The 1,077,107-nt window shown below is 44.1% G+C and overlaps 15 protein-coding genes and 2 long non-coding RNA genes across 50 annotated transcripts; 7 read left to right on the top strand and 10 right to left on the bottom strand.

Annotated features, from left to right (window-relative positions):
• The first annotated feature begins 7,554 nt into the window (after window positions 1-7,554).
• Window positions 7,555-14,980, top strand: LOC117221048 (uncharacterized). Of its 3 annotated transcripts, none has more exons than XM_033471630.2 (14): window positions 7,555-7,620; window positions 7,964-8,091; window positions 8,206-8,360; window positions 8,439-8,544; window positions 8,614-8,796; window positions 8,880-9,042; window positions 9,117-9,871; window positions 9,930-10,288; window positions 10,884-11,017; window positions 12,835-12,980; window positions 13,064-13,291; window positions 13,359-13,684; window positions 13,755-14,072; window positions 14,166-14,980. In XM_033471630.2, the coding sequence occupies exons 2-14, from the start codon at window positions 8,016-8,018 to the stop codon at window positions 14,253-14,255; spliced, it is 3,039 nt and encodes a 1,012-aa protein (XP_033327521.2). In that variant the 5' UTR covers window positions 7,555-7,620; window positions 7,964-8,015; the 3' UTR covers window positions 14,256-14,980. The 3 variants fall into 3 exon arrangements, with proteins under 3 accessions (XP_033327521.2, XP_033327520.2, XP_033327519.2); XM_033471629.2 differs by having other exon boundaries at window positions 7,559-7,812; XM_033471628.2 differs by having other exon boundaries at window positions 7,559-7,819.
• An 80-nt stretch (window positions 14,981-15,060) lies between these two features.
• LOC117221051 (coiled-coil-helix-coiled-coil-helix domain-containing protein 7) lies at window positions 15,061-15,827 on the top strand. The gene is made up of 3 exons (XM_033471637.2): window positions 15,061-15,351; window positions 15,445-15,543; window positions 15,616-15,827. The coding sequence occupies exons 1-3, from the start codon at window positions 15,253-15,255 to the stop codon at window positions 15,724-15,726; spliced, it is 309 nt and encodes a 102-aa protein (XP_033327528.2). The 5' UTR covers window positions 15,061-15,252; the 3' UTR covers window positions 15,727-15,827.
• Window positions 15,817-20,854, bottom strand: LOC117221050 (ethanolaminephosphotransferase 1). Its single transcript, XM_033471636.2, has 8 exons — window positions 20,410-20,854; window positions 19,907-19,975; window positions 19,642-19,834; window positions 19,304-19,566; window positions 19,074-19,231; window positions 18,830-19,010; window positions 18,345-18,521; window positions 15,817-18,259 (listed from the first exon to the last, which is right to left on the bottom strand). The coding sequence occupies exons 1-8, from the start codon at window positions 20,479-20,481 to the stop codon at window positions 18,197-18,199; spliced, it is 1,176 nt and encodes a 391-aa protein (XP_033327527.1). The 5' UTR covers window positions 20,482-20,854; the 3' UTR covers window positions 15,817-18,196.
• Window positions 20,855-21,559: 705 nt separating this feature from the next.
• COX7C (Cytochrome c oxidase subunit 7C) lies at window positions 21,560-22,324 on the bottom strand. Its single transcript, XM_076521501.1, has 3 exons — window positions 22,108-22,324; window positions 21,773-21,891; window positions 21,560-21,666 (listed from the first exon to the last, which is right to left on the bottom strand). Exons 1-2 carry the CDS (start codon window positions 22,186-22,188, stop codon window positions 21,778-21,780), a joined length of 195 nt encoding a protein of 64 aa, XP_076377616.1. The 5' UTR covers window positions 22,189-22,324; the 3' UTR covers window positions 21,560-21,666; window positions 21,773-21,777.
• A 541-nt stretch (window positions 22,325-22,865) lies between these two features.
• LOC117221049 (neprilysin-1) lies at window positions 22,866-39,856 on the bottom strand. Of its 4 annotated transcripts, none has more exons than XM_076521498.1 (15): window positions 39,717-39,856; window positions 39,453-39,624; window positions 35,053-36,666; window positions 33,609-33,837; window positions 30,058-30,096; window positions 27,324-27,569; window positions 26,741-26,949; window positions 26,376-26,555; window positions 25,428-25,639; window positions 25,121-25,337; window positions 24,864-25,046; window positions 24,645-24,807; window positions 24,034-24,350; window positions 23,680-23,948; window positions 22,866-23,292 (listed from the first exon to the last, which is right to left on the bottom strand). In XM_076521498.1, the coding sequence occupies exons 3-15, from the start codon at window positions 35,158-35,160 to the stop codon at window positions 23,289-23,291; spliced, it is 2,376 nt and encodes a 791-aa protein (XP_076377613.1). In that variant the 5' UTR covers window positions 35,161-36,666; window positions 39,453-39,624; window positions 39,717-39,856; the 3' UTR covers window positions 22,866-23,288. The 4 variants fall into 4 exon arrangements, with proteins under 4 accessions (XP_076377613.1, XP_076377614.1, XP_076377615.1 ...); XM_076521499.1 differs by having other exon boundaries at window positions 39,453-39,546; window positions 39,717-39,852; XM_076521500.1 differs by having other exon boundaries at window positions 35,053-36,217; window positions 36,499-36,666; window positions 39,453-39,835.
• A 953-nt stretch (window positions 39,857-40,809) lies between these two features.
• Ack (activated Cdc42 kinase) lies at window positions 40,810-50,915 on the top strand. 2 transcript variants are annotated; one of them, XM_033471483.2, is made up of 4 exons: window positions 40,810-41,830; window positions 42,468-43,010; window positions 43,083-46,283; window positions 47,322-50,915. In XM_033471483.2, exons 2-4 carry the CDS (start codon window positions 42,487-42,489, stop codon window positions 47,419-47,421), a joined length of 3,825 nt encoding a protein of 1,274 aa, XP_033327374.1. In that variant the 5' UTR covers window positions 40,810-41,830; window positions 42,468-42,486; the 3' UTR covers window positions 47,422-50,915. The 2 variants fall into 2 exon arrangements, with proteins under 2 accessions (XP_033327374.1, XP_033327373.1); XM_033471482.2 differs by having other exon boundaries at window positions 40,812-41,814.
• Window positions 50,916-55,100: 4,185 nt separating this feature from the next.
• LOC117221026 (uncharacterized) lies at window positions 55,101-67,963 on the top strand. Its single transcript, XM_033471587.2, has 6 exons — window positions 55,101-55,369; window positions 56,709-57,113; window positions 62,596-62,765; window positions 66,458-66,542; window positions 67,488-67,537; window positions 67,643-67,963. The coding sequence occupies exons 2-6, from the start codon at window positions 56,854-56,856 to the stop codon at window positions 67,783-67,785; spliced, it is 708 nt and encodes a 235-aa protein (XP_033327478.2). The 5' UTR covers window positions 55,101-55,369; window positions 56,709-56,853; the 3' UTR covers window positions 67,786-67,963.
• LOC117221027 (uncharacterized) lies at window positions 67,896-70,253 on the bottom strand. The gene is made up of 5 exons (XM_033471588.2): window positions 69,334-70,253; window positions 68,986-69,241; window positions 68,377-68,534; window positions 68,233-68,303; window positions 67,896-68,148 (listed from the first exon to the last, which is right to left on the bottom strand). The coding sequence occupies exons 1-5, from the start codon at window positions 69,442-69,444 to the stop codon at window positions 68,010-68,012; spliced, it is 735 nt and encodes a 244-aa protein (XP_033327479.2). The 5' UTR covers window positions 69,445-70,253; the 3' UTR covers window positions 67,896-68,009.
• Window positions 70,153-72,080, top strand: LOC117221011 (uncharacterized). The gene is made up of 3 exons (XM_033471566.2): window positions 70,153-70,264; window positions 70,704-70,868; window positions 71,506-72,080. The coding sequence occupies exons 1-3, from the start codon at window positions 70,153-70,155 to the stop codon at window positions 71,817-71,819; spliced, it is 591 nt and encodes a 196-aa protein (XP_033327457.2). The 3' UTR covers window positions 71,820-72,080.
• Window positions 72,081-72,639: 559 nt separating this feature from the next.
• TP53INP (Tumor protein p53 inducible nuclear protein) lies at window positions 72,640-104,995 on the bottom strand. 7 transcript variants are annotated; one of them, XM_076521370.1, is made up of 4 exons: window positions 104,839-104,995; window positions 78,510-78,700; window positions 76,626-77,068; window positions 72,640-75,850 (listed from the first exon to the last, which is right to left on the bottom strand). In XM_076521370.1, the coding sequence occupies exons 2-4, from the start codon at window positions 78,670-78,672 to the stop codon at window positions 75,695-75,697; spliced, it is 762 nt and encodes a 253-aa protein (XP_076377485.1). In that variant the 5' UTR covers window positions 78,673-78,700; window positions 104,839-104,995; the 3' UTR covers window positions 72,640-75,694. The 7 variants fall into 7 exon arrangements, with proteins under 7 accessions (XP_076377485.1, XP_076377492.1, XP_076377487.1 ...); XM_076521377.1 differs by having other exon boundaries at window positions 76,626-77,020; window positions 104,839-104,994; XM_076521372.1 differs by lacking the exon at window positions 104,839-104,995 and adding an exon at window positions 104,323-104,814.
• Window positions 104,996-108,170: 3,175 nt separating this feature from the next.
• Window positions 108,171-111,006, bottom strand: LOC117221054 (uncharacterized protein F13E9.13, mitochondrial). 6 transcript variants are annotated; one of them, XM_076521368.1, is made up of 8 exons: window positions 110,496-111,003; window positions 110,361-110,419; window positions 110,181-110,278; window positions 109,915-109,997; window positions 109,681-109,821; window positions 109,397-109,596; window positions 109,188-109,315; window positions 108,171-108,428 (listed from the first exon to the last, which is right to left on the bottom strand). In XM_076521368.1, exons 2-8 carry the CDS (start codon window positions 110,417-110,419, stop codon window positions 108,244-108,246), a joined length of 894 nt encoding a protein of 297 aa, XP_076377483.1. In that variant the 5' UTR covers window positions 110,496-111,003; the 3' UTR covers window positions 108,171-108,243. The 6 variants fall into 6 exon arrangements, with proteins under 6 accessions (XP_076377483.1, XP_076377482.1, XP_033327561.2 ...); XM_076521367.1 differs by having other exon boundaries at window positions 110,361-110,638; window positions 110,761-111,002; XM_033471670.2 differs by having other exon boundaries at window positions 110,361-111,002.
• A 3,265-nt stretch (window positions 111,007-114,271) lies between these two features.
• Window positions 114,272-654,720, top strand: dnc (phosphodiesterase dunce). 16 transcript variants are annotated; one of them, XM_076521357.1, is made up of 15 exons: window positions 114,272-114,361; window positions 137,847-138,057; window positions 138,941-139,058; window positions 561,121-561,309; window positions 562,886-562,918; window positions 564,296-564,316; window positions 597,258-597,359; window positions 598,160-598,224; window positions 600,824-600,936; window positions 638,895-638,988; window positions 642,857-643,086; window positions 647,193-647,456; window positions 647,713-647,812; window positions 648,626-649,281; window positions 650,220-654,720. In XM_076521357.1, exons 1-15 carry the CDS (start codon window positions 114,287-114,289, stop codon window positions 650,352-650,354), a joined length of 2,406 nt encoding a protein of 801 aa, XP_076377472.1. In that variant the 5' UTR covers window positions 114,272-114,286; the 3' UTR covers window positions 650,355-654,720. The 16 variants fall into 16 exon arrangements, with proteins under 16 accessions (XP_076377472.1, XP_076377474.1, XP_076377471.1 ...); XM_076521356.1 differs by lacking the exons at window positions 114,272-114,361; window positions 137,847-138,057; window positions 138,941-139,058 and adding exons at window positions 232,426-232,652; window positions 268,311-268,538; XM_076521363.1 differs by lacking the exons at window positions 114,272-114,361; window positions 137,847-138,057; window positions 138,941-139,058 and adding exons at window positions 249,563-250,020; window positions 268,311-268,538.
• LOC143259408 (uncharacterized) lies at window positions 196,513-283,855 on the bottom strand. Of its 2 annotated transcripts, none has more exons than XM_076521379.1 (4): window positions 283,632-283,855; window positions 237,671-237,796; window positions 236,807-236,924; window positions 196,513-196,647 (listed from the first exon to the last, which is right to left on the bottom strand). In XM_076521379.1, the coding sequence occupies exons 1-4, from the start codon at window positions 283,720-283,722 to the stop codon at window positions 196,563-196,565; spliced, it is 420 nt and encodes a 139-aa protein (XP_076377494.1). In that variant the 5' UTR covers window positions 283,723-283,855; the 3' UTR covers window positions 196,513-196,562. The 2 variants fall into 2 exon arrangements, with proteins under 2 accessions (XP_076377494.1, XP_076377493.1); XM_076521378.1 differs by lacking the exon at window positions 196,513-196,647 and adding an exon at window positions 203,711-204,005.
• On the bottom strand, window positions 270,607-279,633 carry LOC117221052 (uncharacterized). The gene is made up of 6 exons (XM_033471641.2): window positions 278,468-279,633; window positions 276,790-278,114; window positions 276,180-276,251; window positions 272,633-276,081; window positions 271,393-271,523; window positions 270,607-271,244 (listed from the first exon to the last, which is right to left on the bottom strand). The coding sequence occupies exons 1-4, from the start codon at window positions 279,390-279,392 to the stop codon at window positions 272,713-272,715; spliced, it is 5,691 nt and encodes a 1,896-aa protein (XP_033327532.2). The 5' UTR covers window positions 279,393-279,633; the 3' UTR covers window positions 270,607-271,244; window positions 271,393-271,523; window positions 272,633-272,712.
• LOC117221058 (uncharacterized) lies at window positions 283,874-284,942 on the top strand. Its single transcript, XR_004490409.2, has 3 exons — window positions 283,874-284,023; window positions 284,296-284,437; window positions 284,559-284,942. It is a non-coding gene; the product is annotated as an uncharacterized LOC117221058 (long non-coding RNA).
• On the bottom strand, window positions 342,515-350,175 carry LOC117221057 (uncharacterized). Its single transcript, XR_013033247.1, has 6 exons — window positions 349,765-350,175; window positions 346,762-348,546; window positions 346,373-346,596; window positions 346,005-346,105; window positions 344,410-344,595; window positions 342,515-343,657 (listed from the first exon to the last, which is right to left on the bottom strand). It is a non-coding gene; the product is annotated as an uncharacterized LOC117221057 (long non-coding RNA).
• A 4,774-nt stretch (window positions 654,721-659,494) lies between the features above and the next one.
• LOC117221014 (uncharacterized) lies at window positions 659,495-1,063,713 on the bottom strand. Its single transcript, XM_033471570.2, has 14 exons — window positions 1,063,283-1,063,713; window positions 991,700-991,768; window positions 942,935-943,012; window positions 911,709-911,787; window positions 864,107-864,184; window positions 779,193-779,331; window positions 711,682-711,749; window positions 711,332-711,592; window positions 709,564-709,782; window positions 703,937-704,177; window positions 676,495-676,640; window positions 672,890-673,162; window positions 664,725-664,928; window positions 659,495-663,894 (listed from the first exon to the last, which is right to left on the bottom strand). Exons 5-14 carry the CDS (start codon window positions 864,174-864,176, stop codon window positions 663,785-663,787), a joined length of 1,731 nt encoding a protein of 576 aa, XP_033327461.1. The 5' UTR covers window positions 864,177-864,184; window positions 911,709-911,787; window positions 942,935-943,012; window positions 991,700-991,768; window positions 1,063,283-1,063,713; the 3' UTR covers window positions 659,495-663,784.
• Between the last annotated feature and the right edge of the window lie 13,394 nt (window positions 1,063,714-1,077,107).

Below are 1,077,107 nucleotides of genomic sequence, written 5' to 3'. Positions count from 1 at the left end.
CACAGTGTTAAAACTGGTCCAAAATGGTAGAATACTCGATCAAACCACTAGATTTGAGGTTCACCAAGTACTTTGAGCAAGTGCCGCCGTTTTTGTTGACAAGATTGCAACTTGCGTAGTCCAGCACTGGGCCCTACACTGGTCAGGCCCGCAGGCACTGTCCCACGATGGGTAAAACTGAGTTTTCGATCTTGTTCCATGGCCACGTGCAACCATGACGCTGAGAGGGCTCTACAGTTTTGAATGGCGCAGCGTTGCCGGATCTAGGCACAGTCTGCGCTAGTATTTTCCAAAAAGTCGTAGCTCCATGTGTAATTATAAGTAGAGGGGCGGGGGGGGGGCGAGTATGAGAGAAAGAGAGAGAAAGAGAGACACTGTCTCCTGGAATCATCGCGAACACATATCTCAATGAAACATCATCGGATCCGGCTTCGAAGAGGTTCAGAATAGTATCGAGGGTGCGTGGGACCCACTTTGGGTGTCGGCAGGGGACAGTTCGTTTCAAATGGTCTACACTTCAAGATAGTTGAGTCTTATTTTTCTACCTCTTCTTTTGTCCATTGTTGGGAAGTCGAGTGTGGAGAATTCCGGGTGGGTCCCGCGGGCCCTCGTGACACCATTCTGGGCCTGCGACAAGCCGCACCGTTTCGGGCCACCTCTGCCGAGTCCGCGGAGTCTTCTGAGAGGTCTCCGATCCGTTTGAACCGAATTGAGGATCATAGATGGCGCGGCAGAGGGGCCCGGCAGGGTTGCCAAACGCACGGATCCGTCGATCGAGGCTCGCGCCTGGTCGTTTGCATCCTTCATCGAGCAGGGGCATAATTAGGTCGTAGGTTTTAACCCTGAAGCTTTCATTGTCCTACATATCATAGAGATATCGGGGGTGTCACTTTTTGTTTTTCGCGGTTGGCCTACGAACGGGATCCTTCGGACTCGGGTTGTCGTAGACGAAAGCGGAGAACGAGGAGACGACGACGACGACGACTGTGACGACGATGACGCGACGACGATGACACTGGAGGGCCTCTAGTATTTCATAGAGAATAGAAGCCGCGTTTCGGATTGCTGGCGAGGAACACGCTTTCATAGGATATAGTCGCAGCTTCGACCTAGCCCCCGAATGTGAAACTAGGAAACACTGTGCCCGCGCGCACCGTGTGAGAACGTTCTGTCCTTTCCCGGCGTTGTCGCCAAAAAACAAAAATATATACATATATATTCATCTCGGATTCTATTCCAACGTTGCCCGCGTTCAGTGACTCCAAGTCAGCGGTTCTCAACTCGAGCCGACCGGCGGCCCCGCGTTCAGCTTCCAGGAAGATTGAACGATCGTTATCCCCCCCTCCCCACGGAGTCTCCATAATTTTTAGCCCACCGAGGACCCATTTCAGGCCCCGCCGGCGACGAGTTGAGAACCCCTGCGCCAATACGACGACGCCGCGAAGGGAGCAAGCTCATCGAAATCATTCAGTTTCTCAACATATCCATCTTCTGACCTCGTATTTTCATAAATCAAGATATACGTACGCAAAAAAAGAGAAAAGAAAAGAAGAAAACGAAAAAACGTACACACAAGCATGCGCGTTTCTCATCCAATAAGGTTCGCCGAGAGATTATTTTCCTAGTCGGACTGATCTATGGTATTACAGGGATCTAGGACTGTCCCCATTGTTCGGATCCATTGTTCGTAACCTTTGTAACTTCTGTGAAACAAACAAACAAACAAACAAACAGGTTTTTCGGTTGCTCCTCGATTTTCTACGCGGCTGTACTACACTTTTGTACGATTTTTTACTGCGCGAACGGCCGACGGTGGTCGGTCGACCACCTCTTTTTGCACAAGAATTAGTTCCCCCACCCGGCAGGCGGCCGGCCGCGGGACACGTTCACAATTGTAAATTCGGGGCCCCGCGTCCCCGGCCGCCGCGAACATTTTGCTTCTCGACCGGGGTGTTCGCGGTCCGTTCTCGAATTGATCAACGATTCCGTGACGTTCTCCGCGTCGTCATCATCATATTTCTACTACCGGTAACAACAACAACAAAAAAAAAAAGTATATCGACTCGTAGGGTCGTTCTATAATAGACGGTGTACATAATAAACAGTGCTTAGATCGTCGGATTCCTATACATAGTATATATCGTCGTCGTTGCGACGAGACGCGAGAGTGTAAGACGAAGCTTACGATTTACGTAGAGAGAGGAGCCTGTGAAACTCTCTGTTTGCGGGAACGTTGAGCGAGTGTGGGTAGTCGCAAATCACTTGTTGTATCATACACTAGCGCCGGGAACGGTGGTCGCGCGTCGCCAGCAATTCCCTAGACGGATCAAATTGATTTCCCATTATTTTCTCGTTTCTAACTCGATTTCCCTGTTTCTGTTCTTTTTTCTTCTAATTCCTCGTTCGTTAACTTTAAAGAAATTCGTTACCAAAAATGTCGGCGTTCGACATTCGAAAAGTCGCGGGACTCGTGATCTCAATTGATTTCGAAATTCGAAGCGTCGCCAGTGTTGCCAAACGGCGCGCGAACGGCGTCCCCGGCGATGTAGTCGCGAGCCGCGCGAATTTTGAATGAGTGTGTCGTTCCGGGGCGTGACATTACGAGGTGGGGCGGGGTGGGGCGCGTGCGTGGGCGTGAACGTTGAGCCGAGTCGGCGGTGGTGGGGGGTAGGGGGCGGGAGGGAGACGATACGAAGAAGCCAGGCGATCAAATCGCCCAGAGAATTGAAAATTCTAAGTCTATAAAATATATTTATAGAGCCGAGTGTGTGCGTATGGTGTGTGTGTGTGTGTGTATGTATGCATGCGATAATGTGCGAACGTCGGAGCGGGGTTGCATTACGAGCGGAAGTTACTAAAATGGGAAGGGGGATGAGGGCGGGGGAAGATGGTGGCGAACGGAGGCGGTAGAATATATAAATACGATAGCGTCGAGCGGGATGGTATAGATGTTGATTTGGAAACGCGAGGGGGGAGGGGAACGGGACGCGAAAATGAGAGAGAAAAAAAATGAAAGGAAAACCGGAAGGGTGAAAACCGGAAAGGAGGAGGGGGTCGGTGTGGACAGCGACGGGGCGACGGACGACCGTATGTTCTATCAGTATTCTATCGAAGAAAGGGGGAGGACGTTAGAGCGGAAGCGTTTGATTCGAAGCAAGAGGGATGACGAAACACACACACACACGTGAAAATCGTGTCGGCGATCGGACGATTCCGATCGGACCCCATCGATCGAAGCTGCTGAACTGTCCCCATGGACGAATGTAAACCGCGCGTAACACGGCTAAAAAAAGAGATATGCGAGAAAGAGAAAAAGATACTATAAATATTATATATATATATACATATGACACAAAAAAAGCATATATATATATATACAAATTATACATATAAAAATGAAGGAAGAAAGAAGCAACTATCGTTGACCGCTATATCAAGCAAGTAGATATATTATATTGAAGAAAAAAAAAGGTATATATATACATATATACATATGTATATGTATATATATAGTAGCGTGTCGGTATAATTATTAATGATTTGTGAACGCGTGTCGCGGCGCGTCGACGCTAGGGGGATATCCATTGACCGCTTATGCGAACCAGGATAAATTAACTAGAGGAGAAAATCATCGACCGAGAGAAGAGGGGGGAGAATGCGATTGCGTGGAAAAAAAAGAGGGGGGTGGACGGGGCGGGCGATGCGAGAAGTATATGCGTCGCGACGCGTCCGAAGAAACGAAACTCCACGGACGTGTTCCCGACGAGGTGGTGACCAGTGTCAATTGTAAATGCGTTCGAATTTGCCGCCGTCGCCTAGGGACTTTCCCGTACGGCGTGGCAGCCTGTCGCTAGCCTGTTCAGTACGACTGCACTTTGCTTGTTAAGATGAAAACCACTCCCGACAATCGACAGAACTCGAACGACTCTTCCATTCGTCTTTCGCGTGGCGGCGCTAGTTACTTTGTAATGATAATAACGATAACGATAACGATAACGATAACGATTTACCGATTAGTTGGCAAGCTCGTGGGAATGATCGGTGGCGATCGGCAAAATCGGACGCAGCCCTAAGAAAGTGTAAGAGCGCAGAATTACAAGTAGTCCTTAACACCAAAGAGCAGTAGGGAAGGGAGGGGAAGAGAGGGGGAGCAAAAAAAGAGAGAGGGAGAGAGAAGCAGAGTGGCGGAAGTAACGAGCTGGAATTTCCTGCAATAGAACAGATTTAGATCAATTAAACGGAGACTCCCAGTAGGTAGACTTAAATATTCGTAATTATTCGCTGTCTCGCGTGTCCTATTCGTTTCCGATTGGTTTTCTTCTTTCGTCGAATTTCGACGCCCACGGGAATACATATTCGGTTCGGTTCCGGTCGAGCACGCACGGGCGACGAGGCATCTTCGCTTTCAAGGACTGACTTTTTTATGTCGTTCTAAAGAATAATTATAATAGGGATAACGGTAACGATAATAATATTATAAATACTACGTAACGGTAATATAAAACGATAGGAATGATAAACGATGCGCGTTCGAATTGCTAAGAATAATAATACTAATAATAACATTAATAATAATAATAATAATACTAATAATAATAATTACGTACGATTTAAGGCATACGTCCACCCGTCGTGCTCACGCCGCCGTCGTTTCTTTTACCCCCACCCCTGCGGAAGGGCTCGACCGTACGTCCGACGACGGTCGTCGATCACCGACGACGATCGACCGTCTTTCGCCCGGTTGCAACGATGCAGATCCGACGATTCGCCTCGTCCGCGCGTCGCGGTGAAACGGGTAAACGCCGCGAGCCAGTCGATCGCCCGTCTCGTTCGCCGAGAACAGGGTTGCCAACCTTCGGTTTTCCATGATCGAGCGCTACCAACGGCGCCGGGGGAAGCTCGATAGGGAGTTCCCCGGGCTGCCGATATAATAAACTAACGAACAATCGGCGCGAACGAACCGGCGAATCGACGAGGATCGATCGACCGGGGATTCGTCGTGCTGAAAATCCAGGGTTTCCTTTATTTCCATTATTTGCCGGTTCACGGGCTGCCAATGCTCGAGAGTCCGAACCAACGGAGCGCACCGGACGCGCTTCGCGGACTGGAGTCTAGGGGGGTACGATTCCCATGGGGTTTTTCTTTCCTAGGGACACGCGGTGTTCTTTCGTTGTTTCGGTCGGGGTTTCGGAACGGCGAGCCGTTCAATTCTCGCTCGGGACCGCGAGCGCAGGGTCCGAGAACGACGAGATCCGGTCGACGTTAGGCCCACGCTGATCCAATCGCGGCCGGTCGCCGATTATAAATCAATAGTAGGATATAGTAGAGCGTAACGATTTCAGAAAGGTAGTACTACCGTTGTTCCGTTGATTGTTTTCATAGATTTTATTGTGCCGTGACCGCATCGCGTGCCCTCTTGCTGAAACGTTCGGTTCACCCAGCTGCGAATGCCGATGCAAACGACTGCGGTCGGTTCTCCCTAATTGACGCTTATATCGGACAGAAAAATGGACAATTCGGGAGCAGGAGGGATACGATTGTTCGAGCCTCGCGGCTCGTTTATATAGCTAACGATTGTCGAGGACTGTGTCGTCCCAGATTGTCCATTTTCGTGGACAAGCCGAGCGTCGATTCAGGAGAATTTACTGCATACTTTTGCCGACTAAATTGTTTCCCTTTAGCGAGCTTGTCGAAGAGGCGTTCGCGTGATCCGATCTCTCGCCGTTCTCACCGTCCGTCGACGGATTACGTGAGAACGCGCGCCGACTTAGGACAAATTCCCCCTAAAATTCGACGCGTCCAACGATCATTCTTCCCGTAACCGGGGGGAACTCCTCGCCGCGGTGTGGAGAGCCAGTCAATTAAAAGAACGATCGCGAGATGAGCTTCTAGAAGCGTGCAAAAGATCCTTTCGTCCGGTTGATTTATCAAATTGATCAGTATTAGACAGCAATCCTGATTGAACGCGCACGCGCGCGCGCGCACGTGTTTCGTTTCGCAGAGCATCGCCGTCGATCGGGCCGATGCCGCACGGCGATCGAACGATCCGTAATTCCGTCGATTAATCAGGCCCCGGAACAATCCCGAACCAACGAGATCGCCCGCGCAAGCGGAGGCCGTTCGGTCGCGCGAGCGGTTTCCCTGCTCTTCGATCGATCGGCCGATGCACCGGGTGGGATCGGCGCAGCGTGCAAAATTCCGCGGCAAATTAGCGAGATTCTTGATCGCGAGCTCCCACGGGACGCGGCCACGCCTAGCCAGGACTATTTTTCTAAGTTGCAAAGTATAATAAATTAACTAAGATGTTGCATTATCGTTACATAGAGTATATTATAATGTATATTGATATTTTAACTAGCTGAAGTAAGTATGAGACAATGTTACAAGCGTAGTAGTGACGGGGTGGGTGGGTGGGGGGAATGAGTAAAATTGTAGATAACAAAGTTTTGCGATCGTGAACGGTCGACTGTGCCCGTGCCGATTCGCATCTCGCGGTCGACGCACGTGACGCGCCGCGACGCGCAACGCCACGCCGTTAGCCGGATGCTGATTAACAAAAAGTAACAAAAAAAAAATGATAAGAGAGAGGGAGAGAGAGAGAGGGAGAACGCTCGGTGAAAGAATTAGTGTCGGGTGGAGGGGGACGCGAAACAATTCTTCGCGAGTCGACTGACACCGAAAACCAGTTCCAGTCTCGATCGATTCGCGATCCAGGATCGCCGGACAGGGACGTGGATCCACGATGGAAAACATTGAATCCGTGACGCGATCGCGCCGAGACTGGAACCGCACGAACGGGCGTAAACGAGTGACGGATATGCGTGGACGAGTGTGTGTGCGAACGAAAGAATACAATCGCCGGCGTGATCCAATGCCGGGGAAACAGAGAGAATTAAAATATGAATCGTTCTGTCAGTCACCTCACCTATATTATACAATGTAATAGTACTATGCTGCCATATGATATAAATACATGTCTACGGTAAGGAGTATATTACTAAAACATTATGAATAAATATGTTATAAGTATGCCGTCTCGTAGTCATCACCCCTCCCCTCTCAAACGTCCCCCTTCTTCGAGCCTTCGTTTCATTTTGAACCAGCAGCAACGCGATGGAAGGTAAGATTAACCCTTGGATGACGGGCGCCGGGTCCGTTTTGACCCGGAGTCACAAAGATTCCATCTGAACGCTAACTTCGTGACGATTATTCGTGATCATCGGCTGTTAATATTGAGTCGAATAAAAGAATCGATTGCGGTCTCGATGAAACGGTTTTAAAAATATACAGATAAATATTAAGACCGTAAAGATTCGAACGGACCTAGCCATGGCTGCCATAACTACTTACAAAATGTCCGTCGGACGTAGGATCAATCCCAGTTCAAAAGCTGGCTAAAATGTGTTGCACTTCGGCGTCGCCGCTGGTTCCGCGATACATATTCGAATTGCGCGCGGTTTTTCCTAGTTCGCGAATTTCCCGTCGGATCGCTGTTCAAGGTTTTTCCTAGTTGCGAATTTTCCCGTCGAAGGATTTCCCGAAAATGGCGGCACGTTGGCCGAGGAACCAGTAGAAAAGCATTCGAAGTTAGAGAAACACGAACGGCGATATGATTCTCTGGTGAAGTGGTCCATAACCTTAAACTTTTCCTCGAAATTGTGAATGATATTTTTTAAGGGAACTGAACACGGGTGTAGTATTATATTTTTGTACGCTTTGTAACCGTTTTCGAGCGAATTTCTTAGTAGACGGTCCGTTGCTTAGTACTTAACGTTGAAACTCGTCGAGCAAATTAATCGGCGATATACAAAGGTTATGAGTGAGTTTCATCAATTATTTACGCGAGAATGTATTTTTTATTTACATCTATTTCCGCGTCTTGTATCGCTCGCCACGGCTCCGTCGGATCGCGTCGCTCTTCTTAAGAACAACGTCGAAATTATCTTATCGTTTTTCGTTTCAGACGTACCCACTGTGTGTAGCAGCAACGTACACAACTTATCTTGTGTTCTATTATGAAGCGGCGTCAAAGAAGACCTGTTTTGGAACTGAATCAATCGCAGGCTGGCTCGCACGGCGATCATGTACAAAGTAATTCATTGTAACGATTGTTTTGGCTTGAATAAATAAAATAGTTGTGCGTAAACAATTTTCGAATCGTGTTATCATAAAAAAGAAACAAAACGAACATGTCTGCACATTTAGATAAACGAAAACAGGCTCCACTCGATTACCATGGGCCGAATGTACCCGGAAATCCACTGGCAAATTTACTTTGCCATTACAACTCTGACAGCGATACTGAGGATACCAAGAAGGACGTTTGCAAGTTAGATGACCAGGTCAATAACTTCCTTAAAGTAAGTACATCTATCTACAAGTTTGTTTAATATTTATCGTGTACATATAAAATAATATTATAAATGTTCGATTCTCAGGAAATACAGCTAATCGCACCCAAACAGCCGATAGCAAATGAGTTTGGTAACGCTGTCATAAACTCTAATGCCCAGTTGCCACACCATATCAGCCAGCAAGCGTCGAGTAAGCTTCAACTATCGAACTGTTTCTCTAATTTGGAAGTTCACAGCTCTAAGTTTGCTGTTGTTTCAGTGTGGAGAGAGTGCATAGACGAATCTTCTGGCTACCCATACTACTGGCACATAGAGACCAACGAGGTAACATGGGAAATGCCAGAGGAATTGCGGTACATGAAGAACAACATTAAAGCAAGCCCAGCCATGAAACCTCATTCCATGCAAGACTCTCATTGGGTCGATTTCTCCGCCGTCGCATGTAACTATATGTCGAACCCCGCTGTCCCCCGCGTCCAAATAAACATAAACTTGTCAACCAACCGAGAACAATCTTTCTGTTAGACCAATCGCACGAAAACATACCGGAAGGTATGATACCAAGAGAAGTGGTGGCTCGAAATCGTAATAGGTACATTCACAACGAGACCGCCAAGAAACAGGAGCCGCCGGCCGATCAGGACGTCGCGAACACGTCTGACACGATGGACAACGAGTCCGACGACGGGTATATAGCCGAAATCAGCCGCTAACATTTCTACGAACGTTACTTTCATATTAATCGAGAAACTGTTGTTACAGAAAAATCGAGATGATAACGTCTTACGGATCCGAAGAGAGTGACTCGGACACCGCGGACGAAGGCCAATCGAAGGACGAGCCTGTAACAGGGTCTACGGCTGAACCGCTCAACCCAAATTTGACGGCAACATCGAAAGCCGAAGCATTCATCTCGACCGCGACTGTGAAACACCCCCAATTGCTGAAGGCGTCGCAGGCGTTGGACCAGGACTCTCGAGACTCCTCGGATAATCCGAAGTCAGATGGTTCGGATGCAAAGTCTGTTGAAGAGAAGGACGCGAAATACTTGAAGAACCAAGTGAAAGAGCCCGAGGAATGCGTCGAGAGGCTTAGCGACGGCCGACCTGCTAAGGACCTTAAGGCTGGGGTGACGGATGGTGTTAACAAAAGCAACCCTGGCGCCGATTTCGACTTCCGCGTGTCCCTGGTACCCGGTTACGACGAGGATTCCGACCCTGAGGAGGAGCCCGAGGTCAGGCAGGAGAGGAAGGCTCTGTTCCCAATCCCCCAAACAGAAGAATCGACGGACAGCGCCACCTCGAGGTCGCATCGGATACCAGAGAGCAACGACACCGACGGCAACGGCGACAGGAGAAACGTTCAGGAGCCAGACAACGAAGTCTCCGAGAAAGGGGACAGCGGCGAGGAGTCGGTTTTAAAGCCGGAGGACGACGGACAGAAAGCGAACAAGTTTTTGGACAACCTGCACGGCAGGAGCAAGTTCTTCCAAAGGAAGAAGCGGATCGCGTTCGATGGTAAGGATGCTCGTGTTAATCTGTCGCCAAGGTGGATTCAGAGGAGTGGTTCTTTCAGTCCCATCCACGAAGAAGAAGCCGGCGGACAAGGACGAGGCGAAACCGGAGCCCGAGATACAACAGGAGGAGACAAGCACGTCCGACAGTGCAGAAAGGACCGATGAAACCCGAAGCGAGCATCAGGAGGATGCGGTTAATGTAACGCCTGAAGATAAGACAGAGGATGCTGTGGATCCCGCGGCGGAGTCTGGTAAAGTCGAAGAAGAGACCGTAGCGCCGATCGAGACAACTGCCGACGCAAAGGAGGACGAGGGAGAAGTGGCGCTGCTGTCGCAGATCATTCTTGAGAAACTGAAGTTTCTGTCCGAGGGGAAGCCCACTGTGTCCCCGGTACAGATGATGTCTATCCAGCTTCAGGTGAGCTTGATTTAACCCTTTCTATAAAATGAAAATAAGCCCAGGAATTGGAGTGAAAGTAGCTTTGAATGCAAAGAGTTATTACGGCAGGGGAAACCCTGCTTTTGATTTCAAGAGGGTAAACCTCCACATTGGGTCCCAAAGGAACAACCAAATATACAGGGTGTCTCAAAAATGTCTCGTAATCCCGGAATGGAGGGTTCCTGAGATCATTTGAAGCAACTTTTTCCTTAGCGAAAATGCAAACCGCGGCTTCGTTTACGAGTTATCAACGAAAATCAGTGACCGGTGAGGGGCGAGATCTGCTGGCGCGAGACGGCCGAGCCAATGAGCGGAGCTGGGCTTCGCGCTCGACCGCCTCGCGTCAGCAGAGCTCGCTTCTTATTGGTTGGCGTTTTTCATTAATAACTCGTAAACGAAGCCGCGGTTTGCATTTTCGCTAAGGAAAAAGTTACTTCAAATAACCTAAGGAATCCACCGTTTCCGGATTGCGAGACATTTTTGGGACACCCTGTAGAACCCCATTCCCCATAAAATAGGGGACCCCCCTTATTTTAGCTCCACCGATCACAGAAATTGTTGTCTTCTGTTGCAGACATTGTTTGTGGCGTGGGAAGGAGGTTACTTAGAAAAGAGTTACTTGCGTAGGTGGTTGACTGAGACCAGTCACGAACTGGAACGCTTGGAACAAGACGCGGCACCACCGGGATGGCTTTGTCAGTGGGATAGGTATAGTATACGATCTAAAATTTGTGTATTATCTCGTACAAATAAACATGACTCGTTCCATACAAAACATCGTGGTATGTTATACACATCACTGCTCTATGAGTCTTCAGTCACCGCTACAGAGACGTGTTCATACATTCTATGTATAATAACGCCTTTTAGTTCTTGATTCGTTTGTCGAGTTCTCGTTGAGGATCAATCAAATCGCGCCGATCGTTTCGTACTTTGATATACAAACGTGTTACGAACGTGTTTCATTTTCTACTTTGATTGCTTTTCGTTTCTTTTTTTCCCTTTTCATGCCAAGTCGAAGAATTGTCATTTTCTCGGGCTCTTTGAAAACTATCCAATGAATCGGACGAATCGTGTACCGCCACCGAGGGTTTAATCAACATGATTTTTATCAATTTCAGAGTAATTGTTGTAAAGCTCGATCTAAAAAAAAAAACAGAAAAAAGATTTAGTAGATTCACGGTAATGCAAATTTGATTCATTTAGAGAGAACGAAAAAAATTCTATACGGAAAGAGAGAGAGAGACCGCGGTAAAATTCGTTTTTTCAAATGATTCGATTACTGGAGCAACACGTAGATAGAAATGTGTTCAGAACGGGCGCCCTTCAAGAGCATACGTGTACACCGTCGTACGCGCCGTGTGCGTTAGAGCTGTGCGCCAAAGAATTTCGTAGAAGATTCAAGAATGATCGATCGACGGGAATATGGCGCAAAGTGTAGAGACAATTCCATTTGGCATTGAGTCAACGAGAAAAAAGAAACAAGCCTGTCGACTTAAGCCTATCAGCGAAGCCAGAAAGTCGGTTCGGTAAACCGTGCTAAGAAACAGGTACTGTAAAGTAAGAATCGGAAGACCGCATCAGGATTCAAAATGGAGGAATATGTAGCAAGACGCCGCAGAATGATCGAAAACTCGGAGCCAGAGGCTGGCGACTAATCGTTACGAGAGTCCCAATGAAATTGACACACACGGTGCCTGTACGGAGTTACCGAAGGAAACTCGAGATCTCGAGAGAAGCTGGTTGCCGAGAAAGGACAGAAGGGAATATCGGTTGCAGACAGGGGGCGGCGGATGTAAGCTGAAAGTAACGATCCGCTTTTGGAGATCCACGACACACGTTACACGTACTCGTTTTTCTTTCTGTAACTGTCTCACGAACCCACCAGGCTCGGCTATCTCATTCTGTAAACGTGTTTCCGTATACCTTTACTTTTTACTGTCACCCAGAGCGTTTCGTTTAATCAAAGCATTTCGGCAAACAATTCCTTCTCCGTCTCGTCTAATAACGAAGTGCCGTGATACAGTTGTTCTCCCAGTGTTCCCGGTCCACGGAGACAGAGAGACAAAGAGAGAAAGACAGAAGGGAAGAAGAAAAAACAAGTAGAATGGAAAGCGGAAAAGCCAAATTGCAAAACAGACAAAGATCATCCCGACTCGCACGATCCCTCAAATACTCATATATTATAATTCGCTTAATTTCGCCTAGCGTAACGCTGACGTTCGCCGACGTATACTTTCGGTGCTCGTGTTGCGGAAGAGAGCGCCTCGCTATGTAACCGCTAAGTAACACTTAATCCTTTATGTAATATAAAGGGGGTCTCGCTGAGTAAATGCCACGCCGAGTCCGCAGGTAGGAGTATTAACTGATATTTGTTTCCTAGCAAGTAAGTCGCTTTAGAACTCGCTGGGACGTCCCTCTCACGGACCAACGTCCCTCGAAAGTTTGTCTGTCAATGTAACACATGCAAGTAAATTCATCCTGCGCCTCGGCTGTTCTACATTCCCCGGTGGGCTTTTTTCCAGGTCGCATAAACGATATTATTACCAGAACACTGCCACCGGAGTGACCCAATGGATCTATCCGGACACTGGTATCGCCGGTGGCGCGGAGGAAATGGAGATTTGCTCGACGCCTCCACCGATGGAACAGGACGAGATGATTGCCACAGGTGCGGATCCGTTGCCTTTTATACTTAGAACGAGACATCTGACCCGGTACTTGATCGTTGATCGCGTAACTTTCCGTGTGCAGCAGCGGAAGAGGAAGGACTGAAGCCAAAACCAAAGAAGCAACCGGAAGACAACGACGCGGCCGACGACGCAGGGCCAAGGAATTCTGACGTGGAAGCTCCGCCGCCGCCGCAGATCTCCAACCCGAGCCCGCCTCCGCCGCCGAGAATATATGGGAACGACATGAAAAAGGACAAAAGGAAACGGGACAAGGGCAGCGACACCTTGGACAGTAAAAAGCAACGAAAAGGTGAATGTTCTATCGCCTGGATTGCGACGCTGCGGCTGAGACTGAAGCGATCTGATCTTTTTCACAGAGGGTGCAACGATCGCGGATGTGAACCACCTGGAGACCGCAGTGATACCTTCGCATTCGGCAACCGCGCTCTCGCCACAAGCCACCGCCCTTACGAATATAGCGAGCGTGACCAACGTAGAGCCCCTGCCACCTGGCGTCGACTTGACGGAAGCGCCTTACGAATTGCCAGCCTTGAAGAGGATCATATACGGTGCTGTACAGACTCAGGGTAGTGCGTTGTACGATGCTGCTGCCAGGGACCCAACGGTTCCCATCTTGGGTCACCCGGCAGCCATAGTGCAGGAGCACTACCTTCAGTATCCAGCTTACCAGCACTTGCATTCTGTGAGTTGTCGCGCGACGAGGTCCGCCTTCGTGGATTTTATTTGATCAGTGTCGTATTCTGTTCGGACAGCCTGCAGCCTTAGTACTTCCCCACAAGCACGGCGTGCAGCCGACGATCCAGATCATACCGGACTACACGCCGATCTACACGAACCACAAGGTGATCGAGAAACCACCCATCAAGACGGCCAAAGAATCCCTGGTGTCCGCGCTGGACTCGTTCTACAGCGACATCGCCCGTATCGAGAGCAGCCGACCGGAGAAAGCGCCCCAGAGACAAGACACCGTGACGACAGAGTCGTCTTTGCCAGTCGAGGAAGCTAAGGTGGACATGGACCTGGAGGCTCTGCACTCTGAAGCTACCATGAAGGAGAAGAAGAAAAAGAAGGTAAATACATTCGGATCGGCTGAGCGGTCAAGTCAGATAATAAGATTTAACTAATAATAATTTATATTTTAATAATAATTCCATATTTTTCAGGCGAGGATCGGGATTAGCAAGAAACATAAGGAGGTCTCCAGCATGGTAGCCAAGTGGCAGAAGGTGCAACAGAACTTTGAGAACACTTAGGGTACACTTAGGCGACAGTGAACGAACTGGTTTCAAGGCTTGCTCAAGATCTCCTCGAGCGACTGTATCCAATGAGTCGTCGGATACGAGAACCACGAGATTCTTAAGGTCGTTTAAGAATTGTATTTTCTAGGTGTAACGTTGTTAAGTTGATAGCGCACTGTACCACCGCCTGTATAGTGTTCCCGTACCTGCAGTTAACGTTGTTATGACTTCTCACGAATCGGTTTGCTGTTTGAGATCGGCTGAATAGGAACAATGGAAGAGAGGGACTTCGGCATTGTTCGCGCTCACGAGACGCTGATCACTGGCATTTACTTATTGTCGCGTACACTTTCCGCGCGGTTCGAAAGTTTATTTAGAACGATACGCAACTGTTCCCGTTTCAATCATGATATCGCGTTTGTCGTTGTAAATACCGCGGCTTTGGTTTTCTGATCGTGGGACCGCTACTTAAACGTTAGATGAATCAACCGGTAGGATCGTCACGGTTGTTATAAACTGAGATTCATTTAATAATCCATTAATAATGTTATCCGAACTGCGAGAACGAGAGATGGTCGTGCTTAAATGCTTCCAGAGCTAGAATATTTTTTAAACTAACCGTAGGAAGGTCAGTATCATTGAGGGAATTCGTTTGTAAGATTGTACGCTTTACAGAATTGTTTTCTTTTTGTAATTATATGTAAATACATGATCAACGAAATACATATATATTATATATATATACAGCATTGTGTCTTTACAATCGCCCTGCGAACCAGCCGGAACCGGCACCACGTGGTGCTTTGCCGAAACGCAAACTTGGTTCTCTATAGTGTGTTCTTTATAATATCACGTGTATCGTACGCAAGAAAGAACGTTAATTGGGATCTGTTGGGACAGACATAATTGAAAACAGGCCGCGAATATCGCGTTCAACGCTGTTGAACTGTGTTGCATCTAACGTTATCGTGTTTTAAGTTACTCGCCCAGTGAAGTTCGACTAAACACAGTGATGACTAAAATAAGTCCCGAAGGGACCCAACAGAAAGAACATGACTCGGCGGCAAGGATCCCCAAAAGGGACCAAGAAATAGACAATCCTTGTCTGCAGGTGATTTAATGACTTTTTTTAAGAGAGTTTCAGTCACCTAACCTCAAAAACATTCATGCGTATTCATTTTGTTTTTGTTCGTTTCTGTTACAGGAACATTTATTGTCTTTGAAGTGCCTCGACGATAACGAATACGTGCAGAAGAGGTGCGAGCCTTACTTCGAGAACTACAAAATATGCAAGATGTTTTGGGTAACTATGTCTAACCGTATTTGATTGGTTTCGGTGAAGAAAAACAGGTAGAAAAAAATATCGGCATTTCAGAGAAATGTTAAGAAGGATCGGAGATTGAAGGGTATCAAACCGGAACTCCCTTTGCCGGAGGATCGAAGAAAAGTGAAAGCAGAGTACATAAAGACATTTGTGCCAGAATAGTGTTAGGTTCTTAATAATTGATTAGAGAAAGATTGTTTAACGAACGACCGTATATTTAAGTAATAGGTAGACAGCGAGAATAAAAGGCGATTTACATAAAATCTTTTTAATATCTTTGGCAGAAACAAACATTTGGGGAATAGTGTGATTACATTTACCATCTATAAAAGTTACAAACAAATGTCGATGCATAAGTTGCGCTGGAAACTAAATTCAACGTCTAAACAGATATAGTTGCGTTTTTTTTTTGCGTCGGATTACATGGATCTCGATCGATGCCGATCACACGGATAACTCTCGATCGGAAACAACGCTATTATTGCTCGCTGTTGCTCAATATTATGTTTATACACAAGATACAATTTGCAAATATGCAAAAATTTGTCCCGTTCTAGCCAGAGATTTGCTAACGTTTCGAACAAACGGATTTTCTTATTTAAAGAACGAACAACGCATCTTAAAGAGTTTCGTAATTACAGCTACTCCATACACTTAACATAAAACGGACTAGAGCAACGTGTATCGAATGTACGAAGAAAAAAAACGGAGGCTCGTCGATTTAGCGTTCGAACTTTGTAACATCGTAATGCAGAACCAGTGAAATGAAAGAGAAAAAGAAAACTGAACAACGAAAGATCGATGCATGGTCAGAATCGTTTCATTTATTCTACATTGACTTTGCGTTACTGCAGACGCGAACTTCAATTTCGGATGTACAGTTTTGATCGTGGGCTTCCAACGTGGGCTTCCACTACCTTAAAAAAAAGTCTTCGTTCACGATAGATAAGCAAACGTACGAAATGTTCTCTTTAGCCCAAAAATAGTCCACGGGTGTTAAAAAAGAAAAAAGAAAAAAAAATAATAACTTAAACAATAATTACCAGCTAACGTATCGTACATTATCTACTATTGTCATGAAGGACATGCTTTCCAACGCAAAGAATAATTTCAAGAGCGTACGATCACTTTGAAGAATTGACAGTGACGCCGACCGAATAATGGCCGAGCAACGTTCTTCGTTACTGAAAAAAAAAAAAAAACAGAAGAGGAACAACGTTGCGCCGCATTCGTTCCGTCGGAAACATTTTTCCTCCCACGTTGAGAAGCTCTAACAGCAAATGCGCGGTTGTAATTTTGAGTATACAGTATCACGCGTTCCATTCGTTTCCAAGAAAATATATATGTGTATATGTATATATGTATATTATATACAGAATAGTCTTTTCGCTGCAGGGGGGGAACGACGATGGAACGGAACGTTCCCCTCGTTCCCGCTCGAATTGACGATTCCAGGTTACTTTAGCCTAACTGTATGGAATTCGTGGATTCAGCGTTGACAGCGCTATGTCCTCGTTAAATGCAACATAACATACACATGCATCCTTACACGAAAATAAATAATGTCTCTTTACACGCGCCTCGTTGCGGCTGCTAGTGAAACACGATACTCCTCCCATCGATCTGCAATTAAAGTCCATTATCCTAGGCTAACCCGGCGGTTATGCGATCAACTGTCACTTGCACCTTGCACCGCTGGATCTACAGTTTCGCTCACAATCAGTGGACAAAGCGGAATCTGGTTCCGCTTTGAAAAACGAGTATTTCAGGATGTACCCTGCGTCTACATTGTGTAACGCCATCCGTACAGTCCCAAGCTGGGACTTCGAACATGGCAAGAGACAGCATAGGCTGACTTCTCGAGTCCAAAAGAGTGTCATGGATTCGGACAGTAGATCCTTCGCATTTCGAGACAGCTCGCCCCAAAGTTGGCCTCATCCTTCTAGAGTAGTTCTCTCTTATCGTCTCGAATATTATCGAACGATGGCAGTCCTGCGATTAGGACTGGCTACCTCATCACGTGTCCACATAAACGCGGTGCAGTTGACAGCGTGCACCACCGTGCCAAGCTAGCCTAGTCGATTAGCTACACAGACAATACACGTTAAAAACGAAAAAACCTCCCCTCGGAACACTTAAAGTCAGAGTTTACGAACTGAACACAAAAAGACAATACAGAAGTCGATAGAGTGCTATACACCTCTCTTGCCCCACCTCGCCCCCTCCCCCTCTTGGCTATCGATTCCACTAAAATGCGCTAACCGTAAATACCGGGACCAGTGTACATCGACCGGTTACGAAAGAAGCGTGATTTCTGCGGCTATGTTTATCACAGCGACACGAGGATTCAAACAATTTGTTGCCTCTGCGAAGGAATAAATAAGATCACGTAACAGGTACTTCTTTTATGGATATGTGATCAGCAATGATTGGATGCGCGAGTGATGTTTCTTTTTTCTAACACTGCCCGGGAATCCTCGTTCCCTTGTCCGAGGTGCCACCCGAGCTGCGAACGGGATCTTCCTCGTTTCCGGCTCGCTTCTTGCCCCTGTCTGCTCTGTACTCACTGATTCGTAGGTGGCTCCGACTCCCTTTTGTTTCTTCGTTTTTAACATGTATCGTCGGCAAGTAGTCAATCGACGCGACTCTTGATGCGGAACGTGTGGATACGGAAGTGACGACACATCTGACGCACCTGGAAGAACACCGGAACGGATCACGAATTATTTCACGGCGAACGGTTTTTCGTTGTTCGAACGAAAAAAGATGCGACCGCTCACCACGCATGTGCCGTAATGAATGTGCGCCAACAGCGCGACCACGGCGACGATATAAGTGAATACCAAGTCGGTACTCGGCAAGACGAAGGTGACGGCTACCGCCACCCCCATGGGCACTAGTATCCACGAGAATATTTCGCATCTGGCGTTGCTCATTTGCGACACGATCAATCGACACTGTAAACGCATCATTAATAGTCATTATTAGTACTTTATAATTTATTATTCTTTATTATAATTAAACTGCGAATTTTTATGCAGATTCTCATTTGCATGCAATTACAATGACATTTTGCAAACACCGGAATGCAAGAGAAGTTTGCTTCATCGATTATGAAATTATTCGTTGTAACAAAAAAAGATGAGAATGTTATTGGATCTTATTAATTTATACGTTTTCTTGCATTTTTAAATCCCTGCGCAAGCCATAAATGCATAAAGATCCGCAGTCTGTTTATAATTATTAATATAAGGAGGAATCTTACGCATATATTGGAGAAAATGGTTCCAACGGTCAAAAACACGATCCTCGGGTCTTTCTCTACTATGTTACTCGGGGAGTGCACTACCCAAACTGTCGAGATCGCGAAGAGAGCACTTAGAGGTATCAGAGGTCTTATAGCGTCTAGGAATGTTCTCATTTTGCCAGTCTTGTCCCTGTAGGATCTGGAAGCGAATCGGCGGTTTTCGTAAAAGTTAAATCGACGATGTTACAACGAATCCACTCACTTGTATATGTTCCAAAGCACCACGGGTAAGCTGGTCACGATCGCGGTGACGTACAGTACAATTTCGAACATCACGCCCACGGAAATGTTGCCGGGCAGCATGAATTTCCAGGTTTCGTGTCCCCCTATGCTTGATATAATAAACACTGTGGTAGTGCCCTGGAAATTGAGAGAATTTGTTAGTTGTATCAGCTGTTGGACTGGAACAACAGCAGTGTTATCGATACTTGCCACCATGGATAAGTCATATCCCCATGGGAGAAACAGCACACCGGTGTTGTACTTTTCCCAATGAGTCAAATAAAAGTTAACAAATACGCTCCACAGTATGAAATACATCCTCATCGGGGATACACTGTGATCCGTACGGCCGAACACGGAGAACATACATACAGTAATCCACATTGTTGTCCAACTGTCCAGTCCATGGTCGAATAATTCTCCCAAGGGACCGGACGTTTGCGTTTTCCTCGCTTGTTTTCCATCTATACCATCTGTAACAGAACCAGGTATGAAACTGTAAATGTTAAAGAAAACGATTACTACGGTCTATCGACTTTATTACTCACCAAGGGTATAAGCCATGAAGACATTAAATGCGCCCAGTGCAAAGACCCATCTTGGTATAGGCGGGTACTGTGGTTTATCGTCGCTGGACGCGTACAGATAATAGTCGTAACTCGCGAACATAGTGAAATTGAAGACAGTGAAGAGGAATCCAGAGAAAGTTAACACATTCGGAGCAACCCATTTCGGACAATACTGAAACAATATTTCAACGTGTTAAATCATTAAGCATTCCAGCGGCTGTTAAGACTTTTAGAAGAAACATACCTGCACTACTTTGTTCCAAAACGGGTGCATAATATACACACTGAGAGGGCTCGTGTCCACAGAGCAGTACTGTAAACAAATCAATGAATATTAATCTGATTTCCTTAAAATCCTAACTCATTGTTCACCAAGCATGCTCGGTCATCAACCCAGAATAGAGGAGCGATGAATGTAAATTGCTCAAAACAATGCATGACATAATGCTGTTCCCCCTTCCCTTCGCCATATGTTTTCCCAGAATAACGTGCATCAACTTAGCATGCACATGAAAGCATTCATTGTAATCCATTTGAACGAGTTGTCTATCGAAGCCTCTAGGAACGATTCAAGCTTGAAAGATAAGTGGAAAAGGTTGACTGAAAATAGGTCCGCGCCGCGAAGCAGCGCGAGGTAGTCAAGGTAACAAAACAATCGCTGACTAAATCCCCATGGAATGCGCGCATCAGTCGGCGGCCACCTAAGCGGGGACTCCCATGGGGAGTAGGCGAAGCCGGGCGCGTTACCTTGTAGCTCTCGAAGCCGGCGAGATGTTGATCGGTCAGGTATTGGACCTCGAGGCCCAGCTTCCGGTACATGTTGTGGCCGGCGTGGGTGTTACGGTGCGCTGCGGGAGACGTTGGTCTTCGGTCGGTTCTCGGAGCTAAGGCGTGTTCGTTCGGCTCATCGGGGACCCTCCCGGGAAAAGACGCCGCGGGTTCCGGCTCTCCGCATCAAAGGCACTGGGGGGTTGCGGTCCGAGCACGTGCTCCTTGGTCGAGTGGCCTGATGTTCAGCGTCGATTCATGGTGACATCGAGCTGCGTGGACGACGATTACCGCGACACGACTGTACCGTACACGGAGTCTTTAGCCTGAAGGCCGATTCTCACGTGCCGACGGGAGAACGAATGAGAGTTAAAACGGCGCGGCGCGGCGAGCGTCGGCCGATCGATTCAACGGCTGGCCCCGGCCTTCGCGAGTCGAAGGGGAAAGAGAGGAAGAGAGAGAGAGAGAGAGAGAGGACTCTGCATAGAACTACGCATTGATAGCGCATCGCTCTTGGCAATTGGCTCGATAATGCGTGCCAAATTATAGTTTCCAGTAGTACGACCGGAACCGTGGGCGTTAATTAATGCCGGCAGGATAGCTCGCCGTCGGTTTTCAAAACCGATCGTTACAACACGAAGGTCGTTTTAGGCTGTTCCTTCGAAGGACGACACCTCGAACTGTCTCATTGTCGCTGCAGCCGTCTGTGGCGCTCTCCTATTCGAGCCGTACACAACTATGTACAATGTTCTGCGGCAATTCGACGATGCTCGGTGCCAGTTAGGCGGGCTAGCCGACGGGTAGAGTACCCGATAGCATCGCGCGCCGTTTATGTAACAGATGCGTAGCTAAGATCGCCGGCAAAAAGGTCATCATCATTTATAATTACCGACGATACGCTCGGACTTCGTTAAACAGGGGACTCGGAATGCGTTCGCGGGAGAGGTGGGGGGAAATTTATTTACGTGAATCGCAACTTTGGATTTTGCTGATGTAGGAGCTGCGGCGATTGCGATCACGAAATAGGAACGTTATCGAACGTGTCCGAACCGCGGGATCAAATGGTACATACGTCGACGAAGGTGATTACGAGAATTCTCGTGTCCGTCGCAGAAATTGTACGCAGGCGTAAACTTTTATTGAGTCATTTATTTATCCCCTTATTACAAATAGATCGTGCGCACCGGGTGCCGCACGGTACAAGTAGACAGGAACTTACTATAGCGAATACTGCACCTGAAACAAGGGCGATCAGGATAAATAAACGTTCGAACACTGATGGCTGGATTAAATAATCGACGACGAGGCATCGCCGTGAAATAAGTGTTCACGGGGAGCTTACATAATTTATTTCAACATCTGGTAACGAAGGATTAAGTACGGCGTCGAGAATCCGCTGCCGAAGAACAGCATGAACGTTCCAGTGAGCACGAATCTGTTCCGAACGTTGAAGGGTAGATTCTGCAAAAATTCAGTTCACGTGGATTTCTAACCTCTCGACGGCCTCGGTTGCGTGTTTCGCGGGGAACGATGCCAGGACGTTCAGTCATGATTATCGAGTTATTCGTACGGATTTCATTGTTCTGCTCGTCCAAGCGGAAGCACGAACTTGCGATAACGCGTAATTGTTGTATAACAACAATTACGCAATTGTCGATATTATTATTTTTTACTTACGGAGCTGGGGTAGCCCTCGCCTCCGTGGTACATTCGCCTCGCACTGGTTGTGAAGGCCCTCCTCAGCTGCTGCGAAATCATTGTCGACGGATAACTTTTGTCAACTCCACGTTGTCTGTCGACTAAACGGATTTTAGGCGCTTTAGAACAATGGCGAGGGGGTCGTCTGCTGCGCGCACGCCCTGGTTTCTCACGAATTCGGTCGTGACGGTCGGTAACTCTGTTTCGAGAGCTTTCAAAACATACGAAACGTCCTCGAAGCACATGCTAGCGTCATCTGTCGTTGGTATTCTAGTACGAAAGAAGATATTCTCCCTAGTTTCTAGTTTATTTTGTTGTCTAGTTCGTTTTACCGACGCGTTTTCGTTCTTTTGTTGGTACGCCGATTATCCAGCTATGGCGGTTCTTTTCCCGTTGGGATACTACTCTCGTAAAGACCGTAATAGGCTATTTTTATTTTAACGAATGGCATGGATTCGATGCAGAAAATCTTCACGAACATTTTGAGACCAAAAGCACTCGTTTTTGGCCGCTGGTTCTCGAGATATTCAAGCCTTTCTGTTCCCATAGCGACTAGATTAGAGCAGTTCAGTGATTTATTTATTTATTTGGGTTATTATTTGGGGCTACAGAGCCCTATTGTACAATATAAATAGGTCAGAAAATAACAATTAGAGGATTTCTTTTAGGATTGCTTAGGATTTTGCTTGGGATTGCAGGGCCTGTCTTTGTCGCCGCGAAAAATCGAAGACGGCATCTTTATATTAAACTTTTTATTCGTTAAATAAACGTTTAATTGATGAAGCAAACATTTCTGAAACACGTTTTCTAAATCTATTATTTTCGATTTTGTACCGAACCGTGAAACAACTCCTATATACATACATACGTTGCTCTCGTCCATAGGATCTTTAGGCTGACACTGTAATATTAAAACACGCATTCGAAATGTACACTCACACTAATACAACAACCCCCTTTCGGGTCCGAAATTTCTGATCGGAAACGAGACTTCCACCACGGTGTACCACGACGATGTAAACTTTTGTTTCCTGTGGTCCCAGCGTGGCTGACAAATACGTCTGCTGATGATGATGATTCCACCTGGAGTCTCCTGATTTAACGAGCCACAGTAAGAAAATTGTTGCGCCTTACGTTTCTTCCTTCAGAGGCTCCAGCGTTTACCTGTCATAATAATTCATAATACAACAGTTGATTTTATAGCCGATCAGTTCTATAAGCGAGAGAAAAATAAATAAAATTATTGAATTGATTACATTCGTTTATATAATAGCTGATAAATTTTATGAGTGAGAGAGAAATATAAATAAAATTATTCAATCGACTACGTTAGTTTATTTAATAGCTGATAAAGTTTATAAGTGAGAGAGAAACATAAATAAAATTATTCAATCGATTACATTCATTTACGTAATAGCTGATCAATTTTATAAGTGAGACTAAAATAAATAAAATTATTCAATTGATTACACTAGTTTATTTAATAGCTGATAAATTTTATAAGCGAGACTAAGATAAATAAAATTGTTCAATCGATTAAAAAACACCTACCAAACACTGCACTTGTGCGTTGGGTTCATAGGAGAGCCCGGAGGACAGTTGTAGGCCCTGGCAAAGTCTTCGCTGTTGGAAAGAGGCCCCAGGACCCTTATAGGGCCCGGAGAGTGAACGCTGCTCCGGATTTTTGTCAGAGCATCCTCCGGCCTCATGGAGCCGCACCAAATTTGGGCATAATTTAGGAAGAATAGTTGGTCGTGCGTGAGATTGATACCAGGGAGCAGAGGTTCCTCCCCATGTATCGACACCCACTTCTTGTACGCCTTCAAAAAAGAATTTTAGCATTAGCAATTTTTAACATTCGATCTTTTTTTTTTTTAGTAATCGTTTCTCAGATTTTGCGATTACCCTGAACGATTGCTTGAGGCCCCCGTTGTCCGCGATGTTCTCGCCTTGCGTCATCCTGCCGTTGATGTTCAAACCTATGTCCTGCAGTTTGTAGTTGGAGTACTGTTTCACGATGCACTCGGCCCGCCTCCGAAAGGCCCCGATGGTCGCATTGTTCCACCATTGCATTATGTTCCCGTCTTTGTCGAACTGGCGCCCTTTGTCGTCGAAACCGTGGGTGATCTCGTGGCCGATCACCACGCCGATGCCACCGTAGTTCAGCGACTTGGGAAAGTGTTGGGAGTAGAAGAGGGGCTGGAGTATCCCTGCCGGGAAAACTATGGGAAAGACGCTCGATTAAACGTGTAACCAGGTACAGTAAATTTCTCCCTAATTCGCGCTCAGATTGCGCACGAACAATGGACAATTTGGGAGCAGGAGATACGATTCTTCGATCCTCGGGGCTCGGTTTTTTTAGTCACCGATTATCAAGGTTATTGGGAAGGCTAAAACAATCGGGTCTCCTTTCCCCAAATTGTCCATTCTTGCGCGCAATCCGAGCGCGAATTAGGGAGAAATTACTACACTCAGCGGCGACACGAGAATACCGTTGTCTTTGGTAAAGCGCGTACCGATGTCATTTTTGTTAGGATTATAGAACGCGTTGACGATGGTGGGGCTGGTGGACCACTTGTTCTTGTCGACAGGCTTCCTCAGCTCCCGCAGATTATGATAAGCCGCGTACTTCAGCACCGCCAGGACGTTCTCCAGGAAATGGTGCTCGGAGATGTTCAGCTGATGGAGCAAGAACGGTGTCAGACAGTACCTCATCCGCCGCCGCAGATACCCACCATTAAATACTCTTCGGAAAGTTCGACAGGGTTCTTCAGAAACTCGGGATACCCAATCCTCTCGATCATGGAGTCGGCTTTGTTCTTGGCCACGGCCCTGGTTTCATCGTCCATCCAGTGATTCTCTGCCAGCAGCTCGTTGAACGCCTCGCGTATGGTATGGATCATCTCCAGCGCAGTTTCCTAAGTGGGAAATCATGTACCGATGAGAGAACTGCGAAGCCCGAAGGTCAAAGATGCAGGTGGCCAGCAGTCACCTTGCTCTCGTGATCGAAGTTGTCGCGTATGAACAGCGCGCCCACGGCCATACCCAGCTTCTTGTTGGTCCACTCGACGCACTGGGCCCACCTGTTCCTCTCGCTCAGTATGCCCAACAGGATCCTCTTGAACTCGACGCTCTTCTGCTGATAGTCGTCTATCATGTGGGGGATTATCGACATCACCAGTCGCCAGAGTATGTAATTGTGCAGCGTCCTGCAATGTAGCATCGATTCGTCTGACTCCGTGCCGCCGTTTTTTTTTTTAAACTCCCGCTTCGAACGGGTGCCCCACCACACGTTTTACCTGCGATTTGTCTTCGCGACGATGCGACCCAGGTGCCCGAAATAGTTCATACCGTACGCAACGATCGGCTCCTGCTCGGTCACAGGAGCGTTCAGCAACTCCTGCAGGTAGACCTGCCATTTCAGCTGCGGTATTTCTAGCTGCAACTCGCGCAACGTCACTTTCCGGTAGATCGAGGACGTGTCGTGTCTGTCTGCCTCTGGCAGAGACACCTGGAATTCAGAGGCAACATATTTGGTATCCAAGTTATGCTGTGGCCGAAGGGTAGGTCTGGTTATATAGTATAGGGTCTTGGGAGTCTCGGTAGCAATAGCTCGCTCTGCTAGCCAGAGACAGTAATTGGAAAGATTTCAGCTTGTGAGGACCATCAGTAGACTGCCAGATGGCAGTCTAAAAGGGCTGACGATAACCCTGTCGACACCAGGTGGTGTGCTCAACTGTTACCATAGAGAGTGTCTCGAAACCCTAAGGATAAGTAGCAGCTTAGAGTAGTAGCAACTCCAGAAAAGCTATGCGAAGCATCCTAGAATGTGGATCAAGTGTGTGGAGTCTCCTAATGGGGTCTATTCTGCCATGGTCACCGGTAGAATAACTGCATAACCCTGCTAAAGTTTAAACCCATGGGGTCTGCAGTCTCCTGATGAGATCTACAGTAAATTCTCTCAAATTGTCCCACCCTTCTACCTCGCAACAGACACCAGCAGGGCCTGGACTAGCCTAGCGAGATCAGAAAACAGTGACCTGGTGTTGAGACTCCAAATTTTGAGGATTAGTGTCGGGACTTCAGTTTGACGTTAGATGGTCCACCCGGTTCTCAGCATAGAGATTGGGGTCTTGAGACATCCAAACAAGCCTTTAGGTTCTTACAGCCTGTCGTAACATACCCTAGCCTAGACCCTAGCATACCCTAATCCCATCGAAACTGGGAGGCAACGACACGGTGCTTACATTGGCCAACTGTTGCTCCAAGAAGATAACTCTCTCGAACTCAATGGGCGCGACTTTGGGGTCCGCTCCTAGCAGCACGGCAACGCTGGTCATGTACCGGTGGTACGCCTTCAACGCAGCCTCGCTGCTCTTGTTCAGATAATAGTCCCTGCTGGGCAGCGCGAGCTGCATCTGGTCCAGCTGCGAACACACCAGACAGACGGACAGTTAGGAGACGTCCTCGGCGACCCAGGCCCGTCAAGAAACTGATCCGATGTCTATCGAAGAAGCCAGTTTAGCCTTGTTTACTACCCATCGTCCCCTCTCACATCGCGACTCTCATACTGTGCAGACGTCGACCAAGGGGCCTTACTTTGCCGGCGCACCTGGATGATGTTGGCAGAGGAGTTCATGTCGTCCGGGCCGACCCATTGCTCCAACAGCACACCCTCGTTGTACTCGGCCCGCAATCGACCCAACAGGACCTCGATCGGGTACGGCGGCGGTTTCCAGGACGGGCCGTCCACCGCCGGCCATCCGCCGAGCAGTCTCAGGATCCTCTTCAATGGGGCGTCGCCGATCTCCCTGATCCGAGCTGTTGAGGACATCCGAACGCTCAGTTTACACTAAGATCTTCCAGATGACGTTGAAAGTATCGAATCGATCGCTTTACTCCCGGGCGAATTTAATGCGAAAGCGAGTGCAGTCGTTTCTTCCAAATTGTCCCTCGGTTTGGGGACGAAAATGGACAATTCGGGAGAGGCGATGCGATTATTCGAGGCTCGCGGCTCGCTTTTATAGTCGCCGATTATCGACAACTTTGTAAATGAGCCGCTCGAATAATCGTGTCGCCTCTTCCCAAGTTGTCCGATTTTGTTTGCGAGCCGAGGGACAATTGGGGAGAATTTATAGCGAGAGGTGGAAGTTCAATCGGAGCACGCGTCCGAGAAAAATTTTCGTTGTACCCACGGATGTCCATGCACGATTTGTAGAACCTCTTCGCCTTCAGGGTGGCGTCGTTGTCGTTGTCGTTCGGCGGCTCTTCGAGCACCCGCTTCAGACTCACTTGCAGCTGGTCCGCCAGCACTTCGAACGTGCTGATCGAGCTCATATCTTCCGGTATCACGTGCTGCTGGTTCCACGCGCCGCATGCGTACTGGAAGAAGTTCACGCAAGGCGCTGCGGTCCGGTCCATCGCTGACAACAGACTCGCCGCTGAAATCCGTACGTTAAATCCAAAACTGATTCTCCTCGCGGCGTTCCAGAACTCCAGTCAGGAGGTGCATCGGCCGATTTCGAGTAACCTTTTCCTTTGCGAAAATGTTCCACGTCGCTTCGTTTACGAGTTATTAACGAAAAACGCGGACCAATTAGGGGACGAGGACTGTCGTCGCCCCGCCCCAGCGACGCCAGGCTCGTCAGCCGTACTCGGAGTCCGATTGGTCGGTGTTTTTCGTTAATAACTCAGCAACGGAGCTGCGGAGAACATTTTCGCTAAGGAAAAGGTTGTTTCAAATCGTCCGAGGAATCTTTCTGTGATATAAACGTCATTTTCAAAATACTTTTGTAGGTCTGTTAGCCTATTTGTTGTTCCTTGTGCGACAGGAATTTATTTTATCCAATTGTCGACAATTAGGCGGCGATTTGTGTTCTCCGTAAGAGTTATGGGACACCCTGTATACTCTTCAAGTTTCATCGAGTTTCTCGAATAAAATCTCACTGTTTTCTTTGCCAAATATTCTTAAAACATTCTGCGTAAAACAGTAATGGATTTCTTTCGCTTGAAATGTCGAATTCGAAATTATACATCGAGCCGCGGTTTTCACGTTTCCAAGTTGCACTTTCGCCGCATCTAATTGCGCCCGGTAATCCCGTGGAGGCTTAATATCTAGATAGCATAATCGAGTGAGGACGGGGGCTCGCTCTGATCTCGGGATTAATTACGTATAACAGGATTCCCGCGCAACACCCGGGCTTTCACATTTTAATGCCTTCGATCAATATTAACCCATTTTTGTCATCGTAATCGGTTGCGAGAGGAAAAAAGAAAAAAGTGAAAAACTTTCACGGTGAAACGTAGCCGCCGCGTACTCTCGCGAATGATTTCTCCACAAATAGGAACAATGATCTCGGATTACACGGAAGAGCGTTAACGAGAGTTATTTCTTCGATCGAGAAACTTCGATGCGCCGCGTCGCAACTCGGCGTTCTTTCTCGATCGACGGAATTTTAATCGAACTTTTTACGCGAACAGAATAGTTCTGCGTTGTTGAAATGTAAATTGCGAAATTCCTGGCGCGGCGCCTTTCGAATTTCCGCATTCTTTCGCGGGAATATTTGCCCGAGTACTCGCCGGCGCGTTGTTCTCCGCGGCTGAAAATCTCAACAAGGGTTCCCGCGGAAAAATCCGCACCTTTTTTTTCGGCGTTCCGCCGGCGAACGTGTTTTCATTTTCATGCTCCGACGTGCAAACCCGTGAAAGCTGGCCGGCTTTTGCACGCGCGACCCGCGATTTTCTCTACAATTTTCAAATTCAGGTCGAGCACACCGTTCTCTTCCGCCTTTTTCGCGTAGAACACGAGCTTAATTAAAATGCTCTTTAGACCCGGCTGCTTTCGCGTTTTATAATCACAATAATTAATCATACGGATTTCCTTAATTCATTAATCCCTCGCAAACGAACAATGTTCGTTTTATGTAACAATAAATAATTGATTCCAATGACATTTTATGTTCTCTTTGACACTCGCTAAATATTGTTGTTCAATACTCCTGACTATTCAATGGAATTTTAACTAACATATCTAAAAGCACCTTACAAAATACGTTGGAAACAATTGATAAATAAAACTGTGGGGTCCATTTGGACCCCGAGTATAAATATTCTCACTCGTCTGTCTAGTTTCTAAAAATTCATTGATATCTTAATTAACGTGTCCAGAAGCTTGCAAAATCTGTGTAAAAAAAGTTGACAAATTAAATCATAAACGACGATCATATTTTTATAAAAAACTACGTTACTACCTCGCGAATAAATAGATCGAACTTTTCGATAGGTGATATCCAAGAATATTTTCCTTTTGCGCGAACGTACGAAATATCGCCTCTGCGATCCACCAAAAATTCCGTCCGTATCGCTGAAAATTTCCTCGAACCGCGAAATCAAAATTTGGCTGTCGACGAATGTCACGGGGGCAGAACCGGGAAATCTGTGTCATCGACTTTCTATGGTGGCAGAGATACACGGTGTGTATCACCGGAGCGAACGTCCGAGTCGGTCGAGGACGAGCGCGTAATCAGATCGTCGAAAACTGATTGGTGGTCTTCGGGAATTGCGTTCGAAGCCTCCGCGCCGTTGCAAATCGCATTATACGATCCCCGCGGAATTGCTTGCCGCCCGGCCGCAGCAGATTCGATTCCCGATTGCGCCGTTTCGGCGTTTCACTGACCGTTGATGACCGTTTACGCGCCGAGCGTGGAGGGAAGTCGTCGAACGTGGGAACGCCGTTTTACATTTCGTCCGCCTTTTTTACCCGGTCAAAATCGCACTTCTCGAATTTCTACCGTGATCATCTTCGGATAATTCAGATCGCGTTTCAAGCAACAATTTTTCGGAAACGTCACTCGCGCGAACGAAACGCGCGACGCTCGCCGCGTTCAACAAAGGAACGCGTTGTTCGAGCGATGTCCTGGCGATTTTTACCTGTTCTGACGCACTCCTCCGTCATGCAGACGTCCGGACCTGTAAGAAGAACGAAGTCTCTATCCAGTAGCAGCATTAAAGTCACCGGAGAGAGAGAGAGAGAGAGAGAGAGAAAAAAATAGGAGGGAAGGCAAACGAAGGCAGAACGCGGCGTCTCTATCGAACGCTGCAGAATTCGCGCGAAACCGTCGAACGCAATTTTTTTGCGGCGCGCGTTCACGGTCGCGTGTCTGCTGCTTAACATAAAGAGGGCCATTGTTGCGCGCCGCGTCTTCGCGGTTTGTACCAGATCGTCGTGCAACACTTGCCGTGACGTTCCGTCGGCGATACAATGCCGGTTTTTGTCCCCGTAATTGGCTCGCTAACGAACTCATCGATTCTTTGTCCGAACGAACAGCAATTTCCCTTCGAACAAACCGCTGAGCGCGAACGCGCGCGCGTTTCTTAACGCTCGAACGACCGGCGTCCGTGACAAAAGTCTGCTCGACTATGCTTATTAATCTTTTTATACGTCGTTTAATCATCGGCTGCGAAAATTCGAACGAGTTTTCAGGAAGCCGGCACTCGAATTTTTCCAGCCTGGGTCCAAACGGACCCGAGCTGCGCCCTCCGAGTGTCGATCATTCGATGCTAATTTTCTCTCGAAAATGGTTCACTGATCTTTTAACGATAGGTAATTAAATTGAATAAATTATAATTATGATAGTAACATTGTAACAATAATATTATGATATTATAATAATATTAATAATATTATAACATTATAATTGTATTACTAATATTATAATAATATTAATAATATTATAACATTATAATTGTATTACTAATATTATAACATTATAATTGCATTACTAATATTATAATAATATTAATAATATTATAACATTATAATTGCATTACTAATATTATAATAATATTAATAATATTATAACATTATAATTGTATTACTATTATCATAATATTATAATTGTATTAATAATATTGTAATATTACAGTATAGTGGTATTATTATAATTATTCATTTAATTATATTTTATTCGATTACAGTATCGCAGATTACTTTCTAAAGAGGGAATTAATTTTTGAAGGATGTATTATAATAACACGTTATCGACTTGGTAAAGGGAGAATATTGTTGAAGCATTTTTGACTACGCTTGCCTAATCGATCGCTCGACGGACAATATAAACATATTACGATCTCATTTCGCCGAGCGCTTATGGATGCCGGTGATTCGATTAATTCTGCCGGTGGCTATGAGGTAACACGGCGAAGCGGCCTTTTCGAGTGGAACTTGATAGCCTCGACTCAATTCGATTCGATTCGGCTGATCGATGTTCGTTTCTGACACGAACACGCCGCTGAACCGTCGACAATTTTCGTGTTTCACTTTGCACGGGTTTCGACAGCCGGCAGAACGTTTTACAGCGAAATATCGCCGCGAAGTTTCGTGCCAAAACTGCCCGGAACAATTAATATTAATCAATAAGCCGAAAGAGAACCAGCAATTTTATGAAAATCGGTCGCACGCCGACAAGTCTGCTCTTTTATTTACATCATCTGGAATCGTCTTTCGTGTACGTAAATTTTGCATGAAAAAATTAATTCTTTCAAAAAATCATATTCACTTTTTTGCAAATTAGATGAACCCTCTCGCGGATCTTATTTATCTTTTTCGCAAATGAAATTCGCTCGATCAAAATTGACCATCTTTTGCATAATCTTTAAATTTTATACGAATTTTATTACAGACCATTATACAAAGAAACGAACTTTGTTTGCAAAAAATGTGAACGAAATCTGCAAGAGGGTTCATTTTATTTGTTGAAAAGTGAAGACGATCTACGAAAGAATATTGAGCAGAGAAGCTGTATTGCGGTATCAGAAAATTTCAGCCTCGTTTGAAAAATTGTGATGCTAGAAACCATAAAAAACGCTATGTAACCGATCAACAGCTTCGCCAGAAGCCAGGGTTGTCATTCAGTCATCATCAACGTGTCAGAGAGAAGAACTAGATGCAACCGAACTATACTAGCAGACCCCTGCACCGTCGCGCCGTTAAGGCCCGTGATCTAATAGAAATTGTCACGCGTCATTAGGCTAGACGTGAATTAATTTTCGTCAGCGTGACGACACGTGGGTGAATAACTAGCAATCCTAACCACTTTTGTACCGCTCGCTATGCGTCCAATTGTGTTCCGTATTTACCTACCGTTCCGAGATTCTACTCGCTTATTAGCACCGCGACCAATATACCCGGTGGTCCATCAGTAAATGGATGGATGTCCCAAAATTATTGTGCAAGCGAGAAACGAGGGGTTCCCGAGGTCGTTTGAAGTAACTTTCTCCTCAGCGAAAATGCAATCCGCGGCTTCGTTTACGAGTTATTAACGAAAAACAGTGACCAATGAGAGGCGAGCTCGGCTGGCGCGAGGCGGCGCAGACAACGAGCGCAGGACGCCCAGTTCCGTTGATTGGCTCGGCCGCCTCGCGCCAGCCGATCTCTGCTCTCATTGGTCATTGTTTTTCGTTAATAATTCGTAAACGAAGCCGCGTATTGCATTTTCGCCAAGGAAAAAGTTACTTCAAATGACCCCAGGAACCCCTCGTTTCTCGCCTGTACAATAATCTTGGTACACTCTGTATAGATTTTTACTCCAAAGAGATAGGCTCTGAGCTTCTATTTTCGGACGCGTTCCACGCTTATTTATTTCGAGCTGTCATCGTTATTCATATCCAGGCTATTCCCTCGGCGAAAACAAAAAGAAAAATGACTCTCTGCCGGAGCTCTTTTCTGTCCTGAAAAACGTGATTTTTCCACGATGATCCATTGGCTGTTCCCGCCTATTCCTGTCTAGTAATAAATCGTATGGAATGAAACAGAGGCGAGGTCACGATAACTTCATTTTATTTCGCGACTATACTTTCTTATTTTAGATAACCCAGCCGCTGATTTATTTCGAAATATTTTATTCATGAGGCCATCATAATGTTACTTCACCATTTCATCTTCTCCTTATTTTAGCTCATATTAGTTCTACCATCCGCTGTTCATTTATAAAACCATCATAAATGAAATCGAAGATCCTCCGTCTATCAAAAGATCGGTCATACTGACTTCGTTACTGTTTTATTTGCGAAACTATCATAAATAAAGTCAAATATCTTTCGCCTATCGGAAGCTACATTCTACTTCGCCTGATCTCCAATTTCGAGATCCATGTCTCGACTTCCGTTTCACCCGGTAGACCGGTCCTCGTCAACTTCAATAGGCAGACTTCGCAGCGGCGATCTCCGCCATCTAATTCCATCCCATTCTACTTGGCCGCGGACACCTAAACCCGCCCACGCGTCGTCTAATCCAGCGGCTGTTATCCACCGACACCTCTCTCTCTCTCTCTCTCTCTCTCTCTCTCTCTCTCTCTCTCTCTCTCTCTCTCTCTCTCTCTCTCTCTCTAACCGGCGTCCGAAGACGCGCGAGGCAATCGTCCGCCGCTCAATTAAACCGGATCGCCGGTAACCGGCCACCGTTTAGGGTTAATTCAACTTACGGGCCTCCTGAGCGCACTCGTGGCTCGTGTACAGCGCCGCCCGCAGCAGCACAATGAAGATGGAAGTGGTTAAGAGCGTGATGGTCAGCACGAGCAGCAATTGCCGCCTGTTCACCGGCTCTCTCCATCGCCGCGTGATCGACGCGGCCCTCGCTATCGGCCTTCGGTCGTTACCAGAATGATGGAGGTCCGTCACCGTGGTGGTGTTGCCATGGGGCACGTAGGTCACCTGCAATCAGGCGGCCGTCGTTTTTCGAGCCGGGCGGTTCGGCGACCTCGTGGAACATGGATGGATACGGTGCGAATCTTTCAGGAGGATCGGGAATTGTACGGAAGATAGATTAGGGGTGTCACTGTGGTCTGAGAACTAGATGGATTGGATGTTCGGACTTAAATCGATACGATTGAATCTGCATCTGGCATTTACACTTGTACTTAATGCTTTGCTTAATGTTGTGCTTAATGTTGTGCTTAATGCTGTACTTAATGTTGTACTTAATATTGTATTTAATCTTGTACTTTAATCATGTATTCAACCTTGTACTTAATGATGAACTTGATCTTATACTTAATGGTGAACAAAATGTTGTACCTAATCGAGCACTTAATTTTGCACTTAATCTCTTGAACCTATCTTCTTACTTAATCCTTAATCAATTCTTATACTTAATCTTCTATACCTATTCTTATACTTGATCTCGAACCTATTATTGTGCTTGATCTTGTATTTAATCTTGTACTTAATCATGTACTTAATCTTGTACTTAATGTTGTACTTAATGATGTACTTGTACTAATCTTGTACTTAATGTTGTACTTAATCTTGTACTTAATGGTGAACCTAATATTGTACCTAATTATGCACTTAATTTTGTACCTATTCTTTTACTTAATCCTTAATCTATTCTATACTTAATCTTCTATCTATTTCTACACTTCATCTCGAACCTATTCTTGTACTTAATCTCGTACTTAATATATCAAAAGTACCACCTGGTATTAGGTCCAGACGGATGTCAATATCTTGGGATAGATGTCCAATCCTACATTTTATCTGTCAAAGGTACTGCCTGCATTTTGTTCCACATAGATAATAATGTTTTACCGTGGATGTCCCATTTTGCATCTAATCTATCAAAAGTACCACCCGAATGTTGTTTGCAAACAGACATCAGTGTCTTCTCATAGAACTTTCATCTCACACTTGACCTACCAAAATCGCTCCAAATAATTGGAAATGATTGAAAATTATAGTTCCAATAATCAATAAAAAAAAAAAGAATCAGAGATCAGAGACATTCGCTCTCGCGTCGAATCTACCAAAAGCACCAACACGTCTACAATCTATCGAAGCCGTCAGCATCCGCCAGGACCAAGAACCCCGGCACACGACACCCTGGCCCAGCTGATCCTCGGCTGCCTACAAGAAAAGGGTTTTCCCTACCTGAATGGCATTAGCGGCAGGTGTCTCGAAGCTTGGTCCAGGTAGGGCACCGGTCTGCTCGTTGATGACGGTGGCCCTGATGTATCCGTTGTTGCCCTCCTGCTTCATCCTCACGGCCCCAGGGTCTTCTACCTGAACTGGAGCGACGGCGAAACGTCCGATTCTCAACCCGGGAGCTGTGTCAACGACCGTTGTAACGTTGACATCGCGGCTGCTCGCGATCAAGACGGTCCTGATGCACACGGATCAATGGGGAACGGCGGTCTCTCACACGCGAACGAGTAGTCGACTGACGGTCATCGGTCACTACTTGTCCTCTGTCATCGATGACAGCTCGCCCGATTTTTCGGTCGCTCGGCACGAGATGGATCCGGCTGATTTTCCGAACAGATTCGGTCCTCTCTTCGGGCTCTCGGAACGGGTACGTCACGCGTTGCTCTGGGTGTATGGGCCAAGGCGGAGTGCCGCGGAAGATCTGGTTCTCAGCTCCGAAAGGATCTGTGACCGCGGTGCTACTGACGAGTGCCACGGACACCTCGCAGACTCGCGCCACCTCCGGTGTTCCTTCCCCCTCCACTTCCGCCTTCCTCACCCTCGGGCAACCCTCGATTTTGTTTACTACTCACGAGGAACGGGAGGGGGCTGACAGGTGGTGCATTGTCTCTACGTTGCACCGCACCGTTGCACCGATCACACGCGATTCGACGCGCACGCCGCACCATCAACCACTTTGCTCCTCGTTCCCCGGGGAGGCCAGCAATTTATCTCACGCAGCATTCGAATTTTATTTGATCCATTTTTTAAACGAGAGCTCCGACTGTACGTCTTAATCTCGCGGTAAACAAATTGCGGGCCGCTTGTCAGTCGTTATCGCTAATAGATCGTTATTGCTAGTGGATTGTTATAGTTGCTCGATCGTTACAGTTTACTACATTGTTGTTGTTAATAGATCGTTTATTGTTAGCGGATTATTATTGTCGACAGATCACGAACTGTTAACGGATTGTTATTCTTAATGGATTGTTATGCTTAAGAGATTGTTGAACAGATAAAACTGTGAACAAAATTCACGTCTCAAATCACAAAATGTTAATGGATTGTCGTTGTTAATAGATTGTTATTTTTAATAAATTGTTATCCTTAATAGATTGTTGAACAAATAAAACTGTGAACAAAATTCACGTCTCAAATCGCAAACTGTTAACGGGTTGTTATTCTTAATAGATTATTATCCTTAATAGATTGTTATTCTTAATAGACTGTTATTATATTTATATATTGTTAATAGCAATGTATTAATACATTGTTATTATTAATAGATTGTTATTCTTGATAGATCCTCATCCTTAACACGACCTTATTGTTAATAATATTGTATTATAAATGAATAAATAAACGTATTAATAAATTAAGCGACTGCCCGAAGGGTTGACAGAGTCACCTTACCTGGGGTGGCACGGTTTGTTTACGAAAAGGATACCTGCACCACCGTCGTCGTCTATTTGCACCAGAAATTCACCCTCCTCGACGTACCAACCCCCTTCCCTCGCCCTGGTCATTTTTCTCGATTCTCTATTCGGGAATGCGCCGCTTTCCTGACCAAACAACGGTACACTGTGAACAATGTATCGAATTATTTAATTGCATATTGGCGACATACATTTTTATCTACCGATTTTGCAAACTCGTCGCAGAAAATAGTTCGTTCTGACTTTTAATTTGCCGCGATTACGGAGGAGCGGGGGAAGGGTCCCTATTTGCTACGAAGAGTTTCAGAGAGTCGATGGGAAGTTGAAAATATTTTCTATCAGTCCCCGGTATCGATCGGTGTATCTCGGATTTTCTATTAATACCTCTATTTTACATCAATTCTCGTAATACAACGTGGTTATTTTAAGGGTTGCATTGCGCCACAGATTGCGAGCAATAATAAAATTGTCGCGGTTCGATCTGTACAGAAATTGCGAATATATTTCGGAATATACATTCAGTTTCGCTACGAAAGACCGTTTACATAACGAAAAAATCGATTTCGGATAATTCGCGTACTAATCGATTCGAACGTATTCACGAAATGCGGTCGTAAATTTCGTAATACTGATTCGAGTAATCGTTTCGAGCAGATTTTGGTAGATCTGTGATTTAACGTGAACGGAGCTGAATCGATGGAAAATGAATTGTTTCGAACGAGAACAGATTTTATTAGTCGCGACGCATCCGACTAATTATATTCACGTTTCTTTAGCACCGTTCTACCTGGCTAAGGGGGTCGTTCGACTGTTAAATCCTTTCAACCCTCCGCTGACCATCCCTCGCCCCTCCAGCCGCCATATTTTCTGCCACGACAGTGGATCTCAGGGGATCGTAAACGCTTCTTGCGTACAATTTTCCGGCGAACAATCGTTCAAACCCCCGTGCAAAAATCGCAACCCCCAGAAACTAACCCCGACATAAAAATCCGTTGCACTCGATTGTCTAATAAAATCACGCGTGTCAACCTTTAACGCGTTGAACAAACACTACAACAATTCCGGGACGATCGTAACAGATGCAACAAGCGGCGTTCCGCGTGCAGCGTTACGATTGGATATTTACAATGCACTTTGCAGAAGCAAGCGGAACGAGGGTGCAGCAAACAATGCGCGAGGGAAGTGCTACGTGATACAATATAGTGCGACAAGTGTAACGAGTTGATACTGCTCGGAATAAATTGAGATAAAATAATCGAGGGTTGAACATTTTTTGTGGAAAAGTTCACAACCCTCGATTATTTTATTTTAACTTGTTCTCAGCAGTTTGATATACAAATATTTATTATGTAATTATATAAATATTTATTATATAACTATATACTTATTTAGTATATTATATAATTATACAAATATACAATAAATGTGTAATATATAAAAATATATATGAAGATATATACGGAAGGGTTGCGAATCTCCAATTTTGTCATTGAATCACTGTCGAGTGTATCGTTCCGGTCAGTCGAAATATATTTGTAAATTCCTCCGCGTTGAAATGTACGTGGAAAAGGGAGAGAAAGGGTGACAATAGGGCGACGCGGACAAAGCCAACCCCCTCGAGCGGCCGTCAATTGTTTACGCGGCGTCATAGATGCAACAAGCGGCGTCAACGTTTCCGGTGACACGCCTCACGTTCAAACAAACGCTCCACTTGAACCTCCCTCGATTAACAGAGCAAACAATTAACACAAAGCGGGCAAGTTTATTAAAAACCGGGCGGAACGGTCAAACATTGTAATCGCAATTCAGTTTCATTATTTATAATATCGGGAGATCGGCAACAACGAAATAAACAATATTGCACAACCCTTGTTAACTCTTGGTATTTTATTGTTGTTTCGAATCAATTATTCGCTCTCCAACGGGAGCAACTTTAATTCGTAATGAACGCATTGATATACAGAATACAATTTTCTGTCGATATTATCTCATTTTTTTATTTCGAGTCTATGAAAATTACAATTTTAAATAACAAATTTATTTTTCAACAAATCCGTCAGGGCACGGAAGAGAATATACGTTGCGATTTTACCATTATTTCGAGTCAACAATTTCGCAAAAAATCACGATTTTACTTTCCATCGAAGAATCAATTTTTTAACAAATATTTCGAAATGGAAAAAGGAACTTGCTGATTGATTTGCAGTGGTCGGAGTGTCGTGCGAATCTATGAGCGGCGCGTAGCATGCTGTGTTTTAGCAAAAGCGGGGTCTCGCCGGTGGAAAATTGGACAGGGGCGTCGCGCGTTTTCGGGATTTTCTATGAAAATCGCATGATCCGGGATGAATTGTTTATTGTGCCCCGTTGACGTGGAAAATCCGGAAAATCGCGAGCGACGGTCAATGCCGGACCGAGGGTATTTCAGCGCGGCTGCGCCCCTTAGCGCGACCACGGAACGACAGCCCACTTTTCTTTCTCTTTCGCGTGCTTCCTTTTTTCGTCGGGCAGGTAACACGATTTTTGAACCTTTCCCGTGTCGCAGGCCCTGGACAATGTCTGTCACGTATCCTTTCTGCGACGGGATTGCCAATCTCTAGCGGTGACTGCACGTTACAAAGGGTTCTCGCCGAAGGGGTGCCAGAATAAAAATAAAAATACAAATAAAGATAAAAGTCCCAACGAAATTTTATTTCGAAAATTAACCGAGCCACTTGCGATGCACGAAGAAATACTTGAGAGCGAAAATTTGAACAGCATCGAATTTCGAGCACGGAAATGATGATAGCGTTACAACATAGAAGATCATTTTCAAATCGATGAATTTACGATGTTCAACGGCGGTGGTTCAACGTCGGATTTTCCAAGAATTTATTCGAGCCTACATTCTCAGTTTTGCGATCGGTGTTTTAAATATTTTCTGTTATGTCTTACCATCAGGACTGTCTCTGTTCCCCATCCCATCTATCCCCATTCTCTGTTGCTGTTGCTGCTGCGGCTGTGACTGCGTTTCACGAGGCTGTTGCTGCTACAAAGTCGATATCAAGCATGCGCCGTCATTGTGGATTCGCGTCATTATCGTAATCTTGAGAAGTCACGCATAGGGCTCGATAACATAATAATAGTGATAATAATAATAATGATAACGACAACGCGACAATAGAAAAGGAAACAACGATAATACAATGCGGCGGCTACCTCCAGACTCGCCAGCAGATGGATTCTCCTTTCCCGCAAGTGACCGATCCGCCTCGGTTCGTATATATACAAACTTCGTCCGTCCTTCCGACATACCAACGTCTAAGGCAAGGGCCCGCTAAAATAGCCTTACCGATGTGTCCTCTAGCGGGTCCCGGACGAAACGCTCCCCCTCCCCCCTTCCACCAGAAACCTACGTCATTTCGGTCACCGCCAAATACAAATTTATTTTCATTTACACACACACACACACACACATACCACACGTTGACATAACCTTGACATATACATTTTTCATTTTACATATACATATATATATGTCACATATGTTTACATATATATATATTATATGTCTAATCAGGAATCGATAAGTTTCTTTAAAAGTAAACGAAAAATGCATTGGAACGTGCGACCCTGATACAATTGCAACAATCGAATTCGCAACACTTTTCTGCATTATTGAACAGAGTGACGCAACGATGTCTCGATGGAACGCGCGCTGAATACATTACAGGCCACAAAAGACGGTTGTACACGCCGGGCATTAAAATGCGAGAGAGGAAGGCTGCGCCGCGGAATATGGGTGACACACAATAATCATAATTATCAAGTTCATAATTATGGCCGTCGCCATTCGGATACCATGCGACCGGGCTCGCGGTCAAACGTAGAATTATTGTTCTCTTGTGCGGCCAACATGCCATACCGGAACCCGACGGAAAACGTGCGGTCAAAACGCAAGGGGAATCGTTGATAAATTTCGCGTTAAAATCCTTCATCCATTTCCTCGCTTATTATAGCATAGCCACGGAGAAAAGTGGTCCTCTATTTACGCGCATCGACGATCTGCAATCACTTAAATAATCAGCAATAAAAATTAACGTTAAACTTGGAGGATTTTCCTTATATCGTGCATCCAGTTGCTAAGACGTCTTAAATATATTATATCATATTATATAAAAATTAAACGAACTTCAAAGAATAAAGAATAAATTTAAATTAAAATATTTTGGACAGTAGACTTTTCTTTTGTAGCAACCATTTACAGAGCTATTAAAATAAGAAAACGTTTATTCTAATTTATCGCACTATAATTCATTGGCTGAAGTTTCGTTCAACGAAACGGCCATTTTTAACGAGGTTCCGCGAAAACGCAGCATCTCCGATTCAAATATTCCCGCGCGCAGCAACGGTCGCCCCGATCTATAGAGCCGCAGCATCTGGAATGTCACGGCCGGCTGCGGAAATCGTCGCAGGAACAGCTTGCGGCCGTTTTTTGTCGCATCGGAGGGCGGCCGAAATAGCCAGCGCGAAACGGCGATTCGAAATCAATAAGAATCGCGGAAAGAAAGGCCGCGACAAAAGAGAAATTCGGGCTCGTAGGTTTCGCATCGATTTCTGCAACGATGCAAGATGGCGCCATCTCGGCCAGGGCCGTTCAGTTCAGCTGCATCCGTGCATGGTCCGTGGCAGTAGCAAAATAGTGTTCCACCGTGCGGCTGGGCTTTTTTGTTTGCACTCGAGGCGCAGTGTGCTGGCGTACGGACAGATTTCGTAAATAGGCGAAAAAAAAGGGGGGCGGGCCACGGTTTTAGGGGGCCGTCGCACGATGCGAGAACGAACGCCGTCGCGGACGCTGTCGTTGGGCTGACGGTGATTTGTTCGGTGAGAGCGGCTCTATATACGTGCGTAGATTCGGTGGCAGCGGACGGTACGTTTTAGGTTAAAGCTGCACAACAATGCGCTGCGTGAGAAACTCGTACGGTGAAAGTCTCTCCGACGGCGCGGGGCTGCTGCTTGGACAAGAAGGTTCCCGTGATTTCGTCGGATTTCGGCTGCCGGCCCTTCTCTGAGGCCCTAAGAACGCAGCCCCGGGGTCGCCTTTTTCCCCCGCAGCGTTCCCTTGTGTTGGTGCGCGTCCCGTGTCCGTGAACGTTCGCGAGCCCGAAAGAAAACTGCGAGAGCAAAAATGTGCGGGCTCGGACGGCGACGATCCCGCTGAGATTTCGCCGCGATTGGGTCCCGCCGACGCATCCCGAGGACCGACGGACTCTTCGCGCCGACAGAATGGAGGCTTAATTGCTTCTTCCGCTGAAAGGTGACCAGGAGCCACGGTATTCCGCCTCCCTATCCGACCTGCCACCCCTTCGGCCGCCCCCCCCCGATCTCTCTGCTGATGCGTCGCCGCTCCTCGATTGGCTCGCTAATTAATCTGTTACGTTTGTTTCGACACCAGCCGATTTCACGTCGCCGCGATCTTTCTTCCCCTGCTCTCCCGTCGATCGTACAGTCTCTTCCTGGTTTTCTTGATCATTGTACACCGCTGGTAGACGCATCGGCGGTGCACCCGATGCACAGCCAGAAGTGTCTGTTGACCGGCTTGTGTTTTTGCAAAGCGATGCACGGTGTCCGGCTTCCCTTCTCAACATTCCATTTCCTGTTCGAGGGGGGTGGGGGGGCGGGCTTGCTCGATGGTAAACACTGTGCCCGCGGTGTCCTTTGTGCTTGCAAAGTGATCTTGTAACGGCAACTATTGTACTAATTGTATCTTACTTTGTATCCGCATGTATATCTGTCTGAAATATATATATACATATATATATATATATATATTATTTTCCAACCAACTTTCTCTGGCCTTAATAAAACAGTTTCATTGAAAATGAACAAGCATTACTTTCTTGGACCTTCATTAGTTTGTTTAGTTTGCAATTGGCAATGTGTCGGGTTAATTGATTTTATTAATTGTAGAACATTCGAATAACTGAACATGGCAGAGGATGAGGGTACAGAATGGCTGCAGGAACTGTTGCACGATGTCCAGCTGTCGCAGTTTTTCACAAGGATACGGGATGAGATGCAGGTCACCCGACTGCACCATTTCGATTATGTGCAACCGGAGGACCTTGAGAAGATAGGGCTTGGGAAGCCAGGTATCAGGAGGCTGCTGGACGCTGTTAAGAAAAAGAGGAACACGCAATGGAAGAAGAACCTGATCACCAAGATCAGGCCTGGCAGCAGTGCCAAAACTACCAAGAGGTCTTCCCAGCCGGTTGAAGGCTCTTCGGGTTTGACCTGTCTCATACAAGACAAAGATGTGACACTGTCTACCAAACTAGGCGACGGCAGCTTCGGCGTTGTCAGAAGAGGGGAATGGACCTCCCCTACAGGTAGAGTGCTGCCAGTGGCTGTAAAGGTCCTTAAGGCAGATGCTCTAACGCAACCCAGTGTAATAGAGGACTTTGTGTCCGAAGTCCAATCCATGCACACCTTGGATCATCACAATCTGATCAGGTATGTATCACGGCGAAAGTAATACGGTATTTCTTGGGACAGTTGGTTAATTGTTTCGGTGTTTATTTGCAGACTATACGGCGTAGTATTGTCGCAGCCAATGATGATGGTAACAGAGCTGGCACCTCTAGGGGCACTGTTGGACTATCTGCGGAAACAGTGCGGCAGAATTTCGGTGTTAACGTTATGCAACTATGCGCTGCAGGTTGCCACAGGGATGGCATACCTAGAGGCGAAGCGGTTCTTGCATCGCGACCTGGCGTGCAGGAACGTGTTGTTGAGTTCCGCTGACAAGGTGAAAATCGGCGACTTCGGCCTAATGAGGGCCCTGCCCCAACAAGAGGACTGTTACGTGATGACGGAGCACAAGAAAGTCCCGTTCCCATGGTGCGCGCCGGAATCATTGAAGGCCCGTCAGTTCAGCCACGCGTCCGACGTTTGGATGTTCGGTGTGACGTTGTGGGAGATGTTGACGTTCGGCGAGGAGCCGTGGGTTGGGTTGAATGGTTCGGAGATCTTAAGAAAGATTGACAAGGACGGGGAACGTCTGCACGAGCCGGAAGCAACGCCGCCAGTCATGTACCAATTAATGTTGCGTTGCTGGGCCCGAGACCCGGCGGAAAGGCCCATGTTCGCGACGCTGAAAACGTCGCTGACGGGGATGGTGCCCTCCGTGATGAAGGCGGTGAACAGCTTCGACGAGGCCAACAGGATGACCATCGAGCAAGGAGATCAAATAGTGATTCTGGATGGCCGGCCTGAGAACTACTGGTGGAAGGGCCAAAACCAGCGCACCTATCAAATCGGGCTCTTCCCTCGCTGCCTGGTGGACCCCATGAGACGCAGGCAGCCAGAGGACATAAGCAAGCCCTTAGAGAACTCCTTTATCCACACCGGTCACGGTGCGCCCTTCGGGAAAAGCTGGGGAAGTCCAATCTACATAGACGACGTCTATCTGCGCAACCCCATGGAACCCCCTGACGTGGTGGGCGTCGCCACTGCAGCGGACAGTCACTTGAAGAAGAAGTTCTTCAGCGGCACGCCCAGGTCGCGCAAACAGTTCAACTACACGAAGTTCCAAAACGACATTCGAGCCAGCCCAGTGAAATCGTCGAACTCCTTAGGCACAGCCGGTAGCCAGGAAGGTAGTCTCATCGACCTCTCCCCAGAGGAGATGATAAACACCAGCGTCGCGCAATCAGACACTGCCTGTCGGCGGGTAGTCAACATCCTGGACGAACCTATCGACGACATGGAGCGACAGCAGACCAACTGGCAGGAGGACGACCCTAGGACCTACGCGAACTTCCCCGGGAACGTGGACCCCGCTTATTCGGACCCCTTCGACACGTCCTCTGTGTTCATGAAGCTGCCCCACTCGAGGTACTACAGCCAAGTGCCGCCGGATATGAGCAGCCGTTACTTCAAGACCCAGACCTACGGCAACGTGCAGAACCAGGACGCCTGTGGCAGCCAAGAAAGCGCGAACTACTTCACGTCGGAGGCGGGCTCGGACGTCAACCACTATTCCATAAACCTGAACAAAGAGAACAGAAACGATAACATCAATTTGAACGTGAACGTCGATGCGGACGAGGGCAGCGTGTATTCACAGAATCACTACAGCGAGATCGACAAACCCAGCCCGCCAATGGCAAGCTGGTCAACCTGGCCCGAAGATCTACAGAGCGAGGCGCAACAGACCTACGTGAACGTCGCCACCCGCACCCAACAGGGCACCGATGCACCTCCACCGCCGCCTGTCGGACCAAACGAAAGTTCCCCGAAGCCGAAATCCAACCATGACCTCGCGCAGAGTATGAACGAGCTGTCCATCAACACTCGCACCGTTTCCCCAAAGAAACTGGACCCAGCCTTTCTCGCGGAGCTGGAGAAGCATCTGGGAGAGAAAGAGGCGAGTAAAAACATGAACGCCAGCCAAGAGGTTGCGGGGCCGTCCGAGCCGTACTCCTCGGTGAACAAGCTGCAGGAGAACGCGATCCCGACTCTGAGGCCGCCGCCTCAGTCGACGAAGCCGAAGTCGCCGCAGATCGACCACAGGACTAGCAATCTACCGACCAAGGTGCAGAACTCCTGGCAATCGAAGACGACGAACATCCAGCAGCCGCGCGCGCAGCCCGAGCAACGGATGTTGGAGACTACGACTGACCAGATGGTCGGCCAGATCTGGCAGCAGGTGCAGGTGTCCCAGCAGAACGCGTACCCCGTTGAAACGAACGTGAACCGGGTGCTCTCGAACCCGCCAGCTAACCTGAACCTGCTGCAGATAGCGCCCAGCAACCTGGGAAGCCAGTGCAACGTTCCCAAACCGAACATCAACCACGCACAAGCCTCGCCGGCCGCGGGCCAGGCCAGCCACTTGCCCAGTCTTCCTGTGTCGACCTCCAGCCACGGGATCACGCAGATCCAGAACGACCTCCAACCGGTGCAGCCGAGCGGCGTGGTCCCGAAGCCGGCCAGCGCGGTGTTGTCGGAGCAGGTGTACGCGGAGCTGAAGCAGACGGTGCCGAATCTGGACCAACTGTCCCAGAACGAGTTCAACACGCTGTACAACAAGACCGTCCAACAGAATATCCTCAGGAACTACTTCGCAGCGAGCACGTCGTCCGCCCCCGACGCCAGCAATCTAAGTCATAGTCATTATTCGGAGGCAGCTGCTGGCAGTTCGCAACAGCAAACCCCCAGAGCCACCCTGGCGAGGAGCTTCTCGGCCCAGCAGCAACAGCAGCAGCAGCAGCACCCCTGCGACTTCAGTCCGCATCTGAAGCAGCCGCCGGTTTACAATCCGCCCCCGCCGGCCTGGAGCCCCATGAAATCTGTCCAGAACGGGCTGCAGAGTCAGTGTCCCGTAATCAAGTCCAATTTGCCCGGCAATCTGGCGAATAGTCCCAATTTGCTGCAGCTCGCGCACACCAGCGCGCCTCAGGAGATTCCCATGGTGCCGCAACAAGCCCCCACGGTGCGCGCCGCGATCCCGCAGATGAAAGAGACCGTTGTTAATACTCAATTAGCCCCATCCACCTCCGCGTACCCCTCCGGCATCAGCCCCCCACTAACCGGCCCGTCCCAGCAGCTAGTGATGTCTCTGAACGACGAATTCCGCGCCAGCAAAGTGATGAAGGTGCAGAGGGAGACCTGCGACGCCTCCCAGCAGGAGATACTCACGGCGTTGCAGGCCACCGGCTGGGACACCAACCAGGCCGCCAAGCAGATCCTCAAGGACAGGCAGGCCAAGGTGGAGTCCTTGGTTAGGTCAGTTCGCCGTGTTTCTTATTGCCTAACTGAGAATCTTGCGGCTAAATTTCTCGGCCCCTGATCTATTCGAACGAGGGGCACGAGGCAACACTGTGTAAAATTAATCAAAATAATTGTTCTGCATTGTCAAAATATTTGCCCGTTACGTGGCAACGCTGTAAAGCTCGAACTGATCAGCGAAGTTTCATGGAATTATGCAGCAGTCGTAGAATGTAGAATCTGCGCCGATTGTGGCAACACTGTAAATTTGAAATTCCCCAAAAATTCAGTTCTGTAGAAGTCCGCTGGACGGCGATATGGTAAATTTGTTGTACAGCTTGCGGCCGTGTAAGATCAGTTAACCGGAAACCGGAAGTTCTGTGGAATTTGAACAGGGGGAGAATGCACAGTAATTTCTCCGTAATTTTCCTTTAGTTTGTAAAAAAAGTGAACGATTTGGGAAGAGGAGATACGATTATTCTGGCTTCGCGTCTCGTTTTTATAGTTGTTGACAATCGGCGACTATAAAAAACGTGCCGCAAGGCTAAATAATCGCATCTCCTCTTCTCAAATTGTCCATTTTTTTTGCGCAATCTGAGCGCGAATTAGAGAGAAATTACTGTAATGGGTTTGCTATCATACAGTAAATTCTCCCCAATTGTCCCTCAGCTTGTGAACAAAACTGGACAATTTGGGAAGAGGAGACACGATTATTCGAGTCTTGCGTCTCGTTTTTATAGTTGTTGACAATCGGCGACTATAAAAAACGTGCCGCAAGGCTAAATAATCGCATCACCTCTTCTCAAATTGTCCATTTTTTTGCGCAATCTGAGCGCGAATTAGAGAGAATGTAATGGGTTTGCCGTAATAGAGTAAGTTCTCTCCAATTGTCCCTCAGCTTATAAACGAAACTGGACAATTTCGGAAGAGGAGACATAATTATTCGAGCCTCCTTTTCCCAAACTGTCCATTTCACTTTGTTTAGAGATTAATCGAACCGACTGATCAAGGTTTCGATTGTCACCGTGATAGTGAAACTTGATGTTGCTATTACAGATTGGGACTGGCGGGCAGACAGGAGTGCGAGGGTGCTCTGAAGAGGACCGAATACGACGTGGACCTGGCAGCGTCCCTGTTGCTGGACCAGGTTAGATGAGACCGATTGTGAAGCGGGGACGTCGCTGTTACTGGACACACTGTAAAATAACTGTAGCGTCGACACGTATAGAACTCTATATTTATAAGCGGCAGCTATACACGCGCGCGCAAACGAGGCTACGGTTACGAAGCAAGGACGTTGTATCTTTATTTTCTTCTTTCGACGACGATGTACATAGAACGTTAACGGCACGAACACCGGCCCGTCACGATTCTCGCGAAGCTTCGCAAAAATCGGGGGCACCCGGTTGCGTTCCCTTCTGGCTCTCTACAAATCGGCGAGCTTCACCGAGAATCGGGACGGCACGGTCGGCCAAGAATTGTCGCGAGTCGAGATAGTCGACCGTCGAAGCAAAAATTCGATTTCAGAAGCGCCTGTAAAATAAAATAGCGAAAAAAAAGTTGCATTCCAGAGAACGACCGCCAGCTTTTCCGTAGCGAATCGTCGCGTGTACGAGCGTGCGCGATGCGTCGCTTTCTAGCCGGCGTGCGATGTGTTTTTCGAGCGGGGTAGGGGGGTGGGTGTCGAAAATTTCCAGAGAGATTGTTCGTATTATTTTTTTAACGCGTCGTATTATACTCTGTCGTTGCGTGTGTTGTCCGAGCGAGAAAAAAAGAAAACAAACGAATTGACAGTTTCTTCTGCCGTTTTATCATGTTCCAGGCCGCGGTGAACAAAACTTTTCATTCATTTCCGGTGTACAGAGACGGCTGACACGTCTTGTGGCGCGAGTACCGTAACAGTATTCCATTTAAATTGTAAGCGAGCCTCGGCGGCGGATCCGGGGCCCCGCGCGGCCCGTTCTCTGACGTTTTACATATTCGAATGCCTCTTCGAAAATTTGACGAACATCGATGATCCGCCGTCGACGGACGAGAAATAGGATCGACGATCGGAGAGCGTCTTCCTGGGATCGTAACGAAAGGCAAACGCTGTGAAATTCGTTCGCGCAAATGAAACTTTAGGAATGTGCTATCGCCCAACGACCGGAACCTGTCGATAATTACGCGGCCGTAATTAGGGCCTGCGTGACCGGAAACGAAACGGGTCACAACGACGATTCGCTCCTCCGTGTGATCCCACTTCGCTCTGGCCACGCGGTTTCGATTCTCGTGAAAGTAAAAGTCTGATCGACGACCGACGTCCGAACTCTGCCGGTCGAAAGATTCTACGAACACACACATACATATATGTATACACATGTGACACACACACACACACCTATACACACACACGTCATTCATTTTCGATAATTAGAGATAATATGTTTTTTAGCTGTTTTGGTTCGTACGTTCCTCAGGGTGGAAATTTGTCCAGTTTCTGTTCTTCTGTGAAAATGTTTTCGCGTTGTCAGACGTGCTCCGTTCGAATGTGTACGCGAGAACGAGACGGTTCGTTGATTCGACGCTAGAATTACGAGAAGGGTGGAAGAAAATGTTTCCGTGGGAATTTATTTTCTAGATTATTTATTACGCATCGTACAACGCCAAGTCAATTGAAATCTGTAGCGAACCCGTTCTCAAAGCGAATTATGGTAGATTCGAATTCGGGTGGCTCAAACTGCTCGGTACAGTAAAGTCTCTCTAATCGACGCTCGGATTGCGCACGAAAATTGACAATTTTGGGAAGAGGGGACACGATTGTTCGAGCCTCGCGGCTCGTTTTTATATTTACCGATTGTCAACAGCTGCGAATTGTCTTCAAATTGTCCATTTTTGAGCACACTCCGAGGCGTCAATTAGAGAGATTTTATTGTATTTCCAGCGTCGAATCGCGATACAATAGGGCTTCGAAGTATAGTAAAGTCTCCCTAATTGACGCTCAGATTGTGCACGAAAATGGACAATTTGGGAAAAGGAGATACTATTTATTATTCGAGCCTTGCGACTCTTTTATAGTTACCGATTGTCAACAACTGCAGGGTGTCCCAAAATTATTGCGCAAGCGAGAAATGAGGGATTCCCGAGGTCATTCGAAGCAACTTTTTCCTCGGCGAAAATGCAATCCGTCGCTTCGTTTACGAGTTATTAACGAAAAACAGTGACCAATGAGAGGCGAGCTCGCTTAGCGCTAAGCGGCCGCGCCAATCAGCGGAACTGGGATTCGCGGTCTGGACCGCCTCGCACCAGCCGAGCCCGCCTCTCATTGGTCACTGTTTTTCGTTAATAACTCGTAAACGAAGCGGCGGATTGCATTTTCGCTGAGGAAAAAGTTGCCTCAAACGATCTCAGGAATCTCCCATTTCTTGCTCGTACAATTTCGAGTCACTCTGTATAGAACGAGCCGCAGGGCTCGAATAATCGTATATCTCCTCTTCCGAAATTGTCCATTTTTGCGCGGAATCCTGGACGTTTTCAGGTAGAATTAGCTGTATCAACGAAACGGCGCAAACTCGATACTGTTGTGGGAAGGGAAAACTTGTGCCGCGCGGAAAGTGAACGTGTAAAATGACGGATTATTCAATTTGTAACTGTGATATGCGTTACTAAAGGCTCTAGGCGGTACTGTCAGAGGTAGATAGGGGGGAGTTGTCCTTTTTTTAGGGAGTAGGCCGACGAGTAGAATGTATTCGCGTGATGGGAGTGTACATAGCCGATTTAGCGAGTGAGTTTAAGATGTAAGCTAGACTGTGTGCGAGTGCTGATTGTCTTTCGCCTAATTCCGGGGCTGTACAGGACTCGCGACGTCCACGGGGCGACGAAAACCGACGTTGGCTTCTTTGTTCAAAACGACAACCGTGCGCCGAGTCCCCGCAAACGATGCGTCTTCGCAAACCGATTACGGGAGAGCCGAACGACACGAAGTCCGAAACAAAAAACGTTCTTCTCGACGGCATCGGATCGTGCCCGAATAGACTGTAAAAAGTTGTCCCCCTCCCCCCCGGCTGTGCATCGTTTCGTCTTCCTGTAATCGATTCCCGACGATCGCGCCCGGCGCCGCGCCGTCGCAAAACGCCGGTAACAAGAAACGTCGCGGTTAATCAGAATTGCTATTTTTTATCGGATCGTTCGAGAGACTATTTTTTTAAAACGATCGTTTTCGCGACGGATGGAAACGGAGGAGGCGAAGCCGAGGTCGCGGCGTTTCTTGTTGCAATCGCGGAACGGCCAGATCGATTTCGACGGGGAACAATGGACCCGTTTCAGCGCGCACAAAACGGTCGCATCTCGACCGTTGTCTGTGTCGCACGACCGAGATTAAACGGACGGGAGTTCTGTTCCGGTGGGATTGTAGTCTGTGTCACAAACAAACAAACAAACAAAAGGAAAAAAAACGTAACCGATCGAACAAACGTGTTCCCCCTTCGGCAACCCCGTTAACTTTAGTCCTAATTTATTTGTCGGAAGTCAGACTATTTCCCGAACCCTCTTACTCTTAGGTTCCCGTGACTGCGTTATTCGGGACAAAGCGGAGCATGTGTATATCTTGGTCTCCGTGACGGACCGAGGAAATGTTCGATGTTCACAAATAAAACATACGTAAGGAGATTACCGGGACTCTTTCATTTGTACCTGCGATTCGAGACTTGGTCACTATATTTATATAGTTGTATATACATATAAATATAGTCGTATATTTAAGTCCAGTTCTTCTTCTTTTTCATTTCTTAAAAATCAAGCAACGAAATTCATTAATTTCTTTTTAATGACTACTGAACGTCGGTGTTTGAGAAGACCAATTAACAACTAATTAACGTACAGCACCGATTAAGTTATCGAATACCATTGAATATTTATTACAAATTTATATATATATATATATTTTTTTTTTTGCAATATTTGCAAAAGTGGATACGATCGTAATGAAATTTCGCCCAATTCGGAAACCGGTGGAAAGAGATGTTTTTTTTTTAGATCTTGTCCGTCTGAACAAAAATAAAACGATTAACTAACTAACGATTCGAAAACGTACCTGGTGTACATATTTCCATCAGCAATAGATTAAATTAACGCACTATCTAGATCGTTTGCAAAAGTCTACGATTAAGAACATTACGTCGCAGTTGAAATCTTCTGAATAAATCGGCACCAATTATTTCAATCGTATTAATTATTCCGTTCGAAATTATCATGTAGAATAAAGATTGTTCCGATAGATAGTTCGAAGAAACAACAGTACGCTGTACGATAATAATGTTCTATTTCATTTGAAACGAATAAAATTGAGAACAAAATTATACTACATTGTTTCAATATTTCTTCATCTGTAAAGAATATATATATATTTTTTAAATTGAGAACACTTACGAGACGGGACTTTTTACCGCTTTTGAACGTATCTCTTGCTCCATAGCGGCGAAACGAGGAAAAAGGCACGCTTTTTCCCAGGCTTATGGTATCCATAAATCGTCGCCCAGCGCCGCGGAATTGTTCGCTAACGTACGGCCACGGTTCTGAAAATGCCCGGCCAAAAAACCACGGTGACGACATTCCAATAGCTCGTTAGTTCTATGAACGGTCCAAACGTTTATGCCCGCGGGATGATTGCGCAATAGAAACTTTCATTGGCCTTTTGAAGAAACGCTCGTCAACCTGATTCCGCTTAATTATATCGGCCGAACGTGATACCGCGTCGCTCCGCGGTTTACGTCGGCCGAGTAATACACCTCGGGCGAGATCAATTAGAATTTGATTGCGTCGTGAAAGAAATGAAACGGCGATCGCCGCCGTATAATTGCATCAATTATTTCATAAAAAACCGATGGACCGAGTGTCGTAAGTCTCGCGGAAAACAACAGCAAAGCGAACACAGTAATTTCTCCCTAATTCGCGCTCAGACTGCGCACAAAGATGGACAATTTCGGGAAGAGGAGATACGATTATTCGAGCCTTGCGGCTCGTTTTCATAGTTGTTAACAATCGGTAACTATAAAAACGAGCCGTCTGCTAGTTTCGTCGAAGTTTCAAATTTTCGAAAAAATTGTCGATATTCAAACAGCTATAACTTTGTGCAAAAAAATCGTGCGACCATGGAACTCGGCTCATTTTTAAGTCCAAAGTGTCTACTTTCAGATGCTATTAACCAGTTCCTTTTAAAAAAATTGATTGATGATATGACCGATGGGAATCCTCGTTCTGGATTTTATAGAAAATTTCGAATTTTCGAAAAATTGATGATATTCGAACAGCTATAACTTTGTGCAAAAAAATCGTACAATGATGGAACTTGGCTCATTTTAAAGCCCGAAGTGTCTACTTTCGGATGCTGTCAGTCGATTTCTTTAACAAAATTTATTTGCGACACGATGGATGGGAATCTTCGTTCTACAATTTAGTAGTTTTGTCGATGTTTCAAAATTTTCGAAAAAATTGTTGACATTCGAACAGCTATAACTTTGTGAAAAAAAATCGTATAGCAATGGAACTAGGCTCATTTTAAAGCCCGAAGTGTCTACTTTCGAAGGCCGTCAGTCGATTTCTTTGACAAAATTTATTCGCGACATAGTAGACGGGAAACCTCGTTCCAGACTTAACACGAAATTTCTAATACCTTCGAAACATCGACGATATTCAAAACACTGTAACTTCGTGAATAAAAATCGTGGAACAACGATACTAAGCTCATTTTAAAGCCTGAAATCTCTACTTTTACCGAGTATAATTCATTCTCGCCGAAAAAATTGCTCGAAGACACAGCACGCCGTAAGCTGCAACAATTTATATCAGACAAGGTAAAAACGAGTCATTTATGGAATCTTGGAATTAGAAACGGCATACAGTAATGATAGAAAATTGATCATTTTTCTGCAAAATTTGAGCGTCAATTAAGGAGAATTTACTGTAATGCGAACGCTGCAATTTACGCTGCTCGTGTTGAACGCGATACGATTGATCGGCTGTTCGAACGATTTTTACTCGGCACCGATTAGTCGGATAAAAATGTTTCCGAGCACAAAGAATCGACAGAGGTTTCCATCTTCGTCGCGACGTTCCGTCGTCATCGAGTCTCTTGTGCCATCATTATCGGGCCGTTCCGTTAAGATAAACGTAATCGCGGACACGCGTAACCGACAGCTGCGAAAATACTCAAGTCGCACGATTTTGCGTTTCGTTCGCTTCACGATGAATATTCATGACGCACAGCTATCCGGCTAGTCGAAAATCGAACCGGCTAGAAAGTCGGAATCCTTGTGCACTTTCTTCCGACTCGGTACACAATGCATTCAAGCGAGCACAGTTCTTTGTCCCTCTTGCTTTCTAGCCGAATGCGTGCAATACGCCGGCTGGCATCGTGCTCCTGTTCCGCCGCGGAAATCAAATAGTCGCGTAAGCTCCTTCGCGACTAGCCTACCCCAGTTGCATTTAGATACGCTTTCCAATGCTTCGGCCGCCGTTTATAACATTTGCACATCGATTATAAAACTCGGGCACTCGAGTGAAACTTCGGGCACTTGAATGGAACTTCGGGTGCTTGAACGAAACTTCGGGCACTATTGCCAATTTTCGGGTATCATTGTCATCTTTCGGGTACCATCGTCATTTTTTCGGGTACCGGCATCATTTTTCTAGGTACCATTTCCATTGTTCGGGTGCCATTACAATTTTTCGGGCACCGTCGACATTTTTTCGGGTACCATCGTCATTTTTCGGGTACCATCGTCATTTTTTCGGGTACCGTCGCTATTTTTCCAGGCACCATTGCCATCGTTCGGATGCCATTGCCATTTTCGGATACCGTCGACATTTTTCGGGTACTATTGTCAATTTTCGGGTACCATCGCCAATTTTCGGGTACCATTGCCGTCTTTCTGGCATCGTTGCTATCTACTCTTGCTGCCGTTCTCACGCCATTGCTATCTTTCGGGTACTACCGCAATAATTCTCACGCCATTGCTATCTTTCGGGTACTACCGCAATAATTCTCACATTATTGCTATCTTTCGAGTATCACTATTCTGACTGAAATTTAATAAATTTTAATAAAAACGTCACAATTAATTTTTAATAGAAATTCTATTTAATCGACTTTAAACGGGGGTAATATTATCAACCTGAAAAACAGACATTGAAAATTAATATTACAATATAACCACTTTATCCAAATATAATATTAAACCTTCGGTATAATTGAATTTTATAATAAAAATTTATTTAACCGATACCATTACCCTCATTTAAAATCAATTAAATCAAGTTTCTATTAAAATCGATCCTAATCAATGCCCATTAAAATTTAAATCTCGCAATAAAACCAGCTTATTATTACCAGTTTACTTGATCACAATATAATTTCGTAATAAAAATTTACATCATCGATAACACCACCCTCATTTAAAATCAATGAAATGATACTTCTATTAATGTCAATCATAATCACGTATGTATTACGATTTAAATCTCGTGTAAATAAACCCAGTTTAAATCAATATTTCACTGTACAAATTCCAGACCGCCTTTCATAAATCGCATAAATACAATCGAACGATCATGATCGCCGATGATCGGGCACAAGATCGTGATCTGTGACAGCCAGCAGTGCCGATTAGGTACACGATGTTCCCGGTACCGTTGCTCGTTATCCAACAATGGTCATCGATACGTGCGGCTGACGTAGAAACGATTGCAAGTGCAACGGTGCAACGGCATGATGCACCAGCCCCCAAGGAGAAGGTGGGGCCGACGGTGGCGCAGGCGTGAAAGTCTTCGGTTTCACTTGTCTTCGAGGAGATCGGCGTGCACACCTGCGACCGGTAGTAGGAGAGGAGAACAGTGAACCGCGCGGGTACCTGCTTAGACCGATCCAGAAGCGAAATTGTGGTCGCGCCGCGCGCTATGCGCCTCTTCGAGCCAACCGGAAACTCGCCTGATCGCTGCGCGCACGAACCGACCGTGTCGGGATTTACGAATCTCGGATTTTCGCGCGCTTCGGGAACAGTGGTTTCGCACGCAGTGTTGTAGCTGTCCGACGAGAAATGTCGTGGAATGTTGCTAGACACTGATCGCAGGTACTGGACTTTTGCAGCGATTTATTTCTATTCTTTTTTTGTATCGTTCGCTTTGCTGTTTCGTAACTTTTTCGACTAACCTTGAACTTGAACTTAAAATACGAGACAAATTATTTGTACAATTTCGAGATAAAAATTATAATAATTAGACTATATATATATATAGTTCAATAATATCTAGACTGCGGAGTTTTATGCAAAATAAAAGTTGCCTGCTTTCGTTCTTCAATTATTTTATTCAGTTGAATATAATGCAACGGCATTTTAAAATTGTTTAAATGTTCTGTGTTCGATGAACTCATTTTCGACATAATTGACCACGTTTATTAGATACTTTTAATGTTTTGCAGATCAATTTTTGGCACTTCAACTACTGCTGAGACGTTTGAACATTGTTTTTGAAAATTTCCAATACGTTTGGGAATTATTTAAGAAATTATAAAACGAGATCTAGCATAAATTTATTTGCAAAGTGCTTAGAGCCTTCTCGATCCGAACGTCATTGCACAGAAAGGTCCTAAAATGTCACAAATCTACTTAACGCAAGATTTACAGGGTAAATCAGCTGCCTTCTATCGAGCAACAAGCAACGCATATATCCAATAGATTATTCAAAAGTGTACTCATTAATCCAGTGATAGAAAGTTGCAAAGCGAGTTCTAGATAAATAAATGATTTGCCTAGCTACGTGTCTTTGGTGGCCGGACGTTGTTCCACAGCTATATTATTTATTGATTGATTTATGAATGCTTCAAACCAGGTGGTTTATTTAGCAAACACAAGGTCGTTGCATGCACATATGTTCGATATTACTTACTGTTGTTTTCTAATATTTTTGGGCAACATTGTTCGAAAAAAGTTTTAAATATATATATATTATATTTTATATATAATTATATATATTAATTAATATTAATATTATTCGTATATATATATATATATATATATATATATATGTATATATATCATTGTTGTAATTGATTACTATTTATTGATATATTAACGTTATTCATATGTCAATATTTATTAACATATTAATATTATTCATACAATATATCACTATTTATTAATATGTTAATATTATTCGTGTCATATGTCAATATTTATCAATATATTAATATTATTCATATAATAAATTCATATATCACTATTTAGCAATGCTATATAAACCAGATGGTTTATGTAACAAATACAGGATCGTTGCATGCACACATGTTCGATATTACACACTGTCGATTTCCATATTTTTAGGCAACATCGTGTGAAAAAAAAATGACAAATTATTCCTCAAAATATCCTAAACTTTTGTCAGCTGATCTGAGAAACGTTTCATTGCAAGGGGAGCTTCCTGGGCCATTAAAGAGGCGGATCGACGATCGGGGAACAATCGCGATCGCTGTCGACGGTTCTGATAAGCTCGATCGAACCGATTCGTACAGTCGAACAAAAGGGTGGAACCGGAAGGCGGCTGGTCCCGTCCCGCCATGAGAATGCCGGCAGAGTCCTCGATATATTGGGACTCGGTGGGTTCCCAGCGGTCGACATCCGGCGGCAGCTCCGGGGACGCTTGCAGCTCCGGAAGCGCGAGCAGGCACTACGTGGACCCGTGGGACCTGGAGAACTATGCGTACCTGCGCCGGCACAGCGTGGCCGGCCCAACGCAACAGGCGCCGCCGCCGCCGCGACGCCACCGACGGCCCGCCTATCATCTTTCGCACGAGGCTCGTGCTCAGTCTGAATATTGGTGAGTGAACACTCCAATTATCATCCAATTTGTTCACGATCAAAGCCGCTGTTATATTGCCGCGAGTCACGCGAGTCTCTTGGAACACTTTTTGCGAAGCGTGGAACGTGTCACGTCATGCCTCGGTTAGGCTCGCGACCTGTTGGATTTTATGGCCGGGCACGATACTGTTACGTTCGCTGCTGTTTGGCTTCGATGGCGTTGAATTTGGGTTGGTAGCTGTCTGTTTTTATGTAAATTGTAAGAGTTTGGTATCTGTTAAATCGCTGTTAAATTGCGCGACGTTGGAATTAGGTACCTGTTCGCTTTGAGGTCGTTGGGATTGGTTGGGTGCCTTAGGCTTGATACTGTTAGAATTGGTTGAGTAGCTTAGTATTTATACTGATAGAAATTATTAGGACTGATTAGGTACCCTAGGCTTGATACTGTTAGAAATGATTAGGTAGCTCAAGATTTATACTGCTAGAACTTATTTGGTACCTTAGGCTTGGTGGTGTTAGTACTGATTAGGTACTTTAGGCTTGATACTGTTAGAAATGATTAGGTAGCTCAAGGTTTCTACTGCTAGAACTTATTAGGTATCTTAAGCTTTGTACTGTTGGTACTAATTAGGTATCTCAGACTTAATACTGTCAGAAATGATTAGGTAGTTCAAGGTTTATACTATTAGAACTGATTGAATATCTTAGGCCTGATACTGTTAGTGCTGATTAGGTACTTTCGACTTGATACTGTTAGAAATGATTAGGTAGCTCAAGGTTTACACTGTTAGAACTATTAGATACCTTAAGCTTGGTATTGTTAGTACCGATTAGGTATCTCAGGCTTGATACTGTTAAAACTTATTAGGTACCTTAAGCTTGGTGGTGTTAGTACTGTTTAGGTACTTTAGGCTTGATACTGTCAGAAATGATTAGGCACATTAGACTTGATACTGTCAGAAATAATTACCTACATTAGACTTGATACTATTAGAACTGATTAAGTATTTTATGCTTGATACTGTTAGTACTTATTAGGTACCTTAGACTTGATACTGTTACAACCAATTAGGTAAATTAGACTTGATACTGTTATGACTGAGTAGGTACTTTAGACTTGAGATACTGTTAGATTTCATTAGATACCTTTAGATAACACTACCTTTTTAGATAACACTAGTTTATTCAACAATGACTAAAAGATTTGAGCAAAAATTGGTTCTAATGATAACAAAAACTTAAGAAACGATTACTAAAAGTAGTATTCAAAACTTCTTCGTTATAAGCTCAGTTGGAAAAATCAAGAAAACATAACTTTCCAAACTTCTTATCGTTTCAACCAATTGCAACTTCTACAAACATTCTATTATTTATCATCTAGCAAACTATTTATTACCTATTATTTATTACCTAGTTTAACGTCTCAAAGAGATCGACGTCATTTGATACACAATCCAGTCCGATCTCGCATAGTTAGCGCCTGTTCCGTTATCTCGAACACCGCAACCATCATTCTCGCGTTTCTCGATGATCTCTTCGCTCTCTTTCGGCCACGTTTCCACACGTTAACACGATTACATTTTCCGTCCCACATTCGCGTTCGTGTAGCCTAGTAGACCGAGCATTTCTCTATTCCCAAGTCGGACCCACAGTCGCCGACGGCGCGACGCTTAGCTTATTTTCCGCTCGGCGTTTCTGCAATCGGCTCTCGGGCATCTCCATTTATCAACGTTTGCGTTCGATTTCTGCGGAGCGTGACGGAAGGCCGCGCGTGGCATTCGACGCGTTTTCTTCCCTCGACGGGATCGAAAATCGCCTCTGTGTAACACGCGTGCCACACGGCTCGGGGGACCTCGCCTTTCACCGGTTCGATCCGAGCCATCGATTTAAGTCGTCGTCGTTAGGGGGTTCACTGCACCGTGCTGGATCGCTGATGGATGCCCATTACGATCGAAGGGAAGTGTCTCTTTCCGGCAATTAAATTCCCGTCCAATTGCACGTCCCGTTTGGCCAGCTTCGTTACGAAACACCCCGCCGCCGGAACGTCCTCTATAAAACTCGAGGCATCTCGAAAATTTTCGATCGGACGTTCAGTTCGATCCTCGGTTATTCGCGCGACTCCCTGATTCGCGCTCAGATCGCGCACAAAAATGGACAATTTGGGAAGAGAAGATACGATTATTCCGCCCTTGCGGCTCGTTTTCATAGTTGTTGACGATTGGTAACTAAAACGAGGAGTCTACTAATTTCGGCGAAGTTTCGAATTTTCGAAAAAATTGCTGATATTCGAACAGCTATAACTTCGAGCAAAAAAATTATACGATAATGGAACTTGGCTCATTTTAAAGCCCGAAGTGTCTACTTTCAGAAGCCATTGATCAGTTTCTTTTAAAAAAATTGATTGATGATATGACCGATGGGAATCCTCGTTCTAGATTTTACGTAAAATTTCGAATTTTCGAAAAATTGATGATATTCGAACAGCTGTAACTTTGTGAGAAAAAATCGCACAACAATAGAACTTGGCTCATTTTAAAGCCCGAAGTGTCTACTTTCAGAAGCCATTGATCAGTTTCTTTTAAAAAAATTGATTGATGATATGACCGATGGGAATCCTCGTACTAGATTTTACAGAAAATTTCGAATTTTCGAAAAATTGATGATATTCGAACAACTATAACTTTGTGAAAAAAAATCGCACAACAATAGAACTTGGCTCATTTTAAAGCCCGAAGTGTCTACTTTCAGAAGCTGTTAACTAGTTTCTTTTAAAAAAATTGATTTATGATATGACCGATGGGAATCATCGTTCTAGATTTTACATAAAATTTCGAATTTTCGAAAAATTGATGATATTCGAACAGCTGTAACATCGTGAAAAAAAATCGTATCATAATGGAACTTAGCTCATTTTGAAGCCTGAAGTGTCTACTTCTTCTCTGTATATTTTATTTTCGCCGAAAAAATTGTTCGAAGTCACAGCACGCGGAAAGCTGTAACTGTTTATATCAGACAAAGTAGGAACGAGTCATTTATGGAATCTTGGAATTAGAAACGGCTTAAACTCTCCCTAATTGACGCTCAGATTGTACACAGAAATGGACAATTTAGGAAGAGGAGATACCGATTATTCGAGCCTTGCGTCACGTTTTTATAGTTGTTGACAATTGGAAGTAGGAATAAATAACATTTATGGATAAATGGCAGCGTCGGTGTACGTCAATTATTTTTATCAAAGTAATGATTACTTTATCTAAAAACAACGCCGAAATGAACAGTTTCTTACTAATTACCAAAATACAAATGCCTTTCGAATCAGCGTCCTCAGCTGCCATTGCGAGTATTTCATAAGACTCGACGTTTTCGTAAACTTTCGAATACGATAAGTTAATAAATAAATTGAAACTGCAATCGCTGTTACTTGTACGCCATAAAGTATCAGTATTAAACGTACAAAAAAATTACGAGATTCATTTCTAGAAGTTCGCACACCGTAAATCGTTAGATTTTATCGCTTTCGTAAAATACCGCAGTATTTGGGGCGTCCGCAGTAATACCGACACTCGCCCTAGGCAATCAGAGCGAAGAACGTCTGCAATTAACCGCGATCGATCGGAATTGTAAAGAAGAACTTGTAATAATGTTTCTCTCGGCGGATGCTCGTTTCGCGGGGCTCTGAGAAATGGTCCCAAGGAACGACGATGCAGATCAGCGATCGCTATGCCACGCTTGTCAGCGCATCGCTCAAGAACAGCCTGCCCTACTTCGGGGCCCACGGATACGATCTTCCGCGGGCGTACTGCGAGCCGTGAAAAAAATATTATTGGGTTAAACAGACTGTGAACAACGGCCCGGCCAGGAAAAATTCCGCCGCGGCCGTAAACAATGCGCGCGAGTTTCTTTGTGCAACCGCGACGAGATCGATTATCAGCTGTTTTCGCGGTTTACAGCCGACCCGAAATTTCGAAACGCAGCTGGGATTCGAGATCGGCGCCGTTCAATTCGCCTTCGTTTCGATACGAAATTCGTCGTCGTTTCGTTCACCGATCGTTACTTGCCCCCCGCCTCCCCTCCGCGGTCTCGTGCCGATCGTTTTCCGTGCCACGGCGTCCGCCAAGTTCGTCGTCCGGTTCACCCCAGTGTCCCCTTTTTTTCCGACGGCGAATCCTTCCGTTTCCCGCGCAATTTCACCGGCCCGGATCGCGAGCGATTTAGTCGTTCAATTATTCATGGAAATCGCCATAACGTTGCCCGAGCTGCGTTTTGCAATTCCGGAGAATACGACGTCCCTGCGACGTCATCGAGTGTTACGCGTTTCAATTAATCTCGTAAGTAATTGTTGCCGCGAGCGTGTTAATATTCATTTGAGGATTTGAGGCTTGAATAATTACAATTAAGACGCCGCAATTAGACCGCTTTCAAAATTCGTGCAACCCGACGCGGGAAGTTCTGCAACCTGCGTTTCGCAAAATTTGTTCCTGTTTGCGTTACTATGCTGCACATCGAGTCCACGTGGAAATTGAAAATTTGTAGAGCATCGGAATATTTCGTGGAATATTTCACTATTTATCCGTATATTTATATGATTTATTGGTATTAATATATTTATGTTGTATACACGATATATTATTATTTATTAATATATTTACGTCGTATATACAATATATTATTATTTAATAATATATTTATATTATTGTTGTCATGGATTACTATTTATTAATATATTAATATTATTCATATATAATATATCAATATTTATTAACATATTAATATTACTCATGTAATATGTCAATATTTATTAATATATTAATATTATTCATATATAATATATCACTGTTTATTAATCTATTAATATTATTCATATAATATATCAATATTTATTAACATATTAATATTACTCATGTAATATGTCAATATTTATTAATATATTAATATTATTCATATATAATATATCGCTGTTTATTAATTTACTAATATTATTCATATAATATGTCAATATTTATTGATATATTAATATTATTCATATAATATATCACTGTTTATTAATCTATTAATATTATTCATATAATATGTCAATATTTATTAATATATTAATATTATTCATATATATCAATATTTATTAATATGTTAATATTATTCATACAATACATCACTATTTATTAATATATTAACATTACTCTTATAATATATCAATATTTATTAATATATCAACATCATTCATACAATACATCACTATTTATTAAAATATGAATATTATTCTCGTAACATTACACTACGTACATGTAATGTAACGCCAGCACCATAACACAATATAACACGACATAACGCGGAACAATGAAAATAATATGATATAAATATTATAGCTTTTGGAAACTCTCTCAAGTAATTAGTGTTGGGCGAAACGGGGAGTCCAAGGGCAACCATACTGTTTTCCACGTTAAATAACAATTTCACGTTGAACAAGCGATGGGAAAGAACTGGAATAAGGGGGAACATTGTAGGTATTCATCCTCGGTGAGAGAACCGGGCTACGACGCACCAGCTTTCGTGGAAGAATTGTATTGTGGACCACCTAGGCCAGCGAACAATAGTTGCTACTATCAGCAGCCGATCTACGAGGACGAGGTGCCGGATTACGTCGCACCGTTTCCGGTCTACGCGCCTCTCTCTGGTAAGATTAACTGCTTTCCTCTTCGTTAGACGTCCTATCGAGGCTTCTACAAGGTGGCCCGAAAAGTACAGCGAATCCTTGAAAAGGGCCGATTCCTCGTTTCATTCGAAGCAGTTTTTCCCTCGGCGGAAACGTTCCAGGTGGCATCGTTAACGAGTTATTAACGAGAAACGTACGAGTGGGCGGCGCGACAGCGAGCTCGATAGAGCATTGGCCGCGAGGGCGGGGCGTCGGCTGTACTCGCTGTCCGATTGGCGCGCGTTTATTCGATCGTAACTCGTTAACGAAGCCGCGGAGAAGAATTCCGCAAAGGGAAAAGTTGCTTCAAACGGTCTCGGGGATCGCTCGTTTCAAGGACTTACATTTTTGGAAGGTTGTTTATAAACCTGATGTCGTCCGCGGGAAACTCTGACCGCTTGTAGACGTTTCCGAAAATCGGTAATCGCCAGAAAACAGTCGGAAAAGTGCGGATAACAATGCTGCAATCCGTTTTGCATAAGTGCCGCGGGAACAATGGAATTTGAATTTCTAATTATAGACGAATGTTCGCGCACGGGTATAATTATTTCGATCGGATACGTGATCAGAAGACCGTGATATGGATTCTCTATTACGCTTTCACCTGGTCAATATTCAGTTCACTGGATTTTCCTCGCGAGCGACGACTTCTGCAAGAACTTCCTTTATAGGGGATCTTCGCGTAACTTCGGTACACTCGGTGGAAAAAGTTCGCGCGCGCCCTTCGAAATTGAACGGCTTTTTATTTTTTGGACGTCGAAGCGGCGAGTTCGCTAGAAAAATGAGTAAACATAAATTGCTATAATAAATTGTTCGCGAAGATTGCGATTGATCGCGATAAGGAAAAGATATAAAAATGATTCTACCGGCAACGAGCGTACGTCGAGCATTATTCGCTAATTTCCCGAGGCGATCGTGGATCCGGGAAGAGAAATTAGCCGACGCCTCGGGGCTAGAAATTTTTGAGAAGATCGTGCGACCACACCGACGCTCCGCCAGGTCGGACAGGTGACAAAACACGTCGCATCGGATAGGATGATCTGATGTAACGCCGGTCTCTCCTTAATCCGAGACGTCGACGACCCGCACGGAACCGGTTTGCTAGGCCGTTCGTGACCAAAAGCCACAATGTGCCAGTCGAGCGCGTTTTCTCCTCAATGGCTCGACCGCGTTAATTGATATTCTTGCACGCGGCGACACGATCACGCGCGCACGCCTCCCCCGCGTGTGCCTTGCATGGGAAAACCCTACGAGAACGTTATGCAATCCCGATGCAGTTGCATCGCCGGTACCTGCACGCGCCGGTCGGATTTAATTGGTCTGGTCACTTCCGTCCGAACCGGGACGGAAGCGACGCTCAGAAGTCTCGGGCACCGTTTCCAAGTGCAACAGAAAATCCTTCCGAATAGACGCTCCCTAATTGTGCACAATAGTGGGCCGCGAGGCTGAGGGACAATTGGAGAGAATTTACTGTATCTGGTACCAGTCCTAAGACACTCGCTTCTAAGTTTCTGGTACCAAGACTGAGGTACTCGTCTCACTTTTAGACACATTTTCAATTTTAGATATTTTTCTGTTTCGGGTACTTTCGCGGTTTTAGGTACATCTTTCTGTTTCAGGTATCATTTCCAAGTTTAAGGTACTGGTACTAAGGTATTTGTTTCACTTTTGGACACTCTCTCAATTTTAGGTATTTTTCTGGCCCAGGTACTTTCTCAGTTTTAGGTACATCTTTCTGTTTCAGGTATCATTTCTGAGTTTAAAGTATTAAGGTACTAATACTAAGGTACTATTTTAACTCTTGGATACTTATTCGATTTTAGGCTCTTTTCTGTCTCGTATACCTTCTCAGTTTTGGGTGCTTTTTGCTGTTTCGGGTACCATTTCTAAGTTTAAAGTACGAAGGTACTTGTTTCTTTCAAATTTCTTTACAATTTTAGGTGCTTTTTTCAGTTTCCGTTATTTTCTCAGTATCTGATACTTTCCCCTGTTTCGAGCACAATGTTTAAGTTGAAGGTACCGCTACAAACTTTTGGGTACGCTACTTCACGTTCCAGGTACCATTACAAACTTCCCGATGCATTTTCGAAGTTTTAGGTACCACCACGAACTTTCTGCTACAATTTCGAAGTTTTAGGTACCAGTACGAACTTTCTGGTACATTCTCGCAGTTTTAGCCATCACTGCAAACTTTCTGGTGACAGTTATATGTATCAGGTACCGCCACGACGTCTCAGGCACTTTTCCCAACTTATGGGTGCCGCGGCAATTTTTCGGTTACGCTTTCTAAGTCTCAGGTACCAGTTCACACTTCAAGGCACCTTTTCCAAATGTTAGGTACCACTGAGAACTTTCGGGTACCGCTGGACATCTGCCTCACGTGATTTTAAATTTCAGGTACTTTTCTCAACTTCCGAGCACCCTTTCCGGATCACGTGAGAGTTTATCGAATGATTCGGATTAGCTAATCCGTTCTTTGTTCCGCGAGCGTTTCTCGAAACGGACAAGCGTCTCGAAAAGGCAGGCCAGCTAATGCTTCTTGGGCAACGCGACGGTCGCAAAAAACGCAGAAAATAATCGCGCGGTGACAGGTAGGAACGAATCGATTTCGCGGGAAATCGTCGTCGCGACGTTTCGCCGTTTGTCACGCGGCAACGCCAGGGCCGGCCGCGATAGAAATCGCGGCCTAGAAAGTCGAATGTCCCGCGCGTTTTCGCGCCCGATGTCGCGCAGATGTTACGCGCGCGATTTGATGCTCGACGCGCGTGTTCATTACTTCGAACGGCTTTCGAGTCGTCCCCGCTTTCTCCTGGACGCGTCAAATCACGCATAGACGGCCGAATAGTCGCAGAACACTTTCCTCTTTTAATTCCATCGATAGGCAGCCGCCTCGTAATTTCCATTGCAAATGGCTGGACATAATTTACGCGTCTCTCGTTTGCCCGGCCAGTTTTATTTTCTAGTCCGTCGTTATCGCGTCTGCCTTGTTACCAGCCTCTTATCCAATCGAGAATTCTGTGCTATCGTTAATAATTCTAATATTTTTTTTTTAACAAAAATTTTAGTTTCAACGATTCCAATAATTTTGGTAATCAAAAATGTATTGCTCTGCCGAGCAATTTTTTTTTAAAGATCTGGCCTGTTTCTGCACTGCGCAGATACAGTTTCCTCGTCCTCGTTCCGAATCGTGAACGAGGACCGTTCAAGGTTGACGCCGCGAGAGACCGAAGGCGTCTGTGGGCGTCCAATCCATCGGGCGATTAGAGCCAAGCTTGTTAGACGCGGCGCAGTCTGCTGCGTTTCTATAATATTAATCAGGGGATTACTCAAGCGAGAACTACACGATGAGATCCCGATTAACTGAGGATAAACAACGGAGAAAGTAAATTAGGTGTCTGGCCATTGGCTGTCCGATACTACTTTCTCGATAATTAGCCTCTGGTCAATCATGAATTCATGAAGACATTAATATCTTTTTAATATCCCGAAGACACGTTCACTACATTTTTTCGCATCGTGAACGATTGTCGGAAGCAATTCAAAACGCAGAAGCTTGTCTTTCCTTTAAATTGCAAGAAAATTGACATTATTTTTAATAATATTCGCGGTATGAAATTTAATCATATTTATGGTGTGAAATTTAACAATATTTATGGTGAATTTTGGCTCTCCAGAGATAAGGCATGGTGGCGAGTTTATGGAGGACCACAGACGCTTCAGGCACAGGTGTAAATCCACGGCGATGAGGGACCTCCACAGGTAAGGTATAAGCATTATTGAAATTAGGATAGAATTTCGATTATAGAATTTGTATTTTGGTCATTGAAACTATAGAAGAGATTCCCAGCTACACGTTGATAGTAATTTTTTACGTATTCGAGTTCGAATTAATTAGTTATTAACGATTTTCTGTTTTATGTTCCAATAGTCAATATTCCAGCAAATGATTCGTGCCGCGCTTCCCATAAGAACCAATGCTAAATCCGGCACGAATTTACTGCTGCTACTAAACGGCCGAATAGCGCCACTTTTATGCAGCGGCAAAAGGCTCAAACTGTTCGCCAAAATTACCGACTACAGGGTTCACGATTCCGACACCGATGGCGCCACATTAAAAGTTTCTACGTAAACCTGGTGGCGCCACCGGTGGCAGAACCGTGAACCCTGTAGTCGGTAATTTTGGCGAACAGTTTGAGCGTTTTGCCGCTGCACAAAAGTGGCGCTATTCGGTAGTTTAGTAGCAGCAGTAAATTCGTGCCGGATTTAGCATCGGTTCTTATGGGAAGAGCGGCACGAATCATTTGCTCGAATATCGAACATTGGAACATAAAACAGAAAATCGTTAATAACTAATTAATTCGAACTCGAATACGTAAAAAATTACTATCAACGTGTAGCTGGGAATCTCTTCTATAGTTTGGCACTGGATAAATTGTCGCTGTACGGTCCCTGTACAAAATAGCGCTGTTTTTAAATGTTCAGATATAAACTTATGTAGAAAAAATCGTTACTATTAATAATTATGGCAATCTACGATACAGATCAGATACATAAAATCATTAGGCACATCTTGAAACCAAATTATCTATTCTCTATATGCTGTAAACAATATTTTATTCGTATATACTACTCCTGTAATATATTCTGTCTAAAATTAAATAAGATTAATGAATAATTAATAACGATCCAATGTTATGCGTCTAGATCCGATCTCGTCGATCTCCAGGTACCCCCTGCAACCCCCATACAAACAGGTAAGCTCAGCTACCATAAATTTAAATTCGAATACAAATTTTTAGGTGAAACAATTGCTGTCATAAATGTGCCATTAATTGTCGGTTATCATTAATTGTTTGCAGACGCCGCGCGTCGTTCGGAAGCAGATTACCATTCGATGGTGCAAATAGTACCACCCCCGCACCTCGACTTGAACACGTACGGACACCTGAAGATAGATTACACGAACAGTTGGAACTCGCTGAATCGCAAGATCAGTAAATGATTCCGTGACTGTTCCGCGGTGAAAATGCTCGATTACCCAATGTAACATACTCTACTTAAGAAAGTCGAAATCGAACCAAAAAATGTTGCTAGTTTCATCGAGGTATGAACAAGAGTGAATTACTTATATTTGTACAAAACTGAATTACTTATTAATTATACATTTTATATGGACCAAACACACGTTTGTCGACACAGCCTGTCTTTGTTTCGTTTCGTTTCCGATTAAACCAAGCTGACCGCATCCTCGTCGTTCTCGCGATACAATCTTCTCCTTTTAGTTCCAACATTTTCGAAGTGTACTTCTTTTACATCAACGATTCTCGGGGCCTTGCTGATCTTCTCTATAGACAATTCTGGCCACCTTGGGACACACACGCATTGATTAGTATTCCAATTGGTCAGCAAAAAAAGGAACTACTTTTTTAAGATCAGAAAAGTATGCTACCTGAAGCCGTTCACATTCTCCTTCTCATTATTTCCCGATTTCCTTTGGCGTTTCTGTTTCTTGTTTTCATCCTACAATTAAATAGGAACCATTAGTGATTAATGACACAGCGATTATTACGAAGAATTATGAATGTTTTAATACCGATGCAGCCTCCAGTTTGGCATTCTGCAACAGCACATGGTATCTGAGTAGCTCGTCAGAGTGTGCCTGCTTTAGAATAGCAATTTCTTCCTTGTGCTTCGCAGCCTGAGCTACCAACTCTGCTTTCAAGGCTGTGATTTCGTTCTCTAAATTGCACACTAAAAATTTAATAAAATCGTTATTTAATTATCGGATCTATTTAATTACTTTGTCATCATTTTATAGTTATTTCAATCTGTTTAATTATCACGTTATCATTTTATAATTAATTTAATCTGTTTAACTGTTATATTTCATAATTAATTCAATTTATTTGCTTATTACGTTATCATTTCATAATTAACTTAATCTATTTAATTGTTATATTATCGTTTCATAATTAATTTAATTTATTTGATTATTATGGTATCATTTTATAATTAATTTAATCCGTTTAATTGTTATATTATCATTTCATAATTCATTTAATTCATTTAATTATATTGTGTTACCATTTTATAGTGAATTTAATCTATTCAACAATAGCTCATTATTTTATAAAACATGCGTCAACGTAAAATAAAAATGCAGACAATATCGATTCTCTGGACAAATTAGGTGATCGGTTACCTTGACCGTCGTCGCCATTACGGTCTATGACAACCAGTCGCAAATGGTCGCATTGCTCTCGGAGTTCCTGGATCGTTCCCTGCATATTCTGCTTTTCCGTATTAAACTCATCCATCATCGATTTATATCGCTTCTCGAGAAGCGCATAGCTTTGCGACAATTTCTCGAAATTCTCCTTCATTTTGTTCAAAGACTGTCTCTCCATCATTAAACTCTCTCCCTGGACATCGCTGTACGCCTTCAGCGATACGTATGCCTGTAAATTGTCATCGAATTGCAACAATTCTCTGGTCAAAGTGATCGGAAGCATGCAAACAATGTTTATAAAACGTTAGTTCTTAGCCAGACATCTCGTATTCTTGAAAATTCGTCGATAATCGATTCGAGCTCGGAACTCAGGCAGCCTTTGTCCTCCATCTTGGAATCCTGTGATATTGGACACGAACCCCATGGGTCCATGGTTCTGTTCTAAAATTATGGTGAGTAACAAAAGTTGAGGAAATTGTGTAATTTTATGCCGTGAATGTTTAAAATACTTTTAAGAGCTCAGAAATGCTTCCTGCAATTTTAATATAACAACGAAGTACCATGTTATTAATAAATAAATAAACTGTGGTTGTGTTTCAAACTTATTGAAAATATCGTAAGTTTAAAAAATTGAATAACTAAAGCTGCGAATGTTCAAAAAATATTTTGAGAGGCTCAGAAATGGTTCCTGCAATTTTTAAACAACAAGGTATCATTTTATTAATAAATAAATAAACTATGGTTCGATGGTTGTGTTCCAAACTTATTGAAAATATCGTAAGTTTAAAAAATTGAATAATTAAAGCTGCGAATGTTCAAAAAATATTTTCAAGGGCAATTTTTAAATAACAAATTCTATAAATAAATAAACTGCGATTCCATGGTCCTGTTCTAAACTTACTGAAAATATCGTAAGTTGAAAAAATTGAATAATAATAATAACAAACCATTTTATTAAGGGCGCGAAAATAATAGTGAGAGAAATATGGTAAAATCGAAGGAATCGCTTTTGTAGGAGCGCCGAGAAGTTGACTGTCGAACGAAACGCAACGATTTCTAAAACATTTTGTTTTGCATCTGCTGACCGCGCGTTGTTCACGCCGAAAATGACAGACAGCTCGGTCAAATTGAAAATACACGATGCAGTCTAAATCCACGAGCACCGCTACCAACGGGGACAGTGTCGACGAGTTGATGGAAGAGTCTGTCTTCGAGCAGATATGCGACACGATATTCGTTCTGATCCCCGAAGGTGCGTACGTCGACCTTAAAAATAGCATTTCTTTTTTTGAGCGCGCGGTACTATCATTCTTTTCGTAAATCGTATTTACGTCCCCGCCGAACGAATATCTCTCCTCTGAAAAAAACAGAAAGGTCGGGGGAGTCGCGTGTTCCGTAATATTCGGCACCAATAGAAAATTCAACGATCGTCCCATAATAACAAAATATATAATATATAATTATAATATATATTATATAATAATATTATATAATATTATTATATTATTATTATATTATATATTATTATTATTATTATTTTATTATTATAATATATAATTATAATAATATTATATAATATTATTATATTATTATTATATATATTATTATATTATATATTATTATTATTATTATTATATTATTATTATATATTATTATAATATATAATTATAAACGTTGGAATGTTGCGTCAGTGCCCCGACTGAAGCAGCTGTTTCTAAGCTGGAGCCAACTAGCCGTCGAAGATCGGGCGCAATTGAACGCTAAAGTTGCGAACTGGTGTTGTCCGAGCAGAAGACAACTTTACAAACCCTTGCAGGAAGCTTTAATTCGATGGGAGGCCGTCCAAGACACCCAAGGTTACCATTATCCTACGATATAATTATTTCCGTAGGTAATATTTTTTACGGGCCCAAAACAGTGTAACACAAGTCTCGAAATATTTTCATACAAGTTGCAATATTTCTTTGCGAGCCCTGCAATTTTTTGTAGACCCATAGAAATCTTCGGCCCAAAATTGTGACACAGAATAATTTCCTGTAATTCCTAATATTTTTTATGGGCCCAATAACGTATCTCGATGTCCTAGAAATTATCTCCTGGATCTCAATATTATTATACAGTCTCAGAATAAATTTAATGCAAGGTACAATTTTTTACGGGCCTCGTAGCGTTTCTAGAAGCCGCGGAAAATTTTACACTGGTCCCAAAATATTATCGATGAATCCAAAAGTCAGTTGCACGTCTCTGGAAGTCACATAAAATTTTGTCTAGCTTGAAAACCGTTCGGTAGGTCCCAAAATTGTGCCGTAAGTCCCGAAAATCTAGTTACAAGTCCCAAAATTAAGTCGTAAGTCCCCAAATTAAGTCACAGCTACCAAAATTTAGTAACAAGCCCCAAAATTCGATTACAAGACCCGAAGTTCAATTATAGGCCCAAAAATCGAGCGATAAGTCCCAAAATTGAGTCGTAAGTCCCGTATAATGTGGTCGCAGGCGCCCCTGGTTGCGAGCCAGGCATGGTCTCGTTCTCGTGCGACCCGCAACTGGAGGAGGAGCTGGCCAGCGTGATCTACAGCCTGGAACTGTTGTTCTCGAAGGGCCGCAGGCCCTGGGAAATCGACACTGACTACGAGGTCACCCGATCCACCAGCGTGATGAGGGAGGTGTCCTTGAACCTGAACTGCGAGAACAACCTGCGATCGGTCCTCACGCCGAAGGACAAACTACCGCACTCCGTCCACAGCTGCGGATACATCGCGGACTTCAAGAAATCCGACGACGACCTGAGCGGATACCTGACCAATTAGGCCATTCGAAACATGGCAGAACGTCTCGCTAATCTGTGCCCATTCTCTCTGACAAGTGTTACAATGATTCTCGCTTCTAATTTTCGCGCGACGATATTAACGATACGTACCAATTGTAAGTACGATTCGGCAATTGTTCGGAAAGTCCGGGTTGTCTTTTCTGCCTTGAAACTGTTCGGCCGACTTATCGAATCGTTCGTTCGTAGTTACCGATTGTCGACGATTATAAAAGAAACGAGCCGCATGGTTCGATTGATCGTATCTCCTCTTCCGGAATTGTCCATTTTTGTGCGCGATCTGAGCGCGAATTAGGGAGAAATTACTGTATTCGTTTCGTTGCAAAAATGCGTTGCACTGTTGCAGCGGGCAAGGAGAAATAGAGAGAGAGAGAGAGAGAGAGAGAGAGAGAGAGAGAAATAGAGAGAGAAACAGAAAGAGAGGGAGAGAGAAATAGAGAGAGAGAGAGAGAAAGAGAGAGAGGGAAAAAGAGAAATAGAGGTAAAGAAAAAGAGAGATAAAAATAAAGGAAAGGAAAAAGAAAAATAAACAAAAAGAGAAATAAAAATAAAAGAAAAGAAAAAGAAAAATAAAGAAAAAGAGAAATAAAAATAAAGAGGGAGAGAAAGAGAAAGAGAGAGAGAGAGAGAGAGAGAGAGAGAAATAGAAATTGAGAGAAAGAGAAATAGAAAGAAATAGAGAAAGAGAGAGAGAGAGAGAGAGAGAGAGAGAAATAGAAATAGAAAGAAATAGAGAAAGAGAGAGAGAGAGAGAGAGAGAGAGAGATCACGAGTATATGGCCATTAAACGACAGCACGCAGGGTTAGTGACATAAAATATTTTATTAATCATCAGTTATAATGGGCCAAGGTGTACGAGCATACATTCAACTTATACAATCCATCGTTTACATCAAACTGAGAGAGGGATTTTAGGGAGATTGGTAGGAATTGGGACGAAGAAAGGAGAAGACATAACCAAAGAAGGGTGGTGGAGGTCGCGACGCAGATTTATCGGCCAGGACGCAGATTTAGGCCCCTGGCAGCCCTAAGTGTCTCCGTAACGAGAGAGAGATAGAGAGTGAGAGAGAGAGAGAGAGAGGAGGGGGAGTGGCATTATTTCAGATAGGTACATGTACAATACACATTTGCTCCATCACATTTCATCCTTCACTTTCAGCTAGTCTTTTGTGCAGCCCGACTTAGATTTCCGGCTCGATGTCCTCGTGGAAACGGGATCGGGGGCCCGGTCGCGGTCCACGGAGATTTTTGACGCCATGGAACAGCCTTTCTTTCCATGGCCGGGGGAGGCGACTGAACACACTGGGACACCCAGGACCTCGGTCGCCGTCGGTTAAAACAGTTCGGACTACTGAACCAGGTCTGTCGAAGGTTTATGTCAAGGCTAAGGCTGGGCGACGAGGGTCCTGGGGTGTCTTAGAGGAGGTCCTGGACCGCGACGAGTCCAGCTTCGGGCAAAAAAATTCTCCTCGAGACGAGGATCGTCCAAGTAATCGACGAATTCAGTTTGAATCACAGGAGTTTCGCTAGGCCCGGCCTGGGCCCGACTATTGCTACTAGCCTTGGACGATGTACGGTTTTGCGGGGCGGGTGCAGGGGTCCTCGGAGGTGGAAGAGAGACACCCCCGGGTGGCACGCCCGGGGTGCCTTGGATTCGTTGGATCGGTTGAAGTTGGGGGCCTGGCTCCGGGGTCCGGGTAGCTAGAGGCGGTCACGGGGATTCACTTAATAACGTCTGCAGTTGTTCTGCGCTTTCTAGGTTCCCGAAGAGACCTAGGACCCGGCGCGACAGCGGCCCGGTCCTAGGGCTAGAGAGCTACCGAAGCTAGAGTGGCCTATCCCCAAGATCTTTCATGCTCGGGGCAACTTAGTTCGTTGAAGACCTAGTTCTAGATTATCCTATACTAAGGAGGAGAACTCGGTTCTGACATAAGCTAGACTTGGACTTGTGCTTCATCCCCTGAACTGACCCGCTCGCGAAGCAGCCGTCACACCCCGGAGCATCTTAGGACTGTTTCCGAACCTCCTAAGCCTCTTTTATTTTCATTGGTTTCTTCACAGAAGAAATTTCAGTCAGCCAGATTAAAACCGTGATTTTTCTAGCAAAAAGGTACAGTTTAATTTAAAATTACCGGTCGAGGAACTTCCGGTCCGTAGGGGACCCCAGCACCCGGCCGTGAAGGGGACATACAGTAATCGCGTATCGAGCTCGCCTTATTCTCCTCGTCGAGTGTGTGTCCGTGTACGTGTGGCCGGCTTGCACAGTTCGCTGCCTCGGAAACGCTTTGAAACGCTTTGAAACACCGACGCGCTAGAACGCGCGTCTCAACTATAATAGAAACCGATTCTCTCGCTGGAATCTTTGTTTACGGTCTCCCCGGTCCATCCTAAGGGAGGCGCTCTGGCCACGTGGGAATGATTCGTCCGGCGTCGGATCGAAGAGAGACAACACCGTCTTTCTCTCCTCCGTCTGTTGAATATCTCGCGTCGTCGCTCTGTCTCTTGTGTATGTGTGTGCGGACACTAATTCGTGTGCTCGACGGTCGCATAGCGTAATAAAAACTCCGCGGGGCGTCCCGGCCCCGCCCGGAGCTGCCGGCGCGCGCTTAGTACCGCCTACGCGAGCCGGCACCGCCCCTGGGCGGCGTGGCCCGCCAACGGGGCCGGCCGGGAGCCGCGCGTGAACAGACAACAGTTGCGTTTGAATGACCGCCGGTCGGTGATTGGCAGATTGCGGGCGTCGCGCGGTTTCGTAACGAGACTCCCCGTTCGCCGTGATGGGGAGAGGTTGATCCTCGAACCGTGAAACCGCGCACTGTGGTTGGAGGATCAACAACGATCGGGTGAAGTACGCGCGCGCTCGCGCGAGACGTCCGGAGCGGAGCGAGAGCCTCGAAAAGCCGTGGTCCCGAAGTGAATTAATTCTTTTCTAGCCTGCGATTGTTCCGGAAGGTGTGCGAAAAATCGTGTTCTCTGCGGAGCGGACACGCCCCCGGTGGCCGCCGGACAGCCAGTCGGAGCGCGGGGGCGTGGCCGGCTCGGCTGGCGGCCGGAGCGAGGGCGTCGGCCACGCCTGGACACCTGTCCGCTACGGTGAGAGGGCGGGGCGTGGGGGCGGGGCTGGGCTAAGAAGTCTTAAATAGAACTAAATGTTACCGAGTATGAGTAAGAAACACAGTTTGCCCATACTAAATAGAGGCTAAAAATATATACACGCGATCGAAGAGTACCATAGACGAGTCCCAGGAGCCTGACTACCGCGCACCATAATGTTCGAGCCTCGTCGCTCGTGGAGGATCTTGGGTCTACGGTCGGTGGCCGTGGTCTAGCGAACTGTAGACGGTTCCTCGGGAGTCGGCGACGCTAAAGCGGCCCGACCGAGCCCCTGTAAATTGGGTCTGAAAAGTGCCCCGCGTCGGGGACCGTAGAATTTATTGCAACTAAAGACACGTAGGACCCTTTTTTAATAGATCTAGGTCGACTCGAGAGCCTCTGTTTTGCAATTTCTTTGTTTCCCAGCGGGAAATGTCGCCGAAGATTCGACGCGAGTCTCCGGGGCTCGCTAGGCCACGCCCACCGGGCGGCCAGACCACGCCTCCACGCGTCTATGAACATGATACATATCGTCGCACGGCGAGCAAGAACGCGTCAGGGGTTAAACAGATTAGTTCCGCGTTCTTCGCTCTTCTTTCTTTCTTTCTTATTTTTTTGTCCTTTTTACTTTGCTTTCGTGCGTGTCCTGTCTCATGTGTGTCTGTGTGTTATCATCTTGTTTTTTTCCTTTTTGTTTTGTGTTGTTTTTTTCTCTCTGCTTTAGGAAGAAGGTACTTGAGTACACCTTGGCCTGAGATCGAATGACTAGCATTTCCGGTTGTTGTTTGCGCCACTATTCTGGATGCGCATGCGGTCCTGGCGACGGAGCCGCTTGCACTTCATGCTGAACACTTCGCGGAGCTTGTTGCTCCTGTCGAGTTGATCTCTCTTCAGCGCTTGCGTAGTCCTCCTTTCGAGAACCTGGAAGAACGCGAACAATTGTTATTTGTCCTCCTTTCGGGGATTCGATAATTAGGGACTGCTAGGTGAATACTATAGGGTCGCTACAGGGCGAACACTATTTCGATGTTGTAGGGCGACCGGACAAAGTAAACATGCAACGATCAACATTTTAATTTCGGTAATCTTCATCTCTTTTTTTTACGATTGCATCACTAAGGGACAGCTGAGATTTTTCCGACTAAAACGAGCCAAAACACGACACTGGAACATCGTCCGAGTTCGAACAGAGTAATATCGAATATTAGTCTCAAGAACGTACTCTCTTCGCGATTATCGAATCGTCGATGCTTTCTTCAAATCGACGTACATATTTCGTATCCTTATGACGTAATCACTGAGATCCAGATCTATCGAACGACACAGAATTAACCACACCGAAGAGCATTTCCAAATTATACTCGTTCGATCGTGAACGATCAGAGCAAAATACTGAAAACGATCCAAGTTCTTTCGGTCACCCGGTATGTACCAACGAGTTACTACGACAAACGCGGTCCGATTCAGGCCGTGTTTGGGCTCATTTCGATCGAAAGAATCTCAGCTATCCGTTGCCGTTGCCGGTTACGAAGATACGATGAACATTACTGAAAATAAAATTTCTCTTCTCTGCGTGTTCACGGTTTTCTCGGTCGCCGCAGTCTATCGATGCACGTCTGTCTATTCTTGTCCAGCGTGATAAGGGCTGGCCGTGTAAATGCGACCGTGCAGCACCGTACAGAGGAGAGAAAAGTACCTTCTGCGACGATCGAAGCAGGAGTACGCTCTTCTCAACGCGAACACGTTGGCGTCTTTCGACCTGAATGGCGGATCTAAGGACTGCTTGGTTGTCCTGGGTTCTTGTCGGGCTACGTTGCGGCGAGGTTGCCGACGTACCGGCGTACATGCGGGGAGGTAAGTCGTCGTAATCGACGTCGTCGGTGTCGACGTCCTCGTCTTCCGTCGTGTCCGGGGTGGGCGGCGGAGTGTCGGGAGCGACTGGAGAAGATGTAGCTCGGTAGACGGACATGCTGGGGTGCTCGATCAGCAGGTCCTCCAGCGGTGATGTTTCTACGGTCACGGGTCCCGCCCGTGTGAAACATGCGGGTGGCATTACATACCACGACTCCTCCAGTGCCGTCGCGCCCTCAACTGCGGGTTCAAACATATCAGATTGCACATCCGATTTGGAACATCCTTCTGTCATTGGAAGTACACAAAAACGTTAATAATGCGGCCAACGGGACCGGCCTAGCCGCGCGGGCCGGTCGATCGCTTCGCGCAGATACATAAAACAGATCATACCGAATACAGTAATGTCTCTCTAATTGACACGCCCAGATTCACCACAAAAATGGACAATTTGGGAAGAGGAGATACGATTATTCGAGCCTTGCGGTTTATTTTTATAGTTATAAATTGTCTACAATTATAAAAATGAGCCGCAAGGCTCCTCGAATAATCGTATCTCCTCTTCCCAAATTAGACATTTTAGTGGACAATCTGAGCGTCAGTAAGGGAGACATTACTGTATAATATAATATAATATAATATAATATAATATAATATAATATAATATAATATAATATAATATAATATAATATAATATAATATAGTATAATATAATATAATATAATATAATATAATATAATATAATATAATATAATATAATATAATATAATGTAATATAATGTAATATAATATAATATAATATAATATAATATAATATAATATAATGTAATATAATGTAATATAATATAATCGGAAGCCAATCGGTGGAAGTCCGCAAACCTTGAAATTGAGGCAAAAGATTTGGCAAATCAGCTGCGTTACTTGGCAAAACAACAGTGTCATCGATAATGCAAAGCACAATTATTATCATAATTAAATAAAAGGAAATTGATATTAGTATTTAACGATTTTATTTCATTCTTTTTATTTTGTTTAGTCGTTCTAAACCTTTCTGAAAGGATGATCAAGACAACTCATTTTCGAAAAATAGCGGACTTTCACCGGCTGCTTTCAAACGTGCCAATTGATCAAATTGATTTTCAAGAAAGGAAATTGTTTTCGCAACGAAAAATTCTGGAGAAATTCCATGCGTTGTGCTCGATTCGGCAGAAAATGCCTCTCGATTCGAAAAAAAATTTGTAAAACGATGCTTAATCAGGCTCGGTGGATTTTCGAGAGGACGGGGGTACAGTAATTTCTCCCAGAAATTCTCGCAGATCGGAATTGAAACCGGCAGATCTGAGAACACTAAGTCGCGATTTTTCGGGCCTCGCGGCTCGTTTTGATGACATAACCTTTTATTTCTAATATTCTTGCCACAATTCGCAGGAAATTCGGAGGCCACATGCCACGATTCGAAAGCAATTCGCAGGCCACAAGATCATTTTGTGCCGCCATTCGTCGAACCTTATCATCGACGCAGCAATAAATCACATAGACGTAGGACAGCGAAATTCACAGCAACCCGAGATTCGGCATTTCCGGGAGAAAATACATATAAAGTACGTCGAAACACGTGTCTCGTTTCACATGGTCGACTGGGTTCGGACATCGGGGACGGCGCAAGGGGGAAACATTTTCGACGTTCCTCAAAGCCCTCCCCCCCCTCGTTCGCAAAGGTCAGACGTACCTGCACGGTCAATGAGGATCCAGTCATCGCCCTCGACCTCCACCTGGCTGAACCTCGCCATTACTGGAAGGGACTCCGGGGTTTCGTTATTGGACCCTTCTCGTGCATCTTGCGCGCCGGAGATATTGCCTCCGAGTAAGTAGCTTGCCAAGCTGCTCAGCATCCTGACGATCCTTCTTGCTCTTCAGTGCCTGCAACGACACAACGCACCCCCATCGGTCAAATAAAATGTTCCGCCGTGAAACGTAATATTCAATGGCTCGAGTCGTCAAAGGAACCGGGCGCGCGCGTTTGCCCGCGACTCTGCCCGTTTCTGGGCTCCGACCTATTCAAACGCAAATGCCCGGCCGCTGAAAGGGGATCCATCAGCCGCGAATTAATCCGGAGGATCGAGTGCACGCGTGCGATTCGAAATTATACTTTGACGAATAAATATTTCCGAGTGTTCGTCGACGTTCGGACGGGTCGGTTCGCCTCTATTTCGACCCGAAATAGAAATAACGTCTAGTATAGATTTTTCTGAACTTATTTTTGTTAGTAATTTTGTAATAATTTGATCAGTAATTCTCGATACAAATTTTTGGTGAACATTTGTTAACTTAATTTCTTAACTATTCAGTTTCTGATTATTAATCGATATTTTTCAATGTTTTATAAGGGTTTATAGAAGTCCAAGCACGCGTGGAAAGAGCACCTTAAATGATATAATGAACAAAATTGATGAACAAAGTTAGAAACGATCCTAAAATTCTAGTTTTCTATGATCGATATTCAAACATTAATGTGGAAGTTGACATACAATAAATATAAATTTTCTTTTCTCATACGAGAATTCGTTAATGGCAATAATTTAGACGTTAATTTTTTCTCTTCCATACAGGAACGTATGAAATTCTTTTAAATATATTTTTCTTGTATTTATGCATTTTCTTTATCTATGTATTTACGTATTTTTTACATAAATGTATTCCTTTAAATTAATTTTCTTTCCTCGACGTAAGAATTTATTAACGATATATTAATATATTATATTATATAATATATTAACGATAATATTAATTTTCTTCTTTTCACATACGAATTCCTGAACGACAATATTAATGTTCTACTTAATGATAACAACAAAAAAAGAAGTAGCCGCGAAAGAGATCGCAATGCAACGTATCAAAGGTATTCGAATTATTAAAAGGGTTACGGCCAGCGGTGTTATCCTCCAGGGGTGGTTCCAGCTGGCACGTGTTAAACGGGGGTGGAGAAAAATTCGGTATCGTTTTCAGAGTGGCGGCGTTATCGCGGTGGATCGTCGCGCGAGTAGCAGCGCGATTATCGACGTCCGCGCGGAAAAGTGCATTCGAGCACGCGTCGCAATAAGAACGTGCGATCGGGTCCATGGTCACCATGTTATAGTTATTTCAAGTCCGTTACACATCGGGAAACGGCGCACCACGGGGGAATCCGCGTCGAATCCTGCGAGAAACGACGACGCAGAAAACCGTGGAGGATCGGTGACGATCGTCTCGCAGGCATTTCGCGATTGTTGCGCAATGGAGGCGACGCGAGTCGGTCTACGCGAACGGCGCACCTGCTCGCGCGTGACTCTGCGACTCTATTGTTGCGAATTTTGCCGTGCCTCGTTAACTTCGTCCGCTATGCATCGTTTCTTTCGAAGAGATCGACGAATTTCCGATTCGATTCGGTCTCGGATTACAGCGAAGTCTCCCCAATTGACGCTCAGATTGCAGCGAAGTCTCCACAATTGACGCTCAGATTGCAGCGAAGTCTCCCCAAATGTGTGTGTGTGTGTGTGTGTGTGTGTGTGTGTGTGTGTGTGTGTGACGCTCAGATTGTACAAAAAAAAATAGACAATTTGAGGAGATAATACGATTATTGATAGTACGATTATTAACAACATAATAATTAATAATACGATTATTAATAATAGAATAATTAGTAATACGATCATTAATAATATAGTAATTAATAATACGATTATTCGAGTCTCGCGGCTCGTTTTTATAGTTACCGATCGTCGGCGACTGTAAAAACGTAATCATATATAAAATATAATCGTATCTCCTCTTCCCAAATTGTCCATTTTTGTATTACGATCCAAGCGTCAATTAGGGAGAACTTACTGCATTTCTAAAATTATCCGCTCTTATCGCACTCTTTCTCGTATCATAGCACTGTGTCGATCGATCGCTCTCATTACTCGCAACCGCGATCAGACTGCACACGGCGATCCTCCGTGACCACATCATTCGCCGAAATACACCGTGCAATACTACGCAATCGTCTAATCGGATAATCGTACGTGCAAATCAGATCCGATTTTAATGTTCAAAGATTAGATAAATTTGCTGAAGAAGAACAACTGAAATCATGCATATTAAGTACGAGAATTAAGTCTGCCTAAGTCCGATATATTAGGTTTGACTAGGTTTGAGAAAGGTTTGAATAAGTTTGATTAGGTTTGCTCAAGTGTACATCAAATGTACATAAGTTTTTAGACACGTTTCATTCAATTCAGGCTGGTTTGACTAGATTTACGTAAGTCTGAGTTATGGGAAATACAGTCAGGATTGGTTTTATTATGATTGAATAAGGTTTGACAAGGTTTATGCTGGTTTAAAGAAGTCTTGCTACGTTCGGTGAAGTTTGACGAAGTTTTAAAGAATATAAAACAGTTTGAACAAGTCTGATATACGTCAAGTTTAATCTGAATTGGTTTATGAAAGGCTTGGATGAGGTTCCACAAAGTTTCACGTGGTTTAATCGTGTATAGGAAAATTCGACGGAGTATGACGGGCTTTCGTAGGCTCTAAGATAGTCTATATTTAGTCTATGTAGATTGAAGTAAATCTGAGATGTGTCAAGTTAAGCCTGCCTTGGTCTGTGTGGGTTTAAATAAGATTGGACAATGTTTATCGTGGTTGAGTCACGTCTAGCTAAATTTGACGAAGTATGACGTAGTTTGATAGGCTTTAAAACTGTCTCGATTTAGTCTGTGTAGATGGAAGTAAATCTGAGAGACGTCAAGTTAACTCTGCCATGATCTATGCACGTTTAAATAAGATTGGACAATGTTTGTCGTGGTTGAATCACGTCTAGCTAAATTTTACGAAGTTTGGTATACTCTAAAGCTGTCTGTAATTAATCTTTATTAGATTTAAGCGAATCTGAGATGCGTCAAGCTAAGTATACCTTGGTCTACGTACGTTTGAATAAGGTTGGACAATGTTTGTCGCGGTTGAACCACGTCTAACTAAATTTGAGGAAGTATGACGAAGTTTGGTATACTTTTAAAACTATCTGTAATTATTCTATATAGATTTAAGTGAATCTAAGATGCGTCAAGCTAAGTATACCTTGGTCTACGTACGTTTGAATAAGGTTGGACAATGTTTGTCGTGGTTGAGTCACGTCTATCAAACGAGGAACAGAGTTCAACGAGGAACAAAGTTCGACAAAATCAAAAATCGTTCGCCCTTAGTTTCTCCGCTCTTCTTCCGCCCGCCTAGCCAGGTTGTTCGACGACGTTTGAAGGAAACGAAGCCACAGGACTACGAAAGAAATTTGCGTCACACGGAAAACTAACGATTTCACGTCTGCTTTGTTGGCTCGCGAACCGTGGAACGAAACTCCGCCGAGCCGTATCGCGGCCGAACCATCTGCTCCGCTGATTTCGCTCGGCCGATTGATAACGGGCGGCGTTATCGCGACGAGAAACGCGTGACGCAATCGGCCCGATTGGATCTCCGACCTTTCGCCGAACGGCGCTCGAATTGGAAGGGAAGAAAGGGACGAGCGAGGAGAAAACAAACGGCGGGCCGGCCGGCCGGCCGAGGCCCGTTGATTAGCGCGTGCACACGGATATAGAAAATTTAATTGAATTCCCGGAATGCCCGGTCACGGACGCACGCGAATACAATTTCGATTACGCGAACGATTTATTCCGGCGCGCACACGCGCGCACATGTCCGCGCACCGTCGCGACCGGCCTGGCTCGGGAGTCGGAAGTCAGCGCGCAGCCCGTTTATCAATGTTATTCTTCTCCATTAGAATTCCATTCCCGGCCCGTGTTCGGTTATAATTACGCGCTGATAAAAGGAGTCACTCGACGCGACTATTTTAATCGAATTTCGAGCGCCCGGCTCGAACCCCGCACCCCTCCGAAAATCGTTCCTGCCCTCTGCGTTCCCGAATTGTCGTACTTTTCAATTCATTCATCTCTTTGCTGTGTTTTAATTGATGAATTAAATTACATTTAATTTTATTATTTATTATTTTTACACATTAATTTTTGCTGTGCTATAATTCTGCAGAATTTCAGACCTCCACCCTTCGAGGGTAAGTTCCAAGGGGAACTTCAACATTTATTTTCTCCGTTATTAATTAAGATATTTCGATGAAGTAAAAGCGTAAATAAAGCTGCGAACTAAAGCTTCGTACAGGATAATTTTTTCAGAATTTTAAATCAGTCATTAAGTGTTCAATTATTTATTTAAAAATTATTTATTTCCGAGGGGTGGTTTCTGCGAAGAACCCTTCGAGCGACCACCGCGAAAAAAATCAGGGACGATGCTCCGTCGTCTATCTGTCACGCGTAAGAGTTTCAAGATAATCGAACCGTTGCGCCATTGTTATTTAATTCCTTTTTATTAGAGATCTCCGGTCTCCGTTATTTTGTCGATACGTTATAAATCTCGATAGTTTTACACAGAGGCCATTGCTGAGCGCGCGAAACGAATGAAAAATGCTCGCGCATCCTGGCAGGCCATCTAGGGTAGTCCGATGAATTTTTGCGGGTTCCTGGCGAGCAGCGAAACACGTCATTAGTCGATTATCTTCCAGAAAGGGTAAACTCCGCGGAGGCTCGTCGCAGTTAAGACAAAATGACGCAATGGAAATGTTTTCAACGATCTTGGAATCCATGAAATTGCATCGAATATCCCTGCGTTCGTGTGCGCGCACTTTTTTTTCATCGTATAATCGTTCGTACCTAATGCTCGACCAGCAAAATTGCATCATCGTTGGAACATTATCGTCGTCCAAGTAAAAGTTCTGCGTCGAAGACACCGGAGTTGAGCAAAGTGTATTCTTCTTTTATTCTTTTATATTTTTTCCTATTATTTTTTAATATTATATTTAATAAAATAATAATTAAATTATATATATATATATATATATATATATATATACATATTTAAATTAAATATTCATATCAAATATATATATTTAATAATTTATATTAAATATGCATATTAAATTATTTATATGAAATACATTTATTCAATTAAATTATAAAATTACAATATATTACAATATAATTAAATATTAATAAAATACAGTGAAATTTAATTATTGGGGCACTATTATCCGAATAATTTTACAATCTCCATTCGAATAAATACATGGAGCAATTGTTTAATGAATTTAACTGAACAATGAATAATTGTTATTAACATATGACCGAAGTCATTCGAGTAATTATTTTCGACAAATATTTGCTGGAAATAATTCGAGGAATGCCCAACTTTGACGGATACTAATGAATTGGAAGAAACGAAGGAACGAAGAAAAGTTGCACGGTGCAAGGGTGCACGCAGTCCCGTCGACCGGGTTGAATTGGGTCAATTTCGATCGCGATCTTCGTGGCAGGGTACAGCCAGCGATGCTAACTACGCGGCGGCGGCTCGCGTTTTTAACGCGGTTATAAATATCCGGCAACCGTGCAGCTCCTACACTTTTCTTTTCGACCGTTTCGCGCCGCGATCAATCGCGCTGTCGCGAGCGTGTTTCCTCTCCGTTTAATTATGCCAAGTATCCCTGAACGTAATCACGCAAATGGACAACCGTTCGGTTTTTACAGTTCGCCGCGGCATACGCGGATCCTTGAAACGCAACCGCGAACGATGTTTTATACAGCTTCGTCATTGCCGCGACGCCTACCGTTGTACATTGTTATTTTTTTATTGCCGAACCGGACGAACGAATGTCCGCGATACTTGGCAGATCGTTTTCTAGATGTTTGAACTGTGCACGGGAATTTTTCTGGATCGGTGCGAACGAAATCGTGAATTTTGCGGATGCTTTCGTCTGTGATATATTTTAAACTGTTCGATCGTAAAGACTGTGAACATTGTTATTTTCGAATAGCAGACCAGCTGATGGATTTTTATAAAATTTTGTGGACTTGTTTAGGAATGTTTAAGATACATTCTGGAATTTTTTCGAGACGTTGTTGTAAAAATTGCGAGAGTTGCAGGAGTCTACATTTGTGCTTTATTTTTGAAATTGACTTTTCCATCGCCAACTGTAAACATTGTTATTTTTGAATAGCAGACCAGCTGATGGATTTTTATAAAATTTTGTGGACTTGTTTAGGAATGTTTAAGATACATTCAGGATTTTTTTCGAGACGTTGTTGCAAAAATTGCGAAAGTTGCAGAGGTCTACATTAGTGCTTTATTTTTTATATTAACTGTTCCATCGCCAACAGTGAACATTGTTATTTTTTAACAGCAAACCAGCTGATGGATTTTTATAAAATTTTCTGGACCCATCTACACATATTTCAGCCACGTTTACGAATTTTTTTGAATCGTTAGAACGAACACCGTGAAAGAATTGCGGATGCTTTGGTCTGTGCCACATTATCCACACGAATCTCGTGCGAATATTGTAATTTTCCGCAAGTAAGCTGGACGATGGACTTTCATGTGACATCGTACGCTTCACTGCACATGTATAATCAATGTTTGTGAATGTTATCGAGTCGTCATTATAAAAATTTCAGACGTTGCGAACTTTTGCAGAAGAAGTCCCATCGGAACTTACACGTTGCCGGAGAATCGAGTCGAGCTTATAGCCGGCAGCTTTCACCTGTACACCGCCGGAAATATTTATTGCACTACGCAAATCCGTTTATTCTTAGTAACCGCAATTTCACCAGCTGTTCGATTGTTGACACTATCGATAGCCCACCGCGTTAGCGCGAGAAACTACGCGTCATTACTATAAATAACAATTCCGAACGCGCTGCCCCGGTGCAATTACCAAGTTCCAGTGATTCTACCGATCCTCGTCGCGCCCGACGTAATTTCCCTATCGATCATTCCGCAACGGAATTAATTAAAACGGAACGCGCCGCGTAGAAATGTCAACAAACAAGTAGTCGATCCGTCGCACAGTCGATTCGTCGTTCATACGAGCGTCCCGGACAAAAATCGTATCCTCTAAGCTAATCGAGTTTCGACCAAAATGCCTTAATAATTTGTCAAAGAAAACAGAAAGATGCATCGATTCGTATAAAAAGGTTATACGATTTTATTAAATAAAATTCTTGTAATCTTTATTTTTTATCGAATAAAAACTTTTTTACGCAGATTTTCATGAACACAATTTATTGGACTTTTCCAATTTTCCTACGCTTTATATCGGAGTTTCTTGCGAATTTTGATAAATCTATCATGAAGTACGATCTTCTGGCTTTCATTTGCGATGTAAAAAGTTGAAAAATCTCCAACGGAAAGCAGTGAAAAATAACGTTCAAGAAACCCCGTGCCAAGAAATTACTGAATTTTCAATATTCGAACTGTAGTTAACATTCACGGATACGTAATTCCGTTATAAAAAATCGTAGGGCAGTCGAACTAGGCCCATTTTGAAGGCTGTAATCTCTACTTTTACCAACCGTAACTTGCTTTTTGTTAAAAAAATTTTCTAGGACGTGGCAAACGCGAAATGTCGATCTAGAAAATGACCCGCAAAATCGACGATGTTTGAAGATTCACAGCTTCACAATTTCGTGAAAAAAAATCGTACGACGATCAAACTCTACTCATTTCCAAGGCTGCAGTCTCTACTTTCACTAGCCGTAATTTATGTTTTGTTAAAAAAAATTTTCTAGGACGTGGTAAACGCGGAACGCCGACCTAGAAAACAAACCGTAAAATCGACGATGTTCGAAGTAATACTCGCGCGATCACAATTTCATGAAAAAAAATCGTACGACGATGAAACTCCGCTCATTTTGAAGGATGAAGCCTCTACTTTCACCGACCATAATTTATTTCCCATTAAAAAATTTTTCCTGAAAATTCGTAGCGATCGTTTCGCGTATATGAGTTCGAGAGCGATTATGGCTGCATATTTTGTCAAATAACTCGGAAGACCGCAATATTTCCGCAAAAAAGTTTTTATAACATTAAAATATACTGTCCGACGAATATGTCGAATTAAGAATTCCAGGATATTTCGAGCCGTTTTTTCTTAACCCGAGAAAGATAACCTACGTCGCAGAGGCGCCTGCGAAGACTGTTGATTTTTGTTAATTTTTCATAGAGGTCTAGCGATTTAAGTTTAAAATTACTTAAAATACAATGAAATATAATATAAATGCATTTTATTTTTACAATAATGCCAAACCTTTAAAATGACTAGATTAACTTAAATAAATATCCATTGTTAGTATAAAATTGACGCCTTAGAAAAGCATGCGCCTCTGAAGCGTATGGTTATCTTTTACGTACGTTGTCGTATGGTTATCTTTCTAGGGTTAAACCTTATCTAAACCGTAGATTTAGAAGAAATCGTCGAACTGAATTCTTTCGATTCTATGGAATTATAATATTGGATACAAGTATTATAAAATTTCTCCAGATTAATAACAATCGTATACAACGGCTGTCCATCATTTTCCAGAATAGATTGCTTCGTAAAGTGGCCTTTTGTTCCTAAGACAATGTAAACAAGCCGAGTCGCGACCTAACGTGCTATTCGATCCTCCCAATATACGCTCGGAGAACTCGCTCGAACTTAAACTCCTGCTCGACCTTTCGAACATTTGATTGCCAGACACGATCGTTTAAACATTTTAACGCATTATACGCATAGTTTCGAACGGACATGAAGCAGCGATTTTTGTCTAATTTGCCCCACCGCCGCCGCACTGTGTACATCGGATGGAATGGAATATCGCGATCGCGCCACCGGAACGTATATCTGTCTCCATTGTTGGCTAGATAATGTATTGTTAATTATTGTGTTCGAACGCGTATTGTTCTGTACCGCGTCTCCCCCCTCCTCCTCCCCTCGGGGTCGTTCGAATACAAATGAATCGCCGTTATCGCCGTTTCTTTTCACGCGGATATCAGGCTTAGCGGACACGGCGCGACACGCGAACCGCAGCCAGCGTGCGCGTTGCTTCCTCGGGAATCGTAATCGAATTAATCGCACCGGCTCTCAGCGCCGTACGGGCCTTATCGTTGCGTCAGAAAACCCGCTGATTTCATCGCTGAAACCGCGGCCCGCCTTTCCGATATTACGATCACCACCGTTCCGGCGAGCAATCCTGTACCAACCCGGGCCCGTGGCGTCACCCTTTTTACGCGAATGTCGAAAGAGCGCGCGCGCGCGGCGGAATAATCCGCCGCAACCTGTGCCCGCGTTCTGCGTGTTCCCTCCAAGTCCTCGCCGATATTACGGTCAAGAACGACGGTTCAGAATTTCCTAAAAACTTGCCCGAAGGCTGCTACGATCTCGTCCATAATGCAACGAACGAGCCGTGCGAGGCGAAAGTGATGCAAGTCAATTTCTTGCCAGCACGACTCGATGTCGTTCGATCGTATTTTATTTAATAACTCTTATCTCATACGGTGTTTTTCTTTGTTCACCTCGACGTCCGGCGAATCGCGTCGCGTTTCATCGAACCTTCGATTCATCGTTCGTGGTCCAGGAATTGTTCGGATCGATGAAGAGTGTCACGTTTTTAGGGCGAATTCTCCCTAATTCTCGGATTGTGCAGAAAAATGGGCCATTTGGGAACCTCGCGGCTCGTTTTTACGGTGAACGATTATTGGCAGTTATAAAAATGAGGCGCGAGGCTCTCGAACAAACCCTCCCAAATTGTCTATTTTCGTTCGCAAGCTGAAGGAAAATTAGGGGGAACCTACTATACTTCTAAGTTTCGCGGTGTTTCAGTTTTTTGTACGAGATTGCCGCGTATTATTCGACGTTCGACAAATGGAAACATCGCGGCGCACAAAAATCGTGAGATATTCGATTCGACGGCGCCTATTTATTATGAAAAATTATGAAAGCATTTTCGATGAAAGTTTTGCAGAAGCCGGAAGACAATATCGCGCGGAATACGGAACAGAGAAAAGAATTCAGAAATTTCGTTGTGCTAAAAGAAATTCGAACACTTTGATATACTAAAAAAAAAATGCATAAATTCCATTGTGCTGGAAAACTTGAGAGATTTCGTCGCGCTCGAAAAATTCCGAAATTTCGTGGCACTTGAGAGATCGAGAAATCTCTGTGCTTCGAGTGACAGAGAGGCTCGCGACGATGATTCTGCGGCCGATTTGTTCGAACCTGTGCAATGCGGAACGGTGATGGTGGGGCTCGCAGCAATCGGAATCGCATTCGAATCTAAATTTGCGTCTACGTCTGGTCTGCGTCAGACGCCGGACAGCGGCATAGGAAATTGTTTTACAATCGTGCAGGAACCGCAAATTGATGCGGGCCTGACACGACGTAAGGTTGGCCAGACGCGTCAGAAGTTAAGTAGGCGGACGTGAACGGCCGCGAATATGAAGCAGAGAGCGAGAGAGCGAGCGAGAGAGCGAGCGAGAGAGAGAGAGAGACCGTGTGCACCACGTGCATCTATCAGTCCCGCGATATCTGGTATACCCGCGCGCAACATATTAACTTCGTTACATGTTTCCGCGCGACGCAGTAGCGGTCGCGTTAATAACTTAACCGCCGCTCTGTTAGCGCGCAGACCCGATGCCAGCATGTCGCAGTCCCTAGGGACCAGAGAAAAATTGCGAAGTGGATAATGGCACCTGGCAAAAAAATACGCGCGGTCTCTGGAAAGCACGGTCGCAGATGAAAATCTTCAATTATGCAAACTTCAATGACGCGATCGAAAATCGAAATCTTTCGTGCAATCATTCATTTCTTCGCGAATCTCGATGGATCCGTCGTAAAGTACGATCTTCCAGCTACAATTTGAGGTGTCAGGGGTCTAAAAAGTCCCACGGGAAAGTGAGGAAAAATTCATTCGAAGCTACGCCATATCTTATTATCCCATATGAAATGTTTTCTGCTACTGTGGACGGGATTTTTTCAATTCTCGACGCGATATTGAAATTTTTTGCGAATCTCGATGAATCTGCTGTAAAGTACGATCTTTCACCTTCAATTTGAGATGTCAGAACTTAAAAAATTTCCAAAGTAAAGCATCGGAAAATAAATTTAAAGCAACTCCGTGCCAAGAAATTTCTAAATTTTCAATATTCGATATTCGAACGGATACATAATTCCGTTATAAAAAATCGCAGGGCAATCGAACTGGACCCATTTTGAAGGCCGAAGTCTCTACTTTCACAAACCGTAACTTACTTTTTGTTAAAAAATTTTTCTAGGACGTGGCAAACGCGAAACGTCGATCCAGAAAATAACCCGCAAAATCGTCGATGTTTGAGGAGTAGGCAATGTTCACACCGTCACAATTTCGTGAAGAAAAATCGTACGACGACGAGGCTCAGCTCATTTTGAAGGTCGAAGCTTCTACTTTCAGAAGCCGTGAGTGATTTTCCATGAAAAAATTTGTCTGCGACATGCGGGGTCAAGTTCCAACGCGATCCCGTAATTTGCCAAATAAATGAGAAATTGTTGTGCGAGCGAAGCCAACGAAGAGAATCAATAGCGTTGTTTTTCAGTCGACATTATTCCGGGCAAAGAGGCGAAGTCTGACAAGAAGGAGCCTTCGAAGTGTAACAATGGCTCCCAATCGTTTCCCTTTACAAATCGAAGCACGCCACGCAATCGCTCCTTGAATCAACGACTCGCTGACTCATGACTCATTGCATTTTGCGCGGCAGCCGAGTCTGCGACTCACGACGCGACCGTTACCGTAATTGCGACGAAGAAAAGCCTGTGGGGAGAGAAAAGAGAAAACAGACAGACAGAGAGAAAGAGAGAGAGAGAGAGAGAGAGAGAGAGAGAGAGAGTGACAGAGAAAAAAGAAAGAAAGAAAGCAAGAGAGAAAGAAAGAAGGGAAGCATGAAACGGTGGGCAAAGCATTAGCGACGGTCGATTCGACGATCGATTTCCCAGAAGATCGTTCGCACCGCGTTCTATTGTTATTACTCCGCGGCTAGCATTAATCGATACACGCTCCTTCACGCCGCCGTCTCACGGTGATCCGTGATTTATTCGCGCGATCTATCGCGCCAATTAACGCCCGTGTCCCCGGCCGCCGCGATAATTTGTGCGCCGGGTCCGATCGCAACGACAGCCCCGCGCCGCGGCGCAATAAAAAGAAAACCTCGGCAGAATCAACGAACAGACTGATTAGTTCATTGTCCCGATATCTGGCCGATGACTTATCGCGGAACGGTGATTAGCTCGAGAAGAGCGGATCGTACAATTTTTTAAACCCGCACGCGCCTCTCGAAGTCCGAAAAATCTTCGCTTCCCACGATTTGTCAAATTTGAAAGCTTCTGCGGAGTTCGACGAATTTTTTCCCGGAATGGAACCTGCGCAGAACTAAAGATCGAAGTCTCAGCTTTGCAACGAGTCCAAAAATATCGATCTACGATTTTTTCTCGCCGTTTTGTCGCACTTTGAGTGACAAGTGTGCCGGCCACTGTGGAGTTATCTTAAATGCACTGTAGGATTTTCGTGCCACCGAACGTGCTCCTCGTTTATGTTCTATAAAATCCGTAAGGAAAATCGTGGGGCAAGTTTTGAGGTGTCGTTCGAAAGGGGAGATTTCAATCTTCAAATCTATGTTAGATAGAGCCAAGAAAAAAATTTTGTAATGATTTGAGAGACTTGTGAAGTTCTGACATTTTTTAGGAAATATGTACCTTTAATTATGAAGCCGATCTATCGCGGAAACAAATTTTCAAGGAAAATGAGCTACGCACAGCGAAAGTACGAGCTTCTAGCTTCGAAATGAGTGAAATCTTGTCGTCGTACGATTTTTTTTCACGAAATTACAGAGGTTCGAAGATCGTCGATTTTTTGGACACGTCGAAGTTTTGAGGAATATTGTGCAATCGAACTTGCTCGTCGATTCTGATTCGTAAAACGGTTTCAAAAAATCGTAGAGCAACTTTTTAGGTGTCGTTCGAAAGAGGAAGCTTCGATCTTCGAATCAGTGGTAGATATATTCGCGGAAAAAATTCTGTGCCGCAGATTTGTTACGCGGACTGACGGACTTAAATAATGCCGAAATAAATGCTGAATTAAACAGTGAATTAAATACTGAATTGAATAGCGAATTAAATAACGAACTGAATACTAAAATAATACTGAATTAAGTAATGAATTAACTGATGAATGAGCCGTCGTGCGAGCCGCAACGGAGTTTTCATAGACGAATCGATTGGTGCCAGTGCAGTGCGCAATGGATGGGTGATCGATAATTACTGTGCAATGGAATGTCGAGAAAGAATAACGGCGATCGATAATTCTACGATGTTGATAATTAACGTGCTGTTGCCGAGGGAGTTAAATACACAGTTCGAACGATGCTGGTGTTACGAAACAATGTATGCCAAGTTGCGATGACTTTATCCCAATTTTAATACAAAATTTGCCCCGATCAGACAATATTCACAGATCTATTTTTAAACAACGTGCTGGACAGATCCTTTCGAAATTCTACGGTTAATTTAGTAGAACATACGTTAGCAATTAGATAGCAATTAGATCAAAATGTTCTACATGCGATTTTAATTTTACTTATTTTACTTACTCATTTCTGTCATAAATGCAGAAAATCCGTAGAAATGATTAATAATCGACAAAAATGACGATAATAATAATTAAAAATAATAATAATAATTCAGTGTGACGACCTGCGTGTTTTCTCAAGACAAAACGAGGGAACGAAAGAAACGGCTAAAACACACGGTGCCTGAAAATCTTCGAACGTACGCGTTTATTTTTCGATCGAAAAATCGAGCCGTCCCGAGGATAAAGTTTCAGCTAGAAATGATTTTTGTCAATAAATCGTTATCTCGAGAATCGGTTTTCTTTCGCCGGGAAGATAGCATTCGAAATGTCTCCGATACGGACTGTTTATTGTCGCACGGAGATACGGCTTTCCTTTCGAATCGGTATTACATACACACCGCAGAAGAAAAGATCGGGCCGCGTTGTTAGTTAATCTTCGCCGAGTGTATTCAGATGCGTGACTAGCGAGCCTCTGTTATCTCGAAAATGGCGTTCAGCAGCGCCGAGAGATATCCGTTCGGCACTTTTCACTGATACGCAACACAGTAAATTCAGTTTCCTTCGGTCTCCTTCACGGCTTGTGAACAAAAAATAGACAATTTGATAAGACGAGATTATCGTATCGTAATGATAATAACCATTCGAGCTCATAATCATTCGTGGCTCGTTTTCATAGTCATAGATTTGTCAACAATTGTAAAATACGAGGCGCAAGGCTGGAACAATTGTATCCCCTCTTCTCAAATTGTCTGCTTTTGTTTACAAGCTGAAGGAGAATTAGGCAGAATTTACTCTATTTTTCGTCGCGGAGACAAAGTCCGACTGGCATCACGCCTCATTCACGCCTCTAGAAGACAAGATCGGGCGAGGGCCGGTCTTCGAACGGGAATTGAGATCCTCTGCATACTAAAGAGAACAGCTACGCCGTCATTTTCTACGACCTAAATTTTTTTACAAGGCGTGGGCTCTGCTAGGCGCCTCGTCGAACCTGGCTGGGACCGCGCGGCAAGTGTCGCGCGTTAGAGAAGCTCGATAATCGAATCACAAGGACAAATTCGAACGAAATTATTCTTTCGTTAATAACGTGACCAGAATCGCAGACGATACATTTGTTCGTTCACGATTGAAACATTCGACAAATGAACATCCCGAAATTTTTTAAATCAGCTTGCAGAGCAGAGAAATTTTAATTCGTTTATTCGTTCGTTCGTCTGTGATTGAAAAATTTGACAATCGAACGTCTCGTAATTTTTAAGATCAGTTTCCAGAGCAGAGAAATTTCAGTCAATTTATTTATCAGTGTTCCTCGCTTGTTCCTCTGTAGATGCAAAATTTGACAATCGAACGTCTTGTAATTTTTAAGATCAGTTTCCAGAGCAGAGAAATTTCAGTCAATTTATTTATCAATGTTTCTCGCTTGTTTCTCTGTAGATGCAAAATTTGACAATCGAACGTCTTGTAATTTTTAAGATCAGTTTCCAGAGCAGAGAAATTTCAGTCAATTTATTTATCAATGTTTCTCGCTTGTTCGTCTGTAGTTGAAAAATTTGACAATCGAATTTCTCGTAACTTTTAAGATCAGTTTCCAGAGCAGAGAAATTTCAGTCAATTTATTTATCAATGTTTCTCGCTTGTTCGTCTGTAGTTGCAAAATTTGACAATCGAGCATCTCGAAATTAAAAACATCAGTTCACAAAGCAGACAACTTTTACTTAATTAATTTGTAGCTTGTAGCTTGTTCATCCGTCGTTCGAAAATCTCGAACGTTCCGCAAGAATAAAAATCATACTTCACTGGGACATTTTCATGAATTTCTTTAATAACAATCTTTAATTACACATTGGGTACATCGAGGACGATCGACTCGTACAACGACGATTCGAGTAATCGATAAACACGAAGACGTCGAAGGTCCAAAAGTCACAGTAATGTGTGCACGTACAACGGAGTGATATTCAACGAAACGTCGCGTGTTCTTACAGCGGAAATAAAAATAAGATCGATCGCGAAGAAGCGACGAAGCAAAACAGCGACTATCGGGCAATTAGAAAAGCATGTGTGCGGCTCGCACGAAACGAAAATAAAACGGCGCGTATGTATTTAATGCCGGTGTACCCTTGAAGATCTGAAATTAAATTACCGATCGAGTCCCGGCGCAGATATCCCGCCGCAGGAGAACAAAGAAGTCCGGTGAACTTCGGTCTGGGAGACTGCGAGTTCCACGGCGCTCCTAATCATCGATTCACATCTAACGGTATCCGTACAAACGAATGATAGCTCGGCAGTCGGGCCGGCGAGCTAACTCGACAGGAGGATCGCTGGCGGCGGACATTCTCTTTCCGCCGCATAGAGAGCCTCTTTATACGGAATACAAAGAAGAAGGGACTCCCATAACCTTTTCCATCGGGCATCGACGAGCCGAGAGAGAGAGAGAGAGAGAGAGAGAGAGAGAGAGAGAGAGAGAGAGAGAGAGAGAGAGAGAGAGAGAGAGAGAGAGAGAGAGAGAGAGAGAGAGAGAGAGAGAAAGACGGACGCGTACATCGAGGAGTCATCGCGGCGCAGCGTTTTCGCATACTACGTTCTATCTGGACGTAATGCAACGTTCGAGTTGCGAAAAATTTCTTGCATACGAACTGCTCTTTGAGCGCGAACTGTCCGAAATCATTTGCCCCGTGGCTGTAAACTTTCGCGGCCATTCGAATCGTATTCGATTCACGCTTCTGGTTTATCATTGGCATGGACGCTATTTTTTGACCAGCGAACTGGAAGGTGAATCTTCGCGACACTTTGCGGAATTGTTAATAAATGTTTCAGCTATGTCGTTGAATTTTTGTGGACAGATGCCGTCGAAATCGTAGAAGTTACAGACACTTTTGTCCGCGCTTCGTTTTTTGGGGCAAACGTAAGCTGCTGTGTCGGCATGGACGGAAATTGGTATTTTTCGTTGCTGAACTAAATGATGAATTTTTGCGACACTTTGTGGACTTAACTGCACGTATTCAAGCTACGCTCGTGAATTTTTGTGGCTCGATATTGTCAAAATTGTGAAAGTTACAGACACCTGATTTATACTTGATTCTAGTATTCACTGTCACACCGTCAACTGTACACATTGTTATTTTTCATTGGTAGACTAGACGACGGATTTATACGAAACTTTCTGAGCATATTCGCGTACATTTAAGCTGCATCTATGAATTTTTTTGCACAGATACCGTCAAAATTATCGAAGTTACAGATACTCTTGTCTGTGCACCATTTTTGTTAAACGTAACGCCGCATCGGCATGGACGAATATTATTATTTTTCGTTAATAAACTAGACCACGAATTTTTATGAAACTTTGCAAACTTGTTTACACATATTCAAGCTACACTCGTGAATTTTTCCGGATCGTTGCTATAAAAATTGCGGGACTTACGGACAGATGTCTAGATCCACGATGTTCGTCGTCAACACCAGCAGATATGAACATTATCATTTTTCATTAGCAACCCGCACGATGAATCGTCCCAAAACTTCGCGAGCATCTGAGCAACGATCTAAGCTAGATCCACAAATTTTTCCGACCCGTTGCCACGAAAATTGCGAAACCGGCGGACGCTTTTATCCACGGCCGATTCGCGCGCCGATCTAACGTCACTTTGTCTCCTACGCCGCGGAACGTTGCATCGCAAAAAGTCGTATCAATTTCGATGCATAAAGGCCAGAGCTACATATACCGTCGCCCAGCTAGAACACTACGCGAGTCACCACGGTTTCCGCGAATTCCGCGGCACATGCAGCCGCGCTGAATCAATGAACACAATTGTCTGCCGCGGCGTTGGTCGCGCGCGTGCCAAAAGAAACATTCCCGTTTTTATCTCGGTTGAATTATGTAACGTCGCAGACGATAGTTTACATAACAGCCGACGAGCACGTTGGCATCCGACTCCGTCGGCGGAGAGTCGGTCGGTCGGGTCGGGCCAGTGGACGTCAAAGCGACGTACGCCTCGTCGACGAGCGCTGTGAAATCGGCGGCCGACCGATTGACAACGGGGTCAATGTGTCCGTGGGACGGCTAGCGAGCAAGAAAACGACGCGCACGTCGCGACGGGCACCGGAACGGTGGAATCGCGCCTGGAAAACCAGTTTGCCGGCCGGAGGACGGGACCCTGATGAAATTTCTGTACAGGTTCGCGCGGGTTTCTAATAATACGGCCGTTGATCGATGAAGGCCAAAATAGAAGACCCGCGGGCCGGTACGCGCCGGCAACTTTCGAACGCGCCGATTGATTCCCTCTGGATTACGCTAATTCGCTTCGGGCAGTCGAAACCGCTTCGAACAGTCGTCGACGAACACACGCGGACGACTTTGCGAACGACAGAACTTTTTCGATGTCCCGTCGGAACGAGAGGGAATTTTTCGGGACCCTAGAAAAACACGGACGATGCGCGTGCAATTTGGTGGAACGACGGAAAAAAAGGAACTTTTCGACCGGCTGTACGCTCGCATGAAATTCAAAATAACTCGATTAAAATTGCATCGAACGAGGTGACATTTTTTTGGCATGTTAGGAGAACCAGTTCAACCTGTATGAAGTTTATACAATTTTATAAAACGAAACGGTAAAGAAAAAGGGAGAGTCCCGTTCTGCAATTTTTTTATCTGGCTGTCCGGTCACGTGAAATTTGAAGAGAATGACTTTATCGAAATTGAATCAAACGGGATCACATTTTTTGGAATGCTAGAAAGGATAGTCTAGTATAGAATGTGTTTGAAATTGTTTTCAAACTTTGCTGTAGCGTAGAACGATAAAAAAAAATAAAAAGTCACGTTTTTATAATCTTTTTATCTAGGTATGCTAGTACGAAATTCAAAGGGAATAATTTTTTAAAAATTGCATCGAACGAGACGAATTTTTTTGGGATATCAGAACGACTAATTTACCAGACAACACGTATAAAATTGTTTGCAAACATTGCAACCGAGTGGAGTAATAAGAACAAATAAAAAGTCACGTTTCTAAATTTCTTGATCTGGCTGTAAAAAGGTTAAAAAGCCGTGATTTCTCCATTGTTATACCTAATAAACTCGTCCTTCTATCGTGTCAAAAAATATTAAAATCCATGGTGCAATTTCAGAAGAGTTATTCCGCTTTAAACAAGATCCTCCGCGACTCCGTCGAAAGATCCGCTGTCATAACTGCATCGCTTTTAATCAGTTTCTGCCAAGCACTATTACTCTTGATCTGTTAAGACGACGCATGCAAGGTCTAAGCCAGTCGTAGCATAACCCGACAACGCCTAACTTTGCTAAGAGTAGCAAAGGCCTAGCCTGTCTACCTCGGAGATACCTGAACGACGGTGCACCGACGTTCTGTAAATCATGGCGACGAGACAGTTCGTAGAGCGAATCGTGTCTTGTGAACCTAAGCCTCGTCAATGACAGATAAATGTTTAACGAAGACGCGGCGGATAGCGAGATGCCACAGCTTCAGGGATTGCGTCAGCCGAGCGGAGACCCTAACCTTGCGCCGCGAGCCATGGCAACGCGGTGTAATTTCTCTCGCATTGTCCCTCAACTTGGAAACGAAAATAGATAAGTCGTTTCGTGGGCTACTCGTTCTTATAGTTACTGCTAAAAGGTAACTATAAAAGCGAGGCTCGAATAATCGTATCTCCTCTTCTCAAATTTGTCCATTTTTGTGTACAATCTGCGGGACAATTGGAGAGAAATTACTGTTCCTGGCCTAACTCGGCGAGCCCGAACTGTCCCGAAATCGCAATCTAGAGCCGTCTCGAGCCAGCTAGACGAATTAATATCCAACGAAAACGGCGCAGAAGTATCGCATCGACGAAATAATAGCCTCCGAGACACGCATCAATCAGCCAGCAGCCATAACATCGCGTCCCTAAACGCGACAAAGCCCGATCTGCCCAACCTAACGCGGCGTCTAGTCTAACCTGGAGCAGTCCGACCGTCGCTGTTTAACCCACCAGCGTCAGACAATTCGTCGGCGAACTTCCTCGTGCTGTATATCATACTTCGCGCACTGCGATCCTCATCTGTCACGGCCCTACAGCCGGCGACACATTAATACATACATACTGAAAGCACGACGCAATCGTAGATCGAGGATACCGCGACTCCTGAGACGCGTCAACTGTTTTGCTAGCGCGGGCAACAAAAACAAACCCTCCGCGAGGTTCTCGAGTATTGGAAAAGCTCGATGACTCATCGGATCTGTAATAGTCCGAGGACTATACTTAATCGAAGTCCACCATGACTCAACAAGCATTTGGAAATGCAACGGCCACTGACCTCGGCGGCTCGAAACTATTGGACGTCTAGCCGCGCACGATAGCTCGTTCGAATTCGTTGAGGCAACGAGTCTTTGGAAATCGTCGTCCAGTGAACCCAAATCGTTGGGAAAATATTGGATATCTATCTTTGTAGTTTGAACTGCGGTAAATTCTATCTCCAGCTGTAAGTTAGTATGGAGACAGAAATGGACAATTCGGGGAGAGTAGATACGATTATTCGAGGCTCGTGGCTTTATGGTTGCTGGTTGTTAATGACTATAAGAACGAGTCGCGAGGGTCGAATTATTGTATCTTCTCTTCTCAAATTGTTCACTTTTGTGTACGAGCTGAAGGACAATTGCGGAGAATTTACTGTACTCTCTGTGGCTAATTTAAGACCAAGCCTTGACTTGACTTAACAAGCCTTTGGAAATTAACTGCGTGATGATGCTAAAATGTGATCTAATTATTGGACATCCAAGATTGTACTTTCAGCCATGTGTTATACCTAATATAAGTCCAATATGACTTAACAATCCTCTGGAACTCAATTGTCTACTTCCAAAACGTCATCCAAGTAATGGGCATTTAACTATTGCACATCCAAGATTGTACTTTCAGCCATGTGTTATACCTAATATAAGTCCAATATGACTTAACAATCCTCTGGAACTCAATTGTCTACTTCCAAAACGTCATCCAACTATTGGACATCTAAAATTGTACTTTCAGCCACGTACTATAGCTAATACGAAACCAATATGACTTAACAGTCTTCTGGATCTCAATTATCTACTTCAAAACGTCGTCCAACCATTGAGTATCCAACTATTGGACATCCAGATTGTACTTTCAGTCACATACTATACCTAATATAATTCCAATATGACTTAACAACCCTTTGGAACTGAATTGTCTACTTCCAAAACGTCATCCACCCATTGGACATCCAAGATTGTACACTTTCAGTCACATACTATACCTAATACAAATAAAATATGACTTAACAATCCCTTGGAACTCGATTGTCAACTTCCAAATCGTCATCCAACTATCGAACATCCAACTACTGGACACCTCCAAGATCGTATTTTTAGCCACAACCACAAATCCAAGACCATAACGATGCCAGAAACCTTCGGAAATCAGCTGTCCACTGATCCCAGCGTCTCCCAACAATCCTACATCTAGCCGCGCACTATACCTAACCCATACCCGACGATTCGTCGCAGAAACCGTGGATGACTCATCGAACCTCTCGCGATCCATCCGCGATTCACTTGATCTAGATCTAGTGATCCAGCTCCACTGATACAGAACGATCGCGTGTACGCGATGTCAGAATAAACAGTGTTCCCGAAGCGGAACAAAGAGGATGCCTACGCAAGGGGTACGCTAAGTTAGTGGAAGAGAGAGAGAGAGAGAGAGAGAGAGAGAGAGAGAGAGAGAGAGAGAGAGAGAGAAAGAGAGGACGTCTCCGTTCTCTTCTGTCCCACAGTCTGGTCTTCGTCAGCCACCGCTCAAGTAAACACGCAGAGAGAGAGTCGACGGATCGAGGGAGACCGCTGGAGAGATCACGGAGAAAGAAACGAACGTGCCACACTAAATTATGAACACTTGGTGAATAAAATGATTACGTTGATATTATTTAAGTACACGCTGCACGAAAGTACATATTATAGCACAGAAAAATGTCGGACACAAATTGGCTAACTTTGATCGACGATAACTCCGCGATAAGTCATCGTAGGGCGATGACGCTTTTTCGAAATTGAAGCTCGAAACCTCTACTTTAAAACCATGTTTCTGGATTTCAAGCTCGATGCACCCACGCCACTGTACCCATTTAAATGCGAGGCTACCGCTACTGCTCGTCGTATCGAAAATATATTTTTACATAATCGAATATAGATTGATATGAAACTTCTTTTTTCCGCAAATCGATACATAATTATAAAGTTCATTATAAATTCCCAAGTAAATTTATACTATAAATTTATAAATAAATTTTCATTATAAATTTATAAATAGATTTTCATTATAAGTATATAAATAAATTTTCATCAGAAGCCTATAAATAAATTTTCACTATAAGAATTCATAAATAAACTTCCACTATAAAAAATGTACAAATGAATTAATATTTGCCCGTGACTACGCGATTACGTGTGACGTACGAGATTCCCGGTCGTCGTCGAACGCCACCGAATTCGAGGCCGAAGGAGGATCCCCAAGAAAATGTCCGATCCCCCCTCGACTGAAAGGCCACCCCAGCGTACGCGCTGGCCGTCGGGAAAGCGGCGGGTAAGACCGGGTGTAACGGGCTTATATCGGGCCGAGAATAGCAGCGTTGGCTCGCGTACCCGTTCGCGAATCGGCGACATTGCACAATTGACGTTTTCGGCGAGGAAACGTCCGTGCGGCAGCGTCGTCGCGTTCGCATAAGCCTGCACAGGCAAAGAAGCGGTGCCCACTGGTTTCCCTGAACTAGTCTCTAGGAACGCGCGCGACACAGCCGACGGCGTTCGCCGTGTGCGTCTATGCGCGTGTGTACCCGGATCGGTGACAACCACACTGCCATTGCCCTTGCACTTCTAACAATCCGCGCGTCGATCAAGCGGTTACCAAGCGCTCACTGCATTGTTTCGATCGAATTCCCCACTACTATACATCATCTCCCCTTTCTCTCTCTCGCTCTCTCTCTCTCTCTCTCTCGCTCGCTCGCTCACTCTCTCCTTCGGCATCCTTCGCGCACACACAAACCCTCTCTCCACATTTTCTTCGCACTTCGATCCTGACCGCGATGCAAGGCCGCCACAACACTATCTCCCCAAATATCACTTTCACGAACGACTACGCTCCTGCTCCGTCGATAAACCGCACGACCCGAGTCGCTATGGGGCAATTGTCAGAGCGCCAGATATTTGAAGAGGGTTCTCAGAGGACGGAGGTCCAGAGGACCGTAGATTAAGGGTGGCGGCCAGACGCCCGAAGATTTCGTGCGTGACTCGGGTCCGGACCCCGAGAATTTCGGCTACCCGAGAGCCAGGTAGGGCCGACTCGGGGACCCTGAAATATATTACCACCCGTTTCGGGGTACCCCGGCATCATCAATTTTCGGGACCCGACCCAGCCCCGAGGAAAACTCCCGGCCCAACCCAAAATGTCGGACACCCGGCCATTTTCTACCCGAAACATCAGATTTCAGCGTCGCGAGCGTTTTCCAAGATATTAACGAGAACGCTGTACACGTCGACGACGTTTAACTGATTAGCTGTTGCGACTACTATGGAAAGCTAGTGCCTGAAATGTGTCGCAAAAGCGGCGAGACGAGTATATTACTTAAAGCGCTAATATTCTAGTTAATGTTAGGGGTACGGAACCCGTTGAAACGACGGGTCACTGATTTTTATTAAGTTAGAATTGAGTTGTTTATACAAATAATTTGTATAAATTTATATAGATTTTTTTAGAAATCAGAATAAACGTCTTGTTGTTGCTTCTACAAATTAATATCCAGTATCAAACTAAAAATTAATTATAATTCAAATATATATTACAAATATGTACAGTTTTCTGTAAGAATTATTTATATCTTTTCTATTGTTTGTTTTACTTCGTCTCGGCCTCCAAATGTTCGGAACGTCGATGAATATGGTTTTCTTTGGTTTCCGCTGAAATTGCAATTTGAACAGCAAATTTGTAGGATGGCGAGTCGCAAGGCGAGTCGTATCGTCGTTTCTTCGCGACGAGTATAATCGTCGAGAACGGTAAACTGGTTCGTACAGATGACAGCGACGCTAGGCATCTTCGCTGTGGCAGTATCGGCCGTCGGCTGTCAACTGAAATCCAGCAGCCGATGACGTAGCAACGGCACCGGCCTCGGAATCTACGCGGTGCCGCTTTTTACCGAGCAGCAACCGTTCTTGGGAAATTTCATTGGACTCAACCGGATGCAGATTTCACTTTTAGTTCAGATTATTATTCCACTGGATTCGATTCGACTCTACGTTCTTTGACAATTTCTGAACATCTTTTGTGACCTCTAATTATTTTATAATTTTCGTTTACTACAAATATATTGGTACAACTGATAGATCAATTTTTATGATCAATTTCGTCCGCGTTTTGTCGATCACACCGGGTGCAGTTGGTTCCGACAAATTCTTCTAAAATTCTTCTAAAATGTGTGAGAGTCCCGAACAAGTTTCACAAGAATTTTTACTTCAATCGTAAGAGAACTATCTACTTTTTAAGATGTGAAACTTTCATTTTTTTTATGACTGGACTACAAATTTTTTGCGTTTATGATGGAAATAAATTTGGTGAAAAACCAAACTAAAAAAATATTAGAAGAATTTAAGGATATCGTTATATTATTTACAATTGTGAATACGATTGCTAAAAGAGACGAGATATTTGCATCGAATTTGTATTTCTTGTAATTTAACTAACACAATTTTGATTTTAATGAAAAACAGTCTGTTTATGATGAGTATACTCGTCGCTCGCAGCTAAGTTCTTAAATACTAAGAAATTCCAATTCTCTATAGACAATAAAATCTCGAAATAATTCATTGTATAATATTTCGAATAAATTCTTCGACTAAAATTTAATTCGTGTAATATTTCGAATAAATTCTTCGACCAAAATTTAATTCGACAAATATTTCGAACAAATTCGCCGAATAAAAATTTCGAATAGATTTTTCTCGACCCCTGGCCGTAATATATCGAACCCCCGGCTTTTCCCGACAAACCCACCCGTTACATTCGCACCGCGTTAAGGGCTAGATGAAGTGGGGGGGCCCCACACCGACACACACACGGCCGTAACGGCCGCGTAGGTGTACGCAGCAATCACAGAGTAGTATACGAAGTTTCTCACTAATATCTTGGAAACGAAAAGATCCCCTAGAAAATATTTCATGTCACGATCCATCCTCTCCCCCTCCTCCTTCGCCCCCTTGTGTTCTCCCGCATCGTTTCTCCTTCCGGATAATACATCTTTCCTCCTTCTTCGTCGACAAACAACAAAGCAGCAGCACACACAAGCACACAATCGATAACCCCGAAAAGGACGGGGGTGTCGGAGACCCTCCGGGAAAAAAACTGGTTTTTCTTCTTCCCCTCTGAATCGCAAAAGTTCTGATAGGACTTTTCCCTTTGTGTCCCCCCTCCCCCGTCTCCCGGTCAGGTCACCCATCCTAGCGGAGCAGCGTCGTTTCACTCGGACGATCGGACCGGGACGTGTCCACCGCCTGCCGCTCGGTACACCGGGCGAATAGAATAGTCGAAACTTGATGTAATGCTACAACCCGAGCGGTCCGCGACAGCGACCTTGATCTCGAATTCGCGCACACCCCCTCTATCTCTCTCAAGGAACGACAAGCGCGAGAAAGAGCGAGAGAGAGAAATATATACAGAGAAATGTATAGAGAGAAATATATAGAGAGGAATAAAGAGAGAAATATAGAGAGAGAAATAAGGAGAGAAATATAGAGAGAAAAAGAGAGAAATATATAGAGGGGAAAAGAGAGAAATATATAGAGTGGGAAAGGAGAGAAATATATAGAGGGAAAAAGAGAGAAATATATAGAGGAAAAAAGAGAGGAATATATAGAGAGAAATAGAGAGAGAAATAGGAAGGAAGAAAGATAAATAGGAAGAAAGAGAGGAATATAGAGAGGGAAAGAGAGAGAAAGAGAGGGAGTAGTTTTCCTTCGGCTAGGTAGAAAAAAGGTACCCCATCCGCTCTTGTACACTCACACATCGGGACAGACGCATTCGGGCCGCAGTCTCCGCTGCTCCTCGAAGATATCCCGTCGGTCGTTTTCTTCGCACCTCTCCTTTTGTTATTTCTCTATCTTTCTCTCTCACTCGCTCTCGCTCACACAGACCATCCTCTCTGCTGGCTGACTAACAGGTAGACGAGACGCCAGTCGAAGGGAACACAACCCGACATACAGGGGGCAGAGAGAAAACAGAGAGATGCTCTGGGATGACAGCGTCGCGTTATCGGCATCGACGACGACGAGGACGTTGACGAGGACGACGACGAACCCCCTGTACGGGGACAGCGCGCGCGTAAGGAGGTCGATCCGCGGAACACGACACCACAGCACACACCACACGGCGCACACACACACACCGCCGCACGACGGCGACGAGGACGATGACGACGACGACGACGACAACAGAGTTTCGCGTTCGCAGTAGGAGGATTATGTGTGTGTGTGTGTGTTTGTGTATGTGTCTGTATGAGAATGGAAGAGAGCCACTCGCCTGAACCGTGTTGCGTTTGAGGAGCCGTGGTAGCAACTGCCCGCAGTAATAGTCGTCAGCTGACTGGCTGGCTGGGCAGTCAAGCCGTTGCCGTGGGGCGGAGAGCGGGCGGGTTGGGGCGCGTTGGTGGGGAGGGCTTTTAAAGCGATACCAGGGCCGTACCAACGGCCGGCGGCGCGCCCCTCATCGATCACACCTAGGTCTATCTCGCGGATCCATCGCGTGTGTCCCCGGGCAAACCGATCGCCGATAAAAACAATCGTTGCCCGAGGATTGTTTTCGGCCGCGACGCGTCGCCCGTCCCGCTCGCGTTTCACTTTCCGCCCGCCCGCGTTCGCCGCGTTGCCGCGACGCGCGGGTCGTTTGACGGTCGGCTATTTTCGGAGATGAGGGAACGATTTTACGTGAAAACGATTCCGCGGCGGGGGTCGCCGGAGAGTACGAGGGGGGAGGAGGGAGCGAGGAACCGACGAAATCGCTGGAAACGCGGCCGGCGGAAAATCGATGCGCGACTGACTTCGAGCCGTCTCGCCGGCCGCCGCTCTAAAATATGTAGTCGATAATCCGGCGGTGTTGTTTGCGCTGTTAAATGATGTGGACACAGTTGCCGGTCGCCGGCTGCCACAGGGATCGTCCGCCGGTGTCTCCGTCGACCGGCGAGGAGACAGGAGGAGGAGGAGGGGGGCCGCGAGCTGTCAGGACTCGCGGCGCGGGGCGACAACTTTTCTCGATTTGTATTTTTACCGTCCGGCTTGACCTTCGGCAGCCTGCCGCGCGAGGATCGGAATAGTTCCGCCAACGTCATCCGGCGTAACTCCAACGTTTCGCAAGTTGCCGGAGCGGTCGTATTTTTATCGGGCCGGTTAGGCGCGTGGCCCCGCGGCCGGTTGGTGCGCCGTTGATCGGCGAGCGCGGCGGGGGAACGCTCAGCTGCACTCAGCTGGCCGGACAGCTGCTGGCCCGCTGTTAAACGCCGGGACACACTTGGAAAACTTCCTTTCCACCAGCGGCGACCATTAAATTTCCGTTACTCCGTGGAAAAGCTGCGGCGCGCGATCCGCCGACGAAACCGAACGATGGGCCCCCCCCTGCTTTTTCTGATCGAAGCATGCCGGGGCTAATTATCACCGCCATTACGCTGCCTCCGCAGCCTCGTTTAGCCAGCAGCGACACCCAGCAGCCGCCAACATGGCATCGTATCTAGCAGCGCCTCTCGAAATAAGAAACGGGGATAGAGTCACTGAACCTGGGGGTTGGTTAGGTCCGAAGGATCTCGGACGACGGTCCTGGATAGAGGGTACACGGTCACCCGGCTCGTCTAGATTCCGGTCTGGTCCGTTGGTAACGTCGCCTAGGTGGTTCCGTGCAGTAACTACATTGTAGTTCGATCGACGGTGTTGATGTTGTTGTTTATGAATGGGAGGGGTTCCGCGGGTAGAACGGTTAGCAGTCGATAAAATTGGGCCACCGTCGTTCTACCGTGGCATAGTGACAGCCGGGTCGGAAGGACGCCTGCGCGAGTCAGCCCTGTCAATACTGTTTGGGGGATCCCTCCGCGTGCCTCCGTCGGATTGATACGAGTCAATGCACGACGGTAGCCAAGCGTGCACGGGAACTTTTTGTTTCCAGCGCGACCCAGTATCGTCGTACTCCACTTTCCAAATTGATTTCCTGCGCCCGGCCCCGACTGTTCGGGAAAATAAGTCAACGGACCGGCCGGAACCATCGCCGTCTCGCCGTCCCGCTCTCCGACGGCCTCCCGACGGTTCTCCCTGGAAATCGTTAACGAGCCGCGCGGAATTACGAAACGATCGCCGAGACGGACGGGAAACGCCGGGGATAATGGGCTTTTAATGGGCCGACACCGCCATGTTTGCGGAGACGATTGTCGCGGCGACGGGCTCACGCGGGCCCGCGCATGCGAACACCGAAATACCGGATCGTAAAACCGCGCGCGGCCGAATTTCCGCTCGCATAAATTACTCGACATACTCGGGTTTCCTCGTTGCGCGCGCGTGCCGCTCCCGTTCGAGCTAATAATTACGTTCGCTCGCGTGCACCGCCGCGTGTCGCGTCGCGGAAGCACATACTGCGCCGGTATTTGTCATTAATAAATACGAGGACGAATTTCGCCCGCTGGCAGGCTCGGCCGCGTCACGAGGAACGCGGCCGCGTTTGGCACGTAACGACGGAAACGCGGGAATCGTTTCTGCCAAGTCGCGGTTTCTGCAATCGGGGCTCGCGTAACGACGACGCACGGCCGCGGCTCCGAGTTCCTCGAAACGCGGCGAAAACTCGTTTCCCGCGGCGAGGGAGGTAGGGGGGAGGGACATGCTTTCAGAGAGGTTTTCTGGCGACGGTGTATCGATCGTCGATTGTAGTACGTAATTTCGAAGCAACGACTGCGATATCCACGAGAAGAATTGTCTGAATTTTTTGTTTGCTCTCTGCGCGTGATTCTTCTTCGTTTCCCGAGGTTTTTCCGTCGTATCGACGTTCCTTAACGCTAGGTTCACGGAACCCGTGAAAACGACGGGTCACTGATTCTTGAATTTACGATTATTCAGACTGTAAAGAGATACGTTTCTGAATTATTTATCCGACAGACGAGTCGGTTAGAATCATTACGGCGTCACGTTTTCTTCGTTGTAAGAAATAAGTTGCGATTGTTCATTATTAATACGTGTATCGTTTACCGACCAAATTTATTGTCGAGATAATTTACGGTCGAGTTAATTTATAGCAGCTTTAGAATTCGTTTCACTCGTCTCTTTAACATTTTTCAGCACGCACAGATCGCGTTTTAACGTACATCTCGACAATTTTTTGGAGATGCGACGCACGCCGCTATTTTTATAAACTGTGTAAAAAAAAACAGCTGCTTTTTCAATGCTCCGTAAAACTAGCGTTAACGAGCGCTTATTTTTAAGAGCTGAAATAACCATCGATCAGTCGTTCAATTCGTAATTCCAGGTCCATGGAATTGCCGCTTTTCAATTGGACGTTGCAACGTGAAAATAGCTGCGAGCTTTTGCGATCGTAAAAAAGAAATTTCCGCAAAACGTTCTGGTAATCTTCGAAGATCTCGTGGCTCATGGTGCGCGGCGTTAGGGCAAATTCGGCTGCCCCCCGCCGCGAGCCGAGCGAGACAGGTACCACGGAACCGGTTGCGCGCGTTTCCGCTTCGCTGTATAATTAATATTTTCCGTCGATAATACGCCGGAATCGTCCGCTATCGGTAATCGTCGTAACAACGAAGACGCCCGATTCAGAACGCGCGCGCGGGAGAAGTGAATGACTTGTGTGTATTAAAAATAACGCAGCGAGAGATATACTGTAGAAAAATGTTGTATAGTATTTTTATGGGCGGAACTTTATCAGCCGAGATCCTCCTCCGTTTACTTTTCACAATGCATTCATCTTCCTCATGAAGTCGCGGACCCTTTGCTCCACCACTGGGTTGCTCCACAGCCCTTCGGCCTTGAAATGCGAGCCCACGATGACCGCGTCCGAGGACAGGTACTCGTCCACGTTGTCTATTGTCACACCGGAGCCGATCAGCACGGGGCCTTTGGCAGCACGCTTGATCTCTGAATATAAAATAGTATGTACAGTAAACTCTCCCTAATTGACGCTTGGATGCAAAAGTGGACAATTTGAGATGATATGAAATGTGTATTAAAATAAATAAATATTATATTAAAATAAATATTTTATATATCGCTCTCTATATATAACGATTATGTATTATGTGTATAATTGTTATTATATTATTATTATAGTAATTATTGTTATGTTATCTATATATAAATGAGCCGCGAGACTCGATAATCGTATCTCTTCTTCCCGAATTGTCCATTTTTGTACACAACCGTGCGTCAATTAGGGTGAACTTACTACACAGTAAACTCTCCCTAACTGTCGTCGCTCGGCTTGGAAACAAAAGTGGACAATTTGGGAAAAGGATATAAAATTACGTAAAAATTGTTATTATATTATATTATTGCTATATTGTCTATGTAAAAATGAGCCGCGAGACACGAACAATCGTATCTCCTCTCCCAGAATTGCACACAAAAATGGACAATTTGAGAAGATATAAAATCATATAAAAATTGCTATTATATTAGCGTTATATAATAACGATTATACATTGTATGTATAATTGTTTTATTACACACATATTAGTATTATTATTATATTATCTATATAGAAATGAGCCACGAGACTCTATAACAATCGTATCTGCTCCTCTCAAATTGTCCATTTTCGTGCACGATCAGAGAGAATTTGCGCGCGTCAATTAGAGAGAATTTACGCGTTAAGCGGACGAAATAGCGGAAACGTACCCGCGAGCTCCGCGGTGCTGGCCGGTTCGCCAGTGGCAGTTCCTGTCAGTACAATTCCATCGGCCAAGAAAAACTCAGCCGCCTTCACCGTCTCCGATAAGCTCACGTCCGAGGTGACCGCATGTGAACTACTCGCGAAGATAGCAGAACGATGTTAATGCACTTAAACGTCGAATTAGTATTCCCGTTCTCGAGATACGGCCAGTCACCTATGCTTTTTTTTCACGTCGGCGAAGACGAGAACGTCGTCGGCGTCGATCTGGCTCCTGTATCGCAGCAACGAGCCGGCGCAGGCGTCCGTGAAGCCCTCGTCGGCGACGTGCGAGAAGACGTAACCCTCCGCCCTGACGAACTGGAAGTCGGCAGCCTTCGCAACCGCGATCGCTTCCTTGTTGCACCCTGCCAAAATCTGCGTGCATTAAATTGATTTCGAGCGACTCCTAAATCGCGAGAATGCTCGCGCCACCGTGGACGCGTCCGCAAAGCGTTTCACCTGTACACCGCACGGCAGATTATCGGGCAACGCTTTTCTTATCTCCGTGCAGATTCTGGTCATCATGGCCGTGGTCTCGGGCAGCACGTCGCCGGCCTTCACGTACGGAACGTCGTTCATGTTCTCCACCAGGACGCCGTCCTCGAAACGAAGGGAAAACGGTTAGGCGTACAGGTTAGGTTTCGCGGCCCCGCGCCAGGTTAGAATCCGCCGTGTTTCGCCCGTCGAACTTACAACTTTGCAGTCCCTGTAAATCGCGGCATCGCCGACCGCGTCCCTCAGGATCTTCTCCGTGTCCCATTTGTACAGCGGCGTCCCTGCAATTCATCGTATCGAAACGGGTGAGCCGGGCGGAACGGGTTTTCAGGTGGAAAAATTCGGCGGTCCGTCGACCACCGATCAACTTCCATTGGAATAACATGGACGGTCTGTTTCTCGGATAACGGCGGCCCGATTAAAAACGTGCAAAATAAGCTGTTTTCGATGCGAACGCTATTTACAACTGATAGTTCCTCCTGCATCAGGAACAAACGATAAGCCGCGCGGCGGCATTTCACGAACGATGTCGGACGCGCCGGTTAACGAGCCTCCTCGCAATCTGACGGAATAAATTGTACGTATCCGTGAATTCGTGCGGTCTTAATCTCTAGCCGAGCTACGAAGCAACGAAATTACAGTACCGGGTAGAGCACCGACGTGCACCATTCCGATCACGGAACACCGTCTGCCAGCGAAACATCTGCGAAAACGTAACATCGCCGCGATCAAAATCGCACGTCCGCTGTTTTATTTCACGGTCACGTTTAATCACTTGCCAGGCACACGTCGTTCCGAGATAAATGCCGCAACTGTGGCCGGAAATCTCAGCTGTGACCATGTCCGTTTCGCGGAATTTCGACTCGGCAATCAGCTGATTCGGCTCGCGGACGATTGTTTTATTTCTGTCCGATAAAGGCGGCTGAAAAACAACCATCGTCGAACGATTGTCGTACGTCGGCTGATTCGTCGTTCACGAATGAAACAAATCTGCATGGAAATATGCCCGGTTATGTCGTTCGAACAACATCTAAACGCGTTTACCAGCAGAAATAGATTAGGTTAGGTTCGTCGCAGGTCCAGCAGACGAATTCAAATCGCGTAACTCGGTTTGTGTAACTTCCTCTGGACTCCGATAAGCGTTGAGCTTCATAGTAATCGAGGTCCGAGTTTAATTACAGAAGCGGATTACGGCAATCGCGAATGTTTAACGAATGAACATGGTCGTGGTAAGTCGTGCGCGACGCAAACAACAATTTCCGACGATGGTATTTTCAGAACTGAGCGTACCATCAGCTGGTAAAGCCACCAACAAAATGGCGCTGACCAAGAAGCCACTATGCCCTCCATCTGTGGCATACTAAACGATTTGAAATCCAAGTGATTCTGACTATGGATCTGAATTTTAAAATGCCGCCGGTTGAACGGCGTAGAATAAATTGAATTAATTGGTATTACAGCGATAATATCGGTGAGAACATTAATGACTCATGAATCGTAATGATTTCATGTCTGAACTTACAGCTAGAGGCGACACTTGCCGGGCAAGCAGAATGGCGCTAATATTTGAAAGCTGATACGGACCACAAATTTTCTCCTCCCATTTTGTCGATTAACGAATGTTTATAGTCGTGGAGATTATATTCGGATTAACTAATCGAGCTAGTATTTTACGATAACTAATAAGTGTGTTTAATAAAATAATAAAATTCTTGTACCATTGTTACTGGATTTAAACTTAATTTTTAAATTGTCTTTTGTTTATTCAAATGATTCAACTTACATAGTCAGCGTAAATGTGTTCAATTTTGTAACACTCCCTGTGTAGTATTTTAATTGTTTTTACACACACACGCACACACACACACAAACAAATATTGGTATTAAAATATTAACATTCGTGTCGTTTACTTGCCAAAATGAAATTTTGGCTCTTGAATGGTTCTTAAATAATTGTTAATTTATTATTCAACGCAGATTCAAATTGTCAATTCCAGTAGGCCATTTCAATTTTGCTCCTCCAATAATTTCTATAACACCTCGATCATTTTTCCAATTAACTATCGCCGCTAAAATATTCAAGTTCTCGTAGTTTCGTTTCATCGAATTAAAAACATCGGCTGGCATTTAAACAACGCTGTATTTATCGTCGAAACAATTCCAATCTTTGTTTGCAGTCAATTCAATTTCGGCCCGCGTGACGTTTCCCGCAGCACTTCAATTCCAAAAATTCCGACCCGTCCCCTCCGTTCGTCAGCAATTAAGTTCCGGTGCCCGTAAACCGTTTCTGAAGTTTCTCCAGCCCGCCGGCATTGTCCCAACATTTCATTTCAATTTCGTCCCAGCTGGTCCACTCGAAAAGGATTGTGTACCTTGTGCCCGTAGACACTCATTTTGACATGCGTTCCGCGTCGCCTATGTGTTCCCAAGCGGCACGCGCGCGTTTCTTCCGTCAGTGTCGCTCAGTCCCTCAGAGGAGGATGTACCGTGGTGTGTTCCGGAAGAGACTCTCTCTTGACACCTCGTTCTCCACTCGGTCCAATAAACCATCCCGGTGCAACGTAAGTCCCGTAGATCACCTGACAGCCCACCGCCACGATCACGCATCCCTTTCCGCAGTCGTGCGTCGTTAAGGCGGAATCCTTCATCGATCAGCGTGTCCCTCGATCGTCGAGGATCCCCTTTCCGAACCAGTAAAACGAACGCGACGTGTCCCAGTCGTACGGTTGTGCGGTGCTCGTGGAACCAGTGTCGATCAACAAGTAGCTCGTCGGGTATATAGGCCGGTAGCACCGGTTGCTAAATACTGCACGGCTCAGCACCATCGAGCCGGGCCTACGATAGTGCAACGGGCGCTAATTACTTGGTTCAGTGATTGATGGGGATTGGCTAAGTGACAGTCGCAGAGGGCCATTGTGTAATCGCTCGTTGCGGGCTGTTGAGTCTGTGAAGTGACTGAAAGTAAGGGATCCTCGTTTTTGACTGGGTTCCAAGTGATGAGCAAAGTGGACCAGTGTTTAGAGGACTTGATGAGCCTATCTGAGCAGTGTGTCATCTCCAAAAAATAGGGGATTCTAGATTTTGACTGGGTTCCAAGTCAGTACCAAAGTGGATCAATGTCTAGAGGACTTGCTGGGTCCTTCTGAGCAGCGTGCCATATCCAAAAATAGGGGATTCTGGATTTTGACTGGGTTTCAAGTCAGTACCGAAGTGGACTAGTGTCTAGAGGACTTGCTGGGCCTAGCTGAGCAGTGTGCCATATCAAAAAATAGGGGATTCTAGATTTTGACTGGGTTCCAAGTCACTACCAAAGTGGACTAGTGTCTAGAGGACTTGCTGGGTCTTTCTGAACAGTGTGCCATCACCAAAAAATAGGGGATTTTAGATTTTGACTGGGTTCCAAGTCAGTACCAAAGTGAACTAGTGTCTAGAGGACTTGCTAGGCCTAACTAAGCAACATGTCACCTTAAAAAACAGAGGATTCTACATTTTGATTGAGTTCCAAATGAGTACAAGTGAGGACAAGTGTTCAGAGGACTTGCTAGGTCTAGCTAAGCAGTTTGTCACCTCAAAAAATAAAGGATTCTAGATTTTGACTGAGTTCCAAGTGATTACCAAAGTGGACTAGAGTTTAGAGGACTTGTTAGGCCTAGTTGATCAACGTAGTCTACAGATATTGGCTGAACAATGGTGTCAAGGTGGATCAGTGTTTAGTGGACTCGTTGGGTTCAACTGCTCAGCGTACGCCCGCTAAAAAATAGAGGACTCTTGTCGACTGGGTTCCAAGTGGGCGACAAAGTGGATTAGTGTACTTTTTTGGTCCAGCTAATCAACGTTCCACCTTCAAAAACAGATGATCCTAGTTGTCGACTGGACACCAAGTGGGCGTTAAGGTGGCCTAGCGTTTGGAGACCTTGTTAGGTCCAGTTAATCAACGTTCCACCTCGAAAAATAGAGGATCCTAGTTATCGACTGGTCTGCAAGCGGGTCACGAAGCGGACTAGTGTTGAAATGGCTCGTAGGTCGAACCAATCATCGTTCTACCTCAAAAATTAGAGGATGCTGATTGTTGACACAGAATGGGCTTCACTGGCTGCTCAGCGTTCCACTGCGAAAACTAGTCGTAACCCCGCTCCATTGACCAGACCAGCAAAGGCAGCCAGTATTTAGAGGATCGTCCCCCATCGATTGATCAACCGCACCCCATCGCGGGGGCATCCCCTAAGTAAGCCGGAGGTTTGATGAATCGGTTGTCGGGATTTTCTATGGTCCCAAGCGGGGGTCTAGGCGTTGCAGCTGTCGAATGAGCTGATCGTCTTCGAAGAGGGAGCCGAAGCCGTGGGTTTCCCGAAGCCTGGTTGGCGCAGCTAGCTCTGATGAAGACAAAGGACCCTCATAGGAGCATGTAGCCTTAATGGCGGGAAAAGCTGAACGGACGGAAGCAATGCAACCTGGGGAATCTCGCGACAGTGACTCAGGCGGGGCGGTCGGCACGTGGACGCCATAGCTCCCGGACACAGGGGAGCTTTGTTGCTGGGGGCCCAGCGTTTATACCCTGGCTCTGACGTCGATGCACATTTGTACGCGTATATTCGCCTGGGCATGGGACTTCTTCGTCGGTAGCGCCGCGTTCCCGATGCAGCACGTGAGTCTCACGGTTCCTTTGATGTCCGCGCAACCCTTTGCTTAATTTCCGACCGGAGACATTCGTTTTCTAGCACCGAGATCCCCTTTGAGGGGACCCTCCACGGTCCTCTTTAACGTGTCAGCAGCAGCTGACGATTATAATTCATGAAAGTCGCACTTGTCTCCGTCGCAAATGCAGAAAAATCAGCTGGATTAAGTTTCTATTATGCTTTCCCGGTAATTTTTCCTTGGAAAAGCAACCTTAAGCGGCTTGTTAGGCGACTTCCTTTACGGTACGCACAGACTCCGGTTCCGTCGTTCTTATTTCACTGACGAACAGCTTCCGGTGCTTCCGTTCGTCTCCAAGGATCTCCACCCCCGCTTCCGGGACTCTCGCGATGGGGGTGGTGATTACACGTTTCTTGTAAAAGTCTCTGCTGTATCTCGCTAACGTCTCCTCGTCGAACCATTCGTTGAAGAATTTTTTCAGCCCCTTTTTTCATGGAATGCTTCTTTGATCCTCTCGCAGTTCGGTATAACTTTGAAGTCGCATAGCGATCCATCATGGTCTCTGATCGTGCTCCATTTTTATCCGCAATCTAACAAAAGTATCCTGTTCTATTATGGATCAGAACGTTCGACTTTTAGTTCAGTCGTTCGAGGAAATTTTATAAAAAAGAATTGTTGTAAATATTATAGTTGAACATATATTTACAATAAATTCTGTACTATTTAATTGAACTTCGATTTACAATAAATTCTGTGCTATTCAGTTGAAATTTTATTTTGCAATAAATTTCGTACTGTTTAGCTGAAATTTATTTGGATTCAATTTTGTGCGGTTTAATGTAAATTTTATTTACAATAAATCCTGTGACGTTTCATTGAACTCCGATTTACAATAAATTCTGTGCTGTTCGGTTGAAATTTTATTTACAATAAATTTTATACTCTTTAGTGAAAATTTTATTTAGAATAAATTTTGTGCCGTTTCGTTGAGATTTTATTCGCAATAAATGTTACGGTGTTTAATTAAAGTCGTATCTACAATAAATTCTAATTAAAATCGAACTTTCGCGTGAAGATTATTTCGGGTTGCATTCTAGACTTAAAATGACAGGCTTTCTTGCGAGATGCCATGGCTCGAACGAAGCTGCCCGGACCGCTCACCCCCGCTGCAGATTGTTTCGCGCGTCAGAGTGGAAGTCTCGCGATAGAAGCATCGCGAGATGCATAAGCGGGGAAGGCCGGTTGGCCGACTGGCGTTCGAATAAAAGAAAAAAAATACTAAATCGATCGATCGCAGAGTGTGCGGGGGCGGGCCGCGAGCCTCGAGGAAAAAGGGGAGCGTACGTTCCGGCTCCGGTTTCCTTCGACTGTCTCCGCTTTTTCACGATGCTCTAGACCATCAATAGCGTCGTCTACAATTTCTCTAAACATTTTTTCTTCGGTCACTTCTTGGGGACACCGCGATTTTTCTATACTTCCCAAGGGGCTGCAGCTTGACCATGTAACAATAATTCTTTCAATTTGTAACGAAAAGATGAACGATTCTTTTCTTAAACTAGAATGTTATTTGCAGCTGTTGAGATAGCTTCGATATCTCGATTAGTTTTTTAATCACGAATTATCAAAGTCAATGTGTCGATTTCAAGAGATTTAATTGTTTGGTAAATTCCATCTGCTGCTATTTACACAAACGATCGAATTTTTTTAAATAATTCTATGCTACGTTTTAGACAATATCTTCTAGCTTAAGACTAAACAAAAATTGTTGTCGTTTACTACCTTCCATTTTTTATCAGCCATTGCAACGATCCATTAATGCATTAATGAAACGCCATGTATAAATCAGCGAATAACTTTAACCTTTTACAATATTTTGTCGTAATAAAAATTCAGATTAAAATTCAAACCTATGTTAACATTATCGTAAAAATCCAACATTTTTCGAAGGTTATTCATCCTCGGAAAAAATTGTCCACAATCATTTTTAGATAGATGATCCAGCTCGTTGATGTGTACCATTTAATTCAACGAATCGAACAAATGAGTGAGAGAGAGAGAGAGAGAGAGAGAGAGAGAGAGACGACTTCGACGGCGCGGGTCAAGCTAGACCCAGCCGTCCGGGGATTACGGAGAAAGAAAGGGGAGAAGTTTCGGGGACAGAATAACGACATTACACCGTCCGGCGATGAAGCGTTCGCAATCGATGCGGCTGGCCTAGGTGAACTTTAAACGAGCTGCATAAATTTTCCACGGCGCCGAATATTGCGCTTTTCGACGCGCAATTATCCTCGTGGAAATACGCAGGCCGGACGCATTTAGCCTAATCGGCGTCGTTATCGGCCGGCCGAACGATTCCGCCGCGGAAAATGCGGGAAGCACCGGCGCAAATTGCTTTCGACAGCGGCACCGCGCGAACAACACTATAATTTCGAACGAATTATCTTTATACGTTTAAACCCGGTATTTATATTTTTACGGGTACTGTGCTGGGAACGGAACGGAAAAGTGGCCTTCAAAGTGAACGAATGTGTCGGAGGGAAATGTCTCCGACGCGTGTTTGCCGCGGCATTTTCGGTCTGAACGGTCGTTATCCGTTTTCCCTCGAACCCTTTGAAAATTCCTGACCACTTTCCGGTGCTATCTTCGAGCGCGCATCGAGCTGGTCGTTTGTCCCGTATCCTTTCGACCTTAATAATGGATCGCTCAGGCTCGGTTTTGTTCTTGCAACTGCAGCGCAACGCTCATCAGTTACGTGCTCGCCGTGATGCGGGAGTTATCGGAATTTATTATTCCGCCGCGCGGATTTTATTTCAAATTTAACTGGTACCGTTCGATTGTAATCCGTCTAATTTCATCAGCAATTTTATCCTCGAACGACGCATTCCCCGGATATCGATTTCAAACGGCAGCTTTGACAATTTTACCATTTTCATTTTTGCCATTCTCATTTTGAACAATTTTATCATCTTCTTAAAATCGTACCATCTTAGACAACTTTATCTTGAAATGGTACCTTTTCATATCTCCGCTGAAAATTGTTTTCCTTTTAATTTGGTAAAAATATATGTTAATAAGATAATATAATAATGATATAATATTATAATATAATATATAACATTAATAATAAGATAAGATGTATTAAACAACTTTAACTTGAAATGGCACCTTTTCATATCTCCGCTGAAAATTGTTTTCCTTTTAATTTGGTAGAAATATATGTTAATAATAAGATAATATAATAATGATATAATATTATAATATATTATAATATATAATATTAATAATAAGATAAGATATATATTAATAATATATTAATGATATAATGTTATAATATAATAATAATATAGTATAATATTATATATGTAATATTAATAATAAGATAAGATATACATATTTGGTAGATAAATGAAAAATGTCCGCAAAAATAGTACTAACTAAAATAGTACTACTTCGACAAAAATGGTCAAAAAAACGGAGAATCTTTCACGGGCATTGTTTACGATTTAAATGAGACTAGAATATGTAGATCGCGTTTCTAAACGCAACGATGGATTATAATTACGAACGCCGGGGTAAACAAGGTTATACAGGACCCGTGGTCGATAGCGTCAGTTTAAGGCAGTGCCGTTTGAGACAGTTTCAGCCGGAAGTTTCTGCGGCAAGCGGCACCATAATGTCCAGCACGTGTAACAGAGCTGATACGTTCCACGAACGGGAACAGGTATCGATGCTTTATTACGCGCCGGCATAATTATTTTCATTTGACGTTAGCCATTAGCTGGCAATTGAATTACACCGCCGCAGTGTCTCGTGCAAACTTGTCGGGAGCTAATGGTTCGCCTCCGGCCGCCGTTTTTCTACGGAATTTTTGCGACTACTCGTTCGAACGTTCAGGATCGATCGGTTCGCTGTGCACTTTATTTCGTTACCGTTAGGTCCCTCTTCGAAGTTCCGTAACTTCGTTAAGAAAGATCGCGGGCCAGCGAGCCCGGGCTCGTTTTAAAGTGCGGGAGATGTGCTTTCCAGGTACGTCGGCGGTCTTGCGATCGCATCGCTGTGCGGTTAACGGTCGCAATTTTAGCGATAGTGGCCATTTTTAGGCCATTTTCCAAATTGGTAGCTCTCTGGGGAAGTGAAACAATTTTTTTGGTGGTTCAGACTACAGCGATTTTAAAGCGCGAAGTTTTCTCTTTCGAACGAGACCAAAACGATCGCCGTGCGATTTTTGTTTACAAAACGGCAGTGCTTCGAATAAATGGCGAGCTGTCAACACTGATAATCGATTGGGTTTCGAAGCTCCCACGAGATTTGCCGACATTCAAGTCTCTGTAACTTCGTGAAAAAAAATCGTAGGGAAGTGAGGCTTAGCTCATTTTAAAGAGCAGAAAATGCATTTTTTACCCACCGAGGTTGTTTTACGATAGGATTATCGCGTCATTAATTGTCGCGATTTTAGCGACAATGTCCATTTTTTGGCCATTTCTCAACTTTGCGGACCCATGGTGAGTTCAGAAAATTTTTTTGACGAGTGAAACCACCCAATTGTTATAAAACGGAGTTTCCTCTTTCCAACGAGCCGTAAAACAAGGTTCTACGATTTTTTTATCGCGATTCTACGGCTGTTTGAATCAGAAATGCGCGGCCGGCGAAATTCTGAAAATTCTTTTCTTTTGTTTGTCTACGTTTTTTCGTCGTTATTTTGTTCATCGAAAAATTGCAGTAAAATCTGACACGCATCAAAACAAAAACAATCTCCTTTTCCAAAGCCCGCGAGCAAACTGTGATAATATTTTTTTTATTGATCACCGGGTCGCCGATAATTAAAACAACGTGTCGAGCTCCCGATGCTCGCCGGAGAAAATGGTGGCTGCAGGAAAAACGAAAATTGCTCGCGCCCTAATTGGAACGCGTACAAATGAACGATTAAAAGCATCGGCTGGTATTTTGTTCAAGTTTGTCCGGCGAGCACGGCGTTTAACAGGAACGTGATCGAAGTAGATGTTGCGTTCGGAGATTCTACAATCGAAAGTCCGTGGGCGCCCAGTTTATCGCAAACTTCGATCGATCCCGCGGAAATTAGGTTTGATAGAATGCTGCCAATTTGTTATTACATGATTTCTCTCGGGTCTTCTCAACTATTTCGTTCCGCTGAAAAGTTTCGCCCGCGGATGATGTACGATCCCCGACGGTGTCCTATTAACTGCCCTGGGCGCAGTCGATTTTACCAGTAATAACAAATTTTCTTTACTTAAAAATAATCCAACTAAAAGAGTGGAAAAATTTGTTTACTTAAAAATAAATAAAATAATAGAATACAAAAATTTGTTCACTGAAACATAAACGAAATGGAAATGCTGCTGTGTGAACTTATCAAAATGATTAGAAAAAGAGATAGATATACAGGGTGTCCCAATATTATGGTATTTCTGGGAAATGTGGGATTCCTAAGGTCATTTAAAGTAACTTTGTCCTTTACAAAAATTTTCTCCGAGGCATCGTTCACGAGTTATTAACGAAAAACACTGACCAATGAGAGGCGAGCTCGACTGGCGCGACGCGACCAAGCCAACGAGCGGTCGACGCCCAGTTCCGTTGATTGGCTCGGCCACCTCGCGCCAATCAAGCTCGCCTCTCATTGGTCAGTGTTTTTCGTTAATAACTCGTAAACGAAGCCGCGGATTGCATTTTCGCTAAGGAAAAAGTAACTTCAAATTACCTCAGGAATCCCTCATTTCCTACTCGTACAATAATTTTAGGACATCCTGTTTATGTATACAGGGCTTGTCTATTGGAATCAGCTGAGACACTTTTTATTTTGCGTGCAAAATCCGCAGTCCATCGATCGATAGTTCGCCGCGGAAACCCGAAATTCCGAAACCGCTTGTCAGCAGCATTACTCCGTTCTCAACCGGCTGAACGAAACTCAGACATTCGATTGTAGGTCCCGATGAACAGTGGTGGTTGTAATTAAGAGTGCCTTCTCCGGTTCGTGTACAGCGGAGACCATAAAGCGACGCCCTTCCATGCTTTATACGCGACATAAAGTTAATGTTGCACTCAACTTACGTCGTAAAGCGGCACGTTTCTATCGACAAGTTCGTTAAATTTAGACGGGTTCGTTTTTCACCAAAAATATATTCATGAAAGCAACGGGATACGTCTTAATGTTGCGCCATTTAATTGACACTGGACGTGGGGACGTTTTAACGAAGACGTAACCGAGCTTGCCTCGGTTCGTTTATCATTTTACTTATCAATTTTTCCAAAACAATTTTTAAGGTACTAGATCATTCTAACAAATCTTATAAACATTAAATATTATAAATATTAATGTTATTAAATCTCTATAGATATTAACATTATTAAATCTCTGTAAATATTAACGAGTCTTATATAAATTAAAAGTACACATATTACAGTGACGTATATAACAAACTGTTCACGTTGCAATATCGTTTTATCTAGCGCGAAAAAGTTAATAAAACCGAAGAAGATAAAAATGATAAAAATGTAAAATAAAAATAAAGAAATGAAATAAGAATAAAGTCGCATTGTGTATAGTGCCATATCGTTTTATTTGGTACAAAAGAATTGTTGAAGATAAAGAAAATAAAAATTAGAAAATTATAAGAAAAGATAATAAAAAATAGTGAAAAAGATAAAGAAATAAAACAGCAAATTAACGAATTGTAAAAGAATGAAATTAACATTTTCATGGCTACGATGCAAATCTTATCGGTAAGTGTAGCAGAATAAATAATAAATTTCGAGTAAATAAAGATCGTTCTTGTAAAGATGTATTTAGTTGAGAGGAAGCAAGGGCGTAGCAATTCATCAGCGATCGTAAAATAAGCGGAAACTGAATCGTAACGTGAAAGCGAATTTATGCCAGTTTTAAATTCCGAGCCGGGACGAGAGAATTTTCAATTGTCGTAAGTTCGGGCTCGCTCAATTTGTTCGCGGAATAAATCAGATAAGAAAAAGGGGAGACAAGAGGCTTCAGCCGGCGCTGCGTTCCATTTCCGTGATATATATTTGACGACACGTACAAATGCCCGTCTTCTTCATTTCGCGCGCGAGAGTTCCGCGGCCTTCCATCTCCAGCCGCATTTTCCACGGCAATCAAACCGAGGCTGAACCAGTTTCCCCGCGATTTTTGCGCTCCTGTCGGCTGGCTAATAGACAGTCAATGAAATAGGTTCGTTTCCCTTCGGTTACTTCGCGTCGATGCTGCAACCATTTTCCGCGCGAGTGCCAATAACACGCGACGTTATCGCTATTACAATTCGCCGTTTCGATGACATATTTATGCGAAAATCGATGGAAATTCATGACACACCCGAATTGCGGGATGAATTCTTTTTTTCTTTCTCTCGTGATTGAAACCAGCGTTGGCCACCGATCGATTACAATTTCGTATTTCATTAAATTATTCGTGAGAACCGTTAAACGTATTAATCGCCGAGAAGTCGACGTTCGAATTAATTGACCGATGAAATTAATCGTCGTTCGAAACGGATCGCCGATAGTTGTTGACTTTTTAATGGAATTGGATGGGCATTTCGATGCAATCCTGTTAAGAATTTTTGCCATTAATCGCGACCAACGATCGAAAGAAATTGAATCGTTAATTGCGACTACCGATTAACAGCAGTAATTCAACCCTTAGTAGTCGGTTAATTTTTTGCCCAACTTTGATCGAGTCTGGCATGGATTTGAAGAGCGAAGCTTGCTCTTTCCAACGAAACGAAAAAATACGGCCCGCGATTTTTTTTCGCTGTTTTATGGACCATAAAGGACGAGCAAGTATGGTTCCACGAAATTTCACACGAGTTCATGGTATGGAAAAAATCGGTGACATTCAAACTACTGGCGTTCTTCGAAAAAAAATCGCACGACGATGAACTTTAACTCATTTTAAAGCTCGAAGTATCTACTTTCATCGTCAGTAGCAGTTTTTCCTCAACATATTTTCTCGCGATGTACCCATTTGAAAACAGGAGGTACATTTTTCCTGAAAAATGACGAGAATACAGAGGTTCCCTAAATCATTAAAAAATTTTTTCCGTGACTGCGTCTCACACAGATTTGAAGATTGAATCTTACCCTTTCCAACGACCCCTCAAAAGTTGCTCTACGATTTTTTTTAGCTGTCTTACGGACCGGAAACGACGAACAAGTTTGATCGCGCGAAATCTCCTTCGACCTCGCGATGTCTAAATAATCGACGATGTTCAAGCAACTATAACTTTGCGAAAAAAAATCATACGACGATAAATCTCGACTCAATTTAAAGCCGGAAGCTTCTACTTTCGCTCGCCGTAGCTCATTTTCCGCTGAGATTTCTTTTTGCGCTGTGCCGAGCCGGTAACTGAAGACAGATTATTTCCAAAAAGGTGCTAAAACATCGCAGGCGTCAAAGCTCGTAAAAAAATTATTGTTTATTAGAAATTAATGTTAGGAACGTTGCTAAACTTCGAGCCATCGATCTTGAAGTACCGCGGAAATTGGAGCAAACTGTCCAAGCGAAGTCATTAAAATGTGCTCGATCCCGAGGGTCAGAGGGCGCATCGCGACAAGAACGATTGATCCAGTAAAAAGTCAGCTGTTTCGAACGAGTCGGAGCCGGCGCTGACGAGCAGCCCGACGATAGCGCAACAGTCTGCTGTCACGGGGCTCTACCGAAAGGACGTGCTAGAATCCTAATATCCGGCCAGGCGCGATCACGTTCCCCCGGGCCGTCGACGAAGACAAATTGAACCGTACGGCTGACAGAATTCCGTATCAGCGGCGCTGACATCGGCGCCGCTCCACCGTAGAAATAGAATTGGCTCCTGTTCAAAACCCGATAAATATCATTCGCGTGCTGTGGGATCGCCGGTCACCGTGATTCCGCGGTCACCGCAAACCGGAAACCAAATTGACACTCAAGCTCAGCCGTAAATCAAGTTTTTCAATCGATAACAAACGATCCGTTTACGCGCTTCTTCAATCTTCCGGTCACTTTTGTGTCACCGTTGCGATCTTCTAAAATAAAATCCATTGGAACCTCGGCTGTCCATACGAATCTACCCAAGAACTTCATAATGAATTTAAATCGTCACTTGGACTCAATTTTTCAACGATTAGATCAAATAAATTGCTGTCGTACTTGAAAGAATAAACATATCTTCAAAGATGTATCATGAAAAATTGACGAACGAAGCTGAAAATGTTCGCAAGTATCTTCAATTAAACAGCCTGATTCCTCAGGCGATTTGAAGCAACTTTTTCCTTTGCGAAAATATTCTCCGATGCTTCGTTCGCGAGTTATTAACGAAAAACTGACGCCCCGCCTACTCGACGCGTCAGCTGCTGCGAGGGCGTGGTGCCAGGAGTGATCGCTCGCCGATTGGCCCGCGTTTCCTCGTTAATAACTCGTCAACCGAGCCTCGTAGAAAATTTTCGTAAAGGAAAAAGTTTCTTAAAATCGTTCGAGGAATCAAGCGAGCCACCTTTCCAGTTCGTAACAGGATTTCCCGCGATTAACTCTGTCTAACTGTGTACATTAATTCAGCCAGATTAAATCTCGTCACATTCTACATCGAATATTTCAAAAATTCTTGAAACGTGCTCGAATCGTAGAAGGTTATGACACACGAGGGTTTCGCATAATCGGGGTTTACGCGGCACATGGAACGAACGAGGGCGCTTTCGTTAGATCTCCTATTCACCGTCGAGCGGCGCACGACGGCGTTATAGAACTCGATCGACTGTGCCCTTTATGCCGGAATCAGATCCATCGGATCATTGTGCCGGCGAAGACACAGACTCGGATTAATTGCGATTCAGCCGCGTCTAAGGAGAGATTTAATTAGGTGTCACTGTTGATGAAACGCGAGGTGTATCACCGGGGAACAATCGGGGATCGGGAGCTTCATAACCGTAGCGTTGCCTTTGCCGCGACCGTTTCCAGGGAATCGCGTTAAACGATCCCATCGAAACACCGAATCGAATTTCCCCCGTGATCGTCGCCGATAATTTGTGATTCTAATAATTCGCCCGATTGGTCCGGCGCTCGATTAACGTTCCAGTTATCGTCGAGTTATTAATAATCGAATTAGGAAAGAGCGTGTCATGCTCCTCGGGTGCAAGCGCGCTGAAAAGCTTCGCGCTTGTCGGTCTGCGGTTCCGCGGATCGAAAGGTTCGCACGCGTTGTGTTACCATTGTGCCGGGGAAATGTATATTCTCGTTGGGGCGGGAAAAAGGAGCAAAACCGGGCGGCCGCAGCGCCGGAATAAAACAGAACGCGGCAACCCGACAGAGAAATAGGCGAGAGCGATATCGTCGACACGTGTTTCACGTGAAAAGCTTTTCCGAATTGTCTTCGTGCCGTTCGGCTGGAATTTGTTGTTGTTGTTGTTGTGTTTTCTCTCTCGTTTTGTTACGTTAAAAATGCAAACACGCCGACGGTTTTAATATCCGACGATTTTTCTTTTCTTTTTTCTCTCTTGTTTTTTTGGAGCTCGATTAATGAAAGCTCGTCGAACAGTGATGAATCGTTGGTAAATTCGACGGCTGAGATTTCGTCGGAATTGCGCGAGCAACGGGGCTTTTGTAGGTCCGTCGGGGACCCGTCGAAATGCAATTAATAGAAATCCGTCGATACGAACGGGGCCGAAGTTCGTCAACTTTCCACGGGCTCGTCACGGGCCAGCTGTTCGTCGCGAGCACCGAAAGTTCGCTGGCCACCGTTCAACGTCACGTCGGGCGCCGGAATTTCAACGGAAACTGCTGGCGCGAACTTCTGACAAAATGAATTAGCAAAATTATCGTTGATTCGATCGCAGCACGGGCGCGTTTCCACGCGCGCATCAACGTTTAAGCCGTGTTCCCGCGTATACGGGATTTACGCGGCCGATGTTTATTATGTGTTTTAGCTGCGCAGCTCATCTCGTTTCGTAATTAATTTACAGCTGAAATCAGCGGGCCGAAACTCGCTCGGCATCCGGCCCGTCCGGATGTCGCGCGACGTCCTGGACGTTTACACGCGACTCCCGCGCAAGCCGGGAAGTTAATAAACAACAGCGTCGCAACCGCCTCGAACGAAGAACGCGCGAAATTCTCGAGAGCACTCGGAACAATCCGGAATATTCGTCCGTCGCTCGTCGATCGTCCGGAAACACGAGCGCAGATACTCGATTTATTAATGTTAATAAATATATATCGGGGAACGTTGTTTAACGCGTTCCGCCGAAATAGAGTTAAACGATTTCCAACGAAAATATTTGCGTGTTTACGGATCGTCGGGAAAAAATATTTGGCTTTCCGGCGGGTCGGAGGGAAACGTTCGGGCCGACGCGCCTCCATGGAAGTTTTCCAAATGAAAAATACCACTTTGACGTCCGGCCGGAATAAAAACATGTCGCTGCGCTATCAAAAGGAAATTCACGGTCACCGGTTGGCAAATGAAAGTCGGCCAATAACTACGGACGCAGCCATCGACTTCTGTCCGCAATATCTGCGAATTAGCGTGCGACATTTTTCAATTTCGGACGAGATTATATTGTAGAATGAGTTTATAGGAAATTCAGGTCGCTGCAGATAGTGGATGTCGAAAACCGATATTAAAACTGTTATAACTTCGCGGGAACGAGTCGTACGACGATGAGCCTGAACTCGTTTCGAAGCCTTAAGTCTCTACTTTCAACGCGCATAGGTTGTTTCTTGGGAAAAAATTGTTTGCACCGGAAAACTGACGGGAAAGTGAAGATTGTGATTTTTTATAATTGTGCAAGTTCAAACGTGTGCACGAAGTTTGAAAAATTTTTCTTCGGTATGAAACGAACGCAGAACTCAAGATCGAAGTCTCAGCTTTGCAACGAGTCTAAAAAAATTGGTCTACGATTTTTTCTTGCCATTTTGTCGCACTCGGAGTGAAAAGTCTGTCGGCGACTAATGGAGTTATGTTAAATACACTGTAGGATTTTATGCGACCGAACTCGCTCCTCGTTTATGTTCTGTAAAATCGGTAGAAAAAATCGTGGAGCAAGTTTTGAGATGTCGTTCGAAAGAGGAGACTTCAATCTTCAAATTCGTGTTAGCTAGAGTCAAGACAAAAATTTTTTGATGATTTGCGAGACTTGTGAAGTTTGAACATCTTTTAAGAAAAATGTGTCTTTGGTTTCCGAACCAGTAGATCACAAAAAAAATCGTAGGTTAAAACGAGTAAGAAGTACCAAAAGTAGAGACTACAAGCTATAAAATAAGCTAAAGCTGATCGTTGTACGATTTTTGTTCATGAAGTTACACTAGCTCGAATATTATCGATTTTTCCGATATCATGAAGTCATGTGTGATTTTGATCGATTGAACCTGTTCACTGTTTCAGCTCCATAAAACAACTGGAAAAAATCGTAGAGCAAGTTTTGAGGTGTTGTTGGAAAGAGGAGGCTTCAGTCTTCAATTCTATGATAGACATTCTCACGAAAAATATTTTTCATTGATCTCGCAATCGTGCGGATGTTCAACACTTTGCAGGAAAAATGTGTCTTCAGTTTTCGACTCGGCGCGGCATGGAAATAAATTTTCAAGGAAATTATGCTACAGGTGTCAAAAGTAGAGGCTTCAAGCTTTAAAATGAGTCGAGGTTCATTGCGCTACGATTTTTTGTCACCGAGTTACGAGTGTTCGAATATCGACGATTTCTCGAAAATTGGGAACATAATATAGCGCTATTTAATACAGAATAAATACTGAATAAATTAATAAAAAATATAGACACTATGAGTAACAAATAGACCGTGAACTTCTACGCGAAGCAAAAATTGTGTTCGTCAATTGAAAGATGCAGAAACTACATACGACATTTCTTTCTTTCCCGAGTCATTCGTATGACTAACACAATATTATACTGAAATTCAACAAACGTTCTCTCTACTTTACATTCGAACTATTCATTTCTGCCATAAATGCACGGAATCCGCAGTGTCCACTAATAAGCGACCGTGCCATTATCCGAACACTCGGGTCGCTTGGCCCGGCTGACCGAGAGGTTCCTCCCTTCCGAACGACTGATTAATCTGAAAAGAAGCACTCGACGTGCCGGAATCAATTAACGCTCTTATCAGCCGTCGCGTTCATTATCGTTCGACGGAGCCCGAGTCGTTTGATCATTGCCGGCTCCGCCATACTTTCCCCGTTCAGTTAATTCAGTCGCGGCGCAGAGGATCCCCTAAATCCCGAGATAACGAAACCGCTGAGTTCCCGGGGGAAAATTTCTCGCTATCCGTTCCCCGTTCCGGCGATAACGTATTCCCAGATTACAGAATTGCTTTATTGATCCTCCACCGTGCAGGTGTTTGCGTCCCGTACACCGACCGACACAGGATTCCGTCGAACACACAGAATCGATCTACGAGATTGCGATGTCCAGGCGCGATCCGCCGGTCCATCGTTCGCGAAGAGAGCTCTCGCCTTTCGTCGCCGTATCTCCGTTCGTCTCGTCGGTTAGCATCTAACAAAAGCCGAGAAATTCGATTTAATTATCACGGACGCGATTTCCACGGCGATCACACGAGCTTCCAATTAAAATATCTCACGGCTGTTGGGCAGGCCGCCCTTCCCGGCCCAGGTCTCCGATTAAATTCGTTTTCCGGCAATTACGCGGTTCGACGGGATCTCCGGCCATTCATCAGCGATAACGTTCCAGCGAGATCGGCCCTTAGCACGCCGTGAAATAAGTGGCACCCGGTGTATGGCCCGGTTATCTGCTTTTAGAATCGTTCTTGGCCGCCCTATCGAGCTATTCATTTCTTTATTGGCTCGCCGATATCGGCCTATTTTTTTTTCTTTTTTTTTCGTGTACACTGCTCGGCCGCCGGCTTCCGGCACGCACGTTCCGCTGATAACGGAGAGTGCGCGCCCGTCGACCGTAATCGCGAGATTAAGGCTGCATTATTCATTTCAGCAGAAAGTGCGGACAGAGAGGTGTTCCAGTCTTTGCGCGCGGCCGATGTGAACGTCTTTGCCTTCCAGCTCGATGGAAATCGTTTGAACTTTGGATCGCTATTTTCTGCCGAGACGCTCACGCCGACAAGCACGCTGGAACGCGTGAAAAAACATCTTAGGACAGAGGCTGCGTAAGAGGCCTCCAGTTCGCGCGCGGCGTCTTCGCGCGAATTTAATTCTCGCGGCACTCCGGCCCGTGAACCGTGATGCGCTCGGGGCGTCGAATAATACACCAGAGGGAACACGATTTTTAAGCTGATAATTTCAAATTTCTGTAGGCGTGGTCTACAGGAGTGGGCGGAGCTAATGGCGAAAAGGCGGGGCCGAGAGAAGAAGGCGTGGCCTAAGCATAATAATAGGCGGAGCCTGGTAGAGAAGCGCGAGGCTAGAGTAAAGCTTTCTCTTTCTAACGATGTTATAAAATTTGCTCTATTTCGTATTGTTGCTGTTTTATAGATATAAAACGACGAGCAAGTTCAACGTAACAAAATCGCACATGAACTCCCGATGTCCGAAAAATCGACAATATTCGAGCTGCTATCATTTTGAGAGATAAAATCGTACAACGATCAGTCTTAACTCATTCCACAGCCTGAAGCCTCTACTTTTGTTATTCTTAGCTGATTTTTATCTACGATTTTTTTGTACGATGCACTGGTTCGGAAACTAAAGACACGTTCTTCCTAAAAAATGTTCGTATTTCACAAGTCTCCAAAAACCTTAACAAATTTTTCTCTCGACTCTGTCCGATACAGATTTGTACGCTGAAGTCTCCCCTTTCGATTGATATCTAAAAAATTGCTCTACGATTTTTTCTAGCTGTCCTACGGACCAGAAACGACGCGCAGGTACGATTTCTCAAAATCCGACATGACATCTGTGAAATGAGTGACATTAAAATTGTCGTAATTTCGTGAAAAAAAATCATGGAGTAATAAACTTTAGCTTATTTTAAAGCCTGAAGTCTGCACTTTCTCGATCAGAGATTCATTTTCCTTGAAAATTATTGTTCACGATGTGCCGAGTCGAAAACTAGAGACATGTTCGATGGAATGATGGAGTCGTAAAGAGAAGGCGGGTCCTAGCGGCGAAGGGCGGGGCTACGTTGCAGAAGGGGCGGGGCTTGCAGATGTGACTGTGCGAACTGAGACGGGTAATTTGATTTCTGGTCACCGAACTACCTCGTTAGAGTACCTTTTGATATCTATGTTTGTCGAGATCGTGTCTATTTGGTCGAAATAATTTTAGAACACCCTGTGCACTTAGGATCACGATTCTAAGAGCTCCGACCGGCGACAGACAGCTCCGAGCGTGGAATAAATTATCCGGAAACATGGGGGAAGGGTGTAGCCTGATCCCCCTGTTAATTTCGTCCCCGCGGTACGGCCTCGGGTGTTCTTGCGGGGACGCGGGAGTGCGGGTCGCGAGACGATTTCCTCCGTCTGATTAAACCGGTCCATCTAATCTCCACCTAATAAAGTAGACTATGAAGGCCGAATTTCGGCTGTATACGAGAACCGGCACTCAATTTCGTTATGGTCGTCACCGGCGCAGGCGGGCATCGCACGCTCCCTTACACAGAGTTCTCGCGGGCTCAGCGATTCGCCTTCGTCCTCCCCAGGGACTCCGTCACATTTACTATCTCTCCGTAACAGTCTTTGTAGCTCTATCACGGACCGGACCAATCATCGTGTGAGCTTTCGTGTCTGAAATAGCGATGCCGCGATCAGTGGTCTCGTTGGTATCCCGGTGACAGAATCACGGCTACTTCGTTTCTCGTTTCCGAGAAGCAGATAAAAAAAATTGTCGAGTTCTTAGCTCTGTCTGTGGAGCTTCCTCGTTCCAAGACCCGCCTCTTTGTTTAAATCACGCCCCTTTTTAGCCCATTCCTTTCTTAGAGACTTCTTTTTGATACTCTACTTACCGGAAGCTAATTAAGAGGTTTTTCGATCACTGTGCTGTACGTAAAAGATGTTCGGTAATTTTTTGTTTAATTATTACATGACGGACGATTTTCACAACTGTGCTATTGACGATGTTTATGATAATCCTGAGTTTTATTCAGCAATTTTTTAAAATATATTTTTGACGATATTTTTTGCACATTTTTTGTTAAATCGTTCCGTTCTTTAAGTCTTGGGAAAGCATTCTTTGGGAACGCCTCTTTTTCAAACCTTTTCGATTCTTTGAGCCTTCTCTCGTTGTGCTTTTCCTATTCTTTGAACCGTTCTCGTTTTTGGACCGCCCTCTTCTTCGAACCGCCCACTTTTTGGACCGCCTACTTCTTTAGACCGCCTACTTCTTCGGACCGCCCGCTTCTTTAGCTCCGCCTCCTTCTTAGCATCACCTCTTGCCTAATCGCGTTCCAAAAATATTAAAAAACATCCAACCTATTTCCTACTAGATTTGGAGTCAGGACAAAGCCGTCAGAACAGCAACAGTGGTCTAAATATCTGATCAACTGGGTGCTTTAGTTTGTCGATACTGCGTTCGCAAAGGCTGCCCGATGGCCACGACGCGACACACGGACGGTCCTTTGTGGCGATTAGTTGAATAAATATGAAGCGTGGACGTCGGACAACACCGTAATTAGGATTCTCGGCGGGGAAGACATCGGGAGCCCCGTAGCGGAGAAGAAAATACGAACGGTTGGGACAACCTCGATCGATATGCAATTAACGGTCGAGGCGTGTAGGACAATAGAGCCGGCCCCGCGACCAGGGATAAATATTTGTCACTACAAACAAACGCGCGTAACCCGGTTGATACTTTTATTCGGCTATCCGGAGGCGGAGCCTTGGATTATCAGTCGACACGCTTCTGTTTCTTCCGTGTGTACGATTATAATCCTTTCTTTTCTTTTTAAAACAAATTGTCGATATAAATTGGCCAACTTCGACCGACGATAACTCCGCGAAAAGTCATCGTAAGATAATGACTTTTTGTGTAAATTAAAGCATGAAACCTCTACTTTAAGATAACGTTTCTAGATCTTAAGTTTGATGCACACTCGCCACTGTAACCCTTTCAATATGAGACCATGTTTGTCGCATTGAAAACTGCCAAGTTTGACGAAATGCACGGACCTTGCAAAATTTTTTCCGGAGATGCCGTATGCAGCCGAACGAAGCTAGAACCATCCCTTTTAATTTGAAAAAAACGAATCGTGGCTGCGATTTTTTTTCGCGAAGTTACAGAACCTTGATGGACCCCTTGTCAAACGCGGTAATTTTCAAGACGACAAACGTGACCTCACATTTAAATGGATACGGTGGCGAGGTTGCATCGAGCTTAAAATCCAGAAACATCGTCTTAAAGTAGAGGTTTCAAGCTTTAATTTGAAAGAAGAGTCATCATCCTACGATGATTTCTCGCTGAGTTATCGTCGGTCAAAGATGGCCAGCTTTCCTCCAAAATTTTGCAACACCGGAATCTTCTCGAGCATCATATTTACGATTTTTCATTTCTGCTCCGTCAACGTCCAGCCACGTGCCGACGAAATTTGCCGATGCCGGCGGTACCGTCCCGGAATGCAAAGTAATTCCCAGGGGAATCGATTCACCGTTCGAAACTGCAGCGAAAACGTGGAATACATTTTTCCCGTACGAGACCTCCCTTCGGTGGGAATCGGCTTTAAATATGAGATTCACCACGAACACACATTCCAGCATGGCACCGTCAATCAATGCAACCGCCACTTTCAAAGGCGTTTTCTGCTCGATGACGAAGGTACTTACCGGAAAAATTCGCTCTACATTTTCGATTCCGTTTTCCACGAGTTGCCATAGCTCATGATTAAATTTTATTCGGAAAACTGCAGATTCCAAGGAAAATAAATACTATCTTCGAGACCTAAGCAACGACAATTTTATCCAGAATATACTGAATTGTTTAAAACGCATCAAAAATGTGCAACAAATTATAAAGCAAAACACTTGCTACTTAGCTGGATTAATAATTAACAAGACTACGAACGTTATTCCCTGACAAAATAGTATCGGAAGCAGCGCTCTCAATTTTATCCTTCGATTTCACGGCAAGATGCGGCACAGTAAAAAATGTGGTTTTATGTAGCGAGCTGGTTCGATACACATTGAATCTGTATACCAAAAGAAGCGCGCAACAATTGCTTTTTACTCTTCGCTCTTTACTGAGTAGCACACGGAAGTTAGAAGGAAAGTAGCTCAACTATTGCTGCGGTTCCGTGCGCGGGTGATATTCGAAAACGAGTCGCGGCGAGAGCTCAAATCCATTTTCCAAATTGTCAATTTTTGTTTGCAAGTTGAAGGAAAATTAGGGAGAATTTATTCTACATAGATTTTATATTATTCGTGCGGTTGTTACTGTAACAATTCATAGGATGCGATTGTTTATTGTGCAAGACTCTGGCGAATCGTTTTTCCCAGTAAAGAAATCTCGCCGAAGCATTTCTTGCTCGCGTCGCGACGCTACTTTTTGTACCCGGCGACGAACTCGGCTGATCGAGCTTGATACCTGTCCCAGGTGAACGACCGTCAATAATATATAGAGAACGGCCGCAAACACGGCCATAAAGGGCCACCGAGGAAGCAAAAAATGTCTATAAAAATGTCTCTAAAACGTTGCTAGTTAATAGAATAATCGCATCTTGTAAATTGCTAGAATAATTCCAAGATTCCATAAATTATTCGTTTCTATTTTGTCCGATATAAATTGTTACAGCTTCCTGCGTGCAGTGTCTTGGAACAATTTTTTCGACGGAAATGAATTATACGTGACAAAAGTAGAGATTTCAGGCTTTAAAATGAGCTCAGTTTCGTTGTTCTGTGATTTTTATTCGCGAAGTTACAGTATTTCGAATATCGTCGATGTTTCGAAGGTTAGAAATTACATGTAAAATCTAGGATTCCTATCGATCATATCATAAGTCAATTTTTTAAAAGAATCCGGTCAACGGCTTCTGAAAGTAGACACTTTGGGCTTTAAAATGAGCTGAGTTCCATCGTCGTACGATTTTTTTGCACGAAGTTACAGCCGTTCGAATATCATCAATTCTTCGGAAATTCGAAATTTTGTATAAAATCTAGAACGAGATTTCTCATCTACCGTGTCGCAAATAAATTTTCTTAAAGAAATCGACGGACCGCCTCCGAAAGTAGATACTTGGAGCTTTAAAATGAGCTAAGTTCCATCGTCGTATGATTTTTTTGCACGAAGTTATAGCCGTTCGAATATCATCAATTTTTCGGAAATTCGAAATTTTGTATAAAATCTAGAACGAGGTTTCTCATCCACCGTGTCGCAAATAAATTTTCTTAAAGAAATCGACGGACGGCTTCCGAAAGAAGACACTTCGGGCTTTAAAATGAGTCGAATTTCATCTATGTACGATTTTTTTGCACAAAGTTATAGCCGTTCGAATATCACCAATTTTTTCGAAAACTTGAAACTTCGACGAAAGCAGTAGACGGCTCGTTTTTATAGTCACCGATCGTCCACACAACTATAAAAACGAGCCGCGAGGCTCGAATAATCGTGCCTCCTCTTCCCAAATTGTCCCTTTTCGTGCGCAATCTGCGCGCGAATTAGGGAGGAATGGCTGTAACTGGTTAATTGGAAGAGATTTCGCAGAATCGATGTAGCAAGCCGAGCAGCGGGAGGAAGTTCAAGCTCTCCGCGATATTGCGCTACTATTTCAAGTTGGAACCACGCGCGGATGTTCCAGCACGTCGTCCACTATTTCGAGACTCTTTACGAGACTGCCGTGACCCGTTTTTTTTTTCTAAAAACGGAGGAACCGGCCGCGCGTGGGACAGCGTCCGGCCGGATTCAAGGCAGCCGTGCGTGCGCCTCGCTGCAATGCACACGTTGCTCCGGAAGAGACGAAAAGGACACATTCGAGTGTCCGTGAAAGCTGCGAGCCCGGCGTAAGCGCACCTGTTGACTGAACACCCGGAATCAATACGTCTCCGCGTGGGCGGAAAAAGCAGGAAACCCTTCGAATCGGATGCGGGACGCTGTTCCTTGGACCCCGGCCGGACAGCGAGGTTCCTTCATTTTTGACGGAACTGTCGCTCTGTCGCGATTCGATTCTCTCCGGCTCGACAGATTCGATCACGATTGGAACAGATAATCGCTCGGCGCACGAATTGAAACGTTCGGAAACAATTTGATCGACACCCTGGAACCCTTTCTCGACGCGTGTCCCTCGACGGAATATTTTCGTAACGCCCCCGATTAATATTTCAAATCGTGCGAATGTCTGAACGGTCTTTTTATCACATTTATTTATTTTTTTATTTATTTATTATTATTTACTATTTATTTATTTTTTATTTTCTTTATTTATTGCAACGTTATAATTTATAACGTATCGTTTATTATTTATTTCATTTTATTACTTATTAGTATTTATTGTGCGAATGTCTGAACGGTCTTCTTATCACATTTATTTATTTATTTATTTATTTATTATTATTTATTATTTATTTATTTTTTACTTCTTTATTTATTGCAACGTTATAATTTATAACGTATCGTTTATTATTTATTTCATTTTATTACTTATTAGTATTTATTGTGCGAATGTCTGAACGGTCTTTTTATCACATTTATTTATTTTTTTATTTATTTATTATTATTTATTATTTATTTATTTTTTACTTCTTTATTTATTGCAACGTTATAATTTATAACGTGTCATTTATTATTTATTTCATTTTACTACTTATTAGTATTTATTGTTCCGTTGTAATTATCGTTTGCTGTTGCTGGGCATTCATAAATGTAAAAATTCGATACTTCACAACGAGTGGGATTCGTTGAAGAGTATTGGACGCGCGCGCGCGGCGGAATCAGGATGCAGTAGAAACGGTCATTCAGGATCGGACATTTTATTCTAATTATCTTCCCGGCAACAACAACGTGGAAAGCTGCATTAAAATGCTGCCGAGTAATTAGGACAATATGGGATATCTCGAAGATATTTCCATTCGCATTTCTCAACGTATTGCAATGATTATTATTGCGTGGTCAATGCGTTTGCGACAAAAGCGAGCAGACGAAATATAAAAATATCAAGACAAAAGATTTACAATTTAACAATATATTTGCGATACTTTTAATCGATTAAAATTGATGAAATAACCAATTTATTTGTATTTAATTTCTTTTTTATATATTTTGCAGTCTATATTTACCATTATTTACCATCTTATTATTATTTACCATTATTTACCATCTTATTATTATTTACCATTATTTACCATCTTATTATTATTTACCATTATTTACCATCTTATTATTATTTACCATTATTTACCAACTTATTATTATTTACCATTATTTACCATCTTATTATTATTTATCATTATTTACCATCTTATTATTATTTACCATTGCAGGATATTTCTAAATATAAAAATCTTGACATTGTGCAGCGAGTGGGTTCCGTTAACAAAAAAAAGAAGAAATTGACTGCAACATAGAATTAACATGACGTAACATCCGTGTACAGTGAAAACGGCCAGCCACGAACAGACATTCTTATTCTTCCTTTAGTTTCAACGGCGTTGGGAGAAGATTCATTTAAATGCTGTCAGCTAATTAAGACAGAATGGAACAATTCAAAGACATTATTATTTCTATTTTCGAATGCACTGCAATGTTTATTGTTATCTATCATCAGAACAAAATGAACAAAACACAAAAATCTGTCGTTGTACAGCGAGTCGATTTTTTTTTTTAAAGAAAATTCGCTGCAGCTGGTCAGACACGTCAATCGACCGCTCCCCCTTTGGTCGCAGCGTGCGAAAAGCCCATTTAAACTGCTGCCAAGCAATTAAGACGACACAAAGTGTCTCCAAGAAATTTTAATTCATATTTTCCAACGTACTGCTACGTTTATTATTATTCATCTGTATTTCCATTTATTATTTGTCGCCGGACATATTATTCACCGTTGCTCTTATCGTTAATATTAACTGCTGGACGTATTATTTATTGTTGCAATTGTATCGTTAACATTTATCGCTGGACATTCGTAATTGTCAAAATCTGGCATTGTACAACGAGCGAATCTCGCGTGGAAGAAAGTTGGTCGCAGCTCGGAATTCACTTGGAAAGGTGAAATCAGCGCACAGTAGAAACGGTCAGCCACGGTCCGACATTCCAATCCAATTCTCCCTTTGGCCGTAGCAGTGTATGTAGAAGGTCCGCTCGAAACTCAGCCGGCCAAATTAGCAGCACGATTAAAAAACGAAAAGATCAGGGGTCGTGTCGGTAGAATAGGTCGACGATGATCAGCCGAGCGCTCGCGCCTTCGAGTGCCGTTGCCTGGACAATGGATCACCCCGAAAAAAACATTCGTGCTGCGGTTTAAACGGCCCGCCAGGGGCAATTGGCTTTGACGAATGAAAAAGCAACGAGAGAACTCAGAGGGCAAAGAGAAACATGGAAATCTATACAACGCCTGTAGCGTTTACCTTTTCAAAGAGGAACAGAGAGGGGGGAATGGAGAGAGGGAGAGAGCAAAAGAGAGAGGGAGTGAGCAAGAGAAAGAGAGACCAAGGAGAGAGAGAGAGAGCAAGGCGAGAGAGAGAGCAAAAGAGAGAGTAAAAGCAAGGCGACAGAGAGAGAGAGAGAGAGAGAGAGAGAGAGAGAGCAAGGCGACAGAGAGAGAGAGAGCAAGGCGAGAGAGAGAGAGAGCAAGGCGACAGACAGAGAGCAAAGCGAGAGAAGGAGAGAGAGGGAGAGAGCAAGGCGACAGAGAGAGAGAGAAAGAGGGAGAGAGAGCAAGGAGAGAGAGACAGCAAGGCAAGAGAGAGGGAGAGAAGGAGAGGGAGAGAGCAAGAAGAGAGAGAGAGGGGGCGAGAGAGCAAAAGGGGGAGAGATAGAGCAAGAAAAGAAAGAGATAGAGCAAGGAGAGAGTGAGACGGAGAGAGAGAGAGAGAAAGAGAGAGAGAGAGAGAGAGAGAGAGAGAGAGAAGGCTGCCAGGTGAGGTTATTAATGTCGCGGTGAATCTAGTTATCGAACGAAGGAAGAAAATTGCCGGGGAAATTCCCGTGAAGCAGCCGCGTTTGCCATCCTTAAAGCGGTACTTTGCTTGACTTCTTTTTCTTTTAGCGACTCGCCGGCCGAGAGGCCTTGGCCGTAGCCGAGCTTCTGACCTTTTTTTTCGCGCGCGAATGATTTTCTCAAACCAGCGAAGAATCGCGTCCACGACGATACGGAACGAGGTGGCTCCCAAGGGCTTCTATTGACGATAGAGGCCTCGCCGCCGCACGTAGCGACCTTTCGCTATCACGTGTTACGCAAATCGAACCCTGCTTTTCGCGACATTGTTTTCCAACCCATTTCCCGTGACGTCGCGCCGCCGCCGCCACCTCCGGCCCTATTAGGGAAGTTATTAAAGTCGATGGAAACGCTAAGCAACGTGCAAGGGGTTAAGAAAACATAATAAAAAAAAGTGGACCTTTCGTCGTCCCTTTGATGACCGCTTAACGATGATTAACGTTCTGTTTGCAGTCTGTGGAAATCGAAGTGAGGGTGACCAACGAGGTGCCCGTCCCGGCTGCAGACGACACCGTCTCCAAAGATGCAGGGTCGACTTGGACGACGACGACGGCGACGTCGGCCCCCAGCAGTCGAACGACACCCACGATCCCGGCGAGCCCGTATCCCCAGTACTTATCGCCGCATGTTTTTCAAGGGCGGCACTCCCTCTGCTCTGCGAACGGTAAACTTCAATTTTCCTTTGCGCACACAGCCCCCGTTCTACTATTCGGCGTTGATATCATTGGTCGTGCCCCGGGAAGATTGCATACGGGGGCACTACAATTGCAGTTATATCGGAACGGGTCGCCGCGAAACGATTCGGAATTTCGTTGGGAATTACCCGGACAGAATTTCGAAAGCGTTCCCGTAAATCGTGGCTTTCGCGCGATCGTTATAATTTGGCTGATTAAACGTTGAACGATGCCGTAGCCGGCCCGTAAACCGCGACGACGGATTCTTTAAACGCCGTACGGATCGTCCGGCACGAAATTACTCGACGATAATTTATAGCCGGCCCCGGCTGGCCGCCGTTGAAATTATTCTGTCGGATATAAATGAGCACGCCGGGGGCCCGGGTATTCCAGGCAATTCGATCTATCGAAAGGAAGACAATCTCGTTATCCCTAATTGCGACCGGCAAGCTTCGTTAATTCTTTTCCCGGGGGTCGTTCTCGAAACGGGTAGACTCATTCGAAAAAGTGCAAGCACGATGGCTGAATTGAATTACTAAACAGCGCCGGCCGGCAGCAATTCTACCGGGCGAATTTCAAATTTATTGAGAACCCTCGGAATCGCGAAATATTTGACTGGAAATCGTGTACGGACCGGCGGAGCGTGGATGCGAATGAATAAAACAGGCAGCGAAACTGGGCTGCCACGTGTAACTATCCTATGGGATTCCCCTACTCGAAATTCGCCGTCATTATGGTCCCCGGTTGGCAATCTGTTCAAATTGATTCCTGTTCCCCTGCAACCTTGCCGCGGGCTTAGCATTATCCAATCTCTGGAGATAGCGTGGGGTCTTGCAGACAGCCAGAGAACTCTTACGCGTATCGTTGTTACAGATAACACGTTACGCAGAAGGCGGCCAATGACACTCTCCATCGGGCCACGTCTGAGTCTTCCTAACAAGAGCACGTCCGCCCCGACTACTTGCGTTGATAAGGAATGGTCAGCCCACGGGTAAGTGGCGGTGCTTCCTTTTTTTTATTCCGGCGAAATTGATTTTCTGTCCGAAACAGAGCCATTTTCATTCACTGGGATCGTAAAGCACTGTAATAAACGTACGAGTACGTACTTACCAGCCAGCAATTTTTCCTTAAGGGGTATGGTATTGAGAAGCGTCAAGAATATACCGTAGTGATTTATAAAGATTCAAGAATGTTTGTTCTTTATTTAAAAACAATGAAAACGTTCATAATTTAACGCTAGTGATATCTATTTTGCCTTCACTGGGCAATATAGCGACCTGCAGTGCAGATGACGTTCACTTGACAATGTAGATAACTACATTTAGCTCTACAATGGATAAGATAGAACCCTGCATTCGAGTCGACAAGATAGGCGCCTGCATTTTTCGTGCGACCACCGTCGACAAAGTGAATTACTGCATTTAGTCAGAGAAACGGGTAAGGGAGGACACTGTATTTCAGTGTTTCTGTGTCGGTAAGGTAGAAACCTTGAATCCGAGCACATCTGAGTTCATCGATAGAGGACTATAAACGAGTAATCCTGCGGTCCGACCCGGCAGTTCGGTAGTTTAGGGATCGGTACGACAGATACCTGCATTTTACTTGTTTCCACCATCGATAGAGTAGAATGCGACAATCCACAGTCGGCACAGTGGATTTCTATCGCAGGTCATGAAGGGAACTGTACGTAATTCGGAGAATTTTGACGTGCTGCGGCGAGTGGACGCGAGAGGGCGTCAGTACGGCGGCGTCGCGGCGCCGCCACCCCTCGTGGTTCGCCCGTTTCGCAGGTTTTGTTGTGACCGCGACGGCTTTGTCGACAGTCGCGCGTGATTGCGGCCGAGCAGTGCGGATTTAAGATTGCTGCCGTTTCCCTACCTCGGGAACTATCGCGTGTGCCGCACCTTCGATCGTCCCTCGGTTCCCAAGCATTAGGGGAGCAATTGTTCGCCAGCCCCAGCACGTTTCAGCCCACGGACTTCGTGGGATAAGAAACGGCCGGATATATATTTTTTACACCAACTTCGCAACTAATCCAGTGTTTTTCACGCTGAAACTTCTGTTTCGGGGGGTGCGACGGGGGGTGGAGACCCGCGCGTCCAAATTTTCGGCCGACACGTGACCGTGACGCTACGCGAACAATCCAGCTTTCCAACAAGTTTTCCAAGAATCTCTCGGCGTCCACGAAGGATGTGCCCTCGTCCAGGATGGACCGAAGAGCAACTCGTCGTCCTTGATCCCGAGTTTGCCCGTTGGTCGCGGCGTTGTGGAAGAGTTTAGGGTGAACTTTCTCCAGCCGGTTATGAGGATATTATTCGCAACGGGACATCGGTGAACGATCTTCGAGGAACTCGACGGAGGACCGTGTACACAGTGCGAGCGAACGTCGCCTGGGGATTCGCTGCGCTATTTGCCATCATCGAGCGCCGCTGGAAATGCGAGCGGAAAAGTGTGTGTGCCAGGTGTGAAGACGGTGAGACCGCTTAGTGTGGGATGGACGTCGGTTCAATGGGCATGACGGATGGAGACAGAGGCAAAGAGCACTTAGGTAAAACCACTTTCGGCTTTCGTTTGGGGAAGTTTCGGTGTTCCCACTTCAAAGTAACTGGGCACGAACATATTCATCGGTGGAACAGTTTCTTAAATTTCGAGGGGATTATAACGTGGCTACACGAGTTTTAAACGTCGTCAAACTACCATCGTCGAGCTACCTGTTGAGAAAGTTTGACGCCGGGAAAGCCGCACCAGAGCGCCGGCTGGTTTTAAATATTATATGGCAAGAAGATTAACGCTCGTTGCTTCATCGCCGGATCATGGGCTCCTCGTTGCGGTCATGACTGATCAGATCAGCTGATCGCAAGGGGTGGGGGAAACTTGTTGCGAGGGAACGCCGAAATTTCCCTTTCTCCGGCCGCGTTGAGTAATCTCGGGGCACTCGACGGATTTGTCGATGCCTCGAAGATCTGCAGTGGACGTGGAGAGAACTAGACGGCACGCTACCAAAGCGCGTCATGTTATGAAATCTGCATTTGTCGGGCTTTCGACGGCCTGGCTAACAGCCCGCAGCTCGAGGCCTTAGGCAAAACGGCTTAGATCGTTTTAAAACTCTCCCTTTCCTGAACGAGCTTCGCACAGTGCTACCTTGCCCCCAAAAAATTAGCCAATATGCTATTTTCGAAGTACACGCGTTCACACCGTCTCATAATTCCGTTAGAAAAAATCGTAGGTCATTCGGAGTAGTTCCATTTTGAAGGCAGAAGTCTCTGCTTTCATATGCCGTAACTGATTTGTCGCTAAAAAATTTGTCTACGATATGCCGGATGCAAAACTCTGACCAACAACACGTTTTGAAAAAATTGACGATGTTTGATGTGATCAATTTTCAAACCTCCACAATTTGGTTAGAGAAAATCGTACGATGATCAAGTGGTACTAGTTTTAAAGGCTGGAATTTCTGTTTTTAAACACCGTAATCGATTTTTTGGTAACAAATTTTTCTATGATATGGCGAATGGAAACGTCGCCCTGAAACACTGTCTGCAAAATTGATGATGTTGAGGGGTGGTCAAGCTTCCACAATTTGGTTAAAAAAAATCGTACGACGATCAGACTAGATTCACTTTGAAGGCAGAAGCTTCTACTTTCACATGCCGCAACCGATTTGTCCCTAAAAAATTTGTCTATGATGTGCCGGATGCGAAACTCCATCCTACAACACTTTATACAAAATTGATGCATTCAACTTTCAAACCTCCACAATTTGGTTATAAAAATTGTACGACTATCAGACTAGACTCATTTTAAAGGTAGAAGCCTCTACTTTCATACGCCATGACTGATTTGTCGCTAAAAAATTTTTCTATGATCTGGCAGGTGGGAAACGTCGCCTCAAAAATCATTCTGAAAAATTGACGATGTCTGATGAGATGTCTGATCAGATTCTCGCAATTTGATTAAAACAAAATCGTAGTATCTTGTTTCCCATTTCGAATTTTGCATTCCTGAAACCATATTTGAATTCAGCAACTTGAAAGACCAAGATTTCCGTGAACATCGTATGAAGTTATGACGCGTCGTTTCTGGATCAGGCGCGGTTTTAAAGTTGCCTCAAAAGATTAAAAGTTGTCTTCGATCAACCAGCTAACATTGTTCCCAGCGGCCTTTTCGGTATACGAGCGCTTGATTTTCCGCTGGTATTCCTGCAAATTGAATTTACCCGCTTTCATAGCTCACGATTCAAAAACCGATTGGTCAGAGTCTTTTGAGGACGCAGCGCTGTGAATATTCATCGCGTTACATATTCATTTAAAACTGATCCGCTCGGATTTCAGGCTTTGAAAATGCTCCTGCTCCCGGAAAATGCTTGGATGTGGTCCCGAAGTGAGACCGATTTCTCTGGGATTTTGTACAAAGTGAGCCGGGTTTACTGTTCGCAGATCTCGAATGTGCAATGGCTCCAGGAAGACTGTCCACTGAGTGTCCGATTTTCGAGAAATTGAATATTGATATTCAAACTATCGTTGAAAATATGTTACAACGAAACACCTCAACTCGTTTGAAAGATTGAAGTTTCTGCTTTCTAATGGTACCTCAACAATTGTTTTACGATTTTATTTCGCTGTTTTATGGAACGAAAACGAGGAACATATTCGATGATACAAAATCTCTCCTGACGTCATGTTATCCAAAAAATCGATATCTAAACTGATGTCATGTCGTGAAAAAAAATCACATAATCATAAGCGTTCGCTTATCTTATAGCTTGAAGCTTCTACTTTTGTTATCCGTAGCAGTTTTCCCTGCAACATCTTTTCTCGCGATATACCGATTCGAAAACTGGAGGTACATTTTTCCTGAAAAGCTACAAAAATCCTCATATACCGAAAATGTCCAAAAATCGACGATATTCAAAGTATTGTAATTTCGTGAAAAAAAATCGCAGACAGATGACCTCTATCTCATTTCAAAGACCAAAGTCTCTTCTTTCGAACGAGATCTCAATCAAAACTCTTCGATCTTTGGAAACTATTTTATTAATAAAATAGTACGAATAAGTTCGACCTATGCTAAATGCCTCATGGCTTTACGACGTACAAAAGCTCGAAGATGTTCAAGCTACTACAATTTCGTGAAAAAAAATCGTGCAATCATAAACTTCAACTCATTTCGAAGCCGGAAGTCTTTACTTTCGCTTCCCGTAGCTAATTTTCGTCTGCGATTTTTCTTTACGTCATACCGAGTCAAAAACTGCAGACACTGTTTTCCTAATAAACGCTAAAAAATACCCAAGTCTTGAAAGTCATTTGAATATTCGTCTGTTATTAAAAAAAGATCACGTTACCATTAACTGGTAATTAGTCGTGGTCCCGAAGGACGGCGGACGCGTCCGTGATTTCTGTTCTCGAATCGTTGACGCGAACAAAATCGTGTTGGGGGGTTCTCGTGTCGCAACAAAGAAAAAGTCGACGATCGAGGTCGACGGTCGGGCAATTAACTGATCAAAGCGCGGAAATTAATGCTGCTGACAGTGTGGACGTTGCATTCGAGGGTTCCGATATTAGGTTGCGTTCTGCTCTTAAAATTTATCGTTAGCATCCAGCGACGGCGCACAAAGCCTGTCGTGTTCCACCAACACAAGTGTCTCGTTCGAACAGCTTTCGGTCGACGAGCCTGTTCTCCGGCACACCTGCACTCTCGAAAAATACAATTTCTTTCCTATCGAGCCGCGCCGCGTCCCGGTGACTAATACTTCGACGCGACTGTCCAAGGAAAATTATTGCGAGCCATTTCTCTTCAATATTCGATGCCTCTTTTTTCCAAAGCGAAAATAATTGCTTTCACGTGCGCCAGAACAAACATTCTAGTTGAAAATATTCAGACCGCCGGTGGCTTTCCACAATAACCAATAGCGACGAACAATTACGTTCGAATAAGAGTTCTAACTTCAATGGAAACATTCATTTCCACCTTTGCCCCGAGGCTGAGGGACTGCAATTTACGTTGCCGGCAATTCGTTGTAAACCGTCGTCGAATTGGCAGGTTCGGCGGAACGTTTGTAATTCGATAGCGAATTAATTCGTCGCTGTTGGGTTGGTAACATTGTTAATAACGTCATTTTACAGCAATGATTTTCTGCGATAGAAATATATTCGAGAATGAAAAGTAATTTTTCCTCCGCGCCTTCACAAATAAAGACAATTTAATTTCTCCGTGAGAAAAGCTGTTTCGAGCAATGGTTCGACATTGTTTATTTCTTCACTAGCTTCAATATGAAAAATATATACATAATAGTGCTAGAATTAAAACTATATCTTAACTTTTTTATTTTTAATCTTTTGCCACGATTCGGAGGCAATTCGAAGTCAATTCGAAAGCAATTGGAAGAAAATTCGAAGGCAATTCGAAGGCAATTCAAAGGCAATTCGAAGTCAATTTGAAGGCAATTCGAAGTTCATTCGAAGGCAATTCAAAGGAAATTCAAAGGCAATTCAAAGGCAATTGGAAAACAATTCAAAGCAATTCAAAGGCAATTCGAAGGGAATTCAAAGGAAATTCAAAGGAAATTCAAAGGAAATTCAAAGGAAATTCAAAGGCAATTCGAAGTCAATTCGAAAGCAATTTGAAGGCAATTCGAAGTCCATTCGAAGGCAATTCGAAGGAAATTCAAAGGCAATTCAAAGGGAATTCAAAGGCAATTGGAAGACAATTCAAAGGCAATTCAAAGGCAATTCGAAGGGAATTCAAAGGAAATTCAAAGGAAATTCAAAGGCAATTCGAAGTCAATTCGAAGTCAATTCGAAGTCAATTCGAAAGCAATTCGAAGTCAATTCGAAGGCAATTCGAAGGTAATTCGAAGTCAATTCGAAGGAAATTCAAAGGCAATTTAAAGGCAATTCGAAGGCAATTCCAAGGAAATTCAATGACAATTCGAAGTCAATTCGAAAGCAATTCGAAGGCAATTCGAAGTCAATTCGAAGGCAATTCGAAATCAATTCGAAGTCAATACGAAGGCAATTCGAATGCCACAGTCGATCCTTAGCATCGGCGTAGCAATAAATAACACAGGCGTAGGACCAGCACAGGTAAATTCAGAGCATCTCAAAATTAGGCATTTCCGGGAGAAATTATTGTATTTTGAAATAATTTCGGTTACGAAAACGGCTACAGCGATCGGCGGTCGGAATAATTGGACGGCGAAATGCGCAACGTAGCCGTGTCAAACGGAGTTTCTCGGCGAAGCCTATTACGATTTCGAGGAGCGATCTGGTTTCCGCATGAAAAAGGAAAGTTGCCGAGTCGTGCTAGTTTAATAGAGTTCACCGGGCGGCCGGCATTGTTTAACGCCGGTCACATTCTGTTTCCCGGTAATGGATCGCGCAGACGCCCCGCCTCCGGAATGAAAAACTCGGCGAACAGTTCGGCAAAGGCCGCGGCGCATCTCGATTGGTCGCGGAATCGAGGGGATTAGGGCGACGATCGCGGGACACGCCCATCGCGAGGACCAACGAGTCGACACGAAAAAATGATTTCCGCCGCGGAATTCGAGTCCGCCGTCCGATGACTCGCTCGAAACTAATTTTATGCAATTAATGATCGCGCATAACCGACGTATACACCTAACCCAGATCTGTCACAGGGTTGTTGTAGCGAGACCCGGGGAGGCTAGGTCGGGTTTTCAGGGGCTGCACGTGAAACGCTCAGGTGCGGTTGGTGCACGGGAAATACCGTTTACAGCGGCGCAGCCGCGGGATCGTTGCAACGTGCAAATCAGGCCTAAAGATAGCTCGGTTGATTCTTGTTCACGCGACCGGTGCACGTTTCGCTCTAAAAAAGGGCTCTGCGTTATCTTGCTCTTGTTATCGCGTGTCCGCTGTTTAACGAACACTCCCCTTTACGGCGATGATAAACTCGCGCCCGGTTAAATGTATTCGGAACGTCTGATCGCGACGATTTGTCGTGCAACACCGGCGAATTTTATTCCATCCATTTGCGAATTACTCGAAATGTTTCGGTCAATTACGATGCCTCGACGAAGAACGAAAATTAAATTGGTTTGTGAAGGTGGTTTGGAATTGTTTGAAAGTGTTTGAAAATGTTCGAACGACTCTGTCCTCCATTTTTTAACGGCATCGATGTTCCTAAGTAAAGAAGGATTAAAATTAAATTGCTCTATGTGCAGATGGTTTGGAATTGTTTGAAAGTGTTTGAAAATGTTCGAACGGCTCTGTCTTCCATTTTCTAACAGCATCGATGTTCCCAAGTAAAGAAGGATCAAAATTAAATTGCTTTATGTAGATGGTGTGGAATTGTTTGAAAGTGTTTGAAAATGTCCGAGTGACTTCGTCCTCCATTTTTTAACAGCATCGATGTTCCCAAGTAAAGACTCGATGTCTTGGCAAAGAATAAAAATTTTATTTCCTCGTGGCGATCGTTTGAACTCGTTTGATAATGTTTGTCTAATTTGTTCTTCCCTCTTCTGGCAGCATCGTCTTAAGTAAAGACTTCATACTTTGGCAAATAATAAAGTGCTGTATGTAATAAATTTGCCAAGGCTTGATGGCTTAATGAATAACAATAATTAAATTTCTCTATAGGAGCCGTTTGGAATGGTTTGAATATGTTTGAATAGTTCGTTTCTCCGTCGTCAGTTAATTATAGACGTTCCTAAGCGATAACTCGATGCCTTCAGAAATAATAAACATTAAATCCCATCGCGGGAGTCGTTTGGAATTGTTTGAACATGTTTGAATAGTTTGTTTCTCCATGATTAATTAATTGTCGACGTTCCAAAGCAATAGCTTGATGCTTTCAGAGATAATAAAAATTCAATCCCATCACAGAAATCGTTTGGAATGGTTTGAACGTGTTTGAATAGCTCGCATCTCCATCATTAGCCAATTTTCGACGCTTTTAAGCAATAATTCGATGCTTTCAGAAATAATAAAAATCAAATCCCGTCACTGGAATCATTTGGAATGGTTTGAACATGTTTGAATATTTCGCACCTTCATCATTAGCCAATTTTCGACGTTTCTAAACAATAATTCGATGCTTTCAGAAATAATAAAAATGAAATCCCATCACAGGAATCGTTTGAAATGGTTTGAACATGTTTGAATGCTTTCTCCTTCCACGTTCCTCCCCATCGATGTTTCCAAGTAAATCGAACCATCGAAAAAACCTGGCAGGCCGCTTCTAAAACAGTTATCCGCTGAAATCTTGATCCGCTGTTTCTCCAGATTGCCGCCCAGTGCAGGCCGCGTGTGTCTATCGATTCCGGGACAGCGTCCCGGGAAACTTTTCTTTCTTGTGCGGGGATTTTTAAAATAGATTATGCATCCGGGTCCTGGGATGGTCCCGTTAAAGTCACGTTTGATTCATGGGAGCTGACGTTGACGCATGAAGCCACGAGGATGCTGAGCAGACGCTTCTTTTTTTCTACTGCGAACGTACACCATAAAATTATACAATATCAGATTCGCAGAAATCTTTTCCGCAGCGATTCTTCCCAATTTCCGCGCGGCGTAAAATGCGGGAAAGAATTTCCTCGAGGATCCGCCAGTCACGTTCAAACAGTTCTCGAACGTGCAGCCTATTAATTTTTATGTACCCGGAGGATTCTCGAAGTTCGTCGTCTGTCCGTTATCGTCGCGACTCCCTCGCCAAAGGGAGGACCGAAAGGAGGAGTTTCGTTACCGTGGAAATTTTCAATTAGGCGGCTGTAAATTTCGCGAACGGCGTTTCTCGCGGAGCGTAAAGTTTAAAAAGTGTTTCTCTCTCTCTCTCTCTCTCTCTCCGGTATCAGCAGTGTCCGTTCGCGCGACCCCGGGGTCTCGTTTGTTATTCCACTTTCAAAACTGGACCGCGGACATCTATGCAAATTCGTGCCGTAACAGGTTCATTTTTAACAAACGTGAATCGCACGGCGGCCGGACTCGCGTCTGCAACGACCGAGAAACGACGGTGCAGCCGTTCCGTTGCGATGCAGGCGGACACCCGAAAGCGATCCGAAATATTTTCCGATCGCAGTCGAGGCAAGGACGCGATTACGAAACGCGAATATTACACGGACGAGAAAAGATAATCGATGCGCGACAGAGATTACATTTTCGAGAAGGCTCGCTCGAGCGCTGCGAGACGTTTATTATTAACAAAACACGGTCCGGAGTGTTCGTGCGAGTACTTTTTCCGCGCAGCCGGCATAATTTAAGGCTGTCGCGTATCGCATTACTAAAATGGATGTAACGTATAAAATATCAGGCAGCTAAATTAAATTACAAGTTTATATAAATAAGCTTATAATTATAAGCTAATAATATATAATTATTCGCGTGGTTCAAAATGAATTTCATTTAGATCCACTTAAACGAATCAATTTTATTCTGATTCAATTTTAATTGATTTTAATCACGTTACTAAAATGGATGTAACTTATAAAATATCAGGCAGCTAAATTAAATTATAAGTTTATATATAAATAAATATATAATCTTATAATTATAAGCTAATAATATATAATTATTCGCTTGGTTCAAAATGAATTTCATTTAAATCCACTGAAACGAATCAATTTTACTCTGATTAAATTTTCATTGATTTTAATTAATTTACAATATTTTCTTTAAAATGAAAGAAAATCTGATCGTATAATTCATTCGCTTGCAATTTAAAATGCAATCGTAATTAATGTATTGAGCTCGTTTAAACGCATTTAAACGCAATTAACGCATTTGAATGCGATTTAAAATAAAATTGCCTTCCACGAGCAGTCGAGAAAATGACCATTTTTTGCCATCCATTTCCCGACCATTTCACGAGCGGTCAAGAAAACGACGTTCCTCGGTCGTCCGGACGGCAATGCGTCAATTGTAGTGATTATAAAAATCCCGAGTAAAGTATAAATAAACGTGCAGCACGGAAGCGACCGTTGATCGTTCGCACGCCACGCCGAAACATCCATGGCCCGAATATCGAGCAAAACCGTAAAGTAAGTAGTCAACGTGAAATCGCGTGCCGGCCGATCGTTCGTCGCGGGTATATCGCGGTTCTGGATACGCGAGAACTCGAAAACGCGTGGAATTGCCCTGCGGTGGTGTACGACCAAGGACGTTTCCGGCTCGCGGACGTCGATTTTATGCGATCCGCCTTGCCGAAGTGACGGCCGATCGGCAGCTGCGCGTCCAGGAATCGCGGCCTCGACCCGCGAATGAAAACAATTATGTTCGCGAACGTCGGGAATTAATTTCACCATTCGCAAGTCTTCCGATAAACAATACGCAATGTTGGTGAAATAATTAATAATTCCTGGAACAATGTATTTATCGTAAATTATTCGAATAATTCGCGTACTCGCGCCGCGAAATATCCGCGGCGGTATTTTTACATACATAAAAAGGAGAATCGAAAAACTGTTATTTCTGTTTTTTTTTCAACACTTATTGCGTCTGATCACGTACCGTCCGTTTCTACTTCGCGCCTCGATAATTCTGTAATCGATTTATTAAATAGAGATGTTATACAAACGAATCCCGCTCGCCGTGCGTTTAATATCGATATTATTGTTCCGCTGTCTGATCACGCGCCGGCCGGTTCTACTTTGCGTAACTCAATATTTCGTGTTTTCGTAACGAAACCGGGGAAATAATAAAAATTACGCCGCTGTAATTTTATATTGGGCGAATATATTATTCCCGACGGGGTAAGAATATCGTGTGACTTTGTCGTACGGTAACAATGGAATTGACCGCGCGGCCTGACCACATGCCGTCACGTTCTACTTCGTATCTCCTGCGTTCTCTTATTCATCGGTTTATTATGTCATGAATTTTCCATTCGTCTGTAGGAAACACGGACCGCGTGCTCGATATTAATAACACGACTCGCTGTGTCCGGTCGCACACTGTCCGTTTCTACTGCGCCCGAAATTCCAGTTCCGACATATATTCAAAAATTCCTCAAATCGTTGACAAATTTTTTACCTCGATTATTTTGACATAGATACGAAGCGTGAAGTCTCCTCTTTCCAACGACTGCTTCAAACTTGCTTTATGATTTTTTTTCATTGCTTTATGGAACGAAAATGTGGAACGAGTTCGCTCCCAAAAACTCCCTCTTCGCGTCAGAATATCCAAAAACTCGATGATATTTAAACTGTTGTCGATTTGTGAAAAAAAATCGTAGATCAACGATCTTTGACTCATTTTAAAGAATAAAGTCTCTAGTTTCACCCTTCTTAGTTTATTTTCATTTCAGATCTTTTTCATCACGTCATTCCGATTCAATTTTTCCAGATACTTTTTCTCTTAAAAATGATGCAACTTCAAAAATCTGTCAAATCGTTGACAAATTTTTTACCTCGTTGAATCTAACACAGATTCGAAGCGTGAAGTCTCCTCTTTCCAACGACTACACGAAACTTGCTTTGTGATTTTTTTTCGTTGCTTTATGGAACGAAAACGTGGAACGCGTTCGATCCCAAAAATTCCCTCTTCGCGTCAGAATATCCAAAAAATCGATGATATTTAAACTGTTGCCGATTCGCTAAAGAAAATTGTAGATCGATGATCTTTAACTCATTTTAAAGGCCGAAGCTTCTTGTTTCATCGCCCTTAGTTTATTTTCAAATGAGATTTTTTTATCGAGTCATTCCGATTCAAAATCTAAAGATACTTTTTCCCTTAAAAATGATGCAACTTCAAAAATCTGTCAAATCGTTGACAAATTTTTTACCTCGTTCAATCTAACGCAGATTCGAAGCGTGAAGTCTCCTCTTTCCAACGACTACTCGAAACTTGCTTTGTGATTTTTTTTCGTTGCTTTATGGAACGAAAACGTGGAACGCGTTCGATCCCAAAAATTCCCTCTTCGCGTCAGAATATCCAAAAACTCGATGATATTTAAACTGTTGCCGATTCGCTAAAGAAAATCGTAGATCGATGATCTTTAACTCATTTTAAAGGCCGAAGCTTCTTGTTTCATCGCCCTTAGTTTATTTTCAAATGAGATTTTTTTATCGAGTCATTCCGATTCAAAATCTAAAGATACTTTTTCCCTTAAAAATGATGCAACTTCAAAAATCTCTCAAATCGTGGACAAATTTTTTACCTCGTTCAATCTAACGCAGATTCGAAGCACGAAGTCTCCTCTTTCCAACGACTACTCGAAACTTGCTTTGCGATTTTTTCTCGTTGCTTTATGGAACGAAAATGTGGAACGAGTTCGCTCCCAAAAATTCCCTCTTCGCGTCAGAATATCGAAAAACTCGATGATATTTTAACTATTGTCGATTCGTGAAAAAAAATCGTAGATCAATGATTTTTGACTCATTCTAAAGACCGAAGCTTCTAATTTTACATTCCATAGATTATTTTCACTTGATATTTTTTTATCGAGTCATTACGATTGAAAATCTCAAGATACTTTTTCCCTTAAACTTTAAACTACTTCTCCCTTAAATGTGATGCAACTTCAAAAACCTCTCAAATCATTGAATCATTTTCTATCTCGACAAATCTAATGCAGATTCGAACTATGAAAAACAGACACAATATCGAAAACAGACCATTTCGTATTGTCTTCGTGGAATTCCTACGCCAGGCGTAGAACTAGCACGGGGAAATCCACAGCAGCACGAAATTTGGCATTTCCGAGAGAAATGACTGAGAACGAGAGATTTCCTCGCGATGAAAATTCGAGAGGACGAGCCACGGCGCGGAGATAATTAAATGGCCACGCACCGAGCTTTCCTACCGATGATAGTTTTTGCAAACGAGCAAACAGCTCGCTGGGCGCGACTCGTTGCAGCAGGCGAGAGTCAAAACGCTCGGGGTCGAACAATGGGCGATAATGGGGACCGTGTAATGGGATTTTCCGAATGCTCGGATCATTAGCGAGTTCAATTAAAATCTGACAGCACGGTTGGCACCGGATTATCCAGCAGCAAATAAAAGATCAATGCCGTACAGATCGCGAACACCGCCGCGGCCGGACGGCGAAACGGTCATCCCAATTATCGATTTCTCCCGTTGTAAAAGTGATCCGGTCCCGATTTTATTGCGCCGGTTTTACTGACCTGCATTTAATCGGGAATGAGCTCCGACGTGATACGGCCGGATTAAGACATTGCTCGGGGGTCCGTTACACGCGAATGAGATTAGGTTCGACCTCGATATCGGGTCGCTGCCATTTCCAGCCGGAGACACTTTCGGCAATTCCCGGAATTTCGACGCAGCTGGTCCGATCACCGGTCCTCCCATTTCACTTAATTCTCCTCAAATGTTACGAACTGCTGAAATCATTTTTTAAACGATCAGAATGAAAGTTTAGTTTGTCCGATCAACGATCGTCCGAATTCAATCGATTCTGATCGAATCGCGCAAGCTAATAAAATGATTGGTTAATGATCGCGATTAAATTTCAGTTTGTCCGATCACCGATCGTCCGAATTCAATCGATTCCGTTCGAATTACACGTACTAATAAAATGATTGGTTAATGATCGCGATTAAATTTCAGTTTGTTCGATCACCGGTCGTCTCGTTTCACTCACTTGAATTCGGACGATCGGTGATCAGACAAATTAAAATTTAATTACGATCATTGTCCAATCATTTTAGTAGCTCGTGCAATTCGAACGGAATCGATTGAATTCGGACGATCGGTAATCGAACAAACTGAAATTTAATCGCGATCATTAACCAATCATTTTATTAGTACGTGTAATTCTCGTGTCAGGAATTCTCTCGAAACGCTACCGAGCCGCTAAAATCATTTGTAAACGATCGCAGTACAATTTTATTTCGTCCGATCGCTGGTCGCCCGAATTCACTGAATTCGCGTCACTGAAATATAATTCGTTGATATAATTTCGCCCCTGTCTGACCGCACACTGTCCTTTTCCACTCTTCGCGGTACAGTTGTCCGTTCCATCGACGACGATTCAAACGTCGACAGTAAATTGAAAAAAAATTCCAAATACAATCCGCAGCATGTCCGACCACGCGCAGTCCGTTTCCACTTATCCGACAGCATTTCTTTGAATCGACGGCAGAAGCCGTGGTGTTTATTTCGCGCGCGAGATTGAAGGAAATTGCACGGCGATCTTCGTTCGGCGACCAGATCGAATTCTGTCCGATTAGACACCGTCTGTTTCTACTTGATCCAATTCGTTCGCGTCGTTCCACGTGTTTCCCTTATTACACGATCTAATTACAGAGGCGTGTCGATGGAAACGCGGCCCAAAGTTTCGCGATATTTTCCAGCGGAAAATTGCATCGTGTCCGACCATACGTCTCGCCTGTCACCGTTTCCATCCGATTAAATTTCGCATTTGCTTGCTTTCGCAATCACAGTACCCGGCGAAATTTAATGAGCGTGCCCGTTTGCCCCCGCGAAGACCAGCCAAAGGTCGCTCCATCGAAATTCCATGAATTTTCTATTTTCGAAAATCTCGATGACCTCGGCCGGCCGAGGGTCGCCGGACGTCGAGAGCGGCCGGAGCATCAGCGCGCGATCATATCGACGCCGGGTACTGGAATAATTTCCAGGGACTATTTCAAGCAATCAAGGGACTCCGATCGATCGCATTAATTGGTTTCCATCGCGTGTTCCCAACAACCTACTTTTTCCCACGTTTTAATCCTTCGGAGTGTCGCACCGGAAATGAGATTCAGATCGAGTCCGAGCCCCCCGTGACAAGGCAACGTTCCAGTATTTGATCCGCGATTATGCGTCTCGCAGCACGGAACGTGCCTTTGTCTCGTTCAGGACTTTCTCGGCGGATGCCACCCTATGATGTCGCGTTGCGCAGTCTTTGCCGAGCTATACGTCGTTCCCGAAGGACGCTCGCTGTGTTCGTTACGCGAGGAATAGGTCGTCATTCCGACGAATCGTCGGCGTTCGAAGTGCGCCGATATCGCGTGAAAGGGTCGCGCGATCGTGAAATTTAACTCGTTTTAAAGCTTGAAGCTTATGTTTTCGCTTTTCGTATATCATTTCTTTCCAGGATTTTGTTTTCTTCGGCGGCTAGGTGGGAAATCGAAGGTGCGTATTTCCTTAAATGCGATACGAATTCGAAAATCGCTGAAATCGTCGGAAAATTTTTTTTCTTGAGAAATTTGACACAGATACGAAGCGTGAAGTCTCCTCTTTTCAACGACTATTAGAAACTTGTTCTATGATTTTTTCTCGTTGCTTTATGGAACGAAAACGTGGAACGAGTTCGATCCTAAAAATTCTCCCTTCGCGCCTGAATATCCAAAAACTCGATGATATTTAAACTGTTGTCGGTTCGTTAAAAAAAATCGTGGATCGATGATCTTTGACTCATTTTAAAGACCGAAGCTTCTAGTTTCACTCTCCTTAGTTTATTTTCATTTGAGATTTTTTTATGACGTCACTTTGATTCTAAATTTAAAGATACTTTTTCCCTTAAAAATGACACAATTTCAAAAACCTCTCAAATCGTTGACAAATTTTTTACCTCGATCTATTTGACATAGATACGAAGCGTGAAGTCTCCTCTTTACAACGACTACTAGAAACTTGTTCTATGATTTTTTCTCGTTGCTTTATGGAACGAAAACGTGGAACGAGTTCGATCCTAAAAATTCTCCCTTCGCGCCAGAATATCCAAAAACTCGATGATATTTAAACTGTTGTCGGTTCGTTAAAAAAAATTGTGGATCGATGATCTTTGACTCATTTTAAAGATCGAAGCTTCTAGTTTCACTCCCCTTAGTTTATTTTCATTTGAGATTTTTTTATGACGTCACTTTGATTCTAAATTTAAAGATACTTTTTCCCTTAAAAATGACACAATTTCAAAAACCTCTCAAATCGTTGACAAATTTTTCACTTCGATTTATTTGACATAGATTCGAAGCACGAAGTCTCCTCTTTCCAACGACTACTCGAAACTTGCTTTGCGAATTTTTCTCGTTGTTTTATGGAACAAAAACGTGGAACAAGTTCGATCCCAAAAATTCCCCCTTCGCGTCAGAATATCCAAAAACTCGATGGTATTTAAACTCCTGTCGATTCGCTAAAAAAAATCATAGATAAATGATCCTTGACTCATTTTAAAGATCGAAGCTTCTAGTTTCATTCTTCTTAGTTTATTTTCACTTGAGATTTTTTTATCGAGTCATTCCGATTCAAAATTTAAAGATACTTTTTCCCATAGAAATGATACAAATTCAAAAATCTCTCAAATCGTCGAAAAATTTTCTACCTCGACGAATCTAACGTAGATTTGAAGTACGAAACCTCTGCTTTCCAACGGCGTATCAAAAGTCGCTCAACGATTTTTTGCAGCCGTTTCACGGACCAGAAACAACGCATATATTTATCGCGTCAAAATCCCTCATAATCTCGCGACGTCCAAAAACTCATCAATATTCCAACTCCCGTAAGTCCGTGGAAAAAAATCGTGCAACGATGAACCTTAATTCATTTCAAAGCATAAAGCCTCTACTTTCCTCGCCGGTAGCTTATTTTCCTCTGAAAAAATTTTTTCATGGCTCAGCCGAGTCGTAAACCGAAGACACTTTTTCCCTTGAAAATATTAGAGAATTCGTTTAGCCCACGGAAAGCGTCTGCATCCGCCGTATATTTTTATCCGTTCCAGTTCCAGACTCGACACCTATTATCAATATCCCGAAGACTGCCCCGTCTCCGGCCGCTAATTCGGCCCCTAGGAAAAATCATCGACGTCCCAGTTACTGGACCCCGTGTTTGCCGATCCTCCCCTAATTTGCGCCCACGCTAATTCCACTCGGCCCGGTGCTGGGGGTTGCGTAAGCGATAAATAGACGGTCATGAGCCTAACAAGGTGACTTTCAAGAAGAAAGTGTATTACGTACTCGCTCAGTCTCGGTGATAAAAGGAAATTGTGGATGAAAGTTAATAATCCTCGATTTATTCAATTTTTACTACTTGTTTAAAGAGCACACGAGGCTCTGTCTCAATTTCTTAAAAAGAAAGATAATTTTTATTCCGATTAAATGAAAAGATAATTTTTACTTCGTTTAAATAAAAAGACTGATCAATTTTTTATTGTTATCACTTGTCATATAGTTACCGAGCAATTAAAACCGATTTGAAAATTTAATGCGTGGCGCGCTCGAAGATTTAACTTGTCCTGAAATCGTATTAAAAAACCAGGGAAATAGTTATTATACAGAGCGTCCCATAATTGTACTAACACCTGGAAATGGACGATACCTGACAATGTTTCTAAATAACTTAGAATTAATAATTTTTCTAAAAATCTCGCCGGAGTCGATAAATATTTAATGCGACAAAATGACGAAAATATATCGTTCGCACGGTAGAAAAATTCGTGGCGCAAAACCCTCGCGGATCTCGCGCTTCGAATTCTCCATCCTTGTCGCGCGGATCGAAGAGAGTACGGCGTCCATAAAAAAGCCGGGTCTCGAGTGATGGTCGAGGTGCGTGGGCGGCTGTGCATGTGGAGCCGCGTATTGTGCTGTCTCCGCGTGCGAGGGACGTTAAGCGGGCGGCGGGTTCTGCGAGGGAAGGCTCTCATATAGAGCCGCGTCGCTCGGGGAGCCTTTTAAGCTTCGTACACACGCGCTGTTTGCTGGACGGGTCGGCGGAGGGCGAGCGGGGCCGGGGCCCTGTAGAGCGATTGATGATTGCCTCGGGGAAGACGGTTCCGTGGCCCGCAGGAACGGACGCCAGATATTTGCGCGCGCGTTAGTTTCCGGCCGGTTTAACGACTTTCGCCCAGTTCTCCTTTTCGATGCCGGAACCAGCCCACGCGGCCGTCGCCTGGAAGATCCACTCACGCCGGGAAAATTAAGTGGAAACTGGCAAAACGTTTTCAACGCTCGTTCGTTTATTCGAACTGTTCGCCAGTTATCATTCTGGCCACTTTAATTTCGCCATGAAATGGGTTCTGCTTTGGCTGGAGTGCCCTCAAAGCTGGAGACAGTAGATTGGGACTGCCTGTTGTCAGACCGGTCGAGGAGTTCAAGTAGAGCGTGCACTTTTACGTGCGGCATGCCCGGACGGAGTAGAATGGGATTGTATTAGTAGATTTAACCAGCCTTCGGTCAGGCGAGTTCAGAGACAGTAAGTAGATTTAGCGCGACTGTGATCAGACGTAACAGGGAAGTGTGGTTATCTTGTTACTGCAGATTAAACTGGCATTAAGTTAGAGAAGTTTCGAGTAGAATTAGCCAGCCAGTGTCGGACGGGTTAACAGAAAATAAGTAGATCGAGTGTGTTCGTGATCAGACTCAAAAGGGAAGTATGGTTGTCTTGCAATAGTAGATCAAATCGGTATTCATCTAGACAATTTCTAAGTAGAATTAGCTAGCCTGGATCAGACTTATTGCAAGGAGAAATAGCCTCTGTGAGGTCAGACAATTTCTAAGTGAAAGTAGCCAGCCAGTATCAGTCAAAGATTGCAAGGATAAATAACCAGTGGTAAGACTATTTTGAAGTAGAATTAGCTAGCCTGGGTCAGACATATTGCAAGGAGAAATAGCCAGAGTGAAACCAGACAATTTCTAAGTGAAAGTAGCCAGCCAGTATCAGTCAAGTTGCAAAGATAAATAACTGGTGGTAAGACAACTTTGAAGTAGAATCAGCCAGCCTGGGTCAGACAAATCGCCAGGAGAACGAGTCAGTGTATAGTTAGACACGTTGAAAACCTTATAGAAATTCAGTTTGGCTGGTGAAAGTGGATAATTAATCTCCGAAAAATTCCTGGGAAGAACCTTCAAGCGATTCATCACGGATCGCCGTTGATCCACTGATTCCAACGCTTGGATAATTAAACCGCGCCGATTGATATTAATAATTGCACGCACCCTAAATAACTCATAAGGTGCGTGACGGCGCGAATCGACGGAGGGTGGCCGACGTAAGATTAATTCGTGGGTTCGTTACGAACGTAAAGAGGGACTTGTGATTCCAGGGTTCGGCTGCGTTTATTGTTAATTTAATCAACTTCAATCTAATTTAATTCAATTTAATGATTATTAAATTGAATAAACTTCAATTTAATGATTATTAAATTGAATAAACTTCAATTTAATGATTATTAAATTGAATAAACTTCAATTTAATGATTATTAAAATGAATAAACTTCAATTTAATGATTATTAAATTGAATAAACTTCAATTTAATGATTATTAAATTGAATAAACTTCAATATAATGATTATTAAATTGAATAAACTTCAATTTAATGATTATTAAATTGAATAAACCAAGGTAACTTCTTATATTTAACGTTGCAAACGCAAATAAAGTAACTGTGTGATTCAACGAGCAATTAGAGAAGAATGACAAAGCCGCGCGACGATCGCGAAGTTGTTCGTCAACAACAATCACGCTGCCGACGGGATATTACGCAACATCGAATCATTGTTAATTAAGACTTCGTAACACGAAGGAAGGAGAAAGATCCCGGTAATAATCGCATCACTGACCAAGAGTAATTCGTCGACGTAATTCGTTTACAGGAACGTTTCTGTACACCTCTCTAGCGCGGATATCTCTAATTAACATCTAGCCGGCAGTGTTGCTAATTGCGTCGAGCCACGTTGTTATTTTTTACGGGGCCGTTTGCGAGATAACGAATTTCGATATTTAATTAACGAAGTATGAAAATATTGTTTCAGCTCTTATATATCGAATTTCCAAGATTAAATATTCCGCGCGCGGAACATGAAACGGCTTGTTTCCGTTTATTAAAAAATTTCATTCTCTAATTCAGGATTGGATTATTCTGGATGTTTCCATCTTCTGTTGTTGCTTCAAAATTATACGTTTCCATTGTTCTTTTCGGACCGAAATAATCACGACAGAGGAATCTATGGATCCTTTCCTGGCTACGTAACGAGCCCCCCACCGCCACCGGACGGACCCTGCTATATTTGACATTTTCACCACTATCGCTTGATGACAATCTATTGGAAGGAAATGGCCTGCTAGGGAGGCTATTTCGCTAACTACGCCAGATAATATTATCAGCCTACCATCTGAGACGTCCCGGTTGTCGTCCCAGTTCGCCGTCAGCGTGTCACGAAATTAATGAATTTCGATTACCGTCGACGGCCGTTCACGTCGCCGATTTTCTTTCTCTTCCGTGCAGGAAAACCGGCCGCAATAACGTCCGGCGAATTGGTTTCTTGTCGGTGTTAAAGTGGAACGTCGAGTGGGTCCCCTTTAAACTTTCGCATATTGACCGGCAGCGACCGGCGAAAGAAGCGAATCGGCCGGCGCCTATCGACGATCGACACCGAGACCTGGCTTTGACGTCCGGGGAAAAGCGAAATCAAAGAATTCCCGACCCACTTCCCGATCACAGAGCCGACACTTCGTTCGCGAGCGAACCTTCAATCTGGATCACCATTGAAAAGTTTCCCACGCCGCCGGTTTCAAACTTCCCGGTTTATTTCAATGTCGAGCGCACTCGACGCGCCAGGCCCGCTTTTTACTCGCTCGCGATACCCGTCGATCGGCGCGTACCTAACCTCTACGCGAGACACGAAAATTCGTATGCCCGTGCACGCACGACACAGCTGAATAATTCAATAACGATCGGCCTGTTCCACGTGCTTTCGTAAAAGCCATCGAAATTGCCCGGCACGCTTTCCGTTTAAATATTCAAGACTGCAAAAAACAAATTCAATCCGTTTGATTCGCTTCTATTTCGATCTCTTGCGACTTTTTCAGTTTCGCGCGTTTGGTTTTTAGTCGCGTTATTGAAAAAATATATGTATAGTACGCTGCGAAGTGGTTAGTGAAATGGGAAAAGTGTGACTGTACTGGCTCGACGAATGGAATGGCACGGTTTTTGTCGGACAAGTAGATTAGGACGATATGGGTTAGACTAGTAGTGTAAAGCAGTGCGCATCAGGAAAGTAGATTTGGACATTCTCTATCGGACGAGTAGAATAGCACTGGAGAGATCAGACTAGCAGAATAGAACTGTTCAGATCAGACAAGTAGATAGACACTGTTCGGATCAGACAAGTAGATAGACACTGTTCAGATCAGACAAGTAGATAGATACTGTTCAGATTAGACAAGTAGATAGACACTGTTCAGATCAGACAAGTAGATAGATACTGTTCAGATTAGACAAGTAGATAGATACTGTTCAGATCAGACAAGTAGATAGACACTATTCAGATCAGACAAGTAGATAGACACTGTTCAGATCAAATAAGTAGATAGACACTGTTCAGATTAGACAAGTAGATGGAGACTGTTCAGATCAGACAAGTAGATAAATACTGTTCAGATCGGACAAGTAGATAGACACTGTTCAGATCAGACAAGTAGATAGACATTGTTCAGATCAGACAAGTAGATAGACACTGTTATGATCAGACAAGTAGATAAATACTGTTCAGATCGGACAAGTAGATAGACATTGCTCAGATCAGACAAGTAGATAAATACTGTTAAGATCAGACAAATAGATGGAGAGTGATCAGATCAGACAAATAGATGGAGACTGTTTAGATCAGACAAGTAGATGGATTCTGTTCAAATCAGACAAGTGGAATTGAACTGTCACAATAAGACAAATAAAATTGACCCGTCGATATCAGACATGTGTAATTGAACTGTCAAAATCGGACTACAAGTCCCTACAATTTTAGCCGCAGCTAATTAAATTATTAAGTACGCTTAATAATTTATGTGATATGAACGTTCAAGATCAGACTGCAAGGGATCGAATTAACCAAGAAATAGTTCGAAACCGGACACATCTTGCAGCGTATAAACGGACAATGGTTTATAATCCTCAAAGGGCAACTGGAAGCAGCTTTGCATAACGTTGAATCTCCGATGCGTTCAGGTTGACTCACATCGCATTAATTCCATCGACGACTGCGATAGAACTATCCTAGTGGAAGCACGTAACGACTCGCATCGCGTACACATGTGTGCGTTGGGTAACGGGTTTGCGGTGGTGTATTAATATAACGGTGGCGACGTGCCGTTCATTCAGAAATCATTCTTGTAATCAGCGGCGCACCGATGAAATATATTCGGACCATTAACAGGATACAAATAGCTCAATTTGATAGTGCTTGATGCCACGGGCGTTCATGATCGGGCAAACAAATGGGTCTGATTGATTCTTGGGATTGATCGGTGTGCCCCGTTAACGGTGAACAACGTCACAAATCAGTGACGAACAGTCGAGCTGTCAGATCGCCGGAATGTTTTCACTTCGACTGAAATGTTCAAGCAAGTACCAGCGCGCGATCACAGGCGATTAGAATGTAAATCCTGCGTCTGGCCGAAGACAGCAGGAAATTAATTCCAGTGATATTAACCTGTACATGGCCAGACATAGGCGAAAGAGAATCATCCGAGGCTGAACAAAGACGCGAGCATATTAGTTTCCAGTAGCTTCGACCCGTACGTGGTCAGACATACGTCAGATATAATTAAACAGAGAACCGACAGGCTGAGTGCATTGATAATATTGTCTTCTATTAATATTATTTCGTATTTATTTATTATACCGATAGACGTAATTTTTAATGATAGCAGAACATATAAATAAATATGTCAGCTATTTTTATACACGAGGATATCATTGCATCGGGACAAAAAACCAGCGAATACGATGACAATATTGTCTTATATTGTTGTCAATCCGTGTTTACCAATCACATCGATAATTTTCGTGACGATAAAACAGAAATAAATATATATCATGTTCGGGACGACGCCGGAATGTTTTTGCGGCTCTACGAGGGTGCTCCGGAACGCAATGAATCTTCGACGAGGGGTGTGCACCCCTATCTGAAAGCATTTCTGAGCGATCTCCCGACAAGGACAAGACAGTGTGCTCTTCATTTTTTTTCCGAAATTGAAAAACACGTTTACTGCAGCGCGTTTGATTTCCCAAGGGAGGAGTCGCTTGAGGGACCTCGCGTTCCACCATGGGGCGACTATCCTTCCCTATTTTTCGGTTCTGCCGAGGCAAATGTCCTGTGAAAGCGCCGGAAGTTGGACCGGGGACGATCTCGCGTCCCGAGATTCCTCCGTAAGCACGAATAACTACCCCCATAGTAATAAGACCCTCACGGCTAGTTCATCCCGTGGAAATTCTGATCCCTCTGAGTTCGCTATATTTTTAAACACCCCCGATTTTCAGGCTTCTCGTCCGTCGGATTCTCGGAAAACGTTACGTCCTACACGTAATTTTTCCCATCGGGGAAGATGGTATCGTTTTTATCTGCACGTTTTTTTTTTTTTCGTCGGAACACCCTCGTCCTACTGAAAATTTCACAGTCCTCGTATCCGCCCACACGGTGATATTTTAACAACGAGCTTTCGCAGGAACGACGCCACGTCATAAAGGAAATAGTACACCGCGCGCGGTTTATTTGATACTTCCGTATTGCTTGAACGAGACGTCTGACTACAAACATCGTCGATCTACCGGCAGAGAAATTCTTGCGATCCGGTCGCTAAATAATTCACGTCGATTTTTACCGCTAACTTCGCATGCGGTTCTCATGGATCGTCTGATCGCGTACGGAGCGGATCTACTTATACCGTAAGAGGCTTCTTTTAAATAAATTTAACGAGGCAAGCCAGCGAAGACGAACGAATTATAATTCGACCTTTTTAAATCGGGAAATCTCGTCTGACCACATGCACGATTCATCTACTTCTAAATAAATTTATAGTATTAAACAGTGCATTATAAATTTCTAAAGCAATTTAAAACATTAAATAGCGTGTTTATAGATTTCTATATAAATTAAAAATATTAAATAGCGCGTTATAAATTTCCAAATAAATTTGAAGTATTAAATAATATGATCATGCACTTTACAAATGAATTTAAATTATTAAATACTGCATCATAAATTTCTAAATAAATTTGAAGCATTGAATATTATAACCATACATTCACAAATGAATTTAAACTATTAAATACTGTATAATAAATTCATAAACAAATTTGAAGCATCAAATAGTGTATTCTAAACTCAAAAATAAATTTAAAGTATCGAATAGTATAATCATACATTCACGAATGAATTCAAACTATTAAATACTGTATAATAAATTCATAAACAAATTTGAAGCATCAAATAGTGTATTCTAAAATAAAAAATAAATTTGAAGTATCGAATAGTGTATCACACGTACATATATAAATCCAAATGATTAAACAGTGCATTATACATTGACAAATAAATTCAAAGTATTAAATAGCGTATCATAAATTTATAAATACATTTAAAGCATTAGGAAGTGACAGTTTACGGTGGCACGATTTATTCCAGTCGAAACCGGAAGCTCATTAGCCGGCGTTGCACAGGGCTCAACAGTCTTCGGCTTTGTAACATCCTCTGGCAAATTCAGTTGCGTCAGGATGCAGTTGCACGATGCGGTTCGGTGCTTTGACTTATTGCGGCGTCAAGTTTACACTGATCTCGACGTGATTTGCTGGTAGAGTCGCGTTCGAGTCGGTCGCTAACTCGATTCCACTCTGGTCCTTCGTTACCCAGCGCGTGCCAATTCCTGCGTCACGTTCGCGAAAAAACAATTGCGCAAACACCGACCCGGAGAATAATCGTGGCAACTATGCGAAATTAATTAGCTCTCGCTCGCGCGCCGCTCCATTTCATTTACACCGAATACCTCGTCTCCGCCCCGCGAACGTCGCCCGCGTTTTTTCATCGCGTTCGCTCCCCGAAAAATAATGCCTCCGTGACAGAGAGTACCGCGAGCAATTAATATTTTCCCGTTCGAAATACTTTCCATCGGCGCCCGACTTGAATTCCATCGCGTTCGATTTCAAGCGAATACTTGGAACGCGCCCGAACCGTGACTGAATTTCCGATTCGAACCGGCGCATCGGCGATTTTTAATGCTATTCACCGATATCAAAGAATTCACGTTTTTTTCGAATGTAATTAAACCTTCCATCGGATCATTTTCGCTCGTCTTCCTATTTTCCCGGGGAATTACCGTCTCGAGATTGTCGCGTCTACAGGGTGTTCTATTTAAAACCGTTCCATTCGAAGCCGAATTTTTGTTCACCGATTTGAAAATTATGTTTCAACGTAACCCTAATTCTATTAGAAACCGCGAGAATATTAAAAAATCGATTGACGTCGTAGAACGTAACTTTACGATTTTTATCAAGCCGAGCGAGATGCTTTAATCGTTTAAAAAATTAATGTAACGGAAGTTCGAAGGTTAACTATATACAAATATGGCGCGACCTAGTGAAACGGGTCACCCGGTGCAATTCAATTTCGCTAAAAGCGTGACGTGTCCTCGTGTCCATGTATCATCAGCGATTTCGTCGCGAATGTATCACCGCGCGCTAATGGCGCGAAGCAGCGAGCGGAGACGCGGGAACGAAAACATTTATACGCGGTTTCCGGAGTGAACGACGGGGAAAACATCGGCTGGCCGGCTAATTAGAGGCACCGTCGGTAATACGTGTCGCCGAGAAACACGTAACGGGAGACGAAGGATCGCGGGACACCCACGATGGCCATCGGGAAGTTCACGGGGCACACGGTTGAATTTCCTTGGGAAAATTGCTTGTCTGGCTGTTGCGACCCGGTAAAAACTCGGAGGAAATTAACCGGACCAACTTCGCCAGCCGCCGCGGGACCTCCTCGACCAAAGGCACGGAGATCTTACAGTGCTCGGTGGGAAACTTTCCACTCGCTGGCGGAATCCTAATTCATTAGCCTGGGAGTGAGGAAACGACGATTTATCCATTTAGGTCAATCATACTGTGGTGGACGCCGTGTCGCGAAAAAGTTCCGGGGACGTCGGGATTTTTCGAGTAATTTAGACCGATATGGAGAACTCGCCGGAAGAAATCTGCTCGAGATCTCTAATTTATTGTGCGATTTTATACTGATCGGACCAGTGGCAATGGACGTCGCGGATTGGATAAGTTCAGGGGGACGTTATGAATTTTGTCGAGTAGTAGAGGAGATCCTGGATCGGACAAGTGAAATATGTCGTACTGGATTAGACAAGTAGAAAATGACGTACATGATCGGACAAATGAAACATGTTATACTGGGTCAGACAAGTACAATGTGACGTATTGGATCAGACAAGTAACATATGTCATACTGGATCAGACATGATCGCCGAAGTGAAATATGTTATACTGGGTCAGACAAGTACAATGTGACGTATTGGATCAGAGAAGTGACATATGTCATACTGGATCAGACAAGTGACATATGCCGTACTGTATCAGACATGATCGCCCAAGTGAAATATGTTATACTGGATCAGACGAGTACAATGTGACGTATTGGATCAGACAAGTGACATATGTCATACTGGATCAAACAAGTGACATATGCCGTACTGGATCAGACAAGTAGAACATGGCGTACATGATCGGACAAGTGAAACATCTTATACTGGGTCAGACAAGTACAATGTAACGTATTGGATCAGACAAGTGACATATGTCATACTGGATCAGACATGATCGCCGAGGTGAAATATGTTATACTGGGTCAGACAAGTACAATGTGACGTATTGGATCAGACAAGTGACATATGTCATACTGGATCAGATAAGTGACATATGCCGTACTGGATCAGACATGATCGCCCAAGTGAAATATGTTATACTGGATCAGACGAGTACAATGTAACGTATTGGGTCAGACAAGTGACATATGTCATACTGGATCAAACAAGTGACATATGCCGTACTGGATCAGACAAGTAGAACATGGCGTACATGATCGGACAAGTGAAACATCTTATACTGGGTCAGACAAGTACAATGTAACGTATTGGATCAGACAAGTGACATATGTCGTATTGGATCAGGCAAGTGACATATGTCGTATTGGATCAGACAAGTGAAATATGTAATACCGGATCAGACAAGTGGAAAAGGATTGTAAAAATCGAGCAAGTGAAAAAGGACTGCACAAACCAGACAAATGGAATAATGGATGAAAATCGTGCAAGTAGAATGGGAGCTTTCGGAGCCAGTAGAACATGGCTGTCGCAGGTCAGACAATCTATCGCCTACAATTTCCACAGCATTGATGGTGCGAAACGAGCCGCAGCTTTTCGAAATTGCCTCGCTAGCGTGGAACGAAACGAAACGAAACGAAACGAAACGGAATGAAACGAAAGTGCGTCCCGCAACGAAATCATTGAAATGGCTCTGGCACGATCGAGTGCTCGTCACGGTGACGAATCGAATGTTCCCGCCGTCTAATTTCTCACATCGGAAATCAAGCCGATGTACTCGACCGAGAAACCCCCGGCTGCGGTGTTCTCCAATCGATTCGCGAACAGTCGATGCGGAAGTCACTTCGGAATTGTTAATTAACGCGCCGCTGGAGCCGCGACCTGTGCAGTAGCAGCCGTACAGCGGTGTAGAGACAATGGTCCGTTACGAGGGGCGAACGGAGGCGGACGCGGAAGATACGAGGGGGGGAGGGTGACGACAGGGGATGAAGGTCGATGGATGAGAGAAAAACTCGACGCCCTCGTTTAACCTCCGCGCCCCGGGGAAAAGAAGGTCGCCCGATATTTAGAAACTCGAATATGCAAAGTGATTGCCGGAGATCCCGGAGCCGGCCTGTTGTCGTTCACCATTCGAGAACGTCTCGAGCATTCTCCCTTCGTTCCCAGAGGAACCCAGTCGCCGGACAGGCTTTCCAATTGAATTTATCGTGATCGTCTGATCACCGACGGTCTCGATCTACCGGCTCGTTTCAACGAGAACGTCTATCTTATTCTACCGAGCTTCAGAAAAATCTTGCCGGATTTCCTGCACCTTTCATACATCCCGGAAACTGTTCACGCGACCGCGTGATTATGCTACGCTGGACCCAATATGCGCTAGTAAATTAATTCGTCTTAGAGCACCTCGGAGAATTGCGTTGGAAGATTGAGGGCTTCTCGACTGACTATAAGAACACCTATTTCACTTGAAATATATATCACAGTTCTCCCGGCACTTCGGATTCGCTTGTCCGATCACACACGATCCCGTTCTACTTCTGCTAATCGAAAATCTTCCTTGGCTGATCATGGCTGCATCAATTCCACTGATATTGTCCGTTAATCGAAACTAGCAACAACGTCCAAAGTCGATTAAAAGCTTGTTATATATTCTCGCTAATTTAACAAATGGATAACTCGAATGAAAATTTAAGTATTTCCATTTCATTCGACAAAATTCTAGGAATTCTGTGGAACTTAATAATCACTGCGGATTTTAAACGTTTATGGAAAAGAAGATTGTTTTAATTTTAGCTTATTAAAAATATTACAGAGACATGTAAAGTTACGCTCGGTTCATTTGTCTCGCAATCGATACAGAACGATCCTACTCCACTGTTATTTATAGAAAATCGTAGTTCGCCCGACCATAGCCGGACCAATACCACTGAAATCGATGAATTTCCGAAACCGACAAGGATATCTGAATTTTAATAGACTTGTTCCAGCGTCCCATATTCATGGAGCTATAATAGGCTCGCGCGGCTTCGCAGATCGCCGAAACGCGACGGCCCACGAATTTTCATCCCTGTTATACGCGTCGCTTAATTAAGTTACGCGCGGCGGCGTAATGACCCCGTGTAATCATGAATCGCGGCGGAGGGTCTACAAGGCCCGTCGTCCGATGTGCTCACGTGTGTAACGGAGCCATGTTCGCCACGAAGCGAATCATGGAATAGTACCGCGAACGTTCGAGAAAGGGTGGAGCGGGGTTACACGAGGCTAGTTTAGGTAATTAAGTTAGACATCTTCCGGGGAAGTGGTTGCCGAACACGTGCGCCTCGGCGACGCAATGGCTGGCCGGCGAGGAACGTTCTATGGTCCCCCATGCACAGTTATCGGAACGGCGTCGCCGCGAAAGGGGAGCGAAATATTTGTCGGCGGGCCGTGGGCTTGATTGAATTCGTGGAAGAGTTTCGATCAATTGGCCCTAATCGATCCGCCGCCGCCGAAAACTCGATTGCTCCGTCTCATTACCTACGAAAATGAGATCGGCCGATGGCGGGAAAAGTTGAGGGACCACAGTGGGAATTGCCATGGATAGCCATCCTCTGCCGATGGAATCTCGATCGCCTCTGAAATTGTTTTCATCCATCTCGTCCAATCGCCTCGCGTTGTTCCGCGACGAATCGGCCCGTTTCTTTCCGCTTGATCGACAAGAATTAATTCCATAAGAATGTCGCGTTCGCTCCAGCAGTCTGAGAACACGAATTTTCGTTCCAACGACTGCCGACGTGGCGTCTTCGTTCTTCGACGGTTTCCATTTTATCGCGGAAAATCGAAGAAATCTGGACATTTTGCAACTCGTTGTTCAACGAGCGCGCCATTTTGTTGGCGCCGTGTTCAGACGTCAGTTTTGCGTTACCTGCGACAGCAGCACTCGCATAGATTGAGAATCTCTTGAATTGTTTTGTTTTCCGCGAGGTGTTTTCGACGGAACCCACGTTTGGCGTGAGATGTCATTTTTCATCGAGGTCATATTTACCGGCGAAGAAAAAGATTGAAGAACTGTTTCAATGTCGCTGACAAAATTACTAGACCATGCTGGAAGATCTCTTAATCGGCTGGAAAAGGCCGTGGATCGATATCGATTCGGTTGCTCGAGTCAAAAATTCCCGAACGTTGCATCGAAATCGGCGCGTGATCGCTGGGGGATTCCAAAGACTCGGCACGAAAGGCTGAGTCACGGACGACTCGGCCGCCAGTGACGAATGGAATCACTTGGTATTTCTCCCGTCTGATTACGTAATACAGTTACGTGATACACCGAGGCGGAGCGGGAACGTAGTCGTCTTCGGTTCGCATTAGCCACGATGAGAATAACAGACTTCTAACCATGAATGATCGTTACGCGTTCTGTGCCGTTCGAGTTCGTCCGCTTTAAAGCGGCACTCGATACAGCTTATTCTATTCAAAGAAACGTTGTTTACCGTTCCGCGCACCTAGAGGACCTAACATTATGCAACCGACACGGACTCCACGCGCTATATTTCGCCCATTGCTCGCCGTCTGGAAGCTTCGCGCACTTGTGTACCGTCTCACGCAATCCCGGCCGCTTTGTACGCTTCTCCGGTGTCAGAATGACTCGATCCGATTAATATTTAACCACCTGGAGATCCTGGTCTAATACGTAATCACCCTAATCCGTATCCTATTGCGTTGTCGCAGCTCGAATGCACACGGCGATCATTCAGACCTGTAATCCGAGTATTCCACCGGGTTAGGGTAACTGTAATTTCTCTCTAAACGTTGCTAGAATCGTCTTAATAAATTTGATTCGCGTAGATATATCGTCAAAGGATGATATTTCCGGGATTCAATGTTAAACAGCACCAGCAAGAAAATAAATTATAGATAGGAAAGATTGATAGAGTGAGATGGATAATTTGTCTGGTTTGTGGTTCATGTATACTACTTGTTTGACTATTAAATGATTTTATTCCTTGTTCGACTACTGAACGATTTTATTACTTGTCTGACTATTGAAGGATTTTAGTATTTGTCTGAATATTTAACGATTTTACTACTTTTCTGACTACTGGACGATTTTACTACTTGTCTGACTATTGAATGATTTTACTACTTGTCTGACACGTGATCGACTTTACCACTTGTCTGACTCGTGAACGATTTTATTACTTGTCTGACTACCGAATCATTTTACTACTTGTCTGACCAGTGAACAATTTTATCACTTTTATGACTCGTGGTCGATTTTACCACTTGGCTGACTCGTAAACGATTTTATTACTTGTCTGGCCAACGGCTGATTTTATTACTAGTCTGAACGAAAACTGAGGCAACTGTTCACCCGACCAGTAATTGACTGATTTCACTCGTCCGTTCATTTACAACCAAATTTGCTCATAACGATTTAAGTGAAATAGTAAACCTTTAACGAGACTACGTATAATCTTCTACCAATCGCCGCCTGCAAAATATTAGCATAGCTAACATGAAATTTGAATGGAGCAAATCCGACACAATTTTCCAGATTTCTCCGAACACAGCCGAACCTTTGTGAATGTTTGGCGAACCGTTTAACCCATTGATCCAACGCTGTAACTACAACCCGTAGCATCGAGCTCGACGTTTTACGAGCAGATATTCCGTGCCACGTACACCCACCATAGATTTCAGCTCATCTTATCGCAGTCCAGGGCATTCTGGATTATCCGTAATGTAACACACAGTCGTATGGACCATCCTGTAGCGCTGCCTGTAACGCGCGCAACCGAACATAAATTGCTGGCGGCATGGAAACGCTACAATAAGATACAGAAGCACGTGAAGGCAAGCAAACCCGCAACCGAGTGGTCGGAAGAGATTCGAAAATAACGACAACGCTCTCTTGTTCCTTATTATTCTTCACGGTACGTCTGCAGATGTTCGAGAGTTCATCGCGACGAATATACATTTCTAAATGTCTTCATAATATTTCGGGAAAAATACCGTAAATTCGACGGTATTCCCATCGGTTGAAATGTTTTCCGGGAAAACTCGCGAAGAATTTATCGATTCCGGATGCAAAACCGCTTCGCGGAATGCCGGGCCCTGTGCTCTTCATAGCGCGCCTCGGGAACGCGTTTCAAAAGTAATCGTTTCAATGGGGTGTCTGACGAAATGAAGACCGCCGCGGCGCCACGCAACAGCCTCAGATTTCGTTAAGAGAAAAATTTCATTCCGTGTCTCCCATCTGCTACGTTCCCGGCAGGAAACGCGCGCGAAGGTGGCTCGATGAAAACAGGAGCCTCTTCCTCTAAATCTTCTTTCACCGGGAGCCCCGGGAGTCAAAGCAGCCAACGGAACGTGCTGCGCACTCGGTCGTCTCCTTTTCTCCCTCATAATCGTAATACGTAATTAAGAAACTTGCGGTTCAAGTCCTGATTGCTCGGCCAGGGTGATTAAAGCGGGAACGAAGACGCGTCTCTTTCGCGCACGTTTTTCTCCCAGCGATCTCAGTCCGATGAAAACAGCCTGGTCGCCCGGGATAAAGTTGTTTAGGCTGAAAAATTGATAGCGTCCGCGAGCGTTCTGTAGCCATTGTCCGGAAGAGGAATAGTCGGGGTCGACACCTGCCACGGAGATCGATAGTCCTCCAACTTCTCCGCTCGTCCGCCGGTCTTCGGATTGCGGATACGTAGAAAGTTGAACGAACTCCTCCGTCGTTTCTTTCTCGTCCTTGTGCCGGGCCTTGCCTGTTCCGTGTCCCGAGGCGTAGAAAAAAAAAAGAAAAAAACGGGGAAGAAGCTCGTCTGCGTGACGGCTCGTGCGAACCTTGCCCCCGGAGCCTCGTTGATGAACGGCTGCCGTGCGAAACGGCATTCGCCGAAACGAGGGTAAAGTAGCCCGGAATTTGGTAAGGTAATTTGTCAGCCGAACGCCCGGCGAAAGGCGAAAGGGATTATTATAAATTGCCGGTAATCGTGGACGATGTGTTCTCAGAGAGAAAGAAATAACAGACTGGAGTTCTCGCGGAGTCGTTCAAACGCGGCGAGAAAAACCAGAGGTTGATCTTATAGTCGGAAAAGTGATTTACGTTGACTGTGTAGTCAGACAAGTAGTATGAGGCGACCATGGATGGACGTGTCGTCCAGTTGAACTCGTCAGATAAGTAAATCGTATCAGGTGTGGGTCAGACAAGTAGTATAGACCAAACACAGGTCAGACAGTGGCACGCACCAACCATTGTTCAGACAGTAGTACAGGCCATCCAGCAGTCAGACAAGTAGTGTCATACAACACTGGTGAGACAAGTAGTGTTATACAACACTGGTGAGACAAGTAGTGTCATACAACACTGGTCAGACAAGTAGTGTCATACAATACTGGTCAGACAAGTAGTGTCATACAACACTGGTCAGACAACTAGTGTCATACAACACTGGTCAGACAAGTAGTGTCATACAACACCGGTCAGACAAGTAGTGTCATACAACACTGGTCAAACAAGTAGTGTCATACAACACTGGTCAGACAAGTAGTGTCATACAACACTGGTCAGACAAGTAGTGTCATACAACACTGGTCAGACAAGTAGTGTCATACAACACTGGTCAGACAAGCAGTATTAGTCAGCCAGTGGTCAGACGAGTGATATAAATATGCCAGTGGTCAGACAAGTAGCACATTTCAACCAACGGTCGGACACGTGGCAAAGGTCAACCTTAGAATAGAAGAAGCTTGATGAGATGAATCCCGAAGTAGACCGAGCCACCAAGAATGTCATCAGCTGTTCATCGGCCTGCCTAATCACGGAAATAATTCGCCATTTGTTTCCGCAGTCCTCGGAGCCTGAGGAACGTGATTAATTTGAATACCGGATGGAAACAGGTCATCGTTGTTTTCATTTCCCATCAGCGAGGCGGAAAGCAAGAGGAAAAATGGTGTCAGCGTAAGACGGTTAGAATGCTGATTAGAGAAGCGGCCGAGAATGAAATCGTCGGTCCTTCAAACGTCGCGACGTGTCCAACGTCGTTCTCATGCTTCATCCTGTCCCGTCCTCCTTTCAGACGGAAAGAAAAGTACGGTGGATCCTGAATTTCTAAAGAGCAACTGCGGACGCTGACTGATAGGTAGAAGTGGGATCAATATCTGGCAGCCAGAGGCGAGTTGGTGAAATCGTTCCCCTTAGGCCTGAGCTCAATCGTCCGCCGCGTTCGTCATCGGGTCATGCATTTAAACTGCGGATTTCGTGGGTCGTTCGGAGACAATGTTGCAATTCGATGGGAATCATATAGCCGCGTGGGTAGTAGGTTCTTGGAGTCGCAGCGCAAAATTTTATTGCGATGAAATTTGATGAGACTTGAAATTTGATCGCTGCGCATGTTTACGGATTTGATACTCGCGTTCTCCGAAATGTTGCAATTTTTGTTCGTCACGTGTCTCTTTCTGAGTTCATCATTCGGGTACAAAATATCGTAGGACGATCAGACTGGACTCATTTTGAAGGCTGAAGCCTCTACTTTTGTCTGCTGTCATTGGTTTTTAGTTAAAAAATTGTTCCGTGCTTTGGCGAATGGAAATCGTCGTCCTAGAAAAATCTCTGCAATATTCATGTTCGAACAATAGTTGATATTCGCATACTCGCAGTTTGGTTAAAAAAAATCGTAGGACGATCAAACTTTACTTATTTCGAAGATTGAAGCTTCTACTTTCACATGCCGTATCTCATTCTTTGTTAAAAAATTGTTCCGTGCTTTGGCGAATGGAAATCGTCGCCCTAGAAAAATCTCTGCAATATTCATGTTCGAATAATAGTCGAAATTCATATTCTCATACTTTAGTTCAAAAAAATCGTAAGACGATCAAATTTTACTTATTTCGAAGATTGAAGCTTCTATTTTCACATGCCGTATCTCATTCTTTCTTAAAAAATTGTTCCGTGCTTTGGCGAATGGAAATCGTCGCCCTAGAAAAATCTCTGCAATATTCATGTTCGAACAATACTTGACATTCACATATTCACAATTTCGTTAAAAAAAATCGTAATACGACCAAACTTTACTCATTTTGAAGATTGAAGCTTCTACTTTCAGATGCCGTAACATATCTTCTGTTAAAAAATTTTTTATATGATCGCGACTGTGTGCAAATCGGGCGATGTTAAGGTCGACAATTCGGCAACGAAAGTCTGCGACTCGACGGCGACACGATTCGAAGGAGCTCGAAGAAAGAAATTTCCAATGCAAAGAGGAACTCGCGTGCGTCTCGTGTTTGCATTTCCACAATACGGAAGTTCTGAAACGGCTTACTCGTCCAAGACTTCGCGGAACGACGCTCGTTATCGCCTCGCATCGACTATCGAGTATTTGCGACCCTCCGGTAGTCGTCGACGTGGCGCGTTTCTCCTGGAAAAGATAACGCCGCTGCAAAATGATAGAACGCGGCCGACTGTATATCAACTACAATTAATATTTAAACAGCTAATTGATAGCTATCAAATGGATGTTGCGCGAACTTGCTATCTTATCAGGAAAGTTGTCGCCATTAAACTCTGCCCCACTGTAATTCCAATTATCTCTCGCGCCGCAGCGTTCTGTCGTAGTCAGCCATGAATAATCTCGGTTTCATCGAGGATTTCTGTGGTTCGAGGCTCTCGCAGTGCTGCAAATTATCCCGATGTATCCGTTTAAACTCAGCGGCAAGCAGATTCGTCGTTTCCCCGCGGAGAGTTTGCTCATTCAACGCTGCTTCACTTTTACTCTTAAGTATCTAAACCATGTGGGAGACACGAGCCCCCCTCCTTAATGAACAAACCTTGTAATTATGCGCGTCACGGATGACGCGAGAATTATTCATTGCGGACCTCCACTTCGCAAACTTAATCGGCATAAGTAAATCTGTACTCGAAAAGCGGATTCGAAGCTTGAGTTTGACTAGGAAACGGATTGTCTGACCACAGGTTGAACTAGACCACTTGCCTGACCAGCTAGTGTTTCGTACTACTGCTGTCTGAACAGTGACTTTACCATACTACTGTCTGAACCGTGACTGTCTCGTTTCACTGTCTGGTCCTTGCTGCCTCATTTCACTGTCTGCAAGTGACTGTATCGATTCACTGTCTGACAAATGGCTGTCTCGTTTCACTGTCTGAGAAATGGTTGTCCCATTTCACTGTCTGACAAATGGCTGTCTCGTTTCACTGTCTGACCAAGAACGTATTCCAACTACTTATTTTATCATCATTTCGTTTCTGACATTTTCAAAGCCTGGAACGAAGAAGGTGAGCTAAGTAATCCTTTCTTTTCTCTTTCGCGTGATCCATTCCGTCGACAAAGTATTCAGCGCGAAACACCCAATTACGTTCCTTGCCCGGCCTGGTCCGTCGGTGAGCAAGGGTTCTGCGCCCATTAAATTTTCCGGCAATTTTTCGGCGAGATTAAATCTGCAGCCATCCGACGCTACAGCAACCCTTTGCTGAAATTATTTTTCGAGTAATGAATCACCGCCCGATGAAACGCCGCAATAAAGGCCCACCTAAAGCCCCGACAGCGGCCTCCACACGGCGCCCTCATAAAATCCTCAGGTTTACGAGCTAGAGGCTCTTCCCTCCAATGTTTATTCCGTTGCCCCGGGACCCTTTTTTTCAGCCACGGTTTCCTCAACGTCCTGCGGCCGTCTCTTCCACGAGAGCAATTTTCCCGGGAAAAAACACAGTCCCCTTTCTCGCCATCTGGCATACTCTGACGTCGCGTTCGCAGTTCCTGCCGGAACGAAGATCCGCAATTATCGAGTCGGTTGTTTCGGTGTAAATGATTTCGACTTGTCGGCTTTTATATCTCTCGGCCGAATGGCGAATTGCGATGCGAAAAATTTCACGTAACCGAACTAAAATCGCCGGACGAACCAGTTCGATACTGTCGATTCAACGGACGGACCGCTCTATCCGAGCCAACGAACAAAGGTTTTTGTTCACTTCACTATCCACCGATCCTTCGTACACGGCACGACTAACCTCGTTTTGAAACAACGCCCCGAGTATTCGGACTGGATCCTCTCGCGCCGTTCTATTTACCCATTCTCGGTTCGCCAGGTATGAATGCAATTAGCGGAACGTTTGTCTTTGCTGAAAAATTTTTCCTGTGTTTATTTTCCAATACACAATCGGCGTCGCGCGTCTTCGACAAAAGTAAACTAGTCCTCACGGTGCCGTAAAGTGCAAACGATTGGAGAAACGTGAGTCTGTAGCGACATTGTTGATCTTGCGACTGCCGTAACTCCGAGGGAAAGAATGGTACGATATCCTAACTTGGGTTATTTTGAAAGCTGAAGTCTCTACTTTCGGATCCCAGTATGTGCTCCTTCATAGATTCTTTCTTGTTTTACAAGGGAGCGAGAAATTGATGCTGTAGCTTTTTGACATTTTGCAAATTTAAATGACTCTACGCAGTTCGACAATTTTTTCTCGCATGTATATTAACATGGATATTGTAGAGAGAAGTCTCCCCTTTAAAATGCAGCCTCAAAAGATGACCTGCGATTTTCTTCGCTGTTTTATTGGACTCTAAAAAGAAACTGTGCGACCAGCATGTGGTACGTCTTGCATATTCCAGTGACACTTCCCATTGAAAGCGTGATAAAACAGCAACTAAAAATCGTGCAACAAATTTTTTAGTCTCGTTCTAAAGAGAACACTTCGATCTACAAATCCTCGTTAATTTTTTTCTCGAGAAAAATTTATTACTTACTCCATAGCCGTTTGAATTTGAAAAATCGAAGGAAACGACTGTTTTTATATTCACGACCATATTCTGGATAAAAAAATTCTGGGAAAAAAATAAATAAAGGGTTTGAAAGTAGAGACTTTACCCTCTAAAATAGGCATAGGCGGAACATTTTAAGTTTTTCTTATGAGGAGCGACAGGAGTTCAAAAATCGGTTCAAAAATCTATCGTTCTATTTTCTCAGCGATCTAAGGCTCAATCAATGTTCGCCGACAATTCGTCGCAGATGCCAATCGTTCAGCAACGAAAATAAACTGCGACGACTGAGCTGCTTCTCGAACGGAGAATGACGCATTCAATTTTGAACAAATTCCTGCTTGTTCGCGGCATCGGCAAATGGAACGCCGGAGAGCGATCTCTTTCCATCTCGGAATTGCAAAACTGTATTTCCATCGCTGGTGACTCGGCGGGAGACTGTTCTACTTCAGTCCACGGGTTTATAATGTCTGCGATTGTAATTGGGCTACCCGGGTTGGTTTCCAGCCGAGCGTTCCCGGTTTAACTGAAATGAATAATTCGCGGCGCAAGAATATCCGAAATTAGCGCGCTCGAAAATTGCCACCGACTTTGGTATTCGGCCTGTATCCACGTAGGGACTAAAGTTATCCATTGTTCAAGTTCGCAGAAGTTTCGAACACGTCGTTTGTGTGGCAGATTCGACGCGTATGAATTACCTTGTTTTTTTCATTACATAAGTTCTTATTAAAATGTTCTACAATCATTTTTTTACCGCAATGTGTTGCGATACAATTAATGAGCACCTTTTGTTCGAACAATTTTTGGAGTGAACATTTTTTGCAAAAATTTTACTTCACAGACAAGTTATTTTTGTTTCGAGCTCCTATATAATCCGATTTATTCACGCGTTAAACTGGGAGAAAAATTGTTCGAACACAAGTTACCCAGTGATTGATCAAATTGAAATAAAAGATTGACAAGGAACTTTTCATTCAATAAGAGAATTAATAAGAAACTTCTTAAAAGAATTGTTAAGAAACTTTCTAATTAACAGAAAAATTCGCTAGAAAATAAAATCAAACTTTGTGCTGTTTATTATCGATTCATCTTCGTATGCTCTTCAAAAATGCATTTAGTGGTGCCACCTCGAAAATGTGGTAGTTTAAGGGTTAACAATTTCGTCCCAAAATTCCCGTATAGGGCCGAGCACGGGATCGCTCGGAACCGTGCTTCAGTTCAAATATTCACGAGAGCTGCTGACGCGTTCGCCCAATATTGACCTATTCCACTTAAAACCTCGGCGCAAATTGCTCTCATTCATTTGCGGGCAGAGCCGCGAATATAAATCAAATTTGGCACCCTGGAAAGAATTTACTGGCCAATAGCGGCTGGCATTCTTCGCGGTGCATGATCAATCGGCGCATAAATATACCGGGGCACGTTCCATGGACCAGCTTGCCGTCGAGCTGAGCCATTAAAAATTCACAGGGCGCAACCAGGCGAAAGAAAAACTGCTGGAGGTTGTCTGGCGTTTTTCCTGAAGCGCATCTCACGGAGGTCGTTGCAGCGCGTACCCCTGCGCCTCTCCCACGCGTCCTCAAGGGTCTGGGAGCTCGAGAAATTACCCTTTTAACAGAGCGCGTCTCGAGGCACTAAGTAATCTCGACCCTTGCCAGAGAAACCCGGCTCGAAACTCGGAAAGTTCCCGCGGCATACCTACCCTGGCGCATTATAATAATGCACTCGCCCCGATTAACGTTCTCCGGCTGACAAATAATCGGCGTCGATGCAGATTCGATCGTGAATTTCCGTTCAATCGCGGCACCCTTCTCGTAATCCGACCACTTGTTGTCGGCCGAAATTGCTTGGCGCAGACCGAGTCCAGAGATACCGAATCCAATTGCCTCGGTCGCCTGTTTGCACGACTGCCTGTGTACCTTTGTTTGAGGAAGCGTGCCATTTGACAGGCACTTCGACCGAGTGCGGCCGCGACGTGCCTGGCAAATTGAATCAGCACTAACTGGGTCTTCGGTCGCTTGGGGTAACCTTAAACTTTAAGGGAAACCCAGCCAGATGTACCCCGAGTCCCGTCTTCAACTGCCGGGACACTTATTCCACTTGCCTGACCACCGAATGTCTGTTACTACTTCCTCCGCGACACACGGCTTCGTGAAACTGTTCCCGACTTCCTGGTAGCTTTGTCTGACCAGCTGCGGCCCGTTACTACTTGTCTAGCCATGAGTTACACAGGTCACTTGTCTGATCGTGACCGATACATGCTACTGGTCTGACAATGGCAGAGTTTCACTACTTGCCTGACTTGTAATCGGTGAACATATTACTGGTTTAATTATGGTATAATACTATTACTTGTCTGATTATGATAAGGTCTTACTACTTGACCGTCATTTCTTCGTATACTACTGTCCATTTTTTCTTATACTACTTGTCTGTCCATTTTCTCTTATGCTAATTGTCTGCTCTTTTTTTTCTAATATTACTTGTCTGTCCATTTTTCTCGTACTACTTGTCCGTCCATTTTTTCTTCTACTACTTGTCTGTCCACTTTTTCTTCTACTACTTGTCTGTCCATTTTTCTTCTACTACTTGTCTGTCCACTTTTTCTTCTACTACTTGTCTGTCCACTTTTTCTTCTACTACTTGTCTGTCCATTTTGTCTTCTACTACTTGTCTGTCCATTTTTTCTTCTACCACTTGTCCGCCCAATTTCTCGTCATACTACTTGCCTGACCAGTTACACCTTCTATTACTTGTCTCACAATTTTCTCCTCGTACTACTCGTCCGACCCGTGACTGGTCCATACTACTTACATCAACGTTATCATTCCTTTCCGCGCGAAACCGAGTTTCGCAGCGCGTACTTAATGTTCGCCGTATAAAATTCAAGGACTGCGCACTTAAATCTTGAATACAGGTAACTCCATGCTGTATACGGTCCAATACGACAATTCTCTGACGGATAAAGTCGCACAAGCTCCGTTTCTCACGATACGACGCGCCCATAACACTTCGCCTAAAATTGTCCTCTCATTCCTCACCGCGCGCGCAGTGCTTCAGGCTTTTAAATTTTATACAGCGTATCCACCTGCATTCTCCACGGTCCCCGCCTCGCCGTATTCTTTATCATCCCCACCCTTTCTCAACGTATACGAGCAGCGACAACAATCGTTGTCGTAAACCGCGACGTTCAAGACACATCGAAGCGGCGTTCCGCGACGCATAAACTCGCGCGGCAAATGCAGATTTCGTAGGGTCTCCCCAGTTTTACTGCGGACAGGACAATGCGCGCTGATCCCGATGGTTCATGGGTCGATCTATTCTGCGATTTCAGATGTGACACGCCGACGTCGAGGAGAAGAGTGACGCGACGATCCACGATCACGGCGGCCGACGCGATCGCAGGCCCGGAATAAGAAATATCCTCAAGAAATCACGGGAACATTCTGCAACCCGGGAAATAATTCCGAAAGTTTTCTAGCACCTCGATACGCTGGTATTCCTACACTTATACACAGATTTACTACTAACTAGACCAAGAGATATATCTATATACACATTTGAAGCCGCTATTTTTCTCGGACTCTATATTACCACTTCTCCCGTTTACAAATTTTTCACGAACGTATACTCCAGTACCTCGTCCGGTGGACCAAAACTCTTCGCTTTTATACGACGGCCGGGCTCGCTGGATCCTTTTTTACCCAGCCTGTTCGAGCGCGTAGACACGCTCCGGCTTAGCGGCGGAATTTATCGCAGCTTTGTTGCAGAACGAAGAAATAAAGGGCCGGCGTTCACCGCAGAATTATTATCGAGGATCTACCGTGGTGTATCTATCTCGCCGCGCGTGTATCTGTTTTAATTCATCGGCTCGCACGGAACGGGAACGAAACGCCGCACACGGATGAAACGATGCGAGCAACTCGTGGCTACGATCGGCCAGCACGTTCGTCCACGAATCTGAAAGACCTGAAAGTCAGAGAGCCGCCGATGGTGGAATATATTTTTCTGTCACGAAATTAATCCTAGCGGGAACAGAGCTCGCATGGGAATTCGATGTCAATACAAGGGAAAATATTTAAATGTGTAACGCGACGAAATTGGCGGGCATAGAAAATCGGGCAAGCCGGAATTCGATTCGGAGCTAACCGCTGAGATATCCGAGCAAAAGCACTTGATCGAAGTTAGGGGATTTTCGCCGTGGTTGGAGGGGCTACTGATCCTTTGTCAGCATGATCGACGCACCGTTCCAAGGATTTTCTGACGGAGCAGGGACGAAAATACCGACCGTTCTCGGCCGTTGAGGAGGAATTCGGCGCGGCGAGAAACTCAATTCCCGCGGACGTGGGCGCGCGCGCGCGCGCGTATGTGTGGGAGAGGATTCTGATCCGCGGAATCGTTCCTGCGGCCAGTGACGTATCTTGGTGTTCGAGGGGCGTGTGGCACCGATCGCGAACGAGAACAAAAATATGATGAAGTGCGACGACAGAAAACGCGAAATGTTCTCGAGGCGGGCGTGCAGCGAGAGCGGGCCGCATCCCGGCATTCCCGGGATCGGAGGCGGTCCTGGGGGCGGCGGTGGTCATCTCTGGGGAAAAAGGAACCAGGGACGTACCTCGGCGCCTGTCGTGGGCCACACGAAACCGACCGCTATCATACTTAGGACCAGGCGCAGCTGGCCTGTTGCGCCGATGCACTGCAGAAGGTAAGGGACTCCTTAAAATTGCACAACTTTCAGAATTTTTTCTGCCTCGACTGTAGATTCTGTCTGACTGTTTTTTACAGGAAATTATTCTGCAGACTCTCCCGAGTAAAATGATATATTTTTTTGTTACGTTGCGATCTTACAAGTGTGCTTAAATAATTCTTAATGTCAACAGGACAGTTTTATGCTGTTCGAGGTTTCATGCATAAATTTGGAAGATCAATTTATTTATTCGTTTATATCTAATCTGTATAATTATTTATATGAAATATATATTTATATGTTCATTGCATATTTATATGTTCATTAGATATTTATATAATCATTATATATTTATATATTCGTTAGATATTTATATAATCATTATATATTTATATGTTCATTGCAAATTTACATATTCTTTATACGAATGAATCTTTATTTATATGTTCATTGCATATTTATACGTTCATTAGATATTTATATAATCATTATATATTTATATATTCATTGCATATTTACATATTCTTTATACTTTTTGTACGTTTATTACCTGAAACTTTTGACAGATTATATCTGTTATATAAGCCGGTATTTCATTTCGCTGCAGCTATAAATAAATTGCAGTTTATTTCGAGACTGCGCGAGTCACAAAACAGCAGCTCCTCGAAAAGGGAGCACGCACAAAGCGCCCGGGTCGTCGTTATTCGAGAAGACGGCGGAAAAATTAACTTTCACGGCGCGAGCCGTAATAATTGCACCGTGTTTATTAATGAAGATGAGACGTCGGACTGCTTACGGCGAGCTCGAATAAATGCTGTCTGAAACGGGCGTCCATTCTTCATGGTTACTAAGAAAAAACCGGGTCTCGTGCTCTCGGCCAGACCTTGGCTAAATTGTTCGTTTGAAGTTTGTTCGCGGAAACATTGAAGCCTCATCCAATAAAATACCTCATAACGTTTCATAAACTGACACAATTTTCGTCAATATCCGCGGCGGACAGTCTAGCGAAAATCCTTCGCTAGAATTCGTTTTTCCTGACGCGTCCCCAGTGTCCGCCGCGTTAATTAATTTCCCAGACCCGATGAATCGGCTTTCGCTGACAGGAGATTAATTACTGTCACTCTTAACGGTGTTGTTTTTTCTTTCGACCACCGCAAGAATAAATATGAAGATAAAATATGACCCATTCGATAAAATATGATCCATTAGATCTTCGGTGACTATTTGGTGAGCAAAATGGAGGTTTGCCAGAGTATTTTTAATTTTTCTCATTGACTGTACTTTATTGTTTATGTAGATAACGTGTTCGGTCAGAAACTGAATTATGATTCACCTGTAAACGAGATACGCTACTTGTCCGACCAGTGACCGGACTATATCTCTTGTCTGACCTGTGACTGATTTATTCTACTTGTCCTGATAGCGATTTATTCATGCTAGATGTCTGAGAAGCGACATTCTCATACTACTCGTCTGACAGGTAGCACGCTTATACTACTCATCTGACAAGTGGCACGCTCATGCTACTGGTCTGACAAGTGGGCCGCTTATACTACTCGCCTGACAAGTGGTACGCTCATACTACTCGTCTGGCAAGTGGCATGCTCATACTACTGGTCTGACAAGTGGCACGCTTATACTACTCGTCTGACAAGTGGCACGTTCATACTACTCGTCTGACAAGTGACATGCTCATACCACTAGTTAGATCAATCGCTTACATGCCCTACTCGTCTAACCAGTGGTCGCCCCATTCTACTTGCCAGCCCAGAATCAGTTTTGTTCTACTTAAACGGGTCGCAGCTGATCGTATATTCGACAGAGACAACTTTTCATTGACAATTCTAATTGCGAAGCTTTAGATTGTCGGAACATTGACGCTTGAGGAATCGATGGATTAGAAACGTTGCCTTCGAACGGTGCAGGATGAAATCCCACAATTCACCTGCTTCCCACAGGAGCAATGGAAACGAATAACGAGGTCGTACGACGCGATTAAGCTCGGTATTGTGCGAAATTCGTTGGATTGAATTTTCTCCGCGGGCACAGATTTTTCTTTCTGGATCAATCCACGTCCTACACGTGGTGTTCACGGCACCCATTCAGCAGCCTCGCCGAACGCTAATAATTTTCCAATTAATTATACGAAACGTATTTCCGCTGATACGGTTTCGCGGTTAGGTTTCAAATAGCCGCCTCGAAACGTAATATTTGATTTTGAACGAACCCAATCGCTGTTGAGGGCAATCAGGATTAGAGCAATCCGGGTTTCGGGCGAATGTTTAAACAAAGTATTAACGTGCTCGAAGGCGGCGTTGCGCCGCCACACGGGCGGCCGCTGCAGGAATATGGCCGCGTGAATAATCGCGCGCGGGAAATTTGATGGCGCCGGCTCCTTTTCACGCTAAACTGATCCCCATAATCCATGGGGGGCGTGGCCGCGTTGCTCGTAAAATCGGAATAACGAGCGCGACCGGATCGCCGGGAAATTACGAAGTATGACAGACGCGGGCACGCGAGCCTGAATTTCCAGTCATCGATCGCGCCCGCCCCGTTCGCCGGGATCGCTCGATCATAAATATTCGCGCGACGTGTCGCGCGGCTGATATGTTGTCCGTTTTAATTAGCTCGGCCTACCGAGCCGCGAGTTCCTGAAGTTTATACGTTAAATGAACGTCCGGCATCGATTGCCACTATTTAATAGCTAATTAAAAATTGCCACGACGGCGTGCACACGCTCATTGGAAACCAGACCTGTTGCTCGATTAACAATATTCGGGGACATGTTGCACGATAAAATCGGTACATATCGATCTCCCTTGTCTGATCGGTGTTTGACCTGTACTACTAGTCCGACATTAATGGAGCTATTCTACTTTTTTGACTGTACTAATTCCTGGCTGTGCTACTTGGCTGACCAGTGACAAGGCTTTACTACTTTTTTGAAAGTAAATATTATATACTATTTGTCTAATTATAGAGAATATATATTACTTGTCTGACAATAGAGGATAAATACTACTTGTCTGACAATGCAGAGCCTGTACCACTTGTCCGATCAACAGCTAGCCTATACTACTTGTCTGACAGCGACGATCTTATGCCACTTGTCTGACCAGCGGCAGAACTATACTCCTTATAATTTTCTGACTCAGCGTACTTGCACTACTTAACCGTAAAGCGACTGACCTATTCCACTTATGGCTCCAGTAATGGAACCACCAGGAATAAATATAAAAAATCGTGTCTTCACGGCTTGAGAATTTAATGAAGATGGATAAGAAACTGGGCCGGCACGGCAGAGTGCAGGCCGCATGTTTGCAGTTAGTGCAACAATATCCGAGCGCGAAAGTGTCATATTAAGTTACGAAGTTCCGTTCGGCGATTGCATTAAAAGTTCCGGCATAGTGAATCCCCATAAGAGTGTGACAAACTTTTAATCATCTGCTGCATTCCGTCGCGGTGCAATAGATTGGCAGAATTCTTTGGACGACGAAAGAGAAAAACGATGTTGTTAGAACACTCCGAACCACGTTTACCGAACGTAATCATTTCTATAAATGATTGTATTTGGCTTGGGTTAAGCATCATCGGCAAGACGATTTCCAATCGGAATATGGGACTCAATTACTCTGGTTGTTGTTTCATCGGACAAGATGGCCCGCAATCGATAACGATATCGAATCGCATTTCTTCCAGTGGGCTAAGTATCGACGGTTCGTCAGCGATTCCTTCGGGAGCTCTTCGCTACTTCATCATCGTAGATCGTGAAACGAAAATACATTACATCCGCGAGAAATTTTGATTATTCTCCGTTGCTTTTCCAGGAGAAATTATTTTTGCCATTCCGACGAAACGTCAAGAGAATGTTTGCCGGCGACGGAATTCAATCCTCGAGCGAATTAGAAGACAAAGACTGGGAAAATAAGAAACCACGGTTTGAAACGCGGCCCATTATTCGATAAAAAGATGAACGTTGATCTACGGCGCTTTGGAAATCAACTTTTCTCTTAATCTAGTTCCGCTCGCGAGTCATTCTCCGTGGCCACGTCCAATGAGCAATGTATTTTCAGTGAATATTCGTTAATCAAATTGTTTAATCTTCGCCGTCGGACGGCGTGCAAAATGTTATTACATAAAAGCATTTACTATTGAATGGAGGCTTATTGCTGTCTCGTCCCTCGTGGATATTATTCATCATAAACGGTTCCCCCGATAGTTTCCGTAATGAACGCCGGTATCGATCGCTATCGAACACGATATTTCGGCTCGAACAACAGGTGATATCGATTGGCGTTGCGGAGTCGACGCGAACTCCCCTATGGCGGGAACGTGGAATTAAATTTTTTAAGCTTTTTCGGCAATATTCGTTGGCCCCGTTACATCGTTGCAACATCGTAACGCGAACAAGTTTTTGCGTTAAAATCGCTAATGTAGGTCAGCCGTATAATCATCGACGTCGACCGGACAATACGCTCCCGTTGCAGCTGTATTCGCTGCGGCTTAATTGGAGCTTCATTTATGATTGAATACGGCGCACATTTGCATTGATAGTGAGTCAAATGTCAGTGTATTGCGACCGACATTTCGCCGACGTAGTGACTCGGCCGCGTAGTGCTAATTAAGATTTATTTACTACGATTTTATTCCGTTGGATGTCCGACCACTGAGTGGCTCGTACTACTTGCTCGATCGCGATGCATAGTTACTACCTGTTCGATAATGACGGGTGCATACTACTTGTCTGATAATTACTGCCTTGTTCTACTCGTCTGGCAAATATCTGACTTGCACTACTTGCCAGATCATGACTAACTTGCACTACTTGTCCGATCCTAATTGATTTGTACTACTTGCCGGACTATGGGTAACTCTCACTACTTGTCTGATATGTGATCGACTTGCATCACTTGTCGGACCATAAGTACCTTGCACTACTTGTCCGATCCTAATTGATTTGTACTACTTGCCGGACTATGGGTAACTCTCACTACTTGTCTGATCGTGATCGACTTGCATCACTTGTCGGACCACAACTATCTTGCACTACTTGCCCGATCCTGATTGACCTACCTGTCGGACAAAATAAGACCGAATAAATTTTAGATTGTTTTTGCAGTGAATTTGCATCGCACGCGATTGTTGTTCCATTTAATTCGAAGCCGAGTGTACTTCTGACGTTAACATTACGTGAACACGCAGTTGTCGATGGCTGTGAAATAAGATCCCCGCAATAATTACCGCTGCAAATTGCGAAGTATAATTATTTTGAAATAACGATTGCGGATCCGGTGGTTCGCGTGGTTCCAGGAAAGCGGCATTGTAATTACAATAATTAATTAACCGGGAAAAGCCGGAAAGGCCACAAGTTCGCACACGCTGATCGGACATATTTCCCGGAATATCGGGAAAGGTGATATCAATTCCGCGGAACGCGGTTCGTTTCTTTAAAAGGTCGCGACCACTATTCTTCATTGCTATTCATCTCGCCTCGCCGGTCGAACAGTTGCAGTTCGTGGTTTCATTACGAGCCACGCCAAAAGGACGTACACTTTTCATTACGCGGAAGACTATAATGGAACGAAAACATCGTTCGGCCGCGTTATGCAGTTCGGATTCCCGGCGGTGCTTGCCGGAACATTTTTCGAACACCCCGACGAATTCCAGCCGCGGCGAACGCTCGAGAAAAGCGGGGCGAAGTCTTTACGGCGGTGAAATCAAATTTAAAGCCGCCACTTGATCAAATTCTGCGTGTTTTATGGCATCCCGTGCCCGCGTCGAGCGCTCGCGGAACGTCGGAAAGGAAGTGGCTCGAGCTGTTTACGTCGCTCGGGCCGACAAGAAAAAAAGAGCCAATCTTCCGATCCGCGGCTAGAAAGAAACCAAAGGACAAACAACGTAAGCGGATTTACATGGAAGCAATATTGTCGCGTTTAACGGAGCGCTCGAGAGACTCGTGATCTCGGCCAGTTATCGCGGATTACAATGACGCCGGCACTGCTAAGGCAGCCAGCGAGCCCTCGACTCGCAATACTGCGCAACAATCATTCGAGGAATCGAGTCGCACCCAAGGGGCGCCCGAAAGTGACGCAAGTTCCGCTGCGTATGCGACTTCGAAATTGAAAAAGTGAGCAGATAGTTAACCGAACATTTCGGCGACAACGTGGCACAATTTTGTTCATTTTTATTTGTTTATTTTATCGCGATTCCGCGAACATCCACCGTAAAATATCCGAAGTCCAATTACATAGAGCGTCGTTGCTTCTTTAATCTAGTTTCCGAGAATCTGTAATACTCATTTTTCAAATTCTCGCTCCGGATTCGGGAGCGAGCGTTTCAAAAACACTTGGAAAACGAGAGCTTTTTATTTCTCATTGTTCCGAGTAAAGAGCGAAATCAGAAAGAAGCATTTCAGTCGCACGGTAAACCGGTCCCTTTGACATTTACAAAACGTTCGAATCGTTTAGTGCAGCCGTGAAACGACGTTATCGCGTTTTGAAAGGCGTTCGAATGCCGGCAATAGCACGAGCCGCACCTCAAAAATCGCGGCTCGTAGCGTATGGTTGCACAGTGTCGCGTCGTTCGCGGAAGTTTCGTTTGGTCGCTGTTCAAACCGAATGCGGGAGAACGGCAGTCAGCTGGTTAAATACTTAGAAGCCGAAGCGTGCTTTGCGGCGATACCGAAAGCAGGTTTAGGGCGGGGATTGTTTGCAGCCAGCCAGCGCGACGTCGTTTTTCTCCGCGCTCAAAAGCTCGGCGAAGTCGAGCATTTAAATGTGAAATTGTAAGGTCGCGGCTACTTGACCCGTTAAAGGCGAACTCGATTCTGCCCCGCGTTTTCGGGACGCCGGGTAGACGAAGCGCCATGAAACCAAAAATATCGCGCAGCGGAACGATCCGGGAAACTGGATCGTTCCGGAGAAAAAGCGGCGACGTCACGGGTAAATATTACATCGGGAATATCGTGGCCGGTCCCGCGTTCGCCTCTTCCGGATGAACCGGCTCGCGTCGTATCGCGTGAAACGATAAGCGCGTATATTTTCCGGTATATTAATTCGATTATCGGCGGCCCCTAAATTATCGAATTTAGTATTCTAGCCGGTGGCCGAAACAGAATTCTAATCGAATTACGGTCGCGCGGAATTATCGCCGAAAATACGGTGTCGCGGGAAACTCGCCGGGAGACCGGTAAAATTTTATAATTCCCCGTGAAATGAGCTGAATTAACGAGCGAACGGGGAGCTGAATGTCGGCGGAAATTTAAATTTAACCTGCGCGCTACGGCGCGCGCTCCATTTTTTTTTTTATTTTTACCCACGAGGCCCGAGAAGTTTCCTGACTCCCCTGTGAACAAAAAACCCTGTCAACTGGTTCGTTACAACCGTATTTTTTAACGAGGCCTGTAAACGCGTCCCAAAGGTCAGCAAAGTTACAAAAGACTTCCTGTCGAGACGGCGAGTGGAGTTAGCCGGCCGTTAGCCGGACAAGTGGAACAGACTGGGCTCTCTAGTTGAACGAGTAGAATAGGTTGATTGTTAATCGGGCAAGTGGAATAGTCTGATCATCGTCGACGCGAAAAGTATGGCGATATCGTATGAATGTGTACTATCAATCACTAGCACGGCAAGTAGAATAGGTTGGCCAGCAATCAGACGAGTAGATTACGCTAACCACGTATCAGAAATTCGAATAAACTGATCGTGAGCTAGGCAGGAGAATAGATGGATCATTGAAGAGTAGAATGTAAATTGATTAGTATATAGTAAATTGATCATTGGATTAGTAAATTGAACACCAGGCAAACGAATATAGTGACCATTGATCCAACAGTGGAACGAACCATAAAGTAAACAGTAGCTCAAATGGAGCACTCATGTATCAGGGGAACAGGTTGTTCAGTGATCAGTCAAGTAGAATAGACGGGCCATTGACTAGACAGTGGAATGAATTCGCCATAAAGCAGACAGTAAAATAGATGGAGCACAAATGAAACAGTAAATTAAGTTCCTGCAGTCATAATAGTAGAACAGGTGGACCACTGACCAGACAGCAGTACATATCACCCATTATTCAGACAGTAGTATTGGTCGCCCACTAATTGGACAGTAGTATAGATCACCCACTGATGAGACAGTGGACCAAATGGACCACAAATGAGACAGTAAAATATTTGTTCCATCGTCGAGACAGTAAAATAGGCTAGCCTTTGACCAGACAAACGGAATACGCGTTTCACGAGCCGGAGAACTATATAGAATCGTTGGTCGGCGAAGTGAATTATGTTTTCCCTTTAGGGAAACGAGTGTGTGGACTCATAAAATCGGAATCAAGAACGGAACACACACAGGCTGCGCGCACGCAAGGCGAACGTGGCGTCGCCGTCCAATGAATATGCACGATCCTCGAGAGCGATACACACGACGGATTATCGAGGATTTTGTAAAGAGAATCGCGAACGATTTTCAAGCAGCTGCACGCTCGGGGAGAAAAAAAATGCAAAGGAGCCGCGGTCTCGACCGAGGCGATATTCGCATTAAGAATTCACGCAAGGAGCAAAAGGAAATTTGATGCGTCCGCATATTCCTGAGTAATGCAGCGGGCAGGCTTATCGTCGAGCTTGATCTCGTGGCGTAATTAAAATTGTTGGCAGGCTCGAGATCACGCGAAACGGAATCAAGCGTGCTTCTCCGCATCGTGACAGTCGAATAATTCGCGGAATTAATTAAAATGAGAGGACAACAAACAACAACACCGTGAATAATAATTTTACATTTCAGCAATTTCATGACAGGCTTCTTTGATATCGCGTGGTCGCGTTAATAACGAATAAAAACGGACGAACGCGATACCCCGCACCGTGACCCAAATGTTCGATCAACTATTTCGTAGACGTATTGAAATTTTAACGACGGTTATGAAATAGAATCTTTTAGCATTCGGGCAATCGTTGAATTAAGCTGTCAATGAAACAAGCGCGCCGGCGAATCCGAGCGTGCCGGAATTCGCCGATCGTGGTCACCGATTCGCCGTGGAACCAATTGATTTCAGTTTTAAACGCCAGTCAATTCCCGTAGCTGCGTTTAATGCGCTATTGGCCGGACGGGTGCAATTAACGCGACGCTATCGATGCCACGCATCGAGCACGGGGCCACGTTCACCGAGATCGACGCGTGGAGGGTCCTGTTTTAATTGTGGTTAAACTGATTCACCGTATTCCAGCGAGAAGCCGGACTAAATTAATCAGTAATTTCAACCGCCTCGTAAGATATTCCCGGGAAACCTGAATTTATTTCGTTACCGCGTTATTCGTTATTCAAAGTACAGCAGCAAGCTGGATCCGCGCGTTGTTATAATTAACCGAGTTTCGTCGGGCAACTGCGGACTTAAAATCCTGCTCGATTCTCGTACACGTGCAAAATCCCAGGGAACATAATTGGACGAAAGCCGGGGGGTTGGGTGGGGGGGGGGGGGGGGTCACGTTCTCGATTTCTGATCCGAGTCTTATCCGCGAAACGCGATCCACCGTTACGTCAAATATCATTGGGCATCGGTGCGTCGGCGTACGTCGAATAAAATCAAACGTAGCATTGAATTTCCGCTCAAGGACGGCAGCGAAACAGCAATTTCGATTACACCGTCGCACGGGGCGGACTTAATTTTCCAAATTGCGCATGAAATTGAGACGCGCGGGCTCAGCATTGCTATCTCATCCCTTCGCGATGATAATAACCAGCCACGTATCCCGCGGAGACTCTATCCGGCCGGGGCCGATTAATTCGAGCTTCTCCTAGCAAATTGTTTGATACCATCTGGTTTGGAGACGATCCTTATTTAAAACTCACGTGCTGGACTGTAACGTTATCTCCTTTAATGTTAGTATAAAATAAAGTACAATTATCATTGATAATTACAACGTCTAACTTGCCATAGATATGCACTACTACTTGTCTGAGTTATGATGGATATGTATTACTACTTGTCTGACTTGCGATGGATATGCATTACTACTTGACTGACTTATGATGGATATGTATTACTACTTGTCTGACTTTCAATGGAAATGTACCACTACTTGTCTGACTTGCGATAGATATGCATTACTACTTGTCTGATTTGCAATGGATTTGCATTACTACTTGTCTGACTTTCAATGGATATGTACCACTATATGTCTGACTTGCGATGGATATGTACTACTACTTGTCTGAGTTATGATGGATATGTATTACTACTAGCCTGACTTATGATGGATATCTATTACTACTTGTCTGACTTGTAATGAACAGGTTCTACTTGTATGGCTGCTAGTGGACACACTACTATTTGTCTGACTTGTGACGAGCCTGGTTCACTTACTCGACTTATATTTGACATATACTGCTGTCTGACTACTATCTAACTTGTGGTTGCCATGTAATACTTTTCGTCTCATTCATAAAGTGTTCTGCTTGTCCGACTGAAAACGGGTATGCACAATTACTCGTCTGACTTACACTGTACCTCTTTCACTTGTCTGAGCTAGAATGTACCACTTTCACTTGTCTCGCTCGTGTCATATATGGTAAACCTTTTCTACTTGTCCGACTTATGATCTACCTCTCTCACTTGTCCGACCTGCAACGTACCTCTCTCACTTGTCTGACTAGTAATGTACCTCTTTCCCTTGCCTGACTACTCATAATGCACCAGCATTTCTCTGGCCCTCGTCCGCCACCTGATTGTACCGTCTCCCCGTCCGACTTATGACTGACTCGATCCACTGGCGCGACTAAAAGCGTCCGTACTTCAGCCTGACGTTCGGCCATTCCGCTTCGCGACCCACATGCACCTGCATCGTCTGCAGGCGGCCATAGCGGGCACTTTGTTCGGATCCCCATCGCAATAAAATTGCAACTGCGTGTCTGATAATAACGCTGCCATCAGAGCGACCGTCGCAACGTATCATTACTAGCGCTTTTTAGTTCGTACTTCGTCGAAGAAGCACGAAACCACTTTAGCGTTTATTAACCCCCGGCTGGAACGCCGGCGGAATTATTGACCGGGCGCGAATGCGATGCTCGTACTGGCACGGACAATACTTTCCCGGGCACGTGGAAATCCAGCTTTTTTCGCCGGCACGTACGCGGCGAAAGTGGAAGTGGCGCTAGTCGATATCTGGTCAGAAACGTCTATTGCTTTACATTCCCGGCGCGATGCCGCCTCAGCCGTCGGACGTGTTCGAAATGCTCAAGCGACTACCAGGCGGGTTTCGATCAAATTGAAAACGTTGGATAATTGTCGGGCCACGGCGATCGAAACCGGTTAGGCCTGCTATCGATTTTAATCTTGGCAAGGTCGGCGGCATGGATCCGATTCTAATCATAGCCGCGCGTACGGTCCGAGTCGAATCACGGCCACGGTTTTAGCGCGCCTCGATTCGCGTCTTGAAGTCGCGCCAGAATCTCGCATCGCGCCGCGCAATCTTTTCCGGCGGATTAAACGATCGTGCGGAGATTATTTTTTGAGAAATTGCGGCAACGGACGCGGCGCGGCAAGATATATCGTTAACGTTTTTTCCGACGTCGTCTGGCCGCGCGAAGCGTAATGTTCGCTCGCGGGGCTTTATTTTGAACGCAGGTCGCTCGCAGGGAATTTCCAGCGAAGAATCCCTGACGGCGGAACCGTTCACGGGCTACACAATAAATCTGGTGAAAAATTTGTTGCCGTTAAAACTAACGAGATCACGAAGAAAAACGCGGAGTTTACAACCGGCGGACGTTAACAGGCCCAGTTTATAACGCAATAAAAGCGGCGGTCAGTGTCGTTGTCGCGGAACATAATTCTCTCATCGCCGACGCGGGACATAATCAGTCGATGATACACAGCGGCCGTTCGTACGTGTCGAGAGCCGCGCCGAATCTAAAAATATAAATATCAAACCGGACGGCACTCGTTTCCCGCTTATGCACCCGTCGTTATTGTTCGACAATTTCACGGAAAAAAAATCGATGCGTCACCGGATGTTATTGCATCGTCGAATATTCCGCGCGCGTGTCCCGGAAAATATGTATTCGCGGAGAGCGCGATAAATTTTTTTTTCCTGGTCGTGTACACGCATCGCCGTTCGAAGTGCTCCGCACGAGCTCGTAAACAGACGCCGGAAAAAGTTTTAACGTGCGCGAGATATTGTGCATACGGCCTACTTCGAATTGTTGTTACAGAGAATGCAGAATGATTCATGCGCGCTTCGATGCGCACCATTTAAATCGACAGACTTATGACAGGCTTCCATCGATTTCGCGATTAATCGTTCACTTGTAGTCCTTGAATTATGAACGACCTGGTCTATTTGTCTGAATTGTGGTAAACGGGGTTTTCTTGGCTGACTTATGACAGGTTTGTTCCCTTGTCTGATTTATGACAGACTTGTTTTTCTGTCTGACTTAGGGTAGACTTGGTCCCTTGTCTGACTTATGACAGACTTGTTCTCTCGTCTGACTTATGACAGATTTCTTCTCTTGCCTGATTTATAGCAGACTTGTTCTCCTGTCTGAATTAAGACAGACTTGTTCCCTTGTCTGACTTATGCCAGACTTGTTCTCTTTTTTGACTTATGACATTTCTTCTCTTGCCTGATTTATAGCGGACTTGTTCTTCTGTCTGATTTAAGACAGACTTGTTCCCTTGCCTGACTTATGACAGACATGTTCTCCTGCCTGACTTATGATGAATTTTTTCCCTGTCTGACTTATTATCGACTTTTTCCTGTCTGATTTATCATCGAATCTTTTCCTGCCTGTCTTATAAACGAAGCATCCTACTTCGCCCACTGTATAACTTCTACATAATTGACTTTACCGTCCAGTCGCGCCGTTATAATTAATTTCAAATCTAATCCACCGTTCCAAGCCACGGTTAATCCGTGTCAGAGCCTAGTTTCACATAAACATTTGCATAAATCTCAAACAGATCTGGCTAAATTAAATCGTCCCACGGTTTACCTTGCACCTGCTTCAGATCTTGGAAACAACGAATCACGATTTCGGGTAAATTCAGCGGGAACTAATTCGCCGAGCCTCGCACACGTTTCATCCAGTCAGTACACGTTCCGTGACTGAACCTCCACGCAATAATCTGCATGTCCCAAGTCGCGTGGCGAAATTAGCGTAAGCTTTGTGTGCTCCGATGACCGCGCGCGATCGTTGGGCCTGTTCGCCGGCACGGTTGGACGGTCGCGTTCGATTCGCCTGTTCGCCGCGAACGGCCACAATTTTCCAGCGTTTGGTTGAACAATCTTGATTCGACGGACTTCGGTTTCCGTTAGCGGCGAAGTGTCAACCCCGCGTACGAATAACGAAGAGGAAACGCGTCGCGCGCAGACGCGCGACGACCAGCATGGCACGCCTGATCTCAGCGGTCGTTGTAATAACGGACGGGCTGATTGAATGACACGGAATGAGCGCCGATTAAACATTTACTCCGGGGAGACTGGTCAGAGCCGGACCGGTAAACCCCTATCAGCGAGCCTCAGTGTTTGCCGATGATCCACGATAGCACCGGACGAGAGATCCATTTAGTATATTAATCCGGGGCATCTGCGTCCTCGGCAGGTCCGAACGCGATCTGTGTTATCGGTGAAGAAGATACCGCCGGTTCGGCAACATGGTCCTCGAGAACGCTGCCACCACCGGTCCTCAACAGGTGCCATAAGGATTTGATTAATTGCGGTGCCAGAATGCCTTTTTTCAGCAGTAGATAAATGACGAGCGAGGATACTGATCCCTGGCTCGTAGCGCCTTACATCAGTCTTCCATTATAGACTCGAGCTCATTGTACTACTTCATCTTGTATCCCGAAAATCCGAAGTCTTTTCCGTTCGAGAACGCCGAGAATTTATCATCGCCCTTCCCGGAGTAATGTAACGACAATGTAAGAACCGTGTCAGACCCGTTTATTCGATAAAGTATGGAGAGTCTACTTCGTTCGGCTGATCCGCGACCGACCCATTCTCCTGACCTGACACGTGATTCACCTGTTCTGCCGTTGTAGACCACTTGTGCAACTTGTCCCACGCTCGAAAGGATTATTCCACTTGATTGACGCTCGGAGGGCTTTCTCCACTTGTCCGTTACGTGATCCGATCTTCTGGTACGAGATTAATCAAGGATAGGTTTACCTCGTCTGACGCGTAGACGACTCGTTCTACTTGTCTGTAACGTGGAAGACTTATTCTCCTTGAATAATTGTTTGATCTACTTGTCTGACTTACTATAAACTTGCACCACGCGCCCGTCGAATGGTTGACCCGCACTCCTTGGCTGACTTATGAGCTACCTCGTCTACCTGTGGGCCTTATCGTGGACCTCTTCCACGTGTATGACTTATGCCGAACCTTTTTCACTTGGGTGACTCGTGAACTACCTGGCCTACTTGTCTCTGCCTTATCACGGACCTTCTCCGCGTGTCTGACTTATGACGAACCGTCCTCACTTGACCGACTTACGAACTGCTCGATCTACTTGTCTGACGTATCACGGACCGTGTTCACTTGACCGAGTTTCGATCGACTTGCACTCGTACTTCTACTCATTCGCTAAGTAATAAGTGTCACTTCAGAGAGTCTACTTGGTTCGTGCTGTCGTTCCTTTGGCAGGTGGGCCACCCTGTTTGCAAGCTATCTAAAAATTGGCCATTATCTGCGCTCGTAGTTCCGGCCCCGCCCATCCCGCCGGCCGGCGTTTCACGAGTCCGTTTAATACTCCCGTTTATGACCGCGCACCCGTCGAATAATTTAGTGGCAGTTACACTCCTCGCTCGTTCCACTTTCGTTGCTGCCGGTGGTCGCGGCGTGGAAATGAATAAAAAAAGAAAAAGAAAAAAAAGGGAACGAGAAAGAAAATAAACGGTGGCCCTCTGCGACCGCTCGAAGCTCCGGCGACTTCAACGTCGCGTCGGATTTTATTGGCGGCAACGCGGAGCCCGTTGTGCTCGCACTGGCACCGACAACTTCGTTAACGTTACGGTTCTTAATGAGCTACGGATGCGGACCGCCACTTTAATGTAACCGGAATGTGCCCGCGGTCCGCGCAATTATTAAGGGAACAATAATCCCGTTCTGAAATTGAGCGCGGTATTATGCGCCAGCGGCTTTAACGTAGCGGCTGGCCAGAACTGAAAGAACGATTAATTAGCAGACACTGGAACGTTCGAACAACTCCTTCGAGAATCGTCTTTCTCGACGTCGTCACGGAAACGGTTTGCAGAAATTCTTCACGGTTGCGTGCCTGCACGGAACGACCTGCAAATATCACCGCGGAAGGACTCTGGGAAGCGGAACGAGACTGTGTTTTCTCCGGTCTGTAGCGTCCAGTCGACCTTTTTTTTCCGACCGAAAGTTTCCCGTCAGTTAACACCGACGAAGGTCGTGCTCGACGAACCGGCGACCACACTTTTATTGCCCAGGTTGCCGTAAATTTACGCGACTGGAGGGACCAGTGTGGGTGAGCCTGGGGAAGGAAAATGTCCGAAGTCGGAGCACATAAAGTTTCGATACGTATTTCTTTACAAGACAGTCGCTACGGTGGCTACGTTAGTTACAAATGTAGTAGAATAGATCCGTTGTTAATCGGGCAGGTGGCATCGGGTCTGCCAATGGTCGGACAAGGGGAATAGGCCTGTGAACAGACATACAAAGAGATTGGTCGTTTATTGGTCAGACAAGTAGAGTACGTTGGCTACTGGTCAGACGAGGAGAATAAGTACATTATCGGTCAGACAAGGAGAATACGTCTGGCAGTCAGACAAGGAGAACGAGTGTCTTGTTGGTCAGATTAAGTTCCCTGTCAGTCAGACAAGTAGAACGGAAAGCTCACTAGTCAGACAAGTAAAATTGGTAATCACTAGTCAGACGAGTAGAATGGGTAGACCACTAGTTAGACAAGTAGAACGGTCAAACAAGGAGAATAAGTTCCCTAACAGTCAGACAAGTAGAACGGAAGCTCACTAGTCAGAAAAGTAAAATTGGTAATTACTAGTCAGACAAGTAGAATGGGTAGACCACTAGTTAGACGAGTAGAACGGTCAGATAAGGAGAATAAGTTCCCTACCAGTCAGACAAGTAGAACGGAAAGCTTACTAGTCAGACAAGTAAAATTGGTAATCACTAGACAAACGAGTAGAATGAGTAGACCATTAGTTAGGCAAGTAGAATGAGTGGTTACTAGCCAGACAAGAAAAATATGCCTGCCATTAGTCTGACAAGTAGAATAAGCACCTTATTAGTCAGTCAAGCAAACTACCTTCGTCAGTACTCATTCCAGGAGAATATTCCAATCGGTCAGACGAGTAGAATAAGTCGGTCACTGTCCAGACAAGTAGAACAGGTGTGCCACATGTCAGAGAAATGCAAAAAACTCGTTTTAAAAACGCAGTTGAGGTCATTCACTTTTCGGCCAAGTGGAGTACGCGAATGGCACATCCGGAAAGGGGAATAGGTCAGCCATTGGTCGGGCCAGTATAACGTATATAGCCAGACGAGTGAATAACGCTAATTTGAGCGCGGACTATGTTTCAGTCGCGTTCCAACTACGTCTGCCGGGAGTCTTTGAGGCAAGAAAAAGTTGCGATCTGGGTGAAGTGACGACTAAACAGTCCTGCTATATAGCCGCCGCTTCCTGCGCGTTCCCGGGAAAGAAAGTTTCGCGAATAGAGACCGGATATCCGTGAAAACTCGCGTCGGACTTGTCGAATAGGTTGGCCGGCCTGTCTGCAATGCAGTTACGGCTTAGTATCGACCTGTTTTACGGCAGTCATCAACCTGCCGGCAGGTGAGCGTGTACACACAGGTGTATCGTGAACGCTTGCTTAAGAATTGATCGGCAGGCCTCGCGGGCCTGCGTGGGTAAAAATTCACGGCGCCACCCGTGCGAAGGCGGTGCTCGATGGTAACTATGCACCTTTCTGCGCCATTAAGCTTGCAAATCGCATCTAGAGTCGCGGTCCCGCTCGTTTCGACGGCCGCGGGAATTCTTTGACCGCATGAATCTTTGATCGCTTTCAAATGAGTTTCGGATTCGCCGATGATAGTTTCACTGCTGAACTATCAACGTCAACGCGGCGCGCGCGCGTGGGCGACGATAAAAATGATTTGCGGCACTGACAAGTTGATTGGGAACTCGATTCGAAACGGGGCTGAGATGAACGTGTTTTGTTTCTTCTCGCAAATACTTCGTTGATTTCGCAGTTATACAACAGGTAGTTCGAATGTATATTTTACAATATGAGCGTGAAGCGCTTGATTGATATAAATATTTTCCTCGTCGTTCGCGAAATTAAACAGTTCATTATTATTTCCATGAAATTACGCCGACCAGGTGAAACTGGACAATCGCGGTTGCATTTCAAATATGCATTATTTGATACACGTACGTTGTTAAAAGCAACCGGATGTTAAATTGTACCGTTTTCTGTTGGTTTATTATCGATCATAAATATTAATCGTAAGAAATAGAATCTCAAATAGTTAATAGAAAATTCGGCACACGGATTACTACCTCAAAAAATTGTTACCAGCACATCTTAAGGAAATAAATATTTCAATTGATTATTTTTCTTCATCACGACGTAAACAATTATTCTCATTGCGAGAAAGAAGTGTTTTGTAAGAAGAATATTATGAAATGATAATTTCGAATTGAGTTAATTTTTATAGCAATTTCATAATTAATTTCACTGGTCTTCTCAACATAACCTTGACATTTTCGGACATAAGTCAACATTCTCGCACGTGCCGCTACGATTCTAATGCGCTCAATTATTAGTTGTTACGGTCTGGATCAAACAGCCGGCATGAATTTTCCATGCGACGCAATGTGCAGTTTCCAACAATTCTCACTCGCGATATTGTCGCTTCCGGTTTAATTACGCTCGCGTGCCGTGCTAAGTTCGAACGCGACTATTTCGCGAAGCGGAGACTAATTACGATGAAATAAGCGGCCTGGTCTTACAACAGGCTTTTATTTAGACGCCGAACGAGTCTTGTAATCGTTACCGAAACGTTTTTACGACCCGGTTCGCCGCATAACTGGAATTTTCTATTCGATACTGATTGCTCGCCATTTGAAAATGTGAAAGCTTAACGATGAAATCGATCTCTCGTTGTTACCCGATCGCGCGAATTCTCGTTAATTGATTCGACGCGCAGACCCCGCGATTTAATTCGAGCTGCACCGGCGCGATTCTTACCGCGTTGTACGACGGACGGTAATCACAACCCCGATCTCAAGGGAAACGAATTAAAAATAATTCAACTGTATAGTTAAACGGGCGGAAAACTTTGTTGTTAGCATTCCCGGCGAAACAAAGAGACCGCGTTGCATAATACCTAGCACCATTAAAAGAATGAAAATACCTTTCTACGACAACGACTTTATTATACACGGTGAAACCGCCGACTCGAGGTGAATTTTGTTACCGGATTACAGTGGCGGGCGGAAGATCAAGGCGAATAGAAACAAAGGAAGCAATCGAAAAAAATGTAAAAACGTGAAAATGTAGATTTTTTATATATTTTTACGCGTGGCACGTAAAGCTCGTCATTATTCATGTAAGACATTGAAATGATTTTTCGGTACTTTTTCATGGAGATTTTTGAATTTCTGATATGGCAAATGATAGCTTGAAGATCGTACTTTATGACAGATTCATTTAAGATTACAGAAAAATTTGATATCACGGCGAATTAATAAAAGTCAGGTGATAGTTCCCGAAAACAGGATCTATGGATATGGAGGTGCTTCGAAACAATTTTTCGATGCTTCTCCATGGAAATTTTTCAACAGTTAAGATCGCAAATGAAAGCTTAAAGATCGTACTTTATAATAGATTTATGTAGAATTGTAGGAGAATTCGATATAATGATGAAAGATAGTAAAAGTCAGACGACAGTTTCTAGAAACCAGATCTGTGGATATGGAGATGCTTCGAAATAATCTTTCGGTGCTTTCCCATGGAGATTTTTAAACTCCTGATATGGCAGATGATAGCTAAAAGATTGTACTTTATGATAGATTCATTTAAGATTACTGCAAAATTTGATATCACAGCGAATTAATAAAAGTCAGGTGATAGTTTCCGAAAACAAGATCTATGGATATGGAGATGTTTCGAAATAATTTTTCAACGCTTTCCCATGGAAATTTTTCAACTTCTGATACGGCAAATGAAAGCTGGAAGATCGTACTTTATGATAGAAGTATTTAGGTTTCTACGGAATTTCGATATACTATCGGAAATTTCGAGAAACCAGTCGATAGTACCAGAGTACAAGAACATAGTCTGGATCTTATACTCACTGAATTTGATATTTACTGAATTTCATGATCCGGAAACATTCCTTCATAAAATGTCCAGTCTTATCAACGTTCACCGCAGCAGAATTTTAGGATAAATGTCTGCGCGCTTGCTCGCGGCGCGCGCGGATCGGAAAGCATTTCGTAGGAAATGTTCGCAATAAATTCGTATTAAACGTCGGCGAATATTTGCGCGTAAATGAAACGTACAAACGGCGAACAAATCCTCGAATCGTATATAAATAATGGCCCGGTCAATTCTGCAACGATCCATCCCGCTTAAACGTTCACGGATCCCCCTTTTTCCTTTCGCCCCGACACCTCGAGCATCTCTCATAACCCTACGTGATCCTTGATTCCAAGCGTTCCACCCTCGCGCCGCTGGTCTTCGTGTATGTGTGTTAATATCAAAAGCCCCATGGTCTGCGAAATTCCACCAAAAACTTCGCCCTCGCTGCTCGTCGCGAAATTACGATTTGGAAAATCTCGCGAGAGCTGTGGCCAAATGGAGTTTCCCAACAATTCCGGCACCGTCTAAGTGAAAGATTATGTTCCCCGCCTGCTGAATGTCCTAGCAGGACAGGTCTGATCCCGGCCAACATTTTGCCGACTCCTGTTTGATACCCGGGGGAACGTGTTCGATCAGCAGCGGTACATTTTACAAAATGAAACGCCGGGCAGCTGGAGACCACCAGCTCGTTAGTTACATTCCAATTAATCTGTTACTACGGAGACCTTCTGTCGAAAGTAAATTAATTTTTCGATGTTCTCTCGAGTCTCGAGAACATTTCGCGGGACGCTGATTAATTTTATTAACGCTAATTCGGAGTTGAACAGAATTTGGAAATGACAGATGCGATTTAACGAGATCGTCCGTTTCCTAATTTCAATATTTCTTAATGGCTATCTCGATCTATCTTCGTTCTATTTTAAGAAAATGGAAAGTGGATTAATGTGTCAACGAGCCTTATCTTTAAATTGCGCGTAATTCGTCGTGGAAACGTACTTGTGCTGACCTCCGACAGCGAATCGGCGAACACGTTGATTTTCTCGCTGAAAGCACAGCTCGATCAATTACATAGACTCCTTCTTTTCCGCAGTCGGTAAGAGAAGGTAACGAAGTAATCTTCCTGTCCAGTGACAGATCAAAGCGTCGTTCTACCTTATCGCGGGCTAACAATACAGAAATCTGCGTTAACTATTGCAGGTCAAAATGAACGCATTTGAAATAATTCCTCGCTATTTCTGTTTCAGGTAAGTCAGATGAATATTTCCAGTCTGCGTAAACGTTTGGCACGCTGCTATTGGTAAGTTTGCATGCCGATTGATCGTTTCGAAGCGTCACTCGTGCTCTCAGGATTAATTAATCTGTGTAACAGTATTTGTTAAGTTATTTGGACTATTTCAGAACGTGATAATGTCGGATGGATTTATGACTAATTGGCCACTTAAGCAGCCGCTTAATTTTTTCGAGGGAAAATATTGGCGTAGAGTGTCGGTCCCTCGGCGGAAGCTAATTTTTTTAATACCCTCCAATTAAAGGACTTATCTGTCCGCTGTAACCTTAGGTCTGCGACATCGCTTTGCTCCGTTCTGCCGGCGAAATCACTGGAAATAGTTTCCCCGTTAATCCCGGCTTATCTTCCAGCTGAAAGAATCCTACGCAAAAGGAGAAAAAGGGACACCTTCGGGATCGGATATTGCGCGAAGGATAATACCGCTTCGGCCATCAATTTTTCTCATTTTTTCTCTTTTCTGGAAGCCCTTCAGCGGGATTTGCCGGGCGACGTCTGTGCCGCAATCATTGCGTGTCACGTTTCCCGACAAAAATTCCTGGCAAACGATGTGTGTTCTTTCGATGAAACGAACAAAATGATCGAACGTGAATGACAAATTGAATTTTTTTCCATCCCGTTGGATCGTCGGTGGTGCAATTAACGCGGACGAGATAATCAGCGGCAGCGATTAATTTATAATTCGCAGGAGAGCGTCGTCGAAGCCAGATTGCTTGGTATTAGCAGCTTACAGCGGAGGAACGCCGAGGCGAAAAGTTTAACGAATTCTCTCGTAATCACACCCGCGCGTCTTCCCGGTTCTGGTAATTGGATAAAATTCATTCTATTGTGCCGTTACGAGCAGGCGCCGCCTCTCAAGTGTTCCGCATTGTAGTCGTTGCTGGAACTGTGAGTGTTGCAATTTCCGTGCGCAAAATTTGCAAAGTAAGTTCTACTCCGTGCGAACGATTCAATCGAGCATCCTTCGGTATCAGACTCGGAGGAAACTGTGACTACAACTTAGTCAACGAAGTGGAAGCCGTTCTGCTGCTACGAATCGTTCTGCGATCGCTACGTTATCTATTTCTCGTTTCTTTTTCGTCTGGATCACGAAAGTGAGTAATCGTTTGTAATCCAGTATGTAAATTCCATAACAACGCGATTCGATAGTAACAAAGAATTAGTTACGGTGTGCGAATGTAAAGGTGTCAAGCTTCAAAATAAGCGAAGTTGGGTTGTTCTTCGATTTTTTTTAAAATAAATTGAGAGACCGCGAATATTGGACTGGTGTTTGAACATCATCAATTTTGCAGAGAGTTTTCTGGGTCAACGTTTCCCATGCGCCATATCACAGACAAATTTTTTAACAAGGAATATGTCATAGCATTTGAAAGTAGAGACTTTATTCTTCGAAATGAGTCTAATATGATTGTCCTACGATTTTTTCCAACGGATTTATGACCTTGTGAATATTAACTATTGTTTGGACATCGGAAAAGTGAACATTTTTCTAGGTTGCGATTTTCCATTCGCCATATCACAGAAAAATTTTTTAACAAGAAATAAGTTATGGTGTATAAAAGTGAAGGCTTTATTCTTCAAAATAAGTCTAATCTGATTGTCCTACGATTTTTTCTAACGGAATTATAACCTTATGAATATTAACTACAGTTTGAACACTGGAAAAAGTTGAAATATTTCTAGCCCGTGACTTTTCATTCGCCATATCAACGAAATAATTTTTTAACAAAAGATAAGTTACGGGATTTAAAAGTAGAGACTTTATTCTTCAAAATGAGTCTAACCTGAATGTCCTACGATTTTTTCCAACGGAATTATAACCTTGTGAATATTAACTACTGTTTGGTCATCGGAAAAGGTCGAAATTTTTCTAGCCCGTGACTTTTCATTCGCCATATCATCGAAAAAATTTTTAACAAAAGATGAGTTACGGTATTTGAAAGTAGAGACATTATTCTTAAAAATGAGTCAAACCCGAATGTCCTACGGCTATTTATTCGATAACGTCGAATAAAATTGTATTCGTTGAACAGAATAAAAATTTCCCAGCTCCGATCAAAGGAAACGGAAATGAAATAAAAATGTATTTCCTCTTTCGTCTTCACTGTTTCGCATTTCGTTTACTTATCTCTTTCATAAATGCAGAAACAATTGACAATGCAGTAACAACAATTAACAGTTGATAAAAATGACGAACGGCGAGCCTGATAACAAGATGCATGCTTGTCAAATAATGATTCGGCTCGAGCCTGAAATCACCTGCGTACGTAGATCGAGGTACTAATTGATCATCGGCACAGGCAAGTCGAAACGGATGGGACGATTCGAGTCTCACGGAATAAATGAGGCGGTCCTCGCTTCCGGTCGACGACGATGTACACCTGGGCGCTGAAAATCCCCGGCACTCCATCATTCAAAGCCAGCGTATCGCGGCGAGCGAATCTACAAATACCGAAACGCGGCCAGCCGAGCCGTTTTTCTATGGCGTGCGTTATCGGCCGAATTTACACGTTCGGGGTCACGCTCGGTGAGCACACTCGGAAATCGATAGTTTCCCCGGTCGCAATCGTCGCGAGTTCCACCTGCGAGCCAACTCGACGCATCCCTCCCGTTGAGTTTAAAGAACTTCCCTAATTGCTTGTCCGCTTCGCGTCTTCATTGTCTCCGTCGAGCTAGTGCAGGTGCACCGAAGGCTGTCCCTATCGATTTCTGGGTACTCTAATGACACGCATAATGATCTAGGAGAAGCTACATTAGGTCTTTTAAGTTAGAGTAGCCAAAAGCTCCTGGGAATCGTAAAGCTTGACTGAAGCGTTTTAAACATTTGATGAACGGTTCTAAAGATTTTTTAAAAGGTCTTAAAATATTCTAGAGGGTTCTAAAATTTTTCTAGAGGACCTTGAGACATTATAAAGGGTCCTAATAATTTTCTAGAGGGTCCTGAGACACATGGGAAGGTTCCTAAAGGTCCTACAGTTCCAAGAAAAAATGTTTAAAAACTCAAAAGCCTTGAAAACTTTTAAAGCTTCCAAAGTTACTGAAAATAATTTCTTAAAGTACCTAAAATTTCTGAAAATAATCCAGAAGATTCTAGAGCCCTTGGAAAAATTCTTAAAGGTCCTTAAGCTCTGGAAAAAAATTCTGAGGGGTCCTAGAGCACCTGGAGAATATTTGTCGAAGGCGTTGAAGTTTCTAGGAAAAATCCCTGAAACTCCGAAAGCATTCAGAATCTCCTGCAATTGCCAAAAATATACGAAGCCCCGACTAAAGGTGCCGTCTCGAAATGTTCCTCCATCTGGAAGAGGTCGTAAGGTCACGTCTGTCAGGGGAAGACAGATACACGCGATGCCAGACAGAAGACCTATCGATAAGTAATAGGTAGCATGCTTGGTACGCTTCGGATACCCTAAGCGGTCAGAATGATGAGAATAATCGAAATGCTAGCTAGCCTAAGTAGCTCGGAGGATCAGCATACTGTGACTAACTAAGACAGATAAGCTCGCATTCGCGGGGATCCACGGATAATTCCAAAGACGGAACGATCCATCGATCGAGAGAAGCATAATCGCGACCTACGAAAATTCGAAACCAATTCGAGGAAGTTGCGCGGAATGATATTGAAGATCGCGTTCGATCCGAGCCACGCGACAACAAATCACGGCGGATGATTGAATCGATTACGCCGGGAATAGATGCAGCAAGGAGACGTTGACGTAACAAGACATGCGAGAGAAAGCGCGGATCGGCGGACGTGATTCCGGCGGGATTCGTTCGCGAATCGAACGGATTTCTTTCGGAAACTTATTCCATCTAGCTCACGCAGGTTCGACGATCTGACGTTTATTTTTGTTTGTTTAAGTTTGACGAAGTTTCTTTAAAATTCTATAGGCAACTGTGTGTCGATGAACATTTTTTTTGGTCACCGAATCAGTCTACTATTCATCCTGTCAAATATTCAGAAATAGTTCGTTGAAGTTGGCTAAGGTTTGCTGATGTTGGCTGAAGTATCATTGAGTGGGTACAAAATTGATGAAGTTTGTTTAAAATTCCATAGACAACTGTGTGTCGACGAACATTTTTTTGTCACTGAATCAGACTACCAAATCATCTTGTCAAACATCCAGAAACAGTTTGCTGAAATTGGCTAAGGTTTGCTGATGTTGGCTGAAGTATCATTGAGTGTGTACAAGATTGATGAAGTGTGTTTAAAATACTACAGACAACTGTGTGTTCATCAGCATTTTTGCGAATGATTCAGACTACTATTACCCTGTCAAACATCCAGAAACAGTTTGCTGAAGTTGGCTAAGGTTTCTGCTAGTCTGCTGACGTTGGCTGATGATCGTTCCAGTTTATTGAACTTTGTTCTACTTTCTCCAGAACTGTACAGACGATAATAAAACCGTACAGTCACAATTTGCTGACGTTGGACGACGTCTGTTCCAGTTTGATGAAGTTTGTTCAAAATTATACAGAGCACTGCGCATCGACCAATCATTTTGTGAGCGATTCAGGTTTCCTTAAATCTTCACCAAGCATCCAAAAACAGTTTTCCGAGTTCGTTCAAGTTCGACGAAGTTCGTTTAAAATTTTACAAGCAACTGTACGTTGACCAAAGTTTTCGTGGCCGAATCAGGTCAGCATAAATCCAATCAGATATTCACAAACACAGTTTACAGAAGTTTACCGAAGCTGGCCGAGGTTTGTTCAAGCTTGCCGAAGTTTGAAGAGGTTTGCTCGAGCATGTTTGAAACGGTTCGGTCAAAATATCCGGCTAGTGACATTTACACGAGCCAGACTCGTCGATCCAGCATGATCGGAGTAATCCACGCGGTCCAGGCGATCCATCCGTAGACCATCGGAGCCGGCGTTATCGCCTTGCAACCGCAACTGCTGCCTTCGGAACGACTCGAAGGCGCGCCGCAAAAGCTGAATCGATCTGGATCCGCGGAATAGAATTCTCACGGATATTGCCGCGGATATAGTCTACCGCGGTGGAGCGTTGCAAAGTTAGCGAAGACGTAGCCCGGCCAGAAGGAGGATTATTGATTGGCTGCCTGTTGCTTTTAACCCTGCCAACTGCCGCGATTCTAAACTCCCGCTCGTCTCGGCTCCCCGTCGCCCCCTGTTCCTCGACCTGTCGCTATCCGCTGGCTAGCCCGTCATTTCTCCGCCGTTCGAATGTTCTTGCTTCGTTTTCAAGCCGCCGATGACCCCTTCTCCCGCGTCGCCCTATCTCGCCGATGTGCAAACAGCCTTCGGAAAGTTCGGCCTGCCGTCTCTACAGGGTTCGTTCGAGTCTCATGGGCAAGCTGTTTGCATTTAGGACATCCGCTCCCGGAAACTACGTGCTCCGATTATTTGGACAGCTGTTTCGCGTTTCCACCGGTCTTCGATAAATTCAGCCCCACGGCTTTGCCGAAATTCTGCACAGTCAGGAGGGTCGAACTCGAAAACGGAGCGTTTAATGGGATTTCCACCGGTTTCGTCGCGTTCGACGAGGTTTCCGATGGTTTGTCCGAGTTTGACGAGGTTTGATAGAGTTTATTCGGTATTGTTGAGACCTAGTTGAGTTTCCCTCACATTTTCACGAACTAAACAGTGTTCCGAGTACGATCAAATATCAGGGAACAGTTTGTGGATGCTGGCTGAGAATTGTTTTAGTTTGTTCAAGTTTGATGTAGGTTTGTTTAACATTGTACAGGCAACTGCACGTCGACGAAAATTCTTGTTTGGTTTATTCAGATCCTTTTAGATTCTATCAAACATCCGGAAACATTTTGTTGAAGTTGGCTAAGGTTTCTTCTAGTTTGCTGTAGTTGACTCAAGTTTACTCTGATTTAATAAAATTTGCTAAATAAAATTTTACTGAAAACACAAACTGCTGCGCTTCCTGTATCCATTGGAAAAATTAAAAAATGTTTATTACAGTTTGTACTAATTTATTTAAGTGGCCTAAGGTTTCTCCAAGTTTACTGCAGTTGACTCAAGTTTTTGCTCTAATTTCATAAAATTTGCTAAACATTTACTAAAAACACAAACTGCTACTCTTCCTCTATCCACTGAAAAAATTGAAAATAAATCAGTCACAGTTTTTCCTGGTTTGTTAAAGTTGTCTAAGGTTTCTCCGAGTTTGCTCCAATTGACTTAAATTTACTTTAATTCGCCTAAATTCGCTGAACGTTCACCGAAAGTATGACCTCCCATTCCTCATGCCAAGTCGAAAAATCGAATTCTCCTGAACCATTTATAGCAACATTTGCGTCCACGAACATCCAGGTTACGTTTGAAAATTTAAGGACGTCTGGGTCGCCGAGACTGTCTCACGGAAGCATCAGTGGGGTACACGAACATAGTTGGACGTGTCTCCTCGGGCGTGCGACTCGTCTCCTGTAGCTCTCGTTCAGTCGAAAAGCTCGGGTTAATAAGCTCTACGCTCTTGTCGCCGAGACGATAAACACTGCTAAGTGATGGGCTCGTTCCACGTGAAGACAGGTCGGTTACACCGTGAAACAGACGAGACTGCGACGTCGCGGTGGCCGATACGATTCACCGTTTCAATTTCTAAGGTGCTTCCTCGGCAAAATGATTCGCCGCTAATTAAATACTCCCTCCCCCTCGTGGATTCGGGTATGAATACATTCGAAAGAGAGAGAGAGAGAGAGAGAGAGAGAGAGTGATAGAGATAACGTTGCGACACCATAAATCGCGCGGTTTCGAACGCTGTATACGAAAGAAGATACCGCGGGGCGTAATTGAATTTTTATCGACAAACCAGTCATCACTTCGGCGGTTACGATCAACGCGACGTAAAGCAGAAAAAGGAAAGCCGCGTCACGATATTGAAAGAGCCGGGCGAGCGCGCGTATTAACGCGTCGTCTATCGCGACAGATGAGATTCCACGGAAATAGAAGCCATTACTTTACTCGGCGCCGCGACGCTCCTCTTTGTACATAATATTTCGCTTTTTTTTTCCTCTTCGCCGCAATCTCTTGCCCGGTATTCCCCAATTGGATTCCTCCGTTTCACCGTGGGATGCACTTTCAATTCATTTCAGTTCACTTTACTTCGCCGCGGTTCAACCGGTCCCTCGGATACCCGAATAGATTTCCTTAGGTTGTATTCTAAGTACTCGAGATTGCCTCGGGCCGTTCCGCTTCAGACAGAAATCCACGAAGAAGAAGAAAAAAAACATTCAGAATTTAATGCCCTCCGAGATCTTGATGCTGATTCGCGGCCGCCAAGGTCACCGGAGCTTCGGCAAAAGTTCCGAAAGAAGCTGAACCGAGCTCCCGCGATTGCTACAGCTGCTGCAAGCACTTCAGTTCGCGGAAGTTCCGTCTAGCGTGGAAAACTTTTAAAGGCTCTGAACCTTCTGATGTATGTGTTACCGAAAGCTGTGTTAAAGGTGTTACAGCTCCTGGTTAAATTTATGAAGCTACTAAATCTCTTTAAAAAAAATTCATGGAGGATCTAGAGCTGCTGGAAAAGTTTCTATAGTTCCTAAAACTACTTGGAAAAATTCCTGAAGGTCCTGAAGCTTCTGGAAAAATTTACGGATGTGTTAAAAGTCTTGAAAATTTACCGGTCAGCCTAAAGATCTTGGAAAAATTTTCTAAAGGTTCTAAGGCATCTTGAAAAATTCCAAGAGGTTCGGTGGTCCTTGAAAAAGTTTCCAAAGCTGCTGGAAAATTTTTCAGATGTCTTAAAATTCTTAAAAAATTTCTAAAGGACCTAAAGATCCTGGAAAAGTTTCCTAAAGGTCCTAAAGCACCTCGGAAAATTCCAAGAGGTCCTGCGGTCCTTGAAAAAGTTCCTAAAGCTCCTGGAAAAATTCTCAGATACCTCAAAACTCTTCAAAAATATTAAACATCCTCTAAAGAATTTGTTAAAGATCCTCAAGCTGCAGGAAAACTTCCTAGCAGTTCCAAAAGTGCTTGTAAATATTCCTAAACGACTGAAATCTCCTAGAAAAATGTCCCAAAATCGTAAAAGCTCCTTCGAATTCCTAACAGTTGAAACGCTCGAAGTTCCCCAAACTTCCTCTGAACCATCAAGACATCAAACACCTAACCAAAGTCACCAAAACGTTCCCCGGCATCGCGAAATTTAAGAAAAACATCTCCACCAACCCTTGGAAGCTCTTGATCCTGCTCCAGGCCCCCTTATCACCCCGATCCCAGAACATTCGCAGTGTCTGGGCCACTTCGACAGCCGCTCTAGAAATTCCGCGACGCTCTCACGGCGTTTAACCGAAGAAATCCCATCCAGCCGCAGTAACGCATACGTAGAACTCCGTGTTCGGGACAAAGGAGCCACCCTCGGGTGAGGTCCGGGTAACCTACAATAGCGTTTCATCCTTTATCGCGGCTGCTGACCGATACCCAGCATCGCTTGGCAGCCCTAACAGCCCTCTTCTGCGGACCTTGGCTAAGGCGGTATTATCGCGCGATAAGAGGAGACGACGGGGGCAAGTTTCGGCTACGGGGTGGCAGCTAGGGGCTGATATTACAAGCCGCCAGGGTGAGATCAACCCCCTTGGGGCCACGGGTCGCGTTTCACACAGGGAAACGTTAGTCGTAGCGCAAGGCTATATCCCGCCGATCTTGAACACCGTTCAACCCCTTCCGACGATGGTTCAAAGGACGAGGGTTGTACAGTTGCCGGGGAAAAATTGTCGAAACGATTTCGTTCAATTTATTCGATGTAATGCCACTGCCGCTCCTATAATCCTATTATACCGGAGATAAAGCTATATTAATTCAGCAGAGACCCCAAAGTTTTGGGAAAAGTTTGCGTAGGTCTTAAATATCCTGGAAAAAGTTTCTAAAATTCAAAAGCTCCTGAAATAAATCTCGAAACTCTTGGGAAATATTCTTAAAGACGCTAAAGCTCCTGGGAAAATGTTTCTGAAGGTACGTAAGCTTCCGAAAATATTTTTTGAGGCTCTGAAGCTTTCAGAAAAATTAGGAAAGCTGTATTAATATTCTATAAGTACCAAAGCTCCTAGAAAAAATTCCTTGAGGTCCCAAAGCTCCTGGAAAAAATTCCCGAAGCTCATGGAAAAATATTTCTGTACATCCGAAAGCTTCTGAAAGCTCCTAAAAAAATTCTGAAAAATATACTAATTAATTCTTGAAGCTCTTGAAGCTCCTGAAAAAAGTACCTAAAGCCACGTCAACGCCTAGCAGATGCAACAAACACCCGAGAAAATTTCTGAACCTCCAAAGTGGTCCAGAAAAAACTGTCGAAACGAATTCATTAAATTTATTCGATGAAATGCTTCCGCTACCACTGTAATTCCATTTCGGCGGAGTTCCACGGAATTCCTCTGTAGATTGAAGTGCTCGTAATTTCTTTTGCTCTTCAGGAACCGCTCTCTGGATTCATGGTCTAGCGTCCCCGATAACGTTTGACCTATCACGAAGACACCTCCGAGCATAATCAAAGGCCTTATCGGGTCTCTGGCGAAACCGGGCTCGGTTTCCCGAAATCCTCATGAATCATGCACCACCCTCCCCCTAACTAGATAAAACCGGTCCCAGAACCAACTAGCCTGCCTGTTCGACGCTCCAGCACTTTTCGTTTGCATCCCTGTGACGCTCGGTTATTTTACAGGGGTGTTGGCTCTCTTCTTTAAGCAACTTCCCGATCGAAACTCTTGCCCGAGGGGTTGATTTTCCATTGAAACGAACCGGCGAGCTGTCTACGATTTTTCGCACATTAGCATTATGGATTGAAAACTTTCAAATTCTAACAATACAATCTATTCTTCGGTCTTGTTATCTTTTAATTGGTTAACTGTTTTCGACGAGTATAATTCTTTCGAAAATATGACAACATCTTTCGTTTTAGAAGTTACCGTCATTGTACTATGTACGTTTCATTTTCATCATATTTTTTTTAGAGGCAACACTTTTATTAAATGTATAATTTCATAAAGAGTATCAGAGTATACAGGGTATTTCGCTTGAAAGGGATCATCCAAGTATGTCCTCCAATAATGATAAATACAAAAAATATCGTACATTGTGAAATTGATTGGTATTAAGTGACGAATATAATGCAAAATGTAGAGTTTCCTCGAGGTTATTTTTTCGCAATTCCGGGAAGTCAATACAAAACAAACAGATAAATCTGGCCTCCGAATTGTCTTCGAATCGTGGCAAAAAATTAGAAATAAAAAGGTTATTATTTAACCCGTGTTTGCGACCGAGATTAATTCAAAATACAACAATTTCTCCCGGAAATGCCAAATTTCGGGTCGCCGTGAATTTCCCCGTGATTTTCCCTGAATTTCCCTGCGCCTATGTTATTTACTGCTACGTCGATGCTGAGGAAGAAATTACTGTGCAGTGCTTGCACACTTTCCACAGAAATTGCTACAGCCAACCGGTTGATCTCGCCTTAAGTTTAACTTTCTTTAAGAAACTAAGCTTACCTTTCAATATCGCGATGACGCAACAATGTTGTTGTTTATGGGTCGAACGTGTCGGAAAGGTGGCAGCGTCCCGCTGTTTAAGTATCGGCATTAAAACACGGCACCGGGCTGGCCAGCATTCGTACCATTAGCTCGGCCGAAGAAACGTCGCAGCGTGGGGGCGAAGTTAAATTAACTTTAAGCGAGCTCCACGTTCCGCAAACTCCTGTCTCTAACTAATGGTCTTTGTCGCGCAGTTGTCTTCGCTCGCGTAAACTATTAAATTAGTTGAAATCCCGTGTCGGCTTCAGTTCCCGGCTCTTTTCCATACAATTTACAACGACGCCGACAGGCGCCACTTCTCGCCGCAGGTTTTCCGATACCGGAACCGTTCGGACGTACTTCGCGCGAGGAAAAGTCGAACGATCAATTCGCAGCTCGACTTTACCGTGTACGAATTCTAGCTACAATTGATTGAATTTCATTCTGACGTGGAAATGGCCTCGGCTTGGTTCCTGGGCTCCTAGAGCTTCGGGACCAAAGCTGCGCCCAACTCTCATATTTAGTTACTAAAGCTTCGGGAAACGTGCTTGAAGTTGCTAAAGCTTGGCTGCCAGCCTTTGAATTTTCTATAGCTACGTAAAAGCATTTCAAATTGGTAAAGGTTCTATAGCTGATAGAAAAATGGCTGAGGGTTCTAAAGTTGTTGAACAAATTCTGGAACATCCTGAAGCTTCTAGAAACATTTCTAAAGCTGTATTAACTCACTGCAGGTCCTAAAGCTCGTGAGAAAAATTCCTGCAGGTCCTAAAGCTCTTCTGAAAAATTCCTGCAAGTTCTAAAGCTCTACTGAAAAATTCCTGCAGGTCCTAAAGCTGTACTGAAAAATTCCTACAGGTCCTAAAGCTCTTGAGAAAAATTCATGCAGGTCCTAAAGCTCTACTGAAAAATTCCAGCAGGTCCTAAAGCTCTTGAGAAATATACCTGCAAGTCCTAAAGCTCTACAGAAAAATTTCTGCAGGTTCTAAAGCTCTTCTGAAAAATTCCTGCAAGTCCTAAAGCTCTTCTGAAAAATTCCTGCAGGTCCGAAAGCTCCCCAGAAAAATTCCTAACGATCCCAATGATTCTGGAAAAATATTTCCAAGGGTTCTAAAGCTCCCCACAAATTTCTACCACTATAATAATTCCGAGCAGGTCCCGAAGCCTCTGGAAAAAATGTCCAAAGGTTCTAACGTGCCTCAAAAAATTTGTAAGTATCCTAAAGCTCCTGGAAAAAATTCCTAAAGGTCCTAAATCGTCTGGAAAAATGCCAAGGGTCCTCAAGTTGAGAGGAAACGATGTTCCTACAGCTGAACAAAGCGCTCATAGTTGCCGAAGCTTCGAGAAAAGTGCTCGAAGGTCCTGAAGCTACTTTTCCGACCCGCACACGCTTGGAATCGCTGTGACAAACGTAAGGAGCAGCGTGAAATGGCGTCACAAAACGGTCTCTGCCGGTGATTGTGGCCGTGATTGGCGAGCCAAGGGCTCGATAAAGGTGTTCAATCCGTGGGAATAGTCGCGGACGCGCTCTGTCATTACTAGAATGGCGCATAATCGTTAGCAAATCGTACAGTCGAGTCGTCGGGGCTGCCAGCCGTGAAAGAGCAGCCCGCGGAGATAGTCGTGGGGTCGATATACGAAGGAACGCTTGCGCGGTTTGCCTTTCGTCCTCTGTTCCGCACTAATATCGTCAGTTATCGCTCGTTAACGGAAAACTGTCCCAGGAACGCGCTGAATCGACGGCGACCGACATGTTTTACGGGGCTTCTTGCGCCGCGGAATGTTTATTGCAGGGTCGGCGACCGACTATAGTCGACTCACTATGGGACACGGGGCACACGAAACGGGTAAAAATTTCCATTTCGCAGTCATTCCGTTGAACATTTCGGTTACCGTGTGATACGGTCTTAAAAGTTTATTGCGTCATTATTTATTTCGTTATTACTTATTTCGTGCAAAATTATATAGAATTATTTATTATATTTATATAATTTTTATGCAACTATTTATTATACTTACACAATTTGTGTATTTTATATTTACCTTTTTATATATTTAGTATATTTTAGTATATTTTAGTATACTATGTAAGTATATATTAAGTATATTATTTTTATATTTTTATATTTTATATAAACCTTTTTCTACTCTACACTTCTTTTATCTATCAACTGTTAGAAAATTTCACAGCAGTATAATGATTTTTATTTCAACTCGACATCGTACAGGAAAATGACAATTCCTGCAAAATTTGCTCCGAGTTGCTATAAAAAATATCGATCATCTCAGAAAAAAAGCGCAGATTTTTATAGTTCGCAGAAGATTTCTTTGCGTCGATTTTCGATCAGTTTTTCGAGACTACTACGCTATAGTGCCATGAGATTTTGATACTGATTCGAATATCGCGGCTTTCGTCGCGCTTCATCAAACGAACGCGACTTTTCAGTGAAATTCCGCTAATCACCACGAGAATATTTCCTTGCCGAAGCTGGGCACAGGTGCGCCGGTTTCGCCGTGACCGTCTATTTGGCGTTATCTCGAGACGAGAGTTTCGCAAATTTGCACAGCGGCTCGAGGGGACCGGCAACCATGGAAGAGAGATTGTTTGGATGGGTAATCTATCACGTTTTCCGATTAACTTTCCCCGGCCCAGCCCCGCCCCCGCGCACGTTCCTTGACCATTTTTATACGTCGCGGCAGGGATATTGTATTTTCCATTCGATATTTCTTTCATGGTTCTATCATTGATACAAATTGATTGCCCGTGGGAACGGTCGTTCATATTTTAGAGTCAGCTTGCGATTTTTTCGCCATTAAACTACGGAACCCCTTTAACGCCGACCTGTCGCCCATCTTTCTGCACCTGTATCGGCAGCGACCATAAATTTTTACACGGCGGGGGGAGAAATGAAAAATGAGTCTGCTGGAAACGGTTCGACCAGTCCGCGACAAAAGCTATCGCGTGGGCTCCGTTATTTAAACAATCAATCGAACGAACGGTTCTTTAAATAACCAACCGAATGGACAGTTATTTAAATGATCATTTCGATGAACTGTTCTTTAAATAATCAATTGGATGAACAGTTCTTTAAATAACTGTTCAAATGGACTGTTATTTAAGTGATCATTTAATTGCTCATTTTAATGAACAGTTCTTTAAATAATCAATTGGATGAACAGTTTTTAAAATAATTAATTGAATGAATAGTTCTTTAAGTAACCATTCAAATGGACAGTTATTTAAATAATAATTTAATTTATCATTTGAATGAACGTATATTTAAATAATCATTTAATTGATCATTTGAACGAACGTGTATTTAAATAATCATTTAATTGATCATTTGAATGTACGTATATTTAAATAACCATTTAATTGATCATTTGAATGTACGTATATTTAAATAACCATTTAATTGATCATTTAAATGAACATTTAGTTGAATAAACACTTAAATGAACACGTACTTCAATGACCATTGAAATGAACCTCTATTTAAATGATGATTGAAATGAACCTGTATGCAAATGAAAATCGCAACGAACATTTATTGAATCGATGCGAAACTGCGTTCTCCGGTCCGGAGACGAATTCGAAAACGTGTCCCAATTCGCCTAAACTTATCTATCGGTATATTTTATCACCACCACCATTGCACGCACTTCCGCGGGAAAAGTGGGTCGCACAGCCTTTCCCGTGCTCTCGACCGCGTCGAGGGTGCATCTTACGCGTTCGGTTTCGAGGCTCTCCGTCCGGAGAAGCGATCGCGATATCGACTCGAAACAGGGGCTCGTTGTCGAAACATCGTTCCCACTTCTCTCTCTCTCTCTCTTTCTCTCTCGGGAAAAACTGGCGCACGAAATTGCACGAAGAACCCCTTAAATCCGTGGAGAACAAAACGGCGGAAGTATCGCGACGGTCACACGAACGCTTTTGTATCGCGAATCAAATTTGTTGGCGGCGACAGCGCGACCCCGTTTACCTAGAAATGCAATTACGATTCCAAAAAAATAATACGCAACGGAAATGAAAACATTAACCCGCGAACGCGAAATTTGCATCGGCGAAAGCAGCTCGCGGCCGAGATCCCGTGCGAAATGGGACGGCCAATGGAAAAAAGCCGCGCGACTGCTTTACGAAATAAACAAAGATTTCCGTTCCGCCATCGTCGCGACAAACGAATTACGCGGACACCGTCGTCGTCTGAATTCTATTTAAACAATACCGCGCCGGCGACCGGCGTGTTATTGAAATTTAAACGGCGGCATTGCAGAGCGCGCTGATAATGCCGCGCTGTTATTCCGACGTGAAATAGGAAGCGCCTGTTTCCACGGCACACGGATAATCCGGTGGAACGTTAACGTTCGGGGCAATTTGTAATGACTGGATATTAGCAAAAACTTCAATGCACTTGTCAATGATTGTTTCGCTTAATGCCGCGCGGTTCACGTCAGCCCGCTGTGTTACAAGTTTCCAGTTCGTTTGGTAATAATGCCGAACAATTTTCTCACACTCGAGAGCGTCGCGCACTCTGCAATTGAATACGCATTGTTGTCGCGTTCGCCGCGGATTATCGCGACGCGAGCTTCTAATTATAATATCAAAATAATGCCGGCAGAGCCCCGGATAAATATCGGCGGAACAAAAGCGCCGCGGCGGTCGCGGGGCTTTCGAGTCGGCGGAAACGCCGCCGGGAAACGCCGGACACTCGGGCAACGTGTTACCGTCTAGAGTTTCGGGCTATGGATAACTGAAATTATAACTTGTTCGGTAATCTGAGATCTCGGGTGGCCCGTTCAAAACAGATTTACCGCGAACGTCGGGCCGCGAACAGCGGTCGCACCGGTTGCTGTTCGAAGACGGGGATAATTACACGGCTACCGTTTCCACCTGGGGATCCGTGTCTGGAATTAAAATGCTGCGACAGGACTAGGCCAATTGAAAATAGAGTGGTTCCGGTGGACACTGTTCCAAGGTGCATGGGACTGAAACGAATTCGTTTGTGGTGCTCGGAATTGGCACTGCGTGGTTCGATGCACGAATTTCAAACCGACGTGGTACAGCAGGCGAAAACAACGTACGAGGTCCAATATAGAAGATCTAATATAGGAGATACAACGTACGAAATCCAGCATGTGAAGTCCAACATACGAGAACCAACATGTGAAATTCAATATACAAAGTCTAACATACGAAATTCAACATACAAAATCCAACATACAACATTCAACATACGAAATGCAACATACAAGATCAAATATACGAAATCCAACATACGAAATCCAACATACGAGATTCAACATACGAAATTCAACATACAAGATCCAACATACGAAATCCAACATACGAGATTCAACATAAGAAATTCAACATACAAGATCCAACATACGGAATCCAACATATGAAATCCAACATACGAGATTCAACATACGAAATCCAACATACAAAATCTAAGATATTAAATTAAACATACAAGATACAACATACGAAATCCAACATACAAAATCCAACATACGAAATCCAACATACAAGATCAAATGTACGAAATTCAACATACAAGATCCAACATACGAAATCCAACATACAAAATTAAACATACAAGATTCAACATACAAGATCCAACGTACGAAATCCAATATACGAGATTCAAACATACGAAATTCAATATACAAAATCCAATATACAAGATCAAATATACGAAATTCAACATACAAAATTAAACATACAAGATTCAACATACAAGATCCAACGTACGAAATCCAATATACGAGATTCAAACATACGAAATTCAATATACAAAATCCAATATACAAGATCAAATATACGAAATTCAACATACAAAATCCAATATACAAGATCAAATATACGAAATCCAACATACAAGATCCAATGTACGAAATCCAACATATATATATACAAACTGCAACATACTAAATCAAACATACTAGATACAACCCATGAAATCCAGCCTATAGAAATCTCGTAAATAAAAAACAATAAACGAAATTCACAAAACGAAAAGCAATATATAGAAACCAACAAACGAAATTTATCAAACAGAAACCAACAAATGCGAACCAACGAACGAAATCCATCGAACGAAATCCAACAATTGAAAATAAATACCAGTAAACCAACAAACGTAAAGCACCTGACAAAACCCATCAAACCAAAGCCAACAAATGAAAACCAACAAACGAAAGCGTACAAATGAAATTCGACAAACAAAGAACAAAGCATTAAATCCTCTGTTCGAAGTGGGAAGCAGTCTCCGCCGCACACACGCGCGTAAGTGCAGACTATTATGCGCAGGGCAAGCGAAATGTGCTTTTCCAGTGGCGGCTTCAAAGGGTCCGGGGTGGCACGGTCGCAGGAAGGAGCCAGTTGCCTTAATTAAAAACAGTCGCCGGTCCGTTTCTTCCGTTCCTTTCATGGCTCATCAATTCTTGTAGACGCCGTGGCGCGTAAGGATTTCTCGCGTGGAACGGCGCCGCATAAAAATGCACCGAGGGCTGCGACGACGACGACGTCGACGTCGACGTCGACGTCTCAAAGCAGCCAAGAAAATTAATACGAAAGTAAAGGGATTTCGTTTGAAGCCGGCTGCCTGGCGATATTCTCGCATTCTGTCGCCACGCGGCTCTAGGACAAAGACGGCACAAAGACGCGAATCTGTAGAGAGCGTCAACATTCTTTCTAGAAAATTCTGGAAAATTGCGTTCGACGTTTGCGAGGACACTTTCGGAATTTTCAATGGGAAAAATGGCTTCAATATGTTCGAGATTGAATTTAATGTTTTACGCTTGTGCACTGGCAAGCGATTAATTGGAATATTTTTGGACATTTCGATTTTTCATTGGCCATAGAGTCCTTTTTAATTAAATCAGCTGTTGTCAGATAATGCTCGGAATAAATTATTAACTGGCTATTTTAGCCAACTATTTTTAACTAGTTTTTGAAATTCACTTTAATCAGAATACAGTGTGTACCAAAAATGTAAATCCAATATCGAAGCAACCTGAATGTTATCGGGATTTTTAATAACAATATTGAGTTCCATAGAGTTCAGCTAATATTGCTTAACAAATTTTAATATCTACTTTTAGTTACATTAATTAAATATTCGACGCGTGACAAGTTAATCAAATGATTTGAAATATTCTGAGAATTTTCCGAAATGATATTCGACGCTTAACACATTAATTAAAAAAAATTTGACTACTGTGAAGATTTATTCAGTTGATGTTGCACTTAACATGTTGCTTAAATAACTTTAATTATTGTCAGAGTTTTTGGAATTTATATTCGGTGCTTAAATGGTTGAAGAGGGAAAGGTTCCCAGCAATTACTGTGGAATTTTCGCGAGTCTAAAAATATTTCGAGAACGCTGCCTTCAAATAGATAAAAGGGCCGGCCGGCCGGCCGGCCGGTCGGGGAAGGGTTCCCGAAGGGTGGTGGCGTCCAGCGTGGTTTATCCGTGCACCAGTCCAGACATAAAGGACGCTTCGTTTCCGCCTGCGATTCATCGATACGGCTGCGCCAAGCCGGCCGATAATAAAGAGTAAATAAGGGCAAAAATAGATGACTGCCGGCTGGGCCCTATTAAGGGGAGCGGCGTGCTCGAAGGGCGGGATTGAACGCTACGAACCTGCTTATTTATTCCTTTCCTTTCTCTTCTCTCCTTTTTTGTTGCGCGAGAGCGTGAACGGTTGAACGACTTCACGGGCAAAATCGTTACGACGACGCCGGGGGTTGGGGGTGGCTTTTCGATGGGGTTTTTAGCGGTCAGAAAAACCTCGCTGGAAGCTTATTTTTCGTCTCGTTAGAGAACAATGGAAATTTGTGTCCCTCGAAACTAGCACTCGCTGCGTCACGTCGAACATTTTGCTCGCGTTCGCTTTTTACAACAGCGAAAACTCAACAATGACGTACTCATTTTTTGTTCGATCGAGGACACTACAGCGCTGGACGAAAGTAATTGTTCCTCATAATATTTCGCAAATTATTTGTAAGTTAAAATATATATATATATATACACAAATATGACATGTGAATATTGTATAATTAAATATAATATATAATTAAATATAAATTAAATGACTATATTTATTATCAAATATATAATGAAATATAAATTAAATATTTATATTTATTATCAAATATATAATGAAATATAAATTAAATATTTATACTTATTATCAAATATATAATGAAATATAAATTAAATATTTATATTTATTATCAAATGTATAATAAAATATATATTAAATATTTACATTTATTATCAAATATAAATATTACATGTAAATTAAATATCTATACTTAATATTAAATATAAATATTAACCGTAACTTAGAATATTTTACAAACGGTTTTTTGCACATAAAAATCACGAAACGTGTCAAGCGTCTTATTCGGTTTGTCCAACACTGTACAATCACAAATTCACACCGCAGTTGCGAACTCAATTCTCGCGTCGCTGCTAATCGCGATAATTTTTCGCGGCGTTATCGTCGGCTTGGGTTTTCTTGAATAATAGTGATCGACAGATCGACAGAGGTCCGAGGTATATGAACCGTTAAATTTAGGTGATCTGCAAAACTACCCCCAGCCCTTCAGCGGCCACCGAAAGGGATCATCGGCCTTCGTTCGTTCATGCTGCAATAAACATTAGCCGGCACACGATAATAGCCTGGGAGGCAACCGGCGAATTCGAACGCAAAAATTGCGGGACGAGGGCGAAATAAATGCGGCGTCGCACCGCGGAATAAATATCGACGAAAGCGCGGACAAACCGTAAAATCGAATCCGGTAAATATCGAATAAATGGCGGCGTCGCGCGGAGATCGATTTTGCCTGTTCAACTAATTTTGTTCCTATTCAACTAATTTTTTCCCGCATTCAATAAATTCCTAAAGCTCCCTAAATTTTTATTATATTTATTATATCTTTATAAAATCGATAAAGAATTATCAGAATTTGTATGAAGTTTTTATGAATTCTTATAAAATCTATAAAAGGTGACAAAAATTTGTACAGAATTTTTACAAATTTTCAAAGAATCTATAAAAAAGTTAGAAGAACTTTTAGTAGTAGTACTAGAATTTTTATGAATTTTTATAAAACCTATAAAAAATTATAAGAATTCGTTCTAAGAACTTTTTCGCGCATCGTTCTGGATTGCTCGCTTCGAAAAAAATGACGACAATTCGAGTGTTGGGACCCGTGGGGAACGCTTCGACCAGCTTTTCCGCAAAATCGGCCGTCGTGCACCGTGTCGCGCGCGCGCGCGCGCCGGAATAAACAGAGATCATGGAAATCCCGAGCGGAATTGAATCGCGCAGTCCGCCGACTGCGAAACGTAATCGGTTCGTTATTCTTAGAACGCTGCGTGGTCTATCTACAATTGATTGAACATCGGGACCCGGTCTAGCAAAGGAGACCACTATTTATAAACTACGTACAGGAAGCCGAAGGCTTAAGTGTCCTACATCGCTCATCCATCATGAATATCCTACCAAGAAACCGCGCGCAACGTCGACGTTTATTCGGGGCAGTACATACATTTTTCTTGAGAAGTCGCGGAACTTCGGGAAATCGCGGAACTTTCCGCAAGTGGAGTAGTTCAGTCGCTACACAGGCCTATTTTTTATTCTCGCAATATTACAGCACACGGAGGGTGAGACCGCCCCCAACAGAGCCCTCGGAACATTTTTTTTTCCCCGGTGAAATATTTAAAAATCCGCGCCGCGGACAAAAACGTACGAACGATGTTCGAAGATAAATCCTCGGATTACCTGGCGTCCCTCGTTATCGCAAAATGTATTTTTACACTTTCGACGACTCCATCGTTATTCGCTTGCGCGAATTCGTTAAAATTTCCGGCGACGTTTATCCGGGGCGATGCTTTTTTCGTGTCCAGAAAAATCAGAGAGTTATAAAACTTTGCGCGCAGGTACAGTTAATTCGTTCCACGTGGTAACATACTTTGTTTTCTTGCAATTCTATAGTCATCGGGGGCGGAACCACCCCTCTCCCCCCCGACAAATAGCTCGGAACAGCCGTGCTCGTGAAATGCAATATTCGAAAAATCCGCGGCAACAACGAAACCGCAAGAGCGATGATTTAAAATAAATCCTCGGATTACCTAGCACCCTTTGTTAACGAACAATGCATTTTTATCCGTTCGACAATTTCAATATCATTGATAATGATTTTTTGAAAGTCGCGCGTTCGCGATGTTCGCTCGAAATCCGATATTTTCGTGGGAAAACAAGCACGATCTGAAAATACAATTTCGCGCGCGAACGGAGGAACGCGTGGTCCGCGGAAACGTATTTTTTCTTTGCGAAATAATAATAGGCGAGCACCTCTGAAAAATAACGCGCGAGACTTACTCTCGCCATCGGAAATTCCGAAATCCTCTGTACAAAAATATATTCCCAGCACCGCCGGCACCCTTTGTCGCCGCGCGACGCGCGCCGACCGCTCCACAAAGGCGCAGATTATTTGTCAAATTTTTTTCCAGCTCCGCCGGAAAACACAATTAACGTTCGAGAGCATTGTTCCGCCGGATGAGAACGGAACAACCCGATGGTCCGGCCTGTCGTGCGTACTTCGCGATTGTTGGAAGTTAGACGCTGCAAAAGCGTGTTAATAGCTTCGATGTCCAGCGAACACGCGCGCACCGGATCGCGTTGCGATGGAATTCGGGCTCGCGGTTTTCGGCATAAAGGGATCGCGAATGTCGGCCGCGTTTCTGCGGTTTTAACGACGATTTGTTTGCTCGGGCGTTACACGCTTGTTTGATTCATTCTGGCCGTATTTAATTAATGCGCTCCGATACCGGCCGCCGCTGTTTGCTTTTCCCGCGGCGAAGGAGCGGAAACGTTGCAGCCTGTCGAGAATCGCGGAACGTCGATTTTTCAAATTTTATGTCGAACAAAATTTTGTTTCTCCTTTGAAATCTCAAGATCCGCGATGCTTGTTATTGCGGATAATACTGCGAGCCGATATAATGTCGCAGAGAGAAAATCATGTTTCAATCGAAACTAAAATTAATTATTTTTATTGTTTCATATAGGATATCGAATTCAAAGTTTATTAAATTATATATTGTATTATTATACGAGGATATAACGTTGCAGAGAGAATATCTTCCAATCGAAGCTAAAATGAATTATTTTTATCGTTTCATATAGAATATCGAATTCAAAGTTTATTAAATTATATATTGTATTATTATACGAGGATATAACGTTGCAGAGAGAATATCTTCCAATCGGAGCTACAATTAATTATTTTTATCGTTTCATATAGAACATCGAATTCAAAGTTTATCAAATTATATATTGTATCATTATACGAGGCTGTGATTTATTAAATGGGACCAAGCCGAAGTATAAAACTGTTTTATATAATTTTTCATTGCATCTGGTTTCTTTTAACATTTCTAATAATTTTTAATATTTTGCAATAATTTCTAATGGTTTCGAATACTTTGTAATGATTTTTAATACTTTGCAATAGTTTTTGGAACTTTTCAATAATTTCGCACAGGTTAAAATGTTTATAAATAATGACACAGCATTCATACGGTGTAAATAACAATAATATTAATTTCCCGAAACGTTTAAAATTATTGCCACTGCGTTAAAATACCGTAAATAAATAATCACAATTCGGATCCATTCGATAGTAAAAATAATATCTCTAATGTTCTGTAAATAATTTCTATTTGTTTTAAACGATCTCTCCTAAGGTAAAACACTATAAATAAATTAATAGCTACACTTTGGACACGGGGACATTAATTTTCGTCAGCTCAATCGGGCAAGTACCCCACTGCGCGTCCTTTCTCCTTCTCATTTAATAAATATTTTATGCGCCGAATGCGCGCGCGTCGCATTCAAGCTTTATATTCCCCGCCGGATAAAGTCGTTTTTGTCATTTCAACGGGGAAACAACATAGTCACGGTGACCGTATTTATTTCTTTCTGCCGGCGATCCCGTATTCACGGCGGCGTTCGCCATGTAAACGGAACAATGAAAACAATCGCCGACAGAAAATTCTGCTCGACGCTCGAACACCGTCGTCAATCAACTCTCCGCCACTCCCTCCTTCCAACTCCGTGCTCCAAAATCATTTTATTGTTTATTCGTCGCGGATGGAAAAATTCGATCGACCGAACAAGCGTCGTCGCCCGTCGCGTTGCGTATAGTCGCGGGCCAGGCCATCGAAAGGGAAGGTAGCAGACAGCTTTTTAATTGCTATTTACCGAGCTTTCACGGCGTCCCTCTTGCTCCTCCTTCTCCCCGGGCTCAAAGTGTGTCCCGAAGCACGTCCTCCACCGGAAAACGATGATTTTCATGGGGCATTTGTGTACTTGTTTACCTCCGCGCTCGTCCTTTTGTCCCGTCAATTTCCTTTGTGATCATTAGGAACGAAACAATGACACTTGGACCTTTGCACAGTGCGAACTTACGCCGCCGTTCGCAAACAACGTGGCTCCTGTTCGATGGTAAATTGGAATTCTTTGATGGAACACGGACCGGCGAACGCATTTGCTGATTGATATTACTCGGGGCTCGGGGAAACCGATTTTTCAGTGTACGAAGAATTTTTTGACGCGTGTGTACGTACACGGAGACACGAGTAGATGAGGGTTCATTCGGTGGAACATTTGCGGATATAATATTCATTAGGTTGGAGGTTCTTCGTTCAATATTCAAAAGTGACGAATATAATATCCATTGGATTCAAAATTCGGGAATACAATATTCATAGGGTTCAGAAATCCTAAAAACAATATTCATGGGTTCAAAGGTCTTTAGTTTACTATCCAGAAGTCCCAAGTATAATATTCATTGGGTTCAGAAGTCCAGGATATATAATATTCATGGGTTCAAAGGTCCTTAGTTCAATATTCAGAAGTCACAAATATAATATTCATTGGATTCAAAATTCGGGAATACAATATTCATCGGGTTCAGAAATCCTAAAAACAGTATTTATGGGTTCAAAGGTCTTTAGTTTAATATCCAGAAATCCCAAGTATAATATTCATTAGGTTCAGAACTCCAGGATATATAATATTCATGGGTTCAAAGGTCCTTAGTTCAATATTCAAAGTCACAAATATAATATTCATTGGGTTCAAAATTCGGGAATATAATATTCATCGGGTTCAGAAATCTTAAAAACAATATTCATGGGTTCAAAGGTCTTTACTTTAATATCCAGAAGTCCCAAGTATAATATTCATTAGGTTCAGAAGTCCAGGATATATAATATTCATGGGTTCAAAGGTCCTTAGTTCAATATTCAGAAGTGACAAATATAATACTCAATGGGTTCAAAATTCAGGAATATAATATTCATCAGGTTCAAAAATCCTAAATACAATATTCATAGGTTCAGAGGTCATTATTTCAATATTCAAAAGTCCCAAATATAATATTCATTAGGCTCAAAATTTAGAAATATAATATTCATCGGGGGTTTAAAAGTCCAGAATATAACATTCATAGGTTCAAAGCTTCATATTTCAATATTCAGAAATCCAAAATATATACTATATTCATCGAATCCAAAATTCGCAAATATAATATTCATTTCATTACAAATTTCAGAATCGCCTATTGACTGACTCGAAATATCGAAAATAGAGTATGCAGGAGTCAAAGAGTGCCGGATCGATATTCATTGTGTCCAAAAATCCCAAGTTCAATATTTCAAGAATTGTGCGATCTCGCGATCGCTTTAGCGATAGATCGTGTTGGATAAAGAACAGTGTGGCGTCCCGTGCCACTCAATCCGCGGCATCGCTTGCCTGAATCGTCAGCGTTGCTTTCCTATCGGATCAGTGAAAATAAGCGAGCGACTTGCGTGCGGCCGACTGTCCGGCTCGCGTGTCCCATAAAGGTCGATTCACATCTACGTGCCAGGATCGGGCTTCGCTGCAAGGCTGACCAAGGCCGAATCATAGGTTGGCATAACCCTGACATAATTTTGGCATAATTTTGGCATAACTTTGACATAATCCTGACATAACTTTGGCATAACTTTGGTATAACTCTGATATAACCATGACATAACCTTTTTTTTCTTACGCTCTATCATTAATTTCAAGGCGTAAGCATAATTTACTAAATATGACTATACAAGTATAATAAGTAAATATATTTAACTTTTATTTTATATAATTAAACGGCGCATGTTATTGTATTGTATTGTATACGGAAGGTGTTTAAACTACAAAAATAAAAATTTTATATAGGATGACGGTTTTATTGGTTTTCTAAAATATATAAGTTAATATTAATATGAAAAGTATATTTATATTTTTCATAAAAAGTCATTATAATCTTACGAAAATTATATTGCGTTTGGTCTTATTTTAATCAGAAAAAGCAATTGCATTGGCAAATCCGAAATAAATAAAGTTGAATTCCGAATCTCGGTCTAAGGCACTTAGATCTCGAGGTCATCGGTCTGGCATCATGTTCGCACGTCTAATGTGAATACTCTCAATCGAGCACGCTGCTAGCACGACTCGAGTCCAGCACGTAGATGTGTATCGACCCTAAGCCGGCGTCATGTGACGATCGTGTCGCCTTAAGTAGAACTGACAGACTTAATGGGCCGGCTCCCAACTATTACCCACTTGTGTGACGCAGGGAACGATAACACGACTATCTACCCGCAAAGATTGGTATCATTTGCGAGGCACCGGCGTATTTCCTCTTAACTCGCGCGAGAAGTGCCCCGAAGGACGCTGTTTTCCTTATGTAACCTCCATCAGCGTTTCTCTTTTTTCTGTCTCGTCGAATCCATCAGCCGATCACATTCCAGCCGCGACACAGAAAATACCCAACGATCTCCCGGAAACGTCGAGCGAATTCTACAATTGTCTAAATACGATTCTCGCATTTGCCGTTTCTAATTCCAAGATTCTATAAATGACTCGTTTCTACTTTGTCCGATATCAATTGTTACAGTTTCCCGCGTGCTGTGTCTTCGAAAAATTTTTTTGACGAAGACGAATTATACGCTGAAAAAGTAGAGATTTCAGGCTTTAAAATGAGATTAGTTTCGTTGTTCTACGATTTTTGTTCACGAAGTTATAGCCGTTCGAATATCATCAATTTTTCGGAAATTCGAAATTTTGTATAAAATCTAGGACGAGGTTTCCCATCCACCGTGTCGCAAATAAATTTTCTTAAAGAAATCGACGAACGTCTTCCGAAAGTGGAAACTTCGGGCTTTAAAATGAGCTAAGATTCATCGTTGTATGATTTTTTTGCACGAAGTTATAACCGTTCGAATATCATCAATTTTTCGGAAATTCGAAATTTTGTATACAATCTAGAACGAGGTTTCCCATCTACCGTGTGACAAATAAATTTTCTTGAAGAAATCGACGGACGTCCTCCGAAAGTAGAAACTTCGGGCTTTAAAATGAGCCCAGTCCCATCGTTGTATGATTTTTTTGCACGAAGTTATAGCCGTTTGAATATCAACAAGTTTTTCGAAAATTTGAAACTTAGACGGAAGTAGTAGACGATTGCCCACACAACTATGAAAACGAGACGCAAGGCTCGCATAATCGTATCTCCTCTTCCGAAATTGTCAATTTTTGTGCGCAATCTGAGCGCGAATTAGGGAGAAGTTACTGTATCGTGTTCCTGAATCGTCCATGTACGACCACAAGATTTCTTTTACCACGAGTCGGCTAACCTTGAACCGCAGTTATTAAACACGCCGATCATTTCTATTAGACTCTGGATCATGAAATTTGAAACTCGGACATTGCATGAGGATACTATATCCGCGGCTGTAAATCTGAGACCTTGGACCTGTCATCGTAAACTCCAGTTGATCTACTACTGTCTGGCATGTTGATCGTAACCTTTGGTCTTTGGATTTCGAGCGACGGGCTGATCATTTCGGTTTCAGGTTATGAGTTGCGAATTTGTCTTTTTGGAGTCTAAATTTTCGGAGTCTAATTTCTTCGGGGGGTTTCGAGGATAAGAACCTTGGACGCTGTGCTTTGGAGCGGAGAATTTTGGATTTGGGAAGATTTAGAGTCTCGGATCTGTGGATTCGAGACTTTCGAGTCCTTGAATTTTTGGACCTTTGAATCCTCGACTTTTGAATCCATGGATTTGGCACCTCCAAATCTTTGAATTTTGGGTCCTCTGGAATTTTGGACCTTTGAATTTTGGGACCTCTGGAATTTTGGACCTTTTGAACTTTGAATCTTTGGCACTTCGAATCTTTAGAACTTTGAATCTTTGGAACTTTGGATCTTAGGAACTTTGAACCTTTGAAACTTTGGAATTTTTGAAAAATTGACACCACTGTGTGTCGTTCGCAGAGAACAACGATCCTTGGACACTGTTTTCATTGGCCGTCACGAACGGAGCCGGTGCAGTCGGCGCTGAAAATTTAAGGGTTGAAACGGGGTCGTACGGTTTTATTCTTCCGAGCAACAACGCAGCCGAATCCCGTGATTTACGGTGCGTGCTATTGCACAGGAATCGATTCACGGTGAAAGAGAGCAATTTATGGAAAATGCATAGGCGCATAGGCGTTGCGTTCCGAAAATGCACGTGATTGTTCTCGGCGAACGATCGATGGAAGGAGAACGCCCGAAATTTACGAGCTGAATAGAGCCTTTTCCGAACGACAGTCTAGATCAATTCTGCTTTTATGCGGAGCTTAATAACGGCGGAGGTATCGGGCAATCTTCTTTCTTCTCGCCGACCATAATCCCTGATATCTCTCTAACAGTTTCAAGAAGCTATTTTAACCAGAGTTAAATTTTTCCGAATTAATATTTATCGAGGAGAATTATCCGAATGAATTCCTTTTAGTCGAATATTTTATTCGAATAATCCTTTAGTCGAATATTTTATTCGAATAATCCTTTAGTCGAATATTTTATTCGAATAATCCTTTAGTCGAATATTTTATTTGAATAATTCTTTAATCGAATGATTCTTTATTCGAGTAATTCGTTATTCGAATGATTCTTTATTCGAATAATTTTTCATTCAAATAATTCTGTATTCGAATAATTCTTCATTCGAATAGTTTTGTATTCGAATAACTCGAATAGTTTTGTATTCGAATAATTCGAATAGTTTTGTATTTGAATAATTCGAATAATTCTTTATTCGAACAATTTTAATTCGAATAATTCGAAAAAGGAATATGGGAGAAATAAATCGATGAACTATGAGAAAACAATTTTCACACGAACTCAATGTAATGAATTCTATGAAGAGTGAAACGAACTTTCTGGGAAACCTAATATTTAATTTGTTTGAAAATTTATCAGGTTGTTCGGTCAGAGATCAATTTTCCCGAATAAAGACAGCGGGAATACTATTCAACTTGAAAATCGCGTCAAATTGACACGCGGAATGGACGAGGATCGAAGAAAATAATTCTCGGCTGTAACTCTGAAGTATTCGCGGTGGAATCTCGCGTCGAGTTTAATCGTTTTCTAACTATTATTTGGCGTGCACGCGCAGCGTAGATTTCATGAAATTAATTACACCGCGTTAATTGAATTTAGCCAATGGAATTAATTAACCGGGGCCGGTGTGAATTTTCGTGGCAATCTGATACGGTCCTGAAATTGCGTCGACCTGTGTAACACTCTCTCTGCAACTGTGGTTAAAAAATTCATACCTTTTAACACAAACACGACGGCTATCGGTTCGTTTCAATTTCCCAATTATGACCGGTCTGACAATTTGTTTAATGGAATATTTCACGGGATCACGCTTCTATCCGTCGTCCCTCTGCGCGCAGGCATTCGGTTCCCTGTCTCAGAAATTCTCGCTCGCGATTCTTATCATTTGTCACATCCGATTCCGCGTTCCCACAACCAATTCCCGGTGTCCTGTTCTCTCGTCATTTTCTTCACCATTTTTTACTACCTGTCTTGTTACCCGCCGCCATTACACCGCACGTCCATGTTTTTTTACTTAACACTCGCCAGAGTTCAGTTATTCGGAATGAAATGTTATTCGAGAAATGTTTCGAATAAATTCTTCGAACTGAATTTTATTCGAGTAGTATTATGAATAAAATTGTATTCAGAAAATATTTGGAATACAATTTCATTCGAGTAATATTACGAATAAAATGTTGCTCGTATAATATTTCAAGCAAATGCTTCGAATAATATTTTATTCAAACAATATATCATCGAATAGGATTGTATTCGAGAAATATTTCGAATCAATTCGTCGCGAGACATTCTCTGTAATCTTCCTTTGTTCTGGAACGTTTTAAGTTTAATTTAAGAAAGCTTCATCTCTCCGTCTCATTTCTCTAAAAAGGTTCTGCGATTTTTACACGAACTTGGCAATTTTTCGCGACGGTGGCAACGGCGCAAGGCGACGTTTAACCACAGACCAGTTTCTTCCCTTTTCTTCCCGCGTAACGCAGTTTATCGCCACCATCCTGATATTTCCGGCTGCTGTCTGCTCGTACTTCGTGCGCCTTCCTCCGCAGACGTGTGCAGCACCGATCGTTCCAGCCGCGGAATATAGTCCCCGATGCGCGTCATTTAATCGAAAGAATCGTTCGAGAAACGGGAATAGTGTCAGCGTGACGCTGCGGCGGGTCTCTTCCCTGCATTCTGCATCGAACGACTTTATCGTGAATTTCGCGATGCTCCTCGTGAAAACACTTGTCGGAAACTCGTGGCCGGTGCCTCGAAGTGCATACTACTTAAGATACAAGTTTCAGGACCCAGGTCTCAAAGTGCGCTATGTAAAGGTGCGGTCCAGAGTATTGGATCTAAAGTGGAAGGCACGAGGTGCTGGGTCCGAAGTGGGTGGTCCAAAGTAATTGGTACAAAGTACGAGGTCGAGAGTACAAGGTCGAAAGTAACAGGTCCAAAGTACAAGGTCGAAAGTACCGGGTCGACGGAACAGGGTTTGAGGTACAGGAGCTAAAGTACCAGGTCAGAAGTACGAGGTGAAAAGTATGAGATGAAAGTACGAGGACAAAGGTGCCAGGTCAAAAGTATAGGGATCTAAGTGTGCAAAAGTATAGCGATTCAAAGTACAGTGTCCTATGTACAAGGTTTAATGTGCAACTTAAAAATGTGAAATCCAAAATACAGGCTTGAAAATATAAGGTACAGAGTGGAAACTTAAAAATATAAGGTTCAAAGTACAGACTCAAAAATATAACGTTCAAAGTTCACGCGTGAAAATATAAGATTCAAAGTACAAGCTCAAAAATGTAAGGTTCAAAGTTCATGCCTAAAAATATAAGGTTCAAAGTACAGACTCAAAAATATAACGTTCAAAGTTCACGCGTGAAAATATAAGATTCAAAGTACAAGCTCAAAAATGTAAGGTTCAAAGTTCATGCCTAAAAATATAAGGTTCAAAGTACAAACTTATAAATATAAGGTTCAAAGTACAGGATTTAAAAATATAGAGTTCAGAGTACAGACTTAAAAATATAAAGTTCAAAGTACAGACTTTAAATCTTATATTTTTAAGTCTGTACTTTGAACTTTATATTTTTAAGTCTGTACACTGAACTTTGTATTTTTAAAGTCTGTACTTTGAACCTTATATTTTTAGGCATGAACTTTGAATCTTATATTTTCAAGCGTAAACTTTGAACGTTATATTTTTAAGTCTGTACTTTAAACCTTATATTTTTAAGTACAGACTTCAAAATATAAGGTTCAAAGTTCACGCTTAAAAATGTAAGATTCAAAGCATTGCCTTAAAGCGTAAGGTTCAAAGTACAGACTTCAAAAATATAAAGTTCAGAGTACAGACTTAAAAAAATAAAGTTCAAAGTACAGACTTTAAAAATATAAGGTTCAAGCTACAGACCTAAAAATACAAGGTTCGCAGTACAATCTCAAAAAGATAAGGTCCGAAATATTGCATTCAAATTTCTAAATCGTCCACAATCAAAAACTTCAAAACATTTCTGGTCCCCGAAAAAGTCCCTCAACCAGCAACAACCAAATATCAAATATTTTCGTTCCATTATCGCAAAGAGACGGGTGTTCGCCCGTCCTTACAAATAAAATAAAACAAAAACAAAAAGGAAAATACCTAGAATTACATTTCTCCTTTGAACCGTGAAAAGATCGAAAAAACGTCGATCTGCAACGCGACCCAAAAATTTATTCCGTTCATTCCGAAGCAATCCGTCCGATCGAAACGAAACGGCACCGTCGCGGACGATAAAATCCGTGGTCGAAAAAATTCGCCTACGTTCCTGAATTTTCCGCGAAGCGACACGGGAAGCGACCTCTCGGCTACAAAGCAGCCTTTCGAGCGTGATTTAATTAATAGTGATCTCGGAATGACCGAGGATCCAATGAAATGTAGTTCGGCGTCGTCGCAGAGGTGCCACTGGGTCAGGGAAACCCTCCGGTTTTCCGGATGCTACGTTACTGTGCCACAGCGACGCCGGAGAGAGAATCGTTCCGTCAGTCGGGTCTCGGCCGCCGTCAACGTCAATACGACGGCGCACGAGTTCATCGTCTCGGCTCGGGTGCACCGAGCCACCTCGCGGTATCTCACCATTTTTTTTTGCTAAACTGTTATCACTGTCTTCTCTGTCCCCCTCTATCACCGAGCCCACCGTTTCCCGTTCCCCTCGCGACACACCTGTCTCGCTGCGGGAGCATCGCCATCGCCAGTGACCGTTTCGTTCGACAAAATATTCGGTGACGGTGCTGACTATTCCGGAAAGGATATCTATATATATATACATATCAGGTTGTCTGAGAAAGTGTCAGGAAGCTTCTGCTGTCGTCGGGTGCAGGTGTTCCGTCTCCGAGCACTGTGGAAGCTGCCGGAGTGGCTCTGCCGTCACTCGGCGAGAGAACCTGTCGTTGTCAGTCAGGGTCAGTTTTGATTTTCTCCACTGTGCACACCGTCGCAGCCAGCCACTGCACGTTCCCGCGACGTATATTTGTTTAGCGGAGTGTCGATTCGGTTGATGTCCACGGTTGGGCGAAGCCCGGCGAATCCGTTCGACACGCGCGAGCCAATTGGATTTGTTTTGATGCGCCAACCTCTGGGAGACGTGACCCCGGAAGACGAGTGTCTTGGCACCAGGAACGTGAACATCCGGGCACCCTTTTTCGGCAAGCACGTGGCGCCGGTGGACTTCCCTTCGAAAACCATGCTCTAATGGTTTCACGGATGCCCTCGGCGTCGACGTGCCACGACCGAGGCGAGGCTTTTCGAAATTCGCTGGCGAAATAACGCGATATCTCTCTTCGATTCTGTCGAACAGATTCGGTCGGATTGAATCGTGTGTTGTCGGCTACTGCCGGAGTTGGGCATTATTCGAACGAATGTTTGTCTAAGACGATTAACCGAATTAGGGCTTGAGTATTTTATTCGAATAACGATTATTCGGTATTCGATTATTCTATATATTGAATATTATTCGAATTATTCTTCAGACGAATGATTTTTTTATTTGAATGATTCTCTTCTATTCGAATTATTCGTTATTCGAATAATCTTTCGAATGAATTCTTGTTCGAATGAATTCTTGTTCGAATGAATTCTTGTTCGAATGAATTCCTATTCGAATAACTCTTATTCGAACGAGACATTGTTGAAATAAAATCTGAATCAAATGAATTCTTAATCCAAGAAAATTCGGATAAATATGCAGATAATTTATCCAGATAAATATTGATTCGATTGAACATTTCGTAGACAGAGCGTCGAATAAAATTCGATTCGTCAGCCATTGTCTCTTACTTTGCCCGGCTCCGGCTGCCAGTCGCCGATGCTCGTTTTAGAAAATCGTCCGGATAATGCGGCAGAGAATGGAGAATAAACCATTCCGTGTTTGTCCCGTGTAATTTATATCCTCTGTTTACGATTAATTATCGGTGACCTAATTATCTCGCGTTTCCGCGCGTCTGCCGGAGTCGCCGATGGTGAAAAATTCGGCCGCGAACGACTGCCGGGAGAAATCAGAAACAAGCAGCCGGGGCTCGCTGGCCGATTTTAACGAGAGAATTAGCGCTAACGAGAGAGTTAGCCGGCTGCTCCGTTCGCAGGTTGCTAGATTGAGACAAACAAGACCGCTCGAGTTTCTTACGTGCCTCCTTGAACTTGCCCGCACAAAGCTGCCGCACTCGGCCGCCCCTTCTTCGCTCGGGATCCCCTAAACTTCGTCAAACCGAGGCAAACCCGATATTTACCTAGTCAATTAATCTCGAGCTGTTAACCAAATTTCTGCTACGAGCGAACCGATGAAAAATCTCTGTCAAACTCGTTCAAACTCCTTCCACTCATCGGCATCGAAGTTTCCGTTTACATCGTTTCTGTCCGCTAATTAATCTCTACGAAGTGTGCAAGCACCGATTTTCGATTTCCAGTCGATCGTTTAGAGACTTGGTTCAAACTTGGTTCAAACAACTTCAAACTGCCTGTCTCGTTGCTATATTTTTACAATTATAAATTCATCTTAGAACAACAGCATCTGGTCTCGAACTAGTTCGGACAACTGCCAACAGATTTACACAAACGGGAACGTACACATACAAACGTGAACGTACCTATACAAACGCGAACGTATCTGTACAAAGGCAAATGTACCGATACAAATGCAAACTCACCGATACGAACACTGTCAAACGCTGTGAAACAGTCTCAAACAGTCTCAGTCACTGTCAAACAATCTCAAACACTGTCAAACACTGTCGAACACCGGCGAAAACTCTCGATCGCAGATTTCTCAAATCCCCTCGACTCCTTTTCATGCGATAACGTTCTATCCTTGCTTGCACGGATTTTTTCACCTGTCCCAGTGAAGATCGTGGCGGTAGTGTCCAGTGTAAAATTTCCAGTGAACAGAATCGGTATGTGTGAGATTGCGTGTCCTGGTGAATCGTGAATCAGGGAAGTGACTAGGGCCCGAGGCGAGCCGCTTGATACATCCAGTGAGCAGAAAACCACCCCCGGCGAGTCGAACAGGTCGCCTGTCCTCGCGACATGCTACCTGTTGTCTAGTATAGCCCCGGCTAGAAACTTTTTCATGCAAATCTCGCTTGTCTATCTGCTGCGCGTATATGTGTGTATGTGTGTGTGTGTGTCACGAGCCGACGCTGCTCCCTTCCATTTCGTAGGCTTCTGTTGTGATCTTGGCAGTGATTCCACGGGTGGGGCTGACATCGGTATCGGGGGAGGGGAGAGGGGTTGGCTGCTTGGACGAGGCCGACTGTTACTATACTCAGACAGAGGTACTTGTTGATAATGTTGTAGAAGCAACCGTTCATTCGGATAAAAATTCGTTGAAGTAAATTCTAACGTTGCCTTTGTCTTTAGAAATTAGTTTACAAGTTTTTCAATCGACGGTGGCTTCTGATAATTTTCTGTCGAAATTGTACCATTTCATGCTGCCGGCGAATGATTCAATAAACGAAAAATAAAATCGCCAATAATAAAGAGTCTAGCTGGATAAATTGATTAGATGATAAAATCGAACGTTAAATTAACGACGATTATTCCATCGCAAATTCTGCGAGAGCGGATTCGCGTCCGACGAGACTCTTCGCGCGATTTTTAATCATAAACCGACGGGATGATCGAATTGCGCATTCGATTAACGACGATTATTCGTCAAAAAAGCTGCGAGAGCAGATTCGACGCGGCGCGGCCGGGGCCCTTCGCGGAATTTTCAATGAAATTCCTGACACGTTAATTGATATCCCGTTAAGTAGCCCGTCCATTAACGATCCCCACTCGGAATCGGAGAAACTTAATTTCGACGATTTATTAATACCGCGAATATCCCCATTTAATAATTAATCGAGACAGGACCGTATGAAAGCATCAGCGAACGGACACGTTGACAAAGTGGATGCTGCACGCGTTCGGCCGCAGGTTAGGGGTTTACGGAAAGATTAAAAGCCCGGTGGGGTAACATGTTGCAGGAATTCCGACGGAACGAGCGACGTTTCGCGGCGTTCGAATTTGCAAAATTTTTAATCGAAAGAATATTTCGTGGACACGCGGTCCCCGGGTATTATTTTCTGTCCGGACGTTAATGGAAAACTGTCGTGGAGCCAATTACGCGAGTCCGACGGTGTCTGTCAACGCGTTTTGAACAGTGCCACGCGTTCAGGAAGGGAGCAGCGAATGCCAAGCAGCGTCTTTCGACAGCGTTCTGCCAACGCCAGACACGAGACACAGAAACGCTGTGTCGTCGAATATAAATAAACAAGAGACGCGTCGGAGAAATTGGGTTGACTGTTCAAATTGTCGGTTGTGTCCGTCCTACGAACCAATAATTGTCCGAGAAACTTGACAGGGAGAGAGAGAGAGAGAGAGAGAGAGAGAGAGAGAGAGAGGGAGAGAGAGAGAGAGACGATTTAACTAGAGACCACCAAAGTAGCTACCGCAATTTAGGAGATCATTGTTTCGACGTTCCCAATATGTCAAAGTTCCGCCGAACCAACCGAAGCACCTTCTCGCAGTCGGCTCTTTGATTTATTCAACAATTTATCTTACCGCGGAAGATATTACTCGGCTGACCGCGGACCAGACTCATCTCCTCGCCCTTTGCAAAAATTGCTTTACTCGAATGCCGCATCGGGAACACCGATACGGTTTTCGAACAGCTTAAGACGATCCGCAAGAAAACTGAGAAACGCTTATTCCCTGTCTGTGTTCGCGAACTGTCGTCGTCTACTCACGCGAACTCATTCTTCGAGAAATTCGCTATGCGCGAGCAGAAGATTACTCGGATCGAGGATATCCCAGAAAGCAGCTTAAACTCTGTCCGACTATTAACGAGGCTGATCCACTTGGTTTCTATAAAAATAAATATCGGAGGAATTTATCTTTTGCCTGACTAAGGACGGAGCTTATCTCCTGGCCTTTGGACAAACTATTTTACATGTTGTAACTATGAAAAATTTCGAAAGTATTTGGTTGGATAAATCTTGAACGATGTTTGATCATTACCGAGGCTGATCTATTTCATTTTTATTAAAATAAATAGTGGAAGAATTTATATCTTGTCTGACTACAAGCTGGGATAATCTCCTGACTGTTAGAAAAATCATTTTACCGAGTATTGCACGGAATACAGGGGTGAAAATTGTGTAGGGTGAAGCTTAACCCGTGTCTGATCGTTAACCGGACTAATCTACTTACCCTTGTACGGAAAGAAAAATTGTAAGAATTTGCATCTTGTCTAACTGCAGTTAGGTCTTAAATTCTGGCCCGTGGAAAAATAATTTCGCAAAATATTGCACGGAGTGTAATTTCTAAGATCTTTGGTAGAACGATGTTTAAATTGTGTCTCTAACTATCAACGGGGCTTTCGACAGAAATAAAATTTTTATCTTGTCTGACGACAGGCAAAGCTTATCTCCAGACGTTACATACAATTTTACGAAACGTCGCACGGATTCGAGTTGTGAACATTTTTCTGTAAGGGCCTCTGCTAGAGGAAGCTCAAACTCGGTCTGACTGCAAGCAGCCCTTATCCCCTTGCTCTTTGTAAAAATTGCTTTTCGAAAATATCCTTCGTGATCTGTGCGAGGTACACTTACCAGAAATTTTCGTCGACCATCTTCGGTGAAACGAGTCCAGGTTGAACGCATTCCTCGTCTGATCGCGGATCATCCTATTCTTCTTGACTCTTCCACGCTTCGTTTTCCTTGAACGTCGGATAGTTCCTGTTGAACATGAAAACTGTTAAAATATAGTAATCCTTAGAGTGCCGAACCATGTTGTTGACTACGTTCGAGAAAACTTTTTATGTTAATATTTTTGTATAATAAATAAAACTTTTATTTCTTACTCTCTTCCTTTATCAATTTTGTAATTGTCATCTTTTACAAAGTTTTTATTAATAGTATGTGTTTGTTAATAGTATTAATAGCTTAATAATAGGACAATTGTTAATTCGTTGTATGAATTAATGTATTTAATTCGAGTTCAATTTATTGTATTTTATTCTATCTGATTTTATTCGAGTTTAATTTATTGTATTTTATTCTATTTGATTCGTTTTTATTCGAGTTTAATTCCTCGTATTTGATTCCATTCTATTCGATTTTATTCGAGTCTAATTTCCTGTATTTTATTCAATCCCTTTTAATATCATTCGAGTTTATGCAATGCATTGTATTTCATTCTAGTCGATTTTATTCCCTTGTATTATTTTCATTATCAACTTCTCTCAATATTTCTCGCTCGGTTAAATTTTCGATCGGCGCAAAAAGAGTCGACAAAACAAAAAAAAAAAGAAGAAAATGTTCCATCGCTTCGAACGATTCGAGAAATGCTCGCACGTGACCCAAACCTCGAATGTCCAGCGAACCAACGTAGGAAGTGATCTCGAGAGTTGCGGAAGTGCCGCACGCCCGGTCTCCCTCGACTCCGGCGTCAAAAAGGACCGCCTTATCGCGTCTAATCTGTTGCGAAAGTGCTTTAATTCGAGATACGTGTTCGTCCAATCTCGAGGTCATTCGTTCGTACTGCAACGATTGTTGTCGCTCCCCCGTCCCCCTCCCTTTGTTCAGCCGTTTCGCTCGTTCCCGCGGCGGCGTTACGCTCTCTCCACGATGGAGCAGGCTAGGGTGGAAGAAACTGATAAAAGGGTGATACCTATTCAGCGTTGCTTAATTAAGGCTCGGTCGCTGCTCGGCTCGGCTCGCGTACCGCGTCGAAAGAGGCACTCGCAATTAAGCCTGCAATGCGCAATGTTTTCTTGTCGAGCGAGGGAAGTGCTGATGATAAATTCAACCGGAAACGCGGGCTTCGTCGGACCCCTGTTACCGGCTCTCTCCGGCCCCCCCTTTCGTTTTTATTTTCTCGATGGAACAACCATGACCCGGCTGCTCGCGAAATCCTGCAGGAATCTCTGCCGCCAGGTTCCTTCTATTTTTCTTTCCGATCTTTGTGCCCGCCGTTTCTCCCACAGCGCGATACTATTCTCTCGCTTTCGACGTTGCGTAACGCATTGCCGCTATTTTCGTAATTCCATTTGTCGGACCGGCGATCCCGCTGCTGAATCCTATTTTTCGTTTGTTTGTTTAGATACTTCTCATTTCGTCGTTGTTGTTGTCGTCGTCGTTGTCGTTTCGAAGTCGAACAAAACGGAAGCGGAATCGAAGGGATATTATATTAATGGCCGATTGAATAACCGGGGCGCAATTAAATTTTAATGATACAGACCGTGGCACAAAGTGTAACGCATGATTAAACGATGGTAAAAAACGAACGGGATTCAACGACGGTGTCGTCAACTTTCGCAGTATTTGATATTCGATATGGAAACCCGCGTTCCCGATAATATGATATATTGTCTTTCGTAGAAGCTGCGCCCCGTGTCGGCGAGCGCGAAAAAAGATCGGCGTGTTATGCGAAATAAAACTCCGTGCTGTGCGCTCCGCTGCGAATTAAATTGTTCTTGTAACACGAGCGGCAATCGGCGGTCCCGTCTGCGTGCCGCCGCGGCTCGTTTCTAAATTAAGGTAACGATTACCGGATTTTCTAGGGGCATATTATAACTTGATTCGCGGGTGCAGGCATGCGACGCGAACCGACGTTTCGAAAATCGTTGAATGGTTGCCACGTAACAATGCCATGATCAACGCACGTGATAAACGGTCGCCGCGGTAGTATCGTTTCTATTCAACACAATGGATGCCACCAGGAAATAATATAACGTGAAATAATATGACGTGAAATAGAAACGTGAAATAAAAATGTAAAACAAATCGAGGGCGAAAAATGGTGAATTAGCACGTGGTGAAATTAGCCGAATTCACTCGTGAAAAAGATATCAAAATATTTGTAATTATATCTCTGGATTTACTGCACCGAGTAGATTGAAATTCCGTAGAGATTTTTGGCACGCTTTTTAGTGTAGTTTGTGTAAAAATTATGTCGATGAAAGTGTATTTTTTGGCAATTTTTCAACGACAGATTCAAAACTGATTCAAGATGAAACGAGTAGATCGAATTTAACGAGAATGTTTTAAGAATTTATATCGTTTTGGACTTATTAAGAAAAAGTAAAAAAATACATAAATATACTTCGAGCACCTGTATGTGTTAACAAGTGCAGACGATTTTTATTTTGCACAAAAGTTCGCGATCTACATTATAGAATTTAATACAAACTCTTGCATTACTTTGGGACTTATTAAGAAATTCAGAAAAATAAATAAATAAATAAATATATATATATATATATCGATTTCTCGTCGTGTTAAACGGAGACAAATGTTTATTTTGCGACTTGTATATTTTTCATACTTAAACGTCATACGGACGCTGCATATTTATCGTGCATAAACTACCGCGGTCTATTTATCACGATTTAAGCGTCGTTTCGTCCGCGCGGTGCTCTGACCGCGATCAAAAATGTTTTTTCCGGGATTCGCAACTAATTTCGCCGTAAACCGTTCATGGCGGGATAGAGTGGATCGAGCGACCTTTCCACGAGACACCATAAAGCCGCGTCCTACATTCCAGAATGCCGTTGGCCGTTCTCACGAATTAACCGTCGTTAGCGCAACACCCGCAGCGTTCAGCTCGTATTGTCTGACCATTACCGGCGGATTCCCCTCGCTCGAATCAAGTTTCCCGGATCCCGTTGCCGGAGCCGTAGACCTCCGTTACGTAATAACAAAAATAAACAGCTGCCTGGGGTTCATTGAAAGCTTCCTTTGACGGCCGATTCAGGAGCCGTCGATAATTTTATTTTCCACCGTGCTATTAACCGTACGCCGCGATTAATTGACACACGCTCGGGGGGCAAACGGTGGATAAACCGGCGCGAGAGACAAGCAGAGAGAGAGAGAGAGAGAACGCGGGGGCGTCGGTCAGTAACTGACAATCGATGATTACGCCTCCCGGTGATCATCGATTGCGCGCACGCCCCTCCCGTAATTGATGGCAGAGCCTGCCTCCGATAATGAAGTCGCATGCCGGAAACACCCGCGTGAAAAACGTGCCGGTAATTCCGAACGAAATCTCCCATTGTCTTCGTAACGCTCCGCGAAAGCTCGGCCGGAGAAATATCGTCCGCCCCGGGACCCCTTTTCTTCGCTCCGCGCCGCAATCGGACGTGACTCGGGATGTTTTTTTACACCATGACCATCCAACTTTTTGTCGCTCCAATGTTGCGTGCTGTTCTATTCATGTCTCGGCGATGCTCGCGAATTTTTGTCGCCACCGGGCGAAAATCGTCTGGTCGCTGGCACTCGTTTTCTACTTATCTCCGTGTGGGCAACATTTTTCACCATCCTTCTGCGCCAGTGAACGCTATCGCTTTTGCATTTTGCCTGTACAGATTTCGTTTCGAGGAGAGCATATCGAATTAAATGATTGTCTGACCACCGGCGGTCTGATTCTACTCGGATGCAGGAGAATTTTTTACACCTTTTCTGTCTAGTTCGCAACTATTTTTCTATTTCCAAACTTCTCTCTTCGTCTCGGGGACAAAATATTTCATATAAAAAGTTGTCCGATCACAGACGATCCTTTTCTACTTAATTACGTACAGGAGAATTTTTAGTCATTTTTTCATGCTAGTGATCACGATCCTTGTTCTATTCCCTGTCTTCTTGTTTGTATGGAGGTCAATATACAGTAATGTCTCCCTAACTGACGCTCAGATTGTCCACAATTATGGACAATTCGGGAAGAGGAGATACGATTACTCGAGCCTTGCGGTTTGTTTTCATAGTTACGAATTGTCAACAACTATAAAAACGAGCCGCAAGACTCGAACAATCGTATCTCCTCTTCCGAAATTGTCCAACTTTGTGCACAATCTCAGCGTCAATTAGAAAGACATTACTGTACTTCGTATAAAAATGTGTCTGAACATTGTCAGTCCCATTTCACTTATCGTAGAATTCTTAACAAAATTTCTTGTTAGGCGATCACGATGAATTTTCGTCTTCGAATGAAATGTTTCAAGATTGCCTTCTTTTTCGTTCAGAAGTAAAATCATTTCCTATAAACGTTTGTCCGCCCACTGGCAGTCTCTTTCTACTTACTCGTGAATCTCACAATGTTGGACAATGTTTTCGTGTTAGCCACCAGAATGATTTTTCCATTCCGGTTCTCGCACATTTGTTTCGACGTAAAAATGTTTGCCGCGACAATTGTCTGACCACGGGCAATCCGTTTCCACTTAGTCCTCTGTAGGAAAACTTCCGACGATTCTACTCGGCAGGTGAGCAACGATTATATTTCCATCTCTATTCCCCCGTTCACGGGAAGCCTTTTATGTTTTGGTAATTTGATAAATTCCGTCTCTAATGAAGCGAAAGGAAATTCTGAATGGGAACGAAGCCCGAGGAATCGCGCGGTTTCCGGCCGAGGGATTTTCCATCGACGCACACGCGCGTCTCGTTCACTCGGCCATAAATGTGATTTATCGCGGTGACTACGATGAATTTCCTCTATTTTTTTTCACCGGCACCCCGTCTCTGCCGCCAATATTTCCTTCTCGCCGTTTTGTCCCGAAAGAGAACACGGGGAATTATATTTTTAGCCCGCGAGAACCTGCAGCCACGGCGAAAATTCATCGTGCACCGTAAAATACAGCATTTAACCTAGAACTGAAGCTCGCGCCACCTTCGGAAAAATTCATTCTACATCGGAGAAATTTCCGCGAAATGTTCCGGTGCGTCCGGCTGCGTAAAGGCTGTTTACCCTTACGCTAATAATTAACGTTATTCACCCTCATTATAAATCCCGACAGCGTCGTCTAAAACATTGACGCAATATTAGCGAAATTTTAATGGAATCGTCTCGAGTGTCTGGCTACATAAAGCCTGTTTCCCCTTACGCTAATAATTAACGATATTCCCTCATTATAAATCCCGACGTCATCCGCTGAAAGATTGACGCAATATTAGTGAAATTTTAATGAAATCGTCTTGAGTGTCTGGCTGCATAAAGGCTGTTTCCCCTTACGCTAATAATTAACGATACGCCCTCATTATAAATCCCGACAGCATCGTCCTAAAACATTATCGGGATATCGGCGATATTTTCGTAGAAGCTCCTTCGGTGTCTGACTACGTAAAGAACGTTTCCCCTTGCGAGAATAATCGACGACTGCAGACTGCAGATTTTAAGCATTTATCGCGCGAACGTGTAGGCGCGAAACAGTCGACAGATTCGAAGTATTTCAGAACAGTCTTAAATTAGTCTTCAGCTCACTGAATTTATTCAAGAGAGACTGGATTGTCTGCGCGACTTCTGCTTCTGCCGAAGAAATATTTTTATATCGCCGAGAGATCCGCAGTCCATCGATGACATTTCCTCGTTGTAATTTCCACCGTAAAATCACCGACGATGAGAATCATCATTACGAAATTATTATTTCCACTTTCGGCCGTCCGGTTTCGCGCGGAGTGGTGCTCTTTGTCGCTCGAAAATACCATGACGGTCGAACGAAATAAATGAAATGAACGAAATAAACGGAATAAATGAAATAAACGGAATAAACGGAATAAACCGAATAACCGAAATAAATTGAACTCGAGAATCGCGCGAATTCACGAGGACAGTTTAATTCGAGGCTGATTAGGTTCATCAATTATGCGCGGACCGGTCGTTGACCGTGGCGGTTGACGGGATCGAAGGGTCAGGGAGAGCGATCCGGATCGCCGTGGTTCCTTCTAAAAAAAGAGATCCTTTAAAAGAGAAATTAATCGGCAGCCGGGTCCGGCCTGGCAGATTATTGGCTGCGAGACGGGACGAAGAAAGTGTCGCCTAATGACGTAACCTAATTGCCTGTTTATTCGATACGACGCCGGAAGCCTTTAATCGGATTCCGAAGAAAATGGAATGTCCTCCGCCAGGGAAAGTAGTTTTCCGTTCGATCGTAAAGGGAATCAGTTTCACCCGTTCGCCCCTCGCACCGACGCCGATGCGTCCCGGAAAATCTGATACGTCGTAAACTTTGTTTTCCAGCTGCCTTTACGAGCAATAGGCTCCTCGACGCGGAAAATGAAGCCGGTTAATATAGACGCCTCGAGTTTCCCCGCCACTTAATAATTCGACTATCTTTCTAATTTATGGCCGGTTAACGAGAAGACATTTTTTATCCTTTAAATACCAACCAGACACGCTTGTCGAACATCGCAGCATTTTATTCGGATGAAAGATGAAGCCTAAACGAATGAAATTGTATTCAACAGTGTCCAATGAATGTTATTTTATATTGTAATCGAATACTTGATCTAGATATAAATTTATCCGATCAAAGTTTTCTTCGAATAAGAATTTATTCGTCTAGGAATTCGTTTGGTAAATAATTGAGTATAATAATGAAAGTATTGAGTCCGATGTTGAGTATATATAATTGAGTATAATAATGGAGTATAATCAAATAATAATTGATTGAAATAATTGAAAGCGATTTAAATATAAAGTACGAAGAATAAAAACGATAGGATTTATACTATTAAATACATCGTAACCGTTCATAAAAACCGATAAAAATCTCGTCAAAGGGACGATAAAAAATTCTCTAAATTGCGACGTGTCACAATTTCGAATAATTATATTCGCGAAATTAATTCGACGTTCCCCGCGTGAAATACGGAATCGTGGTCGACGCACGTGCGGCAACGAGCGTGTTAAAAACCGAGATTGGAAAATTAACAGAAACAGGGTCGCTCGAAAAATACGAGGCATCGATTTTTCGCGCGCTTTCCTCCGGCCGCGTTCGATTGAATCATATCATATCGTTTATCTAGAATTGCCGCCTACTCGATCGCGTTCGCGAGTCGCGCAGCCAGCCCCGCTTGTTCCACGACGGTCCCTTTTACGTTTGATCTTTTGTGGATCCAATTTCCTAGTTCGAGGTCGCGTCGCCCTTCCTCGCCCCCCCACTCCGGTCGGCGCAAAATTGAAGAACTTGAACAAGGAACGCCGGCGGGGCAGAAAGGCGGCGAGGAGTTTCGCGGGCCAATCCCGATCCAGAAGGATCGCCGGCCGCACTTTCCAGGCAATTTGCCGTTTAATGGTTAATAAAAACCCGGCCGGATTGCCGGGGAAATTAAAAATTCCAGCATCGTCACTGCTTGATTGCGTCCGGTCTCTCTCAGTAACCGGCTGATTTTATTTTTTTCGCCCGCAAGTTATTATTAATCGACGCGGTTCTTGCCGCTTTACCGGCGACAAACTCGGGCCCGGAGAGTCTAACTAGGGTAACCCCCGGCCTGGAACGAGCGCTTATGCCACAGGTTTGCTGAAACGATCGTCGACGAATCGTCGTGCAATTTTTATCCTCGTTAACAATCGTTGTACCGTATTTAATCGCGGTATATTTTTCGTGCTTATTCCGCGACCGACGAACGAGCAGAAAATCCTAACAAATGTATTAATTACATTCCAGCGATTGGAATTGTACGAACAAATTTTACGAACCACCGAAAAATTGTAACAAACGAACGGTAATATTCCGGTAAATATCGTGTTGAAACATTGAAGAACGAAGAACAGGTTTTAACGAACGAAAACGATGATATTCCAAATAGTGTTCAAAAGATCGTACAAACAAATTCGCGAACGGAATTTCGAATAAAATATATAAATATAGAGCGGCATTGCTTGCTTCGAACGCGCAGGCGTTTGGCGAAGCTGTCAATTAAGCAAATGAGATGCGAATTAATATTACCGGGAGGTACGAAAATAGCATCGGTCTTGTTCCCGGCTTTCGCATCATTGTTATCAAGAAATATTTATCCTCGGAACAATGGCCGGCCGCGTAGCATCATTCGTTTCCATTCAATATCTCGATGAATCCGGAATCAGTGGGGCATTCTGAAATCAAAGCCGGCGCGCAACGCGTTCGCGTTTAATTAAACGACGCCGGGAAATCGGGAGAGTAGGACGAATCGCATTGCGGTCTCGCGCTGCGAAGACCATGATCGCCGAAAAGAACAGGGCGACGGGACACGCGTGCGCGATAAAAATCACCTACTCGCAGGGCTCTCGCGATCACGAGAAGATGACAGCCCCTCTAATATCGATTTCTGCTCACCTAATATCGAATACTCGAACGGAACTACTCGATTTCCTGGCCGAACGGGCCGCGAATATTACACGCGAATCGACGAGACCTTGATATTACCAACGCGAGAATTATCGGGGCGTGGTGAATACCGTAACACTGTCATATCCTCCATCCATCACGTTCCGAAAAAGAAATTGAATCCCGCTGCCGGCAGTAATGAAACAGGAAACTCGATCATTTTCCGAGCTGATCATGCACACGTTTCTCAATGCACAGGCTCGTCTACAGTTACAAACGGTACGAACATTTCGGCGACCGGGAAATTAAGCTTTCAGGCCGGTTCGGCAAATATTTTTCATCCCGCCCGTGAAATTACGACACGCCCCGGTTGAAGTTTATAAATATTAACGATTCAGTTACATTCTCGGACGTACGGCGATAGCGGACGTGTATTTAAAACGAGAATTATAGAAAATCATTCGGCCGATGCGATCGTTTAAAATACATTGTAGAAACATGAAAAATTGTTCGCAAAAATTATTCTTGGAAAAATTGCTCGTTAAGGAAGCGTCCTTAAGTGTCTAACGATTTTATACAGATTGGCAAAGAGCTCTGAAAAATTATTTCACAACGATCCCGTAGAGACAGTAAGCAACGAACGCTGTTGAAAATAGTGAAACAGTTATAGGATTTATTCTGCGTGAAAAAGATGCTGCGACTATAAAAATCGCTGCAGTCTCCAACTGTTTATTCAGAAGCATTCTCAAGTGTTTAATCATTTTTTAGAAAGCGTCAAAGAGCATCAAACATTTATTGCTGTCGCAATGTCGCGAACAGCACTTCTCACTGTCACGATTTAGGTAGACAAGATTAAAAAGATTTCCAAGAGAATTTTTAACCCGTTAAGGACCATCCTATTCGGCACGCATTTACACGTAATCACCCGGTCCAAACAGCTCGCTTCAGCCTCGTTTCTCTCTCTCTCTATCTCTCTCTCTCTCTCTCTGTCATTTCACCATCGCTATTCTCCTCGAGCCGTGTTGTTACCGAACAAGTCCTTCCAGAGAACAGTCGCGAGAGCATCGTTAGCTGCGAACGAGATCACAGTGCGGTCATAGAGCCCATTCACCATCGACAATCAGTTTTCTGTGTCCTCTGTGCGCCACGGTCGCGGCGTGTTATCCGATGGAGGAGGGGATTATTCCGAAAAAACGGCGCGCCTCGCTACGCAACCGTTGTTCCCGCGAGTTTGCGCGTGTTTGCGCGCGTTTCGTGCAGAAACGCTGAAGGACACCGAGCGTCGCACCGCGAGAACCCGGAGAGAGACTCTCCTCGGAGCCGAGGGAACTGAACATGTGGTCTGTGCTCGAGTTCCCGCGCGAAACTGACCGGCCTGGAACGTCTTCGAACAGTGTCGAACGCCTTCAAACAGTGCGGAACTGCTTCGAGTCGAGTGTACTTCCGAAATCGTGGCTCGCCGAGGTTCCAAGCTCCCGGCATGCGCGACCACCGGCGCTGTTGGCGTTGAGGAGGCACCTATGACTCTGTGCAAGCCTCTCTGACGAATCCTGATCTTGCTTGAACAAGGAAGGCCGCGACGGTGTGTCTCGGATCAAGGATCCAGGGCGATCCGTGTTTCCGTTCGTGTCTCCGTCGACGTGCTCGGTGGTTCGAGGTGTGCGATTTTTCTACGGTAACGCTGTTACCAATGCAGGAACTATCAGTGAATAGGACTTCGTCGTTTGTTCAGCTCGAACGTCGTGAAACCCTCGGAAACCGCTGACAGAAGGTTTGCCATTTCGTCACAGCCGTCGAGCTCTTCACAAATTTCAAAACTACCAGTGATCGGCGAAGATTTCGTCATTGGATCAGCTCGGACGTCATCGAACCCACCGACAGGAGTTTTCGAAAGCCATTGAAAACCCTGGAGAACCATTGAAATTTTATACGCGAATATCAAAGGGCCTACGACATCACCGCACAATACAAACTCAGCCGCACCTCCGAGGGATACTTAGGAAGTTGGCGACCTATAGCTGCAACACGGAGGCGTGGGGTAGCGGCCCCGCGGAGCATCGGAGGATCTTAAAGAAGCATTAATGGCAGCTCGGGAGTTTCCCGAGAAGTCGTTAAACCGTTCTTACGGGAGCAAAAAGTGTCTCTCGGCAGAAATGATTGTCTATCGACCCTAATCTACAAGTAAGAGGACGACGGAGAGTCTGGAGGGGCATAAAACCTTGCGTAAAAATTCGCATACAGTCTCTCCGGGCGCCGCTGGACCTCGTCGGAGGGCGGTGGCTGGAGTCCAGCAGCCCGAGATTCCTGATCTCCGAGCGCGCATCGGACGTACAGGGCCGCGAGGATATCGGAAACGATTTGCCAGCCAATTTTCCACAGGGCATAAAACCGCGGTGAACTTCGGCGAAGTTCAATTCGAGGAGAATTCAGTTAGACCGTGGCGGAAAGAAAAACGAGCAGGAGTAGCGGCGACCCCGAAGTTCCGTGAACTGAGCTCGATAAGTCTCGGGAGCAAGCGAAGCCCCCGAGCAGCCCAGTGCAACAGACTCCAGAGGGGCTGGACAGTTCTTAGCACGCCGATGCCGCCTTCTTAACAAGAACTGGGACACGGCGGAGGTCTTACGAGACACTTACGGGTCTCAGGGGATCAGGAAAGGGGACGCAGAGCAACCTGAACTGCGTCCAAATGAAGGCAAGGTCGATGCCGAGAGACCCACGCTATTGATCAACGTGGAAAGGCCAAGATCCTTGTTTAACGAGGCGGTGGACGCGAAGAGTACACGGCTGGACTAGCCTCGAGTGTCCTAAAGAGGATTCATCGTCGTCCGGAGGGATTTCGAGAGGGCACGAGGTAGTTGGGCGACTTGAAGGATCAGGAAAGAGGGAGGGAATGCGTGTTACTGATCACCCAGTGGAGGAACAGATTCTGTTTACGAAGGTCTTAGTGACTCCCGAAGGATCAGATGAAGGAAAGAGGCTGCTAAGTTAGAAGACGCTTAGAGGATCAGGAAACAGGGCACCGAACAACCTGGACCGGGTGGAAGAAAGGACCCGCCAGGTTACGGGACGCTTCGGAAGACCAGGAAGAGGACATCCAGAGAACTGGATCCAGTTAAAGGAAAGAACCTGCCAGTTTACGAGACGCTTTAGAAGTCCAGGAAGAAGACACCGGACAACCTGGACCGAAGGAGGAGTCCCCAGGAAGTGTCCAATGCCAGTGACCACCAGTACAAGCAGATCACCCAGGTCTAGCCTGCCCCTAGGGTGTTTCAAAGAGGATTGGCCTGGTCTAGCAAGGGCGCAGGGCGATGTAGCCCTAGGTGTCCGCCAGTGAGAGGTTCAGGACCGACCGGAAGTGATCTATAGAAGCGAAAAAGGGTAACCTGGTGCAGCCGGCCCTGGATGTTTTGACGCTAAGTGGCGCTAGGGTGCCGAGGTGGGGGGCGCGTGGTCTTGCTGCCTGCCGTGCGCCGGTGGCGGCGGGGGTGGGGGTGGTGCAGCTGTCTCGGGGGCCACCCCCGAGGCCAAGAAGGGCTCCACCGGCCACAAGTACCAGCAACAACAGCAGCCTAGTCAACAGCAGCAACAGCAGCCGCAGGAGAAGCAACAGGAGAAGGCGCAGCAACAGCAGGAGAAGCAGAAGCAGCAGCAGCAACAGCAACAACAGCAGCAGAAAAAAGTGTCGGTGGTGCAGGCGAGCGTGCTGGCGCCTTTGGGCAACCTCGACGAGGACCTCGACGACCTGGACGACGAAAAGTGTGTCGAGCTGATCAGGACGGAGGATGAGGAATTCGGGAAAGAGGGGGGCACCCAGCACCGTCTAAGCCCCAGGCTGCACGATATCGAGGAGGAGGACGATGAGGAGGGCCGCAACACTAAGGAGAGGTCAGTGGACTGTTATCAGGTTCTATCGAACGTTAACCCTGTTTCCTTCGATTTTCGCCGGCGCACACTGTTCCCGAAAACGTGGTCGAATCATTTCTCGTCTTCATTTCATTGCGAAAAATGTCCGAAAGTCGCGACACTCGTTTTCAAAGCTTCGCCATTCCCGCAATTTTCGAGCTTTCTTTGTCAAATTTTTATCAGACACGCAGACAAATGTTCGGAACGAATATGCTAAATTTCAAATCAATCGGTCGAGTGGATCCTGAAACACGCCATCATCGATTCTGCTATGACCGTTCATTTCTTCGAGGTTTTAGTCGAACCGCCGCGCAACGGTCCCAAATCCCGGAAACGTGGCCAAAACACAAACGCGACTAGAATTTAATTAAAAATTTATTATCCATGATGTTTATGGCTGTTGATCACGAATCCGGACGTGAAATTGCTAGACATCAAATTACGAATCCAATCGGTGAACAAGGACCTGCAAAACTGATTCGATATCCGCAAATATTTGAATCAGAATCAGAAAATTCTTTCTTAGATGTTTTGGCCGCGTTTCCAGGTTTCGGGACCGCTGTTTGCGGCGTTCTGGCTGTTCTCAGCTGCTAGGGTCACGCGGTTGCTATAAAGCTCGCTCGATCGGTATACCATCCCCGAAGTTGCCCGAGGTGAATGACACTCTACACGGCTGGGTTAATAGGAAAACTTCTGTCGATCGCTCGGAACGAGTCCGCCAGGCCCCTCTCAAAAGATCGAGACGTCTGTCGCTGCCAAGTGGACCAGCCTCCCCTATGGGGTCACCACAGGTCTCCAGCAACTTCCTATCCCTACAACTCCTTGCTCAGAGTCTCCTCAGGTTCCCTATGTCCAGCAATTAATTCATCAGGGCTAGCAATCTCATTCTCACAGCTGATCTCCTACTTTCGACTTGTAGCTGGACTTGTAGCTGACATCTCCCACTTTTACGACTATCACTGATTCTTCGGCTAGGCCATTTATTCGGTGACGGGTCATTTATTATTCTCCGCAGACAGAAACGTTCCGCGCCATCTTATTTCTCAGCTGCTGTCCTGTCAGACACAGACGTTCAATATCCCCCGACAGCGTCGTCGAAAAATCTTCAACTTCGCGGAAGCCAGCTTCCGGGGAGCATCAATAAGCGGGCGCAAGTTCAAAGAAGTTCAGAATTACCGGGTTCCAGGATGTCTGACTTGACGGGCGACGTTCCTCGCTGCTTGTTTTCGGCTGCACCCGCTCGTGTACCGTATCTAGCCTCTCCTCTTCCCTTGATCCCCATAGTTGCCCTAGCGCACGTTGTTCCTCTGCCTTTGCACTTTGAGGGCAATAAAGAGGGCTGCGTGCAGGCATGCCTTGGGAATGGATGAGAAAATGGAGCGTGTCGAATTACGGCAGGATGAAAGCCATGTCGCGGGGAGGGGAGGGGAGCGAATGATAGATGGATAGTGCCTTCTGCTCGGCCCTTAAATTAGATCAGATCGCACATAAATGTCGGGAAACTGGGGAAACATCCGGGGGCGTGAACTTTGTCCTTGTCCGCGGCCGATGAAACTGTACGGTCTCTTCGTGGAACTTCTGTGCGCGAGAACGATTTATTTCAATGAATTGTTCTTGATCACTATAGTCACTTGATCCCCAAAATATCGTTGCTAAGTTTGTATTAATTTAGCCAGTTAATTGTAGGAAGTTAGCGAAGATCGCGCTATCGATTTGTCGCCTCTGATGTCGGCGAATAGTTTTTGTTAAAAAATTGCTCGAGCTTCGACCATTGCCGCGCTCACGACGAGTAAAACAAACTCCGGTTTATTGCTTTAAAACTGAAATGTCGCAGCACGCGGGATAAGCGTCCCGTATATTTTTTGACGTGACAGCATTTGTTGCCGCTGCTGCAATAAACAAACGTCGGGAACGGGGCGTTGAAAAAAAAATTGTTTCGCTCTACCAGAAGCATGCGGAAACGCATGCGGAATGTTCCCGGCTCGTAGATTCGTCGGTTTCTTCAGGAAAAAATCCTAGAGGTCAGTATAGAGGCACCGCGTACCTTTGGCGATGCGAAATTCCATGCAAAAATCGTTGCCTATCGATACAGCTGTAAAAAAAATATTTCGGCGCTACGAAAGGTGCGCAGAAACAGGCATGAAATTTTGAAGTAGGTGGCGCGGCGCGTTTCCTCAAAATAAAATCCCAAAGACGGGCTCTCAGTGGCTTGCAACCAGACAAGGAGAAATTTCATTAAGGTTAGGGGACGCAATAGCGAAGAGAGAGATTTCTCTTAGGCCCCTTTGAGGTCTCTATGACAGCGAGCTTCCTGCGCTCGATGAATTATTTAGTGTACAGAGGCCTCGAATCCTGGCCGGTGAATTTATATTCGGGGGATGAAAGGGATTTCCGAATTCGCAGGGCGTTCCCATCGGCCGGCCGGGCAGAAATTGTTTCTTTCCGGCTGAAATTCTTTCCGAGGGATGAATTATGTAATGCGCGAACGACGGCACAAACGGGGGAAAGATAAACAACCGGGGAATTAAAAAGAAGTTCCGAGGAAACGAGGCCGGTCCGAGTAACGTTTCTCGGCCGAAAAACATTTCGAGTAAATTCCTCGAGCGAAGCTTTAATCGAATAAATTCGTCGAACAAAATTTGATCCCGTGATTCGAATAAAATATGTCGAACCGCGCGGCGTGGGTCGTTCGATCGTCGAACATGCGAGACGCGTGCTCGGCGCGTGACACGGGACAGACGCGAAAAAAGTCGCGCTTCTAACAAGCCGCTTCGTTAAACGGCGCCGCGAGCAGGTGAGGTTTGCCCGGCGAGCATAATCCTCATTCTTCAGCAGGATTATACGAATCGGGATACTTCAGCAGCAAAGGCTAGAAAATAATCCTAGAATTAATTTCGTAATCTGGAACCCGCCGTTGACGTAATCCGTCCCGATGTCAACACGCAGAGTCCTGATGTAGTCGTAAGCCAGCTTAGGCCTAGTATACTCTCAGCCTAATTTCGATCGAACCCAAACCGAGTCGAATTCCCGCCAATTACGGCATCATCGATAATCGATGGGATTAGTTCTTACCTGCTCGCATCCAGGCGACGATTTTTTTTAACGACACCTCGATCGCAGATTCATCGACCAAAAAATTACCGGGCTCTGCTCGATTGTCGGCTTTATTATGATAATAATTCCAAGCAAAATCGGTTCGCGATTTTTTTCGACAAAAATTCGCGAACATCGGCGTATTTTTCGAGTTCCAAACCGAGCCATGCGATTACTTTTGCAATGTGTTTATAGTCTTAAATTTTTTTAAAGATATTTCTACCGTATATTTTTTAGTTAAAAAATTCCTAGGCTCTCGTCGAGTATCGAATAAATTACGGTGAATTTTTCAACCGGATTCGTTGAACAGTCTTCTAGAGAAAAAGTCGCGAATATCAGTATATTCTGCGCGCCCAAAACCGCGTCGTCCGGTTATATTGTTCGCGTATCGATCAGTATCGCTTCCCTATCTGCGATTATGGCATCAGCCTCGCGGCCATCATCGATTTGGTCGTAACGTTGATCCGTTATCGGTTCTGCGTTAATGGCTATCGGTATCGGATATCCAATATATTATATTGGATTATTGGAAGATCTCGAATGCGGAAGAGTAATTAAAGGACAATTGGAATTTTTCTAGTTTAGGACGACGGGTGCATTTGACAGGAATTTTGGGAATTCTCCGTGTGGGTGTAGCTCGATAAAAAATTTCGAAGTAACATGAATTTTGGATCATGTCGGAATTTATGATCGGTTCGCATTTAACAATTATAAATATTAGGTTCATAAAGCAATCGTATAAAGAATACCTTTAAATTGTTTAAACATTCGTACGAGATTTTTGCATAAGTCGAAACTAAACTGAAAATAAGATAAGCAATAGAAACATTTAGATGCAAATTTAGGCTCTCTGACATTCTAATCACTGTACTTAATTAGCCACAATTAAGGACAATATTTTTCTAAATACTGTGTTTTAATATATTTTAACTAGTTAATATTCGATTGAGGCAATGGTCCCTAACTAACTTAAAATTACTAAGACTTAAAATTCTAGGACTTGAAATTAATATATTAATTAATAAATTAATGTATAAAATTAAAATTACTAGGACTTAAAATTCTAAAAGATTGTTCACTTTCGGAATGGCCGACGCTCAAATGATCGAAAACTGGGACATCCACCCTTACTTCGGCTGGAATGATTTCCAAGTTAGGCCAACGAGAGGACGACTTCTTCCACCAGACAGTGGGGAAATTGCGCGAACGGTGGAACGGGGGTGGATAAGGATCGATGGTGCTTGTTGGGGGACGAGATCAGCTGTGTAGCCATCTAGTGAAAGAGCCGAGAACTGTTATCCGTGGCCGGATCAAAATAGGATTCTCCTATCGGCCGACGAAAGAAAGAAAGAAAGAAAAAGGACGAGAATCGAAATTCCTTCTCGCGTTGCTCATTCAGCCTCTCGAGCAATAATTCTCGGCTCTTTAATCGGTGTATGCTCCGGAAGTTAGAGGCAATTTAGATTAAGGCAACGTTCGAGTTTACATTAATTCGCGTAGGTGTGGGCTAAGTTTATATCGGGTTACAACTTTGCTTAGGGTGTCGGTTCGATTTAAATCATGTTACCCATCCCCTCCCCCCGGACTAGAATAGCTTTAAATTAAGTTTCGCCTGTTGTCCGTAGAGTTTGGTGTGGGCCACGCTAACACTTTAAGTCCCGGCTTCGAATTTGGTTCGCGTCGAATCGTGATATATCGCGCTCAAATATTTAGGCGGAATTATTTTTGCCCAGATGGTAGTTAATGGCTTCTATTCTTTGTCTAGAATTACTTGTTCCGTTGTGTTTAGGTCGCTCATCTGCGTCTATTATCTACTGGGATCCAATTTAATCAGTGTCTACTTACATCCAATTTAAACGATGCTTAGATTCATCCAATTTAAGCAGTGTCCATTTACATCCAATTTAAACGAGACCCAGATTCGTCTAATTCGAGCGGTGTTTATTTACATCCAATTTAAACAGTGTACAGTTAGATCTCATTTAAACAGTGCCTAGTTAGATCCAATTTGAACAGTGCCTAGTTAGATACAATTTAAACAGTATACACTAGGATCCAATTTAAACAGCGTCTAGTTAGATACAATTCAAACATTATCTATGGAAATTCAATTTAAACATTGTCTGCTTAGATACAATGTAAACTATATTTGCCGAGATCCAATTTAGGCAGTGTCTGGTTAAATTCAATTTAAACAGCGTCTACTTACATCCAATTTAAACGATGCCTAGATTCATCCAATTTAAGCGGTGTCGACTTACATCCAATTTGAACGATCCCTAGATTCATCCAATTTAAGCAGTGTCTATTTACATCCAATTTAAACAGTGTCTAGTTAGACCCCATTTAAATAGTGTCCAGTCAGATATAATTGAAACAGTTCAAGAAGTATCTATTTAGATACAATTTATACGGTGTCTAGTTCGTTCGAAATTAAACAGTGTCTAATTAGATCTGGCTTGACCGTCGTTTAATTACCTCTGGCTTAACCAGTGGCTAATTAATTCTGTCTTAAACCGCGTCTAGTTAGATTTGATCTAAACTAAGTGCCTACCCCGATCTGATAGAATCAGCGTCTCTTTCGATCCAGTTCGAACCGTTTTAGATCGAATTGCCATACTGTCTAGACAACTATGTCGTAATTTCGTCCGACTAAATTCTCTAACTAAATTTGAAGCAGTTCTTTCGCAGCATATAAAATAACGATACCCCGAAGCAAAGGTCTACGAATCTCCTCGCGCGTGATCAGATTGTGTAAAAAGCTGGCGCGGGGGTGGAACAGGAGAGGGGACGGGGAGGGGCGTATAACGAGATGCCTCGAGGCTGGTTCTTTGCGTATTAATGGACCGGTGTCACGGGTGATCGCGGTTGATCACGCAAATTTTCCATCGTGTATCGGCAGACGTAGACCCCGTCGCTGTATAAATTACTGTCGCGGCGTTTCGAGGGGCTGTGCCACCGGCTGATCGCTTCGTCGATAAACCGTGGGCGTCGTAAACAAGCAGATTCGAGACGCCCTCGCAAAGAGCGTGTCCCCTCTTCAGACGAAAACACGAGGTTCTTCTCGAGCCGAACAAATTTGCCAGGCAACGATAATTCTCTCGGCGGGCTACGACTTAAATCTTGGTTTGCCCGGAGCCCGGGGATAATGCTTTTCCCCTGTCCCAGATGGAGAAGACGCATTACCGTGGCTCATAAAATTTTTTCACTTCCCGTCCGGGTTCGCCGCGACCGTAACTTTTCTTTAAACAGACCGAAGTAGACCGCGAAGTTGCGTCGGGGTCGAGGGTCGCGGCTCCGATCGAATCAACCCCGCGCCCCTTTGAATTTCTCAACTTTCGAATTCCATTTGGCCCCGGTGGCCTGGCGAGTCCCAGAGAAGACCTTTCAAAGAATTAGAATATCAATTCCTTCTCCTTGAACAAAGAATTTTCTCGCCTTATTTCGCGCGGCGGACAGAAAGCGAGGTTTTTTTGGGGGAAAATTTCAACCATCCGTCGTGGCGAATTTAACGAGAAACCCGTAAAAATGAAGAATTCTCGTCGAACATTCAACAGTACGTCCAACACATTTTTATAACAACGACGTGTCGTCACAATAGTGGTTAAAAAACAATAGAAACCGATCGCGTCACGGTTTTCACGTGAAGGATAAACTAGTTTCATTTTTTATAACTGGGACTTTTAACTTAAAAATCGGGAGAAATTCTCAATAATACAGATCGACCAGCTGAACGTGTCGCATTTTTATCGAAATTTATGCACGCTTATGAAAGCCATAAACGCGCCCAGAGTGCAAACGTTGTTACATGACCGAATAGTTCAACAGTATATTTAATTTAATTAGAAATTAATTCGATTCGAATGTTCGCACGTTTCACTAAGGTCTGTTAAAAAATATCTTCAAAAGCATTGACAAATAATATTATAAACGACCGGAAGCATTCTCGGTTACACGTTTGTTGAAGAAATCCGTGCGAGGATTGGCCGGCTGTAACGTTTTGCCGGATCTCGTTGTGCATACAATTTTTCGTATGGACCGTTCGCCGGGCCCCGCGTTTGCACAGGGTAATTGCACCGGCCGTGTCGGACAGCCGCGAAAAAGTTTCGCGGGAAGGAGCAGAAAATTCGAGAGTTCCGCAAACTCCGGAGTCGGCGGTGCCATTGATTCGCGATAACTTGTCGGCGATACGCGCCGCTCCGAGATCGTTTTTCGTCGTCGTTCGTTCTGAAATATCTCGCGCCGGCAGCCTCCTATTATGCTCCGCAGAATGGCGACACGTTCGCGGTATCGTCGACGGAAGAATAGAGAACCCGGGGAAAAGTTATGTCCGCACCGGTGCCGATAACAATCGACGCCGATTACTTCTTACACGACTGTTTGCAGTCTTCGAATTTTTTTAACGACAATGTAACCGCGTATTTGTTTATCAAAAAATTCCTACGCGCTCTTTGAATAACCGACAAATTATGCTGGACGTTTCGAGTAGAACCACTTTATACTTTTCTAAACAAAAGATATCAAAGGTCAGCTTATTTTTAGCGTTCCGATTTTGTAAATGTAAAATAGCTTTTCTGAATATTATATTATATTACATTATTATATATAATAATATATATATATAATATATTATATTTAATTATTAATTATTATACATTATAATATAATAATAAAAATAATATAATAATTATACTATAATAATAATAAAATGTTGCGATTCATGCAATGGTTACATTTTTAACAGCTTTCTTTTTAAATACGAACAACCTGGATAATGTTAAAATGATTTTGAAACGTGATACGACAATTTTCAGTGACGTCACAGAGTCACCCCTCTCGACCGCGAATGTTAAAATAAATAAAAATATTAATTCGTGGTATCTTTTCGTAGCGGATTGCAGCTACCATAGTCTAGACCTCCCCGAAGCCAATTCTAAAGCCGGCTCAGAGATCGACACAAACATGGCCGAACGTAAACGCCGCATGTCCCAAAGTAAACCCCGCAGGATGTCCACACTTAACCGGCCTCGTCAACAGCAAACATCGTTGAAGACGAAATTGTAGCAATATTGATTCCCGTGGAAGAGCCATCGTGGAACATCCGAGCGCGTTGTTTGATGCCGGCCGGTAATTTCCATAGAAATTCGCGGATCGCGACTCGACGAATCCCTGGAAAACGGCGGGCCGATGATGATTTACCCTCCGTCGAGGGATCATTTTATAATAATAATAACAGCTTTATTTGTCGACGAGATATAAAGCCTTTGTTACAGTGATCTGATGCAAAAAATTTAAACGGCGCGAAATTTGAGAGTACCGCTGCAAAATGAACACTCTCTATAAAAACTTGAAACTATAAAAAACAACTTAAAATAAGAAAAAAAAATGAAAAATATTCTGGCAATATAATTCGACGTTAATATATTGTTCCCGGTGAGAGACAGCTATTTATTTCATGTAATTTCTGTAAATCGAGTAATTAGGGACGTGCGTTCGGAAGTACAACGGGGTCAAAACGACACGGTAACCGCGGGTCAAAGGTTATAGAAACGCTGACGCAGAGTTCGATGTGTTACGGCGCGATCGGACGCGGTGGAACGAAGGTGGCCCGCCGCGGCATTCAAAATGTTCTCTCTGTCGCCACTCAACGGTAATTAAACGCGGCATTTTATTGTGTCGAAAAATTTTGCGGCCCGATTGCCGGCGACAAAACACCGGTTCAGAGGAGGGAAAAGCGTCGAACAATGTCTTGCCACGCGTGCATTGTCCCTGCCGCGGTTGTGCACTCGTGTCTCCCCCGGCGAATGCACGGAAGCACATTGTCGAATATTTTCTGCTCGCGGAGCAAACGCCATTCCATTCCGCCACGGGAGAACTTTAGAAATATTTTACCGGCGATGGGCGCTGCTTGTTTTTACGAACGACACGGTGGTTGGATTGTTTCGTTAGGTTGCCTGTATTTTCGGAAGTCCTTTCTTTTTCACAGCGAATTTAAACGCTGTCCATTTGCGTCCGTATTATACAGTGAACAGTTGGGTCCAGAGTTGGGCATTATTCGCATTGTTTCGACTAAATATTGGTCCAAGATAATTGTCCGATTGAATTCCTTTCAGTCGAATATTTTATTCGAATAATACTCTACTCGAATAACTTCTTATTCGGATAAATCGAAAAATTCTTTATTTGAATACTTTTTATTCGAATAATTCCAAAAGTTCTTTATTCGAATAATTTTTGATTCGAAGAATTCGGGGAATTCTTATTCGAATAACCTTTTATTCGAATAATTCGAAAAATTCTTTATTCGAATAATTCAAAAACCCTTTGTTCGAATAACTTTTTATTCGAAGAATTCGAAGAATTCGGGGAATTCTTTATTCGAATAACTTTTTGTTCGAATATAATTCGCGAAGAATTCTTTATTCGAATAATTCGAAAAACTTTTATTCGAATAATTCGAAGAATTCTCTATTCGAAAAATTCTTGATTCGAGTAACTTTTTAAATAATTTCTTGTAAGTTCTCCGTTCAAATAATTCGAGAAATTCTTTGCTCGAATAACTCGAGAAAGTGATATGAAATGAATGAACACAAACTGTGACAAGTCTGCTATAAGTTATCCAAATCCCCAATTAAGCCAGACTTAAGACGCTCGTCCATCTCTCGGGTCAAATAGAAAGCATCCAAGATCTTTGATTAGGCATTCTTTCTGATAACGTCTGCGAGTCGCTTGGATAAAGACCACGTGGGTCTCGGTGACAAACGAATCCGCTCGGCTCGAATTCCCTCGGCACAGCCGAGCCTTTAACCGGCATTCCTATAAATAATGAGGATTATTATTAGACAGGCTGTCCACCGCTTTCCTTTCGCGCTATAAATGCGGCGCGGCCGTCTAATTTTGAAACGGAACGCAACTATAATTACAGGTCGTTCGCGACAAAGCGCGGATACGTCAAGTTCGCGCGAAATTCGGGGACGACAGATGAATGAGCCGCGAACTGACCATTTCCTTCGCCGTTACGGCAGATTTGTGCCCACCTGGCCGTTGAATGCCAGCTCGTTTGTCTACCGTGTCGTCCACGGATTCTTGCAAAATTCCATATCGGATTCTTCGTTGACAGTTTTATTGGGCTGACGGCCGACTCGCAGGAATAAACCGGCGACGAGTGCCAATTGCACTCCTCCGATTGTGATTACGGTTGCTGCTGATGTTTCGGCGGTGATACGCCCGGAAGTGCTACACCTGGCAGCGAATGCTCACTCGAAGTCGTTGATTTTGTTCTGCGTCCAGCGTTGGTGTTCTTTCGAACGAAATTTGAATCGAGTAAATTCGTCGAATGAAGTTCTATTCGAACGATAATTCGAATAAACTCGAATCAAATTTTATTCGAATTTCAATAACTTGGTGAAAAAAAATCGTACGCTAATGAATTTGGACTGATTTTAGAGCTTGAAACTTCTACTTTGACAGCCTATAATCGTTTCCTTCGAAAAAATTTCCTTTCGTCGAATACAGTTTTGTAACACATCGAATCAATTCTACGAATAGAATTTTATTCAAATTTCTGCAACCTGGTGAAAAAAAATCGTACGGTAACGAACCTGGGCTCATTTTAAAGCTCGAGGCTTCTACTTTAACGCCCCCTCATCGTTTCTTCGAAAGGATTCTCTTTTCTCAGAGAAACAATTACAAAATTGGAAATTGTCCATTTCGATGTACTTCGCATTTGAATGCCCCTAGGTAGATCGAAAAATGAATTTCGTCAATGAGAGTGGTACAGATTCGAAGAGGAAAGTCTGCGCTTCTCAACGAGCCCCGAAACGACAACATACGATCGTCTCCGGCCGTTTTATTCAGCGTTGAACGAACGCTGCGACTGCACTGGCCAACGTTCGCGCGTTCCGCAATATTTTCGCGTCGGCGTCAGCGGCGTTGATCCTCGCAACATTGTGCAATCGATTTAATAAACCGTGACATGTTTTGACACAACCATCGCCGCAACGATTCTCCTCGTTCTCATCTAACGTTACCCAAGGACGCCGACACAGGAATGGGTCGCGCGCGGTTATTTTCGACGATCAAATACACCGAGAGCCGCCCACGATTTCCGCGGTTCCCTGTAGTAAAGCAGCCTCGTTGCAACCGGCACCGCTGGTCCGCAGACGCATCGAGCTTTCGCGGCGCGGACACCGTCGTTGTCGCCGACTTGTTTCACGTCGCAGTGTTGCAACCTGTTGATGATGTCGGTTCGGCCGCGGATCCGTGGCAGGAACAACGCCAGGAAAGATCGATCGCGGCGATAAGGAAACGCTCTCGCGGCGCCGCGGCTGCCTGCCTCCAGATGCTAATCTACTGGCAAATGTTGACGCCTTCGGCCGCGGCGATCGATGACATGCTCGAGCAGATTTTCCGTCGACCGTTCGAACTTCCAGCTGACCGGCCATTACGGCGGCCCGCGCGAATGGAATAGAATCGCGGCGGCGTAAGCCGCGTTTCCGTGAATGTCCACTTGCCTCTTGAAATCTCAGTGCGAGATTGTGTAAAATTGTTACATCCATGATAATTTTCCTGTTATCGAAGTTTTCGATTTAAAAGATTGTCAAAAGTGTGACCCGTTGTATGCATAAAATGCACTTCGTCATAGGAAATGGAAATATTAGAGGTCAGATAAATTGTTCCAGATTTACGGTTGAAATGGCATTTTTTTAAAATTCATATGCACTAAAATGCACTTTGTCATAGAGAAGGGAAATGCTGTAAGTCAGATAAATTATTTTAGATTTACGGTTAAAGTGGCATTCTTTAAAATTCATATGCAGAAAAGTGCACTCTGTCATGGAAAATGGGAATATTATAAGTCAGATAAATTGTTTCAGATTCACAGTTAAAATGGCATTTCTTGAAATTCATATGCACTAAAATGCACTTTGTCAAATAAAAGGGAAATGCTGTAACTCAGATAAATTATTTTAGATTTATGGTCAAAGTGGCATCCTTTAAAATTCATATGCAGAAAAATGCACTCTGTCATAGAAAATGGAAATATTATAAGTCAGATAAATTGTTTCAGATTCACAGTTAAAATGGCATTTTTAAAAATTTCATATGCACTAAAATGCACTTTGTCATATAAAATGGAAATGCTGTAAGTCAAATAAATGATTTCAGATTTAAAATGGCATTTTTCAAATTATCGTCATAGGTTCGGAAAAAGAAGTTGAAAAAACCTCATCGTCCAATTCTTTAATCATGCCAACCATTTGCAATTTTGGTAAACAATTTGTCAGCCATAGTCTAGTGAACTGACAGCTCTCCCAGAAAAATTTAGATCGTCAATCCTAATCACGAAAAAGTTATTCCGCTTTGAAAGGTGTACGAGCACTTTCTACCGTGAGACGGTTTTATGTCCGCCGTTCTCGGATCGTGGTTCACCGGTGTCGTGGATCAGTAACATCGATCGCGAAGCTCGAAAACCGGCGTCGCGGGCAGAAGTTGTTCAGCCGGAGGCTCAAGACGCATTATGGGCCATCGGTTAGCCTCTGAGCCCCGAGAGTCTCGCGACGACAGCATTTAGCGAGCGCGATCGTTAGGCGAAGACGGGACCCCCATGTCGCCTGCAACACCCCGGATGATAATGGCGTTGAAAAGCATCGTTCGGACGACGATAGAACAGCCTCCGACAATGTAGGGGAGCGTCTACGCGTCAGCACAGGCATTATGCTCCTCTGTTGACGCGAACGACTGGGCTCTCTCTCCCTCTCTCTCTCTCTCTCTCTTGCCATTCAGGCCTCGCCGCCTCGAGGCGCGGCAGGTTTAGAAATTAACGATCCGCATTACTCAGTCGTCTCTGAACGCCGAAATTTCGAAGGTTTCGCCGCGGTGGCGGCGGTGGGTTCGGCCGTTTCCTTGTGTCTGGCACCGGGACAAAGGATTATCATCGATTCTGTGTTAACAGAAGCTCATTGGTGCCGCGGGGCTTTCGCTGTCTCGTTCGTTCTTGTTCCCGGTTGTTCTTTGTAAGAAATAGACCGCGGATCATTATGCGAAACAACGAGTTTCTAACCGAATTGTGAAAAAAGAAACCCGAAACGAGATATAAATGTGTTTATTTTTTCATTATTTTAGTGAGCCGAAGAGAAGATATTGCGATGTTAACGTTAACGCGTTGCACTCGAGAGCCTGTTTTAACTGCAAAATACTATAATTTAATTGTTACAATATAAAATCGTTTCGCTGACTTACTGTATTTTCATTTTATGTGAGAAAGCGCATTTTATGCATATGTAATTAAGTCCTGCGGCTCGTACGATAGTTGCAGCTTTGATAATTTTTCGAGTCTGAACTTTGATAATGTGAAAATGATTTTGAAACGTGATACAATATATAATTTTAGTGGCGTCTCAGTATCGCCACTCTAAATCTAGCAAGCAGTAATAGCAACTGGGATGCATTGTTTCATAAAAGCGAGAAGATCGAATTTATTTAGATTTTGTAAAGCTTTTGTTGCAGTGAATATTCCAATCCGGTCTTGGACTTAATTCTGGATTAGAACAAGGACCTTAGACTTAATTCTGGATTAAAGTAAGGACTTTAAACTTAATTCTGGATTAAAATAACGACCTTAGATGTAATTCTGGATTAAGATAAGGTCTTTAGACTTAATTCTGGATTAAAACAAGGACCTTAGACTTAATCCTGGATTAAAGTAAGGACTTTAAACTTAATTCTGGATTAAAACAAGGACCTTAGACTTAATTCTGGATTAAAGTAAGGACTTTAAACTTAATTCTGGATTAAAATAACGAACTTAGATGTAATTCTGGATTAAGATAAGGTCTTTAGACTTAATTCTGGATTAAAACAAGGACCTTAGACTTAGTTCTGGATTAAAATAAGGACCTTAGATATAATTCTGGATTAAAATAAGGTCCTTAGATATAATTCTGGATTAAAATAAGGTCCTTAGACTTAATTCTGCATTAAAACAAGAACCTCAGAATTAATTCTGGATCAAAACAGGGACCTCAGAATTAATTCTGGACTAAAACAAGAACTCTGGACTTTTAGAGTTAGTACAAGGTCCTAATACCTACTCCAGAACAGACGCATGGTCTCAATTCTGAACTCTGAACAAATCCAATCGCTAATTGCCAAGTACAAGCTCGAACAATACACACATATAATTGAACAAAGAGCATCAAAATCCTTCTTAACCTGTAAGCAACGAAAGCGTCGCTTACGCGGCTGTGATTCCAATCCGGTCGCACGTGGTGCAAAAATTTTCATGAAAATGCGAAACACCGAGTTCCTCCATTTTGGCCGGGATAAACGGGTCTCCGGGCCGGCGTGCATTGTTCACGGAGCTGCGGTATCGATGAGAAGTGTTCCGCGTCGACGATAACCGGAACCGCCGAATCATTCCAGGACGGTGGCCGAGCTATTTTTCCCCGATCACCGAAGGGAACGACGGCTGCCGGTGATGCCGTTGTAAAAAGCCACGTTTATCTGACGGCGCCGGCTGAGTTTTCGTTTTCAAAGCGAATACCACCGACGCGACCGCGCCCCGCGTCCGCGTATCCGTCTCGAAAGCACCACCACCACGTCATTTCCATTCGCCATTCAATTAGAGGCCCCGCCCGTGTACCGCGGGGGGAAACAACAACGGCACCGGGGATTAGTATTTCGCGAAACGAAATTTGGAAATGTTCGGTCGGACGCGAAGTTCGTTACGCTTTTATGTTCTGTCACGAGACACTGGTTTCCATTTACGAACAATTTTTCACGCGGCCCGAGCTCTAGCGGATTTTGTTCCATTGAAATAGAGGAACGGTATCGTTCCGCGCGCGCGCGTGTGTGTGTGTGTGTGCAGATTCAAATATATTATATTGATAATAATCAGGTGGCAATACGTAATTCTGAGTTGACAGTAGGTCATGATACGGCATTTTGAGTTGGTACGGGGTCCTAATTATCAGTTACTACACGAGGTTCTGGTATTTAACACGTTGAGCGCGGCTCAACCAGGTGTTGATACTTGGTTATGAGTTTATACTAGGTTCTGATACGCCATTGTGAGTCGGTACAGGGTCCTAATATATTATTAAGAGTTAGCACAAGGCCCTAATACTTCATCGCGATTTAATAGTAGGCCTCAATGTTACACTAAATTCTCAAAAGATTCCGATAGGTCACGGAGAATTAGTACGAAGTGCTGAGACTATGAGGTAAAACTAGGTCCAAATGTCCGAACAAGCACTCTAGAGTTACTGATAGGTAATCAAAAATTAGTCCCAGGTACTAGTACTTAATCCTGGGTTTGAACGAGGACCTAATACTTAACTCTGGGTTTCTGCAAAGTCCTACTACCTAATTTACTTTATTTTCGATTAGAACAGGACCCTAGACTTAATTCTGGATTCAAATAAGGTCCTTACTTAATTCTGGATTAAAACAAGGACCTTAGACTTAATTCTGGATTCAAATAAGGACCTTAGTTTTAGTCTGGATTAAAATAAGGTCTTCAGACTTAATTCTGGATTAAGGCAATGTCCTTGGACATAATTCTGGATTAAAACAAGGACCTTAGACTTAATTCTGGATCAAAAGAAGGACCTTGTACTTAATTCTGAATTAAAATAAGGACCTTAGATGTAATTCTGGATTAAAATAAGGTCTTCAGACTTACTTCTGGACTAAAACAATGTCTTTAGACGTAATTTTGGATTAAAACAAGGACCTGAGAATTAATTCTGGATCAAAACAAGGACCTCAGAATTAATACCGGACTAAAACAAGAACCCTAGACTTACTTAGACTTAGCACAAGGTCCTAATACCTTCTCCAGAACAGACGCACAGTCCCAATTCTGAACTCCGAACAAATCCAAGCTCCTAGCATTTAACCCAGCCAGCATCCAACAGTCCAGAATGCTCGTTAATTGCCAAGTACAAGCTCGAACAACGTGGGGCAGCGTTCGAACGAGTTTCTAATACAGGGCCTTAATTACTCGAACGCAGTCTCCATTCCTAATGAACTGACCTGTCGCGCCGCGCTTCAACCGAAACGTCTCGGTAAGTTCCGGAGACTCCCTCTGCCCCGCGTAACTTCGCCACAGGACACCGGTGTGTAAGTGGCTAAAGTTGCCCCGGCTAACAAGACCGCTCTTCCACCATTCAAGAAGCATAGGTTACGAAGATCTGGTTGATCTCCAAGTCAATCGTGGCCGCTTGGCCGGCCGCCAGCAGTTTTCAGCCACTCATTAGGTCCCCGCGTTCTCCATTGTACACAGAGCCGTTTCCCGGCCGAGAGGGAACAGGATGTAACGAAAATATTTATCCTCGACGATTCCCGTCGCGCGTGTTTACCCAGAACGTTGCTGGTGCTCGCCGAACGAACACGTCGTCCCGCGCGTCTCGTTATTTGCTTCTTCTTCTTCCAACTCGCGCGCGAGCACCGCGTCGCCGCCGTCGGCGTTCGCGACCAGAGTGACGGTGTCCAGTCGCCATGAATATTTATGATACCTGTGAACGAATCCCACCGGACGGTTCCCGGTTCCCCGTTGGACGTCGAGGGCAAGTGGAAATTGTCGTCAATGGTGTCGGCCTCGCCGAATTACTCGGCGCTTTTCATTAACGCTCGTAACCGGCCGCGAAAGATACACCGTTGCGGGGTCCCGCTTCGATCCCATGAATATTTCATGACGCGCCGGGTCTCATCCGGCGAATCCTCCAGGACAATCCTTTAATCAACGAGTATCTCTCGGCCCTACTCTCGACGGCCGCCACCGCGTCGCGTTCATTAGGACAACGCCGGATTGTTTGCCCGCGGATTACTTTCCACCGATGCTTTTGTGTTCCGTTCGAGTCCAAACACCTGACACGCTCACGGGGATTAACGCGCTATCTTGCCACCTGGACGGCACCGGTGGATCAGTGATTTAGCTGTACAGAGGATCCTGTAAACAGTTCTCGGCGGTTCAGCCGCCGTTCCGGTTAGCGTCGAAGACGATTCCGAGATTTACGCGAATTTTTCACAGAAACCGTTCGAGGCTGGTAGATTCAAATTGAAAACCTATTTGGTTGCAGTATTTTTAAAAGACTAGATTGCGGATTCTTACAGATTTTTATAAATTATTTTTCTTTACTGTAGATATATATTTTATATATTTTTATATTTTATTTTATAGCAGAATTCGGTAGCTGCAATTTCGATTAGCGCAAACATTGAAAGACTTTCGAATCGTCAATGTGTTATTTTTAATCTATTAAGTTGATCAACGCTGGGCCTATAAAACCAGTCGAAATCACAGTAATGTCTCTCTAATTGACGCTCAGATTGTCCACAAAAATAGACAATTGGGGAAGAGGAGATACGATTGTTCCATGTCCTGCGATTCGTTTTTATAGTTACGAATTGTCAACAACCATAAAAACGAGTTGCAAGGCTCGAATAATCGTATCTCCGCTTTGTAAATTGTCTATTTTTGCGCGCAGTCTGAGCGTCAGTTAGGGAAACATTGCTGTACTGGCTTCCGATTATTTTCTTTCACAATTCCTGACACCGCGAAATTGTTTTTGTTAGAAATTTGTGTACGAACTTCGGAAACAAGTCTAATCTCGTCGTTGTTATAAAACGGTACGCCGTTGGTCACGTTTAGGGCTCGACGGTTCTAGTGTTGAAGGAAGAAAGCAGTTGCCACTTGGTTTCTATTCCGTGCAGTCGACGCAGCCAATTTTTGACGACGATTCAAAAAGTGCAATTGACGAAACCAGACGAAAGCAAATACCATTGAAAACCATCTCGGCCAATCGATCCGGAAATTCCGTGATCTTGTAAAGGCCGACCGGCCCTCCGGGGATCAGCTATTATCTCCAATCCCTCGGACGGTAATCTTGGATCATGCATAATATCCATCGCCAGCGTCTTAATCATCGGGAATCCTCGTCAAATACGTCCGCCACGTACCCAGCCCTAATCGGCCTCTAATTAAGCCTCCCCGCGCGATTAGGCAATCGCGGACCTGGCCGGATTCAGAATGTCGTAGGTGCCGCAAAGGGAGCGTTGTCGGACTCGAGTGGGAACGGCGCCGCGGAAAACAGTGGAAACAGGTGTTCCGGTGATAGGGTAGCTAAAAAAGGTTAGCAGTGAAATACGGCGGTGGGGTGCTGTGACTTTTCCAGGCCCTGCCAAAAGAAATCGCCGACCCCGAGCGGCGGCGGCGGCAGCAGAACGGGTTGGCGGTCGCGCAGAAGCATCACAACAGCAGGTGCACCGGCACACCAGCACCACGTGATCGCCAGTGCTGCTGCGACTGCACAGGCCAAGATGCAGGCCGAGCAGGGGAGCATCGGCGAGCTGCGGGGCTACCATAACCTCAGGTCGCGGAGACACACGCTGGCCAACGTTCGGTGAGTACGGCATCTGCATTTTCTATGATGTACCAAACGTTCTGAGAAATTTTCTTTCCGGGTATGACTCATATGCAATTGAAGCTGGATGTCTCGGCTTTCCAACGAGCACAGAGAAAATGATCTACGATTTTTTGTCAACGTTTTGTAGCGGTGCGAATGAAAAGCATGCCGTCGGGATTCGAAGGACTCGAATAATCGACATGATTCTCATTTAGAGGAGCGTAAATCGGTGAGAAAAAATCGTAGAGCTAGTTTTTTGGACTCGTTGGAAAGATAAAACATTAATCTTTGAGATAGTGTATCGTTTATTCAGGAGAAAAATTTTTTGTAGTCGGTAGAGCTCTTCGAATTTGCTTCCCGAATTTGAGAACAAATAGGCTCGGGTACAAAATTGTTGATATTCGAGTAATTGTAACTTTGTGGAAGAGGATCGTACGATTGTCAAGATTAGCTCATTTTAAAGAGCGAAGCTTCTTCTTTCAGCATCCTAAGGTTGTTTTGTAGTTGGAATACTTTTTTAAGAAAGATTAGGCGAGTAATTTAAAGTAGTGATCTTTCGAAGGTTTAGGAAGTCACGGACCTCTACGAAGTTCAACAAATTTTTCTTTCGGATAAATATTATACCATTCTAAAGATTAAGGTTTCAGCTTTGCAACGAGTACAAAAATATTGATCTGCGATTTTTTTTCACCGATTTACGCTGCTTTGACTAACAAACGTGCTTTTTTCATCCCTTATTCAAACTATTTGAATCCTCCCAGTATACTTTTCATTCAAAGTGCTATAAAACGATGAAAAAAAATCGTAGATCATTGTTTTTGTACTCGTTGGAAAGCTGAAACTTTTGTCTTCAAAAGAGTATAATCTTTAATATCGGAAAAATTGTTTACACCTTGACACGGGTACATGAACTTCCAAAATTTAAGAAAATGACTACTTCCACTTTTCCGACAACTTTCCAATAAAGAAAGTATTCTAAATAAAAAATAGCTATATCCTGCTCAAAGTAGAAGCTCCGAGCTTCGAAACAAGCTAAATTAGATTGCGATCCGATTTTGCTTCACGAAATTACAGCCTGTCAAAGATCAACAATTTTGCGTGGGTCTTCGCAGAGCTTCCGTTAATAAAATACGTAGCAACGCATAATTAAATTAATACTATCTATATAGAAACTTAACTAAAACTCTTAAACGGAACTCCCCCCTCGTCATGTTTATAATCCCTAAACGTAACGATAGTTCGACAAGAAACCAGATTAACGGCTGCACAAGTTTTTCTATGAAGACACCGAAGTTTGAAACTCCGTTGCTCATTTTTTTTCTTCACCAGCCCTTCCGAGATCGCCACAGTTAATTAGCAGCACTAAGTATATATTAAGTAGCCCGTAAGCAACAGCCCGGATTCTGCTGAACAGTTGCGAAATGATTGATTGCGGTGGCTTACGTCGTGGGGTACTTGTTGCTCGCAGTATTGATCAGTCAAATGTCCAATGAGACTGCACAACCATCTTGGAGGACGTTTATTCACCGTTTCTCATACATACCATTCAGGCGAACTTCATACTGCTATTATTCTTCCGGTACGTTTATGGTTCTCCGCGAAGAATTCGAGACAAAATGATCCACAAGTATCGAACAATTTTTCAATCGTTCAGAAACAAGACACCACCGTTCGCCTTTATAAATATTTCGAATTGATCGAAAGTCTGTCATTTCCAGCTCTTTTTTAGGCAACTGGAGTTTCGAGTGAAAATTGAAATATTTTTCAGTAATACGAAAACAAGACGCTGTTCGTTTCTTAATATTTTTTCGAGCGATCAAAAAAGGCGGTCCTTAAGGCTGGTTCTTAAAAAAGATTCTCGATCTTCCCCGAACCTTAAAAAACGACTTCAGTCAACTGGACCAGCATTGAAAACTGAAATACTTTTCGATAATCTAAAAATCAGAGAATATTCATTTTCTAATAACTTTCGGCGCGACGAAAGTTCTCTTATTTCTGGTCGGGGCGCGTTAACATCGCTCGAGAATCGAACCACTGTCCATACGTTCAGAAATAAGACACTCTGTTCGTTTTTTAATATTTTTCTTTTTGTGACAATCAAACGTCTCTTGTTCCGTGGCGCGTAAATACGGATGGAAATAGACGGAGGATTAAACCGCCGCGGCGATTCGTGGCTCGTTGGAGCCGAGTCGAAAATAGCAGGCGAAGTTGATCGTGAATCATGCGTATCCTCGCTGTCCAGCTCCTCGTCGATCCGTCTCCGATTATTTCAGGCCGTCCGTCCGTCCGTCCGGATCTCTCTCGTTTCGATTTGGCGACAAATTGTGACCGCGGCGGTGCCAACCGAGCATCGCGGCCGTGATCTACGCGCTAGGCGAGATCTTCCGAGTCGCGGAGAGACGACGGCCGAGGAAACGCGCTCGAATCGAGCGTCGTTCCCGCGTTCGTTTCGGCCGCGGAGTCCGATCGGCCCGATCGATCGACGCGGCTGAAACGCGGATGGAAATCCAGCGGAGCACGAGTGACCGAATTCTCTATTTTTTTTCTTTTTTTTTGTTGTTGTTGCACGACACGATTTTTCACTGCATGCGCATGCATTACACAGAGGGGACGGTGTAAGTTCGTTACAGAGTCGCGCGATTCGATTGCAGCGGCGGAAAATGTAGACGATTGCACGGCCGACGATTTTCGGCTGAGCCAAAGCTGAAATTTAATTTTATACCGATGCCTGATCCTATTACGCATTACGCCGCATGAAAGGGCCCCGAGCCATTCTAGCGTACAATGGCTCGGCCGCTATTGATTTTACGCGGCCACCATTCAGACTGCCACGTTATTGGAAATTACATACCATTTCCTTTGTCGCGTCTATCTTCGATTCTATCTTCCAGTGTCCACTCGGCCGGAAGCCTTTGCTGCACGCTCGCGATACACTCGGGCCGCGGCTTTTCCAGGTTTCCTTTCGTTTCGTTATCCGGACACCTGCTGACCAGAACGCGGCGTTAGTGCCAGCCTGCGGCGCCCGGGTCTGGCGTGACCCGAGAAATTGACGAACAGAGGAGATTTTAACGAATTGTTTAGGGATCGCTAAGAAGCTTTTATCGCAATTTGAGTTCGAATTAAAAGATTTATTGCAATTTAATAGGTCCATTTGAAAGCTATTATCATTAAAAATTCTAATTAAAGTCTGTCGGAATTGCAAGTCTCGCAGGATTGTTGATATTCAAGGCGTTGCAACTTTGTGGGAAAAAATCGTACGACGATGTACCTGGGATCGTTTTAAAGGGTGAAGCTTCCTCTCTCAAGATACCGAAAGGGTTTCTCAATACAAAATTTCGTTCGTATGGGAAACGTGCGAAATGCAGAAATTGTCATTTTTTAAGGTTTTAAATGTTCACGGATTTGTGTGGATTAGAAAAATTTTTTTTGAAGACTATCAGTTATGTGATTTTGAAGGCTGAAGCTTTGGCTTTGCAACGAGTTCAACAAAATTGATCTACGATTTTCTGTTACCGACTTATGCGACTTCGAATGGGGAACGTGAAATATGTCACCCGTTGCTTGAGTTATCCTCGCTTCGGTGGCACACTTCTCGCTCGAAGCGCTGCGAAACTGCGAAAAAAAATCGTAGATCGATCCTTTTGGACTCGATGGAAAGCAGAAACTTCCGTCTTCAAAACGACATAAATTGCATACGCGAAAAAAATTTATCGAAGTTGCTGCCTTCTTCTAAATCTATGAAACTTTAAAAAATCTACCAAAAATATCTACCCGCTGTTCCGGCTTGTTTTCAATAAAAAATTACTCTAAATAAAAAATAACGTATGCACACCGAGAGCGGAAGATTCGAGCTTTAAAAAAAGCACACGTACGTTGCCGTCCGACTTTTTTCCTGGAAGTTGCAGCCCGGCGAACATCAACAATTTCTGGCGGCTCGTAAATCGCGATTTCGAAAGTTCCGGGGTTTATTGAATCCTCTTACGGGGGTTTAGCGTCTGATGAATTATTATCGAGGGATTCACCATGCGGCAGAGGAGTTAATAAAACCCGCTAAATGCCGAGATTTCACGTAAAACTTGTCTAAAGCTCACGATGGCGAGGCGCTCGATAAGAGTCCTGTTCCATTCGCCATTGTCTTCCTGTCCATTCCTTGGGAAACCAAAAATGTGGATCAATCGGGATCACCGCAGGCGCAGCGCATCTTCTTCATCCCAGCTACACCGAAGGTGTTGCAGACACAGTGTACAGCGTCCTCCGTTTTGCACCCGTTCTCAGGTTTCCGTTGAGGCATCTCTTCGGCAACTTCCTGCAGACGCTTCTCCTCCGTCGACCTGCGCTTCGGCGATTTCTCAACTCTGATCTTCGCCATAACGGAATCGTTGGATCTTCTTTGTTTGCTGGAAGATTTCTTCAGGGTCGACCTGGAAGTGGCGACCTCCTGGTCCCGCGTGGTCTGGATTTGCTTGGGCTCCTTGACGGTGGACCCGTCAGCCGATCTTTGGAACCTCTTGATCTTGCACTGCTGGCAGAAAGACTCGTGTTGGACACCTTGATCGACACTGGTCGCAGCCTTGCTCAACAAAGGCAGGGCCTGCAGCAGTCTCATCACGGAGGACGTCGGAGCCTCCACGGGCTTCTGATCCTGAAGAGTGTCCTTACCACACAGGCAACAGTTGCACCGTGCCTCGGCGTCCTCGGACTTCTTGCCGTAGTTGATGCTCCTCAGCTCCTTCTCCGGGTCCGCCTTCGAGTAGGCTCCCGTGGTCTTCAGGGTCTGCAGGATCCTGAGAAAGCTGGACTTCTCGGTCTGAGAGGTTGCGGCCACCATCATACCCGATGGCTCCTGGGACGTCTTCTTCCGAGTCTGCCGCTCCACGGTCTCCTGCTCGATGACCCTGCTGCCGACCTTGGACTGCGGTTGTCTGAGCAGCGAAGGGGACTGCGTCTGCATTCCCACGTCGGCTACCGTCTGCGTCACCGCCTGGATCGTCAACGTGTTCACCTCTATCTGTCTGATCTCCGTCTGCGTGACCTCTGTCTGCGTGATCTCCGTCTGCGTCACCTCCGTCCTCGGTTGACCTCCCTCGGGTTTGCGGACACCCTTTTCCTTTACCGACGGTATCGACCTCTTAGAGTCTTTCGACGGAGTCTTCGACCTGCACCTGCAAACTCCAGAGTCCTCCTTCTGAACTGACGGCGTTGACCTCTTGGATCCTCCAGACGGAGTCTTCGACCTGCACCTGCAAACTCCAGAGGCCTCCTTCTGGACAGACGGCGAAGACGTCTTGGAGTCTTTCGACGGAGTCTTGGACCCGCCAGACGGAGTCTTCGACCTGCATCTGCAAACTCCAGAGTCCTCTTTCTGGACCGATGGCGAAGACCTCTTGGAGTCCTTCGATGGAGTCTTGGACCCGCCAGACGGAGTCTTCGACCTGCACCTGCAAACTCCAGAGTCCTCTTTCTGGACCGATGGTGAAGACTTCTTTGACGCTTTGGATGGATCTTCTGATGCGTTGGAGACACCGGAGTCATCTTTCTCAGCTGGAGCAGCTCCCGAATTGCATTGACACTCTTCAGGCTCTTCCTCTTCGATAGGGCCACCTCCGGTCGAGCAGGTACACTCGCCAGGTTCCTCTTCATCGACTGGGGTCTCGTCTTCTGCCAGACACTGGCAGACCGATTCTTCTTCCGTGACTGGAAGAGGTGGGAAGAGGTACTCTATCACCGGATACTCCATGGCTAAGATGCCATTGCAGATGCACTCTTCCTCTATACTGATCTCGATCTCCTCGGGTTCTTCAAGGATGTCAGGGACTTCGACGGGAGCTATTTCAATTTCTACCTCGACGGCCACCTTCGCGTCTTCTAGTAGCTCCACCTCCAGTTCTATCTTCTCCATCTCTGGCACTTCAGCTTCGATTTCCTCTTCCGCTTCCTCCACTGATATGTCGACGATTTTCTCCTCTTCAGGAGGCTCCTCTTCTGGAATCACGTCCACCCTGATCTCTTCCACTTCTGGGATTATTTTCTCCGGCTTGACCTCGACCACCTCTTCCGCTGGAAGTTCCTCCATTTCGACCTCTTCTGGTACTATCACCATCTCTCCTGGTATTACTTCCACTGGAAGCATGTCCATTTCTATTTCCTTTGGTTCCACTTCCTCTGCCACTGGAACTGCCACTATCTCCTCGGGTTCCTCTTCCAATGTAACTTCTTCCTTTTCAGGCTCCGGCGCCTTTTCCACTGATATTATATCCACCTCAATCGCGTCCTCGAATTCCTCAAGTTGCTCCACGTGAACTTCTTCAATCTCCTCTCCTTCTGACATCAGCTCGTCGAAGTCTGTTTCCTCGTCATCTTCTTCTCCGAATTCTGGCTCCTTTTTAAGCGGCACTTCTTCAGCTTTTGCCACTTGCTCCTCCACAATTGGCTCTGGTTTCTTATCTTCAGGTTCTCTTTTTTCTATCTTGACAATCTCTGGTACCTCTTCGGGTTCCTTCGATTCTAGTGGTCTCTCTTCTTCTGGCTTCTCTTCGGGTACTCTTTCTCTCTCCACCGTTGGCTCTGGTGCTTCTAGTACCTCTTTTGGTGGTCTGACTGTTTCATCTTTTGTGACCTCTTCTTTTGGAGGCCTTTCTGCTTCATCTTTCGTGACTTCTTCTTTTGGAGGCCTCTCTGCTTCATCTTTTGTGACTTCTTCTTTTGGAGGCTTTTCTGCTTCATCTTTCGTGACTTCTTCTTTTGGAGGCCTCTCTGCTTCATCTTCTGTGACTTCTTTTGGAGGTCTTTCTACTTCATCTTTTGGTGGCCTTTCTGCTTCATCTTTTAGAGGCCTTTCTGCTTCATCTTTTAGAAGCCTTTCTACTTCATCTTTTGGAGGCCTTTCTGCTTCATCTTTTGGAGGCCTTTCTGCTTCATCTTTTGGAGGCCTTTCTGCTTCATCTTTTGGAGGTCTCACCGCTTCATCTTTCGGAGGCCTTACCGCTTCATCTTTTGGAGGTCTTTCTGCTTCATGTTTTATGACTTCTTCTTTTGGAGGTCTTTCTGCTTCATGTTTTATGACTTCTTCTTTTGGGGGTCTTTCTGCTTCATCTTTTATGACTTCTTCTTTTGGGGGTCTTTCTGCTTCATCTTTCATGACTTCTTCTACTGGTGGTCTATCAATTTCATCAGGTTCTCTCACTGGTACCGGTTCAGCCCTTTCTATTTTTGCTTCTTCCACTGGTCTTGCTTCTTTCATCGGCTCGGGAACTTCAACACGCACCACTTCTACTTTCACTTCTTCATGTACTTTTTCTACGACCTCTTCAGGTGCTCTCGCTTCGACTACAGGCTCTTCAGGTTCTGTCTTAAATGCCCTCTCTTCTCTTTCCACAGGCACAAAATCTGATACTGATTCTGGCTCCCTTTTTATCTTCTCTTCAACTTGTTCGTACTTCATCTCAAGTTTTTCAACAAGCGGTGCTTCTCTCTCGTACTCCAATTCTGCAGGTTCTTTGTCTTTAGGCATTCGGTATGCCACTTCGAGTTTCATCGTTCTCTGCGGAATGAAATTTTCAAGTTAATTCGGTGACTTTAAGTAGAAAACTTCCGGCGTTTCTACGGCTTTGTTGAATAATAAGAAACGTAATTAATTACGCCAGTGTAGGCTGCCAGTTCTTCGGCCACGATCTCGGCCACTCCGTCCACGGCAATGCAGCTTGGACAATCCTAAACGAGAAAACAATTAAAAGCCCTTGCTTAACTGTACGAAGAACTTTTAATAGGCTTCTATTTACTCGGCCGAGCTTTTAGTATGCGACATCGCAGAGTTTCAAATGAAAAATTGTTGGCATTCAAGTCGATGAAACTTTGTGAGAAACAGTGGTATGGCAATGTGCCTTGGCTCGTTTTAAAGCGCGAAGCTTCCGCTTTCGAACGACGATAGTTATTTTTCAATTGGAACACTTTTTTCATTAGTTGATAGCGAGGAAAGCAACAATACCGATTTTTCGGAGTTGCGCAAATTTAGATTTCTGCACGGAGTTTAAAAAATTTTTTTGATCACGGAAACCAGCATGGTCTTGAAGATCAAAGATTCAGCTTTCCAACGAGCCCAAAAAAATTGATCTACGATTTTTTTTCACCGATTTATAGCACTTCGAACGAAGTCCTGGCTATGTCCGAAAGAAACAAAATATTCTAAACAAGTAACAACTTTCGCGAGTGAAAATCCAAATCTTTACGCTTTATCGAAGAAGATACGCACAGCGATCTTTGATCGAATGGCATACACGTGTCCCTGCCACGAGGACAGTTGTTCCAGAGGTACCAAGACATCTCCATCCGTCTTCGAAGGAGCAAGTTGAAACTCCTGGTCCTCTTCAGGCATCATGGCATACTCTTCCAGATCCTCCTCCAACGCGTATTCATAAACAATATCACTCTCAGACCCTTCCATATCATAAACAATCTCCTCAGACTCCTGATCATCGAAGACAGTTTCCTTTTCAAGCACCTCTTCGTCATAAACAATCTCCCTCTGAACCGTCTCATCAGCATCCTCCGCCAAAGTCACGGTTTCCTTCACCGTGACTTCCTCAAAACGCTCCTCAACTTTCCTAGTCATCTTAACCCCCGCCTCTCCGTCAGAAGTCATCCTCTCGGCGATCTCAAGGAGTCCGTACATCTCCAGCAACTCCCTAGCAGTGACACGATTCTCTTCGAGAGCGATCCTCTCCTCTTCGAGAAGCCCAGTCTCTGTCAATCCTACGTCATTGCAGTCGAATTCCGGGCCACAGAACCTGCCAGGATCGTCGAGTTCGGACAGAGACGCTATCTGATCCAGGTACCCTCGGATCTCCATCACAGTGGTCTCTGCTAGGTCTCCGGGTCGAATGACAGCGCCACTTGCGAGGACGTCTTTCAGGGGGATATCTTTCATAGGAGCGTCACTTGGAGAAACGTCTCTGATAGAAGCGTCTCTTAGGGAAGCGTCTCTGATAGAAGCGTCTCTTAGAGAAGCGTCCCTTAGGGAAGCGTCTCTGATAGAAGCGTCTCTTAGAGAAGCATCTCCTAGAAGAGCGCCAATCATAGAAGGGTCCACCATGTCAGCATCGACATAGTAATCGTCTCTTCCAGTCACGCCGTCCGTCACATCCACGACAGCACTAATCTGCGAGTCCCTAACATCAGCAAAGTCGTCATCCCGGCCAATCAGAGCCTCGATCTTCCCGATGCTCATGTACTTCTCCAGCTCCCCTCGGCAGGTGTTCAGCCTGGCCCGCAGCTTCTCCACCTCGTCCTCCAACTCGCCTATTCTGCCAGCCATCTGTTGACTCTCCGTAGCCTTTTCTTGAAGAGCAGCGGCCGCGTCCTCCTCCGTCTTGCACCAGAGCTCGTCCGCCTTCTGGAGGGTCCTCATGTAAGCCTCCTCGCGACGCTCCAGATCCGCGATCTGCCTCTTCATGCAGAGCTCCGCCTGGGCCAGCTCCTGGAGCTTCTCGAGGCACTCGATGTCCGTCGAGCGGATCGACGCGCTGCTGGGCACCTTGTCCAGCCACTTCTTCTTGCACTCTATCGCTCCGCATTCACCTGGAGCAACGCTTGCTACTTAAACTTCCGAAGTTTTTTCGGCGACGTGTCAGCTCAAGGCGATCTAGATCATGCGGTTCTTACTGCCGGGTGAAAGGCGTGTCCCTGTGGAATTATTTTACCAAGGTATCGCGATCGATGTAGGACCGAACTCCATCAGGGGGTCAAAGTAGACCGGTCGAACACCAGTATCGGTGATCTTATCAGCCTCTTTGACTCCCTGATGAAGCTGGAATGCTCGCGAAACGTTTGGAAAGTAAGTCCACCGAGGCTCGTGCCCTAAAGCCTCGGCAGCAAGAACTGCATGACGCCGTGCCGTGAAAGCCTCGAATCTCTGATCTCAATCACCTCACCAGCTTCGCAGGCGCCGTCGTCCACCGCCTTGGTCTCCCTCAGCTTCTGGACCTCGTTGGTCAGCTGCTCGATCCTCTGCTGCTGCTCCTCCTGGACTCTCTTAGCTTCCCGCAGCCTCTCCTCTCTGTCCTCCAAGCTCGCCATCTTCTCAGCCCACAAAGTCCTAGCCTCGTCCATTCTCTTCTCCGCTTGCTTCCTCTCCGCTTCAGCTTCTCTGACCCTGCAGTCGAAGTGGCGACTAGGGGTGCTGGGACAGTAGACTTCTCCGGATGCCGGACCCTGGAACTGCTTCTCCAGCACCTGCTGGAGACAGGGCGCGTTCGAGCCTTGCGCCATCCGCCAGATGTTCCAGACCATCACAGCCGGCATCGAGCATTCCAAGATGTTCAGACGCTGGTGAAGGTCGCCCTTCTGCCTCTCCAGCTCCTCGTTCTTCAGCACTCTCTTGCCTATCATGTCGCGGAACTGTCTGCTGCACTGTCTCTGCCATTTGCTCGGCTTCGCTCTTTGGCCCGGGTCCTTCTTGTCGCCTAGGTCGTCCAGCGAGCTCCGTTTCTCGGCCAGAGACACCTCCTGGGACTTACTGATCACCTCGTCGCTTCTAGACGATTCCTCGAAGGTCTCGTGGCTCTTCCTGCCATCTTGGGGTACTGGCTCCGCGACCGATCCTCTCGCGCTTCCCGATCGTGGGGACCCTGACTTTACTGATCCGGATATTTGGGACCCTGTCTTGATTGTCCCGGACACTTGGGCGCCTTCGGCGACCGACTTCACGGATGGTTGAACAGTTCCCGATGCTAAAGACGGCGACTGTGATCCGGTCTTCGGCCCCTCCGCGATCCCGACGACCTCCGAAGGCGAACCCGGTGCCTCGTCTGCCTCCTCCACGTCCAGAAACTCGTCCTGGTCGTCGTCGTCTGCCATGACGATGCCTCGGCGACGATAGGTTGTCCCTCATGTGGCGGTGTCTGGCTCGTTTACGATGATACTCCGTATCGGAGCGCATTCAGCTCCGGCCGGCAATTTTTCTTGTCCCGAACCAATCGGTTGGTTTGATTAATGCCGTGGAAACACGATGGTATCCCCGTCTAACCCATGAATTTAGGCGTTCGAGTTGAAAGTGGCGTCGCCGGCAGCGTCGAGATACGAGCCGCGTATCGATCGATTGCTTTCCGTACAGTCGCGAATCGGCTGAAAATATTTGTCGCCGGCGACTATGAAATACGCGCACTTCGGCGCAGCCAGTGGTGGGCTGGAGACCCGGTTGTTCTGGCCAAAGTCGTTTTTTTAATTAAAAAAATTTTTCTAAGCTTTCAAATCTTTTGCTGTCTTGGAAAATAATTGGACGAGGAAATTATTATAAATAGTATTGGGAGAATGAAGATATCGTAAATTGTACTGCATGTTTTAATTTTATATTTGCAAATTAAATGTAATAATTACACTATATATATAGCATAGAGTATATATATTATAGTATTATAGTATATTATAGTGCATTATAGTACATTATGGTATTATAGTATATTATAGTACATTATATAGTATTACAGTATAGTATTATAGTATATTATAGTGTACATATATTATATATATATTCATGTATTAGTATACATATTATTTTAATTGCGAACTTCATTGCATAATTATATTTCTACTCATATTATTATTGTGTTATATATACTATACTATGCTATGTATTATACCATATATAACATATTATACTGCATACATATACTATATTATGCTATATACCATACTATACACTTATATTATGTTATGACATATTGTGTCTTATATTATGTTAGTCTATGTTATTATATTACACTTATATTATGTTATATGCTACATTATGTCGCACGACGCATTGACGCTACCGATCAATTACATCCTATCGAGTGCTGCCAATATGTACGGCCTCTTCAAATTTGGCCGCGCGAGACCGCCCACGAGGCCACTGTGCACCGAAAGCACCAAGTATAAATGCAGCGAGGAAAGTTTCGCGGCGAGTTGCAATTAACCAGGAATTCTGAATTTAATGGAGTTACGGTATAGCTAGCTAACAATATTGCCAGCAATATGCCCTGATATAATCTCGCAGCAGAATTCGACGCTGCAAACAACCACTTTCTCTTCATTCGATAAGACGCTGCTGCTTCGGCCCGGCGGCGCAGTTAACGTAGTTACGGCGCGAGGAGAAAAGGGAATTCTTCGATCGCGACGGTAACGAGAGAAGCTCGCCGAAAAAATCGCCTCGGTGTTCCCTAAGCGGATACGCCTGTCTGGAAGTTTACTGAAATCGAGCTTGTACATTTTTATCGGGGGAAAATGGTGTCTCGGAGCTTCTTACGGAACTACGTTTCCTAGACTGCCGCGAGTTCGCGGAAACTGTTCACGGGATTTTCTTGGAACTTTGCAGGAACGTTATGCGCGATACGTACGCCTTGATGTGGGCGACGATTCGCTTCGATATCTTGAACGTTCGAATCTTTGGAAATACTTTTACGAGCACGAACAGCGTGCAAGAGAAAATAAGGGCGATTAAAACAAGGGGTTAGTTAAAAAATCGTAAGTCCGCCATTTTGTAATATTTTTAATTCAGAATATTTTCGAGTACGTACAAATGTTCACTTTGTATCTTAAAAAATTACACAATTTTTTAATTCAGTACTTTAGCCGGAGAAAAATCCCCAAAATGGCGCTAATCGAACAAAGCATCCGCACGGAAGGTGTTAATATAACAAATATCTCCGCCATTTTTCATCATTTTCGCTTCGAAAAATTGTTAAAGTATAGCCAAATGTTGGCTTCATATTGTGTAAAAATGAAAAAATTTTTAGTTCCGTACTTTGGTCAGAAAAAATTCCCAAAATGAAGCTGCCCCGAATAATAAGTAAATCCGTCATTTTTCAAGATTTCATTTCTGAAGAAATCCCGGCGATGTTAATCGCCGAGCGAACGACCGTTGAAAATATGAAAATTCCTCGTCTTGCATATCCGCTGGGAAAAAGTTCTCAAACTGTAACTGTCTGCGGCGGCCTCCAGATGGTGCTCTTCAGGTTCTTCCTGAAGAACCCATAGAAATATCGCCGGGGACGGCGTTTAATTATCGCTTGCGTGCAATTTGTAGGAGCAGGGAAAGAAATTGCACTTGGTCCGCGCAATTGCGGTCAAGTTCCCCGGGAACGTTTTCATTTAGTGCGCCGCGAAGAGGGTTCTCTCCGTGGCCGCTGGAAATGGCACGTGAAGCCTCGCGGGAGTTCTCGCGTTGCTATCGTGTATCACGCAGGTACTTACAAGTGGAGGAAATCGGCTCGTTCTGGCTCCGAGCTCGTCGGATGACTTACTGCGATAATGGACGCTGCGTGAAGTCACAGAAGACTAGTAGCGTTATCGACCGAGTCGGAAGTGTCTCTTCGCTGAAAATGTTTGCCGTTGTCTCTCCGACTTTGCAATTGCAATCTAACACTTTGACGCGGCGCAGTTTTCAAAAAAATTTAACAACAAAATCGCAATTGTATCGTTAACAAAATTTATTCGGTTTACATTAACAATGAAGTGTATCATAATTGCAGTAAAAACGTATTTCATAATTGCACTGTCAAAAGAGTAATCCTCAATTGCGCTATTAAAAAATTAATTCATAATTTCACTATTAAAAAATTACTTCATAATTGCACTGTTAAAGAGAGTGTATCACAATTATACTGTGAATACTTTGACCGAGTCACTCGTCTGCGGCCGACAGAATTATTTAAAAATTCATTTCTGCGCCGCGATCCATTATAACTTCTCAGTTACATTAAAATTCGCAAGAGATAAGAATGTGAAAAGAGTATAACGTCGCTTCGCAAATTCCAATTTACTCGATTAAAATACTTTAATTTCGTGAAACTTTCCAGGTTTCTCGCGCGGCCGTCAAATTGTTGTTAAGTGGTTAAATTAAACCGGCTACACGAGCTCTGTGTCCTGAAAATGGAGCAGAATTATCCGGGCCCTTTGGATTAAGCCGAAAGCACGGTTTTGGAAAAAGCCCCGAAAATTCCGGTGATATTATAGAAAATTCTAGACCCGGACTTTTATCGGTTAGGTAGCAGAGAAACAAAAGGTAGCCGCACAAGCTCCAACATGAATTTTGCCGAGCAGACGGGGAACGTTAAAGGATAAGCCGGGCATAAGCCTGTTTAATGCTGGCCTGCCTGAAAAGGGGGTTGACCTCACCTATCCTCCACTTTCTCCGCCGCCCTTCTTTCTGCACCGGTCGCAAAAATCAATAGTATCGGTGTACCGAGTTTATCCCGCGTTTGACCCGAGCCGGGAGCCGAAAGTTCACGCGCCGACGGAACGTGCAAGTTGCCGGAAGCTGGCTGTTAAGGCGGCCGTACACGTTGCGGTCTACCTGCACGGATACACCTGTGCCAGCTGTACAGGTGTACAGCTGCACGGGGCGAGAGCTCGCGCACGAATCGATTGCGCACTACATCAACCCCCGCGAAGCGGTAGCTAGGTCAATTTTGACTCAGAGCATTCGAATCGTTCACCGAATTCGCAATTTTCGAGAATCAAATCAAATAAGTTGCTGTTACATTGGGAACAACAGCAAGAAATATCTGCAAAAGTATGATACAGCTTCGATACAGCTTCTACTTTTAAAAAATTACATTACATTCGTTTCTATGAAACGTGCAATTAATAGCCTACAATAAGATTTGCTGTGTTTATGAGAAAAATTAGTATAGGAAAGACATTTGAAGTACTCACGAACACTGTTATATACCTATCGACTCGTTCAAATTATTAATAAGATAAATTATAATATAAATTATAATATAAGATAATTATAATATAATATAATTATAATTAAATAATATAATATATAATAAAAAATAATAAATAATATAATAAATAATATAATAAATAATATAATAAATAATATAATAAATAATATAATAAATAATTATAATTATAATATAATATAAGATAAATCTTGCAATTAATGTAGACAGTTCTTATTTTGCATAAAAATCTGCAGTCTAGTAATTCATCCTTAAATTCTGACTAACGAGGCGCTTTGAAATGCTATACAATATTGTCTAAAGAAAGGTTACGTCGGAGGTTAAACAAGAGAAATAGCATAAAGTTACTGAGAGAAAGTTACGTTACCCTTTACTTCTGAATTCTGGAGGTTGTTATACAGTTGAACATTCTTGACACAGGAAAGCACTTTAGAACACATTTGAATTAGTCCAGACATTAAATATTTATGAAACTACGTGTTACACGTTCGAGGAAACTGCGCCGATTGAAACAATTATGTGCATACTTGGCTCTCGATTCTTCGATACATATCGATACACGTACATTCGCGCTCTATCGGCCGATTTCGAAAGCGCATGGAGAACTATTCCGCGCGCATTTTCCGGCACCTGTTGCGTTTGACGTTTGTGTCCTGTCAGCTGTGCTCAGTTTTATTAAAATTTGTGAGAAGTGTAGTGTTTGTCAAGCAAGGATATCGGAATATTGTTAAGACATTGGCTCATCTTCCTGTCGCGAATGTAAGTGTTGCTGTTCATGTTGTTACAAATGTATTCTCCGTTTACATCGTTCTAACCTCTATTGTTGCACATGCCGGTACAATGCTCGATGTATACACGTGTGTATATTGTAGAAAAGGTGTGAAAGTATTACTATTACCACGAGATATGTGGTATCTAATTGTTCAGTGCGGTTTATATATTTATGAAATGATATAGCTTTAGGAAATCATATCATATGGAAACAATATAATGATAGTACATTATTGTTGTTGTTAAACATGATTTTACAGGAAACTCCAAAGAAATTCATTGTGACAATGATCGTTACAATATCAGCGTACAGGTACAATATCAGTATGAGGAAATTGGGTTATGCAAGCTCGATGTAACTTCTGGTGCATCGGTTATTACAATAGATAAAAATATCATTTGGTAAGCATTGTTTAGGTGAGGCTGTTAATTATTCTATGATTTAGGATTATTTCTAGAGAAACTGATTTAATTTAGAATGATATTTAATGCTGCTTTATTAAGTTGATTATTTTAATTATAGATGTTAAAAAGGATTTAAGTCTTGAGGAACAATGATGATAGGAACTAGGACGATGAAGACTATGTTCTGTGTCAGTTTCTGGATCAAAGAAAGTCGCTTCAAACAGATCATATGAACATTTTCATTGGTCATAACGATAAGATTGATTTGTGAGACAAACTGTTGAAGCATGGCGTTCTTTAGCTTCACACATTCAGGTTGCGTATAATCTGCGATTTTCAATCAATAGAAATTCTATTTCTATTTATCATATTCCACCTATTTTAAGTTATAAAAATTCATCATAGTAACTCTATATTCGTTTAATTAGGTTAAGTAATCGCTTGAATAAAATTCTGAAAGTTGTAAGTTTTCTACATGTAAAATACAATAATTATAAAAGTGGTCTAAGAATTTTCAATACACCGGATACTACGAATTAATTTATAATTAGAATTATTAGCACGTGTGTAAAGCAAATATCTAGAATAGAATATTGAGAATATTTACTTTTTGGATATTCTCAAATCTTGCCAGTCATATTTTCAACAAGATTAGGTCCGATTGTCTCTTTAGCTCTGGTTCAGGTAAAGTTTCTCTGTTAAAACATCATTTCACTAATAGGAAAATTCTGTCGCTAACATTGGGTTTGGAAAAATTTCAGATTCTGCTGGAACGTTGCTCAATACTAGGTCTGGTCAAATTTGGTTGATTCTGTTTCAAGCAAAGTATTTTTTAAAGATCACAATGTTCAACGAACAGAAAGATTTTGTCAGTGATATTTTTCAACAAAATATCATTCAGAAGATATCGTTCCACTGAAGAGGAAACCATTCCGGTGAAAATTCAGCAAGCGTTAACTTTCGGTCAGCCGAAATGCTCGATTCATTTGGAGTTTATTTATCAGAATCGGCGCTAGATCCGGCACATCCACGGCCGTCTAAGACCGTATGAGTTTCGTGGAGCGAAAATGGTGGACGACGTGAAATCGATTTGCAATTTGTCAGACAACGTAGAAATCTCGTCCTCGATTGGTTTCGGAGATCTTGTAGCAAGGTTGGAGGTAGAGGCGGTCGGTGAACATCATCGATCCCGGACGAGGGTGCAGTGGGTGCTAAGTTCCGCAGGAAGACGAACGAGGTCCTCCGCATCTCGGCCGGATACAGGGACGAAGGGAAAACCGTTAGCACGAGCGTTCGGTGCATCGTTAAAAATTGTGCGCCGAGCTGCAGAGGCTGGGAAACTCGTTAAGAAGTTTCCGAAAGTCCGACACCTTCCGCGTCGCAGTGTAATATGACTCGGATGGACTCATTTGAATAATTGAATCTAGGGCCTGCCGCGCCACAACCGCCGGATGCAAACGAATTTTCTTTTTCCAAACGACTCGGCGCACACCAGAGTACTTGCTTGATTTTACTGAAAAAAAGTGATATTTCTCCCTTAACGTACCCATAAAATGTCTCTATTAACTTGTTCATAGTATTTTAACTTAAAAAAAAAATCAATTATGAACAGATAGAAATTATTAATAGAAAATTCAATATATTATTTTTATTATTCGATGGATTAAAAACCTGTCGATTTATTTAGTTACGGTATTTCAAGGTAGCGCCAATAATTTTATATAACTATTATAAAACACATCAAAGGAACTGAGAACAGTCAAGGACAATTTGATGATTATGAAAAACTATGTGGAACTATTGGAAAGTATTAAAAATTATTGCGAAGTATTAAAAGCTATCGCGAAGTATTAAAGTACTAAAAGTCTTTAAAAATTATTGCAGACTATTAGAAATGATTGATAATGCTGTTACTTCCGCGATACGAGTCTCGTTCTCTCGCCACGCCTTGTTCCACTTTCCTAAAAGAATTTTCTACGCTTCGCCAACTTTCTGTGCTCCTTGCGATGCTAAACAACTGTTGGAAACATTCGTTCTGTCGAAACTTTTTTTTTTAATAAATCATAGCTCGCGTTGCACGAGCATTAGCAAGTTTGAAAATCGTTTTTAATCACAGGCATGGTTGAATCAACGCTGCACAACGAACACCGAACTGTTTTTTAAGCTTCGTTTCATCGGGGAGAATATCCTTCTAGCGAAACTTGCGGAGTTCGATGGCGAAAGTATTTCTCGAGTTCGTCTCGTGTACCGCGATCCAGCGTACTGGATCAGCGATTCCAAGAATTTTTTGAAACGTAACTCGCGAAGGGATTGTTACAAGAAATTTCAGGAGTACTTATTAGCCTTTATTTCAACAAGAAAAAATTATTTTTCACGAATATTTGAAGTGTAAAATGGCGAAAAAAATGTTTGATTTTAGGCCGCATATACGAAACGGTGTAATTACGTCAGCGACTTCAAGAATTGCTTAACAATGCAATCAGTGAACGGATCATTACAAAAAAAACTCAAGAGTACTTACCAACCTTTGTATAAACAAGAAAAAATTGTTCTTCACGAATATCTGAAGTGGAAGACGGATGAACAAATTCTTGAGTCATAATGCTTGCATGTAAAACGGTATAATTATATCATCGACTTGAAGAATTTTTAAAAAATGCAACGAGCGAACGAGTCGTTACAAGAAAATTACAAGAGTACTCGTCGAACATCGTGTAAACGGGAAAAGATATTTGTGCACCGAAACCTGCGAAGTCGGACGGTGGAAAAAAAATTGTGGAACGTCCAGCATACGGGACAATGGAGAAGAAACGCATAGCAGGACGGTCGGAGCTCCGATCATTCTTAATTGCTCGGGAACTTTGATATCTCGTTAATTGGCCCTATTCAGGCTCGAAAGACAAGCGAAGTTTCCGATTCGTAATTGAATAAGTTGCCCCGCCTTCGCGAGCCAAGTTACGGGAATAATTCCATTTCGGTGTTCTGTTTCGTTCTTCGAGGCGATCCTCGTATCTTCGTTAAATTCTCGTTTGCCTAACGGCCTCGGGCGTGCAGTCTGAAGTCTCAATAGGGAAACGGGGCTCTCGCGTTCAGACCGACCTGGTTAATTGACTCAGCCCGCGCGGACTGTTTTTCATTTCAATTTCAGACGCGGACTATTTTCGCCTCGCCCCGGGAGCTGCAAAATATGATCTCGCGTGCGCCGCGGCCGCGCCGGTCCCGGCGATTCTCGGTGTCGTTCAATGTTTCGTTAACAATTCAAGGAATCGGTGATACCCGAGTCACGATCCGCTCTCCGTTGCCGTTCCGTTTTCGTCTCTCTCTCTCGTAAAATTTTGAACGCGTCGCCTCCCTGCGCCGGTTAACATTTTGCGGAAAACGATCGAGTTTACCCGGGCGACCCTCGAACACCGTCCAATTTATTGATACTTCACCGGGGACCAGCCGAACGACTGTCGCGCACAATTTTTCTCGAGCCTACGGAACGGAAAGCAGGTTGTTATTCCATGGTAATTGGAGAGGAACGACGACTATTCGGCCTAGAATAATTGCTGTTGAAAATTGCTTGCGTTCCGGCGGACGGGGACGCACGAACTCCGGGATTATTAGCAAAATGTCGGGAAAAGGTCGCTCCTAATAGTCCCCGGGGAATCGAATTTCGGTTGCAACTGGAACGAAATTAATTGATTCTTAGCGGTCGCGGCTCCGCAATCTAAACGCGCTCTTATTAATCCTGTAATTTGCAACATGAACGACCCCGCCAGCGTTTTCTCCGCTTCCAATTCGAGCATGCAAGTAATTGTAGTAACGGTCATAAATTTAAGGCGATCAATTTCAATTTCGTATCCTGTGACTGCTGCTTGTTTATTTAATCTATCTTCGTTTTGAATAGCAAAGGATTATTTTGAAGCTGTCCGATGTCCTCGGGCGATTAATCACGTTTTCTGGCACGATCAACTGGTTTCTAGGTATTTCCGACGGTATATCGAATTTTCTTGGAAACCTAAATATATCTATCGTGAAGTACGAACTTCTAGCTCTCGTTTGCGATATCAGAAGTTTAAAAGAGCTCCATGGGAAAGCATCGAGAAATTATTTCAAGGCAACCCCATGGCAATAAATCGTGCTTTTGGATACTTTCGACTGATTTTTCTCAATTACCGTCACAAAATTGGCTTTTTCTACAAATCTAAATGAATCTATCATAAAGTACGAACTTTCAGCTTTCATTTGCGATATGAAAAGTTTAAATGACCCCACGAGAAAGCATGGAGAAATTATTTCGAAACAATCCCGTGCCCCTAGATTGTGCTTTTGTGTCAACGCGCGACTGATTCATCTCAATTTCCGCCATAAAATTGTCTTTTTCTACGAACCGAAATAAATCTAGCATAAAGTACGAACTTCTAGCTCTCATTTGATATATCAGAAGTTTAAAAGTCTCCACGGGAAAGCATCGCGAAGTTATTCCAAAGCAACCGCACAGCAATAAATCGTGCTTTTTGGATACTTCCGACAGATTTTTCTCAATTTCCAGCATAGAATTAAATTTTTCGAGAAACTTCGATGAATCTGTCATAAAGTACGAACTTCCTAGCTTTCATTTGCGGTCTCGAAAGTTAAAAAATCCCCACAGACCGGCGTCGAGACGAAATTGCTTCGTGGCAGCGGCACGCCCACCATATCGGCTCTCAACGAAATTACAAAACGCGAGCATAAAATACACCGTGTGTACATTACGCAGGCTGTGCGCTCTAACAGAATTGATCGATCGAAATCGCGGCTGCACGAAATTCCCCGATGCTCCGCCAAATTTCCAAAGAGAACATCGACGGGCCGAAATATCAAGCTAAATTGTTTGATCGTCGGTTGCCATTGTTGTCGCGCGCCGGACGCCAAAGTTCGAAAACGGAATCGCGTTCTGCCGGGGAAAAAGTTACTCGATTCTCGGTCGAAGAACGAGAAAGAGAGAGAAAGAGAGGCGAGCCGTCGCCGAGAGCATGGAGCGGCATAGTTGTCGAGCCGGCCGGAACGACGCTGAATAAAACATACCCGAGCCGGCATAAAGAAATTTCACGCCCGATTCGCGGGGGTCGGACTTTCGATCTCTTTCGAAAATTGATTCGGCGCGCTGCGACGCGCCGCGGCGACGCGTGGTGCATCGACGTCAATGAACCGCTCGAAACCTCCGCTGCACCATTGCATATTTCACTCGGGCACACGTCACGAGGCAGCGCGGTGACGTCACCGGTAACCTACATACTTTAAGAGAAGAAACGGTTCCGATGCGGCCGCGGCCCGCATAATGGCTGTCGAGGTTTCTTTCACAGGGCAGATACAGGGGCCAAGGCGTTCCCGTGGCTGCCGATGCATTTCACGTTCCCGGTCCGCGTACGACGCATTCGTTCTCGGCCACGGGAACTGCACCCGGCCACCGCATCTCCGGCTTCAAATGCCTCGACCGGGTCCCTCCCTTTGATTCTCTCCTTCGACGTTATGCGCCGCGAAAACCGTACATCTCTATTCGTAACTCAGACCTAACATAGACCGACATCCTAAATCTTGTTTCCAGCTCCTCGAGAAGCGGCAAGCGTCAGACAAATTGACGACCTAACGCGGCCCCCTAACTCGGGCTAAGGTTTCAAAGTTTAGTTCCGAATTGATGAATAGGCGAAAATCCCTGGGGAACAAGTTGGATGGGCACTCTGAATAGGTTCTTTGCGCCATGAATAATTTTCTTGGACCCTGACTGGACTGTGACTAGGTCCTCTGGTCTTTGGATAGCTCCTTCAGACCCTGGTTAAGCACTTTGGACTCTCACCAGGTCCTTTGGTCTCTGGCTAGGTCCTTTAGACTCTGATTAAGCACTTTGGACTCTCACCAGGTCCTCTGAATTTTTACTAGGCCCTTCGGACCCTTGTTAAGCACTTTGGACCCTCTACAGGTCCTTTGGACTCTGATTAAGCACTTTCGACCCTGATTAAGCACTTTCTACTCTCGCCGGGTCCTTTGGATTTTGACTAGGTCCTCCGGTCTCTGGCTAGATCCTTCAGACCCTGCTTAAGCACTTTGGACCCTCAGCATGACCTTTGGACTCTGGCTAGATCCTTTGGACCCTGGTTAAGCACTTTGATCTCCGACTAGTTGCTTTCGACTCTGATTGTATACTTTGGACTCTCACTAGGTCCTCTAAGTTCTGATTAGGACTTTTGGACTCTGGCTAGGTTCTTTGGACTCTGATTGAGTTCTTTGGTGTCTCTTTAGATCCTTCGAACCCTGATTGCTTTCCATGGGCTCCGCTAAGACAATCTGGTTCCTAGCAACGTTTTCTGGGCTCTGTTTAGATCCTTCGAATCATCGCTTCGTACTTTCCGACCTATTTTCGTTTCCTAGATCCGAAGCGTGAATCATCGAAGCGTAGCATCCCGATGCACGTTCCAGAGACGAAATTGCACTGCTCATCATTGCCTATTCAGGACGACCTTTCCATATAAGATTTAATCGTTGATCCTAGGTGCAAACGGTGAATTCGATCACGTTCTAGATACGACCTCGGGCACCGTGGACTATAGATCGACGCCGGTTCAGAGCTCGGAATCAAATATTTCACGCGGACCTAAAGGGAGGATTGCCATTTCCGGCGTCGCTCAAAGCGTTTCGATTCAATGGGCATTCGGACGGCAATCAGGCCGCGGAGGAAGTCGGGAAGACCGACACAGCCGGCCGATTGGTCATATATTACTTTGTCACGGGCACTCATGTGTGTACCTGTTCCGCGGATTGCGGTGCCCGGGAATTGCGGCGAATTATCCGGTGTCCGTACGGCAACTAGCACACCGGTGCTCCCCGAATATTCAATATTCCATGATCGTAATGGAGCCGGGCTTGTTCGATCGGACATTCCATTCGCGAGGCATCGCGATGGATGCGACTCGCTCTCCTTCTGACAGCCTCTCTCCGGAACGCGTTCTCGCGGCTCGCCGCTTCTGAACGATAACCGTATCAACACGTTGATTAAAAATTCATTAGCACTTGTTGAACTCCGAATCGCGGCCAAAACTTCGTTCCCCCCGCGCCCCGCTGCCCGCCGCGAACTTCCTGTCGGAGATTCAAGCGACCAATCACGCGGCCGAACTTTCTTCTGCACGCGGAACTTCTTACCCGGCCGGGATGACGCAACGCGGATCTCGAAGTTCACGTCTCGACGTCGCGAAACGAGTAAATTCTCCGTCATTGACGCTCAGATTGTCCACAAAAATGGATAATTTGGGGAGAGGAGGCACGATTATTCGAGCCTTGCGACTCGTTTTTATAGTTACAGATTGTCAACGACTGTAAAAACGAGACGCGAGGCTCGAATAATCGTGTCTCCTGTTCCCTAATTGTCCATTTTTGTGCGCAATATGTGCGCGAATCAGGGAGAAATTACTTTAAAATCTCAGCGTCAATTAGGGAGAATTTATTGTATTCGTACTGCCAAACAGTGGGCAGAATTGATCAAAAATCCGCTTTATATATTATAATTAATATATACAGAATATTAACAATATAGTACACAAGTTGTTGAACTTATTACTCGAGTGATTAGAATCGTAATTATCTCGTGTTTGGTATGATTTTACCTTTCGAATGACGGACTACCGCCACGACTGTGCTTTTAATTCCTTAGCAAATTTTTCTTAGCTTTGTTCGGTCAATATTTCAAAACACATTTCAGTCCTGGTATCATGAATCGTTTGATCCAGTATGGAAAAAAGTAATTCTATTTTAAAAGATGATCGAAAAGAATTCTTGCCAGTGTGTTGTACCCTCGTTCTCACAAAAATGGAAAATATAACGATCCAGGCAAACCCTTGTTCGCCGTGTTACAATAGAATTTCGTCGTTTTTCAACATCAATTTCGTTCTAGTTAACAATATCCGCGACACTTCCGGCGAATCCGAAGCAAGTTTAATCGAGTAGTCACGTCGCCGGTCGCAACTTCGGGACAAGTGGTTAGCCGGCGTCTACGCAGAGTTGCACGCGGGATCGCACAATGCGCCTTGCGATTGATGCGACGCGACACAGGGGCCGGTATCTTGTTTCTCGCGGAAACGTTGGTGGCAAGGAAAACGCAGCGCGACTCTCGGAATCAATGGCTCATAAATAATCTGGGCACGTCTCGGTCCGCGACGCGGCAGCGCTTGCAATGCACACGAGTACTATTTAGTTTGACTGCCGTATCAAATATTACTGGCTCTCTCTCTCTCTCTTTCTCTCTCTCTGCCTCTCTCTTTCTTCTCTCTTTCTCTCGCTCGCTCGCCTTCTCGCATCGTGGAAGTGTAGCACTAGGAAAAGTTATGGGTATTAAGCCCGACGGAACGCGAATTTTAGCGACGTGCTGGGATTCGATCCCATTTGGAATGCAAGCCCGAGCGCGAACACGTCGTGTCTCGGTGCGTTCATGTGCATTCATACAAGCGTTTATGCTAATAGGCGCACCACGCGAGCAAGAAACGGCGCATGTCCGATTGTGATATCGATAGCCAGCCGAGCGTGAACCGCTGCGGCTGTGTTCATTTACCTGGCACACCGTCCGCACCTGCATCCAGAATTCAGGGATTCGATGCTTGGATGAGTTCAGACCCGGCTAATTTAAATCCGAACTACGCTTTGAGGATTCATGGAGACCGACATGGCCGCAAAGCGAGCTATAGGTTCAAAGCTCCTAATTAGAAGACCGTAGTTGATAGGTTCAGACATCCTTATTTGATGTACAGAGGTCCAAAGATCCTAATTAGGAGTCCAAAGGTACTAATTAGGATTCCAAAGGTCCTATTTAGGAGTCCAGAAGTCCTAATTGGGAGTCCAAAGATGCAAAGGTCCAAATTAGAAGTCCAAAAGACCTTATTATGAGCCCAAATGTCCAAATTAGGAGTCCAAAGAACTTTATTATGAGTCCAAAGGTCCAAATTAGGAGTCCAAAGGACCTTATTATGAGTCCAAAGGTTCAAATTAGGAGTCCAAAGGTCCAAATTAGGAGTCCAAAGGATTTTATTATGAGTCCAAAGTTCCAAATTAGGAGTCCAATGGTCAAAATTAGGAGTCCACAGGTCCCAATTAGGAGACCAGAGTTCCAAAGGTCCTAATTAGGAGTCAATGATCCAAAAGGTTCACAGTTGCTAATTAGGAGACCAAGGTACAAAGGTCCTGATTGGAAGTGTGATGGTCTTAATCAGGGTCCAAAGGGTCCAAAGATCCTAATTTGGAACTTGTAATGTAATAATGTGTACCAGTAATCATTAATGAGTTCCAAAAGAACCCAGCCCGATCGGAAAGACCCCAATTCGCCACGGTTTTAGACCGGCAATCCTATCCATAGCATTTAATTTAAATATGACCTAGACGAGGACGATATCTAGAGCAGACTCGATTAGACAAAATGGTCCATGTTTCCCAGACACATTCATCTCGAAGTAAATTTAACCGAGACATAAAGCACTTTACGATTGGCCATTCTCTAAATCAAAGACGGATATAACTCAGCCTCATTCATACCTGGCCCACATATTAAGTCGCATCTATCTTGAGGAATGGCGAAGTATTTCTGACCCGGGACTGGTGGCACAACCGGAAGAGAGGTCATTCTACATGCGAAAATAAGCCGGGAGAGAAGAATAACAGTTTTTCATTTCGGATTGGAAAACGTTGGGAAATGCGTGAAGTTCGTGCCGGCTCGTAGCATGACGAGAAGTAAAATTGGTATGTCATTTTCTGGCGCGCCGCTTGCTTCCTATTCGGTGGTATTATTTTTTTAACCTAATTGTTCTCGAAAACGGAGCCTTAAATGGAAAAATATTATTCTACGTTACTGGTACGTACTGCGTTCTGGTACCAGAGATACGCGTTCATCAGAACGTCATAATTCCGTTAAAAAAATTTTTTGGACAGTCAGACCAGACTCGTTTTGAAGGCTGAAGCCTCTACTTTGACATGTTATAATTTCTTTTCCGTTAAAAAAATGTCTAGAATGTGGTAAACACGGAACGTCGTCCTAGAAAATTTGGAACCTGCGCGTTGGCGGTGCTCAAAGAGTAGGCAATATTCAGACTCTCACAGTTTGGTTAAAAAAAATCGTACGGCGATCAAACTGGACTCATTTTGAAGGCTGAAGCATCTATTTTCTTAAACTATTAAATATATTCCTTGAAAAAATTTTTCTAATCATTTGGCGTATGAAAACGTCGTCCTAGAAGACTCTAGGCAAAATTGATGTTCAGACAGTAGTCGATATTCAGACTCTCACAGTTTGGTTAAAAAAAATCGTACGGCGATCAAACTGGACTCATTTTGAAGGCTGATGCATCTATTTTCACGAGATGTTAAGTATTTCCCCTAACAAAATTGTCCCAATCATTTGGCGAATGATAACGTCATCCTAGAAGACTCTAGGCAAAATTGACGACGTTCAAACAGTAGTCAATATTCAGATAATCACAATTTGCTTAAAAAAAATCGTGTGACCATCAAACTGGACTCATTTTGAAGGTTGAAGTTTCTACTTTCAAGGGTCATTAGTCGTTTTTCTCAAAAAAATTTCTCTGTCATATGGTAGACGAGAAGCCACGGCTTATAAAAATCTTCGAACAGTAGTCAGTATTCACACTGTTTTAATTTTGTTGAAAGAGACCATAGAACAATGAAACTTTACTGACTTTTCGATGAAAAAATTTTTCTGAGGAACACTTACTTTTTATTCCTCTTAACCTTTTGCCCGCTACTGTACTTCCGCATTGCCTCGTATAAACGGACTCGCACGGGTGCGAGAGATAAGGGTTGAACCGGTTCATTCGTGTTTTCAATTAACCGGCGGGGCTTTTATTAGCTGATCGAATCGATATGCTCGCAGCAAATTCAAGGGTGGATTCGTCGTTGTTTTCCTTTCATTTTGCCGGCGAATCAAAGAGGCCGTCCTCGAATCAGGTATCGCCGGATCATTGGTTCGCTCATTCTACTTGGAATTTCTTTCGGTAATTGGATCGTCCGGGTGAACGCTAGGGGGTTGCTGTGTTTCTGCTTTATTTCGTGGCAGATTAAAGAGGAGAATTCGGTTCGTTCTGAGTCCAATGCGCGCGTTGTTTTACCCGCATCGTGTGCGCGAGCCATTTAGTGGAAACTGAAACGTTCGGACGTTCGCGCTGAAGCATTAGCGAAATTCAAGAATTTCTTGTTCGGCAACCGGCGTATGGATTGTTACGAAAATTTGCAGCGGTGTTCCTCAGACTTTATTTAAACAGGAAAAAATATCTTTTTGCCGAAAATGTCGCAATAAAATTGTTTAAAAAATTGATCGAATCTGCGTCCTATACGTAGCACACTGTAGCAACATCAGCGACTTTGGGAATTTTTAAAAACGCAACCAGTGAAGGAATCGTAATAAAAAAAATACATAAATGTTCTCCAATCTTTGTTTAAACAGAAAAAAATATTTTGCCGCCAAAAATTTCCCGACTCACGTAGCAGTAAAAATGATTAACTGTCGTACGTCACGGCGGCGGTGAATCAAATCGAAATAATCGAGGGCCCAACAAAACTAATACTTAATCTTTTTAATGGAAAAGGAGATGGGCTTCGAGACAGTTCGTTTCTCGTTACAGCGACTCTACCCCGATTTCACCCTGGCTTCCCTTCGACGAGATGAATTTTTTATTGTTTCGAGGGGGCCGCGGAAGAGCATGACGGCGTTTTATTACACCGAGTGTCCAATTACATTTAGGATTACGGAGTCCTTAAGGACACCGAGCGGGGGCCGCGAAGGAAGTATTAAACGAGATAGATATTTTATGCAATGAAACGCGAGGCGACGTGATAAGCGGGAACGTAAACATCATCCGAAGCGACTTTATTCAGCGCCGTAAACGAGGGAACGTGATTCGCTCTCTCGTCCCGTCGACCCCGTATAAATGGAAACGTGTCCGGGTCGTTAAAAATTTACCACCCCCGCAGGGAGCAATTAAACCGGCGGATTCGATCATCTTTTTATGCAAATCATTCCGCGGAAAATCTTGGAAATTTATTATCCGTGAAGAACTACTTACACGATTCTGCAGATCTTTTCTCGACATAGGGAGACGCCCGTGGCTACGCTCGCGCTTATATAGAGGCACGGTTACGATTCCATAAATTTCTTTCGAATCATAAATGGAAATACAACCTCGAGAAATTTTTCCGAATTTTTGTTAACATCGGTGATCATGTTTTAATAATTTTTTACCGATGAAGTTATTGATGATTTAGCGGAATTACGCGATAGAATTTTTCGATGCTTTCTCTTGGAGATTTTTAAACTTTTGATGTCGCAAATGAAAGCTCGAAGATCGTACTTTATGATAGATTCGTTGAAAATAGCAGGAAAATTCGATTGTAAGACGTGAATTGAGAAAAACCAGTCACATGTACATATAAGCACGATTTATGGGTATGGGGTCGCTTCGAAATAATTTCTCGATGCTTTCCTATAGAGCTTTTTAAACTTTTCATGTCGCAAATGAAAGCTCGAAGATCGTACTTTATGATAGATTCGTTAAAAATAGCAGGAAAATTCGATTGTAAGACGTGAATTGAGAAAAACCAGTCACATGTACATATAAGCACGATTTATGGGTATGGGGTCGCTTCGAAATAATTTCTCGATGCTTTCCCATAGAGCTTTCCAAACTTTTCATATCGCAAATGAAAGCTCGAAGATCGTACTTTATGACACATTCATTGAAAATAGCAGAAAAATTCGATTTCAATATGAAAATTGAAGAAAGCCCGACTATAGTACCGAAAAACCTAATCTCAACTATGGTGTAGATTCGAATTAATTTTTCGCTGCTTTCCCGTGGGAATTTTTGATCTTTCGAGGTCTCAAATTAAAGCTGGAAGATCGTACTTTACTATAGATTCGTTCACCATCGCAAAAGTTCGATATTGCATCGAAAGCGAAGCGAAGTCAATCAAGAGCGCGGGGAAACATGAATAAATATCAGTTAGACAGTGCGCGTAGAACAGAAACGAAGATTCGTCGTCTTCGATTTTGTGGCCGCTGTTGAACATTGCGAAACTGTACAGATCGCACAAGATAGATAAGTCCGCGCAATTTGTCTTCGTATCCCGCGGTAGCTGCAAGGCTGAGGCATTGCGATCAAATATCAAAATTTATTCGAAGGGAACTGATCTGGCCCGAATCACTCCGGCTTCCCCGCGCCGGTTGCAATATCGAAGTTCGAGGAATCGAATCCCGCAGGAAATCTCGGTTTTCGTCTTGCCTGTGTTCCCCCGGATAGCCGGCATCGGAATGAACAGCGCGGCTCGGTGTTTTATGAAATTTTTCGGCGAGCTGCAACGGAACCGGCGGCCCCGTGTCCCGCATAACTATGATTTACCCGTAAACTTCGCGGCGGCGCGCGTGGCCTTTCGGGAAATCTGGAGCCCCGAAGTCGCCCGTTGCCGGCACTATACCGAAGTACGGGGCATAATAACTCGGTTATCATTTTACAGTAAAACATCGCCGCGACGGTTTCCCACGAATTCGCTCGCGAGAAAACTCAGATTCGAATTTCCGCTCCGCCGTGGCGGATTTCTGCCGGGAGATTTATTTTGTATTTCGTGGGGATCCAGGATCCTCGCGCCGGCTCGTCCGCGAAACTAGATTGCAGCCTGGCAGTTCTATCGACATGTTCGAGGATATAGTTAAGTCTAAATATATCTCGGAGTCTGTCGGACCGAAGACACGGAGACTGCACTCGGTACGTGAGAACTTACACGTTCGAGGAGATAATCGATCAGATTGTAACACTTTCCAGAGGGTGCAGGGTTCACGGTAAAGAGACTGATAAGGAACTCGTGACGCGAGCAGAAAAGTCAATTCCCTGATCCGCCGATGATTCCTCGGCTAAACTCTCTTTCCACGTGTATCCCCCTCCTCTCCACCGGAAGCATTAGGACACTTGCAGAGAATTAAATACACTGGAAAAACCGATAGGAAATTTTTTGTAATCTCGGAAATGTATTTCAGAGTTAATTATACGATACCGTGGCGAGCAGAGTTGGACGTATTTTACTCGCGTAACGAATGACATTTCATTCGAAGAATTTATTCGAAATATTATTCGAACGAAATTTTATTCGAAATATTATTCGAACGAAATTTCATTCGAGAAATGAATTGATAATGTTGTTCAAAATCTCCGACAAGCTGACGTCCAAGTGCGGAGAACTGAAATTGTATTAATCCGTTTAGGAGAGCACTTTTCTCAACCATAATTCAGTTCCCTATGATATAAAAATTCAACGTTTCACGCGCATCTGCCTGGCGAACTCGATTACAGACGATGCAATTAACACTGGAACTATACCGGCGAAAAATAAAAAATTTTTTCGATGCTCGATCCGGCGGTGTTGCTTCGTGAACAAAAAATGGCCGAACAATGGTACCTGGGTTTAATTTAAAGGGCGTGTATTCCGGTTTCAATATTCTGAAATTGCTTCTTTTTTCATTTGCAATACGTTTTCGGTGGAAATTTCGCTGGAATGTGGAAATAGTGATCTCTTTAAGTTTTGGAAATGTGAGGACCTCTATGGCATTTAAACAATTTTTTTTCGAAATAACCGTCGTACAGTCTTGAAGATTGAAATTTCAGCTTTCGAACGAGACCAAAAGAATTGTTCTACGATTTTTTCCCATCGTTTTACAGCACTTTGAATGAGAAGCGTGCATTTTTTCGCCCACAACTTGAGTTATCGTCATTCCGGCGGTACACCTTTTTATTCGAGGCTCTCTAAAACGGTGAGAAAAAATCGTAGATCAATGTTCTTCACCTCGTTGGAAAGCTAAAACTTGCGGCTTCAAATTCGCATGAATTTTATTAGAAATAAAAAATTGTCAAGGTTTTCGCGGACGTTTGAATTTTGTAAACATCAAAAAGTGGCAATAGTCACTTTTCCTAACATTTCAAAACGAAACAATACTTTAAATAAAATATACCTCAGGATTCTGAAAGCGGAGGCTTTCGCCTTTGAAACGAGCTAAACTGGACCGCCGTCCGATTTTCCTTCGCCAAATTACAATATCTCAAAAACCGACAACTTTCTATCCAACGAGGCGTATCGACGAATCGTATCGCCGAAATCCCTAATGAACCGAAGAGTTCGAAAAGCCAATTGGTGCGCCGGTTGCCGCAAAAAGCAATCTGAAATCGGGCGAACCGCGCGTCCTGAAAGCAAGTTATAAATCGTCGAATCCGTGCCGAGCGCGGGCTCGATCACCGCAAGCTGGAAACCGCGTCTCGCCCCTGGTAGCCGATTATCCGGGAACCGGTGCGCAAAGCAGGAAGAACACTTCCCTCGGCAGGTCTCGATGCATATCGAGGGTCGGCGAAGGGCTCGCTCGCAGCGCCCCACTTGTTGGACACGAGGAGACGGCGTCGGGAGAGGGCACCGGCCACCTGATGCTACGCCACTGCGGCATCGATCCCCCAAACTACCCCACCGCCCGTCGCCATGGCGACCAGCTACCCTCACCCGACACGTCCAAGGAACCACGACCCTCGTTTCCACCCTCTTCATCTCTTGAACCGGCGGAGGTGAGTGACGTCAGGTGATAAACATTAACCGCGGCGTGAACGCCGCTCGTACGTGCACGTTGCAGCCCCCGTGCAACCCCCGTGCAACCACCATACAAGCGGACGCCGTCAGAATTTTTGACCAACCGCCAAACTCGAGTCCTGCAAAAGGGCCAAGATTTCCCCCGTTCCGGACCGCCGGCTCAATCTGCCGCGGGCCGGCCGCCCCCTGTAATTTAGGGGTGGCTTCCAGTATTTCGTTCGAAAACGACGGGGCGGTAGTCGGCGCCACTGGGTCGAATTTTATTGCGGGCTCGATTCCCGAAGGATTGGGTGTTGATTTCTCTTCCCCCCCTGCCGGTGTTTCGTAAACGTATCACGCTTACGGGGGTGGTTTTCTCGGGATCCGAGGGGCGGAGGCTCATTTGAGGTACGTAGAGCGATTCCTCGGCGGAAATTTAGTCGAAATCATGGTATCGAGTTTTCTCGTAGGACGCACCGTTTCCCAGATAATTCGGTTCGAAGCGAGCCGATGCCGGAGACGTTGAGAACCACTGGTCCGCCATGTTGGCGTCACCGTGATTGACTTCAAAGTCGTTTTTCTCGGTAACGAAGCGTCCTAGGCGAAAACTTCTTTCTATAGTTCCCATCGATTCTTAGTCGAGGAATCGGATTCTGCGATGGAATTCTTCGAATGTTCACTGCAAATGCCAGAAAATTTATAAACAATGAGAAACGCACGCTGAACTGAGAAACTTGCCGTGATATTTTTTTTTATCGAGGACGTTAAAACTTTCACGTCGTTACGTTTAAGAGACTGACGGCCCTTTGGTAAAAAAGTTACCTTCTACGACCGTGTGATTACTCTTTTTGAAGCCGGCCCGGTTTGAACGGCGTCGAAGGAGAGAGAGTTTAGCGACGACGGCCGCTTTCTCGTCAATGTTTGAAAATGTTGAATGGAATTATTTAAACGGATGAAACACACTTAGAGAGATTTTCTGGATGCATTAAACGGGGATATTTACATGACAGGGCGTCTGACGAGGGAACTGTTCGCCGCGGAAGCCCGGAATTTACTTCGGCCCGTATTTAAAAGTATAATTCACCGCGGGGTTCCGTGCGCGAGAGTGTTGTAGAACAAGCAAAAAATTCCATAAAGCGCGACTCGCATATAGCTATACGGGGAATTTATATCCCGTTCGAGAATTTACTCGCCCAATTTGTTGTTCGTATTTTCGATCCGGAGCCGCACGAAAATTCGAAGCTTCGCGCGGCCCTTCACGGAGCGCAAGAAACAGCTGTTTTATAGTAGTTTAATACAAATAACGATAAGACATTTATTCTGATTTTTAACAAGCGTTATAGTAACATTTTCCGTAGGTAATAAATCGAACAAACAACTCATAAATGTATCTTTACGATATGAATAATCGTAAATTTAAAAAAATTGGTAAAATAAATCTAGCGTTAATAAAGCTGCCCCGAAAGAAAATCAAATCCACCGTCGAACGTCCCCTTACAATATTCCCAGGGACCGATAAAGGGCTGTCCCTTAACGCGTCCACAAATCATCCCCTCAAGAATATATTCCTCGGCCCCGCGAATCGAAACTGGGTCACCGTCGGCCACGTTATTGTTTACGACTTATAAATACGTCCGAATTTTTATCACGCTGTCCTATAAACTCGGAATAAACGTAGCATCGTATTTCCCGATGTTAGACGTTAACCAGTGCATTTGTTTTCGACGGGGCTGCACCATCGCGTCGCGTTCAGCGGGCCAATACCTTCGCATCCGAACTGTCTGTGATTACTTCGGATAGCCCCATAAAGGAAGATCATCTATTTTTATTGTCTCCGGCGCTGTAAAGCTCGAGGATATATACGATGGCTGTTTTACATTTGTAAATTCTCCGTTTATCGTCCATTTTATTAGCATCGTGTAACCGGCCATTATCTTACCCGTCGACAGTGCGAACGTTGTCACGCGAGGAGAGAAGTTCGATGAATTTTTATGCTTCGTTTTAACCATGGACTACTTTCAATCAGGTCGTGTCGAGACTGTAGCGACGGATCTTCGCGCAAGAAACATTCTATCCATCAATTGCAAAGTATAAAAGCCAAGTACAATTCGATTGCTTCAATTAAATCGTTACAATGAGTCGAAATTCGTACACCAATATTCTCGATTACTTCGAATATTTTCACCGTTTTCAATTCTACGCGCTCGCGTTTGCTATAATAAACGCATAATCTCCGCGGTCCACCAACGGCTCTTCCAATCGTAATCGCTCCGCTATCCCCACTCCCGCGAGATCCGCCTCCAAGTGGGCGGGACTTACGGCGAATGGGCGGGGCTCGCGGCGCGTGGGCGGCGCCTATCGCGGCGGAGTGGGGAGAAAATCGGAATTCTGCGGGCACAGAAAGGTCTCGGAGCTTGTTAAAAATGTCTAGATCGATGTGCCGGGGGTCCGAAGCCACGGAATTGGACGGCGGGGTGGGGCAAGGGGGTGAAATAAATATGTTAGACGCGGTGTTTCGGTGGAAAATATCTCTGCCGCGGAAACGCTCGAAGGTGTCGCGCGTTTATAATGCCGCGAAATCATGACACGCGGGGTTGAAATGAAATTACACATTCAGGGGGCGGCGGTGCGTTATTAATAGCGCGGGCACGGATCCGGCGTGTCCGCGATAGAGCCCGCTTAGAATTCGCAATTTCCTAGAGGCGGTCGCAGCCGCCGATAAAACTAATAATGTCCGCGCGTCGCGTTGCCCGCTATCTTCGCGCGATCGATCCCGCTCGGTTTTGCTCTCTCTCTCTCTCTCTCTCTCTCTCTCTCTCTCTCTCTCTCTCTCTCTCACACGGCTTTGCCCGGAATTCCATAACTAACCTTTCGAAAAATTCAGCCGGCCGCCCACCGCGCCGCCTTGGCCCGGCCCACAATGCGGAACGGAAATACCAGATCCTAATTGAAACGAAAACAAAACAACGGGACAGCCGGCTTTTGTGCATTCCGAATGAAAAGCGCGTTTATTTCCGGTTGCAACGGAGCCCACGCGGCGGCGTACAAAGATATGAACAAATTATTAACGAGATCCAGCGGCGATTATTTTAAGGCGATTATATTTCGTACGCAGTTACAGGACTATCTGCAGGCGCATATTTCAACTTTTTAATCTCGATCTCGTGGGCCTGCGGAATTTATCCGCGCAAGAAAGTGTCAACAAATTATTTTCGACTTGTGCCCTGTGGCGGCGGTTTCCCGGAATTTCTAAGAGAACGTCGTGATTTTCGTAGAAAGTTGAATGATTCTATCGTAAAGTACGATCTTCGAGCTTTCATTTGCGATGTCAAAGATTTGGAAAGCTCTATGGGAAAGCATCGAGAAATGATTGCAGTACCAACAAATTATTTCCAACTTGTTCCATGTCCTTTGGCAGTGAATCATATTTTCTGGGACCATCGACTAAGTTTCTTGGAATTTCTAAGAGAACATCGCGATTTTCGTAGAAAGTTGAATGATTCTATAGTAAAGTACGATCTTTGAGCTTTCATTTGCGATGTCAAAGATTTGGAAAGCTCTATGGGAAAGCATCGAGAAATGATTGCAGTACCAACAAATGATTTTCAACTTGTTCCATGTCCTTTGGCAGTGAATCATGTTTTCTGGAACCATCGACTGGTTTCCCAGAATTTCTAAGAGAACATCGAGATTTTCCTCGAAATTTGAATAATTCTATCGTAAAGTATGATCTTCAAGCTTCCATTTGCGATGTCAAAGATTTGGAAAGCTCTTTGCGAAAGCATCGAGAAAAGGTGAAAATAATCCTTAAATTAATCTTGTTATCTCTGACATCAAAGTCTAGTAAAAAAATCCTGTTAACGCATAACATAATTGTTCATCGAGTAATAATAAAAATAAACAGTGAAATAAATAAATGAATAATAAAATAAATACTTGTACAAATACAATATGTAATTGAATCCGTAGAATTTGTTAGACGTTCGTAAGAAGAACGTATCTCCGCAAATTCGCACGGTTACCTCGACGGTTTTTGCTCCGCCACGTGAAGTCTTGAGGTTCAGCAGAATTTCCCGAGGGTCGACGACCCAAAAAAGCTACCGGCTTCCCTCTCCATCACGGCTGTCGGTACAATTTCGATTTCCATTTCACCCATGAAATTTCGCAGGCGGCGTGTAATTCGCAATTTCCCGCAGAGTTTCCTGGAATTTAATAAAGCTTGGCCCGGAATTTTTCCAGCCTGCTTTCCAACGCCGCGGAGGGCCTTTAATCTCGCGAAAGAAAACGCGATGAAAGGCCGCGCTCGCATAATTACTTAACGGTCTAGGGTCTAACGAAGATCGTGATGCCCGATCGGTTCGGATTTTCCTCCAGGGAGTTCTCTTGAAAGTCTCCTGAACTCTATGCCGCAGTTTTCTCATAAGTTGTTAATATTATTCATTGCAATTGAAATGAATATGTCGGCTAAAACGTGTACTACGTTTTGCACTTAGCATTGAACTAATATCGAGGCAGTATCGTACTCCAAAAAATTCCCGAAACTCTCCATAAATTGTCAATATTATTTATTGCAATTGAAATGAATATGTCGTCTAAAACGTGTACTACATTTTGCACTTAGTATTGAACTAATATCGAGGCAGTACCGTGCTCCAAAAAATCCCCGAAACTCTCCATAAATTGTCAATATTATTTATTGCAATTGAAATGAATATGCCGACTAAAACGTGTACTATGTTTTGCACTTAGCATTGAACTAATATCGAGGCAGCACCGTGCTCCAAAAAATCCCCGAAACTCTCCATAAATTGTCAATATTATTTATTGCAATTGAAATGAATACGTCGGCTAAAACGTGTACTACGTTTTGCACTTAGTAATGAACTAATTTCGAGGCAGTATCGTGCTCCAAAAAATCCCCGAAACTCTCCATAAATTGTCAATATTATTTATTGCAATTGAAATGAATATGCCAACTAAAACGTGTACTACGTTTTGCACTTTGTACCGGACTATCATCGAGGCAGCACCGTGCTCCGAAAGATTCCCGAACTCTCCGCGAATTGTCGCTTTGATTAATTGCAATCGAAGCGGTGACGCGAGTCCGCCGTTGGTCGCGGATTCGCCGGGTTCCGAAGAAAAGATAGCGAATGCGTTCCAGCGAGAAGAATTCAATCCTCGGAAGCTGAATAGGCTTCTGCATGGAAAAAAATCGAAGCGGCTTTAATGAAACGTGACATCAATGCAGGCTACGAAGTTTGTTATCGCGCAACGCTGAACAAAGGAACTCTGTGACCACGGGCACGATCGTTGATGGAAAACTATCGGGTTTCAGGCTTGCGGTAATGTATTACATAGTTGAAGTTCCACGGTAGTTCGTTTCCGAACATTGTTGTCTCCCGTGATGCGAGGGAGCAATTTAAAGCGTTGTTTTGTTTGGATACCCGGCTGCGACGTGACATCTTCACGGAACTGCACATCGCCGCGACTTACCATCGTGCTGCGCGAACGAAAATTATTCGCTACGATTTCACCAGCAAACCTGGTTTTCGCAAACCTGTAGCCAAGGTTACGTCTCGATTAGGATAATCGGCGCAGATTTAATTGGACTTAGGCGAATCGATAAGCAGCCGATCGAGGGTTGTTGATTTTTGAAAGATCGTGGTTGCTCGGAAAAAAATCGCACGACGGTCTGTGTTAGCTCGTTTTAAAGCGCAGAGTTTCTGCTTTCGACTGCCTATACTCCTTTTCTGTTCTAAGTATCATTTTTTATGAAAATAGACGATAAAGCGGAAACATTGATATTTTGAGGTTCCGCAAATTCGTGGACCTCTACGAAGTTTAACAAAATTTTTTTGTCGTCTATAATATATATCTTATTCGAGATCGAAGTATCAGCTTTCGAACGAGCATAAATAGATTGATCTACGATTTTTTTTCATTGTTTTACAGCGCTTTCAATGGAAGGTGTACCGCTGGCGTGAGGTTATAGGCGAAAAATTGCACACTTCTCGTTCAAAGTAGCATAAGTCGGGAACAAAAAATCGTAGATCAATTTTTTTGGACTCGTTGGAAAGCGAAGAGTCGAGTCTTTAAGAAAAAATAGGTTTTAACGCGTTAAAAAATTTTTCAAGTTCCTCGTGGAGATGTGAATTTACAAAACTTGCAAAAAGTCATTATTTTCGATTTTCCTACGGTTTTCGAATGAAACGGTATTCCGATCGAGAAATACTTGCAGAATCCTGAAAGAGGAAGCTTCGCGCTTTAAAACGAGCCAAAGTTCATTGTCCTACGATCTCTCTGCACGAAATTACAACAGCTCGAATACGTCATAAAAGGGAACAGCAAATCTAGTTTACAATCCGTGGAGACCAAGAACTAATTTCCACGATGTCCCGTGTCACTTTAATTAGTTTCGAGCGCGATACGAATCCGAGGAGATTCTTAATAATTCATTCTCGAGCAGCGGAGGTATTGCGGAACACATTGGAGCAAACATCGCGCTAGGATATCTCGTATCTCTTCATATCGTCCGGGAGGCAGTAAACGAAACTAGACGCAGGCAATAGAAAAACTGCAGTCCCCGTCACACATTTCTTCATCGCACGCGTTGCTCTGCTTTCGTGCACTGAAAAATCCAACCCCTGATTCTCTTCAACAACCTGTACACTGACTAAATTTTCATTCAAATAAATTTTTATTCGACAGCGTCGAGTAAAATTTCAGTCGTCAGCTATCGCTAATTTCAGCCAACAATTCTCACCAAAAATTGAAATAACTCGAACAGTAATTGAAGTTCTCGAGCTGAAATTTCTACTGCAGTTCCTGCACACGATGTCGAGTAGAATTAATTACGGCTTCGCCAAACCGATGAATTTTTCACAAGAAAAGCATTTGTTCAACGTCGAAGGCATTATCTAAAAGTAAAAAATAAGTAAAAAAAAAATACAGCGTAAAAAAATCGAGACGCGTGTTTTCGATATGTTCCGTGGAAAATTACTGGCAGTCGATTCTCGCCTGAATGCCGTCCTTTAAACTCCGCGTCCCCTATCGTGTGCAGCCTCGCGTTCAACATCGCCCGCCACTTTTCCTGTACACATTCATTTAATATCTCCGGACAGCTGATCTCATTATCCCGCCGCGCAAGCCATTGTCTTCCCACGAATTTTTCCCGACTCGTCCTTATTTAGGCCGAGCCCTTATTCCCCGCTGGTCCCCCATTGTTTCTCCATTTACCCTAACGGAGCCGCTTCGTCCTCCCTTTGTCGCTAATCCGTGGTCCCTTAATCCTGTCCCTTTGATCCTCGCCAGCCTCCGTCTTGCTCCTTCTCCGCTTTGTTCCTTCCTTTCGCCGCCCTTCGCTTCCTCCGGCTTTCTCCGACGTTTTTTTTGTCGCCCATCGACGTCCTTCTCTCTCTCTCTCTCTTTCTCTCTCTCTCTCTCTTTTTCTCTCTCTCTCTCTCTCTTTCTGTCTGTCTCTCTCTCTCTCTCTCTTTCTGTCTCTTTCTGTCTCTCTCTCTCTTTCTCTCTCTCTCTCTCTCTCTCTATCTATCTATCTATCTATCTCTCGTGTCTCTGGTCTCTCTGGTCTCTCCTTGCTCTCTTTGATCGCCTGCGCGCGTTCACAAACACGCACGCAAACAGCGTCGAACACCCTTCGGTACACGCTGAGAACGGTGCAGCTGCGAGTCGCAAGCCGCGATGAAATGGTCGGCTGTGCGCGGAGAAAATAGTGTTCCAGGGTTCATCAGCCGCGGCTGATTGAGCTTGCTTGTTGGACACTCTTTTGAATCTCACGCGAACGACGGAGTCCTGTGTGCGTCGCTTGCCTCCCGTTCCCGTTAATTAAGCTGTCTCGGACGATAATGCGATACTTTGAGGAAGCCCGGACCTCCGAGCGGGCACGGTCAATCGCGGCGGACTGGCCGGGTCGTGGGAAAAAGCTGCCGGGTCATGACAGCGATAAATAACTGCTCAATTCGTCGGAACACCTAGACCTAGGTGCTAGCAAGTTGCTTTGCAATATTAAGCTGAAGGAAGCTAGGTATCTATTAGCTACCTGATCAGTTCGTTGGAAGATCCTAGATGTACGCGATGTCTAACGTTGTCGAATCTTAGGCTGACCAGAGCTTAGCTGCGTATTGAATTCGTCGGAACACTTAGACCTAGGTGCTAACAAGTTGCTTTGCAATATTAAGCTGAAGGGAGCTAGGCATCTGTTAGCTACCTGATCAGTTCGTTGGGAGATCCTAGATGTACGCGATGTCCAACGTTGTCGAATCTTAGGCTGACCAGAGCTTAGCTGCGTATTGAATTCGTCGGAACACCTAGATCTAGGTGCTAGCAAGTTGCTTTGCAATATTAAGCTGAAGGGAGCTAGGTATCTATTAGCTACCTGATCAGTTCGTTGGGAGATCCTAGATGTACGCGATGTCCAACGTTGTCGAATCTTAGGCTGACCAGAGCTTAGCTGTCTGTTGAATTCGTCGGAACACCTAGACCTAGGTGCTAGCAAGTTGCTTTGCAATATTAAGCTGAAGGGAGCTAGGCATCTGTTAGCTACCTGATCAGTTCGTTGGGAGATCCTAGATGTACGCGATGTCCAACGTTGTCGAATCTTAGGCTGACCAGAGCTTAGCTGCCTGTTGAATTCATCGGAAGAGCCACTAGATCTGGAGATGCTAACAAAATTGCTGGTTAATTTTAGGATGAGCAAAGCCAGGCACGTGTTTGATGAACGATCGTTCGTCAGCACCTAAGTTTAGGACCTTCCGCTGAAGCGCACAAGTAGCTAATAGACACCGAGCTTCGATCAGCCTAAAATTAGACAACAATGTCTTGTTCTCTGGGTATGGGACCTTATAGCACGCTAAACAGATAGCCAACAGGTAGCTAAACATTGATCAGCTTAACTTTGTGCACGATAGTTCGTTAGCACACGTAAGTTCATTACTTTCCATCGAGCTAGATAAGTGGCTAACAGTTGCCGAGCTTTGATCAGCTCTAAGCTAGACAACAAAGGGTTTCTTCCTAGGTTCTAATTGATTGAATAGGCAGCTAACAGATGCCTGGCTTTGATCAGCCTAAAATTAACACGTTAAGCTTCCTAAAACTTCATGCTGATTTAGTACTAAGTCCTAATCTTACACTAAATTCTCAAAAGATTCTGGTAGGTCACGAACAATTAGCACGAGGTGCTGAGACTTACTTATAAGATAATACTAGGTCCAAGGGTCCAAACGAGCTCTCTGGAGTTACTGATAGGTCATAAAAAATTAGTCCAAGGTCCTAGTACTTAATTCTGGGTTTGGACGAAGACCTCATACTTAACTCTGGGTTAGTGCAAAGTTCTAATACCTAATTTACTTCATTTTTGATTAGAACAGGACCTTAGACTTAATTCTGGATTAAAACGAGGGCCTTAGACTTAATTCTGGATTAAAACGAGAACCTTAGATTTAACTGTAGATTAGAACGAGGATCTTAGACTTAATTCTGGATTAAAACAAGGTCCTAAGACTTAATTCCAGATTAAAGTAAGGACCTTAGACTTAATTCTGGATTAAAACGAGGACCTTAGACTTAATTCTGGATTAAAGCAAGGACCGTAGACTTAATTCTGGATTAAAACAAGGACCGTAGACTTAATTCTGGATTAAAACGAGGACCATAGACTTAATTCTGGTTGGTATCTGGATCAATAAAGCAAGGATCTTAGACTTGGTTCTGGGTGAAAACAATCTATACTTAATTCGAGATTAAAACGAGAAACATAACGGGAGCAGTAATTGCGCAAGATCGGCTTTCAGAGTCAACAAACGGCGTGGCTGGCTGCGAAGCGTCTCGTCGAAGGAGCGGGACAATGCGAACGTTCCCAGCTATCGGTATCAATGTGGAAATTAATATCTGCGGTGGAAACGCTTGCACCGTTTGACGTCCGTCCCGTTCCGCGCCGGTACAGTTTCGCAATAACGTCCCGTCAACGGCGCGCGTTCACGGCGAGACGGTTCCGTGCTCGCGATTATTTCACCGGCGCACTATCCTCGCGGAATTTATTGTCGCCGGTCGTACATCGTCTAACTTCACGCTCGTCTCTGTTCAATAAATTCTGCGGTTTCATGCCGCCGGTCCCCCCACCCCGACGTCAGTCCGAGAGTATTCCCGTCGAATCGACGACAAAGAGTCAAAGTAATGGAAGGGGATCGAAGAATCCCGTAGAAACTGGGTCGTCGATTGAGCCGTGGATATTCTGAATACTCGAGCTTCATTCGGTGTACCTCCTTTAATTAATCAATGTCCGCCACCCTATCCCCCCTCCCCTTTTTCATTTGATTTCATTTCATGAATCCTTAACGTGGAGATATGTACCATCGCGTTTATAGATGCGCACTTAGTCGAAGTTATTTCTCAGGTTTATTTAAGCTTTGGAACTTTTTCTTGCAAGGTTTGAAGAAGTTTGTGCATACCCAAGGAGACTGAAAATGTGTGCAGATAGATACGAACGCACCGAGTTATTTATTTAAGCTTCGGGACCTCTTTTTGCAAGGTTTGAAGAAGTTTGTGCATACCTAAATTGACTGCAAATGCGTGCAAACAGACGTAAACATACGAAATATGATAAAATTTCTCCCGCGTTTGAAGAAGTTTGTACGCGACTAGAAGTGTCCAAAATGCTTGCACCTCGATATGAACCTACTCGATAAAACAACAGCGATCGCAGGTGCCTGGTATCGTCATGGGAACCGAAGCAATCTACCTAAAAATTTCGCCCTTGTTCGAAGAAGTTTGTGCACACCTAAAAATGCACCGTACGCTCGCGCCTCGACGTGAACGTGCGGAAAAGGCACAGCACGGTGCGCAAGTGCCTCGTGCAGCCTCGCGAAGTAGCCGCGCCGGCCGCGAGCTAAAAATTGCCGGCGCGTTTGTGCAAACATAAAGAGGGAGGATAACGAATCACGTCAATCAGACTGATGAGGGCCGCGGATTACATTCAGTCTGGCGACAATAAAAAAAAAAAAACGGTGCCGCGGGAAGAACGGCCTTTGTCGAGGTGTCCATTCAGATATTTTTAAACCGCGAGCGCGGCCGGCGGATTAAAAAGAACGACTCCGATATCTTCGCGGCTCGTAAATGGCTCGGACAGCGCGCGATCCGCGTCGCCGAACAAAAGGGATAAAGAGGCGCGGGGCCCCGGCCGAAGTAAGAGGAATTTATGTTTGCGCGTCGCGCCTGTTTGCCCGTGTTTGAACTAGTTTGACGACATTGTTCCGGACACACCGGGTATACAAGGTGTCAGCCGGCTCGCCGGACTCCTATATAGGTGGCGGCGGCCACGCTGACAACGTGAAAGACGGGGGCCGGGGGACGGAAAGTACTCCAAGTAAACCGTTACCCCTTGTCTTGCTTAACACGTGCACACAGTATGATGTCGGCGCTGTGATAGCTCATGCGATAAATTGATACCGGCTGCAGGCGTTACGTTAACGCTCCCGTGGCCACGCTTCGTCCTCGGTCCACGGTGTCATTTGATTCCTTTCGACATTTTTTCGCTTTGACCCGATCGATTCCCTATCCTCTTCCTTCCGCCCTCTATTGGCTCATCGAGTTTTCTTGCCCTCGCCCCTCCCCGCCCGCGTCCCCCCCGGGGCCTTTTGACACACCGTTCTTTCCAGTACACGGCAATTTTTATGGCCTGCTGGACAACCGATGCACCTAACCCTGTCACGGTGGCTCGCCGACTCCGTTTATTTACTAATATTCCCAGTTTGCTGTCGGCCTTGCACGTTGCAAATCGCTGGGAATTAAGGGCGGTCGACGAACCTGACCAACAGGGGTGGTTAATAATATTTTGCTATTGTCTGAGACTGGTACGGTGTGCTGACGAGGTGGCTAACAGCTTTGGGAAGTATTAGATTAGACAGCTATTTAGTGCCTTCTGGGTCTAGTACTTTCTAGGGAACTTAGCAGGAACTTAGCCTCTCTCTAAGCTTTGATTAGATCAACTTTGGTCGAAACTTTAAATAGTTAACAGAAGCCCAGCTTTGGGAAGTATAAGATTAGGCAGCAATTTATTGCTTTCTCGGTCTAGCACCTTCTAGTGATCTAAGCAGGTGGCTAAACTTTGATTAACTCAACTTTGGTCTACACTTTGCTAGCATCTAGGTTAATGTCCTTCCAGTGTACTAAATAAGTAGTTAACAGAAGCTCAGCTTTGGGAAGCATAAGATTATACAGCAATTTATTACTTTCTCGGTCTAGCATTTTCTAGTGAATTAAGCAGGGAGCTAAGCTTTGATTAGCTGAACTTTGGTCCACACTTTGCTAGCACCTGAGTCCAGGTCCTTTCAGTGAACTAAATGAGTAGTTAACAGAAGCTCAGCTTTGGAAAGCATAAGATTAGACAGCAATTTATTGCCTTCTGGGTCTAGCACCTTCTAGTGAACTAAGCAGGTAGCTAAGCTTTCATCAGCTCAATTTTGGACTATACTTTGTTAACACCTGGGTCTAGGTCCTTCCAGTGAACTGACAGAAGCTCAGCTTTGGGAAGCATAAGGCTAGACAGGAGTTTATTAGCATCCAAGTTTAAACCACTAAAAATATTCAAAGATTTATTTTACAGTTACTTATTAGATCAATTCTAAATACTTCTCGCAAAATATGAATGTTCGATTATGTTTGACAAAGTTTCACAGTGTATATCATGAAAATAAGAACATGTTTCCTGGAGAAGTTCTTTCTACTTTGTTAAAGTAGTAGCATTGTAAAATTATTCAGATACGATCAGGAGAATTGATCGAATGTTCGATGATGTTGGACAAAGTTTGAGAGTGAATTATGAAAATGAGAAGATGTTTTCTGGAGAAGTTCTAGCTACTTTGTTAAAGTACCAGCATTGTAAAATTATTCAGATACGATCAGGAGAATTGATCGAATGTTTGATCGTGTTCGACAAAGTTTGAGAGTGAATTATGAAAATGAGAAGATGTTTTCTGGAGAAGTTCTCGCAACAACATTAAAGTATCAGTATTCTAAAATTATTCAGACGCGAGCCGAAGAATCGATTGAACGTTCGACGATGTTTAACGAAGTTTGAACCCGCGGAGAATATTATTTCTCCTCTCTCTCCGACTTTCACTGGCCAGTTAACGAATGTTATTTAAATCGACCGCGCGTCATTTCCACGGATCTGGAACTACCGCGCGGAAGCAACGAAAAATCTAATTTTCAACATAATCTTCCGCCCCGTGGAAGTTGAAACGGTTCGAAACTCCCGAGTATAATTTAAAACATAAATTTCCGCGGCATCGTGCCGGCGCGGCGCCGTGAAAAAATGAAGTCCGAGTCCGGTTAGACGTCAAATCGCGGCGTAACTCGAATGAAATTGTCTCCGGAGGCTTTTCAATTCGCGAAGCTAACTCGCAGATTTCGAGAAATAATTTTCATGGAATAACGAGCCTGATTCGACGGTGAAAACGGCTGCGAAGAAAATACCGGAATAACGGACAGCTATTATTCAAATCGTCGGTTCGTCCGCGGAGTTCGCAACGCCGGGGCGAGGGGGGGAATTAATTCACTGTACGCCAGACGGCAACAAATAATCGAGGGAATCGTTGGATATCTAATGATCGCTCAGCGAACCGGTTACATTAATAACACGAATTACTACGGCGGTTCGTGTTGTTGAGGTCTTAAACGTGATTAATTAATTAGCTCGGCGCTCTGTTAACGCGCGACGATTATTATCAAGAGACGCGTCTTCGCGAAGAACGCGACTACGCGTTCGGCGATGTCGAAATTATCGCGAGCTCGATTTCGCTGATATTTCGGCGACTCGCCGATCCGTCGGACGAACGTTCTAATGATTCGCGAGGCGAGTTTCATGCGGCTCGGTTTCGCATCGTCATTAGAGACAGAAATGTCGATACCGTGTCGGCGAATTAGACAGGGCTTGCACGTAAACTTCCCTAACCGTAACCCGGCATAAAATATGCAAATGCATCGATCGCCGTTTTCCGCAGCCGGCGTCCCCTCGCGCCGCGGGAACAACATACCAAGAATATAGAGAAGAAATTTCGCGCTCTCCGTACGGTCGCAACTGTTGCTGTATCGACGCCGCGAGCTCGATCGATCCGGCTGTTAACGATTAAATTGTAACGGTAAATCAATTAAGCAAAAGCTCGGTTCATTTTCACGGAGGGTGCAGACGTTGCGGAAACACGAAACATTTTCCGGTCTATTTGCACGGAAAACGTGGTTTCGAGCGCCGAGGATAGCTCGCAGCAGAGGATAGTATTACAGTTCCCGTGGTTATGTTGTCTGACCACATAATAGTCCGTACCACTCGGTGCGCTCGGCCGCGTTACTCCAAATATAACACGGTCTTTATGAATTTTTTTAGCCTGCGAAGAAACGCGATATCAACGCGCCGCTTTCCGCGTACTATTGTTCCGCTCTCCGGACAAGGGAAAATATTTTGTTCATCGCAGATTTTCGAACGGCGTGCCTGATAACGCACCGGAACGATTCCCTTGCTTCCCTTGTCGCAGTCGAATTAATCGGCGCGTACAGGAATGTTTTAAATACAGATAGAAAAAAGATATAAACGCGCGGTCGCGCTTGCGAAACGTTAACGTATCCTCGGACCGTTGAGAAATATTTTCTTTAGCAGAAGAAAAATACCAACGTGGCATGTACGATCGCACGAATGTTTCGATTCACCCCTCGTCTCTCGATCCAGCCAAATCGAACGTGGTCTTCGTCAATTTTTTCAACCCCGATAGAAATGATCTATCAAGGCGGGGTATTTCGCATGATATTCAGCGACATTTCCGCGAACAGAAACCATTTTGTCCGCGCGAAGGTCGTTCCCGCTGACCGTAATTAAAAAAGAAAAACGTCGCTCCATTGTTTGTCCTCGCGTAAACCGACGACGTTTCGTAATTGAATACTTTTTCATTATGGCTGCCGAGAGTCCCGGTGTCGTAACGAATTCGTGGCCCTCCGCAAACAGTGTGTTTCTGAAACTTCCGCAAACACGTTGCATTATTAACTCGAAATGGAACGTCTGGCCGCCGCCGCCGCCGCCGTCGCCCCCGCCCCTTCACCCTCGTTGGAGGAGAAAGACATTACCGTGCGCGAGTCGTAAACTGCAGTTCTTTCCGTGATATTAGTAAAGGAGGTGGTCGCCGGAGAACTTTCCCGGAGAAAACAACAACGATGCCTTTTGAAGTAATTAACACGGCAACGAGGTCTGAGGAAGAAGATTACTCGGCTTTTATGTAGGTTGCTTTACAAGCGGCGCCGTGCACCGGGGTTTCCGCGGCGGCGGCGGCGGCGGCGCGGTCTCAATGTCTTTTAAGGCGTGCTCGTGGACCGGCAGCAGGTGCACGAGGCCGGATGCAATTGCTTTTGCTCGTCATTTTAAAGCCGGAATAACCGTTTCGCGGAGGGAACGCTATTTCAACCGTGTACACTTCGTGCCCATTGTAATTCATGCCGCCAATTCCGCTGCGCCGGTGAACCACAAGTGACCAATAATTCCGTTCTCTCTGTTCCAGGTGAGTCTGAATTCATTCGACGGTCGGTGGCCATGGTGCGCCGGTGCCTGTAAGTCCATTGTTCAGTTCCTTAACGATTTATTCAACGCTTACGATCGAGTACAACTCGGTACATTATTGCGTTCGAATGTTCGTACGAACGTTGGTACGTATCACGTTCGAGCGAACGCGTTGAAATTAATTTTGCGATTATATTATTATCGTAGACAATTATTTATTCTCTAAATTATCCACCTTGCCACGCACGAGGCTATAGCGTGGTAAAAACGTCTGGTTCGTTTCCTGGATGCAGTATTGATTTTTCTTCGTGTCTGTAAAACCTACGGTTGGTAAACCAGTAGTCTTTATGATCGTCCGCAGCGATAGTAGGAAACTGCATTATCGATTGCAGTTTTTGATGTTACCAACTGCTGGTTCGAGATTTCTTTTCCTACCGTGGATAAGTGCGGAACGTATCTTAGTATGGTACCGCAGACGAGGCGGAGAAATACGACAGTTGTACGAGGCTTCTCACCGGACGGTTCCAGGAATCGACGTTACTGACAATCGATTGAAACAGTTTCTGCAACAGTTCTTTTTCTAGTTCTTAGTGCATCCTTCAGTGCCTCTTCTGGTTCTTAGTCCCTCGCAGAGTTACTGGTGTAGCGCCAGGCCCAACGATTAGAGTAATAACTTTTGGAAAATGATTGCTCAGTGAAGGACAGGCAGCAAAATTATCAATTTTTCTATATATATACAGGGTGTTCCACAATTATTTTAACAGCCGAAAATGAGAGGTAGCTGAGGTCATTTGAAGTAACTTTTTCCTTTGCAAAAATGCAATCTGCGGCTTTGTTTACGAGTTATTAAGGGAAAACACTGACCAATGAGAGCCCCAGTCACTGCCTTTAATACTCCCTTAACTCCAGTCACAGTCTTTAATCCTCCCTAAGCCCTAGTCACAGCCTTTAATCCTCGCTTAGTCCCGCCCACAAGTTTTAGTCCTCCCTTAGCCCCGCCCACAGCCACGCCCCTCAATAAAAAAAGAAAATATTAGGTTGTTGCAAATGTAATTTCGCTTTTTTTTGTGAGCTCTCTATTTGGAAACCCGAAAAATTACTTTCGCAACAACCCGATCAAAATAACATTCTAACTTCTACGACCTCCCTAATTTATCGCCACGTCCCTTAATCGCTAGATTAGGGCATTCGTTTCGCCAAGGCCGCACTAGGCGAAACTAAATCCAGACGTCACGACGTCCGGCGATAACGAAAGTCTTCTCCCACTGGGGAGGGGGAGGGGTGGGGGTGGGGTGGCTGCTTAAAAATTCGCAGACGACGTGGGCGCGGCCGTGCCTCATCCGGGAAACGGCCTCGCGAAGAAGAAGTAAATCCTGCTCCCCGGTGAATTCCGTGGACTTTATGACGGTCACTTTATATTCAAGGCGGCGCGTTCCCCAGAAAGTACGTTTTATTCAAATCGCCGCGGCCTCTCCTCCGTCTGGGCACCTTCTCCAGTCGTCGCCATTATCCGAATGAGCTGCGAAACCGCGGCCTCCGGGGTGTCCGTACAAATTTCCAGATTCCTCTATAACCGTCCCGGGCTATTTACATTTTCTACGATAAGTGGGAGCCTCTTTCTCGTCGCAGTTAACGTGAATTAAACAGTATGAATTAATATGAACTTTATTGATTTCCTTGCGAATCTCAAGTGGTACTCCAAGTAGTGCATTTCATATCATACAATAGTATAAAATGTGGATAAAATAGGACAAGAAAATAAAATAAAATACATAAAATAAAACAAGAAAATAAAATAAAATAAAATACATAAAATACATAAAACAAAACAAGAAAATAAAATAAAATACATAAAATAAAATAAAATAGAATATATAGGACAAGAAATTAAACTCAAATCAAATAGAATAGAATAGAACAAATTAAGCTTACATAAAATAAAATAGAATAAAATACGACAAATTAAACTCAAGTAAAATGCAATAATTTTGATTGCTTTTCAAACTTTAATTTATGATTACATTTTTTATAATCAATATTATATACGATATTTGCAATTACATTTCTCATAATTTTTATTATTATAAATATTATTTATACTTACAGTTTAGGACAGAATTACATCTTTATTTATAAATTTTCTTAAGGAACAAATTTTAGAATATACTCCATAGTAATGATTTCGTACGTCACAGTACGAATCATTGTAAAATAGAACATAAAATCAAGCATAATTATGCGACTCGAATCGAAAAATCTTTCGCGCCGCTTTCGGATGTTTCTTCGACGACGAGGCAAACTAATGGCGCGTATCAGGAAGCTCGGATGCCGCGCCAGGTGCCGTTTAACAACGACGGCGTCCGATGCGAGCCGGCGACCGGCAAAATTGGCCCGAAACGCGCGCCGATTGGCAATCAATGGGCCTGTCAATTCGGGCGCTAATCTCATCCGCGCAACGTTCATTCGTCACGGCGAGCCCGCGCCGCTAATTTTCCGGCGGGCGGACTCGTTATTGGGAACGGTTTTGTTAGTCCGTGGAAAACGTCATCTCGGACGTTTTCCTGTCGATCAATCTAATGCAACGTGATCGCACCGGGCCGAGCAGCGCCGCGCCGCGATGACGGAAACGACCGTCCCATTATCGCGTGCCGGCATCGATGTTCCAATCGCGATACGGTGTGACGAGCTTCTCGTTTTCGTCCGCGGCCGCCAAGGTGAGGCGGATCCTGCTCGCCTCGGTGACTCTTTTCACGGCCACCGTTCTTTTTTTCCCTCCCTTTTGTCAGGCCGACTGCGATTCATCGAACCGAGAGGGGCTCCTCTGCACGGTGCTCGATTTTTTACAGAAAAATCGGACAGAAAGTCGGCAACGATTGACGTTCTTATCGGCAAATTATGCAATCGATTGGACAATCGTTGACGAACACGTGTCGACACCTTTTGAGGGGGGACGAGACTTTTCGAAAATCGTGCCCCGAACGTGTCGGATTTATTGTTTTTTTTTTTTAGAGTGACTAGTAGTAGTATCGAGTTTTAAGATTTCGTTCGAACAAGAATTATTTCGCAGAGAAATTCATTCTTTCTCGAATTATTCGGATAAAGAGAATCGTTTCAATTGCTCGAATAAGAGAGTCGTTCGAGAGATTCAAGGAACGCGTTTCGTAGCGGCAATTACGTTGAAATAGACAGCGAACAAAACGTGTTGCAGAATTATTTTCAGTTCGCAAAGTCGTCCCTTTCCGACTGCGTCCGATTTGAGTGATTACAGTGCGCCCCGGCCACGGAACGCTGCGACCATTTTTACCCCAGTTCCTCGCGTTTTCCAAATTCGAGCGCGAATTCCGGGCGCACGGCGACAGCTGCCGGGACGGCCGGGCGGGCAGACGATTCTGCATGAAAAAACACGTGGAAAATGTGCCCCGCAGTTCCGGCGTGCGAGCCCCGGTTCTCGGGATAATCGACTTCGAAAGTTAGACGAGCGAGAGCAGCGCGCTCACCTAATCTCCCAAGTCGATTTTCTCGGAAACTAAGCGCCCTATAGCAGAGCTTCGTTATACATTTTCGACTGAGTTTTTCATGTAGATTCGTTCGCCGGCGCCAGGAAAGACGCTGGGATAAGCGTCGGCGGATTTGCAGCGAGTTTTATCGCCCTCCTTTTTAAGCCGTTTTTTAGCGACGATAATCGAGGCGAACTGTGATTAGCGACAAGAAGATCAAGCATATTTTTCTCCGCGTCGCTTTCAATGAAATCTTGTAGAGAGTGAACGTTTTTAAGTGTTACTCTCGAATTTCGCGCCGTTTACATTTTTTTCATCGGGTTTTTTTTCCATCGATTCGACGTTCGACAAGTAAAAACGTTGCGGTGAACAAAAATCGAATTCGACCGAGCAACGCCTGTTTATCGTCAAAAATTATGCAAAGTTTGGCGAAGTTCGAAGAAGACGAAAGAATGTTTAAAGAATTTGAAGAGAGCGAGCAAAGTTACAAAGGATAAAGTTAGCGAAGAATATCATCGCAGCGTTCGTTCCGAGGGAAACGCCGCGCTGGAGAAAAACGAACGAGAGAAAAATTATCGCAGATGTTAGTCGTCGGTAATTCACTCGCGGCAAATCAAAATACTTCTCACGTTCGGGTCTCCGGAGGTGCGGCAGGGGGCCGGGCCTCGAAAACGCGGCCATAAATCAATCGAGGCGTCGATATTGGCGTCGTGAACTCGGTCGGATTCCCGGTGGAAATCAGAGAGCGAAATGGCCGAGGAACTTGCCCCGTGCTTCCGGCGGCTCCGCCGCGTTTCCTTTCATGTTTCCGCCGGTTCCCGACGCGTTTAGCGCCGCTCGAGACCCAGCACAGGACTCATTACGCGTTTCTACTTGCCCGAAAAATGTCCATCCGCGCCGGGGGACGTTTCGCGCGAAGCGGAACCAAGCGATCCGACTGCCAGCGAACGTCGATTTTCGTGGAATTCCGGCGCGCGGAGAAATTCGTGTCACTTGAGAAAGATCTAATTATGTTCGTTTGCTTGGGAGAAATCGATCGAGTGTACTAATTATTGTTGCTCGGGAAGAATGAAAATAATCAGTGACATTAAGTTTTGTTACTCGAGAAATGACAGAATAATATTGGCGTTAGAAAACGTAGCTTGAATTAGTGACATTATTTGTTACAATTATTATCATATTATTGCTATTATTATTATTATTATTATTATTATTATTATTATTATTATTTTTCTATTATTTCGTTATTATCCTGTTAGGTAAATAATTTTGTTGTTAGCAACAGCGATGAAATTGGAGCAGTTAGAAAATGAAGTTGAAATTGATTAGACGTTTCATTGCACGTCAATTTGATTAGGCACATAAATAGCAGCGTTAACAATTTCTTTGATAACAAAATATTAAATCGAAGGAGTTGAAAAATATGATTGTAATTGGTTACACGGTTTTTTTTACTGTAAATTGCTATAAATTCTAGTAAAAGGTACATTTTTCACTCGCAATTCCAACACCAACAGATTATGCCCCAATTCTGAAAAAATTCGCGAATTCTCCGGCCGACCTGTCGCAACGCTACGAATTTTGTCAGAATTTTCTGCTCGCGGAATCAATGTTTTAAAAAATCCGCCGTCGGGGACATTTCTCGCGAACCATTGCACCGCCGCGGCGCCCGGGGAACAATGCGGACGGCGAAATTGTGAGTTGTCTAACTGTGAATCCGACCGAGCAAAGAAACTCCGGCTATCACGATTCGATCGAATAATACATGAGAGTATAGCAATCGCGTACAAATCGGTCGTATTATGTTTAAACGAAGAGAGGAATTGCCGTGATTTCGAAAGTGGTTGCCGACAGAGAACGCGAGTTTTCCCTCGCCGTTTTATTTCGCGGTCAACAACAAGCGAAAGGCGAGTCCAATCTTCGTAAACAAACAAATCGAATGTAACATTTACAGCAATTATTATCGCAAAACGCAGCGCTGCGACAAACAAGAATATTTATTGCGCTACGTTTTCTTCGTAAAGTACGAAGAAACGTCAAAGTCAGCGTTTCGTTGCAAGCGCAAAACGCTGGTTCGCGGACTTTGACATTAAAAATGCAGTAATTTACCATCGAGGGAGTAACAAAACTATTCGGCACGTTCGTTTGTCCGAAATCACGCATTACGGAACGGATTCTCCGTGTCAAGCGGCTCCCTCCTCGTGTGTTTATGTCCTTTTTATCGGATTCTCCTGCGCGCCGTTGCTCGGCGCTTTTAAGAGAGGCGCGATAAAATGTTTAACGCTATGTTGAACACTTGTGTTAATTGATTCAAGTGACTCCGGGCCGTCCATTGAATTCTGTTTCAATTGGAAGCCCCGTCGCTTTGACAATGCGCCGCCGTCAAAGGGAATATCGATTAAAACTTCGCTTCTCGACTTCGTCCGCGCGAATTGCATTTCTCCCGGACACGTTGCTCCATTCTTTGCTTCGCGAAACGTCGAAGAGCTCGCAGCTGCGCCGCACGCTTATGCATATTTATGCGTCGCGAAAAAACTGCGGGACGCGGCAGACTTTGCCAGACGAGCGTCGTAGAAATCAGCGGACGATAGTAAAACGTATCCGCGAAGCGGCGATACTCGTTGCGACCCGACAATACCTATTTTCTAACGCAGAGTCGCGACAATTTTCTGCCGAGATCGTTGTTCGTTTAAAAGCACGATTTTGTACAGTTTTTGCAGCGCCGCGTGTTTGTTTATTAATTTAATATTGCAATGTTTCTTTCGACAAAACAGAGAGTATTATATGCTATCAAAAATTGGCAGCATTTTTGCTACTGTTCCGCTGCATTAATGCAATTAGCCTGCTCATTTAAGAATAGAAATTTTATCTATATATATTATCTTATTTTTATGTAGTATATATTAATATATGTTATAAATTATTATAAATATATTATATATATATTATATTATTATAATTATGAATGTATTATATATTTATAATGATCTACGGAGATTTAATAAATTTTTATTGAAATGAATTCACTAAATTTATATAAAAATTAACTATATAAAATTATATATAGATATAGTGCAATTTTGTTATGTTATATATTTTATTATATATATTTGAAAATTATTATTTCTTATTATATCTTATTTTTATGTATTATGTATTAATATATATTTTAAATATATTATATATATTATATTATATTATTATAATTATAAATGTATTATATATTTGTAATAATCTACGGAGATTTAATAAATTTTTATTAGAATGAATTCACTGAATTTATGCAAAAATTAACTATATAAAATTATATATAGATATAGTGCAATTCTATTATGTTATATATTTTATTATATATATATTTGAAAATATTAGAAACATTTATTAAAAAGATACTATTTCCATTTCTATATGTCGCCATAAATATTTCCATTTTCATTTCAATTATGTCAGTCGATATTCTATTACCGGCTCCGATATTTTGCTTGCCCGGAATCCGCTCGGAAAAACTTCGAAACGACCGAAGATGAATTTCGAAGACGTCTCTCCTGCCACGTGGAAATTTCTCCGATGGAACTGCATACGGTCGTCGATCCACTCAGCACGCATTCCCGGGCAACTTTGCATAAAACCAATCGCGGAACAGAAAGGGGAAAAGAAGCGGAAAAATTGTGAAGCTACGCGTGCCCGTATCCATGCGTTCCGTGAACTGTATAAATGAGTTCGGATATTAAAATGGCAATCGATAACGGCATAAACAAAGGAAAATGGAAATCGGCGAACGAGCCAGAAAAATATTCGACCCTTGGAAAATATTTATCGCTGACGCGAAAGACGGAGCTTGTCCGCCGCGCTTTTACGTAGCCGATCATAAAATTGCAGCGAGCGGCTGCAATTTTGCCGTGCGATCTTCGTTGTTATTTCATTCGGTAACGATTCGCACGATTTAAAATATTCAAGGGATCAACTTTTCGACGGTGCTCGGTATCTGATAGGGATTTTCGGATTTCCGTTGATCTTTTTTTATTTTTTAAACAAAACACGGGCGGTTCGTGAACTCAAAATAAAAAATTTATTAGAAAGAGCAAACGGTATTGAAGCGTACATAGGTCAAACATTGCATCGTTTTGTTGTAAATGTGAAACTGTGCCAAAAATGCTGCTGAAAATAAATTTGAAATTTTCACAAATTATTCGTCGGCGCAAAACAAAAACATGCGTTTAAAATTGAAATTAAATTTACAAATATAAAGTAGAAATCACAGCAGAGAAAAAGATACGGTTCGATTTAAAGTCGAGTTTGAACGACAAATCGGCAGATAAAAATGCAGTTGCATTGTGCGCAACTTAATCCATCGGTGCGCAAAGTTTCAGAATTTCTGGATTTTGGGCTTCCCGAAGCTCCTTCGCAAGAAAGGACAATGGATCGGGGTTGTGCTTGTCGGATGAGAAGCTCGAATTCCCGTCGGCGAATAAAAAGTTTAATCCGGGAATCTGTCAACGTCAGCGATCGTGCATAGTATTCACCCGCCTCGCCGTGTTCACAGTTGCATAAACAAGCTCTCCCGCGATTATTTTGGCCCGTTCGGACGTCATGCTCCGCGAAATAATGTGCAGTATCGCGGTGATCATTCATATCTCCGATGGCCGTTGCCTTCGGAGCTCGGTTCCTGGTGGACATCTGCCAACTCGCATCACCAAGATAGCTGATATGTAATTACGCAGCAAGCTTGATCCCCGATAATCGGCCGAAACAATGAAAATACCACTGCACGAATTCAAACAATTTAATATCGTCCAAAATAAATATTTGAAACGCAGTTTCTGGAATTTTATCCCAAACAGTATAAGAATCGTCAAAGCAGGAAATTCTTTTTTGAAAAAGGGAATGCGAATTTTATAGTATATATTTTTTCGTATTACTTTTTCAGATTATTCGAATAAAGATTTTTTCCGAATTATTCGAATTATTCGAGTACAAAATTATTCGAGTACAATATTATTCGAGTAAAGAATTATTCGAATTATTCAAGTACAAAATTATTCGAATTATTCGAGTAAAGAATAATTCGAATTATTCGAATACAAAGTTATTCGAGTAAAGGATTATTCGAATTATTCGAGTACAAAATTATTCGAGTAAAGAATTATTCGAATTATTCGAGTACAAAATTATTCGAGTAGAGAATGATTCGAACAAAGAATTATTTAAATGATTAACGAATTACTATTAAAGAATTAAAAAATGTTTAAGTTAGAAAATTAAATTTGTTCTACATTTAATTAATGGGCTTCTTTAACTGTTTATTATGAACAGATAAATAGTAATAAGTCAGACCTTTGTCTCCATTTTCGGACGAAACAATATTTCAGTGCATTTCGTGGTGCATCGACTGGGTTACGTGGATTAGCGCAATTTATTTCGATTACTGCACACGACGCGCCGAATCGCCGCGGATATCCGCAGAAAATGCGAGCAACGGATTTACGACGCGACCGGGAATAAATTTCTGTTTTAACTCATCGAACTGTCTCCGCGCTGCGCCGGCCTCCTCTAACCGAGCCGGTTATGCATTTCGATTATGCGGCCCGCGATCGCAATCCCATCGGGCCGTTCAAACTCAACAATAAAGTCCGAGCTGAGTGAAAATGTGAATAGCAATTTTTCTGGAAGAGATAGAAAATTATTTACCGGTCCTCCAATATTCCGCGCTATTGTTTAAACAATCCTCTATCTTGTCTCCGAAGAAATATGCGGGTAGAAAAATGTACGTATAAATAATTCACGAGGGAAACCCGGTTTCGAAATTAATTTACGATGCGGTTGAATGGTATTTCAATAAAAATATGAATAGCAATGTTTCTGGCGAACGAACAGCCGCGAAAAAATTATTTTCTCTCCGCCGAACATTCTGTGTTATTATTTAAACAATCCTCCGGCCTGTTTTTATAGGAATACGCGGCTGGAAAAAATTTACATATAAATGATTGGCGAGGGAAATGTCGTTTCGAGAAATTATTTTCCGCCTCCTAAATCATCTGTATCGATGTTCGAACAATCCTGCGTTATATTTTTAAAGAGATACGCGGACAGAAAAATTTCCGGATGAAAAATCAATAGACGAATATAATTCTGATCGTGCGGAAGACTGTGAACAAATTATTTACCGATCGAGACGCCCAGAGTCGACGAATCTCGAGAAAACAATCGTTCCGGTTTGGTGCGACTTCTCGGGGAACACTGGAACGTCAGTTTGCCTCGCGATTTCGTCGAATTATGCTTCCGGCGGGCCGGACGGAGACACGTTCCATTTGCCGAGGACATTAGCGGCTTAGAAAGAGGGCAGAGCGAACCGAGATGCAGGAGTATCGATAGCTAACCTAGCCGAGTACGATGTCAGTCGGGACGAAAGTCAGCGAGACGACCACTTGCACATCGGAGTCTGACGGTGTGTCCTCCTAACGTGTTTACATTGAACGGTTCCCAGGAAATTATAAATAGTATTTATTTATTTATTTATTCTCGACATTCGAACGAGTCGAACCCATTTAGTTGCAACGCCAACAACGAAAGTGATAACTGGACCGTGGATTTTATGCGTTTATGCTAAAAGTGTGTAGCTGAAATATAAAATTAACGCAAGAAGGGTTTAATGATATGGTTACGCTATTTTCAGTTTATTTAAATGATCAAAGGAAACGGTTTCTTTTTATTTCATTTCTGTTGCTCGCAATCGTCTTGGACAGTTTTTATTTTGCATAAAGATCCGCAGTCTAGTGATAACTGTCGAACAGATGGCTGAGAGCAAGATAACAAACGGTGACAAATAGAACGATAAAAAAATGGCTACGGTAGAGAGAAACAGAATACAGAAATGCAATGGCTAAAGTTGCAAAATCTTTGCTATTATTTGAATTCGATGGATTCGATGATAGCAATCAGTACCGAAAACGGGACCATTCGCGGCCCACCAGCGCCATCTAGCAATTTTTCCAAATTTTCCGTAGCCTGTTGGTGAGACAAGCAGTTTTTACGCGCACCATTTCCGTACTATCTCTCCATCGCTCACGAGGGCATTTCGTAGGGAATATTTTCGGCCCGTAAACACGAAAATGCCGGGCGTAAAAAAGAACAAAACAACGAGACGGCGAAGTGGGTTAAGATCCCCCTAACCTCAGCGTTTCGAGTCGCCGATATAGCGAACCGGTCTTGCTGAATCATTTCTCTCGAACAGAGTGTTTACCTCTGCCTGATTCACGTGGGAAATGATCGCGTTGCGCTTTCTCGAACGCAGACGGAGATTACGAGACGTCCAGCGAGGGCCATATCCGTCCCACCAAAGGGAAATCGACCGGCGTCGATTCTGCGGCGTTGTTACGTTCGGAATGCGATAGGGCAGGTCCAAGATCGGAGGCAGAAGAGTCGGCGAATACATCGAGTAGAAAATCTTCGTTGATCAAGTCCGAGTCCATGCCGTTGCTGAGGAAGTCATACTCCAACGAAGAGGACATCGACTCGGGACAGGTGGTGCAGACGTCCGAGTCGTCCTTGGCTCGTCAGAGGAAGATCAAGGTGATCGTGGCGAAGATGGCGCCACTGTTGTCCCCGTGGTCCAACCTGAGCTTCGCTACCTCGGTCGCTTCGAAGACTAACGTGAACGACGAGGCCAGAAAAGTGGAGTCCAAGATGACGATTCTCGAGGTGATTCAGAGACTAAAAACATTAGATAACAGGCGTTTTTCGCGACTGTTTCTTTGCAGCGTCTTTTTTTGCGATGATCATGATGAAACAGCTGGGGTCAACTGGTACCCAATGACCTATAATACCCTGATCTTCACTTGACATCGATTTTAGGACACAGAAAGTAGGCCATATTTGCGAATTTTTTGCAGCGAAACTAGGCGACCCAGATCCAAAATTCTTATTGCATTCTATTCAGGCGTGATCCAATAATGGACATGAATTTTTGCGTCGCGCTGGGGCTAACGGTGCTTACGCTGCACAGCGTTGACTGCGACACAGTTTTGGGATCTTCCAGCAAAGCTGGAAAGACCTCTAAGTCCCTACAGGTTTCTATAGGGTACTTAAAGGTTCTTAGGGCTCCTGAATCTTTGATACTTGTTAAAAAATTGCCAGCCAGTGTCTTTGCGTCGAAAACACTCCCATCCACCAATACCTTTACCCCAGGACCCAGCGCCAGAGTCAAGAACGTGTTCCGCAGACCCGTTCCCAAAGACGTCAAACTGCGACGAGTCCTTGCGAACAGGATCAACCTCGGAGCAGGCGAGTCAGAGGTCACCCAGCCTTGGCACAGGAGCCTCGCAGAATCTGGAGTCGCAGGCGGAGTTGGTAAACATCGCGCAGAATACGCACTCGTCCATCAAATCCTTCTATTTCCCACCGACGACGCTGAAGAAGGAGGGCACGCCTAGTCAGTGGCGGGCGAAGAAAGACGTGGACGCTCTCCTGAGGATCGACGGGGAGCTAGCTCCCCTGCAGCACAAGCTGAACGAGATCACTGGCAAGTTCCGGGCCATGAATCTCACCGATCCGACCCTGCTAAGTCCGGGGCACTACCCGTCGTGCGCCGCAGCGTCATCGACCATGTCCGGCTACTATCTCCATCGAACGGAGCCCTTTACCCGCGACTTCAGCCACCAGCACATGGCTGGGCCATGTCTCCATGTGGTCAGCAACCCCTCCTGGGAAGACAGAGCCGCCAACAGCCCCGGCAGTCGACCGGCGAAGCCACTCGTAAACGGAAACACCAGCACGGGACACGATTCGCTTGCAGCGGGGAGTTCCACTAGCAGAGACGCTGTTGGGCCACAGAACAGCTCCGTGGCATCCCGACAGGAGTCCAGTAGCAATTGGGTAGCTGGAGAAAGGGACAGCTTCGTCAGCATGAAGAACTCCTGGTTCGAGCTCGACGACGCCATCCAGAAGGACCCCTCGGGGTCCATGATCCCCGTAGTCAGCAGCTCGTGCTACAAGTGCCAGAGGTCCAGAGCGGATGATCCGCGGCTAGGATACAACACCGACTCTGAGCCCAGCGGAACTCCGTCCATAGAAGACCCTAGACAGACCTATGGCAGGTACAACGTACATCGGGTCACCGAGGCTGGACCAAGTGGATTTGGCCAGGCTGCAGGGTCTAGCAGGCGCACCGAAGACATCTGCGAGCCCTCCGTCAGCACAGCCCCGGACGTTCACCTGATCAGAGTGAACACCACCGTGGAGAAGCACTATGGCCACATCGTCGACAACGGGCAGGATAATAAGCAGCACGCGAACAGTCCAGTTGGAGTCGAAGAGGAGTCCCGTGCACTGCAGCAGAACGTGTCCTCGATGATGCTGATAGGGTCCTCGGGCAGCAACCAGACCCGCTACGTCAACTACACTCGCGTGAACAGTCAGACGTCCCTGATCATCACTAAGAGGGACCAAGGCGTTGGGACATCGGGGCCGGATGAGACCCAGCTGGTCGGCAGGAGTCAGGACTCCAGAGGCGACTCGAAGAAGTTCAGGGACTTGGACATCCAGTGCTCCGGGTTCAACCTGAGCTACCACCAGAAGTCGATAGTGTTCCGGCGGTCGATCGAGAGCCTGCTGAAGCCGTCGCCTTCGCAAGGCAGCAGCTCGAGCTCGGACCAGGCGAGACAGAGGTCCCAGAGCAGCGAGAAGGTGCTGGTAGTCCCGGTGGTGTTCGTCGACGGGATGCCGGAGCCCCCTGGTGTTCCGCTCTTCAAATTCGCCAAGTCCGGTTGCTCGATGGCTAAACCCAGCCAGAAAGTGGTCATCCTGAAGAAAGGTCGCCCTCTGCAGCACAGTAGCCTGCACTCGGACACCAGCGCCGAGTCTCTGAACATGGAGAATCATCTCCAGAGGAAACTGCTGGCCAGGCAACGCTGGAACAGCGGCCTGTCGCTGTCCGTCAGTCGCAACTCTTCGTTGTCCTGCGGCAAACACCAGTCGCAGCTGTCCAACTCCGCTTCGAAGCAGTCGGAGAAGTGTCGCAGGACGCGCGGAGACAAGAGTCCGGGCAGCATGATGTCCGGTAGCACTCCCGGCAGCAGGGCCTACTGTTGCTCCGCCAAGAGGGCCGGGAAGAGGGTGATGCTGGGACTGAGGAGCTCTCCGGAGGACTTTCTCCGCGACACTTGAGTCTTTAGGTTATTGAGAGCTGTTTCCAGGACTAACTCTCGGGGATCTTACGGCTGCAGCTGGGTCCTTGCCGAGAGGAGGCAGAGCTGCCTCCTTGCGACAGGGCTGCCTCCTTGAGCTGGGGCTAGCTGCTTGTGGTAGAGCTGCCTCGTTAGGCTAGCTGCCGCACTATGGACATGGTGTCCCTGCGGCCGACTCCTCCGGCTATTGTAAATAAAGATGTGACTTTTCTACAGTTGTATTTGAACCAGAATGGCTAGTGGTACGAATAAACGATGTATCAGTATAGTTGGTGTCTTCCGGATGTCATTCTAAAGTGGCCGGCTGAGCGATGATGCCGCGCAAGATTAGACTACTGCAGACGTTGCACTGGATACTCTGAGACGTGGTAAACGTTTAGAGAAGCAAACGGTGATCTTGGCGTATGTTATAATGGTCACACTCTTACATAACCTCCAAGAAGTGGTAGCCGCTGAGTACAGGTTTCTTTCGTCTTACTGTTGACTTGGTCTCGATTAGATCTCGAGTAGATCTCGATTAGTGCTAAATTTGTTTCAGATTAGTTCTAGATTAGGTCTAGGTCAGCTTTGACTAATAATCCCAATACGTGCACCTGCCTTGGTCCGAACCACTGCACCTGCTGTCGGGTTCTCTGCAGTCATTTTATACCCGCTCACGTCTCCCCTAAACCGGTTAGCTTCTCTTCGGTAGCAGCGACTTTTCGCGCGGACTAGGTGTTGGTCAAACAGCCGGTGAAAACAAATCCGCGGCTCGGTTTACACAGTTGCATCTGCTTGGCCAGCAAATACGTAGGCCGCTGCTAAAACGAATCTGGTTATATCAGCGGTGCCAGTGACGCAGACGTCGAGAGGTGATAAGTGGCAACGGTGTAATCAGCCGGCCGGATCACAGCCAGTGAACCCGCAAACCGGTTCCAGATCGCAAGAACCTCGGTTCGAATGCTGCTCGGTCGTACCTTTTCCAAAAAGATAGTAGCAATGCAATTTTCGAAGTATGCAGGATTTAGTACTGGGGTATTTCGTTACAAAAAATCGTAGGACAATCAGGTTTGGCTTATTTCGAAGGCTGAAGCCTCTACTTTTATATGTCGTAACTGATTTGTGGGTAAGAAAATTTTCTATGATGTGGCAGAGGGGAAACTTCGACCTAGAAGACCTAGGAAAGTGACGATGTTTTAAGAGGAGCCAATATTCAGACTTGCACAATTTCGTTAAAAAAAATCGTATGACAATCAATGTGTAGTCATTTTAAAGGCTGAAACCTCTGATTTCAAACGCCGTAACTGATTTTGGGTTAAAAAATTTTGATGCGATATGGTGACTGAAAACGTCGTCCTAGAAAACTGTCTGGAAAATTGATGATGTCGAAGGATGGTCTATATTCAGACACCCACAGATTCGTTAAAAAAAATCATATGGCGTTCAGAGTGCACTCATTTTAAAGGCTGAAGCCTGGACTTTCTAACGCCATAACTGATCTTTGGATAAAAAATTTTTCTACGATGTGATCGACGGGAAACTCCGTCTTAGAGGACCTGTTACAAAATTGACAACGTCTGAAAAGTAGTCAATATTCCGACCTTCACAATTTAGTTAAAAAAAATCAGAGGACGATCAAGGTATACTCATTTTAAAGACTGAAACCTAGACTTTCTAACGCCGTGACTGATTTTTGGATAAAAAATTTTCCTACAATGTGATCGACAAGAAACTCCGTCTTAGAGGACCTGTTACAAAATTGATGATGTCTGAAAAGTAGTCAATATTCCGACCTTCATAATTTAGTTAAAAAAAATCGCAGGGCGATCAAAATTAACTCATTTTAAAGGTCCAAGCCTCTACTTTCGGATGTCGATACAAATTTTCATGAAAAAAATTTTAGCTCTTCGGTGCGAATAGGTCCACGAATCTCGCCTGGTGTCCAATCGTAAACCGGGGATCGGCCAACTGTTGCGTGACCTTTGCAGCCTCTTCTCCGCCGCGTTCCAGCTGAGACGTCGGCCAAATGGACAGGATCAAGCTGTTCGATCGTTGTGACCCGCAATGAATCGCTAACTTCCTCGATGGTCCCGCGGCTCTTCCAGCTGCTGCGTTTAGCGAAGTTTAAATGGCGGTTTAGGATCAGCCGACGAGTTTGCGAGCAACGGCTTCAGACTTAGGCTATCGAATAACTAGGCAACGGTTTTATCAGCAGCGCTGTCCTCGGAGAAAATAGGTAAAGATAATGCGGTCCCAGCCGACAACCGTTCTTCCGATTGGCCACTCGCTCCTTTAATGGAAGGCTTCGACCTTATTAAGATCCCAGGCTACCGTTCGAGAGAGCCGAGGGTAGACGAGGGCGCAATTAATGAAAATACGGCCGCGCTCGCGAACAGCCTGATAAATCGTCCGCATCTCCGGCGAGCGCGTTACCCTGGAAAAATTGATCAAAGCGCGTCTCTCCGCTTTTGAATAATCACTCTGATGGAAATTGGTATTATCTTCATAAAGAGACCTGGAAAGCTCTCAAGACCCCCGCAATTCGGTCATTTAACTTCTCAAATGAGTTGCGATCAATGGAAATTCTGCAGAGCCGTTTGAAGAGGTTGGACTACGTTGCACAGGTCGACTTCGAGTGCTTTCTAGAATTAGAAACAGAGTCCAGAGGCCCTCCGATGGTTTCTCGGTGTTGGCTTAAAAGCACCGAGCACTAAAGTTCGCTTTAATTGACAACGGAGACTGCATTTACGCCTCAATATTCGTCTGATGCTCGACGCTGGTGCGGACCGCTGGCCGCATTCCAAACCAACTGCCATCGACATTTGTCGACGATATTTACCGCCATTGTCTGGTCAGTAGCGAGAACTTACAGAAACGTGCACTCGAAGGATTCATTGACCCAATATGAGCACTACATCGCCGTCGTGTCAAGGTTATGGTTTATTCGGCGAGCCTGCGATCCGATTTCAGTGGAATTAGACGCTCCGCAATTTTGTCAATTTTCGAGTCTACTTTGTATGATTTTTATCAGCTGTTGGGACATATGTTCTGAATGAATATGCTAAATGGCAGATCAAGATTGACATAACCTAAGTGAACCTAACATAACTTGATATAACTCAACGTAACTCAACATGAATCAACCTAAAACAATCTAAGACAACCTAAGACAACTTAATCTAATATAACCTAATCTAATTTAGTCTAACCTAATCTACCATAACCCAACGCAACCTAACCTAAATTTGAGCTCGATTTGCAAGGTGCAGGTGAAAAATGTGGAACTCCGGCGCGGTGATCGTGGCATATAATTTTTGGAGAGCCTGTACACGTGGGTGGCGGTCCGAATCCAGTGGTAATTGCACGAGGATCCAGTCCCTCGAAATAGAAAGCTGTAGCAACTTATTCGAAGCGCCGGTTTACCCAGATCACCGAGAAATATTTACTGTAAGTGGCTCGGCCGGCCATTAAGGCCGGGCTAATCCAATCTAATTTCTCGTCGGGCATCCCTTCGTCGCCGTTCCCGTCTCCCAACGAGGCACAATCCGGCTATAATAGCGTGCACCACGGCGAATTCCTCGCCGATCCTATAATCGGCGGACGTCGATGCAGAGCATCCGTGACAACGGGAACAAATAACGTCGCGGCGCAGCCGCCGCGACGCGCGGAGCTTCTCAGATGAGTTCCGGTCCGCGCGGCCGCACGAATTTTTCCTTCGACTGGATGGTTGCGTAAATGGTCCTCCTATTTGCTAAAGAGGGATTGCTAAAGAACCCGGGAGCTTGTTGATACCGTCGCCGCGATTATGCAACCGGCTATTGTTCACGGATAGGACGCGTGGGCGAAGAAGACGGGGCACGAGGAAATTATACGGGCCTCTCCGGGCTGAACATTATTCGAAAAACCGGTGGGATGTCTTCGAAGGAACAACAATAGTGTCCTGGAGCTGATCGGAACATAGTTAACAAATTAGCGAACATGTATTTCGCTGAGAAGCGTTTTATTATGCGGACGAAATTTCTGCGACAATAGACTCGACGGTATACTGTAAACATTTTTCTACTCTGTCGTGCTAACATTTTTCGATTCCGTATATTTTTTTCTGTTCAAGTAAGGTTTGAACAATGTGCCAGTATTTTTTTTATTAGGATTCTCCCACTGGTTTGCCCGGGAGAAATTTTTGAAGTTGATAACGTCTGCGCGATTCGAGGCTCGCCTGCCAAAATTTTTGTCCAACGTAATTCCGCAATTCTCGCGAAGCAAATATTTTTTTCTGTCTAAATGAAGGATGAGGAATACGCATGAATTTTTTAATAATGATCCTTCGAGTGGTTGCTGCTCGAAAAATGTTCAAAGTTGCTCGCGTACAAATTATCGAGTGATACATAGTACGAATTCGTTGACCGTGTAATCTTGCAACTTTTTATGAAACCATATTTTTTCCCGTCCGAACGAAGCTCGAAGAACATGCCCGTAATTTTTCACAACGTTTCAGCAACTTGTTGCCTCGAAGGGGGACATTGAAGTCGCTGATACATGGCCGTGGTTTTCCCTCGAAGTAATTTACCCGGGGCTCTAGAATTTCAATTGTAAACACGCTAAGGGAAACAATTTTCGTGGGCATTAAATCGGCGTGTAATTGGACGGGAAATTTGTTTGCCCGCCGGAGGAATAATACGCCATAGGGCAGGCGAACGCGGTACAGGATAGAAATGTTCCGGATATTAATTTTGCAGGGGAATTCTGCTGAACGTGAAAATTCTCGACGTCGTTCGCGGGATTCCGAAATTGGGCGGACGGGCACGACCGAAGAAACGCCTCGGCGACGGCGTGTATCAAACACGAAACGTCCTCATTATCTCACACACGTTAAAACTTCGAAACGGGAGAACCGAGGACTCGGCGCTTTTGTAACAATTTCGAGGAAGCTTTTAACGAGACGCGGCAATCGTAGTGCCGCCAACCGGCCCCCGCTGGAAATTCGAAGCACGGTCTATCGAGTGAATCATTAAAATCCTTTGTTGGGAACTTCAGAAACAGAGATCCTTTCCGCGAGGTCTTGCCGAGCCGCATAAAGGGCGACAGCTCGTGGTTGTTCGCGATGCAATTTCCTCCTACGTTCTTTTGTATCTGCCTCGCCCGCCAAACAGTCTGAAGAGGATGGCTTCCGCAAATATCCTGGAATTTTTTAATGAAAAGTATCTTCGTTGCGACACTTGCAGATTACGCTGTCGATTGGTAAGGTACGGGGCACGATTCGTACGTGAATGAAGGCAGAATGCTGACTCTTGCAATGACTGACTTGAGTCGCGGGGCATAATTAACTCATGATTTAATAGCGACTGATTTTGCAGCTGCCTTAAGTTGCAAAGCGTCATTAAATCAGAATTTGACTCAGACACAATCATGCCTGATACACTAATTCAAGTATACTTAATTCACTGTTTCATTCTATGGTCAATTCGAGTCACAAGTCATAAATTAACTCATGACTTGACTCAGACTTAAATATACCTAATTTACTGTCTTATTCTATGTCTAATTCGAGTCACAAGGCATAATTAACTCATGATTTGACTCAGGCTTAAATATGCCTGATTCAGGAACTTAAATGCATCTAATCCACTGTAGTACTATATGCCTAATTTGAGTCATAAGTCATAAATTAACTTATGACTTGACTCAGACTTAAATATGTCTGATTCACTAACATAAATATACCTAATTTACTGTCTTATTCTATTCCCAATTCGAGTCACAAGTCATAAATTAACTCATTACTTGACTCAGACTTAAATATGCCTGATTCAGGAACTTAAATGTACCTAATCCACTGTCGTACTCTATGCCTAATTTGAGTCACAAGGCATTATTGACTCATGACTTGACTCAGACTTAAACACACCTAATTCACTGACTTAAATATACCTAGTTCACTGTCTTTCTCCATGCCTAACTTGAGTCACAAGGCATAATTGACTAATTACTTGACTCAGCACTTACCATACTTTTTCCACTGACTTATTTCATGACCGATCCGCGTCGAAACACCCACAACACAGTCATAAATTAAGCCAGCATAGACTCACCTGACGGCTGGATACATTGAGAACACTGTCGCCGGTCGAAACGTTGAAAGCAGATTTGACTAATCGTAGCCAAACTGATTTCGCATGCTCGAGATTAATACGATTTTCTGGTGATTCGTGGACCAATCTATTTAGCATGTTCCGCTTATTAATAGAGCTCAGAAATTGTTTGATCGGCGCCGTTGCCAACTGCAAGATATTCGGAGATATTAGATGAACCAACACGTGACTCGTTTGTCACAAGACTGTTCCGTGGGAGACTGAAATGCGACCTGCGAGTCGGATTTCGCAGAAATAACCGCGGATTCCATTGCGTTTCGAGTTCCTTGACGTTCCATTAACATTTCGAAATTTCGAAGTCATTGGACAGTGGCGTGATTTCGCGTGGAATAGATCTTTTCTCAAATATAGAGTGTTCAATTGACAACTTCGAATCGAAATATATTTCGAAAACAACGCATTTTCCGGAAAAATGTTAAACGCAAAAATCGCTCGATTTCAAGAGAGAGATACAACCGTTTCATATCATTTTTCGAACGTTATTCGGACGGTTACATTGGTTTCGTTAAATGCATACCGATATTTTCAATTCACAGATTTTTATTCAACGATCTTCTTTTTTCGAACGAACAGCCCGCGCACAGTTCCGCGCAGAACAAAAACTGCGGCACGGTAAAATTGAAAGCCGTGCAATATTTATCCGACGTTTCTGTCCCCGTCGCATTAATTCACCGTGACTTGATAAAAAATATCGCACGGTCTGCCGCATATTAAAAGCCGCGACATTTTCGTTGTAATCGTTTTATCCGCGCCGCGGAGTTTCCGATATGCATCCGGCGCGGTATTGGAACGCAATTCGGGGGATGTGTCCACCCTTGGGCGTCGAAAACCGGCGAAACGGGGAGTCGCTTTCCTTTCGAAAATTCCCCGCTGCTGCCGCGGCGGTATTCTATTTTCTGTCGGGGTTTAACGAACCAGATACTCGGAAATAAAAAGAGTGCCCCCGTCGATACATCCCTCGCGCAAATATAAATATAACTTACACGCTCGCGTGTAGCCAGAGGGACGGGGCGCGCGCGTTCGTGTGTGACGCTTTGCAAATATGTAGCGACTCGTGCCGGCGAGTTATCGCGTTGAAGTGTTGCCAGTCGTGAAATGTCGCGGTCTTCTTGTTTATTGGTTTCGCGGTGCACCTCGCGTGGTCCAAGAACCGCTCAAAAGCGGCGAGAACTCGCGTTTCATACGTGTCCTGAAAATTAAAAAAAATATACCGATAGTTGACTGAACACTGGGGTCGCAGTATGGTATAATTTTCTTTCATTTTCATTCGTTATTAACACGGCTGCAGGATGTCAAAGATGTGTACCTTAAATGAACATATAAAATTGGAATATAAAATCGTCATTTTTTAAATTGATTTAATTGCTGATGTAAATTAGTTTACCAGACATGTGTTTGAATTCTGCAAAATTTCATTTTGATACTATCAACAAAATTTTTATTCACTCATTTGCATTCATTTCTTTTTATTTATGAAATTATCTGCTATCAGGTGCTATTGCAGTAATTAAAGGGATTGTACATTTAACGTTTTATTAAACGTTCCGTTAACAAGATAATATATAATTTAACTGGTTGCTTGATTCGTTGCAATAATTTCTGTTAATTCGTTCTCAATCCGTTGTTAATTAATTCTCATTATTTGTAAATTAGTTGTTGATTTTAAATTGGTTTTCAGGCATCTATATTTAATTGTTGCATTCTATGATTACAGTTTTCTTCATAAATGTCGATTTATTATTTATTTCATGTCAATAAGACCACACATAATACGTCTCATCGTAAAAAATTAGGAAACCGAGCATAAATTTTTAATTTCGATCGAAATATGTTCTTCATCAATTTGGGCGCTTTCTGCCCCATAATGCGACGTTGGAAGATTGCGGAAATAATAATCTCCCGTGATCGGATGATTGCCCCGGATCTTCCAGCACCTGAATCGAAATCGTTCGCGTCGAAAAATCTATTTCCGAGGGGATGATGCGCAATCTCAGCGTTGCCAGGTCCGAAAAATTGCAACCCTTCGCACGCGCGACTGAGCGCCGGTCCCCGTTACCGTCCCCGCATCGATGAACTGATCGCGGAAATGATCTTGTAAATTTTCTGAAGTGTTGTAACACGGTTCCCGGTCTTTAAACAGATTGACCGTAGTCGAAATAAATGGCAGGCTATAAGTCAACAGAGCCGAATGGTTTTGGAACGATACCAAATCGTTTTCACGAAGACGTCTACCTTGAGAAGTTCTAAGAACTTTTTTCCACGGTCTCGCGATTAAGTTTCCGACGAAATTTTTTTTTTCCTGTTCAATTCAAGCACGAGGAACACGTTCGAATTTTTTTTGGAAACGCAGCTCCGATTGTTGCATTTCGAGCAATTTTTAAAGTTGGACTTAAGGTCTGACGCTTAAGGAGTCCGAGGCTACATTAGAAAAATGTTTTATCCAATTCTACAATTTCTGGTTGAACATTTTTTCTTGTTTAAACAAAGGTTCATGAACGTGCTTGTATTATTTCATAAAAATCCCACGGGCAGTAACATATTAAAAAATTCCTAAAGCTGCTAATGCTGAGCCCCCCCCCCCTAGTGCAAGGTACTGAAACAAACAAATTTTTTTCCTATATAATTTTGAAATTTCTAGACAATATATATTTTTTCTAACTAAATAAAGATCGAGGAACAGAAATATATTTTTTTCACAAAAATCCCTCCAGTAGTTACGTTTATAAAAATTCCTAAAGTTGCTAATACTAAGGCAATGCAAAGTCTTGCCACAACAAATTCTTTTCCCACCTAATTTTGCAATTTCTAGGCAAAAATTATTCTTCCCTGTTTAAATAAAGATTGAGGAAGCACGCATGCATATTTTTGCAAAAATCCGTTGCATATTCGCGTCTAAAAAAATTCTCGAAGTAACACACACGTTCCTGTTATAATGAAGAAGCAAGCATTCGCAAAAACAGTAGAAATAAAAGAACGATTTGCTTGAAATATTTCTAACGATCTCGCAGGTTCGAACGGCTGACGAATGGCAACGTAATCGGCCAGCTCGCAATTAAAATCGCGTAGAATAATTCCGCCGTGTTCGAGGGTGCTCCGAATCGAAGCTATCCGCTGTAATTTCCATGGCGGTGGAAATCCGTCCTCTCCGGTTGTAACGCACTGGTTCGGCTAATTAAATCGAAATATGTAAACCGGCGCGCAGGGCAGGCTAATCGATGGAAAGATAATTGCCAGGGAAATCGGCAACACCGCCGGGATCGCGTTTCGTTGTAACGCCGCGATGTGTAATCGGTCGCGATTGTAACGTGTAATTCTGCGCGGCCCCGCAGTTTTGCCGGATATATCCGCGAACCGCGGACGAAGTTACGGGCCGATCTTTTTCTCTCGCCGGATTATAATTTCAAATCGTAATCAACGGTTCGACGCTCATTTACATTCGAAATACCGCGACAGTCTCTTCCGGCGAATCGCGAAATTCCCGGCAATTATTCGACGATCGCCGAACGATCGATCAACGAGAAATCGTTCGTTCTAAGCGGTAGCAACTTGTTACTATTTTTATTGTATGAACGTTAATTAATAAAATTAAAATTTCTGCGATTTAAAGTTATATATCAATGCTCGCGATTTCTGCGAATATGAATATCTTTGTTGATATTGATTTGGAATGTCCGAAGAATGATTTTAATGGATAAATGCGCGCGCGTGAACGAAATGTACAGTGACTTAACTTAAAACTAACATAAGACTAGCCTGAAACTAACTGGAAATTAACCAAAAAATGGAGCATTTCTTAACCAAAATTTCTCAACGCCAAAAAATATAATTAAATATGATTACTTAAAAGTGTTGCAAAGTGCTGTTCTCATTGACAAACTATAACCGTGTTAAACAATTCGATGTAATTAATTGATCCGTTTAATCTCGAATTTTAAATCCTATTTTTGTTCCAGGCTCTCATTGCCCCACATCGAGACCACTTTACCCCGCATACGTGGCAATGAGAGAGTTAATTACTTCGTTCGTTTTAAAACTGCTTTCAAGTTATTTTCAGATAGGATGCTTTTTGAAATTAATATAGAGAAGGTATTCGACTGCGATTTGAATTTGTTCCGCTATTCTTTTACCGAAGAAAACGCTTTACATCTTTCGCCGAACTTCTCCGAGCTAACTTTGCTAACTTTGCTAACACCCCCTCCCCCCTTATAATTCCGGCAATGATAAGGCGTCGAGGCTGGCCAGAAAGTATCCTATCGCGTCGAGCCACGGAACGATTAATCGGCGATTCGAATCGGTTGGCTGTGCGCGCCGCTTTTCCCCCATTGAATTCGATCGAGCACCGCCCGAGTGCATTCCGAAAGCGGCGAAGCTGCTCCGCCGAAATAAAGCAGCCCGGCGAGCATCGCGGGCGCTAACAACACGAATTTCTGAGAGCCTCGAAGCCGCGTTAAATAATTCCGACGGTTCGTTAAAAGCGACCGAAATTGCGTTTGCAAACATTCCCGCGCGCGCGTCGCGGCCAGTCAGAAGCGTTTAATTAACGCTGCGAGTTACAACAGCGCAGACAGCGGGGTATGAATTACGTCTCGCGGCCGTAACTAACGCGTTATGCAATTAAATGTTGCACCGTCCGGCCCCGGGGAAGCGCGAGACTTTCCCAGATATCTCGCGCGCGGCTGCCGCGAATTCCGAAAATAATTATTCTCACGCCGCGATAATAATTACGCGGTTCGCCGTGCCGGATCATCGTCGGCCGAGGATGCGTCTCTCGAACGCAGGCGGCGGACCCTCGAATTCCGGTCCAGGAACCGATTCTGTCGCGGAGAAACTCGCAGAACGCGATGATTTAACGCGTGAAAACCTGGCCGAGAATTTCTGACGCTCGTTTCCCATGCTCCGATATTTTCTCAGTTTTTTTTCGAATTGTTTAAACGAAATTTTCCGATCAGCTGCAGAGACGGATTTTCTGAACAAATACGCCGAGCTCCGAATCGATCGAGCCCGTAAACCCTGAAATACTGCATCATTTGTTTAATTGATAAAAGTTTCAATATTTATTTATTTGATAAAAATCTTAGTATTTATTCATTTGATAAAAATTTTGATATTTATTCGTTTGATAAAAGTTTTAGTATTTATTTGTTTGATAAAAATCGTAGTGTTTATTCGTTTGATACAAATTTTAGTATTTATTCATTCGATAACAATTTTAGTGTCTATTGTTATCAAGCCTAATAGATATATGGAATACAGTTTTAGTATAATAAGTAAACGTAAACTTGTATTATACAATATCTAACATACGATGCAATATACATATATGCAACTTTGTATGTATAATGTAAAAGTTATGCGAGGAAAATGATTTTCTATGGCAACGTCTCTTCGTATACAATAACTAGTCTGCGGACCCTCGTATATCAAAGCATATCAAAAATTATGATGTCCATCAAAATACCAATAAAACTCTGTGGAAAGTAGAAAAATGTTTTATAGGCATCGAGTAAAAAATTCCGAAAGTCTCGTTGCGGACGACTCGCGTTGCTGCCGGTGGTTTAATTCTTGCAGAAAATTTATCGTAGCCTCATTCTTCATCGTGTCAGCAGTCCTTGAAGCAATTTGATTTTTATAGCGACGCACGTACACACGGAGCCGCGATACGGACCGTGTGACCTGCAAGCGATCACTGGCATGATTATTGGCGAACCCCATTCATCGCTGTTGATCTCGACGCATAAACGGGTTTATGGCGCTGCCGGTGCACTGGTAATCACGTGGCGACTGTAACCGAGTGCGGATGAGTTATTCAGAATCATGTGCGGCCCATTGGCGGCCGTGGATGATACCGTTGCAGCATGCGTGACCCTCGAACGCCGCTGGTGATATCACGGAGCTGGAATTGCAGACGGGATAGTAAACCGTCGATGGCTACATGATTCGAGCCCATGGTTCTAGCTTGGAAATTGTCTCAGCTAATTTTGAGCTACGTCCGACCACGTGGCAGGTTTGTCAGTGGGTCAGTGATCGCGAGCTGGAGTTTGGTTAGGTCTGAATTTGGTCATCGGTCGGTCACTGACCGCGAGTTAGGTCTTGCTTTAATTAACGTGCCGCTGTGGGTCAGGTGACTGGTATCAAATTTTTTATTTTATAATTATTGGGATTATAAAGATGTTTGCACTGAGTTTTACGTCTGAAGTTGGTCATCGGTCGGTCACTGACCGCTAGTTAGGTCTTGCTTTAATTAATGCACTGCTGTGGGTCAGGTGACCAGTTTCACATTTATCATTTTATAATTATTGAGAACATAAAGATATTTGTATTGCAAATTGATGAACATATTTCTTTATACAGACACACAAATTGTGAGATATTTAAATAAATTCAATCCCTTATAGATCTCGGTACGTTTAGCGTTACAGTTAAGTCATCTGTGGATCAGTGACCGTAAATTAGGTTTCAATTGGTCACTTGCCATGTCTTAGATCGTAGTTAAATTGAACTTGAGTCATGAATGGGTCACTGACCGTGGGTCAAGTCATGATTACTTTGATATTTGATCATCAACAGGTCACTGACCGTGGGTTAAGTCGTGACTAAGTTAAATTTAGTCACCAGTGGATCACTGACCACGCGTTAGGTCTGTTTTAAGTACGATTCAGCTACGGTCACGAGTGAAACCATTAAGTGAAAATGTTTCGATTCTGCCACTCGCAGAACCTAGAGTATGGCAGATACTTAAACAACGTCACTTGCTAATTGCATCTAGCTGAAGCGAACGAAGGCGCGAATATTGAACTTGTTGCCACAGATGCAAATATTGTCAGCGGAGAATTTATGTCACCGAGCCTGTCGAGGACTTGAGTTACAGCTCAATAGGATTAAACGTCTGCGACGTATTAATTGCATTACGCACACGCGGCAGACGGTGTCAATCCAATACTGCTCTCCACTGTCTCACAACAACGGAAACTAATTTATTGTTGCAGCTCCGAAAGTCCGGGACATTTTTTAAAAATTGTCATCCATCCTTTTCAAACAGGGCTAAAATTAGAATTAAGGGTGAAGAAATTACAAAGAATTTTTCCAATAGAAATTTAAATCGATTGATCTTAAATCGGTGAATTTTTATTATCAATTTCAATCATAATAGATTCTTAGCAGAAATGTTATAACAGATTTTTAATAGAAGCTTAGATAGAAGTTCTGATAGATTTTTAATAGAAATTTGATTGCACCGTAACGAATTCGCATTATAAATTTGCGTTATAATAGACTTTTAATCGAGGGTGAAATTTTAGTAGGTTTTCAATAGAAGTTGAAATAAAAATTTGAAATTATAATGGTGTATAATACTTTTGACGCTTTATGCATACGAACGGGCTGCTGCATTGTGTCGTGGCCTGAGGGATCGACGCCGGGGTTGCATTTAAATTTAAAAAATGTGGCAAAGCTTCAGCGCGCCGTGGTTTGCGATGGCGTCTGGTGGCACGCGTCCTTCATATTTGGTTACCGGGGTTTCGGGAACCTGTTCCCGGTAGATAGTACAGTAATTTATGCATTAGATAGCCCGAGAAATTTTCGGTCTTTTATCCGGCGGCGGAGAGTGCCGCGGCAGTTACACGAAAGCAGATGGGCAAACTTAGCCCGGCCCGGTCTGAATGTGAATGCATTATCGTTAAAATGAATTTTAATTGCGTCGCCACAGGCTAGAACCGTCGCGGTTCCGATTGCCATTAAGTAGAATTACGCGGCAGACGTTTTTCCTCTTGATTCACGTACTCCGCTGCGAATCGGTGCCGGAATTAATCCACTTCTCTTCGGGATTCAGCACGCGGCTACTTTCTTGCCGGCATTTTCTTCCTGCCATCATTTTTCCGGCGACCATTTTGCAGATCCTTTCTCGAAACTCCCGAAGAATATTTCCGCAACTCTGTGCCGCAGACTTCAACGGCAGCGTTTCAATTACCCGAACAAGAACAACGATTTTCCATTATAGTCGGTCGGACGTGCAGCACAGAAGAGATCAGATAGAAATTTCCACGATCAATCTTCGTCAACGTAACAGCTTAATCGTTTCCCACGATATCAGGAATTGTAATTCGCCAGTTAAATCGCCTGGGCGAATTCTGATTCGAGTTTTCGAGGAAGGAAATTGAGGAGCTTCCTGCGAGGGTGCTTCGCCGAGACCCGTTTTTAAGGCCGGATGGTCCTTGCTCCGTAATCACCGGAACTTTCATGCTAGCGTTCTGCAAAAATTCGTAGGTGTAGCTCGACTGCGAGCAGATCAGCTCGTATAGTTTCATAATTTTATCATTGCCAGTTCTTTCGCAAAAATTTTCAAAGTGGAGCCGGATCTGTGTGTGAAAGAATATATCGAAGCTCGTATTCCTCGGTGCATTGCTGCGAAACTTTGCAAGGTATCGACCTATAAAAATTCGTGAGCATAGCTCGGCTACGTGTAAATGAGTTTGTAAATTTTTATAATTTTAACTTATTCGGTTCGACCGAAAAAAATTCCGAGGTAGAGCCAGGTCCGTGTCGCGCAATTTCTACAGAATATTTCGAAGCTGGTATTCCTCGGTGCATAACTATGAAAGTTTGAGAAATATCGACCTACAAAAATTCGCGAGCATAGCTTAATCGCGTGTAAATGCGACTGCGAAGTTTCATAATTTTATCTCATTCAGTTTGTTTGGAAAAAATTCCAAAGTTCAGCCGCGCCGAATATCGGCGAAAGATAAGCCGCATTCCATTTGCGTGAAACATTTGCCGCGAAGTTTTCCCAATGACGCCATATTGCGGCGTTGATGGACAAGAGAATGGCCGAAGGAAATCTCTCTCGTAATGAGGGAAAAAATCGCGGGAATATCCGGATACGCTCGGTTCCGATTCGTGGGTAGCGTTCGTTTCTTTCCGCGGAAGAAGAGCACCCGGGGCGAGGGCGGAAGTTTCGTCAGCGGGCTGAAAAAGTATCGGCCGGGAATTGAAATCTACTTACCCGACGGGCTTTTTCCTGCTGGTACTCCCGCGAGGCGCGCGGACTCTAACTGAATGGGGCTGGAGATTGTCGCATTGTGTCTCCGGACGCCATTGTTATCTCCTTTAATATAAATTTCCTTGCCACGTCGTCGTCGCCGTCGCGAACCAATTCACGACCGTGTTCCTTTCGTCGGCGAACGTTTTACTGAAAGATCGATTGATCATGGCGTTCGCTGTAACGAGCATAATTTAATTATGTCCGTCGCACCGAGCCTGCGAATAATCAGTATTCATAAGCCGGGTCCGAAGACAATGCACCGGGTAGTGTATATAAAACGAGCGGCCCCGGCTCTGGTTTAACCATTGTATAATTTTTTCCTGATGCTACAATGTCTGCTTAATAGAGTGACGTTGGTTTCGTTTCAATTGAACCACAAAAAGTACTCCAAATATTTTTTTGAAATTAGCGAAACGCGAGGTGAGGTGTGTGATTCACCGAATTTTGTTAATTATTTTCAGGTTCAGAGAATTGATTTTCTGTTCCTGTATATTTTTTTCCTGATGATACAAAACCTTCTGAATCGAATGACGTTAGTTTCATTTAAATCCGACCACCGGTAGTACTCCAAATATTTTTTCGTATAACGGAGTAAGTGGTATTTCTTTACATATTTTCGTCCTACGAGAAATACAAGAAACGTTCGAAACGTTTCAAACGAGACACCTTGTAGAGACTCCTAATATCTGCTGTTGCACAGTTTGTTTATACGTATTTAAATGTCTTAGCGTCGCCTCGCTCGATTTGTATGGAAAGATATGCAAACCAGTAGCGATAAAAACACACGGTTTCTTCGCTGTCTTTCGAAATAGCTGCACTGGTCATGTTTATGAGACCTTTTGTCTTCGAATTTTAAGTGTCGTTCAGTGTGCTACACGGTAGACATAATATTCGAAAACACACCGCGGCATTGCGTTTTAGGAGAAAATTTCGAAAATTCGCTGACCACGTCGAAATCTCAGTACTTGAGATCGATACTCGAACGACGTCCGTAATTAAAAATTGACCTTTACGTTGCAATGGAACGTTTTATGTCGCATATTTCTCTGTGTATTATTTCTTCCAGCATCGTTTCCTAACTGCGTACGCGACCTACTGTTACTTCGTCGCCAATGATATACTTCTGTTGACGTAACGGCAGTGTAGCCGACGATAAATGTGTGATGCCAATTATTGGATCGCAAGGAATGCCTTGAGGCATTACACTCACGTGTCTTTCATTACGCATTGATGTCGTCCCCGTTGAATGAAGACGAACGCCGTGAACCATAAACGATAGTCCACACGTCGAAGACGTTGCAAGCACAATAAATTCTCCCTAATTGACGCTCAGATTCTGCACAGAAATGGACAATTTCGGGAGAAGAGATACGATTATTTCGACTCGTTTTTATACTTGTTGACAATCGGTAACTATAAAAACGAGACCCAAGGCTCGACTAATCGTATCTCGTCTCCTCAAATTGTTCATTTTTGTGCGCAATCTGAGCGTCAATTGGGGAGAATTTATCGTATCCCGATATCTTAATTTCTCGCTGAAAATTGCCCATAATTACCAGAGTTCCAACGATGTCGATGCCAAAAAATTCGTGAACACCGCTTAAGCATGCGTGAACATAGTTCCCATAGTTTCGAAATTTTCTTTCGCTTGGGTTACCTAGAAAAAAAAAGTTCCAAAGTGTGAGGCGCACTTTGTGTCGTGTCACTCCAGCAGAATATTTTTCAAGCGACATGTATGGGTGAATAATTAGCAGAGTTCCGACGTTACCGGTCTACAAAAATTCATGAATACGGCCGAGGCTATAAATAAACCCGCGTCGTTTCGTAACGCTGTGTTTTCTAAATTGTTAGAAAACAATTTGCAGGTAGATCCAGACGAAAATGCGAAAACACCCACGCGAACCGATCGGAAACCAAAGTGTACCTTTGCGAATTCATCTCGACCAAATGGAACCGGCTAACGAATTGCCCTTTCGCACAGCGTTTGCCACTTCTCTTCGGAGCGAGGAAAAAATTATTGCAGCCATTTAGCTCCCGAAACAACGACGGCACGTTGAGAATCCTTAAAATCGTGTGCCGGTGACAGCCCGGTCGATCATTGCCGTCACTGTCGTAGCTCGGCATTCCCCGAGTTTCAACGATGCGAGCCTACAAAAATTCATGAACCTGTCTCGATCATCTATAAATAGTATCGTAGACTTGCATGAGATTGTCACGCTTAGCTGGGCCGGCAAAAAATTCCCAAGCATAAACGGGCCAAGCGGCGAAGCTACTCCCGACGCCTCGAGTGTATCTTTACGAATTAATGTTTACCAAATGAAACGAAGCAACGAGTTATCCTCTTCCACGACGTTCAACGTTGCCCTTTAGAGTCAGAAAAAAATTATTGCAGTCATGCAGCAACAGAAGAAACAACGATGACAAGTGACATTGTAAAATCGTGCACCGAGCAGGCCAGTCGATGGCTGCGGCGGCAGCAGGCGGGCACCCCTCGTGGCCAAGGGTTGAAGGGACCCGCGTTCGCTGCTAGTTCGTCAGAGGTACTCGCATTAGGCCTCGTGCGTTTCCGTGGCCGATCGGAGCGGTTCGTGGCCGCGACCCGTGCGAGCCCGCAGCGCCGCAGCGCGGGTAGTTGCCGTGGCTGGCTCGGCGGGCTGGTGGTCCTCGTTGGTCTCGTCGATCGTGTCCGCGGTGCTGGCTGGTCCTCGCCGGTGGCCGACGCGACGAATCGCGCGAAAACGCACGCGCCCCGAAGGACGTGTGCTCGCGACGGGCTCGTTTCATTCATCCTGTGGCGGCCGTTGGCGCTTCGCGTCGGTCACGGCGTTCTGCCGTGAAATCGGCTGCCCGTTCATTCGTCGATCTCCCTTCCCCCCTCTCTCCCTCTCTCTTTCCCGCTCTCTCTCTCTCTCTCTCTCTCTCTCTCTCTCTCTCTCTCTCTTTATCAACTCTCGCAGAGCAGCGGGGTCTGCTCGCGAGCAGAGTCTAGCTAGTCAGTCGTGTACAGTGCCGGCTGATGCACGCGTCGCACGATTCCTCTCCGCTCGGCTTTCTCCGCGCGCCGATCCGCGAAACAGGGGAGTCGAAAATCATCCCGGAAGTGATGCCCGCCAGCCGGAAGTGAGACCATGCACCGTTGCACGGGTCCCGCTCGATACCCGCGGCCGCCAGCCACCTTCGTTTTCCCTTCGATGCTTTCTTTCGCTTCCCTCCGACCCGCTCCGATTCGCGTGTGAGCTGTCTCCCGCCTCATCTTTCTCTCATACTTTCTCTCTCTCTCTCTCTCTCTTACTCTCTTTCTATCTCTATTTTTCTCTCTATATTTCTCTCTCACGTTCTCCGTCTATCTCGCGAGCCTGTGACTGTGTCAGTGTGAACTGTGTGCCGCACCACTCGCAGAGCCCGTCTGCCCTTTCCCGAAGCCCGCCAGTGCGTTCGCCAGGCCCGATGCTCCCGTCCCCGTCTAATTAGCTGCGACGGAACGAGCCACACCGGTTCACGTGAGTGCGAAAATTACAGCTCTTGCTCCGATAACGACGCCGACCGCGCCAGACACTTCTCGCTTTCGGCCGAGACCGTTCCGCCGTTCGGCGGATCATTAAAAAACGCCGACGCTGCCGCGCGGTTTACCGACGGCACGACGACTTCCACGGACAGATAACGAGCAGTTCGAAGCACTCGCTGCCGCCTCGCGACGTCCCGGCACTCCGTGCCGACACACTTTCTCATTCTGGTTAAGGGCATTCGTGGTCGCGACGCGATCCCGCCGCGACTTCGCGAGCCGTCTTTTCGTTTCCGCGGCGGAACACCGCCGCGGGTTCTCGCCGCGGGATTGCTGAACGGTTTCGGAGGCGTTTCGATGATCAACAGGAATTTCTGCGCCGCGATTAGGTCGGAGACGAGGCGGTGGTTCGCGCGGAGCTCGCGGGAATGCGAGGATAAATATGGTCGTCCCGATGTCTCCGGGGATTCTGCATCGATTTTGGTCGAATTTCATGTGCCCTCTCTCTCTCTCTCTCTCTCTTTCGCTCGCTCGCTCGTTCGTTCGTTGTGCGTTTAGTGTGTTTGTAGCTGTTGCTGACACGTTCGATACTCGTTCTGCCGAATTTATAATAGATTTGCGGAGCACTGTTTTATTGTTGCTGCTCGGCGCTCGAACTACAGAGCCCGAGACGTGGCTAATTTGTGCATTGTTTTGAAACGATGACGGGATTTATTCGAACTTCGCGCTATTTCGAGGGTAATGCAAGCCTAAGTGAAGATGTTTGTGCATTGGTTTCATTTAGAAACGTTTTTGTAACGTCAGGAATTGCGGAAGATGAAATCGGAGACCAGTCGTTTTGGCTGCTTTGGTAGTTCTAGCGCCGAAACAGCTGTTTTATATTGATTTATGAGAGCAACAACGGGACGTTTATTCGGATTTTGAGCGAGTGTTATTGCAACGTTTGCCGCGAGTGATAAAAGTAAGCAACGAAAGTACAACTTTTGAAACGGTGTAACTTTTTTGAATTTGGTCTGAGTGACTTGAATTTTCTTTTTTTTGGAAATGTTCGAGAGACAGTTCCACGACTAAAATACTGGTTCTTTCTTTTTTTAATTTTCCTATTACCCGGAATAAGAGACGTGTAAAGGAACAAGTCCGTTCTGCACTTTTACATCCGTGCCGGTAATGAAAATTTCAAGAATGCATTTGGCGCATCCCGGTAACGTATGCACGCGCTGAAAATTTCATCGAAATCGGTTCGATGTTGTTACGAGCAGTTAAAATTTCAATTTCGCGAAAATAGCATTTCCCCGCGAGTTTCGACGGGAACCAAGTATGTATGTACATGTAATTTGTACGTGGCTAAGAGCTGGCTGTAGCTTCGACTATACGCGTCAACCGATTTCAATGAAACCTTCGACACGCGTGAAATATATTTTTATATAGTTTCTCAACACGATATGAAACATAAAAATTTTCGTTGCAAGCTCGAACGAAACAGCGAGGAAACGAGGGACATTTGAATTTGTTTAAATTGCAAGCAGCGGTAGTGCTATCAAAATTAAAGGAAAAATATTCTTCCAAAAGACATTGAGAATAAATGACACGTAAATGTATCTTCGCGATCTGAATAATTGTAAATGCAAAAATTGGTCACCCGTCATTGGGACGGATTGATAACATCGCGATACGTCGACGCAGTAAGAGTCAAACAATTTCTTTCACTGAATAATTAATCGAAGATAACGGGAAACGTATTTGCACAACGGTCTCCTCGCATTATTCGCGTGGAACGAAACGATGGGACGGACGAACTGCTTCGTAGCACTCACCGTGCAGCGTGCAATATAAAATCTTCGATATAAAATCGGTTTCTTCGATATAAGATCACCAATTTCTCGTTCGAACACGTTCGAACGTTTCCACACGATTGTTTCCCTTCGAAAACAATATTTCTAAGCAAACAGATCTCGAGACAGTGACACGTCAATTGAGCCGTTTATTTTGAAAGTGGCATAAGTCACTTTGTTTTTAAGTCGATATACTAAAGGGTTTGCGTTTTAACAACGTTTAAAAATATGGATGCTAACTTTCGAGAAGATTTACTTGTATTTGTTATCTCAGGATACTGATATTTTTCTCGGTATAAATAATTTCGTATAAACATTAAAAAATCACCGCTTTTCATTACGGTAAAGTGACTTATGCCACTTTCAAAATAAACGGCTCAATTACCGATACAGTGCGCTCTGCAAAATATTTGTAGTATTCGGTAAAATAAAAAAAAAACTGGCCGGTCGCGTTACGGTCGTTCTAATATTATCAAACAAACGTTTGACAAATGCGAGAAGTGTCTGGCGCGTCGACTAGTCCATAAGTAATCGTACATTTCTGCTGGCTTTGTTATGTATGCAAAAGAGACCTGGTCGAAAAGAGAAAAAAATAGACATCGAAGATTATCAGTGCTACGTGACACGTGGAACGATTAACTCACAGCCATAATTCGCGGACTGCGTCCGGCGAGGCACGAACAATGCTCTACGACGCAGCCTGACTATTTTTTACGAACGCGAGCGAATCGAATAATGGAATGCGTGTGCCGTCGCGACGAGATCGCCGTCTTTCTCGCTTCGTTTCGTCGATGTATCGATCACCTCTTTGTCGCCCTCTCTCTCTCTCTCTCTCTCTCTCTCTCGATTTCTCTCTCTCTCTCCCGATTTCTCTCTTTCTCTCTCTTTCTATTTTTCTCTTTCTCTCGATTTCTCTCTCTCTCCCGATTTCTCTCTCTCGATTTTTCTCTCTCTTTCGATTTTTCTCTCTCTTTCAATTCCTCTGTCTTTCTCTTCCGATTTCTCTCTCTCTCTCTCTCTCCCGATTTCTCGCTCTCTCGATTTCTCTCTCTCTCTCCCGATTTCTCTCTCTCCCGATTTCTCGCTCTCTCGATTTCTCTCTCTCTCTCTCCCGATTTCTCTTTCTCTCCCAATATCTCTCTCCCTCTCTCCCGATTTCTCTCTCTCTCTATCTCTCTCTTTCTTTCTTTCTCTTTCTCCATCTATCTCTCGATTTCTCTTTCTCTCTCTCTCTCTCTCTCTCTCTCTCACACACACACAGCAGCCTGCTGGTCAGAATAATCCGCGGCAGCAAAGCCTGTCGGCCAGAAAATGGAAGTAATTAATTATTAACCCCGTTCCTGCGGTTATTATTGCACTAGCCGGCGAAGTATTTCTGTTGCGGTCTCGCGAAAACTTTTCGCCGGTTTGCTCGCGCAGTTCCATGGCTTATCGCGGAAGTCTCGTCGTCGAGCGTTATCCGGGGCTTCCGGTTCCACAGGTTGATTTACGAGGACGACCGTTGGGACCGTAAAGAAACACCATGGTAGCTTGGATATATAACGTATAATATTTTCATGGTTATTTCTTTCATGAATTCTTTCCCGCGTTTCGTCCGCCCCGGGTTTCGAGCAATCTGTCCCGGACAGATTAACAACAAGTAATTTATTCACCGGTATGGACCTTTATGCTAATGACAGGTTGCGCGTACAGGAGCCAATTAACGAGCGATTGGACGATCGTCGGATCGTAAATGTCTATGCATTTATAATAATAGGAATAACGAGCTTCTTCGTCGGCACATCGTGCCCAGATGTGACCGAGCGAAAAAGGAGATTTAAATACAATTTTAAATACAGTACGAAATGATTTTTGGAATTTTTATGGTGAAAATGCTGCATGGATTTAGGGGACTGAGTCTAGGCTGCGTCTGATCGTTGAAAGTACCGATCTACTGCCTGATTAATTTAGCACTAAATTTAATGAGCACGTACCAAGTTGCTAAGAACTTGTCTGATCACTGAAGGTATTAATCTACTGACTGTTTAAATTATCAATAAATCCAAGGAGCACCTATCAAGTTGCTAAAATATAATATGAAAAAATATAACATAATAACAAATATGATAAAAAATGCACAACTACACTATACTATACTAATACAAAAATTTCTATAGTTCCCATAGCAAAAGCATTGAATAAATGTCCATAGTTATTTCACTGAGCCTATTAGCCTCGACCAAAGTCCGTCTGATCACCGAACGTATGAATCCACTGTGGAATTAAATCGGCAAAAATGTCAAGAACGTGGCGAAGCTGCGAGTTAAAAATTTCAGGACCTTTTTGTAGCAAGAATATCGAAACTCGTCCAGTTGAACGGTAAAAAATTTCTAAACGAACCTGCCGAACCGCGAGACAAAGATTCCGCGAATTTATTCGTACTCCGACGGATCCGCCGAGCGGAATTTCGACGCCGGTAATTTCGGAGAGTGATATCCCACGGCCACGCCGCGCGTATCAACGAACATTCCTGTGGCCGGCTCTCTATTTTCGTTACGCGGTCTCGTTTCGTTTTATTTGCTGAAAATTTTAGCAACACCGTACCGGCCGCGACGGTTTCAATGAACTCTCCCGCGCGTCGTCGCGCCGCGGCAAAAATAGACAATTCTTGGTCGGTGGGAAGCGAGACGAGTCTCGGCGGCCTCGGTGGTGTGTCGGGTCTTACAACGGGACACCATGCACTCGTCCTTGAACGTTTACGTTTTCCGCATTGCATACTCGGCCGCGCGCGCGTGCTCGCACGAAACACGCACACGCGGCCGAGAGCACAGCGAAACGGTCCCCGGTTCTCCGGATATCACGTCAGAGGATTAGAATCGTAACTGCATAAATGACAGGCTTAATGTGTAATTCGTACGTGCCGAAATGTTAAAAAGACCGCGTGAAAGAAATGATGAAATTAGCGCGATTTATCTGAACAGTGAATTCGGTCGGTAAACAATACACGTGTTAGTGAATGATAACAGTCCTTGTTTCGCATAATGAGCAAGATATGACTTATTTTACTGTGATACCGATCTACTTAACGATTATAACGCGTTAGTTATTGTAACTAATTTGTAATAATTTATAATAAGCGACGAGTTGTAATTGTTTCTCATTTTTCCTATTACTTTCTGATCGATTATTATAGATTAGTTGTAATAACCGACAAGTTATAATTGTTATTAATCGAACTACTTCCCGCCCAACCATTACGAATTATTTTATATTTATATACCAACGAGTTATAATCGTTAATCATGAATGAAGTTACTGTTCGCTCAACTCTGATCCCACGAATCGCCCGCGAGGCTTGCATAACTTCGTCGGGATAGATAGAGAATCAAACTAAATTAGGAGAACGCGAGTCCGTGACTCTCGTTAGTCGACGATTTGTTATGTAAGCTCCTTGCGTTCCGGCCTCCAGACCTGGATAAATTTTATTTGAGATGGAAGGAACATTTAACTGCTCGGAGAAATTCATTTTGGGACAGTTGCGTTCGACTATAATAAATTCCCCCTAATTGTGCACAGAAATGGACAATTTGGAAGTTATAGTTATTGTTAGTTATGTAGTATTATATATTATATGATTATAGTTATATTATATTGTATATTATATTATTGTAGTTATATTATATTGTTATAGTCATATTATATTATATATTATATTGTTATAGGTATATTATATTATATATTATATTATTCTAGTCATATTATATTATATATTATATTATTATAGTTATATTATATTATATATTATATTATTATGCTTATATTATATTATATATTACATTATTATGGTTATATTATATTATATATTACATTATTATAGTTATATTATATTATATATTATATTATTATAGTTATATTATAATTATATTATATTATATATTATATTATTATGGTTATATTATATTATATATTACATTATTATGGTTATATTATATTTATATATTACATTATTATAATTATAGTTATATTATTATAGTTAGTCATAATAGTGGACAGTCAGTAACTATAGAAACGAATCGTATCTCCAGTTCCAGAATCGTCCATTTTTGTGCGCAATCTGAGCGCGAATTGGGGAGAAATTAGTCCGCATCGGACCCATCAGAGCTCTAATTAAATCCAGATACACCTCCGGCAAAATTGCAGTCCGACCCATCCCAAGTCCATCGCAGGTCGTGCCGAGCCCAAGTCAATAAAATCGGGAGGCTCTTGCTCAGCACTTACTCCGATTCCCAGGGAGCCGTGATTCCGAAGTTCCATAGCCGTTCTCGCGGAATCAGAAAATCAATTTCAATTACGGAGAGTGCGCCGGCCGTCGTAGAATCGAGCAATTCTTAACTATCGCCAAACATCGTTAAAAGACTATTACCGGCCGGCATTAGACCGATAAATGGAATCGCGCGCGTCAGTCGATCCCGGCCGGGGCTGTTTCCGCGGCGGGATGATGGATCGCGGGACGCCGGGATCGATGCGGACCGTGATCCGATCGATCATTAACCATCCTGCCGGCCTTCGGCACCCGGAAAGTATTCCCGAACGGCCGCCGGTCGGACAACCGGCCGTGATTTAAGGCGCCGGTCATCATTCCCCGCGACTTGGCCGACTTGGCGAACTGTTAAAAATGTTTTCTCTCCTCGTTCGCCGGTTGTTTGCCGGCCCGAGACGGCCGCATCGAAGCTGTCCGTCAACAGCGGACAGCGGCCCGAGCCGGCCCGCGAACACGACCGACGTCCTCCCTTCCCCGAGACAAATCTTAACGTCCGTCGAGACAGATCGCTCGACGGCCATCCTTTTACCGTCGCGTTCCCGGCCGATGTTCCACGGGTAATCGCCCGACAACGGCCTTGTCTTCCCATCTTTCATCCGTGCACGCCGTGCGAGATATTCCGAGCGAGCCGTGCAAAAATCTCGTGCTCGTTCTTCATTTTCCTTGGAAGAATTTCGAGCAACTTGAGGCGCGACATCTCGCGTCCTATTTGTCGTCCGATCGACTACGAATTTCGCGTGTTTGTTCGATATTTTGTCGCTGTAACTGATGCCAATGGCAAGGAAATAGAATCGTCGGTGCACATTTTAGGACGAATGATGCAAAAGAATGTGACTAAAGTGACGCATTCGTCTTCAAAGAGTTACGCCGTTTTAGGAATTGTTTGGGGCTTTGTTCTGAAGAGTTTGGCAAGTATAGAGGCGTATGTTTCGAACGAATGCGGCAAATTTCGAGTCAATCGGTCGAGTAGATCCTGAATTGAAAATTAATCTGCATCATTAATTATGCTATGACCACGTTTCAGTGGTTTTACGGTAATGTCTCCCTTATTGACGCTCAGGTTATGTATACAAATGGACAATTTGGGAAGAGGAGATACGATTATTCGAACCTTGCGACTCGTTTTCATAGTTGTTGATAATCGATAACCGTAAAAAACGAGCAACAAGGCTCGAACAATCGCATCTTCTGTTCCAAAATTGTCCATTTTTTGGACAATCTGAGCGTCAATTAGAGAGACATTACTGTACTCCGTTCGCAACCGATGCAATTTTCGTGTGACCTGCGTGTAAAAAATTATTTTTTAAAGCGTCGTTGTACAATGTTTTGTAATGTTTGTGTAAAAAATTCCTGAAGTCAGCTTATTGTAGCGCACTCTGAGGTAAAATATTCCCTTAACGTGGTTTCAGTTCATCCGCGGTAACTAACGTAAATTTCGTTTTATCGCCGCGTAAAAATTTACGCTGACTGTCAAAACGTCAATAAAACAGTGCGCGAAGCGTCGTTGTTCAATGTTCTGTAATGTTTGAGTAAAAAATTCCCGAAGTCAGCTTATTGTACCGCGCTCGGAAGTAAAATATCCCCTCAACATGGTTTCAGTTCATCCGCGGTAACTAACGTAAATTTTGTTTTATCGCCGTGTATAAATTTACGGTGACTGTCAAAACATCGCTAAAACTGTGGGCGAAGCGTGGACGACCAATGTTTTACAGCGTTCGAGTAAAAAATTCCGTAAGTCGGCTCAATTTACCGCACTGCGAAGTAGAATATCCCGAAAACCTAGTCTTACCTGACCCGCGATAACTGGTACAACTTTCGTCTTACCTCCGCGTAAAAAATTATGCTGTCTGCCAGAGCATCGATAAAGCCGTGAGCGAAGCGTCGGCGTTCTATGTTTCATAATCCCCGTGCAAAAAAATGCCCAAAGTCGGTCCAATTTACCGCGCCGCGAAGCGGAACATCCTCCTAACTTCGCGCTCGCGAGAAGTTCTGAATCGCAACGAAGCCGATGTTTTCCAACGTCACGCACGCAACTCAGGCTCCCTGATTTTGACAGTGCTGTAGCCTTAGTTGTGCGGGCCTTCGGTTGCATCGCCCGGGGATTTCCATGTCAAAGGAAGTCGCTCTGTGAACTTTCCATCAGACAACTTTTCACCCATTGTTGGCGTTTGTGGCCTCCATGCGCCCGTCTAACGCCGGGTCGTGTTGCCGCCGCAGGGTTTCAGTTCCTTAAAGGAGTCCCGGTATTTCGACGAGGAAACGTTTCCGCGAACGTCGCTGCCGCGATGAATCGGCCTTGAAAAATTTTCCGTTCCACAAATGCCCGTTAATTCGTCGACGAGTCTCTGCAACTAGTGTTCAATGAATTACGCGTTTCACGATGTTTGCCGTTTGTCTATGTCCGATGGCGTACGCCTATGTGTGTTCGCGTTTGTGAACGTTTGTTGGCGTTTGTACGTGTCTGTTGGCGTTTGTTGGCGATTGTCGACGTTTGGTGGTCCCTTCGTCGACGTTTGTTGGCCTTTGTCTACGTGTGTTGATGTTTGTCCACGTTTGTGGCATTTGTCTACGTCTGTTGGCGATTGACGACGTTTGTTGGTCTCTTTGTCGACGTTTGTTGGTCTCTTCGTCAACGTTTGTAGGCCTTTGTCCACGTATGTTGGTGTTTGTCCACGCGTGTTGGCATTTGTCTACGTCTGTTGGTGTTTGTCAACGATTGTTGGTCTCTTTGTCGACGTTTTATGGTCCCTTCGTCGACGTTTGTTGGCCTTTGTCTATGTCTGTTGGTGTTTGTCCACGTTTGTTGGCATTTGTCTACGTCTGTTGGTGTTTGTCGACGTTTGCTGGCGTTTATTGGTCCTTCGTCGACGTTTGTTTGTCTCTTCGTCGACGTTTGTTGGCCTTTATCTATGTCTGTTGATGTTTGTCCACGTTTGCTGGCGTTTGTCTATGTCTGTTGCTGTCTGTCGACGTTTGTTACTGTTTGACCATGTCTGTGGCGTCCGTTGACATTTATTGGCGTTCATCCACGTCCGTCAAGCATTCGCCGACATTCGTCGGCGTTCCCGCGCGTTTGTCTGTCCAGGTAATCGGGTTACGCTGTTATCCGCGGTTGGACGCGCAGTCGAACGTGCATCGGTCGCAACTTTGTGGCGTTGCGTATTATGTTTTCAATCGATGCGACTGCCCCGCCGGCCCTGAACTATGGACTTTAAGTTCGTGGCGGCTCTGTATCGGCCAGCAGACATTTCCGCCCGACAAAGTAGATACTTTTACGTGTGCCAAGCGCCGCGAGCGACCGAGCACGCCGCTCCACACCAAATCCGTGCAACCGGCCGTTGTTTCGCTAGCTGTGAACTCCGTAGCGCCTCTTTGACGCGCGAATCTGACCCCCGCTGTGTCGCGAATGTTTCTCCCTGCCTATGAACGGGCATTTATTGGCGCGCGTATCGACGTGTCCCCGACGGCCGGACAGTTCTATTAGCCGGCGGGAAAAAAAACACGCGCCATTCACAGAGTCGCCGGCTTTTGAGATCATCACGCTTTTCAGTTCATCCTCTCTTCGTCTGTTCGTCGCGAATGTATATTCCGCCGGCCATTTCGTCGGCGCTTTTACGCGGCTTCTCGGTCATCCTTGCTCGCACTCGTCCTTGCTAGCTCCTCTCGAAAACCCGCGCTCCGCTCTTTGCTTCAACAGACATTCCTCTTCCGCGATGGAGAACTGAATAAACGTTTGCTATCGCTGCTGATAACACGTCGTCGTCGTCCTCCTTCTTCGTCTTCTTTTTTTCCATTTTTTTTCAATTTATCGGCTAAGAGGTAGGTCGACGTTGCTGGTTCATGGTTTTAGGTCTTGCCAAGGTTCTAGGTAGATCTAGGCCAGGACCTAGCCCAATCCAGCCCGGAGTACTGGCAGGTGTCAGCCAGGCCTTTGACTAAGCTCCAATTAAGTGGTCGACGAACGTGGCTGCCGATTTCCACACGTTTAGCTCAGAATCCTCTCTCTCTCTCTGTCGACCTATAGTACTATGTGCCTTCGTCGTTTGTGGGAAATATCAATGGAAAATGCATTACAGATTTTTCCAGATACATTCACTAATTTAGATAATAATAATTCTACACAATGATGTGGAAGAAATAAATCGATTAACTATAAAAACACTTTACAGTAATGTCTCTCTAATTGACGCTCAGATTGTCCACAAAAATGGACAATTCGGGAAGAGGAGATACGATTATTCGAGCCTTTTGACTCGTTTTTATAGGTATTGGCAATCGGTAACTATAAAAACGAGCCAAAAGGCTTGAACAATCGCATCTCCTTTTCCCAAATTGTCCATTTTTGTGGACAATCTGAGCGTCAGTTAGGGAGACATTATTGTATATTCTATTACTTTCATTCTCTCGGATCAATTATTTTCCGTACGAATTTCTATACGATTAAATTCTTATTCGAACGAAATCCAATTCGAATACAATTTTATTCTAAGAGCCTAGATATAGATAAACTATAAAGACACTTTATATTCTATTATTTTCATTCGGATCAATTATTTTCCGTACGAATTCCTGTACGATTAAATTATTCGAACGAAATCCACATCGAATACAATTTCATTCTATATCTAGATATAACAATTATATCTTATATCTATCCACATAAATTATTTATATATACAGATTACAACAAACAGATACAATTCGTATCTAGACAAATTTGTATTCGATCGAACATTTCCTGGATAATGTCGAATGAAACTTTATTCGAACAAATCTCCATATTCGATCGAACATTTATTCCCGAATTAAATCGTATTCGTTATCCTTTGTGCTTTATCCGGCGTCCGGCAATAGTTCCGGCCGCCTCCGACGTAAGAAGGAGTCGCAGTTTATTATTTAAAAACTGTCGAACCAGCCCGAAGGACAAGGTAACGAGGCAGCTGGGAGCCGGGGCGCCGAGGACGCGCTGGAAGTCCAACGTCACGTAGCGGATCCGCGTTCACCTGTTTGTACGTGTGCCGCGCGATCTATCAAAGCTTTATTAACAATTCAGCGTAACAGTTGCACAGCCCTCTCCGCTAGTCAGCCTTGGATCTTCAGCCAGTCTTCGGCTATAACGTGTTTCTCGTCGGCGCGCGCCCGGCCGTCTTAATTATTCACTCGCCTCCTTACGGAAGACCCGTAAAAGTAGCCGACGGGCCCCTCTCACTCTCCTAAACGATGGGTTAAATCGAGTTAGGTGGTTCGGCGCGCCCAACTCATCGTTTCTCTTCCCGTCGCGTGTCGCTCGATTCGGAGGAACGAAAAAAAGGGCGTCCTTCGAGGGCTCGAAGCCTTAAAGCTGGCGTATCGCGTGTCCGTTTGATCGATAAGCGAGAAGCGGCGGGGGGGAGGGGGACGCTGCAACGTTCGCCCCAGCACAATAGGCCGACACATCACGGTTCGACACGGCGCAGGACATGCCCGGCACACACGATCCTCTACAGACGCGATGGCTATGGATTCGCCGGCGCCTATATTCCCGGATATTTGTTCTTCCGTGTCGGGCAAGATTGCCTCGTGGCTGTTCGTATCGTCGCGGACAATTCCGAGCGTGGACAGGCGAACCCCGGCGACGTAGCTGTAACGCGAAGCCAGTTCGGTTGTCCGGCGTGGAATTCCAAACCGCAACTTTGCTAACAGTACTATCGAAGTTCGGCGAAAATCGCGCCCCAACTTCGGATGGACCTCTGGTCCGGACGTCCGGACGATTGGTTCAGACCTGGCCGATTCTTTTTCAGGTCCAGGTAGACCTACAGTAATGTCTCTCTAATTGACGCTCGGATTGTCCATAGAAGTAGACAATTTGGGGAGAGGAGATATGATTATTCGAGCCTTGCGACTCGTTTTTATAGTTACCGATTTTTAACAATTATATAAACGAGCCGCAAGGCTCGAATAATCGTATCTCCTCTTCCCATATTGTTTATTTTTGGGCACAAACTGAGCGTCAGTTAGGGAGACACTACTGTAGTTGGTCTTTTTTAGACTCAGGTAGACGTAGATGGATTCTGGGCTAAGACGGTTGCAGTAGAATTTATTTTACGATAATATGGTAATATAATGATACGAAAATATGACAATATAATAGTATAGTAATATGATCAGATGATAGTATGATCGGTTTGTAAAATGATAATATGGTAATACGATAATATAATAATATGAAAATGTGACAATACGATTGTATAATAATATTATAATATGATAATATGACAATATGACAATATGAAAATATAATAGTATAGTAATATGATAATATGACAGTATGATAGTTTTATAATACGATAAAATGGTAATGTGATAATATAATAATATGAAAATGTGACGATATGATTGTACGATAATATAATATGATAATCTGCCAATATAATAATATGAGACTGTGACAATATAGTAGTATGATAGTATTATAATATGACAATCTATTACTATGATAATATGTTAGTTTGATCAAATTATAATGTGATACGATAGCTTGATCGTATTATAATATGATAATATGATAACACAATAGTTTGATTGTATTATAATATGATAATAAGCTAGTTTGATCGTATTATAATATGATAATATGCTAGTTCGATCGCATTATAATATAATAATATAGTAGTATGATAATATGATAGTATCATAATACAATATAATAATATGATAATACGACGATATGATACCGTCTTGACTCTAGCGAACCTAACTAGACTCTCCAAGACCTAATTACACCCAATTAGTCCCGACTAGACTCTTCTAGAGCCAGCTAGACGTACCTTGGATAGGTCCGTCGCTCAAAATTCCAGCGGAGCAATTCCGAATCGAGTCACGCGTATGTAGTAAGCCGAAGCACGAACGTTGACGCCTCAATTCTCGTTACCAGGAGCATGTAACTCGTCGAAGTTGGCGGAACGTCGTTATTACCGGCACCGTGGCTGCGCCCCGAGACACAGCCGTGGTATTTGGTTGATCCAAGTAGGATGCCGCTCTGTCCGGAGTTCTTGGAGGGTGTAATTGTTTCGAAAGTTCCGGCCGGCGGATAAGAAGCGCAGCGCGACTTCCCCAGTCGAGCAACGATAGTTCGAGGATCCAGTTTGCATGTCAAAATCATCGTTGAGCGGCACTCGGCGACCAGCTTCGTGTGGTTTTGCGGGACGACGTTACTTGGATATCGGGTCCTCCGACCTCGGGACACAACCGAGGCTATCTTCTATCCGGACGCGGAGTCTTTGTGTCCGCGGTTCTTTGAAGTTCCGGCCATTACCACGGTTATGCCGCCGCTATGTCGAGGGCTTAGCGTTCATTATGAACATCGGCGAACAATTTCGCAACTGCTGCGCCCCGTTGTTGAGGCAGTTTTCGGTTTCGGAATGGTCGAATCGTTATGAACTGTATCGAGCTCCCCGCGCGCTCTGTTGCGCACAGCCTCCGTTCGCATCTCGGCGAAACGGGCACAAGAAATCGTACCGCTGCTTTTTCGATGTCGTTGCGAAGAGGAAGGTTCGAGCTTTAAATTCGGGGGTCGTTCGATCGCGAGGCAAATTTTCCAACGATTTTGCAGAGGGTTTAACGTGTAACATTATTCTCGCATAGACGCGTCTTCGGTTTTCCACTTGTTGTATCGCGTGCGATCGTTTTCGGACGAGATGGACAATGCAGAGCAAAAGTAGATGCTTCGATCTTTGAAACGATGCTGGACTTGGTCGAGGACAAAATTTCTGCTACGATTTTACACGTGGTTCAACGTGGGTAAATTGTGGCGCAACGTGTTTCGCCGCGCATAAATGCGTCTTCGGTATTGCACGCGATATATCGTGTACAAAAATTCTAGAACAAATCGGACAACGCGTTGCGAAAGCGGAGGCTTCGCTCTTCAAAATGAGATTAGTTTTATCGCGGTTGAATTCTTTTTTCCCCCGCGAGATTGCGAAGGGTCGACTAGCGGGAATTTTTGAAAAATCCGGAACTCGATGGGATTCCGGGTTGAAGTATGAGCGCATGTGCGCCGACCGTGGATTATCTGATCCTTTTTCGCAGGCCGGACATAAATGAGTAAATGCATACGTGATCGCAACGCGATACTGCAACAGGCTATAAATTCGCCGCGAACCGGTTTTAAGCCGCTGCCCGGCTTGGTCCTGATTACTTCGGGCTACTGTTTCCCTCCACAAATCCGTATTATATATTTGGCATCGCGATTCGATAGTTTTCACACGTATGCGGCCGTATAAATAATCCTGGTTCGTCCCGCGAACGGAAAAGGTATCTCGTTTTACCATCGAAATCCTTGATTAAGCGCACCGATTAATTATCCGCTAATCTCTCTCTCTCTCTCTCTCTCTCTCTCTCTCTCTCGAATACCTAATGTTTGATGCACTGAAATAAGATTGTCACTGAATAACGTATGTCCCATCGAATTGACAACTTTATGGGTCGTGCGAAATTTTCAAACGAACCACCGTAGTCGAATTATTTCGGCAAATTATTCCCATCCCAAGGATAATATACTGTCGACGCATCGTTCGATAGCTTATGAAGAAAAAGGCTTCTTCGGGTTTCCATCCATTTTTCCTATTTAGTCAGAGACAAAAATTCCGAAAAAATCTGACGGATCGCAGTCACCGTGATACAGATCGCAGAATTTTTTCGGATTTTTTCGTTAGGAATCGCGATCGCGATAAATCGAGAACGTGGAATGATTTCATATAAAAATTTCGAAGTCGAGTCGTTTATACTTTTAGAATGATTATATCTTTTCGTAACTGTTACTCGAGAATTTTATCAGGATTTTAATCGAATCGCAACGTAGCAAGAAAAATGATTCAGTGTGGAAGGTGCTACAGTTGAGTTCAGATTAGTATAATTTATTGTTATTTCTGATATCAAGTAATGATATCAGGTGATTCCTCAAGTAATTTGAAGTAACTTTTTCCTTAGCGAAAATGCAATCCGCGGCTTCGTTTGCGAGTTATTAACGAAAAACAGTGACCAATGAGAGGCGAGATGGCCGAGCCAATCAGCAGAACTGGGCTTCGTTCGCTCGCCCGTGTGCCCCGCCTTGCGCCAGCAGAGCTCGTCTCTCATTGGTCAGCGTTTTTTGCTAATAACTCGTAAACGAAGCCGCGGATTGAATTTTCGCTGAGGAAAAAGTTACTTCAAATGACCTGAGGAACCCCTCATTTCTCGCTCGTACAATAATTTCGGGAAACCCTGTATTACATATTAATGAACATCGATGAACTGATTCTGTTTCGAGGGTGCTTTCAGGAGAAACATTTTTGATATCCTATTTACCTGTAATGAATTGGTAATCGACCATTGTGTACCAAAGGGTTTTTACCCGTAAATAACGCATTACGCTACATCGTGGTTCTGCGAACAATGAACGCGGCTATTACAACGGGCATAGACGTCGGGAATCCGGCGTTGCCGAGTCGAACACACGCTGCAGAATGAATAATGCTCGGGCGATAACAATAACCAGTCCCTCGTAAACATTCGCCCAGCGGAATATGTTAAATTAGTTTCGCACGATAGCCGTGGTATAATTCCACGGCTTTCAATTGGCCCGAATTTTGATTGAACCGTTGCATAATGGATTGTTGAGAGCCGGCAGACGTTTTGTTCGCGGTTCCATTAATTGTCAATCAATTTGCTGCACTTTGTGGTGCAGCCTTTACGAGATACCGGCCCGGCTAATTTTCATACTTGCGCCAGGAACCTATCGGCTGTCATGGCTCGCTGACTTATCAGCTGTTCGTCGATATATCCAGACTGGTTTCTCCAGTTTCACGATGGAAACGCTCCGTGTTACGTCGTTACAATATACGAGCCGGTTCATCTGAATATTTGATGGAAATTTTAACGTTGATGCATCGATTTGTCATTCGTGAATGAAGTATTATTCGAGTAAAGAATTCTTCGAATTATCCGAATAACAAATTAATCCAATAAAGAATTCTTCGAATTATTCGAATAAAAAATTAATGCAATGAAGAATTTTTCGAATGAAAGATCGTTCGAATTAAGAATTATTCGAAAAATTCTTTATTCGAATTATTCGAGTGAAAAAATATTGGAATAAAAAATCATTCGAATAAAGAATTATTCGAATAAATAGATAGAATAATTTACGATGCATAATGAATAATTCGAATGAAATTTTCGACTAACAGGATACAGAAAATAGCAGAATAATTAATTATTTGAAATTGTTATTTCAAGCGGATAGATATTATTTTCATTTTCAAGTAACAGCATTGGAGGTAACAGTCTGGAATAAATAATTTCAAGTAGTCGTATTTTCGTTTCGAAGAAAGTTGGGCCAGTGCCGAGGAGGACCACCCGGTATATTCTTCTCGAGCCGGCGCGACCGTTTTATTTGATCCGAGGAATTTTCCCCATTGGGGACGCCGCTTTATGCTGTCATTGTGTCTCTGGCACGTGAGCAACGCACCTTGAATTCCAATGAAAGGAAAAGAGCAAGATCGGACTCGATAATCGATTGTCGTGTCGCCCGCGTCAGGGGACGGTCGTTAACACCTGTCCCTTGGATACTTTTGTGCATAAACATTCCTGCCAGACGACCCGTCACTGGATTCTTCGTATTTTTATCCCGCAGCCTCCGATATCTTCTAGTTTCCTCCACGCGATCTTTTTACCAGCAGTTTTTGTTGATTTATTAATATCTCTTTAACGAACCGAAGACAGTGCGAATATTGGCTACTGAAACTTGTATGACTTCTATGTGGCGGTTTTCCATCTACCATGTTATAGAGAAATTGTTTTCACAAAAATGTTTGATGGCGCTGGAAAGTAGAAACTTCAGCCTTAAAAATGAGTCCAGCTTGATAGTCGTACGATTTTTTTCAATCAAATTATGAGAGTGCGAATATTGGCTATTTGTGAACCATCGTCTAATTTTGCAGGTTTTCTAGGACGATGTTTTCATTCGTCATATCGTAGAAAAATTTTTTAACTAAAAATCAGTTACAGCATCTGAAAGTAGAAACTTCGGCCTTAAAAATGAGTCCAGTTTGATAGTCGTACGATTTTTTTCAATCAAATTATGAGAGTACGAATATTGGCTATTTGTAGAACATCGTCTATTTTTGTAGGTTTTCTAGGGCGAAGTTTTCATTCGTCATATCGTAGGAAAATTTTTTAACTAAAAATCAGTTACGGCATCTGAAAGTAGAAACTTCGGCCTTAAAAATGAGTCCAGTTTGATAGTCGTACGATTTTTTTCAATCAAATTATGAGAGTGCGAATATTGGCTATTCGTAGAACATCGTCTATTTTTGCAGGTTTTCTAGGACGATGTTTTCATTCGTCATATCGTAGGAAAATTTTTTAACTAAAAATCAGTTACGGCTTCTGAAAGTAGAAACTTCAACCATAAAAATGGGTCTAGTCAGTTTATCCTACGATTTTTTCGAACGAAATCATGAGGACATTATTTTGCCCCAAATTGAGACTTTCATAAATATGTATAGACGATCTTCGTCAATTTGTTTTTAAACAATGCATCGAACCAATCTCCCTGAAATTTTTCGATTATTTTACTAGGCTGTTTATGTAACTGCAGAAATATTTCTATGAGAATATCTGTAATTCGTTCGTTCATAAGAAAATAATTGTCTAAGTTGAAACACGTATGATGAGAACAAGTAATGATTATCTGCAACTATAATTGTCGGTTACTAACGACTGAGATGATAAGTATCAGCTGACAAAAATGATAGTGTATCCAACATGTTACACGTTTATCAAACGACAATTACGATCCGAGCCTGAAACGACCCACGATTAAACATCATTTAGAAAACTTTACGTTTATCGAAGCTTATCGAGTGACGCGAAAGGAATCTGGTTGATATTCAAGATGTTTTCAATCGTTGCTTTTTACCAGAATGTAAATGCTCATTTGCAAACAGCATGGTATTTTGTAATAACACGACGATTATCGCGTAGGATACGTGTTGCAATTAGCTGCAGTCACTACAATCGATCAATCGGGTAATTATTGACGATAATTGTATAGGATCGACGCGTTTGCGTCGCGCAATTTGCGATGTGTTCTTGGCGATCGTACCATAATCAATGCAGATCGGTCGAAAAAAAGAGGTGGCTTGTAACATCTCGAACGCATCGCGTGCAACGGACACAAATTATCCGGGATTACTCTACATTAGTTTTGTAATTGGACCCGACGCAAAAACGGGAAAAAAGACAGAAGCGCTGTTAGAAAAGCGGTCGCCAATCTGGCTGCTCGAAGGTCATGTGATCGGATAAGAAATATTTTTTGCCGGTTGTTGATTACGCCCGATTGCCTCCTCTCTGCGAGAGGACTCTGCGAAATCAGTGCCGGCCGGAGAAAAGGAGACGGTTCGGTGTACGGGTGAAATCAACCGGCTTATCTGCGCTGACTTTCCCGGCGGATCGAATGATCCTAAGTAATTGGAAGTCCCGGGCAATGAGATTAAAAGGTCTTCGATTCGAAAGCATTTTGATTGCCCGGGCAAAGGTCGCCCAACAGCGGGACCGAATAACTTCGGCACTTTTGGAGCTGTTCCAGCCATTATACTGACGAGTACAGTATGCTCCATGCCGATGGTTATCTTTCCTGGCAACGGGTCGAGGACTTTTGTTGCCCGCCAGCAAGGTATTCTGCGGACAGAAAATTAAGGGCCTCGAAAATTAAAAGATTCCTGCCTTCGGAATATTTGTGGGACGTTCGATGATAATGGCACTTGATGATTTCCGGCGAGCATTTCTTTTGGAAGAAGTGTGATCGAACATGCTACTAGTTGTTCGAACTACTTCAATCAATGTCAAACCAATTACATTCAAGTATAGTCAACTACAGTTAAACTGAAACCAACTGCAAGCAATTACGGTCAATTGCGACTATAATCGAGTACAAGTAACTATATTGAAGCATTGTGAAACTAAAATCAACTGCAATCAAGTAAAAGTAACTACATGCAGCTACAATCAACTTAAAACCAAGTACAACTAATTGCAACCAATTACATTCAGGCATAATGAAACTAAAATCAACTGCAACCTGTTACAACCAAATAAAACTAACTACATTCAATTACAATCAGATTGTAACGAAGTGCAACCAATTACAACCAACTGCAACTCACTACATTTAACTGTAATAAAATTAGAACCAACTGCAATTGACTACGTCCAACTACAACAACAAATTACAACCCACTACAACCAAGTAACACTAACTACATGCAACTACAATCGAGCTAAAACCAAGTGCAACAAATTACAACCAACTACAACCAACTGCAACTAACTACATTCAACTATAATGAAATTAGAACTGCAATTGACTTCGTCCAACTACAACCAACTACAATCGACTATAATCAAGCAACAACCAATTACAACCAACTACAACAAAGTAAAACCAACTACATGCAACTACAATCAAGCTAAAACCAAGTGCAACCAGTTACAACTAACTGCAACCAACCACAACTAAAATCAAACTAGAACCAACTGCACCCGACTCTACGTTCAACTATAACCAACTATATTCGACTATAATCAAACAAAACCAATTAAATGTAGCTATAAGTATCCGAGTACTAGCAACGGATTATCAATAATTAAATTCATCAACGATCAACTACAATACAATCAATCTGCCATCAAGGACCAACCAAATCGTATTTGTACTCGTTTGTTTCGTCTCCTGGCAAGCAATCTCGCCAGCCACATATTATAACAAAATGTGTAATTCAACGTCCACGAAGAATCGAAAAGTCGCCAAAAATCCAAGAAAAACACGCGCACCCTGTAAAACGTTCGTTCATGAAGAAAAGAGTCTCCTCAGGCTCTCGAAACTTGGAAAAGCCAGAGGACCCGCAAGTTTCGTTGGAGACTCGCGGCGTGAAAAAAAAGCGCAGGCGGACTCCATTGTGGTTGCCATCCTCTCGGGTCTAGTCCTGGCCGATTCGTTGTCTCCGTAAGGGGATCCTCGAGGATTCGGGTCAGGAGTGTAGTCGACAGTGGTTGAGAAATGGAGGAAGTCATTCCGACTGATCGAACAGAGCGTGATCGGCCGTTGAAAAACCGATGCAATCGATAGATGGTCGGCTGGGACCGACGTTGGCAGCCGCGGACTGGCAGCCACGTCGGATGCCGGGAGATTTCGGTCTCGAAACGGGATTCCCCAATAATTAGGATGCTGGGGATTCCAATTCTGTCGCGGGGATGATCGCGATTCATGCGCGACGGTGAACACGTTCCGATGCGCCCGCTGCACCCTCTGCACCGTGCGCCGGCGCATCCCCTCGGCCGCCAGGTATTTTTCAGGGGGCTCAGGAATTCCTGTGACCCTCGTGCACCACCTCCAACTATGCGATCCGCGATCTCGAGGCTATCACTCCAATACGCGATTTTTTTAACAGCGTTCCGATTGCCGTCTAGGCTAATCGAATTTTTTCGTGCTATAATTTCATTTCAATTATCTATTTACTTATTTATTGGGCGGACTCTAAAACTCTATTCTAGAATATAAATAGATAGTAAAATAAAAGAATTGAGCACATAAAACTAGAATAACGAACGTCTGATTTGAGTATTCGTCCACAATAAAATGTTAACTTAGGTTAGGTTGCCTTGATGATTTTGAGAGCCGATTGCTAATTGTTTACGAAAGGGTCTAGTCGAATGAGCATCGTAAAAGTGCCCCGCAAGTCGAATTAATCTCCGTATACTAATCGACAGGTTCTCCGAAGAGAACTTTCTCTCCCAAATGGCAGCTTGGTATTTCTACCATTGGGGTGGTTTCCACCTATTTCTCCTATTCTATTCAACAAAAAATTATGAAAAAAATCGTGAGACCTCTGTCTCCTTAGGCACACGTTCGAGAATTTTTTCCGATTTTTCTATGTGCAACATCGATTTTTAAAAAATCAATTATATTGCCGATTTTATATCGAGATCGCGAAGAATCGGCCACTTTTCTAATCTCTTGTTACCCGAAAATTTCGTTTACCCGATCATCAGAAACTTCGAGCCGAACCCGAGGAAAATACCCGAGCTAACCCGAAACCGAAATGTCGAGTACACCCGCCCACCCTTGGTCGACGAGGCAGATGGCCCGGTGACCGTGCAGCGGTCGGCTGTGGGTCCGTCAGCTTTAAATTCGGGGATCCAGGTCGCCGGAATTCACGGGCGGAACGCGGCTCCACTGTCGCCAGTAATTATCAAGCGCGTCGTATTATACGAAACCGGCACTGTCCGCGTTTGTTCCACGGGAAACGGACGGAAGACGTCGCAGAGAGAGAGAGAGAGAGAGAGAGAGAGAGCTGCGTCTTCCTCAAACGTTCGTCGAAGTGCGATTTTCGAAACAGAGTCGCAGACAAATAATTTGTATTATATTACAGCGACAGGAAATAATAGAAGAGACACCGGGAGCGACTTGTTTCCAAGCATAATCCAAATTCCGTTGAAAATGTTCCCTTATTTAATGAAAGAAGACTGCGTAATCCACCTCTTTGCAACTGAGAAACAAAAGTCGCTTCTGAAGTCTCGTAAAGACGATTAAGTATTTGCATTTTTATTAAAGCCGCGGCTAATTCTGTTGCACTTTCTTAACCTAAATATAATCTATATAATATATCTATTTATAATATATCTAAATCGTGTATAATATTTTTATAATATATAATAATATGTGTATAATAATATTATATTATAATATATAATTTATAATATTTTTATAATATCTTTTTTTCTACTTCTTTTTCCTTTCCTGTCTATTAACCCTTTGCAGTCGAAGCTATTTGAATTCGAAATCCAAAACATGATTTCTGATCTACAGTATTTCTATTTTATATAATTTATTGCGATTCATGCGTATGAAATTGAGCCTATTGGCAAGTACAATGCAATTTTAATAGTTTTTTTTTAAATATAAAAGAGTGTGATGCTCTTAGATTGATTTTGAAAAATAGTATACCAATTTTTAGTGGCGCCTCAGAGTCGCCATTTGAGCGCAAAGGGTTAATTAACGATTAATTAATTAATGATCGGTAAAGGTTTCGACATAAACCTATAAAAAAATCTCATTGAAACGATTGAAACTTTCTAAATTATAATTCCATCGATTGAATCATACGTCGTTTCGCTCGGCGGTCGAGCAATATCCGTGAACACGTGCCGCAAATGAATTTCATTAATTATCCGTCCATTAAGTTTTTACAAACGAGGGATCCCAGTGGTGACACGTCGTACCGTCGTCGTTGTCGGGGAACAAGTCTCGCGGCTCCTGTACACGTATCTGATATTCCGTCGTTTAATTAATGCTGGTTACCACGGAAATGAGAATGTCATAATACCTTCGTGATTCGATACAAGCACACGCGAAAGCTCATTCCGCGGGGCCGCCGGGAATCGTTGCATCCCGGCTTAATAAATACCACGAGGTCTCGGCGAGCTGGCCGAGCCAACGCCGCAGAACTCGTCCGGAAAAATCATTCCGATTCGAGCGTGTTGCCGTGTTGCTCTATCCTCGAATCCGTCGTCCTCCTGACGTTTCTTATTTCCACGGAACGAGATACCGTGTTCAACACGATCTCGATGACATTTTATTCGAGAAATATTTCGATGTAATTCTTCGAATTGTATTCGAGAGATGATTCGAGTCGATTCTTTGAATCGAATTTTACTCGAGAAATGTTACGAATTAATTCATCGAAGTAAATTTGATTCCAGTAATATTTTAAAGTAATTAATGATATCTTCGTGATAAATCTTCGAATTGTATTCGAGAGATAATTCGAGTCGATTCTTTGAATAAAACATTTTACTCGAGAAATATTTCGAATAAACACATCGCATTAAATCTTTCGAGTGAATTGTTTGAATCAAATTTTACTCGACGAATATTTCGAATAAATTCATCGAATTCAATTTTATTCGAATAATATTTCGAATCAATTCTTCGAATTCAATTGTATTCGAATAATATTTCGAATCAATTCTTCGAATTCAATTTTATTCGAATAATATTTCGAATCAATTCATCGAATTCAATTGTATTCGAATAATATTTCGAATCAATTCTTCGAATTCAATTGTATTCGAATAATATTTCGAATCAATTCTTCGAATTCAATTGTATTCGAATAATATTTCGAATCAATTCTTCGAATTCAATTGTATTCGAATAATATTTCGAATCTATTCTTCGAATTCAATTTTATTCGAATAATATTTCGAATCAATTCTTCGAATTCAATTGTATTCGAATAATATTTCAAATCAATTCTTCGAATAACATTCGAGAAATATTGCGAATAAATCCGTCTAATAGAATTTGTCTCGTGAAATATTTCGAATAAATGCATCGAATTGCATGCTTCCAATAAAATTTGTCAAATATTTGAAATAAGTACATCGAATTGCATCCTCCTATCAAAATCTGTCTCTCATAACATTTCGAATAAATCCTTCCAATAAAATCTGACTCCATAAATATTTCCGGTAACATTGTACATCGAAATGTCGCTCGGATAACGTCGAATCTTCGCCGCGCCGTAATTGACTCCTCTATTCATCGGAAAGCGAGCAGACCCATAAAAAATTCCCGACGAACCGCCCGGAAGATTCTCAGCGCGCGAGATGAATTGCGAGCTCGGCTTGCGCTCCGGTTTCGTGTAAGAGTTTCCTGATCTCGCGAGAAAGGGAATTCCTGATAACGCGTCGCGTCGGCGGTTAATTAACGAAACCGTACAGCTGCCGGTGGTTCTTCCAATTACCCGGGGAGAGAGAGCCCGTCTATCCACGGATCATTGAGACCGCGTTATCGCCGATCAATGGCTGCTTGATCCGGGACGGTGCCCGGGAGCTAAGGACGTAATCAGCGCAGTTTGTCCGGCGTCGTAATTTCGTTAGACTGCACGCGAGATCATCGTCGGCGGCGATAAAGCTCTCGAGGCTCGTGAGAGAGAAAGATCCGGCGATCTTTTTCGCTGCGAGCAGGGTTTCCCCGCTTCTCCGGCAGCCGTTCTCCGGTTTCCTCGGCGAATTTTCTTCGTTAACGTGCCAGTAATTACACGGCAAACACGCCGCCGAACGGCTTCGCCGCCGCTTTCATTAGTCCGAGAATCCTGTAACTTTCGGCGACGCTTTGACCGAGCTAAACGATTCCTGATCTCGCTTGTTAGAGGCCGCCGCGCGTCCGGCTCCCACGATTACAGGGAGAATGATTTGGGAAACGTATGATAATTAGAGAATTTCGCGCGTCGGGCAACGCCGCGCTGCTGGGAATTGGACGCGTGACGCGGACAGGATTAATTAGAGCGGCGAGCGGGAATCGAACTCGCTCGGGATTCAACATGAGTTTTTACTAATAATCGTAGTAACGATAATTTAGAAAAAGATAGAAGGAAGCTTTGTTACGGGAGGCGTAATTGAGAGACGGAGATTTTACATAGCAATCGAGTGCAAAGTGAAAAAAAAAGAAAAAGAAAATCTAAATAGATCGAATATATTATTTCACGTAAAAGCATTAACATTATTTTAACACGAAAATTTAAATATATCGAATACGTTATTTATTTCGTTATTATTTAACGATTGGAACGTCGAGAATTCGTCGAAAATCAGAAAGATCAGCATGTACGAATCGCGCTTCGTACGTGTAAACAGTCTCTAATTATAAATTCACGTGCCGACACGTGCGACACGGCGCATCAATCGAACTTTTCATATTTTTTTTTCTTCTTTCCCCCGGCGAATAAAAAGAATGTGTTTACGCGGTACCAGTCAGGAGAGCGTGAAAACAAGGGGGGTCGTTCGATCGAGAGCAGTTTCGATCGGCGTCGACTACGCCGTTGGTAACGCAGCTGCGAAGTTGGCTATAATTAATAATAAACGCCGCGAGAGAGTCTCCCTTGCGTCGGCGAAAGGGTCAAAGAAAAGGCTTCTGCCTGCGCGGCTTATTATTAGAGATGCGGATTTTTTATGCGTTCACGGCAGAAAAGAGAAAATGAAACGGCGAAATATAAAGTAGCGAAAGGATCGAAGAAGAAAAAAATGAAGAGAATACGTTGACACTTGTTAAAATTATTAGGAAAGAAAGAAAAAAAAATGGAAATAAATCCCACGTGTCTGCCACGTCTTGAAATCGACGCGAACGATTTTCATTTCGCACGAAGATCCGCTGTTTACCCATTATGCACCGCGCTGCACCGCGGCGCGACGCGGTGCAACTGCCCTTATTATGTTGTTATTAATAAACGACCGGTTGTCGCCGATCGGCGCGCGTGAAAGGGGCATCGGGAATCGATAATTAATTCGCCGAGCGAGTGCAGGCATCCGCGACCTGTTCCACCAGAGAACGTGTGCGCGTTGAACGCGGCGGGATCGATAATGTCTGCCGTGCGATTTCGGCATTGAATGAGACGTTTAATTTTAGTTTTACTACGGAGGCTCGGAATACTTAATTAGTGGGGGCGCCGGTTTATCGAAGACGGGCTATTCTCGACCGATCCGTGGGAAAGCGTGGGCGGCGACGCCAGATTTAACAGCGGTGCCATTCGAATTTGTCTCGACAGTCGAAATTCATCTCGCCGGAAATCACTGGACCATCGCTCGAATTCGTCGTCGAATCTTAACTATCGATTTTCAACCGTCGTTCTAACCGTATTTTTAATCGTCTTCGGGTGACCGATCGTGTTCCTTGCCTGTAATAAAATATTTATATTTAATTCGTTTAAATTCGTTGAGAAATTCAATATAAATACGTTTAATAATAATTATTATAAATAAAAATTATAGTAATTAATATAGGTGCATATGACAATGTATTAAATATTTCAACCACCTTCAGATCGTTACCTAGGCCAAGTAAATATTTATTTAATTGTATATTGATTTAGAAATTAATAATATAAACGCATGCGATAATAATTAATATAAATTCACGGCATAATAACAATTGATATTGAACATATGCGATAATGTGTTAACTATTGTTACCTGGACCAAGTAAATATATATTTAATTCGTATATATTGATTTAGACAGTAATAATATAGACACATGCGATAATAATTGATATAAACGCACGCGATAATAATTAATATGAAGACGCGCGATAATAATTAATATGAACGTATAAGATAACGTATTAATTATTTCAACCCTCTTCGAGCGATTAACGTTGTCCCTTACCTGGACCAATGAAATATTTATTTAATCCATGTATGTTGATTTAGAAACATGATTTACGATCTTATCGATTCGCGTCTCCCTAATTGTTATTGCACGATTCTTACAACAACTATTATTACTTGACTGCGATTTTATGCGTTTACGACAGAAATGATCAGATTATCGAAGACATCGGAAGTATCGGAAAATTGAAATACATCGAACAAATTTCCGAAGATTGCTATCTCCTCTTCGATTTATTCGAATCATTAAAGAAGGAAACAACTTTTATCTTCCACGAAGTTCCACCATGTAATTATCGTACCGCGGAGTGTTACATGCGAGATAAAAATTGTCCGAGTCGATCGTAAGAGACGTAAATAAGCCGGCTAAAAATCTCTTTCCTCGTTCAACAATTTTAACAAATCGCGCGCACAGAGTACAAAAATATTCTCGAATTCTTCCAATGGAAGAATTCTTCTTGCAATTTTATTCTCGATCCGGTCAAGGTTATACAGTAATGTCTCCCTAATTGTCCACAGATCAGATTGTCCACAGATTGTCGCTCAGATTGCCCACAAAAATGGACAGTTTGGGAAGTGGAGATACGATTATTCCAGGCTTGCGATTCGTTTTTAAAGCTACGAATTGACAACAACTATAAAAACAAGCTACAAGACTCGAATAATCGCATCTCATCTTCCCAAATTGTCCATTTTCGTGCACAATCTGAGCGTCAATTAGGGAGACATCACTGTATCGCGGAAACGTACGAAATCCCACGGTCTATGGTAAAACCAAAAAATAACGTTCCTCGGATCTATAGCAGACGATCGAATCGCGTCGTCGATCGCGCGGCCGATAGAAATGCAGAATGTTTGTTTATCGCGGGCGGTATTGGAAGTGCAGGTATCCGCGAGGTTCGTGATCAGTCCACTTATGTAAACGTTGCATGCCTTACGGCCGGGATTGACGTTTCGCTGTGCACAAAAAAAAAGAAGCGGCGGGAGGAAGGGGGCGTGGCCGGGTCGATACGAGAAAGCCGAAGAATCTTTCATTAGGGAGCCTCTGACATCCGTGGATCCAGAGACGATCCCGGGGCTCTCGGCGTTAACGAGCGCCCGGGTCCTCGGTGTTTAATAATTGTCATCCGCCTTAATGAGCTGTGTCGTTGCCGCTAATCGCTATGAATTTCAATGATTTCGGACCGGGAATGCCGCTATAGTCCGGATCCAGCTAGGCGAACATTCTCTCGCGGACAATAGGGACGATGTAAATTAAACGACCGGAGATAGATAGATAACGAGAGAGAGTGAGAGAGAGAAATGAGAGAGAGAATGGACATCGTCTTGTTAGGTCAAAAATCGAATTAAACACGAAATCATGGCTCCGAAATATTTGTGAAATGGAGCAGCTCCACCTGTCACGCAGCACTGATACCGAGAGGAAAGAAAGAGTCACGAGGAATTCTGTTAAACGCATTGTCTTACATAGAACCTCCGCTTTCAGCTACCCCAACTCCAGCTAACTAGTGCATAATTGGCTCAGGACTGGTCCAACCTTTTCCCAAATAAGCACAGACGTTGTTCCCTCTATCTTGAGCTAGGAACCATCACCTATCTGGCAAAATAAACCCAACCTGGAACTGGTTCAAACTTTATTGAATCCGTAATTAGTCTAGCCTTGAGCTTGACTATCAATAATTCCTACAGTAGAAGATAAAATCTCTACTTTTAGCTACTTATACTTAGCAAGCCTAATTCTAGCTAACCTAAATTGTGAATACCTGGCTCAAGACTACTTTAATCTCTTCCAAAACAAATTGTAGAATTGTTGATTCTATCTTGAGCTAGGAACTACTGCCTATTTGTCAAAATAAACCTAACCTGGACCTGGTTCAGACTTTATTGAATCCATAATTAGTCTAGTCTTAAGCTTGACTATCAATAATTCCTACAGTAGAAGGTAAAATATCTACTTTTAGCTATTTATACCTAGCAATCCTAATTCTAGCTAACCTAAATTGTGAATACCTGGCTCAAGACTACTTTAATCTCTTCCAAAACAAATTGCAGTATTGTTGATTCTATCTTGAGCTAGGAACCACTGCCTATTTGTCAAAATAAATCCAACCTAGACCTGATCCAGACCTTATTGAATCCATAATTAGTCGAGTCTTAAGCTCGACTATCAATAATTCCTACAATAGAAGACAAAATCTTTACTTTTAGCTACTCATACCTAGCAATCCTAATTCTAGCTAACCTAAATTGTAAATACCTAGCTCAAGTCTACTCCAATCTCTCCCCAAACAAATTGCAATTTTGTTAGCCCTATCTCGAGCTAGGATCCCCATCTACCCAGCCAAAATCCAATCACTGAACCTCCGGAACCTTTAGGCTACCCTAAGGCTGTAGCCTTATTTATAATACCGACTAAAGCACGGTCTTAAGGCGACACCTGCGTGAAGGAAGTACTAGACAATCGCGATGCGTCGAAGCTTTATTATCCATAAAGATCCGCAGTCTAGATTAGCCTAGGCGGCGTCTTAAGACGATGATCGAGACGGTGCTATAAATAAGACTCGGCCGTGAACGGGAACCTAAAAGAGTGCCCTAATAAATCATCACCCGAGTCACTGATAAATTGGTACGAGTTGCTTATGGAGGCTGCTTTGGGAGACCTCTAGGCAAAGGTTTAACAGAATTGTTCGGCACGGCAGGTCCAGGGTTCTGAATTCGTTCGCTTTGAACTGTAGCCTCCGGAGCAACGCGGCGAATGCTAGGCGAAACTGTGGCCATTCGGACGGAGAATGCCAGTTTCGTAGTCCCGGTGGTGTCGCTCGTGGCCGAGGAGCTCGAGGCCCGATGTCGGGCTCCTAGTTCGGCGAATGCCGAGGGAGTCAGTCAGTGATGAGAGACGGAGGAGTCTGCGCGGGCGACGAGATGCCGTTCTGGTGACCTGAAGCGCGACAGCCTCGAGGATGAGCAGCCTTCAGGTGCCGGAGCTTCGGCTTCCGGCCGGTGATGGCGGTGGAAACGGCGGAAGCGGGAGAGGCACCGTGCCATTGTTGCTGGTCCCGCAAAGCAACGTGCCCAGGCGCCGGCACTCTTGGATCTGCGGGTGAGTGAGAACCACTGATCGGGTGAAACGTTGACGATCCTCGCCGCGGCTGTTCGCCGGCGAGGAATCGCGGGAAGCAGGAAGTGCATTTCGGGGAATTTATTGTCGCGCTAAAAGTCGACGATGCGGCGTCAGCCTCTCGCTCCAGCCACTTTAGAGGATCGCGGGTCTTTTTTTTAACGCGTTGTGCGCCGCGTCGATGAATGGGTGCACATGGGTGACGCTAATTTTTGATCAATTTTGAAAATTCGTTTTTATATATATTGTTCGAAATATCTTAATATATTCGATCGAACTGAATTTGGCTAGGATGTTTCCGGTGCGAAAGAGTTGCAATGTTATTCATCGTGATCAATTTTTAATTTCTAGTTTCGGTTCAATCAATTAAATTGCTCTGACTTTGAGTGAATTTTAGTGGCTGTATTATCCGCGCTGATTGAACGTGTTAAACGATCTGCCTGGGATTCAGGTTTTTTTTTACTGTGTAATCGAAAGTCGGGCTTTGCTCTGGCGATTTTTATTTCGAGGCGGTTTTTGCATCTGTTTTTCGACGAATTTGAAATGGAGTCGAGTCAAGTTTTCGTTTGTGAGAGATGATCGAGGTTTGGGCAAACGTAGAATTTTTTCGAGAAGTGGTTTTGAGAGTTCGAAGTACATTTTACTGCGGTTTTTCAATGAAGGCGAACTTTGACAGAGAAAATAAGACCTTTTGCGCCAATAATTGCTATGCGCCGAATACTGTGTTAGTAAATAATATTTGAGAATAGATGACAGTGACGGTGTACTTTGATCTTTTATCAAAGCAATGATTGCTTTATCTAAAAATAACGCTGGAATGAATAGTTTATTGTTAATCACCAATATATAAATGCCTTTCGAATCACAGCGTTCGTAACGTAACGTTTTCATAAGCTTCCGAACATCAAAAGTCAATGAGTGAATTAAAAAGCTGCGACTGCTGTCACTTGTATGCCAAAAATTATCAGTATTAAACATAGAAAAAATTATAAGATTAATTTCTAGAAGATTGCACACTATAAAATGTTAGATTTTATTAGTATTACTTAAAATATGGTACGGTTCGCAGTAGTTGACAAATGTCGACGATTAATTTGCACAAAGTGGAAGGACTGTTCTCTGTAGTTCGATTATCGGTTAATTATTTCCGTGACTAATGTCGCGTTAACTACCCCGAGCGGTTTTCTGGTGGCTGACGGAGCGAGCGGATGAAAGGAAATTGGATTTGACAGGGACAGAATTTTTGTCGGTGTTCGAGCTGTCGACGTAATCGGTGGATTGGGACCGGGGGTAAATTTGTATTGAAGTTTAGGGTCGCGTTCGTGACGGAGCTTGCTTTGTAGAACTGAAACTCCTGGCTGGAAACGGATTGCCACGGTTCAGGTATAAACCGGGTTATTATTCCCCTTTCATGTGCGCGATAGCAACAAAACAACGATTTCTAATCGTTATTTCAATATATCTAATAAATTAATATTTTATAAATTCATAATATCAATCTTATAATCAATAAATTAATAATATTAATTTTATAATCAATAAATTAATAATATCAATTTTATAATCAATCAATTAATAATATCAATTTTATAATCAATAAATTAATATCATTAATTTATTTCAATTTTCTCCCGTGTAAATTAGAAAGATTCGAAAAACCTAAAGGAAAAATTTATCCGATGAGAAACCTCTGCGGAGGAGAAAACTCTCCCCGTTCAGAAACGATTAAAAACGGCTAATTTAATTCAGAGAATGCCGCAAATAAGTCTGCAGGGTGTGCGGGAAACATTGCGCGCAAAAATTGCGGCTTCGCCTAACGGCTGCGAATAATTTTCGATTTTTAATCGCATCGTTGTTTCACGGTTTAAAATATTTATATATTCGCCGGCGGAAAAGGGAACGGCAGAAGGTCGAAGATGGAGGAAAGAAAGGCGATTAAATGCAACTGTTCCGTGGTGAACTTCCGGCGATTTGTACGACCCTCGCGTTTTGTCGAATGCGACCCGCCGTTCCAATTTCGAAATTTAATTAAACCTTCGAAAGATCTATCAGCCCGCGACACCGAGCGTTCTTCAGAGAATAATTCACGGAATAAATTCCGCGGTTGACTGTGCCGCGCACTCGACGTTTACCATCGGGATTCCAGAAGAAACATTGTTCCCGTTCCATTCGGTCATGCAATTCTTCCCGTCATATTTTTCGATCTTCCAATAATATTTAGAAAGTCACCGTGCAGGTAGAAACGACTCCTTTTACCGTCTCGAATGCAAAACGTATTATATACGCGCGAGAGGTAAAGATTAATGAATTTTAATTCGACGTTATCGAATGAATATTCAACCGAATAAAAAGAGAGATTTATCCGTAGATTTTATTTCCAAGAGATTGTATTCGAATAAACATATTCTTATAAAATTATATGAAAGCAAAAGCAGCCTACAATTATTCACATTATTATTCGAATAATTCTTTATTGAATAAATTCATCGAATAATTTATTCGAATAATTCATTATTGAGTAAATGAATCGAATAATTCATTGTTGAATAAATTCATCGAATAATTTATTCGAATAATTCGTTATTGAGTAAATAGATAGAATAATTCATTATTGAATAAAAAGATAGTATAAATTATTCGAATAATTCATTATTGAGTAAATAGATCGAATAATTTATTCGAATAACTCATTATTGAGTAACTAGATTGAATAATTTATTCGAATAACTCATTATTGAGTAAACACATCGAATAATTTATTCGAATAATTCATTATTGAATAAACAGATAGTATAATTTATTCGATTGATTTATTATTGAGTAAAAAAACAGAATAATTTATTCGAATAATATAAAATCGTTGTTAGACTAGAATATTCGACTAAAAAGATAATTCGAATAATTTCGATAACTATTCACTCCAAATAATTTCTATTTTTTATTCGAATAATGGCCAACCCTGAACGAGAATTGAAACAGTTACGTTCCTCCGTTTTCGTTTGAGGGCGTTTGAAGTCGTTCGAGGATGTTTGAAGATGTTTGGATCGCGTGAATTTCCACGGAATATCCAGTTCCAGATTTAATTATGTTCGACGTACTGTCGGCGATTGGAACACCGTTCGTTCGCCGTGAATCAGTGACACGGATTATTGATCGGCGAACCCGATCTAATAAGAGTAATTTTCGTCAGAGAAATCGGCCGTGCGCCGTACAATTAACGAGGGCAAAAGTATCGCGAAGTTTCCCCGTTACAGCGCGAAACGGGTCCCGTAACGCTTTAACGATCCCGGCGAAACTTTATTTTCGTGCGCCGTGCGCGCGGCAGCATCTGCGAAACTTGATAAGGCTTTTTGCCGCGTCGTATAAACTTCTTGCACCGTTTCTTTTTTTTTTCTCGCGGCCGTGTCACACGCGCTGTTTCCCCGATAGAATGCCGGAGGAATCTTCGCCGACGCGTCGATTAAGGGATCCCGAAACGCAAGGATCGTGGAATTCAATAAAAAAATAGAGAATCATTCGGCATTTCGCGAGAAATGTTTCTCCGACGTCTGAAATAGCAACTGCTTTAACAATATTTTTTAGACGCGACGAGTAACGGCGTTTTAATACGAAAAAATTCGTACATGTTTCACGCTCCTCAATTAGTCAGGAAATAATTTTTTATTGCCCGGAATTTGCTGAATCTGATAGCAAACAATTCCTTGGAATGCAGGTTTCGTGCATACGAAGCGATACGACGATACTAACTTTAAGAATTTTTTTAGGACAGAAGGACTTACGGCGTTATTATAACAAAATTCAAGCACGTTGTCCAGTCCTCGATTAGTCAAGAAATAATTTTCTGTTCTCAATATTTGCGAAATTGGTCAGCGAAAAAATGTTCCTAACGCCATGTTTCGTATACGAGACGATTCAACGACAGCATGAACTTCGGGAATGTTTTTTACGCGCAACGAATGATTGCATCATCCTGAAAAAACTTCGAACATGTTTCTCGCTATTCAGTTAGCCGGGAAACAATTTTTTGCCGCTGAACGCTGTGACATTAGATGGCAAAAACCGTGCGCGACTACGTGTCTCATGTATGATACAATGGAATGATACTATGAACTTTGAGGATATTTTTAGAAGCAGCGGTTAATGAGAACATATTCTAAACAGATTCGTACATGTTATCCAATCCTCAATTAGTCAGATAAATAAAAAAAATACATTCGTCGCTGAAACTCGCGGAATCGCATAGCGAAATACCTACAATCGGTGTCTCGCGTACGAAGCGATTAAATGACGCTACGAAATTTCACAATTTTTTGTCGACACAACGAGTTATGGTATTGTCGTGAAAAAATTCAAACGTATTATCCAGTTCTCGATTAGCGCGGAAACCATTTGTTCCCGTCAGAATTCGCGATATTAGATAGCGACAGAAATGATCGAAGCGTAAGCGTCACGCACGACGACACGATGAAACGATAAAACGATACCGCGAACTCTGTCAATTTGTTTTAAGCTCGACGACCGAGAGGATTGTTGTACACAAAATACAGACGCGTTCTTCGACGCCGGTTCGAACGAGAAAAAAATATTTCTTCGCCGAGGCTCGTCGAGCTACAGCCGGGAAAAATTGTTGAACGACGCGTACTGCGCCGCGAATCATTCCGCAATACTTATTCCTCTCATGGAGCACAGATCCAAACGAAGTTAATTAGGTTTCGTATCGGGCGATCTGAGCGGCCATTCGAGTCACAAACGACTCGTTCTTCACAATGAGCCGGCACACGGCCGCGTTCGTCGGGAGATTAAAATCGAGCGTGCTCGATTATTCAAACGCGTTTCCGTCGCGACGATCGTGATTCGCAAGTTTATTGCTCGCGACGTGGCTGCGTCATCGCGTCCGCGAGCAAACAACGCTAGTCTGGCCCCGATTTTCCGAAGGTATTCGCCGATATTTCGCGAAACGCAGAAACGGAGTGCCCGGTGAACAGAAAAAAAGATCGTCTCGCTATTAATTCTCGGCTCGCGCCGTCTGGCCCGCCGTAAATCCGCACGGGAGACAGAAGAAGGACCGCGTGGATACGAGACACGTGACCGGAATACATTAGTGGCGTCACGGATAGAGAGTCGTGACACCTTAGATCGCTCAAACCGAACGCTTGTAAAAACCTGTCTGCGACAGCCGGGTATTAACATACCGGTCACGTGACCGACGTCGCTTCCTATTGTCTGGCATTCTGACCGAACGACGACGCGACGCTCGGGAATAGATCCGTCGCGGCATGGGGTAAGTGTATCAATTATCGCGTGTCAATTTCTGTACACTGATCGAATTACCGCGCATCGATTTTTGTACACCGATCGAATGATTTCATGCAGATAATTATTTGAAGTAGTATCTCATGCGTATCAATTTCTATTCATCATTTTAAATTCTGTTTTTACGGTTAACTATGTATCTATGGAAGAAAATAGAGGCTTCTAGGAAATATATATATATATAATTCTCTTAATTAGTGAATGTGCAATTAAGGAAACATTTATTTCACTTACGTATTTTAGATTCGCATGGCATTGCGATTTAAAATAGTGGAAAGATTGTAAACGTATTTTAAAGCGACAGTGCGTTATTTTTAAGCCATTAAAATTGTTAGGAATTATATATAATCTCCTTAATTAGCGAATGCACAACAAAGAACATATTTATTTTATTTACGTATTTCAGGTTCGTATAAAATTGCAATTTAAAATACTCAAAAGATTGTAAAAGAATTTTCAAACGACAGTGCGTTACATATTTTTAATCCATTAAAATTATTAGGGAAAAGAAGAGTTTGCCATTTAGTTTCTATTTGCAGCAACTATTTCAAAGAAAGCATATGCAACACACAGTTGAGAGAAATAATATCTTGTAAATATTTGTATTTCCTAGTTGAAGTATTTTTGAGTTTGATCCTCGTCTCTCTATCGGATCAACTTCAGAAATTCTTTGATCCTCGTGTGTACATTGAGTTTCGTGGGCGAGGTAACCGTCAGCAATTTTTCTCTGTTTTCTCTATGGCCCGGGGCTGCGCATTATAATAAAGTAGTAGTTTCTAATTACGTGAACCGTTGCTCGAAGCTCGCGAAACGTGCTGACGTAGTTCCTATACAAAGAAAGTACGGGAAAGAACAAAATCGATCGTCTGTTGTTGACAGTGGGAGTACGGAGGCGGCAAACTTTGTTGAATTGCCGCATAAAAGACCATTGTGTCACTTGCGTGTTTGTTTTGAATCGTTGCTGCGCCTGGCGGCGCCAATTCCCAAATTGTTAGCCAGAATGCAGTCTTCGATGTGTGTAATGTGCGAAGGGTAGTTAACATTCAGGCTTTTATAATTTCGTTGGAAAAAATCGTACCGCGATCATATTCGACTCATTTTGAAGGCTGAAGCCTCTACTTTCGCACGCTGTAATGTATTTTTTGTTGAAGCATTTTTTTGTAATCATGGAGGGTAGTGAACGTGGCACTAGAAAACTGTGTACGAAACTGACAATGCTTTAAGGGTAGTTAATATTCAGATCCTCACAATTTGGTTACAAAAAATCGTATGGCAATCAAAATATACTCGTTTTAAAGGCTGAAGCTTTTACTTTAAAATGCCCTAACTGGTTTCTAGATAGAAAATTTCTCTGCGATATGGCGAATGAAATCGTCGTCCTAGAAAAATTGTTTGCAAAATTGATGATATTGAAGGGTGGATTGTAGTCAGACTTCTACCATGTGGTTAAAAAAAATCGTATCGCAATCAAGGTATACTGGTTTTAAAGGCAGAAGCTTCTACTTTAAAATGCCCAAACTGATTTCTAGATAAAAAATTTCTCTGCGAAATGGCGAATGAAAACGTCGTCCTAGAAAACTGTGTGCAAAATTGATGATGTTGAAGGGTGCTTTATATTCAGGCTACTACAATTTGGTTTAAAAAAATCGTATGGCAATCAAAATGTACTCATTTCAAAGGCTGAAGTCTCTACTTTAAAATCTCCTAACTGGTTTCCCGATAAAAAATTCCTCTACGAAATAGCGGATGGAAACATCGTCCTAGAAAACTATTTGCAAAGTTGATGTTCTTGGAGAGTGCTTTATATTCAAGCTTCCACATTTTGGTCTAAAAAAAAAATCGTATGGCGACCATATTCGACTGATTCTGATGGCCGAAGATTCTACTTCGTGTTTCTGCGACGAGATTGATCATTTTTGTGTCCGGCCGGAGAAGCTCCCCGAGCCGATCAAAAAGATCTCTTTATTGTTCGCCAATAATGAGGTCTCGTTAATAACTGCTTTTGTTTCCGTCGCGGCAATCCCTGGCCAGATTTCGACGTGACTGCGCTGAGTGCAGGGGATTTGCAGATAATTCCATTAACATCGGCGAATCGAACGCGCGGCGAGGTCGAAATTAATTGCCTTGCTCGTGCGGGGGCAATAAGGACTTAATGCGGCCGGCTTTGGTGTCAGGTGCAGCTCGGAAAAATAATTGATCAATTCCCTGACCAGCTTATTTCACGCGATCCAGCGAAGATTGACATCGGACCGTGTCGCGTTCGATCGACATCGAATCGTTAATTCTTGATCGTTGAGCGACAGGTAGCAAACAGTAATATTATTTGGCGACCTGAATTTATTCCTTACCTGACCTTAGTCTACTCCTTCTTCTCTTACACGGTTATCACATTTTATTAGATTTTTCGAAGACAGTTAGATTCTAATTAATTTCAAGTGGGGGGAAATTTAATTTTAGTAGCTTTTTGATAACGAATTTAATTACAGCTTTCTTCTTATTTTCCTACAAAACTCTACGCAGGGTTATTACGTTTTATTAGATTTTTCGCAGAAATTTAGATTCTAATTAATTTTAAATTTAGGTAAATTTAATTTTAGCAGCTTTTTGATAATAAATTTAACTACAGCTTTCTTCTTATTTTTCTACAAAACTCTACGGACGGTTATTACATTTTATTAGATTTTTCGCAGAAATTTAGATCATAATTAATTTATACAGGGGAAGAATTAATTTCAGTACATCTTTGATAGGAAATTTAATTACGACGAACTTTTATTACAATAATTTATCACAATATAATTATTAATTACAATATTTATTACAATAAGTTTTATTACAAATTTCAGTTCGTTACAAATACATTTGCACACGCTACGGCGGATTAAATGGCGAACCTTAGAAGCAATTACAGCGATCGATGAATTATATTCTGACTTAATTTCTTCGGTGCTCATACGCAGACATGAGAACTTAATCGAGCGCAGCGTCGAGCACTCGGCCGGGTTCGCTGTTTGTGTTCGGTACACAAGACGCCCATGTGTTCTAATGTAATTTAAACTGTTGATTAATTTGTCTTAGGAAGTGGGGCGAGCTGTTACAACGATGGGCCGCGTTCCGCGCGAATTCCGGCTGCGATAGCGGCCATAACGAATTTATTTAAAGTGGACGGACTAGCCAAATTGATTTTCCTCGGGATACCGTTCCGTGTAATGGCAGGTAATCGCGACTACTCCGGCGAAAATTTGTATTACATTCGCAGCTGTTCGTTCGCTGCGCGATTCGTCCGATACCGAACTCGCGCGCGCGACAAGTACGCGTGCATGAACCGATCCTGAAACTTTATGCTTCGTCAGAAATTCGTAATCTTGTCGCAAATGTGAGAAATGGCATTTCGAAGTCTAGCGATAGTACAGAAATCGTCTGCGTTCTGCATTAAATGGTTCATAGTTAATTGTACTGAAATTCTTAATTTTATTTCATTGTAAATATTACGGTTAATTCTTGATAATATTATTCTGTATTTGTTTGAATTTAAAATTATATTAATACTTTCTGTTGATGAGAACATACAATGATTTCTTATATTTTCGATATAAAATTGTATCTTTTTATTTGACATTTTCCTTGTACGCACAATATAATTAAGAGACAACAATTATTCGCAATAGTTTTACACATCTCCATTCGGACGATTTGTTCGAATGAAGAACAAAGAAATTATTCAGACAAAGAGATGGAATAATTTGTTAAGAATTATTGTTATTCCAATGAAACATTCGAGAGAAAAGAAATTATTCGGATAATTATTTTCGACGAGTATTTATTCTGATCATTATTTTCGAATAATTATTATCAAATAATAATTATTATTACATCGAATAATCATTCTAATAATTATTATTACATCGAATAATCATTCTAATAATTATTTTCGACTAATTATTATCGACAAATACTTGTTCGAATAATTATTTTCTGTAAATACTTATTCGAATAATTATATATATATCTCCGATAAATACTTATCCTAATAATGATTTTCTATAAGCACTCATTCGAATAATTGCTCTCGAATAACAATCTTCCACGGATGCTTAACCGAGCAATTCTCTTCGACAAACACTCGTTCGAATAACGCCTAACCCGTGTGTGTAAGCAAGGTCAGGGCTAGATCTAGCTCACCATGCCCCAGCGTCAGGCGAACGTAACGCCATTATTTATCCATTAAAAGCTGCCACCTCTGTTCCCATCGAGTAAGTGATCCTAAACTTTAGAGGGTCGCTATAAATCATGATCGTCCTCGACGTCTGATCCGAGCGTGGCAGAGTTGGGTCAGCGGCGAGTGGAATTCCTGCAGGTGTTCCATTACCGCGAATCAATGATCGACGATGATCGACAGGAGCTATACAGAGATCGCGGCAGAGATCGGCGGGGAGAACTCGTCGGGCCGGGCCGGGCCGGGCCGCGAGCGTCGCGTGGAAATTGAATTTCCAGGGACCCTCGAGCGAAGGAACTCGTTTCTTTTTGGCGGCTACAAAGGAACCCACTCGAGGAGGCGGCTTTCGAGTGGCGGCCGGCTCGTTTCTGGCTCCGTGTTTCGTTTTTGTCTCTATGAAGCGGCACGCGTGCTTTAACGACGCCACTTCGCCGTGGAACGTTTAGTTCGGATGCTGCTCGATCCGGTTCATCGATCGCGTTGTTATTGCGATTGACAGTCCTGACGAGCTCCTGATTGCATATTTTAGCGGCCACAGTGCTGGAAACATCCGCTCCGTTGGAATATCAAACGCGTTCGCGGCCCCCGTCGTCGTTGCTGCTCCGAAATTAATTGACGCTAAGTCCCGACTGCGTTTCGCCCGTCTGCCGAATAATTAGTCGAATTTTGGCAACGACGGCGGCGGGAAGGAGTTCACCGACGCGCGAGTTCACGTTGAACGTCGACGGGTTCGTCGAGTTTCGCGAGAATTTTATGCATTTAGGAGAAATAAAAACTGTGTGGATCGATTGTGAAACAAGCAGAAACATTTGAACGGTTTGCAAATGTTATTGCACCGTTGTCAACTCATTGAAATTGTTGGAAAAAGAACTGAGCGAGGTTGTAGTTTATGCATTTTTTAAAGTGGATTTAAAAATTAACGTTTAAATTGAATTCTCGATAGTATCGATGGTAATAATACTTTATTTATTCATGTATACGGGTAAAAGAATCCTTTGTTACAGAAGAAGAAACGAAAAGAAAGAGATTCTGGTCGATTTAGTCGGTTTTGTGAGACGTAAAAGTAGTTGGGAACGAAAATAGAAGGAGAAGAATACGAAAGAGAATTTAATAGAAAACGATGATCACTTTTATGCTAATATCTGTCCAGCTATGTCTTTTATATCTATGATAAAACTTGTTCATCGCAATTGTAGAAAACAAAGGAAGAATAAAGAGAAATGTATTCTGTCTGGCAATAACTTTGGCGAATCGAAAACAATCGAACAAAAATCAACTTAGGGAGTTATATCATTTCCCGATACAAAAAAGCCAATAGATATGAAATGTAGTTTCTATTTTAATACGCGAGAAGAATGTATCGCAATTTCCCTTCTTATTCGACTGTGTTTTCATCCAATTATATTCGGATGACGGACAGCAGCTCGTTACCGTTACCCTGCCTCCCTTGGTCCAGCGAACTTCATCATCGTCTCTCATGACGTGCGAATGAAATTTCCATTTTCATGGCTTCTGGCTGGTCCAATCAAACTCCGGACCCCGATTTCGGAACACAACGGGCAGCTGAACAAATAACTGATCATAAATATCTCGGCGAAGGTGCGTCCTTGATTCGGCGACGCTTCGAGGGGCACAGTAATTGCTCCCAGAAATGTTCGGAGGTCGGAATTGAAATCGGCAATTCCGAGAATACTAAGTCGCGATTCTTCGAACCTCGCGGTTTATTTTTACAGAAACACGGAGCAGTCGGTGAAAAATAATTGTACAATAATCTGTACCGTCTAGATCAATTTGAAAAAGCTTCTACTATAATCTACCTAAATCGTTTCCAATGAAAAATATTTTGTCATTAGCGAAAGCAAATTTTTCTCCTTCGGTTTTTCCTCCTTGGAAACTCTGCATTCGAACGTCTCTCCAGGGTCTAAAAAATTTTTTACACGATTACGATTACCACAATCTTCAAGATTAGAGTCTTCTCTTTCGAACGACGTCAAAATTTTCGATCTACGATTTTTTCTCTCTTGTTTATCGTGGTCTGAAGCCATCAAGGTCGACGCTGCGGGAAATGAATTTTATCAAATTTTCGATTTTAATTCTAATTCCTGTTCGCTTACTTTTTTGTTTCTAATTTTTTGCCAAGGTTACAGCCTTCCAAGGCAATTCACCAATCCAAAGCAATTCGGAGGCCACGTGACACGATTCGAAGGAAATTCGGAGGCTATGTGCCACGATTCTAAGGAAATTCGGAGGATACGTGCCACGATTCGAAGGCAATTCGCATTGCCATAACCTTGACATAACGTTGACATAATCTTGACACAACCTTGTCATTATCTATAGCAATAAATTACATAGACGCAGGACTAGCACAGGGAAATTCACAGCAACCCGAAAAATTTGGCATTTCTGGGAGAAATTACTGTCAATGAAAAATCATTTCCAGCGAACCGAATCGTCGACGAAAAAAATCGATAAAATTACAATAGGCTCAGAAATGATAGAACACAACGTACAGGTACCGTCATCGTCATTGTTCGGATCATTCAGCAGGTGTAGAACAGTTTCTCAGTCTCCCAGCGGCTGCTTCAAGATCTAAGATCTGCCGAGGCTCCTCTCCGCGAACATGTCATCCTCTGAAATGCGTTTCGAGTGCTATCTACGGGGACAATCGAAGATGTCCAACATAGTGTCACCGGTGGGTCGCAAAATGGAAGTCGAGAGAGCCTTGAACCTTTCTCGAGCGATGGAAAACGGGGGGGAAACACTTGTCCCCAATCCCTCCTCTTAAACGGAGTCACAGAAAGCTCGTTCCTTTAGGATCTGTTTCGACTTGTTTATCTCCTATACCGCATTCGGAACACGAGACGAACACAGATGAACCATCGTGTATTAGCTCGTACGCTGGACAAGGTATTTTGTCTCTGACCCGGGCTGATGGAGACAGAGAACGCTGATGATGATACTACTTTGTCTGGTCGTCCAGGGTCGCTCGCGACAAATGCTTCTCTTTGCCAATTTTTTTGACCGAACGGTAGTTAATGCATCGATCGGACATTTTCTAGCTTTATTCGTTAGCCTTTGAAGAGTACGTATGAATTTTTTTGTTAATCGATTACAGTTTTTTACGAAGTTACAGCGATTTCACTTGGGCGTCTTGTAAAATTTCGTCGAAAAACGGGGGTCGCCTGCAACATTTTTTTTTTAACAAAAGTTATAAACATAGCAAATTGAAACTTTCTTTACTTCTTCGATGACATTTAAAGAATGCACAGGAATTTTTCCATCGCAGAAGAATTAATTAACTGAAAGTTGTAGTGGCTCTGATAACAACAAGACGCGCGAGATGAAATTATCGAAAATCTGTGCGATACTTAGGAATTTTTTTAAACAAACCTGATGGACGTATTAGATTATAGCTTTTCGACGTTATTTCTCAATCTTCCTGGTACATGTGGGAATTTTTTCAGCCGGAAGAAACGATTCTGTCCGAAGTTACAGTCACTTTTTGAAGGATCGTATTTCCACTGATTTTCGCTGAAATAATGGAAATGCAGCAGCTTTCGCGAGGTATCTAATAAACGAATATTAATAAACGGACTGTGTAGATTTCCATTCGAAGGGCGATATTCTCGCAGCTGTTCCAGCGCTCTTTCTGGAGCGTCAGAGGAGTGCCCGGATTGAAAGCGTTCTTAAGGCGCGATGATGAAATCGGGCAATATCGATTTCAGTGGCCTAGGCCCGTACTTTCAGCCGTACTTTTCCCTTCTATTTATCCTGCGCCTCAGAAATCACAGCCGCTTTTCGGTGCGGCGTCGTTCAACGAAAGATCCTGGCTCCTCCGCCATTGAGAAGCTTCCGACAGAAAAATAATATATCAGCTTTCAAGCAGAAATAGCGGCGGGATCTTGAATCCTCGACAGGAAGACTCTTCCTTCCGTCTTCCGCCAAAAACGTTCTCGAAATTGAAAAATAAATTCGGATTGTCCTGGCGAAAATTTTTCTTTCCCAAGAAACGTTGAGAAGTGTTTGCTAGAAAACAATGCGAATTTTATATTTATTTTTATATATTTTTATATATTCTTATACATTTTCATTTTAATATGTTCTTATATATATTCATATTATTTTTATATATTAATAAATATAATATTGTAAATGTAATGCAATAGAATAGAATATAATAATATAGTATAAAAATATAAATATAATATTAATAAATATATAATAATATAATTAATAATAATATATTAAAATTTTCTTTCTTAAATTCTTATATGATATATTCATATTATTTTTATATATTAATAAGTATAATATTGTAAATGTAATGCAATATAATAGAATAATATAGTGTAAAAATATAAATATAATATTAACAAATATATAATAATATAATTAATAACAATATATTAAAATGACCCAAATGGCATACTAAAATAAAGAAGAAACAAAATTTTACAATTTTTGCACTTACATTGTTTTTGTTGAAACGTTCCTCGGATATCTAATGCTTTCACCCTCGCACTTCCATTGTTGTAATCGATCCAATTTAATCTGACGACATTTCTCTCTGTTCCAGGTGAGTCCAGGTTTCGTTATACGCGTCACAGCACCGGTATGTGAGTAAAACCCCCGCAATTCACACTTTTCGGTTTTAATATCTCAGCGCTTTTAAGCCGAATGAATTTACAAAGGGCGTAAAGCCCTCCTTTCTACGGACGAGAAAGAATTGCACCACTTCCCGTGTTCATTCGGCCACGTGTCTGACACCCTGTGCGCGCGTACGTGTGCATAAATGATTCGAATTTTCTGGACTTTTATTCGCGGTGGTTATTCGCAGCCGATTGACGACGGTTGACGAATTTTAATTAACTTCCAATCGCCCGAGGGCGCGCGAGTCTCAATTGTTTTTTACGTTAATTAGTTCCCCTGTTTCGGCGGACGGCGGAACGATCCACGGGGTGAGCTGAAAAATATTGTAATAATTGTTGCGAATGTTCGTGAACTTGGTCTGTATAAAATGGACACCCGGTGTGCACAGTTCTTTCTTATATCGTCGAAAAATTACAGTGATTATTCTGATTATCTGTGAACGTGGTTTGTATAAAATAGACACCAGGTATACGCAATTCTCCTTTAAATAATCGGGAAATTATAATAATTATCGAGGCTGTTATCATGGTGAGTATAAAATGGACACACCTTGTTGATATAAAAATTAAAATAATTCCGATTATCTACCAACGTAGTTCGTATAAAATTATCACCGGTTATACACAATTCTCCTTGAAATAATCGAGAAATTATAATAATTATAATGACTGTCATTGTAGTCTCTGTAAAATGGACACACCTAGTTGATATAAAAATTAAAATAATTCTGATTATCTACCAACGTAATCCCAATAAAATTTACACCAGGTATACAGAATTCTCCTTTAAACAACCGAGAATTTATAATAATTATAATGACTGCCATTATATTGTATATAAAATAAACACCTTGTTGATCCAAAAATTAAAAGAATTACTCCGATCATCTACCAACGTAGTCCATATAAAATTGACACCTGCTACACAGAATTCTCCTTTAAACAACCGAGAAAGTATAATAATATTATTAGTGACGATCATCGGGGTCTTTACAAAGTGGACACCCGTTACAAACAATCCTCCCTTAAACGATCGAAAAATTACGATGTGTTCCAGTGACTACCGGTCTATCCTTGCGCGTACAAAATGGACACCCGGTACGCAGGATTCCCCCTTAGACGATGGGTGTCGCGTTCCAGAGGTCAAGAACACCGACTCTCGATTTATTAACTCCTTATTTATAGTCGTTCGCCGCTCGATTTATCCGCCTCCTTCGCCTCGTCCTTATCCATTCCGTTCCCGTTTTTCGTTACAACGCGACGAAGTCACCCCCGTCGCCCCGTCACCCACGAATGCCGTCCCTCACCCTTCGAATTAAATTCGCGAACGTCGATCGAAGCTAGGACCGCCCAGGATATAACGCGAATTCCTGCTAAATTAAAATATTCGGCTGCAATATATCCGTCGCAACGGCGTTGTATTTTCGTCGGGAACGATTCCGGACAACAAAGTACTTATCACGCGTTTCGCATTATTTAAAAAACGGCACCGTTCTGCACACACCGTTCCGGAATGATTTTATCGGGCGATATTTTACAAAAGGCTCACGGGACGCGATAGTTTTCGGCCACGCGGAGAAGGGAAAACGCTCCGCAAGGAATGTCCCGGAGGGATTGAACTGATAAAAATGTGTACAATATTTTTCTGGGATGTAGCTTGTTGCATCGTTTTTCTCTGCTGGAATTATTTTATACACAGCGTCCTGAGGGGTATGAACGGACGGAAAAGTTTACGTGTAATATTTTGCATGCAAGTGGATTCTATTATTTCTGCCGAAATATTTTGTACACAATGTCCCGTAAAAATGTGTGCAATATTCTTTTAAGGGGGTGGGTTTGTACTATTTTTCCCATTGAAATATTTTATATACAACGTCCTGAAGGGGTTGATCGAATATTTTTGTGCAATATTTTCCTTGGAAGTGGATTCTATTATTTTTAGTAAAACATTTCCTATACAGCATTCGGGAGGGAATCACCAAATAAAAATATGCGCCATGTTTTTCTTCGGATGCAGTTCGCATCAATCTCTTGAAATACGTTATAAACGAGCGGATCGAACAAATAAATAACGGTACGATATTTTCTCTTCGAAGATGATATAAAAGATAATTGGACAGAGAGAATAAAGGTTATTATAAAAGATATAATTATTATATTAATTATAATTAACACTAGATTTATGGAACCCGTCAAAATCAGGGGTGAGTAATTGTTTAATTTACGATTATTCATATTTTATGACTTATTTATTCGATTTATATGTTGTTTGCGGCAAATGTTACAGTAACACTTGTTAAAAATCGGAATAAATGTTATATTGTTACTTTTATAAAATAATATAGAACAGCTGTTTTTTGTGCTCCATAATTCTAATGTTAAATATTATACTAATATAGTTACTATATTATTATATTAATATAATTATTACTATTAACTAATATAAAACAGCTGTTTTATATGCTCCATAATTCTAGTGTTAAATATTATACTAATATAATTACTATATTATTATATTAATATAATTATTACTATTAACTAATATGAAACAGCTTTTTTGTGCTCCATAATTCTAATGTTAAATATTATACTAATATAGTTACTATATTATTATATTAATATAATTATTACTATTAACTAATATAAAACAGCTGTTTTATATGCTCCATAATTCTAGTGTTAAATATTATACTAATATAATTATTATATTATTATATTAATATAATTATTATATTATTATATTAATATAATTATTACTATTATTATAAATATATATAATAATAATAATAATTTTGAAAACGGCAAAAATTCTTTCTCCACGCAACGTCGCCAGCGCCGCAACGTCCCCCAATTCAATCTTCAAAAATATCCCATATCCGACTATTATTTATCCAGCCTCCCGTTTCCCGGACGAGTCGATAAAGATGTACGCTACTTCCGAACGATGTAGCATCGAGGAGCCAGCAGTCCGGCAGCCAGCCGAGTGTCCTGAAAAATTGATGAAAGCGGGTTCGGTCGTAGAACGCCGGGACGTGTATTCGTTCGGTCGCGCGTCGAGGGGCCGCGTGCACGGAACGTAGCCACCTTGTAGACGAAAACCGAATGCAAGGCTACCGGGGAGGAGAGGTCCGTGGTCCTGAGGGATCGATACGGACCGTTGGCTGCCACCGCTGCACAGGGTTGCACGTACGCCGATAGACGACAGCGCGCAGTTTCGTCGGGTCGGCACCGAAATCCGCGGAATCCTCGGGCACGCTACCGACGCCGATGCATCAGCGCGTACGAGGAATCTTGGCCGAGCGGAACACGCGTCATGGGAACGACGCCCGTCCGCAGTGTTAAACGCATCGCACACCTGACATCTCGGCTCACTAATTAGGCGGCGCGACGTTGCTCCGCGCGCGGTCCAGAGTCCGCTGAAATATTACTCGGGACTAGCAGACCGCGGATTTCATGCATTTCTGACGGAAATGAAATGGTGATATGCTTTGGCCAGAGGACAGTTTATCCGTGGAAGATTTTATTCGAATAAATGCTCGGTCGAATGACTGAGTCGGATAAATGCTCGGTCGAATGACTGAGTCGAATGACTGAATCGAATGACTGAATCGAATAAATGCTCAGTCGAATGACTGAGTCGAATAAATGCTCAGTCGAATGACTGAGTCGAATAAATGCTCAGTCGAATGACTGAGTCGAATAAATGCTCAGTCGAATGACTGAGTCGAATGACTGAATCGAATGACTGAATCGAATAAATGCTCAGTCGAATGACTGAGTCGAATAAGCTCAGTCGAATGACTTAGTCGAATAAATGCTCAGTTCAATGACTGAGTCGAATAAGCTCAGTCGAATAAATGCTCAGTTCAATGACTTAGTCGAATAATCTCAGTCGACGTACGAGAATTTATTTCTGCAGGAATTAAAAATGACCGATTTGAATGAAGATTATAAAATATAGCCTTTTTTGCTATAGTTTATCGATCGATTTTTTCCACGATGATTTTTACGATTGATTTTGTTCGAATTGGCGAAAGGACGATCGCGTAGAGAATTACGTAAAATGAACAATCAATGATACAATAAATAATTTATAATAATAATATTATATAATAAAGTAATAAATAATGCATTCGAATAAATAGGTAGAATAATTCTCTGCGAATAAATACATAGAATTATAAACTACGAATAATGAATAATTTGAATAAAATATTCGACCGAAGACAATTCATTCCAATAATTCTCTTGGAGCAACGATTATTCGAAATTAATTGCCGCCGTGTTTTGCAAGTAACATTCAGATGTTCGTAATCAAATTCGAGGTCAATTTCGAGGTCAAAGGTCACGCAGATTGTCTTCGAAAGTCCGTCCAGAAGCGAGTACTTCGCAAAAATTTTTCTCGCGAGTAAAAAACGACCGCGTTTTCTTACCCACGGTCCAAAAACGCTGTCATCGTAACGCATGAGAAATGATGCTGCGGAGAATTTGCTGGTTCGCGAGATTTTCAAATAAATGTCTTCATTAAACCGGAGGGGGGAGGGGGCTGAAATGTGCCGGGATTTTTCATTTCGAGAGAGAGAGAGAGAGAGAGAGAGAGAGAAACGGAGAGGAGAAATAAATGAAAAATCGTTCGCCATCGTTCCTGAAGAACTCTCGCTTGGCGGTTCATTTGATTTTGGCTCGATTCCACGATCTCCGGGGCTCTTTATTCTCCGTTTCGCCCGGCTGGAACATTTCTCTCCTTACGAGAATCGCATTATGCCCGCGGATAACTCGAGATACTTTCCTCCACGGTTCTTGTTCGCGCATAATGACGCTGCGAACCACATGTTCCGCGGGACAGACAGCCGTTCCGCGGGTCGGCGGGCATGCCCGACGTTGTTAGATTAAAACGGAGACGTCGCTGTCTCGCGGAAGTTCGGCCCTTTGAGGGCTCGACGTCTCGTGGCGTGCTCAGGGTATCGTGAAACTCTGTGTAATCGTATTGCAGGAGCCTTTCAGCGCGCGTTCGTTGCATCCCGGATCTTAACGCGACTGCCTCTCCACTTCAATGGTGACTGCTGCGCTTGCTATTTCTGCGTCGTTTCTGTGTGACCCTCAAAGGCGTTTAGCTTCGTGAGATCTGCCGTCTGTTCGTTAATAATATCTCGGGTAACAAACGCTAAAAAATATTGTCATTTAAGTTGGTGACAAAAAGTCCAAGTCGATGGATAATTTTTGTTTCGTTTAGGTTTAACTTCTTCGGTGAATAACTATTACGATTTTAACGATATTTTTTTATAAAAATTCACCGATATGGCTGAAATATGCGTAAATAGGTCTACGAAGTTTTGTAAGGATGCGTGACTTTGTTTATTTAAAAAAAATTGCCGAAAGACGTTCTGAAGAGAATGTAGGAGAACAATAAATGTAACAGTAGAAATGCTTCGATGAATAACTATTACAATTTTCGCGATAGCGTTCTATAAAAATTCACTGACATGGTTCAAATATGCGTAGATAAGTTCACGAAGTTTCGTAAGGATGCGCGACTTCCTCATATAAAAAAAAATTGTCGAAGAGCGCTCTGAAGAGAATGCAGGAGAACAACAACTGTAACAGTAGAAATGCTTCGGTGTGTGTGTGAATAACTATTACAATTTTCGCGATAGCGTTCTATAAAAATTCACTGACATGGCTCAAATATGCGTAGATAAGTCCACGAAGTTTCATAAAGATGCGTGACTTTGTTTATTTAAAAAAAAATGGCTAAAATGGAGCTTTAAGATGCATCGAGAAATCGGTCGAAATATGTGATAGTATTTATTGAAAATATTACTTAGGTCTCTATGTTAGCGGGATTAGTTTCCACGGAGAAATTGCCATTAAGGGAAGGGCTAATTGTTTTCCGGAGGTAATTGGACAGGTTAATTTATATAGTTTATTGGCGATCGGTCTGGCTAGTTCGAAGGCAGCGCGGCCGTCGCTTCGAAGTGCAATTTCTCCGTTTCGGCGTGCAATTTCTCAAGAATGAAAGGGATTAGGTTAAGCAGACGTGGGGGAGGCAATTTTCGAGATGAATGGCTGCCAGTATAATTAGTATTGTTCTCTCTCTCTCTCTCCCTTTAAGTTCGCGAATTTAAATTATCTTGGGCAACGATATTATTATTACGATTATAATTATTATCGTTATTATTACTCTGGTCATTATTGTTATTATTACTATGATTATTATTATTATTATTTATTGATTAACGAATGATAGCCCTTGGTATAAGAAGATTCTTAAGACTGAATGTGAGAGACCTCACTATGATGGAAAATAGATGACAGGGTTATTTCCGAAACGTCCAAATGAGATAGAAAAATGAAAGAAATCTTTAAAATTATTAATACTCGTGAAGATACGATTTAATTACTCTTATGGCGTGTTAGGTGCTCTATGAAATTCTTCCAAGACGATCGGGCAGTTTCCAAGAGCTACCGATGCTACATTATAATTAAATACATAATAAATTATAATACATTGTAAATTCTAATATATTATAAATTATAATATATTATAAATTATAACACATTACAATTAAATACATTATAAATTACAACACGTTATACGTAAATACATTACATATTACAAAACGCATTATACCTAAATACATAATAAATTATAATACTTAATCACGTTATAAATGAATCGCGTGCCCCGATGTGCTAATAATTCGCTGTCGGAAGTTGCACCCGAGATTACCGTGCTCGGCTGGCCGAAAAAATTTATGCTATCGTTATTAAAACTTTGCGGTATTATTTGCGTGCCTTTTAGCGGCATTCATGAATTTTCATAGATTTTTATCGCTGCAACCGTAGCGTAGTTGCTCACCGTGGAACGAGACGAGTACAAACAAGTTTTTCACCGACTGTATATCACCGGTGGCATTTACTTCCGAATTTCAAGATGGTGGCGTAAATAGAGAACGAGACAGACAGAGAGAGAGAGAGAGAGAGAGAGAGAGAGAGAGAGAGAGAGAGATAGGAAGAAAGAGGTGTAATTGGTTGCTAGATTAAGTCCAGCTGAAATTGAATTGGTCGCGAGTACGAAGAAGTTCGGACGTTCTTGCGAACGTTTTTTCGCCGATGCGAATTACCTGGAGAACGTCGTCGAGACCGCAGCACCGTAGCAAGACGGTCCCCGGAGTGTCGCGCAACATGTAATTTCACGGCGTGTGTACAGTAGAGAGCACCGGGGCCCTCTCTTTGTGTGTGCATTGGCATAATTTCCCGGCAATCTACACGCTTCTGGCGATAATCTTGGCGCCTGCGTCGTGAGCCAGCGTGCTCCTGTAAACGAGGATCGCGGCCCGATGCACCCACGTCGATACATCGCAGGCCATTGTTACCGGGAGCGTAAACAGTCGACGCATTCGCAGAGTCGCAGTTTTCATTCAGAGCCGCGGTAACGTTACAGTCGGATTACTCTCGAGCGAATTATAATTACAAAGAAATCCAATTACATCGTACAATTCGTCCTTCGGACCATTGCATCGAATTACAACGAGTACGATTACATAATATTGAGCCCCTAAATGACATTAATCACGAATTACGGCGTTACCGGAATGAAAGCTACGATGTAATTGAATTAAAATTACAATGTAATTCAATGAAAGATATGAACTACGATGACGGAGTTAAATTACAACGAGTACAATTACAAAATACTGAGTATCTAAGTAACATCGATTACGAATTACGATGTAACCGAATGAAAACTACGATGTAATTGAGTCGATGGTATGAATTGCGATGTAATTGAATGAGAATTGCAATGTAATTCGATCCAAGAAGTTCTGAACCACGAAATCTTTCACGCGAAATCTTTCTTCAAAATTTCGAGACTGTTCGAGGGAGATCGCGTGCAGCGAGCTCAATTTTGATTTCCGAGGCGTCGAAAAATTTAGGAGCACTGTCGAAACACGCAAGAATATGTAGAAAATGTTTCCCCGTCGATAGCTTCGATAGTTGCGTCGGAAGAAAATCTATAAACCGGCAAACAACGTCACGCGACAAACCAGTACATGACCGGTTTGAATAGAATGATAAAAACGTGTCGCTATTATTTCGAAGAGGCGCTTTAGCAAATAATTTTTTCCCCGTTTGTCGGCGGCGATCGCGTAAACAAACGCCGAAGAAACATTCCGAGAGTCCAGCGGACCGGTAACACAACAGGATGAAAACAACGGATGCGTTCAGCTTCGCCGATTGTTTACACAAATGCGGTGTCTTCTGGCGTATTAATTAGTCACCGTCCGCCGGGTAACAAAGTAACGAGCAGGTCGAGCGGATAGACGTCTCTCTGTGTCTCTCTGTGTTTATTTTGTCTCTTCCTTTCTGCTTCGAACGACGACGACGACGCGATGCATTATGGGACAAGAGATACCGGAAAGCGGTAAAAAGTCCCGTTTCGCCGATTTTCATAACTGAAATTTTCGCGAAGTCATGTGTACGCGACAACGACCGGCCAACGTCGTAATCTTAGCATGCTGATAGTTTTACCATCATTCACTTTTCGTGAGCTTTTAAGTGGTTTCGCGCCTGTATATTTGATATGCGTATTTTTGTTTAGTAGACGTCGTTTAAAAAATCGTAGCATGGTCAAATTTTCGATAAAAATTGGCCAACTTTGACCGACGATAACTTCGCGAAAAATCATCGCAGAATGATGAAATTTCCTTTAAATTCAAGCTTGAAATCTGTACTTTCACACGGTGTCTCTGGATTTTAGGTTCGATGCATCCACATTGCTGTAACTATTTAAATGTGACAAGCCATATTTTCTCATATTTAAAATTGCCAAGTTTGACAAGGGTTACTTTAAAGTGCCGTAACTTCGCGAAAAAAAATCGCAGCCGCGTTTCTCTTTTTTCGAGTTAAAGCAGAAGAATGGAACTCCATCCGGCTGCGAACGGCATCCCCGTAAAAAATTTTACGAAGTCCCTGCATTTCGTGAAACTTTGTTATCTTCAATATGACAGACATGGTTTCGCAATTAAATGCTCAAAATGGCGACGGTGCGGTTAATTCAAGATCGAGAAAAACTAGCTTCAAGTAGAGGTTTCGAGCTTTAATTTAAAAGAAGAGTCATTAGCCTACGATGATTTTTCGCGGAATTATCGTCGGTCAAAGTTGGCCAATTTCTGTAGAAAAGTTCTCAGCGCTATAATATTCTCGAGCAGCGTACATAAATAAATTCGACACGTGGAATCGATCGAGCATATTCCGACGTCGCGTTGAACAGTCGGCGAAAACCGGAGACGTCTCTGGTGGAATTCGTGATCAGTCCTCGTAAGACGATCCGGTTCTTAACGCATCGCGGACAGGCCGGGCATCGAACACGTGCGATCGTTTCCCTCGCCGTTATCGGGAAAGGTCGTGTTACGTCGGACAGAAGCGCCGTCCGGTATCCATTATCGCTGATTTGCATCGCGAATGGCGAGCTGCGTCGAAAGGAGACGACGGCGACGCGCGTTATTGTTACGTGATCGTCCCGTAGCCATACATTATCTGCGTCGCGAGCTTTCGTGCGCCGTCCGCTTCGAAACGTACGGGAAACAATGGGTCTCGTCCGCTCTCTTCGAGATCCGAATATTTTTCTGGAGTACCGAAGGTCCGAATCAAAAATTGCCCATTGGGCGATCGTTACGTGGGTCTTCGACAGTGCCGAGGTATTTTTTAAATACAGGAAATAGCAGTGGTATAGTTGCCATACAGTTTTTTCTAACTCGTTAATTGGATATGCTGATTTATGATCATTCAAGTTAGGATACACTTTGTGAATTTTTTTAGAAGAAACTATGACGGATAAGTTAATGGGAGTTTTTGCATGTTATTAAGGAGGTTTTAGAGAATAGCAGTGTATATTTTTATTGCTTGCATTTTCACCAGAAATGGCAGAGAAAAATCTTACGGGAAGTGCAGGCGTCGAAGTTATGTCCACTTCGTGAATTTTTTTAGAAGAATCTGTTGCAAATAACCCAACGAGGATTTTTGTATGTTGTTTACGATGCTTTTTAATATATAAATATATTTTTTGATTGTTCGATTTGCGATCCTAAATAACAAATAAAAATTCTCGTGACAGTTACAACCATCGAAATTACAATACGTCCACTTCGCGAATTTTTTTAGAAGAATTTGTTATAAATAATCCAATGAGTATTTTTGTATGTTATTCAAGGTACCTTCAACTGTGACAGAATATTTTTCGTATGCCCAATTCTTCGTTACAAACAGCAAAGAAAAATAGCGTAAGACGGCGAGAGCCGTTCCTTTCCAATGGGCACGAGAAGGAAGTTCAATCTATTTCGCCACTTTGCCCTAGAGGACGTTGTTTGGTTTTATCGTACGTCTTGCTGCTGATTCAGCGTCGAGGTTAATATTTCCGGTTCCACTAGGAGCTCCTTCCGCAACGCGAAATTGAAGGGAAACAGTCGGAACGTTTGAAAAAGCAGAAATTGATTAACCCGTTCGCAATTTCCCAGCCGGGAACTTCGAACGCGGAGGCAGCAGCTCCAGCGTGAAAGAAATGAAACAGTTTTAACAATGTTTGCGCAGAGACGTGGTTAATTAACAAGTTAAAATCCCAGGAGGACGTGGAAATGTTTCGTAAAATCGAGAATTTGAAAATTAAAGGAATTGGAGAACGAGAGAGAGAGAGTGGGGGAGAAAGAAAGAGAGAGTGGGGGAGAAAGAAAGAGAGAGTGAAATCGAAAGAGAGTGAGAGGGGAAGAAATCAAGAGAGAGAGAGAAAGAGAGAGAGAGAGGAATAAATCGAGGGGAGAGAAATCAAGAGAGAGAAAGAGAGCAAGAGAGAGCAACAGAGAGAGGGAGAGAGCGAGCAAAAGAGAGCAACAGAGCGCAACAGAGAGCGAGAGAGAGAGAGAAAGAGAGCAAGAAAGAGCAACAGAGAGAGAGACAGAGAGAGCAAGAGAAAGCAACAGAGAGCGAGAGAGAGCAAGAGAGTGCAACAGAGAGAGAGAGAGAGAAATCAATACGGAGAGAGAGAGAGAGAGAGAGAGAGAGAAATCAAGAGAAAGAGAGAGAGAGAAATCAAGAGAAAGAGAGCAAGAGAGAGAAATCATGAGAGAGAGAGAGAGAGAAAAATCAAGAGAGAGTGGCTGTGATATCCGAATTTTTCAATAATTTCTGCGACCGGCGGCTAATTTCGTAGTTTCGTCTGCTAATAAACGGCCGTCGCGAATTCGGAAATGGCAGTGCTGCAAGAAATAGGAAACGCTACTGCCCCAGGTATTAGTTATCGCGCTGTTTCCAGTCTATCTGGCTGTTAAAGGGAGATTCGATTTGCCGAAGGAAATTACCTCCGTCTGTTTTCAGCCGGAAACAACCCAACCCTTCGCGCGAAAAATAATGATCGCATTCGCCATTGTGCCACTGGACGTCGGACGTCCAAGGAATTAAGCTCGAGAGCTCGTTTCCACGAGCACGTGATCCGCTGTAACGAGAACGACTGATTCGTGTCGACGAACCATTCGATTCAAATCCCAGTTACTCAGACTAATTGGAATGAATCGTTTATTTACTATCCCGTCGCGTCACCATAACGAATCGCGTCGCTCACCGGAACTGTAACTTATTTTTAAACAATTTCCTCGATCGAGCCTTCTTAGTCGACAAATTCGCCGCGGTCCGAAATTACGAAAATTGAGCGAATTCTAGAAATAATTATAATATAATATTATAAAAATAATTAGTGTCAAGTGTAGTCGTTTTTTTTGTACCATTTAGAATATCGCGTGTATTTATTGTACATTCATTTGTTCGTATATTTACGTCAATATCGCGCAACTTAACGTTTGAATTTCGGTTCGAGTAGATACACTCTGCTTGAATTTTATGACATTTTTGAGGCTGTCGGTGCGTCGAAGTGTTAAATAACGTGGTTTTATCAATCATCGAAGCTCGATGTAATTGCGGCGAGTCTCGTTTTCCTGCTCGCGACGAACAATGAGCGTCATTGTTAACGAACGCGTCGATCGTTCACCGATCAAAATTCGTTGTCAGCATAATATCATTCGCAATAACGTTATCGTTCATCCCGCTGGTCGTTTTAACATATCGCGCGCCCACGGATTACATTTTCCAACAACATAAGTCAACGTTTTCGAAAACGTCACTTACGCCGTTATGATTTTAACCAGTTCAATTAACGAGAGCCCGGCGTTCGAATATTCATGCGGCGTGTCCCCGTCGCTATATTAATCTGTTCGAATTAATAGGAATTATTACGTATTCCGTTATTTTTCGAACATGATTTCGTCGACCCGCTGAATTAATTACTTGTTGAAATCGTTGGGCTCGCTGCCGTTACGTGGACGCGATTAAATTTATTGGAAAATGATTTAGGCGGCGGCCAATAATTCTCTGATAAACCGTGATGGATGTATCAGAAAATTCGTTCGGCGCTGCGTTTGGGTGCCAGCACCAGAGACAGTTGTCCAAGGGGTGTAGTTATTCGGCGGCAGGGGGAGGAGGGGACAGGACAGGTTTCGGGGGCGGTCGATATCACCGGTCGTCAAAGCGCCACACCGCGCAGTGCTACACAATCAAACTTTCGCCAGTTAGAATTGCATTTTGATTTCCAATCAATAGTCATAGCCTGTTCGGCGGCGCAGTGATTGTATACCTTTTTAAAAAGCCGCTGGGACGACGAGAGGGATTCCCTAGTGACGCCATTGTAAACATGAAGTCTGTCGATCGTACATTGTGTAAACGTGCATTTATTTAAATCGACAAATATCGCGAGCCATTATTTCGACAGAAATAGCGGTTCAACTTCTTCGGTGAATAACTGCTGCAATTTTAGCAACAGCGGTCTATAAAAATTCACTGACGCGGTTCAAATATGTATAAATAAGTTCACGGAGTTTCATAAGGATATATTGTTATGTTGGTGTAAATAAAAATTGCGAAGACATTAAGGGAATGACGAATCAAATGGGTTAACTTCTTCGGTGCATAACTATTGCAATTTCAACAATAGTCGTCTATAAAAAATCACTGAGTCAGCTGAAATATGCATAAATATGTTCACAGAGTTTCATAAGGGTATGTTGTTTTGTTGGCATAAATAAAAATTGTCATAGCAGGCCCTACGAAGACATTAACGACGAATCAAATGGGTTAACTTCTTCGGTGCATAACTATTGCAATTTCAACAATAGCCGTCTATAAAAAATGTGTTTATTAACGAAGAAATTGCCAAAATCCGGGAACATAGTAAGCGTCAAGTATTTATTCAATTAATGAAAACGCGGAGTTGGTAGATTAACTTCACAACAGCTGACAAGCATAAATCGATGCCGGTCACCGTGCCGCCTCGAAATCGTGTTTCCGGAAGTGTAGCGAGAACTTGAGTGCTCCGATATTGCTGCAGGAACTCGACAATCTTAAGTTTCGAAACTTCCAGCGAGCTCGGAAACTATCTTGAAAATTTTGAATGCCGGAGACTTGGCGGAAACGGGTAACTGCAGGTAGATGGTACATATGTACGTTATTAGGATATACCTTCGACGAACTTCGGATTTCAAGTTCTCAAATATTCGCGGATCGGCCCGGAGGAAGAAAAAAATCCGGTCTGCCGAAAGCGACGGGAACTTTATGATTGTGAAACTTTTCCGGGTAGCGCGCGATTCGCAAGAATTCCCGAAAACTTTCAGCTTTTATCAGTCGTCGTAGTTCGGAGAGGGAGCTATCTGTCGAATTTTTTCCTGAAAAACTGGAGGTCCGAATAAAACATTGTTTAATGGGCGTTCGTTACGTGGGCCTTGGACCGTGCCGCTATATATTTTTTATTTCGAAAATGGCGGCGGTGTAGTTGCCACAAAGTTTTTTCTATCTCGCTAATTGGGTTCGCTGGTGCCTGGTCATCGATGTTAGGGTACACTTCGTGAATTTTTTTCGAAGAAACTGTCATAGATAATTTAATAGGAGTTTTTGCATGTTATTAAGCAAGGTTTACGGAATGACAATATATTTTTCTGTCACTGAATTTTTCGTTACAGACGACAGGAAAAAATTATGTAATGGTTACATTTGTGGAGTACATTAGAAGCCGTGTCGACTTCGTGAATTTTTTTAGAAGAAACCGTGACAGATAACTTAATGAGAGTTTTTGCATGTTGTTAAGAAGGACATGCACTATGACAGCGTATTTTTAGCGGAGAGTAAATTTATCCTCGTGTCTGTCGGTGATTAAGTGGCTCCAGCTTGATAGCCGCGGACGTTCGCGAAACTATTTCCATTTTTGACGTGCCGACTAATTTTACCCGCGATGCAATTGGGTCGCGCCTTCGTTCGCGGTTGCTTTATTCAGGAACAGACGGCTAGTAACCTTCGGCGTTATCGCCGGCCAGGAAATACTAGGCCGGGTCTAGGCCTAGGTCAAGTCACGCCCATTAAGCTCCGCGCACCGGCACGTCACACCCGCGAGCTTCCGAGCTTTCGCCGAGACCGAAGGAGAACTTGACCTATAAAAGCTCGACGATGAACCTTGATGGCCGCGGAGCACGCGATCCCGTGATTTCAGGTGAGAGTCGACGAAGGCGCGGGTGATTTGTACAGCAACGCCCCTGAGCACTCGATTATCTTCGCGCTGGGACGGAAATCCGTGTTGTTTGTCTGCGAAACAAAGATTGTCCAGTATTTTTTAACCGAAATAGCGTCCTTCCTTCGTGAGATCGTCGCTGGAGGACACTTCGTCCTCTTTAAATCACAGTGAACACGCCCACAACCATTATTCGAGATCTGTATCCCTCGTGGGCGGGGCTAAGAACCAGCGGGCGGTGATTTCGGAGAGTAAGATAATTCTATTTGAATTCTTTGCTGAGAAATTTATCGAAATTGCCATTCGGTGGGACATTCTCTGCTTGGGAGCACAGTAGATACGCCTACGTTCGATAATTGTGGGCGTACCTTGTCGAACGTGGGCGTGTACCATTGGTAATAGGAGTGTCATGTCGGAGGTGGACGATTGTCGAGCTCTGAGACAGGTTTTCTTCTAAGATAAATGTCTTTCTAAATTTTCTTTCAGTCGATCACACACTAGACACACCTATTCCGCCCTTCGTAAATTACTTAGCCCCTCCTCTCGAAAATAGTGGGCGCGGATCTTACAGATCAGAGCTGGAATAAAATTTTAGTACTACGTTTGCGTGAAATGAAATCACTTCTCCTGTCATTAATAAAAGTGGGCGTGGCGTACATTGAATTGGGCGTGGCGTACATTGAAATGGGCGTGGCGTGCCTAGAAGGAGGCACTTTCGATCAATTTCTTGCAACTTGAATGTTCAGAAAATTATCATTATTGTTGGACTTGTTCTTCCTTCAGTTCTCTCGTTGAGTTTTCATAGTGAGCTGTCTTTCGCGTCGATCAAACGTTAACGTTTACGAACAATGCACGCGAGAGGACTCCTTTCTCGGAAATCAAACGGGAACACAGTCGGCGACAATGTATTGTTTCTTCACAGTCGAAGAATAAGCTTGCCCCGGACAGTTTTTTATAGGCAACTTTTTATAAGCGCCGGATCCGCCGAAAGAATAATGAAAACGATAACGTCAAAGCAGCTTACACGTCTCACAGCCGGACCCAGGTACACAATGACTGCACGCGCACGGCACAATGATGCCCGGAACAATGGTGCCGCGAGACAAAGGGCGGTTGCTTAAAGGAAAGCGTTAAAAATAACCAAGAAGCAAACAGCGACGCGAAAGAACCCGTGCTCGCTAATTATTTCCCTTTGGCATAACTATCCGGCCGCCCTAATTGCATCGGTTCGAACTCGGTTCACGTTTGCCGCCCGCTAACGAGAAAACCCAGAACTTTTAACACCGTATGTTAATAAAGCCCGGCCGACATTTGCCGCGCGGAGAATTTTCCGTTAAAAGACACGACGTCGACGTTTCTGCCGTGGAAGCGGTGGTAGTACCGGAAATGATTTAATTACCGGCGATTTAATTGCCGTTCCCGGCCCCGGGAAAATAAAAGCTGAAAGGCTGCCGGCTGATTGGAAAATTTCTGCTCCCCTGTCGAGTGCCCGGGAAACAGTTTTTACGTTCTATGAATAATTAATTTCAAGCAAGACTGAATCGAGGAAGTTTCAGTTAAGGCGGACGTCCTTTATAAAATCGTCGACGCAATTACAAAAATCTCGAGGCGGAGTCGTGGCCGCGGGAAATACGTTAACGGCACGCCTGCTCGCTTCTGGCTTCTCGTTTCTGCTTACAAATTGGTCTACGATACAGGTGGCCCGAAAATATCGCGAGTAACTGAAGGAGGCGATTCCTGAAGCCATTTGGAATCACTTTTTCCTCAGCGAAAATGTTCTTCGAGGCGTCGTGAACGAGTTATCAACGAAAAACGCGAACCAATCGGCTAGCGAGCGCGGCTGGCGCCCCGCCCTCGCGCCACAGCTGCTCCGGACTCGTTGTTTGATTGGTCAGTGTTTTTCGTTAATAACTCGTTCGCGGAGCCTCGGAGAGCATTTTCGCTGAGGAAAAAGTTATTTGAAATTACCTAAGGAATCTTCTGCTGTATGAATTATGAAAAAATGTCAAACGCGGAACATTTTTCATTATTGTAGAAATTATGCCAGTTTTCCCTTCGCTCAGGATCTTTTATTGCAATGTCCTTTGAAATAAAGCGCTGTTAATATCTCGGGCAAAGAGATACGGTTCGAGGGTCCTCATGAATTAGTATTTAAATTGTAGACCCTTTGAACACGTGTCACACAGTCGGCCATTAAAACGCGAATTCCTGACGGTGTGTTACACAGGGCGCTCGGATCATCGTTCTCTTTTCGGGGGGTGAATTTACTGGCGGCATGCCCAACAGCTTTCAAACACCTCTCATCGTTGCCAGAGGACACTGTTGATATTTTTCCACCCCCGATGCTGTGGGGAATGTTGGCCAATGAGCTGGCAGGCCGCTGGTTTGGCCGACAGACCTCTATCCCCGCGGCGATACAAATTCAAGTGATCATACGATTAAGGGCAGACACGTTTCCAAGGCCGTAGGGAAAAAATCGAAGGCATCGCGCCGCATCGGAACAGACTCTCGGAGGCTCGGAGAAGGTCGAAGGGTTGGCCACTGAGAAACCAGAAGCCCCGGGCCTCGGCGATTTAGGGGCGCAGGGATGCAGCGATGTTGGAGTGCTCGTCGGCGAGGAGCGACGGGAAACGTCAAAAGTAATGGGAATGGCGGAAAAAAAAGGTGAACGATCCACTCGTTGCGAGAATGCCCACTTTGCCGGATACTCGGATCGCTCGCGACCCGGAAATAAAAGGAACACGCGGGCCGATTAAAAAACCTCGTCAAGATAAATTCGGTCGAGCTGTCGACGACGCACAATGGGACGAAACCACCTGCCACTGGGTAACGAGTACTCTGAACACGTTCCGGACTGTTCAGGAAGGGAATATTATTTCTCTGAACACGTTCCGGGCCGATCAGGTCGAGTATTTATTTTTCTGAACACATTGCAAAGTCTCTGAACCTGGTACCTAATTTTCTCAACGACCTGTTCCAACATGTACCTATTTTTGTGAATACATTTCGGACTGTTCGAATAAGGTATGTGCTTTTGTGAACACATTCGAGACTGTTTAGACTGGGTACCTATCTTTTCAGACACATTTCAGACTGTTCAGACTAGGTATCTATTTATGTAAATATATTCGCCACATTTCAGACTGTTCAGACTAGATACCTATTTTTGTGAATATATTCCAGACTGTTCAGACTAGGTACCTATTTATCTGAACGTATTCCAGACTATTCAGACTAGGAACCTATTTTTCCAGACACATTTCAGACTGTTCAGACTAGCTTCCTATTTCTCTGGAATCATTTCAAACTGTTCAGACTAGATACCTATTTTTGTGAATATATTCCAGACTGTTCAGACTAAGTACCTATTTATCTGAATATATTTCAGACTATTCAGACTAGGTACCTACTTTTCCAGACACATTTCAGACTGTTCAGACCAGGTACCCATTTTTGTGAATATATTCTACCCTGTTCATACCAGGTATCTATCTTTCTCAAAACATTTCAATCCGATTGATCGAGATTCCCAAATACCTGAACACATTTGGTCCCCATCAAAGTTGCTACCAGCCAATCTGAACACATTCCAGGCAGACACAGCACGTCGCCGAATGTTTTGGCCGCATTTCAGGCCAATACGTTGGATGCCCGAGAAATTTACCGTATCCAAGAGTTAGGGTTTACGTCCGGGAATGTTGTGTCCTAGAGAGTTGGCACCGGTTCCGCCGTAGGTATATCGGTCTCAGAAAAATTGAAAGTCCCGCGTACGACGATACTTCGAGTGCCGGCTAAAACTGGCGTCGAAGGGTTCCGGTTTGTTCTATCTTAGTTCAGGCTGACATTGAGATGTTTGGAGCGATTCCAGGTTGACGAAAGATACTCCCTGTGGGCGACGGCCGACACTCTAATGTACGAAGATGCTTCGCTTTAATGGAAGTCAGCTTTCTGTTCGAAATAACCCAAATAGACCGCTAGACAAGAAAATAACTGAGCCGGATAGTTCGTCGTCGTCTTTAGACGCGGCGATAATACATTTTCATCGCTGTGGAACAACCAATTGATTTGTAGTCGCCAGGGTGTCTTCGAGATCGCTTCCAGCCACAGAATGTCGTCTCTCTTTCTGTGCAATTCGATCTCGTTACGGTTGCTCGTAGAGAAACGCGCGGCTCTCGTCGGGTAGGCATGATCCGCATAATGGTCGAAGAGACCAAGTGGCTTTTAGCGTCGAGCGATTCGTTGAACCCCGATCTATCGTCGATCCATGGAAATTTCTGCGGAACAGAGAACCTCCACGGTAACCCAGTTCACTTCTTCAGCGCGATTGCATACTCCTGTATCGCTGACAAGCGCCTAGTTCTCCCGGTGTAGCGCCACTCGTGACTAAAAGCAGATTGGAACTCCGCAGAGATCACAGAAACCAGCTCTTCCCGTCGATACGGACCATTTACCGGCATCCATTTTCATGCCGATGCTCTGACGTTAATCAAAACTTTACTGGCGAACGGTATCACAGTCTGTTTTAATTACTAGCATTCACAGAAGGTTAATTTCCGACATTCTCATCGACAATTTATCTTGAATTAAGTACATCTGGCGTGTCAAGCACACGCCCACAAGCCGGTGTCTCCGCCCATGAACGGAGAAACACGCCCAAGGTTAATAGAACACGCCCCAACTCAACAGGACACGCCTCAATTCAATAGGACATGCCCACGTTCAACAGGACACGCCCATGTTCAACAAAACACGCCCATATTAAATAGGTACCTTGTCTCAACAGCTTGGAACATTTTCAGCGCCACAAGTACCGTCTCTGAGCAGCTCGGACCGTGTTTAGAAAATTCTATATCAGTTCCAGACACTCTAAAATATTTTCACAAAATATTTACTCTATCCTATCAACCTGGAACGCATTTATAAAAATCGATACCTCGTCCGAGCAGCTTGAAATGTATTCAGAAAAATATCCACCAGATTCGGACACCTCGGAACGTGTTCAGAAAAATAATTCCTCTCTCCGATCAGCACTGGAACGTGTCCAGAAATTTCGGCTTGCCATATCTGATCCCGCTAAAGCGCATACAAAAAGAAAATCGACAGATCGGCGAATATACCGATATTACACCGCCGTTTCTCGATGCCTCGTCGTGTTCTCATGAATTCATGATCCGGCTGTTATCGTTCCGGATTAGTCTGAGACGTCGATGCGGAAAGTTCCGAGTCCCGGGGATAACAATGAATACCGAACTATTCGGTAATATCCATCGAGCGTGGCGGCGCCGTGAGCATATCGGGCCGCGATAGTTCGACCGGGGGCGCCTCAGGAACATCTAAACACCCCGGCGCCCGGAGCCTCGGCTGTTAATATTCACACGTAATTAACCGAACGCCCCGGAGCCCGAAGCCTCGGAGTTACGGGAGCTCTCTCTCTAAACTCACGGCAATTACGACGTTCCCGTCGAACTCGTAGGATGGCCCGCCACAGCCGCCGACGTCCTTATTGCACGATCCTTCTGTTTGCTCGCCGCGTTAGCGACGCCCCGCTCGTTCGCAGAGGCGTGCTCGACGAGCAAACGGGCGGACGCGTATCCTCGCGCGCGCACAAACGTCGTGCTGGATCTGCGTTTTAACGTTCGCGAGCGATTGGCAACGCGCTTAGGCTTCGCCGCGGTTTGCGCTGCCACTTCGCGCGGCCTCGCCTCGCCGAGAAACATCCCACGGATTCGAGCTTTGCTCCTTTGTCGGCCTCGCGCGGCAGCTCCTCTTGCGAATTATAAAGCCCTCTGCCAGGGAAACGTTTATTTATAAGCCGATCAATCCGCCCTTCGAGGGATTATTAAAGCCTCAAGAAAAAGAAGAGTCCTTAGCGAATATTAGCCTCGCTTCGACTGTTCCGAATGAATAAATGAAGCGGAAGACGGCTAAAAAAAGGGAGAAATAAATCGCGCAGAACGTATTGGAAAATACGGTTTTAGACCGGAGGAAAATTTTCGTGCGTTTATCGGAGTAAATGGTTTTTTCGTTCGATCTTGTCGCGGACGTGTTGCTCGTTCGCCGAGGTAACGCAGTGCTGCGTGTGGTTTTGCTGGCCGTTCGCCGCGTTTTTATCGCCGCAGCAGTAGTATAATCCTGTGCCGTGTCAGACAGTTCGCCGTGGATCTACCGATGGCGCCACGATATCGCTGGTTACCGGCTTCCACCAGTTGATAACAGAGCTGCCTTGCCCGCGAGCCCTGATTTCCTTACCATGCCGTCGTTCACAGTTTTCACAGTCGAATCCCGAATTTTCTTTTCAGTCAATAAGCAGATTACCGCGGCATTAAAAACGCTCCGCGGAACGTCCGGCTATAAATTAAACGGTCTCATTAAACGTCGAATTGACGGCGGCCGAGTTTAAAAACTGAGTTAACGGCTTCTGATCCCATAACCGCGGCTGTAAATTTCAATTTATTTTTAATTATGGGGGATATTAAACGGCGGGAACGCGGGACGGCGATAAATGACGACGGGGATTTTCGCGGGACCTGGTAAATCAATGTATGAATCCGTCGTTCGTTCTCTTGATACATCGCGGGAACGGCGCTCGTCCGAGGAAACGCGTTGCCGGGAGTCCGAGGATAAAAATTCCATTCCCTTGTAATCCCGAAAGCAGGTCAATGCTCGATGAATATATGAATGCATCGTGCAATTCCATCGCAAAATTACAAAATAACGAGCGCGGATTTCGTGACAAGGCTGTGGCCCACATACCGCACCTCGCGGGTCCAACATCCATCCGGTGACTTGGTATACCGTTTTCTAAACGGTGCCGTGGCTTCATACTAATTCGTGTATCTAGTTGCTTGAAATGTTTGGCGAATTAATTCGTACACGCACAAGAATTCGTATCTTCGAATTCTCCGAACAATCAACTTCGAGAATTTTTTTTTAACTTGACGAGTGGAGGAATCGTTATGAACAAATTCAGACGCGTTCTTCGACCTTTATTCAGACAGGAAAAAAATATTTTTTATCGAAACTTGCAGCATTTGGCAGTCGACAAATTTTTTCGAACACGTATGAATTCCTCCTGCATGGAGTTTTGATGAATGCTATGAACTTCAGGCATTTTTTGTTAATTCAACAAATGGAAAGATCGTCGCGAAAAAATTCATACGTATTCTCTGAACCTTGTTTAGAGAGGAAAAAATTATTATTTAGCAAAACTAGCGGTATTCGATAGCAGACAAAATTTTTGAATATACGTTTCATACGTAAAACGGTGAAATGACACTGTGAACTCTGGAAATTTTTAGAATCGTAACAGATGAAAGTATTGTTGTAACAAAAATTCAGACGTGTTCTTCGAGCTTTATTTAAACAGAAAAAAAATAGTTTCTTCCAAAAATTCGTGTACATCGACCGACAAAAAAAATGTTCGACGTTGCATGTCCAAGACAAAAGACTCCCGGAGGGAACGCGAATAAAAATTTCGCTTGTTTCTAAAACTGAGAAGAAGACATAGTGTGATCGCGAAAGTTCCGGCGTACAGAGAATGGCTTCGCGAGTTTGCAGGAGGCGGAGAAAAAGAATCGAAGAAACTTTGCTGTTACATCGTTCTTAAATTCGGCTGAACGACAAAGTTTCCCGGCGCGACGGCTATAATTCAGCTTTTAAGAAGTAAGGATTACTCCCGCTGGCAGTGAAGAATAAGTGCAAGAGAAAGAAGTGGTATGCCGGGGAAGGTTAGCGCGAATTCGGCCATGGAGCTACGATTAATTAAACGAACCATTAAGCACCGGTAACTGTCCGTTCGGTGGCTGCAAGAAAATAAACACGGACCGCGAGGAAAAAAGTACAGATCTGGTCTGTCGTCCAGATTGATCACGTCGTTTCTGTTCCCCTAAGTACACAAGCTTCAAGTGGCCGATGACAAATTTTCGTTACTTACGTCGGAATCTTAAATCGACGGAAATTAATTTCATTCGTATTAAGAGATAAAGGAGAAAACTCGTCTGCGCTGAGAACCGCTGGCAGCGCCTCGTATCTCACGCGACTATTTTATTTTCTCGGTCGAAAACAAAATGCGCGATGTTGCTAACTGCGATAATATCTTCTGGAGGAACGTCTGCTCTATCTTACGACGCAGTTCGACTTCATCCGAGACCTCCGGCTTCCAAAATAAATTAGAAAATGTCCGACTGAATTCTTGTCCCGCAGGTGTCGCACCAAAATATTTCTTGAATATATTTGTCTGCACTTAAAATTATTGCAAAGTATATCATCTCGCTCGGAGAAGTACGCAGAATATTTTGCATCGAAGTTCATTCCGCTGTCTTCCACGGTTCAAGCACGAGAAATTCCCGAAGTTGACATTTCGATCGCCCCATGAAAATTCAATTTCTCGGAAATCCTCGTGCCGCAGGTATCACTTGCAAATAATTTTCAAATATATTTCTAGGTACGTGAAACTATTAAAAAATATATCATTTCACTCGGGAGAGTCCGCAGAATATTTTGCATCGAAGTTTATACCGCTATCTTGCACGGTTCGAGCACGAGAAATCCCCGAAGTTCACATTTCGATCGCCTCATGAAAATTCAATTTCTCGGAAATCCTCCTGCCGCAGGTATCACTTGTAAACAATTTTTAAATATATTTCGAGACACGCAAGATCATTAAAAAATATATCGTTTGACCCGGGAGAGTCCGCAGAATATTTCGCGTTAAGAATCACGGTCCCACGTATCACGGTTTCGCCAGAAAAAATTGCCAAAGTTGGCAATAGGATCTTGCCGTAGAACTTCAATATCTCGGGAATCGTGACTGATAGGTGGAAACGTTCGATCGAAATTTATGCGGGCTGCGTCTTAGGCGTCGTAGGAGACGGATCGTGCGGCGAACATAGTAATAATCGTGCGGGCCACAGGATTTTCTGGCGGCGAGTGATTTATGGTTTCCCTTGGCGGATGGAGGGCGAAGTTTCTAGTAGTTGCGCAGCCGATGCGGCCAGGTGCGCGACGCGTTTTCGCGCCGGAATATCCGGATTTGGCGAACAGCCTGCGCCCGAATTATAACTGCTTATGATTCATGTCGGGTGTTGGATCACGCGTCAGCCGCGCGGCCGTTGCCAACATATCGTACGGGCGTGAGAAAAATCGGTCGGAACGGAACGGAACGGGCCGGGCCGGGCCGGGCTGGGGACGGGCCGCGTCGAAGTTGGCCACCGCGTGCCGCGGGACCGCGGTTCCCGAAATACGGTCATTATAATTGGCCCCCGTGACTCCCACGATTTATATTCGCGGCGCGAAAATTTCTTGTTTACGATAAATAATCGGCGACCTTCCGGCGGCGACTCGTCGCGATCAAGGCGGTCTAAACATAACCTCTGTCGCACGGGATCCACGTCCTCACTCCTCCGTACTTTATGTGCCGCTCGTGAAAACAGTTCTTTGCACCTTCGAGCATCGTCGGCGTTCATCGGACCGTCTAGTCTCAACAATGAATACTATTTCTCGCATAGTTGGCGACCAACTGTTTATTGACGAAAATAGGGACAATGGTCGTTGAACTTTGCTCGGGTCGAACTGTTCTCCGATGAGATGACCGTTTAATCTCTTCGTTTACGATCGTTCAGACTGTAAAGATTCGTTGATGAATTATTTATATATTTTAACGCTCGTGAAAAATCAGAATTAATGTCTTATCGTTACCTTTATGAATTAGTATGGAACGGTTGCTTTTAGTGCGTCGTAAATCTAGTCTTAGGCCAGGCCGAATCCAATCCTGACTCAACATAACTTAGACCCGACCTAACGTAGACTTGGCAAGACCCAGACCTATCGCAAGCCGCAGCAAATATAACTGAAACATCAGCTGATCCAGAACTCAATTTAAACCGCTATCTAATGTCAACCAAAACTAATTCTGACTTAAATGAGACGTAAAGTAGTCTCAAACCAGACTTGAAACCCAGAACTAACCCAGACTTAAATTCGAGAACTGATTTAGACTTAAAATCCAGAAATAACCCAGACTTAAATTCGAGAGCTAACCTAGACTTAAAATCCTGAACTAACCTAGAATTAAAATCTAGAACTAACCCAGATTTAAATTCGAGAACTAACCTAGACTTAAAATCCAGAACTAACCCAGACTTAAATTCGAGATCAAACCTGGACTTAAAATCTAGAACTAACCCAGACTTAAATTCGAGAGCTAAGCTAGACTTAAAATCCAGAACTAACCCAGACTTAAATTCTAGATCTAACCTAGACTTAAAATTTAGAATTAACCCAGACTCTCTCTCTTAAATTCTAGAACAAATCTAGACCTAAAATCTAGAATTAACCCAAACTTAAATTTGAGAACCAATCTAGCCTTAAATCTGAGAACTAACTTCGAGTTAAAACTCCGAGAGCCCTAGCTCATTGTCCGTCGTCGAAGATCTCCGTGACAAGATAGCCGAGTTTTGACAACCATGACACATTTTTTCCTCGGAACCTAAACACTCCTTTGCCAGGGTTGGTGGACCTCGACCCGGTTCGCGCGCGCGCAAGCACGACGCACGCAGAGCGGTTGAATCACGAGTGTTGGCACCGGGCACCCGTTATGTTAATCAGCGTTCGCCATAATTTTGTAAACATTGCCGCCGCCCGGTTGGTCAGCAACACGTGTCGCCGATGAAATGAACGATCCAACGCGGATCCCATCGATCCGCGTTGCGACTCCGCGGTTTCATGGAACGCGGCTCTCCGTTAATCGTTCCGGGGATTATGAAACGGGACGCGAATGACTCCGCGACGATAGATCACGCGCATTCCCGATGACTCCAAGGGGTCGACGCGTGACAGCCCCTTGCGCAGCTGCCAAACGAAACATCGCCGCTCCGTTTCTTGGACCGCGGCTCCGGATCGCAGATTTTAATGCGGGCCGGCGCGACACGGCGCGACTCCGGTCTCCGGAATTCCGCGCCGGCTCCCGGAATTTCGGGCGCGATCCGATCCGCGTGGCGGTCATTTTTCTCGCGACAGTGATCGCGGACACGTGTGGGAGAAAAATTCATTGCCGTGACGTCGGGCCGACCTGTAAAATGTGACTCGGCGCGCGCCGCGCGACGTGCCAAACGGACTATATAAAAAATTCCCTCGACGCGACAACCAGCGTCGCAGTGGCGCTCAATTTTCGACGGGGGAGACAAATTGGGAGCGCGACGGGGCGAGAGAAAAATCGCGGACGATGGGCGTGGAAAAATATTAGCGGGAACGGGGAGAAAAAGAAAAATTGGAATTCGTTGGGAAAAAGAGAAATTGCGTAGCTAGAAGTTATCTAAAAAAATTGCTTCCACAAGCGGAAGGGTTTGTGCCCGTCATGGAAACAAAACTCGACACCTAAAGTGGGCGTAAAGTAGGCTTGGTTTAATTTTTAATTTGAATCGTCGCGCGAAAAAATTAAATCAGAAGGAATAGAGAAACAGAGAAAGTACAATGCAAATAGTTTAAACAAAATTGCTTGCTAGAGTTCAGCGTGGAAACCACGCCCACTATGGTGACGAGATGGCCGGGCTCCTCCCACCGAGCCACGCCCCATCTCCCGCGCCAGTCAGGAGAGCGTCCGCCCCTCCTTCGCGGCCCAGGTTGGGCGGGGATACGACTCGGGGCGTGGCCTCCTCCTACATTACGCTCTCAGCGTCTCTGTATCGCTTTCTGACTCTTCGTATTCTTTCTATACCCAAGGACAGATCTAAACGCGTACGGTTCCCAGTTATTTTTGACTGTTCAGTCGTAGACAAATTATCGCGAATTCCACAGAAAATGTGGTCTTGGAAAGTGGTCGAAATTGCGAAATATGTTGCAATTCACATTCCACTTTGCGGTTTCTTTAGTCCCGGCAAAATTTACCTACACTTTGTACGGAATCCGGCAATATTTCAGAGAAAACGATACACAAAAGTCACGTTGGCCTCGCGACAGGGAAAATCCGTGGAAAACCGTGGAAAGTCGATTTCCCGGGAAAGCCGCGGACGGGCCCATTAACAAATGGGCGGCACGGAACAAACGGCGCGTACGTGGGAAAAGCGACGCGCCCGTTCAAAATAATTCGACTCGCACTATAAATACAATGCGGCGTTCAGTGCCGCGCGGCGCGTCGCGAAGTTCAGAAGCTTATCTGACGCGTGTTCGGCGCTACCGATCGGTTGATGCCTCTCTCTGATAACGCGACCACGGCCCGCCGGAACTCTCCCACGGCCTGTTGTGCACCGCCCTGTTTCCGGCCCGAAACGGAACCGAGCGCGATTCGCGCGAATTCGTCGCCGAGTGCGAAGTGAATGCAGCTTTTTCCATTTCCCAACGGTAGAATCGAATTTTCCGCCGGTGACGCATGGTGTCCGCTCACTGCGGCGCGTAAAGTGACCGCCATGGTGCACGAAGTGTCCGCTACGGTGCATGAAACTCTCGAGTGTCACCTGTGAATCCGGAACCCGCGATTCGTCGCGGTTTAAAAAAATTCCACGGTTAATTCTCCTCGCGAAAATATCGGCTCTCGATGTTCAGCGTCGTTAAAAAATTCCGCGGTTAATCGAATTTGCAACAATATTAACTATAGATATTCCCGGAAAGGGATCGACTTAGAATTTACGCAGTGCAACAAATTCTGTGGTCGATTGATCGTGCAAAAATATTCCAAAAATACTGAATCATCGATAATAATCGACTGAAAATATTCCGAAAAAGTGAGAGTTTCGGTGGACCCTGAAATCGCCCTAATCGACCGACTGGTCCTATGGGATTTTAGCGGAAGTATCGACAGTTTCGAGTGCTGGTCGAGCCGCGAATATTTGCCGCCTGTTGCGGGTACGATTTTTCATCGCCGCGAAAGCGAATGGCGGACGTTAATTAGGGACAGCGAACCCTAAGTCCGTCCGATGAATCACGATGCACGCCGGCCACGTGGTGGCAGAGGGTAAAGTTCGCCGTTCACGGCCAGTTTAATCACGGTCTGGAAGATTTGTTGGGGACACGTGTCGCGACATGGAGAGGCTCAGCGTCGCGGAAACATTGCGCAGGAAAGATAAGAGAAGACGCAGGGGTTGGACGGTGGTGGTCGGCCATGAAGTGCGGTGAGTATAAATCACCCGTGTCCCGCTCTTATCAGAAAAGGGGTAGCACGCCCGAAGAGGCTGCGTTCCGCGAACAATGATGGAGCGGTCGCATAAATTTCGCAGATTAATCTGCGACTGCGAAACGTCTTTGTTGCGACTGTTCACCCTCGTGGTAATGACCTCGTTCTCGGAGCGATAAAATGCTCTCGCGGTTCTACGGTCTCTTTGTGATTTCTCTAGGGCTCGATTCTGTTTTTTCTTTTTTTTTAAAGAACTAGATTTTACATGTTTGCGGATAGGAAACGGTGTTTCGTCGCGATCGGACACGGAAATGAAAGAAAAATGTATTTCCTGTTTTATTAATGTTTTCGTTGTAAAATATCGATGTGTAAACACGTTGGAAAAGTTTCGCAATGTTGCCGCATCGGTTCGTTGAAATTATTAAAAGACGAAATACATTTTTCCTTAATTTCTGTTTTTTCGATTCGGTTGGACAATATTTATCTTGCATAAAGCACCACAGTTTAATAATTGATTAAAAACGTATTTTTTCTTTGAAAAATGCCATAGTCTAGACACATGGGAAAAATTTCGCAACGTTGCCACATCCTCCTCGGTTCGTTGAAATTATTAAAAGACGAAGTAGATTTTTTTATCATTTTTCTTCAATCTTACGATTCAGTTGGACAATATTTATTTCGCAAATATATATTTTCTTTACAAAACACCGAAGTGTAGAGAAATTAGAAAATGCTGAAAATATTGCAACCTCCTCTTCGATTTACTAAAATCATTAAAAGTGTGAACACATTTTTAATTAATTTTTCTATTTTATAATTGAGTTGGAGGATTTGAATTTTGCACGAAGAACCAGAGATTGCTAAATAGATACCGGAAGGTAACTTGGTTCGTCGTAGAGGAGGAAGTCTCGCATGGTTAGTCGAGATTGCTGGCTAATGTTCGTGAAACGTCGGTAAAGCGAGAGCAGCTGGTAAATTTTTGAGTTGGACAGCGCTGCCACCTTCGGCAGCTTTTCGAAAGCTCGTCGCGCATCCTTGATCCCGCGCCGCAGAGATTTGATCAATAGCCTCGGTTACGATCCACCATATCTTCTCACGTGCAGCTTGCAAGTGGCGATAAAATGTCGATTGACCTACTTCGAATGGGCCGGATGGGATTTTTTTTTATGTCGGGGCAATATCGCCGTTTCCTTGAACTTCGTTCGATTCTGGTGCGAAGCTTTATATTTTGCACGATTCGACAGAGCTTTTTATAGTTCGCATTGTATATGATTGCACGTGTACCGTATACTTTATAATTAGTATTATAAACAGAATTTTAAATATATAAAATCTATTTGATCGATATATAATACTTGGATATTTTATATAATTACAAATATATTTTATAATTGATGACAGAACTGATATTTGTGCTTTCTTTTAGCACAATTTTATAATTAGTGTTATAAACAGAATTTTAGATGTATAAAATCTATTTGATTTATATATAATACTTGGATATATTTTATAATTATAAATATATTTTATAATTGATGACAAAATTGATATTTGTGCTGTCTTTTAGCACAATTTTATAATTAGTATTATAAACAAAAATTTAGATGTATAAAATCTATTTGATTTATATAAAATACTTGGATATTTGTGCCTTCCTTTAGCAAGTCTGACTAAATACTGTCTTATTCTACTTGATGATTATTTTTCTATCACATAAAACTAACTACATACATGTTTATTAATATACGCAATAAATTACTAGTTCTCTTTAGAAATAAAAGTATCCTCAAGTAGAATAAGCCAGCATACGATCAGACACGTCACAAAACTGAGATATCAAGATATTCCATAAAAAATTAAAAAATACATTACAAAATATATTATCCAAATAAAAAATTCACGAATTCTACACACACAAAATATTGTTCGCCAACATAAAAAATTAGTTAAACATCGTTCGCGCTATATTTGCTCGTACGTTTAATCGAACGAACTTCTTCGACGGATCTACAAGGCTTGATCGGTACGGCTCGATCACCGACGATTATTTATATGCCGGTTATAAATATTTGTATCTATAAAAATCCCCGAGTGCATTCTACTGCACCGGGACGCGTTTTAAAATTACTCGCGTAGAGCCTTCTTTGGACGGCGAACGACGGCGTGCACGCGCTGCAATTTTATAGGCCCTTTGATGACAGAGCGCCGCCGTTATTTATTCGAGGAAACGAGGAGAAGCATCGCGCCGCGATAGATCGAGCCTGCCTCTCGCGTTACGAATTTCGGTCGGCCAATATTTGCTTACCAACGAGAAACACCAACCAGCAAGCCAAACACTCCGCGACGTGTTCGATAGTCGCGGCGCTCGTTCGCGCCGAGTTTTAAATTCTTGATCGATAACCAGAAGGGCGACGGAAGTCGCGCGATTTCGATCGAGTCTGCGTTCGTTGTTGTTCGATGGTCTCTATCGTTGATATTGCGGTAACGAAGAGTCGAGAGGAAGCCGATAGTCGAGATAAAATGCTGATAGCCGAGTGAAGCGTGCAAGCAACAACCTCGAGATTGCTATTAAAAATACCTTCACTTAAAAAATAATATATATATTATTATATTATATTATATTATATTATATTATATTATATTATATTATATTATATTATATTATATTATATTATATTATATTATATTATATTATATTATATTATATTATATTGTATTGTATTGTATTATATTATATTATATTATATTATATTATATTATATTATATTATATTATATTATATTATATTATATTATATTATATTATATTATATTATATTATATTATATTATATTATATTATATTATATTATATTATATTATATTATATTATGTTATATTATATTATATTATATTATTATATAACTCTTAATATATATAATATATTAATATAATATAATATAATACAATATAATATAGTATAATATAAATAATCAATAACATCGTTCAAAATCTACTCTATTTAAAAAATTAGTCGCATCGTTTAAAATATAATCCATTAAAAAAAATTCATTATAATAATCCATTTTAAAAAAAGACGAACAACACGGTTCAAACTCTATCCATAGAAAAATATATTAACAACGTCGTCGAAAGTCCAGTACATTTAAAAAATTATCAGCAACGTTCGAAATCTAATCACCGGTCGATTCAATTACTCTCCATTCGATTACGATGTTACGGAAACTCTCGGCCGAGTGTTATCGCGCAGTATATCGGAGCCTGTTCGATGGTTCGCCTCGATGGTAGAAATGTTTAAAAACCAAACGAAGGGTGCGGACTCTCGTCGGACGATTTTGTTGTAACACGAGACTGTTCCTGTTCAGCAGTTCGAGGAATTTCACGTAGCAGAGGGTCTTACCTTTAAATGTGAAACGTTGCACACCGTGAATTAGGTCAGTAGATTCAGACAGGCAAAGGCCAGACATGAGGAATTGCTAATTGCCTTTCGGGTTCGCCGCGACACGTGGTTGTTTCCATTCCCACGGCCATCTTGAATGCGATCTATCGTGACTCGAAAAGATCATGCGGCATCGAAGACGCCATTAATCGATTCAGTGGAGCGTGCACGTGCTCGGTCGGACGCGCGTGCGGATTTACACAGAAAATAAATTAACTCGGAATGTCTTCGAGAGTCGTGGCGAAAAGTTATTTTGTAAAGGGTCGACGGAATGGCGCGGAGATTTCGTATGTTTCATTCGCACGGTTTACGAGGTTCGGTTTAATTCATTCATCCCGCGAACGTTGCTCGCAATTAACTCCGTTTAGGTGAATTTATCTCCTCCGCGGGGACGGCACGGTCCGAAAAATTTATTACGCCGGAATTTAACTGCCGTGTAAAGAAAGAGATGGACCAATTCCCCCGCTGCATTACGACTTTAAGTATCGTTTTTTATAAGTAATATCTCACGGCGCCGCCTGAGAGAAAAATTATGGCTCGGCCCAGTTTTACCAGCCCTCGGGATTTATGGATTAGCATTAGACCACGCGGAGCTGTCTGTACGTTGCCCACAATTTCGGGCATTTCGGACAACACCCGACGCTGATCAACGAGCCCGAAATTTCATCGGAGTTCGTCATTTCGACGGCGTTGAATGAATTCCCAATTTCGGGAATCCGCCAGCGCCATCTACGGGGCGCTCTCACGCGGAGATCGACAGTGTACCATGGGAGAGCGCGCGAGCACCCGAAAACGGTAGAAAATATTTGCGTGTTGAAATCATATATTTATGAACAATTACTTTTTCTCGCAGCGAGGCTTTCTGCTCTGTTCGACAAAATTGTAGCGTAGAAAAATCTTCGATAAAATTTGGCCGACTTCGACCGACGATAACTCCGTGAAAAATCGTCGCAACACGATGACTCTTTTTTTAAATTAAAGCTTGACATCTCTGCTTTAAGATGCCGTCGCTGGATTTCAAGTTTGATTTACCATCGCGACTGTAACCATTTAAACGTGAAGCCATGTGTGTCTTACTTAAAAATGCCAAGTTTGACAAGGGTTATTTTAAAGTGCTGTAACTTCGCGAAAAAAAATCGCAGCTAGGTTTCTTTTTTCTTAATTTAAAGAGGAAGAATAGAACTTTATTCGAATGTAACCGGCATCCCCGTAAAAAATTTTACGAGGTCCGTGAAATTCCTCAAACTTGACTATTTTCGATGTAACAATAATTTTCAACACGGCCTCACATTTAAAGGGTTACAGTGGCGAGGGTACATCAAAATTAAAATCCAGGAACGGTATCTCAAAGTAGCGGTTTCGAGCTTTAATTTAAAAGAAAATTCATCATCCTACGATAATTTATCGCGGAGATATCGTCGGTAAAAGTTGGCCAAGTTTTATCAAAACTTTGTCCATGGTATAATCCTTTTGAGCACTATACTCTGTGATCTGTTTAATATAGAATATATTACAAAAGCCACGTTTTAACAATGTCTTTAAATGAAAATGTAATTAAAGAATGAAAGCAATTTAGCAGCAATCTTATCAGAAACAATTACTGCGGCGTTCCTGCCTGGCAGCGGCGAGAGCAAAATTTCCCACGAAAACCGTCGCCTTTTCCGACCCACTTGCGTCCTTAATTACGTATTGGCTGCTTAATTGATTTATCGATCAGCCGACACCGTTAATCGGATTACGCTGCCGATGGCTTAAGTATCGTGCCATAATCCGTGGAAGAATTAATGACAGGTTAACTTTTTCCTTTATCGAGAAAAGCCTGTCTGAATTTTGCATTAACTCTTACGCGGGCAACCAGAGCTTTTACGGTCGCCTAGCAACCAGGATACACGGCTCCCAATCTACGTTATCTCTAAATTCTTACCGTACGACGATTTCTTTGATTTTACAAGTTTTTCCGAATTTTCCTCTCCGATAGTGAGAATAATGCTGATTTAAACAATTCAAAAATATTTCTGAAATGCAATTTACTCATTTGATTCTTCAAAGTCGATGTCTCCATGTGCACGTAATATTTTTTACAATGGTCCACGCAAGTACTCGAATTACCTTTCAACAATATTTGTACCGGAGAGGTCAAAGGGCACTTGCAAAGATTTTAATAAGTCAATAACCACCTAGAGTGAAATTTTAATGTTAATTTTTCCCGAAGTTCAATCAGGCTTTTTGTCGACTAATTGTTCGACTTCTCCTATAAAGATGGTAAAAATAATTGTTAGTAAAATAAAATTATATTTTATTGAAAATAAAGATACAACGTTTCTGCTGCGAGCGAGAACGCCGAATTGGAATTACACGTATTTCGCATCAGAGCTCTCACGGTATGTTCGTCGATGCATGATCAGCAGGCGGAACAGTAAGCGGTGCGAAACAGGGTAAAATAATTATTGGATTGTGCGAAGGGCGCCTTAATTCTCGCGACACGTCTAGCAGCTTAAAACAACATTACGTGTCCCGGAGCGGGCCACTCGGGGTCTCCGTGTCTGTCTCCGTCTATTTGCTCTACTTAATGATTCCCGTCATGCGACGGTCTTCCTTTGAAATTTCCTCGCAGCAGGATCGAGAGCCCGGCGTGTTGTCCTCGGGCGATCTCCGAGTAGCGGTTCGCGATTATACAGGCGAACGAAGAAATTCCGCAAGTTTGGCCCTCGAGGCTGCGAGACTTTAGATCGCGCACGGAAAATATTTTCAACCTGGAGATGCACCGTATTCAGCTTCGCGCGACGATATTATGGAACATCATCAATTACGGTGGGAAACTGGATTAAAATCACATTGGACGATGTTTGAAAAATGTTGTCGGCGTGGCGAATGAGATCGGAGAGTGTTCGAGGTAAATGATTTTTTCGAGGATGTAACTTGCGAATTTTCCTTGAGTAGATAATTAAACGGTTGACCGGTTCATTCATTGACAAGTTCACTGAGGTCTAATAAAGTTCACTGAGGTTTAATGAAGTTCAATGAGGTCTGCTGAAGTTCACTGAGGACTGCTAAAGTTCACTGAGATCTAATGAAGTTCACCGAGGTCTGCTGAAGTTCACTGAGGCCTAATGAAGTTCACTGAGGTCGGCTGAAGCTCGTTGAGGTCTACTAAAGTTCACTGAGGCCTAATGAAGTTCACTGAGGTCTAATGAAGTTCACCGAGGTCTAATGAAGTTCACCGAGGTCTAATGAAGTTCACCGAGGTCTGCTGAAGTTCACTGAGGTCTACTGAAGTTCACCGAGGCCTAATGAAGTTCACTGAGGTCTGCTGAAGCTCGCTGAGGTCTACTAAAGTTCACTGAGGCCTAATGAAGTTCACTGAGGTCTACTGAAGTTCATTTAGGTACACTGAAGTTCACTGAGGTCTACTGTAGTTCACTCAAGTCTGCAAAAGTTCACTGAGGTCTACTGAAGTGCACTGAGGTTTACTGAAGTTCACTGAGGTCTGCTGAAGTTGACTCAGATCTAATACAATTTATTGAGGTTTACTAAAGCTCATTAAGGTCAACTGAAGTTAATGAGCTTTAGTAAACCTCAATAAATTGTATTAGATCTGAGTCAACTTCAGTTCATCAAGATCTGCTAATGTTCATTGAAATCTAGTGAGGCCCACTAGAGTTCAATGTAAAACAGTGAACTTCAATGAAATTCGATGTTCTCCAACAACGTTCACTGAGGTCTGCTAACGTCAACTGAGGCCCATTGAAATCCACTGAGGTATATTAAGGTCAATTCGGGTATATTCAAATCAGTCGTGGTCCATTGAAGTCCACCGAAGTCTAGTGAAAGCTAATGAAGCTCAACGAGGGCCAATAAAGTCCAGTGAAGTTTACTTTGGTCTTGTTGAAGCCCATTGACATCAATTCGAGGTCCATTGAGTTCCACCGATGTGTAACGAACTACAATGAAGACGATAAAGTTCAGTCTGGTTCAGTGAAGCTCCATGAGGTTCAATATTCCCCAATAAAGTTTAAATTGATCCATTGAGGTCCATTAAGTTCTCTTAAAGTCCAGTGATGTTCATTAAGTTCAATTGAAGTACAATGATGTTCAGCGAGGTCAAACAAATATTTTCAACTGGAAGTAGCACAGTTTTCAGTTTCACGTGACGCAACAACGTGAATTACTACCGGAAAAAGGATTAAAATCGCATTAGAGGATGTTTGAAAATTTCCTATCAACACGGCGAACACGATCGAAGGGAATACGTCGGTATTTTTTATTAAAATTCAATTGTACGAACCGGAGAGCTGGTTAGCATTCGGACGTTTGTATTGCCGTGCTGCGCTGTCAATTAAACATGTTATTCCATTTGTTGATCTTCCGCTTGCAGTGGGTTTTTGATACCGCGTTTCTGCGTCGCCGGGCGTTATCGTATTTCGCGTTGAGCTTTTAGCTGGCAAACGGTTCCATTAACCGGCCATGTTCCAGCTCCACGTAACGGATACAACGCTCTGCCGCGATCACTCCAGTCTACCCGCTTTATTTTTTCGGCAAATGCTGATCGCTGGAAAATCGAATGCGAAATCTTTGTTTCTTTGCGTCCGGAAATGAAGGAAAGCCGGCGTTCGTTTCGTGCATTTACGTTCAGTCGCAAGGCGGTAAAAAGTCGCCAGATGAAGCATATCGTAATTAAAACTCGGTTATGCAGCTAGCTGCTCGTTCCAGCAAAGGGATAAACTTTTAATGTCGTTAAAAGCCGGTTGCTTTATTTCCTTTGGCTGTCATCGTCGGGTCTCCGCTTCCGGCAACTTGAATTTCTCGCTAAATACATTAAATCCATGCCCGAGCTTGACGCGCAGCAACTCTGACAGCCTTTTTCGAAAGCAGAATGCCAAAGGCCCTCGTCAATCCACCGTAAAGCATCGCGACTTCCACGTAATTCCGATCATTTTATTATGCTTCGACGTTTTCCCGTTTTCGAGGCGCTGCGAAATTTTCCTCGCCGGTTCGATCTGGTCTATCGAGGTCCATTGGGATCAATTTATATTCATGCAGGTATATTCGGAACCAACAAAAGTCTATTGGAGACCCATACGGCCTGTTGGAATACAATAATGTCGAACGAGGTCCAGTAAGATGAAATGAAGACCAATAAGGACTAGCGAAGTCCAATAAGGACGAATAATATCTGCAAAACTTTTAGTGAGGTCAACTGAGGTTCACTGGACTCTAGTGAAATTCATTGAGGTTTACTGAAGTTCACTGAGGTCTACTAAACTTCATTACGATCTACTGAAGTTTACCGAGGTCTACAAAAATTCATTGAAGTCTACTGAAGTTCACTGAGGTCAACGAAAGTTCAGTGAGGTTTACTGAAGTTCATTGAGGTCTACTAAAGTTTACCGAGGTCTACTAAAGTTCACTGAGGTCTAATAAAATTCTTTGAGGTCTACTGAAGTTCATGGGGATCTACTGAAATTCACTAAGATCTCTACTGAAGATCATTGAGGGCTACTGAAGTTCACTGAGGTTTACTACAATTCACTGAGTTTTACTGAAGTTCATTAAGGTCTACTGAAGTTCACCGAGGTCTAACAAAATTCTTTGAGGTCTACTGAAGTTCATGGGCGTCTACTGAATCAGAAGACCAATGAGGTTCAATCAGGTCCCTTGGAAATCATTAAGGTCCATTAAGCTCTATTGAGGTCCAATCAAGTCCAGTGAAGTTCGACGAAAAAGAATGATGTTCAGTGTGATCCAACGAAGTTCAATTAGGTCGACTGAGGTTCATCAAGGTCAACCAAAGTAGAATCTAGTTCCATATAGTTCACTGTGCTTTAAGAAAGATTAATGACATCTTCTGAAGTCCATCGAGGTCAAGTGAGGTCCATTGAATTTCAATAAGGTTCAATAAAGTTCCTTATGGTCCTCTGTAGTCAAATGCAATTCAATGAAGACGAACGGAGTCCAGTGATGCCCGATAGGGTCCAGTGAGGTCCAAAAAAGTCAAACAAGGTCCGTAGAACCGAGACAACCCGAGACAACCTTGAGACAAAGCGTCGGTCCCGCGAAAAAAGAGAAACGAGGACGTACGTTTACCAACGCGGATAGAACCATATGCCAACTTGACACAGATTCTATGAAACCCAATACTCTACTCCGTTTGTTCTTTCCAAGCAGGCCATTTCGATTGATCCCTAAGCAAACGCAATCATGGTTCCGCGCTGACCCTCCCCGCGGCCCCCATCACCGGAGCATCGTGTTGGTCAATAGCTCAGTTCCAAGTGCAGAAACTGAAGTAGCCGACGATTCGGTTCAGCTTCCTGGCAAGAATTCGCCGGATTCCCGGGAGCGCCGGGACGTGACAGTATTCTTTAATGATCAATCCAATTGCTCTCGGTGTCCGCAACGATACGACGCCGCCGGCTGACCGGCGTTCCGGTTCTGGGAACGGACAAAGCCGTGAGTCGTCTTCGTCCGACCGGCCTATTTGGCTGGCCGAAATTCGGGACAGCTACAAATTAACTTTTTCTACGAAACATGGTAACGCATAATAATTATTATTGTTCACAATTGTATATAATATACATATTAATATTTAATATTATAGTAAAGTGAAAATTAAATTTGATTCTCCTAATACTCATTTTTCATGAGCTCAATGTGGTATATTATATATTATGTTAATAATCTGCATTTGTATCTATGTACAATATATTGTATATATGTATATTATATTTGTTCTTAATAATAATAATAATAATAATAAAATTATAATAATATTATAATAATATTATAATATTATATATTGTGACTCACATATAAAATATACGTAGATACAGATATGAATTATTAACATAATATTCAACGGACCCAACTAACCCGATTAAAAATCACAATGTGGGAAATAAAATTTAATTTCTGACTAAGTCAAGATAAAAGAAACCCATTAAAGAGAATAAAAGTCGAGGCATTGTTCCTCGTACGTACAAGTAAGCATCGCAGGCAAGAAACTGTTTCGGCCTCTGTAAAGTTTTCTAATTGGTTTTTGGCCAGCTGGATCGGCCGGTTGGACCGTCGTGCACCGTAGCTTGACAGTTTCTCGGCGAGGAAGTCTCTGTGACGGGCGTGCTCAGTTCCGTCCCCGGCAAGGCCGTCCCTTTCCGCTTAATATAGTACAGGTGCTTGCCCCCTTGGCATCGCAAGGGAAGATAGCCGGCCTCTGAAAGGACTCACTCAGCCTTGAACACAGCTCATCCGTTACATTTATCCCGAAAGGCCGCCGAAGACGCCGACTGACTTGTCAGAGGAACGTTTACGACCGACTTTCACGACTCGGCCGTCGTAGACGGCGCGCAACGATCAGCCCGGTGTCGCAATTTTCAGTGGCAGACGTGACCCGTTGCCTGCAACTCGCTGGATCCCGCTGGCCGATTCGTATTCGAGCGAACCGCGGCCCCTATTGTTGCCTCTGCGAGCGCAGAGAGGCGCGCGGGAACTTGAGAATTTCGTTTCCGCCGAGCGAATCGCTGTTTGCGCGCGTTCGAACGTGTTCGGAAATGTTCGGACCCGTATGGACGCGCTTAAAATTGCACGACCAGTCGCAACGGACCGTGCCAGAACGCCGGCTGGCATTGTAAACCAAAAAAAAAAACGTGTATTGATTTCGTTGTAACTCTAGCCTTTCGCCTTTCGCGTTTCCATATCGTTCCCGCCGATTGAAATCCCGCGTGGAAATATTTGCCGCGAATCGTTCGACGCTAATTTCGCTCGAAACTCAATGCTCGTTCAATCGCCCACGATTACAGCCGTTCCGAGCACAAGCGGCGTCGGACAATTTTATTTCGCTCGGTTGATTCAAACCGAAACTATTTCCCGTGCCAAACTCGATCGTGACGGGCGACGATCGCCGCATGATTCAAATATTTCAGAACTGTATAAATTTCTTCGAATGCGCCGAAATCCACGCTCTAGTCGCGACAGGTGCAACGAGATGATTCGAGAATGAACGACATTTGAACGGAATTTGAAAATCCCGTAAATTTTGTTCGCGACAGCGTCGATCGTGTCCCGAAATTTTCGCTCGATCTCGTTTCGTCGATTCGCAACGGTCAGGCTGAGTGCAACGGTCGATCCGACAGCGGCACGTTTATTTATTGGAACGGGTCGTTTATTGGGCCGGTCGGAGAGGCGCGCGATATAAATCGACTGCAACTTGGGCCCTTTCGTCCGCGCGCGTTTCGCGCAAACATGGACAATTTAAGAGCTCGACGAACGCTCTAAGAACTCTCTCGAACGAGCTACGACGTCGTCGAGGCTGGAAGTCACGCTGTCCGACCGCGACTATATTTAACGCGTGCACTCTCCGGAACCGACGCGGCGCGGCGCGCCGCCGCGGTTATGTCACGAATTCACGCGTGCTCCAGCGGGGCCACGTGACCGTGGCATGGTTGAAGCGGCGAGGTTCGGGCGATGGCTGGGATCCAAAATCGTGTCTCTCTAGAGGCGCGTAAATCGATTCGAGACCCGAGAGCAAATATTTGCGGAGCTCGCAATATTTCCTTGATGGTTTGTTTCTGCCGCGGTTGCGAAACGGTTATCGTTGCACGCACCATTTTCATAAAAGCCGGCGGATAGTGATCTCTCGGCTTCTTCTTCGCCTTTCCTTCTCTCTGCACGTCTCTCTCTCTCTCTATCTATCTGCATCTGTTATTTAAACGGGCAGCCGACGGGATGACGTTTCCTTTCAATTGTATCTTCCATCCTCAATATTCCAGTAGCCATTTCTCGCGAGATTCGATGTTTACCCTTGTTCGCGCATATTCCAGCGAGAGCACCGTCTGTCTCCCCGGGTTTGCTCGGCGGAGATTCTAACCGCTGCTCGGCTAACGTGCAGTTGCAGTTCGGCAACGGCGAGCAAACAGACGGATCTTAAACTTAGTTGTACGCGCGAGCGAGACGCGAGCCGAGACCCGAAGGTTGCGCGTGATTCGAACGTTTTATGCGGATTGAGCTGTTCGAGGGATGTTTGTTCGCGGTGAACTTCGCTTGCAAATTAGGAGCCGTTGGTTTCGTTCGTTGGTGTATTTAGGGAGCCAATTATGTCGGCGGTACGTGACTCTGTTTATTTTCTTTCGTTCGGTGGAGGGAATAGTGTGTTGGTCGGCAATTTGGAACCATTGTCGCGAGCCTTTGATTCGGGAATTTTTCTTGGAGAGGATAGGTCCAGGTATCATTGTGAAACGTTGCGGTGTTGTTAGCACGCCCTCGAACTACGTTCATGAATTTTTATAAGGCGCTATTGTAAAAATTGCGGCAGTTATACGACAAGGGGACGATCGTGCTTGAAAAATTGCCTCCGGCGTCGGGATGCTTGAGTTAATGGAATTATTAAGGTGAAGTGCGGTCTGCGAGGTGCAGCGAGGTCCAGGAATGATTGGAAGAGGTCGGATAAGGTCTAGTGAGGTCCAAGAAGGTCGAGTTAGGTCTTGGGAGGGTTGTACTTTTGGGTTAGATCCAATGAGATCCAACAGGGTTCAATGAGATCTAAAAGGATTTAAATTAGAACCAATGAAGATTCTCCTAGAACCAATGAAAGTCCTCAGTCCAATGAGGTCCTAAAATCGTTAGTAAAGTTTGGTAAATTCCAGTGAGGTCCGATAAAGTCCTGCGAGGTCCAATAAAGTCCAACGAAGTCGAATAAACTCCCTTGAAATTCAACGAAGTCTCCTGAAGTCCAACGAGATCCAACCAAGTGCAACGAGGTCTAATGAAGTTCAATGAAAACCTATGAGGTCCAGTGAGGTCCACTTAAAACCAATGAAATCCAGTAAAGTTTAAAAATCGCCAGTGAGATCCAATAAAGACCAATGAGGTCCAATGAAGTCCAACGAAGTCCCCTGAATCCAATGAAGTCCCTTGAAGTCCAACGAGATCCAATAAGGCCCACCGAGGTCCAGTTAAAGCCATTGAGGTCCAGTGAGGTCTAGTGAAAACAAATTAAGTCCACTGGCGTCCAGTGAGGACCAACGAAGTCCTACAAAGTTCAATGAAGTCCATTGAGGTCCGGTGAGGTCCAAGTAAGTTCGACGAGGTCCAGCAAAGTCCAGGGAGGTCCAGCAAACTCCAGAGAGGTCCACTGACTTCCAATAAGGTCCTAAAACGTTCATCCAAGTACAATAACGTCAAACGAGTTCCTACAACTTCCGACAACGTCCAGCGAGATCCAACGAGGTCCGCTGAGGTCTAATAACTTCCATAAAATCCCAGACCTTTCGGTTTCTGCGGTTCCTCAAAAAAATCATCGAGAGCCGGACGGTCTCGAGGCACCGGAAACGGCTTTCCGGCGAGTCAGCACGGCCGGACCGCCCACGACAGGGTCGCGTCCGAGCACACCGGGCGTCGCCGGTCCATTGTCAAGCACGCCCTCCGCTCCCGAAGTCAGCGAAACTCGGCAGTTGCCGCGTGCTCGTAAACGTATTCCGCCTCCGGGGGTGCATCCCCTCGGCGGCAAAGGGAGGAAAAAGGAAGACGGAGCGTCGGGCCGAGGAGAGTCCGCGTACCCGGTGCGGCCAGGTTGGACACAGCGTGTGCTACTCGGCTCGGGACGGCTCTAGCGCGCTGAAGCCGACCGGAGCGGGAACGAGACAGAGAGAGCATGCTCGCGACGCAACGGTCTGGGTTCGCAGGAGGGCAGCTCGACGCCGCTCTCAGTCCGACAGTACGCGCGACCTCGAGCGGATCGCGATCGTTTGCCCGTGACGCGTAGATCGCCGATCGCGTCCCGCTGCCTCGATCGCCGGGCGCGCGAGGATGCCACAGCCCTGGTGTCCTCTTCACTGGTGCGCAGGCAAAAACTCCTGACGTAGACGCGAGTCCGTGCACCGTAGTCCGTCTCTGCTGCCGGGACCCGCTGGATTCTGGATTCCGGAGGTGAGACTGGCGCTGTTTTACGTGCAGGAGCCGTTCGGAGCTGTTACTTGCATCGTCGCGGCGTCCGCGCCCTCATCCACCGCGCTAATCATGAAGCATTGCGAGTGGACTTTGTTCTGTGCCAGTGACTGACTCGGTTTCGTGCTGCGTTGTGATCTCGCTGCGTTGTTCTCGCCGCCAACAGCTAGTTTACTGGCTTATGGACTTTTTGCCCTGGCCGTGTTCAGGTCGAAACGACGCCGATGCGGGCTTGTTCGTCGAGCATTGGGATCGACGACTTGTTTTTCAAGGATTACGAATGACAGCTTCTGGCTTGTAAGATTCAATCGCCTGGGTTTCGCGGTCTTCGTAGGTTGTTGTTTCGAGGACGATGTTGTTTTCTCGGCGATGCTCTGTTCAAAATGACGTTAGTGCACACCTTGTTCTCCGAGGATGACGAATGATAGTTCCTTTTTCTTCGCAGAAGATGTCAATCTTCTAGTGCCTTGTTTTCGTGGTGCTGGAGAAGCTAGTTTGCTGTTTCAAGGACTCTTCATCCTGGCAATGCTCCCTTCGAAATGATTTAGTGTAGAGCCTGTTCTACATGGACTAGAACTGACTTCAATTCCGAGGATAAAAACGGCAATTACTGCATTAAAAAGTTCAAGCTTCCGCTCTTAATAGTCTATGAGAAGCTAGTTTGCTGTTTCAAGGATGCTTCGTCTTGGAAATGATGTCACTGTAGGTCTTCTTCTTCTTCAAGGATTAAAAATGGCAGTTTCCTCTTTAAAGCATTCAATCTTGTATGTTTTCGTGGTCCAGAAGGAGCTACTCTGCTATTTTAAGGACCCTTTGCACTTCATCCTAACGATGCCGCCTTTCGAATAATATTATTATAGACCTCGCTCTTCAAGCATTCAAAACGACAAACCACTTCTTCTTCGAAGGATTCAATTCCCTAGTTTTATATTTCGATGATCATGCATGAGTTATCGTACCGTTTCGAAGACATCTTGGCAATGTTCCATTCGCAATAACGTTAGCCTAGAACCTTATTCTTCAAGGATTAAGAATGACAGCTCGAGGGATTCAAATTTCCAGTACCACGTCCACCCTTGGTCTTGGTGGAGCTAGTTTCTCGTCTTAAAGCAGTCTTTAACCCAACCGTGTTATATTAAAAACGAATTTAGCATACTTAGACTTTCTTCATCAGGGATTAAGAGTGGCAGCCTTCTCTTCAAAGCATTCAATCTGTTAGCACTGCATTTTCATGTTCTACCCAGAGCTTCTGTGAGGACTCTTTATCTTGGCAACGTTCCATTCAAAACGATGTTAATGTAGACGCTGTGTTCTGCGAGGATTAAGATTATCAGCTAATTCTTCCTCGAAGGAGTCAACTTTCTATTTTTATGCTTCGCTGCTCCGACAGAGAAAGCATTAAAGACTCTTCGCCCTAACGACGTTGCGTTCAAAGTGAAATCGGTGTAGTTAGACCTCGTCGATCAAGGATTAAGAATGACAGGCTCTTCTTCAAAGTAGTCAATCCTTGGATTACGAGTCAGGACCTTCGGTCCTGGATTTTCGGTAGTCCAGTTTACGTGGTAGTTCAGTTGGGGATCGTTGATCCGATTGAGAGAGAAGACTGGACGACTCGGACGTCCAGATAACCGAGGTGTCAAGACGATCAACTCGTCCAGCTGATCCCGCCGATCAAGCATTCAGAACGCAACCACCCTTCTCAAACCTGGTCAGGTTACATCTTCGCCGGTTGCAAGACGATCCTCCGCCTTCCTGCGACCCAGGAATGGCTAAATCCGCTACATGGTCAATTGTTGATTTTGGCCGGCAGCGCAGCTAAGTCGCGGACAGTTCGCAACAAATTTGGCCGATTAGCCAAAAGCACTTTCCATCTTCCTTGGAGCCAGAAGCCGCGCCGGCTGCAACGGTCGAACCTGGTCCGACTACATTGCGGCGAAAACTGTAAGCATTGTGATAACCGCGGGCACGAGAGTCGCCAGGCGAATCGGCCAAGTGCGCCACTCGAATTCGAAGCGGCGCGATTCCGAGGAAAATAATGGGACAAGTGGCTTGCGAAACGAATCGATAACGATTCGACACGGTAATGCCGATGGGATATCGCAGATAAGAGGACTTCGAGGCGTCTGAGACCTTAATCGGGCCTCTCGATCGCCAGAATTATCGATAGCCAAGGTTTCCGTCGAACGCGCGCCGCTGTATCCCGCCCAAAAGGAAAGCCGGCCGAGTATGATTTTCCTTCTCTCCTTTGAAAGCGGAACAGGACGAAACGCGCGGGATAAAACATTTACTTAAAATGTTTATAAATACCGGATGCTGGTTCGCGTCGTTCGACGCAAAGTTTCCCTCGCAATTTCGAGCATTCTTTTCTCCGCAGAATATTCCATTATCGCCGAGTGAACAAGTTTTATATTTAGCGCGATATCTGTTCGATCGAGTTTCGGCCTGCTTTCGAGGTCGAGCACGGTTCGGCGAACCACGAACTGAACGTTGTGCCCGGTAAAACGAAGTCTTCGAACCCGACGGAGCCGCTGAACTCCAAGATCACGAATCGATCATCCTCGATTATGCGACGCTGCCGCGACCATGCTCGGAGACAATGATCCTAAGTGATCCTAAGTGATCGGCGCAACAATTTCGGCTTCGGTGTCTTCGCGAAGCTTGCCGAATCGTCGGTCGACGAGCTCGAGCGCTGGCCAGAACGATTGCAAGAGACAGGTCGAGAGTTTCGTAAACCGTGAGACAACGATTCCGGTTTGGTTCCGCGACGATGCAAGTGAACGGCGGACGGAAGGGCTCCTCGCTGATCCCAGTTTCGACCCTGTGAACGATCCTTTCTCTTGGAGTACCGACGATCACCGTATCTTCCTCGTGGGAAGAGTAACAGCTCCTGCGGAGCCCCGTATAACGCGATAAAGCCGTCCGTCCGGGTCGATTGTCGTAAACGTTGACGGTGAATCGATTCGACGCCGTGGGGACAACGCGAGCCTTATTTTGCTAGGGTACGTGTTCAACGATTATGAGGAATCATCAGCTCCGTGGGCATTAGGCTACTTCCCCGGTATCGACCGCCGGTGTCGCAAAGGCCACTATAGCGCACCGACTGCGGGAAATATTTTTGGATTCGAAGGGACGCTGGGCCTGCGACCTAAACAATCGCTAAAATAATTCTCCTTCGATCCGGGATCTTTAATATTGAACGATCTTTCGTGGAAACTTTTAATAATAAAGAGTATGCGACTATACTTAGGCATAAATATTTCATTATCTTTAAAGAGCATGCGACGATCTGGTTATATAAAACAGTGGATATTCTATTATTTTTAAAACAGTCGATACTTCGTTATTTGTTCAATGAAGTCGATCTTTAATTATGTTCGAACAGCTCGCTCGGATTCGAAGGGACGCTGGACCTGAGACCTAAACAATCGCTAAAATAATTCTCCTTCGATCCGGGATCTTTAATATTGAAGGATCTTTCGAGGAAACTTTTAATAATAAAGAGTATGCGACTATACTTAGGCATAAATATTTCATTATCTTTAAAGAGCGTGCGACGATCTGGTTATATGAAACAGTGGATATTCTATTATTTTTAAAGCAGTCGATACTTCGTTATTTGTTCAATGAAGTCGATCTTTAATTATGTTCGAACAGCTCGCTCGGATTCGAAGGGACGCTGGACCTGCGACCTAAACAATCGCTAAAATAATTCTCCTTCGATCCGGGATCTTTAATATTGAACGATCTTTCGTGGAAACTTTTAATAATAAAGAGTATGCGACTATACTTAGGCATAAATATTTCATTATCTTTAAAGAGCGTGCGACGATCTGGTTATATAAAACAGTGGATATTCTATTATTTTTAAAGCAGTCGATACTTCGTTATTTGTTCAATGAAGTCGATCTTTAATTATGTTCGAACAGCTCGCTCGGATTCGAAGGGACGCTGGACCTGCGACCTAAACAATCGCTAAAATAATTCTCCTTCGATTCGGGATCTTTAATATTGAACGATCTTTCGTGGAAACTTTTAATAATAAAGAGTATGCGACTATACTTAGGCATAAATATTTCATTATCTTTAAAGAGCGTGCGACGATCTGGTTATATAAAACAGTGGATATTCTATTATTTTTAAAGCAGTCGATACTTCGTTATTTGTTCAATGAAGTCGATCTTCAATTATGTTTGAACAGCTCGCGACGATCCGTTGATTTCAAACGGTGAATATAAAATTAAAGTAATGAAACATTGACGTCTTTCGAATGAATCGAACGCTGAATTCTTCGAAGATAATTTTATATTTACTGTTTTAAAGCAATGGATCGTCGCGAGCTGTTTAAACGTAATTGAAGATCGACTTCGTTGAGAAATAATGAAATATCGACTTCTTTAAAAATAATAGGATTTCTGCTGTTTTAAGTAACCAGATCGTCGTATGATCTTTAAAGGATAATGAAATGTTCACTAGTTTGTGTGAACGTAAAAAGATCCTAGAAATAATTGAACACTTTTAGACACTGTTCAAAATAATTAAACGTTGACTTCTCTCAAATTAATCGAATGCCGACTTCCTTAAAAATAAACAAGTCGGTGTTCAATTATTTTCGAGGAAGCCAATATTTGGTTATTTTTGCAGAGTATACGACGATGTACCGATTTCGAACAGTAAATATTCAGCTTATTTTTAATGAAGTCAGTATTTAGTAATTCTGATCGATATTTAATTATCTTTAAAGGAGTCGATATTTCGTCATTTTTAAACGGCACGCGACGCTCTATTTGTTCGCAAAAAGAATATCAACGTCATTTCGAAAAGTTTAACTTAAACTAAATATTTGTATTAAATCCCCCTTCATTAAATCCGTCTTCGAATCGCAGACTTTCGTCTGGCCGATTCAGACGTTTGATCCGCGTCCAATAATCCGCGCAGCTTCTCTCGGGCGAATCCTTCGATCCCTTAAATCAGCTTCGATAGAATCGCCCTCGAGCCGTACGTTCCCCGACGAAATAGATGCCGCCGACTTCGTTTCGAAATTTCGGTCGGTTCCGCTTCGAGCTGATTGCATCATCGTCGATTCCAATCGCGACGAACCGCCGTCGAAGTTCGTAATCTCCGCGCGGACAAAATGTCACGATTTCGCCGTGCGGGGGCAGTCTGCGCGCGACAGTTCGTCGGATAATTTAAAAGTGACGGGCCGCCTCGGGCGCGTTCGCAATTCCCAAACGTTTTTCCGCCGCGGAATAGACACCGCGGCGCAAATAGTGCGCGCGCGAAGACGCGCGGGCTCCATTGTTGCCGGCCTCCCGGCAGGGATCCCCGTTCCTTTCTGTCCCCTACCAATGCTTTCTCGCACAAAGAGGTGTCGATGATGACACGGCCGGGATAAAACAGCTGTTTTCCAGGAACGCGACAATTGTGCAAACATGATAAACGACGCGCGCGCCCGGATACGCGTTTTTTGTCGCGTGTTAGCGACTACGGGGGACCTTGGACGCTTGTCGAGATACGTACGTGCCGGCCGCGTTCTAATCATTTTCAGAGTCTAGTGGTCGTGTCCGTGAAGCCAGGCTTTGCCGGACCTGTTGTCGTTGGATTAGGAATTACGGTGGCTGTGGCGAAAGATCGAGACGCGTGGAAAGAAAGCGGTGAAATGCACTGTGTTGCTAAAGGACGGACGCGACGATTGACAGGTTGATTGACGCGGCGATTCGACAAGTGTTTAAGCTTGCATGCAGTGCTGTAGTTACGAAAATTTTGTTGAAATAACTACGTTCATTCGTTGGCAAATAATGGCCAAAGTTGAGGTTCGAATTAATTCTTGCAATATCTGGCTGTAATTTGATATTATTTACTAATTTATTTTTAAGCAATGTACAGGTCCGATGTTATTGACACTTCAGGGCTGTTTTAGTGTAACATTGATATAATTATGGAAATTTTTTGGTTTAAATATTTACGTTCATTCGATGGCAAATAATGGCCAAAGTTGAGGTTCGAATTAATTCTTGCAATACCTGGCTGTAATCAGACAATATTTATCGATTTATTTTTAAATAATGTACGTATCCGATGCTCTTGACACTTTAGGGTTATTTCAGTATAACATTGATATAATTACGTAAATTTTTTCGTTTAAATATCTACGTTCATTCGATAGCAAATAATAGCCAAAGTTGAGGTTCGAATTAATTCTTGCAATATCTGGCTGTAATTTGATATTATTTACTAATTTATTTTTAAGCAATGTACTGGTCCGATGTTATTGACACTTCAGGGTCATTTCAGTATAACATTGATATAATTACGGAAATTTTTTGGTTTAAATATCTACGTTCATTTGTTAGCAAATAAATAAAATAATAGCTAAAGTCGAGGTTCGAATGAAGTGTTGCAATACCTGAAATTTTGCTCTAATTAGACAATTATTTTTAAACAACCAACTGGACCGATCTTTCTGAAACTTCAGGGTTATTTTAATAGAACATCGACGTACCCGCAGAAATGTTTTAATAGAAATACCATTGTCTTTGATTGGAAAATAATGTCGTAAGTTTGGACTTGTACTGTATTGATTATATGAACGCAGAGAATTTATCAAACTTCTGTTTTTAATAACACTTATAAATAACAACGAACGTGAAACATGCATCTGCTTTCAAGTCTAAACGACCTAAAGGTATGAACAACGTTTGTGCAATTTAGCGTATGGTGAAATTAAAATATATCGTCTGAAATTTATGATCGTTACTCGGCCCGTGCAAAGTGTGTTAAAATCATTTTCAGACATTAATGCCCATCAGAGGAGTTAGAGAGACTCGTTGTAGTTGTTGATACATTGTGAAATACATATTAATAGCATGCTGATGGACCAGATATTTACGATAAACGTCCACTCAGCGGCAGTCATACCTGCGAATATTGGCCACGATTTGATATGAAATTCTAGGTAATACGCTAAATCACGGCTGGACGATTACTGCTCCGTACCTGCGATAAATTCGTCCTACAGCCAACCCAGATCTAACGAGGACATGATAGAGATCGAAATTAGACCTGACCTAGACCCGATACAAATCGAATCCTGTATCTAGACCTAACCTTGACCCGATCGAAATCTAATCTAATCTGGATCTAACGCAGATCTAATTCCAAAACCAACTGATTATCCGTGTTGGAATGTTTTTTTCTGATTTCGTCGAAATTTTTCTGACAATTCGATATATTTGACACGCGGACTGCTCGGGTCCATTGTGACCCAGAGTATAAATATTGATTACCGAGCTCTAGTTTCAGAGCAATTATTTTAAATTTTCGCTCGTTTCGTTAGGGTTAAATTAAATAATCTGACAGTATAAAAAAAAATAACATTGAAAATTCATTCACGAATAAAATTATAAATAATTCTACGCACAGCGTTTAATTTAGGTTGATGTGAATATTTAGGCTGGTCGAATGTCTATCAAACACGTAATAGAAAATTATTAAGGCGCAAGGCTGCAGAAAGTAATGTTTATCGGCATATTCTTCGGTTGATTTTTAATAAATACTTCACTTTATCATATCTTTTATCAGTAAGTAATTTATTATTATATAGACTTTCGAGTGTTATGATTAACGTTAAATCCGTCCAGCTTTCAACGAGACCGATGTATATTGTTTTATAAAAATGGCAAGATTATTTATTTTTAGAAATTTCTCCCAGAATCATTTCTGATAACATCAGCAACCGTAAAAGAACAAACCAGAAACCAGACTATTTTGACTATTTTCGCAGATCTACTGTTAAAAACGTTGCACATTATGATCTAAAAACTGAATTAGATCTTCGTACTTCGATGAAAAAGGAAAATGGCAACAAAATTAATTGTTTTCTTATGCGTTCCTCTTTGTATCAAACAAGTTCCGTTCGCTTTACGACGCTCATAGTTCGCAAGAAGTATCTTCAGGTGTAAGAGTTAAATGACAGCCTGTGAATATACAGGGTGTTCCGAAAATGTCTCGCAATCCGGAAATGGGAGGTTCCTGAAGTCATTTGAAGCAACTTTTTCCTTTGCGAAAATTATCTCCGAGCCTTCGTTTACGAGTTATTAACGAAAAACACTGACCAATAAGAGGCGCGCGGCGGCTCAGCCAACGAGTGCGCGGAGCCCAGTTCCGCTCATTGGCTCGGCCGTCACGCGCCAAATGATCTCGCCTCTGATTGGTCACTATTTTTCGTTAATAACTCGTAAACGAAGCCGCGGTTTGCATTTTCGCTAAGGAAAAAGTTGCTTCAAATAACCTCAGGAATCCCTTTACTTTCGGATTGCGAGACATTTTTGGGACACCCTGTATATTTTTCATGATTCTTCCGAGGTCAAGGAAGGGTGGCACAATCGCAGCAGACAATTGAACCGCTTAGGCTGTCCATTCGGTCGAATTAACTTGGATCTCGGTCAAAACAATCGGGCGTTTTCTTGCAAGTCTGTTTGCCGGCCGCCCACTCGGATCGTTAAGTGCATCGGGCGGCCAAGGCCCACTTCCTGTTCTGAATTCTCGGACCGAAAGGGACGACGGGTTTCCGGCCGCTGCTCGCTGAAAGAATCGACCTAGAAAGGCTGTTGGGAAAGTGCGAAAACAGGAGGCGGCACCGCGGAGACCCCGTTCACGTAATTCTCCGCAGAGCCCCCGCCGACTGCCTCAATAGAACCGTTCTCCGAGGCAATCCCTTAAACTTGAGTCGACCTGTTAACGAGCTCCACGAGTGACATCCACAAATCTGCCGACGCGGCGGACAACTTCGTTACGAAAGCCGCTTTTCTTTCGACGTTACGCGAACTGCTAATTTCATAAGCCTCGGCTCGGCGGAGCCCAGCACTTGAAATCCGCCTAAAGGAAATCGTCCGCGCCGCTTTCCAGTCGATTGGATAATTCTATAAGTTGTTCCGTTGTCGATGATGTCGATTATTTCCAATTTCCCATCTTCAGAAATTTTTAAACAATTTAATGATTCTGGAGACGTCCGAATTTTGGCTTTTAAGGAAAAAAGGGGTCTCCAGTTTCCGGCTCGGTGTATCGTGGACAAATATCCTAAATAAAAATCAGCCGGTGCATTCGAAAGCAGAGATTTCGAGCTTTAAAATGGCGTAGGAGCTACCTTGCTACGATTATTTTTCGCGAAGTTACAACAGTGCGAATATTATCGAGTTTTTGGTCAGCACGAAGTCGAGTAGGATTTCGCGAGATCGAACTTGTTCCTCGTGTTTGTTCCATTAAAGAGCTACGGCAAATCGTAGAGCAATTCTTGAGGACTCGTTCGAAAGGAGAGGTTTCGAGCTTTAAAACGGTCTAAGACAGATCGCTGTACGATCGTATTTCACAGAATTACAGCAACGCGAAAATCGTCCACTTTTCGTAAATCACAAAGTGGAATTTGGCGCGATCGAACTAGTTCCTAGTTTTCATTTCGCGAAACATCTGAAAAAGATCGTAAAGCAATTTCCGACAACTCGTTCGAAAGAGGAGATTTCGAGCTTCGGAACGGGTTGCGATTTATCGGCGCACGATTTTTTCCCCGCGGTATTGCCGCGGCCTGAATATCGGCTGTCGAAAATCGGAAATTTATCATGCAGAGGTTTTCCGCGGGAGCCACTTCGAAACCCGGATAATCCTGAACGGAAGAATTCGTGGTCCGGGGCATCTGGCCGGCGCGAAAGTCGTTCTATTTTCGTCGCCGGTGCGCTCCCCGTGTTTTCCGACAGGCCCGTTCATCATCGTGACAAAAGTTCCGGCGTGAAATCGGTCAGCGGCCGCGCGAGGCGTCGTCGCGGTTCCGTTCCAGAAACCGACCCTCGTTTACCTCGCCTACGACGATGTTCGACCAGTGATGATGACAGTCAGCTGGTCGTGTCGCATGGGAACGATGTGACGGGGGAAGTGTGGCGGCTATTGCGGCGACAATGTGAAGAGCAACAGCTGTTCGGCCGGGAAAAAAGGAGCCGCGGACGGCGACGGTTCGACGTCGGAAGAAAACGGTAACGCGCTTGGCTCGCGGCTACTGCCATTCTCGGGCTTTGCTGCTCTGTCGCAGGGACACAATTTCGGGTAATTTTCGGGGAAACTGGTGTGAGGCGACAGAACTGAATGCCAAGAGGTAGTGACCTTTGTACGTATTGTCTCGAGGGCTTTGCTAGCGCATCGGGATGACTTCTCATTTGTGTTTCATCGTGATTTACATCTGTGCGAATGCGAGTTAACAGTAGTTGTTCGATTATTATACTTTCTATGATTATTTCTCGCTGGTACGATGCAATTTAATAAGTATATTCATACAATTATGTAATTATTCCTATGATTTTATAATTATTCGCGTATAGTTATATAATTTCGATAATTTTACAATTTTTCCTATAACTATGCAATTATTTCTATAATTATACAATTATTCCTGTAATTATACAATTATTTCCTATAATTATACAATTATTACCTATAGTTATTCAATTATTCCTATAGTTATTCAATTATTCCTATAGTTATTCAATTATTCCTATAATTATACAATTATTTCCTATAATTATTCAATTATTACCTATAGTTATTCAATTATTCCTATAATTATACAATTATTTCCTATAATTATACAATTATTTCCTATAATTATACAATTATTACCTATAATTATACAATTATTACCTATAATTATACAATTATGCCTATAATTGCACAATTATTCTTATAATTATACAATTATTTCCTATAATTGTTCAATTATTCTTATAATTATTCAATTATTCCTATAATTATATAATTGCTCATACTATAATAGGAATAATTATACAATTATTCTTATAATTATTCCAATATTCCTATAACCATATAATTATTGATACAATTATAATTACAATACATAATAGTAATATAAATATTGTATATATTATATAAATATTATACGTACATAACATCACATTATATTGCAATTTCTACGCAAATACAAAATTGTAACACACACAGAAAACATGAAAATAGTGCACAACTATATCCGTGCGAAGGGAAACGTAACGAGGAAGCGGTTAGAATCCGACGAATTAATATCAGTCCTCGCGAATACGGCGGAGACAACAGCACATTGTTTCTTGTTTACGAAAATACCTCTACATTGCCGTTACGTGTCGAACGATCGAAATAGACGCATGCCGTAGCGTAAGCAGCCGCGAATGCACTCGCAACGGATTTTCCCGTTCTGTCCAGAAAACCGCGCCGTACATTTGATCTAGCCAGAGATCGATGCGCGTTCAGTCATCTCGATGCACACGCGGCTCGCAATCTAATCATTCGCGGAATTGGCTGGATCCGGCCGTAATTGGGACCGAAGCTGCATTGTATCCCGAAAGCTGATTTAACTTGGCTGCCGGCGAAACTCGCGGAAACGTTCAACTAATTTCGTCGCGCGAAACAACCTTAGCGTGACCTACGGCTGAGCGGTTTCTGGTCATTGGCTCGGGGCAGAGCGTTTCACGGCGAGGTCCCGGGGAACCGTTGGATGCGGCGGAATCGCTAGGTCGTGCCAAGTTCCGAGAGAGAGAGAGAGACGGAATCTCAAATTGTTTCCGTGGCCATTGTTAAAGGCCGCGAAAGCGTCGAAAGCCTCGTAATAAAAGGCTCGACCGAGAGCGATCGGCAAATCCGAGGAGATCGCTCGAGCACGAAACGTTATAATCGAGGTAATTACGTAACGCTGGGTGATTAGTATCCACGCGGCTCACGACGGATGATATTCTTTCGTCGATTTCGTTGCGATCGCGCGACTGTCCCCGGCGCGGCGCGCGATCAGCCGAGCGGACGCTGACCCAGTTTCGGTTTCGCCGGCGAGCAGACCGCGGAGGAATAAGATAAAAGGGCGTCCAGCGGCCTCTATAGCCACGTCGACCGACCGGCGCCGGTCGTGCATATTTTAATTTGCTTTCTTAAGGGCGTATTCCAGCGCAAATTGCGTCTCTGTTGAACTTTCCCGGGGATCCTCTTGCGAAGAAATTGTGTAACACCTTTCGAACCGTCCATGAAACTCGATCTGCGGAACGAAGAATTGTTTATTCCCGAGCGGAGGCTGTTCCGTATCGCTGGTTTCAGCCGGTCCCAGTTAAATCAGGATGATCCTGTTTTAATTGGAGAGCTTCGAACTTAATCAAGCGGGTCTTATTTTAGGAAGACAGGTTATATTTTGAGCAGCGCGGATGTAATGTAGCCAGACAGGTCTCAAATTAATCAGGCACGTTCGATTGTAATATCTGAAGGTCCTAATTTTGTGAGGATGGCCATCAGTTTGACGAGAAAGGTCCTAAGTTTTTTTTAGGAAGGTTCGAGATTATACTGAAAGGTCCACAATTATTTGGGAACGTCCTAAATTACTTTGGAAGGTCCTAAATTATTCCAGAAGATCCTAAATAATTCTGGAAGGTCCTAATTTATTCCTGAAGGACCTAAATTATTCCTGAAAATCTTAAATCATTTCTGCAAGTCCCAAATTATGCCTGAAGGTCCTAAATAATTCCAGAAGATCCTAAATAATTCTGGGAGGTCCTAAATTATTCCTGAAGGACCTAAATTATTCCTGTAGGTCCTAAGTTATACCTGAAGGTCCTGAATTATTCTGAAAGATCAAAAATTATTCCTGAAGGACCTAAAATATTCGAGAAGATCCTAAATTATTTCTGAAAGTCCTGAATTATTCTGAAAGGTCCTAAATGATACCTAAAGGTTCTGAATTACTCTGAAAGGTCCTAAATTATACCTAAAGATCTTGAATTCTTCCAAAAGATCCTAAATAATTCTGGAAGGTCCTAAATTATTCCAGAAGGTACTAAATTATTCCAGAGGGTCCTAACTTAATCCGCAAGGTCCTCAATTATTCCAGAAGGTCCTAAAATATTCCAGAGGGTCCAAACTTAATCCGCAAGGTCCTCAATTATTCCAGAAGGTCCTAAATTATTCCTGAAGCTATCCATTCATGAGAAAAGAAGCGGGAAGCCAATGACCTAACTCAGATCTCACTCAGATCTAACGCACACGTCTGCATTTATTTTTCATATCGCGTCGGAGTCTAATAAACGCTGCCATGATCCATCTATAAAATTCGAGCTGTGTAAATAACGATTGTTTACTCCCGAACGGAAACTGTTCTGTATCAACGATTCTGGCTAGCAGCGCTGTAATTTCCAGCAGGTACACTCGACGTTTACAGCGGTATCCGAAGTGTGCTTAATCTCTACAAATTTGCCGAAGACAGCGATGCATAATAACGACGCGTGCGGTCGCGAGGAGATGCGGGAACTATTTCTCAATTTGCGGGGCTATCTTCGTTTTATGATCGCGTTTAGTATCGTCTCGAGTGCCCCGGTTCCATATCCTCATTATAGTTGAAAACCGTGTTAAGTGCGCTCGAGTGGAATTTTCTGGGATCGAACTTGTTCCTAATTTCTTATCCATAAAACAGCTTTAGGGTATCGTAGAGTGGGTTTTGAGGGGTCGTTGGAAAGGGGAGATTTTAATCTTTAAATTCATGGCAATTCGATTCGTGTTACTGATTGCTTAATGATTCTGCAGAGGTTTGAATTTTTAGCGTCCTTAGCATTTTTAGGGAAAAATGTGTCTTTGGTTTTCGAGTCGGTGTATGGTCAACGAATTTTTTCGAGGAAGATAAGCTACAGACCGTGAAAGTAGAGGATTTTAGCTTTAAAACGAGTTGAGAGTTACGGTCGAACGATTTTTTTTACGGAATTACAATAGTGCGAATGTGATCGATTTTACGAACGTGAGAATTTCTAGCATTTTACACGACAAATGTATGGTCACTTTCTGACTCGGTATATATCATGAAAGAATTTTTTAGAGGAAATCGAGCTACGACCGTTGAAGGTAGAAGAATCCAGCTATGAAATGAGGTAACGATCGTGTTCGTGCGATTTTTTTCCAAGAAATTACGAATGCTTGAACATCATCGAGTTTTTGTATATTCTGGTAAGTGGTATTTTCTGCGATCGTACTTGTTCCACGTTTCTGTTTCATCAGACAGTTTTAGAAAAATCGTGGAACTGTTTCCGACACGTCAGTTGAAAGGTGCGACTTCGAGCTACAAATCCATGTTATACTTAGCACAGCGAAAAATTTCTGTACGGTCCGAGGCACTTCAGAATTTTAAACATTTTTTTCAGAAAGAAATCGCGGAGAGAAAGGACACGGTCGGGACAATTAATCGCAATTTCCGGTGGGTGTATTGTCGTTTTATGGTCACGTTTAGTGTCGTTCCGCGTGCCCCGTTCCACATGCTAATTACAGTCAAAGCCCCGCGCTCCACGTGCACGTACGAGCGCCGCTCGACGAATATTTCATCGCGAATCCGCGACGCGAATAAACGCGCGTTTCCACCGGCGTGCGCCGGAGCGAGCATGTTTGCTTGAAAAATAAGTGCTTATTTTCGGTCGGTCAGTTTGTTGTTCCGCGTCACGGTCGTGCGGCGACGAGCCTACGCGAAAATCTGCCCGGCGCGGACCGAAGATGCCGCGAGCCCGAGTCCAATTACCATTAACGTTAAAATGGAAAAATTAGCATTGATTGGAATGTTTATGGAATATCGATGAGCAGGCGGGCGTAGCCGCATCCGAGCCGGGATGCGTTCCAATCGGGAATACGATTGAATACGCAATTAACGCAGCGCCGTGGCACCGATTGAAATTTGAAATCAATTCTCCGAACCGCTAAAAATAGGCGTCGCGAGAAAAAAAGGAAAGCCGAAACTCCGCCCCACGCTGACGTGTAATGGGGCTGCACTTTAGGTTATTTCAATGCTGGCACAGTTTCTATTCGAAATGCGGTGAAACTGCGGTGAAAAATTGCAGATACAAATTGCAAGGTATTCTTGTAAACTGGAGACATCGATCCTTTAATACAGGTTGAAGACAAGAGGGAGGACAAATCGTGCGACAGAATATCGTAGATCTAACTCGGACGTTAATTTCCATGGTTCTGAAATTGTTCTAAACAGATCCAAAATTAATCAGCCAGGTCCTATATTGATATCAGGCAAATCCTAATATGAAACAGGTCCTATTTTAATATCAGACAGGATTTATTTTAATCAGACAGGTCCTATATTAATGTCAGACAAATTCTAGTATGAAACAGGCTCTATTTTAATATCAGGTGGACTCTATTTTAATCAGACAGGTCCTAATATGAGACAGATCCTATTTTCATATCAGTCAAGTCCTATTTTAATATCAGACAGGCTCTATTTTAATCAGACACATCGTATTTTAACATCAGACAGATCCTATATTAATATCAGACAAATCCTAATATGAGATAGGTCCTATTTTTATATCAGACAGGTCCTATACTAATATCAGATAGATCCTAATATTAGACAGGTTCTATTTTAATATCTGACAGGTCCTATTTTAATATCAGGCAGGCTCTATTTTAATCAGACAGATCCTATATTAATATCAGACAGATCCTATATTAATATCAGACAAATCCTAATATGAGATAGGTCCTGTTTTTATATCAGACAGGTCCTATACTAATATCAGATAGATCCTAATATTAGACAGGTTCTATTTTAATATCTGACAGGTCCTATTTTAATATCAGGCAGGCTCTATTTTAATCAGACAGATCCTATATTAATATCAGACAAATCTTAATATCAGACAGGTCCTATCTTAATATCAGACAGATCCTATTTTTATATCAGACAGGCTCTATTTAAATCAGACAGGTCCTATATTAATATCAGACAGATCCTAATATGAGACAGGTCCTATTTTAATATCAGGCAGGTTCTATTTCAATCAGGATGAACGCAATTTAATCACAACGATCCTAACGCAACGGGGCAAGCCCTGTTTCAACCTGACAGGACCTAATTTAATCAAACTCTTTTTAATGCAACCAGACAGGTTACGAGTTAATGAGAAAGTAGCTAAGTGAATCATAAAGGCCGTAACTTCCAGGAGATCCTAACTCGGTCCATGATCGAACTTCGAAAGCTTTGCGAAAGTTGAAAAATGTGGAAGAAGACGTTGCAGGTCGTGGATTCGAAGATGGCGGCCGATTTCCTCGGATATCGACACAGGGGCTTTGCGCGGTATTAAACGGAAACGGACGATCTCGCAATATTTCCGCGGCGCTCGGTAGCACACGAGCCGAAAATTGCATTCTCGAATCCCTCAAGGCAACCGGAGTAATTACTTCCCTCGGTGACAGAGCGGAATATACTTGACAGCGGTCTGGCGCACTCCCGTATTTTCGAAACAATTCGAGCACCGCCAGTTGGCAAATGAGCGTTCGATCATTGGCTGGCGGACGTGGGATTGCGTAGCCAGGATCAGGCCGAGTATCGGTTCGCACCGATGAACCCGACACCCTCGGCTATCGAATAATCATGCGGCACCAGAGACCTGGAAACTAAGTACGCCTCGAGAAGTTAATTATGGCACCGGCGGTAATAAGGTAACGCTAGTTACGAAGACCCATTAATGCTTACCACCGAGCAGCCATCAGCTCGTATCAACCTCCGCGAAATCCTGATGTCGGGCGTGCGGCGTTCTCGGGCAATTTGGCAAGCCCTGGGTGAAATCCGCGATGTGGCAATATTGTTTTCAACAAAATCGCGAATTTATCGCTGCGAAACGGGCACGCGCGAGCGCATCTAAAGACGCGGAAATTCGATACGCTGCACGGAAACGGTAACATTTTGATTGACGACGAATCCACGAAAAATCATCGTAGGATGATGACCTTTTTTTTAAATTGAAGCTTGAAATTTCTACTTTAAAACAGTCTACTTCCATCTTAAGTTTGGTGGAGCCATGCCGCTGTAACCATTTAAATGCGAGGCCATGTTTGTTATACTGAAAATTGCCGAGTTTGACAAGGGTTACTTTAAAGTGCTGTAACTTCGCGAAAAAAAATCGCAGCTTAGTTTCTCTTTTTTTAAATTGAAGGGGAAAGATCGAAGTTCTTTCGAATGTAAACGGTATCTCCGAAAAAAATTTTACGAAGTCTATGCGTTTCGTCAAACTTGGCTATTTTCAATATGACAAACATGGTCTTGTATTTGAAAGATTCTAGTGAGACGGGTGCATTAAACTTAAAATCTAGATAAATCGTCTTAAAATAGAGGTTTCAAACTTTCATTTAAAAAAGAATACGTCATCCTATGATCATTTTTGGCGGCGTTATCGTCGGTCAAAGTTCGCCAATTTTTATCCATAATTTTTCTATACTATCATCTTTCTCAGTAGTATATTTACAGTTTATTGAACAATTTATTTTTAAACAACGGTCCGGTGCGATGTCTTCGAAACTTTTCAGTCATGTTACTAGGTCATTGATATACCTACAGAAATTTTTCTACGGAAATATCTGCACTCGTTCATTGAAAAACGAAGTCCTACATCGAGGACTGCATAACGCAGCAACTTGGAATTTCGCTCGAAACATGTTAAAATTTTGAGAAATGCTGGTATTTTGCTGCGGTTCGCAGCATATTCGCGTATTATAAGTTCGCGAAATCATCGGGTTTCATACATTTCAAACGTTTCGTTTATTTCTTGCGCGGAAGTTGAGACGTCTGAAATATAGTATCACGAAGAAGTAATAAAGAAGAATCGGAAACTAGCTGCATACTTTCAAGTGCTCCCCCGGTTCTTTCCGCTGCTCGCTTCTTCCCGCCGTACAATGCCGTGACGCAAACGCACAGCAAACATCCAAGTGTGAAATATTTACCCACGCGAGTGCGGAAGCGTCGCTTGCCCCGAAGACACATAAAGAGATATCCGGCGATCCTTCGAAGAAGCTACCGCGAAACCCGCTCGCGAGAGGGTTCCGAGAAAATTAACATTTCTTTCACTGCGGAGGCGAGCAGGCCGAACAAGTTGTACGCATTATGTATTCGTGAGAATCGACAGGAGTGTTCGAAGAATTTCCAGAAGCTCTTCCGGGAGTTTCGATGGTATTTAGGGCGAGGGTAATTGAAGCGCATAGAAGTGAAAAATGGTCTCAAAGGGAGGAGAGTCCGCCATGCGGCAATCGCAGCGACGCGAAGATGGAACGGATTAAAACTAAATATAATGCGCCCGTCCTGCCAGAATGGAATCGCATTTGCCTCGATGTTCATCCGACTAGGATGAAAATATTCGCCCCTCTTTCAGATCGAGAGCGCGACCCTCTAATTAGCAGGGTCGGCCATTATTCGAATTGTTTGGAATAAATATTTACCGAGGATAATTACCCGAATGATCGATAAAGAATTATTCGAATAAATTCTTTGATCTGTTTATTCAATAAAGAAGAGTAGAAATAAATAGAAATAAATATTTCAAAAAATCGTGACGATCTAAGTGATCTTCACAATGCTGTAATTTCGTGAGAAAATATCGTACGGCGATCAGTTTCAGCTGTTTTTAAAGCTCGAAGTCTCTACTTTAATAATATCTAGATCATTCTGCTGTAAGATTTTTTTACACGATGTACCGCGTCGAAAACTAAAGGTACATTTTGCCCTGAAAATGGTAAAAATTCGTAAGTCTCTCAAATCGTTGAAAAATTTTTTTGGTGCCTCGATCTAACATGATTTTAAAGACTGAAGTCTCCCATTTCCAATGAACCCTCAAAAATTGCTCTATGATTTTTTTTAGCCGTTTTATGAAACGGAAACCAGGAGCCAGTTCGATCACACAAAACCCCTCGCAACTTCACGATATCGAAAAACTTGACGATATTCAAAATATGATAACTTCGAGAAAAAAAATCGTAGAAGCATGACTCTTAACTCATTTTAAAGCTGGAAGTCTCTACTTTCGAATGGTCTTGCTTATTTTCCTCTAACATTTTTTTTCCATGATAAAACTATTCAAAAACTAACCGTATATTTTTCCTTAAAATTGCTAGAAATTCTCCTGTCTGTAAAAACACATAATCTTCACTCGGTCATAACTTCGCGAGAAAAATTCGTACAACCATAAACTTCAACTCATTTTGAAGCCCGAAGTCTTTTCTTCGACACTGTATAATTCATTTTCTACCAAAAGAATTTCGCCATGCCACACCGTGTCGGAAAAGTCCGCAAGTTTCGAGTTCGAAAATCGCGATCCCTTTTGACTGAAAAGAAATTACGTCACGATCATCCATTATGCTACTATAGCACTTAGGTTACATTCTGCTACTATAGCGCGCCGTGCGATGCAATCTTCGTCATCGAGTAAAAGGGAAATTCAGCTACGAAGTCGGCGCAATGCAACATCCCTGATCAAATACGCTATATTCCCTTTGAAAAATGCATTCGCTTCCAGAGCTAGGTTTCAACTATTCATCCAACCTAGAAGCATCGGAGCCCGTGCGACGCATGTTCCATTATAAAAGCGGATTTTAAAGGCACACATTCCGTGATCCTTCTGACCACAAGACGCTTTCCCGCTGCGCCCATGTGGAAATACTTCGCGTGCGAGTTTTATCTATCTGTGCATCTGTGCAAGCATAAATGGACACTGGCTCGTAGTTAGGTGTTCGCAGATGCAATCGGGTGTTTCGAGTCGACGTTAGTTCTCAATCTGAGCTACCTAAAAGCTTCTATCGACTCTGAATCCTCTTATGTTCTCTGATACTGATCGTTAGACTGCGCGTTTTTCGCATTTATCAAAACAGGAAACACGTTCAAAGAGCTTAAAAATAATATCGCGTTCCTTTCAATTTACTAAAATCGTTAAAATGATGTAATAAACATTTCTGTGACTTCTGTGTCCTGCAACAAATGCAGACAATTTTTATTTTGCGTAAAAATCCTCGGTCTACTGATCACGATATTGCGGCTCGTTTTTATACTTACCGAGTGTTAACAGCTGTAAAAACGAGCCTCGATTAGGCAAAAGAAACTGTATTAAAATTACCAGTAGGAGAAATACATTTTTATTTCGTTTCTGTTTCCATCGATACGACTATTTCCGTGAAACAAATTTCTGCAGTTGCATCGATGACGTAATGCAATGACTAAAAGAATTTCAAAGAGATTTGATTATATTTAGGAAAATTATATTTATTATTTAGGAAGATAATAGCTCGAGATTGTCGAATTTGAGCGACGCAGTCTTGACTCAGTCCTTCTTCCTTCTCGCCTTGGATCTTTCATTCGCGACGAAATTTCGTCACGCTGGTCTTCGTTTTAATTTCGAACGAGTCAACGAGGAACGTCGATCCGCCGGCGGCGACGTAACACGGAAAAAAGCGTGTCAGCGACCCATTCAGACACGCTAATTGCCCGTTCTATTGATCCCCGGTTTGAACAAACCCGTGCTGCTTGGTGCCCGTTCGATTCCACGGAAGGGCAACGCGAACGCCCCCAGTTTCTAATTGGAAGAGCCAATTCAACCACGGCAAACTTCCTCGTCGGTTGACCAATGCTGTTTGATTCGTGTTCGACTCTGCACAGAATAATGTATCGGGCAAACTATTTGATCTGCGTGTTTCCCTGTCCTTTCTGTATAGGCGAGGATTCGCTGTTTCGACGAGAAACTACAGTAATTTCTCCTGGAAACGCCGAACTTCGGGTTGCTTTGAATTTCCCTGCAGTGGGCCTACGCCTATGCGATTTGTTGCTACGTCGATAATGAGGGTCGACGGGAGACGAGATAAAAGGGTCTTGTGGCCACCGAATTGCCTTCGAATCGTGGCATGTGGTCTTCGAATTGCCTTCGAATTGCTTTCGAATCGTGTCACGTGATCTCCGAATTGCCTTCGAATCGCATCAGGTGCCCCCAGAATTGCCTTCGAATCGCATCACGTGGCCTCAGAATTGCCTTCGAATCATATCACGTGGCTTCTGAATTGCCTTCGAATAGTGGCAAAAAATTAGAAACAAGAAAGTTAACCAACAAGGACTGGAATTAAAATTGAAAATTTGTCAAAATTCATTTTCCGTAGCGTCGACCTTCGTCGCTTCGGACCGCGACAAAGAAGAAAGACAAAATCGTAGATCGAAAACTTTGACGTCATTCGAAAGAGGAAACTCTGATCTTGAAGATTGTGATAATCGGAATCGTGGGAAAAATTTTTCAGACTCTGGAGAGACGTTCGAACGCAGAGTTTCCGAGGAGGAGAAACCGAAGGAGGAAAATTCACTTTCGCTAATGAAACAATATTTTTCATTGGAAATGATTGAAATGAGATTATTTAGTATACATTATTGTACAATTATTTTTTTCGTCGACTGCCCGGAGTTACTATTTCACTCGCTGGGGTCTAAGTTATGGCTAAGTTGTACTGGAAGAATCAAAACGTCTCGCAATGAAAATAAATGGTCGGAGCACGTGTGCCAGTAAACGAAAAAAGTTGCAGCTAAACGAGCAGCGAGCATGATGAAGTTCTCATTAACCTTGTAAAGTCTCCGGGATTCTCCGAGCCTCGTTAAAGTTAAACAACGAGGTCGAGAAGCAAACGCGATTTCAGAGTTGCCAGAAGATCCCGAAAAAAAATGGTAGAAACATGGTGCACGTTGCGTCTTCGTTGCAGGAAATTGGCGAATTTTTACGAAAATCGAACTGTAATCTCATCGATGTCCTAATGTTGATGTGTTTAACCTTTTTTGAAAACAGTAAAAAGCTTGTCGCGAATAATAAAAATAGCTGAAACTGTATTTTGGATATTAGAATTAGTTAAAACAGTGAGAAGAGTATTTCAATTAGTAAAAATAGTTGGAACAGTATTTTATATATTAAGAATAGTAAAAATTGTATTTCAAATACCAATAATAAATACTTGAAACAGTATTTGTAATATTAAAAATATTTGAAACAGTGTTTTAAAGATTAACAAAAATTCAAACGGTATTTTAAGCATTAAAAATACTTGAACCCGCGTATATTAAATATGAAAAATACCTGAAACAATATTACAATTATTACAAATAGTGAAAGCATTATCTTAAATATTTAAAATATTTGAAACACTGTTTTAAAGATAAAAAAAAATTGAAACAGTATTTTAAGTATTAAAAATACTTGATCCCGTGTATTAAATATTAAAAATACCTGAAACAATATTACAATTATTAAAAATAGTGAAAGCGTTATTTTAAATATTAAATATATTTGAAACAATGTTTTAAACATTAAACTAACATTGAAACAGTATTTTAAATACGAACAATTGTCCAGAAAAATTAATAAAAAACACCCTCCGACTGCATATTTTATCGAACGTCTATCGATTTCATCGTCGACCGATGCTTTACATTTCCACAGCGAACTCCACGATGAATGTAACCAAACGATCGGTTGAAAATCGAACAAATCTCCGATTTCGCAATCCGCGGAGTGCCGCGGATTGACCCGCGTGCGGAGGAAACGAGCCTGATTTATTGATCGTCCCCCGACGCACGATGTCCAACCTCGATTTCCGTGTTCCGGTGAACCGGTGAGCACCCTTTTTCCTCCCCCTACGGTAATCGGCGATTTCGCATCGAGGGCAAATTAATCGGGCGACACTCGCGCCGTTGTGAATACTTTATCCGTCGAATAAATGTTTTGCCGATTTTTCAAGCCGTTATCGGCCGGACAGACGCGATCGTCGCGCGAAATAAGCGTCCGTCGATCAGAATTGTCATATTTCACTGGCGGTCGGTGGACGATGGCCGCGCGCGGATAACGGCGCGTCGTTCCCGTATCGAGAGCTATCGGCGTAGTTAATTAAATATTAAACGATGATTCGGATCGGCGGACCGCCTAGACCCGACCGAATATCTGACCTATAAACGGGCCCGCCTGAAACGGTCGCGTCACCAAATTGGCCGTGTCCGCGGCCAGCGACTGTCGCTCCCGTGTTTGAGCCACGTTATCAATTAATTTTATTGCGACACCGTCGATTCTGCATAAACAATTTATGTAGCTGAAATTACAGTCGTGCCGCGCGTATCCGTGCCGGATGATTAACGGCGCCGCGAAACGGCGCTGCTTCTGGCGAACGTTTCCATTTTCGGTGCCGCGGTTGTTCAATGTGATTGATGATTGTATTAATTGTGCGCAATTAATTGAACGTATCCCACGGTTATCAAATATTTATATAGGTATATTGTCAATGTCGTCCATCAACGTCTACTAAATGTCAGCCGGATCCGGCGCGTTTACGATAACATTATTGTTATTACGAGCGACGATAATCCGCTGAAAAATCTGCTTCTCCACGAGTGAAACGAATTCTGTTTAAACCACGGTGAGAATTATTCGCGAGCGGAGATTATTTGTATCGTTCGAATGGTCCGTCGACGACTGCTGGAGGCCAACCTGACGTAGTATGTTCATAAGAATATTATAATAATTATTATATTATTATTTTATTATTTTATTATATTATAATTTGATTATGCTATTATATTATCATATTATTATTTTATTATACTATAATATTATAATTTTATTATGCTATTATATTATTATATTATTATTTTATTATACTATAATATTATTATATTATTATATTATTATTTTATTATACTATAATATTCATATATTATTATATTATTGTATTATCATCTTATTACAATTACTATTATTTTACACGATAATATATCCCCGTGAAAAATGTGGTTGTCTTTAAATGAGATAAATATTGCTTAAAGCATGCCGAAAATTAATTGTAAATGGGAAATTGACGGGCGGTGACGATGTCGAGGGAATTCCTTAGAATTCAAGATCCCCGGACGGAATTCTATTTACATTATGCCGTGGTTTATGCGGCATTCAATTAAGCCTGAGATATTTGAACAAGGAATTCTCCCTCCCTCTCGAGGTGTCTCGGTTAGGGGAGCGTCGAATTTACAGCGCGTAATGCCTTCGGATTTATCTATATTACACTGTTATCCCCATAATTTCGTCGTTCGGGTGAATTAGATGCCGATTGGAATTGCTTTATGCTCATTTTATGCTGCTGTAGAACCAGCTGGAGATAAATAATTTTCGATCGCGACATCGGAAATACGATGAGAAATCAATTTTGACTGCACCAAAAACCGATCGAGAAATAAATGATTTTTAATGACAATAAAAACGCAACGAGTTATTTTTAAATATACGAGGAAGTGCACGTTTGTTAAGAATTGTTAAGAGGGGCACGACTGTTCTCGAGGAAGAAAATTTTTTTGTTCGGAGCAGCTGAAAGTACCGAAGACGCAGAAGAAAGTCGAGTTTCAATTATGTAAAGCTGTATAGCCGAGGCGTAAGTTTCCTTTTAGAGCGGTATATATATATACACTTTGTGGACAGCAGACGTCTAGTATTACATTCGCGTAAGTTGCGGGATGTAATTATAATTTTATATGGTGGAGCGAACGAAATTCAAAACTAGGGGCCTCGCGGGAAAGTTTACACTTAGCGGAGAGGATAAAATACGGTGGGTAATTGGCTCTCGGAAAAGATGGTACGGTGAACTCGGAACTGGAGGAAACTATACCTGAAACAAATCGAAAACTGATTCTATGGAATTATTTCATGACTGTAGTAGAACAATGAATCAGATTCGTTGTGGAGACTTATGTTCGTGAAATTCATCTATCGAGATAGGCGTTGGAAAAATGAATATTTTCTACTGGAAAGTTTTATGAAATGTTTGTGAAATCTGTATCTAAGAATAGCATAATTTCTATAATTTTGTCCTTTATATTTATATAAATTTTTACTGAGTAGTTTTAGTAGTTTAGGTTCATTGTTAAAGATTTTCAAGTGGACCCTTTTCTTTGGTTATAATTATTTGATTGTAGATTGTAGGAAGGAAATGATGATGAAATTGTGTGGAAGAGTTTAAAACTTTAGGATGAGATGGAATCAAAATGAAAATATAATGGGGTTTGAAGGAATGGAGGTCGAAATAAATTGTGAAATTGAAGGATATTTGAAGCAGGAGAGCTGAAAGTTTTGCGGTGTTTGAAGAAGTGGAAATCGAAGTTTAATGATGTTTGAAGTAGTAGAAATCGAAGTTTGACTATGTTTGAAGTAGTGGAGATCGAAGTTTGACGATGTTTGAAGGAGTGGAGATCGAAGTTTGACGATGTTTGAAGTAGTGGAGATGGAAGTTTGACAATGTTTGAAGGAGTGGAAGGTTTGAAAAAGTTTCTTAGATGGAGAAAAAAATCTTGGAAGAATTTTGAGAGGAAAAATGAATGAAATGTGAAGAGGTTGAATGAAAGTTAAAAAAAGATGAAAGAAAACTGGTACTAGCTGCACTACTGAATGAAAGGCGTTGCTGAGAGTGAACATGATACACGTGGACGACCTCTGGGAAGGGAGATAGAAATTTTTCAGGAGACATTTCCCATGTGTGGGAAGATGACACCATCGGAAAGAGGAGGACACGGAATTAGCTTGCCTAATGAGACGAGTGGTTCGACACAGAATAGATATAGCATCCTCCTTTCAAAGAGTCCATTATGAGGTGCACACAGGCGTCCCTACAATCGGTTAATCTTGTCAAGTGTGTTTTTGTGTGGAGTAGTTCGCCTTTGAGGTGCGGTTTAGCATTTCAGCTACCATATTCTCTGTTGGGCCCCGGAACAATTATCCAAAGTACGTTTCTACGGATTTGATAACTCTCTCACTATCTTTCTTTAATCTCAATCACGGATCTAAATCCTTGTCAGATTAATTTGCCAAAAATCACAGAGGCAAATAATTCTGTAATTATGTTTTTTATATCACAAAAATAAATAATTCTGTAATTACCTTTTTCAAAAATCTGGGATTGAATTGATTAATAATAATACAATTTTTTTAAACCGATGTTCTGCCTCTGTCTCTAAATCTCTAAATATCACTGCAACATCCAAGAAAATGTTTCCATCGCTTCGACAAATTGTTCTCCGCTGTTCTAACGTTGTTTAATACGCGTACAAATGGAACCATGTTTTTGAAATCACAGAGACGGATGCTCGCAGCTTATTTCGCGTTCACGGCCCTGTTGTAACTCGTTACGCTTTTCGCATCAGGTTTACCCACGCATTATTAATTTCATACATAATCAAATATTATTATGCGAACGTTTCTCGTTTCACGCATCTTTTATCAATGCTCTCCGATTATTCTTCCGGAATCACAGCCGGCAAACACCGCCTCTGATCACATTTCCCCCGCGATCACAGGGCCGCCGGATAATTCTCCGATAATGTTTTTCGAATCACAGGAGCTCGGAGAACATCTGATATTCGCTTTGATTAATGTTTACCAGGGGAACACGTAGGCAAGAACAAGCTTGATGCTCGGAGGGCTCGAGTTCCTCGGCTCCGCGCAGTTTATTAGCAAAATCTGCTGTCTTGAGGGATGACGCAACCGACGCAAGAGGGCGGCTGAATTCATTAACGATGTCAACGGAGTGTGCTCGTTAAACAGTAAATGAATTCCCGTTTAAGTTCCCCGTTAATTATCCACTCGGAGTGCTATATTCCGGGGCGAACTCGGCGAAAGTCCAAGTCTGGCCCGAGTGATACGGCTGATGGGGCGGATTAAAGTTGTCGCTAACTCGATGAACGCTGGCTCCCGGGACAACTTGTCTCGGCCAGCGATTTTTTAAACGGAACGGAGGAGCCCCGCTCGCTCGCGGATGCAATAAGGCCGAGACGTTCCCGACGATCAATCCTCGCCGTTTTCAAATTGCCGGTCGTCCCTTTGCTGCTGCCCCTGGAAAAATGCCGCGGATCCGACGCAATAATACGAAACTTCCTGGAAATATTTTCAACGCATAAAATAATGCCGCTTGTCCGCGAATTAATGGAGAATTAAGCGGAGCTCGTTACGATACAAATAACAATAAAAAAGCAATAATTTGAATTACAGCTAATGTATGGAATAAATTTGCATCGCGATAAGTTTTTAATAAAAACGTTAATTAGAGCGAATTTTCATAAAAATGCAAAGCGTACGAGATTTCTAAGAAAAATTTTCATCGCTGTGAATTTTAATAGAAATTTCGATTGCGATAGATATCTCATACGAAATTCTAGAAAGGTAAACAAATTCTTTTCATTGTGAAAATAAATTATACCGCAATAGCTTTGTTCACGGTGATATTTATATTATTGAATAATGCAAAATCCTCGAAGATTCACTGCATTTATCATCGAAGAGAATATTTTACATTTTTTTAATTCCATCCGTTTCACTTCTAATACATTTTAATTGGAATTTAATACATTATTTTATTCTATTTTATTTGACGTTAATACTTTTTAGTGGAAAGTTCTCGCTTCCGGTTACGGATGACGAACATCAATTTCTTTCCGGATAGTTCCGATCCTCCCGGTCCCCGGACTCTCGTCGTGGCTCGCCTAACTTTTTGAGGCGCACGAAAAAGTTGGCGTCTGTTTCGTCGCGGCGGCTGCATCCGGCGGGACCCGAATTTTCGACCGCGACAAAAATTGTCCGACCCAGTTCGAGGACACGGCAAACCCTTCGACACGATGTTGCAAAGTAATCGCTGCGGGAGTTCAGATTGTCATTGAGACGGGTGCGCATAATTTACATTCTTATTACCGGGACAGTGGTCCCAGGGGCGGGACGTCGGCGAGCATCGTCGTCCAAGCGGCTCTTAAATAAATTACGCTGTTCACTGTTTCAGCGAAATCTCCGCGATCTGTTCCAGGATGGTCATTTTCCTTTTTCGCGAGATTGTTCTCTTTATAGATTCGGAGCCAGGATCTTTTTTCTTGCTTTTACGCTGCGGAGTGTTTACACGGCGCCATTGCTTTATTATGCATGAGCCGAGCATTGCAATATCATGCGTAATGAAAATTTGCATCGTCTCTTATATCGAGCAGAAATTATTTCGAAATGTATTTCCGCTTTCGATGATGCTTATACGGTGATCGCAATGCTGCAGTATTTTCGAGTTTTTCATTTGTCTTCGGTGTTCTGTTTTTTCCTCCCATTTTGCAGTAAATGCATAAAATTTGCAGTCTGTTTATAAGTAGATTTCTGAACGTTTATGAACGTTGAATGTTTGTTTACATTACGTATATTTCACTTTAATGAACATTTTCTTTTGTATTTATGGATTTGAATGAGTTAGTCTCATGTTGAATGAGTTAGTCTGATATCGAATGAGTTAGTCTCATGTTGAATGAGTTAGTCTGATTTCGAATGAGTTAGTCTCATGTTGAATGAATTAGTCTGATATCGAATGAGTTAGTCTCACGTTGAATGCGTTAGTCTGATATTGAATTAGTTAATCTCACGTTGAATGAGTTAGTCTGATATCGAATGAGTTAGTCTCACGTTGAATGAGTTAGTCTGATATCGAATGAGTTAGTCTGATATCGAATGAGTTAGTTTCACGTTGAATGAGTTAGTCTGATATTGAATTAGTTAATCTCACGTTGAATGAGTTAGTCTGATATCGAATGAGTTAGTCTCACGTTGAATGAGTTAGTCCCACATTGAATGAGTTAGTCTCACGTTGAATGAGTTATTCTGATATCGAACGAATTAGTCTCATGCTGAATGGAACGGTCCTTAATCGCCTCGTATTCCTCGGAATTCGATCCAATTAAGAACGTATCATGCACAGAAAACTGTACCGAATTTATTGATATCGAAAGAAGCATTCGCATTCGCTTGGAAATATAATAAAATTCTACATAAATCCGAATATCGTTTTCCACGTATTCGACCATCTCGCAAAGCAACAATTTTGTGTCCCAAATATTGCAGAAGATTTTCCGAATAGACTTTCGGCCATTTCTCGGATCGAAAGCGCGATGTTTTGACGTTGACCGTGGCGACGCCGTTCAAACAGGAAACTTGTTAACTCGGAGGGCCAGGCTCGAGATGAGATTTCCTAGAAGATTCGAGACATCTTCGCCTTCGTGGGAACTTCGATTTTCTTCGGCAATCCCGGCAGCTACGGTCCCTTTATTCAATCTCTCGAGAAAAATTCTTGCAAACAATGGAGCGAAATTACAATTGTTATTCATGAATCATTGGGATTTACTAGAACAAAATCGTATAATAAATAATAACAATACCGCGTTAAAAATACCATGTGTAATTAAAAAGCCTAAAAATCAGCTTCAAGGTAATGTTAAATTGCTGTTAATTTTCTCTCGGTTAGTTTACATCTGTTATAAATTAGTTATTAATTGTATTAAATGTGCCACGTTGAAAATACAATATATAATTAAAAAGCCTAAAAATCAGCTTCGAGGTAGTTGTTATATTGTCATTAAATTGCTGTTAATTTTCTCACAGTTAATTTACATCAGTTATAAATTAGTTATTAATTGTATTAAATGTACCGCGTTAAAAACATCACATATAATTAAAAGAGCCTTATAACCAGCTTCTAATTATTTGCCAATTTGTCGAGAATTTATTCTTTGTTAGTTTACATTAGTTACAAAATTATCGTTAATTCTATCGTACACATATTAAATAGCTGTCTTCTATACTCTCATTTCTATTTATAAATTTCATTAAAAAATAAATTCGCTTATCTATTCCATGTCAACAAGGCCACACGTATAAGGTACTATAATAAAAAATCAAACAGCTGCGCACAAGTGTTCGATTTCGATCGGACAATATTTCGAGCTGCTTTCGGGAACCTCCTATCTCGGAGTAGGTAGAGGGGAGGGGGTACCTTTGTCGGCTTCCTCGGTATGGTAAAGGACGGCGGCGCGACAAACATCGACGTCGGAGGGCCAACTTCCTCCCGGTGCCGAGGCAGTATGAATTTCAAATTGCAACCCCGAGGCCGCATCATTCGTCCAGTCCTTCGAGCTTTCTGGCCTCATTTCCCGTCCTCCACGGTTGCTGACGCTGCGCCAACCGCGGCCGCGTTCCTCTATGCCGGCTCTGATCCGGCGGCGTTTCCGCTCCCGTATTCGTTACCCTCCCCGCGGATCATCCCGCTGTACCCAGGCTTCGCCCGAACCCGCCGGCTGCTAATTGTTTCGCAAACTAATTTTCACGGAAACATCCAGCCACTCCAGCTGGTGATCCCGCCGAATATCCTGGACCGAGTTCGAGCTCTTGCGTGGCATCTTGAAATCGGCGTACGTTGGCCCGATTGCCGTGGTTCTGTCCCGAATACCGTCGCTTTCGTTTCGACGATAATAATTTGACGGAGGAATTTTAAACAACAAGATTTTGATGTAACGTTTGGCGTTACAGTCGACGACGAAGTTGAAACGTCGCTGATGTTCGGCCGACGGATGGTCGATCTTTGAACAGCTGCAACTCCGTTGAAAGACAGCGTGAAATTATGAGGCTTCTTTTGAATTGAAGCTTGAAACCTCTACTTTATAATAACCTTTCTGGATTTTAAGTTCGATGCATCCTTATTGTTGGAACTCTTTAAATGTGCGACCATGATGAAAATGCTTGTTAAATCGAGAAGTGCCAAGTTTGGCAAAATGCACGGACCTTGTAAAATTTTTTTCTGATATGCCGTTTACAGAAAAATGAAGCCCGATCTTTCCTCTTTAATTTGAGATAAAATAAACTTCGCTGCGATTTTTTTCTCGCAAAGTTGCAGCGCTTTAAAGCGACCCTTGTAAATTCGATTTCTTTCATTAATACTGATTATTATAGCAAAGTGGAAAATTAACCATTCATAATGGTTGTTTCTAACAGCAATCATTTACGTTAATGGCATTAATTCTTGAGCTGTGTCTTGTAAAATTTCTCTCGTAGCACTTGTAATGTCAGTTGGGGCCAGAAGTGGGATCTTAACTCTCTGCTGTCACTCTTCCTATGCGATGCACGTATGTCATACAATTTTGAAACAAGTGTCGCCCAAAAACTAGCAGTATTAGAGACCAAAAAATTTGAGAATTTACTTTGAACATTCTAGATCATCGCTTCACTTATTAGAACTCGACACCTCACTTCCAAGTACACTGAATTAATTGTTAATTTCACTTTTTCGAAAAAAGGAAGCGGAGCATTTTGCTCCAACGTGACAGCGGAGTTCAATGTTAATATTAAATCTAGCTTAACCCCAGCTTAACCCTAGCTTAAACCTAGCTTAGGTTACCTGAGACCCTGATTAGACCCAGCTTAGTCCCAAAAAGTCCACGTCTTGCATTCCAGCACGCCGGACACTTTCAGCACCCTCCAACTGCATCACAGGTCACTATTCCCCCTTGATTACCCGGCCACGCCCACCGTTTTACCAGTCGACGGTGCACTTACGTATGCCCACGCCCACCTCGTACAATTGGCGGAGCCGGCTGACGTCAACAATGGGTGTCGCCGACGGCCTGATACTCGGCCCCCGACGTTAAGAATCGCGGTTCACGGCGCCGTAAAAAATCGCCGAGCACGAGTTAAATGAAACGTAACAAATTGGCATTCTTAAGAGGATGACTCTGCTCCGATGTATTCGGCGTCCGTCCGAGTAGGCGATCGGCGAACGGAATCGCGGCGCGCGAATTTATTCTTCGTCGAATCGCGACAAAGCGGGCGCTAATGGGAATCCTGCCGGTCCCGGGAAGTTCGCGGGACACGTAGCCAAAGGAAGTAGAAGTTCCGCCGGGTCGACGGCATCTGTATTCGAACGAGGCTCCCGGGAATTCGTGGGACTGGCGACTGCGACGAAAGAAAAGTTTTCCTTAAGTTGTCACGCCGCGCTCGTTCCGTCGCGTCCCTCCGTTCTTCTCCTTTTTCTTCGTAGTCCGGAGTTGTTTGAAAATGATCGAGTTAGAGGCCGTGGGAGGCCGGCTCAGCTCCCCGATCCCACTGAAATCCGCTCGCTCGTGAAACATCGGCGAATGAAATCCGCGAGAGGAAATAACGCGTTATCTCTCGCCGCGGAATATTGCGCTCGCGTTTGCAGCGAGAGCCAGCGCGGAGGGCCCGCAATTTTTAATTATTCCATTAAACAGGGGAAAATACAGTCGGACCCGCGGAGTGATTTTTACGCGCATCTCGTCCCGGGAGGAACGCGCGGAACGAGGATGCAGTGACCCCGCCAGCCTCGCAATATCAATTTCCTTTCGAGCGGATTTTTCGCCGAAGCCCGGCAACCGCCTCTCGCTTTCCGTACTCCTCCACCTCCGGACGGAATTCGCGACATAAATCTGACGGGATTACGCCGGATGAAAAGGATACGGGAAATAAGAAAATAGAAATCGACGGGACCCTTGTATTCCGAACAGGCTACTTCTTCCCGTTCTTCTTGACGTTCTCTCCTCTCCGCGAATTTCTCCGCGGCATTTGCCGACCCTTAGGAACTCCGAGAAATCGCCGGGGAATTATCTCGTGAGATGGTAGAAACGTATTGTCTTTTGTTCGTGCCTTCGTTGAAAGGTCGTTTAATTGGATTGGTTTATTTAACGGAAACTATCTCGGCGAAAGTTCAAGTCGATGCTAGCCCGTCAGAGGTGTAGTTTCAGAGTGGATTTCTACCGTCAGCTCCGGCGGAAAATTATGAGAAAATTCTGGAACGTTCTCTCGGACGGTGCACAGCGCTCCGAATTTTTTCGAAATTTTTCCGCGCGAAATCAATTTTTTACGAAATCCAGAAGTTCGAAAATGGTAACGTGGTCATTGGATAACTTCGGTATTTCTGAACTTCAGGATTTTCGAAAACATTGATCTCGCGATCGGAAATTTTGAAAAAATTCAGGGAGAAGTGTCCCATCGTACAGAATGTTCTTGAATTTTTTCCGAATTTTTCCTCGAGAAATCAATGTTTTACGAAATCCAGAAGTTCGAAAGTGGAAACGTGGTCACTCGATAGCTTCGGTGAAAAGTCGGTATTTCTGAACTTCAGGATTTTCGAGAACATTGATCTCGCGATCGGAAATTTTGAAAAAATTCAGGGTGAAGTGTCCCATCGTGCGGAACGTTCGTGAATTTTTTCATAATTTTTCGCGACACGGAGCCGAAGAAACAGAGAGCATCATCCTGATCGAATAACACGAACAAAAATCGATTTGCGCTTCGCGTTGACGTTGACAAAACGTAATTCCATTGTTACCGTACGGGCGAGAGAATATATCGTTGACGGAATTTTATTTTCCCTGCATCGACGTAGGAGGAACTTGTCAAACTCGAGGATACGATGAGGGGTTGTCCCTGGGGAATTTCGGTCCCTGAACCTACGCGATGGTTTCCGAGGATTTTAGGGAGACTGTCAGCGGGAATCCCTCGGTAACTCTAACAAACGACCGCGATGGTGAACCGAGCTTAAATCCTGCAACTGCTGTCCCGAAGCTTTGCGACAGTTCCTCCGTGAAACGCGCTTATTCATGGCCAGAAAAATTCTCTTTGCACGAAGATACGACCGTTCTGAAATATCGTAAGAAAGCATTCGACGTCCGTGCTTCGGAAAAGGGGCAAAACATTTTTCTTTGCCATTCGCGGAAAACCGAAGAACACCGATAACAATGATAACGAAAAATCAATTAATAATTAAGCTGAACGTACCAATTAGGAAACAGCGTGCAATTTTGGCTCTTCTTAAAACAGCAGCACAAACAATACGAAAAAAAATGTATAGACATTAACATAATCCAACTGTTTTATACTACTTACTATATTTTTTATACTACGATTTTATAATACTGTTGGTTAAATTGATATTTCTAGGTAATCTAATGAACTTGAAAATGTTTAATTCATATGAAGAAAATATAATGTGAGTTATCTAGTGAAGTACGATATACAAAAAAATAAATTAATAATCGGTGTTCCATAATAGCTCGACATGCTCGTATTTTATTATCTCGCTGGTATTATTTTTTAATTCGTATTAGATAAATATTTAAAAGTTCCTTGCGTTATCTGGAAACATCAGTCCGTCGATCAGTAGTATAAATATTCCACCATAACGCTTTTAATAAAATCTATTGCAATTTAATGTCCTCTTTGAAGCATTCCGCAGTAGGTGCTCGTATCTTATTCGACGAGTTTCGTACTTTTGCCGGGTTCCAGGATTTTATCGGAGCTTTCCTGGGAGAAGAAAAATCGACGGTATCGACGGTTGACACAAATATCGTTAGAGGCGGCCGAAACTCGAGAGGATTCACCTTTTCAGTGTCTCTTCGCTCGAATTTCCGCGCCCCGGCATCGAAACGAAACTGCGAAAGTATCGTGGAAACCGGATATATCGATACGAAGGACCCGGTATTGTCTACTCGAATTTCTAGTGGAAACGAGATCAGGGCAATTCCCGTGGACGACGATCAGTCGGGGGCATCGGAGCCGGTGATTTTCATAATTAACGTATTGTTCGCGGATATCGCGTCGCGCGGCCATCAAAAGCCTTCCGCCACGGTGGCTCCGGTGAATCGATTAGACGCGGAAGCATTTTAACACCTTCCGGCGTGGCGATGGGATTATCTGCTCTTGGTTCCCTTCCCTGGAATTTTGATACGCGAGGAAGGTCCCGGAAGGCGCCGAACACCAAACATTATTGCGGAAGGGTGCCTTTGTGATGGAATTTTCTGGGCGCGTAATTTCTGTCGCCTTGAATTTCATTGTCCTGGAAATTGAAGGAGGTTTGAAGCGGTGGAAATGATAGTTTTGGAATGTTTGAAGTAGTGGAAATGAAAGTTTGAGAATGTTTGAAATAGTGGAGATCGAAGTTTGACGATGTTTGAAGTAGTGGAGATCGAAGTTTGATGATGTTTGAAGGAGTGTAGATGGAAGTTTTATGATATTTGAAGTGGGAGAGATAGAAATTTACGTTTGAAGGAGTGGGGATGATGGTTTTAAAGTTTGATGATGACTAAGGAAGTGCTAACTCTTTAAACTACAATATTTGGAATAATAAAAATTAAGGAGATCGATGATGTTTGAGAATGTGTTCATTTAAGGACATGGTTTGACAATGTTTGTTTGGAGAAGTGGAAATGGTTGACAAAGTCTGTTTAAAATAGCAAAGTAAATGGTTTGGCAATATCTATTTGAAATAGTAAAGTAAATGGTTTGACAATGTCTGTTTAAAATAGCAAAGTGAATAGTTTGACATTGTCTGTTTGAAATAGTAAAGTAAATGGTTTGACAATGTCTGTTTAAAATAGCAAAGTGAATGGTTTGACAATGTCTGTTTGAAATAGCACAGTAAATGGTTTGACAATGTCTGTTTGAAATAGTAAAGTAAATGGTTTGACAATGTCTGTTTGAAATAGAAAAGTGAATGGTTTAACAATGTCTGTTTGAAACAATGAATTGAACGGTTTGATCATGTCTGCCTAAAATAATATAAAGAACGTATTCACAGTGCTTCAAGTATTGGTACCTAAAGTTCGATGATGTTCAAAGGTAATATAAATTCAAAAGTATCAGACTTTAAAGTTCGACGATGTTTGAGTAGGTATTAATTTCAAAAAAAGTAATTTCAAAACACAGAAATCACCGTTCCTTTGCATTTCGCTACCCGATTTCAAACTGCCCTCGGACAGAACCATAATTCGCTCGCGTGCTGCAAATTTCATAAAGGCCCTTATTAACTTAATGGCGGATGAACGGACCACTCCAGTTCTACAATGTCGCCACCGCAAATAAACGGACGAGTATTTCCTCGAGCGGCATCAGGTTATTAACTTAATGGGATATGTTCTTCATGCACTCGCGATCGCGTATAGCGCGCGTATGAAATCTGAATGTTTTAAATTGGAATAAAATTGTATCTGGTGACGAGAGAAGCATGCGAGACTCTGTATACATGCACACATACTTATACATATACAGTAATGTCTCCCTAACTGTCGCTCAGCTTGGAAACAAAAATGGACAATTTGGGAAGAGGAGGTACGATTGTTCGAGCCTTGCGGCTCGTTTTTATAATTATCGACAATTCGTAACTATAAAAACAAACCGCAAGGCTTGAATAATCTCCTCTTCCATAAATTGTCCATTTTCGTGGACAATCTGAGCGTCAATTAGAGAGACATTACTGTAGTTCGAAGACGAGCCGGTCCGAATCGAGGGCTCGAGTGATGTTTTAAGATAAGCTGCTATCTTCGGGATAAGTTTCGTGGCGGCCTTTTCAGATGACTGTGAACTATCGAGCGCCGATGATTAAGCCGTGCGTGCAAACAAATTTCCGAAGGTTTGATCGATGTATGCAGCCGGCTGCAGTCACGGAGTTACATATTATCACGACGATTCCAGTTCGCGGAGCGGGGCTACTGGTTGACCTAGAACTTTGGTAATACGGCCGAGCCAGCTGCTGTCCTGGGCCTACGAAGCCGCTAAATCATCCGACAGAGTCGAACGGCAGTCTCGCGTGGAAATGGAATTGTTATGATAAAGAACCTCGGATGACGACAGAACCGAGGGGAAATTGAAATTCCTTTGGCTCGTCTGCGACGGTTCCTCTAAATTCCTCTTAAATTCCAGCGTCTCTTGTTACCGCTGTAACCTTCGAAAATATTTTTCCTATTGCTCCAAAAAAATGTTACTGCACTGTTCGAACGTTACTTAATAAACGTGCAAAGTTTGGAATCATAATATTCGGTGTGCATGTTTTAAAAAATTCTGAAAAATTCAATTCAACCACGGGGAAGCTTTCCGCAGAATTTAAATTGCTCCTCTCGCTTCCATCTCTGCAACATTGAACAACAATGTGACCTTGACACCAAAAAATTTTAATTCGCTCTTCGTACGTTGGTTGAAACGTGTAAAAAATTTTGAATCGCGGCGTTCCGTATTTTTCTTTTAAAAAATTCCGAAAGTCGAGCAGGGGTTTCCTCGCGAACGTTTCGGCGTATCTCAAATTTCGGCGCCTCTTCTCGCTGACACCGCTGTACCTTCGAACAAAAATTGTACTGTCGCTGCAAAAAATTTTAACGCGCTCTTTGAACGTTGCTCGAAACGTGTACGTAATGTTAAACCGCGATATTCGGTAGGTTTCGTTTAAAAAATTCCCAAAAATTGACTGCGAATTTGCTACTGATGATCTCGCGATGAAGATACCTCGAAGGGTAACAGACGAATTTAGTTAACCCTTGACCTATCGCCTAACCTCGATCTCATTCCGCGAAGGTTCCACCAATATTCAAGCGACATCCCTTCCCCATTGTTGCATACGTGCCGCACGGTGGCTCGGCTCACCTGCGAGGTATGTCGATCAGAATCCCGGTCCTCCAGCAGCTCTGATTTCTGTGCGTGTCGAAGGAGGCACCCCGAGCAATTTTCGTAAAAGCTCGCCCTTCTCGAGAGCGAATCGATAAGGTAAACTGCGAGCGAGCGTGGATTTGAATGCAATGGAGCATGCAATCTCGAGACTCTATCGCGTTTTCACGGTTTCCAATACGCGAACGTCGCCGCGCCGGATCTGATAAGTGGCCACCGCGAACTTTATTCGGAAAGTTGGATTGTTATTATCGCGAAAACAACTTCTGCTAATGGCCCCGTGATTTGCCCCGTCCGAGCCGCGTGGCAACGGCGGTACGCCCGACAAACTTCTCACTTTGCCACATTTTCCTGCGAAGTACAATGTTGCGGGCGGAACTGTCCTAATAATAATAATTACACGGTAGTCGAACAATGTCGCGATGATTCCTGCCTTACGCGAAAAATTCGCATTAGTTTTCATTGACGAAAATGATTTAGTAGAAAAATTAAGTCGATGATAAAATCGAGTCGATAGTAAAAATTGTTTTATAGTAATAAAATTGAATCAATTTAAAAATTGCTTCTCGGTACAAAATTGACTGAATAATAAAAATTAACTCAATATTATTTCTGCAATAATATTGAAATAATAATGATATATTAACGCAATAAAATACAATTTACTGAATAATAAAACTGACTCAATAATAGAATTGTCTTGATTAAATAATTAACTCGACAATAAAATTGAATCAATAACAAAATTGACTCAGCAATAGAATTGACAGAATGTAAAAATTGTCTCAGTAATAAAATTGACTGAATTTAAAAATTGCCTCAATAACAAAATTGACTGAATAATAAAAATTAACTCGATATTATTGCAGGCACAATATTGAAATAATAAGAATATATTAACTCGATATTACAATGGACTGAATAATAAAGAATCAATATGTAAGACTCAATAATAAAATTGTCTTGATGAAATAATTAACTCGACAATAAAATTGAATCTATAACAAAATTAACTCATTTAGAAAATAGTCTCAATTTAAAAATTAACTTAATAAAAAATTGAGAATAATAAAATTGACTGAAATAATAACAAATTGAATAATAGAATTGACTGAATAATAAATAGACTGAATAATAAAATAGACTGAAAAATGACTCAATAATAAGATTAAGTCAGCAATAAAAATAGACTCAATTTAAACATTATCTAAGTAAAAAATTGAATAATAAAACTAATCGAAATAATAAAATTGACTGAATGATAAAATCGACTGAAAATTGACTCAATAATAAAATTAAGTCAGTAATAAAATAGACTCAGTTTAAAAATTATCTCAGTAGAAAAATGAATAATAAAATTAATTGAAACAATAAAATTGACTGAATAATAAAACAGACCGAATAAAAAAAACAGACCTAATAGTAAAATAGACTCAACACCGAGACCGACATAATCGCAACATAATCGGACACCGAAATTCGTTGGTCGTTAATTGCGTTTGTAGGCGGAGTGAAATCACGCGACACATGCGAGAAGCGGTTCGACCGGGAGCGGGCCGCCCGTTTCAGTGCCCGCAAGACGGCGATAAATCTCCGCTCGCAGTTAAATGCCGGACGATGGACGTCTTCTTGCTCCTTAAGCGTTAAATCGGTAGAGGTCGAGCCCATTTACTCGCGAGCGAAAGAATTTCCGCCGATTTCTGGCACGATCCCCTGGCACCGGCAAGATTTATCGCTTCTTTGAACTGGTTCCCCCGCTATTAATATGATGTTCGTTAGCAATCGTTCCCTTCATTTCAATTTCAATGGTCCGCGACGCCGGACGTTTCTGCAAACACGGCGCGGGGTCGGCAATTAGGGTGCACAAACATCTTCGCGCGTAACTCCGTTCCAAGTGACTGACATTGCAACATCCCGAGGACACTAAGCATGCGGTTAGGCCAAGGTCGTGAACCGGTGACGGCAAATATCATACGGAATAGGTCGTGTTGTTTTGACATCTTAGGATTACTGCCTCCGCGTTAGGCTTGTTTGGTTTCCGCGCAAGAAAAATTAGTGAGAGAAATTCTCACCCTCAAGAGGTATGGTGGTTGAAGTAGGTTTCTCGAGGTTGAATCAACTATAGTTTGAGATCGTTTTTATTGATTTCGCAGAGGTTTTACACGAACCTGAAGTTTTATGTCCAACATTCAATTCGCCACCTGTCCGACTCCCTTGACGTAATTAATGACGTTATGCTGGATATGCGTACGTGATCTTGTTACGACGGAATGAGTCGTGGAAATCAATTTTTAACAACATTTTTAAATGTAATATACTGATCAACAAATTTATAGCATAGGGAAATTTTGGATAAAAATTGGCCATCTTTGACCGACGATAACTCCGCGAAAAATCATTGTACGAAGATGAATATTTTTTTCAATTAAAGCTTGAAACCTCTACTTTAAAGTACTGTATCTAATTTTTAAGTATGATGCAACCTTGTCACTGAAACTCTTTAAATGTGCGATCATGTTGAGAATACTTGTCACATCGAAAATTGTCAAATTTGCCAAAAAGGCACGGACTTTGTGAAATTTTTTTCGAAGATGCCGTTTACAGCGAAATGAAGTTCGATCTTTCCTCTTTAATTTAAGGCAAAATGAACTAGGTTGCGATTTTTCTTCGCGAAGTTGCAGCACTTTAAAGTAACCCTTGTCAATCTTGTCAATTTTCAATGTGACAAACACGTGCTTACACAGTTATTAGTAACAAGGGTGCGTTAAACTTAAAACCAAAAAATTCTTCCAAAAGTAGAAGCTTCAGGCTTTAATTTAAAATAAATTTCATCTTCCTGCCACAACTTTTCGCGAAGTTATCGTCGGTCGAAGTTGGCCAATTTTTATCCGAAACATTTTTCAGCGGTGAATAAATTCGGCGTAGAATTCAGTATATTATGGAGTTGGCATTTATTAACGATCCAAGACACGGTGATTAATTGATCTGCCTGGGTGCGTGTTCCATATCCATTCTTATTGGTACGAAACATCCGTGCCACGCGAAATTATAAATGTCCCTTCAAGGCAGCCGCTGGTAATCGAGGTTTCGCGGTGAACAAACCGCTGCCGAGCCCCGAGACTCGCCAGAGGCCTCCAGAATCGCGAGAAAACTGCAATTTTTATCAAACCCGGTAACCCCGGAGTTTTCGAATTTGCGGGATTGAATTTTAGACTGCAGCCTGTCGGGCACGACCGCGCTGAATTTCTCGGACTACTGATCGACCATGTATCGTCCCAGTTTCATTCGATTCGCAGACCTTCTCCAAAGGACTCATTGTCAGCGGAATTGAATAGTCGACAAACGAAATTCGGAGTTGCTGTTCGAATTTCGAGTGTTCGAAAATTCCTAGAAAATTTATATAAATTCTATATATTCTACATATAAAACCTCATAGAATTTTTATTGTTCTTTATTATTCAATTAATATATATGGATCTATTGATATTACATCGGCGGATCGATGACGCTTCGATCAAAATTACATGCATTTCAATTACAATTACAATTGAAAATTATTATCTTGGTGGACTAAAAATTCCACGATAAATTCCTAAATCGTTTTTAAATTCTAAAACTCGTACTTTCATAGTCGAATTTGCCACATTTTCGAGCAATTTTAATTCTTAATTCGTATCCGAATTGTCCTGTAAATATCGACTCTTAAAAATTACGTTCCAGTCATCCAAAAAACTCAACAAACGTCCAAGTCGTGCTGAATTTGAAAAAATCGAATCGTACGTTTCACAATCGTGAAATTTGCAAGGTTTTCCCAGAGCAGACTCGCAGCCACGCCGTGCATAAATTAACCGGTCCGAGTTTCCGGTGATAAAGCGATGCAATTAAGCAGTCGCGAATTCCGTCGCCTAAGTATAGCGCGCGGATGAACGGCGCCTTGATAAAAGCAAAAGAGCAGATTGTCCGGCGTCGAATTAGATCGGCTGATTCGTCGGGATCCGAGCGGGACTCGAAGTCGGCGGGCGACAATGGTCCCTTTTGAAGAGGAACGTCGACAATAGAGGCGTCGACGTCTGCCGGTAGGAATGCCCGGTGGGCTTTGAGCTGCTCCGCGTCGTCTAATTATAGCGCGGACCATGGAAATGTATTCGTTATTATGAGGCACGGACGCATTCGGTCTAGATTCGTCTCTGAGCCGCGGCGGGAGACCGACACCCTGGGCCTGCTCTTCTAAATCTGGGTTTCGGACGCTTTCGAGACCAAACACGACCTCGTTCCGACAATTTATCGCGCAGATTAATTACCGCAAATTGCCCCGAAACGCGGTCTTTTTCGAACGTCTCGACGATGTCTCGAATATGAACCGTTCGATTGCGTTTAAACTCGGCGCACAGCTGCATTGGACGTTCGCTTTTCGCCCGAATGAGAAATGAAATCGTTGCTTGCGAGATTCTCGAAGATTTTCGCGGATTCAAAAATGAACAGAATAGAGAGTTGTGATCGTAGGATGATGAAATTTTTTTTTAATTGAAGCTTGAAATTTCTGCTTTCGGATACTGTTTCTCGATTTTAAGTTCCACGTACCATCACCACTGTAGCCATTTAAATGCGAAGCCACGTTTTTCACATCGAAAATTGCCGTGTTTGACAAGGGTTACTTTAAGGTATTATAACTTCGCGAGAAAAAATCGCAGCCTCGTTTCTTTTTTTTCAATTAAAGAAGAAAGATCGATCTTCATCTCACTACAAACGGCATCTGCGGAGAAAATTTTACAAAGTCTGTGCACTTCGTCAAACTTGATACTTATCAATATGACAACATTTTTCAATATGACAACATGGCTACACATTTAAAGTGTTACAGTAGCGAAGTTACGTCAGACTTAATATCCAGAAAAACCATTCGAAAGTAGAAGTTCCAAGCTTTAATTTAAAAAAATATTCGTCTACGTACAATGATTTCTCGCGGAGTTATCGTCGGTCAAAGTCGGCCAATATTTGTCCAACATTTCACGCTGATTTTTCACAAAGTTATCGTCCGTCAACGTTGGCCAATTTTTATCAAAAATCTGTCCATGCTGTACTTTTCTCGAGCAGTGTAACCTAGATTTATAAAAAAAATTCCGCGTGCAATTCTGGCAGCGGGATGCAGAAAGACCGCGCGCAGCTCGCACGGTTTTTCTCGGTTCTGCTGGACGATTACGAGCAGGCAAGAGCTGTCGGAGATAATTCACTGTGCGCGCTGCAACAAATCTAATTACAATGTAAGCGAGCGGGCCAGCCGGGCTTACGGCGGCCCGAGTGAAGTGTCAAAAGTATTTCGGAGCCGACGGTGCCGTAAATCACCGCCGGATGACCCCCGTAAATCGCTCCCGCCGCGCCGCGCGATTTATTTGCTCGCGTCGCATCTTTGTTTACACTCCGCTGGAGATGTTTTCCTTGCGAACGATGCCGGGAACAACATGGCCCCATAAGCCGTTGGACACCGCGGACTAAACTTAACTCGGCACTCTAATCGAGCCGGCCATTGTGCAACATTCTCGACGAACCCGGACAAATAAACAGTCGGCGACAAATATATGTATCTCCAAGTTGGACTGTATGACTTGAATTTATTTTTACACGATAAAGGGAGTAGACTGCTGGGCAGTGACTAAAATGCATTTTTAAATTTTGCTAATAAATTTAATTTATTGCTAAGAATAATAATGTAATAAAATAAATTTAATATTGTGCTGATAAATATCTGCTACATAAATCTATTGATATTATATTGGCGAATGGTCTGCCGGATAAAATCAATTACTCATTTTTACATGAATTTTAAAAATAATTACACGTACAACAAACTCTAAAAATTATTTTATTTGGTCAATTAAAAATTGCATAATTAATTCCCAAATTGTTCTGAAATTTTTGTTCTAAAATGCTCTCTTTAATTTTGCAATTACTGGAAATGACGAAAAGGGATGGAAAAAACTCCCATCGGATTTTATGGGGTGCATGATATTAAGCATTAGGATATATTGTCATAAAGTAGAGACTTCAATCTACAATTTAAAAAAAGAAGCATAATTTTACGATAGCTGTTAACGGAATTACAGCCGATCAAAGATCGATAATTTCTCGATCACAAATTAGGAATACTTCGATTTTCTTGTTGAGTGAACAAATTTGTTGTAAAATTTTGCAACTGAATTCGATTCTAAATTATTCGCAATGTTACTTTTGAAATAGATTTCTAACCACGCCGCGTTTCGCCAATTTCTTCCTTTATTTCCTTCGCTTTGTCTCGTTCTTTTATCGTTTACCGTATATTTAGCAGGAAGTACCGTTTCTACGATTCCAATTTTTTAATAAAACCTCCGAAGCTCTCTCTCTCTCTCTCTCTCTCTCTCTCTCTCTCCAAGGTGTACGTCAAGGGATTCAGGTTCCGTCGAGATTCAACGCTCGAGCGTCGAGATGAAATTATAAAAACAACGAACACGAGATCCTTGCCGCTCTAGAATTAATTCGCCGTGGCTACTGTACAATCAACCTGCGCGCGAAGTTTCGTTGCTGGCGACGCTCCAATTTCATTAAACCGTGAAAAATTGCTGGCCGTCGAATTCGAACCGGATAACCGATCGGTTTCGCATCAGTCCTCGATCCAATCGTCGTTAGTATCGAACCTCGCGGATATTCTCGCGGACCGGTTAACGCGATTACCGGAATCCTACGACGACGACAATCTAATTTTCTACGGAACGATCCGAACTGCTTACCCGCAACCGTCTAATAGTCCCGGCAATTGATTCGCCGTTCAAAATTGAAACAAATCTAGCCCGCGATCCTATTACGTTAACGAGGATGCCCCGATCGTTTGCCTAATCTTCTTACTGGCCGCGACCACCGGTGCCCGGGTCACCGGCGACCCAGATATTCATCGTCGCCCTTCGACACGCACCGCCGAAGAAAGTTACAGCATAGACAAATTTTTGGTAAGAATCGGTCAACTTCGACGGACGATAACTCCGCGAAAAATCATTGCACGCGGATGAGTATTTTTTTAAATTAAAGCTTGGAACTTCTACTTTTGAATGGTCTTTCTCGATATTAAGTTCGACGCAACCTTGCTACTGTGGTCCTTTAAATGTGAGGCCGTGTTGAATATTGTTGTTCTATTGAGAAGCGCCGAGTTCGACGAAATGCACGGGCTATGTAAAATTTTTCCCGGAGATGCCGTTTACGCTGATTCTTCCTCTTTAATTCAAAAAAAAAGAAACAGAGCTGCGATTTTTTCTCACAAGGTTACGGCGCCTCAAATTAACCCTTGTCGGACTCGGCAATTTAAGCATATGGAAGACACGAGTTCCGCGTGTCTCTGAATTCGGGTCAGAGTTGACTCTGGCACCGGTTCAGTTTACGATAGACTAGACCTTGTAGTCGCAGACATAGTGGCGATTGGGAAGGATGCTTGACTTCGTTGCGCTTGCTGGGAATTAGAATTGTCGTAAGAATCTGGGCTAGGATTAGGATTCAAAACCCGTCTTGGTGTACCCTAAGTCCAGGCCAGCCTTTGCAGAGCTAGCTAAATCGATCCTTTTAAGTCCGACGCGAGTCGTTAGGGTCGTACGTGACCCACGACTTAACCAACTCGACGGATCTCGAATTCAGTCTATCTTGTCCTAGCTGAGTCGCTCTCGTCGAGCTCCCGGTCGATGAACGGTGATCGAAGGTACTCCAAAAGACGTTCACGCGATACCCTAAGCTCACGATCCGAACCTAGCGTTAACTCTTTCAGCCAGGCCGCGCGCGGTCGAGCCAGATAGCATAACAGATTCAGCGGGAGAAGAAGAGAGCAGCGGGGGATCGGTTCCTCGTTTGGATGACTCGTGCAGTCCGGGCGGAATCAGGATCCGATTGCCCTCGTTGGTGGCGAGATCTGAAGAAAAAGGGCCAGCAGTGAGCCCCACCGAAACCCTCCGGACCCCACGTTTCCCGTCGAGGGAGGTGCCTCGAGGAATTCGCGGCAGGCTCATCGCGGAAGATGGACGATGACGAGACAGACGAGAAAAGAGAGTCGATAACGTTGGTGAGCAAGATGTCTCGCCAGCAGTCGAGATCCAGGACTCTGGTCGCCTCTTCCAGGCTCTCCAGGTTGGAGACTTGCAAGAGGTCCACCGAGTCCGACACCATGGAGTGCGCCTCGGAGAGCGAGGTGGAGAACATCCCGAAGGACGACGAGACCCCTGAGCCTTTGGTCACCGACGAGAAGGGCAACAGGATATCAGGGCACGACCGCCACTCGCTGGACGTTCCCGAGGAGGCAGAGTCGCTGCTGATGAACCGTCAGGTGACCAGGACCAATTTAAGCGTCAGGGAAGAGGTGTCCAGGTTCTCCGACACCCGCATCGGCCTATTCAACCGGAGTCCCCAATCGTCCTCCAGCCAGGAGGACTACGAGCCCGAAGTCAAGAGCCTGATCAAGCTTCAGAAACCGAACCAGCAACATCTACTGACTGCTACCACCGGCGGACAGATGTCAGCCAGGTCCATGGAGAGCCTGAGGTCCTCCAGAAACTTCGTCAGCGCTGACGACCGCTACGGCGACGACTCAAAGTCCCTGGAGTTCCTGTCGACGAGCTCCGAGTCTCATATGACCACCTCGAAGAGCCAGTACAGGAGCTTCCTATCGTCCACGAAGGACGCCAGGAAGATAATCACTGTCGAGTCGAAGAGCAGTGACAACCTCCACAGAGAGGAGAGCCTAAACGCTGAAGTCCGAAGAGGATTGTTCGCCAACACTGGCCTCGAAAGAAAGATACCCCAGCATCTGAGCCTGCCACCTCCGTCCAACGTGTTCTCACTGACCAGTCCAGGTGGCAGCGACAGAAAGATCACCATACTCAGCCCGCACTCGCCGGTACAGACCTCGGAATTCCAGTTCTCCATGCAAACCATCAAGAACAAGCGCAAGAGGGCGATCGTTCTGCCGAGGTTGGTGTTGCCCAGAAGCGATTCCGAGGTGTTCTTAGAGTGAGTAGTTAACTGATAAGGCTTATGGGATATTTGGTGTTGGACTCCTTTGGGTGGATAATTGCTACCGAGAGAGTCGGTTGAACGATGCTCGTGCTGTTCTGAGACTGCCGGGGTAAGCACATGGCCAGCTTGTGCGAAGGTATGGAATTTCGTCGCGTAATCGGTCGACGGAAATTTGGGTCGTCTGATGAGTTAATGAGTATTCTACTTGTCCTATCAGCCGCGATCAATTACGAGAGATTCTACTTGTCTGAACAGCCATAGAATATTCTTCGCTTGTCTGACCAGTCAGGAGATGTTCTACTTGTCTGACTAGTTGCTTAATGTTCTACTTGTCTGAACAGTCATTATGTATTCTACTTGTCTGATCAGTTGCTAAATATTCTACTCGTCTGAACAGTTACTTATCTGATCAGTCAATAAAAATTCTACTTGTCTGACCAGTCACTAAATGTTCTACTTGCCTGATTATTCGCTAAATATTCTACTTGTCTGACCAGTCACTAAATGTTCTACTTGTCTGACCAGCCAAAGAATATTCCACTTGTCTAACCAGGCAAAGAATGTTCTACTTTTCTGACCAGCCAAATAATATTCTACTTGCCCAACGATCTATAAAATATTCTATTCGTTCGACCGGTCGACCATAGTGCCTTTTTTTACGAAAAAAAACCTCCATCCGTTATTCGCCGTGCTACAGAAGCGAAATAATTGACTGCGTCTACCGCGGGCAGAAAATTTTCACTTTCGGGTGTGTCGAACTGGGAAATTGGAAATCACCTATGCATTGGAACAGCATTTGAAACGTTGTTATCACGGTGAAATCGAGACGCTAAATTGAACTCGTCCCGCGCACATCCCCCGCTGATTTTATTGCTCGATTTCAGCCCGGCAAACAGCGCGCGCCGTGTGTTCTGGTTTTAATAAAATATATTGACGAGAGACCCGGCCTTCTTTGTATGTTTTGTGTCGTCGGAATCCGCGGGCGTACGCTAGCACAAATGAACACACGAGCCAGCATAAAATTGTTCTCTCGAATTACGGGCAAAAAATCTCGACCGTGATTGTGCAATCCTTTGTGCTGGGCTGTTAAGGGAAATCACTTTGTATTGTTTTTGCGAAGATCCGCGGAAGACCCTTGATCCCCGTAGTAATCGCAGTCGCACAATGGAAATTTCGACTCGACTACCCGCGGCCAGCTAATTGAAACTTTCTTTGATGCTCGCTCAGGTATTCCGGCGTTCGCAGCCTGCTTTTTAAATAATTCATGGACCCCGAGCTTTGCATTATTAACGTGTTCCGTCTGTAAGGACGCCGCGAAGCCCGGGGAGCGAAATATCTCGTCTCGTCGATCAATCTTGCGCACTCCAGTTGGAAATTTATGGACCCGGAACTCTTCGCACGCTGCATATTTTCTTCAACGGTGCATTGTGCTCCGTTGTATCGGCGATTATTACACCTGTCGCGTCTCCATTAAGCACGATATCACGCGTCACGTTTGTCCCAACGTGGATCTTTCCACTCGCCTGACTTGGTGCAGATTGTTCCACTTGTCTGAGCAGAAACAGATAAACTCCACTTAGACCGGATGCGTGACAGTTCCATTTCTCTTGTCGGCCGTCATACTGGCTCTGTCTGGCCAGCGACGGGGTCATTCCACTTGTCCGAACAGTTTTACAGCGTTTCTACTTTTCTCGTAAAGACGATGCTACTTGTCTTTTGCTCCACAGAAGCAACGAACGTTTGGACAGTTTCGTGACAACACTCGTGGCTCGACTAATCGCACTTTCTGTCGAAAGATTCGACTATTTTTACTTCGCCGACAGCGGTCGAATTATCACGCTTGTCAGACAATGCTCGGCTAATTGTACTCGTCTGACAATAGTCGATTAATTCTACTCGCCTGACAATGGTCGACTAATTCTACTCTCCTGAAAGTTCTCGGTTAATTCTACTTGTATGACAATGGTCGTCTAATTCTACTTGTCCGACAACGGTCGGCTTTTACTACTTGTCCGACAACGAACGTTCAAATCTACTTGTCTGGCAATGGTCGACTGATTCTACTTCTTGCGCCAGATGCCTGGAAATTTATTTTTCAACTAAAAATTCAGGATAAATTCTTCTGTCTGGTCGAACACCGACTCGTTCCACTTGTCAGACAATTCGTGGGCACAGTCTACTTGTGTGGTCATTATCGATGCTTACTACTTGCAGCAAAAGAAAGGCTATTTTCACCGACTCATTCCACTTGTCAGACAATTCCTAGACACAATCTACTCGTTTGATAATTATCGATACTTACTACTTGTGCAGCAAAAGGAAAGACTATTTTCACCGACTCATTCCACTTGTCAGACAATTCCCAGACACAATCTACTCGTCTGATAATTATCGATACTTACTACTTGCAGCAAAAGGAAAGGCTATTTTCACCGACTCATTCCACTTGATAGACAATTCCTAGACACAATCTACTCGCCTGATAATTATCGATACTTACTACTTGCAGCAAAAACTCACTTATTCGGTCGCAGACGTTGGTTCGAGGCTTGCTAGCTATGTCTGATCGAGACAATGGCCGCGCTACTAGACTAAACGCCATTCGAATACGAAACTCGGCAACCTCGTTCGTTCGATCAGTGGTAGCACGGCTGCGTCTGTCCGGTCATACGCGAGACTATCCACTCGGTTAACCAGCAACCGGTTATTCTACGTCACGGTACGGCAACCACGTAATCCGATGCCCGGCGGCGAGCTACAATTAAATTGATTATGATTTGCCGGCGCGCGGTTGATGAAAATTTTAATTACTCGATCCAGTGGGGTGAACGTAATTATCGGCGCATTCGCAGCTCGAATAATGTTGGCTGATAGCATTGCACGAAGAATTCGGAAAAGTGATTAACTCCGAGCATCGTCGTGGCACGGTACGCCTGGATACGGTTTTAATTAATTTTGCTAATGCGTTACGCATTTCGCGATGAAACTGCTCTGCCGAAATTCGACACGTCAGCGTCAGGCTTTTGTTAACCCGTTCACTGTCGATCACGGGGTACCCTGTGATAGACACTCATCGGGGCGCGTCTCTTCAGGGTTCGTTGCAAACAAAAACGAAAAAGGAATTTATTTAGTATTTTCTAGCTATTATTATTTTTAATTCGAGAGAGAGAGAGAGAGAGAGAGAGAGAGATATTCATATATTATCATATTATATTATTTTTTATTTAATATTTTACTTACTATTACTTTTTACTTGATACTATTTTTGACTTATTATCTTTTGCTTGCTATTATCTTTTATGTGTCATTAATTATTTAAAAAACTGCTTCTATTTTTTACTTATTATTATCTTTTGCTTACTATTATCTTTCACCTGTTAATTATTTTAAAAAATTGTTTCTATTTTTGACTTATTATTATCTTTCGCTTACTATTATCTTTCACGTGTTATTAATTATTTAAAAAATTGCTTCTATTTTTGACTTATTACTACTTTATGCTCACTATTATCTTTCACGTATTAATAATTATTTAAAAAGAAGGAAATATCGTCCCGAACCGATTTCCTCGAAACAAAAGATGGGCGTGGCAGCCGATCCGTTGAATTACTTCGTCGAACCTCGAACGTACGAATTTATGCGATTTCATTGAATCGCGCGGCCCGAAAAGCCACGTATTCGTAGCTGTCGATAAAACGTTATTTGCACCGACGTTGTACTGTGGCAACCCACGGTTATAAACTCGTATGATAAGGGAAGGTGCGCTCCTGGGAATGCGTTTCGTTTGGCGCCGCTGGGTCAAACGTTTCCGGAGATAGGTGGTCCGGACGCCGAGGCCGGAAACCCGGAAGCGGCACGACCAACCTGTGACCCGCAAGCTCGCGTAACCAGCAATAGTAACGGTGATACAGCGAGTAGTAAAATGCCGGTGACTCATTCACCTGGTCGTGCGGTCGGACGAGGTCAATAGGTGGGAGCGGGAGGGCCGAGGGAAATACGGATAACGTAGCAGTAAAAGTTCCAGTCGCATTCAGCCGGCGGTTTCTCAGCAATCCAACGTCCTATCGGAACGAGACCAAGTGCGTTCCAAAGGGGGCGCTTTCGTGCCGGCAATGGCCTAATTAACCATTCAATTGCTTCACGTATTGCGAAAAATACGGACCAGCGAAATGAACATTGTTTTCTACGAGACAAATGAAAGTTCCGGTACTCTGTGACATGGGTCTCATGTTATTAGCGCTAATTAATCGAAACAACGTCGTATCAAAATGCAACGAAATGCATTTTGAAGAGGACATTTCCCGGATTCCAACGACTCGTGTGATAAGTTGAATTAGTCACGGGATCGCAAAAATACCGACGAACGAAATAAATGTAGTTCTCCGTAACATGGTCTCGTATTATTAATATTGATTAATTGAGAAAACGTCGTATCAAAATGCAGCGGAGTGCATTTTAAAGAGGACATTTCACAGATTCCGCTAACCTACGTGACAATTTGAATTACTCACGGGATCGCAAAAATACCGACAAACAGAATAAGTTAGTTAATAAGTAGTTCTCCGTAACATGGTCTCGTATTATTAATATTGATTAATCGAGACAACGTCGTATCAAAATGCAGCGGAGTGCATTTTAAAGAGGACATTTCGCAGATTCCGCTAACCTACGTGACAATTTAAATTACTCACGGGATCGTAAAAATACCGACAAACGAAATAAATGTAGTTCTCCGTAACATGGTCTCATATTATTAATATTGATTAATCGAGACAACGTCGTATCAAAATGCAGCGGAGTGCATTTTAAAGAGGACATTTCACGGATTTTAACCATCTACGGGACCATTTTAATTACTCGCAGAATCGCAAAAACACGGGCAAATGAAATAAACATTATTTTCCAGGACACGGTCTCGCGTTGCTAGTGCTAATGAATTGCAACAATATCCTACCGAAATGCAACAACGTGCATTCCAAAGAGGACATATCTCGTATTCCAACGACCTATATAACAACCCAACGACCCGAAGCGTCGCTAAAATACCGGGAACTGAAACAGACGTAATTTTCCGCGGCACCGTTCCAGAATATCAATGTTAAATAATTATGAAAATCGAGTTGCAATTTTTGTGCATAACGAGCACGTAGCGCGGAACAAGGACGTCATTAAAATTTAATACGTTCTTCGTTTCGTGCTCTTAATGCAAAAATACCTACCACACCCCGCCCCCTAATACCGAGGGCGTCGTGCAAATGATTATACGGAGCTTTTAATTCCCGTTAATCCCGGTGCTTCTGGTCGCCTTGATTCGCACTTTTTTAATACAATTTTCGGCCCCCTCTCCCACCCCCGAGTGGTTTCCGAGGGGCAATTACGCGACCGAACGGGGCGAGTGTTCCGTAATAGCGTCGCGATTTGCTCGGGTGTCGCTAATTTTCAACAACACGAATCGCGTGGCCGGTGCCAGCGTTCCCATGGCCGCGACGGTTTTCCCTCGCGATCGATTCGCAATGCACCACGGTCCTGTCGATAACGAGCTATCGTCGCGATGCTTTGTAAACTCGCCCGCACAATTATTGCGCGCGCGCGCTTCGATTATTAATTAACGCGTCCGATTCGCCGGCGAACAGAACCCGCTGGAAACTGTTTCGATGGATCGCGAAGGTAGCCGTGAATAGATCCCGCCGCAAGGATCGCTTTCATGAAAAATATTCCACGACTTTTGCTTTTGAAAAGCGTATTTCAACGAACAGAGCTGCCTTTAGAACATATTTAACAGTCCCTTCTTTTTTTTTAAATATATTTTGTATTAATATCGTTCTTTGAAACTGATCCGACGTGGGCAGCTCGAAATCCAATTATCTTCCTTCGGTTTATCGATCCAGATTTTTGTGTTAGTGTGCTGCGTCGCGTTAGAAATTACCCTGTCTTATAGGGAACGTTTCAAGCTATAGTTCGAGCCGTCGGAAGACTACATTTGATTTCGTGAATGAAAAGTGCAATATCAATTTGCGCGAAGCGCGTCGTGCCGGCAACGTTCATTAGCACGTGCGAATGGTTGAAATGATCGCGGCGTGAATGAAACGCATCGTGAATGAGAAACCCGTTCGAATAGATCGGAAATGTCCCGATTGGGTCGACAGTTTCGAGCGGCTCGAGGTCATCGCACACGATTGGGTCGATTTTTATGGAACAGAATTAATAAATCGAATCTCGTCTTAAGCCTTGATTTATTTGAATTCTAGACTATTTATTTGAGGTCTAGTCGAAATTTGATCCGAACTTGAACTTAACTTAAATTAAATCTCAATTTAAAGCAGACTTATTTGTAGCAGACTTGTTTGAACCAAACTTATTTGAACTGGAATTATAATCCAGATTTATTAGAACCAGACTTATTTGAACCAAACTCATTTGAACATGAATTATAACCCGGATTTGAACTCAGTTTAGATATAATCTAGATTTGATCCAGATTTATTAGAACCAGACTTATTTGAACCAGATTTATTTGAACCAAACTTATTTGAACCCAGACTTATTTGAACTAGAATTATAATCCAGATTTATATTAGAACCAGACTTATTGGAACCAGATTTATTTGAACCAAACTTATTTGAACCCAGACTTATTTGAACTAGAATTATAATCCAGATTTATATTAGAACCAGACTTATTTGAACCAAACTTATTCGAACATGAATTATAATCCGGATTTGAACCCAGTTTAGATATAATCTAGATTTGATCCAGATTTATTAGAACCAGACTTATTTGAACCAGATTTACTTGAACCAAACTTATTTCAACCCAGATTTATATGAACCCAAACTTATTTGAACTAGAATCATAATCCAGGCTCGAACCCAATCTAAATCTAATCCAGATTTAATCCAGATTTAATCATGGTCCCAATTTAATCCAAACACGGATCCATCGCAGATTTAATCTCGTCCTAAACCAAGTCTTGCGTCTAATTCAGATTTAGCCGAGATTTAAGCCTAATCTTGATTTAATCCAGACTTAAACCTAACCCAGCTATTTCGCACAGAATTAAAATAAAGAACTCGACGCTTATCAACGACACGTGTTACACAGTGATAAATCAAGCTACACAATTATAATCTTTTCAATTTACGAAGTTTTTCTTCTCCTTCTTCTTCTTCTTTGAATCTTATCCCGCGTTCTTTATAGTTGTCGACCGTAGCGGCACGCGAGCGATTACGCCGTTTTTGGCATTCGTTCAGGAATAAATTGCGTGTTACACGAGGCGTTCGAACGCGACCGCGGAACCGCGACGAACGAATATCGGCGAGCCGTCGCGTATTTTCGAACAAGCGGCTCGTTTGCATAAACGATTCGCGCTCGGATTGCCACCGTCTGCGGAGCCAACGCGCGAAATCAACGCACGCGATTCCCCGTTGCCGCGAATTTTCCGGTCCTCTGATCTCGGGATCTCTCTGACCTTTGATCGCGGGTAAGTTTCCACGGATTCGGAAAATAAACCGCGCGATCGAGCTCCGCGGACGGAAAATAGATCAAAGGATCTTCTTCGTAATTATTTTTTTTTTCACTCTCGGCGACGCGGCCACGGGAACACTTAACGAGTGATAACTAATTCCTGAATGTCAAAGTTAATGTTCCATTTTCTCGGAGACGGTTTATTATTACCGGCATTGCGCGCGTTTTGCAGCCGCTATCGATCTCAACCGCGACGAACGTTCGTTTAGTTTAACATTGTGCGCGCCGCAAAATTTTTAAACTGGGGCGCGCGTAATGTATGCGGCCGCGCATGCACGGGGTGGGCCCGTGCTTTCAATGTGGGCAATGTTTTCAAACACTTTCGCACTTGTTTTATATTTTTAGCACCGCGGTGACGCAAACAACGCGTCGGGGATAGAAATTTGCAAAATGAAGGTTATTGAATATTTTTTGAATAGATAACAGACTTCGAAACGCGCGTTCGATAATTTCTGAATTTAAAATAGCTTTCTTTGAAATTGACAACTGTTTTTAGGAAATATCGTTCTTCGAAATCGATGGTTCTCTTTAAGGCTCAACGTGCTCAAATTGAAGCTTGAAATGTCTGCTTTAAAACGGAGTAATTTTTATGTTAAGACAAATTCGTGATCGCGTTGAAAAATCGAGAATACTGTATCGGTTATTCGGGGAAAGGTGACCTGATTTTGTGCCGACAATTTAGATCGATTTTATATTATATTCCCGTGTGATTTTTACAACTCGGGATGGCTCAAATTGAAGCTTGAAATGTCTATTTTAAGGTAGAATAATGATCGACTTCAGAAAAATTCGTTATCATATCCATAAATCGAAAAAGCTGTATCGGTAACACAGGAAGGTGACCTGATTTCGAGCTCTAACTTCCGATCAATTTTACATTGCATCCTCGAGAGATATTTCCAATTTTGAATAGCTCAGATTGAAGCTTGAAATATCTATTTTAATACAGAATAATCGTCGACTTGAGACAAATTCGTAATCATATCGATAAATCGAAAAAGCTGTATCGGTGACACTGAGAAAAATGACTCGATTTCAATCTCTTGCTTCCGATCAATTTTATATTGCATCCTCGAGCGATTTTTCCAGCTTTAGATGGCTCAAATTGAAGCTTGAAATGTCTATTTTAAGATAGAATAATGATCGACTTAAAAGAAATTCGTAATAATACCGAGAAATTGAAAAACCTCTACCGATAACCGTGAAAAATAACCTGGTTTTGAGCTGTCGCTTCCGATCAATTTTACAATGTGTTACCGTAAGAATTTTTGAACGTTTCATAGCTCAAATTACAGCTTGAAATTTCAGCTTTAAAACGAAGTAACATTATCCTATCAACGGCCCTCGAGAACTGCCGATTCGTGCGAATTTGTGCACGTTTCACCCGCAGCGAGCCGCAAACATTTGACCGCGCGACAGATTGCGATGGAATTAAGCGTGTAGCGGCGGGTGTCTTAGACCGGCCGGGTTCGTTTGTTTCGGTGGCCAAGTTCTCGAATGGTAGTAATTTGTCCGGCAAACAGGTCTCTAACCTATGTACACAACGCTTCGAAACACAGCCGGTACCGTTCCGGAGATAATTCGATTAGACGGCGCTGTTTGCCGAGTATGTTCGGCAACGTTGCGGTTAGCCGCTCGATCATCGACTGGAGGTATCGGTTTACGACGAGCTAAGTGGATCCTGATCTCGATCTCGAGCCAGCCGTCGGCACTTCTCAGCCCGTGAAACTTCGAGATCCATCCAAAAACAGCCAACAATGGCAGCGGAGGCTCCGGTAATCCCTTAATTAGCGCTGCACGCTGATCCCTCGAAGCTATTCGGCGCACAATGATCGAACAAACGCTATGATTCATCCGACATTCCCTATGCTAATTAACGAACCCCCTGGCCAATTTAATCAGCCACCGAAAAAGTCGGAACAAGCGGACACAATGTTCATCGAACTTTTAATTGACGCGCGCGGAACGTTCTCGCGATACCATCGGGTTAAAAAAAATTCAACGCGCGCTCCGCGAAACGAGCCGCAGGCGGTGAAAGTAGAAGCTCCAAGCTTCACAGTGAACCAAGGTTTATCATTTTGCGAATTTTTTTGACGAAGTTGCAACGGTTTGAACATCGTCGAGTTTTCGGGTACAACGAACTCGTGAGCGATTTTTCGGGATCGAACGTGTCCCTCGTTTTTCTTCCATGAAACGGGTAAAAAAGATCGCGAAGGGATTTTTAAAGACTCGTTCGAAAGAGGAAGCTTCGAGCTTTCGACCGAGCTACGATCGATCGCCGTACGATCATTCTTCCATCGAATTACAACGATCCGAAGATCGTCCACTTTCCGTGAATCGCGAAGCGATGTGGAATTTTGCGCGATCGAACCGGGTGCTCGTTTTCGTTCCGTAAAACGGCTAGAGAAAATCGCAGCGCAATTCTCGATAGTTCATTACAAAGAGGAGACTTCGATCTACAAATCCGTGTTAGATTGGATCCATGGAAATAAATTCGCCGCGGAAACGAACGAGTCCTCCGTCCAGTTTAATCGCCGCCGAGCAAATAAAACGACACGGAAACACAGTGCCCGAATATTTTTAATTGACGCGCCGCGGAACGTTTGTGCGTTAACTTTCTCGTTAAAAAAAAAAATGTTCAACATACGGTCCGTGGGAAGCGCGACGAGAATCGGGAAAAATTTCCCACGGTAACGAACGACCCCACTGGGAAGTAATTAATTATCAAAAGTGGGCTGCTAGAAGTTTTTAATTGGGAGAATGGATTTTCGCAGCGAACGTGCGTTCAACGTGTTCTCCGCGTTTACGGCGAGAAGATGATTAGTTAATTGCTTAATTAGGGCTCGACGCGTGCTCGGAACCGAGACAGTGGCGCCAACGGTGCGTTGCGCCCGCACTAAGATATTGATGAGCCAGCTTCGCTCGGCCGACGGTTAATAAACCTGCGCCGGGGAAATTGCTTTACCGCCTAGGAATATTGCCGGGCCCGGTGAAATATGCTGCACGCGGCGGGGCAGGCAGGACCGCGTTCCCGCGAAATCAATAATTACACCGACGCTGCTCGGTCCTTTCCATTCCGAAGCTGTCAGTTCGAACACGGAATTCTGATTCGAACGCGCGCGTACGCTTCGGTTCGCTTCAATGTAAACCGAAACGTTCGAATCCACTTCTGTCAGTTGCAAACCAATTGCAAACCAGTTGCAACCCGGTATTACCGGCTTTAAACCGCTCAATTCTACCCGCCACAGACAGCCTCGGTCAACTTCGCTTCGGTCGAAGTCTCTCGGTTTGATAGATTCTGTAGCACTCGGCTTTGGTTCGCTTTAATTACCTTCATTATTGCGGCATTCTATTGATGTGGTGTTTTTTCAAAGTATTTCTATCGATTTTGCCGATTAGTGGCAGGTATGTAAAACAGCTAGGCGATTTGTTTAAACTGTGAGATCTTTAAGGAAATTTTATTTTTAGATTGGAAGACGAATTTAGATTGTAAGCTGTCACGTGGAATTTGTTATAGAATTTAATGTAGGAGGGATTTGTTAACTTTAAATTGATATGTAGTATGTGAAAGTTTATTTTATTTTACGTGCACGTAATTTTATAATACTAATAATGTATTATGTAATAATTACGTATTGTATGCTAGTATATTATTATAATAATATAACTAATATATTATTTAATAATTATGTATTAAATACTAATATATTGTTATAATAATATAACTAACATATTACATTTATTATGTAATAATATATTATATTTTTGTAGTACATGGTGCACAGTTCTAAGTAGACCTAAAGCATACTTTTTGTTAATGAGAAGAAATTGTAATAGAAAAGTTTAACACTGACGGAGAATTTGAAACCGTATTAAAAAATTAATATCTTAATTTTTAGACGAGAAAATAATTCATTTTCAAAGAATTACTTCGAATCGACTATAGAGTCTATTCTTACATAAATTTCTTAACGTTCCAGGGCTAATATCAAATCGAAAAACTATGCAAATTAACATGGACAACTTAAAATTCGAAGAAGATTATTATTTTTTATGTTATTAAGCTTCGTATACACGTAAAATAAGAATAAACTTCAAAATCGTACAAGTGGCGCCATCCACGGAGAAACGCTCAAGTTTGTAGCCAGTCGAATGGTTTCACCGTTTCGCGGAGAGATGGCGCGACTAGGAGCATTTTTGAATCGATTGTAGAATTTAATCCCGTAGGAATTTTCGAACTTTAGAGGGCTCGAATTGAAGCTAAGGAAACACGCTTCATCATGGAATCAATCGCAATTTAAGGAAAATTTAGAAAACGTGCTGTAATACGAACGAAGTATACAGAATACTCGATTCTTGCTAAGAAGCTTGAATCTATGAAATATTTCTGAACGAATTCTGAAATATTATTATATATTCTGAAATATTATTATATATTCCGAAATATTTCTAACGATGAACGCGTCACTGGAATGGTAATTGGGTTTCCAAAGCCACATTTTTGAGTAATAAATTAATACATCGTGCTTCGAGTTTGCTTCTATACCTCGTTCGTGATAATACATTGAGTAGTTCTCTAAATTGCCTGGTTCCTCGCAGGGCGGCGCCACCTATCGTTTACTGCAAAATATGTACTTCAGAGATTTGTGCAATCAGAAAATAAATTGTTGATTGCCAATTGACAGAATTGTTGTATTTCTCGTTGTTCCATCGAGTGATTCGAGTATTTCTTTTAAATTTCGAGCACTCGTGGACAATTGAAAACGCTTTCTATTATTACAATTATAAAAATGATAAAAACTGTTTTATGGGAATTGATGGAATAAATGACATTATTGAAGCTACTACTGTAACAAAAATTGTACGGATTTAATTAAATTGGATCTTGTCGGTTTTTTAAGGCAAATTTATTTAAATCATATATATCACATATTATATATTATATTATATATATTATATATTGTATTATATATATTATATATTACATTATATATATTATATTTATATATTATATACATATATATTATATATTATTTAAATCAAATTTATTTTTCTTAGCGTTTTTGATGTGAAGAGCCGCCTCCGAAGATTTCTCGAGTATTTTTATCCAGTTTTAGCGCCGATTAAACTAACTATAAAAAATCCCATGTAATTAACATATTATTCGAGAGCATTTGGAGCGCGACCGCTATCGATCCTGTTGCTCCAACTTTGCGGAACGCAGTAGCAATCCAATTCTTGCAGGTTTCCACAGAATCCGGTTGATTGAACCCCAGTCTAAATAATTCATGAACCCCGTTCTCCGCGCGACCGTTTCTCGCCGCGTTTTAATCAGATCCGTACGGCGGCCCGGTTAATTTGTCAGCAGGAATTCCAGTCCCGATATTTATTGGATCGCGATTAAAGATGGCTCGGTATCGTTGTCGGCGGAGGTGTGGTTTATAGCAACCCGGCTCGTTCACGCCACGCTCGAGGAAAGTTTCAGGGACATCCCGGACGGTTTCGCGGCTGCGGCTAAGAAGTTTCTCGAGGTTAAAAGCTTCGCTCGAGTGTCTCAGCTCGTCTGTGACGTTGATCCGGGACAGAGCTTGAGGAACAGACTCGATCGAACCGTCCGATGCGATAATAAATGACGCATTAGACGACCGAAGACGATTGCCAGCTGGACAATTATTTTTCCGCTCGTCCGAGAAAAATGTCTGATCGCCGACGATCGTCCGCGACAATTGCATCGTTCCGCAATTCAACGAGCTTTCGAATGAGCTCCGGTCGATACTCGTGCGAACTTTTCTGGCGAAATTGTATTTATAATAATGCGAGTATAAATAAATGCGAGAATTTCTAGTTATTTTGGGGAAAAATCTATGCTTGGTTTCTGACCTGATATGTCATGAGGAAAATTTGTTAGGGGAAAATGAGTAAGGGTGTTCGAAAGTAGAAGTTTCCAGCTTTAAAATGAGTTAAGATTCATGTTCCTACGATTTTTTTTCTCTAAATTACGATATTTTGAATATCGTCAAGTTTTTGGATCTCGTGAAGTCGCGAGGGATTTTGTGTGATCGAACTCGCTCCTAGTTTCCGTCTCATAAAACGGCTAGAAAAAATCGTAGAGCAATTTTTGAGGGTTCGGTGGAAAGAGGAGATTTCACTCTGTAAATTCGTTGTATAATCGGTGACGGGAAAAATTTATTCGCTATTCGAGGAACTCGCGAATCTCTGGCATTTTCGAGGGAAAATATGTCCTCGGTTTCCAACCTGACACGTCATGAGAACAAAATCACAGCGAAAAATAAATTATAGTCCGTGAAAGCAGAGGCTCCAAGCTTTAAAACGAGTGGAAACGCGTCGTTATACGATTCTTCTTCTCGAAATTACAGCACTGCGAAGCATCATCTATTTTCCAGGCGTCGCGACCTCTTGAGAGCTTTCGCGGGATCGAACTTGCCCCTCGTTTCCGTTCCACAAAACGGCTAGAAAAAATCGCAGAACAATTTCCAAGCAGTCGCTGGAAAGAGGAGACTTCGATCTTCGAGCACGTCTAAGAACTGGCCGCGAAAAAAATTCTACGATTCGAGGGGCTCGCGATTCTCAACGAAAGTTCTCACCATTCTCAACGAAAAACCTTGCTACAGTTTCCGACCGAGTACACGACCGGAAGAAAACCTGCCGCAAAATCAGCTACGGAGAGCGAAAGTAGAATCTCCGCGCTTTAAAACAAGCTAAAATTGATTGCTCTGCGACGCGTTCCAACGGCGTGGCGAATAGAACGAGTATGAGTCGTACGAATGAACGAAATTTTCGGTCGCGAACGAACGCGCGACCGATCCCGTCGCGGCGACGTAATGCGCAATTTTCTGAGCACGTAAAAAGTGCTTAACCGGCGGCTTAGTTTAAGATCGGAATAAATAACGAGGCAGGAAATATATCCGAGATGTAAGAAACGGAAAGTGCGCCGGGGTGGGAGGGGGAGGGGCATTTTAATAAGGAAAATCGATACAGCGTCTACATTGTGCCGGAGCGGACTGTCCCGGTATTTCCACTTTAAGGGAACAGCCCCGTGCATGGAGACCGTTATTATGGCCAATTAAAATAATTGCCGGCCGTACGAAATAATTACCATACTCGATCCAGGCCTAGCGAGATGCAAACGTGGAACACGGCCGGGAGACGTTTAGGGTACACGTGAATCGTATAAAGGCGGTTAATTTCATTTTTTATTTCTCTCTCTCTCTCCCTCTCTTTTTTTCTCTCTCTCTCCCTCTCTTTTCTCACTCTCTCTCTCTCTCTCCCTCTCTTTTTTTTCTCTCTCTCTCCCCCTCTTTTCTCTCTCCCTCTCCCTCTCTTTTTTTCTCTCTCTCTCCCTCTCTTTTCTCACTCTCTCTCTCTCCCTCTCTTTTTTTTCTCTCTCTCTCCCCCTCTTTTCTCTCTCTCTCTCTCTCTTCCTCTCTTTTTCTCTCTCTCTCCTCCCTCTCTTTTCTTCTCTTTCTCTCTCTCCCTCTCTTCTCTCTCTTTCTCTCTCTCTCTCTCCCCCGATCATAGCGAAATTGACTCGATAAAAAATTCTCTCTGTTTGATCAATTCGAGCGGCTCCGATGAACTTGAAACCGCGAAGGCTGCCGCGTGCATCAGCCGGCGGAAACGACGAGGAGAGGAAAAAAAAGAACCGCCGCAGAGAATGGGATCGCGTTCGCATCGCTACATTGTTCTACCAGAATTGTTAACCTTTAGCTTTTTCCGCGGCACACACCCGGCCCGTTTCTTCCGTGATGGTAATAGTGGCGTGCGTAGGGTCAATATTGCATGGAAATCGTTGACGTAAGCCGCTGCCACACCGCCCGCTACCTTCCCTGTCCTACGGTGTTTATAACCATGACTGTGTGTTCGTTACGCGGGTCATGGTTCCGTTCCTATCGCGATCAGCAAATCTGCGGATCTCGCCGCGCGCCTGTGAACGACGATCTCTAAGAAATCTCGGTGTTTGTAATTTTAGTATTTCGTAATAACTGTGTTGGTTATTCGCGATAATTGCTGCCGGTGATTGGTTGATGCAGATTTTATTTGGAGGACGAGCTGTGAGAGGTTTTATTTATTGTAAGCGATGTAAAGAATCGATAATAAAAATTTGATTGGAAGGGCAATTTGTAAGAAATTATACTGTCGATAATTTATGAGATAATTTACTGTCTAAATTATTGCTGTGGAAATTGTTTTGTATCGATAATTTGGACGGGCAACTTTTAAGAAATTTTACTGTTAATAATTGTGTTCTAATGATTACTAATACTAATTTTATTGGAAGGATGATTTATATGAAATTTTACTGTCGATAATTGTCTCCAAATTATTGCTGTGAAAATTGTTTGCCATGTCGATAATTCGTCGTGGCAACTTTTAAGAAAGTTGAAGAACTATGTGAATTTTTATTGTTGATAATTATCTCGAAATCGTCACTATAAACATGGTTTTGTAACGATAATTTATCGCGGCAATTTTTAAGCAATTTTACTATTGCTAATTGTCGCCCAATAATTGCTAACAAAAATTTTATTGGTGATTTATAATAAAATTATATTATTCACAATTGTTCTTAGTAATTACTGATATCAATTTTATTGTAATCATAATTGTGACAATTTATAATGAGAATTTGTGCAACATTTTCTAGTCACAGTTATTCTAAATTGAAACTAATAAAAATTATGTTGCAATGATATATTGTACGAGATTTTCCTGTTGATAATTATTCTGAACAATTGCTACCAAAAATTGTATTATAATGACGATTTCAAAGAAATTTTGCTCTTAATAAGTATCCCCAAATTTTATTAGTATGATAATTTGTAAGAAAGTTGACTCTTAATAATTATTCCCAAATTTTATTAGTATGACGATTTGTAAGAAATTTTACTGTTAATAATTATTCATAAATTTTATTACTATGATGATTTGTAAAAAATTTGACTCTTTATTATTATATAATAAAAAAAATAATTATAATTTGACTCTTATTATTCACAGATTTGATTAGTATAATTTCTAAAAAAAATATAACTATAATTTGACTCTCATTATTCACAAATTTGATTAGTATAATTTCTAAGCAATTTTACTCTTAATAATTGTTCCCAACAAATATCTAATACAAATTAAACAATATCCAGAAAATTTCACTCTCAGCAACAAAAAATTCTGCAACAACGTCGAGCAACAAAGATTTTTTTATTCCGGAACGATTGAAATTTATAACCAGCACGGCAACAATCGCCGGCGAAAAAGTTTTCTGAAATTTGAATACCCTGTATCGATCGATCCCCTTTCACCTAACCGAACATATTCGCGCACCTAGCCGAGACCTCCGGCCCCTTCCCCAGTTGATATTTCACGCTTGTTGCCTCGTTTCTCGTTGACAAATGACGAGCCTCGCGGATCGCGAGACCCCGCGAAATTTTACGGGCACGCGAGAGCTCGACGCGCGCGGGCGAGGAATAAAAAACGCAGCCCCGGTCGAAAAACTGCAGGCACACACACACACAGGTTGTTTGTTTCGCCGCTTTTTTTCGCGCGAGTTCGCGGGGCCGCTGGAAATTCGATACGATGGAAAAAATCGCGTTTTGCACCTGCTCTTGCGAGAACACCGGCGACTTTTTATTTTTTCCGCCGCGAGAACCGGGGATGCCTCGGATGATGCGAGCGGAACGCCGCGGGACGCTCGTTGTTCGTTCGACGCGGGTCAACAATTTTGTTCGCTCGTTTTTGTTTTCTTTTTTCTTTTTTTCATCGTGCGCTTTTTCTTTCGTTTTCTCTCTCCGCGCAGGTGAAAGGTCACGGAATCCCATTCGCGACCGGGAAGGGTCACGGCACTGCCGTTGCACCCTCCCCAACTTTCCATTGATTTTGAGCACCGTGGGTGTGTCGCCGAGCACGTGCTCCCCGGGAGTAGATGCGAATACGTGTGTTGGTGCGCGAATAATGAGGTATTGGTCCATCCGTTCCCGATTACTTTTCATCCGGATCGTCCTCGAAAAATGATCAGGAAAAATCTGTTCGTCGCAGGATATTTTGAATCTTGAATCGGTCTTATATTTTATATTTTCAATATCATAGTTTTGATATATTTTCAATATCATAGTTTTGATATATTTTCAATATCATAGTTTTAATATATTTTCGATATCATATTTTTAATATATTTTCAATATCATAGTTTTGATATATTTTCAATATCATATTTTTAATATATTTTCAATATCATAGTTTTAATATATTTTCAATATCATATTTTTAATATATTTTCAATATCATATTTTTAACATATTTTCAATATCATATTTTTAATATATTTTCATTTGTTTCAAATATCAATTTCTTTCGTGCAATTAGGCTCGTAACGTTCTCGAAGTTAGGCACACTAATGATGCGAATCAATCTAAATACAAATCATGCGTCCTCGATTATTTTCAATCTCGACCGTCCCAGAAAAACCATTCGGAAAAAATGTACTCGTTGAACATATTTTAAATCGCCCAATCGAATTTCCAAATTGCCATTGAATTTTTCTTACGAAATCAGGTTATTTTAATTAAACATTTTAATTAATTATGAACTGTATTCTGAACTGTAATTGTGCATTGAAAAATATTTTATATCAAGAAATCAAGTTTCCAGTAAACGTATGCTTTTTTTACATTTGTGAAATTATAATATAATTCCAAAAATTATATATAAATTATACATAAAAAAAATTATACATAATTTCATTTTAATTAACCTGGAGAAATTCTTACAGAAAGAAGATTTTCAAAGACTATCCTCAGTCGTTCGATCAAATTCGGAAATTGTTCTCGAGATTTTCTCGGGAAATCCGGTTTCCGAAGTTTTCTAAATTAGGCGCCTCGGGTAACGTGATCGCGCAGAATCAGCGAACAATAACGTGTATAGCGCGTAAAAGCTGCGTAATGACGGAGCAGGCGTAGGCACCCCTAACAGGATTTTATGAAACGTTACGGTCCCTGAAAATTGCTAATACAATGGGGACAAATAAGGGGAAATTGAATCGCCCCCCCCCCCCACCCTTTTGGCAATTCCGTTGTTCGCTCTGCGGTGCCGAAACTTCTGGAGCCGCGTATCTAACTCCATTTCGCGTTAAATACTGGTAACTTGCTCGCTCGGCGAGTTCGGCAACTCGAATTAGTCGGGAATATTAGTATATAACAACGATTATAATAACGTTCTTATTAGATCGAGACGAATTGCTCGCTGGCGAAAATCATGCTCGCCCCCCTCTGCGAAGAACGAGTCGAAAAAATTAATCACGGACGTTGTTACTGCGTGGAGAACACTTTTTTAATACACTTCTTAGCGGACTTGATTTTTTTTAAGGTACAGTAATTTCTCCCAGAAATGTTCGGAGGTCGGAATCGAAACCGGCAGATAAGAGAATACTAAGCCGCGATTCTTCGGGCCTCGCGACTCGTTTTCATAGAAACTCGGGTCAATCGGCGAAAAATAATTGTACAATAATCTATACCGTATAGATCGATTTGAAAAAGCCTCTACTATGATCTCCCTAAATCATTTCCAATGGGAAATATTTTTTCATTAGCTAAAGTGAATTTTCCTCCTTCGGTTTCTCCTCCTCGGAAACTCTGCGTTCGAACGTCTCTCCAGGATCCGAAAAATTTTTCCCACGATTCCGATTACCATGATCTTCAAGATTAGAGTTTTCTCTTTCGAACGACGTCAAAGTTTTCGACCTACAATTTTTTCTTTCTTCTTTGTCGCGGTCCGAAGCGATCAAGGTCGACGCCGCGGAGAATGAATTTCGACAAATTCTCAATTTTAATTCCAATCCCTGACTTCTTTCTTTCTAATTTTCTGCCACGGTTCGAGGGCAATTCGGAGGCCACGTGACACGATTCGAAGGAAATTCTGAGACCACGTGACACGATTGTCTTGTAGCTCCGCGGTTTTCCTTACCTGACTCACACCAACACAGACCATTTTGTGTTGTCTTTTGGGAATTCTGTCGACCCTTTGCATTGACGTAGCAATAAATTACATAGGCGCAGGACCATAAATTCACAGCAGCCCGAAATTTGGCATTTCCGGGAGAAATTACTGTATTAGATTATGTTCGACTATCTCAAATTTCATTCGAATCCGTAATAATTTATTTAAACCCATCAACGGTACAAAAGCTTTCATAGCATAATAAAAAAGAAAGAAATTAAAAAGAAGTAAAAATTACTATTTGAAAATTTAGATAACCAGCGAAATTCTCGTTGAAATGAACTCCTGATTGACTCCGGGCACGATCCTGGTCCCGGCAACTGTCCCGACGACATCAATTAACGTGTTAATTACATTTCGATTCGTTTATCTCGAACCCCGTCAAAATGATCAATTAGGCATTTATGGGGGAGGCAAAACTCCGGGCTAAATACGATTCCGATCGATCCCAGATGCGGTCCAGGTTGCAGTGCAGGTGCAGGTCAGCCCAACCGCCGGCTAATCTACGCTCAACCCCTCCTCGATTAACCCCCGCCCCCCCCGTGACAGCCAATTAATTAGAAAACGTGCGAAATTCTGACCCACATCGAACTCTAATCCACTTCAGGCGTGGTCCAGGCTTCCAATCCATCTGGAAATCAGTTTAATTGTCGTCTAATGGAACGGCAACCCTTACTCGATCAACCCCTATTCGAATCTCGACCAATAGCTTACGGTGCGTTCAAAATTTTCGCATGAATCAAATTCGAACTGTCTCCAAGCGCGGTCGAGATCGTAATCTATCCGCGGGTCGGTTCGACCCCCGGATAATCGAACTTCAACCCCTTCACCATTAATCCTCGCCCCGGCAGCAATTGATACGTTGCAAAACCTTCGAAATTCCGCCATAAATCGAATTCCAACCCCCCTTCAGGCGTTGGTCCACGTTGTATTTTCATCGCGGAACTGTCCAACCGCCGGATAATTGAACTTCAACCCCTTCGCAATTAACCCGAGCCCTAATTCCGACGAATGCGTTTGCAAAACATTTTAAATTCCTAGACGAATCAAATTCCACCCTTATCTAGGGGTGGTCTGGATCGTGAAGCATCTGTAGATTTATTTATAATTGAACTTCAACCCTTTCTGGAATCAATTTCCACCCTGATTCCAAGCAATAAATTGGAAAATAATCGAAATTTCGACACAAATTGAAATTTAATCATCTCCAAGGGTAGTCCATATTCCAATTCATATACGAAATATTGCGATTGTTCTCTGATGCTATAGCAACCCTTGTTCAATCAACCGCAACCCTAATTGGAAACGAAAAATTGTAAAACATTAAAAACATCAACGCAAATCGAATTCGATGTCGCTGCAGGCGTGGTTCAGATGGTAATCCTTGCGGGGTGGATCGATCAGCTCCTGGATAATTAAGCTTCAACCCCTTCCGAATCAACCCTCGCCACAATTTCAATTGATGGATCGTAAAACATTCAACATTTCGGCTCGAATATCAAATCCAATCCTCGCCGGGGTCGTGTTCCAATGAATTTACAAGATTGCCCAATCATCCGAACCCACCCCCAACCCTTGTAGAATCACTCCACGCCTTAATTCGGTTTCAAAAATCGTGAAATATTCATCGCTTCGACCCAAATAAATGTTCAAGTTCTCCAACACCATCTTCGGATTAGCTCATGCATCACCCGATGTCACCGCAACCCCTACTTAATCAACCCCCGCCCTAATTGCATCCAAAAAATTATAAAACGTTGAAAATATCCATTGAAATTCAGTTGCAACGCGGTTTGGTTGCGATTCGCGTTCAAAAACCCGTCTGCAAATTATTTCATTCGTCATCTGACGTCACCACGACCCCTTCGCTGAAACAACCCCCGTCGTAATGTCAGCGAAAAAATTCGAAAGCGATCGAAATTTTCAACGAAACGCAATTGCACCGCTGTCTAGACCCGCGATCCAGGTTGAAATCCATCCGCAGATTAGTCCATTCATCACGCGACGTCACGCCAACCCCCCTGATGAACCAACCCCGACCCAAATTCGCCGGTAAAAATGGCGAAATATCCAAAATTTCGACTCGAATGGAACTTCTGGAGTTTCTGCGGATGTGAACCAGATTGTAGTTCATCCGTGTATTGGTTCATTCATCACCTGACGTCACGGCAACCCCTGATGAATCAACCCCCCGACAGAAATTCGCCGAGAAAATGATTGCGAAACGTTCAAAATTCCGATGCAAATTAAACTCCAACTTTCTGCAGATGCGAACCACAATGCGTTTGTAGATGAAGTATTATTTTGAATATAAATATATTTTATAATAATTTTGAACGATTCACTTGGATGTGTATAAGCAATAGGTAATTACGTTTGACTTTTGTTTAACACTAGATTTACGGAACGCGTCAAAATAACAAGCCACTAATTTTTTATTTTACGATTGTCCATATCGTAAAGATACATTTATGAGTTATTTAATCAATTCAAATGTTATTCACGACAAATGTTACAATAACACACTAGTCGAGAATCAGAATAAATATCTTATTGTTACTTCCATAAGCTAATATAAAACAGCTGTTCTTTGTGCTCCGTAAAAATCCAGCGTTGAACTTTCAGATAGCAAATAATTTTTTCATTTTATAATTAAATACTTTTATTCTGTCACTATTATGTCTTTCTGCCTGTACTAATTAACCCCGAATTGACGGGGGTAGGTTGATTCGACGTCTTATATCACTCTGCGAAATCAAGCTATCAAAAATTTGGTCACCGCCGCAAGGTTGAATAAGAATTTAAATATAAAGAAGGTTTATTTAAATGATGGCCGAACTCAGATTGATCTCAAGTCACCTCTCGTTCGTCGGGGTGCCAGCGAGAAATTAGAAAACAGGCGAAAACGCGTCGTCGGGTCCAAGGGCGCAAAAAGAGGACGGAGACCAACAACCGCCACCGCTCCCCGCCCCTCGAAAACAATTCCATTCCACGCGGAGAGAGCGAGAGAGAGAGAGAGAGAGAGAGAAAGGGTGAGAGAGGGAGAGCGAGCAAAAGAGAAAGCGAGCAAGAGAGTGAGAGAGCGAGCAAGAGGGAGAGAGAGCGAGCAAGAGAGAGCGAGCGAGAGAGAGAGAGAGCGAGCGAGAGAGAGAGCGAGATAGATAGCGAGCGAGAGAGAGAGAGAGAGCAAGAGAGAGAACGAGCAAGAGAGAGAATGAGCAAGAGAGAGAGAGCGAGTGAGAGAGAGAGCGTGCGAGACAAAGAGCGAGTGAGAGAGAGAGAGAGCGAGCGAGCGAGAGAGAAAGCGAGCGAGAGAGAGAGCAAAATAGAGAGCAAGCAAGAGAGAGCGAGCAAGGGAGAGAGAGAACAAGCGAGAGAGAGAGAGAGAGAGAGAGAGCAAGTGAGAGCATGCGAGCGAGAGAGCGAGCGAGAAAGAGAGCGAGCGAGAGAGAGCGAGCAAGCGGCGTCTCCCGTCCCTCACCCTCCCCACGACCCCGGCCGCCACCCCTACCAGGGTTCGGCCGGCGTCGTCGTTTTCGGCGCCGAAGCCTCGACGAAGGAGGCGCTCGCGTCGATAGAGCCACGAGAGGACGGCTCTCTCCTCGTCTTGCTCCAACGTGGCTCGCGCCCTCCCCACCCCTCCCTCCGCGCCCTCAGGAGAGCAGATCCCCGAAGAAGTTTACATTTTCCGCGGCCACGTTGGAGCTCGTGTCACGTCTCCGCCACCCTCCGCCCCTGTACAGCGTTGCGTTCAACCCTTTGCACCCGGAAGACCGAGCCTGAACCTTCCGCGAACGCACCAGCCACCCTCGTGGACCCTGATCCTCAATTTCACCCTAACCTACCCCCGTCTCCGTCTCTCTCTTTCACACACTCTCTCTCTCTCTCTCTTTCTCTCTCCCCCTCTCTAACCACCCAGTCTAATCTCCGAGCGACCATTTTGTTTGTTTTCGAGTCCCGCTCGCGAGTCCTCGCTAATTCGACGGGAAGTCCACGTGCCGGTGACTGTGGTGGGGGGTGGTGGTGGTTCGGCGAGGGGTGCTGCACCGCGGTTCACACCGTGGGCAGAGTTCGGGCTCCCGTGCACGGCGACGCAAGACTTTCCGGCGAGTTTTCACGGCGCGTTTCGAAATTGTCCGCGGGGGTGGGGGTGAGTCCAGGCGAGACAGTGCGGGGGTGTTGCCAGCAGTGAAGTGTTGTTGCCGGTGAAGTGACTCGACGCGATTTTCCTATCCACCGCGCTTTACCCCTCGGAGATATATTATCGGTGGAGCGATCCACCCCGCCCTCCGCGGCGGCATTCAATTTCGGCGAAAGGGGAGAGCTGGCGATTTTTCCGGCGAGGACCCCGTGACGCTGGCCAGGCTTTTGCCGCCGCCGCCGCCGCCGGAAGCGGAGAAGTGCAAGCACGTCGTCGGTCACGTTCCGCGCGAATTGATCGCGAGTGTGCCCTAATCCGCAATTTTCCCGGAAGCTTTCTGGCTCGAGCGGAGCCGCGTTCCGGTTCACGGCCGGGGGATGGTCGAGATCTTTTTCATTCTGGGCGGCTAGGGGCGCGAAGTGTGCTCGACGAGAGAGCCCCGATGGAGCGCTGCGATGGAGACCGGACGGCGAGATTCCGTTTGACCAGGGCCTCGATGAGATTCAAGAAGATCGTCGACTAGATCAATCGGACCGGTCCGAAACCGGAGCGATCGGGGACGGAGGATGGGTCAGGATTGGTGTGCACGTAGGAGGAAACGATCGAACAGCGGTTGCTGCCCCTGCGGACCACGTGTTCATCCCTCAAGTAGGTTAGTGAGACGATGGGATAGATTTTAATCCTGCGAATGGACCGCCCGGAATTGCTTTGCCGGGCTGTTTCGAGGGAATTCGGCGGACAACGAGTTATTGAATTCCCGGACGATGGCAACCGGACGATCCTCGGCCGCTGGTTAAGCACCAAGAGGAGAGAAAGGGTACTCGCGTTTACGCGGAGTTTCCGTGGAATTTGATGATACGGGGAGTTTGAGTTTGTCGGTGTTGGTTTGAAGATGTTTGACGGTCTAAGCTAGGAATTTAATTTTGCTCGAGTCTATTGGAATTTACGTTTATTTGAGAACATTGCAGAAGAAATAATTTGTTGCTTGGTCAAAGTGGCGACGATTTTGTTGGTGCTGGTTTGAAGGTGTTTGACAGTCCACGCTAGGAATTCTCACTTTTATTCGAGTCGCGAGTGCGCCAATCACTTTGAAAACATTGCATCATTAACTATTTATCACGTAGTCAAAGTGGCCTCGATTTTGTTGATAGTGATTTGAAGGTGTTTGACAGTCTGCGCTAGGAATTCTCGCTTTTATTCCAGTCGCGAGTGGGCCATTCACTTTGAAAACATTGCATAATTAACAATTTGTTACGTATCGATTTGTTACATCGATTTTGTTGATGATGGTTTGAAGGTGTTTGCTAATCTTGGCCAGGAATTTATTTTCGTTCCAATCGTTGATTCTACAATTTCCCTGAAAACATTGGAACAAATTTGATGCACAGTCAAAGTGACATCGATTTTGTTGGCGATGGTTTGAAGGTGTTTGACAATCTTAGCTAGGATTTCATTTTTATTCGAGTGGATCAATCATTTTAAGAACATTGCATAAGAATAAATTTGTTACCCAATCGAAGAGGCATCGATTTTGTTGACGATGGTTTGAAGGTGTTTGACAATCTTTGGTAACAATTTATTTTCATTCTGATCGTCCATCGTTCAATTTTCATAAGAACATTGGCTAGGGAAAAATATGCTGGAAACTGAAGCTGCCATCAATTCTGTAGACGATGGTTTAAAGGATGTTTGAAGGTGTTTGACAATCTTCGCTAGGAATTTATTTTCATTCGAATCGTTGATCGTTCAATCTTCTCGAGAGCATTCGCCAGGGAAAAATCCATCGGGAACAGAAGATGCCATCGATTTTGTAGGTGGTGGTTTGAAGGTGTTCGAACAGTTCACTGTGGTAGCAATTTATTTCAGTTCGAATCGTGGGCGGCGGATCTGTTGCAGGAAATAGATTGAAGACAATCCACTTTTGTTAGGATTTTATTTCAGCTTGAAGCGCGGATGGTCCAATCTCCGAGACGATATAGGAAAAACATCTATTGGCCATTGAAAATAGCACTGATTTTGTTGAGTGCTATTTGAACTGGTTTGAACGCGTTTGAAAGTCCATGCGAAACTTTCAATTTCAACAATTTGATCCTGCATAATACAGCGAGAAATATAAAATTAAACCAACTGTACGGTTCAATAAACAACAATTTATTGTAGCTGGAAAATCTCGCCGATTTTGTTGTTCACAGTTTCATCGCGTTTGAGTGGCTCGAACAAGCTCTTCACCTTTGACCCGGCGTTATAAAGTGGCAAATAAAAAACCTGGCGCAACTGCACAATAGAAAAATGGACAACGGGATTTGATAGCAGCGTTAATTGTCGGTTACAATTGTTCGACCGTGTTTGAGGTTGACAAAACGGTGCTTCCACGTGACAGAGACGAGCAAGTTTTTTTCCGCGGAGTTTATGAATGGCACTGATTGCTACTCTTTTCCCAGCGTTGCCGACGTTCGAAAGAACGTCGCGACGTTTTGCGACGGTAGAATCGCGGACGGTGTTTCGACCGGTGCCGTTGTTATTATTATTCATACCTGTTAAACAGTTTTGTCCGGCCATTCATCAATCACCGGCGGTCCGGGGACGTTGGAAAGGGAACGGCGGAACGTCGTCTTTCTCGTCGGCGAAGCCCCATCGCGCCGGCTCCAATTAATCTTCTCTATGAAAGAAATCGCTCGGGGAAACTTTTTCAAACGCTGACGAACTCTCGCCGTAATCGAATTCACCCGGAGCCCATTCACGCGACACGGCCGCCCCCGCGTTTTCTTTTCCCTTAAAAATTTACCTCCTTTCAGCGAGAATTACGCGCCGGCCCCGGCGCTGTACGGCCGTAGAAAAATCAATCGTTGTCGCGAGAGAACTTCATTCTCCGGGAAGCTCCTTTGACGCCTCTGAACCTGACCGCTGTAAAATTTAATCTTGTCCGCTCCCCGACTGCGTCGGGTAAATCACTTTTCCGCTCGCGAGGGGGAGAAGAAAAAAATTAGGTATTAGCGGCAGAAGCGTTGCCGGTAGATCCGTGGTGTCGTGGTCGGACAACCGATTAAAAAATCAGGAATACTTTTGATCCTGCGCCGCTCTCGACGGCGCGATCGAAATTGCTTTTTCATTCGGGGAAAAAGTTGCTCGACGACGGCAAGAATGTTTCTCGAGTAGATTTACAGCTGCCGCGGCCGGACACGCGATTAAAACGCGGCAAGAAATATTTCATTTCGCCTCCACTCGACCGTGCAATATAAATCGCTCTCCATTAAAAGCGATATTATTTAGCGACGGCAGAAATATTTCTTAAGTAGATTCGCGCTGTCTACGGGCAGACGGGCATTTTAAATTTAACAAGTTATACTCGATATCGTCTACTCTCTCGACTAATAAGTCGCTTTACGTTGAAGATCATGTTATTTCTTGACAGCAGAGATATTGTTGCAGTAGATTCATGCTGTCATAGTCGGACAATGAATCGTAACCGATTAATGTGATCTTGTCTGCTTTCGACTATGCGATGTAAGTTATCTTTCACCGGAGAAACGATCATTTGTCGACAGCGTGCAATATCCTTTAAGTAGATCCATTCTGCCTGTAGTCAGACTTGTGCAATACCAAAAATACGAAGCAAATTTTCGTTTCCTCTCTTTTCAAGTAGGCGAACAAGATCGTTGTTGATGACGAAATTATTCGTTTACGGTATAATTGTTTCTCAAGTAGATCCACGCCGCCTATGGTCAGACATACAAGTAGAAATCCTGAACAAATTTTAATCTCTCGACTACGTAATCAAGACCACTAATGATTCAAGAATTAATTATTTATTGACAGTAGAATTATTTCTTAAGAAGATTCGTAACGCCTGTTGTCAGGCAAACAATTAAACATCCTAAACAAATATTAATCTTTCGACTACGTAATCAAGACCACTAATAATTCAAGAATTAATTATTTATTGACAACACAAATATTTCTTGAGTACATTCATACGGCCTGTGGTCAGACAAGCAATTAAACATCCTAAACAAATCTTAATCTGCGTAATCAAGACCACTAATAATTCAAGAATTAATTATTTATTGACCGTAGAATTATTTCTTAAGAAGATTCATAACGCCTGTTGTCTGACAAACAATTAAACATCCTAAACAAATTTTAATCTTTCGATTGTGTAACTATGGCCACTTTTAATTCAGGAATTAATAATTTATTGACAGTACAAATATTTCTCAAGTACATTCATTTCAATTAAAAATCCTAAACAAATTTCAACCTTTCAACCGCGTAATTAAGTCCACTTTTAATTCAGGAATTAATTACTTACTAACAATACAAATACATTTTAAATAGATTCATACCGCCTATGGTCAGACAAGCAAAATAAATCATCCAATTGAACAATAATGTTCTACCCCGTTGCAAAATATTCTGCGATGGGCCAAGGAGAAAATTTGCAGTCGTAAATATATCGGCCCGCGAAATAGATGGCTGCGTTGGGAACGTTTTCATCTTCCGTGTGCTGGGAATCGAACATTCCACGGATGCCGGCGCGGTTTTCCGAGGCGTCTGGCGACACGTTTCCTCGGCGGTCGCCGGGAAAACTGCATTTATCGTTCATTTCACGCCCGGTCTCCGCCGACGTCTTCCTCAATTTCCGCTTCGGCTGTTGACACGCGGACGCGGCCTGAAAGGCTCCGCCGAGCTGTGCGAAGCGTTGCCGAGCCGTGTGCCGCGCGGATCGGGGACGAAAGCGTTTACCTTCCGACACCGGAGGCAGCTAACACGTGACATCAAGCCACGGTGAATACTGGAATGGCACGCGAGACGCGTTTCGCCACGGTCGGCCGAGCTCCGTCGACGCCTCGCATGACGATCGCGCCGAAGCGTCTCGATATTACGCTCGTCAAGCCGCAGAAAGGATCTACGTGTTCCGCGAGGGGCACGCGATCCTCGCGGATCCTCGCGATTCGAGACGCACGGGAGATACGCGGGGGGGGGGGGCGAACGTGACTGCCCCGGCATTTCGGATCGCTTTCGAATAAGTTCACCGGCTCAGGGTCGGTCGAAATGCCGTGCGAGCGGACCATAAGTTACCTCGATTCTGCCCGGAGAGGGTGTCCCCTCGTTGTAGTCACCTCGTCATCCCTTCCGTATCGTGTCTTCCGAGAATAGCGATTTTCTCCCGTTATAGTCGCATCGTCGTCCCCACCGTGTCGTACAAAATGGTTCCGCCTCGTTACGGTCGCGTTACAATCGCCGATGCGTCGTACAACAATCATTCTGTTACGTCATTGCCGCGCCGCTGGTCCCAGAATTGTATTCGAACAGATATTCGAGCGGATAAACGGTTATTCGAATTAGAATTTATTCGTGCAGAAATTCGTATGGACATTAAAGAACGAATAAACATGATGGAATGGAATTTGTGTTCTCATTGTTTATCGATTTATTTCTTTAATATTGCTTGTTCGAATTATTCGAGTACAGAATTTTTCGAATTATTCGAGTAATAAATGATTCGAATACAGAATTTTTCGAATTATTCGAATAAAAGATTTTTTCGAATTATTCGCGAATAAAGATTTTTAATCCGAATAAAGATTTTTTCGAGTTATTCGAGAAAAGACTGATTCAAATAAAGAAATTGTCGAATTATTCGAGAAAAGACTGACTCGAATAAAGAAATTGTCGAATTATTCGAACAAAAAATGATTCGAATAAAGAATTTTCCGAATTATTCGAACAAAAAAATAATTCGAATAAAGAATTACTCTTCTAAGGATTATTAAATAGAATAATAATTAAATCGAATAATTACTATTCGAATAAATAAATAAAATAATTTCCTACGAATACACGAATTATTCGAATAAAATATTCGACTAGAAACGAATTCATTCGAATAATATAGTCTCGCCACAATCACATCGTTCTCCCCATTGCAATCTATCAAAAAAATGTCTTCTCTTTTTTAAAATGGCACCCTTTCGTTATAGTCGCTCCTCCAAATTATGGTACTGTTTTCGAACAGAAAGATCGTTGTTCGGACTCGTAATTTAGCAGCTGTAATTGCAGTGGGTCTTGTTAGACGGTTTCTAAAATTTCCAGGAACCCGAAATTTCACCGCGGAAATGTTTGGTTCGCGGATGAATAAATTCGTAATCGAATTCGATAGCGGGGAGAATTTTGGTGTCCGCGAAGGAACGGTCGAACTTTCGCAGTTCCGGGACTCGTAGACCCTGAATGCTCGTTCAGACGACGAGGAACTAAAATCCGGGTAATCTATGATGTCGTCTAGTAAACTTAGACTGTTCGAACAGGTCAGGCCGCGATGGTAGCAGCGGCGAACTCCGTTCGGTGGGGCCGGCTTAGGTCAACGTCCTTCATCGGTCGACTTATTCCTCTCAGGTTATAATGCTCGAAACAATATTGACCGTGCGAAATGATATTTATTCGATAAGAAAAGATATCCGCGGTCGATCTGACGCCTTCAGATTTCGCGGTAGAATCCGCGAAAATCGGAGAATCGCGCGCGCCGTTTGGCAAATCATTATATAGAATTGATATAGCGTCGTTTTGGTGCTTTCGCGGGGCGCTGAGTCCGTCTCTCTTGACATGCTTGCGGTAAAATTAATTAAGCAACGGGATTAATGAAGGCGAGGACGTTCTTGAATTTCTCTTTAGAGTGCGAAAGTGGCGAGGTCCGGGGATACCGGGACGGGAGAATTGAAAGAAATTGGGAACAGTCGTCCATTGTTGTCGAATGCCCGGTTCTCGTGCACCGGGAACGGAAAAATATCTCGTGGCGCTGCCTTCAGAAACTCACGTGAAAGTACGTATCACCTCTGTCCGGCCACGTACTGTCGCAATCTACTTAAAGTAGACACGGGCCGCGCGCGGTCAGACAATTGAAATTTATTATCCTGGCAGTTGCGGGAAATTTACAAAAATTCTGCTCCGCTTCCTTGGTTCCGGAGCGAAGTCTGACAGCGGACAGATTTGATCTACTTGGAGGATCTTCCATCTGATAAATGAATAATGGCTCCGTGAAAGGGGATGGGACTGCATTATTAATTCAACGAGACGAGAACGTGATTATTCAAGTAAATTCGTACTTCGTATAGTGAGTTAATAGGACATGCTGTACTGCTGTTGATGAAGAATAAAATGATTTTTTAGTCTTGACTGACTATATATAATACAAACTTATTTACAAATTCATTTACGATCTTTAAATTGTAAAATACAATATATTATTGTTGATAAAGCAGAAAATGATTTTCTATCGTCGTCTGATTATGTGCAAACTGCGTCTACTTGCAAGATAATTGCTAAGTGGATTCATGCTGTCTATGATCAGGCAATCTGAATATGAAATTGTAATTATTATATATTGTATTATACAGTTATGATATAATAATATTGTATATATTATACAATTATTATACATCGTCATATTATATAATTATACTGCAATATTATATATTTTACAATTATGATACAAGATTATTTTATACAATTATAATACAATATTGTATTATACAATTATTACACAATATCGTATTATATAAATATAATACAATATTATATTATACAATTATAATACAAGATTACATTATGCAAATTATAATACAATATAGTATTGTACAATTATTATTCAATATCATATTATATAAATATAATACAATATTATATTGTACAATTATTATACAATATCATATTATATAAATATAATACAATATTATATTACATAATTATAATACAAGATTACATTATACAATTATAATACAAGATTACATTATACAATTATAATACAAGATTACATTATACAATTATAATACAAGATTACATTATACAATTATAATACAAGATTACATTATACAAATTATAATACAAGATTACATTATACAAATTTTAATACAATATTGTATTGTGCAATTATTATACAATATTATATTACAGTTACAATTACAATACAATATATTTCAGTATAAAAATATTCAATTCATAAAATTATACCATTACCTATACATTAAAATTACACAGTACACAAAATTTCATTTCGTGCCCTTCTCTCTGACTATGCACAGGCCTGCTCTACTGCAAGCCCTGGCCATTGCATAAATTAATCGCAGCGGCACGGATCGGTGAGCATTTTATTTCCCGGGATCGAGAAATAATTCATAAAAAATTCGTGCTCGACAAACGTCCAACTGCAGGCAGGACCGATCTACCGAAAGGATCGCCGCTCGTCAAGCGAGCACCGTATAAATGGAATATTAATGCCCGGGGTGGTGGAGATGATTCTTTCAAGTAGATACGGCGGCGCGTGATCGGACCGGGCCGGTCCTCGGCCGCTGAATAATTCCGTTCGGCAACGTCGGCACGAAACGTTCCAAGAGTTTACGTCTTCTCGCCGCGGATAAATTCGCGCGTCGCGTTACTTTACGTTTCCGCTCTTTCGGCTCTCCGAGGTGAAATTCGCCAGCGTTTCGTCGCGAGCACTTTCTTTGTCGGCGGCGACGAACGCGATGGACGAGCGCTCGACAGCTCCCGTGAAACTTGCCGAACTTGGAACAATTAACGGGAGCGCGGGACATCGTTTGCGTTCGGGTTTACCGTTCGGGTCGCGGAACGGAATTCTGGAGTTCGACGACGAACAGGGGGAACACGTACGTCCCTCCGCTGTCTCCGTCGCTGTGTGCGTGTCCGCGGCGGCGGTGGTGGTGGTGGTTTCGTCGGACGCGAAGTTTACAGTTATGTGCATCTGGGTCTCGAATGGATCAATAATGATCTATCTTCCGCCCCGTTCTCTCACCGGCGCGCCGTCTCGAGAATTTCAAACGGTTCCGAAATTTTCAATTACACCCTCGTCGTTTCTATCCGCCAACCTACCTCCCCCTCCCCTCCTTTCTCCCCCCGGTGCACCGGCTTGTTTTCCAGTTTTCGACGTTTCAATCGAAACGCTCGGAGTTCGTCGATGTTCGACGCTATTGCCAAGGTCGTTCCGAAGGTCATCGATGTATCTTCGAGAGGAATGTATTTTTAACTTCGGCCACGTTGCAGCCGGTACGAAGAGAAGTTTATCAAGCATGCGACGGCCCTGGACTGCTTATCACGCGTTTCCTGGGGGAACGAAAAATTGCTGGGAGTCTGAAGGTCGTTCGGAGGACGAACTGTAGGGCCTCTCTCGTCCTCTTCTCGATTCGATAACAATAGAAACAGGGTGTAAGAAAAATGCGGGGTATATTTCGGAGGAGAGAATGTACAGCGAATTCTCCCTAATTGACGCTCGGATTGTGCACGGAAATGGAGAATTTGGGAAGAGGAGACACGACTGTTCGAGCCTCGATCCTCGTTTTTATAGTTACAGATTTACAAGAATTATGAAAACGAGGTTATTTTCCAGTTCCTGGTTTTAGTTCCAAGAGTTCGTAAATGACTCGTTTCTGCTTTGCCCGATACAAATTGTTACAGTTTCCCGCGCACTGTGTCTTGGAAAAATTTTTACATCGAAGATGAATTATACACGGGCAAAGTAGAGACTTCAGGCTTTAAAATGAGTTTAGTTTCGTTGTTCTACGATTTTTATTCACGAAGTTACAGTGTTTTGAATATCGTCGATATTTCGAAGGTTCGAAATTTTGTCTAAAGTCTGGAACGAGGTTTCCCGCTCACTGCGTCGCAAGTAAATTTTGTTACAGAAATTGACGGATGACCTCCGAAAGTAGACACTTCGGGCTTTAAAATGAGCCAAGTTCCATGGTTGTATGATTTTTTTGCACGAAGTTATAGCTGTTCGAATATCAACAATTTTTTCGAAAATTTGAAATTTCGGCGAAAGTATATAAAAATTATATACTATGTACAAGTATATAAAACTATAAAAATGAGCTGCGAGGCTCGAATAATCGTATCTTCCCTTCCCAAATTGTCCATTTTTGTTTATGGGCTGAAAGAAAATAGTGGAGAATTTACTGTACAGATAGCCCGATTGTCGATAAAACAATAATAAAAACGAAACAAAATATAAAACACGCATTAACATTGTTAAGAAAATGTATAGAAGACCCTAAAAAATACCGTATATATATTAACCGTCACCCAGCGGTTCCCTGGTCTTTTTGATCCCACGCGCTTAAATCGTTCACTTAATCGCTGAATTATCGACAATTCAATCAAATAAATGTCTGTCACGCCAGGAACAACACATGTAAAAATACGTAAACGTTACCGACGAGATACTAATAAAAATACAAAGCATAAAACACGCGTGGCATTGTTAGAAAAATATGTAGGCCACCTTGAGAAAGGCAGTCTGTTAAATAATAAAAAAAATCTAGCGAATACGTTGCACTATAAATAGAAATGCAGTAATGTCTCCCTTACTGACGTTCGGATTGTCCACAAAAATGGACAATTTGTGAAGAGGAGATACGATTATCCGAGCCTTTCAGTTTGTTTTTATAGTTGCAAATTGTCAACAATTATAAGAACGAGCCGCAAGGCTCGGATAATCGTATCTCCTCTTCCCAACTTGTCCATTTTTGTAGACAATCTGAACGTCAGTAAGGGAGACATAAATAGGCCATCTAGAGAGACATCATCGTCGCAATAATAACAAAAAACCGTAAAAAACACGTGCCAAGAACAAACATGTGGGTGACCTTAAAGAACCCGATCAACGAAACAACAATGAAAATACCGAAGTAAGTTCGTGGCCGTACTGTCGAGGAGAAAGATGGTGCGTCTCGATCTCGAGAAATGCCATGAATTTTCATACATTTTTTTCCTGCGAGCGACGCGGTTCCCGGGTCAGAAAATGCGCTGTTTGGATCGGCGGTCAGGAAGGGAGACGTTCATTGCCGCGAACGTTGGTATTATTTCTGCGGGTTCAGAGCGCATTAACGGGAGCCCCGCCGGCGAAACAACATCGGTCGGGGTGCGATCAGCGGGGGGCGCGAAGGGGTGTCGCGGATCGATGGGGCGGGGGCTCAAGTATCGTTGACTAATCAAAAATTTAATTAATAGACCGCGAGCCGGTTATTAGTGATATTTCCTCGGATCGAGCCACCGGGCACCACCACCCCCCTCCCCCCGCGACCTCCGGCGTTGCCGCGATCCGAACTGATCGATGTTGTGCCGTTGGAGGCTGCCTGGGCCAGTGACGTAATCAAGAACCTCCACCCCCGAGGCTTGACGTCACTGATGCCCTCAAATGCGCGTGGCCAGGTGCGTATCGGAGAATCTCTGCAGCGTCCCTGCACCCCGCCGGCTCCTCGCCCGCTGCCACCACCACCGCCGCCGCGCTTCGAGCCGACCCACCCCAACCAACCCCTTCGCTGACTCGTTTTTTTTCCTCTTCCGTTCCGTCAGCCTTGCACCGACTTCTGCCTCCCCCCCTCTCTCTTTCTTTTTCTCGCTCTCAGTCTCTCTCTCTTTTTTTCTTTTGCTCGCTTTCGCTCTCATTCTATGTCTTTCTTTCTTTTTCTCGCCATCGCTCTCTCTTTCTTTCTTTTCCTTTCTCTCGCTCACGCTGTCATTCTTCCTCTCTCTCTCTCTCTCTCTCTCTCTCTCTTTCTTTTCCTCGCCCTTGCTCTCTCTCTCTCTCTCTCCTTCCCTTTCTTATTCTTGCTCTCGCTCTCCCACTCTCGCTTTCTCTCTCGCTCGCTTTCGCTCTCTCTCGCTCTCCCACTCTCGCTCTCTCTCTCTCGCTCTCCCACTCGCTTTCGCTCTCTTTCGCTCTCTCTCGCTCTCCCACTCTCGCTCTCTCTCTAGCTAGCTTTCTCTCTCTCTCTCTCTCTCTCTCTCTCTCTCTCGCTCTCGCTCTCTTGCCACTGACATCGTGCACTGTACACGATTAGAAAAATGGAGCGGCGGCACGTTAACGCCGGACGGTTCGCAGCCGACGATTATTGGCGGGAGCATAACTCCCCGGGGGTTTTTTCGTGCCGCGGAGAAATAATCCGGTTAACACGGGGCCGGCATTAGCGCGCGGCCGCGATGAAAGCGGGAAATTGGACTCGGAAATTGGAGAAAGGATCATGGCCACGCCGCTCTGATCTGCTTAAACCATACCCGATTCTAGGGACTTTTACTTCGACGGGCGTGGAACATCGCCTTCGGCTTTCTCGGTCGCTGCTTCCCGATTTCTCGGATCTTTTCACTCTCAAAAGGTGAATGGTTAGGCTTCGATTATGCTGTTGCGTTCTCTGGCGTCTAGGGAATTTTCTATATACCGTTATAGTTTCTAGAGAAATGTAATCCGGCTGCCTGAATCTCGACTTTTTCTTAATCGAAGTCTAGCTTCCGATTTTCTTGGACTTTTCTCTTTTAAGGGATGCCTGGTTTGCTTTCGATTATGGAAATCTTGGATTTCGATTATGCTGTTGCTTTCTCTGGCGTCTAGGGAATTTTCTGTAGATTATCATAGTGCCTAGAGAAATTTAATCGAGATGCCTGAACTTCGCTTTTTTCTCAATCGAAGTCTGGCTTCCAATTTTTTTGGATTTTTCTCTTTTAGGGGTTGCATAGTTCGCTTTCGATTATGCTATTATATTGCGCGATATCCAGGGAGTTTCTTACACGTCATAAATGTTCTTAGACTTGCTTGAAAAATTTAATCAAAGTCGTCTTCTTCTTCGTCGAACATTTTCTTCGATTTTTTCCCCAAGCGAGTCAGTGATTCGTTTTACAATATTCTGTTGCATTGTCCGAGGTTTAGGCAATTTTCTATAGATGCCAGAAAATTTCGCAGGCATTCGTGAAAAATTTAATTCGGACGGCTGAACCTCGTCTTCTTCTTGGTCGAAGATTTTTCAAAATTATTCCGGCTAGGGGGTGAACGGTTCGCTTTCGAATACGCTGTCGTATAACCCGGTAAAGAATGTTTAAAAAATGTCATTTCTTCGCGATCGATGTTCTCTCCCTCGGAACAACACAATTTATTTATTTATTCTTTATTTACAAAAAATAAGCGAACCCTCCGGGCTTCAGTCCTGAAAAAATTCCCCACACAATTCGCCGAAACCATGAATCATCGAAGCCGCGCGTGGCCGTAATTTTTCGAATCCGTGACTCGCACGGCAAACCATTCGACGATGCGAATTTTCCGATAATCAAGTTCTGGTTTCGCGAGCGGCCAATTTTTCGGACCTGGTCGATACTCGCCGCTCGCAGGGATCTGCCTTATCGAGCCGGCCTTCTCTGCCTTATCGTCCCGGCAGTATTGAAAACGCTCTCCCTTATCGGGGGAGTATTAAATCCGTGAGCAGTTTCGCGAAATATCCCCGTAGTCGCTTTCCTCGAGTGCCGCATATGAATAATTTATATCTGGTCCGTCCGCAAGACACGTTTTTATTCGATCCCGGAACGGAAAGGTAATTTTTACGAATATTTAGTGGCCGCGGGAATACCTCGGGGAGAACGGTGCGCCGTCGATCGACCGAGAACTCGAAATATTCGACGACGATGCGCACCACCTAACCGCGACACGCCGCGCCGCCGATGTTTCTTTTCCGATGTTCCGTTTCGATCGAAGTCGTTTCAGAACGCCGATCAATTCGATCAATTGATATCCGACCTCAGCGTGCACTTTAATTTTCACCGAGAGTCATCGGCGCGTTTCGGCGACGCTGAAACGGCCGGTGTTCTCGAGGTTAAATAGCGACGACGGGGGGAGGGGGATGCTTAAAAAACGACGAAAGTCAGCCCGCTTCTGTTTGCCAAACAGCCTGTGTTTCGTTTCGTCGGCCACCACGGGGGAAACTGCAACGAAGTCGTCGCGAATCTAGGTCGGGGTGCAGCTGGTTCAATTGATTTTCCATGGGGCATGGGTCACCATTGTGATCCCCTGTTTACCGAGTCCCTCTCGATAACCGGCGGAGATCGAGGCAGCCGAGCTTCCTGGAATTTTATTCGAAAGCTGCGATGTCAGATCCATGGACACTTCCTTCGCCTACAGGTAGACGGGCGGAAAATTGCTAGCGTCGATCGACGGGAACCCTGGGAATACGGAATACCTGCTGCACGCTGGAATATTCAGCTCGACGTTTCGCTTCGGGGTGGCTCGGGCATTATTTTTAAGAATACCGACGCGGGATAATCGAGATTAAAAACTAGTTGACGCTGGAATTACCGAGTTCTGAACACGATTAATATATATTTTCTTTACAAGTGAGTCGGGATTAAACTGTCGTCTAAACTTCGCACGATTATGTGCTCGATCAATGATTTTTGTTTAACAATTTCTCGTAGAAACATTCTTTTGATGTTAAGAATTGTGAGAAATGAAATATAAAGTCTGGTCGTTTCGAATGGTTTGGTAATTCTAGTGTTAATTAGTGTGTGGATTTAAGTAGGCTAGGTGCAGATGGGTAGTTTAGCTTGGATTCGACTAATTGATGACTAGAACGAATTAGGCTAGGTTCTGAATAGCCAATTTAATTTAATTCTATTTTTTAATCAATTTATTTACGGGTTCGTTTGCCTTGTATATAATTTATACAATAAGTAAATATAAAAATATATGTATGATATATTTATAAACAAATATAAATATATATATATACAATATAATATAAACACACACACACATAAAATTATAATATAATTATAATGTAAATATGTATACACATACATATGTATCAACAAACAAATATAAAAATATAAATATATAACTATATTTATAATATATCTACAAACAATTATAAAAATATAAAATATAACATATTATAAAATATAATAATATATATGTATAATATAAGATAAACTATAATATAAAATATGTACTAAAGCTATAAAAACTGAGTAAACATAAGTTTGAACCTAGTTCAGTAAACTAAAACGAAGTAAACTTAAACCTTGGCAAACTAAAAATAAATCTAACGCCTAAGCTTAATAAAAAGCTGACGAACCGATGCCTAAAACAGACCCATTTAAATCACGACCGCGTTAAGCCGGAACCTAAAGCAAGTCAGAACCCGACGAAGGACACTAAAAGATTAGGACACGGTCGACTGACGGCCAAATGTACGAACCGCGAGCGAACACATTTCACCGTCGAAATTATGATGGTCCATTACTCGAAGTGGCCGGAAAATTCTAGCGCATCTTGGGTGCCGGGTAAAGGGGGCGAGATAAGTAATCCGAGCGTCGCGCGCGCGTTCGGAAAGAATAACGTTTCGTCGGTTCAAGATCGAAGTGAAATAATGTCGTGGGAAATTCAGTCCGGCGGAGAATTCGTTTAGCGACGAACGAAGGGCGACCGGGAACATCTCCTCGAGGTCTCCGCGGGCAGAAATTAAAATTATTGGGGTTGAAGAATTGAATTTAAGGGACGGCGCGCGGCGAGAGCGTATCGATCACGGAATGATCTTCAGAAATTCCGCGTGCTCGGGGAACCGGGTCGGAACGGAGCCGAACGATCCGGTTTGCAGCGCGCAGCAAAAATCTCCGGCTGAAATAAGGAACAGTAATAATCGCGGCGACGTGAAAATATATCGGAAAGATCGAGCCGAGAGAAAGAAACCGCGACAAATCGTCGGAACTATTTTCGCCGGCGAGTCGAGAAACGTCTTGCACCGGTCCGGCGTAATTAATTTTAATTAATGCGAGGGAATTAATGGTCGAACGAACGAGTCGCCGGAACGAAGGAGATGACGAGTCGCGTTATCCACGTTGACATAATTGTCCGGCGAGGCGCGCGATTCTCATTAAATCCCGATGTTCCTTTTTATCAAACGGCGGTCGGTTTATTAGTAATTAATCGTGACCGTTTCTCGCCCGCGAACATCGTCGAGTGCAACAGGAACGGCTCTGGTTGTAACGTTTCTTTTTCTCCTTTTGCCGGGCACGGAGTGACTCGTTAAACCGGCTAAAAGCTCGATTAAGAGGCGGAAAAGCGGCGTGAATTTATCTTCGCGAGGGGATCGGCTCTCCGGCCCGGCCGGCTTTCCCGCCGGGCGACACACAGTTTCACCCCTCATTAAAATATTATTATTCGCCCGCCCGCCGGGAAATATTTTCAGATAATAGTCCCGCGATACCGCGGCGACACGTGCAAATAAAATGGTAACGCGATGATAATTCGCGGCGTCGAGCTTCTATAATGAGCGGCCGGCACCTACGCGGACGATCAATCCTTCGATTATTTATGTCCACGCCTGAATATTTCATAGCAACGTAAATCTGCATCCGAGACGCGTCCCACGGTGTTGCGCCGATCACGGCTGACGTCTTGCCTCTTGCCGGATAAGACGCCAGACGGAATAACAATAAAATGCCGATACGGATTTCCAGCGAATTTCTCGTCGCAGCTGGAAAATACGAAGATAGTTGGAAACGTTTCCATTCGAATAATCCAATTTAAGACGTTATAGAAAATTCCGAAAACGACAGAATTCGCGCGAGAACGTAAAGCGTCGGAATTCGCGTTCTACCGATTTTTAATAATCTCTGAATGCAAGTAGTTTCGCTCTCTGAGAACTTTTAGAAGGCAATATTCTTTGTCTATGCGCTTTAATTTGAAAAAATCGAGAAGCATTAAAATTCGCACTGCACAGATTTTCGAAAATGTCCAAATTTCAGTTCCCTTCGTAAAACAAATCCAGAACATTAGGAAATATTTTTGACACCTCTGATAAATTTCAGCAAATTGGGAGATCGTTCGAGGCGTCGGAATTTCGTTAAAATATTTCCTAACGGTTCGTTCCGTCGCACATCGCAGTGCTTTCCACGGCTGCACGATGCAGAGATTATTCGCTGCACTCTTTGACAGCTTTTTGAGCACGCAAGCTTCTCCAATCCCCGCACAAAAGTCGTCTTTCGAACAGCACGCATCGATATTCCTTTTTACGTTCGCGCACACAGCCGCGCCTTGTCGTGGGATTAATCATATGTCTGATTTTGTTTGTTGCAGGTAAGTTGCCGCTGAATTAATTAAATTAGTCGGGAACTAGTCAGGGGAACGTCGCAGATCGCACGTAAGTGAAACGAGCCATTCGACGACGAAATATGAAAGAACGTTGCGAGCGTGTTCTCTCTCGCTGTGGAATTCGGTACACGGTAGAGGAAAAATATGCCAAAACGGGATCATGTTTGCGGAACTATCGTCGACCATGATCAAATCTGACGTGTAAATACACGGCTCACGTGACCGGCTGCGAAAAGAGGATCAAATGTGACCTCGGCTGTTTGCTGATCCCGTTGCTCGAGATTCCTTCTTCTTTTTTTTTTTATCACGCAACCGGCGGATCCGCTAATTCGAAACATGCCGCGTCTGTTTATCGATGATCGCCGATCGCGCAGGAATTTTTCCGCGCGAAAATAACAACCCGGCCAAAAATTACAGCAACAATAATTAAATCAGCACGTCGATGTGCTACTCTCGAATTGGCTACTCTCCGGGATAGTTCACTCTCGAAAACGGTGTTTCGAAGCGAAAGAAAAAATATTTTCGCATTTCAAAAGACCTATTCCATCGGCTGAAAAAACGTGAGAATTTTCGAAAAATTTTCACCGGGTCGAAAAAATTCGCAAAGTTCACCGAAATCGATTCGTCGGTTTTTAATGAACCAGCACGGGTTCAGGGGCGGTGTAATAATAAACAGATAACATTTCGAGAATGTCAGGACGTCGCAGGATTTTTTCGCCGATCGCCGAAGCACCGGCAGCTATTTTCATCGACGCGACAAATTGATCCACTCTGGTTCGACGTACCAGATCCCCGGCCAAATGCCTACGGTCATGGCCGGTTCGCATTTAAAGCGCGCGAAGATATCGCAAGACAATCGATAGCTTCCCTTCTCGCTCCCGCGGCCGCGTCTTCGGCCTGTTCTCTTAGTTTGTCCTCGCAACGAGAGCAGCTCGAAACGCAGATTGATCTACTTTTGTTCCGGGATCGAAGCCGGCCGCTATTGTGATCATCGGGACGCGGATAAAATTCGTTCTCTCTCTCTCTCTCTCTCTCTCTCTCTCTCTCTCTCCATCGCTCTCGTGCTCTCAGTCTTCCTCTCTCGCTCTCTCTCTCCCTCTTCCTCTCGCGCTCTGAGTCTTCCTCTTTCGCTCTTTTGCGCTCTCTCTCTCTCGCGCTCTATTTCTCGCTCTCTCTCTCTCGCTCTCTCGCGCGCTCTCTCTCTCTCTCTCTCACGCTCTCTCACTCTCTCGCGCTCTCTTCCACGTGCCCTCTCTCTCTCGCGCTCTCTCTCGCGCTCTCTCTGTCGCGCTTTCTCTCTCGCGCTCTCTATCTCCCGCGCTCTCTCTCTCTCGCGCCCTCTCTCCCGCTCTCTCTCGCTTTCTCCCTCGCCCTCTCTTGCTCTCTCTCTCTCTCTCTCTCTATCTCTCTATCTGCACGAATGCCAGAACCACCCAAAGGCTATTTTCCATGGGCAACAGATGCCGCTCCTCCATAACTTTATCTAGTCCTCCATTTATCGAACAAAGTCACCCTAATATACTCGATTGTGATCGATTGTGACGCGAGCCGCCGCGATACTGTCCTGGCCGACCATTATCGTTGTGACTCATGAGACTCTGTTGCTCGAAAAGTTAGGCCTCAGTCGCCGCTCAAGTTTCAGAGTGATAGCAGCTCTATTGTGCTCGCCGATGCTTTGTGACTATGTGCTAAATTCGACGTGGAGATCGGGTTCAGGGTCACCTGTAAAAAGTTCGGGCGTTAAAGTATGCTGGGCTGCTGGGTTTGCTGACGTTTGCAGTGATCATTTTAGGTATACCGATGTTCGACTTCATCGTGTCAGCTTTTTGTTATTGTTCGACTTCGTCGTGCTGGGTTTGCTATTGTTTGACTTCGTCGTATCAAGCTTGGCATTGTTTGACTTCGTTGTATTAGATTTGCAAACGTTTTGCGTTATTATGTTAGGTGATGTTATGTTTTTTGGTGATCGAACGCATCGTATTAGGTTTGCCGATGTTTGGAAACATTGCGCTGGGTTTACTGATGTTTGCTGATGTTTGCTGATGTTTGCTGATTACTGATCTTTGGAGTCATCATTTTGGGATCGTCGGTGTTCGACTTCATCGTGTGAGGATTGCTGATGTTTCCACTTCGTCGTATCAAGTTTGCTATTGTTCGAATCATCGTATTAAATTTGCTATCGTTCGACTTCATCGAATTAAGTTTGCTAATGTTTGACGTCATCGTATTAAGTTTGCCGACGTACGACTTCTTCTTGTTAAATTTTTTGGTGATCGATTTTATCGCAATAAGATTGCAGACATTCAAGACACGATTGTGTCAGGTTTGACGATGTTTGGAGTCATGGCACCAAGTTTTGTCGATGTTTGACGTGGCCATGTTCGATCCGTGACTGCCATTTCCCTCTGAAACATATTCGTTCCTGCCTCGCTAATTGAATCGTCGACCGAATCGGATCATCGATAGAATTCACCGCATACTGCTCCCTCCGCGGTCGTTTCGGAATAATTCGAGAACGCGAAGTGCGCGGACGCATTAGCATACGCGATAACGAAGAAAGAGTTATAAATCGCCGCATTCCGTGCGCGCAGCGTTGATCCATCGGAGTGATCGTGATCGCGGGACCAGATCGATGGTAAATAATTCATAAACCTGAAATGAACGTCCTGGAACAGTTCTGTCGATTGAGGAAAAATTCGTCAAATTCGATGATAATTCAATGATAAATAGCAAGGTACAAATTAAAGGAACATCTCATTTACTAATCATAATTAAATTGTTTAATTAAATGTTCATTACGCTTGGAATCTGTATGGGAACCGATGGCGTTAGTTATAAATTAAATTATCATTTAAATAATAGCAGAAATAACTTTTCGTTTAAATAATCAGGTTAATGAACATTCGCATAAACGATGACAGGTTTCGCCAGATTTTTCAAAGTATCAAATAACAATGTACAAATCAAACGAATACCTCATTCGCAAATAATAATTAAATTCACTATGTAATTAAATGTTCATTACACATGTAAGCCATAAGAAAATCAATAAAGTTCGTTACAAATGAAATGATCGTCTAAATAATACCAGAAATAATTTTGTCCTTAAATAATCCGATAAACGAACATTCGCATAAACGACGACAGGTTACACCGGATTTTTCAAAGCGCAAAATCGATCCGTGCTCGCAAAAAATGTCGCAACATCGTCGCGTCATTTCAACGAAAGCAATCCAATCGAGTTTTCGATTTTCGTCGATAAACGGCGATTATTCGGCCAGACGGCCGCCGCAGTCTAATTATAACGAGCGCACAAAACCCAATTAGGTCGATTGTATAACAAACGAAAAAACAATGGCGGGCACACGCCGTTCGTTCCGCGTGAGTGTGCAACAAGAAGCGTGCACTTGCGCTCGAGATTGCGTCCCGACGCCCGACGCCGAGCGTCGCGGCGTCGCGTGACCGTAAACGCGTGCCGCGAGCTTAGTTCGTCTCGATTCACGTGGTGGTGCGGTCGTGAATCACTTTCCCGTATTTTTCTCTCTCTATATATCGCGCGCGCGACCGCGCGGCCGCGGCTCACCTATTTTTCGACTCTGCGGATTTTTCGCCGCCTCTGCGCCTCGACGTTCTCGAAAACGCGCGCGCCGCATCTCGCGACCGCCGGTTTCGCAAAATTTCGCGAATTCCTCGAGAACGAATCGTCCGGACACCGTCGAACAATTCGACGCCCGTGATCGACAGCGGCTGTGATTTTTACAGTTTCTACGATTTATCGCCGCCGCCGTAATAATTCTCCTCGGTTTCCAAAGCTCCGCGTCCTGGATAAACGGTGCAGTGTGCAGCTCGGCGGTTCGGAACACGAAACTGCGACGCGCTGAAAGCTCGGACGGTTGTTGCGTTGTTTAGTTAGTTGTGCAAACAGGTGATTCATTCGGGTCTCCGGGCCGGCTATTGTGCTTTTTAATTATCGTCGGACGGTGTTTACGGTTCTGGAAGGAACGCGGAATATTTCTTAACGCGCGGCTTCTCTCGCGGTCGCTCGGCTTCTTCGGCCGGAACGAAACAGAAAAATCACGGCGAACGGAGCCGCGCTCGATTTATCCCAGCGGTAGTTCCGTTTCGTCGGACAATACCGGGCGATATTTCCCACGGCGGAGCCGAAAAAAATATCCCGAAACCGAACACCTTTTGCATGTTATTACGCAACGCTTGTCGACGATCGCATATTCTCTCTCGTCCTGAAAAAATCATCGAAATCTCTTCTCTGACGTCACTCTACTCTTTTTTTCGACTATGCTGCCGCGTTCCCCGGTGATCCGAAATCAGCGAATTCGGTGCCATTTTGTGCAACAGGTTCGAAGACGTGACGCGAATTAACGTTGCTCCGTTGCCGTCGATAGCAACAAAATGGCGCCGCTTTGAACAAACCGTTGCTCCGCGTTTCTCGAATTCCCCGTCGCTGTGAAAAATTGAGGAAAATTATAAACGATTCCCGGCGCTTCGATCGTTCTTTTCGGTGCAGCAGGATGTCAAATGAACGTTCTAAAAAAAATTTCGCGACGATCGGTCGTTCGGCTTCCTTTGCGCGGAGCTCTCGTTTTTTGGAGAATCCGGCCGAAAACCGATCGAATATTTCCCCGGCGAGGGTAGCGTTTTATTCGCGACCTTCGTGTATCGTTGCCAGGCCTATCCCGCGGCAACGGGCGCGGAATCATGCTCCTTATTGACGATTCCCGGCCGGCCGTCGTTTTATTGAATATTTATTGCGCTGGTGTTAATTCGCGCTCGTTCGTGGCTCGTGTGAACGAGAGGAAGGCCACTCTCGGCGTCACGACTCGTGCGTTTTATCAAACGCTCGTTAAGTTCATTGAAAATTCAATGTTGTTACGAAGCCGGTTATATCATTGTTCTCGGTTCGCGCGAACGAATTCGCGTCCCGTTGCCGCGCCGCCGACGCTGATCGACCCGATAAGATACACTTTTTGTAATGGACGACTCCCGGAACGAGCAGATTGATAGATTAAACTTCGAACAATGAGCCGGGCCTTGAACATATGAAACAACGATCCGAATACGCGGGCCGCGTACTCTTCAATATTAATTCCGGAACAGTTCGCGCGCTCCTGGGAATTATTTTCTCGTTCCGCTCATCATTCATCGACACCGGGAATTTTCAGTCCGCTCGGAAATACTTCCCGGCGATTTTTTGAAGAAAAATAGATTGACGAACTCCTTCGGAATTCGAATTCCGCTGATTTTTAGGAGCACTCGGATTCTTGTCATTCGAAGTCTCGTTGATTTCTTCGAAATATTCCATTGGCCTGAGATAGATCGTTCAAAGCGCGGATCCGGTTTCTAAATAATTCTAGAACCGTGCAGGAATCGGCGTTCTGCTAATTTTTGAGAAATTCTCGAACGCTCGCGGCATCCGTGAAAAATTCCAACGGAGTAGGAAACATTTTCGATCCTCGCGCCTTCGGTAAATTAAAACGAGCAATAAATCGTGACGAAGCGTTAAAATTTGCATTGTGCAATGCAAATTTGCAGTCTGCCGATTTTTCAGATACTTCAAACACCCGCAGTTCCGGTGAAAAAGCGCCGGCGGCCTGCGACATATTTATTTCCCGCGAATCCAATGAATTAAATAAATGCGACAGAGATCAAAAAATCAGCATTCCGGAACAAATCGGTGAAAAACGATTTCCAATAAATTGGAAAAATTGTAGGACCGTTCGAAGCGTGAGAAATTCCACGAGTATAACAAATATCGCCGACGCTCGTATTTTATAACCGATCGGCGTCGAGCGCGAGGTGCGCGCGTTAAGTATCTTTTTTTCCCGTGGATCCATGGATCATTTTGGTCGCGGAGACGTTCTACGCTTGTCGGACAGGGCGTTACGTCGTAATGGGTCCGGTAGTTGCGTGGGTGTACCGAGGTTCCGGCGTATCAAAATTTTATCCGCATCCCCGTGTTGCGTTAATTGCGTTTCAGCTGAAAGCATTTTTCCCCCCCCGACGGCCGACTTTAATTGCAAATTCACGCGTTGCCCGGACCCGCGCCAAAACTGATTCAACATTCGCGGCTGCGTCACTTTGCATTGCTAATGCACCGGGATAAATGGCCCGCGCGAGCGCCGCGAAACGGAAGCTGAAATTTTCATTTCGCCGGTGAAGTAATGGGCCAATCAGAGAAAACAAGATACTCGTCTGCGGACCGCCTCTCTCCGCCGCCGCCGCCGCCGCGAGATTGTTCCAACGAATTGTTTTAATAAACGAAAAGATCGCCCCTGTTCGGGGAACCCGCGGTAAGTAGAAACGGCAAGCCATGGACGGACTCGCGTTAAGCAAAAAACTGGCGGCACGCGAGCGCAGCCATAAACCGGGTTTAATTTTCTAGTAGCGACGTTTCATTTATCCTCGTTCATTTGCTAATTAATTTCTGTTTGTTCTCTCGCTGTTCGCATGCGATCCCGTATTTTTTTTTTAGTCGCCGTTTTCATTTATTCTCTCTGATCACGTCGCTGTTCATGCTAGACTGCGGTTTTTAGTGACAAATTAAATATCTCGAGGCGGCGGTATTCGATTTCGTATTTCACGATCGAGCGACTCTTCGGCGCTAGTTGAAATTGTTGCATCAAGATTCTAACGTCATTTTTACACGTTTGTTTTTATATATAAAGTAATTGTCAAGAGCGTAATTTATAGTTTGCGTATGCAGGATCGTTTAATTGCAATTGTGAGAGTTATAATTCAAAGCAGAAAATTTAGACGAAAAATGTGCATAGGCTGTCTGAGCATGGCTGGCTTAATCTACTTGAGAATATTATACAGGATTAATATGTATTGCCAGTATTTAACTTTAAATTGTGAGAGTAGTAGTAATTCGTACTGCAAGGTTTATAGGAAAATATGTTCATCGGACGTCTGAGAATGGCTGACTGAATCTACTTAAGATGATTATACGTGTGCATAAAGATATTGTCAGTATTATTTAATTGCAATGCAGAGAATGTTAATAATTCATCTCACGAGATTTATTTGACAATATAACGATCATAAGCGGTCTGACCATGGCTGGCTGAATCTACTTAAGACGATTAGACAGAAATAATACATATTCCTTAATATAATTCATACAAAGCTGCTACAAAAAAATAGTAAAATACACTGAGTCGTATAAAATGCAAATACTATGTGTCAGAAGCACTAACGCATAAAGAAATTGTAATTAATTAACCTTTGCACTCGCTCGGTGATTCTGAAGCATCGCTAAAAATTGCGTCACCGTCAAAAATAATTTTTTCACTGCGTCATGTTCGTTCATCTTTAATAAAGCTGTTAAAGATGTAACGATAATTCGATTTCATGTGCACAAAATGCAATAAATTATGTAAAATGGAAATATTACAGGTCAAAGAAACTCTATTGGATTTAGATTTAAAATGGGCTTTCGAGTGCAAAGGGTTAATTATTATTTCGAATTTACTTTGAAAATGGCGTTTGTTGCAAAGAATTATTAATCTCGAATTTACCTGAAATTGGCTTCCATCGCAAATGATCAACGTTGGAGATTGAACATTACGATTATACTGTTTCAATGTTTATTGTCCTGTAATTTTTCCAATCGACGGTAAATATTTATTTACGGCGCGGGCCTCACGGTCGTGCGACGAGAATTATGAGACAGCCTGTACAACGCACGAGGGGGCGTTTCTCTGACATTTTGCGGGCCGTCCGTGTGTCGCATTGTCTGAAATAATTGGAGGGCCGTGAAAGGGATGAACTGCCTTAATTTACCCGTGCGACGCAACTGCGAGAGCCGGGCGGGCGCTTCGGGATTTTTCAATGGGATCGCAATGGAACGCGTTACGGCGGACGGAATCGATGGAATCCATTACGAAAATTGAAATTCCCGGCTCGCGGCGGACTCAACAAGTACCCGGGATCCCGGCGCTACGCGGAACAATGTCTCCGGCCTAAAAGATCCCGGCGTTATCGCGGGGCCACGCGATTTCTCGGCTCACTGACTCGCTATCGATCCGTGTCCCTGATAAAATTGGGCGTTTCCGGATCAGCCAGCTTTCGTCTTGAATTTATAGAACCCGCCCGGTTGATCATTCCGCGTTCCCGGTGTACACGAATTATTTCTGTTGGCCGGTACCTATTGTTGGAACGATCTGAATATTCATTCGGAACGGCCGAATGGGTTTTCTTTTCGGATGTCGTCGCATTTTAGAGAGCGAGCAGACTCGCAGAGAACTTTCGGGATTTATTTTTCGAAATTCGGATAGTCTGTTTCGCGGGATCGTGGCCCGGTACAGTAATGTCTCCCGAATTGACGCACGGATTCTGCACAAGAATGGACAATCTGGGAAGAGGAGATACGATTATTCCAGCCTTGCAGTTCGTTTTTATAGTTGTTGACAATAAAAATGAACCGCAAGGATCGAATAATATCTTCTCTTCCTAAATTGTCCATTTTTGTGGACAATCCGAGCGTCAATTAGAGAGACATATTGAAACAGTCTGTAGCGGTGCAGATATGAATTTTCTTGGACGCTGTCTTAATTATATAGAAAAAGAATGGCTTATTAATCGAGCGTGTGTAGAGGATCCTGTCGTTTTATTTTCTAAAAATATGACCTCGAGTTTTGAAGCGACCTGTAGTGCTTGAAACGTGAAAAGCGATGACAGGAAGTGAAAAGATTGGCCGCTGATAGCTGCGATTAATCAAACACATTTAATATACATATATTACTATGCATATATTATTATACAGATATATTAGATTTATTTCATTAGTGCAGCTGCAAGCAAGCTATTTTTTCCGGCTCGTAATACCCTTATTCTTCTTCGGTTTCCTCCGACAATTTGCCGCCGATGTCCAAGAAAATAGGTGATCCGTTCCGCAGTGGTCGCGGTTCTCGATCCGGAGCCGATCTTCGGCCTTTGTCTCCGACGAGGTCCCCGGTCCCCGATCGTCCGATTAAACTGCGTTGTTTGCAGGACGAGGCGCAATTAACCTCGTCACCGACGGCACTCTCTTTGTTCGATTCCGCGGAGCCGTGACTCGATCGCTAAATATTGACTGGAAGTATCGCGGCGCGGCGTTGGCAGTCGGGCGCCGTGACGTCATTCCATCGCGGACGCCACCAAGAAAGCCCCCGCCGACGGTGCCCGCGCCTCGCCCAGAGTTCCGCGGGAGTATTAATATTTGTGAAGCACTCCGCTCGCCGGGATGAATTTTTTTGTTCTCCCGCGCCGCGACAAAGACCGCCGGATCTCGGGAAAAAAGAGTCAAAGGAGACAGAGAGGCTATGCTGCACCCGAGGATGGTCGGGAAAATAGGTTCTTAGGGAAATAAGTTACGCGAGGAGTGGGGATAGGTGACGCGTGCGCCGGCAGCGCCCCGCACAGCGGCGCAGCCGGCATTCTCAGGAAGATAAGTTAGATCTCTGACTTCGGAGGAGTGGGGATAGGTGACGCATGCGCGCGGAGTCCCGTGCAGCGCAGCGGCGCGCATAACGCGTACATTGTAGACTGTGGATTTTTGTGGGAAATAAAAATTGTCTGCGCCAATGGCAAGAAATTCAGCAGCAAGTTTAGTCAGTCTTTAATCGCGTTGATTTATTAAAAATAATACATCGACGTTCTTTGAATTTTTTGAAATATTTCTATCGTTTCAAATTGGAACAACTCGGTTTAAACGCACGAAATCCGCGAACGAATTGTCGAGATTTTTGCCGCTGTCTAGCATCGTGTCAGACGTTTTATATCGGTGTGACAGAATCCTCGCAACGCTGCAGAACAGTGTGCAACGCTGTTTCATGCGTCGGAGAAATCAGCGACAAGTTGATAACTCGTGATGACACGACGACGCTGCGGACGGTGATCCATTAGCCGCGAGATTTAGGACACCGGTCGTTCGACGAACAATATTTATTGTTCTCGGGTACGACGACAGCCGGAAACGCGTATCCGCGTACAGAGATTCCTCCATTTTTATTGATGCATGCCGGAAACTGTGGAGGACACGTGGCAGGCAGGACGATTCTTAGTATGTTCGCATTCATGATCGACTTTAGATTTCTGCTGCAATTGTTGTTTGGAATACAGTTTTGCCGGTCAGATTACAAAAATTGCTATTCGAGCATTTATACGTTGTATTGGATGAAATTTATTTGCAATTTTGAATTTTATTATGAGCTCTATAATTTCACTTTTTAATTGCAAATTTATATAAGTTTATAATAAGATCATCTATAAATTTGTGTAAGATTATAATTAGTGTATAATTAGTTCATTTATAGTATTCAAATTTATATAAATGCATTACCAGCTTATAAATAAACTTGATTCTCCTGTAAGTTATTCATAAATATTATATTTTTATATAATTTCACGTGAATTTATAACTTCTATATAATTTCATACAAATTTATAATTTTTATACAATCTCATACGAATTTATAATTTTTATACAATCTCTCATACGAATTTATAATTTTGTACAATGAATTCACAATTGAACTTTTTTAAACTATTTGAATAATTTTACTTATAGGTCTTTGCGGAGAAAGCGACTGAAATATTTCGAAACGAGCTGACAAAGAAAATGAGCTCGCTCGACTATCGTTTTCTCAGAAAAGGTCAGCTGTTCGAGTGTTAATTGGCCGCGGGTTAGGTTACTTCGGAGCTGAAAAGATTGAGGATCATTCTTGCGTGCAGCGTAACGCTGATTCGTTTCCGCGCGAGTGGAGACACGCTATTGTTTGCCACCGGCTGCCCATTGCCTGCCACAATGTACCCCTTTGTTTATGCTTGTCCATAGGATTGCAATTATGTCATTCGTCCTATTGTCCCTTATGGCATCATATTTCTGACGAGGCAGGCGAGGTTTGGCATCGTTGTCGTTTAACCACTCTGTCGGAACACACCTAACTCTTCGATACAGTTGAACAGTGTCCAAGACTAATTTCTCCTTATTTAGGACAGATGTCCCAAATTCTGCGGATCTTTCAGCCAATATTTGCTTCGCCGTGGCTGTCGTTAAATGCTGCAGCATCGATTGAGAATTATTTACCACGTCTTAACAAATAAACAATGCGATACGTTTCTATAAATGTTCATAAGTGAACGTAATAAAAAAATATGAATCGTCAATTTGGGTATTTTTGGGTATTTTCGATCCGAGGGCACAGAAATTGGGACGTTTACCCTTAGACAAAAATTAGCCTAATTCTTAGACTTGACAAAAATTAGCCTGATTCTTTGACCTGACGAAATCTATACGTTTTAGATCCGCGGGCACAGTAATTGGGACGTCTACCCTATACTGGACGGTGCCCTTGATTAGACTTGACAAAAATTAGCCTAGTTCTTAGACTTGGCAAAAATTAGCCTAGTTTTTAGACCTGACAAAAATTAGCCTAGTTCTTCGATCTGACGAAATCTACAATTTTCGATCCAAGGGCACAGTAATTGGGACGTCCATCCTACAGTGGACGGTGCTCTTGATTGAACTTGACGAAAATTGGCCCTGAAATTAAGCCGAAAAATTAGGCCCGAATTATGCCAGTCTAGTCCGAGATTGTACCTGACCTAAGTTAGCATAGTCCTCGATTAAAAGCAGTCTAGGTTAGTCAAGCCTCGGATTAGATCCGATCTAGTTTCATTCAGCTCTTGATTAGAACTGGCCTGAATTAATCCTTGACACGACCTCGGTTAAATTAGCCTTTCTCTCCAGTCGAACACCGTAGCTCGACGCTAACCTTTCTCGCCGAAACGAGCAAAACAATTTTGCGATACTTATATTTTCCTAACGAAGAAGAATCGACGGCCGATGACTAAGACGATCGAAGTGGGTGACTCGTGGTCTTCGAAGTGAGTGCGACTGCTAATTACGATGAAGACCGGGGAATGAGTGATCTCGAGTGGGGGTTAATGTTCTCGTCGAAGGCGTGAGTGATCGATGCCACGATCGATGGGCGTGCCGGAGGGAGGCGATGATCGAAGACGCGACGATGATCGCCCTGTTGTTCTTCATCTGGATGATAGTCCGGTCGAAGGAGCAGCAAAACCAGAAGCCGGACTCGAGGAGGAACTCGATCGCTAAGGATAATCGAGAACGGAGCGACTCGAGAAGGAATTCGAGAGAGGCCACGATTAGTTTGCCGTACATCGACAGACGCCGGCACCGTCTTAGACGCCACTCGCGTCGTTTCTACGTCGATCGTAACAAGAGGTGAGTCGGGCCACCGTTAATTAGCTTCTTAAGTGGCTTCGGAGACGGTCTCTTGGTGCGGCCGGTGTCGCCTCGACGCTCTAAAAATTTCGACAGCTTGTCTCGGATGATTAATTCGGATCGGGGCCACCGCCCTTTCGGATTTAACCAGTTTGCAGTCTCTTTTGAAAAGTGTGCGAGTCGGTGTAATTATTAGACCGCGGATATTCGCGTTTATAATAGAAATGGCTTGAAAAATGAGTTTTCGCGAAACGATGAAAATATATTTCTCTGCTCGTTAAAATTGTTAAGTAACGATACAAATACGTCAGTGCGGGCACATTTTTATGCTGCATAGAAATCCGCGGTCCAGTAATTACACCGTGTATGTTTGGATTTTCTTCGGATTTCGTTTAACCCCTTAACACTGGAAATGATAACCTTTAAATGTTTAAATACCGTATCAATTTCATCTAACTGTTGAACAGAAAATTATAAAATTTACGCATTCTCTTGCATCTTTTTCTATCCAGAATTCTGTCATTCCAGTTACAATGAATTATTAGAAAGTGAACAATAATAAAAGGAAATTTAAATAGTTCGGAAATTTTGTTCACAATAATTTTAATTATATTAAGATTATTTTCTCTTAATTTCATTGTTACTTGAAAAGCATATTTCCCCATTTTTATTTAATATTAGTATCGCTTTAATCTCAATTAATTATTTTACTGTTATCATTTTATTACTTAATGAATTTTAACCCCTTTTTTATTATTAAATATCAGCATTAAATTAAATTGTCTGCACACAGACGAATCTTTGAAAATAAATCCTAAAGCAAGGGGTTGGATACAACAATCTTTTTTTATAGAATGTACAATATAATAAAGAACATTTAATAATAATAATAATAATAATAATCCTATGTACTAATAAATATAATAAAGAACAAGTTATCACATAGAATATATTAATAAATATAATAAAGAACAAGTTATCGTATAGAATATGCTAATAAATAAAGTAAAGAATAATAAAAGAATAATAAGTCTACTAAAAATATATATACCCTTCTTAGTCAATTAGCCGTTTTCGTCGAGTATACTCGTCGCAACACTTTCCGTACGCTCGTCGACAACAGGTGACTGGTTAATCAGGCGAATGGTCCTAATAAACAGACCACCCCGCACCGGTAATCCCATCGATGTTTCGCTGCATCCTTATGCGGTAACCTTCTGGAAATAAGCTGCAGCGCTTAATACCCGGCGCAGATTATATATCCAGCTGGGTTTATTAAATCCTATCCACTTACAACCCTTAATGATAATGTAATCGATGTGCAGCTCGCTCGCGGTGCAGCTTACCAACCGTCTGACGAAAAGTCGTTACCATCTGGCCGCCCGGGTTATTCTTGGGAGCAATGGCTACGAACTTTCTCCCTCCTGTCAGTCCTGGTACCACCACCAGCGAGAAACTCGCGGAAAAATGATCGCTCCGCTGCAACGTTCATTCAAACAACCCTATAGTTGGCCAGCAGGCACAATTCAATTAATTTCCTTCCTTCCTTCGTTGTTATAAACTGTTGGAAATTACCGAAACTATCGTAGAAATTGTTAACACCTTTTGGAAGTGACTGAGAGAATTGTGAAAATGATGTGAAAATTACCGAGACTCTTTAGGAACGATTTTTTTTTTTTTTAGAGACAATTTATAAAAATAATATAAGAATTATTGATACTGTTTCGAAGCGACGGAAACGATTTATAAAAATATTGTGAAAATTATTGACACTCTTTGGAAACGACTAAAACAATTACCAGAATTGTTATAAATATTATTAAGACTCTTTAGAAACGTCTAGAACAATTATAAAAATAATGTAAAAATTATTGAGACTCTTTAAAAGCGACTAAGACAATTTATAAAAATAATATAAAAATTATTGACACTGTTTCAGAGCGACGAAAACAATTGATAAAAATATAAACGTCTAAAACAATTACCCGAACTGTTATAAATATTATTAAGACCCTTTGGAAACCTCTAGAACAATTATAAAAATAATGTAAAAATTATCGAGACGTTTTAAGGACATCAAAAATAATTAACAGCCCTTAGAAGTGACAACTGAATTTCTCCCGTCGACCAGAACAGCCAATTTACTTCGTGAAAAATTATATAACCAGCATTACGCGAGGTACCTTTTTTCTGGAACACCCTGTACGTACACCTGGTCTCCATTTTACCTCGCGCTGCTGTGTAATTACCTGCAACCATGTTCCTCTAATTTGCTTTCCATTCCGGTGCGGTTTCCTAGAAAGAGTATCAGCGTAACCATGAAACGAGTCCGTACGCGAGAGCGAAATGATTCGCGTGGAGGGTTGCGTGACGAAAAGTCGAGGTCATGATCCCCTAACCGCGTTCATCCTCGAGGACAGCCGTGCCGGGATTTTTTGGGAACGAGACGCGTACACGTTCGACGAGTTTCTTTTACGGCTCCGCGATCCCCGCACATCGGCCGACCGAAGGAAGGGAGTTCTTGACACAAATCTGACGACCCTGAAGAGCACGTAGGTGATAAACACCCTTAACAACCGCGCGGCACGCCAACTACTTCATGATCGATACCGAGCTTTCACCCCGACCTTTCTGGGGACGCGACGCAGCCCGGTCCTGGAAAATCTCGATCAGAACTCGACGATTTCAATCGGTCAAACATGACCAAACGAGGTCCAACTCGAGCAAACGTGAGTCTCGTTTGATTAGCGTCGACTGGACTGGGACTTGAGCGAGCATGAACTGAGACTGGCAGAGCTGCGAGTTCGATCTAGCGAAGAGTTAATTATTTTCTAAGTTGGGCGTGGTAGAAATGGGTCTGGATTTATTGCAAACCTAGTCAAACCTGGCCGAACCTTTAATTTAGGCGTAGATTAAGTTAATTTGGATCTAGTTTCGACCATGAGTGACTAAATTTAGTCGTTGATTAGGCTTTCAAGTTTAACGTAGTTGAAACTAGTTGAAATCTACGTCAAACATCGTCAAACATAGTCTAGATGGACTAAACTTAATCGAACCTATAATTTAGACCTAGATTAAGTTAGGTTGGATCTAGTTTCGACCACATGAGTGACTAAAATTAGTTATTAATTAGACTTCCAAGTTTGACGTAGTCCGGTCTAATTGAACTCTACGTCAAACATTGTCAAACATAGTCTAAGTCTATCTCAAACTTACAAGGGATCATTTACAAGTGTAATATACCGATTTTAACGAGATTTTCGTATAATATAGTTTGTTAAAAAATATCTGACACGTATTTTTTTATATCGGCGACAATCCCCATTTAGGGGATGAGAAAAATGGTTTCTGCTCTAAAAATCGAGGATAAAAACCATATCTTTTTATGGACCATTTCAGATATAAAAAAATACGTGTCGAGAATTTTTCAGCGGACTATATTATACTAAAATCTCGTTAAAATCGACGTGTTATGCTGGACGTAGCTTAAACGCTTGTATTTAATATACTTCCTAAAGTTAAAACAAAAATAACAATAAAACGGGCTACGGTATTTATGGCAGCAATTAATTCATTTCTCAGAAATAGAAAAAATATAAACTGTCTGCCTCTAAAATGATGTACCTCAGCTTAGGCGCGTCAGCTTAGATACATTAGCTTTAACATTTGGAACTGTTCCATTGTGCAAAGGCAGACCAAAAATACAGAGTTGCACCACGGGAACTCCGCTTGTTAGCGTCTATAATACGTCGATTAGGGTATCACTTTGTAGCCCACAATTTCCAGTTAGCCAACGGGACACCGTGTATATCGTAGTAAATCCTTCTTCTAGCCGTGTTACGCTCACGACCTAATTTTCGAGCATAATCGAGGCCTGCATTCAGTCGGGCTAATGGAAAATTATATTGGCAGCAGCTATGGACACACATCCGCCACGCCTAAACGTTCGAGGCGCGTGAGCCTCGTCTCAGCACTCGATAGGAGGATACCCATTATTACGTACCTCCACGACAGAGTCGTTCTAATTCCAATTCCACGCTCATATCAATCATTTATTCCTCTATTTGCACCGCACTGCTTCGTTTCTATTTCCGTTGCGTCTACAACGATAGATTTTATTTCTGTTTCCATTTCACTCGACGCTTGTCTGTTTGCCATGGTCTATAGGGTGTACGGAAAGTCCGGAGTCCAATCGTTATAACAGTTAATTTTGATATAATAATCCTGGATCAATAATTTTGTAATAATAATTTTCAAATAATAATTTTCAAATAACTTTGAAATAATAATTTTGGAATAATAATTTTGAAATGATAATTCTGGGATAATGATTTTGCAATAATAACGTTGAAATGATAATTTTCAAATAATAATTTTCAAATAATAATTTTGAAATCATAATTCTGGCATAGTGATTTTGCAATAATAACGTTGAAATGATAATTTTCAAATAATAATTTTGAAATAACAATTTTGAAATAACAATTTAGGAATAATAATTCTGGAATATTAATTTTGAATTGATAATTCCTCAATAATAACTTCTGATTAATAACATTAAAAAAATGTTTTAATAAATATTAACAGAAGCAGGGCGCTGATATCGTTACCAAATATTTTTGTCGATGATTTTGAGAAATGTTCTGTACCTTCGAGTGACCAGTTATTCGGATGACGGTAACAGAGAATGCCCTTTGAACCGAAATGACAGAAAATGAACAAATCGTGTAAACGCTCGTTAGATCGGTGAAACAGCTGTTGATCCGCGAATTCGAATTCGTTTCAGTATTAATCGCCACGTGTAATTGCAACGTTAACGCGGTGCAACAGCGCCTGTTGCATTTCTGCGAGCATCCGTAAGCTGTCGGTAACGGCATTAACGTCTCCGCCGTGAATTTCCTCCGGAGAGCGGTAATTAAGCCAGTCAGGCATTAACTAATTACGATTTGTGCGACAGACAGTTCTTTCCTTTTGTATCGAAAATACGTTGCCGCGCCGGGACACGTTGATGCATCATTTTATAAATAACTGCGATCGGAATCGTCGTCGCACATAAATTTCTCGCCCCGTAATTTCGCAATTAGACCGTGGACTTTCATGCAAATTTACAGTTTCATGGCTGACCAGCGTGAAACCGGCGTGGGCTGCAATTTTATCGACAGCAGTAAATGTATTAGTGAAGACCGCTGTACAAATAAAAATTATTTGGAATTTGCTGAAGCCATCGTAAAATTTAATATCGTTAGGAATTACTGAAATTGGTGTAAAAAAATTAGAAACCTTTAAAAAACACCGAAAATATCGTAAAAATGAAAACTTTTAAAAATCATTGAAACTGTCATAAAAGATTAAAACTATTAAGACTTGGAACAATTGTAAAAATTTGAAGGAATGATACTTATTGAAATTATTAATTAATTTTTATTAAAAATAAAAATAAAATTAGGGACAATCACGATTACGAATAAATACAGAAACTATCAGCAGTGATTAAAACAATTATAGAAGTAATATAGAAATTATTGTGTTAATTAAAACAGCTGGTAGCCATCGTTCGAATTGCGAAATTACCAATTTAAAAGAACGAGAGATGCAATCGCGTAGTTCGCGCCGATATCAATTTCACACCGCGACGATTTCCATTTTTCCGTTTTGTTTTCATCTTCAGCCGTGCGGCTTTATCGGAGTTCCGCGTCGAGATTACGCCTTGTAAAAAAGAAAAATTGTGCAAATCGTTATTGAGCTCCGTTGTAAACATACTACTAAATTCGGAGTATTATCGGGATTACAGAGCAAATCTATTCCGAGTACACGGTAAACAAAAGATAGCAACAATCGCCTAGCGCGTCCTTAATGCGAATGCTCTAGGACACGGTCCGTTTAGATTCGTTCGTTATACTTCGAGGCAACGCTTGCACAATTTACACGCAATGTTTCTAACCGTTTGTCAAATCATCGGAATTCGTTAAACAATGTTTCTCAGTTTCTAAAATCGTCGGAATTAATAAGGACATTTTTTTTCGCTTTTTAAAATCATCACAAATCAACTGAAACATTATTCTTAGTTTATAAAATCTGTCAAATTAATAACAATATTTTTCTCAGCTTTTGAAATCGTCACGCTTAATTAACAAATTTTTCTTATTTCGAAACATCTTTGGAATTAACAACAATAGTTTTCTCAGGCTTAACCAACAAATTTGTTCTCGTTTTTAAAATGATCCGAATGTTTGAAAAGAAATTTTTCCTCGCTTTTCATAATTATCAGAATGCATTGATAAAATTGTCTCAGTTTGCGAAATCGTCGGAATTAATGAAAAGATGTTTTCGATTTTCGAAATCATCTTTGGAATTGTTCTCAGAGGAACGAAACATATTTCGCTAATAATTTTCGTGGTTGTTTTCCCCCTGATGTTAAACAATGGTGGTTCACGGATGAGTTTCGGGGATGTCAGGGGGAGAAAGTTTCGATTGTTGGCATTCGTCAGGGTAGCGACTTTGACGGTTCGCAGAACGGGCAGCACGAAAGATATACGAGAAAGTTTGGATTTAAAGCTTTCGTCGGGATTTACGACAACCATAACGTCTCTTTATTTCGGGTAGTTATGCGTGTCTGTTGTAAACGGTGCTGCTATCGATTTCCAGCCGACACGGACACGGAAATGGCCCCCGGTGCGCGCACCGGTTCCCAGTTGTTGACATTCGATTCCGATGACTGACGAGAGTCGTCAACGTCATCTGTTCTTGTTCCCGAAATCTCTTAATTGGAAAATCATTTTCTGTTCGATCCGCTGTTAGTCGATTGTTAGTCATCTATTTCGACGGTTACGTGACTCGAATAACGTTAGCAGTTCGCGATCATTAATATCATGTCATTATACCAGGTAAAAAATAAAAGAAGTACAAAACAATCTAAATTCAAATTAAATGAATAAATTAAATCGCATTAAAAATTTAAATTAAATTAGTAGATTGAAGTACATTGAACATTTTAATTGAATGAATAAATTGAAGTACATTAAAAATTCAAATTAAATTAATAAATTAAACTAAATTGAAGATTTTACTTGAAGTAAGAAATTAAGGTAAAGATTGAAATTAAATTAATAAATTAAACTCGATTAAGAATTGAAATTAAATTGATAAATTAAATCAAGTAAATGAAATTTAAAAAAAAATTTTAATTAAAGAATATTTTATGACGTTAAGATGGTGGTGATTCGTCCGAATGTGCAAAGAGAGAAGTTAGTATCGGGATATTGAACAAGTGCTGCAGAAAAGTTCGTAATTGACCACCAGAAATCGCGAAATTAAATTCATTTTAATTACACTTAATTAAACCGTGCCCATTAGCTTCCGAATGTTCGAAAGTATTCTCCAATTGGAGAAATAAAGGAGTGACCCTATTATTTCCATGTGTTTCAGCAATTGCTGGCCAAATTGGAGTCAAACGTATCAATTAGTGATTAATAATTGGAGAATCAACGATTTGTTTATTCCGTCGTCGAATAGAATTGTTTCCGATGCGCTTTATCGGCAGAATCTTTTTCACTGTTATTAGCGTATAATTGATGCGGCGATAATAGCGAATATAGACCCCATCGAGACACGTCATTGACGATGATTCGGTTGTCCGGAGCGAGCGAAAACTGGAGCACGGTGAATCGAATTAAAATAATTGGCATAGAGCTGGCTCTGTTGATAAACAACAATAAAATTGTTGCGCCGATGTGAAAGCGTCCGACGAATAATCGAATCCCCGCGAATAATGGCTTTATGGCATCCTTTAACGATAAACCGCGCCTTTAATTAAGAGAACGGTATTCCTATCGATATTCGCGGAAAATTCGCGCGATCACTGTACGATCTGTCGATAATAATCGCACCGTCGATAGTCGTAATTAATTATATCAGAACGGAAATCGATCTGACGTTTTTATAAACGTTCCAGTTCAAACAAAAGGTTCCAACTTCACGGTGAAATATAATCGAACAAGAATTTATTCGCACAGGAATTCATGCGGAAAATAATTGATTTGAATGAAAATAATGTTTTTTCATAGTTCATTAATTTACTCCTACCATATTACTTTCTTGAATTATTCGAATAACAGATTATAATAAAGAATTATTCGAATAAAGAATTTTTCGAATTATTCGAATAAAAGGTTACGATAAAGAATTATTCGAATTATTCGAATAAAAGGTTATAATAAAGAATTATTCGAATTATTCGAATAAAAGATTAAATATAGAATTATTCGAATTATTCGAATGAAGAATCATTCAATGAATTATATTCGAATAAATAGATCGAATAATTTCTGACGAATAAAATTCGAATAAAATATTCGACTAAGACGATTTCATTCGGATAATGATCTCAGGTAAACATTTATTCGAAACAATCCAAATAATGTCCAACTGTGGATTGCACCTGACGCGAATGGATCCGTTGCTTATGCAACGTTTCGTAAACGTTCAACATTCGCATAAATGGACTTCTTCGGGAATAAAAAGTATCGTAATTTTTAATTTCGAATCGATTCATGAAATTCGCGGATATTTTGACAGCGAAAACAGTGTCACTAGCCCGCATTAATAATCCGGAGTCACACGTAGACAGCAATAGCTGCCAATTAACCGGAATTGCAACAATCTCCATTAGTTTATGGCTGCAGTCAATTTGTGTCAACTGTACCGACGTGTGTGGGACGTAAATTGCACGTTCCTCTCCTCCCCGCGGAAAAGCCGTTGACGTCAGCGCATTCATTGTTCCGCGAATTTTCGCGCGGACAGCGCCGCGGCGTCCGTGGATTTCTCAACACCTGCCGTCGAAAACTTGTTGAAACTCGTGCAGGGGAAAAAAAATCATCAATTCCGGTTCCAGCTTACTTCCCGGTCGGATGTAACAACTCCTGGATGGAGAACGCGGCCGTAGTTCCAGCGGTGCTTTCCACTGTATTGTCCCTTCGTCATGAAGAGAGTAACGAATGGTCTCGTTAGGAAAACTTCCACCATAAAAATATCTCCCCTCTGTGTCTCTGCGTAATAGGCAGCAGTTTTCAGTTTCTGTGCTACACCAACACCCTTCCCCCGTCCCCGCTTTACGACGCTGAGAAGTTGCTTCACCGTTCTTAAACGTAAATCTCTGTTTCGCTGATGAAACGACTGCCCGGTAAAAATAGTACCGCTGACCAAAGACTTTAGAATGTCCGCGAATAATTATACAGAGTTCGGCGCATGTTGCTTGAACGATGAATGACATCTTATCCGACGAATTTATTCGAAACGTTGCTCGAGTGATTCGCGGAATTCAATTTTATTCGAAAAGTTGTTCGGATGAAATTGTATTCGATGAATTCGTTCGAATGAAATTGTATTCGATGAATTCGTTCGAACAAAATTGTATTCAATGAATTCGTTCGAATAAAATTGTATTCAAAACATTCGGTCGAATAAAATTGTATTCGATAAATTCGTTCGAATGAGATTGTATTCGATGAATTCGTTCGAATAAAATTGTATTCGAGAAATTCGTTCGTATAAAATTGTATTCGATGAATTCGTTCGAATAAACTCGTATTCGATGAATTTGCTCGAATACAATTCTATTCGATAAATTCGTCGGAATAATACTCTATTCGATGAATTCATTCGAATAAAATTATATTCGATAAATTCATTCGAAAAGTTGTTCGAATAATATTTTATTCGCTAAATTGATTCATGTGAAGGTTCATCTGTGAACTAAATGTACTTGCCAAAGGTCGGTGACCCGAGGAAAATATTTATTATGGCTATATTGCTGTACTCGGGTATACTTTTTAATGATTTCGACGCGAGTTAATCCGAATACAACAGTAACTCCGAATTCTTTAAATGTTTTCAACGCTTTGAATTCGATCTACACGTTTTTCTCATAAATGTATAAAACTCGCAGTTCAATGATTGGTGTACCGAAGGCACACACGAAGTTCGAAGTTAATCGGTCGAGTAGATCTTTTGATATCATTGCAGCCATCTGGTCGCTTTCTAATTTTCATTGATACGATGAATCAGCTTCGCGGTCATGGCACTTGAAATCTGCTTCACCGATTCACTCGAAACTTTGTGAACACCTTCGATACGCTTTATTCGAATAAAATATTAGAAAATATCACAGTAATTCCGGAATAATTTTCTATTTAAATCTGGCAATGCTTTCTGTAAAAATAGATCCAGAAATTGATATTTTCTAAACGCCGTCATTTCTGTAAATTTTAATGTTGTTTTATGATATTAGTACTAGGTATATTGAAAGATAAACTGCAAACGTGCACGAAGTTTGAAGTGAATCGGTCAGCAAGACCTTGAGATACCACAGCAGCTATTTGGATACTTCCTCTTACCATTATCAATTCACTAAATCGCTTGTAATGAGCTCAATTTTGATCGTGCCGCGGTCTAAAAATTCCTGGGCATCGTTGAACGACGCCCTAAACTGCATGCGAAACCTCTGCGCCAAAAATTGACCTAGCAGCACCGCGAAAAAATCCCAAAGTCAGCCTAAAGTGGCGCACGGTTTCGTCGAACGACCGAAAACCCGCCACTTCAATCGCGCCCCTGTAATCGTCCTCGGCCATCAGACTTGCGCAGCAGTTACACTTTCAACAGTTTTTTAAATGCAAAATAAATTTGACAACGTTAATATTATTTTGAAATACGGTGCAACAATTTTTAACGGCTGTAAAAGTAACTCTCGGATGGCGGATCATTATCGTCGACAATCGGCAAGGGTCACTTTGGAGTGCTGTAACTTCGCGAGAAAAAATCGCAGTCGAGTTTATTTTTTTCTCAATTGAAGAGGAAGCTTGGTTCTTTGTTCAGGCATAAACGGCATTGCCGAGAAAAATTTTGTCAAGTCCGTGCATTTGGTTGAAGTTGGCAATTTTCAATATGACAAATATGGCGATTTTCGTTATGACGAACATGACCTCGCATTTTAAGGGTTACAGCGTTGAGGGCCCATCGAACTCAAAATTCAAGGACATCGTCTTATAGCAGAGATTTCAAGCTTTAATTCACAAGAACGTCCATCATCCTACGATGATTCTTCGCGAAGTTATCGTCGAGTCAAATTCGGCCACCTTTTATCTAAAATTTCTCTGCAATTGTCCTTCGGTTTCTGAACAAAAACAGACAATTTCGGAAGAAGTGATGCGATTAATCGAGCCTCCCGACTCATCTTTATAGCTTCCAGTCGTCGACTGTCCATTTTAGCGCGCAATATGAGCACAAATTCGGGAAGAATTATTGTATTTCGTCGATGCGAACACTCCGAGTCAAAATCGGCCCGGCCACCGCCTTGCGGCGATTAAAGGCTGTCGAATTCGAATCGACGGCTGTCGAATCTGACGCGAAGCGAGGAAAAATCACGATACCACACCGCAACGTGTCGTATCACGCAGGTACGCACACCTGTGGCCGACGGTGGTATGTATAAGCAACAGCCTCGGGCAGAGTCGGCGCCAGTTGTAAGCCGGCACGCGACCGACGAGGATCGTTCTCCGCTCGGGTTGGCATCGGTGTGCCGGTGTCCTTGGCACAGGACTCTCGGCAGGACGAGCTCGGACGACCGGTGTTTACCATCGCGCGCTTAGTATCGCGACGGGCATCGTGCCGGAGCGTCCTTCGGTGTGCTATTCCCAAGAAACGTTAACCACCGTTTCCCACAAAATCCCCGCGGAAAGGACCCGCCAGGACCAACCTGCAGGATCCTCCTGATAGTCCTCTACCTCGCCCTGTCCGCTATCTCGCTCCCAGGACGCCTGGGACTCGATGCAAGTGATCCGATCAGTGAGCCTCCGGGGCTAACTTTCAGTGAGTGTCCGGTGATCTCGGTTCGTTCGCGGCGTCCAGCAAGGACTTCCGGGTGTCCGGCAAGGACTTCCGGGTGCCTTGGTTTTCGGGAAGCGTCCTCCAGGACGACCCGGTTCGCCAGGACGCGGTTCGTTCCCGAGGCTTTGATTCCGCGAGTTTCGTGGGTAATTAAGAGCCACTGCTTGTGCCCTTTCGACGGTATCGGCCGGTGTCTCTCTCTGTTTACTTGGGCTCAGAGTTTGATTAGACTTGCCACGGGCGCGGCGATTTGTCCTCGGTCCGACTTTGATTAAAATTTCGCCCGCGGTTTTTGCGGAGGCAGCTGCCGATTGGCTGGCTCCGTCAACATTGACCCGCGGATATTGGGTGCCCCGATGCCGAGCCGAGTGCCTCCGTGTTTTTACGCTCGCCGGAAGTCGTCTGCGGCGTCTCTTGTTATTTAAAGAATTTCCTAGAACAACTCCGGACCTGTGGAAATTAAAATTGAATCATTAAAAAATACGAACGAGTTCTTCTGTGACGGTTCTACGGTAGCTTGATGACTCGCTCGGAATAAATTCTGTAAATTTTTCGTCGCGAAATCAGTTAGCGTTGGAATTTGGAGAAAAGATAGTCAGAAGCTGGGGAAAAAAATTCTGGAAGGAGGATAGAAAAATCAGCTGCGGTGTAATTATTAATTGTACGCTCGAACTCGTCGCGCTACGATTTCTTTCGCAGCCGCGTCGATTAGCTCTTCTTTTATCTCAATAATTTACTTGATAAAATCAGACAATTTTTGTCTCTTCTGTCGCATAATTACTTTATTCCGAAAGTAATTTCAGTATTATTCAAAACAGCCTATTTAGAAAATCGAAATTACTTTTGCATTTACTATAACGAGGAAATAGAATTTAAATTCGATTCACAAGAAATGAATAACGCTTACGATATAATAAATGATACATAAACAAATCTTCGTCACTGACTCGTCGTATTAACACAAAGTGTTAAACGACGTCGACTAATTAATTTCACGTTTCTGTTCGCTAAATTCTCGTCTCGATGATAGAAGGAGAAATTATTATTGAAAATTACGATTCGCCAAATAAGTTTCACGAACGAGAAATTTGGACTGTTGCTATTGTTAGGCGAGTCGTAAGCGTCGTACTGATTTTCTGGAATGAAGGGTAGGGGGGGAGGGGGGAGTAATGAGTTCCACGGCAATTTCGGCGTACAAAAGATGTTCTTATTATCGCAATTTGACGCGTGTCGATAGCGGCTCCCGTAGATTCCCGTATCTATGCAAACATTGCCGTTTGATCGACGTGTATCGTGCTAGGACGTATCAGCGGCACAATTATCGATCATGTTTCTGTCAGAATATCCCGATCGGAAGACGCGTCGACACACGCGAAACAACTTGTCACTGCCATTATTTCGGTGCCCGCCGACAGAAAAACAATTTTCGCCCGTCGCACAGGGGAATCCGGCTCCACGGAAACGAGGGAAATATTTTCGAGAGAATCGACACGGGGACATCTGTTCGATTTATCTAGCAGCTACAGCCACGTTTCTCTTTGATACATATCCTTTGTTTCTTTTTTTTTCTCCCCCATTGCCGCGCTCGATTTTACCTGAGACGCGCCTTCGATCCCAAAAATAGTAACAAATGTAATAACGATATCTCTCTCAGTTAGTAATTTTTATTTATTAGCGAGATTAGTGAGATAGGATTCACATTGTTGCAAAATATTCTGTAAACTTTTACGGTGCAATTATTTATCATTAAATCATCAATTATTAAATAATTATTCAGAAGACTAGGCTATGAATTAGTTATTATTAAATCATCAATTATTAAATAATTATTCAGAAGACTAGGCTATGAATTATATATATTTATCATTAAATCATCAATTATTAAATAATTATTCAGAAGACTAGGCTATGAATTAGTTATTATTAAATCATCAATTATTAAATAATTATTCAGAAGACTAGGCTATGAATTGTTACGTTAAACTTGTCAATTCAAAGTAAATACTCGATACAGTAATGTCTCCCTTACTGACGCTCAGATTGTCCACTAAAATAGATAATTTGGGAAGAGACGATACGATTATTCGAGCCTTGCAGCTCATTTTTATAATTGTTGACAATTTAGAACTATAAAAATAAACCGCAAGGCTCGAATAATTGTATCTCCTCTTCCCAAATTGTCCATTCTTGCGGTCAATCTGGGCGTCAATTAGAGAGACATTACTGTAACTATTTAATTTGCATCGTTGCAAAATATTCCCTGTAAACTTTGATATTTGCAGAACACGCAATTAATTGTTATTGAACGATTAATGATTAGACAATTATTCAGAGAAGAAGCTCGCGAATAGTTACATTAGGCTTTTTAATCCTCGATGCCTGTTCAAATTACGTTGTTGCAAAATATTCCCTGCAGTCTTTGATATTTCCAGAACATGCAATTAATTGTTATTGAACGATTAATGATTACACAATTATTCAGAGAAGAAGCTCAGGAATGGTTACACTAGGCTTTTTAATCCTCGATGTCTGTTTAATTTGTTTGGTTGCAATATATTCTCCGTAAACACTGATATTCGCGGAACATGCAATTATTTGTTGTTGAACAATTAATTATTAAATAGATATTCAGAATATCGGCTTACGAACGGTCACGTTACACCTGCCTGAAATAGTTGGACAAATGAGTCATTTTATTTGCATACCAATCTACGGTACATGTTCGATTAAGAAACGTGAATAATATCGGTTAATTGACAAGTTAATTAGGCATTAATGTTCGCGTCAGAACGTCGTATTGAAATTGTTGTTCGACCATGCGATTCCGGTAAACGCTCGGTGACGTGTCCAGTCGATCGTGAGTCATTCAATATCGTTGCATTAAAATTGAAATAAAATCGCTGAGTTCCCTTCAACAAAGAGACGCGAACAATCTCCGAAAATATTAATTGCATCTGCGAAAAATTCGACCGGGGAAATTGCTTCACGAAGACCGGTCGGTGCTCGCGCGCAAATCGGAGAATTTATTCCCACTTTTATCCAATTCTGCAACATTTGTTTTTATGGTGTTGCCTCGCTTGCGAAGCTGTTTTTGCAGAAAACTAACAATTGCGTGAGTTTCAAATTTCGTAGATTTATTCGCCAATCCCTGATGAGAATAAAATTATTGCCAGCGATAATAAACATTTTATCTGGCCTCGAAAATGTGGAAAATGATATTATGCTTCTTTCCTTGCGAAAATGCTATTTAAATTGCAAAAACTAACAGACTTGTTTATTTAATATTTCGTGAGCATAACCTTCAGTCTATGATAAAAACAAAAAAGAAATATTAATAGCGACAATAGAAATTTTACGTGGTCTTAACAAATTAGTTATTCTTACAACAATTGATTAGAGCAAAAATAACAGGCTTGTCCACTTAAAATTTTGCGAGCATGTTAATTATATTTATATTTAATTAATTACATTTATTATATATCTTAAGAACGCAACAAAAATTATCTGCAGCAAAAATCAAAATATTGCGCAAGCTTGATGAAAACTCGATAAACATAGAACACGAGCTTTTTCTCTGAAAATTGTACGGTCAGCGTCTCGAAATCCATACAAAGCGAAGAAGAACCAATGATCACGAGGTGAGAAACAGGGAAATCCATTGTCCCGGCTGGTTTCGCGGTAATTCATCGTTGTTGAACAAGGCGGTCCTCGTTTTCGTCCATTAAAGTCTCGAGCCAGGCGGACCGGAACACTGCTTCTAATTTTACTGCAACGCGGCCCGTATGTCGGCGCGCCGCCATTTGTCCGTCAAGGGGTCGAGCTGTTAATCTTTCACGGTCCCCCATGACGCTGTTCCAAATTTACTCGACCGGTTTTCCACCCGCGCAGATGCTCTTTAACCGCGCCGAAGTCCCGGCCACCTGAAACTTTTTCCATTTCCATGGAAATACGCTTCCGTCCCGCCCCCCGCCTCCCCCTTCCGCAACCTGTCGGCGATTTTCGCCGGAGACGTGGGTTTCTTTCCTGATCCTCCTTTAGGGGATTCCTCGGAGAGATAATTAGCCATTAAAAATAACTACACGTGTTCCAGCTGGAACTCGGCCTTGACGACAGCTGATCCTCTCGCTGGACCCTCCTCCTTTGCACTCCAATTAATGCTGCCTTCTTATTTTATTCCTCCCTTGGTCATCCTCCTTTTACGCGAGCCGTAGTCACATCGGGACCTTAGGGTTCCAATGGGATCATTCATTTCGCCCTTCCCCCCCTCTTTTTACCTAATTTCCTCCAGCTGTTAGTATAAGCGAGATTACGGTTCGCTGAATTTTCTTTCTTTTCTCGCAATTTTTCTTTCTTCCGTCCGATACGTTCCAAGTTTTTTGCACCTAATTTACTGGTTTGGTTAGGCTAAGGAAGATTGAAAGCGTTCTTTCTTCTTCTTCTTTGTTGCCAAAGCTTTTTGCGCCTAATTTCCTCGTCTTATTAGGCCAACGAAGACTAGAATTAGCTCAGCGTCTTTTCTTGCTCTTTGCAATTTTTCCTTCTTCCATTGAATTCGTCCGATCAGGTCGCCAAAGCTTTCTGCACCTAATTTCCTCGTCTTATTAGGCCAACGAAGACTACAATTAGCTCAGCGTCCTTTCTTGCTCTTTGCAATTTTTCCTCCTTCCATTGAATTCGTCCGATCAGGTCGCCAAAGCTTTTTGCACCTAATTTCCTCGCCGTATTAAGCCAAAGAAACGAACACGTTTGTTAGCTCGACTTCGTTTCGCTTCCTCACACATCTCTTTCTCTCGCACACGTCTCGATTAGTCGAACCAAAGGTTAGACCAATTCTCGCATCGTAATTTTATTTTATTGGCCGTGTCAATAATTGCGCGTCGTCCGAGATGACTGTATCAATTCCGTTTCTTGCACGTCGCCGCGCTTGTTTCTCGTTAAAGTTAAGTGCATCTTGGTTTATTGAATGCTTTTCCTCGGCTGTTCCATTATTCATGACACTCTGCTTACCGGCGAATTCGCGAAATCGCTTCGAGTCTCGCAAAAGTAACGCTTAACAATTTACGGTCGTCAAATATCTCTGTCCGTGGTTCGGGGGAACAATTTTTATGACCGTGAAACGAGCGAAGCGACGTTTTTTTTTAATGGAACTGTCGTTTCGCGGATTCGTGGTTTCCGATCGATTCACGGCCACCCGACAGATCGATCAGATATAAATGATGTAATTATGTTAAGCAGACTCCTCCGTTTCGTCAGACTACTACGTCGTCGGACGTGGGCGGCGATGTTTCGGAACGGCGGCTCAGTTTTGTACACCTGGCCTGCATTAGGCAACCGTCTCGCCCGAAGATGCCTCCTCCGAGAAATCTGCATTCTTGTCGTGCAATTATGTAACGAGGAGTCCGTGAATTATTATCGGAGTCCCACCGGTATTATCGGACGCCGGATTGCCGAATGATTGCCGGTTATCCGTCGCGGCCTTTATCAAGGATAATTCCGTTCTCGTGTCTGGTCTCTTCGCAATAATGTTCCACCGTTTCGGTAGTTCTATCGAAAAAGAATCTCTGACGGCGAGCGTACACACCTGGCCCCGCGTTATTGCCGAGAAAGCAACGAGAACGCGATTGCGCAACAATAAACACTTCGCCCGCTCTAATTTAGCAACCGCGAACGAACGAGCGCGCGCGCGCGCGTTCTTCGCTTCGTGGAAATTGTTGTTATGCAAATCTGCTGTTGCACCGTTTCCTCGCGGACGAAGAAAGTTATCGAAATATTAAATCCGTCCGCGACGCACAATTTCGAGCACAAAGATCGGAGATTGCAGTTTTATATCTCAGGTGCTCGGCTCGGCTCCGAGCCCGGCTTTAATCGCAATAATGCTAATTAAATTTTCGGAGGATGCCCACGCATATTTCAGGCCACCGCCGAGCTCCGAATTAATCAGAGACGCCGGCCGATGAAATAACGGGCTCCGCGATTGGTTTATAATTTCATTAAAACTTTCCGACACGGAAATTCCGGCTGCCGGTTTCTTGGGAAAAATTCGCGCGGAAGGAACACAGTTGGAAACAGGATAACAAACTCGCGCGAGCACTGCGGCCGTACCGCGCGTTTCCAGGCCGCGGTGTTTTTGATTGCTAGACGCCGTGGAAAATTACGATTCACTTCGGAACGTTGCCCGCGATTTATTTCGACAATTTTCGCTACGATTTTCGTGAAGAATTTGTCGTTTCTTCTTAGAACGATTCTCTGTGAACATTTTTATCTTATTTAGAACTTTTTTTTATCTTATTTAGAAACGCCTTAATTGTCAAATTTTCCTTATCATTTATTTGATAAATTCGTCTCGTAATTTTATTCAAAAATATTCCCCACGATTTATTTTCAAAACGATCTTATTTAGAAACACTTTTATCTGTAAAATTCTCCCTACAATTTATTTGAAAAATTCGTCTCGTAATTTCCTTCAAAAAATTTCCTCACGATTTATTGGAAAAATATGCCTCCTTGCGATTTTATGGAAAAATCCTTCCTCACGATTTTATTATAAAATTGTCAAATTTTTAAAAATTGTCAAATTGTTTATTCTAAATTGTCAAATCATTAGAACGATTCTGTTTTCAAATTTGCATCGCTCGCCTTCGAAACGAAACGATTTTCATTTGAAAACACTTTGTCGCTCGTTTGTCACATTTTCCCAAAGAAAATGGCCGGGGCAAATTTCCCCATAAATCGTTCCATCTTTTTCATTGGCGACAGTCGGTGCCCGGCCATAACAGCGTAACGTCATTAGCCTGATTACAATTCATCGGGCTCGAGATTCGCGCGGAAGATCGCGAGTCGCGACAGCGCTTCCTCATAAACCGGAAGCATGATCGATGAACAGGGGAAAAATGTAATTTGTCATCAACACCGTCCTCCCCGCCCGCCTCCCGCGGTCCCGGAGACGCGATCAATTTTCCAGGATCGAGTTTATCGACAGTCGATCGAAGGACGAAAAAAAACGAACGCAGCCGCTTCTTACGGCCACGCTGGCTGCTAAAGCAAGGCAATTGTAAAGTAATCTGGCTTGCTTATTGATCCGGGAAGCAAAATGGAGAGATCCCGGCATTTTTCCTGAAAGCAGCGGCCCCGATGAAAAAGACCCGCGCGCCGGCGAGGATAACCGTTTTCCACGCGTGCTGGCTCTCGCTGTATTTTCCGTCTCCGGGCCGCGTGCAACGAAAACGCGTGAATCGTTTCGTTCAAGGTACCGTGCCAGTCCGGGCAATCTGCTCCAACTTCGCGATTTTTTTGCCGGGAATCCGCCAGAGCTTTTTTTAATGGGATTTCGCGCACCATACAAGGGACGCTTTAACAGGGCCCACAAATTTCCTGACTCGAAAAGAATCAAAATTCAGCTCGAGGCGGACGGTGAATTTCTCCCGGAAATGTTCGGACGTCGGAATCGAAAGCGGCAAATCTGAGAGTACTAAGTAATACTAAGTCGCGATTTTTACAGGCCTCGGGATTTTGATCACTTCACTTTTTATTTCTAATTTTTTGCCACGATTCGAAGGCAATTCGAAGCTTTGCGGTTCACTTTTATAGTCGTTAACAATCGGTAAATATAAAAATAAATTGTCTACTACTTTTGTCGAAGTTTCAAATTTTCGAAAAAATTCTTGATATTCAAGCAGCTATAACTTTGGGCAAAAAAATCATATGACGATGAAACTATGCTCATTTTAAAGCCCGAAGTGTCTTCTTTTAGAAGCCGTACGTCGATTTCTTTTGAAAAATTTATTTGTGACCCAGTCGACGGGAATCCTCGTTCCAGACTTTACACGAAATTTCTAATACCTTCGAAACATTGACGATATTCAAAACACTGTAACTTCGTGAATAAAAATCATAGAACAACGAAACTAAACTCATTTTAAAGCCTGTAATCTCTACTTTTTCTGTGTATAATTCATTTTCGATGAAAAAATTGTTCTAAAACACAGCAACAATTTATATCGGACAAAGTATCGGTCTTGGAATTAAAAACGGCATACATTAAATACTCCCTAATTGACGCTCAGATTGCGCACAAAAATGGACAATTTAGGGAGAGGAGATACGATTATTCCTGCCTCGTTTTTTATAGTTACCGATCGTCAACAAGTATGAAAACGAGACATAGGGTTTGGGTCGTTGGGAGACGTTCGATTTGCGTCACATTTTGTTGCAACTGATATCAAGTTTGAAAAAATGAAATGGAACATTTGTAAAGTGGAGGATTTTTAAATGAAAAATGTTAGAATGAGTGGCCGGTGAGTGGCATTTTTGTAAAAATGTAAATACGCTTTATCACCTAGCTTACGTTTCTTATCATTATCTTCGACAATTTTTATTTTGCATTATTCCGCATCATTCCGCTGTCTTGCGATAAGTGTGCTGAAGATATTAAATAAAATTTGAAGTTGTTCTGTCAAGTGAAGCCTTAGATATTGATAGAAACGGACAGAAACACGCAACCGTCCCATTGAAACAAGTTTATTTCTGATTACGATAAATACTCTCCAATTGTTCATCAGCTTGTAAACAGGAATGAATAGTTCGAGAAGAGGAGATACGATTATTCGAACCTTGCGGCTTGTTTTTACAATTGTTGACAATCGGTAACAGCTTTATCGTACCTCATTTCTTTCCATGATTCTATTTTCATCGTTTACTGGATTGAAAACCGAAGATACATATTTCCTTAAATGCGATATAAATTCAAAAATTCCTCAAATCGTTGACAAATTATCCACCTCGATGAATCTAATATATATTCGAAGCACGAAGTCTCCTCTTTCCAACGACTTCTCTAAACTTGCTTCACTATTTTTTTTCGCTGCTTTATGGAACAAAAACGTGGAACAAGTTCGTCCCAAAAATTCCCTCTTCTCGTCAGAATATCGAAAAACTCGACGATATTCAAACTGTTGTCAATTCGTTAAAAAATATCGTAGATCGATGATCTTCGACTCATTTTGAAGATCGAAGCCTCTAGTTTCATCTTTCCTAGTTTATTTTCATATTTTCTTATATGTTCATTATTTTTTACTGCCTCATTCCTAGTCAATATCTAAAGAAACTTCTCCCCTTAAAAATGATACAACTTCAAAAATCTGTCAAATCATTGAAACATTTTTTACCTCAACGAATCTAACGCAGATTTGAGATATGAAACCTCCCCTTTCCAACGGCGTCTCAAAAGTTGCTCCACGATTTTTTTTATAGTTGCCGATAATCAGTAACTATAAAAACGAGCCGCGAGACTGAAAAATAATCGCATCTCATCTTCCCAAATAGTCCATTTACGTTTCCAAGCTGAGCGTCAATTAGGGAGAATTTACTGTGTTTCGTCTTATAAAAATTAACGCTCATCGATGGAACATTGTAAAAAAAAACGTGGATACAAATCCCCGACAAGAAAAAGTCGCAAAGTTGACGGAGAGTCTTGAGCGAAAACCGAGGTAGTCAAACAAAATCCGAGGTAAATGTTGAGTTAAATATTTTCGATGCACGGTAATTACCGACGAAGTGAAGTCAACGCTTGGAACTGTTCAAGGATCGCGCGCCGCTTGAAATTGTTCTTCGAGCGAAGTTCAAGGCGATGGACGAAACCCGGCAACTTGTTGTCGGGCCGATTTGTTCGCGGGCAAATATCGCCGGCCGGCATTTGAATTTAAAATTGGGGAACATTTCTGCCGACCGTCCTCCCGCCCGGCTTCATTATTCATTATCATCCTCTCGAACAATTTTCTTTTTCTTTTCTTTTTTTTTTATTTTCGTCGCCGCGAAACTGCCGCGCTAACAGAACCTCCTTCGCGTTGCTTTGAAAAGTGTGGCGGTCGCCGAGGCGGAATAAGTTCGCGAGAGATAACGCGTGCCATTGATAACGTTATCGCGGTGCAACGTTTACGAGGATCGATAAACAATTTTTATGGCGTAACGCTCTGCCATGAATTCGCCATTAAAATTTCCCGTTTTATGGCTGCCGCGAGCCTCGACCAATCACCGGCCTTCTCTTATTGCTCGCTGGGCATTGTTATCTAGGATATTTCAGTACATTGTGTCTCAGTTGTACTGTGTTTCAATTATATTGCATTTTAATTGCATCGCATTACCAATGGCACTGTATTTCAATTACGTTGTATTGCAATTTTATTGTATTTCAATTATATTGGATTTCAATTGCATTATATTTCAATTATATTGGATTTCAATTGCATTGTATTTCAATTATATTGGATTTCACACAGTTGCATTGTATTTCAATTATATTGGATTTCAATTGCATTTTAATTCAATTATATTGGATTTCAATTGCATTATATTTCAATTATATTGGATTTCAATTGCATTGTATTTCAATTATATTGGATTTCACAGTTGCATTGTATTTCAATTGCATTGTATAATATTTCAATTATATTGGATTTCAATTGTATTGTATTTCAATTATATTGGATTTCAATTGCATTGTATAATATTTCAATTATATTGGATTTCAATTGTATTGTATTTCAATTATATTGAATTTCAATTATATTGGATTTCAATTGCATTGTATTTCAATTATATTGGATTTCAATTGCATTGTATTTCAATTATATTGGATTTCACACATACAATTGCTTTGTGTCTCAATTACATTGTATTTCAATTATATTGGATTTCACACACACATACACACACACAATTGCATTGTATTTCGATTGAATTGTATTACAATTGCATTTTACTTGTATTACATTCGCGATTAGAATGATCAACAATTGAACGAATTACAAGGCAATGTAATTGAATCACAATGTAATGGAATTAACTCAACTCTGCCTGCAGTACACCTAATACCAGGCTGCGGATTTTTATGCGAAATAAAAACGTTTGAACTCATTCGTAAAAAATCGAAATTAAATAAATATATATTTCGCAATCCCGTACGAAAATGATCGCAGAGAAAAGATTTCGTACTTAACTGATTTCGAAATTAGCGTCGTCGAAAGGGCAGGTGGTAGTGACCTGTATCCAGTGGCCGCCGAAAACTGGCGATTCTCCGTTGGCAACGTAAAAGGGCACGAAACTTTCGAGAGCACGAATTTTCCTATAAAAATCTCACTCGGTTGGGAAGGGCGGTCTCTCGCGAAGGGCTGGCGTGAAATGTGAAAGGGTGCGTCGCTCCGAAATATTAACAGCGAAGGATTGTCTGTGCGCGAGAAAGATGTTCTGAAGCAAACATGAACGACTACGCTATTCTCGTGCCGCACGAGGTCTCCTCGCGATTGGCGCGCCGGGATTCGGGCACGATGAGAGTGACACTTCCGTTGACTTCGCTCAGAAGGCACAGCGGCTGCGTGTCGACGCTGTCAAGGACCAAGCCGCACCCAAAGCTAGTCTACGTGGCCGTTCCGTAAGTTTCCGGGCTCCGGAAAGGTGTCCAATTTTTTTCTGGAATTTAGCTGTACTGCTGTATATTGTTCATTATAATTTAATCAATTGTTTTCTCATTTATTTATTGGTTATTATTTTGGACGTAAATGTACGTTGAAAGGGTTATACGGCTTGCACAGCGTCGAAGGAACTTTCTCCCCACCATTCGGTTATGAGGACTGCAGTGGGGATAGGTAGCAGTGTCTCTCAACCTCGACGAACAGTGCAAACAATTTTTCTGACTGCCATAAATGAATTGTACGTTAGAACTGTAATAAAGTGCTTAATAGAATATAGTGGGGGTACATGGCAGTGACTCTCAACCTCAACGAACACTGCACAAAATTTTCTCGACTGTCTTAAATGAATTGTATGCTAGAAATATAACAATTTAGAATTAATAAAATCCTCGATTGAATGTAGTGGGGTTACGTAGCAGTGTCTCTCAACCTCGACGAACATTATAAAATTTGTTTAACTGTCATATATATAAATTGTACGTTAGGAATATAATAATTTAGTATTAATAAAATCCTCAATAGAATATAATAGGGATACATAGCAGTGTCTCTCAACTTCGACGAACATAGTATAAAATTCCCTTGACTGTCAAATATAAATCGTACCGGGAAAATATAATAAAACACTCAATTTCAATATAGTAGGCATACATAACAGTGTTTCTCAACCTCGAGGAAAATTTATAAAAATGTATCTGCCATCGTGACCGAATTGCAGCTCAGAAATATGAGGAAACGCGCGTTCGAGAAATACTCTCCGCAAGCGGGGAGTCAACATCGAAATATTGCTGGATAAATTTGCACGTTCTGCGAGCAGGCGGAGAAGATGCTGCTCGGTGGGACGTTTGAAACGCGGACAGAGTCGAGCGTTTACCGGCTCCGGATGCTTCGATCGATGCACCGAACGCCGGCCGTATCGAATAGCCCCTCGAGCGATGCAGAATCTCTCGGATCAAACGTACGGCTGGGAATTGATGCAAATTCGGTTCGCGTCGCGTTTCCCCGACCGGTTAGACTTTCTCGCTTCGCGTGCGCCTGAACGTCGCCGTTTCGAACGGACCTCTTTACCGCGTTGCCGCGCTCGAGAGAAAGAATGAATCCATTAGGAAATTGAGCTCGACACAATGGCTAGACCGATGATTCCTTTTAATTAGCCGGCGACGCGGAGAGCCGAGGAGGAACGACGGCGAGGCACGTAGACGCGACGGAGAAGGAGCCGCGCCGGCAGCTGGAGCGCAATTACCCTAATCACGACGGCAGGATTCACGATCGCGCGGAGAGATTTACGGTTCGCCGTGGAATCCCCAGGGAGGGGGGGTACGACGGTTACCGATTCGCCGCGGTCGTTCACATTCGCGGATCGCGAACGATCGGATCGAATCGGCAGCCGGCCGGTGGCCGGGTCGGATATGACCCGTCCTTATATTCGTTTGACAGGTGATCGTCCGAAGGTTGCGATCATGGGATTCATTGTTTTTCAAGGATTCGGAGTTAGGCTCTACGAAGAGGAGCGCGCGCGCGCTCGCTCGCGAGCGATCAACAAGTGTGTTTAATTTCGGAGCGCAAACCGTTGAGGAAGATAAGGTGCGAACCGTCGCGTTTATCTGACACGGCCGTGCCCGAACGGCCAATATTAGTCTTGTCGGCCAGAAACCAATAACAATGAAGTGATTAAAAAGGCGCTTCCGTTTGCTCGCCGCCGCGCCTGTTACGCTGTGTTACGTAAAAATGAAAAAAGAAGAAAAATAAAAAAGAGGAACAGAGAGAAGAAAACGTCGTGGCGCATCGAAGTAATGCTTGCGAGTTGCCGGATCGATCGGTTAGGGTCGCGCGCGCTCGGTGCCCGGTATCGTCCGCGAAAGTGTTCGGAACATGTTTCGCAGCGTATTCTCGTTCAGATAATAAATCGTGGAAACGCGCGTCCGCGAAATCGTTGCTAAGTCCGTCGATGGTGCAGATACGCGTTAGAGTGTAAACAGCATAATCGGACCCTCGACTTGCTGCTTCTAGGAAAATAATAATCTGCGTGTTCTCGAAATTAAGTGGATTACGCTGATTAGGGTCAGATAGGGATTTGTAATTGTTTGGTAATACGCTCGGCGCTGCTTGACCCTTATTCGAAGTAGATTCGGTGCGCCACGGTCGGACGGAGTGGTTTAATAACGCGCTCCGATCATTTTCTCCGTCTTCGAAACGCCGCGGGAAAAATCGTCGAGCACGAACAACGGAGACAATTTTCAATTTGCCGGTGGCTTCGCGTTCGAGCGACCAGGAGATTCAGCCAGCCATCGCCGGACGCGCCGCGAACATTATTTCGCGACGTAAATCTCGCGGGACGAATTATTATCCGTCTCTCAATTACAATTAAATCATTTCACGATGGCCGCGCTATTATTCCGCTATAATTGTCTTCAGTAGATTCGATCGGCCATGGTCAGACCTCCGACGTATACATTGAACATAAATCTGGCAGAAGGAATAATTATTACTCTCTCGATTATAATTCAATAGTTTGGTGCTAACAATGCGTATTATTCTTTGACAATATATTCCGTTCAGTAGATTCAGCGAACAATGGCCAGACAATCTGCGAACCTTATTTTGTCGCATAAATCTCGTCGAATAAATTGTTGTTACTCTCTCGATTGTTGAATTAAACGATATAATAACGACGAAACATATTATCCCTGCAGAATGGTTATCAGTAGATTCAGCCGACCATGGCCGGACCTCTTGTGAACATTATTCTGTCGCATAAATCTCGTAGAACGAACTATTGCGGCTCTTTTAACTGCAATTAAATACACTTTAATGCTGTCGATTGTTCTTTCGAAATGTTATTCAGTGGAGCAGGTCGGCCGCGAGCGGGCGCGGGATAATTTCGAAAATCGCGTTCGGCTGCGAGATCGCGAAACATTTCGAGGTATCTGTCGGTCGATTCTACGTTTGTTGGGATCCGTGGCCTATGGACTGTCACAGCGGCGAACTATTTAGTCATTGAATGGCAAGGCCGGGGCCATTAATCGGCCTTACATAATGGCCTGTAACGATTACTATCGCGAGCAGGAAGACGAAACGTGTTTTCTGGTCAACGTTCACGATCACGGGAACACGAAAGAATGTTAATCGAGCCGGCGGGGTAATTAAGCGACCGCTTAACGAGCGAATAAATCGTCGCTATTATTCCACGGATAATTAGTCCGGGCACGTGGCTCCGTCGTAGGTCGATCCTGGCCGGGTAGAGCCTCCAATTATTTCTTCTTTTCGCTCGGGGCGCATCGATCGAGAGCCCCGAAAATTACGCGATCGTTTGTCACGTGACCGATGCGCAAGAAAACGCGCGCGCGCGCGCGGTCTGCGGGAATAATTGTAGTACGGTTTTAATCGAGCCCGGATAATCAATACTCCAGCTAACGGCCGGCGCTCGTTATATTTCGAGCGATTCGATGTAATCGCGGGTTCAATTAGCGAAAACCGCGTCACCGTTTTCCGATTCGGTTTTCGGTAAATAAATTGTCAGCCGTCAGTGTCGCGTACCGGGCCGAATTTTAATTATTCCCCCGACGGTGATACACATGCCCGAACAAATTTTGTTGCGCACCAATTTCCGTTCCAGTTTTAAAATCGCTCGTAGAAATCGTTGCGCGGCGCCCACTTGCCCGGCTCCGAACACCGACGACCGTTTTCCCATTCATTATTCACGTTTCCGATACCGTTTATATTTGGCGAATTTTCGCGAGCCTGGAAAATCCGCGACGCTTCACCTGTCACACCGACGATTTCGCCTTTAATTTTCATTTCGCCGGCTGCGGAATATCGGCGCCGCTTGACCGACACGTATTTATTTAAAAATCTCCATCGAACGCGCCCGCCCGGCGACGATGATCGCCGTTCCTGCGAACGGCGGACAGTTTAATCCGAACGAGATCTCTGCACAGGGTGTCGCGAAAATCATCGATTGATTCCGCTCGTGGCAATTCATGACGCGCGATGCGCAACATTGCCTATCAGCGCAGTGGTGTCGCCGAAATGGTCTATGTTTTATAGATGAATCAAATTTTCGGGCTGAATATATTTTTGCACACTCTTCGAAGCACTATCCAAGCCTAAGAGAAATTTTAAAAAATTAACGTCGATCCATTTAGTTATTAAAAATTCCTAAAGACGCGCCTTTCCTATCATCGGAGGGATCTGAGACGAACAGCTGTATTTCATCGAAAAATGATTATATCAAGCTTAAAATTTTTGTGCACACTCTTCGAAGCGTTGTTCAAACCCAGGAGAAATTAAAAAAAAATAACGTCGATCCATTTAGTTATTAAAAATTCCTGAAGACGCGCCTTTCCTATTATCGGAAGGATTTGAGACGAACAGCTGTATTTCATCGAAAAATGATTATATCAAGCTTAAAATTTTTGTGCACACTCTTCGAAGCATTGTTCAAACCCAGGAGAAATTTTAAAAAATTAATGTCGATCCATTTAGTTATTAAAAATTTATAAAAAAGAAATATTTGTCTGTCACAAGAAGCATCTCAAAGAAATAATCATAATTTATTAAAAAATGAATATTTCGGACCGAAAATTTTTCTGCACACTCTTCGAAGTACTATCGAAATCCAGTGAAACATTGATCAATTTCCAACGATCCGTTTAGGTATGAAAATTTCCAGAACGAGTCGTTCCGCCTCGCGCGAATCGCGCCTCTTCGTTTCCGCTTCCAATTAGCGCGAAGCGAACGAGACTTTTTTCGCGAATGCATCGTTCTGGCCGCGCGGTATAATTAGATATATTTATGGGACACCGTGGGCCAGACAGTGGGGAGAGCCAGAAATTGTTTAGCGACGGAATACGACACCGCCGTTAGCGTAACGAAGAAGTCTGACTATCTCGCGTCGGCCAGATTATTTACAACCTCGTATTACGGCCTGCGGCTGTTTCCCTGGTCGAAATAATTTTTTTCCCGTCGCATCGACGTGTCACAGGAACGTATTAAAAAAATTGTCCGAGAACGCGAAGACGCGGTTCTCGAGAAACAAAATTCTGAAAAATCGACGATCGACCCGCGCAGCAGCAATAATTAACGAGCGATTTCGTTTGTTACAGTTTCGACGTGGAAAATGGCGCCTCAACGTTGGACGGAGGCCCCGGAGGCGGAGGTGGCGCCTCGCCGAGTTCAGGCCTCATTCTCCAGAATCTGCCACAGCGTAGGGAGAGCTTCCTCTACCGCAGTGACAGCGATTTCGATGTGTCGCCGAAATCGATGTCACGGAACAGTTCGATCGCCAGCGAAAGGTGAGGGCCGGCGAGCAATTTTCCTCGTAACACAATCCGTCCTTGGAGCAAACGTTGTCGTGTCGGCCCCCTTATTTTATACGTCTTTCTCTCTACTTTACCGGGAGTCATTCCGTACGGAAGGCAACCGTTTCTCTCGGCGAGTTTAGCCTGTAAATAGTCGTCACGGTGAAAGCGGAACGTCGTAGTCGTCGTCGTCTAACCGGTACATTGTTTGTCCAGCTTCGCGCGGCCCGTGCAGAGAGGGAGTGTTTGCACGGGAAACGAGTTTACTAGCGTGCAAGTTGTTTCGCGCGGTAAACATTCAGTAGAAGCGGTCGGTTATGGTCAGACGCGTTGTCGATCAATATCGGAGCGAAAAGAACGCCTTCGCTCGTATTCGCGGATCGGTTCTCGAAATAATGCGCCCGATATCGGCGGGCGAACCGCCAGTTAATTCGACGCCCGCATTAATTACTTTCGGTGCGGAACGATTTCGCGTTATTCGAGTCCCGGCCCTACGGTCGCAATTAGGAGAGCACAGGCTGCAACGCGGCGCGTAGGCGTGAATTACAGATTCCTCTTGCGGCGGTGCTGTCGACGATGAACCTGTTTGTACAGGCCGATGATAATTGGTGTGTCGTAACGCGGCCTGTGCTGTGTGTCGCGCTCATGAATAATTAAAGGCAACTATTGCAGGAAGCGCGGACGGTAGACCGCAATTTTGACGCATCGCTCGTCCCAGCCCCGGCGCAGAGCGACTCTCGTAATCGTCGCCTCTAATTAGATACAAGCCTTTCAATTACCGCGACGCGACTCAACTGCGCAGTTCCCTGCAATATCCGCAGTAGAGAGCCGCTTTACCGGCGCCACGCCTGCATTACCGACGAGCGATTCCCCCTAGGGAATTGCCTAACGTTGGTAAGGCAGCGTTCTCGGTCGATAAACAGATCTGGGGATATTTTGAGATTTAACCAACGGTGGTAAAACAGAAATCCGCCGTTCCGTCGATAACAACTCTGACCATAATTCATTCCTGCTCCGACTATGCTACTGACGGTTCGAGAAATTCTTCTTTTCCCGCTGTATTCGAATCGCGCACGAGTTGAACATTAGTAAATATTTGTACATATACGGGATTGGAATAGATTGAATATTAGATATTGTCTTGTCGCCGGTATTGTTCACGCAGGATTGGAAAAATCGCACCAGACGAACTCGTCGTCGTATTTGTACAATCTGAGCACCGTTTCTGCCGATGTTAACGTCCACAACTGTACAGAAACAGTATTTCCGGTCTCTATAAATGTGTAGCTTGATGGAATATCGTAGCTTCGTTGATTGGCGCTGTATCGTTGTGTTTCCTCGCACATCTCTATGATTTTCACGAGAAGTTTATTCGAACGTGTCGGCGAAACGATAAATATCGTTGTGTGCTCCCTCCCCCAACCCCCCCACGTCGATTAATTGTCACGACTAATCTTCACGTCGCTGCACGAGACGTCTCGCATTTGTTTTTTCTTTTTGTTCGTCGACGACGTGACCGACGGTTGTGTGGTGGTGTGACAATATCATGTATGTGATCCTTGGGTTGCAGGTTCAAAGAGACCGAGCTTCCTGTTGAACGAGCGTATGTACTCGATCCATTTTATCTATTTATCAAACCTCGTTTCTCACCTCACGCACACACATACACACACATACACGCATACGCACACGCACACGCGCGCGCACACACGCACACGCTGACACGGCTAGTGATCGACTGATCGACACCCGTAGCCACGATTAATTAGCCGCTAGCGGAATCGATTCGCCGCCGTTTCCACGGTTTTTACTGTGTTCGAATCGGCGGCGCAGCGTGCTTCTACTATTTTCCTTTTCCGATTAGAATCCAGTAGCTCGAAAACGCTTGCCGATTTACCGAGGCTGTGTTTGCGCTCGTTTGGGACGGATCGACGTCCGTTTGGCTTGCTGCGTCGAGACGCCAGCGTCGTGTTCGTGATCGAAACGCAACGATACGTCGGATCGACGACTATTCGAGCATGCCGCTGCGCCGTAGAACGCTCGCTTTTTTTGCGGCCGTTAGAGCAGTTCGTTGGCCATTGTCGACTTCGAGCGGGTCCGTGAGAATCGCGGCGCGCGGGAAATTTAATTAAAAGATCGGGCAGGGAATCCCGGCGGGAGAGAAAGCGCTGATTGGAGAGGCGCGGTAGCAAGTCAATTACAGTTTCCGGGCGGAACAGCTGCGGCGGGTCCGGCGTCGTTGCGCGATTTTACGGGGAACAATGGCGGGGAGCAGGCACGTGGCGAAATTGGGCCGATCAGATCGAAGATTGAGCGCAGATATTCCACCGCGTCGCTGCGTATGCGCGCACCCATACACCGTCGCCCATTGGCACACGCACACGCCGCCCACGCGGACGCGTCCGTGGCCCACGCAAACGCGGCCATGCACACGCGTACGCTTCGGCACACACGCACAGGACCGGGCGCGTGCACGCGGAGACGCGCTGTTCCCGAAACACTTTGCACCGCGATTTCATCCACCGCGGAACAACAAATACGCCCGTGCTACGGAAAACACTGCTGCGGAAAACGGGAAACGTAATCGAACAACAACCGCACGTGCGTAAATCCCTCGGCCTCCGCGGCGAGATCCGCTCGTTCCTTTTTCCACTCGTGATTATTAGACCAGCGAACAACGAGCTTTTCATTAACCGAGCCCGGCTTCTTTTGCGAGACACCCTCTGGCCGAGACTAGAGAACGCTGACATACGAGGAACAACACCGACACTGATAGATTGTAATTTCGTCCCTGATCCTTTGTTTGATCTTTCGTTTGACCCGTTTCTTTTTCTTTTTTCTTTTTTTTCTTTTTTGGTTTTTCTTTTGTTTCGTTTCTTGTTTCGTACGTAGACCGCCAGATTTACGTATGTTTCTTATTATTAACTGCATGCCGACCATAGTGGATCGTTTTCGAATAAAAACGAATTGTTATTTTCAGGATATTTACCGATCAGTATAGGTAAGTCTGATTTATCACGTATTTCTAGGAATGCTGCTCTGTAGCTATGCGTTCGCGAACTGTACACTCGACCGGTTCGAATGCCTCAAGAAAGAGAGAGAGAGAGAGAGAATATATATATATATATATATAGAGAGAGAGAGAGAGAGAGAAATAGAGAGGGTGAGGTCATGGATTTTTTGCATGCGAGCGCTCGCTCCGGACATCCACGGTATCCGCGTTCAGTTTTTGGACGCGGATCACTATTAGCGAGGACGCCGGTAAATATTTTCGCGGTGCAACGGATGCAACGTGAGTGCACGCGAGTGGAAGCGTACCGCGTGCAAATATTTTTATCTCGAGTAGTGCAAACATAGATGATACCGCGCGTAGAGGTGTATTCACTTTGCTCCATCTGTTGTGACGAGATTATGCGCGCGCTAGGCTGCACGGAACCGGGACCTGCACCTTCCCGCTTCAAACTGTTCAATTAAAAAGTTGGACGTGACCGGTGTGTAGGGAATATCTCGATTAAACGCCAACCGAGGTTTTTAGGTTGGCTACGGGTAAATCTACGAATAGACCTGTATTTGTTTGATCCTATTTTATAACATAGCATTTCGTTTTGGCTATGTCATGTCTGGAGGATTAAGATTGAACTTTAAGCAGACCTAATTAATAGGAGATAATGTCGAATGCGATTACAACTAGGATTTTTAAGTGGCTTAATGTGGGACCTAACATAGGCCCAAAGAGAGTTCTGACCTAAATCTCCGCCAAGTAATAGCAGTTTTTTTTATTACATCGTGTCTGGACTCTTATGGTTGACTCTAAGACTATTTTTAATCAGACCAAATCAGTATTTAGCAACTTAAGATCCAGATCCAACTAAGATTTTTCTGTAGCTTAAATTGAGACCTAACTTCGTCCCAAAGGGTGCTTCGATCGAACCCTCCCACAGGTCACAGCACCCATTCGATCGTACCATGACTGGACTCTAAGATAATTATTAATCAGGTCAAATCAATATTTAGCAACTTAGGATCCAAGCCCAACCAGGATTTTTAAATATCTTAAATTGAGATCTACCTGTGCCATATCCAGCACTCCAGCACTGCTTTGATTAAACACTCCCATAGGTCTTTGATCCTTCGACTATGGCCTAACCAGGTCCCCAAAGGTACCTTAAACCAGAATATCGTCCCTGGCACTGACCTAATCAATTTCTTATGGCAATCGTTTCACCTGGCCGACCCGTACGTCTATCTTGACCCAGCCCAAGAAACCACCCACGATGCTCCACGCGGTAATTATTGTAAAATAATGCACAGCCGTTCGTAATACATATTTCCATGGCATCGACGGTTAATAACATCATTGCAATACTGCTCGTTAGCGTGCTCGTTGAGACGACGTAGAGACAAAGGCAACCGAGCGGAACAGGTTCCAATAATGCCTCTCCTTTTGCTCGGCAATTTATTTATTTACGAGGGCTTTTTTCCCGCGGCCCCCTTGACCCCGTATAATGAGACCAATCAAACGGGAGCCTGGTTAATTACTACGTTCCGCAGAGGCTCGCGACGATTTAATGGAATTGTTGACAGCAATTGGATGTCTTGGTCCGCGGATTGCGTGGAATTCTTGTACCGGGTGGCCCGGAAGTCTCCGAGCAGATTTCACGAGTTAATAAACCGCGGGGCGAGACGCGACGACAAGGAGCCGAATCGTCGATCGGTCCGAGAAAAATAGTCCCCTCCGAACAGAATTCAGTTGTTAAGGTACACGTGACGCACGAGATCGTTCCACGGAAAAAATGACGACTGTTTTTATCGTGGCCGGTCATTAGGGGCATTAAGATGTAAGTGTCCGCGGGGACCTTGACGAACGACACTGACTCACGATCGCCTCGAATTCCTCGGGTCGGCCATTTTCCGATCGGCCAGCGTAGGTACGCTCGAAGAATCCAGGGAATTAATGCGATTGGCGCATTCGTTGAGACAACTGCCGTTTCCTCGACGTCGAGACAGTCGTTTCCGACGAACGCTGTGTACGTGGCAATTACTGTCGCGCGAATGGTGTCCGAGACACCGTAGTAACCATGCTCCCGTCGGACTGTTAGCTTCGCTCGATTATTGTTCCACCGTACGATAAAAAGAAAAAAGAAAAAGAAGGAGAAAGCAAGGGCGCAAAAGCATCGCCGGTACGCTGCGACGCGCCCCGGAACAATTACAATTCACGTTCCGGGTGAACGAACAAACAACCCGAAAACGTGATACGCGGAATAAAGGATACGCCGATAAAGTACGGCCGGTGAACGGCTCAAATTGGAAGCAATTAATCAAGTGTAATGGAATATGTGCCGCCCCGTTATCGAGTTCTGAGTGATTGGGTTAACATTGCTCCGATTCCCCACGATGATTCTTTCTATTGGCGCGGATTAAAATGCGCTCGATCAAATTGCCTGTCGACGCGCTCGCGTTTCGAAAAAATTGCTCGGCCGAGTTCGCCCGAAAATTCGGATTGTCGGCTGATTCCGGCTTTGGTCGAGTGGACATTTATTCGGGATCGGCTTGTGTGTCGATTGTCGTGCACTTATGCTAATTCTACTTATATTTTGGGACAATGTTATTGGTCTAAGGGTGCCGATTTTTTTAAATGCACTTTGATCCGTTGATTTTGTAATTGACACGAAACGAAGGGCCCGGTAACTCGCTCAAAATCGATTTTCTGTATTTTGTGAAATGTTTTGCGTTCGCACCTATACAGGGTGTCGCGCATTTTTCCGTACATTCTCTGTGAGTGTGTTCTACAAATAAAAATGAGACTGAAATGTTACGTATAATAAAAAGTTCGTAAATGCTTTACTAAGAATTTATCACCGAAATACTTGATTTCTGATTTTATATTTATTGTCGAATTTATTATCGAATTTATCGAATTTATCGTTGATGTGATTTTCTCGATTCTCTTCGCAGGCGATGTTAATTTTTGCAATTAATTCGTCTCTCGTACATAACTTTGTCACATTTTTCACCGTTTCTTATTCTTTTCATTGCTTCTCAACATTATATTTACGGTTTTTCTGTTATTCGTAACATTTTGTATAACATTTAAAAAAAACGCCGACATCTAATTCAAATGATTCAAGACGTGCGATACAGATTTAAAAAAAACGATTTAATTCGTGGAAAACTTCGGACGTCGCTTGAATCAGCACACCACCTATTTTAATTTCCACGCGCTCATTTGGTTTAATTGAAACTGATTTAAGGGGTTTCCACGGCTATTTCGAGGGAACGATCGAACACGTCTCGCGGGCCTGTTTATTAAACATTTCGAGCGACTCGTGTTAATTAAAGATGCCCGTGGCACGTTGCAGAGCGAGAGGGACGCCGGTGCAATATGAAAATTCATTGAATTTTCGATGAACGCTGCCGATCGGCATGGCCCTCCGACATTTCCCATTCAACGGACGTATTTGTTCGCCGGTTGCCGCGATGACTGAATGACACCTGAAATAAAATGTCGCGCGTGCCTCCGACGGGATTTCCATCGATCGGGACAGCGATCACCGGCGATCCACCGTGCCGCCAGACGTTAATATTGCCTTTGATTAAACGCTTGTTTACAGTTCGATCGCCGGCGGTATTGCATTTCGGTAGGTAGATACGCTCGAATTGGATTCCCGTCGTTTTCGAAGCTCGAATTCTTCGAAATCGATTCCGAAAATAGGATAGAAACATTTCGGGCGCTATGTTTCCCGATTTCTGCTCGCGTAAATGCGCGCCTGACGCGAATTCTCTTGAAACATTCGGGGCTCTCGCGTGCGGTATAATCGGCGCGGCCGAAAGGAACTGCAACAGAAAGAGACGCCCGCGAAAATGCGGGATACCTGCAGAAGTCGAATGAGCACGTGCGGTGCCATATTTCTGTGGCAACGACTTTGTTGTCAGAACGGTGGTCCCAGAATTTTTTTTCGAATTTTTCAGCTCGGTGCGCCATGGTCGAACGAGAAATATTTTCGACGGACATAGCCGAGATTGGAAACCGGTATTTATTGTTCTAACTGTGGCCGCTTCAAATGGAGAAGCAATACGAAAGCATTCCGGACACCTATTATTATGACAATGCGTTGTTCTTGTAAAAATTATGGTACACGGCGTTCGTTCAATTTCTACAAAAAGCCTGCGTTTTTTGGGGGGGTATTTTCATTTCTCCCGTCCCGGTTCTTCAACCTAAAAATCGGATAAAATTCTGAAAAATGCACACGAGTTGCCTCGACACGTCGCACATTTTTCTGAAAATTAATTCGCGCGTTTAATGACGGAAATTTCATCGAAATCTACGAAATATCGCACATCGTCCAGATCGAGCAGTTTCGAGCACTTCAGCCTTTGTAAGACAGTTTTAAGAATCTCGTGGAGCTGGCTGGGAAGGAAATCGAGGTTGAGAAAGATAGACTGGAAGCAGATGAGTCCGGGAAGTATCGAAACGTTGAGTTAAAAAGTGACAGTGTCCAAAGCGCCGGATGAGAGCGCGGGGAAGAAGTTGCCTGAAAGGAGCGCTGATCTGGCAGAAGCTGCGGGAGTAAAAGGAGCCTCGGAGATAATAAAATGCAGGCGCAACACGCGGCCACGGAGACAGAAGTAGAATGGACCGCTGAAAGCGCGGGACTTCGATAGTTTCCTTTCCGCGAGCACAAAACCGTCGTCGGCCAGAACTGATTCACGACAATTACTTCTTCGGTCCGCGGAACAATCGTCCGGCCATTTATTTGCGATTCGCTGCGGCACCGAGATGCACGGACGATCATAAGCTCCTATGACTGGCTGTTGCGCAGCCTTGATACATCGGCGTATACTCGAGAGCAGCGATCCAATTGAAACGCGTTATTTATCAGGCAGACATTCGCATCGCGACCACGCGCGCCCTATTTATATTCGCAGCTGATGCACCTCAAATATCCAATACGTTCCGCGGGGAATGCGATTTCTCAAATGTCATCCCGGTACGGGTTTTGGCTGGTCCGCGAGAGTTCGCGGGGATCCGAGAGTCAAAGGCCAAAATATTTTCGGAATGATACGTGGGCGAGCAGGCTCCGAGATTAAAAATTTCTAGAACCTAGGACTGTGTCTGACTTGACGCGGATACGACTTGGAAACGTGACTTAAGTATTTTATTAGAGACCGGATTTGTGATTCCGCGTCGATAGAATATTTGCGAAGTGATTTGCGTTCGAAGAAATCGAATATTGCTGGGGAAAAATTGCTGAAATACTTGACGACTTAAAAATTGTAGCAGTGAGTGGATTTGCAATTATTTGTTGAATGATTTGTATTCGAAGAAATCGAAATTGAATACTGCTGGAGGAAAATTGCTAATATTACTTGAAGATTTGACAACTAAAAAATTGTAATAGTGAGTGGATTTGCAATTATTTGTCGATAGAATGTTTGTTGAATGATTTGTATTCGAAGAAATCGAAATTGAATATTGCTGGAGGAGAATTGCTAATATTACTTGAAGACTTGACAACTCAAAAATTGTAATAGTGAGTGGATTTGCAATTATTTATCGATAGAATGTTTGTCGAATGATTTGTATTCGAAGAAATCGAAATTGAATATTGCTGGGGAAAAATTGCTAATATTACTTGAAAACTTGACAACTCAAAAATTGTAATAGTGACTGGATTTGCAATTATTTGTGAATAGAATATTTGTCGAATGATTTGTATTCGAAGAAATCGAAATTGAATATTGCTGGAGGAAAATTGCTAATATTACTTGAAGACTTGACGACTTGAAAATTGTAATAGTGACTGGATTTGCAATTATTTGTCGATAGAATATTTGCCGTATGATTTGTATACGATGAAATCAAAATTGAAAATTTCCAGAGGCGAAAAGAACTATGAAAAGACCACTTGAGAATATGATGACTTGACAATTTCAATATTGAGTGGATTCCGTATCGATAACGCACTCGTAAAATGATTCATGCAGGAGGTTTTTAAGATTAAAAATGTTCAGAGTCCGTGGGAATTGCTGTGGATGTAAAAAGTATTCGTACACCGTTTAAAACAGAATAAATAACTTTTATATAATTCGGACGCTCCATATAAATTTTGTTGGGATACTAGAGGAAGTAATTGACTAAAAAATGTCTAAAAAATTGTTTTCCAAAATTATCTCAGTCGATCTAGAGCGAACAAGTCCCCCAGTAATCTCCAAAAAACCGCAATTCCCCTGGTCCAGTCCAGAAAAAGTTACACCGTTTCGGAACGTGTCCGACGGAAGACTGTTTACACCGGCTGCACGCGACTCGACGTGAGAACCACTTAAAAAGCTCGAAGACTCGAGGCTTATCCAAGCGAGCGTACTCGCGATTTACAAGCGGGAAACTCCAGATATCGGAGCACTCGTATCGATATCCCCGAGAGAAGCCACTCAGCCGTTGCCGGAGCAGCGTCTGGCAACGGAAATCGTCCTCAGGCTGGCCGAACCTAGAAATTCAAACGAAGCCCGCGGGTTGCACAAGAAACGTGTTGCTACGTGTTGGGAATTGCGAGCGGAGGAGATCTATCCCAGAGCTGGCAGCGCGGAGCAAACAAGATCAGGCGGAGCGGAGGCAGCCAAAAAATCATGAAGCCTCTTGGCGATGCTAAAAGCGGGCTTAGGCTACCTGAGACTAGTATTTGGGTAAAAGGATGAGCCGGAGGGCGAGGAAGCAGGAGGAAGAGGGTCGGCTATGTAGACGGCGGCGTGTAGACACGAAGGTAGATGGAGAGTGGATTGGGGAGAGAGGGAGAGAGAGGGAGGAGTGGCAGCCATGTACTTACGTAGACTCGAGGAACAAATACTAAACAAGAACTATACTAAATGACTCGAATCTTTTTTAGATGACATTAGACGACTAATAACGCCTTCCTAATATTTTGCTATCACTTGGCATGACAAAAAGAACAAATAACTCATATTCTCCAACCTTTTTATATAAGTTTAAAAACGAAAAAGTTGGAGAACATGAGTTGTTTCAAGGTTACTTCAAGGTTATGTTCTCCAACTTCTTACTATGAGTTTAAAAACGAGAAAATTGGAGAACATGAGTTATTCCTTTTTTGTCATGCAAAGTACAGCGATGTCTCTCTAACTGACGCTCAGATTGTCCAGAAAAATGGACAATTTGAGAAAAGGAGATACGATTATTCGAGCCTTGCGGTTCGTTTTTATAGTTACGAATTGTCAGCAACTATAAAAGCTGCGAAGCTATCGAGTTGCGAGACTCGAATAATCGCATCTCCTCTACCCAGATTGGCCATTCTTGTGGACAATCTAAGGCGTCAGTTAGGGAGACTGTAACAGGAAAATTTTAGAAACGTCGTCGTCTAACAATCCTTCCGTCGCCTGGAAAAGAAAAAGTTCAAGCCGTCTAGTCCAGTTTGAACAAAGTTATACCGTTTTAAAAGGCGCACGTAAGTACATGGCCGCCGCTGTAGATTCTCGGTAGAGAGTGGGTTGGCGCGATAGAAAGAGCGATAGAGAGTGAGAGCGAGAGATAGAGAGGATAGACTGGACGACGCGCAAGTTTCCCGCGCAAATCGTGGCTCTGCCCCCTCCCGGCCGTTCCGGCTCCGGCACACAGTGAAATCTCTGCGAAACCAGAACACCCTGGCCAGTTGGACGTCGCGTCGAACACGAGGTGTCCGGCGACGCCAGCCCCGGCGACCCTTCAAAGCGGCAACTTCCGGTTTTCACGCGTCACGCTGGCCGCGTTCCGTTCGTCCTCTATCGCGGCGGAGAGGCGCGCTCGGTCGCGTAACAGGACCGATCGATGGCCCGTCATCGATAGTCAATGGTCTCGCCGCGATCACGCAACCACACGGGGATCACGCGTCACGGGCTCGCGTGACAAACGTGCGCATCGCCGCTGCCGCCGCGAGGCCCCCGTCGTCGGCCTGTGACGTCAGATCCTCTCTCTCTTTGTGTCACCGAAACTCACCGGCGGCCGAGCTGTCGCACCTGGGACGGCTTTAGGGACACCGTATCCGGACCTCGGGGTAGGCTGATCAGCAGCCGCACGATTCGATCCCTCAATGGGACTGGCCGGCCGAACTTCGTGCTTGGAACGGGGAGTTGCGTGACCGAGTGGACGGAGGACGGCTGCTATGCCTCGGGGATATCATGAGCTGTTGCCCTAAGTGGCTGCTAAGTGCACCTTCCATGTCTGCGGGAATATTGGCGAATTTTACGATGTGCTTGCGGGAACTGTCTCGTAGGGTCGGGTAGGCAGTGGCCGAGGATTAGGGGACGATGCTTAGGGGATAGACGGAAGTGGTGTGACTCCTGGCTTTTCGGAGTTTAGATGATTGTTCAGTGAGAATAGAAAGTGCCACGATTTTTGGGGGATGCTGGTTTGGGAATTGTGTGTTCGGGTTCAGGATGGGGCATACGATGAGGCTGATACTTTGGGGATACCGAGGGGATTGGCTAGTCGGACCTGGTGGTCTTCAGTTTTTAGGATTCGAGACGTTCATTGACTGTCGGTGTAAAGTGTCAAGATTTTTAGAAGGTACTGTTTTAGGTACTGTCTTTCGGGTCCAGGATAGGAGATATATTAAGACTTATGCTTAGGGGATACCGAGGGGAATGGCTAGTTGGACCTGGTAATCTTCAGTTTTTAGGATTCGAGACTTTCATTAACCGTCGGTGTAAAGTGTCAAGATTTTTAGAAGGTACTGTTTTAGGAACTGTGTGGTCGGGTCCAAGATAGGGGATACAATGGAGCTGATACTTAGGGGATACCGAGGGGTTTAGCTAGGCGGATCTGGTGGTCTTCAGGTTTTAGGATTTGGGACATTTATCGACTGCCGGTGTAAAGTGTCATCATTTTTGGAAGCTGCTGTGTTAAGTACTGTCTTTCGAGTCCAGGATAGGGGATACGATAAGGCTGATACTTAGGGGATATATCAAGCATGATACCGAGGGAATAGGCTATTCAAAAATGGTCGTCTTCAGGTTTTAGGATTTAAGAGGTTTATAATTGCCAGTCTAAAGTGTCACGATTTTTGGAAGCTACTGTTTTAAGAACTGTATTCTGTGTTCCTAATAGGGAATAGAATAATGATGACGCTCAGAGGATAGGGAAAGAATGTCACTTAGAGGACGTGCTAAAAACAGCCATCAATTTGCAGCATTTTAGATGCTCGTTGACTCTGATGAGGATATAATCTCTTGCTCGAAGGACAATATTTCAGACTCTGGCTAGAGATCAGGACAAGGCTGATGTTTTGGGGATAAGTCAAGCTTGATACTTATGGAACAAGCTATCCAGAAATGGTGTTCTTGACGTTCTCTAACAGTAGACATGTTTTCCAACAGTTCTCCATTCTCTCAAGACATTATCTTTGTCATCTAAAAGAGACCTTTAGATCCAGGAGAGAGTACAGTTCCAAAATAAGATTTGGAAGATGAGCTGCTGAAAGCTGATGTTCCTTCAATATCCATCGAGTAAAGTAATCGATAAAAATTAATTTTCAGTCCATGAGATTGTTCGACACGAAAAATACAGTAAATTCTCCCCAATTCACGCTCAGATTGTGCATAAAAATGAACAATTTAGGAAGAGTAGATACGATCATTCGAGCCTCGATGCTCGTTTTTACAGTCGTTGACAATCGGTCGCTATAAAAACATAATACAATCGTATCTCCTCTTCCCAAATCGTCCACTTCTATGTACAATCTGAGCGTCGATTAGGGAGAATTTACTGTAATCCCTTGGGTCGAAATAAACTCGTAAAACAAGGATGATACTTAGGGGATAGCTCGTCCAAAAGCAGCCTCCTTCTTCAGGGCTTAAGTCGCCCCTTTGTCAGCCCATGGAAATAATTTTCCCTTCTCTCTTCGTTCTTTCCATGCTCTAATCTTTCGCTTCGTAAATAGTCGTTTAGGTTCAGGACAGAGCACAGGTCCGAAACGACACTTAGAGGACACGCCGTTCAGCACCGGCGGCTTTCAGCGTTCGGGACTCAGGACACCGGCGAAATGAACTTTCCAGCCCGCTGCGGTCATCAGCGCGGGAAATAGTCCCCTGCGTTAGATCGAAATAGGGGACAGGGCAAAGATGATGCTCGGGGGTTACGATGCGTCCCTTTATGGAGATCCTGTTGACCGGATGGGGTTAGAAGTTATGGTCAGCATCGCGTGTCAAAGAACAGTGGAGCGGGGCATCGCTTTGATCGCTCGCCATGGAATATTGGATGGGATGGGGTTTGCGGTGGAACATTCTGCGGGCCCGGTAATTTTGCATCGTAAGGCTAAGTCCGCTTCTCAGCGTCGAGAAGAAAACCGTTCTGTTGCGCGTTTGTTATTCCAGTGCGCCGCGTAGCCTGTCGAACTTGTTCCATACTTGTCCCGGGGCAGTCGATAAATCAATATTATTTACGGCGAATAAGAAGCAAGACGTTCTACCAGCTCCACGGCTAATCTTATGCTCGATTCGTAGACCCGGCTCGCATAACGAGACAAACAACCGGGCAAGCGAGGCGTTTTTTCGTCGCGCGCGACGAAAACGCGGCCGCGTTCGAGAGGACGAATGCAAATCGGCGGCGCTGCTCGCCGAGTTTATTGACACCGGGTCGTCGCGGCGGGACGGGGGGGACCGATCGGAACGATTAAAAGCCCATCGCGGGACAACGGCGGCCCATCTCCCGTGCCTCAACGCGTCCCCGATGCGGACACGGTGTCGCGGTCCGAACGCGAATCGGGGCTCGCACTGTTTTCCACGGGACGGAACAATGCTTCATAAATATGCAGCGCGTACGTGTCACACGGGAGACATTGAATATTTATGGTATTTTGTACGTGTGCTCCGCTGGCTCCGTTCTCTTTTTTTCCGTCTTTTTTTTTGCACAGGATCGCGCAGAATCGCGACCCATTTTCTGAATATTCATGGGAAAACGGCGAAATATTCTTTAATCGACGCCGCGCGATTTTTCCGCCGACGGTTCGGCGCATTTTTCGGCAACACCGTGAGGCGCGTGGAGGAAACTTCTGACCGCGTCGGGGCCTGTTAATTCGACATCGAGACGCCGCGGTAATTGAATGCTCCACCCCTCGCCGGACCGCAATTCAATTAGCAGACGCGAGTTCCTTCGGGGAAAAAAGGGTCCGAAAGTTCGGTTCGTTTGCAGCGGAGTCGAAATTAGTCGCGAGGGCTTCAGGGATGCAGCCGGAGGCGCGGACGTGTTCGCGCGAACTCCGACCGGGCCGGGAAATTGCACGCGCAGGTCGAGCTGCCGGGGAACTGGCTCGATTGCGAGAACTTTCCTAAGCAATCTCGTTAATTGCAACTTAGGTCTTGTTCGAGGACGTTTCTTATCGTCTGGGCGCGGAATTCTGGTTCTGAAATGGTTCAGTTGTCAGGGTACCGATTGCAGGAGGTTCGGTTTTCGACGATTTTTATCGGGTTCGTTTGACCTTGTTGGTGGACGCTTGTTTGGCTTTGGGTATGTCTGAGATTCAAGTCTAAGCTCTGGGGTAGAGAATTCGTGCTAGAGGAGACGGTAAAAATTGGATTCGGATATGTAATATTGTGTGAACTTTGTTTGACGAGATTTGAACCTGTTTAATTCTGTTTGATCAAGTGCAAACCTGTTTGATCAGTGTGCATCTGTTCTAGGATTTATGTTTGAGTATGTTAGAGTTCGACTTTCGATTATTTATATCGAGTTGGTTTGGTATCATTGGTTGACGTTTGATTATGCTTGATTATGCTTGATCATGCTTGAGATTTAAGTCTAAGCTGGTAGAATTCGCGCTAGAGGAGGCGGTAAAAATTGGACACGGACGTGTATCAATGTATGAAACTGTTCGACGAAGTTTGAAGCTGTTCGATCGAGTTTGAACCTTTTTGATCAAGGTTGCAGTAGCCATCCGATCAAACTTGAGCGTAGACTGCTAGGATTTCTGTTAGAGTATGTCAAAATTCGGCTTTCGATCATTTATATCGAGTTGGTTTGACATCGTTGGTTAACGTTTGATTGTGCTTGATCATGTTTGAGATTTAAGTCTAAGCTCGTAGAATTCGTGTTAGAAGAGACGGTAAAAGTTGGATTCGGACGTGTATTAATGTATGGAACTGTTCGACGAAGTTCGAGCATGTTCAATCAAGTTTGAAACTTCTTGATCAAGTTTGTAGTAGCTATTCGATCAAGCTTGAGTATAGACTGCTAAATTTTATGTGAGCCTGGTCGACGAAGTTTGAACCTATTTGATGAAGTTTGAACCTGTTCGATGAAGTTTGAACCTGTTCGATGAAGTTTCAGCTAGGATTTATGTCAGAGTAGACCACGATAAGTATTTGATTCAGACAATTTGGGAAAATGAACAATTTAAGAAGAGGGGGGGGGGAGATACAATTATTCGAGTCATTATATTATTATACAGCTACATTATTATACTCGTTTTTATATCTATAAAATAATCGTATCTCCTCTTCCCAAATTGTCCACTTCTCTGTGCACAATCTGGGCGTCAATTAGGGAGAACTTGCTGCCTATAGATACGCGGACCTGTTTGATTCAGCCGGCTCGATGAAGTTCCAACCAGTTGAACGAAGTTCGCATCAGAGCGCTGTCGCATCGAAGGCATCGCGACCAGTCGACCGACTTCCCGATCCATTGTTTCGAGCACTTAATAATCGGCGCGCCCCCTTCTAACACGAAACCCATCGAGAGTACGAGAACACGCCGTAAATCATGAATAAGAACCGCAGGATTTACCGGGAATTGCATGCACTTGCTCTAATTAATTCGCTTCGGCAAACCCCGTGCATTCGATTCCTATTTCATTCACCGTCGGAGATCTCTCGCGACGCGTTTCTTTTGTCGGGAAAACAAGCTCCCGGGCTTTGTTTAGGATAATTTCGCCGGTTCGGTTGCTTGCCAGGAGACAGAACGGCTACTGACGAGTATCGACGGCTATCTTCGTCCGTGACTTAGGGCACGGTTTTGTCATCGTCGTTCACACGGATCGCACGTGCTAGAAATTCATCAGTGTCCTCGCAGTCGCGTCGAAAAAGAGACGAACATTTTCATGGAAAGCAGCTGACGCATTCGAAATAAATCGGACGTTAAAAATCGAATAATTGCGAAGGGGGGAAAATTGTTGTCCCTTTTCCACTTACCGCCGAGTGCATCTTCGAGGCGAGTTTCCTCCGAAACGAGGCGATCTACGGAAAAACGTTGCTCCGCACTTTCGACGCAGCGTTTCGCGCCGATTAGCCTGTTTTTTGTCCCGTCGCGATGCGTTCGCCGGTCCCTTCGCGGCGCACAATTTTCTGGAGGCATGCGCGTATCGCCGGGATCTCGTTATCAGCGTGCACAGAAGGGTGCTCCGGTTTCGGTACTGGAATTCCCCTAATCTCTCGGCTCCCCCTATCATGTGCGCCGTGCATTTGATCGGTGAATCGAACCGGCTTATCGCTGAACGCGTCGACGTCGTGCCCGATCAAGACGTTCCGTTTCGTCACGGTTCGTCAGTCCGCGCGTAACGTGTCGTCGCGCCTTCTCTCGTTCGGGCCGCGCGCGACGAAATCCGTCGTTACCTCACGGAAATCGATCCCCGCCGCCCGCCCCTCGTCCATGCACGCGCGAACTCGGCTCGCCTGTTACGTTTCCGGGAAAGAATAAATTGATTGATGGTCCCCGCGTGTTCAGCGAACTCGATTCTGCCGATTACCGCGCGCAATCGGGATTTAAGTGCTTCCTCCCGTGACGTACCGCGCGGCGCGGGATGACGCGACGTGATTTTTCAATCTAATTGGGGAAACTCTGTGACGTGTCCGCCTCGAGAACATTGTCTGCGAGATGCTGCAACACCGTGCAAGAATAATAGCAACAACGTCCCGTCCGAGAGACTGCCAGATACCTGGATTATTCTCGTCGTTTTATCGGACGTTCGGAGCAGCGAGCCATTTAATTGTCTCGCTCAGCTGCGAACGGCGCACAGATCGTTTCAATTCCGAGCAGTTTAATTCGTTATTTTTCTAGAAGCGACGCTAACGATTACAGTAATGTCTCTCTGATTGACGCTCCGATTGTCCACGAAAATGGACAATTCGGGAAGAGGAGACACGATTATTCGATCCTTGCGGTTCATTACTATAGTCACGAGTTGCTGCAAGGCTCGAATAATCGTATCTCCTCTTCCCAAATTGTCCATTTTTGTGGACGATCCGAGCGTCAATAAGAGAGACATTACTGTACGCCGGACTGTCGCATTAGAAACGATCGCGGTCGAATAGCAAAGGATTTGAAATCCGTTGATTTGAAATTTGGAGCGGTGACAGATTTAATAATCGTTCGCCTAAACAGCGTTACCGCGAATATTAATAAATCTATCGGACTGTTACGTGTGGCAGACGATTGCGGCGGACAATTCGCGCGGCCAATTCGAAATTTAGAATATCAACGAGTTTACTAATTATTTACCTAGAGACTGACGTCAATATTGACCTCTTGTCGCGCCGAGCTTTCTAATAATAACCCGTTAAGTATATGAACGTTGTTCCGTTCTTTCGGATCGGAATATAAAATGTTCTCTTGGCCGTCGATGATTAAGCGTTCGAGTGCACACAGTTCCGGCGCGCGGTAAACATAAATTTATTTAAAAAGATCTTTTACAATTTTCATTTTTAAAGATACCATTTTGGGAAGTATACCGATCGTTGCAACTGCGAAGATAATGGCACGGCGAACGGCTCGTAAATACATTGGATTCCGATATGAAAAATCAGAACGATTTAAGAAGTTCGATAAATTCCGGGAACGGATAGGTTAGGCTAGGTCCATGATATTGTAGCAGACACAAGTGCCCCGCTAGCGGGATAGTAACCGAGGTAAGAGCTCACGTGAGAAACTGAATTTATGTGCGGGACTCGCAGGGATCCGCGATGGAGGTCGTCGAAATAATTCAGTCTTAACTGGAGCTTATTGGGGCGGAAAATAACAAGCCAGCCGGCAGAGAGCTAATTCGAAGTTGAATTAAATTCGGTTTACGTGTAACTCCCCGACGAAATTCCCGTGCGTTTCGCACGATGTTTCGCATCTTGATCTGGACATAATTGAAAAACAATTGCACTGCAAGGGGGTGGGGCGGGGGACGCGAAGCACCGGTGGCTAGTACGGATCGCTGTTGGCTCATTTGTGTAATGGAATATTCGTATTAATAACAATTAGCACCGCGCGAGCGGTAACTATTCGCGACGGCCAATTGCCTGCAATTGACGTTTAATCGAATCCGACTTCGAAGTTGCTTCGGTGCCGGTCGTTTCAAGCGGAGGAAATCCCTTTGTTGCGTTTCGAATTCATGATCTGAATAGTTTATTTGCTGAACGAGTAGTCGCGATACAGTCGAATCGATTTACAGTTTTCAGAGGGAAAAAGTCGGAGACGTTGTTCGCGTTTATTCTTGCGCGAAAGTGGTTTTCGAATAGGAAAGATCGACTGGGACATTTTTCTTTTGTTTTCGTTTTCTTTTTGTGCGGAGATAGTTTTCGAATGCAGAAATTAACTTCGCCGCTGTTTTCTATTTTTCTTTCGTAAAAAGGTGCCTTTCCATTATGAAAAATAATTGAGCTATTGTTTCCTGTGCTTTTTTTGATCCAAAGTGGTTTTCGAATGAAGAAATTAACTGAGCCGTCGATTTGTATTATTTTTTTTTGTACAAAACTGGTTTTCATATACAAAAGATTAACGAGATATTGTTCTTTGACTTTGGTTTTTTACGAAAATAGTTTTCAAATGCAGAAGATTAACCGAGACATTGTTCTTTTGTCTTTTCTTGCGCAAAAATTATTCTCGAACCAAGAAATCAATCGAGACATTGTTCCTTTGTCTTTTCTTGTGAAAAAATTGTTCTCGAACGAAGAAATCAAGACATTGTTCTCTTGTCTTCTCTCGCACAAAACCGGTTTCCAAACACAAAAGATAAACCGAGAAATTATTCTTCCCGTCTCCGTGCACAAAAATGATCCATCAAATGAAAAACATAAGCCGATCGTGTTCGTTTTCTCTCGTGCGAAAATAGTCCTCGCCGGAATCGACCGAGGCATTGTTTCCCGTTTCTTATTGTTCGAAGATGGTTCTTGGAGCGCGCGGATCGATTAGCTCGCCGTAAAGCCGGTCGCACGAAGCACGGAATTAAGCAGTCGCACGTAGACATTATCGAAGTTCGCTGATCCGAGCCGATAAGCTCTCTCCCGATATCCCGTAGACTTTCCTGGCGGAAGCCGCGACTCGTGTTTAGCCATTAAAAATTGAGAAACTTCGTCGATCAGAGGAGAGAGAGAGAGAGTCTCTTCCGAGAAAATCGGCGTGATCCCAGCGCCGTGTAGAGCCAAACTTCGGCTGTTATTTCGCATTCGGAGCCCGAAATCATCTTCTCCCGGCATTCTCCGGCGGAATAAGAACGGAGCCGACCTTCGACGATGCGCGCCGAATCGAAGAACAACGGAGTCGGACGGTCTGTCTCGCGTGGATGCGTTGTCACTCGTCGCCGCGTTTACGTCAGTGTCCGAATTTCGTCAGCGTGATAAGCCTTTCGAGGGTCGCGTTTATCGTAATATATCGGTAATACAGTGTTATCGCGACGGTATAACTGATAGGGAAGTGATTTCTCTTGTTATCCGACTGCGTGGCCCGCTTCCCGTGGGAAAGGAACGCCGGAGAAGCTTCATTACGGTGTTAAATTAAATCTCGAGTTGGTGGAAATATATACAGGGTGTTGGAAAAATTATTCTACAAGCGGGAAATAGCGGGTTCCTGAGGCGATTTGAAGTGACTTTTTCCTCAGCGAAAATGCGATCCGCGGCTTCGTTTACGAGTTATTGACGAAAAACACTGACCAATGAGAGGCGAGCTCTGCTGGCGCAAGGCGGAGCACACGGGCGAGCGAACGAAGCCCAGTTCCGCTGATTGGCTCGGCCGTCTCGCGCCAGATGAGCTCGCCTCTCATTGGTCAGCGTTTTTCGTTAATATCTCGTAAACGAAGCCGCGGATCGCATTTTCGCTGAGGAAAAAGTTACTTCGAATGACCCGAGGAATCTCTCCTTTCCGGACTGCGAGACATTCTTGGGACACCCTGTGTATACCGGCTAATCGATATTCCAGCAATCTTTTTCTCCTTCAGACGGAATTACCCAGCGCATTAACCATTTAATTACTCTCCGTTACATCATTTCTGCTTCCTCTGCAATCTTCGCGGCAGAAATAGCCGTCCGGTTAGTTTCCACTTGCAACAACATTGTCATCGACTCGCACGATAGTGACCTTCGCGGCGGACGTGCATACAGAAGAAATTTTAATCGCGGTAAATATTATTAGCCGTGGTTAGGTTCAATGATGTTTGCACACGTTGCGTTCATCGCGCAACGTTCTCTCGAGGATAGGAAATATTAAGTATGGTTAGGATGTTTCGTAACGTTCGATCACGTTGCATCGATAATGCGTTTTCTTTGTTAAACAATGCGGGAGAAAATGTTGCATTTTCACGCGATGACAATCCGTGTCGCTACGATAGATTACGCTTATCAGTTGCGCTTCTTTTTCGCGAAGCAGTGAACCGAGAAATTACTAAAACGATAGTACAGGGTGTTCCGAAATTATTGTTCAAGCGAGAAGAGATGCCTGAGGTCATTTGAAGCAACTTTTTCCTCAGCGAAAATACAATCCGCGGCTTCGTTCAGGAGTTATCGACGAAAAACGGTGACCAATGAGAGAGCGAGGGCGGAGCGAGAACGAGCGAGGGCGTGGCGCCGTACGTTTTTCGTTAATAACTCGTGAACGAAGCCGCGGATCGCATTTTCGCTGAGGAAAAAGTTGCTTCAAATGATCTCAGGAACCCCTCATTTCCCGCTCGCGCAATAATTTTGGAACTCCCTGTAGGTGCTCCTTGTTATGTAAACACTGCACTCGGGTAGTTTCGTTTGGCTCCTAGGATGACATGCAGCCCGTCGAGATGCGACGTTTATTGTTACATAAAGCGCGCGCGAAGTTCTGCAGGTTGCCAAGAATAAACGGAGGCACGAGCTAGATCTCCATACTCGAATTTCAATTAATTTTCGACAGTTTCGCTGCTACAGCTTGACTACGCAACGAACTATTGCAACGAACATTATTTACACGGAACAACGATTTTCTGCTGCGGTTGCAACGAACGAGATTTAAATTAATATTTGATTCTTCTAAATCGAGAACAGTACAAGAATATTTTTAAATTCTTCCGAAGGTTTTACTGTTTTGCGTTTCGCTTAATCATTTTTTCTTTTAAATTATTCACTTAAAAAGTTACATTTCGATTTAATGTCTTCGATGATTTCGCTGCTGCACGATTTTCTCGCTCGCGAAAACTAAAGAATAGATTCTTAAAAAATTAGACAATTGAAACGTTTCGCTTCAATCACGAACTTTTTATAATTTGAGATTTTAGAACTTCCATCGCGCGGTTCAACGTTTTCACCGACTTCGATCGAACGTTTCCGCCAGTTTTGTTGCTGCAACATCTTTTTAACCCGTGTTCGAAACTTCGTAGAAATTTCGTAGAAAATCTCTGGACGCGGAAAGCTCTCAAGAATCGATTTTTAATGAAAGCACGTAATTAAAAAGTTGCGTTTCAATTAAAGTTCGCGCGAGTTTATGAAAACGTACGGTCGAAGCTGACCGACGAATTCGTTGAAAAAGATTGTTAATTAAAAAAAAAGAAAGTCGATGAACATAAAAGTTGAAGGCAACGCCGAGGCGGAGAGGAGTGTTTGGGGGGTGGGGGGCGGGGATATTCTATTTCCTCGAATTTTTTGCGCTCCAATCTAGAACTAATTTAAAATTCATCAGCGTCGGAAAATTGATTCGAAAATTATTCAGCGGAACAAAGGAATCGCGCGGTGCATTCGGAAGTGTCGTGTACCTCTCCGGTGACCGGAAACGATCTGAATGTATTTATAGGCCGGCTGGAGCGGTTTGCAAAAAGAGTTGGAGAGGATTCCACTCGGATTGCGTCAGTTCTCGACGGGTGGAAAGGTCAGGCTTCTCTCCTCCGGTTCTCCTTCGGCGCATAGAGAGACGCATTACGAGATGCATTTTGTAATCAGCCGGGTTTAGAGCGCGACGTCCAGGGAATTTCTTTCGCGAATCTCCCATCGCCGTTGATTTTCATTCAACCTTTGCAAATGCCGTCTTGCCAGCCGGCGGCGAGCCTCTGGAAATAAAACGACGATCAAGTACAAATCACCGGCGGCGGCGTGTTCGGCCTCGACAGCCGGCCAAAATTATTTTATCCCGTTACCTTCGCAACGATCGTCCCAACGATTCGAAAAAATTCACGAGTATTGCTTGAACACGCGCGAACAAGTCTGCAATGTTTCGTGAAAATCCGTCGCCTGGTTTACCGACGAAAAAATAGAATAATATTCGTACTCGACGACGCGACAGATTCGGTAAAAAATCTAGAGCGAATAAAAGCATCCGCAAAGTTCGCAATTTTGCAAATATTGGTTCACGAAAATTCTTCGTCGTAGCTTGTACTGTCCTGCAGTGTCTCAACCGGTGCAAAAAAATTTACAAACAAATTCACGGATGTTGATAAATGTTATATGTTTGCTTAGAATATGGTTCAAATTTTCTTTTATGATATTGCATTTAATTGGGCGAATATTTTCAATGAAAATCGTGTACAAAAAATTCATACAAAAATTGCATTAAAAAATTCTATTAAAAAATGGTCTATTTTACGCGAGGAGATCGTTCGAATCGCGAGTTTCGGCCAGTTTTCGAGGCCGAACGACACTGGCGTGCATCCGATGGATTCGTAAGCATGCAAATATTTACTGACCGGGAAAAAAATCGCGAAGGTCGCATAGACGCGTGTCGGATTATGCATGCACGATTTAACGATCGCGAGGCGATATCTCTCCCGGTGAATAATTCAATTCTTTCGAACGTTAGCTCCGGTGGCTGTTTCACAGAACCGCCGGGAGCAACGGCGCGCCGCCAGTCTCTGAAACGCCGCGACGGAATTCGAGATCATTCGTTCGGAGACAATGAACCGTGCACGTTTCTTCCTCCTCGCTTCATTCCCTCTCGGATTCCCGCTGCCGTTCAGACAACGGTGGCCTAGTGCAATTCTCGCGAGACAACGCGCTAACGCATCCGTTTTCCTCGCGGATCCTCGCGCTCGTTAATCCTCGACTGGATAAATTCATCAGATATTCCAGGAGAGCTACGAATAAAAATTCACTTGAGCTAATGTGCAGGCGATTCGTCGAATTGCTGCCGCGTTGTACGACTCGGAACACTTTCCTCGTCGCCGTTCTGATTTTTAACGCGGAGGGGGGCTAGATTATTTTGTTATTTTCTGGATTATTTTATGACGATATTGCAGTATATTATATTATAGTATATTATGGTATATTATAGTATATTGTAGTATATTTTATAGTATATTATATTATAGTATGTTATATTATGGTATATTATATTATAGTATATTATGGAATATTATAGTATATTATAGTACATTATAGTATATTATAGTATATTATGGAATATTATAGTACATTATATTATAGTATATTACATTACAGTATACTATATTATAGTATATTATCCTATAGTATATTATATTATAGTGTACTATATTATAATATATTATCTTATAGTATATTATATTATAATATATATTATTTTATAACGATGCTGAGATGTTTTTAAACTTCGTACAATTTTTATTATAATGTACAGTAACGGACAAGAGTTCAGAAAGAACTTCTTTTTTAAAGTTCTACTTTATCTTTTATTTTTCTTTGTTTTCTCTATTCGTCGTATGCACTAGGTAAAACATTATTGCAATATAAGTAACTAATAATAATAATAATAATCATCATCATCATCGCTGTAAATTCTTTTGTAGATACTTTTCATTCAATATAAGCCTTATATCTGTCAAAACATTAAATTTTACTTAAATGTTAACGACACGCGAGGTTTCTTAACTTTTGTTCGCAAGTGCACCCTCGAATGAAGGAATATGTTTAAAAATACGTCACGCACACACATGGTAGCAGTTTTCTGATAGCAGTAACTATAACAGAAAAATGTTCAGAAATTTATCGTGTAAACATTTTTCTAATATCGCTAACTACAACAGAAAAATTTGGGGATCGATAATTGTTTCGAAGACGTTCCTCCTTGTCCGTCGCTGGATCACAGCTTCGCCGTGTTCGAACGCGAAACAGTTCCCGCGAAGACAGGCAATTTCATCGAAAAAATCCGTCGATAAATTTCGGCGGCTTTTGAGCTTACGTCCCACTTTATCGCGTCGTTTAACTTCGAAGATGAAGAGTCGCGACGCCAACAAGTACGCCGGTCTAGCCTAATTAGTTTCATTCGGTTAAGTTGGTACTTGCCCCAGTTCGTCTAATGGGCAACAGCGAAATTGATCCCCCATTGTCCTACTCTAATGTCGCTGCTCCCTCGCGGAGCCAACTATAGCACCGCTATACTGTAAATAAAACGTCGAACTCCCTTGATTAAATCAATCGGCGCTCATCGAGTCGCGTAGCTCCGCAATCAGGGCCGGCTTCTCGGCTTCGAAGTTCGCCGGAACGTTCGAATTCGAGGATCGTGGCACTCGGGACCTGCTTGGACGATTTCGATTTCAAGCTTTCCGCATGCTGGAAGCGCACCGTTTACTATGAAACGGTCGCGGAATTATGTCAAAATAACGTTCCGTTCTCGTTTCACGGTTTTCGTCTCGCTCTTCGTAAAATTGCAGAAAGAAATTCACGCTTTGCTTATTCGACGCGCCGTCATTTCTGAGATTCTCGATTCTAATTTCTAATAATACCATCAGCTGTCGCGAAAGCTGTGCTCCAGTTGTGCTCCAGGTGCGCGCGAAGCTTCCAGCCAATCGGTTGAGTGGATCTCGAGATCTTGAGATCCGCCTGGACACTTCTGAATGGTACACTCGACGATTATCCGGTTAGTAACTTCGCGATCATGGTACTTAGGATCCCGATTCACTTCAAACTTCGTGAATCTACTCGCCGGCGTATCCGTTTCGATGACACGATGTCGCAATTAAGTCGGAGTGATTTTTCCCCTCGATTTTACAGTCTCTTTCGCAACAACAGAACGATAAATTCTCCTCGAAAACGCCATCATTTTTTAAATTTTCCACTTTATATTTCTACATTGTTATTTCTATCGTCGTCGCAAAAGGTGTGCCGTGCAGGTGCGCAGGTCAGTGGAGCCGGTAACCAGTTACAATGTCTCTCTAATTGACGCTCAGATTGTCCACGAAAATGGACAATTTGGGAAGATGAGATACGATTATTCGAGTCTTCCGGTTTGTTCTTATAGTTACAAATTATCAACAACTATAAAAAGACGAGCTACAAGGCTCGAATAATCGTATCTCCACTTCCCAAATTGTCCATTTTAGTGCACAATTTGGGCGACAATTAGGGAGACATTACTGCACTGTGCCCTCGGTTTATCCTCAGAAATAATTATCTCCATATTTATCGAATTTTTCTTATTAAATCTCCGCGTTCCAGCATGAGCAAAGTACAAAAATCCAAAGATTTAATACGCCTCGATCCATAAACATCGAGTTAATCATAAAAAGTCAGGCCACAGTAACCGGGTCCTCTGCCCTCCGCTCACCGAATCCACGAAACCGTGAAATCCAGCTGGTTTCAGCGCCGGCCAGTTTGCCGTGCGATTTATCGGGGAATTGAAAGGAGCAGCGTCGCGTCGTTAGGCCGAAACGTCGCCGAAATTGTCTCGTTTCCGGCGGTGCCGGACGCGCGGGCGTTATTCAGTCGGTCCGCGCTGGACGACGGCAATTTCAGCGACGGACCGGACTTGTATTCGAATGATTGCGGACGGTGTCTCGCTTTGACCGCGTCGCGCCGCGCCGCGACGCTCCGCCCGGTGTCCCGACGCCCACGCGTCTCCCCGACGCGTGCATCGCAGCCTGGAGGCCAGTCCCTTTGAAATTCAATCGTCCTAATGGGAGGCGGCGGCCGCGTAAACAAAAATCTACGCGCGATTGATTCGCCGTCGGCGTCGCGTAACAAAAGGGATTAAAGTGTGGTGGGTGTTTCAGTCGAGCCGAGTGCGCTCTGTCGAGACTGTTGCGCTGTTCCGCGCTTTCGCGCCGTAAAGTTTCGCAACCGTGTCGTCCGAAGTGCCTGGACGATACCGTCTGACGGCCCAGTGACGTTCCGCGAACGGCGCGACGAGGACATCGGCGACCGTTGCAGCTCGTCGCGGTGTGCAGTGTCCTGCCAGGATCGTCGACCAGCGACAGCAGCTTCGTTGATCCGATGATGATTTAGCTGGGCGGCAGCACGCGCGAGGCCAAGGTGGTCTTTGGTCACGATCCGGCTGGCCTTGGGAGCCTCTTCCATTATCAGGGGCTCATCCGGAGCAAACTTCTCCCCCTTGTTCCACGAAGTTCGATGGGCCAGCCAATTTATCCTTCCTCCTACGCGAACACCTGGATTACCCGAAGCTTCTATTCTCACGTCGCTTCGGGGGGAGTCTCTGAGCACTTGAATTGAGACAAGGGATCTGGACCAGGGATCTAGACTCGCTACGGACACGCTTCGCTGAGACGAAGGGGCTGTCCAAAGTGTTGGAGCTTTTGTCAGGTCCTGGAAGACGAATGGCCAATGAACAGGATTCCAAAGTGTCCAAAGTATCAGGATCCTAGGTTTAGATAGAGGATCAGTGATCTAGTCGGCTGGACGAAGTCTGTTTCCTATGTGACAGTGTCAAGGATCTGGTAGATCCCATGAAAACTTCGATCAAGGGAACATCTAGGAGAAGTGGTCCAAAATTGTGAATCCTCTGCTAGGTCCTAGAAGACGAATAGCGATCAACCAGGACTCGGAAGTCCCAAATTACCAGAGTCCTAGGTCTAGATAGAGGATCCACTCTGCTCGACGAAGTCTATTTGGTAGCAAAGTGTCAAGAAGCCTGTGCACCCTATGAAGCCTTCGATCTAAGGGACTCCTGGGTGTAGTGGATAGTGTCCTCGATCAGAAATCTGGTGAAAAATGAAGGAGCAAGGGAAGGTCCGAGGGAAATGTGCAGTAAAGTGAGGTGGAACAGGCCAGTCTAATGATGTCTGGCTCCAGCGGAGGGCTGATGGAGTTCACGGAGTCGTCCGGCGGGTTGAAGAGATGCTGCGCCGGCATGAGCTCGCCGTCGTTGGGCGCCGGGGGTGGCATCGGGACCTCGGGGGGGCTGCCTCGGACACTGTCCGCTTCCGCTCTCCGGCTGCGTTCGTCCAGGAAGCCTCTCTTCTGGGAACAGAACTTCGAGTCGCCGCCGAAGAGAGACTTGTAAGTGGATGATGATTCTAGGGGGAGCCGCGGTCTGTCGAATCGAGGTCGACGATCAGTCGCCAGCCAGTTTAGTAATTGTCGAGGATGCTACAGACCTCCGAGGGCGCGGTGAATTGGGTCTAACGAGGGTTTGTTTGCTGACCAATGAACGCCAGATTTTTGGCGGTCTTAGGCATCCCCGTGACCACTCGAAGTCGCTGCAAACCCAATTTACCAGTTTTCACGTGTTGTCCGTGTTTGGAACGACGAAACTCCGCAACAGAAAATCGTAGGGGGATCTGTCTATGCTTGTTTTAAAGCGCGAAGTCTGGGCTTTCAGTATCTCTAGAGGATTTTTTTCGGAAAAATTTGCTCAGCGAAATGCAGGCAGAAAAGCAAAAATAGTCAATTTTGATGATTTCTGGGGTTTAAACTTTTTTGTGCAGTTCAGAAAATTTTTTTCTCCACTAGTACCACAGTAGGTGTCAAGAGTAAAGTTGCAGCTTTCCAACGAGACCAAAAGAACTGATTTATGATTTTTTTGCTCTGATTTATCGCAGTTTGAGTGAATAATGTGCAGCCGCCAACAAAATAATGACTAATATGTCATGCCTGGGAACATGTCGATATTTGAACTGCTGTAACTCCATGCTAAAAAATCGCAGAGAGATATACCTGTACTCATTTTAAAGCATGAAATTTGCTCTTTTAGGATCCCTATACTGTTTTTTTCAACAAAAAATTTTGCAGTGAAATACAGACAGAAAAGGAAAGCTAGTCAATTTTTCTGATAGCTCAGGTTCAAACTTTTCAGCGAAGTTAAAAAATTTTTTTCTCTATTGAAACTACCACCTGGTTCAAGAATGGAGTTTCAGCTTTCCAACGTGTCCATAAAAATTGGTCTGCAATTTTTTCTTGCCGATTTATCGCAGTTTGAATGAAAAGACTGCCGCCGGCATAGGAATAGCGATCATCAAGTTTTGCGTCAAAAAGTGTCGATATTTGAACTGCTGTAACACAGCGTAGTAGAAACGTACGAAATTCTATCTAGACTCGTTTTAAAGGCTGAATTCTGCACTTTCAGTATCCCTGGGTTGTTTCGTCGAAAAAATTCTGCAGCGCAACACAGACAAAGGAAACCAAAAATTGCCAGTTTTCATACTTTCTCAAAGTCACATATTTCTGACGACTAGAAAAATTTTTCTGTGAATTGAAACTACATTGTTGGTCAAGAATGGAGTTTCCGCTTTCCAAAGAGTCTAAAAAATCTCTTCTACGATATTTTTGCTTCGCTTTATCGCAATTTGAATGAAAATTGTACCGCCAGCGTTAAAATAGCGATCAAGAATTCTTTCAAGAAATATCATTATTAAAACACCTGCAACTCCGTGTAAAAAAATCGCAGGAATACCTGCTAGAGATAATTTTGAAGCTTGAATCCTCCACTTTCGAGCTGTGTAGATTAATTTCCTCGAAATAATTTCTCCTCTAGAAATGATAACAGTACAAGCATGCATAATTCGCCGAAAATCGTTAATTTATTACACGATAACTTTTTGCAGCCACTGTACACTAGGCTCTCCAATCGATACCGATTCCCACGAATCGGCTTTTCATTTTCAGTAGCCAGTCACATATTGCGTTGTCTTTTTCTTGATTTTAATCGCGACCGATAAAAGCGATAGGCGGTTTCTGGGAACGGATTCGAGTGAGATTCAGATAACTCCTGACCGATGAGGTGTCGAGTGTTGACCACTGGCTGTGAACGATCGTGGCTGATAAAGCCTTGATAGACTTCGATGATAATCGGTAATCGTTCGATTAATTAATTGCCGATCATGCCCGGCTGTTTGTCGAAATATTTATAAATACACCGCTCAGAATAATTAAAGCATAGAACAATTTTCGATAAAAATCGGTCAACTTTGACCGACGATAACTCCGCGAGAAATCATCGCACGAAGATGACTATTTGTTTAAATTAAAGCTCGAAACTTCTATTTTCAGATAACATTTGCCCATTTTAAGTTTTACGTACCGTCATCGCGGTAATCATTTAAATGCGAGACCATGTTGAACATTGTTGTCATATTGAAAATATCCAAGTTTGACGAAATGCACGGACTTTCTAAAATTTTTGGCGGGGATGCCGTTTACAGCAAAATAAAGCTTTATATTTCCCCTTTATTTTAAATGAAACGAAACATGGCTGCGATTTTTTTTCACAAAGTTACAATACTTGTAACTTAACCCTTGTCAAACTTGGCAATTTTCGACATGACAGACACGGTCTTACCTTTAAAGGGTTACAGTGATGAGGGTGCATTAAATTCAAAATCCAGTAATATGGTCTCAAAGTAGAGATTTCAAGCTTTAATTTAAGGAAAACCTCATCATTCTACAATAACTTTTCACAGAGTTATGGTCCGTCAAAGTTGACCAATTTATAGCCAAAATCGTTCCACGCTATAATTTCTCGAGCGATGTGTTACGACGATCAGAAATCGCGCTCGATTTTGTGGAGTCGATGCAGTTTTTGTGCAACAGCGTAATTTATAGAACCAGGCGGGAGTTGTTTCGCAACGAGGAGGTACAATAATTGGCGGCCGTTCAAGGGACCCATTCATGGATCGCAGTGACATTTATTAGCCCCGTGTTTATCGGTTTGATGCATCTGCATAATGAATCGACCGGCTCGGTGAAAATAAGTTCGCGTTTTGGAGTGGAGCCAGAAACTCATTTACAGTTTTCCAGGGACGCTGTTTACGAGCACCGGCCCGAGAGTTTTCACTTGTTGAGAAACAAACACAATTAAAACCATTGCATTCCGGAAACGGCGCGTTCGCTCGTCGAAGACAACCGCACGCGTCGTTTGGCAAACAATAAAATTTGATTTCGGGCGTCGGGCGTTGCGCGCGCGCGCGCGGCGACACTGTTTGTCAACGTCACCGTTCAAAATTCCGGGAAAAAGAACAGCCTTCTGCGGATAATAAATGGTGTTTGTCCAGGAAAAAGAGGATGGTCGATACGGGTACATCGTGGGAGGGAAAAAAAATTTGATACCCAATCCCGGCTGAATAGATAGGAAATTGCAGTCAATTTGCTGATTACGCTTTCGTTAGGCGGGGATTCAGTCGGCGCTTAATTTTTGTTTTTCGGTGACGTGTCGCTGCGGCCTTGAAATGCAATTTCCGACCGGATCGAATATATTCAACAGGAAAATTAATGCTTCGTGTACCAGGCCGAATAAAAAATTATAATCACGATAGAGTCGAATAATATAGAACGTTGACGGAGTTTTTAATACGCTGCACGAACTATTTAATAACTCCGCGAAAAATCATCGTAGAATGACGAATCTTCTCTTAAATTGAAGCTTGAAATCTCTACTTTAATATACTGTTTCTCGATTTTGAATTAGGTTCGCTCTCGCTACTGTAACCCTTTAAATGCGAGGCCATGTTTGTCGTATCGAAAATATACCAAGTTTGGCAATTGGTTACTTTAAAGTGTTGTAACTTTGCTAAAAAAAATCGTAGCTTCGTTTCTTTTTTTTTAAATTGAAAAGGAAGAATCGAACTTTATTTTTCTGTGAACAGCACCCCCGAGAAAAATTTTACAACGTTCGTGCATTTCGTCGAATTTGGCAATTTTCAATATGACAAACATGGGCTCATATTTAAATGATTAGAGCGATGATGGTGCGTAAAACTTAAAATCGGGAGATGTTACCTTAAAGTAGAAGTTTCAAGCTTTAATTTAAATAAATAGTCATCTTCGTACGATGATTTTTCACGGAGTTATCGTTGATCAAAGTTGACCGATTTTTATCAAAAATTGTTCTATGCTTTAATTATTCTGAACAATATATTTTTAATTGCTTTAATTGCTCGTTTCGCCTCTGTTCATTTATTGTTAGGTCTGCGAGAGGATTTCTCAATCTTAAGTCAACCTCCAGATTTTTCAAAATTAACTATACATGTCGGTTTCCTAATGTCAGGTCTGCCAATGAGATTCTCGATTTTCCAGACTTCGCAATTCTCGCTCCAATGTTAGGTCTGCGTTAGGTGAACAAAATTTTTCTCCGAATCGACTTCGCGACGACAGTCAAGAACGAATTCCCAGCTTTTCAACGAGTCCAAAAAAATTGCCCCACGATTTTTCCTCGCTGATTTATCGCAGCTCGAATGAAAAAAGTGTGGCCTCGGCAGTCGACCAGCGATCATCGAGTTGTGGTGTCAAAAAGCATTGATGTTCGAAGTGCCGTAGCACCGTGGAAAAAAATCGCAGGCAGGTCTACCCACGCTCGTTTTAAAGGGCGATGTCTGTACTTTCGGTAATTCTAGCTCGATTTTTCCCCAAAAAATATTGCTGCGAACGACGGGCAAAACAATCGCCAATATCTCCGAATAGTTTTCTCCAATAAAATATTGCAGAGAAAAGCAGACAAAAAGAAACAAAAATCGTCAAATCCTCCGCATTGTTTGCTCCGAAAAAAAATGTTACAGCGAAAGACTGCCGAAAAGGAAGAAATTATATATTTGTTCCCTATGACATTAAGCACGAAGCCCTTGAATGACGTGTTCGAACAACTTATCCCATTTCTCGCCTTGTTCGCGTGTATTGGAATTCCGCGGCCAATAAATCGGTCCATACGAAACAGGAACTGGACCACATTGAAATTCCCGTCACAAGCATCCCGGTTTTTGCCGTTCGAAATTCGCCAGGTGAATATGAAATTCCGTTCCGCGCGACGATGACGTCGCTCGTGCGTCAATCATATTCAGGCTTTTCTCGAATTTGTAATGGTAGACTTCCGCTGGCGTCACCGACAGCCGTTCGTTCATTTCCGTTCCACCTTCTTTTCTTTTTTTCTTTTTGCTCAGCCGCAGCCTCTGTCCCAGCGACAAAGAGGTCGCGGTTTTAATGAGAATTGGCCTTGAGAAGATCTCGAGATCCCGGCGTTCTCGGAGATTTATTTCTATTATTCGTTCCTCTCCGCCTGGACATCTCTGTGGCCGCGACGCGAACGACGAGAGACATTCGTCGTTTGAAGTTTCACGGTTTTCGATGAAATATTTTCGCGAGACCGGAGAGTCCCGCGGGACTCGTTAATGCCCGAATTAATCGAACAGCCCGGAATTTCGTTCTTCGCTTTTTCGGGGCGAGAACGCGTTCCGCGTTCGATTCGTTTTCGCCGTCGAACGAATCGGAATTCTACGTCGGCGGTTTTAATGGAACGAACGGACACAGCGCGGCGTGTCTCTGCTTTCGGCGAAAGCAATCGCGCGCGGGTCGATCCGTCGGATCGATTTTCCCGGCAATTTTTGCCATGCGATTCCTCTAATTCGCTGCACGGAATTAGTTGGCGAATTTCCTGAATTCGGGGCACGCCGTGCCGACGGTAATGTAAAACGACGTTTTCGTTTCGACGTACAGCGCGAAATTATTTCCGATACGCTGGGCAAATGTCAAACAGTCCCGAATGAAATGGGATAAATGTCCATCAGCGTCCGGAGCTCGGTTTTATAAAAAGTAACGGCACGGTTAATGGTACGCTGATCTTTCGGAATTATTTTTTTTAAATGAAATCGATAAACATGCGAATCCAAAATTTTGTGGTTTCGTTCGTCGATGTTTGATGAACGTATAAAAAAAATAGCGATGCATAAATCGCAATAGTTCGGAGAATATTAATTAGTGTCTCAAATTGTTAATAGATGAACAGAGCTATATTTAAGAATTTTTTTAAACAAAAGCGATAAACACACGAATCTAAAACTTTGTGGTTTCGTTCATCGATGTTTGATGAACCTGTAAAAAAATTAGCAATGCATAAATCTCAGTATTTCGAAAAGTATTAATTAGTGTTTCAAATTGTTAATAGATGAACAGAGCTACTTCTAGGAATTTTTTTAAACAAAAGTGATAAACATACGAATCTAAAATTTTATGGTTCCGTTCATCGATGTTTGATGAACGTGTAAAAAAATTAGCGATGCATAAATCGCAATAGTTCGGAGAATATTAATTAGTGTCTCAAATTGTTAACAAAAAGACAGAGCTACGTCTAAGAATTTTTTCAAACAAAACCTATAAACATACGAATCTAAAATTTTGCAGTTTCATTCATCGATGTTTGATGCACCTGTAAAAAAATTAGCAATGCATAAATCGCACTAGTTCGAAGAATATTAATTAGGTGCTGCTGATTATTGATTCGCGGAACGAATTGGACGACCTGGTCGTCTTCGGTCATTGCATTGTAGGTGATTTTCGGGTGCGGTGCGGTCGATCGTTAACGTTAATTAACGAGGCTATGTTAATTAATCCATGGCTATCGGTGACATCGCCAGGATAATGTGTCGCCGATTAGCGACGCTCAGATGGCCCGTGAGCGGCCATTTGACCCGTGACCTCGCGAGAATTTCGCCGGAGCCGCGCGGAGTCGTTTATTGCACGCTCGGGGTGCTTGTGATCCGATTAGAGGGAAATCCGTGAGCAATCTTTTCATGTTACTGCATCGATGGCGGGACCATAAATTGCCGGGACGCGGATAGTGCAGGCGTGTTGACTTTTCCGGACGCTGTCTCCATCTTGCAGGAGACCGGGGCACCAGGTTTTCCCGAGCATTTCCGTCAGCGTTCTCTCGAAGAGCAAATTCATTTGGCCGACGAGTTTCTCTAATTGCATTTTGTTAATTAGAACGACGAAGACCGGCCGTGATTTATTTTGTTAATTACGGGCCACGTGAACGTTGACTGTTGCGCGGAAATACCTTCGGCCGGTTCAACATATTTTCGAACGTATTAAACTGCGCGCGAACTGTGTTCTCGCGAAAGTATACGATTTGTTATCGCACGTTTCGCGGATAATTTTCCGCGAAAACGAGTACTAAGTTATCGAACGAGTTCGCCAATTTGCGCTGCATCTCCGGCCGAAACTCCGGATTCCGCGGTAGATTGAATTATTGATAAATACCGTCGAGAATTTAACGAAGCATAACGCTGGAATTTCCATATGAAAACCACCCCTTGCCCCCTCCCCCTCAGCAATTCCTTCCCATAAATTTCCCGGCTCGTCGAAGGTATTATTCGGATCTCCCGGGGAACGAGTATTATTTTCTGCATAAACGGTTCTGTTAGTTCGCTGAAAATTCGAGTGGAACACGCTCGAGGAGCTGCTTAAGCTCCGGCACGATGAGATAGAACCGAGATACGAGGCTAATTGATCCGGCCGGATTAGAAATGTTTCTGTTTCTGGTCCAAGTCGACCGAAATTAGACCCATTACCGTTCTATTTTTAGACCAGTTAAGGACTGGCGTATGTATAGGAGACCAGCAGCAGCCACCCAGATGTCAATGCGAATGCCAATGTTATTTGTGCCCCACCTGTGTCCGCTGAGAACCACTGCCCCGTTTGACAACCACTGCTTTCTCCCGCAGAGCCGCTGTGTTTCGTAGCGAACACCGATTGTTTCGGCAGACCCTGTGTTTTCTGTGTACCTTTGTCCACTGTGCTTTCCGACGAACGCTGCGTTGAGAACCGCTGCTCTTTTTTGATGACTACTCTTGTATTTTATTTCATTTTTCTAACAATCTCTGACCTTAAAATCCACTGTCTTCTTTCTCAACTGGTACGCTTTGTGAATTATTTTTTCAGAATCACTGCGTTTGAGAAGCACTGCCTTTTTGACATGATCATTCTTGTATTTTATTTCATTCTTCTAACGACCTCTGGCCTACTCAAAATCCACTGTCTTCTTTCTCAACTGGCACGCTTCGAGAATTATTTTTTGAGAACCACTGCGTTTAAGAAGCACTGTCTTTTTTTATTACCATTCTTGTATCTTACTTAATGTTTTTAACGACCTTTGGACCTTCTCAAAATCCAGTGTCTTTTTTCTCAACTGGTACGCTTCGTGAATTATTTGTTGAGAACCACTGCCTTTGAGAAGCACTGTCCCTCCACGCTCTACTCTCAAACGTTCAAAAAACAATGCGACATGAATTTTATAAATCGTAAATCCCTGTACGTTTGATATAAACCATGAAACGCAACGCGAGTTGGCAACCGCTGCTCGGAAGGCGTGGCCACGCCCCTCCTCTTTCCATGGCATGCGCATATATCCGACACCATACGTTCCGATACGATCGAGTATGCTAGGTGTCCACGAAAATATTCGATTTGTCGTTGAACGAAGAAGCTGTGACACCTGCTATTGGAAATTCCTGTGCAGTCAACGGCGCCGCTTAAATTCTGCACGAGGCAGTCACGGTAGCTGCATAATGTTGCGCAACAGGGCCAGATCCCGTTGCCGAAGAAACCGAGACGGTGTACAGTTCGCAACTTTGAAACGCCACGCTTGCATGTCGGTAGAGGGCAGCTTTCGAAGCATCAAGTAGACAAAAGTTCGTTGCAATCTGAATATCCTGGCTCCGCCCACTCCCGCGACTCCGCCCCGTTTCCCCGCCCGCTCCCAACGACCAGTTTATCACCCTCTACGCCTGCTCATCCATGAGAACGACGAAACACGACGCGCGCTAACTGTGTCTCCCCTTTATTTGCAGCCATGGCGAGGACCTCATCGTCACGCCCTTCGCGCAAATCCTTGCGTCCCTGCGATCGGTCAGAAACAACTTCGTGTCGCTTACTAATGTGCCCCCGAACAAGTGAGTATTTATACAAATTTCGTTTCGTTGCGTTCAACGTCCGTTTTTTGTTTTTTATTTCGAAGAAGACTTTACGGAGAGAAATATGATTTTCGTGAAAATCTATAAAAATTAAATATAGTGAATTCTCCCTAGTTGTCCTTCAGCTTGTACACAGAAATGGATAATTTCGGAAAAGATGATACGATTATTCGAGCATCGTTTTCCCAAATTGTGCATTTTTTTAAGCTGAGGGTCGATTAGGGAGAATTTACTCTTCCTATAAAAATTAAATATCTATAAAAATTAAATACATATAAAAATTAAATATTTATAAAAATTAATAGATTATTATGAAGAATATAATAGAATCAGATGGTCAAATGTACCCCGAAATAAATCGGACGAACAGATTAAACTCCGTATCTCCTGCTACATTGAACGGAAAATTCTGAAAAAATTTACGAACATTCTGTTAGATGCGACGCGTCGCTCCGAATTTTTTCAGATTTTTTAGTCGCCGAATCGATTGTTTAAAAAATCGGGAACACCGACGATATTAACGTGACCGCTTCGACGAGAGGTCGTCGTTTCTGAACTTCCGAATTTTTTAAACAATCGATTTTGCAACGAAAAATTCGGAAAAATATCGGAGCGTTCTGTCGCGGCGAGTGGAACGTCTGCAAATTTTTCCATAATTTACCGTCGCACGTGTCAGAAGATACAGAGCGCTTCATCCGTCTCCCCACTTTTCGTGAAAAATGCGACCGGACTTCGCGCGTACACCGACTTCCACAGTTCACTCGATCGTCTGTTTGCAGATCACGAAGGAGTAGCAGCGCGCAGGGCAGCAGCACACCGCAGCCCAGGATTTTGGCGCAAGGAGGTAAATTTTGTGCGTTTCCATGCGTCGAAAAGCGAGATCGAAGCCCGCGAAATTTCACGGAAGACTGGGCGCCGCTCGCGTTTCAACGGCTTCTCGTTTCCATTCAGAGCCGAGCCATTCAGGTTCGAGTTTCCATAAAATTTCGTTGCGAAGAGAAATTGCGCGGGTTTCGAATTTCGGTGCCTTTTGTTTGGCTATACGGATGGAAAATAGCGTTCGCCGCCCGGTCCTGTTCGGGAAAATTAGCAACGGCGTCCGAGCGATCGCGATCGCCGTTCGGACGCGAGCCACGTGTCCACCGACATTCTGACGTCAATCTGCCTCTCGTATTCTTGTTTTCCGTTTGAACGTTCTGCCGGCTCACGTTTATGCAACCTTCCACCTTCCGCAAGGTTTCATATTTTCCTTTAGCCGCGCCCACTCCTGATAATCTCCTCGACGCTCTAATAGAGGTACTCCCGTTCAAGCGGGATCTTCTGACCTTTCACAGTGCCAGACCATTTTCGAGAGTGTTCATTAAAAATTCGAGCCTCCGGTTTTCTCTTAGCAATCCGCGCTCGTCCCGCACTGTCGCGTCAAAGGACCCGTTTTCAAACGCGGAAACGTCGAGATGTCAATGAAAACCTGCTTCTCACCGGAGTCCAATAAATTCCATTTCAAATAATAAATATCATATTACGAATTAAACTAATATTTCCTCTGCTAATAATAATAACATTAATTATAATAATATATAATTAATTAATAATATAATATTAATAATATCACTAATAGTAGTATTAATAATATTATTATTAATAATATTATTAATAATAATATAATAATAATAATTTGAGCGACACGCAAATGCCAAGTAATATTTTCCTCGAGTCAACAACACCTTGCCATTTTTCAAATTTTTGTTTGATAAAATTCCGACCTCTGAACTTTGCAGTGCTTTTATCTCCGCGCGAGCAGCACGCAAAATTTGAGAATTATTTTCTTGAAAACTGCTCGACCGACCGACCGCAAATTTTTTCCCACGTTGTTCCGGAAGCCTTGGTCTGCGCGTAATAATTTTCTTCCTCTTGCCGGAAATAATTATTATTAACAAGTGAACAATGGAAATTCGGAGCAGCTAGATTTCATACTTCGGCCCGCCGTTCGAGATTCTCTTCCGCGCTGAGATTTTTCAAAAGAATTTACCTCGCTCAAAGCTCGCGCTGGTTACGTCGCACGAAAAAAAAAACGGCGTTGTTGCTTTGACTCGGTAAAAATTATTCCGCGCAGAAGAAGGAATTTCAAATGAGAGGTATCAGGAGCTGTACTCTTGTACTCGCGAGCCAGCCCGTTTCCGTGCCGCCTCTGCGCGCAGTTTTCAGTTAAACAATCCGAGCCGCGATCGCTCGAGGCTCGCGAATGTTCCGCACTGCACCACCATCATCCGTTCCCGGCATCCTGTAAAGATAATCCGGTGCTCCTTTCTCTGCTACACGATCCCGGAGATTCAATTAGCAGGCACCGATGTATCACCGCCCACGTACGACAACAATCCCCGAAATGGCCCGCTTAATTTAACATTTCGCAAAACTAACGATCATCGTTGTTGCTCGGTAATATATCTGCGCACCGTCCGTATGTCGGTTCGTACGATCGTGTCGCATGTCAAATTATAATATTCGAGCATTTTTCGAAGAATTTGCCTTGTTCAAACTCCTCCAAATCTGTCAATACTACTTCAAACTAAGTAGCTTCGCTATTTTTTAATTACTTCGAAATCTACCGATTCTTTCGTGACTAGTTCTGGTAAATTCACTTACCGATGAATATCGAGTGTTATTTTCATTAATAGGATAACAATTTTTAATTTTTAACTTTCATTTGATTTTTTTACTGTTTTTATAGTTTTCGTTCTTTTTCTTTTCACTTGTGTTATTGCTCTTATTTGTCGCTAAATAAAATAATACTGCAATATGAATAATAATAATATAATGTACAGTGCATAATATAGTACATAATACAGTATATAATATATAGTATAGTACATAACGTGTACTATAATATGTATTGCATATTATATGATTATTTTTAAAATTGCGATATTATTTTATTTAGCGAATATGACAAATTTATATAACAAATTATAGTACATATATACAGTGCATAATATAGTACATAACACAATATATAATATATAGTATAGTACATAATATATATTATAATATGTATTGTATATTATATGATTATTCTTCAAATTGCAATATTATTTCATTTAGCGAATACGACAAATTTATATAACAAATTATAGTACATATTATGTACCAGAATATGTACTACAATATGTATTACAGTATGTACATTTAATTTAAAAAACCTCGTATTTACTAGACTGTCAAATTTGACTCAAATCTTAACGATACATAGAATTCCGTGACTTTCATCGGTAAGTGTATTATGCGTACGGGTCAACGAGGACCCGGTAACAATTTCGCGAGAACGCGACGTTTCTATCTGCGCGAGGAAGAGTTCTTTGAAATGGCTCCGCGAGAGCGATACCCCGGTGCCCCGCTTTCGATGTTACCCGTGTCGTCTAACGTCTCCGTTTCCTTTCGCTTTTCAGAAGAGAACTACCAAAAGCTCGCCGTGGATACGATGGAGGAGCTGGACTGGTGTTTAGACCAGTTAGAAACCATTCAGACGCATCGATCCGTGTCCGACATGGCCTCCCTCAAGGTAGGTTCTGCGTGTGGATACTCATTTTTTTCTCCTTCTTTTCTCGCGCCCCGCTCTCGATTCCGAGTGAATAGTCGCCGCCGCGGCCAGTTCAACGTTTCTGGGCAATCTTTTCGCGGCGAGAGCGCGGCGAAGGGGGGTTCGGCACAAGGCTGACGGCTCTTCAGGATGCAGTGTTTAGGGAAGATTGATGCCGGCAGCTTTTGCGAAATTGGTAGGGGAATGTAGGGTACCAGCTCCGGGCTGTAGATGACTTGCTCCGTTAAAACTACCATCACCGATGCACCGATCCTCGAATATGACTGCAGAAAGTCGTTTTTCTTCCTAACGGAACGTACTGTGCGTCAGAAATGAGAATAATTAATTTTCGGTCGCTGGAAGATTGGTTTGAAATAGTTTGAGGCGGTTTGGGTCGGTCTGAGCTGGTTTGAAATGATTTGAAGCGGCTTGGACCGGTTTCAGTCGGTTTAAAATTGAATAATCTGATAACTGATTCAGTGGAATTGACGCTGCATTCAATTTCAGGCGCTGGAAAATTGGTTTGAAATAGTTTGAGGTGGTTTGGGTCGGTCTGTGCTGGTTTGAAATAGTTTGGGCCGCCTTGAATTGGTTTTAGTCGGTTCAAAATTGAATAATTTGATTTGGTCGTCGCTGTATTCAATTTCAGAAGCTGGAAAATCGGTTTGGACCAGTTTGGGGCAGTTCAGATCGGTCTGAGCTGGTTTAAAATGGTTTGAATCAGCTTGGACCAGTTTGAGCCGTTTCAACATTGAATAATCAGAAAACTGATTCAGAGAATCGTCGCTGCATTCAATTTTCGGTCGCTGGAAAATTAGTTTGAACTAGTTTGTGGCTGTTTGGATCGGTGTGACCTGGTTGGAAACAGTTTGGACCAGTTTGAACCGGTTTGAGCCGGTTCAAAATTGAATAATCAGAAAACTGATTCAGAGAATCGTCGCTGCATTCAATTTTCGGTCGCTAGAAAATTCGTTTGAACTAATTTGAGCCGATTCGAGCCAGTTCCAGCCAATTCCTGCCTGTTTGAAATTGTGCAATCTGAAAACTGACTCACTGAAATCGTCGCTGCACTAGCAATTGTACAATTCTCTGAATCCTCGATCCCCGGCGATCTTTTTCGCTGCATCTATGAATATTTATCGCAGCGAATCGCCGGATTAATTCGTCGAGCGGCTCCCGCGATAATTTCGCTATCGTCGACGTCGCGTCACCGTGCTTAATCCCAGCGGAAGCGACGACGTCACAGAGCTCGATTGACATTTTCGTGCACGTATCGGAGCGGACGTCGGTGCCGTCGCCGTCGATGGACCGACGAAAGCGACGAAACGTGGAATCGGGACGTATTTCGCCAGCGGTGCCGATGACTCAGAAACGTGACGCTGGTTACGTGTACTCGTGACTAGGCTAATCTCGATGCATTCACGTGTTTACGAGCAACTAGTCATCGGCGCTGCATTGACAATATTAGTCACTCTATTTTCTGAATTGTCCTTTCGTCAACCCCCGTCCCGTTCTTCACGTCAATTCGTCACAGTTCCCACGCGGATTATTTCCTCGCCCTGAACAAATAATCGCTCCAAAAGCGGAACAGCTGACAGCCGACCGCTTAAGATGGAAATTACGAGATTAATTATTTATTGCAACTTGATACATCAGAGGCAGCTCGTGCTGCACCAACGAGGCACGGACGAGGATTTTAACAGCTTGTTGGGATATCGTTCGATTTGAGTGGAAAATTTCGGTACGCGCGTAATCTGTGCACAGTGTTCCGTTGAAACAGATGGAGCGAAATATTTTCGTCTGATTTATGGAGACGCCGTTGGACTCGCGTTAGCGCCTTTGATATACTGCAACAACAAATCCTGCGTTGCCATAACGATACTTCGAATAGATCGTTTGGGAAGCAGTTCGGGCTGCAGTCGTACGTCTTCATCGATCGAATTTTACGAAACGTGCACACTTGCAAAGTGTGCGAAACTCTACGAAGTGTGCAAATTGATAAAATATCCGAAATCACAGAACGTCAATTTACAAATATAATATTTATATCACAGAAAAATATACTAATATTATTATATTAAATTCTGTAATACAGAACTTAAATTTTACAAAATACGTAAATTTGCAAAATGTCTACATTTACAAAATGTGAACATTTACATGATGTAGAAAGAATCTATTTCTATTCTCTTGCGGTGTAAAATCGGTGTGAAATCGAGCAGTTAACAACGTGATTTGCAACCAATTTTTTCTTGGAAAAGCGCGTCGGTCTGGTTTAGACGACTCCGCGAGTCCGTCCGAATTTTTGCGGATCTCTCTGATTTTTCTTCGACGTTCTGAGGTCGTGACGCTTGTTCAAACGATTTTTGCGGCACGAGGTGAAATCGACCTCGACAGAATCGACAGGCAGAGACCGCCTCCTCTCCCCCTGACGAACACGATTTATAGCTGCGGGCAGCCTCGCGAATTCTTGGAAAGCCAGGCAGATTTTTGACCGGGCAGCCTCGACGTCCTCTTCTAGGAAACGATGTTCCGGCGGCGAGCTTCGGCACCCTTTGAATTTCGCGCGGTTTCCACGTGCCCGGGTCATGGCAGGTCGATTCGAAACAGTTCTGGAACACGTGCCAATCAGAGGAAACATTTCGCTTGAATTTTTTTCGGGTCAAGGTATCATCGGTTTCCGACTTGAAACACGTCCCGAACAAATTTATTCGAGGGAAATCAATTACAAATCATGGAAGCAGAGGATTCGAGCTTTAAAACGAGTCTAAATTTATTGCCCTATGATTTTTTCCCACTAAATTATGGGTGTTTGAAAATTATCCATTTTTTGAGAATTAAGAGATCGCGAGGAATTTCGAGCGATCGAACTTGTTCGTCTTGTCTACACCGTAAAGCAGCTAAAAAAAATCGTGGAGTAGGTTTCGAGGGGTCGTTGGAAAGAGGAGACTTCGGTCTTCAAATTCGTATAAGGTTCAGTGGCGAAAAAAATTTTTCGGTGATTTGAGGGGCTTGTCTATATTCATCATTTTTAAGGGAAAATGTAGCTTCAGTTTCCAATTTGGTACGTCGTAAAAAAAAATCTGCAAGGAAAATTTGCCACTGGTGCTTAAAGTAGAGATTTCAAGCTTTAAAATGAGCTAAAGATCATCGTTTTAGGATTTTTTCTCACGAAATTACTCCAGTGTGAATATCATCGATTTTCGGAAAATTATGAATTTATATGGAATTTCTACGATTGCACTTGTTCCTCGTTTTTGGGCTATAAAACAGCTAAAAAAAATCGCAGAGCACATTTCGAGATGTCATTTGAAAGAGGGTGCTTCAATCTTCCAATCCGTATCGAATTTATCGATAATAAAAATTTGCGCAACCTTCTGGATAGGTTTTAATTATCTTCTCTTAATTGGAGCATGTTCGCAGCACAAATTTCATTGCAGCAAAAATTTCATTGCAGTAAAAATTTCATCGCAGCGTAAATTTAATTGTGCTACAACTCCTCCTGACCGAATTTCAACGAAAAATCGTCAAACTCGGAAGCGAGAATAATTCAACTTCAAATCTCCCGCCGCGGGTCGCGCGAGAATGGCGCCAAATTCGAACGTAAACCCGTGTAAGTCCTTTTTTCCGGTTCCTTTCGCTTCAAACCGGTTTCCGTCGTCTCGGAGACGATTTAATACGGCAAGCGAGCGCCGTAGAGCCGCGAGAGGCGACAGAGAAGACACGTACGGCCGGCAGAGAATTTATAATCGCACCGGGATTGATTTGTGCGGCGACTTCGCGCGCATTGTTTAAATGTGCTAGCCGCTGTTTGGCTCGGTTTATTTATATGGGCCGGCGGAGGAATGTTTACGGGCTGTTTTCGTTCGGCGAAGTATTACGAGGCGATTCTGCGATGTTTATACGATTTTAACCAGAAAATAGAAACTTGCTGGTCTCGCGGCGAAGAGCTCGACTTTGACCCTTGAACGATATTTCGCGGGATCGGTTGCGCAACGAGCTTTCACGGTCAAGGCGATTGATAATGCCACAATGGAGCCTGATAAATAGCCGTCCAAGGCCGTCTGGGAAATTCTGCCGGCCAGCGGGACTGCAGCTAAACTTTGAACTTGGTCGATGGACTTGTACTTTGCGCTCACGCATTTCGAAAAATTTCGACGCTCGCCCAGTTTCATCAAACAAACAGAATTAATTCGTAAAAAATGAAGTGCTTTGGTCGTTTTTTAAAACATCAGTAAGACTTTGCATTTACCGTTTTACACATACATTTATGTATTTATATGTACATATTTTTTTCATTTTTATGTACTTACATATTCATATAATCTTTTACATGCACACATGTATTTATATATATTTTTCTATGTATTTACTTATTCAGATATTTTGTTACATCGTTGTGTATATTTTATGTGTTCGTTTGTTAATACATACGTGTTCATTTTTACATGCACTTATGTATTCGGATATTAGTTTACGTGAAGAAAAATTTAGACGATCAAAGACAAGTTAGATTATGCTGAAAGCTGGTTCGACCATAACCAACGGCATACAAAAATTTGCCTAACAAACACAAAGTACAGCGTCTAGCATTACCATTGAAATCGATGGAGCACGAACACCGTGACGCGATGATTAGCTTCTGGAAAATTCCTCACGGTATATAGAGTGGAATGAGAATTATAGATTTCTGATTGGCGGAAGATTCGATGAGAATGTCAAAGGTCCCGGCGGAAAATTGTTTTCCCAAGCGAAATGCTGGGGGACCGTGGGCGGCTCTCCCTCTCTCAAAGTTTCCTTTGAGACAGCCGAAGGAAGGATACCAACATGAAAAGCCACGGTGCGGCGCGGCGTCTCTGGAAACTTCGATTAAAGTATGATCATTATTCCGACAAATTTTTCGCAAATTTCTCGGCTGCCAATTTCGGGCTGGAACGAGCTCCGCGTTCGAATTTCCCGCCAAAGGAGCGAGCCGGCGACTCGACGATATCGCGCGGGCCGGAGGGGGCAGAATTGCGGGCCGCATCGAGGCACGGCGAAAAAGCAAAGTGGTATTATTACGGGAAAATGCGCGTGCACGTGATTGCGCGCGTGTGTCGCGAAATATTTCCTGCGATTTCGCGAACCGTTTCATCGCGAATTGCTTGTTCCGCGAGAGATGAGAGTACGCGGGCGGATGCGAGCCGACCGTCGAATTGGCTGGGATTCAAGGAAATATCGATTGTGCCCACGTGATACACCAGAAACGTAGACGCTAATCCTGCATTTCGCTCGCTTAATTGGAGGGAAACGCGTGGGCGGCATGGATTCGTTGATTGCTGATTCGCTAATTAGTAATGCCATCTCCGGGCGATACGAAAATCCTGCGGACGTCTGAAAGGGGGACCCGGAAAATTCTGGTCTTCCTTAATCATCGATAATTATTACCATTCTCCGCAATAATTAATAATGCACGTTCGAATTAATTAAGCTGGACTAAATTCATTAGGTAAAAATTAATTTAACAAGCTAAAATATACTGGTTCAATTGAGATTAATTTATTAATTTATGGTAAATTCGTTCGGTTGAAATTTCATTATTCGGTTACAGTAGATTCATCCAATTAAAATTAATTGATTAAGTTACATTAAATTCATTCGATTAAAATTAATGTATTAAATTATATTAAATTCATTCGGTTAAAATTAATGTATTATGTTACACGAAATTCATTCAACTGAAATTAATGTATTAAGTTACGTTAAATTCATTAAATTCACATGAATTTATTATGGTAGAATGAACGCATTAAGTAACAATTAATTTATTAAGATAAACTGCAGGTATTAAATTGAAATAAATGTTTTTCGTTAAAATGAATTTATCCACCTAATATAATTTTTTTTAGCGTATGAAGTATGGCAAAAATTCTGCTACGGTCTCCGTAAAGAATTCGCAGCCAGTTTTTGACCGCCCTGTACAGCGAACGAGCAAGGGAGGAGTATAGTTGAACGGCTAGCCGAGCGTTATAAATAAATTCGCGACGCTCAGCCACCTGCTCGTCGCTACGGTATTCATAGTTCGTCCACGTGTACAGCGACCTGCATATCGGTTCGCTCGCAACGTACCCAATGATGAGGTCGCGAGTCCTCGGCGCCGATGTAGGTCAATTAATTCAAACTATCGATTTTCCCGGCAAAAAAGCCGGAACAGACAAGGGCGGCCCTTGAGTCACGCGAGGGCCTCGGTCGTTTTCGTTCGAAGGAGCCAAACTCCGCGATTCGGCGACGGATTCGAGCTTCCCGCCATCGAAACGCGAAGAAAACAGGCTGCTTCCGGTTAAAATCTTTGTCGTCGTCGATATCTATAATTGTCTATTTTTTAAAACAATTTTTTTGACAGGAAAGGAGCTCGAACTACCTGAAAGAAATCCTTGAAAAGTTTGTGACTGAATAGAATTATTATCTACTGTCTGACTGAAGTAGATTATACTACTGGATCTCGGATGTTCCATTGGATGTCAATTCTCTTGGACGTCACATCGTGGATACAGATAAAACCAGTCGTTAAATAAATTCAGAGCTCACAGGAATGTTCTTATAATTGCTCAGTGATTGTATAGTGAGCATGGATGTCCCAGGATATCCTGTCGGATGTCAACTTTCCTGATTATCCTCTCGCAAGCTTAATTTTAAATAATCGTCGAAATAGCTCAAGCATAACAGCCGTTCGCTGGAAATATGTAAATTTATATCACAGGAATGGATGTTCAAAGATATCCTTTCGGATGTCGCTTTCTCTGAATATCCTGTCCCAAAACCTAGCTCTAACTATTCGTCAAAACAGTTCTAAGTTCTCGGGAATATTCTCATAATTTCTCAGGAATATATTAATTTACTTCCTTTCGACGGATGTCCTCGGATGTCGACTTCTCTGACATCATTTCTGAAAACTAATTTTAACTATTCGTCAAAATAAATAAAATCGTTACAAACTTCTCAGGAATATTCTCATAATTTTTCAGGAATACAATTTACTTCCTCGCAATTGATGTCCCTTGATATCCTGTCGGACGTCGAATTTCCTGAACATCCTCACTGAAAACTAGTTCAAATTATTCCTTATAATAGCTGAAACCTCTCAGAGATATTATCAGGAATTGTTTTAGGAGTATATCGATTTACTTCCTTGCGATGGATGTCTCGTGATATCCTCCCGGACGTCGCATTTCCTGAACATCCTCTGTGAAAACTAATTCTAATTATTCGTCAAAATAGCTTAGAAACTTCTCAGGAATATTCATATAATTTCTCAGAAATACAATTTACTTCCTCGCAATGGATGTCCCTTGATATCCTCCCGGACGTCGAATTTCCTGAACATCCTCTCTGAAAACTAGTTCAACTTCTCATAACAGCTGAAACCTCTTAGGAATATTGTCAGAAATTTTTTAGAAGTACAATCGATTTACTTCCTTGCGATGGACGTCTCTCGATATCCTCTCGGACGTCGCATTTCCTGAACATCCCCTCTCGAACCTAGCACAAACTAGTCATCGAAACGGCACAAAACCGTGTGGAATATTTCTGAAAAGTCAGAGGAACACGATGTTTTCCCAGTGATGTATTTTTCTCAATGATGTATCTGCCCGGACGTCCGGCCGAATTTCCGAGAACATCCACTCGATCTGCGAGTCATCTCGGCTCCGGCCTTCCGAAAATTTCCGGTCGTCGAGTGGCAAATCGAATTTCCACTGGCTCGACTGAACCGTCGCGTCGCGTCGCTCTCGGATGCCGGTTCCGATCGATATTGTCTGGGTTTCCTCTCCGGGCGGACGTCCGTGACGTCTGGTGACGGGACGAGTGGTTTCCATGATCGGAGGAGAATCCGACAGAGATGCCAGCGGAAGCGGGTCTTTTCGTTCGTTTGTTATGCACGCGAATTATGGCCGGGAGCCAGGCACGTCGAATTCTTTTCGCTTCGGTGAATTCGAAAATCGGTCTCGGTGGTTACTGACACTGCCAGCGAACAACAATCCTGACAGACCTACCATTGTTCGGTGTCCATTTATTGTTGTCAATCGTCGAGACAGTGCCGATGTTGTTTTCCAAATGCAAAACCGCGATTGCTGTTGAATAATAATAAAATAGATAATAGAGTAAACTCGTTAATCAATCGTAATAAAATAGACAATATAACAATGTTGTTATTTGATCGTGATACAATAAATAATACAACAAAGTCGTTAATTAATCGTAATAGAACGGATAATACAATAAACTCGTTATTTAATCGTAATAAAATAAATAACGCAACGAAACGGTATTCCGATCGTAATCAAATAAACGATACAAGGAAATTGTTAACAAATTGATGAAAAATTCGGCTGAATTTCCCCGGTGGAACGTAAAAGCGTTTGTAACATGTTTCACCGTTGAATTAGTATTAACGGACAGTATTAAAAACGCGGTGAAATTAAAAGTACACATCGAGTAAGATCTCCGGCCGGACGCGATTATCATTTAAATGAATTTCGTTTAACTGCGCCGTAAATCAGATTCTAATTAAAATCATACAATGTTCCGCACTGGCGACATCTGCACGAACGAATGCGAGATCCGGCGATACCGCAATTTCAATTAAACCCCGGCAAAAGGAAGGAAGCTCTCTTCGCGAATGCTCGAAGATGCTGCAACGGTTCATTTACGCGTGCTTTTATTTCGCGCGTGATTTATCGCGGGCACCATCGCTATGCGACACGTGGTTTCCAAGAACCTCTTAGAGCCACTCGGCCGCGTGAACACCCCGAAATTTCGTGGTTGGTGACAAATTACGCTCCGTTTCCAGTTAGTCAGCCGTTCGCGGAAAACAATCGAATCCGGATGATTAGGCGCGATCTATTCTCTCCGCGACCTAAATGAGCCGAACGAGTATGTTCGTCGAATCCGCCTGAAAATCCATAACACTGGCAGCTGGCCAAGAGGCGCCTGGCGTCGCGACGCCCTCCCATCGCCGTTTTATTCGTTTCCCTGAATCTCGCTGCGAAACGGCGTCCCCGGAACCTCGCCGTGCAAAAATCGATCAAACCGCGCACAATCGAAAATTTCATTTCCCAGCGAAATTTCCGCTAGTCTTAACAGCAATCTTCTTTACAATAGACTGGACAAAAAGAAGCATCACATTAACAACGATCACTGTTCCTCCGCGGTTGAAGATTATCGACTGATTTCAAAATATTCGAAAATTAATTGTCCACCGAGTGTTTCCATTGTCAACTGTTGACAATAATACTAATTTCGTTCAAAGTCCCTCTCGGAGGTGTCAATTATTGTTAAAATATTAGCCATTGCCAGCAGTATCGTCAATAATTGTCCTGTGGCATCGCGACCGTTCAATCTTTGATCTCCCGACCGGTCCGCGATTATGCAACGTGATCAATTGTGCAATTATCGGAATCCAATCATCCGCCCCTGCAATTGACATTTCTATTAAACAATGCAAAATTACTCGTCGATCACGTTACCGACCACTCGGCCGCGTGCCGACTATTCTCAGCAGCGATCAATTAACGCCCGGAAATTCGCCGTCGATTTTTCCGCTCGTCCAAAGGCTCTCGGTGCCAATACTCTTCTCCAAGAAATCCGTGGCACCGTCCCGCGATTTCTTCGCGCGACAATGTCGCGTCATCTCCTGGAAACGTTAATGGCAATTCCCGGCGCTCGGAGTGCACGAGGGTGTCCCAGTAAAAACTGCAGAGAGGTGAAATTGCGAAGAAGAATGCCCATGCCGGTGGCAAGGGAGCTTTCCACTGCCGGCAATATCGCCATCTCGCATGCATCCGGCACTTTTTTTCCCTCCGGCTTCTCTATTACGTACCTACCGTGTCCTTAAACCCTGTAGCAGCCGGCTCATCCACGGTTTATTATACGCGTCGCTGCGCCGAGCCAGCACCAACAAAAATACGCGCCGGAGCGCCAATGCAAAACCCGCCGTCTCTCGCCGGCCCCGCGCTCGTTTTCGCCTTTGTCGACGTGCCTCCAGGGTGTCACGCGTTACAAACGGACAGTTTTGTCTTCCCACGCGCCGCCTACTGGGTCCTCGTGCTCCCCTGTTACACGGCATCGCACTCAGACATTACGTAGACTTCGCGGAAGAAGTTCGAGGAACCGTCGTGACCGAAATTTTCCGCGGCCTCCTCGACGCTCGTCGTTCCACCGTGGGATACTGCCCATCTAGTTGCAGATGTTACTATGAAAATCCACACCGAACTTGCGAAACGGCTCTGGGTTTATCAAATTTTTGCTAGCTTCTCATAGTCTCCTAATACAATACGTTCTTGCTAGTTGTGAACATCCTTAGAACTTTTGTATCTTGATGTTTCTGATGTTCTTGACACAATTTGTAAGGGAAAGTGTATACAAGATATATCATAATTATATTAACAGTTGGATCAGGATGATTCCTGAGCTCATTTCAAGCAACTTTTTCCTTTGCAAAAATGTAATCCGTGGCTTCGTTTACGAGTTATTGACGAAAAACGCTGGCCAATGAGAGGCGAGCTCGGCTGGCGCGAGGCGGGCCAGTCAACGAGCGGTTGGAGCCCCGTTGCGCTGATTAGCTCGGCTGCTTAGCGCTGGGCGAGCTCCCCTCTTATTGGTTACTGTTTTTCGTTAATAACTCGTAAACGAAGCGGCGGATTGCATTTTCGTAAAGGAAAAAGTTGCTTCAAATGAGCACAGGAATCTCCACATAACCTTGATATTATTATGGGACACCCTGTATAATTACTTCAATAGCTAGATACAGTAAATTCCCCCTAATCGGCGCTCAGTTTGGAAACAAAAATGGACAACGCGGGAAGAGAAAATACGATTAATCGAGCAGCTTGTTTTTATAGTTACCATTTGTCAACAATAATAAAAATATAGAATAATCGTATCTCCTCTTCCCAAATTGTCCATTTTTCTGCACAATTTGAGTGTCAATTCCAGAGATTTTACTGTATATAATAACTCAGGTATCAAGATAGACAGATATTTATTTTGAGCAAGTGTTTGAAGTTGATACAGTTAGTTATTATATAATATTATACTTATCCAAGTCACTTAGATACCGAACAGTTTCTGGTTACCTAGCTGCCACTATTTCCTGATCGATACTACCTCTTCAGTAACGAACAGTGCCAAGAAAAATTGTTCGCAGACAGGGTACAGTAGCTCCTGATATCTCTATTGTAACACCAGCTCCGCAATTTCTGTCACCTCTTCGGCAATCATGCTCTCCTGTCACTAAATGTCAGGTTAGTGTCCCCTAACACGTATCGCAGCTTCCACAACCTTCGACAAGGTAACAGGAGCTGTCGAAACAGCGATACCTCCTGCAAGCTGGAAGATCTGAACAATCGAAAGAAGAAGCTCTTAGATAACGATGCGTAGCCCTAAGCTCGAGAACAGGGTCACCTGTTACTTCCTGAGGCGTTATGGTCGTCCGGTGGCACATCTCTTCGGCTAGCCTGTTCTCCTGGTCCTGAAATCTAATCTTCGACATCTCTTGTGGAAGTACTTAGAATACTGACTCTTAGAAGCAGTCTTAGAAGCGCATTCCTAGAAGCGCAACCTCTTCGGTCATAGTCTGCTGATCGCGCCACCTCCTCGACCGCCATAGTCTGCCGATCGTGCCGCCTCCTCGACCGCCATAGTCTCCAATCCTGGTACTCCCGACGCGTTCTAGTTTCCTAATCGTGCCACCTCCTGGCTGTCATAGTGCTGTCGGATCATGCCACCCTCTCGACGCTCGTACTATCCTGATAGAAAAGGTTCTTAGAAAGCTTTCGCACGCTCCGACGTAGCGTCGCGTCCGGAGAATTCCTTCAGCGCGCCACCTGCTTGATCGTTCTGCGCTCCTGGCGCAGTATCGTCGCCGTTTCGCATAATTTCGTCGAAGCAGACGTCGGCGGCGGTCGAAGAATTCGATGTTCATCGAATTGAAAGAAAAAGAACGAAAAGGAATTTGGAAACGTTTCGGACAACGGCGGCGGAAAAATTCGGTGGAACGCCCGCGCGTTTCGTTCGTGAAACGTTAATTGGAAACACGTAAATGCGAGTGGCATAACAGCGATCCCAAGGCGAAGACACTACAGGTAGCCGGTGCCAGAGTGAATGAGCGAGGCCGCGCGAGTCCGTCGCGGCGCGTGGCGCGTTCTCTCACCCTTGAACTATGCTTCGCATCGACGACGATATTTTCCTGAAATAGCCTTTTTATTTCTATCGGGGGAAAATTGTCCGAGCATCTAGAACAAATTAGCTCGCCGGCTTCTCTCTTCCTTTCTTTTCTTTGAAATTCCGTGACCCGGAGGCAACGGTTATTTCCGCCCGGTATTTTGTTTGGAAGCTGATTCCGGCCGATCTGTTTGTTTTTTTATTTAATCGGGAACAGCAGCCGGCTACGCGCGCCCGGAATGTTTTAAATGCCTCGGTCGGAGTGCTGTCGACACTCTCGGGCAGGAGCGTAAATGGCCGGGCGTCCGTCGACGAACGCCCGGAAGAATAAAGGGAATTCTACGGAAACGCGCGGCCGAACGGCCCGGTTCGCCGAAGGGAATATTTTTACGGGCCCCGCCGGATGTTGTCTTTTGATAACTTCGATTCGAAGCAGATGCCTCCGGCCGCGGATATCTTCTCGCAGTTAATCGAGCTCCATAAATCCCGCCGAAATTCCCTCAAAATTTTGCCGAGCGCCTTCGCTCCGTTTATTTTATTCTTCAAGGCAATTGTTTCGCGCTGCGTTCGTCCACGACTATTTACATCGAGCCGATATAAATTGCTATTGTATTTAAATTATATATAAATTATAATATATTAATATTAATATTATATTATATTATATTATATTATATTATATTATATTATATTATATTATATTATATTATATTATATTATATTATATTATATTATATTATATTATATTATATTATATTATATTATATTATATTATATTATATTATATTATATTATATTATATTATATTATATTATATTATATTATATTATATTATATTATATTATATTATATTATATTATATTATATTATATTATATTATATTATATTATATTATATTAATATTAATATTATATTATATTACTATTAATATTATATTTGAATTATACATAAATTACTATTACATTTAAATTTTATATAAATTACATATAAATTGCTACTTTAATTCAAGACAAAATTGTTTCCAAATGTTTTTTACGCACTTTTCGCGCCGCTTAATTAATTTTTTAATGGAATTGTTCGGAGCTGTACTCGTCCCCGACTATTTATACCGCCGCTCCGATGTTATTCGATGCCTGTCGACCAATTTAATACACCGGTAACGGAAAGAAATTGTTTTTAAATACTGCAGCCGGCTCTGCCGCGTCAATAATATTATGCTGTACACAATCGGTATGAAATACATCATCGTGGTAATTGCAGATATACGATTTGCGTCGTTAATGTGTCGCTGAAGAAGGCTCGCAATTTTCTTGCGATGCAAGAACTCGTCGGTATTCAGCGTTGCCGGCCGACGTAAATGGAAACCTGCTAATTCCGAATGCCGCGGGTACGCGATCGTGAAATATGTTCTCGGCAATGAAAGTATAACAGTCAATTAATATTCTCGGGAAGGTTTATCGAGAAACGCGTAAGGAAACGTTCAATTATTCGGTGGAAGATCTCTCGGATTTTTGCGAGAATATTCGCGAAATATACTCTTCACGGTAATCTGCGAATTAATTAGAATATGTTCAAAGTTTAATTAAACTCCGGGGAATGTGAAAAGATTGGAGAAACAATGAAACAGTGAGCAGAAATTAATTCACGAAGTTTTCGAGAAAAATTTTCGAGAAATGTTTTCCGTAAATGATCTCAAGAATAAAACAATGAAAGGCATGACAAGGTATTTAATGGTATTTACTGAAAATTTCCTCGAAGATACTCCCGAAATATGTTCTCGGCGATTTCACAGCGTGAAATAAAACATAAAACGACTGCCCAACGAAGTAGAACAATCCAACGGAGGCTCGTAAATATTTTATCTCGATTAAAAAAACGATTTCTCCGAAGACATTTGCGAAATGAATTCCCGGCGACAGGAGCACGAAACACGGACGCTATCGTTCGAGGAACGTTCTGAAAAACGAAACAAAGGTACGGAAAATGTTCTGGGCGAGTCGCTGCGACGAATCGCTGCTTCCCGGGGCGGCAATTACGCCTCGAATGATTTCGGAGCAAGTAGACGAGGGAACTCGAGAATACGTACGTGCACACATCTACAGGATGTCCCAAAAATGTCTCGCAATCCGGAAATAGCGGGTTCCTCGGGTCATTTGAAGCAACTTCTTCCTTTATGAAAATGTTTTCCGAGGCACCGTTAACGAGTTATTAACAAAAAAACAGTGACCAATAAGAATCGAGTACGGCCGACGCGAGGCGGCCCAGCCAGCCAGCGCACGAAGCCCGGTTCCGCTCGTTGGCTCGGTCGCCTCGCGCCAGCCGAGCTCGTCTCTCATTGGTCACTGTTTTTCGTTAATAACTCGTTAACGGTGCCACGTAGAAAATTTTCACAAAGGAAAAAGTTGCTTCAAACGACCTGAGGAACCCGCCACTTTCGTATTGCGAGACATTTTTTGGGACACCCTGTAGATCAGCCGACGACGCGAGAGCATCGGATCCCCCCGAAATCCGACGGCAAACACCTTGGCTTACGTAGACGACAAAGGCACGGCGCGTGTTGTGGCTGGCTCCGGAAGGCGGAAGATAAGAGCACTAGTGCAATAAGCACACTCGATGACGTAAATGTGCGGCTCGGCGCGGCGCGCGAGGGGTTCGCCCCGCGATAGCTTGGCCGCCGGGACAAATTATCCGCGATTACCTGTATTGACAGCGCGATTTACCACGTGTCTTCCGCGGTGTAAACCGCAGCCTCGGGGTGCAACACGCGAGGATGTAAGGATTCAGCCGCTTGTAAATACATACTGCATACGACCAGCGAACGATACGCTCGAATTTATTCCGGGGACCGGTCGGCACGTGATTTATTCGTTGATCGGTTCCCATGTGGGAGTATACAATCCTGAGATAAAAGAAGTCGACGGCTCAAGGCTGTGCTCGGACTGGTCCGGCTGGGTCTGGAAAGTGTCTGGACCAGATCTTTGTAGACCTTTAGACACGGAGTCTTGGTGGGTCTGTCTTCTCGGTTGTGCGAAGGTGATGTCAAGGTTGTGTCAAGGTTATGCAATAACATATTAACCAAGGTTATTAAGCTGCTATTTAAACTGCTATTTTCATAACCGATAAGTTACGAACAATTTCACGATGGAAATGAAAACAGTTTTTAACCAGTTGCCATATTTTAACGAGTCCAACTGCTAATGGTGATTTTTCGTGTTAAATGCGAACGTTATTCCGTTCCTACAAGTTGGAACGAAATTATGTTCTCTTCTGCATGCTCTTCGAGCATCCAAGGAAATGTGTATTTGTATACAGTAATGTCTCCCTAACTGACGCTCGGGTTGTGCACAAAAATGGACAATTTGGGAAGAGGAGATATGATTATTGGAGCCTTGTAGCTCGTTCTTTTGTAATTGTTAGCAATTCGTAACTGTACAAATAAACCGCAAGGCTCGAACAATCATATCTCCTCTTCCCGAATTGTCCATTTTTGTGGACAATCTGAGCGTCAGTTAGGGAGACATTACAATACAAATTTTCTTCTTCCAAGAAATTATTATCACCGAAAAAACTGTGCGATCATCATTCTGGAAAGTAAATGGCACGGCAAGAGATTAAATAAGCAATCATCGCGATGAAAAATTTGATGATGAAAGAGTGAACAATTTTGATAATAGAACGCGCGGATGCTGATCGTTACGCTGCGCATTTTATGCATTTCTGGCAAGAGTGACTGGTTCGAATTGCAACCGGCGCAAACATTTGAAGAATTCAATGATAATACCGTTGTGCAATGCTCGACTCATGAACATTAATAAGGGAACAAATAAATGTCTACGCAGCTCCTGCGTGTTTGCAAACAACGCGGACAATGTTTGTCTTGCAGAAAAATCGTCAGTCGTCTGACTAGAATTTGGCGCGTAATGTATGTATGCACTTGATCATGATTCGTCGGTTCCTATGAAAGACTGTTTATCGTTTACTGCGAACAAATGACGGTGTACACACGTGCCAGTAGCCAGGTGAAACGTGCGGAATGACACGGATATACAGAAAAATCGATGGCACTTCGTTCGCCGTCATTCAACGTTCCAGGAAGGAGAAATCCGAGACAGGGACAGAGATAGAGACGGTTCCATCGTCTCTGAATTTTTCAAGGATTACTCCGCGCCTCGTCCTCGTCTCATTTTCCCGCTCGTGCCTGTCCGGGACAACGGGAAATAAATTTTCCCGGGAATCGTCGGGATTAATGAGGGAGAGGACTCGTACGTATCGCCTGTCCGTAGCTCCCGGCGCGGCGATGTCTTTCGAGTTTTCTTATTTCTTATTATTTATTATCTGCAATCTGTCGCCGTTCGTCGAGAAATTCCCGGGCGCCGTAAATAACCGATCGGTGTTCGTTAAAAATGCGCGCTAATTACGGCCACGTGGATTCGATTCGTCGCAAGCCGACCAGAAGAACGAGGAAACTAATTAACCGTTTCTTCCGGCTAATTGAGTTTCAATCGCTAATGCTGATAATTCCGGCGATAACGATGTATATGTATGTATGTATCGCCAGGCACGCTGCTCTCGCGGTTGCATAATACGCTATTACTTCTTCGACGACCACGCGAAAATAGAAGCCGCCGACTGCTCTCGACTGCAACTGAATACACACAGACGTGCCTGGATATGTAGAATAATTGAGCCAACTTCGGAATTTGTTTACAATACCGACGGACGGAAGCTATTTTTATGGGCGCCGTTCGATCGGTACGTCCGCCAATTTTTCGTGGAAGAAACCGGGTCGATTTATGCTTCGAAATGATTACTATTTTAATATAATTATTTAAATTATTTAAGTTATCTAAATTATTTAAATTATTTAGATTTGTTTGTCTGGTTAAACATTGTGACTGTACCAGGAGAGAATTGTAGACCGTCCAAGGGAGTGTTCTGTCCAAAATCAGTGGGCGGAGCTAAGCTGTCATAACAGGCTCCTCCCACAATTTATCTGTAGGTGTCGATTTAATTTGCTTTAGGATTTATAAACAATGATACTCGATGGATAGTTAAGTGAAATGATTTGTCTACGAAGATAATCAAGGCGACTCTCTTTACAAGATAAGTGGGCGGAGCAATCCCTTTCAAACTAGCTCCTTCCATCATTTCTCTGCTCTTTAAGAACCTGTAGGGATCGATTAAATTTTTCTTACAACTGACAAACAAAGATACTTTGTTAATTATTCACTGAAGTGTACTGCGTGACCCCGAGAAAGATTGCATCGATATTTATAATTTTTTATAGAGTAGAAAATTGATGGGCGGAGACAATTTGAGGGGATAGCCCCGCCCACTGATCTTGGACATATAAATTCCTTAGGCAGTCCACTTCAACGAACAATATCCACTGTATCGTCGTTCTTAAATTATAGAAACAATCGAATCTACTTTGGAGATTCTCGTAGATCGTCAACGTGGTGGACGGAGACAATTTGGAGAGAATAGCTCCGCCCACTGACTCCGGACGGACAATTCCCTCAGACAGTCCACTTCAATGAACAATCAACGGAGTATCCCAGTTTCTCAGTTCTGAAAAAAATAAATTCAACGTCAACGACTCCTTATAAACGAGTCAAAATGCTTGAAGGCGTCAGTTTAAAGATAACAGCCCCGCCCACCGCCTCCAAACAGATAATTTCCAAGGAACGTCCACTCCGCCCTACAATTTACATTGCCTTTTCGTTTCCCGGTCGCAAAAATAACTGTATGCACGATCGTAGCTCCTTATCAGAATTAAAAATGGTGGGAGGAGTCGACGCAGTGGGAGTGGTCCGGGGCCTTGACCGTGCAGTTTCCTCTGTCCCAGGGTCCGGTCGAGACCGCGCGGCGAATTTGGCGGGTGTCTGCCCACGAGGCGAGGCTCCGCCCACGCCGATTCGAAGTTTGGCGGCCGTGCCGCGGTTTCCATAAGCGACTCGTCGCGTGGAACGCGATTCGGAACGGAGAACGACGCGATCGATGCACTTGAACGTCACCGGCGCGGAAACGAGGCAACGACGGATAAAAAATGAACGCTCCGCCGTGACAAACCATCGATCCCCGGGGCCGATGCATGTGGGCCGCCGGAAATAGCCTCCGCGCTCCGTCTTCGGCCGACGGTAAAGACGGCGGCCGGCCGCCTCCGCTCCGCCTTTGTCGCGCGCGCTCGCCGATTGATTATTTTCTATGCGTTCTCGGCTCGACCACCCTCGACGGCACCCGCGGCGCACGAATTTTCCGCCGGGAAGTCCAGTCGCAATAGACGATACCGCAGACAAGGTGGCCGGAGTTTCTCCACGGCGAACAACGTTAACAGAGAAAAAAGTTGTTGCGCGCCGGACGCTGGCAACAAAGGATTTATCGAGCGATATCTCACTGGACCGGATTCCCGTGCCGATCGAGAATTTTACGAGCCAATTGAACGAACAACTCCGGCAAAAAAAATCGTGTCGCTGTTGGCGGCGATAAATCAAACGTTAAGGGGAGCGCTCGACGAAAGTTATGAGCTCCTTCGTTCCCGGCAAGCGAACTGGAGAAATCACTGAGAAAATCTGGGACACCCTGTATATCGCCTAATGCATTACGCTACGGGTGCTTGCTTACCTTTCGTCGCCGCGATCGATCGCCTTCTTTTTCCATCCGCGTATCTGGCCTGTTGCGTTCACGCTCCCGCCGATTATTCGTTGGCCACGATTTCCTCGAGCGAAGCCGTCGATCGCGCCTCGATCCGCGGCGAAATTTATTTTTCGCGTTGAAAAATATTGCTGCGCGCAGGACACGCCTTCGGTCTCGAGACGAAGGAAGTTCCAACCGAGTCGGTCCCGGCGCACGGTGCTCCGGGAATTCGCTTTCTGCGGCGAAAATTCGATCTTCGAGCTGAACAAAGCAAAATTAGTTTTGTTCGCAATGAAATGATAAATGATCTATTTCTATTTATGTAATCTATTAAATTAAAACTGTTTAATGGAATTAGATGGATTAAAGGAATCGAAGAAATCTATTTCTATTTTTATAATAGAAATATTTTTACGATTTTTAAGATCAGATTTTTATACGAAACATAAGCTTTCTGTGACAATTGCAAGAAGTAGGAAATAAATAAACATCAATTTCACTTTTTCCATAAGCGTAATAGGCCGAAAATAGTGCAACGGCGTTCTTAAAATTTTACAATCTTATTTTCTCCTCCTTTAATAATTATAACAATTTAACCTATTTATTCGACTTAAATTGCTCCAATCTCGTCAGAACTTCGTCGCACCTAATTCTCAAAAAAAAAAAAATCCCTAACGCGAATTCCCACGGACGGAGACCCAATCGATTGCCGTCACCGAGATTCCGTAAATTACGATCGATCGATTCGCGCCGCTATAATTAGAGCTGGAAAAGGCAGACCGGGAGATAAGATTCACGGTCGTCCAGGCGAAACAGACGCAGTTTCTATCATAGTTGCTCGAACCGAACGAATTGATAAAGCGGCAATAGGCGCACGCGCCACGCTTTGTAATTGTCCACGAGGCGAGCTCGTGCCGCTCGGATCGCTGTTGACACCGATTATACGGTTGAATTCGAGAGGTGCAAGTGTCGCGGCGATAGAAAAGTGCACGGCATCAACAAGAGCGACCGACGATATTCCTGACACGATCTCGTCGACCGGTTGCCGCAATGATTTATTGCGTTGCAACGGCAGAGATCGCAGCTGATAGAACGCCGGAGCGAGTCGCATCATCGTGGGAACTGCTCCGCGAGATCATGCATATTGATGTCGTTGCCCTACGCCTTCGACCTCTGGAACCAGTTACGATTTTTAACTGGACGAATCGAGATGTAGACTGAGCTATTTAAAGGCGAATTATGATGAAGTGGAATGCGACTTCTATTAAAAAATGGCAGTTAGTATTATTTGTCGCACTTTTGCCGCGGACAAAGTCCGATTGGGATTCATTACTTCTGTTTTTGTTAGAGAATAAAGCGAATTGAATTTTAATTTTCATTAGTTCGAATTGTTAAAAGGTTATAGCTCAGAAAAAGGCAGTAAATGCAAGGGGTTACTTCAAAGTGCTGTAACTTTGCGAGAAAAAATCGCAGCCGAGTTCTTTTTCTCTTAAATTGAAGGGAAAGGATCGAACTTTATTCTGCCGCAAACCGCATCTCCGAGAAAAATTTTGCTAAGTTTGTACACTTCGTCAAACTTGGCAGTTTTCAGTGCGTTGCAATTTGCAAATAAATTGGCAATTTTCAAACGTGTCCTCGCATTTGAGAAGTTACAGTGGCGAAGGTGCATCGAACATGAAATCCAGGAACACTGTCTTAAAGTAGAGATTTCAAGCTTTAATTTAAGAAAAATGTCATCGTCCTGCGATAATTTTTCGCGAAGTTATCGCTGCTCGAAGTTGACCAATTTTCACCCAAACTTTGTCAATGTATAATTTGTTCGAGCGGTGTACAAAGAATTCGCATAAATTATGCAGAGTTCTCATAGCCTATAAAATTGTCAGTTGTACACGAATCTTGAACAGACTCGACCATTCACTTAGACAGCGAACGATTCGCGAGGTCCACTTGGTTCCGAGTTGTACAAAAAATTCAATCTACGTGTCCTCGTGGAAGAGCAAAATGGTGGAAGAAATTGATCTCATATTTTCGCTGAACACGAGAATCTGAAGACGTCGATGGAATTTTTTTCTAGAACCCAAGAGACACAAGTACACTTTTCGGCTTGTTCATCGAAGCGGACAGTCTACGGAAATGGTCGAGGCAAAATTCCGTCCAATGGCGTGACCAGTGGGCGGGGCTCTCTCCCCACCCACGCCTTCACAATTTCGCACACCACGCGGATCTGTAGTAAATTCTGCAACAGCTGAAACGAGGTGCACGCTATAAATCCTAATCGGACATTGTCCCCAGAAAAAGGAGGATAAATATGGTCGTCCATGATTGCCGCGTAATTAATGATCCGTTGATTGAATTTTATTAAACGAACCGATGTCAAAGATTATCCGGAAGGGCATCGCGAGGACAGTTAAATGTTAACGGGGTAATTGCTAATCAGAAAAAACGATTACTCAACTCTCTGCTTTCTGTTTTCTCGTCTCTACGGTAATACCATGTGCGTACGAACTTTTTGTCGCGAAATCGAGGTGTGATCGCCAGGTGTGATGAGTCGCAGCCGCGACATTCGATTGGCTGCGATGCAACTGACATTCGCGGAATCGATCTCAGCTGGACGATAATCGATTTCGGTTCGATCGTTCGACGACTCAACCGGTTATCCGGGTCCCAAGAGACCCGAATCGTTTTATAGACAAAGCTTTTACGGGCCAATCAAGCTCGCCCCGATTAGGCGGATAATAGAGTCGGTTAGCCGGCGGGCACACTGAATGGGATCGTGTTCCCCGTTTCGAGAACACAACGGTGTCGCTTTGCAGAACTTTCAGGTACGCGTCGAGAAGTTTGTCTCCGCGGGAAGACAGGATGTATGTATTCCGCGCATAGTGATGTAACGCGAGACGCGGTTGTAATTCCATCCTGTAACGAAGACGTCGCCGCTATTCCCCCGTCCGACCCACAAATTTATGAACGGCCATGCCGTCGGCTGATTCCTCTAGCCGGTCTGTCAGACTGCTGCAATTTTTGCGAGCTTGATGTAGTAGCAGACGAGAGATTCAGACGGGAGGAATGAAAGAAGTCGGCGAAAGGCGCTGCGATTGCAATCCTTCGTCGGAACGTCGTCTCGCTTTGAAGATCTTCGTCGATTTATTTTTAAGAATCGGTTGGACTCTTTGGGACTTTTCAGTCATTTTACTTGGTCGTTGACGTACTTACAGGTATTTTTGTATCGAAGTATCTGTGTTCGTTCGTTAGGGAACAATAGCCTAAGTCGAGACTGTTATGAAGTGCTACAATTCGCGCAGATTAGAAAGTTGCTCGAATTAGACAGTCTTTGTCAATTTATTTTTAAGAATTGACTGGACCGATCTCTTTGAAACTTTTCAGTCATTTTACTTGGTCGTTGACGTACTTACAGGAATTTTTGTATCGAAGTATCTGTGTTCGTTCGTTAGGAAACAATAGTCTAAGTCGAGACTTATAAAATGCTACAATTCGCGCAGGTTAAAAAGTTGCTCGAATTAGACAGTCTTCAACAATTTATTTTTAAACAATCGACAGGACCGATTTCTTTGAAACATTTCAGTCATTTTACTTGGTCATTGACGTACTTACAGGAATTTTTGTATCGAATTATCTGTGTTCGTTCGTTAGGGAACAATAGCCTAAGTCGAGACTTATAAAATACTACAATACGTGCAGGTGAGAAAGTTGCTCGGATTAGACAGTCTTCGTCAATTTATTTTTAACAATTGAGTGAACGAATCTCTTTGAAACTTTTCAGTCATTTTACTAGGTCATTAACGTATCTACAGAAAATTTTGTATGGAAGTATCTGCTTACGTTCGTTCGTTAGAAAACAATAGACTGAAGTTGTTTCAGTGACGTTCTGATTGGAGCCGAGTGCAAGTTTCGCCTAAAATATCAAGATCGAAGCTCGATGGCGACAGAGAGCCGCTTCCCAGACCACCAAAACCGGTGTCCACCCACGCTTTCACATGCGCGTCATGGCTTTCTTATGCTTCCGACTTTGTAAAATAAACTGCGGGTTCCGTGCCGACTATCTACGGAAATGTTGACTCTCTCCCTCTCTCTCCCTCGTTCTCTCTCTCTCTCTCTCTCTCTCGTTCTCTCTATCTCTCTCTCTCCCTCTCTCGTTCTCTCGTTCTCTCGTTCTCTTTTGATAATACCGAACCGTGGGAAACGATCAATCGCCGATGTCACTAGCGATTATTATTCTACATGCAGCAAGAACCGACAGCATTTCTGCGATAGTCGAAGTTGCAGAGTGCGTTGCATAGGCTGCAGAAATTGATATGCAAATCGATTCTTATTTTATCCATCGCACAGTCTCAATAATGTGAGATTATTTATCGCTTTACCGTATCCTGATATACGTATAATTAATATAATTATTCACTGAAACAATTAACTCAGTGTTAGTATAACCACAGACCCCAAATAAAAAGTACAAAAACTATTAATCTTATTCCAGGTAAAAGCTCCAATTTTAATTCATTTTTAACCAGTGCATAAAATAATAAGAACATAGAAAAATTTTCTTTTCAACACAATTTTCTACAATATTGCAATCAATTGTCAAGAGAAATTTTCAGCAATTTATTGTACCATTTATAATCGCACTTGCAATTATTTTTGTTCAGAAATTCAAATCAATGTTGAAAAAGGTGTAATTGTAGATCTAAAGAAATGATTGAACCTTTTTACTTATTTATTTCATTTGATCTAATTATTCAAATGGCAGGAAAACTGTTTAAAAATATGATAATATTAATATGATAATATTAATGTAATAATATCAATATGATAATATTATGTAATAATATTAATATGATAATATTATGTAATAATATTAATATAATAATTAATATAATACTATAATATAATATAGTATTAATATAATAACATCATATAATAAACATGTAACATATAATAATCGACGTTTTAGCATACAGTTAAATTGCTATGAAACGAGATAGAAATGCGTTGTTCGGGTCACTGGAAACCCCGGTAAATCAGCGATAAATGAGCGAGCCTCGTTTCGCAGTATCGTCGGGAAATTTCGCGAAAATTCGTCGGATTTCGCGTGACCTTAAAAGTCCCGCGGAGAGATTTCGCGCCGGGATATGCAATTTCCGTCCGGGAAACTACGCGCGGAATCAGACGGCAAATAATAGGAGAGAAAATGATCTGTCTCGCGGCCCCGCGGCGTGTCATATTCCGAGATTCGTATACGCGTAAACTCTACGTGCGCCGTGTCACGTTCTCGCCAAGCCATGCCTCTATGCCAATCGACAGCTGTCGATCGGGTCACGCGAACAAAAAAAAAGAGCGCCGGCACCGATTCATTGAGTCGTAAGGCAAATAAAGCCTGGATTGCCTCGTTGATATCGCCTGATCCGCGGAGGATTCGGAGATACTTTGTCGAAATGTTATCGCAATGTCGCATTACATCGTATTGTATTAACGTGAAATGGATAATCGTAAGAATTCTTCGGATCGATAAGAAAACGATGAGGCTTCAGGTAGTCTCATCTTCAATATTAATACCATTGCAAAATTGATTAGACCATCGGATCATAATTTTTCGCGCAGCTTACCGTTTAACGTGTTTTTTTTCGCACGAAGTAATTCCTCGTAGAAATTAACTGTTTCTTATTTTATATAAGACAAAATTCTTTATATAAAGAACAAAATTCTTTATATAAGACAAAACTTATTTTATATAAGGCAAAATTAATTTGCCCATCAGATGACAGTTTTTTTTTTATACAAGCCATTCAAGATGTATTTTTTGCAAATATTTCTATATAAAATATGAAATATTTGTTGCAAAGCGTCGCCTTCTAAATGTCGACGTAATTATTTCGTGGCGAGTTTAGATTAAAAAATTTATTTAAGGTAACACTTTCTCGTAAAAGTCAACGTTTTCTCGAAATTAATTGTTCCATCGGACAATAAATTTGTGCACGCCTCGCTTCCTTGCGCAACGTACTTAAATATTAATGTTCTCGCAAGCTTAATTAGCCCACGGTGCAATCAGCTTGTCATTTAAATAATTTTCCATAAATCTTGTTTTTAGCTTGTACACTAAAAATCCGCGCGGTTCCGAAATCAAATGCAAATGCGGCGCCGCATAAAATTCACGGCGGTCTCTGCAACCGTCATTGAGAATGTAATTCAATTTTTATTGCTCTGTTTGTCGCCGGCAGAAGTCTTTGAACTTTCGTTTCTGCATTGTGACCGGCAAAAAACGGTTCACGATGACCGAGACTGCAAAAAGTGTGTCGTTATGTGGTGCATCGCGACGCTACCGAGTGCAGTTACACTTCGATTTCTCGGGAACGTTAATAAATTCGCGGAGTGACTAAGCGCCCTTCGCGGTCGCGTACATTTTCAGGAAATTGTGCAATGTGTTGCGACGAGACAATGGCATTATTACTGTCACTTGAAGAATTCAGAAGCCGGCTGAATTCGCTTGCGATTCGGTGACTCAACCGAAACTATACGGTTCTGGATGCGAGCTGAACTGCTGTTCGTTGCGACTGCTATTTAAGGCTGAAATACAGTAGCTGTTTGAAAATTAAGATAGAGGGAAAAAACATTCGTAAAATGCATTGTGGTTGCAAATCTTTTCTAAAACCACGTCTCGTGTGCGAGTTAGAATGTTGCTTAAAGACGATCTTTGGCAATTTATGTTTAAGAATTTACTGGACCGACCTTTCTGAAATTTTTTAGTTACTTTACTAGGTCATTGATGTAACTATAGAAATTTTTTTATGAAGATATCTCTATTAGTTCGTTAGAAAATAATTAGCAAAGTACAGACTTGTATGAACTGCTTCAGTAACTGCAACTTCGAAAGTTGCTCAAATTAGACAATCTTCATGAATTTATTTTCAACAATTCACTGGACCGACACTTCTGAAATTTTTTAGTTATTTTACTAGGTTATTGATGTAACTATAGAAAATTTTTTATGAAGATATTTCTATTGGTTCGTTAGAAAATAATTACCAAAGTAGAGACTTGTCATGAACTGTTCCAGTAACTGCAACTTCTTTAACAATAAACTAAACCAATCACTTCATTTATTTTCTCAGGCCATTCATATATAACTAAAGCCATTTTTCAATGAAAATATCTACGCTGTACACTGTGGGAAACAGAAATGAAATCAAAATGTCTCCTCTTTTGACAATTTTTCACAATTTTCACCGATATTCTTGCAAAACTCGCTGCTGAGTAATAATTTCGTAGAAAACTTAGTTGCTAACGATAACACGGCGGATTTTAGGAAGTCACCAATTTGGCAAGATGTCACGAAAACTACGAGCCTCGTTTTCCCGAAATAGGCGACGTTGAGCACCTCCGACGAAGCTCCGCGTTGACTCACGTGAGCAGCTAGTGACTCCGAAAGTGAGTCAATTTGATTTCTCGCGACATTAGGCCGGCCGATGATATCAGGGCCAAGAGGAGCGAGGCCTCGGTTTTGTCGCCAGCTTTGGCAGCAAAGCCGAGATTCCACGGAATATTTCCACGATTGAACCGCAAATCACGTGGACGCGTATCGCTTGGTAGTCGATCCGCGAAAATGTTCTTTGGGGGTAAATCGTTGCGCGGAAAATTATTTCGGGGAGGACTGTTGCGTAGAAAACTATTTCGAAGAAAATTGTGCTGCGATGTAAATTGTTTCGACGGAGATTTTCATCGGGCCGTTTCAGATATTTATTGGATAGCCCTCGTCGAGCAGTTTACTCGGCAGCACGGTAGAGAATTCGAAAGCTCGCAGCAGATGATTTCGGGATTCGCAGAAGCTGCACGTTTTCGATTCTATTTCGTTTGTTTCCACTTCGCGGAGAAATTGTGATACGGCCCGTTGCGTTTCTCCTGAGATTGAATCATGGGACACTCGAGTGTCCAACGTGATCGTTCGCCCGGCGACTAGAAACAATGAGTGGCCGGTTTCCGAAAGAAATGCTGATGCACAACGAAAACAAAGGAACTTTTTTTCATTTCGCGGGCACGTAGTCAGGTGAATTGTTTGCCCAGCCGGGGAACGTTCAACAATGACATTGCGTTCGAGGTACCGGTCCTCCCGGAATACTCTAACGACGATCAGGTGTGGGCGCCATGGGAGGCGCACTCCATAGAGATTCCCTTTAAATCGGAATGCTATCCAGCCTGAGGGGAAATGGCTAGCTAAGAATAATAGTCCGAAAATATGTCGGAAAGCGCCGGTTTTCGTCTCGACTATTATTACCCGACGTTGTTTTCATTACGGTGAAATCGATTCCGTCCGATTCCGCCGAAACGCTTCGGTTTCCGTCGAAGATCGTTTCATGGGAATCACCTGTCTATGGACAACAGGCTGCCGAATTGCGTACGGGAGCTCCGAAATTCCCGAGGCAGTTCGTTGAACCGAGTAGCGCAACGCTCGAAGGAAGATACACTTTTCTACGGAGAAGAGTTCTTCGGAGAAACTTCGACGCGAGGCGAAACAATATCTCGATCGATCATCTTCGGCTCGTGCCCTTTAGCGTAGCCCACGGCCGCTGAAAACTGCAGAACGTGATCATTACGAGACACTTTCCGCAGTCCCACTTGGCACCGGCGACGGAGGCCAAGAGCGTCAATTATGCGACAGAATCTGAGATGCGTCTCCGCTGACGCTGCTCCGTAACCCAGCCATGTTTTATCTTGGGGTCTAGGTTAAGTTTCGGGAGGACTTAAGCGGATCCGGATGTAAGTTCGGACGCGGCACTGTCTCAAACTTTAGTTGCAGTCTTTACAGTTAGACTGCACACTGTGGGAACTCGAATTGGATCCTCCGAAGCTAGTTTGCGCTATTTAAAGCAGGGATCCTAAAGGCGAGTGTTCATCTGAGAGTAAAACTCTCGATAGATTTTTTACAGGTTTTTTACATTTTGTCCCAAAATTATTGCACAAGCGGGAAATGAGAGGTTCCTGAGGTCATTCGAAGTAACTTTTTCCTCAGCGAAAATGCAATCCGCGGCTTCGTTCACGAGTTATCGACGAAAAACAGTGACCAATTAGAGAACGAGGGCGGAGCTAGGACGAGCGGGGGCGTGGCACCGTACATTTTTCTTTAATAACTCGTGAACGAAGCCGCGAATTGTATTTTCGCAGAGGAAAAAGTTACTTCAAATGACCTCAGGAATCCCTCATTTCTCGCTTGTACAATAATTTTGGGGCGCCCTGTATAGTTTCGCATATGCGGGACCCGCCAGGCCCTTTACCCTTGCCCGCGTCTTGCCTAGCTGTGATGTGGAGTCTCGTGGCTAGAGTCGTACTAGGGCAACTGCTAGATAGCTACTCTCATAGTATGAAACCGATTCGTTTTGAAAAACTAGAATTTTTTGAAAGAATTTAATGTAAATCCAGCATGCATTCTCTAAACCTGGCTTGAACGCTTCAGAGCCAACTTGGATTCCAGAAAACTAGCTTGATCGACGTCCTCTAAACCTAGCTTGAACACTTTAGACCCAACTTGGACTCCACAGAACTAGCTTGGGCCCTATAAACTTAATTTAGGTCCCCTGAACACAGCTCTAATTCTCTTAGCTTGATCGACATCCTCTAAACCTAGCTTGGACTCTGCACATCCAACTTGGAGCCCACAAAACTATCTCGGATCCTCTAAACTTAGCTCGAGTTCTCTAAACGCAGCTTAGATCCTCAAAGCTTAACTGGCGTCCTCTAAATCTAGCTCGAACTCTCTAAACTCTTAAACCCTCTGGACTTGTCTTGTATCCTCTGAACCTTACTTAGACCTCCTAAATTTCACTTGGATCCTCTAAATCCAGCAAAAACCCTTCTGACATCTTCTCTTCCCAAGCTGTTCATCTTCGTTTCTAAGGTGACAATGCGAGAGAAATCACCGTACACTTTGAACCAAAACTTGGACGCCGTAATCTCAACTTAGACCCTCTATGCCTACCTTGGGCTCCTCGTAATCCTTCGATCTTCTTAGCTCTTCCTAAGCCAGATCCATGCAAATTCTTTACTTATCCTCGCCCATGCTTTACCCTCGATGCTCCCGCAGAGAGGCATAATAACCTATCCCAACTGTACCCTTCAAACGCCCTAACCTGGTCTAGCAGCCCAGGCCCGACCTTGGAAGGCTAGCCGAGATTAGCCCAAGCTAGAACAAGCAGCGAGCTATTTCGAATCGGCGGCACTCCGACGACTCGTTCGCAGAAGAGTTTCCGAAAACGTGAAGATCCGCGGATTCCCGCCGTTTCTGGAAAGCCTTATTCCCGGCTTGTGTGCGTCGTCGGGCGTCCCTCCCCACCACCAGCTCGCTCGAGGCGAGCGGAGCGCTAGCGCGCGAAAGAGACAGCGGTTTGGCTGCGATAAAAAGCTGGGAGACCCGACGCCGGCACGTAGACCACGTTTAGCAGTCGAGTGACGTCCACGCTCACCGCAGACGTCCTCCGAGGCTTAGAGCAACCGTTGTTATAGTGAAATCAGTGCGACAGCGAGACTGTCCCCGCGACTCTTGCGACCCAATAATAGCGGCACCGTGGTCTATAATAGTCGATTGTATTTTTTTTCTATCGTTCCTTTGATACCTTTTTCGCTGCGTTTCATCGACTCCCGCGGAAGACCGCACCGCGCCGAGTAGAAAGTGTGTTGTCCGCGACAGGTTCGGTGAAAGTGGAGCGATTTTCACGTGGAGACACGTCGGTGACCAGCTGGATTACTTCCTCTTTGAACTCGTGCCGGAGACTGTTTGTTCGTTGGCGACTCTATTTGTTGTTCGTCGGCCGAGTCTCTAAGGACCCGCGAAACATGGTCCAGCAGTTGGACACCGAGTTCGGAACCGGAAACTTGGGCGACGCCGCTAGGTACTTTAACCAGCTGAGAACCCTGGCGGACCTTACAGCCATGGCCAGCTTCGTTGTTATGCAGGTAATCGATTACGAGAGCTCTTATCGGGGACCTTTGACTAATCCTCTTCAACTGTGGCTCGATTGATTGGCCCATGTTCGCCGAACTCGTTTCTCGCGATAGTCCAAGGACTGATCGCGAGGCAATCATCGCCTGTCTTCGGCGGCATAGGGCCAGGTCGGGGTGAAAGGTTCGTGCAATTTTCGTGATGTTGCGGTTTCGATTTTGAGACACCGCGACAGTAGAAAATTGCGGAATAAAAATCTGGTGCGTTCATTGCAAGAAACGGGAACTGCGTAAACATTTATTTCCGATTTGAATAATTTTAACGAGATACAAATCGTGTGAAGGAATTATTATATTAGTATGATTGTGTGTCAGTGTTTCATGTTACATCTGCTCAATTTTGTCATAAATGCACAAAATCCGCAGTCTACTAATAATTGTTCAGTAGTCAGAGACAAAAGTCCATTGTTCCACGAAATTGTATCTGAAGGGGCATGCAAGTTGGCATAGTTATTCACCGTGGATACAATTATGGGAGTTCGACTTATCTGGGAACTTCGACTACTCCTGACCAAGCTCGATCGTTTGTCTTTTCTTCTTGCAGGCTTATTTTTTATGATAGCCTAGAGACTGACACAATTGTGTCAGGAAGGGAACATTGACACCAGTTTTCATTAAATTCAATCTTCAAATTTTTCTATTCAATTAATTCTTCCGTTCAATTAATTCTTCTGTTCAATGAGAATTCTTCTATTCAATTAATTCTTCTTTTGAATTCATTCTTCTATTGAATTCAATACGCAATGAAAGTCACAAAAAGTTGTCATAACGTTAAAAGTATTCAATGTAATAGCATTTAAAAAGTGTTTTGCCAAGTTCGCATAATTATTCGCCAGAAACGCACGAGATCATTGCTCATTGACTACGATTATCCTAAGAGCAGCGACAAAAAACGACTTGGGTCAGCCTGACAATTAGTTAAACAATATTCGGCAATTTCGAAAGAGTTGAGGAAAAAAGATTCACCTTTCGACCACCTAGAAAGATTCAGATATGCTATGCTTGAAATAATAATTCGTTTTTGTACTAAATGGAACATCATTAGAAGCGAAGAGATGCTAACTGTTCCAATTACATTCGTTAATTAAAAGGAATGTACGGTAAAGCTTATGTTTTGAAACAATACGTGTTCGCACGTTTTTGATAGGTACATTTTCTCTCATAAATATCAATTGTAAGAGATAGAATTTCAAGTAATTAATAGAAATTTAGACACACATGAGATACTACTTCAATTAATTACTTAAAGCACGACTCAAGAAAACACTACTTTTATTAATTATTTGAAGTACGACTCAAGAAAATACTGCTTCAATTAATTATTTAAAGTACGACTCAAAAAATACTACTTCATTTAATTATTTAAAGTAGGACTCAAGAAAATACTACTTCAGTTAATTATTTAAAGTACGACTCAAGAAAATACTGCTTCAATTAATTATTTGAAGTACATACTTAAGAAAATACTACTTTAATTAATTATTTGAAGTATATACTTAAGAAAATACTACTTCAATTAATTACTTAAAGTACATCTTAAGAAAATACTGCTTCAATTAATTTTTTAATGTACATCTTAAGAAAAAACTACTTCAATTAATTACTTAAAGCACATCTTAAGAAAATACTGCTTCAATTACTTATTTAAAGTACATCTTAGAGAAACATTACTTTTCAATTAATTGTGTCCAGTTCATTACTTCAATTAATAATTTCCTTTACCGCGACATAAATAACTGTTTTCGCTACACGTGCTTGTCTCCATGACGTGAAACAAATTAAAAAATATTATTTCACGCAACCAAGAATATCTAACAAACCGTTTCCAACACCTTTTCGAATACCTTCATCCGGGTCCGCGAAGATCTCGAATACTTTCGTCGGCCGTGAAGCTCGCCGAGAGAGCAATTTATACGACAAGTTTGTAAAAGTTGTTTGTTGTGATCGCGCCGGGGAGCATTGACATCGGTAAATAAATATTCGTCGCGTGAGCTCGGCGCGTGACGATCGGCGGGCCAGTGGACAGGTGGCGCTGAGCGAAAGAACGCGGGAACGATTGCGGCGATTAATTAACGACAATTAACGGCGGCCATAATCCAGCAGAACCGCGTCGCATCGTCGCGATGCGAAGTCCTGAGCTCCGTTTTTCTTGCACGAAGGTGCAAAACGGACATAAATTTCATTAAGTTCTTCGAACAAACGCTGCAAAAAAGACGAGGGGGGTGACTTTGGAATTAGCATGAAAAAATATTTGCTCGCGATTGCGCCGTATCATAGAGTCTAAGATAAAAAAAAAACGGGCCGCGATATTGAGCTCGGCGAAGCAGCATGTGCTCTTGTGGATTTAGCCTGGATCGCGCGATTTACGCGCAAATCTCGATCCATATGTTGCCCCCGCGCGGGCGCGCAACTCAATTGTTATTATTAGAATCGAAAGCCTCTCGTAAAATGATCGAAAAGTTTCCGCTCCGGCGTTGCAATGCTTATCAGCATATATTGTTTACAGAGAGAAGGAATAAAGGACGGATTTGGGTATCGTGGCATCCGATTTCGGTTGTCATTATCGACGCGTTTCATTGCGATTTTGCGATCGGGTCGCGCGCTATTTTATTTTTCGCACGTAAAATACACGTCGAACGAGAGCCGCGAGATTAATGTTTATCGTGGCGAGATCGACGCTCGAATTTCATATCGAGAGGGCACGATGCCGGTGTTTTGATTGATGTAAAAATATCAGCGCGACGTCGAGATGGTAATCTCAACGAGAATTTCGTGGAAATTCGTTCGATTTGTTATTATTTGTTTGAAACGCAGACGCTTCGTCGACGCTCCGTTTCACGTATTACGGGCTTTTGGGCGCGCGCGCGATCGCGCCGCTCCTCGGCGAAATTCATTCAATTGAATTCCGAAAGGGAATATATATTTCACCGGCGTTAATTATTTGTACGAATCGGCGCCGGTGTGTTTCAATGTGCGCGAACGATGTCGCGCGGATACGGGCGAGCTTTATTTATCGCGACAATAAACCATTCGCGTTCGACGGACTTAACGGCAGACGATGGCAATTTATATTCCCATTCAGAACGCGAAAACGGCGTTTGGCCAACGACCAAAAATGCCGCGAAATTTCTCGTAAGCCTGGCCAAATACTCTCGGGCGGCCGTAATCTGCCGAGAAAAAATATATATCGGGGCTTTGGGCGCGGGGCTGATAAGCGTTATCAATGGGCACGGGATCCAGGATGTCGCCGATAAGAAGTGTCATGGGGTCATGTAATCGCGGTACTTAATTAATGACGACTCGTTACGTGGTTCAAGAGTAAACTATTGGATGCAGATCCGTCTCTCTCTCTCTCTCTCTCTCTCTCTTTCTTTCTTTCTTTCTTTCTTTCTTTCTTTCTCTCTCTCTCTCTCTCTCTCTCTCTCTCTCTCGAGTCAAGGTTCTCGCACAACAAACTGTTCTCAGACTTTATCAATTGTTGTTCCATGGCTTCGTCTTGATTTGTGTATTTGCCACGACTCACGGGACTTTGGACCTATCCCTGGCATCCCTGAGACTTCAGGCTTCGGTCGGACTTTAAGAACATCCTCAGACTTTATTCGAACTTTATTCAGAACTCACTCGAGCATCGGTGATACTTTCAATTTAACACGAATGTTCCTGAGACTTCAGACTTCTTTCGGACTTGATTAAAACTTCGAATATCACTCGGACGATTCTAAGTAGTAATTTGGAACCCTCTGAGACCTCAGACTTACCTCAGAACTGAATGGTAACTTTAGATCTCAGCAAGATATTTGTCGACATTAACTTAGACATTTCTGAGGCTCCAGAACTGACCCAGAAATTTCTGAGACCTCAGACTTAATTTCGACTTAATGAAAACTTCAGAGCTAACTCAGACGTCTCTAAGAAGTCAGACTTAACTCAGACATCTCCCACATTTCAGACCCGACCGACATATCCGCCACACTGTAAATTTAACCAGAAAGTCCCTGATACCTCAGATCTAAACCAGACATCTCTCAGACTTCGTACCTCTCGGAATATTCAAATGAACGTAGAGACTTGATTTAACGAGCCACTTTAATCTTCAACGCGATAATAGTACGTCCTACTAAATTATGTTGAAGATTAAAGTGCCTTGTTAATATCCGAGTCTCTCCGCGTTCGTTTAAATATTCCAAGAAGATTCGACCGAAACATTCTTGAGACATCAGACCTGCCTTGTTCCCACGAAAACTCGTCCTGCAACGGTGCAACTAACAGAATTTCCGACACCGGTCGTTCCGTGGAAGGATCGCGTACTTTTCCACGATCACGCGATCTTGTCTCGCGCAATCTCGGATTTCATTGAATTTGCTTAACGCGAGATCTAAGATAGCAGGAGGCCGCCGAATGATAGTCCGAGGCATCGCGGCGATAACGAGCTACGCGCCGTAATCATCGTACATCATTGATGTATCATATTTTGAGGGTACCCAGGCTTTGTCATCGACGGTGATATAATTCGCGTTGAATCGCGACACGTCATTTGCGACCGACACGTTACCATCGCTCTGGTTACCTGAGCAATTACGTTTACTGTCGCGGAATCGATAACGGAATTACCGCGTTAGTCACCGTTTTCCTGGAACCGACACGCTGCTGGCGCACAGCGCGATCGTCAATGGACGAAATTTAAAAAAGTCGCTGCTTCATATCTATTCATAACTGTGTGCACGATGTGCTAAAATGTCTAAATAGTCATATTTAGCAACAGAACGTTCAAAAAACTGAGCGGGAGATTAATTTCGAGTTTGCCGAGCGAATATTAAGAAGATGAAGTAGCACGTTGGTTCACACCGCAGCTAACCCTGATCTAATCTTGACCTAACCTTGATCTAACCGTAACCTAAATTTCAGGTAAGGTTTGAAGAAAACAGCTCAAAATATTCGGGGACTCTGATTTCGAGATATTCGTAAATAAAAATTTGTTCGTACAAAGTTGCCAACAAAATAATAATTGAATAAATGCTTATTCAATAAAAAATAAACAATAATATTTTTAAGAAATCGTATAATATTTTCTTTGACGAAGAAACGAATCCTGAATCTGAATACTCGCGATCGATTTTCCCACGGATGAAAATGTTCTCTCGGCGGTGCATTTTTATTCTAGCTAAATGAAACTGCATTCCTATTGCAGCTGAATGAAACTGCATTTTCATTCTTGCGAAATAAAACTGGACCTTTATTCCCGCTGAACGCGGCCCTGTTTTTGTAACGAAGCGACACGCGTAGCAGAAATAACTTTCACCGTGTCAAAGGAAATGAATGGGAAGCTTCTCGGAATAAATTGAACGAGATGCCGTACGGCATCACAACGAGCTTTTTAATTCAGCCGAATGCCAGCCTACGCTATACGCTTGGAAACCGGAGATTAGAGCGATTCCCTGACCGGCTCAACATTACGTGTCATTCCGAAGCGAAACGGAAGCGTTCGAAGAAAAGACCGTGCCGGCACTTTCTCACGATTCAATTATCGGGTGCCTGTCCGACAAAGAGACGTCCGAGCCGATAACGCGAGGTTGCGTCGGAATCAATTTATTTATATCGACGATAAACCGTTTATCAGGTAAATCAGTGTTTCAATACCGTTTGAAGACATTCTCGATAAAGTCGTCTTTATCGATTATCAACTTAACGACTGTTACCTTATCGATGATATAACGTGCATTAGGTAAACGATACTATCACGTAGATACGTGCTATTAGTAATTTATTTTAAATGATTTAAAAAGAGTAATTTGATATAATTTAAAAAGTAATTTGAGATAATTTAGAAATAATTTAAAATAATGTAAAATAATTTAGAATAATTTAAAGTAATCTGAAATAATTTTAAGTAATTTAAAATAACTTTTAAATAATTTTAAATAACTTCAAAATAATTTTAAATAATTTTAAAGTGATTTTAAATAATCTAAAATAATTTTAAATAACTTAAAATAATCTAAAATAATTTAAAACAGTTGAAAATAATTTTCAAACAACTTAAAATAATCTAAAATAATTTTAAACAGTTCAAAATAATTTTCAAATAACTTAAAATGATCTAAAACAATTGAAAATAGTTCAAAATGATTTTCAAATAACTTGAAATAATCTAAAATAATTTCAAATAATTCTAAATAATTTGAAAAATGATTTGAAATAATTTAGAACAATCTCGAATAATATTAAAATAATTGAGAATAATTTCGAGGTAATTAGAAATAATAATTTAAAATCTACCTCTTTTTTTTCTTTTTTTTTCCCAAACATCATCTCTCTCCGAAGTCACGTCGAGCAGAGGGGACTTTCTCCGCCAATTACCCCACTAATTGTCGTGAAACCATCGGCTGGATTCTTCGGATCATTAACCGACTCTCTTTCGTAGCCGGGAACGTTAGGCACGCAGAATCAAGATCACGTTTGGCCAATTACTGTGCGCAGTTTCTGCCCGATTGCCTCTTCGGTGACCCAATTATGTCTGCCTCTGTGTCCCGGCGCGCGGCGATGCCATTTCCCAAAAAGTTGGCCGTGATCCATAACTTGGTGCGATTTTCACGAGACTCTGCCGTCTCGCGGATATTTCGCGAACTATTTAAATTCTGTTTTTCAAAATCCGCACGGTCTCGAGAATGTTGAGCTCAATGCCAACGATTGGGAAATTCGTCGAACACTGTGCCACTTTGACTTTCGCGTAGAACCGAACGTCAGCTTCCCGGCGAAACAATTCCATTGTTTAGGCTGCTAAAGAGAGAGAGAGAGAGAGAGGGGGGGTATAATTGAGGCTCGTCGAGGACCAGCTATCAAAAGGAATTCCATTTCGCAGTGTCAACGATCAGTTAGCGATCTCCGTGGAAGATTTCGAGTCGAAATAGCGGGAAGGGACAAAGCGTGGGTGGCGAAAGGGTAATCTCGGCGAGGCTCGAGTCGGGTTTATCGCGTTCAGAAAACAACCTATTCGATAACAGGTCAGTCCTCTTTGTGCATCGATATCCGCGTAATCGTTCGGGATAAAGAGGAATCCTTTGCTGCTGCGTCGCTGATAAGCAGCCAGGCCTCTCGACAACGGTACCGGCAATCTGTTTGCCGATCTCTCTCTCTCTCTCTCTCTCCCTCTCTCTCATTCTCTCTCTCTTTCCCTTTCTCTGAGTCCACGGATGCACTCTCTGCACCGCCGCGAATTGTTTATCTGCGTCGAAATTTCATGCACGACACACATCGCCTGTAAACATCGTAAATTACCAGCGATAAGGGTCGCCGAACGAATCGGAAGCGAGAGTCACGCGATTGTTTGACGAGCTTCCGCCCCGTTTGCCAGCGAAACGATAGCTCCTCTTATCCGAACCAAGACACCTCAAGAATTTACACCTAACCCTCTTTTTAGCCACGAGTCTACACGTGCAATCGGTCACGAAAATATTTCGACACTTCTCTCGAGTGGAATAACCTTTTTTTCAAACAGCAGCGAATGACTAGAAATTTTTTTCAAACGTTGGAGAACCGGTTTAGTGAACAGTGACTGACGGAGATGCTGCACGAATTTTAATCTGTTAGAATTAAAAAGGATGTAAATGTATTAAGTATATCTTATTTTATTTTAATATATGTTAAATTATAATATTATGATTTAATTATAAAATTATAAAATATTATTAAACTAAATATATCTTATTTTATTTTTATATATTTTATATATTTTACATATTTTATATATTTATATACTTTAAATACTTTATACATTTTATACATTTTATACATTTGATATACTTTATATATTTTACATATTTCTATTAATTCTATTATATTTTACATTATTTCTATTACATACTTCTTCCAACAATTCTTACGTAGATCTTAACGCTAAACTATTTTCGATAAAATGTCAGGACCTAGAAAATCCAATAATATTTATAACCTAGGTCCCGATTGACCCATGCACTGTCGAACGAATGTCAACGTAGAAAACACGAATTTTATCTTCGAGAGAGAGTGAGATTGGTGGGGATAATTATTGCAGCGATTAATTGGAAAGCGAGTGGCACCGAGACTAACCGCTCCGATTTTTCTTTTTTTTTCAGTTCCAGCGAATGCTGAACAAGGAACTCTCCTACTTCTCCGAGTCCTCGAAGTCTGGCGTCGAGATCTCAGAGTACCTCTGCACCACTTTCCTCGGTGAGTACACGGAATATTTGCTCTCCCGCGATCGCCTTTTCGATGCCGGTGCTCGCCGACCGCCGGACACCGCGCGGAAATTCATTTACTTTTGACGAAAGTTCATGGTCGACGCGATTCTATTCACCAGGGAATCGATAATAATTGCCGGTCAATCCGGTTGCTTTCGATCGCCGCTAAAAATAGACCTCGCCTCGCATCAACATTTTAGCGTTTCTGCTCCGCGGCTTCCGTAATGGAACTCTCGTTGGAATTCGTTTCCTGCGCCAAAGTAATTCCAGTAATTACAGTAGAATTTTAAAAATGACATAAATCGCGAACATTAAAAAAATTCCACCTTTAACTAGAAAATTTGTAATTAATTTTTGGCGGAGTTGAAAGTGCAATCGAATTTTCAATGGTCGTGAATTACAACATTTCTCGAGAATTGTATTGGGAAATCTTTTTCATGTTAATTAAATTTTAATTGTGTCGGAATTTAACTGCAAAGGTTAAAATTCATTTTTCGCGGAGTTAAAACCGGCGACGAATTTTTAATGTTCTCGAACGATATCATTTTCCAGATTGCATTCAGAAATCTATTTTTTATCGCGTCTCTTGCATTAGGTTCGCACTGAATTGTTTTCAAGTAAACACAATAAAAATCTCGTGATTTATGTAACGTTTTATTTAGAGCGTTTTATAAAAATTCTGTTGATCTTTTCGACAGAATTTCCGATTTCGTGCCGACTCGAGACAAAAAATCAGAAGCCTCCGTATTCGGTGCAAGTCTAACTATGTTCTGAACTAAAATAACTCGGTAATATTGCTTATTTACGAATCGTCTGACTCGAGCAATTTCAATTGAAACATTGCAGAGATCGATTTTCTCAATATTTTTTCGTCCTTGGCGTGCTCATAAAATAAGACAAAAAGCGTCGGACGTTAAAAATATTGGTTCACGCGATACCACGAGAAAATGCGTTTAAGATACTCCATAAATTTCGAGCGAATTGATCAACTTTAGCGTGAAATATCGTGTCAACAGTTTCGAGAAGGCAGGTTCCGAGGGAAACGCGTCCGAAGTTTCTCTAACCAGTTACATCAAAGTATATACACGTCTTTGGAACGTTTAGAACCCCGTTATTCTTCCGAATTCAAACAAATCGTTTGGCACGCGCGTTCCGCGATGCTTGCACTTTATAAAAATGTGAAAAAGGGAATATCGATCTTTCGGCGGTTTCAAAGTAGGCGAGCCGTTTTACAATCGATCAGAATTTTAATTGGATCGAGACGCTTGTTTCCGCGGCGCCGAAAAGACAAAAGGAGAAAAATAATGGATCGGCGAGGCCACTTGGAGAGCATATATCAGGGGCAACGAAACGAGCACCGTTCTCTTACGCGTCGAAGGCCCTTGAGAGCCCGTAGACGTATGATAATTTCTCGAGCATTCATCCCGTCCGACGCGCGCTTTGTGCAACCGAGTCCTTTTTGCTCGTGGAATCAGGAAACGGCCGAACGTTTGCGCAAACCTCCATTCTCCTTTTCATCTAGGGACGCGTGAAAAAATCATGCTTGCCGCCTGAGTCACGAGAGACTCGGGAAGCTTCCGTATCTCGCAACAATGTAATCGATTGTAGCAGGAAAATCGAGGATGATTTATGAATTTTTTTGTAACCGAACCAACGAGTCTATCAATTCCACATTTTTTACGTAAATTAACAAGTCTTTTCACAGTAGTATAAAATTTATTTCATTGAAAAATAACAATCTGATCGAAAGTTGCAGTGTCTCGAAGAAAGACTCGAAAACGATCGCGCATGCTCGCGAGGAACCCAGAGGAAGCTCGCCTAAGAATTTTTTCAAACGAAACTAACAAATCCATTAATTTCACATTTTTTATATACATTAACGAGCCTTCCGCGTGTAGAATAAAATTTATTTCACGCAATGATAATGATCTGCTCGAAAGTTATAGCGTCTCAAAGAAAGGCTTGCAATTACAGCAATTACAGTCTAAAAACGAGAAAAAGAGTGCCAATGTTTTTTCTCCAAATGATCGAATTTCGCAAATATTGATTTAGTAGCGGGGTTCTGTGGTAAAAGAAAGTGCGCGGAGGATGTCTGCACAGTTTCGTGCAAATCGGACGACTGGTTGCCGAGATATGCAATCGTGTCGGACATTGTCGTTTTTTTCCCGGAAACCGAAGATTACTAGTTTGCTAATTATACGAGCGTTTTAACGACGCGTGTGTTTGCAACACGATGCAGGGAGGGGGAACGCGTTTCGGGCCCATTTAGTTAGGGACACATCTAAAAATGGACGGGAATTAAAAGCGGAGGGAACATGAAAGGCAGATAAGCGCCGACGCTTATTTAAATTCGAATGGATAATGAGCCGGCGGCGTATTTCAGCCTTATGCGTCAGGCACGCGTCCTTGAACGGTTGCCGGACGAGTTAGCACCGATTGATCGATCCAAGCCGGATAAAGAGATCGCGGATTACACCTGGTGTCGATCTCCTCTCTATCTGCTCCGGACCGCCGGGTCCGGGAAGTTCTGTTATACACGTCGTAACGTTGTAACATCTCGCGGAACTCCGGCGTTCCAGCGGAGAGATTTTCGCCCGTTTCGCGAGAAATTAGCGAAACCCTCTGATCTTCGTGACATCCGAATGAAATCAGAATTACCGCGCTCGCGTATCAAATCGGAAGCACGGCGGCTCGCGCGTTCCATTTTTAATTAAACATCGCAGAGCACCGTTTCATCCGCGGCGCAACTTTTAACCGAGTTCGCGGATATAGAGCAGCCATAATTTAATTGTAGCCCCGCGTGTGGGTTCATTAACGCTACAGTTATTCGTAACGAGCTCGCCGTCTCTGCGTTATCTAATACTCGCCGGCTGAAATTCACGGATCAAGAAAATGGGAAACTAGCAAATCGTCGGGTTACAAAGTTCTGTAATTTCGTTCGAAAATGGCGGAGAGAAGTCAGCCTAGGCTCATTTCAAAGGGCGTGAAATGTGCTTTTAAAGGGCCTAAGCTATTCTACGATTTGATTATCGTGTTGTTAATAGTCGCAGCTTTAGTAACAATGTCGATTTTTTGACAATTTTTCGACTCTACGAACGTCTGGAGAAATAAAAAAATTTTTACGGCGATTGAGACCACAGTTTTCTGAAAGAATCGAGTTTCCTCTTTCCAACGAGTCCAAAAAAATGTACCTACGATTTTTCCTTACCGTTTTCTCGCACTCTGAACGAGGACTGTGCCGCCACATTAAGTTATTCGAAGCTCCCACGCGTCGACGCCACGCCTTACCTTCAACCTGCGATAAATCGGCAAGAAAAAATCGCAGCTCCATTTCTATTAACCCGTTCGAAAGCTAAATCTTCACTTTTTATTTCTACGCTGGTCTTACCACCGGAAAAAATTTATTGCCCCCTGTACAGACTTTCGAATTCGTAAAATGACCACAAAACGACAGTTTTCACAATTCCGTCTGTATCTCGCGGCTAGGATATCCTAAACAAAATCAAATACGGGATTCTGAAACTAGACATCGTGCCCTTCAAAACGAGCATAAGCGGAACCTCGTACGATTTTCTCCGAGGAAGTTACAAGTCCTAGAATATTGGTCATCGGCGATCAGAAAACTGGTCAAATTGAATAAGTTGGTTGCGTAGGCCGAGGTCGCCGAGCGAGAAATTCTAGTGTTACGTAAACAAATTACGCCACACTCTGAACCCAACGATCCGTGAAATCACGTTCGAGCAGCGTCGCAACGGTAGCATCGGCCATTAATTTGTTTCGAGGCGGCCGTTGGCCGTAATACGTACTTCTCCCGGCGAGGCCCCGCTTAATTTCCCGGCTCGGGTTTCTGTCCGCAGACAAGCAACAGGAATTGGATCTGCCCTCACTGAGAATCGAAGATGCGGTCGCGGCTGCAGGCAGCACAGATGCGAGGGCGGTCAAGAAGATGGAGCGGGCCCAGCGGGGCCCGGCTGCCATGTCCCACATCAGCGGCGTGAAACGGCCGCTCACGCACACGAACAGCTTCACGGGAGAACGTGTACCGCTCTACGGTGTTGAGACACCCAGCGAGGAAGAGCTCGGCAAGGTAAGAATCCGTTGGGACCGTCGGGGTCCTCGGGGCCCACCTGGTCAGTCACCTGAGAACAGTTAGACGAGGATACGGTTCGATCTGGGGGCCATGAAAGAGAAAAGCAGACAGACAAGTCTCGAGATAGATCGGTGGATAGGGCCCAATCTGGATCGGTAGATAAGTCCCAAGTTGTGGATCGACAAGTAATATAGTGATTGATAGGTGACAAGTTGGATCGATAGACGAGTGCGAAGTTAGTTTCATTGTTATTTTTTTTAATAAGGCCCAAAATAAAATAAATTAGTCCCAAGCTAGATTTATCTTTCAGATTCCGAACTAGATTTTTCTACAGGTCTCAAGCTAGATCGATAGAGTACGGAGTTAATTTTACTGATATTTTGAATAGGTCCCAAAATAAAATAGATTAGTCCCAAGCTAGATTTATCTTTCAGATTCCGAACTAAATTTTTGTACAGGTCTCAAGCTAGATCGATAATTAATAGGTCCCAAAACAGATAGAAAAATAAGTCCCAAATAAATTGATAAATAAGTCCCAATCTAGATTTATTTATAGATCATTTAGAGGTCATTTACTGGTCAGAACTGATGATTAGGCCCAGGTTAGATACCTAAGCGTGTTCGATCCCGAGAGGTTAGACTGATTTAGACATTATCGAAGCTTTCCAATTTCTCAGAATAATAATAATAATATAATAATAATAATAATAATAATAATAAGTCTTCCTCGTTGCTTACGTGACAATTACATAAACGGCCGACAATCGTGAAAGCGAAATTGACGTACGACACTTTCTACCCATCCCGGGAAGGTCGCTGCCGAGCATATTCAGACTTTTTGGCAAGTCTCGCTTGCACAACGTAATTAAATCATCGACGTAGGTAACATTGCAACCCGGCCGACTCGTTTCGGGAAAGGTGCCACTTTGCGTCGACATACAATTTTACTAAAATATGTTAATTGTTTTTTCATTAAATAGAAAGTTTCTCGTCGATTTTATTGATGCTACTTTTTGTCATACAACGACTTGTCCCTGACACAAAATTTTTGTTAACGAACGTTTCCTCATGAAATTGTTCGAACCAGAATTACTCGTTAATTACATGATAAAAGGTTACAATAAACAAATTGGTGAAGAACTCTCTCTCTGTTAAATAAGAAAAATTGCAATCACATATAATCTTCTCGAACAGTATTAAATATGTGTCAAAAATATATTGTAATATATATTAAAACTAGATTGCAATGTATATATATTAAAATTATTATTGATTATTATCGATATGAAAAAAAATGCATTGAATTCCCTGGCATTAATCGTCGAGTTCGAATTTCGAGAAAAAATTGATACAAATCTGCAAAAAGTGTGTCTAATTTCAAAGAAAACAAATATTCAGTCATTGACAATAAATAATATGTCGATAAATAAGGCCTTCTCCGGTCTCGCAAGTCGGAATTTCGATTCGCGTGGGTGCCTTCTGAAATAAATCCGCCGGCAACATTTCTCCCTTGGGTCTCCATAGCTTCGAATCGCGGGAAAACCGCAAATCGGATCAGGCAGCGCGCTGCGATACACCAGATTTAATCCCCTGTTAATTCCGCGCTGTTGTCCGGTTATCAATCGGGTGTGCACAGGACCCCGGAACACGTGTAATCTCTCAGAGGAAGAGAGAGAGAGATCGAAGATGTGTCTGGAGCGCGTTCAGCCGCAGCTGCGGGAGGATTTGCCGAGCTGTCCAGCTGTCTCGCGAAAACAAAAACTTGGTCTTATCATTTTTCCGCGGTGTCCTTTGTCCGGCAGCTGCGTCGTGGCTAGGACAACGGTACCTGTTACTGCGTCGACAAACATTTATTAAATTTTTTCTCCGCTGTTTTTCTCGATTTTTCACGAAAAAAAGAAACGATTCTTAAATGCTTTTTTTTTATTTCTAAAGAGTAATGCATTTTGAAATATGACGAAAATGAGAGAATATGCGAGAAATATCAGAATGATTGGAAAATATTTCTATTTTCTCAGTTGGAAGATATATTTATTGAATTCTATGAATTTTGTCGATAGAAGAAATTCATTTCCACGCATTTCAATTCACAAAAAGAAATTCCGCAATAAGTGACAATTCAATTACGCAATTCAATGTTAATTCTTATATTTGAAAGTTTACGTGAAATACAAAAATAATCACTGCTCATTCACGTGGACCTAAATAAATGATTTAAAACGATAAAATATATTTCATATCTATGAATACAATCTCTCAATTCTCACTTATTAATTATTACCCAATTGTTTATTATTCATTGTTCACTCGACACAACGCGTCGAATAAATAATAATTACACTGTCGTCCGTAATTAATACAATTGAATTGTTAAGTTTCTATTTGTAATTTCGCTCCCGTCGAATCACGAATTACATTGTAATTTAATTGAATTACGAACGACGGTGTAATCGAATCAGAATATAATTGAATCACATTGCAATTTGATTGAACGACGACCTGAAATACAAATTGCAATATAATTAAATCAGTTCGCGATTTAATCGATCGGCGACCTGAATTTATAAAATTACAACCGTAAATGAATTGTACTTCGTAATTAACAATTCGTCGAGTAATTCGATGATAATTCCGCAGAACTCCGCCGTTAGTTCTGGTTTACGATCTGGGCTAGGAAATTTCCAGCGGCCGGCGAGATGCCGCAGCTTAAATATTTGCTTCCTGCGCTAGCTGGCGGGACGGAAAGAATAGAGAAAGGACGGGGGGAAAACCACTCGGATGTACGTGACCCATCAGCGGACGCCGGGAATCTCTTTGTGCTCCGTGTTAGCACTGATAATCGAGCTCGCTGTTTAACCAGGCATTCGGCAAATAAAGCGCCGTCGATTCCAGGGGTTCAAGGCACCCTTCCGCCGCGGAGTTTTCCACGCGGGAATCTCGTTCGCGTCGCGACCGAAACAATCGTTCTACGGTCACGGGACGGCTGGGTTGCAGGCTCGTGATCGGCCGAGCGATTCGGCACGAGGCCGCACAAGCGAACAGATAACATAACCCAAATTCCCGAATCCCTTATCGCAGTCATTATCGCCTCGCCTATGTTTACGGCGGACCCGCGCAGAAACCTGCACGCGACACGAGCCGAGGACGCGTCTCCCATCTGCTCGTCCGAGGATCCAGGCTCTAATTTTCGAGAGGCATTCGCGCGACCGTCGGGAAACTTTCCGTTTCTCGGCGTGCCGTTCACCTGCTGGCTCCGATGCTTCGCACGTAGCTCCGCTAAGTACCATTAAGTGTCCACAAACACTCGCCACAAGTTCAGGTCGCGACCTTGCCGCGCGGCTTTTCTCGATCTCGGTCACGGTGCGCGATAAGCTGACGGGAACAGATTTTTTTCCAAGACTCGTGGAAAGGATAATCGTATCGTTGACGCGTCGTTCGATAGGGCATGAACAGAGGGTGGTGCGTGTAAAATTTCATCCCTCTAGCTTGTCCCGGGGGGTAGTTATGGGGAAAAATATGATTTTCGATCTTTTGCCGATTTCGCCCAGATTATTTTGAGCTAAAATTTTGAAAAAATTTTCGCGTATTACTGCTATCGAAACACACGTTTGAGAATTTTTTCAAATTTTTTGGTTCAGTATTGTTGCCTCGACGAGGGTAGCAACGGCGAGGAGAGATCGGGGATTCCAATTGTGGTCCGCATTTGTTGCTTAACTTCGAGTTAAAATTTTGTAAAAATTCTGACACGTAGCTACCGTTAGGATAGACGTCTGAGAATTTTTTAAAAATTTTTCGTCCAAAACTGCGGCCTTGGCGAGGCTGGGTAGCTATAGGGAAAAAAAGGAATTTTCATTCCTGGTCGATTTTTGTTGCTCACCTTAGAGTAACAATTCCAAGAAAAATTTAACACGTAACAACGACGAAGACACTTATTTAAGAATTTTTGCAAATTTTTTCGGCTGACAATCTCAGACGTAAAAATTCAAAAGATACAGCTTAAGGTCGCGACATCGCGATTCGAATGCGAAGACAACAAACCTAGAGTCAACCATGAGGCAACGACGATCGTTTTCTGGATCGCTAACGGCGTTTTAATGTTGCAGCTTCTGTCGGACATCGACAAGTGGGGCATCGACATCTTCAGGATAGGCGACCTGAGCAGCAATAGACCGCTGACCTGCGTCGCGTACACAATCTTCCAGAGGCGAGACCTGCTCAAATCCCTGGCCATCCCGCCGAAGACCTTCGTGACCTTCATGATGACCCTGGAGGATCATTACGTCAAGGACAATCCCTTCCACAATAGCCTGCACGCGGCCGACGTGACCCAATCCACCCACGCGCTGCTCAACACGCCCGCACTACAGGTTAATATGTATTCATTGGCGGATCGCTCGTGCACCAATCGCTTTCGCAACGCGACCGCGTCGAAAACAACCGGCCAGGCGCAACAAACTCGGCGTCGATTAGTTATCGGCCGAGGATCGTTAGCCTTTCTCATTAGAGCCTTTTAGCGTCCGCGGATTAGCGCCTCGCCGGCCGGTGATCAATCTCCCCGTGGCGATCGATTTCAGTGTTTTTTTTTTTTAATTGTAATCTAATTGGAGCCTCGTTTTCCCGCAGTCTGTGTTCACGTCACTGGAGATCACAGCGGCCCTGTTCGCCGCCACCATTCACGACGTGGACCACCCAGGACTCACCAACCAGTTCCTCGTCAACTCGAGTGAGTGTCCAAAGTGTCCAATTCGAGCCGTAGTTATATTATGTTGGCAGAAAAGTAAATTTCGGTGTTTCAATTTGAAATAAAGATTAATCTTTTCTACACGAGAAATGAACTTTATGTGGTCAAATATTTTCCATGCTGTTCGATGATCTTTCGTCATCTTTCTGGTAACTTCATGATTATAAAACTCATAAAACTTCTGGTGCTTATTAATAAAAAGCTCGATCCAGTGCGATACGAGGCTATCGTTATTACTGAAATTTTTACCATTTAAATAGTTCTGTGAACTTCGAAATACAGTAATGTCTCCCTAATTGACGCTCAGCGTCAAAACGGATTCCCTAATTGACGCTCAGTGACAAAAATGGAAAAATTTAGGATGAGAAGGTACGATTAATCGAGCCTTAGAGCCTTGAATAATAGTATTTTATCTTTCCAAATTGTCCATTTTTGTTTCCAAGTTGAGCGTTAGTTAGGGAGAACTTACTGTACACAGTAATGTCTCCCTAACTGACGCTCAGATTGTCAACAAAAATGGACAATTTGTGAAGAGGAGATACGATTAATCGAACCTTGCAGCTTATTTTTATAATTGTTGACAATTCGTAGCTATAAAAATGAACCGCAAGGCTCGAATAATCGTATCCCCTTTTCCTAAATTGTCCATTCTTCGTGGACAATCTGAGCGTCAATTAGAGAGACATTACTTACGTGACATAATCTTGACATAATCTTGACATAACCTTGATATTACTTACGTACATATAGTATAGATTATAAATCTCCTGTTAACCGGCTCCCTTCGATCCCCAGGTTCCGAGCTCGCCTTGATGTACAATGACGTGTCGGTGCTGGAGAACCACCACCTGGCGGTGGCGTTCAAGCTGCTGCAGAACGAGGGCTGCGACATCTTCGTGAACATGACGTCGAAGCAACGGCAGACCCTCCGGAAGATGGTGATCGACATGGTCCTGTCGACGGACATGGTGAAGCACATGTCCCTGCTGGCGGACCTGAAGACCATGGTGGAGACGAAGAAGGTCGCCGGGTCCGGGGTCCTCCTTCTGGACAACTACACCGACCGCATCCAGGTTCTGCAGAACCTGGTGCACTGCGCCGACCTCTCGAACCCCACGAAACCCCTGACCCTCTACCGACGATGGGTCAGCCTGGTCATGGAGGAGTTCTTCCTGCAAGGTGACCGTGAACGCGAGCGCAACATGGACATCAGTCCGATGTGCGACCGTCACAGGGCGACGATCGAGAAATCGCAGGTCGGCTTCATCGATTACATCGTCCATCCGCTGTGGGAGACATGGGCTGACCTGGTCCACCCAGACGCACAGGACATTCTGGACACGCTCGAGCAGAACCGCGATTGGTACCAGTCGATGATCCCCCCGTCGCCGCCGTCCGACGGACAGCAACAGCAAGGGAACGAACAGCAAGGCGACAGGATACACTTCCAGGTGAGAATGCGTTTCTGTGTGGAGGTGTCTGGATTTGGGAGACTGTTGGAGCACGTTGCAGTGATTTCTCTCGGATTGTCCCTCGACTTGGAAACGAAAATTGGCGACGAGAGGAGATACGATTATTTACCTACGAAAAGAGACGTTGTAGTCGGGCTATTTCTATGCAACGTGGCTTAAATGAAAGCTGGAAGTGTCTACTTTAAGACAGGGTAGATTGGATTGTAATAGATTGATGAGATCATTTTGAAAAACTAAGAGGAATTGGTCTCTGATATCTTGGGGTTTACCAGATTTAAAGGGAAAAGTTCAGAAGGATTTTCAGATACGTTCCCGTAGTAGAGCTATTTCGATGCAACCCAGCTTAAATGAAAGCTGAAAGTGTCTACTTTAAGACAGGGTAGATTAGATTCTAATAGATTGATGAGGTTATTTTTTAAAAAATTAAAAGAAATTGGCCTCTGATATCATGGGATTTACAAGATTTCAAAGGAAAAGTTCAGAAGGTTTTTAAAATACGTTCCCGTAGAGCTACTCCCACGCAACTTAGCTTAAATAAAAGCTGGAAGCGTCTACTTTAAGACAGGTTAGATCGGACCGACATTATGATTTCATTCCATCGTATTATTTAATTTCCTTTTTAACCATTATATGCTTAACAATTTTCAATACCACAAACATGGCCTCACATTTAAAGGGTCAGAACAGCGACAACTTATCGAACCTAAATTCCAGAAAGACTATCTTAAAGAACAGGTTTCCAGCTTCAATTTAAAAAACGAGCGATCGCCCTGCGACGATTTCTCGCGGAGTAATCGTTACCCGAACTCGGCCAATTTTCATCCAATATTTTTCTAGAATTTCGTTCTCGCGAAATCCAAGCAAATTTCCTAGCGATTTTTTAGCGAAACGTATAATCGATACCGGTGTGTTCGCAGGTCACATTGGAAGAAGGCGACGAGACCGGCGACGCCACGGACACCGGGGACACCGGCGAAGCGGCCGAAGACACCCTGCCCGGCGAGGGCGGGGGCGGTGAGCTGGATGAGAACGCCGCGGAGGCTGGGATGTGACGGAGGCTCGCGGGTATTTGCAGGAAGCTCCACGAGAAGGTGCAGCAGACCTGGTGGCGTGTGCGCCAGTGACACTTAGCTCGCTGTCGCCCGGCCGGGTCTCTTTGTGTCGACCTACTGACCTTTTGGCCAAGCTCCACTCCCTGGGACGGTGGAAGAGCGAGCCTGTTCTGGGAATGCCACGGAAGCGAACCGCAACACGTCTAGTCGCTGCTAGCTCGGGGACATGGACGAGTGAAGGGGAACGGTCTTTTCTGTTGCGTCGAGGATTCGAAAGGATTTGGGGACGGATTGTGATGGAGTTAGAGAGGGAGTGTGCAAGGAAGAGTATGTGATGGAGTATGATGGAGAAAGAATAGGAAAGAGTATGAAAGAATAGTAATGAGCAAGGAAGAATATGAAAGATTAAGAAAGACTAAGAGGAAGTAAGAAAGACTAAGAACAATGAAGAAAGACTAAGAAAGAGTAAGAAATCGTAAGAGATCGCAAGGAAGAGTAGGAAATATCAAGAAACAGTAGGAAATCGTAAAAAAAAGAATAAGAAATCGTCTAAGGAAAAGTACGAAAGACTAAGAAAGAGTAAAAAACCGTAAGGAATCGTAAGGGAGAGTAAGAAGCAGCAGGAAACAGTAGAAAATCGTTAAAAAAGGAACAAGAAATCATGTAAAAGAAAGGCTGAAAAATCGTACGGAAGAGCAGAAAACAAGAAGAAAGATTAAGAACCCGTAAAAAAAAGAGTAAGAAATCGCGTAAAGAAGAGCAAGAAAGACTTAAGAAAGTGCAAGACATCGTAAGAAATCGCGAGGAAGAGCAAGAAACCGTGAAGCATAGTAAGAAAGACTAAAAGAAAGCAGGAGATCGTAAGAAGCCGTAGGAAACCGCAAGAAGTCGTCAGAAACCGTAAGAAGCCGGCAAGGATGGGATCGGGAGGCATTGTGCGACAGTAGAAGAAAGCTGCGGACAGGGAAGGAAGAAGATCAAGAGGACAAGAAAAGTCGCGGAATAGGCGAGCGCGTGGAAAACATCCGCTGAGGAGATTGCAAGGGGCGCCGTCGAGGAGGGGAGCTCGCACGTTTCGGTACCCGTTTGCTCGTCACTGACGCGGGTCCTCAGGTCGAGGAACGGTCCCAGAAGTCGTTGCGCTTCGGCTGGCACGAGGCGTACCGAGAGCGTCGAGCTTGAGTCCTCGGCGTGAAGACAGTCGGCTCATGGAAGACACGGTGAACGGATGACGAAGAAGAATACCGCTGAAGAATCGTGTGTGAAAGAGTGAGAGAGAGAGAGAGAGAGAGAGAGAGAGCATCGTCGTTGTTACCATTGTCGCTTTTTCTTTCGCCCCCCCCCCCCCCTACCCTTTTGTCGTTCGATCACACCTGGCCGCTGAATGGATGTCCTGAGCTCGAAGGAGGCGAACGAATCTCTTCATATATCTATATCTATATACATATATGTACCTGGAGGACCTGGAGGAGCGTTTGTGGATCGGCTGCGAGGATGCCGAGGTCCGAGGCCGCGTGGCAACGGGCTCCGTACAGACATATCAATTGAACATGGCAGAAGCTGCCGGCCGGGTGTCGGCCTCTCCGCATCCTCGGCCAGCCGGCGAGAGGCCTCGTCGTTGGACCGTGACGAAGCTCGAAGGCTCCCGGTGAGAAACCCTGTTCACCGACACACCGTGGCAAACTAGTCAGAGATTGGGAAACCGGGTTTTTGGGCGGAACGGTCGGTGGAAGCCCCCCGGATGATCACGCGGAGGGACGCACGGGGTCATGGATCAGGCGAGAGAGGATCGTTAGTGTCCGGAGGATCGTTAGTATCGCGCTTCATGCTCATCCTTGGTTCACCGATGAATCACTTCGGTAACAAACCTAATCGTTAGATGAACTAAGCCTATCCCTAATCGTAAGATTTCGTCATGCTCGCTAATTAGTGCGTAGAGGAAGAGAGGCAAGGGGGACGCGAAGACGCATGGGACATCGGAAACGGTCTGCTGTTCCAATCACGGCCGACAGCTCGTTCTCGAGCGAGAGGCTGCCGGCCCGGAACGAGTTGAACGATTAATTTTAATATAGACACGCGCTAAAGGCTGGCCTTTTCACTTTCTGTTGTTCATATTAAAATTAACGTAGCCGCCGTTCGACACACACACACACACACGCATACCACACACACATACCACACACTGCACACATACACGCGCGCGTACACACAAACGCGAGCGCGTCGCGACACACACATGTAAGGACATACATACACACGCATGCGCGCGCGTACACGATCGTTTTTAACCAAAGAGTAGAATGTTAGTCGCGCCGTCGTCGACGAGGATGCTCCGTCGCGCGCGTCTCTCCGCGCGGATGTTCTCTTAGGGGAACGATCACGGAGCGACGTGGACGACGGAGCAAGGAGGGAAGCGAAATTTCTTATGAACAAAGAGGACAGAGAGAGAGAGAGAGAAAGAGAGAGATATGCACAAATGAAACAAAAAGCGAAACAAAAATGACACATTTCCTGCGAGGAATCATCGCACGTTCTGGCTTCTAGCGATGGTAGATTTAGAGAATCATAATCCGTGACAAGAGGAAAAATTAATTAGATAGAAACCTTCAGCTCGATGTGTTTAAAGAGACATAAGGAAAAAAAAACAAAACTAATGATGAAGATGATGATATGATGATGATGATGATGATGAATATGATAATGATGATGATGATGATGAGGGTGGTGAGGAAAACCCAGAAAAAATACGAAGTACTCTCGCTTGGATGTCTGTGAATCGCTCAAATTGCGCGCGCCGACCGGGACAGTTCACGGTCACGACCTGTCTGGGTCGACGATCGAGGTCGATGATCCCGCGAGATCATTGTTCAGCATAGTATTGGGCGACCGACCGGTCGTGTCTCGGTCGCCGAGCGCCAATTCAAACTCGGGAACGTAAAACGCTGTCTTTCCGGCGGGCCTGGGCCGCGCTCCGATTGGCCGACGCTCGTGGGAACTCGGTTCGGCAACTTTCGGCGGGAGAATTCGAAAAAGAAAGAAAAAGAAAAAAAGAAGAAGAAGAAGAAAGCACGGCGATTGATTTTTGTACTCGCGTTCTCGTTTTCTATCGTTCTTTTTTTTATATCGTGCGAATTTTACATTACCCGGGATCGAAGGGGGCAACGGTCGCGCGGTTCGTCGACGAGACTCGACGTCGTTTATTGCGACGGACGACGCGATCATCGTTTCCCTCGGTGGATTTACGATTATTTAATTCGCGGAGCGATCGACGGAGGCGCCGAGGCCCGCCCTCGCGAAAGACGCGAAAACTCTGTATCTGTGTCGTAGGCAGTGAATCTAGTGAATGTTTTTGGTGCTGGCCACCAAGCCTAGACTATAAGAGTATCACATAAGGCTACCGAGATTAGATATTAAGCAGATGATTAACTTAACGAACTTCTTAGATGCGTAAACAAACGACGTAACAAATGATAATTAAACGTTTAAACCGAGAGGCAGGAGATAACGATGCGACAGTGGCGTGACAAAGGCGTGCGGGGACCCTGGGATCCTTTTGGCAATGTCGCGAGAACATCCGCCGAGAGAGATATATATATACATATACATATACCGAATCGGATTTGCGTCGATCGAATCGAAAATTGATTTAAACGAAAAGTGAGAGAGAGAGAGAGAGAAAATGAAAAAAAAATATAATCGAAGACGAGAGAAAACGGAACGGGCGAAAAAAGGAGAAACGGAGAGAACAGGAGAGAAGAGCGGAGAATTGCGTTAAAATTGGTCGACGTAGCGAAACGACGGAGAAAAAATTCTGTTTCGAGCGAGATAACGACCGATCGAACGACGAGAAATCACTTCTTTTTCATCCCCGTTTTTAGACACCGATCGCACGATTCTTCTCCATTCTTTTTTTTCTCGCCCGCCCATGCATACATGCACACGCGCATACACACGCATATACACACGGATAATGTACGCTCATGTATACACCGAGAAACACTCACTCCCTCCCCCCCCCCCGCGCATTGTTTCGTTTTTCTTTCGTTGGTCGATGTTCGGCTCCCTTAGAGAGGAGCAGTTTCATGCCTAATCTAACAAATGTTTTACCATGTATGACGATGCCAATGAATTCTACATGAGATGTGTGCTTGTTGTATATTTCACCACTGGATGGCAATGGTGGCGACGATGACGATGACGACTGGTCATAAATACCGTTGATACGAGACGCTGATGGTTGCGAGAGACAAAATAGAAGATAAAAATACAACGTGTTTGATTGCTGGACAGTTAAATGAACATGTATTAATATCGTGTAACCCTCGTACGAGATGTATGTGTAATAAAAACATATTTATTGTCGGAACACCATTGTTCGTTTATTGTTAATTTCACCTTTTAATTTGCCGCCGATTCGACACCACGGTCTCGGAAAAATACTTAGCAATTCTTTGACACTAATTCCATTCGTTTAATCGATTAATAATCATTCGTTTAATTAATGTCGAATCTAGATCCGAGGCAATTTCGAAATTGTTATTACTTATCATCGCAGTTTTGGAAAGATATTAAACAATTTGCATGCACTTGTTTGCCCAGACACTAAAAATTATCACAGTGTGGATAATTTAATTCATAAGACCAGATGAATAAATCGATAAATAATTCCTTCGCACGGAAAATAATTCAACCGCCGCTGAAATCGCGATTTTTCGCAGTACATTATTTATTGCTCAATTCATTAATTCGCTCGTGTAGAAAATAATTTAAAACGATGCAACAACCGCGTCAAATTTTTTCGACATTTAATTAACTTACTAATTAACTTGCAAACTCGTTAGTAAATAAATTCGCTGGCGCAGAATACTTACCCAGAACTCCGCGGACCGCAAGTAAGGACCGAGGCGGGGTGCGAATGAAACAACAGCTCTGGCTTAATTATTTGTAAATATATTATTAAGTAACATCTATAATATAGTAATGAAAAACCATTTACATTAATAAGTATCGCCGTAATATTTTGTAATCCGATAGTAAAACACTCAGTTATGTATAAGAGTTCGTAGCTTTCAAGCGTGGATCCAATTTCTAGGGATTAGAGTACCGTCGGTTCGGTGTTTTCGGAGTAGCAGAAAACGTGTGCGCCGCTCGGGTCGTTTCTTTTTTTTCGGTCGTCTCCTCTTCCGCCCGTAAATCCGCTCGCGGGATCGCGCGGCGACGCTAACGCCCCCACCCCGCGTCTCACCGTGGCGGCTCGCGAAACCTCCTGTCCCTTCGTTCGGTAAAAAAATGTATCAGGCTTCCTTTGCGTCATGCGACTATACTTTGTCTAGCGCGGTTATCGCGGTCGCGATTGTCGTTCGAGGCTCGCGGCGCGATTCTGACGCTGTTTGTTTGACGATGTTTGACGCCGTTTCACGCCGTTTGACGATGTTTGACGCTGTTTGAGGCGATTTGACGCGGTCCGACGATGTTCCGCACTTAGTTCGAAGTCTAATCTCGCCTCGCGACGCTAATTTTCTGTCGTTCATCCACGGCCGAGGGCGTGTTTGACGCCGTTTGAAGCCGATGCACCGCGACGAACGACGGCGAGAATTATCTGGAAAAATAATTCTCGATCCCGCGCGAACCGCGGACGACAATCGCGGGCTAGAGCCTCCTCGTTTACAAAATCGGAATTATCGTGTAAATCGCTAAGACTAGAGACGGCAGTAGTCGTTGTGTTTCGTTCTACAGGCAGTGACGTGCGTGCGCAACGAGGGGAGGTAAACGTTTTTTTAATTTCGCTTTTCTTTTTTTCGGTTTTTCTCGCTTTTCTTCGCCTTTCTCTCGGTCGATTCGCCTGCTCTCTGCGCCGATTCTGCCTTCCGGCCGGCGTTTGACGTGGTTTGACACCGTTTGACGCGGTTTGAGACCGTTTGACGCGGTTTGAGACCGTTTGACGCGGTTTGAGACCGTTTGACGCGGTTTGAGACCGTTTGACGCGGTTTGAGACCGTTTTCAAGCGATTCGCCGTGGATTGACGAGGTTTGACGCGGCGCGAAGAACACGCGACAGCCGACGAGGCGACATCTACAGAGGTTTCCGCGACCATTTGCCCATCGCATATCCCCCACCACCCACGCAGCCTCGCAGATACCTGTCCATTGCGAATTCTCGTTAGAATATAAACAGTATTTTACATCGTTCGAAAGAATGCGGATACATTTCTGCCAGCATCACAGGGAAAACGGCACGCTCGCTTCCATTCGTAGATCGAAATTCGCCTGTCGGTCACGCAACTGCCGTGATCGGATTTCGCTGCATGTAAATGAGAGAACAGGTGGCGCGCCTCTGCGTCTCCCCAGAGACACCGTCGATTCAAACACTGACAGCTCTCGTCCTTTTGTGTTTCCAAGCGCCGTTACCATTTTTGTTTCTCACGTGAAAATGATTAGCGTCTAATATTTACAGAATGAACTTTTTTTACAGAGAATTTTACAGAATTCGATTCGATCAGTTCGGAACTCTTCGATTACGACAGAACATTTGATTGGAATAGTCTCTTTGTTTTTCAAAGGATTTTATACTGAATTTAGAGTGATCGGTGGGAAGCGGTTCGACTGTCAGTGTTTCGACGCGACGACGGATCGAATGATTATTGAAATGACAACGTTCGTTTCTTTTTCGTCCCTCTTCGATGAAACGCGAGTGTATCCCCACCGACGACAGCGTCGCCTACGGCCGTTCGAGTAACTTCACAACAATAAAAACATAGTATATAATATATTTATATATTTATATATATATTTATAGATAATATACTCCTCCATATTTGTATTTATAATATAATTTATATTTAAATATTTTCGTATATTCTGTATAACTATTCAACCCTCGATATAAATACCCTGAAATCTACACTCTCGCGATCTATATAAAACCGAATTCTCTTCTCCTCCGTCGTTGTCGTCGTCGTCGTCGTCATCATCGTCGTCGTCATCGTCGTCGTCGTCGTCGTCGTATTCGTCGTCAACGTGGTGACGCTTTTTACAGGAAACTTTTGTTCAGCGACTTGGAGATCGCGACACAGTATCGATTGACGATATTTTTATGCTCTCCGTTCGTTCTTTTACTTTTCGTTCGTTTCATCGTTAAAGCTACTATTTACAGATAGGTGGAAATTGCCCCCTCCCCCCTTCCCTTTGCGGAAAAGGCGAGGGACAAATTATTTGTACATTAATAAATATTCAATTATTAAATCGTTAATGATTAAATTTAGTTATCGGATCTTTAATTATTAAATTCAATTGTTAGATCTTCAATCATTAAATTTAGTTAGTAGATCTTCAATTATTAAATTCAATTATTAGATATTTAATTATTAAATTTAATTAATTAGATCTTCAGTTATTAAATTTGATTATTAGAGATCTTCGATTATTAAATTTAATTATTAAATCTTTAATTATTAAATTTAGCCATTAAGCATTTAATTAGTAAATTTAACTGTTAAATCTTTAATTATCAAATTTAACTATTAAATCTCTGATTATTAAATTTAATTGTTAAATTCAATTATCAAATATTTATTAACATATGGATTATTGGAGTTCGTGGTTCCTCGTTCGTGTTGTCGAAAATTTAAACCCGGCCGCCTTCTTAATTAAATGTAACTTTTGTAGCGATTCATAATTTCGAAATAATTACGGAGTTTGCTGAAGTTACCGATGGGAAATATCAATTGAAAATGTGAAAGAGCTTCGATGTCGACAACCGTCGCGAACGCACCGCCGTCTTTTGTCTCATTTTTCTTCGTTATCTAATAGTGTACAGTTTATAGCCAACATCGACCTGTCTTCGTGTATTTATATAATTCTGTATATTTGCATAGATTTATTTATATATTTATATTCACTTTTATTCCGTGTTATATTCATATTTATAGTATGTATACCCAACTAACCAAGTATGTATAGTAATCGACTAGCATGCGACCAAGTAGTCTCCCCTCCCCCTACCGTCGTCCTTAAAATCGGCGTCCTTAATTAAAATACTTCGAGTGAAAAATATGTGTACTTTGTCGAGGTTTTGGGTTTCTTCCCACGATTCTTTCTCTCGCTAAAAGGATTCCCACTTTCCTGTCACGTCTCCGTGGTCTATCGCTCTCTGCCCCTCTCTCTCTCTCTCCCTCTCCTTATACTTTGAAGTCTCTTAACACGGTTCAAAGTGCTTGATTAATTTACCTAGTCGCTACTGCACAGTGCAACCTCCGCCCAAGCAGCGTATTCGGTTCGTTAGCTCGATTTCGTCCGATATCGATATGTCGTGTCTCTCAGTAATCGTTAGTCCCATCGTCACCCGCCAATTAGAGTCTTTCCTAGTCCTGGACTTCCAAACAAACGCGAATATATCGAATCGACGCACGTACACGATACTGTTCGCAGTGCTCTAAAAGAATATCCAAACAATAATTCGATCACTATACCGGTTCGCCGATGGCACTACGGGATCGCTTAGAACATCGAGCTGGCATAGGGTATGCCCGTCTTCTCACCCGAGTTTTTAGCTATTGCAACGGGAATTTATCGACGCCGCTAGGTGATAAAATCGAGGACGATGTTATGTTAAAAATAAGACAGTCGTTTCGACAATTTCGTCGTCGTGCTTCGCGCGATTAGGCTCGCGGAACCAACCCATAGGTCAAGCTCTCGTCCCCACAGTTTTCGCGTATTCCAGCTGCGCTCATGGTTCCAGGAAGTTCACCGCGACACCGCGATTTAAAGCAAAGATCCTTTACAGATCGAACGATTTAGATTCGAGTTAGGCTAGCGATTAGGCCAGTAGAAAAGTTAGACCAAGATGTCTTCGGTTGATCCGAGGGTCGATCCCGACGGAGCCTCGTTCGCCGGCACATCCAGGCTAAGATTAAGCTTCCGGCGGTGGCCAAATTTTTGATGGCTTGTTTCGCAGGGCGACACACGTTGAATCGACGCGCGATCGAAGGTTAAGCCGCGTAGATTAGCCTCCAGTTTCAACGGCGGCGTTGGAAACAGCCCCGAAAGGCGTCATCGTGGAGCCAACAATGGTCCCCAAAGGGGGCGAGCGCGAATGAGAGCCGGAGGGTGGGCGAGGTAAGAAAAACACAGTGAAAAAGAAGACACGGACGAAGGGAGAAGTCCATTTACACGCTCGTTCCCTGCACGTACAATAATAGTTATAATTAGAATCGTTCGTTCGCCATGGTACTCGTGGCTCAGCGAGACCCGGGCAGCCACTTCAATCCCGTGCCACCTCGACCTCGCTTTCTCTCTCTCTCTCTCTCTCTCTCTCTCTCTCTTCATTTTTACACGCACACACAGTCTCTCTTCCGCCTGCGCTCGGTCCCCGTCGCGGAAGTTTAATTAAAACGCGTCTAATTGCGGCCGAAACGGAGCCACGGTTTTGTTTCGTCTTGCTCCGGCGGACACGCGTTTCGCGCCTGACCCGGTCACGTCGCGAATATGGCGGACGCCCCGCGAACCTAAATAAGTACTAGTTTGTCTCTCGCTTTCTCTCGCTCACTCTCTCTCTCTCTCTCGCTCTCTCTCTCGCTCTCTTGCCTCGTCGACCTCGCACACCTGGGCGACAGTCACCAAACGACGCACACAGTATTGGCCCCAGCACCCTTATTTTTGTGCTTTCCGTAGCACATTTTCAACGGGGACCGTGTGCAACCAAAATGGAAGTCACCTCGCCGCGAACTCGCGCGCTTAACGCTAGGTTCACGGAACCCGTCAAAATAACCTGTCACTAACTCCTCGATTTACAATTATTCAGAGTGGTAAAGATACGTCTGTGTCATTATTAGATACTTACTCAATATACAGGGTGTTTCGTAATTATTTTAACATCCGGAACGGGGTGATTCCTGAGGTAATTTGAAGCAACTTTTTCCTTAGCGAAAATGCAATCCGCGGCTTCGTTTGCGAGTTATTAGCGAGAAACGGTGACCAATGAGAGCCAAGAACTGCTGACGCGTGGCGGCCGAGCCAATGAGCGGGACTCGGCTTCGTCCGCTCGCCCGGGGGCTCCGCCTCACGCCAGCCGAGCTCGCCTCTCATTGGTCACCGTTTTCCGTTAATAACTCGTTAACGACGCCTCGGAGAAAATTTTTGTAAAGGATAAAGTTACTTCAAATGACCCCAGGAATCTCTCGTTTCCCGGAAGTACCATAATTTTGGGATATACCTTATATATTACTTACGGCAAGTATTATAATAACGCTCTTAAAAAATCAGAAATAAACGTCTTTTCGTTACTTTTACAAACTGATAGAAAACCTCTGCTTTCAGTGCTCCGAAAATCTAGCGTTAGATCGAAAATCTCATGATTTTTACCTCCGATCGAAATTCTGATCCATTTCGGTCGCGACGGTCCCTGCGTCTTTTTTGTTCTAGTAATCATTCGGAAGTTTCCTCTCGGCGACCGTGAAGCAGGCTCTCAAAGTCGCCGAGAAATTCGGAACAATCACCGTGTCGTTTCTCCCATCGTTCTCTTATTTTACATCGACCCTGGTGCGTGACCCGCCCTGAACCGCGAAACAAATGGACGGTCTCGAAAGCCGATCGATCAGTGCAAGTCCACTTTTCAAACGCATCGTTTATTGTGTAGGATCTTTCCGATCGACGAATCGATATCGTCGATTTCTCCGTAAATAAGTAACAGATAGCGCTATTTGCGACCAAACTGCGGATCTTCATGCAAAATAAAAATTGTCCGTAACAATTGCGAGATGTGGGAGCCAAGTATAATTTGATTTCGTTTCGCAGTATTTTTGATAAAGTGAAATTAGTGCACCAACGATTCAGGCTCTTCTTCGAATCCTTTCACACTGTTCTCAATTTTAATCACACATTTTTAACCCCTCACGTATATAATAAAAATAGATAGATATAAAAAATTTTAAGATCTTGCGTGTATTATTTTCAACTCACTGAAATTGTTAAAGGAAGAAAGAAATTTCTATTTGACTGTATGTTTATTGAAATTGATGATTTTTATTTTACATAAAGATCCGCGAGAATTGTTTCTTCTAAAACACAAAACCTTGACATTTGTGTGCCATCTTACAATAAAAATTGTTCTTCGCGCTTTGTTTCACGGCATTGTTATTCGTTCACAGCTGATTCGCGGAACGCTTATTCGTATAAATTTTAAGGACTCGCGCCGATCGGCTCCCGAGCCGACCAAATACAGTAAATTCTCTCCAATTGTCCCTCAGCTCGCAACCGAAATGGACAATATGGGAAGAGGAGACACGATTATTCGAGCCTCGCGTCTCATTTTTATAATCGTTAACAATCGGCAACTACAAAAAGCCGCGAGGCTTCGAACAATCGCGTCTCCTCCCAAATTGTCCATTTTCGTTTGCAAGTCGATAAACAATCGAGAAAAATTTACCGTAATGTCCTTAGGTGTTTCACCAGGTGGCTCCCCCACCCTCCGGCGATTTTCAAATATTTAGAGACGGCAGCGTTCGTTCCCGAAATCCCGGCTCGCGTTTGTTTCTTAACCGGTTCACCGTGGAAACACCTCGCCGCCGTCCCCTCCTCGGCGCTCCCCAATTCCTCGGCCTCCAATCCCATTTCCCCCTTTCATCTTCGTCCGATCAAGTGAAAAAAGTCTGCGCCCGGAGCGGACACGCTGATCAGCGACGGGACGCGTAAATATTGGCGAACCGTAGGGCGTAGGGTGGCCAGCAGCGTCTCTCGCTGTTCGTCGCGTCGCCCGGCTCCGTCCCGCCAGCCCCGGGCTCCTCCGTCCCCCTGGAAACCGAATTTTATTCCAACGAACACCCTTCGCTCGCGCTCGCGTCTTCCGATACTAATCGCACAATGACAGAGACTCGTCGTCGGTCGGACACTCGTGGACTCGGTTTCGCTGGTTGCCTCGCTGCAAGCACACGGTTGGCCACTGTGGCGTAGGCCAGTGGAACCAGTTACCGTGGGGGCAGCCAAACGCTGCGTCTTTCATTCGATCTCAAGCAGGATTAACTTCACATTCGTCGCACGATATACAGGCTGTCCCAAAATTATGGTGTTTCCGGGAGAATGACAGGTTGCCGAGCTCATTTCAAGTAACTTTTTCCTTAGCGAAAATGCAATCCGCGGCGTCGTTTACGAGTTATTGACGAAAAACGGAGACCAATCAGAGGCGAGGTCCGCTGGCGCGAGGCGGAGCCCACGGGCGAGCGGGCGGAGCCCTGCTCCGTTCGTTGGCTCGGCCGCCTAGCGGCTAGCGAGCTCGCTCCTCATTGGTCACTGTTTCTCGTTAATAACTCGTTAACGACGCCTCGGAGAAAAATTTTCTAACGGAAAAAGTTGCTTCAAATGACCTTAGGAACCATTTCCCGCTCGTACAATAATTGTAGCATCATTTTGTATATCAAATTTGTTTCTATTTAAATTCGACTGATTATTTCCTCGAAACTTCAGGCGCTACCGGACTACTCTACACCCAGTCGAAACGCGAACGACAGCAAATCGGCACGCGTTAGACGGAGCAGTCTCTTTCCGATGTTTCTGCGGGGCCATGTTTGCGCAAACGTGTTCGAACCGCCGCGAACATGTTCCGTCGCACAAAACAACCGAGGACCGGGCGTACTGTAGTGGATCCGCAACCGACGACCGGTGCAGATCGCGTTTCAGGAAGGAGCGCGTTTGCGCAAACGTGCTTGAACCACCTCAAACACGTTCCAACATGCAAACCACGAGAAACCAGACACATTAGGATAGATAGGATGGCCTACGATCAGCGTAGACTGCGTCCGAGTGCCGGCAGGTTTGCGCAAACGTCCTGAAACCGTCGCAAACGTGGTCGAAACGTTGAGATCGCTGATTATCAGGTATATTGGAGTGGACACCGGTGTTCGACGACTAGTGCAGGCTTCGCGGGGGGTTCGGGGGGTGTGTCGGCAGCCCCGAGGAAGCGGCTGGCCGGTGTCCGGCTTCTTCACATGACACTGTCGGGAAGATCCTGTCGCGTTGGAGGGAGAGCGTTCCGCGAACGTATTGCTACGGTATGTACAACTTGTTCGTCCGGAGATCCGCCACGTTCGCCGACGAAGGAACTAGCAGGTTTCAATAGTCTCTTTCTCACCGACACAACAGCCGCCGCTACGGTCACTTATCCACTAGGCTCGATTAATTAGGTTACTTTCTCCCGGCGGGCCTCGCCTCGGCCGGCCTCGGCTCTTCCCGAAAAAATGTCCCGTCCGTCTTACGAAATCTATATAGATATACACGTGGGCGTATATAGGTGTGTGTGTCTTGTGTATGTATATATGTATAGATTCTGCAGTCCGCCGTTGCTCGGTGTGTCTCTTCCATCTCGTGGCTGCTGCTGCTGCTGCTGCTGCTCGATGACTACACGCCGGTCGCGGCGTGGCCGGGTCTCTGCACTCAGCAGCATCACCTCACGATATACCTGCCGAACAGGATGCCGAGCACCATGCAGATGTACACGGAGGCCGAGACACGGTACGTCCACGACGTCGCCATCGAGATCTCGCTGCATTGCGCTGCAAACCAAACATTCGTTTCAGGAGCGAGTCGGGAACAGGCCGCTCCCGGGACAACGGGAATCGGGATTTTTTCGCCGGGAAACGGCGACGCGGTTTTCCTCGAAATTTTTACCGTTGCTTGCGCCGTGTCTCGAGATTGTTCGCGAATTTTTATATCGAGAAGCATCCGCTAGAAACGGATATGCGAACATTTGAACGACAGAGTAACCAGGCTTCGGACAATAAAGGCGAGGTTGTATTCGAGAATTTTTTTCTGCGAAAGTACAAAACGATTCTTCTTAAAAGTTACGTCGTAATTTTTCGCCGAGTTTCAGGAAGGGGTGTGAATTTTTCTGTTGGAAATTATGCACCGGCGACGAGTGTGCACAAATATTTATCGCGTCGTCTGATCACGATCGACGAAGTTCGGACAAATCGCGCGCGCGAGACTGCTTCAAACATGGTCAAACTCCCGGCGTCCGGGGAGCGACGTTTCGGCGGTGGCTGGATACAGGCGGAGTCAGAAGTCTCGGTGAACAAACTTCGGGATAGATTTTGTGGTTCGGCGACTAATTAACCGAGCGATCTTATAGGAATCTAGGTGTCTTCGGAACACGAAGTTGCCAGCCAATTTTCCGCCGGAGGTAATTAAATCAGTTCGCGATATCAGATCGGCGACTCGGCCTTCAAAGCGGAATTCTTGCTTGATTAAAAGTTGACTTAGTTCCGTATCGATGCGAGTGCAATCGAATTAATTAGAGGGTAACGCAGCGAGCCGTGCGGCCGGCTCGGCGGGTCGGCGCGCCGACAGAAGTCTCGATGAGCGGCACGGTGTCAACAATGCTCACCGTACGACGTGAGGTTGACCTGCCACGATAGTAGATGACGGTGTGAGGCCCTCGGACAGGAAGCAAGATGACCCGTCACCGAGAGTTCACGACTTCCTGTCGCCGCGGCTGATGCACTGTAAACGAGGCAGTAACGACCGACGTCTGTGCTCGCGACCAAGTAAGCTGTGTCGTTCTCGATCCAGGTTCCGTGGCACCAGTATTCTGCAAATCACGAGAATGCTCAGTTGACTTTAAGTAGATGGCGCGTTACGCTTCCTTTATGCAAAGCGAAAGTTCCCTTCGTTAATCGCGACACGCGGCGACTACAGTCGCCTCTGGAAATACGTTAACGCCTTTTCAAATAACTTCTATAACCCTTTGCACTCGACTGACACCGAGGCACCACGAAAATTGTTGTATCACGTTCTAAGATAATTATCGAAGGTTCGATTTAAAGGCTTGTTAAAGATGTAAGTCGCAGCGCTCGATATCGTATGCATAAAGTGCACTTTTTCGTGTAAAATGAAAATACCATCAGACAGAAAAATTATTTTAGATTTACTGTTGAAGTGGCTTCGAGTGCTAAGGGTTAAGATTGGTTTGATGAACTTGAATATTTTTCAGATGTTAGACGTATAAGTTACCGCGATCTGCAAAATGCATTTTTTAAATTTTCGTTGTGGGCTCAGATAAAAAAGTTTAAGGAATATCGTTTTTTAATTTTTTTATCATTCCAATCAATTGCAATCTGAAAAACTTTTTGTACACTCATTTCATAGAAAACTAAAAAATGTTCAAGTTAAAATTGAATCAATTTTAACAAAGTTATTCCGTTTGAGAAGGCGTTATTACACTTTCCAAGGCGACTGTACATTCTCTTAATAATTTCAATCGGCAGAACAACGATATTTAAAAATTATTAAAATAATTAGGGTAGTGGAGGCGATCAGTATGCCTTTGATTTGTCTTAAATTAACTTTATACTTAAAAAATATAAAACATATTAAATTTTTCCATTCTTTTATCTCGTTCATTTTTCCTCGAAAAAATTGAATACGTCTTATTCAATAAATATAAAGCCAACTAACTTTACAGTAATTTATAACAACTTTTAACAATGATACCTTCATTACACACATTATTTATCACCATGAAATGTTTAACATCACCCAATAACTTTACAGAATAAAAAACAATAATTTCGTCAAAAGTTACTTTCAACGCGAAGAACGTCGAACATTTCGCGTTCAATTATTGTTTAAACAGCGACGCACCGAATTGAAAAATCTGAAAAAATTCCGTAACCACTGTTACAACAGTGCGACGCAGCCATGAAAATACCGCGGCCGTGTTCTTGCAGCTTCTACAAGAAGTCCGCGCTTTTGTTGCACCCTTTTGAAGCCTGTCAACGCACTTTCCCGTGGGCGAGTGTATTTCATGATTTTGTTGCTCGTCGTTAAACCGTCCGAAACCGGCGGATAAATCAGCGAGGACAGAGGAACGGCCGCGGCTTATTTAGCCGCGGGTACGGTCGGGATTCATGGCCCGAGACCGTGGACGAAGTGGCAGAAAATTTCTGTAAAAATCAGCGCGCGGCACCGCCGGGGTCGCGATATTTTCCTTTCGGTGTACCGGGTATTAAAGTTTCAGCTAACTATGTTTCTTGATAACTCGTCGAAAGAAAGTTGGATGATAAGCGGAGCAGCGCCGAGATACGAGTACCTTAGCCGGGAACTTTTCGGTTTACATTTATCAAGCCATCTGAGGAATGCTTATTAAAAAGCGCTGGCACCGCGACGGCGGCGGCGACGACGACGACGGCAGCAGCGACTGCTCCTACAATATTTAATGAGCCCGGGAATTTTTACAGTCGCGATTTTTCGTTTAAACAGGTTTCAGCCGGGCCCCGCGCACCACTTTCCAGTCGTTAGAAAATTTACCTCGCGCAAATTTCCCTTTTCCAACGCGCCCGCTCTGACCGGCGGCCAAGTGTCGCGCGGAGTCTCGCGCGCGGCCGGATGCAAATTTCGAAAGCGTGTTCCGGTAACTCATTCGGCTTATGAAGCATTTTTCGGCGGGGGAACTCGTATCTGGAACTTTGGCCGCCTTTCACGCCGGAATCTGTTCGAGCTATGCAAATGCCACTCGCACGAGAAAATTGCGCGGGGTCGCAACGAGTCCGACGAGTTAAACGACCCAAGCTTTTCGGGCGTTTTCAATTTATTTCGAAACATGGCCGTCGAACGTGTACATCTCCGCTGTGCCACGTGATACAGCGGACATTTCTCGCTGAGAATCCGCGAACAAAAAGTTCGGACGGCGACGTTCTTAATAAGTGAAAAATAAATGAAACAGTTCCGCGAGGCACGAAGTGGCATTTTGTTACCATTTCGGGTTACCTTGGAACTCGATTTAAGCCCGTTTAGTTCGTCGCAATGTTGTTCTAAAAAATATCGTTTCATTCGGGAGACTCTAAAGAATTTATCGCTGTGAGATTCGTTAACGTACCTTTTATAGTTGGCGAGTTAAAAATTGTCAAAGTCGGTAACGCGAATTTCTCTCGAACGTCGAATTTCTCGGGAACTAAAAATAGCATCGGCAAGCGGTTTCCGAGGTATTGTTGCGCTCGCGAAAATCGCCGGGAAAGTATGTTTTCAGGACGGATTCGCGGGAGAATCCGTGGAAGGATTACGTGACGGGACAACGTGACCCCATTATCGAGAATCGAAGCACAAAAGCACAATTTCCGAGTGGTTTATCGTTGCCGAGAAAATAATTCCGGAAGCGATGCAGGGACGTTTATCGTCTTAACGAAACCCGCTGAATGGGTAATCATCTATGCGACGATTTGAAGCGTTCGATTCGGTGCCGCCTTGAGGGAGTCGTTTCACGACCGAGTTACAGCGCGCGATGGTTCGCGGATGGGGCGGAAGAGAGGGACGGAAAAATGGGCGGGAGAGCGAGGGAGGGAGGAAGGAGGGGAGCAATTGGAACGAGTGCCGTAAAGAAGAAATTGCATAACGTTTATGAAAGGTAATTAAGTTATTGTCCCGGTAAGTTAACAATTTTTAATTGCGAAGCGTAATTACGGGCTCGCCGGGCATGCCTTCGCGCTGCCGTGGACCCGGTTTCGCATCTGACGGATGGTTACATCGTCGAGATTACACGCGAGCCTGTTTTCCGGCGGGACGGTTAAAAAGTATTTTAATTATTCCGTAAGAAATCGTGCTCTCGATACGAATCTCCCGGCGATTAACTTCTTCGCCGGCGGCGCCCGGCGATCCACTCGAAATAATCCTTGAAAAACGGCCCTCTCCGACGGGGTAGACGCTCTCGAGAGGGCCGGCTTTTACGTCGGCGGGGAGGAAAAAGAGGGACGGCCGAAGGCGGCTGGCTGGGAAAAAGCTCGGGCCACGTTTCGAGTTTCGCCGAGTAAGGCGCGAACCGAACGGGAACGAAATAAACGAAAGCCGTAAATCGCTTCGACACGTCGATATCTGGCGTGTTGTCTCGGCCCGATACCCTATCGAGGCTGCGAGATAGAAAGATGAGAATTTACAGCGTTCGAGCGACAGCGCCGCGCCGCCGCCTCGCGACGCCGCTCTCCGCGCGGGAATAAACAACAAAAATTGGTCGGGACGCGGCAGCCGGGTACAGTTCCAGCGAAATATGCTGCGCGCGGATCGAACCCGGCGTCCCGGCGTTTTCAGCATCCCCGATAAATCTGACATAATGAAAGCAATAGCGCAATTGAAATGCGCTCCCCTTTTATTCACCCGCTACGGGGGACGTCGTTCGGTCTCGTCCTGCCTCGTAAATATCGTATTCTGCAGAGCCTGATCCACCGAGGAGCGGAATTGGAGTGCGCTGATGGTCATAAAAGATGCCACTCCGCTTCGGTTCCACGGGATTTTCGACTAGTCAAACCCGCGGTCCCATAAAATCCTCGAGAAGAATCTTAGCACAGTTTCGACGACTTTTAAAAGACGATTCGAAGTAGCCGGATACGCTCAGAAATCGAGTAATTGCTTTCTGATGGTAATCCGGAGTCGGAAGAATTTTATTCGGATTTTTCGGGACCCGTACGTTTGCGCAAACGTCCTCAAACCATGTCAAACATGTTCCAATGGACGAATTGATTGAAGGGTTGGTTCATGGAGCAAAGCAGAGTGTTCGATGATCTATGTGCGCTGCGTTTGGGGATCGATATGTTTGCAGAAACGTCTACAAACCATCGCAAACATGGTCTAACAAGGAAATCGCTGAAGGCTGGATTTAATTTGGGTGGATGAGAGTGGTTAATGATGAATACTGGCTCATTTTGGGGACCGGTATGTTTGTAGAAGAGTTCACAAACCGTCGCAAACATGTTCAAACTTGGAACTCACTGAACACCAGGTATATTGGGCTCGACATGTTTGTCAATGACTATAGGCTTCTTTAGGTATCAGTATGTTTGCAGAAATGCTCAAAAATCGTCGCAAACATGTTCAAACTTGGAAATCACTGAAGAATAAATATATCGCGGTCGATATAGTAATCAGACAATGACTATAGACTCTTTTAGGTACCAGGATGTTTGCAGGTACGTTCACAAACCGTCGCAAACATGTTCAAACTTGGAAATCGCTGAGGAATAAATATATCGCGGTCGATATAGTAATCAGACAATGACTATAGACTCTTTTAGGTACCAGGATGTTTGCAGGTACGTTCACAAACCGTCGCAAACATGTTCAAACTTGAAAATCACTGAGGAATAAATATATCGCGATCGATACAGTAATCTATCAATGACTATAGACTCTTTTAGATACAAGCATGTTTGCAGAAACGTTCACAAACCCTTGCAAACATGTTCAAACTTAAAAATCACTGAAAATCAGACATATTATAGTGGATTTACATGTCCCATGACGAATGTAGTCTTCTCTAGCGACCGATACGTTCGCATCAACGCCCAGAAAACATGTGCAACGTAAAAAATACCCTTTTAAAAATCGGTGGCGAATGTACCTCGCTAAAGAAAAATGGCGAAGAGAGGTCAAATTCAAAGATTCTTCGGAAACGTTGAAAATCGTGGAAGTTGGCGACGGACCCGTCAGGAACCTGGTCCAAGTGTCGCGTCCGACGGAGTTCCACGAGGTGGAAAATTCGACGGATCTTATCAAATAATTACGTCAGCCGGGAAAGAAGATCCGGCGAGGCTACATTTGGCACGATTCTAATCCGGGCGTAGACAAACACCGGTCGGGAACTGGATGTGATTAACGATCACGGCCGGGAAGCCGGCTCGAGACGTTTCGAGATGTTCTCGGTCTAGCAGCCGGAGCTAAGATCGCTGTTTGTACGAAGTCTTAATGACCAATTCGCGTTCTCCTCGCCGACAGAAGGGAGAGGCCGTTGCTCGGAACGCAATCCCCTTGTCGACAGCCGTAAGACACGAGGCTCGAGCACCTAAATCCTCGGTTATGTCAACGCTCCTCTCCGCTAAAATAATTCCGGATACGAAACGCCTAACCCGGCGCCCGGATCCACTCGTGTTTTTGTGGATTACGGGTCGCGCGATACGGATGACGCCGCGGCGCGTCCTCGCCGCTCTCAGCGCGCAGTCCTTTCGCACGCCGCCCGATCCTCCGCACCTGTCTCTGATCTTTCGGGCCGCGACGTAAGTGAAATTTCGTCCGCCTCGGATAGATTGTTTTTTTGCCCGTCGCTCGCCGCCCGCGCTCTAAGTGCGCCCGTTTAATTCCGCCACGGTTACCATGGAATGAGACACCATCGCGGAAAATTTCCTTGTCATTACACGAACGTGCCGCCGCGGTTTGCTCTCGCGGCTCCGCCCGGTCTCACTGCCAACATATTATAAATATTTCGTCGAAATTACATCGCCGAGTCTTTGCATGTATTTTACTAGATGAACGTTCTCGATGGTAGATTTGATGAAACGTTTTGCAAATTCGCGGAGCTCTGGGGAGATGGGAAAATTTTTTTCAGGACTGAAACTACGGGATTCTTGTAGCGGGAAATCTCCTCTTTCAAATGAGCCCGAAAATATCGACCTATGATTTTTTGTTGCGGTACTATCGATGTTTAAATCGACAGTGCATCGTGCTCGATGATGAAAGGTTTCTTGATCTTCAACATTCTATAACATTGTGAAAAAAACTCGTGGGAGGATCAGCCTTAGCTTATTTTAAAGAGCGTAAAATAAGCTTTCGAACGATCTAAGTAATTTTGCAATTAGATTACAGTGTCAGTAACAGTGATAATTTCAGTAACAGTGTCCATTTTTTCACCATTTCCCGAATTTACGGACCTGTAGAAAGTTGCAATAATTTTTTTCGCGACCGTGACTACAGTTATCTTAAAGCGTGGAGTCTCCGCTTTCCAACGAGTCCAAAAATATCGTCGCACGATTTTTTTTCGCCATTCTACAGCCGTACGAATAAAAAGTGTGCCGTCGATGCTCCAAATCGAGACCGATTTTCGAATCACCTCAAAATATGCTGCTATTAAAAACCCTACAGCTGCGTCAAAAATAATCGCAGAGAGACGATCCATAGCTGATTTTAAAGAGCAGAGTCTACAGTTTCGAACCGTCTAATTGATTTTTTAATAGAATCATCGCAACGTTCACGGCGTAGATAATTTCGACGACGTTGCGGTCGCGCGAACAGATCGAACACAGGCGAAACGTTGTAAGCACAGAGTTCCGAATAGGATTCGTAGAATCAGATCACCTGGACGACCGAGGTCTGATCCGGTAGACGGTGCCGGTAGTTCCGAAGAAACCGGAGGCAGGAGGACTTTGCAGTTATCCAGCTGCAAGCATATTCGCGGAGGCCTTTGCACGCGCCATAAACACGTACAACCGAATAAAGCTACAAACTTTGCACATAAGCAAGCAGGGAACCACGACAACCGTCACGCCGCTGACTCCCCGCAAACTAACTATCGCCACTTGCGATAACTTTCCTGGCAGAGGCGAGAGGGTGAAGGTAAATGGGGAGCGAGAGACGCGTCCCTCGATGGGAGGATAACTCGACCTGGTGCGGGTAATCCGATAAGATGTTCCTGCCGGAGGTGCTCCACCCTCCGAGGATTCACTCGGCACCCTGTCTGATTCCGTGTGCACAGGGTCTCGATCTCCGACGAGGATACCACGAAAAACTTCCTCGCGATACTTAAAGCATCGTGCTCGAGCTTCAAACGAGAAGACCTTGGCGCCGGTAGACGACGGTAACGCGGTCAGAAACACGGCTCGGTCGTGTTTTCGTGATTTTCGCAGACGGTTTCAGCGTGTCCGATAAGGTTTGACGAAATTTCCCGAAGTCTCGCGAAGTCTCCCGAAGTTTCGCGTAGTTTGACGAGATTCGACGGAGTCCGATGGACCGCAAACGAGAGCTTAAATCGGCAAGCTTTACCGCTCGCGCGCTGGCATTGTCTGAGACTGACGGCACCCTTTGGTCACGAGAAGATCTTGACGACGGTTCGCGCATACGTCATACGCCAGAACCCGCGTTTCGAACCTATCAGCGATCTTTCTCTGTCAGCCGCTTCCCGAGCCCTCGTCAGCTTGTCGGGTGTCAAGAATTTTTATGCTCGAACGCACAACAACGAACAATCGCAAGGGAAACAGAGCGTGAATGCTAGTTGGCGATGTTTAACCCTAGCATAATTGTGGGAGAGTCAGAGAAATGTCCACGGAAATATGAGTTTTTGTTCTGACAATGTTCTTTTATAAACTGTTTGTATTTAATTTTTGCAGGTATCTGAATGGAAATATTTATTTAATAATTATTTAACAGTATGGTATCGATAATCTCCGTTGAAAGCCGTTTCAAGCTGCTTCAAACTGTCCCAAATGGTTTCAAACAGTTTCAAACGGTTTCAAAGAGTTTCGGATAGCTTCAAATAGTTTTACACGGTTTTAAACAGATTTACACAGTTTCAAAGAGTTTTAAACAGTTTCAGACAGTTTGTAGTTGTTTCAAATAGTTGGAAACAGTTTCAAACAGTTTTAAACGATGTCAAACAGTTTCTAAATTGTTTCAAACAGTTGGAAACAGTTTAAAACAGTTTTAAACAGTCTTAAACAATTCCAAACAGTGTCAAATTTCGTCAAACCGTTTCAAACTCGAACAACTTGATCCGATGAACAAATTCCAGGTGCTTTTTACCTGAGGGCGGCTCGTTGCTGCACGACGTGGCGAATTCCATACGGTCCGGCGTCTTGCAGCCGATTTCCAATCGGCGAACACTTCCGTACCGGCATCGGCTCGGGTAAGGTGTCAACGTGACCGCGCTGTCTTGAACCTCGGCCGCATTCGCCATGTTCGGCTCTCCGTCCACGCCCAATAAATCGTCCGCGTTGTCTGAATTGTGCGAGTGAAGCACCGACACTATCTCGTAGCGACCCAGATTGGGACACTGTCTGGTCATCGGCTCCGATGCTGGAAAAAGTTATGGACTCAATCTTTTAAGAAAGTTTATTGAATCGTGAAATAACAGGCGACATTTAACCGTACGGATATCGTGTAAAATTTCATCGTACGGACGTCGTATAAATTTAACCGTTCGAATATCGTGTGAAATTTAATCGTACGGATATCGTGTAAATTTAACCGTGCGGATATCGTGTGAATTTAACCGTTCGGATATCGTGTAGAATTTAATCGTACGGATATCCTGTAAGTTCGTTTATCGTGTAAATTTAACTGTTCAGATATCACGTAAATTTAACAGTACGAACATCTGTAAATTTAACCGAGCGCCACTGTAACCATTCGACTGCGGATTTTATTTATTCACGAGAGAAATGAGCAGAAGAAACATAGCTCAGTGGGAAGATTAAAATAATTTCAGAACGTCGATGTCGATTTTCGTGAACTTGTATTAAGATCGTTAAAGAAAGAGACTTCCAGCAGACTTCGATTTCTTAGAATCGATGCGATCAATTTTTATTTAATTCAGATCTCCCGCAGTCTGGTAATAATGCGCGACATACGAAAATTTGTTTACACTCCGAATATCGCGTTTTGAGAAAAGTTAACGGCGCGCGCCGTTCCAGAACATTTCCAAGTAAAAACGGAACGGCGAAAGCTGCTGCGCGATGTAACAACGTTCCAGGAATCTCGGGAGCGGCACAAAGAATGGGGAATATTCGATTGAGGGTCTCAAGAAGTCCGCGCCCGGCTTGCAAACGGAGGCAAACGGAGGCAAACAATCCGAGGCAGGGAAGACTGCCGGCAGGAAGCGCGATTTGAATGGCGTCGCCGTGATAAATTCCAAGCCGGCGGAACGACTCTGTCTTCGTCGCTGTTATGGAATCGATGTAATCGGCTTAAACAGAAACTGTAGGGTACCGAGAGGAGCCGGGTACCGAGAGTTTACGACGGATTCGGCATATGATCCTTTACGCGATCGTAAAGGAGCTCCACGCGAATCGATTGTTAAATTCTGACATTTCCAACTTCCTCTCTTTGTGCTCCCCGCCGTTTCCCGTTTCCCGTTTCACCGTGTCTCTGTTCTTGGCCCTCGGCGTTTCCGCTGCTACCCAGACGGTGCTGCACAGTCCGTGGAACACTGGATTTTCTTAACCGATCCCGCAGCGAACACCTCCGCGACGCTGGCGGAACGGAACGAAACGGAACGGAACTTATCGTCCCGTTCGACACACTAGTCGATTCTCTTAGAAAATGGGACTCAATTAAAAAAAAGAATTGTTTTCTAAGTGGAAAATTGTTACGTGGTCTCATTTATTGTCGTCTAATACCAATAATTGATTTGATACGTTTCCTTTTACTAATAGCTGACAGAATTTAAAACATTTTAATTCATGAACAAATTCACTATAAACAAAGTGATCGCTTAGGCCTCCCATAGTTTTTTCCATACGTTGCGTCACGTAATAATTAATTTTTAACTAATTTTAAACCCTGACTCATTAGCGGAAATATTTTGTGAACAACTTCAAGGTTTTGTATTTTTGAAACGAATTAAAAGTCATCGATCTGATGACTTAAACCCCTCCTAATTAACCTTGCTCTATACCAAGCAACAATCTTTTTTCCAAAAACCTCAATGTCAACCATGAGCTGACATCGATTCAAGATCATGTGATAACAAAAATTTGTTCTCAAGTGTTTTGCACAATGACAAGCCACGTGGATTTAGCAATAAAGAAATAAGTAGAAATCGATAACGTCGTTGTGTCATTGCTTGACAAAAATGATACGTGCATTTACGAGGAAGTTTCGTTTCGTTATCTGTCGATAAGTATGTTTTCAATTAACGATGTATTTTTGTACCATTTCTACAAGGAATCGACCAGTGCGCGGCGCGCTCGGTATCGGATCGGAAACGATTAACGGATTCCGCGTATAAATTGTTAAAAAGCATTTCATAGCCATTAGTATAATCAATAACCGGATGCAATATTTAACGAGTGAAAAAGCCGACGGCCGCCAAATGGAACGCTGCCAGTAATCCCAGGCGAACGGACGGAATCGAAACAAGAGACAGCAGGACCGGCACAATTGGTTTCGGGACGCGATTCCGCCGGCATCGGGATTCACGTTCAACTTTCATTCCAGTCAAACTATACTCAAGGCGGTTCTTCCCGATCCTCCGAGTCCGAAAAGTCGATTACTTTCCACTTAGCTCGCGAAAATTCGAGGAACGGCGGTCGGACGCGGACATCGGACGTATGGGGACCCTGTGACCTGGATCTGTGTTCCAGTCGAAGCGTATTTTAAGCAGTGTGTTTCGAACAGTTTCAAACGGTTTCGAAACAGTTTTAGATAGTTTAGATAGTTTCAAACAGTTTCAAACAGTTTTAGACAGTTTCAAACAGTTTCAGACAGTTTTAAGCGGTTTCAAAACAGTTTCAAACAATGTTAAACTGTTTCAAGCAGTTTTAAACAGTTTGAGACGGTTTCAAGCAGTTTAAAAACAGCTTTAGACAGATTCGGAGAGTTTTAAAACAGTTTCAGACAGTTTCAAACGGTCCCAAAACAGTTTGAAACGATCTTAAACTGTTTCAAGCGATTTTAAACAGCCTCAAGCAGTTTTACACAGTTCCAAACGGTTTCAAACGATTCCGAAACAACTTCAGACAGTTTCAGACAGTATCAAAACAGTTTCAGACAGTTTAAAACGGTTTCAAAACAGTTCAAACATCATTAAACAGTTTCAAGCAACCTTAAACAGTTCCAAACGGTCTCAAGCAATTTCGAACAGTTTCAAACAATTTCCACCAGTTTCGAAATTGCAAAAATCGAGTTGCAAGATCATTAAAAAAATGATCATACATCGTTAAAGGAATTGTGTCAGCCATACACGACCGACACGGCAGTGGAAGTGTTAAACGCAATCCGAGCGATTACCGAGTAAATAAAAAATTCGCGAGGACCGTTCTATTTCCGCGACAGCGTAACTAGAATTGGTACGTGTGCCGAGCGAGCCACGAGGCGCAAAGTCGGTCGCTTTAGACAGATCCGGTACACACTCTGGAATTTCATTAGCTGTCGCTGGTTTGCATTGCTCGGCAAACTCGCGTGCCCTCCGTGTTCCCCGGGAATCTTACGGTCCTTAAATTATTTCCAGTTCCGAAATGAGACCCCGGGCCGCGTGCCTACACGTACGTTCGGTTAACCGTCGAACGAACGATTCATGGCCGGCGTTTAAAAGACCGGCTCTGTGGCGCGAGGCGAGGGCGCCGTGTAAACAGATACGGACGAGTCGCGCCCGGCGAAGTGTTTATAAATGATCGTAATTGACTTACTAATGTACGTCGTGTACGGCCTCGAGTGCGAGTTGAACGTACTCGAGTTGCACACGTAGTCAGGCTGTTTGCTCCATTCCGACAGCTGCATCTCTATTACGTGCTCGTCCCTTCGGTGCAGCATCAGGCACACGTAGCCATTATTGCTGAAACAAAAATTCGAGTGAAGGCTCACGCTACGTAGGCCATAATTGCATCGCGGCTGAAACGAAGCATCTTCGCCCGGTGACTGACGTCCGTTCTGATCGTTTATTTTCCGCGCTCGGTTCTTTGAGTTTTCTCTATTCACTTATTTATTTGCGAGCCGACGCGACGTAATCATATTTTTTTATTACGTTTCGCTGAACATTACAATGAATTCTCCAGCAGAATTTTTTCAATTTATTTATTTATCTGCGAGTGAACGTGTCGTAATCATATTTTTTATTACATTTCGTTGAATATTACAATGAATTCTCCAGCAAAATTTTCTCAATTTATTTATTCATTTATCTACCAGTAAATGTATCGTAATTATTTTTTCATTATATTCTGTAGAATATTACAATGAATTCTCCGGTAGAATTTTCTCAATTTATTTATTTATTTACAAGCTAACGTATCTTAATTATTTTTTCTTATTAGCTATGTTTCGTAGAGGACAAGCATCGAAACACGTCGCAAATGTCAATAAAAAGATTCGAAAAATTGTCCAAAAATTTTTTCCGATTCCAATATGGACACAGCTATAAATTATGCTGTTTGGCCAGGCAAACAACGCACGCTCTGACTATTAGGGATGATTTAGAGTGGCGTGGGGTAGTGAAACACTCATTAAGACGTCGCAGGAAATTAATCCATCGATACGAATAAAACCGGCATCAATTCTGTTCCCAGCGAACCCCCTCCCATTAACGAGCCAACTTTTTTCAAAATGGCCGCCGGACTTACACCTTTATTACCGGGTATTTATTATACCGTGACGCGTAATATACTCTCGCGACTTGAGGGCTCCGTTATTCCCGCCTCCGTCTAAATTGTTCTTGCCGATATCTTCAAGCAGGAAAATTATTCGGACAATTTGTGCCGATGTATATGCATGTATAGAAATATTTCGGAAGAGAAATATTTTTGGCGGACGTTCATTTTGTACATCGCAATTTGTACACTGGATAAGAAAAAACTTTAACTTAAATTTTACTTTAGGGGTCCAGAGATTTTTGGCTCTTTTAAGCATATTCCCGTAGATTTTGTCGAGTAAATTCCAAAAATTCAAGTGCCAAGGTGCGCAAACCATTAGTTCAAAAGTTATACGCGTTCAAAGTTGACGCAAACTAACCCTAACCTTTAAAGTAAAGATTAACCTAATAAGATAAGGAGCATTTCAATTATGATACTAAAATGGCTACGCTCCATGCTTCTGCTGCCATCTAGCAGCTCTCCTTAGGAATATCTTTGATATTCGTGCTGCCATCTAGTGGCGCCACTCATGAAACGCAGCGCTTGAAATTCGTCAACTTTAAACGCGTATAACTCTTGAACGAATCGTTTTCGCGCCCTGGGACTTGAATATTTCGTGTTTTCTCGACGAAGTCTACGAGAACGAGCATAAAAGAGCAAAAAATCTCTGGACCTCTAACGTAAAGATTAGCGCGACCCGATGACCTTTGGTTAAGAAGATTAAGAAAATATGTCGACCATCTCATATACCATTCGTCCAGCACCGTAATTCAATCAGCCTTTTACGGGAGGAACTAACGTTGTACCTTCCGCGTGATTAATTTCTCGTCGAATCACCGAACCGCGTCGAGTAATTTTTTTTAACGAGGACGGCGGCTACATAAAAATTAGGTTACGACGGGTTAAATAAGAGCGAGGACCGTTCCAGTTCATAGATCGGCTACTAAACCGATACAAAGGAAGGGATCAGCGGAGCCAGCCCCTAGACGAACGTAAACACACGTCGCTCGCACACATTTCACCAAGCGTTATGAACTCGTGTACACGTGCGGCCTCGGAGTGCCCGGATTCGTCGTAAAAGCGACCGAGTCGTAAAAGGATTACGTTAAAGTTAACGCGCGGCCGTTAAGAAACGTCCTGATAAAATAAAATCTTAATCCTACCCCGGCCACGGAAGCGACCGGGAGATTTAAGGTCCTTTACCCTTGTTTTCCACCCCCGGTCTGGCCAACATCGACCCCTCCCCTCCCACCCTTTCGCCCTCCCCAGCTCCTCGCTTCGTTCCTTTCTTTACCTCTTTGTTGGCCGCCGCGCCGCCAGCTTTTACGGCTTACCGGCTCGATTATTAGACGTGTCTCGTTTTCATAAAAACTCACCCCTCCTCCTCCTCCCCCCTCCTTTGAACCTCGTCCACGACGTTCACCGCGCTCGGCGATCTTCGCGAGTTCTATTTAAGAGGCTGCACTCGGTCAACAATCGATTTTCTACCATGGAGAACGTTTTGGGCCTCGTCGAGGCACTCAGAGAAATTTCTGGCGCGCTTCTCGAATTTTGAAATTCAGCAGTTTTTTGATTTTTCAGTATTTCCTTAGCTTTCTTCGGTATTTCTTTTCTATGCCAGATTTGTGTAGTTACGTCGAGACGCGTCGAGAAATATTTATGTTTAAATAAAAGATGAAGTTTGTATGTTGGCAATCTTTTTGTACATTTCTCGTCTACGCGTGGTAAAATTTTCATGAACTTATGGTCAGTTGTTTAGCTATGAAAAATGTCTAAGCGGACGAATCGAGTTCATCGATGCCGCGCGAAGTCGAGAGGTCTGTAAAATAATTTAATATTTAACTGAAAAGTGAATTCTTCGGGTCGGTAATTTTTTGATGCATTATTTGAACTGTTTATTCGAGTATAATAAAATTGTTATAAATTTGCAATTCATTGTTTACCTCTTAAAAATTATTAAATGGACCCCATCAAGTTAGCGTATCCAGAAAAACGAATCCTAAAGAAATAATTATATTTAACTAAGACACAAATATTTCTCGTTGCCAATTTTTTTGATCCGTTCCCACAAAAGTGCTCTAAACACGCTGAAACGTTGAAGGTTTTACGTTGAGCCGTCCGGCCCGAAAAAAATTCCGTATCTTTGTTCCAGCGAACAATCGTTCGAGCTGTAATTTCGACGAGACGTTGAAAGACACTTGATTCCGGATGTCGAGAGCCGCGGGGCAAGAGCGTGGAGTCGGGTAAATTGATCAGGAGCCGAGTTACACGGGCAGAGAGAAATATTCTAAATGATGAGAAGAGAAGAGAGCGAATGAACCGGCGCCGTGGCTGCTGCCGGAAAGTCCGACCGGACCAGGGGTTTTCGCGTGAACGGCCGCCGCGATCGTAAAACGCAATGGGACTCGCCGAGTATCGTAAAACCCTAAGAGCGATCCGAAATACAGATTCGTGAAGCAGATTCGCGCGCGAAGTGTCGCGAACCCTCGACCGTGTCTCGGGCGATCGGCGAAAAGCCTGTCGTTAATAAAAATCAAACAATCAGTCGACCGACACGTATTTACGAGGATCGGGCGGTGTTCGATCGGAGGAACGAAAACATTCCGCGAAACGGAAGGTGATCTGTCGACGTATCAATAATCCTCGGAACGTGTCCGTAAGAATGTCGAGTTATAAACCCCGAAAATCCGGACGCGTTTCTCCGATCGGGAGACCTCTGTTTCACGAGCCACCGGGAAGCAATAACAGCAGTTTATGCCCGCTTTCATGGCGCAAAAGATCGTAAGAAATATACAGTCTCTCGCAAAACCGACCGTCGTAACAAACTGTACACGGTTGACGAAGGTATGAATAAAACAAGCTGACGAAAATGTGAACGGTATCCCAGTTTCCAGCACGTCTTACGAGCCCGTGCATTTTAATAAGAAATTAATGGAAGCAGACACTGATCTCATTCGATTTAACGTCGTTTGACGACCTTCGATGTTGATCGATACCGTTTGACAACGCCTGCTTTTATTTGACAGCCTTTGACAACGCTTGCTTTTATTTGATCACAGTTTGACAACGCTTTGTATTGTTTGACAGCCTTTGACAACGTTTGCTATTGCTTGACAGCCTTTGACAATGCTTGCTATTGTTTGACAGCCTTTGACAACGCTTTATATTGTTTGACAGCATTTAACAATGCTTGCTTTTATGTCATCACTGTTTGACAACGCTTTGTATTGTTTGACAGCCTTTGACAAGACTTGCTTTTATTTGACACTGTTTGACAACGCTTGCTTTTATTTCATCACTGTTTGACAATGCTTTGTATTGTTCAACAATCTTTGACAACGCTTACTTTTGTTTGATCACAGTATGACAAAGCTTGATATTGTTTGACAGCCGTTGACAACGCTTGCTTTCATTTGGTCATTGTTTGACAACGCTTCCTTTTATTTGACACTGTTTGACAATGTTCAATACTGTTTTACAGTCTTCGACAACGTTTGGATTTTCTTTGACAGCATTTGACAACACTGTTTGACACAGTATGACGCTGTTTAGCTTCGTTCGACCGAAAATATATGACTCGATCTGGTTTCAAAGCGAAGATTAAGCACTCGTTTCTGCCAATAATTGTACCTTACTTGAACCTAAGCACGCGTCTCATTCTCCCAAGTCTAGCTAAGTTAAGTCAAGTTAAACCAAATCGAACCAAGTCGTGCCGTATCAAACCGCGTCAAATTAGTTTGAACGAGATTGAAGTGGGAGAAGAGAGAAGCGCAGAGAATCGAATTCGATTAAAGCTGGCGCAGCGTTCTACAAACATACGGTCTGGATGAAACCGTGGACAAACCTACTCAAACGTAAGTCAATTAACGGTTGTATGTCTTTGGTGCTCCAGTTTAAGGTTTATCCGGACCGCGGATGACCCAAAACTCTCCCGAGCCGGCTCGATTTTGGATTGCTTTGGCGGGAGAAGAGCACGGGGACGAAACAGGGCGCGATGACGGAAGAAAAGCCAATTTAATTAATTGAGTTGCTGCAGTAGTCATTTACATTTGGCTTTCTGGAGTGTACCCAGCGAAGGCTCGAACGGAGTTAGCACTCCCGGGGGCGCGATGCTGGCTTCTTACGGGTTTGTGTACATTTCCAACCCTCTCCACCCCGGGCCGGCACAAATGTAACCGGTATAATCCCATTCTAGCCACCTTTTCGCAATTCTGCTGCAGCCCTGTAGGGATACCCGCTGCGAGAGCCCTATCGATTCGAACAGCAAGGACCGCTTGTTGCGAAGCCACTCCGCCGAGTGATTTTTTCAGGCTGATCATTTCTTCTTTTTTTTATACGGATCGTTCGAGATCACTGTTCAGGTATAGTATTAATATTTTTTAAAAACAAAGGAGAAATTATTAGTGAGATTGTAGCGAGAACAATAGCCAAAAGGCTGCTATTATATATTATATTCTGCTATTATACTAACGCGCTATCTTGTTTTGTATAATTCTTTCATTCGAGAATGATTCGATTATTCTCATAATTATAAGATCCATTCCGTTTTTGTAAAACCGCTAAATTCGTTTTTTCCATTGAAACAAGTCTCGGGAAAATAATTATGTTTAATTGTAAAATGAATTCTTCAGCTTGACGATTCTTTCGTGCATTCCTTGAATCAAATTTTTATAAAATTTGAGGTCTTTAAACATTTTTTAATTCTTTTACTTGTTTCAAATATTCTGTCATCACTATTGTTTGCAACCATATTTAATTCCTGATCATATTGTTATTACTGTTCCTACAATTATTATTGTTATTATTATTGGAACTATTATTATTATTATTATTCATACTACTATTGGTGTTGCTGTTATTATTATTATTATTACTATTGTTCCTTCTACAGTTCCTACCACTATTATTATTATTATTATTGGAATTTTTATTGATACTGTTATTGTTGTTGCTGTTATTATTATTATTATTGTTGTTGTTGTTACTATTATTCCTACTATAGTTTCTACCATTAATATTATTATTATTGGAATTATCATTGGAACTATTATTGTTGTTGCTGTTACTAATATTACTACTATAATTGTTATCATTATTGTTATTATTATTGAGGATTATTATTAGGCCGGTGTCGAATATAAGAAAATAAATGCGGGAGAAAATAAATGCGACGAGGGATAGGCTCGGTTCTTATTTCGCGGGGAGAACATCAATTAGGCTAACCATGGGCGAAGTATCGAAGCCACGAATCAGCGGTATACACGCCGGATAATTTGAGCGCCGCGACGGGGCGCAGGGCGGCGCGGCGGTCGGTGCACCGGCCCGGATACAAGCGGTGCACTTCCGGTCGCTAGATCTCCGGTCAACGAGCAATTTTCCGGCCGATTGGCCGGCGAAACGTCCAACTTCCAGCCAAGTCGATCTCCGACGACAGGAAGAGACACGCTTGTTTACTTCGGGCCGGAGCTAGACACCAGCCGTTTCGCCTACATACGCCCGCTCCTTAACCCTCGGCCGAGGTGGAGCCGCAAGGCGTGCGAAGGGGCTGGGAGACATGTCCTCCGTATATTACCGAGCGAACTACGTGACACGAATCCCACGGAATCCCTGAATCGCGCGGCGCCGCGCTGCGCCGCGGCCCATGCAGGTGCATCCACCTGGTACGCCCGAGTGAAACCTGGAGCTCCTCTTTACGAACCAATATCGGTCACTCGAACACTGGACTTCTTCGAGCATTCGGATTTTCATCGAGACGCTAACCTCGTGCCGTCTAACCCCGGGAATAGTCTCGCGAAAGTTTATACGACCGGCGAACTTCTTGCGAGCGCTTGAAATTGGAACGGTACGCTGTGAACGACGAATGCGAGCCTTTTCGTGAAAATAATTAGACTCGGGCGAGGCACGATCGATCCTGGATTATTAGACAGTGGGTTTTATGCATTTAATGGATATTTTCTTTTTTATGTATTTGGATGAATTGATAAGAGAAATACGCGATTGTGAAAATAACGAAACAATTTGAGAACTTTTAGAACAAATAAATGTTTTAATTATTATATTTTGCTTGTATTAAATTATTATGTTATACTTTTCTTATTATTGAAACATATTTTTATTTAGCTCCAGCTTCGATTCGAAAGGTGAGCTATCTGAACGATTATACAGTAATTTCTCCCGGAAATGCCAAATTTCGGGTTGCTGCGAATTTCCCTGTGCTAACTCTACGCTTATGTGATTTATCGCTGCGTCGATGACAAGGTTCGACGGAAGAGAACACAAAATGATCTTGCGGCCTCCGAATTGCTTTCGAATCGTGGCAAGTTAAGAATAAAGGTCGAGAATAAAAAAGTTTAATCATCGTTTTTATTCTAGCATGCTGGCCACTTCCTCTTTTTTGCTGACTGTCTCCCTCTCTCTATATAAAAAATTTCTACAATGAATATCAAATTTCAGATCTATCGGTTTCAATTCCGATCTCCGAACATTTCTCGGAGAAATTGCCGTATTCCAAGCCTCGGTTAAGCGCGTTGAAGTTACATAAAGCGGCGCGTGTGGCGCGCGGCGCCTAAAGAGACCTGTACAAATAATACCGAGAACGAAATCACGTTACCGCGACTCTCAATTAAAAGCTGATGCAGCTGTTGACAGCTCGGCGACACCGTTTAACAAGACGCTAAACCTCAAACACGCGTCAATTATCAAACAAATCGCTGCGGTGTCGAACGATAAATTAGTCGCAGCCGACGTTCACATGGACAAATAAATATCCAAGGGCGTGTAACAATAATTAGAGCCGAATAAGACCTGATCAGACCTAACCCAGACCCGAATAAGACCTATCCAGACGCGACTAAAGCTCTCGTTCGACTCGGACATCCTAATCGGCCCTGTCAGAAACAAGTTCGCCGACATCGTTCGTCTTGGATCTCGGCTCATCCTCGACTCGAAGGATTCAACAGCACCTCGCACACGCTGCGAGAAGCAACCAGACGTCGTTTGTGAAATATGGACGGCATCGCGGGGCAGTTTCTTTAGTGCACTCGCATTCGGTGCAACGCGAACAATATCTTCGGACCGGTTTCGAGGGCGCTGCATCGCGCGACAGTTTCGCGAAATTACGAAGCAATTTGCCTGTTCGCGTCGCCCCTCGAAATCTCCCGGAGCATTTGCCCCGAATTCCGACTGTCATCCAGGGCGTCGTTCCTCTCGCAGTTGAAATAATACCGCGGCACGTCGAAATTGATCGTCGAAATTGATCGTCGTTCCCCGCTCGACTCGAAACTGTTCAGCGCTCGAGGACGAACGAAGGAACGAACGAGCAGGGTGGAGTCGCGGCTCTACGTATCTACGGCTGCCGGTAGGGGCCATTTACGAGCAAAGAAGCCCTCCGCCCTCTCCCGCGTCCCCGCGGCCCTCCGGCAGACCCCGTTCCAGCCCCGACATCCTTTTCTTTCGTCCCTTCGATCCCCGCGGTGTGGCCCCTCCTCCCCCGCCCTTCGGCTCCTTTTCTTCCTCCGACGTTTAACTATCTTCGTGATGAAAGTACATCAGACAGCGTGCTCTCCGGAGCGTGCCGCCCGCGATATCCGCCGGATGTTGCGCGACTGCAACTGCAGCCGGCGAGCCGGCTCTGATCGTCGCCTCTGACGCGGCTACGTTGAATCGAACGAGACCGGGCCGCGGTAAGTGTGCGGCGGCTGCTTCCGGTGCTCGCCGCTAGATGGATACCTTTCCCGAAACTGCCTGATCAGTCATCGATTTGTGTACAGGGTGTCCATTCGGAAAGTCGCACCGATTTTTGAGATATGATGTGACAGAAATGTGTTTGGGATGAAGGTTAACGAGTGCTTCGACGGAGAACGAAGTGCAATAATACAAATTCGGAATAATTTTTTATTGGATAAAGAGCTCGGGTCATCTTGTTTTTTAGAATAGCATTGGGTATGTTGTTCCTGGTAATGATTAGAAATATTAATTTTAAGAATAATCTCGCCGAAAATAAATCCTTTGCTTTCCTGATAATTCGTAATCATTTGAAGCTGTATTTTATAAAGAAATTGAAAATGAACGAAATGATGACTTAAACCTTCCTTAATTTTGTATAAACAACAAGATAGAACACTGCATTTTGACCACAATATTTGTTAACGACCGGAAATATCGATTTTGAATAACCGACGATTAGAAATTCAATCTCTCAGGCTTCCTAAAAATTAGGAGAAATTCGAAATGTATTCTGTGAAGAAATTGAAAATGAGTTAAGTGATGACTTAAACCCTCTTCAATTTTCCGTCGGCGACGAGATGGAACTCTGCATTACGACCAAAATATCTGGTAACGATTAGAAATGTCAATTTGAAATGAACGATCGCCAGAAATAAATCTCGCGTCTTTCCAAAAATTAGCAAAAATTCGAGAAGCTATATTCTGTGAAGAAATTGAAAATGAGCTAAGTGATGACTTAAACCCTCTTCAATTTTCCGTCGGCAACGAGATGGAACACTGCATTTCGACCAAAATATCTGGTAACTATTAGAAACATCAATTTGAAATGAACGATCGCCAGAAATAAATCTCGCGTCTTTCCAAAAATTAGCAAAAATTCGAGAAACTATATTCTGTGAAGAAATTGAAAATGAGCTAAGTGATGACTTAAACCCTCTTCAATTTTCCGTCGGCAACGAGATGGAACACTGCATTTCGACCAAAATATCTGGTAACTATTAGAAACATCAATTTGAAATGAACGATCGCCAGAAATAAATCTCGCGTTTTCCGAAAAATGAGCAAAAATTCGAGAGGCTGTGTTTTCTAAACAAATTGAAAACGAGCAAAGTGATGACTTAAACCCTCTTCAATTGTCCATAAACAACAAGACAGAACATTGCGTTTTGATCACGATATCTGCTAACGACCAGAAACGTTAATTTCAACCGGAAGCTCACCAGAAATAAATCTCCTGTCATTAAAATAAATCTCGAACTTTCTATCATCGAATCTTATTTAATTCATTTGTTGTGTAAACAGGGTGGAGCTTTTGTTACGAAGAGTGTAACAAATAACAGTAGCAGTAACGACGGTAAAACAAGAATTAAGGACAGTTCCGTACAATAATGAATCACACGTATTTATCACGGCACTTTTAAAGAAAGAGAACTATCGATAGTACTATCGACGATAGTTTTTGTAAACCGTCGGAAACTATCGATAGACTCCACCTCTGCTAGACGGTCGAGTGCCGTGAGGGAAGAACAACCCGGCGGAGGTAGGTAAAAAAGGATTAGGAGTAGTACGGCGGATTGAATGGAAGGGCGCGGGAGGGTCACGGTGTAAGTACCGCGAGGGGAGAATCGGAAGAAATGGGGGATAAAGGAGGCTAGTCTATGCTCAGGTGGATAGGGCACCTGTCAAATTGACCGCATAAGCATGCTCCTTCCATTGAATCGTCTAACGACCGGACAGAAATTAGATTGGGGACTCGACATCGATCGAGAAATCACGATCGGTTTTCCGCGTCTGGTATTTTGTAGTGAACGGCTCGTGAAATGGGCACGGCGACGCAGCCTTCCGTGACTTCGTTGAGCACCGGCTCCTTCTGCTTCGGTAAATCCTTGAGCTGACCCGTCAGCCTGATGGCATCGGGACGGTCATTAATCATCCTCAACCGGCCGTTTCCCGAAATCTCATATTTCACGATTACGTAGATGTATCGATGAGTAATTCATTCTATTAATTAATTCCGAATGAAATGAGATCTTCCGCCTACCTTCGGCTAGCTTCCAACTACAGCAATTTCTCTTAGAAATGTTCGGAGGTCGGAACTGAAACCGGCGAATCCGAGATAGTATTAACTCGTTTTTATAGAAACTCGGCGCAGTCGGCGAAAAATAATTGTACAATAATCTATACCATCTAGAACGATTTGAAAAAGCCTCTACTATAATCTTCCTAAATTATTTCCAATGAAAAATATTTTTTCATTAGCGAAAGTGAATTTTCTACCTTCGATTTATCCTTCTCGGAAACTCTGCATTCGAACGTCTCTCCAGGATCTGAACAATTTTTCCCACGATTCCGATTACAACGATCTTCAAGAATAGAGTCTCCTCTTTCGAACGACGTAAAAGTTTTCGATCTACGATTTTTTCTTTCTTGTTTATCGCGATCTGAAGCGACCAAGATCGACGCTGCGGAAAATGAATTTTGACAAATTTTCAATTTTAATTCGAATCCCAGTTAGCTAACTTTTTTGTTTCTAATTTTTTGCCACGATTCGAAGGCGATTCGGAGGCCATTACCCGACTCACACCCAGCATTGACCTAGCAGTAAATTACATAGGCGTAGGACTAGCACAGGGAAATTCACAGCAACCCGAATTTTGGCATTTCCGGGAGAAATCGCTGTATTTTCCGTCGGTTTACGACGATAGACGATGATGGGTTTACTTGAACATTTTTAATAGTACAACGACCGAATGGAAATTTGTCAAAATTTTACCACGCTTGAATAACAGCTCGAGGAACGTGTTCAAAAATTATCGAACTGGAAAACTCGGCTTTTAATTGACTGCAATTATTTCTCCGAGATCCCTTTTTCGGGATGAACGGATTCGATGGGACGACTTAGAAATGTTCAACGAGCGAGCAGTTAATTGTAAATTCATGAAAATTCTACTATCCTTAGACAGTGATCCGAGGAACGTTTCAACGAATTACCAGCTTGAGTGATTAAGGTTTTAAATAAATGTAATTACTTCTCCGAAATATCCTTTTCTAGATGAGAGAATCCGATGAATCCACATAGGAATTTGTAATAGTTAAACAGCAAATTGTAAATTTACAAAAATTCTACCGTACCTAGACAGTGATCCGAGGAACGTTTCAACGAACTTTTCAGCTCCAGAGATTAACTTTTCAAATAAATATAATCGTTTCTCCGAGATATCCTTCTCCAGACGGGAGGACTCGATCCACTCGGGAATTTGTAATAGTTAAAACATTAATTGTTTCGCGAGGAAGTTTTCGTAATCCCGGAGTAAAAAAGGATCAGCGACGGTGGCTTAAAACATCGGGTTCCCGCGGTAGAATAGAGCCCGGACCGGAACGTATAAATCGCGCAATGGGATTCTACACGAGACGATTCCATAATTCCTCGGGCTCCGGTAGTCTCTGAATGTTCGCAGGTTATTGCCGAGGAGTTCGGCGGTCTGGTATCGGCCGCGGGTACGCTCCCGATTTTTCAATTCCCTTAAAAGAATCCCACCCAATTCCGGGGAACGTCGGGAACCACAAAATCAATTCGCAGACGCGGGAACGAGGACACCGGCGGAGCCCAATCTCTCCGAACCGCATTTTCCACGGTCAAATAATTTACCGGATACAAGTCGGCGTGCCCGGCCCACTCCCGACAGCTATCCTGATAATTACGGGGACCGCCTTTCCCGCCGTTCCGTTCCCGTCACGATCCAACTAATTTTCCACCGGTTAACCAAATTATATTCGCGGCGAACGTTTCTCCTCTGCGATTTTTTTGTTCCGGCCCGCCAAGTCGGACCCTCGTCGGCCGCCCGCGATTTCGACGGTGTTGCGCGCCGAAATTCCGCGTTATTTCGCGAGATCGGTCGACAACATTGCCGGGTCGAGTTCGAACGGAACGGCGATCGGCTCGGACAAGCGGCGCGGGAGAGGCGTGATCATTAAATCGAACCGACACTCGACAGGACTCGACAATCCGATAATAACGAGTTACGTTGTTTTCTACTTGCCGCGCGATTTTCGGCGAAATTTCAAGTGGTCAGAACCTGGATCCGTTCGGGTTCGACTTATAATCCTCTTTGTCGGCGATGTTTGACGTGTTGCCGCGACTCGTCGACCGTGCGCGCCGATGTAGGCCGATTACTGTGCCCTGTTAGCAGCCGTCGGGAGTTTTCGTCGTTGAACACAACTTTGGCAATTCAAATGACATTTCTTAAGGAATTAATGGTAGATTTCAGAGCTTGCTTCGCCGATTTTTCTCGTGACAGGAGTCGCTGTTCTAATTAAATTCTTTGAAAACGAAACGTGATTCGGAGATATTTTATCTTTTCGGACCAAACAGTATTATCTGCGATGCTATAATTATTACTGTATTTGCATTGTATTGTGATGTATTATATTATATATTACTCTATTATTATTGTATTGTAATTGCGAAACGCAGAAGCCAAGTACGATCTCGTTTCTCTCTCGAATAATTTTAACAAGTCGTAATTAACATGTTAACATTTTTAGTTCCTTTTAATTCCATCGCTATTCTATATTTCGACTCCACAGTTTTCTCGTAAATGCATGAAATCCGCGGTCCGATAATGATGAATTCGATATACATTGGTACAATATTTCGTGAAAATGATATTTCATTATTCTCCCAAAACCAAATTAGTATATTGGGATGATAAAACATCGAACGAAAACGTAGAATCAAGAATTCAAAAATGTCGATCTTTTTGGTAGAAAAAATGATCGTAGAACATAATACGGGCCTTCCGCCGCAGTATGTGCCAAGTTCGAAGTTAATCGGTGAAGTAGATTTCGAGTACACTCCGATCAGAAAGTTGATCAACACAGACCCGTCGAGTGTATCAGTGAAGAGCAAAAAGTGTCCGGATGGCTGCAACGATATCTCGAGATCCGCTCTGTTCGAGTGACTTCAAACTTCGCGTGCTCCCGCGGCACACTTTCTGCTACAGTCGACAAAAACGGTGGAAAGAGAAACCAAAAAATTAAAGAAAACAGCACGTCGAATAATTCACAGCAATTCGCTGTTTAACTATTACAAATTCCTAAGTGGATCCATCGGATCCCCTCATCTAGAAAAGGATATCTCGGAGAAGTAATTATATTTATTAAAAAACTTAATCATATTCAAGCTGGTAATTCGTTGAAACGTTCCTCGGATTACTGTCTAAGGATAGTAGAATTTTCATGAATTTACAATTAACTGCTCGCTCGTTGAACATTTCTAAGTCGTTCCATCGATTCCGTTCATACCGAAAAAGGGATCTCGGAGAAATAATTGCAGTTAATTAAAAGCCGAGTTTTCCAGTTCAATCATTTTTGTACACGTTCCTCGAGCTGTTATTCAAGCGTGGTAAAATTTTTATAAATTTCCATTCGGTCGTTATACTATTAAAAATATCGACCTAAAAAAACGGAAAATACAGCGATTTCTCCCGGAAATGCCAAAATTCGGGTTGCTGTGAATTTCCCTGTGCTAGTCCTACGCCTATGTAATTTACTGCTAGGTCGATGCTGGGTGTGAGTCGGGTAATGGCCTCCGAATCGCCTTCGAATCGTGGCAAAATATTAGAAACAAAAAAGTTAGCTAACTGGGATTCGAATTAAAATTGAAAATTTGTTAAAATTCATTTTCTGCAGCGTCGATCTTGGTCGCTTCAGATCGCGATAAACAAGAAAGAAAAAATCGTAGATCGAAAAATTTGACGTCGTTCGAAAGAGGAGACTCTAATCTTGAAGATCGTGGTAATCGGAATAGTGGAAAAAATTTTGCAGACCCTGGAGAGACGTTCGAATGCAGAGTTTCCGAGGAGGAGAAACCGAAGGTGGAAAATTCACTTTTGCTAATGGAAAAATATTTTTCATTGAAAATAATTTAGGAAGATTATAGTAGAGGCTTTTTCAAATCGATCTAGATGGTACAGATTATTGTACAATTATTTTTCTTCGACAGCGCCGATTTTTTATAAAAACGAGCCGCGAGGCCCGAAGAATCGCGACTTAGTATTCTCGTATTTGCCGGTTTCGATTCCGACCTCGGAACATTTCTGGGAGAAATTACTGTAACTCTCGCATCGAAGTGCACAGCGACAGATGTATTTAACATCAGAAACTGTGAGAAAAACAATCGGATAAAGCCGGTCATTTTGACTGGTTTCGGTAGTTTAAACGTCGGAGCGCGCAGAAAGTTGGCAGTCGATCGCGCAGCGTTTTCCATAAAAATTCGAATGCCTACTAAAAACCGTCGGCTCTCGTATCGGCGCGCTCGAGGCCCGATGAAAGCAGGCATCAACAATTTCGAATAACTATGTCAGTCGTAATGGCCGCACTAATACCGCGCCGTTCCGACCAACAAAAAAAGGCGGGATGCATATTGAAAAACGATACGTTTGTAAATAGACGGCCGCGGCGGGGGACGGGTGGTAAAAAAAAAATAGGAAAAAAAGGCGAAAGGCGAGGCCGAATGAAAATGACGAAATTGAAAATATCGGGGAATAAAGGGAGATATTAAAAAGTAGGGCGCACTAAAATAAATACAGGATTCATGAGCGCGCGGGACAAAAATGAACGACAGACAAAGAGCGCCGTACGGCCGGGAGTTGCAAAACAAAGTGTGGGAGATAGCGCACATTGTAAAGTGGAAAATACGATAGCAAAAGCTGGATGGTGGAGTATCGGCGGAACGGGCGGGCCCCGGCGGCGTGCGCGAAGGAATAAAAAATAAAAACGAAAATGCAGCAACACAAACACGCGAGCACAATACGTTAATTCTTGACATAAATGATTCAAGGCGCGCAGTTCCAGTGTACAAATCACTTTTTTTTGTCTGTCAAGCGGCGAGGCTCGTCGAAAACTGTCCGAAGGAATAAAATACAGAGTCGGCGCCGGTGTCAAAGGGTCTTTCGGACATTTTTTTTATTCGGAAACCGATACGCTGAGCCGTAAGCGTTTGTCGATGAAATCGTGAAAATTTGACGATCATCAACGATTAATAGAAAGAACGAGTGTAGAAACGCGCGTAAAATTTTGCGAAAAAAACCGACGGTCGCTTTTCACCACTGTACTCGTCAACGCAACGATTTGCTTGAAAATGAATTATGCAGCGAGAAAGTAGACGCTCGACGCTTTCAAACGAGTCCGAGCAGATCGTCGTACGATTTCTTTTCTCGGAATTACAGAGGTTCGAAGATCGGCGATCCTCTAGCGGAGAAACGCCGAACTACTGTCTTCGAGGAGCACTTCTCCATTCCAACGGCGCTAAAACGGAAACGAAAAATCGTGCACCAAGTTTCTTCGTGTCATTGCAAAGCTGAGACTCTAATCTTCAAAATCGTGCTAGTTTCTTTCGCAATAAAAATGTTTCAAACCTGGCAGAAAATTTTGAGTTCCTCAAAGCGAGTTTCAATTTTCACAGCTAAATTTCCTGGCGCAACTGCGCGATCGGAAGAAGCAACAACTCCGCGACAAAAAATCGTGGATCGATCGTCGAGGTGTCATTTTAAAGAGAAGGCTTTGGTCTTTAAAATGACGTCAATTTCGTCGCGGAAAAAAATGTTTTGAACTCGGCACAGATTTTCGAATTTATAAACACTTCGAACACGCCAATTCTCGCATTTCGCCTCCGCATTAGCCAACTAAACGATATATTTAAAAAACGCCCATACGGCCCTGAGAGCAGAGATTTCGCCGTTTAAAACGTGCTAAAGAGGATCGCCGTACGATTATTTCTGACGAAGTTACAGCAGCTGAGACATGGCCGATTTTCGGCGGGGCTAATTTTCGTGGAAATTACGGCGGGCTCGTAAAACTGCTGGGCTGACAGGAAGCCCGGGGACACGCGTGTTATCTGGTGGCGCCGGAAGTGAAGGTAACACGCGTAACAACGTCGGAAGTATGCTCGGTCTAAGGAAATACATTGAACGGGGTCGTTCCGGGAGCCGCGCGGCGGCGTTGAATCGAACGAAAGTTTTATGTAGTACACGCCGGTATTCGGGCCGATATATAGTCACGATAAGAACATTTCTCCCCGATAAGAACGCGGGGCTCCCTCCTGTTGCACTGGGCGAGGGTAATAGTCACGTTCCCGATCGAGCGAGCCGCTCGTATCGATATCTCGCCGAGCGGAATATTTATGCCGGTTCTTTCTAATTCAATAATTCCGCGCCGGCGACCAGTTCCTTAATTCTTAACGACCCGCCGACGAGCTCCCAGAAATATGCTCCAGCTTGTCATTTAATCTCTTCGGTGCTTTCAGCCGGAAACTCGCATCTCCTCCGCAGAGCTGCCGAATCGATTCGAGCCAGGAAAATTATGACGATAATCTCTGGTCTGGCATTTCCCGTTCGAAAAATTCGCCGGAGACTACCGAACATTTCGTTAGAATTTTCTGGAATCACTGGAAAAGTACAGATTTCATTCCACGATCGATATTTGACGCTGATCTCGAAACGAGCTGACTGGGCGGGCGCCAGTTCGCCGCTTCTCCGGCAGAAGTCCGTCTTCAAGACGCTGTAACTTCGCGAAACAAAATCGTACGACGATCAGCTCAGGCTCGTTTGAAAGCGCCAAGCATCTACTTTCTAACGCCCTAGCTCGTTCTTCGATCCGCGTTTGCATTAACAATCGCAGTCGTAAAATGTCACGGTCCCTTTTACCGCACGTTTTTCGAATTCAAACGATCGCACCGAACTCGAAAAATTTTCTTTCGCATTTGCTCCGACGCGCTTTCGTAGAGCCAAGAATCCGCTTTAAAACGACGTCCCGGGGGTGGCCGCGCGATTTTTTTCCACGATTTTATCGCGCCGTGAATGAAAATTGCGCTCCGCGGAAAGGAGCCCGTTCGAGATATCGATGCACAAGCGAGGTGTCGCGAGGCTCCCGAAGTTTTGTTGCCGTCCCGTCATCGCGACAGATCAGGCGCGCATGGTCGTCAGAAAGGAAAAAGAACCAGCGTTTTAACAGCCCGTAACTTTTTTTACGGGAATATGTCGAAAGATAAGATCTTTGTATCACGGCGGCGGACTCCGAAGATTTGACGCGTTACGGCCGGTGTTGCGGCCGATGAAGGGCGCATTGAATAATGTAGCTGGCCGTGAAGCAACTTCTCGAGAACAACTCTGCCCGAGCCGCGTCGCTGTATATCGCGCAGTTGCCTTTTTTTTTACGCAACGCCCGAAGTACATTTGATCCATCGCGGAGAAGAAACTGGAGCAGCGTTTCGTTGCGGCTGTTCTTTTGTCTTCCTTTAAAGCCCCGCGAACTATAATTCGTTAGCTCTCCAGCGTGCCCGCGGCTAGGAAAGTGCGGAATACACAGTCGGATGAAATCGATACCGGTATTCGATACGCGTGTATTTCAATCTTTAGCTGGGAGATAGAAAGCAACGCTCGGGTTCTCGTTGAATTTCGTTCGGCTGCGTCGGTCTCTTCAAGCCTCTGTAACTTCGTGAGAAAAAAAAATCGTACAACGATCTATTCCACTTCGTTCTAAAGGGTGGAACCTCCGCTTTCACGATCCCAAGTTCGTTTTTTAATAATACTTCTTCGTTACCAAACGCGGACGCGAAATATGAAAATTCGAGGATTCGAAGCGTTTGTAAATTCAAAAATCTGTGCGTCGTTGCAACAATTTTTCTTCGCGATGCGATTCACGCGGTTTTAAAGACCGGAGTCTCCTCTTTCAAACGACTCCTCGAGGAGTGATCGGCGATTTTTTGTCGCGGCGTTGTTGCTTTTTTCGTTCACGAGATGCACCAACAGATATGGGCGTGGAAATTGAAGATCGTTCGTTTCGAAAATTTGACGAATTCAAAATTTATATTAAATACGTTATTGGTTAAATACGTTCCCTAATATACGATATTAGTAGGTATAAAGATCATAGTAATGTTTGTAAACGGTTTTACAGTTTTTTTTAGACTTAGAATTTAACTATCTTAATTAGGGAAGTGTTCGCACACTTATGGACGAGAGTGTACATATAAATGGACGGTCGGAGGACGGCATGCAGAAACGTGAACGTTGCGGAAAATTTGCGGAGGCGACAGCTCGAAGTTACGATCTGTAAATATTCGGTAGTGGGAGGGATGACTCGTCTTCCGGTCAGCGTTCAGGTCGCGTATAACGATCTTCCGGTTTTATATCGCGGGCACCGGAATTACGGTGGCTCGCTCAGCATGCAAGACGCCAAGGGAAATAAAAATCGAGAAGGGTCTGTCGGTGGTTTAATCCGCGGGGTAGTTCGTGGCCGCCGTAAAAGGCCGGGGACGGGCTGTGACAATCAACCGGAACCGGAAGTTGCGGCGCGTAAAAGCGTGCCCCGGCCGATTACGAATCACTGCGATTCACTGAACGTCTTTGGACCCGCCGAACCGAGCCAATTAAATGTCTTTTTTTTGTCTCCGACCGGCAGCTTTTCGCAACCGTTGCAAAAGTGATGCTCGCTTGAACGAACTTTATTTATTGTATGGTGAAAATATAGAATTCGACCGCAAGACAAATTCGTCGAAAATAATACGTTGAACACGGTGAATTAATAGAACGATGCTAGGACTGTTTAGTATAGTCTGCCTCTATTTTTAGAAGCAAGAACTCAATTTTTGTTTAAATATTTGTTTATGATGTGGTCAATCGAGAATGTCGTCGTGGAAAATTGTCTGCAAATTGACAATGCCTGAAGAAGTAGTCAATCTTCAGAGCCTTACAATTTAGTTAGAAAAAATCGTATGATGATCATACTAGACTCATTTTCAAGGCTAAAGCCTCTACTTTTACATGTTCTAGCTTATTTTTAGTTAAAACACTTTTCTACGATTTGGCATATGAAAATATCGTATTAGAAAACTTTCTGGAAAATTGACAGTGCCTGAAGAAGTAGTCAACATTCAGACTCACACAATTTAGTTATAAAAAATCATACGACGATCGTACTGGACTCATTTTCAAGGCTGAAGCCTCTACTTTTAAATACCCTAGCTTCTTTCTTGCTAAAAAATTTGTCTGCCATCGGGCGTATGAAAACATCGCCATAGAAAACTTTCTGGAAAATTGACAGTGCCTGAAGAAGTAGTCAACATTCAGACTCACACAATTTAGTTATAAAAAATCATACGACGATCGTACTGGACTCATTTTCAAGGCTGAAGCCTCTACTTTCACACGCCGTAACTCGTTTCCGGTGAAAAAAATTTCCCACGTCACGACGCATGTAGGCGTCGTCCTCTAAAATCTCGAAAACTTTCTTCAAAATTGACGATGCCCGAGGACTAGTCAATTCCGGTCGTTCGAACCGGAAAAGAGAAAACTTCGCGAATCTGCAGGTGTCGACGCGAGAAGAAATTAGTTTGCATCTCTTTGGAATTCTGACGGCCACCTGTGTAATCGTTCAGGCTGACGTCGACAAGGACACCGAGGAGCAAAAAGTAAGCCGCGCGCGGCCGGCGCGGCGAATCGATACGGCGCGCGCCGCAACGGCCCGAGAATTTTTGCACGTGTTTCTCGCGGCCGTAACCGCCGTTTTGCAAACCGGAACCTTGTAGCACGCCGCCGCGAACACGCGTCCCGATGTGAACGATTAACCCCGCGTCGTCGTCGTCGTCCGGCTGTAATTGTTGTTATCGGTGCAGAGAGGCCGCGGTAGCGGGAGAGAGAGAGAGAGAGAGAGAGAGAGAGGGAGAGAGAGAGAGAGAGAGAAGGGAGAAAGCCAGGCCCGAAATCTCCTGCGGCAGGGCCGGCACAACATAATGTAGAGCGGATACAATACATTGATAAATATTCGGGCAGCCATTGTGCGTCCGGCGATCGATATTCGAGCGTGCTCTCCTTCCTACGCTGTATTTATGATCGTTCTACCTGTGGCCCGAGCTGAATTCCTCCGTCGACCCCATACAGAAACTTCGGCCACCGAAATCCTTAAAGCGACGACGTGCCATGGAATTTATAGACGAGAAACAACGTTCCGCACCGACGAAACAAACCACTGCGACGATGTATACTGGCCGGGTTACCCGAGATTTTCACCCGTGATTTTTACTTAGAGACGATTACTCTAATTACGTGCTGGTGAACCCGTAACTCTAGATCGTAACTTCCCGAGGTTCCAAATGCGATTTAAAGAGTTAGCTGGGGCGTCGCGAGAAGTAAGCGACGACGAGTATACTCGTCGAATACAGAGAAAGTGACGCTGTGGAAATATTGGATCGGAAAGACGGTTTTATTTTTTAAAGTTACTATTATAGTACAGTAACTTTAGTTACTAGTAATATGGTATATATTAGAGTATACTCGTCATGATGCAAAATACTGTTGCTTCTTCGTGACGAGTATATTCGTCGTGATGCAAAATACTGTTATTTCCTCGTGACGAGTATACTCGTCGTGATGCAAAATACTGTTACTTCTCCGTGACACAAAATATTGTCACTTCTCCATGACGAGTATTCTCGTCGTGACACTTAAAATACTGTCACTTCTCCATGACGAGTATTCTCGTCATGACACTTAAAATACTATCACTTCTCCATAACGAGTATTCTCGTCGTGACACTTAAAATACTGTCACTTCTCCATGACGAGTATACTCGTCGAATACAGCTAACTAATTCAATGTCTCGCACAGTAATTTCCTTCACGAGAGTAACGAAGTGAATAATTTTCTGAAACGCCGATCCGAAGTTTTTGAAGTCGACAAATATTTTACTCACCAATAAAATATTCGGACATCTTGTCAACAGGAATATAACCTCTCGAGAATAACTCCATGAAATTTTGAAGATGTTATAGCGACTAGTTCACCGCCCAATAAGCGTAAAAATGTTTGCGAAACTTGCAAAAGGTTATCATTTTCAACGTTTCGTCTTTCTTCGTTTTTCGAACCGATTTTAACTATCGCGGAAATTTCGTTGCTCTTCGAATATCTGAACAAAAATTCGAATCGTTTGGTCGAACTTTCCGCACGATGACAGACCAGCTCCTCCAAGATCTCGAAAAATCGCTCGGTGAAAATTTTCGGAAGTCGTTTCGCCTGAAAAGATGCCCGAATATTTTTAGCGAGTAACTGGCACATCGGCAGCCGGTGCAATTATTTGATCCGGAGCGGATAAGAAAGTTAAGGAATGGTTGGGCCGTAATCACCGGGAAAACAGTGGAAGTCGCCGCACGATTTTACCGAGCTGGGAACCGCAAATAAATTAAAAATCGCCATTCATCGCGTGCGGGAAAACGGCGCCGGTTTCCAGGGGCTTTCCAGGTTGATTAAATCTATTCGAGATATTGTTCGGAAGGCAGTCACCGTTCTACGGGGACACTGAATCAGTTCGGGCCGCGGATCAGGCTAGATTCGACTAGATTCCTAATAGAGGTTAATCTGGTATCGATCTGGATCGCGATGATCGGCAGTGCACCGTGGTGCAGTCGGTCCAAAGTAGATTGAACACGATCCGGGCAATTTAGTGATTTTTGATACTGCGCCGGCTGGCGCAGACACGGTCCCATTCGAAACGTCGCAGCACCGCGACGAAAAATCGCAGATCGATTCTCGAACAGCCGTTTCAAAGAGGAGACCCCGCTCTTTGAAACCGCGTCAATTCCATCGCGAGAAAAAATGTCGTCTACTTTCTACAGATTTTCGAATTTGCCAAATCTCTGAAAGATCTTCCTCGGAATCTTCGAAAACCAGTTCTCAATTCCTGCATCCGTATTCGTCAGGGCAACGATGTATTTAAAAAAGGAAGAAAATAGTGCGAAAGAGGATAGTTTACCGTTTAAAACGAGCCCGAACGGACGGCCGCCGGATTTTTTCTCGCCGCGCTAGAAGCGGTCGAACGTTCGCCGATTTTCGGCAGCGTTGAAAATCAACGGATTGATTCCTTGAGATTCCGGCGGATCGTTGCGTGGCCGGGTGCATTAGCGATATTGGAAGAGTCGTAGGGGGATGAAAAGCCAACAGGCAGCGTCCAGGTTGTCGCAGGAACGACAGCTAAATACACCGGGGCCACCCGGTGAATGATGAAGCGGGACGTGCTCCATTATCGTCGAACGTTCTGCATAAATTATCGGCGAGCGGTGGCTCAGGGATCGATCGCGGTCGGATCGACGATCGAACGGGGCCGCGGCTCGGCCTGGAACCAGCCGATCTACCGCGATAAATCTCGAGGAGGTTCGTTTCGACGACCGGGAACGACGTCCCGTCCGAGATGAGGATGAAGCGGGAATAACAAGACGGAAGAGAAAAATGAATTTACAATGATTTACCGCGGGGATACCGTCCCCGCCTGTTATTATATACACGGGAGCAGCTTCCGTGACGGGAAGCCATTTTTCACGACGGCCACGAAGAATACTTACGGCCGGCTGACGTTTTAATCGATCTGTAAATAGCTGGTGGAAACGCCGGGACGCGACGCGCCAACCGCGCCGGCCCTGTTTCAACTATGGACATTGTAATAATAATTACGGCGCGGAATTAACGACCACGACGGGGAGATTCCGCGAAAAGCCGCCGTTGGCGTGAACTTTTTCCCCGGTCGCTCGTTTCCGTTCCCGTTTCGATCGGGAACTTTTCTAGACCGGCAATCTGGGCCCGGCCATCTCTCGGTCCCTATCAATTCACCGCGAAATTATACAACCTCCCCCCTCCCCCCTCGGCAAGAACTAGGCTAAGTGTGTCAATTACCGCGCGCCCATTAAACCGACGTCCGAAGTTTTCGACAAATTCGATAGTTTCCTTTTACCTGTATCGCGCTTCTTGACACGTTTCGATTGTACGTCGACGATGTCTTTAGCGCAGAGGTATGAATTTATTTCTGGAAATTAGTTTAGTTAAAAGTTAAGGAAATTCACGGAACCGTTTTCGAGCGAGCCATCGCGCTCTTCAAAATATAGAAAGTTTATTTCTATGGGTCAGTTATCGAGTCTGTTTTACCGTGCCTCTTTACTGTGCGCCGATTTCTGACTTATAGGATTTCCATTTCGTGTCACCCAGTGAAATATGTGCAATTGAATTTTGCGACTCGTGCAACGTTTACGTTTTAAACCATTTTTTAGATGCACTGTTCGGACGAAATTGTATCGTAGACAAATTTTGAACAGAAATTGGCCATCTTTGACCGACGATAACTCCGCCAAAAATCATCGCAGGATGATGACTTTCATTTTAAATTAAAGCTCGAAACCTCTACTTTAAGCGACTCGTGTATCATTTAAGCATTTAACAGTTAATACAGTTAACAGTTAAATACACTGCTCGACGAAATTGTATCATAGAAAAATTGTCAATAGAAATTGACCAAATTTGACCGATGATAACTCCACCAAAAATGATCGCAGGATGATGACTTTTCTTTTAAATCAAAGCTCGAAACCTCTACTTTAAGCGACTTGTGCAACATTTAAGCGTTTAATAGTTAATACAGTTAACAGTTAAATAAACTGCTCGACGAAATTGTATCACAGAAAAGTTACCAATAGAAATTGGCCAACTTTGACCGGCGATAACTCCACCAAAAATCATCGCAGGATAATGACTTTATTTTTAAATTAAAGCTCGAAACCTCTACTTTACGACAGTATTTCTATATTTGAAGTTTGACGCACCCTCGCCACTGTAACCCTTTGAAACGCGCAACACCGAGTCAGAAGACAGCGACTGATTTTAAAAAGTTTAAAAGATTTTAAACGCTAATTTTACATTTTTCGCCTGTAATTCTTGAGTTCGGTCGCGCCGCGCGAATGAAAATTAACGAACGGCAGACGTAGGCCAGCTAATACGTCCACTTTGTCTCATTTAATAAGCTCCGACGCAAAGGCAGTCGACTGGTTGGCTCACCTGTGCGCGGCCACCTCGGCTCCCATTTTTTATCGTGGCCGCGCTTGCACTCGCGACAGCGAACCCTTCTCTTCTTATTTCGCGAAATCTTCCGGGCTGATCTCCTCGCGCTTTAATATACCCGCGATTACGCGGCAGCTCGCGACTTTATGAGAACCGCCATGCAAGAGAACCCTCTGCTGCTGCTCCTCCCGCCGACAACGCCCTTCCTAGCGCGCGCGAGGAGCTGCCGCGGGTGCGGGGGGCGGGCGACGGTATTCTTTTATATCCACCGCGCAGCGGGTTTCACGAATTCATACTCTCGTGACGGATGGGAGAGAGCCCGGCGAGAAAATGACACCGGAGAATTGAAGAAGATTGCGCGGTCGACGAACGCTTTCTGGAAGCGACGAGAGTCTACACTTTACTGGAGCATCTGGGCGGGGACTCGATCGAGGAATGCTTATTGGATGAAGACGGTGGCCAGTGATCGGCCGCTGAATTATTTTGTTGGCCGTGCGGCTGATTGAATCCTCTGCAGAACTTATTCGGAGCCTGGAGAAGGCTAGGTGGAGGACTCAAAATATCAAAATGGAGGGCGACGATGAGGAAAGTTGATGGACCTTAAACGGCGCAGATGGATTGCGGTGTTCCTGGAGTTATTATAGAAGATGTTATATTTTTTGAGATAGTTCGGTGGATGCTAGTCTCCATAGGGTTTGTCTAATAGGCCCTAGAGTGGGGTGCCATAGTCTTCATGAACCTAGTCTGATGGATGCTGAAGGATCTTAGAAGACTCGAGGCAAAGTCGATGTGCGAGTTAGTAGTCAATATTCAGACTCATACAATTCGGTTTAAAAAAATCGTACGAAGATCATATTCGACTTATTTTGAAGGTTAAAGCTTCTACTTTCACGAAACGTAACTAATTTTCCATTAAAAAATTTTTCGACGTTACGTCGTCCTAGAATACTGCAGGCGAAATTGGCGACGTTCGAATAGTAGTCAATATTCAGACTCGCATAATTCGGTTCAAAAAAATCGTACAACGATCGTATTTGACTTATTTTGAAGACTAAAGCTTCCACTTTCACGGAACGGAACTAGTTTTCCATTAAAAAATTTTTTGACGTTACGTCGTCCTAGAATACTGCAGGCAAAATTGGCGACGTTCGAATAGTAGTCAATATTCAGACTCGCATAATTCGGTATAAAAAAATCGTACAACGATCATATTTAACTCGTTTTGAAGGTAAAAGCTTCCACTTTCACGACACCTGACTGATTTTTCATTAAAAAATTTGTCGACGTTACGGCGGATAGAAAACGACGTCTTAGAATATTCGAGACAAAACTGACTACGTCAGAATACTAGTCAATATTCACACTCGCGCAATTTGAATTAAAAAAATCGTACGACGATCAAGGTATGCTTATTTTGAAGGCCGAAGCCTCTACTTTTATATGCAATAACTGATTTTCTAAAAAAAAATTTTTCTACGAAATGAAGGATGGAAACATCATCCTAGAGACCTTCCTTTAAAATTGACGATGCTCGAACATTCGCCAACATACTTTCCGCTCGTTGCTGTAAATAGTCCAGGCTCAATCTTCTTCAACCTGACTGACCCTGGATTAACTTCAACCTGACTCAATGTCTCTCGATTAAACTCAGCCCGGCTGAACGCAGGCCTAACTTAGCGCAGGCTGACCAAACGCGTCGCTTTTCTACTGCCGCCAGGCGCAGGCCACGGCAGCCGTTCTCCCGGGCCACTTGCCCGAACGTTTTATCGCCTTCACCTTGTTTCAGTTTGATTGTTCCGTTTAATTTTAAACTTCGCGATACATTCAACCTCGGGAATTAGGTTCAGCGGCAGCGGCAACGGTGCTCAAGTGCACGGCGCGAAAAAGAGGAAAATAGGGCGGAAGCCCTTCGGCGCGGCGGCGTCGGTGGGAATTTATTCTGCGTTTATAAAGGCTGACCCGGCGAGCGAGTAAAACGTCGGAATTACATTTCTCTCTAACTGTAATTGATGATTTGCAAGCGTAAATTTCATGAAACGTATCCAATCAATTTTATCGGGGTGCGCGCGCCGAGCGATGCCGTGCGACTCTTTTTTTTCGTAAATGCCCGACAACTGCGAGCAATCGGACGAGCATTTGAAAACAGCCGTGTAACGGAACGCGTGAATGATTTCGACGTTCTCCCGCGGCTCTAGCGATTCGACACGACGAGATCTTCGCTGACCATGCTTAGAAAGGCTTTGATTAACTGGCCAACGAAGTTCCCGGATGTTTGAATAATCGGCTCCCGAAGTTCGGCCATGTTGGATTAACTGGTTGTCGAAGTTCGACCATGTTTGGCTAACCGGTCCCGGAAAGTTCCGCTATGATTGACAGCTGTTCCGTTGCCCTGTTGCTTAATTTGTACTTCCGCGGTTACGGAGGAACCGGAACAGCAGCGTTGTACCGAAAGAAACTGCGCTGCTCGCCGATGCTCGTTCATTATTCAGAAGCTTAAGGGGGGCCCCGGCGAGATCTCACTCGGCAGTCTTAGGAGGAATGTTCATTGACATTCCGACGTGCGCGCCGGCTAGGCGCAGCCAAAGTCGAGTATCTTCGTGCTTAATCCGGCGCGCGCTGTTTATTTATGCGAGCTCGAGTGTCTTCGGTATGTAATGAAGAGATTATCGCTGCATACCGTCATAATTACACGCGGTGTGTCTTACTTGAGCCTGCGCAACCGGAGCCGCGCTATTTATTATTCGCAGAGGACTGTGTTCCAGCTGCCGCGTGCCGAGATTCAGCAAAGTTTTATCGGGAATTGTATCGTCGGATGTCAGACACTTTGCGAAGATGCGTAACGATTTTCTACGAATTAAGGAGTTACGTTTTCGGTTCGTTCGGATTTTTCAGGGATACTTACCAGTCGACGGTGACCTTGGCGACGTACATCACCTGACTCTCTCTGTTAGGGTTCGAGACATGGTGGTAGCGGCGGTCGCTGAGCGGGACAATGGTGTGACAGACGAGACGAGTCTCGTTTTGATTAACTATTGTCAGGTTATTAGGCGCTGCCAGCAGTCGGGACGATATCCGATCCAAGGCTAGCCACAGCTTATTGGCCACCACCCAGGATGGATACTCGCACAGTTTTGACTGATTTTCTGAAACAAAGCATTAACGTTCGTTATTAAACAATATGGAAATACTTCGATTTTTAATCAACTGTAAAGATTTTGATTAGCTGTGTATCATTGAAAGGTGCAGTGGTATTAGAGCTACTAGTCGACGTCGCTATTTCGTTACGAAAAATCGTAAGACAATCATACTAGATTCATTTTCAAGGCTGAAGAGTCTACTATTTTATGCCCTAATTTATTTATCGTTGAAAAATTTTTTTATGGCTAGGCGAATGAGAAACGACCTAGAAAACATTCTGCTAAATTGGCGATGTTCGAGTAGTAGTCAATATTCAGACTTCTACAACTTGGTTAAGGAAAATCGTACGACGATCACATTCGACTCATTTTAAAGACTGAAGCTTCCACTTTCACGGATCGTACTTCATTTTTCACTAAAAAATTTTTCTACGACACAGCGGATAGGAAATGTGTTCTTAAAAGTCACGAGGCAAAATTGATGAAGTTGGACTAGTAGTCAATATTCAGACCGGCAGAATTCGGTTAAAAAAAATCGTACAACATCGAACGTGTACTCATTTTGAAGGCTGAAGCCTCTACTTTCATATACCATAACTGATTTTCTATATAAAAATTTTCCCATGACATGGAGAATGGAAACATAACCAATACTCTTCCTGCTCGTTGCTATAAATATGTTGATAGGAAAGAAGCCTACAAAAAAAATAGGAAGCCTGAAAAATAAATTGAATCTCTAACAGAAGTAAAAGATGATTGGACGTCGAAAAATGAGGCGGTAGTGATGACGGAACAGGATTTATTCTGTCCTCGAAATGATATAACTCCGTCGCTAACGCAGTTACTCCGACGTCGAAATGCGTAATACAACTGGAAACTCATTCCGGGCTCTTCAAGTTCGGCAAGTTCTCGGGCTGACAGCCCCAAACTGGTTGCAAACTTCGTCCTTTTTCGCTCTCCGTCCTTCGCGCGTCTTTATAATCGCGGAATCGATGGAAATCGAGAAAACGATACGGTCCCGATTATTCGAGCGCTCGCGTTTCCCCGTCGTCCCTCCGTATAAGGATCCACTCTAAAAAGAATCTTCTCGTAAAAATTTTCAACATCACTCGGAAATTGTTTGATCCTGCCGAAGCGATCCTGTCCACACAAATCTAATTAATGAAAGATCCGAAAAGCAACACACGCCGCGACCATTTTGAAAATAGATTAGCGAGCGGAGGGAGCGCCGATACTGCAACAGTGTCCGCTCTAAACATAATTCAAAGGGGCATTTACGGATCAACGATATCGCACGGCCGATCGATATATCGATCACGTTTAGTACAGTGCGCATACATCGGCGCCCGTGCATTTTTAACGGTCCATTAATTCGTGCCCAGTGATTGATAGCTGCGAGCAGTCGACCATCGACACGATAACTGTTTGCAGACGACAAAGCTGACGCCCGTTTATGGACGAGCTTTTGCGTTTTTCGTCGACCATTGTAAACACTAAGCTATTTTTTTTCTCTGGCACAATTTCCGGCACATCAGAGATACAGAGAAAATATCCATACACTTTTGATTTACCATCCTGTAAAAACGCTCGACGGCAATGGGAATGTCAAACCGTACAATGGGGGAAGGGGGGGGGGAGCGACGCGGGAGAACATGGGAAAACCAGCGCCACTGAAATTCCACCCGAGCCATTATCCGCTACAATGCTAACTCATATTTTAATATTCCCCAGCATCCACCGGCGCGCACTGCAATTTCGAATTTATTTCCCGGTCCGTTGTCGCTCCTTTCAACGGCGAATGAAATTCGATATTTATGTTTCGTCGTGTTTGATTAAGTTTGATCAAGTGGCCATCGAGGTTTGACCATGTTTGAGAGTGACAGTCGAAGTCTCGCCATGCCTGACTGAGCGATTTTTAAGTCTGACTGCGTTTAACCCTTTCGCAAGTTTGCATTCCTATTTTGACATTATCAAGTCTGATTTTATTTATAAGAAAAAATTATTAAATGATTTAATCTGCAAGATTTGTGCGATGGAATAATGTTCATAGAATGTCTGATCGTGGCTGGCTGAATCTACTTAAAACGATTACGCAGGGGTAATGTGTATTGTTAGTATGTATTCTTTTTGGAAATGAAATGCAATTTCATATGCATAAAATGCACTAAGTCATATCAAATGGAAGTACTGTTGATCAAGAAAAGCTATTTTTGATTTCAAGTTTAAATGGCTTCGAGTGCAAAGAATTAATTAAGTATCCTGTTTGACTAAGAAATGGTATTTAATGTTTGACCAGGTTTAATTAAGTGGTTTTCTAAGTTTGATCACGCTTGACTAAGTGGTATCTTAGGTTTGACCGTGTTTTATTAAGTGGTCTTCCAAGTTTGACCATGTTTGATTAAGTGGTCTCCTAAGTTTGACTATGTTTAACCAAGTGGTCTCTCAAGTTTGATCATGTTTGACTAAATGGTCTCCTAAGTTTAACCACGTTTAATTAAATGATTTCCTAAGTTTGATCACGTTTAAGTGGTCACCTAAATTTGATCATATTTGATTGAATGGCCTGCCAAGTTTGATCATGTTTGAGTAAGTGGTCTCCCAAGTCTGATCATGTTTGACTAAGTTCGACTCCTTCTAATCACGTGCACTTGAACATTTCACTATCTTTGACCTTTATCTCATCAGACTTCGCGAACATGTTCGCGACGTTTAACGATGTCCGACGAACAAAAGCAACAGCAATATTTCCAGCAGAGCCAAACGCGTCGAACGGAACGGTGTCGAAGGGAGAGGGACATCAGAGCGAGAAATGCTTTCGTTTGCTCCGCCGAGCCGGGAAAAGAGAGGCGAGAGCTTCGAGATTCCGGGGTTAATCCGCCTTCCGGAAAGTTTAAATGGAAGCGCAGACCAACGCCGTAGAACGGGGCTAGCGAAACATTCGAGTCGATGTTACAGCCCGCCGTTAACAAAAATCTCAATCTGCTTCGAAGCCGTTCGAATTCGACTCGTGGACAATGCGAAGTTTTATTTTCGTTAACTTCGTCATCCGTATATATAATATATATCGCGAGTAAATATTGCCCGCGATTGTTGGAGGAGGAGCCGAGCATTATCGGAGGCAATAAGTCCTCGGCCGATCGTGTATTCGGTATCGTCATCGGGGGAAATTACTTTCGGATTCAGAAAACGTCACCGGAACCTGGCACAGGCTACGCATGGCATGAAATAAATCTCGCCGGTGCTTGTACAGGCAGCGAGCAATCACTCATATATCCCGGAAATCCAGGGGAACGCGGTTCGCCACAAAGCCGGAAACAAGATCACCCCCATCTGATACCATTGTCTACTCGTAACGGCACTTATGGGTGCCCGTGTCGCCGCGACTAGGACAATATTCGGGAAGGCTCCGGAGCCAATCGGCGTAAGTTCGTTCACCTTAACATTGAGACCAAGAAGGATATTGCAGATTAACTGTAAAAAGGTAACGATGCCACTAATAGCGCAAAAAACAATTCTTGTTAGAATTAAGGAATTATTATCGATATTTAATTGTTCTATTTAATGCTTTCTATTTTCATTCCTTTCTATAATTTATTTGTTTCGTTTAATCATTCCGTGGTCGATGTTAGTTTATTTAAAAAGAAATCTGCGTTACTTATTTTCAAGGAAAAGTGATTTCACATTGCCAGTCGCATATTTCCGAATTTATCATTAATTATTCCTGGATCCACTGTAACCCAGATTGGGTAATTTAACCGCTGCAAAAAATCTAGATATTAATTCGACCAATATTTTTTATCTTGTTCACTTATAATTTATAATTATATTATTACTTTATATATTATATAATCTATAATTACATTATTACTTTGTATATTATATAATATATAATTATATCATTATTTTACATAGAATATAATTTCCATATTAAGAAAATTGTATCTATAATTACTAAGTCATCAATTATTATAATAATTATTAACTTTCGATATCGTCCCACGAGGACGATCTACGCGGAATGCGGCGAACTCGCGTACAGCGAGCCTCGTAGATAAAAAAACGCGAGGTATCGGACGTCCGGCAGAAATTCCATCGTGCGCGGATCGAACGACAGACAAAGATTCGGCGGGCGTTTAACGTCGAACGAATTCAATTCCAAGAATGTCGGACGGTTCGAGCTATCACCTCAATTTGGTTAACCGTGGCTGCAGCGCCAGAATCATCGCAATCTGGTAAGGTTACGTGCAGCTATGCGATACCATGGAATACCCCAAGTACCTGACATCGACCAACCCCCCACGGCCCCCGATATAGCACGCCGAACAAGAATCTGATCCGGTGTCCACGGACACCCTCATAGTTCACGTGCTCTTGTTCTTCGGGGCTGTTCCTATCACCGGCGGCGGCCGCCGTCATGCCACGATGCTTATCAGTTAACGATCTGCCGGTGGCGTTAGCGATCAGCTTCCGTGGAACGCGTCGCGGAGTCTCGACGGTGCCCGGGCGTCAATCCGATCTACCGATCGCTACCAAGGAATACCAATTTGGAAGCAAGCCGATCCTTGCGATTCTTTCAGTGGCGAACGCATGATCGCGTAACGAAGATCCGATAGGGTCGATTTTGTTTTTTAATCACAATTTTCGATTGATCCATTCACTGCGGGATATAAAAAACAAAAGTGGACAATTTGAGAAGGGGAGATGCGATTATTCGAGCCTCGCGGCTCGCTTTTACAGTTACCGATCGCCAATGATCGTGTCTGCTATTCCCAAATTGTCCATTTTTGCTTACAAGCTGAGGGACAATTGGGGAGAATTTACTGTACTCGTAACAGACGTCCATCACGAAGCGTCTGTTAAAGGTACATTATTAAAAAGAGAAAGGTTTTATTTATTATTATTTGCTTAGTATGATTTTTTACTTATTATTATTTTACTTGTTACTCTTATAATTACACTTACTATTATTTTGTACTTTTCACTATTTTTTGCTTATGACGATTTTTTATTTATTATTATTTTGTACGTATTATTGTTCATTTAATTAAAAGAAAAAAGTAATGTTAACGTGGAGAACAGATTTCTTCAAAATAGGCTTGTCAATGAGTGCGTCGAGAACACTTTTATTGAAAGTAAGTGTGTATAATCACTGACGTATTGTCTGACCACGTTTGACGAAGTTTGAGGCCGTTGGACGTACATTCCGACGTCACCGAAACAGGCAAATAGACGCTGATATCTTGTCCGACCACGTTTGACGAAGTTTGACAAAGTTTGACGAAGTTTGACGAAGTTCGAAACCTCCGGGCTTGCATTGGCAAATCAACGAGATCTAACCCCGACCAAGCAAAGCAAATATTTGAAGAGAAATGTAAGGTATGTCGTCACTCACTCTGCGTCATCTTGTAGTTTCTGTCAGCGTCGTTGACCCTGAAGCCGGTGCACCCGGCGTCCGCGCTCTCGGCAACGTCCCATGACGTGTTGGACGTCTGCCGATAGATGAAGCACCGGTAGCTGTCCTCGTCGTTGGTCTTCCGTGGCCCGTAGAGTCGGGCGACCAGATTGTGCGTGCTGCCATCCTTCCACGTGGCGAAACACTCGAGCTCGAGGTCTGCGGCACGGGAATTGATTCGTTTCTATAATCACGGCGACGGCAACAGACGATGGCGAATGAATTACCAACGATCGCCCGGCCGAAAGTTACGGTCAGCAGCGTTTTACACGGTGATAAAGCATACATCGCCGTCGAGGGTGAATTATACACGCGTTCTACTGGCGACCGTGCCACCTCTCCTCCTCCCCGCCCCCCTCCCTCCCCCGGATGCCGCGGCCCCATAGTCAGCCGCGGAAAATCGTTTCGAGAATCCGAGCAACAAATGGTAATTGACAAGACCATTAATCATTTACCGCGACGCCGAAAGCTTTATTGACCGTTACAGGTCTCCGGTGTCGTGTTAATCTACGTCGCGACTGAGTATTATTAACGAGGCAAAAATCGGACGGTACCACTTAACCGGATCGAATAATCATCTTCATTAGGCCGGCCAGAACGGCCCGTCACAGACGGTTCGGCTCGGCCGCGAAACTGTTCGACACGCTGCTGGGACCACTAATCGTACTATCGGATAGAGATACGCGAGATCGCGATCGTATTAACTTAGTCCAGGTCTCGCGGGACCTAAATTTATACGTTCTAGGGAACCTAATCTTGCAGGTTGTACCTTCTGGGGACCGAATTTCGCAGGTTCTAGTTTCCGGTGACCTAATTTCGCAGGCTGTAAATTCCGGGGATATAATTTTTGCAGACCCTAGATTTTAGGGACCTAATTTTTCTTGCAAGCTGTAACTTCCAGAGACCTAATTTTTACTTGCAGACTCTAGATTCCAAAGACCTAATTTTGCTGGCTCTAGCTTCCAGGGACCTAATTTTGCATGCTCTAGCTTCGAGGGATCTAATTTTGCAATTCTAGCTTTCAGGAACCTAATTTTGTTGGGTCTAGCTTCTATGGATCTAATCTTGTAGGTTGCACCTTCCAGGGATCTAATTTCACAGGCTCTAATTTCTAGGGACCTAATTTTACAGTCTCGAGATTCTAGAGACATAATTTTTGCGGACTCTAGATTCTAGGGACCTAATTTTATAAGCTTTAACTTTCAAAGACCAAAATTCCAAGATCTCTTCTATAGTTGCGTCTACATAGGTCTAGCTAGGTCTGATTAGGTCCACGTTGAGTCCAGTTACATTTGTCTGAATCTAATTAAGTCTGACCATGTTTAATTAGATCTGATCCAATCCAGGCAGCTCTAGATACAGCACAGCTCCATTTATAGCAACGAAATCTTGAGCAATGCCTGCCAACTTCTAGAGTTCTACTATAGGTCTAAATAAATAGGTCTAAATAGGTCAAGTGAAGTCTACTTAGGTTGGATAACGTCTAGATATATCTAGTTAATTTCAGGGCATCTCTGGTTAGTTCTAGCTGGAAGCAGATAGTTCTAGGTATCCCTAGTTAGGTCTGACCAGATCTAGATAGGTCTGGTTACACCTACCTTGGTCCACGTAGATCTACGTTAACAATTTCGAATCTTCAGCAAGCAATCTAACAAAACACACACCGAAGTTCCCGAATGTCTTCGGATTGTCAAAGGACGGTACGAACCGAATCTCTCGGACGACTTGACGTTCGGGCAGGCCTGATACCGCAGCAACAGCCGGGACTCCTGTGTGCAGGTCTCGGCGGTGGACGACGGCGAGTTGCACTCCTCCTCGCCGCGGGTGTAGGAGAACTCCAGGGGTCCTTTGAAAGGACAGGGCATGGGAGTCGCCCCGGTGCGGAACAACGAGATCAGGCTGGTGTCGCTGGCCAGCTGGCTGCACATCTCAGTCAGGCCGGGCTTAGGCGTCGCCGGTGTGCAGTACGCTGAAACGGGAACCGATCAATCTCTGACAGTGCCGGGAGACCTTGGTGTCTGCCAAGAATGAGAACTAACGAGCCCGGACGGTACTCACATTCTTTGTATTGGAGGACGTTCGGGTGCTTCATGTGCATCGACATGCAGCGGTAGCACTTGTATATCCTGGAACAGAGGTGGAAATTCGTCTTGGTTAAGCAGGTCGATGGTTCTGCAGGGTAGTCGAGATCGTCGAATCGTTGCAATAATTTCGCGGAATTGCTCTTTGGATTTGGTAGAAAAATGAAGGACTTGGGAACAGGATAATTAACTGTAATCGTATCCCCTATTCCCAAGTTGTCCATTTTCGTTTCTAAGCTCAGGGACAATTGGGGAAGCCTCGAAGTTTCAAATTTTTGAAACAATTCTTGATATTCAAACTGCTATAACTTTGAGCAGAAAAATGATACAACGATGGAACTTGGCTCATTTTAAAGCCCAAAGTGTCTACTTTCAGAAACCATTCCTAAATTTTTTTAACAAAATTTATTTGCGACACAGTGCATGGGAAACCTTGTTCCAGATTTCCCACGAAATTTCTGACCCTCGAAAAATCGTCGATATTCAAAATACTGTAACTTCGTGAACAAAAATCACAGAACAACGAAATTGAACTCATTTTAAAGCCCGAAATCTCTACTTTTTCCGCGTTTACTTCATTTTCGTCGAAAAAATTGTACGAAGACACAGCACGCGGGAAGCTGTAACAATGTACATCAGACCTCAACGAGCCGCGAGGCTCGAATAATCGTATCCCCTCTTCTCCAATTGTCCATTTTTTGCCGGATTTCATCAAAATAACCGATTTCTGCTTCTTTTTTTTACAACTGCTAATGCCATAAACATATTTTCACGAAAAATAACTTCTTCGTCCGAACATATATTGTAACAAAGCTCGTAAAGAGTTCGAATAAGTTGAATCTTGTTGGTTCTGGTTTAGTTCTCGGTAGTTCTGGCGTTAAACGAATAGAGATCAAGCGAATTCGAAAGCGCGATGTTTCTTCGTCGCGGACTGTATTGCGGCAGCGCGGCGCAGCCATTTTCCAGGGTAATCGCGGCGCTGGCCATGAAGTATATCGCGCTGACGGACAGAAACAAAGGTAAACTTCGTCCGGAGCCAGCAGGAAAGGAGGCACCCGGAGTGAGGAACATCCCCGCGGAGGGAGAGGGCACGGCGCAAGCAGGGCGAGCAAGGCGGAGGTTGCACGAAGGAGCGGAGCCAGGAAGAGAAGGAGACTTCGGGAGAAGGTAGGAGTTGCAAACCGGAGCTAAGTAAGCAAGGTGCCAACTAGTAGGGACACAAGACAAGCTCCAAAAGTTTTAAGTAGCTACGCGATACTACTTGGACCCAGCCACCGGTCCATTCATCCCCTCCCCTCTAACCGCGCCGGCTGTCTCTATTGCGCCTCGCAGTTTGTCTTCTCAACATGTACAAATACCGGCGGAATGTGTGCACGCCCACGCTGCACCGCCAAGCGGATTGCGCGGCCTTATTTTTGGCGGCTGCTCGGACATCTTCGGGCACGGGCCACCGCCATTTTCTTCCGCGTGGGTCCTACAGCTCCAATCGCGCGGCGAGCGCGCGCGGGTCATTTGGCCAATTAATTCCGACCGCTGGGAAATGTTCAGAGAGCTCTCGTGTTGGGTGGCATTTTTTAAGGAACTGGTGAACAAGAGCAATGTCGTTAGCGAGCTATTGTTTTCGCGACTGCTCGACGAGGTACGGATAAATTAATTGATTAATTTTGGTCGCGAGGATATTTTTAGCGAAGCTTTGAGCCGGGTACCATTTTTGGGAACAGTCGAAGGAGAATAACGTCGCGAGTGGGTCATTGTTTCCTGAAATTTCCAGCGAAGCAGAAGTGAATTAATAAGTGAAATTTCATCGCAGAAAAATTCTTTGTTAGGTCGCAGACCAGGTGCCATTTTTCGGTGAACGATTGAAGCAGAATAATGCCATTGACGAGCTAATGTCTTTGCACTAATGTCATCGAAATGCTGAACGAATTATAGATAAATTGATCAGTTCACTTCGGCCACGAGAATATTTTTCGCGAGGCTTCGAACTAGGTACCATTTATAGGAACAGTTGTTAAAATAAGAGAATAACTTAACTGCGGCCGCGACAAAATTTCTTGTCGAACTAGACACCGTTTCCGGGGATCAGTTTGAAACAGAATAACGTCACGAGGGTGATGTCTCAAAGTTGGGGGTGCCATTTTTTAGGCAGCGCCGGAGCATAGAGCAACGTGATGAGTGAACGGGGCCATTATTTTCACGAACGCCCGAAACAATTTCTTCCTCGAGTACATTATACCGAGTCGGATACGGTGATATTTCTCCGGTTAGAATTTTACGTAGAGGAATGTGTGCCAAATGATGCAACACCGGGCATCCCGATAAATCTTTTACGGCCCGAGTTTTACCGTGAGGGACGCGGATCGTTTTTCCGCGCGTTTATCGGGAGTCACTCGTCATTTAAATGCACCGTACGCCGAATTGGTTCCAAAGCGTAAGATCAATGGCAGGAGCATAAAAGTAGTCTCGAAAGACAAGCGCATGTGTGAAATATCTGCGGAGCCGGGTATCGATACAGGAATCGACGGTTCGAAACGTTTCGGAACACAAATACCCGTATCCGACCGATCGTTCATGCATCGTAAAAAGAATACCGAGAGACGTATTTGGCAATCTGTGACATTTACAAATAGCTCGGTCTCGCGTATATCGTGAGCAGCGCAGAGTCGGTTCACGGTTTCAATTTACAAAGAGGGTCTCCTTTTCCCCAACGCAGATCACACAAGAAATCAAACGACTCATCGGTAAAATATTTTTTATTGAAAATCTGGTACTCGAGATAAAAAACGTTCTGCTAAACTGACGATGTTCGAGTAGTAGTCAATATTCAGACTCCCACAATTTGGTTAAAAAAAATTGTGGCACAATCGGATTAGACTCATTTTGAAGACTAGAACCTGTACTTTCATAAACCGTAACTAATAGTTCGCTAAAAAAAAATTTCTATGATAGAACGGATGGGAAATGTCGTCGAAGAAGACGTTCTGCTGAATCGACGATGTTCGAGTAGTAGTCAATATTCAGACTCCCACAATTTGGTTAAAAAAAATCACCGGGCAATCAGACTAGACTCATTTTGAAGACAAGAGCCTCTACTTTCATATGCCATAGCTATTTTTCGTTAAAAAAATTTTTTATGATAGCGCGGATAGGAAAGGTCGTCGAAGAAGACGTTCTGCTAAATTGACGATGTTCGAATAGTAGTCAATATTCAGACTCTCGCCATTTCCTTAAAAAAAATCGTATGACGATCTAAGTGTACTCATTTTGAAGGTTGAAGCATCTACTTTCGCACGTCGTATCTTGTTTCGTGCTAAAAAATTGTTCCAAGACGTGGCAGATGGGAAACATCGTCCTAAAAAAAAACTTGCCGAAAGACTCATCTTACAAATTTCTTCCTTTCCTCCCGTTCATCTTAATCTTTCGTCCGGTGCAGCACGTCGCGATATGATCGTTCATCAACTGAGAACGATTCGTTCGTTTCTGCATGGATGAATTCACAGTGAGCCAATTAGCAGACGTGACGCGTCGAATCAGCGTCGCGTTTGCATCATCGGTAATTACAAAAAACATTAAACAGTCGCCGGCGCTCCGCCGAGAAACGAGCTACGGTTTAGCTTTCATCGGGATCGTTAATTTCTTCGAGTCAATTAGAGCTAATTACCTTTCGCCCAGAAGCGCGAGCATCGCCGCGCGCCACGGCTGCTCTCCTCCGCCTTTTAACGTGAGAAATTGTAATAACGCTTGTCTGGTCGTGGATCCCTTACGATTCTGTACATCTTATGGGAGACATTTCGCTGGAACACGCTTACGTGCTGGGCATAATTGCTGAGACCGTAGCGATCCCACTCTCTGATCACTGTACAACGTGCTACTTGCTTATTACACGAGCCGGGCTCGCATCAAGCTGCCTCTGGTATTGATCTGTTCTTACCGGTTGTAACAATCCAATAAATTCCGAAGGAACTGATTGCCTGATCCGACAGGACTTAATTAATATTAGCTCGTCCGAATCTGATCTAAGTTGCACTCTCTTGGTATTTATGAGAACTCTGATAGCGCACGATCAGACAGAACTTGGTCAAAAATAGAATCTGAATTCAAGTTAATTTGTTTCACTTGAACTGTGATGCTATCCAATGAGACAGGATTTAATTGTCTGATCATTGTCTGACTATTATCTTGAACTCTGATAGTATCCGATAAGTATAAACTTGTCTGAAACTGATCTATAAATTAAATTGTCTGACGCCAATGATTTTTAAACTGTGATACTATCTGATCAGAATTAGCATACCTGTATCCGACCGAAGTATAATTGTGCGATTATAGTCTGAACTTTGACTTGAATTCTATCAGTATCCGATCAGAATTCGCTTGTCCGAACATGATCCAATTTAACTTCCGCGACCAATGATTTGACCTCCGACGCTATCAGACCACGCATCGGTCCGAAAACCGTAGCGTCCGGTGCAACGTTGCAAATTTCTCTCGGGAAACGAAGCGGCGTTGCGGCGGGCGCAGGACGCGCCCGCGTAAGTAACATTTTGGGGGGTTAATGGCAAAAAGAATGCACCGATACTTCGTTGTCCGAAAAAAATACACCGCCCACGGCCCCGAACGTTTCTGTTTTCCATATTTCAAATTTCGCCCGGCTAGAGAGAAAACAATTTTCGCGTAACAGAGAAACTCGTTACTCTGGAATAAATTTCGCGAGTGCTCTGGCGGTCGCGGGTCGGGCGCTGATCGGGCCGGGTCGTCGGCAGGCGAGAAAAAAGCACGCGCCCAATTTTTAATCAAAATGCCTTTCGCCGGGCAGAAAATCGGGGCCGGCGGTGTTGCCGCTGCGCGGCAAATAAATTCGTCCGTTCGAGAAGGTCCGCCCGTCGATGGAAACTTAATTACCGAAGGAAAAGTCGCGATGCGAATGTTCCGTCGGGTCGACGGAAGTTCTGCAGCTAGGGCGGGCACGCGTGCATCCAGCCGGGGCTCAAAGTGGTGGCGGCCACGCGACGGAATAGCGGACGAAGCACGCCTGATGGTGGACTTATTGCAACCGGAAGCTCTCCAGAGCCGAAAAACTTCGCCGCCGAGCCGCTGACACGATTTCTCTCGTTACCGTCACGCCGCCGGTCCATTTGCACCGTCGCACAGCTAGCCGGGAACACATTTTTCCTGGCCGAAGTCGAATTCGTGGAAGTTTCGCGATTTGAACGGAATTTTTGTTATTACTCGATCAGTAACCCCTCCGCGTGTCTTTCACTTTAAATAAGTGTCTGACAGTTAACTTCGTCTTTCGGTAAAATTTTTCGGTACGTAATTTTGTATAAATTTAAATTTAAAGAGGAAACATGTACGATCATTTTGAAATTTATTTTTTGATTTTGTAATACTTGCCGAAACGAATGAAACATCCTGTTCTACCGTAATCTTGAACTTTCAAACTACACTGAAATCATTTTCTCCGGGAAAAATCGGTTTCTTTCTTAGCAAACTCCGAATCTCTGCAAAGATGCACAGTGAAATCTCAACATTTCTTTCCACGAGCAAGCGAACTCCGGCTTAGCTTGTCGCCATTTTTCAAATTCACAGCCGTCTGCAGAGTTTACGAAATTTTTTTGGTCCACGAAACTTTCGTCACCTTAAAGCAGCGAGTTCGCTTTTTTTAATGAGACCAAAAATATTGGCTTGCGATTTTTTTCTTCTGTTTTATGGTAGTTTAAATCGGAGGGGTGAAATTTGCACTTGTTGTCCTAAGTCGTCGAGTCATGAAACGAGGGTGTTGTTAAAGTGCTTTAACTTCGTGCAGAAACATCGCAAGATAATGAGCCTCGGCTCATTTTAAAGGGTATAAAGTAAGCTTTCGAGCTACCTGAGTCATTCTTTAGCTAAGTTACTGCGTTGATAGCAGCTGCGATTTCAGTAACAAGGGTCATTTTTTGACCATTTTCCATGTTTACGGACCAGTGAAGAGAGTGACAAATTTTTATACGAATTGGTACGATGGTAATCTTAAAGGGTGAAGTTTGCTCTTTCCAACGAGCTCAAAAAAGTCGTTCAACGATTTTTTTATACTAATCTACAGCCATCCGAGTAAAAGTATTCTATCGATACTGAAAATGAAAAATCGAAGGATCCCTATTTCGAAACTTGCCCTTTTTCAAAGTTCTATAACTTCGCCAAAAAAATCGCAGAGAAATGATTTTAGACTCAATTTAAAGGATAGGAAATGCGCTTTCTAGTCACCTAAGCTATTTTTCATTTCATTTACTACGTCGTCAACAATCGCAATTTTTGTAACAATATCCACTATTTGATCATTTCTCAAGTTTAAGGACCTGCGGAGAACTGCAACAATTTTTTTAGTTATCATCCCCACAGTAATCTTGTAGTGCAAAGTATTTCCTTTCGAACAAGTCCAAAATCATCGTCCAAAGATTTTTTTTTACCAATCTACAGCCGCTTAACTAAAAAGTATTCCGCGAACCCTCGATCCCGAGACTCGTTCCATTATCATATTCTTCGTTTTCAAAATTCTATAACTCCGTCAAACATAACCATATCGAAATGACTCTGGGCTCGTTTTAAAGAGCAAAGTTTGCACTTTCCATCCACCTGCGCGTTCCCGCAACACCGATCCCAGTGTCGACCGCAATTACACTTTTCCAAACGTGCACAGGAGTTGCCTCTCGGCGTGTCTCTGTGTCACGGTTACGTTTAGCTCCACATCGAAGGCGATCGGTCGCGAAACTTCGGCTGGCCGGATGTCTGCAAAAAGCGTGGATCGGTGTGCGGGACAACCGTGGGACAATTCCGGCAGCATGGCCGTCCGAGCCCTAGCCTTCTTCCCTTACAACTTTCGCCGGCTCGATCAGAGAAACGGCGCGCGAGCCCTCGCGCTCCCTGCCACTCCCTGATCTGCAATTCGAAAGTTGTCGAAGTTTGTATGCATGTCAACGAAGCCGCGAACACCGGTGCACGATATCCGGGGGAACGGTTTCGACCTTTGTGACCGCACTCGCTGTAACTATCATCGAGACCGTAGCGGCGCCCTTTTCCACCCTTTCGGTCGCGGACCGCAAACGATTCGAAGTTAAACGCGGGCCGCTCCCCCCTGTGTTCCCATAAGAATTGCTTCGCCCTAAGAGCGAAACACTGCCCTAACAGTTCGAAGAATTCCTTTTCGATTTTCTACAACGTCCGAGCGCGTAGGATATTATTTGAAAGCGATATCTCGAAATTCGCACGTTCGGGGACTCAAGGTAACGTTCGAAAAATCTTAACTTGTTAGAGAGAAAAGTTACCTTGGAACTCTTCTCCACGTTTTTCTCGAAACTACAGTTTTCCGGAAAAACAGCCGCAACCCTGTAAGAAGCGGCGAGTTATTCGCGGAATGAAGAATTGTGTGTTTTCCATTTACCGACTGTTTTCGCCGACCACAATACGCTCCGAATTCCTCGGGGCGTCATTAACAATTCCCGCTGAAAACACACTGTTCCGCCGCAATTTTCCTGTAACGCTAGCGTTTTAAACATAATCTCGGAGTCGCCAACGTCAAGCTCCACGTGCACTGGATTCTTCGAGACCGGGTTCAACCGTTCGCAAGAAGGCGCGGCGGCCGCGTCAATTTTGACTCAGAATTTTCGACGATGATATCAGATGAATTGTTGCTACATTAGGAACAGCAGAAAGGCTAGCGAGTTTGCAAAAAGTGGCTTCGGAAGATAAATCGTGACCTTAATCAGAGAGGACGTGATTAAAACTGACCTTAATCAGAAAGGTCCAGATTTGGACTGTCTGCAGTCAGAAAGGTCCTGATTAAGTTGGACTTTAATCAGAAAGGTCCACATTAAGACTGACCTTAATCAGAAAGGTATAGATTTATATTAATTTTAGTCAGAAAGGTCCTGATTATGGCTGACTTTAATCAGAAAGGTCCCGTTTATGACTGACCTTAATCAGAGAGGTCCCGACTAAGACCAACCTTAATCATAAAGGTCTAGATTAAGACTAACCTTAATCATAAAGGTCTAGATTAAGACTGACCTTAATCAAAAAGGTCTAGGTTAAGACTGACTTTAATCAGAATGGTCCTGATTAAGACTGACCTTAATCAGAATGGTCCTGATTAAGACTGACCTTAATCAGAAAAGTCCCGACTAAGACTAGCCTTAATCAGAAAGCTCCCAACTAAGACTGACCTTAATTAGAAAGCTCCCAACCAAGACTGACCTTAATCAGAAAGCTCCCAATTAAGACTGGCCTTAATAAAAAGAACTCACGATTATGACTCATCTAATAACGAAGGTTCCGTTGCACGGACGAACAAGGCTTCCGAAAAGAAAATACGAAAATACGAACAATTTCTCCGACTGCGCACGATGATACGCGATTCCTTTTGCGATCGTTTCTGTTCTTATTAATTTACACCAACGCGAGGATGCACGATTAATGGCGGCACCGTGCAGGAATCTCAAGCATGCAGATGTCTCGCGCCACCGACGCCGCTGCCGCGCCGTGCCGCGTGTTTTCTCGTTTTTCCGAACGGACGCCCGGTCGTTTACGAATGCAGCCAGCTCCGAAGCCGTAACCGCCGAGCGTCGCGACGCGACGCGAAATGAATCATTTTTTAAACGCATTACCAGACGCTGCCCGGGAGATTTATACTCTCCGTGAGTGTTTTGCGAAACGTCCGGGTAACGTTTCCCGCCGGTGAAGCCGGGCCCGAGAGGAGACAACGGGCGGATAACTGCGCAGCGATCTCCGGAGCTCGGTATTTTTCCGCCGAAAGTCAATTTTTCGACCTCGTTGTTTCGAGACATTTGTTTTTCCATCGAGTTTGACAACTCTTTGAAAACCTTGGAATTGGACGCGTCAAATCTGACGGACAATTTCACCATGAAACATAGCGTTCGAAAGACGAATTTATTAAATTGAAAGCAGAGACGTTCGTTTTAATTGTTACGAAATTTCTGGTAAATTTAACAGGCATTTTAATCGTCTCGATTTATTTTTAACCGTCCCGTGTTTCAAACTTTCGGCTTCGGATTCGCGATCGGCGACCTCGAAAACCTTAAATTAGGGGAAAACCCTGATTTCCAACAAAAATTTCACGAAATTCTGGTAAAAAAATTACCGGTCTCCGGACCACCGTGAAATTGACGGCAGGTTCTGGCGAGCAAATAGTTCGCCGCAGTTATTATTATTATTATTATTATTATTATTACTATTATTGTTATTGTTATTATTATTATTATTATCGCTACCACCCGCGGCTGTTAGTATTATTACGTGGCCGCGTATCACCGGCGACGGTAATTAATTAATGAATACAACGAATTCCTCTAATTGGAATAAAATGCAGAGCGAAACAGTGCATTATGACTAATGAGGATCGTGATAGCGAATAGAAACACGACTAATCGATCGATCATTAAAATCATTTCGTATGCGGCAACGTATCCCGCGGAATATCGTTTTACGGATTTATGGAATTATACCGCGCTCGCTGCACCATGCATACATGCACGCACACATACATATGTACATGCATACATGCATGCATACACGCATACATATGTACATACATGCATACACATGTGTATATATGCACATATGCATCGTGCTCGTCTTCGAAAGACCGAAAAAAAAAGGAACGTAAAAATTGTCGAGCCTCGCTCGCGCCTGGTTTTTTGGATTTTATTCATGACTATCAATCCACCGATAACGCCATCGTCATTATTCGTAGATCGCCGTGTCCCGGCGACCGGGGATGAGCTGTCTCAGCGTGCTACCCGTGATTTATTTATGCGAACGCGTCGAAACGAAACGAAACGAAACGAAAAAAAAAGACAGGAGGGGCTCCGGTAATTTATCGACAATTATCTCTCTGACTGCGTACAATAAAATTCCGTGTTGCTGTGGATTTCAGTGTGCTAATCCTAATCCTCTATGATTTATTGCTCTTCGTCGACGCTAAGGTTCGACGAAGTCGGTCAAGCGTATGACGCAGCTCCTTCGACCTGAATTCCTGGAAGCAACGCAAAACGGTCCGTTTGGGTGCGAGATAAACCGCGGGGCCACGAGGTACGTGACCAATCGCAACGACCGTTGATTCTATACACTCTCATTGACTATACACTCTCATTACATAACCGAATCTCCGTCGAATTAACGCACGTGGACTACGAATCTCCGTCGAATCGATCGCGCTTGAAATCGTGCTTAGATCGCGCTTAGATCGCGCTTGAAATCGTGCTTAGATCGTGCTTAGATCGCGTTTAGATCGCGCTTGAGATCGTGCTTGAGATCGCGCTTGAAATCGTGCTTAGATCGTGCTTAGATCGCGTTTAGATCGCGCTTGAAATCGTGCTTAGATCGTGCTTAGATCGCGTTTAGATCGTGCTTGAGATCGCGCTTGAAATCGTGCTTAGATCGTGCTTAGATCGCGTTTAGATCGCGCTTGAGATCGTGCTTGAGATCGCGCTTGAAATCGTGCTTAGATCGTGCTTAGATCGCGTTTAGATCGCGCTTGAAATCGTGCTTAGATCGTGCTTAGATCGCGTTTAGATCGTGCTTGAGATCGCGCTTGAAATCGTGCTTAGATCGTGCTTAGATCGCGTTTAGATCGCGCTTAGATCGCGCTTGAAATCGTGCTTAGATCGTGCTTAGATCGCGTTTAGGTCGCGCTTAGATCGCGTTTAGATCGTGCTTGAGATCGCGCTTGAAATCGTGCTTAGATCGTGCTTAGATCGCGTTTAGATCGCGCTGAGATCGCGCTTGAAATCGTGCTTAGATCGTGCTTAGATCCTACTTAGATCGCGCTCAATTCCGCTCTCAATTCCGCCCTCCCTGGTAGGGCTCGAAGGGGTTAATTTCGAGATCGATTCGAACGATGCATGACGCTCGATAACGGCTCGAAATCGACGCTTCGAGGATTCTTTTAGCTTCCGCGGTCGCGGACGCGTGCGCGCGGGATCAGGGTTCTCGAAACGAAACGATACCGGCTCCATTGCACCAGCAGGATTATCGGCTTTTTCCGAGACTTTGTCACTCTGTCTCGGAATTCGTTGGTCTTCTACTAGCTGCGGAGCACGTGTATGGTTCTAGGTTCGTCGGGCGAATCGCCGAAGAAAAGAAGAGGCTGTGCGAACGCCGGAGAGGCCTCCGTCGAGAGAGGCCAATTTATTGTCGTTGCCACTTTGTCACTGCACTCGTCTGTTGAAATAGTAGTTGTAGTAGTAGTAGTAGTACAGTAGTGTCGAATATGGGCAGACCTCGCCGCCCCAACGATCAGCGCAGATGGGCACGCCCGCGATTTGCAAATAGCGTTGCGAAACGATCACGCGTTGCATTAATTCATTTTGAACGGAGAAAGAATTAGCGTCGCGTGCAAAACAGTCGCGATTTCCCGTTGAAATTTATTCTCTAGAGCGTGTAGCGTTGCGAACGAAACAATCGCGATCTCATCATCTTCATCTTTGTGCACGGCAGCTTCAAAGTTAGCGTTGCGAAATACGATCTCTCGCGTCGAGTCGATCGATTCTCCAGATTTTTCGAAGTCCGCTTGCTTTCGGAGAGCAGTCTTTTGCATCTCTGTTCGTTGGAGCAGCGTCGCGTTTGACATAATCGCGTCGCAGTAGCTTGCTTTTCGACTTTACAGACGCCCATGCTGCGGCTGCAACAAAGGGCAGGCCCCACTGCCCCAACAACAGCTCGGATGGGCACATCCGCGACTTGTCGCAGGGTTGCGAAACGATCGCGCGTTGCTTTTAGTCCATTTCGAACAGAAATTGAAGTTAGCGTTGCGAATTGTCGCGATTTTTCGTTGAGTTTTCGAGTACAATTGCTTCGAGTATAACGTTGTGAATCGCGATTTTTCTCCGAATTTTCGAGTACAATTGCTTCGGATATAACGTTGTGAACTAATCGCGATTTTTTCCTGAATTTTCGAATACGATAGCTTCGAATATAACGTTGTGAATCGCGATTTTTCTCTGAATTTTCGAGTACGATAGCTTCGAATATATAGTGAATTAATCGCGATTTTTCCCTGAATTTTCGAGTACAATTGAAGTATTGAAGTATTTATTATAATATAAATCGAAGGTAGTATAAATCGATCCAGTCTTTGACATTGTCATAAAACAATATACATTAGTCACCTTCAGGGTTCGGTAGTTCCAGTGTTTTTTAACGCGTTATTTTAGTCAATTAGATTTTTCGGAGAAATATGGGGAAAATAGATTTTTTAAATAGCAAATCGATTACAAACAATTTTATCTTCTCATGTGTTACAGTATTTGGCGAATAAACTTAGGCGTTATTTATTAAGACGTTATTTATCAAGGCGTCATTTATTAAGACGTCATTTATTAAGGCGTCATTTATTAAGACATTATTTATTAAAACGTTTATTTATTCACGATATCAACTTAGAATCCGTACAAAAATTGCACGCAATACTTATTTTTACAATGCTAAAACTGTTAAAAGTTTACACAATTAACGTTGTAAATATTCATCTTCAAGAAAAACTGTATAAAACGACTGCTACGTGTGTAAAATCGTTAATTTACGTAATTAATAAAAATAATTGCTCAATCGTCCATAAAAATAATTACACGTTATATCGTGTTCCCCTGTAGTGCATGTTTCATAAATATCATTTCCATCATTTAAATGTTCGCGCGCCGTGCACGCGTATTCCTTCATAATTAATCGGAACGATCCAATCAATTATGCCAAATTACACGGCCGCGCCGGAAAGTCCGAAGAAATTTTATTACGCCGGTCTATGCGAACCGCGGTAGATCAGCGATCCGTAATTATGTTTGCCCGAGACGACGCGATTAATATAATCCAATGATGACAAAAATATTATTATTTCGACGGACAGCGTCGCAACACGATTTATTACAATTGTATAGTTAATAATTATCGTAGATTGCAATACGTTGCATCATGTTGCGCGTAGAGAATGTATTAAAATTATATATTTAATAATCATTGCACACTGCGATACATCGCATTATGTTGCGCAATAGTATATTACGATTACATGTTTAATAATGATTACACAATTTTATATTATTCTATTACATTCGCTGCGTGCATATTGCGCGTGTTGTATTACTACGGGCCATCGTAAATAAGAATTATTATTATTATATATTACATGCGCCGAGTATACTGTGCACGTAAATTACGTTCGTTCGTGCCGCGATTAATATAATTCAACGATGATAAAAATATGATCGCTTTTCGATGGACAGTGATTTACGCGCGGAAGATAACGTTACAAATTTCCATCGAGAGCAAGAGAGAGAGAGAGAGAGAGAGAGAGAGAGAGAGAGAGAGAGGGAGAGAGAGAGAGAGAGGGAGAGAGGATATCGGGGCGGAATCTCGGTGAAATTGAAACGGTCTCTCCCGGTTGAAAAAAAATCTCCGATGGAACGTTTAATTAACATTCTCGACCGGCCGTGTTCCGCCCGAGGAAATCGTGTTCGCATAATAATCCGCGGATAAAAGATTTTCATCTTTAGCCGCGACCTCTCGACGGTGTTCTCCCGGTTCCTTTTCTTTTCTTTTTTCCTTTTTTTCTTTCTTTTCTTAATTTCTAATTTCTGTAGCCGACACCCTCGAGCCTTTCGCGCACCGTTCATTTAACATCTGGATCGACCCTTTACGATCTCTTCGGCACAGTATCTCAGAGCGTGTTCGGCACTAGCCGGCTGGTAGACCCCGGTCGGTTCGAGTCGTCGCGTCGTTCGACTTTCTAACTGCTCCATATTCTCGCGGAAAACGTATATATATATATATCAGGTGTGTTAAGTAGTTAGGGAAGTGCTGTCGTAAAAAGGGGCATTCAGCGGCTGAATATGAGGCTGAATTAATTTGGATCCAGTTAAGGTCGACCCAGATAGGCTTCAACTCCTACAACATTTTCCTATATTTATAGTCCACCTAGCGGAACGTTTCCAGCAACTTTATTTCGGCCATAAATCCCCGGAATCGTGTCAAATGCTCTTTAGGAGCGTCTACTAGTTACAGACACCGGTTACAGACGCGGGGAGCCAGTTATATTGTGTTGCAAATGCAATTTCGGGTTTTTCTGTTCCAAACGAGACGCGATCTTTCCGCGCGACGAACGAACCACTTGCCGTATTTATTGCCAACGCGACAGATTCCTGGCGGAGATCTGCAGTAATAAGATGTTTTTCCGTTCCTCTTTAAGTCGGATTTAAGTTATATTCAATTGTCGCCGATATTTGAATATTCAAGTAGTCGTAAACGCGCGATGAACGTAGAGTTTCATTTTCTTCGAAGAATTTGTTGCGATCGAAGTTCGAATCGCTGTAATTGTGAAGAAAATTATGCGACGAGAGGGACAAATACGTCGTATTTAAATGTTGTATAATGTGACAAAATGTTCTGGAAGCTATATTTTCTCTAAATATTATTATATGCGACTCGTTTTTATTTGTTGTTCGCTTTCGGTCGAAGTTTCAAATTTTCGACAAAATTGTTGATATTCAAACGGCTATAACTTTGTGCAAAAAAATCATACGACAATGAAACTCGGCACATTTTAAAGCTCGAAGCGTCTACTTTCGGATGCCGTACGTCGATTTCTCGAAGAAAATTTATTTGCGACACGGTGGATGGGAAAACTCGTTCCAGATTTTCCACGAAATTTCTGACTCTCGAAACATCGACGATATTCAAAGTACTGTAACTTCGTGAATAAAAATCGTAGGACAACGAAGCTAAACTCATTTTGGAGCCTGAAAGCTCTATTTTTGCAGTGTATAATTCATTTTCGTCCAAAAAATTTTTCGGACACACAGCACGCGGGACACTGTGACAGTTTATATCAAAGTAGAAACGAGTCATTTATGGAGTTTCAATTGACTCTGAGATTGTCCACAAAAATGGACAATTTGGGAAGAGAGAGTACGATTATTCGAACCTCGCGTTTCGCTTTCATAATTGTTGACAATCGGCCACTATAAAATTTTCGTTTCGACAAAGAGCGACAGCAATCTGGCAAAATGTTTGCACGCCATTCCCTGGAAACCTGATCTCGCGCCTCGACAAAACTCGCATACCTTTCGACGCGAGTGCAGTTAGGACCTTCCCGATGAAGTTAGTACCTTTCTAATTAAGTTTCACCGGAGGTTAGGATCTTCCTGACTCTGTCAGGACCGTCTGGATGGAGGTCAGATCCAGGTAGGAGGGACCATTCGAGCGAAGGCCGGTCCTGATAAGGACCCACCAAATTCGATCAGTTCTAATTAGGACCCCGCTAATCACGTCAGTCCTATTTACAGACTGCACAGTTGAACCCTTCCTCGTTACACACACACATGTGTCGAATTTCTTTCGGACCGCGTTTCAATGATCGAATTTTTTTATCGAATTCGCGTTACGTACGAGCGTCGCCCGGGGACTGTTTACGGTCAGATAGAACGTTTGCTACCGGGTGAAAATAAAAATCCTATCGCGCGCGAGATAAATGCGAAGCCGTATCTCTCGTTTGCGGTCCGCGTACGAGCCGCTGACGATTCTTACGTGGCGGAAATTTGCGTGAGCGGCCGCAGATGGGACGCGCGCGCGCGCTCTCGATATAAAACGCGCGGAAACGGTAGTAACAAATTATTGCCGGCACCAATAATTCCCGTGGACGAAATTCCGTCGGAGGAGTCGCTGAATAATTCATACGTCTAATATTCCGTCCCATGGTGGCGTTTCATTAACTGGCTCGCCATGGTAACGCGGTCCCGTATAAAAAACGCTTAAAAAGTGTCCGCCGGCGGCCCGCGCGCGCGCGTTCGCCTCTGCCCGCCACGGAAATAAAATGCTTTACAGCTTGTGAAAACAATTTCTCCCTTCAATTGCCTTTAAACTTCCGGAAAATACCCCCGGCCGGTTTTATTTTCTCGCTCGGGGAACAGCTGCGCGCCGTGAATTTCTTAAATAACGGACTGCTTCCGGCCGGGGCAGAAAGATACGTTCCGTAACCTTTTCCGGGAAACACGGAATCGTCATCGAACAAACGCACTTCACAGAATCGGGGAAACAGTCCCGATCGCGACGGTGCTCGAACCGTTCGATTTAGTTTGTCAGGGAGATCGATTTTCTTCGTTTTATCTGTGGCGAAATATTTCTATTAATTGCACATTGTGTTTGCGTATATATATAGTAATAATTTTTAATAGTATATAATATGGTATATGCAATATACGTATACGTCATAATACATTCATTATAACACAATGTATTTCTGTTATATATTTAATAATAATTATTCATTGTAATACACTGCATTATATATAATATAATATATAATATATAATATATAATATAATATTTTATATTAACAATGTAATATATATATATATATATATATATATATTACAATGTATTATAATATGTACATTTTTCATTACATATATGTCAAATCGTATCAAATGTAAAATCGATTGTCAACAACTATAAAAACGAGCTGCAAGGCTCGAGCAATCGTATCGCCTCTTCCTAAATTGTCCATTTTTGTGGACAATCTGAGCGTCAGTAAGGGAGACATTACTGTACATATATTAAACTGTACAACTGCATCATGTACATTACATTGTACACTATTATAGACAATAGTACATTGTATACTACATTACATTGTATACTATTGTAGACAATTGTTACTAGAAATCGTCATATTTCATCGAAATAAGTGAATTGTAAGGCGTTCGGAATTTTGGCCAGCCAAATGGACCGTTCCGACCGCTGCACGTCGGTCGGAATAAAATTACGAGATTCGCGTAGCATCGTCGACGCGATCGGGAAATGAACAATACCTCAAAATATTAATGGCGGATGTCGTTACCAGCCGGCCGTGTCCCGGCTGCCTCGAATCACCAGACGGAGCGTATTTATTTCATCGTCAAGACAGACCGTTTACGTTAAGTCGAGTATTCGCATTTTAACGAGAGAGGCCCCCCGTTAAAGTCAACTCGTCCGAACCACTCGATAATTCCGATGCCTCGTCGAAGCACGTGGATTAATAACGCGCGCGGTACGAGGCGGAAGGGCCGGGGACGGGGCGAGAAATTGGAAGAGGCTCGTTCCTGCCGTCATTGTCGAGCCCCGAGTTTCCTCGGCGTCCTCCTTTTTCCATCGCGAGCCACGCAACTTATTAACAACGGCACCGGCGTGGCGCCGTTAAAAACGTACGCGAACGCAACTCGCGTGGAAACGCTGCGATAAGTATACAGGGTGGCCCGATAAGTATTTGCTCTCTAATGTTTATATTTTTAAACAAATAGAAAAACTTTGTTTAACATTTTTATTAACAGAATGATATATTTTTCTCTGCGTTAGTTGTTATTATTGTTAATTGTAATTTTAAATATTATTTTTGTGTCAGTCGAGATTAATTTTATCAATTGGAATATTTACATTAATCAAATAGATATATCGCAATATTTCAAAAAATAACACGGATATTTTACTGATCATTTTTACTGGTCCACCCTGTATATTTCTCGATACTCCTGGATTTTTGAAATTTCAAGTTTTGGATTTCCAACACCGTAGCCTTGAACTTTGAAATGACACATAAAAAAAAATTGTCCATAAAAAGTCACACTGAAAATCTTCTCAGCTAACAACGATCACTTTTACTGGACCACCCTGTACATATCATCAGACATTTCTCTGCAAGTGTCTAGTTGAATTATTTAGAAGATTGTTTTATTAACGAGAAAAAGTAGAATGCGATGCTGCAATTTATTTCTGCAAGAAATTCTTAAGTAGAATAGTCGAGCGACGGTCAGACATATCATCGGATTTCAAAGCGGTTTAAAAATATGATTCTGCAGCGATTGAATTACGTTTCCGACGAAGACTCCACGTTACCGGATCATTATAAATGCTGCCATTTTTTATAGTTCGTTTCGCAATTGTACGAAACGAGGGAAAAATGTATCCCGCTGATTGACGGTCTCGTTAAGCTGCGAACGAAGCTACAAAGCTACTAATATTTTGTTATAAGTGCATCGTTAGTGCTGCAACGATTTTCGTCATGAATTTTACAACGATGTTAACAATACCATTTCGAGTTACACTTACATTATGCAGGTTTTCTGGTACTAGAACTGTGCGTTTTCCAGCGCGACATAATTTCGTTAGAAAAAATCGTAGGACAATCAGACTAGATTCGTTTCGAACGTTGAAAACTCTATTTTTATATGACAAAACTGATTTTTCGTTAAGAAATTTTTTTATGATAAGGTGGATTGGAAACGTCGTCCTAGAAAACGTTCGGCACAATTGACAGTGTCGAGTAGTAGTCAATATTCAGACTTGCACAATATGATTCAAAAAAATCGTACGACGATCATATTTGACTCATTTTGAAGATTAAAGCTTCTACTTTCACAAGACATAACTTACTTTCCATTAAAAAATTTTTCTATGATCCGGCGAGTCAGCGACGACGTCTTAGAAGACTCGAGGCAAAATTTATGGACGAATTAATAGTCAATATTCGGACTCACACATTTTGGTTAACAAAAATCGTATGACGGTCATATTTCACTCGTTTTGAAGATCAAAGCTTCTTCTTTCACGGAGCATAACTCACTTTCCACTAAAAAATTTTTTACGATGCGGCGAGTGAGCTACGACGTCTTAGAAGATCCGAGGCAAAATTGATGGACGAGTTAGTAGTCAATATTCAGACTCGTATAATTTGCTTTAAAAAAATCATGCAACGATCACATTTAACTCATTTTGAAGAATAAAGCTTCTGCTTTAACGAGGCATAATTCATTTTTCATTAAAAAATTTTCTATGATCCGGGGAGTAACGGACATCGTCCTAGAAGACTGGAGGCAAAGTTGGCGACCGAGTAAGTAGTAAATATTCATATTCTCAGAATTTGCTTAAAAAAAATTATACGACGGTCATATTTGACTCATTTTGAAGATTAAAGCTTCTACTTTTACGAAGTGTTACTCATTTTCCACTAAAAAATTTTTCTATGATCCGGCGAGTAACGAACATCGTCTTAGATGACTGGAGGCAAAGTCGACGACCGAGTAAGTAGTCAATATTCAGACTTGCAGAATTTGCATAAAAATGCACTGTGACTATTTGTGGCTTTCAAAATCGCCGGCACAAATGTCAGATAACCGACAAAAAAAAATAAATCGTTCGAAACATTCGGAACTGATTGATGCCGAAAGAGAAATTCGCGCGTACGATAAAAGTGTCCGGAGAAAAATGTTGAACACGTTGTCGGCTAGACACGACGGTCGTCAGTGGCCCTGTTTGTATTGTCTAATAGCCGAATGGCGTGTAAGGGTGAGTTTCACCCTTCCGCGCCCTCTCGAATGGCGGCTGGCACCATCTCGCTCGGTCGTACCGGTTCTCGGACATGGTTTATTGATTCCTCTAGTGCGTAAATACGCACGCCACTCCGTGGTCCCTGCTAACGACGCCCACGAGGACGTCGCGACGCTTGCACGCGCCGGACTGATGCTAAAAGCGACGAATTATCGTTCGACCTTGTCTCTCGGACGCACAACGGCTTTCAACAATTTTTTCTGCCAACTGTTCCACGATTAACAGTGTAACTCGCGAGCGTTGAGAATTTTCATAGAATTATAACACATTTTTGTACAGTGTTGAAATCATATTTTTCTATTTTTTATACTAAAATCCGCCACTGAAATTATATTTTTACCCACAAAACCAGCGACCGTGGTTTAAACCAGTGGTTTGGGAAAACAATTTGCATAGAATGTTTCATTTGCGTGTCTCTGTATCTTCACTGTAATAAGTTAATGTACTTATTGCTTCATATGCACCATGTTTGTTAACAATTTCCTAACAATACATTTTTGTATAAAAAAAAATATTAACATCGATTGTAAAATAATAAAATAAAGTGAAGTAAAATACAATTGTTTTTCACAATCGAATTAAATTGAAAACAAAAGTATTATAAATCACATAATTTGTAGAACTAAATTAATTCTCGACAGATGAAATGATGCTCTCGTCGGACGAATATTTCAATGCGTACAAAAATATTTGAAAATAGATATACTTCTGAAATTTTTAGTGCATTTTCATATGATATTGTATTTAATACATTATGTGTTATATATTATTATGTAGCTTAACACATATATATCGTATTAAATCGAATTAAATCGAGATTTTCGCATAATATTTATACACTTCGTTGAGACGATCGCGTGAAGAAAATTATTCCACTAAAATTTGATTCGAACAATGGCCATCCGCCACTGCCGGATGTATTTAAAAAAAAACGCATCGTGGTACAAATGAATGCGTTGATTCAATTGGCCGCTGAATCACTATCGCGTGTGCCTCTCGTTGGAGCTGCATGACGTCGGAAGGGGGGAGAGGGGGTCAGGAAGCCGCTGATTTTTTCCGCGTTCCCGTAAAAATTCGTCATCGTCGATCCGCGGCGGCCATGATCGCCGCTCGAACGGCCGTGGGAGCGCAGAGTTATCGTTCAAGTCGGATTACGAGTGTCGAGCAAATCCCGCTTTGTCGCACGCAGGGGGTACGCACGCTCTTCGGCGCGGAACTAAAGCCGGCTAGCTTAAACTTAGGTGCCAACCAATCACGACCGGCGAACTACCACAAAGCCAAGGCTTGTGCTCGAATTAAATTTTAAGCGAGAGCGCAAATCCCGGGCGCATCCGGTATCGGGGGGGCCCCGATCTCGGCGCTACGATGCTGCCGTCGAGCCGTGCCAGCCGAATCAATCTAAAGCGTCGTTGATTGAAAAAAATTTGCACGCCGATAAACTACGGCCCGACGATTCTTCGAAGGTGTGCGAGGGTTGTACGACGATGTCGCGCGAGCGAGGTCAGGTCACCCGGTGACCGGCTGGCTGGTAGAGCCAGTTACTGTGTGTCGTGGAGGTGATTATAGTTATGTTAGTTCTACAAGTATAATGTGCAATTGTAATATACAATTATGTACAATTGTATGCAATTGTTGTTATATACAATTATATGCAATTATTATTGTATACAATTATATACAATTGTGTGCAATTATTATTGTATACAATTATATGCAATTATTATTTTATACAATTGTATACAATTATATGCAATTATTATTATATACAATTATATGCAGTTGTTGTTATATACAATTATATGCAATTATTATTGTATACAATTATATACAATTATGTGCAATTATTATTGTATACAATTATATGCAATTATTACTGTATACAATTATATGCAATTATTATTATATACAATTGTATACAATTATTATTATATACAATTATATGCAATTATAATCTACAATCATAATGCATTTGTTTTCAATTTAATTTAATACAACATATATGTATTAAATTACGTGATAGTACATAATACATAATGTATTAAATAGAATATTATATGAAATAGTATAAAAGAATTTCAGAAGTATATCAATTTTCTAATATTTTTGTACGAAACATTCGTCCGACGAACATATCACGACAAATTTTTTTTATTTAAGTTCAATTAATTATCTGCTTCTTAAAATTAAACACGTAAAATTCGGAGGTTCTTCAAATATCGCGGTAATTATTTCGATTCTTTGAATCGCGCACCGTTAATTGTATTATTAAAACATATTAAGATCACGGAAAAATAAACCAGTGTTTGTCGAATCGAATTTCTGCTTCTAGTTTCAATTTAGTTGCAACTGGATCGGCGTGCATAACGAAGCATGAATTAATAAAGTCCCGTAAATTGCAACAACATACAAAATTGTTGCAACTGTTTCGTTCGAGCTGCCTTCGGCTTGAAATAATAAAATAAAACGGAACGAAATATTGAAATAAAAAAGATTTAATAATATTGACTCGAGTTGGCAAAAAAATTTACTCACATCATGTTTGCCTCGAACGGCTCGTACGTTCACGTCGAATTATATCGGTGGACCGCGGATTTCATGCATTTATCAGAAAAATGAGCAGTTCCAGCACGAAACGCCGAAAAACGTTCGAAGAATTGAAAAATGCCAATAAATCGGGTCGTTGCGAAAGCAATTTCGGTTTTCCAAATAGAGGCCAAATGCGGAAAAACCGAAATTACTTTCGCAACAGCCCGATAGAACTTTCGTTATAACGAACACAGTAATGTCTCCCTAATTGACGCTCGGATTGTCCATAGAAATAGACAATTTGGGAAGAGGAGATACGATTAGTCGAGCCTTGGGTCTCGTTATTATTAATAATAATAATATAATATATTATATATAATATAATATAATATAATATATATATATATATATATATATATATATATATAATATATTATAATATAATATATATTATTATATCATTATTATTATATATTATATATATTATTAATTTTGGAAGAGGAGATTATTAATAATAACGATTATTATTATTAATATTATATTATTATATTATATTGTTATATTATTATTATTATTATTATTATTATATTATATTATATATATATAATATATTAATAATAATAATCGTTATTATTAATAATCTCCTCTTCCAAAATTGTCCATTTCCGTGCGCAACCTAAGCGTCAGTAAGGGAGACATTGTACATTAAACAAAGAACGAAGTCGCAAAATGGCTCCCGATCTTTGCACCGAGAACAGAGAATTTTCATTTCGCATAAAAGATGTCCGTCCAGTTGTCGGTTTCGGTGTTTGGCTCGCTGCTTCTCGAGAACGAGATATCAATGAACGAATTTGTTTTGAAGTCCGCCAGGGCTCGAGGAAGCGAGTCGAAGGAAACGGAAGTCCCCGGTACAGATGCATGCCGGGTAGGCCAGCGGCTAAGGAATATCGAGTGCGAGTCCTCGCGGAGGCATTATCGGAAAAACTCGCGGGAAGAAATAATCCAGTAACAAAATCGTGAATCTCTGACTTTCGACGGGGACTCCGTCGTCGTCGTCGTCGTCGTCGTCGTGCCGTTCTCGGTGGAAGTGGGGGCCCGCGGAAACTTCTCGCCGGGAGTTTACGATGTTATCGAAAGTTTCGGGATCCACTACGAGTTCGGGAACAGAATGTGAACCACGTCGATCAGCGAGGAACGTGTGCGGACCAGACATTTCGCTTTCGGAGGGGAGCCGGTGGCGAGTCGCAAAACCGTTATCCACCTTTACGCGCGCGGGATCAAAGAGTGATACGACCGGCCTTTTTCTCCCCGGGCCAAACAAGATTCAAATAAGATGCAAATGCATGTAGGACTTTCTCCTTATCGGCGACGCGCGCGCCACCAAGTCATTTCGGAAGACAAAAATCGTTAATCGAACGCGATCTACTTTCATTTATGCGTCAGTCGTGCCGGTCGCTTAAGGCAGACTTCCCCGTTCGCCGTGGCGTTCACAATTTTTTTAAGGGAAAATTAATCACGGCGCGCGAAAGTAGAAGCTTTGAGCTTTCAAATAAGCCTAGTCTGATCGCCCTACGATTTTTTTCAACGAAATTGTGGCAGTGCCGAACATGGACCTTCATTCGAAGAGAGGAACTTTTGTGGAAAATTCTCGAGCGGCATTCTTCCATTCGCCATTCCGTAAGAAAATTTTCTAAGACAAATTCGATGACCGTTTATAAAAGTAGGAACTTCGAGCTTTAAAATAAGCCTTCTCTGGTCGCCCTACGATTTTTTTCGACGAAATTGTGGCAGTGCGAACATGGACCTTCATTCGAAGGGAGGAACTTTTGTGGAAAACTCTCGAGCGTCATTCTTTCATTGGCCATTTCGTAAGAAAATTTTGTGCAATAAATTCAATTACGGTTTATAAAAGTAGAAGCTTCGAGCTTTAAAATAAGCCTACTCTGATCTACCTATGATTTTTTCTGACGAAATTGTGGCAGTGCCAAACATGGACCATTTTTGCCCCTATACGTCCTAAGAAATTAAATTATATTTTTTCACTCCTGAATAAATGAAATAAAATTCTAAAAAAGATATCGCAAACGAAGCTAATTCGCAGCTTCGTTCTCACCGTCACTTCGTCGAAATATCTCAGCTAATGACTGAGAAAATAGAAGCTGAAGTTCAGGCTTTCCAACTCGGTGTTTACACTCAAACTTGATATTAATTCTGTTGCAAGCGAAGAACATCATCCGGCACTAAAAAAGATTAAAAACGGCGTGTCCTATCCGGTTCCTAAATATGGGACCGGCAGCGATGCGGAAAAGTGATTGTCGTAGATTCTGTTTGCGAGATCTCGCACGTTCGATGCATAATTCGCAGCGCTGGCCGCCCGGAGCAGCATTCCGATGACCGGACCCTATCTCGATATTGTATCGATACTGCTTATGCATTGCCTCCCCTGCAGCGCGGTTTACTGTAACCAGAGCTACTCCTCTCGAGCAAGGTGCACTGAATCGCCCGAGCCCGCCGACCATAAATCTCTGTCCCGGAAAAAGCGCGTTCCCGAATAAAAATCTGAAATGCAACCGGGCCGAGCGCGCGTTACAAAACCGGTATCTTCCACGGCTTCTCTGACCGCGGCGATTGCAGCGCATTTTTTCAAATAGTCCCCACGATTCTCGCGGCGTCCCGATTAAAAATATCCCGGCGCAAGCCGCGACGACAGGTGGCGACGTTTATAAACCCTTCTTCGCCGCCGCCGCTCGTCGCTAAGCTGACAATTACCGGCTCCGCGGCGCGTGTGTCGCGCCTCGGCTCCGGATAAATCTCTTTCTGTTCGCGTTTAATGCCACCTGGAAATGGTTCGGCCACCGTTTTCCACCGCACTCGGCTAAAAATACCGCGTCGTCGATCCGTCGGATGATCCCGGACGGTCAGAGCTCTGCGACGACGCGTGCGGGAACAACGCGCGACCTTTTCACCTGGTTTCCGCGCGATGCAAATAGAAACACAAGGCACTTCGCGGAATTGTTTCTTAATTATTCGGGGACTTCGAGGTTCGGCGATTCCGGGAAAAGAATCCCTCTGCGATCGACATGTTCGTCGTCCGTGAATTATTCTGCGGAGCTCCACCACTGATATAACTTCCGTCGAAAGAACTTCTGAATGTTTTACAGACGTTTCGTCGTGCAGCGATTTTTCTGGAAAATCTGTCCCGAGTTCCCCCGTTGACCGTAGCGTATGGAAATTTTTTAAGGGAATTTGAGTTAGGGTCTATTAAAGTAGAGGCTTGTAGCTTCGAAATGCGCCTAGCTTGACTCTCCTGCAATTTTTTTTAAACAAATTGTCCGAGCCTGAATATTCAGTTAAAGTTCGATGCTTTTATCGAATGATAAAATGTCTAGGTCGAAGTCTCCCATTTGCTACATCGCAGGAACATTTTTCTGTGGAAAACGAGCAACGGCTCGTTAATGTAGAGGATTCAACCTGCGAAATGAGTCCAATTCGATTGAGTGAAGATTTTTTTTCACGAAATTATGACCGCGCAAACATCGACCACTGTTCGGAGTTCGATAATGTTGGAAAAAAATTGTCTGGCACGCGGTTTTCCATTCGACATATAATAGGAAGATTTTTTCAACAAAAAATGAGTTATGGTCGGCGAAAATAGAGGTTACAGGGTTCAATATGCGTCCAGTTTGATTGTCCTACGATTTTTTTTAACGAAGTTACGGGAGTCTGAATATCGATCAATTTCCTGCGGCAACGATTGGACCGCGGCTCGCCGCGCGCTTACGACAAGTGCTGCTCACACCACAGAAATTTTCTTCTCTCCTGTTCGATGGAACAGCGAACAAAAATCGTACGAACGTAAACCTTAGTTCATCCCGAAGCTCTTGAAGCTCTTGAAGCTTCTACTTTCACAGGTTCTCATTCATTTGAACCTAAAAAATTTGGAAAAACTTCCTTGTTTCGAATAAAGGTCCATGTTCACAGTGTCATAATATCCTTCAAAAAAATCGAAGGAAGGTCATACAGGACTGATTTTGAAGCTAGAAGATTCTACTTTCACAAGTCATCGTCGAATTTGCTCTAGAAAATTCTCTTGTAAAATGAGAAATGAAAAAGTGGCGATAGAAAATTTTCTGCAAGAGTTTCTTCTATCGAAAAAAGGTCCATGTTCACAGTATCATAATTTCCTTTAAAAAAATCTAAGGAAGATCATACAGTACTGATTTTAAAGCTAGAAGATTCTACTTTCACAAGTGATCATCGTGTTTGTTCTAGAAAATTTTCTTGTAAAATGGCGAATGGAAAAATAGCGCTAGAAAATTTTCTGCAAGAGTTCCTTCTATCGAAAAAAGGTACATGTTTCTCAGTGCCGTAATTTCGTTCAAAAAAATCGTAGGAAGATCGGACTGAGTTCATTTTGAAGCCCGAAGCTTCTGCTTTCAGACAGCTGCACCAGATTTTTGAAGAATCGCTATTGGCTGTACAGCAAAGTTTCCCACCGAAGTACCACTTTTCGTCCGCCATTGTATCGAATAAAACACGCAGATATAATGGAACTGAACTCACGGGTCAGAATGGACCCAGGCGGTTTGCCGGGTTGAACAGCCCTTTGGTCGACTGAATTTTATAATCGTGGAAACAGTTTCCCGTAATAGCTCGTCAAATGACAAAGCGGGTTCTGGATTGCATTCGACGCGGAAAATAACGAGAAATCCGCGATATTCCTAACACGTTCCGTAGGGAATAAAACGTTTGGAGCCGGTACTTTTTTTCCTTTTTTTTTTGCTGTTGTTGTAGAGGCCCGGTATTTTCCACATCGTTCCCGGCAGGCCGGTGAAAGGCACTTCGGGAGAATTTAAGAACAAATAGCGAGCGGCCGCGTTTTAATTTATAGAGACGTTTGTGACGCGCTTAATACCGAGCGCAATAATTTCCGCGTCCCTGTGTGCGGCACCAATCGAACCCCGTTCGCACGGGTGTGCAGCCGCGTGTCGGTGAAATGCAGCGAACGATTATACCCTCCTACAGGAAATTGTTGCCGAAATGATTTAGAGTAAAGCGCAATGGAACGCACGAACTGCTCCCCGGCGATTATTCAATTTCTGAAATTTCACTTCTCCCGAAGACTTTCCGCGTGTTTTGCAGCAAGAACTGCTGTTCCACGGGATTTATCATAGTTCTAAACAACTTCTGGCCGAACTGCTAACGAGTTTCTCTTAATGAACAGGCCGTTTAATCCCTCGTAAGTATTCCGTTTTTATTCGACAAAGCGCGCGCGAACACTGCTGGCTTTGGGTTTCGCTCCTCTCACATTTCCACTCAGCCGTCGGAATAATCACAAAATTATCGGACATTCCGATTCTACGCAAACACCAGCGAACATCTACCGTGCACGCTCCACGAGATAATGGCATCGTTAAATTACGATACAAACATTAACGATCTTGGAATCGCGTTGTAACTTCCAGTAGAAAAATCCTGCGACATTCTACCTCCGCTCGTTTTAAAGGGTGAAATCTCTATTAGAACACCATTGAATATCATTTTATTTTGCTTCACCATCTCCCATTTTAAAAAACTACGAAACGTTGAAGTTGCATTTTTTTACAGACGTCGCTAAACCGCAGTCGGAAAACTTAACGATCTTTGAATATCTGTAAGTTCGTGTAACAAAATCGTGCGACGTTCTACCTGAGCTCGTTTTAAAGAGTGAAATCTCTGCTTAAACATACTTGAATGTCATTTTTGTTGCTTCATTATTTCTCATTTTGTAAATTACGAAACGTTGAAGTTGCATTTCTTAGAAACGTCACTTAATTGCAGCCAAAAAACTCGACCATCTTTGAGCTTCTGTAACGTCGTGTAAAAGGATCATGCGACATTCTACCTCCGCTCGTTTTAAAGGGTGAAATCTCTATTAGAACACCCTTGAACGTCATCTTTCTGACTTCACCATTTCTCATTTTAAAAATTACGAAACGTTGAAGTTGCATTTCGTACAGACGTCACTTAATCGCGGTCGAAAAACTTGACGATATTTGAACTTCTGTAACTTCATGTAAGAAAATCGTGTGACATTCTAACTTTGCTCGTTTTAAAGGGTGGAATTTCAGCTTTGACATCCACTGATTCAACTTTTCTTTTCTTGACTTTTCCGCATCATAAAAATTACGAAACGACGAAGTGTCGCATTTTCCACAATTTAACGCATTCGAACAGCTCCACGGAGGCGAACATTTTTTTCATCGTATTCCTCTTGGCACCATCTTCTAGAGAAAAGTCTCCTCTTTGCAACGACTCCCAAAAGATGGTTCTACGATTTTTCCGCCGAGTTTTACCCTACATTTGAAGCGAGCATATCGTGCTCGGAGACCGTCGAAATTCGTCGATCGACTTCACGGTTCGTTGGCTGATTTTTTCTTGTCCAACGGCAGATCGTTGATCGCGCGCGGATCGGTTGATATTTCAAAGTGACTGTTGCAGGAACGAGGATGAACACTCGCGGATATATTGGCATCCGCATAAACGAACGCTCTTTGTGGCTCTTGTTTCAAGCGTTCTCGCCTTGACCGCGCGCGCAACGAAAATCCCGCGATGAAGCGGGATCAGGAAGTTTTGTAGCCGCCTGTACATACATATGTACGCGCGGTAGAGAGCGCGGCGCGTGCGGAGAGTCGGCGTGATTTTATTTCGCGATCGGAACGGGAAATCGCGCGGAGGAAAACAGCGGATACGCGCGCAGAGAATTCGGAAACTCGACGCTTCAGGCCGCAGGCAACGGTGTAACATCGAAAACCTATCGCGTTACAAAGGGCCGGGCGTACGCGAAATCGAAATAATTCAGATAGTTCTCCGCGCGCGCGGGGAACGCACAAATATGCAATACCGCCGATTCGACCCCCATATCGGGCCGCCCCGAATTTTCTTCGTCTGTTTTCCTATCGAAAAATGATTGTACGGTTCCCCCGTTCTCGCTGACTGAAATTCTATATCATACACACAAACAAATCCTTCGGGAAACCGCCGTTCAGACGGCTGTACGCTGTTCCAATTTACTGTCGAAACCCATGGTTTCCTGTAGATTACATTTGGACAGAGTCTAGGTTACGAGCGATCACGTTTGGCCATGTTTGATTACGTTTGCGTCACGTCCAAGCATGGCGAATTAAGTTTACAATACTTTCAGGTGCGTCAAGTTTCGTCGGAATCGTGTCCGAGAGTGTTGAGATACGTTGGGTTACGCTTGTGACATGTTTAAGTTTGTTCGATTAGGTATGATCATGTTGAGACGTGCTACGATTATTTTCTAATTAAATCTCTGTATATATTATATCCTGTAATTTAAAGTGTATTTTGCTCGTTCCATTAAAAAATAATAATATTGATAATAATAATAAGTTTGAATATGTTGAGCAAAGTCTGAGGAATGTTTGGACACGTTGCCTTAAGTCTGTAGACAATTTTCAGGCACGTGGAATTAGGTTTGCGACACATGTTCTGGAATATTGAAGCACATTTGATTAGGTATTGCTGTGTTCAGGCAAGATTGCTTGGGTTTAGGTGATTTTTAGACATGTTCAATGACGTCTAAGCAATGTTCAAGCATATTGGCTCGGGTTTGAACCACGTTTTGTAATGCTTAACTAACTGTAGACAAATTTCAAGTCTGTTTGGTTATGTTTGGACATGTCGAGCAATGTTTTGGCATATTGAGCAATGTGTAGGAATGTTGAGCAATGTATAGAAATGATGAGCAATGTGTAGGAATGTTGAGCAAAGTATAGAAATGTTGAGCAAAGTATAGGAATATGATTAGCAATGTACAGCAATGTTGAGCAAAGTATAGGAATGTTGAGCAATGTGTAGGAATGTTGAGCAAAGTATAGGAATGTTGAGAAATGTATAGCAACGATGAGCAATGTATAGGAATGTTGAGCAATGTATAGGAATGTTGAGCAATGTATAGGAATGTTAAGCAATGTATAGGAATGTTGAGCAACATTTGGACATGTTGAACAATCTTTGAGCATGTCGAGCAATGTTTGGACACATCGAGCAATGTTTGAACACGTCGAGCAACATTTTGGCACGTGGGACAACGTTTGGACACGTCGGGCAACGTTTGCTCAGGCTCAGCAGTTACCGATTTGTTTACGAAAAAAATACGATGCTCCCAATGGAACGACCGCGCCGAATTCCCACGGAGTGGAATGAACAATAACGAGGCGCACCACTTGAAGATATTCGCGAACACGTTCGCCGGTTCTGTTTGGCCGGTCAGCGCAGCTGGAAGTCCGCAACATTTTTTCTCGCGTGAGTGCGAAAAAAAAGCAAAGCATCTCGCCCCTCGGATGTAACGGTGCAAATTTTAATCCCGCCGCGCGCGATCAAATATTTCAGGCCGCGCGGAAACAGGTTGAACGTAGCGCCGCTCGCACACGCACACGCACACTTTCGTCGATAATACTGGGAGCATCCTGCAGGAAACGGGATAAAACATTGAAGCAAGTGAAACTAAACGCCGAGCCAAACAAGATTTAACGTTAAAGATTAAAGGTTTTTCCGACCGGTAGTGGGATTGCAACCGATTTTTCGGCCTCGGCGTTACCTACGCCAATGCACCCGCGCGCGAACTAAACCGCGCGCGCGTGCCCACGCACGCACGCACGCACGTGCACACAGTCAGCTCGCGTACTCGCAACCGGCCCCGATCCACACGCGAGCCATTATTTGACGCGTTTGTAAGTCGATGGACGCGAGGGAAATCGCTCACGGTTTTGGCCATGCTTTTCAAAGTGTTAACAAATTGAACAACACGGCATTTCGACCGAGCTCTCTAGCATTTATCCGGGCAGATTTTCGATGCACTGCGCTCTCCGTTACCCGAAATCCATTTGGTTTGTCGTTTCGTGTAACAAAGATTTCAAACAAAAAATAAAATACTTTTGGACAGCCGCGCTCTGGTAATTTCGCAGCGACATCGGCGCGCGACTTTCGGCGACATCCGTTTCGAAAGCGAACGACTTTCTGCGATCGTTCCGAGAGCTTAAGTAGAACCAACGATTTCCGCTGCCGTCTCGATCGTATCTGAGTGATGGAAATATTTCTTTAGATTTGAAAATGAATTTTTATGTTAAAACACTCGGCGGTATAAATTAGAGCAACGCTAATTTTCGGCCGAAAAGTTGTCGATTTTTGAACAGCTGTAACTCTGTTGCAAGCTTTCATAAAATGATGAAAATTTTTTATATTGAAGCTTGGAATCTCCGATTTACGATACCGTATTTTAATTTTTAATATCGTGCATCTTTGTGACTGTAGTATCCTAAATCTGAGGCTATGTTTGTGATCCGGAAGAAGTGGAAAGTTTAACAGAGTTGAATAAAGTTTGACAAATTTTAATAATGGCTACCGCATGGAAAATAAAAATGTTATGCAACAACATTATGTCTCAGACAACTTCGTCTTAAATAATTCGACTTAAATAATCTCAACTTAAATAATCCTAGAAGGTTTTATTATCTTCATTGGGCCGATGATTGAGTCCAAGACATGACTTAGTCGGATCTGAAAAATATTTTTAGCACGATGCACTCAAATTTAGGTTGGCCATGTTATCCCCCAGCAAATCCTAGATCGCAAATTGAAGTGAAACGAGCACGGAAAGCGTCTCCGGTCGGACAGGGTTGAATCAGACCGGAGCGTAAAAGTCGAGGGAACGTCTTTTCTCGGCAAAAGTCATGACGCCTCTGGGTCTGTTGATCCTGGGATCCATTGATGTATCATTTAGGCTAACACGAGCGACGCAGGAGATGTACATGCAGCTGCACGTCGGGCAGAATGCAAGCTGCTAGGTAGCAGGATCTCCCAGAGGGGCTTTATGGGATTCAAGACACTCCAGCAGCCATCCTTGCAGCGTCTGAAGGGCTGGAAGGCGTTTGAAAGGGTAGGGACCGGTCCTCCTCGGGGAGCTGCATCGCACTGGTACGAATCGCGGCGTTCCTCGAATTCCTCCAGATTCGTAATCATTTAGAACACGGCTGTATCAACGAGTAGACCTTTTCCTCTTGCCCATCGTTTCCGCTGCCACACGTTCCTGCATATGGACTCGGAATGCCAAACGTTCGAGGCTGCCTCTCCGCGGACGGAACGGGGATCTGTCCCGAAGAATTTTCGACTTTAATAGTTCAGCCATGGCTAAATTGTTCCTCGGATACATTCTTTTCGAAACGTCTGACGTCGCTGCATGGCTACTTTTACGAAGCTATCTCTTCGTGGATCGACTTTCTTGCAGACGCTTTTCTGGATCGACATTTCTCATGCGCTACGTAGCGTAAAAATTTTTTTAACGGAAACGACTAACGGTTTGTGAAAGTAGAAGCTTCAGCCTTCAAAATGAGTGTAATTTGATAGCCGTACGATTTTTTTTAACCAAATTGTGCGGGTCTGAATATTGACTACTACTCGAACGTAATCAATTTTGCCTCGAGTCTTCTAGGATGTTGTTTGTTACTCGCCAAATCTTAGAAAATTTTTTAGTGAAAAGTGAGTTAAGCTTCATGAAAGTAGAAGCTTTAGTCTTCAAAATGAGTCAAATATAACCGGTATACGATTTTTTTAAACCATATTGTGCGAGTCTGAATATTGACTACTACTCGAACGTCATCAATTTTGCCTCGAGTCTTCTAGGACGACGTTGCTCACTCGCCGTGTCATAAAAAATTTTTTAATAGAAAATGAGTTACGCTTCGTCAAAGTAGAAGCTTCGATCTTCAAAATGAGTCAAATATGACCGTCATAAGATTTTTTTAAACCAAATTGTGCTAGTCTGAAAATCGACTACTACTCGAACATCGCGTCGTCAACTTTGCTTCGAGATTTCTAGAACAATGTTTCCTCTCCTCCGCATCATAGATCAATTTTTTTAAATACGAATGAATTATACTACGTTGAACTACAGATTTCAGCCTTCAAAACGAGTCCAATTCGAAACCCGTACGATATTTTCCAGCGAAGTCGGAATCGTTAAAATATCGACGACTTTTTCGAGCATAGTAATCCGACGAAAGCTTCCGCTCTTACGAAAGGTGGAAAGAAGATACCTAAACGCGTTGCACTCGTCCGAATTAGGATTCGCAGAGTCCGTTAAAAATTCGCGGGATTGAATCGGCATTGTGGGGCCGCAGTGTGCCGCAATTCATCGGGTCGCGTTAAAAATTCTCGGCGGTACGCGCTCATGAAAGCGGCGCCGCATTTACAACAAATTTGTCTTTCGAGCATTCGGAACGAGGCGGCGAGGCGCGCGGCGGGTAACGTGATTACCGGTGAATACTTCTGGCCAGTATGCACTCCGGGATTCAATTATCGATTCTTTTTTAAGTGACGCACACGCTCGATCGTAACTCGTTTACGAAGGGACGGCCGCCGCGAGTGTTTCGAGAAAATCGGACCGGGTTGCCGAGTTGTTGGCTCGCGCACGCACGTTGCCGCGCGCTCGAAAACACGAGGAACGCGAGGAGCAGGCGGAACACGGGTCCCGAGAATTTTCCTCGGTTTTCTTCGAACGCTCGACGGCTATTTTCCACGTGAAAAAGAGAGCGGAACGAAGAAACGTTCGAGACTAATGGAGAAACGTTCGAACGTACCGGGGAAAATAAGCAGCGAGGATCCTTGCGGCAGGATGCTTTTGCATTGAAATGTCGGCGGATAGCTCGGCTTGCTCCTTTTTCACGTTCCCGCTCGCGGAAACCTCCGCAAGATCGACACTGAGGGATGTGAAAGCTTCGACATAGCTCGGCGAGCGCGCGGCAAAGGTGAACCGTTCCCGGCCAGGAGTTTGTCTATTTCGAAATTTCCAGCGCCGGCTGCCGAAACGCATTCCCGGCAAGGCATTCGATGGTCAATCTTCGCTACCAGCTGTTCGAGATTGTGTGCCCCAACTATTTGCACACATTTTAACCGGTACTCCGCGCACAGAGTCTTCGGAAACCCGCCTTTCCGTCTGTCGATGCTCTCGAGCAAACGGGTGGCAGCATGAAAGGGACACTTTTGTTTCGAACGCGATTTCTAGAAGACCAAAATTCTGTGTGTGTGTGCTTCTACTTCGTACCGTTGCGAAAGTCTACTATCTGACTGTGTACAGTCGGTGGTACAGCTTTCAAATAACTTTCGTACCAGGTATATAGAAAGGTTCGGTCGAAACTTAAGCCACTACTAGTTTTTATTAAAAATAATTTCCTATGATATAACAGGTGCGAAATGTCGACCTAGAAAACTGCTCAATATTCAGACTCTCACAATTTGGTTAAAAATAATCGTACGATGGTCACATCTGACTCGTTTCGAAGATCAAAGCCTCTACTTTCAAAAGCTATAATTCATTTTGCACTAAAAAAATTGACCTATCATAAGGCGGATATGAAAAGTCGTTCTAGAAGACTCTAGACAAAATTGATGATATTAGAGTAGTAGTCAATATTCAGACTCTCACAATTTGGTTAAAAAAAATCGTACGACGATCATATTTAACTCATTTTGAAGGCTGAAGTTTCTACTTTCACGAGCAGTTACTCTCGTTGCCGACAAAAATTTGTCGACATTGCGGCGAATGGGAAACCGAGGACACGATTTTCTGAAAAACGCGACGAATCGAAGCGTCGCGAGAACATCGGAAAATTTGTTAGCCGACGGAATTTACGATCGAAGACTGTTATGGAACGCCGTAGAGGAAGAAATTTCGAAATTTCTCGCCGGGGGCTGTTGATTTTGCCTGTTCCCGAGACTTTTCTCTTCACGGTCAGAGATGCAGCCGCTGATCAGGGTCGATGATATTGTCGCCCGGGGGCCGCGGAGCACATGCACCGTGAATTTGTTATATGTCGCGGTTCCTCAGTCGACTCCAGGCAGCCTCGTTCCCAGCCGATTGTTTAATTAGTTGTCCCACGACCGGGAAACCTTTCTGTACGTGTTACGCCGCGGGCTACGCATTCACTGAAAACAATTTCCGGCATTCGCCGGAATTAATTGAAAACAGTCGCTCGACGGCTGACAATAGACAACCAATGATCGGAAGAAAAACGCGCGCGGCAAGGATATTTTTCATAAATTGAAAAGAACGCTGCGTTCAATCGGAAGCAGTATTCGACGAGTAACATCAACGAGGCGCAACGTACCAGTTGTCCATTAAAAATAAAAGAAATCACAGTTGAATTTTGCAACTTTCAGAAAGGATAAGAAAAAGAAACAAAATGTATCAATTCTTTCAGCTCTTTTTTACAAGCAGTTTCCCTTATTTCCGTCAATATGGCAAGAGAAACAAGATTTCTTATTTATTTATGTTCGAATATATTTAAAAAATACATATATTTCTTAATTAATTGTAACACACGTCGATATATTTTATCAATTATTTCATGCCAAAAAAATTCAGTTAAAAATTAAATTTACCGAATTCGGAAATGATTAAGTCACCAGCAGCATCGAAATATGACAATTTTAATGGAAAATTGATTGTTCATTTTTTGTTTTTACCGATTTACTTGTTACACTGTGCGGGAATAGAACACGCGAACTCGTCGATCGTGAAATTAAATTAATTTTGCCACGGTCTGTTGGGCAATTTGGCGCGGGGACAATGGCGTGGATGTGGTCCTGACAGGATCAGAAGCTAAAGAGTATGATAGGGCGAGGGGAAGAAAATTTGGAATTTTTTCGCCGCGGGGTGTTGATTCAGCCGACTCCTCTTCCTCCTCCCCGCGTCTTCTCGGCTCGTTGTCTGTTTCGGCGACCGCCGCAGCTCGGCGGGTACGATCAGCCTCGATGATATTGTCGCCTGGGGGAGCCGGGCACATGCAGCGGGAATTTGTTATACGTCACTGTGCTTCGGCGAACCCTATGCAATCCCGTTTACAGTCGATTGTTTAATTAGTCGGGACTCGCCGGTGAAATCTTTTGCCGCGCGCTTCGCCGCCGGCACGAAATTCATCGGAGACTGTCTCGGAAATCCACTTAATTTAGCTGCGATCGTTCGTCCGTGGACAATGAATGCGACAATTGGCAGTTATGGTGAGTACTTTAAATCGAAAAGTACAGTAATTTCTTTCAGATTGCGCATAAAAATGGACAATTTGGGAAGAGGAGAGGAGGAGTCGTCTACTACTTTTGTCGAAGTTTCAAATTTTCGACAAACTTGTTTACATTCAAACGGCTGTAACTTTATGTAAGAAAATCATATAACGATGGCACTTGGCTCATTTTAAAGCCCGATGTGTCTACTTTCGAATGCCGTTCTACTATTTCTTTAACAAAATTTATTCGAGACATAGTGGATGAAAAACCTTGTTCCAGACTTGACACGAAATTTCTAACACTTTCGATACATCGACGATATTCAAAATACTATAATTTCGCGAATAAAAATCGTCGAGCAACGAAAGTAAACTCATTTTAAAGCTTGAAATCTCTACTTTCTCCGTGTATAATTTATTTATCTAATAAGTCGATTATATTATTACTTTTCTGCAATTTAGACGAGTGTCGTGAATACGATACGGCGAAACTTTGATTATCCGAATTCGAAATTGATGATTTCTTTTCAATTTCGATGAATTATTAATACCATAGTTTTAATCGTTGCTACGACGATTAATCAAAAATTCAAATAATGGAGATAGAGGAAATCGATGAGATTCGTGAATATTCATGTAATTCTTGTTTAACACCAGATTTACGGAACCCGTCAAAATGACGGGTCACTAATTCTTGAATTTACGATCATTCGTATCTCTAAAGCTACATTTACGAGTTTATTTATTCAATTCATATGTTACTTACGGCAAATGTTACAAGTAGCACTTGTTCAAAATCAGAATAAATATCTTATTGTTTCTTTTATAATCTAATATAAAACAGCTGTTTTTTATGCTCCCTAAATCTAGCGTTAAAATAGTTTACTTCATGCTTCCAAATCTATCTGCATCTGTATATTCTTTGTCACAGAAAAGCGACAAGGTACAATTGGTCCATGAAAAAGTCACTATAGCGCATTGTTAAAATTCGCCGTCTTTCGTAGAAAACCTGGGATTTTCTCGTCGGTTCGACTAATTTCGCGAACACGAACGAAGCTCGTTTTATAAAATTGTTTAGTTCACGTTGCCGTGGATGTCCGCAAACTTTTCTTCGCCGACGGATCCCTCTGGAACCGTGGAAAATACATTTTCCGGTTCCCGCGGCGTGAACGCGCGACGGTTCTTTCAAAGACATTTCTTTCATGCGGCTGATGTTGCAGGACGGGTCTCTTTAATTACATCTTCGGGGAGGCTAATGTGTCTCGTTACAGCGTTCGTTTCCTCGTGGCGCCGGGACGAGGGAAGAAGGACAGGCCGCCGCCGGGAGAGCAGAGACGAATGTGTATCCGATTTTCCGTTTACTTGTCTTATCACTCGCTACACGACTTTCCTCTTCGTTCCGCCGCGGAGAGTTCCGAGCCGCGGTGTTCCGAGCGCGGCGGCACAAACGCGGATTAAAGGAGCCGAGAGGGCCTTGGCCCGCTCTAATCGAGTATCACGAGTGTTTCCGAATTAAAAGCCCCGTCTCCCCGAGGCTTTTCAGACCCTTTGCCCGTCCGTTTTGAAAAGCTTCTTCCGGGCGGACGGAGCTCTCTCGACGATATCCGATCTTCTTTCGGCCGATTCCCGGCGTGTTACGAGATTTCCTCGACGACGACGACGCCGCGGATGCTTCTCTAATGCCCGCGCCCATTCACTCAGACCCGGACAAAGGAATTAAAGTTGATTAATAAGGGCGAAACGAAACCGTACCGAACTTCGACAAAGACCCGGGAAAATAATGACGGATGCCTCGGAATTCCGCTCCACGGAATTGCTACTGGAACTTTAATCCATCGGTCCCCCTCTCCCCCAACCGCTTCAGATCGAATTATTCTTCATTGGGAATTAAAGTTGCTCGATGGAGTTTCCAGAAGGGATATGCACGGTAGCCCGGATTGTCCTCGCAAACGACTCCGCAGCGTTCCACCAATAAAACCGACGGGAATTCATCTCGGCACGATGGACAGCGCGCGGTGGTTTTCTTCGTTGCTTCGGGTTTCCCCCGTAACCCCTTTACTTTCCGACTTCATCGTCGTAATTCTTGGACGACGTTCCTCGCGAATGAACTGCGGATTTTATGCATCCGTGGAAATCGGCAATTTTGCTATCAGTTTTCTAGCACGACGTTTTCCGTCTGCTGTACCGTGAAAAAATTTGTTTGAGATAAATCGCGAGATGCTTGTAAAAGTAGAGGCTTCAGCCTTTAAAATGAGTCCAGTTCGATGGTCGTACGATCTTTTTTAATCAAATTGTGCGAGTCTGAAAATTGACTACTACTCGAACGTCAGAAATTTTACCACGAGTTTTCTAGAACGTTGTTCGCTAATCGCCGATTCTTAGAAAAATTTTTTAGTGGAAAATGTATTACGTCTCGTGAAAATAGAAGCTTTGATCTTCAAAATGAGTCGAATATGATCTTCGTACGATTTTTTTTAACCAAAATGTGCGAGTCTGAATATTGACTACTAACAACTCATCCATCAATTTTGTCTTGAGTCTTCCAAAACATGTCATTGCTGACTCGCCATTCCGTAAAAAAATTTTTTAATAGAAAGTGAGTTACACTACATGAAAGTAGAAGCTTCAGTCTTTAAAATGAGTTAAATACGACCGTCTTACGATTTTTTTCAACCAAATTGTGCGAGTCTGAATATTGACTACTGCTCGAACGTCATCAATTTTGCCTCGAGTCTTTTAAGACGTCATTGCTCACTCGCCGTTCCGTAAAAAAATTTTTTAGTGGAAAATAAATACCGCTTCATGAAAGTAGAAGCTTCGATCTTCAAAATGAGTCAAATACGACCGTCATACGATTTTTTTTTACCAAATTATGCTAGTCTGAATATTAACTACTACTTCTTGCCTAGTGTCATCCAGAGCAACATCCGCCATATCGTATCAAATTTTTAAACAAAAATTACGATTAATCATCGGAAACGAACTAAATATTGACTTACAAAATTGCGGACTTAATTTAATATAATATACGCTTCTGATCTGCATTGTAGAGATGGATGTTTTCCCGTGTACATAAACGAATAAAATTAAATCGACTGAACGGATGACAATTACACGAAATATGTACAAACGAAATGAAAATTCATCGTCTTGAATTTACGACAGCTACCGTGTGGGTTACGGGCTGCTACGTGTCTCCTTAAAACAGCGAAAGAGAGAGGGGTCGCGGTGAAATCGGGTGGAAGGTACTGACCGCAAACTTATGGACGACAGTGTACGCGGTTCCGGGGTCCCCTCTGGCCGCCCCCTCGACAACCTCAGTGTCCATACGTGACCCGCGGAACGAAATGATCCCGGTGCCGAGGGGCAGGGGCTGCCGGGTTCGTGACCGCGCATACGCTCCTGAAATTGCGTTAAACGGCCGAACGAGAGCATGAAATAACCTCGCGATTATTGTACTCCGATTCTCTCCGGGCGTACGCAGTCCGCAAATAGATATCCATCGAAGACTCAAAGCCACGATATTAAATGCATTTTTGCGCCCGGGGTAATCGCTTATGACGATTCCGAATAGGTAACAGCGGCACGATATCGGGAGTAGAGTGGGCGGGACGGGAGCGGTCCGGGGATTGGTCGACGCCGAGCTCAATCGTATCGTTGGTTACCGAATAACTGGGTTCGGCCGTAATGAAATGATGACAGTTTTCTCGTTCGTGGTCGCATGATACGGGACCCAACTCCCCCCTCCCCCCTCCCAACCCCGCGCCGAAGATCGAAAATGTGTTTACCGAGCGATATTCCACTGCCACGATTTAATAACAACCGGACCGAGACAGCTGTGCCACCGAATTCGCTGATGCCGCACTCGCAAGACACGGAACGTTTACGGAATTATACGAAAATCATCGCGCGCATTTTCCGTTAGACGCGCGCCGCTTTATTTTGTCCCGATTTTAGCCGGGCTAAAATTATTTTACTCGTGATAGTACTTTGACTTTTTTCTCAGTTAATATATAATTGGACGTTCTATATTTAATGGACGTTATAAAAATCATATTGATGTTATTTTAGATATATAATTAATTGTTCCCTATCATTAATTATTCCCCGTATTATTAATCTATATTAAATGACCATTAGTTCCCCGATTATTTTTAAATTAATTAAATGGTATAATCCAGATGGACATAATTGATGAACAATTATTGTAACATTATAAACGAACAATCTCTATTTTGTACAATTTTACATAGTATCACAAGCATTTGACTGCAATTTTTTACGACTTGCAAACGTTCTATCGCCGTTCGTTATAATTTCGCAAAAGAATAAACGGCATTTAAAAAATGTATAAATGAATTTTGCAAACGTCTGTTAATCTTAAATTTTTTGATCACGATAACTCTTTACCTTTAGCGAAGCGAACGGATTCGCGAGCGAATCGGATGAAAGAAAAGAATATTGGTAAATTATTTTCTAGACATTCGCCTGTTCCCGAGGAAAAAGTTGATATTATTTCAGAAGATTTATCGGATCGACTTTTGGCCAGTTTTTCAGGCGATCCGATCGCGGCGTCGGTTAAAAAGCGATCGATACATCGCGAGAGATCGCGAGAGATCGGCTCGCAAACCGCGCGGTTCCCCTCTAGCGCCCGCGAGCCATTATGATCGCGCGCGTTTACCTCTATTTCAGCTCGTTTATTGTTTTAAAAGGTAAACAGCGTGTTCGAATTACCGTTGAAATCGATGCAAGGTAAATACGGCGTATCAGCCGCGGCGAATATTTCACCGTAGTAAATTATTGAATTATTAATGCCTTTATTCTCCCGCGGTGCCCGCGAAAAACTCGTTGTTTCAGTTTCGCGCATCAACGATTCCGCCCGGCCCCCCCCTTCCCCCGGCCATCGTCGCGCGGCGCGTCGCCGTCTTAGCATGGAAATTATGAAATTTTTAGTTCGACGAGCTCTCTCGGGCCGGCACGGCGGCCGGCGGCCGGCGTCAAACTTTAAATTTCCATCAGTATAAATTTCATGCGTCATAGGCACAAAGGGAAATTCATTGTTGCCTCGTGCCTCGATGCTCCCTTGGAACTCGCGGGAATAGCAATTTGCCGATGAATTGACCTCGAGCATAGTCCGGCAACAACACTCCTCCTTTCCCGAGACTCCGGCGGACTTTATCGACCGTTGTCCGAAGCGCGAGCATCCACCATGGGAAATGGAAAACACTAAAAGTGACGTAACTCGAGAGATATCGGAGCCATCCGGGCCAGATTTGACACGGTTGACACCGAGCGGCTATGTTCGGCTACGCGAGCCGGGACGAAAATTAATAAAAAATCCCCGACGCATCGAAGCGGCACGGATTTTTCCGGGTTTTCGGGCTCCGTGGACGACGGATCGGCGGGGGGCAGATTAGAGCGCAGGGAGGGACGGGTTTCCCGCGGCAAGACAGTAGAACCGGCGCGGTCGAATTAGAGGGGCCCGGGGGCAACGGCGGACGAGGACAGGAGTAAACAAAAATCGCGGGGGAATGTTAAGGAGATCCCGTACCGGCTGAAAGCAGTTCGTGAAATCGCGCATGGAACGGCGGGGGGAAAAAGTAGGCGGGCGGTAGAAGGTATAACTCTGAAATGAAATCAAGAGGGACAGAGAGAAAGCGAGGGATTAAGGGCAGACGGGAGCACAAAGGTCAAGGCAGAGACGGATAGAGAGCCGCGGAGACCAAGGGAAAGAAAAGTAGGTGGGAGGAGGACGAGGTCGGCTGGCGGGCTGGAAAGAGATAGGCGAGCAGGGATAGAGACAGTGGATCGTGCATTGTTGGTTTTCCCCGGTGGTGTTTGCAGTGCCATAGCATTGTTGTGCACAGCCCAACCCCCGGCTACCTCGGCCCCGCTTTCATCCACACACGTCCTGTATACTCGTGGGAGCGACGCACACGGCGGGGGCATCTCATATTAGCCGCTTAATTGTCTCTATTTGTCGAGGCCCACCATCCGACAATTCACCATTGAGGACGACCGTACCGTTCCCGTTGGCCGCCACTGTAAAGAGGCCTCGGGGCGAGAAGCTAGCCCCGGGCTCCCTTAAGCTCGGATACCAGACCCTCCCTTGATTGATATCAAGCATCTTTCTTTCTGTCGTTACCTACCGGCTTCGTACACCCACGGTGCGTCAGAGGGGACACTCGAAAATGCCCGATTCCAAGCTTCATTTCTGGGACTACCGTGTCTAGCCTGTTAGGGTATTGTCTGGACACTGACATATTACATTTGGATCGGTCTTTGATGACTAATTTCAGGGAGGCTGTCTTGTGGATCTACGTACAGAGAGATAATAAGAGATATTCAACGGTTGAGGATGTTTAGCTACCTGCCTTGGCTAGGGTGTCTAGGCAATTAGGGTACAGTCTGAATACTACTGTGTTACATTTAGAGAGCTTTTTAGTGACTGACTTTAGAGAGTCTGCTTCATAGATTTATGTAGGGAGACTTGGAAAATGGACACTCGAAAATTCCGGATTTTCATCATTTTTAAGACTATCGAGTTTAGCTAATTAGGGTATTGGGTCTGGACAGTGACATATTATATTTGGATCGGTATTTGATGACTGATTTCAAAGAGTCTATCTTGTAGACCTATGTAGAGAAACCTGAGAAAGAGATATTCAAGAATCAGGGATTTTTAGCTACTTACCTAGGCTAGAGTGTCTAGACAATTAGGGTACAGCCTGGACACTATCGTATTGCATTTAGAGTATTTTTTAGTGACTGACTTTGGAAAGTCTACCTAATAGATTTATGTAGGGAGACTTGGAAAATGGAGACACGAAAATTTCGGATTTCTAGCATCATTTATAGGACTATCGTGTTTAGCCAGTTAGGGTATTACCTAGACAGTGACATATTACATTTGGATCAGTCTTTGTTGGTTAACTTCAAAGAGTCCGTTTCATGAACCGATGTAAAGAGATTTATGAACAGAACGTTCAAAAGGTCTCAACTTTTAGCTAACTTTCTAAGCTACGATGTCTAGCCAGTTAGGGCATAGCCTAAACCATGTGTAGAGACCTGTGAAAGAGAATCATCAAAATTCAGGACATTCGGCACAACCTATCTAGGATGTTTAGCCTGACTAGCCTGAATACGTGACATCGAATTTTTGCTGACTAACTTCGGAGTGTCAGTTTCATAGACCCGCGTATAGAGCCCTGTGTAATAGACACTCTGAAGTACGAGACTCAAAGCTATTATTCCTGTTCTAGTAAGATTTACCTCCGGTTCACCGAAGAGGCAGCTTGCTTTGTAGTCTGAAGACGTCATGCAGAAATTCTACGATTAATTGCTGCTTCTGGCGTCTTGCGCTTCCCGAGGATAATGTTCATTATAAACGGCAGCACCATCGTCAAACAATTTTTGCAGCATGCAATTGCTGGAATCCTCCCTCTCTCTCTCTCTCTCTCTCTCATTCTCTCTCGCTGTCGCTCTCTCTCTCATCACTCGGTCGACCTCCTTTCCTCCATCTCCTATAGAAACTAATTTAAACCTTTTCTCGTCGAGCGACCTCTTTCGCGCAACCTGATTAATTCAAAATTCATAGTTTCCGACCGACCTAAGGCGCGACGCCTCCCAGGAACATTAAGCAAGTCGATTGCCGACGTTCCCGATCGAAAACACCGGGCTGCTCCAACCCAGGGCCCTCCAAACGATCCAATTTAGGTTCTAATCGTCCCCGTCGAGACAAAGACGCCGGCCAAAGACGAGGCAGGTGACTGTCAACGCGATCGCCAGCGAAATGGTTGGCGCGGTGTTGTCTAGCAGATTATTCTCCTCGGCGAAGAGCCGCGCCGTTCAGTTTCCGAAACACGCCCATGGGCTAAATTAAATGCAGTTAAGGCTTCCACTTTGAAGTTCCCGGACTTTTTTCAAGCTGATGCCGGAGAAGAGAGCACAAGTCCCCCGTTGATCCCTTCGACTCTGGTCCCGGTGCATTGGCTGCTTTTGGTTATATTCCGCTGGGTAATTAACTCGGAAATTGGAGAAGACTGAGTCGCTCGATCAGGTCCCGGATACAAGAAAATAATGGCAGGACGCTAAGGACTAAGGAGCTGTTGCATCTGGTGACAGGGCCCCTGTACTTCTAAGTCTGCTTAAGACAGGTGGAGTACTACCGAACTGCTTAGGAGCCAAGCATCATAATGGACTAACAATTTAGCTAGCTCAGTATTTAGTTGCCTAATAACCTAATAATTTAGCTACCTAATATCGTAACAGTTTAGCTACCTCAGAGTCCAATGATCCCACCACCTAACAGCCTGTACACCCATCGCGTTAAATACTTCACTATTTGGCTACCTAATCTCCAGACAATTTAGCTACCAAATATCCCATCAGTTTATCCACCTTGCAGTCCAATAGTCCCACAGCTTAACAGCCTAAGCATCTGTCTACTCGAGTGCTCAACTGCTTAGGCACCTAATAACCTAACAATTAAGCTACCTAATAGCATGACGGATTAGCTACCTTACAGTCCAATAGTCCCACCACGTGCCAGCCAACACACCTGTCTACTCAAGTGCTTAACTACTTAGCCGCCTAATAACCCAACAATTTAGCTACCCAAAAGTCTAAACGGTTCAATCGTCCAACTATCAGACATTCTAGCTATCTAACCACCCTAATCGCCTAACACTTCTGACCATCTAGCAGCCAAACCCAAAGCCCTGTAGCCATCGCCGAATCGGTGGCATCAGCTGTGGTATGCCAAAAAGCTGATGGTTCGCCCCGGAGAAATCGATCGCGACCTATTTAACGCGGTCATTAGATAATCGATGAAAACGAACCAGGGTTATTCGAAGTGGCAACGGCTTAATCGGCGTGGGTTTACGATTAGCATAACTGGAAGGGTCCGCGGGATCCGCTCCGCAGGATTTTATTCGGCTCCGCCGAGCGAGACGTATCATTCCCGCCTAATTAAGGCGAACTTTCGGTGCACGCCGGGCGTCGCTTCTACACGTCCCGGCATTTCCGGTTATCAGCGGAGCGGGATAGAGTGCAAGTTTCGGGCACGAGGGGCGCAATTACGAGGCGCAGTTCCAGGGTCGCGGCAGTTATTCACCGGTTAGCTCGTTAAATATTCCTGCGGGCACCGGATGCTCTAATTTCAATGTTAATCGTGTCGCGCGGGCATCATCGTCGAGGAAATTGTGGCATCGGAAATGCCGGCTCCCTCCTCCCCTCCCCCCCTCCGGGCTGATGGAGACCGTTCCACGGATTAAGATTTCTCATTTATTATACACCGTGCGTCACGTGCTGCCATTCTAATCGTCGCGTACGCGGTGGCGGCGATGTCAAAGCGCGTCGCGCCCGCGCCTCTTTGGGATAGCGGATCCCGTGAATTTATACGAGAAAGCATCCCGGCAAAGGACACTCCAGGAGAGGTATTAGCGAAAGCCCCGTAAGGAGCTATTCCCGCGTGTTCCCGCTGGAAAAAAAATCGATTCCTTTCCCGCGCGCGCTGTTCAAACATGATCGTCGCGGAATAACTACCCGCGAGGACAACTGGGAATTCCGAGCGCTGTGGAGCTTTGCAATTAGATTCTGTTGAACGAATTAACGTTCCTGTTTGCAGCAGCTGACTACCAAAGAACCCCTGACTACGTAGCCGTACGTTCTTTACGACCGAGCCACCACCCAACCGTCTAATCTGTGGACAAAGTGCGACGAAACATTCGGAAAATATGTTACGAGATAACTGCATGTTTAAAAATGAATACGATGAATGATAGAAATGATTAAATATCTAGTAAGGCTCCCATATTCTCTGCCTATCAATCATTCTCAACGACTGATGAGTAGGAACATACTTCATATGTATACGTAGTATATATGTACATAATTTAGTAGAGATGGATCACTCATAACATTCATATTCAGACCATGAAATACGTAACGACATTCTAGATGAAGGAATCTACTCACTAAATTCATCTATACTCGCATACAGAAAATTAACACTCGCTAAAATTAACCATCTAACTACTTAGCTACCTGATCTGCTATCCACGTGGTTTCTTAGGCATCTAGTGGCTCCTTAGGCACCCAGTGGCTCCTCAGGGCACCTAATGGCTCTTTGGGCACCTGATGGCTCCTTAGGCACCCAGTGGTTCCTTAGGGCACCTAGTGGCACCTTGGGCACCCAGTGGCTCTTTAGGCGCCTAGTGGCTCCTTAGGCACCTAGTGACTCCTTAAGTACCTAGTGGCTCCTTAGGCACCCAGTGGCTCCTTGGGCACTTAACAGCTGCTTAGGTACCCAGTGGCCCATCACTTTAGCTACCTCACAGTTCAACACAACCTATTCACCTGTCTACTCATATATTGGGTTTGCCAATAAGTCACTGCGTTTTTTCCCAATAGATGGCAATACAGAAAAACGCAATGACTTATTGGCCAAGCCGATACTTAACTTCTTAGCTACCTAATGACCTAACAATCCAGCCACCAATACTCCAATAATCTAACTATCCAATCATGTCAGCGACTATACTCATCGTGCCCGGAGGTTAATGAAGGCATCCGCAAAGAGCCGCAGGACTATGTCATCAAGGTGCTTTAGCCAGATGAAAATATAAAAGAGTAATAATGATAAATCGTCGGAAGTTGCTCGACATTCCATCGCAGAGCAGCCGGGGACCGAAAATAATTAACGCCGTCTAGCGGAGGGTTAGCCCGGCGTTCGGGACTCTGCTATACTTTGTATCGAGCCGATATCTTGATGGATTACACCGATCAATGAAAGGCTGATCAGCCGGCTGATTGATTAGATAAGTTCCCGTAGCGTAATTCCGTCGGCCGGATCGCACACACGAGCCCTGGTCCCACCGCGTCCCTTTCTCTTTCGGTTTCCATATCCTCTTTCTCCTTTCCTCTAGCTGGACCCGGGCCGCGGCTCTCGCTTTTATTTATTCATGCGGCTCGGTTCTCTCTACGGCGTCGCGGCGGCACCACATGCCGACCATTTTCGTGGGTCAAAAGCGGACAAAGAAGATCTCGCGCGACTCGTCCCGACGCGACGCGGCACGGCGGTGCGCGCGCGAGGGAAGAAATTAAGGTCGTGACCCGCGGTTCAAAGTTTCAGCCGGCTCGCGATTTTCCGCGTGCTCCCTTTAATCCCGCGCCTATTCACGTCGCGGGACCGGGGCCGACAATTTATTTTAATCAGCCGGCGAACCAGCGAATCCCTTTCCTTTCTGCTAGGCCGGTTTAACGTTCCCATTTAATCGCCGTCTTCGGACCGACGCGCGACCCGACCCGGCCCGAAACAATTTCTCCCCGAAAGCAGTCGATAACGCCAATCTGGAAGCCCGGTGATCGTGCGACGCGAAACCGTGTCGTTGACGCTAAACCAGAGTTGGGTTAAATTTTATACGGATTACGATCGGAAGAGACTAACGAATCAAATTTTATTCGTCACTATCGAATGAATATTCCATCGAATAAAAATTGATCTCGACAAAAATGTATCTGAAATGCGCGGCTTTAATTTTTAGGTATTTTGAAATTGTGCAAACTATTTTGATATAGGCAGTGATTAAAGAAATTAATTCAGTACACGTTTCATAATGACGATAATGAAAACGTCGTCTAAATGAATACTTGTACCGTCATATAAATCTGTATGATTAAATGAAGTCGAAATTATATCCAGTTGAATTTGAACAACAAATTGGAATGCTCTGCAAATCCGGGACTTCGATTACTTTGCTTTATTATGTCATATCATATCCGCGTGATCCGTTATAACGTTTCTCTTTTACCTTTTCTTCGTCGATTGCGTTCCGTTTAATTGTTATTGTATTTTCGCGTTGGATTGTCAAGATTTCATCTCGACGAACGAATAAACATTATTATTATCGCCATTATTGTTATTATTCTTATTATTAATATTATTAATATTATTAACATTGCCATTGATATTCTTATTATCATCGTGTAAAAAGCTGTCGCTGATTTCGCGAATTACGTTTCGTCGTTAATATTTCGCGATACCGAGCTTCGTGGATCTTACTTCGAATTTGTGACTTTCGTACTGCGGAGATCAAGTGCCGTGCGTTTCTTCGAAACGTCTTAGCCGTTACTCCATATTTCTCTGCTCGCTTCTTATCTGGCCGTTGTTACACCGCACCGTTCCCCTTCGTCCCTCTTCGCCTCTCTTCGCGTTCATCTTTATCTCCGTCCGTCCGACTTCGTCTCTCTCCGCTGCGAACGTCTGCAACTTCATAGTTTCTTGCCGGAGAGATGCCTCGCGACGCTCCCGCTAAATAGTTCCGCGCCTGTTCTTCCGTTCCTCTTTTGTGGTTCCCAGCGAGCGCCTGAAATTCCATCTTTCGGGGATCCCCTCGCAGAAGCGTTCAGCTATTCGAATCTCTTCTCGCCGAGCTCATTGTTTATTGTCTCGCGAGGCTCGCGGAACTTCCAGCTACCAGGCGGCAGGTAAACGGATCGACTAGGCTCCTCCGGCTTGCTCGCGAACAAGCTACGTACCCAATTATGCGAGGCTACGCCGGAAACGGAGTTGTCCTAATTTGCGCCGCGCAACGACATCCAAGGACTCCCGAGCTGACGCGGAACGACTGACATTTTAGGACTCGCGTTGGGAGACCTAACTGCCTCGTATCTGACGGCGTGCTCATCCAAGTTTGCCACAAAACAGGCCAACAGCTTCACTAGATAGCAACCACCTAGGTGTCTAACAGCGTAGCCACTCAGCTACCTAGTCACCCTAATTGTTTAGATACTTAAAAACCCAACCACTTAGCTATCCAACTACTTAACCACCTAATCACTTAGGTGCCCAAAAACTGAGCCACTTGGGTACGTAAGAACCTAATTATGTTGCTACATCATCAGTTAACCACCTAATCATTTAGCTACCCAACAGCTTAGCTACCTAGATGTCTAACTACTTAGCCACTTAGCCACCTAGCTACTTAATCATCTAATCATTTAAGTACCTGGAAGTCTAACTATCTGTGTTTAGCTGACCTGTACCCTAACAACTGGACCACCCAGCTAGTTAATCACCCAATGAGCTTCCTAGAAACTTAGCTACCTAGAAATCAAGCTACTTAGAAACCTAGCCACCTAGAAACCTAGCCACCTAGCTACCTAGAAAATTAGCTACCTATGTTACTAACAGTTAGGCGCCACTCGGCTGACTAATCAGCTAATGATCTATCTAATCATTTAGCTACCTAAGAGTCTAGTCACCTAGGTGCCTAACCGCGCAGCTGATTAGTTACCTGATCACTTAGAAACCTAGCTACCTAGAAACCTAGTCACCTATGTTGCTATCAGCTAGGTCTCTCTCTCTCTCTCTCTCTCTCTCTCACTCAGCTGACTAATCAGCTAATGATCTATCTAATGATTTAGCTACCAAAGAGCCTAGTCACCTAGGTGCCTAACCGCACAGCTGCTTAGCTACCTGATCACTTAGACACCCAAGTGTCTAGCTACCTAAGTTCCCAACAGTTAGACCACCAAGCTGGCTAACCAGCTAATAGTTTAACTACCTAATCATTTAGATACCTAGCAGTCTAGCTACCAATGCTGCTAAAACAGCTATACCACCCAGCTGGCTAATCAGTTAATGGTCTAACTGCCTAACCACTCGGGTACCAAACAGCCTAGCCACCTAACAAGCCAACTCAGTGACGGAAGTTGGCGAAGGCTTTTGATGAGGTTTTCATTGGCCTGTGGCCTCCCAGAGAATCCCGCCGTCAGGAACTTGTTGAACCGAAGACGCGCGTGGAATTAAAATTAATAGGACAACGGCGGAGGACCGATGGGACTCTCTAGCAAGCGGATTGCATCCATCCCGGTCTGACAATTCCATAATAAAGTATATCCATCAGAGATCTCGGCAGCCGAATATCATTACCCTTTCCGTCTGGTTTCAGCGCGCGTCGAAGCCGAAATAATTCCCGGAAGTAACGCGCGTCGACAGAGAGATAAACTTTCCCTCCAATTCGAATCCAATCAGCGGATCCTCTGCCGAGAGAGGACCGCGGAGGAGCCCGCGAGCGGTCCGAGCCGAGGGAGAAAGAGATAGAGAGAGAGAGGGGTGGGGGATATGGCCAGATGGATATGTATGCGTGATCGCGTGCACGTACCTCGACCAGCCTAGGCTGTTCGCATTTGGGGGAAAGCAACGCGGAAATCCTTATTCGCCGACAGGATATTATTCATATGCCGGCGACGCACAGTGTGCCACGTCGAGGCGCCTATCTGTTCACGGCCCAAAAAATCAGGCTTCTCGTATCGATGTTTAACGATAATGCTTTTTAAACGTCCATTGTATTCGAAAACGATGGTATTAAATAAACGTTATTAAAAATTCTCGTTCAAAGATCAAACTTTTTTAGATACCACTGTTCACCGAAAATATTTCTTTTTTTCGTATCGGTGTCCTGGAAAGCCTGATGAACATTATCTGCCTAACATTTATTTTTGTGATTTGTATACTTTTATGTTGAGAACGCACCTATAATTACAAAATTATTCCTCATAATTTATTACAAAAGAAACATACTTGTTCGAAAACCTGAACAGACGATTTTCAATTATTATTCAGTCACACGATTGTTTAAACACTTTTGACGGTGTCGCATAAAAATCTTTCTTGCAAAAAGTACTGAGTTTTCTATAAATCTTAATATAAAAAATTCGGAAAGCTTTTTGTTATCGCTACATATTTTTTAATCGATAATATTATTGTTAATACATTTCAACGACCTATACAATATGGTCTTCGAGTTGAAATTATGCTAAAAAAAGCGTGAACAGCTACTCTTCTTCTCTACAGCCCATTGTGCTCGTCACCCTGGACGCAAAAGCAATATAACTTTTTTTTTCCCCTCGCATGACGAACTCTATATTCCACGCACTATTCGGGCCTACCGGGTCGTCCTCGCCCCAGTCCGCACTCGTCTTTGGTCACTGATCCGTTATCAGAACGTGAAAACTTATTAGCATCTTGTTTCCACCGCTGCCGGATCGACTCGGAGGTCATTAACCCCTCGCCACGAGCGAAAAGTCTGTCCGCGAAATTTTTATTCGGAGAACTCGTTCCTCTGGAACATCGAATTACCATGGTCCCAATTTACCACGGCCCAAGTCTCCCGGGTCCTGATTTTCCACTGCCTGAATTTCCCGAGTCTTGATTTTCCACGATATACATTTTTCTGTACCTAATTTTCCAAGATATACATTTTTCAGAACCTAATTTTCCAGAAGTTATATTTTTCAGGACCTCATTTTCTAGGATATAAAATTTTTAGGACCTAATTTTCCAAGATATAAATTTTTAGGACCTAATTTTCCAGGATATAATTTTTTCAGCACCTAATTTTCAGGTCCTCATTTTCCAGGATATCAATTTTTTAGGACCTAATTTTCCAGAATATAATTTTTTGGACCTAATTTTCCAAGATATCATTTTTCCTGAACCTAATTTCCCAGGATGTCATTTTTTAGGACCTAATTTTCCTGGAAATAATTTTTCTGGACCTTATTTTCCAGGATATAATTTCTCAGGACCTCGTTTTCCAGGATATAAATTTTTTAGGACCTAATTTTCCAGGATATAAATTTTCAGAACCTAATTTTCCAGGAGTTATATTTTTCAGGACCTAATTTTCTACTACTTGAGTTTTCCAAATTCTAATTTTCCACAAAAATCCTACAAATATAAAAACTAAACTATTAATCCCCGAAACGAAAAAAAAACTTAGAAAATTCTAAACTTCGGAAAAACATAAAGCAAAGCTTACAAAAAATATTTGTTACCATTCGTCGACAGAAATCAGAATATAAAAGAAAAGAGGGGGATAGTATAAAATGTTTATTTCATACAGTTAACCACTTGGCGAAATTTGGCGGCGCCTATTATCCCCGGTGCAACGCTAGCGAAGTTTGAATGTAGTATCTGGCTTAAGCTGCTGGCACTTGTTTGCAGTCTGAATTTCGACAGAAACTTCGCAATGAAAGACTGTCCATTCTTCGGAAACTTTTGCACGGTGTTCGCGAAATACGCTCGCGGAACTCCGGAAAATCTGCCTTATTTCACGGGAAGCAAGTGCTACAAAGGATTATGTACGATAAGTATAATAGCGGAACGCGTATCGCAGCGGCTCCGCGAGCGTGAAATATTTTTTCCCCGGTGTTCCCTTTGTGGCCGGGCTCGCATTAGTTTTCAATGTCCCGGAACCGACTGGGCGGATTAAAAATTAGAAGATGCGCTGCGCGCCCGGATCGTTATTGTTCTTCTGCCGGCGAACTTTTCCGCGAAAAACTTCCGACAGGCGCGTCGCCCGAACCGAACGAACGTTTATTATAATTCGAACGAAATGTTTCGCGAGAAATACAATTTGCAGCGCCGTCGTCGTCGCGCCGAAACATATTTTCCGTAATGAATTTTCACAAGGAATTACAAAATAAAAATCAAACGCTGCCAGACGCAATAAAACGGCTGTGTTTCCCAACGTTTCGAAATTACGCGCCGCCGTCCGCGCCGCGTCGATATTGGTCGATAATTAAATCTGCAATAATTCTGACGATTGTTACGGGGAACGAATTATTGATTTTCTGTCGGCGACAAAACGGGATAACTAAACTTCTCCATGGAACAGGGTTACAGACAAATGGAAACGACAATGAGGCGGCGGGGGTATTACAGTTCACCAATTTGAATTTCTTGGCATTGGCCGTCCTATTTTCCGCGTTGAAACGCGCGTAATTAAGCTTTCCGATAATCTCGGTGACGTGTTCCGTTGCGCCGGGCGCCGCGCGCGTTCTTGTCGCGAAACGGCACGCTGCAAACATAGCAGGTAAAATTGGTAACAAGATACCGGGAATGAATAAAAATCAATTTGTTGTCGGCAACGGTAAACAATTGCAACGTTGTTTCACCGCGAACGCGTCAAAGATTCCTCTCGCAAATGCGATTATTAATTGGGGACAATAATCATTCTAAATCTCCTTCATTCCCCACTTTTTCGCGTCCCGATTCGACAGAAAATAATTTAATTACACCGGTCGAGCAATCTCCACGTCCAATTTGCCACGACGTTCGATTTCTCCTTTTTGTTTTAATTCTTAGAGTTGCATCAACCCTGAAGGCGAGATATTAACCCTTTACGCTCGATTGGTGACACCGAGGCACCGCTAAAAAATGTTTATGTCACAATCCAAAATAATTCTTACATCAAGAAAATTTAGATTTGAAAAATTGTTAGAAGTATAACTGTTGTATAAGTCACAAGACTCAATTTCACACGCGTAAAATGCGCTCTGTCGTATGAAATAGAGGCAGCGTAGGTCAGAAAAATTATTTTAGATTTACAGTTAAAGCGGCTTCGAGTGCAAAGGGTTGACCGCGATTTAATGTACTTGATTTTAAGATTTAAATTTTATTCAGCAAGTCAACATTTTTCAGGGAATTTGTAATAATGGAATACGATTTGTCGCGACGATATTTTTGACGGGAAGTAACGATGTGTTCCGTCGAGATTTCGGTGTCGCAAATAGTTGCGAACAAGGTTGAATTTCTTTCCGGAGCGAAGACATTCGATCGTGCAACTTTAAGCGAACGGATTCCAGATTCGCCAGTTCAGCAGGCGAAGAAACCAGGTACGTACACCCAGAATCACGTCTATTCTATTAGACAACACAGCGGCTCCGTGGAGGGACACGGCTAAGTGTAACGTAATCTCGGTACCTTAGCGACGCGACGCCTCGTTAACGACGCTATGAGATCATCGATATCCAGCTGCATAGAGAAAACCCAGCCGATCGTGGCGGTAACATCCGAGAGGCTCATTCGAGGCGCATCCACCCTCTCCGAAGAATTGATTTTAACATTCTGTGAACGCGATGGCGGGCGGGCTCGATGCTTGGCAATATCATTTGACGAATTAATTAGAATATTTTAATCGAATTTTCTGGGGCATTTTTTTGCATGGAATTAATTCTTGAGGCCCCAATTTTTTCGGGTTCTAAATTCCAAGTCACCGAATGTAATGCTCTAATTTTCCAGGGTCCCAATTTTTAAGGGCCTAATTTTCCGGGGTCTAGATTGTTGGGACACCGATTTTTCGCGGTCTTAATTTTCAAGGTTCTGATTTTCCTCATTTCCAAGGTCCCAATATTAAAGGCGCCGATTTTCCGGGGTCTTAATTTTCAAGGTTCAAATTTTCCTATTGTCCTAGGTCCCAATTTTCCTAATTTGCAAGGCCCTATTATTTAAAGGTATCAATTTTTCCAATTTCCAAGGCCCCAATATTTAAGCTACCAATTTTCTGGAATCTTAATTTTCAAGGTTCCAATTTTCCTAATTTCCAAGGTCCCAATTTTCCTAATTTCCAAGGTCCCAATATTTAAGGCATCGATTTTCCGGGGACTTAATTTTCAGTGTTCCAATTCTCCTAATTTCCAAAGTCCCAGATTTCCTAATTTCCAAAGCCCCAATATTTAAGCTACCGATTTTTCAGGGTTTTAATCTTCAAGGTTTCAATTTCCCAGAATCCTAATTTCCATGTGTTCGTTCGAGACGCACTCAGCCTCCCCTAACAATTGATTTTAACATTCTGCGAGCGGTGGGTGAGGTTGCTGGATGTTTGGCAATATCGGCCGGATATCAGATTTTAATGTGGCAAAAGTTCGGAACCCTGGGATTCGTTGGCTCGCTCGGTAATTAATTGTGCTTGGGTCGCGAGTTAATTAGAATCGAAGTGGGGCTCGCGGAGGTGATTAAAACGCGGCCAAGAATCGAGTCGTTGAATTGCCTGTCGACCGATTTGCTAGCTCGGAAATTTCCGAAAAACTATTCTCTGCTTTTTTTAAGGTAACTTTGGACTGTTCGGTTTGTCCATTGACCTTTCGCGCCCCGATATCGCCGATACGGCAATAAATTATATTAAATTTTCATTACAGGCTCAGATAAAAGGATGATAAAACGAGAGTCTCTTTTTTTCCAAGTATATAGCAAAATTAATAGAAAAGTTATTTTAATCATTGTACACACACACAGCGAAGTGAAACAGTCTCTCTAATATTTACAAAAAAATTCGAGTAATTCAGTCGCGTTTTAGAAAGGTGTGCGGACACTTTTGCTCCTCGCTGTGAGTTGTAAAGATCTGCGAGAGGGATTTTTAAAGGTTAAAAAAGTTAGAAGTTTTTTATATTTCCTTTGTTATTCCTATTAATACTGAAATTTAAAAAATATAATATTTCGGCCATCGTCTAGCGTCTCCAAAAAACGAATCCAGGTCATTTCGGTCGGAGAGGGATTTTTAATGGTTAAAAAAGTTAGAAGTTTTTTATATTTCCTTTGTTATTCCTATTAATACTGAAATTTAAAAAAATATAGTATTTCGGCCATCGTCTCCAAAAAACGAATCCAGGTCATTTCGCGCGGTTTGAAAAAAAGTGATCGCGTTTTAAAAGGTGTCCGAGCACATTTGCCGCGGCACAGTATATCATGCCACGTGTCACACGGAGTGAAATACAGTGGCATTCGCGAAATGAATTTGATGCGTTGCTTACGCGAAATATACAAGCTCGCGACGGATCGCGGTCGCGTGCGACGCTGGTGTCGGCGAAACATTGTTCTCCTCCGTTGCAGTTTTTTTTTCGGGCCGTCGTCGAGCGCGGCGAGGAGCGGCGGACGGGAGGAAATCACAATGTCAAACGGCCCCGGAACACTTCTAACTCGACACAAAGACACCACGGGTCACTTGAGCGTTCTCGTTGATATGCAAATTAGGCAAGAAAAATTGACGTCCGCCGATGCGGAGGAAGAGCTAAGCTGAGGAGGGAGGGGGAAGGGGGGCACAGAGAGTGCAAAACGAGCAAGCCCGGGCCAGGAGAAGTGACGGGAAAGTTGTAGGAGGACAAGGCAGCGGCGATGGTAGCCGGGCAAAGTTCAGAGTTAAGTTTTAATTAATGTAATGGAGAGTAGCGCGTGATTAGCCTTCCAATCAGTACGGTCCCTCTCTCTCTCTCTTTTCGAGGATGCGGCACGTCGAGATGGCAAAAAGGAGCAGGAGAGGGGAAAAAAAAGGAAACGGGAACAAGAGGAAGAGACGATAGAGCGTACGATGTCCTTTCGTGAGGCAAAATTGGAGGACGGTGGACCTGGTAAATGGTCCAATCGACAGCATTACCATTAAGATTCTTTGATTCGACGACGAAAAGTGATGAGAAGAGGTCAGGCGAGCTGTTCCAGGGACGGCTCGGATTACACCGAACCGACCGGATCCTCTGTTTGATAAATCCACCGGATTCGCCTCCGCTCGCTCGTCTAATTTATCAACACCCACCCCCCTACACCTTCTTGCCGCATAGTAACTCACTTCATCGCTGTTCCAGCAAATGCAGATTTTTTAATTATTTCTTTTTTTGTCTAATTTATCAACACCCTACGCCCACGTTATAATTTACTTCACGGTTGTTCCGCAGCAATTACAATGTTTTTAATGATTCCGTTATCAAATTTATCCTCGCTTCTATCCACACGGTTATTTATTTAACCCTTGTTCCGGGCAGATACGAGTTTTTTTTAATGATTTTATTATGCAATTTATGAACACTTCTGCCTGCATTATATAATTTACTTCATGGGTGTTGCAGCGAATGCAATTTTTTTTCATCATTTTATTACCTAATTTATCCGCAATTCTATCCGTGTAGTAATTTATTTTACCCTTGTTCCAGCGCATGCAATTTTTTTTTTTTAGTTATTTTATTATTTAATTTATCGACACCCCACTTCTGCCTACAACGCAATTTATTTCTTGGTCGTACCAGCAGACACAATGTTTTTAATTACTTTATTACGTAATTTATCCCCTGTTCTATCTACAGAGTAATTTATTTCATACTTGTTACACAAATTTTTTAGTTATTTTATTGTTTCATTTTTCAACAGCCACCATTTCCGTCTACGTTAAAGTTTACCTCATGATTGTTCCAGCAAATTTATTTTTATCTGTCTTGTCTCCCCAATTGACGCTCAGATTCTGCACCAAATGGACAATTTGGGAAGAGGAGACACAATTATTCGAGCTTTTCGCGGCTAATTTTTATAGTTTTTAATAATCGGTAGCTATAAAAACAAGTCGTCTGCTACTTTCGTCGAAGTTTCAAATTTTCTAAAAAATTGTTCATATTCAAACAACTATAATTTTGTGCAAAAAAATCATACGACGATGGAACTTGGCTCATTTTAAAGCCCAAAGTGTCTACTTTCGTAAGATATTGGTCAGCTTCTTCTAAAAAAATTGATTTATGATATGACGGATGCGAAACCTCGTCCTAGATTTTATACAAAATCTCGAATTTTCGAAAAATTGATGATATTCGAACAGCTATAACTTTGTGCAAAAAAATCATTCAACAATGGACATCGACTCATTTTAAAGCCCGAAGTGTCTACTTTCGGAGACTCTCCGTCAATTTCTTCAAAAAAATTTATTTGCGACAGAGTGGACGGGAAACCTCGTTCCAGATTTTCCACGAAATTTCTGATTCTCGAAAAATCGTCGATAATCAAAATACTGTAACTTCATGAATAAAAATCGTAGAGCAACAAAAATAAACTCATTTTAAAGCCTGAAGTCTCTACCTTTTCTGTATATAATTCATTTTCGTCGAAAAGATTCTTCGAAGACACAGCACGCGGGATGCTGTAACAATGTATACCGGACAAAGCAGAAACGAGTCATTCGTGGAATCTTGTAATTAGTCATTTCAATTATCCTTCCTGCAGGTAACGAAATTTTCTTAATAATTTTGTTATCCATTGTATGAATGCTCCGCTTACATAGTAATTTATATAACCGTCGTCGCAGCCACCAAAAAAATGTTGAAAACCGTTTCGTTATCTCGCGTAGGTGTTCGAAGTGGTCGCCGACTTAAAGCGACCCTAAGAACACGGACAGAAAAAATAGAACTACGTTTCGTGCGTCTCGGATCACCGAACAAGCGTGAACGAACTTCCAATTTCGTTCGTATACCGGCCGATAAAATGTTGTTGCGACGACGACAGGGCGGTTGATGAATGTTTTATTACGGCGTGCACGCGATATTAATTGCCCGATATTGAAAACATTTTACAGGGCGTTTCGGGGGCCGGGTGTTTCGACTCGGCGAATTCGAACGGTTATTATTATACCTCGTTTTCCATCTCCATTACGTTTTAGATACACCTTTATTGTTCCTCGCCGTGACATCCGCCGGCCGTTTGGCAACGGACGGTTTCAGGAGTGCGGGGTGTGCGTAGCGCGGCGCACGCCAAGCGTCAATTAACGGTAACCGATAATCCGAAGTAATGACGACCGATTGGAGCTTACGCCTCGTAATAATTGTTTATCGATTAAAAAGGGACCGTCGCGCTCGCTCGCCCCCCTCCAGCATCCCCATTGTCGGCACTCGCGTGACAGCCGGATCCAATTTGTTTTTAGGTCTTCATTCTCGTCGGCCCGAACGACCGCGATTGTTTACCGCTAGTTTCGCTTTTACAGCGGCCGGATAAATCGTTTCGCGATTTATTACGGACGCACATTTTCGTTACAGCTGCCGCGGCACGTATGACGCGTGTCTCTGTGTATGTGTGTGTGTGTGTGTATGTGTCTGCTAGCGACGGATAGAACTGCTAGTTTTGGATCGCCGGTGGCTCGATCAGATCCGTTCCCAGTCGCTGGGTGATTTTTTACAGTCAGTCGGGATTTTGCGAGAACTATTTTTATCGCTGAACAGCATAAATAATTTGTGAACATCGATCTGTAAACGATTTGTAAAGGACAGCGAATTACGTAAACATGGAAAATGCAATAAAGAAATGTAAACAAGTGGGAATTTAAATAATTTAAATAATGTCTGAGTTTATATAGTTAATTATAGGAAAATCAATCGTTTGAAAATTCCTTTCTTTCGTTGACTTAAATAGCATACGTGTATGTGCATACATTTTGTAAAAAAAATTGTTTGCAGATCACGATCGCATTAATTTCATCATTTAAATCGTTGAACCGATAGAACGATTTTGCGAGCAGATTTCAAATCGACCGGTCGAAATAGCAATTTCGTTGAAATTCTCAAGGTTAAAAACTGTTTGTACCCGGTTCTCTCCATTTTCCCCTCATTCTGCAACATTTCAACTTTCACCTCAAAAAAAAGAAAGAAAAGAAAGAAAAAATGAACGCCGCTGTATCGCTTTCATTCGATTCGTACGAAAAGTTTTTTGATTTCGGCGAAACTTTTTCATTTCGCCGCACCGCGAGCGCCGGTCTGCCGTTTCCGGTTCGTTAAATCACGCGGAATGATCGACCGGTAAACATTCGAGCGACCGTAGAATCGACTTCGAGTGGCCATTAATCCAATCAGACCGTTAATGATAATAATCTCGTTATTTCTAATGCGGCTCCGAATTAGCCCGGGCCGATACGCTCCCTAATTGGGAAATGAGGGACTATTTTCCAATTATCCTCGCCCAGCGAGCCCCTCGCCCGCTGAAAAATCTTATTTCAATGACTCGATGACGCCACACCGTCGCCGTGTCCCGTAAAAAGTAACTGCCGCGCTCGCAGCGGGAGTCTATTTTGCCACGGCGACGTCTTTAACAACTTAAAACGCCCCCCTTAACGAGCACATCGCCTTTTTGCAGCCGGCTACCGGCGAAAACCTCGCACAACGGACGGCGGAACGCAACGCTGACTGATCCTCCTTCCGTTCCCCTTTTCTCGCCTTTGAACGGCAAAAATATAATCTACGTTAAAATACTCCTATTCAGGCGTTATCACGACGTGCACTTTCGTCGAATTATTTTCACGCGAAATTAGAACTGCTATTTCGATCCGCGAATGCAGTAATTTCTCCCGCAAATGCCGTATTTCGGGTTGCTGTGAATTTCCCTGTGCTGGTCCCACGCCTATGTGATTTATTGCTGCGTCGATGATCAGAGTCGACGGAAGAGCACGCAAAATGGTCTTGTGGCCTCCGAATTGTCTTGGAATCGTGTCACGTGGCCTCCGAATTGTCTTGGATCGTGTCATGTGGCCTCCGAATTGCCTTCGAATCGTGGCAAAAAATTAGAAATAAAAAGTTACGTCATCAAAACGATATTATAACGATTATATTATTAAAAAAATCATATTATATTATAATAATACTATATTATAATATTATAATCAAATAACCGGTTTCAATTCCGACCTCCGAATATTTCTGGCAGAAATTACTGCACTTATGCTCCATGCTTGTGCTAACTCTTTCGTTAACTCGCAACTACTGCCATAATTTGTAGCGTTCTCTATTTTTTTTTTTTTTGTAATTTCAAGTAATAGCAAAATTAAAGAAAAAGTATTTCAGTCAATGTACATTATTTAAAAGAAAATTCAAGTCAGTTCAGAGATGAGTTTTAAAAACGTTGTTGCACACGGAGCATTATCGCATTAATTAAATATCGCACAACACAATTCAGGAAGGTTTTAATTTCCTATTATTTCCAAGGATTTGATTTTAAATGGACCAATATCTTCATCTAGGCACCAATTCTTCCAGAGTTCTAATTTTTTCGATCCCTAAAATTGACCAACCATTTTCTCCGGGCGAGCAGCGGTATAGTAATCGAATCGGACCGCCTGCTTTGGAAACACGGTGCACACAGGTCGGCAGTCCAATCTTACTTGCTGTAAAAGGCACACGGCGAGGCCGCGGACGTAGAGGGCAGGCGAGGGGGGCGCGGCGCGGCAGCGAGCTAAATTGGAAAAAGCGCCGTTCAAACAAAATTAATTGGGTTTCGAGAATTGAGCTACAACAAAACGCGCTGGCCGGAGAAACCGAGCTGTAGCAGTCTTCCTCTTTTTTTGTTCTCCTTTCTGGTGGGAGCGCGCTTTTAATCGAGTAATAATTCCATCGACAGGGCGCGCGCCGCGCCGCGCGGATTTTTTTGAAAACGGTAGCCGCTTTTCAATTTTCATTGCTTGAAATTGTCCGTTTACCCTCGCCGGAAAGATACACCCACCGCCGCGCGCTCGTATTAATTTTTCATACAAATTCCATGCGCAATTAGGTCGAATGAAATTGTACTACCGGCCGTTTAATTTACGGTCGGTGCCGGGCGAAGCTCGATGGGAACATAATGCTCGGACAGAGACCAAGTCCAAACATCGTTCGCAGACCGGCCGAATCGAACAATATAGAATTTTCTTGCGCCTGCACGTTTATTTACAAATCCCTTCGCCGAATTCGACTTCGTTTCACGCGCGGCAAACGCAATTTCCAGGCGCGGCGTCGCGCGGTTAAATTTACCCGAAATCCGTACGGTTATATTTACAAGGCGCAGCTGTGTAGAGCTCGGTTTATTGGTTGAAAATAAACTCGCGGGATTGTCGGATTTTAGCAAGTTTTCTTAGTTGCGGTCGCTAGAGCAGTTTACGAGAGTCTCTGCCTTAATCATTAGGTTTTAATGAACGAGCTTTATTCAAACTTTATTAAACAATTTCTGATGCTACCTTATTGATCCAATAAAGTAAATAGAAAACTTACAAGCGATTGGTTCGGTTGATTGTTAACAAATCAATTGGAGAAAAATGTCTAATTGGAACAAGTCCAATTGCAATTTGTTGCTCATTATTCGAGCCATTATTCTCTGATGAACGAACGCAGATGTTTTGGTTAAAAAATTTCTGTAGCTACATCGATGATCGAATGAAATAACAGAATAATTTCGAAGAGACCAGTTCGATTCATTGTTCAAAAATAAATTGACAAAAATTGTCTAATCTGAGCAAGTTCGATTAAAATTCGAACTTGTTGCTCGTTATTCGAGCCATTATTTTTCGACGAACGAACGTAGATATTTTCGTTAAAAAATTTCTGCAGTTACACCAACGACCCAGTAAAGTAACTAAAAAGTCTCGAAGCGAATGGTTTAGTTTATCGCTTAAAAATAAATCAGCGATGATAAAAAAAACGAGAAGTGTCATTCCCGAGAAGATAAGCAACCACGGTTCGATTCTACCAATTTCTTTCTCCGAGTCTTAATTTTCCGTTCGCCGTGGTACGCGCCGGCTCGATGTAAATTTAACCGTGCACCGGCGTAGCGAGCATCACGCGCGAAACCGGAAATGAATTCTTCCCAGGAGGCTGCCGAGGCTGGCGCAGCCGACGGCGCGGGAATACATTTCGGCGGGTATCGATTCCGCGCGGATTCCGCTCGGTTCGCCCACCTACGGCTCCGCAAGCCAGCCGTACGAAATCTCTAAATCGGAGCGGCACTCGTTATCCGCAACTTACGCCGCGGCCGGGATCCAATTTCGCGGAAAGAGCACTCGTTGCCGTACCGGGAGAGACAGTATCTACGCACATCGCTACTTTTCGTCCGACCACCTATCGTGACGAAGCTTAAAGCGTTCTCCGTTCGGGAATCGCCGTAAGCTGCCGCGATCGGTGATAAGGCTGGAACCGACGATGAGAACACCGACCGCCGGGAAATTTCTTCTTCTTCCGGTACCACGGACCGGGGAGGACTCGCTGATACAATCGCCGCGCTATCGACTGCCGGACACGTTTCGCGGCGAGAATCCGCCACCGAACCGCACACTCGCTTTTTAATCAATCGATTCCGGACACTTCGACCCGCCGAATTACGTACCTCGCGCATTTTCTGCGACATTTACCGGAGTAAGGGTGCGAGGATTGGTCCCAATTGCCCAGGCTTTGATTTCCAGGGCTGGCGACAATTTTTTAAGTAATTTGGTGGGAAAGGGTGAACGTTAAGAAGTTAATACTATTTGGGAATATTACTTTGTTTGATGCTAAAGTGAAGTACTGTTTGGGAATACTATTTTATTTGATGCTGAAATGAAGTACTATTTTATTTGATGCTGGAATGAAGTACTATTTGGGAATACTACTTCATTGGATACTGAAATGAAGTACTATTTGGGAATACTACTTTTCGTTAGATGCTCAAATTAAGTACTATTTGGGAATACTATTTCATTTCATGCTGAAATGAAGTACTATTTGGGAATACTATCTCATTTGATGCTGAAATGAAGTACTATTTGGGAATACTATTTTATTTGATGCTGAAATGAAGTACTATTTGGGAATACTACTTCATTGGATACTAAAATGAAGTACTATTTGGGAATACTATTTCTTTTAATACTTAAATAAAGTACTATTTAGAAATACTACTTCATTTGATGCTTAAATAAAGTACTACTTGGAAATACTACTACATTTCATGCTGAAATGAAGTACTATTTGGGAATACTATCTTATTTCATGCTGAAATGAAATACTATTTAAGAATACTATTTCATTTAATACTTAAATAAAGTACTATTTGGGAATACTATCTCATTTCGTGCTGAAATGAAATACTTTTTAGGAATTCTATTTCATTTAATACTTAAATAAAGTACTACTTGGAAATACTATTTCATTTTATGCTGAAACGAAGTACTATTTGGGAATACTATTTCATTAGACACTGAAATGAAGTATTATTTTGGAATACTATTTCATTTCATGCTGAAATGAAGTACAATTTGGATTTAATTTAATTTAATGCTTAAATAAAGTACTATTTGGAAATACTATTGCATGTAATGTTAAATAAATTATTATTTGGAAATACTATTTCATTTTATGCTGGAACGAAGTACTATTTGGGAATACTATTTCATTAGACACTGAAATGAAGTATTATTTTGGAATACTATTTCATTTCATGCTGAAATGAAGTACAATTTGGATTTAATTTAATTTAATGCTTAAATAAAGTACTATTTGGAAATACTATTGCATGTAATGTTAAATAAATTATTATTTGGAAATACTGTTTCATTTAATGCTTAAATGAAGTACTATTTAGGAATACTATTTCATTTAATTCTTAAATAAAGTACTATTTAGAAATACTTTCATTTGACGCATAAATGAAGTACCACAAAACTTCCAAGAAATGCGACTTGCGCCAAACACCGATCTCGCGGCATTTCAGCAACTTGAATTTCAGCAGCGTACGTTTCAGACAGAACTGTACGAGACCGCTTTACGTATCCCGGGGATCCCTTGCGCTAATGAGGGATTATTTATCGAAATTTCGTCCATTTGTTCCTTTGACGCGCGAAACCTGGGAACGAAATTCGCGGGAGAGAAGTGGTACAATCAACGGTAAGACGTGGCCCGGATGAAGCGAGCCTTTATTCCGTTTCGTTTTATCCTTGGTTCGTGAGATTCTTATATTCCGGAGTGACCTTAATATCCGAGTAAAGAAGAATGAGAAGACGTTAGGAGATCATCTTATGCACTTTACGAAAATTCTATTCCGCTGGCATCGTTGCTTCCTGCCATCAAATAGATAACGTCTAACGACCGAGGGATGGTTCTCGAGATAAAGAGATAAGTTCGAGCCAAAATGGATACATTGTGTGCCGATAATTCCGTTTGTTTCGTTCCGCTTCCTGAACGATTCTCGAACGCGTGCTGCGCGAATTCGACCGATGCACTCCGCGATGTGCAATCAATTTCAACAATTTCTGCAACGAGTCTTGAAATCTTTGTTTCAAGAATTGATAGAACAATCAGGAACGATGTAACAATGTTACTTTATTCGTTAGTATATTTTTACAGTACGTTAATTTATTTATAATGTGTCGTTCGCGTTGATCGTTATTATTTGTTACAAAGTACGCTATACATTCTCTTAACTGCAAATTATCTTAACAAAATAAATAGCTTCTCATAACGAGGAAAATGTGACTAACGCCATGATGGTTCTGACCCAATCGTTTGATTAATGCCGGGAGAATCTTACGAGTCAATACGCTTTTTTGTGCGCCAGTTTTACGCTTCGGTCGCCGATTACGACGAAAGCTAGCTCAAAGACTTGAAAAGCGGAAAGTGCAAACTTCAAAATGGTTCACGGTTCGTTAAATTAGGATGAATATCGACATACTTATGGGAGCTCGGCGATCGGGCTGCTCAATCTTTGCATAGCGCGACGTTGCCAACATTGCTCGCTTGTTATCCTATTTTTACAACTTCCCCTTTATACCGCGCGTACATCGCGACCTGTCACGCGACCTGTTAATTCGTCAGAAGTGCAGCGGAAACGTCGCCGGCCGGCTGCACGAGAATGAAAATGCTTCTGCGTACAGTCCACTCCCGAGACCGATTTCACGGCGGCCTCCGACGATATAATTTTCGCAGACAATCCCCGACCGAACGTCACCGGAATTCCTGTCTAATTCGATCACTAACTTTTATCGCGTGGGCAAAATTGAAATCGTGTTCGGAATTTCCGCGATCGTGCGCCGATATTCGCCACTCCACCCCTCCCCTCACCTTCCCGAAACACGATGCTTCCGACGCCGTGCGAATTTCGGAAAAGCTCTTCGGAAGAGAACCTCGCGTGCACGAGGGTAAGCAACAATTTTAATATTAACAGGCAAATTCTGGGAGCATCGGTTCGCGAGGATCGAAAACACGAAATTTGGTTAGGATATAGGGCGGTGGAGCCAGTTACTGTGCGGTAGCACAGTTTCTAATTTCAAGATTCCATAAATGACTCGTTTCTGCTTTGCCTGGTATAAATAGTTACAGCTCCCCGCGTGCTGTGTCTTCGAATAATTTTTTTTACAGAAATCAATTAGACAGATAAAAAGTAGAGACTCCAGGCTTTAAAATGAGTTTAGTTTCGTTGTTCTACGATTTTTATTCACGAAGTTACAGTATTTTGAATATCATCGATATTTCGAGAGTCAGAAATTTTGTGGAAAATCTGGAACGGGGTTTTCCATCCACTATGTCGTGAACAAATTTTCTTAAAGGAATTGACGTACGGCTTCCGAAAGTAGACGCTTCTAGCTTTAAAATGAGCCGAGTTCCATTGTCGTATGATTTTTTTGCACAAAGTTATAGCCGTTTGAATATCAACAATTTTGTCGAAAACTTGAAATTTTGTGTAAAATCTAGAACGAGGTTTCCCATCCGTCATATCATAAATCAATTTTTTTAAAGAAACTGGTGGAGGGTCTCTGAAAGCAGATTCTTTGGGCTTTAAAATGAGCCGAGTCCCATCGTCGTATGATTTTTTTGCACAAAGTTATAGCTGTTTCAATATCGACAACTTTTTCGAAAATTTGAAACTTTGACAAAAGTAGTGGACGGCTCGTTTTTATAGTTGCCGATTGTCAACAACTATAAAATCGCATAAATCGTATACGAATATAAATAAATGAGCGAATAATCATTGATGTTTCGTTATATCATGTTTGACGAAGTTTGAAGCACTTGGATGTACAATTACGTATCCATGAATTGTACGTCCAAGCACTGACAAGCTTTTGACCAAGTTTGACGAAGTTTGAAGCGTCGTTGGCACAAATAAATGAACACTAGCATCTTGTCTAAGCCCGTTTGACGTGGTTTGAAGCCTCGAACTAAAATTTCAGCACACCGGCGCAGCGAGTTAACGAACACAGACGCAGAACTCAGACGTCTGAGCGTGATTGACGAAGTTTGAAGGTTCGACCATACATTCAAATCACTCAAAAAAATTTCAGGATCGATCCAGAGAGCAGCGCATCGCGATCCAGTCTCGCATTCAGATTAACGACTCGCAGAGAAGCCAGAGTAACGGCGAAAGTGCGTCGAGGCTCGATCGATTCCCTTTTAACGACGTGCATCGAACGGCTCGGCGACGCGGCTGGCGACAGAAACAGGGTTCACTGGGTCAACCGTCGTGGCCCTCGGAGCCCGAGCAATTATCCGAATCTCTTCAGAAAAGCAGGAATAGAAAGGATGTATCGAACCGGTTCAAAGGCGGTCGACTATTCTTCCCCGATCTCTCTCTCTCTCTCTCCCGCGCTTCTGCCCGCGCCCCGGCCTTCTCTCTCGCGCGAGCGAAACCGATTCGCGTTTCTCCCACGGGGCGGCATTAACATCCATTATAATATTACACGGCGCGATATACAAGCTGGCTGCGCAGGTATCTGCGAGCTTGTAGCTCGCTGCCGCTTCGCGGGAATCGTCCTTGGCGCTGAAAGCTTCCCTTTGCCGGCTCCCTTCGCCGCCGCGCCCACCCTTGAATTTCAGTGGAAACGTTTTATACGCTACTCTCTGGTTGGCACGTCGCCCCGGGGCACTTTGTCAATGGAAGGGGGAAGGGCGGGGGCACGGGGACGGGGGGTCGGTGGCGCAAGAAAGGGCGGGCGAAGTTAATTAATAAAAGCTCGAACGAAACGGCCGACGGGGGAGGGGGCCGGGAGGGACCGGGAGGGGCCGGGAGGCACGTGTGGGTGGTTGAGGGGGAGGGCAGAGTCGGTCGGCTGTTGCGGATAAAGGGATGAAATACGATCCATGCATCGTTTCATACCGGAGGAAACCGATATTTCACTTGCAATTCAAACGAGAGACTCACGTGTCGTGTATGAGAAACTTGTCGTCCACGGCGTCGATGCAGGTGCCCTTGCTGGTCATCAGGGACCCGTTCACCGTCACCGGACCCAGATTCCCCGATTCGAACCACCGGCCATTCCACTCCGTCGGGAACTCGCAGCCTGCAACAGAAAAGAGAGACAGAGCCGCGCACACAGGCGCGTGGTTAGAGAGTCGGCGGTGTCGAGAGTGGGGGAGATTTTTACATTTTTTTAATCTGCCGGCCCGCGATCGATAAATAAAAGTGCGGTATATAATCCGTCGCCGGAGAATATTGAAAGCGGCGCGACGCGACGCGGTGCGACGCGGCGCGGCGCGGCTCGGCGCGGCTCGGCGCGGTCGTCGAGCGGGTGGAAAACGGTCTGGCGGGTCACTCGGCCCGTGTAAAGACCGCTCGATCGGCTCTTTTGTCGGCTGAGCGCAAAGTTTCGACGACAGTTCTGTTCCGCCATTCTCGTTTTTTGTTCACGGTGGCTGGCCTGCCTCGATGCTGTCCTCCTCTCTCCTCCCCCTCCCCTCCCCTCCCAACGTTCTTTGTGTAACTACTCTTTTCCTTCTGTTTTTTAAACGTGCATGTGGTAATAAGTTGTTGTAACTACTTCAAACCGCCGTGCCCCGCCGCACCGCACCGCACCGCACCGCATCGCCGCACTGCAACGCCGACGGCAGTGTCTGATACTTCCGAAACGATTGAAACTGCAAGCCACTGCGCCGGAGTTCGACGGAGCTTAATAAATACGCGGCCGACAGACAGCTGCACCGGCCAGAGGACACTAATGCTTTGTAAATGGAAACCGGGCGAATACGTTCGCCGGGCATACACACGGTGCTCGTCTAAATATGAAGTAGAACGACGGTCGCGAGGTGCGCCGATTACGCACGAAATCTTTGCGCGTTTTGTTTGGCGGCGACGGGGAATTTTGAGGACGCGATGGAGCGAGATAGTTTTGAGAAACGATCGGTCGGTTTCTTTGAAACTCTGTCGACGTGTTTAGCGCAGCGAGTTGTGAATTATTTTAGAACAGAGTTATATCGGTACCGGTGGGATTTGTCGACCTCGTGGCGGAACAATATGCGTTTTTAAGAACGAAGTGATACAGTATAGTGATTTTTTATGGAACTCATTGTTCGATTTATTCGAAACTTTATGGACATCGCTAGAAATGCAATTCTAATTGTCCTATTTACTTCGAACTTATATTACAATACAGTAATTTCTCCCGGAAATGCCAAGTTTCTGGTTGCTGTGAATTTCCTTGTGTGAATTTCTCCTACGCCTATGTGTGTCAGTCGGGTAAGAGAAAAGGAATCAATAATGGACAATTTGGGAAGAGGAAACACGGTTATTTGAGCCTTGCACCTCGTTTTTATAATTATTAACAATCGGCAACTATGAAAACGAGCCGTCAACTACTTTCGTCGAAGTTTCGAATTTTCGAAAAAATTGTTGATATTCAAACAGCTATAACTTTGTGCAAAAAGATCATACAACAATGGATATTGATTCATTTTAAAGCCCGAAGTGTCTACTTTCGGAAGCTGTCCATTAATTTCTTTAAAAAAATTTATCTGCGACAGAGTGGTCGGGAAACCTCGTTCCAGATTTTTCACGAAATTTCTGACTCTCGAAAATTTATCGATATTCAAAATACTGTAACTTCGTGAATAAAAATCGTGGAACGACGAAACTAAGCTCATTTTAAAGCCTGAAGTCTCTACTTTTCCAGTATATAATTCATTTTCGTCGAAAAAATTGTTTGAAGACACAGCACGCGGGAAACTGTAACAATATATCGGACAAAACAGAAACGAGTCATTTATGGAATCTTGAAATTAGGAACAGCATATTAATTATTATTAATTCTCCCTTATTGATGCTTAAATTGTGCATAAAAATGGTCAATTTGACAAGAGGAGATACGATGTACACCAGCATGCTGGCCGCTGCCTTTATTGACAGCCTCGAGTTTCCATAAAAACGAGCCGCGAGGCTCAAAGAATCGCGACTCAGTATTCTCTTATCTGCCGATTTCAATTCCGACCTCCGAACATTTCCGGAAGAAATTACTGTACCTTCAGTGACACAATCAAAACTGTACCAGAAAGGAATTACATCGACATAACGTCAATAAAATTAGTTCATTCGACAAGATAATCCTTTTCTGACAAAGAAGGTGACGCTTCTTAACAATAATCTATTTATAGATCGATTTTGGATGAAACCAATCGTCTTTTTCACTTGAAATTGTGTCGATATCTTCGATCACAGAGTCCAAATAACTCTAAACAACTCCAATAACGAATTGTATGTCAATATCCCCAAATTTTATCGGTCCGCAAGAAACATCTCAACTTACAGTCGCCAAACCGATAAACCGTAAAAACAGCGCACCCGAACGATTCCTCAAAGTATCGATCAGTCGATTCCCTTAAAACCTCGCAAATATCTTCAGTCAACCCTGACCAAACTGCCCGGTCAAGGGTCGCAACGACAGCCAAAAAATTCGCTGCAAATGGAATCGCGATCGTTCAGCCGAAGAATCGCGTCCATTCCGGGATCCCGTCTCCGGAGAATATCCTCGTCCCTTCTCGTTAATTCCTCGCGGTGTTCCCCGGGTTGTACTACGATGCTGTAGTATTTTTTTTAGCGGGTTGTTTTCAGCTGCTCCCGCGGGGACAGAGGGAAACAATTACGAGGGCGGCGTCGAACGCAGGTGCATCGCGGGGTCGCGCCAGTGAAAAGTTGTTCCCATTGGGCCCGGGTCCGCGCGCGCGCTCGCACGTACGTACGAACAACGTTATTAAAACGGAAAGCATTACTTTTCCGTCGGACGGTGGTAGAAATTATCCTTAGCTCGGCGAGAGAGAGCCCGGCCTCTCGCAGTGTCCTTCCGTGCTCGCTATGCCGCGTCGAAACCGGCGAGAGGTTGACTCTTGGGTGGTTTGGGGAACAGTAATTAATTAGTAATTATATTAGCGGCAGCGGAGGAAAAAGCAAAGCTGCCAGCGCGAAATGGCAGTCCGCCGGCCACCCCCTCCCCCCCCGCACCCTTGTAACTGCTCCGGCCCCCTCGCCCGTCCCCGGCTCCATAACTTTGCTTTTCTGACTTAACTCCAATTTCTGCTAATTATATCGCGGCTACCTTCTTCGCGACCTCTGTCTCCTCGTCGCCTCTCCTCCGCTCTCCTCCTCTCATCTTCTCTCCTCGCCGACTCCTTTCCAGGTCTACGCGTGTGCGGGTTATCGCGCACCAGTGGCGCAAGGTCGCCCGGAACACGGATTACCGCGGCAGACACGACGATTTTCTTTGTTTTTCGGTATCGCAGTAGCCCGTGGAGAGGGGGGGGATGGTTGGGGTCTCGCCGCGCGGTCCGTTTATCTCGCGCCGAAGGAGGAAATAATTGGGGCGCGGGGACGAAGGGGCCGCGAGGGCTCGCAGCCTCGCATTTTCCCGGATCTCCTTGCGGATTAATTCGGACGGGCGATTGTTCTTTCGTTTCGAAATGAATATTGATTGCCACCCTCTGCCGCTACTTGGAACACTTCAACCGTTTGTTATTTTGAAGGAATGTCGAGGACTCGCGTACTTCTTCTCTTGGATGAGACAAAATGATTTGTTTCTTTTTTTTTTAATTATCGACGCATTTGAGAAAAGACTGCACTTTATGCGTTTTTATATTTGTTTGGTGTTTGATCAGCGATAATTGATTTTCAGAGGTGGAACTTCGGACAATTTCGGACAACTTTGGACAATTTCGGGCAATTTTCGACAACTTCGGACAATTTCAGACAATTTCGGATAACTTCAGACAATTTTCGACAATTTCGTACAATTTCGGCCAACTTCAGACAATTTCGGACAACTTTAGAGTAAAAAGTGTCCCGGAACCACACGTGCGGCCGATTATTTTCAATTATCCCCGAAAATAAATTTTAAAAATTTTTTACAATTCAATATTTGTTGTTCTGGTACTTTTTTATATACGTATCGAGCGTTAAAGGTCGTCTGAAAGCAATACAGAAAGTTTATACTGTTTATAATGGAATAAGACTTCTAGTATATTATTTCCTTATTCCTCTATACAGTAATTTCTCCCGGAAATGCCAAATTTCGGGTTGCTGTGAATTTCCCTCTGCTAGTCCTACGCCTGTGTAATTTATTGCTACGTCGATGCTTCGGGTCGACGGACTTTCCGGAAGATTTAATAAAATAAGTAAATAAAATATACAAATCAAGTAAATTAAATAAATATATGAAGTACATAAATAAATATAAATAAATAATCATCGTATGCGGCTCGGCCGAGAGCAACGATCCCGAAAAAAAGCAAGAAAACTAGTCAAGTGCTCTGGGAAAGGTGACCGCGTCCGAGCAGAACCGTCCGTTTCCACTCGCGAGCTAATTCGGCGTCGGGTTCTCCATTCCCGCGAGTTGCCGTTTCCGCTTCGCCGTGAACGCTCCGAGACGTTGCCGCTGGTAGAAGTAATCCGTTCGGCTGTCGCGGCGGTGGATCGAAAGTGAAACGAGGGAAAACAGTTCTCCGTAAAGCGGAAAGAATTTGAGAACCGCGAGCGTGTCCCGGGGATCCGACAGACGAGGAACACGCTCGATCCTTGGAGCACCGAGATGCTCTCAAGAAAATACATGCCGAGGGGGACCGCGACGTTATAAAGTAATGACGATAATGGTCGACGGAAACGCGGCACGGTTCGCTGAACCTGGGAACAACCGTCTTCAGAGGCGAGCAGAAGCTCCTTGTCGACCCGTTTCCGTACTTTTAAACAATTGGAACGAATTTGCGGAGGGGCTCCGTCACCGCCTGCCCCGGTCCCGTCCCTGCCTCTCGCTCTCTCTTGCTCTCTCTCGCTCTGGTAGAACCATGTTTTCTCTTAGGACCTGCCCCTCGCCGCCCGGCCGCCTCTCATCCGAGCGACTGAGAAATCCCGGCCGAATATTTCGAATGCCCCCGGCGGCGAGCCGAGGACGAGCTTGTAAAAATGGGGAATCTCCTTAGAAAGATCGGATTATCAACGGTGGGAGGTAGAGAGCACGACGGCGAGGAGAACCTAGGGGAACGTCGATTTTACCACCTCCAACGGCTCGCCGGGTTCCAGCTTGTAGCAACCGACGGGATTACGACGGCGGGCATCTCGCGATTAAGCATTGTTTGTCCGAAGCATTTTGCATTTAATAAATCCCGGCGTCCCGGAATGCTCGGCGGACGGTCAGGATTCCGGGACGATTTCTTGGCGACGACGACGACGAGATACGCCTGAACGCGGCAGATACGTAATCCTAGCTCTCGCGTAGGGGAGAACTAGCTTGCACGATGGGACGCTTTTGTTTGGAACAGGGCGACAACAAGATTAGACATCTCTAATTCTCTAGTTTTATTTTGTATTTTTTTAACCAGTTGACTGTGTTCGACGAGTATAGTCGTTGTGGAGAAGTGGTAGTATTTTAAGTGTCACGACGAGAATACTCGTCATGGAGAAGTGACAGTATTTTAAGTGAAACGACGAGAATACTCGTCGTGGAGATGTGACAGTATTTTAAGTGTCACGACGAGAATATTCGTCGTGGAGAAGTGACAGTATTTTAAGTGTCACGACGAGAATACTCGTCGTGGAGATGTGACAGTATTTTAAGTGTCACGACGAGAATACTCGTCACGAACAAACGGCAGTATTTTGTGTCATGACGAGAATACTCGTCATACGTAAAAATCAGTGACCATTGGCCATTTAAATTGTAATTTTAGTGGAAACAAAAACATATTCCCAAATTTCAAGATGTTTCGAATATTTTGAGGCCAAGCGAAGTTACATAATTTCGTGAAAAAAAATCTCAGGACAATTCTTTCATGCTCGTTTTAAAGGGCGTAGTTTCTACTTTCGATGACCCTATCTTGTTTTCTAGCGAAAAATTTTTGCACCGAAATACGGGCACTAAAGTGAAGATGCTCATTTTTTCGAGAATTTTCAGATTTACATGTCTGTACAGTAATGAAAAATTTTTTTAAGAGACTAAAACAACGTGAATTTTGAGATTAAAGTCTCAGCTTTCGAACGAGTCCAAAAAAGTTGATCTGCGATTTTTTCTTGCCGACTTATCACACTTTGAATGAAAAGTGTGCCTTCAATGTGAAAATGATTCAATGGATCAGTCAAACTTAAATGATCGTCGATATTCAAAGTACCGTAACTTTATGAAAAAAAATTGCATGACGGTCCGGCTAGGCTCATTTTAAAGCGCGTAGACTGTACTTTTGATATCCCTAACGTTTTTTCTTGTAAAAAATTCTTGCTTCCAAATATAGGTGATGAAATGGAAGTGTCAATTATTTTTAAAACTTGCGAATTCAGAGTTTTGTAGAGTAGCAACAAAATTTGTTTCTTATCCAAAACTAGCATGATCGTCAAGAATAGAGTCTCCGCTTTCCAACGAGACCAAAAAAGTGTGTCTGCGATATTTTCTTGCCGACTTATGGCATTTTGAATGAGAAGTGTACCATCATCCCTAGGCCATTAACACCAAACCTTGCGCAAAATATAGGCAACATTTGAATGACTATAACTTCATGAAAAAAAATCGCATCTAGTTCTACCTAATCTCATTGTAAAGAGTGAATCCTCATCTTTCAGGCTCTGTGAATCATTTTTATATAAAAAATTTGTGCAGCGGAACAGAGGGAGAAGTGTACGATACCGATTTCAGGCTGAAGTTAATGTGACCGAGCGCGTATTAGGCTAGCCTGTCGCCAGGTTTAGGCTGGGTTTGGTCGCATGTTAGTAAAAATTCCAATTAATGGCGCCGCGGACAATGGGCCGATTTCCCGCAGCGAAAACGCATTCAATTCGGAGCCCTATTGTTCGAATGGAAGTGGCCGCGTAATTGATCAACGCTAGAACGAATGTTTCTGCAAAGTAGCCTTCCCTGTTAATGCATTCATGCCGGGCCGGCAAACAAAAAATCAATAGGCCATAAATAAATGATTACCGGGCAATTACATCCGGCTAGCAAATGAAACAGCTGTCACCTCCCTCCCCACCGCCCGTCCATTAACGGCTCCAATTTCCGGGAACGAACGACCGTATCACGTGCCGAAAATTACTGACATCGTCCCAATATCTTTCGGGGTCTACCTCAGTCGACTCGTGTCGGTGGACAGAGACTGAATGAATCACACGGCTTGCCTACTATTTCAGGAGTCCTCTGGGATCGACGATTACAGAACTGGTCGACGTATACACAGAGCTGAGGGGTGCGTGTCTTCTAAAAACCACCGAGCAAACGTTAATGGTCTTGGGGAAATAAAAGCCATGCGTATATTACGATTTCATCCGTGTCGTTCAAACATTATTCTGTCGCTAATGATACTAGCATCAAATGCTAAAAATTACAGGGGAGAAGAAGACTGAAAGAGGCGATCCACTTTAAGATTAGAATCGGGCGACTCCTTCGGTCATTTCGAGCAACTTTTTCCTTTACGAAAATGTTCTACGAGGCTCCGTTAACGAGTTATCGACGAAAAACACGGACCAATTAGAGACCGAGTGCGGTCGAAGCCACGCCCCCGCGCAGCAAGCGCGACGCGGTATCGCAATACCGTGTCTCCAATTGGTCCGTGTATTTCGCTAATAACTCGTTAACGGAGCCTCGGAGAACATTTTCGCAAAGGAAAAAGTTGCTCGAAATGACCGAAGGAATGCCTGGGAAGAGATTGCGTCGGAAAAACGAGGATCAGACATTCCGGGTGTCGGCCGGATTTCTGGGACACTCTGTAGACCAGATTTTTGGATTGGAGCGTAAACGTACGCGGGATTCCGGCAGATCCGACATTCGCCTAACGGATAACGGAGGGTATCGCCGGCCCGGTGCCGCGGACCAGTCGATTTTCCGAACTTTTTCAATCTACCCTTCATCCTGTCGAATATTAAAACACGTCAAGTCCGCAGCTCCCCGTAAATCACGTTCCCGTCGGCCTGCGCGAGGAGCAACAAAGCCGACCGGGCCCCCAGGAAGATTTCGGCCGCCAGACGAATCAATCGCTCGTCAGAGCCATTAAAAAATGGATTATCGAACAGCGAAATTACCAATTTCCACTTAGCCCGGGGAATTATTGAAAAACCTCCGGCTACCACGCACCGATGGTTTCCAGGTTAAGGCTCCATTTTAGCCTAGTCCTCCCGCCGCCGGTTAATTTGATTTTTATGTGGAGTAGGGGGCAAATGGTTGAGACGTGGAGAAAGAATATTAGTCCGGTTTCGTCAATCAAATTGTCAGAGTCTGAATATCTTGAGACATCGACGTTCGGTGGAATGTTCAGGGCGGATTTTTTCATCCGCCATATCGTCGACGAATTTTTTCAAGTTAAACGACTAACGGCTTGTGAAAGTAGAGGTTTCAGCCTTCAAAATGAGTCCACTTTGATTGTTGTACGATTTTTTTTCACCAAATTCTGAAGGTCTGAATATTGACTACTACTCGAACGTCGTTAATTTTGTCTCGAATCTTCTAGGACAACGTTTTTCATTCGCCACATCACAAGAAATTTTTTTAAAGGAAGTTCATGAGCAAGTGGTCAAAGTAGATACTTTAACCTTCAAAATAAGTCGTACATGATCGTCATACGATTTTTTTTAATCAAATTGCGAAAGTCTGAACATTGACTACTACTCGAACGTCGTCAATTATGCTTTCACTTTTCTAGGCGGACGTTTCGTATCCGTCCGCATCGTAGAAAATTTTTCTCAAGAAAGATCACAAACAGTTCGTCAAAATAGATACTTCAGCCTTCAAAATGAGTAAAATTTCATCATTGTACGATTTTTTTTCACGAAGTTGTGGCGGTCTGAATCTTGACTACAACTCGAACATCGTCAATTTCGCGGGCAATTTTTAGGTCGACGTTTCCTCGCAGCAAAGTCGTAGACAAATTTTTAAACAGAAAATAGGACACGGTAGGTGAAAGTAGATTCTTCAGCCTTCAAAACGGACCTAGCTCGACTGTCCAACGATTTTTTGCAACGAAATCATGACGTACTCTCGAACACACAGCTCGAGTACCGGATCCGTACAGATCCTGTGCTTGACAAGTTCCCGTGGCGTCTCCGGCAGCCTCTCTTCCTCCACCCCGAAGAATGATTGGGTTTCAGGGGTGGGAATAACTTGATTAAAATAATCTATCACCCGAACAGTGACAAGGATGATTGGCTATCCGAGTTAAATATGATGGAGCGGCCACTTTTCCATACGCACACCTAGCCACGCCTATGTCCGCGTCTCTGTCAACCCCTTTCCTAGCCACCTCACAGTCGATTTCATGCACCCTCTCGCTCTCTGTCGCGTCTCTCAGTATCGACAGAGGCAAATTGATTGGTAATATGTGGTCACTGGCCGTCCGCCTATCTCCGTGACATTTACCAACGGAAATGCCTCGTTTTTCCGATATCCGAGCCCGAAAGAGCCGTTGAAAGGGCTTTTACTGGAGGAAATGAATATTACACCGGTAGGTACCGTAACCGGGCACCAGGATCAGGTAATATTACAGTCACAGGGGTTGCATGGATGCGAGTGGAAGTCAACAAGGTTGGGTCGCCGGCCTGATACGTGCCGGGCAAATGTGTCGTATGAGATTCGGATCGCGGTCTCGCGATCTATACGCGATGTCCCGCGAGTGCTGCTTCTTCCGTCGCGTTTTCCCAAGTAACTGATGAATCAACACGGATCCCGGATATTTTCCACGTACCCTCTGCTAGCCGCATATCCTCGAACCGGGCGCGGAAGATCGCAGAATACGATCGGATTATTTCGGATAATTAGAATCGCGCGGCACACATCCCATTCAATGGGCAATAAAACAGCAAAGAAATATCGTAGATCGATGCTTTTGGGCTAGTTAGAAAGCGGAAGCTTCAGTCTTCAATTAAATATCATCGCCAATTGTGAATAAAAATTGTTTACTTCCGTGCAGAGATCGAAATTCGAAAATGTCCAAAAATATGACCACTTTCACTTTTCCGCTCGCATTTTGGAGTAACAATTTTTTTTCTAGAAAATGCGTTATGGATATCAAAAATAGAGACTTCACTCTTTCAAACGAGTATAAGATGTTTGTTCTACGATTTTTTTTTCACAAAATTACAGTAACTTGAATATTGACGATTATATCAAAGTCGACATTCATCGAGTTACTGTACTATGAGCGGCACACTCTCGATTCGACGTTCAATAAATCGGCGAGGAAAAATCTGGGATCAATGTTCTAGGACCTATTTGAAAGCGGAGATTTCAGCCTTTAAAACGAGTTTCGGTAGATCGTTCTCCGATTTTTTACACCGAAGTTACAGTACCTTCAATATCGACGCAGCTCGATAGATAGCGATCAATAAGTTCTTCGAATGCCAGCGACACACTTCTCGTCTCAAGTGCCATAAAACCACAATAAAAAATCGTGGATCGAATTTTTTGGTCTCGTTGCAAAGCCGACACTTCGATCTTCGGGTCCGCGGCAGTTTCAGCGATGAGAGAGCACGTTGTAACCACGATCGAGGCTCGGCTACCGACACCGCGTCGATCCGACGTAAGCCTGCACGGATGAAGGGTTCGACCGAGTTCGAACATTGTCGCGAACATCTCCACGAAGTGATTGGCACGTTCATCTTTGATACGTCTGATCGCTTGATCGGATTCAGAGGTGGCCCCTAATTCCTATATATCTGTATCCGACGCTGTCACTCATATTATTCCCCCCTCCCCGGGTCCCCGGATTTCGCGCGCTCCGATATCGGCGCTGCGTCCGCGTAGAATCCGCGTAGAATCCGCGCGACGGACTCTGCCGCCAGCTCGGAGAAGCCGCGATTAGCTAATGATCTAGCTGGCCATTCATCATTCTCGAAAGCATTTCGAGATTCCAAGGGACTTTTTGCGTCGCAAGGGAGGCGGTCGCGTCCTTTTTCACCTTTTCATTTTATTCCGCGCAGCACCGTAGAACTTCGCTCTTTGTGCCACCATGATGGAGAGCTTGCTGATGCGGGTCCCACGGTGCTGTGTTTTTATCTTCGGACGTCCATGGGTCCGCCTCCCACCCAAAAATCATTCTCGCTGCTTCGCGTCCGTACCTCGAATTATTCTCAAAATGTTCCTTCGTTCGGTGTCGAAGGGAATTTCAGAAATACCTTTAAAAGACTACAGGAATTTGCAACGATAATTTTTGCAATTTAGAGGGTATATTGTTGCATTAATTCACCATCTTTTGTATAATAGTATCGCAGATATTCATTGTGACGCGAATCTGGTGGAATTTCATAAATAAATTCAACGCTAAACCCATGCAGTGCTAAAAGTTACCGACGAGCGACGCTTTATAAGAACAATAAAGACTGAATTCGTTCAAACTTCTTGACATTTTTATTACAATAAGAAATAAGAATATAAAAGAAATAAGAAACAAGAAAACTTAAGAAATTTATCGAATTCTTGTTTGCCAAAGTGTCTTCGCTAATTCTGACTCATGACGAGTATACTCGTCATGACACAAAATACTGCAATTCCTCTATGACGAGTATACTCGCCGTGACACGAAATACTGCAATTTCTCTATGACGAGTATACTCGTCGTGACACGAAATACTACCACTTCTCAATGACGAGTATATTCGTAATGACACAAAGTACTATCATTTCTCAACGACGAATATACTCGTCATGACACAAAGTACTATCACTTTTCAATGACGAGTATACTCGTCATGACACAAAATACTGTCACTTCTCCACGACGTGTATACTCGTCAAACACGGCAAACTGGTTAATCATTTTAATTATCTCAAATTAACACGACAACGTTCTCAGTTCGCTTTAATCAATCCACCGCGTCGAATTATATCAACTAATTTCTGCCATAAATGCCTAAAATCCGCGGTCCACCGATAATCCTGTCGAAGGACGGTATCGAATCGCGACGCTTCCGGCGTTTGTAATCCTTTCGAGCGGTTTCATTTGCTTGCTCGGCGTCGTCGTGACGAGCAACGGGTAAGAATCGGCCGCCAACCGAGCGTCCCAATAAAACGCATCTCGCGAAGGAATACAAATTTCAACGGAACCGCGTCGATCGATTCGTCAAAACGAGTGTACCCGGTCTGCGCGTCTACGCCGCGTCTCAGGCTCTCCGCGTTGGAAAAACCATTTTCCGCTCGCGGAGATCCCGTCCGAATCGCGAGTGCACGCTCGCCGCATTATAAATTGAGATAGAGAAACGTATACACGTGAATAACCAATGCTGAAAGCTGTTGCGAGAGAGGCTGGGATTCGAAGCTCTCGAAAGCGATTGTGCAACTTTTTCTTCGTGTCTGGCCGCGTCTCTTCTTCCAGGATCGCGCGAGCGCGCGCCCACCCACGGCACCGGCAGCCTCGCTTCTCTCCCATCGCATCGCTTTCTTCGTTCGGCTCCTACTTTCCCCGATTTGCTCCTCTCTCCGCAGCTACCGATCCGATTCGTTTCGTCGGAAATTAAATACACAAGCGAAACCACCCTCGCTTCTGCCAGTCGTTCCCGTACGTACCGCCCGGAAACCACACCCACCTACTTGTTGAGGAAGAGTTAAGGTGGAAACACTTATTTCGTGTTGCTTGTTACGACGAAGAATTTAACGCCGCCGCGAGAATAAATTCTTCCCGGCCACGCTCCGAGCCCGAAACCAAGTAACGACTGATCGCTCGAATTCAACCGCGCCCCACCGCACCGAATTAAGCTGCCGCTGTATTCGGTCATTATTGAGCACTCGTAGTTTCCAAGAAAAATATCGGATAGCGTTGTACCTTAGCGCGTTTTAAAGGGTGAAGTTTCTGCTTTAAACAGCTCTAACGTGGTTTTTGTTAACTATTCTTTGACGGTAATTACGGATCGAAAAGTGGAGAGTGTCGTTTCTTGATAATGTTTTGAATTCGAAGGTCTGTAGAGCTTTTGAACGATTTTTCTCGCTATTTAAACTTTGCGAGCCTCGAGAGTAAAGTCTCCGCTTTAAAATGAGTCCAAAAATATCGAGCTACGATTTTTTGTTAGCGATTTATCGCGTCGGGAATGGAAAGTTTGATATTGGATATTTTTCGGCCTTGAAACAACGTCGATATTTAGAATACTGTAACTTTGTGAGAAAAAATCGCAGGACAAGCTTCTTACGCTCGTTTTAAAGGGTGAAGTCTCTTCTTTACATATCTTTAATGTATTTTCTAATAAAAAATTATTACATCAAAATGCAAGCGGAAAAGTGAAAATGATCGTTTTTTTGAAAATTTTCCAATTTCAATCTCTGGACGGAAGTGAGAAATTTTTTGTATAACTAACGATAACGCTCGATTAAAGAATGAAATTTCTGCTTTCTAACGAGTCCAAAATAATGGATCTACGATTTTTTCTTGCCGACTTATCATACTTTGAATGAAAAGCGTGCCTCGAATAATAAAGTGATTCAAGGAATCGCTGAATCTTAAATAATCGCCGATATTCAAAGTACCGTAACTTAGTGAAAAAAAATCATACAACAAACATCTTATGCTCGTTTTAAAGGATAAAGTCTCTACTTTAGACATTCATAACGCATTCTCTAACAAAAAATTGTTACACCAAAATACGGGCGGAGAAGTGAGAGTGGTCGTTTTTTGGAAATTTTCAAACTACGATCTCTGTACAGAGGTCAAAAAATTTTTTTTTATAACTCACAATAATATGCGATTAAAGATTGAAGCTTCTGCTTTCTAACGAGTCCAAAAAAGTGGGTCTACGATTTTTCGTTACCAATCTATGGCACATTTAACGAGAATGTTCCCCCGACAGTAGAAACGGTCTGTCATGGTCAGACAAATATACCGATTCTCATTCGACGCTATTGAAACCTTCTATACTCCGTTCGATTGCCGGTCCGGCGACACCTGTCCGAGTCTGTCGTGCGCCCGTTTAGATTGCGAAACTTCGGTAAAAGTAAAAACACTTTTCAATTAACCCTCGGCCGGTTTGAATTTACATGAGAATCGACTGGGCGGAAAATAGAATCCGGAAAACAACGGGCGCCGCCCGAGGGGGACGAGAAGTGTCCGTGTAACGCGGCCGAAGTGCTGAAAAATTAAAACGAATTCCCGCGTCGATCGGCGCGGAGCCGGTCGCATAAAAGGATCAGAATGGGAGCCCGAGCAATTAGCAGGCCATCACAAACAAATAGCGCAACAAATTGGACAAATTTCTGCGCAGACGACCGGCAGCCGGCAAAACGAGCCGCGCGCGCGTTCCGCTATTAATTAAAATGCGTTCCGAGTAGAAAACCAGAAATGCCGTCCTTTGACAAATAATATTTGAGCCGGCGCGACACGGCGCGCACGACGGCTACGGGAATTTCGGGGCGGTTCATTAAACTTGTCGTCGCTTAATATCAATGCCGGAACGGTTTATTAAACTCCGATGGAATAAAGTAAGTGCCCCCTCCCACTCGAAACAGTGGCACAAATGATACGATAAAAAGTTATGCGGAGCATGCGTCAACGCGTGAAAATTCTGCCAATATTTCTCTGAACGTTGTTCTTTTTAAATCCATTCACATGGATACCGTTGTGTCACAATCAGCTGAGAAGAAACATGTTTATCCGAGTTTTTAAGCAAGAACTGACTGTGCACATGAAGGTTAATTTTCGGAATGTAATTATTTAAGATTGCGACACACGTTGTGTAACATATTCTCACAGAATTATAAATATGTTCTAATATTTTTAATATGTTTAATATTTTTGATATTTTCAATGTAGTTAATATCTTTAATATTTTTAATATTTTTAATATTTTTAATATGTTTAATATTTTGAATATTTTGAATATTTTGAATATTTTGAATATTTTAAATATTTTGAATATTATTTTGAATATTTTGAATATTTGTAATATATTTAATAGTTTTAATATATTGAATCTATTGAATATATTTAATATTTTTAATATTTTTAATATATTGAATATATTGAATATATTTAATATTTTTAATATTTCTAACATTTTTAATATTTTTAATATTTTTAATATATTTAATATATTTAACACATTTAATAGTATTTTAACGTTTTAACAATAACAACCCCTGTCTTAATTTTTACAAATAAGCTCCTTTTTGGCAACATTTTTATCACTTCATTTTGCGAGATCTAAACACGATACATTTAATACAATAAATACAATAAATAACGTAGCGCTGATGGTGGCGTGTCAATCGCGAACAAAGAACTTAGGATTTGAAAAATTGTTCAATTGTTTGCCGAAGCGTCAGCGCGGTCATTCGGTCCTGTAAAAACGAGAAAACGGTTCATTGTGTTCCCTTGTGCGCCGATTGCGCCGCGGCGGCTGCTCTGTCTAGAGAGGGCCACCCTCGGGCCACCCCCGCGTGCGTGCGTGCCGCAGTCCGCGGTTATTAATAAGGCTCTAGGCGATTTTCGTTTCATCGTCTGGGCACATTGTGCGGCCGAAATTTCGTTCGCCGGCACCCATACCTGGCTGCCTCTCCTATCGGTGGCCGATGCGCCTAAACCCCCAGCCCCGAAAAGATACGGTGAATTGTAAAGAAGAAGGGTGGGGCATTTTCAATATCTGCTGTATTTCCGCCACCGTCGTTTCCACCCCTCTGGATATCTAGCAGGGGTAACATTGTACGCACCCCCCGTCACTACATTTTAATATTTCAGGATTCGATGATACCCCCACCCACCCCGCCCATGGCACCCTTAAACCAGCCGCCGTGCTCTCAACCGCCGACGCAGATGTGCTCAACTCGTAGACCGAGCGGCGGCCACTCGCGAATCCGATTCCCTCGCATTTTAATAGGATTAATTGGGCTCCCTAATGGGAGCCGATTCCGAAGGCGACCGGCAAACAAGGATACGGTTGTCGTTGAAGCGGCTCTACTGATCCGCTCGGTCTGAATTATGGCTGCCGCTGAGATCAGGAAGGTCGGTGGCTGCACGTTTCTCTGTTGAACGTTTGAGCCCCGGGTAGCATGATCGCGTTGTTTAGATTTTGCGACGTAGACACCCGGGGCTTTTGAACGGTCATGGACAAAACTGATGGTGCAATCATAGACTGTCGAAGTAGCGCGTTCAATTTTACTGAAGATAATTTTTATTCGGCAATACTTGAAATATTTATTTAGGCTAATAGTACGCGTATTAATGCAAATAATACAACTGATATATTTTGCATTTCATTGTTATCTTCTCGATAATTTTTATTGGACAAATACTGTGAATAGGAATTTTTACTTCCTTCTAAGAAATGATTACAATCAAAAAACTTGTAGTTATTGTATTTGGGAAGATTACTATGATAACCACCACGTGTTTTCAGGGTTCTGCAATAAATTTTTAGATCGACTAGAATGAATTATCTGATTGATTAGAATCAATTGTCTAATTGATTAGAATCAATTGTGTTTAATTGATTAGAATCAATTTTTCCATTGGTTAGAATCAATTTTTCCATTGGTTAGAATAATTCACGAAATGATTAGAATCAATTCTCTAATTGATTAGAATCAAGTCACAAAATGATTAGAATCAATTCTCTAATTGATTAGAATCAATTCACAAAATGATTAGGATCAATTCTCTAATTGATTAGAATCAAATCACAAAATGATTAGAATCAATTCTCTAATTGGTTAGAATCAAATCACAAAATGATTAGAATCAATACTCTAATTGGATAGAATCAATTTTCTAATTGATTAAAATCGATTCTCTAATTGATTAGAATTATTCGTCTAATTGATTAGAATTAACTGTCTCATTGATTAGAATCAATCGTCTAATTGATTAGAATCAATTGTTTAATTGATTAGAATCAATTCTCTAATTGATTAGAATCAATCGTGTAATTGATTAGAGAATCAATTCTCTAATTGATTAGAATCAATCGTGTAATTGATTAGAATCAACTCTCTAATCGACCAATTATACCATTTTTATTTCGCACAAAAATCCACGATCTAATGATCACAGTTCGATCAGCTTGATCACAGTTTGATCGCGCCGATTCCTCGACAGGGTCGACGCTGCTCGGCTCAGCGACGCCGTACGATAGAAACTCGGCATCGCGGACCTAGCTCTGGGAGTCGAAATGATTCCGTAGTGTTGTTATTGCGCCCGCGAGACCAATAACAAATTGGTAGCTGCAGCCAATGATCTTCCTCTTTCTGTAAATAAAGGCGAGCCGGGGGGAGAATTAATTTCGCCTTGCCGGCCACGCGGCGCGTTCCACCGCTTTGATAATTCCCTTTGATAGGATCCATTGTGATTCGTATCGCGGCCGTTCACGTCGAAACGGGGGCCGGGGGAGGGGGCGGGGGGGGGAGACACCGGAATTTCCAAAACCGTCGACGAATTAACGACCAATGCGATTACCGTTCGGTTACAATGTTGCCTACCGAGCTTCGTAGTTGCCACGCCATCCCCAGGAAATTACGTAATTCCGTCGCCAACCAGGAGCCGCAGTTTTCGGAAGGAAGCTCTCGCGGTGGCTCGCGCGCCCGGTTCTCGTTTTTTCGTCGATTTATAGTCGCGCTTCGATTGTTCGAAGCCATCGAGCCGCATGTTTCTGTCCCCCGTGTAGAACGGATCGGTCGAACGTGTCCCGAAGGCGGTATAATTTATTGTATAAATTAATTAGGATGTGTAAGTCAATCGGAGGATGTTCAAGTCAATTAGGACGAATAAATCAATCGGGATGAATAAATCAATCCGGGATGAATATATATCAACCGGCATGAATAAACGAAGCAGCAGCAGGATTTAATGTGGCACTCTGACGAGAGCTAACTGTTCCATTATCCGAACAGTTGCGATTACTTTGCATCGGAGTCGTACGGGATTGTAATCGAATTGCTCGTGGAATTATAATTACGAAGTAATTCAATCGGAAACTAATTCGATTAGAAGTTGATTCGGTTACATTGTAATTCAATTACATTCTAATTCGTAATTCGGGCCGCCGTTGAATCAAGTTACGAAGGAATTCAATTATATTTTAACCGGTAATTCGGGTCGTCGTTGAATTATATTGTAAAGCGATTTAATTGCGTTGCAACGCGATTATATTGCAATTAGTAATTCAGACCGCCGTTCCATTAAATTACAATGTAATTCGATAGGAGTATAATTACAAAATATTAAGTAATTGAATTATGTTAATTCACAAAATATCAAGTAATTGAATTACATTAATTACAAAATATCAAGCAATTGAATTACGTTAATTATAAAATATCAAGTAATTGAATTACGTTAATTACAAAATATCAAGTAATTGAGTTACATTAATTACAAAATATCAAGTAATTGAATTACATTAAGTACAAAATATCAAGCAATTGAATTAAGTTAATTACAAAATATTAAGCAATTGAAGTACGTTAATTACAAAATATCAAGTAATTGAATTACAATAATTACAAAATATCAAGTAATTGAATTACATTAATTACAAAATATCAAGTAATTGAATTAAGTTAATTACAAAATATTAAGCAATTGAAGTACGTTAATTACAAAATATCAAGTAATTGAATTACAATAATTACAAAATATCAAGTAATTGAATTACATTAATTACAAAATATCAAGTAATTGAATTACATTAAGTACAAAATATCAAGTAATTGAATTACATTAATTACAAAATATTAAGTAATTGAACTACATTCATTACGAATTACAATGCAATTGAATTATGAGAAGTCTATTTTGGATGCGAGAAATTCCGATGCAAGGAGTTCTAGAGTATTCGGGAATTTTCTGCTAAAAAATTATTGAGTAGAAAACTGTTAAACATCGCAAACTTTCGAAACAGTGTTTGGATAGTGCGCTGAAATTTTTTTTACGCGACCATAATCATTTTCGTGGAAGTTCCAGGACAAGTCCGCGACGCCTCGTGAACGCATCGAGCCGCGAGATCGTAAGAAAATGCAGATATTTGCGGTGCCCGGAGCCTGATCGGGAACGCGTTATCAGAATTTCAATTTTCTGGGTCACCGGGGTGGCGCGAAGTTTTCCGATCCGAAATTAATACTTTACACGTCGATGGAGTCTCGGCCGAAACGAACCCGGGAAAGTTGAAATTAATGATCTGTGCAAATTGGCCACGGCGCCGCGGTGTTGCCGGTGTATCCGGCCGGCAAAGGCCGCTGAAAAAGCGACTTTACTAACTGGATCCATTCATCTAAACGGTTCTAGTACTCTCCGAAATTGAATGGACGCGCGCGGGTTGCACTTTTTATAATCATCTGTATTATTATTTCCATTTTCTTACTCGAAATTGATTCTGTTCCTAGCGATCGATGGAGCATCTAAGCAAAAACCATTTATTTCCTGCGCCACGAAGCTTTCTCGAGTCGCTAGTAATCGTAACAATTGATGCAACAATGAACCGGAGGAAAAATACAAAAAAAAACAGAGTAAAGATTTTAAGGAATTGAGAACAATTTTCTTGAACAATGAACGTAAAGGTAGCAGAATTACGATGGTATAACCTAAATGTAGCCTGGGAGAATAAGAAAAAAGAAATTAGTGGAAAAAGAAAATGCAGTGGAAATAAAATTAATGTCGAGAAGGATAAAACCGGAGGATGCAGAAGAAACGAAGAAAAACAAATTAGAAGCGCAAACAAGGAAATTGGAGGGAAAGGAAAATACGAAGAATTAAAGAAACGGCGAAAAATGCGAATTTTACGGTTTTTGTACTGTGACATTTCTTCAATCGTTTTGTAACCCTATCGCAAGTTAGATATCAGAATTGAAGGTATCAGATGATCTGTTAAAAACCAGCAAGACTCTAAGAATAATCGCGTTCACATTCGCCAAAATCCTTAAAGCGGCTGCAACCGGATACATCGAACTAAATTGGGGATCTCGCGTGGCAAAGGAAACGTTAATTCGCTTTGCCGGAATCTATAGGCCGAGGGGGGGAGTGCGTGTAATTTTTTCAATTTAGGTATTAATATTAAAGCTGGCACAAAATCCGTCCACTCCTGGCTGTATTTATTTCGCTGCAGCTGGCAGGGGTCCATTAAAAGTGTGTGCCGTCCGACATTAACATAATGCGAGCTAATTAAAACGATATAATAGCCGCGCAAGGGTAGAAAACGAAATTTCGTTCGATTATTATAAAACGACCCTTCGAGGAGGCTTCGATTAAAACGTGTGCACTGGCCGGCGCGGGTGAAATAACAGTGATTATCAATCGCTTTCGAAACAGAATGACGGGTCCGGGATCGATCGACACAAAAATCCAGGGAACCGAACGTGGCTGCACGGGCGGTAACAAATTGCGAAAACGCGGCGAAAACACACAGATCTGGTATAATTACACGCTAACGCGGACCTAGTTCGATTACACTGTAACTAGGATCTAGTTTAATTGCGCCGAAACTCAATCCTAGTTTGATTATACCATTGTTCAGACATAGTTTAATTTTATTGTAACAAACCTAATCTAATTTCACAGTAACTCAGATCTGGTTTAATTACACTCTAATTTAGACTCAGTTTAAATTCATAGTAACTCAGTTCTAGTTTAATTACACTATTACTCAAATCCAATTTAATTACACTCTAACTCAGACCTAGTTCATTCTCATTATAACTAAGAACTAGTTTGATTAAATTGCAAGTCAAGCCTAGTTTAATTTCACAGTAACTCAAGCCTAGATTAATTACACTGTTACTCAGACTTAATTTAATTTACACTTTCACTCAGACCTAGTTTCATTACACTGTTACTTAGACCAAATTCAATCACGCTCTAACTCAGACCTAGTTTAATTACTGAGAACTAGTTGAATTTCACACTAAGTCAAACCTTGTTTAATTACAATTTAAATCAGACCTAGCACAATCTCAGTATAACTCCGGACCTAGTTCAATTACACTCTAACTCAAACCTAGTTCAATTCCATTAAAACTCAAACCTGGTTTAATTTCACACCGACATAAATCTTGTTTAATTACACAATTTAAATCAGGCCTAATTTAACGACACTCACGCCTAGCTTAATTACACTACAACTCAAACCTGGTTTAATTACAGTTCAACTCAAACTTCGGCGGATGATAACTCAGTTACTTTAGTCACTGTCTAAATTCGACACAGTAGAAACTAATTGAGTAAAACTAAAATTTTTCACAGAGATGAAGACCTTCGAGAAAATTCTTTTCCAAAGGGTTCCAACCACGTCTTCGGGATTTCGGTTCGCCGTGGAGTGGGGACAGTGGATCGAGGCGGATAGACGCATCAAATCAACGCTAATCCCGAATTAATTAAACAACAAAGTACCCGGGGAGAGCGGAGGAACGCCCGCGGAAATTGTCCGCGAAAGAAAGTTGCCGGGTATCTAGCGGAGTTTATAATTAACCCGGCGTCTCCGATCCGTCAGATTTATCGGCAAAGAATCCCCGGGCGCGCGGAGTTTGAGTTACACTGGCGGCGGTCGTTATAAAGTTCCAGGTAAAGGCGCGGGTGAAATTCGGAAAGGGAAAGGACGGGGAGCCAGCCGAGGCCTGCCCTCGGCGTATCCCGACGCCCACGCACCCTCCAGTTTATAATGCACCCCTACCCATAACTGTATATTTCACGGATTCACCGACTAACGCGGCCAGAGAATCCTCTGCCGGCGTATTCAAATGCCTCCTCCGCCTTGCCCCCGCGCACACCCCCTCGGCACCCACGAATTGTGCGTTGAAACGTGAATTATACGCGCCTCGTGTGATGCTTCGAACCGAGATTTCCGGCGAATTCCGGGCGAATCTTCGCCCGACCGGTACGCGAGAACGCGTGCCTTCGCGGTTAGGCGATAGTAATATCGCATTGCGCTTTCGTTCGGCCACGGTGAAACCTGCATTCCCCGGTGAATTTTTCCAATGGACAGCCGCTTATGAACACCTCAAACGGAGATCAGTACCAACCGGCACGGCTGCCTCTCGTACCACCGCGAGGTATTTTGCCAAGTTGGATACATTCTTGGGACATGCTGGATTCAGAGCTCGGGACGGGTTGCGAAGCGGATCGGGATAATGTCCAGGACTGCTCCCAGTTGGGGCCAGAGGAGATCTACGTTGGGGGTCCAGAACAGGGATCCGAATTAAGTGCACGGGAAATCTAAGGTTGTTCCAAGGTAAGTCCACTATAGGTCTTAATTAGGATTTGTACAGTTGCGTTTATTACAATACCAAGGTTGGTCTAAAACTGGAGTCCAAAATTAGTCTATAGCAGGTCCTAATTGGCTTAGGGTTTGGTCTGAAACTAGAGACCAAAAATAATCCATAGTAGATTCTAATTGGCTTAGGGTTTGGTCTAAAACTGAAGACCAAAATGAGTCCATAGCAGCTCCTAATTGGCTTAGGGTTTGGTCTGAAACTAGAGACCAAACATAATTCATAGTAGATTCTAATTGATTTAGGGTTTGGTCCAAAACTAGAGACCAAAATAAATCTATAGTAGGTGCTACTTAGCTCAAGGTTTGGTCTAAAACTGAAGACCAAAATGAGTCCATAGTAGATCCTAATTGGCTTAGGGTTTAATAGAAAACTGGAGTCCAAAATGAGTCCATAGTAGGTTCTACTTGACTTAGGGTTTGGTCTAAAACTACAGACCAAAATAGATCCATAGTAGGTCCTAAGTGGCTTAGGATTTGGTCTAAAACTACAGACCAAAATAAATCCATAGTAGATCCTAATTGGCTAAGGGCTTGTTAAAAAAACTGGAGTCCAAAATGAGTTCATAATAGGTCCTAATTGACTTAGGGTTTGGTCTAAAACTAGAAACCAAAATGAATCCATAGTAGATCCTAATTGGCTTAGAGTTTGGTCTAATACTGGAGTCCAAAATGAGTCCATGTAGATCCTACTTAGATCCCCAGGATATAAATCCTGCTTAGACCTAGGATAGAACTCTAAATTACCTCTAGCTCGAGTCCAAGTTACGACTGCATAAGGCCCCCATCGTCCCCGGTCTCTGCTCTCCCGAATCCCACGAACAGCTCGCCCGAATCATTCAATCCCTCGCCATCAAACTCCTGGACCATTGCCCGAATGCTTCCGCGATAGCAAACGAAAGAGTACGGGACCGGTATCGATTCGAAAAAAAAGCTTGACGATCACGATCTTCCGTATTATCTCAAACGAAGCAAGGGCTCGGGAGCGTACCCTCCAGGTCCGTCTCAGCCTCGATAACGGAACGTTCAAACACCGGGAACGTGATATTCCAACATAATACGTCCGTCGGCTCTCTCTCTCTCTCTCTCTCCCGGCAATCCATCCGCAACTTTCATTAAGCCGAACGTATTAGCGCCTCGCCACGGGGCACGGCCGTGGTTATAAATAACAATAAGGGCCCGCGCGGACGGCAAACATCGTAAAACCTTTCGTAAACATCAGCAGGATAGGAGTTTCGGGTGGGGGTAGAAAAGGGAGGCGTGGGGGAGGTGGCGCGGGCGGAAGGATGGCCGAGGAACAGAACCGTCGAGGACGGGCAAAGCCCTGGACCGAGTAGAGAAAGGCGAGTCTGGGGACCGATAGAGAGACGGGGGAGAATATCGCTTCGTGGGTGGAATATACCGGCAGGACGGCGAGAAAAGCCGTGAACACGGTGAAATACGAATTGGGAAGCGTGCTTCGTCGCGACTCGTCGGGATATTCCGATTTAGGGGACTGCCGGAGCCCTCCGCGATCAAATATACTCCGACAGGGGTGCGAATGTATCGACGCCGGCTAGCTGCCGGGCTCGCAGTCTGCAAACCTGGTTAATGGCACGAAACTGGACGTTAATAAACAACGCCCGGCGCATCTGTGTAGCCGCGCTGTCCGTGAGCAACGATAGTTTTAAGTCGGGCTGGAATCCTTCGGAAGAGGATCCGACTAATCCCGATGCTGATTTTAGATACCGTTTCGGCAAACAACATCCGATGCTTCGGGCACAATGGACCAAGTCGTGGCAAACTGGTGCCTTCTTTATGAGAAGGTAGACGTAGGCAGCGACATGTAGACGGTGAGATAGGGGAGGGGGGATAGGTCATGTCTTCGTTCGGTTCTAACTTACGTAGACTTTGATTCAGGTGGAATCTTTTAATAGACTTTGACCAATGCTGATGGAGATTTCAGCTTCTACATGGACGAGTGATTTCTGATGCTTTAGAGACACTTGACCATGGACTAGGTCATACAAACCTGTTAGATCTGTTTGGGAACGTGAGATTCGAGAGTCTGTTGAGTCTAAGCTAGCTGGTGCTAGAAGACACGATGGAGTGTAACTTACAAGGTAGATCTTGATCAGTCATCATACGTTTCTGGCTCAAGATAACTCCAGTCCAAGTGGAATCATTTAAAAAAGGATTGACTAACGCTGGTGCTGAATTTAGCTACTATTAGGGTGAGTAACATCAGATGCTTCAAATCCTCGATAATGGGCTATGCCATAGCAGACTTCTGATTGCTTGAGAACGTCACATCAGGTCTCTGTTAAGGCTAACCTAGCTACTGAAGTGTAGCTACCAGAGCAGGTCCTAATCAATGATCATTCATCTCTGACCCAAGATAACATCAGTCCAGGTGGAATGCTTTAGAGACACTTGACAATCGACTGGGTTAAACTACAGTATCAGTTTGGGATCATGAGATTTGTGTCTCTTGTCGGTCTAGATTAGTCACTGCTGTAAGTTCTACTGAAGTGCAGCCACCAGGACAGGTGCTAGACGGTCCAGGACAGATCCTAGTCAGTTGAGGACAGGTGCTACAGTATCAGTTTAGCACCATCAGATTCGAGTCTCTCATCTAAAGTAGCTTTCGCACGGAGTCACGCCAAAGCTTCCAAAGAGGATCCCGGGCCAGCATTCATCCCCGGCTGAACTTGCATCAGGATTGCCAGCAGATGGTGAAAAAATAGCTGAAGAGTGGGCGGAGTTAATGCAAAGCAGGCGAATCATCAAAATTTCATAAGATTCACTTCATCAGAGTTGCTCCCCATATAATCCTGGCCCCATTAAGGCCGCCCACTAAGCTCGCTGTTCGAGCATCAGGAGAGGCTGCCCGGTCGGTGTTGCGTCCCTCTAAAATTATTAAAATCACGGCGCAGACAAGGGAATATCTGGCAGTCGCAAATAAACCTTGTGGCCGAACGAACGCAATACCCTGGGCCAGCGAAAGGTGGCTCGACGGTTCCAAGTTTTTACGGGTATCCCGGATTATCAGGCGTCAAGGCTTGAACCCGCTTCGGGCCACCTTTTACGATTTACCGGTTTCATCAGGCCGCGAAGATAACTACGTTGCCCTCTTTATCGTGTATGCGCCACTGCGCCCCGCTCGTAAAGAGTATCGACTATTCTGGTAATTTATGTTGTGCAGCCTGTATGCACACACGCGCGCATCCACACACGGCACGCGCACGCATCCGTTCTCTGTTTACCGTGGTTCACGCGACCAGCGAACAGAAACCGGAAACACCGCCGGGATTATCGATTAGATAGTAGTAAATATGAGCGACGTGGGGCTCGATCCACCCGGAGACAATTGAATGATTGCCGTACGCTGAGGATCGGCGAAACGACGCCGACGGAATTCTATATACACACACACATACAGTTCATTCGAAGACGAGTCAATATTTGTCGCTGTTTTTCCGAGTCTGGTAAACGTCTCTTGTTGCTGCCATATTGTCTTTAGTGTTGATCTTTTATTCCAGTTGGGAGATCGACCTCTGAAAATGCTCCTTGCTTTCTGCGGAATTTCTTATAGGACAATATTCGCGCTGCCGTGATTTTGTTTAAACAAATTTGCACGACATTCGTATTGCAATTGTTTTCAAGGTTGAAGCATCTACTTTCACGAACTGTTACTCATTTCTTGATAAATATTTTTCTGCGACATTGCCAATCGAAAACTTTGGCATAGAAAATATTCTGCAATATTCTTGGTCTTTGAGTAGTAGTCAATATTCGCAGTATGATAATTTCGTTTAAGAAAATTGTACGTCAGTCGAATTGGGCGCGTTTTAAAGGTTGAAGCTTCTACTTTCAGAAGCCGTAATTTATTTTGTATTCAAAAATATGGCGGATGGAAAGCTTCGACCTAGAACACATGCTGAAAAGTGTCCGATGTCCGAACAGCAATCAATATTCGCACTGTAATAGTTTCGTCTAAAAAAATCGTACAGCATCAGAATTGAACTTATTTTGAAGGCTGAAGCTTCTACTTTCAGAAGCCATAATTTATTTTGTATTCAAAAATTTTTCTGTGGTATGGCGGATGGAAAATTTCGACCTAAAATACATGCTGGAAAGTGTCCAATGTCCAGACAGTAGTCAATATTCGCATTGTAATAGTTTCGTCTAAAAAAATCGTACAACATCAGAATTGGACTCATTTTGAAGGCTAAAGTTTCTACTTTCAGAAACTGTAACTTATTGATCACGAACAAATTTTTATATGGTTTGATAAATGAAAAAACCGAAGAGACAATTTTTCGCAAAAATGCCCTTGTCCTTTGTCGTCAAATTATCAAAGATTATCCTCCGTGTCTGAAATATATTTTATAATCGTACAAGAACAATTAACAATGCCGAATTAACAATGCTGACACACGTTTTCGTAGAGCGAGGCGTGTTAGATTCGAGCAGCGATTTCTCTTCGTTAAGAATCGATCGGCCACGCGGCGGAGCAAGAATTAGTTCGAAGTTGGAGCAATTTAAAGATCAACGAAACTGCCGGGAGTAAACACGGGGAATTAATTACAGACACTTTCGAAGGGAAAAATCGCTAAGACGACCAGAAGCGGTAACACCTTCGACAAGTTCCCGGGAACTGCGTCTAATCCTCTGCAGCTGCACGCACGCAACTCCTCTCTCGTACTTTATCGCAACACGGAATCAGATAATTTCGTAACTGCAGCCACACGCGAAATTGTTCGACCAAGTCCTCTCTGTTTGAAAATCAATCGACTCTTATTACCTGTTCCCGATCAACAACCAAATTCCCCTGTTAACAACGTAACTGTGTCGATATACCACTTAAGCAACAAAAGCAATTAGCCAATAACGCACTATCCTTTCGCTGCTTTATGGGAAAACTGTCTATTAAATGTGTATATAATAGATATACAATTATAGATATATACCCAATAAGCAGTGAACGTCTCAAAGACGTCCATTTTACGTCCATTTTACGTCCATTTTACGTTCATTTTAGGTCTGAACGTCGCACGGCCTAAAATGGACGATTTTAAGACGTCTTATTTCAGACGTTAAAAGGACGTCCAATTTAGGACGTTTTTAAGACGTCTTAGTGCTATCTGAGTAATATATGCTAGTTAAAATATGATCTTTTGTGCAATAAAATAACTATAAATATTTAATTCGATATGAAATGTAATCCGAGTTCGTTAATATCTAGTCTTTTAGAAATGAATTTAATTCGTATATTAAAATTAATTATAATATGTATAATATTTTTTAACATCAAAAAGTTAAGGCATAATCTTTAAATTTATTTCAATATTTAAAGTAAATTATTTACTATTACAATAAAAATAGTGTTATATATAAAAATTACTGTGCATGCTTTGATATTTTGAACAACTTTTACCTTTAAAAAGAATTTACATTTGCTTCAGTGCTAACCCTGACCTAACCTATGGGTTGATGAGCCTAATTTTTCGCGTACATCTCGAAAACTGGATGCGAACGAGAATGTCTGCGAAGGAGAAAATGGTTGGACAACAAATCGAACAACAAATAATTGTAGAAGAAAATCGTGTGACGGTGAAAATTGAATCGGGATTTCGGATGACCTAGTAGAGCGAAGAAATCAATCGAGACGCAGGAATAGTTGAAACATTTTGTTCGGCCCATAATTTTTGCTCGCACGAACTTTCCACGTCGGCGGCGGCTGCGATGGCGGCGCTAAATTACGTTTTCGACTGCGGAGTGGCACTCTCGCGAGATCGTTCGGTATTCCTGTCGCGATAACGCGCGCAAGAACTTCCCCGAATGCACACGTGCGCGGCCGGCATAAAGTGAATATTATAAATGTCGACCGCGTACGAACAGTGAACTTGGCTTAACCGAATTAACGAAGTAAATGCCCCGATCCCCTCTCTCTCTCTCTCTCTCTCTCCCTCTCTCTGTCTCTCTCTCTCCCTCTCTCTCTGTGTCCCCGTATAAGGTATTAGCGAGCAGTCGGACGCCGGCGAATAATCAGAAGCGCGCTGTTTAAATAAATATCATAGTGCTCGATAACAATTCGAAACGAAACGGGAGAGGAGCGCCGGGGATCCGCGGAAATATCCTTGATATCCGCGGGAAAACCGGTAATTAAAACGGAATGAAGCTTGTTATTCAACCGGCGAAACATTTGTATGACCGCGAGCCGGTTCCCTCTCTCTCTCTTTTTTTCGCGTGTTCGTTTGGCCCCAGATTGTAAATTAATGCGTCTAAAACAGCGGCCGGGGTAATTGAAACGCATGGAAAATTTCGCCCGGCCGCCGACCGACAAATAAATTAATTAATGTCCGCGGAAAAACGCCGTGCTCCGAGTGACCCCGGCCGGCCGGCGACGCTAAAATACGCCGTCGCTATCAGAGGAATGATCATTAATAGATAAACGTGCCGGCAATTATTTTATTCGACTGACGCCGTCCGATTTTTCTTAGTTGGAAGACCGAATTACGAACGACGCGAACGAGGAGCAGGGTTTTTCATCGTTTTTAAGTTTCCGTTAACGAACGAAAAATTGCTGCTTTAAAAATATCACGTGCATCGTTGCCGATAATTTTCCATCGTTTGGGCAATTATAAAATATGGTAAGAAAGGCCGCTTTGAACGCAAATCGCGAAGATCGTTCTTTTGAATTCTTTGAAACCGAATTAAACAATCGCATCGGTGAAGAGAGGTCGCTTTAAAGAGCATAACGTAAACGATTGTTCATCCACTTTAATTCTCTCGGCTGAAAGCAGAACTTGTTACGAAGGATAACGGTTTTAAAAAATAATCGCAAAAATTCATTCGCCTTCTCTAACGTTTTAAACGAGATTGGAAGATTGCTTCGACCAGGAGAAGCTGTTTCAAGAATCAAATTCGAAAGATCGTTCATCCTTTCTAATTTTTTAAGCGAGATCGAACATTTATGTAGACCAGTCAATCTTCTCGAACGTTTTAAATAAGATCGCGAATTTATGTCGATCGAGAGACGCGGCAGAAATCAAACCCGAAAGTGTGTGTGTTCTTGCGATCTCGTTTTTCGAATAAAGGTAAAAAAAAAAAAAGAAAAAAAGGAGACATTTGGAGGAAAGCAGCTTTAAAAATAAAACGTAAGATATGGAAGTACAGTGGCGGCCCGAATAAAAAGATCTCGAAAGGAAAAAGGTACAGAAAGGAGCACATGTTGCCCCTCGTTCAACAAAAACCATTTCTCCAGTGCTCCTGCAGTATTACACCCAGTGATTCTTTACCGCGTGTCAGTATTTCAGCAGGTGAAGCTGCGGCATAACATACGGTGGGGATTTTATGCGAGCATAAGTTGTCTAAGCTTTGTTTCCCGAGGCATAACAAACTGCGAGCTTCGCGCCATAGATTATGTTCGACGTTTTATGGGGAGTGGCTGCTACGGCATTATGATCGAATACTAAAGCAAAGCTCGACTAATTTCGCTTTTAGTACGGCTGACCTAGAATCTTAAATCCGGAGAAACGCGCGATAAACTTCTTTCGGGGTCTGCGCGGTACTTCGTACGAATTTTTTGGCAGGATGATCGTGCACCTGGAAATGAGAAACCGGGCGCATCTGGCCTGTTAAAGACGCGATAAATTTATTATTAATTTCAATTTTTAAGTCTCTGTATCGTTCGAATTTTCCAGGATTTTTCGAGACGGCGCACAGCGGGCTGGAAATCCCTTTCTCTGGCCAAAATACTTCAGCGTTGCGAACGCAACACAGAACTAATGAAGCAATAAAAATACGGCTATTAATATATATTAAACATTAATTCAGTTATTCTGTGTTATGCAATTTTCGACAAGCTTTTACAATGAATTGGTCTCGCATTAAATTTTCGCGAACACGTAATTATCTAATAAAAAGTGTCTAATATTCTGAATTTTGAAACTTCGAAGGGAATTTGAAAAGCTCGTAACATTGTTTATAATTTATTAAGTCCATTGAAAACAGAAATATATCTTCTGTACAATTGATGCAGCCATTTTTTAGTTCGCATAAAAATCTGCAGTCCGGTTGTCGTTAAATGTGTAGAAAATTTGATCGAGATCTAAGACATCAAAAATTGAATTTTGGCCGCGTGAAACGTGTTTCGCAGCTCGGCGCTGCGATGGCCGCTCGAACGAGAGTAATTGAATGACCGACGTCGTCTCGATGTTTTGTGAGTAGTCGGGGTTGCCATAGCGATGCCGTTGCTAATAGATTAACGAGGTGGTTAAATCTGGCCTAATCTCACGAATGTGAGGAGCGTTGCGCCGGCCATACGGTTGTACCTCATGCGCGGCTAACAGGGGCTATACCAAGGAACTCCGTTCAATATAATTGGTGATCGCGCTTCGCGTTACGTTTACGGCCCAATAAAGCTGCTCGCGCGGCTGAATGAAAACGAAAACGGCCCCGGTATATTAACGGCCGAGCGTGGCGGGCAACATTAGCGGTTCCCTCTGTTCCGTTGGCCGCCCTTGTCTCTTAGATTGACTGAAACGGTGCAGTTCACGCCGCTGAATCCTCCGGCTGCATTTCGTTTCATCGCGGTTTACGCGCACCGTGGAATTCCAACTAGTTCTGCCTTCTGATTGAACCATCGCGCCGCTGATAAATTGCACCGGCCGCTTCCTGCGCGATAATTAAAACGGCTCCCGCAATAATCACGCGTGGCTACACTTGGCCTGGCGTTGCACAATGGTCTGTTAAGGTTCGGACGAGGGGCCGCGATAATTTCAAGCAGATTTCAGTGAAAAGGCTCCGAATGGTAGCATAACTTAGCAAGGTTTAGCCTAGGTCTGATCCCAATGCTGAAGTCTCAATTTAATATCCTAAAATAGCATAGCGATGTTTGAACGTCTGCCAAGGTATGCAAGAGCCACATTCCAGCAGATTTTGTTAAATAAAACTAAGCCGAGGTCTAAGCCAGTTCTAATTCAGGTCTAATTCAGGTCTAATCCAAACCCTGAAGCCTAACTTGATTCATACCAAACCAGCATATCAACGTTGTTGGGTCTGTAAAGCTCTCGATGAGACAATTTAAGCCGAAATTTAAGCTTCATTGGGTCTAGCTGATGTATGAAGACCTAGTCCTAATTCTGAAGTCTTATTTTATCTACGATAAACTTGGATAGTAACATTGGAAAACCTATCAAGGTCTGTATGATCTTAATTCCAACCTTAACCCCAACCAAGTTTGAATCGATAAGCTCCACTGGACATCGCTGAAGCCTACCTTATGGAGGTCTGATCCCAATCCTGAAGTTTAATCTCCAGCATCCTAAATTTTAGAGCACCTGCGAAGATCCAGATGACGTCCAAGCTCGATCCAAACGTGAAACCTCAGCGAGACCCGAGTTAATCGAACGGGACACTTCATCGAACTTAGCTGTCTTCTCAAGATTTAGGTCAGAGATCTAGTCTCAATCCTGAACTCTAACCTCATCCAACCTCGATGGAATGAGGCCAGCTAGTTAATCATACCTTCGCATAATCTAAGTAAACCGAAGCCAGCCCGAAGCGAATCCGGATAGAGCGATGTCGCTAGTCTCGCTATCAAACTGAAGCTTCGTCGGCAAACAAAAAGCAGGCTGCCCGGTGGCGGCGTGTAACGGTCCAGGATTAGTTTCCGGCGGTTTTTTCGTCGAGTTTTCGTTGGTTCGTGCAGCCGGTCGACCGCAAATCGAACAAACCGTCGATCGATCTAGCCGCAATAACGAGCAACTCGCGCGGCGAGTAGGCTACTGTCGAGCCCGCAGCATCGGAGTCACGCAAATCGTTCGATCCTGGTAACGAACTCGGGCTGGCAATCGCCTTAATCAAGTTTACAGGATAACGGGTAAACGCACGGTTAATCCCCGGCAGTCCCCATAAAACCCTCGGCCGTGGATGCACGTGTGCCGGGCCGATGTACGTGGTCTAGCTGCGGACGCGGCCGATCTCCAGCTTGATTCGCGAGCGGCGGCGGCGGCGGTGGCCACCGCCGCCTCTCGCTTATGAAAAACCGTATTACTCGGATAGACAAAAGTGAACGCGATGTACGTCGATGGCCCGTTTCGGGCTCGAACAACAGCACCAGGCCGATCGATATCCATTTCAGCGGCTTCCGATTGAAATTCAACTGGACTCTGGTTTTTACTGGCGCAACGTGGCTCACACAACCCGGCAGACAATACGATCCCGGCGAAAACTACTCGAGCACACAAAAGAAAAATCCTCGAGTCACCTATCTGGGCCACGGGATCTGCTTCCGTTATTTTTGACGACTAATCTGATGCCGGGGACTGGCCGAAGGAACACGGTTGTTCAATTAGCACTGGATGAGTCTCGATTTTTGCCTGGGCCGAAGTATTGGCTGGCTTGGGCTTCGATTTTGGTGGCCCCAGCTTGGACCTAACTTTTGGTCGCTCTAACTCGGTCTTAGCTTCATTTAGGGCTACCGTTGACTAAGCTTCTGGTACGCTAAATTTGGACCGATGTGTAGGTAGGCCTAATTTAGAACTAGCTTTAGACAAGCCTTATTTAGACACAGCTTTGGGTAGATCTAATTTGGACCTAGGGATAGATGACGACTTTAGATAGGCCTAACTGAGATGTAACATCAGGTAGGTGTGATTTAGACCCAGCTTTAAGTATTCCCAACTTATACCTAGCTTCGGGTCGGCCTAAATTAGACCTAGTTTTAAAGTCGGCCTAAATTAGACCTAGCTGTAGGTAGGCCACATTTAAACACAGCTTTAGGTAGCATACATTTAAACACAGCTTTAGGTAGCCTACATTTAAACACAGCTTTAAGTAGTCCCAACTTAGACCCAGTTATAGATGGAACTAATTTGGACTCAGCTTTAGGTAGTCCTAACTTAAACCCAGATATAGTTACAGACAATTTATACCTACGTAACTTTAGGTAGACCTGATTTAAGCTCAGCTGTCTAACTACAGTAAATTTCCCCCAATTGTCCCTCAGCTTGCAACCAAAAATGAACAACTTGGGAAGAGAAGATACGATTATTCGAGCCTCGCGTCTCATTCACATTCTAATCCTATCCCCTCTTCCCAAATTGTCCAATTTTCGTTCCCAAGCTGATTGTCAATTCGAGAGAAATTACTGCAGAGGCCACGCCTAATTCAAAGCAGCTGTATCCGTCCAGCATCGTAGCACTCTCTTCGCAGAGCTGGAAGGTATTTACGAGATCCGGTAGGAACACCCAGAAATCCCGAAATCTATCCGGTGTCGTCACTTCCCTATCAATTACGTGATCCACGCGGGAGTCGAAGGAATCGTGGCAATTTACCGGACTGCGTCAGTTTTCAAACAGAGCCTCCCCGTAATTGAATGTCCACGGGCGCGACGTCCACGGGCGCATCCCTCCCCGGCGTTCTTCCGGCTACTTCACGTAACTACCCTCTATCCAGGCTTATCCTGTCGGGCCGATGCCGGGACAACCGTTTACCGTGTCACCCCACGCAGTTTTTCCCAGGGCCGCGGGAAAAGACAATGGGGGCGATCAGCTCGTTCCCGGCGCGATTTCGAGGCTTCTTCGGCGGGGCCGGGCCCGGTGGGCGGTACCATATACAGGGTGGCGTGTGACAAACGATCCGGCCACGCGGGCAATATATTCCCGTCGGGCGTAAGCGCGTTCACGTGACCGAAAAGGCCAAGGGTGGTCATTAAATTTTTATTCCGCTTTCATGCGATTTGCGTGCAGCGAGCGGGGCCGGCTCTTAATGATGATGTATGTGTAGCGAGCGCCGCGGCCGCAGAAGGGTGCCGCCACGATACCACCCGTGCCCTCCTTCGGGATTACGGCGGACAATTTCAATGTAAGAATCCGTCCCGGGTTTATTTTATTTAGCGGCACAACCGGCCCTGGCAACCGTGACAGTTTTGGGGGCGTTGCGGACAACTCCAATTACATTTTCCATTTTACAAACTTCGCCTCAATATCTTGTTACGGTATTATACTCTGAATGAAACTTAATTCTGTGCTGTATAAGTCTATATAAGTCTAACTTTTTACCTTGTTTAACAAATTAAATGAAATATTAAGGCGTTGCGTACACCAGCGGTCATTAATTTCAGACGACGTTGTTTCGTTGTTATTATTTTTATTATTATTTGTTTTATTATTTTTATTATTAATACTTGTTTATTCAATTAGCTTAAAATCAGAGCAAATTGATTTTTGCGCAGCCCATTCGATAGTTATTCAAAGAGAACTTTCTTAGACGAGTTTCTAGCGTAGGGTTAAATCGAGTTAACAGATTAAGCCACGCTTCTTCCGTTCCGTCCAACGAAAAATTATAAAAAAATTTGTGGGGATTCCGTTAAGTGGGACACGTCGCTCAGAATTTTTTCAAAATTCTTGATAGCTAAATCAACTTTCTATAAATCCCGCAAGTTGAACGATACCGATCGTTCGACTGCAACCGCAATTTCTTTCTGTCCGATTAAATTATTCAACCGACGCAACAACGTCTAGAGCCGCAGCGTTCTAACAATTTTGAAGCGGCTCGCGTGAAGTTCTGATTCGACCCTGCTCAGTCGGTCAACGTCGAGTATATCCTTGCAACAGCCTCGCGCGAATTGTCGGCCGCGGTAGATTGGAAATGAAATTCTGAATATTTCAAGAAAAAAATTTCGTCTTAGGAGCCATTAGCTACGGGAACTGATAGTGCGGCGAGCCAAGAATGCCGCGCGGAAGTGGACGAAAAAAAGACCGACCGGCCGGGAAGTTAACGAAAAGGACACTAAGGGAGCAAACTTTGTTAAACATCATCAAACTTTGGGAAGTCCGAGGACTGTGGAACTTCGCCGCGGCTAATTTTATTTTTGACCCGTTATGGAAATACCTGGACTGTTTTCCCCAAGCAGAATTAATATTAAAAGGCTCCGCGGTTCGGGTTCGGGAGGGAGGGGAGGGGGGTTAAAGTTCGGGATGATGAACATCAGAAAAGCAAACGGCACGTCAAACGCATGGATTTTACGTGTCGCCGGGGCTCGGGAAACGTTCGCGTCAAATCGGTCGGCTGCATTTCACCCGTTTATTTTCGTCTAATAATAACTATACACGCTCTCTCACTCTCTCGTGCGCTCTCTCTCTCTTTCTCTCTGTCTCTCTATTTCACCGCGCTCGTATCAAATTAAATCAAAGCGAATCGAGCTCAAATAAATGAAATTAAATGCGCCCGGCGGACACGTGTACCTTTTCCGCAGTGTGGTCACCGATTCGCGGCGGTTAGTTACTTTGTCGTTCGCATTTCGAAATTACCTTTTGCACGCGCACTCGAACACACGAGCAACCGAGCCATAAACGGCCTGACGACTGCCAGGGAACGGTCCGCGCCAATAATTCGCAGCCACGAATTTTAGGCTGTAAGATACCCCGGCGCACGCGAATCGTAAATAAAAATCGCACAAAAGCGGTGAGGAGGTGCCGGCTCTAGATTACCGTTCCAGGAACATACTAATGGTTTTTACACGTCATTCTACACGCATTCGCCGGTAATTTAAAACATACTGATCGTCGATACATTAAAAATTATTGAAGCTATGCGAAGACAAAGATTACCTGTCTACTTCGACGAAAACAACCGTCTTTAAAAATTTATAAACAATTCCACGATGCCTCAATGTTAATCCCCGATTTTTTACCGACGTAGGACAGTGTTCTACGTGTACGGTTAAAATTTCAAGCAAAACCGTTCATCCGTTCCGGAGTTACAGCAAGAATTGTCACGGTATCTTCGTCACTGGAGATTCTGACGCACAGAAGACACGCACTCGCGTTCGGTCTCGTAACTTCTGCGATTATGAGAATATTTGTGCAATATTTTTTTTCGAACGTTCACAGAGGCCGGAGCTATGGTACGAAATGGTACAAAATATTTATCCGTCAGACGGAACAGGAATGAACGCCTGTTAATGGCGAGCCGTCGGACTGATAGCAGCCGTGGTTTTCAGCCGCGACTCTAATCTCGCCTATATCCTTTTTCGCCCGGCGCCCAACGTTATTTGCACGCTCCTTTTTTTCTAGCCTCGCCGACACGGCAGAGCGCATGCGAGAAGCGCTGCTATCCGGGTCAAATGTAAATGCGACCATTTATGAAACCTGACGTCTCTATTTCGCAAACGGTTCTGCGTCAAGATTTCCGGATCCTAGGCGGTTGACGTTTCAAAAGATTTCCGGATGGCTGTGGTATTCCGGCCTTGTGAAATATAAATGCATGCAAATTATCGCCCTCCTCTTCGGCCCTCGGCGCCCCGCCGCGCCCCTTCCCGCCGCTGTTTTTTCTGCCCGAGCTCCCGGGAGAACTTTGTTCAAACACGGGCAGCCCCGGGACCAGCCTAAAACGACCTAACTCGACTTAATCCCTCGGCTTGCAACGGCGAAATTCATTCCTGTAGCATGCCAGTGAATATTATTCATTCTACTTTGGCCTAAGTGCGACGTTATCGCGAGAAGTTCGCGCGAATGCCGCCTGTCCTCCGCTGACCTAACGTACGAATCGCCTAACTCCCGGTTGATCCCTTGCCTCGCAATGAAGGGCCGATCTAGCGGCTGATAAGTAAATATTGTACGTCCTGCTCGGGGTTAAACCTCGACAGTGTCCGACTGTTGTCGAAATTAAATGTCTATTTACCAGTTATTGGCCGGTCGGTTTGACCCATTGTGATCAAATCGGTGATTGAATTAAATAAATGGATGTTACGCTTGGAACGGGGGAGACGCTGACAAGTCTATGTGAAATATCGATGAAAATGTGTTCGGGAAAAATTGATAAATAATGCTGAGAATTGTCGTAAACATCGTCAATTTTATTCGTCAAGAAATGACAAAAATGTTGTGGAACCTAATAATTCGAAAATTCGAGAGGGAAGGAGAAGCAAGAAATGAAACTGTTATTTATGAAAAATATTAAGAATATATATTTTGAATATTGAAATATTTTCAAATATTTTGAATATTAAAATACTTTTCAATTATTTTGAATTTTTTGTTTAAGGAAAAACTCCTCACATGGCTTAGATTTTCTCACAGTATCTTTTATTTAATAACTATTATTTGTTCGTTATATATGAAGTATTAATAAGTAATTGTTAAGGCCACTTAATTTAATCGAATCTTAAATTAATTAGATAAAGTATGTTCGTGTATGGACCCATAGTAAAAGATTCAGGTCCACAGAATCTTCGGATATCGAGTGTCTCATTCTTTCATCCGGTATTAGGTTTGATTAGGGTGTGTGCGGAGCGGGATCGAATATATTCCAAGGGGCAGCAGAGCACTCGCAACCGTCAAGTAGAAGCTGTGAGTTATTACTGCGATAGCGCCTAAGAAAATTAGGAGGAGGTTAGATCAGATAATGCGAGGGCACACTCTGTTAGCGAGGGATGATTTGGGTCTTGGTAGTGTTTAATGCTGTAGCAGGGTGCAGTAAATTCTCTCCAATTGTCCCTCAGCTTGTAAACGAAAATAAATAATTTGGGAGGAGGGGATAATAAAATAAATACGAGATAATAAAATAAAAACGAGACGCAAGCCTCGAATACAGTGATTTCTCCCGTAAATGCCAAATTTCAGGTTGCTGTGAATTTCCCTGTGGTAGTCCTACGCCTATGCGATTTATTGCTGCGTCGATGATAATGTTCGACCGAAGACGTCACAAAATGGTCTATTTGGGCACCGATTTGCTTTCATATCGTAGGAAAAAATTTGAAATAAAAAAGATAAGTCATCGCTTTTTTTATTGTTGAATTATTATATATTCATATTAATGTATACTGTTCGTTATTATATTATTATTATTATATTATTATATTGTTATATTATATTATTATTATCATTATACTATATTTGTTATTATTAATGTATACTGTTAATGTATAATGTTTGCCGATTTAGTATTCTCGGATTTGCCGGTTTCAATTCCGATCTCCGAACATTTCTGGGCGAAATTACTGGAATCGTACCTCCTCTTCCCGAATTGTCCGTTTTTGCGTACAAATTGACGGACAATTCGGGAGAATTTGCCGTATCTGCGACTGTGAAACAGAAATGGCAAACTGACGTCGCGAAGGCGTCGCATTGTGAAATTTTGCGAACAAGTTACGGTCGAATCGTCTGCCATGGAATTCGTTCGACGGGCAAAAATCCCGAAAGCGCCTACCGACGCAAGAATATCGGTTACTCGAGAGTGGTCGAGCAGGGGCCAGAGGACAGAGGGGAGAGGTGTTTTCCTTGTGATTAGCGAATAATGAATGGCTGGCGGAAGGCGAGGCAAGCTCACGCGAGTAGAAGCGGCGTGGAACACGCTCGAAAGTGCATCGACATGATACGCGCGCTTTTAATTTTAATAATGGCAGCAAATTAATTGGATATCGTTGGCGCAGTGGCGTGCCAATGACAGCTCGAACGCAATTTCCCCGTACGCACACGCCCCCTGCACGCGTCCCCGTCTCGCCTCTCCGGCGATCGTCGCGAACGTCCGACCACGATCCACGACATTCGGGTTCTTCTATGAGCCACGATTACACCGTGTGTCGCAGGCCTGAACGGGCGACAAGCTCTCCGTTGCGGTGAAATAATCGCCGGAAGTCTCGAATAAATTTCTTAACTCAGCTCTCCGCAACGGCGAATTGCGACGCGATCACCGGTTTTCGTGGCTGTTCACGGATTAGGTGAAACGCACGACATTTGCGACAGAAACAGGAAAGCCGGATTTCTCGGCGCGGCTATCGCGTTCGATTTCGATCGAAAAGTCAATTATTGTATTCTACGCGCGGTGCGCGCACGGCGAATAAATAAAACGGACAATTCGATGGAACAAACGAACGGCGGACGGGCCGCATGTAAAAATTTGTACATGCACCAATAACAGGGGCGGGGGGAGGGATGTAGACGCATTTAACGCGGGCCGATATTTTCTGGATAAAGTATTATCTGAGAGGTTGCCGGGCGCATGCAACGTCTGTCGATAAACGACGGAAAGAGGAGCTCCGGTGAGCTCATATTTCGCCGTGCCCCTCAGGAAATTACACTCCGTTCTACCAATTTCACCTGCCCGTGTCCGTTCGATTCGAGCACCGTTAACGGAGAAAATAACATTGTCATCGCGCAGCCGACTAACAATAGAAGTCAGATGGCTCGGATAAATCATGTTTCGGCAAGCAGCGCGCCGACGCGACCTGCGATATCCTCTGCGCGACGATATCCTAAGGAAGAAAAATTCGACGCGAACGAACGTGTACATCGATTCCGGTGTAGTCCGAAAAAGAAAAAAAACGAACCGGTGGACGCGGCGTGCTCTGTCCCAGTTTCTTCGCACATCTTTAGCCGACACCTCGAAACTGCCCCCCCCCTCCCCCCAGGAACAATGATTACATCGATATTCACGGAAATTCGGCGATTCCGCGCGAGAAGATCAACGCGTGCCCGGCTGGAAATGCAGCACGTTTCGATGTCGGACGGCAATGATTTCGCGGAGCAGGTAATCCGATTTATTTGGGACACCGTTTTCAAAAAGAACTGCATCGGTGGTCGGACAATTCGTTGACTTCGGCGGAAAAAAACTGACGAATTTTATCGATGCTCTGTACAGTAAATTCTGCGGAATTATCCGTTCAGCTTTTTGTAAACGAAAATGGACGATTTGTGAAGAGAAGATACGATTAAGATAAAAACGAGACGCGATGACTTATTGGATTTACTGTAATGATTTTTGGAGGAACCTCTTCGAAGGAACCTTCGAAATCTACTTCGAACTTCGTAGATATTTTCGTAGGATTTTTCAAGAATTGCGTCGACGTTCAGAAAAATGTTTGTCGACTCGCAACGAAAACGCCGCTTTTTGTAGGAAAGCTGACGGAATTTTAAGGACGAACTATAGTGATTTTTCATTGAACGAAGCTCCCTATTTACTTGAAACTTTGTAGATATCCTCGATAATACGAGTTGAACTATTCTGAGAGAGAAAATACGACGGTATTTACGAAATTTTTCTACTTTCCTGGAAAACTCCACTTTTTAATTAAATCTAATCTATCTAATCTATTTAATCTAATCTATTAATGAAATAAATCCATAAAATTAACAAGAACAGAACTATTCCAAAGAAAAGTAATGACGACGTTGGAAAAATTTGTCGCATAAACGCGAAATCCTCGTGTCTCAGCGAAACTGCAAAACGTCGACAATGCGTCCTAAAGATCTCCAGAGGAACCGGTGATCCGATTTGCTTAAAACTCTGCAGCTTCATTCGCAAGCTGTTTCCGGACTCGTCTGAAAGCGTCGCGTTTGAGGCGCGCGTACGGCGCCAGTGTTGGTCTCGCGTAAAATTTCGGTTAACACCCGTAATCGTACGGGAGCAATTTTAATTCGCGCTTCGGGTCCCGTTAACGTCCGGCAGCAGCCAATTACCGTCGTTACATGTCGGTAAGTCAGCTTTTGAAATATTGAAGAACCTCCGCGCGGCGCATAAGTACGGGCGCGTACTTAGCCCCGAATTATAAGCTTCATCGAGCCCCGGTGAAAAGGAGCGGTTTGCCCTACTTCCAGAAATTCTATCCATGCGAAATGTTTCCATTAAAATCAGCCATGAAATAGCCCGGGGAAGCACTCAAATGATAATATCGTTCTGAACTGAAAGCGGAAGCGCATAAGCGGGCTCGGGCCTGTCCTCGCGACGTAAAACCCGACCACGTAAACGCGATTTCCGCGATAATCGTAACGAAACCCGAGCACACCTTTTTTTCCAGGGAAGAAAGGGAATAAAAGTCCGACGAAAAGGAGGCTCCGTTTCGTTTCCCATAATCACGCTCGACTGTGATCGATACATCTCGCTTCTCGAACACGCGTGCCCCACTGTTCGACGAGAAACAGTTTCACCCAGAAATTGTGGACTTCCGATCGACGAATCACTTTTTCAAAAGCATTTGCACGTAATATTACATTTTAGTAATTAACGTTTGCGTTCCATTTACTTATGCGAGTCAACATTTTCATTGTAATTAGTACTAATACGTTAATATTTTTGCGATATTGATTAATGTATTGTCATTCCTTTATTCCCGATATATTTTAATACTTTTATGTACATCGGTTTGTATATGCATAGGTATTTATATTAGGCGATTTCAAGCAACTTTTTCCTTTACAAAAACTTTCTCCGAGGCGTCGTTAACGAATTATTAACGAAAAACACTGGCCAATGAGAGGCGAGCTCGGCTGACGCGCGGCGCCCCAGCCAACGAGCGCACAAAGCCCAGTTCCGCCCACTGACTCGGCCGCCTAGCGGCAAACGAACTCGCTCCTCATTGGTCAGTGTTTTTCGTTAATAGTTCGTTAATGATGCCTCGGAGAAAATTTTTCTAAAGGAAAAAGTTGCTTCAAATCGCCTCAGGAACTCATCAATTCCTGGAAATACCATAATTTTAGGACAAGCTGTATATACTGTAGATATATACTGTATACATAGCAACAGATTTTAGCAGATCTCTACTGATATAAAAGTACAGTGTTGCGCATTATGCCAATTTCGACAGAAAACGCCATTGCTATTAAAAAGACATTTTTTCCCTTTTCCAAAGGTCTCGAAAAAGAATCTTATAGAGACAATTGTAGAGAATTTATTCGTTATCATCGTCGGTGCCTCAATACCGTCGTCGACTGAAATCGTCGCTAAAATGTCGCAGAAATCTGTGCCGAAGATTTCCCGGGGACCGCTAAAAAACAGCTCCGTTGGAATAATAGTTGACCAGAGTGTCGAAGGAACAGCGTCGCGATCGATCGCGGTCGAACACAACGGGACGTGAATGGAGGCTGACTGACGCGATTAATAAATGAAGGTTCGCGACCGAATGAACCATTTACACGCGGATCGAGCGGGAATCGTTTCAAAATCGGTCGCCGCCGAAAGATTGCGAACGCGCTCGATCGAAATTCAATTAATTCGTTGTTTTAATATTAATCGTAATGCGAAGCGCGCCGCTAACTACCTCGTTGTTACTAAACAGAACCGTTCACTAATAAATGGAGTTCCAGCGTACATTGGCGTATTAAACTTACCCCGGAAGTTCTGGCCACTAATAATAGAACACCGTTAAATACGATATCGATGTGTTGGGCACCGTGCCGTAACATCGTCGCTGACTCGGCCGGGGATATGTGAACACGGTGCCGTTAAGATTCTTCGCTAACACTTCATCGTCTTGGTAGAACCGTGCCACTGAGCACACCGGAGCTTCCGAAGCAACCGAGGCTCTTGAATATTTATTAGCGTCGACTCGTCGCGCAGCTTAAATATTTCTACAGCGAAAACCGCGCGGACGATTATTCGGTCATTTTTATAACGCATTACCGGGACATCGAAGCATCGGTACGAAATTATTCTAGGCTAAAGAACGTTGAAAACCGAGCCTAAGATTTGTACCTTTGCACCCTTGCGCCGTCTACTGTTTTTCTGTTCGTACTGCTCTGTAACATAACCTCTTTTTCTTATGGTATATGCGTCAATGTGTCACACGCGCAGATCTACAATAAACGAGGTATATGTTACCTAAAAACTGTATTTCGAACATTGGCGTATCTTCAGGAAATAATAACTTGTTTCGCCAGGGGAAAATAATCTAGGTTAGTGGAGCCGGTGCTTAAAGTTTACTTTAGGGGACCAAAATTTCTCGAATTTGTATGATACATTTTCCATAGATATTGACGAGAGGATATCGAAAATTCGAGTCTTAAAGTGCGGAACTCGTTGGTTCGAAAGTTATACGTCCCCAAAGTTTGCGAATTTTCTAAACTGGAATGAATGAACTTGTGTGACAATAAGAAAAAAATAGGGGAATTATTAGACACAGGAGCGATCATCCCCGAGAAATCGGCAACGCTATCCTATCAGAAACGTTCCAGCACAGTGAATTCTCTGCAAACTGTCCCTCAACTTGTACAGAAAAATTGACAGTTTGGGAAGAGCAGATACGATTATTCGATTCTTGCGACACGTTTTTTGCCGACAATCGGCGGGCATAAAAACGAGCCGCGAGGCTCGCACAATCGTATCTCCTCTCCCCAAACTGTCTATCTTCCTCTACAAGCCGAGGGACAATCGGAGAGTATTTCCAGTAATCCGTACTTTCAGCGCGGATATCGGACGGACGAGTATTCGGGCAGACGGTCCCCCCGGCCGGGCGGGGAGGGCAACAAAAACGAGGTGTCGCGCGATCACAATTAAATCGGCTCTGCGAACGAGCAACCACGTCATTGTAAATCCGGCTGGAAGCCGGCCGGGCGTCCGCGGGCGAGCGATCGAGCGGTAGAATTCCGGGGCTGGGGCTCTCCGGGGCCGATTCGAAAGTTCATTTCGCTCGTGTCATCTTCGCTAATAGTTTAAAAGGTCCTCCTGACGAATGGTCGGGGACAGGTTTCATCCAGGAGCCGTCTCTCGACAGGCGTCTTCCCCCCCGGGTCCCGGCAACTTCTTCCAACGAGACGAGTTTCATTCCTCAGCCGCCGCGCCGCTCCGCGAGCAGCCAGAAGGAAAGGGGTCGAGGGAGGAGCAGCGGGGAGGGTCGGGAGCCCCGTCGAATGAATAAATAGAATGAATTTAATTTCCCTCTTAAAGCGCACATTCACCGGGTAGACCCGGCCGGAGATAGCCGGGCTGCAGTGACGTCTGCCGTGAATACACGGGGTGAATGGGGATCCGGAGCAGCCCGGTTGGAGACGGCAAGAAAAATCGGGCCAGGAGCCGGCGCGTGGTCGGACGGCCACGGAATCGGCCGAAAGGCCGCCGCGGCATTACCGGGAACTGCGGGGGTGAAAACACGATAACACCATTACCCACACCGCGCCGCGCCGCGCCGCGCCGTCCGCCGTAATATATTTAACGCTGGTAACTTAAGAACAATTAATGCGGAACTTTTGATGTATTGTTTTCGGTGTTCGCGGGTGGCATCCGCGAATACCTTCGGCTTCGCCGTTTCCCGTGGCGGCCCGAGCCCCGCCAATCCCCGCCCGCCGGCCCTATCAACCGCTCCCTGCCACGCTGTCTATTGTTCGGCCGCGCCGCAAAGTCTTTCGCGGCAGTGCGTTATATTATGCCGCCCCTCCGTTCTGCCCCGTTCTGCCGCGGCCGTTTATGGCCGGCTGCGTTTGAGACTGACAATTTACACTGGCACCTTCGCAGCTGGATTTAAATGTTTACTGCCGGGACTCGCCGTCGGACTGATCCTACGCTCTTTTTTCTTCGCACGCACCGCGAGGGCTTAGTTCGGCCGCCAGCAATTCCGGTTTATTAAGCGGCGGCTCGTTACGGCGAGGGATTTTCGATAAACATTTTCGCACTGCAATTGTTGCGATTGTTCGTGGGTGGTTGTAAAATTGTTCGTTTATTCGAGCGGAGATTGTACAATTGTTCGAATGGTACAGCGAATAATTCTTTTTCTCCTTATTTTTCTCCTTGCTATTATGTAATATATATTCTCTTTATTATTATTATTATTATATATTAATTTTGTGAACGAATTCTTATTCGATTGAAATCTTCGAACGAATTCTTATTCGATTAAAATCTTCGAAGAAATTCTTATTCGAACAAAAAATCATCGAAGGAATAAAATAATTCAAATAAAATCTCATTCGGATAAATTTCTGTCCAGATAAATTTTTAATCGATCGTACACTTAAAAATTGTGTATACTTGCAAAATTATACTCATCAATTATATTGTATTCATCTGTCACAATAAAAAAGTAATTTTATTGCTTCATCTGTGACAAAATTTTCCTCGACTCTGCTCTGTTCGAATACTGGGTCACATCTGATCCAGTCTAGCTATCTCCCTGACAATATAAAAAAAAAATGAGAGAAACCAGAACGGAAGCGTTGGAGAAGCGCCCCGAACAAAGACGTTTGTCGTGCGGTGCACGCGTGTCCAGCACGTGTGCCCCAGAAAACAGGACACACGGCGATGCTTGACGATAAAGCGCACACGGATCACGGATCAGAGGGCTTGCGGCAGGGTCGATCGATGGATACAGGTGAATAGATTTACCCGACACACGTGGCGCGTGAAAGCGCCAAGCGTGAAGTGGAATCAAGTGGTACAGGGTCGAAAGTGCTCGCGGAGAAAGGAGATGCGGACCGTGTATCGTTCTCAGCCCGTGGCTGAGAAAAGTCTCTCGACGCTTGCGATCAGAAATCGGGAGCCCGAGTGGCCCGACGTAGTCGCAGCAATGCTGTTCCGCAATTGATGAGCTTATTAGTCGACGAATGGCGTAATTTTTGTTTCTTAATATTCGGAAAATTGGGCGTTTGCAATTTCTCCCAGAAATGTTCGGAGGTCGGAATTGAAACCGGCAGATAAGAGAATACTAAGTCGCGATTCATCGGGCCTCGCAGCTCGTTTTATAGAAACTCGGGGCAGTCGGCAAAAAATAGTCGTACAATAATCTAGAGCGTCTAGATCGATTTGAAAAAGCTTCTACTATAATCTCTCTAAATCATTTCCAATGAAAAATATTTTTTCATTAGCGAAAGTGAATTTTCCAACTTCGGTTTCTCCTCCTCGGAAACTCTGCATTCGAACGTCTCTCCAGGATTTCAAAAATTTTTCCCACGATTCCGATTACCACGATCTTCAAGATTAGAGTCTTCTCTGTCGAACGACGTAAAAGTTTTCGATCTGCGATTTTTTCTTCCTTGTTTATCGCGGTCTGAATCGATTAAGAGCGACGCTGCGGAAAATGAATTTTGACAAATCTTCAATTTTAATTCCAATTCCTGTCAGCTAACTTTTTTCATTCTAATTTCTTGCCACGATTCGAAGGCAATTCGGAGGCCACATGACGTCGACCCTTGGCATCGACGTAGCAATAAATTATATAGGCGTAGGACTAGCACAGAGAAATTCACAGCAACCCGAAATTTGGCATTTCCGGGAGAAATTACTGTACTGTACGAAAAACTCAGAACTAAATGTAGCTTTATTCTAAGAAAATAGAGTGAAGGAATAGTAATTGCGTTAACATTATTTAAAGGAAGAAGCTCGCTTCCTTTGACAGTTTTGAAGAACGATATCGATATAAATTTTTTTTATTCTCTTCACAGTCTTGTATTTGCCCAATTAATTTCAATCATAAATGCCTAAAATCCGCAGTCTACTAATGACGTTAGGGCGTACATGCGCTATGAAAATAATTACGTTAGGATAAAAAATGATAACGCTAATTTCAGTAACAATCATATTCGTCACTTCGTATCCCTGCAATCTCGATTGGCGTAAATAGAAAAATTATCCAATAGCGCGCAATGTTCTCGTTGTACAAAAAAACATCTCAGCTTAACCCAGATTCGCAGCTGTCAAAGAAACTAATGAATGCCGGATAGGTCCATCAAACATTATAAATAGCTAATAGGCCGGGGTGGTCCGCTCCCCTAATCGCTAACGCGAGCCGGCTGAAGGCTTTACGTCCTTGCAGAGCCCCTCAAACAGAGCGATGCAGGACGCTGGTTGCAGCGTTTTTCGCGGTTAATAATTCACGGGTACGTTCCGTTGGCCCCACTGGTAACGACGATACAAAGAAAGAGCGTAACTTATGGCAGCGGTTAACGAGCTGAAGAACAAGAACGAGCGAATGCAAAGAAGTGGCTGGTGCCGGGGTCACGGAGGGGTTTCGCGGAGGGGAAGCGGTCGAAGGACGGGAACGAAATCACGACGACCAAGATTTCTGCCCGGCCAGGGATGGTCCCATGAATAATTTTCGCCCGGGGGAAAATAATTTAGGAGTCTGGAGCTCGAGGCTTCGTGACTCCTCCTCGGGCATATCCGGTTTTGTCCTCGGGTCTTCCTGGATAACGTGCCGAGCCGTGGAAAAGCATGGCCGGGCCATGGCCGGCCATGGGGCTTGTTCACCGGTCCAATTACGCGAGCGAAAGTCGCGGGCCGGCGCGAGCCCGATGCAGTTCGCCGTAAGAGGTTCGTTAAAATCCTGATTAAACTTGTAATTTTTAATGATTCCGACCGGCCAAAGTAGATCGACGCGCGCGCGAAGGCGTCGCGGGAATTGTTCCGGCCACTGCGTCAGGGTCTTCCACGATGCGTTGCTACCAATGCTGATTTTTGAGCTCGCGTAACGTCGCCGCAAAAAATCGGGGCATCGTGTACCTAGAGTTATTTTAAAGCGTGAAGTCTTCCTCTTTCAAAGCCCCTATGCATTTTGTCCTAAAAAAATTGTTCTCCAAACACGGACGCGAAAGTGAAAATGGTTATTTTTCGGACATTTTTCGTATTCGAATTTCTGTAGCAAAGAGAAAAAATTTTTGTCGCGCGCGAAGTTACACAGATTTTTAAATTGAAGTCTCCTCTTTCGAAAGAGACCAAAAACTTTGATCTACGATCATTCTTGGACGATTTGTCGCGCTTTGAATGAAAAGTGCCATTGTAACAACTTAGGGTTCGCCGAGCTCCGACGATTCTTTTCGTTCCAGGTGAGACAAAACGGCACGAAACAATCGTAGATCAACTTTGAAGGGCCCATTTTAAAGGGAAGACTTCGTTCTATAAGATAGCGTGGAGAGACTGTCATGATAGACATTCGTTCGGAATTCGAATCACCATCAATTCGCGGGTTAAATCTCCTCCATTCGATTCCATGGAAGTTGCAACGGGGAACCGCCCCTAATTAGTATGATCTTTTATTATCTAGAATCGGTGTTTGGTGCTCCGTGGCCCGTAAAATCGCCGGAATGTCGGCGACCAATGGTAATTTTAATGGTTCTTGGCCTGCTGCGAGAAAAAAGCAGTTGCGGCGAACGAGACTCGCAATTATTGGCGAATTTCGAGCGTTCGTTTGGAACGATCCTTTTTTTCCTCTCTTCTCTCTTTCTCTCTCTCGCTTTCCTCCCCTCCCCGCTCCCCCGTTGTGTGTTCCGTTGAACGAACACGCGCTACGTGCACAGCTTCGAAAACGAATACCGCGCGTAGAACGTTTCGCGTTGCACGTATGAGCCGATTTTAATTAAGAAATTGTTTGTAATTAAATGGAACGGTGGCCCTTTGCGCCCTCGAATTTCTCTACTTAATACCTTTGAGTGTTCCGGCCCTTTTCGAGGCGGTTCCCGCGCTAGTCTATTAATAAAAAGTCGACGGTGCAACTTCTTCGTCCCCGTCGGATCGTCGAGCCAGAGATATTACACGGGTGTCTTTCTCGTTTCACAGTTTCTTTCCCCGTCGAGGAGATCGCGAGATGTTTTCCTCAAAAATCTCGGCGCAATCGCGTTGATTATGAAACCCTATACCCTCCCTGTAGGAAACATTCTGCGATCCTTTTCGAAGGATCGTTACAGAAGCAGCGAACGCACTCGATTCGCTCGATCGACGCCGTGTCCTTAATGGCGCGAACTCGTTAAAAAGAACGCGACGGGCAATCGGCTGGCAACTTCCGGTTCCACCGTGGCACAAGATAAAACAGGCATTCAATTATTACGACGGCCCCGGTGTGTTGTATTTCAGGGAGGCTTTCGAGGATTCGTGCTCACCGGGAATAGCTCGCTCTCTCGGCTTCCATTTGTAATCCCGGCTTTCGTGTCATGTAAACGTTCAAACGGACATCGAGGCAGGTACGGCTTGTTACACGCATATTCGGCAGCCGGTGGACGGAAAGCCTTTCATTCCAGCAGCGCTCCGGCCCGAACCGATTCCAAACGGAACAGAAAACTGCCTGGCTGAATGGAACACCGTCTCAGGAAACTATAAAACTTCTGAAACGGGGGCCCCGGCGCGACGTCTGTCAGCCGAAGACGTCCGAGACCAACAGGAGACGCCAATTGCTTGGGACACCGAGAATGGTATCAGGACGACATCAGTCAATTGGGACATCTGAGTTTAATTGGACGCGACTCTGGTACTCGTGATAGCAGCTCTAGGATGACTTCTTGGATACATATTTAACTTCACCGAGGTGAAGAACATCAGTTAGAAGGACATCGATCGAGAGACTTTTAGCTTAAGTCAGTCGTTTGGGACATCAGAGTTCGGGATGTCAAGCTAGTATTAAGGATAGCTAGTCTAGGCTGGTTCTGAGGTTTTAGATTTGGCTACACTGAGGCTGATCGTTGAAGATATTAGCTAAGAAGACAGACATCTAGAAAGTCCTCAATCTTAAATCCAGCGCCAGTCAATGATTTTAGACATCAGAGTTTGAGACATCAAGCTAGTATCAAGGAGAGCTCGTCTAGGCTGGTTCTGAGGTTTTAGATTTGGCTACACTGAGGCTGATCGTTGAAGATATTAGCTAAGAAGACAGACATCTAGAAAGTCCTCAATCTTAAATCCAACGCCGGTCAACCATTTCAAACATCAGAGTTTGGGACATCAGTCTAGTATCGAGGTTGGCAGGCAGATGCTTGAATACACAAGTTAATGAGACATCGAGGAAATAGTCCAACTCAGACCAATTTTCAGTCAACGATTTCAGACATCAGAATTCGAGACGTCAGCCTAGTATCAAGGCTAGCAGGCAGATGCTTAAAAACATCGGTTAAGGAGAACGTCGAGAGAGAGTGGTCTAACTTAAAGCCAACTTCAGTGGATCGTGTAGGACAGCAGGAGACATGTTTGCAGAGGGCTACCTTGCCCTGGGGACGAGGACGATCAAGAGACATACTTCCATTAGTCAGACTGTCTATCGATCAATTATAAAGGACACCGGGACTGAGACATATTTGCTGGGGTCTGGCACCATCAGTCAGCTATCGACAAGTCCGTAGCAGGCGATCACGAGGCAACGGTTGCTTAGACCTAGCCTCCTCAATTACCGGGCGCTTTAAAGATGATCAAAAACGACGAGGAACCGGGGACACTCGATATCATTCGAGCCGCAAGTTTTTGTAACGCCTGTAAGACTATCGTGTTTCGACGTAAGCGGCCCCCGGAGGACGAGCCTCTTTCCAAGCCAGCAGCGTTCAGAATTTCCACGAGAAGCGAACCCGCCGGACATATAGGAGCGTAGGTTCTCTCGCCGCGAAAGAAAAGGGAGTAAAAACGCAAACGAAAGGGCTTGAAGCTGGAAACGCGCGGTGATGGACGGACGATGGCGTCCGCCAAGCAGATACGATATCACGGAACAAAGGTGTGCGCATCGCGGTGCGCTCGTTATTGTTTCATGCGGTAAAATATCGCATTCTATTTAGACGCGGCCGGCGCGGCGGTCGCATCCAAAATTCACAAGTCCGTCGGATAATACACGGCTGTGCCGCGCCGTGTCACGTCATCCATCTTACATCGTGCACGCCGGCCGCGCGGAATAATGTATGCATCGCCACAAAGGTCCTGCAGCCCTGTGAAACGCCGGCCGTCACGGAATTATTGTGCCAACGTTCTTCGTTAACCCTTTGACCACTCTTGACCAAGCCCAAGCCCCAGCCGACGAGCCTGTCCTCCAAATATTCCATCCTGCTGGAATATGTAGTCCCTGCAGGCACCCGTAGTCTAGCCGATCATCTGATCAGCGCCGGATAGGAACAGCTTTGTCGTCTTCGGTGGCCTGACTTCGGCTATCGTCGCAGTGACAAATAGGGTATCGTGCTACATGCTCGGCAGACGGATCAAGGCTGACGCTGAAGTCTGTGGTCCAGGGGCTAAATCATTCATAGCCTATGGTTCCATAATCGCCCGGTCATTCCTAATGGCGAGCATCGGAGCTGGCTTAGCTTAGGGTACAATTGTAGTGACAGGATATCGCGCAGTCTCAAGAAGATAGGACGAAGAAGGAAAAGTTAGTAGCCCGAAGGCTAAATTATTCCTGGGCCAGGCCCTAATGTCATCACCGTCGAGGACCGCCGCAGCCGACTTAGGGTACGTCTGGCTACGGTGGCTCAGAAAATAGGGTACAGCGCTGGACGCGGCTAGCAACCAGGAAACTAATGAAGTCGAACAAACAGTTGTCCGCCCGGTTAGGGTACTTGCGGATTCAATGGACCCTCCTGGGTCAGCAACTGTTTTTGTTAGCCGTTTCCGCGGCCTGTCGAAACGGCGCGTCGGGAGGCCAGTGCTTTGATAGCTACAAATCAAACACTTCGCTATCTTCTGATGAACCTCCGCGGCTATAAATCAAGCAGCCGAGCATCTATCATTCGGCAGCGTCCTGGCGCAACGAGCGTCCGCGTCGAGAACTTTCGGCGCGTCGATTTTTCCGCGGAGCGGATAGTGAGAGAGAGGGAACGGGAGGATAAATCGATGATGTAATTAACGAACGGCGTAATCGACGATGGGAACGGATCGATGGTTGGACGAATCTGTCGCGCGAGCGAATAAACAAGCCGCGGGACCGGGGCAGGGGAATCGGTGGAACAACGTCCAAAGCGATCCAGAGCCGGGGCACAAAAGTTCCCGAAGGAAGCGGGCTATTTATAAGACGGAAGTGGCACGGCCAATTTGAAAACAGGAGGAAAGTGTGGCCCCGGAGTCGCTGAAAAGTTCTCGAGAAGTTCGCCCCCGCCGGATTCACCTCATAATTCAGAGGCTGGATATTCTAGCAGCCACGTCGTATTTTCAACGAGCGCCAAACCGCCGCGAATATAAATTTTCGGCTGCCGCTGCCGCTGCCGGGGCTTCAATGAAGGGTCCCAATCGTCAAAAACAACCGCGCCACGCCGCGCGACGACACCCTAAATCTCCTGGCTCGGATCCGGCGGCCAATATCGACCTAACACAGAATCTAACGCGGACCCCTGGCCCAGGACCATTGCGAATTACTGTGGCATCAACGAAATTACAATCGTCTAATAAGGACTGACTTGTTTTCCATCGGACGAGCTACCGGTTTCTCGCGTCAACAAATAAGTCTCGGTGATGATTAATTAAGATCACGGTAACTGTTTAATCAATTCAGTAGAGGAAAACATACTTCAAAGTTTTAATAAAATTGGTGACACGTAGGAAACCATGTCTGTGTGCGTCAAATTACTTTGTCGACGCTTTGAGGTTCAAGAACTATTTTAATGTGGGTCCGAGTTCGTATGTCTACAGCGAGATTAAAACATTTTTCTCAGGATTGGAACTTTATACACTTGAAGAACAAAGTGTTCTCTTTTCCAGGAGACCGAAAATTATGGTCTGCGATTTTTTTTAACGATTTGTCGCAGTTTGATCGAACAGTGTGACAACAGCACTGGAATAACTCAATGATTATTTTGTCGATTTTCAAAATACCGTAACTTTGTGGAAAAAAATCGTAAGACATTCTACGTAGGCTCGTTTTAAAGAGTAAAGTCTTGAGTTTTGAATACCGTAACGTTGTTGTGGTAGAAAAATTGTTCTCGATGATACGCGTTGAAAAGCGAAAATAGTGATTTTTCAGAAATTTTGCGAATTGTAAGCTCTGTACAGAAATCAAAAAATTTTTCACGTAACTATAAGTACACATAATTCAAGAGTGAAGTCTCCCCTTTCCAATGAGCCCAAAAGCTTTGACCTACGATTTTTGTTTGCCAAATTGTTGCATTTTGAATGAAAAGTGTGCCGCAGACCATGGAATAACTCAACGACCATCAACCCTTAAATAACCGTCGATATTCAAGCTGTTGTAATTTTGTGGGAAAAAATTGTAGGGCAAACTTTTTGTGCTCGTTTTACAGGGTAAAGTCTCTACTTTCGAGGCCACTAAAGCATTCTCCTGCAAAAAATTTTCGCTCCAAATTACGCGCCAAAAAGTGAAAATAGTATTTTTAGGAAATTTCGCGATTTCAGAAGGAGAAAAGTTTCGTAGAAAGAAAATACTTAAAAATAAAATTGATACACCGCCCGCATGACCTTCAAATGGCCTTGTCGATGTATTAAGATCGAATAATATTTTGCACGATTTCACGGTGCCACATGGCGGTCCATGGGGCCGCGGCGTAAGGAAACATTTCACTCCGCGGCTGATAAAGAATTCCGCAGGGGGTAAAACTGCGGAAAGCTGAAATTAGATATTCATAATTAATATTCCTACGGAAGATTGGGGGGCGGGTAAACAAACAGGGAACGGCATTTGATCAAGAAGCTGGTCTCTTTCTATTTTTGGGGGGCGGGGGTGGGCTGTCAGGTTGCGCGTCTCCAGGCGAAATACGGGGCCGGGCTAGGGTTCGCTATCGTTTGCTCATGTTAACGAGACCCTTAATTATGTTTACAATCTGCGGAGAATAAACTGTTCGTTATTAATGGAGGTCAAACGGCGTTGCCGTCGTGTCGCAGGTTACGACGCACTCGCATAATATTTGCACTTTATAGAACGACCGAGTACCGGCCGCCATTTACGGCGCGAACTTTTTGCGCGCGGCGCGAGTGCAGAGGGGGAGGGGAGGGTGGTCTGTACACGGAATTTTCTCAGTGATCCTCGAAAAATTGCTCCGCCGGAATTAAAACAAAATTCTGCGGCAATGTATCGCGAACGATCGAGAATGAAATTTTTATTCGATTCTGACAGGTGTAATCGAATTTGTGTCCACGGAATTTTATTATGCCGGCTGTCGGCACTCGCGGCTCGTCCGACGCGCAAAAATATTTAGCTGCATGATTTAATTACCGTTATTTCCGGCGATTAATCAGCCATCAATTATTTAGCTGCTGGAAGTTTGTTAGCGATTATTGCGCCGGCCAATTAAGACGAAATGCTGCCAGACCGTGGATTATATTTCGGCAAAATACATGCATTATATTTGCCGGGCTCCGATTCAACTGCATTCGAACTCTAAACTTTTGTAAATGTGAGTTATTTAATCTTTCGTCTTCTGACGAAACTTCTTTTTCTGTTTTATGGTAATTTTTATATTATCGCTTTGATTCTGTTATAAAAGCGAAAAATGTCAACTGTCATTTTATTTTTGATTGATAAGTGTTCTGAAGGAGTATATCTATTTTTCAACGGATACTTTCAATTTATTTAGGATCTACATGCGAAATGGAAATTTTTAAAGAATTGTAGGGAACGGAAAATAAGTAGAAATACAGTAATGTCTCTCTAATTGACGCCCAGATTGACCACAAAAATGGACGATTTGGGAAGAGGAGATACGATTATTCGAGCCTTGCGGTTTATTTTTGTAGTTATAAATTGTCCACAATTATAAAATAATAATCGTATTTCCTCCTCTCAAATTATCCATTTTAGTGGACAATCTGAGCGTCAGTAAGGGAGACATTACTGTAGATCGTTTCTTTTAATAATTTCGATAAGTTGAAGGTAACGGAATGAATATTACTATAAACATTATTATAAATACTATTATAAATATTATTACTATAAATATTATTATAAATATTTTATTACTATAAATATTATTACATTACAAATTTTATATTTTACCCAATTATTTTCCATAAATGCATAAAGTTCACAGTCTCCAGTCGTGACCTATGCGCACACAAGTCGCGATTCGCACGCATTTAAGCCCAGATTATTTGCACAAGAAACGAGAATAAAATATCAATTTCTTCTCGCGACAATTCTTCACGAAATTGCGCACCGATTATTGCCAGAAATGCAGAAAATTCACGGTCGGCCAACGACAATCGAACTGCAGATACACCGGAACCGCGCGCACCGATCCGGCCGAAAATTTTCACGGCGCTCCGTCGGAGCCCGCGTCTTGAACACAGTATTTTTAATAAATATCGTCGGCAGAATTAAAAGCGGAGAAAAACGAGCACGATAGAAGAAAGAGAAGAAAAAGTAAGCGGAGAAACGGTGGAGCGGATTTTTTGCATTGAAGCTCACGACAACATCGGGCATCTCTCAGAGGCAGGGTTCATGGGGTGAGCTTCGAGCTTCCGCTGCCGCCCCATCCTCCCCCGTCGTCGCCTCCCCCCTCGCTCCCTCATCGCCGAACCCTTCCGTTTTTCCCTCCTTCTCAAACACTCGTCCCCCTCGGACATACCGAGCCCGTGGAGAATCCGTGGCACGAGGAAGCTCGATTCGCTGCAGCTGCTTCGGCGGATCGTTAAAATCGACCGTAAGCTGTAATTCGGATCGACGAGGCGCGAATTTCTGCGTTCTATAATGCCCGGGCACTGCTGCAGTTTTTATCTCCGCCTAATTTCACGTTCGGACGTGCCCCCGGCGAGGGATTATTAAACCTGTCGGTGATCGCGCGGCTCGAATTCATGTTTATTGTCGCCGGCGGCCGGGCCGCCGCGCTCTGGGCCCGGCCCGAGCGACACTTCGATCTTTCGCAATTTCTCGATTCAAGCGACGTTTCGCCGGGAAACGTAATGTGTCTCGCGTCGGTGCGACGAGCTTCGGCAAATTAATCTTAAATGACCGTCGACCTCGAAACCGATGGAAATGAACGCGATTTAATGAATATTTTAAGAGCACAGTATTTTGCATGAAATTAATCACTTGAATAACTTCGAAATTATAAAACATCGTTAAATATTCCAACGTATTTGTGAACCGTAAAATATACTGAATTATAACAAATTTCTATGGATGATATCGTTGGCGCGGGTCTAGACTGACCCAGGCGCCGCTAGCGACGTCCACAGTGTTCTGTCGATCAATCTACCGATTTCCATATAATTTTACAGTATATAAAAATCAAGAAAAACTTGCGAACAGTAAAGTTGATTAATTTACGGTGCGGTTCTGGTGTTCTTGCAGCGGGTCTCTAGCGACCCGGGCACCGGCGGGCAACGATAAAAACGCCGGCATCCCGCGATTCCACGGCGCGCAATAATTTATTAAATATTCGCGAACGGTCGAAATAATTGAACAGTCTCTTGTCGACACTCGCTCTCGGGCGCGTAAGTAAAATACGCGAGCGCTTCAATAAAATCTGTTCAATAAAGGCGCGCGGCCATCGTTTCTATTTTTCCGCGGAGACGGTGCAGTTCATATCGCGTAATGGGAATAATGCGCAGCCGCGTTCGGCGGCACAAAGAAAAGTGCAATTACTAAGGGTCGGACGGAAATAAATTTTCCACACGTGAAAAGCTACGTTTCCATCGTTCCGCCGCTTTGTCCCGCCGGCATTCTGAATATCTTAAAACGCGTTTTGCAACACGCATTTTTAATTGAATCCTTTGACCGTGTAACTCTCGTCGCCGACGTGAAAACAAATTAATAATCGATGCTCGATAAAACGCCGTCGCGCGAATGCAAAATCAAACATTGTTACATCGCCGAGATAAAAACGACGTACCGGGTGACCAATTATTTCCGGAACCGGAGTCCGCGGAATTCGTCGGCGAGGAAACAATGCGCCGCAATCAGGACCGGGGAAAAATAGATCTTTGAAATGGTAAACGAACTATAAATATTTCTCTCTTCTCTCGTTGTAATACGGAATTCGTCGAATGAACGTTTTTTGAACGCGCGCCGTTATTTTCTCGAACGGACAGGCACGTTGTTAAATATATATTCGAAACGCTTTCTCCACGTGTGAGTGCCATTTCAGCATAAGTTTATTCGCCAAATTCTGTATCGGATGAAAAGATCGAAGCACTCGCCAGAATATCTGCTGTTTCAAAAATCTATTCTTGCCCCGGTCGGTTTAAATTCCATAAGTTTTCCGTAAGAAAGCTATAAAGAACGAGAGTTCGATTTTTCACTCGTTTTTGTCACTGCAGAATATTAAAAAGAAAGCATTTCAAAAATATTCTCCAACAGACCAATCGTTCTATCGTCGAAAATTCGAGTCGTTCGGCAGAGTTTCGTCAAAGTTTCCTCATTTTGAACGGTGTTTCCTTAACCTTTGTCCGCAGGTGTATCTGTTAGAGCAGTTCAAAGGAGAACAGGGGAGCCGTCGTGGAGAGAGGAGGGGGAATTGAGACGGAACGGTGGACACACTGCGCCGCCATAAACCATTTCTGTGCCCCGAAAATAAAGAAACATAAAATGGAGGAATGGAGGAAACGAAGTTAAACGTGAAGAGGAAACTGAACCGGGACCGGCTGAAGGAGAAGTCGTCGCAGAGGAGCAGGAAGAGCTCGGAAGGAACACCGAGGCTGGCCGGCGAACGGGGCGGGGGACGAAGAAGGAAGTTGAGAATCTGCGGCCACGCGAGATCCGGTGGTTTGCGCACAAATTGGATGTTATCTGCCGGCAGCTGAGGACAGGGGATCCACGGAAAGCCGTCGAAGTGCAGCCGCATAACACACGGTCGGCACACCGGCGCGCCGCGATCACATATTCGAAAGCCTCGCGGGGCGGGGGAGGGGGGCGCAAGACGGGAAAGCCACGCCAATTCTGGCATCGAGGTCCGCAACGAGATCCGAGCCGGCCCATTTGCTTGCGCGCTGCTAACTGTCCGCTCGGAGTCTCCCCGTCGGCCGGATTGAATATTTATTAGTCCCGATTACCTGCCCAGACGCCCTCTTAACAATGTTCAACGTTTTAATCCCCGCGCGACAGACCGTTGCGGACGACGGCCGGGTCTCGCGTGACGCGTACCAGCATCTGTATACAGTAATGTCTCCCCGAAATGCCAAATTTCGGGTTGCCGTGAATTTCCCTCGGGTAGTCCTACGACTATGTGATTTATTGCTACGTCGATGCAATAAATGGTCGGTTTTGGGTGTGAGTTAGGTAAGAAAAAACACGGAGCTACAAGGTAATGTGGTAGCTATAGTAATTTCTCCCTAATTCGCGCTCAGTTTGCGCACATAAGTGAACAATTCGGGAAGAGGAGATTATTCGAGTCTTGACTCTCTCTACGCGTGCTGTGTTTTCGAACAATTTTATCGACGGAAATGAATAGGACAGGGATAAAGTAGAGATTTCAGGCTTTAAATTGAGTCTAGTTTCGTTGTTCTGCAATTTTTATTCGCGAAGTTACAGTATTTTGAATATCGCCGACGTTTCGAAGATTAGAAATTTCGTATAAAGTCTGGAACCAGGTTTCCCGTCCACTGTGACGCAAATAAATTTTACTAAAGAAATTGACGGACAGTTTGCGAAAGTAGGTACTTCGGGCTTTGAAATGAGCCGAGTTCCATTGTTGTACGATTTTTTTTCACAAAGTTATAGCTGTTCGAATATTATCAATTTTTCGGAAATTCGAGATTTTGTATAAAATCTAAAACGAGGTTTCGCATCCATCATACCATAAATCAATTTTTTTAGAAGAAACTGACCAATATCTTCCGAAAGTAGACACTTTGGGCTTTAAAATGAGCCAAGTTCCATTGTAGTATGATTTTTTTGCACAAAGTTATAGCTGTTTGAATATCGACAGTTTTTTCGAAAATTTGAAATTTCGACGGGAGTAGTGGACGGCTCGTTTTTATAGTTACCGATTGTCAAGGTTATTTGCCATAGTTAAAGATGGTACGGAATAAACGAGAGATTCTTCTTCGTAAAGGTTTTTTTATAAAGGTCACCAGAGACCCGGCGATCGTCGTGCGAGGATTGAACATCCACTTACAAAGGATCTTCATTTTCGAGATCCATGGAATAAGTGATCTCTGAGAATTTTTTTCGTGTGAAGAAATAACTGATCGAGTTTGAACATTGCGTGATGTCTTTGGTATTATTTGAGAACAGTGTGCGTAAAATTACAGATAAACAGTGTTAATAGCTTAGGGGTTATGTTAGTTTGAACCGGATCAAGTCTAGAGTGCACATTTGACATTGAGTTGACATCCCCAAAATAGGCGATCTTTAGGAATAATTATTTTATAAAATAAAGTTATCGAACGTCTTGGATGATATAAGGATATTTTTACAGAAGTTCGCGAATAATGGATGCAAGATCTGATTCGGAAAATGCTAATAGTTCAGAAGTGATGGCGTTTGGAACTGGATCAGGTCTGAAGTATAAATACCGAGGCATTAAATCCGATGTCATCCCGGATTATACAAGCAGAGATCGAAGAACAATTTTGGCCTCACTCAATAAAGTTCAATTAACCGCCGACAGTGACGCGATTTTCATCTGACAGCATATAGAGATATGCCAACCTGTTAAAGACGCCTCTCAATTACCCGGAATTGAAGTCGGACGAAAAATTCTAAATTATTACTTTCTCGACGTACGACACAACATTTGATTCACGGACAAATATATGCGACCGCTAGAACGTACAGGGAAATCGAGGCAGCGAATAAAACGAAATGTTAATTAGTAGCATGCTGTGTCAGCGGCGGAAAGGTGAAAAAGCCGGGCCCTTCGCGAGCGTGGAAAGGCAGCGGACTAAATATAATTATTAGTCGGTTTCCCTTTTTCTTCGGCGAACGAGATCGCCGGAATATTTATGGAGGATTCGTGTTTTATTCATTTTCGCGAAAAGAAGCCATAAATTAATATTTAAATTTATACCGTAACCGGTAGCGGCCAGTAGTTCGCCGAGAGGTGTGTTCCAATTACACCGGAATTTATTTATAAACGAACGGAAGCCTGCGGTAGCATAATTCCGTGGGGTGCCGGGGGGCGCGCGCGCGCGCTCAGTTAATGTGACTATAAAGAGACACGATGTAGAAAATTTAAATAATACGCATTTAAATACAGTATACGAATAGCATTGCGGTGAATTACGATCGGCCCGTAATTTACCTAATGGCGTGCGGCTACAAATAATCGGGCACGAAATATAATATCAGCGACACAAATATTTTTCCTTGAAATACCCCGAATTAAACGATCCCGTCGAAATCGAACGTATCTCGCGGCCGAATTAATGTGATCCGAAATGCCGCCAATAAAATTTACGCGCAAACGAACCGTTCGCGCGAAACAAAAAGTATACGGCACCGCGATGATCCGCACATTAGTATATTTGGCTTCGAAAACTGGCCAAGATGCGATTTAAAATCCCTCTGTTAAATATACAGTGTCACATGAAAACGATATTTCGAAATCTTTTCATTTATAAAATTCGCTCGTGAAACGACGTTTATTTAAATGTTTATTTTACTTTTCATTAAATATTATGTTCCACGCGTTCCACGTGTGAGCAATATTGTTAAAAAATTGCCAACAATTTTAGCGCGGTACGATATCGCATTTCAAACAATTTACAGTAATGTCTCCCTTACTGACGCTCGAATTGTGCTGAAAAATGGACAATCTGGGAAGAGGAGATACGATTATTCGAGCCTTGCGGCTCGTTTCTACAATTATTGACAATCGATAACCATAATAAACGAACCACAAGGCTCGAATAATCGTATCACCTCTTCCTAAATTGTCCATTTTTGTGGACAATCTAAGCGTCAATTAGAGAGACATTACTGTATATAGAATTTGATCGCATTTCTAAGCGAGTCCCGGTGCTTGTCCCGACGATGCTAAGATCGAAATGGTTTCTAATGTTGAACAAAGAGGCTTTAGGCGAGGAAATACGCGGTGCGTTCGATATCGATCAGCCAATAAGCATAGCCGCGAATCGTCTGGTACAAAGAGGACAGCCGTTGTTGGGCGGGAACAAAGACGAAATTCAAATCGAATAAGGGGGGCGTCGAAATTTCCGCAAAACTGGCGTGAGCGCGCGCGCGCGCGCCCGCTCCAAAATGAAAGCAATAAAATCGTTCAAAGGGTGTGCGAGCCGGCGGGGTCGACGGGAAAGGCAACAAACACCGGGGCCGGTCAACGACGCCGGGAATTCAATGGCCGGCGACGGCGCCGGGCGACGGGGAACTAAATGAAATAATTTCTCGAGAACGATTTGTTTGTAGGCACAATAAAACGTGCGACCGATGAAGATAAAAGGGGCGCCGCACTCGGGTCCCGGGCTGGGGTCCGCCGCGGCGGGGAGTTCGATCGGCGTCCAGACGCGGCTACCGATGAATGGGACGCTCTGAAGAGGCGTCCATCGAAATCGGAAGACGAGTGGGCAATCCTGTGCATGGTCACGGGAGAACACAGAGAAGACCTGGAGAATATCGAGAGACGGCGCCGACATCAAAGAGAATTCCACTTACCATTGTACGGCTGTTTGCATTGTACATTTGCGTTCGACGACGACGACGCCGAGCCTTCACGTCGAATAGACGCCCGCGCCGATAATGAACCGTTCATTATATCCGTCTTTCTTCCGGCTTGCCCGGCCAGTAGGAAACGGATACGCTAGAAACCGGAAATATCCGCCCAATCCCGTCCGCAGGACAATGCTGTTTATAATTCCCTGCTGCCTCCCCCGCGGACGTCTCAAACTCGACATTGTGTTTATTTAAATCGCCGGCCGGATACCGGATCGCTATGGTGGCCAGTGATCCGGCGGTCAGACAATGGGTATCGAGGAGGACAGTGGAAATACGAACACGGAATTCGTACGATCCGAGTATTTCCGAATTGTTCGAGCATGATTCGGGTACTTTCCACTTTATCGGACGTGATTCAGGTACTTTTGACTTAATCAGGCGTGGTTCAGGTACTTGCGACTTGATCAGACGTGATTCAGGTACTTCAGACTTGTCAAGAGTTGAGCCAGATGCTTCTGACTTGCCAAGAGCTAAGTCTGACATTTCTGACTTGCCAAGAGCTAAGTCCGATATTTCTGACTTGCCAAGAGTTAAGTCTGATATTTCTGACTTACAAAGAGATAAGGCAGGTACTTGTGAGTTGCCAAGAGCTAAGTCAAGTATACCCAATAGTACCCAATAGTTTAAGCCAGGTATTTATAACTTTCCAAGAGTCTAAATCAGGTACTTCTGGCTTTCCAAGAGCTAAGTCAGGTACTCATGAACTGCTCAAACGTGACACGAGTATTTCTGACTTGTTAATTTACAATTCAGGTACTGCAGACTTCTTTGGATCCAACCTAGGTACTGTTAACTGGTCTAGAACTAGAGCAGGTACTTCTGACATGCTTCGATAAGACTACAACCTCACCAATCCAGTATTTCTGACACGCCTAGAACTAATTCAGGACCTCTTCCGATTCATCCAGACTTTCGCAGACTCAAACTAAAAATGTCTAACCAATCTTTCACCCGATCTATACACATCCAACGAACAGAACCGCATGTTATTATCGCTGCAGATTATCGAACAGTCCCGAAGGCGAATCAAAAGTCGAGCGACACTTCGTTCCCGATTATAAGGTGAGCTAAGAGCAGGAGGAGATGCCGTTCCACGAGCAAATAAATCCGGCTTCGCGTTCGTTCTTTTTTCTCCCCGCTCCACCTTTCAGCAATCGATCATTCCCGAGGCAGGGACCGAAAGAAACCGACGGGCAAACCAATCATGACTTTTCATCAGCCCCGCGCTGGTGTAGCGAATCATTCCGCACGTCTGGTCTAGGAAACAAGCACAAAAGGTAGTATCGAGTGATCTCGAGCCGCATCGGAAGATACCGAAGGAGGCCAAAGAGGATTCGCGTTTCCCATTGTATCGGGTTGTAGCAGCACGTGCGCGAGCGTACGCGCGCGCGCGCGCGCCAGCTCGAGCTCGCCATCGTCGGCCTACGTATCCGTGAGGAGGGTTATCGAGATCTTTATCCGCTTATAAAAGTCGCAATCCGAATATTTATTCGTTCGCGGCCGTGTCGACGCAGTCCCTCTTGATCCTGATGCTGGGACGCCGCACCTGGATCAGTCGGCTCCGAGAGGGACAGGATCTTTTAGGCTCTCTTTAGGATTTTTTGATTAAGGAATCAATGTATTTTTTACAATGATATTTGGCACACCTAGTTACTGCTGCTTAATGTACGAGCCAAGAGCTAAAGCAGGCACTTCTGACTTGTCAAGAGTTCAGTCAGGTACTTCGGACTTGTCAAGAGCTAAGGCAGGTACTTCTGACTTTCCAAGTGCTAAGGCAGGTACTTCTGACTTGCCAAGAACTGAGGCAGGTGCTTCTGACTTGTCAAGACTTAAGTCAGGTACTTCTGACTTGCCAAAAGCTAAGCCTGATATTTCTGACTTGCCACAAGATAAGGCAGGTACTTGTGAGTTGCCAAGAACTAAGGCAGATGCTTCTGACTTGTCAAGAGTTAATTCAGGTGCTTCTGACTTACCAAGACCTAAGTCAGGTACTTCTGACTTGCCAAGACCTAAGCTAGGTACTTCTGACTTGCCAAGACCTAAGCTAGGTACTTCTGACTTGCCAAGTGCTAAGTATTTTTTGGAAGCCAAAATACTGTTCAGGTCTATACAGATAATCAATTTTAGGGGATAATTTAACAGTTCTGCTGTAAATCAACAAGCCTAGAAGTAGACCTAAATGTACAATCATATTTAAGGAGTGGGCCGACAGTTCTACACCGAATTAGCTGATGAGAAGACCTAGAGTAAACACTGTCTTTAGGGGATCGTGCAGTAGAAGACTTTAGTGTTCGTATGTAGAAGGTCCCAGCATGACTCAAACGGATAAAAGCTAGGTCCAGATAGACGTCCGTCTGCGGCAGTCACCCCGGCAGCGGTGAGCCGCGCCCAAAATCGCATCGGATCCTCAAAATTTGATGAGACGTCTGGCCCGCAAGTAGATTAAGCACCCGCGGGGAACATTTTCCCGTGCGGCGGAGCTAAGACTGTTCCGGAACAGCGATTATGGCGCCGGACGTGTCGCGACGACTCATAAAGAATTGAAGTCGGTCGAAGCGGCGACATCAAACGACCGGGAATCGGAGGCTGACCGCCGCGAGTCTCGCCGTACGTCGAAACGCTTTCACGGCTAAGCCTGTTGATGATGTCGCCGGGCCCTGTTTCCGGGTCGCCTCGGTCGTGGCTTTTCAAACATTCAGGCTAACGCCGCGCCGGGCCCTTTCGAGCGTTTTGTCGATTGTTCCTGGAGGGAAATAAGTTGAGCCCGGTTGCTCCGATCGAAGGGAATCGTAGCGGGAAGTCGTTCGGCGATCGGAGGATTTCCTTCTAACAAGAAAACTTGCCCCGGAAAAGATACTCGCCGCCGCGCCCGGTTAAATACGATATTCCCCGGGAATTGCTTTCGCACGAACGAATTTCGTGTTTCCCCGAGAGTCGAACCTCGAAAACAACTTAAACGAAGTCGATATGGCCGGGGCGGAAGCGGGGGCCGCCCCGCTCGGGCCACTTTATATTCCTTTTCCGCCGCGGAAACAATATACCCGCGCTGAAAAATATTCCGCGAGTTCTTAAGAAATTGACCGGGGCCGGCGGTGCAGGGGGGAGGGGGGCGGAGGAGGGGCCCCCGATTTGGATTGCAAATTTCGGCGAACGTCGAAGCTAATTACGTCGCACGAACGAAAACCGAGGCTCCAATTTTCTCGTGTGACGTATCCCGTTGTACAATGGAACGTCACCGGCTATTAACATATTTCGCCGGCACCGATCGGAATACAAATTTTTACGCGGCCAGAACCCTCCCCGCTACGAAATATCATCGTTCACGCGGACCGACGTCCACGGACGTACTCGCCGAAATTAATATTTCCGATCCTGCGGGCAGATCATTCAATTTTATGCGACTATCGATGCTACTTTCTCGCGATCATTATGCTGGAAATCAAGCGGAAAGCGGTCTTTGTTTCTCCCGTGATAAATATTAGGTCGTTTAGCGTGCTATGCGTATCATACCCCGTAATTGTACTACGAAATCTATGCATTTTATGCTTAATGGCCTAATGCATCAACCTACTACGGCTTTATTAGCATGCTCGGTGCGGACAGTCAATCAATAAAATTCCCACAGAGTCAACGCAATTTAATTGATCGAACCGAAAGTTAATTAACTAGAAAGTTAAAGCTTATCGTGGTGGATATCACTAGAACTCTTTCGCGTTCGAAACATCCTGATTAAATTCAGTTTGTTCGAATGTATTGCAATGAAAACGATTGTTCAAAATTGGTCAGAAATTATTGTCACCCATGTGTGACCCAGCGCTGAACGAATCAAATGAGCCGAACCTAGATAGAAATCTAGGCCTAAATCTGGTCTTTTCGATTCGCAAATTTAACCATTGAATCATTTAAATATGCAATCCTCTAAATATCCAATCCTTTAAATATCCAATCCTCTAAATACGACCGTCCACCTAAACCTAATCCTTGTTCATGTATCCAAAGTATAATTCGTTGGTTTATCCCCTAAATACGACCGTCTAGCAAGGCCCTACCCAGGTTCCTTGCTGCACACTAGAACCGTACAAGCAACCCCCATAAACGAGTGTCTATCTAGCCCCAAGCTTGGTCCCTCGATGCATAATACAACCGTAGAAATATCCCCTAAAGATGATCGTCCGCATAGACCCTGATTCGTCGCTTCGCAGCGGAAGCTCCGTCATCCGATCAAGTCCAGCAGTTCGGATAATCGATGAAGCACTGTAGTTTGTTTGAAAGCCGATTCTTCGGAAGCCCATAGTGGAAACGAATAAACCGGCTTCTGAACAAATCTCGCCAGCAGTTGCAGCGCATGTTTGCCGGCGTAAACCAAACGTGTTTTTGCGCCGCTGCTAAGCGTGCGCGCGTATAAACTTCCGCATGTAAACTGTAGTCGAGTAGTGTCTCTCGGTGCCGGCTGATAGGCGAAGGGGAGAGAGAAATAGAGAGAGAGGGAGTGAGAGAGAGAGAAAGAGAAAGAGAGAGAGAGAGAGAAGGAGAGGGCGAGCAGGCGTCCCAGATAGTCGACGCTTTGTATTTGCCCATTAATAGTGAACTACCATCCTAGCCGGGTTGCCTAGTCGGCGCTGAGAAATTAGCGGAGGCGCTAATTGTGTTACGTAACCTAGTTAGCGATGTGTGCACTTGGAAATTTGAAGCGAAGATCCAGCTTCCTGTTCGTCGCTACCCGACCGACGCACCATCTCCGTCGAATGAGGTTTTTCGCCCTAATTACCTGATCGTCGACAGTTCCGACTGTTCTTCTCGTGCTTGGCCCCTACTTCCTCTCTCCCTCTCTCTCTCTTTCGCTCTCTCTCGCTCGCTCCCGGCTCCTCTCTCCTAGATGAACAGGGCTCCGGATTCCGAGGCGTCTTTTATCGGCGGAGTTTTAATAGTCCTCTTTTCGGGGGACGGTATCCGGGGGAAAAAGTTCCCGAGTAGCCGGGATTTTCCGCGACAATTTTGTAAATCAAGTTTTTCGCCAACTACCCGGATAACCCTTAAGCCGACCCTGGAATTAGGTCAGTCGAAATTACGTTTAAAAGACGAGCTTCACCAAATTCGCGGGAATCTCGCATCCGGAGGGTGGTCCCTTAGGTTCGCTACGCGATATTTCTTCTCTAACCAACCTGGAGACTTGACAAATCCATTCGTCGCGCACGTGTTAACCCTTGCCTCGAGGGTTCGGGATATGTTTTAAAAGCCGAATTACAGTAATGTCTCCCTAATTGACGCTCAGATTGTGCACAAAAATGGACAATTTGGGAAGAGGAGGTACGATTATTCTCGTTGCTCATTTTTATAGTTTCCGATTGTCAAGAATTATAAAAATGAGGTACGAGCATCGAATAATCGTGTCTCCTCTTCCCAAATTGTCCATTTTTGTGTACAATCTGAGCGTCAATTAGAGAAACATTACTATACTCGGATTCAGAAAAGGATACATTATTCGATAAAAATGTAACTTGGGTCTCCTTCGGGATTTTAGAAAAAGAAAATCAGAAGACATTTTGCATTTAAACCTTGCACACATATTTACTAGTACTTGACGTATACAGTGTATTTTTTTTACGCCAAACTAATTACAAGTGCGTAAATCCCACTATAGTAAAGTCTCCCGAATTGACGCTTCGATTGTGCACAAGGTGGACAATTTGGGAAGAGGAGATGTGAGATTATTCGAGCCTTGTGGCTCGTTTTTATAATGGTTAACAATCGATAACTATAAAAACGAGCTGCAAGACTCGAATAATCGTATCTCCTTTCCCCAAATTGTCCATTTTTGTGTACAATCTGAGCGTCAATTAGAGAGAATTTGCTGTACTTTGAACAAGAACACATTTTTCACCGAAAGCGTGCAATCTATCGGTCAGCGAGCCACGCTTGGTATTTTTTCTTACAGAAACCCGCGGACCTTTCGCTCCGGTATCTTGCACACATATTCACTGCTACTTGGTGCAAGCTCGGTATTTTTCTCAGCACCGGATGCGAAAAGCCACGCGAGATCCTCGGCCGCGAACATTGAAGCCGTTCCTGGTCGCGCGATCTTCGCAGGGTCTTCGCAGCTGGCACGAGCTCCGTCTGAAAATGCCGGGCCCGGAAATGGGACAGATCCGGCAGCGGGACAGGACGAAGCGTCCGCCGAGAGACGGCTGGGTCTCGCGTTATCAATGTCGTCGGGGCCCGGCGATGCTAATTTCACGGGTTCGTTTCTATCTCGCCGGGCGACTGCATGTAACGCTGATCCAGGCCGAGTGTACTCGCCTATCAGAGATTAAGCGGGAAAGGGGGGAGCGTGTGTAATGCAGCGAGAGAATGAGGTTTTCGCGACGCCGCCGGGAATATTTGAACCGTTCCGGCCGGGCGACGTCTTCCGAAAACACGGCGGAGCTCCCGGGGCCGGCTCAAGCGTTCATTCCGTGAAACGTGTCTTCCGCGAGACATTTTCATCCGAAAACTCACTGCGACTGCATCACGCCTCGGGTTTATTATCGGGCCGTTTCTTCTCCGTCGCCGGGTACAACCGGCGAGAACTCGAATGAGCCATCATAAACGCTAGGGTGGCGAAAACGTAGCGAGAGCCACTCCGAGCCTCGAGTGGTCGGTAACCTCGTAAAAAACGCTTCCATTCCCGCGCCATTTAGCGCGATCCCCGTCGATCCGCCCCCGCTCTCTCTCTCTCTCTCTCTCTCTTTCTCTCTTTCCTTCCCGCTGCCTTTCTCCTCCCCCGTCGCCGCCGCCTCGACGCCATCGTTCCATCGTTCGCTCGCCGGCGACCCGAGTGGGTACCGCATTAAAACAAGAGTTCCGTGGGCCGCTTTGTCCGCGCGTGATGAATGGGATATTCGCGAAACGCCGCGGGCGAAATTTGTTTCCGATAGCGTTCGATTAGATAAATCGTCGGCGAATTTTTTACTCGCGATCACGTCGCGGTGGTGCGCCAGTGAATTATGGCAACCTACGACGGTGTTTTCGAGCCTGCGTCTTCTTGGTCCTGGCACGCGGTTGTTTCGTTATTCGACGAATTCTGGCCAGTTCGGATAACGGAGGTGCCGATGTCCCATGGAGTCAACTCGGGGCACTATCTTGGGCTAGCTAAGGACAATGGGGCGAGAAATACTGCTACGGGCCCATCAGCAGATGCGATGGTAGGGAGCAAGAGGTGTTGTCCTATTCATTCCGAATGAAACTTTCTTTATTCTGAATTTTCTTCATTATTAACTCGTGCTAGAAGGCAGATTCTTTCTGCCTTCTATCCTCTAAAGATGAGGGTACTACGTAGGTCTAACTGTAGACTTTTTTATTTGCAGTAGAACTGTTGGAGTATCCCCTAGAATTGACTGTTCAGCTAGGTCTAATTGTGATCAGCTAATTCGGAGTATACCAGTTGCAGTATCCCCTTAAAATGATCCTCTACGTAGACCTAAATCTAATCAATTAAGTCACAGTAGAATTGTTAAAGTATCCCCTAAAAATGATCCTTTATCTGGACCTAAAGCTGATCCATTAAATCACAGCAGAATTGTTAAAGTATCCCTTATAAATGATCCTCTACCTAGACTTAAATCTGATCAATTAAATCACAGTAGAATTGTCAAAGTATCCCGTACAAATGATCCTCTACCTAAACCTAAACCTAATGAATTAAATCACAGTAGAACTGTTGCAGTATCCTCTAAAAATGATCCTCTACCTAGACCTAAAACTGATCAATGAAATCACAGTAGAATCGTAACAGTACAGTAATGTCTCTCTAACTGACGCTCAGATTGTCCACTAAAATGGACAATTTGGGAAAAGGAGGATACGATTATTCGAACCTTGCGATTCGTTTTTATAGTTACGAGTACACAGGGCTCGAATAATCGTATCTTCTGTTCCCAAATTGTCCATTTTTCTGCCGAATCTTGGCGTCAGTTAGAGAAACATTACTGTATCTCGTAAAAATGACTGTCTTCCCAGGCCTAACCCTGATCAATCGATTCACAATAGAACTATTGGTATATCCACCAAACACTTCTCCATAGCCCCAATCGTTCGTTATCAGAAAATTCTAGCCAGTTCGGATAACAAAGGTTGTTCCAACCTTCGGTATCAACCGGGGCCGCTATCTTGGGCTAGCCGAGACTAATGGGATGGCGTGAAAGGGGTTCAATCGTGACACTGGTCAGGCGATTAATGTCTGGAGGAAGCGCAGTCCCCCTAAGGTCTCGTCGGAAGTCGCGACGTCATAGGGAGGGGAGCAGTGTAGTTACGAGACAAAGTGCACACGCACGGCTGACCTCATTCTACGGGCAGCCGGCGTCTCTTTCCGTTTTCTTTTTTCGCTTGGCCGAGTGTAAAGCCAAGAATCAGAGGGAGGACGGGACGACGGAGGGCTCGCCTAACCACGACCTTCCTCTACATGTCGTTCGGGGTCGTGTTTGCGGAGGGAACGCAGCGCGATCATGATGGGCCCGGCTCACATAATTTCCCTGGTCCGCCGACGTTTCACTAGATCAACTTTATCTGACTGTTCGCAGATACGCCGCCCGGAGATAAGGTGCAGCGAGGTGAAATTTTCGAGGATCCTTGAAGCAGCGTTTTATCTCCACGGTTCTTCCTTCTTCTCTCTCTCTTTCTCTCTTTCTCTCTCTCTCTCTCTCTCTCTTTCTATCTCTATCTTTCTTTGCTTCCATTTCTCCCTAACAGCCACTCCAGTCTCTCTCTTTCGCTCTCTCCGTCGATCTGCTTCGCTCGCTCGCTCTAATCGAGAAGATTTCGCCGGAGCTGCGGCCACGATAATCATCGTCCCCCTTTGTAATCCGGTGTATTTTTATGATTCACGGTCTTTAGGTCCACCGCGGCAGCCTGCTAATCGGATTTCTTTTGCTCGTCGGACCAGGATACTTCGAAGGGAATTAGCGGGGAGGATTAAGTATTCGCGAACAAGTTGTTGTGATTCCGACAATGCCGCGAGCACGCACCCTTCCGTGCTGTTGTAATTCTCTGCTTCACAGCGATTTCGACACCCTGGCTCCTTTGCCCCGTGGCGTACGCGGCAACATGTGCTCCGGTGATCGTTTGACGGTGATTGCGAGCCACGTCGACGGTTCAAACATGCTCAAACATCGTCGTACTACATCAAACATCGTCACATATTATCTTCGACGTCTTCAAATCGTGAGCGAAAGTTGAAATCTTTGGTATGGTTTCCTTAAAGTACATTGTCTTTGGATATTAAACATAGTCAGATACTGTCAGATTAAGCGTCAATTAGGGAGACTTTACTATATGCTGTTTCTAATTTTAAGATTCCATAAATGACGCGTTTCTATATGACTCTTCCTACGCGTGCTGTGTCTTCGAAAAATTTTTCCAAACGAAATGAATTATATACGAAAAAAGTAGAGACTTCAGGCTTTAAAACGAGTTTAGTTTCGTTGTTCTATGATTTTTATTCTCGAAGTTACGGTATTTTGAATATCATCGAAGTTTCGAAGGTTAGAAATTTCATGCAAAGTCTGTAACGAAGTTTCCCGTCCACTGTATCGCAAATAAATTTTTCTAAAGAAATCGACGGACAGTGTCCGAAACTAGACACTTCGGGCTTTAAAATGAGCTGAGTGCCATTGTCGTATGATTTTTTTGCACAAAGTTATAGCTGTTGGAATATCATCAATTTTTCGGAAATTCGAGATTTTGTATAAAATCTAGAACGAGGTTTTGCATCCGTCATATCATAAATCAAATTTTTTAGAAGAAACTGACTAATATTATCTGAAAGTAGACACTTTGGGCTCTAAAATGAGCTGAGTTCCATCGTCGTATGATTTTTTTGCACGAAGTTATAGCTGTTTGAATATCGACAATTTTTTCGAAAATTTGAAACTTCGACAAAAGTAGTGAACAGCTTATTTTTATAGTTACCAATTGTCAACAACTATAAAGACGAAGTACAAGGCTCAAAATAATCGCACCTCCTCTTCCTAAATTGTCTATTTTCGTGCGCAATTTGAGCGCGAATTAGGGAGACTTTACCGTACATCATCCAATGGGAATAAAAAAGTATCATAGCAAACGCTCTCACACAAAAAGAAGACAATTATCTATCAGCAACAAACATGGAACAAACCTATGGGCATCATGAATCTATCACAGACTTACAAAATGTTTATAAAACGTATATTTGTCTTGTCAAGTGCCAAACCTAACAAACTTCGTCAAACCTAACTTAACTCCACAATACTAATCAAACATTTGATTGTAACGAAGCCTATTATTAAAGTTGTGAAAATATGTTTCCGAAAAATTCGGGCAGCTCGTGGTGTCGCAGTCGGACAGCGTTCGAGCGAGTCCGTGACGAAATTAATCGAATCTGCCGATGGCAGAGGTCCGTGAGATTTTTTGCGAGGCTGTGCTCGCGCATCCATAGTTCCCGGGACTTCCTATTTCCAGCGGCGAGAGAGGACGAGGTCGAACCACGTGGAAGGTTAATCAGAGTCGAGGTAAACAAGCGGAGGACCACCTTGCTTGGTGATTAGTAAGGTCCGTTAAAGTGGATTCCGACACTGGCGCACGGCGCCACAAAAAACGAGCGCCGCGACGACGATTAAAAGCCGGCTCGATTCCGCGCTCCCTTTTTTACGTCCCTCATCTCTTCACGTGGCCGTGTCACCTCCCTTCTTTTCCCACGGTCTCCTCTCCTCCCCTCTCCGCTCTCTCCGCACCGCCCGTCTTCCCGTTTCTCCCCGCAGCTTTTTAACAGAGTTAAGTTCAAGGAAAATTACTCTTGCTCTCTTCACACAAAGCAGCACGGGATTCGTCCGGCCGCCATTTTGTTCACCGAGCACTCCTTCGAATCCGACAGCGCGAATTATGGCAAAGTTTCGAATCGCCGTAACTTTTCGAAAAAGCGTCGCACGGTGGTCGACCCGGGCTCGTTTTAATGCTCGAAGTCTCCGCTTTTACAAGCGTGTCCTCGATTTTTAAAAGGACTCGATTTCTCTTATAGTCTCTCGGTGTTGCACTCCCGCTGCAGCATTGCGAAAAGTCGAAAGACCGCGCGGTTGAACATTTTTGTCAGAGATTTCCGTCGAGTTGTTTTTCCACGGCGAAGTCCCTCCGTTACAACGCCGGTAAAAAAGTCACGGCACGATTTTTCGTCAACGTTTTATTAGACTTTTCATCGGAGCTTAAAAATCGGAGCCGGTCTTTTTGGTCTCCTCGCGTCGCTGTAACTCCGCATTATCAATTATTTGGCAGCCGGCGCGGGATTTGCGGGGCCTTTCGTGTTCGACAACGGTCGAAACGCGATTAAAAACTCCGATGTCCGGTGCCGCTCATTTCACATTCCCGTCGTCGCATTATTAATTTCCCGACGCGGCGACAGCGGCGGCGCAACTTTTTCGAAAGTCGCGCACACCGGACCCCTCAGAATGCGGGCTCTCGGACGCGTACGCGCGCGTACGGCGCGTACGTACGCGCGTAATCTCCCGGAAAATGAATAATAATGATAACGGAGGAAAAAAGATCCGGCTCCAACGAGGCGAAATACCGTGCTGTCGGTGGCTGGACGCCGACCGAGTTTTTTCATCGGCATTACCGATTTATACTTCATGCTGGATTTGCTGCGGGAACGTGTATGCGCGTTTTTAGGGTACTCGCCGAGCGTGGCGCGTGATGCACCGATGCACCTCATCAAACGTTTCACCGCACACACCACACCTGGCCTTCTGTTTTTCACTGATTCTCTCTCTTCCGCTTCTTTCCTACGCCGGCCGTCCCCCCTCCCGCCCCCGGCCGCCCCGCGTCCCTTGATTTTCAGAAAAAGAATAACAAACGCGCGAGAGCTGCGGGGGAAAAAGTAACGAACGTTCTGAAGCAACCGCTGATAGCTTTGCAAGGAATATTGCTGGAAAGAGGAGACTGCGCGCGCCATTGTCGTGCGCGTACAATGAGTAGTTTGTTGTCCGAGAAATCGAAAGAAAAATATCTAACGCCAAACTCTGCCCGATTCTTTTCTCTAATCCTTGCTAATGCTACCTCGTTTTCCCGGTGCACGAGGGACGCGGGAGTTTTATCATTCTCGAGTTAAAAACGCCTAACTGTTGGGCCTAGTTCGATCAAATCCGGGAAGGTTCTATCCAAGACATGATTAATAATAGATTAGATAGATAGTAATAGATATATATATATATATATATATATATATATATATATATATATATATATTACTATCTAATAGATATAATAGATAATAATAGAATAGATAGATAGAAACCGTCAAAACGACGGTTCACTAATTTTTTAATTTCCGATTATTCATATCGTAAAGATACATTTATGAGATATTTGTTCAATTTATATGTTGCTCACGGCAAATAACACTTATTAAAAATTAGTATAAACGTGTTATTGTCACTATTATAAACTAATATAAAACAGCTGTTTCTTGTGTTCCGTAAATCTAGTATTAAACCGGGATGCGTTTAAAGTTTCATCGTATCGGACGATGAAGGAAATTGTCTTCTGGAAGCATTAATACAGTTCCTTTTCGTCGTTCAAGGACGCGCGAATTTGGAATTCGATCGTTCCTCTCATAAGAATTCAGAAGCCCCGTGCTTTCGCAATATGGGCCAACCTTTAAAATATACATGCAGCTTTCTCGTAGACGGTGTCTGGTTACTTCGGAGAATTATTCAAACGCGGGATAAAATTCGAACGTCCGCTTTATTGATCTTAGCGGGACGGTGTTGTCGAGTTTTCTCGTCGGTCAGGATGTTCGGTTAATCGAGGCACGCCCCCTCCCCCCGTCCAGCGTCGATCCGACGAAACACTCGTACGAGGTTTGATAAAACACCATTAGTACACTCAGTACCACCATTAGCTTGTGCATTCCGCGCAGCTTTTAGCAGTAACAATATCTTACACGTATTTCCGTTCCCATCTAGCAGCCTCTTCGGTATACTAATCGTTAAGTCTAACAATGTTACACGGTCACGAAACCAGTTAAGATAATCCAAGAATATCCGCCGCTATAACGTCGCAATTAATTTCTTTATACTTTCGTGCTGCGTGATTAAAATACTAACTGTGCAACGGCGAGGCAATTTTATCTCTGTTGCAACGCGAATCCTCCATCACGTGCCGTGAAAAACCATGTACTGTCCCCTCCCTCACCCGCCCCCTCCCCCCACCCCATTGAATAAAAATAGAGAGCAGGTAAATACCGTGGCCGCGAAACAGAATTTCGTGGCGGAGAACACCAATGTTTTCGTACCGTTGTCGAAAAACTTTGTCGAAGGTACGCGCCGCGCCGATCATTAAAACGCCGCGATATCGCACGAGCATGAGCCCAATATTAAGATAACCAGGAATGCTCGCGGATAAGCGACCTCCTGATATCAAGAGGTCTTAAACGACTGAGCATCGTCGTGGCGAGCATTAGTATTTGATGCCATACGCTATTGACCAAGTTCTGCCGGTGTAGATGGCGCCGCTGTACTCGAAGTTAAGTCTCTGGGTTAGGCTTGCCGCGACTTCGGTCTTAGAGAGGCGTAAGCTTGTCCCAAGTTTGCTTTAGGTGTGACTTCATAACTGAGGCAAGACTGGACTATAGATTAGGCACTTTTGGCTTAGTTGGCTATAGATTAAGCGGCTGGAAGCGAGTTCAGAAGCAACTAGATGACGCCACTGTACTCGGAGCTGTGTTTTTAGGTTAGAGTTGCCTGAATCGGAGTCTGCGGAAGGCGAAAGTCTGTTTCAAACTTGTTTTAGGACTGATTTTGTGACTGAGGCAGGTCTAGTCTGTGGATTAGGCACTTTTGGATTAGGTGGCTGTAGATTAAGTGGCTACGAGCAAGTTCTAGCAGTGTAGATGGCGTGTTTTTAGGTTAAAGCTGCCTGAATCTGAGTCTGGGGAAGGCGAAAGTCTGTTTCAAACTTGTTTTAGGACTGATTTTGTGACTTAGGCAGGTCTCAACTACGGATTAGGCGCTTTTGGATTAGGTAGCTATAGATTAAATGGTTGGAAGCAAATTCTGGTGTTGTAGATGGCGCCACTGCACTCAAACTTAAGTTTCTGGATTGGAATTGCCTGAATGTAAGTCTCAAGAAGACTGAAGTCTGTCTCAAGATTGTTTTAGGTCTGATATTGTGATTGAGACAGGTCTGAACTACAGATTAGGTGCCTGTGACTTACATAGCTATAGATTAAATAGTTGCAAGCAAATTCTGATAGTGTAGATGACGCCACTGCACTCGAAGCTAAGTTTCTAAATTACAGCTGCCTGAATTTCAGTCTCAAGAAGATTAAAGTCTATCCCGAGTTTGTTTTAGGACTGATTTTGTGACTGGAGTAGGTCTGAACTAAGGATTAGACGCTTCTGGCTTAACTAGCTTTAGTAAAAGCGTCTATAAGCCAAAGTTTGGCAGCATAGGTGGCGCCACTGTGCTCTAAACTAAGGCTTCGACATGGACTTATCCGAATTTGAGTCTCAGAAAGGTCCCAGCCTGTCCTAAGTTTGTTTCGGAATTGATTTTGTTATCGAAGCTAACCTGATCCATATATATTATACACTTCTAACTTTAAATTAGCTAACCGCAAGTTACACCCGACATATTTGTTGTATGTTACGCAGTTCCCGACTACGTGCTCCTAATTTAGGCCCGACTAGGCCAGGCCAGATCCGAACGAATCCCGAGGCCTCGTCTTTCCAGACGAAGTTAGAGGCTAGATCGATAAACTATCCTCTCGAAGCCAGTAATTACGACACTCCGACAGCGATCGTGAAGGGCAACCCGCAATCAAAAGTTCGAGCGCCGAAATATGACCGGATGACACTCGGCGGTGCTTTGTCAGCGGCAATCTATAACGTTAATGAAGTCATTGAATAGAATGGAACCGGGTGACGGTGGCTGAATAGAGCTAACAGCTAGGAAGGCCTCGCGGACGACCTATTATGTGATTGCTCATTATTGTTTTACGATTCCGGTAGTCCATTCACCGGGAAGAGTTAAGGGCGGGCCGCGTGGGAGAGGCTAGTGCCGGCAATAAAATAAAAGTACCGGCGGGGTATCTCTTGGTCGATTCTTTCGCCCGGGTGGTGGGAGCCGGATAGTGGGCGGCAGCCGATGAACTTTCGAACCGGGTAATTGTACGCCCGGCTGGACGTGTTAATTTCGCAGGGAGCTGCGCCCGTGTCGCGGGCTCTCCTCGCGGCCACGGTTCTTCGTGGTAACACCGACGCAATTCGGTCCGAGTGTCTTCCCCGATCCCAGGTGAATTATCGACGCGGACACCGGTGGTCCACCCACGCGCGACTCGCTCGTCAACGAAGTGATGCAATCGATCAACGCGGGGGTCGGTCGTGGTCCGAGGATGCCTTCGAGGACAGCTCAATAAAAGCCGCGCCGGGACAACAATGCACCGGCGTCACAGGTATCCTGTTACCTTACGGTCCATTAACCGGGCAACTTCGTGTATTGCTTGTGTGCCCCGCGTTACGTTAATTTCCACGCGGCAAATGGAAATGTACTTCAGTTACAGAGTTACAAAACCGCTCGCCAGGGACAAGGAACGAACGAATCCAGCGTTCCGCTTCGGGCCATGCTTTTTTCTCTATACCGTCCCACTCCATTTCCTTTCCCATGATCCCCTACTCTGTTCCACTCCCACCTCTCTTCCTACCCTCCCCCCCGTCTCCCACGTTCCGCCCTTTTTGCCCATGGCCTGTAAACGTGCATTTTCATCGTCGCAAAATTAGTTCTCTTCCGATGAAAAAGCTTACTTCTATCAGCGACGCAGCCGCCGCGCCTCCGTCTTTTTTTCCGGCCGCGTAGATTGCTTTGAAGCAAATATTCCCTTCGACCCCCGGCCAGACTGTTTCGCGAGCAAATTACAGGAACCCCGGGTGTACGTGTAACGAATTTCCATTGTAACCGGGACCGGCCAGACAGCTATCGCTAAACTGACCCCTTGGTCTTGACTTCGCCAAACAAAGCCGCTCCTCTGCCTTGAAGTCGATGAATACTAATTGTCCTCGGAGGGTTAATGAGGTCTGCGAAGAAGAAGGGGAAACCGTTTGCCGATCAACGTTCGATTTCCAAAACGCCGAGATATACATTAAAACGTCGTTACTGCGCCCTAATGTCTCGCGCCACATCCGGCAACGCCGCCGAGCCCCGGCATATTGATCATTAACCACGCCGGTATTAAACACCCATGAAGCATTAAGAGTCTGACAGCCGGGAATCGCCGTGGATAAGTGGCTTCCTAGCATCAAAAGCTCGTGAAAGGCAGCGTCAACGTCTGAGCTATACCGCACAGTTCGCCGACTTATGGTCGCGTAGATGGCGCCACTGGCTCTAAGCTGAGGTTTCAGCCCTACCATATAGAGGCTGGAATTACGTTGACCTTCGTCTCCAATTCCTTGGCAAGTCTCTCCTGTCTTCTAGGTTCGCTCAACAATTTTTGTAGCATTTCTAAGATTGTAATACACCGAGTTGTGGTCGCGTAGATGGCGCCACTCGGTCCAAGCTGAGGTTTCGGGCTCGTACCCTATCTTACAGTGGGCGAAATTAAGTTGACCTTCGCCTCGAATTCCTTGGCAAGCCTCTCCTGTCTTCTAGGTTCGTTCAACAATTTTTGTAGCATTTCTAAGATTGTAATACACCGAGTTGTCGTCACGTAGATGGCGCCACTGGGTTCAAGCTGAGGATTCAGGTTCGGACTCTACCTTACACCGGGCGAAATTAAGTTGACCTCCGTCTCGAATTCCTTGGCAAGCCTCTCCTGTCTTCTAGGCTCGTTCAACAATTTTTGTAGCATTTCTAAGATTGTAATACACCGAGTTGTCGTCACGTAGATAGCGCCACTGTGCTCAAACCTAGGTTCTAGGCTTCTAGACCATCCTGGATCTGACAGAGCTAAGGTTATGATCTTGGCTTCATTAGCAAATATTGGCAGTCTTCTGGACCCAATGAACAATTTTACCACAATTTGCTGGTCCGCAATAAACGATGGGAGAAAACTGTGGCGCGATATTTTACGGTTTGACGTCTGCGGGGGTACGCGCGGCTGCCGCGCGATTTGTAGCGGTGTTGTAGCTCACGGCAACGAGCAAACGTTTTTTGCAATCATTATTTCGAACAAGAAGCGTCGTTCGAGAGAAGTACGAGCGCCGTAACTCTCGATAACGCGGTAACAGCTCCAGTCGCCGGGCAACAATCGTTTTCGTAACTTTCGGGGGAAAATTTTTCGCTTTATACGAATAGTTTACGGTTGCAGCGGGGCGGGGTGGGGCGCGGCGGGGCACAGGGGCGGCTGCGAAGTGGGCCACATCCGGCGGAATTGCAAAAATACGGTACAGCGTAAATCGCGGGGAACGGCTCCGCCCGATTGTTCGATAGAGTCGTGGACCTACATGCGCGTGTACACGTTTAGCCGGTGCTCGTTCCGCAGAGGGACGCGCCTCGTATTTACCTTCAGTTTACACGGGCTTAATGTCCCGTTGATATTCGAAATAATAGCAGCCCGGATATCATAACACCAGCTGCAACGTGGCTCCGTGTGAGCAGTTAGATTTATTGTTTGCAGTCGGCTAGCAGACGTCGCGTTCCACGTCGCCGGGAATCATGCCGTGCTAAGACGAAACGACGATCGAATGAATTTCGAATCGTGATCGACGTCGAATCTCAAATCGTGATATTCACGAAGAAAAGATCTCGCAACGAAATTGTAATGAGACGATCATAGTTCGAAAGGCGCGGACACGCACACACACGCGTTCGTTTATTTTTAATCGCATCGAATCGAAAGGTATACGCTACGCGGGAATGAATGGTCGCGGCAAAAATGAATGTGCGCCGCGATGAAAAACGATAAAATGCGACAACTTTTTTTCTTTATGTTTGCCGATTAAAAGAGCATTGCCGTTATTTATATTTGGACAGCGTATTTTTCAATTTCCTGGCTTCATCATTTTAGATTGCGCGCTATTTAAACAATTCCGCGGAGGGGAAAAAAAATGTCGCGCGTGGAAGCTCGAACGCCAAAGAATGAAATGGCGAGGGACCGTGCTCGGAAACGCTTCCGATTTTCACCGGGGGAAGAAAAAAATGATCGGCGAGGCTGCCAGAGGTCCGACGGGAGGGGGAAAATCGTTCTTTAACGTCTGCATTAATTCTCCGAGCGTAATGTAATTTCTTCGCGACAGAAGGTGACGGAAATTATTGTTCGCAATTACGCGAACGAACCGACGACGACTGTCGGAGGATACCGGGCCGGCAAAAAACTGTGTTCGATATCGAGATAGCGTCGCGTCGCTGAGCCGGGAAAAGGAAGCGCCTGTGAACAGTGTAACGGGGAACGCCGCATCGTTAATGATTTACTTTTTGATATCTCCCCCGGCGCCACCTCCCACCCGGCGACTTTGCCAGTTAATTGACGACATCGAGAAGTCAGACGGTTCCCGTCGATTGAAGTGCCATCACTTCGCAAACTCATGGACGTCGCCCGTGAAGCCGGGAACTTGTTAATGGCTGCCGGGGAACAATGACGTGAAGACTTCTTGGCTCTGCTCGACGACCATCGTCGCCGGGGGGCACTTAAAACGTCGCGATACATTTTTCAACGTGTCGATCGGAAATTACGTATCCTGAATAATTCTTCGACGCTGGCATAACTGCCCCTCAAGGACGGCAGAGACAATTCTGTTCCGGATGGCTCTGTTCCTGGCCGATCGTTTCTACTTATCACGCCCGTAACGTACGAATTCAGACATTTTTCTGCAATTGTAACTTTTTCAATTTTAATTTTAATTCAGAGGGTAGAATAACGTAGAATCAGAATAAGTAAGTCAGAGTATCTAACTACGACTTTTCTACTTGCTTCTACCTTAAAATAAAAATTCGTACATTGTTCTAGGAATTCGTAAGATCATCTTATGGATTGTATTTATTTCATTTTCATTCGAATAGTTATTGTGAGACTGTCCGACTACGACTGGTCACTTCTACTTCCCCCACGAAATAAAAATAAAAATGTATACATCATACAAAAATGTATACGTTTTACAAATTCAAACTCTGCTGCAGAGACTGCGTTCATTTTCCTGGTGCTTTTTATTTATATTTAACTGCTTGCTGTCATCGTGTCTGATCCTGATTGACCATTTTTACTTGCTCTACAAAATAAAAATAAATGTGTACATATTATTTCGAAATAATATGTTCGTTAATTAATACATATTTGTAAATTAATACATATTTATATAATTATATATATGTTTATATATATACATATACATATATACATATTTATATAATTTAATTAATACATATTTGTCTGCTATTGTCCTCGTGTCTGATCATGACGTACCACTTCTACTTCAACTTCAGAATTAAAATCAATAACGAATACATTGTTCTACAAATTCACGAGAGAGAGAAGCACTTCATCGATCCCGTTCGCTTTATCTCTCTTCAACTCCGCGTTGGCATCGCGTCTGATCATGGCTTACCGCTTCCACTTTCCGGACAAATCAAAACGCGCGCGCCCTAATGACAAGAAACGCGATCTTATACGAAGAGCCTCTTACAATAGATCCCTCGGAAATACCACTGTCACTGTAAAAAAGCACGTGCGCCGGCGTCGTCGTCGTCGTCGTCGTCGTCGTCGTCGTCGTCGCCGGCACGGAATTCAGGGTCGCGATCAGTGATTCCCTTTGAGCCGGCGAATTTGATAACTACCTTAATTGGCAGCTCCGGTCCTCGGGAAAGCTGTCTTTGTCGATTGAAGTGGGCCGAAGCAGCAACACTTCAGAGAGTTTTCGATGGAAAGTAAGAAGCTCGAAACTCGTTAATGGCATGGATCTCGTGGGACAATGACGTAAAGACCGTTGACGTCGACGCGGTTGCCACGGAGGACCGGAGCTCGAACTGTCTTGACCCTTCTTGCTCTTTGTCGACCCTTCGCCACGGCTTTGATCACTTTATCGTCGCCCCCGCCCAGCGTGATCCCGAGATGCATACAGGTCCGCTACATTCGGCCACAATCGGCGACTTAAATATTTCATACTTGATGCTTTCGTTACGTTCGGGAATATCGCCGGCAACTGGAGCGTCTGACTGGCGCAGACCGTTTCTACTCGCAGTAGGTCTTCGGATTAACTATGCAGAATGTCTCTGCCAAACGAGGTCACCTAAATGTGTCCGCTATTTTTGGAGACAACGAGAAGCTTTATCAACGAACGCTGTTGAATTCGAATATTTTATCGTAAATAAAATGTGACTTTTTTATATACATTAGTCGACGTTTTTTAGAAAAGGCTATTTAAAGAATTGGACCATTTGTTTTGAAATTGGTGGAAGTCCATTTTTTTTTTAAATGCGATACGCGTAATTTAGCGCGACCTTTTTATTTATAATTAAGAAAATGGACTTGTAGCACTTTCAAAATAAACGGTCCAATTATTAGTTTAGCTGATATTCGATCATTTATTATGTAGCAGATATTTGGACAAATATTTGACACATTTCACGACGAAATTAAATTTTCGAGTTGTCCCCAACGACTTAATGTTTCTCAATATCTCCGATAATAATCTTGACATTTAGGTAGCCACCTTTAGCCGAGACACTCAGTATACCATAATTGCTGCCAGATACTAAAGTTGATGTAAAAGGAATCACTTTTAACTGGAACAACTCGAGCATAATCGAGCAACGAATGTAACGAACTCCGAAGAAAAAAGAGCGAGAACAATGAATATTCTATTTGTTTCAACGCTCGGCATCGTTTCTGCGTAAAAGCACCGGCAATTTCGCGATCAGTGAACACCGGTAAATTTCTCGGAACATCTTCGTTCGCGCGCGAACCCTATGAAAATGTCGAGCGATCCACGTTCCTCGGGCAAAGAAATTCCGTCCGGCTCGAGAAGAATTCCCGGAGCAGCATGATCGTCGTTCGATCAAGAGTCAAAGAAGCTGCTTTCCGCGGCGGTTCCATGAATAAAATTCGAGCCGGTAGTTCCCTTTTTAAGGAGACAGCGGATTAATATCGGCGGCACACGTGGCTCGGGGCGGGCGCGGCGTCTCTCTATAGCCGAAAGAATCGAGATCACTCGAGATCCCCGATCGGATCGATTGTTTCGCGGGAGAACCATTAACGAATTTCCAGCTTCTTAGTTCGCGTCCGGCCAAAGCGGCACTTCAATCGACGTAGACGCCTGGCGTCGTTAGTCTCGAAGCCGCCAATTAAGTCAAAAGGGGGAAAGTCTCGCGGAGTTCTCGGGATCCTTCGTAGCGATGCGGTTCCTTTGCTCCGCCGGGGAAAGGAAGAAGGCGAGGGCGGGTGAGTGCACTTTGGCCCTGAACAACCTTCCTTCCAGCCGCGTCCCACGTGGGGACCTCCCACCACGCGGCCCGGCGGGATCGAAGTTCGAGTTGCCCGGACCCCCGGCGAACAGAGGATTGTTCGTGGCCGCGACATGGGACGAGGCCGGGAGATTTGCTTCGACGGCATCAAACAAGTTGCATACCGCCGGACAAGGACCGTATCGAGTGTTAGGGGCTTCTCGGTACACGGACCGGAACGTGTGCCAGAAAGGTGACTGACCCGTTTATTTGCCAGCGGAGACCGTAACTGCTCCTATCCCCGTTGCTCGTTCACGCCGCTAATCTACCGGCTGCATTCGACCGCTTAGCCACTCGCCCGGTTGCCTCGTTTCACCTAATTTGCCTGATCATGCACTGACTTTCAGTCCCGTGCCCTAATTCCCGTCGGAAAGTCTCCTATCCGCGAGATTGTTTCGTTTTGGCGGTGAAAGAGGCGTCGCGCGGTTCTAATTCTGACGCTTCAAACGTCCTCAAACGTCCTCAAACCTCGTCAAACCACCTCAAACGTGGTTCAAAATTAGGTGCAAATTATCCAAAATTTTCTGTACTTATTTCAAAGATCTCTAAGTTCCACTATTTCACTAAAAATAGAAACAATATTCAGAGAACAACATACAGCGCTCAACATCGTCAAACATGCGTTATAATAAAATCTCAAGAATTCTATGGTCGAGTCCAAATCCAATCAGAAATTTTCCAGACCTAACGAACAACCTTCGTCGTCTAATTCCTACGAACCGATGTCCAAAAGTAATCGGCAACGCGACGAAACCTCGTCGAACAACGTCAAACGACCGACAGCCGAATTTTCGAAAATCGAGCTTCCGCCAGGGATATTTAATAACGGATGCCGGCTCAATTAATCGCAAAGGGGATCGTGTCGGGGAGTCCGGTGATTAATCGCAGCGCGGGCAAGGGAACAACAAGAACAATGTGTCGTAGTCGCGCGTGCTTGGAGCAGAAAAGGGAGCCGAAGGTAATTTATCCGGACGCCCGGCCCGGTGCGTCCGGAGAAGATCTGCGGTTGTGGTGCACGGTTCGCTGTGCATCGCGTCCAAGGAATCGTCCACTCCCTGCTGACGTTCCTCCCGGAATGATCATAATCCGAGCAGAGTGGCCGAGCTGCGTCGAAATCAAAGAACTTCTGACTGAAAGGAGACGAAGCGATGATCTCAATCGTATTGATAAAAATCGACTAGAATTATATAAGATCGATTAAAGTTACGGAAAATCGATTAAAATGAACAGAATAATGTATCATCATTAATAATAAACTTCGTCAACGAGAGATAAGTTATAAAGACCAAATATTAACGTAATTTCCAGCACGAAAGATGAAAATACCATTACAGAAAATTTGATACTCAATATAAATTGCACTGCGGCTTATTCACTTAAATAAATTATTTTTCAAAATCTTGAAGAGTTGGATGAATTTTCCGATGAAAATCTGCTTGAAAAGATGTACAACTCGTACAAAAATATACAAATTATACACGATATTGTGTAAATTGCCATTTCGTCGGAACATTTCAAGTTTAGCATAAATTTACCATGTCAAAAAACGTTCGCACCGCATTCTCTAAATTTTTCCCTTATTCCGCAACGTTTCAGCTTTCATTCAAAAAAAGAATCATCGTTTTATCTCGTTTCTATCGAAAGTTATCTCATATTTCGACGCGACCTCACCGCTTTGGCCCACCGCGCGGCGGCAATGACGGCTCGATGCTCGGGGAGGCCCCGGGCACGTGGTCACCGCGGAGAAGCGTCGACTGTTTTTCTGGTTTCGAATGCTCGTTTTCACAGCTCGTTGCGCGGTGCCAAGGGCGTAGCAACCAGTTGCCGCGCGGCGTTCACCCTTCACGCACTGTCGATCGAGGGGATGATTTATGAGGCGATAATGGCGGCCGGTTCGTGGCCGGAAATCGTAGCGGCGAAGCCGGTTTTATCGTCGGGCAGCGACGCGGCGCGCCGTTTGACGACCGGTGTCGCTGTCTCGAAACATTTATTAACAAGCCGCCGTCCGCTCGTGAATGTCTCGTTCGATTTTTTCATTGTCCGAGGGTAGCGAAGATTTATGGTGCGCGAGGGAGAGCCGACCGGGTCACTGCCAGAAAGCCGTGCACGTTGTGCCATGCCGGTCGGTCGGTCGGTCGGTCCGTCCGTTGTCGGCCGGTCGATACGCGAAACCAACGAGAGAGACGATTGCGCCACGATAGAATTTATTCAACGATTATGCGATAACGGGGCGAGCACTTACCGGCATGCGAGGCATCCAGGATGCACGAGAGCGACAGCAGAAGGCAAGCCACCACCAATGGCCACTTCATCTTCGGATCTGGAAAACGGAAGAGGCATTCGTTAATCGGGGAACGCTTAATTGGGATCTACGGTGACCGAAATAATCATAGCTTCGCGATATCGCGATTACGTTAGCTTTTCCTTCGTTCGTAAGGTGACTCGGGGCTTAATGGTCGGAAGAAAGCCGAAACCGGGTCATATTTCACCTAGAACAAATTTTATTTATTTACGTATAAAAGTGTCAATCTTTCTTTCTATTTGTATTTTGTGTTTGTATTTTGTATTTGTATATTTTATATTTGTATTTTGTATTTGTATATTTTGTATTTATATATTTTGTATTTGTATATTTTGTATTTGTATATTTTGTATTTGTATATTTCGTATTTGTATATTTTGTATTTGTATATTTTATATTTGTATATTTTTTGTTTGTATATTTTTTATTTGTATCTTTTATATTTGTATATTTTTTACTTATGTATCGAAAAGTCAATTTTTAATGTGTAAAAAAAATAGCGATGACCTTCGATACTTGGAAGAAATGCCCCTGAGAGTGCAGGATAAAATGAACACCCCATATAAAGACTGGAAACTTTTGTTGCAGAAACTTGCTCAGTAGCAAAGAAAATCGAAATTTTCCGATTGGCTTGCTTCCCTTGTAAAGGGCGAGGGTGAACGGGTGGTGTAACGAGCGTCTTCTTGAGCGTTGCAACGTCGTGACATGCGACTCGTGCGTCGACGTCGCGTATAGAAAGCCTGCGGACACGGTTCTAATTACTTCCGCGGACGTAAAGGGGCCGATGGGAACCGGCTTAATTGACTCTAAATGCCAGAAAAGTAGAGTGGCCGGGGCAAACGTTCGGCTAATATCAGCCGCAGCCCCCTATACTTATCCGGCTTGTATGGTTTATCCGGCGGACCCCTCACGAACCACTGAGAAACAACACACTCGTCGCGAATTAATGCGGCCCGTACTCGTTTCCAAACAGACGGGGTCTACAATTAGGGGATGGCCCTTTTGTGCGACGTGTATTATTGGCAAACGTATTCCCCGCTAATCCCGCCTCTGTCTAGCTACTACCATCCGAATCCTGACGGATGCTCGCCCGGATACGTTAGTTCCACGCCAGGTGCAGCCGCTCTGTCACGCCCCGAATTTATATCCGTGTAATCGGCGATTTTAACCCCCTTGAGATCGTAACGCGACGTTCAGTTCGTCAAACGATACTTTTACGGCCGATTTTATGGATATCGGTAGCCTGTTGAATCCGTTCGAGGTGTTCACGGGTCCTCGAACCACGTCAAACGACCGACTACCGCGTCAAACTTCGAGATTTTACGCTGGAAAGATTATTTTAATAAGAGGGACAATTATTTGTGCACTCGAGATAAGATAGACGCCGGGAAATGTTTGTATCGATGGTGTTTCTGAGCTTCAAACAATGTCAAACGTTGAAATATAATATTTTTTTGTATGAAAATAATTTGTACGGGCGAGAACAATTGTCTGTGCACTATGGACTGGCTCCAGACGAGAGGGAAAGATATAATCGTTCATACTAAAGATGTTCCTGTGCCTCAAACAACGTCAAACATTAAGGACTAAAATCTGTCTGTGGAAAAATAATGTTCACTAATTAAGAAGAATTATTTATGGACTATGGACTAAGTCCAGGCAAGACACACAGAAACAAATTTTTACATTATATCTGTATCCAAGCGTCGAACAACGTCAAACACGAGACAACCGCCTCAAACTTGAAAATCTAAAATCGTGGCTCTGTAACATAATTTTCTTCTAGCTTCCATAAGGAAAATAATAATTCCTGAAGTTTCCAAACATCGTACAACGTCGAACAACGTCGAACATCATTCAACCGCGTCAAACTCGAGCATCTAAAAGGCTGTCTCAATGAAAGAATTTCCTTTCGGCTCGCAGAACGAAAAGAATAATTCCCGAAGTCACGACGAACATCGAACGCATTCCCAGCATCACGGACGTCTGTGGACTCTGGGCTAATTCTGGACAAGACACGGGCGGAGAGGGAGCGTTTACAGGGAAACACGGTCGAACGGGGGGGAGAGCGGGGCCGGTAATTTGCTTTCACCGCACGCCGAGAGGTAGAAAAGAAAAGGGGTTCCGTGATCGTGGACGGATTAAAGAACGCGGAGATTTCCGTGGAGCGGAGCAGCAATGCGGAAACCGGATGTCGGGCCGCGTTTCCTTATCCGTGGCCCGGCACGGCGGCCCGTTAAGAAAGGACAGGCTCGGCTGGCTAGGAAAGAGCTAATATCCTGCAAGGAAGAGGAGCCTTTATTTTTCTTTATTAGCCTGGTAACAATGGCGGGCAGAGCACGCGCCGCGCCGGTGTCAATGGTCTGGCTTTTCGCGAGCCCTGCGAGCCAACCGAGCGGATGAGACGGACCGCATCTGCGGAGCCCCCCACCCCACTCCGCCGTGGCTCATCGTTGTCTGGGGCCGAGGGGGTCACGAATACGCTTCTGGCTGTGCGTTTCGAAGAATTATCACGGGGGTGGGGGCACCGGGATTATGCGGAAGACGAACTTCCAGCTGCGATGTACATACTGGGGCCACTATTCGAACTTTCGGAATTCTTTTCGCGGGAACTACGAAACGGATCTTCGTCGAATTTGCGGCGTCGTTTACCTGCCGTTCCGAGAACGCGTGAGAATTTTTCCGATAAAAAGCATCCACAGGAAACGGAAGCATGGTGGGAGCGAAACCGAGTCAGTAGCAAAGTATATGGCGCTGTAGTAAGTGCTCTCCAATTGTCCCTTGGTTTGTAAACGAAAATGGACAATTCGGGAATAGGAGATACGATTGTATATTTTGTATAGATATTATAAAATAATATGAAATAATATAGATACTATAAAACCGAGTCGTTTAAATATAAATGCTATAAAACCGCCACCTTTCCCCAAGTTGTCCACTTTCGATCACAAGCTGAGGGACAATTGGAGAGAATTTACTGTATTAGGATTGTTTGGAATAAATATTTATCTGAGATAATTGTACGAATGAATTTCTTTTAGTCGAACATTTTGATCGTATAATTCTTCGTTCAAATAATTCTTTATTCAATTCTTTATTTATATATTCAATTTATTTATTTAATTAATTTATATTTATAAATTCGATTAATTAATTAATATTTATAAATTCAATTAATCGATTTATTTATTTACTTATTCAATGTATTTATTCAATTCTTTATTCAATTCTTTATTCTTCGTTCGAATAATTCTTCATTATATTCTATCATTTTTATTCGAATCAATTATTTTCCGTACGAATTCCTCCAGGAACAAATTCTCATTCGAACAAAACATCACTCGTTAGCCTTTCATCCGTCATCCCTTCCGATACAACGGAATTCATTTCCGCCGATATTTCTTCCACCGCCGAGAACGCTTTCGTTAGCCGAATCTTTGCTAACACCGCACGTGCCGAGAATCCGAGCGGCGCGAGTACCCCCGCCGTAAGAAAATTAAAAAGTGGCCAATGCGGGGAGACCTGAGCCAGCTGAACCGGGTGATTAGTCGCGGCGAGTATCCGTCGGTGCTTAGGATCGCGGATGCGAGACACGGAGCGTCCTGTAATCGGTGCCGGAGCGGGTGTCATGCGCGAGCAACAATGTGTGCCCCCGAAGTGTCGTCTTATGAGCTGCGGGCGGCGCGGAGAAAGCAAACGTGTACGAAGATACCGGGTGGAGGAGCCGAGCAAAAAGACGGCTGGACGAAGAAGGATCCCTGCGCGAGGGGAGGGCGAGGGGGGCGTAGCTAGCGCAGAAAATAGAGCGCGGAAAAAGGGAAGAGTTCGAAGAAAAACGAGGAACTGGAGTCATCGAATGTACGTACCTACTACGAAAAAAAAAATGGAAAAAAGGAAGAAGAGAGCGAGATAGAGAGAAAGAGAGAGAGAGAGAGAGAGAGAGAGAGAAAGGAAGCGAGAAGAAGAGCCGGGCAACGGGGACAAGGAGAAAAAGAAGGCGGACGATGCTGGTTAGAACAGAAACAGACCAAGGAAAGGAGAGAACATCGCCTCGAGCGCCTCTTCGCGCAGATTCGCCCCCCTCGCGCCACCTCGCCCCTTTCAGCTCGAGGACATCACCCCTATCTACGCTCTGCCTTTCCAGAACTCTTCTTCCGAGCCCCCCGAGTCCCCCCTCGTCCTTCCGCGCGCTGCCTCCTCTAAATAGCCACGTGACGCTGCCAGCCACCGTATTACATTCCATAGACACCGACAAGCCGTTGCGCACACCTACTCGCATAACCCGCACACGCCTACCGGCGTTCCGTTCATTCGTGAGCCCGACCGACCCGAAGAAGGAGGGTTTCTGATCCTGATAACGCTCCGAGACCGACCGAGTATTTACGGTTTCACGCTACACCCACCGGCGATCCTCTCCGAACTACACGTGTTACCTCTTACCGGGGGATAGCGTCGCGCGAGACGCGGCTAACGTCTCGCCAAATTAGTCGGTTTCTTCTGTTTTTTTTCTCGCGGCGGAGTCCATCCGGGATTATCACGCTATCCGCGGCTAGCAGATCGAGCTTTATTTGCACGCGAGAAAACCGGCGGAGTTTGAAATAAATCCACTTGTTTAATAAATGTTCGATATTTTCAGAAATCGCGAGATTTTGATCATGGCTGTGCGGCGACGAGGATGTTTAGGGTTTCGAGAGGGTTTCTTTGAATTGAAGGGGTCTCGTTTGAAACTGATCAAAGTAATTTGACCGCGGATTTTATGCGTTTATGGCAAGAATGAGTAGGTGCGATTTAAGATAGTGGTCGATAAAAAGTGACCGAATTTGACTCGACGATAACTTCGCGAAGAATCATCGTAGGATGATGACCGTTTTTTTTAATTAGAGCTTGAAGCCTCTACTCTAAGACGATGTATCCGAATTTTAAGTTCAACGGACCCTCGGCCCTGTAACCCTTCAAATGCGAGGCCACATGGAAATCGTCATATTTGTCACACTAAAAATTGCCAACTTCAACCAAGTGCACAGACTTGGCTAAATTTTTCTCGGAAATGCCGTTTACGGTCGAACGAAGCTCGAAGCTTCCCCATCGATTTAAAAGAAAGTAAACATGGCTGCGATTTTTCCTCGCGAAGTTACAGCACTTTGAAGTAACCCTTGCCGACTGTCGACGACTATAAATACGCGAGGCTCGAATAATCGAGAGAACTCATAGTAATGTCTCTCTAATTGACGCTCAGATTGTCCACGAAAATGGACAATTTGGGAAGAGAAGATAAGATTATTCGATGCTTGCACCTCGTTTTTATAATTGCTGGCAATAGCCAACTATAAAAACTAGCCAAAAGGCTTGAACAATCGCATCTCCTCCTCCAAAATTGTCCATTTTTGTGCACAATCTGAGCGTCAGTTAGGGAGACATTATTGTACTGATACTTTCGAACCGGAGCTTATAAAACGGAGTTATCTCTGCTTAATTGCGACCCAAATTTCGTTGGATTATTAGAGACACTAGTTTACTAGACAATGACTGAGAAATTGCTTGGAAAAATTGCGACTGGTTGGCACGACCAAATTGTCCGTTTTCGTGTACAAGTCGAGCGTCACTTAGGGAGACAACCGTAAATGAAAATCAACCTTTCGATGGTTTAATTAAGTCAAGAATAGTGCTCGAATACGAATGGAATCCGCGCGGCCAAGATTAATCAACCGCGGCCAAAACTTTCGGCGGGTATTTGTGCCACGTTGATCTCGGTGTCGCTGAAAAGTCTGCGCCCGGTCCACGGCGGCGCGGTGCATTTATATGCATACGCGCGGAAACAAGTGCAACGGAATACGAATCTATTTGTGCAGCATCCTTGGGGACGCGATATCGAATAACGCGGTCTCTCGTGTCGCCAACCCCGTAATCCAATGATACATCGTGCATCCGGTATGCGACGCAGTCTGCATTATGACACGCGCGGATTACGTATGCCGCTTAGTGTCTCTACGGTGACGGAAACGATTGTTAGAAGTACTCCCGACGACAAGCGCCTGCGATTAGCAAGAAAACGTGGCTGGGAGGGGGGCAGTTTTCTGTGGAGTAGCCAATCACTGGCGCGATCAGTTCGCGTTCAAGCAAACTTTGTATTCGTCGAATAAAATAAAATAAAATCGAATAAAATAAATAAATAAAATTTACGATCGTTCATATCGCAAAGATACATTTGCGAGTTGAGCCGTTTATTTTGAAAGTGGCATAGGTCACTTTGTTTTTAAGTCGATATATTTAAGGGTTTGCGTTTTAACACGTTTCAAAATACGAATGCTAACTTTCGAGAAGATTTACTTGTATTTGTTATCTCAGGATAGTGATATTTTTCTCGGTATAAATAATTTCGTATAAACATTAAAAAAATCACCACTTTTCATTACGGTAAAGTGACTTATGCCACTTTCAAAATAAACGGCTCAGTTATTTATTCAATTTATATGTTACTCACGGCAAATGTTAAGAATGAATGTCTTATTTTTACTTTTATAAGCTAATATAAAACAGCTGTTTTTTGCGCTCTGTATATAAATCTAGCGTTACCATAGCTCACCTAAAGAACCTCTTAACACACGGCAAAAATCATTTCAGTTTCTCGAAATTGCGAGATTCGCCAGATTTTCTGTAGAGCTTACGAAAAACAGCTTAAACTTTTCAGGCTTGAAATGCCGAGCGAACGAAGATCGCAAATCGAGGATACTTTTTTTAAACGTAATGTAACAGACCTCCTAGCTGGGGTTTGGTGCAGCGCGTGCCTCGGTGAAAGGTGTCGAATCGATCGATTGTATCATATCTGGTATCAGAACGCGGCTAGCGCAGTTATCTGAAGGACTCTCGTCCAGTGACTCGCAATCGAACGAAGTGCACTGTTTACATGCAATTTTCGTGGAACGTTCAACCGGTAATTCGCGTTAATGCCGCTTTAACAGATAAATACGAGCTAAAGGAGAGCCCGTAGACTGGGTGTGCTTAATTTCTGCGTAATTACAGGAGCCCCGGATAACTCGTTCCTGAACGAAACGAAATCGCTTACGAAATAATCGATCTACGGAAAAAAATACCTTCGGTGTTCGCAGTGCACCGAGTGAAACGGACTCGAACCTTGCGCCGGTCGCTTGTGCGAGTTTTTATTGCAAAGCTGTTGAAAAATGGAGAAATGTAATTTTACGGACCGAGTTAAATTCATAACTTTGGTGTTGCACTGTTTAAAGTGTATATGTTTCTTGCGAACAAGTGAAAATTAATTATTTATCTGAACTCTTTCTGCACGAATTAACAGATAAGAAAAAATGCCTATAATAAGAAATGCCTGTTCCACGATAGGTACACGCTCGCTTTACAATTACCGCGTTACTTCGAATTCGTGATAATTAATTATTTTCTGCACGAATTAAAAGATATGATAATAAAGAACATTTATTACACTGAACAGACGGTTCAAGTCGATGCTTCCAATTAAGAATATTTATGTGAATACGTTGCTACGAGGAAGAAATGCCTGTTCCATGATAGGTACACGCTCGCTTTACAATTACGCGTTATTTCGAATTCGTATTAATTAATTATTTATCTGAATCCTTTCTGCACGAATTAAAAGATATGATAATAAAGAACACTTTTTACACCGAACAGACGGTTCAAGTCGATGTTTCCAATTAAGAATAATTATGTGAATACGTTGCTACGAGGGAGAAATGCCTGTTCCATAATAGGTACACGCTCGCTTTACAATTACCGCGTTACTTCGAATTCGCATCAAATATTGTTCGTATTAATTAATTATTCATCTAAACCCTTTTCGCACGAATCAAAAGATATGATAATAAAGAACACTTTTTCCACTAAACAGACGATTCAAGTCGACGCTTCCAATTAAGAATATCTGTGCGAACACGTTTTGTTCGTCGCTGGAGAAAAATGCCCGTTCCATACTAGGTACACGCTCGTACTTTACAATTACCGTCGCGTTATTTCGAATTCGTTATTAAGTAAATATTTCACAGTCCGTCGCGTTATCTACAAACATCGATCCATCGAGCGGCGGTATAAATATTCAACAATAACGCTCGGAATAAATTGTCAGTTGCAATAAAATCGACGATGATCTTGAATCCCTCACCCCCCACCACCACCCCGCCACCTCTCCACCGAATAGCAGCGTTCCATAACAGCTATTTTTACCTTACGTCCGATCGGCTGTGTGTATTTTATTAATTGAACCTCGGGACGCGACGGTCTGATTGAATTTCCGGGCAAAAAGACTCGAAATTATCGGCACACCGAAGCCTGCACGCCGATCCGAAATAGCTGTTTAATTCGTTGTCGAAGGAAATATCGACGAGCGTAATTTGATATCGACGGGCGACACGTGAATTATTACAGTCTCTACTACGAGATTGGTCGCCGGGACAGCGCCTACGAACGAACAAAAAAAGAAAAAGGAAAAAAGGAAAAAAGGAACGAAGGAAAGAAGGAAAAAAAGAAACGCGGTGATCAGGCATCGATTAATAACATTCGAACGGTATTTATTCGATCGTCTATTTGCCGTCACGGCTACGTCTCATTAACGATCCGGAATACACCGTTCCGGCGCGACTCGATAGAAACGTCCATTAATTTTAACGATGACGAGCTGTAATGATTTCGCCAGTGACGTCACCGGCCTGGCCAGCGTTCCGCCGTGTCTTTCGCGGCAAATTTTCGCTCTATATGCAAAACAAATTATTTCTGCAATTCATTTACAAAAAAGGCGCGCGATCGACCCGCAGTTACAGCCGGCCGCGTGTTGTTTCTTTCTCTTTTGTTTCTGTTCGCGAACGTCGCGCGCGCGTCCGACGGACGCGGCGAACGGCATCGAGCGTGACTTGCGCAAATTATTGTAATCAAACATTTTCATGAACCGTCGCCTCGCATTCACGGTCTCGTAAACCGTGTCCCGTGACAACTCTGTTCCGTCGGCCGAGCCTGACACCATATTTGACAGCACCTTGAAATCTAATCCGCCGGCATCGGCATGGAAATCGCGGCACATTTCACGGTAATTAAACGGGATCGTCGAGGAACGAACGGTCGTGATAGAGGCGACGATGTATTTTTGGCCTAACCGGAGAACCATCGATGGCTGATACTTATGTTTATGCTAATTTTTGTGACGCTTCGCACCAGTCGTTCTACGATATCGGAACGAGGTCATAGTCGGATCTAATTTTATCAGATTTAGGTTATTTTATTATTTCATTATCAGGTAGCAACTTATATATAACTGTATTCGAAACCGCAAATTTCAGAACCAAGAAGTACACTTTCTAATAAAAATACAGTAAACGTGTCGAAAGTCTCGCGACTCATTTTTATAGTTGTTGACAATTGACGACTATAAAACAAAGCGAAGAAATATGCGAGTAAAATGTTCGACTAAAAGAAATTAATTCGTATAATTACCTTATGATTATCTTCCAAGCAATCTGAACACGGTAAATTCTCTCCAATTGTCCTTCAGCTTGTATACAGATATGGACAGTTTGGGAATCGCTGATTGGCCGAAGAGACAAGCTGATGGACAATTGGGGAGAATTTACGGCATATTTTAGAAATATAATTAGACGGCTGATTTTTACGCGAAATAAGAATGATCTTCATCAACTGCGACAAACTTGAGCCAAGTATTTCTTTAAAAATAATACAGCTTATAAATAATAAAAAAAATAAAGCTGAAAATAATACACAGATGTCCTTAGGATCACTAGACATTTTCATTGCTTCAAATTTCACAATAACTGTTCCGATTATAAACGCATAAAATCCGCAGTTTAATAATAATAATAATAATAATAATATCGTCACTTTCGCAAAACGTTTATGAAACAATATAAAAATTTCAGAAAATTTTTATATTGCCAAAATTAAAAAGTCTATCTTTAATGGCCATATATTTTATAAATACAGTTCTTTATTATAACGTCCCTACTTACGACAAACGTTTGTCAGATAAAAAAGTTCATAAAATCTTTTTAGATCGATGCTGACGTGCGCTAGTAGTCGCGGTTCCCTCGCAAGATAGACGCGCCCCATTTATAAAAATCGTCGGTGCCGACGGTAACGAATATAAAATCATTATTCCCGAAAAAATGCCGAGGCATCGTCGATCGGGAATAAAATGTCGTCCCGTTAATGAAGAAAAAATTGTGCCAGGGGGCTAATTGGGTCAAAACCGTGTCCCATCGGATTCCGCAGTAGAATGTGCAGTCTGGCTATTAGCGATCGCCCCGTTCCCGTAGATTTTTCGCGACGGTCTACGAGATCGGCTAAAATACTGTCCAATTTCGTTCGGCTTCAGAATCGCGGACAGATTTAGGGGACCCGGTGAGACGGGGAGAGTGCGAGAGCCCGGTGAAGCCAGAGAGAGAGAGAGAGAGAGAGAAAGAGAGAGAGAGAGACAGATAGATAAACAAAGAGAAAGAGAGATAGAGAGAAAAAGAGAGAGCGAGAGAGAGAGAAAGAGAGACAGAGAGATAAACAAAGAGAAAGAGTGACAGAGAGAAAAAGAGAGAGGAAGAGAGACAGAGAGAAATAGAGGGACAGAGAGAAATAGAGAGAGAAAAAGAGAGACAGAGAGAAAGAGAGAAAGAGAGAAAGAGAGAAATAAAGAGAGAGAGAGAAAGAGAAAGAGAGAAATAAAGAGAGAGAGAAAGAGAGAGAGAGAATGAGAGACAGAGAGAAATAGAGAGAGAGAGAGAGAGAGAAAGAGAGACCGAGAGAGAGAGAGAGAGGAAGAGAGACCGAGAGAAATAGAGAGAGAGAGAGAGAGAGAGAGAAAGAGAGACAGAGAGAAATAGAGAGGGAGAGAAAGAGAGGCGAAGAGAAAGAGAGAGAGAAGAGAGACAGAGAGAAATACAGGGAGAAAGAGAGACAGAGAGAAATAGAGCGAGAAAGAGAGAAATTGAGACAAAGAGAAATATTGAGAGAAAGGGAGAGGAAGAGAGACAGAGAGAAAAAGAGAGAGAGAGATAGCGAGGTAGATGGGTTGAGCGTTGTTCGAGGGACAACAACGCGGCTTATTTTCCTCGAGGTGCACGTCCGCATGCGTCACAGGACGTCATACAGGGGATGTACAGATTGAAATCCGACCATCGATCGAGACACGACGAATTCCACGATACCGAGGGGCCGATGGCATACAGGGAAAAGCCTGGGCCGGCTCCTGCGAGCAGAAATACCGGAGTGTCACGGGAATCCCGCATTTTTTCTCGTCCGATATGGAGCATAGCGATCCGGCCGGCATGACCGGCTGGATATTCAATTAATCTTCGCTCGGGAATCGATTCCCGGCGATATGCCGTATCCCCCGCGCCTGCTTCTGCTCTCCTTCCGAGGGCATTTTTATCGCGTGTAATGCCCGCGAGAACCGACCACCGGGGGCCAATATTTCAAGCCCTTAACGCTCGATCAAAGAATCGCGCGGCGATACCGCCGCGGCACACTAGTCCGCCTACAAATAACCGCTTCTCAAAATCACCGGCAAATTAATACGGACAAAAAAATGCCGATTTACAACCGGTCGTTCGCCGCGAAACGTTGTAAGCTGTCGATACTGTGCAATCCGCCGTCGTTTCAGCGTTTGCCGCTGTACAACGGTGCTGTACATTTTGGAAATGGCACCGGGTCGCTGCGACGGGACGAACTCTCGTTTTTATAGTCGTTGACGATCGGTAACTATAAAAATAATATCTCCGCTTTCGAAACTGTGTCGATTTTTGCGCGCGATTCGAGCGCGAATTGCGGGGAGAAATTACTGTATTTTTGGAATTTGTGTTCGTACAACTTTTCAAACGGAATTATTTTCGCTTAATTGCGATCCGATTTTTGTTGGATTGTTAGAGAGGCATTTGTTTGTTGCACAACGGCTAACAAAATTGTTTGGAAAAATTGCGATCGGTCGGCGTGACGTCGAAATAAATATGAAAAATTTGTCGAAAATATGCAAAGTTAAGAATATGGAAAAATTGTCGAAAATATGCAAAGTTAAGAATATGGAAAAATTGTCGAAAATATGCAAAATATGTCATAAATACGTAACACGTAAAATGTATGCAACGTGGAAAATATGCAAGCTGAAAACTACGATTTTATAACTCAATAATAACAAAGAAACATCGGTCGAAGTCGCATCGATTCGCCTGTTCCAAACAAATATATATATATACAGTAATGTCTCCCTTACTGACGCTCACATTGTCCACTAAAATGGATAATTTGGAGATACGATTATACAAGCCTTGCGGGTCGTTTTTATAATTGTGGACAATTTATGACTACAAAAATAAACCGCAAGGCTCGAATAATCGCATCTCCTCTTCCCAAATTGTCCATTTTTGTGATCAATCTGGGCGTCAATTAGAGAGACATTACTGTATACACATATTCGCGTGAAGTTCCGCAGCCTGGCGATCGCATTTAACGCAACAGCTGTCCGCGAAATGATTTATCTCATCGAGAACGACGAAAAAGAAAAACTGGGCGCAGCCTGGTGTCCCTTATTTATCGAGAAGTATGACGCCGGGGCGGGGAATCGCATCAATTTAATTAATCGGCCGGTGTCCGGCAACGATCGCAAAATTCGATCAAACGAAACGAGATTAACCTCTTTCTTTCGTACGTCACAAAGTGACCGCACGGAATATCATCGGACAAATTACAAACCGAATGGAATTCTGCTCCGGCGATTCGCGTTGATGATGTGATTACAATCCCAAATATTATTCGAACCGCTGTTCATGACCGGAAGGTGTCCAGGCGTGTACCATTAGCTCTCCCGAAGCCTATTGAATAATATTTGACTAAGCCGTAGTTTGGCAGCCGGCACGCGGTGTATACCGAATTACAAATTCGTCACTTCTCAATAAACGTTGCAGCAGCCGTGTCTCCGGCTGCACCGAAGCGCCGAGCTTCGGGCCGCGGCGATGCAGCCGTGTCGCGGCCACGTGAACGGAAAACCGTCGGAGAAAACGCTCCCGATACGGACGTTACGTTCGCCCCGACGCCAATTGTCGTCCTTGTCGAACTTCCTATTCAACGCAGCCAAGGGTTACATCGACCCTTCGCGCCGCTCCGAACGATCGGCTTACAAGTCTCCAGTTTTCTTTGCTGTTCTCCCTTTAGAATCTCTCCTTCGGAAAAAGGAAACGTGACGTGGCTGACGCGGTTTCGAAAATCGATCCCGCCGCGTACAGCCCGCCGCAAAACCCGCGCACCGGACGCTGCCGGTTTGTTCACTTGGGCTGCTCGAAATTCAATTCTCTTTTTTCTAGCGAATTCGAATTTACAGTAAATCATTTCACGAGTAAACTTGTTGGCGGCTCACCGTGGCACGAGGAGCAATTTATACTGTTACGTTAGGTTATTGGTACAATTAAAGTACTATATTAATATCATAGTATAATAACCAAAATCATAGTATAATAACTAAAATACGGATCGATTTCGTTATGAATCCAAGAAAAAATCCAAGGAAAAATCATTGCGGATTTTATGCATTTACAGTAATGTCTCCCTAACTGACGTTTAGATTGTGCAGAAAAATGGACAATGTGGGAACAGGAGATACGATTATTCTGGCTTTGCACCATGTTTTTATAATCGTTGACAATCGATAACTATAAAAGCAAGTTGCAAGGCTCGAATTCGCAAGGCTCCTCTTCCCAAATTAGTGGACAATCTGAGCGTCAGTAAGGGAGACATTACTGCATAGCAAACTTGGATAGCTGCAATTTGAAATGCTAAAAGCATTGAGAGACCTTAAAAATGTCGATGCATCATTTCCGGTTAAATTGCATCATTAAAGAAGAAAAGCAATTTCTATTCAGTTTCTACTGCTTTCAATCGACGCAAAGAATTTTTATTTCAACTTGTGTATAATCGCCGTTACACATGGAATTATTTCATTATTACCCCATTGTCATCTCATCGTTATTTTCACACAATTTTATTACAACGTTGAATATTTCCAGATAGATGAAAAGTACGTTTGGTCCATTGACGGCACGAAAAATAACAAAAGGAGAGCTTAAAAATGGCTGTGTTCGCGGATGCGTCTAATTTAGTCTGGCAAGTGAAATACGCTTAAAAGCCGTCCCTTTAGAAAAGCAGGGATTTGTTTTCTCGAGCGAGTGTACGTACTCGACGATATGACGCAATGTTTTCGCTGGAAGAAAGGGGGATGGGGGAGCGTTCACGAGGCGTTGAATGGTGAACCGTTTCCACGTGAAAAGGCCTCTCGAGCCTCTGGAGGCACGACCGAACAACATCCGACGATCCCATAAATTAACAGGCGACAGGGCTCGACGTCGCGTCGCGTCCCGTCGCCGCGTAGGACGTTTTTAAATGGCCGGCCCCGGTTTATCCGTCGACGGTCCCGGAAATTTCCGAAAACGCGAGTTTTCATTGTGCCCGGGCAACGAAGGTATCCGGAAACGATAACAACGGGCCACATAACCGCGCGGATAAACAATAGTCGGCAAACAAGGAACGACAGTTTTGCGTTTCGCTGGCGCGACAATAATGGTCGACGGGAACGGAGCGCGGTGACGCGTCGCAGCGCCGCGCCGAGCCGGGATCAAGTGGTCTGTGCCGTGAAAAATGTGTTCCGCGAGCTCGAAGACGCGATTCCTGCGTGGACCACTCGTAAGATTAATTTACAATCCTGCCGGAAGTCGATTGAAAATACCGTTCACGTTCGGCGGGCCAATTCGGGCGCGCTGCTCTTATGTAAATTAAAAGGACCCGGAGTGGTCCGACAAGAATTCGCGGAGCTTAAGACGAGATTAAGCCGAGTCGGAAGAACTCGATATAACATCGAGATGTTTAATCCAGTCGCTTCCGATCCCTTTACTCGCGGCTAATTGCTCGCCGATACCTATAAATATCTAGGATTTTTTTCGAGATCTTTGGAAAAGGGACAAAACGTCTTTTTAATAACAATCGCGTTTTCTGTTGAAATTGGAATAATGCGCGACACTGTACTTTTATATCAGTAGAAATCTGCTTAAATCTGTCGCTATATGTACAGTATATATCTACAGTATATACAGAGTATCCCAAAGTTATGGTATTTCCGGGAAACGATGAGTTCCTGAGAGACGATTTGAAGCAACTTTTTCCTTTACAAAAATTTTCTCCGAGGCGTCGTTAACGAATTATTAACGAAAAACACTGACCAATGAGGAGCGAACTCGTTTGCCGCTAGGCGACCGAGCCAGTGGGCGGAACTGGGCTTCGTACGCTCGTTGGCTGGGCCGCCGCGCGTAAGCCGAGCTCGCCTCTCATTGGTCAGTGTTTTTCGTTAATAATTCGTTAACGACGCCTCGGAGAAAATTTTTGTAAAGGAAAAAGTTGCTTCGAATGATCTGAGGAATCTCTATTTTCCCGGAAGTGCCATAATTTTGGGACATTCTATGTATCTACAATATAATATACAGCTTATATCTGTAGCTATAGGTACAAAAAATTCTCTCCAATTGTCCCTCAGCTTGTAAAGTAAACTGGACGGTTTGGGAAGTGAAGATACGATTATTCGTTTATAGTTTTCGATTCGATTAAAGATGTTGACAATCGGTAGCTATAAAAATAAGCAGCAAGGCTCGAATAATGGTATCTTCTCTCCCCAAATTGTCCATTTTTGTGTGCAATCTCAGCATCAATTAGGGAGAATTTATTGTAATTAGATCTACAAAATAGAATTCACGCGAAGTGAATTTCTTATTCTATCAAAAAAGAAAATTATCTGAAATGTTTCTATTTGCATCGAAAAACGTACAAACGACACAGCTATTGTTTTAGTTCACGTTTCATCGAATCCTGACCACTGGCGCGATGTTCCGTTCCATTTCGGTCGCGGCGAAACAGCGATCGCTTCGGTTGTTCATTCGCTCGCGAGTGAACTTCGGAATCCGGCGATTAAAGCTGCTCAAAGATGGCGCGGCCGTGTTCATCCAGTCTTTATACGTTTTCCGGCCCGCCTCGGCATTAAACAGCATTATACCTGATTATAATTCACCGTAATCCTCCGTAGTCCCTAAAGAGGCCGTCCGGAGGCAGCGCCGGGGCCGCGACTCTTCTCACGCTTCGAGCCTTATTTATTATGAACAAACGGCCGTTGCTTGATTAAATCGAATACCCATAATAGAGCGTACAGGTGTAATCCCTCGGGCGTCGAATAAAGACCGTGGAAGCCCGCGTAGCCCGGGGAGAACGGGAGGAGAACCTCGTGCAGACTCGTTAACTTATAATCGATAATCCTCGTCCGGCCGTCGCCGATACAAACGGACGGAAAATATTGACGCGATCCAACGAGCGTTGTCCGACCGATATTAAACCTTTCCGCGGGCCGAGCCCGGAAGCTTCCGCGACAAGCCGGGACGATGCTCGAAATTGACATAGGTCGCCCGGTGCAAATAGAACAAGGAGCGCGCCGAATGCATCGCGCGACAAAGCGGCTACGGCACGCTGCGAGCCGTCCACCTGGGCCAATCGTCGGATGAAGCGATATTCATCGGAACGGATCTCCGACGTCGCTCTCGTGCGATCCCTCGAACGTCATGTGACCCATCAGTGACGTCACGGACGAGCAGCTGAGAGGAGTAGAGGGCAGCAGGCTCGCCACGGATGCTGTCGCGTCTGCGATTGGTCGCGACGCGGCGGTCGAGTGCGCTGTCCTCTAGCCGCGCTCTGCTCAACTGCTCGCCCGTGACGTCACGGATCGAGTCACGTGACATCTGAGGGAACGGTGGCAAAGTTTATCTTAGGGGACCAAATTTTGAGGACTTTGTAAGGTATATTTCCGTAGATATCGACGAGAGGACACCGAAAATGCAAGGTTTGAAGCGCGGAGCTCATTGGTTCGAAAGTTATGCGTGTTCAAAGTTGACGAATTTTCAGCGTTCTCGTAAAAAGTCGACAGATTTTGATTGTCTAAAGAATGCAATTGCCTTTTTTTCGTAATAGAGCTACGCGGCGTAGGAACGCGGATCTCGTTTAAAAATATTCAAAACGGTAGATTCGACGCGGCATCGGCGTAATCGGTCGAAACGAGAGCACCGCGCCGAAGCGCGTTCGTGCAGAGCTCGCGACATAAAAAACGGGTCGCAAGCAAGTAAGAACGCTGTTGGTACTCCTCCAACAGGAATTTTCGTTAAGTTCCACTTTGGCGCATGTGTGCCGGGCCCGCGATTTCACGAACTTCGGTTGTATTCTGCAACTTTGAGCCGCAACTGGGTCAGCGCAAACATGTACGCTGCATACTTTAATCTTTTACGCGATTGTTACGGGAATTCTTGAGTTCCCCGGTGCGTCTCACTTTTTCCACTCTCGACTAACCAGTGGCTACGCTGGCTTTCGTTTGTTCCTTCGACTTTATTAACGACGACGGAAATACGTAATTGTACTCGGGGCTCGCTGGCTCGCGAAACGCATTGTTTAAATTTTCGTTATAAGTCGAAGCAAAAAGGAGCTAACAAATTTTGATGTTTCGGAGACGATGAAACACGTTCCGTAGTGGTAGTTGACGACTACGCCGTGGATTTTGCGAGTTTATGGCATGAAATCTAAACAATATAAAATATGCATGAAATATAAAGCAGCGAAAAGATTAAAAGAAATTAAGATTGTTGACGTCGCCGTGTTGAGTTTATTATATTTAGACGAAACTCACTTGGAACATATGCTCACTTTAAACTCAACTAACATTAAATAAACGCTAAAACACACACATACACACGTGATGTATCAGCCTGAATATGGAACCTCCTTGTGGTGTACCTTGGGTTATCCTAGTGCCGACGGCGCATTTATCATTTAAAGTGCTGTCACTTTGCGAGAAAAAATCGTAGGGACATAATTCGACCCTGAAATTAAAGAGAAAAGTCCGAACTTTACGATGCTCTAGACAGCATGCTCGGGAAAAATTCTGTCAAGTTCACAGAGGGCGTTAAACTATGCACTTTTTCGGTATCGCTAGCATGTCCTTATATTTAGGATACTATGATAGAGTGATGCACGATACTAAAAATTAAAATACGTCGTCGAAAAGTAGAGATTTCAAGCTTTAATTTCAGACAGAATTCATAAGTTTATGATTGCTTTTAACGGAGTTACAGCTGTTCGAAGATCGACAATCTTTCGTCGAGGAGGTACGCTTTAATTTTTAGCGGATTTCGAATTTCGCTTTAACCCTTTACGGTCAGAATTTCGAAGAGAATTGCTATCGATTTAGGGAAAGAAAATCAAAAATTTCATATTTGCAAACCGGATTCCCCTCTCGTGGCCTGTCCAAGGACCGGAGGAGCACTACATTACTTAAAAAAGAAGCGAATGCTTTTAGCAGGCGGTTCGCAAGAGAAACCGTCGCGGACAGGGAGAGAAGCGCGTCCGTCGGAGCACCTCGTCGGAATAAACTGGAAGTTTTGCGACATGTCTTATCGTTCCTCTTTGAAACTAGTTTCCGGGTAGCCGGGGCACAAAGTCGGCGAAGTAATCGGCGCGCATCTCGACGATTGTACGTCAACGGGAGCCTGGTTTATTGCGCCGGTGACGCCGATAACGGATCGCTCACGCTCGAAAACCGTATCTACGCGCCGATGCATCGCCGCTTGTCACTGCGTTGTTACCTGACAATGCACGCCGGTGTGCTCTGCGTGCACGTTCATAGTTCACGAGACGCGGAGCCCGCGACGCGCCGCGCCGCACCGCGCCGCGGGAAATTATTTAGTCGCGGGAGGGCCGGGGAGAGCGAAACGCCGGTCGGGTTTTGTTTAGATAATGCGACGATAGGAAATTGACGCTTATTCCGTGTCTCTTGACGCGAACTCCATCGCGATTGCGTCGGACAGTTCTGATAAATGTTTAGGAGTGTGTGACGCGGCCGCGCGGGCTCGAGCGAGAACCGATCGGATTACAGGGAGTGACAGAGTACGGGAGGAAATCGAGGGCTTGTAAGAGGCGCGCCGTGCTCCACTCGACGGGACTGATGCGCCTCAAACGTTCGAGGATCAATGCCGGTGCACCACCGCACAACGGCTAAATAACAGTCTTTACGTTCCGATGAAATTTCAGAGGTTCGATTACAACGAGTCGCGGACCGGCGCACTTTTCAACGGGTACGATGCAGCGACGCTGCTTACAGCATTTCAAACGTAACAACACTCGTGGCCGCTGTTTGCGGTCTTATCAAGCGCCCGATGACAATGAACGGGGAACTGGAGCCGTCGGCCGTCACGGAGGCGAATAATAGAATGCCCGCCGTTTAAATGTAATAATTAACGCTCGCCGCGAACAACAATCGTCGATGTTTAAATTGCCGTAACTCGTGGAACAAAAATCGTACCGCGCTGCACTCCGGCTTGTTTCAAAGAGCGAAGCCTCTACTTTCGCACAGCGTAGCTTATTTTTCTGAAAAGGGAATTCATACGCGATTTCCGGATGCGAATGTGCTGTCCCCGCGCGGGGTGCCACGAGTTTGTTCAATCGCCACGGGACACTGTTCGTTCGAAGCGTGATAAAATGGCGAAAAAAGTCGCAGATCAATTTTTTCGGATTCGTTGGAAAGCTGAGGCTTCGGTGTTGAAACTGTCGGTAGTTTCGATCGATGGGAAAACTTTTTGGGTTCCCCGCGGATCACCGAATGCGAGAAATTCTGAAAAGCGACTGTTTTCGTCTCGTGGATTGCCTTCGGGAGGAAAAAATTTTTTCAGAGGAAACGAATTTAGGGGTGCGAAAGCGGAGAGTTCGCCCTTTAAAATGAGCCCAGCTGGATCATTATACGATGCTTTCTCGCGGAGTTACGACGCTTTGAATATCGAGGATTTTGTGTCTTGTGTGCGGCGATGTTCCGCTGTTGATTCCGCGTGTAAAAAGTAGCGATTACAGGCGTTGTAAATTCTTGTAAAAAATGTCCCCCCGATTTCCCTGATTACCATTCCCGGTACAGTCGCGCCGGGCCACTTGAGACGCAGTAAACGTAACCCCGGGAATTCATTACGTTCGCGGGCTCAATTTTCTTCTAAACGTGACTTACTTAAGCCGCTTCAAAGACAACCGAGCGCCGGAGATGCGCGTTTAACCCTCTCATGCTCAATTGTACCGCTCGAAATTAAAACTGCCCCTCTAACACGCCCGCGCCGCCGCGCTATTCCTCACGATAATTTTTTCTTATTCCGCCGGGGCCGGAAAGTTCCGGCGATAAAGCCTCGGAGAACGTGTACACGTATATACATACATACACACATATATATGTATACGTACGTACACCGTGTCGTACCACAAGTCTGGGGTAATTAAATTAAATTAATTCAAATGCGCACGATAATGGACCGGGCAGAGCCTGAGAAAATTAAACCAGCTGTTTTTCTCGTTTTGAATTACACGTGCGTACACGGTGAGCCCGTAACGCGATTATATGCAGCGCGATGCCATCTTGTTCTGCATCAGATAAACGGATTCTACGTTTCCGCATTAACTGCGAAACCCCTCCCCGAGTTCTCCGAGTTCAAATTTAATGACTCGAGCTAGCGTTCGTGACTTTCACTCGAAGATACAGTCGATTTTTACTTGTTCCGGTCTCTTTATTGTAATTACAGACGTATAGGATTTGTTACGTACCGGGTGAGCCATATAATAACGCGCACAGCACCCGCTAAAAATTAAAGCGTACCTACTGGTCGAAAAATGGTCGATCTTTGAACAGCTGTAACTCCGTTAAAAACAATCAGAAACTTATGATATTTTTCTTAAATTAAAGCTCGAGATCTCTAGTTTGCGACGACGTATTCGAATTTTTAATATCGCGCATCATGGTGGATGATAGTATCCTAAATGTGAGGGCATGTCCGCGAAACCGAAAAAGTGCATAGTTTATAAATTATGGAACGGATCGATAGGATTTGTGCAGAATAAAAATTTGGTGCACCAGTGACGAGAAACAGGCGCCCCGTGAACGTGTATTCTCGTGTTGAATAATTCGATTAGGTTATAAATGATACAATGAAATAGTTAAATTTGTTTTAACTGTCTCGCAAACGAATAAAATCCGGCTAATTAAAAATGGTTAAATGCGAAAGTGCCGGAGTTTGAAGGAGGCCCGGCGACGTAGTGTATTATATGCGCAAATTATGTGTCAACCCCCCCGGTACATGATATATTCAGACGGTTGTTTGCTATAATTTCAGACGGGCGAATATTTTTTAATCGTCCCAACGTCGCCATTATAATTTCAGACGCGCCGGCTATTTTATATTTCGCCGCGCGAATTTTATATACCGTCGCGCGTTCATTTACGATTGTCCGTTCGCGGACAAGCGCCAGAAGCGAAAACGGTTGTACACAACCGTGCAGGTTAAATTAGCATTGAGCGGCAATTAGAGTACTCGTCGTGGGAATATATCAGAGAAATGAAGCGGCCGTATCTCGGCTTGATAAGTGTAGCGCGCGCGATGCGTCTTCATTGCCGGGAGAAGGGCGAGCCTGATCGATGCGAACTAATTTGCCGTTTCTCTTTCCCCCCTCTCTCTCTCTCTCTCTCTCTCACGCCTCAGCCGCCGCTGCTGCTCAACGTGACAGATCCAAGAGTCTGGCTCCATTCCGTCTTCAGGTAATACCGGGATTAAGGATAAGTAACTTTGGTTGAACTGCAATGGAATCTTCGCGGGCAGCCTAACGTCCATTATACGATCCCGATTCAGGAAAATACTCTGTAGACAGCTGCGAGCCAACTTGAAACAATTGAGGAGCCGAGATAGCCGGAGATTTTTCAGCGGCCGGTTTCGAATCGTCGCCGCGGAAGCCGTGGAAAACCGTCGCCGGCCACTTCCTGCCATTTTTAATTCGTTTAGCGACCACGGACACGGAAAATATGCGCTTCGAGTGCACCAGACAGAGAGGGGGAGAGAGAGGGGGAGAGAGAGAGACCCGCTGTTTGCAACATCGCATTGTGCAAAGTTTACGCAGTTGACATAATAATATTCCCGACAATGCGCAGCGAGCAGTTCAGGAAATACTACATTATACCACCCCTGCATTGTTAGCATCACTGTCACGTCCATTATTACGATCATTGTTCCTCTGCAATATTATATCCACTCCGGCTCCAAATCATTATTATCACGTTCCTGCGAAATTCCAAGCCGAAACTACCGCAGCTGCCAAAATCCTCCGCGATACCCGCCCAGCCCTTCGCAACCGGAGCCCAGCCCCGACCGCCCGCCCTCCACCTGCCGATGCCATTTTTTAGGAGGGCGCGGCTGTCGCTGTATCTCGGATACACACGGTGATCGGATCGGCGCGCCGAAAATATCTAGTGACGTAAACGCATCGGGATTCCGCAGATTTCTAGTTTTTTTTTTGCACATGTTTGTAACCATCGATTGCTCGCGGAGCGCGCCGAATTTATTTAAACGTTGTAATTAGCGATTATTTGATTGATTAATTGACAAGAGCAACAATGATACAGTTGTCCTAGGAAATTGTGCGATTTATAGGTAAAAGTGTTAGAATTTGTTTAGCGAGTGGTGAACGCCGTAACACTGCATAGAGCGGAGCATTTGGCAACACTGCATATAAAGAAGAATGTGGCAATACTGCATGAGAAGGAGAATGTGGCGAAGCTGGATAAGAAGAAGCAAGTGCTAATGCTTCGTAAGAAGGGAGATGTGGCAACACTGTATCAGGAGGAGGATGTGGCAATGCTGCATAAAAAGCATGATGTGTAACACTAATTATCATCTAGTTATTCAATTCACTGCAAAAATGGCGAGACACCTCGTTCTTGAAAGAGGCAATCAAGTCTCAAGTCATCAACTCTGGAGATCAGAATTCCGTAAAAAGTCATCACCAAAAATAGTGATCCAGGCATAAACCTAATTGAAAAGAAAATGATCATTGCTTTCACCAAACTTATCGAGACCAATCGCAACTTGGAAATGACAGGGCAGCTGTTTCTTTAGGACCCAACCGTCCAACCTGCACCAGAAAGGTGAATGACATCAACTGTTACCACTTCTCTACAGTGTTGCCACATCCTCCTTCTTCTGCAGCGTTGTCGCATCCAAATTTCCCACTAAAGAAGAAATAACCTGCATCCTAAACTCAATCTGCACCGGAGCCTGCTAGCTAGCCTAACCGATGGATCCCCTAACAGGCCCAGGACGAAACTCCTCCTCTATTTTCCTCCGCTCTCCCGTGCCGTTCGCTGAGCCGCCAAAGTACGAGGGTCCTTGGAGAGCACTGGCAACGATCAGGGAATGCCGAGGCTTACCCTGTAAGAACCGGTTTCCCCGGCTAAATGCGCTGCGCCCCTTCGGCGAAGACTTCCCTCGTCCTCTTGCGACGGTCATTGGCGGGCAGTCCGATCGGAGGGCATTAATCCGAACAATCTCACTTACAGGGAGTCCTCCGTAGGGCTCTCCCTCTCGGCGGGAAAAAAGGGCGGCGCGGGCAGCCACGCGCGATACATCATCGCGCGGTGTTCCAGGCCGGGCGAACACCTGCACAAACCGCCGCGCCGCACGCCACGGTCGGGCTGCCACGCGAGAATAATTGATCGAGGTATTTATTGCCGCTGGATGAGACACAGCGGGTAATTCGAGTCCCGCGATCACTGGGAGGATCCTATTCACGCACGCGGGCCTCGAGTGGATGCTGCATCGGCGTGGCGCGGCGAGGCGGGGAACGACGGAGGGAGAGAGTGAAAGTGGAGTGGCGGAGTCGGCTGACGGGATGCACACACAGGACTCGAGAGCGTTCGCGCCCCGATTGTACGCCCGTTCCCCGTGACTTTCGCGCCGATACGCGTCCGTCACGTGTTCACTGCGACGAGGAACCCTGGCCAGGCCGGAGCAGACGCGAATAAAGGGAGGAACGAAAGCCCGGCTGCGCTCGGCGAGGAGGGGGCCAGAGGGTGCAGACTCGTGTTCATAACGCGACCCCGTATCGCTTGATCCAATTTCACTCCCTCCGACACGGTGTACACTGTGCGTACCTACACGCGACAACACCTAACACTAATGCCGGCCCGGAGTCCCGAACCCCCGGCTCTGGCGCGCTCCGCCAATACCCCGGCACACGAGCTGCAGAAATTCCGACGGAAAAGTTCTGCGTTGAAGCAGCACGGTGAATGGGGTTACTTAATTGTTGAAGTTCCGGCGGGAGGGCTTCGAGAAGGGTACGGGCTTATTTTGTTAGTTTAAAGTTGCTGGCTGCTCGACTGTCGTCTATGCTCTCCCGGAGAGCTCCGGTAAAAATTTCAGTAATTCCTGAAGGGGCAATTGTCTCGCAACTATGCCGTGACAGCTCGGTTATTGTGCGGTGCGTTCGATTCGTTTCGGTGGTCCAAGTTGGGCTGGTTGGGCAGCGTTACGTTGACTGATGGCGCGAGACAATGGGGCTCGGCTAGGCTGGACTTAAACCGTTCGTGCAGAAGTGTCATCTGAAAATAGAAAACAGATCGATGTCTGCAGCTTTGGCTTTTCTCGTCATCTATGTCTTTAGACTTCCTTAGGCTAGGTCCTCTTTGAACCAAAGTCTCCGTCTGTGTCTTTAGTCTTGTTTGGGCTATGTCGTCCTCAAACCAAAGTAGCCATCTATGTCTTCAGTCTTCCTTGGACTAGGTCCTCCTCAAACCAAAGTCTCCATCTATGTCTTCAGTCTTCCTTGGGCTTAGTCCTCCTTAAACCAAAGTCGACATCTACATCTGCAGTTTTTCTTGGGATAGATCATCCTAAAACCAAAGTCTCCATCTACGTCCTGAGTTTTCCTTGTACTAGATCTTCCTCAAACCAAAGTAGCCATCTATGTCTTCAGTCTTCCTTGGACTAGGTCCTCTTCAAACCAAAGTAGCCATCTATGTCTTCAGTCTCCCTTGGACTAGGTCCTCTTCAAACCAAAGTATCCATCTACGTTTTCAGTGTTCCTTGGGCTAAGTCCTATTTAAACCAAAGTCATTATCTACATCTACAGTTTTTCTTGGGCTAGATCATCCTAAAACCAAAGTCTCCATCTACGTCCTCAGTCTTCCTTGTGTTAGATCCTCCTCAAACCAAAGACTCTATCTATGTCTTTAGTTCTTCTTGGGCTAGGTCCTCCTCAAACCAAAGTATCCATCTACGTCTTCAGTCTTTCTCGAACTAGGTCCTCCTCAAACCAAAGCCGTCATCTATGTCTCCAGTCTTCGTTGAGCTAGGTTCTGCTTAAACCAAAGCCGTCATCTGCATCTGCAGTCTATCCTGGGCAACAGTCCCCCTAAAAAATGTTCGAAACCTAGACTCCTGACTCGGAAACAATCGGAGTGATACACCGCCTCCGTGGCTTTACAAATGATAACAATATGTATCCATTAAGAGGCGCCCCACACCCTCCGCGGAGGCAATGTTTAGGGGACGGCGGTTGCCAAGCAACTAGCAGGGCTCCGTCAAAAGGACGGGACAAAAGTGATCGCGGTTCGACCAGACGACACTTGCCGGGTCCTTGTATCCACTGCCCTCGTTCCGAGTCTCTTTGTCACTCCTCCCTCGGGGATCGTCCCCGCTGCAGGATATTTCGTGCCTGACCTTGGACGCAATCCCAATTTAGCCGACACATCGATCTTCATCAGGGCCGGCTGTCTCCGTGTCAATCGGACTTTATTTCCCGAGGATTTCTTGGACGAGCGAACACGGTCGGCCCGGGTTCTAGGGGCTTCCCACTCCTTTCAACGGGACCGATTTCCATTAGAATCTCCGCGGGACCTGACCTATCGCATCTGCATACCAGGAAAGTATTTCAGTGACCCGGGGATCGGACAACGGAGGGAGGAGGGGGGGGGAGGCGAAAGGAAAGTCGAGCACGGGGCCGTTTTCCCGAGCAACAGCCCGCGAAGGAAATGCAAATTGACGTCGTTTAAATAAAGCGACTCGTCGGCCGTCGGCCGAACTCGCGCGCTCCCCGTGGCTGCTTCGGTGACGTATCACCGAGCAACGTTTTCGGAGGCGAGCGCGTAAAAATAACCTTTATTACGTTATGTAATCAGTTAGTAAAAGCAATTCCGCTAAAAGCCTGGGGTGCTGTCCTCCCTCCACCTCGCTGCTCCGTCGACTGCTTTTGCATAACCACGACACACACGTACACACAGGGACACACACATACACGCGCGCAGCTCGCCGTTTCCCTCTCTCAGTTTGGCAGCAATTACTGTCTCCCTGTTTTTCGAGGTCTTACGCTCAACATAATAAGCGTTACCGGCAAAGGAAGATCTTAATCTTGCTCGCGCAGCCGCACCGGCAGACTTCAAATTGAAAGTTCGGCCTGCCCCCGATGTCTCGAGACGTTTCTTTGCCCCGGCACGTACCGAATTAATTTAATTAGATCCGCGAGTCCCGTGATCCTGAAAAACAGCTTCGATACTCGGGACCTCCCGCTCTCTCGTCGCGCCGAGTCCCAGACTCCGACGTATTTGCGTCCTTGAAACGGCGAGTCCTTTCTCCAAGGAATGTCGTTAATGAGCAATTTTTCTCGCGATAATTAAGTACAGGTTCGAACGAAAATGCAACACGCTTTCTTTCAGTTTCGATGGTTTTCAATGCTGTCGCACAACTTTGCACGAAAATTAATACTTTTCGGTTTTGTTCGAAAGGGCAGAGTTTCCTCTCAAAAAATAATAGAAGTCAGAACCTTTGCAAAAATAGCTTTGCTACCGTGAAGACCGGTTTGGAATTTTCCTCGATCTGAGACTGAAATGGCTCGCCGCATGGTTTATAAGGACGGATGAATTTTTCGGGATGAACCCGGCACGGCTCGCTTGGAGGCAGGCTGCTCCTGCTGCATAAACAGAAATAATGCGATTATTAATTCAGCAGCAGCCCGAGAACATACGTTACGTGCCGTTTGCGTGGTCATTAGACGCATAACGAGTGCGGATCGATAGAGCCACTCGCCATGTATACCGGCCGCAATTACTCCGCCGTTATATTAGGTTGACTGTGCCCTGATAGATTACTCGACAAACCGCGGACTCGGTCCTTTCAAGATTTAATAGTGATTTATGAGCGTCCGCTGTCTTTCCCCCTCCGTCGCTCTCTTTTCTGCCTGTTTCCCACGCACCCTCCGTCCCAGCATCTCCTCCTCGAGCCTCCTGATCACTGCGGGAAGCTGAATTTGTCTGCTCAAGATCATTCAGTCTCGGTAAGTAAATCATTTTTCTGCTGACTTCCGAGAGGCAGGAAGCTACGCGATAACTCATGCCCTAATTATTAATTTAATTTCTTCCGTACTAATCGATCGATTTATTAATACTTTCAACAGGTGATTGTGAATGCTTCAACGAGTAATTCGACGTATCAAAAGTTTTAGAATGTTGAAAATTGTGAAAGTTCTGGACCGATGAATTTGCAGTAGAAGTTCTAGACTGGGTAAATTTTTGGCTGCAGGGATCAGGCACTTTTAGCAGGCTGGGGTAGCCTCAGAAATAGATTATACAAAAAGGAAGGTCATCATCTGCATCTTTGGTCTTCCTTGGGCTAGGTTTTGCTGAGAAGAAGATGGTCATTTGAGTCTTTGGTCTTCCTTGGGCTAGGTCCTGTTTGGTAAGACATCGTCATCTGCATCCTTGGTCTCCTTTGGGCTAAGTCTTGTTTAAGAAAAGATCGTCATCTGAATCTTTTGCCTTCCTTGGGCTAGGTTTTGCTTAGAAGAAGATCCTCATCTGAATCTTTGACCTTCCTTGGGCTAGGTGCCCCTTTAAAAAGCCCGATAAATCTGCAGAATAATTTTGAGACTAAAAACCCCATAGAGCACTCAGTAATGTTCATAAGTGGACTGCGGATCTTAAGCATTTATTGTTAAAATTAGTAGATGAAATTAAAACATCAGAAACATTCTAACAATTTAACATCATTTATGTATTATTTTCAACATACAATTTGACTCTTGTTCACTGCAATTAACCAAGAAAATTTGTATTTTTCCATTCATTAGCGGAACTTCCAGAATGTCGCAAATATGTTCACGATTGGTGTCAAAAATTCGAGAAAAAAGAGACTATCAAGGAGAACAATAAACAGATTGTTTGCTGTAGCATTTTGAGCGGAACGCACTGTTCGAACCGGGTGGCACGATTCCGCAAACGCAACGCTTCGCCGGCTAATTATATCCGCGCGTTGTCGTCTTCCGCGATTGTGGACCTGCGGCTGGCCGGGTCTCCTGAAGACCCTGTCATCAAGTCGAACACAATCCTGAATCCTTGATCAGGCTATGAAATTCGAGCGATCGCTGGGGACATCGAACCGTGCGCTAAGTCCTCCACGTCGAGCGCACCTGAGGACCGATCGGACAATCGATATGGCGCCGGTGCGGAGGGGGAAGGGCCATAAACGTCTCGGAACGGTGCTTTTGATTCTGAAGGACTAGTCACTTAAACAGGATGGACTGGGGAAACCCGTTTACTTTCGCGAGCGTAATGAATTTAGCAGCAGCTAGAGTATCACGTGAAAAATATTTATTAAGATTTCCAGAATCGAAGTAAATCGAATCAAATTTTTATAAAGCACATTTTTGGACTATTTTAAATATTTCTCTTGTCACTGCCCATGGTGTCTGTAAATCGTTTACATTGTCTTTGGTAGAGGAATAAATTGATCTCGGTAAAAGACAATGGCAGCAGTTTATAATATTGCATTTTTTATTCGATGTTTTGTTGTAAATATCTTAACCTCTGAAATATTTAGACTACGTATTTACTATCATTGAATATAAATACGATTTAGGATACTGATTTAGGATACAGTTTTGGGGACAGATTTTTTAAATGTTGTTGCAAGAGACACGGAATAAATGATAACATCGGAGATGAGTCAACTTATTGATACCATCAATTATTAAATCTGCAAACCGTCCTATTTAATTATTGCTTCGATGAACGCTGTAAGTAGTAAAATTTTGGCCACCCACCCGTCGCCGAAATTGAAAAAATACTGGGGCAACGACGTTCTTGTGTCACCTGGAGTACACGGCAGTCTGGGTCGGTACTTTTTGTTTAACGATATATTCCCGAGGTGGTTTTCCGGCGCGCCCCATGTGTGGCCAGACATTAGTCGCCCGAGGGACGGGAAATTTAAACGCGGCCGCAGAAATATCCGGTGAAATATCCATCAAGAGCAGAAACTCCTCCGTTGGTGCGCGCAAGACGGCGGCGTTTTTCTTTCGCGCTTTCTCTGGGATCAGGAGGAAGGAGGCCGGCTTGGTCGCGCGCTCGCGCGCACGCCGGGAAATATGAGTTACAATATTTTGTTATCAAGATTTTTATGCAAACGAAGAAATCCGCGGGAAGAGGGTGGGGCGGGAATGTAATTTCTTTTGCAGCGGAAAGTGCTTTTTCCGGATACCGGTCTCGCCCTCCCTCCTTATTTTTTTCCTCCGGCTGGCCCGCCGCGAGGGAGAAGGACGGGCCGCGTCGCTATCCTCGCAGCGAGCGAGGCATTAATCTTTTTGACGTCGGTGATGCAAGCATGAATACGGAGACGTCCATCTTTTGAGGCGGGCGAAATGCATTTTTATGGATTAGTCACTTTCGAAAATGAGTTCCCCGCGTCGCGTCCCGTCGTTAAGTGGGCCAAACGGAAATAAAACGAGCCCCGGCGAAATCTCGTGATGGATAAACGGCGGGCCTTTCGAAAATAATGAACTCTCTATGCCAAGGTATCGCGAAAAATTGAATCGCCACTCGTGGACGTTCCACAATCGTCGCTTTGTCATCCAACGAAATCCACGAGCTCGCCAAACACCTGAAGAAGACGATATTGTATGACGAGTGCTCTTTGACACGTCGCTGCTCTTCTGAGTTTGAGCGATACAGGCGAGACAATTATGATTCACTTACGATTTCGAAAACGATGAAACCTCGGACGGAGATTTTTGCATAAGTTTCGTTGAGTTTTTAGTTGATCGTTAAAAGTCTTTATTTATTGTTTCCAATGTTACCCCTATTAAATATCGTAATAATTTTCTTAAAAGCCCCGATCCTGCAACATTATGCAAATAAAACGTAGGAAAAGTAACATTAGAGTTTCTCCAGAATATTAAATGTTCTCGTGCAGCAATGCTATAATAATAGGATCAGCAGCCCCAGTTCTGGTCCACATGCTGCAACGACCATGAAGGTATCCACCCACGGTTGTCGTAAGTCTGCTTAACGATTGGTCATTTCTGAACCAAAATCGAACCACAACCGAACCCACAACCGCACCCGTATTAACCGTAACCGTGGAATCCTTACTCGTGCCCGTAATACCCGCACTACTTGTAACCGTACGTGAAATGCCCCTTCTCCTACTAACCATAATTACGTTGATTGTGCCTGTACTACCTGTATAACGACTCGTTCTGCACCCACGCGAACGCTGTTTACGTCAGAAGCACGTCTAGACTGCGGAGCAACCCGTAAGAGGACAGAAAACCGCCAGCTGACCGAGACCAGGGACATGGCAACACTGTATTGTCGCCGTTGACGGCTGGCCCCTTCTTCGGCGAAGAGTAGATATCGGAGATCCGAACAAAGGTCATCAGCTCGCGGGGAAAGACTGGACACAGGATTTGGCAACGCTGTAAAGAACCGGTCGTGGCCGGTGACCACCTTTGTAATCAAGGCTAGACCCTCGTGTCCTAAAAAGGAGATCTAAAAGAGCATCGTTTCTATCTTTGAGCTTCGACGGATCTAAATAAGTCTGCTAGAAGCAGCGACCCTTTTTGGGGGTTTGGGTTTGAACAACTTTCTACCGATGACCCTATTTTAGAATTTTTGGATATCCAGTCTGCGCTTGTAACTCGGTGACCTTTTCATCTGGCCACGGGCTGTTTAACCTTCGTCGGAGAAGTAACGACTAGACCGCGGATTTTATGCGTTTCTAACAAAAATGAACAGGTGAAATACAATCACGTGAAGACATTAAGATAATTTAACAATACCGTCACATTATTTTTGATATATTGAAAATATATTTTCATCTAACTCCTTTGTTTCTCGCAGCTACCGCAGAAATATTCTATTTTGCAGAAAGATACACAGTCTAGTAATGACCACGAGCTGCGACTATTTCAATGCAGTGACGTCCAATTGTCTGTCATGTACAGAGCGTGTTGGCCAGGTCCTTAATTCTCGCTAGAGACGCGACCCTCGACCTACAAGCGACCTACGAGCGAAGTACTGGCCACCATCGTAGAGAAGTCTCTGTCGTATTAATTACGCAACTTGATATACCTTCTTTAAATTCGGAGAACAATATCCGGCCCCGAAGAATAGAGAAAATTTCCCGGCAACGCTGATTAAGGCGCGCCTATCCGCGCGGAGAGGAACACAACGGCCGCCGCGAATATTGCGGCGGAATGTCTCATTTTTTGCCGTGGACCGAGCCAAAGGCCTTATGAAATTTAAACAACACCTTTCATTCGTTATGCACTGAACAAGCACAACGCAGGGTGTCCAGGACCGAAAATACGTGCGCCGGGGACTTCGCGCGCAAAGATACGATATCTCGCGCCCTACCTCGTCCCTCATGAATATTTAAACTGGATATTAAAGGCACAAAATCACAGCACAGTCGCTCTTCTCCCTCGGCAACCCACGCCCGCTGCTTTCGGATCCTTTGCCGCCCGCCCACCGCTTCGAATTTCGAGCACAATCGATCCCGGCGGCCCTTGAATCACGACCACAGCCGCGGCGGCATGGCTGCCAGAGCGGGGAAGGGCTGGGAGAGAGAGGCGGGGGGATTTCCGCGACATCGACGAAAGTTCGAAAAGATTGAGATCTCCGCCGGAAGCCACGAGAACCTGGGACAATTAAGTACGGTTACGTAGCGATTGAATCGGCGATGAATGGAATGCTTTCGTTCCAACTTCGGGGACACTGGGATACCTACTTTCGAGACGGTTTTCCATGGGTCAATTTGCAAGTTCCGCATCATCGATTTGCATACTTTGGTCGGTCGTTAATTCTAGGGCCACGTTTGGGTCAGGTCTTGGGGCTCCGGGTCACACATTTGATGATCGATCAGCTACTACGCCTGGCTCTTAGGTTTTAACGAGGTCTGCGTCTTGATACAGCAAGCGCACACCTCGATCCTAGGTCCTAGTGTAGACCTGGACTTAGCTACCTAGAATCCTACGTGTCTATCAGGACCTAGACTACAACTATACATTTGATGATCAGTCAGCTACTAGGTCTAGCTTCAAAGTTCTAAAGAGCCTTGGTATACTAAGCAGACACCTAGATCCTAGGTCCTAGAGTAGACCTGAACTTAGCTACCTAAGATCCTGCATGTCTACCAGGACCTAGACTACAACTATACATTTGATAATCAATCAGTTACTAGGCCTAACTTCTAAGCTCTAACGAGATCTACGTCTTGGTACAGTAAGCAGACACCTCGACCTGGACTTAGCTACCTAAGTTCCTACGTGTCTACCAGTATCTAGACTACAACTATACTCCATCCAACGTGACATTAAAGTTAGAAGAATGCAAGTCTCAATGTTACCGAAAAGCGTCGCACGAGAACGGCATCCCCTAAAAGGAACAATCCCCTTTCAGGCTCGGTCGCCTCGCACGTGCGGAGTTCAGGCGCAGGCTCGAGCGAAATCTACTTCGTAGAACAATAAGCCACGCTCAAGTTCGTCGTGAAACAATGGCCGATCGATTCCGGAGCAGGTCGCAGGCTGGAATTTCACGGGACCGCGAAGATTTTACACGGCCTCCCGCGCCGGCCCCTCGCCCCTCGTGGCGTGACGAATCTCGTGTCGCACGGGCTGCCGAAACTTTCAACACGCTCGATATTCCGCTAAAATATCCGGCCGCCGTCTTTGTGGGCCAAAACACATGGAAACGTTGTTAACCGAACATCGTCCGGCCGAATGAATAATGCAGCAGCATCTCGAGTAATCCCCGGATGACAAAAGCTTCGGCCGCACTGGCTCCTATACACGGGTCTCATCAATTAACCGGGAGGACATCATCGATCATGCTGTGGGATCATCGCTGGGACTCGGTTACCGTTTCTGAAGTGTTCAAAATTGAAAATTCAAAGTCCTTAAGGACGACAGTGCTTTTTGATGGGTCTCTAGTCTTGGATCTCCAGAGATTGGGATAAAGACTTTTAAGATTGGAGCAAGACAATTAATAAGTTACTATAAATTCTCGCAAATTATCTCTCGGTTTTGAAACTGAAATGAACAACTTAGAAAGATTATCAACTAAGTTGTCCAAGTTGTCTATTTTAGTTTCCAAGCTGAGGGACAATTTAGGAGAATTCACTGTAGCTACCTGGCCGTTAGGTGTATCAGGATGTCTATTGTATCAGCTTAAATGAAGGTTGTAGGTTGAAGTGTTGTAGGTTCTTGTGGATTTAGCACCTGGTCTAGCACGTTGCTGTCGTGTGCTAGGTCCGGATAGTTAAGCTTCGAAAAGGAGGACCGTGTAATTATCGGCGTCCGTCAGAGACGTTGAAGCGATAGTCCGCGGATAATAACGGTCTCTAGCCAGAGAAACGTCATACCCGATGTCCGCGGTACTCTCCATATCGCCCTTTAACCGGTTCAACGTCATCCATTATGAGAAGAGCCCCGCGGCACTCTTTCAATGTCAAGTATATCGCCACTCGGAATCCTATTGGAGCCCGGTTGTTTTCTACTGACAGACACGTTTCATTGGGGAGAGGGGTCCATTGTGGAGGCTGAATCTAATTTTAGGGAGCGTTACAGTCGTCGGGGCGCCGGTGTCGGCGTCGCTGTCGTCAACGTCGCTACAACGCAAACAAGTTCCCGCGGCCGACTAATGTCTAACGTGACCCCGACGTTCGCCGCGCGTCAGGCTTAAAAGCAAATCTTCGTTCCGAGCATTTATCGGGGCCGCCCGCTGTCCGCGTTTTTGATGCGTCAACACACAAGCCAGTTCGCCCCTCCCCCCTCCCGCCCTTTTCCCCGGGCCTGGACCGAACACGCAGTCTGGAATGATATTTCGAGGTCCGGCACAGCTCCACACACGCCGCCACCCGTGCGGGGATCAATACGCCCATAATTGTTTGAAATCTATATGCTGTCCTTTTGAAACTGATACCCTATGTTTCGCGTACCACTGCCAAGGCGTGATCTATCCGGGGACAATGCTGACTCTCCGCTCCATAGGACTATACCCGGGTCCAGCCTATTGTTAGGGGATCACTGTCAACCTAGACCTAGTTAGAGCCTGTGCCAGACCTGGCCGTGTTAGTTCCCGAATAAACTGTAGCTACAGGTCTAGACTAAGCGCTGGTTAGGGTATCGCTGTCAACCTGGACCTAATTAGACTTCGTTAAACTTAGCTCTGCTGGTGCAGCTATCTAGCATAAAACGAGTGCAGGTTTCAGATAGGCCTGACTCTAAATGAATGTACCTAAGTCCAGGCTATTTAGGGTATCAGCTAGACCTGGCCCAGTCTCTGACAGACCTAGCTAGACTTAGCTGGGCTCTAGGGCCTAGGCCTAGGCTTTAGATCTCGAATGAACTAAATCTGAGTTTAGAGTAGATATTAGGTGTTCCACAGTGAGTGTGTCACTTCCTAAACCCGAACTGGAGCTCGGCCTCGCCCAGAATGGACTTTCAGCCGAATCCAGTGGTAAATAACTCAAAGACCATCGTCGAAGCATGAAGTTCCGATGAAAGCTTCAGCGCCGCATCCTTCTTCATTAGCGTCGTAGCGCAAATAAACCGGTGCCGACTCCTGACCCTCTCGTTACGAGATGTTTTGTCACATTACTGAAAGAACAAGGTCCCGGGTATCCCGGCAGCGAGGCCGTCCGATGGAAAGCATGATTTACGGGGAAGGAGACTTTGCTGACTCGGTTGTTTCCCTTGTTAATGAATGTTCGCCTCCTGTCGCGACCTTCCCGCGGAATTTATGCGTAATGCACCTGCCAAGCTTTTTGGTCGGGATTTCGACGGACGTCGGACAGGTCGTGCCTGGTAACGGGATTAATTGAGACGACGCTTGACGAGATATCGGGATCGCAAAAATTTCACGGGCCGCCGTATTCGAGCCGAGTCCGAATTTCGCCGGGTGGTGGCCGCACGTGTTTTGAGATAATCAAGGCAGCGGTTTTCGAGGCGTCTCGTTAAAATTAAACGTCGCCGGCTAACAAGGCAACGGCGGTCATAATGAGCAACCTCTGCCGGCGACAAACAAGTTGCCAGTCTTTTCAAAAATCGCGTGGTCCGCGGTTTCATTAAGCATTTTCGCTTTACCGCGCGATGCCGGAACTTCCGGCGAGCGAAAGAACAAAGCGAGCGCGAGCCGGTGCACGCCGACGCGCCGCGCCCTGCCGCGGGCTTTGCAAGCAGTTTTCAGGGGGGTAGCGACTGCTTTCCCATGGTTTTTAACTCAATGACGCTTTCAAGACGAGCGCCGCTGCAAAATTAACACTTTTCTTTGCGCCGGACCGACCCGCAGCCGGCTGCAGGCCCGGTTATCGCGGCCGAAAAATGAATTCTTGATATCTCACGTTTTGAGAAAGTAATGTTGCACATGTCAGTCGAGAATCTTTCCGCGTTTCAGCCAGTTATAACAGAGAATTACGTTGCAACAAAGGGATAAATCCTTTCTTACAGTGAGAGAAAGTAATAATAATGTAGCCAGTCACACACAAGTACGAATAAAATATAAAAACTTAAAAGTAGGAAAGGAAAACAAAAGAAAAACTCGAGAGAAAAATAAAACAGAAATATTCAGAAAATATAATTTGTTTATAGTATTATTTGTCCGGATATTAGCCACTTCAGACAATTATGCGATATACAATCTTCTTTCCTAACAAAAGTTGATCAACACACTTTCCTACAAATTCCGATACAAAATATTTAAAAAATATTTCTGATAGTCTCGATTTCTGAAATGTTAATCTTTTTGTCCGTTTAACACTCTAGCTAGGCGCGGCGAGGAATTCGACGAGCTATTGTATCGCAATCTTAAAGCTTGAAATAATGCCGGGAATTATTTTGGCCAGAAGGAACGGGTTTCCAGCCCACTCTGCGCAGTCGGCTGTCTAACCCAGCGCCGGGGACTGGAGCAGCTGTTCGGTTTTACGCTCTTCCCCTCGAACCAGGGAAAAGTTTCCTCGGCCCCTGAGCTCGCCGGCGGATCCCGATTCGATGTAATCCACCGGTTCCCGGACGCAGTCCCGATGATCCCACGCAACACGGTTTCCGGGCAGGGATACCGGTCTTCCAGACATCCAGGACCGCTCCTAATTGCCCGCTGGCAGAATCCTACGGCTCCGCCATTACCACGGACAAAGAGTGGATCCGTTATCCTGTCCGGCCGGATCGTTGAAATATTGCCAGGTGGCGGATATCAACCACGGCCTACCGGAATGGCTTCCATTCCTTACAGGCAGCTGACTCCGGATTAACGTGATGCTCCACTATTGAAACTTCTCGGCTACGAGTTTTTTTCCATCGCCAGCCTCCGTGGCCTCGTCCTTCCTGAACGTTTCGAGACGAAAATTTGATGCAGATGCTCGCACGGTTGCGGGTGTTGTGCGGCCAAGCGTGACCGAAAGTGCTGGCAACGGGAAGAGTCGACGATATACTGCACAGCGCCATCGCTTTAACAGTTTTTACCAGGGAAGAAACAGGTATCTTTTGTTGTGAAACAAATTGTGTTTGTACTTGATCGTATCTTTGGACGATCTGTTACAAAATTTGTATGTTTACAAAACCCCCTCGGAAGTGTTCGAAACAATAGCACGATTTAAACAACCGAATGGTTCCAATGTTCCAGTTTTAACTTGTGAAAGTTATTAAAGAAAGAACGAAGTCCTTAATTGAGTCTTAACTGTTGCGACAGAAGCAGTCAATTTTGTATTTTGCACGAAGATCCGCAGTATAATAATAGCAGCGTCGATTGAGCTCGGTGGAAGGGATCGAATTGGAAAATCACCATTAATTTCAGGTGTCACAAGCTCAATCTAACGGAGGGTCAGTTCCAGCTTGTTATTCCTCATATTTCCTGTCGGAACGATCAATCTCCTCCCGGATGATTTCTTTAGCAATTAAATTCCGACGGGTCCGCGCGAAGATAAACGTATCCCGGATCGACCGGTCGATCCCCGAGTCGAGCCACTTCAAGTTCTCTGTCTGGCCAGGCCGATTAATCGATAAGCCCCATCGTCGTCCTCCGTGAAAGCGAGAGTCCTCCTTCGAGACGAAGCAATCGCTGAAAGGGAAGGAGAGGCGTATCGACGTTTCTCCTTCCGGTGCTTGCTCCTGCATTCCTGTATCGCGTTTTCCGAGCGTCCCCGCGTTCCGTGACATCGTGTTGCTCCATTCGCAACTGGTCCGGCCCTGATCGATACCGTGCGGCCACGGTTTTAAGCGAATGGAAAATTTCGGGCTACCTGGGCCAACCACACTCGCCCCCCCTTTCAACGTGCCTAACATTTCTTGCCGTTCGAAACAAACTCTTGGAACATTAATCCACGATATGTAAGTGCTGCTTGAGCACAGCACAGGAGGGTAATTTTGTTAAGCACGTTTTATTATGCGATCGCGTTTTTGTCGATAAAATTGATTAACGAAGTTTATGCTTAAATGTTGATCGAGTATAGCACAGATCAAAATATTTTTATATGAAATCTTTCACAGTGCAACATAATTTTTGTATTGGTTTTTTAAACGTCGATTATGTCTTGACCACGACAGATCACCGCACAAAAATGTCCGCCCCATCCACGGATGTAACGACTCGCCTAACGGCGGGGGAAGAGCAAAGTTTCCCCGTTTCACTTGCTTAACATCCATCCAACAAGCCGAACCCAAAGCTAGCAATCTCTTGACCGAAGTCCTTCACCGTCGAATCCTCGAGTTTTACATAAATATACATTCGGCCGAGCACGGACCGGGGAGTGGGTGGAGGCTAACCTGAGAACCTCTGAGATCCTTCCTCTTGCGTCCTCCATTCTCGCTTCGATGAGAAGAGGATGTCCGGAGAACCGGGCGACCATTGTCTTAATTGAGAGAGGTTAATTCGAGACGGACGAGTTCTGAGAGTTATAGACGTTCGGCCGTGTTTAGCCGAGACTTAGGGCTCTCCTCGGAGAGCTATAGCTACCTGGAGACCGGTACCCTCCGTCTGCCAACATTTTTATTCCCATTAACCAGCGTGTACGCATTGATCAAGTCTAGCTGTTGGATGTACTTGAGTTGGGTCCAAGAGAGCTGGGCTACGTTTACGGTCTTGGGTTTACGACCTAGCAGATCCTAGCAGGTCCTAACTATTCCTAGTAGAAGGTCCAGGTGGGTCCTAGTAGAGACCAGTAGGCCCTGATAGCTCCTTACAGGACCTAGTAGACTCCAGTAAGTCCTAATAGGTCCTGGCAGGTCGTTGTAGATCACAGCAGGTCCTAGTAGGTCCCAACAGATCCTATTAGGTCCTAGTAGGTCTTAGTAGATCCTAGTAGGTCCTAATAGTTCCTAGTAGATCCCAGTAGGTTCTAGTAGGTTCTAGTAGATCCTAGTAGGTTCTAGTAGGTCTTAGTAGGTTCTAGTAGGTCCTAGTAAATCCTGGTAAATCCTAGTAGGTTCTAACAGGTTCTGGTTGACCTGTGAAGGTTCTACTAGGTCCCAACAGTTCTTAATAGTTCCTAGCAAGTCCTAATGAGTCCCAGTAGATCCTAGAAGTTTATAATAGGTTCTAGTAGATTTCAGTAGATTATAATAAATCCTGATATGCACTAATAGGTCCCAGTCGGTTCCAATATATCCCAGCCAGATCTACACTACGCCTAGAATGAAAAAGGGATGGGCCACTATAACGAAGCATAAATTTCTCTGTTCAGCCAGGCACGATGATCTAGGAGCCCCCAAAAGACTACTCCGGAGATCCTCAGGGCTGCGCCGAATTCCAGAAGAATGATTAAAGCTGGGGGATCTTTGGTTCTTTCTTGGCCGGCGTTCTTTGGCCCGTCCATTGCTTCCACAGCGAAATTTCCTACGTGCTTGATCACGTCGCAGATATTATTGCGTCGTTATCATTTTTTTCCCTATTTTGCCCCTTTAGACCCTTTGAAGTGACTGGGGACACAGAATGTCAGCAATGTTCGATGGACCGGGGGCCGCTAAGTGCGTACACCACTGGATACCTTTCCGGGCTGGCTTCCGCGAAGGCCGGGAACGTTGCTGAACAAATTCATTAAAATTCTTGAACTCCTTTGACTGGGCCGGATTCGACCGGACTGGAAAAATCAATCTTGCGTCCGGGTAAGTCAGCCAGGTAGCTAACCGAGAGTCTCTTCGCAGACGCTAGCCACTAGTACGCTTCTCCCAACGAAATTCGCGATATGCTCGGTCACGTCTCGGAGACACACTGCCATGATTCCTGCCTCCTCCCCGATTCTTCATCGCGCAACGAGAGTCACTCTCATCAACGACGAGCCCTCGAATCGGGACGCGCATCGGTGGCCACGCAGCTCTGTTTCGCCCGTCCCCTCCCGGCCCTCGCTCGACGCCGGCTTTCGGCGGGTACATTATGCAATGAGGGTACTCGTCGAGCCAAGGGTGCTCCCGCCGGTAAGACGCGCGAGGGTGTCTAAGGTCGTCCCACCCCGGACTCGAAAACATTTCTTGCTCGCCGAGCAACGGTCTGTTAAAAGTTAGATTAGTCTAAGTAGCCTTAAAGCTCTAATGACTAAATGACAAAGAGAAAAACGGGCCGCGAGCACCGGCGCGATGGAGACGCGGCTGGCTGCAGACGAGACGAATGAGGCTAAGTAGTTCTTTACTATGATTTGGGTCAGCGACCCGTCCGCAGCGTTTTGTCACTGCGCTCGGGTGTTCGCTAATATTTTCCGCGCAGAAACACCGCGGGCGGGATATTTGATGGGCTCGACCTGCCTCCTGTAATTGTCGTCTGCGACGATTGCTCCGAGGTTCCGTGAATCTCGTGTCCCTTAGAAACTGCACTGACAACGGGATCTATACATGCGCCTTCTCCTGAAGTATCGTAAAAGTTTTGCAAAATCACGTTCAAGCATTTCGATAATAAAAATTATTAAAAATCGCTGATGTCTTTCCAAGCCCATAAAAGAGTGCCCACACAAAAATAACGATATCTTAAAAAAAAATAAAGCCTTTTGCATGGCAATTTTTTTACTCACTCTTGAAACTATTATCTAGGTATCGTAAAAGTTTTGCAAAATTACGTTCAAGCATTTCGATAATAAAAATTATTAAAAATCGCTGAAGTCACGAGTGTCTTTCCAAGCCCATGAAAGAATACTCACACAAAAGTGGCGACATCTTTTAAAAAAATAAAGCTTTTTGCATGACAATTTTTTTACTCACTCTTGAAACTATCGTCCAAGTATGGTAAAAGTTTTGCAAGCTTACGTTCAACCCTTTCGATATGAAAAATTGTTCAACCTGTCCTTGATCTTTGATCGGTCTAAATAGGTCTGGTGGAAGTAATGACCTTGTTCTTGGGCATAATCGCCATCAGCCACGACTGCTCCTCTCCTGTGTGCACAGTGTTGCCGAATCCTCCCCATTGTACAGCCCTGTCATACCCTTATTGCTCCCTAAAGGAGTAAGACCCGTACCCAAAGGACTCCGTAGCATCTCGGATGCCTTTGACGAGACATCGGCCAAATTACAGGATCTTAGCTGATCGGGAATAATCACAAATCTAGGTTCCAAGATCACCGCGATTCCCTTAATGTAACCGCTTAATGGCCGCTAATAAACGGAAGAAGCCGCGGATATCCATCATACTTACTCCGCGGCGGTTGGAAAAAGGTGTGCCGTTAAGAACGGCTGACGGCCTGTCGCGAATAACGGTAACGACGCGTGGTTGATTCATAAGTAGAGAAGAAAACGGGTATGAAAACAGAGAGGTGGACGGGCTGGGGGGGAGACAGCCGAGGAACACGTCCGTGGAAGCTGCCGCCGGAAAACGGAGTCACGAGTGGAGAGGAGGACCGTAAAAAATTTTCCCTGAATCATCCAGGGGCCGGAGTTTCGCAACAACTCTCGTTACGATGTCACCCCTGCCCTAAAGCCCGGGCATCGTCTGCGTTAGCCAGCAGACGTTCCCGTTGTTATTGCACCGCGAGAATAAAAATAACGCGCTGTATCTCTGCCGTCCGACAAGCTGCGGGACAACGGCCACCGTTCAATGCCTCTCTCCACCGCCGTGGGTCAATTTAGGGAAATTTTAGGGTCGATTCGGGGCCCCGATAACAGAATTTAATTGCGCACTTGCGGCGGATGCTGCGAAACAACTAAGGGCTGTTGGACCGCGCAGCCACGTACGCCAAGTCCGAATAGATCGTCAGCGCTACTCTTTATAGAGGTCGCCTGTTTATTTCACGCGGGAGCATCGTGCATGGTGCTACGTTAGGTTTAACACAGGTTCTCTTTTAAGAAAAGGACGTAGCTAGGTCTTGGCTAAGCCTGACTGAGGTCCAGGCTAAGAGTGACTTAATTAAGGTTCAGGATAAGTCTGATTAAGCTCCAGATTGTCTGACTAAGGTCCAGGCTAAGTCTGATTAAAGTCCAGGTTAAGTCTGACTAAGTTACAGGCTAAACTTAATTAAAATCCAGACTTAGTCTGATTAAGGTCCAAGTTGTCTTACTAAGGTTCAGACTAAGTCTGATTAAGGTCCAAGTTGTCTGACTAAGGTTCAGGCTAAGTCTGATTAAGATCCAGGCTAATTTTGAATAAGAACGTAGCTAAATCTGATTAAGATCAAGGTTGTATCTTGATGAAGTTCAGGATAAGTCTGGCTACGGTCCAAGCTACGTCCGACGGCTAGACTAAGTAAGCATGATGCCAAGGCCAAGTTTAATAGAAGTTTAAACTATGAAGCAACGAGGTCCAGACTAAGTCCAAATAAAATCCAGGCTAACTATAAATAACAATAAATATGATTAAGGCTAATACTAATTCTGATTGAAATGTGAGCTAAGTTTCAGTCCAAATCAGGTCCAGGCTAAATCTGAATGTTGTCCTGGTTTAATCTGATTGCAATGAAGTCTAGATTAAGTGTCAATAAGATTCAGTCTAAGTTTGAACATGATCTAGTGTAAGATTGATTAGGGACTAGGATACGCCTTGGATAATTCGAGTCTAGGTCTGATTGTCCTGGCTAAGTCCTGGCTAAGTCCTGGCTAAGTCCTGGCTAAGTACGAACTAAGTCTAGGCAAAGCGCGAGCGAACTCCAACTGAAACGTGATCGCAGACTCGAACATGATGTCGAATTTGTTCGAAGACCACGGGAAGAGAGAGTAATCGTTCGGAAACGTGAAAAATAGAAAAGGGCGGGGTGCTTCTAATTGAAAGTCGATACCGGATCGCAGCGTAAACTTCGATTTCCATATTCGAAAGGGCACTCCGCGCGGAGTTTAAAGCAGCAATTTAAATTATTTCGCATAAGCCGTTGCTACGTTCATGGGGAATTTGTCATGAGCTGGCGCAGCGAATTCGATGTAATCAAGATACACAATTCCATTTCAATAAATGGATCACACGATAATGTTGTCGTGTAAACGAGCGGGAATACAGAACCGGTATGCGTCACGGGAGCGTGCGATGTGCATTATACACGACGCGCCGAGGGTTGACGAGTGATAAAAGCGACTTTGATAGAAATTCTGTCAGCGGGAATCAAGTTTCGTTGCCACGTGAATGAACTCGGGATTCCTCGTCGCTTTCGAGAGGCCCTCCGACAATACTCGCCGCAGGTTCAATAAAAATCATTACTTAAATCCAGAATTATTATTATTATTATTATTACTATTATTATTATTATCATAGTTACTAAACCCAGAATGATTCATTATTCGCCACAAATTTTTCTATCTATTTATTCCAATAATTCTTTATTCGAACGATTTTTAATTCGAATAATTCGAAACAGTAATTATGGAAGAAATAAATCGATGAACTAAATCAATTATTTTCCGTCCGAATTTCTGCACGAATAAATGCTTATTCGAATAAAAAATTCGATTCGGACAAATTTCTATCTAGATCAATCTTTATTCGATTTTATGTTTACTCGACAGAGTGTCGAATATAACTTCATTCGGATAAATATTCGGATAAATAAATATCAAATAAATTTTTATTCGATCGTATATTTAATCGATGGTTACGAATAAAATTGTATTCGGTAGTCTTCATTTTTAACCGATTAAATTAAAATCGGCTGTGTAGTATTCGACGAACAATCGAAATAAACTATTTTACCTTGCTCACAGCGGTGGAACCGAATTTTCAGTTTTCTATTAATGTTCGCTATTTAATCCCGCGGTAAAAAATTCGAAAAAATTCCGACACATAGCTGGGTGGTGCTTCGCTACGTGTCACAGAATTTTTCGAAAAATTCTGGCTCCAAGTTCCCCGGCGAAAAACGGCGGAGCTTCGCGAGGCGGTAGAACGTTCCTGGATAGCGAGGACAATTCCCTATCTCCGATAGCTAATTCTTTTCCCAGAGTATTGCTCTCTGATAAACGTTTACCGCGGGGAGAACATAATTATCCCGCCCCTCCGCCCCGATCCTTCCGGCGGCGTAGCAAAGCCGCCTGCGAAAGAAAGGAAGTTAACGTAGCTTCCAGTGAATCGTCTAAATGAATGGATTCCCGGGGCAAGCCAACGCTCGCGAATTAAAATAATTCTCCAAATTAAAATCTTTATTACGCGGATCTCAAACGCGACCCGCGCAGACAGCCTCGCGCGCGCGGCCGGTTCTGCTGAAATTATTTCAAAATTAGAGATAAAAGTGATTTAGACAGAGAGGGTTAATTATCCGTGGCCCGTAAAATGGAAACCGTTCTGAATTCATCGCCGCTTTATTTACTTCCTCCAAAGAAACACAGACTCGCACACGCCCACGGGTTCTTCATCGTGTTCCTCCGATTTACTCCCCATTTCTCCCCCTTCGCCGCCCGCCTTCATCCGCGGTCAGCGTTTACGTGGACGAGAAAGAATATAATTTCAGAACCGGCGAGGATGGGAGACTGATTAAACGGCCGTTAAAGGGAAATGAATTTTAAACACGATTTCTGCACGTCCAAAGGAACACGTGTGAGCTCATTTCATGGAAACGTACAATTCCAGGTGCGTACGGCGAACTTCGTGTAGCACTTCAGCTCCTGATCGATTTTATACGCGCGGCGTATGGCAAATGTTATTCGGAATAACGAATGAAATAGTAAACGGATGTGTTTCAATTGTTTGCTGTTCGCGAATAACGTTAGCGGTCACGGTTAGGAATGAAATTTAACTTATATTCGGTTGCTTAAAATTTTTAAACGAGAAGATAACACGCGTGTATTTTTTAAACTAGATTCACGGAGCAGAGGAAACGGCTGTTTTATATTAAGTTCATAAAAGTAACAATAAGACGTTGATTCTGATTTTTTAACGAGCCGTAAATTAAGATATACATTGAATAAATAAGAACCTAAAATTAAACACCGGAACTAGAAATTAATTCGACATTTTTGGCTTTTATTTTCTTGCGGATCGGAACGTTCGTTAACTTTGCTAACGCGGATCGAAACAGTCGGCGAGAGAAGAATCGACTGGGTTTTTTTCCGATGCAGCTGCAATCACAGCTGAAAAAACGAACTGATGGTTAATTACCATTAGCAGAAGCGTTCAGTCAACTAGCACACGATCAGGATCAAGTTACACGGTCGTACAACTCACATAATTGCTATCACCAGGTTTGCTGCATTGTTAAACGCGTGCGCATAGACAGTTAACGAGTACCCTAATTATTGGTATCCAACCTGACGTACTGTACGTCTAGCACAGTACGCAACGGTGTTACGTATCCAGCCCGTAAACACGCATTCCACATTCACGCGGTGTCATAAGGTACCGCCATTTTCCAGAAACAAGCCGGGGAACAGACGCAAACTGCATGAACGCGTCCAGTTTATGCTGCTCCCGCTATCATGAAAAGAGGGCTCGAATAAAATATGCATCTTTTGAAAAAAATGAAGCTCTCCGCGTGAAACGTGTTCCACGTGCTCTTGAAAATATTATACAAGTATGGAGAATGTTTTACAGAATTACGTTCGACAATTTCGATATTAAAAATTGCTGAAGTCACGAGTGTCTTCCCAAGTTCATAATAGAGTACCCACATAAAAATGGCGATATCTTTTGAAAGAATAAAGCTTTTTGCATGACAATTTTTTTACTCAGTCTTGAAACTATTGTCCAAGTATGGTGAAGGTTTTGCAAAATTACGATCAAGCATTTCGATAATAAAAATTATTAAATATCGTTGAAGTCATGGGTGTCTTTCCAAGTTCACAAAAGAGTACCCGCATAAAAATGGCGATATCTTTGGAAAAAATAAAGCTTTTCGCATGACAATTTTTTTACTCACTCTTGAAATTATCGTTCAAGTGTGGTGAAAATTTTGCAAAATTATGTTGAAGCATTTCGATAATAAAAATTATTAAAAATCGCTGAAGTCATGGATGTCTTTCCAAGCCCATAAAAGAGTGCCAACATAAAAATAACGATATCGTTTGAAAAAATAAAGCTTTTCGCATGACAATTTTTTTACGCACTCTTCGAACTGTCATCTAAATATGGTAAAAGTTTTGCAAAGTTACGTTCAAACATTTCGATAACAAAAATTATTAAAAATCGCTATAATCATAAGCGTCTTAAGAAACCCATACTCACATCGAAACTGTGATACCTGTTTAAAAAATGAATCTTCCGGTCTAAAAATTTGTTCACACCTCCCTCGATACACAACAAGATCGCAGAAGAAGTATCACAATTTCCCGTACATCGGTTTTCCGGCAATAAAAATTCGGAAGCAGGCGCGTATTTCGCAAACGAACAGCCGCGAGTTGGAAAAGTCAACAGGGCTTTGGAAGGGCGCAGCCCATAAGCAAATTGAACCCGGTAGGATCATCATCGGGTTCGTATGGGGCGCAGTGGTCGCGGGTGTAGACAGTGGCCGGTTTCAAAGCCGGCAAAGAAGACAGGCTGATTAAACGTCGGTCGAAGAGGAAATGAATTTTAAACGCGATTCTCATAACCGCGGTGTGGACGCGGGAACGCGAACGGCAGCCGGAAATGATCGCGGTGCCGCGCCCCCGTGGAACCTCGAAAACCGGCGAGGCCGCGGCCAGTTTTGCGCGACGGAATCAGTTCGAGCGTGGTCGTAAGGTTCTTCGGTGAAATTGATTTAGAGGAACCGCGATTAAACAACGAGGCGGTCGAAAACTCGCAACAAAAGTCAACGGGTGGTGCGGCCGTTTTATTAACACGATATCTCGACAGATATGAGTTTGAAAGCTATTATATAAGCTCGGGAATGCGCGCGAGCGCGCCAGCCTCTCTCTCTCTCTCTTCCTTTCTCTCTCATTCTCTCTCTGGCGCGCGCGCACCACCCCGGCGTTCTGCTGAAGTTTTAACCATTGTTTCGCTCGTTACGAGGTTTCAGCAGTTGCTCTCACGAAGTTCACTCCCCTCCTCGAAAGCCCGTCCCCCGCCGCACCCGGCGCCCCCGGCCGTCCGTGGAAAAGTTGAAACAATTCCGCGCTGCGGCCAGATAAAACCGCGAAAAACGGACGAAAATTGGCCGGAAAAATAAATGCCGGGTCCGTGGGAGCGTCGAGCTGCGCCGCCGAACACGCTTCACTGATCGCCGGGCCGAACTATTAATCGTTGCGCCCTCGGAAGCCGCCCCTGAAACCCAAAGGACACCGAACGCTATCGCACCTTCGTGCGACCTGCGGCGCGCCGATTGTTTTCTGCAGGCTGCTCCACGATCGGGGACGAAACGTGTGCTCGATTACGCGATTTTTAAACGCGGTGAGTCCGGCAGAGATCGGCCAGTGTAAGTAAATTACAGTAAATTCTCTCTAATTTCCTTCCGGCTTTTGAACAGAAATGACAAATTTGGGAAGAGGAGACACCATTGCACCTCGTTTTTATAATTGTTGACGATCGGCGACTATAAGTATATAATAATATAATTTATTATAATATAGTATAAGTATATATTATTTATATTATTATATTTTTTATTATAATATAGTATAAGAGAGTATATATAAGCCGAGGAATAATTAGGGAGAATTTACTGTGCATCGGTGGACAAAATGAATTGATAGTGCAGGAACGTAATACAATTTAATTAATTTATTATTATTGTTATCATTTAAAATTTAATTAGTAAAAATGCATTTTATGCAAAGTAAAATGGTTTGTTTGCAAGTAACATTTTCATCGATTTCGCAGTATGTAACGACAGATGTTTCACTTGAGCCAAATTCGTACAATTTTGCTTCGATTTCGTTGAAACGATAAAACTCTGGAAAACAAAAACACGTGCGAGTGTGTCGGGAAAAGTGGTTGAACTCTCCCAGTCTTATCCGAACAATCATTTTCAGTTTTAAGAAGTTTTTGGGAAGTAGGGAAGAAAAGTATAGTCTCACTCACCACTTGTAGCACTGCACTAGAATTCTGTCTATCCTCCCCTTCCAGGAATCACCGCATTGTATACACTAGGTGGCAAATTCTGTAACAAATAATTCACGTATTTTTATTAAAATTTGTTTAATTCGGAATCGCGTTTGCTGTCTGCTTACGGTGGGCCATCTGTTGGTTTCTTTCTAAAATTGCAATGAAAAGAATATCTTTTAATATATCTCAAAGTTTAATTCTCTATTTAAAATAATAAACCTGCTGATTAAAGCCATAAAGAGCCAAAAATGTATTGAAAAATTGAGTCGATAGGATGAAATTATTTTTCATAATTGATCGACAGGCTTGCTCTGCTCAATAGAGCAAAAAGTTTTGTGAAATTAATATTTTATAAAATTAATATTAATATAAAATAATATTATTATATAATAATAATATTACTATAAAATTGATATCACCGTTTAGTAACGATATTTCTTTTACAGCAATTTCAGAAAGAAACGAACAGATTGGCCAGTTCGTAGCACGGCTTAATAAAATGACAGCGACTACTAGAAACGTTCATTCGGATATTTGATGACCGCTAGGCGAAAATCGAATACGAATCGTATTTCCCGCGTTTCGGCCCGGAAGGAACCCCGACGCTGGTCTCCGCACAAGTTACAGTGTGTACGGTCAGTGCTCGGACGTGTATCTATGTTTAAGCACTTTCAATTTCCGTTAAGGGACCATGGGAATAAATATGCCTGGCAGCGGTTCGCAAAACGGCAAGTTATGCTGATCCCGAATACATGGCTCCGTGCGGAGCTTGATTGCGCCATTATTTTCGGGGATTTGTGTCGATGGCGTGCGGAAATGTCGACTGAAACCATGCGCGAAAATAACTGCAGTCGCTCGGGCTACGGATTGTCAAAGATCCGCATGCTTTCGAAGCATCTGCTTGGAACGAAGGATCATCAAAAAAATTTCGCGCTCACGAAAAAAGTGAATCCTTTCGGCTGAAACTTTTTCCATGCATTCTTAAAAGCGCCGTTCGAGCAGGGAAAAAGTTTAACGGGTCTAGGTTTAACCGTTTCGATATACAAAATTGTTAAAGTTACACAAAGTTTCTCGAACACAAAAAGAAGAGGATCCATACGAGAGTGATAATATTCTACGGAAACCTCGATCATTTCGACAGCAACTTTTTTAATGTATTGTTTAGTCCTCTATTCGAGTGCTAAAAAAATTTTGCAAGACTATGTTTAACCGTTTCGATAGAAAAAATTCTTGAAATCACACGAGCTTATCCAACTCCAAGAAAAGAAGAGCCGCGTGAAAGCGACGAAATTTTTCGCAAAGAATAAATCTGCGAAGCTGAAATATTTTTAACACGTTTCCAAGGACACGTTCTAGCCATGGAAAAAGTTTAAAAGATTTACGTGTTCCCGTCGCGATAACCAAAAATTCCGTAAAATCGGCTTTTTGAACGACGGGACCGACCGCGTTGAGAGATTGGAAACGGACCTAACTGTTTCGCCATTAGTTGTGCAACGGTCCAGACTAAATAAATTACAATTCTGAGGGATTCTTGCGAGTCGGTGAGCATTGTTTGCAGTGGACTTTGCGGCACTCCCGCGGAACAGCGTGTACAGCTGTCTGAATCGAATAGGTATCGTGCGAAACAGGGGGATCGCGATATACATATGTGTATAGTCCCGCAAGCAAATCCTGGCCGGAGGATACGATATTCTCGGGAAGACGGAAAGATTTCGTGGACAACCGTACACAGCGGAGCTCTCGGAATCGACACATGCCCGTGAGAAACTGTGCATTCGGGGAACGGAAACCTCCGAGTTGATTCTTCGGTGTAATATCTGCAGTCTGGTCGGCAAACAAACTTGCCTGGCGCTTTTTCGCGCGGGATTGTCGAGCTTCCCCTGCAGCAGTTACTTTCTCCTTTATGCCCGAGATATTTGATCGGTTCCCGAGTTTCGGGATACGCTCGTATTAATTTCGAGGAGCACCGGAATTTACGGTACGAGCCGCGCGCTACGTAAAACACAAATATTGTTATGAAATATTACCGCTCGGTTAGTTCCGCGACACGCGCGGTGATTTATAGAAAAATCGAAGCAAATGAAAGCACGGCCCGCCTCCCTCTGCATGTCGAAACAAACTACACGTAAAGGGGAGCAACGGCGGAAGAGAAAGAGAGAGAGAGAGGGAGAGAGAAAGCGAGAGAGAATTCTTCGCTCGGAATTGAACACACAAGCAGCGCAAATACGGTTATGTTATTTAGGGCGCGCCGTTTGCATGAAAGTCTCATACCGTGGAATTATTGTTTGACTATCGTTCGCGTGGAGCGGCAGATAAAACTACGCGTAATGTCCGTCCGTAAAAGATTCACGGAGCGAACACGATCGGTCCCAAGGAGCCCGTAGAGCCAGAGAAACCGCCCTCGCAGGAGGCGATCTTTTAAACGCAGAACGCACCGGCGGAACGAGTGTAAAACAAACCATCCCGTAAAATGCGCGCCCCGAAGATGTTGCACCGATCGGATAAAAACGGCCGCCTCTGCCTCTGAATATTTCACTCAACAAATCGCGAAACGTTTCCGTTCTACTGAATCGGAATCGATAACGTACCGCGCCGCATTGTCAAGCTCATACGACACCGGCAGATACTAACGGAACGATGCTTGGGCGGTGGATGATACCTAACGGAATGGTGCCTGGCACGATGATACCTAACAGAACGGTGGCTGGGCTCGATGATGCTTAACAGAATGATGCGCCGATGTTCTGTTTGCCTGTAAAGCGATCGGTGTCGCGTTGCTATACCGGCAGGAGGATGTTCCGCTAGAATTGTCGATGAAGGAATGGCGTTTAACAAAATGATCATTGTGACTACGACATCTGGCGGAACGGTGTCTGTCACAATTGTACATTAGAGAATGATGCTTGATATAATGAGGATTATCGGAATGATGCCTAACAGAATGTTGGTTAACAGAATAATGTGTATCACAATGTGACTTAACAGAATGATGCCTAACAGAATAATGGTTAAAAGAATAATCTGTATCACAGTGTGACTTAACAGAATGTTGCACAATATACTTGTACCTGATGGGATGATGCCTAACAGAATTATGGTTAACAGAATAATGTGTATCACAATGAGACTTAACAGAACATTCCACAATACAATTGTACTTGATGGAACGCTGCCTAACAGAATAATCTGTATCACAACCTGACTTAACAGACCGTCACGTAGTACAACAGTCCCCAACGAAATGACGTTTAACAGACAGACGATCAACAGACAAACAGAAACCACGAGGCGACTTAACAGAACGCGATATACAGCAGAATTGTACGTAACGAAATGCCGCTTAGCCGAACGATGCTCACCGTAATGACGCGAGATCACAATGATCGATAAGAGACCGGTGCTCCGCGCAACAGCTTAGTAAATATCCATATTGCCTGGTAGACACAACGGAGCCGACAGCGGCTCAACGTATCCCGAATGAATGTATTAGCGGACGGTAGGCAGCATCCGTGCAGACGGAGCGTATTGAATAACATTCAGGTTGATCGGGCCGGGGGCGATGGCGGCGGCTACAAAGAATTACGAATGTATATTCACCGGGTAGCCTGATCCTCGGGAACCGTCTGTCCACATCGGGATCGGTTCTTGAGATGGCGAGTGCTTTCAAGGACGATTTCATGCGACGACGATTTAAGATCTCCGGCCCTTCCACGAGTAGCCGATTCCGCGCTCCTCTTTTTCCGCACACGGACGCGAACACCCATAGACATTCGGGATTACCGCGAACAGAGGCAGAGAGAGGCTCGAGTGAAATAGCAGTGAGAGCGGGCCAGAGTTTTTCTCGATGACCGAGCATCGACCACGACTTTCCTCCCCATTTCGCCCGGGTCCCTTCTCCCGCCTCCCACCGCCCTGCCGACCTCCTCCTTCTCCCGATCCTACCCGCGCCCCTCTGTCCGTCGAACCATCCGGCAGACTCCGGTGGCTCGGTTACCAACGTTACAAGCCTCCAGACTTGAGGGAGCAACCTCTTCTGCCTGCTCCTCCGGCGTTCCCCTATTTCCACCCTTTTTCCTACCACGCGGCACCGGTGCCGGTGTGCCGGTACCGGGGCTCCTTTCGCGAGATATATAGGCGGCCACTAAACTTCTGTCCTTGCCATCAATTTCGCCGTCCGAGGATCGCGCGCGCTACCACCAGACCCACGGACTCCTGCCGCGCTCGCCGGCCTCGTTTGCCAAACGCCTCCAGGCCTCGATCTTTTTGCCGGCGAGGTTACGGTCCGCGCGCCATCTTTCGCGTTTAAAGGATTGTCCCCTGCGACGGTCATCCCTCAGACACGGCTCCTGGGAACCACTAACCGACGCCCCGCGTGTCACGGCGAGCCGGCGATAAAGTCGATTCGACGCCGGACCCGAGGCTCGGCGATCGTTCGATCGGTGGGGTAGCCGGGGACGCGTTAATTCCTGGTCAAAGGCAGGTTGAAGGCGCAGGTCGTGATCTCTTTTTAGGGGAACCTGGCTCGAGATAGGGGCAAACGTGTCGATGGTGAGATTTTTTGATGTAGGACCTAGGTCTGGATAGATTGAAGTTGCGGATGATGAAGTTTTTGCAAGGTGGGCCTAGCTCAAGATAGACCAAGGATGTCGATGATGGCTTTTTTGTAAGAAGAAGCTAGCCCTAGATAGACCAAAGTTGCAAATAAGGGCCTTTCCTATGGGAATTCTAGCCCATGAAAGGACAGAAATGCAGGTGACGACCATGTTTTTTATTTCTGAGTTATCTAGATCAGGTTATATGAACTGTTCGAGTCATCGAAGATGAACCCTTTCAATGCCGAACCTAAATGTCTCGTTGCTGATTACAATTGAACAAATCTTATTTCCTTAATATTTTTACTAAACAACGAATTCATTTCTCATTTCTTATCCCATTTCGAATTTTCCAATTGACGAATTTTACAACATTTTTTCAATTACTGTCCGAGATTTTATCAAACTGCATGAAACAAGATTTCTGTGTATGTATTTCGCTGAGGTGCGCAGAACTCTTTTGGTCGTGAGGATTAACCTACATGTAGCATTCAAGGAAACGTTTCAATTGTTATTCCAGTTTTTTAAAAAAGGGAAGTGCAAACGCTGATTAATCTGTATTTCACGTGTGCATCGAATTTCCTCTGTTTACAGAGCGCAGACAATACGTATTCATTACCAGTCGGCCGTGTGTGGTGGAACGCATTAATACATTTTACGTAGAATTCTTATGGGAAATCGAGCTGTATGGTCAGCAGGAAAATTAGCGATGACTTGTTTGCAACGAAAATAAACCCCGGCGAGCGTGCCCGTGGATGTTTCACACCGGCGTGACACACAAAACACATGTGTAAAATATACCGCGGTACTTAATGAGGCAAAATATTTGTTTAACATAAAACAAATTCGGTTCATTTGATACACACATACACACACAAGTATGCACACACACACACACATATAGTCAGTCTCTGTTTCACCGGCGGACGTAAAATGTGTCTTTTTCCCCGTGTGCTAATGCTTTTATGCCATCCTTTGTATACGATCGTGACGCACCTGTCCTACGGGAATACAAATAACAAACAAATCATCTTTGGACACCAGAAATCCCTTTCTATTACTGCAGTGAGTTCTGCGATCGTGCATAACGTTGAAGCAGTAAATTATACAACCGAGATAAATGTCATATCGAAATGAAGATGTTCACGAGGGTTCCACGCTGAACCGACACACGCGGACGCCCGTCACAGACTAACCATATTTTTGGAACATCTGGAAGGTTACGAGCAATTAACCTTCCCAGTCGGAGGAAGGGAAAGGGATCAACGGGTCCCAGGTATTCAGACCTGCAGGCTCATTGTGCTGTCCATCCGCGGCTACCTGCATCGTCTGGCATTTGAGCCACACAAGGAATGCTGGTCATCTCACGCAGCAACTGCCGAAGTTATACCTTGCATTCACTCAAAAGCTGGTAAAATATGAAGAGACAACAATTGCGTCAAATAGAGATGAAAGAGACCTAGTCCAAGTTGGCTAGACGTAGCCTAAGTTAACTAGGCCTAGCTTAAACTAAGCTAAACATAGCCTCAGTTAACTAGAGCTAGCCTAAATTAAGCTAAACGTAGCCTTAATTAGTTGGATCTAGCCTAAACTAACTTAAACGTAGCCTCTGTTAGCTGGACCTAGCCTAAACTAAGTTAAACGTAGCCTAAGTGAGCTGGACCTAGCCTAAACGAAGCTAAACGTAGCCTCAGATAACTAGATCTAGCCTAAACTAAGCTAGACCAAAACTAAGTTGGCTGGACCTATACTAAGCAAGCTATACCGAACGCAATTGTCTCTAAGGGAAATCTGGCTCGAAAAAGGGCTGCAGACAGTTCCGGCGATTGTATCGAATCCTCTGCCAGGCGGATCAGCTTCGAAATGAATTAAAGGGTAACTTTCCCATCCCCATAAAACCGACCCCTTTACAGCGTCACGTTTCTCGGGGCCGGCAGCACAGCACGCTCTATCTCGACTTATCGTCGAGGACCTTTTATCTTCTTCGACATAACGTAACGCGGACGTTACGACTCTTTCCGTCGTCCTTTGGCGGACATTTCCAAGATAAACCAGACGCTGGAGACCGTCGCGCCAGGGCGGAGGATGTACCTCCCACCTCCGCCACCACCACGGAGGGTACGTGTCGACGTACATGACGCCTAGGGTGGCCGTGTACCGGGCCTGGACCGTGGAAGAAGGATTTACGAGCACATGGAACCTAAGGAGATCCGGAACGGACCGCGCCAAGGAATATTTGCTGTTAGCCCCACACTATCTCCTTCTGTGCAGGCACAGACGACCCTAATGCATCGACCAACTTACCACCCGACTACCTTTTAAGTTACCGCCTACAACGCTCTCTGACCAGTTTTGCAAACGTGAACGATACACCCCATTCGGACCAAGTAGATACGGCGCACCAGGGCAAGACGCGTAAACAAGGGATCAGACTTCATTTTTTCACTCCCGACACGTCTCGCCGAAAATTCTGAAAAAATTCTCGCACGTGTACAACGGTTCCAGCCACGTCTCGGATTTTTGTCGGAACCCTGCGAACGACGGTTTACGAGAAACCGACCAAAAACCGGTAATCCGATTTTTCCCCGTAACCACCCTCTCGATGGTGCCAGAGGGCTGAGACTTCTCACGAATTAGCTTCCCCGGACACGCTATCGAGTGACGCATCGACGGTTTAATTCGGTTCAAGGACATTCCGGCCCGTCCGTTGAATCCGACCCCTCGGCCGAAGAAGCCGGAGGTCAGCGTCGAAAAAAAAGAAGAAGAAAGGAGCCGTGATTAGCTAACAAAATAAACGCGGGACTCGCGAACGCAAATACGTCGGGTGAATAAAAATCGCCAGGTCGCCGCCAATTATCGATTCACCTGGTTCGCCGGCGCGGCGATGACGCGAGGCCGTCCAAGGTGGGTTTCGGCGCAACGTTGCCAGTGAAGTCGACGGCGAGGCGCGGCGCGGTGTCGACGGCGACGGCGGTGGCGGCGGAGCGGGAGGGGCTGTGTGCCAGAGAGAAAAAAGGGAAAAACGTAAAAAGGAAAACACTCGGAAAGCGGGCGTATGAAAATTCAATAGCTCCGATTCGAGTGGAGACACCCTGTTCAAGCCTGGGGAAAGTTGGCTGGAGAGGTGTCGAAGCGTGAGCACCGGCAGCTTGTCGACTTGTAGAGCAGCGGTGGATGAAGATCGATCGAGAGACGGTGGAGGAACCACCGGGGTGCGGGGCAGGGGCCGGGGGGACCGGTTTGGATGCGAAGAAGCAGAAAGGGGCGGGGTAGCGGGGCGGTAGATGTTAGAGGTGGTAGAGTACCCGCGTCTTAATAGCGGTCGTGGCGTCCTGGCATAGAAAAGGGGATGACGTTCCGGACTGGGGTAGAATCCAGCCAGCCCCGGTCACGCCAATATTACTTACCGCCCCGAGAGAACGATAACTTAATTGATGCAGCGAACGACGTTAGTACTCGGCGACGTCACACCAAGTGATTGTGAATTATCATCGCGATATTTATTTACGATCGCCGGATTTCCACTATCTCCTTCGAGAACTTCATCCTCGACAGGCTCTTGGAAAAGCGGAGCCTCTCCCGCGTTTCAGAAAGCCAGCACGAGATGGGATACTTGGCCCGTAAACACTGAAATATCTCCGTTACTCGTGCCCGTATGAAAAATACGACTCGTACAAAATTTGTGGGCCCCAAAGAGGACCACATAATGGCGCAACAATTTTTTAGTTGCTACTGTTCGTTACTTTTTTATACAACATTGTCTGTACAGCGATAGACCTACGCATTGGGGACGCGACGTAAAATTAGGAAATTGATACGAGACGGTTTAAATGACCGCTTGAAAATTATGCAAAAAATCCTCTCGCACTCTCGAAACACAGTTCAATCGATAAAAAAATATCCAACAACGTTTGCCGGTCTGAAAAAGATATCTATTGGTGCTCGATTCTACGCGCACCGCAATAGAACGACGGTGGGAAAAACAAGCAAACCGGATAAACATATTTTTCGTGGCTGTGACTGATTGATAGAGGAATTAATATGGGAGCCGGCGTCGGTCGCCCGGGATTGAATTCGAGTCGGAATAACGCGCGGGCCCTGTCAACGTTGATCGCTGATCGGTTTTTAAGCGGCTCGGCCCCGCGCGAAAGAGTTACCGAAAACTTGGCCGTGCGTTAATTAATGATCGGATGGGCGCATTTGCAGCCACCGAAATGCGTATTAATCGCGACGCTGACGCCTGAGCCGCGCGATGTGACCATTTACGATCATTATCGATTTCTATACATAGAACGCGCGCGGCGCGGCGCGGTGCGACCGCGCTCGCGCGAACCCGATGCCATGATTTTAAAGGATTTCCGTGTCTGCGACGCCGCTCGAACGGTTCGATGGAAGATTAGCATTATTCACCGAAACACGCTGCCAACGCTGGCTCGCTGGGCTGGCTTCATAATTTCGAGTTTCCACTTCGCGGAAGACGCATAGTCGTCGAGAGAGTTCGCGCGATTCATTCGAACACGAATAATGCTGTCTTGCGGGCCGACTATAAATTATCAGGATTGTCGAACCAGAAGTATTCATCTTCGGTCGCGTGCGCCGGATTTTTCATCCGCGTGCTGTACACGCTAATAATTCCTGCGCAACATTTCCATTGTTTCGAATCAAAATTGTTTCGAGACTGAGCTAAACGCTGTTGCAGTTTCTTTGAAAAGTGCTAAAGAGTTAATTACATTGTATATGGTTGATATTCTTTGCATTTCGTTCGAATGCAACGCTTTTATAAAATACATAATTTAATCAAATGAATATTAAAGTTTACGTCTTTCTTAATCAGTTAGCTCTTTTCGACGAGCATACTCGTCATCGAGATAGTGCAACATTTTACAAGAATACTCTCAATTATATATAAAAAAAATAGGGGATTGATTGTATATTTTTAAAACCCGTAACAAATAGCATAAAAAGAGGGTTCATACAAAAAGTCATTTTTTGGCTCTATTACAGTGTTCAATCCATTGCATACAGAATCTAACCTTTTGGGCCTTATTGAACTTTAATCGAGAACCAAAACGAGCATAACTTTAACCTAATCTTGAACATGGAATATCTTGTTAGCGGATGAAACAAAATTTAATCGGAAAATTTCAAATGTAACATAAATTTTCAACGTCGAAAGTTGTTCGCGCGACGTTCTCTATAATTTTAGAACATTTATAATTCAGAACATTTAAAGTTTAATTTATGAAAGAAAAAGGTCATCCGTCTATCTCGTTTCTGTAAAATTGTTCCGCGATTTCGACACGAAGCTACGAAGCATTTTTCCCCCGCTGCGCGACGGTTAACGCGGTTGGCGACGCCGATCTCGTCGCCGTGGAGGTTTTCGTCGCGACGGCATGTGCGTACGCGTGCATAATTTCGCCTGTTCAGTAGTCGGGACGAAAACGTCATTTGACACTAATACAGCAGCCCCGACGTGGCATCGACTCTTGACGAAATTATGGCGTGCGCGGAGGGCGCCGCCGGTTAAGGGAGACCTGTCACGAATCATTTCGTCGCGTCACCCTGCGCCCCGTGTTATTGTACCCTCGTTGCTGTTTCGCCGGCGCTGTATTAACTCGAACGAACTATTCCTACCGACCTATTCGAATTCCTAATTCGTCCGGGAAAATATTCGATTCGCTCTCGTGCGCACCACCGTCGCAAATTAGTTGCCATCGACATTAGTTACATAAATTAACGTGCGCAGAATTGCAGCTGCGTTACTATTGAACAGTAAAGCTTCCCGCCTTAATGACTAGGTTTAAGTGAAATGCCGTCTGGCGACAATATACAGGGTGTAATATCTCGCAATCCGGAAATGGGATTTCTGAGGTTATTTGAAACAACTTTTTCCTTAGCGAAAATGCGATCCGCGGCTTCGTTTACGAGTTATTAACGAAAAACAGCGACCAATGAGAGGCGAGCTCGTTTGCCGCTAGGCGGCCGAGCCAATGGGCGGAACTGGACTTCGTGCGCTCGTTGGCTGGGCCGCCACGCGCCAGCCGAGCTCGCTTTTCATTGGTCAGTGTTTTTCGTTAATAACTCGTTAACGAAGCCGCGGAGAGAATTTTTGTAAAGGAAAAAGTTACTTCAAATGACCTGAAGAATCACTCATTTCCGGATTGCGAGATATTTTTGGACGCATTTTTTTTACATTCTGTATAATGATATATGTACGTTTCAATCGATGTTTTCTTTCTTTTTTGTACTTATTTTCGCTATAAGAATAGCATAAAACTTGGCAATAGTGTGAATTAAATTGTGCCAAAGAACTTTTGGAAGAAGAAAGAAAAACAAAATATCCCAACAATTTCAAACTCAAATTCGCCAAGTCGTCCGTCCAACCTCAACATGGCGACGCTCTCATTTATGAAAAACGCAGAAAATTCGTCAACTTTGTGTACGTATATCTCTTCGCACAACGAGTTCCGCACTTAAAAACTCGCATTTCCGGCGATTTCTCGTCAACATCTACGGAACCATACCATGCAAATTCCACAAATTTTGGTCCCCTAAAGAAAACTTTAACGAAATTCCGTGCTAAGTAACGAAGTCTATATCGTAGTCCTCGCCAAAAAAAAAATCTCACCGATACATCCGCAAACGAATCGCGCCGGTGTCCACGGAGCAGCAGCTTCGGGCCAAAGCGTCCAGCTCATAATCCCGGCCGCAAAGAAGCCTGAAAATTGAAGACTGGTTTCGGTGGCAGCGCGGGTGCATCGCGCCCGGTTTTCCGCGGCTCTGTGAGAGAGGAGAAGCGTCAACCGCGATCCAACTCGAACTCGGTACCGAATGGAAAGGGAGAAAGTTGAATGCAATTGCACTGATACTGTCGCTGGCTCGTTGCTCAGCACCGTGGCCCGGAGAACGCGGAGGCGGAGGAGGAGGAGAAAGAGGAGGAGTAGGAGGAGGAAGAGGAAGAGGAGAAAGAGGAGGAGGAGGAAGCGGAGGAGATGTAGGAGATGTAGGAAGAGGAGGAGGAAGAGGAAGAGGTGGAGTTAGGATGAGTGGCGAGTGAGTTTCGTGGCGAAGGAGACGCACGGAAGGGAGGCTCGGGGGGTTGATGAACAGTTTGCTTGGCGACGCACGTTGTGGCTGTCGGCTGTCGGGGCCACGCTGCCGCAACATAGAAGAGGAAGAGATAAATTGGGGGTGGAAGAGACCCGGCTAGGCGGAGAAAGGGAAAGTGGGAGAAGAGGGTGGCTCCGGCGGAGGGAATAAGTGGCGCAAAGACAGATACGCCGGGCTAAGAGAAACACAGACCGAGCGACGAAGACGGCAGGCTCTAAAAGGTTGTCGCGAAATTTATGGATGTGGGCTGATTCGTTGGAATATTTACGAGCGTGTCCCCCTCCCTCCCCCTCGGGGGGTTCCGCGCCGGCTAGAAGAAAAGTTTCCTCGAACTGTGTTTAATTGGTACTCGTGTCGCAAATAATTATCCCCCGGCGCCGCGCGAGAAACCGGCGGACAAACGAGCCGTGCACGGCCGTCCATCGCGATTGGCCGAAGCCCGGGACCACGGCACGACACCGGCCGCGGACGCCATAGTTAATAAAAATTACACCGCGCCGGCCGGCCTACATTATTCATGACTTAGGGACGCGCCGTGAATACGCGCCGCTGATTATGAGGGGAAATATTTTGATTATAACGCGATTAACGTTTCTTATCGATTGATTCGTCCGCGGAGACGGCCGAGACGGGGCCGCGCCCGTAAAAATCACGCCCGACGAACGCCGGAAGATTCCAGAAGATTACACGGCGGAACTTTTACGGGCGATTAAAATATTTATCGGGGACGTCGCGAGACGGAGGCCCCGGTCAACGGGAAATATCGGCAGTTGCTTCTATTAGCGGAGCACAGCCTTTTCTTGGAATATATTTATATTTTCGTTATATCGAATAAAAGTATCGTATAAATATATTTCACTTAAGTGAGCAGCTCTAAATAGATTTAGAATTTATTTGCGATGTATCGCTAAAAGTCATGAATAACGTAGGTACATTTGTATAAGTTCTAAATATATTTATAATTTCTCCATAATTTAGATAAATTAATAATATAAGAATAAACTGTTCTCCACTGATGAAAGCAACATTCGATTTTTCTCGTCGACCAGGATTATTATAAAAATTCGTACAAATATATTTAAATGATGAGACATATATTTACAATCTATATAAATTATAGAGAAATTATAAATGTATCTATAATTTATTCTAATAATCGTATAAATATTGTATACTTAATTCGCAATAAATTATAAATATATCGATGTTAATTTTAACGATTTCTCGTTATATAATTTTCCCTTTCACGTGCCGAATTCGCGGGAGACTATAAATATATTTATAATTTCCCGGGGAACTCGAACTATCCATTTCGGGCCGGGAGATTGGCCCGCGAAAATTTCATTAAAAAATTTCGGCCCCCGGTTTGTCCTCGAGCACAAAGCAAACCGGAAACTTTTAAAAATGTTCCGGCCGCTCGAAGAACCGCGGGCAAGAAATTTTTAATGAAACTTCGCCCGGCAATATTTTCGCAAGCGTTTAATTGTTGGACCTTTTTTTTTTCGTTCGGTGCGTTCGCCGGGCAAGTTTCCGGGCGGCGCGGGGCCCGCGGGAAACTTTCGGAACGAGAAATTGATGTTAATTGGTGTACACTGCGGTGTAACTCGTTTCAGGGGAACGTTTCTTCGCGGCCCGGCCGTTTCCACGGATCACGCCATCGACTTTAATGAACGGCGAAGACGCGGACCGGAGAGCCGGCGCTCCGGTGTTTAAAAAATCCGCCGGCTGGGAAGGGCGCCGGAGGGAGGGCGTGGGCGCCGGAAGTAGACGAGAGAAATTGTAGCCGCACTCCTGCGTCGACAGATTATCGTTGAGACAATTTCGCCGTAATGAATGGGTATCGCAGGCCGCCCCGTCTGTGTGGACGATAAATTAAATGAGAAATAAAGGAAGTGGAGTCTCTGTCGCATTCATTTCACCGGCTCGCGCCGAGGAGGCCGCCTCAAAGAAATCTTTTCATGACGTTAATCCGCGACGCGGCACGATAAGTTTGTAAATTCGCGTCGGCCACGTAGTTTTTCGTTCACGGTTCCCGCGACCGCCGAATCCCGAGAACGTGCTCCGAGCTCCGACCATTTCGGATTTAACACTCGAACGACGCGTTACGTCGTTTTTAACGCTAGATTTACGGAGCATAAAAAACAGCTGTTTTATATTAGTTTGTAAAAGCAACAATACGACATTTATTCTGATTTTTAGCAAGTGATTTTAGCAAATGATTTTTAGCAAATGATTTTTTTTTTAGCAAGTGTTTATTGTTACGTTTATATATTAAGTGACATATAAATTGAATAAATAACTCATAAATGTATCTTTACGAGATGAATAATCGTAAATTAAAAAATTAGTGACTCGTTATTTTGACGAGTTCCGCGAATCTAGTGTTTACGAAAATATTAACGAGCACGCTTGGGATCGTTTATCAATTTATTTCTCAATTTATGTTCGCAATTTATGTGCGAACAATTCTGCGAAATGTCGAGTATTTATCTGACTTTAATGCTAGAAAGGAAAAAGTTGCAACTATTTGGCACTTTTCGAAAAATTACAATTCTTACGCGCGCTACCGTCGGTTTATGTTCCAACGATATTCTTGCAAAGAATATTATTTATAAATCATTAGTATAAATTAGATGTAGTATAGACTAGATTCAGATATAGTATAGATTATTGCGAAGAATCTCGACCAGGTGCTCCATAGTTTTCCTTTTCTTACAGTGTAATGTTTGTTCCGTGTAAATGCAGTATAATATTCTCGAGATCGAAGCAGGAAGTTATAGCATCAAGAAAACACCGAAACTATTGCAAATTTACAATGTGAAAATACGTAGAAAATATTACTTCGTCAGAGGGATTATAACACAATAAACTTCTGCAACTATAATATAAATATTTATAATTATAAACGTTAAAAGTTATAAGTGCTAATTACTTATATTTTAAGTTTTAAGTTGAAACTTCGAAGTATATCGTACGATTCAAAGATAATTACATATATTAATAAAGACGAATCTGATCACTTTCCTCCCCTTAATTATCACCCCGCATTAGTATACTTAAATCATACGTTAATCCCCCAAAAAATCGGAGTTATGCGTATAATGTACGCGCTAGGTTTTCGTATCTCCGACCGCATCGAGCGTTAATTCGGAAGGTCGGTAGATAATAAGAGGTATCCGAGGTAGATGAGAGGATTGCAAAGGGGACAGCGTTAAATTCTCGAGCAATTAGAGCAACAAACAAGCCTCCGTAGCCGTCGTTTCAGCCGTGACAGCGGGCCGAACGGCTCCCAAATGAAATTTCTCGGAACTACCTGAGAAGACAGCCCCACCCTGGCCGCCGTTAAATCCCAGCTGTCGCTGGGCGCTACTTTAAAGGCACAATAACAGTAAATTTCTTTGGAATCGGTGCGGGGAATCGTTCGGCCGCCGCCGCTACTTTTCTACTTCGGCCGCCATTAGCAGGGGGGCGCGATAGTTGGCACGGCGAAGGAGCCCGGAAAGAAGCCGGCGTGCCCATGAAAACAGATAATCTCTGTTTATCTTGTAATTCCCTGGTAATGGCATTATACCATCCGGCTTTGGACCTGGATTCCCCACGTTGCCCGCTTAAATCTTTGTTTTCGTGGCGCCGGTGGACCGAGCGCGGGGTCTGCGGGCCGAGGCGGGGCCGGTCGCGAGGGCGTAATTGAATCGACCACCCTTAAAGGCCGATAAATCTCCGCCCCGGCACCCCGGCCTGTGTGTATCCGTGTGTCACGCGACAGCTGCGATGCCATCAATCGCCTTCGAGACGCCGCGCCGCGCCGTGCAGCCGCACATGGCTCCTCGCGGGCCCCGTCGTCCCACGCCAATGGAAAGTGGAACGATCGATGCGTTCGCACGATTTTCGGGTTTTACCGGCACAGTCCCGCGCTCGCCGTTCCGCCGAGGAGTTCCGTGTCCCGAAAATGTCTCGCAATATGGAAATAGGAGATTCCTGAGGTCATTCGACGTAACTTTTTCCTCAGCGAAAATGCGATCCGCGGCCTCGTTCGCGAGTTATTAAGGAGAAACGGCGACCAATTAGAGAGCGAAGGCGGAGCGAGATGGCCGAGCCAATGAGCGCGCGAAGCCCAGTACCGCTTCGCGGCAGCCGATTATAACCAATTACCCGGCGCAATTCAAATGTACGAAAAGAAATTGAATTGAGGTCATTAGCTTCAACCTGAAGTTTACAACGATTTAGAACAAAAAACGGCGGGAATTCTGAATACTTTCATGAAAAGCGATATGTTCTCACTATTTTAATGGCTGTATTTTATTTAGAAGTCGCACAGGTTTTAAAAGAGAAAAATTTGAAAAAGTGTCCCGAAAATGGGACATTGGCGGATAATGGGTTGAGTCGACACCGGATAAGATCGCAGTATTTCTACGAGCAGCAGTCGCAGTAATAGCAGCAGTTGGCGAGCTAACTGAATCCTAAATATTGGCTGCCTAACAGCCATCTAAAGTCGATCGGCGTCCCGCAGTGTTCACGCGTTATCCCCATCGAGGAAAATCGGTCGGCGCGGACAGAAGGGAAACTATCGGCGCGTCCCCTAAATTCCGCGCAGTGCTCGGGGTGCCGGGTCGTAAAATTCTTGAATGCGGCCGGCGAACGGTGACCGTAACGGCCGCGAACGGGCGTGTGCGAGCCGCGTCTCCTTTTCGGCGGAATGTAATCGATTTTCCAGGACAGGACACGTTTCGTCCGATGAAAAGAAGGCCGGTATGACGTCAATCGACGGGATCCGCTTGTATAATAAGTATCGTATCCGGCAATTTCCTGCCGGCCGGATATTTAGAGGACACGGTAACCGAACCACGGATCGACAGGGCTTAATTAGTGAATTAATTAAACGCTAATGAAACACCGGAGTAATATCTTTCGTCCGGTCAGCCCGGTGTCCTGAAAGCCGCATAATACTCGACCCACTGTCTGCCGTTGACGTGACAAACTAGAGCACGAATAATCGGTGACAATTAAATGGTACGCCGGTTCCCGATCAATTTTCCGGGCCGCGGGTCCGCGGGGGACGGCCGCTGCGTGGCGCCGCGTCGCACAATGAAACGGAGCATCCATTTTCTTGGACATCATCGGCCAGAATTTATTGCTGACAGTTTCTACTGTGTGTTCATTGAATGCTTAACAAACGATCGCGGCATAAGGAAATTCGAAAGAATGAACTTTAATTAGATCGAATCCAAATGCACGCGAATATTTCACTGTTACGAAAATTTCCATCTTTTTTTGTTTTCCAGTTGCTCCACTTTTATGTAATTATTGCCTAAATCCTATTAGTTTACCAGTTCTCAATGATTTACATATTATTGGGTAGCTTGTTAACAATGATTTTCTACAAAAAACATTCTGAATAGATTTGAATTTCATCGTTTAAAAACTGTATAAAATAAAAGACCATCTAATGAGATAATTCAGATCTCAGATCTGCGATAATAATGTAAACATTCTAATTTACGAAGTCTGCGATAAGGAGTCGGTAAAAAATAATTGTACAATAATCTACATCGTCTAGATCGGTTTGAAAAAGCGTCTACTATAATCACCCTAAATCATTTACAATGAAAACTATTTTTATCATTAGCGAAAGTGAATTTTCCTCCTCCGATTTCCCCTCCTCGGAAACTCTGCATTCGAACGTCTCTCCAGGATCTAAAAAATTTTTTCCACGAATCCAATTACTATGATCTTCAAGACTAGAGTTTTCACTTTCGAACGACGTCAAAGTTTTCGATCTACGATTTTGTCTATCTTCTTTATCGTGGTCTGAAGCGACCAAGATCGACGCTGCGAAAAATGAATATTGACAAATTTTCGATTTTAATTCCAATCCCTGTTATCGAACTTATTTGTTTCTAATTTTTTGTCACGATTCGAGGGTAATTCGCAGGCCAGGTGACATGATTCGAAGGCAATTCGCAGGGCACACGCCACGATTCGAGGGCAATTCGGAGGATACTAGCACGGGGAAATTCACAGCAACCCAAAACGTTTGCAATTCCGGGAGAAATTACCGTACACCTAATATTAATATTCCCAGCAACGCGCACGCTGTTGATAATACCAACAGCTGTTACACAGCATAATAAACAAGAAAAACCTTGCAACAACGCTAAAGTAATTTTAGCCACGCATCGCTGGTCGACCAGACCGCCGTGCGCGCTGTCTGAGACAACCCGTTCGCGACGAAATGCGTGGTCCCAGGTACCGCACGCGCTCGCTCATATTGACCTCTCAGGTACAGCCGTAATTGGCGTCGGTGTTCTGTTTCCCGTGAATACATATTCATGTGTTCCCTAACCGAGACCGATGGCGGCATAATAGCGTCTCGAAAGTTAGAGTCGGCAAACACAGGCTGTCTGCGTTCGTCGCTGCGGACGCAGGCGTCGCCGCAGCGCGCGAATTGGGTTACTCGTGTCACCGGAGTCAAACCAGAACCGTGCTGATTCGCGAAAAATCGGCGGAGATCGGGCCGCGGCGGGCCGCCGATTAAATGGCGGGGCCCGAACGACTCCGACGGAGGAATTAATCGACGAGCAGCCGGCAGCAAATTAGCCGGCGCGAAATGAAACGAAACTAAATGAAACGAAACGGAACGGAACGGAACGAAAGGCAACGAAACGAAACCGCGGCATTAGCCGATAGTGGGCTAAGTGCGTCGAAACGGGAAGAATAATACGAGCCGAGGACGCGCGACGCTCGGAATCTCATTAGACCGTAAATGGGCTACGATTATCTTCGCAATGGAATCCCGCGTCTCGCCGCACGCCGCGTCTCCGGAACGGCCCGGTTATGTTCCGCGGCCATATTGGATTCGCGTGCTCCGTCACCACGGCGAGAGGGGCCGAGGCTTGTGCGTGTTTCACCGGGCTGTGCGGAATCGAACCGATAATTGGCGTTACGCGAGAATTACGATCGGCCGAACAATAAACACACCGTGCGCCAACCGATATCCATTTGTGCGTCATAACGTTATTAAACGGCAGCCGCGCAACGGTGTTACTTAACAGTGGTTAGTCAATAATTCGGAAGAGATCATTAGGCGGCAATTATACGGTCGAGCGACTCGAGATAATAGCCGGCGCTGCTCGATGGGATTGAACGACGGTCCCGGGTTAATGTTAATAATTAGACTGATCGGCGCACGTCAAACGGGCCCGTGTCGGTTCCCGCCTTTCAACGGGACTGACGTGTACTTCGCCGTCGATACGGCGTGGCAGGGGGATGGGGGGGGGCAACAAACTCGACGGCGTTTGTTTGCAGTTCTGCGGCTGCAAGGAAGAACGACGCATGTCGCGTGTGTTTTTATTGTTTTTTGGGAGGATGAAATCTATTTTTTGGAAACGATTGGTCGAACGATTTTTACTGGACTAGTAGTTACTATATTAGAATAGTAACAATAAATCAGTAGTTAATATATTAGAATAGTAACTATAATTCTCGAAGTCAGAGAAATGTTGCACTACTCGAAATTTGTTTAAAATCGTAGAAGGTAAAACTCGATGACCAAAATATACAATTGTAAATAATGCGATAAATTCTTCCTAATTGACGCTCTGATTGTACATGAAAGTGGATAATATGGGAGGAAATACGATTTTTGTAGTTGTTTATAATTGGTAATTATAAGAACGTGTCGCAAGGTTCGAATAATCCTATCTACTCTTTCCAAATTGTCCATTTTTTGCACAATCTGAGCGTCAATTAGGGAGGCTTTACTGTATGCCGTTCCTTGTTTTAAGATTCCATAAATGACGCGTTTCTATATGACTCTCTCTACGCGTGCTGTGTCTTCAAACAATTTTTTCGTAAAAAATGAATTAGACATGAAAAAAGTAGAGATTTCAGGCTTTAAAATGAGTTTAGCTTTGTTGTTTCACGATTTTTATTCACGAAGTTACAGTATTTTGAATATCGTCGATGTTTCGAAGGTATTAGAAATTTCGTGTAAAGTCTGGAACGAGGTTTCCCATCTACCGTGTCGCGAATAAATTTTGTTAATGAAATTCACGGACAGCCTCCGAAAGTGGACACCTTGGGCTTTAAAATGAGCCTAGTTTCATTGTTGTATGATTTTTTTGCACAAAGTTATAGCTGTTTGAATATCAACAATTGTCAGCAACTATAAAAACGAGACGCAAGGCTCGAATAATCGCACCTCCTCTTCCCAAACTGTCCATTTTTGTTTCCATTCTGAGTATTAATTAGGAAGCATTTGCTGTATCCATTACCATGAATAATTTAAAGGAATATATATGTATACATTCACTTCCTTATTTCTTGAAAAAATTAACGTATCAAAATCGACCATTAAACACCGATTGCCCCAAAGAATTAACAGAAACGATACGCGCATCACAAAGCTAAATGAGCCGCGTATCATTTAGTCTTCCGTTGTTAAAGCAAGCTTTCAAGACACGATGATCTCGTCCCGTTTCCAGAAGGAAACGAACATGACACGCCGCGACTGGAGTTAGGCGAGTCACGGGAAACCGTGTGTCCGGTGGTCGTGGCCCGAAGGAACAATGTAGGAACAACGTAGAAACGATACAGGAATTAATACCGCGTTAACGCGATACCGTAATTTAATAGCACGGAACCGGCACGCTTAATCCTTTATCGGTAGAGCGCGCGCGCGTGCTCGCGCGATGAAAGCTGAATTATGGAAGAATTCTGGCGCGATCGAGCGCGCCGGGGCCCTTGAACGCGCGGCTCTGCGTGCGATTCTTTTTCTATGCTAATTATAGATGGCTGGCATTCGCGTGCATGATTACACCCTATTAGCGGACGAGAAATAAAACCCGACGAGCTTCAACCGGGTCTGGCATTATCGCGTCGTCGCGATGACGCCGAGTGCGACGGCATCGGGCGCCCGCAGTTTGCTGAATGGATCGCGAGAAATTCGAGCATAACGCGTCCCCGTTTTCTTGAGATCAACCGATTGTTGGCTCGCGTTCACCTCTCTCGAGGGTAAACTCGCAAGAAAAAATAAAAAAAGAAAGAAATAGTATTTTACGATTCCACTCGAGCGTAATTGTCGGAATAAGGAATAAAAGGTCCGTATGGTGTTTTCTCGGAAGAAACGGAAGGAAGATATATGGGGTAGTGGTGCCAGTTACTGTGCTGTAGCCAATCGCTGTGCGTTTTGATCACGTTCAAGCATAATCAACTTCACATTTATTGGATTATACGTGCAAAATAGGAATATTCTTCAAATACTACAAGAATTGTTTCAATTTTTGGATACCGAATTCGCGGAATTTTCTGTGAAGCTTATGAAAAAGCTTAACCCCTTGACGTATCATTTCTTTTTCGCAGTTACTGTGATTCGAAATTTTTCGATTGTAATCATTTCTTAGAAGGGAAAGAAAATTGATGATTATTATAGGCCTAAATTTACTTGAGTACTTAAATATTGATAACGAGATATTAGAATTTTATTGCAATTTTAAAGGCCAGAATAATATCAGCACTGAATAAGATATTGATTATTATTTATAGTAATTGATAGTATATTGATTATTAATTATAGTAATAATACATATTATTATAGTAATATAATTATAGTAATAATAATATAATAGTATAATAATAAAAGTATAATAAATAATAATGTAATTATAATAATAATATATATTATTAATTATAGTAATAATATTATTATTTTTACTATTATTATTATATAATTATTATCACGACAAGGGGTTAAGAAAGTACTGAACCAATGGAGACCAGTGTTCAGCGACATAAATTGTACTAGCTAACACGTTACAATGTTAATTGTATCGGTGAAACGTATTAACACATAATAGCAACAATGCTTCGCAACTACCACAATTATCCCGCGCATCTCCATGGGAAAGAGTTCGTAGAATTGTAAGATCTTATCCGGAGCTAGAGTACCGGTCCAGAGAATGAGCGATTTGTCTCGCAGAACCGGCTCACGACGGCATAATTATCTAATTATGCCGTCGGGATCTAATTATGTAACGCGATAACTGCTCAACGCGTTCTGTAATAATGAAACATTGATTAAAGAGCTAATCAGTGGCGACAGGTGAGCGTCGCGTTCCCGGGCATATCAGTGATGACTATTAAATTGCGTTTAATTTTTTTAATTAACTCCTTAGTCGGCGGCCGCTAGGTCAAGGTTGATCGAGGCGTCGAATACTTAATTGAATAATAATAATAATAATAATGAAATTATTAATCAATTGAAACATAATAACGTTTTTGACAATTGCGAAAAACGGATAAAAAAATGTGAAACGTGACGTGTTCGATGGAATAACGCATAAATGAATTTTTCTATCGAACTCGCAGGCGTGAAACCATAAACCTTCTATTCCTCTGTAATAAAAATATTCACGCAGTAGTAATAATAAATAAATAAATAAATAAATAAAGTAAAACTGTCTACGCAATCTCCTGGTAAACGTGAAATATCCGGAGGGGTCAGAATTGATCCGGCCGTCGCGACGCGCCGTCCGAGGGTTAAAGAAGAACCCGAGGAAATTGCGACGATCGTTTCGTATATTCGACGCGCGATCAATCGAGTTTCAAATATTCCCGGTGACGACGGCTAAACGGGAAGGCAACGAAAAATTCCTCCGCGCCGCGAAACTTAATTACCAGATGCACGCTGTCCCGGTTCTCCGTGGAAATAACGATAAAATAGTTAAACGCATCCGGCGTTGTAGTGTCACTTGGCTGGCGGGCGAGAGCGAGCGCGCGCGGCCGCAGAGCGAGGGGTTAATCAAACGCTGTCCACCGTGCTCCGAAAGAAAGAAAACAATGAAGTCCAAACCAACCGACTGCTCGATTTAACTGGCGCCAGTGTTTATTTTCGAACAACGATTTCCCATCAAACGATCGCAGCCCGGGGTCCCGCGCGTTCTCCGCGGCGCGCGGCCTCATCGCGGCCAGAATTGAACTCCGTTCGCCGTCCGGGATAATCAATTACCGGTCTTGAATCACCGACGCATTGTACCGGCTTAATTAGCACCGCCGGAATCAGCCGCCGCGAACCCTTTCCCCGATACAAGTCATTTTCGCGGACCCGGAGAAAGGGACGGGGCGGGGCGGGGCCGCGGCCGGCCGTCTAATGGATTCGTCGCTCGAAGATAAATAGAAAAACGTGCGAAGTCTTGGTTCCAGTAGATCCGTTTGCTTGCCTTCGATAAAAGTCCCCCGCTGTGCAAAGAACACCGAAGACTCCGCGATCCGAGTTCGCTGAGTCGCCCAGCGCGCGATGTAATGGACGAAACCGATAAACCCGAAGCATTCAGATCATAATTCTTTTTTATCGAGAGATAGTAAATTTTACCAATTTGTTGTCAACAATTACGCCAGAAATTTATTCTAAGTCTCCGCGCATTTTTCGCCATTGCCATAACTGTTGCGGTGAATTTATAATTTGCCTTGTAGTATTGTTTGCCTCGAAGTATCTTCAAAGACGCTATATAGTTTTTAAAAATACTTTATAATTTATATACTAATTTTTTACATTTCTTTCTCTATCAACTTCGACGAGACTTTAAAACGAAACGCTAAAATACACGGCTCGCATCTTTTGCACGTTACTTAGGGGAATCTTAAGCTGTATTTTGACATCAATTTTAGTCGCCCAAATTTATTTAATATTTATCGAATAAGATGTGTCAAATTGTTGTATTCTCTTTTATTCAGTTTATTTTTTAACAGCAAAATCGAATATGTCTTATGAAGTTAATTATGCCCGAAGATAAACCAAGGGCACAGTAATTGGCCACTGTGCGTCGTCGAGATGCTCCGGACTGGGGTGATCGTTGAAGTTAACGAAAAAAGAAAGCGGCAAGTTTTATGAAATTGGTACCCTTTACTTTACCCGGCGACGGGTCCTTGGTCTCTTTCTATTCTCTCCCTCTCCCCCCTCTCACTCTCTTTCTCCGTCTCTCTCGGTCCGTGAAACCGGGCCGTCAGACAACGCCGGGAAACAATGGACAGGTATGGCAGTGGCGGACAAGTGTTCTGAGAATACCTATTGTTTTTCCCTGGCTGCTACAACCGCCGGCAGCATTAATGTCCCTCATAATAGGAGAAGAAAGGGGTACGTAATGCGAGCCTGGCTCGCAGACGTTTCAGGATAATCCACAGACGGCTCGCATGTGCGTGTGAAGAACACACCGGGATATTGCTGCTTTCTTTAGGAATTTCGACGACCCTCCGGCTAATTTTGACACATCGCTGAGAACCACTTGGGCCACGGACAGAGACGTTCTACCGACTTGAGCACGCTTTACGTAAGCACCAGTCACGGCGAAGGTAATAAGTTCCTCGTCCCAGTGTCATTTATAACACCACGGAATTTCGGATCGGTTAGAATTCCGTGGGTTCTGCGAGGATGTATCGGAAGAACGCGCTAAATCGGTACGATCTGACCTCTTTGTGTCGACATCTTCTGTATCCAATAATCAGATTTAGTCGAGACCCTTTAGATATCTTTAGAGCTAAGAACTAAACTGGTCTTGAGAGGAGTTCGGTCGAGATATGCAAAAATTGGTTCGGGTCGGACGAAATACCGCAGCACGATCTGAACTGTTCTAAAGAACAATTATATCGTATTTGCAAAATTCGGAGATTGATACAACATAATTCGTCAATTCCGCGCGAAATCCCCCTCGCCCTTTTCTGTAGAAAAAATTCCTAACTTCAACGCTGCGTCATAAAAATTGTGATACCGTTTATCCAATTTATTTGTAACCTTCTAGGTAAACTTAGTTCAGTGCTTAGTTCACTGCTTAGTTCACTACTTAGTTCATTGCTTAGTTTACTGCTTAGTTCACTGCGTAGTTCGTTGTTTAGTTCACTACTTAGTTCATTGCTTAGTTCACTGCGTAGTTCGCTGCTTAGTTTATTGCTTAGCTCACTGCTTAGTTTACTGCTTAGCTCACTACTTAGTTCACTGCTTAGTTCATTGCTTAGCTCACGGCTTAGTTCACAACTTAGTTCACAGCTTAGTTTACTGCTTACTTCACTGCTTAGTTAGCTGCTTAGTTCGCTGCTTATTTCACTGCTTAGCTCGCGGCTTAGTTCACAGCTTAGTTCACTGCTTAGTTCGCTGCTCAATTCACCGCTTAGTTCGCTGCTTAGTCCGCAAGTGTTCGAATAAAAATCGCACGGAACCTCGCAACTTCCCCAAACATATTGTCCCACCGCTGTGCCTATATTCCGGTGAAAACCAACTTCTGCCGATCCACGATTGCAAGAAGGAAATTCCGATTCCCGTCGGTACCAACGTCCGCGGTATTAAAAACCAGGGTCGCAGCATTAAACTCCGTGGCCGGCACAGGAAAACCCATTGGAAACTAAATCATTTCCGTGGGGCAAGTTATCCCGCAGTTCATTCCGCGGAAGGCTTACACGAATGCCTCAGATATTAGTTGGTATAACGAAATTCTGGCGCGGCAACTTTTCCAATAAAAACTTCGGACATCATCAAAATTAACCCCGAAAACGGATCCTCCCCTCCCCCTCACCCCGGTTATACAATATCTCGATGAATTTTAAGAAGCTCATAGTTCGCGGCGTTAACAGGCGCCAGCTATTCCAATACACCTGGACGAGAGAAAGCCGAATAATTTTTCGCCGGGGGAATCGATGAAGAAATCGATGGAAGGAATTTCTCGCGCTGCGAGCGAAATTCTTTTCCGGCCGTGGGAGGGAAGGAAAAAAAAGGATGTCGCGAATAGCTCCGAGGATATCCAGGCGCGGCCGTTCTCATTTAGACGCCGCCCACAGCCGCTGCCGTCGCCGTCGCCGTCTCTGCTCATTCCACGTTCCAGAATCCACGGGAGTCGGAGGTTTCTATTTGAGGACGTACGCGTCGTTAGCCGGCAGTTCTGTCGTTGCTTCTTTACCATGCAAACCGGCCGCCATAACTAACTACTTCTGAGGTATCGCGGGCGAGCCGGGACGGCACGGGGAGAAAATGGGCGCATGCACGTGTCGGTGCTTAAATATCGTACAACTATACAAGGTGCCCTAAAAATCGCGATACGAAAATGGGAGATTCCTGAGGACATTCGAAGCAACTTTTTCCTTAGCGGAAATGCGATCCGCGGCTTCGTTTACGAGTTACTAACGAAAAACAGTGACCAATGAGAGGCGAGTTGGCCGGACCGCCCCGCCCCAGCCGAGCTCGCCTCTCATTGGTCACTGTTTTTCGTTAATAACTCATGAACGATGCCTCGGAGAAAATTTTTGTAAAGGAAAAAGTTCCTTCAAATTACCTCAAGAACATTTTCGGGACACCCTGTGGACTCGGCTTCGGATAGTTCGCCTGAAGCAAAGACGAATCTTTTACGTGACGTCACAATGAACTCGATGCATAAGCTATGCCGGTACGATGCATCTGCAATTTCGAAAGAGTGATATCCATCGATGTTGCGAACGTGTCGAATTGTTTTTAAAGTAATACATTAGTTTTTAAAGTATTACATTTAGCTAATACCCGAATTAAAATTGGAGAACTTCGCCAGAAATGCAAGGGTTACTTTGAAGCGCTGTAACTTCGCGAAGAAAAATCGCAGCCGGGATTCTCTTTTTTCAAATTAAAGAGGAAGGATCGAGCTTCATTCTACTGCAAACGGAATCTTCGAGAAAAATTTTCACAGTCCGTAAATTTCGTCGAACTTGGTTATTTTCAACGCGACGAACATAGTTTCGTATTTAAAGAGAAACAGCGACGGGGGTGCATCGAACTTAAAATCCAGAAAGACTGTCTTAAAGTAGAGGCTTCGAGCTTCAATTTAATCAAAAATTCATCATCCCACTCGCAAGATGGTGGCCGTCTCAATAATCGGCGATTAAGTAAAAATAAATCGCCGTTGCATTCGGAACAACAGAAAGCCGAGTCGGTCTGCGAGAAATATCTTCGATAATGTGTTTCGAAAAATTGCTGAATAAAGCTCGGAATTGTTGCGAACATCGTCGACAGTACAGCCGTGAAAATGGTCCATCGTCCGGGGGATAAACTCCGGAGCGAATTGAAAAGCGAGAAAAAGAACAAAGGGTGACGGCGGCGTGACGTCCGAAGCTATTTCAAGACCGTCTCATCGACGTTCGGGTTACAATACTTTCAGACACGCGGCGACCGCAGCCCGGATACGTTTTACTGTCCGAGCACAGATTAAGTACACGTAACAGTCTTCGCTTTACAATTCGCCCACTAAAACGTTCCAAACTGGGAGCAGAGTAGTTGGAGCTTTTACGACTACTTCAAAGGCAGGCCGCGACCCGTGCTTGCACGTGTCGAAATCCGCGCAGCTGTGTACGGTCGCAAAGTTAGCTAACACCACTATTTGGATGTTTGAACATGCTCGAAGTTAATTGGGTGTATTCTGCCGAAATGTGCGTTTTCGCAATCTTCCCAGAAACTGTTACCGCACTTTCTCATTCGCGAATCAGTATTAGTGCGTCCAGCAGGAAATATAATGCGTCTACGTTTTTAGATGCTTAATTGTTGCGAGAATAGTTCTCATGGTGTAAGTGTGAATTATGAAAATGGCGGTAGTGGGAATATTACAATAATAGTTAATTCGATAATAATAATTAATTTGGGAAAATAATTAGGGAAGAAAATTAATCGAGCCTTGCGGCTCGTTTTTTTATAGTTTTTGACAATCGGTAACTATAAAAACGAGCCGCAAGGCTCGAATAATGAATTTTAATAGTGAAGAATTTTTATGCACAAGCTGAGGGTCGACTAGGGAAAATTAGTACAAAATTATTTATGACCTAATATTTAAGATCTATTTAGAATGTGAGGTTATGTCTTCGATGTTGTCTTCTATGTTATCTTTAATGTTGCTAGACAGAGAGAGAGAGAGAGAGAGAGAGAGAGAGAGGGGGGGGGGCACGCGTGATATCTGCTAGAGAAATTTGTTTCCTTGATAGCTGATATCAATCATTTTTGTCATAATTAAATACATCTTCATTCCAAGTCAGGTCCTGGTTAGACCAGTTTGGGATAGGCTGAAGACGTCCTTGAACCTAATCTCCCCAGGCGACTCATGTTGGAGTTGTCAAATAACGTGTTAATCATTCCCAAGTCTGTTCCCGAGCAATCAATCAAGGCCCTGTTTGTGGAACGCAAGTCTGTTTACACTGGGTTAGGTCGGGTCAGATTAGGCTAGGTCAGGGTTAGGGTTTGGCCCTGAGTATATAGCATAGTGGTCCTCGTTCTTCGACTTTCCCTATTTTTTTAGACTTAACTCCCTACGTTGTGGCGAGAATTTCGTCTCAGTGTGCAATATACGGTAAATTGTCCCTAATTTACCTTCAGCTTGTAAACAAAAATGGACAGTTTGGGAAGAGGACATTCGATTATTATTATTATTATTATACGATTATTCGAGCCTTGCACCTCGTTTTTATAATTGTTCCTCTTCCCAAATTGTCCATTTCTGTTTACAAGCTGAAGGAAAATTAGAGAGACTTCAGAAGGACAATTAAGGAGAATTTACTGCCATCGTGTTTCGGTGTTTTAAAAATATCGTTGCTCGTTCTCGACTCAAACAAATATTGTTAAACGTTCTCGACTGAAACAAATATTATTGAACGTTCTGACTGAAAAATATGCAGTCACGCGTTTCGACTGAAAACTGTCTTTCGCCGAAATTTGATAAACACACAATTTCATTATTCAACTGGGACGTTGTCTTTTAATCAGAATCATGTTTCTAAAATAACGAAATGCGTTCAATACCTGTTCAAATACGTTTGAAAGTATTCATCGAGGAAACAACTGCGCGCAGCTTCCTCGACAAAATAACAGACAAACAAATGAAATTGACAAATAGTGGAAAAACGTGGGCATTGTTCCTCGCGCGTATAAACACGCTCCACTATATATATATATTCCGAGTATATTATCCGTATAATAAGTTCCACCGTGGGCAAATAAAAATTGTTTGCCCCGGAGTGAAATTGTTTAAGTTCCGTTTCGACCAACTAAATCGGGCATGTTCAAACACCGTGCGTTGCGACGAAGCGGCGGGGCCGCGTGTTTGCCGAAGGTCGCGGGGGCGGGTTCGCGTTCCGTAAGTGCAGGGTGCACGGTGCACGGCGTGCAAACCGGGATCTGGGTCGCCATGACGATTATCCTGTTACACGTAACCGGCGGTAAAGAAGGTGGATGCATTACCACACTCGGGAGATTCCGCGCAATCGCGGCCAAATCGAGTAGAATACTTTCAATCGGTTACGGCAGTCTATTCGCCGTGGCTATATCTACGAGGCTCCACATTGTTGACCCAAATCCAGCCGGTATACGTGCTCTGGGACCGAGGAGAGACTCTCTTCCTCTTCTTCCCAATTTCTTCGTTTCCGTGCCGACTCCTCTCCCGTGTTTCCGGACGGGAACGCCACTGTTACCAGCAATTTATGCGGATTACCTCGTACGTACGCAACTTTCGGACAAACGGAATCCCTTTGTTCTGATTGAGGGGCGGAACCCCGGTAAAATATCGGGACCGAGGACGTTCCGCCCGCGGGGGGAGCCAGGCCGCGGTTGTAAATTCCGTGCCAAGAAAACAATGGTCGCCATTAATTTCGCCGCTCCTCCGAACGATCTCTCCGCGCCGCGCATTTGCGTAATTTTCCTTCTTGGTTTGTATCGTTGCCTTTGGTTTCGGCGCCGCGAGCATCGTTTAAGAGAGAGGGGCCAATTACTGTGCCACGTTGACAGCTTTCACGAGCGAATGCGACTGCAGCGATTTAAATCACTAGACTGCGGATCTTCGTGCAAGATAAGAGATTTCTGATTCGATTGCGAGTAGTAGAAGAACTAAATAAAAGTGTATTTTTTATTTAATAATTTTAATCGATCCCGGAGAACGCAAGAACGTCCCCCAAAATTTTTCTGTCCTCGTTGTTCGATATTTCGTACGATTAATTTCATCGTAAATATCGATTTTTCGATTTTGTTTTGTTCATAAGCTTCAGAGAAAATTTCGCGAATTCAGTCTCAAAGAATTGTAATAATTATTGCTATACTTCAAAAACTCCCGTCTTCAATATGCTTAATTTTCACTAGCAATAGATCGATTGAATTCGAACACAAAAATTTGACACACCTCGTGCGACAAATACAAAATTAATTACGCATGTAACTAGACAAAGGGCGCAGTAATTGGCTACCGCCCGGTAATCGGCTCCGCTACGCTATTCCCGGAAACGTTGCGCCGTGATTCGGATGCTTGTTGGATCACCGGAGTTCATATTGGAAAGGATATTGTGCCGGGGCGGAGCGCGGACCGCATCCAGAGACGATCCGGGAACGTCCTACCGGCTCCGAGAGTTCGTCCATCCAAAATTCAACTCGCGAACGTCACCGCGAAAGACGAAGGATAAGAAAAAGAGGAGCTGCATCACGCGGCTCATTGCCGGGAGATTTGGAGGAAAGCGGGCCGAGATTGCCGGGAAATCCTCGGGAACATTACCGAATCGGTACGCGTGCACGTGTGCGTCTTACACGGGCCGCGCGTGGGGGAAAACAAAGAAGAAAGGGATCCTATGAATTCGTGAGTGACTTCGGATATCACGTTCGCCGGTGTCTGCCAGACATTTCCTTTAGGCTTCCTCTGTATGCGCGCGCGCGTGTGTGTGTGTGTGTGTGTATGTGCGCGCGCGCCTTCCTCTGTATGCGTGTGTCGGCCTTGTGTTCCGCGTGTGCGGACAAGTGTGCATACGTGTGCCGCGGGTCCACGAACGCGCGCACAGAGCCACGGACCGAGAGAGAGTCTCTCGGTGCCGGAGACATTACAAGTTTAAAAACGGGCGATGCTCGCCCGGTGCCGCGGAATATTATTCCGCGCCGCGGTTTCGTTTTCGCTGCTGTGTCTACATAGTCGGCATCACGGCACGTAAATTCTGTCGCCCGATTATCTACATAATGGCCGGGGCCGTCTCGCGTGCGGCAAATTTATCGTCCGACTTCCCGATGAAAATTCATATCTTGCCGCGGTCATTCCGGGATTTTTCCTCCGCGGACAGCTACGCGAAAACATCTCGCCGAGTGGAAGGATTGATCCACTTATTATTACGACCCTACGATTTTATCATTCGAACCCTGCGATTTACTATTCCAACCGTGCGACCGAATAATAATAATACGTAATATATAATAATAATAATAATAATAATAATATATATTATATAATATTAAAAATATATAATATATAATAATAATATAGATTATATAATAATAAAAATATATAATATATAATAATTATTATTATTATAATACAAACTATATGATAACAATTATACGTATAACGTTATAACAATAATATAATAAATAAGAAATAAATTATCCGAACGAAAATAATTTTTCTTCGAGCACAGAATTTTTCGTACATGCGGTTTATTTTTTTGCGGTTTCGCACGGTGATTTATACGAGGATGTGAGAGGCTCACCGTTTTGCCAAATCTTTAATGAATCATCTGGATGCACGTCCTTGTCACTCGAGGGAGGATTGTGATCATTGGCTCCTCCTGAAACAAAAAATTTATACCGGTCTGCTTAGTTCGACTACATCGGAAAAATTCAATTCGAATAAAATATACTGAAAACGTGGTAGAGAATTTTAGGACGACTACAACATAATCATTGATCGTCGATGTTACACGAGATCCTGATGTTTTATACCAAATGTATCCACTTTCGGCAGTGAAATACAATGATTGGTATACAACCTATCAGCAGATTTATTTTCAGATTTATTTTCCGATTTATTTTATATTCAAGAGCACGCGAATTAAACTGTTTTGTGCAAGAATTTCATCGATATTCACAAAATTCATCGTTTACAAACGGAAACCCAACGTTTTGTGCAAAACATTCAATTTATTTAAAACTTTGCAGTTATCTTTAGAATCGCGAAATAAACTGTTCTAAATAAAAGAATCGCGTCGATATTTATAAAATTTGTTGGTTGCACACGAAACCAGCGTCAATTTATCAATAATATCGATAAGTTTGCATTCGGCAATGTACTATAATAGTTTTTGTGGAGCCATCCATCTGATTTAACTGAAACATTGCATTCTCTTTCAGTAATCATAATAATACAGTAATTTTTCTTGGAAATGTTCGGAGGTCGGCATTGAAACCGGCAGATAAGAGGATACTAAGTCACGATTTTTCGGGTCTCGCGGTTTGCTTGCATACAAACTCGGGGCAGTCGGCAAGAAATAATTGTACAATAATCTATACCGTCTAGATCAATTTGAAAAAGCTTCTACTATAATCGCCCTAAATCATTTCCAATGAAAAATATTTTTTCATTAGCGAAAGTGAATTTTTCTCTTTCAGTTTCTTCTCCTCGGAAACTCTGCATTCGAACATCTCTCCAGGGTCTCTAAAATTTTTCCCACGATTCCGATTACTATGATCTTCAAGATTGGAGTTTTCTCTTTCGAACGACGTCAAAGTTTTCGATCTAGGATTTTGTCTTTCTTCTTTATCGCGATCTGAAGCGACCAAGCTCGACGCTGCGAAAAATGAATTGTGACAAATTTTCGATTTCAATTCCAATCCCTGTTAGCTGACTTTTTTATTTCTAATTTTTTTCGAGGATTCGAAGGCAATTCGGAGGCCACATGACACGATTCGAAGGCAATTCGCAGGCCACATGCCACGATTCCAAGGCAATTCAGAGACCAATTGATACGATTCGCATCGCACGCTTATCGACTCCGTCGAGCCTTATCATCGACGTAGCAATAAATTACATGGGCGTAGAACTAGCACGGGGAAATTCGCAGTAACCGGATTGTTAGCATTTCCGAGAGGAATTACTGTGATCCAAGCAAGAATTACACGGGAACATGGAAAGTTCTCTCTGGCGGTGTCCACTTGATAATTTCCCGGCGATCTCTCATCAGAGAAGAAGCGTCCGGGCTCCGTGAAATCCAGCGATGTTACGCGATGTTGATCTTATTCCGGACTCTCTGAAGACCCCTAATATCCATCAAAGGTCTCCCGAACGTTGCCAACTGAGAGAATATCTGAGCGAAACGGGATCCGAAATAATCAGAGTGGCAGGAACCAATTTGGAACCGGAGCGATCCGGTTGTTTTAATAATTCGGGGGATACGATCCCGGAAAGTGCGCCGGAAAGTCCTGTCGTCGTTAACGTTTCATAAATAACGCGTCTCGTCGTGCCTGGGCCCGTCAGACCGCTATTAACTCATCGCTGCAGCTCTATCGCTCGTCGACGTCGAACGAAACGGCCGGCGAATTTTCGCTGGAACTTAATAAAATCCGGCGTCGGACGTGTCGCACGAGTGCGCCGGAAAATTCGCGTTCTGCCCTCGTAAAATTCTTTGACGAAATTATAAAACATTTAGGAAATGATCAGTATCGGGACTTAATATAATGCTTAACATGCTTAACATAGTTTATTTTCGAGATTTCATAAATTTTTGCAGACGGTTTTTTTCTACCAAAATGGTAGAACTTTGCTTGCACAAAATTACAAGAAGGCTGATTATAAAAATAAAGAGGGATGTGCAAAATTAAATAAAATTATTACATTTTTTAGATCACTATGAGGCAGGCAATTGCTTTGTCTTTTATTCATTTTCCAACAGAATCGAGTTCATATTGATCGTATAAGACGTACCAATTGTTTTTTATTTAAGTGCAATTAATCATTTCTCTGTTGAAATTAAACAATTTTGTCAGACTAAACTCGCGCGATTTTCCCTAAAAAGCTTAGAACAAAGCACTGAACAAACGAAGGACAATGTTAAATTTATGATGAAATCGACGATACGAAACACCAAACAATGAAGTCAATGTAAAAATCGAAGAATGTTCCTGCATTCTCTTGAACCGATTAAAATTATTAACTAAAAAAAACTACGCGTCTTTCTGTTTCCTGCAATCGAATAAAAAATCTCTTATCTCGCGCGCAGATCCGCAGTCTGGCGATTAAATCGCAACAGTTGCGTTTAGCGGCGAGAACTGCTGCACGCTGCTAACGGGGCACGGTAATTGGCTCCTCGAGCCTTTCGTTGTCGCGGAAACGCGAGCGTCGCGCGACAGAATGTTAACCCCTTAACCTACGATTTAGATTCGAAGATGTTGGGCCGAAATTGTATACAAGCTCGCGCAGCGTTCGGGACGTTCGCACGACTTGTGTAACACGCCAATCCGGGCAATTGTAAACATGACGAGCATCGCCCGTGGTAGAGTGGTCGCGGTTTGTAGATAGCACAGAAAAGGCTCGTGATGTATTTCTATTATCTCTTCGTATCGTGATCAGTTTCTAGTTGTTCTTGTTCGCATTCGCACGTCGAAATTTACGTTCATAAATTCTAGAAAAGCAACCCCACAAGATGTTCTCTAGGAAAAGATTTTGTGATGAAGATAGTGAGAATTGTGCTATCAATTTTGCTAATGAAAGTGACAGTAGTGACGAAATATGTAATTTTCGAAGAAAGTATAGGCGAATAATTATTGATGATACATTCGATGACGATCAACTACCAGAGTCCTGGCTTTGAAAAGAAAGAAGAAATAGTCCAAAAATCTGGGACTATACGATGACTCCTGGCATAAGAGAGGCAGCCTTATGTCAATTAGGAGGAAGTAGAGGAGAATTTGATACATTTAATCTAATATTTGATGATATATTTTGGAACAATATTGTGACCGAAACGAATCAGTATGCAAATCAAATACGAGAAAATCCACATACAACACGAAAAATTGACGACACTTGGTTTCCTGTAGACTCTACCGAAATTAAAAGATATTTCGCCGTACGCGGGCTATGCCCGTAATATTTACTTCTGGCCCGATCATCGTACGCGGGCTATGCCCGTCATTGTAGGTCAAGGGGTTAACGCGATTCGTCGAGGCAAGTGTACACGCTCGTCGGAGCCTCTTTGTTGATCGAACAGTTCCATCAGGCAGCCGCGCGCGCTCTGCTCGCCGATCTTCGATGATTCTGGCGCACGCGATAATTATTCAGTGTGTACCTTCGGTTACCGAGGTTGATCTTTTAATTAACAATATCTTTGTACCCGGCGGAGGCTGGTTAATCGAGTGCCGACGGCAACGTCTCGTCCCAGAAATTGGTTGGACTATTCCGCCGGTGTCTGCAGCCGAACTTCGGCGAACCTATAGAACCAAGAATAGTTTGCAGTCCCGGAACGGGATCCGGATCCGGATCGATCTTTTCATGATTGGACGGATCGGTGTCCCGTTTGGCAGCCGCGCGCGCGTCCCCGGCGCCCCCGTTTTTCCGCGGATCGTAGGTGTACACAGCGGCGCGTTATGGTCGGCTGTCGATGACAGAGCGATTACACACGGCGTAACAATGCTCGCGGAGAGATCTGGCTTCGTTCGACGTAATGTAATCAGCAAAGCACACCGAGGAACCCCGGGGTGTATACGATATAATACAATCGATCATTACGGAGCGGAGCGCGGGCAGCGGCGCGGCGGCGGCGGCCGACGTAAATCCGCCGGGCAGATTACCACCGAGTGTGACGTTGCGGCGCGCGCGCGCGCTCGCGATCGGGCGCGTGTGCCTGCGCGTGCAATATTTAAGCCTCGTTAAACGCATAATTTCAAATCGGCCGTGGAATCCGCGTCATATGTTATTGATAACCGCGCTGCGTTCGTGCGGCTGCTGAATAATGCGCGGATTACGCGGTCTAAACTAAAGCAAACGTCGAATAATTAACAAGACAGTGCTTTGAAAGCGCCGCTCTGCGGAGCGCGGTGAGCTCCTCGTAGGCCCGCGAGCGTTGCGCTTCGGCCTCATTAACTATACAACTTCCAGTCTCTTTGACGCCGCGCGAAGAGATTGATGAACCGAGCTACGGCCGATTAGAGACGGTGATTAAGAAAGGTAGACGTGTACCTCTCTCTCGCTGTGTCTCTCTCCCTCTCTCTCTCTCTCTCTCTCTCTCTCTCTCTTTCTCTCTGTGTGTTTCTACTACCGCTCCTCCGCGCGCCTCATGTTTCGGAACCCTCCCGTCCTCGAAACTTCCGCGGAGAGCAGCCCCTCGGTTTTCCGATTAAGCGCGACGATTAAAGTGTACTTACGGCCCGAGACCCTCGGCCGCGGATTTATTATTCGCTGGAAGCTGGATAGACGATCGACAGCTCGTCCGAGAAAACTTTTATGGAAGCTAATGCTGCCTGGACATGCGAAATGGCTGTCGAAATCTGATCGAACGGTAGCCGATATATTTCTGGTTCAAGGAACCCGTTCGTTTCATACCGGGCTGCTAATCAAGCTACTCGGCTGCTAATCAAGCTGCTAGTCAGCTGATCAAGGAGATCGACTGATTTCTGGCAGACGACTTTTGTGTAATCGGTGGCTTGACAAGGTCCTGGTTCGAAGGGTTTATTTAATTGATACCGCAAGGTAATTGGGCTGTCTAATCAGATAATTGGTCAGGAAGACCAGCTGATCTGGAGCAGAAGACTTTTATACTGACTGTCACGATCTGGACGCAATATTTAATTGATTAATTGGTGGCTTGACAAGGTCCTGGTTCGAAGAATTTATTTAATTGATACCGGAATGGTATAAAGGCTGTATGATCAAATGATTGGCCAGGAAGATCAGCTGATTTGATAAGATAAATTTTCATGTAGACTGTTATGACCTAGATGAAACATTTATTTGACGAATTAGTAGCCTAATGTTGTCCTGTTACAAAGGACTCGTTTAATTGGTACTGGGTAGCTAACCAAGTTCACTGTATGATCAGTTAGTTTGTCAGCAAAATCAGCTGATTTGAAGCAGTCAATTTTGATCTAGACTATTACTATATTATCTAGACAATTAGACCTAGAGAGACCTAGAATATTACTTAAACAAACTATATATTTAACAATTGGTGCATGGTCCAGCTTTAATTGATACTCGCTAAGTTAATCAGACCATTCGATCAGCTGATCCACACGAAAAATCAGCTGTTTCGGAGAATCAAATTTTCATGTAGACTTTGATAGATTATCGACCCAGATAATGCATCTGTCCGATTAATTGACAGTCTGACATAGTCCAGATTTAAAAGACCTATTCACGTGCCCCGGATTGGGTCATAACCAAATTGGCTGTTCGATCAGCTGCTTCGAAGTACACTAATTTCTCGTGCAGACCATTTCGACCCGGACAAACCATTTATCCGATTAATCGATGGTCCAACGTACTCCAGATTTAAAGGATTCGTGTAACCTGCGCCGTTTGGCTGACCAGGCTATCCGATCAGCTGATCCACACGAAAAAACCAGCTGACTCGGGCAAACAATTTTTTCGCGTAGAACATCGCGCCTCGGCAGATCCATTCGCCTAATGAATCGGTATCCAGCATCGAGAGATCGCGATAATTAACACGTTGATCGAGATCCGATTCTCCGACGACCAAGTGTACAGCAAATCTTTCTTTCAGATTCGCTGCAATAAATCGGCACGTGGACGGCAGAGATTCCGGGGAATCGGAGAACCCATCGCCCTCGGGGTCCCTAACCCCGACCCTAACAGCCATGAAAATACATGTCGGATAGACAGAGGCGGTGATCCCGGGGCTTGTTCCTAAAAATTCATCCGACGTGCGCATCCCCCAACGGAGGGGTCGGCCCGATGACGCTTATACGCGGGCGTATGTCAGAAAATCGCGATATAAGCACAACAGAAGGGCGGATTCATTGAAGCCGGGGCCTTGAACGGGGAACTGGACGCCCTTCGCATCCCTCGAGTGCCGTGTCCATGCCTTGTTTTGTGTGTGCGAACGCGCGCGCGCGCGCGCGAACATGTATGCATTATACGGCGGAACGGATCATCGAGTGCGCGGTAACATCCGCCATATTTTCGTAGGAGCGCCGGTATAAATGCAGGGGAGATCGATAGAAAACAAGGGTGCACTTTTGAATAACTTTATCTAGCAAAAAACTAGAGAAACGGAGAGAGAGAGAGAGAGAGAGAGAGAGAGAGAGAGGAAGAGGGACGCCGTGGATGAAAGAATATTTTCGCGTTGCATCGTTCAGCCCTCTGCTTTCATTTTCACGGCAACAGTAATTGCCCCCTTCAGAGGCAAAGCTCGATGCTCGGTCATGGCTTTTACGACGGCCGATATGACTGGCTTTACGGTTCCGCGAGCGGCGATGAGCAGACAACGGGCGAAGGGGATGGAATCGGTATCGTAAGCCGTTAAGCTGCGAACGAGTCGGGCCATAGGTGTCTAAAAGGGAGAACAGATAATTGAATAACGACCAGATACAGAATTTCTGCGTGGACGGTTTTACGATGCTGATTTACACCGGCGCACGCTGCGATAAAATCCGCGGACGCGGCGCTTTTTGTACGGGAAACGGTGCGCCGCGCGCGCCGATCACGAATCACAGGAACGAGGCCGGAACAGCCAAGACAGCCGGGCGTTGGCGCTCGGCCTGCGGTCGCCGGGTCGTTTTGACCCGGTGTATTCGAATCGTCGACTAATTAGACGCCGCGTGTAAAATAAATTCATCAGAAGTATAGGAAATATAAGAAGTATAAAAATAAAATAGAAAATGATGCGGTTACTGAGATTGCGGATTTTTATACGGAATAAAAATTGTCAGCATCAACTACAACGAATTGAAATTAAGTAGCAAGATCATCTTCTTCCTTCAACCATCTTAACGGATTAAAGATAAAACATCGACGTATTAAAACGCTTTTCATTTTCATTCCTTTTTTCCAATGTTCGAATTCATTAACTAATTGCGCTACTTGATCGCTCGCGACAAGCTGTGAAACGAACCTACGAGAAAATGCATTTTCGGGTGTACCGATCGCGTATTCAGGATTTGTGACCGCTGTGCGGCGTTGCGGTTCCTGAACGGCACCGCGAGCCGCGTTTGACGATTAACGCGCGAGGAGACTCGGTTTTTACACTAATTCATATTAATCCCGAGCAAAGAAAGGAAAACGGCGAGGCCGGGAGGAGGTTGGAGGGGGGGGGGGGGTGCAGCGCGTATATAGAGATCAAAGAAACGTTCGCAGCCACCGGTCGTTGTCAAAATAATTACGCGGACGTTACAGCTTTGAAGTCGGCCGGGCGCAACGCGACAATTTCCCGGTTAGCTCGCGGCCCGTAGTCGATCCGGCCACGATGACAAGAGTTATTTTCTGTCTGACAGGTGTCGGTAAAACGTCGATCGTTTTTTTTTTTAAAGCTCGCAACACGAGTAGGGCCAATTGAACAGACGCGCCCCGTGTAACGTGCCCGGCCGAATGCTATCGCGCAGGATGAACGACGCCCGCGTTATTTAGCATATAAAAAAAATTCCACGGCACGATGCGGGGAACAATCAAACTGATAGGCTGGCAAATATTTTTTCGTGACGCTCGATTTTCCAACGACTGGCGAACAATATTTTCAAACGGTACGCGATAGTTTGTTCCTGACGTAGAAGAACCGAAATGTTGACGTTCCAGCTTTTAAATAATCTCGACGCGATAAACGCTGCGGTTGTTAGGCGAAATGCGACATTCGATCGACGAAATAGTGTATGTCACTGGCTAAACGGAGTAGTGTGATCTACTGGCCAGACGGAGTAGTGAGTTCTACTGGCCAGACGAAGTAGCGTAATTCCCTCCAAGGCATTAATTTTATTCGAACGCAGTAGTCTAAACACTTCAGTCAGACAAAGTAGCATAACCTCCAGCTCGGACAAGTAGTACATTTTTGTAGTAAAAGTCAAACGAAATAGTAAAACTTTATGACAATACAAAGCAGTATAAGCTCGTTGTTTCAGGCAAAGTACTATTACTTGTTGATCATAGAATGTAACGTAATTTCTTGGTTATACAAAGTAGGATAATTTCCTAATACAATCCTTTTGTCAGACAGAGTAATATAACCGCTCTGTCAGACAAAGTAGTGCAAAACCTTTTCTCAGACAAAGTAGTATTATAATCTCTTAGTCAGACAAAGTAGTATAATCTCTTAGTCAGACTAAGTAGTATAATCTTTCAGTCAGACTAAGTAGTATAATCTTCTAGTCGGACAAAGTAGTATAAACTTTTAATCGGACAAAGTAGTACAAACTTTTAGTCAGATAAAGTAAGATAATCTTTTAGTCCGTCAAAGTAGTACAATCTTTTACTCAGACAAAGTAATATAGTACACCTTTTAGTCAGACAAAGTAGTATAATCTTTTAGTCAGACAAAGTAGTACAACCTTTTAGTCAGACAAAGTAGCGTAGCCCAGTGATGAGACAGAGTAGATTAATTCCATGATCAAACGCATTAGTCAATACATTTTTGTCAGACAAACAAGTATAATCCACTCATCGGACAAAATAGCAGAATATGCTGGTCAGTTCGAATAACGAAGGGCCGCTTCGGCTAACCATTACCGGAGTTTGAAAATGATAGAGCTGTGACCTAGAAGGAGGTCAGTAGTCTGACAGCTACGAACTGCTTCGGCCCGGGCATCGAATCCATCACACGCGACTGGAGCAAGATATCTGATTACACTGTTAATTAACACCCTTCATTGTTCTTTATTGCCCGGTTCGAACCCTCCAGGTGTATCGGGTTACGGTGTATTGAAGATGATGTTTCTGTCGCGAGGAGCATTCACTGATAGGGCGGGCCGCTCGGAAGGATCGAGATTTATGGCCGGTGAAAGGGGTCAACCGTGCCGGCATATTATATTTCACGATAGGAGAGCGTCATAGTTGAATAAATCGGTCCCTCGAAAAATGGCGGAGAACACGCGTGAGAAAAAACTGACCTTATCATCAAAATTATTCTATTCTTTAGGTCGCCGAAGCGGCGTTCAATCCCGAGCATCGGCTTAAAGGGCACACCCTGAGCGATTAGCAGTCGGAAAATTGGAGTCGTCGAGAGGCTGGCAAGGGAAGGGCTCGGCCCGAAGGGCGCAGGACCATTTGCGGCGTGCATAAACGGATGGCGGCTGCGCGGAGTGCGGCCTATTGTGCACAGGTATGCAAATGAATTTTATTCCCGGGTAGCTGAACAACAATGATCTCCGATTCCAGCAGAGAAGCGGGGGCTTTGATTAACCGCGGAGAAGAGAATGATTAGGAAATTGAGGGATTTAATTGGACACTGGCGGAGACGAACAAGGGAGCCGGACGGCGCGGTGCGCCGTTGACAGGTCCGTGTCATCAGTGCTACCTTGAATCCTCCTTGTCCAATATTTATTCAACGCCGGGCCGAAACGAAATCAAAACCGGTGTACCGCATTCACCGGGTCACAGAGAGCACTCCGGGGCCCTTTCACTCTTCACCTTTGTGCCGGCCGAACGCCGGAAACGCTGAAAGAGCGGTCGGTCCTCCATTCAGCCGACCAGGCCGATAGAAAAACTCTGCGCGGGCTGAATATCGCTGGGACGAGAAGATAAAGACAGGGCGAGGCCATACGTGGCCGGCCGGACCCCCCCCCCCCCGCTCGGCCCCGAAGGGAAGTTGTTTATCTGGACGATTTAATTAAGCCCGGCGCTAATTCAATGGACGTGTCCCGCGCAACTAACGAATTACCGCTGCATCCGCGCGGCGGATTAGTAGGCACGCCGCGGCACAGCGCGGCACGGCGCGACGCCCGGCGTCGTCCCCCTTTGCCCCACTAAGGAGCGCGGGTATCCTGCGCCTGAATATGCCGGTAATTAACCGCAATTGTAACCAGCAGCACTCGAAACGCGGCCCGGGTTATCCGCCGGCTTTTATCTTTCCCGCGATCCTCATCGCGGATTCCGCTCGCCTCTGGCCGTCGCCTCGCTGATTTTTCTTTTGAGCCGGCCCCATGGTGTAAGCGGTTAGTTACGCGGGAATATGGGGGGATTATGAAACGGGCCAATCTCCGGCGCGGTGACCGCCGTTGAATTGCGGTCCGTCAATGGCCACCGATTCTCCTCCCGTTGTAAATAACGGCGAAAAACGGCGTGCCGGGACAATGGAAATTAATGATCCGCCAGATGACGGCTACATAAGTAATAGCGGCGCCACGCTCAACCGGTGGATCCCCCGGGGTCGTCTTCCAACGCTCGCGCCTCCCTCCTACAAGCGGATACAAATACCGTGTACAAACAACTCGGGATATTGATTGAACGCGAACCATTTATGGCACACGGTTGCCCTAGGTCGCGGCTAGACACCGTCGAGGACGGAGTTAGCGGATCGCGGAAGAAGAGGACTCATCAGCGCGACGGGCTGGCTGCGGGATCTATGGGGAGCTGGATAAAGCGTGATTAACGTGATAAACGCGATCCGATGTCAATGGGGAATTTCAGGTGCTGGCAGATGGAGTGACAGACTCGCGGGGACCCTAAGTTACATGTGGGAACGACGAGGCCTTGGAGGAATTATTGGGGCACATTTCTTCATGCCTGGTACTGTAAGGTGCTAGCATCTGATGCAGCAGACTCATCGGGATCACAAGTTAGGCCTGGGAACGATGAGGTCCCAGATAAATTAGGATAGGTAAATCCCAGATAAATTGAGGACCACTTTGGGGACTTGCTGCTTCAAGGAATTAGCATGGAACTGGCAGACCCATTAGGTCTGGGTTCCATCTTGGTCTAGTAAAAGAACAAGTGAAGGACTTCGAGGCTAATCGATGCTTGACATTATCAGATGCTACCACCTGAAGTGTTCATGACGAGTCTAAGTTGGTGGTAAAAAGTTGATCCCAAGTACAGTAATGTCTCTCTAATTGACGCCCAGATTGATCACAAAAGTGGGCAATTTGGGAAGAGGGGATACGATTATACGAGTCTTACGGTTTATTTTCATAGTTATAAATTGTCCACAATTATAAAAACGAGCCGCAAGGCTCGAATAATCGTATCTCCTCTTCCCAAATTATCCATTTCAGTGGACAATCTGAGCGTCAGTAAGGGAGACATTACTGTACTAGGCTGGCACCTGAAGTAGCAGACTTACATTGACCCAAAGTTGATCTTGGAAGCCACAGGGTCCAGCTAGCACATGAAGTGCGAAGGTCCCTCGACCAGCAGGATGATCGAACGAAGGACGTCTGTCATCATCGGGTACTTTCCAGCTAGCGGAAGCATCGAAAATTGAAGGACCAGTCTAGGACATCGATCCAACAGGTCAGCCAGTGGCGGCTCGCGATTGTAGGCATTCGGAATCAGTATGTGGCAGCCATGTGCTGCGTTGGCATTCAGAATCTGACGGTTGGGGTCCGCGTACATGAATCATTGTGGACGAGCCAGCATTGTCTTCGGACGAGCAGCCTGGGACAGAGCAGCTGGAATTTTTGCGAATATTTGGGTACAATGTCTACGATTAATTGCCAGACACCGGGAACAATGGGAGCCTGGTACTACTCCCGGCGCTGCGGGTGTATAATGCTATCGACGAATTCATTAAAGCTCCCGACGCGGCGCGGAGCGGCGGGACCGCGATATTATTGCAAGCTGTTTATATTTGTCTCCTCCTGTGGGTACACGATAAGCCGCGGACTGGAATCCACCTTCTGTTTACGTTGCCGGAAAGTGTGACCAGCCACGGAGTTCTCAGATTAATACACGATCTCCATCAAGCGCCACGCATCCACGGCCCGTGAGACCCGGGGTCACGCGTGGGCTCGTCAAAACCGTGATTATCATTCGCGGCCACGGACATCCGAAACCGATATGGTAATTAAGGGGGGGGAGAGGTGCGTCAATTTCGATAATCTTAATTCAGAACCGCCAAGATCAACGACAACGATTATTTTATTTCGTAGGTACACACGAAAGTAGGTCCAAACTTCTGCGCCAAGATTTGTGATTATGTTCGCCTAAGTCCGACTACGTTCGCCTTCGTTCGGTTGCCTTTTCGGCGAACTTTATTCGCCGGAATATTATCGAAATCATTTAAATGGTTCCGCGGTGTTCTCGTAAGGTCGATTTCGTTTAATTCGCCTTTAATTTAACTATTCGCCGATATTTGTTGGCGGCGAGTGTTGCCGCGGAAAGTATACAGTAATGTCTCCCTAACTGACGCTCAGATTGCGCAGAAGCATGGACAATTTGAGAAGAGGAGGCACGATTATTCGAGCCTTGCGACTCGTTTTTATAATTGTTGATAATTCGTAACTATAAGAACAAACCGCGAGGCTCGAATAATCGTATCTCCTCTTCCCAAATTGTCCAGTTTTGTGGACAATCTGAGCGTCAGTTAGGGAGACATTACTGTAGTTCGCTTCTTCGACGGCTGTCGATTTCCTCGGAATCGGGGAACGGCGTGTTCCGAGGCCGAATCTCGAAACTGAATCAAATAACAGTTATCCTTCATTATTCGCTGCTTACACAGACCAAGGGCGCAGCAGTAAAGTAAACTCCGGCCAGGTGACGGGGGTGCATTCTCGTTAGTGGGTTTACAGCCAGGTCACCATTGTGTAACCACGTAACCGGCGACTATGTTGCATGCAGCTTACTTGGCAAATATCGTCCCGCTGTGTTACCGTACGCAGAACGGCGATATTATCGCGGTAACGACCATGATAACAAGGCCTTTGCTCAAGTTTTTCCCCATATACAACCAGCGCCTTGGCTTGCGCCATCGCATCAACGATCTGCATGCTCCCTTTTTCAAGAAACTCCGCCAGACCCGTTTGCATATTGATAACCTTCTCGACTGAGCACTCGTCCGGCCGTACGATTGATCAATTCCGATGTCGTGTAACCGGCGCTTTTTTCTCGTTAACAGAATCATCACCTTTGTTTCCGGGATACGCATTTTTTGCCAACGTCGACGAATTTGTATCTGATAGTTCTTTGACGGTAGAAGGAACTAAAAGAAATGCCACACAATTTGACAGCGCAGTTGACCAAGAAAAAAATTGTCAAAAACGCTTGCCCCGTCCGTTACCTCGCGAAGTGTTTTTAGACGAATTTTCCGGCAGCCACTAAACAGATTTCTCCCGCGACTAAAAATTTCTTTCGTCACCCCCGTGCCAGAGAAAGTCAGCCTGAAAATTTCATAAAAATCGATCGGCCGGTTTCCGTGCAAAAAATTCCAAAAGTTGCCCCGACAGGCAACCCTCAGCCTGCGCGTAACATTCAATGTTGTTTCGGACGAATTTTCCTGCGGCAACTAAATCGATTATTCCGGCGAACAAAAATGTCTGCCGTTGCTCCAATACCGTCGTAAACTAGCCTGAAAATTTCATCAAAATTGCTCGGCCGGTTACCGAGCAAAAAATTCCCCGAGCCGTCCTCGCAGACGGCTCGCTCATTCCGGGGCCATTGCTCTCTCGGACAACCAAGAGTCAGATCGACCCCTCGTGCTGTCCACTCATTCAGAAGCTTCAGAAATAAATCGAAGGAACAGAATCCTCGTTTCTGGACCGGAACCCAACACCTGTCTGCTGTCGGGCGAGCTATAGTCCATTGAATCCGTGAATAAGATCGAGGGAAGCCATCCGATATGACCGGGCCGGGCGCCGCGGGTATACGACAGGTCAATCGTCATTGATTGGCGGGGGGAAACACGCGTGGCGGGCCAAAGGAAAGTTTCCCGACAATAAACCAGCCGGGCCGGACCTTGGCTGGTTGTTTAAATAGCGTTGTCCCCGGCCGTCGGTCCGCTAACCGGATAGATCCCGGCGTTGTAAACCGAGCATTCACGGCGAACAAACAACGACTGCCGTGAATACGTGAGCCCGAATTCCTGGGCTCCGATGCCGGGAGCCGAAAAAAGGGGGGAACAGTCCGAAATCGAAGCAGCCGCAGTCGGCCGCGCTCCGTGTGGCGCAGCAAGAATCAGAGCGTGTCCATTCAAGCTAATGCGAGGGGCCGGGCAAATTTGCCGGGCAAATTCGCCGGCCACCTTCGCCTCTCCTCCCCAGGTGTAACGTATCGCGAGGAGGGCTCGGCGGAAAGGGGTGAGCCGGCACACGACTTCCATTGAACGCGCCGTCAGGTGTCAGGAATGCGGACGTTTCCTTGAGCCTTACTTATACAGCCCGGGACGGTCACCTTTGTGTCGGAGAAACGTCCGGCAGTTGCATACCAGCACGCGTCACGACGTGCGCCAAATTCCGGGCAAATGGCGTCGACGTAAGACAGAGGACCGGCCGGGAAATAATGTTGCCCGACGAGACCGAGACAAATGGCAAATCGATGCCGCCGTCATTTATCGCGGCCCAGGCCCATTCGAAAAGACCCGCCGCTGCGGGAGCCGAGCCCGGACCGCCGCAGGGTTTCCCGATATCAATGAGGACCCCTCCGCCGCGGCCCTAATGGCACTTATTGTTTGAATCCGTCGACTTCTTCCTCTGATTGCTTCCTATCTCCGCGCGTGACACGTGAAATCTGGAAACTCGACGGAAATGAGAAATTTTTGCGGGCTCCTTCCGGGTTTGGAAAATTTTTCTCGAGCGTTCCCGGACCTTCCAGAAGATCGGTCTGGGAGAAAGAAATTTTTTAAGACGGCCGAATGAGCCGCTAAGATGTCTAGACTGTGGCTATTAACTAGGCCAGATGTAACAGAGAGCGATAACTTGACGAGAATGGTATATTCCTCGGAGCATTTTTTTGAGAGGATCTTCTGGGCTCGAACAAATTTTTGTGTCTCTCGTTGGACTTCCTGGGAAACCATTTCGCAAGATTCGAATTTTTTAAGACGTCCGAACGACCCACAGAAATTCTTACAGCCACCGTCGACTAAGTCGCATTTAACCGAGACCGAAAACTCGATAAAGATTGTTATACCCCTAGGGAAAATGTTTCGAGTCGACCATCTGGATGCAAAAAATTGTATTCCGTGTCCCGAAACCTCGTAGAAAATGATTCTGCAAGGTTCGAATTGTTTAAAACCTCCGAGCAGACCGCGAAAGTTTTCGGAACCGCCTTCGGCCATCGAGGAAACTGTGATCCTAAAAATAAAGCTGTAGGTGAATTGGAAAGCTGTTGCAGCATCGTTTAATACTTTTTCTATGAGAGGTTAAACCTCGTTTTAGGTGTTAATTTATTTTTTGAGGTAACGGTGTCCCCGGAGAGTATCGGGCAATTTTGTGGAGGTCAGTGGAGAATATTGAAACCGTGAATCGTTTCTGGTGGGCACACGGGGCTGCTGTTCTTTTTGCAAGGAACATATGAAGGGTCTAAAAATCGGGGTTATATGAGGTGGAGATTTCTGGAACATTATTGCGTCCTATACAGCGTTCGGCCGAACCACAGTTTCTGGGTCAGGACTTACTTTATAAAGTACATGGATTTTTATATCAATTTCCTAAAAACCAATACTATCCTCTGTTTGATGTACAGGTTCAACGAAATAGGATTCCTGTGGCTGGTGCCGTTATTGTTCCATATTTTGCGTTCCGTGGCCCCTCGGTTCTCGACAGAAATCAGGATTAATGACTTTTGTTGCTGAATTGTACTTAAAACTCGACGGAATCCAGAGTTCCGCGCATTTCACCTGGTCTTGTTCGTATAATCTTCTTATGTGGGAACCGTGATCATTGTTGAATCTCATTGTCTTTTATTCGGACAGCCTCACTAATGCTGACTGTGATTAGGACTGCCAGGGTTAGGTATAGTTGGGCGAGGTATTAATACGAATTCACTGAAGATGGGCTTGGCTTCTAGTAGGAAATCTATGACCGGGGCACGTTAAGGATTAGGTCTCCAAATTTGGGGGATCCAAATTATGGTAGGGTCTAATTTAAGGTATATCCAAATCAGAGAATTCCAAATTAGGATGGGTCCAAGCTAGAGAGGTCTAAATCATTCTGGATCCAAGTTTGAGGTTTCCAAATCATTATGGATCCAAGTTTGAAAGGTCCAAAGTATTGTAGATTCAAGTTTCAAGGGTCCATATCATTATGGATCCAAGTTTGAGGGGCCCAAATCATTATGGATCCAAGTTTTAGAGGTCCAAAATGTTGTAGATCCAAACTATAAAGATCCAAATCGCTGTGACCCTAAACTAAAAAGACCCAAATCATTGCAGCCCTAAGCTAAACAAATCAGAATAATCATGGACCTCAGCTATATCTAAATCATTCAGAGTGCGCCAAATCATCGTGGATTCAAGTCAGGGAGAAGCACCAACCAACGGCACCAAATTTCGAGACTACACGGCCCTAAAATTAAAACCCGGCTCGAATAAAGCCGCAGGCAGGTTCTATGGCTTATCGATGGCCCGACATGTTGAATCCACTGTGCCGGTGACGGGGCCGATCGCGCCCGTATAAAACTCGGCCAGAAAGCCCGACGTCAGTGAAATCAGAAGGAAACGTCCCGGTTGCTATAGCGTCGGCCCCATTGTGGGAACCTGATTGGTTTGTCGGTTGATACGATACAGTAGGCAGAAACGACGCAACGTGACCGCGAATGGGTAAAAGGTCGATGTTACGAGGGTTGCCGTGGCCGGACGTGTGTTGTAGTTAACCCCTGAACCAGAAAGGCCGAGCGGTCGGCCCTCCTCGTCCCGCACATTCGCAACTGCGGGCAGTCTTCGTTTGCCCAGAGAAAATCTTGATCAACCACGGAATCCTCAGGCTCGGCACGAAAATATTTAATCCACGGTACGGCGACAGACTTGGCAGCAGCAACGCTCTGCGCTAACTAGATCGATTAGGACAACCGACTAGGTTGACTGATTCGAAATGGGAACAGCCTGTTACAGGGCTGGCTTGATTAACACGGCCACTGTGCTCCGGCCTGGATACGTTGCAACCAGAAATACCAGTGTTTTGGTAGGAAACGGACAACAGTTGGACCGATTACTGGACTGGTGTCGTCTTTTAAGGAGAGTTAGATCGATTGGTAAAGTTAGGCACTGTGTACGTCGGTTAGAGATTCAGCTACCGCGTCAGATAGAGTTCTGGACTTGGTCAGCTGAGTCACCGCATCAACTACAAGATTATGTTAATTTAGGTAACACCTTAGGAGAAGAATTCTGCGTTAGGTTACCTTGGCTACCATATTAGCTAGAGATTAATGCTGACGCTATTAGCTACCACATCAGTTAGAGGTCCGGGTTTGGTCAACTTAGCTACCGCATCAGCTAAAGTCTTGGGCTTGGTCAGCTGAGTCACCGCATCAACTAGAAGACTCGGTTATGCTAATTTACAGTAAAGTCTCTCCAATTGACGCTTAACTTGATACACAGAAATGGACAATTTGGTAAGAGAAGATGCGATTATACGAGCCTTGCGACTCGTTTTCATAGTGACCGATTGTCAGTAACTATAAAAACGAGTCGCAAGGCTCGAATAATCGTGTCTCTTCTTCCCAAACTGTCCATTTTTGTGGACAATCCAAGCGTCAATTAGGGAAAGTTCACTGTAGGTACAGCGTCAGGAGAAGAATCCTGCGTTAGGTCATCTTGGCTACCATGTTAATTAGAAATTAATAGTGACACTTTTAGTTATTGCATCAGTTAGAGGTCCAGGTTTGGTCAACTTAGCTACCGCATCAGCTAGAGTCCTGGAGTTGGTCAACAGAGTCATCACATCAACACCAAGATTCGATCATGTCAATTTAGACACCGCGTCAGGAGAAGAATCCTGCTTTAGGTCACCTTAGCTACCATGTTAACTAGAGATTAATACTGATGCTATTAGCTACCGCATCAGTCAGAGGTCCGGGTTTGGTCACCTTAGCTACCGCATCAGCTGGAATTTCCTGCGAAGAGTGTACTGATCATCAAAAATAGCTTGTCCCCTAACAGGCAGCTCGCACGTCTTTTCATCCGACACATTAGAAGGCAAACATACCCTGGGGTAAACAGATCACGCGGAAACCGTCTTCTGACACTGGATAGAAGGTAACAGGGGCAAAAAGGAAGGGCCGGCCGGTAGGAATCGTAGCGGGAAAGAACACATCCGGCAGATTACCGATAATATTTCATCAAAGCAGCGATATCAAAGCCGATGAGCCCCGGCCGACGACGAGGGGACTGCACACATTGCTGCGTAGGGTGGGAAACGAGCTTTCCCGGAAATCTCGCGAATTCGATCCATAAATAAGCCCGCGGGGGCCTATCTCCACAATCTACGGCGGAACTTGTAACCCTAAAATACTCCAGGAATAGCTTCTCGTCACGAAGTCTCCGCCGGCTGCGCGGTTAGGGAGCCCTCGCGCTCCTTGCGGTTTTATATACACGATATAACGTGCGTGATATAATCGATCGTAGGCGTTCCGCCGAGAGATGAGAGGGCAACGAGCGTTGTCACTATCGGCGGTGAATCTCGATAGAGCCTGGCCGAGATAGGGGCCTGGGACATGCCTGCTGATACACGTGTTCACCGAAAATTATGTGCTCCTCGTTCCTACGTTCGCGTCTGTCTCGCGAATCCACGGATCCGATCCCAAGTCCAGAAAACGTGGCCGATCATTTTCGTCATTTTTTTGTCCTCGTTTCACAGCCGATTCTCCGAAATTGTCCGTCAGCTTGGGGACAAAAATTTGAGAAAATGTAGCATATATAGAAAACTGTAACAGCGTTTTCGAAGGTCCGCCATTTCTTTCGATCGTCGATCTTCTTTCATAAAATTTTGATCACACGCGGAGATAGATATTCTCAACGCGCAAAATTTCAAATGAATTCGGGCCGGTCGATTCTGAAATGCTGCACTATAAATTATGCCACGTTAACTTCTCCGTGGTTTCGCTGGAATCAGCGGCCGACCGCAGAAGTGTCTCGCTCCCGAAGAAACGAAAATAGCGTCGCTCGGTCAGGATTAGTTTAAAGAGTTCTCCTAATTTGCTTCGATGTCATTGCGGCGAGATTAAAAGCGAGCGCGGAGAGGGTTTTATAGAACGCCGGAGCGATGTGTTCGACCGTGGCAAACTGGATTGCCGGCACCGTATCCGGCGCGATCTCCCTAATTTTTAATTTCTCGCGGCCCATCGAGCCCCGTGACTTTTAATTCCCTTTTATTTCCTTGTTAAACACAATTCGAAACGGTCGCGCGAATCAACGAAATATTCGTTAATCCCCCGGCGTCGGGGAAAGGGGGGCGGGCTCGCGTAAGTACATTTTTAATTCACGATAATCCGTAAACAGCATGCGCGTTTCGCGCCCGTTAATGAGGCTCTCTGGCCCGATAATAATAAACAAAGAATATCAGAGGAGGTTCGATTAATTTTTAATCGGTCCGACGAATTCGTAATCAGCTCGCGTCTGCTAGTAATGATGCCGGAAATTATTGAGTGGTCGGATAATATATAACAAATTTCCAAGTATTTTGCCGGTTATTATCGGTGCCGCGATTATTCGAACGTTACCGCCTCCACCCTCCCCCCTTCCCCTTCCACAGCGACGGATGGCAGGCGGTAACTAATTAATTAGCCGTTTCGATTGACGACGCGCGACGACCGCGCGGCGGATCTAATTTTTCCACGGCTAAACTCGAGCTGACGCGAGCCGTCCGCGCCCTTAACCCGTCGACTCGGTTTTAATTTTCAATCTGTCCCGCTGAACGAAGATCAACGAGACGTCCGCGCATCTATTTCTGGCGTCCCGAGCTTCTCGCGCCGCGCCGGGAGACGCGAAATAAGAGGGCGCAAGTATAATGGGCTTTCTTTTTTCTCGGCCCTCTCGCGTTCGAAATACGCGTCGTCGCCGACGACGACGGTGACCCCGGCTCCTTTCTGCCGGTGGACCGACAAGAAATTTGGATATTTCCGTTTCAATTTCGTCCGAGACCCTCGATCAATCTCCGAGACGGCGATACTCGACTCGTGGCGAATGGAACCCGAGGCAAAAAAGAGCCACCACCTCTGGGAACTCGTTCTTCGATACATCAGCCACGCGTAGCTCGACAATATGCACAGGGAAAAGTAATTAACGTGCTTCGAGAAGGTAGGCTGCCCTCCACGTGATCGCTACTAGGCTGAGAATATTACCCTCAGCCTATTACGAGCAAGAGGATCTGGCAACACTGTGCAAAAGATGTCGCGAGGCAACACTGCACAAGAAGAAGGATATGAAAGCACTGCGTAAGGAACAAGTACGCGGCAACACCGTACGCCACGAGTTACAGCGTTGCCATATCCTCTAGTACAACGTTGCTGCGTCCTCTTCTCGGACAGTGTTGCCACGTCCTTTTCCTCGCACGGTGATACGACGTCCTCTTTATCCACACAATCGCTACGTCCATTTCCTCGTGCGATGCTATGACGTCCACGTTCATTGCAATGAACGTTGCAGCGTTGCCGCGTCTTCGTTCCACTCAGTGAACTGAGCTAAGCGAAGTCTGAGGTCTAGGACCCAGGTTCCAGAAAAGTTCCAAACACCTTCTTCCTACGGGAAAGATCATCGATTCTGACTCCGAGACTCCACCGCAACCGATGACCTTTTTTAGGGACGAATCGTGTCAGCCTTCAGCGGGAGGATGACGATCATCGGCCGCGTCCGTAGAGTGTGCCAAGTCCCGGCAGCGTTTGGACGAATCCTGGAGCAAAGAAGCGGCGAGAGACACGCCAGTCCTCCGTAGACTCTATCGGCGAGGCAGCGAGTCTGGGGCAATTTGTTCTCCTTATCGCAAGTGGGCAGGGACAGGCTCCGGAACCACGGCTAAACGTCGACGGTACCGCGGCGGGCTCTGGATTGATCCGTCAAAGTTCGGCACAAAGGGCTGCATTCACGTCACGTCGGGGCTCGAAAAAAGAGCGTGTCGCCCGCTGCCGGCTCCGGCCCCGCGCGCTGGTGTGGGTGGGCGTCGCCGCGGCGTGAAAACTTAAAGTCGACGTAACAATAGCTTTTTGTAAGCCTATCGGCCGTACCGAGAACCGATCCCGGAGCTGCGGGTCCGTAAGTGCCCTACACGGCCAGACCGGCGACCTCTCCATCCCTCTCGATGGATCGGACCGATCTGCGACCGTCCGAGACGCACCGACCCCCCTCCCCTGTCATTGTGCATGTGGGTCAGAGGCCCCCTTTCGACGATTCCCCGTCGCGGCCGTCGGACGGGATCGTTGGCCGGCTGCGTTCACCATTTTCCCGGCCACGTGAAAGACCCACTCGACGCGACGGCGGGGAGGCGTTCGTGTGGCTTCTTTGTCGTTCCGCAGGTGAGAGCTTGATCTTAGTTTCCCCGTCGACGCGCGGATCTACTCGAAACCGCTTCGGTTTTGTCGACGCCTGCCCGAGCACCGAGACTCGCTTCTACCACCTCGGCTCTGTACCATCGTCTCGCTTCTTTTGTGCCGCTCGCTGCGCGATCGATCCCGCCAGCTTCGCCGGGAATTCGAATTAGGACTTTCTCTTTCGGTGTTTCAGATTGTGTTCGGGACCCTGGACCTGATCCAGACTCGATCGGACCTAGCCCGGACCTCCTAACCAAAATCTGTTGGGTTGTGTGTTAAAACCGATCGCGCTTTCTTGTAAGCAGATATGGTACCTATCGTACAATTTCAGCCGAGTTTAGTCTGTCTTAAAGTAGACATTTTCAGCTTTCATTTAAGCTAAGTTGCGTAGAAATAGTTCCATAGAATCGTATCTTAAAATCCATCTGAACTTTTTCTTTTGAATCTTGCAAACTCCACGATGACAGAGGTCGATTCCTTTTATTTTTTCAAAATGATGTTGTTATTCTGAGGCAATCTAATCAATCCTGACTTAAAGTAGACACTTTCAGCGAACGGACTTAGACCCAATAGGACCCAATAGCTGAGACCTAGTCCAGACCTAGACAGGATGTAACCTGAACCTAGCGTAGACCTAGTGTAACCCTGGCCTACACCTAGTCCAGACTTAGGCCAGCAAAATCTTCATCGAAGGTGTCTCCGATCGAAGAAGTATCATTCGCGCAGATTCGGTAGCTAATATTACAGACTCGTCGCTGCCATGACAACCAATGGCGAGAAACAAGGGAATTTGTTTCGTATGGAAGTTGTTTCACACATATGGACAGACGGTACTGGCACAATGCCCCCCGTCTGTCATTGTTTTTGCCCCTCTGAATCGGAACGTTCGAGCTAGTAGCTCGAATTCGATTCTACGAGGGGCTGGCTGCACGGAGATCGATTATTATGGCTACTAGCTCTCGCCCCGGTAACTACCAACAATTTCATTTTCCCCGATATGCGGACCCATGACGCTGGTTGCAGCTCGATATGCGCGCTTCCGTCGATCGTTCCGCGTCCAAGGATATACGAGACACTTTCCTGCGTCGTACAGTTTATTTTCATTACGCGAAACTGGTTTCTGTTACTGCCGAGCCAGCCTCGATGGATTCACGCGTCGATACCTGCATTGGCACCCACGGGTGCACGGCACCCATGATCCGAAAGGTTGCTGAATAGTTGGTAGACCTGACTTCCGAATGAGATTTAACCGGATTCGACTTAGGCCTGGTTTAAATTCAGCTGGAAGGATTTAGATGAAACTTAAAGGTAGTATTAAATTCAGTTGGGCATAAGTTTAACCCCCGGATAGAGGGCGCCGGGTCCGTTTGGACCCAGAGTTACAAACATTCCGTCTAAATTCTAATTTTGTGCCAGTCATATGTAATTATTAACTGTTAATATTTAAGCTAATAAAAAAGATTAACTTGGGTCTCAACGAAAAAAGGGTTTTAATAATGTACAAATGAAGATTAATCAGGAAGATTTGAATGGATCTAACCACGACTGCCATAAATTCTCAAAAATGTTCGCTGTCCAGTGGTTAATCGATGTTCAGTAGAGTTTATCGAACTTAACTCGGACTTAATCCGTGTCTGCCCGAAGCCGAACCGAACGAAATTTTTGCAAGCCACTAAATCGTCGCGACTTCGTGAAACATTGCTGTTCCAAAGTATGTAGTCGGCGGCGCGGGACTCTCTCAAGGGAATAATTACGCAGGTGTTCAACCTGTGCGGTATAAAGTAGCATCAAGCGGCGCCGTTGACCCAGATCGTATGCAAAACGCCGGAAAATTCGCCCGTGTCGCGCACTACTCCGGCGGATTAGCGAAAGAAAAAGAACCTGCGGAAACACGGTATCAATTATTACGCCTTGCCGCGCGGAAAGGTTTCTCCGTTAATCTGCATGCGTGCCGGCACGTAGCCGGCCATCCACGAGGAAATCCGACACTATCGATAACCAACACGAACGCGGGCGGCCGCGTGCAGGATGGCGGGACTCGCATTAACAAAACCGAGGGACAAGCGGCGAGAAATTTTATCCCACGCACGAATTACGGGGACGGCGTTCGGCACTCGTTTACAAGCATTCATTCCGAAATGTCATTTCGCAAGAATTGTGCCGCCGCGACACGTGCGCAGGCCGCCCCGGCGCGCTGCAAATACCGAACGGAGAATGGATTTTCGCGCAGCCAAATTTCCGACTGGCGTGCCCCGCCGTTGTTGTAAATCACTGTTGTCCGCCTTTCAGGAAACTCGGCGAACTGACATTGGGCTAGCCTTCGTCCGAACTGGGGTCTCGGGGACTTTATCGAAAAAGATGGTTACTCTTATCCACGATTTGCCTAAACGTAACTTGGTGTTAATAAAAATACAGCTGTCTCGAGTCCTGGGCTTGAATCTTGGCTAAGCTGATCATAGTCGATCTTAGGTTAAAGGAAGCTAACTTTTCTGTATGTAGTACCTAATCTTAAGGATCTTTTAGGAGCCTAGAATACCTATTCCCTTAATGATTGAGTTCTGATATAGTGCACCTATAGCCTGAATCAATAAAACATCTTGGCTGAGCTGATCATAGTCGATCTTAAGTTAAAGGAAGCCTAACTTTTCTGTACATAGTACCTAAACTTATGGAACTTTTAGGAGCCTAGAATACCTAATCCCTTAATTATTGACTTCTAATCTAGTAGACCTAGTCCAAATCTTGGCTAAGCTGATCATAGTCGATCTTAGGTTAAAGGAAGCCTAACTTTTCTGTATGTAGTACCTAAACTTATGGAACTTTTAGGAGCCTAGAATACCTAATCCCTTAATTATTGACTTCTGGTCTAGTAGACCTAGCCCAAATCTTGGCTAAACTGATCATAGTCGATTAAAGGAAGCCTACCTTTTCTGTACGTAGTACCTAAACTTAAAGATCTTTTAGGTGCCTAGAATACCTAACCCCTTAATTACTGACTCCTGATCTAGCAGACCTAGCCCAGACCAATGAAACAGTTCTGACTCATGTCTTCTGAAAGTAGCTAAAGTTTCACCCTAGCTAACCCCAAGCCGCCCCCCAACTGTGAAGGTACCTACCCTAATCCTGGCACACCTAACCCTTCAATTACAGCCAGCAGAGCCAGCAGAAGCGTCCAATGAACGACTTAATGCAAAATTCACAAAGCCCCGACTTGATTTGTGTCCCGAACGTGTCCACCCGCAGTCAGACCATCGGTGCTAACTCCGAAAGAGGATTCGACCCTCGGCCGTCCTTTCACCGTGGTTCAGGAATCATCGCAGCTTTCGTTCTTCCCCCGTATCCTTCGCTCCCACAAAAACCAGTCGGCGATACGAGCCCCGTATTAACGCGCGTGCACGTAGACACGAGGCCAGCAGCAAGAAGACAAATGTCCGCGCGAACTCTCGGAGGCGCAGACTGCGGGCGCACACAAATGTGGGCCAACGTGGCCACGTTGCAGGCAGGATTTATTTCGCGGCGGAGAATTAGCACGATATTTATGTTGCTTGCACGAGGCTACGGCTTCGTCGGGCAACGGTCCGGGGCTGTTGGGCCTGCGCACACAGTTACCCCGCCGATTATGCATCATCGAACCTATCGGCGACCGGATGAATAGTGCGCGACAACGACGCCGTAATTAAGACACTTTTCCCCGGCCGGTTAATTAACGTTATCTAGATCGGGACGGGATTTCCGCGCCACTTTCAGGTAATCAGGATGAATGGAGCGGAGCTCGGCCATGACTTCAACCACTCGGATTAAGCTGTCCACTGTTGAAAAATTTAGCTTTCAGACCTGAAATCATCCTCTATGGCTGCAGTGAATTTGCGACCTTAGGATTTGTGGAATCACCGAATTCGAGTGAATCTGTTTTCAGAAGCCGGTTGAGGATCACTGAACCGACGTCACAAGAGTCGACACATAATCTTCAGATGTTTCCGAAGCGTTGATTCGCCTCGAGAATTGTTCCAGAGGAGTTGGAATGCGGCATTTGGGAAGGTAAATGCCGAAAAGTTGAGAACCACTGCGCCGTCGTCACAAAGACCGACTGGCCGAACGATCCTGAACTATTTTCTAACGATCCGAGTTGGGCAGTTTCGCACGGATTTTTCGCGGAGTAGAGAAGCTGTTGGCGAAGAAGTTGAGAACCGCTGGGCTGATGTATCACAAATCGTTCCCGCCGGCAGCCATTCGCGCTGTCATTACACCGAATCCACGGCACAATCGTCCCCTTTAACGACCGGAATTTCTTCGGGAGTAATTAAACGAATTATCAGTCTAGAACGTCGCCACCAGCCGCCATTAGACGTTCACGAAATTCCAAGCCGGCGTGAAAAGTGGGGTGCTAGGAATTCTTGTCGCGCGGCTTGGCACCGCCGCCATCGCCGACTCTGACAAAGGCCTGACCATTTCTTCGTGGTTTGTTTCCGCCTCATCGAGGTCGCCCGTGACACCGCGTCGCCGCGAAAATACGGTTCGTTACGCCCGCGGCCGCCGCCGGGAGAATGGGAGGAGGGAGGTGGGAAGAGGGGGGGCTGAAAAAACTGGCGAAACTATTGTCGCAATTGTCACCGATGGCGCGTTGGAAATTGAGAAACGGCGGGAAACCGCGGCGGGGGCGGTGCGGGAGGCCTACCCGGTCGGAGGAGACGCTGACAAATTGGAGTGACATCGTTGACGAGTGGAGGGCGACCGCGCCCGGTTCCGAACGAAACCGAGACGAAATCGTGGGCCCGCTAGCAACGTCGCCGCGGAAGTCGAGTGGATGCGGTGTCACGCTTATTCGTCTTCGTTTCTTTCGGCGACGCCACATTTGCATCGTTACCCCGCGCAAAAACGCTGCACGGCATTCCGTCGTCGCTCCTCCGGCGGATTTCTTCCCGGCCGAGAGCGATCTTGGTCAAACGTGACTCGCGCGGAGCCATTTTTAATTATTTTCTCGCCGGGGACGCATGCTCTCGGCCAGCGGTTCTCAACTTTTCACCGTTGGTCGAATTTAGCGCGATATTTCCCACTGAGAAGCCCTTTAGAACATTTCGAATTGATAACCGAGAAGACAATTTTTCATTTCGTGATAGTTTTCTTGTTTATCAAGGCAGTGATTCTCAACTTCTCGGCGTTAGTCGCCTTTAGATCGAAATTTCGCTCCAAGATGTCGTCTCAAACGTTTTGGATCGGTGGACGAGAACGTAATTTCGCTTTGTGCTAGCTTTTTGGGACGTAAAGTCAGTGGTTCTCAATTTTTCAGCGTTAGCAATATTTATTACGAAAGTTCGCACCGAGAGATCCCTCCAAATATTTTAAATCGGTAACCGAGAACACAATTCTTTATGTTATGCTAGTTTTCTGGGACGCTAAGCCAGTGGTTCTCAAGTATTCAACATTGATCATCTTCAGCAGGAAATTTTACATTGTCAACTTCTTCAAAATATTTCCAATCTTCAAACCAAGGAATAAAGTCACTTTAAGCTAACTTTCTAGAACATCGAGACAGCATTTCTCAAACTTGTCCGCATTATAAATGGAATGTTTACAAAAACCGACTTCTGTGGATATTGTCCACATAACCAAGGTTTAAACTCACTATAAGCCAACTTTCTAGAATATCGGGACAGTGGTTCTCAACATGTTCGCATTATCCATGTCCAGCAAGAAAATCCACACTAGCAACTCGTTTAAAATTGCGAAGCTCGTTCACATTTTCAAATTGTGAAGTAGGAAATAGATTCACCTCTAAAAGAACCCTATGCCAGTGGTTCTCATCTTTGAACGTTCCCCATCGTCGCCAGAGCATTCGAAACATTTTCCTGCGCGAATCGTTAAACCGTAAAACCATGTTACCTGACGAGAGGCTTCATCCAAAAGGCCGAGCCAGCGGTTCTCAACGTTGTTCCCTGACAGCGACAGTTCCTTTGACGCGCCCAAACAAACAGCAGCTTCCTGGGAATTACGAGGTAATTGTCGAGGGTTTTTGTGCGTCGTCCGATGGCGTGCGTCGAGAGGGATAGAAATTTTGAAAGGAATTCGCGAGTTCTGTTTCCTTTATTCGCGGACGCAATCGCCAGAAATAGAAACAATGCAATCGTGGGAACTTCAAAGGGAGAGAAATTTCATTCAGTTTTCGCTGTTGCGGTAGAGAGCGCGTTCTCTTTTCGACGCGCTGTCTCTCCCGGTGGAAAAAAAATGCGCGCGTCCGTGGCCTTTTTTTTTTAAATATTACGGGGTCCGATGCGCGACTCCGTCCGAATTTCTGCTCCGATTTCGTTGGCCCATTTTTGGCGGTACCGGCTTCGACGGGAGGAGGGAGATTCGCGGTCGAACGGAGCGTTTCCCGGGCGCGCCACGGTTATTGCTCCGTATTTTGCGGGCCAGACGTTTCTCGGTTTGGAACGCAAATCAGGATTAATGACCTTTATTCCCGAAATACGCTTAAAGCCCGCCGGAATCCGTAGTTCCCCGTACACCTGACTTGACGTCTTGTTCGGATATGTTAATTAATGCCTTCCAACATGGCGGTCTCTTTATCGGTTTCGCTATCCTAACTATTTCCTCACTAAATGGCAGGAAAATACACGTTCAGCCTCTATAGAATCCATTCACCAACGTATCTCCTCCCTCATTTCCATGGGTCTACGTACGGGGACAAAGGAATTCCGTCTGTCGGGAATGCCGGAATCAATATCAGGAAATTAACTAATTAATGACAACCGTTGCTCTGTATCACCGGCGAAGAATCGATTTTCGGTAACCGTTCGAAATACGGTTTCGCCTGTTTAACCATAATTCCGTCGAAATCAATCGGTATCCGAAGGGGGGAAAAAGAAACTCCTGGAAATTGCAAACAGCGATAGAACGACGGGGGATGTGAAACGTCGACGCAACTTTACGGATCAAATTAACAACGATCTGCTCTATGAATCGGGAGATTGGCAGATCTAATCGAGATGAACGCCATTGTTTCGGAGAAACCGCGATCCTCGATGCAGCTGGTTTTATATCGCGTCGCTCGTCGGGCCGAAATTCGGGGATCAACATGTATTGCATGGTTCGAGTCAAACGGTTGCCGCCCCGAGGTGCAGTGATAAGGATTTATGAAACTGCACGCGGCAAGACGGTTCCCGTCAAAATTCGATGGAAAAATGAGCGGCACGTGTTTCGAATTCGCCCGCGAGAAAATTACTTCTCCACCTGGATCGGATCTCGCGAGAACGAAAGAAAACAAAAAAAAAAAAAAGAAAACGTAGAAAGCGATCGTAGAAGCGAAGACGATCGGGGCGCGAAAGTTGTTTAATTCGACGTCGCGCCGTTTCCGCGAAACGATTCGCATTCAATTGGGACGTCGCTCGTGAAATGTGCAACGTTGCAGCCGAACGCGCGGCAACGCGCGACCGGTTTGTTTGCTCGAGGTGGACGACGAGCCCGTGTCGAACGGTAATGGCCGTAACAAATGATTTCGGTGGGCGTCGTGGCGAGATGACTTATGGGACTTATTCATTAAATAGATTTCATTGATGTCGAATCGAATCCCTGTTTGCGACGTTCGCTGCGGAATCGGTTTGTTTAGTTAAATTACCCGTCGCCGATAACGCTCTCGATGACGGAGTGGTTGCGGAAGATAAATGCGCCCGGCAATCCTCGAATTCGATAAGATAATTGTAACGGTCTAGCTCCCTCTACCCGGGCGGCAATCGCTGCCAGCAACCTTTCTGCTACCATAGAATTGCTGTGTATTAGTCATAAATGGCCGCAAAATTCGAGCCGGTATCAGTGCCGTTCTCATGCATCACCGTATATTGGCAGACCATCGGTGGAACTGTCAGAGCTACCTGCGTCACACTAATTTCGTTCATCGTACTACATATCCCGCGGGGCCGTGCTCGACCTTATTTTATTAGTGTTGACACGTCGCGTTTTATTAGACTTGCCGCTGCTTGTACTCTATTCTGTTAGCGGCGACACAGTGCTATTTGCATTCTGCTACCACTGTTTTGTTAGCAGCAAATTGGTGCCCTATTTTATTCGTGGTTACGGAATACTGTATTTTATTAGTGGCGAATTAGTACACTATTTTATTGGTGGCTACAGAGTACTGCATTTTATTAGCAGCAAATTAGTACTCTATTTTATTGGTGGCTATAGAGTACTATGTTTTATCAGTAGGAAATTCGTAGCCTATTTTATTGGTGACTATATATGGTACTCTATTTTACTAGAATACAAATTAGCACCCTATTTTATTGGTAGCAATACGAAATTAGTACCCTATTTTATTGGGGACTACATAGTACTGTATTTTATTAATAGCAAATTAGTACCCTATTATATTGGTGGCTGCTTTATTAGTAGCAAATTAGTACACTATTTTATTGATAGTAAATTAGTAGCTTATATTATTGGTGGTTATAGAGTACCCTACTTTATTAATATCAAATTAGTACTTTATTTTATTAAGGGATACATAGTACTCTGCTTTATTTGTAGCAAATTAGTACCCTATTTGATTGGTGACTACAGAGTACTCTAATCTATCAGTAGCAAATTAGTACCCTATTCTATCACCATCATTCCACCGTCCCATCCTATCAGTAGCAACTTCTATCAGCACCCCGGCTCACTACCGACAACTTTGCAACCAATTTCATCGCAATATCATTGCCACCCTTGATTGGCGCGATTCTTCTGTGCGCCATAATACAAATCCCAGCTCGCTTCTCTCTCCATTCTGAGACTAACATCCTGGTCCAGGTGGTCCAGGTACATTTCCCGCTCCCTCCGCCGGCGTGTTTCCGTGAGACGAGGGAACGGTTGATGCTTCAATACGCTATCACGTAAATCGCGCTTGCCAGGGCACTCGTTCCGCGAGGAATCACGAGATAACATTCGGGCATGTTGATAGGGCCTGACGGAAAACGAAGTCCAGAGGACTAGGCAGAGCGGCGACGGCAACGGCAGCAGCAGCAGCAGCAGCAGCCACGACGACAGGATCCGCTCTACCCGAGATTGAATCTGCACAGTCCGGTTAAGAGGAGCATGCCCGGGGGTAAGTGTCGGAGGGTGAGGCGTGGGGGAGAGGGAGCGGGGGGACGGCGTGGCAGAGAGGGCTTGTAGGAGGGTTGTAGCCTGAAAACGGGCGAGCTGCAGAAGCGTCGGGGAAAGGAGGTCAACGACGTCCTTAAGGATTTCGCCGAACTCGAACGAACGGGTCTTGGACCTGGGAATGCCATCGTCGTCGTCTCACGTTATCCTCTGAAGTATGGGGAACGAAGTGGAGACGGCAGAGGAGGAAGAAGAGGAGGAGGAGGAAGAAGAGCAGACGAAGGAGCAGGAAAAAAAGAAGAGGAGGAGAGGCTAAGGTGGGAATCGAAAGAACCGAAGTCCGGAGACATCGAGGCGGAGAAAAAGGTAACAGGGGGTTGGGCGAAAGAGAGAGAGAGAGAGAGAGTGATAGAGAGGAGGGGGAGGGGATCCTTCGACGGACCACGAGTACCTGGTCTCCCGCGGGATCTGACGCTGACCGAAAGCTAGAAATGGAAGAGAAAAGACGAGCCGGGGCTAAAGCGATACCGAGTAGCCGGGCTCGAGCGGGAAACGGAATGGGAATGAGCGGCGCTCGTTCCACCGCCCGAAAACGTCAGTCTCTCTTCGCCGGGGAGTTCCGACGATGCCCGGGTATATATATTTTCGGGCGAGCTTTCTTTTCCCCGGGAATTTATCTAAGCGAGAGAATGTCGAAGAGCAAAACTCGGCCATCGGTCGGACTCCCTCTCCCGTGGAAATGTGTATCGAAATGAAGCTGCAAGGTGAAAAATAGAGAACACTCGGGAGTAGCGGTGGAGTGGGGGCGGGGGGAGGCAGGGGTCGGTGGAGAGCGGAAACCCGCGCAGCTCGTCCTCGAGGGATCCCGATGGCTGGCCGAAAATCTAAAGCCGCAGGAAACACTGATAGAGGGACTCGAAATAAAAAGGAGTGGCTCGATTTGCGGAAAGATATTTCAGCGATTTTAATCTTGATAAGGGCCTCCGTAGGGCTCCCAGCTCGCTAGTTCTCGTTTTGTATCTTGAACCCATTTCCCGGGCCGTTGAACCGGAAACAAATAGTCTGGCTGAGGTAATCAAAGGATCGCGTGTACGGGTACAAGGTTCCATCGACGCGCGCGGACACACTGGCCCACGCGCCGGCTCCTGCTGATAAAAAATCAAAAATTGAATGCTACCAGGAAGCTTCAACGGCTTGCGAAACGTTTTATCCCCGCGGTCGTCGCAACTTTTAGCTACGTTTTATCGAAAATTAGTTGGAAGCTGAGCGTCCGTAACATTATAGGAATTCGCGGTTTCGCTACTTTGTGGGAAAAAATCGTACGGCGTTCCCATTGCGTTCATTTTAAAGAGCAAAGTTTCTACTTTCACACAGTGGATTGGTACTTTTTTCGTATTAGTTTTTTCTAAGTTGTCGGTGGAACAATAAAAATGGTCGGTTTTTTCAAATATTTTCAATTTAGATAACTGTACAGCCGTAAATAAATTTTCTTCTAAACTAAGACTAACAGAGGTACTTAGATTGAAGTCTTGGCTTTACAGCGGGTCCAAAAAAATCGACCCACGATTTTTTTTCGTCGACTTATCACGGTTTGACTGACAAGTGAACCATTCGCATCACGATAACTCGATGGACATTAACCCTTCAATAAATGCCTAAATTCGAACAACTGCAACTTTGTAAAAAAAAATCGTAGCGGCGTCTTCTTAGGCTCGTTTTAAAGCGCGAAATCTCCGCTTTTTAGGTCCGTAAAGTATTTTCTAATGCAAAATTTTTACTAGAAAATGCAGATCGAAATGTGAAGACGATCTACTTCTATAAATTCTTTGACTTCACATAGCTATAGAGACGACAAAAAATGTTCTTTTCGATCGAGACTAAAGCAGATTTGTAGTAAAATATTTTAGCTTTACAACAAGTCCAAAAAAATCGATCAACGATTTTTTTCCGCCAACTTATCGCACTTTAAGTGAAAAATGCGCCGTTGGCGCATTAAAATAATCCAAAACGCACTGCAGATACGTGCACACTTTTCACGCAAAGTGCAACAGCTCGGTGAAGAAAAATCGTAGATCACTTTTTTCCAACTCGTTAGAAAGCTAAGATTTCAATCTACAAATCTGCTTTAGTCTCGATCGAAAAGAAAATTCGGTGCCGTAGGTACAGCTGCTTAAATCTGAAGAATTCCTCGAAATCGACCATTTTCACAATTCCGCCGGCACGCTACAGCAGAGATGTTCTAAAAAAAAAGACAATTATGGTAATAAAAGCAGAAACTTCGCTCTTCGAAACGGGTATAGTCGGAACGCGGTGCGATTTTTCAGCGGGAAGTTGCCGGAGTTCTAATATCACGGGACGTAGACGGCGAGAGAGGTGCTCGCTGGTAGACAACACGCGGAAGGCGTTTGTTTTAATATCTTCATCGCGGACTTAATATTCATAGGCTAGGACCGAACTTTTGATTCGCTCAGGTGACACGGACCGCGCCCAGGCGTCACGCGCGCTCAAAGTAGACCGGGAATAATTCACTCGCAGAATTACTTCGGCTTCCAGCGGCGCTCAATGCGCTCCGGGGAAGGAAACATCGTTAGCGTCAAATGCAAATCTCCTCGGAAAAAGGAGTCCGGAGCGTCGTTTGATTCAACCAACGGCCACCGCCGCGCCGCGAGAAGAAAGAAAGCAAACGGGGGATAAAAGGCAGAAAGGAGTCGTCGCCACGATAGAGCCAGGAGATAGCGCTAGGAAATACCATGATGGAAATGAAGATAGCGGTCGAAGGAGGAAGGTGAAGCGTCCGAGCCGGGGACCGCGACGCGGCGGCGGCGGCGGCAGGAATCCCGCGGGATCTGACGCTGACCGAAAGCCAGAAATAGAAGAGAGTCGACGCGACGCGACGGGGCCGGGGCTAAAGCGACGTGGCCAGAGTGGCCGAGCAACCTAGGAAATAGAGGACGAATTGTTCTCAATGAAACGTCTTCTACTTCCCCGCAGACATTCCTAATTAATTTCCACCTAAGGGCCTAATAAACTCGAAGGGCGAAGTGCGCCTGCTGCTTGATGGGGTCTGACTGGGACTCCTGAACCGTCATCGTGACGCGAACGCAGTTATACAGAAATGTCTCCCAAACTGACGCTCAGATTGTGCACGAAAATGGATAATTTTGGAGGAGGAGATACGATTATTCGAGCCTTGCGGCTCGTTTCTATAATTGTTGACAATCGATAACCATCAAAAACGAACCGTAAGGCTAGAATAATCGTATCTCGATTTCCCAAATTGTCCAGTTTTGTGGACTTACTGAGCGTCAGTAAGGGAGACATTACTGTATGTGATCGAAAAAATGTTCGAGCCATCAGAATCGAGCGAAAATCGAGGAACATCGCGGTGAATCGACGCAAAACTCGCAGATACGTTTTCTGCCAGCACGATCGAAGGGGCCGGTGAGCTCTAGAAGGATCGGAGGCTGGAGCCTCGGGCACGGACGACTGCCAAAAATTCGCGGAGACGCCAGGAAGCTGGAAGTAGCGCTAGAAGACAGTTAGCTCGCCGACATCTGGCCGTAGTTTTGGAAAAATGGCTGAAACAATGCGGGCCAACGGGAAGGAGAAGGAAGTCCGTTGAAAAGGCTGAATAATTTACCGGTATGAACTGGACTCGGTCGTGCAAGTTGCTAAACTCCGCCCCGACATTTACGACGGGGGAGGGGGGGAGAAGGCCTCCTCCTGGCAGCGTTAAAAGCAATATTCCGTAAGTATAGACTAACTTTCTCTTTTGATACCCTCGGACCGCGCTCGCGGCCAGCAGCGCGCGCCCCGGCAAACGGTCCCGCGAACTTTTCCACCAGGGTAAACGAAGTTCAAGGATGAAACCGCTCGCGGAACACGCTCGGCTAATCCAAATAATCGGGCGCGCGCGCGCGCGTACACCGCCGGCCCGATCATCGCTTGAATATCGATTAAACGCCGTCTATCTTTCCGCCCGGTGGAATTCTTTGATCGCGGAAGCGATCCACCGGCGCACGGCCGGAACGGAGCGGGCAACATGCGCGATCGGTGTTATCCCGTGGCAGCGGCGCAGAGCGGCCCGGATTCGACGGAACGTCAATTGAAATAATAACGGTGTTGTTTTATATGGTTTTCAGTGCAAATAGAACTGTCCCGGAGGTTTCTCGGAGCTGGGATCCCGATTCTGATGCTATTTCTTTTTTCATGGAAGAGGAAATCGGCATTACAGTAATGTCTCCCTTACTGACGCTCGGATTGTCCACAGAAATGGACAATTTGAGAAGAGGAGATACGATTATTCGAGCCATGCAGCTCGTTTTTATAGTTGTTGACAATCGGTAACTATAAAAACGAGAAACTAGGCTTGAACAATCGTATCTACTCTTCCCAAATTGTCCATTATTGTGGACAATCTGAGCGTCAATTAGAGAGACATTACTGTATATACTATGATAGTAAAATTTCTCTGTAGATATATGAGTATTATTTTGCATCATTATATATTACATATAGTTTATTTATATATTATACGAATATTATTATATGTGTATTATTATATTATTATTATATGTTCATATTATATATAATGACATATATATTTTAAATTATATAAAATATTTATGTGTATTATATATTACAATACATAATATATTTTATATATATTTAAAATTTATACGCTATTTTTATATGTACGTGCCAAAAATAATTTTGAAAATAAAAAAAATACTTCTTTAAAAAATAAATCTAAAACTGTTGTATGTTTCACAAATTGATTCGACCGATTCAGGATGAAATTATGCGATTCCGATTGCGTAGTTTTCCTCGTCGCCATCGTTTAACACGACGAAAGGTAACAGTATCTAAGCCACACTTTTTAACAGTTTTTAACTTGAACATACAATAAGAATAGGCGGGATAAATATCACGGATTTGCAACGAACTCGAAAATCTGTCGTCAGTTTTGGAAAAACGGGACCAGCAATTGGTTTGCCAGCGTCGGAGCGAGTTCTGATTGTCCGTGAACATCCCGTAGAGCATCCCTCCAGGACATCCGTCGGATCGATCTCCGAGCCAGGTCGAAATCGATCCCGCCGCGCCACGTAGCCACGCGGCGCTGTTTTCCTCGAATTTTCTTGCGGCGATCGATGGAATTGTGTGTTTGACATGGAGTGTTTAATCTTTCCGGTACGGGGGACTTAATGTCACCGAGGCTCGCCTTTTTTTGTTGCCGGCGACTTTCGAGAGGGGGGGATTTCATTCGATCCTTTCTAGTGGGACTTTTCTTTTGTCTGCCGGTACTTTGGATTTTCGCCGGCGAATCCTCTCTGCAATAACACTGGACCGTCCAGACGGAAGCTGTCCCTTAGGGGTCCGCTGATACAAAGTGGCTTCGGTGTCTCGAGAACTGATTCCGATGGGGATAAATCATCAGGCTTTAGGAGTCCGTGGGCGGCCTCCTTCGGGCCGAATAAATAACCGGGGCTGCCAGTTGTCATCAAAATCCAATCTGGGGTAGAGCGGAGACCTCGCGCGGAGGTAGCGAAGTCGAAGTAGCGAGGTGATCAATGACGGCCGAGCAGTACCTGATACGTCATCAATGATAACCTGATCCAGGTTCGAGGCAGATCCAAGCCAGACCGAATGCAACATCAATGAAGAGAACTAATTTGGACTCAATCAGTGGTGAATGTGATTTAATCCCGGCTCGACTTGTCGCTACTGAAGATCTAATTCGGATCTAACTTTATAACTAGACTGCGGAATTTATGCATTTATTATAATTATTAAATTATTATAATTATTAAACATTAGAAGTGTTCAACAATGTCAATGTATTAATTGCAGCTTATTAAAATCGTAAAGGAAAGAAAGAAACTCCTATGTAGTTCCAGAGTTTTTAAAGTGATGTAAGCAACTTTTATTTTGCATAAAGGTACAGTCTACTTATAAGTGATGAAGACTTAAGTAATTCTAATAGATGACTAATGTAGACTTAAATAGTTCTACCCTATGATCGTGTAGGTTTAAGCAATCCTAAACTATGATTAATGTAGACTTAAGCAGTCCCAAACTATGATTATGCAAACTTAAGCAGACCTAAACTATGATTAATGTAGACTTAATCAGTCCTAAGCTATAACTAATGTAGACTTAAGCAGTCCTTCCCAATGACTATGTGGACTTAAGCAGTTATCAACTATGATTAATGTAGACTTAATGAGTCCTAAATTATAACTAATGTAGACTTAAGTAGTCCTAAATTATAACTAATGTATACTTAAGCAGTCCTAAACTCTAACTAGTGTAGACTTAAGCAGTCCTAAACTATAATTATGCAAACTTAAGCAGACCTAAACTATGATCAATGTAGACTTAATCAGTCCTAAATTATAACTAATATAGACTTAAGCAATCCTGCCCAGTAACTATGTAGACCTAAGCAGTCCTAAACTATGATTATGCAGACTTAAGCAGTTCTAAACTATGACTATCTGGACTTAGTCAGTCCTAAATTAAGACTAATATAGACTTAGCAGTCCTATCATATGACTAAAAAGCACCTAACGCAGGCTCAGCAAAATCTAACTGGCGACAAACGCATACTGAACAAAGCCTAATCCGCGACGAATGGAGAACGACCTAGTTCTGATTCGGAAGCCTCGTCCGACGCTGGCTCGGACAAAGTCTAATCTGCACGGCGGCGAAATCTACGTAAAACATAGTGGAGTAGACGGGGCGCGGGTGTCGAACTGGGGCAAAGTCTGTCGTCAACAAGTGCGGCCGGAATGTACGAGCAGGAAATCCGTGAAGAAGACACGTCGTTAAGGCGAGGCAGAAATTCGCGCTCGCTAATCGGAAGAACAGTTTGCGTCCGAAATCGACCCTAACTAGAAGCAGCGAACCGGCGAGCCCCGGGAGTCGCATTAACACTCTTAACACGGGCTCTCTATCGCGGCTAATGGAGGTCCCCGGTTTCAAGCGCACCGGTCCATGGGTATGGTACTTAACCCGTACCTATCTGCAATTACTATGAGAGAAGGTACGAACGAGGAGGGCCGGGGGTTTGCCGTGCGCGTGACCCAGGATAGTCAAACGTTTGCCGAAAGCCCAATCTGCTTCCGATTTCACTGAAACCGCAGCTAAAGCTTTCTGTTAATCTTCATGAATATGCCGTAGTCTCGGGCACGCCAATTGGAAAAAAGGCAGCCAGGCGGCGGGGGCTTACGTTACCTGGTCAATTAGGGAATATCAGCTGACCTGGACCCCGACAATTATGCCGTAGATGTCACCTGAGTCCAACAGAGGGACAGCGCTTTGAACTCGAAATGAAAATCACTGCAGTAGTAAGGTCTCCCTAATTGACGCTCAGATTGTGCACGAAAATGGACACTTTGGGAAGAGAAGATACGATTATTGGAGTCTTGCGACTCATTTTTACAGTCGCTGATAATCGATGAGTATAAAAATAAGTCGTCTACCACTTTTGGCGAAGTTTCAATTTTCGAGAAAATTGTTGATATTCAAACAGCTATAACTTCGCGAATAAAAATCGTAGAACAACGAAACTAAACTTACTTTAAAGCCCGAAGGGTCCACTTTCGAAAACCGTTTGACAATTTCTCTAACAAAATTTATTTGCGACATAGTGGATGGAAAACCTCGTTCCAGATTTTACACGAAATTTCGAACCTTCGAAATATCGACGATGTTGAAAATACTGTAACTTCGTGAATAAAAATCGTAGAGCAACGAAACTTAACTCATTTTAAAGCCGGAAGTCTCTACTTTTTTCGTATATAATTCATTTCGGTCGAAAATTTTTTTCGAAGACACAGCACGCGTGAAAACATCTATATAGGACAAAGTAGAAACGAGTCATTTAGGGAATCTTGGAATTAGAAACGGCCAGTCTCTCTAATTGACGCTCAGATGTGCATAAAAATGGACAATTTGGGAAGAGTAGATACGATTATACGAGCCTGGTTATCCGTTTTTATAGTTACCGATTGTCAACAACTATAAGAACGAGTCACAAGACTCCAATAATCGTGTCTCCTTTCCCCAGATTTTCCATTTTCGCGCACAATCTGAGCGTCAATTAGGGAGACTTCGCTATATACCGTTGATTAATTTTTCAGCCGATTTCAGCCCGCTTGCGCGCACAAGCGAGCAAACGAGCGAACTCGAGAGAACGATCGGAATTTCGGAAAAATCTCGAGACCATCCACGCCCTCCGGACGCGTCCTTCTGACATAATTAAATATTACATGAATCCGTGTTAGTCCTACTCCGCCACTCTTCCGGGGCGGCGGATTAATATTTCACGGGAGGAACACGGCTCCGTCGGCCGACGTCGCGAGAAAAACACTTCGCAAAAATGAGAGAGAGAGGCCCCGCCGGCACTGGAAACTCAACGTGACGCGCCTTCTTTTTATTCAATAAGCCTGAAACGAGTTCCGCTGCGTCTGCACGCGTGCTAGATCCGCCGTAGTGGGCGCGAGATCACTCGTTTAACGAGCTCTGTCGTTGGGTAAGACAGGGAAATATTGAATACTTCAAGCGTGGACTGCATTTTCGTAGGAGGATAACAGGGACGTAGGACTTGAGAAAGCAGACGCGGCAGTCTAGAAGGCGGCTACTTGTTTCTGAAGCTGGTCAATTCGCCGATGTTCACCGATAACTTTGAACTGTTCAACAACTCGAAATCTTCGTCGAGAGGAATCTTTCGATTAGGCTGACCTGATTCGTACTGCGGGCGCTAGCAACTTTTGGTCGCTTTGCTAATATTTACTGGCCACTCTGGTGACCATTTGCGCGTCAATTTGTTCACCATTCGCTGATCACTTTGACCTGTGAGAGGACCCACGAGGTAACTAAACTTCGTCAAAAGGACTCTTTAACTAAACCAACTCAGTCCATACTGTAAATTATTTTTTTAATACCTGGCGCAGCATGAATCATTCAAAGGCACTGTCTAATTAATAATGGAAACAAAACTATACACAAAACAATAACAAAATGAAATAAAACGTTTATATTTGGCTTCGTTCTTTAGCTTTTAATTTCACTTTCTGTGTCCTGTTCTCGCGAGATATTAATCTTTCGATCTGTTCAATTAATTGTTATACTAACGCATACTCTGGGTGGTAGCAGTTCATGATTATATTGTTGATGTCATCTGATGACATCACTGATCTTTGCTGACTCTTTTGAGCTATCGAAGAACCGAACAGGTAGCTAAATAACCTACGTCGACAGGATCCTCGACTAAAACGACGCTAACGACTAAAAAAGAAAGGCGTTACCCGAGCAACAGTGAAATTTCGGTGCAGATAGAAGGACCCAAAGATTGATTCGGTGCGCACCGTTGCAGCAAGCACTTGATAGTCCCCGTGACATCCTTAATGACGTTCATCATCACGCTCCGGTGGAGCAACCAGCGTAATAATACCGGCGCGATGCAGCGTCCGGATATCAGTCGCGAGGCCGACCGGGTCGTTCGTTATCAGGCTCGTTTGTTCTTCCGCCGGTGCTAGGCTGGAAAATGAAGCGAGGTGGGTCGAGCCCGGTATCGAATAGTGGAGACGCGACTATAACCGGCGAACCACCGGCCCCTGTTCTAATTAAGCCCGGCTAACCCGCGAGTTAGGATTATTACTTGGCCCTACCGGATAGGGCGAGACCGGGCACCGTTACCACCGACCACGGTCTCTCTCTCTCTCTTTCTCTCTCTCTCTCTCTGTATATATATTTATTCATCTGTCTCCTTCTCTTTGTCCCCCCTCTCTCTTTGTCAATTGACCTATCGATCTCCCTCTTTTTCTCCTCATCAGTGCGTTCCCCTTTTAAATATCCTGACACTACACTCACTGTGTGCAAATTTTTAATAAAAATATGCATGCTGAATTCTTTATATATAACAGAAAGTATCCACAAAGTTGCAAAAGGATCGACTTCATAGTTTTTTCAAGAAAAAGAATCGTAAAGGTCGTCCGACATTTTACAGAAGTCAAAGAAGTACCCCTCTGTTTGTCAATTTTGAAATTAGATTCACTGCATATTTTTTAATGAAAAAATTCATACTCACTCTTTGAATGTGAGAGATAGAACTAGGAAAGTTTCAAGAAGATCCGCTCTCTCGTTTGTTCCAGGAAAATTCGTAAAAATCGCTGCACTTTTTACAGCGTCAAGGAGGCACTCCTCTTTCTGTGTGAACGTTCAAATGACAACCGCTGCATATTTTTTAATGAAAAAATTCGTACCCACTCTTCAAGCACGAGAGAAAGTATCCAGAATGTTTCAGAAATATCCGCATTCTGGTTTGTTCGAGAAAAAATCGTAAATATCGCCCCTCCCGTATATCGCCGAGGAGATACACCTTTTTTCGTAAATTTTCAAGAGATACATCCAGCGCATATTTTCTAATGAAAAAATTCGTACTCACTCTTTGAATACCAGTGAAAGCACCCGTAAAGTGTGGAAAATGTTCGCTTTCTAGTTCCTTAAAAAAAAAAATCCTACTCGTCGTTCATCTGCTTACGCTGTCAAAGAGGTACTTCTACTTTCGTCAATTTTGAAAACACAACCACTGCACATTTTTCAATAAAAAAAATTCATACCCACTCCACGAACGCGAGAGAATGTATCCAGAAAATGTCGAGAATATCCGCTTCATAGTTCGTCCAATAAAAAATAAAAATTGCCTCACGTTTTACAAACGTAGACGGAGTACCCACTTTGAAAATTCCCACATTTCACCCGCGCCAGATTTCTCTAGGAAAAAATTTTTTACACTCTCTCATTCTCTCTCTCTCTATCTACTCTTTATCTATCTCCCCCCGCCCCTTCCCCAGCCGCGTGTTCCCGTTCATTTGTATGCGTTCGACGCTCACGTGCGCGAATGACTGAGCGAGAAAGAAGTCGGGGGTGTCGTCTGGCATCCCGCCAACCATCCGCTTCCGTTCCCGTTCCTGTGGGAGCCGCCGACAGGAATTCAACACGTTTAGACGTTACCGAGAGGAAACTCTTTGAAAATTCTTGCAAGTACCGATGTAAGCCCGCCGCGGTCCTACCTTAATGTAACGCGTGTAACGCGAACACGCTCGGGCGGAATGTATGCCGGCGCGCACCTCGTGGCTCCGGCCCGATACGAGCAGTTATTTTAGCCCGGGACCCACGTAAGGATCTCCGGCGAAGAGGAGATCGGCTGAATGGAGGAGTCGGTTGGTTACGCGGTTCTGGGTCATACGGTGGGCTTATTGATGCGGCCTGTTTCATGTGGGCTAACGAAGCTGCTGCCCCTCGCTTTTCCCCGAGCCCCCGGATTTTCCACGGAAATGCCGCGGATTCGGGCCGCATCGATTCCCAGCCGATACCTGGAATTTCGGGAACATGCGTCAAAAATATTGGCACCGGGCACAATGGCAGACGCTGCTCGCCGGGTCTGCGAAGTTTCGAGGAGATACATCGCGATTTAGGGGTCGGGGCGAGTGGATTACTGCCGAACTGGCTCGAGTATGCTCGGAGACCAGGCCTGGGAAAAAATGGATTTTTCAAGTAGTAAATGAGACTATTAGTAACTATTTGTTATTTCGCTTAATTGTATTTATTATTATTTTCTTGAATCGTTTGCTAATTAATAAACTTTTCTTTACTACATTCTTCGATGTTTCAAATTTTCGGACAAATTGTTGATAATCAAACAGCTATAACTTTGTGAAAAAAAATCTTACAACAATAGAACTCGGCTCATTTTAAAGCCCGAAGTGTCTACTTTCGAAAACTATCCGTTTATTTCTTTAACAAAATTTATTTGCGACGCAGTGGATGGAAAACCTGGTTCTAGATTTTACTATTTTTGTCGAAGTTTCAGTCGTTCGAAAAAATTGTTGATATTCGAACGGTTATAACATCGTGCAAAAAAATCGGACGACCATGAAGCTCGGCTCATTTTAAAGCCCGAAGTGTCTACTTTTTTTGCGTCTAATTCATTTTCGTGGAAAAAATTGTTCAAAGACACAGCACGCGGGAGACTGTACCAATTCATATCGGACAAAGTAGAAACGAGTCATTTACGGAATCGTGGAAAGTATTTGGCGGGACACCGTGTATATTTCCCGACGATTTCACCCCGAAAATTGGATTTTGATGGACTTTCCGCGTCGGCACAGTGCATCGGCGCCCGGAATTGCCACAATGCGGAATGACAATCGGCATCGTCGTCCCGAGACGGTCGGTGTGCTCTAATTCGCGTCCGTTTTAAAGCAAGGAAGATAAGCCCGGTGGAAGGATCGGAAATCTAAAGCGAGCCACGATAATACGTCTTTCCTGTCACGTAGCGGCCGATGGCATTATGATAATGCCGCGAATAAGAAGGATTCGGGGAGGAAATGTGAACGATGAGTGAAGCGGCGCGGCAGGGATGTACCATTCCCGGCGTCGCGGGTCCCGTCGAGAACGGTTTAATCGAGATTCGATTTTTCATTTTGTTTTACGTGCCCGTTCCGCGGATGAGATACCCCTAACGCTGACTGTCAGGAAATTGGAATACGTTCGAAGCACTCCGGCCGAATATCCGCGCGGCGTTCGGGTTATCAATGCCGCGTGAAATGCTCTCTATCTCTCGGCGCTCGTCTCTCGCGTGATTCCCGGAATTATGTAAAACTGCGTCGGCAGTTGTGAATTATTTATGGAATTAGAAGGGGACGAGTTCCTTCTTTTTCACGGCGAGCGCGGGCTTAGATCGCGCGCAGGGTGCCACGTTCGAAGCAACGCACTCGTTTACCAGCAAAATATAATTCGTTCTAAAATCTGCTTCGAACAAAACTTGCCCTGTTTCGAGAGGGACGTCGTATAATCTCCGCTAATTTTTTCTGGGTAAACGTGGTCTTGAGATTTCAAGGCGACCTTGGTTATTTTTAACGCAACTGTATACTTTTTTTACGCAATCTGATTGTGCATTTCAGAGCGAATTCATCGACCTGTAACACTTTGGTCTTCGACGATCGTTCGAGATCATTTACCGGTATGCAAAATCTCGTCAAAAAGCGAGCGCCCACGCCTTTGGGACTTCTCCTTGGAACAGTCCAGGCGTCTCCTTCAATTTCCGTGGCCCGCGCGAGAATTGCGGGCGAGCAAAGTGTTCTTCCTTTCTTACTTCCTCGGACGACGCGTAAAAGTAAATCGAATCGCACGCGTGCGATAAAGTTGCCGCCTCGCGGTGCGAACACCGCGGAATTATTCACGATGTATGATACTCCGGAGCCGTTCCCGTTCATATTTTATTCAGCGGCCATAAATTCAAAGTATTCCATTAAACCTGGCCGTGAATTAAGTTTCCCCGGGACGAAATCATCGAAACGCGGACCGGATTCGAGACACTGTCATTATTCATTTGTTACTGTTTGCATCGTTGTTTCGACGAATCCTCGTGGAATTCGTCGATTTTTATGCAAATCGACGTGTTAGTTTTATCATAATTGAAAATACGTATATAGTGTAGGGCTAGGTCATGGATATGCCAAGGTTATGTCAAGATTATGCCAAGGCTATGTCAAAGTTACGTTTAGAATATTAATATATACTATTTAATATAAATATATCTGAATAAAAATCGCAGAATATTTTGTGTCGTTTCGCTTAAAACCTTATCTAAACTGTAGGAAAATAAATCGAGCTTAATTATTTCATGGCATACAAGCACCACAAAATTTCTATAAATTAATTAGAATCGTATAACCCTTGACCATTATTTTCCACAAGTCTCACATTATAAATTAGCCTTTTATTCATAAAGCAATATAAACAAGCTGCGTTATGATCGATCTCCCTTTCAATTTATTAAAACATTTCGTTGCTAAATATGATTAATCAGACATTTTAACACGTCATGCCCGTAGCTTCGAATAGATCCGAAGCCAGTAGCGTTTTTGAATCTTGTCCATTGACAGCTCGGGGCCGGGCTCGCGCCTCGCTGACACGCTAATTTCCCCACTTTCGACGATCGTTCTCCTGTTTCTGTGCTACCGAAACGGGTAATTGGATAGAAATCTAATTAGACGGTTCCTGGAGTCGAGGCGAGCCGGCGTCTGGGCGAGCCGCGAGATTTACGGCGAAGAAACGACCACGTAAAAGCGCAGATTTCGAGGAACTCGAACGCTCGAAAGATCTATCGCCGCGCCGCCAACTGCCGAGCTACTTTATCGGTGGGATCCGCGAAGCTAACGGCACGGCCGGCCAAACATTGGAACGGCAAACGCGCGGCTGGACATCCGCTTGGCTCCGGGACCGAGTTCAGAATTCATCGTTGAAACCCGGCCGCGATCGGACCAACGACACACAGGCCCTGAGAACTTTCTGCGGATTATATCAAACACAAGCGAGCATGAGTAATACCGGGAATCGATACCGGCCCGCAGATACGGCTATTCGAGTCGACAAACATGGAATCCGAGGGCTAGTTAAACACGCTATCGTGATCCGCTAGCGAAATTCATTTTTCGCTGCTACGGAGATCTGGATACGTTCACGTTTCTATACAGGATTTCTCAAAATTATGGTTCTTGCGAGTAATAAGGGGTTCCTGAGATCATTTCTAGTAACTTTTTCCTTTGCAACAATTTTCTTCGCGGCTTCGTTTACGAGTTATTGACGAAAAACACTTGACCAATAAGAGGCGAGCTCGGCTGGCGCGAGTCGGCCCAGCCAACGAGCGCGCGAAGCTCAGTTCCGCTTATTGGCTCGGCCGTCACGCGCCAGCCGAGCTCGTCTCTCATTGGTCAACGTTTTTCGCTAATAACTCGTAAACGAAGCCGCGGATTGCATTTTCGCTCAGGAAAAGGTTACTTCAAATCACCCCAGGAATCCATCATTTCCCGGAGATACCATAATTTTGGGACGCCCTGTATATCAACTTTCTGGGAATATTATTCGACGTGAAAATTAGTTCGGGATCTTTAGATACAGTGTGAATTATTTGCGGAGTTTCAAGGAGATTCGATTTACGAATTACGATTTAAGAAAATCATAAATATCGCCGGTCTTTTTAGAGCGTCAAGGTTATGTCAAGGGGTGCTATAGAGATGCTAATATTCATACTGACTCTTTATTTATAACAAAAAGTAACCACAAAGTTGCAAAAGACAAAAGTTCAAGAGAAAGAATCGTAAAGGTCGTCTGACATTTTGCAGTGTCAAGGGGGTACTCCCCTCTTTGTCAATTTTCAAATGACAACCACTGCATACTTTCTGATGAAAAAATTCGTACCCGCTCTTCGAACATGAGAGAAAGTACTAAAAAAGTTTCAACAAGATTCGCCGTCTACTTTGTTCTAGAAAAATTCGTAAAAATCACTGCACTTTATACCGCGTCAAGGAGGCACTCCTCTTTCCGTCAATTCCTGAAGTGCAACGCCCATTGCATATTTTTTAATGAAAAAATTCTAACCCACCGTTTGAACATCAGAAAAAGCATTCAGAAAGTTTCGAAAAGATTCCAGTACTATCATATCCAGTCCTCATCACACCGACTTCCGATAACGCGTACGGTGTTCGATGCGCGGGGGAGACAATGGTACGCGGAAGATTGGCAATAAAAATTTTCGAATGAAATGGAAGCGATCGGGAATTTATTTCCTGGTGTTCTCGTCGAGGAGCGGCGTAACGGCGCGATCAAGCAGGCGTTAAAAATATCCATTGACGGGGCGCGGTGCGACAAACGAGAACGGCGCGAACGCTTAATAATTCGCCATTACCGTGGTGGATCGTATCAGGTCCCGATATCGAAGGGTCGTCGACGCGTCGACGGAGGGAGGCGAAAAAAAAACGGAAAATACGAGCGACGACAAAGGCGGGGAAGGAAGCGGACGAGGACGGAGCTAGGCGAACGCCGCAGGGTGGGGGACAGTGGAAGTGAAAAGACCGTTCGGCGGAGAGGCGAGGGGAGGGGGAAAGGCAGCAACATCCACCGGAGGCGAGGGATGAAAAAGACGGCAGCAGGGTGCAAAAGAAACCTCGGGAAGCCTGCTGCTTCTGCTCCATTCAGCGAATGCAAAAGAAAGCGAATCCTTGGTCGCTGGCAAGCGCTGGCTCCGGCAACGATTCTCTTACAATTGGCTGACAATAGCTCGGGACACGAATGTGCCCCGATAGGGACCGGGCCACGATTGGCAAATCAATCGGCCTTTTTGCGATCGCGCCCCGGTCTCGGGACCGGCTGACTGGTCGGGTCGGGTCGGGTCGGGTCGGGCCGGGTCGCGAAACGCGCAACCGTCAGATACCGTCCGATAAAACAGCCCCTGACACCGCTCTCGAGACTGCTGTGTCGCCGAGACACGGCAAAAATGACCACGGCCACGGCGCAGACACAAAGGCGAATCCATTATATGTATATCTCTCTGTGTGACGCGCGACGCCACCGTTGAAACTGACAAGAGGAGACAGCCGACACAAAGCACGTTCTTTCGCCGCCGGGACACGATCCGCTCGTAATAGCTACACGCTTACGAATTTCAACCCTTACCACCCCGGGGACCCCGCGCTCAACCCCCCTTCTCCTCCTCCTCCTCCTCCTCCTCCTCATCCGGCCCAGGCAGCCGACTCTAGTTCTTCCGGACGTTTTTATTACCGGCGGCCGACCGATATTTGGCAGGGGCTGATCGTTCTACCGGAACTCCGGCTTAAAGAGTCCGAGGGAACAGTGAAACCCTGGGAAATTGGACGGAACTTTTTAGAGACTGTTCGCTGAATGAACTGACCCTCCTATTCATCGCTACCCTCCTTCTTTCCAATAACGATTCTTGAAGGTGTGCTGCCACGGTTCGCCAGGTGGTTAACTAGGTAGTTAAACAGCTGAGTGGATAGCTGGATGAATAACTGGGTGAAAGGCTCGGGTAGCTAACTGGGTCATCTACTAAATAGATAGTTTGGTGGGCAGTCGCTGGCTGGCGAGTCCGTCGGGTGCCTGACTGGTTTGCGAGATGTGTAGGTAGATAACTAGATAGATAATGATATGTCTGATTTATAAAATACGCAATTAACTGGCGAGCTAATTAGGTCGGTAGCTAGCTGGTTAGCTAGCTAGGTGGGTAGCTGATTGGTTAGTTAGCTAGGTGGGTAGCTAACTATTTAGCTAGCTAGATGGGTAGCTAACTGGTTAGCTAGCGAGGTGGGTAGCTAACTGGTTAGCTAGCTAACTAGTCAGCTAACTAGGTAGCTAGTCAGCTGGATCAATGTTGATGATATGTACCATTAGTAAGATATAACAATGAATCCATCAATAAAGTAAGCTACCTACTTTATTGATGGAACTAGTTAGCTAGCTTGCAACCAGGAGGGACAACCGGCTGAATAACTGGGCGACAAGTTGAATGAATAGAGGTAGCTAGCTCGTAAGTAACTAAATAGCTAGTTTGACACCGAGTAACTGGCTCACTGAAGAGTCGATCAGGTATCTAAGGTAGCTACCTAGCTGAACAGGCGTGGCGACCTGTCTCGTCAATAATAAAATAGACAATTAACTGACTAACGAACTAGTTGACTAGGTAGTTAGCTAACTAGTTTGCAGCCTAGACGGACAGTTAGCTAAATCACAGGTAGCAAGTTTGATGGATAGGCAACTAATTAGGTTGTCTGCTAAATTGCTAGTTTGCTATCGAGTAGCTTACTCGGTTCACTGACGAGTCCGTCAGGTAAGTCCGTAAAATAGCTAGGTAGCAAGAAATGAACTAACAAGCTGCTAGGTAGCTAACTGATTATCTAATCTCCCGTCTAGTTACCTAGCCTAGTGCAGCAGAAAGCTGAGTAGCCAACTAGAGATCAAAACGGCCAAGTAGGCTTGCCGATGAATCCATCAATAATGTAGGTAGGTAGGAGGGTGGCGAACTAAGTTAACAGTAAGGCAGACATGCTGCCGGTCCATCAGAAACCTAGGCAGCTAAATAGCTACCCAGATAGTCCCGCTAAGTCCTTGCTGGGCACCCAACGCCATGTTTCCCGGTTCCTTCATCCCCCAAAGTTTCCGGCCGAGCCAAGTAGATGGCTAACAAGTATGAATACAAGGAATGACATACCTGGCTGATGCTGCGCTGCATCTAACAGTCCTAGTACGAAGGCCGCGCGCACTGGGACCCATAGCAGTTCTGAAAAGATAAGAAAGACCGCGTTAGGTTAAGTTTTCGTGGGCCACCATGGAGCAGAGAGCACCCAAAAGGGAGTTGGAAAATATTTTCTCATTGAAGTCTTTGCAATTTATAGCCTGATTTTTCATGGCATAACAATTTCACAGAATTTCTTACGGGACATTATTTAAACAAGATATTATGAATAAAAATATGAATTATAAATAAAAACGTGATCATAGAATACAGCTGTTAAATGCGGATGTTTGGAAACCAATTCACCACCAATTTGCAATATTGCAAATATCTCCGCGATAACTGCAAAACGGATATTTCTACAACTGAAGCCCTCGAGTTTAGTCTTTTCGGAATCTAAATTTTCCACTTGTGAACTGCACACTTCGATATTAAAGCGTCAGTTTTAGTGGATGTAAACCTCTAAAATTAATATACGTATATGGCTTTTCTTCTATGTCTGTGGGTTGTCACAGTGTGCGGCGAGCCGAGTTCTTAAGTAGATATTTTTACAAGATTGTTCGCCGCGATTCGATCAGCTTAAATGGCATAATCGCCTTGGAATCGCGGTTGATAGGGTTACGTCGCGCCGCTGCGACCGAGCCCCGTCCGTCGGGGACTGTAATAAAATTCCGTAATCGATGGAAAATAGAATTCTGAACGGCGCGTCAATCGATCCTCTTTGATATCCTACGGTGACGAGCAGATCCAGTCGTAAAGTCGCAAAGCGGATCAACAGATACACCGTGGGCGCCAGCTTGAGCTCAGCCGACACTCTTTACAAATATATTCTTGCGAAATTTACTCGCGCCGCCTCACTGCGCGACAACGAACGCCCGAAAACGGCAAAAAGTCCCGTCGCATAATTGGCCTCACGTTCAAAAACAAAGCTGTACGGTTAGTTGACCGTTCGTGCTAGATTGTGGTGGAATTTTTATCATTTTTATTAATTAAATAACACGGTTACACAATTTCAAAGAAGCTCAAAAGAGAAAATTATAAACTAAATGAAATATATACACTGAGATATAGAATTATTGTTTACAGTGCTGTTGATTCTTGACTCAACTAATTGCTGATGGAAATTAGTGAACTGGGCGTGTAGTAAAATTATGCACAGTTTTATCTCGATGCATTAATATCATATATTGAATATTTGTTCTTGAACATATAACATTTATTATCGTATATTGAATATATATTCTTGTGTATATAATACTCGTTATCGTATATCAAATATTTATTCTTGCAAACATAATATTTGCTCTTATAGATTGAATATTTAATCTTGTATATATCGTATTTGTTATTGTATTCTTGAATATTTGCATATTTAGTATTTGTCTTTGAAAATTACATCGTCACCGATAGGTGTCATTAAATAAATTTAATTGCACCTAAAACTCCGTTGCAGAAAAAGATCGAAAAATTATGATACAAACGTGAGATTTCAACCGGAATATATTTTTCACCGCGTTCGGGTGCTTTCCGCCCCATAGTGCGCCGCGCGGGAAGAAATTAATTATCCGAGTTCTGGCCGGAGGAGGGAGTGGGTCACGAAAGTATTCCAACTGCCGTAATTAGAGTAAACATGACACGCGACGCGGTATTTAAAAGCCCGGTGTCCCCCGCCCCGCGACACTGCAACTTCGTTTTTACTTAAACCGAGCCCCGGAATCTGCGGAGGACACTACTCTGCAACCTGGTGCATGCAATAATCCGCGTACTGGGTCGCGTCTAATGTTACAAGTTCCTGCCAAGTTCAACATTGTCAGCCTGTTTACGACGAAAGACTTCCACGTATACGGCTGACGTCGAGCTGCAACATGGTGCTCAGACGAGTGTCACCAGATGGCGCCACCAGACACGATAATCTGGGATGGGGCTCGGCTATTTATGGGGGTAAGAGTCCTCCTTATGGCGGCTGGACTTGGCGCAGGATTTTTATTTAAATCGCGGCAATTTTGGGGCTTGGAAAATTTATGCTGTCGAATAAGAAATTTAATATTTAAATTTATTTAGTTGCTTTGTTCCTTGAAAGTTGTCAGAAGTTTTTCTTGATAGCAGAATTGAATTATAACTGTTGTAAAACATATTCCTTTTTTATTATTTATCATAAAATATATATCATTTTGTTGCGTATTGAATATTGAATAACAGGTATTGTATATTAAATATTAGGTACCGATTTACCACTTAAAATTGTTACATTTATGTTGTTAATATTTAAAAATAACTGTTAAAAGTGTAATTGTTGCAGCAGCCACAAAACTCAAATTCATGTGAATAAAATGTGCTTAAGTCATATACAGAATGGAAATACTGTAAGTTAGAGACATTATTTTGGATTCGAAGTTAAAAAATGGTATCAAGTATCAGTATCAAGTGTAAAGTATAAAGTATAAATTATAAAGTATTAAATATACAGTACAAAGTATGAAGTACCAAGCACCAAGTATCAAGTATCAAGTATCAAGTATCAAGTATCAAGTATCAAGTATCAAGTATCAAGTACCAATATCAAGTATCAAGTACCAAATATCAAGTATCGACTATCAAGTACCAAGTGTCAAGTGTCAAGTGTCAAATGTCAAGTGTCAAGTATCAAGTATCAAGTATCAAGTATCAAGTATCAAGTATCAAGTATCAAGTATCAAGTATCAAGTATCAAGTATCAAGTATCAAGTATCAAGTATCAAGTATCAAGTACCAAGTGTCAAATGTCAAATGTCAAGTGTCAAGTGTCAAGTATCAAGTATCAAGTACTAAGTACTAAGTATTAAGTATCAAGTATGAAGTACCAAGTACCAAGTATCAAGTATGAAGTTTTAACAGCGAAGTGGTTGGCCAAAGATTTCCGTCGGGGATAGAAAATATCCGAGCTCGCGGACGTTGCCCGTGGTTCGTAGGGCTTGGATTGGTGAATCGAGAGTGCAGGGTCCAAGTTGTGTACGTGTTGCGCGTGCACGCAACCAGGGCTCGTGCATCACGCAGCCTGGTCGCGTTTTCGCTTCCGCGGCTTTTGAAAGGCTGGATGGAGGGATGGAAAAAGAGCGGAAGGGGCCATTTAAGCTGAGCGCTCCTCGGTACCCGACTGTATAACACAAAGGCGACGTTTCATTTCCCTGACTCCGGGGACTGTGGTCTCATTGTCAGACTTAATGGCGCAAATAGTCGTTGTGTTCGACCGAAACCCTCTTCCCGCTGCATCTCGGTCTTCCCAGAGCGAAAAGATTCGATTATCATCGAAATATATAATTTCGCACGATGTTGGATCTCTTCGCCGTAGAGATTCCGGTGGAAAATCGCATCGGTGCCGATAGATTTTGACTTCATTAACATCGGGTTACTACGGTATGGTAATGAGGTAGATAGACTCATCTATTAGTAGAGATCGCCCGCGGACCTGCAGTCACTGTATTAGAGACGACGTCGATGCAGTCGATTGCAACAGTCGCACAAATCAGGTCTGCTGAAACTCGACGTTGCATGTGACGTGCACTGCCGGGAATATTGTCTGCGGTAAAGTAGGTGGACCATTTTTCATACCACGAGAATATGATCTATGTAGAACTACTCGTGGATACTTCCGATACATACAGAAGTAACATTGGGATCATTCGAAATAGATCATGAACTGGAACGAACTATGCATGCAGTCATGTTGCATTGTTTATTGATCGTGTGGTAAGATGCTGAAGAAAAATCGTAAGTCGTCGTGTGGTAGCTCGTTTGAAAGGTTTTACATTCCTTTGTAACAGCATCGTAAAGTGTATTTCACAAAAAAATCGACACACCCGATGCAGGTCTGATTGTAACACCTCGCCGTGATGCAGCATCAACGTATGCACTTCTAATTCACCGTTCATTGATAGTGTGATAAAACTGTCAAAAAAAATCGTGGGTCAGTGTTTGATACGTCTTTGGAAAGGGTAAACTGTCCTCTATAACCATGGTATATAGTGCATTCCACAAAAAAATCTACACAATAAGTGCACGTCTGATTGTGACACCTCTTCGTGATGCACGATCCATTTATGCAATTCTAATCTACTGTTCATTGATAGTGTGATGAGACTGTCAAAAAAAATCGTAGGTCATTGACTGATAGGTCGTTGGAAAGGGGAAACTGTCCTCTATAACTGTGGTATATAGTGCATTCCACAAAAAAATCTACGCAAGAATTGCACGTCTGATTGTGACACCTCCTCGTTATGCACGACCAATTTATGCAATTATAATCCACTATTTATTGATAGTGTGATAAAATTGTCAAAAAAAATCGTGAGTCAATGATTGATAGGTAGTTAGAAAGAGGAAACTATCCTCTATAAAGAGAGTATATAGTGCATTCCACAAAAAAATCTACGCAAGAAGTGCACGTCTGATCGTGACACCTCCTCGTGATGCATGATCGATGTATGGAATTCTAATTCACCGTTCATTGATAATGTGATAAAACTGTCAAAAAAAATCGTGGTTCAATGTTCGATAGGTCGTTAGAAAGAAGAAACTGTCCTCTATAAAGAGAGTATATAGTACAGCCGTCAAAAAAATTCGCACAAGAAATACACGTCTTGCCATGTCACTTCACGATGCACCACGTGAATTATAGCCACAGTCCACTTCCATCGAAAGTGTAATATAGCGATAAAAGAAGTCGTGCGTTCCGGCTGATATGTGATCGGAAAGGGGAGACCTTCCCCCTTCAAACGGACCAGAAAGACTGGTCCGGAAAAAAAATGAGTCCGGCAAATGGCGGATGCCTAAAGTGGCCGGTGCCCAATCCGCAGAAGAGCCACCATAATTAGCTGAATTATGCCCAGGAGAGTGTCGTAATAGGTCCAGTCCTCCATAATAGTGGACTATCATCACGGTGGACAGTTCCAGCTCCTCGTTCTCCTCGACGCTGCTCATCTTCTTTTTCAGGTGGACCTGGTCGCTGCTCTCTTGTGCCGCCGGGAAAGTGCTTACTTTTCTCCGCCCTCCTCTCCCCCACTCCCGCCGTTCTCGTCCCGTATTTTTCTTCCCTTCTTCTTCGACGCACCGCGCCGCATTTTTCCTACCCGCTTTTCATAGTTACAGCCAGAATTTTTTACCTCCCGCCCTCCGCCGCTATCGCGTTCCCGCGTCCCCTTTTTTCCTTCTCACTGCTGTATTTTTGATGCGTTGTTTTTTCGCACGCCAGGTGTTTAGCTTTCCGTTCTTCCTCCCCGGCGGCCCTGCTTTCCTCCGTTTCCCCGAGACAAAGCCGTGGCCCGGCCTTCGTCAATAATTTTCGATGCTCCTTTCGCTCCTCCGCTTCCACCGACTCTCTCGCCGTCTCTCCGCGCTTCTTCAATCCCCCCGGAACCCTCTTTCTCGTTCGGAGCTCGACGATTCTACCCCGACGGTCCTTTTACATCTTTGCTGTCCCCTCTGTGTCTCTCACTCTCTCTCTCTCTTTCTCTCTGGCTTTCTCTCTCTCGGAAGCAGAGGAGGACCGTCACAAAGAAATTTTATAGAACGTGGCCGCGCCCACTGCTCATTAAAGCAATTAGTACCTGTACCTGGTACAGCGGCCCGGCTCATCTCACTCCCTCTCCCTTTCTCTCTCTTTCTCTCTCTCTCGCTCTCTCTCCCGGCCATTTCTGCCGTCCTGCACGCCGGACGCGTGTTAGCCTCGGAGCGAACGTGCAGTCCGCTGCCGCCTGAACGTAAGGAATTAAGGGGGTTAGTTACCTTTGACAGCCCCGCTACACGCCTTTTCGAAAAATTCTTAAGTGATAAGTGGGCGGGTTAATTATGCTCCCTTATACGTCCTTCGGCCGCGCGACTGCTGATATTACGAGGGCATTTGCGCGGAGCGATGCTCAAATTGTTCACTGGGAATCGGGATTTCGGCGACTCGTGGATCAATTTTTTGGGACATTGTATGGTGGACTAGAGTTTCTGTCGCCTAGGAAACATCGTATTTAAGTCATTTGTTCAAGTCATTTAGGATTAGTTGACAAAGATTTGTATAAAGAACAATCGTGGTCGCGATGAAGATTTGATGAATCGTTTAATAAATGTGAATGTTATTCGTTTCTTTGAAGTCGTGACGAAATTTGATTCTTCTGTTATCAAAACGTCTGATTAAAGGAGAACGGAGATATCCAAGGAGTAGAATTTGTCTCGATTAATTAAGGAAATTATTAAGGGCGAGGAAGTAACTGTGAATGAAATCGTATTGCAAGGGGTTAATTACGGAGCGCCGGTAGTACAGGAGTTCAAAAACGTGTGCTAATTATGTACTGTTCTCGTACATTTAAAACTGTAAAAGAAACGTTTATGCTTTGTTTATAAAATCGAGTGATTTTTATGGCATAAGAATATCGTTTCGGTCGACTGAAAGTTAACTGTTTATAAGTATAACTATTTACATAATTGCGATTTCTGAACGATATCGGTCAAAAATATAGTGTTGTTCGTGGGAAACACGTAACTAGTGCCTTTTAATAATTTTTTTAGAACGTTCAGTAGCCTAATGGAGTATTTAAATAGTTTTAATAATAATATTTACACGATCAACGAGAGGAAGCGACTACAATAATATGTGTTACAGTTATATGACAATATATTGTACAAAAAAGAAGTAAAGAGGAAAGAAAAGCAATGAAAAGAAGAAAGAAAGACAGAAAGAAAGAAAGAAAGATCGAAGGAAAGAAGAGATAAGAAAAGGAAGTTTTACTCCAAGTTTTATTCTATTAATGTAATATATTAAATGTTTTATTCGTCGAAATTCCAAATTTTCGAAAAAATTCTTGATATTCAAACAAGTATAACTTTGTGCAAAAAAATCACACGACCATGAAACTCAACTCATTTTAAAGCCCGAAGTGTCTACTTTCGGAGGTCATCCGGCAATTTCTTTAACAAAATTTATTTGCGACCGAGTGGATGCGAAACCTCGTTGCAGACTTTACACGAAATTGCAAACCTTCGAAACATCGACGATATTCAAAATACAGTAACTCCATGAATAAAAATCGTAGAACAACGAAACTGAACTCATTTTAAAGCCCGAAGTGTCCACTTTCGAGAAACGTCCGTCGATTTCTTTAACAAAATTTATTTGCGACTGAGTGGATGCGAAACCTCGTTCCAAACCTTACACGAAATTTCGAACCTTCGAAATATCGACGATATTCAAAATACAGTAACTCCACGAATAAAAATCGCAGAACAACGAAACTAAACCCATTTTAAAGCTCAAAGTCTCTACTTTTTCCATGTGTAATTCATTTTCCTCGAAAAAATTGTTCGAAGACACGGCATGCGGAAAACTGTAACAATTAATATCAAAGTAAAAACGAGTCATTTATGGAAACGAAACGCAACGAAATGTTACTGAATTTATTAAAAAAAAAGAAAGTAAACTACTATCAAAAATTCCAGCATCTCCAATTCGCGGGAAGACCGGAAAGTCCTCCTTCCGATGATCGGAAGCGTCGGCGCCGCCTTCCAAATTCCACGTCCGAGATTCTGGCGGCGATAATTGTAGAGGGTGGCCGGGTAAAAAGCCAGGAAACAGAAACATCGCGCCTGGGTGTCACGTGAAACGCCGGCTGACCCGCCAGTTTCGGAATCTCGTGCGTGCGGGACGGAAGCCGTTCAACACGACGACGACAACGACGTCGACGAGGACGACGACGACAACGAGAGACACGAGAGACCGCACACCACTTTCGACCGGAGCGTGGCAGCGTCCCTTGTCCCTTTTTCCACGGCGTTTCGCGTCGCGGCGCGTACGCGGCGAACGCGTGTTTCTCGCTTCGGCCGGCCGACCCCGCTTTTATGCGCGCTACGTGCGCGTGTATCCTGTAAAAGCTGTGGAATGCAAACCCTCGGTGGGGGAGTTAGATGGGACGAGCCACCGCCGCTCGAGACTTGATGAATTTCGTCCGGACAGCGTCGGATTTGCCCGAGCAGAAGAAGGAGAGCCGGCGGGAGGGGCGGGGAGACGGCCGGGCGAAGGTAATTGGAGCAGCATGGCGGGGGGAGAGGGGGGCAGAAGGAAAAAGGCGACTCGCCGGGACGATACCAGTAATATTCTGCGGAGGGACGAGATAACAGGCTGGTACGTGAGCCTCGGAGAAATATTCCGCCTCGTTGTGTACACCCGTGTGCTTGTCTAAGCGGCGCTGTGTGCGTGCACGCCTTTAAGTAAAACTCCTTTCTCCGATTTTCCGCCGGGGAATAAAGGGTTCGCGGCCTTTCTCGAGGGGAGACCGGATTTGCATGACCGCGGATGTTTGCGGGCCTGGTACCTTTACCTCTTGGCCGATCTCGTCGCTGAACGACGACGCTCGGCACTTTTCCTGGCCTCGGGATTCCATGGCGAACGATGCCACCGCCGTCGAAAATCCGAGCAACCGCGGATTTCATTTTGCAATTGCTCTTGCATCTTGCATCTTCAATTCGCGGAGCAAATTGTTTAACGTTTCGCGTTTCGGCTTCGAGGAAACGTGAGAAATTGCTACGATTTTTCTTGGAAACGTATAAATGTTGTTCTTTATCACTGTATAAAATGAATTGTCGGATAATAGATGTTTTCTGTGTGGGAGAAAATTGAAAAAAGGTATGTTACTTCTAAGAAATTACTCCTGAGGTTATTCGAAGTAACTTTTTCCTTTATAAAAATTTTCTACGAGGCTTCGTTTGCGAGTTATTAACGAAAAACACTTGACCAATGGGAGGCGAGCTCGGCTGGCGCGAGGCGGCCCAGTCAACGAGCACGCGGAGCTTAGTTCCGCCCATTGGCTCGGCCGCCTCGCCCCAGCTTATCTCGCCTCTCATTGGTCACGGTTTTTCGTTAATAACTCGTCAACGAGGCCTCGTAGAAAATTTTTGTAAAGGAAAAAGTTGCTTCGAATGACCTCAGGAACCCCTCATTTCTCGCTTGTACAATAATTTAAGGACATCCTGTATACTGTGGATCTCTATGCAACAAAAAAAATCCCAGTTCCTTAATCAGTTAGTCGCTGTCAAAATATTGGATCAAAAGACGGTCTAATTTTATAAAATTAACGATTTTATTACTAATATTTACTTGTTCACTTAACATTAACATATACTGCATAAATAATAAACAAAAATTGTTGGAAAAGGATCAATGATTACTACTTTCATGACACAAAATACTGCCAGTTCTCCGTGACGAGTATACTCGTTAAGCACCGCTAACTGTTTAAACAATGCTAAATAAATTGAAAAACAGCGTAAACTTTTATACATTTCACGTTAAAGTATCTCTTAACGAACGAATATTCCAACACGATTTATGTCCACCGAATGAGAGACGACTGTAAAAATTGAACATTGACAACAGAATCGAAACGTTAAATTAAATATTACATAAAAATATTAACGTTCGACTGGGTTCGAACAATCGCAGGGCCGGCCTCGCTAAATGTTTCTCCGAGTAGCGAACGAGTAAATAATGGACGATCGGAAGAAGGGCGTCAGCAGCCGATCGGCGAGAGCACGTTTCCCAGACACTTGGAAAATAATGCATTGATCCGTCCGCGCACGTGACAGTCTTGAACAAAGTACGGTCCTGCGAGAGTTACCTGGCGGCGCACCTGGGTAAGCGGAACGTCGACAACGTTTTCGCGATCGGTCGAACGTGAGGAAGCTTTTCCCTCAACTTCGGCCCCGCGCCGAAAGTCCGCGGAACTTCCGGGGAAACTTTGACGTGGGGGTGGGAGGGGGGAGAGGGGGAGTGCCATGGCGGACGACGGTGTACGCAACGCTTGTCTACCGATACAACTGTTGCACGCCGCGGCGAGTTCAGTTTAATCGGGAACATTGAAAAGCTCCCGCCACGCGGTGTGACAGTCGCCGAGCCGTACAGCAAGATTCACTTTGCGTTTCCGCCGGCGATTCCGTCGCGGCGACGGTCAACGGTAAGAAGAATCGTCTGCTATCGGTTGTCATCGAGTGGCTGACGTATATGGAAATGTATGAATCTAAAGACGCTTCGAAATGGTTTATATTGGACAGGTAATGCTTCACGATGCTTCGAGAGAAGAAAAGAGATTTCGCCGAAGCCGTTTCACGAGCTGCGACGTTGCCGAAGCGTCAATTTTTGTCAACATATTTTTTTAACGAATCGCTGGTAGAAAATAAACGAGGATCTCTATCCGTACTGTTGCTGTTCTAAAAAATGTCATGATTTCATCGAATACTGTTCGTTTTCTTTGTTTTTATGAATACAGTAAATTCTCCCTAATTGACCCTCAGCTTGTACACGGGAATTGACAATTTGGGGAGAGGAGATACGATTATTCCATTTTGGTTTCCAAGCTGAGGGTCAATTAGGGAGAATTGTACCATTTTGGTTCAAATTAACACTAAAACTACCGAGTCCAAAATGCGACTAATGTACACGGTTTTATAACAATAATAATATTTGACATTATAATATAAAGAAATATATCTAAAAATTGCTCACAAAAATGTTTTAATAATACTAGAAATTGTAAAAGAAAATAACAGAAAAATCAGTCATTTTGACTGGCTTGGTAGTTCTAGTGTTAAACATTCTTCGTTGTCTCCTGCAAAATTTATAAAAACGTTACATACTTTTTGCTTTACATTAAATATATTTTAATGAGATTATTGTATTAAGTTCCCAGCGCGCTCGTGTAATAATTTATCTAAATTGTCAGAAACTGGATACCGAAAGAGTGTTAACGAATTATTTCGGACGGAGAAACAATTCTTCTTTAACAATAGGAAGTACAGCGAAATCGGGAACAGCTCGGATAATGGTTGCAGTATGTCAGGTCTTTCGGTGCTAACTTTCTGAACCCAGCAATCTGGGAACCAACTGGCGAATCAAGATAATCCCAGCATAAAATAGATTACTGTCTTGCGGGGTAATTACTCCTCCAAATAAATGCCGGCGTCAGCTTCAAGAAAGGCAGCTTTTAAAATTGCGGTCCACCCTCGATAACCGGGCGGCGGGCTCGCTTTTATTTCTCGTAGAAATATTAGCGAGATCATTTCTCAAAACAAATACGCGCGGAGACCGGCCGAGCCAACTTTAACTTCCCTTAGAATCTGTTTCCACGTGGCTATCGCAAATCGCGAGAATATGCGGGAGCCAATCAGCGTGTTCCATTAACCGTAAAATTCTGATAAATAACGATTTCGTGAAATAGCTGTATAAAAATAACACTGCCACTAATAATGCGAAGCACAATTTTTATTACGATTAAATAAAAAGAACGTTGATACAAATATTTGATTATTTTATATAATCTTCGATATTCAATTTGTTTCATTTAATTTTTCTTTTAATTAATTTATTTCATTTAATTTCTTTTTACTCAATTCATTTACTTTTTTTAATTTAATATTTTCATTGAATTTACTTTATTTAATGATTTCATTTTATCTTTTTATTTCACTCTTTTTATTTTTATTTCTGAACCGTCCACTTTAATCTTCCACTGTTGCAAACGTCCGCAGAATTTATAATTTCAGAAATTAATATCTTTTTTTAAAATGTCACTGTCGGAAATATTACAGGCAATGAATAATTTCTTTTCAATGTCTCACAGAACGAAGACACATAATAAGAGTGCACGCTGGTGCCGAATTAATTACCGCCGCGGTCCCTAATAATGCACAATCTATGCAGCTTAATAAAATAAAGAATTTAATAAACTGCCGGCGGTAAAATCGGGGGAGCTTAATGAAATGCGTTATTACTTTGATAAAGTGCATGAACACGGCAGAAGGAATGGCCATAATTTTTGTGCCGGCACGAACCCCGGTCCATGGGGGGAGCATAGTCGTCGCGGGGGGTCAGATGCGGCCCGAAAATTCAAACAAACATATTACAGCGGTAAATCTCCGCGAATCGCTGGCTGTTCGATCAGCAAACAACCCACTTCTGCGTATCCCTTTGTCCCCGACGATAAATTACCGGTCGTCTTAGCGGCACGAGGCCGAACACAATCGTCCGCAGCAACACGCGCCATCACCATAAATCAAGCCGCCGCCGGTTCCAGCGATTTTTGCGTTTCCCTCCCTCCCTCCCGGCCGCCCTCGCGCGGAGCCCGCGCGAAAGTAGCCCGGCGAACCCGTCGATTATGACCCGGCTCTTACCACCTCTTTTTTACGCATCGCCGTGTTGGACATCCCCTGCGAGGAAGCTAATAAAAAAGTTCCGCTCGCCGAGGAAAGTTCGACGTGGGCTGAATGAATCGGGAATGGAAACGGATCCGGAAATGGACCGAAGTATTCATCCGTGATGCGCGCCGGATTGAACCGACCGGGCTCTGTTTGCTCCTAAGAGAATAGACTTGGCCAACGGACTGTGTCTGAAGAACTGTTTGCTCCCCTGTTATCAAACATATTACCGACAAAAACTCCGCCCACCACTTCGGGTCTTCTTCGGTCTCGAGTAAAAATTAAGTTACCTCACGCTTCGCACGTGTCAACAGATACACAGTGAATTCTCCCTAATTCGCGATCGGATTCGGCACATAAATGGACGATTTGGGAAGAGGAGATACGATCGTTCGAGCCTTGTGGCTCGTTTTTATAGTTGTTGACAATCGGTAAGTATAAAAATAAATCGTCTACTACTTTTGTCGAAGTTTCTAATTTTCGAAAAAATTCTTGATATTCAAACAGCTATAACTTTCTGCAAAAAAATCGTACTGCGATGGAACTTGGCTCATTTTAAAGCCAGAAGTGTCTACTTTCGGAGGATGTCCGTCGATTTCTTTAATAAAATTTATTTGCGATACAATCGATGGGAAACCTCGTTCTAGATTTTACTGCTTTTGTCAAAGTTTCAATTGTTCGGAAAATTGGTGATATTCAAACAGCTATAACTTTCTGCAAAAAAATCGTACGACCTTGGAACTCGACTCATTTTAAAGCTCGAAGTGTCTACTTTCGGAGGCCGTTTGTCAATTTCTCTAACAAAATTTATTTGCGACGCAGTGGATGCGAAACCTCGTTCCAGATCTTATACGAAATTTCTGACTTTCGAAACATCGACGATATTCAAAATACAGTAACTCCACGAATAAAAATCGTAGAACAACGAAACTAGACTCATCTTAAAGCTCGATGTTTCTACTTTTTCTGTGTATGATGTATTTTCGTCGAAAAAATTGTTCGAAGACGCAGCACGCAGAAAACTGTAACAGTTTATATCGGACAAGGTATAAACGAGTCATTTATTTACTGTCAGAACTGAGTTATTTTTTAGAGCAGCTTAACAATTTTTGTTGCAAGCAACGATCTATTCAAATAATTACTGGACTGTTGAATGATTTATTAACAAGCCCTAGGTTGTTAATTTTTTTATTTCTAGAACTGTTCTAACCGAGTTCTTTAAAATATGATACTTTAGTCACCTAATTTCTCGCTAGATGGCTACATGCCCAAGCCACTTCTCGCTGCTAGTCACACTTTGCTACCAGCTGATGTCTCCATTCGTCCTAAAATTAATTACTAGACTGCAGATTTTTATACAAAATAAAAACGGTTTTTATTAATTACAAGATACAGAATCTATGTAGACATTAATTTATTTGCTTAATAATTTTAATAAGTCGACAGCAAAGCAGCAATATTTTGAAACTCTTCAAATGTTTTCACAGTTTTGCATTACATCTTTATTTTGTCATAAATGCATAGTAATCCACAGTCAAAAGTTATTTAACCTTGCATTAATAATACCTTGAATAAATTTCGTTGTAGCTTGTTCCAAAAAAAATATATAATACAGTCAAAGACCAACAAACAGTCGTAGCAAAATCGATCAACAAAGCCAGCTGTATCAAAAAACAAAATAAAACAAATGCCATGCACCACGGAGTATATTAAAATGGTGAAAGTAGCTCCAAGAACGGTGGGTCGGCCAGGTGACCGGCCACCTCCCGAGTTGCCTTTTACAATTAGAATTAACCAGAGACTCCGTTCGTCCAGGCCCGCCATTACGTTCTTGCCGTCGCTTGGCCAACAGGGACAGAAATGAAATTGTTTGCAAACTAATCTGTCCTGGTGTCCAGGCGACAACTAAACGGCTCGCACACAGAGAAACGGCTGCGCGTTCTTGTGCAGGAGCGCGTGTGCACGCGCCTGTGCGTGTAGATATACGACGCGACAATATGGGTCTGCCAACAGCAGAGAATTGGGATACCGAGATCATAGCCCGACAACTGAACACGCCATCGTGCCGGAGTTGGAGGCGTACAATTAAAATTTACTGTCGCATAACCGCGTCGTCTATCCGTTTCAACCGTGCGCGCAATTGCGTTCCACGCACGGCACACGGAGAATCCTGGATGCGATGGCTGGAGAGGGAGGGGGGCAGGGGGCGTCCTTTAATGAAAAGGTATCCCGGCCCTTTTTCCCCAAACTGGTTTTGCCGCGGATAAAGGGTTCGCCTGAATGAAGATCCCGGTCCTATTAATTCTATTTTCCACTCGCTTCATAAACACCGGCCCAGCCTTGTGCTAACACGGATGCGGTATTTTGGTTTTCCGGTCTTCCGGTCGAACTTTTAACCACCGCCGGCTGGCTGCTGCGATTTAGTTCGATGATTGTTCAATTCGGTTCTGATGGTTACGCTCTCCGGTTTCATTTGATGGTACCTTTATTTGGTATCGATTTACAAGCAACAGTGAACAGCGTCATTCACTCGGAATCTTCGAGGCTAACTATTTGGCTACCTTGAGCTAGAGATCAGAGTTTTTAATTTATTTAAAAAATTGTACTGCTCCTGATCATTTTAGTTTGAAGCATCGTAATCGAATCATTTCGTTGGTATTGATTTATAAGTGTAACTTGACAGTGCCGAAGCACTTCGACCTTCGGTGCTAACTTTTTAGCTACCGTGGGCTTGATGATGACCTCGAGCTTCTTTAAAAAATTATGTTAGTTCTGTTAATTATACTTTCTAGCTTCATTGTGAAATATATGGTTTCACATTGGCCTGTAAACGTGGCTTAATTACATCAAAGCGTGTGTGTCTGCAATGCTAACTTTTAGCTACCCTGAACTAACTCAGGACATTTAGCTCATTTAAAAAATTATATTAGTTGTATTAATTATACTTTGTAGCTTCATTGTGAAATATATGGTTTCATATTGGCCTGTAGTTGTGGCTTGATTACATCAAAGCGTATGTGTCTTCAGTGCTAATGTTTAGCTACCTCGATTATTTAAAAAATATTTAAAAAATAGTATCGTTTGTATTATTTATATTTTACAGTTGTTTTGTGTGATGTCTTCTTTTATATTGACGTTCAGATATGACTGAACAAAATTAGAGCATCTGGACCTTCGGTCCATTTGGTAGCTAAACATTTTAGCTACCATGGACTAGACGATGACTTATCTTATCTAAAAAGCTTACCTGAAAAATTATATTAGTTCTATAAATTATATTTTCTGGCTCAATACGTTGCTTTCGATTGAACCGCAAACGCGACTCGATAATATCAGAGCACATGGATCATCAGTGCTAACCTTCTTAGCTACCTCGAGCCAGCTAATGGATAAAAATAATAATAATAATCGCCGAGGATTTGCGGATGAAACTAATCGAGCCTGCGATCGGAGCGGAGCCGCTTCCATTCAGATAATGCGCGAGCAGAATCAAATTTGTAACTGGCCGCAAGAATTTTCGGGTTCGAAATTAGAATCTCAGTTGGCTGTTCGATTAAATCCTACGATCTCGGGAATCGTTACGGCGGTACACGTTGGCGAAAGTTCCGCGGCTTGCATTTAATTTCGCCCGGTCCAAAGAACGAGTGGCCATGATAACGTCTATCGGACGTTTCCGGCAGACAGAGCAAACCTTCCGCGGCCTTAATTAAGCAAACGGTTCGCAAACAGGAACGGCGGACGCATGCATTCCTGTCTAATGTCGCGTGGCCGAGCCCTTGTCGCGGCCCACGCGTTTTCCGAACGTTCCTCGAATTATTTCGACCGAGGCGAGCGCGGTGTTTCCGTCGCTGGAAAAGAACAAACCGTATTCTTGCTTTGTTGCTTAATTAATTGCTCGCTGAATTCGTCGCTGTCCATTCGAGGAAACTTTTCCTGGATTAAAATCATTCCAGACAGAAGACCAACGTGATTGAATCGTGTTCAATCGAAACGTAATCGGTTCGACATGAAGACGAAAAAGCTGTACTGGCTGACGTTCGAAATTACGATTAGAAAATAAATGAATGATATACTAGATATCCTAAAATAAATAAATAAATTAGCTATCGAATTGATGCGTACCGATATTAGCAATTTTGGATGAAAGAGATGTACAGTAATTTTTTTCCAGAAATGTTCGGAGGCCGGAATTGAAACCGGCAGATAAGAGAATACTAAGTCACGATTGCTCGGGCCTCGCGGCTCGTTTTTATAGAAACTCGGGCCAGTCGGCGAAAACTAATTGTACAATGATCTATACCGTCTAGACCGATTTGAAAAAGCATCTACTATACTCCCCCTAAATCATTTCCAATGAAAAATATTTTTTCATTAGCGAAAGTGAATTTTCCTCCTTCGCTTTCTCCTCCTCGGAAATTCTGCATTCGAACGTCTCTCCAGGGTCTGAAAAATTTTATCCACGATCCCGATTACCATGATCTTCAAGATTAGAGTCTTCTCTTTCGAACAACATCAAAGTTTGCGATCTACGATTTTTTCTTTCTTCTTTATCGCGGTCCGAAGCGACCAAGGTCGACGCTGTGGAAAATGAATTTTGACAAATTTTCGATTTTAGTTTCAATCCCTGTCAGCTAACACTTTCGTTTCTAATTTTTGTCACGATTCGAAGGCAATTCGGAGGCCACGTGACACGATTCGAAGGCAATTCCGAGGTCACGTGACACGATTGATCTTGTAGCTCCGCGGTTTTTCTTGCCTGACTCACACCAACACAGATCATTTTCTGTTGTCTTTTGGGAACTCCGTCGAGCCTTAGCATTGACGTAGCAAAGAATTACACAGGCGTAGAATAAGCACAGGGAAATTCTCAGAAACCCGAAATTTGGCATTTCCGGGAGAAATGACTATTCCGCCCTGAATCGAACGAACAGATTCATTAAATAAATCTAATATTATTCTAGATTCAACGATGACCACGCACAAATAATTATTCTACAATGTACAAATATATTTTACATACACCATATTATACACGCATTAAGTTATATTACACCATATTGCACAATATATATATTACAATAACCACACAATAATTTACTCCTCGCGCCACGGTGCACCGTCAACAAATTGACTAACAATTCCGCGAGCGAATCGATCGTGAATGCAGCGGGTAAAATAAATAATAAAATAAATAAATAATAAAAATGGAAGAAAAATGGATTGAAAATGACACCGGCCCGGCGTTTCCCGTAATTGACATCGGGTTTTTATTTACCCGGGCTGCTTCATTATTCGAATAATCGAACGGGCCGGGGTACGATTATCGTTGTACACTCGGCAGGGAATGTATAGAGAGGCGCGCGTCATTAACATCGAGGGGCGAGGAACGCACGCGACCGGGAATTTATCGAAAATTAGTCGGATGTCAGTGAATTGAAACCGGCCGAGGAAGACGCGGCCAGGCCCGGGGATTTAATTAATTCAGTCTCGAAAATATTCGGGCCTTTATAAACGCTCGCAAATATTCAGTTGCCGCAAATAATCGATATATCGACGGCTGCCGAAACGCGGGCCGGCCGAGTCGCTCTGTTATCGTTTCGAGAGCTCTTCCACGCCGCTCCCTCCCCCCTCTCTCTCACTCGCTCAATCACTCACTCTTCTCTCTCCCGCTGACTCATTCTCTTCTCTCTCTCGCGCGCACTCTCTCTCTCTCTCTCTCTCACTCACTCACTCACTCACTTCTCTCTCTCGCACTCTCTCTCTCTCACTCACTCTCTTCTATCTATCTCTCTTGGACTCTCTCTCTCGCACTCTCCTTTCTCTCTCTCACACTCACTTACTCACTCTCCTCCCTCTCTCTCTCTCTCTCTCACTCACTCATTCTCTTCTCACTCTCATTCACTCACTCTATTCTCTCTCTCTCTCACTCTCTCTCTCATTTCCCTCTCTCTTTCCCTCTCTCTTTCCCTCTCACTTTCCTCTCTCTCTCTCTCTACCTCTCACTCTTCTCTTTCTCTCTTACTTTCGTCTCTCTCTCTACCTCTCTCGTTCTCTCTCTCTCTCTCTCTCTCTCTCTCTCTCTCTCACTGTCCTCTCGCTGTCTATCTTTACGCGAACGCTACAGCCGTCCCCAGCGAAAGCGCCCGCGCGGTATCAGGTTTATACGTCGCAGCGGAGTTAAACGATATGACATTCGCGAGAGATATACGAGTAACGTAATAACGCGTCTGCGCCGAAGACGTCGCGATGGCTCCTGCAAGCTACACGCTAATTACTCCGAAATTAGAATTTAGATTACCCGAATATTATTTCTGACGCGGCCGTGGCTGCCGCGCGGAGGCAATTAGCGTGAACGAATTATACGTAAGGGGAAAATTCAATGCGAATGCCCAGGCAAGTTTCCAGGGAACTTTTAATAGACCCGATGGTTTCAGAAAGAAACTTCTTCTGGGACTTTTAATACTTGTAAACGCGCGCCCCCCGCCCACCCTCCCGCCCTCCTCGTTGCGTTGCAAGAATAATTATGCAAACGAGTGACTGAAAGGAGGTACACGCGCCGCAGAAATCGACAAACACCAGCTCGACCTGACTTCGAACCAAACGAGACTAACGTGCGCCGTGCTTCGATCGGAAGTTTGGAGAAGGTGGCTCGTCGAGACTTGATACATCATCAGCACCGTTGGTCTCTTTTCAGTCTCGGTGAAGTCAGATTTCACTCAGAGCTAATCAGGGCCTATTTATGAGTGGCGCGGCTGATTGATTTAGCTGGTAAACCTGGTAAGTAGTTAAGTCGGTTATTAGTCAGACCTAACATAGCCTGGCGAGGAACCTGTAATAGTCTAACAAGTTCCGGGTAACGAGATCGTGGATCATGATGGGACTAAATCTGCGCATGTTAGACTGCATGGAAAACTCGAATGACTATAGTAGGTCCGGTTAGTTGACGACTCCATTAATCGTCAGGTTTTGTAGAAAAATATCTGTCTTCTGCATTTGCGATCATTACGAGAGTAAAGGGGGTTAATTTTATCTCGATCTTGGGACGAGAGACGAATCTTTGGAAAATCGAGTATAGGATCGTGATACAAGAGACTTCGCCCTTTAAAATGAGCCAAGGTAGAGGTTCGTACGATTTTTTGTCATGAAGATACAGCAGTTCAAAAATCGACTATTCCGTCCGCAAAAGTTGAACATTTTACCGCGTTCAGTGCGTTTAACGATCCTTAGTTTCAGCCGTGCCCTGCGACAAGTAGCAATTTTCTAAAACACCGAGTTCCGAGGTCTGAAAGAGAAAACTCCAAGCTTTAAAATGAGCTCCGGTAGAGGTTCGTAGGATTTCTTTTCATGAAGATGCAGCAGTTCAAAGATCGACTATTGCATCTACAAAAGTTGAATATTTTACCGCGTTCCGTGCACTTAACGATCCGTAATTTCAGCCGTGTCCCGCGACAAGTAGCGACTTTCTAAAACATCGAGTTCCGGGATCTGAAAGAGAAAGCTTTAAGCTTTAAAACGAGCTACGGCAGAGGTTCGTACGATTTCTTTTCATGAAGATGCAGCAGTTCGAAGATCAACTACCGTGCGCAGAAACGTTGAACCCTTTACCACATTCTGTGCATTCTACGATCTTTAGTTCCAGCTCTGTCCTGCGACAAGTAACGATCTTCTGAAATAGTGACTTCAGGGGTCCGAAAGTAGATGCTTCAAGTTTTAAAATGAGCTGCGTAAAAGTTCGGCACGATTCTTTTCCACGAAGCTGCGGTATTCTAAAAATCGACTACATATTCTTCTACATTTCGCATATTTTTCGACGTTTGAGTTTATCTCCAACCGGCAGCAATTATCGATTTTCCAAAAAAACAAAGTCAACTGCTCCGCCGGGTTTATTAGCAAAATCAATCAAGTAGGTTACACAGAATTAAGATAAGCCGATGCCACGCTGCGTCAAGATTGTGCGAAGTTTGGACTTCTTGGACTAAGATAGCACCCTTTGCTAGCACATTAGCTAGTCCAAACGTATCCCAGACGTCGTTTCGATCGGCCGTTCGCAGTGGCTCGTGAAGAAAGAACATTAAATATCGCGGGAACCGGCTGGCACGTTCCCTGGGCTGAGCTCGGAGCCGGCAAAAAACGGCGGACGACGAAAGGAAAATACCATTTTGCCAACCTAAACGTTTCCGTCCACGGAACGAGCACTCGAACGGGGGAACAAAGAGAGATTTCAGACAATTTCCGTGGACAGCCGCCTCGCAGGACAGAAGAGCGGAAACGGGGAATCCGAAGAGTTTGTCCTGTGTCGGTGTTTAGAATATTTCAGGGCCGGCCAATGAGAAACGAGGGAGAGGGTTACACGCCACCGGAGTCGCCACGGTCCGTGAAGGGAGGAATTAAATGCGGTGAGCGGTTCGCGGCCACCCTCGTTTTTCAACCTGTTTCTCTCTCTCTCTCTCTCTTTCTCTCTCCTTCGCTCTCGTTCCTTTTCTCCGTCGCCCAACGCCCTTTCCCTCCAGGCCGGCTCGTATTTAGAAAATTGCTGGCTCGGCTGCTCGAGTAATCGAGTGTTATTTTAAGAGTGAGAGCAATTAACGCTCTCACTAGTTACCCGTGGTCCGCGCGCGGGGAGTAGCTCATCCCCCGGGGACGGCGAATATTTTTAACTGGCCGGCATAGAACGAGGTGATACTAGAGCTCCTAGAGAATCCTGTTGCAGCAGCCGGGGATCCTTCTTTTTCCGCGAAGCGAACAATTTCCAACGGCGTTCCTTCCTTTTCCCGGGGATTTACGGCGTGTTTCGGATGGACCGGCTCCTCTGTCCGGAGGCTGAAATTTATGTCACCTACGCCGGCCGCTATTGCTTCGCTTCCGGATACGGCGATTCCATTTTTCCCGCCCTTTCCCGCCCCCCGCGCCGGCCTGCACGGCTTTATCTCGCGGGCTAAACGCGGCAAACGAAACTCGTCATGAATATTTACGCCGGCCCCGTCCGTGTGCTCGCGTGCCGCCGCGCTCGGCCTCTGAATATTTCTCAAGTGCAATTTAGATACTCTCCTTTGCCAGTTTTCTGGTCGTTTTTAATGAAACTCGGGCGCCTAACCGGACTCGCCCGGACCCAACCCCGATACGGTGCCAACCTGAATTTTATGGAAAGTGGTAAATAGCTGCTGAACCCTGGCTGGGACACTTGGTGACGGCTTAACCAGTTAGCTGCGACGCCTCCTTTTCAGAGCGCGCACCTGTGTGTCCGTGTCGCGAGAATCGAGCGACGACGAGTATACTCGTCGAGCACAGAGTAAGTGTTGCTGTTAGAATATTGGATCAGAAGGGCGGTTTTATTTTGTAAAATTAACAATTTTATTAGTAATATTTTCTTAGTCAATTGATATTGGCGTAGACTATATATATAATAAACGGAAAACGCGGGAAAAATTATATACGGTAATGTCTCTCTAATTGACTCTCAGATTGTCCACGAAAATGGACAATTTAGGAAGAGGAGATACGATTCTTCGATCCTCATTTTTACACTTACGAATTGTCAACAACTATAAAAACGAGCTGCAAGGCTCGAATGCTTTTTATTATCTTTATTATCTCCTCTACTCAAATTGTCCATTTTTGTGCATAATCTGAGCGTCAATTAGAGAAACATTACTGTACTTGTAAAAGTTAAAAATTCGAATTGCTGCTGTAGAGTGATATTCGGCAAAGCAAGCAACCATACGTAATGGCACTTTGCGCGTCGAGCATCATATCATTTTAAAGCTTGAAGTTTTTACTTTCGGACCCCAGAACTCATTGTTTCAGACAATCGCTACTTGTCGCAGGATAGGGCTGAAACTAAGGATCGTAGAATGCACAGAATGTGGTAAAATGTTCAACGTTTCTATGCACAGTAGTTGATCTTTGAACTGCTGCATCTTCATGAAAAGAAATCGTACGAACCTCTACAGTAGCTCATTTTAAAGCTTGGAGCTTTCTCTTTCAGACCTCGGAACTCGATGTTTTAGAAAATTGCTACTTGTCGCGGGGCACGGGTGAAACTATGGATCGTCAAATGCACGGAACGCGGTAAAATATTCAACTTTTGCAGACGGAATAGTCGATCTTTGAACTGCTGTATTTTCATGCAAAAAGATCGTACGAACCTCTACCTTGGTTCATTTCAAAGAGCGAAGTCTCTTCTATCACGTTCCTATACTCGATTTTTCAATGATTCGCCTCTCATTCCAAGATCAAGATAAAATTAACCCCCTTTTCTCTCGTTATGATCGCAAATACAGAAGCGAAATTTTCTACTACTAAACCCAGTAATTAATTAACTCAGCAACCTGCAAGATACAGCATAGTCACTCAAGATTGCTATCTAGTCTAACAAGTGGAGATTTAGTTCCATTTTAACATTGTATAACACTAACTAACTGAGACTTGACTCTGAATGGTCATTCGAACGTCTCCTCTTCTCCACTAAAAATTTCTGCAAGATAGCCGGCCATCTTTAAAGATGGAAATTAGTTAATCGGCCGCAGGGTGTACCGATCGAGAGGAGGGGTCTAAGGATCGCCTGTGTTCGTCCGTGTGGCCGGTAAAAGCTCGGCGCTAAGGTGAAGGGCGGCCCGTGAGTCTCTGAAGGCGCAAAGTGCAACCACTTGCACTCTCGAGCGCGCCTTGTTAATTCTCCATAGGCTGTCGTTGCGACAGACCGAGCGAGTTGGCTGAGCGCTACTTTCGAGCACGCTGGTTAACGTGCTCGTCGAGCCGAAGCACTCGTAAGAAGTTTCTGGCCCGAGCTACTCCGCCTGAGCAACGTCTGCTTTTTATTATCTCACCGTTAAAGCGGCGCAAACGCTGGCTGCTGTCAACGGGACTTCTTGGCGCCCCACCGCGGCCCAACAGGGCTTTTCGCGTAACGAAACAATCCAGCTGCCAGCTACGTTGCCGCAAATCCCTGGTCAACTTCGGTTTTACACCTACTCGGCGCGAGAAAGTAGACTTGACGGTGTCAAGGCGCATGCAAAATACGCGGCGTGCGATTCGGCCGTGTAAAAATTCGGCCGTGTATGCGAAACAGGCGGAATATGGAAAAGTACATGTCACGAGGTAAGTATGTAGCACAAGTAAAATAGGGAACATAAGCAGAATACCGTGAAATACATCAGGTATGTAAATTCGAAAATTTACACTCAGTGAAATCTCCAACATTTCAGCTCAGGATTGTTGATCTTCGAATAGCTGCAGGTTTGTTAAAAAATATCATACGAATCTGTAACGTAGCTCATTTTAAAGCTTAAAGCTCTTACTTGCGGAGGCCTGAACTTAATCTTTCGGAATATCGCTGCTTTTCGCAGGTCCAAGCTAAAACTACAAACCATAAAATGTGCTGAATGTGATAAAAATCTCAACGTTTCTGCACGGAGTTGTCGATATTTCAGCTACTGCAACATTGTTATAAAAAATCGTACGAATGTCTAACTTAGCTCATTTTAAAGCTTGAAGCTTTTATTTTCAGACCTCTGAACACAATTTTTTAGTAATCGTTATTTGTCGCAGGACAGAGCTGAGACTGACGACCGTAAAATGGGGTGAATGCAATTAAAGCCATGCAATATTTGAGTACGCAATTGTTGATCTTTCAATTGCTGCTTCTTTATAAAAAAAGAATCGTACGAATCTCTAACGTAGCTCATTTTAAAGCTTAAAGCTTCTGCTTCCAGAATTCGGTTCTCAGTTTTTTTAAAAATCGCTACTTATTGTAGGACGAAGCTAAAACTAAAAATCGCGAAATGGACAAGAAGTGGCAAAAAGCTCAACTTACGTACCTAAAATTGTCGAAATTTCGCGCGTTATAACTTTTTCAAAAAAAATCATAGCAAACTATACTTCAGCGCATTTCAAAGCTCGAAGTCTCTACTTTCATATCACTTCTACTAAATATTTCGGAGTATCGCTTACGGTTGCAGAATCGAGATAAAACTAACCCCCGTTATCCCTCGGCACGATCGCATACGCAGAAGGGAGATTTTCGAAGCACAAAACGCACCGGCCACATAAATCCTGCTAATCGCAGTCCCCCTTACGACCCATTACCGGTCGTTTCCGAACGTTTCCGCAATTTTCGATGCGGGCCGGCTGTCTGGAGCGGAAGAAGGAAAATTCTGTAAGCAATGGTCTGTTATATCGGCGTTGGCCGAATGAAACGAGCATCGGGTTCCCAGGCTCACAGGGAGCCTCCGGCGCGCAGCCCAGCGAAAAACAAGCCGCGCATTCTAAATTTCGTTTTTATTCGGCCGGCGATTCGTTCGCGCGCGCCGGCCAGTTGAAATCGGATAGTTAATTGAGCCCATAAAGTTGCGGGCGAAATTAACGGAGGTGGTATTGCTGGGCAAAAGCGATTTATTCTGTTGTTGTCGCCCGTGCACTTGTTGACAGTGTCCTTTGAGGCCGGAATATACGACGCTTTTACCACTGAAAAATGATTTTCACCTCATCGACTGAATTCCATTTCTTGCTCTTTATCCGGCGTCTGTATTGCCTGCACTGAATTCTGTCCAATATCGTAGTACACTTTGGTGAATCGAGGGAGGATGACTTTTGTGTTCACTTGTAAAGAAATGATGAGGAACTTGGACTGTTATTTTCTGATCAACGAACACGGAGATTTTGATGAACAAAATTGTCGATGGTACGCCATTGGCCTAGTAAACTAATTGAAAAATTTCAGGGAGATTGATTCCGTTCATTGTTTAAAAATATATTGACAAAGATTGTCTGATTTCAGCGAGTTGAAGTAAAATTCCAACTTGCTGTTGGTTATTCGAGCTTGAACTGAGGCAATTATTTGCCAACGAACCGACATAGATATCTTCATAAAAAAATGTTTATAGTTACATCAAAGATCTAGTAAAATAAATAAAAAATTTCGAAGAGATCGGTTCGATTGATTATTTAAATATAAATTGACAAAGATTGTCTGATCTGAGCGAGTTGTAGTAAAATCCCAACTTGCTGTTGGTTATTCGAGCCTGAACTTAGGCCATTATTTCCCAACGAACCAACATAGATATCTTCATAAAAAAATTTCCCTAGTTACATCAACGATCTAGTAAAACAAATAAAAAATTTCATAGAGATCGGTTCGATTAATTGTTTAAAATTAAATTGTCTTTGTTCCTCTACGTCTCAGTCGTTTGTCCGCTGCTGTACGGCATCGATTAAAGCGAAAGGCCAGATTTTTTAGGGCGGCTATGAATAAAGTAACACGTAGTCCGTCGACGACGCAGGAACGGACAGAGCGCTTTCAATTTTCTCCATTTAGCCGGTAATGAAGGACCGGGCAGGCGATCCCGTGGCAGGGTGACGAGCGAAGAAAGCTCCCCGGCAAGGGTAGCCAGTTTCGGAGCCCCTCGAGCCGTGGGTCTAGGCTGTCGTGGGGGCGTAGGCAGTTTCCACCGCACTACTTCACGCGACAGAACTTATCTAATATACCTGCTCCCCCCCCCCTCCCACGCGTCACCGTCAAACCAGCCCCTAGCAGGATTCCTGCTCCCTTTATGCCACGCAGCCGCACTTTGCCAAAGTTCGTTCTCGCTAAGAAGACAGGCCCACAAAGAGCGGAGTCGCTGCGAATATAAAATAACTCGCGTCCCCAGTGAATATTATATGGGAATTCCGCGGAGGAATTCCGGCAGAATCGACGTGTCTCGTGCCCGGCATGGCTTTTTTGGACGACTTGTCGGAAACGGTGCTCCCTTCGAATTTTAACGGGATCTTTGTTTTGATCTCTAATTACTAGTGTCAGCCTGTGAAACCGTGGATTTTTATGCAAAATAAGAATAGACCGAGTCAGTCGCTAGAAATAATAATTAAACAGCGAGTCCTTTATTTTCTTGACCATTTTTTAATAAATTGAAAATAATTGACGTCTCTGAGTTCTTTAAATGTGTACACTATTTTAAATTAGAACTACTCGATTCTGTCACAAATGCACAAAACCCGTGGTTTGTTAATTACTTATTCATTCCTATTCATTATTCCTATTCCTATAATTGTTCGAGAAATTATGAAATAGCCAACTACTCAATTATGCCATAAATGCATAAAATCTACTGATTCATTCTTATTCGTAATTCCTTCTTAAATTATTATTGTTATTATTATTATAAATTCCTTCTTCATAATTGTCAGAAAAATTGTCAAATAAATAATCAACGTTTCTAATACACTTGCTTCTACTCGATCGAACCTGAACAATTAAGAACAATTAATTCCGAACAACGTAATGAACATTAGCAGTTTGTGAAAATTTAATTACCTGCAATTACATACGCAATAAAAAAGTGATCAAACACCAGTCTCCGCAACATTGTATATTTGTGATGGTCACTGAGGTCCGACCGACAGTTTCTCCTGCATTTCCTGTTACTTACACCTTAAAGTGATTAAAAATGTCCCGTCGAGATCTGAGAAGTTCCCGACAAGTTCGGCACTTTTCTCTGTTCCGTCTGGCCGACGGGATTTCGAAGGAGAACGGCGCGGCGCCAGGTGAATTTGTTCGAAATTAACGGCCGATTCAATTAGTCGTCGGCTCGAAAAATCGTTTTCCCATTTGGTCGGGCCGATGCAATAAATCGGCCCGGTAGTTGTGCGTGCGTTGGAAATTGCCTTTCCCTTCGGGGTTGACAGAGTGGCGGCTGGGAGAAGAAAGGTATGTCCGTGTCAAGGACTTCCTTTATGCTATCCTACGGCGTAGGTCATCTCTTCATTAGGACCTACTATGCCGAGAAAATTGAAAGCGCACGTATTGAGGGCTACGCTCTCCACATCGTAAGCAGCGCGAACGTCAGTTGCCTGTTCCCCGTTGAAAGTCCTCTCGATGCTGTGTCGACGGCACAACAGGCTTGAATCACACACCGCGTTCAAATCCTGGATGACGCCGTCTCCAGGCGTCATTCACCGGTTCACGACGCTCACTGCGACGTCTATTTAGCGGAAGCTGTAGGCCGAAGTTGCCTAATACGAGCGACACTCGTAACGCGAGGTCCTGGCTTGTTTCCGTTGTACAGGGTGTCTCGAAATTATGCTACTTTCGGGGAATAAAGGGGTTCCTGAGGTCATTTGAAGCAACTTTTTCCTTTGCGAAAATGCGATCCGCGGCTTCGTTTACGAGTTATTAAGGAAAAACAGTGACCAATCAGAGGCGAGCTCGCGACGCGACCGAGCCAATGAGCGGGACTGGCCTTCGACCGCTTCGCGCTAGCTGATCTCGCCTCTCATTGGTTACTGTTTTTCATTAATAACTCGTTAACGATGCCTCGGAGAACGTTTTTGCAAAGGAAAAAGTTACTTCAAATGATCTCGGGAATCTAATCTCTTGGAAGTAACATAATTTTGGGACTGTAGGTGTATCGAGTGTAGCACCGATGCCTTTTTGCAGAGGCCGATCATTTGTCTGTCTAACGCATCTGTGATCACGCCAGTGGAATGATAAATGAGGAGGTTATGGTAAATGAACTTTGGCAATTTAACCAGAAAAAATACAAAAGAAAAATGTCAATCGATTTTCTAATATCATAACAATAAATTCTCCCTAATTGGCGCTCAGATTGTCTTGAAAAGTGGACAATCTAGGCGTCAATTAGAGAGAATTTACAGCACTTTGAATGTTTCGAAGGGAATTATTTTGAATATTATTTCAAATGTTCGGGTGGAATTATTTGTTCTGTATTTTTCAGCAGATATTTCAGTTCTCAAATAAAAGCTCCGCCATTTTACAGAACGAAACGGAAAAAATAGAAATTTGTATTTACCTCTCCGAGGTCCGCCGAGAAGAATTTCGGGGAAAAAGACCCGAACATAGGCACGGTTTTCCAGGCTTATTTGCAAAATACTGCATAATCCGAAAGGGTAACGTTGCATCGACCGATTATTCAAGCTTGCGAGCGCAGTGCAGAGGCTGCGAGGCACGCCGGCCATTATTCCGGCGGGATCTCAAAAAATTACGTTGACTTTAAAGAAGGCTTTCGCCGGGCGTAAGAGCGCGCGCCGGGGCCAGCGTTACGTGCTTTTATATATCATGCGCGAGAGTTCGCGTCCGATCCGGGATTTAAAACACAATATTTCACCGGGTTAAAGAGCCGGAATTAAAACAGTCGATAACGTATCACCGGTGATTCCAGTATTTCTTTAATCGCATAAATTCATCGGAGCCGGGAGCCGCGCGTACCTGTCCCCAAGAATTAATCGTAGCTGACGGTGTCCGGGAATGAAGATATAATTTCAGATGAGGAAAAGTTATCGAGAGAAAGAGAGAGAGAGAGAGAGAGAGAGAGAGAGAAAGAGACGAGCGAGATCGTCCCCGTCATTTCTATATCGCGGAGCGCGCGGCCAAAGCAAATATTGGAATTTTTTATGAGCCTCGGAAAATTCGAGAATGAAACACCGTCGGTTTTCTAAAGACGATTCCGCGGGACTAGAGATGAAGAAAGAGAAAGAGAGAGAGAGTGGGAGAAAAAGGAGGAAATTCTTCATTGGGAACGGGATCCGTCGTCGGAAAGAAAGAAATTCCCCGTCGCCGAACGGAACGAGCCGAGCTTCCTCGGGATCCGTCGGACGTGACACTAAGTATATTGGGTTGAATACAGATTGAACTGATCCAGTTGCTGGATGTGGAAGAGAATTATCCACTTTGTCTTTGCGAGGAACGATCGACCGATGCCGCTAAGGGTTTTTAGGCTACTTCCGCTGATAGAAATCTCCCTGGGAAACTTCTTCCTGATCGCGACGTAGATTATTCGCCTGCTTCCCGTGATCTCACAAAGCAACTCGCCGAAGTGGATAATAATTCAGTTGCCTCACTCGACCCTGTTCGGAGACCCAGTTTTCAAAATATTTTTCAGCATTTTACAAGATCGAATTTTGAAGGAATTCTGACGTACGCACACCGTCGATGTAGAAGTCGGGTAATTTTCTTCAAAATTTTCGCATTAACAGTAACGTTAGCGCGGAATTTTTTTAATGTCCTAATAACGTATATTGGAAGCTGACAATCGATAAAAAATAATATATATATATATCAAAATATCAGAAGAACATATATGAAAAGATGAATGATTTATCTCCATTAAAGACAGAATTTTTTTCTTAGGTCATCTGTCCAAAATATTTTTTCAATATAATTTCAAAATAATTAAAATAATTTAAAGAGAATTGAAATAATTTTAAAATAATTGAAATAATTCTAAACTAATTAAAATAATTTCAAAATAATTGATATAATTCTAAACTAATTAAAATATTTCTAAAATAATGAAAATAATCTTGAAACAGTTAAGACCGTTTTTCTTAAACAATTTCACAAACTTTGTCTTAACGTAATGATAAATCGAGTGAACAATTCCTCTGAAAAAATTCTGACATACGTCCGCCGTGAATACACACATCAGATAATTGTGTTTCAAAATTTTAGTATCGTTGATACAACTCGTACAGAATTTTATAAACGTCCCAATACACTGTCACGAAGAACAGCGATCGGTAAAAAATTACATACCAAAAGTACTACAATAAAAAGTAAGGAAATACGTCCACCACTGAATACAGAATTTTTAACTTATTCGGTGTTTCCAAGCGGATCAACTAGTCTCTCGGGAAAAGAATTAGCAAGTGTCCGGATTGGCGGGTTAAGGAGAGGGCCGTAAGATCGAGGTCGGCTAGAAGCGAGAGGTCAAATTACAAGGGGGATATTGCCGTCCGAATTTACCGGATCATCAAACAACTTGTCTAATACCAGGATAGCCTGGTATATATATGAGAGAAAGAGAGAGAAAGAGAGAGATAGAGAGAGAGAGAGAGAGAGAGAGAGAGAGAGAGAGAAAGAGAGAGAGAGAGGAAGGGCCGGGTCCGGTGCGACAATCTAAATCTCGCTCCTCCAGAGGATCAGATTTCCTCGAGCGATTCAATGCCAGCTGGAATCAGCGAGGATGAAAGGACAACGGCCTGGGTAAGTCTCGGTTCATTTGGTTCTGAGCTACGCTCCTGGCTCCCCACCCTATGCCCTCGACCTCCTCGTCCCCCTCGCCCACCCGCCGCTGACGGTTCGCCGACTTAACTTCCGCTTATGCCCGGCCCCGAACTTCCGACTTGTTTGACGTGCTATCGATTGCGCCCGGTAACGCTGCTCATTAATACCGAGTAATTACCTCCACGAGTGCCCTTGGTACAAACGCGCCGCGGTCGACGCGCGACTTCTATTCAGCCCCGGGGCACGTTTACGCGAATCAATGAAGTGTCGATTAAGTCTTTCCTTCGTGCCGAGCCCTCGAACGGAGGCCGAGAATCGGGGGCGGGTTAATCCGCGCGGATCCTTGGGCCCTCCTCCCCCCTCCTCCACCATTGTTCTACCCCGTTCTACCGTCCTCGCGATCCCGGCGACCCTTCCTCGTGCCCCCTATATCGCGCCGTCTACGCTCGAAAAAGTAATCCCTGAATGGCCCATTCTATGGCCGGATAAAGAACGCCACACCTTGGTCGAAAAGTTCTCAAAGCGCGAAGAAGTTCGGCTGTAAAGGATATTCCCGGAGGGTTTATCTCCGGCTACCGGGTTTTTAAGGCCACTCAAACTTCGCGAAACCGATTCGGATGTGGTCAAACCGATTCCGATGCTGGCAAACAGTCTCAAACGAGAGTTCGTTGCGATCTAAATAGTTCATTCGAATTTATTTCTCGATGATTGTTTGATAGTCCGTGTCTAAGAATCGTAGAATGACACGTGCAAGCCTTCTATTCTGAAAGAAGTCGTCCTCAAACCTTCTCAAACGACAGTTCGTTGCATCTTAAGTAGTTCATTCGAGTTTATTTTTCGATGATTGTCGAGCAGTTGACGTATACAAATCTTAGAATGATACCTATAAGTCTCTGTCTTTGAAGAAATTCGTCTTCAAACATGCTCAAACAGTCTCTTTGCAATCTAAATATTTTATTCAAACTTTTTTTTTATGATTGTTGAACAGTCGACTTCTAAGAATGGTAGAATGATGCATACAACCCTACTACTGAAGAAATTCGTCTTCAAACATGCTCAAACAATTTCTTTGCAATCTAAACATTTTATTCAAACTTATTTCTCAATGATTGTTGGACAGTCGACGTCCAAGAATGTTAGAATAATGCATACAAGCCTATTACTGTACAAATTCGTCTTCAAACCTCGTCAAACAATTTCTTTGTAATCTGAAAATTTTATTCAAACTTGTTAATTAATAATTATTGAACAGGCTACGTTTAAAAATCTTAGAATGCTATATACAAGCCTTCTAGTTAAAAGAATCCTCTTCAAACTTAGTCAAACGTGTCTACACCTTGTCCAACGTCACCACAGAACACCTAACAACAACTAAAACAATTAAATGTTCCAAGCATGTTTTCACTGCGAACGTCATCGTAAAACAAGCAACATCGGCAGGAACCATCGGAAACCCGAATCCTCTTAGCAAAAGTGTCTCAAATCAAGCGTAACACCAACTTACAAGCAGTTGCAAATATTCTGGAGTCCTTTTCCGATACATTGATCGAGTCTTTCAAAGACTTGATGTACTTTTTGAAACCCGGAGATCGTAAATAGCCCTAATTAAAGCCGCGCAGGTGAAAGAGGAGGGGAGGGGGGTAGAGGGTGCAGCAAGTTTCGAGCCGTTTAACACCCCCTTAAAGCAGATGGAGAATTAAGACCGACCATTAGCTGCCGGGAGAAGTTCGCCGTGAATCGGCAGCTATTGAAACAACTTCCGAATTATTCAAGAATTTACCCAGGTCGGCCCCGAGAAGTTCGAATCGCGTTTTAAGCGATTTCGATATCGCTCGCTCCTTTGCCAGGCCCACGGATTAAATCACGTATCCAACGATTAACAGGCTGGAAGGCGAACCCGCGGAAATCAGGCAGACGTTTGTCATTAGCGGCCCGGAAACGAGGCTTAGGGTAGTCGGAACTCGGTCTGATTAGGCGGTAGAGGTACGGTGTCTACGCGGGCGGTTTTCTTCCAGGAAACTTACAGGCCCTAGATTGTCCTTGGGTTGATTCCAGGGTGCTAGAAATAATTCTTTTACCCTCGAAACTTGCCTAGGGTGGAAATTCAACCAGTTTGTATTTTTAGTGCAGGCTCCGGATTGTGCCTACATTGGTACCAGGTTACGAAAGAATTGTTCATTAATCTTTTTCATCTACAAAAATCTCCCAGAATTGAAATTCAACTATTTTATATTTTTAGTACAGACGCCAGATTTTCCTAAAATTGATATCAGGATTAAAAAAAATACTTCTTCAATTTTGTGTCTCTCAAAAGTTCTCTGGGGTGAGAGTTCAACCGTTTGATATTTTTAGTAGACTCCAGATTGTAGCTAAATTCATTCTAGGTTCAAAAAGAAATTGTTCTTTAATATTTTAACTCTCAAAAATACCCTGAAGTGAAAATTCAATTATTTTCTGCGATCAATTATTTTCTTTAAGATCGTTTCTTAGAAAGTTGTTCTTAGAAAATATTTTTGCCAGAAATATGCTGATACGAAATTGTTCGTACGAACACCTTGCCATAAAAATTGTAACGAATAAGCCTTCTTAATATTTTAACTGGCGACAGTGGTCGAATATTATATATTAACAACCGAATATTCAGTAGTTAAAATTCCACGAAAAATCGGGCGATTAAAATCGAATTAAAAATCGCGCGATTCAAATCGACTTAAAAACTGAGCGACGTATGATCGGATTAAAAATCGAGTGATACGGATCGAATTAAAAGCGGCGGCATTAAAATCGCGTTAACAATTGAGCGACGAGAATCGAATTAAAAGTTAACCAGCCACCGGAGAAGTTTCGTACGAAACGGCCGGCCACGTTCGAGGACGGCTTTTAATCAACATTTTTGTTGTTCGCGAAGAAATCGCGGCGAGGGGGGCGGGGCGACGGGGCCGGCTCGAGTGTCCTCGCGACGAGTGGGCGGGGCCGGTAACGCGATATGAAGTTTGAAAGCATCAGAGTGTACGAAATGAATTATGCCGGGGACTTCTCCTTCCGGTTTATTAAAGGACTTAACTCCCTTTGCGGATGTAATCTGAACTTCATTATTTAAAATTCAGCCGGCGCAGCGATTGCATTCTCGACTGGAACGACCGCATGAAAGATTCAGGCCAGGGTCGCAGCCAGAGAAATTGACCGACATAAATTATTTCAATATTCTCCAACGGATTTGGATCCGGGCTCCACCTATATCCGACCAAAGTCCGCCGTCTTCGCGGGAACGCCGGCTGAAGGATATCACGTGGACACTAACAAAGAGCCGCGCGAATGAAGTCGGTGACTCGTGGTGATTCGGGTCATTCTAATTATCATTTCGTTCAGACGGGGAATTCTTCGCGATTCACGGGCCATTTCAATTTGAGGAGAGATTCCGGTTCAGGCGCGGCTAGAAAGAAGCTCGTTTTTAGGAATTTCTTGCGACGAGAGCAAGTAAGACGATAATCTGGGCTTTTCAATGTGTTTCTTTCAAGTATTCAGAAAATTGTATAATTTTTGATTTTCTTCAGCTGTCAAGAATAAACGGGAATTCGAAACGAAAAAGTCAAATATAAAAACTAAGGAAGTATAAAAGAAAATTCTTTTCTATTTCATAGTGATTCAGCCAGATGTCTTTATGGTCCGTAATGTGGTGATTAAGACACTTATCACCACATAGAGGTCAACAACTTTGGTAGTTTTTAGAATTTCAAAATTTCCTTCCAATCGTATACTCCGAGAGCATTACAGAAAATAAAAAACGAGAGAAGGCGGATTTCTTTCAAGTTCTAGAGCGGAAACTGCCGGTAATACTCCGTGGGCAAACAATGGCGTCATCAACACCAACGGGACTTCTCCCCACGCACCCCCATTAATCCTCTAGCATTAAACGCCGTCTCGGCACGCAGCAGGAGACGGTCGTCGAAAAATGCGGATCCGGGTGGAAATCGAGCGTGGAAGGTGGCGATTTATTAAAAGCGCATCCTCATTGTCGCCCAGGGTTGCTGACTAGCAAGACGAACCCTCCCCTCTTCCTCTTTTTCTTCTCTCTCTTTTTCTGTTTTTTCTCTCTTCCTTCTTTCTCTCTTTTTCTCTCTTTCTTCTTTCTCTCGTTCTTCTCTCTCTCTTTCTTCTCTCTCTCTTTTTCTCTCTCTTCTCTCTCTCTCTGTCTCCCTCTCTCTATCTCTCTCTCTCCCTCTGTGTTTGAACCCTAGAGCCCCGCACACAATCTCCCGCAAACGAACACACGGACCAGTGGAATCGCCATTTAGGAGGCGGACGATACAGATTTACAGGCGGCCAAATACGTGCGCGTGTACACCATGGGACGCGACGCTTGAATCCTGATGGGGATAGGATCGCAGTTTGCCCAGGTTATTCGCGCGTCTAGGTGTACTTGCGTAAGCATGTACGTGTGGACATAAAGGACCGTGTCTGCTCGCAGACTAATCGCATCTAATGAGCCGCACCCCGTCAGCGGAGATTAAATCCACCGGTTACAACGCAGTTAAATGCCGACGACTCCTAAGCCCGTGCCACGGCAAAAATGTCGCTCCGGCAACACCGCATTACGAGCCAAGAATTTCTGTCGAAGAGCAGCTCCTCGCCACAGTCTTCGAAAAACATATAGACAACTCGCGCAAATCAATTTATCAATTTTCTCGCGTAGCTCTCGAATTTTTTCCTGTTAGAATCTTCGAGCTAAAAATCTGAAAAAATTATGAAAACCGTAGAAAGGTTGCAGACGTGTCTCGGAATTTTTTCGGAACGATTCAAATCGTCCAAGTGAGAAAAATCTACGAAAAACTGAAAATTTGATTTTTCCCCGTTGCTACGCCCCTGGGCGAGATACGGGGCTGGAATTTTGCACGATGTTGGTTCGTTTAGTGAGCAAACGGTGGAACAAATTCAATTTCAAAAGATATCAATGAGTTTCGCAAAGAAATTTTCCATTTTTCTCGTGTAGTACTCAATTTTTTCCTATTGGAATTTCGGAACTAAAAATCTCAGAAAATTACCAAGACTGTATAAAGGTCGCGCATACGTGACTGAATTTTTCGGGGCGATTATAACCGACGAGGTAGGAAAAATCAACGGAAGACTGAAAATTCGAATTTAGCTGCGCCCCTGCGCGAGAGATGCGAGGCTGTAATTTCACGCGGTCTAGATCCGTTTAATACGCTATCGAATGGCCCGTAAATGGTTGGAACTTGGTGCGATAGCCAGGAAGGTTATTAGCTTCCGTAGGGACACCCAGTGTGCAGAATGCGGGGACTCCGGCGCGGCGTCGCGAGCTTATTGTGCTAGTTACACTTCCTATTTTTCGTGAAGCAGTCTGACAGCAGTTGACAACGGCGACGCCGCGACACGGCGTGTCCTCGGCTCCGCGGATCCCGCCGGAAGTTTTATGAATTTCCTGGCGCGAGGGAAGTCTGCGGTTTCCGTGGAGCCCGCAGTGATTCCTTGCCTCGCGACACCGACGATAAATTCTCTCATTTCGTCCGGGGATGGGTTCTTGTTATCCCATCGGCTCTCTTTTCGTCGCATAACTACGGCCTCGCCCGTCCTCTTCTTTCGTCCGGCGGGGTGCCGCGCGGTAACTTGTCACCAAGAAAGGTTCATTATCTCGGAACAGATGACGAGTAAACGTTCGCTTAATGAAATCTTCGCAGTGATTTTACGAGGGAAGTTTCGCGGGCCCGGAATGGGGCTGGGAGGAGCCAGCGCGTTGATGCCTACGAATACCACCCTCCAGGCGCTCTCCACCTTAAGGCTCGCTGTAGTATATACGACATTCCTGGCCGACGGTTTTCGAGATTCCGGAAGCGGCCGATCGGGGGTTGCCGAGAGTGCTTGGAAATTAAGCGGAAATACGCGGAAATGCTCGCCTCGAAAGTATGCACATCGATTAACCCCCCAGCAGAATACATTTCGAAGCTACCTTCTCGCTACAACTTTCGTCATTCGTGCCTTTACGGCTATGGCCTCCGTTTTTCCTGATCCAGATTCAATTTTAGTGTCAACCGGAACTTTTTCAGGAGAGCCTGGACACCTTTGCTACTTAGTTAATTATCTACCACTTAGTCGAGAAGGATTATCCGAATTTTATTGTCAACTGGAACTTCTCTAGACGAAGCTGGACATCTTTGTTGCTTTCCTGATTAGGTACCACCTGATCCAGGTGGGTTTTTCAATTTTATATTCATTAGGAACTTCTTCAGAAGAGGCTAGACTTCTGTACAAGCTGGCTGATTACCTGCCATTTAGTCAAAAAGGATTCCCTGGATTTTATTGTCAGCTGGAACTTTTTCAGATGAAGCTAGACTTTGCTGCCTTCCTGCTTAGCTACCACCTGGTCCAGGCGGATTCTTTCAATTTTATATTCATCCGGAACTTCTTCAGTAGAGGTCAGACTTCTGTACTAGCTGGCTGATTTCCTGCCATCTAGTCAAGAAGGATTCCCTGAATTTTATTGTCAGCTGGAACTTCTTCAGATGAAGCTAGACTTCTTTGCTGCCTTCCTGATTAGCTACCACCTGGTCCAGGCGGATTCTTTCAATTTTATATTCATCCAGAACTTTTTCAATAGAGGTCAGACTTCTGTACTAGCTGGCTGATTTCCTGCCATCTAGTTAAAAAGGATTCCTTGAATTTTATTATCCACTGGAACTCCTTCGGAAGAAGCTAGATACCTTTGCTACCTGGCCATTGCGACAGCAGTCACATTACGAGGACAGTCTTCATTGGCACGATGTCAACTTCAGTCTCGGCTACCTACCTAGTTAGCTATCACTAGGATTCTTTGAATTTTATTCCCGGCAAGAACTTCCGAAGAAGCTCGACACCTTGGCTACCTGCCTGGTTAGCTACCGTCTACTTCAGTTGAGTCTTTTAAATCGCGTTACCAACTGGAACGTCCTCCGAAGATACTGGACAATACTACCCAGTTGGCTAAGTTCCACTTAGTCTTGATTTTTATGTCTAAATACAACGTCCTCCGAAGGTACTGAACCCTTTTGCCTGCCTGATTAGCTACCGTATAGTCCAGGCGGGTCTTTGAAATGACATTAGCAACTAGAACGTCTTCCGAAGAAACTGGACACTTTTACTACCTGGCCGGTTAGTTATTGCCTCGTCAGAAGGGACTCTCAAACTTTACTGCCTACCGGAAGCTCTTTTTCCGAAGCTACCGAACGCTTCCGCTGCCTATCTTCCGCTTATTGTTCCCAATTACCAAATGTAATTAACCATCAGGAACGTATTTCCGAGCGGCCGGACAACGCAGCTAGAGCAACGCAACGTTTCCAAGCTGTTCCCGATACCGGCACGGAAACAAAGTGCTCTCTCCGGAGCAAACAAAAAGATCGGTGGGGAGGGGCCAGCGGGGATCCAATTACAGTCGGGAGCTGTTTAGAGGAACAGGTAAGCCGTGAGATTCGTCGAACGATCCGCATTAAAAGAAACGGGTTCGGCCCGGTATCGGGCCGCGCTGGCGTCCGAGGACATTGTCGCCGGCATCGACGGGCCGTACATATTTATTTTATCTAATTCTTGGGAAGTTGGTGCTCGCGACAATTTGCATTTCATTAGAGGGGGGGAGCAGGCGGCACACCGTGTCCTGTTAAACGGCGCTCGAACAGGAAAACAGTCCGCGCACAATTAAAAGTTGAGGCTCCGCCGGTTATTTGCATATGGTGTAAAAAACCCGTTGTAACGCGGCGTGTGTGTTCGCGTGACGCACGAAGGATCAAGGAGACCTGCCTTCCAGCACAAGCCGGCCGTTCCACGAGTTTTAATGTCATCGGTCCACGGAAATAGTACCTTAACTAGTTTACGTCGCAAGGCGCACACGCGTGAGTCGCGGCGCGTCGGTCACCCGCGCCCAAGTTTTCGCGAAAGCGTGCCACGTAAATTCCGCGCGTCGACTTCTGACGTGGCGCGGAATGAAAATTCAGCCGCCACCTATCGCCCTGCCGTCTCCCCGGCCGCCCCCCCCCCATTCGAAGAACGACTTTCCCGCGGATCGATAGACACCGTATACCTAATCGGAGCCCGACGGGAGACTGCGAGCCCGCCGAGTGATAAAATTCCGCTTCCGCCGTGGGGAAAACAAAATTGATAGAGTTGTAGAACACCGCGCGCTCCAGCCAACAAAGCTCCGCGAAGTATCCGACGACGTTTATCGACTTATTTCCATCGCGGCGAATAACCCGGCTTCGTCTTAATGAGCATCCGGTTGCCATGCCCGGCTAATTATCTAACGGACGGACCGTTTGCTATCGCTGCAACGATGTCGGCCCGAAGAGTCTGCACTGTTCGACGCAAAGTAAATCGCGCAATAGCTCGGTGGAAATGTCTGTAATAATTCTATCGGAGCCGGGAAACTTTGTAGATTATTTAGGTATGATTCCTGATTTTTTTTTGCGACGTGCCGTGTTGCAAAAATATCGTGTTCCCGAAAATTTGTATCATTTTTAGGTCAACGCGTCTGTTGAGTTCAAATATTGTAATAAAATAAGTATTGCTCGGTGAAAAAATCCATAATAATTCTATTGCATAGAGAAAACAGTGTAGAACATTTCGGTATGATTGTTAATTTTTGTTGCGAAAGTGTCACTGCAATAATATCGCTTGTATTCTCTAAAATGTGTCGAAGTTTTAAGTCAAGATTTTCTATCAAGTTAAAAATGTATAATAAAGTTACTGTCGCTTGGTGAAATATCTGTAATAATTTGTCTAAATACAGGAAAGAACGTAGAATATTTACGTATAATTCATAATTTTATTTGCAAAAGCGTCACGTTGCGATCAAATCATTTGTACGTCCTAAAAACGTCCAATTTTCACATCAAGATTCTCTGTTCGGTACAAATGTAATAAGAAAATAATTATTGCTCGATTAAAAAATCTGCAATAATTGTAGTGAATGGAGAAAACAAGGTAGAATATTTCGGTAAAATTTTCAAAATTTATTTGCACAAGCGCCAACGTCGAGGTAAAATCGTTCGTGTCTGACGAACGCCTCGAATATTTCCGTCGAGAGTTCCTACGCAGACGAAACTGAATAATAAATTTCCAGTTCGAAGAAAACTGTATAACGAATTTATTGCTCGGAGAAAAAAAAAATCTGTAATAATTTCCCTGAAAGCGGACATCCCCGAGGAGCATTTCCCCTTAATTTTATTCTTTTTTTTTGGCACGCCGATTTCGAAGTTTCGCGGAGTGGCTCGGGCGGAAAGGAAAATATGAAAAATAGAACGTGACCCCTTTAGGCAGCCAGCTTTAAATGAGCGATATTTTGCTAGCCCCGAGAGTTCGACGCACGCTTTCTGAGATGCAGCCGAGTAAATGGCAGCTTTCATGCAAACGCGTCTTCAATCCCAGCTAAGCGCGTGCCACTGCTAGTTATAAGCCGCATTCTTTGGGTGGGAATGGTGAACCCTTCCTTTTCGAGCAAAACCCGCATTCCAAAACGCGAGCATAAACGGGGGAGGGGATATCAGGAATGTGCACGAAGAATGTCGTTACAGGGAAAGATCGCGAGTTGAACAAAATGGGGGAGAACAAACCGGGGAATCGGTCCTGTCAGTATTATCCGGAGCCACCCTCTCTCCGGCAACGAAAGCCAAGAATTTTATTCTGCTCGAACAGTATGATTTTTGTGACGTCGCTCACTGAAATGGGATGAAAAAGGTCGAGACTTGAGCTCGACTCTTCGAACGATTCTTTAAAAAATTAGATCGTTAATTAACAATGCAAAACAGAACCTGCACTTTTCTTTATTTGTAAAAGTCATTATGGATTCTGTTTCGCATCATAGATGGCTGTCAGAATCAATAAAAAAATTTCATTAAAAACCATAAACTTACTGGGGAATTGATAAAAAAGATGGAGACATAGGCCTAGCATATGACAAAAAGAATAAACACTGATTAAAATGCGATGAAAAAGATCGGAATTGTTACTTACTGGAAAACAATTAGCCTTATGATTTAAACGATTCTTCAGAAGATTAGCGTTGTTAATTAACAGTGCAAAAAAGCATCAGAATGTTTATATTTGTAAAAATCTCTATGAATTGAGTAGGTAGCTAGCAGAATCAATAAAAAGATTTTACTAGAAGACGACGAACTACTTGGAAATTGATAAAAAAGTTGGAGACATAAACCTAGCATATAACAAAAACATATTCGCTGATTAAAAATGCGATGATAAAGAATGGAAACCGAGAGCGTCCGTAAAATAGAGCATATTCGAGATGAACTATTCGCAGAGAGATACGGGAATAAAAATTTACCGGCGAAATAAGATAATTGAAGAGGATCGATGCTGAAGAAAATGAAAGATGACGTAATCTCCGAGTGACCGAAATACTTCCGCGCAATTTGAGAGAGCCCGAATCGATCCCAGGCACGGGGAAATTCGTGATCCCCCGATTACGTATTCCATCGTTTCTATTTACCAAAATTGTGTCACAGTAAATATGTGAGCTCCGCTCCCGGCTGGTCCAACTCTGTTCACACACCGGAGAATATTAGTTCTACAACTTGCTGCGATATTGAAACGTTTCGCGCGAGGTAGCGTTTATGCAAAACCGGCCTGAAACGGGGGACCAACTCCGAACCGCCTCAACGAAATAGAAGAAGTCTGCGCCGTCTCCGAATATTTATTAAAATTCTTCGAATCTCTGCTAGGAAATTTTTCAAATCCATTTTCACTGAAAAAAAGAAAATTCCATCAAATGAAAGATAGGAAAAATGTTCAACGTGTTGCAATAAATCCGAGACTCACCTTTTCGAAGTATCTTCCGAAAAGTTAAGTCAACTTTGGGATTTTATTTCGATGTTAAAAATATGAGCAAAAATTCCAATATTTTATCTGCTTGTTATAGCATCCTAGATGAGTGAAGAAAAAAACTATTGCCCGTGTTCGATCATTTCTGAACGAGTTACTTTGCTAAGTCGAAACGAATGCAAAACTCGTCATTAACGGGCATCAGAAAATTGAACCAACTATGGGATTTTTTTACGACGTTAAAAAAATGAGCAAAAATTCCAATATTTTTTCTGCTTATCACAGCATCCTAGAAGAGTGAAGAAAAAAATTATCGTCACCATCCGCTCATTTTTCAATGATCTATTTTACCAGGAAGACGATAATTACACATCGAGCTGTTTCACCAGGAATTACACATCGTTGCCAAGGAAAACGTCGAAACTGCCCGGGATTTTGCAACGAAAAATTTCCGAATGCACCGTGGAACACAGCCACGGTGGCCAACTAAAGCGAGAATTCGCCTTTCGGAAAGCGTCGCAGCGTAGTAGCCCCCTAACTTGAACAAGCGCCATCGGAAGAATTCGGAATCGGTATAAAATCACTCGTAGTCTCTTTGTAGAGTAGACAGAGCGTGCCGGGGGCTCAAAACAGAATCTGAAATTGCGAGCACACCGTAGGAAACGGCAGGAAGAACAAAACACGGTAACGCGTGCTGGAAAATCAGGATTGGAGGGCTGGCTGCAGCGAGAGTTGGGTCGCAACGAAATCCAAAATAGGAAGAGACCGGGACAGATAGAGGGCAAAGAGAGGAGGATGATAACGAACTAACGGATTATCCAAGTTCCTAATATCATTACAAACTCCCCGCTGCTGAATATTGCAATGAATACAAAGCCCAGCCCGATATCTCTGCTCGGCACACACAGCCAGCGCCGTGGAAGCAGCGATGGGCGCCGCGCCGGCAGAGGCAGGAGCCGCCGGAATAGGAGAGCCCGGCAGCCTGTAACACACGTCCACAGGCACGTATTGTTATTGCGAGGAGAGCACTGGGTCAGCCGAACCGTACTTAAGAATCGGAACGTTTCCCCCTACCGGGCCAAAGTGGATTACACCGATTACAGGCCGGACTTAATTAGGGCCTGCCACATAAATAACCCGCCGCCTCTTCCCGGCGTCAAGAATACGAGATACACGGTTAATCCGGCCAGCTCGAACTTTTCGCGTCCGCCTTTAATCCTGTCGACGTAATACCGGCTAATTGTGAAATGTGTCCCGGCAGGAGGCAAGAGGAAAAAGGCTACGCCGGGCTCTCCCTCCCCCCCTACCCGTCCACGTCCTGCCCCGGCCCCGCGGGATTATCTCGAGCGACGATTTACGATGACAAATCTGCGGGATAGCACAGGACTGTTTCGTCGCGGACCACCCGTCTCCCTCCGCTGAACAACCGAGTGACACACATATCTTCCCGCGGAGGAGGATGTATTCACGGATGCATTGAATCATCCGGCCCCGGCGCCGGCAAAAATTCTATGCATGTTTGAGCGACTGTGTGCGGCGGCGGCGGCGGAGGCGACGAGTTCCCTCGCCCCACGCTGATGGGGGGCGACAGCAAGTTGTTCTGCCCGAGTGAAACCGGGTTTTAAGGTGAACGGAACGGAATCGCGACGGGCCAACGGCTTTTCTACCTTCTGTCCGGCTGTCACCTAGTTCGGAACCCCACCAGTCCACCTACTTTTAGGTTGGAGTGCGTGCGAGGGCAGCGGGAAACCGTTTGGATCTAGTTCAGTTCATGATACCGGACCTATTGCTGCTCAAACAGATGGGGTTCCTGCCGGCGGTTTCACTCCCACGGTTCACGCGAAGAAAGAGGGCGCTGCGGGCACGTGGTACGAGAACGATAATGTTCGCAACGAGTGCACGAGGAAGAGCTTGTGGCAACGTTGCACAGGAAAGATGTCATGGGAAAACTGCACAAGAAAGAGGACGTCGCAAACACTGTACAAGAAAGATGCCAAGGCAAAACCGCACAAGAAAGATGCCAAGACAAAACTGTACAAGAAAGAGAACGTGGCAACACTGTACAAGAAAGAGAACGTGGCAAATCTGCGTAAGTATGATGCCATGGTTGAACTGTGCAAGAAAGCAGACCTAGCAACACTGCGCAAGAAAGAGGACGTGGCAACACTGTACAAGAAAGATGCCATGGCAAAATTGCATAAGAAAGAGGACGTGGCAACACTGCACAAGAAAGAGGACGTGGCAACACTGTACAAGAAAGATGCCATGACAAAACTGCACAAGAATGAAGCCATGATTGAACTACGTAAGAAGGCGGACCTGGCAACATTGGGCAACACTGTACAGAACGTGGCAACACTGTACAGAAAAGATACCGTGGAAAAATTGCACAAGAAAAATGCCACGGCGAAACTGCACAAGAAAAATACCATGGCAAATGTGCACAAGAAATATGCCACGGTTGAACTGCATAAGAGGGATACCATTTCAAAAGCAACGTTGCCACGTCCTCTTACCTCCAAAGTATTGCCGAGATCCTCGTTCTCCAACCAAGAATCTGTCAAACACCAATCTGAAAACAACTTTCAGCAGAAGACCTAAAGGCTGCCTAGATTCGGTCACATAAATTCCGCAATATCGAAAGACCAATCCTCTCGTAACCTTAGGATAGGTCCTAACAACGACTTATCCTCTATCTATCGCTGAATTAGCCCGATGCCAGACCAGGTGTTCAGACTCTACGAGCAGGCGAGGTCTGGTATTGAACGAGCGGCAGCAATCAGATGCGGCCGATGCGTTCGAATCAAATGAGAAGCATTTCGCTATCTGGAGTCGAAGAAGAGGGGGGCCGCGAAGAGGTGGTCCAGGAAACGGTCCGGGTCCGATCGGATTTTTCATCGAGATTCATCAGCGTGCGGGAGCATGTTAGCACCGCGACGATACCGTCGGCGGCCGGGTGCCTGTGTGAACCGCATAATGTGCTCGATATAACCAGCGATAGCCGGCAACACGGGCAACGACAGCGACAACTGACAGTATCTGCGGAATGCAATTCACCAAAGACAATGTTCCGCGTTAAAACGGCCCGTATAGATAACCCGGTGGCCTGGTTGAACATAACGTGTACACGCGTACGCCACGTACACGGCGGCGTAACGACGTGGGGAATCGATATGCAGCCTGGGAAGAGTGCATGCTCGAGACACGGACGCGGCACCACCTCTCTCTCTCTCTCTCTCTCTCTCTCTCTCTCTTTCCCCACCCCATCGCGACTGTATCGTTGGCTTGTTTGCGATTGCGAATCGTAGCGCGCGCGGGAGAGAGAGAGAAAGGAGTAGAGAGCGAGAGGGAGACGGCTGATAAAATTGGTTTAGACCGAGGTAAATAACAGGTTAAGTAATTGGCCCCGACCGCATCCTGTCATTAGCCCTTCATTTGGAGCTGCAGCCTCGCGCCGGGGACACAAGCAATTAAAGCGGCTGCGACTTCGCGTCAAAAACTCCGCGGGGCACGGTCCGTTGCTTCCGTTGGGCGGCCCGCACGAAAATTGTTGTCAGTCTGCGCGCAAGATGCTCTCAAATTAATGCCGCAATTTTTGCCGCGCGCACGCACCCGCGTCGCATGGCTCCGCTCCAAATTAGAACCTCCGGCCGGCGGATGCTCGATCTGGCGAGCTAGATGATCGGGACACGGCTCGGCGACTTCGTGCACTCGTTTTTCTTTTTTTTTTCGACGCGAAGCAAAGAGTGGAAGTAAAGCGGCGGTAATTCAGTAATTTCTGAAACGCAACGGCGACGGTTCGAAAATAAAGGAAACAGCGTTCCCGCTACGCCGGGGCCATTCGTTACAGTTCTCCCCGCTCCGGCGAGGCTTCGCCTAAAACTGGGGAAAACGTTGCGCGGGACACTCGGCAACGAGAAACAACCAGGAAAAAGTAAATTTAAACGGTCGAGAGTGTCCGTGTGGACGCGGACCGCTCTCGTGTGGCACGTAAGAAGCGCATCCCCCGGCGCCGTGTGTACATTTCCATATGGAACAATGTGCGCGCTAGGTTAGGGGACTACAAGCCTGCAGACGCTTTGTACACGGAGACACACGCGCGCCGGGGCTAAAAGCGTTACAGCAGATAAGTGATACCGGGGAAAAACGGCGAAAGAGAGACCATTCTAAATGCGCAACTATACGCGAAAACGCCAGGCCCTCGGTCCGCCTCGGCTGCATACGCGCCGGCTGCAGCCGTCCCGGGAATGTGTTAAAAACAACTACGGCCCGGGTAATTGGCAACTATTACAATTTTTAACCTTATCTCCCTCCGCGCTTTTCCACGGCCCGGACACAGGGACGTGTACGGAGCGCGTTCGTTTATTTCTACGCGAGACAGTTTAGAGACCGGGACTGGATTCCTGACGCGATCTACCGATCCGCGGAACCGCTCCGCCATTTAATGAGATCTGAAATGATCGTGGGAATCTTTATGCATCTGGTGTCTCGTCATAGTTGGCTATCGGGATCTCCATAAAAGTTTTATTGGAAGCTGTAAACGGAGCGGGGAATCGATAAGAGAGACCAGGACCTAAGTCTAGGAGGTAGCAAGACAAACACACTGTAATATAATTAAACCACTATTTAATCCTCGGTCTGCGGTTACTAGGTAATTTTTATCCGGTGTAGGTCACTCGATTACTTCATTAACAGACATTAAATTAAACGAATTGTTGTTACACCAGGTGCAACAGAAAGAATAACAGATCTACGAGAAGAATCCTCAAAAATATGTTCTGAGGAATTAGTAAATACGGTAATGTCTCTCTGATTGACGCTCAGATTGTCCACAAAAATGGACAATTTGGGAAGAAGAGATACGATTATTCGATCCTTGCGAATCACTTTCATAGTTACGAATTGTCAACGACTATAAAAACGAGCTGCAAGGCTCAAATAATCGTATCTCCTCTTTCCAAATTGTCCATTTTTGTGCACAATTAGGGAGACATTACTGTAAAGCTGAGAATGACGGTAATGTCTCCCTTACTGACGTTCAGATTGTGCACAAGAATGGACAATCGATAACCATAAATAACGAGCCACAAGGCTCGAACAATCGTATCTCCTTTTCCAAAATTGTCCATTTTTGTGGACAATCTGAGCGTCAGTTAGGGAGACATTACTGTATTAGAATCGTCGTCAATGCCTACAGGATCCCCTAACTCACAGATTGGCGTTCTCAGTTAACATTAAATAAAAACATTGGACACTTTTCTATTCACAAAAATCTTTACAGATCCTGAATCATCTCAAAGATGGCCATCAGAATCAGTGAAAGACTTTCGCAAAAAATCATCAACCTGGTGGAAAATCAATAACGAAAACGAGGACCTAGAGCTAGCACATAAATCACTCGCTTGAATGGGACGAAGCAGAACGAAACTTAAGCCGAACCAACCGGAAAACAATTATACTATTGGTTTAAACGATCCTCGAACATCTGTAGACGAGAATCCCCTAAGTCACAGATTAGCATTGTCAACGAACAAGTGCAGGGAAGCCCGCAGAATTTTTGTATTTGCAAAAATCTTTCTGGATTCCGTATGGCATCATAGTCCGGGTTCGGGATCAGCTGGTAAGCGTCACCGGAAATGATCAGCGGGGCGGAAACGCGGAAAGGAAGATCAGGACGTAAGCCTAGCTGACAAGAAGACAATCAGGCTATTGTTTCAAACGATTCTTTGGCGCGTGCAGGGAAAGGCAATGAAATTTTGCGACGAGGCGGTGTGGTCTGTATGCCCCTCGTGCATGTGCAGAGTGCTCGCGCGCGCGCGCGCGCGTGCTCACAGACGCTTTACATAATATCTTTGCCATTGTAAAATGCAAAGTAGCGCGGGGCAGAGTCCCGCTGAGCCAGCTTTTCCTCCCGCCGCGTTCGCACTCCGGCCTCGCGCGGAGTGTGTGCGAAACAAGGAGAGGTGGTTAGGGACGTTGCCTCGAAAGCAAGTTTTTGTCTTCTCATGTAAATCGCGACGTAGACGAACCGATTGAGGACTTAAGCACATATTTTTGTATTCCGTTTCTTAAGGCGCGGCCGTGCGGGCTCGTTCCCCCGGAAATCGATACCGCGGTTACGCTCCTAACAAATCGACCAAAAAAATCCTCCAGAACTCGAGGCTCCGCCATATTTTAATTATACCGCGCCGTTATACGAACGCGTTCGTCACAATTTCAGCGAAACTCCGACGTTCTTCGAGCCCGGTTCAGCTATTATTACGGTGTTAACACTTTGACGGTCATGTGCACGTGAATTCACGAAAATTTGAATTTTAAAAATCGATGCAGTGCAAAATTTAAAAACTGTAAAATTATGCAAAAATCGATGCTATTTATATCATTAATAAAGTGTATCGTAATTGCACTGTTAAAAAAGTATATCGTAATTGCACTATTAATACCCATACGAGGGTGACAGAATTATTTTCAATCTAATTTTTTAGAATTAATTTTTACGCCAATCCGTTGTAATTACTTAATTTTGTTAAGATTTGCAACTGTTGAAAAAGTAATCGATGTCGTATAAGTTTGCTTCGCAATTTTAATTTAATTCAATAAAATACTTTGATTTCGTAAAACTAATTGGACAAAAGATACAAATTTATTCGAATAAAATTTTATTCAAGCGAATCAAAAAATGTATTCAGATAAAAATGATATCCGAATAAAATTCTATTCAACTAAAAATTCAATCGCACAAGATTCTGTTCGAGTAGGAACTTATTTGTAAAAGGATTTATACGGAAAATAATTGATTCGAATGAAAATGATCGAACATAAAGCGTTTTTCATAGTTCACCGATTTATTTCCTTTACATTACATTTTAGAATTTTTAGAATTATTCGAATTTTATCTTCTGTTCGAGCCTCGAATTCTGCTATTTTTATCTTAATTTTCAACGTCCAGAGAACCAGTTCAGAAATCAATTTCTACTTCGACTATATAATTCTAACTAAAAATGCTCATCACCTAATAATGTTTTACAGAATTACTATACCAATGAACCGTGGGTTCCGCGCGTTAAGTTATCGTAAAAAATCGTAATCAGCAGTTTCGATTGACTTCGAACCTTTCATTAGGTCCCTTTATCGATGATTCTACCTTAAAAAACGCGTCGATGCGCCCGAAACATTCCAAACAAAAAAAATCGAAGCTCGGGACGCTTCTAACATTATCCAGCTCAGACGCAGCGAACTATGGATCGGGTTTCGCGATCCGTTTTGCCGTTAAACAAACGTAAGGAACACCGGCGTTGCAAAAAAACGCCGCAGTTTTCCGGTTATCACGAATATATTGGAAACCAATAGGAGGCGAGAGATTGTTTTTCCCGTGTCTTTTGTAGTTTCCTGATAGGGCTCTCTCTCTCTCTCTCTCGGATTATGGGATGGCCCGTTAATTAAAAAATACCAGACCGCTGTAAAATTACAATTCGACCGGGGAATACAGATTTTCGAAATGTTTGATTCGCGGGCGCCGGTTGCGGTTCGATGATCGAGGGGCGCAGGCTCGCGTCGGTGTTCCATGAAAATAATAAAACAGTTTGCGGGTGAAATTACTTTTCCGCGGAATCCAACGCGAAGCGGCGGCCGCTTCGGGCTCGATCGTTGAATTTAATGCGTCGCGACATGTTTTTTTTTGTCGCCGTTTTTCTCTCGCTGCGCGCAGAGAGACAGAGAGAGAGAGAGAGAGAGGGAGAGAGAGAGAGCTCTCCATCGAACCGAAAGTGTATCAAACAACGGTTACAGATCCGCAGAATTTATGGCATCGCGCACGCCACTGGCAGATACAGACATAACTCTAGACACACTGCAAAATGTGCTCGGCAATACCACGCTGACACTCGCGAGCCCCCGACGAAATATTGGCAGACGTCGCGCAGAATTCTACGCTCGATTTTTCCAAAGAACCGTCCACTCCGCGACGATATTCAATATTACACCGTCTTATTTCCCTGGGAGACGTGCGTCCGTGCATCCTCGGGGACGCATTCTTCATTTTTCGGAAATAAAAATAAAAAAGAAGAAACAGAGAAACGAAAAAAAAATAGAGAGAAACGCGATCTCGCAAACAAATTTCGTGGCACGGAGATTGTTGTCGATATCGCGGCGCGGCAGTGAATTTCCCAAGCGGTGTCCCGTGAAAAAAATATTACGCCGGCGCGTTTTCCGCGGCCGCCATCGTTCAAAATCAGCCGGCGAGAACAGCATTGAAAAGTTTGCGGTTGCTAACCATATGGGGTCGTTTATCTCGGTAACTATTAATTGTACAGAAAAGTTTCAATGCGCGGCTCATGAACGTTTTTAATGGCGCCACGCTCGCGCATGTAAACAGCTATTACAAAAATACCGCGCGCAGCAGCGTCGCTGCGAATTTCTCACGCGTTCAACACACCTACGATAATATTACGAAATTTTTTTTCCGACCTGGCATCGAATATTAATATTTCTGTCTTCGGTTTTGTTACGGAGAAATTGCGACAGATGTGGACGACGACATTTTCTATTTTATTGACTTTGTTTTTAGATTGTTTTTACAATTCATTTTTATCCATTTTTTCCAATTTTTACCACCTTGTGAATGTTGATTCAACTATCGTTATTTACGTTGCGTAAGTGTTTGACGAAACATCTTTTAATTTGACGCACATAACCTCAACAAATTTCAACGAGTTTTTCTTGAGTTCAACTTTCAATCGTTTGAAAATTGTTTAAAAATTAACACGTTCGCTACCGAATCGTATTAAACACATCGTATTTAACACATACGATGTGTTTATAAAATATGATAAAAATGTCATCAATGAGAAGCTATAAATTCTCTAAATATCATGTGTTACAATTTTAAATAATTATATTCGCAAAATTAATTTGATGTTTTAAAAATTAAATGAAATATAAGATCATGGTCGCCATACTTATGTGACGCTAGCAGCGTCAGCACAGTAATTTCTCCCGGAAATGCCACATTTCAGGTTGCTGTGAATTTCCCCATGCTAGTCCTACGCCTATGTGATTTAATGCTACGTCGATGATAATGTTCGACTAAAGACAACACAAAATGGCTCGTTTGGCCTCCGAATTGCCATCGAATCGTGGCAAAAAAATAAAAAAATAAGAAAGTTAAATCATCGTGTTTATTCTGGCATTACTATGTATTTATATTAACATTTTTTAATTACGTAGGTGATTGCTTTAATAATTATCATGTAAATTCGTGAATTATTTCACGAATTTCCATAAAATATTTTCAAATTAATTCTTCAAAAATACTGTCGGCCCCTGGCGACCTTTGACCGCGTAGTCGCGCGGCCATTAAAGTGTTAATGTACATCGGCATGCTGGCCTTTTTTCGCCAACTGCCTCGAATTTCCACAAAAATTCTGAGATCTGCCGGTTTCAGTTCCGACCGCCGAACATTTCCGGGCGAAATGACTGTACTAGCGAGAAAACGGTCGTCACCGTGGCCACCTGGCGGCCGGAACTGGAACTAAACTGGAAGCAAAAGCGAACGTTGCCGAATAACGATTCGCAGGCTTAGTATTTTAATAAACCGCGGGCTCCACGCGTTAGCCTTTAGCGGGCATCGTGGCCAGCACAGTTTTGATTGACTTCTCGTGGCAGGTGGCGTTTCCTTGGCACGAATTCTGCGCCACCCCGTATACACCAATCGCGAGGTATGATCTCCACGCACGGCGGACACGTGAATGATTAATAGCGGCGGGACGTCCCGCGCACGGTTTCCAGTCGAGCCCCGTCGATGGAATTAAAAAATTTAACAAACTCGCCAACGGTGGCCGAGACGAGACGAGACGGGACGAGACGGAACGGGACGGGACGGGACGGGACGAGACGGATAATGCACGACTCGCTGGAACGCGTACGCGCTCATCCCTTGCCCGGGATAATAATTTTCGTCGGTGATATTATTCCGGCAGACTTCCGGGGTTCAGTTGTTCCCGCGATTCCGTGTTCCCGCGGCTCTTTACGGGGCCGCGGCCGGAACGCTTGCAATTTTCAGCCCGAGACGACTCGAGAGGGGGCACCTGCCAGCTCTCGTACGCGCGCAATTAACCGGTCCGTGTCAGGACAATCCTAACTCACGATCACTGCCAGGACCTGCTGTTCGAAAAAATTCCCCGGCTCCGGCTCTGCGCCGCAATTTTCGTTTCCCCTTTTTCATTCGACGGGAAATTTAGACCTCGTACGAGCACGCCGGATCATGGAAAATGGATCTCGAACGCCGTCCATTTTCTTCTCGTCGTTTATCATTTATTAATCGAACGGCCGAAGCACCATTTAGATTACGGAATATAATATGTACAATGGTTTAATACGAAAATAGATAGTTGTTTCTACAGGGTGTCCGCGATGAATCTAGCCATTGTATTTTTCTTTTTTTTTGAACATAGTAAGCATTAGGAAAAATGAGGGCAAACAGGTTATGCTGTTTTTTTTTGCGAGAAATTTAATTCGTTGGTGTCGGGACCATTTCAATTCGAAATCCAAAATAGCTTACTTTGACTTATGGTATTTTATATTTTGTATAATCTAGTGCATTTTTTTTAACAGTTTGTTAAAGATAAAGAAATTTGATCATATTTACACTAGATTTACGGAATCCGTCAAAATGACGTGTCACTAATTATTTAATTTACGATTATTCGTATCGTAAAGACACATTTATGAGTGATTTGTTCAATTTACATATTAAAAATCAGAATAAATGTATATTGTAAATGCAATATTCTGTTGTAAACTAATATAAAGCAGCTGTTCTTTTGTGCTCCGTAAATCTAGTGTTAGAATTGTTTTCGAACGTAATATGACGATCATTAATATTGCCTTAGAGTCATCACTAGACTGCAAATGATTGACGGTGCCCATAAATCTACATCTGCATTATTTTTTTTAGAAATAAAAGCGACCTACAATTTTTTAAATGCAATGCCATGCATCTTTTTATATCATACGAAAGCTTGTGCCAAAATGAATTCAGTCGTATACGACAGAACGACCTCCGAGGTTACCAGATGACCAACAATTCATTCCAGCCGGAGCAATTTTTTGGTCCATCTCGAGGATCGACTTTCGGAATTTTTCGCCGGCGAACCACCGAACGTGTCGCCGTGAAACTTCGCAGACCTGTTCACATACATACATGCACACACCCAGAGACCATGCCCATGAATTTTGATACGTCGTTATCGCGAAAGCTGTAATAATTATTCATCGAGGAAGCCGGCTGATTAAGAAAATCCCTCGAAAAATTTGTTTCGTGAATAATTACCGCAGTTTTGATCACAGCGGTGTATAAAAATTCATGAACACAGCTCGGTTCCATATAAATGAGTCTGCGAACTTTCGAAAAAATCCGTCCACCGGTTCGCCGGGAAAAAAATATTCGAAAGCGCGACGCCTCCGGAGGCGCGCAATCTTGATTAACAGTCAGATGGCGGATATGTAGTTTGTGAACTAGGTGGGATAAACGGCGAAGGCGGGTCATTTCGGACCCGCAATCGAGTTCGTTCCGAAGAGAAAATTCGTAGAGATATTTTGAAACTCGTTCTCTCCTAAAATTTCGATGCAAATTTACGCGAACGCTTTCACAACGATTCACTCGAAATATCATAAAATAAAAATTCTTGCGACAGCTGCTAATTAGAAAGAAAAACATGATATCCTTAGGCAATTCGCGACGGTTTGACATTTGCGGTGCTTGCTAATTTAACCAGAAACTTTAACTAAAGGTTTTAACTAAAAATAAATCAAATTTCGTTAATAGTTCGAAGATAGCAGTGTTCTTTTCCTGTTCATCCTGGAAAATTACATTTTCGGCACTTGCACATTAATTTTTAAGAAGGTTTCCCAATCAATTTAAGAATTGAACTACCGAATCCTAAACGCGACCTAACCTAAATGTTTTATAATATATATAATACTATAATTATTATATTATTATATATTATATATAATATTCCTTATTGAAGTAGATATTATACAACAATATATATAATATTATATATTATACATCTATATATATAATAATATAATATTCCTTATTGAAGTATATATTATACAACAATATATATATATATATATATATATATATATAGATATATAATGTTACTGATTTTTTTCTTCTACATTTCCTGATATTATAAAAATATTTCTAGGAGAAAGTTTTTGTGGTATACACTTTCTTATTGGTGTGTTTATATTATACAAATATATACTGTTGTATAATATATTATATATAATATACAATATTATATATATTTATATAAAATATACTTCAATAAGGAAGTGTACCAAAAACTTCCTTCTAAAAATATTTGTATAACATCAGTGACCGTAAAATAAAAAATCAATAACCAGTCATTTTGACTCGTTTGTTAATCCAAGTGTTAGGAATAAATCAGCCGTCTATTGTTGCAGCCGATTAAAACGATTCCCGATCGCGTTGAGGAGAGATCGCTAGATCGGATCATCGACGATAAGGATGAAAACGTTAGGTGTCCAGGTCTCCGTCGGAGACAGGTGTTTCATTTCGATATCAGCTGGCTGGGAGGACCGATTGAACGCGGTAGGACACGTTTTACGAGTGGCCGTAAAGTCGACGGAATTCCGTGGGAACTGATTCGCGGAAGTGAAATTCCCGGGGCGGCGTGATTTGTTTATATCGAATTCATAGGAGGCTTTTCTACGTATAAATCCCATTCGGCGGCGCGCGAATCCGGTGAACTCGAGGACGAGAGGCCGGCCGGCCAGACCGAGGGCAAGGTATTCGGTTCGCGACCATATTTTACACTTTGGGCAACGAGCGCGCCGACATTTTCGGCCGACCGATATTCCGTGGGTCCGCCGTCCGCCGCGTTCACCCGCGCCCGGTCCCGAAGGAAACGTTTACGGCTAAGTTAACGACTAATCCCGGTCATAGTTATAGTCATTAGGTTCAGCTTAAAGCGACGTTATTGCTTGCATTCATTACCGACCGCGCCGTGCCTGCAAACCCTTCCCCTCCCCGCCGCCGCGGCCCGCGATCCTCGTGTACCGATATTCGATTTCATTGCCGGCGGTCTTTGTCAGCTTTTCACCCGGTTTCGGTGATCCCATTCCATCCGGTGCGGAATATTCAGGTCGCGTTTAAAAGCCAGAGAAATTTGGACAGACGGCGACGGACTGGAAGCCGAACGGAAATAATGTCTGAGGTGAATCAGTCACCTGTGAATGCATTAAAGGCTCCAGTAATTATTGAATTCTCCCGGAACGGCGTGCCGTGAATTTTTGACACACATTTGTCTCGGCTCCCAGTCGGTTCTGGCCTAATCCCGACGAACCTAACCTGCGGGAGATCCGCACCGATTAGAGAAATGTAAATGTAAATGTTGATATTGAATGATGGCGATAATTAATCGCCGATCAATCGCTGATTAATGGCCGGTGAATCGCCAATCAATTGCCGATTAACAGCTGATCAGTCGGTATTTAAATTGCCGCCGTTTCGTAAAACGGAATCGTACGGCCGTGAACCTGGACTCATTCTAAAGAGCAAAGCGTGTACTATATGCGAAGTGTACACTCCTGAGTTCTTCTTTCGTAGAAAAATTATTACACTAAACAATGTGCGACAGTGTGAGGATTCTCATTTCTTTTCTCATTTCGCAAGTTCGTGCTTGTGTGAGTGGTTGTAGAAATTTTGTTGCCGAATAAATTTAACGCGAATTTGTAGATTGAAGTCTCAGCTTTCCAACGAGCCCCGATATGTTGATCTGCGATTTTCTGTTACCGATTTACGTCCCTGTGAATGAAAAGTGTGCCGGCGGTGCGGCGCTCGGGTAACTCGATCAGTACTAACTCTCGAGACATTGTATACAAGATGCTGTAACTTCGTGAGAAAAAATCGGAGGACGGTCTACCCAGACTCATTTTAAAGGGTAATGTCTCCGCTTTTGAAGCCCGTAATGATTTTTGCGTGGGAAAAATGTTGTCATGGAAATACTGGTCGAAGAGTGAAGCGAGAAAGTGAAAATTCATGTTTCGGAAAGTTTGCGAATAGAAATATCTGCAGCGAAGTGAAAACATTTTTATCTCGGGACATAAACTATAGCGTTTTCAAGAATGAGGTCTCAGCTTTCCAACGAGATTAAAAACTTTGATCTAGGATTTTTTGGCGCCGAGCTGTCGCACTTCGAATGAAAAGTGTGCCATCGGCAGCGAATTAAGGGCTCGGTAAATCTTGATCGAAAAGAGTTTCACATTTGAATCGTTGTACCTTCGTGAGAAAAAATCGTACGGCAATGCGTCTGTGCTCATTTTAAAGGACGAAGTCTGTACTTTAATCTCACCTGGGTTGTTTTACCTGAAAAAAATGTTTGCCTCGAGAAGCGAACAAAACGACGAGAACGGTGATTTTTCGTAACATTTCAAATTCGAATACGTGCATAGTGCATAAAAAATGTCTCCGACGAATAAAACCAGCACGGGCCGATTAAACGAAGTTTCAGCTTTCCAACGAGACCAAAAACTTTGATCTACGATTATTTTCGGCCACTGTATCGAGTTTCGAATAAAAGCCGGCCCGTTCCCGTGACAATTTAATATCGGGTCCGCGCGGATTATGAATTATTTTTAAAGCAGCCGAGTGTCGCCGTGAAAGGAATTGCGACAAATATTGAGAGCACGATCGAACAAAACAGAGTATACCGTTGGATGCCGTCACCGATCCCTCAATAACTGCAGGAAAAGCGGAAACAGGTTAACCAAGTGTGTCGGACGGTGCTCGATGAAAATTAATTACACAATCCTACTGTTCGCCGTGCCGTGTAGAAAATTAATCAAACGTTTCCGGAAAGGAGCCTCAAAGAGACACGTGCGAGTGCGGCGAGGGGGGCCGGCGGGGGGTTCGCGCGCGAGGGAATCGATAATCGCGACTTCGAATTCAATTTTCGAGATGTCCTCCTGCGCTGGTTTCGCGGCGCTGCGTGGCCGAGGCGTGCCGGGAGGAGGGGGGGCCACGGGTCCGATTGTTTGCTAACAATGACCGATTACAGTGGCATTTCGATGAGCAATTGTGGGTCAAAAGGTCAAGCCCGGAATCGGCCAGGTTCACGGGTGAACAAACCGCGAGCGCGCCGGTGATTCACGCGACCATCGCACGCTGTCGAAACGCGCACACAAACGCGGCCGAAACGACGCCGAATAATTCATTTCGAATTTACAGATTAGGCAGTGGATCGGCCCGAATTTACGGTGTTTGATGGATACGCCTATTTCGCAACCGCCGCGAGGATACGCGAGGATACGCGAGGATGCGCGAGCGGGCAATCAGGCTGATTCTCATTGGCCATGAAATATGCAGGGGGACGCGCACGTTGCGCCGCATTATGGCCGCGTTATTACGGCCGCATTAATAAAATCGAAACCGAAAAGATCCGCACGGAAATATCCGGCGAACGATTCCGACCCGGATGTCTCTGCTATATCCGAAACCGTCGGTCGTTAGGCGACGGTGAATTCGTACCGAGATATTTCCGACAATTTACCGAGAGTTCATTCGTGTTCGGATCTGGATCATCTGTGTCAAACACGGATCGTAATTGCAAAGATAATGCGAGCAATGACATCAAAAATAGTTTCGGATTCCTCGAACACTATCGAACAGAGCCGCGAGCTTTTAAACCGATGCGATCGTTGCGATCGTTTTAAAAAAATTCGCAAAGATCGCTTGATCGAAGGAAGATTGTCGACGACTTTGATCCAGAATTTTCTGGCGGAATAAACAACCTTACTATTACCAAATTTTAATTTGTTAGTTGGTTAACTTGAACAATCAGCGACCTTTCGCGAGAATCCACCGATAAAAATGACTAAAACAAATTAAAAATTCGTTTCATTATCATTTTCTTGTTATGGCAAAACATTCGTGGCAAAATCGAGTAGTCGCAGTTCCAAATAGAAGAATATTTAGAACAATCACGAAACGTGACGGTGTCGTTTTCAATTATCGTTAAAATTACTACTGAAATTAGCAGCTAATATTTAGTTTCGGTTTCCGGCAAGCGAACGCGAACAATTCGTGTTTCTGCAATAAAATCCGCGGTCTAATTGTTGCCGTGTCGAATATTTTTAGAGAGACTGAAAGCGCATCTTGCCTGTCGATGTTAAATAAATAAATCAGCGTTACCGGGGAGCTGCCTCTCGGCTCCAGCGGACTCGCCGGCACGACTTTATTTCAGAAGGACGGATGTAACTCGCATTGACATTTGCCAGGCGATCGATGGATGTGTACGTCGCTGCACTTAGACTGCTCGTTACACGATTAAATCCCATCCGGCCGGCTGATACGTAATCGCACTCATCGTCGACGCCCAAGAAGAATCCACTTACGGCCGGTCGATCGGTCCGCCCGTAGCAGAATTAACTCTAATCTAGGATCAGACCGCTTATAAAGCGCTGCAGAGAATCCTGGGAAAAAAATGATCGTTACGGATTCCGAGTGATCTAATTGGACGAGAGAGACGTCAGTCGGCGTCATTATCGCGTCGCGGTGACGCGGATATTTTAAGATATGTCGATCCGAAAAAGTATCGGCCGACGTGTCGTTCTATAACTATACCGCGGTAGGAAATACTGCTGCGACGAGTCAGGGTCTGATTAGGCTCGCGAAATTGGACGGGCCTAATTTCGGTGGGAACTAACTTGGTTGTTAGGTTCATTAGATACAACGTTAGCTTGGACTGTTCTAATTAGGCTCAATTTCAAGTTTAACCAAGTTTGGTATATGTAATTTAAGTTGGATCTACGCTAATGTTAATTTTCACCGATTTAATCCGGGTTAATTTCGCATTGAACTATCTTAATCGAGTTTAATTTTATCTTAGACTATATGAACCAGGTCGCGATCATTTTAATGAGGTGTGAATTCTACTTGGATCACCTTAAGCAGGTCTAATTTTAATTTATACTAACTTAGCTACGTCTATGAATTATTTGTACTGACTTAATCAGGCTTAACATTAATTTGTATCAGCTCTGATTGGACCAACATTGATCTGAACTAACTTAATCAGGTTTAATTTTCACTCGAACTAGTTTAGCTATGTGTAATTTAAATTGCAACTACGCTAACGTTAATTTTTACTAACTTAATTAGGATTAACTTTACTTTGGACTAACTTAATCGAGCCTAATTTTATGTTAGACTGTATGCACCAGGTCGCGATCATTTTAATAAGGTGTGAATTCAACTTGGATCACCTTAAGCACGCCTAATTTTAATTAATACTAATTTAGCTACGTCTATGAATAATTTGCACTGACTTAATCAGGTCTAACATTGATTTGTATCAGCTTTGATTGGACCAACATTGATCTGAAATAACTTAATCAGGCTTAATTTCCAGTCGAACTAATTTAGCTATGTATAATTTAAAATGGATCTACGCTAACACTAATTTTTAGTAACTTTTTACTGACTTTAGGATTAATTTCACTTTGAAGCAACTTAATCAAGTCTAATCTTATCTTCAACTTGGATCACTTTAACCAGACTTAATTTCAATTTATACGAACTTAGCCAGGACTGATTTTAATTCATACTGACTTAGCCAGGTCAAATATTAATCTGTACTAACTCAGCTAGGCCTGGCCAGGTTTAATATTAATTTGTACCAACCTAACCAGATTTAACATTAATTCATGCTAATTTAACCAGATTTAATGTATATTAACTTAACCAGGATTAACATTAATTGACCCGGCTTCATCGCGCTGGATCTAGCCAAGAACGACTTCGCCGGTCAAATTTCGTCCCATCCGATTAATCGGCTCTAACTTATTCAAACCTAACTGGGCCTACGTTGCGCCTATAGCCGGCAGTATTGCTTGAATTATAATCCAGTGCGCCAAGTCTGAAACCAGAGCGCGTCGCCCGTCCTCCAAAGCAGCCGTTTTAATCGAACCCGCGATGTCGTTCAAAGTTAAAATCCTTTCAAATCCGGCGCAAAAAATATTTTTTTATCCGGCTGAAAGCTGTCCATTTAGCAGGGTATCGGGCTCGGTTATCAAAAACAGTGCCGGAAAAAAATTCACTTTCCGCGGCCGGAGCCCGGTAATCGATTGCCCATTAGAAAGAGGAATTAATCGATGGGCCATCGGTGCCGTTTCAAAGACCGGTTTTGCCTGCGCGCGTACCAGAAAGCCCCGGTCCCTCGGTAATGGGGTTTTCGCAGTGAGTCTGCGTTTTCCACGTGAACGGAAGCCGATCGAGCCGGGGAGGGCCCGACGCGGCGCGGCGCGGCGCGAGCGAGCGAGCAACAGTTGAGGATTTCAGCTCGCTCGAGGAATGCGTCCGGGGAGAAAGACGTTGCCGCGCGAATCGCGAGCTACCTCGCCCCGCCGGAAAATACTGCGCACAAAGAACGGGACGAAAAATGTTCTTGCTCTCGAATTCCGGTTGACTGATCGACACAAGAATCTCGCGGCTCCGGAGCCCTCTGATCGCAGCTACTTTCAGCTTCCCATAGATTCGCGCGGGACACTCCCGCGCTCCGTTCTCACTTTGTGCCCGGGGATCCTGACAAGAATTTTCTGCGACCCACCGCCCAGAACCTTTGCTGCCGTAAAAGATTCCACGGTGACAATAGTATATTACTTTGCCGGCCAGATGGTCCCGGCTCCTCATGGAAAATCGGGAAATTAAGGCTGCCTCTCCGGCAGCATAAGACGACCGTAGCGAAGCTCGCGGACCCGGCCCATGGTTCTTACGCTCTCGGTCGGAAAATGTAGAAGCTGGTACTTTATGAAAATACGAAAGCGTACGATCGTTCTTCGAATTAGGTATATCGATTAATAATTTTTGTCTGTGCACGATCGGCAGAAAAATTAAAGAATTGCTAATTTCCGGCTGGGAAATCGTCGGTCTTCGAATAGCTGTAAGTCCGTTAAAAACGATCATAAAGTTACGAATTTCTTTTTAAATTGAAGCATGAAATCTCTACTTTACGACGCCGTGCTCTAATCTTGATATTCGAGTGTATTTTACCCGCGTGCGTTTTACAATTCCTACAGAACCGCTTCGCCTTCGATAAATTGTATCTTACTTTCTTACTTGTCCCGATTCGATTCTTTCGTTCCATCTTTTCCAAGCGAAAATTCATATTACAGCGAAGATTACGGAGGCATAAAACGCGAATATAATTTTCTAAAAATTTCCAAGACGAGAGAAGTAACTAATTTTCCATTTGCTAAACCAAAGTCGCTACTACAGTAATATAATATATATCATATACCCGCGCACATAGGCGCGAGTAAATGATTTTTCGAAAATTTCCAGGACGAGAGAAAATAATTGATTTCCCATGTTCCCAATTGGCGGAGCCTAAGTCCGAGCTACTTGTATGACCGGCATCTGCGGATCTCTGAGAATATATGTCGCCGGCGTCATCACAACAAATCCGGATAGACAGCTGCGGGATTATTCAGCAAGAAACCGGCGAGACCAGATATTTCTGTTCGCCGGAAAAATAGCTCGCATACCGTCGTCGCCTCGATGCTCGACTCGCGCGATTCCACAGCGTATTATCAATCCATGCGAGGAGATTACGATCGGGGCCAATTTGCACTTCGCCGCGCGACGTCTGGATTACGATAATGCCGGTGGAGGTTTTCGGTGCCGCGCGTAAAACGAAAACGATATCAGACATTCACGAACGCGGCTCGTAATTTATATGCAGCCGGCGCTATTTTGTTCGATAGGGGGGAGGGGGGAGAGGTACCAAGGTAGTACGTATCGGTCGTACGTGTCTGTAAACACGTAGAGACGCGTAATCACGATTTATACGCGGCGATGGGTATTACATTTGCGGAAAGTGCCCGATACGATACCATCTTCCGGCCGCGTATGTACGTTACGTTACGTCTGACCTCTCCAGGCAGCTACGTAAAATTCGATTTGGTCGGATGCGTGGTATCGTTGCAGACAACGTAAAAGGCAACCGCGATACTCTGCTTATTAAATTTTCGTCGAACGATTCATTGCCTCTTGCCGGCGCGGCCCGCGATGGTCCGCGATCAGACAACTTTTGACCAAAAATCAATTCCGCAAGCCTCACTTTTTGCAGAACATTTTTCTTCCCACGAACTAACAAACTTAACGTTGTTCAGATAACATTTTCGAATTGAAATCTAAAACGTTCGATTTTTTGGTTCGGATATTGGCAGATCTTGAGGACAGTGTTCTACTGCGCACGATTTTTTTCCTGGGATATGAAAAATGGTTTTGGATTCCTCAAAGATTGTTCAATAGAGCTACACACTTCTAAATTGATAGATTCGTTGGTTTTGTTTAAAAAAAATTCGCATAAATCGCATCGTTCTTTGACCGGTCAAATGAGGGCAATTCTTGAGGACGGTGTTCTACTGCGCACTATTTTTTCCCCGGCATATAGAAAATAGTTTTGGATTCCTCAAAGATTGTTCAATAGAGCCACGAACTTTCAAATTAATAAGTTCATCGGTTTTGTTTTAAAAAAATCGCAAAGATCGCATCGTTCTTTGACCGGCCAAACAAGGGTAATTTCTAAGTGCAGTGTTTTAGTGCGAGCGATTTTTTCCCTGGCATATAAAAAATAGTATCGAATTCCTCTAAGTCCACTGAATAGAGCCACCGACTTTCAAATTAACAGATTGACCAGTTCCGCCCGAAAAAATTCGCAAAGATCGCACTACTCGGCCATCGAGATCCGAAATCCGAGGGTTGTATTATTTTGGAAATGATACAAAATTTATACTTCCTCGTGGACATCTTTGAAGAAAGATCATCCATTGCAGTGCCACGTACCATGCAGGATGGTACGCGGTCCCGCACTGGTTATTAAATTTTGGCCGAGGAACGATTCATTGTGGCATGGAACGTACAGCGAAACTGGGTATCGCCGCGATGGCTTTATTCCACCGTCACACTATCCCCCTGGGTAAAGCTGGCCCGTCGTTTTTCTGGTTTCCGCGATGCTGCGAGAAGCGCCAGGTATCGCTGTGTTTCCCGCAGTACGTTGTGAGAAACCCAACACCTTGCGCGCACCACGAGATCCACCTAACTCTGCCGGCTGGCCCGGCGTGTCTCCTACACTATCTCGAACACAGGAGAAAACCGAGACCAACGCGACACGAAGCGACGCGGGGCGACGCGCACACCGAGCCAGACATTGACCCTGCGACTGCCGGGGAGGGATATTATGCAGAAAATTGCCGGCGAAAGAAATCTGCGGCGGGAGATGAGGGCAGGGATTGAAGGGGGTTCGGGATCCGGATACCAAAATAATGTAGTCAAATCCTGTCCCCGATATATGTAGAACGCGCAGGTGCCGCGGAATATCAGAGGGCTCGCCGAAATACGACGGGAAAGGTGCCACTTACGTCGGATTTTATCGGGGATACGGAACAATACAGGCCACCCTTTGTTTTTTAAATCTATACCGTAGAGAATGAAACGCGCGGATTGTTTAGAAAAATAGTCCATTTGTGATTCCATTGTTTATCGGTCGATGACGGTGAATAGGGAAATAATAATGATAACAATAATAATAATAAATAGGGAAATAAATTGTTATTATTTATTAGAAAGTAAAGCGAGTTCAATTAAAAATTTATTGGAAATTTATAGGAAATTTTAAAAATGCGTCTTCTAGATTTTGGTAACTTATATCCGTGTACACGAAGTTTCAACCACGTAACTCGATCGATAAAGTAGTTCCACCGAAAAATCGAATTTTCAACCGCAGTCGATTTGTTGAAAAAATTTCGATAAAAATCTGACGCACAGTAGCCGTTGAAATGCGCGTCTGAACATTTTTTCAAATTTTTAGATAGAAAATTGCAGCCGTAAGAAGTCGAAATCCAGCTGCCGCTGTAAGGACGACTTTCCGATTTTTTCCCGAGCGAACCGAAAGAGATATCGAAATGCGGTTTGCGCCGTTTCATCGACCATTGTTTGGACATTCGTAATATATTTTTTCTCATGAATGAATACGGAACCCTTTTCGAACAAACGACAGGATGTTTCATCAGGTCCGAGCAACGTCGTCGATGTCGGTTCGCACGGTTTCGAATTTCCAAGAAGCTGCGAAACCGTGGAGCTGTGCCGAGCGTAACCGACAGACACGTTCGAAATTTATCTCCGCTCCGCCGACAGTCTCCATTAAATTCCGCGCGAACAAACCGTCCCGACACGTGTTGATCCAACATATCGACTGCTAATTGAACACACCTTCGCCGCCGTAACTTTAATAACATCAACATACCGGAACGGTACACAGTAAGCCACGGCTAAATTAACCGGCGAACGGTTTCTCTCGCGAGTAGGCGGACTCGTAACGACGCCGGTAACCATCATCAACGTCCTTAATGAAAGAGGGTGCATCGCTAAATATGGATACGTCGGTTCCATGGGCTGGTGAGGCTGATGACGAGTTGGGCTCTGAGATTTCCATTCGGTTGATGGGCTCGGTTCGTCATATTTTTTATTCCGCAGTAGGTTTAGAAGACTTTTTAGGGACTTGGGACTATGATGAGCTAGATTCTCGCAAGCTCAAGCGATTAGGAGACTCATTTCTTCATTTTACTAGAGCTTCAATGGGTCTAGAAGGCATTCCAGGCTATTAGGGACTATGGCCAGCTAGATCCTGATGTGTCAAAGAGATCAAAAGACACCAGTCATCATTTTCGTAAAGCTTCGATGGCTCTAATATACATTTTAGACTATTGGGGACTATAGAGAGCTAGGTCCCGATGTGCCCAAGTGATTAGGAGACTCAGTTCGTCATCTTTCTAGAGCTTCAATGGGTCTAGAAGGCATTTCACGCTATAGGGGACCAGAGGAGACCTAGATTCTGATGTGCCCAAGTGATTAGCAGTCCCAGTTCATCATTTTTTCAATCCTTTATTCCGTCTAGTAGACCTTTTTAGGAGGACTGGAGACCAGAATCAGCTGCGTCCTAACTTAGCAAACGCTACTACCTTCAGCTTACTGAGTTCCGATGAACCTAAGTACTTAGCAGTCTCACTATATTCACTTCTCAATCCTCTAACTGGTCCAGAAGACTTTTTAGAAAATTAGGGCCTGCGACAAACTAAACTGCAACGCGTCCAAGACAATACAACGTTCAGTTCATCACATTTTGAATTCCCCAATAGGTCTAGAAGCTTGTTTCGAGGATCGGTGACTACGATCAGCTAAGTTCTGATGTGTCCAAGTGGCTGACAATCTCGGCTCATCATCTTTCGTATGTAACGGTGGGAAAAACGCCGAACGAAGACGAACGGAGAGAAAGAGGACAAGAGCTGGAGTGGTCTAGTGCAGCAGCAGCAGAGGAGAGGCTTGCAAGGGCAAAGAAAAAAAGAGGGAAATTTCGCGAGGAAGAGAAAGGGTTGGATGGCTCTGAACTCTCTTCTTCCGTTTCCAGCCCCCGCCCCAGCCCTCCTGCCGCGTCCCTGCCACCTTTCTCTTCGACAACCTTCCACGAAAACACCCTCTCTCGAGTCTCGGGGGTCAATGTCTGCCGGCGCGGCAACCTTGCTTCCTTCCTTGCTTGCTTGGTCGCCCGACGCCGACCTCCCAGGAATCGCAATCCTGCGCGTGCTGCGCCAATAGCCACCGGATGGCTAGGTTTATCCGACGCCGCGGTCCCGTGCCCTTAAATTTGCGGACTCCGAACCGGATAGCCCGGCCAACTATTTGCGTTCTTGCTTGATTGCCGTTGTCGAGTACACGGATTTGCTGTCGTTCCACGAGAATCCAAGATCTTCGGCAGACCGGCCGCCAGACACGCGACCGATTTCCAGCAACAAACCGGACTCGATTTTCCGCCGACCAGCGACGCGCGTAATCTGCGAAGCGTCCCGTTCGATCCGCTACAACTTTGCGCACCGCTCGATATTTTTCTGTGAAAAAGACGGCTCGGTATTCTACGAAGGCTGTCCAACGGAGCCGCGGAGCTTGAAATTGATTGAAATCGATTTTTTTTTTATTCTGTTTCAAGCAATTCCCGGAAGTTGCGTTATCCTTCGATCGATACGACAAGGATCAGTCCTCAATAGGGTGTTCCAGTGCGAATGATTTTTTTCCCGGTATGTGAAAAATAATTTCGTATTCCTTAGAAACTGTTCAACTAAGCTACGAAGTCCCAAAATCGTGCGTTCGTTGGTCTCGTTCGTGGAAAATCGTAAAATGAGCATCGTTCTTTGACCGGTCAAACGAGGGTAATTTCTCAGGGCGGTGTTTCACCGCGGACGATTCTTTTTCTGGCATATAAAAAATAGTCCGGGAATGCTCGAAGACTGTTGAATAGAGCCGCGAACTTTCGGATCGATACGTTCATTGGCTTGGTCTCGAAAAATTCGCGAAAATGACATCATTTCTCGACTCACAAGGCGGCGACGATTTCTTGAAGAGGCGTTTCAGCGAGGACAATCTTTCTCCCGGCGTTTAAAAAATACTTTGAGACTCTCCAAAGAGCTGCTAAACGCAGCTGCAAAGTTACAAGTAGACGCGAGTACGCGTCACGTTTGAAAAAATTCGCGAGCACCGCATTATTTTTTCGACGAGGAACCGAGTCGCTTTAATCCTTTGCCGCGGCGACGCTATATATTCATGTTAAAACGTTATTTATTGATAATTATTACATTTTCGTCGGTGCTGCAAGATGATCGTATAAACACACACAAATGAAAACGTAAAACCTGTTGTTCATTTTTTCTTTTTTTTTTCATAAAATTGCACAGCAACGATTTTTGCTTCGAATCGGCTAACCGCAATCGAGTAACCGCAATTTTTTGCAAAATTTGCCCCGGCGGTAAAACCTTCCGTGTGCAAAGGGTTAAAAGGTGGATGAAACCGTTGCTTCCGTTCCGATTAAGTCCCCCTTTGTCCCGATTTCGAATTGTAATATTTTCATAAAATCGCGGCACAAAGCGTTTCAAACTCATTACCCGGAAATTGGCGATTTTTTTCGTCGCGCGCCATTGTCGAGTGCAAATGGAGAAATTACTATCGCGTTTTAATATAAAACAGCCGGCAGATTTATACGGGTTCCGAACGCGGGGTGAACAATTTTTTAATATCGTGGGCGGCCGGTACGTGTTCTATGTATTCCGCGAATTTCAGATAGGTAAAAAACCTATTCTTCGGCGCGGCGGCATTCATCGGGCAGCGTTATCCGTATCAGAAAGAAGTAACTTCATTATGTAGCGGAGGGCTTTGTACTAATGCGCATTCATTCGGCCGCAGATACTGTTCATCTGTCGGAAGTGTACAGGCTGGATGAAGCAAAGCCGGTCAATTAATACCGGCGGAAATATATAGGCGAGTTTTTTTTCGGTTTCAATTAAAATATCGGCCGCCGCCGCCGCTGTCGCCACCATTCAAAACACGCGGAACGTCGAACTGAATACTTTTGCATTGCCGCGGCTATCGACGGGCCCGGCTCGTCATTAACGTCGAATAAAAGTCGCTAAACGAAAGAAATGGAACGAAATGTAGCGCGTTGTCCCGCGTCTTGAATCGTCGGCACATGTCAAACGATCGCGCGCGTTCCGATGGAGAGCCGCGCGAACACAACGCGTGGAAAATTCCGGGAATTATTTATCCGGCCGGCAGGCAACACCGAGCGAAACGTAAAATTCCATCGTGTTTAATCATCGACCGACTGCAGTCGATTTTTTCGTTCTGCGAAATTCGCGCGGCACGCAACAAGTAACGCGAAATTATATAGAGCTCCGTAATAACGTCCGAACACACACGTTTCCCTGCTACGGCCTGTTTAAGAAGCACGCTTAATGAGCAATCCGCGATGAATATTAATAAATGCTAATGTTTTTCAAGGACTAATTTCACCATGCTACGATCACCGTTCACGCTACATCGAGCGCCCGGAGAGGAGGGCTCTCCTCTCTTTTCACCGGCGAAAATTACTTGAAAACTTGCGTTCGCAACGAAAGTTCATTCCGGCGACCGGAAACGCCTCCCCACCGCAACTCTCTCCCTCCTTCTTTCTCTTTCTCTTTCTCTTTCTCTCTCTCTCTTTCTCTCATTCTGCCATTCACGCGACCCGTTCCCCTCTATTTCGTTTCTAATTAACGTCTCACTCGTGTCTCCCGCGCACGATTTTAGAAGCCCGAGGAAAAAACGACGACGAACAGAGCCGTGAACGAGGAACACGTGGTACGACAACGTCTGCTGCTCCACGAAACCGAGGCGGACTCCGTCGAGATCCATCATCGCGGCAGAGAAGCATTCATTAGCCACGAATCAATTTTTTAACGCCGCCGAAACAGTTGACGACCTATTCTCGGGAGGGATGCTCGACGCCAGGAATTTTTATTTACCGAACCGTTGCACATAAATTTTCCACATTTGCTACAGATTTCGGACAGGTTCCGAGGAACGTGTTAAAAAATACTCGGCTCGGAATATTCCGTTTCTCGAGAAATTCTACATTTTTTTCGGTACAATCTGTTTGTGGGACGCTGTCTGTCCCCTGATGAAGAGCATCTGTTCAGGAATTTTTAGAAACTGAAAGGATGAATAAAAAATTTTGACATTTGCTGTATATTTAAACTGGGTTTCGAGGAACGTGTGAAAAAATATTCAGCCCAAAATATTCAATTGTCAAGAAACGCTGTACTTTCTTAACTACCATCTGTTTGCGAATTTATAACTGTCTATCCTCTGAAAGAGACGCCTGTTCAGAAATTTTTAGTGACCGAACGAGAACGTACAAAATTGTTTAAGCTTGCGACATAATTGATCTAGGTTCCAATGAACGCACAGAAAAATATTCAACTCGATACATTCACTGTTCGGTAAATCGTCATAATTTTTATAATAGAAAAATCGTCGAGAGAGCTCGGTGCGAATGTTTCGTAATCAAACGGATGGACATAAATCTCCGAAATATTGTTCACGTCTCGACGGTTCCTTTATGAACGCGCACAAAAAAAATGTCATCCGAAACTACTGCTTCGCCAATGGGACATGATTCTAACGAATAACGTGGTACTAGAAACGATCGGTTCATTTTCATCCGTTGAAAAGTTCCAGTGCCCTATCGATCGGTCTCGCGACTTTTCCAGCGGCCGCGGGATTAAAGAGGCCGTAAGGAATCGGAAACGCATCGCGTTTATTCTCGTACAAGTAAGATCTAATGAAGCAATTCAACCGTAACCGCGAACCGCTTCAAAGTTTTGAGAAATACCGGCGCGCCGGTACGGGATGGCCAGTACATTACCGACTGTAATATCAGCCATACCGATGCCACAAACTCGGCTATATTTCGCAAACTATGCTTCGTTCGACTGCACACGCGGCACCCGTGTAAACCAGAAACATGGTCGAAACATTAGCGTTTACCGGGTAGCCAGCTAGAACGCTCGCAAATATTAACCTTCATAATTAGCGCTGCGCCGAGGAACAATGCTATTTCACGTTTACAAGCCGGTCTTCGAGATGACTCGTTCGACGAGAACGACGACTGTGCCTCCGCGCTGCACGCTGCTGTCACTCGAAATTCACGTAATTGATTCGCGGCTCTCGTGTGCAGACGCCGCCACGGCCGCCCAGACTTTACACTGCGAAAGACACCGGCGAAATAGGCTCTAACGTTTCCTAACCCGGACTCTGCGAATGTAATCGAGGATCCTCATTGTCTAGCACCGCCCTGGGATACTGCAGAATGTCAACAGGTTCGGGAAACCGACTGGCAGGACCTAGAATGGACTTAGACTGGACTTAGACTGGACTTAGAATGGACTTAGACTGGATTTAGAATGGACTTAGACTGGGCTTAGAGTGCACTAAAACTGGACTTATACTGGACTTATACTTATACTAAACTTAGAGTAGACTTGGGCAGAACTTAGACTGGACTTAGAGTGGACTTAAACTGGACTTAGACTGGACTTAGACTTAGACTGGACTTAGAGTGGACTTAGACAGAACTTAAAATGGTCTTAGACTGGACTTAGAATAGACTTAGACTGGACGTAGACATGGCCTAGACTCGGCTTAGACTTGGACTAAACGTAAACTAGGCTTCGCATCCTGGTTCACACCTTTATTTTAATTTCAAGGAAGCAGTGTGAATTTATCATCATAATTATGAAAATGTTATAAAATTATGCAGCTCAGAGCAATTAACGGCCTGCTGGTTTCGCGCATCTATGATATGACCGAGTAGATCATATGCAAAAGAGCACAAATATTTATGCGATTTGATAACGTAATCGTATTACGGTCAACTCATTAAAATTTATTTAGCAGTGATATGAATACCCACATGGTTCCCGTATCCTGTTCATAATGATGTCGATAGAAATATTTCTATCTCGCATAGAACACCGCAGGCTATTTATCGGACTAATACGATACTAAAGTCCTGGTCTAAACTTAATGCCCAGGCTGGTCAATGTCCAGAAGCGTCTCTGACACTATAGCTGACCCGGATAGCACCTTTTCCTGCTTACACCACGTCAGTGACTTGGACTGATGTAATCGTCACTCAAACATTCCGGAAACTGACAGTTCGTAAACTGAACGCAACGTGTCATAAACCGAGCCGAACAATTTATAAACTGTAACCAACGAACGTGTCGCAAACTGACGCGATGTTTCTCAACTATGATAATATCGTGGAAGCTTAAACGTCTTCACGAAGACATCAAAGGCCTGGCTCTAGGTCATTGCGCCCGTGGCCAATTGATATTTAGAGGACATCGCGACGCTATGAATGACCCAGATATCTTCATTGACGCTTTAGCGGCCACTTAGCCTGATCCAAGGTCGTCCCGTAGCCTAAGTCAGAGAACGAACGACGGCCGACGTCGAATGTCGAATTGTCCGGGAGCACACAGCACGACGGATAGAATCGTAACGTCGATCTGAGAAAACATGGAATGGCGTCCGGAGGGGGAGAGGGGGGGTCCGCACAGGTAGGCAGCGCAAACGAGCCCAGAATCCGCGGAACAGCTCGAAAACAAGGTCGAGTTTGCTGGTACGGTGTGTTTCGAGCGCGAGTGTTTGCGGGCAAAAACGGAGCCCCGATGCAATCTCATGAAAGGCGCTCCCGCGATAATAAACGCACAATGGGAAGGCCTTTTCCGCGAGATTACACCGAGCCGTTCCGCGAATAGGCTCCCGTCGAAAGGGAAGCCGCGTGGCGCAGCCCTCGAGAGAGAAAAAGTTTCTGCAGCTAGCAGCAAGAGAAAGAGACCTAGGTAGAGCGCGCGAGAGAGAAAGACAAATTCTCAGAGAGAGAGAAAGAGAGAGAGAGAGAGAGAGAGAGAGTCCCGATTGGACATTCAATTTGCTTAGATTGGCCGCGTAAACAATAGCGCGCGCGGCCGAGTCGGGTTCAAGGGTCACCGCGAAGGTTAAAGTCATTCCGGCGCTGAGATTAAGCGCCGTGATTAAGAATGCTCGAGATCTAGCCTCCATCTGCTACACAGCCCAGCAACCGCGACCCTCTTCGAAATAAAAAGAGACAATTAAGCTACTCCCACGGTACAACTGCATCTTTCATTCCTGAGGCTCGGTCGCCGTTCTAATTGCGACAGGTCTTGATAGGCACTGTCGAGAGTCAGCGTTCCTCAAGGTGGAATTCATCTCTGATCGTTACAGGCATGTTCCAGATAGGCTAGAAGAGTCTGGATAACCTACGAGTTCGTCTCTGATGACCTCTGCTCACAGAGGAAGATGGGTGCTACCACGGAAGGCTTTGGACTTAGCAAACTTCAACCGAACTCTATCCAGTTCTAGCTACCTCTACCTAGATCTACGTACCTCTGTTTTGATCTAGTTATCTCTACCTAGATCTAGGTATCTCTGTTTCGATCTAACTACCTCTCACCAGCTACCTCGATGCTTGCATTCGAACCTGTCAGCGAAGCAAGCTAAATACTTAGCTACCTACTCAGAGTGTCATCCGTCGAGGCTCTCGGGAGCCAGCTGCAATTCTTGCGAAACTGTGGAACAATTCTTCCGAAAGAGCACGGCCCACACCCGAAAGCCTCAACAGCAAGAACTGCTCGATGCCGGGCCGTGAAAGCCACGAGTCTCTGACTTAGCTACCTATCGCCAAAGTCCAGGGTCCGCTTCGATTGTTGACAGTTACGACACACTTCCTAGGACTACCTAGTCAGGAGAAGGAAACTAAGTCCTTCCTCGTGTGATCCTGAAGCCAAGGGGTGCAGATTTCGCTATGGCCACGTTCTGAGACTTAGCTACCTGGTGTTCGTAAGAGTGTGAACGATCGCGCCCCTAATTGCGCGGAGATTTGAAACAAAGCGCGCGACAGAGCTAAGCCGCGGGCTTCGCCCTATCAGCATCCAGCTCTCTCTCTCTCTCTCTCTCTCTCTCTCTCTCTCTCTCTCACTCTCGCGGAATCAAGATTCACGAGAAACGGGATACCTTGAAAATAATAGAGTCCTACCTTGTTGCCGGAGGAGCAAGGTGCCCGGTGTCGTTGCATAGCGACCGAAAGCCGGCGCGGGTGCCAAGATATGTCCGGTCTCTGGTTCGGGAATCGATGGTTGTCACCAAACGGAACAGAATAATCGAAAAAATATGAGAACAGATCCGTGAATCGTGGTAACAGGCACACACAGCACTGATTGGCCCGAGCCAGCTATCCAAAAGGGTTTCACCGGGTCGGTCGGTGTCTGTGGGCGATAGCGCAGGGTGTCACAGGTTCGCTCTGGCCACGTTTCCACGGTCTCCCCCTATCTGTCGGCTATCTCTCTGTGTCGGCGTTGTGCTGGGACTCTGATCAGGAGAGAGCGCGTTACATCTCGCCGGCGACACTGTCGCGCCACGCGGGTCCAAGCGACGAGGATAGATTCGCGGTCCGCCGATAACTGCCGATGACGCCGGGCTGGAGAGAGCCGGCAGGCAACGCGGCGACCAACCCCTCCGACGGGGCGCACGCGTACTACCCCCCAGACAAGGCAACCCCCCACCCAATCACGCCGGCACAATGCTTCGGGGAAAGGTAGCGTATCCCAACAAAGGCCGGAGTGCCTTTTCCGGCGGGCGCAGTTTTTCGAAAAGGAACGCACTCGAGGATGGATCCACGTGAAAGGCCGCCACCCTGCGCGCTCGACCGGCCGAACCGGGCTGGGCTGGCTGCGGTGCTCGGGGGCCAACACGGAAGATTTAATGTTAATAATAAGTTACGACGCTTCCCTTTGTACGCGCGCCACCGAGCCGAAGCGCCGGGCCCGGTAATGCGACACGCGTGTTCGGGGACTGGGCGCGGCGCGGCGGACCGACTGCTCAAACGGGAATTACGGCTGTTTAGCGGGGACCACGGGTCACCTATTACCCAGACGGTGATTCGTCAGTTGCTGGAAGGGTCTGGAACTTTTTGGGGCGGTCCTTCTGCGAGACGCTTCGAGTTTAGCATTTTTCGAAGGGCAAGATGCAGCTGATACGTAGCGCGGTGTCTTAAGACGCATGATTTTTTTACCGGGATGAAAAAAATAGTTTGGGATATTTCAAGATCTTTCGAAAATAACTACGAAGTGTGAAATCGATGCGTTCGTTAGGTTTGTTTGAAAAAAATTCGCAAACGCGGTATATCTTTCCTCAGCCCATGAGATGCGGCCATTTTGTAAGAAGATGTCTTGGTGCAGATGATTTTTTTCCTGGGATATAAAAAATAGTTTGGGACTCTTCAAGGTCTGCCGAAAATAACTACGAAGTGTGAAGTCGATGCGTTCGTTAGGTTCGCTTGAAAAAAATTCGCAAACGTAGCATATCTTTCCACAGCCCATGAGATACAGCCATTTTTTAAGAAGGTGTCTTGGTGCAGATGATTTTTTTCTTGGAATATAAAAAATAGTTTGGGACTCTTCAAGGTCTGCCGAAAATAACTACGAAGTGTGAAGTCGATGCCTTGGTTAGATTTGTTCGAAAAAAATTCGCAAATACGGCATACTTTATCGACCCATGAGATGCGACCATTTTTTTGTTAAGCTGCCTTAGTGCAGATGATGTTTTTTCCCCGGCGTATGAAAAACATTTCGAGACTCTGCAAGGGTCATCGAATAAATCCACGAAGTTTGAAACCGATGCGTTCATTAATTTCGTTTGAAAAAATTCGCAAAGATCCGCGCCACTTTCAGGGGCACGATATCGCGTCGATTTAATTGAATTTGTTCGACAATTATTGATCCCTTTGCAACACACATGCTTTATTTTTGTTTGAACGTGCACGCTGCTTCTTTGTTAACCGTTTTCTGCAACGTAAATAATTGTCGAAATTTTCCGCGGCTGTTTTTTTCCATGACGGTCTATATGATCCCATTCGTTTTTTAATGTCCTTTGAAATCGCGGCATTGAAAAACAACTTTGCTCCCCGTACGTTATTAAACAGATTTTTTGCCGGACGATTTTTACAGTACATTTGCCGTGAACACATTTTTAATGCGCGGCGCAAATAAAACGGGAAATAATATGTTTAAATTACGAGCTATTGAACAATCGTGCAAACACGATATAACACAGGCGGCCCGCAATGTTTGAACGACGCATAAATTCGTAAATATATTCAGTACTTTAAAGACCTTTGAAACCGGCGCGGAAATCGCGATGAGAAGATTTTTTCGAATCCCGGCGAAATTGAAATATCACCTGCGTTTCCCGGCGGATCAAAAAAAAAATATTTCATCCGAAGCGCGTGCTACACGTGCACAGTTTTATTTCTGGATCAAACGAATATGCGACCTGCTTTTTCAAGGTGCAACTAAGCTTCAAATATTTTTTACGGCGACCATAAAATCGCTTCTACGTCGGAGAACACGCGACAACGTTTTTCGAGCAGCGCGACCGCGGATTCGATAAAAAAAAGAAAGATGCAGCAAAGCGATAAAACCATTTAGAAACGTACGTACAGCCGCGATGGGTAAATATCCGGATGCCAATGGTTTTGCGTTCTGAGGTCGTCACTCTTTTGTTCTTAGCTGATCGTGATTGTGTTCGACTTACTTCAGATAAAACTCGTCTAATCCTAAAACGTTTATTGAGGAAAATCCCGCGATAGGTACTCGACGTAAATATATATTTATTAATAGATAATATTCAAAATTTGCCGCAATAGCGAAGAATCTTTTTAACATAATCGGCCAACATGAATTCTGATCGATTCCAGGTGAACCCGATTTAATTTTGGAAGAGACCGTATTCGAAGGTTCCACGATCTTCCAAAATTCCACATATTATTCGAACAAAATGTTAATCGAACAATTAATTCCATCATTATCCGAATAAAATGTGAATCGAAGAAGTTATTCGATGTATTACGAGAATCAAATTTCATTTGAAGAATTGACTCAATATATCATCGGAATCAAATTGTAATGAAAGAACTGATCCGATACATTATCCAAATCAAATTTTAATCAAAGAATTTATTCGTTCATTACTCGAACAAAATGTTAATCGAAGAATTAATTTCATCATTATCCGAATAAAATGTGAATCAAGGAATTTATTCGAAATATTATTGAAATAATTTGTTGGAACTATCGTTCGAATAAAATCTTATTCGACCAACGCCCATCTTTGGTGCCTGTATACAGTAATGTCTCCCTAACTGACGCTCAGAGTATGCACAAAAATGGACAATTTAGAAGAAGAACAGATACGATTAATCGAGTCTTGCGACTCATTTTTATAGTTGTTGACAATTCGTAACTATAAAAATTAACTGCAAGGCTCGAATAATCGCGTCTCCTCTTCCCAAACTGTCCATTTTTGTGCACAATCTAAGCGTCAATTAGAGAGACATAACTGTACTAATCGCCGTATACCAAACTCATTATACGAAACAGTATTACAAACTTAGCTCGAATCGTGTTAATCTAGAAAATGATCACGATAGAAACGGGCACGGATCACGAACAAGCGGGGACAAGTACGAGGGTGACGCGGTCGTTGGTTACTATTATTCGTCTATTAGAACAGTCGTTTGTCACCGAACGCCTGGGCCGCGCCATTTTTCATTTGTCAGAAAGCGGCCGGCTGCTATGGCCACGGTATTATCATGTCCCCGTCGCGATATCTTCCGCGGGCCTTTATCGCCGCGCGTTGACGAAGAAGGCACTAAAAAGAAGACGACGGGCCGACATGTTGTTGAAAACGTTTCTCCGGCTAGGGCAATCGTCTTCTTAAGTTTCGCCGCGGGTCGGAACGACCCCTCCGCAGGATACCGGCGCAATTTCGCGAGCGGTTTCGCGATGGTGCGCGCGAACACGTTTAAACATTTCCCCGATGGCTGACTGCGAGAGCAGCGGGAACCACTTTAGGCTGCCCGTGGTAACGCCCCCGTCAATGACATGTGTCATTGCTTGTACGTACCCGCGGCGTACGTGTCGAACGTGAGAACGTACGAGGATCGAGAAGAAAGTATATTGTTCCTGGCACCGGCGGCGAAAAAATTTTCCTCGCGTTCCGCAGACACGCCTCCCCGAGGGTCGCCTACGTTCCGTGACGAGAAAGCAATTAACACTTTGGGCCCTCCGCTGGGAGGACTGTTTCACTCGTTAACACCGGAAATAACTCGAACTTGCTCCTCCTTGACACCCAGGTTCACGGGAACAGCCGAAACTGCCGGCACCGAATTTCGGGATTTCTGGCTATTGAAATCGTAAAGGTGATTACCTTTTATTCAACATTTGTGTCGTTTATTGTGGAAATACATTTATTTGCATTATTTGTTATAATAGTATAGTTAGTTTTATTATTTATTCTGACACTATGTTTATGTATATTATTTGTTATAGTAATATATCTATTTTCATTATTTATTCTGAAACTATATTTATTTATATTATCTGTTATAATAATATATTTATTTTCATAATTTATTCTGAAACTATATTTATTTATATTATTTGTTATGATAATATATCTATTTTCATAATTTATTCTGAGACTATATTTATTTATATCATTTGTTATGATAATATATTTACTTTTATCATTTGTTGTAATAATATATTCGTTTACATTATTCGTTGTAACAATATATTAATTTTTATTATTTATTGTAATAATATATTTGGTTTTATTATTTATTATAATCATATATTTACTTGCATTAGTTATTCCAATAATATATTTATTTATATTATTCAGTTACCCACAATTTTGTAAAATTGCTCGTAACTAATATAAATAAATATGTTATTCTTTATAATAAATAATACAAATGATATAATAATGTAATATTATAATATAATAATAAATGATATAAATATTATCACAAAAAGGGGTGTATTCCTGAATGACATCTAGATGTACACTTTTCACTTATTTATTTATCGATGCTTTAAGCAGAAGTTTCATTTGGTCGTTAATATTTAGTTCAGTTTTAATTTCTTTGAGTTTATTTATTTTTTATTATCGGTAAATTTGTCTCGTTGTCATCATCGGTTTCTAAATTCGTTAATGGGGATTTTTAATGAAAACGACCGGAACGTTGTGTTCCCTTTTCGCGCTTTTAGGAAAATTCCGGCAGTTTTGAATGGAATCCTGAAAGGAATTAATTGATTCAGGTAGACCAACATTTGGATAATTTGCTAACAAACGGCGCGGTTTTGCAACATGCAAATTCGCCGGGCATTCTCACAAAGACATTTTCAATGAAGTCTCCCGAATAAATTTTCCTGCAAATGAAACAAATTGTAATTACCATTTTCGCATAAATTTCTGTCACGGACCTGTTTACGAAAATTTTTGTTGGATTTTTCTCCGCGCTACCGCGTGTGCACCGCGCCGGACACGGGCGCGCGTGCCCGAAAACTCGGTGTAATAAAATGTTTAGCCGAGTTTAATGAGCTCTCTACTTGATGGAAACGCTCGCGCACATTTTTATTCGACTTCAGGAACGTATTAATTCGCAATCAGCCTGAAACCAGCCGGTGTAAAAATAATTTCCGTTGAGTCCACAAAGGCGCGGCCCGACGAAATTAATTTTACGTTAACGAAACCTTGCGTAATATCGCCGTGGGCGCAGGCGTAAGAAAATACATACGTATCGGGTAATGTGAAAGGTGGAATCGCGATAATTTGCTTGGTTTATTTCGAGTTTGAAATGAGAGAGATCGAACGTTCGCGAACAATTTTTATGTTGAACAATTACATTTATGGTACAAAGGCGGTGTGTTTGAACGTAATCGGACGCCGTTCGTATAGAAATAAATGGCGATGAGAAATTCGTAGGTAAATAGAAGCGAATTAAAACGTTTCGTGTAAAAGGGAAAACAAATCATGAGCGAATAAAATCGAAGCAGTAAAATTCATACGAGAATCGCATGAAATTAAAAAGTTCGTACAGAAACAATAACAAATTTGACAGATTCGTGTAAGTATAAAAATAAATTACGAAGAGAATGATACAGGAAGAAAAATAATTTTAGGAAATTGGTACAGAAGTCAATTCAAATTCGAAGGATTCGTGTAAAGAGAAAAACGAATGAGACAGATTCATGTAAGAATAAAACGAAATTACAAAAAGAAGCATATAGGAATAAAAACAAATTAGAAAAATTCGTATAAAAATCACATCAAATGAAAAAGTTCATATAAAAGCAAAAACGAATTATACAAATTCGTGTAAGAATAAAAACAAATTACGAAAAGAACAGGAGCAAAAATAATTTAGAAAAATTTATACAGAAATGAAATCAAATTCGAATGATTCGTACGGAAACAGAAACGAATGAAACAAATCTGTGTAAGAATAAAAGGAGATCACAAAAAGAAGCATATAGGAGTAAAAACAAATTAGAAAAACTCCTACAAAAACGAAAACAAATCAGACAAATTCGTTTGAGAACAAAAGCAAATTATGAAAACTATTCGGAACGAATTCGAACGTTTCGCGTGAAGATAAATCAAATAAACAAAAATCGTATAAAAAATAGGAACGAGCCGGAAAAATTCGTGCAAAAATTCCGAGAGAGGGCGCTGGAATTTCGGCGTTCTCACTTTCCCTTTTCCTAATCAAGAGCACGACGGAGGGCCGGGAATATTCGATTCGGAGATTATCATCGAACGCGGTAATAATTTGGAAAAAGCCCGGCCCGATCGGAGCACGTAGCCCCGCTAAGAGGCTCGAACGCCGCGGCAATTTCCCCTTAAATGTGTCTACTGTGCATTGAGAATTCCCGATCGAGTTTGCGAACACGTTTGCACAGGCCAGCACGCCGAAAGTAAGTTTAAAGAAACGCCCGGGAACTTGCTCCTCCATCCACGGCCGCTCCCCCGTCATAAAAGTCGACCTAATAACGCTTTTTAGACACACGCATAACTTCCTTCTGGAATTTTATAACATCATTTACGAGCCGGCGGCCGCGAGAGTTACGGACGTACACGTTCGACCGACCGGCCTCCGCTCGCCGGGATTCAACAATGCGTCATCGAGCACTTTTAATGCACGCTAGTTCATCAATACTCTGTCCACCGTACCATCTACACGCCTCCCATGCGAAATATATCGCCGGCCGATGTTTCATCGAGATTATCGATTAATACGCAGCCCGTTCGAAAAACTTATCTGGACCGGCTGCCGGGTCACGCTCGACCCGCACAGTGTCCTCGAAATTGCAACCGTCAAGTCGAAATTGGCCGCGGATTTTTTCTTGTGCAGTTCTCGATGTTCCAAAGGTATTATTTTAAAAATATATCCGCTTCTCAACCCGGACCTCCGAGCTAAAACTGAGAAGTTCAATTTTAGTTGTACGTTTCTTTTTAAATTTGTTACGTATTAATACATTTTTCTGTAAACTTTAATGAATCTATCGTAAAGTAGGATTCTCTGGCTTTCGTTTGCGATGCGAAATGTTGAAATATCTCCACGGGAAAGCATCGAAAAATAATTCTGAAACAACCCCTCGAATCCCCTTGAATTGACGTAGAATTTCAACTGTCTGTCTCAACTTAGGCCAATATTTTCTCACGAACGAGCATTGATATTTGCATTAAAAAATTCCTGTAGCTACATCGATGGTCCAGTAAAATGACTAAAAAATTTCGAAGAGATTGGTCTAGTTCATTGGTCAAAAATAAATTGGTAAAGATCGTCTGTCTTCAGCGAATGTCTAACTTGATGTTTGAACTTTATGCGAGTGTCGATTATGGTAATTAGTTGCCAACGAATCGAATCGACGTTCTAAAATTGACCAAAAAATTTCGAAGAGATTGGTTCGGTTCGTGGGTAAAAATAAATTGGTACAGATCGTCTAATCTTAATTCTTCGACGAATAATATTTGATCGATCTAGAGCAAACTTATCTGCGGATTGCGAGTGGTGATAACAAACAGGCTCCGACATTGTATCGCGCACAGTGACAGCGGCGGTTTGTAGTGAAATCCATCACGCCGGGTATCAGTCAAACGCACGTGTGCCCGATGGAGTTTTAAATTCATTTGTCTGGAAAATGAAGCCTTCGCGCGACAAAAAGTTATTCCATCATTTCGACTTTCAACAACTTTTCAGATGGCCAATCTGCCTCGTCCCAATTATGCCGCAACATACAGCACGCTCTCTGTGTATATTCACTAATTTCCAACCTAAATCGTAAACCCAAGCAAATACTTCGAAATTTTTAACGACCAGGACAACAATGGTCGGGCAACTCATTTTTCGGTGGCACAAATTAGTTTCGCGCTCGTTTCGTCCAGTCGAAAAATATGTATCAACATCAACTCAAAAAATACGTATCAACATTTTAATACGTCGAGGTGACCAGCATTTTTTACAAAAAAAAAAAAATTTTTTTTATGAAGTTTTCACATTTTAACATGCGAACCGACTTTTGTTCGAAACATTCTCTTTTTTCGACGGATCATCGGAAATGTCTGAAAAATCGTGGTATATTTTGACATTCGATACGAGTTTTTATCGTTCCGGGCAATTACGATGTTTGAAAACAATTTTGCAGCTCTATTGTCTAGTAAACTGGACCATGTTACGTATAAAAAGAAACAAATTTCGATTGCTTGGCCCAATTATAAAACAATTGTTCCGGTTTTGAAAAGCGTTCGAATACTTTCCTGTCACGTGAATATGGGGTTGTTAAGTATTGAGTATCAAATCTTGAATATTAAGTATCGAGTATTAACCCTTTGCACCCTCGCCGCTAAAAATTATAACATCACGTTCCAACGTAATATGTACATATAATAATATTATGATAATAACATTATAATATATAATATAATATTAATAATATTATTATAATAAAATATTATAATATGTAATATAATAATATCATTAATATTATTGTAATAAAATATTATAATGTATAATATAATATTAATAATATTATTATAATAAAATATTATAATATGTAATATAATAATATCATTAATATTATTGTAATAAAATATTATAATATATAATATAATATTAATAATATTATAATAATAAAATATTACAATATGTAATATAATAATATTACTAATATTTTAATAATAATATTATAATTTGTAATATAATAATATGATAATATATAATATAATAATATTATTAATATTATCATATAATAATACTTAAAAATATGTCGAGACTGTTAAAACTGTGGCATGAGTGACAAGACCGCATCCCATTCGTACAAAACGCGGCGAATCGTATAAAATGGAGATACAGTAAGCCGGAAAAACTGTTTTGGGGGATTTCGAGTTGAACTGGCTCCGACTACGGAGGGTTAATATCGTGGATTCCGAAGTTCCAAGGAGTTGTCAGTACACGGGAAAGCAAATGTCGTTCAAACGTGAAGGTTGAGAAATTGAATTTTGGCCAGAAATTATTGTTTCCCGTGGAGCACTGTGCATCGGCGGCAGCGAGATATCGGTATTTGACCAGAAGACTCACGCCCCCGCGAGCGGTTCCGCAGTAGGCAACGGTGAATGCATCGACGCATCGATGACCCAAATCGGAATTTATTAGAGTACGAGATATAAAGGTTATCAGAGAAAAATGGGGGAGCGTCGGAAGATCGTGTCTAGCCATAAGTAGCGATCCTAGATAGTGGGCGGACCACAGCCAGGCTGCATAAGATATATCCCGGCGGCCACCCCCCGCGCCCTCTGCACGTACACAAGCCCCCGTGTGCTCCGGAGCTTTTCCTTCCCCGCGTGTCTGTACGTAGCGAGCTATGATGTAGATAGTGAAACGTAATGCGCCAAGTGCTACACACCCACGCCGACGTCGGCATGGAATTATTCGTGTGCAGATAACTCGACTTAACGACATCTAGAAGCGATACTTCAACGCACCAGCAACGGAAAATTTTGCTGATAATGCCTGCATACGTTCCTATTATTTCCCCGCGCGATCTACCAGCGGATACACCGCCGAGATCTTCCGTCCCCCGGCGGAATGGATCATCGATAAATGATCGACGAGCCGATTTCGGCGCGCTGCGAAATCGACGGGAGTTCGCGAATTTTTTTCTCGAAAACGGTACGCGGGATTCGCTCGACATTCGCGGGACCGTTTGAAGGATCTTCGGGACGTCGTCTGGAATTTTTTGGATCGAAACAATCGACTCTGAGCACGGATGATCGACAATAATAGCCTGATTTTTGGAACGCACCCCGATTTTGAAACTGGGAGCAACTTTCGGAATTTCTTTCCCGGAAATGGATCGTCGGATATTTTCGAAATTTGCGGGACTGTTCGAAGGTTCTTTTCTACATCGTCTTGAATTTTTATGGTTGAAACTTTCCACTGTGAGCACGGATCATCGACGAGCGGTCAACGCAGCCCATTTCCTTAGGGGATGGCAGATTGGTCGATTTTGGGAATTATTTTTCGGAAACGGAGCGTCGAATAATCCCGAAGTTTGACGGCCACTTAAAGCGGACCTTCGACGATCAGCTTGAATTTTTGTGACGGAAAGTGCCTTCCGCCTCGAGAATTGCATGACCTTCGAATGTCGTCCCGACCTCATTTAGAAAACGCAGAAGCTGCGGAAAGTATTAAAATGACTTTCGCGAAGCCGCGGCAGTAAATTCGTCCCTTTTTCGCGGGATTTCAGCCGCACGCTCCGAGTGTGCCACGCTTTCAGAAAATTTTGGTACAGTAATTTCTCCCTAATTCGCGAATCTGGCTCGTTTTTATAGTCGTTGACAATCGGTAAATGTAAAAACGAGTCGTCTATTACTTTCGTCGAAGTTTCAAATTTTTGAAAAAATTGTTGGTATTCAAACAGCTATAACTTTGTCCAAAAAAATCATACGACAATGGAACTAGGCTCATTTCAAAGCCCGAAGTGTTTACTTTCGGAAGCTATATGACAATTTCTTTAACAAAATTTTTTTGTGACACAGTGAACGGGAAACCTCGTTCCAGACATTACACGAAATTTGCAATCTTCGAAACATTAACGATGTTCGAAATACTGTGACTTCGTGAATAAAAATCGTAGAGCAACAAAACTAATTTCATTTTAAAGCCTGAAGTCTCTACTTTTTTCTTGTGTAGTTCACTCTAGTCGAAAAAATTGTTCGAAGACACAGCACGCGGGAAACTGTGACAACTAATATCGGCGCAAGGCTCGAATAATCGTATCTCCTGTACCAAAATAGTCCATTCTTGTGCGCAATCTGAGCGCGAATTAGGGAGAAATTACTGTAATTCTAATTCTCGGCAGCTGACAGTCGCCTTCGAGGAGTCTTGTTATAGCGGGCCCCATGATGTCCGCGGGGATTCCGATGACGTTTTGAAATATTCCGTCGTCCGAATGCTGTGGCGGCCGTACGCGATATTATTGTAACGCAGGAAATTTGAGCTGGCACATTAATCATATCCCGGGGTTTCCATATTAATTCGTGAACGCCGATGAAGCATGTTAAGCGTGCCTAGTACAATAAATTCCTAATACAATCGTCGGCGTGTTACATGAGCCAGTGAACCGATTAAAGTTCGTTGTGCACGCGCAATATTCGCGAATTTGAACGGTTAAATGAGTGCCTCGTCAGCCTTTACTTGATTATTAACTGGTCCAGAACGAGCGGACCAATCGGTCGCGTATAATCACACCCTAATACGGATTCTCGTACAGCCGGCTACAAACATAGGAGGATAGAAAAGATTATGGCCGCTTCGTGAATCCTTAAATCACGTCGCGCCAATAATCCTGAAATCGCATCATGCCGATTCTGGTCCGGACGTACGTATAATAAAATTCGATTGGCCAACTTCGCAACGGTTATCATTATTTATAACGTGTTTTTCCAGGAGACCTCTGGAACAGCTTCGATCATAATTGTTATCCGACCCGTTCTAATCGCTCCAGGATCGTAATATGTGGGTGCTCGGGTTGGGGAACGGCAATCTCCTAACCGCAGCAGACCTAACCCAGACCGGCCGTATACGTCAAATCTGATCGGCGAAAACGGCCTGTCCGACACTCGTTCGCGAAAACATTTGTACACGCGGCCAATTGTTTTATAACTGGGATTTCATGCGTTCGTGACAGAAATTAGGAGATCGAACACGATACTGCGAGAACGTTCGAAGAATTTCGAAATATTGTTGCATTTGTTTGAACTCGATCAAATTATTCAAGCGTGGAAGAAATATTTTTGCAGCTTCTGTAATCAATATATACGCGATCAATTCTGCGCAATTCGTGCTGGCAATTTTTATTTTGCATAAAAATCAGCGATCTGTTTATAACAATACGTATTACGATATACGTATGCATGTGCATATTACGATATCGAGGTGCATTTTTAGGTCTTCTTCCGGATTTTTTCGCAGCTAACCAAACGAACATTTTGCATCGGCGTTTTGCGCATACTTTAACTAATGTTTGTCGAACAACGTATATTTTTTATAAATAAAAATATGCAACATTATAGGAGTTACATTTTTTCGAACAAAGTCTGTTCAAGAAAAGATACATTCCCAGTTGACATCTAAATGTCCACTTTTTAGGTCATCTTCCGGATTTTTTTGCAACTAACCAAACGAACCTTTTGCATCGGCGTTTTACACATACTTTGACTAGTGCTTGAGCAACAACACATATTTTTTATAAATGAAAATACGAAACATTGTACAAGTTACATTTTTTCTAACGAAATCTGTTCAAGAAAAGGTATATTCCCAGTTGACATCTAGATGTTCACTTTCCAGGTCATCTTCCGGATTTTTCTGCAACTACCCAAACGAAGCTTTTGCATCGGCGTTTCGCACGTACTTTGACTAGTGTTTGTCGAACAACATATATTTTTTATAATCGAAAATATGAAACACCGTCCGAGTTGCATATTTTCGGACGAGGCCGGGATCCGGTCCAGGGTTAAATCTTGTTCGCTGAATCAGAGGGAAAGTGGTCCGCCGTTTCGCCGCGCAGAGAATTAAAAATGCGGGAACTCGGTGAACGGGAAAACGGAACAGTAAATAGGCCAACGAGGAGCCTGATTTCCCTCCGGCTGGGGGGTCAGCCGGCGTTTGAAAGGGTCAGGGGGGCAAAGCTGATTGGATCGATGGGATGACGAGCCGTTTCCGCTCAAGCGGATTTCCGTCGCGTTATTTTCGCGATGCTCGCGAGCTGGTTAGCGCTGCCGTGCTCGCAGCTGAAACGAGCTGCGCGCTCAAAGCGCAGAGACAAGCGCGACCAGCTTTCTACCCGCTCGCTAGCCTCTATCCGAGACAGCCAGCCGCTGACAGACCGACGCGATGCGGAGATGCGGCGGCGGCTGCGCGAGAAGGAAATGGGAAAACGAAATGAACCGTGAATAATTATGTATTACTTTTAATGCTCCATGGCTTACCAGACCAAGCCGCGGAGCCTCAAAGGTGCTTCCTTCATTTCACCGCGCTATCCTACCCGACCGGGATCAAACGTTTCATGCGGGATTCGGTGTATAATGATGCTTCCGGGGTTCGGCGAAATCAAACGACGCCGCGAGGCGATGTGCAAGGAAATTCGGACCCGGTCGCGATTAACGCCTTTCACGAGTTCGCCGGGTCCAGGTCGCCGACAAGACTTAAATGTGATTTTTAGGTGGCTTAACCGTTTGAGTCCCAAGCAGCACGGTCGCTCTCTTTAGATTTTCTGTCGAAAAGTCTCAGAACGGTGCACTCGCAGACTGTCAAAGTAGCGCGCTCTATTTTACTGACGCTTGTACATCGCATAGCTGCTTTTTTTTAATGCGAATGATACAACACATTCTGTACTTCATTGTTATTATCTCGATCATTTTTTATTGAACAAAACGTGAAATATTTATAAAGT

This window comes from Megalopta genalis, chromosome 5 (assembly GCF_051020955.1).
Source record: "Megalopta genalis isolate 19385.01 chromosome 5, iyMegGena1_principal, whole genome shotgun sequence".
NCBI lineage: Eukaryota > Metazoa > Arthropoda > Insecta > Hymenoptera > Halictidae > Megalopta > Megalopta genalis.
The sequence above is the reverse complement of the archived record's forward strand: the minus strand, read 5'-3'. Positions and strand labels throughout refer to the sequence as shown.

What these genes read in the sequence shown, in the direction of transcription:
- LOC117221052 (XM_033471641.2), bottom strand. Translation starts at nt 279,392, where the DNA reads ATGGCAGACGACGACGACCAGGACGAGTTTCTGGACGTGGAGGAGGCA. An exon ending in CCATTCGATCAAAGATCGCT is followed by an intron (nt 276,252 to 276,789) that starts GTGCGTATCTTC and finishes TTTCTCGTTTAG; the next exon opens with GATTGTCCAAGCTGCATTGC. An exon ending in AACTGGCAGCCTACACTGGC is followed by an intron (nt 276,082 to 276,179) that starts GTAATTAATTAC and finishes TTCATTCCGCAG; the next exon opens with AGAACGATGAAACTCGAAGT.
- LOC117221048 (XM_033471630.2), top strand. Translation starts at nt 8,016, where the DNA reads ATGAAGCGGCGTCAAAGAAGACCTGTTTTGGAACTGAATCAATCGCAG. An exon ending in GCACGGCGATCATGTACAAA is followed by an intron (nt 8,092 to 8,205) that starts GTAATTCATTGT and finishes CTGCACATTTAG; the next exon opens with ATAAACGAAAACAGGCTCCA. An exon ending in AGGAGAAGAAGAAAAAGAAG is followed by an intron (nt 14,073 to 14,165) that starts GTAAATACATTC and finishes CATATTTTTCAG; the next exon opens with GCGAGGATCGGGATTAGCAA.
- LOC117221011 (XM_033471566.2), top strand. Translation starts at nt 70,153, where the DNA reads ATGCAGTCTAAATCCACGAGCACCGCTACCAACGGGGACAGTGTCGAC. An exon ending in ATTCGTTCTGATCCCCGAAG is followed by an intron (nt 70,265 to 70,703) that starts GTGCGTACGTCG and finishes ATGTTGCGTCAG; the next exon opens with TGCCCCGACTGAAGCAGCTG. An exon ending in GGCCGTCCAAGACACCCAAG is followed by an intron (nt 70,869 to 71,505) that starts GTTACCATTATC and finishes ATGTGGTCGCAG; the next exon opens with GCGCCCCTGGTTGCGAGCCA.
- COX7C (XM_076521501.1), bottom strand. Translation starts at nt 22,188, where the DNA reads ATGATTTCGCAGCAGCTGAGGAGGGCCTTCACAACCAGTGCGAGGCGA. An exon ending in GCGAGGGCTACCCCAGCTCC is followed by an intron (nt 21,892 to 22,107) that starts GTAAGTAAAAAA and finishes GAATTTTTGCAG; the next exon opens with AATCTACCCTTCAACGTTCG.
- LOC117221014 (XM_033471570.2), bottom strand. Translation starts at nt 864,176, where the DNA reads ATGAAGTGGCCATTGGTGGTGGCTTGCCTTCTGCTGTCGCTCTCGTGC. An exon ending in AAGTTTCTCATACACGACAC is followed by an intron (nt 711,750 to 779,192) that starts GTGAGTCTCTCG and finishes CCTCTGTTCCAG; the next exon opens with GATATACAAGTGCTACCGCT. An exon ending in GCCAAGGTCACCGTCGACTG is followed by an intron (nt 676,641 to 703,936) that starts GTAAGTATCCCT and finishes TTTTTGTTTCAG; the next exon opens with CAATAATGGCTACGTGTGCC.
- dnc (XM_033471667.2), top strand. Translation starts at nt 478,836, where the DNA reads ATGGACGATGACGAGACAGACGAGAAAAGAGAGTCGATAACGTTGGTG. An exon ending in AGTTCGATCGCCAGCGAAAG is followed by an intron (nt 561,310 to 562,885) that starts GTGAGGGCCGGC and finishes CTTGGGTTGCAG; the next exon opens with GTTCAAAGAGACCGAGCTTC. An exon ending in GAGCTTCCTGTTGAACGAGC is followed by an intron (nt 562,919 to 564,295) that starts GTATGTACTCGA and finishes TGTTATTTTCAG; the next exon opens with GATATTTACCGATCAGTATA.
- LOC117221051 (XM_033471637.2), top strand. Translation starts at nt 15,253, where the DNA reads ATGACTAAAATAAGTCCCGAAGGGACCCAACAGAAAGAACATGACTCG. An exon ending in TAGACAATCCTTGTCTGCAG is followed by an intron (nt 15,352 to 15,444) that starts GTGATTTAATGA and finishes TTTCTGTTACAG; the next exon opens with GAACATTTATTGTCTTTGAA. An exon ending in AAATATGCAAGATGTTTTGG is followed by an intron (nt 15,544 to 15,615) that starts GTAACTATGTCT and finishes TCGGCATTTCAG; the next exon opens with AGAAATGTTAAGAAGGATCG.
- Ack (XM_033471483.2), top strand. Translation starts at nt 42,487, where the DNA reads ATGGCAGAGGATGAGGGTACAGAATGGCTGCAGGAACTGTTGCACGAT. An exon ending in GATCATCACAATCTGATCAG is followed by an intron (nt 43,011 to 43,082) that starts GTATGTATCACG and finishes GTTTATTTGCAG; the next exon opens with ACTATACGGCGTAGTATTGT. An exon ending in AAGGTGGAGTCCTTGGTTAG is followed by an intron (nt 46,284 to 47,321) that starts GTCAGTTCGCCG and finishes TTGCTATTACAG; the next exon opens with ATTGGGACTGGCGGGCAGAC.
- LOC117221054 (XM_033471670.2), bottom strand. Translation starts at nt 110,653, where the DNA reads ATGGTTGTTTTTCAGCCGCCTTTATCGGACAGAAATAAAACAATCGTC. An exon ending in GCACGTCGGTGCTCTACCCG is followed by an intron (nt 110,279 to 110,360) that starts GTACTGTAATTT and finishes TTATTCCGTCAG; the next exon opens with ATTGCGAGGAGGCTCGTTAA. An exon ending in TTTACAGGGACTGCAAAGTT is followed by an intron (nt 109,822 to 109,914) that starts GTAAGTTCGACG and finishes CTTCGTTTCGAG; the next exon opens with GACGGCGTCCTGGTGGAGAA.
- LOC117221050 (XM_033471636.2), bottom strand. Translation starts at nt 20,481, where the DNA reads ATGTACCGGAAGCTGGGCCTCGAGGTCCAATACCTGACCGATCAACAT. An exon ending in GTGCTTTGGAACATATACAA is followed by an intron (nt 19,011 to 19,073) that starts GTGAGTGGATTC and finishes ATTCGCTTCCAG; the next exon opens with ATCCTACAGGGACAAGACTG. An exon ending in CCATTTTCTCCAATATATGC is followed by an intron (nt 18,522 to 18,829) that starts GTAAGATTCCTC and finishes ATGCGTTTACAG; the next exon opens with TGTCGATTGATCGTGTCGCA.
- TP53INP (XM_076521370.1), bottom strand. Translation starts at nt 78,672, where the DNA reads ATGCTGAGCAGCTTGGCAAGCTACTTACTCGGAGGCAATATCTCCGGC. An exon ending in GATCCTCATTGACCGTGCAG is followed by an intron (nt 77,069 to 78,509) that starts GTACGTCTGACC and finishes TTCCAATGACAG; the next exon opens with AAGGATGTTCCAAATCGGAT. An exon ending in TGCTTCGATCGTCGCAGAAG is followed by an intron (nt 75,851 to 76,625) that starts GTACTTTTCTCT and finishes GCGTTCTTCCAG; the next exon opens with GTTCTCGAAAGGAGGACTAC.
- LOC143259408 (XM_076521378.1), bottom strand. Translation starts at nt 283,722, where the DNA reads ATGTCTGGACTAATTCAAATGTGTTCTAAAGTGCTTTCCTGTGTCAAG. An exon ending in CCAGAATTCAGAAGTAAAGG is followed by an intron (nt 237,797 to 283,631) that starts GTAACGTAACTT and finishes CATGTTCAACAG; the next exon opens with GAACTATCCGACGTTCAAGG. An exon ending in TTCTCGAAGAATGAGTTCGC is followed by an intron (nt 204,006 to 236,806) that starts GTGAGTAGACGA and finishes GGGGATTTTCAG; the next exon opens with CGCCCAGGTGTACATCGTCG.
- LOC117221027 (XM_033471588.2), bottom strand. Translation starts at nt 69,444, where the DNA reads ATGGACCCATGGGGTTCGTGTCCAATATCACAGGATTCCAAGATGGAG. An exon ending in AATTTTCAAGAATACGAGAT is followed by an intron (nt 69,242 to 69,333) that starts GTCTGGCTAAGA and finishes GACAATTTACAG; the next exon opens with GCATACGTATCGCTGAAGGC. An exon ending in TAATGGCGACGACGGTCAAG is followed by an intron (nt 68,535 to 68,985) that starts GTAACCGATCAC and finishes TTAAATTTTTAG; the next exon opens with TGTGCAATTTAGAGAACGAA.
- LOC117221026 (XM_033471587.2), top strand. Translation starts at nt 56,854, where the DNA reads ATGAGAATGCCGGCAGAGTCCTCGATATATTGGGACTCGGTGGGTTCC. An exon ending in GGTCTACGCGCCTCTCTCTG is followed by an intron (nt 62,766 to 66,457) that starts GTAAGATTAACT and finishes TTGGCTCTCCAG; the next exon opens with AGATAAGGCATGGTGGCGAG. An exon ending in TGCAACCCCCATACAAACAG is followed by an intron (nt 67,538 to 67,642) that starts GTAAGCTCAGCT and finishes AATTGTTTGCAG; the next exon opens with ACGCCGCGCGTCGTTCGGAA.
- LOC117221049 (XM_076521498.1), bottom strand. Translation starts at nt 35,160, where the DNA reads ATGAAGCAGGAGGGCAACAACGGATACATCAGGGCCACCGTCATCAAC. An exon ending in GGAGGAGTGCGTCAGAACAG is followed by an intron (nt 27,570 to 30,057) that starts GTAAAAATCGCC and finishes TACGGATTTCAG; the next exon opens with CGGCGAGTCTGTTGTCAGCG. An exon ending in GTCGCGAAGACAAATCGCAG is followed by an intron (nt 25,338 to 25,427) that starts GTAAAACGTGTG and finishes GCTACATTGCAG; the next exon opens with GACGCTGCACAATTACATAC.